This window comes from Serinus canaria, chromosome 3 (assembly GCF_022539315.1).
Source record: "Serinus canaria isolate serCan28SL12 chromosome 3, serCan2020, whole genome shotgun sequence".
Taxonomy (NCBI): Eukaryota; Metazoa; Chordata; class Aves; order Passeriformes; family Fringillidae; genus Serinus; species Serinus canaria.
In genome coordinates this window covers 69,014,365-70,167,797 of record NC_066316.1, presented here as the reverse complement: position 1 = coordinate 70,167,797, position 1,153,433 = coordinate 69,014,365, and the positions used below count along the sequence as shown (strand labels likewise).

General features: G+C 41.2%; 13 protein-coding genes and 1 long non-coding RNA gene across 36 annotated transcripts in view; 5 read left to right on the top strand and 9 right to left on the bottom strand.

Annotated features, from left to right (window-relative positions):
- Positions 1 to 201,250: 201,250 nt before the first annotated feature.
- On the top strand, positions 201,251 to 313,392 carry PRDM1 (PR/SET domain 1). Of its 10 annotated transcripts, XM_018917899.3 has the most exons (10): positions 201,252 to 201,490; positions 211,876 to 211,969; positions 212,702 to 212,739; positions 250,595 to 250,667; positions 290,251 to 290,499; positions 297,070 to 297,189; positions 300,272 to 300,524; positions 308,273 to 309,381; positions 309,683 to 309,811; positions 310,225 to 313,392. In XM_018917899.3, the coding sequence occupies exons 5-10, from the start codon at positions 290,317 to 290,319 to the stop codon at positions 310,798 to 310,800; spliced, it is 2,370 nt and encodes a 789-aa protein (XP_018773444.1). In that variant the 5' UTR covers positions 201,252 to 201,490; positions 211,876 to 211,969; positions 212,702 to 212,739; positions 250,595 to 250,667; positions 290,251 to 290,316; the 3' UTR covers positions 310,801 to 313,392. The 10 variants fall into 10 exon arrangements, with proteins under 10 accessions (XP_018773449.1, XP_018773444.1, XP_050828273.1 ...); XM_018917904.3 differs by lacking the exon at positions 250,595 to 250,667 and having other exon boundaries at positions 201,251 to 201,490; XM_050972316.1 differs by lacking the exon at positions 201,252 to 201,490 and having other exon boundaries at positions 211,800 to 211,969.
- Positions 313,393 to 334,146: 20,754 nt separating this feature from the next.
- Positions 334,147 to 412,079, bottom strand: ATG5 (autophagy related 5). 3 transcript variants are annotated; one of them, XM_030235723.2, is made up of 8 exons: positions 411,996 to 412,079; positions 411,153 to 411,307; positions 405,725 to 405,852; positions 399,249 to 399,327; positions 393,352 to 393,514; positions 380,521 to 380,615; positions 365,525 to 365,642; positions 334,147 to 340,482 (listed from the first exon to the last, which is right to left on the bottom strand). In XM_030235723.2, the coding sequence occupies exons 2-8, from the start codon at positions 411,258 to 411,260 to the stop codon at positions 340,346 to 340,348; spliced, it is 828 nt and encodes a 275-aa protein (XP_030091583.1). In that variant the 5' UTR covers positions 411,261 to 411,307; positions 411,996 to 412,079; the 3' UTR covers positions 334,147 to 340,345. The 3 variants fall into 3 exon arrangements, with proteins under 3 accessions (XP_030091583.1, XP_030091585.1, XP_050827997.1); XM_030235725.2 differs by lacking the exon at positions 411,996 to 412,079 and adding an exon at positions 409,514 to 409,634 and having other exon boundaries at positions 411,153 to 411,299; XM_050972040.1 differs by lacking the exons at positions 405,725 to 405,852; positions 411,996 to 412,079 and having other exon boundaries at positions 411,153 to 411,300.
- Positions 412,080 to 429,128: 17,049 nt separating this feature from the next.
- Positions 429,129 to 525,070, top strand: CRYBG1 (crystallin beta-gamma domain containing 1). Of its 4 annotated transcripts, XM_030235573.2 has the most exons (23): positions 429,129 to 429,227; positions 460,327 to 460,456; positions 482,731 to 484,214; positions 490,138 to 491,587; positions 491,666 to 491,842; positions 494,251 to 494,298; positions 494,412 to 494,530; positions 495,878 to 496,040; positions 496,980 to 497,119; positions 500,100 to 500,226; positions 500,542 to 500,577; positions 500,983 to 501,125; positions 501,375 to 501,501; positions 501,593 to 501,738; positions 507,725 to 507,851; positions 508,033 to 508,065; positions 509,868 to 509,977; positions 510,203 to 510,332; positions 514,054 to 514,193; positions 516,424 to 516,547; positions 517,721 to 517,879; positions 520,713 to 520,875; positions 523,413 to 525,070. In XM_030235573.2, the coding sequence occupies exons 2-23, from the start codon at positions 460,421 to 460,423 to the stop codon at positions 523,499 to 523,501; spliced, it is 5,271 nt and encodes a 1,756-aa protein (XP_030091433.1). In that variant the 5' UTR covers positions 429,129 to 429,227; positions 460,327 to 460,420; the 3' UTR covers positions 523,502 to 525,070. The 4 variants fall into 4 exon arrangements, 3 of the variants coding, with proteins under 3 accessions (XP_030091433.1, XP_030091434.2, XP_018773367.1); XR_007777040.1 differs by lacking the exons at positions 429,129 to 429,227; positions 523,413 to 525,070 and adding an exon at positions 519,353 to 519,481 and having other exon boundaries at positions 520,713 to 520,850; XM_018917822.3 differs by lacking the exons at positions 429,129 to 429,227; positions 460,327 to 460,456 and adding an exon at positions 475,970 to 476,242.
- LOC127059339 (uncharacterized) lies at positions 444,229 to 479,521 on the bottom strand. 2 transcript variants are annotated; one of them, XR_007777041.1, is made up of 8 exons: positions 477,663 to 479,521; positions 468,518 to 471,757; positions 468,318 to 468,390; positions 460,806 to 463,134; positions 457,642 to 457,745; positions 455,202 to 455,437; positions 447,245 to 447,307; positions 444,229 to 445,721 (listed from the first exon to the last, which is right to left on the bottom strand). It is a non-coding gene; the product is annotated as an uncharacterized LOC127059339 (long non-coding RNA). The 2 variants fall into 2 exon arrangements; XR_007777042.1 differs by lacking the exons at positions 444,229 to 445,721; positions 447,245 to 447,307 and adding an exon at positions 448,768 to 449,738.
- A 1,093-nt stretch (positions 525,071 to 526,163) lies between the features above and the next one.
- RTN4IP1 (reticulon 4 interacting protein 1) lies at positions 526,164 to 550,447 on the bottom strand. 2 transcript variants are annotated; one of them, XM_050971873.1, is made up of 9 exons: positions 550,346 to 550,447; positions 548,379 to 548,530; positions 547,460 to 547,528; positions 547,103 to 547,227; positions 541,710 to 541,758; positions 540,057 to 540,193; positions 537,494 to 537,677; positions 536,076 to 536,168; positions 526,164 to 526,297 (listed from the first exon to the last, which is right to left on the bottom strand). In XM_050971873.1, the coding sequence occupies exons 2-9, from the start codon at positions 548,502 to 548,504 to the stop codon at positions 526,181 to 526,183; spliced, it is 900 nt and encodes a 299-aa protein (XP_050827830.1). In that variant the 5' UTR covers positions 548,505 to 548,530; positions 550,346 to 550,447; the 3' UTR covers positions 526,164 to 526,180. The 2 variants fall into 2 exon arrangements, with proteins under 2 accessions (XP_050827830.1, XP_009091455.2); XM_009093207.4 differs by lacking the exon at positions 550,346 to 550,447 and adding an exon at positions 549,678 to 550,036.
- QRSL1 (glutaminyl-tRNA amidotransferase subunit QRSL1) lies at positions 550,053 to 563,925 on the top strand. Its single transcript, XM_030235575.2, has 11 exons — positions 550,053 to 550,220; positions 550,433 to 550,592; positions 551,832 to 551,930; positions 552,940 to 553,036; positions 554,711 to 554,887; positions 557,124 to 557,299; positions 557,400 to 557,512; positions 559,039 to 559,231; positions 559,602 to 559,719; positions 562,799 to 563,004; positions 563,473 to 563,925. The coding sequence occupies exons 1-11, from the start codon at positions 550,197 to 550,199 to the stop codon at positions 563,682 to 563,684; spliced, it is 1,575 nt and encodes a 524-aa protein (XP_030091435.2). The 5' UTR covers positions 550,053 to 550,196; the 3' UTR covers positions 563,685 to 563,925.
- Positions 558,972 to 1,123,325, bottom strand: SEC63 (SEC63 homolog, protein translocation regulator). 4 transcript variants are annotated; one of them, XM_030235678.2, is made up of 21 exons: positions 1,123,067 to 1,123,320; positions 1,108,893 to 1,108,992; positions 1,107,998 to 1,108,112; positions 1,104,367 to 1,104,479; positions 1,102,012 to 1,102,073; positions 1,098,623 to 1,098,681; positions 1,097,820 to 1,097,870; positions 1,095,248 to 1,095,356; positions 1,092,726 to 1,092,820; positions 1,090,020 to 1,090,152; positions 1,088,754 to 1,088,846; positions 1,083,899 to 1,084,053; positions 1,081,922 to 1,082,069; positions 1,080,091 to 1,080,173; positions 1,078,397 to 1,078,456; positions 1,078,029 to 1,078,187; positions 1,076,987 to 1,077,145; positions 1,076,073 to 1,076,174; positions 1,072,117 to 1,072,215; positions 1,071,140 to 1,071,244; positions 1,069,455 to 1,070,581 (listed from the first exon to the last, which is right to left on the bottom strand). In XM_030235678.2, exons 1-21 carry the CDS (start codon positions 1,123,188 to 1,123,190, stop codon positions 1,070,438 to 1,070,440), a joined length of 2,268 nt encoding a protein of 755 aa, XP_030091538.1. In that variant the 5' UTR covers positions 1,123,191 to 1,123,320; the 3' UTR covers positions 1,069,455 to 1,070,437. The 4 variants fall into 4 exon arrangements, with proteins under 4 accessions (XP_050827827.1, XP_050827828.1, XP_030091538.1 ...); XM_050971870.1 differs by lacking the exons at positions 1,069,455 to 1,070,581; positions 1,071,140 to 1,071,244; positions 1,072,117 to 1,072,215 and adding an exon at positions 558,972 to 559,031 and having other exon boundaries at positions 1,123,067 to 1,123,325; XM_050971871.1 differs by lacking the exons at positions 1,069,455 to 1,070,581; positions 1,071,140 to 1,071,244; positions 1,072,117 to 1,072,215 and adding an exon at positions 562,196 to 562,234 and having other exon boundaries at positions 1,123,067 to 1,123,325.
- CD24 (CD24 molecule) lies at positions 649,520 to 654,303 on the bottom strand. Its single transcript, XM_009093196.4, has 2 exons — positions 654,138 to 654,303; positions 649,520 to 651,551 (listed from the first exon to the last, which is right to left on the bottom strand). The coding sequence occupies exons 1-2, from the start codon at positions 654,210 to 654,212 to the stop codon at positions 651,366 to 651,368; spliced, it is 261 nt and encodes an 86-aa protein (XP_009091444.3). The 5' UTR covers positions 654,213 to 654,303; the 3' UTR covers positions 649,520 to 651,365.
- On the top strand, positions 666,416 to 670,769 carry MTRES1 (mitochondrial transcription rescue factor 1). Its single transcript, XM_030236465.2, has 4 exons — positions 666,416 to 666,498; positions 668,016 to 668,448; positions 669,271 to 669,343; positions 670,317 to 670,769. The coding sequence occupies exons 2-4, from the start codon at positions 668,024 to 668,026 to the stop codon at positions 670,491 to 670,493; spliced, it is 675 nt and encodes a 224-aa protein (XP_030092325.1). The 5' UTR covers positions 666,416 to 666,498; positions 668,016 to 668,023; the 3' UTR covers positions 670,494 to 670,769.
- BEND3 (BEN domain containing 3) lies at positions 680,022 to 690,747 on the bottom strand. Its single transcript, XM_030236079.2, is given in 4 exon segments — positions 680,022 to 684,166; positions 689,120 to 689,322; positions 689,325 to 689,339; positions 689,781 to 690,747. Coding segments are annotated over 4 exon segments (2,520 nt in total). The 5' UTR covers positions 689,815 to 690,747; the 3' UTR covers positions 680,022 to 681,898.
- Positions 710,690 to 823,335, bottom strand: PDSS2 (decaprenyl diphosphate synthase subunit 2). The gene is made up of 8 exons (XM_030236242.2): positions 822,915 to 823,335; positions 776,926 to 777,057; positions 753,375 to 753,573; positions 736,946 to 737,020; positions 728,348 to 728,521; positions 726,118 to 726,249; positions 722,532 to 722,567; positions 710,690 to 713,478 (listed from the first exon to the last, which is right to left on the bottom strand). The coding sequence occupies exons 1-8, from the start codon at positions 823,136 to 823,138 to the stop codon at positions 713,320 to 713,322; spliced, it is 1,131 nt and encodes a 376-aa protein (XP_030092102.2). The 5' UTR covers positions 823,139 to 823,335; the 3' UTR covers positions 710,690 to 713,319.
- SOBP (sine oculis binding protein homolog) lies at positions 840,532 to 952,084 on the top strand. Of its 3 annotated transcripts, XM_030235688.2 has the most exons (8): positions 840,532 to 840,698; positions 849,951 to 850,089; positions 851,923 to 852,108; positions 864,183 to 864,334; positions 903,539 to 903,634; positions 935,205 to 935,270; positions 937,600 to 939,554; positions 951,937 to 952,084. In XM_030235688.2, exons 1-7 carry the CDS (start codon positions 840,603 to 840,605, stop codon positions 939,550 to 939,552), a joined length of 2,688 nt encoding a protein of 895 aa, XP_030091548.1. In that variant the 5' UTR covers positions 840,532 to 840,602; the 3' UTR covers positions 939,553 to 939,554; positions 951,937 to 952,084. The 3 variants fall into 3 exon arrangements, with proteins under 3 accessions (XP_030091548.1, XP_009091412.1, XP_018773319.1); XM_009093164.4 differs by lacking the exon at positions 935,205 to 935,270; XM_018917774.3 differs by lacking the exons at positions 903,539 to 903,634; positions 935,205 to 935,270.
- Positions 989,869 to 1,033,154, bottom strand: SCML4 (Scm polycomb group protein like 4). The gene is made up of 7 exons (XM_009093153.4): positions 1,032,984 to 1,033,154; positions 1,024,657 to 1,024,786; positions 1,021,952 to 1,022,152; positions 1,018,467 to 1,018,661; positions 1,002,710 to 1,002,982; positions 994,468 to 994,613; positions 989,869 to 990,156 (listed from the first exon to the last, which is right to left on the bottom strand). The coding sequence occupies exons 1-7, from the start codon at positions 1,033,137 to 1,033,139 to the stop codon at positions 990,031 to 990,033; spliced, it is 1,227 nt and encodes a 408-aa protein (XP_009091401.3). The 5' UTR covers positions 1,033,140 to 1,033,154; the 3' UTR covers positions 989,869 to 990,030.
- A 25,510-nt stretch (positions 1,123,326 to 1,148,835) lies between the features above and the next one.
- Positions 1,148,836 to 1,153,433, bottom strand: part of OSTM1 (osteoclastogenesis associated transmembrane protein 1) — a 9,318-nt gene continuing 4,720 nt past the window's right edge. Inside the window, exons 4-6 of one of the 2 annotated variants that reach the window (XM_009097227.4) lie at positions 1,152,781 to 1,152,945; positions 1,151,847 to 1,152,012; positions 1,148,836 to 1,151,541 (exon numbers count right to left, since the gene is read on the bottom strand). In XM_009097227.4, the coding sequence (XP_009095475.2) occupies positions 1,151,486 to 1,151,541; positions 1,151,847 to 1,152,012; positions 1,152,781 to 1,152,945 (387 nt within the window). In that variant the 3' untranslated portion in view covers positions 1,148,836 to 1,151,485. The remainder of the gene's footprint in view (positions 1,151,542 to 1,151,846; positions 1,152,013 to 1,152,780; positions 1,152,946 to 1,153,433) is intronic. The other variant, XM_050972559.1, reaches the window with a different exon arrangement.

Sequence of the window (1,153,433 nt, the reverse complement as noted above, 5' to 3'; positions counted from 1 at the left end):
ATCCATATATAAAAATGTGCACCATAAATACTTTTATAAGGGAGAACCAGCCAACTGGAAATCCTTCCTTTATTTTAAAGATAATAGCTCCATTTGTTTATTGCTTCTGCTGTTGATTTTTTCCAAGCAGAAAAGCAAATCTGCTCTCAGTTAGGGGAGCACAACCCTTCTGTGGCCAGAGTTCAATACATATCCCAGGGTACCTTTCCATAGTAAAACACCCTGCCTACTTCAATGAAGCTGATCACAATTAACTCTTCTGGATGTGGAGATCCAAGCAACATTGCCTTTCATTGGTTGCCTCGGGGCTACATTCATATGGCCTGAATTCCACCCAACTCCCCTCGTGCTGCTCCACAGGGAGAGTTGCTGCAACTGGAGGGGAGCCTGGGGCAGGCAGCCGGTGGGAAACTCTGTCCACGGGGGCTCTGCTGGAGCATGTGAGCATCCCCTGGACAGAAACAGAGGCCAGCTACTGCTGTGTGGTTGAGCCTGGGTTTGGTTCAGCTTGGACAAGCAAAGCTGATTTTTTCCCCCAGCAAGTTATATTTATAAAATTTACTATTTTAATATTTTTTTGAGAAATGTCTTACTTTTTCCATATGTTTGTGAAGCAGGGTCGAGCAGAAGTTCAGAGAGATCAGCATCAGCAATTGTTTTCCTTTAATAATTATGTTTGACAACTGTTAAAACACAGACGGTAGTGAAATCATTGCAACCCTTTTATTATGGTAAACTACTCAATTTTTTCCAGTGGTTTGAGGTAAACACTCCAAACATCCATAACAATTGGTTGCACCAGGACACACAGTAAAATCAACATAACAAGCACACTGGGGGCAGTATGTTGCTGCGGGGTAAACTAATGCCAAAGAGCCACAGCACTAATGACTTAATTATTGCCTTGGTGGATGTCAGGATGACACCAAAACATCAAACAAACTGAATCTTTCTTCCCAGCTGGGTTAAGGTCTCTTTTGGTTTCCTTGTCAGGTCATCATTTCTCTCACAGGAGCTTTAAATCTATATTTTTGCAAATTTATACCAGAGAACTGCCTCATGGCCTGAGCTTTTGTTCCCAAAGTGTTCTGTATTGGACTGTAGCGTTCTGAATCCTTTTTCCAAATGTGGGAGTTTCTTGAGTAGGATAGTCAGAGACACTATCTTCCATATCTCAGCAAGGAAACTCTGGGATGTAGTCAGGCTTGTGAGTTGGGAAAAAGGAAGGATACTACTGAGTTCTTGGCTGCCACCAAGGAAGGGAACAGGGCCTTACAGATCTTACCTAGAGTATTTCATGAAAATATGTGACTAAGTCAGCAAAAAGAGCATTTTAGTATGACAGGCCTTAACATTAGTTAATGTTCTAGTTCTTGCTAGTCTTCCTTCTGAGCCCTGGTGCTGTCATGCCCTCCCTCTATTGCCATGCACTTCAGGCATCACCAGGACCTAAGTCTCAAGTAGCAAAAGTTCAGACTTTTCCAGAAAAATATTGCTTAGCTGGAGCCAATCATTACAGCTTTCCTCTTCATTATGGATCTCACAGGAATGAGATCAAGTAAAACCAGTCAAAAGCATGACTGCTCAAATTCAAGATCCGGGAGCATATTTAACTAATGTGCAGCCACAAAGCAATTGTCAAGAGTTTAATATGATTCAGAATGTTCTTGGTTTTCCTTGTGAAACAGCCTCCTTGAACAATGGAGAGGTTTAAACAGGATTTTTGTTACTCACTCTGTGGACACAAGGAGACAGTGCCAGGTGATTGCAGCAAAATATTCATTTGGTTGGTTTGAGGAAGGACATTCATTCTTTCTTTCATAGCTTATTTGATATAAGCTTATCAGACATTTTAAAGCTGGTCTTCTAAATACCAGAGCAAGTTGCTTCATGCACCTTCCAAATTGTTTTCTTCTGAGAAGGTGTTGATCAGACATCCGTGAATATCAGAAGTAGAATGGGTTAGTCAGGATAAGGCCCCTTTTCCAAACATCAGAGGCTTATCCAGACCTGACCCACATAAGCCAGGCTGGTTGGACTTAGGAGCACTATAGCCCTAGGGCCAAAAAACAAATGAAAGTTAACACAGAGCTGGTCAAAAGGTGACAGTAAATCAATTATTAATACATCTCTAATACAAAGGTTCATGCTTACCTAAAGTCTGGGTTTCCCCCTCATTTCCTCTGGGGATTTTTTAACAGCTGGATGAGTGGGATAACTTGGCTTAAAGATGCTTTTCCTGTACTGGCTCCTATGCTTGCAATCAAAAAGGACTCAAGATCACAAAAAAGCATTCCGGTCTGAAGAACAATGGTTCTCCCCCAGGTATCCAGAAATATGATAGAATCAACAGGGCCACAGTCCCCAGCACGCTTGAAGTGTTTTTATCCTCTTGGTGATGCAAACCAGTCACAAACCTGGGCTGTCTGTGGAGCCACACAAAGCAGCCAAGAGAAGCTTGGATCCTCAGTCATCAGCATCATAGATCACATGCACTGAGAAGCCCCTAAAGAATTGTCCTTTCATAGAGGTCTCTGGGCCTTAAGGAAACACTGCCTGATACCACAACTTTTATCACCCCAATCACAGAAACCAGTACAAAACAGAGCATCTTGGAGCCAAGTTATTCAGCTGTACTGGGTGTTCTGAAATTCCCAGAGGAAATGAGGGAAGACTCAATATTTAACAAAAAAAAAAAAAAAATTAACAAAATTATAAACCTCCTTGCTTTGCAAGTAAGGCTGCAACAGAGTGAGCAAAGCTGGACTGCCTGGGTGGAATGAGGCTGCAGAAGCTGGCACTGAGTCAAAGTCAGAGAATGCTGCTTCCTGATGGCTGGTTCATGCAGAAGTCACAGAGGGGGTGAGCAGAGCAGCCAGAGGCAGCACCACAGCCCCTCTATCAGCCTTCAAGATCTTTGCCACTAACTGGGCTAGCTTAGAAGAGAGCCTTGAAAATGTGCTACCTATTCCCTGGAGACACTTGTGGTTCAGGGTCTAATCCACTGTACTGCTGTCTGCCAAGAAATCCCCAGATTATGTTAGGTATTGGAGGAGATTACACGTGCACAGATCCTGGGTTTTAGGCCCCTAAACCACATCATGCAGCTCAGTGCAGGAACACTTCAGTTTTATCTGTGTGAGCAAATAAAATTGGAAATGTTTCCAAGCACTGAAAATCGAACCTCCTAAATTGTTTGAATGGCCTGTGCTCTGTGGTGATGTCTCAGGCCAAACCATTCCCAGGCACATCCTGAAAGTTAGTGCAGTCAGAGGCCACAGTCGATGGAGCTGTCCCACTTTGGGGACAAACTGGTTCTTGATGTGCTTGTGGCCTTTCATGTAGACAGCAGACCAGGTCATGCTTAATTTTCCAGTAAGAACTGTCCTGCTGGGACTGCTTCAGCTGTGCAGGGCATGCAAGAGACTGCCCATAGTTCTGGTTTTAAAGATTACTGTGTTCATAGGAAGGAGATGTGTTTCTTGTTAGCTTATTCAAAATCATCTTTAGCAGAAGATTTATGTATGGAATAATGTGTTTATTTGAAGCATATACTTTAATAACAGTGAAATAAAGTCTCAAAATTGAAACCAAAATCCCATTATTAAAGACTAAACTAGCAGCAGGAAGTCTCCATGCTTTTCCAGTCCCCTAGGTAGCTTGCTAGGAACATCAGGCAGCTGTTATGGCTGACCTCAGGTAGGCTGCAAGCATCCTTCCTTGCTTTAACTATTCAGAACATCTCCTCAAGCCACTCTGGGCAGTTGCTTGCAGTGCTCCTTTCCCACTGCCCTGGGGAACGACCTACTTCGTTTTCTCCTTTCCTGTTTATTTGCCTCATTCCCTGTGATTGGATGCTGAGACATTGCATGACAACGTGGGGAATGAAGTAATTTCCTCTTTTCATACCTTCAGTCTCTGAAGTCATTTCCTTCCCTCACCCACTCAGCATTTCTTAATATTTCTATAGTGTATGCTATTTACCACTTTCTTGGCTTTATTCTGCTTTCTTCTCTCACAGTCAGAGACAGACATATCAGTAAAATATTACACATCAGATCATGAGGAGTATGACTCTAGCAAAGAATGCTGTATATTTCAAAATTTTTCCTTGAGATTAGCATACAGAGAGGAAACATAGCATGGCAGCAGGTTACTTGTATTACTGAAGTGTGCCCCATCAACACTCCTGGCTGGAAAGGGGACAAAGATGAGTGGAGCTGGATGCTAAGGTAGCCTTAGGTGCTTTACAGCTACAATGGAAAGCTAGACACCTAGAAATTTAAAGCCAAATCTTGTATGAAATCCCCCGTAGAGACTAGCATCACCATACTCCTTTCCTCCATGTCAGGAGTCTCTCAACAGCAAAGATCAGCTGGAAAATCAAATCAAATAAACATGCTCAACCTACTGATAGGCACCCTATCCTGCAGAAGCCAGGTTTCCAGTGGGAGCAAATTTCAGAGCCAGGGAACCCATCCCTCAGGGCACAAATCACTCATCCCTTAGGGCACAAAGAAAGAGATTTCTTCTTGGTCCATGCTTTCCCAAGAGCCCACAGGTAAGCTGTGGTGATCTGTCCTGCTGTGAGACCCCACAGCATGGCACACCCGGCAGCTGTGACTCTTTGCAACCAGAGACAATTTAAAGTGAAGCCCATGTCTTTGTGTCAAAGCAGAGTGTTCCGTGCACTGTGCTTCCCCACAGCCATGTCAGCCTTTTCCATTTCAGTTTCAGGGCATACTGGAACAATTATAGGGCCAAGAATTCACACAGGGTCTGTGCCCAGGACAAGTAGTGCGAGATATGCCCGAGAGTACATCTTGCTGCCTGATTGACTTCACTTGGGAATTTAGGAATTCCATTTCAAACAAAAATACATAGCTGGAACTAATTCAAACCACAAGGGAATAAAGCAAAGAAATAAAATCAAACTAATAAATCAAGATTACAACTCCCTCAAAGAAAGATATGTTCTAATTCAGCCACAGGTTATGAGAGTTGATGCAGGAATAACTAGAGGTAACTCTATAGCCTGTGATTGTGGCTGGTCATATGAAATAATCCTGTTAGTCTCTTTTGTCTTTAGTGTAAGCAGTGCAAATAAAGTTGTGTGAATGATGGTAAGGTCTCTCTTTGCCCGCAGTGACTGCCAGCTACCAATGACACTTGGGGTGCCGCAGTGAAACAGCTGAGGAATCTCCACAGATAAAGAGAGGAGCATCTGACTTGGCAGAAGCACCTTCTTGAGCCACAGCTGGAGTCCATAGCCCAGGAATCACACTCCACAAGTGTCTTTGCCTTTCCAGTTACAAACTGCCCTTTATGGAGAAAGAATTTAGTGAAAAATGAGTGCTGCAGGATCCACTCTTGAAATTGACAGGGAAAAAATACTTATAAAAATTTAGGTTATGATGATAAGAAAGGATATTGGTCAGGAGGGGTAAAATGTGTTTTCCTCAGTTCTCTTTGTAAACCCTTACTCGGTGATACTGTATTTATCCTGAGCACAGAATCACTGTGTATTCCAGGGAAAGGGGTTGGAAATTCCAGTAAAACATTGCATTGGATATTCTGTCATTGCTGCATTTTAGAAGCAACAAAAGCCCTCTGAGAAGATTCATGCCCTTTTTTAGTCAATGACAAACAAATATGTAGTCCAGAGAAAAATCCATTCTCTTTCATTTTTGCAGTCAGTGTGACTTTTCCTGGGAACATGTATTTTGAGTATGTTCACAGCTTTGCTACCACCAAAGATAAAAGAAGTTTCAACTGCTCCAACCAAAACATTGTGGAGACAACTTTACATGAATTTTGAACTATCACAACAAAATTCAAACAGAAGTTGAAAGCATAATATATTTTTTGTTCATATATGAATACTTTGCTGCGAAAACAAGTCGTACCCATGTCTCAGCCCACAGTAACTGCCTGCAAGTCAAAACAATGATTCAGTACAGGGTATGTGAAGTTGTGAACAGTTTAATGATTTTTTTTTCCCTCAAAACTTTTGGCACTTCAGCCTCAGATGCTATTTGTACAGAGCAAAAGTTCAGGCTCTGTTTCAAACTAAAAATCCAGAGTTCTCAGTTCATGCTTAAATGCTTGAAGAGCAGTTTAAAGGCTATCAATGAAAAGGCTTTACATTTCAAGCCCATTTGGGTTTCTCTGATGATGTTTTCCAGAAGATCTGTGTGTTCAAATGCCATGTGAGAGGGAAGCTCCAATGGCTGCTTTCTGTTTCTCTCTCAGATGAGTGACCCCTGTTCCTGTACCTACCCTCTCACCTTCTCAGCCAGCTCTCATCTCTGCAAGTCTCTCTCTCAGACCTTTATTGCAAAGGATCTTCCCATCCATCCCCCCCGGGGTGACAGGATAGAGCTGCCACAGACTGGGTCTGGTTTACAGCATGCTTGTAGCCAGCCAGCCAGATGGTCTGTAAGGCTCTGACCCCAGCTGTAGGATGCCGTGACTCACACCTGCCCTTGGGAATGCTGCCGGGAGTTTCCTCTCATCACCTTCCTGGAAAACCAGCAGGAGCGAGTGTGGTGCCAGACGCTCCCAAGCTTCCAGGTAAGAATTACCTGGCATGCAGACAAGTGGTGAGACAGCCTCAAAATGGAAACTCCATCTCCCTTCCTGGAGGATTTCACCATGCCCGTGGGTCTGTGTCACCCGTGGAAGAGAGTTCCAGATCTCCTAGAAAAGCCCAGCAGGACATGTCTGCATCCTCTGAGGATGAGACTTCCCATCCAGCCAGCACCCCAGGGGCTGGAATGTGATCTCCAGGTGGGCAGCTGCCCATCACCTCTGTCCAGAGATTTTCAAGTTTCAGCAGTGTAGTCACCACCAAACCTCCCCATGGAAGCCCAGATTCATGGGTGGCAAATTAAACTGATATTTCAATTGTCCAAGGACCTGCAAAAGAGACCCATGAATCAATGATTTAAAAATCTGGGAGATGGAGAGCACCCAAATTAAACCCCTGTGAGGTATCAAAGTCACATTTTGAAATAAAAGTGTTAAATGTTGTATTTTTCTGCATCTTACTTTTAGGGTGATAACTCAAATCCAAATGTTGTCTGAGAAGTGTGAGAGATAGAAAAGTTCTTATACTTGTACATTTGTTTTAGTTTTTATTTCTGTTGTCCTTTTCCAAAAGTAAACATTCATATGCAGCCAGATCAGCAGAGCCTAATAGGAGAGGGAACCAAGAGTTTTTGCACCAGATTTTGGTGAACACAAAATAGGAAATTTCTTTTCCAGGAAGAATTTTAGCTGTCAGGGTACATGGTAAAATCTGAATATATGCAAGGTGAAAGATGAACAGGGAAGGTCCAAAGTTGTCAAGCAGGGGGTGGTGACACTCCAAGAAATAACACTAAATACAAAATAAACTGATTTTTAACTAATAAACAAAGATAAATTGAAATGTAGTAACTACCGACATCTTTGTTCCTCATTATTAAAGGGCCGAGGAGGCTTATGAAGTACAGGGCTTGCAAGACAAAAGGAGATATTTTTAAACAAACTTAGAAAATCCAGAAAAGAATGTTGAATTAAAAATGTCTGGACTGGTTCACTGCACCAACTCTAGATGTGAGTCACCGCAACATCACGGTTTTTTAAAGTAGAATAATTTAAATATAAATTTCATAAATTGAAATTGAGATAATGATATAACCATATAGTATAAGGTTTTTTAAAAGCATTGAAAAATGTATCATGAAATCTAGTACTCTGCAGCCTTTTTGGGCACAAAAGGAAAACATTAAGGTTGAAGGTTATTTTTTCTTCTGATAAACTAGTTTTATTCCTGGAAAAATCCTTCTCTTTGTCTCAGTGAAAATTTCCGAGTAAAAATGAAATACTGGGATTCAGTGCTTGAGAAAACAATGCTCTTAAGAACAATTGTAATGTCCCAGTTCGATGTTTTGGAAAAAAAATAATTTTTTATGTTTCCTTTTTATTAGATACCTTAGATTTATTTTAATCCTGATATCTTGAAGCAAAAACTAGTTTTAGTCAGTAATGCATTTCCTTCCCTGAAGTACCAATGAGGGAAAACAGAAAAAAGGTTATTATATGTGATCATAAATAAAATTTAATAAATTTCCACTATGAAAGATCCTACCTTTCTTGTTCAGATTCTTGTCATTTGCCTATTTATGCTTCTAAGATGACAGGTTACAGAAAAATATTTTGTTTAGAATGCTGTAAACAAATTTGTAATCTGGGAGTTGTGAAAGGAAAGTTGATCTCAGACAGCTTTGGATTAATTTTCTTTTATATTGTTAGCCAGATTTCCTCTTCACTCTTCCTTCTAAACTCTATTTTGTGAAGTTCATTTTTTTTTTTTGCTTTGTGTTTTTTTGGTGGGTTTTTTTTTGTTTTTGTTTTGTTTTGTTTTGTTGGTTTTTTTTTGGGGGGGGGGTTGTTGTTGTTGTTGTTTATTTTAATCAGAGGGTGAAAGACAATTTCCATCCAACTCATATCCCATATGAGGAATCTGCATTTTTTTTCCTGTGAGCAAATATGGATTTTCCACTTATATCTACTCAGACCCTGATCATAACAGCACCATGTCGGCAGCTTTTCAAGAGATCACATGTGTTTTCCAAGGTCTGGTGATGGAAAATCTGGAAAGCAATATTTCATGTCTCTCAGAAGGCTGTTTATTCTCAAAAATGCTCAGTTATTTAGCCTTTTAGCAATTACCCATTCCTAATTTGAATGGGGTCCATTCGTCCAGGAGTTAAAGCACTGAGCTGCAATGAATCATTTGTTTCTTTTATGAGGATTAAGTGCATTGCTAAACAAAGACTAAGTTGCATAATTAATTTTTTTTTCCTTTTCAGTGAATAGAAGAATGACAAGGGAATGAGGAATATATATCTATACCTATATCTATATCTATATCATCTATATCTATATCATCTATATCTATATCTATATATCAGGTTTTTGGGGTTTGGAATTCCTTTTTTAGAAGCTCCATTTTTGGCACTGCCAGTACTACCAGCAGAGCCCGCTATGGGACCACTCAAATTTGGAGGAGAAAGGTGGACATTCACAGCCAGGTTTCTGAAATTTCACTGTTTTCATAAATCACAGGAATTAAGCCTCACAAAGAGCCACCACCCATCAGGCTCAAGCACCTCCTTATCCATGGCAGAGGAGACACCGAATGTCACCCAGCAGATGTTGCCCTCAGCAGATCAGCAGTAATCTCAGAGGTAGCACCACGTTCACCTAAGCTCATCCTTCCTGAATTTTTTGCAATGATTTGCCTAAGTATAGAGTTAATTGAACTTCCCAGCTGGTCGGGGAGACAAGGCGTCAGATGGGCGTAATGCATTCAGCAGTGAAGGGACAAGGAGTATTTAGGTTGATTGTTAAGCAACAACACTGCGTGCTGTGGGCAAGAAGGACACAATGCCAGCTCTGGAAATTTCACAACTGTTGAGTTTTTTTCCTCAGGACTTTGTAATTGAGGCTTGCGGGGTTAATAAACAACAACCACCACCAAAAGTAACACTTGTGACAGGAGAGAAGAAAAGGACAAGAAGAACATTTTGGACTGCTTACAGTTGTTATTCTGCTAATACTCCAGTAAGAAAGTGAGAGGTCTTTTGTGCCTTTTTTAGTCCAATAGCACGTCTCCAAATAAATCCCAGAAGGGACACTCTTTTGAACACCAAGATGAAAGTGGAGGCTAAGTCAGGCAGAGGGAAAGGTGGTTTTGGCTGGACCTGAGCAGCTGTGCTTTGCATGTCCAAAACCAAAACCACACTTTGACTTGGTGCATTAGGTGTCACTGGACTGGGAGCAGTGTGTGCAGAACGGGGCCATGCACGGTTTAGCGCAGCCCTGAGCAAGCAACCCAAGGAAGGGCACAATTTTCTCATGTAGGAGACAGAAGGGTGAGTAAGGGAAAGCACAAAAACAGAGCTAGGAGCTAGCTGGAGCCACGGGGAAGAGAGGCCATGGCAGGAGGGTGGTTCTTGCTGATCTTGGTGTGCAGTCCAGAGTGCACCTAGGGTGATGTGGGTCAAAGCTGAGATAAGAATGAGCTCAAACTCTGGTCTAGAGTAGATGTGCAGATAAGAGATTTATCTCTGATGTTGATGGGCATTTTAATTTTCTTCACATGTGGAGCCCTGGGTTGAACGACTTGCTTCATCTCAATGACTGAAGGAAAAACAAGAGAAAGTGTTCTATGCTTGCTGCTAGCCATGGCAACTGCAGTAATAAATGTTGGCTGAGACAAACCTTCCCCAGCCAGGCTCACATGCACAAATAGTAGCGCAGGCTATGGTTGCTTAATATCCCAAATGAGTAGCTAATTACTTCATGAGCTAATTAAGACTGCCTAGGCACCGTCTATGCAACCTGGTAAAAATAGGTCTCATACATTCAAAACCAAATCAAACACAAAGCAATGCAAAAGAAATGGTCTGTAGAAAGGTGAGAGACACATGTCTCTGCCCTTTGCCCATGTGCTCCCACTCTAATGAGGGCACAGCGTGGCCAAAACTCCACAGGCAAACCCTCAAGGGTTGGTGAAGCTGGGTGTTAAAGAAGCTGAGTTTATAAATCAGAACAGTACTGAACTTAGATACTGCTCCATGCTCCTGACAAATCCCCTTATAAATAATGCTGAAAGTCCAGCCAGACCAGGCTTTTGTGTAGGCAAAATGTTTCTCAGTGCTATACAGAAAGCATAAACCACAGACAGACAGCAAAATTATACTTTCTTGTGTCCAAAAGCTGGAGTGCTGGAGTCATGGCCACAGGAGGGATTCGTATGCTGAAGTTTAGTGTCAATTGCTAAATTTAAAACAAGTTATTTGAGCCACTGGAAATTCAAGTATTCTTTCCCCATAGAAGGAACCTCCTCTTCTTGTGGGGCTGCTCTGAGCTGCCTCTGGAAGACATGGGCAGCACAGCACAACCACAGAGAGGCCACTGGAAACAAGAGGCAGAAGAGAAACAGAGGAAGAGGGATTATTTGAGGGGAGGCAACTCAGAGTATACTTTCCTTAGTGTGCCCAGTTCACTGCTGTTGAATGACAGGAAGAAAATGATGGTGGCATTAATTTGCTTTTTTTTTTAAGGCAAAGTGTTCTGTTAGCCTAGATGCATGAAAATATAAAGTAAATTTTACTATTATAATACAGTTTTAATATACTGCATTTGCTACGTGTGTCTAGTATTTTCTGGACTGTATAAATCTCTGCAAATTAGCTGCAAGACACTAAAATAAAAGCTTCTGTGGTTGCAAATTAAAATTTTTTGAACTTTTTCTTTGCAGGAAATGTGACTTGTTATTCTACCCAAGACCTCCCAAAAAAATGCAATTTTGAAATATATCTCTCCCACAAATCCTTAGGGATTTCAGTTCAACAGAGGAGTTATGGGGAAGATTCACCATTGTAAGATTTTGCAACTATTTGGAGTTTGAAGCTGTCTGAAAATAGCAGATAATCTGAGAGCTGGACTATTTATGTCCTAGATTTAGACCCACTTCCAGTGACTTGGTTGTCTCTTATCACTCTCTTAGTTGCCCTTGGATTAATGCTTCTTGCTTTTCTGGCAGTAGATTGTCTTGGTTTCATTTCAAATACCTGGCCAACACCATAAGTGGGTCTCGGGATCTACAGTTCTAAAAGTAGTAAAATGCTACGGAGTAACCCAGGAGGTAGGGAGGCAATCTGTTAGTAGGTAAACACTTGTTTAATGTGACAGCACTTACAAATGCATGCTATAATTTTAGACAATAATTCTAAATGAGCATGAGAATGAATGCTTTTGTTGTTTAAGACCACAACCTTTTATCTGAACATCTGCATCTTTCCAAAGTAAACTCTACTGGTTAAAGCTCGCTTCCCTTCTCAGCATTTCTGATGAGAGGCTAGATAAAGACCACTTGCCTATGGTCTGGAGGTGAATCCACAGCTTGGATAACTGGGGTAAAGTGCTTCTTGCAGCAAGACCTGCTTGTTCCCCACAAGCATACACATATATATTTGGGGGGTGAAAAAGAGGATGCAGGATGGGAGGAAGAGAGTAGGAAGAGAAAGCAAGCAACATGGCACAAGGACAGTATAGGGGAAGGCCAAAGCTCACAGCTTGTCCAATTCTTTCCTTTCACTATTTTTTGACAATAGGTCACCACCACCTTTTACTTTGCAGGAGATAATACTACCACCAACCTCTGTATTTTCCCCCTTTTCTGTGCATGTTTTATTCTAATGGCTGGTGGGTTGCTTGTCAGCTCTGAGAGCTCCTCCAGCACCAGTGGGTTCCCTTGATGATTCCTCAGGTGCCAACATGTGCACCTGGGGTCAGGAAGAAAATAAAGGAAAAGTGTCCAGAGCAGCTGCACAAGATGGCCATAAACAGGAGGTATTTTTCTTTCCTCTTGCTTGCCAAATGCAGCTCTGGGAGAGCCGTGCTCCTTGCTGGAGTGTGGCCCTGCCTTGCCAGAACAGATACCCGTTTGGCATTGCAAAGCCCAGAAGAGGTTACCCGGTCAAGGTGGCTGTCTGGAGCAGTCTAAACAAAATCTGTGTTTCTGGGAATTACCACTCCGTTGGTCAGAGCACTGGTCGTGTGGCTGCTGGCATACCAGCTCTACAAACAGAGAAAAAAAGTGTCAGGACTATTTTAATAAAGGATTCCAATGGGAGTCAAAAGCATGTTGATGATTTCTTTCATGTGTTAATGCCATTAGCTACCTCAGGCATTAAGCGTGGGGAGTACCAGTAACTGACAGTGCACTGAGTGGGGAATGAATCATTTTATTTTTATTTAAGTAACTTTGTTGTTCTCATGAAATTTGGCCTCGGCAACATTGTCAGGTTTCAATTAGTGTTGGTAACTCTAGTTCAGAAAAAAAAAAGTAAACTTGATCCATGATGTGTTACTAGAAATTTGACAAAGAGTGCCTTCCAGCCCCCTTTAAAGTGGTCTGTGTCATGAAGGGCATTGAGAAAAAACAGGCCTATGGCAGAGGAACTGCTCTTGTGTCCTGATTTTTCATGGAGGATGTAAATAGAGAAAGTTTCCCTATGTTTCTCTGAGGCCAGCCCATTCAACTTGCAGGCATTGCTTAGGTCAAAATGCATACGTGTTGTACAAATTAAGTTTTTGTGACACTTCCTTAGCAAAGACTGCTGAGAATTGTTAGATTCATAGCAGAAAACACATCACAGCTGGAGATGGGGATTTCTGAAAGCAAAAGGAACAAATCCATGGGCAGCTTTGCCACCAGAGAAACATTTTCTTTTGTGCTGATCCTGACTGGCTGCATGCTACTTTTCTATTTGAAACGTAGAGCAGAAACAAGAGTAGGGCTCTGGAGAATGAAGTGCAGAACCCTAGAGGTTACACTCTTTGCTCTAATATTAAGATCTTCAAAACCCTGTGTAATGGTATCCTCCCCTCCCTGAACCTTCATGTGCCTGAAAGCCCAGATCCAGGGGGGAGCTGGTTCTGCTGAGGAGCTACAAGTCTCCTACCTCAGGTGTGCGCTCCTACTCCCTTCCCACTGTGAGCCTGGCTAGGGAGCGAAGCTGGCTGGCTGGAAAGTCACTGTTTTTCTTTGCAGGGTTAGTCTTTACCTAGGTCAGCCCTGAGAGCTGGCTCCCTGCCCAGACGAGCTGGATGGAGAAGGGTAGGACGGCAGCAGAGCTGACTAAGCTTGGCTTGGACTTGCAGGGAACTGATCTTTCCCCTCCGCCAGAAGCGCAGCAGCCCTCGTGGCCTTGAGCTCGGCACTGCCCAACTCATTTTGCTAAGCAGACCTCGAAGTACCAAATCAGTTCCATGGAGAGTGAAAAGCATTTCAAGAGTAATTAATATGAAATCTCCTTGAATAAATTTTCATGGGCGGACGCCTGTCTCTTGATACAGACCTAATTACTGAGTCATTTAGTAAACAAAGGAGTAATGCTATTAGTTAGCCATGCAGAATTGACCCTCTTTAATCTCAGTGAAGAGTCTGGGGACTGGTATCAGAGCTTTGGAGCCAGCATACATCTAAAAATGAGCGAAAACCAGAACTTTTAAAGGTTAACCCTAAGGTCTCTGCTATATATGAGAAACAACAATACTACAGATGTGCTCAGGCAGACTAGTCCATGTACTTAATTCAGTCAAGCCTGAAGGAGCCATCCTGGGAAGTTAGAGGATATTTTATTATTGCTCCTGGACTTCTTTGCTGAGGTAGCAGTGGGTGTGCCAATTAATTCCAATGCTGACTGAGTTTTAGCAAGTGGCCACCTAACAGTCAAGCAATGATTACCAAATAACTGCATGTATTTCTTCCCCTGCAGACGTCAATGTATAAGCTGTCAATTAAATTAAACCTTTTTTTAAGACTGATGTGTATACACACATGTGTGCATACATATATATATATATACACAAATTTTTCTTTTCTGCTTGTTTGTTTCTGTTCTGAATTATAAATACAATAAAATCTCTTGAAAAATTGCCTATGATGAAATTGCCATTACAGGTGGATATGAAACTTTGAGGCCTGTGTGTACAAATACTGTGCATGTTTGAAGGAGATAAGAGCACTTTGTGCGACTAACAGCCACAAATTCACCTGTCCTCTGTACTAAGTCATCATTTCACCAGCCAGTTGACAGCTGATGTAGGAAGAACAAGACAGCTGATCAGAAGTATTAAAAAAGTCTCAATATGCACAATGAGAAGACCAAAATGGACTGCCAAACCTGTTTGACCTGGTATGACAGAGTGTTGTGTCTTAAAATTGCTAAATCTTGTTCCCACTCCTCCTCACTTCTCACTCATGTCTAGACCAAACACTGAATTTAAGGTACTTTTACCACAGCATATGTTTGCTTGGGTATTTCACTGGCCATCTTGATCACTCTGACTTTTTATGTCTGAAATGTGGTCTCTGGGTCAGCTGCTGCAACAGCTCTCAGTTGTCTGCATTGTGCTTTCTCTTGACTCATAAAAGTCCTGGCTCATTAGGAAAGCTTCTGATGGTTTGACAATTGTGTCTACCCATTGCATACATATGTTTAAATCTGTTTTCATCTGCATTCACATCCAGCTAGTGCACAGCATTCGCTTTGTAGTTCTGGCATAATAGCCACAAACCTTCTGATGCATTATGAAATCATATGTTTGTAGCCCTTTCTTTTCCGTAATGAATTACAGTGCAATCAGGCCTCTCAGCATCAAAAAAACCCACTCAAAAAGTGAAGATGAGAAATACTTAGGAGACAGGACAAAAATAATCTGAAATAAAATCCCATGAGTAGCAGTGCCTCAGTGGTTTGTGATTATCTGTTTTACACACACTCACACAAATTGATATGGTTCACTTTGAAATGCTTGACCTTTTTTTTTTCTTTTATTTTTCTTGCACAAAACAATTCAGTTTGAATTCAGACTGATGTATGAAGGAGCTGAGCTATCGAAAGAGCAAGGAATGAATGAGTGTAATCAGATTAGAAACACCAGCACTTTAATATTATAGTTTAACAAATGATCAGTAACTACTGGAACAGACAAACATCCAGAAAACCAGATGAAGTTATCTTTTCCCCTTGTATAATCAATACGTATCAATTTTGAAAACGAACTCAGAAGGTATCCTTATATAATCAATTTTAAAAGTTAATTGTATAAGGATACCTTTCGAATATTGGCACTTTTTTTCCTGTCTTTATTTGTAAATGTGATAGTACAAAGAAGAGGTTGGGACTTTCAGGACAAGAGGAACTTTTCTGCTTGCTGCCAGACCACTTAAGGTATAAGGGGGAAGACCTGTCACTCTGCCAGAAAGGTCTCTTCTCAAGAAAAAAAAAAAAAATACAGGCAGGATGAGCCACTGAAGTTTTCTTTTTATCTATAGAGAAGATCATTAGAGACCAAGTTAGTCAGGGAGAGCCTGACAGCACATGTGCTTCAGAGGAATTCTAAGGAAGGAACTGATTCTGAAATTTCAGGCTTCATTGTCTTCTACAGACTTCCACAAAATAAGAGGCTAACAGAATTTCATGTAAAGCCACGAGTCTGAGTAAAACATTTCACTTTTATTTAGGTGGGGTTTTTCTCCCCTTTCTGGTAGATAAGAGAATGAATCACTGGAATTTTTTTACTCTCCATTTCTAACCAGGGAGAAGGGAGGGCTGGTTATTTCTGGTAGGATCAGTGTTTGTAGTGGTTTCACTCTGCATACTCCCCTTCTACAAAATCAGCTGCTCTTTGCCAGAGTTCAGAAAACAAAACCATCTCACCTAAAGTAGGAAGGACTTCTGAGAACTACTGGACCTTCTCCAATAGTCCAGTACTGTTTAGCCTGCTGGGGTCAAAGAGACAAAATGCAGCCTACTTTCTATGCTGCTTCCCAGCAAATAATAGTCTCAAATCAGCCATCTGCAGTGAAAAATAAGAGGTCCTCACACTTGTTTTTGAGTTCCCTGAAAAAAATCACTCAGCTTGGGCTTGGATTTTACTGCCAAGACCACTGACTTGAGCGAAAAGCCAGCCTTTGGCTGGTGGGCTGTCATTGTAGTTGGTATAGCTTTGCCTAATAAAGTGTTCCAGTGCTTAAACAATATGAATTGCCTGGGGTTTTCAACATTTTTGACAAGGTGTCAGAAGGATTTTTTATGTCTGAGATTAAATGAAAACTTTTCAAAGTACTGGTTACTAGCACATAACCTTGCACGAGATATGATCCAAGACTGAAGCAAAGGAAACTTGGCTGTTGGATTGCAATGGCTTCATATCAGACTCTTGCTCTTTCTTCCCCTTCTGTTCCCCCATAACATGTAGAGACAGAGTAAAATCTGAAGGAAGGAAAATAAAATAGAAACATAAATCAAAATAAACACAATACAATAAAATAAAATAAATCTATGGATATTCCATTAATACTGAGCTGTTTTAACAGTGAAGGTAAAAATCATTAATTCAACCCATATTTGAATATGCACTTCCTTAACAAACTACTCTGCCATATTGAGGACAGCAGTTTATTCTTAAAATAATGGTGAAATTACATGCATGAGAGTACTGTCTACTTGCCTATTCTAACCATCCATACTGCACCTAAGTTCATTCTGCCCTGCTTAAAATGAATCCTTTTCCTACTGAAATCAAAGTTCTTGTTGTCATTAGCCTCTAGGAAGAGTGGTTTCAGACTGCTTTTCAGATGTTCAGAACAAATATTTCAGGATTTTTCATCTGTAAATTGACATGGCTCCCTATGAGTAGACAGGAGAAGATCTCAGGAACCTCTGAAATGGGACAGCAGAATTACACTCTCATTGCAAAGAGCATTGTTCTCAAGCATGCAGCAAGGCTCTAAACCAGAAATCATGAGGAAAATATGCCTCCATCATAAAGGTGGGATGATGGTTTGGCCCTTAGGGAGATCCTTAAGTCTAAATAATTATTGAAAATCTAGCCTTTTTGGATGGAGCTGTGTGTATCTATTGAAGACCAACCATGAAAACCACAGAAAAGCTTACTGTTAACATGGTTGTCCCACAGGGGCTGTATAAGGGCTTTTTCACATAATCATCCTGTGAGTGCTTAGGATTCTGCCAGTAACAGAGATTTTCCCCTCTTTCTTTGGACTACACATTTTGTCAAGTGTAGTAGGAATTTACCTTGGAAGGAAGGGATTGAAGTTCACTTACACAGAAGCTGACACATGAGCCCTGCAAAAACCACTTTACCACTCCCTGAGAAATCATCAGTGTTATTTCCTTATTTTGAGCTATAGGAGTTCACATCCTCATTTCTCCTATAGGCACTTTCACATTACACACACACAAAGAACATTATCTCCCTTTCATTCTCCTTTTGAGTTTATAGTCCACAGGTTTTGCTGGGCCTGTTAGATCTTTGGAATCAACACATGTATATTCAAAGCCAAGGACAGAGATCCCAAGGAGAGGAAAAAGGCACAAATCAGGTCTTGCCTCTGGCAGAAGCTCTTGGATGACCTTCAGAAAGTGAATTCTGGCTCTTTTACCTATAAAATAAAGAGAATATTACTTCTTTTTCTCTTACCTCGTTAAAGTAAACTGAAAAAATCTAGAGTTTAGGCACTTTCTCTTAGCTCAGTGCTATGAAGCTGTTAGCACTCTTTGGAGCCAGTTGCCTGGTACCGTCTCCCTTGGCCACCCATGCCAGGATTACTCAGAATTTTATTCACAGGGCAGTTGTCATAGTTTGTAGTTGCCCTGACTGTCCTGACTACTGCTTATAGGTAATTCCCTAACTTCATCTTCAAATTGAAAACAGAAGGCTTGGTTGAGCCAAGTAATGACTCAGGTCAGTCTGTTATGTCAGAACAGCATTTGCCTCAAAAGTTGTCTTGTTCTCTGGATGCAGCTGGGCTCAAGTCAGGCATTTCTTGCTTAAAAAAATGTCTCTGTCTCTTATGACTCAGAGGTGAATAGCCTGGGCTATTTCTATGGATTTTACCCTTGATTTCAGATTACTTTCATCATCAGTGCTAAATCCCTTCAGAAAAGCTAGGGGAGCTTTCCACTGGTCAAATTAAAGATATGCCACACTGCCAGTAGAAGCTAACAGGACTAAAGCAGGAAGAAGCAGAGGCTTTGTAGCCCAGTGGCTGTAGCAGTCAGATGAAATAAAGCTGTCTTGGTTTCTGGTCTCTGCTTCCATGCTTTTGTAGATTACCCAGTACTTATTGTTCACACAGATGATGTAGATTTAAAAAAAGTCACATCAGTCCCAGCTCCACTTGGAAGAAGAACTGAGTCTTGCCTGTAGTTGTTGTGGAGTGGAAACCTCTTCTCCCACTTCTTCCTGCAAGTCTGGTGTTGTAGTGTGAACACCAGACTTGTCTGTATGAAGACAGAGCTCCTTCAATACCTGGATGATTGTGTAAGATAAGGGCAATAATTACATACTACACACTTATAACTCTTTTTATGGACAGCTTACAAAACTCCTCAAAAACATGCATCCATTCTCACAACATGCCTGGGAGGTAGATAAGGTTTATTATGCATACAAGCCATCATTTATTGTCTACCAAGATATTGCTGGTGCACCAAAGATAAACAACTTGCCCAAGCAAAGCCTGGAAGGGAATTTTGGGTTGCTCCAAACCATGTGTTTCAATCTTTGGGCCAAAGCAGTGTTTTCAAAGTTATTTAACCTGGCAAAAGTTAAGGCAATGGGTTATGCCACTGCCATAAATCCTGCACTCCTGGTTTACCACAGCAAAGGAGAGATGAGCATGGCAAAGGAGACACGGAAAGGGCTGATAAGGCTGGCAGTGCTCTCCCATGTGTGTGTGCACCTCAGCTCTGCCCTCCCGGGGGTGAGCACTGCTTCTAGACTGCATGATGAGTCAAGGTATTGTGGTTGAGACTGCAAGCATTGGCTCTGTCACCAGGCAGACAGACAGACATTCAAAGAAACCACAGCCCTCTGGTTTCTTTGCCCTTGTTTGCTTAATCAAGTTTGGGTTGTGTGTGCGTGTACACATTTTTTCACCCACAGCACAAACAAATACTGCCTAACACCTGAGGGTGGCTGACTCTCAGAAGTGCCTCTGGAAAGATGACTCAGAGGAGGAGTAGTGGGAGGCTCCTATGGCATTCGTCCTAAGGCGGGAAAAAGCATTCCCTCTTACTGTAAGTGATCTAATTATATTACTGTAAATCTCACTCTCACATTTTCAGCTACCTCCACATCAACTCTCAGGCTGAACTTATGTAATTGTGGAAAACTCTCTGTCAAACAGAAGATTCCTGCTGCATGTGACATTGTTTGCAGAAGACTTGTATGTGAGAGTGAGCAGGGAAAGGAGACTTCAGTGCAGAAGACTGAAAGTGATACCTTCTCTAAAGGTCATGAATTTGTGCACTAAATTACACCCCGGCCCTATAACAATTGCAAAGAAAATGAGCAGTCTAAGAAAGGTATGTTGTTTTCCTCAGTGGGATAAATCCCCTTTAGACAGGCCCATTTTTTTACTCCTAATGTTCCAATTAAAGACAATATTCCTTCTACTTGTCCTCAGCCTCACCTAGTGCCACTGATCCCATCATTAGGTTGCTGGATATAGTCCTGCCTTCATTTCAGTGGTCCTCCACCTGTATGCTCCTATAGGTGCTCCCCAAAAGCCAGCTCATCTCACATGGACCCCTGTTAACGTGGGAAATTCTGGGAACAGGACCCAGGATTAAGGTCAGGAGCATCTGGTAGAAGAGGATCGAGGTGATGATCTGGGAGCAACAAGAACTTGGTGAATAAAAGGTGCTTTAGGGTTGTGCCAGTTACTATTGCTATGGGCAGCTGACCTGCCCTCATTAAATGAGTGTATGGACATGACTCCACCATTGTGGCCCTTTGAGAGAGAGGGTACCCACAGAACCATGGAATGGCTCTGGTTGGAAGGGATCTTACAGGTCATCTAGTTCCAAATCCCCCACCACAGGCAGGGATGCCTTCCACTAGACCAGCTTTTTCAAATCCCTGTCCAACCCGGCTGGGTATGCTTCCAAGGATGGGGCATCCCAAAATGCTCTGTGCAACCCGTGTCAGTGCCTCACTATGAAGAATTTCTACCCTCACAATGAAGAATTTCCTTCTATCATCTAATTCTATTATTATCTTTCTCTTATCTAATTTTATTAATTATTCTATTTCTTTCTATTATCTAATCTACACCTCTCATTTTTTTTAGTTTAACACCATCCCCTCTTGTCCTGTCACTGTCCACCTATGTAAAAAGTCTGTCTCTGACCTTCTTATAAGCCCCCTTCAGATATCAGAAGGTACTCTAAGGTCTCCCAGAGCCTTCTGCTCTCCAGGTTGAGCAACCCAAACTCTCTCAGCCTGTGTTCATAAGATACTCCAGCCTTCTCATCACCTTCCTCTAGGCTTGCTCCCAGCAGTTCCATGCTCCATGTTTCTTACGCTGGGGACTGAAGGGCTGGGTACAGCCCTCCAGGTGGGGTCTCACAAGAGCAGAGTGGAGGGGGACAACACTTCCCTCAACCTGCTGGGACTGCTTCTTTTGATGCAGCCCAGCATGCAGCTGACTTTCTGGGTCGATAGTGCACACTGACAGGTCATGTCCAGCCTCTCATCCACAAAGACATGCAAGTCCTTCTCCCCAGGGCTGCTGTCCCATGGGTTCTTCTCCCAGTCTGTACTCACATCTGGGATTACCTTAACCCAGCTGCAGCACCTTGTATGTGGACTTGTTGAACCTCATGGGCCAAATTCTCTCAGTTGTCCATCCAAGTCTCCCTGGATGTCATCCCTTTCTTCTCTTGTACCTGTTGTATATACAGCTCAGCTTTGTGTCATGTGCTGAAGGTGCACTTGATGCCACTGTCCATGTCATTGATAAAGATATTAAAGAGCACTGGTCCCAAAACATAGCCCCTTAGTACAACACACATCATCAGCCTCCACATGGATATAGAGCTGTTGACCACAATTCTCTGTCTGCATTTGAAGAGAAAAGGAAGAGCACTGCCCACAAGTCTTCTCTCACAGCAGCTCAGAGACATCACTAGGAAATGAAGCAGAGGCATGAATGGATGCAGCCATGTGTGCCAGTGCTTGTCAGAGCACCTGAAGAGAGTTTCAGAGAGATATAAGTACCAAGGACAAGGTCAGAGCAGCACCCTGAGCATGTCCTGAGAAAATGTCAGAGAAGATACCTGGGGAAAATGAAGATTGGAAAAGAAACCTGAGTGGCAGAAGATTCTGAGCATGTTTCTGCAGCCTGGTGCCCCTGGCTGGTGCCATTCCACACGTGTGCTGAGCCAGCCTGGGAGGAGAGCCTGAGCTTGTCTGTGCCGCCCCTCAGCTGATGCTGCTGTGCTCAGCTGGCTGAGCTCCAGCTGCCTCCGAGCCCTGCAGAGCAGCCTGTCCGCATCTGATCAAAGGCACGTCTGCACAGCCTCCGAGATGATTCTGATGCTTTTTTTAAATTGGTTTTATTTTAACCCCTGCTCTGTTCAGAGAAGAAAAAAACCCACAAAGCAAAACACACATACCTTGTAAATAAGTTAGCAATTGACACCACCATCTTCTCTTTTTAACCACGGCAGCTCCCTTGGACTGTGCATTTGACAGTCATTCATTTGATGGTTGAGACAGAAGAGGCAATATTCTTTTAAAAAGATAATTTCTAAAAGAGCCCAGAATTTGATCTGCTTTCTAGGGAATCCAAATGGCAGTAGGCCATATAAAAAAGAGAAGGATATGGTCACTTTAGCCCATACTTCTAAATCAAAAGCAAGTAAAGAAAAAAAAGCATGAGGTCAACCAAGAACTAAGTCACTAGTCCAGGAAATTGTCAGACAAAGCAACTGCAGTTCATATGGACATCTTTCTGTTTGCTAAGACTACTAGGCACAAAATGGAAATATGAACAGGGAATTTGTGCCAATTCCCTGCCATAGAAAGAGGGAATATAAGGGTGTAACAACACCATAAGCAACAAGATACTGAAAACAACCTGATAGACCCAGGGACTATGTGTCTAAGCTCCAAATAAAACTTTTTTCTGTAGCTGCTATTGTCTCTATAGATGTGTGATGAAGACAAAACCTCACGTTATGCTCCTTAAAAAACGTAACACAGCTTATTCTGTCAAGAAATGAGTTTTCTGTAACTACAGTAGTTGATTGTTTTATCCTGTGGATACTTCCAAAAAGCACACACATAAACACATAAACTCTCTATGAATTGCTCTGAATTTTTATGTACACATGAACATTCCAGTTGACTCATCAATACACATATGTTGAATTTCATCTGTTTTCTTATTATTTATTGCACACTCATGAAAATGAGAGGCCAAACAATGTAGATGCATTTAGGACCCTGTCCTGCTTCATTTGAGTTGAAGTGGGTATCTTTGATATTTTCCAATGTTCTTTCTTCCCACATGAAAATCCCATTTGTTGGCACCAGATGAGTGACAGGAAACCTCAGCCTGTCTTCAAGAATCAGGATTCTGGGCTTTAAGGCTGCAAGCACATTCTCAGGACATAAAACGAAAATACTCAGAGATCCAAAGGCAATAAAAAGAGGACATGACCATCATAATGATTTTGGGGGACTAAATTGGCAGGACTGGAATGCATTGACTTGCACTGGGCAAGCCATTGCCCATGACGTCAGCACCTCCTCTCCCAAAGGGTCGGATGTGTCTCTTCTGCCCACGAGGTGCTGGTGATGCATCTCTACCAAGTCAATTTTCCAGAATTCTCTGAGTCACCCCACTCTTATTAAAGGGAAAAATATTTTTAGAAATTTAACGGGATCAAACAAATGATGCTACTCTGTTTCAGATTCTCAATACGCTCTAATATCTTTGACAACCCTTTTATATATACAAATATATTCTGGATCATTTAACTTGCCAAGGCATGGAATACAGCAAGAAAAGAATAAATGTAAGGAGATGTCTGTAAGGTGTCATTTCAAACCTAAGCAGAAGTAACAAAATGAGTGTTTAATACTTTTATTCAGTTGTGAGAGACCTATGTGCTGTGTGTGTGATTTCCCAGAATTAGTACATTAAATGATTAAAAAAAAAAAAAATAAACACACTAAAGAAATACAAACAAGACAAAACATCCAAGTATCACCTAAGAAAAATTAGGTGATAATTACACCTGGTTTAATTAAGCACTTTCAAATTGAACTGAGATGAACATAAAGATAAGTTGAATTTTCTTGCTGAAGCAGGGTCGCATTTTGAAATAATTCTCAAAATGTTAAGATCTACTCCTTATCTTCATTTCAGAGTTAACAAGCATGAAATCTATCTAACTGGCTAAAATGTGTAAAAGAATGCTATGAAAAATTGCAATCAGCTGTCACATTTGCCTGTTTTATGTCTTCATTGTTCACTATCTGTGAACATTTATTCAAGCCAAGTGTTGTTGGTATGAATGTTGATTTTCATTTAACCAAGAAAATCACTAGGATCATATAACTATCTATGCACTTGTTGCAAAGATTGGTAGATGAAATGGATCTCCAATATATTTGTGAATATAATGTAGCCATAACTAAGGCTGTGAAAGCACAAGAAATTTCCATTTCCAAGGGACTCCTAGGAAATTGGCATTTATTTTTCTCTGAATCAGAAGAAAAAAGAATTGCCATGACTGAAAAAAAATTCATTGTATTACAATACTTTTATTTCTGTGATAGACAGCAAATTACAGTTTGAAAATAAAAGTAGCTTGGAGAAAACACCTCCTCCCCCCTTAGCTTCCCTTCCAAAAATGTTGAAATGGAATATTTTGACCTTCTCATAATACTTCTTCCCAATTTCTTGCCCCAAAACAAAAGGTTGTGAAAATCAACATGCCTCAGAGAGCAGTATTGGTTAGACAAAATGGCATTTTCTAATGGAAAAAAAAGCATTCCATTGAAAAAAAAAAATTAACCAGCTCTAGTAATAACTCTGTATTTCACACTCTGGGCTAAATTTGCAACCCTTTGCCCTCTGCAATGAACTGGAACACTTGAGAAGTAAGGAACTAATCAGGGGAAAGAAGCACCCTCCCAGTATAATTTGGAGACTGTGGAGGGGGGCTACTGGAATGGATCTGCACAGGCATGCTGCTCTATGGGTTCCCATGGTGCTTGCTCCCACTAGTCCAATTACAGTATCAGAGACAGATTTGTAAGAGTCAAGGGTTTTTTTCTTTTCTGAGGAAATAGCTTCATTTTGTTTTGTTTCTTGCTGTTCTTGGCATGAAATTCATGTTTTATTGGTATGAAATACAAGTCTGTTTTGACACTTGCAGAGACAACGCAGACAGAGTGAAACATCTTTCTAGCCATAAATTGAAGTTTGTATGCCTTGTAAATAGCTTTTTATTGCTCATATAGTAGGAAAGAAAAAAAAAGAAAATTTGATACAAATACAGATAAGTTATCTGTGTCTTGCTGTGTGCTTTCCTCTTTCTTTCAAAATAGGAACCTGGTTCATCAAGAGTATCTGATCCTTCCACGTACTTCAGCACATGAAGCAAGAAGCAAATCCCTGAAATCTGAGTTCATCTTCAATGCATAGCTGTGAAACCTTGCCTCCCATTGGGCTTGGTAGAAAGTTGTTTCTCCACAAGCAAGCTGGAGTGACAAGATGGTCTTGGTGCCTCTTTGGTCTGCAGTGGCTAAGAAATGCTGGACTAATAAGAAGAGTCTGGAGGTTTGGTCTGTGCTGTTGGAAAGCCATTGGCCCTACTTTAAGTTGCTTTTGATCTACCATAAGAGCTAAAGTCTACGGGACTGAAGCCAGCACATTTTTGTCTCAGAAGAGGCACAGATCTCTTATCTGTGTGTTGCTCCCATACCTAATACAGCATAAATGCAACTTTCATTCTATAAGGACTTGAGGCTAAAGCAGGCAGGAAACAATGTTTTCTCTCTACCAAAATTTTTAGAGGCTTTTTTTTCTCAAAAAGTCTGTATCTCATTAAGATGAATCAAAAGCCTTTAAGCTCCTTTCTTCTTCTTTGAGAGTGAAAAATTTGCACCCAAGACACAGGAGAGGTAGAGGCCTCAAGGACCAGACTTCTACATCTGTACCCAAGAGTGGAGCGGTAGAGAGTGCTGGGGCATTCTCAAGATCTGTGGCACCTTCTTGGCCAGGAACACTCTTTTGCATGCTCCCATGCCAGGGTCTGAGGCACTTGGGCTCTGACCCATGCTGACTCCTGAACCATGCTAGTAAGTGGGACTAAAATTATGCCAGGAAACTTTCTAGAAGTTTAATGGCACAAACATGTTCCAGCATCCAAGTCCATGGCACTGACACTATGATTTTATCAGTATCATCATCCTGGATCAGACTAAGGAGTTGCTCTAAAATCTTGCATGTGAGTACTCCATCCCTTGACTGTTTGAGCTTTTGCTCTAGGTCATATTTTAGGACTGTAACATCATGTGTCCCAGAGTTATAACAGGATGACACTTTGGGCTGTGCCATCCTGAGGGTTCCACATACAACCAGCTGTCATTGTTTAGGATAATGGGAGGCAGAATTTTATCTAGACAATGGAAGACCTTGTATGAGTAACGTTGGATGGAGTGGAAAACCAGGTGGCTATGTGTAATCAGCTCAGGTTTGCTCCAGCCCCACTGAACCCAGATAGCTAACTGCAATTTAATTAAAGTATTGGGGCAGCACACTTGTCCTTTAGGATATGGGAGAGCTTTTGATGTTGGTATGTAGCTGCCCTATGCATTTGTGACAAGTAGTCATTAAACACAATTCAAAGTCAGGACTCTGGAAATGCTCATTTTAATTGTGAAACTCAAACAGAAGACTGCAGAAATTCACACTTCACCCACATATCATGGATTTACTTTCTTTCTCATCAAAAGAGTATGAGAAAGTTGTCTCCTCCTTTCAGAAGATTGTAGGATGGCTTTTCCTCCTTGCCCCTGTGCAAGACAATGAAGCTTATCTTTGCCTGTGACAGAGAATATTTCTGGAAATGCCATCTGGTGCTCTTGGCCTTTTTAGTTCTTATTCAAGTTTATCCTGATGACATTTTCTGCATCTTCCTGAGGCTTTTCTGCTTCTCTGCCAAATGTTAATTGGTACCTGTTTTTGTGCATTTCAATACTCTCTCCACAGATGTAGTGATTAGCCTCAAGCATCTTTCTCTGAGACTTTAACATACCTTTAGAAACCTGAGTGGAACCTTTCTTCTGTGTGACCAGGCTGACTTCCTTACTGCTAAATATTTAATTTATAAGGGCATCCATTGTTCCATGGTCCTGCAGGTCTGCAAGTGGGCTCACTGAGAGCTCAATGTCCACCTAACTTTATGTTTTTCATAAATGCTATCCCTCTCTGGTCTATGGGTGATTTAGAAGAACCTGTCTCATGCAAAATGATCTGTGTCTGATTCTGGTTTTGTGTCTCCTAGTCTTCAGGAGACATTGGTCATTTCTCCCTCTCCAGAGCATGTAGAGAAGACCAGTAATTTAAAGGTTTTTTCAGTCTGAAAGCTGATGTTGAGTGGATTGCCAAACTGTTTATTGCCCTTAAAGCACAGCTTCTCCCTGTACATTTTGGATTGCAGCCTGAAACAAAAACAGCCAGTCGGCAATAATAAGAATGTGTATACACATTATCTACCCATATGTTAATATCTTTTGTTTGCACAACTCATCAGATTATTGTCTGATGGGTTTAGAGTCTAAAATTATCTCTTAGAAGACTGTTTGTGCCTGCTCAAGCATGTAAACCTGAATCAACATTCTGAGGTGCAGGCAATGCTAGTAAAAATTGTACTTTGCTGGATGTCAGTGATTCACTCCCAAAATATGAAGCATGATAAACTCAGAGGAAAAATAAGTAAAATACCTCTCAAGGGGAAGCTGCATTTAAGAAGAGACAGCTTGGCACCAACTCTAAATATCTGGTATACTTAAGTGAGGCAGAGCTGTACCTCAGACACCCATGCTGGATTTAGCTCTTTCAGTGCCTTTATTGTATGGCCATTTCCCAGCGTTTCAGTGGAATATCACAACTCTCCAGAGCCTTTAGTGAAACATCTTGGCCTTCAACTGCAACTTTACCTTCATGGATTATTCTTCCAGCACCAAGGATTGACTCCATTGACTCAGGAGTGAGCAGCACTTTACTGCAGTAGTATTTCTCAGTAGCAGAAGTGGGAAGGAGATTCACTTCCATCATCACCAAGGACAAGTTTATGCCTAATAACTGGTAGAGGTGTAATTAGATTGACTTAAAACCAGTCTGCTCAAATCACTGAAAAATTCTTTAAGCAGAACAGAATGGCTGAAACCTCAGTTATTTCAATTTATCTTAATTGTCACTACAATATAAAGGAGATTGAAAACCTGTTTAACTGTTACTGGTATTTCTGTTTTTTGGTACACTACAATAGAAGTACTCTAGTCTGACTGCTTCCTTCCTCAGAAAGTTCTTCTAACTTTTTTGGAAAAGGACATCTATGTAACACACAGCCCCGAGCCCTAAAAACCTGGAATGCAAAGCTTCTGATGCAAAATAAGAGATGGGAATGTGGGATCAGAGATTTCCTTAGCTGTTCTCGATGTCTCCTTGATATTAAGCAATCTTGGTCTTACTCCATCCCACTCACTCTTTCATACACACACTCCTGCCATATGGTTTTGCTCCCTTTTACCAGTCTTCAAGAGAGAAAGGCCCAGGCTCCAAGAGCAAAATCATAAGAGCAACATTATTTGAGTTTTAAAAATATCTGGCCTTTACATCTGGATTTGATTTTATTATCAGAGGAATAGGTCTAATTTGTTTGAAACCTCCTGGGAAAGGTCACATACAGGACTTTCTGTTATGTTGCAACAAGACCATTGTATTTTGAGTCACAGAGAAGACAGGGCAAATGCACTCCTCCATGACCCCAGACTACATCTGAACGTTAATTACATTTGTTTACCATCCATGCGTGATTGTGTTCCTTTTCAATGGACAGACTTTTGCTTCCTGGAAAGCACTTTTGATTTCCAGGGATCTACAAGAAATTGTTCTTTCCCCAGGCCATGCTGACATCCCAACACTTCTTCATCTGTCTTCTCTGAGCATGAGTTTGTGTGTTTTTCTCAAGTGCACCAGAGGGCTCAACCCTGTATTCCCAGACACCCAAACTAGTACTGAATCACTGATGTTCTAGATATTCAGAGTATGCAAGAGGGGACTCAAAGCAAAAGATCAATCTCTACTGAACTTTCTCCCTCATTATTAGCATTTTAGCAAAATCTAAGGCCATACTGAAAATATTTTAACACAGTATTTCTGCCTTCCCTTCTTTTCTAGTCTTCACTGTTTTGTAGGTCTTTGTCCTACTCATCTTGATCCTTCCTCTTCACTCTGTTTTTTCTGATTTCAGAGGTTCCCTCTGTTGATGTTTTTCTATTTCTGTCTGTTGTTTTTGTCTCTTGTTTCTTTAATTTGTCTAACTCATCCTTCCCTTTTAGTTCCCTTACCTCTCTTTCATGCTTTCTCTCTCTCATTTTGCTTTTTTTAAAAACCAGAACAGTTTTGCATTCTTCCTTGCTTACAGTCATCCTGTTTTGTTCACCCTCTTCTTACTAGTTTCTTCATTTTGCTGTGTCCACTGTGGTTGCTAGAGCTTGTGATGAATATGCAGTTAGAAACAGTCCCAGTTTACAGAAATTTCCAGTATAAATAGAAAAGAAAGACAGAAAACCAGTTGGAAATAAAGGAAAACTTGTTATCTCCATTTTACTGAGGGAGAACTGTGGCAATAAAAAGATAAATAATATTTTTTAGGTCACACAGAAAGCCTGTGGCTGAACTAGGAGGAAATGCCAAGCCTCCCAGATTTCATTCAGCGTCTTACTCATAATTTCTTGCTGATTTTTGCAAGTGTCTGCAGTGTAATGATTTGCAGTGTGATAATAATGGCACTGTCCACAAAAGAGCAGACTTCCTGCACTACTATGGTTTTTCAAGCTTACCATAAAACTTGTTGATTACTTGGCATACAAAGCTTTACAGAATTATTTTCAGAAAAACAGGATGTTTTCTTCCAGGATGAATCCACATCTTATTGCAAAAGTCCACCGGACAACCAACCCTATAAGTTCTGACATCTGTATTTCTCCAGCAGATTCTTTGAGGAAATTTGGAGTCATCCAGTTTTCCTAAGTTTAAGTCAGCTCCATTAAGAGGAGCGCTGGTCCACACTCTAATATAACCACAGAATTCACCTCAGTCCGTGTCCAAAATCTTTACTTTATTTGAAATAGGTGTAATTACTAACAACTCCTGATTGTTCTGTGATCAGTGCTAACTGCAGGATCAGCTGACACTTGCAGTATTGGACGTGCCTCACTTCAGCTGGGCTTAAATTTCCCTCCTACCCCTAATGACTCTATTGCTCCTGTGAGCAGACTGGGAGAATTAAACAGACTGTAAAAATACAGCCACATAGCACAGCACAAATGTGCCTTAAACATATTTATGCCTCTGAGGGGATTTCAGGTTTAGTGTAACTGCTGTGCAGTTGCCTCAGTAGATGTGATGCGATAAACTGATATAATTGGCTCCTTGGTGCTGCAGGGAGGCAAAGGGATGGGAAGTGAAAGCAAAGTGCAGCCTGCTGAGGCTGCCTCACTGATGGAGGAGCTTCTCAGATAGCTCAGAGAAGCCAATGCTCACATCCATTCAAACTGAAAACCAGCAAATGAGTGCGCTGACAGTAAAATAAAACCCAAACCCACCAGCACCTCCTGATGAAGACAGAGAGGTGCCAGAGTGAAGATGAGAACTATGTCAAATTCAGATCTCATAAACAGTGATATAAATACAGAGTAACTCCAGTAAAATCTATGAAATGGGTCTGAAATGGGCTAGAGGAATATATTTACAGCATGTAAATTTAGACACTGACTCAAACCCCAAATTTATGAGGCAACGGGCTTCATCTAGAGTTTGGAGGTACCACAGAGACAACCAGATAAACCCCGGGCAAACTCATACTATAAATAGCTCTAGAACCTGTCTGTCTCACTGTTAGTGGTAAAGAGGGAGTTTGGGGAAACAGAATGGTCATGTTGGTGTATAAATTAGATGTGAAAACTCTGGTAGAGAGAAAATGCCCTGGAGAATCCATTTGTGGATACGAAACCCTTGGGTGTCATTGTTACATGCCAGATACCCTCAAGGCTGTAGTCTTTGCTATTATTAGACAATCTTCTCTTTCAGTATAAAATTTCACCCCTTCCATGTCCTTGATACCCTCACAGAAACATTACAGCATGCTTGATTTGGAAAAATCCTTGCTGTAGGTCCCATGATTAAAAGATTTGAGGCATCGTACATGGCTCCAGATGGATATCTGTGCTAAAAGCTCTGCTGCTTGGCACTCTCTGGTTGTACAGAGATTACAGTGGTGCACCTGGCAAGGGCAGACTTTCTGAAATTCTCCAGCTCATATCAGCTTTCTGACTCATACTCTTGCATGCAAAGCCAAAGTTGGGCGCCTTCACAGGAGCGTGGGCTCTGGAGTGGGGCAGGACACTAGTCCTGTGACTGAGCACAGTCCTCCCTGCCACCCAGACAGGACATCCATCCAGCTTGATGCACCAGCTCGAAGCACCTCTAGCTTCTTCAAGGCAAAGTTAAGCAGTAAAAGTGCAGGTGACCCACCTGCAAACACCTGGCCTCCCCTGAAATGGGATGCACTGGAGCCATGGCAGCTTCTTCTATCAACTCCCTGCTTCAGTGACTGGCTGGGAGAGGACCATTTAGGAAAACTGCTCCATGTGAACCCTTAAAGGCTAGTTACCAGTGCCTCCTGGGAGAGAAACCTGACTGAAGCCATGTAGATGGGCTTAATATGTGCTCTCATGCTCAATTTGGCATACTGGCAGATGTGCCAGTGTTCCTTGGGGGCAGCAGCACTGCATCACCCGGACACACAGGCAGGATGTTGAGATTGGGTCTGGGACAGGCTCACAGGCAGCACTGGGCTCCTACCAGATGCCTGCACCATTCCCTGCTCAAGACAGTGCCCTCATGCTGCTGCTCCTGCAAGTGTTTGCACTGACAGGAGACCTCCCTCGGGATGCTTTTATCCTGATGGCTCCACAGGCAACCTACCCAAGCTGACCTGGTTGGCAGGAGGCAGGATGGTGACAGCTTCACGATTTTGAAGAGATAAGAGAGTTTTTCTATTACTGTTCTGCCCCTTCTGCTTTGCCTTTGCAGCAGGGTGCTGTGCTTCCTACAGATTTCCTGGAGGGTGTCCTGTGTCATCCTGGCCTTCTGCAGTGATGGTTCGTCATCTTGCATCTGGAATTCAATTGTCTTGTCACTGACAGAGTTTTCTTTCCTCATCCTAGAGTGCATCCTTGTCAATCTCAGCAAGCTGGGTTTTTAAAACTCAGGAAAAGTCCCTATTTGAGGAAGCTTCTCAAACTAGCTGTCTTCCTCAACCTTGTTTACTCCTCAGTTTATGCAGCTGTTCTCTGCAGCTGAGGGCAAGCTGGGGTGACAGCAGCTGCTGGAAATGCACAGCCACAACTGCCTGGGTAATACTGGTACAAAACTTTACTGTTTGAAGAGAATCCCTCCATCAGTTCCCCAGCACCCCCTCTGGAACCCTGGTGATGAACCTCATGGCACAGAAACCTGTCAAACCTCAGGTATTGGAGTCAGCTATTCCAAAGGAACTTGATCTTGATACAGGAGAAGAAGAGAGTTGAGATTTTGGCCTCAGCCTGTGGAAGGTAGTGATTTGGAGCAAAATTCTCCTCACCATCCCCTTGTACAAAGCAGAAGGTCTCTCAGAGCCCTCTCGTGAATTCTCTCATGCACAGGGCCTGGCATGCATACACAGGGGCATAGAGACTCCACAGCTATAAATACAAAGTTTCAAGGAAAATTCCCCAACATGGAAATAAATATTCAAGTAGAAGTAGTCTTTCTGCTTAAAGCAGGCTGGGACAGTGAGGCCAAACAATCTCTCAGCTCATTCACATTCAGCCACCGACTCTTCATCTGTATCCCTCTGGCCTGTGACTTTTGTAGCTGGGACCTCCATCTACCCTCCCATCCAAGGACCAGGTTTTCTCTTCTGAATCATCCATCTTCCTCAGAATGACACAGGGCTTCTGCAAGGCCTGCTCCTCCTTAGGCTGAAGTCTCAATCACACCAGTTTTGGAGAACAACACTTCCTTTAACTCTTCTTTGGACCAGGCACTGGTTGCTGAATCTTTTAATATTCTGCAAGTCCTGTGCATCACCTCTATACCAGATGAAGTATGGGACAATATCAGGTCAAAAGCTGATTTAATTCTCTCAGTCTAAAAGCCTCCAGCTTACACCCCGTAATGCTGGAATGCATACAGCATGATGGTGTGATACTTCTCATCAGTGCAATGCCTAAAACCACGGCAAAACAAACTCTGGTCCCAAGCAGAAACTCCTGATAGCTGATGGCAGACTTGCAGTGGCGTAATGAGGCATAAAATTTGCTCCAATGTGGTTTTAATACAACTAGAAAGACGCAAGCTATTTATTATGGGAATCATATAAACAAGTCATTCAAACAAAATCCTCCTGATTTTACAGCAGTCTAGACATGTAGCATATTGCGAAGCCATGTCTAAAGGACAGTGTCACTGAAGTTCTTATCCTTATTTTCAGTTCAGAGGAGAACTAAGGATAAATGTGGCAGTCTGGCACCTAACTTATTATCCCACAGTACCTAAAAGGAGTGTCAGAGTCATCTGAAGAGCCCTTTGATTATTACATGATACATTTACTTTGTGTTTGCTGTGCTGGGATAACTGGATCTACTGTGTTTTGCCAAGTTTGCACACTTTCTGTGGGAACCCTCCTCATTCCAATGAAATGGGATGATAGGAAGCATTTTATTAGAGCTTACTGGAAAAATGTGCCATAAGTGCCAAAGAGCCAGGACTGTTGTCCAGCTGGCTGGAGACAGACAATGCGTAAGTTACAAAAAGTTACAAGATTGCAGGCTGCGTGGAAATTCCTGTCTCAGCTGGTGCCTGGTCTCCCAAATTCATACACACACCTTCCACAAAACACATGCAATCCTTCTGTGCCAATCCTAAAAAAAGTTGAGTAAATATACCATAAATAAGCGGCCTTAAGGTCAGCAGGATTTTGAAGAAGTGCATGTGTGCAGAGTTGATCATGCTCCTGGAAGACCCCCATTCTCTTGGGGACATAATGGCAGCATGACACTCCTGTACACCTCCAGGGCACACAGCACGTTCCCTCCTGTGGGGCTCTGTGAGTTGGCATAGATGGGAAAATGTGGTCCCCTCTTCAGACTTTCCATATGCCTCCCCCCCTTATTTTTTGTGTGACTGAGGCTCATCTTGAAACATAAAGCTTAGCCCAGAGCTCTCTCAGCACAGTCAATGACATCTGGAAGTAGAAAATGCCTCCCAAATATTTATGAGATATGTCAGCATTTTCCAGATTACTTTTTTCCCTAGCGTCTAACCTGAAACTTCCTCACTGCATTTTTCACTAATTTTTTTCTGTTTATTCATGGAGACGTTTCAGTAATTAAATTTTATGAGCAATATTCTAAATGAGGGCGTAAAATTAATTTCAGGAGATGGCAGACCAAAGAAGAGGAGCCATGTGGAGAGATTTGAAAGAGGAGACTGGGTCTGATGTGTCCATTTCTGGCACAGGAAATGCCATAGGGGGAAGGAAGGCAGAAATTGTTTGTGGGAGGAGGCAGTGGAAACTGCAGTCACTAGTGGGTGACTGACAGGAGTCAGAAACACAACATTAACAGAAGGCACAGCTATGTCTGGGTAAGATGCTTTACTGGGCAAAACAGCCATGGAGAGACAAACTGAGATAGAGGGGCACATGGTTTCCCAAGCTACTGGGAAGAGGTTTTTGGTTGATTGCCAGGACATAAATATTTTAAATGAAATTCAGGGTCCACCAAAATCTGTGAGAGTTTAAGCATCAACTTCAGCAGGGTTAAAATCTCATTTTTTGTGGTTTTTGGGTTTTTTAAGTGGGTGTGGTAACTTCAGAAAATGTCAAAACACAGGTAGGCTGGTATTAAATCTGTGAATCTGGATTCAGAGCTACTCTCTGACTTCACCTGACTCAAAGAACTGAAGCAAAACAGAGTAGCAATGGATTGAAAAAAGACACAGTCAGATCTAACTTAAAAAGCCTTCAGTTAGACATAATCACTCCTTAGTTCTGGAGTTGTGGTCTTTCATGAAACTGAAACAGATCACCCTTCTAAGTGTGGATCAGGTTTTATTAAAGAACAGAGGAGGTAAAAAATAAACTTCTCTACCAAAGTAGAAAGAAAATTTAGCAGCTGTTTTCCCCTTGTCTTTCTTTTCGTACCTGGTCACTCTCAATTTCATATTGATACACTGTAATGATGCAGAATAGGCTATCACATATATTTCAGTTTGAAGTTTCAAATATTGCTTCTCCTCTGTATTGTCTGGATATATAGACATATACATATAAATATAAATATCATTGACAAGTTTAAGTCAAGATCTGACAAAGTCCTCTCCTGTGAGTCTAGAAGATACTGTTGTGTAAATGATAAATGTTCAGGCCATGACTGAGCTGGGAAAAATGAATGATAGGATTTTTGGAGAGGGGAAGAAAAATGGAAAACATCGAATATTTTATTTATCTTTGAGCGGAAATGTCTTATTTGGAATAAAGTATTTAGTGTTGGTCTTACTTTGTTCTTCCCAAATCAATATGAGGCTAATACTAAAATGTAAGAACTCTTAAGAATGAAATGTTGACCTTTCTCTACAATTGTCCTCTCTATTTTGTTTCCGAACAGGGTTGCAGTTTTACAACAAACTGTAAAGTAGCCAGGCTGTCATGTAAATGACCTTAAGTTGCTCATATGATCAAAAGTTAGGCAATATTGATGCGTTTTGCAACATTAAGGTGAAAGAAAAGCAAGAGAAAGTCTGCATTGAGAGAGGAAGACGCACATTGCAAATACAGATCAGTGTGTGCAAAGAATTCATTCTAGAGTGTAAACTATCTGCAAGAGTTTAGCTAGTGTACAAACAGTCTTACAATGTGTTTGCGTTTCACAGGCCAACAAACACTCATCGTTAAATCACCGAGGCCAGTCAAGATGTCTGTAACACAGCAAGAGGCACAGCAACAGCAGCAGCAACAGCAGCAACCCACTCCCCTCTCACTGTCTGCAAACATCCCTAGCTTTTATAGGGTTCATTCCTAGCGGGCTGTTGGGAAGCGCGCTATCTTCTGACCTTAATACCTTTAGCCTAGCACAGAGAAATCGTCTTCTCAAAAGCTGGTGCCATGATTGCCCTCAGAAATAAAGATCAGGGGATGACTAAGGGTCTTAGGAATTAAGTTCTTGTTCTTTTTCTCCCTCATGCAGGCACCCAAAATGCAGATTTTCATATATTGGTTATGGACGCAGACACACTTCAATGAGAGATCCTTACACGTTACACAAGTGTTTGCTGTGTACAGAACAATCAAGGAAACAGACTCATGTTTATTACTACTGAACCAGCAGCAGTCTAATGGATTAAAAACGCCCTCCTTTTTTTTTTTCCCTCTCTCCTGTTGTGAAAGTGCCAGTGTTGTAAACACTCCCTGCCAGAAAAGTGGGTGGACACGAAACGATTCATGACCTCCGTGGTTCGTGAGCTCTCAGTCTCTCAGGTTAGGTCTTCTGGCTGCAACCCAAAATCCCAGCACATCAGCTACAGATATTTGGAGCCAGTTGGGTTGGGAAAGAAGACAGTAAATGTCTGTTTCCGGTTCACAGGCCCCTGAGCGTCACCACATATTTTGGAAGTCTGTCTGGCTTCCTGACTTTAAGAGTCTCTTGATTTAGAGTTCAGGGAGCAGCAGTGAAAGGGGGGGGAAACAAAGGTTATCTAAAACCTCGTGAATTGCTGGAACTTTTTTTTTCCTCTGACTTTTAACACTTTTAAAGCCTTAATTTATTAAATTTTTTGAGATATTTATAGTAATTCCTGGTACTACAATGACTTGTGCTTCTTTACACGCATACTCTTCAGACTGGAAGAGATGCCCTAAAATGGGTCTGAACTCTTCTTTATGCATCTGATTTTTCACTGATTCCATTGGTATCAGGACTGAACATCGAGGCCACTCTAAACCTAAAAAAGAAGGTTCCATTTACATGGAAACAGTAGTTTCTTAAATCTGAAAATACTGCCTGTCTTACTTAAACTCAGATGTAAGTCAGAACTTGTGAATCTTTTGTACATCTAAATTAATAAATTTGCTGAATCCGATTCAGTATGTCTGAACATCTGCTTTTAATGTGGGAAAAAGAGGATTAAGCAACACTTTACATATTGTGATAAAAGTATTTTAATCTTGCTGTGATAAGGAGCAACACCGAACAGTGGCTTGGCTACTACTCAGAGTGGGGAAGTGGTGTGCAATTATGGGGGACTGAACCTGCTCTTGTTTATTAAAATAGCTCCGTTTGGTGAGGCACTCATAAAAGGAGCTCTAGAATGTGACAGCAAAAACTGTGCTACTCTAATATCTCAAGAGGGAAAGAGATGTGGAGTATGCAGAGAACTGGCATTATCCATTCTGGAAGGAGTAGATAGAAAAGGAGAAAAAGATGAAAGCAAGGGAACAAAGTAAAACCACGTATGGACCTTTTCTCATTCCAACTGGCATGGGCATTTCTGTCACTCTATGCCATGTTCTGTGTTGTAGGAGGGGCTGGGTTTTGGGATTTGGATCTGGATGGGGCTGCAACTTCTGAAACCTCAGCTACATGCTGAGTGCTGGTCTTTCTGTTATTGCTCTAATCAGAGTACAGACTGTTCCTTCCTGGGCAAGGACAGCATTCCTCATGGGCTCCTCATCAACCTGACACTATTACCACATCTCAGCAACAAAGTCCTACCCACATTTCCATACGTTCTCTCATTCTTGCAAAAGCGGCCCTGGTAGGATCACATTTCCAGGACCGGGCCTACTGATCCATTTAACTTTCCCTTAGTCAGAGCTGACCTGCATACCCTTGGCAGCGTGCCTGGGCAAGCACACAAAGCACAGCCTTCCCTTTTCTTCCTGGGCGTTTATCAAAGGACACAGATGTTGTTCTTGTCTCTCCTCAGGCCAGCGTTCCTCCCATGCTAACCACCTCTGCCAAGCCCAAGGTGACCCTGCCTCTTGGTGTGGCAGGCAGCGTTGGAAGGGCAAGAAAACCTGCCAGTGGGGAAGTCAGTGAAACACAACCTCAACCAATAGGTTGCTGACTGCCTTGCTGTAGAGAAGGCCTTGTAATTTTTAACTGGTGTTTATTGATCCTCTTGCAATGGTATTTCAATGATGGCCTCTGACCGGGTGCTGGGTCTTGCACTTCATCACCCCGTGAAGGATGAGTGTTGTGCACATGGCAAAACTGACCATTGCAAACGAGATTTCCTCAGATGTACAGGGTGGAAATGCCTTGTCATCGTCTTTCCTGGGTAATTTTGGGTCTGCCTGCCACAGAGGTATGTCTGCTCTTTGTACATCAGAGAGCGGTGTCGCCAGATAGAAGGGGCAGAGGGTGTTACATCCCGGGAGGTGTGGGGCACCAGAACACTCCTCCCAATGAACTCTGTCACCACAGGTGTGCTCAGGCCAAGCCATCACTTGGCACTGGCCATTCCCCAGAGGCAGAACCTGTTGTGCATGTTTGAGGGGTTTAGATTCACTCACTGCAGGGTACATCTGACAGTCATAGGAGGAAAGAAACACTTGGATGCATCACCTTCAGCACTTCCACTGCAAATCCTTATGGAAAGGTAAGGCAAGTGATGGAAAATATTCCTACTGCCACAAGCAGTTCATGTCCCTAGGGTGCTTGTGAAACATTTTGCTACTCCAAAATCTGGGATGCTAATCTCAGAAAATGGAGCTGTTGTAACTTTTGCAATTCCACATCAAAAAAGGTAAGTTCTGGCAAGTGGGAAGTTTTCTTTGCCAAGTGAAAGTTTCAAGCTCTTTTGTGTGAAGAATATTTGCTTGCCATAGAAAATCATTCCTTGTCCCTGAAAATCTAAATCCTTGGCCCTGTGGCTAGATCATGCTCAGTCTTTCTGGTTGCTCGTCCCTCTATTCTACACTGAAAATACAACAAAGAAATAACTTGTAACTCACTTAGTCAAGAGTTTGAATTTTTTACTATTCCTATATATTTCAGTGGGTGTCTGTTTTAGTGGAGGAAAGATCCAAGAGGTTTAGGGGACTCGCTCCAGTTCAGGTGCCTTGTTAGATGACATTGAGGGCATCTAACAATGAGCCCCAAGAAGGAACAACTCATGGATCTGGGCCCCCCTCCAGATTTACAGGGACATAACAGAAATTGCCTTTTGTAGCTCTGTCATTTATTTTAGAGGCCTGTGTTGCATGTTTGCTCCTTGGCAGGATGAGAGCTACGAAGTGAATAAATATACTTCAACCACAAATGAGCAAGCAAATGGAAGGAAGTGCTGTTTAAAAAAATCCTTTCAGTGACTTATTCAAGTTACAAGAATGGCAAGAGGCATTTTCTAGGAAGGAAGAGAATTTCTAAATTGTTTTATGCAAGATGGTCTATTTTATTACTTCATTGTGAAAAAAAGTTAAGAGGTAACTACTATGAGCAGAATAGCTCTGGCAGAACATGAGCACTCCAGGGCTTGCTTTCTTTCAGAAAGAACATGTCATATCACCATGATCATCCTCTGTTGCAACATCACAAAATTTAATACTGAGATTGTATTGCTGTTGTCTGTAAGTCCACTTAATCTCTCTTTTTTTTCCCAGTCTGACCTCATTCTGCTGAGGGACAGCCAAATACTTCTCCCCACTTCTGTGGGCAACAACCATCTGCATGTATGGCTTGTTTCCTCATTAGTCTTACATGTTGGACATTCTCTGGTTGGTGAAATACTATGTCTGATGCCAGAAGAGGAGCTGAATAAAAACCTCTTGCTGTGAGCTAGCAAGTCACTTACAGTCATTAGTCACTGAGCACCTTCTTCTGGATTAAATAACACAAAATATGACCTAATCAAATTCTCCTTATTCTCTCAGTGCAACAGCAAAAATAGGCCTGAATTTGAACTTGGGATTCCAACTCCATTTTTTGATTTACATAATAATCAGGCTTACCACTTGTCTCTCTTAGTGAGCTCAACTCAATGTACTCTGTATTTTGAAACTCACATTAAAGAATACTAAAAATCCAAAGCCTTGGTTCTTTCTATTTTATAATGACCATATTTGGGTTCAGGTTCAGACTTCTGTCTCACCTCTCTGAATCATGTAAAGTACACATTTTCTTTATAAACATTAACTTTTACTGAACGAAAAACCACTACTAGAGAGCTGGATTTGACTATTATCACACATAATAATTAAACCTCTCTATTGCACTTACTGCTTTAGTTAAACCAACTAAGAAACTTCTCTTGTTTTAAAGTTTCATCTAGAGATGAGCCAGCTTATTACCAGTAATAACTGTATATAAAGGAATGAGCCATGCCGTGGGGGATTGCCTGGCAATTCAGGCCTCAGTGGTAAAGTAAGTAGGTAGGTAGGTTTGACTAAGAGTGGATTTTGTATCAAATGCACATTAGCACCAGTGGTACTTCCTTCAGCAGCAGTGAAAGGACAGCTAGAATGAAATGCTGGTGTTTGCTATCTACAGGCTAAAATTCAGGTAAGTAATCTTTTAAATATATCTGACTGCTGACATCTTCGATTACATCCATAGGATGGGCTACATGCTAGTACTGAGCAGTCTGTAGGAATGCACCACTGTGCTCTGTGTCCCATTCTTGCAGGGAGTTTTGTAATGCTGCCTTGTCACTGTCTCCTTGTCTACAAAGCAAATATTCAGGATGGGGGGGGGAAGAAGAGTTTTCATTTTTGAGTGCAAAAAGGTGGGGAAAAGAAACCTGCTTCCAGTGAAAGATTAAACATGCTATGCAAATATATAGCAAATATACTCATTACTTTTCCACAAGCAATACAACATGTGCTGCTTACAGACGAGCTTATATTCTTCATTGCTGTGCTCCTCCTAAAAGCTGCACCTACGTGCCACAAAGTGTCCTCCTAAAAGTACTTGCTCACTATCATGGAAGTTCAGCTCTCTGTGAGAAGATAATTAATCCATCCACTCTTTGGATTAACAAAAGGAACAAAAGAAATGAAGACAGAAGCAAAGCAGAAGTGAATTATTTAAAGATGAACAAATACATAAAGATCAATATTAAGTTAATGTCAGAATGTTATTAAGGGAGCTCAGTGCAGTAACAAAGTGCCTTGTGTCAGCAATGAGCTCTTGGAGGATAGATCCCTGCTCCCCCAGTGGAACAATTAACTACTCTTGTGTTAGAGAGGAGTGCTGGAGCTTCTTCCCACTTCTTCACATGAACACAGAACTTTCTCTGCCTCTGCAAAATGCTTTAAATGCCTTTTTTCCCCATTTCTGTTTCTAATCTTTTCCTGGATTACTGAATGTACAGTGAAACTTCTTATCTCATGCAGGAATTATGTTCATAGCAGAAAATGAACTCAGGGACTGAATGCCTTCAGGGACTTGGATGATGGGTTGTAGAGACTTTTATCTGAGGTTGCTTTCTTGAATCAGGCCCAAGTTGGTAGTGACCTAAAATTGCCTCAGTCTGATGACTGTTTGGTCTCCACTGTGAAATGTGTTTGGTGGTCTCAGTTTAATTCCTGGTAAATACTTGTTTGTGCACTAAATTACTTCCATAACTGGTATCCACGTTGGCAGTCTCACAGAGAGGTCAGGGGTTTGATGGGAACTGGGACTGAGCTATTCTTTCATGCTGTGAGCTGGTCCCTTGTAGACATGTGAACTGAAGAAGCAGTGCAATCTGCAGTGGGTCAAGGTCTGCTTGCTTGCTAATCTGCTTCCTTTGGAGACCAGAAATTGCAAGATGCTAACTCTAAAAAATTACTTAGATTCAAAATAAAGTTTCATTCATCCAGGGTCCTTTTAGCATGCTGAAAGCCAAGGTGTCTCCAGAAATTTTAGATGATAAAGGGTTAACCCATGTCAGGACATAGTCTGACTAGCATAGTTGATGATATATATCTGGATGTAGATACAGTGCACAAACAGTCTAATTCACATAGAATATATTTGTCAACCCTCCCTTCTCCCTTCACCCTACTGCTCATTTCTGGTCTCTCAGTTTTACTGGCAATGATAGTCATGTGAAAATACAAGGTACCAGACCAGGGAGCTCTATAGGTTACAGCAAATGAACCAGCAAAAATAAGTATATATTAGGGTAAGTTAAGTAAGATTGTTTGCTGTACTCAGCCAGTGCAAAGAAGAAGTTTTTTCTTAATTTAAAAGCCTTCTGTTTTTCCACACATTTGCAAATTTAAGATCCTGCAGATTGCTGTGAATAGCAGCTAAACTGAAAAGAAAAATAGTATTTCATCAATTATTTTCACACATTTTCAAAAGTATGTTGAAGACATGTTTCTAGAAGTGTGCATTCGAAACTGATATGAGCCAGAGGTCAGTAAAAATTCAGCTGTCAGATGGCAATTTTTCAGTCACAGATTCACACAAGAATTCACCAGGACTCTCCTGCCAGATTGCACTGGCAGAACTTACAATAAACCTTATGTTGTCTGTCAGAATGGCACAACAAAATGCAACCACGGGCATTTTCAGTCTGCATGCCATGTAAGTCAAAAAATGGGTTTAAGCACTGGAAATAACATCTGCTATATGCATGGCCTTAGAGTGTGATAAAATGTAAAGTGCAGAGAGAAACAGAGATTGTTTGCTGTCACGCAGCAGATACAGACAGTCAAGCTCCAGACCTGAAAGTGAGGTTTGACCACAGCTCCAGCCTATGCATGCTAGCTCTTCAACAATTATTAGCGTAAATTGTATTAAATCCACTCCCACCAGCTGTTTAGGATTTTCAAGACAAGTCTCTTACTGTGTAGTTATAGCATTTACCATTGTAATTTTTAATTACAGGCTCTCATATTAACTGGAGCCACATGATATTATCATGGTTGAAGTGAATAACAACAGTGCTGTTGGAAATTTGTAAGATTGTATGCTACCATCTGAAACTACTGAGCTGCAATTAATTTTACAACAATGTAGGTAGAATTGGTGTTTTCCTATAGCATATACTTTCATGTTTGCACGTGTATTTAAATATTTAACAAAATACATGTAAGTTATCTGGAATTATTTTCCAAACACACAATGTTTCTGTATTTTAAAGATGTTACTTGCAGCAGATTTTGCAAATAACTTAGAAGCCACAGTATGCATTTTAAGTGTACATGTTCATGTGGTAAAAGGAAAGCACTTGCAATACCATGCCCTTTTTTTTCTTAGGGGATTAACTAGAAATCAATAGTTGTTTTTCTGCCTTGAAATTTTATTTATCTGAGGTGAGTTCTGAAGTAATTTCCTTTAAAATGTAGGACTGAGAATGGCGCAGAATGTGTCAGTTCATGCGTGTGAAAAGATCGTAAAATTGACATCATTGCAGGCACTCAGATGCACAGAAAGTGCTAGTGGAAAAAATGAAACAAAGGAGACCTAAACACAGCCAGCCATATGATAAACCAGATTTTATGAACGTGCTTGTTTGTATCTAAGGAAGAACTGGCCTGCCTTGAAGTTTGTCTGGTTTTCCCTAGTTTATGTCATAAAAGATATTACCCACATTATTTCTAAAAACAGATTCCATTATTCAAATGGCCAGTATGGCCTAAAAATGCCCAAACCTTCTTTCAGATCTATATGATTTTTCTTGGTGTGTGATGTCTTCTTAACTGGACTTTTGCAGAACCGATTCCTCACCAGCCTCTGCTTTTCGGAAAAAGCCCATAGGTGCAAAGCCAAGCTTCTAGCACAGCTGCACCTGGAAACACAGCACAGCTGACAGCTGGGGAAGAATGGAGACTTTCAGTTTGCAAAGGTAAAAGCATGATTTCGTCTCCCTTCTCTGCTTCTGAGAAAGTGTGAGGGTGATCCTGCACTGCCCTTGCTCCTTTCAGGACCTACATGCATTTGGTGAGAGCTGTATACACAAGATACAAGGAACGTGTGGCCCAACACAGCAATTATCTTTTTTAACTTGTAAGAGTGCCTGCCAAGAAACGAGTAGTGATTACACATTTCCCCACTCCTTGCATGCAGCTGCACTGGAAAGAAAGAGCATAACAGCTCTGTCTTCAGTTTGCACATGGGCACTCTGTTCCTGAACCTCCTGAGCCCCAAGAGCTTTGTTGCACCAATTAACTGTACACTGACTTAAAAAACACTTGCAATGGGAAAAGGAGCACATCCTAGGTCACCAGAATTTTAGGAGGCAATTTTCAATCTGCTGCCAGGGCAAGACAACATGTCTTAATAAAAGTTTCATTTATGCAGAGTAGCTGAGAACAAAATCAATCTGTTTCCCAGCATTGTTTTGCTTTTCTTCAGTGCTCACACAATGCAAACCCGTCAGTACCGCTCTGGTGGCAGTTTCCATGAAGCTGATTTTCTATAAATCTGAGTATACGCTGTGCTAAATTGTTCCTTCTCCTGCATCGCCCCGCAGAGCGGTATTACTCAACCCAGTATAAAATTCTTAGTCACTGCTATCACTGGACTTTCTGTGGCACAGACCCAGTTATCTGTGCTGCATTCCTCATTTTATAGAACAAACTGGAGCTTGTTTTTGTTTGAGGAGCATTTACCAACATCCTGAACAGTGCCCATTAGGGTCAAGCGTGGAGCATTTCACCACCTCCCATTTCTCTGGGGTGCACCGTGTACCATCATTAAGTTTGTACTTGCAGGAAGCTGAGTCATACACTCTTTTCTACTTTGATACAACAGAGTTGGCAGTTGATGGACAGACATTCAAAGACAGAAGCAGGGCTTTGCAGTTCTGTCCTGTGATATGTTACCTCTCCAGAGGAAACAAGGTAATTTTCCAGCTCAGATTTATTATGGCATTCAATTTCTACCCCGTACTTTAATGACAAATGGTTCTCCCATCTGATCTGACTGGTCCTTGCTGCCCAATCATTAAAACACTTTCTATCACTATAAATTAAATTAAGCACTGGAAATCAGGGGAAGAAGACAAGAGATTGGGAAAGCCAGCCAAGATTTCAGTGATGTATGCAAAGCAAGACCATCTCAGCACTCTCATCCAAATGCCCAAAGGCCACCATGTGGAACAGCCTGGACATCTTTGTAGAGGCAGGGTGATGACAGGAAGGGTAGGAAAGAGAGGTGTCTTTTTTAAATTTGCAGAAGACCTATGACAGTCTCTGTTTGGGCCCACGGATGACCATTTCCTGGAGATAAAGAGTCCAGAGGGTTTTAAAATCCTGTGAGTGCATAAATAGAACACGCAGGGCATTTTATGCACTAACTCTTCCATGAGGCTCTGAGAGGAGCATGCCCCCTATGCCAGGTGTAGCTTACCTCCTACTTTTCCCTAAAAGGTCAGGCTTCCATGTGGGGGACCTGATAACTTATCAATTTTGATGGACTTGGGAAACCGCATTATAGATAAACTCTATTATTCTTCCTACTGGATTAACCTGTGGCTTAATCAAGCATGACAGAGTTACTACAGCAGAGTACATGAAATAGTTCATACTCTCATCATGATGTGCTGGGCTTGGCACATCTACACCACCCACGCCAAAAACATGCTATTGATGACAAAACCTGAAAGTCACCACAAGCCTTTCATAATCTAAATTACAGAGACTGTCTGAGTAGCAATCACATGGCAAAGATTCTCTCTGCGTGCTCAAAACCAGTTAGCCTGTGCAGTCAGGCAGAAAGGTCAGGAGATGGACAGGGTTATATCACCTGTAAATTCACTGGGTTTTAATCCTCTCATTAACGTGAGCTGAGAAGTTGGTATCCTACAACATGAAATGGTTGCAGTCATACAATCACAGGCATGTAAAGGTTTTCTCTCCAAACTACAAGCTCGTTTTCCTTTGTATGGAATCACAGGCTGTGATTGGAGTTGTATTTATCACATTGATATCCACCAAGAGCGGTGGGTGGTTGGACTTGAACTTAAATTTCTAACCTCAATGATTTCATGATTCTATGGCAATCTTACTGATCATTCTGCACCAGATTCACCTATTAATGTCAAGACTTCCCCATGACTCCCCTAATTCTTGGACTGTCTTGTGAGCCTGAGATCATCTCACACCAAATTTCTTACTCCTCAAGTATCTTTCTCTTGCATCTTGCCTGGTTGGTTGAAAACTACAAGCTGTTTTTCCTCTTGATTTCCTGGCAATTTGAAAAAAAAAATGAGAGCTCCTAAGGAGCATACTCAATGCGTTCCCTTATACTTGTGTGTGAGTGCACAAGCATGCACATGTGTGTGTGCCCACTAGGATCCTCTCACTCTGTTTCCAGGGTGAGGTCTGTATGCCTCTTGTGATCAGCAGTGTGCTCATTCTACCTGACAGCAGACCTGAGATGTGATTGCCCTGTAAAGGACCTAATTGAGAGCAATCTGGAAAGAACAAATACAGCAAGAGTTGCTTACAGGACCCCAAAGTTATGTGATCAGCTAAAGAAGCAGAGATGTTTGCTTAGTCACTAACAACTGAGTGAAATGCAAGCAGGTAATGTCATTTATTTAGATAAGGTGCAGGGGATCAAAAGAATTTGGACTTGTTTCCATTGAGCACACGACAGTAAATGTGGTAACTTGTGAAAAGTGTTTGAGAAGGCAGAATTTTGAGAAGGCAATATTTGTTGTATCTTGCAGGTGAGGGTTAATGGGTCAGGTTTCTTTAGGTGGTTTAAATTATTCAGCAGGATGAATAATTCTGTCTTGATTTGAAAGGCAAGTCCTAAATATTCACATCCACAAAAATGGGGAATACTCAGTCAAAGAGCTAAACTCCTCATCTTGTCTCTACTGAACCAAAATTCAGAGTAACTGCACATCTATTTATTAGAAATTTGGTATCTCTTTCTTCCACCTGTGGGCTGTGGTCCTCTCAAACAGAAATAGTTACTCTAACCATCTAGTTATAAATTGACTTGCTTTGCAGTTTTAGAATATCCTAATTTAAGAGTAGGGCAAGAGTTGTTTTTCTTCTTTACTACTGAAATTTTATTTTCATTCTCTGTCTTTTTGGCAAGACAGAAAAAAAAGCAGTGATGACAATTGTTGAGGGACTTGAGTAAGGCAAATCTGAAGCAGCAGTAGAGGCATTTTAATAATTATCTGTATCATCTGTAAACTTGGAATCTCTTCTTAGAGTAATAAATTATTACTGTGTGAAAACATCCAAATTGTGTGGATGTATATAACAAATATTTTATTTTTTTAATCCATTTACTTTAATTTCTTAGCAATTCTCATTTATTTCTTACAAAACAGAATAGTTGCTCTGTTGTTTTGCTAGAACGTTTGGGACATTTTAAACCAAATGTAGTAAGTCGAATTTCATTTAAATGAGTTTTTCTCTCATTCACTTGATATTCACTGGATTTTTATGAAGAGAACTACCTCCCTCAATGCCTGTGTCTGTCTTATACACATATTTCTATCTCTAGTAGAAACTCCCAATTCAATACTAGTTTAAGTGTGAAGGCATCTCATTGGTTTTTAAAATTGATGAAGTTGTAGGTTAGCTTAAGTTTAAAGCATTCAGGCTCTTTGATATGAACCTAAACTGAGTCTTCCAAAAAATGAAAAGTGGCTGAATTGTAAAAATACTTCCGACCACAAAACTGGTAAATTCACCTTTTATTCCTGACTGAGGAATCCTTGGTATTTGTAGTGACTCAGATAAAAGACCCTAGCAAACTTGTTTTTAGCCCAATCTATCCATTGTCTTTCCTCACACATTTAAAACAAGTCATGCCCATACAGGCAGGGATGCTGCAGAGCACACGGGCTGTGTCTGTGAGTACACGGTGTGGTGGAACACTGTGACTTAGAGCACTGCCCTGGCCAAAGCCTCCTCTTGACAGAGAATGGGAATGGATCCTGCAGAGCCATTCTGGGGGTAGCTGGGATTGGAGATGCTCTGGTTGGTGCTGGCAGCAGCAGAGTCGTCGCTCACAACACGGCGATGACGTGCACATGGCTACGGCCAGTTTCACTTTGAGTTTTCAGGTTCACACTATACTGAAACCCAAAGCACAAATAGTGGAGGGAATGTCCCAAAGTGAGCACGCCAGGTCCATTTTCCAAAGCCTATGCAAATTGCAGTTGGTGGGTTCTGCACAGCCTTACCTGATAAATCACACTACAAAGCAGCTAGCCCATTTTACACTTGTGAGCTCAGGCTCCCAACAGGGTTGCAACAAGTGCCTCAAAAACACCACCTTGCACTCCTCTGACGCAGGAGGCAGCTCTAATAATATCTAATAAACACTTCAGAGAGCCCTCAGCAGAGGCTTAGGCTGCCTGTATGTCCTGCCTAACTCATTGAAAATGCAGTGGGATTTAGGTGACGTGAAGTTTTTGTACTGCTTTAAGACGTGGGATGAATTTCACCACAAAGCAATCTAAAATGACCACACAAAAGGCTTCAGCTAAAGCAGTGTGCAAATTGTGACCCTGCTACCAGCATGGCTTTAGATGTCAGCATCTTTTGTGAGGCTGGTTTAACTGTGTCATGGCCACTATTTGAAAATGCAGCAGTTAAAATATTCAATGGAAAAGACTTTCTGAAAATATCTCAGATTCTACAACATGCTGCTGAAATGTCACTTTGGTTTTTTTCTGTGCTTTTAAAAGACAAATGTAAGAACTACATGCTAGTGCAGGTTGACATTGAGAAATGCAGAAGATGTCCAACTTGGGATTCTGCCACTTAAAAAATGGAGTACTGTTTCAACTGTACATACTGTCATTTTTCACACTGGAAAGAAACTGTTCCTTGGAAATTTTGACAGAGGGGAACTTGTTGGACTTAATATTGACTTGATTTATCACTTGAAAAGGAAACGTATGAAGAAAACATTTCACAGAGAATAATTTCTCCATTTATGAGCATGAAATAGAACAGGATTTAATGAATCACTGACTTGTGATTCTATTCCACCAAAAATTGTGTCTTTTCCTTCCTCTTCATCTCTTTCAGAGAAGAGCAAGGTATCATGTGAGTCTTTTCATCTGCATGGAAAATCTGGTTTTGACCACTTCAGGTCTGCAGATCAATGGTATATTACTGGCTAGCATTAGCTGTCAAGTTATATTACAGCAGCAACATTAAGTAGTGCCAAAGCACTAATCTGAAGTAAATTAACAATTGCTACTAAGGGATGTTTCATTTTAATCCTTAAATAATTCACCTGCCTTTGATGTAAATAAAGTGGCTTAGAGAAGTAGTATTTGATGGAAACAGCCCTCAGATGCCAGCAACAACATGAAAGCTCCTGCTTAAAGCAGTTAACAGCTGCAAAGCTAAGTGCAACAATAAAATGTATTAGTTAAAGAGATGTATGTATATTTAAGTGTACTTAGATTTTATTACTAAAATGTATAATGTGATACACTGCAAAAATTAAGTGGTAGGGATTTTTATTACCTTCTCAAGTGTTCAGAAAGAACACAGTGGAGAATGAGGGATAATATACTGCATTTTTGTGGGCAGCACCCACATGTTCACATTTCCCAATGTTTTTTTCTTTATGAGAAAAAAAGAATGCACTGGGCAACTACTTGTTTTTTTCCCATGTAAAAATCATGTGCCAGTGATTCACTAATTCCTATTTTTTCTTGTGCTCATAAACGGGCAGAGGAATGACTGTCAATGAAATTATTAAAGGTTGGAGAATACCTCAGAGAGTCAACATTCCATGATATTTTTAAGATAAGACAGATTCAAACAGGTCACTGGCTTGCAGTTGCACAACTGTCTGGATTTTTTGGATGCAGTTCATTTCATTACAGTCTCCTGAAATTCTAACTTAGGCACTGTTAGGAGGAAAACAGTTTGATGAGCTGACATTACAGTCACTCCCAAATGTTAAAAAAGCATGAGTCAGGGAAATCTAGGGAATGGCGTCAAGAAAACGTTATGCTCTTTTGTTTGTTTGCTGATTCCTGAGCCATTAGGGAGCACTCCCTCCACACTTTCTGGCTTCCCACTGCACCAATTAAAGATAGAAATGTAAATTGATTAAAAACACAGACCAAGAGCCCCTACAGCAATATGGCTCCAGGATTTGGATTCACAATAAAACTAGCAGTGTGGCCTGTATAACTACATGGAAAAATCCAGTCCCTCCACCTGTATTTCCACATGCTCTGTTCAGTTCAAACATTTGAGTGGTCAGATTTTATTTCTATGTGTCTTCGGAGCAAGTCAGTGGTGAGTTTATACCCTTGTGTATCAATCAGTGGAAACTTCAGATTCATCATCTCAGAGAGGAGGAAGGCTGCTAGGGATTTCAAGAGATAATCAAGGTCATTCCCTGCACTAAAATAGCCACAAAATCAGAGTTATGAATTATGTATTTACTCAGTCAATATGTCTTTCAAAACCAATTATTTTTCTAATATCTAATCTGCGTGGTGAAAAAATGTCAAGATGAAAAAGAAGTGAAAAACTAAGTTCATTTTTCCCCCTAAAAAGAAAACCTTTTCTCATTTATTTAAGTAACAGAGATTTTCCTAGGCCTGATTATAAAGATTTTTGATTTTTTTCTTTTTTTTTTTTCTTTTTTTTGTTGTTTTATTTATAACAGTAGTACTAAAACAGTGTGGGAAGAGAAAGGAACCCCTGTGATTTATATAGCTAGTTCCAGTTAAAACTTCAAATGCCAATATTGAATAGTTCACTTTTATATCCGTCCACCTGAGCAAATCTACTTGAAAAGCTTTAACAACAACAAAAACAACAACAACAAACAAGTTATGAATTCCACAAAATCATCACTTCTGCTCAAATTAGATGCAAAATGCTCAAACAGAAAGCAGTCAAGATCGTGCGCTTTCTTAGGGCAGCTAACAGCTTGATAGGTGTTTTCTATGGCTCATGCCCTGTATGGAAACAGCTCACATCAGAAACAGCTGAACCTCAAAGTCAGTTCTTCTGCATCAGCCCAGTTCTGCATCTGATGAAACTTTTCTCATGGAGGCTTGCGGCATCTTCCCAGAATATGATAAAGAATACTTGTATTTACTGGGAATCTCCTTCACCTTTAATATTTTCTCTTTCCTGTGCAGCTCTTTAGGAAAAAAGCTAATCAAAATTACATTAACTTCTGGCTTCTGTGTAATGCAGATCAAATCTATACCATTTTTCAAATTTTTATTTTGATTCAGTAATCAGTTCAAGAAAATGCTGATATTGAGTGGCAGTGTTCTACTAGTTTCTACTAGCAATTTGCTGAGTGGCAACAGTAGAAAATGAAGGGGTAAAACATTATAAAGTGACCCACTAACAGTAATTTAGAAAATTTGGAAAATCTTAACTACAGGGGTTTATTAGAACAGAGTCTTGCAGGGATTGTGATAGGTGTGAACATCCTTTGGTGGTCTACTCCTCCTTTCATGTAAAGAAGAACAGCTTAGTAAGGAAAAAACTAATGTGAAATAGGCTTTAGTGAAGAACAGCTGTTATGATATTTGGGAGGGTGCTTGGAAGCAGAAAAGAAATGGTACAGTCAGTTAAATGAGAACATGCTGAATTATGGAAAGAGGAATACAGGGATTTAACAAGAGAGCAAGAATGGATGTTGTGAAGACTATGGTTAAGCTGTTATGTTTCCCACCAGGCAAGAAGTCAAGCACTGAGCTTTCTCCCAAGCCTGTCACAAATGTACTTTGTGAATTTGTGAGGGCCAGATAACCCCTCCATCTTTCTGGTTCTCCATCTGTCAGTCAGGAATAAAGTACTCTTGTTAACAGTTTGCTACAGGATTCTCTCCACTCTTCTATTCCTGGGAGGTGTCCAAGTACCATGGTGTTGATAATCCTGCCTCTATTAGTACATCAAAAATAATGTGATACAAAATTCAGGTCAAGAAAAGTCTAAATCTGTTTTGAAAGTTTTCAGACTTTGTATTCTATTTTCATGTCATACCCATCACTGTGATATCAGACCACCTTCTAATAGTTATGTAAGCAAGGTGACTAATATCTTTCATGTTAAGTTCTTTCTCCCAGGAGAAAATTGTGGGGATTTAAAATATGTGTTTATATATTTTTATGTGATTTTTGTATGGACAGCTGTGTCAAGGAAGATTGCTTCCACTAAGAGCAGAGGTATGAACACTTTGGGGAGCCAAAATTCTGCAAGAAGCAATTCCACAAGCTTGGAAAGACCTGTCTCAGCACATCCTATTGGCATAATCAGGATTTATCCTTGCTAAAACAGCCAGCATTTCTTTTTAGATCTACTGTAGGCCTCTACTCACAGCACTCTCTAGCATGAATGATGATCACACTTCCTGTGTTACACAATATTTGCTGCTATGGAGAGGTATTTCCAGGCAGCATTACAGGTACTAACCTTCATCCACGGACACTACTTTATTTATCTAGGAGTTAGATAAAACTGATGGATACTGTATAAGCATTTAATAACCACCTCTTAGGAAAGAGAAAAAAAGGAAAATAACAAGATCTGCAGAGATTTTTTTTATGTTATTCCTCAATTTCTATTTGGTTTGACTGGATCGAGAGCTTTGTTATAAATCACTGTACACTTTTCATTGGAAAAGCTTTGCCCAAAATGTGGCCCAAAGAGCATTTGAAAAGTGGAACAATTATCTCTGGGCATAAGGATGCTGCCTCCCACCAAGACACTATTAATAATATCAGCTGAAAAGATAACATGGCAGAGTGGCTTTCAGGTTGTACAATAATTTGTAGGTAGCTGAAGTATCCATGATGAAGGGAAGGCAAGCAGGCAGGAAAGGAGATGCTCAGAGGGCAAAGTTGACTGCTACCCTCCCATCTCTGCATTCTGTTTCTAATGTGAACCAGTCCCCAGCTGAAATGTTGTGCTTGTTCCAAGTAAGCTTTTATTAAGAAAATAAAACCAGCAGAGAGGAGGTTGTGCAAACAGTCTGGAGCTCCAGAGAAGCGATGACTTACACACAAACGTGGTGGACAAGCGCAGAGGTTTTACTCACCCATCTTCTGGCACGTCCCAGTGCACGCCAACTTTCCCTTGGGGAATTGTCATTTCCCATTGGCAAAGTTGGGCTTGAGAGAACAAAACAGCATTTACAGAAACAGACATGCCAGCATGTCACACAATTTTTTTTGGGCTTTCTTGCAAGGTTTTTAAGAGAACAGAATATAGAGAATGTGTTTTAATAGGTAATTGTCACTGATGAAGGCTTTTTATTCTTTTTGCAGCCTGGGTTAGTGAATGTTCAAACTCATTTATTGTTCCCCTTCTTGCTATTGTTTCTACTGAAGTTAATATGCTGATCTTAGAAAAAAACAGATATTACAAAGATTTAAGTCCAAAAATAAAAGGCAGTAATAAAGGTCCTTATTTTTATGCACTATCCAGAGCAACTTTCTTTCATTGTGTATCATGCCTTTAATTGGCTGAGATCCTGGCCTGCTACAAAAGAAAAGGAGAAATGAGATTTCCTTCTGAATCCTCATTCATTGTACCATGTTTTCCAGAGGACATTGCTGGCTTGCTTCTGCCGCACGTGATCTGGGGCCATACTCCTGTCTGAAGTCATCTCTATCCAGAGCTTCTGCCAGCAAGAGGGTTTGGGGTTCTTGATTGTTTTGTTTGTTTTTTTGTTTTTTTTTTTTTTTGGTTTTTTTTTTTTTGTTTTTGTTTGTTTTTTTTTTTTTTTTTTGGTTTTTTTTTTTTTTTTTTTGTTTGGTAGGCGGGTTTTTTTTTTGGTGTGTTTTCTTTTTTATTTTCTTTTTTACAAGGGCAGGCTCATCTCAATTTAGATTTCTTTACCACAGGGAAGGAATATTATGTCTCCTTTTCAGGATTCTGCTCCTGCATGCCTTTCTCTCAGGGTAACCTTACATCAGTGTTTTAAGACCGATATGAACATAACCATCATATGTCTACTTTTTAAAATCAGTGTGTTCTTTAAAAAGGTAGGTAGCCATTTCAACACCTTCAGTAAAATACTGTTGGCATTGGATGAATACTAACAGCAAAATAGGAGTGAGATCTGCTAACATGCTTATTGTCTCTCTTACGTGCTAGATTCAGACCTCACCTATGCTCTGATGCTTCTAAATGAAGGTGGATTTATTTTTTTATTCTTCAGAGCAAAATCTGTTCTAGGTTGGTGCCGATAAAAGAACTCTTAGAAGCCAAATATTTGGTATTCTATCCAAAACTGAGCTACCTACTCACTTTGGTAAGCAAGACTTATGGGTTTTTCAAACTGAAAAGTGGGAAATGTCATTACCTCTTACAGCCTCCCACACCAAACATTTCTACTTGAATTGTTATGTATGACTTGTATGTAGACTTTATCCATTGCAGAGCTGGTCACAGTAAGGGATTGCAGAATTAAGCTTCTAAGGTGACTTCCCCCAAGCCCAGCTATCTTTTAACTTTATGTGGGAGACAGCAGTATTTCCTTGTGTAAGCAGTATCTACAGATGCAGTTTCCTGTGCTGCATAGACCGCTAAGATCTATTTCCACATGATGAAGGCGAAAAGAGAAGTTTGGCAGTAGTTTATTACCCAAACCAAGATATCAGTTCAGAAAGCACTTAAACAACAAACACTGCAGCATGGTTTTATGAGGTACTCCAAACACCCCTTTGCTGTTGACCATTCAGGTATCTTAGGCAACCATTTAGTTTTTTCATACTGAATCATTAATGTTGTGATACTGTATTTTCTCTGCTTGTCTACTTACAGCTGAGTGTTAATCAGCCTGGTTCACAAAGCAGAGCATGTCATCTATATGAGTTCTTATTATAAAAGTCAGGCACATTTACTCCAAAGATATTTTGTTAATCACATGTACACTTGCAAGTTTATAGTGTGAACAAAGAGTCTTTAGTGGCTTGTTTGAGCTATCCAAGCTGATTTCTTACTAAAAAGACTGTGAAACTATATAATGTTAGTTTTATGGCTGAATAGCTTCTCAAACCCAAGACTGTTACGATATCCAGTTACTGCTTTCCATGGAAAACCTTTTTCTCCACTGGCTCTATGTGTGAGATGATTAGTATGCCTTGCATCACAGTTTCAACAGGACTATGTACTAGAAGTCTATTTAGTGAGTGTGGAAATGAGGGTTGGATTAAATGGATCGTTGTAGTTCCTTTCCAGCCCAAACCCTTCTGCAGTGTGTTCTGTGAGGGGTGATCACCTGACTGACTCCAACTCCCTGGTTACACCTGGCATAGCAATTCCTGGCACAGAATGGCACATTTGGAAATGAGGGTGAGAGTGCTTGTTGCAGGTAGCAAGGCTTTACAGTGTGTTATGGACTGTCAGTGCTGCATGAATCCCAAAGCTCACCTGTGGGAGCTTTCCTTGGGAAAGAGACCTGGCTGCCAGTTATTCAGACAGATTGTAACTCTGACTAATCTCTGCAGTTCACTGAGTCCGAGTGGAGTTGAATTCACACAGATTCTACTGACCCATTTGGAGTAAATCTTCAGGTAGTTCAGAGAGGGAACTAAGTCAGTATGGTATATGCAAGTATGCAAGCTGCCTTGTGCAAATATTCCACTTACACTGGCAGGTTAGAATGCGGCCAGTGACCTTTTCTTTGGGTTTTTTTTTCTGAGAAGACATTATTTTAATGGGTCATGAATAGATATTCCAGCCTGATTTTATGAGATTCTATCACAGTTCAGGAAAAAAAATTATAAAAAGACCACTTCTTCCACCCACCCCCTCCCCTAAAGGTCAGAAGTCTTATTTGAAACTAACTTTCCTGCCTTATAAATTTCCAAGTAACAAAATTGTGTTAGTGGTGGAGATGACAAAATCTGCTGCAAGCACCACTTTTATTCTGGTTCACCCTGCCTTGCTCCTCTATAATATACTTCTAAAGAACTGAGCTAAAACTACAAAATCTAGGGTAAGGCATCCATAACCTCTCTCCAAATCCAATACAGCTTTGCACAGGCACCTAGGTTCAGCAAGCTGTAGAGCTTGCTGCAAAGTAAAAGCTGGAAAAAGTTTAAATATCCAGAAAATGCAGAAAGTTCAAACAGGTTAGAAGAAATAGTAATAATTATGGTGGTCTGAATTGTCATCCATCAGTGACCTACATGATTGTAACTTCTCTGAAGACCACGGGATCCAGACTTTAAAATACAGGATGGAATCCAGCTGCAAATTAAGCAAGATTAGGTTTTCCTCCTTTTCTTACTTGCTTTCTTGCCTTGAGAAAAACACATGCTATTCATTTTGCCTTCCATTTGTACAAGAAGGTAGCAAGTATGCAGGCCATATCCCTGGACAGAAGTAAAAGAATACTGGGATCAGATGATTTCCAGTGGAAAAACATGAAGCAAGTGTCTGCTGTTTGTGAAATGGCCACCCAGGTGTGAAGTTTCTTGCCTGATTTAAAGGGTCAGCAACAAAAATACAGTCAAGAAGTTCTTAGAGGGGTGAGTCCTCATGGGAGCTAAGAGAAGGAAAGGCAGTTTCTGTGCTGTGTTTCCTGCTGTTGTATCAAAGGGGAAGAGCCCCTCTGTCAGCTTGCCACCATGGACTTACACCCAAATTTGGAAAAGTACTGTGCTTGCCCAATGATGAGTGCCATCACTAGTAGCTAAAGAGCACTCAGCAGCATGCAAAATGAACTTAGTCATCTGTGCAGTTGCATACTATTTGGAATGTCTTTAGAGAAGCTGATGCACCAAATAACAGAAGCAAATAAATGTGTAGAACTGTTTTCCCTGCCAGCATGACTCATGCTGATCATCCTAATTTCCAGTTAACTTTGTAACACTATAGTGTGATTGTCACCTTCATCAGGTGTGGTTCAGTCTTACAGAAGGTCGCAGACATCTGGCCACAGTCACAACCCATTTCAAACTACAATAACATGAGGGAAGTGTAATCTTGTGACTTTATTTCTCATGACATTTACCATTAACGTACAGAAACTTTGATAAAACCCTCAGATGTTAATTCACCTAAGCCCCTAGAGAGCAGCACACCACACTACAGCCATCTCAGTGACAGCAAATAAATGGCAAAGAAATAACCACCAGTGCTGATAAATTAAGTGTACTTCAATGGAGGTGCAATTGGACAATAGGTATGAACACACATATGTTTTCATAGGCATGAGGAAATTCCATCCAAGTCAGAGAAAAGAGATGGCCAGAATCACCCATGCTGCCTGGATGCTCTGAGTTCTCCAGTTCTGCAGGAAAAATCACATGTTTGGAGATCTTGAATAGTTTGAAGTGATTGAAGTGATTTCATAGGCTGTTGAAAATTCCCCCTACCATTTTGACACTTGCCTGACACAGGGGCTTATTTAGACACTTAGGCTCAAAGATGAGATAGGAAATCCCACCAAGGAGTTCTGTGTTATCTGGTGGGCAGAAATGTCATTTTGTGAGATACCAGAGAAAAGGGAGTTCCCTGATCAGCCTGGCAGTTCTTATGAGTTCAGTGGGATGGTGGTTTACAGTTCTGCTTACATGGCTGTGCTGCTGCTGGGATAAGATCCATCACTACTCCTGGCTGCTCCTGGCTTGCCCTATTATCTCCTCTTCCCCAGGGATGATAAGTTGCCTTTGCCATCCTTAGTATTTTCCTGAATTGCAATAATTGTGAGAACACCCTTGTAGGCTGTAGAGGAACAAAATCTTACACAAAAGCTTTCTCATAAGAAAAAAGAAGAAAAAAAAAAGAATAAAAAAAAGAGCTTTCTCAAAACATTTGCACTGAGCTATCCAATTTTATAGTAAGAGAGAGACAATGCAAAGGAAATACTCCAGATCTGGTTAACTCTCATGCTGAGTGAGTAACATGTTCAAATCCCTGATGTAGAATGGAAGATCAGGGTAGAATCAGGTAGAGCAGGAAGCTGTGCCTGGGTCTGCCACATGCCTGTCTTGTCCCTACACCACCCAACTATTAAAGTGACACATTCATCCTACTGGTACAAACAACTGATAGAACATTCCAGATTTAAGTTCAACAAAGGACAAAAACAAATCCTTAAACCTTAAAGTAGTCATGCAGCAGAATTGCTGTCCCCAAACCAGGTAATGTTTCCTGGCATTTTTCCTGGCCTCAGTTACTTTAGTTACTGCTTGCCATAATTGCCCTTGCCCATTGCACATTAGAAAAGGAAAAAGTAAAAGCAAAAACTGTCCTAAGGGTGTTCCTACTTCCAGCAGCAAGTGCATGCTTGTAAGCAAGCCCTTGGTCTCAGGTAGCATGGGTTAATTTTCTGGTCAGTTTTTGATGAGCTTCTGGCAACCAGAACTGAAGAAGGGCCTCCATCAAAACACTGCTGGAATCTATGTAATGATGTTTCAAAGGCACACTCCTGTGTCTTCCTCACATCCTCTCTTGGCTACCAACATCTTGCTGTATCCTCACATTTGATTTGCCCAAAGCCATGTCTATCTGTTGTGATTGGACCCTGAGAGGCAGCTAAACACTGCACAGCTGCTTGCTCACCACCACCCCTCCACCCCCAGCAGGACAGAGCTGAGAATCAGAGAGGTAAAGGAGGAAACTCAGGGTTCAGATAAAGACTGTTAAACAGGTAAAGCAAAAGCCACATGCATAAGCAAAGGAAAATATAAATCCATTCACTGCTTCCCATGGGCAGACAAGTGTTCACCCTGAAATAGGTTTCAATCTTTACCCAGGACTCACACATATTATTTAAACATTGCACTCTCCTTAACAGCAGTAGTTTTTAAAATTATAAAATTGATGTGACGACTTGGAAGAAAAAAAATCACTCTGCAGGAAGCAGGGTAAGGATATGGAATTAGGGTTTGCAAATTTTAATCAGTTTTAACTGAGGATCATAACCCTTGTTTCCAATTACATGTGACTCACTTTGTTTATTTGTTCCTGTTTATCAAGGATGTGTCTCTGATCCTCAGGAAAGAAATTCTGTGGATGCTTAAATGGGAACCATGACTAGAGAGAACCTCTGAAACTTTTCACTTGTCAACACACAGGAAAAGAACTATGTAACTTTTCTCTTGTTCTTTCTAACATGTGGTATAATAAATAATAGCCAAATAATAAGGAGGGAAAATAGTTATTTATTGTAAACAAGCAAGAATTAATTCCCTCCACATCAGGAATTATTATGTCAGATTCTACAGTTTATTTGGAATTAAGTGATAGTTTGTGGTGTAACTGAATCTGCCAGTAAATTTTATTGCAACATGGGTTTAGTCATAAGTATACTTATTAGAATAGGAAGAAGACAGGTATCACATATATAACTGTCTCCACATCCTCACAGTGACGAGTCAAATTAGTTGCACACATTTAGTATCAGAAATAGAAATGTTCCAATAATATTTGCAAGTTTCATGTAACAATCAGTAAATAATAATTGTCATGCAGTTGCCTCAGTAATGAACTAAGCTGTAACAAGACTGTCATAATAATGCCAAAAAGAGAGCACAAGAGTGATAAAACAGCAGAATGCCTTCAGTTTCTTTTCTTAATCCCTGGGTTACATAGCAGAGAACACAAAAGCCCAGCTGTACTTTTTCCTGTACTCCAGACAAGGTGATCCAATTGTTTGTGACTTCAGACTCAAAAATCTTACCATAATGCTTGTGAATCACTAATTCACAGGGAGCTTTGTCTGACCATCTGCAGGTGTCTGCAGTGTGGACTTCTACATGTGAACTCCTTGTCCAGGAGTCCTGATCAGACAGGGGACAGGCAGGCTTACGGTGCAGCTCCTCTCATCCTGTAGTAAGCAGCTAAAATAGATCAGATGAAGAGTGCTCATCTGAGAGTGAAGATACTTTTTTTGAGGTTCCCATATTTGCCCTTTGTAGGCAAACCTTAAGGTCTTCTTTTCTCTCTGAATAATCCAGCTAAGGCATGTGTATAATCAGCAGGATGATGTGCTGTGGCAGAAGTCCTAACTCATCTGTCTGCTTCCTAACAGACAAACGTTAAGATGTGTTTTTCATATCTGGGCTCTTGTGAAGACCTACTGCAGCCCTTTGAGAAAGGATTGCAATGAACTCCAGAATTATGACAGTAAAAGAAATTGCTTCTTATTATTTTGGAAAAAAACTCTTCCTCTGGCCTAACTGTTTTGGTATTTTTTTTCCCTTGGTAGTATACTGTGAGTTTTAATGTTAATGAATTATGGATGAAACCAACCAAAGATGAAAAGATATATAAGTTATCACTTTGCCATCAAATTAGTGATGCAGCATAACATAATATTGTGAAAGGCATTGTCATAAAATATTTTTTATTTTGTATTTCTTTTTACAGAAAAAACCACATAGTGTAGTGGCTTGAAAACTGTGTGTCATTTGCAACAATGATTGTCATATAGTTAGGCAGGTGGTTTGGTCACTTGCAGAGTACATCTATATATGCATTCACACATGGCTCTGGAACCTGGCTAAGTGACTAATTGCTTAAGATGCTCATCTCTATATATACCTGAATTGAATAGTCACTTAGATGGAACCAAAACCCTATCTAGGTCAGAAAAGGATTATTAATAATAAGGTGGGCTCACAGGGAACTGGTGCCCTTTGTAAAATGACGTGGCATCTAGCTGATTCATGACTACTGGCAATCCACATCTTAAGACAAAAATCTTCCTATTACGCAAATCTCACATAACGGGTGGTGGGTCACTTTCTCTTGAACACACTTCACTTCTTTATTTTCATTTCTAATCAATACTGCCACAACTGCGTCAAATTTCTGAAGGAAAAAAAAGCAGTAAACCACATGACATTCTCTGTAAAAATAATGGATGCAAAGAGAATAAACACACAGTTCTTAAAATATGCAAGAAAGCAAATGAAGCCTCCATGACAAAATGGTTTAAAACACATATCACTTCTATTAAAGTTGAACTACCAGAAGAGTGTTTAGCATGCCACAGCAAAGAGGAGAAAAAGTGTACATCAACCTGTCTATAATTCATAAAACCCTGAGCTACTGCCTTCAAAAGGCAGCCTTCCGTGACAGCACAGCAGGCAGATCATCACTTTCTTGCCCTTCTGCCAGGCAGATTTGCTTAGCTTTGTAATTTTGCATATGTGTAGGATTCTGCTTGGTGCACTACAGTAAAATCTCAGCTGCTATGGCTATTTTGCATCTCTACCTTTCTGAGGGAGGTTTTGTTGCTAACCTTAAAGAGATTATGAGTATATTTCTGGAAATATGCATTAACAGAACAGATATTGAAATACATCAGCTTGAAAGCAAACATGTCTGTATGAGCAAGCCCAAGAGAGATCGTTTCTAGACATTCTCACCTCCACAACTGCTGCTGTAATGGAAAGTCCAAACTGCAGTTTTTTGCTTAAGTCACTGATGCTGTTTCTGTTACAGTCCTCCCACAGATAAAAATGTATTTGGAGGCACTGGAGTTGTTGTTGAACTCATTTGCTTTTTAGTATTTTTTTATTGCATTTGGATATTGGTAAGGCAGTTGTAGAAGCTGAAAATGTCCTTGAAACTATTGAGTCATAGGTGAACATGCTTGCAGAAATATTTTGAGGGCTTAATTTATATGTGACTATTTTGTGTTACAGCAAAATCATGCTTATAGATGATTTGTCTTCTTTCTTGGGAGTCATGGGCTCTGCTCTGGAAGATGATGTTGACAAAGAAAATAATGGTAATTGAATTTTTTCAAAAGAGGGGTTGGATCGAGTTTTGGCTTGAGGTTAGGATATGTTCTTAGTTTAGCAGAGCTACTTCAAACATTGCTAATTAGAGAAGCATTAACATAAGAACAACATTTCAAATTCATTGATGTCATCTTGCTAACAGATTTGGATACACAGGCCATAATCCCACTGAAAACCAAGAGCTGTTTTTTCCAGAATGGGGAAGGCCCACATGTCCAGACCTGTTTTCATGGTTGGAGAAAATGGGGGAGATGGGAGGGGTGGGATCAATTCTTAATGGTCATTTTTCTTCCAAGGAGTCATCAGCAATAATGAACTACACAGAACATGTTTGGATCGAGCATCAGACTGGTTTTGGTTTGTGACTCATTTATTGGTCAGAAGTAGAGCTTCATATAAAATCTCAGCAGTTTTCATGAGCCACATGGCACCGATATCACTGATAGGTACTGTCCCAGAACGAGTGGCTACAGTGACCCAGAGAGAAAACAGGCCCCTCTCTTCCACTTAGAAATTTTTAGGCATACTTCTCCAGTTTCTGACCAGGAGTCAACTTTAGTGTGTGCTACATTTTTGTCATATGAATACACATCAAAATGGTTTTTTTCTTCTCAAGTCAGTGCCCTCAGTATTAATTTGCTCGGGCTGGTAAGAGTGTTTCAGGATCAATAGGGTATTTTCACTTGCTTTACTTCAGATGTATAACATTCCTAATGCCTGCATAGCAAATGTCACATTGGCAGGACTGAAAGAACATGATGTATCAAGATGGTTTATTACCAACTCATATGATCCAGCCCTCCAGCAATCCAGTACCTAGTAAAATTATTAATGCATAATAAAAAGACTTATTGAAGCTCTGAAGCTCGTGATTGTTTTTTAATTACATATTTCTTTTGATTTAATAAGGTAGTAAATATTTTCCTCATCTCTCTTTAAAGAGAAATATGCATTTTATGTACTGGTACCCTTTACATAGGTTATTTATATTCCATACATAATCATCACCATATTTACCCTGGGTCACATCAACATTTTAGCCACCTTTTTGCATTATTTTTGCCATCTTTACAGAACATCAGTTAGTTTACAAATTGTAGAAAGAATTCCTTAAAGGATAAAAGATACATAAGTTCTTCCTTGGTGTGAATATCCTGCAGAGTAAGGAGGACCCTTAGACAAGCCATGGCACATTTGTGTTTTCTCCAGCTCACCCCAGTGAAAAGGAAGAGACGGGGTCAGAGGCTGCACGTGCACTCAAATTTAAGGTGGTACTGTAGTTTACAGAGGTTGACAGCATGCCTGAAGATGAGCAGCACTGAAATGCTCAGAGCCTGGGACTAAAGACAAAACTGCCTCTCCTTCCAGCAGCTGAACCACTTGGCTTCTCTCTTCTCACTGTCACACCTGCCCAGTGTAGCTGCCTTGCCTTTAGCTAAGTCACCCCTTGAACCAGGCATAGGTAGCCTCACACACTCAGGGCAGTCACAGCCCCACATGAGAAGGTGTCCAAGCCCATGCTGGTCCAGGACATTGCTTTATCCTTCTCATCTATCCATACCAAGCTTTCTTCTGCCCTCTAGGTTCTCTACCTATCCAGTGTTACATTCACACAGCAAAACTAATACTCTTCTGAGATGTACAGTGGAGAGAGTGACTGTCTTAGAAACTGTCTTAGAAACTCATGCACTTCCTAGTAACTGGCTGAATGCCAGGATGAGGTCAAGTGAAAAGTGTTAATTTTGTGGTTATGTAGAAACAAGTTCAGCATCCCAAAATGTGCTGTTGGTCATGCTTGTCTCTCGTCCATCTTGATGCTATCAGTAAGAACATGGACCTCCACTGGAATTTTGCCTTATTCAGGCTCTTTATATCCAGAGGTATTTCCAGTATGGACTGCACAAACTCATAAGAACACATTGCTAGGATTCTCTTTTACAGCATCATCCCCCAGTAAGTTGCATCAGCATTTTCATTGCCAGATGAAGATGCCAGAAGAACATCACGGGGACAGGGACAAACAGGTAAGGTAAGAGAAAAGTGTGGGAAATTCTTTTTCTGAACAGAATGCTAGAGAAATTATTCATGCAACTTCACCCTGAAAACAGTCAAGAATTCTAGGTAGTTTGGTGACTTGGCACCAGTTAATACTTGTTTTTTGCTCACATAACCTGAGAATCTATTATAACTTACTCTGGTTTGGTTGAACCTGCAGCTTTGAATTCAACCTTCCCAGTTACAAACCTTAAAAGAAAGAAACCTGTTAAACAACAAACTGGGCAGTGTGTTACTACAAAGAAAGAGCTGTAGTTGCAGCAAATCCCTAGGGATTATTTGAAAAACCTAGCATGCACTTAGATATTCTGCCATGCTATATACTGTAAACATAGTCCTGATGTTATCCTCCCCACATTTTCTTGGGAGAGCAAAAGTTGCATGGCAAAATGTTTATTTAACTGTGGCTCACACCATGGTGTGGTGGGTTGGCCACGGCAGGATGCCAGGTGCCCACCCAAGCTGCTCTATCACTGCCCTCCTCAGCTGCACTGGGAGAGAGAACGTAACCAAGGGCTCGTGAGGAGAGGTAAGGGCAGGCAAAGATCAGACACCGGGAACTGTCATGGTCAAAACAGGCTCAGCTTGAGGAAAATTAATTTAATTTATTGCAAATCAAATCAGAGTAGGCTAATGAGAAATAAAACCAAAATGGGGTCACAAGTCCTGCTGGCAAATCTGCTCCAGTGTGGCCTCCTTTCTCCATGTGTTCATAGGTCCTGCCTGGAGCCTTTTCCAGCACAGGCTTCCCACAGGGTCACAGTGTTCCTCAGGCATGGGGTCCTCCAGCGACTGCAGGTGGCAAATCTGCTCCAGAGTGGACTCCCATGGGCTGCAGGAAGGCATCCTGCCTTACCATCATCTACACCAGAGGCTACAGGGGAAGCTCTGCTCTGGCACCTGGAGCACATCTTCCCCTCCTTCCTCATGGACCTTTTATCTACAGAGCTGTTTCTCTCACATATTCTCACTCCTCTGTCTGGCTGCAGTTGTGCAGGTGTTTTTGCCCTTTCTGAAACCTGTTATCCAGTGTTGCTGATGGGATCAGCCTTGGCCAGCAGTGGGTCAGTTTTTGGAAACAGTTGGTATTGGACTTACCAGACAACAGGGGAAGCTTCCAGCAGGTTCCACAGAAGCCTGGCCTCCACTACCTAAACCTTGCCATACAAACCCAGCAGGGCATAAAATATATTAACAACATAACAAAACATGTGATTGGAATATCTTAGTTTCTAATAGTATACAGTCTCTCTGAGGTTTTTTGCTTTGTAACTCTACTTAATGGTCACATTAGTGGCTGTATATGCTGAGACACAATCACTTCAGATGGGATTAATTTTGTGTGTTTCACCTTGAAACTGAGGGCTGCAAACTCAAAAGCACATCCTATCTGTAAATGTCACTCCCAGCCCAAAGCTCCAAGTCTCTACTGCTGCCTTCCCTTTACTCCATGAGACATCTTTACACATATCTTATTTTTCCTCCGGGCCCACACAGCTGAAATGTTTACTATGACAGAAAGCAAAGAATCCCCACTTTTCCTGTACCAAGCTGTGTGGCTGGAGAGTGGGCAGAGTAATAGGTCATGGTGAAGTGAGGAGATGTAGTGCCCAGCTACTGCTTGACGCAGAAACCAAAATAACAGCCCTCAATCTTTATTTGAAAAAAACCCAAGGGAAAAAAAAGAAAAAATAAAAAGCTTTCTGTTGAAGCTAATGGGTATTTCCTTAGTAAACTTAGAGGGTTTAATCCTAAGTTAATAGGGGAAAAAAGAATATATATACAGTGGAAGAAAATCAGCAATGAAGCCAAATACTGTATTTTTCTGGATTATTTATTTAAATGCAAAACTCTTCTCTGGTGACCCATGTCCAAAGGAAGAACCTATCTCTGTTCTGTAGGGCAGTCCTTGGATGGCCCACAGAGCTGTGTAATTCTCTAAGCTCCAGTGATATAAGACAAGCCAGAGACTTTGCTCCATCTCTTAGGAAGTCTGTCTTCCCTCTGCTCCTTGTTGCAGACACAGCACAGGAAGAGAGAGCAGCCTCATGGCTCAGGCACAGCTGTGGCCATCAACAGTGCTGGGTTTTCATGGTCAGCTGCAGATCTGCTGCCTAAAATTGAGCCGTACAGCTGCAATCTCTACCTTTTGCTGCTAACTACCTGGACGGTTCAAGCCCCTCTCAATGCAGTTTTGAAGCTGTGCTACTAGGGGGATGCAAAGAATTTTAAAAATCCCTCTTAAAATTCCTAACTAGTGCCAGTGCATTATAAGAGGCTTTCTTCAGGCCGCTCTTTTACTGCTGTTTGGTCAATTAGGGTAAATGAAAAGACAATGCCCGTGATTTTCCGCTCCATCCTTTTAGTTTCACATTAACGTAATAGAGCAATTAACACTTGAGGCTTCAGCCCCTGCACCTGCTAAGCTGGAGCGAGCAGCTGTGGCTGGGCCACTGGGAAGGCAGGGCTGGGGCAGCCTCGGTGAGCAGGGGAGGCAGAGCTCTGAGCCAGGCTCCCGAACGCGCAGCCTGGGCGGGGAGGCTCTTTGATGTGCACTGAGATGCAAACAAGAGGTTGAACCTCAGTAATAAATAGCAACACTGCACACTAATAGCTGGGAATTACTAAGTGCTGCGCTCTTGTATAATGCCAGTCACTTTGCAAATGCTAACCTCTGCTATTTAGTGTGCATACTGTGAGCTTATTAATTAGTTTATTTTTTTTCTGTTTTTCTTTTTTTACCTGGAGCTGTTCCTCAGTCTAGCTCACAACATAGCCCCACACTAGTTACATGAACGTTAGTACCTAGATTTTGATGGTGCTGACAAGGGAGGTAGGGGAAGGAAGCTCTTTGCACCAGCGGAGTCCTCGAAGCCTTCATATTGTTAAACCACAGGTTTAGGCAGAATTATATTTAATTCCTCACTCCTATATTTAATTCCTAACTCGAGCAATGCAGTTGTGATTAAGATTTTACTGCCTTTCATTACAGTCTCGCTCCCCAGAGTTGCAAGAACAATTAAAAGGCCTTTTTCCATGCCCTTGACATGACCTTTTCAAAAGTAGGTTAGGGCTCACCTTTCGCCTTCTCCTGCCTCACTACTATTAAAGACAGGATTGAATTTTACAGCCACTAGATCTACTAAGAGCTACATTATGATTCATAAATTCCCCGAGGCAGAGAGTGGAGCAGATCTGTTGCTGCTATAAACTGGCACAGCTCCACTGATTTTGACAGTAATTTGCACCACCTCACCTGCACATGTTTTCCAAGGCACCATGTTACCATTGGGGCAGTAATAAAATGAATGGGTCGTGAGCTCTGTACTTGTGTTGGCTGCAGCAAAGATACACGAGCCATGGCTTTGACTCAGTGTTTCTTTGGCTGCTGGGTAAATCATGGTCCTACGGATAAACAATACGCTTTCTGTTTGTTCTTTTATCAATATCTGGGTAGAACATATGGAGGAGGTTTTGAAAGCTCTCTTCCAAGCAAGGTTGTTTTCCACTTCTGAACTGCCAATTAACCATGAGAAATCCGTTCACTGGAATGACAGAACAAGCAAGATGTACAGCAGGAATAGTATGGTCTGTTGCAATAAATTACAGGTTTCTTTTTCATGTGCAGCAGTAGAGGCGGCACTGATGCAATTAGCTACAGCTGGTTATAGAAAGAAAACATGCATCTGTAGATGGCTCAGGCTGGAGGGAACTGAGATGTGTTCTCTGGAATTTATCACTGTAAAGAGAGCAGGGGGGGAAACAGCAATATTCATTCCTGGCTGCAGCAAACTTTAATAACCTTTATTTCCCCCCTGTTAAACTAACTTAACCTAATAAACACGTTTAGTCCATTACACAGCAATTAGCAAATGCATTTAGGTCATCACAGATGCTCTAAAGGAAGGATATGAAGAGTCAATTTTCTAGAATAAAGGATTTGAAATAATTATTTTCTGAAGTAAAGAGCTGCCATATGCTGTATGCCCTTTTACCTCTAGCCTTCAAATATCCCATTTAATTTTGTTGTAAGAAAGGCTTGGGACTAATTTGCCAGCAAAGCTGTTGCTGAAGGCTGTTCAGAGTTTGCATGTTTCCAGGTACCACACTTTCCAGAAACACAGGTACAGAGGATTGGAATACACTCATGATTTTTAGCGCCAGACTCATGGCATAGCAGAGCTTCTCTTCACAAGTGTCCTGGTGACAGATTCATTTTGTCTCTGCCTGTTTTACCTGCCCCTTTAAAAAAAAAAAAATCTCTGTTAATTCACTGTTTTCTACCACTATCCTCCAACAAAGCATGTGTTTATCTTTTTTCTTTGAGAATTATGGGGGTTTTTTACTTCTAGAGGCAACATGTTTCCTCAAATAAAGCTGCACCTGAATGCAGCTCCACCAGTAAATTTGATCTAAAAAAATTATAAAAATAACATGTGTTTCTGTGTCTAAGGCGTGCTTTCACTTTTCAATTTTCATTTCTCCCCTTTTTTATTTTCATACTTCCATGAAAAAAAAAATGAAACGAAACTTTTCCTCTGAAACTGTCTGTGGCAAGGTTTCTCCTTAGTCCCCTGCTTTGTTTGCCTCTCTCATTGCTCTGGCCCTCATCCTTTATGTAACATTATCTGCCAAGGTCAGGTCTGACAGAAAGGAGTGAGAGATCTGCCAGATCAATTCTTTCTGCTGCTGCTTGCAAGTGACTTTGAGCAAGACTCGGTTGCAAACAGCATATTTTCTCAAAATCTAAGTACTTCTGCCACTACACCACAGATTCTCATTATCTGGCAATCCCACAGCCCATCTTCTCCCATGGAAACATCTTCAATCGCTGCTTCATCTTCTGTGCTTTGCAACCTACCTACATCAGTGAGTTGAATCTTTTCCATTTCTGTTATGCATGAAACACTAAAGTCTGGGGAGTATAAGAGAATGATAGCCATGAACATTAATATTTCCTAACAAGGCATAATGTTTTCATCCTTCTACTTTCTTTTAGTTCTACTAGAATCCTTCAATGCATTTGAGTGGTAGAATGTGTTTCACGGTTTCAGCATCATAAAAGCAGCTTACTCAGCTATTTTTGCTATTGCTCTGGGTCAAAATACCATGGCAATGGCTAATTTGTCCTTTCTTAGAGTAAACTCAGAACCTTGGTTGAAAACATCGCAGGGTGGGAAAGGAGAGGTGACCTTGAACACTGGTATTTAAGCCTAAAATTCAAAAGGGACTCCTGGACATTTATCCCATGCTTAATCTATGTCTAAGCTGACAGTCCAGCAAAAAACTACAAAGGAGATTACACCAATGCAGCATGATCACTGATTTGCCCCTTATTTTCAAAGCTGTGTTTAAAAGTAAAATGCCACTTCTTAGACTTCCTCCCCTGTTACATAGCTGCTTTAATGTTCCATCAAAACAAAAAAAAAACAACTGTTCCCACATTAGGCATACATTAGCTATGGAGAAAAAAAAGGAAAAACATTTTATTATTACATGACTTGGAAAAGGAAAGGAGCCAGGGTGTGTGCCTAGACGACAAATTTCTATAATCTCCACACCTATAATTTACTTCAGAAATGTGTGGTTACCTTGAAGAAAAGAGGGATCTTCCCAGCTTGCCAGTATAATGAATGATTCAGGTGTGAATGGAAACACATGAAGGGAAAAATAAAGATCTAAGAAAGACAGAGTTTAAAAACTGTAAGGCTTAACAATGTCTCCTCAGACCTCACCCACTCAAATTCCTGCCCCACAACTCAGCAAAAGGAGACAAGCTGTCTTGATACTGGCACCCTACTGCATTCAAATAATAAAAAGAAAAAGCAAATATTGAAACCCACAGGACAGATGGCAAAGGAGGCATTTGAAGCTCTCAGATCATCCTGTAAGTTGAAAACAGATTTTGACAAGCTTCAAGCTATAGAAAATGGATCCAAGGAAGACTTGAGGCTGCTGCCAATTACTCTCTCCTTAATTACAATCAATTTTTGTTGTGTGCTCACCAGAAGGAAAAAAAAAACCTCTCCAACTTTTGTATTGGAGATGGGAAGTACAACCTGTACTCGTACATTTCACTTGTGATACTGCATGCAGAAGATGTTCAGAACACAGAGGAACTGTGGCTACTTAATTTGCTCATGAACAGAATACTTTATACCAACTGCTCCCAACAAGGATAATGAGAAAGTCTGTTCTCCTCGTTAGTCACTTTGGAACCAATCTTTGTGAATCCCACTAGTAATGGAAGGCTAAAATGAATCCAAAGAGATCACTTAAAGGGACCAAAAAACCCCTCATTTTCCATATCACAAATTAGCAGTGCACGCTGGTGTACTCAGTTTGGGTATTGTCTTCAGTGCTTGTCCAAGAATCTGGTAACAAGGAAGAATAAATCCACCAAGCCAGGTATAAAGGACCCCAGCAGTGTGACACATTTGTTCAGCATCCATGGGGAGCTGGCTTCAGCTGTCTGCGAGCTGGGTGTCTCGGGCTGAGCTAATCACCTGAGGCTCCTTCAGCAATAGCAGCCCTTTCAGGTTTGGGACACCATTCTCAGATATCCTTCAGGATGAAAACAGCTTTCCAGAAGTGCATGTGTCTCTCTGCTGAATATGGAGGTAGTTTGGGCTGACAAGGTTAGGCTGAGGCTGCAGTTCAGCTGTACAGCAAATACTGCCTGAGGGCTCCAGCCTAACTGTGGTCACATGTTTTCACAGCCCAATTTTTTATCAGTGGGTCTTGCACCAGACCTGGCATTATCCACACTCTTGCAGATGGAGAAAGCCAACATAAAAAAGCATAAATATAGAGCATGGGCTCTGGCCAACTTGATGGAAAAGAAAAGGTGCACCTGTATGGAATGAGGCTCAGGTTTGGGCACTCCATAAGGAATAGGGATGATGAAACACATCCTGGGGCACTGGCATTTCAGCTGTCAGAGAGCCAAAGGCCCTTGAGGGAGCAACATGGAGAGTCTCAGGGGAAATGGGTGGTCTTTGGTGTTCCTGTCCCTCTGGGCTTGGGTGGCACAGAGTCACTCTGTGCATCTTTTGGGAGAGGGAATGAAGTGCTCAGGCTGGACTGTCACCAGTGGGAGATGGCTGCTCTCTCACTGAGCAGTAACACCAGACCTCCCCTCCCCGCCTCCTGCAGCTGGGTTCATGCCTGAGTTTCTGCCTTCTCCACGTGAGAGAGGAAAGGAGCAATCAGCTCTGTAAGATTTTGAGCCCACGAGCAATTGACTCATGTCATCCACTCCTTTGATGTACCAGGGCTGTTTGTGGAGGCAGATGATCACAGCTCAGCCCTGGACAAGCTGATTGTTTCAATCAAAGATTTAAATGAGTGCCACATGCAAATACAAGGAAATAAAGCTGAGCTCCAGAGCAGGCTCCACCCTCCTGGGACCCCTTGAGCACCTGGTGCTGTGGAGGTGCTGCAAGGCTCTCCAGCCATTGGGGATAATTCCTTGTCCAGCTCAGCCCATACATCTGCCCTGAAGACAGTCACACTTTTAAGTAACTCAGTAGCCCAGGATTTATGTTTTAAAGCAAATTTTACAAGTGGCTTTGTTAGCTTGGGGCCTCTCTTCTGCATGATGTTGTCAGGATAGAGTTACAGACCCATCCTGTGCCCAAGTGTTTCCTGAGGGGTAGCTCTCAGGTGGTCCCTGCTTGGTGTGCAGGTGGGTTTCAAACTCACTGTAAGGCATCCCTGCCTGCCTCGTGTTGGGTGCCTGAGGGACTGGATCACACCTCAAGCAACACCTCGACTCCAGTCTTGTGGGCCCCAGCCCCTCATGGGTTGTTTCTTGGAGTCTACAGCAGTGGGAGTCATGAAAACAAGGGGCAGTAATGCAGTCCTTAGGGTAAGACATCTCTGCAAGAGCCATGAGATAGCTTGGTACTGAGGAGAGGAAATGCAACTTGCACATCCAGAACTCTTGTTAACTTCCTAACAACAGAGTAATAAAAATGTGTTCCCTCATTTTGCATGATTGCACAGCCCCTGCAGATTTTGTTCTACATTGCTGTTCAGTTCCCAGAGAAGGCTGATGGTACTTGCCTGTAATTGCTTTTCGTGCCCTTCCCACTGAACCCAAGTATGTGATATCAGTTTGAGTGTCATGACAGAGTCCAAGTAGCAAAATACAAGGAGAATTGAAAACAGGTTGCTTTTTTGTCCACAAGTAGGCAGCTCTGCCTGGTAGGAGTTTGTCTTTTGTGCTTCCAGTGACTTAAATAGGCTTGAGAGCTATCTGTGCTGCTACCAAGCTGCTACTCCTCACCTGAGCTGCCCAGAGATGATTCATCTTTTACAACATGTTTTTGTGTTTGTGATATCCAAAGAAGAGCTGCCAGCTAATTTGGGTGGAAAGTTTTGCACTGCTTTTAGGAATGTGAAGCTAAGTCTTTTAATCCCGGTCTGGCCTTTGTAAACTTGGAGAAAGAAAAAACACACATGGCAAGAATAGCATCATACAAATCCCATTTTAGTTTATTCCTGTATTTATCAAACATCAGGCATTCACTCTGTAATAAATATCAAGGACCAGAAGCATAAGAATAGGTGGGAATAGAGGAAAATATTCAGGAGGCTTTAGATATGCATACATGAAAACATGTCAATTTTAATGTAATAATGTAATATAAAGGACATGATTTTTTCATGGGAAGGGGAATCTGGTTCTGAGTTTAAGCAAGCTGCTCTTGTTCAGGTCTCAGACTTTGGAACCATCCAATTACATCAGGTTCAGGGTTGTGTTTGAGTGCTTTTCTACCTTTTACTGCTCAATAAAACACTTTGGAGATGTGAACAGGCTATGGTGTAGGTGTAGATATGCCTTTCTGAGTCAGCAGATAGCCTAAAACAATCATTCCAGAGCTGCAGCTCTTTCCCTCTATCTCTAGGAGGTATTTACGAAAATTTTTACTGTCTTGAGAGAATCTACCCTGGGAACGCTGTGCAGGACAGAGGAAGAAAGACAATACAGTGTCCATCCTTCCTAAGCAAGTAGAGCCTTACCTGCTGCTGGCAAGGCAAGGGATGCTGCCAGACTAGCATTTTTAAGAGGAAAGACAATTATGCTGAAACTTCTGGCAAAAGAGTTCTACACCACAGCTTCTGTTTCTCAAATAAAACCCCCAGCCATTATCACACCATCTTGTTGAAGCCCTGGTGTGCTGTTCCATGGATTGCTAAACACAGCTCTCTGGGACAGAGAACAACAAACAAACATTTGTGAAATCACAGTCAGAACTGTAAGTTCATCCTTGCTGTGCCACTTGTGTAAGACTTCCAGCCAGCATCGTGTTTCGCCCCAGTACAGGGGTCTGCCCATCCTGAGGAGCCCACAGAGCTGGGGCCGACTTGTGACAAAAACATTTGGCAAATTAATGTTCCACAGTTTCTCCAGCACCTCTGCTCACAGAGTAGCAATTTCACAACAGTGTGCATGTAAATAAACATCAGAGCTGATCTGAGCTGTCTGAGCAAACCTCCAGCCAGAAACACCACATTTTATTGGAGGGAGCCACTTAGGCTGTCATGCTAATGATTTGAAAACAAACATAGCATTGGGAGGCTTAATATTGGCGAACACTTGCTTTTACTCTGCTGGGCATGTGTGCATCTCATATGAAAAAATAACAACTAATGGATTGTTTCTAATCATATTTCTTTCTTATGTTTTCCTCTCACACTCCAGTTTTACCCTCCTCACACTTGAAAGTTAATATTGAAACATTGGCATGTTTCAATTTTTTTATTTCACCTTCTCTGACTTCTCAGCACACAAACCATCTCATGCAGGGATTGTGTGTGTACAAACTTCATACTCTTCAGAAATATCTTATGGCAACAATATCTGCTCTGGCTCCTGAGGGAATGCATGGTCCTCATGGAGAGAGGAAAGGGGTACAAAATGCAAATACTCTTCACAGAAGGGTGGCATAACAGCCTGCTAATGCTAAGGTGACATGATGCTGTGAGTTTAAGTGAGAGACAGCCTTATGTGTATGGCCTCATGGCCTGTGGAGGGATAACACATAGATCCAAATGTTGTATGCACACACATGGCTGAACTTTATGCCAGCAGCGGAGGAGCTGCTCCATCTTCCTGATTTGCAGAAGCTCTCTGACATGGAGATCCACAACCACAGCTCAAGTCTTCAGGAAAGATGAGTGCCAAGCCTCATGCATGAATAGAAATTCAGGATGTTAATGCACAACTTTTGAGATTCACAGCGGCTATAAGCTTGCAGTGTTGGCTGGAAGCAAAGGCAGATAGCAGCATGGGATTTCTCAGGATAATTGGTCTTTGCATGAAGAGGAGGATTCACTGCATTCAACTTCAGATACTTGCAGTGTGGAAAGTTCTCCACAGACAATGAAGAGTAAATAGATTCTTCTGGGGCAAGGTTAATCTCGTCCTCACGTAGATATCTAAAATAGGTCAGATGAATCATCTCCTGTGAGTATTTCTTTCCGCTGACTATAAAGAGAGCCTGGCCTCAGATGTAGACCTCTGCATTACAAATGTCTAGAGTGAGGTGTAAAGAGTTCATCAGAAAAATATTCGCTCCGGATGAACGTGCAGAAGCAGGCTCTAAATTTAAATGTCCATATTTAATGCACAGCAAAGAAATGTAAATATATCTTCAGGTTTGAACTACGGATATTAATACATTTTGATTGCAATCTCTAAGAGAACAAACACAGAAAATCAGCAGTGTGTTTCCTATCCCTAGGTCAATGTCCTTCCAGAAGGTTGCTACACTTTCCTGCTGAGCAGCAAAGGAAGCAGAGGACAGGGTTATAGTCGTGTGCCTCTCCAGAACCACGGGTGTCAGTGAGAGCACACCCCTCTCTTGCCAAGTGACAACCTCTGCTCCTCTGCCCAGGGCTCCCCCAGCTCACGCCAAGGGCTGCATGTGTCACCAGCCACCAACATTCCACCTGCTGTGAGATGCCCCAGCATCAGCAGGGCTAATGCCATGAGCGGGTGGCTGCTTGTTGTGATATGACCATGACATTTACAGGGCTGATTCATCCCTGGGACATTACAATACCACCTTCCCAGCAAGAAGAAACAAAGCAGGCAAAACCCCAACAATTGATAATGCTGAGAGGGAAAGTAATGCAAATGCTGCAGCTATTCAGGATTAAAGAATCAAAGCAGTGGGTCCTACCTGCTGCTCAATTTTAAATATGTGTGTGATACTTGCTGCCTATATTTGTAGGTTTGGAGGCTGAATTCTAGAAGAAAAGTGCTTGTCCAACTGACAGAAGGTAGCATTTCACACTGTTGTAATTAAAGGCATGTCCAGTGCTAAACCCTGCACCCAGGAGGGGCTGACAGTGACGAGGAGTAGCAGCAAACAGCAAGACTCCTCTCTTCCTTTACCTGAAAGTGTCCAAGCTGCAAAGTGGATCTTGCTCACTTTGAGAGAGGCAACTGGAGGCCATGCTGCCTGAGGAAAGACAACCAGAATTCCCTTCCTTTTATTAAATGAAGAGAACTGAAAACTGTGAATCTCCAGGAGAGATAGAGTGTTAATCCTCCTAACTTTATCACATTCTCCACTAGTTCCTCCTTGTTTGGGCTTATGTCTACCACCTCCTAGTCCCTTCCAGACACTGCCAATGCCTCTGAGTGGTATGACCGCATTTTTCTGCTATGAAAATCCCAGAGCCTGGCTCCCAAGGGATCTTGCTATTGAAAATGCAGTGTTGGTCTTCTTGGGTTTGGGTTTCTTGTTGTTTGCCTCTGTGAGCTGTTTATTAAGTAATCAAATAACAGCATAGTAAATAAATAATGTCTTGCCTCATAAGGGCTGAAATATGCAAGAAGTAAGTAAGCCTTCTTAGATTTTACAAATATTTAATAAGTCAAAAGTAATACAAAATGTGTGGCGACTAACCCTTGGGTGAAAAGACTTTGGGATAAAGCACACTGGAAATTGGAATGGTTTGCTTCCTGTTATGTACAAAATGGCTGCAAAGGAGCTATTAAAGTCTCTCAAATAAATACAGATCTTTGTGTGTTTGTTTGTTTCCAGTTAGAGGTATCCAGTCACTCCAAAGACCATGTGCTGTATAGCCTCTGCAGGGTTTGCTTTGTAGTACAGATAGTGCCTAACCACTACTTTCCTCTCTCTTGATCACTAACGAAAACAGACCATATAGAGATGAAAGTGTTCTAAATCAGTGTTCTGTGTCATTTCCCACTTACTTTGCACTTTTCTGACAGCTGAAAGGCTGCAATAAATTGAGTGCATGCACACCCACAGAGAATGACAGTACAACCATAACCTAGCATCTCAGGACATGCATTTTCTTCCCCAAGGAATATATTGAAAAATTATCAAAGTGTATCTTAGTGTTTTCTACTGTGATTTTAACATTTTTGATCAATATAATTTCTTAGAGAATTGAATTTTCCTTTCACTTTAAAAAAACCCAAGAACAACATTTTTAACTAAAGTAATTGAAAACAAATATGATACTATAACTAAATAAGAGTTTTATACTAGCACACATGAAAATAAAGTCTGGCATGTAATGCAAGAAGATTTTCTTCCTCTTTTTCTCCTTTCTTTCTTTCTTTCTTTTCTTTCTTCTTTCTTTCTTTCTTTCTTGTCTTTCTTTCTTCCTTTTCTTTCCTTTCTTTTCTTTCTTATCTTCTTTTCTTCTTTCTTTCTTTCTTTCTTTCTTTTTCTTTCTTTCTTTCTTCTTTCTTTCTTTCTCTTTCTTTCTTCGTTTCTTTCTCCTTTCCTTCCGTTCTCTTTTCTCCCTTTCCTTCCGTTCCTTCCTTTCCCTTGCCCCCTTCCCTTCTTTCCTTCCTTCCTTCCTGTCCTTCCTCCTTCCTTCCTGTCCTCTCCTTCCTTCCTTCCTTCCTTCCTTCCTTCCTTCCTTCCTTCCTTCCTTCCCCCTTCCCCTTGTCCTTCCTTCCTTCCTTCCCCGCTTTGCCTTCCCTCCTTCCTTCCTTCCTTCCTTTCCTTCCTTCTCTCCTTCCTTCCTTCCTCCCTCCCTCCCTCCCTCCCTCCTCCCTTCCCTCTGTCCCCCCTCCTTCCCTTCCTGCTCCTCTTTCATTCTCCTGTTCTTTCTGCCTTTTTTTTTTCCTCCTCCCCTTCTAATTTTGTTTTGTAGGTAGTTGGAGATCTGTTTTATTTTAAAACAATGAAGAAGGCAGAATCCCCTGAGGTAAATTCATTGAGTACTGGGAGGTCTTGGTAACACAATTGAACTGGCACCAAATCAATAAAAACAGAACAGAAGAAAAAACAATAATTAAAACATTCTGTCAAAAAAATGGAGCAGTAATTAAAAGATGCAAACTATTGTTTTGCTACACTAATTACATTTTAATTTTCAATAGCTTGCTGAATAGTATAAAAGCCCATGCCTATAAAATGTCCCAGTGACAGTGCTCTTTCTGCAGCTAGCGTGATAACAGTGTTTATGTGCTGTAACAGAGTGGTATGTGCTTTCAACTCTGTGTGGGTGAAGCTAGCTTCCTTGTAAGATAGCATGACAACAAAGTTTCATTTTTTTTTTTTCTCTGCTGTGGAAAATTATTACTCAATGCACACACACACACACTCTCTCTCTCACACACACACAGAGAGACAGACAGACAGACAGACGTGCGCTCACATCTACACGCACACAAACCCAGGCTCGGCCCAAGGGAGACGCTGCTCAGGGCACTTCCATTGACCTCAGTGGGAATTCTGTGTGTGGCACAATAGCAGGCTGCTGGCCTGTGTGAACACTGTACTTAGGTTTAGAGCATGTTGTTTCCTTCACATGGTATTGAAGGATGAAGAGAAAAACAAATTGAATTTTCCTATTAATATACAACATTTGCAAACCTAACACATGAAACTTTTTAGGCAGGGTCCTGAGGACTTTTCTCACAGAACAGCCCTTATAGATTTCGCTGGTAGATACCCATACATAAAAGAAACATAATAAAGCCCATATTCTGTACAGTTATGAATCATAGTAGTCCTGAAAAAGATTACGTAACTCATTTAGCTGCTTTTGAGAAGAGTTTGCTTTTGAGAAATTTCCATAGGCAAATTTACGAAACGCTCCAAATCAAGCATACATGTAAAGGAGTTTGTTGTTATTGTTGTTTGCAGCAGCTCAGCACAAAGTCAAGTTATCCAGATGACTCCTGGCAAAATCTGGATCCATTAGCTACAATCTGTTTCTCCACAGCTGTAGTTTACACACTCTGCCTTTCATATCATCTCTTTTGAATGATAGAGTTCTTCCAGAAACAACATCCCATGTGTTTAGGCATGCCCCAAAAACAATAGATCCCTTCCATCAAAGTGGGAGCGGTGGGGAAATAATTTCTCAGTAACTAATCCCTGGATTTCAGATGTATGAAATCAATGAAATGCCTCAGTCTATGAAAATGGTCAGCACTGCCAAACAACATTTCACAGCTGCATAACTTTTCTACATTACCATTTTAATTTGAAATTATTTCAAAATAATGTAAATATATTATTTTATAATATGAAAAATAGAGACAAAACTGCACCAAATGATGAAATAAAAACAAAATCCTTCATACCAACACAGCCAGAAGCACAGAGGGAATATATTTTAAAGAGAAAACACTGAGCAAACATTATCTATGTTTTCACCAGTTTGCAGTTCCTTTCATATCCTCTTAAATTAACCTCTCAGTTATATGTATTCATTTCCATTCAGCTGATAAGGATTAACAAGGTATAAAGCATCAGCCTACTGTCTGGAAATATGCAAAAATTAAATGGGAAGCAAGGGTAACAATATTACCAAAGCCAGAGTCACTGACAGTGCATACAAAATCTGTATGTTTTTCCAGGGAGTGGTAAGGTGATATTGGTCACACCAACAGCATTGGTACCTTTTGAAGATGGAAGCTAACCAGGAGATTGGGACAGCTAGCTACTCTCAACAGTTGAGTGGAAAACTGCAATTACATATTTTCACACACCAAAGTTGCAAAACCAAAACAGATACAAAGCCCAGAGCAAAATCTAGGAAAAAATTAAAAATTAAAATTACAATCATCTACTCTGAAAAAAATAGTCCCTTATCTTCTGGGAACAGCCCAAATGGAAGGGGTTTTTAAGATGATGCAAGAATAAATTGCTTCAATAATTATTTTGTGGACACAGAGTATTCCGCAAATCCCTATTATTATAATGCTAGTGAAATGTCCCGATTTACTGAAATTAAACAAAGACAGATATTTATTTAGAAGTCCTGTAACTGCTACAGCCAGTAAATGCATTTCGTCACTGTGATTGCAAAAACAAATACCTAGCAGAGAAATGCAGCTCACAACAACACAAAACTGAATGGAAATAGAACTGTTGTTAATGTTACACTAATGCTCATGGCAGAAGTATTTGACTGAAGGAAAAATAAACCAAAATAACTGACTGAGGCTGAGCCATGGATGATTCTCAGTGACTAGTGAGCTGGGCAGACCCCGTGCAGTAGAACAGCTGCCAGGGCACAAGGAGGTGCTGAACAGCTCAGGAGCGGAAGGTGGGATTGGTGTGGGACACTGACAGTGGTACAGTGGGCCTGGGGTCACAGCAAGGGGGAAGGAAAGGATGGCCTGATGGCCCTTGGAAGGACACAAAAGACTGAGGATGCCAGAGTCATGGCTCCTCCTCTGCACCATCTGGATGGAGCCAGCAGCCTATCCTGCAAGTATTTTGCCTCTCTCTACCAGTCTCTGGAAACATCTGACTATTGCAGATACAGCCTTTTTTTCTTCATGTACAATACACATCTGTCCTAGGGGAGAATGTTGCAGCAGCACCAAAGCTGTAATTCTCTTACCACTCCTGTGTGCTGGGTTTGCTGCAGGACAGAAGGGAGAATAAGATATTTCCTCACAGCAGATCGAGTATATGTGGTCAACTTTATATGGATAAGAGTGGAAATCATGCAATGGTTGGTATTTGTGATAAAATGTTCACACTCCCAAGTCCCACTGTCTGTTCTGGGTAGGTCACTGGATCCACCCTTTCATTAATCTTTGGATACTCATATCACTTCCTGAGAAGATAGGATCAAAAGCAACATCAAGGCACAAATTTGTATATACAAACTCCTCCTGCACTTGATTTTTTTTGAGTATACAAAGGCTGTGGTTTCACAGCTTGGCAGAATAGGGGTTATAACCATTATCATTACAACTTGGCAAGCTCTGTAGCTGAAACCTGGTCCCAACCAGATTAACGTCTCTATACCACCAATAAATCTCTGTGTCAGGTATTGTCCTCTCAGCTGGGATGGGAATGCCATGGGCAGCAGGAGAGGACAGATATGCTGATGAGCCAAGGTAGGGTTGTTCTCCTATTATGTACGAGTGAGCTGCCACAGTTGTGTGGTCAATGGTCCATGTGTTTTAAAATTAGGTTTCTTTCTGATCCTCTGAGTGACTTTTTGAGTTGGAGATGATGATGTGACATAACCACAAACAGCTACTCTCAGTGTGGTTTGGATTGTGTTTCCTCCTGCTGCAGATCTTTCTGCTAAAGGAGATGATCAAGGCAATTGTAAATACATTTATAAGCTCCGACATTATTACACCTTGGAAGCATAGAAAGGATATCTCCCTGCCCTCATTTGGGTAGTTGTCTAATGCTAAAGCCATGAGTTGGGTTTTGTACAGTAAGCACACAATTCTCTCAGTTCTGTGCTAGCTGTAACAAATACTGGCTGATGGAATCAGCCTCTCCCTATTGGAAATCCAATATTTTGAATGGACAGCACAAAACTCATTAAGCTAAGTGCAAAGGCTAACAAGTACAGCTCTTTTTCTCTATTAAAAGATGCTCAAGAAAGGACTAGAATTCCCACATATTTTTAGTACCTTCCCTAAATATACCTGCCTTTTAATAATTTTTCACTTTTACCACATAGTCCTATGGCAACCAAGGAGGCCTTCTTTAAAGAAAAAAGACAGTGTAGCATGTGTAAGGTTACACTACACTGCACATTTACTTTCCCATAGAGCCCAGACGACTAATGAAATCCTCTCTTCAGTCTCTTTAGTAGAATTATTATATATCTCTTTAACAGATGTAAGACTCTACTCAGCAAAATGATTTCTTGAAACACTTTCTGAAAAGCTGCATGCCTCAGGCAGAAGTCTGCAGAGAAAGAGCAATCTCCCAAGATCCTTGTGATCCTAGCAAACAGCCAGGAAAATAAAAAACCTCGCACCCCTTGCCCCTCTGGTAAAGAAGAAATCCCTCTCTATCTCTAAACAGTGAGAAGCATCAAACAACCTGCTCTCCCAGTTACTACCAGCAGCAAGTCACTGATGCTGCAGTAAAGAATAAGCTTCTCTTTCCTCTTCTCTAAGTTCCAAAATACATCCAGACCATCTTTACAATGAGAAAAATGTTTTTATCCTCACCCTGTTGCCTGTAAACTCTGAAGTTTGTGATTTGAGCTTCATTATCAATGCAGAATCAGATGTTGAGTCTAACCCAGACAATTTCCGTCCCACTCTGGCTCATGATGGCAGAGTGGTGAACTCAGGGACTGATCAATTTAGGGATTAATGGACTCCTGTTTAGGACAGCAATGCTAATGGCCTTGACTTGGCATGGAAATTAAATTAAATTGAGACATTTGGATTTTTCTTGCTTAGACAATTACAAAGCAAGTGGGAAGGGAAGAGTGCTCTAATTTCTACCCATATTTTTATCTTATCACATTTTTGAGTCTGTCCTGTAATTTCTTGCAAGAGCAAAACTAACCATGAAATCCAACATTTAGTAGTATTTAGATCATACAGTGGGCAGCTTCATAGGAATTCAGTGCAGGCTAATTGGACAGGATTAAGAAAAGTGTAGCAAATTAGTAGCAAAAATTGACCAGCAGTACAAGGTCTATGTTCAGCACAGAAAAAAGGAGGCAGAAAATCTGCCTGCTGACACATGAAGCAGTGCTCAAATGCAGAGCCCAAACAACAGGTTTCAGTATTTGTAATGAAACTACCAGCTCAAATAAGTATTAGGATCATTACAGGGGACAAATTCTACAATACAGTGGATAAATTCCTATTTAGTCAATACTTAGTTTCTTTCAAAATGAGCATTTCAGATCCTGCTGTACACCCTCCTTCCTCTGAATGCACTGACAGTGGAAGTGACTAGTAAATACAGGCACTTAGGAAGAGGAATTGTGGCTTTGCTGAAGGGTGTCTCTTTTCTCCACTGTATAGTCAAGGGCATTAGAAGATGCCCCTTGAAATGACTGGTCTTTGGCTTTATGAAGTGAACACAGTGTTCCCTGTTGAAGAATTTCTGGCCTGACCAGGAATAATGGAAATACTTAGAAAAGATGATGTTTTCTTTGAAAGCATAAGGCACATTTCTTCTGAAGAAAAATTAAAATATTAATTTGGGCTGTGATTAACATTTATCACCTCTGTGACCACAATAGCAACATCCTTGTATTCACTTCTACAGCCTTACAATCAAAAGCTCATTAATAGTGACCTAACATCTTTTGAGGCTTTCAAATGGCAGAACACAGCACAAATAGGTGAGGTCACAGGCTTGTAAAAAGGGGCAACACTGCCATGCAGAAAGTGCAGGCTGTCTGTCCTGCCAGCAGCCCGTGTCCATCCCCACAGTTTAACAATAACTAGCACTGAGACTCGTTTAACAACAAAAGAAAATGAACTCTGCACGGGGGATCCTCCTGTGGCATTTGCTGCCACTAATAACATTAGAGACACTCTTTTATTTTATCTTCACCAGTGGGGAAGCTGTAGCTTGACATTCTCAGGGGCACCACTCTGCCAAGGCATAACTACCCCTGGGCTCCACCAGAGCACATATAAGAGTAAGAAGACAAAGGAATGAATTTCTGCATTCCACGTTCTCTACAATGCTAGACCAAAACATACATAGCAGGTCACATTTAAAGATATTTAAATGTCAGTCTGGGTGCGTTTATGAGTGTTTGAAGGTGCTGACTCCTGCTTTATGTACCAAGAAGGCACAGCAGAAGGATAGGGTCCTTTTCCCTGTCTGGGATGTTTTTGATCTGGCCAAAAGAAAAGAATCTCACCTTTTTTCAGCCCATTTTCCAGCCTTTCTCTAGACACAAATTATTTATTATTAAGATTTAGTTTAATATTGACTTTTCCAGTAATTTTTCCCATTAGAAAATGGAATGAAAACAGCAGGCAATCTACAGGTAGCAATAACCTTTACTGACTACAATGTAAATCATACACAGAGAAGAAATAATGTGCTTTGTTTTTTGGTTTCTGTTACAAGTCCTGTCTTGCCTTCTTTTTTTTTCCTTTCCTTTTTTTGGATGACAATCTTGCTTTTCTTATCTAGTATCGCTAACTGACACTGACACAAATCTGGAAAACATACATTAGGATTTCTAGATTGTAAGGTAACACAAAGTAAGATAACATCAAATGCTTATGAATTTATTGTTATAATCCAAAGGGAGAGGTGCCAGCTTTATTTTTTATTCTCATTTAAAAAGCCTCACAACAACCCTGCTTTAGCAGTAAGATTCTGAGATCTGCTTTTTAAAATATAGAAGTACATATAAAATATATAAGTAATAAAAACCTCTATAAGAGTGGATCAGACATAAGAAGCAGGTATTATTTTTCTCAATGCAAACATGACTTATTCAAACATGTACTCTGTCGAAATTTGAGAGCAGAGCAAATAAAAGCAGAAGACCTATACACCAGTTACCAGAACCAATAGTCTATGGTATTTCTTATTCCATCTTTAAAAGGTTGTATTGTCTCCATCATCATTAAAAGTTAATCTTGATTCCACCCAAATTTTATTCTGGTGTTCATCCAGTATGAAGTGTGTCTCTCAGTTATGATATTTGTCTCTTCCTCTAAGAAAACATATTTCCTTCTGAAATATGTGTATGTGCTTTCTCACTTCATGTAGTCGGTGTGATTACATAAGCAGCCTGCCTGCACCTTCACTCTTGGACATTTCAACACATCCTTTGCAGTAAGGAAGCTGAAGGCAGTGATTTATTTGACTTGTTCCATCCCCAAATGTTTTAGTTCAGAAGTAAATGCTGTCACTACAGTCTACTGTCCTGAAGTTTATTTCCTTTAGCTTGTTCAGAGAGTTCTTGAATTTTCCAGTATTTTGTTGGCTGTCTTGTTCATCTGGCTTCCATTTCCTAGAACTTGATTAACACAGCAGCACAGAGATGAGGGCACTGAGCCCTTTTCTGCCTTTCTAGTGCAACTGCAGTGGTTACAGAGGTAAGAGGTAACTGGTCCCAGCCTAGCCCTGGCTGCTGGCCACCATCCTCCCTCCCTCACCCCTTTTCCTGTCAACCTCTTCAAAAGCTCTTACATGTACTCCTTTAAATGTTTCAATGAAAATAGTTTGGATCAACAAAAGATTGCTTTTTAAGATAATGCAGCTCAGTATTGTTGATATTCATAGGAACATCTTCCCATCTGTAGCTGGTTTTGGGAAGACAGAAATGTTTGCTGGCAGGGGGAAAGATGCTGCAGAGCTTCTAGGTGTGGATTCACAGAGAATAACAGCACGCCTGAGGTTGGAAGACATATCTAGAGTTCATTTGGTCCAACTCCTCGATAAAGCAGGGTCACAGAACAAAGTTGCCCAGGACCAAACATCTGGTTGCCAAAGAGGAGTATTCCACAGACCCTCCAGAGCACTTGGGCCAGTACTCAGTTACCCTAACAATAAAAAAGTGTTTCCTTATGTTCAGACAGGACCTTCTGTGTTTCAGTTTGTGCCTGTTGCAGGTGTCCTGTCAGTGGAGAGAGCCTAGCTCTGCAGGTTTTTATATACATTGATAAGATCCACCTGAGTGTCCTCATCTCCAGCCTGAAGTCATAATTCTCTTAGCCTTTCCTTACTACGGTGTTGCTCCAGTCCCCTCTTTTGCTTAGAGAAAGTTCTAGCAGCACCAAATTTGTGCTGTTTGTGCCTCTGCCATTTCTTACTCACCTGATCATCACAGTGGCTCTTTTCTGACCCCTCTCTAGTGCATCCATCTCTCTCTTGTGCTGTGAGAATGCCAGAACTGGAGACAGTACTCTGGCCATGGCCCCAGCAGTGCTGAATGGAGGGGGAGGATCACCTCCCTTGATCTGTTAGAAACATTTCTCCTAATGCAGCCCAGGACAGAGTTTACTGCCTTTTCTGTGATGTGAGGTTGCTGGCTCATGTCTGCTTGGTGTCCACCAGGACCTCCAGGTCCTGCTCTTCAAAGCTGTTTTCCAGCTGGTCAGCTCCATTGCATAGTGGCCCATTAGAATAATGTGGATTATTCCTTCCCGGATGTGGGACTTCACACTTCCTCTTGTTGAACTTCACGAGGTTCCTGTCAGCCCATTTCTCCAGCCTACTGGAGCCCCTCATGGCCCACTGGCACATCAGATGTTCAGGGCAGTCATTTCTTTAACTGGCATTGCTGAAGCTGGGAGACGTGCATCTGCAATGTGCAGTCTGCAATCCCTGTGCCTTCCTAGTGCTATCATTTATTCTGGATCAGTTAATTCTGCAGCCTTTGCCTGGTCTGTCTCTGTACTGTACACTCTGTAATAGAGTCTAACAGGTGTTTAAATGCACGGTGGTTTGTATGAGGCATTCCAGCAGTTAAGGTATTATATCAAATAATATACACCTGGGCCATTATTAAAGCACTCAGAGGTGAAAACAGAAGACTTTTATCTTCATTAATTCATTTTTTTGATGGTTGGAGTTGATGAGATGAGCTGGGAGAAAGACTTAGCAAGTGTTGAACCTGGTGAGCTGGACCAGACCTGCCATGCTACAGTTTTACCAAATATCAGTGGTGGCACAAACCACAGCTTCTCCTGCCCAAGTTTGATAGGTAGTAGGACCTGGCACTTGCAGTCAGAGAGGTGTAGCAGGTTTCATTAATCTCTATGCCCACTCCTTTGAGCAGAACTCAGGCAGAACAGAGAGCTGTACTCCTAGGATATAAAACAAAGCCATGTCACTTCTTGTGGCACTGCCCTGAACCAATCCTTCATGCAGTGACTTTTACATTTTCCTTCCAGGCCACCAGCTGTCAGATGGTAACAATTTCCATCCACTTGCTGACGTGAGCTGGTTTTGAACTTTAATCCAGTCCATGTCTTAACTGTGGTGGCAAACACTTTTTAACTAAAAAGAGCCTTCAAAACAATTAAAAAAAAAACACCAAAAAAAAAAAAAAAAAACCAACAGCCCTTGCTAGCAGTGCAGCTTTTATAAAAGGCTTGACAGATGTAAACAGGCTGAGCAATCACATGAAGGAAGGAAGCAGCCACTGCGTGACTGCAGGAGCTCGTGGCTGCTGGGATGGGGACACCTGGATATTGCTCCACACCACCACCACTCTGAGGGCCAGGGCTTGCCCCAGAGAGCCTCCAGTCTGCTCTCACCATGGGGCCCAAGATAGATGCTGACTGATGGGGAGCACAAGGAAACAATGAAACAGCGATGGTCAGCATGAGAAACAGTAGTCTCATCATTAAATCATCCCCATTTACTTTCCTAATATGCTAACATTTTCTGCCACACACAGATCTCTTCCTCCCAGGCAGAACTGAGTGCCTTCAACTCCCAGGGAAGTCTATAAGTATGGAGAGACGTCAGCATCATGCACGAGGTGTTTAGCATTGTGCATGGCAAAGCCTGGAGAGCCAAATCTTGGCTAATTTACATACTCTGGCTTGGAGCAACAATCACCTCTGTAATGGAAAATTATTATAATACAATAATACAGCTGGGAAGAATTGGCCATGTTTCTTGGACACAAACAATAGTAGTTCCTTAGTCAAATATATATGGGTAATAGCTAAAACATTGCTCTTGCTACAATTCTGAAGAGAATTTCTTTCTTAAAAGTTAGGCCTTCTCAGAAGAAAGAATAATACTGCCATTTTCTATACTAATCTTTTGCCTGGGAGGTGGACAAGTCACTGCAATCTCCGGGTATTTGGGTTTGCTCTTTGCATGTCTTCCATGCAACTAGTTCCTTAATTTTCTTTTCCTGAGTGGTGCTCACTGTGGGAACTCAACTGGTCAGCCACTTTTCTGTGTTCTCCCTCTGCCTGGTGGCACTCTCACATTGCAGATAAGCTGTCTTCACCTTCTACTCATAATCTGGATAGTCTCATTTCCTTGCTGGATAAATTTGGAGTGTTGAACTGTCTGACAAGTTTCCGAATTTGTAATAAATTTATTCTACTTAATACCTAGTCTTTCTCTATAGTTGTTGCCATTGTCTGTGCCTTTGGTGAATTTATTAATAATAGGGCTTAATCAGGCATATTAACTCTAGATTCAAAACTAAATGGTTGCAAATTAATTTGAATTACAAAGATTAGCCTTAGGAAGGAAAAATGTGGCAAACACCACAGTCTTCTGAGCTAACCGCACCTTTTGGAAATTCCCAGAGGAGCTGATTCACTGGAATGACAATTACCCCCCTGCTTTCCCCCCCCTTTCTCCCCCCAAAGCACATTGTTTTACAGGAAACTTAATAAAACTCAGTTTGTTAACAACAGTCATTAGAACTTTACTGAGATTGCTCATGCTGATGATAACTTTTGAAAAGAAATTTTTTTTTTTCATTCCAGCAGGATTTCTCTGCTTATTCACACCTACCAATTGGTATGGGAACCTGCCCTGAGGAAGGGCTATGAACCCATTTGTACATCACTGATGTCACTGGGAATTTTCCTGTTGGGTTCAGTAGGACCAAAGTTTATAATATCCTGAAAAGTAATCGTAACAGATTAGACACCCATTCTCTTGCTCCTTGAGCACTCAGTTTCTAGCAACAATAGTTTTAATTTCGAGTTGCTAGGATTTTTTTTTTTTTAATTACATATTATGAGTCAAAGGATGTTGAATCCAACACTCCGAGGAAACAATGGAGACAGATCCTTCACCCTGGCCAAGTGCCTTTTTGTCCTTCTGTGTGGCTACTTTAATTTGTAGCAGAGGCCAGCCATGCACACACGCATGCACATGTATACACATGAGACCGAGCAAGACTGAAAATCAAAGGGAAAAAAGAAAAATGTTTTACTGTCTCTTTTAGCTTCCACTGCCTAGCTTCAGTTTTAACATACTCACAGCATGGAAGAGAGAAAATTTTAACAGCTAAACAGAAAAGGAAAATAATCACCATTAAACTATTAGAGTAGTAGGTAGCTTGGGGATACTACAAAGAAAGAAGGAAAGAATTTACAGTGGCAGCAGAGAATGATCAACACTGTAGTGCTTTGCCTGACTGACTTAGTGAATCACAATTAATGCAGAGACATTTTTGACTGCAATGACCCTCTCCTTTTCTTAATCTCCATTCCTGAGCTGCTTTCTTTCCTGTGTTTATATTCTGTCTCTGCTAAACTGATTCGTTTTCCTGGCTGTAAAGCTACAATACAATACCTTGTAACCTAGTACTGTACCCTACATGGTTGCCACAAGTATGTAAAATATGGTAGGAAAGCAATATTTTCTACAAGGAATAAAAGTAACAGTGTTAGCTGTCTGATAAAATAATATTTACAAACAGTCACAGTTTACCATTACTATGAGTCAAATGTCCTTCCTATCTTTCAATTAGGAAAGCAAAGCCATTTGCCCATTTTAGGGAGAAGGAAAATTTTAAAGCTGGAAAAGGCTGGCAAAAACCATAGTTCAGTTCAAACCACTTTTGGGAAATTCCCAGAATGCTGAATCACTGGGGTGGGCAATTACCACCCTCTTCAGCTGAACGATCAGAGATTCTAAAGACAAGAAATGTATGCATGCTTAAAGAAAGGAAATGCAGCTTTACTGTGACTGTTTGTTTTGAGAGTAATTCCTGAGAAATCATTTTCTGTTCATAATGGGTTTTTTTTCCTCCTAATCTCACTCTCACTCACCAGGAACAGTACTAAGCACAGAGATTTCTAAAAGTTTATCAGTGACTTCATATTTTGCCCCTCCAAAACACTTTCTGCATGGCTTTTTCATCTCTGCGACCCAGCTGCCGGGCAGGTTTTTTTTCAAGTCATCTAACTCCCCTATCATGTAATCCCTTAAGCATATGCATTATTGCATTACCTGAGGATGCCTAATAAATCCAGACATCCCAATGAATGCCAGCAATTTTGGGGCCCCAGCTTCTGTTATTATTTAAATGTATATCATGCTGAAAATCTAATGTGTTTTTCATATGCATCTACCACACTCCATAAACAAGCAGAAACGGCAGTGGTTTCTTTGATAGGATGCTTCCCTGTGATAGCATTCCTCTAGTGATGTCCTCAACAGGGGGACCAACTGGCACCTTTAGTTGGAGTCAACAGCCCTGTCCCATGAGACAGCAAGTGCACATCACCAACACGGCAGAAAAGAGCTGCATTTCGACATTTTTCTCAGGTCTCAAAAGTCCTAAGAATACTTCTCTTTCATTAGTCTGTCAGATGGTACAATCCTTTATCTCCCTGTGGTCCTCCAAACCCAAGTGATAAGGCCTTTCTGTGGAGATAGTGCTTTAACAAGCAATGTTTTGCTGTTTCTCAATACACAGCCATTGCTTCAATGGAGGGACAATAAATCACTCCACTCCCCATTTTTACACATATTTAGGGCTTTATTAAAACAGAGAGGAACACAATGCAAGGTATCACACAGGACAGAATAAAAAGACACATTTGGGAGAATTTCATCTCTACACTTTCCAAACCAACAAAATCTAAGCATGAAAGATCAAGAAATTTAAGCAATATAATTAATTCTTGCTTGTGTCTTACGTGGCCAGTTTCTTTCACAGCCTTCATTGTGAATTCCTTACCCAATTCCCTGCAATCTCCACACCTCCTAGATTAGAGAGTGTGCAGTCAGCCCTCCTCCAAAGCCCTTCCCACGTGCCACTTGCTGGGTGTTGTGACAGTGTCAGCAGCATGCTGCTCACCAAGTGAGCTGCTCAGCTGTGGGGGGAGCAGAGAGGGTCCCAGAGAGGGTCTCCATGGCCTGTCGGACCGGGACACTTGCCCACTTGCCTTCCTGCTGAGCAAACAGAGAAAATCAAAGTGGCTTCTCACAGCACCAAGTTACTCCCTGCCGCTCAGGAGCTGACAGGAGGAGCGGCTCAGAGACATGCTGCCTGTCCTGAGGGGTTGGGAGTGTTGCATCAGCTGACTGGCACAGGAGTTGTGACCCACAGTCCCTGGCTGTGACCAAGCCATCAGTCAGAACGCAGCCAGGCTCAGCTGAGGTACAACTCCACAGACTTGAGCTGACTGAACAGATCCAGTACAGGGCCTCCTGTCCTTCAGTGAGGGAGAGATTCCAGCGCCTTCAGCAGGCAGTCCAACTCACCCTGCCTCAGAGAGGTGTCTCATGCAGGAAGGATCAATCTTTCTACAGAGCTACTCATCTCCCAAAGTTTACTGTAGAGGCAGCCTGGACAGCTTCTTCAGAAGGGTCACACCTTTTAGGACTCATGCTGCAGCTATATTAGCATTGGTGTGTGTGCAGCTTAGAATGAAAGCAAAGGTGATGGTTAAGGTGTTTTTTTCTAGGCGCTCTGGCTTTGGTTTGCTTTGAAAGAACAGGTATTGCAGTAAGACACCTGAGTGTGTGGCAATGCAGCGAGATAGCCCCACACCCAGCCAACTGAAAGTAGCTGGCATGTAGCCCAGTGACTGGCAACATCCCTTAGGTGTGGTGCTATCTGCCAGTATCACCCCACCCTGACATGTCCAGCATTTCATTGGCACAGGCGTTAAGGTCCAGTTCTACCACCCTTACAATGAGTAAGGGTGACGGGATCTAGGTCTGAGCAAATGAATATTGCCATAATTGCAGCAGCATTTGTAACCTTATTGTGCCAGTGAAAACTCCAAATCAGAGCTTTGAGAATAAGGAACTAATTGGCTCCAAACATTTTCAGTCTAATGACCTCTTACCAGAAGCTCAACAGCGCATTAAGGTTTATACCCAGGGCTGGTTAGATTAGTTTCAATTTCAGGTAGTGGGTATCTATCCAATTACTCTCCTCCTCCTAGCTAGGAGTAGAGCACATGGCATTCCTTCTGCTACTGGATGTGCTAAGCAGCATGTGAGTTGGCAACTCGGCTGAAAAAGCAAATTAGCATTATGCAAACTGCAGGATTCTGGCACTCACATTAGGATCACTGATCTGGCAAGAAATCCTGCCAAGCTACCAAGCTTTCCTGAGCCCACAGAGAGCTGCAAACCCTAATCCAAGAGACCAGCTGACAATAACAAAACAAAAAGAGATTGCGGGGGAGGGGGAACAAATCTTAATTGTCTGGGAGGGTACTGGTGGGAGCTTGGAGGTGGATTTCCTATAGAGACCTGACTCTTACATTGCAGTGAATACAGATAGAAAGGTGTGAGAGAGAAATGTAAGAGAGGAAGGGAGAGAAAGATTAAGGAAGGTAAGGAAGAAAGAGAAAAAGGAAGGGAAGGAGGGAAGGCAGGAGGGAGGGAGGGAGGGAGGGAGGGAGGAGGGAGGGACGAGGGAGGAGGGACAGGAAGGAAGGGAAGGAAGGAAGGAAGGAAGGAAGGAAGGAAGGAAGGAAGGAAGGAACAGGAAGGAAGGACGGAAGGAAGGAAGGAAGGAAGGAATGGAAGGAAGGACAGGACAGGAAGGAAGGAAGGAAGAAGGAAGGAAGGAAGGAAGGAAGGAAGGAAGGAAGGAAGGAAGGAAGGGAGGGAGGGAGGGAGGGAGGGAGGGAGGGAGGGAACAATTATGACTGACCCACAACAGGCTCTGTTGGCACCCAGCTGTTTGTGGGTGCCTGTCTGCTGGCATTGCTGCCTGGCAGTGGGCCAGCAGAGCAAAAAGAGGTAAACCCATTTTGCCTCAAAGATACTCTCAATTAATGGGCTCATCTGTGTGATGGACCAGCCGGGACCTTGGTCCTGGTGCTCCTTTGCTGACTCTCTGAGCACAGGGGCAGCTGCTGCAGGACTGGCAGACGACAGCAGGGCAGTAATACCTTAAAGCACTTCAGCCGGATTCATCAGAATTCATCTGTCTTCAGGGCTGTTTTAAGGCATTCACTGGTAAAGATTTTTTTTTTTTTTCAGGTGCTGAAATAAGCTATTCTTCTTGGTTTTGTCTGGCCTATGAAAGCAGGACAGGGTCAATAACCTTTACATCTTAGTTTGGACGGAAAGGAGAGGGAAACTAGAAGAAAGTGTAGAGCAGTACCTAAGCCTCAGTGAAAACCAAAGGGAGTTGTACATCTGCCCGTGGCTGTGTGCCTGAGAAATTATTTCTGTATTTCAGCTTTAATAGGTATGCTTCTTTACAGCCTTACAACCTTTACAGCCTTACAACCTTTACAGCCTTTATAGCCCCAGCCAGCAGTCACCCCTGTCTGTATTAACACTGTGCACACACAGCAAAAACACTGTGTGGATGCTCAAAGCCTTTTGCAGTTCTCAGGTGGTAAAATATAACACATGAGGGTCAGATAGCATTTAGTTATAGTTTTATGCCATCAGTTGCATCAGATTTTTCTCTAATTACTAAACACCCGTTGCATTACAAAAGAAAGTCTATATTTTTTTGATGAAGCTTTTTTTTTTTTATGGCAAGATCTGGCAGTATAAGTAGTTCTAGAACACTTAGTAATGATTTTTCACATTAATGGGGGAAAGTAAATTTGTAGCTTTGTTGAGAGTAAGGGTAAGAAAGATGTTAAGTGACAAGGTGCTCAGATACAGCAGAGGAGCAGAAATTGGAGCCTCTTTATAGGAGTTTTCTATCAAGCTCATGCACTATAGGATTGTATATACTTAACATTTAAAAATTACTCTTTTTCACCTTCCTCATGGTTTTATCCGTGCAAAGGCTGTAGAGGGAATGCAGGGGTTTGAGTCCTCTGATCCCCTACTTCTCAATGGCCATCAAAGTTCAGTGTAGTTATCTCTACACTAAGCTCTACAAACTGTGCTTTTACCTCTTGACCAGTCCAAAGTCCTTTATTTTCAGTATTTATTTTGCAACTGTTTCAGTTCAGTGCATTAACATCAGAACATGAGACACAGCTTTTCAGCCTGTTGCTATTATTTCAAGGACCTGGCCCAGTGCTGTGAACCCAGGAGGCAGAATGTACCAACCCTTTGAGGGTTTTGTGTGGAAGTCATTAAACCAAGGCAGTGGAATTGTTTCATTTACTTCATTGAATTTGTAATAGGTTTCATTAATTTCCTCTGGACTTTCATTACAATAGGAAGAAACTGAGTCAAGTTCTGGATTTCCATTTCTTATGAAACAACTGTGTTTGCTTTTATTTCAGCTGGATACACAGTTCCGCATCTGTCGTGCCAGACTCTTTCAAGTAAACTGACAGAGAAGATCTACTTTTAGACAGACTTTTCTGCTCTGTTTCCTTTTCTCTGATGGAAGGGCTCCCAAAACAGCATCCAGAAAACAGGAACCAGCCTTTGATTTCTGTGCCTTCAGTTTTCTAATCAAAACCCTGAACTAGGATCACAGGAAATAGAGTTCACCATTCCACAGCTACATGGCTGCAGCAATACTGCTGGGAGAAAGTTGAAGATTTTATTGCACATATCTAGGTCACAAGGTCAAAACTAACATGCTTATGCTGAGAGGGGAGGTAACCCAAGTGCCTCTGGATAATATGATTTCATGATGGCAGGCAATCTTCCAGATTTCATTGAGTTTCTTGAGAAATCCTGGTTGGCAATCAAGCACATGTTTCCACACCTCCTCCTTACAGCACAGCAACTTGTATTTTAGGTTTTTGAAAAAATATAATCCCTCTCATCCAGGTAAAATGATGTAGCATATTTGACTTTCTCCTTTACTAAAAAGGAATTTACAAGCCAAGCAACACAAAGCAGGGTTTTAACCACCTCTGTTTCTGACCTTTCAGGAGAGTACAGGCAAGCTGATCCTCTACTGTGTTTCCTCTACCACACACTGGTTTCTCTATTTACATCACAACCTCTTTGTGCAGTGCAATTGTCTAGCACAATGGGGCCCTCAGTGGGAACCTCAAGGTATTTCCATCATAAGAATAACAAACAACAGCAAGGAAGAAGAATAAAAGGAGAAATACTGTGATTACAAGATTAGGTCCAAACTTCATCAGACTGAGGAATTTCAGAATTTGGGACATTTCAAAACTGGAAATAGAAGCAAATGAGAGGGTCCAACACTGGCTTTTATCTTGAGCTGTGATGTGTATCTCCAAAGAATCCTGGCATGCACTGTATTGCATTGCTTCTATCAAGTGAGAGTACAGTGAAGTTCTAGAAATTGTAGCGTGTCTAGCATCATCACAACCACACGCTACGTCTTGCCTTGCACAGTCTTCTTCCCAATATTTATGTTTAGAAAATCCAGTTAGGAGTTTTTACTCCTTTCCTACAAATGATTTATTTTGTTTTCTTGGAACAATAGGTCACATTGTTTTTCTCCTTCGGAGCTTTCACTTTGATGTGTTGGCTTTGACTGCTAGAGGAAATGTTGTGGACCAGAAAAGAAGCATTGCTGTGGTCCAACTTCACTGTAAACAGCAGGTGCAACAGCTGCTGCAGGAAAGCCACTCGTTTTCCTGCTCTTTTTGGGGATGAAAGAGGGGGATGTAGCAACTTATTTTTCTGGAAAATCTGAGACATAGGAAACAAAAATAAAGACACAGTTTGAAGTGTTTCCTTTATTTGTCAAAAGTCTCGACATGCAAAATAAAGAACATGTAAATACTGTACTTTAATATGTAAATACTGCATGCGAGTATGCAAATGTTTCACCTGGATATGATAGGCTTGGTGGTATCTATAAATCTGGGAACACCAGGCCAAACACTCAGCTGAGCTATAATTTGAACTGCCTTCTCAGCAGAGCCAAACTAAATTTCACCAGCAGACTCTTACAGTGATGTGCAGAACAGTAACAGTAATTTGTCTTCTCTACAATCTTAAAGGGAAGGGTGCAGAAGAAACTGCTTATACATATCAGTGCTTCCCATGTTCAGAACATATGGTTAATTAATAAGCCCTTAATTGTATGTGTTTCTCACAAAGAGGTCTGGGGCAAGCTGTAAAACGTGTGTGCAATTCTGCCTGTGTTTGTACTGACCCTTGCTCTGGAGCTGCAGGGAACAATTCCCTTAGCCCTCTGGGTTATGGCCTGCTATGCCTCTCACAAGCCCACAGCACTCCAGTTTCAAAGAGAACCTACTTAAAACATAAGGTTTTCCAGAATTTGTAAGGCAGCACCAAATTTCTGTGTTGTCTTGTACTTTCTAACAGCTGAGTTTATCAGTAGAGATCTTTAAGAAATCAGTCAGCCACTGTCAACACAGGTACTTGGAGTCAAAGAAATTCAACTTCTTTACCCCTAGCTATGGAAAACAGGATAAAAATTTTGTGCAGGACTCATCCATGAGTTCTGCTACAATTCTGGTCCCAATAAATCATGCTATTTACTTCATGAAGATGGTTTGACAAGCAACAAAACTGGGATTTACACACACCTGTGCTGAATATATTCTTTCTTACCTAAGCTACCGAAAGCAGAGCAATATTTCTGTAAATAACCCCACCCCTTGCTACAGTGAGTGCTCTCACTTGTAGAGGATGCAGTAAAGAGGAGACAGGCAGCCACCTCTACAGTATCTAATGAGCATTTGGCAGGGCTGCTGAAATTAAGCTTTGGTGCTTCGTTTCATCAGGTGAAGCACTGAAGCCACAGACAACAAAGTGGGGATGGAAACATTTTGTGACAGTCAGACAGGCTCTCCTTGCACTCTTTCCCTCTGCTCTGGACTGCCAAAATCCTGGCTCCACCAGACATACCAAGAGTACATTTTAAACAGGGATGTTAATCCTACTCAGAGCAGGATTAGCTGCCCCTGAAGCCTCTGAATGCCAACCAGATGTTGCTGTGCAGCTGGCAAAATGCCCAAAGCAGCTTTTAAATTCCTTTTTCTCTTTTAAGATGGAGGTCTCTTACCCGAAAGCAATATGCTCTGAGAATCTCAAAGGATTACAGATCCATCACAAGAGATGGCTCATTTTCACCCACTTGTAGTCTACTGATGCCAATCAAAAGACTCTCAGTCTATACCTATATTAATAAACCAGGGAAGTTTACTGGCACAAGACTTTCCCACATATTTTTAGCATGCTTCAAAGTCTGGTCCCAGCTCTCCCTGACACTGCCCAGGCAGCATTCAGGCATACGACCCACGGGCTGTCATTCCCAATGACAAGTTGGTTCTGGTCACTCTGCTCTTCTGGAAGAGGAAGAGAGCTGAGAAATATGGGCATACACTGTACTGTCAGAATTTGACATCGGAAACAGGGAGTAGTCCTTGGTTTATCCTATTTACTGCAGTAGACATGGCCCCGTTGCCTTCAGTGATCATTGGATTACACACAGAAAAAGATGTACAATAGATTTTAAATGTTAAGGACACTCAGCCCAGAAACTTGGTTAAACTGGAGCTGATTAGATACCAACAAGAGCATGCTGTGCTCCATGCCCATACCAATTCATACATCCTCTCTTGAAACCTTGTATCTCTAAAAGGATGCCTGCAGCATAACTAAATGAAGGTTCATAAGTTGCAGATTGATTTTCCCTCCCTTACAGGCCTCTTCTTGCGGTAAAGGAATTGCATCTCAAAATGAGATTTGGAAATGGATCTTGGTGGCCGGCAATTTCTTACCAGGTAGCTTTTCTTGTCAAATGATTTAGACAGGACCTTGTAGTCACCTCAGCACTGCAGCTTCTTCTATACAAACTGTTGTACAGCACACTCCTGGCTGAACTTCTGCCATCTAAGCACAGGTCATATGTGCAGGCTTCCCCTACTTAATCACATAAACAAAGAGCCAAATTTCTGAACCACTTACCACAGACCTCACCTATTTTCCCAAGCTCACTCAATCACTCAACATACCCTCTTCTATCTTGTTTTTTTCCCTCCACCAATCACTCATTCATCCATGACTCGCAGTCTTTTCCATCCTTTCCAAATTGCTGCTTTTTGCTGACACAGCAGACTACTTAGATAATGAAAATCAAATTGCTGTAATAAGATAATGCCATGCTTTTCACTAAGAACAAATAGAAGCAGAACTTAGAAGAAATCTGGAGGATTAGGAGCAGGGATGTTATTATTGGTTAACTCCAAATGCCTGAGACAATCTGCCAAATCTTCTGAGTGTGCCTCACGTGGTTAAATTATCCTGAGATACTTTATGCTCCAAGAAGTTGGCAGAGTAGCCTCAGGTAAAGAAGTGTCTTTCAGCACATATAGAAAAAGCCCTGAAGAGCTCTTGATGTAAGGAGAGTGTGTTGAAACATGTAGCTGGAGCCAAAGAATGTATCTGTAAAACAGAAACAAATCTAATAATAATTCTACTACTAAGGTACTTGGAGTTTTTACGGCATTAGTTTTAGGTGTTTTTAAATGCTGATTTGTAGTGAAAGATCATAAATATTTGGAGGGGGTATCTGAAGTCCTGCAGTAATCAAGTGCAGCCTTTAGAAGTTAGCAGTTGTTCAAATTCCTTTGTAGGGCTGGATAGCAGCTCTTGATATGAAGTGGTGTTATCTTTGACTGCTTATGTACCTCTTGCCTATACTTAGTGTGCTCAAGGCTGAAGGTGATCCTCTCTCTCAGACACGTAAAGAACCCTAGTGGTATTTGGGCTCTTGCAGAACTTTCAAAGCTTTCAAATCTCCTACCATTTCATTTGCAAAAGTAAATCTGCACTGCTAGTTACAGAGGTGATTTCCCATTCTGACTGGTCAGTGCTCTCACTGATTTTGGATGCATTATTCAAACTTGCACTGTTCTCTGCATTGTTGATGCTTTTGTGTCAGGGAATGAAGGTCTGGCTGCTGACTAAAGTGCAGTACTGTACCTACTATTCCATTACACAGAGGATTTTATCTTTTCTAGACATGTAGCCCTGTTCTTAGACCACTTACTTGTTTTCATGTTGAGTAAAATTGAGCAATTCAGCACTCAAATGCAAGAAAGTAATGAGGCATTCCTAAAGGAAAATCTACTTTGTTCTGGAGATGTGTAACACAGTTCACAGAAATAAGATGTCTGTACCCAAGTAGTTTACTGAAGGGGTGTTATTTATCTTAACTCCATTTAAATATCTCAGAGTGAGTTTCTATCTCATGTAATAGTCAATAGGAAAAGAGAGGAGACTCCAGAGGCCAAAATACACCCCAGTTATTTTAGATATTGATCTTAGGGTGGGATTATAAAGTCACTCTGGATAATCACCTCTGATTTAGACAGACAGAGATGTCTGAAGTTGGACAGGCAATTCCCAGGATATCTAAGCAGACATCTAATAGAGAGCACTTAAGCAGATATCTGGGAGATAGCAAGAATTATTCATCCTCCTGTTGGAAGAACTGACTTTGTGACAACTCTCTTCTGTTGACTGGACTGAAGAAGCATGCATATTATTGTCACTTAATCTTGGACTCCATGAAGGCATGGCTGATACAGGGATTTCAGGGTAAATGATATTCTCCCCTTCTGCCATGGAGGACTCCATCCACAGTAAGGAAGTGTAACCTGGAAAGGGAGCATTAGGAACCCTGTGCAAGCCTCCCTCAGCAGCCCAGCAAACAGGCTCTCAAGGCTGTTCACACAAAGGTTTGCACAGGTCAGAGTTGGAGCAAGGGCATTTTGCTGGTGAAGAAATATATAACCTATTGTCCCAGAAAACAGACAAAGGAGTTTTGTGAGCAATTATTATCTTCCAGGTTTCATGAATGGATCTGGGGAAACCCTTCTCCAGCAATTTCAGTGGGAAGCTCTGCCCAGCTACTCTGATATGTCCATTATTCCAAGAATATTTTCCTTGCCATAAAGGCAAGGAAAGGCATTTTCCTTGTCAACAAGTCCTAAAGCATAATCCTTTATCTGCTCCAAATGTGAGTGTAAATGTGAATAGGAGGCAGGCAATGTGAATTTTGTACTGCATACTTTTTCTATTTTAAATAGTTTCACCCATGTGGGGCCTGGCTTTCACTTTCTAACACGAGCTTCTAGTAAGTTACAAACCTCACTGAAGTCCCTCCATTCCCTCTACCAGCTAAAAGGGTTGACTTTTTTACATCACCTAATATAACTAACTCTGTTAACCTATGCTTATGGGATGAAAACCAAATTGGAATCACAGAGAAACATATCTGGGGACTCCACAATATCTGATTTCCTTTAAGACTAGGAGAGTTTTGTAGCTTTGTCACAGGACTTCCCAGATGCTGGGAATGGAATACAGGCCATGGGACCAGCTAAGTTTGCAGGGGAGCACTGTAAAACTGGTAAAAGTACAAGTGAAATGAGGGAAAATGCTCACAGAATCATGAAGGAACTTCTGGAACAAAATGAGACCTCTCCTATGACTCTGAGGTTGGCTTTCTTGCATCTCCTTCCTCTGGATGACTCCGTTTCTTTTCAACAACAGAGAATTCTCACTATTCACTTTCCATGTGCTGCTCTAAGTGCATTACAAGGCAACAGAAATCAGAATAGGTCCCCATGGTACGTTATGGATTTCAGAATTCTCACAGCTGTCACCAGCCAAAGACTGCTTTACAGACTAAAAAAGAAAAGTAAGCTATTAAAAACAAGGAATGTTTTGGTTAGGGTCAAAAGTATGAAATCAGTTTCACCCACCTCTGTGGCCCTGACCTTGTGCAGAGGTAAACCCATGCTTCATTTCTCATACTGTGGGTGCTCTCGATCACGGCCACGCACATGAACCAGTGCTTGCAGGGTCACAGTCAATTATTTGCAAAATGAAAGTTCCGGGGAAGTCTAGCTAAAAAACCTGTGACTCATTTAACATATTCACTAAATAAATATTGTATTAAGTGTAGTCAGTATTGGAGGGTGATATCATGAACTCTTATACAGATCCAAGCCCTTGCATACATTTTTTCAGCTTGTGGCTGCCTCTTGAAGCCTCTACGCCCCATCTTTCCAAGCCAGAGCGTCAGCAATGGCTCCCTGCTAAAAGTATAGTTCTTTGGAAACTAGATATTCACAGTACAGTTAAAAATCCACACTGTTTTTACTGTATTTTCCCAAGTAGAAATAGATGCTAAGCTTTAAAACCAGGCATTCCCTGTGAACCAGTGCACCGGGGTTTAGACATGTGTCATCCACCTAATTAGAATCTTCTAAAACTAGACATTGGTAGCTCAAAAGTAACACAACAGAATGACAGAGGGACAGGGAACTGACATGCCTCAGGTGAGCTCCCTTGTGGACTAAAATTGTGTTTGAGAATGTATGTATGTGGGTATAAGCAGCTCTGTAAGCTGTGGTTAGAGCCATTGTGGGTATTTTATATTATCACACTGATGCCAACACAGACCTCAGACAAATCCCAACAATGAGCAAAAATTCAAATCAAAATCTGCGAACATACTTGAATGTTCCAACTTCCACTTCTCTTTGCTCAAAATCTACTTCTCTTTTGCTCAAAATGTAACAATCTACTATATTATTACTCTCTAAATCGAAAAGGAATCATTAAGTTATAAAGGCTTGCATCTTGAAAAACTGATTGGTAACACTGTTATATATGTAAACAAATTTTATGGTAGGCATCATTATAAATTGTTTTAAAATGTGTCTTTTATTTTAAAATAAGGAGACCTAAACATTCTGGGTAAAATCCTGGCCTTTTGAAGACACAAGCAAAATTCGTATTTATCAGAGCAGGTACAGGATTTAATTCATTGTACTTTGTGTATGCCTAGATTTTAATAACATTTTTTCATTTTGCCAGTAAGCAAAGACATGGAGGTTTCATATCAAGCTCTGCTAAAGTGGTACCAAGCCATTGGAGCTGAAGAGCAGCCAAGAAGCTTCCACACTACAGTGTCTGCTGCAAAGTTCTGGTAATTGTTTGATGGCTTCACCTATCTGTGTCCTGGCAAAGTTTGGTGTGATCCAGCACTCCTCGATCTGCTTCTCATCATCAGCTGGTATTTCTCTTCACAATAAGTTTAGAACAGTGTGTGGCATTAAAATTTGAACAAATACCCCACAGTAAGTATTGAATTTATGAAACCATATGTCTTACTGTAATGAAGGCAACTGTCCACATCATGAAATCATTACCTGTCCTTGAAAAAGTGAATGGCTTTATGTACACACATATACATACATATTTGTCATAAATACACAGTGACTTCTTAGCCTTACTTAATTTTTGCACATCCAGCATTGTCTCGTGGCTTTTTGCACTTATGAAGCATATTTCTTTTCATCGTGCTTCTTTTACAATAAAGTTTGGTCTCTGCCCAGATTTTTTTGCTGGTGACAATGCCAGTTGTCTAAGAAAAAGCCTTAAAACACAAAGAATAGGAGTTTTGCTGCTCTCAGTCCAAGAAAGCCCACACTAAGGTTTGCCTAAGATTGAAAGTACAAGTTATGCACTATAATAACATTGATGACAAGGGATAGACTTTTTCTAAATGAATCAAACATTATCAAATCATTCATGACTTTGTAATTTAGTGACAGAAACTACACAATAATTTCATAGAGGAAAATCATGCAAATATTAGCCATTAAGTAGATCATAAAATCACCGATGTAATAAAGAACAATTGGAAACTGTAAGTGATATTGAAAGCTATTTTTGCACTGAAGGTGCAGTTGCAGTGCCTGTAAGACAGCAGAGTGGGGAAATGGAGAGGGGGAGGAGGCAAAGACATTGTAGTGATTTCATACATGAGGAACAGAGGAATCAGCTCACAGCCAGGGACAGGGGGACTGAGACCTCTGGATTCTCCCACGTGTAATCACAAAGCTCTTCCCCTCCAGGGCTCCTCTCTAACATTTTCCTGAGAAAGCAGCTTACCGGCACGAAGGACAGCTGCCAAGATACAGGGAGGAGAGGCAGCCTGGGCTTCTCAATCTGCAGCAGTGCATTTCCCAATACATTCACTGGAACTGAGTGCTGCAGCTCACTCTGTGGAATGTGGCCAGGGGGGGCCTGGCTTGATGTCTTGTCTGCAGTTGCTTCAGAACAACTAATTTAATGGTAATGATGATAACAGTATATCTGAACAGGACAGAGGTTAATTTAATTCTGTGAAGAGGTGCATACCTTAGCATAATGAAACCATTATGAGAAGCATTTTTTGCCCAAATCAAGATAAGGGCAGATTGGAATGAGAATCTTGCAGCCACATGGGTACCGACAACAGTCCACTAAAAATGTGGGATCAGAAGGTAACAAGGTCCTTTCATCTCCCACTCACTAATTATGCATGAATATAGGCCCAGGATAGTTTTCACTGCAGGCAATGAAAAGTATCCTATTAACTTCCGTGGCCTTGAAGTAGAACTCTCAGAACAAAGTATTCCATGTGACAGCTTGAATCTATTGGTGACTCTACCATTTACTAGGGTGAGTTTTAATGTTTTGAACCCAAATTTCAGACAAAGATTTCCAGTCAGAGAGAGGAAAGAAGCTAGAGTGAACTTTTTGCAGTTGGAAGTTACTCCTCACATACAGGAACAGTAAAAAGTGAAATAAAAGCCCTCAAAGGAAGAAGACAAAAGATTCAGATACTATATACCTGAGTTGTGATTGCTTTGTGCTGGAACATTTTTTAACATGTTGCACAATGCTTTTAGAAGGATGCAAAGATGTGATAAAACAGATGCAGCGGATGCAGGAAATATAGCGCTTCTCACAGGACAGACTTTTGGGGGTAATTCAGTTTATTAATGGCATGTATTATGGAATAATAAGTTGCAGATGATCATTAAAACTTATCCTTAACAGACATTCCTTGTGTATTCATCTTTTGTTGTTTCCATAGAAGGGATGAGAGAAAATTGTGCAGCCTGAGACTTTTGAGCTCCTAGGGCTAACATTTGCAAGTTGACTTATGATTTAAAAGTAAGGATTATTTTTAAGAATGGTTTAATTAAAAAATAATAATGAAATAATTCTGTCATGAGAAAAGCTTGTGATGTGATATATTCCAAGGACAGATTTTGTTCCAGGAATCTCATCTTCTTGTTACCCTCATTTTCATAACAACTCTAGCAAAATGGCAAATTTCCACTCCTATTAGAGATTAATTTCTTTCCTTAGACCAAACAATGCAGCTTTCAATCTTTGCCTTCAAGTCCATCCAGCCGTAGCATTGGCAATATAAGAGTTGATCCAGTGGCTCTCCTGGTGATTCCATCAGGAAGCTCCATACCACTTGCAATCAAAGACAGCCAAAGTGAAGATAAAAGCCTACCAGGAGAGCAGCAGTAGCTGCAATGTGGTATAAAGATGCAGTACTTTATTCCCAATCTGCATGCAGGGCAGAATCAGGAAAGGGCCACGACCAATGGAAGGACAAACAGGAATGCACGAGATGTACAAAGGGAGGGATAAAGGCTGTGAGTTTGCAAGCAGAAGAAAAATCCTGGCCATGCTCTGAAGCAAAGACAACACCACAATATCTATATCAGTTAAACATTGTGACTCCACACTCCAGACTGGAGCTGAAATGACAAGGATATTAGCAAATAAGTGAGGAATCATTTTAGGAAAGAGGGCAAGAAGTGGATCATTATATTTCTGTCAGAGTTAGCAGCAGCAGAATCTGAAATCACGTGCTACGTCTCAAAGGACAAGTTGCATTTCCACCCAAAGTTTACATAAAAAATTAACATGGGCAGAATGAAAATTATTGCTGAGGGGGATTTTGGATTTGCGGCAACTGGGAGCTTTTAAGAGTAGCTTAGACTTTTTAAAGACTAGATTAGACAAATGTCTGTCCAGACTAGCTTATGTTGCGGGTGTGCTTTGAGCAGGGGGCAAAATAAGCCACTAATGTGGTCTTCAGCCCACTTGGGGTCTCTTGCTGGCCTGTCTTTCAATTATCCTGTGCCGTGCAAGCGCTGTGCCGGACAAGACGATGTAGGTCCGGGAAGAATAGAAGAGGTGGCATTTGTGAAGAGAATACAAATGATGTGGGGTGGATACACGAGCTGAATGCCATGTTGTTAATGCCATGTGTGTGTCACCAAGCACACTGCTGGTAACATTCAGTGCCGGGCACCCCTGAAGCTAGCAAATGAAACGTGTGCGGCCAAGGAGGTGGCTTTGCAGACAGGGTAAACAACAACAACAAATGTGATCAAGGCAAAATGTAAATAGAACGGTAACCACTGTCAGTGCCATAGTGCATATGTGACAGATGTGAAACACTGTAAGTGCTAAATGTACCCAAAATAAAAAGACACAGATGTCCTGACAGCAGGCAATCTGTGTGTTTCTTCTCTGTGCCAATTCCATATAGCACTTTGTAGTCCCCAGCTGTGAGCCCACACATATAGCTCCAGACTCAAAAGTTAAAACTTAATCAGTCCCAAGCTTCTGTGCCCCAACAGGCAGCAGTGACGTCACTGCAAATGCCAGTGCCCACCGGCGTGCCATTCATGGGCTGCTGTGACTTGGGGCTGCTCAGCCCCAGCGAGAGGAAAGGACAAACGTGTGGAGCCATCTCAGAGAGCAATAAAAGGACATGTTGCTGGTCATGCTTCAGTGTGTGATGTTCAACTCATCCATCAGGCAGGATGAGAGGAGGCCAGGCACTGCAACAATGTGCAGAATTCCTTATCAGCTCAGTCATCACCTGGCAAAGCACCAGAGCAGAGATAGAGCACTATCTATTCATTAGTGCTGTCAGGACCCTTCTCACTGTGTCGGGTACCTTTGCCAAAGAGATTCTTACTAATAGGACCGTGCACTACAGTGTCTGGCCTGGTTAAATGGAAGCAGGATTCTAAACTTCATTTTCAATACCCACTAGAGGTAAATATTTGCCTTTCCAGATGAGAAGAAAGAAAGCAGAGTATACAGCATAAACAGTGTGTGCCATGACAAACAGTTATCTGCTTGCAAAGTAACAATCCAGGATGTCCGAGCAATCAACACTTCTCCATAACCAGGAGGGGAGGAAACCAAATCAAATTTGTGATGGCCACAGGCTTCCTCAGGTTTAGCTATTGGCATCTTGGTGCAAAAGTGTAGCAGACAGGTTTCTGAGCTAAAGAAGGTCATTAACTGCAGGCAAGTCCTCAGCAGCCATGAGACCATTTGATCTCCAAGGATGCAGTGGCGTGCTGCATACCCCATATTTACAACATGGTGTTTCCAAATGTAGTTGATTAGTATTACAGGCCGCAGCACCATGTGTAATAAAAAAGGAGTTTGAAGCCTTCTGTGCCTTCAAAGGCAGAGAGGGCACAATCCAATTAATACCAGGTGACAAAGGCCTACACATAAACAGCATAAACATCCTGACAGACATTGGAAATGAACCATTGTCCCACAGAGCCTGAACTGTTGGCACCCAGAGCCAGAAAAGTGCTGGCAAGGAAAAGTTGGTTTCCAAGTGTGAGAGTGCTCTCAGCGAAGTCCACTGCCCAGCACACACATGGAAACAACCAGGGCCCCAGGGAATACTCAAAAAAAAGGGCAGCTGATAAAGAGATATGTGAAAAAGCTGTGTGAATATGGTGTTACTGTCACCCAATACAGCATGTAACCACTCTGGTATGTGGTTTATATAGCACTCACGCATAGTACTCATGTAATATTCCAAGTCCTATGCGTGCTGCTCCAGCAGTACCACACATGCACACAATACCACAATCAAAAACACATCTTCCTGGCAAATTTTGACAACCTATATACCATGTATTGCAACCACCCGCACACATATGACGTGATGATAACAGCTGCCATTGCATCACTAGCAAATACTTCAATGGACCAGCACACATTTTCTCAGAGAGAGAGAATCTTCACACAGTCTCTGAACAACCTACACGCAGATGGCAAACTGTGCGCATGAGGAAAAGCTTGATGAAGCACCCAACACAAAGGCAGGGCGAGCAAATATGCCGATGATGAATCTGGCTAATTGAATGTTTCATGAAGTAAACACATCAGTAAAAGCTATCCCACCCATTAAAAACAGGCTGCATGTCAAAGAAGTTCGGAGCACTTAATAGTTGGTGGGCCACCAGTTGTGAACATCGCTGGTGGGCAGTCCAGTCCGGGACATGCTGTAAATACTGCTGCTAGGAGAAAACCATGGCTCAGCATAACACACAGCATATAGCATTCTTCCTGCCTTCCTTACAGGCTTCTTCGGTGTGACAGGGACAAGAAAAACTTGCCATATCACTAACAGATGAAGCTCAGAGGAAATCATGATATTCTGAAAGTGGATTCCATTATTGTGGCAAATATACTAATCCTAGTTGTGATAATTTTGGTCATAAGCCATACTGGACTGAAGTTTCAGGTTTGTTGGGTTTTTTTTTACCCATAAATCATCAAGTGACTGAAATAAACCTGGACTACTTAGTGAGATATTTAAGAGAGTTAAAATAATTGCCTTGTGATGGAAGGGCTGAGCTAGAAGCCAGAGGTAACTGCAAGGCAACTGATGTAGATACATGAATTTCCAGCTAGTTCCACACCTACCCTTGGTGTTTGTGCTGGGGATGTTTGGTCTATGTTTTGCTGTATGGCACTGTGTCCGTGCAGTCACAACCATGCCTCCATGAACCAACCTGTGCTCACAGCAAGGCTTTCATCTCATCCCACAAGTGTTTCTGTTCTTACACACCAGGAAACAGAGCCACACACCTGTCTTTACTTAGCTGGCTGCATTCTTTCTCATTTCTCCAGAACTTGTCCTAATCTACAGAAGATTTAGTTTGTGAGTGTTGCCTGGACAGCAATGCTCTGAGCATTTTCACGTTGTGCTTAGCATATAATTCCAGGAATCTGGCATTTCTGTGGCAGGTTGTGCTATGTTGCATGCTGCTAGAAGCAGTCACTTACAAGGGCCCATGTCCCACCGGTGGGACACCAGGAGCCAGAAAGCTCCATGAGCAACCTTCCACCTCCATTGGAATGGTCTTTCTCAAAAGCCTGAGTGAGCCTGGCCACTGGCACACCATCCCCCTGCAGCAGGCAGGGACAGGGCAGCAGTGAGGGAGCTGAAGTGGGGTGCAAAGCTGTGCCCACCAACTCTGCCCTGCATGGTCAGGCAGGGCTGGGTTCCCACTGGCGCAGTGGGAATGGCCGGTGGTGTTAATGAGGCTGGCTGTGCCATGTGTGCAGCTCTTCTGGAATTCTGCTCAGAAACACCATGAGAAACTCAGAGCATGTACTATTTACGCTGGTTATTAGAAGCAGATGCTAATGTTTCTCTGCTGCGATCCCCCAAGTATCCTGTCCTTTTATGATGTGTGGCATGTGTTTGCAGTATGTATGTCTCTATATCACATGCAAATAAAAGGTTACTTTCACCATTTGTGTTGTGTTCATTGATAATGAGGACCTTACAACCTCTTTCTGTGGGCTTGCCCCTGCAGATGTTGACTGTGGAGCTGAGGTAAGCATCTGTAGTAATGTGTAGGGCTGCTGTATGGTGCACATATGTGGATGCCTGGCATGACCAATAGATGAGGTATAAGCCAGGGCAACAGCAGTGCTCTGAGCTGCCTGCTGGCACTGGGTAGGACAAGGGCAACCAGGATGTCTTGCCTTTGGGTTCAGACCTAAAACAGTGCAAAATTCATATTTTCTGTCTCTTATGTGTTTGTACATATATGTACATATATATGTACATGCTGGGCTCTTTCCCATCAAACACCTCCTACAAATGAGAGTGAGTCTGCAAACAGTACTCTACACACAAAATTTTATCTGGAAAATTAGTTGTAAATATATTTTTATATGTGTATATATACATATAATATGAAAATTATATACTTATATATGTATAACACACACTTACATATATATAAAGAAAATATTGTTTGCCTGGGTATTTCTCAGTATAATTTAAGTAGCAGCATAGCTGTACTCACTCAGTTAATTATTCAATTACTAGAAGATTTGTTCACATAACTCAAGTGTCCTTTAGTAGCAGAATAGAAATAATTCAATGCCTATATCAGACAGAAGGGGCCAAAAGTGATCCTGCCATAAATTCAAGTCTTATCAAGATATCTTAATCTTGTTTTCCTGGGGTGACTAGACCCTGTTGTAATGGAGCCACATGCTCGAAGTTTCTATTTTTAATTTCACGTTTTCAAACCTTGCTTTTTACATAAAAAAATAGGAAATGTGTACAAGATTTTTCAGGCTTCTTAGGCACAGAATAATCATTGTCATCTCTTGCTATTGTAGTTTTCTTCTTGTTGCTATCTTGCTTTCTTCTTCTTCTCCATCCAGGAGCCACTGTTTTCTTCAATTCTCAAGTCCTTGTCATGGCAAGACCTCATCACTGAGCTTTCACCTGACAGACCGTGTCCCAGTGTTTGGAGGTGCTCCTACCACAGCTACCATCCCAGCCTAGGCAGACAAGATGGACCCATGATAGCTCCTGAAGAGTGAAACACAGAGTCAAACAAAAAGACACACAAATTAGTCCCACATGCACCCTATTTCCACCACCAGAAGTGCTAGTAGTTTCTGTCACTGCCTGCTTTGATACATACTAAACTGAGAACCCCTAATCTAGATGGATTCCCCTCTTTTCACATCTGACCAGCTACCCTCCAATAGCTTGGTGTTGCTACAGATGTAGCATTATTGCATTTACAATCTCTTCAAAGAGATCTGATTATTTGTTTGAGGAGAGCCAGACTGACCTTGTTCCAGATCACATCTACTTCTTCCTGTTCCAAACTCTTGACTCGGTGACACTTTCAATGGCAAAATCTCCTTTAAGATGTTAGAGTTCCATAGAAGAATTGGAAGAATTTAGACCACAGGTGTGTAATGGTGCAATTTTTAAATGTTGAGCTGTAAGTGTCCCAAAGTTCAGCTGTATACAACATTCAGTATAGCAAACCATGTTTAATCATGGTTTATAAATGATGCCATGGTATATAAATGATTATTCAGTGTCTTCATAATTATTCTTATTAGATGCAAATAACAAGAGCTAAAGCTATATTTTCAGTTACTGGACATGTTGGTTTGTATAAAATTATAGAAAATTATTCAAGTATCCTCAAATTTTAAAATGCCAAAGCTATGAAAAATAATTTTAACCAAGTCCTGAGAGCATTAAAATATGCATCTGATATGCCCAAAACTTTTTAAAGGATTACATAAGGGCTACCTTTATATATTGCATGTACTTACTTTTATTTGGTACTGATTACAGCTTGAAAATTAAATATTTATGTAGCTTTATTGCCCCTTTATACAGATATTCCATCTGTAGAACAGGACTTGTCTCCTGATATACCTGCTGGAAATGACTGAAGACTTAGCTTTAACAGAAACTAGAAAAGCCAACCACATGATTTTGGGTGAATCTCCATAGCAGCAATGTGTTCCTTCAAAGCTCTGCCTGCCCTTTAGTTGCCAAACAAAGGCCATTCATTGCACCCTAAGCCAGGGTGGAGTAATTAGGGGGAAGGAATGGCAATTATGGTCTAAGCTGATAGGGAAAAATAAAGAGGACGAGCAAGGTGCAACTTGTAATGATCATTGTTTATAGTATGAAGCAGGACACGAAATGAAGGATGGGGCAAGCACTTTCCTGTGATTTGGCTACTAGTGCTGAGAGGCATTTTTCATACTTTTTAACATTCTGAGTGCTGGGACAAAAGCCAAAAAAACTTCTTTAACACCCCTTAACACCAGTACCACAAGGGAAACCATGGGACTTTGGATCCGGTGAAGCCTGCCTTGCACAACCTCACTGAGCTGTGACAACAAAATTAGAAACCAAACACATTCTTTCCAACCCCTGCTAAGTCCTGCCCCATTTTGGAGGCTGAAGGAGTATGTCAGCATGGATGCAGCATGCTCTGTGCCAGCTTGCCACCATGCCTGGGAACATGCTTCTGCAGATATGGCATCCGTGCTGTTCTTGCAGCCTCTGGCAGTATGACTCTGACACTTGACTTTCTGAATCTGCTGGAAAAAAACACCCAAGGACTCACAGAGAAGCCAAAGGGAGTCACACTGGGAGGAAGGCAAAAGGTCTTCTGGGTCCAGTGGTTGACAAGCACATGAGGTGTCATCATTACCTGAATGGATAGTGAGCTCCTGACCTGAAGGAAAGCTCTTGCTCATGGGGCCAGGTTCCAGCGCAGGAGCCAGTCTAGTCTGACACAGCCACCTGCCTTCCTGGCGAGGTGCACTCTTCCTGGCCAGGCTGAAGAGGACAAAACAACAACAAAACTACTTTCATTCAGGTGCTGGTGACTCAGGCTGCGTTCAGCAGCCAGGGGCTGTTGACAGGCAGGCTGGACACTCCTAATGACACCCTGCTCCTGCACCGGGTGGAGCTGCCCTTCCCAAGTTCACGCTGCACCATTGGGATCTCCCGCCAAGGCCATGGTGCCACAAGAGCCCTGACCACAGGCAGGGTGGTGGGAAGGTCAGCAGGGCTGGGGCTGGGTTTGTCCACTGGCTAACCACCTCCTCGTGGTGGGAGGCACTGCAACATCCCCAGTCCATTTGTGCAGAGCTGGGGAGGAGACATCATGATGGAACTCGGGAAGAAACAGGTTGGGCATCATCCAACAGCACACTCACTCTGTTCCTGGGTTGTGTAATGCACCTTTTAATCACCAGACGAGGATCTGGATGCAAATGTGACCCTTGTGCAATGCATGAGTAAGATTCTGTGCTGCCTGCAGCCTCTTTTCCAGGCTGTGTGGTTGCCTTTGCTGCATGATGAACCTGAATGTCAAATATTAATAACAAAACAAATTATCTCCACCCTATCATCAAGGTGTGTCGCAGCTGATTCCTGTTTAACATCAAGGTTTCTACGGCTCAAAAATCTCCCTGCAATCCTGGGATCTGGCTCTATCGGTTCTGTGAGTGATTAAGGAATGACAAAAATCCTGAAAAACTTCCTTGTGTCTGAGTTGATCTTGATCCTCTTCCATGGTTTGCCGGAATGAGAGGAAAATAAATGGAGCTCCCAAGATAGAATGGCTGGAGTAATTCTTGCAAAACTAGCCTAACCCAACCATCAAAGCACTTCCTTTAGGTAAGAATTCAACCCCACCAAGCTCACAGCGCATAAATGAAACTGTTTTTCTGTCTCATACAATAGGATTTGGTACACATCATAAATGACACTCCCATTGTTCTAGCCACAAGCTCTTTAGTGCATTCAAGTATTTGGTCTGATGAAAAACTTTTTTGCTATGCAAGATTCAAAAACTGGAACAGACTATCCAGAGTTGTTGTATCTCCCTTTGACATACTCAGGAGGGCAGGACCCTCAATAACCTGACCTAATGTCAAAGTTGGCACTATTCCAAATGGGGGTGGAAGAGATGAGGTGCCCTCCAGAGAAGCCTTCCACACTGCATTATTCAGTTAATCTGTGATTCTATGGGAAGGGCTGGTAGCTATGGATGGTGGCAGTCTGTTACTTCATTGCTATCTGCTCAAATACTCAATAGAAAGGAGAAATGTACTGACAGTGAGAAAATGGGATTCTGTGAAAGACAGAAAGGAGAAGGGAATAAGTAAGACCAAAAAAATCAACATGAAGGCATGCAGAAATAAGGAAAATAAATTGGAGCAGATTCTAATTCCTACCAGAATACTTTGAAAGCACTGGCTGTGCAAAGGAGAGGCAGATAAGAACACCCACTTCAAAGCACATTACCAGCATATTAGTCTGGAAATAGGGGAAATCTGTCTCACTGTAAATGCAAATTCAGTCTACTTTTTCTAAGTATTGAAGTTCCTCTCAAAAAAGTATCCTCACTTTCATTTAACTAATAGATTTACATGTAAAAAGTAGACTTTTAAAAATATTGCATGGAAATAGTAATTAGCAATATAATTCTTGAACCCTTCAGAAATTTTATGATGGGTTGTGTAGTGGCTCATCTTACCACCAGTTCACAATTCCGCCACGAGTTAATTAAAAAATACATTAAGTGGTCTTTCTTTTTCTGCAAATTATACACACTCAGAACATATTCTCTTTCCAACTTCCTAAGGTTTCTGAGCTTTTCCTGAAGTGCCTACAGGCAAGCGTTTATCTGAGCAAACAGGTTTGAGGACTTTCCTGTCAGATTTCTGTTCTTGGTTACCTGGCCACTCTGTGTCAATTTTCCTTTCTGATAGTGAGGTGAACAAGGTAGCTGCAGGAAATGTCAACAGAAATGCCAAAAGCCAAATGAACAACAACCATCTGGAAAGGTAAATCAATGACTGAATGAAATGGGAAGCCACTAATCATTTTCCCTGCCTTCTCCTATCCTTAATGATAAGTATGACTAGAAGCTTCGTCATTCAATGCTTGCACGATGCCCTCTTTGAGTTGGGTTGGATGGTATCCATATTACAAAAAATACCACAAGAACTGGAAATAATTGGTACTTCTTACAACATATGCAGATCCTGTGTGGAACACAATGTCTCAGAGCAGTCTTTGATGGTTTTCAGTTATATAACCCCCGGGGAAGGAGAATGTTATTGTTTGCAGAGCACGTTCTCTCTATTTTCTATATCTAAAAATTTGTTTTTAAAAATAAAATATAATCAAATTTTAAAACCTTGAGATCTTCACCAAAAAAAAGCACCTAGAAATCAAACACTTCTGTGATGGCTCCTTCTGTGTTATCTCATTCACTCCCTGATCAGAAAATAGAGCAGAGTAAATCTGAATGCAGCTGTTGCCTTGCTCCTAGAAGATTAATCAGTTACAGCCGCAGAAGTCATGCCTGATGGAGAGGTGGGAATTCTTGCTATTTCACATGCATAGAGATTAGAGACCCCACAAAGTGAAATGGGATGTCCTGGTGGTGAATGAGAAGGATTTTTTCTTGGAAAAACTCCACAATAGAGATGCTTTTACTTATGAGGTACTTTACCTCCAGACCACAGCTCAATGGTCAGGAGAGAAATGGTGCTAATTATTAGAAGAGTTTTCTCTTTAATAAGTGCAGAGTGCAGAGGGCTATGGATACATTCACAGTTTGTCAGACAGAGCCCAAAGCAGAGATGACTCTCTTGTAATTTTTTCTCTGCTCTCTCATAAGGAGGGAGCACGTTGATACCTTGTGACTCTGGTTAACCAGCATAAAAGTACTACAGTAGATTAAATGTATTTGCAAAAGTGAAACCAGCAGCTAATCATCTTGTTCATACACGCTGATTTTTCCCCCTGACTAATTTCTCTTGTAGTGGGAGTAATTAACTTTATTAGTAACACTGACTACTCTGGTACCTTCAGGCAAGCACTGGTGGAGCTGCTTATTAGCAATCACATAGTTTCACTTACACTGAGCCTGAGCATTTCCTACAGGGTGAAGTGTGTGTTGAACATTAACGGGGACTGATTATCCTACTACTTAAAAATAAATGTGATATATGATGTTGGAAACAGGGGGAAGGAAGAGGCAGGAATCCTACACTTTTTTCTTGCTCCGATTCATTATCACTTTCAGTTCACCTACTCTCTTTACCAGGGAAGGATGACTGGAGTTGCAGTCATCTCCCAGTTGTGTCTCCTCAGGTGGGTTCTCAGTGACAAGTGTGCCCAGACTGGCCTCAGCTCAGGACACTCCCCATGTGTCTGGGGAATCTCCTACACAGCATTCTACAAGAGACCGCAGACAAGATTTCCATCCAGAGGTGCAGAGGTGGCAGTGGATTGCTCAAGCAGCAGGCAAATCTGTGACACTTGCAGCATGGATGAGCTGGCACTTTGCTGGAGGACAGGAGCCAGTGTGCTACAATTCTCTGGAAACACTTGCTAGTGCCAGCTTTCCTGCTTGGAACAGACCGCAAGGCGAGGCGAAGAACACTGTACCTGTTCTGCTTTGCTGTTCCCAGGAATACTTTCTCCAAAACTGACAGGCCACCTGGCAGGGAGCTGCATTGCTCAGGGATTGTGAAACAGCTCTAGTGCTGAAAAGAAAGAAGGCCACGTACCCACTCATTAACTGGGTATGGAGCGTGCAAAGAGGCACTGGCAGCCACTCTGAGTGTTGTTTTAGAGGTGTGGCAAACTGTGCTCAAATAAATCTGAATGGTCTGAAGGTCACAGGAAGAAAAACATCCAAGGAGAGGGAGAAGAAAGAATCCTCCTGCTCTGTCAGATCAGTCATTGATGCTTTTTCTACTATGGCCTCAGCTGTCCATCCCCATAATGCACAGTAGTCCGTGCATCACTTACAATGATTTACTGGGATTAGGACATAGCCCTTTTTCCCCATAAGGGACCAGGCATAGTCCCTTAAGATTCTCTTTGTGTCTTAGAGGAAAGTCAAAAAAACCCAACTGGTTTACCTGTTTAAATCTATTTTGCCCATTCTGTCCCTGGTGCATGGATATTTCAGGAGACATTGCTTAGCAGAGTTTCACCCACAGACATGTATACTGGTGCTAGAAATCACAACCTGCAGTTTGCTAAAGAGAGTGGTGTACCACTGAAATTGGAAACCACCAAAATCTACATTGTATAGACCAGAAAGGCTGGTCTTTCTTTTTATTATTGCTATTTATTGAAGGAAAGGGAAGAAACACTGCGGAAGACAAGTTGCTGCACTTGCTGGCCCAGCTTGTGGCTCCTGCTGTGCTTGAATTTTGCTACAAACATCTGCTCCCAGGCTCTGGTGTAGTAGTGGGGCATGTGTGAGGAGAGAGCATGGCTGAAACATCCCTACAGTCTGCAACTGCCAGCCCTGGGCTGGCAGACTGGCCTGGATGTTGTGGATGGTTGGCAGCAGCTGGAGCAGAGCTGGGATGTCACTCACAGGCTCTGGCAATTCTGGCGAAGGCATTTTGCAGTGTGGTCTGTGCCAAGCACAAGTGAAGCAATTATGCAGGGGAAAAAAAGGAGAAAGGAAGAGGTGGAATTGCTGTGTGGGTGGAGTTTATATCACATAAATAATTGGGAAATTATGAATTTACATTACTGAATTCTTTTTTTTTCTGACCTGTTATTTCAGGTGAAACTCATATACAAGCAGGCAAACAATACCACTTGTCAGATAATTATCATTTGCATGCTGAGCAGCTGGCTTTGGCTGTTTCTGTAGCACACTTCATTCACTGACACACTGAATACCCAAGAGGCTTAGGAAATACCCCTGGCTCTATCAAGCTTAAGAAAACAGGACTTAATTTTAGAAAAAAGTTATTGACATTTCTCAAGCAAATCCATTTCTAATTTGCCCTTCTGTGTCACGTCCATAAAACTCAGCATAATTTCTGTCCTCGTTTCAGCCAGAACAGGGATCATTTTTGCAGCAACCAGGAGAGGCACAGCCAGGACCCTGGGGATATTGTACCCATGCTGCATGTCTTGGGAATGGAAATGGTGGTGTTCTTTCAAGTTGGGGGCATGTGGGTCTGGGTGGCACAGGGTTCAGCGTGGTGAGTGAGCACTCACATGTGTGCTCTTCATCTTGTACATTCTGACATTAGTGTTGTTGTTGTTGTTACTGCTCAATTTTCTCACTTCATCACAGTTTCTAGTAAATTGTTCTTATCTCAGCCTGTGATCTTTACCTTTTTGTGCCTCCAGTTCTCCTCTCCATCCCAACACAGAGGGAGAGGGGAGGAATAAGTGAACAACCCCTGGGCTGGGGTGCTTCAGCAGGAACACTAAATTGGGGAATAGCATTCCTAAACCATGACAATTTCTCAGAGAAAGAGATTGAAGAGCTGCTTGTACTAAGCAAATAGATCCAGAGAGATGCTAGTGCCTTTGCACACAAGAGATGAAACACAGCACCCAAAGAACAGAGCCATGTCACCTGAGCTGCCTGGGACTCTGTGTACAGTACCCATCAGAAGCCAACATGGTATCATATCTGTCAGAGCATTAAAGTCCAGGTTTAACATGAGATGCAGTTTTGCACCTACACCTTCATTTGGAAACTTGGTTCAAAATCTCACTTCCCTGATTTCTGTACTTCATCCAGAATCTGTCCTGATTTTTATATTGAATTGTTTGACACCTCCCTCTGCATTTTAATCTTAAAAACGACTCCTTCACCTGTATTTACCTCCAGCTATAATAACAGAGAGCTATCACACCCTCTGTCAGTCCTCACTGTAAAGGAGCTAAGGTTTGGCTCAGGTACAAGTGTGAACACAACCCATCATTCAGTGGTTAATAAAGATCCAGTCCACCTGCATTCACTTATTGCATTTACAGTAGATAGGGTGAATAGGTATTTTCAGCCTATAAAATTTTAATTATGAAACTAAAAGTACAAGCTATATAATCAGCTTTCAACATCATCTGACATTCCGGTTCTGCATTAGTGTTCAGCTTCCAGTCATTAAAGGACAGAATTGCTCTTTAGTAAACAGAGCAAACAGCCTTGCAAATTAAAATAATATCTGACCTGCCCTCAAGTATATTTAAAGTAGGACAGATGTAATGGGATGTTCTCACCACTGCCTCGCTGAAACACATTTGATCTTGGCATTTAGGACAAACCTTTCTTACAGTGATTAAATATACACTGCAGTCAGAGAAAGAACATTTGTTTTGAATTCAGGAGCTAATCTCAGGCCCAGCCAAAGTCCATAGCACAGCCATACCACCCAGGAGACAATTGTGGGGAGCTAAATCTCATTCACCACACCAGGGAGTAAATCCCACTAGCACCAGTGGTAACAGCATTTCAACACAGAGAGCAAACCTCAGGGCAGCTCTGGCAGCAGGTGGTTCTCTCTGACTCTGGCAGTTGCCCTTTTTGTCATGCAGTGGAAATCTGGCAAGAAGACCCCATGGCTGTTGGACCCAGCAGCCAAAGCAGCTGCCAAAACAGGCTTTGCTGTTTGTGCTGCTAACAGCTTCTTTCCCTCCACCCTGCTCCCCTCAAGGCCTCCCCAGACAAAAGTCTCCTGAGATCTCTCTTACTGTGAGGGTGGCAGGTGTCAGTTTAGACCAAAAATCCCTCTCCATCATATGTTCAGAAGCCAAAATGCTGAAATGAAAGTGTTTTATTTCCAGAAATGTGGGAAAAAAACCACAGCCTATAGTAATTTTCCTAAAACACTTGCAACGTGAGTCAATAAGTTTGAGAATCAAAATTCTAGGAATGGGCAGCTTTCAACTTTTGACCTCAGACATTATGCCAACTCATTGCCTCTCATCCTGCCCTATTTGACAGAAGGGCAGGATGAAAGTGTTGTGGCATAATACAGCATTCAGTTGACTTTCCTGGTCCCACCCATTGATGTTTTCCAGTTTCAGTCTCTAAGTCTCCCCAGTTTCCTGGAGAAGATGCATTAAAAAAAAATCTCACTTCCTCTTGCTAGCTATACACACCAAAAATTCTAGTGTAAGTGAGAAGGAGTCATGAAAAGAATAGGGAATTTATTGCAAGCAATGTTGCAAAAATGACCCCTTGTTATGTGATAGCATTGTCCGCTTGAAAGCTGATTAAAACCTGAATTTTTCAAAATATTGCAAAAATACATCGAAGCTTTTAGTTCCCCAGCTTTTACAAACATTTTATTAAATTTTTAATGTCTGACAGAACTAAACATTGCATAAATCCTCCCTTAAATAAAAATTTCTGCTTTACTGTGGGGCTGGTTAGGAGATGCAATTTTTAAATGGAAGCATTTCTCCAATTTGTGAGGGGGGGAAAAAAAGCTAATTTTGACCAAAACAGTATCAAGTTACTCCCCTAAGTCACCCCTTCCACTTCAGATAAGACATTTATCTATCATCATCAAATACTTACTAAAACAAGGTATGTCAGAACAATTTCTTTAACATTCATTACCAAAAAAAAAGTATTCAGTCATTAATACCAAAGAGCTCCCTCGGTGCAGTGCACACTCTAATGCCTCTGGTATGTGAGCCCCAGACCTGCCCCGCCCTACCTCTGACACCTCACGGAGGTACCCAGCAGACACAGAGCTCTGCTGAAGCCTTGCCCAACTTTACACCTCCCCCACATGCTCCCTCTAGCAATGTGGGTTGCTGCAATGGAGAGGTGATGCCAGCTGGTCATCCAGCTCACAGGAGCAGGCTTCGACACTTGCCCAGGTCTCCCCAGGACCCCCCAAACATGACACACACTCTGTTCACGCAGGAGAAATCCACATCTCTCAGAGAGCTGGAGACATGGGGCTAGAAAACAGATTCCTGCTGAGCAGGGCTTTGTTGTATGCTATTAAACAACTGTAAAATTAGCCAGACAAGCTCAGAAAAAGTTTATGGAGTAGTTGTGCTATAGAGTCAGAGCGGGTGTATGCCCCACTGCCTCTGATACCTCAGTTCAGAGTCTAAACTTCAGGTTGGAAGTAATGCTGGTGCATGCTACGTAAAATAAATTCATCTGCATTGATGTGTATCTCCTGCTCCTCTTTTTTTCTGACATGGCAGTATGCTTTGGTAAGTATTTACAACACGAACTTCCCATTAGATCCTTACTCTGCCTATGCAAATCTAAAAACTCCTTAGGCTTCAAGTAAAAGAGACCAGTTTAGGTGCATCTTATTGTCAAAATATAGTAGTAAGACTTGTCTACAAAGAAAAACAGCCTGAAATAATTATTCTGCAATAACTATTCCACACACAGCATTCCACCATTGCTCTTTTATAATAGTACCCCTAGGGACACATGGCTGAGCTAAACCACAAAAAGGCACTCTTCAGGCAGAGTAAAATTGTCCCCCCCACAGCGAGTGTGGACTTGCTAACTCTGGCGAGCTCTTGGTTTACTCCCTGGTACACTTCCCGCTGGAATCTACAGCTGACTGATTTTTTAATTGTCTTCTGGATTTTTAGTCTAAAAAAATTGATAGCTAATAGAACCCTAGAAATTAGGGTAAGCCTTTCAGTAGCTGGCCATTCCAGTCAGGTTCCTGACAGTTATTGTCTGCCATACAGAAATTTAAATGTTTTGCCCAGTTGAATTTTCGTGCTTGCAAAACAGAAAGTTCTGACCCTGCCCTTCAGAGTATAATCTCCAGCACAATAGAAATCATTATTAAGAAATTTGCTTGATAATCGTTCATAATTTGCCTCTGCTTGATTTTGTCCCGCTCCTTGCAGTCTGTTTCCCTTAGGGGAGGATGCCTTTGCTATTTTTGCAGCACGTTGTTGACAATGAGGCTTTGTGGCTACACCTTTTGAAAAAAAAAAAAGAAGCAAATGGTTATAGTGGTGCCAAGGAACTCTTATCACCAACAAAACTTCATGAGAGATGGTTTGGATGTCTGAAAGAAGCAGCCACTGGAGTCACTTGAAGATCAACAAACCCTTACAACCCCTCAGCTGGAACCCTAAATCAGATGTGTTCATTAATGTAAGACAAGTGAAGTCAGGTTACCCAAACTGCCCTGTTGCTAAACAAAGGACAACTAAATAGCCTGTTGTTCCCTTGCCAGTACCATATACTACCTCCTCCTCCACCTCTCCTTACGTAACCTTGTTAAATAAAGACTCAAGAACCCTGAACAGCACAAGTAAAAACAGGCCATGGATTTAAAAGAGGGGTGTGTGAATTGCTTCTGACAGACAGGTCTTCCTTTGCTGGAAGGGGACTCAGGGATTTCATTAAGAAAAAAACTCCAACACTTTTCTTTCTGAGTGTTTCAGAACTAGTTTGCTGTAACAAGCGTTTTCATCAGTAAGTGCAAAAATCCCAATAAAGATAGTAAATTAAAAAGGCTAGCATCAATCAAAACATCCTGCAATGTTTTTCAATACTAGATTTATTCTCTTTGGTTCTGAGAACATTGCATAACCCCTGTAATACTACAGCTTATTGCATTGCCTCGTCATACTGCGTGAACTTGTGCTGTGACACGTCCACCTGCAGATGCATCAGACACGCTGGCAACACTGATGACACAATAAACCCGAACTATGTTAATTTAAGCTTGATGGGACATGTGGCATCCCCACCTACAGGACTGGAACCCTCCTGCTGTACCTACCCAGTGGCCAGGCAGCCTTGGACTGCACTGTATTACAGGCTGTGGGCCTGGGTGCCAGTGAAAAAATGAATTCAGGGAGGAGCCTCTATTGTTTGATATCCATGTTGAAGGAAGAATGAAAGGTCTTTGTTCCAGTTCCTAAATTACATTATTTTTAGCCTTTGTTTTGCACAGCAGAACCCAAACTACACAAAACCCCAACTGCGCCCTCAAAAACTCATTCATTTTCCCACTATTAGTCACCTGTTTCTAAAGGAGGCTTTTACATCTGCAGGACATTAGAATATCTTGAAGCATTTGTGAGCAATGCATTGACATGAAGAAAAGTTGAGAACAGTTACCTGGGGGCTAAGAAGGGATTTCATAGTCATAATCAGCTCTAAAATGCCAGTCTGAGTGAAGCTGCAAAATGTCAAAAAAGAGGGCCAAAAGAAGCCTCCCTGCTTTTTCAGTCATCCCAGTTTTCATGTTCTTGCCAGCTCTGTCACTTTCTCAACGACAGCTCTTCTTGTTTTGTCAATTTTTTTCTGCCCTTCAGTCCAATTTGGTTGATAGGATGGAATACATTTTAATAAGGTTCAAAGCGCAGCCACATTAATTCTGTAAATGACCCTAATAGCTTTCAAATGTTCCTATCAATGCTTTTACATCTTCAGTAATAACAATGTGGAAGTATTTGTAGTCTGTAAAATAACAGGGAAAATTGGCTTGAGACATAAGTTTTGCTGCCAATAAAAGTGTATATAACCGTTTGCCTATTTTTTAACGCAGATGAATTAGCAATCTGAATTCTAAAAATAGTCTGAAAAAAGCTTAGTTTTGTCGTCTTGCCACCTTTGTCTCAAAAGAAGGTGAGGCTGAGAAATATGATATCTTCTAGTCTACCCAATCTCACTTTTCTGCTGTGCCTCCCTGACAGGGAAGAAGCACATTCTTCCATTCTTTTCAGCACTGCTTCTCAGCAAATCAGTTCCAAGCCATCTAACATGATTATAAAAGCAGGAGGGCAGTGGCCTTGAGTTTACTTTTTTTTCTAATTCTGGGAGCTAAAAGGATTATTTAGTAAGCAGATTCAAATTTTTCATCATGACATTGCAACCTGATGGATTTTATTTCTCTTCTGCTCTCAGAATTACTAAAACCCAACACTGATAGTAATGATTCAGAAGTGCTCATTCAATGCTCCCTCACTGCATAGGTCTTAAAATATAGGATTTTTTTTTTTAAAAAGCCTAGCCTGAATACTTGATATGTTTGAGTCAGGGTTGGTGTTATTGTGAAAGGTCACATAAATCACTTGGAATTGTTTCTCTTGTCTGATAGGAGAAGAAGACAATACTTCCAGCACGATCTTTGTTGTGTGCAAACATAGCAATTTGATTTTAAGATTATCCTTACTAGTCATTTTTGGCAGATATCAGTTCTTGCAGTCAATTGTCTCAGTGTAGATGTCATACTGACTAAAAAAATCTTCTGAAACTGATGTCTATTTCTACAGAAGTTACATGGGCATTTTTATCAGAGGCTAGGAGGTCATATCAACCTGCAATAAGTTGGTAGAAACAAAAAGGCAAATAATGAAAAGTTTCACCTCTACAAAGTGAAATGGTGTGGCTTCCAAAGAGACAAAAGTTTCTTACACTGATTTAATAAATTCTACTAAATGGGTACTCTACATGTCTGTGTAAATTCCAGCCCCAGAATGTAAGTGCTTCCCACTGATTCAATACAATAGAAGATCAACATTGCTGAATTGAATCCATGCAGACATCCAAATAAATATATAGGAAATGATTTTATGATTCTTTTCATTCAGCTCTTAGAAATGTGGAAATTTCATGCTTCTCTTTGAAAATAGGATAGCATTAGGGATAGGTCCAAATGCCTACTTTTGAGTTGCAATCCAAATCTGATTTTTCCAAGCAAGTTTATTTTGGCTCCAATACATTGATTAAGGTTCTTCCAGATGAAGAAAAAAAGAGTTGTTTCACAATGCACTAACTAAAACAGGCAATCCAAGGCAATATTTTCTCATTTATCTGGTCATGGAAAATATCGACACTGGCTACCTCTAGCCAAGAAACATGCAAGCCTTTAAAAAGCTTGTTATTATTGGTGACACTCTCTTTGGAGAAGCTGAGATCCCCTGGTTGGAGGAGTCCAGGACTCTTTTGAAAACAGGACATATCCACTGACTAGATTCTAATGAAACCTCCTTGGCATATGAATTTCCTCATATGGTTTTCTCATTTGCCAGAACAGCAAATCCACAGAAATTACTTTTCACTGAGATTAAACAAAATCCAAATGACAGTTCTATCCCATTTTATGTAAATAATATGTAAACATGGAAGTAAAACCACTCATGGGACATGTGCCACTTTGCTGCTTCTTCCCAAATGAGGCTTTGGACAATATAGTTATTAGAAGTATGAAGACAAGCAACATCTGCTTCCAAAGGATGAAGCCAGATAGTCTGCATGATCCTCTATTATACAAATCAAGGCATGACATTGGAGAACTGAAACCAATTCTGTCTGTTAAAGGATTGGAGAGCTTTGATATATTTAGGCTAGTTGTTGTCTATATATTTCCTATCGTTCATTTCTTAAAAAAAAAAAAAAAAGAGAGCTGCAGTGTCCTTGCTTTCTCATCTTTCTTAGAAAATTCCTTTTTTCTCATTTGAACAAGAGGGTTCACCATTGTTCCTCTAGCAGTACACCTGGAAATGGTCCTCTCTCTGTGGGAGTGGGAGGGCTGCAGAAGCAAAGAAAGCACCAGGAAGAAGCTAAAGGCAGGATTCACAACAAGAGTTTCCATTTTGTTTCCTCTAACCAAGGCAAGTAAAACTGTTAATGTCTTTCATTGCTGGAGCCAAAAATCTCCTCCAGACCTACCATATCTGACCTGGCAGTAGGTCTGCTTTGCTGTTTCCCCTTCATTCTTATTTATTCAAGAAAAACATCCCAAATTAGGGCAGACCATCTTCAACTCCAGTCAAATCAGGGTGAAAGTGCAAAGTGTCTGTTATCAATCACAGCAAACAGTGAATACCTGCTCTGGAAAAGGGCTGGTGGAAGATATAGTCTGCCTTGTCATACATAAAGAAATTTTAAAGAGAGGTTTGATCGGGGAATTGCATTATCAGATCCTCTGGTCTTTCACGTAAAGTCTCAGGGTTGCATCTCTTTTCCCCTAGGAATAACTGCACATTTTAAATGTAAACTTTATCTTAAACTTCCTTGTACAGGCATACAGACCTGGGAATCTTAACTGTTCTCCAAAGTCTGATTTGTTTAAAACTAATTGTGAGACAATAGTATTTCTCTCTTGACATTTGTTTTCCTGTTAAAGATAATGTTGGAACCCGTGACATGACCACATCCAGCTGCACCAGACACATCAAAATCAGTGACAGGATGAAACCAAATTACTAGGCCTTTTTGTGGCTGGGGCACCATGTGATGCATCACAATGCAAGATGACAATTGAAACATTTTAAACTGTAGTTCAAACCACAGCAAAGAAAACCTCAGGACTCAAGATCAGAGAGAGAGAGAAAGAGAGAGGTGTTTGCAAACTGTGAAAGAGGAAGGGATTTAGCTCTTTGCTTCTTCACAGGTTCACCATCTCTGACTTGCTGCCAATTGCCCAAAGGGCCTTGACATCTGAAGGACATTATACAAATCTACAGAACTCAGGAACAGCAGAGGGAGAAGGGAAGCATTTGGGTCATATGTGCAAAAGATCTAAGCATTCCTATCTCCCTCTCTGCTGCATCCATGGGCAGAAATAATCAAGCCCTGAATGGGCCATAAGGCTGGCAGGACCAGGAGAGGATGAGGCAATTATCACAGATGTGTGAGGGAGAGAAGCTGGCCAAGGTTTTATCACAACAGTCACCCATAAAGAAACTAAAATAGCAAATTTTCAGAGTAGGCTGTCTCTTTAAAGTTGACATATGTAGAATATCAGAGATGGAAACTGTTCTGTGTTTTGGAGTAGTAAACTCAGTACAACTGTAGACAAAATGGTCAAATAGCAAATGGTTTGCTAGGATATGCTTCTCTGATTATCCAGTGTGATGAGGCAATCCCTTTCTCAGATTGTAACTTGTTTGGGGTTTTTTAAAATTATTAAATAGCTTTATTTTCAATGTACATGTCTAAAGTTTTAATTCTTTATCAAAAACTGACGCAGTCAGAAAAATGCTGTTGTGCTTTCTGCATCTCTTTGATCCACGACAGCAGCGACAGTCAATTTATATTTACGAAGCTGGGGGGCTTTTAGGCCTCAATGCTGCAAAGTCTTACTGCTCTGAAAGTCAAATCCATGTTATTTCAAGTTGGAGAGTTATTGCCACCCGCAAAGACTCTATGGGAAGATTCCGTGCAGATTTTATGGCAAGTTCAAAATTTTTGTCCTTGTTTTCAAAATACACCATTGCTTAGCTGAAAATTACCCTTGACTTATTAATCTTCTATGAAATGCTTTTTCTTCCATGTCAGTTCAGTGGTATCAACTTGACAAATAAGTACATAACCAAATATCCCTCAGATTTCCCCCTTCAGATCACATATATTCTCTCATAATTTTTTACCTGTCTGTGCAAAGAAAATGTACCCCGCATTTCTATGTACTAGAAATGTGTCCCATCTTTGAGTTCTACAAAGTATTCAATATTTATTTTCCCATTCTGCCTTCAGTTACAATTACTTAGATATTTTATATTTTAGGCATAGCCTAAATTTCATTTCATTCAATTTTACTGTATAACTGTGATGAGTTTGGTACCTGGATTTTAAAGTTAGGCCTAGATTGGGTGGAGTTACTCCAATGCTGTAAAAGTCAGGATATCTTTCATACCAATCATTTTCAGTTATGTGGCTCAAATGAAGGTGATGGGAGGAAAAGATAAAATCTGGCAGAAATCACTCAATAATGAAGAACATCTGCAAGTATAGAGGTGGAGAAATAGAGTTTTCTGGTAGTTGCATTCCAGCCAGCATTTTAAAATTAGTTTTAATTTCACAACCACCTGTTTTAACTATTCAGATCTCTGTGAATTATTATACAATTGCTCTGGAAAGAAAGATCCATTCAACACATCCATTTCAGAGTGTTGCTTGCACAGGACTTTGTTTCGTTCCACCTCTGAAATAATGAATGATTGGTCCCATAGGTACAGGAGCCTGGGATTTCTCTGCATGCAACACTTGCTGTGTAAAGTCATAATTTTCCCCCTTTTGCTCATCCTTAGAATGCATATCAAAAGTATTACCTCTTTGTGCAAGGTGATTGCAAGCAGTTTAAGCTGAGGAGGAGAAAGTGAGTCTCCCCACTCATTATGTGTAATTTTCTTTTGATTTGTTTTGATTCGTCTTAATGGGGATGGAACACCATGTAGGTGTGGGCGTAGATGATGGGGTGGGTAAATTTTATGGGGAATGAGCTGAGCAAGCAAGTTTGAAACTACCTCTCAAAATGACTCTTCACACAAACTCAGGGAGGCAATCAGACACTTGTTTTAGAACCCTTTGACAAATCCCCATGCTCTGCTTAACAAAATTGTGACAGCAAGGGATTGTGCAGCCAAAATTAAATGGCCATGTCAGCTTCTTCAGAACAGGAATTTGACAACAAAGTCTGTTGTCAATAAAATCATGTGCCTTCTAGCCCAGAAGATCAGATACATCATGTGTTTCTGCTCACATCTAATGCTATTTACCCACCTCAGTGAGGCAGCCATGGTTACCCTAGGCTGGCCCAGAGCTAACAAGATTGAGGGATCAGTAAAGAAAAGGATAAATATTGTAGACCAAGCCTATGGGTGGAAGAGGGCCTTTGTCCATCCCATCTGTTCATGGTACCATCAGGAACTCAGTTAAAAGTCAACAAGCAGCTCTAACTCTTCCACCATCCACAGTGTGATAACCCAGGAGGAGTTCAGGAAGAGGATTTACAGGTAAATGCCTCAGCAAAATGTCTCTGTTGAAATCACACGGTGACAAAGCTGAAGGGACTGGAGATATGAAAGGAGAGGGGAAAATTTCCTATAAGTAAGCAGGTGTCTGGATATTCCTGAGTGTATCGACAGGTTGCCACAAGTCCTGCAATCCCACCCAAAGAGCAGAAGAAACCTGTGAAAATTCTGCAGGGGGAACTCAAGAGCTTCTTTCAGTGGGAGGAAACAATCTGGCCTATAATTAAGTTTTCATCTCCTATTATTTATCCAACATCATAGCATCTCATCCAACATCTACCTTGCCGACGCTGTTTATTTAGTTAGTTCATTATATTTCTCTATAATTTGTTGCAGTTGAGCTGAACACAATAGCTTAGAAAAACATCATTCCAAACACTTTCATCATCACAACTTTCTAAATGTCCCAGCCCTGCTTGTTGCCAAGCAGAGAAAGAAGCATTGCCGTTTCTGTCACACTTGACTGCCACCCTTTGCCCCTAAAAATCCACCCACACTTGCTCTGCTATTCATTCATCCTTTGTTAAGTCTTCGGACAAGATGAATGTGGAGAGCAAAGGAAGACCTAAGGAAATGCATAAATGGGAAATGTAAAACAGAAAGAGATGAGTGACAGAAAGATAGTGACCTGCATCTGACACACCCTTCCTTTCTAGACTGTAGTTTCGCATTATTCTTTGTAAGCTGTATGTTGTTTTCTTGACTGGGACTGTGACCGTGTTTTGTGAGATGTGGTAATAAAGCTTCACTTACGACAGGTGTGGGGCCATTAGGCAAGACTGCAAAGGGTCTCTGATCAGCTACAAACATCAAAACTTTAATGAGTCTTGATTTACTGTGGATGAAACTGTGCCAGGACCTGCATCATGTATGTGCATCAGTTAGACATGCACAGACCTGTGACAGGCTTCTGCACAGCAGTAAATATCATCCACAACAAATAAAACCAGGGAGACCTGGTGGTTGAAGTCCTCGTGTGCCGTGTAAATGATTGGAGACTGCCATCTTGGTATGAAAAACAACAAAATAACGAGGATCAGCAGGCCTGATTCTGATTTCAATTATATTTATGTAACCCAGGAGTGACTCCACCAAGATGTGGAGCAGTAATGGTGGATATGCAGTGGCAGGCCAAGATTCTGTCTTAGGTAAGCAGTCCACAGCACTACCAAGGCATTGCAGACAGTTCGGTAATCGGAGATGTGACGGCAGCGTGGCCATGTTCTAGCCAGCTTCCAGAATGTGGCAGGGAATCTGCAGCTGTGCAGGCTATGGAAGGAGATCCATATGTGTTTTGGAAGGAAGGAACGAGAGCTTAAACCACCGTATCTTCCTGGCTCGTGTAAGTGCTAGATGAAAGCTGGTTTCAGCACATCTCACGTGCTGCAGTCCCAGCTCTGGCACAGTGTGGGCATAGTGCTGGAGACTGGCAGGCATAAGCTGCACTTACTGAAAATCTTAGCAATGAAATGCACTTCTTCAAGGTACACTCCAGGTAATTCCCAAGAAATTTGAGGTACTGCAGATGAGAAATCTTTCCACAGACACAGGACATTTTTTTTTCTCCTTTTTTCCCCTTTTCTCTGGCAATCAGATGAACCGAGGGATGGTTTTGATTCAGAATCTGGAGCAGATATGGGGAGGATTGATTCATGGTCCTTTTTTTTTTTTTTTTGACTTTTAATGGGCTGACAGACTCTGCTTCAGGCCTGTGTTCCAAAGGCCTGATCCAAAACCCACTAAAGACAATTCTCGTAGTAGAGTGCAGTGTGCTGTGAATTTGGCTGTAAACTAGTAGTCAACTACCATTCGGTAAAAAAACATGGAATATCAATTTTTCTTTTAATTACCACAATTATTAAACAAGCTATAAAAAAAACTACCACGCCTTCTTCCTGCCAAAGCTTGCTGTCCCCTTGTTCTGTACCTTACTTTTCGGGAGTTTGGCACTCCCCACTCACAGATAACCTGGCTTCTGTCCTTGCCCTGTGGCAGGAATACTTGCCTGGTCCCATGCTGGGCTCTTTGTCTCCTTTTTTCCCTCAGCACTGTTCCCAGACCAGCTCACGTGAGCCACTGAAATGAAAAGGTTGCTCTGTGTAACAGAAAAGAAAAATGTGAGCAACCAAGATGTTCCTGTGGCAGGAACATTTTCCCTCCTCTTCTCCTATTGCAAAAATCTTTGGCATTTATATGCACACACACACACACCCTGCCCATGCTTTACTGTCCTCTTTGCTATAATGACTGCATAATATTGAAAACTCCTGAGGGCAGGGTCCTACTGCATGGCTTGCTCTCAAAAGCGTCGTGCACGCCTGGACTGTTGTTTTAACGATCACGGTAAGGCTACCAGTCTACATACCACACTGAATAGGCACCTAGTCTGTAGTCAGAGCTTCAAAAAGTCCTTTTGAAAACCCCACCTCATTAGAGCAGTAGAGGTGTTTGCTCCATTTAAGCTTGCAGCCCTAGAAATGTGCAAATAATGAGCTCTATCAGTTGAGCTTAGGAACAGAAAAATTTTGGGGCAGAAACATCACAGTTTAAATAAATAATGTAATCAGAGTAATCTAATCGGTCTTGGGGGAATGAAAGCCTGTAAAACGTCATTTCATTCAACAGGAAATGCTGCATTTGACTGAAAATGATACATTTCACTTTGGGAAATTTTGAAAGATTCAATGGACCGAAGAGGCAGATCACAGAAATCTAGAATGTTTGAGGATGCAAAGAACCTCTGGAGATCATCTGGTTCACCCCACCCCTGCTCAAGCAGGGCCGTCGAGAGTCAGTTGCCCGAGTTGCCATGTCCAGGCAGCTTTTGAGTACCTACAAGGATGGAAACTCAGGAAACTCTTTGGGAAACCTGTGTAGTGCTCAGTCACCCCCACATTAAAAAAAATATCCTTTTGTTCAGATTCATAAACATTTTACAGATGGATTTTTGCTATCCTTATCCCTCAAAACACCGGGACAAAAACTTGGAGGTAGATTTTAATGTCTCTCTCTCTCTCAGCAGTGATTAATCAAGCAGTCTATGAGGGTATCCTGAGACAGGAGACAGTCACTTTCTTTACCTTGCAGTGTAACTTGGCCTTCACTAGAGCAACACTGAAGGCCATTCCCCATTTCCCAGCAGGCTGGCTTCGTTGTCATGGCTCTTAAGCCATTTCACTCCCTTGCTACATGACTGTGTAAGCACTCTAACCTAAGAGGAGCAGCTCCTACAGGAGAGACACACCTCTATGTATTTATAACCTCCTGGCTAACAGTGACCTGAGAGGTGGGATGTGTTAGTGCAGGTCTAAAGTCTCCACTGGTTCAAGGCAAAGATTTGCTTGTGAGAACTTTAACCCAGGAGGTGTTCTGTAGGTATTTTGTGGAAGAGGCCACTCTGTCTCCTCCTTTTGGAGCTATCCCAATTCTTATAAAACATCCAGATAGTCATGGAGGAAGAGTGTGAAGAATGACTCCTGGCATGCTAGTTAAAACATTCTCCTGGAAGGTGTGACATGCAGGACACTCAACCCTGCTCCAATTAATGCCTAATTATTTACACAAAGAGGACCAGGTAAACAAGCATAAAAGCCTGGCCCTCAGCTCCTGTCTGCTGGATTAACTGAGAGGCCACAGGTGAAGAGAAGGAGAGGTTGGAAGATCAGCGCCCCCAGTCCACACCACCATCTCCCACAGATTATACTTCTTCCTGTAAGCTGGCTAACCAGGGAACTCTTCCCTCCACCAGCTCTGTGACCTCAGTCCTCTACTCCTGACACTATTTATGGGAGTCAGCCTCAACCCACAAATATTTTCACGCTGACAAAAGGTTGCCCAACATATTGAGTCTCCACCAGAAAAAATTCACCAGCTCTGCAGGACCATTCCCGGCTGAACAGCCGCCCCCGCACCTCCATCTCTCGGAGCTCCCTTCACACTGCTGGAGCAGGCCAGGTAGCTTTATCTCCACTCTCCTTTAAGGTGCTGCTGTCAGATCGCCAGGCATTTTAAGGTGCTTTGACTGCAGTGTGTAATTTACCTGCTAAATGTTTGCACAATGCCAAGCACAATGGGGTCCTGACTCTGGCAGGGGTGCCCAGACACTGCTATCATTAACTGTAATTACGGCTGATTACCCAAATCGCAGCTCGCGTCATGGGGCAGGCTCTTCCCGGTGCTCAGAGGCCCCAGGGTTCCACCTGAGTGCCCAGGCAGGCACCACACCCTGGGCCACCAGCCCTGCTCCCCATGGCAGGGGCAGCCCGAGGATGGTGGGCAGCTGACAAGTGGCCCTGGCTTCTGAGGGAGGAAGAAGAGGCTCGTGCCTTATCCTTTGCCGGGTGCCCTTGCATGTTTAATGGTGGTTCTGCCAAAATATTCTGGCAGTCTCTCCCTCAGGGCTCACTGGTAGCCAGCAGAAGTCAAGTGGTTTGCCAGAGCCTGTACAATTAGTTACCCTGTGGCAACCAAGAGGCTGCTGCCAGCGTCTGCCAGTGTTGTCATGTCTTCCCCAGTCAGAGGGCATAAGGGATTCGGGGGCTGTGTATGCATCACCTCTCAGGACAGTCTTATTAAAACAAAGAGAGAACTATGAAATGTTGGCTCCTTCCATCTACTAATTTTGGGATATGCAAATTAGTAAGCGCTGCATATTGGAGAAAGTACAGAGACGAAAATGATAGCTGCTAATTTTCACACACTTAATTAAATTGAGTCTGATAATTACCACTCTGAATGTTTTAACTCTGTAAGAGCAACACATAGCCTGTGCACATGTGGTGGCAAATATTTCAGAGACTGAGTCAGAAGGTGTATACCAAGCTGTCCTACATACATTTATCTGGACTTTGAAATATGGTATTTTTCAAGGCACTCCATGCACATCACTGCTATCTACTCAACCAATGTCATACTCCTGCCATTTCTGGTCTTGTTTTTTCCACTGCATTAACAAGAAACAAAATTAAATAGAAAATATTGTCTGACGTGAAGTCTAGGCTAACAGATGTAACTCTCAAAGTCACAGCTGTTTGAGGTTGGGATAGTTCTCTAAGCATCACTCAAATTACTGTACAAAGAAAGTCAAGCTTTACCTTCCAGGTGGAGCAACAGTGGCAGATGGCAGATCTAGGAGCAGTACAAGGGCTACACAAGGTTTGGCGTGGCAGACAAGCTTGAGAGAATCACATAAGACTTCATCTCTTTTCAGTCCATGAAGGTTCATCCCTCAAATTCTGCTGTTTCATTGGTGTTACTCTCATCTGCCCAGTGTAGGTATTTCAAAAGCCCACAGTAATATTTTCCATTATGTTGTCTAAAACTTTGTTGACATTTTGTCTTTTTTCAAAGTTCATTTTTTGAAATTTATATAAGATGGTGCTGTGTAATACTTTGGGCAGCAAACTGTGAAAACTGCAGCAAACCAAAGCTGCAAGTCTGTGATTTCAGTTCTAGTAGTGGGACGATGTATTTTGCCCTTGGACAAGGCCTGATTAATTATGGTTGCTGCGGCACTGGGATGTACCCAGCCCTTCTTCCAACTGAGATTGGAGTGTTTTTAAAATAAAGACTGCAGAAAAGCACAATAGCACTGAAGATTTGAAATTTTAGAGTTCAGCAAAAACATTTTGACCTCCTTCCATGAGATTTTTCCATCTCCTTTTTCCAGTCTAAAATATTTTGCTGATATCATGGATTTACAATAACTCACTTCCAAATATTTGTCATGAGGCTCTTTTACATTTGCCTCTCAGACTTCCAGCTCACCACAAAACCAGGTCATTGAGCTCTTTTTGTTTCATGAATCCATCTAAGCGATTCTTTAAGTCCTACTAAGGTTGTTCACAATTACTTGCAAGATTTCATGCACTTACTTTGTATACTGGTAGCACTGAACAGGCAATTTTCCTTTAAGTGGTTTGGGAAAATTTTTTAATCAGAAAAATATTTATTTTAAACTCTCTTAAGTACAAGAATTTGCCTGATGGAGAAGTAGACCTTTCAAAGATGACAAGAGCCTTCCGTTTTAATATGTATTAAAATGTATATTGTTTTTCACCTAGAAATTGCTCTCAATGTAGAATTTTGCACTAAGGAGTAATTTTTAAAGTAGAAAAATTTGAAATAATCTTTTGCTTAATTTAATGAAATGTCTGTCTTGCTTGATTAAATGTTTTGCCTCAATGCATATTTTCCTGATTAGTCTCCTGAGTTTCTGTCCAAGAGGACATCTTTTTTGTCATGTGTTAGGCAAGAAAAAAAAATGTTGAAATTTCAAAAACTCTCCATGGCCAAGAAAGCTATTTCTCATTTTCCTCAGCTGCTAAGTACTTTGTTAGGCTAGGAGGGGGCAGTGATGTACATAGGTGGCATTCCTGTGGCGGACTCGAGAGGGAAGCTGACTTGTGCAAGCTGTGCCATGTGAGCCCAGACCTGAAGCATCCACTGGGCTCAGCCCCTCCATGCATTGGGTTGGGGTTAGCCACAGGGAGCAGAGGCTGTGCAGAAGTGGGGACTGTGGTCTCGGGGTGGTACCCAGGGATGTGGCTGACGGCATATGAATCACTCAAACCTTTCTTCCAGTCCCTTAAGCAAAAAAGGCAGAGTTCTCCTGAACTCGACAAATTGTTGATGGATGAAATGTAGATTTTGTTATAAAATTTACTGATCTCCCAACTATCACCACCCAAAGGAAAGACCAGAACATGAAATTGAAGAGCCCCAAAATCACCCTGAAGGTCTGTCCTACTTGCTGTGATACAGAGAAAGATTCATCCATGTCCTTCTGAGTTTCATGGACAGAGTGCACATCTTCTACTTTAAAAGAGAAGCAGCAGATGGGATGTGTTGCCAGCCTTGGCATTTAACCTTAAGGTCAGCTATTGTTAGGTAACTCTTCTCCACAGCAGAAGACATCATATCCCAACTATTCTCTAAACAAGAGGAAAAGGATTGTCTTCCCTAAAGTACTAACGCTGTTGGTAAGTGCATTGGGTAATACTTTCAATATGCTTATATCCTTTCTAATTGCAAAAAATATAATAAATTAAAATGAAAATTTTAAAATTGCTCCATGCTGTCAAAAGCCATAAAATGACCTAACTTGATGGTGTAGCTCTGCTCTCTGTTTTCATTTTCAAAGCCATGTTTTCTCAGTAAAGCCTTCAAAGACCAAAACCATCCAGCATTACAGATGTTTACAATTATGGGCAACTAAATGAGAAAAACAAGCTTTATTTATCAATCAGGATTTTTGCACACACCACATCCCATCAGGTACCACAGGTGTTGCTGGACACACAGCACCAGCATCACTCCCATTCAAGGAGGGCAAGACACATCTGGGAGGCCACAAGACATGTGCCAGCACCACACAGTCTCACACATACACTGTGCCAGGGCAGGTAGCAGATAATGGGATAAGGCAGCCCAGGCTTTCCCCTTGCAGGCTGAGCAAAGCTGGAGTGTCCTGTGCAGAGGTGAAGCCCACCTGGAAGTTTTGACTGAGAGGAAGACATTTTCCCTTTTCTGCAGTAATTACCCAAGCAACCCCTACTGCCCTCTTGCTACCTGGAGGGCTCAGGCAAATGTTTCCTGCTCATGGATACAGGGATTCACAGGGAGCCCCACGCTCCTCGGAGGGATCCCCCTCAGAGATCTAGAGCACACACCCTCCTGATGATCAGGTGGATCACCTGATACGCAGGTGGGGTGATGAACTTGCTAAGCATGTGTCAGCCGTCTGTGTGGTACAAGTGCAGCTGACACAGTGATCCCCGCTGGGTCAGACTCATGTGCCTGTTACATAGTACTCAAACCCTTTTTTCTCCATGACATTTTCCAGGAAGAGCTTTGGGCACCCTACAGTTAAAAACTCACTCTGAGTACAAAATGGTCTAAACTTGAAGAAGGAGAAGTATGTTGGGAAAATTATGTTTTGATGTATTGTCTTCCTGCTGGCTTTGTGCCCCAAGAACATAAGCACAAAGATGGACAGTCTTCCTCCATGAGAAACTGAAGTTGTTTCAGCCTTTCAAAGTAGGATTGCATATCAGCACTGCAGCCACACTTATCTTCCCTGTTAGGAAGACTATTTGTCCTTTTGTGGATTACAAACTAAAAGGCTCTGATTCTACTGTCTCTTATGATAAATCAGCTGTAGCTGAAGAGCAGACAAGTAAGGCAGTATATCATGCTCAAAAAAACCTACCTGAAAAACCAACCTCCCAGGGTGTCCCCCTCTCTGAGAGTGAAGGACCTCACAAGGAAGACCTGAAGTAGATGAGGGTTAGCTGGGAAAATACACAAGGAAAGTATCACTGTACACCCATCCCCTTCTCACTTCGTTGGAAGGCAACTGTCCAAAATTGACAGGTTAATTATGTCCTAAACAAAATAAGGATCTAGTCTTGATGGAGTAAGTTCAAGTGAGAGTCACAAAGATGACCAGAGGGCTGGAGCACCTCTCCTATGAAGACAGGCTGAGAGACTTTGGGCTGTTCAGACTGGAGAAGAGAAGGCTGCAAGGTGACCTTATCCTTCCAGTACCTGAAGGGAACCTACAAGGAAGGTAGAGAGGGACTTTTTACAAGGTCATGAAGTGATAGGACAAAAAGGAAAGGCTTCAAACTGAAAGAAATATATATATATTTCTTTCAGTTTGAAAGAAATATATATATATATATATATTTCCTAATATCTGTATTTCTTTACAAAGAAATACAGATATTAGGAAAAATTCTTTATTGTGAGGGTGGTGAGGCAAAGGAACAGGTTGCCCAGAGAAGTTGTGGATGATGCATCCCTAGAAGTGTTCAAGGCCAGCTTGGAGCAACCTGGCCTAGTGGAAGGTATCCAGGCCCATGGCAGGGAAGTTGGAGCTAGGTGATCTTTAAGGTCTCTTCCAACGCACACCATCCAATGATTTCTCCCCATCTGTCTCACAAAGGGTCTCAAGCTGAAATGTAATTCCTTACACTATACACAACCCTATTTAGTCAATTCAGTGTAAACTGGCTTTGAACCTTCATTGAAAGTTCTGCTTTTCTTACCAGTGCAACCAGTACCCATCTCCTTGGAGCCATTGAAGTTTTTGTGAGGTGTGTCTACTCCCTTCCCTCCAGCCCAAGCACCCCTGTTGTCAATCTCAGTGGCTTATGAAGATAATGCAGAGCCAAGTGCCATGGAGAAGAGAGAGGAGAAATCAACCTGTGGTAAAACATCTTCTTTAATAATGCCCAAAAGTGATGTGTGAAGGCCTGGCTGATTTAATGAAATCTGTCTTACTGTGGCCTGAAAGAGGATGGATGAGAAAGTATTACCCTTATATTTTATCCACTCTGTGAAAGATCTGTTATGAAAAAAATACATTTGGAAAAGAGTAGCTTCAGCTGACTTCAGCTGTCCAAAACCTAAGCATTTAGTTTCAACATTTCTAGCAAAGGCAATTGCATCCAACCTAAGGAGCTTTCAATAGTTCCAGGTACAAAGAGGTTCTATGCAATCCTCTGGATTGTTCTTGTATCTGGAACATTGCTTTTTTTTATCAAATACTGAAATTACATCATTGTTCTGTGCCTGAAGAAGATCAGTCTCCTCTTCCTCTGCCCCTTCTCTATGAACATTCAGGACTTTTAAACACAAATCTCTGGGCAATGACCAGTTAATTAGCTCAAGGAGGAAGATACAATTTGGGTCTAACCTCCTAGTCACATAGCCAGCACTACGGCACACTTGTGCCATTTGAACACCTTTTTTAATCCCACCAGACAAGGCAGTGTTGGCAGCACAGTTACTTGTATTACTTTGAGGCAGGGGAAGGACAGCATTAAATTGCATTGTCTTTTCCTGAAAAGCTGCCAAAGGGAGCTGTAAAAAGGGCATTGGTTCATTTTGAGACTGTTTGACATCATGTGTTGATGCACAAACTCACAGAGAACTGACTGATGCAAATCTTCCTCTGCACTGAACCTGTAATAACTAATCTTATTTCAGAGTTGAGGCACACTTTAACTTGTATAAAGGAGGAAATTTAAAGCCTTGGGTCTTCAGAACATCTCATCGTATCCTACCTTTTTATGTCACTCTTTAAAAAACAAACACAATGAACAAGAATGATGTGATTCAGGTAGATTTTCAAAAGAAAGTCTGCCGCATGAAATGTAACTTTTCAATTCTTTATTTTCTTTAATATTAAATTAACGTTGGTTTTCTTAAATTTATTCTGCTCAGTTTAAATAATTGTTTTTAAATATAACAAAAAACACAAAAACAAACACACCAAAAACACACACACAAAAAATCAGTGGCTTGCACATCTCTTCCAAGCAAAGTTCCAGCACTAGGACTGTGAGAGAAGCAAGTGCCATTGTTAGACTGCATGGTCCATCACAGCCAGGCTCTCAAGATGCCTACAAAAATCTGGGAGTCACTGTCATTGTGTTCAAGTGTGTGCATACGTGCAAAGCACATTTGCATCACAGGGAACAGTGAATGGTAGGCACATAATAACGTCTGAAGAAGATATAGATATACCCCACTGTAGCAAGAAAGAGTTATGATTACTTAACAAAGAAGCTGACATGTGATCCTTTCTGCCTTGGCAAAAGTAACTTTAAAGCTGTCTTTTTTAATAGTCAAGGGATTTGGAGTTAGTGTATGTGCAGGCCTCCAATAATTACATAATGGACACATCGGTAATGGAATAAAGAGAAAGGCAATTAGTTTTGATTAAAAGATCCTAGTCTCTTTTAATGTCATTGGTAGGACATATGTCAACATCTAGAAACAATTTTTTTGTTTCCTTTTATTCTTTTTTTTCTTTCCCAGCAAAGTCGATTTACCATGCTAGATGACATAATTTTCACATACATTCCACATGTGGCTTTTCAAAAAATTATAAACACAGATTCAGAACCATAGCTTGTTTGGCTCCTGCCCCTGAGAGTGACAGCCATTCAACCACTAGCTGCAAAAGAGCTGTTCTATAAAACTGTGGGTGCCAAGAGGAATTGCTTCCACTGGGAAGCAGAAATGAAGTGATTCCAGAGTTCTTGATTCTTCATGTCCTTTGTCTACTAAGGAGAGCAGGTCAGCACAGATAGTAACCTTCTGGACAAGTACCACTGGCCCAAGTAGCCACTGGATTCAAAGGTCCTTGTGGCAGTCAGAGACTTCCGTGTGTCGCATTAATGTTGTACATTACAACATTCCTGTAAGCATGTGAAACAGACTCTGTTTTCCCACTTTCTTACCCAACAGGTGTTTGAGATGTTCCATATGCTTCAAAATCAAATAGTGGCTACAGTTTTTTTCACAGAATCTGAGAATGGTTGAAGTTGGAAGAGGTCTCTGAAGGTCGTTTGGTCCAGCTCCTTGCTCAAGCACGGTTACCAAGAGCAGGTTGTCCACAACCATGTCCAGATAGCTTTTGAATACCTCCAAGGTCTGTGACTCCTCATCTCTGAGCAACCTGTCCCTCTCACAGTGACTAAGTGTTTTCTAATGTTCAGGCAGATCTTCCTGTGTTTCAGTTTGTGCTTGTTGCCTCTGGTGCTGTGTCTGAGCACCATGGAACAAAAGCCTTGCCCTTTTTTCTATGCACATCCCCTTCAGGCATTTATATACATTGATAAGATCCAACTGAACCTTTTTATTCCCAGGCTGAACAGCCACAGCACTATCAGGTTTTTGTCATCGGAGAGATGCTGCAGTCCCTGCTTTTGCAGAGAGATGTCTTTAGCAGCAGCAAAAGTGTGCTGTTTGAGCTTTTACAATTTCTTATCTACAACATGTAAAATTCAGAAACAAACTTTCTGCTTTTACTAGATGCTCAGTTGTGTTTAGCTCTTGTGTAGCACAAGACATGAATGCACACCTTTCTCATGGAGACTTTTTCCTAACTACTTGCATTTTCTTATCAAATATAAGATCTCTGAAGCAAAGTGCTTCATTACTCTGCTTACAGAATTTTTAGAAATCCTGCAGTGATGAAGAAGGTAACAAACTCCTGTAGTCAGTTCATTTACTGTCACTGCAACAGACTGCTGCATTTTAAGAGATGGAGATTTTTTGGGTGCCATTTTTCGACTTCAGATTCTGAGTAACATATTTTTGCAAGCTAACAGGCACAAATAGGAAGACTTTTAAAATTATTTCAGAAGCTATCTGATGTCAAGAGCAGTTAGGTGTCTAAGTGTAGTTTAATATCTGGGCCAGAAGATGAGCAAAGCCAGCTAAACCAGCTAGTAGGGCTATCACAGGGAATAGGTGGTGTCTCTGAGCAGTCTAGAATTAGCATAGACTAAACCAGATTGAAAGCAGGGCCTGGCTTTTTAATAAGTGTTTGTCTAGTGACTCACATCATCAAGGCCCCCACCTCCAACTGGAGTTTTCACACTGAAGCTGCTGGGATGCTATTACTAATAATAGTATCAGGAGCCACACCGCGGAGGGGCAGATAGGTACCTGGCAGTCGCTGTAGCGTAATAGGGTGTAGCCAGCTCCAAAGGGGCTCTGGACAAGTTCCACCATGATGATAGAGCTTGGGCTGCTCTCCACAGCTCTTTCAGATTGCATCTAAACACTCCTCCCTGGAACAAAGTCCTCAGGCACTTCTCTGCTTCAAAGCCTGCCTGGGATAATAAGAATGAACAAACGCTTTGTCGTACGTGTTGGAAGGAAGAAGGAAGACGCATTTCTTGAGTATGAGGCTCTGTGTAAACATAGGTTCTTCTCTGAGTCTCTCAGCTCTGTCCAATCTTCCCACAGTTACTGCTTGGCTTTGCTTTGCAGCAGCTGTCTGTGTTTATATTGGAGATAGCTCACTGTAGACCCACAGCGCAATTCCACCTGCAAAGCTTCTAGATCTGCTTGTGCCAAGCCTTGCTCTGCAACTGCATGGGGTGCCCTGCAACCTGAGGATGGGTACAGCTCTGACAGCTCACAAAATGCTCTATAATGTGCTCCCAGGGTCTTGGGAGTCTCTTCAGACACATCTTCCTCCCTGTTTCCCCTCTGACCAAGTGCAGACTGCAATCGAAGGTGTGATGGTAGCTGGTAAGTGAGACGAAGTGTAGGGAGTTTCCACTGACAGCTTTTATGCACTCTTGGTCAGATCCCCATTCGAGGGGGAGAAGCCAAATGCATCGCCATTGTACCTTTCTGCAGCTATTCAGGCAGTCCTGACAGTAAAGGAAAATAAGTCCTCCTTGTTTTCTCACTAACATTCATTTCTCTCATGTCAGATGGCAGGTTAAGAAAATCAATTGCCACCAGAAGTGTCAGCTTTTAAGAGGGAAGTGAGAAGACTTGGAATACTACCACTGCAACCCAAAGCATTGCTCTTTCTGGTTGTAACCGGGCTGCAGTGGGCAACACAAAACAGGGAGAGAAAGGAAACAGAAAGGAAGCTTTATGGAGTAGAAAACAAACAGGCAATGAAAGGGTGTGTTCCTGAAATCCTTCAAAGGGTGTTAACTCTTTCATAAGGAGACTAATGACTCCCCCTTAAGCTGGTAGTTTCCTCTGTGCCTCATTAGGATTAATTCAGTGGGCCAGATTCATCCCAGGAATCCTTCCATTGAAGTCACTGGAGTGATACCACCAATAACCACAGCAAAACAAAGAGCCAAACACTGTGTATATGAGGAAAATAGCTGTCCTGAAACTTTCTGTAAAACTTGGTTCTGGCCCTGCCAAACTCTCCTGCAACTTTTCATTTCTTGTGTGAATGGAAATTAAATGTATCAAAAGGAATTTAAGGAACTGCACCCTAGCATAATGTTGGGTTTCCAATATAGACAGCAAAATCTGCTTAGTCAAAGAGCTTGTATCTAGGAATGGTTCAAATGCAGCTTGTGAAAGGACTGGAACATGAGACACCTCAGCTGGAGCCACACGAACTTGCAGGCTGCTCCCCAAGCATTTTATTTCCAACAAATGAACTGCACAAGCTGCCTTATGTGGCTGTGTACCCTCACCAGGACTGAGGACACATCCCTGCCTCTGCTCCAGCAATGGCCTGACAACCAGATGGACACACTCACCTGCAGCCTCCATTCTTCCTCAAGACTGAAGACGGCACAGGAGACTCCACCTCTCCCTCTTGCCTCTGCCTAGTCCTCTTGCCTTACACACTTATATACATAAAGGCTGGGTCCCAGAGCAGCAATAATTTTCTCCTCAAGGCTGTGTTTTGAAGGCTGTGCCTTCCCTGGCTCTTTCACAGGATCTCAGGCAGGCTGCAGATGAACAAGGTGCTTCCCTAGAAAACCTGCTGCTCTGCAGTGCAGGCTCTCCCAGAATCTCATCATCGCTACTGCTGCCTGTTGGTCAGCTCTTGGTGGCTTTCTGCTCAGCACACAGAATCTTTGCATCATCCTGCTGAGGTGCCCAGGGATGCTGAAGTGCCCTGGGGTGTGGTCGTCCAGGTGTATTTTTTGGCTGCAAAACACGCTTGTGAATGTCCTGCTCTCCCTCACGCTCTATTTCCACCCTCCCAGCAGCAGTTTGCCACCAGCTCAGTCACGCTGACACAGCTGCTCACAAAGCCACCACCCTACAGCCAGGTTGCTGCAATGCCCTGCAGTGAGGGGTACAAGAAGGGAAAGGAGCTGGAAGAAACAGGCTGGGTGGAGCATGTGGGAACGGAATGACTGGATTTCTACCCAGGGGTCAACATGGACAAAGCAGGGGCTTGGCACTCTGCGTTTCCATGCCACAGATCACAGGTCTGGAGCAGAAGGGTTGCAGCACCAGCCTTTCAGTGCCTTCACCTTCTATACTAAGCTTTACTTCTCTTTCCTGACTTCAAACATGATTTACTGTGCTTGAAGCAAGCCGAAGGTCAAGCAAGACAGGATGGCAGGAATGAAACATTGTCTGGCCGGGTGTTACAGCTGAGGCAAAGACAGAACGCTGGATATACGCTACTGTCCCCGAGTCTTAACAGGGCATTTACACCCAGATCCAAGTCACTACTATCTGCCTTTCCTGAGAAAGAAAGAGAGACAAACAAGCAGACAGAAGGCAAGGGAGGAAAAAGGAAGGTATTGTGTTTTGGGAGCTAGCTACCTCCTGATTTCAGCACTGGTTTTCAAATAAGAGCACATCTCTCTGCTTGTTCTCTCCACAGGTCATCCAAATGCTGCCAAGCACCAGATGTTTGAAGTGGCAAACCATTTGGAGATTTAAAATTTTTTCATGCTGATCTGCTTCTGATAGGGTTTTTCTTGATTTTTCTTTTTGTTTAAGACTTTTCTAGCCCTAAGCAAAAGCTCAAGTTCAGCTGAAAAACTGTCCTGTAAAAGTGGGAGTGAATGTCTGTACGGGTGTGGTGGGGGCAGATAGTGAGAGAAAACCTTCTCAGCAGTTGTGTCCTTGAACTCCGGAGGTTCTTGCACTCTGAGGACTGAGAGTTGCTCAAGTTTTTCTATCTGTCTGCTGACTCATGTTCTCTCCAACAAGGAAGAGACAGTGAGGGAAAGACTTCTCTGAACATGGGCTTCTCTCCTATGGCTTCCACAATCTTGAGCTCATCAAGTTTTCCTATTTCTTCACAAACTTCCCGGTAGGTTAATGTTCCCTGGGTTGGTTATGTGGCACACTCCCTTGAGCAGCATTATTTTTTTATTTGAAAACTCTAAGAGAATTCCAGCAGCGATTTCTCCTCATTTTGAAAGACTTGCTAAAAGCGCTTGATAAAACATGTATGAAATATTCTGAAACACCATGAAATGTGATGTGTGATGGTGGAATGAGTAGGATTTTATTTCCCCTATCTTTTAGCTACCTTTCAGTTTCTCCAAAGCTCGTCTGTGCCCAGAGGTATTGTTGATGCAGCTTGTTGAAAAGGAAATATTCACTGATCACAAACTTTGATAAACATATTCCACCCTCAAGAACTTTCTTAGTGTAAAATGAGCATTTATTCTTCAAGCCTGGAGGAAACATGAAGATTTTGACAATATCCTAACTGAATTTATTTTTTATTGGAAAATATCTCTTAGGTTTGGGTGGAAAGAAAAATGGGTTTATTATTGAAAAATTAATCTATATTTTAAGAAAGGTAATCGTGCCAGAATAAATATTTTTAATTCAGAACTGAATGACCACGGAGAGATCTGACCTGGAAACATCACAAAACAGCTTAACCTACAATTGCTGTGCCAGCCAGCTTCTTTTTGGAGGGATGTCTTTCCAGTCTTGTTTGGCTTAGGAAAATTAAATAAATGCATTACATAACACATAGTGATTATTTGTGTCACATGAGCAAAGAAGATTTCACTGTTTTTAAGCTAATGGATTTAGAAACACCTTGACATCTCCAAAAAGGTTTTGATTCATTACTGTGAACTCTAAAGTCTTCTGAGGTTTGGTCACTACGAGCTCACATATTTTTCCCAGGCCATTTCTAGTCAACAGTTGTTTAACATCTTGTTAGCCATTATATTGCCAACCTCCCCTTCCTCTTAGCGAAAAGCACTCTTGGAAGTAAAAGATCACATATTTCTGTCTTTGCTGGACAGCAGTCTGTTACGGGCAGCTTTAGGCAGCAATGTGAGCCTTCATGAGACCAGACTGTGAGCTACGGGGGTTTGTCTGATTTTTCAGTCCAGAAAACAATGACATGGGCATTTTATGGTTTTACCATCAATAATTCCAACCTTTTACATCTTCCTTCATAGTCATTTTAGACTGTGCAAAGTGAGTTAAAAGTGGAGGTACCAATCAGACCGATAGTATTTTACTCCTACTCTGCAGGGTTGGTAGTGACTGTGCAAGGTCGCAGGTAATGGAGAATCATGGTCTCTCTTTTTCCATGAAGGGGACTAGATTCTACCACTCCCACTCAGGCTGAAGTCCTGATTTTGCAATAGGGAAACTTGAACAGAAACACCAGTGGAAGGGGTTCACGTTTGCCACCCCCGCCTTCCACCGCATCTTTCCAAGTATCAGCAAACTACCCCCACATCAGCAAGCTTAGCTGAGTTTGAAAATACCCCCCCATTTTCCACTGCTGTTTTTCTCCTCAGTGGTTCACAGAGGAGGCAGCATTACTCTGGGGGTGAGAGGAGGGCATGCTGAGGCAGGGGGGAACGCCTTCCACAGCACTGGCACTGCTGCCTGCCTGGGTAGCCACGGCAGCTAAATGCATTTCATCCCTACCTGAGCCAAAGGCAGCTCAGAGTCCTTGGGGTACAGAGCTCAGAGTCCTTGGGGTCTCCCCATATACAGTCCTGCCTTCTCACACCATGGCAATGGAGGGCTGTTAAAGAATGGGCTCTGTTTCCCTTTTGCATTTCTCTCTCACTGGGGGACCTTCTGGCACTCCTGCTCCCTTCTCTTCTCCTAGCCCTGCCAGTGTGTCAGCACAGTGCCTTCTCAAAGATTGTCCTTTCTCAGTGATTGTCACAGGCCTAGGTTACACCAACATGCAGTAGAGGGGTAACAGCAGCAAGAAAGGAAGAATTATTATGCAGAAAACTAAACTGGATGATGCACCAATTTCTCAAGTTCTTATTCAGACTCTGTGGGTCTGGTGTGAGAATTTGCAAGTGAAGAATTAATCCTCCAAATGTTTCCTTAAGTGCTGATGCCAACAGTAGAACCTGTGTACAACAACTTCATGCATGAGAAGACCTAGACACAGCAATGTTTTTTGTGCCAAAAGAGTTCTTATGATAGTGCTGCTATTTTCTATAATTTTTTATTTCATTCTTCCTGAAAAGTCCAAAACAATGATCCAAATTTCACTCAGACACAGTCAAAATACCTCCCCATAAGCCAGGACTTCCAATACACAAAGCACTTCTCAGACATCCATTAATCCTCAAAACAGCCTGTGAGGTAGGAAATTGTCGGTGTTATTATCCCCACTTCACAGGTGGGGACTCCGATGCAGGGAGATTATGTGATTTGCCACAGGCTACACAGCAAATCCATGCCAGACCCAGGATTAAAATTCAGCAGCACCTGACATCTGGGCAAATACTCAAGCCCTGGTCTCTGCTGCCTCTAGAATACGTGTCTTAAGCAGGTCTCCTGGTGAGCATTCATAATCAAGCACTGTATGTCCCTGTATAGCACAAGGGTGTACACACATACCAAGAATGTACAAATCTAAGCAAAGCACAGGCTAAAACATGCCAATTTGAAGACATCTCCCCAGAAGTCTAAAGGAAGACCTGCACAGCCAACTTTTGAAAGTTTTATATTGCTAGATAACTTCAAACATAGAAGTAAAGTCTGGTACATAAAGCGTTTTTTGTTTTGCCAACAGACATAAAGGATATTATTTAGATCAGTGTTTTCCTGTACATTTGCTTTCTAAAGAGAATGCACAGACTGGCCCATGTTCAAGAGCAGACAAAATTGATTTCCTTGTGCTGGGAAGCGCAGCTTGGTTCCCTGAATTTGAAAGAAACACCATAAATTTTCATGTAAGAAGTGAATATTTCTGACAGCATTCTTCTGCTTTGAAAGAGGTAGATAAAATACACCATTTGTTGCTCCAGTAGCATGCAGGATGTTTTTGTCTCTTTTTGTACTGCTGAGTTCTCCTTGTCAGTTCGTTTTGCAAACCCCTGATCACAAAAGTTGAATGGTTTGGTTTTCCACAGTGGAAAGTACTTGTTTGCTGTATCTGCCCTGTCAGCCTTTGCCAAAATGTGTTGTTGTTCATTTTGAGTCTCAAAGATCGTCATGAAAAGATTAACTTCTATACTTGGCAGAAAGAAAACTTTTTTCTGTTTTTTTTTTTTTTTCACAGTTTGTGTGCAAGTTATTCCTAATGAACACTGGAAAGGACAAAATAATTTTAAAAGTGGCAATGAATGAGAAGGCTTTGGATCAGATTTCTTCTGTGGCACTGGCAGACATCCCTTTATGTCATCTCATCATACCTGGTCCAAGAGCCTGTGCATTTGAATAACAACACCACATCAGACCCTTTCTCCTCTAACCTGAATCAATACAGAGCAGCTACTCATTCATCTACATATTCAGTAGCACAGTCCACTTTCCCTGATTCTTCAAAGCTTTTTTTTCTCACCTTCTTCTTCACTCTGTCTTCTTCAGTCTTACCCACTCGCTTCTCATGTTTCTGCTTCCTTTTGTGGAAGCCTTTGAGATATCTAGAAGATATTAGAATCACAGAGATGAAGATAGAGGAGAAGGCTAAGAAAATAAAATGTAAGAGGTTCTTTCACAGGAAAAAAAAATTAGAAAAATAAAAATTTTTTACATTTTAAAAGTTTTAAAATTATATTGGTACATATATTCCTACAAAATAATTTATTTGCTTAATTATTTTTGCACTGCTACTTATATTCTGCCTAACATTTTAAAAAATGCAGTATGATAGTCATGTCTTAATGGCATTCAGATATTTCCTGCAAAGCACATTGCAGGACTAACAGGAAAAATTTTGGAACCTGCACTGCTAAAGAAAACATTCCAAAACAGCCAGCCACAGCTCATCTGCCCCCATTAAAGCAGATTATCTATGCTATTAGCCAGTGGATCCATCCCAGTCCACTTAGCACATATACCACTTGCTCTCTTCTAAATACTCTTTAGTGGGTTTTTTGATTTTTCTGCCCTGTTCCATGAAATATAGAGCAACATGACCATTTCAGTCTCTAGGATTTATTCTTACATTTTCTTTTTTTCTTTTCTCCATTCAGTTTATTTCTTTTTTTGTTTTGCTTTTATTTTCCCTTCCTTCCTTCAAGCATGTATCAGTATATAATCCTGTATGTATTTTTCTCCATGATTTTATCACTGTATTTTATGTCACATCTTTTGCACCCAGAGGAAAATTGCTGACACCGGAGATCTTTGTGAAGACAAGTCACACCACTCATAACTGTAAGGAAATTATTCTTCATCTGCAAAGACATTCATTGAGTGGCTGCCTATCTCGTAGGTGGGTTTGGCTTTAAATGCAATGTTTGAAATTGCTTCTTGAGCTTATGTCATTGAGCAGCACAGCTTAAGTCCAGTTCAGACATTAATTCCTTGTAAACAGACACATCATCCTTTTTTAAGCATGAGGAAGAGCAGAAGACCAGCAGAAATACAGTTCAGGCTGCTCCCTTGAGCGTGGGGATACGAGTTGCTGACCATATCCTTGAGAGCCAGGTAGGAACTTACTGGCTCCCCAAAGTCCAGTTCCCTCAAGAGCTGTATCAGCCCCTGACAACTGGCTTGATAACACATAGTCACAGTCATTTCAGAGATAAGCAGTGCTCATACTTACTGAGACTGCAAAGACCAGACATTAAAGTGCAACACTACCTCACGCCAGGACTCCTCTGTCTGGTCTTAGTCATACAAAAATAGCTATGGTAATATTAGAAATATTGCTTAAAGTTTATTTTCTTTGCTCTCTTCATTTAAAGATAAGAATGCCCATGATTTTCAAATCATTCAACTGCACTGGTTAAATGTTGCAGTTGTGGGTGTGCCAATTAAAGTTAATTATTACTTGACTGATCTGACTTAGCATTGAAATGTCTGGTAGAACTGGCTCTGATCTTGCAAAGGGGACTTTTTCTTCTGTATTCCTGAGTGATGAGGGAGCTTGTTGTCTTGGGACCTGCAGTTCCCGATCATCCGTGCAAGAAGAATAGCAAAACCATTACATTTCATATAATTCAGCTGCATTGGGCCTGACCTCTGTTTCCTTGGAAAGACACAACTGGTGCAATTCACCCCGTTCGATTTCGCGTGAGTTGCACAAATTTAGGCAGTGCCACTGCTCCCTTTTTACTGCCAAAGGAAACAAGCAGGAGCTTCTGATCCATGCCATCCTAAAAAGGTGCTGGACAGAGTTGAGTGATGCATGTTCCAAAAAACTGTTTATTTCATGCCATTGGCTATAATAGAAACTTGCAGGGAGTAGTTCAGGTCTATACAGCAGAACCTTAACTGGAGAATTAATTTAGATAAATCCCACTCATTTTCACCCAATGGCTGACCATGACTATTGGATTGGTGGGTATATTATCTTTCCCTTTGCAACTTACTTGTGTGGTTTCAATTACAGCTTTCAAAAGTTCAGTTTTCAGTTATTTCAAGAAAAAAAATTTTTTTCATTTGTTTTGGTTTAGTCTGAAACTGCATTTTTTTACAAGACAACAATAACAAGAAAACAGAAATGTTTACTACTGACTGAAACTTTCATTCAGCTGAATGGGTTGTTTTGTTTTCAATTTGGTGATTTTTAGCTCTTCATTGAATTTTCTTATCCCTTTACAAAATTAGCATTAAATTCAGACAAACTTTGAAATTAATTATTGCCTCAAAACAAAAAAACAGAAATCTCATTTCAGAAAATATTAAGACAAAATGATGCAAAACTAAAACAAAAATATGCATAAAGTCATGTCAAATCCTGTTTCATTTCTTCTGGCATTATATATTTCAGAAAAGAAATCACTTACCAAAAAAAATGTCTTTCAGTTCTAGTTTTCTTATAAGTTATTTGAAATCAGCAGCCCTAAACAAAGCAGTTCTTTCTTTAATGTGCCTCCAAGTGCATAAAAGTAGACATTCAAAGACTACATATATATGGAAAATAAATGAATTTGATCATCTAAGTGAGAAAAAATACAAAGTCAAAGAATAGAGATGGAAGTAGAAAAAAATTTCATTTCATTTTTATAGCAATTTAAGCATGTTCTCTGGTGCACTCTAGTCTGCTAAACATTTTGCTGAGTTGCAGCTCTGATCTTGGCAACTAAGAGATGTGGAAACATATATTAGAGCTTATGTTTCTAGTGAGGTAAAAAAATAAACAGTGCACAAGCCAAATGCATGCACACTGCCCGTTTTTAAGAGGAGTGTTGTCACCGTCTGGCAGGTATATGATGAAATAGAAAGGTGGGACCAGGCTTCAGGGTGCTGCTTGTACTGCAGGTGAGCTGTTATTGCACTGGGGAACATTTAAAATACAAACACTCATCGTTCTTCCACATGCTGTGTTGTGCCATGCCCACCTTAGCGTTCAGAGACCCTGTTTTCCCTCTGCTCCTCACCTCCACTGTTATTTCTTTATTTGCTTTTTTGTGTTGGGAGGCTGAGGGGAGGACCCCCAAGAAGCTTTTCTTATTTGTTTCATTCCCAAGTGGAAAAAAAGAAAACTCTGAGTTCCTTTTAAATACTGCTTACAGCTCTCTGAAGGTGGTGAGATCTAGATTCCTCTTCAGATTATTCCATTAATTATACAAAGCTCCTAGAGAAGACATTATGCTCCATTAATTACACAAAGCTCCTAGAGAGGATGTTGAATTTTGTCTCTTATCATTGTGTGTGGAATCAAATGAATAAAGCAGATGAACAGAAATTCAGGTCAGTAAGCAGAGTTACAGCCTGTTTTTGAAAAATCTGGATATTTTACGAAATGTGTTTCTTTTTAAAAATTACTCCTGTTCTGTCTCATTACTACTGCAGTTTCTACATATAAAAAAGGTACTTTAATATACTTCTTATAATTGGTCATGCTTCCAGAGAGAAGATAGAGAAGTGTAGGCCTGGGGAAGCTGTACGTGGGAAACACAGCGCTTGGTTCCCTTGTATTGTTAAATATTGCCCTGTAGCTCTTACATAGCAGGTGGAATAAATGTATGAAAAAGTGTTGCTTGGAGTGAAGCTCAGAGTGGGTAAATTACTTCCACTGAGGCTCAGACACATGGTGTGCAGGATCAGACACTACAGAAGGATCCAGGTGTTCCCTTGTTTTTCACTTACTCACTCAACAAATTTTACAACCATTTGAGATCATGTTATACTGCACATACATATGTCATCGTAGCCAGGGCATATTAAAGAGGTAAAGCAGCAGTCATGGAGCACACTCTGCAATTCTGTGCCAAGAGATACTGTCACAGTCTCTCCATATCGTAACCAGAGCTGTGCCTCTTTGCCTTGTGCTTGGCACGTTTTACTGACCATGAGATCATGGCAGATGGGAGTCTGGACATGATAACACACTTGTGAGGAACTGAAGCTGCTGCTGATAGTGTCATTACAATTTTTTTTAAAGAATCCTGAAAGCCAACCTCAGAAACTCCCTCATCTCATCTTACTCTGATTACTAGCAGCGCTATAAACATGGCATTCCTGAGAGAGCATGGAGACTATGCCAGAAGTGAACCCAGTGCAGAGCCATCTAATTGCAGCCGCACAAAGCAATAGAGTATAATGGAGGAAAAACAATGAATATTTGTCCGGAAATGCATTTGGTTTAGCAGAAAAAGCTCAGCAAAAGCAAGAAAGGGGTATGAGCTGATTACACAGCTGCCCTATGGACTCCTGGAATGGCAGGAAGATGGTTGAAACCCAGGACTGATGCAGCCTTACTGAGCTCTGCCGGCCAGCTGAAAGTTGATAGCCAGCATCAGTTAGGTCATCAGAGAAATTTGTTTCAGTGATGCATTTTGAGGATAGTCAGGACAATGTAAGAGGTGCCTACTTTTTTTTTTTTTTCTCAGAAGAAAGAGTAACCCACTCAGAAAACAATTACTGAATTACTGTCAAAACACTGTAGGAGGGAATATTACATCAGCAGGGAGCATTAATGCAACTGTTTATAATAGCTTATTGTCAAGTACAAGGGGATGGTCAGGAACTGTGTAGAATGACAACCAGCTAAAGGGTACGGCAACAAAAGAAGGAAATGGTGCAGATGAAGTCAGCCATCCACTCTTCCTGCCCCAGTATCTCTTCACTACTACCCAGATGTGAGGACAGAGCTTTCTTGGTTGAAGCCACCTTGCCCCATGGCAAGGCTGGAGTGCATAGAAAAGGGTGGCAGCTCCATGTTGTTCTTAAAAGGAGATGATTTATCATGTGCTCTGTCTGTATTTCACCATGCTGTTCCCATCCAGCCTCCTGCCTTTTTATTTTCCTCCTGAAAACAGTCTTCCCCTTTCCTTCCTGGGCTCACATATCAATAGACATGCTGAGGGCTTACCAAATTTACGTCAGCATTGTTTCACCATCCAGGATGGCAGGGTGAAACAGGGGTCTGACTGTCAACCTAAACCCAGGCCAGCTCACCTGGATAGAGGATGTGGGGCATGACAGAGCACTGGGAGATGAAATAGGTGGGGTGACAATCTAGCCCAAAGCCTGGGGAGCTGGTAAAGACATGATGTTCCCATTGATAGCTGTAGTAATAATATCCAAATTATAGTCCTTTAATCCAATCCACTGTCAGTAGAGTGGAATCTCTGAAAACACAGGAGAGTTGTTACACTTGCTCTTAATAGGAAAAAACTCTTGGGGGGTTTTTATCTAAAAGATGAGCAGCTAAAGAAGTTGTTGGAAAAACCAGAACTGTTAATAATGCTCCAGTAAAGAAATACACATAGGATATTAAACATGCCCTGTCAAATAGTTTCCTTGGGATCAAAGGTTCAAACTGTTTCCTCAAATGACCTTTTTATGTAATGATCAGGAGTGAGTGCTTCCGTGCTGGTCAGGATGCGTGATAAGGTATGGCTTCAAGGAAACTCTTTGTAATTTCATGGAGAGATAAAGGATCTTGCTTTCTTAAAATGACAGGAAAATATCCCTTATGATACACTGCCAGATCTATCCCTCTACGGAGAGAATGAGTTGGAATTCAGTCACACTACCAAAGTATTTGTAAAAGCCAGATCTGAGTGAGTTCATCCTTACAAGTCCTTAAAGCACATTGTTTGAAACGACAATTAAGGCTGTACACAAATATATGTACGTGCACCAATGCAATTCCTCCAAAATGCTTCTTCTGTAACTTAGAGCTGTAGTGTATGCCCAGGGACATGGTGACTTGGTGGTGACTCAGCTAGCTCCTGTTGGTAGTTAAGACATTCTTAAAGGTACATAGGAAAGTTTGCAAATCTGTTGTCTGACCCTCAAAGAGAACTAAGACATAAAAAATGATTTTGTAAACAAAGTGATTTATAGCAATGATGTGGCTGCATTGCACAATTAAGAGACGTGTTTAGGAGTAGCAGACTTGAACACCAAAGGACTCTAGGCTAAAGCTCTTTGTCTACAAATTTTAGTGAATCCTTGTTCTCTGAGAGACAGCCACAAGGGACTGCAGAGCAGATCAATTAAGGCCACCATGTGCTAGTCACTGAACTTGGGGTATTCCTTCATGGTGTTTGCTCTACAGGGGACATTGGTTCCTTGCAGATTGTAGTCCTCTGGACAGGACTGTAATGGTTTGTGCCTTCAGCTGTGGAGGTCTGGTTTGGTTTCAAGTGCTGTCTGAGATGCTGTACCAACACAGTAGGTAGGGGAAGGTAGTTGTGATGATGGAGCTGTAAGGCTCCATCTTCTTGAATAAGAACATAAAAATTCTAGCAACCACAAACACATCTGGAGGCTCATGCCACTCTTACCAATAACTACCAATAACTCTGTTACCAGCCTGGTTTGGGAAGCAGAGCAAGTATACAAGCTTCACAGCAAAGCAACTGCGCACTCTTTTCTCTGAAGACTCTCTTTTCTGATAGAAATAATATTATTTCTGATAGAAATAATAACAAAGTACCTGAATGCTGAGACAACATGGAGACCAAGAGCCCATGAGCCTTTTCAATCCCTTCCAACAGGGTGATGTGCTAATCTTTCAGAGTGTGCTGCGATGCTCTGCTCTCCTGCAGCCCAAGCATGCCACCAAGTTCACCTCTGACACAGAGAAAGAAGGTGCTTTTGCTAGTCAGAGTGGGCTGAAATCTAGAGGCTGAACATCTGCTGCTTTTCCTGAAGGTTTCAAATCTTTTCCCGATTAGTATTGCCCCATGTAATGGTAGCTTGCCAAACAAATTACAGAAAATTCAGGCTTAATAAATACCACAAGAGCCACAAGTTCGAGTTTGATTCTGTTTTAGTTTTGCGTGCTGCAACATGAAATTAATCTGCTAATGCATCTTCAAGTGCTTTCCAAATAACTCTACTGTTTATTGCACACTTCACTCTGTTTACAAAAATTTTTAAATGCCATTATTTCTCTAGGTGCTTCTCTTTCTGTAGCCCTAAGTTATTGTCTTATAGTGGGTTTTGAAACTGTGAGAAACAATTTGCATTAATTTCACAGCCATAATTTATAAGGAACATAATGAGTCATTGTCACAGGCTGTCCGTCTTTGTTGTCTTCTACTTCCTTCTTTCTAAATGGAATTTTCTTAGAAAAAAAGTACTGATTTTGATAGATAGCTTTGGGACTCAAAAAAAAAAAAAGGAACATTTCTGGAAAGCAGTGTGAGTCAAAGACAAAGTTTGACCAAAGAACAAAGAGATTGCGAGAATATGTTTTATTTAGTGCTGAAACTTAAAAGAAGATTTGTATGAAGAGTGTTATCCATTCTTTACAAACACAGCCACCCATATACTCATATACTTACACCTATTGCCTAACAATGGCTTGCTGATTGCAGCAGTGAAAGTAGCAGAAAAATCTAGCTCACAGAAATGTTTGCACTTTGCAACACTTAGGGTTTGGTCAGGCAGCTGGATTTAAGGGCAGGCTTAATAAGCAATTTTATCTCCCTGAAATAAAACTCTCTTTCATTTGAAGACTTCTAATCTTATTTCCAAATATAAACATTACAGAGTGTGAAGGAATAGTATGTTCTGTCTGGTTTTGAACCTCTTTGAAAAACAAAAAGGTAAGATAAAACGTGGGCAACTGGGGACATCATGTTTGCAACCCAGTAATTATTTAGATTGCTTAGAGCCCATAAACTGACATGTGAAACACACCCAGCACAAATATATTTTGCTCCTTTCTAATTTCACACTGGGATAAATTATTTTATTTCCCTCTCTCCTCTGGGCTTTCATAAATCCTTGTTTTTTCCCTCACTAAAGATGTGCATGTTGGATGGAAAAGCCCCCCAGGTCCCCAGCAATTCTCGTTTTCACCAGTCTGACTGGAGGAGCAGAAGGGGCTGGTTTGTTTTTGTCACATGGAAAGTGGGATTTCTCACAAACAGCCTTAATAGACAAATGTTTCACAACCCCTTCTGAATAAGGGGTACCACTGGCTGTAGCTTGCAATCACTTTCTGCTGACATGTCCCCTAGATGTAGACACCAAACTTTATGTTTCCATATTGAATACAGCATTTCTGCTTCAATTTTTTAAAGAAAACCTTGAGCTTCACTACATGTAGAGAGAGGTGCAGCTTTTGAATAAGGCCGAGTCAGTACCATTGGGCTGGTCTTTCAACAGATTTCAATATGGGTAGGAATAAATTCTTGCAATTCAGTTCAGAAAACATGTGACTGCTGTTAGACTTAGGCAGCACCTTAGAATTACTAATGCATAGCTAAGGTCTCCCCTGAACAGCGTCTTACAGACTAATTTGTGCTATGTGTGAGAGATGCTGAGTTCATCTCTAGCTCCAATATGAGTGGCTATAAAGAAATATGTATATTTATATAAATACACTCACACATGTATAGAGCAATCATGGGTTTATGATTAGCTGAGGCTGACTATCTGACTAAGATGATACCGGGATGAATCATTGCCACACTAAATTTGCTCAAGGTCAGACTTGTTTTCTGTTTTCTTTTTCCTTCATAATATGGCTTTTGTTCAAGGTGATCCATTTAAAGTATGAAAAAAAACCCCAAGAAGTGTCTTTGAAAATGTGGTTTATTTGCATAAGTAAATCTTTTACAGGAAAAGAATACATGTATCATATTTATCTGGTGGTATCTTTTTATCCCTTTTCTTTACTTTTTTTCCACCCACATTTAGGATTCAACTTTCTCATGTGAAACCACTGAGGTCTTTTTTCTGCTGTAGACATAACACAAATGTCCTGTTAGACATTTCGTTGTGTGACTCATGGGCCATAATGTGGAGCGATCTAGAATGCACAGTCTGAAAAAAGTGGCAGAGAAAATGTTCACAGTTGGGAGTTCCACATGTAAGTCAGGAGCAGATATGAAAATAAGCAGAGTTATGAACATGTAAAACAGCTTCAGGTCTTTTGTTTGGCAGATACAAGGCTATAACACACAGACCATGAAGATTAAGGGAGGGGGGTTTTGAATTAGGAACAAAAAGAGCAAATGTAAATATTCTTCTCCAACCAGACAATTTGAGAAACATCCTGAGGAGGAAAAAAAAAAAAAAGATGTCTAGTGTGTCTGTGCTGAAGTAAAACCAGCACATCCCTGTCACATTAGCATGAGATCAGAATCAAGTCCAGAAAACTCAGAAGAAATTGTCTCTCAAATGGCACAGCTAAGAGATTTCCAGATACTTAGTGTCATTTAGTGATACATTTCTGAAGGTCTGTTTAAAAACATATCTACCAGCAGCTGCACAAGCAAGCCCTGCACCCACAGCTGAAATGAGGATATTTTCCAAGATACCAGATGAGTTCCCTACAGTTTCAAAACTTCCACCTCCACCTCATTTGAAAAACTGGGTTTTTTTCCATGGCTGTCATTTGTCTTTTTTGTTTTTGCATACACAAGGATGATGACTGTGACAGCAAATGGATCTGAATCATGGGTGAAGGTGGTCTGGGAGATGCAGTGGAGGTGCAAGAAGTGACAGGGGGCAGAGGCTGCCTTTCCCTGTGGGACTGGAGCTGGGCTAGCCAGCCTGCAGGCTCTTTCCAGCTGTACCACTGTTGCCTAATCCACAGCAAGGTCCAGCCCAGGATCCATCAGCCCAGGATTCCCAGTCAGGAGGTGCTCTGTCCTGTACCCAGGCTGATGTATTCCCAGACAAGTCAAATGGCTGGAGCAGAGCCCAGCCTCTGCCCACGGGGAGGGAAGTGATTATTAGCTGGGTTCACTGTGCTCATCAATCCTCTGCTCAGTGATTTCCAGGCAGATGAAAGAGGTGGACCTGGGGCAGAGGCATGCTGCAGGCTGGCAGTTCTGGGGACTGGCTTGTACCCATCCAGACTCATGGCTATTCCATGCATTTGGCCTCCTCAGGTTTCAAAATGTCAATGCTGTAATCCCAAGAGCAGGAAATTCTAGGAAAATGCATGAACAACAAACATTTTCAACTAACAAAGTCTTATCCAGACTCATTAATATTCTTTAATTTTCAGAACAGGTACAGGTTTGTGTGGCTGCAAGCTTGATTCTTAGCTTGACAGTAAAACCAAATGAACCTGATGCAAGTGTAATTCTGCCAGCACAAACATTTTGAGTTTACTTTGATATCAGTGCAGAAGTTTTCAAGTCAAAAAAGAGTCAGACAGACAAATTAAAGAAAATTAACCCCTTTTTTTTTCTCAGCCATCTCTAATTGTTTTTTCTGGCCCCTGCTCACAATATTTTCCTTACACTTATACATGGCTTCATTTAAGCAGGCTGGTCCCAAGCTGACAAGTTACATTCCTGTGATCCTGCAAGGTGCTGATCATTCTCCCTTTGAACCAGGAGAGATCAGAAGCGTTAACTTACCTTCAGGTCTTTGGGTCTACCTCTGCATGGGAGCACTTGCTTCAGTTCCTTGTGGTTTCAGGGCCAGCAGGTCAGTGTTTTGTGAGGTTCAGAGCAGTTTTGTACCTTGATTCTCAGCAACTTGGACAACATGTGCTCCAAAGCAAAAAAACTGTTGCAATTTCTTCTGTGCACCCAAAGTAGTTGTACAACAATGTGAATACAAGGTTTGCATCAATTTCTGCTTGATAGGAAACATTTCTGCTTGGCTGAACTTCCATAAGGTAGATAACCCAGTGAAAAGCATTTTTATGCCTGAAGATTTAACTTGCAAAAGTACATGGGCGTCAATGAGCCTTCTTAAGACCAGAGTTTTTTAAACGCAGAACTCTTCTTCAGCTGAATTTGTGCCTACTACAAAAAAAAAATAATCATTGCTGACAGATTTTTTTTAAGACTGAGTTTGTTTCCAAATTTTTATTTGATTTGTTGAAGCTGTTAAAAATGTATTTCTGTTTAAGACTCCCGAGACAAAAAAAAAAAAAAACATGCACGGGGGCAAGGAGAGTGCTAATCTCAGACTGATACTGCTTATGAATTACATATCTTACATGCTGCATATGTTACATTAAGACTCTGAAACCTTATGCAAATGAGTAACTTTGCACAACTGAATCACTCTTGCTGAGCTAATTTTTATCAATTACACACATTCCAGCAGACCAATGAATTGTCTAAGGCTTACTCATGTCCGTAAATCTTTGCAAGTCTAGGCCTTTGTTTTCTTCCAGACACACTCAAAATTGTAAAAGATGATGAAAAATACCAATATAAGAAGAAATAAAGAGAAGATAAGTCAAGGGAGGAAAAAAAAATCACATACTTTTTGGACTTACTCCAGGAAAGACCAAAAAAGAAATATAGCTATGGAGTTGACCTAAATAGAAGATCAGGCTCAATTGCAGTAACTTTGTCAGTCATGGAGCATGTCAGCCAAATCCTGAACTCAGATCTTACTCAGGAGACTGTTCCCTTGTAAAACTCTAATAGCATTAGACCTAGAAATCTCAAGTACTGTAAAAGTAACAGAATTTCAGGGCAATAAACAGGGAGGGAATTCCAGACAGTAGGACTAGTAGCTTAGGGGTAAAAAATGGATTTTGGCAGATTCTGGCCTTAACTATGTGAGCTTTTTACATACACATTTCCAGTACTTTGCTTACTTCACAGTAACCTGGCAAAAATGAGGTCAGACTAACATATACCTCTGTTTTCCCTTGTAAAATTACCATAGACTAAGGATAATCCTCCATTCTACATCTCAATGTAATTTCCACTCATGATGGAATCACAAAAGTATAAAAAGTATCAGGCCTTTCACCTTTTTTAACATGGCGAAAGAATGGCTCAGTAAATGCAGTTTGTCCCACTGGGAAAAGCAGTAAAAGGAGCATTTGCCAAAGTTTGTTAGGACATGAGGTCAGCCTAACTAATTAGAGTCCCGGAAAAGTATTACGTGATTCTTAGACATAACCAATCCTGTTTGAAAGTCAAAATGCACGGTAAAAAAGTGGCTTCAAAATGATTTAAGGCATTTGGAAAGTAGAATGTTACATGTTCTACTTCACTGACCATTTAACAGCTGAAGGAAATAAAGCTCAAACTCACTGCCTCTTTGCAGATGCAGTTCCAGCTTCAGCAAGGACTGCTTTATGTTCCATCAACCTTCAACAAGGTCATGAACAGCTCTCTGCAAGTCAGTAACAGGAGTTAGCACCTCCACATGCTTAGGGAAATGCTACACTTCCACAAGAGGTTATACAAAAATATTTAGTGGCCAACCAAACCATAACCCCTTTGAAGAACTTGTTGAAAACTTTGCCCTGTACAAGATTAGGTGTTAGGAGCTTGATGAGTGATGGTACAAGATGTCTTGTTCTTATTATTAGAGGAATACGTTTCCTTCCAACCACCTCAAAGAATCTGACAATTTCTCCCACACTGGTTCACTCTCTGCTGTTTCACTTGAACTCAATAAAAGCTGATGGATTGCAATTTCATTAGAGGTCTATAAGCTCAATTAAAGTGATTGTTTAACATGAAGAATAAAAAAACCATCTGAAACAAGAACTGGTGATGGCCAAGATCTTTCTTTTTGGAAAACGGCACTGCAGTGAGTTACCTATTTAAGTGACTTTTGACACAGTCAATATTTAAACCTGGAAGGTGTTAAGAGATCTTTAAAAGCAGTGTTAAGAGTAAGCATGTTTAATACAATACCACCAAAGATTAACTGGAAATGGGCTGTCCTTTGTTCTAGGTATGATACAAAGAGAAAGAGAAAGATAGTCACTGTACTGAACAGCTAAAATGGACACAGAATGAGTGCAACTGGTTAAAGTAAAAAAAAAAATGGGTTTTGAAAAAGATGGCAAAATATAGACCATACTGCTCCCATTCCCGAGTGCATCTTCTGTCTTGTTCCTGTGCCATTTTCAGGAATCCTCATGGCCAAACAGGGTCATGGAAAAGTTGCAAGGCACATTATTTCTTATCACACAAGTCTTACCAAAGCATTGTGGTAAACTATGGGGTGTAAATGCACTTGCTTTATTAGCTGAACAGCAGCTTGGACTTAACAGTCCAGTCAGATCTCTGGCAACAAAGGAATAAAACCCATTTTACTCCCTTTGTATTGTAGAAGAGTGAAGGATGTGTCTAGTGAACAAAAGGTAAGAAACCATTCAGTGAATGGACCTAGGATGCAGGTCCATTTCTCCAGCTGAAGCCTCCAAGAATTCCTCTCCCATCTCAGGAGAGGGTAGGTACTGAGTTTGTGCAGGTACTGAGTTTGGAGGAAATCACTGTGCTCTTCTTCATGCTTCCATCACTGCATCACTCCATGTCCCCCACCATGTCTGCAGCTCAGCCATGATGCTGGGGCAGAGAGAATGGGACCAAATCTAAAAGATGTATTTATTCCTTTCCTTGAAGTACCTGCTGTCCTTGCTGCAGAGGTTCAGCATCTCAGTGGCTCTGATGTGGTCACACAGGCCACTTGGGAGAAACAGTTTAGACTATTTTGACTGACTTCAAGGAAAAATGTAAAAAAAAAGTGGCTTTACCATGTATAACAACAGCATAAACTTCAGGTCTGTTTCCCCTGTCGCTGCCATCATCAGGAAATCTCCAGGACTCACAGCTCCCAGGATTTCCAGGATCAAGCATTTTGTAAGCTTCCACTAACACTTTTGCTAGCCAGTCTGACCAATCAGCTCCTACACCATCCCAGCCCTCAACTATGCCACAGAGACTGGAACAGTGAAACCTTGTCAAATAAAACTGTTAGAACAGGTACTACAGGAAAACTAACCTGAGTGCTGGCTGACTGGGGATACACAACCTTCCTGTGAGGGCTGATACACGGCACTGTGTGCATGCTCTCCATGCACACCTCTTACTTCCAGCCTCCTTCCTGGCAGAGTCCCAGTGTGACTACTGCCCTCACTTGGGCTGTCTGCAAGGGTGAGTTGCTGGGGGAGCTTCATGGTCTCCTGATCCCCCCTAGACTGGTCTCAAGAAGCTCTAGATTTCAAGGAGGGCTGCAGCTGCAAAGTACTGATCTGGATCCAAATTTCCCAAAGCAGTGCTCAGATGATTTAGTTCCTTGTTGAAAGGAGCCAGCACTGAATTTTAAAACTGAAATCAGAGCCAAACTTCCTCAAAGTCTGGGAATGTTCTGATCTAGTGGGTTTGGTTTGAGCCCATCTCTAATATGAACCATATAGAAACAGGGCCCAAATCTGCTTTCATTTCCATTCATTTCACATAAGAACAGGTTGGAAAACTTACTTGCAATGTAAGTTTGTCAGAAAAGGCCAGTAGGGTCAACCGGTTATTCTCATATTCTATAAATTGCAAGGAAAATTTCTCCAAGAACATATTTTAAAAGCTACATGGTTTTCATCCCAAAAAGATGTTTCCAATAATTATTGTTTCTGTATGGATTTATCCTGTTACCTGTTTCATGATGCACCATTTTTTCCTTGACTTAGTGGCAGCTTTCTGACAAATTGTGCAATTCTGAATATTATTACTGAGGAATATCATCAAAGCATGATCCTAACTGATAGAGCTCATCCCTTTTGTTTTATGTGTGGCACCAAAGCCTAATATGAACTGATATGTCTCATCTTTTGTTCCAGCTCAGTGTGCAGCTTGTGGGAGAATTTGACAATGTACAGATATAGCCTAAAATTTTATATTATTCTAATAAAAATACAGGTATGAAATGCTATTCAAAATGTTAAATGTAAGTATGATACATGCATATTCTGTCATTTTAAAATGTCTTTAAAAGGAATTCTTCACAAAATTTTGCTTCAAGGTAACTTCTGGAATTGCTTGGTTTGACTTGATTTGAAAGAAAAATGAGCAATGACCAGTAAGACAGAAGTTCAACTTTGCCTGTATCTTCACAGGGTGTCAAGGATTAGATCCCAATTTACCTTGGAAATGTCTGTGGAAAGAGCCTTTGCACAAAAAACTGCAAACACAGGAACAGAAATAAAACCCCTTTCTAAGAGACCCCTAACTGACAGACCAGATGTAGGTGTGATGCAGATGAGGTGCCTGTCCTGACATGGAGGGCCACCAGCGTGGCATGACAGAGCAGAGGGGAAGCCAAGAGCACAGCAGTCCCAGGGACTTGAAGCCTGAGTTACTCTTGGCAAAACAATTTTTTTTTTCCAGTTTCATTGCTTAAGCTGCCAGGTCAGAGCAGCCTCAGCCCTACCTGTGAAGGACGGCCCTAAGGCCAGTCCAATACCTCCTGAATTTTTAATGACCATTTGGTATTAGGACACAATACCTGGAAAACTGCAGCCATAAATAAGTCCAAAAATGCATGGGCCCAGCTCAAATGTATGAGACCTGCTGCCTTGGCAACTAACTCACTGCATAATGCAGGCCACAAATTTTCCCAAAAATGTGCACTTCTGGCACATTAGTACAGACAGAGATCACAAACCAGACCGGGGGGAAATGACATGAACAGTAGTAATTTTAAATGTTTCTGTTCGGGGGCATTTGTATCAAACAGCTTTTGACTATGTGCTTTGGGTTTTTGTTCATTGTGTTTATGTCATCCTAGGTGGAAATTTCCTGCTTTGGAATCTTAGATAATACTTTCATCTATTTACTTTTGGGTTTGACATATTTTCTATGCCCAGGTCTTTGCTACCACCATCAAATAGCAGCCACACTTGCAGGAAATCACATTTCAGTCACCAACTGTTCATTTATTGTGGTTCATGCTTTAATTTGTATTCACGTTAGATTAAAATCATTACTGTGATTTTTCTTAAATATTCACCAGATAAAAGATTCCTTACTGTGAGAAACCATCCGTCTTTCACTGGGCAATCCAGGAGTACAATGTGAACACCAATGTGCCTTATGTTCATAATGCAGACATAAGTAGCATTAAAAGTCTGCGCTTAAAATTTTCATCAAAAATGATGGTGTAAGAAATAAGCCTCTTCCCTTGGTCTGCTAAGCAAGTCAGGTGCTTCCAAACCTCCCCATTTTGCTCAAGACTCCCTATGTAGAGCAGCATGCCTCTTTATTTTCCAGCACCTATTGAGCTAGTATCATGACCGTGTTCCTCACACTATGGACAATTACTTTCTGCTGTAAATCAAGGACTTCTGGAGTGCACCAGACTTACAACACATGCTCAGACCATCTGGGCAGGACATGTATATGAATTCCTCAAAATCTGCATTGACAGGGTTTCCAGAGTGAGAAAAGGAGGATATGTCCAAGAAAACCCAGATGTAGAATATCTTTAACTGAGTCTAATCTTGGGAGGAATTGTGGCAGAGCAGATTAGGTCACAGATGACCATAATTCTTAGAAAAATATCTCACAAAACTCTGATAATAAGCTATAGTATGTATGCAAAATTCAATCTCCTTTTCACTGGAAACTGAGAGAACATGCTCCAGATATAAAAATAATTCTCCCCTGACAAGTTTCAAATCCTAGTGGCAATGCATGGAAGCACTAGGCTTCTTAAAAGCAAAGGGACACAAGAAAAATAAAATCAACTTTTTGACAATGTATTTTTCCTTAATGTCATCCTTTAAAACAGCTGGATCCAGGTTGTTAGCTTCTGCAAAAGCATCTAAATGAAATATTCATTTAGGAAGATCACAGCTAGAAATGTCAGAAAATTAATCCAGAATTGCAAACACCTGGCACAATCAGAAGTAACTGCTTAAACAAACCCTTAAACAGGGCAGTACTAGACCAACTTTGCAATGCTGATGCTCTGTCCATAACAAAATGGGTTTAATTCAATTTAAGAGTCTTCACAGACGATTGTATCTTTTTAATTAAATTAATTTAAAAGCCTATTATATTTTTACTGGTGAAAATTTCATGCATAAGCCCAAGAATAAACAAACAAATAGAAAGATGCTAAGGAAGTAGGACAATAATATGCCTTTATGTGCAAGACAACTTGATTCATTGGAGTAGCATGGCAGAAGCAAACTTTTAAAAGGGACTTAAATGTGGTCAGTCTAATCCAGATCCAAATCTAGCCTGGTTACTTCATTGTAATTGAGATCAGACTCTGATGCCACCAGCAAAAACTGCAAATAATCTTCTGAATACCATTATTTCACCCTTACATTTGTTGGCAAAGCTTCAGCAATACATTTTGGAACCTGGGTTGCTCCTGGCTGCTCCTGCTGGCAGGGGTGCACCATTGGCCAGATGATGTCCAAAGTAAAAGCAAACCCTGTCTTGCAGGGGCTCTGCCTATGGGGACGCTGGGCAGAGTCCAGTCAGGGAACAAGTATTCAAAAAGGGAACAAAGTGATCAAAGGTGTCTGCAATACACAGGAGAAGAGGAAAAGTGAAAATACTGGGAATAAATTCACAGTTTGAAGGAGGAGAGGTGTGACTATGCTTTTCTAATTCTGTCCAGGACTCAGAAGGAGAGAGCCAGGAAAAAAATAGCACTGGGGGAGTTATTTTCTCATGGTATCTCCAGCCAAAAGCAAGTTGTTACCAGAAGTCTTCTGAGGCACATTGAGTCAGGAACAGAAAAAAAAAAAAGTGCTTTGGGACTTAAGGCAAGATGTAGATGGCTTGAGGCACCCACTACCAGAACTGTCTTCCAGAAAAACTCCACCCAGCAGCCACACAGCCCTGGAAGTGCCAGCATCCGCGGGCTCCATGGAGCGCAGACACGGGACTCTCCTGCCCCACGCCGAGGCACATGGTGTGAGCAAGCTTGGGCACAGGGACCAATCCCTGCCTACACACTGCTAAACCTCCCAGGGACCAGGAAATATGAACTGGGAGGCTTTTGTCCACAGGCATCTGTGCTCTGAACAAAGCGTCATCTCTGCAGGCTGCTTCTCTCCTTTGCCAGTACATTTACCCCACTGGGGCTTTTCTCACATTTTACAAGCAAAACAGAATGCCTGACACGGAGCCAGTCCAGGAAAGGGATGGCTCAGCTTCCCTCCAGTCTTGAGTGTCCCAGGGTGAGGGTCTTCTGCTGACTGGACAGGTTGCTCCCATTAGAGACAGAGCAAATTGTGGAACAAAGGTCCTTGTGTTAGTACATCTGTGTCCTTAAAATAGCATGTATGCAGTAAATAGCACCTGTGCAAAAGCAGCTGTGCCAAAGCAGGCACCCTGAAAGTTCAGTACTTTCTCTGTGCCACATCCTTGCTTTAGCTGCCCTCAGGATAAAGGTGGTGAAACAGTGATATGGAGGAGAAGGCTTGGTTACACACACATGTAAGCTAGTTCAGGCAGGGCTTTTCCTGACATCTGCACTGACCACAATTTTCTGGACATATTGTATCTATATAAATGTATTTGTACATGTGAGCATTTGTATGTATGCATTTTAAGATATGAATATATGTACAGATATACCGTGTGTTTTTATTTAGATTGTGAAAACACTTATTCATCCTGCATTAGCAGCACTTCAAAACCCCAAGCAGTGCTAGCTTGAGGATGGAGGCCTGCTGTTTATGCAGACTATTGCTAAATATAATTATTCCTTTAACTCATACCTCTCTTTTCATCTAATACTCCAATGTCCAATCAAGGCACACCACTGGTGGCTCAACACTGTGTGGGCAATGCATGCATGGACACCTGTCCCATCCATCTCTGGTATTGATACTAACATCAGCCCGTGCAAGACTTGCAAACAGCAATAAATAAGTTTGACACAGCTTTAGCAACACTTTGAGTTGTTTTGTTTTGTTTTAAAAAGGGAATTGAAAGCAGTGTGAAATAAAATGAGAGGGGTCACAAGTCTGTGGCCAAAATGGAACAATAACCATAGTAAACTGTTGAGCAATAAGAAACAAGAAGAGTTTTTCTTGATTTTTTCGTTTATTTGTTTGTTTATTTGTTTTCTACCCTCCTTGAATGTTTTCCACTTCATGTCACCCACTGGATTGTGGAAATTGATTCCATCTGGATCTTTCCCAGTTATGTGTGCTGAGACACTGGCAGTCTTCAAGTTGGGCAGAGCAGTTGCCTCTGATTCAGATTTCTCATTACTTCTGTGGGAATGCTGCTCTTTCCTCTGTGATGGGCTGAGTTTGTCCCATGGGAATGGGAGCTGCTAAAGAGTAAAGAGCTCCAGCACCCACCCAGTGGTGTCCAGTGTCTTCTGACCAGCAGAAGTAAATTGCATGGCAGTCTATACATTGCAGCTGCCACAAACCATCCCTCATGGCAGAAAGGATGATAGCTTCACTTTTTCTCCTAAATGTTAGTGCCTGGTTTCCAGACTGGCTGAGAAGCCATTTTTGCCACCCTGTCAGGCAGCAAAGTCCAGACCTACCTGATGGCCACGTCCTGTACTGAGGAACAACACAGCAAACTAATAAGCACAACAACGCTTTGAAATAATGCATTGAAGTGCCAAAAACAGGGTTAGGATCTCGTTATTTCAAACAGATTTTCATCTCCCACACCCACAAAATCTCATAGACTCTTATTCAGGTGACTTTCCTTTAACACAGGCAGGAATAAAGGCTTTGAAACACTGTAAGGTCAGTGAGCGGTTCCACCTGCAAACTGAGCCCAGGAAAACCTGGAGCCCAGCACCTGGGCAGGTGGAAGTCACAAGGCAAAACCTTGTCCTACATCCTTGTCCCAGAGAGAGACTTCCCCTGATCAGCTGCAGTACACGCAAGGAGCTGCAGGTTGTCATAAAGTCATATATGTGTCAAGAGAAAACTGCTTTTAGCTGGATGAGGCTGACAATCACTCCTCCTTAATGGAAGAAATCTCAGTGCATGCGTGACCTTTAGCAGAGCTACTCAAATGACTGTGAACTGTTTAAATAAAAGCAGAATTTAGCTCCAAATAGTCAGCAGCTTATGAATATCAATAGCCTCTTAGTGGGCTGAGGGAAAAATACACTACAGGTGGCTTTCTAATTGACCAGAGAAAATTTTGGAAATTTAATCAACACATTTTGTCTGCACATGAACAATTCATTTCACAGATGTTTTGTTAAGAGGCCCCCAGGCCTTATGTTGAGGAAAAACTCCATTCAGCAATCTCTATTTTTACTCACATTGTTGAGTGGAGAGTAAAGAGATGATGTAGTTGAGTGAGGTCCCATTTTGCCACACATGACCTACATGTGGAGCAGCTGCCAGTCCAACCTGGTACACTTACAAAGTGAGCACATAATGCAAGAGCAGGTGCCTCAAAAAAACAAACCAGGAAGAACACAAAATAGCAGGAAAATTATTTTTATAATTAAGAATTATTTTTATAATTATTAATTATAAAAATTATCAAATTATTATTATGATAAACATAGCCACTCATAGCCATTTTCAGATCTTTCACAGATCTTCTCAGATCATCAAGACCGAAGTTTTCTGTGAAGGTATTAGACATAGAGTGTTTACTCCTTGATGTTTGTGAACAGCATTTTCTGGGAAAAAAAAATCTGTTATTTATTTTTTTTGGTGTAGTATTTCATTAGATGTTACGAAAGAAAAGAAACTCTCTGCAAAAGTGGAAAGAAAAAGCAGCATTTCTGAATACCAAGTATCCATGTGAGATGTTTTTGTTTGTTCCTCCAGTGCAAGCCAAATCTTAATCTGCTCCTTTTTATTAGTGTTATTGATGCATCAGGGAAAAAAAGTAAGCAACCAGAGAGTGTTCTTTAAACAGATAATAAAAATCCCTCATTCTCAAAATCGAAAACAGATTGCTTCATGCCTGCAAAAAAATGGTCTCATCATAGGCATTGTTTTACAAGGCAAATAGACTCTACTCATTTGTAAAATGAGGAACTTTCACAAAGAGTGAAAACCAAAAGTGCTGACACAAGAGAGGAAGAATGTTACCACAATGTAATGTGAAGAAAAGAGACCCAAAAAAATCCAAACCTATACACTTTCCTATGCATATATGCTAACACTTTTTGATGTGATTCAAATGTTTAAAGGGAAAAAAAAAAAGACATTTTCTCTGGTCAAGGTGTCTTAGACCAGATTCACAGGGGAAATATGTGTGTGTACCCAGAAGTGCTTCTGTCACTCCCTCCTTCACATGTTTAAATCTGATTAGTTCTTCCATTAAGTAAAATTAACCGCATTTTGTAATTGCAAAATGCATACAGGTAGAAGAGGCAGAAGTATTCTTGTTATCAATGGTTTTCTTCTGTCCCCTTCCTGTTGTTTCACTTATTGGAAAGATTTACCCAAAGACTATACAGTGACTAAAAGAATGGTTCCCTTTTTTTCAGTGGAAAATATTAGAATTACTGAAATATCTATACATTTTAACAGTATAAAGATGAACAGTTTTCTCTTTAAAAATTTCCTATGCCTTCCCCACTGAAAAGTAATGACCAAAAAGATATTACGACTTTATTACGGGTGACACCATTTTTAGCCAAGAAAAAGAAAGAATGATGGGTTTAAAAATCCTGAAAAATAAACCAACATAGATAACAAAACTGAGGAATTTTGCCCAAGCCGTAATATTCCCATAACTACTTTAGAACTTAGTGGGGAAAAAAAAAGCATCAAATTTTTCTAATTTGACTTCTAATTAGGAAAGCAATAATTTTCTACCTAGAAAAAAAAAGTAACTTTCTGCTTCCTGACCACTGTCCTGTATTTTGAAGGACATCTTTTAAACACCCTGTGTCTTCATTGTGTCTTTGTCACAAACCAAGGCTATGATCTAAGGCTTAGTCAAGAAGGGATCTTCCTGGTCCGGGACCTTCTGGTGTGTATCACACAAAGGCTTGATGAGCAAAGTTTCATATGTTTGTTTCAGACTGTGATGACCACCTTAAATTGACACCAGAAGAGATGCTTCCTTCTCCAGACAACAAACTGTTGAAACACCAAATATTTTAATGAAACCAGAAGGCTCAAAAACCATACTGCCAGAAAAACATATTTCATCAACCACGTATTATAGTCAGAAAAGGCAGAAAACTCAGCAGTGAGTCAGGAAGGGTGGTTATTTTAGATTTTAATAGTGGTAGTAATCTCTATACTCATCTTTAAGGAAAAGGACAAACAGACTAAAGGACCTCTCTCTAGAAGGTAAATATAGAAAGATAATCTCTTCTACAGGATTTTCCAGACAGTGATAATAGTAAAATAATAATAAAATAATAATAAAATGTTTTTAAATGACAAAAAAGGAATAATAATAATAATAATAATAATAATAATAATAATAATAATAATAATAATAATAATAATAATAATATAATAATAATAATAATAATAATAATAATAATAATAATAATGGTTAGTTATCCCATCCAAACAAATAGGATTAGTTTGGTGCAGTTTCTTAAATAGCCATACCATAATTTTCAGTTAATAGAAGAAAAATCCAGCAGCAGTAGGGATGCAGAAGGGTACTCATAGCTCTTCACCTGACAGATCACCATTGTTGCAGTGGATTCTGAAGGCATTATGACAAGAGAGCAGAAGAAGGATATAACAGAAATTGTTGGGATTTTGGTGCTTCGAGAAGGATTTTGAGAGAAGGCAACAGGAGTGTTTTAGAGGTTCAGAACTGTCTTTGAATTAAAGGGAAAGCCACAAAATGGCCATAAACCTCAGTCATAACGACACGGTGACATTAAGTTGTAAATAGTCCTCAAAATAGAGATAAAACATTTATTTAGCTCAGAAATCAGCTGGAGTGGGGTTTGTTTAAAAATATTTCTATTTTTTGACCTTTTCTTCTTTATAGTTTGTTTCACATTGTGATTCCTACTTTCTTCCTGTCACTGTTTGTTTGGCTGCCTTTCTCTTACACTATTTTATTGTAGATAATGACTTAAAATTAGAGCTGCTGAATACATGTACTAACTGGGGAGTACCAAGGGGACAGAAATTCAGGTTTGTGTAAACTGAAATAAACTTCATTTACCAATGAAGTTCCAGCAGAAACTGCATTCCCCGGATCTATGAAAAATAAGTGCAGCTACTCAGGCACTGAGACATTAAAAGATACCTGCTCACTGAGGTTCAAAAAATGTTTGCTATGTGTGCTAATGAATTTATTGATTCATTATGATCTGAAAGATATTTAGTTAATTGTACCTCTGAAATATTCTGCATTGAGTTTGATAATGAAGATAATAATATTCAGTGTTTTCTTTCTTCTCATTAAATTGAGACTGGCTTTTCCATCTGAAATTTTAAAATATTGGATGCAGTGGAAGAGAAAGGTCTACAGGCAGTCTAGCTATACCTTGACAAAGCTGTGCTCATTTTCATAGAATCACAGAACCGCGGAATGGTTTGAGTTGGAAGTGAACCTGAAGATCACCTAGTTACAAACCCCTGCCATGGGCTGGGACACCCATGGTTTCTCCGTCTAATCAATCCAGCCTCGAACACTTCCCAGAATGAGGCATCCGCAGCTTCTCTGGGCAACCTACTGCAGTGCCTCACCATCCTCACAGTAAAAATTTTCTTCCTTATGCTTAATCTAAACCCGCCCTGTTTCAGTTTCAAGGTGTTCTTTCTTGTCCCATCACTACATGCCCTTGCAAAAAGTCTCTCCCCATGTTTCTTGTAGGCTCCCTTCAGGTATTTGAAGGCTGCAATTAGGTCACGCAGAAGCCTTCCCTTCTCCGGGCTGAACAATCTCAATAATTCTCTCAGCCTTTCCTTATGGGATAGGTGCTCCATCCCTCTAATCATTCTCTAAGACTCTGTCAGCTGATGTCATCTACCAGCTATCCAACAACAGTGGAAATGCAAAGTTGAATTTTCAGTTGCACATGGGCCATGATACACTTTGAATGGAATATTAAACTCCAAGGGGAGCCAAGATAGCCTTATGTATCCTTATGAGCTGATGACACTGGTCAGGACCTCCCTTTGATGTTTAATGATGATTCCTATTAAAATTTCTTGAGTACAGGTACAGCCACAATCCTTGATGAGTCTACGAAATGGACTTGCAATCTGCTAAAAGAAATATGCTGTGCCTTGTGGAAGGAGAGAAGACAGTATCAACAGCAACTTTCAAGAGGAGTGGGATGCAGTGAGACATTAAATAATGACGGTGACAGCAATTTGAGATGTTTGTAGAAGTCTGTAAGTAATTACAACAGAGATTTTCCTCTTGCAAGGTGTTTTATTATCAGAAAACCCCAGTTTTAATTCCCCTTCTCTGACACATGTAACACAAGGATGATGAATTACAGTTAAATCTGCTACATGAATGTGCAATTCCCTTGATCTGTAGACATTGTGTTAGTGTACAGAGGTGCCTAGTGATGCATTGCATCTCACTGAAAAATGCCTCTAGTGGCTCTGGTGTAAGAGCTGCTGTGAGACAGCTCAAACACAGAGCTCCCACATACAAGGAATAGGTTTGCCTTGAGTGCATGCTTCACTTGATACATTTAGGTTGAGTGATTACAACATCCTGGAACTAAAATGATAGGCTAATTAGGAGCTGGAATGAACTTCCCGAGTCACTGGGTTCATCATCTCCTGCCTTTACTGGAAGCCTTATATAATGTCTCCATAAAGCAGCAGAGCTTCAGCTGAAAGTTACTCAGTTTTTGCTGTTCCTCCCACACAAAGGCTGTTCCACACCCACCCTGCCTTGATGGTCAAGACTTTTCTTCTCTTTTCCTGCACAATTTCAGATCCTTTTTATTTGTTCCTGTGCCAGCACTGGACTTTGATATATATAGCTCTTTTCCCTTTCCATTTTTTACTCCTTTGATTTATTTCTGGAAAGCAATTACATCCCTTTATAGCCCTCATTTTGTTAGGCTAAGAGAGATAGACTTTTCTAATCTCCTCCTCCTGGAAGACAGAGTTCTTTTCTTCCAAACCTCCCTGCACCTTCTTTGCATCTGTTTCTCTTTGAATTTTCCCCTTCCTGAACATGGTAGACCAGAACAGTACATAGCAAACCAGATATTTTGCCATGTTTGTAGGCATTAGGGTGGCAATACTTCCCTCTCCTTCCTAGGGGTCTTCTTTAGGCCATGTCAATGCTGGTACCTCACAGTAACCTACATATTCTTCCTCTTAATACATTTCCAAAAGGTGAGTTCCAGTATGTAGAGAAATTATTGGCCTTAATCCATAACAATGTGATGACTTTGCACTTAATATTATTAAATTTCTGTTCCTATTATGCCAGTCCTCAACTCTAGGTCATCCCAATTATTATAGTATTGTTGTATCATCTCAGCTCTCTTTGGAACTAAAAATGCCCAAACAAATCACTAGAGAGAGTCTGACACGAGATCAGACCTCAGCACCAAGCCCCTCAGGAGCTGCCCTTGTCTGCATCCTTCCAGCATACCATTTCCTTTGCAATTCCAGCCTCCTCCTTTCCCTAGCCCCCTACAGTCCTTGCATGTATCCCCAGCTCTGTGCTATGATCCATGCTGCAGGATTATTGCTTTGATGAAGCCCAGAGAGATTACACCTGTTGCAGCTCTTTTCTCTGGGAAGTCAATTTTATACCACAAATGTGTATGGGAGGATAGAGCAATGCCAAATTTGCATTTCATCCCCTTTTCAGCATCCTTGATTGTTCCTAGTGCTTGACTGTTTGTCCTTCAGACTAAGGCATGTAAATACTGCCTGTAAAAAATTTCAGTGGCTACACCTGTTTTCCAAAACTAATCAGTGGTGGGCAAGAATTACACGGGCTCAAAAATTTGGATAGCTTTAATGCACTGAAAAAAATGAAGACTTCCCGAAAACTATTTTTTTTTTTTTTTTTTTTAATTCACAACAGACTTTACATTTACAGGAAACCACTTCTAAAATGCACCAGATTGCAATATTTTCCGTGTCAGCTATTTAAAGGGTTCCCAAGAGCTTTCCTTTTGCCTACCCTCCAAGCTTCCTTCTCCCAGTTCAGCCTGGAATTCCATAATAGATGAGCTGATCCAATTTTTGCTCAAACCACTTTCACCGCTGGCAGTCACTAGCCTCATATGAAATAACTTTGTGAAGTTGACAAAAACTGGAATTTGATCTCCTATGCAGGTCCGTGCTTTCCAAACTCATTCTGGTAAAACTAGGAAGAGATTGCATCATTAAAGCCTGCAGTCAATTCAAGAGACTTTTCTCAGCTCTGCACCACACTTTGTGACTTTGCAAAGAAGCGTTCAGAAATTTCACACACAGCTCAGACCACAGTTGCCCATTTCCTTCATCATCACAGGGTGGAATTAAAATCTTTTGGCCAAGCTGCCTAATAGGCAGCTGTTTGCAATTAGATGGAGCATTACATCCATTTCTTAACAAACTTCACAACCGGATAACTACAGTATGAGCAATATACCATGAAAATTTGCCAGCATGTTTAACTTCTCTGCATTTCTGGTGGTTTCTGTACCTTGCCCTCATTTTTCCAGCCTGCTCACATGCTGTCTGACTCTTAGCTTTCCCACTCTGTTGCAATATGGCTGCTCAGAGATTTATGCAAGTCTTTTGTCAGTCCTTACGTAGATGAGCAGCTCTGTGGCAGGACATAGGTTGCAAAATTAATGCATTTGATCTTTCTAAAAATAGCATTAGTGCCTGAACAGAAAGCCAGTGATAGCATGTTTTTTTATATACTGCACTTTCATTTCCCCTGCTAAGTTGAGGTTAACTACCACTCATCTTGTTCACACGAATAGTCTCACTGACGTGGTTTTGCACAGAAAATTAAGAAATCATTTTCACTGTTTCTTCCAGGAGCAGAAGTAAAGTGAATGGTGTTTCTGAAGGAGCAATTGCATTTGCTACTCCTTAAAAAAATATGTCTCAAGATAAGAGACAGAATATGTCTTTTGTGAAAGCCTATGGACTAGAAAACACACCTAAGTTCAAAATCTATAAATTCTGCAATCATGTGGATTCTAAAAAATAATTTAATAGCACTCCTGCTCCCTGTTAGTTATTCTGCTCTCTGGAAGGCTCCAATATCCATAAATGTATCAAGAATCATAATATTAATGCAACTGGCCTTAAGGCAAGTTCAAAGAGCAGTAAGGTGGGCATTATTGTGCTCAGCCTGTACTAACACATTTGCTGAATTTCCTCTTTCCCTGGCTACAAAAATGAACAATGTGGGCCCTGATGATTTTACTTTCCAGAGAAGAACAAAACTGTACAAATGTGGCACACAGAGGAAGGGCAGGGTGAAGGGTAGCAAAGATGTCATTCCTTCTGTGGACTGAAGGGAGGCACTGAAGGGTGTCATTTAAGAAAGACAGATCAGTTTGATTTGGCAGTCAAGCAAATGAGAAGACAGTAGGACAACACAAGACTGGCATAAACTGGGGTAGAACAAGAAGATAAAAGGAAAAGCAGGTTACTCTGAGATGCCAGGCATGAAATTATTAATGTGTGTGGGTTCCCCCCGTGGATCCTTGCAGTTGTTTTACAGGGAAAATTGCTGGGAAACAGCCCTGCTGAGGTGGTGACCATAAGTGCTTCTTTTCAATGCATCAGATCTGTCCAAGTGAAGGACAAGCTTCCAATAACAGTGACCTGTTGTCTAATAACAGGCAGCAGCTCCCACAGTGATACAGATTGGTGTAAGCAGGGGAGAAAGAGCTGGGACACAGTGGACTCTGCACCTCTCCCAGTGCCAGGGTTAAAAATCTGAAGTTTTTAATGGGGATTAATAAAAGAAGCATAGTCAATGTGGTTCAGGGACAAGAAAGCATGCACTCAGAAACAAGCTGATACTCCTTATATTAACAACGTCTCATCTTTTATTAACATTTCCCAAACTACTCAAAATCTGAAATTTAAGCCTACTTTGCAGTTCACCTTCTGGCCAAACTCACAAGGCACTTAGCACAGCTGGTACATTCAGAGTGCAAAATGTATTTCTGGGCCTATATGTGAAAAAGAGGAAGGGGGAGATAACCAAAGCTATGACCATTTACTGGTTTCTCATTCTTAATTTTCTGTCTTACAGAGCTGTATTTTCCAAGATGGACTTCCAATAACCCACATGTTTAAATTACATTTTTATCCAGGGATCTGAATTATGGGTTCAAAATTCTGTAAACTGGATAGTTTCCGGATTTCAAAGAATTTATTCTCTGGTATCCTAACTGTCATCTTTTTTAAGTCACTGATAAGCTTGTGCTGACAACAATGGGAACAGGAATTACTTTTTCTAAGAGAAGCAGGACAAAGAAGCTATCTTAAAAGAGCCAACTTCAAAGGAAGGAGGTCAAATAACCTGCTGTCTCATAACACATCATTACATTGGCATTCTCCTTGGCTCTTGCACTTAAACTTTGTAGAGAGGATAAGGATACTAAAAAATAACACTCGGAGTTTCCACTTCCTATTAGCTACTGTGCTTTACTGGAAGAAATTGATATCTATAAATGTGTCATGGGATGCAATATTACTGACAATTTTATCTGGAAAGAACCACCACACGTTTTTCCCCTCTCCCATCCCTATATGCATGTTTTGTGACACAGTTTTCTTTCTTTTCCTGTCTTCAAGAACATGTCCAGTCTAACTTCCAAAGCCTATTTGTTCACATAGATAAGCCTAGTCCTCAGACAGTCAGTGCATAGAAACTTTTGAAAATCATATTATATCAAAAAGCTTTAAAATGAACATTCAAAATCACTAGCCAATACAGAAAACAGAGCAAGCTTCCTTCAGACAGTCCATCATACCCCTCCCTCTGAAGGTCTTGATTGCTTTAATCAAACTAAATTGGCATCTAGGAGATGATTTCATGAGGCAGAATTGAAAATACATCAGTTTGAAAATACTTCTGTGCCACAGAAAGTCTGTATTTTTAGCATCTTATTCTCCCTGGTCAGACTGTATCTCCTGTAGTCTCACATACATGGCCTTACTGCAGCTCAGAAGAAGTGCTGTGATTTTCCAGCACCATTTTTTCCCTGTAAAGTAGCATATGAGACCTGTAAGTGCCTCTTAGAGCACACAGGAGAGACCAAGGCTTGTCAGACTTCCAAGTTTGGCACAACTTATCGCACAAGACGTGTACAGTGCATTGCCTGCAATGCGCTCCCTTGCTTTCCTAAAGGTGATGTCTGACTCTTCTGCTGCCACTACCAAGTACCTGGCGGCTCAGAGAAGTCCTTTGCAGCCCACACATACAAAGTATCACAATCAGTGCCCAGGCACACTCCCATCACCTACACAAAATGCTGGAGGAGGAAAGGAAGCTGTTTTTAATGTTCATTCCCATCTTTTTAATATCATAGGCTCCTGGCTAAGGCACAGGTGTAGAAGGATTGGGAAATGATTGCAACACTTCTTCCTAGTGGGACTTAAACCTGTCCAGAAAGTGCTTAAACAGTGTTTGCAGATCTCATTCTCACATCATGGTCTGATGAGCATGCATTCAGATGAAACTGGAGTAGATGCCACTGGAAAAATAAAAATATTTCTAATGCATAATTTTGTAGTCCTTTGTTATTGGTAATTACTAATCTTCTCACCTAACATACCTAGTGTTATGGATCCTACCTGCAGGACCTGTAGCCTTTGCATCCACTTCCTTATTGCAGTCTCATCCAGGGACTTTCTTGGGTTTTTTTTTTTCCTTTTCTCTCCTTAAATACACTTCTGATGGAAAATGTATACTGGACTATGAGGACTGCTTAATTTTGGTGTGGAAATCATTACTCTAAAACACACAAGCAATGATCTATTAGTGAGCATCTACAGTTAACATGCCAGCAAACCACCTTGGTTTCAGAAAATTTTGTTTCCGTAGTGTGAAAAAGAATATATGCGAGTCAGCCATGAGAGAATGAATGCCAAGGTCAGGGCAATTCCCAGGAGCTCTCCCTGGTTAAATAAAGGAAGCTTGCAAAATGCTGGAATGAAATTAATCTAAACAGATGTTAATGTAACTGAGATTGGAAATTGGCCCTGAACACATCTCTGTGGAGATATTATACTTCTAGGTTAAATGTGAAAAAATGTTCTTTATAAATATCATCTCATTGTTAAGCAGAAGATCTTGCCACAAAACATTTGATGTTTGTCCCTGACAAGAAGGCTTATCCTTCTCACATGATGTGACACAATCTCTGGCCCCAGACTCAGAATATATCAGCTGATGTCAACACTTTCTCCTTCCATGTTCTAAATATTGCTGATCAGGCCAAGTTTCATTTCACTGAAAAGACCACTTTCTTTCCTGACTGCGTGGAAGAGAGAAACTTGTTAAAGTTCAGACGTGATACCTGCGTCTCTGTCGGTTTAGACTGCAACCTCTGCAGTTTTCAGCTGAAAACTTCCCTACAAGGAAGCAAGGCAAAGAAATGGGAATTTGCTGCTGGGGCACAAACTCCCAGGGAGTTCTTAACCTCATAACCAGCTCTTCTCTGAGCACCTCTTGCTTGGGAGCACTCTGGCAAAAGAGGTATTCCTGGAAAGAACTGCAAGAGTGAAAGCAGAAATCTTTACAAACATTGTGCTGAACTAAAATGCTGAATTTCAACATCCCCTTTAAGCCAGCCCTGCAAAAGTGCTGAGTTAATGCTCATGATAAACATTTAATTAGGATAAACATTTTTTTGAGTTGCAGCCAAAACAGAGCTCGGCCACAGCAACTGTATTAAGAGCAAGTGACACAACAGGGCGTCTGACTACCACTAGATTCTGTCTTCTCTGACCCTATCTAAGGTACATGGTATCCAACTCAGGGTGTTCAGGCCACGCTCATTTGGTTCTGTTCTATGTCTTTCTACATACACATTCGAACTAGTCTAAATCAAAACACCTCCAAGCAAAAATCCTGAGTATGAAGCCACCTGTCACAAGGTTTTCCACTCACTTATTCATGTTCTCGGAGTTCCTCCTTTGTATGTACTCCTTCATTTATCTTCTTTACCTTGTGCTTCACGTTCCTCTGCAGGAGTTATTGGCACTATACTAACAGAGTATTTTTTTTTCACTTAGGATGTGGAAAATATTGTGCTCCTTCACATGAAAAGGCATTTTGGAAGTACAGAAAATTTGGCTGAGGGATTAAAACATGACGGCCCTGAGAACTCACTGGCTACACTGAGGAGTTAATGTGGGTTTGGTGGCAGAAATTAACCTGCTCTGAGAATGTCTCTGTCCAAATCTGAGTATTTTTTAGGCAGGAATCACAAGATCAGGAAACTTCAAAACAAAAGCAAAGCATTTGAAATGGCAAGATGTTTTAACAGGAAGTCCCTTTGGTGGTTAGGTGACATACAATTCTAATTTCTTATTCAATTAATCTCTTTAATATGGGCCAAACAGAAAGTTGGTTATTTGGTGGCCACATTCTGGTCCTGGAGAAAGCAAAAAAGAGGGAAGGAAAACCCAGCAGTGCAAGATGTTGTAGGCTTTCTCTAGAGTTGAAGCTGTTGCTCAGACAGGTCAGATACTCTGAGGTAGCAGGCTGCATTTGCTTTAGACCCCAAGTTCTCCTGGGATCTTTTCTGGTTGTAACCAAATCCCTGCCCTTCAGTGTGAAGGAGTGTCCCCCTTCACTGTGCTGTAACTCAGCAGGTCTGTAAGAATATGGCAAAACAGGAAGAGAGACCCCAGGGCTCAGCAGGGAAAGAGCAGGGAGAGAAGGAGGGAGAAAGTGCGAGAAGGTGCAAGAAGGCAGACATGGGGTGTGAGCGCAGGAAGGGGCCCAAGAAAGAGGCAGAATCTGCCCCAGGCATCTAAGCTAGGTCTGGTCCCACAGGATGGGTGAAGGGGCCTCCTGGCTGGACTAGTGCGGATCATCAGTGACTGAGGCTTACTAATAAAGGCAAAATTCTCCATGGCAAAGCAAGCCTTCCACTGGGGAATTCCCCAAACATCTGCTCTGCCCAAAGCTTCCCTTTTCTCAAGATGCCAAAAAAAGCAGGGAGGGGGGAAGGGAAACATAGACTTTCATTATTTCAGTCACCATTTTAGACTGAAATGCAATATACAAATTTTGTTCTAATTTTCGGTTCCCACACCCTTTTTCTTCGCCAGATAGGAACTTTGGGCTTTGATGTTGCCAATAATCTTCCTCATCTGTACTATTTTCAGTTTTCCAACCACCCCCATCTCTTTTTCATCCACTCTGGTATAATTTATTTCTATAAGTAGTATAACACTTAAAACTCTCCCCTGCTTTCCACCTCTGAGTTCACTGTTTGCCCAGACACGGAAAGGTTTTGGACTGGTAAGTCTGGAGTGGCTCCATTTCCCTCACTGCCTGCTCAGCAGCCTGCAGCTGGTAAAACACATGTACCTAGGCCTGAGTGCATCCTTTTTTCTCTGTGCAGGCATGCAAAAGAAGTAGACAGATCTGCATGGAAAAGACAACAAAAATCAAATTTACCTGGGTAAATCTTACTTCTAGTTCCAAAGCACTAGTAAAACTACCTCATGTAATTGCAGTTTACCCTTGTGAAATAAAGAGAAGAGAAAATATAAATATCTTCTTTGATGAATCTATCCACAGGTATTATCTGCAGCCATGCTGTAATTCTCCCCATATGACTTTCTCACTAACTCCCCTTCTTCACAGCAGCACAGGCCAGCTCCACTCACACACAAGTGCGTTGAAAGACCTAAGTACTTTCCTTTTCACTTGATGTTTAAACCAGAAACTTCAGTCTGTGCACATTTGCTGTATTGAAATAAGGGCTATGGCTCTGATAGATGTCCAGGATATTACAGACTAAACCAATATGAACATTTATTTCCAGTAAACAGATCTTCATTTAACAAAATTGCATGAGTATTATGAACTTAAGAAAAGAAAGATCTGAATTATATGTTTAATTAATCCTCTGGAGACAATAGTCCAACAATACATGTGTTCAATGTTATTATTCCTGCGTCCAGAAATTACAGTACAAACTGATCACTTGAGGCAAAACTAAATCCCTGTTGGCAAATGGACAGCGTATGTTGACTAGCTAAATAAGTTGTACATTTCATTTTCCAGAAATGTCTGATGGGCCAAAAAAGGCCTTTTTGAAGTCATTCTGTTTGGGAAAAGAGGAGTACTAAATGATCATAATGTTTTTGTGGAAAACATTAACCCCAAAATTTGAAACAGCTGAAGGATTTGCAGAAGCGACACCGTTTTTTACCTTATTTTACTGGAATTTCAGGGTGATGGATTTCAAGGCACATCAGTCATGCTGCTGTGACCTGGCTTTAGGTCAGCAGCTGATCCTCGCTCCATGTTCAGGACAGGTCTCCACCTTTTTTGCTGTGAGGCTCCAGGGGAAATCCTGGCCGCCCATTAGGCCTTGCAGTAGCATCCCTGCTCCCTTAAGGGGAGTTTCCCATGCCCAAGTCCTGGAAGGTAAATGCTAACTCTGAGCTGGAAAGAACAGTGGGGGTGGGATTTGTTGCAGGGTTTTTCTTGACTTCATTCGCATAAAGGCCTGGGAAACACAGGGACAGGACCCTCTACAGAAAATACAGTCTGAAGCAAGGAGAGTAAAACGTATGCCTGAAGGTGCTGCCAAGGCTGAGCATGTAACACAGCTTAGCTGGGCAGCAAATCTGGTTTCCCATTACTATTTGATTGGTAAGGGGTAACTAAACAGTATCTTACAGATTTTCATTTATTTCTTTTTAGTTATTCAGATAAATCTGGAGAAGTTTGTTTAGATCATGACTTACCACTGAAAATATCCTGAGGTTACTGTTTTTAATGGTTACTTTATACCCCTGCAGCTCCCAAGTGTGTCTTCTTGCTTTTCAGGGGATGGCAATACTTAGAGGAACAAGAAGAGAGCACAAAGAAATCTGAACAGTATTTTGCTGCTTGCGTGGGTATTTTATTTACTAAAAAAGTAAATGATTTCATGTTGGTCAAAATGAACAGTGTTCTTTAGATAGATTTTAAATTAATTGTTCCAGTGTCTTCTTACAGAAAAAATATTTTGATGTTCTCAATTTGAAAAGTTTGAAATTAAAGGGAATTTTTATCTCAAGCTACATCAAAGGTGGCCAGACACAAAACTGGGGATGTCAAAGAGCACTCCTGTTTTACCAAGGAAGAAATGAAAGTATGTCTTTATGGTACAGAAACTCAAACTTCTTTTGAATTATGAGCTTCTACTGAATAAAAAAAAAAAGAAAAGTATTAATTTTGAGAGCACCATTTTATTTTATGCAGAACAATCAAGGTAGAATGCCAAGGAACATTAGGTTTGTCTATTTCTTTCAGTGCAAATAATAGATATATTAAATGTTTATTAATAACTTCAACAGCATACAAACAAAACGGCAAAAAATATAATCTTCTATACTTCCCCAATCTTTCCCCAGACAATAAAATAACTGCTACACCACAAACTTCAAGTCATAAACATATTTATTTATGGTCATTTTCCTATGCCATTTCCTATGACTGTAGATGTTGGGTTACTCTACAACATAATATTTTCCTTTCAAGAAACGGGAACTAGGTGGCCTTTGCTAAACAGAACCCTCTTCCTAAAATATTCTCCAATGACATGGGAGAAAGAGCTTTATTCAAGTAGCCACTTTGTAAAACTTACAATTTTGAAAGAACAGAAAATAAAACCCAGTTTTAACTAGGTTCTAATGGCCCCTCACTGGCCATAGGAGAATTGGTTCAATTACACTGTGACCAGTGCCATTGCATATCAATAGCTGGAGCCTCTAATAATGCCAATAAACCATTTCTTTTGTTTCCATTGTTAAACTGTTTGGCTTGAAGCTGTAAATTGGAGACAACAGCATCAAGTGTCATCCTATGCTTGTGAAATCGTTAAGGAGCACAGAACGTTTTGGAGTTTTGAATGTCCACACTAGAAGGAGCGTCTCCCTAGAGTGAACCACATCTCCTCACTTGCCTGTTGTTCTTGCTGGTCATACTCCAAGAAAGGTCAGAATTAAAAGATTACCAACTTTAGATCCAAGTGGAATATTCTCGTCTTCTCCTATCAGCCTGACCAAATATAGCCTCTGGGTTTCCAGCTGACCTTATACTGCGGCTTGTCCTTAAATAATCAGTTAATTAAAAGGTGATGTATCACAAACACCAAAACTTAAAATAACTTTAGTCGTCTAAAAAAAGAACAGATAGCTTTTCCTCAGAGGAAAAGTACTAGTAGCTTACTGAGAAAGCTTAACCTCCAAGGCCAGTCTAGCTAACTATGGCCTTAGGGACTAATCCTTGTAAAGTCCATCTGGAGAATGTCCTAATTCCACTGCCTGCTCTTCACAATCAGCCTTCTGCTTTTTTCCCCACCCTTGCATCCGTTTAGTGTCCTCATTTGCTTTCTAATGACTTTCTAAAGTGAACTCAGATCTGGTTTCTTTCCCAGATGACCTTTAGCTGGCTTTCCCTTCCATTCTTCCCTACATCATGGCAATATGAGCTGCAATGCTCATATCAATGTGAGTATCATATCAATACCATATGTTCCAGACACAGAGCAGGTAACCAACAACAAAGCTAAACCAGGCCAAAACACACCTGCAACTTCCCAAAAGAGTAGGTGGAGCTGAGTAAACATCTGAACCACTTCTGCACTTTGAAACAAGTAAAGCTGCTGGAAGATTTTAGCCCTGGCAGCCAGGGCCAGTGCTTCCAGTGTAGTTTCCTGTAGAGCTTGGTGCTTTTCTGAACTTCCAGTAACTCAACAGGGTGGTGTTAAAGACAAGCCACTGACTCTGTTCTGGACAAGGTCACGTGCTAAAGCAATAATTTTAAATATTTTTACCAGCCCGACCCTTAAATACTGCAAGTACTAAGAAACCCTTCTTCTTCTAGGAATCAGTCATCAGATCTGTCGTGCAATTACCACAGAGCTACTTTCATTTGGAGAGAAATGTAGCAACAATAGCCTCATTTCTGGTATTGTGTTTATTGTTTCACCTTCAGAGTATGAACATAGTTTCTTAATTGCAGCCTCCAGTTCAGGAGATTTGATCACTTTGTATATCCCCAAATTGTATTCCTAAGAATGGAGATGGGGCAGAGTGCACCCCTGAAGAGCACATGCAGAGCAATGTCTTAGGTTCTGTGCCCCCTCAAATCTCCCAGGAACGCTCGGAGAAGAAGTCTGAGGATCTCTAGTGGTACGTGGACCAACAGCCAAAAAAAATACAGGAAGCCTGATGTCCTCACAGAAGGAAGTGAAAATACTGCAGTGCTGTAATCACTGTAACATTATAGGTACCAGAACATAAGGGCAAACAAGACAGTTCATCCCTGTTGTAATTTCTTATTACATTCCAGTTTTCAGGTGCAAACTCTTTAAACAATTATATCTTGCAGTTTAAAGAGCTTGTTGAAGTTGCCTTGTGGTAGCGTTAATTCTCTCACGTCCTGACACACTGACCTGAAATGCCCAATTCCTCTTACAGCATCAGGCTTCTTACTAACAGGGAAATCTTTGATAGCGAGGACTTGACAACCTGGCAATACTGCAGAAGCAAAAAAAACTCCTTGGGTAAAAATAAGTTGGGTTAAACAGATACACCTATGGTAACAGCTAAGTACCTGTTTACACTTATTAGTCACCTCATTAAAAGTATTACTCTAAATAATGTGCCATTTATATTTGTTAAACCCATTTCTCAGGAAGCTTTACTAAAAAGGAAAGAGGTTAAAGGCCAGATTTCAACCTCTGCATAAGTAGGTGGCTAATCATGGCTTGAGACACGCGTGGTGGAGGGGAGGCCCTGAACCAGGGCAGACCTAAGAGGTACACACACGCATAATCACCTCTCCAATGCTTGAGCTTGAGGCATGTTGTGGGAGAAACAAGAGCTAGAACAATTGGGAATACCTTTTACTGCTCTGGGAATAATGCTTTTCTCTTTATGGGCAGGCTTTTAAATTATCTCTCCATATAGCATATTAACAACCTGGGTTTTTTTCTGAGTGCTGCTCCACATATGTGGTGTGCCTGCAGATGCAGTGCGAGTTGTTCCAGCTCCCCACAGCCCTGCCAGGTCTCTCCAGTCCTGACTTGCACACTGTCCTGCTCCTCTTCTTTCCGCAGCAGAGGTTACCAGCTGTGGGATGCACCCTCATATTCTAGGAACTATGATGTTATTAACAAATTGATTTTTCCATGTAACTTGAGAGAGGAATAAAAGGCAAAATCTCAGCTAGCACCGATCATTACAATTCATTTGTGATGGGGAAGTTTCATGATACTGTGCAGAACAAGGCTGATCACTATCAAACAGGAATTTGACTCACCAGACACTGGTGGAGACTCAACCAGCCCTCCCCTAGCAGAAGGTCTCCAGAAGGGCTAGATGGGAGAATAATTCCAGATAAAATGCCTTGGGGGCTATGTAGGTTTGACCACTATTCAATTTACAGTGGGTTTGGGGTTTTTTGAACCAGACTTGAACCAGACTCAAAAGGCCCTTAACGGGCATTAGGAGATGGGGATAGGACTGAAGTCACCATTCCTTCCATCTCCCCAAATTTGAGCCAAGCTGTGGGCCAACGTCCTCAGAGAATGACAGATGGCACAAAACAAGCTGAAGGACCATACAGGTGGGGATGGGAAGCAGTGGGCATGGGGAGGGGCAGAGTGAGACTTTCCCTAGCAGTGGCTCCTTGGCCATATTCACACCCACCACACTGGAAGACCTTGTTCAGCTGCCATCAAAACCCCAGAAGGTCTTTACTGGCCAAAAGGTTTTGAGGTTTTTAGCTCCAGGCCTGTGTGCAATCCCAAGGTTGTGCTGACACAGAAAGCTGAGGAACTTCATGCCTACCCCACAAAGTGAGCCAGGCTGGCTTCCCAAACAGAAGGTAACATGGCAGAGTCAGGAAGCAAAAGCTCTAGGTTCTTGATCCTGGTCTCAGGACTACTTCATGCTCACTGGTAGAGAAGTACATTAGGAAGACTCTGGGGTGAGGGCCCTTACAGGTACCCACAGCACTGAAGTGAGACAGCTCAATGCTCCTGCTGAGTTGCAAAACAAAAGGGCCATTCTCAGGTGCATGGGTCATCACAGAATGGTATACATCGTTTTGCACAGTGACAAATCCAGAGCAAGGGAAGCCAGATAACTCCAGCTGGATGATGGAGGACCAGAAACCACAATGTACGAGCTGTTCCCTTGGCTAACACCAGGCAGTTGTGGGCAGGATATCTGCTGGAGGTGAAACCTACTCTGAAATACCAAATTCACCTCAAGGACTCAACAGGCATCACAAGGCCCTCACCCAGGGATTGGGAAGTCAGACATTAGCAGGTGTTGTGCCATTTAACCTATAGGCAACTGTGTTCTCTATAGGATTTGACCTGTCAAACCAAATCCTGAAAGTTACTTGTGTTTGTGCTTCACTCGGCAGTGTGTGCAAGAGAACAGAAATGTGAGCTGTGTAGATATCCCCTGCCTAAACACAGCCAAAATAAGTACCAGATGGTGGTGAAAGTGATCCAGAAAAAAATCCCAGAATTCCATACTGAACAAGCTAAGATGAAGTTATTGTCACACAGGTAAAGGGATAACAGCAAAAGGCCTCATAAAAGGAAAAGGGGACTTCTAATCTCCTGCACAAGGACTAGCTTCTCTTGCTGGAGATAATACCTGGAAGGACTAGAAGAATCCTAATGTTCCAGTGTTCCCTTCTGAAATACCTTGAAGTGTGTTGCTGGAAACTTACTTTGAACACATTTCAAGACCACTCAGAAGGGGTATGAATCACTCCAATTTACCACAACAAAGACAAGAGGTACACTTTTCTTTCTTTCCAGCACAGTTGCTTCTAGAGAATTGAGCCTGTTTACCTCAGAGCTGGATTATAGACACACTGAAAAATTACTTAAAGCTTCATCTAAGCTGAAACACTATTATTCAATAAAGAGTACAAGTCAGTAATGTTAGAGATAAATTGTTTCAGGCGGTTTTTGAGAGGGAGAAAGGTATTTAAGTAACTGTAAATTTACAGGTTTAATATAGTACTTCCAATCACTCATTTAAACTTCTGGGACCTCTTAAGTATATGTGAGATGAGATGGAGAGTTCCTGGTTTTCTGACTGAGGCCTTGTTGTGCAACATTGCCTGACTGGAGTTCAGTTGATGCCAGGGGACAAGTACAGCCTGAGCAGCACTGAGGGAAGAGGAGACAATGCGAGCCCCAGCCAGAGGATCCCACAGTGCAGAGTGTGTCCAGAGGACATCAGCTGACTGAATCCAGAGACTGTCTCTTCAGAAACACAGCAACATCTCTCTTTTTAGAAATGCCTTCTCACCAGAAAAAAATAACTTGAACCAAATACCCTCCCATGTTCCAGTAATCTGCCACTACTCTCCAAACTTTGAGAGAAAAAAAGAGGGGTATTTACTGGTGAAGTCACAGAAATATGAAAACCATAACGAGTATGGAGAAAGAGAATTCAGTAGAGACTGTGCTGTTGTTGCTGATTTTAGGTAGAGCATACTCAGGTACTAACAAGATTATAAAACCCAGATAGGTGCCTAGATAATCAGGCAGACAGACTGAGCTTATTTGTTTTTTTGTTTTTTCTTTTGTTGATTTGAAGCCAAAGATCCAAGCAAAGATCTTCACAAAGATCTTATATTTACAGCAGTCTGTAAATGGTATTCTCTCACACAAAGTTGTCTGAGAGGCTGGGGAAGATAAAGAGAACTTAAATATTTTTAGTGCTTTTTTAATAAAGAAGTATTTGGAGTACATTCTTCATTCAATGTACATGCAGATCAGCCTTAATAATACTATGTTCTATTTTAAAATTTCAAAGAAGAAAATACTTCAGAGAAAGGATAAGTCTGAAGAGCCTTAAACAAATATTTTTACACCATTTTACTCTCTTCCAAAAGTTTCTTGAAGAAGACACTGGATTTTGTCATTTAAATCACATTTATAGAAGTTGACATATTTAAATTCTGACATGGCTCCATTTCTTAGTTCAAGGGCTCATACACCCCTTGGTCACACAAGCATCTGTTTAGTTACTGAGCCTCAACTGTGCAGATTGGGCAAACTTTCAGGCTTTTGTTTAAATTTTCCTGTAAGAATTAGGTCAGTTCTAATCTTCACATTTTAATAACTTCCTTCCCAACTGAAATTCAAATTGCTGAGAAGCTTTGTAGGGGAGAGGAATATTCCCATAATGGTCTCATTTGAATAACCTGAGAAAAATAACATGTGTATTGCTCAGTGCAGGTGAGCAGGATGCAGACGAGCAGCCTCAGCCAAGTGAGTGGTCTCATGTCTTCCCACCAGGCTGAGTCTGGCTTGCCTTGGATTTAAGGGTAGGATGAGCAGGATTGTTGACACTGGGTAATTCAGATCATCCCTGTGCTAGGCATGGGAATGGACAGTGCACCTGTGTGAGGCATCCCATGGAACAGAGAGAGATGGGTGGAGAGATGGCCACCCCTGTAGCTCTGGGTACAAGTACATTGCCTCCTGTGCAAGGGATGGAGGACAGATAAATTCCCTAAAGAGACAGGGTAGGTGCATTCTGCTAATTCCCAGGCTGAGACCCAGGTAACACAGGCTGTGAGGTATTCAGTCATGTTTCCTTAAGGAAAATGCTGCATGGAAAGATAATAGCTAGCAATATACATATATATGGTTCAGCAAGGGGATTCTCCTCTCACAGCAAGTCAGACTCCTCAGCCAGCCCAGTGTGGGGAGTGGTGAGAGCAGCAAAGTCCCTTCTTTACAGGGGGCTGCAGTTCAGTTCCTCCCAAACTAGTCCTCTCAGACCTGTCTGAAGCAACAAACCTGCCAAAGAAGCTAAGCCCATCTAACTCTTATCACACTGCAAGGAACCAGGTACCCAGTGCCTGAGGAAGCAGAGATGGATGCAGCAGAGGACAGAAGGAGCAGTGGAGAAGGGAGGAAGGTGGATTCATCCCCAGCTTTCAATCAAGCAATGGCTTCCCATTAGGTTGACAGCTCATTGTCTATAACAACTGTAAAGAACTTCAAAAAAACACTAAAAAGAGGATGCCTGCATTAACTGTCCATCTTTTCAGTGACCATTCCTCCACCAGTGCAGACCTTGCACTGCCTCACCTGTAATGAATGACACCCTGAGGGGCATGGAGTCCTCTCCCACAATATAGAGTTACAAGATAAATCCAAGAAGGTGTAGCAGTTTGCATCTAAGGAAGGTTGTCTTCATTCTTGTCCCACTCTTGTTTAGAGAGAAGCCCCACTAAAACTGATGATTAAACCTTGTCAGGCAGACAGAAGGTGCAGGTGAACCAGCATTTCTTTTCATAAAGGACATGGCTTTGTTTTCAAAAATGCTACATCAATTACTCAGTCAAAACTATGCTGTAAAGACCTCTAATACCACCAATAATGCCTCTAATAATGCCACTTTTAGCCTCAAATGTTATACATGAGCTTTCTTACTGCACAGTGTGTGTAATATTTTCCCAGGAAGCTGGTGCTGAGAATAAGTTTCTTGAACAAGGTACAGTGTCTCAGAGTTCAAATGGTATGGATCAGAAAAGGCAGCCCAGGGTCTAACCCACTCTTTCAGCCATGATAGCCATGGGTCAGTTCTGTTTGATTTTGCTTTTCCTTAGATCTTCCATCGTTCAGAAACAGAGGATTTTGGGCACTTGAAAACAGACTGATCTAGTCTGCTCTCCTGGGATATGAGTGAAGCCATGAAAAGCATTAGAAACAGAGGTGTAAACTATTCCCTGCCTCAGAGTAAAGCAAAACTGCTTTAGAGGCAGGACTGCAGCAGATTAGAGCTGTGAGTCTTGTACTTTAGCAGTCTATGCTGCTGGCAGCCTCAGCCCTTCCAAAGTATTCCCATCTACTGCTGGCTTGCCAGTTTATGAACCTTGCCAGGTGCCCTCTCACATGCTGCTCCACAAGGAAAGATGATGTCCAGAGAGACTGCTTTGCACACCTTGATGGCATTGTTATGAGTTCTTGCCCTCACTCCACTGCCTCACCAACCCATTCCACCCAGACACAGTGTGCTAAGAGCTATCCTCACCAGAAGAAGGCAGGAGCATCAGCAGGACATCACACACTGAGCTAATTCAAAAAATTTGGCAGTCAGGGAAGGTAGGACCTGTTTGCAATGCTTGGCCCTGCCACATCTCCTTGCAGGAGACCCCTGGTCACCATCTGGTAGCTTCTTGAGTGCCTCAAGGGAGGAATGAGGGCAGCTGGGCTGACCTGCCAAGTGCCCCCTGTTATGTTTCTCTGTTCTCAATGCACAGCCTCTCCTCTATATCTCTGTTTATAATTTTTGCCACTTGTGATCACCTAGGTATTTTTCCTCACCAGCGTCTTCTCTTCACCTTTCCTCCCTCTGTGCATGTTTTTTAAAATTTTTTTAATATGCTTTGTTTTGTTTTAGCTTCTGTTGGGGATGGGCTTCTTCCCATACTTACAATAGAAACAAAAAAAAAAAACCACCAAAAAAACCCAAACAAACCCACAACCATGGGGACAGGGCCAAGAGCAGATAACTTTGGAGGGGTACAAAACAAAGAAAAATATGGCAATGTTTTCCTGGTATGTTTTCCCAACCATAATACTCTCCTAGCCTCCAGCAACTTGCAGGTCAGAGATGTAAGCAAACACTTTCTTCAGAGACATTGTTCATCAGAATTCTCCTTCTTTAGTAAGCCACTGCAGAGCTTGTTGTATTATCTCCTCAAAATAAATTAATATTAAAGGTTATGTCTGGCTATGGCAAGCACTACTGGGTGAATAAGGCATGCTGCACCATGCCCATAAATGAGACAGAGCCATGATGTCCTTGGAGAGACAACAGAATTTTTATAAAGCCATGGAGGTTCTTGTAAAAAGCTTCATTACAAATGCAGACCGTCTGCCCATAAACCAAAAGCCAGTTCCTGCCAATTTCCTTGTACACTTCTAGCTCCTGGTACCTTGTGAACTGGGGCTGGGTTTCCTTTCAGCAACGAAATGGAAAATGAAAGAGCATGAAGGGGCAGCAGTGGCATGCTCTAGCAGACAGATACATATGAAGAATAAAAATCTTACCTCCTTGAAGTAAGCAGGATGTTAACACTGACTTCATGGGGCCAGAGTTTCACTCTGATCTGTACAAGCTGCCAGGCAATCTCATCAGTCTTTGGAAAGTGCTGCTACGCTTGTTATTTGCACTATTTTCAGCAATTTTAATGACATTAAGCCCTAGGGGGTGAAACCCCAGGAAACAGAAGGATGCAGACAGCCTGAGTGATAGTATCAAGAGCACTGTTAACTCTCCTTGCTTAAATCAATACCCTCAACTGCTCCATGCAGAGCGGCAATGAAAGGAGCAACACAAAGCTACCTCCAGGACCCTGTAAGTTTTTGAGGGAAAACAAGCAGAGATCAGCCACAAACTGATGGTCTGGTCTGACCACACCACCACCTTATTTTTTTCATTCTCTGTCTTGGGAAGTGCTGAAAATTCACCACTGAGCCTGCACTCACTTTCTGGATCAGTCTTATGACAATTTATCTTATTTACATTTTTTGCTATTTCCATAACACCTAATCTAACCAGAGCTTGTCAAAGAATTGTGGGCACGTAGTATGCAGGTGCATAACCCCAGCATAAATATTTACAGCAGTGTTCCACTTGAGAGTTTTCACATGTGGCCTTTTTAGGCAGTAATTTATGTGTGTTTTAACTCTTCTGATGCATTAGAGCATGCAGGTGAAATTTCTCCTTAAAAGTGCAAACAGTGACATCAGGTATTGCCTAATAGCTAGAATATGCTGCATGTAACACCCATGCTGTTTTGGGATCTAATCCTTCAAGTATTCTATGTCTGGCCCCAATAATGTTTCTTTAGATTTCCACAGCCTGACACACACGCTGCTTTCTTTTACAGTCTATTTTTTTGAAAGTCCTCCCATTTGTCCCACTTCATTCAAAAGACCCAACTCAACCAAATTGCAAAGGAAGCAAGCACAAGACTGCAAGGAGAACTTATAAAAGCACCCATATCTTTAAAAAACTAGTTTTGAGAAATGCATGCAGCATTTATTATGTGAATTGAGGTTTGTGAAGGACCCAAGACCTTTTACTAATAAGTGCAAGTAAGAATTTAACAAAAACACTCCTGAAGTTTAAAGAAGTTAAGAAGTTAAGCTGATGATGACAGAGATTAATGTTCAGATTCGGGGAATCCACTTATTAATTTTGTCAAGCTGAAAACAATGGTTAACAGTTTCCAAAATAGCTGAACAATGTCAGCAAACATTTGCTTTGACTGAACTGAGACCCTCCCTTGCCCTAAGATCAGCACGGGGACACTTTCAGAAAGGCTTCCTTTATCTCTTGACAGCGTGAAAAAAAAACCTGCAAATTGACTTGTGTGTAGAAGGAAGCTATCATTCATGCTAATGGAGCCCATCGACTTGCTTTCACTGTACCATGATACCCTGGAGCAAAAAAATGTGAAGCCTGTTAAGCCCTGGGCTTTGCAATAGGATTTAACAACTCTAAAATGCCTACCTTCCTCTGTACACGTGTTGTCGACCACTATCCCACACATTTCTCTGTTTCTGTGACAGCTGGTCAATGTAAACTAGCTCTTAAAAGATTTTATGTTGATTTTAATGCTCTGGGAGCAGTTTTCTTAAAATAAACCTTACAAATTTTAAAAAGCAAAGAGACAATGGGAAACTACAGTAGAAAACAGAGCAGAAAATTGTACAGAAAATTGTTTACAAAGCTCCCAGTAATTTGGTAATGTGAAGCATCTTCACTGTTCACTGTGCTCCTCAAATAAAAACTTGGTGGGCACATTTTGAATGCATTAGAGATTATGACTCCTGCAAAGACATCGCTTTTTTAAAATGTGAAGGCATGACAAGAGTTAACCCCAGACCACAAAATCAGACAACAAAATCATGAAGACGCTGGCCCCAACTGTGGAACACAGGGACTGTGTCCAAAGACTGGGACACTCAGGTGGGTTAAGATCCAACAGATGTGCCTAAGTGATGGGCAGCAACTTTGTTAGAGATAATTTACCAGTTAATAGTTCGTAATGCTAACGTGCAAGGAAGTGTTCAGTGCAGGGAAGAAATGGCTCTAAGCCATAATCAGCAAATGAGGAACACCAGACTATTCCCAGCCTGGCCTCCTGAGATCTGGAGTCACGCCAGCCCGGGATCTGACACACCCCATGGCAGGCAAAAGAAGGGCTGAGACAAAAGGCTCATTGGCAGGCCCTCCCATCTCAGGTCCCTTCTCTTACCCATAAAAGCTGATCACAACTCTCCAGAGCTGGTCCCACTGGCCCTACCCTTCACTGGACCCTGTCTGATACTGTGAAAGCACCACCCTCCTCGTAGTCCAACCAACACTTCATACTGCTGGGCAAAAGTTTTTTAAAAATTGAGTCATTGGTGATGGGAAAGGAAAACAAAAGCTAAAGGATATGACAGAAATTAAAAGAAACAGCGAGAAATAAAAGATCAAGGACAGGACAGAAGAGTTGTCCTCAAAGCTGTCCCTGAGCAGGTACCCTTCAGTTTCAGGTGAAACAACAATTTGCACATCCTTGCACTGTGGATAGCTGGCAAAATGAGGCTGGTCAGGAGCAGGGACAAAATAAGCAGACCTTCCAGAGAGAACATTTTATCAAAGCCTGCAATGAAGTGTAATGTTCACTCTTCAGAGCACATGAAACAAACCAAGACTGCTGCCGGCTTGACAGAGGCATCCACGTGCCCTACCAAGACACACGGGAGCCTGAAAGAACCACAGAGTGGGCTGGGAGTTCCCCTTCCCTGCCTGTTTTCAGAGGATAGAAAGGGCTGAGGCTAAGCAGGTCTCTTTCTCGGGAGTCCCTTAAAAGTCCCAAAGATTCAGTAAGTTAATGTGCAATGCCTCGAGGCAGGTTAAAGAGCATGGACCAAGATTTTCAGTAAACAAACAATGTTTTATGTCTGCACAGGGCATGTATTCAATGCATACTCAGTATTTCAGCCCAGGCCCATCTTTGCCAGTTCCACTGCACTACTCTGTGCAGGGATTCACCCACTAATCAATTCAGTTTGGTCTCACAGAGTCTTCCACTAATATTCAGTTCTTCCCCTGGGTATAGTCATCATTTTTCTTCTCCCTCAGGCAGCCTTGGACTCTTGGTCACTGTGCAACCCTCAGTGGGTATGGCACCAAAGGACTCTGGGGATACACAGGAGTTTCAAAGTCCATAGCGCTTGATGAAGGCTACAGAAGTCCTACCAGAAGGATAATAAGTCTTTTGAAAAATGATTCCTTTGCATCCTGTCGTACTATAAAAGTACATTACAGACCATAGATTGTCTGGACATACAAATGAATTCCCAATGTTTAATCTATCTGAATGTCTTTCTTGTGGTTTTTTACTTCAGTGTAATCCTTCACTAAACATTTTTCAGCCATTAGCTCAGGACAATACATTTTTCATTATTAAACTGCCTCATGTTTTCATTATAGCTGCACGTCAGATTTTACTTAGTGATATATCAGTGGGATCACCTCTCTTATTACTGCGCTTGAATTTCTCTTCTGAGAAAAATACAGTTATTTCAGATGAAAAGGGGCTCCTCATAGTTTAATGGCCATGAAGCATATCATCAAAATATCTACTCAGGGAAAGAGAAAAGACATCTTTGGGGTGCCTGATCGCAGCCTTGCAGTACCGAAGCAAAGAAAGAAAGAAGCCTAGAGGGTGGAGAGAGATTATTTACAAGGGCATGTAGTGGCAGGACAAAGGGGAAGCACTTTAAACTGGAAGAGAATGGGTGCAGATTGGGTATCAGGAAGAAATTTTTTACTGTAAGGGTGGTGAAGTCCTGGAAAAGGTAGTCCAGAGAAGCTGTGGATGCTGCATCTCTGGAAGTGTTCAAGGCCAGGTTCCATAGGGTCTGAGAAACCTGGTCTAGTGGAAGATGTCCCTGCCCATAGCAGAGGGTTGGAACTAGGTGGTCTTTAAGGTCCCTTCCAACCCAAACCATTCTATGATTCTGTGACTCTGCGATTCTATGATTAGTCTTGCCAGATCCATGACAATCTTTATGAACTGAACTAACAGCAAAGTACTTTCATTTATGAGGAGGGAACAGAACCAAAAGTGACCTCTTTGGGGAAAGGTGCTACATGTAGCTGGAGGAAATTCCTTACCCATGGGAAGAGCTGCCCAAACGGACAAGACAGATAAAAGGTGTGAGAAAAGAAGTGTTGTTGCCCCATATTATGAACTGGGACTTGAGTCATAGGATGAGTAAGAAGTGATCCGGAGAAGGTCACACAGGAAATCTGTGTCACAGTTGGTTATTAAACCCAGATTTCCTGATTTGCCACTGAATCCCATAATTACAAGACCATCCTTCCTGTCCTTTTTAACTCTATTTGTAAAGTACCTCACTAATTGGGCAATGCTTTATGGGAACAAAAAGCCTTCCATGCATCCGGCAGCATGATCTCCGGTGATTCCCACCACTGGATTCTTGTCCATGTCCCAGGAGCCTGGCTGAGAAATTACATTTCCTCATCCATGCCAGGCTGCCCACAGTCACACAGGGTCCTCCCACCCAGCTTATGCCTTGCCCCATTCCCTCACACCACCTTTCCCTGGTCTTTGGCCACTGCTCATCCCACAGCCCTCCACAGTGGCATCCAAACCAGCTCTGCTGCTCCCATCATGTTTGGTGGGGCTTCCTCACTTTGTGGGTTGGGGTATGGCTCGTGGGGTCTGATCAGAGAGGAGGCCTTGGTGATCTTCAGGGCTGATGCTGTGGTGCATTTAGTGAGTCTACTTGAAATAAAAAATGGGGTCACAGCATGTACCAGCTGGCTAAATCTTATCCCTCATACTTCAAGCAAAAGGAGGAAAAAAGATGAAAGGTGGCCACATTCAGCAGGGAAATGATCTACCCAGAAGATTTCTACCAGCAGGGGGAGGAGACCCAGGCTCCAGGAATATCAGATATCCTGGAAATTTAGGAAGCTTCTGGAAATCAGAAGACAAAGTTGGCTTGGGACTCCTGTGAATAGGAGATGAGAGGAAATGAAATGGACACAAGTCAGGCTACCTAGGAAATAAAGCAACTGACAGCAAACAGAAATGTCTGAAATACCAAGTTAAACAAGAAAATAATCATACAGTCTCACAGATTTCCGTAATTTTTTGAGGAAGACTCATCAGATCTACAGATAAAAAAAAGAATTTGAGTTCCTTCTTAATGGTCTTCTGAGAGGTTTACAATCTGATTTTGGAAGTGATAAAGGAGCAGGTAGTGGAAATAATGCGAAGGTACAGACAGGCGGCTCTCCCTACAGAAGAAGCAGCAAACTCATTTTCAAGTTTAAAAAAACAGAGCCATATGGCTGGATGGTAATGCAGGGCTGAACCCTATTTAATATCAGCATTAACACTATAGAAGCTGTTGCTATAGTAGTGACATCTGGAAGAATCCTTCAAATAGATTATTCTCTAACCTGGATGAAGGTTTCTGCCAGTCTGTCTGTCAAAGAAAGCCTTCAGAGCAAATCAATAACAAAGATCTTGTTACCTGAATGCAATGTAATTTAGTGGCTAATCAGTTTGACAACATTAGAAACACAAGGAGAGAAGAAAAGAATAGAAACCAGGAGATGTAATTAACAGCCAAGAAGGCAGAGAGGACTCCAGCAACACAAGGAGAAACATAAACTTTTATATGCCACTACCCAATGAACTTGATCAGTAAAATCACACCTTCACTCTGAACTGATCCCAGTCTAGCTGACATTTGCTGTTCATAGGCTTCACTTCAAAAGCATTAACACTACCAATAGGTAGTATCATTAGTGAGGATGAGACATGTATGCACAAAATACTGCTAACTGCCAGAGCAGTGATAGACACAATGTCCCATTTTTTAATATTGGTTTGAGTACTGTTTTGCTTTGGCCAAGTGAAAAGGCTCCTTTTGACTAATTAAAATGTCTCTGCTGAGCAAAGACATTTGGCAGCCTCTAGAAATTCAGTTCCTCCTTGTAGCTGGTTTCTCTGGCTGAAACAATATGTGAAAATATTGCTAGAGAGAGGGGTTTGTTGGTTATTTTTTTGTTTTGTATTATATTTACACAAAAACATTTTGAAACTGATTTACTTCTCCTGACACTGAGGAGATCAGCTGAAGCTGGCAGGAGCAATTCTCAGACCTTGCACCTGATCTGGTCATTGAAATTGTAAAGTGTGATGAAGTTAGCAATGTCATTTCCATTCGCTTGCACAATGTATAAAACAACTGCATGTCAAACACTCTGATGAGAAATCATGATCATGGCCATATGTTTTTGGAAGGGAACAGGCTGTGTGTGGGGATACAGCGTTAAGCTCTGGGGATATTATTGAAAAAAATCTTGGAAATAGCAATTGACATTTTTCACACTTGTTTTCAAAATGTACTGTCCTTTGCATCCCTTAATGTAGTGCACCTATCTCTTTCCTGGGGGGGAACAAACTATTTATTCCTTGAAGAGACATTGATATTCCTTAGGGGTCTTACCCCCATCCCTTCAAAGTCAGAATGGGTGAATAGTGGGTCCTTCTATGTCTTCTCCACTCAGTGGAGCAGATCTTACAGAGAACAGAGGCATGACACAATTCCTGACTTGCAGCCTATGGGCTTCCCAGGTGAGCAAGGGAATCCTGCTTCTCAAGAACAGGCATGGGCCCACATTAATAGGCTGTATGTATTTATGAAGGCATGTTGCCATGAAGGCAACAGAAATTTTGTCACGGAGTCCAGTGGAAGCAGACTCTTGCAGAGGTCCCTAACACCATCTAAGGGGCCACCTGCAGATGTCTCAGAAAATTTGTGGTTTTAGAATTCAAGCTGTCCTGGTTGTTCACAGACACATGTGAGCAAGAGCTAGATACACAGTTCATATCAGTAACACTTAATACCAGCGCTGCCTGGGTGTTAACACAATATGTGCTATTTCAGTATACCACATTTCTCACACAAAGTCATTCTGGACTTTCTTGTTCATGAAGCAGAGACAGAATTTCAAAGTCTCAGCACTACTCAAATGTGAAAATAGATACAACCTTTAGACCAAAAAGCCCATGCTCTTTGAAAATTTGGTTTTATTTAGATATAAAAGGGTGATATAAGTTATTTAATAGCAGAACTCATCAAGTCTAAGCAGGAGTAGCTGTAAGAAAGAAGAAAGGTAGATGGAGCACTGAGAGAAAAAAAAAAAAGATATTTCATTCCAGTTCTGAGAAAGTAGTTAAGAAGTCCCTGGATGGCTGTTCATGCAATTTTTACTCTGGCAAAACTGCCACTGACTTTAATTGTAGTTCACTCTGTTGGATCAGCCTGCTAATCAACTAAGCACTTTTCATTTCATGGCAATGAGAAGGTGTGCTGAAAATGCCATCATATCTCTAACCATCTTCAAAGCCTAGAATGTCTTCACACCCTTTCATGGGTTTCCCCTTTCCAGTACTAAAAAAAGGATGCTATAAAAGTCATGATTTAAATGATATATTGCAATTTTATGGACTTGGAAGCTAATTTTGCTTAGAAGCATTTTTATGGACTTTGGAAGCTGAGAGTGGGGGGAAGCAGAGCTCCTGAGATCAAAAACTTTCCTTCTGTAGAAAAAGGTTTCAGGGGAGAGCAATTTCTGACTCCTCTGGATAGGACTCAATTGCTTCTTGAGTCTCCAATATTAAAAGGGTTTTGCTGGAGAATGTGCCTATAAGAAGGAATTCATTTTATCTGCCCTGCAAACAAAAGAGATTATTTTCAGTTTCTGTTATGAGAGTGAGAAGGGGGGAAGTCCTTTCCAGGGAAAAGCTGTAAGATGTTTTCCTTAATTAGTTTAATTACAAAATGCACTAAGACTATTAGATAAACATTAGGCTGTTTTGGGGTTCAAAACAGGCAGATGTCAGCAGGATTAAATCAAAATACTTTATATGCCTTTGAAGATTTTTTTTAACTTAAAGACCTCAGCTTTTTTTTTTTTCTCTCTCTTTTTAGGCTCTGTAACAGCTGATATTATTAGAGGTTTTTTTTCCTTTTGATTAATATTATATTTATGTAACTTATGCAAGTCAGCTTTCATTAGCAAAGCAAGTGGTATCTGGCCTATGGTATCACATTTCTGGAATCTGATGATTTTTTTTTTTTGTATTCTCCCATTCTCTCTGCTCTGATCAGATTCTAATTATAGCCAAATTAGAGCTATTGTCTCAAAGGCTGAGTAACATATTTGTGGTGGTGGGGGGAGGAGGAACAGAAGATGGCTGATTTAAAAATAGGAATGATACAAAGTAGTAAGAGTTGTTTATAACAATTTTTAAGGGAAGATGGCAGTGATGGAGAACGGGAAGGCATCTTTACAGCCAAGTAGGAGGGAGTTACACTTTGTTGAATCCAAGCTGTGTTTCTACAGCTTCCCTCAACTGCTATGAGGCACTGAAGAGCTTGGTAACTCCAGAGTTACAAGTATCATATATGCTGCTTTGGGACCTAACAAATATATGAATAGTTAAAGTACCACTGGAGAAATAAATGTAGAACATGTAGAGGAAGATTTGCCATCATAAGCAAATCTGCTATAAACTTAAAATTATGTCACATTTATATACATACCAAGAAAAGAAATAACACTATATTAAGCAAAAGTATAAGGAGCTGAAATCCATGCTTGTGCATCCTTTAGAGCAGTAACAATGCTTCTCTGAAACCATAAAAATTATTTGCAAACTGAATATGGGCCAAAGGCATTTCCGGCACAAGTATCCTTAACAATTATCGTTGACTGAGAACCTGACAGAACTGCTTGTAAAGGTATGAATGTCATCAACCCTAAATGAGAACTCAAACTAGAAAAAGCAATAAACTCTTTTGGTCAGAAAGGCGTTTTCCACTGGTAATATATTTACAGAGCATTTTTACTTTGCCACTTTTAAAATCTATTGCTAAAGACCACCTCTAAGATTGCTCAATACTGCAAATGACCCCAAGATACATGCAAAGTCAAATGAAAGACTTCTCACACATTCTTGCATATCAATAGAAGTTGGTTTACAACAACAAGGCTAAATGCAGTATATTTTATTGCATTACCCTGCTGGTCACCTCAATAAGATGAAAATGTAAAAAGCTTTTTTTAGAATTTGGTTTTTAAAAGGCACTTTGGATACTTGGCAGATTTTTGTCTCTGCAACTGGTCTAAAAGTTTATTATTTTCTCAGAGACTCTTTACACCAGCATCTACCAGGTAGACAATAGCAGCAAAAACCACCAGGGCAGGCTGATGATGAACAGGCAGCTTCACAAAAAGAGTCTATAAAACACAGAAAACCTTCATATGGACAATGCTGCAAAGACAATGCAACAAAGAATATACTTATATATTCAGTAAAAAAGTGTGCCTTGTGAATATTTGCTCTTCATGTGCATGCACAGCCCAGTGGTCTACCTTTCACATACAATAAGCCCTTTCAAAGCCTTTGGTGAAAAAATGGAGGCTAAAGTCCCTGAAATGTTCTTCCTGCACACAGAGTTGTGCATGTCCTCCTCAAGAAAGGAATGCATAAATGTCATCAGGTGTTAGTGTAATGAAAGGACCACCAGATTTTATTAAATGACTAAATCTATTAAATGATTAAATTCTTGGTCACAGCAATTCGTATCAAGTATAAACATATGGTGAAACACTTTTAAATCAATTACCTGATGATAAAGGAATAATCTTCTTACTTAAATGAAAGCAATTAATGTATGTCAGGGCTATGTATTTAAGAGGTTTCCAGGATCAGAACCATCCGTTTGATAGTACCTAAACTCACACTTTCAGAAGTTAAATTAAATATCACTAAGCAGATGTTGAGTAGCACACTCAGTTGTCGTGCACTAAAGCACACGGAAAACTAAATAGTGATTCCTTCCCTGCCCCTGCCGGCGCATTCCATTCCACGGGATGGCACAACGTTGTAATTCACAGAACACTGAAATGCAGCCACCGATTTTCCTCCTGCCGTTTGTTTCAGTTTCTGTAAGCAGGACACCGGGAGGGGAGAAGAAGGGCTGCTCCACTCACACTGCTTAAAGGTGACACCATGGTGCTCTTACAAGTGAGGAAGACACAAATAGCATGTGAAAGAGAAAAGGAGATTCAACGGGGCCAGATGATGTGCCCCAAGGCAGTGTCTCAGCTGCTCAAGGTGGCTATGGCTGGGGGGCCAGGCACAGCATCCCCATGCTGGACCAGGAACACATGCTTGTTCCCGGACTCCTGGACCACAAAAACTGAGACTATTGAGAGGCCCCAACATGCACCAGGCCAGCTAACAAAGAACAAATATGGTCCCTTCTTTAGTTAAGAGTCTTTACAGAAATTAGAGAACGGAACCTACCACATTTTCATAGAATTGTAGAAACATTTAGTTTGTAAAAGACCTGTAAGATCATCAAGCCCAACAGTTAACATTGCCAATTTTTATCTGACTCTTGCTAACTAAGATGGTGATCTCCTGTTCTTGGCAGAACTGCAGCCATTGGTCTTGCTCTTGGGAAGAGGATAAATGAAGAATTGCAACTGCCTCTATGCTCACACTTTTCCTGCAGTCTTCTTTATTCCTTTCAGGCAACTGTTTTTAGACATTATATTTGCAGTATGGTGACACTGATGCAGAGGTGGATTTGACTACCCTCTGATCCTTTCTTCCTCAACCTGTGTTCCATTCGCCTCAACACAGGTCTCACCACCACCACACACCACCACGGAGGTAGGAGTGACCCTAGGAGGCATGTCACTGCTAAGAGGTCATTTTCTGAACAGAATATTGACAGTGAATGCCAAGCATGAGCTCAGGGCATCTGGCCCTGGGCCCTAACTGAAGAGCAGTCTTCAGTGTGCATTCTAGTGGATACTTTGACCATGCTGGAGAGGTCTCACAGCATCATATTGTGGGTGTGCTGAATGATGTGCACTGTTAAGTGATACTCATGAGCAGCGTGACCGTGCCCGTGTAATGCACAGTGAAACAGCATTACACATTGCTTGTGCCAGAAGTCCAGTCTCTATGAACATGCAATATGCAGTCATTCTGGGGCAGGGCCTTAAGGCAGCCCCTCTAAGTGGCAGCAACAACTGTGGGTGTTGGTAGAACGTGCTGATACCCACTCTGCTGAGAAAATGTAGTGCGTTTCTGGAGCTGACGTAGCAGTTCATCCAGCACAAGTTCAGTGCTCTCCAGCAATGCAGGATGCATTAGATGCACAGCAGATCACAGAAGGATGGTGATCTCTGCCTTCTCAGTGCACCTTTCCAGCCTTCACCCTAATTCTGTGAGGGAGAGACAGAAGTTGCTCTTCCCAGCACATGAGGAAGGGAGAAATTCCAGCCTGCTGCCATTCTACAGCTCAGAAACTTAAGATGTTAATGCAGACAGTGTCCCATAGGTAGGTAGATAGTTGTGCATAGAGTACAGATAGAGATGGAGACATCAGTCTAGGGACTCTTTCTTTGACTGACTGGTCTTTGGGAGCAGACCTTTCCTAAAGTTTCACTAGTTGCATCTTTAATTCAACTAGTGTTGTTTAGTGTCCTGGCTATTCTCTCCTTCCTACCCTTCTTTTGTCCCCATCTCCTACCCCTGTATTTTTGCTTTTTTATATCTAGGGTTTCACTGTATCCTGCCACTAATAGCTATTCTCTATGGCAAAAATAAAATCAGAGGTGGGAAATATTTCCAGGGTGACTATGTCCAGCTGTAAAATCTTTGGACCTGTGTGTCTTTGCTCTGATCCCATTCTGAGAGCCATTTCCAGAAGAGATGTACAAGACTCTTAAATGTAGGGAGGTCCTTGGACTGCAGAGTACCAGCTTTAGCTAATCACATCATGAATAGTAATAAAAATAATTTCCCCCATAACTTATTGTATTGCTAGGCTGTTTGTTACCACATCAGAGCTCCTGTCTACACAGGATCATACGGAACTGGATCCTTGGGAGCATCATGTGCAGCATAAATGTATCACACTGAAGAATTTATCTCATCATAACTTTTCACTCACACTGCCCTCGTATTCCCAAACTGACTTCTGGAACTTCAGCTATATTTTACCTACAATGCACAGCCCGTATACCACATATAACTGTCAGGAAAGACTTTGAGCTCTCTCCCATTTCTGCTGAACTTCATCATAAATTCCCCTTAACCTTTAATGCATAGATTCAAGTTCTTTCTCAAATGATTGAAGATCACTCTTAAAAACCAGACCTCTTCTAAGTATTAAAACCTGGAAAATAAATTCATAATACTCTCTTCTACTATTTCCAAACCTGAACAATTGACCAAATTGCCTAATTTCAAAATCTTACAGAGTGGAAAAAAATGTCCTGCCTGAGACTCTCCACACCAAACTGAGGCCACAAATATGTTTTTACCACGGCCATTTACAACTGGGAAATGTGTGGTTTATAATGGAATGATTATACAGCTTTGGCTTGGGATGTCACAGGCCTGCTGGTAAGATAAGTAAGAATGGAGCCAGTTCTGAACCTTCACGCATGTTAGGCTAAACTCTTGCAATAAAGCAGCTCTCTGGCCCTTTGTACACAGTTTTACCAGGTCTGGGTTTTGTGGAATTCTCTTTTTAATAAAATATATGGTCTAAGGCCCAGCTTGAAACAAAAATGCTCATTGCTTGCTGAGTTGCATGAACTTTGGAAATATGGCAATAAAATGGACACATATGTTCTATTATTATTATTATTATGCTTAAAGGCTACAAAAATAAATCATTCACGAAGCTCACATGGACAAAATGAGCACTGCCTTCTGCGAGAGTCTGTACTTACATGTATCTGTTTACTTAGATGCATCTGTTCTTGATATCTTGTGGAAAAATCAAATATTGTATCTTATGAAAAACCGTTGCTGAAGCATTGTTCAAAAAAATCAATCCTAAACCAGAAGTCCATTAAAAAAACCTGAATACCTGGGTCTCTCTGCTTCGAACTCTTTTATTGTTATTAATAGATCATTTATCTTCAATATGGTTGGAGATAAAAATTCCTTTTTAAAGTGATGAAATGAAGAGATTTGCAAGTGCTGAAACCCCCTGATCTCCCCCTCTCTCTCATCACCTGATACAGGCTTAAGGTTTCACAGTTTGTAAAAATCAATGGGAAGTTCTCTCCTTGCCAGCAGACTGGGCCAATTTAATAAGTACCTGAACAGAGAGGTGGCCTGTGGAAGGGGCAGTCACCTTTTGCCTGGCATTAGGAGGAGCTGTGAGGGCCGGGACACTGGAGTGCATTGTGTCCCCGTGCGAAGGCCTGAATCAGCAGTGATGAGATTTCTTCTCTCCAGCTTTCCCCCACCGGCCTGACTGTAACTTGGTGGTGAATCTGCGAGGGGATGGACAGCTTCTGCCGCGGGATGGGGGGTGGGGGGAGACTTCAAGTTTCCAGTAAAGGGCTCTCTCCTCTCCCACTAGGGCAAGCTCATAGTAGGGAAACTCCAAGCAGCTGCCAGGCAATTTCATTTCAACTCTGTCCCAACACCACTGTTTACAGTTTTATGAAGGCAGCTCTGACTGTCCCTTCTCCTCTCCCTCCCACTTGTTCAAGTTTGTCGATACCCGATCCATGAACATTTGTTTCCTCCTTCCCTGGAGGAGTTTTGCGCTCCACTGACCTCAAGTTCAGCCCCAACGAGGCTGGCAGGAGGGCTCAGCTGGCTCTTTCCCCACTTGCTGCAGTCCCTTCTGTGGGACTAGCAAAGCCAGTGTAATTCAAGCGGGGCGACTCTTCCCTTGCCAGCTCCTCACACCGCCCAGGGCTCTGCTGACAAGGCAAACTTCATCCAGCCTGTCCTGAACCACGGAGAACCCCCTACCCTCCATCTATGGAGGCCACCAGTGCTGGGAGTGGGCAGGCAGGTCAAGACCCTCACCCCCACTCCGGCTGCCTTTAGCTCTCCTCCCTGGTCTACAGCACTCCACGCTGCTCTGCACTGCACACCTGTAGACGCGCTGCACCTCCCCCAGGTGGGTCCCAACTTGGCAACACTGCTGTGGGTGCACAGGGGTGAAGCACTGGGGGGTGGCAGTGGAATGGTTGGATGGATGGACGGATGCGTATTTAACTTCCCTCACAGCTTGATCTCCAGGTGATTTCCCCCCTTACCCTGTATCTTATACTCCTCGGCATCAGACCTCTCTTTCCTCCCCCGCTTCTCTCCCCACATCTCCCTCTTTTCAGCAGTGACAAAGCCTTTTACTTTAACCCGTTGGGACTGTCCCCTGCCATCCCGCGAAGATGGATTGAGGAGGGGTTGGGAGATAGAGGCTTTCTGTCTGTCAACAGCTGCGCGGCCCCTGCCCAGTGTTCGCCGCCCCGCTCGCCGGAGCGGAGAGCCGCGGGGGTGCGCGGAGCTGTCGCCGGCCACCCGCGGCGAGGACGGGAACCTTGCGGGGCAGAGAAAGGGTGCGCGGCCGGGCGGGCAGCGGCACAGACCCCAGAGGAACCCGGAGCAGGGGAGGGCTGGATCCCCTCGTGGATAAATCAGCGTAGATGTCCCGCCGTCTCTCCCTTCGCCGTGCGGAGCGTGTGCACAGGCAAGGAGCCGGAGGCGAGAGGTGGGCAAGGTTCCCTGCCCGCATCGCGACTCCGCTCTCGGTTCGCAGCCCGGCGGGGAGAACCGCGCTAATTCCCGTCCCGCGGAGCTGTTTCGGCGCTGGTCCCACGGCACTAGGAAACCGCCGCCCCTCTGCTGGCTCATTCTGCGCCATCGGCCACTCAAATGTTTATTAAATGCCGGCATTCGTTGCTTTCTAATTAGCGGAGCCCGCATCCGTCTGCTTTGTCTTCTTCTAGACGTTACTGTTACGCGAGCAAGATACATCAAACAAGGGCGGGGGGGAAAACCCTTTATTTTAATCAATTTTCCCCCGCAAGCACAGCGAGGTGAAATTAAAAAAAAAAAAAAAAAGGAACAAAACGCAATCCACATTCTAGGACATTATCTCTACTTTCTGCTCTCCTTTGCCCAATCTGCCCTGGGTTATTCATTCCGATTGCAGCGCTATTATTTATTTCCGTGTATGTATGTTTCCCGATAGTTACTTAGTAAAGCTGTTTACGCAAACTGCAGCGAGGGAACGGTGGCAAAACTTTTGGGAAGGATGTGAAAATGATTGTGGTTTGATAGTGCCAGAACTACGGCGGAGCTCCAATTTAAATTGCACTAGTCGTCAGAGCGCTTTGGGTATGCGTAAGGAAAGAAAAAAAACAAAAAGAGAAAAAAGGGGGAAAAAAAGGGGGGGATAGGAAGGAAAAAAAAATAATAATAAGAGCACATGCTAGGAATAACGTACTTTTCTCGGTGCTGCCGAGGGGCGGGTGGGGGAGACCCGCCCGTGTTTGCTCCGCGCTGGCTCGCAGAACGCTGCGGCGCCGCAGCCCCCGCGGCGGGCAGGCGGGCGGGGGGGCAGAGCCGGCTGCTCTCGGCCAGCCGGGCCCGCTCAGGTGCGCCCAGCAGCAGGTGGGCCGGGCCGGGCGGGCCGGTGGCGTCCCCGGCGGATTGGGGCCCCGGAGGGGACTGCTGGAAGGAGGGGTGTGCGAAAGCTGGGGGCTCATTAGCGCGGCGCTAATTGATCCTTCCCTCCGCGCCGCTGCAGCACCGGGGCGCGTCTCGCAGGTGGGGCGCCGGGGATCGCGGAGCACCGCTGCCCCGGCGATCCCTATCCCTAGCGCCGGGGCCGGGCCGCTGCGGCGTCCGGCGAGGGCCCCACGGCGGGTGGGTGTTTTTCTTTGCCCTTGCACCAGCCGCCGGCGGGATTACCGGCACGGCCTTGGGCTTTGACCGCTCTGCAGCGCGCATCGCAAACAGGGAACTGCTTGGTGGTTCCTGCGCTGAGGAGTGAATCAGCCACCGGTGGGACGAGCCCTGATGCTCGGGAAACACGCTCGGGCGGGTGTCGGGAAGGAAAGCGGGCATCTTCTTTTTCTTCCCGGGGATTTATGCTAAATAAAAAAAAAGTCCCTTTTAAGTGCATTGTAAAGCGGGAGAATTTATGATAAAACCACGAAGTCTCTCGGCACGGGGTTTATATTCGCTCCGAGGAGTTAACTCGTTCCTCGGCGTCGCAGTGCCGGAGGCGGGAGATGACCGAGCCGAGTCCTGACGCTCCTCACCGGCTCTGCAGCTCTGGGAACTGCTTCAAATGTGTCCCTCCATACACGGTTTATAAAAACCGATTCCCATCTGCAAGCAGCTTCTCAGAAGCTAAACAAATGACTCGTTATTATCGGCTGAGTTTACCACTTGCCATTAGGGTAAAACAAAACTAACTTTCTGTAAATAAACTTTCCCCCGGGGGTGAAAAGGAGATTCCGGGAGACTACTGATGTCTTTTTTGGATTGTCCTAAATGTAACGTTTTGCGTAATCTTTAGTGGCTACCTGGTCATTAAAACGGCACAGAATTATTTGTGGGGGTTCAAAGAAAAGGGCCCCCAGGCGTCCAGGGGAAAGAGATATACATACTGCATTTTGGGAGTGGGGAACAGAGACCTGCGTTCAAGCAAGCACTTACTTTCCTCCTAAATCACTTTTCAAACCCAATTCACCTAATCCTGGTATCACATGAGCCTCCTCCTCACTAGTACAAAAAAGATTGTGTCGTTGGGGCTCTGGGATGGTTGGCAAGCTATTGATTTCCCAGCTGTTGAGAAGACAGACTGAATACAATTCAGCAGATGCAAACCGACAGAACCTGGCTGAGAGATTGTTTTCCTCCAGAAAGTAACCTTGTGAGATGCTGAGGTTATTGACTTTGGAGTGGGGAAGGAGGTGTCTGATAATCAGCTCACTCTCTATCTCCCTCAGATTTATAGCTCAGGGCCTCCTGTCACTCCTGAAAATATAATCACGCTGGCAATAAACCCTGAGGGAAGAATGAGACAGCAAGTGTTTTTTCTTAGCGGTAATGCAGTGACCTCTGAGTTACATACTTAAATGAGCCGTGATCTTATAGCAAGCCCAGTGCTGGTCTACTTGATTGCCCTGTCTTGGCTGAAATGCCAAAACTGTCCCAGCACATGCTGGGCTGGTAGCATGTCCCACAGCCTCACAGCAGAGGGGCCCAGGGCACAATGCCTTTGAGATATGTAGTTTGAGAGGGGGGAGAGATCTGTCTCAATTTGCTGCACCAGAGGGATTGGTGGGGTTTTTGGTTTGTTTTTTGGGGGTTGTTTTTGCTTGTTGGGGGGGTTTCTAGACAGAAACATTTCCTGTCCTCTTTGCAAAAATGTATTTTATGACCATTTTGCTGTGCAGACTTCTCCCTCTCTGGACATTGCACAGAGTAATGTAACACCTTCAATCTGTGGAGCAGATACCTCCCAGTTTCTTTATCTCAGAACATGCCTTTGTCCCTCTTCAACCTGTTCTTGCTCTTCAGCAAAAACTCACCTTTTTACAAGCTGTCAAACGTAACACTAACAGCTGAGCATTCCTTTGGAAGAAAAAAAAAAAACCAACCCACATATATTTACTTAAAAATCACTTAGTATTTATTACTCCTTGATTTTTTTATTAGCCTTTTAACCATGTCTCTCACTTTAATCCAGAAGGAATGGGCTCTCTCTTATGCCTGTAGTAGATATATCCAAAGAGAGAAGGGGAAAAGAGTTGCTTAATCACTTGTAGTATTTCTGATATTTAAGGCCATATTTGAACAAGTAAAAGATCCTGCTTTGGTGTGTGCCCTCTGCTTAAAAAAAATATTGTTTCCAAAAGCCATGGTCTATCTGCTGATAAGCAAATTCAAACAAACAGCACAAAAGGCTGTAAAAGAACTGCTTCTACAATCCCATTCCTGAGAGGAGGCACCAGGGATCCTCCTTTAAGGAGGAAGAACATAATCTCCTGATTATGTTCTTCAGGCCCTTTGACACAAAGATGGCCCAAGCACCCAGCTCTCCTTCACTTTCTTTCCTAAACTCAGTTGAGTAACCTCAGCCTGCCCACAGTCTGGCAGGCAAAAGGAGCATAAGTGCAATTCAGCTAAGCAGTGTCCATCTTAACTGGTGCCAGTGGTTACCTTGGCCAAAAGCGTGACAGACTGAGAGGAATTTCAAAGAGGCCCAGGAGAATGGGTAACAGCTTGGGAAATGTTAAACAAAAGACATAAGGCTTGAACAACACATTCACTGATTTGCTCCTCAAGTTGCTCTAGTGACTCAGGATGGAAATCTGGACATCACTGTGGATAATACAGTGAAAACCTCTGGTCAAAGGGCAGCGACAGTAAAGGAAGCTAATTAAATATTGGCTAGCAATGGAAAGGGGAGGCAGGCGTGGGAGCAAGGTTTACATAAGCTTTGTCATCGTGTAGATCAGTGGGAAGCCCCTGCCAGAAATAGGATCTCAAAAAGAAAAGAACAAAATATAATGGCTCAGGGAAAAGCACCACGAATTGCCAGTGATCTACACAAAACTGATGTTTGGAAAGACCACTGGATGCTTGGGGGAGTATGGGATAATCAGAGGGTAAGATGAATAACACAGATGTGTAAAATACAATGGGTGTAGTAGAAGAAAGATTAGGAACTTCTTGGCCCTCATGACTTGTATGAGTAATACATAAATAAGACAAGAGGAAATGGAAAAGAGATCTTAGGAATTTTCTGCACAAGGGAGAGTTAACTTGTGGAACACTGTCATCAGATGCCATTAAAAGCAAGGTCTTGATGGAATTAAAGGAATAAAATATAGACAGATAGACAGAGTTATACTCTTAAATGAAAATAATAATATCTTTATATTATCACATCTGGAAGTAAAGTCTTCATCTCTAAGCCTAAGTAACCAAATGCTTAGGAAGAAACATGATTACTTTAGAAATGTTATTTTTTGGCATTTTTTGCATCTTCCCCAGAAACAGCCCTAGTAGTCATAATTTGAAACTGAATACACCTTGGATTGAGCGAGTATGACCATTACCATGTTTCTAAATCTCTTCTGGAGGCAGCTTTCTTTCCTGGACAGCTTTTAGTTCAGCTTGCTAGCAGAAAGCTTTGAAGAGAACTCACAGAAAAAAAGTATGGACTATGACACTAAAATATTAAGTAGAACGAATCAAATAAAGGTCTATCCTTTTCTTCATGTTAGTATGGCACCTATATGAATTAGGATATTTCATTTTAGTGTCATAAAAATATTAAGCCTTTAGATTTATGAAGATGGGATTGGGAAACTTTTGAAAATATTAAACCCATTGCCTAAATAATAATGTGGACTGTGTAAACCATCACCTCTTCACCCTATTCAAAATAATAATCACAAACAATAATCTGGGTCCGCATATGTGGCAGAGTCAGTTTGACTTTCTCTTCCAATTCAAGTAATCACTACAGGAAATCTTATATTTGCATACTAATTTTGGACTTGAACTTGGTTTTAGTGGAACTAGAAAGAGTGCCAGCATGAAATGTAAAATTTTTTTTAACTGCAAAGAGAAAAGTTCCACCCTTATTTTTGTTCTTTAACATTCAGTAAGAATAATTTTAATTTACCATATCTGGGTACTGTCAAATAGTGCTTGCATATCCATCCTTCTAAGTAGTCTGGACAAATACAGTGACTCAACACATATTTTTTTAAAATCTCAAATTAAATAAACCCAAGAGCAACCATGATAGTCATCAACCGCCCTTACAGATTTCTAACAATATTTTTTTGCCCCTCCAAAAACCCATCTCTTCTAGGCAAGAGAAAAAAGAGAAGGGGGTTTGTACCCTGAAAGAAAATACCATCAGTAAATTCAAGCCATTTGAAGCTTAAAAGAAAAATAAGCAGCAAATTTCCAGGATTCTAATACAGTAATTTCTCCCTCAGTAGAGACTGTGCTTCAATGCCAATTCCTTTGCTGATTCCAATTTCTTAGCCACACTCTGCCTTGAATCACATACTTTCAATGTGGGATTGCTGAAGTAGGTTGCAAACCTGAAAATAACCACGTTTGCAATCACTCTGACACAGTGATTGCTTTACAGAGAAATATTATTTACCTTGTAGAGAAAAAGTAAGGTACAACGTCCTGCCCAAGCTTCAAGGAAGTCTGTTTAGTTCAGGAAGAGAAAGCTCTTCCTAATTCCCATTGTGGAAGACCACCATTCCACACAGTATTTAATCCAGCCAGCCACCTCACACAGCACCACACTGTTGTCACATTTTCTCCATTTCAGTTGTCATTATGGCTGGAGGACAAAAAAAGCTGTAGACTGCCCCAAAGCACTTTTCCCTCAGCTCTTTTTTCAGAACAGGATGCCATTTAGACTCATGCATACCATTAACATAAATAACCTCAGAACTACTTAAATCACAAAAAGAGTTTTCAAGTGTTTGTAAACAAAAATGTGTGCTAGGTATACATTTTAATTTATCCTTTCCCCCTTAAATTTTGTGTTGGGTTTTTTTTTTCTTTTTTTTTTTTGCCTTACAAACGTTGGTAAATTAGAATATTGTGAAAACTACATAAAGGGGTAGCTTTCAGTTTGCTCATTCCTCCCTTCACCCCTCAGACGTTCTCCGTGTACCTTGACATGCAAATGCAGGTTGGTTGCCTCAGATTATTCTGCTATTGATTATTGAAATATTTTTACTTCTGGGCAGCACCCCTCCCTGTAATTTTGAGGATGGAAACTCTTTGGGTCAGTTGATTTTAAAAAGGTGTTTCACTTGTTTGAGAACACTTTTTTGGTGTTGAAAAAAGCCAAGAAATAAAGTCACCCAATTTGCTTAAAATGTCATGGACACCTGATGGAAGCTTAACTGGATATTCCTTGAATTCTAGCCTTTTGTCAGTACAACTGATGTTAAAGTGCACATATTTAAATTAAAATGTCCTGTGATGAAAGTGTGACAACATCTAAATAAATTCGTGCCTCTTTTTAAATTAAAAAAAAAAAAAAAGTAATGTTCCTTCCTCTCACTTTCTGTATTTTCTGCCTTTTTCCTTTGTTTTCCAAGCATCCAAAGGTAAAAGAGCTTGATAAAAATGTAGTAATGGGATGGGGGGAAGGAGAGGAGAGGTCAGATAACATTATTTCAGGTCTTTGCTCTGCTTTGTTAGGACAGATTTAATCTTTGGGCAGCATCAGAAGATAGGCCTGAATGACTGCCTGATCATCTCATCACTCTCTCCTCTTTTATCTGGATTACTACTGACTCTTTTCAGGGATGATATCTCACTATTCCTGTTTGGTAAATCAGGCTATTTTCCCCTGTATTTCACTTATTGTACAATGTTTATTTTCTTAACTTCAGGCCATTGTTCCTGAGTAGGGAACTGCAGACGGGGTGAGAGGATGGAACTGTGTACATGGGGACAGATTTGGTCATATTTTGCCAGTTAGCAGTAGCTTGCTGTCAAGTGCTCTCGACTTCATGGCAGCTTGTAGCAGAAAAAATATGGATAAAAGGGGTCAAAGTTGGCCTTGTAATTGAAAAATGAGGAAAGATAATGAATATTATGGAATATGGAATAAACTCAAATGGCAATTTAATTTTCAAGTTAGCAAATACTCAGAATGACAGAATAATACTCAGAATAATACTCATGAACTGGGTGAGTTTTGAGAAAACATTTGTTCACAGTCTGATTTATTAGTGCTTCTTGTTGCCTTATGATAAACACTAAAAAAAAAAAGAAGAAACAAACACAAACACCGTCACAGTCGTCTTTGTTCATTTAACGGTGAAACTCAAAGCTAACAGTTGCAGTTCAGAACCAGAAACCTCACGACAGAATACTAAAATGTGTGGTGCTGGGACTTTGTTGTCACTGGAATGTATATTCTGTGTGGTAATCTTTTATCTAGTTGTGCACTGAAAATAAAAACCCTAAACCAAACCCCACTTTAATTATATTTTGCTTGTTCATGCTGAGTAAAACATGTCAGACACTTGGTGAGAGCAGGCTGAGGTGCAGAGGAACCAAGCATGAGCATGTGCTCGTGTTCCAATGCAGCCTGATTGCTGGCACCAGGCAAGAAAACCAAGGGATTGCTGCTGTGCTTGTGGCAAGGTGAAGGTGGTTACAGGCCAGCTCATGAGAAATTATGGACATGTGTTGTGCCATGTTTGATGACTGTTGAGAGAGGCCAGAGAGAAAGAGCTTACATAAAAGCCAGGACATAATACCAGTTGTCTCACTCAGCACAAGGTGGCCTCTGCACGTGTAGCCAGAATGAGTGCAGGAAGTGCTGCTGTGTCTTTTGGGAAGCTTTGGGAGCTACAAGTTCCATTAGGTGGTCAATGACCACCTGCCCACAAGTCAGGCAGGTGATGGGCATTTCACAGGAGGCACATGAATAGCTTCTCTGAGGAGGCTACTGCTCTTTTCTGGCTCTCTCTCCTCAAAGGCATTAACATTAAGACCAGGGATATTCATGGGAAATCACATCAAGAGGGCTATGTCCATATCAGCAGGGTGCCTAGAGTAGAAGAGTGCAGCAAGATGGAAGTTGTAACTCCCTTTTCCTTTCTAATTGCTCTTTCAAAATGAGGCAGGGATCCAACAGCATCTGACATACTTATATGGAGCATGCCTCTCATCTTGGAAATATTTATTCTGAGCTCAAAAAGAATACTGCTGGACGAGATCCATCCCTGGTGTTCATTGTGGGAGACTGGACCTGCTGTTGGTAGGGTTCTGAGCAGTCTGTACCCATAGGTGTGGGGGCAGAGTGTTTTGGGGGGAGGCACGGAAAGGCCCCTCAGAGGCACTTCCACATTACCATACCAGATGCTGGAGATTGCTCAAGAAGACCCTCCCTGCACAAGGCATGGCTCTGGCTCTCCAGTGGGATTTTCACCAACCCCTTTAGATAGAGTGGCATAAGGGATCAAGCAGGCTGGGGGGCAGGATGCATTATGGGATCAGTCCCCCCAGAAAACAGAGCAAGCATGCTTGTCTGCAGCTCTCCGATGCCCCACTCCTACCAATCCCCCTGCCACACCCCTCTGCTGCAGCGCTGCACGCGATTCCCCAGCCCGGAGCTCCCACGTACCGGGCTATATTTTTATTATTCTCCTTTTTTTTCCTACATAAAACACGAAAGGAAGGCTGACACGAGCAGAGCCGCTCCTCACAACGCCCACCTCCGAGAGGCCCAAGGGCGGCCCCGCTCCCTGGCAAGGGCTGCGGAGGGCTGAGCTCTGCCCCTCAGCCCCCTCGGGAGCCGGGAGCAGCGGCGAGCCCCTCGCTGCCGGGGCTCCTGCCAGGCGCCGCGGCCCCCGGGAGCCCCTTGGCGGGGCCAAAGCGAAAGTGAAGCGACTCCCGAAACCCTTCTGGGGGTGGCGGCGGGAGCCATGTGACAGCCGGGAAGCAGCCCGGCCGCACGGGGGGCGAAGAGCCGGGGTCGGGGGTGTGTGTGGATGATTCCTGAGGGCTGCGGTGCCCCCTCCCCGCACCCGCACAGCCCGCATCTCCCTCCGCAGCCGCACTCGCGCCCGTCCCTGGAGCCCGGGCAGGGCCGGGCCGGGCAGAGCGGGCGGCTCCCTCTCCCCTCCTCCCCTCCCTCCGCCGCGTCCCCCTCAGGCAGGGCAGGGCAGGAGCGCGCCCCGCAGCGCTGCCCCCGGGAGGAGGGACTCGCCTCCCCAGCATGATCACGGCGGCTTATTAGGGTGGTCGTCTCTCCACCTCTTTTTTTTTTTTTTTTTTTTTTTTTCCCCCCCAATTTCCCTGCTCGCCGCGGCTGTCAGCGCTCTCACCGCTGCTCTTACCACCGCGCCTCCCGGGGCTGCCGGCGCGGCCCTGCCCCGCCGCCCCTTTGTGCCCGGCGCGATGCTGCGGGGGCCCGGGGCTGCGGCAGGTAAGCGGGGCGGCGGCGAGGGGCTGGCGGGGCACGGCCGGGGCAGGAGGTGCCGCTGAGGAGGGCGCGGAGCCTCCCGCCCCCGGAGCAGCCCGCTTCTCGCCCGCGCCTCCGCGCCCGGCCGCGTTTGTGCCTTCCTTTGTTTTATTTAGGTTGTCTGTAAAAAGTTGTTATCACCGCCACCCGAAAGGACACTCCCTCCCTTCCCCCCATCCCCAGTCGAGACCTCGGGGGTCTCAGACCCTGCCCGCGTTGGCCCTTGATTTGAGTCTCCCTGTAACTGCCGCGTATTAAACCTGTCTCCAGCTGCGAATCATCCCTCTCTCCAACCTCCTTACCCCGCTGCCCCCCGGATTCCTCGACTCCAACCTTTCTGCCTATTTTGATTTTATTTCCTCCCCCCGCCTTTCCTTGGTTTCTAAGGGACTCCCCTCCAACCTGTCTGTAGGTATGTTTGTGTAACCAGACACTGAGAGTAGCTGTCTGCCGAGGAATTAACTCGGCAACCCCCAAAGCTTAGTTTGCATTCAATAGAGGTGTTTGTTTTTCAGGTTTAAATCTCCAGACGGGTTGAAGAAGTCGCCCAAAAGGAACCACTTCGCAAATTTTGTTTCCTCCCTTGAAATCCCACTGGACGTGGAGCAGGTGGGGGATCGGGAGGGGAAACTTTTGGGGTGGAAAGGGTTGATGGGATGGAGAGTGATCAGGGGCTGAGTGGTGGGGGAAAGCGCTTTAAAGTTGGGAGAGTGGGGCTGCACTTTCCCCCTTCTCCTCCTCAGCGGAGGATAGCTCAAGGCTCTTGCTTTCGTTCGTTAAAAATAAATACTACAGAAGTTGGCAAATTTTGTAGTTTTAGAGAAGTGGATTCTCTCCAGGATTAACGTAAAAAATGTTGATGTTTGAGGAACTACTCTTTCTCAACCCGTAAATAAAGTGGAGATGTTGACAGTTTGTCTAGCCTCTGGTAAATGAGAACAAAAAAATATTTCATTTCTTGAAGGGCATCCATAATTATGAGGGTGGGAGGGAGAGGAAGGAGTTTAACTATTAACCTTTATCTGGGCTCATAAATTAGTTGAAACTGGTGTTTCTGAAGCTTCTTTTATGCGTTTGCTTTCCTGTTTTTCTCCTTCTTCTTTCCTTCAATTGAGATGGTGAAAGGTAAATGAAAATAATGATGCTTGGATTAATTGGACAAGCAGGCGATTTTATGGCTCACCAGTAAAAAATAAATGCCACGGGAAAGTTGCTGTTTGCAGTGCAAGCGGTGGGAAAGTGGTCTGGAGGGCTTCGGGGGGGGCAGGGGGGGACGGCAGAGAAGCGTGGCTGCCTGCTGGTTGCACTCTTACTTTAGGAGGTTTGGATTTGTGTTTCCAGATCTTCACTTGAAGACGGCGAAGGACAGTTAGTGGAAGGTAAGAGAGCCTCTTCCCCAGCACTTACATCCTGCCCACGTGTGCTCTGAGTACCTGGGTGTTTGCTCCGGCCCCCAGAGCCAGCACAGCCGTGCTGGGAAGTGATAAACAGGAGACTGTCGAGCTGTTGCTGAACACAGTGTGCATGTTGGGAAGGACAGGATTTTTTAACAGAGAGATTAGATGCTTTTACACACTGAGATGCTTCTTAAGTTAATGAATTCTTCCCCTCCAAAAATGGGATAGCCTTTATTTTCTTAATCAGAAAACAGCAGATGGAGACAACAGTGAAAAAGTTTCTGTTCTGACTCTTTTCTACAGTGGAAGTAGCATGCCTAACTTAACATGTAGCTTGTTTCCATCAAACATGTTAGTATTTATTTTGGTACGAATTGGGGGTAAAATTATCCCTGTATTCTTCTTCATTGCATCTTTTCCAAATGTGGTGTTGTTATTTTGTGGCATGGTTCTTGCCAGAAGTGAAATAAAGTTACTCTTACTAGTTTTGAAGATAAACTACATCCAGCCGCCAGAGGTTTTCTCCTTCCTACAGACTTAATGAAGTGAAAGCAAGAGATCCTGTGGAGGAGGCAAGAGTGGGAGAGATATGGGATCATAAAATTTGGTAGAGCAAGTGATTGAGTGCAGTGTCTTTGTTAGTTTGTCAGCATTGCAATTTCAAGTAAAATATGCTTGTAAAGTGCAAATTCGAGTCATTTTAAATGAAAATTGAAAAAATGTTTTCTCCCTTTTTTCTTTTCCTAGTAAGAACAGTCTTTCACTTATTTGTCATTGTTTTGTCGTTCTCTTGTGTAGGAATCAAAAGTACATAGACCAAGTAATGCTGTTTATTCTCTTGATTTTTTGTAGAAATCTGTACAGTATAGTCAGTTTGGAGGGAGTTCCTCATCTCCCCCCTAAAATGAGTCCTTGTCAGCAACAAGTGTGTTGATACATGCATATGAAGGACTTGGGCACGATGCCAGCTCAAGCAATTTAAATGACATGGTTAATAGTGTCTCTACTGTCCTTATCACACAGTAGTTGTCTTTAATAAATTCAGAGGCTTCCAAGTGATAATCACAGATAACAAATTAAGTGGAATCCTAGCTCCTGTGTTCAGATGGATTCTCTTTTGCACCAGTTGGTAAATATGAAATGCTAGTTCCAGATGGAGTATAAAAATTTGTAAAATATACCTTTCTCTAAATATGTAATTTAAGACAAATAGAAGCCAAATAGATTATCTGAAAGTATTTCTGAACCTGAAGTGTTCTCATGGATTCTATTGCTATTAGTGTAATTTTTAAAGTTTTTCTGTATTAATAAATGTATGTGGGACACTGCATCCTTCAAATGAATCTTTATCAAACACTTCAAAAGGGGGAACAATTTTACATGAATTAGGTAAGCCAGTACAGCAAATATAACAAATTAAAACACTCTGTAACTCTTGTAAAGCATTTAGGATGGAAGCGAAAAAGATCAAACCATCACTTTCAGTTTGAAATAAGTAACCTTTAAAGAGCAGTAAAAACAATTTCAGAAATACTCACACTGATACACAGATGTTTCACAATGGGAATTTAAAAGTTCTTTGAGCACCTCTGGTAATCATAACAACTTTTCTCCTTGTCAAATTAAAAGACTACAGCATAATATGTAACTATATAAGAAGAGGCAGAGTAGTGCAATTGATATTTTAACTGCAAGTTGCATGTATGATTGCTTAGTTTATGACTTTTTTTTTTTTTAAAGATTTGATCCTAAAAATATCATGACCGATCTCATTTTCCTCATTTTCAAGCCTGCTAGATCTTGCCAATAGTTGTAGAAATGCTCCTGTTCTCAGCAGCTGTTAAGAGTTTGCTAAAGCACCTAATAATAATGTGTTTTAGATCTTGTGACTGCGCTGGAAATACAGTGCTGTGTGTTTAACTGATAAGTTTGGAAATGTTCTTCTTAAAGGTCAAGATTGTGTTTTTGAAAATTGCCACATGAATGCAAATTGTCATCACAGATTTTGTTTCTTGTGGCTTTGTTTGCAAGATTCGTTCCTTTGAGACTAGTGAAAACTGACAAGATACTACCTATGTCTTAAAGGTAACAATCGATAAATAATAGTACTTTCCTAAAAGCCTTGTACAAATGAAGAAGTCTAACAGATTTTTTTTTAACTTTGTGTCTCAAATCATATTACAGTCACACTAAAATTTATTTAAGTGTTAGCTTTTGTCAAAGTGAATGACCCAACCTGAGGTAGTAATGAAATATTACCATGAAAAGTCTGTGGCCCAGAGAAAGGGGCAAAGAAGGGAATGTGCCTTTATGTGTAAATTCACTGTATAACAATTACATTAACATTTGCCGCTCCTCAGCAATATGGATCTGCCGTATTCATTAAAACTAAATACTTGTTAGTTCCAAGTAATATTTGGAAAGATACTGAGCCTTCACACCATCAAGTATTCCTAGAGAAACTTTTTAATTGAGTTGATAGGTCACCCCTCTTTTTGGATGCTCTGAAATTGTGACAGTGGCTTTCTGATACTCAGGATGTGAAGTTAAAAGTGATCTTCATTGTTAAGCATTATAGCTTACTACCTTTTTTTCCCCTGGAGCCCTCCTCAAACCTGATAGCATTTCAGCTCCACAGTTGGCCCCCTTTCCTTTTAATTTGAAGGCTGGGCAGAAGTCTTGTCAGGGTCTGCAGTTGTACTCTCTGTGTGGGGCTGGGTGTCCATGCTTGAAACCAAATGGGTGTTACTCTTCCAGAAGTGTTGCCATCATTCCCAATTCCACTCTTTTATTAAACCCAATCCTAAGGATTTCTTCATTAATAATGTATCACGGTAGAAACCACACACTAAGCATCATGTACTTGAAAAATTACAAGTCTCAAAGGGTTGGGTTTTCCTGGGTGGGGTTTTTGTTGGTTTTTTTTTTTGTTTGTTTTTTGGGTTTTGGGTTTTTTTGTTTGTTTGTTTGGTGGTTTTGGTTGGTTTTTTTGGGTTTTTTTTGGTTCTTTTTTTTTTTTGGTTAGTGGGGTTTTTCTTTATTGGCTGGTTTGGATTAGTTTGGGTATTTTTGTGAAAACTAGGCACATCCATGAAATGCACAGAAAAAGTTTTCAGGGTCAGAAAACTTTGCAAATGTAGCGCATCTGAAGTATTTCTCTATAAAATATCTTTGTCTTTTACCCTCTCTTGCTTGCCATGTTCATCACAAGACTCGAAATTACCAGCATGCATAATAAGCATAGTCTTACTGCTGTGAGGAATGCCACTGAAGTAACTGCAATAATTTTTGGTAAAGCAGTGCCCTATGTTTACAGAATGGACCTTGTCTTTTATGCTCTGCAGGGAAGGGAATTGTCTTCAAAGTATTTTCTATGAAGTGCCTGGCATGTCTGCATGTGCCAAAAAATGGTAAATAATAACAAACAGTAGTTGACAATTTATGCAGACTTCTTTTTTTTTTAATTATTATTATGATGATTTTGGAATTTGCCTATGGGGTGCTTTCTAGCAAAAAGGAAAATGCCAGAGTGGCTTCCAGCTGGGGCAAGATGTGCTGTGATAGCAAGAGAAGCTTTTAATCGGAATAGAGCACACGATTAATCGATAGTATCTTCTGTGAAGCCGTCGGGTCAAAACATCAACTGGCGTAAATCAGCGAATCTCCACTGAAGTCTGCAGAGGCACGGCTGACTTACGCCAGATGATGTGAGTGTCCTTTTTGGCTTTAACAGTTTTCCTTTAATCTTCCTGCTGCTTAAACTTTTACTATGATCTGCCCACATTCCAGAAGCATGGATGGACGATGGGATAATGTTTCCTTACTTTCCTTCTCCTTTCAAGCTTTTGGAGGCTTTTCTTTTGCGTGATGGTGTATGCTTCATTAGTTATATATGCTCTATGTCCTCTTCAAGCCAGTGAAGAAAGCTGCCCTACTCAAAATCACACCTGCAATTATATTCTGAAAACCTCCAGTCCTGTCTAGCTTGCCAGATGCAAGTGTATTGCAAATACCATCCAGATCATGGTGTATTCGTAATTAAAGGTTTCTAATACTGCTGTTATTAACCCTCTTATTAACAGTTTGCATTTGTGAAGAAGTTTTAAAACCTCGCCCCCCGCATCTATTTCCCAGAATAATTTTGTTTGCTAAGGGTCATAATAGCTTTAGTTACTAAACTGCATCATCTGTACAAAATAATTGAAAATGCTGAGTTTGTTTTGTGTGGTGGGATGACTCCCATGATACTTGTGCAGTAAAGAGGTGAAATAAACTTTTTTTCTCTTTCTTACAAGCCATTAATAAATATTCTTGAAAGCAATGTTACTAAACTAATTCTTGTTAGACATGGGAAATCTGATTAGAGATAGGAAATCTAATTGATTTTCAAATGTTCAAGCTAAATCTTGTTTCCCATTGAAGTATAATGCCTTTTTTAGAATTTCATCATAAATATTTTTAACAAAACTTGCTTTGTTAAGTAATGTAGAAAAGTAATCAAGTTTCTTAGATGCCTGCCCAAAATTGATGGTTTTGTAGAAGGATTTGAGATACTTGTGTGTGAGATTTGAAACAACAGAGAAATCATAAATCTTTAAACAAAGGGATACAGGCATGTTCTGAGGGGAATTATGTGAACTGCTTAACCATACATTATTTCTCAAACTTCTCACCCATTGTCCAGTTTTTCCTGATTTTTACAAACTAATAATACCTTCACTGAAAAAGAAAGCAATAAGAGGAAAGTTGTGCCCAGATGCTTTACTGCACAAGGTGGCACAGAAATGTCTGTAGAGCCTGATAGAGAGTGGATTCTGCAAGTGGAAATGACCATACTCTCTTGCCTTTGAATTGACTGGAAAGTTACTGTCCTCTTTTCTCTTGTCAGTTCTTCCAGAGCCATAAAGGACCATAGTAACCAAACCTTTCACCAACATTTTATGAAAGCAGGAAATATATGTAATTACAACATTTTAAGTGACTCAGTAGAAATACCTAGTAAACCAATAATGTATGCAATAATTTTAGGTTTTTACAGGCACTTGTGTGTCTGTTTTCTTTTTGTTCTTAGCTAGGAAAAACTTTGGATAGAAATGGGGCTAGAAAAGGTCAAGAGTTGATGCAAAAAAAGTAAAGCACATTTCAGAACTTGGCTTGATTTTATTTTCTATTTGTGTGATGCTATCTTTGCAGAAAGTGAAAATATTCCAGTGAAACTCTAAACTGGACTGAAAAGCTGTAAGAATGAGCCACTTTAAAAAATGTGCCTCTTCAGTATATTTCCATCTTGTATAAGAAGACATGTTTTCACTCTTGGTTTTGTACCTATTTTATTGACAGAAACACTTTGCTGGTCTGAAGTCCTAGTGGGACATCAGCTCCAGCTGAGATATGACAGTTCATAGCAGCTGAGTATCTGATAGAATTCTGACTTAGGAACCTCTGACTAAGTCAGAATTCTGACTTAGGATCATGCTAATGTAACACTGTTAGATTTCATAGGTAGCGTATTCCATAGGAAAATGAACTCCTAAACACTTATACTAGAATTCCTTAAAAATATTAATTTATACGGTGATTTCATATGAGAGGGAAGTCCTGTTATTTTGCAGGTCTTAATGGTTTTCTTAAACTTCTGTATGGTATTTACAAACTGCAGCTGGTGACAAAGAATCAACTGCTGTAAACTTGCATCATATAATGTTACATCTAAAGAGGTTTTTAGGGTTGCCTATACTTTACTGGCATTTCATCTATAGCAATAAAATAATTTCTCAGTTCAGATTTCTGTTACATATTTTCAAGGGTTTTTTTTTCCCACCAACTTTTTAAAAAATTACAGAAGCATATAAAATACAAGAGGTGGGTGTTGTAATTTAGAGTAAAAAAAGCAAATAATTTTTAAGTGAAAATCAGTAATGCTAGAAATTATTTGTTTTGTATAAGCCTTTTTCCTAAAGAATAAATCACCCCCAAAAAGTGGGGGTTTTTTTCTTCAAAAGTTTTAGAAATATTTTAAAACAGTGGAAGAACTTTATATATTGTGTATTGCTTTTATCTCATAGTAAGAGGTATTTTTAAGGCTAGATATCTGAGGATTTTATATACCAACCGAAATGATTCTTTAATTCTGTATGAGCTACAAACCCCTCCCGGCCACTCACAAAAAATCTGCATGGTGCTGACTCATGTAAGGTTTTTGTTTATAAGTAATTTGAGTCCATTATATTTAATGGACACGCTACATTGGATAGCAGAGCACCGAAAAGTTTGTGGATCAGGAATTTATCCTTCCAGCCTTGCTCTGCAGTTGGCTTTGGGCAAGTTAAGTGTCCAGTTATGTGAATCTGCTGCGGGAGGGGAACACATGGGAGGGCTCAGACAGAAAGTTGTTTGTGAGGGAGTGTTTGCAGGATCGCAGCCTTGTATACTGTGAGTTGGCTCTCATGATTTCAAAATGAAAGCATTTTAACTTATGAGCTTAAAAGTAGTTACTCCTAATTTAAATACACATTGACAGACTTCTGAGGTCTCCTAAGTTCTTTTCTGATGTGACTTTGTATGCTGAGTTATCTATTTGAGAATGAAATAATCTATCACAGCGAAATTAAAAACCAAAATCTGTTCAAAGCAATTGTTATAAATTACACTATTTGATAAGATCATCTGCTGAAAATAAAGGGGGAAATGAGATCTGACAGAGGTAAAACCAGGTAAATAGCTTTCAGCTCTGCTTTTGTTATTCAAGAAGAAAGAGAAACAATAGGTGCTGTTTAGAGTCAGGAGCTGCCCTTCTAACCTCTGCTGCTCTTAAAATGCCTGAAGGTTATTGCATGGTTCATGGTGGCTTTTATGTTTGCAGTTCAACTTTTAATTTTCTAACAAAAGGAGATGTGGTACCAGCCTGCTGATAAACACTGTACCGAACAATCAGAGAAAAGAATGGAGAAATTCCCTCACATTTTTTTCCTCCATTCCAGTTACTGAAGTATGCTGTCATATTTTTAACAGAAGAAGAGCACTTCTTCTTATGTTAAGCTGCCAAAGTGGGAGACTGATTTTTTTCTAAAAGTAGGGACATTATGAGGATGGGATGTGCTCTTGCATTCAATAACCCCAGCCCAAACAGATGATTAGTTGCATGCTGTTATGGGAAGTGATCTGAACATCCTCAGGGGCTGAATGTATTTCAATAAGATTTTTGATTCTTGCTGCACTGGTAAAACAGAGCCGAGTTTGCCTTAAATTCAGCCTTCTCTGCATCAAAACTCCAGCTGGCCCAGGAGTGTTCCCACTGAGTGAGAGAAGCAGCAAGCTGTAAAGTGGTGCACAGTGTAAGTAACTCAGAGAAACTTCAGTCAGTGCTCTGGCCCTGTCCTTACACAAATTTGTTGGCGTGATCATTGCTGCTGTTTGGAATACCGTGCTTGCTGTGATGCTTTGTACTCGGATACCAGTGCCATCAGAGGAGAGAAGGGGTCAACTTCTGAAGGTATTGTTTTCAAGCACAGCTGAAAGTAATGGAATGTAACAGTTTTAGGAATGTACACCTGTGAGTATATAATAAGAGAGTATCTGTTTGTGTATTTTCACCGCTGACATTCAGATCAAAGGTCCCCTAGGTGGTGGTGGTGTAAGAAAAAGGGAAAGGGGCCACATGTCTCAGCAACTCTGACCTGTCCTCCTGTTTGTTGTTTGCAAGTTTTCACTAGAAAATCAGTCATGAGCCTGTTTCAATGAGGTGACTTACTTTCAGTTACTACATACAAATATGCTGTTCAAAAAGCTGGCAGTGAACAGAAGAAAAAATACTGTTAGCAAATGCTACCTCTTAAATACCAAAACTAATGTCTAGTCTTGCATTGGACTGCACTGGGATATTGTCACAAGCCCTTAAAAAAACCCATTGTGTTTTGGGGCAGAGACCTCTGGATGACTGATGCCAAAAAGGCTGACAACTAAACTGAGAAACATCTTCAAGCCTTCACAAACACATGCCAGCTAAAATAAAAAGCCAAGGAAGCATCTGTCTCTTGCCCTTCAGCTTGCTTAAAGCTAAAAGAAATCTATCCCAAATGGAGGAGAATCCTCCAGGCCCTTGAAGTTTTTTAATTAATCAGCAATTTCATCCTTCTCATTAAATAGCTTTTCTTTTCTCACATGGGCAAATTAAAAAGGTGATTACACCTGGGAGAAACAATGACACCTGTTAAATTTTCCTCTATTGCTGAGCATGGTTAGAAAAAATTAGATTTCATTTTAGATATGCAGAATAAGTAGAGTTATGCTTGGTTTCTTTTTCTGTGGGTTATGTGGATGTGTGCTGGTACGCATTTGTGTCATAATAATGTATGCTATTGCTCCTGGCAGTAATTCTCATCTTCTTTAACTGAACTTGCTGAAAAACTAGCTTTTTGAAAAATTTATTAAGGTAGAGAAACTTTTACCATCAATTTTTCTCTTACTTCTGTGACACATCTGACTTAGAGATATAACAAAGGTGTTTTACATGAGAGTCCTAAGGTTATTTTTCATGTTGCTTCAGTGCTGGCACCTTGTTAGCTATGGGGAACCTCAGGCAGAATTTTCTATTGGTTCAAGGAAGCCAGCAGTCTCACTGTTAGACTTTTTCAAGGATATCTGTTTGTAGATAGGGCATGAAGGAAACTGCTTATGATTTTGGGTGCATGTTTGGTGAGAAGTAAGTCAGGAATGTTGGGTAACTGTGGTCATCAAGAGCTTAGTTTGGTGTCTGTTCTCAATGTGCATAAGACCTCTTGGAATAATTTTCTAACATGCTGTGGAAAGTTACCAGTGCTTTGATGATACACATTTTTTTCTTTCTTGGTGGGCTCTGCAGCTCCAGTTTGCTCTGGATGAATTCCTGGGGCACATGGTTTGCTTTCTGGACTCTGGCCTGAGAAATCTGTACCTTACTAGGCGATAAAGAGGGTTGTTTGGACAGTTTGATTTAAGATATTATTTCTGAGATAGAGATTGAGATCGAGTCCTTATTTTGCTTTAGCCAGATTTATTCCAGAGAAAATCATAAGCTGGGTATAATTTGCAAATGTTTTCTTTAGTTGCAAAGTTTTCACAGTGTGTTCTCCCAGTCGAAGGGTGGGGAAAATATGCAAGAAGGCCTGTGACAGCATTTTACACAACCCTTGGCCACATGGTTTTGTTTTATTTTTGTTTTCTGTTGGCAGGCACTAAAGGGGGTGTTAATTCGTGGCCTGCTAATTTTCCTTGGAGGTCTGTTCAGCCAGCAGCACAAAAAAAGGGTTGCCAGCCTTGCTGTTGCCTACGGCAGCCGTGGTGCAAGAGCGGCAAGTGCTGCTGGGATCAATCTCAAGGCTGGACTGCTGAAGTTCACCTGCAGTAAATCCTTCAGCCCAGCTCCTCTTTGCTTGCCCACTGCATCTCTGGAGAGCAGCAGTGTGCCTTCATCTGGTGGTACTCTGCGCTCACTCGTGTCACCCCTCTGGTTTTTTGGGTTGCCAAGCTATGTGAATTGGTGACTGAGCTTTAAGGTGGTGGTTCTGCTGTATGCATTTCAAAGCTACATGGTAGGACCTAGTTATCTTAAAGATTGCTTCCTGAAGCTCCAGCCTGAAGAAGGTTTGCCTTCAGATGTAAGCCCTTTAATTTCCCCACCATTATATTGACTAGAGTAGAGTAGAGGTGGTGAGATGTTTACCTCCTGGACCCTGCCTCAGGCCTTCAGTTGTATCTTTGGTCCCTCTTCAGTCATTTGGCCAAAGCGGCATTGTTCCAGAAGGTGTAGGTCCACAACACCTTGAATTGTCTCTTTCCTTTCAGTTCCTGCCTTCTCCCTTACTCTAGAGCTGGCCCACACCTGATCCCATACCAACCACCATACAGACCCCAACCTACAGACTAAACCACAGAAAATCTAGAATATTTCTGCAGGGTTATCTCCCCAAACTGGCTTTTCACAGTGATGGACCTGTTCTGCCACCAGCAGCAAAGATGTGGTGGTGGGACCAGAGAGCCTGGACGAGGGGGAATGATAGCACAGCCTGAGCACCAACACAAGTTAGTTGTTACCTTTTAAGTACTGTGAAAATGCAGCTCTTTCCTAGCACTGCAGTGATTGCCCATATTTCTAAGCAGGAAAGCCTTTTAATTGCTTTATCACATGCCTGGATACATGAGAGAGAGCAAGACAAAAGCCTGAGACATGGTTAGGCATCACTGTTAGGCTGGGGGGGGGCAGGGGGTGTCTCTTAAATGTTTGATATCAAAATCCTGGTTTTTGCCAGTGCTGAGAGCTGGTCTGTAATGTCATGTTATTTTTCTTTATAGTTCAAGATAATATATCAGCATAGCAGACTGGGAAACTATACCACTGAAACCCAAGGAACAAGGGTGCAGTCTGTCTAGCTCTTTGCATCTCTAGTTCCTGCTTCCTTATAAAAAACCCTAATACCATAGCAGGCATTTTTGGCTGAGGAAAGGGGTCTATTTACAGTATTTACGTAAATATTTTTTTTCTGGAGGAAATGCCAGTCACTGCACTTCATACTTTAGGTGATTAGCCAGTGGGAGAAAATGAGCTTGTTGCTGTTTAGCTTGCTAAAGACAATGAAACACATTCTTCTTATGTTTTTGCCTTTCAAATATCAGGTTTTTAAATATTTTTCCCTAAAACAAGGCTAAAAAACTAAAATAGGAGCTGTCTGAGTCTGAAATTGGTAATGATAAATATTTTATAAAATTTATTTTCATATTTCGGTCATCAGCTGGAATGTTGAATAAATCAAAACACCAAAACCTGAATGTGCTACATGTATAACTTAAAAAAAGAACAAGAGAAATTTGATTAAAATACCTTGCCCTGACAGTTGCTGAAGTTTTCATCTCTTGGTGTATGTGATGTTAAAAGCCAGCAAAAAGATCTAGTCAGACAGAGAGGAAGAAAGAAAAAAAGCTAAACAAGAGAGACAAGGTTTTGATGCAAAAATAAAGGCAGCAACAAGTGTAATACCTTCTGTCTTCAGAATAATGTTGAAATTAGTATAAATTCCATCCCTTGGAGGGGCTTTGTCACGTTTGAGTAATTCATAGGATAAAGTGATTTTTATATCTTTTTTGCTTATATTTAAGTGGGATTTCTCTCAGATAAACAAAGTAACGCACACTCAAAGGCTCTTTCTGCCTCATTTAAACACCCCACCTTATCAAAACTCCATTTCCCTGAGTGATGGATCTCTGGCTCTGGATGGGAGAATGAAGTATTCAATTACCTTATTTTCATGTGCTAATGAAGCAGAATGTGGCTTTAGGGGCTTTCTTTTCAGCAAGGTAGCCTGTTTGGTTATGCACATGCCGCCTTCTTATGTTTCCTTCCGTGCCCCTGCCTTCAGTGGAGCGGTGCCCTTAATGGGCAGCGGGGGCTAATCCGTCTGCCTGACAGCGAGCCTTGGCCTTCTGCAGCCCAGCGGGAGCAGCCCTGGCCTGGAATTAGCCGAGCCATCAAGCCAAACTCTTCGGCTCGAAATTATTTCTTTTGGCACCTCTTGCAACAGCTTTATACACTGGAAATCCCTGATGGGTGGTTGTTTTGGGGTTTTTCCCCTCAAATTTTCTCTGCGTCGCTGAGTGCTGATGTGAGCTTGCAATTCCTCAGCCAGCTCCCATAACTCTGCCAGTCCCCAAATGGGAAATGTGCAGTTTTAAGTTTTGTTCAACCGAGTTTAAAAGTGCAGGTACGCTTGTGACTGAGAGTCAGATGGTAAAGGGTATTTTTTACAGAAGTGTTGTGCTTCTGCTGATGTAGGAAAGGCATATTTCAGCTCACATGCTTCTCAGTACTGGCACATGCTCCTCCGACATCCTCAGCTTTACTTCCACGAGGGATATTGGTTTAATGGGTAGGATGACTCGTACCCTTGATAAGCTTTTACTTAGTGCTTGGATGAAATAGAAAATAAGCATTCAGTGCTGTACACAATAGCTCCTTAGCTGTAGTTGAATGTCCTTTTAGCATCATATAATGAAAATAAACACATTTGGTTGGTTTCTTTTCCTAGCAACTGTATGCTAGGAATTACTGTGTCAGTTTCACCCCAATGGATAATGGAGAAAAAATAGCCATACAGGAATTAAGAGTTACTCACTGCCAGTTATGAAGATGAGGAACTGGAAAAACACAACAAATTTTCCCTTATTTCTTTCCCCAAAGAATGAAATAAAAAAAACTTTACAAAGTACATTGAAACACATGCAAGGCAGGAATGTGTGTGTGTGTGTGGACACTTCTGAGGAAAACAAAGAATTACTTAAATGGTTGTTGTAGGTGTAAGAATAGTCACCTTCCATTCCCCTAGCAGGTAAAAGGAGGAAGTGTAGTAGACACTGAGGATTTTGTAAGGTGCACCATGCTGCTTGGCATTGTGGTTACTCCTGAAGAGGGAAAGAAAGTGTGAAAACAAGAATTTGATATGTTTTTGATATGCTCCTTCACAAAGGTACCAAAGTTAATGGTTTAGTGGTTTAGTCTGGTCAGGAATTACAGCTGAAAAAGTTGGGTGGTGAAGGATAATGGTCCTCAGCTCTTGTATCCTTCTTAAATGGACCTTTAAAAAAATAGTATTCCAAGCAGTGTGTGTTAAAGGCAGAGAGAGATGAAGAAGCAGCCCTGATCATTGAGAGTACCTGGCCACTAGTTTGAAGTTATATATTTTAAGGCTGCTGGGGGAAGATGACTGGAAAAATGCACAAGAAAATGAGGTAACACACAGTGTGTCTGAAGTGCATCACAAGCCAGATGTGATCAATGCAGTGACATTACCAATTCCCTTTCATGGAGGTGAGGCCAATACCATGTTCTTCTGTAGATGGTCAATATGGTTTTTGTGCAAAGATCCCAGCCAGTGTTGCTCCCAGGAAATTCACCTCTTGTGAAGGAAATTCCCTGCATGCTTCCCCCCCTCCAGCCTTCCTCTGCTTGGAGGGGAATTTCCATGCCTCTCCCTTATCTCTTGCCTATCCCATCTCCAGAGTGTGCTGAGGAAAAACAAGGGGTATTTGGAGCTCTGCAGAGTACTAGCTGCCTTTGGCAACCAGAGATGCAAACTGTGGTCTGGCCAAAGTCTCAGCAGCTCTTTCATCCCTCAGATTCGGGGAAACAGCCCTGTGCTCTTCAGCTAGTGCTGTATACAGGAGGTTTTCATGACAAATAACTTTGCCAGTACGTGCTGCTGTGGAAAGCAAAGCAATTAACTTGGTTGGTTATGAATTCAGTTTGTTGTTCTGGTTAAGAGTTGGAGAGTTTTCAGCTGAAACTTTTTTAAGCTTTTAATGTCATTAATCATTCTCAAAGTGTAGCATCTCAGAGCGTTCCTTTTGAAATAAAACACATATTTTTAAAAATACTTAGACTTTCTTTGGGAACACTTGAGAGGTTTTGTTTTTCACACTGCTTAACATTATTAATTCATCCCCAAAAAAAACTTTTACAACGTGCAGAAAAACCCCCACCTCCTGCCTTCTTAACTAGTTTTAAGACAATTCTCCTTTTTCCTTCCACTTCCTTTTCTATGTCTCTCTTGGATTTGAGCAAGTAGAGTGTCTGGTATTTCAGTGTGTCTTGAATTTACTGAAGCTAACTTTCCAGAGTTTTGGAAAAAAAAAAAAAAAAAAGGGAAGCAATGTAGCAGAACATCACTTGAAAAAGTAAACTTATTATTAGCTCTGCACTTGGCAAGAGCAGATACTTACTGTGCATTCAGAGCTGGTAGCAAATTAAAATTAGTAATAAACAACATGCCTGTTTTGCAAAACTGTATTTCTTAGAATCAAAATAAGTTTCTTATTTCTTTAGTTACCCCAAGTTTTGGCTTATTTCCCATGCATTTCTCAGCTGAAAACATCCCACTAAAGTTACTCTTTTTTAGCTCACTTTCTGATTCTCATACCTCAGTACCCTGCTGAACCATTAAAGCTGGAAACAGTGCATAGGTCTTTCTTTCCATGGTCATGCTTACTAAGTTCTTTAGAAATTGGTAAGCTGGTGTGTTTTGGAAAACTCCTCTCAGAAAAACTAGATTTTTTCACCACAGTGCATTTTAGATTGATGATGACAGGAAATAGAAAAAAATAAAAACATTTTATGGTGATAGAGGTAATACCTTCTACATTATATTGGGAAATATTTTGAGTTTGTTTTAGAGTGATGTGTCTTGCACTGTGATATAGCTTTGTGTATTTATATATACATAATTCCTGGGGATTAATTTTTTATGGGAAGCAGTTATCTTATTGAATGTCATCTCACTCAGGAGGGAAATGTGAAAGTTGTGTGATCATGCAGTGTAACTTTTTTTATATAATGGGTATGTACAGCATAACCACCAAATTTGGAGTATTGAATTGCAGTATTCAGTGCCTAACAGTTTATAAGACAGTTCTATTATTACTTCAGAGACTGACAGACGAGCAGTCCTCTTCCTGCCTGGTTATATTTAGTATCAAATTTATCCAAAGAAATATAAAGCCAATAGTGTCAACATCCAAGCAAAACCAGGAAGAACTGATAGTGCAAAAATCATCAATTGAAAGCAAAAGTCATCTCAGGAAGAGAAGCCTTCCCAGTGAACTGATTACAAGTCTAAGATTAGCATTTAGACAATGTTGCTTCTTGCATATCAATGAATTTATGCAGACCGAGGGGGCCATGGAGCTACACTGTGGCAGGGCAGGCAGCCCTGTCTGGGGAAACTGAAAGCACTTACAGCTAAGCCCTTATCACTGCATTAAGTTCAACCTGCTAACTGTCGTGCATAAGTAATCCTAGAGCCACACTTAGGCTGCCCTGTGTGTTTGATTTCACTTCGGCTGCTGTGTAATCTTAAGGACCCGAGCAAGTAAAGCCATGACAGTAGCCTGCTCTTGAGGTGACCAAAATATGGTAAATGTCAGAAATCCACATCTGAAATAAGAGGTCACACGCTCTTTACCAAGCGCAGATGAAGAAAAAAGGCTCTTTGATGTGGCTCTAGTGTAGTATCAGCTTTGTCTGTAACGAGACCTTTGCGCTCCGAGCTCGATTTGTGTATAAAAGGCTGTACTGTTGGGTGGAAGGGCTGGTGCGGGCTTATCCTTCCTGTCCTCTCCACCCCCACCCGCCTTCTGCACCTCTTGGGTGATCTCTGTTTTGGCTGGCTTGTGTCTCAGGTAGCTAGTCCTCATCCCAGCCCAATCACCTAATCCCCCCAGATAATCCCGTTCCAGTGCATAAACCAGAGCACCATAACAGCAGTAGACAATTGCATAGCAGCTGCTTATTGCAGACATAGCCCCACTGGAGAGGCCAGTGGGCATGAAATGCTGCTGCCCAGAGAGCAGCACCTCCGGTGGCAAGGTGTCCTTGGTGTGTCCCTCTGGTTCCTAGCACACATAGCAGTTTCCATACCTACAGAGTCCATACTTTGCTGAATGTATACCCCTTCTCAATATTAGCATTGCCCTTCACCCCACTGCTGCTCATACCTGTTTCGGTGCCTGGGGCAAGACCTACTTAGAACACAAGGACCCCTCTTTCATGACTTTCTCCTTCACAGTCCTCGTTTGCCCTGGCACTTTCTCACTGTAGAGGAGTTAGTTTTGATACAGCTGATCTGACAGCAGAAGACAAGACAGTGCCCCTCTTTGAGTCATAATTATTGACAGATTAGATTTCTATCCCTGGATATGTGAGCATGGTAAATCTTCCAATGTATTTATTGTAGCCAATGGATGTGGTAGGAAAATGCCAAAGGATGACATAAGTGGAGCATGTTAGCCTTATGTTATAGCCTTTCTGCTATAACAGAAGTTTTCTCACACTACCACTGTCTTTGAAATGCCTTTAAGGTTTGTAAAAAATGGGTTAGGTGCTCTGCTAGGTAAGAAACATCCTTCCCATCACATTGCTGTAATTAATCTGTTGCATGGATCGTTGGTCCTCATTCTTCAGCCATGAAATGGTGTTGGCTGGTTTGATGAGAAATCCTCAGCTCCTGCATAGGAACTGCACGTGTTAGGGTGTCAGGGATGTGCATGGTCAGGGTGTTCACTGCCTCCAGAGTTCAGGCTGTCCATAAAGACAGCAGAAGGGGGAATTTTGCAGTTGGTTAAGGACATGCTCCTCTTGATTTTTGGAAGTTAAAGGGGTCTTACACATTATCACAGCAGAATAGCCACTCCTGTGGTGACTGGCATGTTTTCTCAGTGCAGACTTGAGGTGCAGGGACAGAAGGGTTGCCCTGAAAGCTTTGTCTTCCCTGGTCCTCACTGCACCAGAAGCCAGAGCAGAGCAAAATAAGGCATAAAATTTGCACTGGAAAAGCACTTTCAAAGTCTGGGCTTCCAGTTAGGTTGTAATGGCATTTCAGCTGCCAAGTTACTAATGCATGGCACAAGTGAACTGGTGGTGATAGCTACTTCTGCTGTCCCACTTCAACTCTGCCTTCACTGGTGTATAAAAATTGTTAGTGACTGGCTAAGTAGTGTAACTACTTGCATGGCTGTGTTTGGTGGAAATGAATATATTTGGACTTGAGGAAGGAGCCAGAGCACCAAGGTGCCTGTTACGCTTTTGGTGTGGGGAGTACAAGAGTGAGGAGCCATGGGTGAGGTGTGCCTAGAGTCCCCTCCTCCCATCCCATGGACTTGTGGAACAGAGCTAGAGTGCCAGGTAGGGCACTCTGCTCCTGGACTGGAATATTCTCACCTTTATTAACCTTATCTTATTTTTCAAAACATATGGAGAGTATTTACCAGGCCATAAAAAATACACTATGTGGAGTTGCCAGGATGAAAAAGCTGTCTTTATGAAGCTGGTGATAGTGTATTTAGAAGGGAGTGGGTTGCTTTGGGTTTTGATGTGATGTTTACACACTACTTGCAAATCTCAGTGAAATGCTCGAGCTTCCAGCGTTAAGGAGCAAAAATTCCACTCTCTCAGGAGAGTGTTCAAACAGGGCTGTGTGAGTCAGAGCTGCTGACTTGCACTGTTGCCCAGACTCCATCCCTCTGCGTGGCTGTGAGCAGAGGAACACAGCCCTCCCCCCCGTCATTTGCTCAGCAAATGGAGGGAGAAGATGCCAGTGGGAAAGGCGACCAGTGTGGTTCTTGCTCTGGCATCTGGGCAGCAGGTGTGCTCCCAGTGACTGCCTGCCTGCAGCTGTGAGCTGTTACAGATACTGATACAGCATGGGCAGAGGGGTTTCAGAAAGCAGCCCCTTCATTTGTGTCCCCCAGACTCCACCTATCCCTGATAAGGCGTGTGTTCTGGAAAACAGGGCTGTTTATCAGGTCTCAGGTGTTACTTGCCAGCCAAGCATCAGGGTTTTCACAAATATTCCTCAGCAACAGGTAGTGTATAGTGAGGGAGTGTTTATTGTTTGTTTGAATGTAAATTAGGCCATTATTAATTGTAAAGGAGGTATTAAAGCAGAGTCATATCTCCTGGCAAATTAATCTACCATGTAATCCATTATTTTTAGTTTTATGGTTTAATATCTTTGTGTGGTAAAGCATTAGCTGAATCACATGTTCATGCTGAAAATCAGTTTGGTCCGTTCGAGACCTGTATAGGCACTCCAGATCACAGTTCACATGAAGGACTGCCTCTCTAGGTATACACCTGGGAATTGCTCCTCTGTGCATCAGAAATCTGGCTTTTCTCTTACCTAGGTCAGGAACAGAAAAGGAGCTGATAGAAGTCGCTCATCACTGTTAGCCGTGAAACAGCCATGACCTTGTTTGTTTTGAGCTAATTTTCGGATGAAAAAACCATTGACATTTCTTTCCCTTCCGTTTAGATTGATGGGTGGAAGCAGTCCTTGGGATTTGGCTATTTTCAAAACAAAATATTTGACCTGTAATATTTATAGCAGGCAGCTAATAGAAAACACACTTGCCCTCTCTCTGTGTCTCTTGTGTATGTGTGTACGCTCACTTTGGGTTCCCTCCTGGGCCTGACCTCTGCCGCGCTCGGTGCAGCTTCATTGACTTCACCTCCTATTCCCTTCTCCTGATAAATGAACCACTGGAAGCAGCGGGGCTCGGTATGCAGGGGAAGCAGGGTGCAGGAAGTTCATGGCAGTCCCGTGCCATTCTGATCCTCTGCAAATGTCCCTTCCTGCTGGAGTGATGGATGGTGTGGGGCTTTTGCGTCCGTCACTTGTGAACTCTGAAGGTCACCCGGGACAGCGTATTCTCCCTTTGGAAAGAGACCCTGCAGGGATGTTGATTTAGTGACATCTAGCAAGGACTGGCCCTGTCAGTCAGTGCAGTAATGCTGGGAGTGGGGAATGGTGTTAGCATTGGGTCACTGGATCTAAAGCAGGAGGAAATGATAGCTGGCCTCTATAAAAGCCCTCCTCTGGGCTGCTGATTGGACCTGGCAGGTGGGAAGGGGCTATTTTGGAAGAGGTGTCTGGCTGAATGAGCAACTGCACTCACAGCTCTCTTGCAGCAGCAAGTGCTTTGCATTTACGTGAGGGCTGGGCAGTCCTCATCTGCTTGCAAACAGGCATTTTTTGGTTTTTTCTTCAAGGTAAAAATACCAGGGGGGCAGTGGGTCTCTACGGAGCTTAAAAATGTCCATGTCATTAGAAGTCATGCCTGCAGCTTTTTGGGCTCATGGTTCCTGTGAAGTATGGATTTGAACAAATCTAATTTTCTCATGTTTGGACCCCTGTGCATGTCAATAAATCTGTCATTGTTCAGGGAGGATTTGCTGTGATGAGGTGTGGCTCAGTGGGATTCAAGGTGAGCACAGGACAGGCAGTGAGGTGCCTATGCCATTAAAATAAATAATAAGCAGAAGCAAACCAATTGCAAAAGCAGCATTTGGAGTGAGGTGGGAGCAACCTGGGCTGAGCCAAATAGAGTTCTGGTCTCCCTTTTCAGCCTCTACCTGAGATGCAGTGCTGGTGGCCTATTTACATCAAGGCATTTCTCATACTCTAGTCTGGCCATAGCTGCAGACTTCACCACATATTTGAAAACACATTCTATTTTTTCCAGTCAAAATTGCTGATACACCAAACATCAGTGACTTCACAACAGCTGGAGACCTAACACAAAAATTCTGCATTCCACAAACATTGCAAAGTTTCAGATTTTGGTTCAGGCATTATGAGTTCAGAAATGGAGATCATACTTTATGCAAGTTGGAATTTGAGTGAATTTGAGCTGAGTATTTATTAAAGCTCTATTTAGACTGAGCTGTGATGAGACTGAATTGCAGAGCTACAGCCTGTGATCAACACTCAGCAGGAGGTTATTTAGATTAAATACCAACTGTCTTGGAATGGTGGGAAAAGTTTCAGACAAAAGTTTTATTTACTGGGTTTTTGGACAAAGCTGTGGGATTGCAGTAATATTTTAGGAATTCTGCTGGACAGACAGTTTTTCTTCTGGAAGAAATGTTCATTTTGCATTGCAGTGTTCTTGAATTCAGCTACTCCCTTACGTATCCTCTGGTGAATACAGCTCATATCCAATTTGCTCCTGTCCTTTATCTCCTTACTCTGAGAATGTAATCATCCTTTTGCTTTCTTTCAGTCTACATTTTTTTTTTCTGCCAAGAGAAAAACAGGACAAGGGAGAATGTTTTTTTTTTTTTTTTGGGGGGGGGGGTGGAGGGATAAGCATCATAGTTTTCTCATTTTTCTTGAGATTTTTCTCTCTTTTCCCACTTTACTTTTCCATTTTTCATGCTGACCTTCCTTCTCACCTTTCCTTTTCCTGTGTTCTCTCTAAAGGGTGGTCTCGCTCCTCCCTTCTCATCTACTCTTTTATTTTTGAAAATAAGAATCATGACTGACTGATTGTTTTTTCCTCTCATCACTTATCTACTTGTCCACACCTGTTTCTTTCACTTTGGTTTCCTTCAAGTTTCAGCACGCATTTTCTCTTGTTCTGCTATTTGCTTTTCGTTTCTCCTCTGTGATTATGCCAGATCCCCTGGTCCCCCCTCTCCTCCTTTCCAAGCTGCTTGCTTCCTCCTGCCCAGCCCCAGCAGAGGACTTAGCAGCTTGGCTGAGCAGCCCCTGCTGCTGCTGCAGTGCCAGGGACAGACTCGTGCCTTCCTGCTTCTCCCGGCACAGTGGCATTCGGCTGAGCGCTAATGTGATTTGCATCGTTTTATTTTGGGGTCAGCCCTTTCAAAAACTAATGCATGTAGGAAGCACCATAATGACTATGTTGCAATGTTAGGCTTGAACTGCATAAAAGAGGGTCCACTGACTTACTTTCAGAATGAGTGCACAGTGTATAAAAATCACAGAGAGGAAAAATTATACTCATGCAGTTAATGTCCCTGTAAACAGAATGAGTGATTCTGTAAACAAATGTGGCAAGCAACTCCCTGAAATTAGGAAAAATGCATGTTTCCTGTAATACTGCTTCATGTTTATACAGGGTGTCTTGTCTTTTTTTGGCTCCACAGAGCAAGCAATACAAAATACTGGAAATTATAGTTAGATTATTACAGGTCTCCAGCCTTTCTCACTTATGCAAGTGTGAGATTTCCTGTTTCTCACTGTCACCTGACTGCCATGATGGAGGTATTTGGTGCAATTGTTAATTTTCTCTAGAAGTTATTTCTTCTTTCTTCTTTTTTTTTTCCTCCAAGGCTTTCTCAACAGCCACAACATTTTCCTGAAATTTGTTTTCTTACTAATTAGTGTGTTCCTCTTGCCTCAGTTACTTTACTTTGTATTGGAGTTTGGAGGTTCCAGGTGAGATGATACCTGCCAAAAGTCTCGGTGAAGATAGGCAGTCCTTGTCACACAGCCATGTGAAATAGGTCACAAAGGGCCTTCCTTGGCTGTGATGGGCTAGAAACAAGTGTCCTCCAAAGACTACAGTCACAGGTGTGCACTGTACATTAGCAGGGGAGTCATCAGAAGGTGGAGGCCTTGCAGGTACCAGCTCATCAAAAAGAGTCAAATGCTAGGGCAAAACAAACTGGCCCCGTGGCCAGTGCTTAGCAGATGGGTTGGAGGGAGATACAAAGACTGAAATATTTTTGTCTGTAGAGGTGCAGTCTGAAAAGCTGATGTGTAAATCATGTCACTGTGTTAGGCAAAGAAAATTAAGAAGACTTTATACAATGGAAGCACTTTACATTACTAATTTAAGCAAAATTCAGCAATACAAAAATTATAAACCTCCTTAAAATAAAACTGAAAATAGAAAGCCTTTGATCATAATTTACTCAAGCTCTAACTGAAACTCTTACTTGATTTTCCAATGTCGCAGTGAAACCAAACACTCATTAAATCACTGTAACAGCATTTAATATCCTTAAGTAGTCTGCAGAAGTTTTTGTTTTCAGAAAATAATTTCACCAAAGTTACATTTGTCATCTGATTTTTGCTAAGTAGGTTAATCAAATTGTAATTTAGTATCTGAACCACAAACACCTTGCAAAGCTCTCTGGTTTCGGGTCTTACATACTAGTTATTCTATTTACATCCTGCCTAGCATAGAAATAATACTTTAAAGGTTATAGGTTTTAACTAGAAACCATAGGTGAATATCTCAAGATACATAGCACACTTTATAATGGTGTCTCCAGCAGACCCTTTTAGTGCTTAGACACAGACTATTTCTTCCTGCACCTGTCTCATACGAGCTTTTGGGGAGGCTCTCAATGTAGACATTTTCATCTTCGCATCCTGATGATGAAGAAACTGAAAATACCCCTTCTGTTTGGTTTAAAAATATGCCAACAGACATTGGAAAATTATTATTGTTATTAAAATGGGCAAAATATGACTGGGCAAAAAAAAAAAAAGCTTCACAGGTCCTCAGCTCGTGCAGCACTCCAGAATCACAAGTGGTGGAAGTGCAAAATAGATATCAGTGGGCTTCTCATGAGTAGTTTTCTGCAGGGTAGAGAGACTGACTGAGCCTTAGCTGGTGTGCATGGACTTACACAGCTTCCTCTTTCCAAGATGCTTCCTTGCAGAAGCTGTGATCAATCTGCAAACCTTCTCGGACAGTGCTAGATTAGTGACTGAGGAATGATGCCTGGTGTTGGCCAAGCAGTAGCCACCACAGGAATGTGTGCCATGGCAGCTCTGCCTTCTAAGCAGTTGAATCCACATTTTCAGAACATCCCTTCAGAAGCACAGTTAGTGCATCTCTGTTTGAAAATGTTTAAAAAAAACTTTAAAGTAATTTGGGATTTTTTGGTCACAGGCTCTGTGAGCACTTCTCCATGTGTCCCATCAAAATTCCTAACGAGGAAGGCTCATTAGCATGTGTGCTCTTCTACTGTTGTAAGATCTCTGTGTTCCAGAGAATTCAGATTAAAACTATATTTAATATGATTAATAAAGCAGACAAGCAGCATCTCAAAATTCAAGTTCACAGCTCAGTTGCTAAAATGATTGCACATAAGCAATTAAAAAAATTATTATACAGTAAATTTATTTGTGTTTGCTAATCAATAGAAACACACTTGTTCTTCATATAAACAAGCAACTACAGTTACCTTCCTATGTTGGATTTTGTATTTCATCAGTACATCATACATTTTATTTTCCAAAATCTAATAAAACAGATGGGAAAAATTCTCTGAAACTCATTAAATGAACCCTAATATATATAATTTAAAATGTGGTTTCCCTCTTTCTACAAGCTGTTTGCATGCCATGCTTTACTACTCGTCAGGCATCTCCTAGATGAAGAAAAAGTGATGAATAACAAAGCTGCAGTTTTCCCCAGTGTAGGGGTAGAAATCTGCCCAAGCCCAGATTTCTAACAGACCAAAGAGAATTCCTGAGAAGGGATAAGACAACTATTTATTGTGGTAGCCTTCAAGTCTAAATAACAACTCTTCTAATTGAATGCAGGGGTCCCAAATCACAGCTTAATAGCAATTCCCAGGAGGATATTTTACATCTCAGCTGAAAATAAAAAAAAAAATCAAGATTTTCTTTTATGTGAGTGATGTATTCAGGTTGTATCTACCTCCTCTTTTACAAATTTGGTCCTATGTTCTGACTCTGAAAAAAATGGCAAAATTGAAATTGGTAAAAGAACAACTTAGCCATGTATTGAGATAATGGATTTTATTTTCACTCATGAAATTTTGAGGCAAGATCATGAATTAATGTAAATTTTTAAGCCATCACCAATTTCACAGCACATATAAATGAAATTTGTGTGATTTTTCTAACGTATCAATTGCAACATTATCAGGAAGATATTATATGGAGCTGAATTTGTTTGGTGCATTCACAGTAGCTCTGAACAACAGCCTCCAACAATAAGGTTATAAAAATAAGAAGATACACATTTCTCTGTCACTGTTAATTTGATACTGAACTGTGATAGATTTATGAAAGAAGCTATGTGTGAAAATCATTATTTCTAAAAAAGGTACTGCAGGAAATATCTGAGAAATGCTGTGGGGTTAGCACACTTAGGACAAAAGGAAAACCTATTCGATTGCACATATAAAGCATTATTTTCTTCTTCTTTTTTTTTTTTCCATCTAGAATATATTGTGTTTAGAGATGGGAGATATAAGTAAAGCTCTAGTACTGCAAACCTTCAGTAGGATTCCCCATGGCAGCAAAGCAAAGGGTACTCATTTGTCAGGCAATTTAGCGAGATAGTAGGATTCATAACTGAGTGTTTTGTTTGTTGACTTGCTCATAAACGGGTTTATTTTGGGCTGATTTTAGGTTGGCTGTGTGCAGAGGGCATCAAGCCATGTTCTAAGGCAATTCAGCTTTGTTACATTTGGAAAAAAATGGGTTGGATTATGTTTTTTTCTCAAATTATTAGCAGGAACAAATGGTGTTTGATTTATCTTGCTTTTCTTTTGCATAATGATTAATGATAGGGCAGTTCCTGAATTAGCTTGGAAATCACACAACTGTTTTGAATTGACCTGCTTTCTATATTTGGATAATTTTCCTTTTCCTGAATGTAAATATCCATAAAAATATGTTGAAAATTTCAGGTCTCACCTAGTTTTTCACTTTGTTGTGGCTACTGCTATCTTTATGAGTTTGATTCTCAAACTCTTACATGCCAGTGATCCACTTGTTAACACACATTGTTCAAATAAAACCCCTTTCCTTTCATCTGATTTAATGCAATATTCTTCTTGGAGAATCATGGAAATAAGAGATAGAAAAGTGAAGTTGTGCAAATTTCTCACTTGTGTAAGATTTTCCTCTGATTCCTGACTCTCATCCAATGTTTATTGATTGCCAGTGGTCTGTTATTTAATAGATGGCCTGCCACCACACCTTATGTAGGTAGAAGGCCTTCTATGGCTCTGAAGCTCAGGCAGAGTCATGTTATCATCATCCACAGAACACTGTTTTTCCTATGGAAAGACTGGTGCCTGCACTGTTTATAAGCTGGCTACTAAGAAGGCGTAAAACCCCATACAGTTCTGACTGTTCCTCTACGTGGAAAGTACAAAATAATTTAAGAACTGTGTTTCTCTTTTTTACTCAGGCAATGTTCCGAGTAAGATTTCAGCAGAATTGCTTTTGTGATGCAGCAAAAAAACCCCCCAAACCTGTCCAAGGACTTCACTGTCTGTTTTCTTTCTCTGTCTTTCTCTTTTTTTACATCTTGCAAGCAGACATTGCCGTTACCCAAATTAACCTCTTCTGAGTTTTTCTTTTTTCCCCTGGTTTTTGGATCAGGCTTCTCTCTGGGTGGGGCGAAAAGTGAACTCTCCTAACATACAGTACAAATTAGGTCCTTCTAAAAACAAAGACTTCTCTTAAGAATAGCTGTATTTTATTTCTGACAAAAGAAGGGAAAACACAAGTGTGCTCAGTAAATCAAGAAGTCAAATGTGTGTAATCTGATGCCAAGTGTAAACATGTATGGACTTTACAAGGCTTGCCGACACTAGATGCTCTGATTTTCTTTCATTTGAAAAAGTGCTTTTGAGTATTCACAGTAGTGCTTGCAAGAGGCAGTCAAAATCACAGAGTGAATAAGAGCAGATCTAGGCAGCAGCTTTTGCTGAATCGAGACACTTTTAGTTTTTTTATGAACACACTATTTTCTGCTTGGAGTAGCTAATGTAAATATGGTAAATCTAGCTAGCTGCATATGCAGCGGGACCTTTTGGCCTGGCTTTTTGGCAGAAAGTTTGTTAATTGAATACTATAAAAAGCTGCTAAAGAGTCAAAATATAGTCCCTCACATATTAGCAAAACAGTTTGATTTCAGTGGATGTTAAATACATAACTGCCTGATGATATTGGGCATGAATACCTCCTGAATACTGTTCCAGCACTGAAGGGCCTGAATACCTTTCTGTGTCCACTGAAGGAAAAACGGAGTGCAGAAGTTAGTGCTTTAATTAAGAAAGATCTTGCCGTGTCTTCACTGCTATTCTATCAGGCTGCTGCTGTAACAAATCATGGTACTACTCCATCTGTGCAGGAGTACTGCTGTAAAACTAAAATTTTCAGGCTGCTCACCATTTGTACTGAATGTCTCAAGCTGTGTTAATTACATATTTGTAAGCACTCTGACTCTAGTGTTAGTTGGGTAGATCTCAGAGGTCTACCAAGAATTTTTTTTCACATAATTTTAATATTAACAGTATTTTTGTAGCTGGGTATTTATTTTAAACATATCACAAGGGTTTCTGAGCACTGAAAAAATTGTGTTTGCAGCTAGTGAGTTGGACTTCTGTTCTTCAGCCATATCTCTAATTACACCCCATGACTGGGACAACGTGGGTTTAATTTTTGCTTCTTCATGCTTTAAAGCATGAAGATTGCTTTAAAAGCAATGACGAAGGGAAGGGAAGGGAAGGGAAGGGAAGGGAAGGGAAGGGAAGGGAAGGGAAGGGAAGGGAAGGGAAGGGAAGGGAAGGGAAGGGAAGGGAAGGGAAGGGAAGGGAAGGGAAGGGAAGGGAAGGGAAGGGAAGGGAAGGGAAGGGAAGGGAAGGGAAGGGAAGGGAAGGGAAGGGAAGGGAAGGGAGGGAAGGGAAGGGAAGGGAAGGGAAGGGAAGGGAAGGGAAGGGAAGGGAAGGGAAGGGAAGGGAAGGGAAGGGAAGGGAAGGGAAGGGAAGGGAAGGGAAGGGAAGGGAAGGGAAGGGAAGGGAAGGGAAGGGGTGTGCTGCTGTCTGCCTTGCCTGTGACATGAAATCTGAGGGACACCTTCCAAAGAAGAGTCTAGAAATGCCTAGATGGATTCATACAGTGCTTTTCATTCCCTCCCATCCTCTGCCAAGTTTTTTCCATGTAAAATAAGAGAACTGGCTCCTCAAAGTCACTTGGATGAATATGAACTCTCGAAAGTGTCACGTAGCCCTTGGAATAATTCCAAAAGAATCCCAGCTTATTTGGAAAAAGTGTTCCTTGAAAGAAATGCACAAACATTGGTCTGGTTCCAAAGCCATGAAATCAACAGAGAGACTCTCATTACAGAGGGCTTTGGATCTGACTGACCCACTGGTGGCTATGACCAGAACAATGGTCTGTTACAATAAATAATTTTTTGGATTCATGTTTTCCCAATGCCTGCAAAGTTTTGGTAAGAGTAGAAAATAAAGAACAATCTTCCAGTGAAATCTCCTTCTCTTTTCCAAGCTCTTTGAAACTAGAGTTTATGACCCTTATTGTTCTGTTTCGAATGCAGTACCTTTTCTTCTCTCTTTTTACAAAAAATTAGAGATATATGTAACCATTTAGAATGAAGACTGAATTAGCCCTGCCAAGGACTTGCTTTTAATTTCCTTTTCTGTTTGTTTTTCTTAACTGCTCAGTTCTTTTGATTATCTGAATCCATAGGTCATCCTAGGTAGTTTAAATACCTACCAAACAGAAGAGTGAACAGCAGGGACTCAACAAAAAAAAAAATCAAATATAGTCCTAATGTTCTCTGTCTTGAGTGTGCTTTTGCCTAGCAGAAGCTTGCAACTGCATATTTGCTAATGTCATTTGCTTTGCATTCATATTTTTTTTTAGGTTTTTTTACCGTTAACAGCAGACACTGCACTTGCTTTGTCAGAAAACCACAGCCTTCACTGCTAAATGCAGTTGAGAGCAAAGCATTGGTCTAGAAGTTGTAGAAAGGAGTTTATTATGTCTTGGGGTATTATGACAAAATATTTTTCCTACAAAAAAAGCCAAGAAAAAATTTAAATCAATTCAGAGAATATCGGGGGTTTAGATTATCACCTGTAATATTATCAAACCCTAGCTTTCAAGAACTTTAAGTCATGTCATGAAGTTGCCTTAAAAATCACAGGTTATGAAAATAGTATTTTGAGTTCTGGCCCTGGTGCTAATCTATTTCAGTTTCAGGCTTTTCTTTGTCACCAAGACTAGACAGCTGACTTCTTTCTTTCACAACAACTGAGATTCCCACAAATCACTTTTTATTTTAAATACAAGGCTTTAAGAAAAGCCTATCTTGTAAGATTCACATTTGAATTCCAAGAGCTCACAGCACTGGTCTTGCATGAACTACAAGCTGATGGTAGATAAGCAGGTTTTCCAAACTTACTCTAATAAATACATTCTGTCCCTCAGCTGGTATGGATACATACCATCCTAACATCCTTAAATATTGTGCTCAGAAACACCCAAGGAGCACCTGCTACCCTTAACTCTGCAGAGTGGTCTCTACTGTGCCTGCAGTGGCAGGTCGTCTCCATTTCCTCGGTCAGATTGGCAGCTCTGGGTGTGTCCCCTCCTCTCCTTGGTACTGGGAAAGGAGGAGGCAGGGGGCAAGAGGGTGCAAAGTGGCCCTGTCTCTCTAATTAGCGATGTTAATTAGTTGCCTTTTCCCGGAAGCCGTGCAGATCCTGGAGAGGTGACAGTGGTAATAGGTTTTCCTATTGCCAAGTCTGGAATTTTAATAACTGGTACTCAACTTTTTCATGGGCAATAGTACATCTGAGAAATTGATGCACTGGCAGAGAAGAAGCACTGGATGTTCCATTAGTCTCCACTGACTGACCTGCTGAAATTAGAAGTATGGCTGTATGATTTTGAAGTGTTTCAGAGTGATGAATCAAAGTGCACTCTTCTTTTAGACTTACAGTGAAGACAGCAATGTTCTGGAAACAGGACCACATTCACAAATAAGCTCTAAAGTCTTCTATCTTAGTCCAAACTTTGGGACTTGTGATAGCAGGATCTCACAAATGGGCTCTGCTTGCTCATTCTGGAGGAACTAATAAGACAGAAGGGAAAATGTGACCCATGTTTCTGCCCTTAATTTTGAAAAGGGATGACTGTTTCAAGGAGAAAAGAGTTATAGCTGGGGTTGGGATACCTGAGATTGGATGAGGTTGTCTTACTGAGTCCCAAGTGAAGGAAGTTTGGCAGTCCTGTGGAAGACACACAGAGGTGACCTGAATGGGGGGGCCATGCACTCCTTCATCCATCTGTTTTTGTAGCTGGAGCAGGACAGTAGCACAGCCCTGTGCAAAGGGCACAAACTAATTCCTGATTTTGCTCATTAATGCATTTTAACAGCTCCTTTTTCTGAGCACATGAGACAGAATGATCAAAAAGTCCCCAAGATGGAGACTGATGTATGAGAAGTAAAAAACTTCTCTTTGACTGAGAAAATCCATACTTGGCCCCACTTGTGTAAGTTACTGCCTCTGGTTTGGGGAAAAAACAACACATTTGAAGCACTGTGCTTTGGTTTGGTTTGGTTGGTTTTGGCTTGTTTTTTTTTTTTTGTTTTCTTAAATTTGTTGTTGTTGTTGTTGTTGGGTGGGTATTTACATTTTTGGCAAGGCCCTTTTAATGCTTCATACTCCAGAGTCTGCATGCTGTCATATACAAAAGTTTGTGGATTCTTTAATACTGTGAATTCCTGAAAATACATGATTATTCACTTTCTGACTTTGTAATGGAACAGTAGTGTGTGTGTGTGTGTGTGTGTGTGTGTGTGTGTGTGTGTGTGTGTGTGTAGAGTTTTCACTTACAGTAAATGTGGAAATAGGGAAGACCTGAGAAGGATAAACAGAGAGTCAAAGTGAATCTCAGAGGAGATAAGTGGTGAAAATGGGTAAACAGAAAACTGCACTTCTGTGGGAAAACATGGAGGAGCTAAACCACAAACAGGAGAGGAAACATCCAAATCTAAACAAGGAATTCAGCAGCAAGCTGCGGCAAATGTGATTTTAAGGAACAGTGTTCACAACAGACATGTGTGGCTGCTGAAGATGAAGTATGTGAGCCCTGCTTTCCTCCTTCCCCATCCCCAGTACCTCCACAGAAAGCTCAGCCTCTCCTGTCCACCTTATTTGTTCAGTAGTGGACTTCATACGATTGATTCAGTTCTCATTAAACTGATTTACTGGGCTCGCTGGCTCTGCTCAGCTTCAGTTTATTCCTACTTTGTTTAAAATTCGGGAAGTGCTGGGGGAGGGGACAGGACACTAATGGCCGTTCTCGTGTAAGTGGAGTGGTAGCTGATTTATTGCAAAGGTTATAAAGGAAAAGTATTAAGTGTGTTCCATTCTGCTTGGCAAAACCATCCTGCACAATGTCCAACAAAACCCTGAGAGCACTGGTTTGTACCAAAAAAAAAAAAAAAAAAAGGGGGGGGTGGGGGGAAGGAAGAAGGGCTCTGTGTGTGTGTGTGTATGTGTGTGGAAGGGGGATGCTCCACCAAGATGTTCTCTTCTTCTTTGAGAGCATTAATTAAGACTGTAAATCACGAGCAACATGAAACAACTGTATTTGATGGAACATGGACAGTTCTGGAGTTGTGCTGTGCTTGCGCCATCAGTTTGAGTACCTACACTGAAGCACTAATGGGAGAGCAAACTTCAAAGAGAAATTCTGGCATGAAGAAGCAGGCTGCAAGGATCATTACATGGATAAAGTTGTAAAATAGACTCCTCCGTGCAAACCGGGAAGGAGGTGGAATGAAAGTTTGAAAGGTTTATAGGAACTCAGGCTTGTTTTCCTTTCATGCACAAAGCCAGTCCCACATTAATCTGGTAAAATAAGCTTGTGTATTAGTGTTTTGATTAAAAGGGGGGATTGAAGGGTGACAGCAGAAAAGAAAACTGTACTTAAATATTGAAAAACTCTTTAAAGCTAATTTTCCTTTTCTAATTAATAGTTGAGGGAAGTTTTTTTGTCACATCATAAGTAGTGGTGGGTTGCATTTCCCATACTTAGAGAATTTAAAACCTAAGTTTGTTACAATCACATAGTTTTATCTTCAGCAGTTCATCAGTAATAGAAATTCACCCAGTAATTCCTGCACAGTTGTCATATCCTAAATGAATGTGCTTATATTTAGGAAGCCATTTAATCTTGTTTTAAAGGCATTAAGTAACACAGACAATCCCCTGTGTCAGACTGTTCACTTTATTATTTGTTTAAAATAAAATTTGGTTTTTAAAATATATTTCTCTTTGATTTCATCTAGTTACAGTTTCTTGCTGTTGTGTCTGTACTGGGCTGCAGTGGAGTGGCTCTGCTGTAGTTGAGATGATTTTTATCCATTGTGACAAATAGTCCATTTGTTCCTCATTTTCCTTTGGTGTAAAGGACTGGATACAAGTAACATTTTGATAAAAAATGGTCTATCCTTAATAGTTAATTCACAAGCAACTTATTTCCCAGCACAACATTTTTATGTAGTTATAAGTAGACCTCTGTCCAACTACTTGTCCAGGATTACTCAAGGTTTTTGGTTTGCCAAATGTGGTTTGAGATGCAATTAATAATGTGATGGATTCCAGAATTGCTAATGAGGGTAATTTTCCTTCTTGTAGAATATGATACTGTAATAGAGATGTTCTCTACAGATGCATGAGATGGAAAAAATTGTAAATAATAACTTAGGGGAAAAAATTATCTGGAATTATTTATATTTAGGAATCAGGAGCCCTGTTTGCAGCAATAGCTTCCATGCTTACCACAAAGCCACTTCTTCCACTGATCCTGTCAATTTTATGAAGGACAACCCTCTGATGTTATGATACTATTTTGGAGACTATCCATTAATATAGACACATTATTTCTATATTTACATGTAGTATAAATGTCTATGCAATAAGTAGGGAAAAGGAATTTGTTATATTATAGGAATGTGCATGCTAGAGGGTTTATGGAATGAGAATTGAAGTGACTTAAACCAAAAGTAGCGTTCAGAGTCATTGGACTTCTCATAACTTGCAGAAAGAGACAAATCACCTGTATGCTACTTGGGTTGTAAAGGAAAGTCCTTCATGTTCAGCACAGTGTATCCACTATTTGCCACTGTATGGTACTACAGAACAGTACCTCTCCTTTCCCTAAGGAAAGAAAAAAACACATTAACTGACTTTCTATTGCATTAAAGACAGCATCTTTTTTCTTTATTGGGAAGCTGGATCATACTGGCTTAGCCTGCAGTGCCTTTCAGAGGCACTCAGATGGTCTTGGACATGAATAAATGTGTGCTCTTTGCCAAGAAGGGTTGCACCAAAGCATGGCCGTGTTTGGAAAGGGTAACACTTTCATGTCCAAGTGTAAATAAAAGGTGCACAGTCTTGAACTCTACCTATGCTGGAAAAAAAGTCTTGTCAGAAACTCTAGGATAACAGTAGACTCTTCTTTTACTTCCCCACTGTTCTCCTGTTCTCTATCAACCAAAAAAAAAAACCAAAAAAAAAAAAAAAAAAAACCAACAAAAAAAAAACCAAACAAAAAAATCCCAACACAACAGCATAAATGAACCCTAATAATTCTTTTTAAAGAAAGATAGTTCAGTGTTATTATAGAATTTCATACAAAAGGCACAATTTGCCACTGATTTCTATGGACCTAAACTAGTGTTTCTTACACCCAGCCAGAGTAGCTGCAGTTGCTAAGGATATTGTGTGCAGCCACTGCACAAAGTTGTATTTTCCTTACTCTGTTGTCTTTCGTGCACGGCTGTCGCTGGTTCAGACTGGCTGTGACTGAATAGGTGGTCACAGGAAAACCATGCATCAAAAACTTCTGGCCTGAAATGATTGGCAGATTTGAAGGATCTGTCTAAGGCTCTTTAGAACAGGCACACCACTTGTCCTGGTGTATGTAATCAATTCTTGGATCATCTGGGACTACCCAGCTCAGGGTAGTTTAATTTTCATGCATAGATAATTTCTATGTATAGGAAACAGTCAAACAGTTTTGAATGAGAGCTGATAAAGGGAAGCAGAACCAAGTGAGATGCTTTCCCATTTCTTATTGACATCAGATCAAGATCCAGTGTGTGTTCCTGGGAAATACAGTCCATGCAAATGAGGTCCATGGAGTTACCATCCAAGTGAAACACAGGCTGGTGCTGTGTAAATGAATGGGCTTTCTGCCCATGCTGGCTGAATCTGTGGTAGCAGCATAGCTGAGCAAATACACTTCAACACCATTTGGTAGCAAAGTGGTTGCTGTTGCACAGTCTGTACACTCAGGTAAGCGTGCTTTGGGTCTCATCTTGTGCAAGCACATTTACCTGGAAGACAGAACATCCAAACTAAATTTCATGGCTGGCATTTGCCTCCAGCATGGGCAGGAAGCGGGGGTGGCATATTTTCACTCATCTTCACATGCCAGAGTTTGAGTCAGTTTTCTCAGAGCTTCCTCTACTGTCCATGGAGAAAACCAGCCAGCATTTACAACACATTTATCAATCTCTTTCAGACATTCAGCAACAGAGAAGTTTACATTTGGTCAGATGGAACTGACAGTTAGCACCGGACTTTTAAAGTGTGTTGAGATAGATGATGATTCTTCTGATGATGCAGAAGAATACACAGTGGGTATGTCAGAAGATGGTGGAGATCACTCCAGGCTGTTCTTTTTTACCTGAGGAGACAAAACACCTTTAACAATCAGTCTCTGAGCTGCTGGGCCAGTGATGCTGGCCTACTGGGCACAGGAGCCTTAGGTGCTGGACATCTACTCTGCACTGGTGGGGAGGGCTGCTAGCAGCTGTGGCCTGACTCATCCAGCATTCTTTTGGATGATACCTGGACACAGTTGGGGTGTTAAAGCTAGACCAGGTGTCGTTGCCATTGCTGTAGGTGACTTTCATGACATTGCTGTGAAGGAGTTTGATGCTGGTACATGTGACATGGGCCCTCCTGGGTGAGAAGTCTGAAGTGCCATGGAAGTGCAGCCACGTCTGTAGCTTGTGTGTCCCTGCTCCTTGTTTATTAAATCACAGCCACAGTGTTCCCTGGCTCAGAACAGTTTATAAGCCAAAATTAAAACTTGGGCAAGAGTTCCCAGACAAGGTAGTTTACAGTCAGAGTAGTTCCTTAGTCCATTTTGCTCACAGCTGAACAAAACCTTGTGTCTTTATCACTGGAGAAGACTGGGGTGGGGGAAGGTAAATATGTCAGCAGGTAGAAAGAGAGAGGTGGCAGCAACTGCTTTAAACCAGCATTGCTGCCAGAAACTTGTTCTTCAAATGACCCCCTGTCGACTTACCTGACAATCCATGGTCGTTTGAGTAGTTCAGTATATTGGCTTCAGGGAGCCCCAGAACAAAGACTTTCCTTAAAAAACTCAGCCCTTACTCAGATAAAACTCCCACTCATGCCCCAGGGAGTTTTGCATGACGCAGGATTACAGGATGGTGTCTCAGCTTTGTTGTCTGTACTGCCTGTAGCTGCTTTTTAGTTCTGTGGATGAATAAAGGCTGTGCCCATTTACAAGGAAACTTGATTTCCGTTTGCTCACTATCAGTTTACTAAAAACTTCATCATCCCCTTTAGAAGCTAGAGATGGGCTCTTGAGGAACTTACAAGTGAGGAGGAAGGCACCCACCCGAAGGTGGTGCCTTGGGAGAATGTGGAGAAGGACAAGGCTTCGAGGATCGTAGCAGGCAGGCAGTGGCATCTGAGATTTTAAATTTGCCCACACTCTTCCCACCGTGGGCCCCAAGGTTTCCGAGGTGAGGAGTTCCTCAGGACTGCTGGTAAGCCCAAGCTCAGCTCATGAGTCTGTTCAGTGTTTGGGGATCCTGAGGTGCTTTTTTCCCCTCCTCTTCTGTGACAGGTATGCTGCATCATGCCTTTAGTTTCTCTGATTCTGTGATTACTCATTGTTATTTTGTGTGAGCAAAGCCAGCAGGTGTTACAATACCTTCCCCGTCAGCATGTCCTGCAGTTTCTGTTTCCTCGGATGAGACAGGAAAGCAATCACTTCAGGGCCAGAGAACTGGGCCTCATTTCGTCAGCTGGAAGGTGACTAGTTAAAATCTAACTAGCAGTCTCACAGCCAGTGCCTGACAGGAACAGTCCCTGAAGACTATTAAGAAAATAAAAATTCCCTGCTCTGTCATATAATGGAAATGAGAATACTTCAACAGCCATCCCCTCTAATCTGTTATCCAGCCCTTAGCAGCTTACCAAGCCTGTATTTAACCTATTTCCCTAATGGCAATTAAGAAATGTTTTCATTTCCCAGGGAGAGGATTGCCAATGAAATCCCCCTCTCCCTCCCAGCCCCCATCCTGTGGCTCCGTTCTCTCCCTCCTTTTCCCCACACCCAACCCCTTTCTTCCTTAGCCCAAGGCATCCAAAGCATTCCCCGTGTGTTTGGGTAGCATGCAGTGAGGAAGAAATGATTAAGCAGCTGAATGTTTGAAATCCAGCTAAATGCACCGATTATTATCTGCTTAGGGCTTTCTTATCTCGAACTGTGTGGTGCTTAATGGTAGGCCCATTGTTTTCAGCTCAAAGGTATTAATGAAGGAATCAGGGCAGCAGGCTGATGTCATAGGTGGCTGAAAGGTGACTTGTGCACTGATTTCCCTTACTCCACCCCTTCACAAGTCCCTTCCAACTAGTTCAGAAGAAGGGTTAGTATTTTTAGAATGGAGGGGGGGAGGGAAACCAGCAAGCAGCCGAGGTTGAGTTTGTGTGTCTGGTAAAAGGATTGCAGTGGCTCCTAAATATCCTGCTTAAAAGATGTACTCTCTGAGCTTCTGCTCTACTTTCTCACTTCATAAAGACTCTGAAGTGTTGGCGCAGGTCTCAGCGTGAAAGCGACCAGCTGGCCCTTGTTCACACCTGCCCTAGGCACTGACCAGCAGAGCACACTTGATGTCCTGACCTATATCCAAGGTGAGGTTTCCACTTAGTGGTTTCCACGGGAAGAAAGAGCTGTGTAAGTGGCTGCCACCAAGGATGGCTTCTTGAGGTGGATGAAGCCCTCAAGATGATGCACAATTTAAGGAAGTGCTTTTGTAGTCAAGTTATCAGCTGTGCTTTTTGTCACTCTTGGGAGTTAAATCCTTTTCTCTTTTTTTTCAAATGTACATAGTTACTAGATGCAAAGTGGTGTATGTTGTGTGAGGAGAGACTCTTCTCTCTGGCGTGAGGTATCTTGAGTGTATTCAGTTTTCTATTACACAAAACAAGCATGGAAAGAGTAAAGATTTAGAATAGGCCTGATTTTAGTGTCATTGTTTGTATTTTAATCATACACTCATTTCTGTAATTCTTTTTGTGACAGATTTAATTTGGTATTCCTTCCCTTTTTGTCATCGACATGAAAAACGCTATTCTTTCTTTGCCTTGGAGTACTGCTCTACATGGTAGGACTTTGGCATCACACTCCTGCAAAAATGCTAAAATTTCTTCAAGGGTTTTTTTTTAATGGACCCAGCTAAGAATTCAAGGAAAGGTGTGCTACCAGAAACTGACTTGTGGATCTTTTGTGATTTTGGGGACAATAAAAGAAAATCAGCTTTTAAATAGCAATGTCATAAGGTAGCAAGTAAAGAGTTCTTGTGTCCATATATATCCAAGCAGGTCTCAGACTAGAATAAAAAATAATGTACTTTCTTTTTTTCATTTTAATGAGACAATATTTTTTGTGGAATACATAAGTTAATCAGAGTCTGTGATTACAATTATAATGTCTTTGCTGGCACAGGGTTCATAAGATGGGATTTCTGTCTTACCTAGACAAATGAGTGAAGAGCTTAATCCTTTCAAATCTTTGATTGGTTTTGTTTGTTTTTCTCAATTTCAGTTTAGTTTTTGGTTTGATGAAGGTGCAGTAGCTTTCACTGTTCGCTGGAGTGCTTTGTGCCTGTTGAAGGAGCTATCTAAATAGCCCACTAGCAAAGACTAGAAAGTCGAAAGAGAAAGCAGAGAAGAAAGAGTGCCACTGAATACCCATAAATGCATCAAAGCCAGCTGCTGTCTTGAATAAGATTTACTTAACAGGAAGCCATCAAACACCAAAACTCTCCCTTCAATTTTTTTTTCCAGGGAGAAAAAAAACTGCATAGCAGTAGATTGACTTTGAGTTGGTTTGTTTTTGGTTTTTTTTTTCTTATTAGTTTATTTCTTTCGTTTTTTTTTTTTTTTTTTATAACTTATTAGTTCATGACTGAGATTGGTTTGTGTAGGGTGTTTTTGGTTTGTTTGGAGTTTTTGGGAAGGGTTGAGTGAACTGACTGGCACTTCCAGTCCTGTCCTCTCACATCCCCTCCTGTCCCCCTCCCTGTTTCTGTAGGTTCAGCAGTAAAAATCTATTGAAATGTGAGATTACCAAACTGAAGCAATCAGTCTGAAATGATTAAGGAAGATGACTATTCTTTTCTTCAGATGACCAAAAGTCATCTTGTCCAGAGTTCCTTATCTTCAAGGTGCTATTTCACAACAGTTTCTTTCTAAGTATGTATTTCCTGTTAAAATCTGAAGACTTTACATTGTAGGTAAGCTTGTATGTACAAACTATCACCAACTGTTACAAAAATTGGTGTTTGTCTTTCTTTTGAAATGATGTTGAATTTTTTTAAAAAGAAAAAGTGTTTATTTATTTCTTTAGTAATTTAGGAGATTATGTGTCAAGCCTAGGGTGAAATTTTGTTTGCTGAACTTATCTTAAACCTCAGGAGGGGAGGAAGGTTCCGTTTAAAGGTCAAAGCATTTCAAGATTTCAATTCCGTATATTTTTTACCTTTAAAGTTTTCCCTCACCCCACCCAAACCTCGGACCTTAGAAGATTTTCAGATGCCTTACACATGTTCATCTTGTATCAAAATTTTTGAATAACTCCACATTAAATGCCACACTAATTAAATATTCATGCACATATTACTCTCATCTACTGTGCAGCAACACTCCTCTGGTGAGAAATTCAGTGTTTGAGCTTGGAGGAGCATGCTGGAGCTGACAAAATTCAGATGCTAATGATAATTAATTTATGTAGTGGCAAAGATAGGTGCACTGCCAGGTGCTTTACAGGCAGATAAGATCTGGTTTCTGCTTCAGTGAGTTTACAGTCTGAGGCCCCGGTTTTGCAAATACTTATGCACATGAGTTATGCCACCGGGTGCAGTGACACTACTCATGCATGTGAAGTTACTCACCTGTAGTGAGCCATCTGTGTACAGTTTCAACTGCATTAGCTTTTCAATTGATTGTGCTGTGAGTCAGCAGTTATTCAGGCTGATAATTGTAGTTATTTAACAAGCTCTGCCAGTCAGAAATTAAAGAAAAAATACAGGAGTCATCTTTCCACAAGGGAATTGAAAACTCAGGTTTTCCTGGGAAATTTTTCAGGAAGCAAACAGTCCATGTTAGAGCTGGCATTTTCATGTCACACTGGCTTAAATTATGTCTATTTGCGTACAAATCACGGGGGAGAAAAAAAAAATCACCCGATAATTGGAAGGGAAAAGTGTTATTCCCGTTCCTCATTTGTCGTGATGCTGATCTTGGGGCCACGGTAAGAGCGTTTCCAGTGAAATTACTTTCAAGTCTGGGAAAAAGCAATCAGCAGAGGCCTTGGTAGCTGTAAATTTGTGGCAGCAGTCCCTAATTCATCTTGTAATTCTATGACAGGCTCTGAATTGCCCGTATTTGGCCAGGGATCACTTCAGTGGACAGTTAATGAAAGAGCAGAGGGAACTTGAAGGTCAGTCACACTGAATTCTTTTTTCTTCCTGGCTATGTCTTTTTTATTGCATCCTATCTTTCTTTATATAATTTATTAAAGAAAACCCTTTTTTTGTTTGTTTCTGGCAAAAGCAAATCTTTGCCTCTTTGTTTATCTGTCTTTTTTGCTTGAAGCATTTATAAAACAGCCTAAAATGCCTCAAAATAGATGTTTCTGTTGAAATCAAGTGACAGAATTACACTTTAGCCAATTTCTATTTCTTGTCTGAGTGTGGTCATGAGAATAAAATAGCAACAGATGCTGCAGCCAGGTATGGTTTTGAGAATGGAATTTTTACATCGACATGTGAATCTAATCTAAGTACAATGAGAAGACTTTAGTTATTGGCTCACACTCAGAATAAACGATTTTGAACTTCAGAAAGCCATGAGACTAATTAAAATAACACCAGAAAATGCACTTGTGTCTGCTGGAGTCAGACTAACCAGCAGATAAGCTGTAATAGCATTTGTTTGTTGAAACACTGTAGTAAACAGGGGTTGACTCATCAGAACACAAGATTCTATTTGTGACATGTATATCAGACCAGACATGTTGAAAAAAAATTAAAAATAAAAACAAAGAGGAGTCATTGATTAAAAATTAAGATAGCCTTTTCTTTTTTTTCTTCCCTCTTTCTTATTTTATATTATAATTTCCTGTCATCGCTATTTTCTCTTTTTCAGAATCTTTTCTTCCTTTGGAGGACATAAATCTTCTCTCCTGTTTTGTCTCATTCAGTCTGTCTCTCAGAATACCTTGTGTCTTAATCTTCTCTCTCTAGCTTATGCCTTCAATCTTTTTGCCTCCTTTTTCTGTCCTTTTCCTGTCCTTTTCATATCTCTCCTTTATTTCCCCTTTATTTCGACTTTCATTCCAAATACATTATCTTCCTACCTCAGAGTTGCCTTCCCCTGTTCAGCCTTTGTCAGAAAAAAATTCATAGGGCTCACGGTCATTTGACCCTTCCAGATAAAGTATTTTGAATGACCACTCTGGCTTCAGGTAAAAAGGAAGTGTTGGTGGATGAAGCAGTGGGTTTTTTTCACTCTCTGAAATCCTTTCAGTCACAACAAGATCACTGTTACTTCCTCTCAGGTTGAATTCAAAATCCTTTGCAATTCATTGGAAGCTTCATTTGCTATTAAACTAAACCTACAAAGTAGGGACAAAAGTGATATTAAAAAAACAAAAAAAAAAAGTGGGTAGAGAAGTCCACTTTCTGCCAGCTATACAAGGGAAAATTAAAAAAATATTTAGAGGTGAGTTTATTTTTCAAAGTACATTCAATTTAAACTAGTGGAAAGAATTAACTGCATTTTAATGGTTATCATGTAGTCAAGGAATGCCTTTATTATAAGCAGAGTACAATGAGCTTTTCTATTTGTGAACTTGAGATTCCATGTCACTTTTTAATAGGCTTCTGCAGCACACATCATTTTGACTGCCTGTGACAGAGCAGAGGTCACTCCTAGCTGCAGGACCTGCTGCTTGTCTGTGCCTGGCTGGTGGGATGTCTCTTGTGGACTGTGGCCACTTGTGCCTGTGACTGTGGCCATTTGTCACTTACCAGCACCAGGGGATTTCCAGTCCCAAAGCTTTTGCAGATCCCAGACGAGCAGATCACAGAAGTGGTGTGGAAAGCAAGGTGATGCCTTCATCTGTACAGATAAAGGGGGGTTTGTGCATACATAACCCTTTGAAAATTATGGCAATACAATCTCAGTCAAGTCTAGTGGAACAGAAATGGTCTTGCACAAGCCAACACAGGGAACAAGGTGGCTTCTCGTAGTTTTAGCAACGTCTCATTTCTACACATGCTGAGTTTCCAATATTTGTACAAGAAGCTGCTCTGCGAAGGTTGATTGGAAGTGATTGGGATTGTTTTGTGTCTCAATTTTTCATATTTCTGTTTAAATCAGATTAAGTCAACATATTTGAAATGCTGGATTTGGCAGAAACAAAATTGGTTGAGGGAGGACATGAAAATCTTGTCTTTGTGTGTAGAAGACTGTTGTTAACTTAATATAACAGGGTGTCAAAACCCATCATATGCAAAGTGTTATAAAGTGCTTTTATTAATGGTGTAAAAAATCCAATAACAACCCAAGAAACTTCTCATTATGAGAAGAGAAAACATTAGTGCTTTTCCTGACAGTGTTCCTTTTCATGGGAGGATTCCTCTGTGGAACACTAATCAAGTCCATTCATGATAACAAGAAGACTACATCAAGACTACATGATAACCATTAAGAAAGATCTTAATTAATTTAATTAAAATCTGTCAGATCAAACTGATTAGCCTGACATCCAGCCTGGTGGGAGGAAGGAGACTGGTACAAGCATTGTAAGTGTGTTGAGGTGGGCTTGCTGCTTGCAATCAGAGATGTGTGGCTGCTGTGGGGATCAAAGCTGTCTTTCATTGTTGTCAGAACAAATGTTATGGGTCCCCCAGGCAAGTGATCCAGTTTCTTTTTGTCAGAAAATATTTTATACCTCTACAGCCCCAGCAGCTCAGCAGGGGACAGCAGGTACCTGGTTCTGTGCTAGGTGACCTTTCCTACCCCCCTGACAAGGGGAATACAGATTAGACATTTCTCATCTCTTTGCCATCCTCTGTCTCAAGTGTGGGCCATGGGCAGGAGAGAGAGGCCATGGTGACAGGGGTGACACTGCATTTTAATGCTGAGCATGGGTGTCGCTGCAACAGAGCCTTCCAAGGAGTGATGAGTCCACATGGGGCATCTTCCTTCTGCTGCCACCTCCCACTGAACTGAGGTGGGAGCTGAGAAACCGCACTCTCTGCTACCTGGCTGTGCTTGTCCAAAATCTGAGGAGCTACCTCATCCATGTAAGCCTCTTAATTCTGCAGCTGCTAGTGATGATGTGTGGTTTCTATAGCAAACATCAGGGCAGCCAGTGCCAATATGTATCTCTAGGTCCTTCCACTTCCCCTACCCCACACATGTACTTACAGAGTACCTCTCCTCTTCAAAGATTTTAATAAGCACTTTTATCCATCGTTATAGTGGGAGGGATCCATCAAAAGGGTAATAGCTAGTAAATACTCAATTTTTTCAGGCCCCAATCCTGCAAGTGCTTAGGCATATGTTTTAGCTTTATGTGCCATAATTCAGGCTTCAGTGGAACCATTCACAGTACGTGAGGCTAAGCATATGTGTAAGTTAGGAATTGCAAAGATTAAATAGCATTCCTGCTAGCTGGAAATCAAAAGGTAGATGAAAACAGGGACTCCAACTACAGAGGAAATGCAGTTCCTGAAGGAAGAGCAGCAGCAGCAGCTGGCATAAAAGACTTGCCAATAGAAGACCTGTCAGTGACACGTGTTTAGTCTTTATTTGTGAGAGGGACTTTTCTCACGTTGGCAAAATGCCAATGGGTCAGTTTCTCCAAGGGTGGAACTCATCTGGAGCACTGAGTTCCATTTGCATGGGCACACACCCAGTGAAAGCATCTTTCTACATTTGAGAAGCATGTATCTGATTTCAGTACTTGGGCTTCACCAGACTTTTTGCCAGGAAATGATAGATTGTTGGAAGGAATAGGACGTAAGTTTCATCTGCAGATGCTTTTCCTGACTTACACCTTCCCAGTACTTTCTGGCCATGCCAGCTGAATTGATACCAATATCCTTGAAACAGGCAAGGTAGCTTTAATTTGAACAGTGAGCCTGCAATAAAAAGGGTATGTTCGGTCAGTTTAGAATCTTACAGCTGGAGGAAGATGCTATATGGAATGATTCATGGTGATAAGGATAGGGCAGACAAATAGGTAGAAATAAGCCACTAGCCACACTAGCCAATATATTTGTCCTTTTTTAAAAAAAATAAAATTGTAATCATATTTTTCCTTCTCCACTATCTAAGTCTCAGCTTAGATATTTAGATATATTTTTCCCTACCTGCCAAGGGCTTCTTTGATCCCAGTCTTGTACTATCTCCACACTGGCCCAAGGATCCATCCATGATAAGACCTTTTAACAAGAAAATGTATTACACAGTGTACATGTAATAAATGTGGTCTCTGTTGATGACTAACTCAGGCCATTCTTCTAGTGGAGTACTGGAGTCCATAATTTTTTCTACTTGTGGTTTTTACTATGGAGTCCTTCCCTGGCATCTTCCCAACTTCTCCATTAATTTTCTCTTAAGATAGTGTAAAACTGAATTCTATTCAACCATACTTATTAAATTAGATTCTGCTCTAAATTTTATTTTTTTACTAAATGTCAGGTAATTAAGTTGAAAAACTTAGTTTTTCAAGGTTCCAGTCATGGAACTGAGACTGAGTGATAGGTTCAACACATTGCCATAAGGCATATTTATAGATATAAATGGGAAACAAGAAGGAATTTTTGAAGAGATCTTTTCAGTAAGATTTTATAGAATTGGTCTCTTCCAATGCAACAGCTGTATGAGCTGTAGGTGCCACTTGAATCAAAGTGATTTTTATTTTTTCTTTGTCTTTTGCAGTCAACTAACCTAATATTTTGAGGAAATAACACTGGACATTATTGATCTATTTTTTTCTTTTCTTCCTGGCTCCTAGGTCACAGTTTAGGCCCTAGTTCAGCAAAGTACTTAAGAAGAGGCTTATCTTTAAGCACATGTTCAAGTCTCAGCAGAGTAAATGAGAATTAAGCAAATACTTAAGTACTTTACTGAATAGGGATAGAATTAAGCATGTAGTTGAATGTTTTGCTGAATCAGGGCCTTAAAATTAAAAATTAATCTTATTTGTGCTACGAAGATTGGAAAGCTACGTGCTAGATTTGGATCTTGAATTAATATAAACCAGGAACAGGGTAGCACCAACTGTCACAAGGAGAGGGGTGTATAGGTGTAAAAAGGGGGTAAAGCTGCGGTTGCTAAAATTGTGGGCAGGACCTGGGAGAGGTGTGCATTCTGTTCCTATGTCTGTTTCAGGCTAAATTACTTTTGACTGACATTCCTTTGTGTTTCGGTCCTGCTGCTGGTGAACCCTGGCATGCACAAAAAGTTCCATTATAGCTGCCATGCTTAGTCTGGAGTTGCAGGAGAAGGGGCTTTATCTTTCTAAGCCTCAACACACGCTCTATTTGTCCTGTGAAGGGAAGGTGATGCCACTTCCCTTCTTCCAAACTCTTTGAGCTGGTGAGGTTTCTTTCTACACGTTATCATGATGCCTGGCACGGTGCTCTTGCTTGTGCTTTCTAGAAGGCTTTCTAATAAAAGTCCATAATAATAAATCCTGTGCTTTGGGCATGACAAAATAATTCGTGTGACATGATAGAGTATTGTTGCAGCTGAAGTTTTTGTCAAGATTTAGGTTGATACAAACTAATGGCAGCATTAAGTAGTTTTCTGACTAGCATAATTAACCTGTGAGAATGTAGGAAAAAATATTTGAAGAAGTGTGGTAACTTTCCACTATTTTTTAGGAAGACAGCTGCTGCTTTCAGCCTGTAGGGTTGAGCAGGTTATGGATGAATGTACAGGAATGTTTGCATGTTTTAGGGATGTCTGTTAAATGTGCAAACATTTAGAGTTTTAGTGCCTGTGAATTCCTTCTGAGCAGTTTTTGGTATTGGCAATAAACATTTGAGTGGTTTAAGTGAGGCATTTCAAAACCATCCTTTCTGCAAACATGGAATTGGTGCCTGGAGCTGGCTTAGTGTTCATCGTGATGTTCTATGTTGCTGTTACCCTGTAGTGATGCTCAGAGAAGATTGATTGACACAAGTGCTTCTCTTCAACTAAGCTTCATATAAGGATAGCTCAGCAAGCAGGGCTGTGAGTGTAATATGAGCTGCATGGGTGCCAGCTAATGGTTAACTGGCTCTGCTGAACCTGTGTCCCTTGATCAAACGCTATCAGTGTGGGATGAGTTGTCTTATTTCTGCAGACAACCTACTTCAGGTTGGAGACGAAAGCCTCACTACTAGGAGTAGAAGAGAGCAGGAGGGCTTTCACTGCCTGCTCAAACAGTGAAGGGAAGGAAGGCATCGCGTTACTTGAGCTGCTGTTCTCCACTGGAAGCAGGAGGGATGAGGCTAGTAGGGTGTCTGAGTGTGTTCTGAAGTGTGTAGGGTGGCTGACCTCCACTCAGCTGTTATTTTGATTTTTTACCGACTGTGGACCGAACAGGTGCTTGACGCAGTGTGAAGCTTCTCAGGATAGCTGGCGTAACTTTGTGCCAAGGCTTTGAGAAAGGGGAGAGAAGCAGGCAAGATCATGCTTTATGCAGGAGGTTACAGTGTGGAGATACTCTGTATGGAGAATGAAGGGGCAAGATAGTGCTGAAACTTTGAGCTTTCTGTACAAGGCAGAAAATTAATAGATAAGGTGAGTCAAAACTGTGGATCTTGTATGCTGGGGGCTTTGAAAACTTTGTGGAAACTACTTTTTATAGGCATATGGGATAACCATCTTGTTTTCTGAAATTCCATAAGGGCATAAATCTACATTTAGTGTTCATGAGATACCTCTCACCCAAGCACAGTTCTTGCAATGATAGCATTGTATGACCATCTCGATTAATCATCTTGGCTTATAAAGTGGGTTATTATCTTAAATCTGAACTGTTTAAAAAACACTAGCTCTAGATGAGTTGTAATAATGTGGGTTTGTTTGGGGTTTCGTTTTTGTTTTTTTAATGACAAATACAAATTCCCCTCTATGCATTTGAAATACAAAAACTAGGGGGTTTTTTGAGAATAAACAAATTACTTGTTCCTACAGGTAGAAATCCAGAACTCAGCACTGAGGGCTTTAAAAGCAAATCTAGAGAAAATCAGTGGGTTTCACTTTTCAGTTATGGGTAGAGCAAGTTGGTAATTCACTTTTTTGATCCTGACTAGTAGGAGATACATTAATTACATCAGAAATTATCTCTTTGTGGTTATTTTTTGAGACTAACTTTTCCTCCCTTGATGAATGAAGTGACCCACATCTAAACACAAGCTAGCTTTGTATAAAGTGATGGATTTTTAACTGTATAGCATCTATTGCTTACAGTAGAAGCCTCTTGTTCAGAACTGAAGTTTATGATTTGATGCATTTAAAGTTTGGGGGTTTTTTTTACTAGATAAAAATTCTTTGTTAAAGTGTTGTTGGGTACTCAGTTCCCCCTTCATTTAGGTTACCCTTGCCTCGGGTAAGTACATTTAATTCAATTGAGATCGCTGTGACTCAGAGCATTAAACATGCGACAAGAAACAAAATTATGAGAGACTTAAAAGGCAACTATTTTTATTCTAGTTTTGTGTTATTTATTAACAGTATACTTCATTTAACTTCGGTTGCACAAAAGCTCTGTCAACTAAGTTAATAGCAAATGCCACTTCCTAGTCAGCATGGTATGAAAGTCTCTGGCATACAGAATGATTCTTCTAAGCATCTTGCATTCACAGAATAAAATATGTACCTTTATTTTTATTTAATTAGTCTTTTAAAATTACTATCAAAGTACTAAACCTGAATTTGTTATCTTGTTTAAATAATTTTCTCTTGACAAAGTATGGTTTGATATGATAACTGAATTGATTTATAATACAGAACGAAAGAGAGAATTACATATTTTAGACAGATCAATGAAATATTGACAGGCCTGGAACATAAGTGATTTTGATATGTGAATTCTCCTGTCACTTTTTTCTTCGGCAGAAAAGTCACACTTGCACCATTTCTAGGAGTTATTCTGTTAATGGCAAAAAGATTAAACTTATAATTCAAAATTTTTGAAGCAAATAATGAATTAGGAACCTGGAATAAGAGGCAGCTTTTGAACTCCGGGTTTGTTACACAAAAAATGCATTCGATTTTTTGCTGGGAAACTCCTCTTTTAAGCACAGCAAAGTTGTAAATTTTTATCTCCTTAATACCTTCTTGGCTTAAAGAGACAAAGTCTGAAAAGACTTTATGAATACAAGTTTCGGGGGGTTTTTCTGTTTTGTTTCACTAACGTCCATTTTATGGAGACTTTATGAGTTCCTGTGCATCCTCCAAATATTGACACTGCTGGGGCTGGATGGAAAGTTCAGACCAAATCTTGAACCTCCTCTTGTTGGTTCTACAGTCTGTCTGGAGTCCAAAGGTTACGAACTGCTTGTAAACTATCTCCAGAATAAAAGCCTGTGTGCCAGGACATCAGTGCTAGTATTGTGTCCTCTATTCTTTTCCTAATTTGCAGTTTCTCCCCACCCTGCCCCCGTGGATTGTCAATGGCCTGAATTGTTTCAGTCTGTTTAATTCAGCGAGGCTGTGCTAATCGGTGTCGCCTGAAAGCCTGTCCTGAGACCCCGAGACTTCAGAGATGTTAATTCGCTTAGTATTACACAACTAAAAGGGGAAAAAAAAAAAAAAGAAAAACAAAAAGAGAAAAAGAAGAAAACAAAACCCCACCATAGTAGTTCTTCATTGTCTGCTCTAGCGTCACAGACATTAAACCCTTGGATTCTGCAACAGTCAGTACACAACTTTTAATAGAACAGTTTTTAATCCATGCCGACCTAACAGAACTATTCTCTTTAATATTAAGCATTCAAATTGCTCTGTACAGGATTTACCCAGTGACTAAAAGTCAACAGAAATCTTCCTGTGAACACAAATTTAAAGAGTTCTCTTTGCTTAGCTGTGCCAGATGTGCATGTTCAACCAAATAAGACCATTTATGTCCTTAAACCTGAGACAGTAACAACGCTGAACCTACAGAGTGGAGAATCTGAAAGCTTGAGTTACTGCTGAGGCTCTCTGGGTGGCTCAGTGGGAGAACACAATACTCAGGAGAGGAATCCCAGGAGCCACCAAGTTCAGCCAGCAGCATCCTGAGTTTAGTTCCAATGACTTGTGCATTTTTGCGAAGTGGAGGATAGGGCATGGTCCAACCACATCCTTCCTCAGTAAACGGAATTGCCCTGTCTGTTCTTTGGATATCCTTTGAGGATCCAGGCTCAACCTCTCAGGCAAAAGTATAAAATAGTAGATTTCTTCAATGTTATTAAAAAACTTGTTCTAAATGAACATTTCTGCCTCAAGCAATTTTCCAAAGAAATGCTTTTGCTAGAGAGACGGGGAACAATCCATTACAGCTTTCCACAGGCAAACACTACATGTATTTTTACTCCCAACTGTGATAAATTTACCTTGGGTTTAGTTCATTAAGAAAACTTCATCAGGGAAATGCAATTTCTCCTCACTGTCTAAACATAACAAATAGTACTTATCTCCTTTGGCTAGTTGTTTTTCAGACATGAAATTCCCGTTAAATGGATCTTATTAATACAAACATTCCTAAAAGCCACACATTCTTTTCCATTGCATTGATGTGTGGTTTTTAGTCGGTAACACAATATGTATTATCAGTGGTTTATCACATTGATTAAAAGTCCAGGGAAGGCAACTTACATGAGTCTTTAACTATGAATTGATCCTCAGTGATCAAATTTAATTTGTTGTTTTTTTCAGGAATAAAATTGTTGGGGGGGGTGGGTTTGTTTGTTTTATATAAAATAGCTTTTACCAAAAATTTGTGTTTGTATAATGATTGTTAAATGTTTTTGTGGCATATGCCTCATGAATATTCTCTAAATACTCCTCACAGCCAGCAGTAATCTTAATGATAAATCATTTTGCAACGTTTCAAATGTTCTTAACTCTTGGCGAGATAATTCCAAAATTCAGTGTGTTAAATATTTTCAAGAAGTAGGCTTGCTGGCTTTTAATCTGCAGGTCTGTTTTGCACCACATGCAGTTTCCAGGTACCCTGTATCTCTTGTGCTGCGTAACCGCGTCTCGCGTGCACGGCTATCTAATCTTGCGCCAGGCGAGAAGCTGTAATTTGTGGGGCTTCTTATCGAAACGCAGAAAACTGATGTGGAAAGAATGGCAACCAAGCTGTATTTTGCCCTCACGGTATTAATTTTGCTTTTTTTTTCAAAAAAAAAAAAAAAGGTGTAGCTGAATGAATAATCTCCAGAGCTGTTAAAGCATAGCAGGTTGCGTGGTGTAAAGTCAAACCCTGCAGAGGAGAGCTGCCTGGGGCACCAGCGCCCTTCATTCCCCAAGAGCCCAGCGCCCCCCATGCTCACCGGGATCATTGTTCAGTGATGCAAGAGTTTGCTAATTAAACAGTTCACAGAAGTGTTTGGGGCAGAACCTGTGGACATTTAACCAATTGAACAATTTATTGCTGTAATTGAAGGGGTTAGCTGGTGTTTATTAACTAGCCTTCCTGTCACGTTCCAATGGCTGGACTAACCCTTGGTCCCTGATTTGTTTTCGAGTGTCCCACCGGTGGTGTTGGCGCTGCAGTGTCACTCTTCAGGCTGCCACTTCAAGGCCACAGCTTCACTTATCGGCCTTTTGCAAATTCAGCCACAATACTGGATTTTTTTTTTTTCCTTGCTGGAGCAGCAAGTGTTTTATTACAAAGTACTGTCGCTTCAGAGCAAAACCAAGACGGAAAATAAGTTTGGATTATTAAGAAATTTCAGCAAACCGCTTCTGGCTTGAAAACATTTTCTGGATTTGTAATTTCAGCATAGTACTAGTTTATTTTCCTTTTATGTTTATGGTCACCTCTGCCGTCTCCATCATCATTAAAGCGGGTTTGGGGCTGGGATAAAGGCGTCCTTGCAGCGGCGTGCAGCAGGGCTTCCAGTCCAACCGCTGAGGCACGCGCAGTTTGGGACACAAATCTATTCAGGGGAACAATGAGTCCTGATGGTGATAACAGGCTGCTTCTCCCCCTTTAGCCACGAAAGCTTCTATAACTAGAACTAATTGGCCGTTCTTAAAGTGCAATTAGCGGGGATATTAATCTAGGCCTGACAGGTGTGAAAATGTGTTTCTTTGAGTCCATTCAATAGGCACCCTCTCTGATCAGCCGTAGGAGGGGTCTGAAGCAATTGTACCTATAAACTTGCAAGCCTTTAGTTTGTTGGAACCGAACTGCCCACTTTTAATAATCGCATTTGAGTCAGATGACATTAACTCGACAGAAATGGATGGGAGGAAGTTCACTTAATACTGACATAATAGTTGGTATCACTTCCATCATCGGGAAAGGAAATGACTGCTTTCGCCTTCATTTGGGTATGTGAAGAAAAAGGAAGACTTTTTAAAAATACATATTTTGATGAGAAAGTTCAGACTGAATTATTTTGCATTAAGGATAATTAGGTGTCCTCCCTCAGTTTGCCTCTTGTGCAGTTCGATAAATCTCCAGTTGCAATGTTTGCTGCTCTCCTCACTTTTGTTCTTCCTCCCAATAGGCACAGAATAGACCAGAGCCTTTAAAAGGCAAGAGTGGCATTATCATCAGCTCTGCAGCTTTTAAATAGTGATAATGTAACTGTTTAACTCCAATTGGAGATAGAGTTTCAGGACTGAGATGAATACAGCACTCCTAGTCCAGCTTTGCTGCAGCTGGTGTACAAGGGCACAGCTCAGTGGAGCTGCATTGGTCTATACATGTCCAAAGATCCTTAATTTAAGCAGCAGACTTATTGTGGGATGCTGAAAGGGTTCCAGCTGAATTTGCAGATGGTTGCTTATGCTAGTGGGCTTCAGGCTTGGAACTAAATGAGGAAATTTGTATTTCCCGTTTTAATTAAAAGGGGTATTCAAAATTTAAGACTAAAAGACAAAAGCCTACCCCAAAGACATGCATCTGTTTTACATAAGATAAATGTGTTATAAGAGTGAGAAATTGCTTGAAGATGGTCTTGATACTGAAAATAGTGTGAGTTCATGGGCATGCACATGCATGTATACTGCTCAGTCAGCTAGAATTTTTTCCAAAGATGGAAAACTTATTATGTATGGTCTGCATACGTTAAAAAAAAAATAAAATCTGCATAATGCTTTACTAATTCACTCTTCTGGAAGTATCTGAATGTCTAGACCACTGTGATATTTCTTAGAAATACTTTAGAAGACTTGATAGAAAAGATGAGTCTAGGTCTTTCTCAGCCACTCAGCACAGTCTTCTGATAAAAAAGGCAATTTCATTTAAAAAATTGTTCTACTAAGGTAGGAGACCCATCTTACTGGCATTTTTTTTCCTCACTGCTGTGATGGAAAAACCCCTCTTTTAGACTAAAGAACTTCTTGTCTGAATTTGCTTGAGAGAGTTTTGTCCTTCAGAAAAATCCTTAGCTGAAAAATCTCAAAAAATAGATCCTTGCTGTTTACTTCATGACACTCTGAGCACATCCTTTCCCAACCTTGGCAAACCAGAAAGCAAGAAAGATCATGCTTGCATAATGAAACAAGGTTCAGCAGCCTCCAGGAGTATGAGCAGTGATTGCGATAGCCTTGGAAAATGTGGATGTCCCTGAACCCGAATTTGTGTGTCCTTCTGAGATGTAAAGCTTATTAACTTGGCTGTTACTGTATCTGTGTTGCTCTCTCGATGCCCTGATAGCCCTCAGGACACTGCAGTTTTCCACAGCCAGTAGGGCTTGGAGCTGGCTCTTCAGGCTTTGCAACAGAGCACGCTGCATGGTTAGTCGTGCTCTCTTGCATCTTTTCTAAGAAAGGCTCTGCATTTTCTAACCTAATGCAATAGAAATTGATCTTGATTCCACACAGATGACCAGCATAGGAAACAACACTCTGCCTCTGGAGCAATAGCAAGGTTTGTCATTCCTTTGGATCCCATTGCCCTTCTTCCTGGTTTAGAAGGGCAGGGCAATCTTTTTCTTGATTACCCTAAATAGTGCAAAACATCCAAGGGGAAGGAGGGTCTTGTGATTGAGACAAAGGGCTGTGATTCAGGACTTGTGGGTACAGCTCCCATCCCTGCTGTCTGCTTTCAGTTAAACCTTGGGGAAGTCATTAGATCTCTTCCTCTTACACAAAATCCCAGACTCCTTCTGTCTTTTCCATTGAGCTGAGAGGTTCTTGTCACCAGCTGCACATTTGTGTGCATTCCTCACCATTGTTATCCACTAATGCAAGAGAGCCTGCCTTCTCATATTTGGGAGGAAAGTTGAGGTATTAGTGTTTTGGGGGCTGTTCTTAGAATGGTGAACATGATCCTATGCCCAAATCTGCTACCAGGACTCCTGCTCGCCTTTTCTCCCATGCTAATCCTCTCCCCTCAATACAGCTCCATTTCTCCCCTTTCTTCCTGAACCACTAAGAAGTGGAGAGGAAGAGAAGAGGTAGCTTTCCCCCTCCTTACTGTGAGACCAAAATATATTATTATCTGTCTTCTCTTAACTAGACATGGCAACAAGATTACTCAAATTCATGTCAGCTGAATACAAGCTAGGCTGTTTTGCAAGTTGATGACTAAAATTATTGGAATTACCCAGAGCTAAATGGTTTGTTATAGCTGGAAATTGGAAAATCTCTTGGTGTTTGCACCATTGTTTGTCGTGGAAGCGTCAGTCCTGCTGCTTCGTGTCTTCACCCTTTTTATAGACAAAAAGGGTACACAATGGAGAGGTTTGCTCATACTTGCTTAAATTCAAATGGTTTAGACAGTTACTTTCTTTATACCTCAGTTATATTTTCATCCCTACGCAGAGTTTTCATTAGCAAGTTATTTTGTGGTTACCCAGAATAGCACTTAGTAATTGCATTGAGATATTTCTCTCTTAGATTTCTTAACTGTAATAATGCAGTAAACCCTGCTTTTGCTCAAGAACTACCTGAGAAAAAAATGCAGTGATTAAAAGAATTCCTAATTAACAACTGATGTGGTAATTATTGATGGAAAGTTGCAGCTCTTAGCTGCATGGCTGGTAAGAAACAAGAGAATGAATAATAGCTACCAGTGTCCCAAGTTTGAAAAGCCAGAGGAAATGGCCACAAGAAAAAGCGAATGAAGATGGATGAAATCTCAGGAGGGTGAAGGGAGATTGCAGGGAGTCCTCCATGCTGGACAGGGCTGAGTGGCTGACTCCTGGCTCACCTCAGCTGTTGCCTTTCGCAGTGGTATTTTGAAAGGCGCTGTTTGGGAGAAGTGCTTCCTGGCTGCCACTGCCGCACACCACTTGCAGATGCTGCCTGTGGGTCAGTGAGAGGTCACCTCCAGTTAACTCAACACCCTCAGTGAGGAGAAAGCTCTTGGGGATAAACTTTCTTACTATGACTGCCTAACCAGCACTGAGAGAGCTTGCAGATGCTTAACTTGCTCTTTTGCCTTGTCCTGAGGTAGTTTTCATGGCATCATGAGCACTGCCAACTATTACCTCTCCACTTGTCCAGTACAGCAGGTTCAGCAGCACCACTCTCTACAGCCTGGTGGTTGGGTTTTCTCCTGGCAGGTCCCCCTCCCTGTGCTGTGCTGTGCTGTGCCCAGGGCCCAGCTGCCCTCCAGTGCCTCACCAGCACCTTGGCAGAGCTGCCAAGGACCAAGAGAGACCTTGGGGTCTGCAGAGGGAACAGCATCCCATGTTCACTTGGATGCCCCAGAGCACGTGTGGGTGCCTCCCAGGCTTGCTGTGTGTGACAGGATGTGGCTCCTGGTCCCATGGAACCTAAACTGGGGCACCCACAGCTCCATGGTTCAGTGCCAAAGGGAAAACGGAGCTCTTACACCTCTGCCTGTAGCTGGAATGTTGTCAATGAGGACATCAAGGGCGGCATCAGGAGGGGATGGACTGAACATGAATGTGGGTGGTGTTTGCTTAGGAAATGTAAAGTCCAAGTATGTTCAGCAAACTGCCCAAGTCCTGTAGCTCTAGAAGCAGAGCAGTCGAATTTAAATAATTGTGTTCTGAATAAGATCAAAGATGCAAATAAATGGCACGAGTCATGTGGGAGCCCATTTTACATATGTGCATAGAGATACATGAGAAATCAATGTATTTTACATTGCTCCCTCACCTTTACTTGTGACAGCAGTTACAGAGCCCTGCTCCAGGTGAGTCTGGGTGCAGGCGCTCCGTGGTTGTTACTTCCCTGGTGGAGCTTTCTCACGCATCCGTGCAGATTCGGGGCAAAAGTCTGGAAAAGGTAAAACGCTGAGGCAAGAGGACTGAAGTCTGAAAAACCTTTTTAGGTTTCAGACTGTTCTGTTCTTGTCCATAAAAGAATTTAGTAGGCATATATTTTATGTGTGTGGGTACATCAGTAGATGCATAAAAATACATACGTCTGTTTTCAATAAAAGTGTTCCATGATCTAAACATCTTCCAGATAACATCTTAAAAATCTTGGGCTTCACATTTTCTCAAACAGGCTTGTTCAGGGAAACGAAAGAGAGTGCTTGACAAGATTATGGTGTTGCTTCTATACATTTCTTTTATTCTTGTGGCTAAAAGGAAATTACAATGTGTTGTTAAGTCAAAGCGTGGTCTGTGGAGCTGAACCAAAAAACCTTTAAATGGACTAAAATTCCCCTTCTGATAAAAGGGAAAACTACACAGCAGAGAGACAGGATATCTTTAATTTAAATAGTGGGTTTAGGTATATTAATTTGAGTTCAAAGCATCTTTCAAAGGGTATGATGCCCACATTTTTAATTTTACCTAATACTGAGCATCTGGTGTCGACTGGTTTGTGGTACTGAGAGCAAAAGGAAATACATTACTCATAGATGAAAGGAGTGAGGGAGAATCACTGTCCTGACTAAAAATAGCCTTTTTTCCACCAGTTAATATCAGCTGGAGGTTTTATTAAATAGTAATTGTCTAGAAAAAGACAATAATTGAGTGTGACTGTTTCCTTTCAGGGGCCAGGCCCAGGTGGTGAAAGTTAAGTATTGTCCTTCAGATAAGGTCCTGAAAGCAGTTTTCCTGAATGTCCTCTGAGCCCTTCTGCAAAATGTCCTTTCTGGGTGCTGAGCTGCAGACAGACAAAATCCAGGCCTTTTTGCCGGGCAGCAGCAGTTTTCAGGGATGTAGCACCAGAGGATTTTATGGCTGCTTTGCAAATACAAAGCTGGCTCACCTCTTTGGCTGGAACTCTAACCCAGAGGCGCAGAGATCACAAGAGACAAATGTCTTGAATTAAGAAATGGAGTTGACATCTATAAAAGTCAGAGCACATCTAGTAGGCAACATGTGTAATAAGACTATAACATTATATCTAATAGGGAGATTGGAAAGTTGTCTGAAAAAAAATGCAGCTTCCGTTCAGATCTGCACATTCAAAACCAAAATACACCAGATAAATGGGTTTTTTTGTTCCTGCACCCCCCCTTCCCTTATACTTACTGATCTGAATCCCTATGCTCTTTTCCTAAAAATCAGTCCAGGTTTTTTCAGTACAAGGTTAGTGACAATCCTGGTAACAACTTTGCCCATCTTTATTGGAGTCCATAGTGAAAAAATGTGTATTTCTGTGAGGTTAACAATATTCTCTTTATTTCTATAAGGTTGTTCTCTTTTAATGACAGTTTTATGCATCATAATCTTAACACCATTTGTCTGGGGCTCTATGTATCATGAATATCTAAATATTATTTAATTAACCTTTGCAAGTGTCCCATGAGTCAGAGAACCATGAGACAGAGCCAGACAGGAAGTGCTTTTTCTGCCCTCCAAAAGTTTTCAAACTGCTACTTATTCTGAGTTGAATGGGCTCAAAACTTTGGGGGAGATTTCATGGAGGAGAAGTGGAGGACGAGAGAGCGTGAGAGACACAGTGGTTTGCTGCAAAATGGCCAGAAAGTTCCAGAGTGTTCCCTGGGGAAGGGGAAAGCTGTCATTTCAGCCTTTTGTCCTGCATGGTGAAGTTTTGGAACTTTGGCCTCACGCCCCCACATGCTGAATGAGGAGTGTAATGGCTGAGCCAGAGTCAGGCCAGCTCTGCTGGGTGGTCTGCAGACAAGCACTCAGAGAGAAGGTCACCATGGCCTTCTAGTGAGAGCAGCTCCCAGAAGCTTTGCTGGCTGTAGCTTGGACCATCTTTTCTGTCACATTCCACTTAAGTGGTCTCACTGTGAGGTAAAGGCTGAGCTCTTACCAGACAGAAACACCACTTCCCCAGAAAGCAGCACATATGTCCTACTGGGAAACCTGCTTTTTGGCCATTCAGCATTTCCCAGGGGAAGTTGACCCCTTGGGTCAGTAAGGGTAGTTACTTCAAAGACCACAGAAATTGATACCATATTCAGTTTGAAAATTCAGACATCTTGATTCGATGGTTTAAACCACTAGACCACACTTTTTCTGAAATAGGTAGGAATATTTACATTTTTATATAGGGAAACTGAGGCACAGAAAGGGTCTGAGGTTTGCCAGAAGCCACATACTAGGCCTGTGGAAAAGCTAAGAACAGAACCCAGGTTTCCTGATACCAGCACGAATGATTCAGCTGCAGCACACTGTGAGGGCAGGACAGGAAGGAGCAAAGAGATAAAAAATTAATTTCTTCTGAAAGTGAAAATTCTTGCTTCAAGTACTGCTTTCTATTATATCCAAATAATTTCTACATCCCTGTAATCTAATTTTTGTTTACCATTTGGGTTTAACAGTGAATATTGCATTGACACCTAGCCCTGGAAACTCCTGGCCTTCTGCTAACCACATATTGGTGGGCTAAAATGAGAGACTGCCCATTGAGAATATAATCCTGGTCTGCAGGGGGCACAGAGATTTCTTCACCTCTGGGAAGCAGCCAGTGGTTTACAGTTACCCGTGCCTGAAACTCCACTTTTTTACTGGGGCCTGAAGCTCCATGTTTAGTTTAACTCCACATTGGAAGTTAACATGAACCTTAAAGTGGGGGACAGGGGCCTTTAGCTGACGAGAAGAGTTACAACGTTGCTTGTGGCAGTTTTAAATATGTAGAAAATATGTATGAAATTTTAAAGGATATGTTACCCACAAGTTCAGGAAGCCAGATATTTTCATGTCTTCTTTCATTTAAAATAGACTGGAAACCCAATACAATTCTGTTCACATTTATCAATGTGTTTTAACAGAAAAAAAAATGGGGTCAATAAGTCCTCTGAAAAGAGGCTAAAATGAAGGAAGATAGAGTTCATCACTTCCATATTTTGAGCCTGTGACTTCCAAAATCAAGGGCTTGGTAATCCTAATGGATTGACTTCCAAATTTCCTTGGATTTGTATTGCTGGACTTGTCTCTCTCCAGGGCTTAGCTGGATCCCTGCAGATAGATTTTTAGGTTTATATGGTGTAATTCCACTTAGCCCAGCTGTAAACTTGTGGTGGCTGAATTAATACATTACAAGGGGAAAAAAAGAAAAAGAAAAGAGTATACCTACAAACCCCCTGGCTTGTATATCAAATCCTGAGGGGGAAAAACTGGGCATTTCAATTAGTTGGTTGTGTGGCCTGATTGAAGAACAGCCCCATGGCTAACAAAGCTTTGTCTGTAGTATCAGCTTGCTCCTCATCCACCAGGACAAATAGAGTGGTTGGTCATTAACGGGCTAGCCATCGGGTAGGGGTTTTGTTCTTAAATGGGGGCTTTGTCTTATCCCTGCTGTTTAAGCCCTCTCCAAGCACTCCTCACCTGTCATATCTGTCATACATTTAATTCATCACGCTCTCTGGTCAAAAGCTACACTGATAGTATCAAAAGAAGAGGAGGGGGCTTCTTATAACTTTAGCGATCAAAGGAGATTACAAAGCAAATAAGATTTTAATGAAGACGGCAGGTTTGGAAAGGAGAATTTACTGCACTGCGAATCGCTAACACATAAATGTTCGTTTTATCTGTATAATATTTGAGAGTGGAATCCCAAGCTATTACAGAAGGAAGGACGGATACATGTGTTGGTTCATGGTTTTAATTAAAAGCACAGAGGGAGGAGATGTGGGGAGGAAAAAGGAGCTCTTTTATTTCACTTTAAAGGTCATATTTTTATTCTGTAAATATGATAAGCAGACTGTGTTTAAACACAAGTTTGTTTTAATGGTGACAAATACATCAAGCAATTCTCCATGGAACTGATATTGTCAGGCCAGTGTTCTCTGTTATTTGATATAAATCGCAAAATATCAGTCATAATACTAAAATACATTTGGCCTCACTGTATCCACTAAAGGGGTAAAGCAGGCAGGCATTTTCCAGTCATAGTCATGGAAATCCGCATGTCCCTGGGATCATACATGATCATACATGGTGCAGAAATGCACCTTTTGTGTCAGTGGGTGTTTTACAGGAAGGCAGCTCTGTGCCAGCGGTGTGGGGAAAACTGCCTGCCTTACCTTACAGGGAAGCCTTCCCTTACTGAGAAGCACATGCTGCCCTGTGGCACTTCGTCATGGAATGCGAGCCTGAAGCATACACATCTGAATTCACAGAATATTCTGAATTGGAAGGGACCCAAAAGGATCATCTCTTCAGTGAATGGCCTGTAGAGGAATCAAATCCATATCCTTGGCATTGTTAGAGCCATGCTCTAACCAACTGAGCTACTCTCAGTGGCTCATTCACTCATTCACCTTTCATTAAACATCTTTCCACAGAGGAATTTTCCCATTTGGGACTGTCAGGCCAGAGTACATGCTCTGTTTTCTGATAAGATGGAAACAACTGATGGGGAATTATCTGTTGCTGTTCCTAATGGTACTAGTGTGCAGTACTCAAATTCTGCATGGCCAGTCATCTGGAGATTCAGTTAGCAGCAAACACACTCCACTGGAAACATAAAGATTTTGGAGCAGATCGTCTTGACACATAAAAAAACAACCAGGGGATCGATCAGGCTCAGCCAGTGTGGATTTATGAATGGCAGGTGCTGTTTGACTAACCTGGTCTCCTTAATACCAGATGACCTGCTTAAGGGATGAGGGAAAGGCTGTGGATGTTGTTTACCTGGACTTCAGTAAAGCCATTGATACTGTCTCCCACAGCAATCTCCTGGCTGTTTATGGACAGGGGCACTCCTCACTAGGTAAAAACCTGTCTGGATGGCCAGGCTCAGAGAATGGTGGTGAATGGGGTGACATCCAGCTGATTACCAGTGGTGCTCCCTAGGGTTCAGTACTGGGGCCAGATTTGTTTAATGTCTTCATCAAGTACCTGGACAAGGGGTTTAAGTTCACCCTCAGTCAGTTCACAGATAGCCAAGTTGGACAGGAGCACTGATCTGCTGGAGAGTAGGAAGGCTCTGCAGGGAGATCTGGACAGGATAGGCTGGATCAATGGGCCAAGGCCAATTGTTTGAGGTCCAACAAGGTGAAATGCCGGCTCCTGCAGCTGCTCCACAAGAACCTCATGCAGCACTACAGGCTGGAGGAAAAGTGTCTGGGAAGCTGCCCAGCAGAAAAGGACTTGAGGTTGCCAGTCAACAGTGGTTCAACATGAGCCAGCCTGTGACCAGGTGGCCAAGAAATCCAGCAGCATCCCAGCCTGGATCAGCAACAGTGTGGTCAGCAGGACCTGGCCAGTGACCAGGTCCCTGTACTAAGCACTGGTGAGGCTGAATCTCAAACACTATGTCCAGCTCTGGGCCCCTCACTACAAGAAATACATGGAGGTGCCAGAGTGGGTCCGAGAAAGGCAGCAAACCTGATGAAGGATCTGGAGCAAAAGTCTTATGAGGAGCAGCTGAGGGAGCTGGAGGGGTTTAGCCAGTAGAAAAGGAGGCTCAGTGAAGAATTCTTGTTCTCTATTACAAGAGGAAACAGCCTCTGGCATAAAGAGCAGTTCTGATTTGATATATTAGGAAAAATTCTTCACTGAAAGGCTTGTCAAGCAGTGAAACAGGCTGCCCAGAGAAGTGGTGGAGTGACCATCCTCAGAGGAGGTATTTAAAAGCCATGTGGCTGGGGCACTTAGAAACATAGCTTAGCAGTGGACTTGCTGGACGCATGGTTGGAATGACCTTTAAGGTCTGTATGATCTTAAGGGTCTTTTGTAACTGAAACAATTCTATGAATTTACAAAGCAGTGCTTTGGGCACTGGCTGGCATCTGTGCAGTACAGAGCCAAACCTGCCCTGTTAGTAGCAGAACCAGTCAGCTTTACTTTGCAGTTTTTCTTTGTGATGAAAAGAAAGCCTTTGCAATTGCTGAAGCCTTTGATAAAAGAAGGGGTAGTTTGTATTATTAGCACGGATGTTAACATCTTTACTTCAAAGACAGGGGGGAAGTGGCTGCCTAGCTTTCTTTAAATTGAATTAAAAACGTGGGGTCCAGGAAGGAGCTCACAAAACCATGTCTGAACTTGTCAGCCTTTACGGGTTTAGGTGGAAAACTCCAGTTCTCACTTTCCGCTGAGTAAAACTGAGAGCTCATTATTTGTGTGGTTTTCAACCTGGCTATGAATTATGAATGATTTACTTAAGAAGTGATAAACTATAGGTCAGCCTTTAAGCTAAGAGGAGGTCCCTACAGCTGAGGTGTTTTAGGTTCAGCAAGGAGATGGTCCTCAGCACCCTTACTGATGTTGGAATTAATATCCTGTATTTTCATTTGAGGGCTAGTATCCATCCCTTAAGTTGCTTTTCTGCAGCCCACAGGATCTCCTGATGTGTGAGGCCCAATGAACTAGTTTTACCGAAAGAGAGATGAAAATTCACATGTGATCTGTCATCTGGTGGCATGAATTAGCTGAAGTCAGCCCCAGATTTTTTTGCAAGTGAAAATGGGATAAAGATACAGCCAGTACTGTAGTTCAGAAACTCTGCTTGAGTCTTGCTTTGAGTAAGCATGTCAGCAAGCAGCTTCTAAACCGATTTGCTTTAATTGATAGCAATAAAAACTGTAAGTGAATAGGGTCTGTATTTATCTGATACTGTGATGAGCTGCAGAGGCAGCTGTAGCAGGGCTCTTCCAGTGCTCACACCAGTTCGGTGAATGGCACTGGGAGTCCATCTGCAAGACTCTGCCCTGTAAACAGGGTTGGCACATGTGTCAGACACAAACATATGCATTTACTGTTGGTTTAAGGACCCCCATGCTTTTATTAATCTGGAAACTGTGAGGTTTTTTTCTTTTCTTTTTTCTTTTCCTTGCCCTAAGTTAAGGTGGCAGAGGCTAATTTAAGACATAGCATTTCCTTTCACAAATCAGAAATTCTGAGAAGGTGCTCAAGTTACTTGAGGTATAGACCAACCACCTCTACTAACATGTTCTGGTTATAGATTTTAATAGGTTTTTGATAGACCAAAGTACTTAGGTAAAGTGTTTTTTAAAATAACCTAAGTCCACAAGACAGCATATAAAAGTCAAATGACAGAGCAATTAATGGGTTATTATTACAAAACTAACCTTTCAAACAAGTTCCTAAAATGCTCTGTGGTTGGAGTTTCACTTATGGAATTTACTTTTAAGCCACTTTCTCCCAGCTTAAATCTGTCTGCAGAAAACTTCAGAAACTTTTTGTCGTTGTTGTTGTTGTTGTTGTTAGGAAAAGAGAGAAAGAAAAATAGCATGCTCTTTTTTTCTTTCTTTTTTTAAAGTAAAGTAAATGCTTTTAAAATGTATCACCCCCTACCTGGATGGAATTTAAAAAAAAATGCAAACCTTCAGAAACTGGGCACCGTTTTTCTTTGACAGCACAAAAGCCACCGTGCCAACATTTGGAACTGCAACACATCAGCCACTCTTATAGCTCATACTTTATTCTCTGCATCAAAGCTCTGGTCGGGGGGAGTAAAAACAGAGAGTGAGAGAGCGAAAGAGTCAAGCTCTTCAGAGCCTCTAATGACGCGTGCCAAACACGTGGAAGGTAAATCCCCTAATTCAGTCTATTCTTTCAGCATTCCCTGGCGGGCGGCCAAGCTAAATATTTCTGCTGGATAAAAAATGCACCCTCCTATGCGGCACTTTCTTAACAGGATGGCTCTCCAGCTTTAGCGGAGGGGGCTTCTCTGGGGGAAAGCCAACATGTGTGTTCTCTTATCTATTTATTTATTTTATTAAAAAGGGGCTTTATGGGCTGTGATTGGATTAACTTAGTGAACCCTGGAGGAAGAGGAAAAACAAATTGGGAAGCTGGTTTAGCACCCCCACCTTTTTGTCATCTTCTTTTGGGATTTCCTGGCTGGCTGCCACCTTGAGCCTGTTGAATGTTCTTTAGATCAATCAATTAAAAAGGCTTTAATATTTGGGTGATTGGAACGCAACATATGGGCTGCTGGTGCGGATGTCATGTGGTGCGTGGAGTTAATTGAAATGATTAATAGAGGTGTTAGTTTCTTCAAGACTAATTGAAGAAAGAATATAATTGGAAGCATAGACTAACCATTATTGTTGACTTTTTTTTAACATATTGCGTCCCTTAAACACTTGTACATGTTTATAAACATGCAGATGGACTTTGTTTAGATGTCTTCGATGTGGTGATTTGCAAAATCCCATCAACTCTACAAAAGTCAAATTTATTTTTATGTAAATTATTCAGAAAAAATATTTCCCTGTGCCTTGCCTGTTTTCAGTAACCAGTATGTACACTGAATTTCTGGTACCTATTTGTCTTTACTTCCTTGCCAGACTTAAACCATTTGATTCTTCCTCATCATTTTCCGTGGGGTCAGAGCATCCATCCACAGAAACTTATCAGGAGCCTGTGAAGGTGTGGTAGTGCTCTCTCCTCTTTGCACTGTGAGTTGCGATAGCACAGTGCAAATGTGCCAGGTATTGCAGGGCATAGCATCACTATTGTACTGCCCCACACCTTGTCAGCTTGACCATATTTCAAAGGGATAAATATATAAAGGACTGTCAGCAGCCTGGATTTGACAGTCAGAAAGAAAAGTCAAATTAGATAAACTCCGAAGATTTAACTGAAATAAGCTTTTTTGGCCTCTCCACCTTCTGTAAGAATAATAACCTTTTTTTCAGGAGTAGTAGCCCGGGAATTTTTATTAAAATTTCTAAGCTATTGTGAAATACAAAATGAAAGCAACGAACTGGTTGCAGAGGACATCTGGCAGCAAGGAGAGGGTATGAAGGATGCATCTCTGAAAGTCATCCTGCTGCACAGCCCGGCTCTCAGGGTAGAAATGGGGAAACAGAAAACAAGACAATCTCTGGTCTGTAGTTGGTAAGTACGGGCTGGCTGCCCGAGCACTGCGCGAGGAGGAGCAGCATCGCGTCCTGTTGCTGCCGGGCTGTGGTTACAAGTGCCGTAGCAAACTTTCAGATGGGGATTTCTTAAAACTGAAGACAATGGCTTGAGTGACTTATGAATCTGCTAGAGGGCAAGTGCTCACTTGTGGAAGAAGAAAATCAGGCGAGATGGCAATGAAGTGTTGATCTAAAAGGTAAGTCAGTTTGGATTTAGGACAGATAAATTACATTTGCAAATGCACTTTTTTCACACCAGCCTTCTTTTTGCCTGCTTCTTGTAATAGGGGAAACGCTTGTGCATAATTTTAATGTTCTGGAAAAGAACTGTCTTCCTGGAAGGGACATACATATTTTCTCTATTTGTTTTCCTTTGCACATGTGGTGCAGCTTATGCATTTGTGTATCTTTTTCAGTAGTCAGAAAGTTTATTGTGCAGCCCAGAATAAACTGAGCAGAGAAGTGATAGATAAGTTTAGAGGCGGTTTGTTGCTGGCTTAGAAGAAAAAGAGTATAGGATGGTTTTAATATTTTGGAGTCTTCCCACACAGATTTCCAGTGATGCTTTGAAGGCAACTGTGTGTCTGCAAAGACTTTGAGCCTCCCCGGAAGATGTGGCCTGTCTTGCGTACAGATCTGAGCAAAGCGTTTGTAGAAAGGAAGTGGCTGTCCTGTACTGGGGGCTGAGAGGAAGGGAAGACATTAGGTCTGATTGCAAGCTTCCCTTGCTCCCCGTTGCCTGATTTGTGTGCATGTAGTGCTAAGAGTTTTAAATGAAAGGGATATGCTGAGACAAACTGGTGCAAATTTGTTCTTTCAAAAAGATTTTCTACTATTATTATTATTATTATTATTATTATTATTATTATTATTATTATTATTATTATTATTGTTGTTGTTGTTGTTGTTGTTGTTGTTGTTGTTGTTGTTGTTGTTATTATTATTCGGTGATGAGATTAGTCATTTAAGGATCTGGGTTTTTTACTGCAAGCTACTGCAATTACATAGTCACTTGTTTATTTTTCTAATCTTAACAGTGATGAAAATTAGGAGTTTCAGCATTTAATTGTCTGCATTTCCCATTAAGATTTAGTATAAGAAAAGGAGAAAATTATATATACTTACTGGAATGGGAGAATCCTCTCTGTCTCTATCAAACCTTGTCCTGTTGTATAAGTAATAAAATTCTAGTGCATTGGCCTGGGACACTGAAAGAGGAACAGCAGACCAAGGAAAAAGGACTTAAATCTATGCATGTGCTTTGTATGTGGCTTGTGTCTGACGGAAACATTCTTTTTCTCATACAAAGGAGAGTTTTCAATAACATGTCCCTAAAATAAATCTCAGGGAACCATATCTAGCACCATGCTAGCATCACCTATTGCTAAGACAGACAGACAGACAATTTGCATTTGGAGATCTCGCTTTAAGGTTCTCGTAAATGCACCAAACTCTTCATGTGTCTCAGGTGTTTCTTGCATTTTATTTTTCCATGGATGCATTTCCCCCCCAAAATTTGTTCTGTCATTTCCAAGAATTTGGCTATGAAAAAAATTGTATTGCTAACATTATGAGTATGACGACTTTTCTGTTGAAAAGTAATATTCACCATGAGAGCTCCCATTTTTTGGAGCAAAGTTTGAATGACAGGTTCAGTGGTTTGGGGAAGGGCAGCATATGTGGCAAGGGAGGGTGGTGACTGTCATTGTCTGGGATGCTCAAATGCCATCCCCTCTGTCAGGAGCACTTCCTAGTTCTTGGATCTCCACGCGCTTCATTTGCATTGGGTCTCTGTCAGAGCAAGACCAGAACACACTCTGGTAATGTCCCCACCTCTCTCTGACTCCCACACCCAGGAGAATTGCTTTTGAGCTAGAAGCCAGCCTAAAGGATTGGCAGAGCAGCCCTCCCAGGAGCTGCAGAAGGGCATCACAGCTCCCTTCAATGGGCAAACACTCTTGGGTCTAGAATGGAACACTGGAACTGAGAGCAGTGGAGTGCATGTTCAGCATGTGCTCATTGCAAACCGTCCCGAGGCCAGAGAGTCATCAGAAGGAACTGTTTTTAAAAGCCTGTGGACAAGAGCTGAACCTGGAGGGGATTATGAAGGAGGAGAGACTATGCCTGGAGATCAGCAGTGTCTAGGAAGAGGGAAACTGAGAGTAAGGTTAGTACAAGACCAGGGGATTTATCTTTATGGGTTATTGTAGACGAGGACGAGCAAGCTCGGTGTTAAAAGCGGGCGGGATGTAAGCCAGCTCTGATCCAAAAGCTGCCTGGCTGCATTAGCACAGTGCTAAGCCCAAGCTAATATATCCGGCTTCTCACCAGGGCTTATTAGCTCGGGCTCAGTGCCATACTAACATAGTCACAGGAGTTCCAGTTGGCCTGACACCATGTCTGCTCAACATGGTGTGAACTGAGCTCAGGGCTATGTGCCTGCACAGGAGCACCAGGAGATGCTTGCAGACTTGACTGCACCACTCTGATGAGGAGGCTGTGGAGGCCAGGTCTGCTGGTCAGCAGGGCAGCAGGGGCACATGAAGATGGACATCATGTCATGTTTGCCTAAAGTGGGACAGGAAAGAAGAGCAGTGCAGATGAGGAACCAGGAGGGACTGAAACTGGCTTGATGAGAAGACTTGGCGCACAGGAGCCTGGGTGTGGGAGTGGTAGATGTGAGTGACTGGAAAGGGAAACTACAAGAGGGGTCAGGAGGAACAAGCTGAGGACTTGCTGGGCAAGGAAACCAATCAGAAGTCTGAGTCGAGCACTGGAAAAGGAAGAACAGCCACACCTGGCATGAAATCAAGATGCCTGAAAGCAGTCATTCCTCCACTGCCAGCCTATCACCTGATGCAACCCATCAACAGAGGTGTCCTATCCCTTACAAGGCTTGTGCCACCCTTGCCAAAAACAACCATATGGTTGCTCTGAGCCAGGCCTGCCAGTGTACCTACAGCGGTCTGCCTGTGGCTGATCAGCTTTTTTCTCGATCTGTGTAGGCATCAGAGTGGTGCTGGGTCATGAGATCTCTGCTTTTTCTATTTGCAGTTTCAAAAATCAGCATAAAAACTGTAGAAAAACATTACTAAAATTGCAAATTCAAGTTCTCCAGAGTTTAAGGTTGTTTGCCTAACTCCAATTTGATCCTCTTATGCATTACGATACAGTCTTTAATTACTCATTTAATTACTGTTAGCTGGCTACGTGCCTCATTCAGGCATAAGACAAGCTTGCTAGGGGAGATGAATTGGGGTGGTGTAATAAAATGTTATCTTTAAGACACCTCTTCCCGCCATACCATTTGCTGCTGCATAAGGAAGTAAGATGGCCATGGTAGGAAGAAGCACTGCTCTCCTCAGAGCAGGTGAGCTCTGCTCTGAAGAACTAAGTATCATTCCTACCTGTGATTCAGAATAAGATTCGGGCCAGTTCATCTCAGAAAAGCCTTTTGCAGGTGGGCAATAATTTTAACATCTTCCTGGGTGCCTGATGGGAAGACCTGAAAAACACAGAGCCATCACAGATGCCAGGAAGATAAATGCTTTGAACATATAAAATAATGCACCGTGTTGAGTAAATCGGCTGCTCTGCATCCCAAAAGTAATGTATGCTTTTGATGTTAATGTCATTGTGTCTCCATACCCCTTCTGCAGAGCGAGAATAGCAATAATACCTTCATCAACATATGGGGGAGGTATTGTGAAAATCAGATTAGTCATTATTTGATGTTTGTGAAGTGTTCAAGTGCTGCTGTTCTGATGAGCAAAGTGGAAAAATACAAGACAAAATTGGTTGTCTTCATTTGAACGGTCTGTGGTTAAAGTAAAGCACTGGGCCTTTATAGGAGAAAGGAGACAGAAAAAAATCTGGAAAAATGGCTCTTCTAGTCAGCACTCTTCTTTGTAAACACCGAATGAGGTGGAGAAAATATGGCGTGTCCTATGCCAAGACTGCAGAACTGAGTTTCTGTACACAATCTTAGATCTCCTGGCATCTCCTACCAATTGAAAGAATGCCTGAGTTTGCACCATAATAGGTCTCCTATTTGCTGACATTTTGGAGTGTTTGTCTCACTGTAAAGCTTGGGGTTTTTTATGTGAGTCTGTTGTCTTGCAAATCTGATGGTTTGCTGCAGGTTTTTACAGAACTTTGACTCAGCTTCAGGGAAGGAGGAATGAAGAAGCAGAAGAGTGAACTTCTGAAACCCTCCTTTCCCTGTGTTTGAGCAATCTGTGCTGTTATGAAACCTTTTGAAATCTCATTTGCTGATGTCTTTCTGACCCCCCAAATTATTCTTGTGTAAATGTTGACACCCAGCAGAGATGAAATCATTGACTTGGGGAAACACAACTGGCTTATCAGAAACTGCACGATTCCAACAATATACCAGAAACACCAGCCTTCTTTTTTCTTTCTTTGTCTTTTAAAAAAAAAATTGTTTGTGGTTAGTTGGCAGATGGTATTGTGAATCAGACTGTATGTAACTGAGGGAACAGAATGATTTTTTCAGTTCACATGAACCCAAATCCCTGTCACATATCAAACCGGTTTTATTTTCAGGTCTTCTGTGTGTTTATTATTTTAATATGTTTACTTGTTTAATGTTGATAGTTTTAATTACAAACTCACAGAGTGTATAAGCAGAACAAGAACTAGATATGTTTTCCAACTGAATTCAGGCTGTCTGTAAATTTTCTCTGCGTGTTGTACCCATAGCTCACTGAAATTCAAAGAACATCAAAAGTTTCTCCACTGACCACGTGAAATCAGTTAGTCCTCAACTAGGTCTTTTTATAATTCTGACACTAAAGTTATGTGATTTGCTTGCTGAAGGAAAGTGATTTAAACGTGGACAGAGAAGCCATCAGAAAAATGTTGAGGCTTTGGTCTCCTGTATCATGCCATTAGACACCAGGCAGGGCAAAAGGAACAATTGTCCGTTTATTCATGGACAATTGTAAAGCCAGAAGATGCCAGAAAACTTGATTTTACATCTTGAATATTTAGGATCACAAAGCAGCTCCTTAAAGAAAAGTCTTTCTAAGGAGTTTGCTGTGCAAAGGAGAAGGGAGCGGCCCTCTAGCAAACTAGGAAAAAAATCATAATAGTCTTGTTGGTTCAAAAGCATTAATTTTGAGTTCTGCTGTTCAGATGTGAGTTTTGGTGTTTTATGTTTTAAATTAAAGGCGTGGCTGAATGTTCATTATCCCTATGATAAAAGCAGTAGAAATAGGTGCAAAATGACCCTTGTGCAATGCTGTAATTTACCTTTATTTTAAACTGGCTTACACATCTTAATACATTATGACAATCAGAATTATCAGGCCACCAGGCGGAGAGGAGTTTGTTTTGTTAATTGTTCTTGTTAAGCCTAATTACAGAACGGGGTGGAGTGGATGTGAGGGGAGGGAGGAATCTGCTAGCAAGAGGAAATTCTAAAATCCTCGGAGCAGTTCCAGGCAGTGCGTGTTGGGGAGCAAGAGTGCGGGTGTGGTGTGGAGTGCGTGAGCATGCGTGTGTGTGTGTAAGAGTGTGAGAGCGAATGACAGACTTTCCATATGGACTAAAATCCTGAGATGCGTAAGCTGGAGGTGGGGAACCTGTGCCGTGTGGACACATAAAGGTACAGCTGAACAAAGAACAGTGCTGTGGTTTTCTTTATGAACTAACCCTTTTTTTTTTTGGAGGGGGATGGCGGTGGGGGGTGTGATGCAGATGGCTTACTTTGCTGTTAATCTTTGAGGTTTGCAATAGATTGAGTGTTAAAACAGTTTGCTGATACGCTGCACTATTCTTTGATATTACAGGTTGCCACGTAGCTGTGGGTTGTGGTATCCTAAAGCCCTTTGAAATGCTTTCCTTCTTCCCAGTGATTGTAGCAAGATGTGCCGTGCACAGACTGTGTTATTTGTTTATACTTTCCAATGGAAAGCATACATCCAAAGAGCCCTTCTGCCCTGCATTATTCCAGTTTGTTTATGTGCCCCACATTACGCTGTTGGCGAATTACTGTGCCTGACCTGCATTGTCAGCCCCCTCCATTGCCTCGGGAGCCTCCGGCACAGAAGTTTCTGATAAGGCAGTTTTGAACAAGCCAGACACCAAGTGAATGATTCTATAACAAATCTGTGCTCTTCTCCGGGGTATGTTACCTGACTTGTTTGCTGCCAAGGTGGTTTTATTGGTTTGGCTACTGGGTGGAGGGAGGAGACTAGAACAGCACACGAGTCACGCTTTTGTTTTGCTTAATTATAATGTACACTTTTAATAAAACCTTTTAGTGCCGTGAATTAAATGTCATTGCAATCCTGCACAAGAAGAAAAATGCTACTGCTGCTGTAGCTGACAGCTGAGTGGTTAGATGGCCAGCATGAGTCTGAGGCTCAGAAGCCTTTTCTTTGCTGGCTAGAGATACTGCTGGGTAAATGTGTTTACTTTTTCCTTAGTATTTATACTAGTTAATGTGTCGCACTAGATAAATCTACTTCCTGAATCCATCTTTCAGCTTGCTCTCTTCCCTCCCAATTGACAAATGGTTTGAGTTTGACACCGTTTTATCAGTTGAGCCCCTGCTGGGTGCTGCATGCCTGCTTGTTCCTGCTTTATCGTGAAAAGTGAATTATCTGCAATATTTTGCTACCATCTAACTAGCAGTTGGCAGGCTTTTCTATATGAACTGATTTAGATTTCAGCAAGGGGAGGCTGTTGTCTTTCTCTGCAAAGCCGTGTTGTTGCTCTCCAGGAAAACAAAAGATCCCGGAGCTTTCTGCACCGCAATCTGCTGCTGTCCCACTTTCAAGGAGGTGTTTTGTTTGTTGCGGCAGCTTCCTATCTTAAAATGATAAATTGAGCGGACATGTGTGCTGGTTTAAACTGCTGTCTCCAGGGCTTTGTGTTCACTTAGGATAAAATACATTATTTTGTGGTAGGCTCTGGTGTGATTTAAACTTGGTTTAGAGATTACAGAGCAAAAGGGAAAGCATCAACATCTTCAGCAGTAGTAGTTTGATGAGGAATAGCTGTCAGAAGAAGAACTCTACTGACTTAACCTCAAGTGGGTTGCAAATGCATTAGGGATTCATTAATATTAATAGCAGAATAGACATTTCCTGCTTTCGTTTGACATCTTCCAAGCTCTTTTTTTTTTTTTTTTTAAGAGCAACTTGAAGTGCAGTTTTAACACTTATTCAAGTTACTACAAGGATGATAAGCTAAAGTTAAACAGAAGGAGACCTTTGAGTCTGTGGGGTTGGTCTCTAGGAGTCCTGGAATTTGGTGCTGTGCTTTAGAGAAAGATTGTGGTAAACTCTAGGGTGAGACTTTCAGGGCAGTTTTTAAAATGGGTCTGTTAGGTGTGACTGCAACCAGAATAAACTGTTGTCACAAGAAATTGTTCTATGAGGGTGACAGGAAGGTCACTTTCAAAATGACATGTAAAGGATAATAACTGTGTAGATTTCTAAGGTGGGCATGGTAGCAGCTAGTTCATAATTTAAGGGGTGAAAAAAAAAATCTAAACCCTTCTTGAGTCTCCAAATACTCTGTGAGGTTGGCTGAACAGTTCTATTTGAAAAATAAATAGATCCAAAGTAATTTTTACTTGCTTTCAATCTTCTAAATCCTGTGATGCATTTTCATGCCTCTGATCTGTCGCCAGCAAGCTTACAAGATTTATTCAATAAAAAAAAAAAAAAAAGAAATTTGACAAAATTACCAAATATCTTTGAGACATAAAATAAACCCAAGAATTCAGTTAGGACCAGGAGGGAAAATGTAATTGCAATGATCATTTTTCAGCATCCTTCATATCACAATTTCACCCACTGAGCCTTTCAAGTAAGAGAACTTATGGCAGTGGAATGAGGCAAGGGCTTTGCTTTTTATAGAAAACACAGCTAAGAGTCCCAGTTTATAAAATACCAAAAGAAAACAGGTAAGCACCCAGAAAGCACCTAGTCTGGCGTGTCTAGTGATGCAGCAGCTACAAACGCAGAAGAGCACATGAGTTTGGCAGCTCTTACTGATAGGGCAATTTGAATTGTCAGTGTGCGTCTGCTCTACTTGTTGAGCCTAATGAAAAGTACAGTTTAATCACTGGTGTGCCAAATTGACCATGATTAGCTGTTATTGCAGATTAGTGCATTGTCTGGGGCTCCAGAATTATTGATCCGGGTGCTGTGCTCTGGTGTTTTCTGTGCCCTCTACCGTAACCTCTTCTTAATGCCTAGGGCAGAGAAGCAGGAAAGGAGAGTAGGAGGGAAGAAGTCCAGATGGGAAGAAAACAGGTCCTGAAAAGACCACATAGGAACTAGGTCAGGTACTCTGGAGATTAAAGAAGCATGCTTCATCCCTGGACGCAGGAGGCAGGGACAAGTAGCATACAATTACGAGGAATTAGAACGGCAACAAGTAGTGCAGATTTATCAGCTTTAATTGTCTATTGTCAGGACAGAGCCCTTCTTGTAGATCAGGCACTGCCAATGCTTTAATACCTCTAATGGACTCTCTATTGTGGGATTATCTCTCCTAAGGACAATGTATTTCTTAAAACTAGATGTTTTGGGAGAGGGAGGAAGAAAAAAAGAGAAGAAGTGGCTGCAGCCCTCAGTTGTTTTGGGTTTTTTCCCCCCTCTCTGGTTTGTCACATTTGCAGGAAGTAGCTGAGAGCCCAGTGTTGCTCTTCTGTCAGCAGCACTATTCCTTCAGGGGAACTGATAGATACCTATTGAACATTAACCCCCTTTGCTCCACCTTCCCCAACGAGCTCCTCCAGAAACAATAGCTGGTTGATAAAGAGCAGATAAGCAAGGACACCCGGCTTAAGAATCTCTCTGCTATCTTTATTTTAAAAGCTTTCCTGGGTTTTGCAAAGTAAACATTACAACATTTAAAGAAGGATAAGGTGTCAACTATTTAATGAGAAGTTGTGTTTAATAGCAGAGGAATTCTTCCCTCCCCCAGCCAACACACAGGTATGAAAAGACTGTTATTTCACCACCCTGGGGTAGGAGAGGTGGAGAAATGACAACTGTACTCTTAGAAGCTTAAAAAGTGGTACTACAGACCAACCCTTCCAGATTCCCTAATCAACTCTAAACATACAGTCACTATTTTGAATCTCTTGGTCCTCAATGCACGGTAGTCACACTGCTGGATGTGTGATAATCTGTGGGTAAATATTTTCATTTCCACCACATGCACTTTGTCATGGTGTGTAGCTGTTGTTTTTGTTAATCTGTTTTGAAATGTGCTCTGTGGCCAGCTCTTTGTCAGAAAAGTGGCGTGGTTCCACCCATGGATCTTGCCCTCCTTGTGCTGTGTTCATCAGCTCCAGGAGATTGGGCAGCCCAGAGAGTGTCTGACATAAAAACTGAACTGTGCAGGACACAGTCTGAAGTTTCATCTTTGTTCACATCACTGTGTCTTACCAGGCAGGTTGAGGAGAGAACACCCCAAGAAGTGTCATGACTGCCAAGTGGGGAAGAGACATGAAAGTTGAAATAATACAATTAATTCTGAGGTGACTTCATTATTTCCACTTGTTGTGAGCTTCTTATGAGGCTGATGTCTGAAGTATTCACAAGAGTGAGCCTTCTAATATATGCATACTATCTCATCCCTCCTCCATGACAGTCTGGAAGTCAGCCTATTTTAAATGAAAATTTTCCAAAGCACACTTTTTTCAGTCCTCTTGTCACCAGTAAGGTTGGAAAGTAGTTTAAGTAGTTGGAATGGGTTGGCCAGTTGTCATTAATTTTTCCTCAGATTCAGTTACAATAGACAGAATATTCAAAACAAGGTTGGGATGTGAAAGACAGAATTTGTACTCAGCTTTTCTTGTCTAGTATAAATTTGTGTTGGTAGAAACACACAAAGACAATAAAAGTGTTCTTATATGGGCTCTTGACTATCATCCCTACCTTTCCCAAGACCACTATTGCTCCAAAGTGTGATGGGAAGGCTGATGGTAACCAAGAAGAGAACAGCTGTGGTCCACCCTCTCACAAAGCCTTCTTGCCCTCCTGACAGCAGGCCCAGACAGCTTTGGCTCCTTCTTGTCAAACTGAAGCCTCAACAAGAGGAAAAGGCTGAAGTTTAATTCTCGCCTCTGTGTGCTGTGAGAATGTTTTTATTTCATTGGAGGAGAATTGTTTTGGCTTATTCATACATCATCTGAGCAGTATTTTAATAGGGCCTAGTGGGAAACAAAAAGGGATATGGTATTTTAGTTTGACTCCTTTTTTCTCTTTTTAAGGAAAATTTCTTGAGAGGATAAAACAACAGAAACCAAAAGTGATGTTAAGGCTTGCACTAGGCAGTAGCTAAGAGTGCAGCCAAAAGATCTGCTCTTGGTATTGCACAGCCCAGACAAAAATAAACGTTTGGCATTTGGATGTGCTACGAGGCAATGACCAGGGTGCTCTGTAATTAAAGGCAGTCCCTGAAAGCTGCATGTGTTAATTCAAAAGCCTCCTGGCTATAGCACACACCACCCCAAATGCCCTTGCAAAAAGCTTCTTGTAGATTCAAGTGCAATTTTAATTTCTCTCCTTGTAGGCAATACCAGCTGAAGTTGTCTAGGGCATACAAAGCCTCTGAGATCATATCTGAAGCCCATAGGCAGGTTTTGCAAAGGTCAGGCCAGTCTGAAGAGAAGACAGCTTCTCTTTTACAATAAAGTGTAACTTTTCCTGTTGCACGGCCACTAAAGTGTGCCTTGAATCTGACGGCAACCATGTTTTCAAAAATGTGGCCCCAAAACATGAGTGCATATCAGAACTTGAAAGCAAGTTCTTCTTAGAGTTTGATTTCTCAGTTGGCTTTTAAAAGATGTGCAGTCATGCAGCTACATCATGTACCTTCTCCAATAATGACCACAACTGGTCCCCAAATGTTTACCAGCACAAGGATGCCTACATGCAGGAAGTGGGAAATGGGGGTGGGTCTGGTAGTTACTCTTGATGTGGTCAATCTGCCACTGACCTTGTTTGGTGAAGGGGAGGATGTGAAAATGAGACTCTCCTTTAATCTCTTGTGTGCATTTTATCTCCCCTCCAACTTTTTAAAGAAATTTCATCTATTAGAGTCAGTTCCCTTCCCTCCTTCTTCCCTTTACAATTGCAGCAGGCACAGGGAAAACAGCAGCAGTGGCAGCTGAGGCTGAGTTGCACAGGCTTGTTGTTGAGCTGAAGTGGTGATAGCATCAAAGGAAATGGATGGGGATTTCTGAGATCAGAGCTGTTAGGGCCATTCATGATTTGTAGCCAGGCTGAAAGCTGCCGCAGAGAGAGCTGCCTGAGAAATGCTGATTAATACAGTAATTGAGGTTTTCTATGAGCGAGAAGGAAAAAATTAAAATATTACTAAAAATGTTCTTTTTGAAATGAGCAAGATTTTGAGATTGCACATTCCAGACAATAGCAGCTACTGGTGCAAACGATTTCTGTAAAAGCAGAAAACTTCTGGTTGAACACGGCGTCTTTTTATGTTTCTCTCTTAAGGAGGAAGGTCAGAAGGTCAGTCTATATATTTCTTTAATGGCAGAGTTTCCTCTGTGATTCTTACTTTAGTACCCATTCTTAACAATTTGTTTCTGTCTCTTTTTCTTGATAAACTTAGTTTTATTCCAGATCAGGCACTGCTAGGTTGGATCTGCACATCAGCAATACCTCTTCTCCTGCACTAAGATAGTTCTGGGCTCAGCTTCACTGAGACACCTGGAGCTAATTTCGGGATAGCCTCAGAGCGTGCCACAGAGTTATTTGAAGTCCATAGGCTTCATAGTCTGTACTCACCTCCGCAGGCTCCAGGGATAGAGCCGCACTGACCTGGGATATTGGCATCCTCCTGATGAATATTTCACTTCATCTGATGTGATCTAATCTAATCTAATCTAATCTAATCTAATCTAATCTCTGCTTCCTCTTGTTTTCCAGCCCAAAAGCATTCTCAGTTCCTTGAAAAGCAGATTTGCTTTTTTCCCCTGCTCTCCTTCACATTAAGAAGATCAATCCCTGAAGGAAACACATCAACCCTTTCTTCTTGTCTCCCCCCGCCCCCCCCGCCTTTTTTTTGTTTTTCTTGCAAGCTAACAGGGAAGTGAAAAGCTCTGAAACAGCTGCCTCTCAGAGTGAGACTATTTTTCGGTAAAATAATCACCTTCAGTATGACTACATTGTTTTTCTGTTCTATGCAGTGTGACTCAGCATCAGTTAATTAACCCAATCAAGTAGGCCGGATTTCTCTCCTTTAATGAATGGTTCTTCCTACTTCAGAGCCTTCCTAGACCTCATTTTGGATGTGCCTCGGTTTTACAGGGTATATCCAATTACATTTCTATCCTCCAGCCCCAGTGCTCGGGCCACCTCTCCTGTGGAATTACGCTGTGGTGGCAGTTAAGCCAGGACACTCACTTGTGAACAGTTGCCCTACTTAGGTCTGCTGCCACGAGCCCTGCCGTGTTAGTGAGCACACAGGGAAGGTCTTTACACAGATGTGCTATTCTCAGCATCGCAGGCCCAAAATGGCAAGTAATCCTTTCCACACGTCTTTTTATCTGTGGGAGGAGGAGCAGGTTAAGGGAAAGGGGTTTGTGTACGCCTGTCAGAGAGACAGACAGGCACCCGACTGCATAAACCTGCTTCCCAACCCCCCTTCTCCCTTTCTCCTGTGAAGAAATACACCGAGATCATCCTAGAATATACGTGCATGTATGCTTAGAAGAAGAATGTGAAACTAGCTGTCACGTAAAGTGCCAGGCAAGTGACCAGAAATATGCTTGCAGACGTGTGAGAAGAAGGAAAAGTAGTAGAGTTGCCTCACAGGGAAGCAGCTAGCATTTGTACTGGGCTGTGCATGGCTATAAATGGAATTGTGCATCACCGTTCCTCTGAGCCCGAGGACGCCTTGCTGAAGAGACAGGACCACTGAAGGAAGTAAGGCATCTGGTTGTTTTGTAATGAGAAGCAGGAATGCTCTTAATAATAAACAAACAGGACATTGTATGCCATCATCACAGGATGTCCTTCCTTCAGCCAGCATGCTGACTTGGATCGGAGAAAAAAAAATTGGGTGCCGGGCTCTGTTGATTGCTCTACCAGCCCTCCTTCCCTCAGCAGTGTGCTCCCGGATGGCCGCTCGCACATCGCCCCGTAAAGACCCGTGCTCGTTTCCTTACCGCGCTGCGAAAGGGGCATCGGGCTGGGAAGCGCTGCGTGCCGTGTCCTGCTGCTGTGAGCTTCCCTGCTTTTAGCAAGGGAAAGGGGGAAGGTTTTGTTTAAGGGAAGAAACAGAAATGTTTTCCCCAGTTCCTCTTACAGGCACTGATTAGCGACTCTGGAAATGGATAAAATCAAAACTCTGAAACTCCCAAATTTGTCATCTCAAGTAAAGTACTTTAATTGTTGAGGTTTGGGAGCAAGCACTTTGATTCGAGTTTTAATCAGTAAACCAGTAAATTAATTTTAGTTGGTATTTTTTATAAAGTTCTATCAAGTCAAACTGCGCAAGAACGAAAGCGGGCACGTGTTAAACTCCGGAGCTTAAAAATAGCACGGAAAACAGATTTCTAGTAAAAGCTGTCTCAGGTGCGCTCTCCGCGAAACGCCGCGGTGCCCGCCCACCCGGCAGATCCCGGCGGCGGGGCAGCGCCGCGGCTCTCCCAGCTGACGCACGGGGCCGAAAGGAAGGGGAAAAAAATAAAATAATAACAGTGATGTAAAAAACCCAACGCGGGTGGGCTGGGCGGGGCAGGGTCCGCAGGTAGGGCCCCACCTCCCGCGCTGCGAGAGGGGCCGGCGGAGGGAGGGAGGGAGGGGCCGGTGCGTGAGCGCGGGCGGGCCGGGGCGAGCGGAGCTGAGCCGAGCGGAGCGGAGAGCGCGGCTGTGGCAGGCGGCCCCCCAGCGTTCCCCAGCGGCAAGAGCAGCAGCACCTGTGACAGCCGGGGGAGGGAGGAGCGGGAGGGGAGCGGCGGCTGGAGGTGTGAGTCAGTCTCCCGGGGACCCGGCCGCTGGAAGGAAGGAGAAATGTTTACTCTGTAGAAATGAGCCAGGTTTGCCGCCGCCGGTGGGCTTCGGTGTGGAAACGCGCGCGGACTCTGCCCCGGTAAGGAGCGCGATGCCGTCCCGTCCCCTCTTTCACCCCTGTCTCCACCTCCCCGGCTCTTGCTTCTCGCCCGTCCCTGCGCCCGCGGGACGGAGCAAAAGTTTCCTCGTCGCCTCTCCCGGATCGGGAGCGCTCCTCTGACCGGCATTAACCCTTTCGCTTCGCTGCGCAGCTGTCATACCCCTGGCCCGAGTTTCGCTGTTCATTCCCTCTTCCCCTTCAACGCCGAGGGTCCGGCACTGTCGCACTGCTCGCATCGACCGCGGTCAGGACGGGGCACGGGGCCGGTCCGGAGGCGGCGGCGGCCGCGGGGAGCTGTGTATTGCTGCGACCCCCGCCTCAGCCTCTTCGGGCGGCCCGGCTGTGCCTCCCGGGAGGGCTGGTCCTGGGCGTCGCCGGGGGTCTCCCCCGAACCCACAGTCAGTCAGCACTTAACCTCTTTCTCGGAAGATTGTGCGCTTTCAGTCTTCGTGTTTCGTTTTTCCCGGAGGAGGGGTGTGAATTTCATAGTAGCTGCGCATCCAAAAAGGAAAAGTTCAGGGATTTTACGCCGGATTGAGCGTTATTCTCAGCTACCGGCATAGGCACAGATTTTGGTTCCTCACAGATTTTGGAACCTTATGGAAAGAGCCCGACCCTAATACATGTTAGATAACAGTGCTTCTGTCCTGAACAGACAGAGGGGCTGAAGAACTTGCTGAAACTATTCTGCTAGGCTCCTATCCACTGCTTTGGGGTACTAATTCTAGGAGGTACCATCAAATTAAAAAAGGATAGAATAAATTTTTAAAAAATATTTATTTTATTTATTTCCCCTACTCCTTTTCTGGTTTGACCCCCAGAAATATGTTGCAGTGCTTTGTGCAGGGCTGCTGCTGCTACAGTGATGCTGGCAGGATGTCGGCTTTCTCAGCCTTCCATGCCAAAGGATAAGGGGACGTCAGGAGGAGGCGGGGGGGCCAGGTTGTTTTGAAAGTTGTTTGTGTGTTGAAAGCCGGTGGGAAAGTTCAGGCTTCCCCATTTGGAAGAGGCAAGGCTGGGTTCCGCTCTTCCAACATGCGCTTTCCATTTTTAGCTTCATTCAGACGCAGACAGCAGTTCCTTTCCTCTTCCTCTCCTTGTTTGTGTGACACTTTTCTGAGGCAGCTTTTCCACAGGCGACTAAGTGGTCTCACGGCCATGACCCTACATTTTCTTCAGCACGGAATATTATTTTCTCTCTGAAGCATTAAGGAAAGGGTCTGAAAAAGGTAAAGTGGTTGTCACAGTCTAGGGATTTTCTCCTCTTTGTTTTTGTTCCCTCATTACTACCGAGACTGGCATTTTAAAGTGCTGCTTCAGTCAGAGCAGCTTCGTTTACACTGCTTTTTGGCTATTACTCAACTGTACCAACTATCCTGCATACGCTTTTAAAGTGTCACAGACTACTGTATTAGTCACACTGTATCAACGGAAACCACAACACTGAAGGACAATGAGGATTAAAGGCTGTTTTCTTTTTTTCCAGGCTGCTACACAGTGTAGCTCGGACGCTGTGAGTTTCAAGAATCTGGTGAAAGGGAGAGAGTGGACAATGAAAATGGACATGGAGGATGCTGACATGACTCTGTGGACAGAGGCTGATTTTGAAGAGAAGTGCACATATATTGTAAATGATCATCCGCTGGATCCCAGTGCCGATGGAGGCACCCTAACTCAGGCAGAGGCTTCCTTGCCAAGGAACTTGACTTTCAAATATGCATCTAACTGCAAAGAGGTAAGCGGCAGTGCTCTGGGGAAGGTTGGAGTCAGACAAGCCAAATCACAGCGCTTTGGAAAGCGTGTGCTCACCCTGTCTTTGATTCTTTAGCATACACACACACACACCCTACCAACAACAACAAATGCTGCCCGCTGGCCTTTCATATGCGACCCTAATAACTCTTTTAAGAAACTGTGTGCTGGTCATCTGTTGTGTAATATTTTCACTGAACATTGTAGCCATCCTGTCCCTGAAACTGGTTCTGTACCAATTCGCAAACAGTTAAATTTTCACGCAATTTGAACAGCATCTGAATAAGCATATTTAAACTGTGGGGTAGTTCTTTGTGCCAATTTCTAGGCTGCTGTTTGCCAGGACCATTCATTGCCTCTGGCTCAGAGATTAAAGTGCCTCGCTTGTCCAATAAATAGCTTTAAAAAAGTAAAGGAAAAAAAAAAACAACAAATTCCTGGAAATGTGTTTAATTATTTCTTTTTGTTTTCCCTTTGGTTATGAAATTGCTTCATTCTTTTTGTGAGCTTGTTGTATTCCCAATTTCCTAAATTCTTAAAAACTCTGGCATGTCGGTTAAGGAAGTAATGGTAGAACTGTAGCAAGCTTGACAGAAGTGTGGTTGTAGCTTAAATTAACTTTTGTTTATCTGGGACAGTATCTTCACCGGTAGCTAGCCGTGCGAGTCTGTTCCATCCTTGTCCCTGGAGTGGGTACATTCTTTGTTGTTGTTTCAGAAGGGCTGGAAAGAAACAAGCCTGGATGAGCAATTTGGTTTTGTGTTTACTCCTTCGTATAGAGTAGCTATTATAGCTAGGTGTGATGTTCAGTAGCGTAACAACCCAGGGGACAACCCTTCATTTCTCCCTGTGCTGAGACTTGTGGTATAGCAACTATTACCTGTGCTTCTGCTTGGGCTAAACATACTGACCACAGAGCTGAAAAGAAGAGGTACACTCATCCATGCCTATCAAATATTTCCTTCCAGAGCAGGTACTTGTTTAATCCTGTGTAGAGAAATAGGGCCAGACCCCCAGCTGAAGGGTGTTGACACTGTGGAATTTAGCTTGGCAGTGCCTGAGAGAGTGCCAAATACATTTGGTAAGAGGTTAAAGCTAAACTCTCCTTAAAATCACTCTTCTCTTCCCATCTGCCTTGCCCTGCCCTGCCCTGCAGAACTTTGGCAGAGAAAGGTCATGCTCCAGAAAAAAGTGTGAAACCTGGTTTTGTGTTATTGCATCGCTAGATAGGTCTTAGTTTGGTGTGAAGAGGGAAATAAAGCTGAGACTCTGCCATGGGTTACAGGAGGATTTCTTGATTGAAGGATGAGCTTGCAGTGTGACAGCTTGGGTCGGTCCTTGGCTGCCGGCTGATGACTGATTGGCCGCTGAGGCTGCTTGCTCTCTCTGCCCATGTAGAGTCCTGCTGCTGTGGCTGGAGACATCCAGGGAGCTTTCAAAATTCCCAACACTGTGTTTGGAAACACCAAGGTGTAATTTCCTTATTCCCTGGCTCAGGTCAGTGAATCAGGAAGATTGCTGCCCTCTCTGTATAAGAGGTGGGGGGAGAGAGAAGTTGTTGAAAGATTGCTGGTTCTTTCTTGTAAAATGTGACCCGTGCAGCTCCCTGCTAGTGGGAGTCTGAATATAGGACATCCTCCTTTTGTTCTCCAAAGCTCCCCCTGGTCTTTCATTTGTGCTGAATTGCACCTACCCTAAGGAGCAATAGGAGCTTTTGAGCCCTGACTCTTTAAGGTAGCTCTGAAAGGAAGGGCCAATATGATGTGGTCTTTTGCCCACCTTCTGTGAAGGCTACATTCCGGAGAATGTACAGACAGGTCTCATTTGCTACTCGTCCGTGGGGTGAAGTAGTTGTAAATGGCATAATCTGCTTGTGTGCTAGGAATTTCTGACATGAAACACTGTATTTTTCTTCTGTCTGCCTTCCAAGTTCGATTTTGTTTAGTGAGGTCAGGACTGGGTACATGTGTTGCTTTTGCATGTTGGTGTTTGTGGGTCAGTGAGGGAGCCTGATTCTGGTTTTGACCTCATGGAAAACCACTGGAGTCCTGACAGCTCGGGAGAGTGGGTTTTTTCACTTGCAAAAGGATGAGGTAAGACTTTGAGGGATGCATACGTGCGTGTTTGCCAGTGGGTTTCAGATGTGAGCTTTCTTCATTGTTAACTTTGGGGAAAGCTATGGCTTCATCTGGTTGAGAGTTTAATATGCTGAGTTAGTTTATTGTCAAAAAAACATTTATAATATATTGCTTATGAAATGCTGATACTGTCATGATTAGATCATTAAATCCTAGTTCTGTCACGATTAGTATTGTATCTCTGGCTGGAGCAGGAAAAGTACTGCGTGCCTGCTTAGGAGGGAGGAAGTATGGCCACTGCTGTTTGGGGAGGGCTGCTTTTTCTATATCTTCTCCTTGCATGCTTTGTGGAGCTCCTCTTTAAAGGTTTATGCAATTTGCAAGGGAGCCCATGACACGTCATCATACTCTTGTTTATTCTTGGATCTTGATCAGGGACTTTTCTGAAGAACACATTTTTTGCTGTGAGTTCACAGAATGTGTCAGCATTTAAAAAAATGAATTACTACTGCTCATAACATTTTAGGCAGTTAGATTTACATGAAGTCATTTATTTATTTCTATGCATGAATTATTTGTCCTTTCCCCCAGTTTTGGCAATTGTCAAAAAATAATGAAATGTGGTGTCGGGCTTTTGCTCTGGAAGGCCATATGTGAATAATCTTTTCATGCAGACATTTAAAAATATTTTTTTCAATAATCTTCCCTTTGGTCTTGGTGCTTAAAGCCCAAACAGCCCTTCTTGATATAAAATGACAGTTATTCTGCTATCTTGAATATTACTAGTATCTCATCCTGGTGTGTGAGCTTTGACAGAGGAAAACATATCTCGAAAAACCACCCATTACTGTTGCATATCTCTGATAAGCCATTTCTTAGAGGCAGACCCTGAATCTGTGATTTTGGTGAAAGCAGTGATTTTGAGCTGTTATGAACTGTGCCTCACTGACCTCAGACACTTGCTCTCCCCTATTGCTTTTATTTATTTTTTTATGTGGTTGCCGAGGAAGCCATCTGAAAGCATTCTATTTTGTGGCATAACTTTTAGAAAACTGGTCACCAAACAAAGGGGTAAAAAATACATAACTATAGAACTAGTAGCTGAAAAAAAAATTAAAATTAGTGTTAATTCAGGACACATAACGGCCTGCCATACTTGTGTGTGGAGAATGCTGCTGTTTTAATGAAGCCAAAAAGAGTTTTGTTCGGTGTTTTGGTTTTTTAAAGCAGTTTAGTGGTCCCACTGCAAAATACCATCCCCTTGCAGAATTAGCAGGAGTCGTCGTTTTACTTCAGTGCCCTCTCCCCAAACAAAGATGCAGGAGCGCTGATCTTCCAAAGCGCCATCTCAGATCAGATTTGGGACCGGAGCCCAGCCGTCTCATGCCAGGGGGCCGCGGGCAGGCCGGGATGTGCTGAGCGGGCCAGGCGGGCCCCCGGCGTGCCCGGCCCCCGGAGCCGCATTAGGACCCTGGTCAGTTCCAGGGCCGCGGTCCCGGGCTGCCGCTGGCCCCGGGCTCCCCCCGCCGCGCCGCCCCGCCGGCGGCCGCGCTGTCCCCGCCGGCGCGCCCGGGCGCCGCTCGCAGCCGGCCCGCTCGGGCAGCGGGCTCCGGCTGACGCCGGGCTGCACCTTCCTGCTGGAAACGCTCTTGTACTAGGGAGAGGAGGGACGCGGCGGAGCGCTGAGAGCTTTGAAGGGAGAAGGGGTAAGCGCCTGTGGAGAGGAGCGAGGGGGGAAGCAGGCCGTGGGTGCCGTGCGGTGAGGTGCGGGCCCGCCGGCAGCGCCCGGGCGGCGGCGGCAGCGGCAGAAGGGCTCCGCTGCTCCTGGGGAGCGCCTGCGCCCCGCTCCCCGCCGCTCCCGGGAAGGGCTCCCCGGCGGGCTGAGCGGCGCGCTGGAGGACACCTGGCGGACACAGCTCCGAAGTGCCGCTCCGGCACAGCCCTCCGGCAGCTCGGGGGCGGCTCACCCCCAGCTCCGGACCCGGAGCTGCGCCGCTGTCCTGCCTGCCAGCCCTCGGCAGCTCCCTGCTTCCTGGCCTCTTAAGCCGCAGCCGCTGAGCTGCGGCGGGGCAGGAGCCTCTTCTGGCTGCGACAGGGGGGCTGCTGGCAGCCTGGAACCAGGCTGCCTTGGCATTGCTGGCAGCCTTCTCCTGGAGGGTGGCCCTCATCGATCCTAGCAGCTGAGCTTGTAAGGGAACAGTGGAGGCCGAGAATTGCTGACCTGAGAGCCACCGTCAGCTAAAAGTCATCTGGACAGCTTCATAGCCTGGTTTAAAAAAACTTCAGAGTTTTGGCACAGGCAGATGTGCAGAACCTCTTCTGCCAAGTTCTTATGGGTACATACTGAGAAATCATCTTTACTTCTCCCGTGGCACAGCTGAACACAAGCGCTGCCTATAAAGTGGATATCAAAAAGTATCTGCTGTGTCAGAGTGTGTTTCAAGTTGACTAGTTCAAGGAGTGATTTCTAGAGATTCTGAGAATTTCATTTAAGTCGTTTTAATTAAGGCAAAGATATTTTTAAAAACATGAAAAATCTCAAGCTATCATGCAGTAAAACTGGTAGGGTGTGCTTGTAGCTTGGTTGTGAACTTTTCTTGAGAGGGCAGATGGATGTAAATTAAGATACATAGGGAAAATGAGAAGAACATCTGCCTTTTTCACCTCTCTATGAGATATGTACAAGCAAGACAAAAATAAAACTTAGCCACTGAGCTTGTTTCAGCATATGGTAGGTGTAAGAAAATTTCTGGAAGTCACTCTTCTCTCTCTTCAGTTCAGATGCACAGATCAATGGAGCATTTAACTACCTCTGCTGTTGATGTTTTAATTTTTTTTTCCTTTGTAGTGTGCTGAAAACACATGTTAAAATGCAAACGAGTACAAACAGCCACCACGAACACCCAGCAATCTGTTTCCAGGTGATTCCTTGAATCCATGGCTGTTATTTGGCCCCTTCATTTTGACATTTAACAGGAAATTATGCTAGGTGTTCATTTTTTACTGGGATTTTTAATTTTGACCAGTACACAGGCAAGGATTTCTCTGTCTGCCTCTCACTTACACATTAAGGATCACACAATGTAAGAAAATGTAGCATGAGAAAATCAGAAGGCATAGCTAATTTGTGAAGCACTCTCTACACACTGTCCAGGGTTTTTACCACCCTTTGCTGAGAAGGACTGTTAAAAGAAATAGAAAAGTTCACTGAAGTGAGCTATCTCTAGGGTCTGATGAGTGCTAATCTGCTTTGGTAAGGACACAGATTCCTTGTGGGGTACAAACAGCAGTAATCCCAGTTCTCAGTCTTCCTCAACTACTTCTGCTCTTCCTGCCTTGTTCTAAAATCCTGGTGAGCAAACAGACAAGTGGCAAGATGTGTGCCAAGACAAGTGGAAGGATGTTTAATACATTTTGCTACGGGAGTTTATAATACATTTGGTTCTAATACCAAATTAATGGGCTTTTTACCTTCTTTTTTTTTCTGCTATCTGAGCAGCAAGATCAATCTTGCAGAAGCTTGGGGTTTTTGGTTTACAAAATTGTTGGTTTTCTAATATTGTTTAGATAGATTAAATTTAAGAAGGTTGGTGAGAAACAGAGAGACAAAACCAATAACTCAGCAGTGTTTTGCAAAGGGTTACTCCAAGGCACGTTTTTCTGAATAATGATGAATTGCTTCCTGATTTGTGGTCAGTGACTTTTTTTGGTATAATTACTGTCAAGAAGGAAGCTGAACAACCAGAGTACATTTCTTAGACCTAGCACAGTGGAGCATTTTCTTCAAAACCCTTACACCTTTTTTGACCAAACCCACTTAATATGTTACCGGAACTGATGATTCCTTTTAGTACAAGAAAGTGACCTGTGAGTATATGTCCCAGAGCCATTTCATATTCTGTTTTGTATGCCACTGTATGCTCGTAAGAGAACTGAAGGTTGTCTTTTTTTTTGTGTTCTCCTTTTAGCTATCAGGGCGGGTATAGACCAAGGAATGGAGGGGGGTGGAGGGTGGTTTCATTTTGATCTGGAAGAGCAGTCATTCCAGTTCCTAACTTATTAGAAAAGCAAGCTCTGTAGCAGTGAAGTGATTGATAGATATTGCATATTTTTATTTGCTGGAACTAGACTTTTAGGGATTGCCTTTGATAGGAAAAATAACTTCTGAAGATATTTGACAGTCTGTACATTTTGCTTACTGTTTCTTCTTGTAAATGTATTTCCAAAAAGCACATTTTTAAGGTGGTATTCATCATTAGCTTCCATATGTCTTAGGAAAATGCTAGTACCTAACAAAACTGTTTGTATTGTAACCAACATGATTGTTCATTTATTAATTTCTGTTTTGCTGACCTGTCACAAAAAATTTCTTGCATTGTTTGCTTTACCTCGTTACATTTGGGGGACAGGGCAGAAGAGGGAGACTTCTCATTTTCTACTGGCAGTGGACTGATCCTGTGCTGCTCTTCTTGTAGGTCACTGGAGTGATAAGCAAAGAGTACATCCCAAAAGGAACACGCTTTGGACCCCTGGTAGGAGAGATCTATACCAGTGATACGGTTCCCAAGAATGCAAACAGAAAATACTTTTGGCGGGTAAGTAAGAAAAAACAGCACCTCGTTGTTGCAGTGAGCAGATCATGAAATGAGTATGGCTGAGAAGCTGGGTCACTTCCTGCTGTGTGATGCAGGGGACAGCCTCTGTATGTGGCCAGGCACAAACAGGGCCAGTGGGTGAATTAAGCCGAGTGAAAGCCTGGCTGTCCTGGATGTAGGGACTGTGTGGGTGGAGAGAACGAAGATGCACAGCCCTTCCTGGCTCGTTCTTCCAAAATCTGCTGATTCTGTAAAGAAATAGTTCTGCTGCTTCCTGTAAGGGCAGGTTATTTTGTATTTCTTCGCAGCAGAAAGTCATTCTGATTTATGCAAGTATCACGCCCTTGATTTTAGCACAATGAAGAAGCTATTATAGTACTGTATAAACTTTCACTCTGGAATTATGATACATTTTCTGACATTTTTTTCCTGCTTCTTGTATAGAGCTGCTACAACACAGTGGTGGTAGTCTTCAGCAAGTATCATTCAATTCATAAATCTTTCTAGGCCTCCTCAGAATTGTTACAAAAGCAGCTCATGGATCTCAGCAAAGGGAAAAGAGACAAACACCAGAGGTAGTGCCTAATTTGTACTCCATAGTATAAGCTGGAAGAAAGCAGCAGCGAGTATGTTTTGGCATGGGCAGTCTGTGCTGTGGAAAAGGTTTCCAGTTTATCAGTTGACATAATCCTCATTTTCCTTACAGACACATTATTAATTGTTAGAGAACATTCCTTCAGCCCCATCTCATTCCATGGATTTGTTTTGCTGCCTTCTAGCCATGTAGGTTGTGTCTAAATCCGTGGATTTGGGACTGTGTCCAAGCCTCTGCGCTCAGGTGCCTGCCTGCCTTAGTAATATCCCAACCTCACATCCAGGTGAAACCCAGGGCATGCACCAGCATTCCCCACACCCCTTTCTTCCTACCTAATTGAATCATTTTGGTTTTCTCAGATCATCTTTGTACGATGTAATACAGCATTGCACAGGCAGTTATTTGCATGAGTGTTTTTACAGAGCAGGCAACTGTTTTCACATTAATAAGGCCACAAAATGTTTCTTTTTGCTGAACTTTTTGGGAGCTTGTGTCCAGTCTAGGAAGAGACCAGGAGGCTGACACAGGGAAGAGGGGCTGATAGCCAACTTGCAGGACTTCATTCCTACATTGCAGTGAGAAAGATTACATCATTCTTATGATGTGATTTTAAGCCTTAATGTGGAGGGATCCTCAGAAATAATATCCTAGGAGCCATCTAGGCATCATTAAATTCCGTGTTATAATCTCTTGATTCGTTCAAGGCAGACTGCTGCACTGAAAATTAGTTCCTTCCTAGGGGTCTGACACAGGCTTGCATATGCCAAGGAAATTGTGGGAGATAACTTCCCACATGTTATTAAAGGCATCCTGGGCTCGCTGGCAGGAGCGGGAACATCTGCTGGGCGCCCGGGGCCGCTGCCCGCGCCAGGGGAGCGGGGCCGCCCGGGCCCGCGTCATTTCTGGGAACCGCGCCGTGACTCAGCACATCTGGGCGCGCCTTCCCCAGAATAGGTGGGAGCCGGGGGCTGCCTCTGCCGGGGACTCGGAGCTGTGGCCCTGACGTGGGAGCAGTGGAGGGCCGGTTTGGGAAGTGGTGGCAGGCGTCAAGCGCCAGAGCCCCGCGTTCCTGGAAGTTTGCGAGCCGGGGTGAGCAGAGAAACCCGGAGGCTCCTCTTGATGCGGCACAACTCGCCCGGCTCCCTTCCATTTTCTCATAACAAACACACCGCAAAATCTCTCGCAAGCTGCTTTGATGAGGCCACATGTATTTCCCCCTTCTCAGTTTACAGGAAGTTACTCTTAAAGAAAGTGATTCTGGTGTTTACGGCCCGCGTTAAAGGGCCAGGCCGCCGCCCCTCTCTGCCCGCCGGGCTCCGGGGAGCGCGGGAGGGTCCCGGCCGGCCGGAGGGCGCCGCCCGGCCACGGAGGTGCGGGAGACAGTGCTGGGGGGGCACACGGGCAGGAACGCCCGCCGAGTGTTTTCTCCCCGAGATAAGCTCGGTCTCCCCTTTGGAAAGGCATTTCCTGCTCAGCGAGGCGCGTTGCTGGTGCGAGCTGCTCCCACTTCAAGGTCTGGCTTTTGCCTGGTCATCTGTTTTCAGAAAACCAGGAACCCCATTTCATCCAGCATGGAGATAGTTCCCCTTGAGAGTAAGCAGTGTGTTTTTACAAGCGTGTTTCCTGGATTTCTCTTGAAGCTTTTTCTTTTTTTAAATAATTCTCTTATTATTTCAAGAAACAGTAGCTTCTGTCAGTGATGGGAACTTCTTTCCCCTGAAACCGCTGAGCAGTTTTCAGATTCATGTTTTCTTGCCCCTCTGTGGACAAGTCAGAACATGCCCTTGGTAGGAAAAGTGACATCTCATGGGCTAACCCCTTGTCAGGTCTTCCTTCAGTTATGGCAGGCGAATTTCATCTTCGCCTCGCCCAGCCTTCCTACAAAAGGGTTACAGTTCAACTATGAGCAAGTGTTGCTTTAGGACTCTTGGGGGTGGAGAATGTTTGCATAGTTTAAACCTTTGGGTGGAGGTGGTAGGAAACTGCAAGTACAGAGGCCATAGAAAGAGGTGAGAGGAACTCTGACATAGCACAGCCAGTCAGTCTTATACACAGGTGACTCAAAGCATTAATGCAAGCATGCACTCAGACCCGCTGTCATCAGCATCACCCACTTGTTGATCAGAGCACCAGGAAAAGGACTCTAAGGTAGACTGTTCACACAGAGAGAGTACTCTGCATTTCAGATTTTGGGTCTTGTTTTCCAAAGCTAGCAGAGACGCAGGCTAAGATTAGATGGAAAAGGTGACAGTGGACTTGCGTTTAAATACCTTCTTAACTCAGAGGATGTCATTGTTGAAAAGGCAGAAACACAGCTTGAGGTCTTACTTCAGTAATATATGCTCATCTTAAAAAAAAAAAAAAAAAAAAAAAAAAAAAAAAAAAGGGGAGCTTATCACTTTTCCCCTCTGGACTCTGTGCTTACATGATGCATTTTGTGCCTATATATATGTATATATATTCATAAGCACTTCCTCTCTATTCCAGATCTATTCAAGTGGTGAACTTCACCACTTCATTGATGGATTTAACGAGGACAAGAGCAACTGGATGCGTTATGTAAACCCTGGCTACTCTGTTCAGGAGCAGAACTTGGCTGCTTGTCAGAATGGAATGAACATCTACTTCTATACCATCAAGCCCATCCCTGCCAACCAAGAGCTGCTTGTGTGGTATTGCCGAGACTTTGCAGAGAGGCTGCACTATCCCCCCTCCAGAGAGCTGACAATGATGAACCTCAGTAAGTGGATTACAGTATAAACAAGGAATGCTAGTAATGTCTCTTCTGCCTATACGATCTAATAATAAGTTGTATAATTACACAGCTGCATCATCTGTTGTGTCACAGGAGGTAGCTTGGAGTGGAAAAGGGGAATTAAAAAACCCAACACAAGAGAATGAGTTCCCTGTGCCTGTTCAAATGGAAAGAGATTATAAAATCTGAGTAGTTGTTTGTTTACAATCTGAGTCTTATCTGGTGAAATTCTGGACAGACAACCTGACCTCTGTCTTCCTAACCATAGCTGTTGGCTCACTCTCAGACTGTGCAATTTCAGATCTCATGGTGCGTTGAGCAAAAGTCTGCTTTGGTAGCATATACTAAAGGCTGTCCACTCATGCTCCTAAAGGGCTGCCCTCACTGTACCAGGAAGTGGCAACGTGCCATGACTCTGTCTAGGTGTCTGACAAAATACGTGTTTACTGCATCATGCACTTTGAGCCTTGCATCTACCCTTACTTATCTTATGAGAGCAAACCTCCTGTGGTCTTCTCATCTGGTTACTTGTGTTTTAAGCTCAGTGTACTTTGTCCCCATTTCTTGACTTTTTATTGCAGCTTTCATTTTCTGTTCAAAAATAATAGCACTGGTAGCAGAGGGAAGAGGTGTTTCCAGGAGTTTGTGTTCCTCTGTGGTTTCTGATTATTTCCAGCCTTGGTGCTTTACTTCTCGCTTAATGACTGCCTGACACCTCACCCAGAGCCCCTTCTAGAGAAGAAAATATTCTTGCTGACTTCTTAGTGGACTCTTAGGCTACTTCCCCTGCTGCGGCTCTTAAAGCAGAGTGTTCTTTTGTCCTTCTGCCAGTGACTACACTGAAACTTGAAGGAAAAACTGCAAGCAGTTTTGGGTTTTTTCTTTTTAATAAAAAGAATTATTTACAGGTATTTGGCAATAAGGAATGGGTTATAAAATAGCAGTGTTACTTGGGGACCATTAGGACTGTCATCCCATATTATAAAATTTGTATCACACATTCAGATTAATCAAAAGTACATCTGTACTCTGTGGGTGTCACCCTTTCACTAGCTTTTTGTCTTTCCCTACAAATTAATGGAAGAAAACTTGTTGTCTCCTAATGACAGAGGAAAGAGAGGGAGGGAATGTCTTATGCAGCTATATTCTCTATTCAGAAACTGTCTCACTGATTCTGTCATTTGCACATATGTCATTTCACCACTCTCTGAGCAGTTTTATTTCCTGATATAATGAGCTGTTGGCTTTTCAGTGGGACCTGCACGTGAGATTGGAGAACAGCAGGTAGGGCTCTGGTGGATGAGGAGTTTGCTAAAATCTAGTCAGGCACATTTGGTCACTAGCTAGGAGGATACACAAACACAGGTTCAGTTTCCTGCATCTGCTGGCACCTTAGGCTTCCTTGCAGAAGTAGCAGTTAATGTATTTGTAGTGTTTCTTACTGTGTCTGGTTATTCTTAATCAGATCAAAACTAGGAGTGTCTGGACATGGCAGAATATCTGATTTTAGTAAAAGTAGTAGGCTCAGTATAAGGATTTAAAGAAGTGGGAACCTGAGCCACAATTTTGTGGCTTAATTTTCAGCCTTTTGTGGCTTAATTTTCAGCCTTAATATTTGCAATATTTCCAGCTGCTGAGTTTGAAATAGACATTCTTCTCTTTTTAACCTTAATTACATTTAAACCATTTAGAAATTTTGTATTAGCTCCTTCCACCTAAAGAAAATAGCAGTTCAGAAAATCAAAAACTTTTCACTTTATTTTTTTTTCTTCTCCCCTCATTCTTGTGAGCAACACATTCAGGCCTAAAGCCTACAGATGGGCCAAAAACCCTACAGGTACCATAAGGATTGAGGTTTTCTAAAGTTAGTCTTTTGAAAAGTGTGGAAGAAAAAAATCCAAAAGTCTCCCAAAGATCTTTAATTGCCAAAGTCCCTGTAGCAATGGTGCAAGCAGGGGTGGTTTTTCCAGCATTAGTACTGGAACCAGATGAGTTTACTGTGAATGCCAGCACTGTTTAGCTTTCTTCTGCTCCTTTCTCCCAGGCCACTAGTTAAATCTAAAATTAGAGAGCATCGTGCTGCCTCTCCAGCCTCTCTCTGTCACAAAGGCTGGCCAAGGTACCCTGGCACTGCATTCATCCATGAGTAAAGTGCAAGACTTTGTCTCCAGTTCTCTGGTACAGATGTGGGGCTTTTTGCCTAGCAAGACATCTGAACAGAGCCTTGCTTGAGGAGACCCCCTCCTCCCCCCCCAACCTGCTAGGAAGTCAGGAAAGTCCTCTCCAGCCAAATGGATTGGTAATAATTTGGTGTTTAAAGTGGTATGGCTTCCCTCAGAAGAGCAAGGGTGCATCACCACCTCTCCCAGCCTCTGGCTGCGGGTTTTGGCACCTGCTGAGGAGGAGAGAGGGAAAGTTGGGGTCCAGGTCCCAAGAGGCAAGCTGAAATCAGGGTCTCCTCCCATGGGATACACGCTGGTGCGGGCGGGAGGCAGCCAGTGGCCATGGTGTGTTGCACCCAGATCTTTCCTTTCACTGTGTCTTGGGTGTGCAGTGCACACTGGTGCCCGTGGGAGGCTTTGGAAGAGTCTTACCTTGGCTGGCTGCCCAGCACAGGAGAGGCCACCTGGGACACACACCTACAGAGACCTTCCAGTCTTGCCAACTTAAAATATAGGCAGCTGCTTTAAGTGCCTCAAGGGTTTGGGGATCACAGCCTTAGAGTTCAGCACCTTAGCTCCTCTTTAAGCACCAGAGCAGGATGGGCCTCTGGGGAAAAATGTATCAGGGAATTTCTCTGGCTTTATTTCCTGTAATTAGTGGCCTCAAAAATGAGAGAACTACCACTTTAGAGCATAAATGTATTTACACACACACACGTAACATCTACTTGCCTGTGTAACAGCAAACTTTCAAATTAAAGGTAACTTCCCCAGCATTAGCTCATTTGTGCTGCAGAAGGAAAGCATCCAGATGCAAGACAGCAATTAGGCATGTACTTAGTTGTGGGTTTAACCCTGTCCTCTGTGTTTTCCTGAACTGGGGCCTTTGACCCAGTCCTTCAGACGCTGGAGCACACACCTACCTTCACAGCCATGATTAGCTCCGAGTAGAGCTACGTAACTTCAAATGGATGTTGAAGTGCCTGCAAGGAGTTGCACAATAGTGGTCGAGGCAAGACTCCACATTATCCTAGTGCTGGAAACTCAAATGTCATTCCCTTCCTGCCTCTTTTGAGGTCTCTAATGTTTTTTGTCAGGATTTGAGATGTCACCTTCAGATGGTGCCATTGTCCAGTAAATAGCTTTAAATATGGTGGCACAAGATTTCTGTATTCTGCTAAAAAAAATTTTCAGTAATTTGTTAAATGTGCCTAACCTCATTCAACTGCTCCTTCAGATTGTCTTTTAGTCTGTGATATTTTATTTAGCAAACACTACGGAAATTTGCTTTGGCGGTTCCAAATGGTTTAGAATTTCATTCTTACCTCATCATGGGAGGATTATTTTAGGATGGAGGGGTGGAGAGGGTAACAGCTAAAAAAAAACCAAACCAAAACCAAACAACAAAAACCCAACAAAATCCAAACAATTGCATTGACTCAGGACATGACTATTTGATAATAATGTTCATATAATGCAATCATATGATGCAACTTCCTGCAGCTCGTGTCATGTTTGTCTCCTCAGTCAAGTACAGGCAGGTGACATCTTTTGGTCAAGCTTTAGAAAAAAAGTTCAAGCTGGGGGAAGATAATTTGCATATTTCCAAAATATTTGGCAATCTTTTTGTTTCGTTAACAGGTTTAACAAGACATTATTTAAAGTGTTTCCGGTTCTATGAAGATTAACTTTTTAATGCTTTTTTTAAAAGGCGATTTATTCTTCTCTTCTTCCTGCTGGCCCTGACATGCTGGCCGTTAGCTCAGCCCTGTCGCTCGCTTTCCCTTTTGTTTATGGGCAGTTTCACTTTCTGGTTTTGAAGCTTTTCTGTTTGGGTTGAGAGGAAACATCTGCACTTGCTTAAAAAAATGCCTCCTGGAATGTTCAAAAGGGCTCAGGAAAATGATTTTTAAATGATATGAGAAGTTGTCTTCACAAAATCAGAATTTGAGGACTGAAGTTGTCTTAATATTGAGAATTATTTGAAGGCTCCCAGAAAGACCTTCTCTGAGCAAAAGGTTTTCAAAGGCATGTCACACTGCCATGAACACATTTAGAAAAGAGATGATCAAATTTTGTACTTCTGAATGTTAGTCTCTGTTCTCATTTTGAGTGGAAACAGTCTTTGTTTTGCCCGCTTCAGAACTTCGAGGTTCTCTTTCTACTAGCAAAAGAAGTGCTTAATTTAGATCGAAAATGTGAATCGGCATAATTAAGCTCTACCACTCGAAGTGTTCAGGACCATCTCACTCCTGAAATTACTGTTGCAATTACTGTCTGCCTACAACCGTTTTTCAAGTTTTTAGAAAAGAACAGATCATTGTTTTATGAAATGTTTCTCAGGCTACAGCTCAGAGCACAAGATCTGTGAGCAAAGTCTATAGCTCTGCAGCAGTCTGTAGCTGGAACACCCACACTGGAGTGACTTCAGGCAGCTCCTTCACCCACGTTTTATCAATACTTAAAAGTAACAGGAGTTTTGTCCCTTTTCCTCTTGCACGCACTAACTAATCTCAGATCTGAGCAAATAATCTGTTGACCTCAGTTACAACTGTCAGGATCCTCAAGAGGCACATCTGGGTTTTTTTTCCTTTCTTACATCACCCCACCCCCCCCCACCCTCAGATCAGTAACTTAAAAATGCAGCAGCACCATTCTTGTTTTGTTGTGAATCTCTTTTCGGTGTGTCCCTCTGACCACAGAAACCAGATAGATCTTGGAAGAGTGTGTGCCTGTATTTACTGTATATGTATATATATATGTGTGTGTGTGTATAGGGGCGTGGGGGGAGAAATGTATTTCAAGAGTGAATGGGAGACATTCTGATTGGTAAAAACTTAAATCTAAGATCTCAAGTTCAAAAAGAAAAATCCCTTTATAAGAAATATATCTCTTTAACTTTGAAATATGGCTCCTTTAAGAGCAGCAAGAAGGGTTGTAAACCTCTCAATCAATTTCAGCCCTGGTTTAAATCCACCTTCAGTACAAAACTTAAGAACCTCTCCTTGGCCCTGGACATAACCTTCTCTTTTTTTACACAGTGCTGACACACTTGTTTATGTTTTGATCTCTCTGGTGTTCCCAAGTGTCCCTTGTGCTCAGGTAATAAGGGAAAAAGCCAAGAGGGGATTTATGGACCAAAGATAGCTTGCAAACTAAAGAGAGCTGTCACAGTTAGACTTGAAAAAATATCTTGAACTACCATAACTTCTGTCTACACATGGAAATTAGTAGGAGGGACAGCTTTACCAGGAAAATTCAGAAGGGAAGAAAAGAGCAATTATCTTTAGTCAGTCAAGAGAGAGCATGGGATTGTTGCACAAAGAAAATTACGATCTCTGCATGAGCTTCCTCTCTGTCACTCCTGGGCTTGCTCCTGCACATAAGGCACGTACATCCCCACCCTCATGTTTAACCTTGTGACAGTGGGAGTTTTCTCCAGCTGAAGAGGTCCCAGTTTCTCTATCACTTTTTCAGCACCACCAGCATTTCTCCTTCCTCTTCCCCTCCCCCTGTTTTTTTTTCTTTAAAAGAGAAAAGTGTCAATTTGAACTTCCTGCTTGACAGACCCCACTGAGAAACTGATACAGGCCTGATAAGGTGGTATTTATTTATTTTTCCTGCTGCAAGGCTTCACAAGTCCTGCCTCCCACCCCCCATCCAGTTTTCAATACTGCCTGGTCATGATACTTCCCGATGCTGATAGTGTCACCAGAAATGTTGGCTCTGAAACACTGCTGTGGTGAAAGGCAGCTGATAAGAATATACAGATAATATTATTCACAGTGCCATTGTGGAGCTTCTTGAACCTAGGAGGACCTCTGTGCTATGCCCTAAAATCTGGCTGACATTTAGAAAATGTGTTACCAGTCCAGGAGTACAGACAAAATTACCAAAGAAAGTAGATGTTTTTTAAAGCCAGAAAACACTACATGTTATTACTTCAATTTTGATACAGCTCTGCATTAAAGTTTTGACACTAAGAGAAGTAATTGGGAAGCATCTGTGCGCTTATGTGTGCATATGCTTGCTGTACAACACTTTTAAGTTTCATCATAAATATTTTCATTGAACTTAACTGTGTTCAATTGCATTTCATTGGAGCTTGAAAATATACAAACTACTCAAAACTCTCAAACTAAATTTGCTTGTTACTAGTCTAATGCCATTTCAAAAAGGATGCTACTGTAAAGTGGGTTGCTGTAAGTAGGAGCATGCTTTGCAAGCATTTGTTTTCTTGGATATATTTAATAAATGGCTTTCTTTGCCTTATAGGGTAATGTTGCCAAATGATAGATTCCATCAGGGTAGTGAATAGTGAAACAAAGAATCTGTGTTGAAAGCGGTGTGGTCATTGCTGGTTCCTACGTTCCTCACTTGGTTCAGATGATCGTCCAAAAATCAGAAATAACTGTTTCTCACCTCAGATAGTGAAGTAAGAACAGTCAGTCGTGGGAGCAGAAACATTTCTAAAAGACTGTAGTGTTCTTGAGTTGCGCACCTACTGGTGTTGGCTTGTACCTCCTGATAGAAAGCCTTGCACTAACCAACTATGATTATGAAACCTTCCTGTAGTTTTTCCCCCCTATAATAAAACATCTTACAAGTAATTAAGATTATGTAACAAAGATAAAGGCAGATTTGCTTTTCTACTGAAGTCATCTTTCAGTGTGCTGTTCAGATTGTATTATGTCCAGACAGCAGGATCTGTGAATACAAATAAATAGAGTATGTGCAGAACTGAGATGAATGTATGCTAGCTTCTATTTCCTTCTAAATACATATTTCTTTTCCCCCTTTTTTTTAAAAGCACATTTCAACTTAAGCTGGAGCCAACGAGTCTTGCTTTCTTTTGCTTTGCTTCAGCATTTTTTTTATAAAATACAGCTGTAAGCAGAGGAGTTTTGCATAGACTGAATGCCACAGAAATCTGCAGTAAATAGTCTGCTTTGTTGTAGATGTTCCTAAGCAGTATATTTAATGAGTAATGATCTGTTTACTGATGGAGAATACCTTCTCTTTGAAGAAGGCTTTCATCCTAGCCAGCCATGGTTTTTTTGGTACTGTAAGTAATTGAACTGGCTGGTGAAGTGACTGCTGCGGTTTGGCAAAACCCGATTTGTCATGCCTTGTTATTTTACTGAGGAACATTTCTGGGAGCTTGTGTTCTGCAAAGTCCTTCAGTTAAACCTGTATTGTGGAAAATGCTCATTACCACATTTATTAGAAATACTGCTTAAAGAGACATTCAACAGCGAAGCCAGGCAAATTTAAGGGGGAAGAAAGGTGAAATCAGTTTGTGGAGTGGAGGCTGACACTCTGCAAATGCATCATCATCCAGATCTCTGTGTACTGGTCAGTATCCCTTAAATTAACAATGCTTTTTATTAACACTTAATACCAGCAGGCATTTCTTCACAGAGCCATTAGTTTTGTGGCACGTTGAATGATTGCTCGTCTCTGAGAGTAGCCCTTCCTTCCCACTTAACTTGTAGGAGTTATATTCTGTTTTGAAAAGAGATAATGCCAGTGACACATCTAAATAATTGTTATCTTGTTTTTGTATTTCAGCACAAACCCACGTTAATCCAAAGCAGCACAGCGCTGATAAAGATGAGCTTTATCAGAAAAGCGTCCCAAAGAAGGAGCACAGTGTGAAAGAGATCCTGAAAATGGAATCCAATCCTCCTAAAGGAAAAGACTTCTTTCAGACCAACATTTCACCAGTTACTCCAGAAAAAGACTTGGATGATTTACGTAAGAACTATAGCCCAGAGAGGTGTTTCTTCCCTCGAGTTGTCTACCCAATCCGACCTCACATTCCTGAAGACTATCTGAAAGCTTCCTTAGCATATGGCATGGACAGACCCAGCTACATCACTCACTCACCCATCCAGGCCTCTACTACACCAAGTCCTTCCGGGAGGAGCAGCCCAGACCAAAGTTTAAAAAGTTCAAGCCCTCACAGTAGTCCGGGGGTTACAGTTTCGCCTCTGGCACCTACTTCCCAAGAGCACAGAGAGCCATACTCTTACTTGAACGGATCATATGGCTCAGAAGGATTGGGGTCTTATCCTGGATATGCACCTCCTGGCCACCTCTCACCTGCCTTTCTACCGTCCTATAACCCCCATTACCCCAAATTCCTGTTACCTCCATTCAATATGAGCTGTAATAACCTGAGCGCTTTGAACAATATCAATGGCATCAACAATTTCAATCTCTTCCCGAGGATGTACCCTCTTTATGGCAACCTGCTCAGTGGGGGTAGCCTTTCCCACCACATGCTCAACCCCACCACACTCCCCAGCTCATTGCCCAGTGAAGGAGGCCGTCGACTGCTGCAGCCTGATCATCCAAGAGACTTCCTCATACCAGCACCCAACAGTGCCTTCTCTATCACGGGCGCTGCTGCCAGCATGAAGGACAAGCCATGCAGCCCTACCAGTGGGTCCCCTACCGCTGGTACAGCAGCCAGTTCGGAACACATAATGCAACCTAAACCTACCTCAGTGGTGTTGGCTGCCACCGGTGGTGAAGAAGCCATGAATCTCATTAAAAGTAAGAGGAATGTGACCGGTTACAAAACCCTCCCATACCCACTGAAAAAGCAGAATGGGAAGATCAAGTACGAATGCAATGTTTGCTCCAAGACCTTTGGCCAGCTCTCCAATCTGAAGGTAGGCAGTGGAGAATAAGACAGGAGCCTTCTTTGAAGGCTCAGGTTTCTCCCTGTAGGTTTTTGAGGAAAAGCAGGGTCAGGCCTCCTTTTCTTGTTAGGCTGTTTTTGTGTCTGGGCTTAATGCAGCATCCCCCAGCAAGAAAGCGTGGTTGTGTGCTTTAATACTGACGCCACCTAATTAACTAGATAACATTGTGTTTTGGCAATGGGACTCTTCCGCTGACTTTAGGAAACATCTGAAAGCACTTTTGTTGTAGTACTGGAAACTGCAAATTGTTAATTGCTTTGTCTCTCCCTAGGTGCACCTCCGAGTACACAGTGGAGAGAGACCATTTAAATGCCAGACTTGCAATAAGGGCTTCACGCAGCTGGCTCACCTCCAGAAGCACTATCTGGTACACACGGGAGAAAAACCCCACGAGTGTCAGGTATGTAACACAGAGCGAGAGGTGACTCCCTCAGAGGCCGAAGGGACGGCAGGGCTTTGCACACCCCCTACAGTGTGCAGGGAGGGCTGAGGGACAAACCCTTGACTGCTCAGGGCCAGAATCTGCATCATAGCCGGGCCCAGCCCTGGTGCAGCAGCATCTGTGAGACAGCACAATTGCCTGCAGCCTGCTAGAACAATACCTGCCTGATACAGTTTTGCCATCAGTCACACTCAAAATGACATTCAGCAATATTTAAATAAAAAAGGTGGGGATTTTTTTCCTTTTGTGAGAAAGTGTGAAGATATAGAAAGCTGCTGCTTCATCCTGCCGTCTCCTCCTAGGTGTCTGTGATTTAAACCATAAAATCGCCTCCCACTCATTTGCTGTTTCTCTGCCACCCCCCACATTAGGTTTGTCACAAGCGGTTCAGCAGCACCAGCAATCTCAAAACCCACCTGCGACTCCACTCTGGAGAGAAGCCTTACCAGTGCAAGCTCTGCCCAGCCAAATTCACCCAGTTTGTGCACCTGAAGCTGCACAAGCGTCTCCACACCCGGGAACGCCCCCATAAATGCATCCACTGCCACAAGAGCTACATTCACCTCTGCAGCCTCCAGGTCCACATGAAGGGCAACTGCCCCGTCGCGCCGGCCTCCGGCCTCTCCATGGAGGACCTGAACCGAATCAACGAGGAGATCGAGAAGTTCGACATCAGTGACAATGCTGACAAGCTGGAAGAAGTGGAGGACAATATCGACTTAACATCGATCGTGGAGAAGGATATACTGACCATGCTCAGGAGGGAAATGGAAGGAGCTAACCTGAAAGTCTCTCTGCAGAGGAACCTGGGAAATGGGCTTATCTCCTCAGGATGCAACCTTTACGAGTCGTCAGATATGTCAGTTATGAAGTTGCCTCACGGTCACCCACTACCTCTGTTACCTGTAAAGGTCAAGCAAGAAACAATTGAACCAATGGACCCTTAAGACTTTTTGGCAAAGTGATTTTTTTTTTATTTATGACTTGGCAAGTCAGGGTGCCTGTAGCAGTTGCTTGTACATAGTTTCAATGCTGCAAAGCAATCTTGGCTTACAGTAGTTTCCCTACGCTCTCCAGCTGAAAGAAGGAACTCCAAAGTTACTGTTTTCTCAGGGCATAAAAAGGGGCAAAGGACTCTGCATTGCCTCGCCAGTTACTAAGAGACAATCATTTATCCATAATTATTTTTTCAATGATAGTACTTCATAATTTATTATGCAATTAATCATTCTAAAAGCAATAATTAGGAAAATGTTTACAATGACTGGAAAAATTCATTGTAATTTTTACTTTAAATGTTTTTATTTTTTGTTTTATGGGCCATTCTTTGTAGATATTTTTTTTTCTGCACATCTGTTTTAAGAACCTAAGATTAGGGTTTCAGTAAATGTGTTTTATGTACCAATGTCTTTTAAACAAATGTGGTTTTTCATATTGCCAAAGTTGGACATCTGACATACAGAATCCTAGATCTGTTGGTTTGGAAAAAAATGCTGTGTACTTTCATGAGCAAATTACCCCACTGGGAATTGAAAAGGAGGAAAAAAATAGCAAACCAACAACCCAACAACCCAGAGTAGCAGCAAGCAGGGAAGAAACTTTTTCTCCTGCCTCTCTGAGGGGAGGAGAAAGATTCTTCTACCTGCAGCTCTCCCTGGAACAGATGTGACACAGTAAACACCGACTTGCCATGGACAATACCACAGGTTTTTAGAACACAGCTCCAGCCCCACACGTTATCATGTAACTTTAAGACCAAAGGAACACATGAGCTTAAAGTGGCTTTTCCAAAATAAAATCTCACTTACATTCTTTTGTTTCCAAAAGCAGTTTAAAAGCAAAGATACAAATATTATTCTGCCTAAAAGGGGGGTTTGGGCAGATTTCTTTCTTCTGATTTTTGTTTTATTTTGGGGTTTTTTTGGCCAGAGCCTTCCAGGGATAAAAAAAAAGGATGGTCATATTCCCTGAGTAAGAAGGTGTTCAGTTTTTCTTGTATTTTTCTCGCCCACTTTGCCTGGGTAGAAGTGGGGAACAAAGTCCTTTCCTGGCACATAAATTTTTTTCTTCCTTCCTGTACGACTCAGATTTTTCTCAGTATTTGTGTTTGTACATTTTGTGGTTAATTTAATTAAAGAAGAAAAGGGCATTGCAAAGTTGTTGAACAACAATTACCTCAGTGCTTGTGTCCAGTGGTGCAGACAATGCTGTTTTACCTAAATGCTTTGCTACTTTAGAGAAGAAACCAAAATGTGCACAGGGAAAGATAGAATGCACGTCCTTTTATCTTTTTGTTTTGCTAAGCCCAAAGATGATATGGTGACGTTTGAGGTGTAGCAAAGAATACATGTATATTTATAGATATATTTATACCACTATACGATATATGTATATGTATATATATTTATACCACTTAAGTTGTGAGCCAAACCATGTAATAAAACCTATTTTTCATCTAAGTGTGAAAATTAAATGTTATCCCAGTTTTGCAAATAACCAAGGACCTCAAAACCAGAAGGTTGAACCAAGGCATTTATCACTTGCAAATACACACGCACAGCTGAAGGCAAAGCCAGAACTTGCAAACACGTGGACGGCATCATCGTGCATCCACGTGTGGCATCTGAGTGAATTTGGTGGGAATCACCCTGTTTGCAGGCCAGGGCTCCTTCAGTCCCCTGCTCTCCTGGCAGTCTGCACTGGGGGGGAAGGAGGCTGGTGGTCAGTCAACAGCCAGCCAGAAAATGTAACTGAAAGAACTTGAAAAGAAGCCAAATATGATCCATGCGTGATGTAGGCACAAATCACTGTAAGGGCAGGATGGAATTCCGGGGGGACAAGGCCCTTGCCTCATTGTGCCCTGCCACTAATGAGTTGCACAGTCAACTCACACAAACATAAATAGCATTATTACACACCTCCCCTCCACCTATCCCTTTTTGTCTAGTTATGTTCTTAAAAAAAGTTTTAGAAGTCCACCTCAACAATTCAGGATTCGGTGGTCTTTTGTTTTTTTCAGCAAACTTCATTTTAATGCCTTCTGTTAAAAAAAACAAACCTGAAATACAAGTCTCTAAACACAGCTTTTGAAGGACTCCAGTTCATTACATTTCCACTCCTGCAAATTGTGAGGCTGACATCTTTTAAATGTAGCAATAGTTCAAAAATATAGTACTTAATTGTAGGATAAACCAAAGTATCACTACTCTGTCACTGGACACACACTTTTCCTATTATTGCCTGTAGTGCTTTCTTGTATTTGATACAAAATTTACAAGAATTTATATGCATCAGCTTTAAGAATTGTTACTTCTCTTTACTGTTTCCCCCTCCCCTTAGACGTTTTACATGTGAATGTAGCAACAATCAACAGTGTTTTTGGGGGTTTTTTTGTCTCTCTTAAGAAAGACTCTGACCAAAGTTAACAGGCTTTTTACTTTGCTAGAACAACAAACTATTATATGTTTACGTATTGGTTTACATCACTATTTATGTGCAAATTGTCAAATGTAAATTAAATATAAGTGTTCATTGCTTTACTGATGCTTCCCTTGTCTTCAATCTCTCTGCACCAGCTGGGTGGTTGTGGCCTCAAGGCTGGTACACTGAGGGCAATGGTGTCTTCAGCAACACTGTCCCTGCCTTGTGGTTTCTGATTTTCCCTCACTGAAAGGTGCAAACAGCAATGCCAGAGCTGAATACCCTGGCTTCCTTTTGTACAGAGGTTTCCTCAATTTCAGCCAGTATCTTTTTTTAGAAAAAAAAAAAAAAAAAAACCAAGAATTTCCAGTGTTTCAATGGAAATGCTTGAATGCTATCTGCCTCAGAGATACATGACCAAGGTTCTCATTTACATTTTTCCAAATGATTGTCATTTCTGGCCTGAAACCCTAACCACTGGGACCACAATGACACACTCAAAATGTCAGTGTGAGACCACTTAGTCCTGTCTCAGCATGGTGGGAACTGCATTCAAAACAAACGTTGATCTGTTGTAAGTGCTCACAGGAGATGTGAACACTGCACTAAATCCAGGGCAAGGTCAAGTGTCCGCCCCTCCCTCCACACCTCAGCCCAAGAGGAACAGCAGACCAGGATGCCCCAGAAAGCTAATTCAACATTTGCTACTTCCATCATTTACCGTGAGATCTAAACCAGAGAGGCCATGTGCTGCCTTGCCCTACCTGAATGTTAAAGAAATAACGTTCCTGCACATATTGAGACACTCAGCGCTGTATGATGTTTTAAAAGTATTTCACTGTCCTCTTAAAAAAATTCATTTAAACATCTGTCTCAAGAATTTGAAATACTGCCAACACCGAACTGTGGAGTTAAGAAAACCAGAGCACTGTTGTCATAAATGTGCCAAATGCAGCATGTTATATTCCTATATTCGACAGAGCTATTGCCATAATAATTTTTTTAAAAAAACATAGGATAACCATTACCGCCATAAATCATACTTCATTACTTGGCAAAGCGTTGCGTTGTGCTGGAGAGTTATGTCCTGGGGACACTTGTAAGCTTTAGAAGATGTTTAATAAAACACATTACATAAAAAGACAATGCACGTTATAGATCACGGCCTCGCGAGGCCGAGCGCGGCAGCTGCTGCCTTGGTTTCTGGCAGCCCCCAAGCCGGTGGGAGCCGCCGACGGCTTGGGGGCTCCCAGCAGCAGTACAGCGGCATTCAGCCATGGCAACACCACCACCACCAGGTCAGACAACCACAACGGCGTTAGCAAGGGGCTGGCAGGGGAAAGCTCAAAAGTTTGGGAGCTGCCGCAGACGCGGCCCTGCGAGACCGCGTGCCCCGGCGCAGGGCCGCTGGCTGCCTGTGGGCAGCAGGCCTGATGCCCGTCCCTCTGCTGTCAGTGTGAGAAAGCTGAGGGGCTGAACGTGTTGGGCAGTGTGGCCTTGCCAGCTGAGCTGCTTTGCCACAGGACAGGGCTAATTACAGCTGAGACAGCCTTAAGCATGGATTTAGGGAGGATGCTGCCCTTCTGGCTGGTTTGTAAAGCCCAGCGCTTCTCGGCTAGGTGCTGGGGAGACACCGCTAATTCCCAGTGTGGGCAATTATGGCCTTGAGGTCGAAAATGAAAAATGTGACTCACTGAGGGGGTATGATCCCTTTGGGTTCAAATCAGTGCCTGCCAGTGCCCGGCCGCGTCTCAACACGTGCTGGGACCGTGTGGGATGCGGCCCAAAACCTTTGCTGTCATTCAGAGGCGTTACATTAGAGTGAGGGAAATAGTTGTGGCTGTAATTAAAGGCAGCCAGGAAACACTTGTCTAATTACTGCATGAGCCGGAGCTGAGTGGATGCGGTGAGGCTGAGGAATGTGCCCATCATGGGGCAGGTATCTGCAAAACACAGGCTGTCACAGTGGCTAAAGAAAAACTCACTGACAGCATCAAAGCAGCCGCCCTGGCATTGAAAGGGAGGTTTCCCTCCTCTGTGCAGGGTTGGGGTAGGCTGGCAGGGAAGAGGCAGCTGCCTGGCCTGGGATGTGGGGAGCACAGGTTGACATTTTGGTAACTTCAGCTCAGTCTCACCTGAACAGCAGAACAAGAGCTTTTGTCAAAGATGTGGCACTTCCCAAAATCACAAGTGTTTAGTTTTTCATGAGATGCTGAAACAGACCCATCCTGCAACCAGCATGTCTGCTGCCCTTCCCATTCTCCCAAGAAGCACATGGAAGTGCTGGAAAAGAGCATACTTGCACACCAGTGAAGGTCACCTTTGTACCAGCTGCCCTCAGTGAAAAAGTTTCTGACACACTGCATGACTCTGCTTTCACTCATTTTTAAGAGATTGGGGAACATTTCCCAGCAATTCACTGTGGCCGCCAAATGGGAGAGGGGCCACTAAGCCTCGCTGAGACCGTGCTGCCCAAGTGCTGACTTCTGATGCAAAGTTGTATTCTCGTCCCATGACAGAAGGGTCAGGTGTCTGCTTGGAGGTGTGTACAAGCAGACATTGCCTTCTGCTTCAAAACCAAATTATCCTTAGTTCCACCATGAGAGCTTGCAGCTTGGCACTCCTTCAGTGGTGCTCTACACAGGAAAACCCAGCCCAGGTTTGCCTGGGATGATGCTTTCCACCTCCAGGCAGCACAGGCTCTGCTGGCTCAGGCTGTACAGCTCTACAAACTTCAGCCAGCACAAGCTCACCTAGAAAAGGCCCCTGAGACATCACCTCAGCACCCTTTTCTAGGGCAGGGCAAAACAGCTCCCTGTGCCAGCCCAAGCCTGGAGCCTGAGCATCTGTCTCCTGGCACTTGAGAGGCACCTGCCAGGCATCACATCTAGCCACAAACTCCTTTCTGGAGCTGGGAGTTATGCAGACTGGCTGACACAACAGGTAAACAAGCGAGCAGAAGCCCAGTAGTGGGGCAAAGATCTGCAGTGATTGGGTGTGTGCCACCCACCCAGGGCCTGACCCTCTGTGGCAGGGACCCCTGCAGCTGGCACAGGCCATGCATGAATTTCTGCTCCGTTTTCGACACCAGGGCTTGGGGCAGAAACCTGTGCCCAAAGCATGCGGGCAGGCAGCAGTGGTGTGTGCTCTGGGCAGAGATCTCTAAAAAGAGATGCCTGGCCCTTCAGGAAAGGGAGATGGACACTCAGAGTTCTCTCTTCCCTGTGAGCTGTCAGCCAGGCACCTTGGTGGTGCTGAAGCCAGGCCCTTCCTTCCTCCTCCTCCTCCTCCTCCTCCTCAGCTGCACGCAGAGAGATGGTTGGGATGCCAAACCACTTAGGTAGGTGTGACCAAATAGCCCTATTGAAGGGAGCAAAACCAGTATGACTTCCTTATTGTGCAATGATTAATAAAGGCTTTCAGCTCTTTTTCTCTATTAATTGTGAATAAGCAAGTCCTTGATCATTTCCTTATCCAAGGACCGAGTGAGATTCCTTACAGCATTCCTGCCCCAAAGTGGCCACACTGCACTGGGAAGAGAAACAATTCCTGCAATATTGAAACCACATACAGCAAAGTCAGAGGCTGAAAACCTCTTTCCCAGCTCACCTGTGCTGAGGACAGCTGTCACAATGTGATACTAGTCTTGGGGTTAGGGAGACCCAATGCTCCTGCCTTTACCAGTTAAATTTTACACACTAAATCCTAACTTAAAAGCAGTGGTCAGCTTTTGTCGGGAAGAGGAGTGTGGCAGGCAGCATTTTGAATATGATTTCTTGGTTATTATAGTTCCCAGTCTCCCGTGAGCTTTCCTACGGCAAAATTTTCTGTATGAGAACTGATCCTCTGTGAACCCCAGGAAACATTTTTTTCCCCACCTTCACCTTGTGTATTCTCATGATCTTTTGTTTTTAAAGGCCAGGTTCTGTACATCTTTACAGACCTGATCTGCTCTTCTTGTCAGCCTCAAAGCCCCTTGCAGAAAGGCTTTACTAAGAGGGGGAAGTTTGGTTCCTTCCGGCCACGCTGGAGCTATGTCCCTAGGTGGGCACCCAGTTAACCAGGCTGGGTGGTGTCCCAGAGGTCTCACTTTACTCTCAACCAGTCATGAAAAAAACAGAAGTTAAAAATGTTGTAGAAACTGCAACCAGGTGCTAAGGGGAGCAGGAATACATGAAAAGTGAAAATTTGCCTTTTTAATAAGCCGTTACAAGTAAGTTGGGTGTTTAGGAGGGATCATGTGCTTGTGCTTGTAGTCATTCAGTGAAGATTTGGTGTTGTGTGCATGTTTTTAATGAGACTAGAGGGTGCAGAACGGGGCTCCTTTTCTAACCTATATTACAACAGTTTGTGCATGTCTGTAGCTGTGGGTGTTATGTGCTTTCTACTCTGAGTGGTAAGTTTCAGTTTGATTCTGCTCTTGAGAGCTGTGGGGACAGTTTGCACTTGCCTTATCAATGCAGAATCCAAATTGCTTCACAGTGCACCCAGCCCCCTGACACTGCAAACTGAGAAAATACGCTTTAAGCACAGAGAAACGAGAGAGGTGACAACCAAAGGGCTTTTTCTCAGCAGAGCATCCCAATCTGTCAAAACCCTCACAACACAATCGGTGGGGCAACAAGCCACCTCAAGAGCCGCCACCTCGGTGCCACCCTGACAGGCCCTAGACAGGACCCAAGCTTGCAGAGCCAGTATCCCGGGGCTGGGGCTCTTTTCCTACATCCCCTTTGCCCTAAAATCCTGCTGCAGCCCCATTCCCTTGCACTGTCCCAGTACTGGGGGCACAGCTTGGCAGCTACAAATTGGGAGCTGCAGCAGGTGCTTGCCCATCCCCATTCTTCCCTGGGCTGGTCCTGAGCAAGACTGGCCACAAGCCCCTGACCAAAATTGTGCTCATGATTAGAGATGGCAGCAATGGAAGGGCAGGGCAGTTACATCCATGGCCCTTGGGAAGCAGCTCCAGTTTTGCTCCAAAAGCTTGTGGTCTCAACAGTAATACCTGCGCCCAGCTGTGCAGTCGATTTCCAAATGAGCATTGGTGTCTTTACATGTGTTTGCTATAAACACCCAGCTTTTAGAATACACACCAATGTCTGTACTGGCTGTCCTGCTGTCCCTACCTGGGCTGTGACTGAGAGGAGCCATTCAGGAGGAGTTCAGCACAGCTCCCGGGGGATACTCCAGTTCCTATTGCCCTCCTTGGGAGCCACATGCCACAAATCACTGTGAGACTTGTTCATAAAACATCTAAGTATTTCTAAGATGAAGTTATGACCTACATAGCAACTATAGGTAGATTTCCTTCCTCCCTCACATCTGCTGGAGTTTGTAATCCCCTCCAGATACAATATTCAGGAATGACTGTGTTGTTTGCTGCACTGTCCTTGGTCTTGCTTGACCTCAAAAAGCAGCCTAGAAGATGAGGTGGAGCAGTGGCTGCAGGTGTGGGTGGTTCAAGAGCTGCTGGGCATGGGCAGCATGGCTCAGGGTCTTCTGCTGTGTAGGGCAGAATTATCCTTACCCGGCTAGAGAGCACCCAACAGAGAGGCAGGCTGAGGAGCGGAGGGGACAAACCTTAGTGGAGGCAGAGTGCTCTCCAGTTTCCTTCAAAATCTTAGCTACTCATCCAAAATGAGAAGGCTGGAAAACAAGGGCCCTCCCTGACCATTAAACCCATTTCCTGAAGCAGCACACACCCCTGCAAAACACTCTAAGTGCCTTGTTAGACTTGAACATGGTAAATCTCAGTTCTTTGCCACTAGTCTCTTGCCCAGTATTTCCCTCTGCATCCATTAGCCGCAAGGAAATGCCTCACCCAATGTGAGTCTGACTTCAAAAATATAACAAGAGATGGACCAGACACAGACTTCAGTTACAGGTTCTCATTTACCCCAGATTCGGGGTGTTTAAGTGTGGGAATACCAGTTGATGCCATTCTTACTACATTTTTAAAAATTTGATATTCAGTGTAATTATTGATATCAACCTAAACACTAAGGCAACGATGAGATGAGTATCTACACAGGGGAATACATCCAAGATCAAGCTTATCTAACAATGGAGGTTTAAAGACAAACATTTTCTTTTTAATCTAAAAACTTCAGTACTTCAAGGCCAGAGCTAAGCAATGAAAACAAGGACCCTGGAGCTAAGATGGCTGTGCTCTGGTTTTGGTACCTCCACTAACTAGTAGTGAGGTCTGGAACAAGTCAGTTGACCTTCCCATACAGCACCCAACTCATTTGTAGAATAGGTACAAGACTTGTTCAGGCTGTGGTGTAGGACTAATATTTGTACCTTGTTTTGAGATCCTCTGATCTGTAACTGCAAGTAGTTTGTTGTTCATAGAGAGAACAAGTTGCTTACAGTACTATCTGCAATATCATAATATTTAGAAATCCTCACTTATGGGCTATGACTACCCTGAACTCAAGACAAACTCTCTCTGCCCGAAGGACCTCACAAACAAAAGACTATTAAAAACCCAAAAAACCACAGTGGCTAGGTGCACAGCTTAAATTTCCATTTTCTCTCAGCATTTTCCCACGAGGGCATTGCATATGAGAGCACACAACAGAGAGTCAGATCACACCCGGATCGGTTGCGCTGGCATGCCATTTGGCAATACAAGAATGACATAAATTAAAGTGAAACCTCTTCACCTCAGCCTAAGTGAAAATGTGAAGAGCAAGGGGGTTGAGGAGGAAGGGGAGATATTGATCCATATCTATTCAACAGTCAGACCAGTGGTGTGGTGGCAACAAAAGACATGCCTTTGCTTTTTCAGAAACTAATAATCTATAGAGAACCATTTCCTTTTCTGCTGTTGCGATAACACATTCTCCATCTCAGCTTCAAGCAAATAATTCATGCCTCTGCTTACCTAATTTACCTCTCTGGTGCAGACACAAGGGCAGAAACCTCCCACCAGCACTGACTGACATGCTGCACTGAAAAAAGAGCCATCTCACCCAGAACTTTTTGAAATGCTTAAATCATTAGAGGATAACTGCACCAAATGCTCTGCAGGAGACACATGGCTCCATAAGATTATATGGGTTAATTTTGCTGCTCTTCAGTCCTGCCTCTTACCCACATGTGCTTTGCAGGCTGGAACTGACATTATCCAAAGAAAAGCATTTGGTATCTCTGCACACAGACCACAGCTGGTCAACAACTCATCCCAGATTTAAACATAATGTATTAACTCTCATCTGTTGCCAGAAATTAATATTACATGCTATTAAAAGCCTGGGCCCCCAGAAGTGTGCTGAACTGAGTGGGCCTTCGCATCACTTGGAAACAAACAGGTACCAGGTTGGACATGTGTCTGCATTGAATGGAAACCTTGTTCTAATCAAAATGCTGACACCACTTTCACTCGCTCACACACACTCACCTCTCTCCCTACATTACTGCACTGTAAGCAAGGTTCAGATGTCAAGCACCAAAAAAAAGAGACAGAATTAATTAAGCTTGTCCACACATAGCTTCAGGAGCAGCCCTTACTTGTAGGATCACACCCTGGTTTTCCTACCAGGGAAAGGACTTGGACCTTGCTCAGTGCACAAGGCAGGAAATGTTCATCCTGGATGGGAAAGGGAAGAGATGCCAGCCCTCTCAGTCCATTTTCCTTTCTGGCTACATGGCTCTGGCCTTTGTGCTCCTGCACTCTCCAGCTGGGGCTATTTGCTCCTGAGTGCTTTCAGTGGACCCATTGGAAAGATGGCTGAAGGCTTCACCTGGGAGAAAGAGATGGTATCCCTAGGCAGGACTGAAAAAGAAATAAAACACAGGAGTTTTTTGACCTCAGGGGTCAACTGGGAATCCTGAACACCTTCCAACGAAGCACAAACCAGAGATAACTATACTACATGAACCTGTGAAAATTCAGGTTGAGTGACTAGCTCCATGCAATGCACAACTCCTTGGGTAACAGCCAGTGGAAAACATTCTCCCTAGGCAGCACTCCAGTCTCTGGATAGCCCCTCCATCTATCCCTCCTCTTTCAAGAGACCACCTCCAAGACGTGGGGTTTACACATTAGAGCCTCCTTTGGTTCCCAATTCCAAAGGCCAAGGGCAAAGGTAACACACATCCTGTAAAGACCACACCATTATGCACGTCCATGAAGGACTGACTGAACCTTAATTCCAGTTTTTCTCATCCTCTGAGTGCCTGAGATTGCTGCCTCGGTGCTGTTCTCACCAGTTGAGTGGGCAAACTCTGAGGCTTTGGAAAGCACATGCACTGGTAAAATTTGTCCATTCTGTGGCTGTCCCATGCTATGGCTGCACAACACAGCAGGATTGGCACTTTCCATGTATTGATCCACCAGCTCTGCTAGCCATGCCACTGCTGCCAGGAAAAGGCTGTTGCCCATGACGCAGACTGGCACAGGAGGGTGGTGAACCTTCCACTCGTCCTCTCCATCTCTGTTACCTTTCTCATTCTCCCCTTCCCTGTTCCCATCACTGTTCTCTTGCCTTCTAGGTGAGCATCCCTGGGGCTCCTGAACCCCTGCCAGTGCTCCAAGCTGGTGCCACCAGCTTCTTCAGTCTTCCTAGAAGGAGAATTTCTGTTGAAGTGAAGCAGTGAAACACTACCTTTCTTTGGAAAACATGCTGCCTAGTAAGTGAGGGGACCCACACAGCTAAGGGCAAGGGTGAGATGAAATACTAAGAGAGAGAAAAAGAAAAAAAAAGGAAGAACACATTTTCACAGTCTGCAGATGCAAAGTGAAACTATTTTGATAGATTCAACTCTCCCACATTGAAAGGTCCAGAGCTTCTCATCTCCAACTTTACCCCGAGGCATGAAATTTCAATGGCCTGACAAACTGTAACATCCACGATGCTTTCTGGCTCCTTGGAAGCCTGTTACCACCCTGCCAAAGCTCCCCTTCAGTATTTTGCTGGGTTGATATTACCAAATAACTTTTTTTAGGGTATTCCTTGTTTTGACACATCTTCCTTTGCTAATACTTTTCCCTGAAACTGAAAGTTCAGTGATATGGTGCTGGTGGTCTTGTCAGGACACTGACATCTCCGTGACTGGATACAGGCAGCCAGGGAAGAAAATAACGGGGTCCATGCTAGCAAAATGTCCCTTTTACTGGCGAGTGATCACCCCCAGCTTTTTCATGGATGCTGAGAAAATTGCTAAGCCACTAATGTGTGCAAGAGCCGTTTGCCTTCAGCCTCTTCACAGAGATTCCCCCCGGCTCAGCAGAGGGCAGATCTGCCCATTCACAGCCTCATTTCACATGGCCTTCAACTACAACCCACGTAGTGGACATTTAAATCAAAACTGTCTTCTTCAGAAGCACTTTAAATGAAAAGAATTGTGTTTCAACATGATTTTGCAAAAGCTCAGCCATGTGCTTGCCTTCCCACAGTTAGCTCAAATGGATAACAATTTCATATACTGCCTCTGAAAAGATTCTTGTTTTGCTCTATTCTGTTGTAGCAAAATAACAATCTAGCCACAGGAATAAAGGAATTGGTAAATGTTTCAGTTTGGACTGAATATCTTTCAAAAGGAAATGGAAGAAAGGAAGTGGAACTTCTCAAGGAAGTTACAGAAAGGTTCAAAGGAGTGGGTGACACTCATTAGCTTGTATCATACAAGGAAACAACCAAGGATTAAAAATCTGTTATCCTGGGATTATCCTATGAATTTTCCTCCAAGCATTATGAAAGGTTTCTGTCTCCCTGTTGACAAATCATCTTCTACAATGTTGTCTAAATACATAGTGCCTCATCCACTCACTGTCACCATTGTTGTACCCTGTGATTCAGGGGAGATAAGAAGATAAACCAAAAGAGAAGTAGCTGGTGGTTGGTTGTACCACCTGTGAAATATTCATACCTGATGTGTTGTTTGCTAGAATTGATGCTCAGATACTTAGAATATGTTTCCTTCTTCTCCTTCATGAAAATGTCCCAGTATCATGTTGGTCACTTTTGGCACTGACACATATGTGTGCTCTGCTCTGTTTCAGGGATAACTAATGTACCTCAAGAAGGGTTTTTAAAAGCTAGGAATGGGGTAGAACAAAACACAAAATCTATGCTCTGAGGAATTTTCGTCCTAGTATACACAGAAATTAAATTGTGTTTGTCTCCTCCCTCTGCTCCAAGGACAGAGGTAGCATTAGTAATACAGAGCTTGTCACTCTTCAAGCTCTCATGCAGCTTTTAAAACATAGAGAGCAAATGGCAAATTTACCTTTCATCTCCTTTTGAAACTTAAGTTAGTCCTTATTGGTAACAAGTGAAATTAAACTGGTTGTTGCTGTTTAACTTCTCCGTGCTGTTTCCTCACATGAATTAGTCATGACCAACTCTACTTGGCAACTGTCCTTACAAAAAACAGAACAGAGAGAAGGGTTAAGCACTCCCATACAATTTACCCAATAAATTTGTCATACCCCTCATATAGAGTTGTCCCTCCAGTTTTGCCTGTTCCCTAACATATCTGGCAGTTTGAACAATGTTGGCAATATTTGAGCAATTAGGCATTCCAAGTGGAAAGGTTAATACACCTTACCCTCAAATGCAGGGTGTGTTTTGTCTTGTGCCTTTAACCATCCTTGATGAGCACCGATTGCACAACAGCCATGAAGTAGGAAGGTCTTCCAATTTCAGCACAGCCCAGCTTGTTTTGGTTTAGCAAAAGGCCAATAGTCCAATGCAAGGATGGGATAAACACACCTTGACTTGAGTGTCACCGAGGCAGATGAGAAAGAGGGAACTTCACAGCAGTTATCGCTTTCTGGGTGTTAAATGCTTTGGTCATCCTGGCACGGCTGCAAAACCACTAAAAGATAACCCATAAAAGAAAACACTCTGATGGAGCTTGGAATAGGACTGTCAAGGAGGTGTGTTCACAGGACTTAGTTCACAGGTGGTTTATTTCCTACTCTTTTGGTTGAGCAGCATTAGGACCTCAGTTTCTTTTTTGGCAAGTTCTCAGAAACAGCAGGCTGTTTGTGGTCCAAGCAGCAAGTTCTGGGCAAGAGTGGGCAGAGCTGGAGAGATCCTGCAGCCTTGCACCAGCTGGGACCTGCAAAGATCCCAGTCAACCAGGATAAAAGCACCTCCCAAGCCAGCCGGCCAGCCCAGCAGCCGCCATCCTCAGCCCAAGCCGCTGCTGAAGCTGGAGAGCAGCTGAGGGTTGCAAACAAGAGCGCTGCAGAGGAGCACCCAGGTCAGCAGGAGGCCAGCAGCTGCCGGACCGGCTGCCGCAGCCCTCCTCTGCCGGCAGCAGGGCACACCCAGCGGCCAGCCCGCCCGCCTGCCTGCCCTGCCCGGCAGGGATGCTTGGCTGTGCCGTCCCAACCTAACTTAAGAAAGAAAAAACAAACCTAAGCAGCATGGAGAGATGTTTTGCAGGTCACAGCAATGCTGCCCATCCACCCTGAGCCTTCACAGGAGGTCTGGAGCACTGGAGAGCGAAGGAGGTCAGGTCTGGGATGCCAACTTACCCCCTCCCACAAAACCTGAATGGGTCTGAATGACCCACCCTGTGCTAGGGTGGTCCTGCAAGGCCCCACATGCCTCACCAGGGTCTCTTGTGCAGCAGCCCCGGTCTGGTAAAAACTGCTGCGAATTCGGCACCCGGCCTCTCTACTTGTGGCTGGTGGTATTTCCCTTGCTGGGGTGATGTTGATGTTCGTAATGAAGCTTTGGCAGAGAAAGAGAGACATGTTGTAACCATTAGCAGACTTTGTATTTAGCATTTATCTGAGGAAAGGACAAAGGATAACTCAGCTTGATTAGGTTTTTGTACAAGTTTGGGTCTACACTCTCCATTGTAGTATCAGTCCCAGTCTTCACCATTTTCTTCCTCTGACCCAGAAAAACTTGATCATGAAAATAATGTGAGTTAGAAAATAATGGAACTGATAAGTCATTGCAGGCACATGTGTGTCTCATTATACATCAGTTCGGTTTCACTATATATTTTACACAATGTAACATAAATTTCACTACGCACCACAAGTATTTCAATATGTGATAGTCAGAAAGTGGCAGTTTACACTAAAAGTTTCAGTATGTGGTAGGATATTTCAAATACTATAAATTCTCCTTTTAAATTAAATGCATTGTGTAGATTAGTAAGAAATGCAGTTGTTTTAGTTTACTCAATGTGGTTTTCTTTCAGAACAGTATTTTAGTACTGTAGTGTTCAATTGCTATGTTTATTTTATTAATACATATTAATGGATAATTAAGTGAAAATTCATTAAATATACACCACACAGGACTCAGGCAGGAGTTCTGTTTCTTAGATCTTTTATCTCAGCTCAATTTATACCATATTAACAAACACACTGTATTTAGAGAGACTGTATTAATGAAAAGAATAAACTTCCTGTTATGAGCCAGGTTTTTAAATGAATTTTCTTTGAGCAAGTAAAATTTGAGGGATCTGAAAGCCCCTGTGAGAGCGAATTGTTAAAGCAATGGGCAGGCATATACAGGGTTTGCACTGATTCACCATTTATTGAAAATAATCACCATTTCAATCAAAACCAGCAGCAGAGGAGTTGGCACTGCCAGTGCTGTGCTGCTCCTCACAGCTTCCATCAGCTGACCATAGAAGTTTCATGTCAGTCAGGCCTTTTCTTAGCAAACCTATCCCAGTTACTGAAAAGGGATGCTCACCATGGCCCTGCTACACCAAAAACCTCTGTCACAGAGCTACCACAGCATCACTTTGTTACACATGACATATGCCAGTGCAGGAGAGTAGAGATTACCTCTGAGAGATACTTGCCACAAACCAAAAGCATATCAAAAATAATCACACGGGTTAGTAAAGTCAGGGCACATCTGGCAGCAAGAACCATCTCCTGCAACCTTGGTCAGCTACAGTAACACTTCCACACTGGCGCAGCAAAGCAATTTCTCCAAATCCTGCACCTACCATCAGAAGTACAGAAAGAAGAAAAAAAAATAGGCTAATTTTGGTTATGAATTCTCCCTCAGAATTCAGAGCACAGAAGCCACACCAAGAACAACCTCATGCAGAGTTCTAATTTATTCAAAAAACAGCCTCAGCAGAGATTATGGGGCAATGCTGAACTCAAGCTCGAGAGAGAAAACATCAGCCAGTTAGCTCTGCTCTACCTTCTGCCCCTCAAGATACAATCACACGGATCATTTCCAGAACTTTTCTCCTGATAAGCTCAAAATGTTAATGATCTCACTAAGTTCAGTGCTCAGCAGAACCAGAGGCCTCATCTGCCCCGTGTCACACTCGAAGACAAGGGTGACCCTGCACCGACGTGACTTTGGCCAAGCTACTTAGAGAGTTACAAAGGCCTGGATTAATTGGAAACTGGGTCTTTTAACGTAACTCCTTGCCCCATGGCAGAGCCAGCAGACCTCACTGGCTCCCTGCCAAATAGTTCAAGCACCTCTTAACCAAGGAAAAGGTAAAGAGCTTGGGTTGGAATGTGCTGGATTTCAGCCTGGCAGCTTCAAATCTCCTAACCCACAAGAGCAGCTTATCTCTGTTCGGAGGTCAGAGACCTCAGCAAAGCCCTGTTAACAGGCGCATGCTGGCACAAACTCAAAAGTTTCTCTCTCCAGATTGCAGCAGTTCCTGGGTTTCTTGCAAGTGTGGCAAAAAGGGCCACCAAAGTGGCCAGTGACATGGTCAGGGCTGGCTGAGTCTGCTTCTGCTAATTCATTTGGCAAAACATGTCACCACAAGTGCTTCCTTAGCTCACAGAATGCATCCAATGCAAGTATAAAGCTTGGCTATCCTACTCTTCCAAAATTTAAAACCAAGACCACAGTTCTTCTTGTCTGTAGTCTCTGATTACCATAAGAAATAAATTGTGCCGCAGACACACAAATCAAAGCTCATGAGGTGTGTCAGATTCTTCCCAGGGACCAGGCTGAAGGAAACACAAATGTTTTTGTCACATGTGAGGCATGTGGACTGTTCAGGTTTGCTGTGATCACTGCTTTCATCCCAGACAGGGGCTGGGTGCAATGGCAGCTGCCTTCCAGTGCCAAGCCTGAAGACCTGAACTGTGAGTTTCCTCATCTGCCTCCTTTGTGGCTGCTTGAGAGCAACTCTGCTGTCTGAGGGTCTCTGTTTTGGACTGGACAAAACCTGGGCTCATATCTCCCTTCAAGAAGATGTTTGGGATGAAATAATTGTAATGTTTTTAAGTGCATGTCTATTTTTCAGCACAGCCAAGCCCGAGTTGTCCCCGTTCCTGTTTAAAAAAAGGAGAAGTAGCAACAGTGCAAGCTTTGTCATATTCACTTGCTCCCATGTTAGATCTGGGCTAAGATATACATAAAGCAATGTATTTATGCCCTAGATTCCACTGCTGATACTGCCAGCAAAAGCTAAATTACAGTGATTTTCCTGTAGTCAGGCTGCTAGTCCAACAAGTTTTGGAAGGAAGCAAATGTATTACACACATCCTCCAAGTCCCCTCCTAAGCACTGTCAGGCTATAATTTTAACTTACTCTTATTACTTATCATGTGTAATTGGTATTGAGCTGTCCTTTAGCCATCATGAAAGTTACATTATCAGAGCTATTGCATTACTTTCACTAATTCATCTTGCCCAAAGTTTTTGGCATTTCTCAACTGACAAGGCAGAACAGCAACAGAAGCTGACAAACCATATACCAACTCATGATCAAACACCTTTTCATTTGACCCAATTAAGTCTCACTTGTAGGCTAAACCACACAATTTCAGGAAAGGACATGGCCATGCAGCTTGCAGCATCCTCTGTTGTGATTTCAGAAACAGCTGGCATAGGCTTGAAGGCTGCAGTTTCATGGGTACCAATAAAATTTAATAAAGGACTTTTCCATCTTCACTGATGAAGAGTAGGACCATGTATAGTGTATAATTATGCTGGTGAGTCTTCATTGTTTTGAATATGACCTACCTTTTTTTTTCCTCTTTACTCAGCTCTGAGTGAAGCTAATATCTGCTTATCAAAATCCTTCTGTTTTGAGTCAATGCATCTCCATCTATGCAAATCTGAGAGGGGAGGTGCTCACAACAGTTCATATTCCTGGTAGCTGAAATATGCCTGGGGAACATCTCTGCTGCATTCATGTTTCATGGACATCTCTCTCTTCTACAGGTGTTCACATAGAAAATTTTCATCAGTCTCATTTCCTCCACACAGCTGTAGCAGCAAAACATCAGCATGCAGCCTTGCAAAGTGACACCTCAAAGAAAAAAAACTTGATAAAAAATGTTGTCTTGGCATGATGGGAAAAATTTTCACATCAGCAGCTTCCTGCACTCTTTTCTATTGATTTTCATCAAATCAACATTAATTTGTTTTAAAAATAGAACAAATATTGGTACTTTAACAACAGACTGCAACAAATAGCATTCTGCTAATCTTATGTGAGAAAAAAGACCAGTTAGACCAAACCTTCTCATTCATTTCTGCATGTCCCTGCCTCTCCCTGGTGTTCTCTTCAGGACAGAGGAAGCAGCTTTGCTTTGCTTGTATGATTGCCTGAGAGTTTTGGTGGGAAAATGTTCATACTACAGCTTCTATGCTGTGAGACATCAAAAAACTGCAAAATTCAGCATCTGTTGAATTTAATCTGTCTGGACAGGGAGGCATTTCCCTGTTCTGGAATTGGGGTTTGCAATATTGTTTACAAGGATGGCAAACCTCCCAACTTTCATTTGCAAAATGCTCCACAGATACAGATGAAAGCCATGAAAGATGCTTGGGGGGTACTTTTGTGTCTTAAACAAGATGGCCAAGGAAAAAGAAACAGCCTGTCCATATACAGAGTGCTCTGAGGACTGCTCTGTGGCAGCACTATGCATTTTACCTTCTGGTCAACTACAAAAGATTACCAAATAGCTTGCTTAATGCTGGATTTCTATGCATGGAACCTTCTGGTTCCCACATCCTGTAAGCACAGGATAACACTGAGGATAACACAAATTTCACTCTACCACAGTAGCAGGAAACAGCAGCCAAAACCAGGACAGCACAGAGAGCTGTACTGGAATTAGCAGTTGTCCTCTGAAGCTGGCATATCAAATCATGTTTTGTTTTTTAATTTTAAAATTTTGACATCCCATTATTTTCACAGAGCTGCAGATCCAAAGAGCTGGAGAGGAACAGACCAAATCCAGACAACGTGCAGAAGCACCAGAGGATGCAGCAGTCCCAGACTGTGTTTAGGAAGAGCTGGGGGAACTTTCTGCTGCATGGGAGTTGTACCTGAGATTTAGCACTGAGAGCTTTGGAAAGGATTTTGCTTAAAAGGCACAAACCAATACTGGCATAAAGGAACCTCACAGGCCTCAACAAATCCTGAATCACCACAGCCCATGCAAAAATCAAGCATTAAAAGCAAGAGTGCTCTAAATTCATTCTTAGTAAGAGCCATCACAGACCAGATTCACACCTTCCCTCGAAGCTAACACTTGGAATTTACATTTATCCCTCAGCTGCTTCTGTGGAAATAATGAAAACCACCAAAATAAAACTCAGGAATCAATCCAGATCTTTGTAGCACTCAAGCTAGGTGTATCCTAAACCCTGGGTGGTGGGGAGGGAAGCCACGCTGTCTTTCTTGCTCAGTTAGCAATACCCCAGAGCACACTGAAAGTAATTATTTCCATCTGCCAAACACAACCTACAGACCTGAAAATGGTACTGCTACTAGAAATCTAATACACCAGTGAGTAAGCAGAAGCAACCTACTGCTTTCATTTGTGATTGGTCACAATGCTGTGGAGATGCCACAAGTGCAGTGCACTGTTAGCCTGTGCTTGATAGGGTGAATGCTCAGTGCAAGTCTCCAAACAGAGCAGTGTATCAAAAAACAGCTAGGAGAGAACAGAAGTCTAGAAAATACCCAAGCCACTGCCAAAAAATCACTTTTTTTCCTTTGAGAAGTATTAGACCAGTCAATTTCCCCCCTTCTTTTGAGAAAAAGCTGGTAATGACCTGATTATCTATTTGAAGAAAGATAACTGCTTTGAGATTATGAAGCTCTTTGAGCAAACAGCCACTGTTTGTAATAAAAAGTAACTTCAGGATTGAAGCAGCGCTGTTGCCATAGTTCAGCCCATAAAATCCTCAGGTATTTATATGATCACTATTTTTGAGATTATTGACCACTATCACCCAGAGCAGAGAGGTCACTCTGTTGATGCAGCAGCACTTTCATTCCTACACATCTGACTCAGGGTGCTGCATCTGTATGTGTGCACCATTGCAACCCCTCCTTCCTAACAAGAGCTCTCTGATGGGTGGGGAGGAGAAGGGAAAGGGAAATGAGCTGTAGGCATCATTTCAGTAGCCAATAAAGTCTGAACGTGCAAACTTGTGCAAAACATTCCAGGAAAAGCAAAGCTTTATCTGAAGGCACAACTTAACCTTTGAACTGTGTAACAATTTTCTTCTTAACCATAAATATAGGACTACATAGGTCCATCTACCTTCCACAGGATGGTGAGTGGCCATATGTGTTGTGCCTTGATCAAAACAAGGATAACTAAGATTTTTCTCAGTCATTATACACAACTGAGACCAGACAACCCTTGGCATTAAGACTCAGTGCTATGCACAGAAGATGAGCTCAGATTGAGTTTCCTGGCAAAGAGTGAGTTGCTGGTTTAGCAGGACCTTCAGAACTTTAAATAAAGGATGAAAATATACATTTTTTAAGAGTCTTAGGAATGAATGCAAAAAGCAAAGTTCTCACAGTTGCTCAAAGTGATATTGGAATTGCTGAAGAATCTGCAGTTCCTAAAGTCATCCTGTGATCCCCCATGAATTGCTCAATAACTGGGAAGTGGACTGGTGAGAAGCAAAGACGCTAAGGAGCCACTCTCCCATTGTTAAAATAATTGGGATGTCTAAAGATCCTCAGTTAAGATAACAAACTAACTCTTGTGGTCTGATCTAGCTGAAATATTTTGGATATTGTGTTTCTGCCAGTCCAAGGAAGTTTTTCTTTTTTTGGAAAAACGGGCAAAAGCAATAGATCTGCATGATGAATCCCCAAAGAGTCACACCCCAGTCAGATCGAACAGGAGTCTCAGACTGCAATATTCATCCCCCCCTTCTTTTTTCCTGGGAGCTGTATTTGTTAGACACAGCATTTTCCAGAGGGAAAAGTAGGATCCAGAATCTAAAATACTAAGAATGCCACCCCCCACCAACTACACATACTAACCTCAGCCATATCAAAGCAGACAAGAAAAACTAAGGGAGCTGCACTGTGTTGGTTCAAATTAAACAAGCCAAGCAAAAGATTTTTTAAATTTTATTTATGAGATGTGAAGAAGTTGCTTTCTACTTGCCAAACCATAGTGCTAAATACCTAAGACACTGTGAAAGGGGGGCACCTCTATTATTCAAAAATATTTGTATGCTTTTGGTGGATTAATTGCATTTAACATTTTGGTTAAACACACAAACAAGCACAGCTTTTTGTTGTTGCTTCAAATGAAGCCACAAAGAGAACAAAAGGCATCCAACTGAACCAATTTAGGTTTATAAACATATTAATTTTAAGAGCACTATGTGTACACTTAAAATGAATTTAAAGCAGTCGACCTTTGCAGTACGATGCCCGTTTTCACTGTATCCAAATTATCCATAAATCCAGATGCAAGTTGTCACAGACACTTCTTTGGAGAGCTTGCAAAGTTAAAAGTTAATGTTTCCTATTAATTAATAATTGTTTTCAGCTGTTTTGGCAAGTGATTAAAACAAAGTGTCTGCCTTTAATGTTAGGATATAAAAGTTTTCTTCCTCAGCGACTTGAGCACTTGAGCGCCAAGTGGGATTTGCCTCATTTGCAGGAAGGTGTCACACGTGATTGCCAGGGGCTTTTGTAAGCAAATGAGGTGAGCGGCTCTTGTACCTGCCAGTGCAGTGATTTCCATTCCTCATCGGCCTGGTTCTAGCCAGGACAGGGTTAATTTTTGCCCAGGAAGGGGATGGCCAGGGTCTGGAGGTTATTCTGTACCCCGCACAGTCGTCTGGAGCAGCATAGTGTGGTGGAGGGAGCAGCTGGGTGCTGTCAGGGGTCTCTGTGTGAATCATTCACCTCTTTCTTGCACTCTCTGCCATTAATACTGCTGCTCACATTGTTCATTTTCGCATCTCGTTGCTGTTTCCAGCGAACTGTTCTCACCTCAACCCGTGATCTTTACCTTTTGTGCCTCCCAGTCTCCTCTCCATCCCATGGCAGGGGAAAAGGGAAGGGAGCAAGCAGAGCACGGTTTGGAATGGGAACACTAAATTGTGGAATACCATTCCTACACACATTCATTAAAGTTACCCACCAAGCAGTTTCAGAGGAACATCAGCTGAGACAAATAAAGCAATGCTCCTTACGTTAATGGTGTACCATGCCATGAAAGAGTTGTTCCACAACAAAACCATACAGGCTGTGCATTGTTTACCAAACCCTGCCATCTTGCAAACTCAGGATCACACACTCTTGAAAGTTTGCACTGCAAAGCATGATAGCATCTGTCCCTTCTGAGGCCCAAGCCATCACACAGGTATTAGTGACAGACTTGTTCCACACATCAGCAGATGGTTCAACACAGCCCCAGTTCTGACCAGCGCCTGATCCACAGCAGGATTAAACATGGCTCTGAGAAGGATCCTTTGCCATAAGTAACCTTCTAGACATCATCTTTTATTCCCAAGCTTCTACCAATGCATCCCCCGAGTAAAACTGAAATGGCAGTTCTCCTGGAAGCTGAATTTCCATATCCATGCAGAGGAAGAAGAGCAGATTCATGGCAGAGGCTGATAAGCTCCGCTTGCAAGGTCAAAAGTACTGACATCAATATAAGCAGCAGTCAGACCCCCATTTCTCTTCCCTACATGAACCCCAGACAACTTATCGTGAAACCTTTCACTTATGTGGCATCAAGAAGCTTGTGAAGTGATGAAAAGTACAGAATTTGAGTTTTCCCTATTTCTGGTACATAATGGGAGGTTGCTGCTAGCTCCTCCTAGCTCTAGCTTCTCCCTCTAGTTTGAAAAAATTTAAGGTGTTCTTCAGTTGTTAAGGCAGGAGTTTTTCAGAATAAACAGCAGGTTTTATGTCTGCAAGGTAATAAATCCAGAAAAAAAACTACAGACTTGCTGAGCAGCAACAACATGGCTTGTGCTTAGTGAAATTATTCTTGTCAGAATTCAGAAGAACCAGACTCAGGTTTAGTTCAGCCCTTATCTTGGGCAAGGAGATTTTTCCATGGGAGCAATACCTTTACTACATGATCTAAATGGCAGAGGGATACTTCACCACTTCAGGCAAACAGCGACACCCACCAAAACTCTCAGCAGAGACAGCACAGGCAGAAGTGTTCTCTTTTTCCTGTGATCCTATGCGACACTGCAAAATTAACCTAAATATTTCTCAAGAAGCTTCCAGCCACACCGTTTACACTTAATCTTATCTCATCCACAGTGAAACTTGATAAAAATGTTAGAGTCTGATTTGCTTCAAATAATTTGCATCAAGGGTAGTCAACAAGATGATCCCATGCCTAAGGTTACTTCAAATTCCTGAAGCCCTCTTTGACATAAATAACAAAATCACTGAACATAAATCCTGCAGGTAAAGATAAGCACTCAGTTTCATTCCTATTGGGTCGAGATGCACATCTAGAGCCCATTTGAGAAATCCACAGCAATTAATTCATCCCTCCCTGGCCAGTGCCAGAGAAAGCACTCCACTGCTCTCAGAGACACTAGGTACCTGTTTACCCTGGGACAAGAGGAGGTAAAAAGTTCCCTATCTTGGGGCAGCTCTGCAAAGCTTACGCCCTTGTTTATGATGTGGCAACTGTGGCACATGCCCGTACATTAAGGTGTTAAGGATCTTCTCCTTTATTGATGGTATCCACATTCATTTCAGCATAGCACCCCACAACACATTAGGATCAAAGCAGAACACCTAAATATATTACAGTTCATTTCAAGCATATATTATACTGAAGAAGCATTTTTATTCCATCCAGATTATAACTTGCAGCAAAGATCTTCTTGTTGATGCTACACACTCAATGCCTTTTATTACTTCAGCATTTTCTAATGCTGAAGAATAAACTCCCTTTAAAATATAAACAATTTTTTTCCTGAATGCTCAAGTGTCCCGATACCATCAAATGGCATTTTGGAAGAGGAGCTGCTGTGGTTTTGAGCACTGTTAATTGCCTGCAGTGACACAAGCAAGGGCTGAGCTGGGTGCGGGCAAGGGAGTTGTGCAACAGCAAATGACATTGTCCATTCCCTCCACACCACCTCGTTTGAGGTTTGCTGTTTGGATGTATCCAGAAAGCTGATTACACAGAAACAGCAAAACCAGCCTGAATGAAGGCTGAGGATACTTCCATTTACATGAGTGCCAGTTTTAAAAGATAATTTAATTTACACTGTGTATTAACTTGTTAGAAGCTTGCGTGGCTACCCCAGAACAAGTCACTATTAGAGGTGTGGCTCAGAAACTTGAAAGACCTAAACTTCAGAGACCCTCAAAATGACAGCTGAAGATCATTACCATCATGCTCAGTAGCTACAGTTCACCTGGTTTGTTGTCCAGTGCATGCAACGACAACAACAACAACAAAAAAAAGGGTTGCATAATGGAAAATTGTGGCATCTGGTTTGGGGAAGGAGGGAGGGAAGAGTGCAAGTAGGTAAGCTGCAGAGAACTATTTTCCCCTGTACCTCCATAAGACACTGATCCTGGTGTGATCTATGGAGGCCAAAAGGGACACAATTCCTGCTGCACTTCCCTGAGGAAGCCAATTGCAGTAGAACTCTTGAATGCATTCAAGTTTCTGTAAGAGAAAGAATAAAATACAAGTAATTCCTGTTATTGGCATATTAATTAAAAACACACTATATATATTTCAGGGCAATTGGAAGTTGACCCGTTAGGATTGCTCCCTCTTACCACTGAAATAACTGAACACACAACCAGAAGTAGGACATCACTAATTTCACTGAAAACTCACATCAGGATTTCTTACTGAAAGACATTCCATTTGAACAATAAATTAAGCTTAGCATTTTTGTTGTTGTTGTTGTTGTTTTTCCATTGCCATTATGGCTATTCTTCCACTCATTTTCTCAACAGCCATCAAGTATAAATTTATATACAATAAACCAAAACTGGAGAGTTTCCATAAGGGAGCAGACCTCCCAAACTGGCAGAGAAACTGCCTGGGTGGTTCAGCAAAACCATGCCTTAGCAGAAGTCCTCATGCATCTTCATATTAAAAGGTGTTGAGATGTACAGTGCAGAAACGCTGATGATTACAATGGACACATCCTCTTTCTACTGCCTATACAGACTCAATACAAATATTGAGGTCTTGTTGTACAACTAAACCCCATAAAATTGAATTTTATTCTGACTGGAAAATGAAACAGAAAATGCTTGTGACCAAAGCTGGGTTTGGTATTTATTAGCCACACTGAAAATGTATTCTGCTGTTCTTTATGAAACATTCAGAATAGCATAAAATAAAACTTCAGAGACATGGAACAGTATTTTTCATGAAAGAAAGGCCCTCTAGTGACCCATCCATCCATCCATGACTCAGTTTTCCAACACAGAGCGTACTGGAACAGTGACCTATGGTGCCCGTGCAGGATGTTGTCTGCAGCAGAACCTCCCCATTCTGACTCCTCACATGCAGGAAGCCCAGGCCGAGGATCTGCTGCAGAGAAGGAAGCTCTGAAACAATTCCTGTAAATAAAGGCCTCCTTCAGCAATGTGCCAGACCATCAAAGTTAAATACACACTCAGTGACTGCTCATTCCTGGCAACACCAGAGGTGCCAGACACTGTCCCGCAGGTGAAAGCCATTACAATGTATTCATGGAAAGGATGGAAAGGAAAGCACGTGGTGGGAGCTGCAAGGTGATGAGTGAATGAGAAACCTGGGTGAGATCAAGAATCCGGCTCTGTCATTTCAGTCCCCACAAAGTATTTTCTCTCAAGCCCCACCTTCACTGTTTTCTAATTCCTCTCGTTTCCCTCTCTCCTCCTCTGCACCCTTCTCTCACTGCTTTCCTCCAGGGCCACCCAGTTCGTGGTAAAAGCCAGCAGAAACAAACTCATGTTCTGCTGGTGAAGGAGGAGCTGTGTGAGAAGTGTCAGGGAGGGCCCCTGAGATGGGCATTTTAGTCACACCCAAGGCACCGATGGTAATCCTGCAAGGGACAGACGGAGCTGCAGAGCCAGGGGCAGGCACAGCCTCATCACTACTCAGCTGAGTTCAAGCATCAGCTAAACAAAGAGAAGCTCCAAATTAAGGGAGGATCTGCAAGGGCCAGGATTCATTTGATAAAATGGTCGCTGTGGAAATGGTGAAGAAACCGTATGACTTCCTGCGTCATGCCACGATTTCAGGGCTTTAGGCTCACCCCCATGGCCTGATCCCCTCCTCCTGTTTGCCTTGTGCAGACTCGGATAAACTTTAAAATGAAGGAAAACCAGACTATTTCACCAATTGTGAACTGCAGAAAAAATCCAGTGAGGGTGTGTGTACATATGACTGATGGAAATCAAACCTCTGAAGTGCAGATTATTTTAATTATAGTCAGAAAAGCATGTAAGGTGCAAGTTTCAGCCAGATAGTTTCCATTCTGAGCTTTAATTTTGTAGTAATAAAAATACTTGAGTGCCTCTGTCTAGCTGAAAGAATAACAAGTTGTCTGGCTTGTTATGTCAGCTGGGACACTAAGTAACAATATACACAAGGAGAAATTATAACATATCTGTACAAAATAAGGCATCACCAGCTCTCACTCGTGCACTCTCTCCACGTGTCTTTCACTGTAAGGCAGCCACTGAAGGGACAGGTTTAATGAACAGTGCTTTTGATTGGTTTTTGCCCCACTATAGCCTGATTTTCTTTGAAAAAGAACCAAACTTCTAGAGGTTTCTAAGAAGTGCTTGTGAACTTGCAAAACACACTTGACAAAAGTCTAGTGTGCAAATTCCAACAGATGCAAACAAACTACATTGCAAACTGGCTTTACCCTTTCCAACATGTTATACTCAATTATGGTGAGAGCTCAGGGTACAATGAGTAGCTAGATCACGGATTTGTTTCCACAACACGTTCATTCTATTATTGACCTAGATTAGTGAAATGATGCAAGAATTAAGGCTTTGAACATCTTCAGTGGAAAATGCTATTTTAAAATTGGACACATTTTGGCAGTTTTAATTGCAGACAAGATCCTCCAACCCTAACATGGTGTTTGACCGCCTCTCTTTCTACCCTAAGTGGTTTTTATACATATACCTTTAAACTCCATATAATGCTAGTTACACTTTGTACATATAAAAACCTGACATACACCAAACTCTTCATGCAGCTGTTTGCATAGCTGGTTTGTACTGCTTTCTGTTCTTCAATCTGTAGTTCAGAGAAACTGGTGTTTCATTTCACAGTTAAAAACCTTTCTTGAATTGTAGAGACCTGAAAGGCAAAGGAAGGAGAGAAAACATCTCTCCCATTTTAAACTCATCTTCCACGAGCTAATTTGACAGTGTAATGCAAAAGTACAAAAATCTGAAATCTAGTTCTGAATGTCTTTTTACCTCTCTCTCAAGAGATATTACTCAGGTTTAGTGTGACATTTCAAAATGTCACCATGCCTATCTCAAAACCAGATATTTTAACGCAGAATAGATACCTATCTACTGCAATTCAGAACCCAATCTATATGTGATATTCTAAGAACCTCTTATAAGAAGTTCCTACTTATTAAGTAAATACTCATCATTCCATGACAAAGGTACTTATTTAGCTGGAAATAAAGACAGACTCAAACTTTGTTTTATTTTTTAATAAAGTTTAAATAGTTGAAGTAAGAGGAAAGAGTACGTTTTAAAGCCAAGCTATTTTTTTGTTCCATGCTAGGCCTTAAAGTCGGATTTACTGGCAAATACGGGCCATAAGAAGAGCTGTATACTTAAAATGCTGGTGTAGAATATATTAAAATAGCCAGTGACTCAGTCCAGATTATCTTAAAACAAAGGAAACACAATCTCTACCGTTTTTGAAATATATTGCCTCTTATCCTGATTAATGGAAAAATTATCCCTACAAAAGATTTTTTTTTTTTTTAATATGAAGACTCTACAAAATATTTGCTTTATCCATTGGCAGGACTTTGAAAATCTCCAAAATATTTAGATATGTGTGCCTAAGGAAGTTTATAAATGCCAATCCAACACTGTAACAAAAATTCCAAACAGAACTGGAAATTAGAATAACTTAACCAAATCATCCCACCATAAGAATATTATATTTCAATTCTGCATAAACACAGACCAGCATGGTTTGTTTTGTTTTAAAAATTCTTCATGTCCTGCAGAATACAGCAGAGGTTTGTTTCATTAGTACCTTTACCCTTCCATTTCCTTAATGCTATTTTCCTCATTAACATTTAAAACAGTATCTAATCTGTCTACAGATTTTTTCTGCCCTCAGGGCTCTTCTTAGCCTCAACCCTATCCTCACCCATGGAGATCCTTCCCCTCTTGCTTCAGAAAGAGGTTTTTGTTCATTTGGCTGATTTTCATTTTCTTCTTTTTCAGTTACAGGTAAGTATCCTGCCATAAAGGGAGCATGGGAACAAATGGGAACAGCCCTGGGAATTACAGGGACATTTACAAGCCAAGACTGTGAGTAGGAGCTTCCACAGCCACTATTTTTGAAAGAAAAATGTCATGCTTTCTTTATATTGGATAATATTTGACAGATTGGATAATATGTCTACTATAAACATAGTTTTGTGCCACAAACAGCCACAAACTGCAGACAAAGCAATAGAGCACAGAGTTTGATGAATTTAGTGCAACAGAAAAAAAAAAATTGGTAGAGTTTGAGTAGCATCTGCAATGGTAATGAACATTTAGAAACCAATGATGATCCAATAACCTAAAAATACATCTGTTACACTAAGAAAAGAATCTGTGCAATGAGATTAGAAGCTTCTAAATTGTGGACTGATTGCACAGGGACCACAGATGTAAGAAAGAAAGTATTAGCTTGGAAAAGCCTCAGCTTTCCAAAATTCAAAATCATTAAAAAGCAATCTGTTCATCATTCTGCGATTTCCTAGTCTATGGGAATAAACAGCAGGATACAATCCTGTTTGCAACATCCATGTAGCTTTAAAAAAAAAACAAAAAACCTTTTTAAAGTAAATTAAGAAAATATATTCTTAAAGAAAAAAAACCTAGATGAGCACAAAGAAATGCCATGATGAATCCTGAGACAAATTATCCTACATCATTGCTAATCTATGAAAACTGGTTTGAATAATAAACACACTGGAGTATTCAGTGACAGCATACAAATCAAGAGTATTTGTAATTATTAAGTTGTGCATGTTCTTAACTGACAAAACATGCTCACGGGCTTACTTTAAAATCTCTCACTGCTTGTTATCAAAGTTAAAAGATCATTTGCATACCAATACATATACTGTAAACATGAACTTCTCATTAAGGAAAGATGGATTTACAGTAATTTGATCTTTTACAAAAAGCTATTGGTAACCAAATCTCTCAGTGTCTAACTTTCTAGAAAATTAAACCAATGTTTCCACCCTCAAAGCTGAAACACTACCTCTTTAGGAAACAGCCCTGTTTATTTGTTAATCAGAAATACAATCAAGTGGCATATTTCCATTTGCTCTTCGGCTGACAGTTTCAGCTTCATTATATTTTACAAGAAAACAGCAGACTTGCAGAAGTCCTGTAAATTCTTTCATATCGCAACTGATTTAATTACAGCAGTGAACAAACGCAGCAGTGATGCAAAATAAGATCAGCCCAATTGCCCTTATCTGATGATAGGATCTCTCTTCCTGTTTGGCTTACAGCAGTGAGGACTTCTTGTTTTGTTTCGGCTTTTTGTTGGTTTCTTTTTTTCTGGTCAGGCTGCCTCTGTCAAGACTGACAGAAGCAAGAAGTTGACATGCCCTTAGAATTCCAGCTTGAGAATGATCCTCATAGGAATACAGCTGAGTTTCAATCAGTAGGTCGGGGAATGATACTAATGTGGAGAAAATTATCTGGATAGCTCATATGTTCACTTAGCCACTGAATGGGTGTTTCCAGCATTGGCTCAATTCCATGAATCATCACTTGAGTCTTCTGCTCTCCATCTAATTCAAAGAAAAAGAGAAACCACTAGTATACCATTCAAAGTTCACAGGAAGATTAAACATTTACTCATACTTAATTTACGGTAGATTTAATTGGTGTTACAGAGCTTAACATTTAACAGAACGAAAAGTAGGAAATATCAGTGTGGAGAAAGCTGAGATTTGTATCATCTAAAACAGAAACTCTGAGTTAAAATTGATTCCAAGACAAAACCGGAAAACTTAAATGAAAGCGCCACTTCTCTTTACTAGTTGCAAGAGGGGCTTTTTTAATCCCACAGTGATCCCGGTTTGTTGTCAACCCAGTTAAGGCACATCCATCTCACCCAGCTGTAAGGCATATGAATTTTACATAGATCACGCTTAAAATGTTGAGCTTCTTAAAACACACTGATAAGTTGTATTCTTAATACTGTGATCTCCTGAAAGACCTGGACTATGTGTAATATAATACATGCACTATTCCTGAAGTGGTTTTGCTAAGAATAATTCTGGTTTTGCTAAGAATAATTTACATAAATCACTAGCAGTATTTTAGAGTTACTCCGAAGGCAGAGTTGGCACCGGCTTTTTCTCACTTAGTTTCATCTCTTGAAAAAGCAAAGTTGGCAAATTATTCCCAGTATAACAAGAGTATTTTCTAAGAATATTTCAATTCTTTTTATTTATACTTGTCCCAGAGGATGCAAGTACTTTGATCCTTTGATTCAAATGATGGGAACCAGCTAAAGCAACTGACATAACAGTCATGACATGAACTAAAACAACAAAAAAATGAAAATTTATTTCAGAGACAAGGGATGAGAAGAGCATATGAAATATGCTTCAAATAATGGTTAGCAGGGGGAAAAGTAGGCAGTGACCTTTCACTCATTTTATTCTATACTATGGCATTCTCACACAGACCTACCACAGTGAAATCCCCATTCAGTACTCAAAAGTATTACTGCATTCACTAATTGGCATTTTATGTCCCACTCCAGTGTCTTTATAACAGAACAAACCACCATCCTGACCAAGAGCTGCATGGAAGAGAGCAGAATCTAGAAGTGTAGGTACCATTACTGGTTCTTGCATTCAGTGGCCCCAGTTGTAGTGTAATTTCTATTTTATAACACAGGTGAAATCACATTTGTTTGGTAGCCAAAATGATTTGACAAGATTCTGATTTGACATGATTCTGCCTGAATAAGTTTGTAGTATAACCAGCTATCAATACCCACACAGCTGGTAAAAAAAAAGCCATCCTAAACATATAGCTGACTTTATGCTTGTAATAATTCTTCCTGCAAGAGCAGACAGTTATGTTTGCTTAAAATAAAGGATTATACTTTTGTTACTTGTTACCTACATATGGTATATTTTGTACAAAGTCTTGATTCTCTAAATGGCATAATACACACATTATCACACTAAATTAAGCATAAACACTTGCTGGTTTCTAGTTTTATTGCAGACAAGTCCGAAGAACAAAGCACATAATTTAAAAACCAACTTCTGGTATTTCTAGCCAAAACAGGTATTTATGGGCTGAAACACCACCAGTCAGATTGAGAAAAGAATTAACTCCCAAAGAAAAGATCTCAGAAACCCAGTTGTGGTGGTGCATTCATTCATTTACAACACCAGTTTTCTTTCTTCTTGAAAGTTAGGGAACTTCTAAATATTTTTAAGTAACCTCCAAATATATGTATTTAACACTTTAAAATTAAAACCTACCTATGTTATTCCTTAAGTTGGTGGGAGCTAATGACTTCTTTTAATGTTTCAAAGTATTATTTAATTTCCAGAAACAACTCATTTACATTAAACCAGATGACAAAACACACCTGACTCTTTTTAGCCCAAACTTGCAAAAAATAAGAATTAAAAGCTTTAGAACCCCAGTATAATTTTCTTGCCACTGGAGGAAAGGCTTATAAATTATAAACATTTTCTTTGGCTCTTCCAGTACTGTGCAACATATGTATGTGTGTGCATGTGCCTAGTCTTGCTTGAAAATGAAGTGCAGGTAATCTTGACGTCTCCCATTAGTTCCTAGTTCCTTACCCAGCTTTGTCCCTTTCTCATACAAGTCTTTTATTCTGTTCCTTGGCAAACTGAGAAAGGCTCAGAGGTCAATGAAGAATTTACCAGTTTAATTAAAATCTAAATCTCTGCATTAGCATTGTTTGGGCTTTAGTATTATCTCTGACAAAGCATCACTTCTCCTTAAATCCTTTTCCCCTTGAGGCTTGACTGAAGAGATCTTATCTCCCAATTCTGTATTTACTGCAGCCTTCTTTCACAAAATCCATTGTTTTTACTTCAACATTCTTCTCTCCTTTTGTTACTAGGAACCACCAACTCTCACTTAAGGCACATTTACCCCAACTTTCATGTTTTCCATCACACATCCGATTATAAATCAGAGTCTCTCTCATATACTCTTCTCTACGTTTTGTAGCAAAAAGTTGCCAACAGCAAATACACTAAAACAATTACTGACAAATATTATCTCGTCAACAGCTAATTATTTTCCATTTCCAGTGTGGTCTGAGTCCTGAGTGATTTGCTAGCTATCATGAAAACTTCATCCACCTGTTTTAGAGATACAATAGATTAATAGATTTGCAAAATATTTTCTTTCCATGATTTTAGATGAATCTTGATCCACCAACCGCTGTCCTCTTCTTCCCCAACCCACATTCTATGATCAGAAGAAGCCTTTTTAAACTGACAAAGTGCAGCTACAAAGTGTACAAGTTGCTAAACACAACATACATTTAAATTAGTGATATAAAATATAAACGACCTAATTACAAAGTAATGCCACTCGATATCATTGGATAATGCCTGTAAAAATTAGAGTAAATAACTCTGTTCATCTGCAGTGCACAGGGTCCAGACCTGATGATAGTATTACATGTTCAGTAATGTAGTGAAAAAATAAACAGGATTTCCTCAAAAACACTAATTCAAATTTTCCAGTAACCGCCCCAACTTTTTTTGTCCTCTTAAAATCCTGTCAGAACTGAGTTACATCTTACTTATCACATGACCTAAGATTATTTTTTTGCTTTGCTGCAAATGACTCTTGGGAGTAAGATGAAGCGGAAATACAAGAAAAATAAAAGCATCGCAATCTATGCTTTTATAAGTTTTCATAGTGCTACTTAAAATCAGAGTGCTTCTATTTTACTGAAGTGATGCTTAAGTAACAAACACTGTTTTGGCATTTGCAAAGAAAAAAAAACCAACCAAAAACCCCTGAAAACTAATTAAGTCATCTATCAGAGTGTTTGTCCCAAGATTAAATTATTTTTTACCACTTTCTTTGTGGAGCTGTATCAATGAAGAAGGTATTGCAGCCCCCTCAAGTTACTAGAGGCAAGCTCTAAGCACAGATGGTAATGCTTTTTGGTAAACCTGAACAATGCTCCATCTCCAGAAGGCAGATAACTATGCTTACATATTATGTACTAAGACATTTCAGACATTCACCTGACTTAATTTAGACCCTAACTCAAGGCTGCAACACCTGAAGTGTTGACCAGACTCAGGCTAATTAATCATACCATGTAAAGTCAAAAGGGTTTTCCAGCTTTATACAGAAAATGGAGAGAAACAAGAACCTCTAAAGTGAAGGGCTTAAGAAGAGATCTGCTTCTCTGTCACCTACAAGGTGGCTCCGTGCTCCTGATGAGGAAACCACTACAAGAAAATATTGGCCAAGGACTCTTTTGTAGATAGGCATCTGCTGGGAGGAAGCAAGAGAGAGTGGCCTGTTGCATCTCAAGTGAGTCCTTGAGAGAGTGGCTCAAAGCCCTCCTCAACCTGAGGCAGCTTGAGCCCACTCTCTCTTCTTTGAGGGAATGCCTTAACTACAATATTCACTGTTGCTAATCCCCAGCTTCCTTTGAAACCCCTCAATATCCAGGAATCAGCGAGACACAGCAGAAGAACAAACAAGAAAATCTGTAGCCTTCAGAGAAGATGAGAAGATGTGCCATGTCATGGTATCACACAATAAGTTTTTCTCTTTCCTTCAGCTATGTAAGTTGTTGCCTGAAAACTAATCTACTCAGTAATAGGAAAATTAGCTTGCATCAGTTCAGACGGTTGAACATGAGCATTGATGAATCTAAATAAATTTTTCTACAAAGCTCCCTTTTTATTTGAAAGAAAGAACTGAAGATGGACATAAAAGATTGGTTTAGTTTTGAGACAGATTCAAGTGCCTGAGAACAGAATAGTGAGAAGGCACTGCCTCTGTCACAGGTACTTACTTCAGCCAGTTTTTATCCAGATTAGCACCTCAATGCTCACCATTGCTGCAATGACATACTCCCTTTCACCTACACAAGACAGGTCCTCTAGCCAGACTATATCTGTGATGTACCACTTAAAATTCTTTAGTGGGACGAAATACCTCCCTTCTGATTTGTGGCCTCAAGCAATCACCTGTCAGGGCAATTTAGTAGGCTTAAATCCCTTAACAGAGAGACAATACAAGACATTCAGGCTTTAGCAAAAGTGCCCCTGGAGTACTCAATTAGAATCCTCAGTATGCAAGTTCTCTGCAGAGCAAGTCGTAGAATTTGCCTGTAGTCAGGGGCAGTACCACTTATAAAATTGGCCTTACAAACCTAAAAAGGCAAATAGAACCTGGTACTTCAAATTTGGGCAAACAATGCATTTCTTGTATGGTACAAGGCCACAGGTCTATAGACAAGGACACAGAAATGTATAAGGAGTAAACAACCAACTTTCATGCAGTAGCAGCATTTTAATAGTGCTACATACCTGGATGCCAGCTTTTCCAGCTGTGAAGTGAGCCATAGACATTTGGTTGCTTATCTTCAGAATATATCATATGCTCTGAAGATGATACTAAAGGTATTCCTGACAACAGGATATGCCATATTGTAGGAAAACTGATCTTGGGACAGCATTATAAGGAGCAGACTTTTCTTTTTGTGACTGTGGTGTGGCTGCTTTCCTCCCCGTTTCTTCTGCTCCTCAGATTGTATGTCAGGAGAACAGTGTGTGCTCAGCACCTGGTGCCTCAGACATCTCTGAATCTGAAGAGACACACCAACAACTTCACTGGAAAGATTTCATCTACCTCTGAAGGATCTCATAGGAAATTCCTTACAGAAATATAGCTTTCAGTAATGTGCCTCATGTCAGTCATGTAGTGTGCAACCACTAAGTTTGCTACTGAATGATATTGCTGACCCAGTTTTGAAAGCTGAAGCCAAAGCTGGGCAAGGCCAAATCTCCGGTAAGCAAAAGTGAAAATTTCCTTCTTGGAAGCTAGGCCTCTGGTCTAGCACCAAGGACCACACAGGCACCTGTGCACTTCTTTACAAAAGATTATTCTATATTACTGAGCAAATTCAAAGACTGTGTTCTAATTTGTAACCACACGTGGTAGGAAAGCACTGGACAGTGGCTGAAGTTATTCTTCCCCTCTCTAGAGACCTCAGGTTGGAAATTCTAGAACCTACAGAGACAAGACAGCCCCTGACAAGCCTCATAGTCTAAAGAAATTCTCCACCAGTGACTTCAGCATGGGTAGCAGAAAGAAACACAAATATTTGATGAATGTACTTCTCTTTTTGCACTTATAAATAGGTAGCATCTCTAAAAACCCTCCAACCTCAATAAAGTCAGCAATGGTTTAACTTGTTAGCCCGGAAACTTGACAAAGAGCATCTACCTAGTTTAATAGTAACCTGTCCCAACAGTTCCAATGCCCAATATTAAAATTGACAAGGACAGGATACCATTTACAACAAAACAAGCTTCACAATTGTATGTCCTACAAAAAAACATGTGTTCATAAAATGCAAAAAAATTAGGCTAAGGAGCATTTAGAAACATTTTCACATCACTTCCATAGTACTTACTATAGGCAGATACCACATATTTTTTGATTCATGGTAAAATATTTCTTTGCTCAATGAGCAACCATAGCTACAGAATTAATTAAATCCATGTTTAAACTAAATATTCATGCTTGACTTTTCTCCAGTACCTTTAAAAAAAGTATTAGAAACTAACACATATTATTACAGGCTTTTCCATTCATAAACTCCAATCTAAATGGAACATCTGCAACCAGTTTCTGGCATGTGTATGTGTAACAGTGAGCAAGGTACAGAAATACTGTGAGGTGTTCTGATTCCACAGTGATGACAACCTCAATATAAAGGGATCCAATAGAAAAACAAATTTGTATACTGAAAAAATTGTACTTAATCAGCTGAGTACTAACAAGAGTTCAATATCTATGTAATTTCATGGGAAGTGCATAAAAAGTTGATTTTGGTGAAATCTCATGGCCAAATGATATTCTGCTCTTTGAATGAAGCCAGCACAAGTACTTCAGACAGAAAACATGTTCTCCTTACTAAAATCAAGTATTTCATACTTAAGAAACTTTATAGATTCAAGGTCTAAGTTTCCTACATGTTCAAGTGAGCAGGGTTTTATAGTTGGAATTTAGAATTTTTAAACTAAGAATAAAATCTTATGAGCTTTCAGAAGTTTCACACTTGTAGCAGACATCTCTAAGCTTTTATCTAAGCCCCATAAAGAAATGCCAAGTCATAGGAACTAAACCAGAAGTCTTCACTCCGGTCCTCCAGGCCTGCTTATCTTTCTGTGACCCCATAGGCTATTTTCCCTAACCCTTACAATTGGCCAGTGCCCAAGCCCCCCTAACCCTATAAAAGGGGCTACCTTGGCCCATTCTGATAGAAGAGCTGTCGTTGGAACCCTTCATGGACCCTTCAATAAAACCACTGTGGAACCAGCCAAGGCTGCTTTCTCATCTCTCTCTCTGTCTGCTCTTCTGAAAGCCACATCCAGCCAGAGCCCCTTAGGAAGCTAAAGAGCTGATACTATAAAAGAGCTGAAAATCACTAAGAGCTGACAATCACTGAGCTTGCTAAGGTAGCCACGGCTGTGCAGCAGTTCAGGCTCGGGCACCCAGCCTCCGGAGGGCTGAGATATCCGGCCTTAATACTGCTTGCCTGGGGCACCCTGATCCTGCAAGGATCTGGCTGTCCAGCAAGGGCAGCCGCTGTGGATTTTTTACACTAGCCTATTTCAGCCAGCGTATTCCAGGGTGTCCTTACTTTTCTGTGAATTCCATCTTGTGCAAACACAACCCTGTTTGCTGCAGCAGTAGGCTCTATTGCTAGAAGTGACTCATTTTCCATAGCATTCTTAATATGCTTTTTACCTCACTTCAACCACACAAAGTACCAAAATCCTCATTCTCTTCCTCTCCCTGAAGTTGGAATGATGATGAGTTTCAGGAGACACACAGATGATGCACTGGATCATGTCAACAGATATGCCGTTCAGTATCCTCTCTGACCAAGAGCAAGAACACACAAAGAGTTCTGCAAAGCCAACTTTACAATAGCCTAGCCACAACAAAAGGTTCCTCTGACCTCAAAAATTTTAGATGCTGATATGTGACATGAATGCACAGGACTGACTTTTCCTTCCTGCCTACATATCTCACCAGCACTGGGGAAAGCCACTGAAGCTGACTTCAGGTGAAGAACTTACCCACAGAAATACAAGGTCAGTGCATTATTCAGCACAAATTTCTTTCTCAAAATGATTCTGTCTGAAATAAGAATTGTTCCTAACACAAGATGTGGTTTGGAGAATAAGAATGACAGTTCCTGGATAGACTCAAACTGCCTGACATGAATATAAATAAACCATGACATAGATTTAGTTAACTGTCAGCAACAAGACAATATCACTCATTTTAACTATTTACTAGTAACATGAGTTCAATTGCTCAAACTAAAGGTCATTGTTTTCCTAAATGTCTGATTCCAGTTTGGGGTATGGTAAATAAAAGCTACAACTCTGTATTTTGTTTTAAAATCCCTTTTAAAATGAATATTAATTTTTAATACTTTACAGAACAACCTACAGATAACAGAACAAGAGTGTTCAACCTATCCTTTCTAATTAAGTTGATTTTTTAAACTCTTCTCCATAATAAAGAGTTAGAAACATCAGTCTCTCAATCCTGAAGTGTTTTGTCACTCATATTGTCTCAATTTAACCCTTAGAGTGTCTTATATCATCTTACCAAGCCCCTCATAAGAACTACTTGTCCAAAATGCTATGGTAGAACTAGACCTGTATCAACTTCAGTGAACTCTATTCTTGCAGAGTACCTGACTACAAAAGCCCAGCTCCAGGCAAGATACAAATATGGACTGATATTAAATCCATATCCACAAAGGTAGCTTTAATTACTGCTCTACCTCTTTACATGGTTTTGACACAGGCCACTTGGCTGCTATCTTCGTGATCTTCTCATGGTGTAAAAATCTCAACTTGAATTTAGATATCTGTGAGTTAATGGAGAGGACAAAACTGTCTTTGTCACAGTTCTTAAATGATTACCTTCCTTGGATTATCCCAGGCACCATCCAACCTTCTCTATCCCCCAAACATAAGTGCAATATTATCATATGCAATATTACCATCATCTACATTAAATATCACTAAATACTGAGATGAAATCAAATATTTGGCATCACTCCATTCATAATTTTCTTTTCCATGCAACTCTTCTCTCTTGTTATTTCCTGTCATCTTTTATCTCAAATCTATCCTCAGGTTAGATAGCCACATTTCTGAAACATAGCAAAAAAAGCAGATTAAAGCAATCACCACAAGTAAAAGTTTATGATGCTTTGAAGCTGCGGACGAGAACTTGGCTTATACTTCTAATCTCACAGGAGCCAGGAAACATGTAAATGAACTAAAAAACCTATTTTCTAGTGCATTCAAAAAGTTTTTAGAGAAAGTGAATTCGGCCTGAAACACCATTAAGCAGACTAAGCCTGAGCAGACTATTTTTAACATTTCCCAAAACAGTTAACACTGGCTGTAACACCATGCAAGACAAGGGAACTTTTTCTTTTGTAAAAGAGTTCATGCAACTCATTGGAAAAGCAGAGGGTGGAAATGGGTTAAGATTTACTTAACTAAACTTCGTTGTTGTTGCTTTTAAATTATTTTATTATTGTATATTTCACAGAAGTTTTTTAAATGGGGTTCTTGGAATAAGTCCCAAACTAATTTATGACAGAACTCTAAACTACTTTTCTTAAAAACCTGATATCTTATAGAAGACCTTACAAGGCCAAAGATGCTTCCCATCAAACATCTAGCTTCAGGCAGAATAAAAAAAAAGGTAAGACTAAATTGCCAGGGAATATTCTTATAACCCTTCTTCCTTAGCATCAGCATCTTAGCCTCATCTTTGAACTAGCAATAAACCTGTGGTAATTTATAAAAGGCTGGGGTTAGCAGCCGAGGCTTATAGAACAATTTTTTTCAATGCATTAAGTTTGGCCATTCAGATGTGAACAAAGTGAGAAAGTTCAGTAAATCATGCTGCTGTTCCATGTAACAAGGAAGCACACAATACATTTAGATACATGAGGAACAGGCAGGGTGTGCATTAAAAGATAAACACTTGAATGTGTGACAAATTGAGGCCAAATTGTCCATTATATGTTTTCTATTGTTGAAGGAGAGCTAAATCACTTTTAAGAGTTGTGTAGCTTTTTTGAACAGCAGGCATCTTGACTTACCAGAAGTTAACCCTTTTATGCACTATGCCCTTAATCAGATTTGAGGTTGCCCTTCCCTCCAAACAGTGTAAAATGAACCTTCAGAAACTAGGGTTCTCTGTCTATACAGCTAGGGAGCTAAACATGACCAATATGGTTCTTGGAAAAAAAAAAGCAAACCAACACCAAAAAAATCACATTTGATAAAGATTTATCTCTACGAAGTTTGGTCTAAAGCAAATCAAACTGCTGTAAAAGACCTTGTTAATAATAGTTTGAGAACTTTTATAATGTCATTGTTTTCAAAATACAATTATGCCAAACAACTAAATAGCAAATTCTCTCAGCAATCATATTACATATCCCCTAAGCATATGCACATTCATACACTTTTAAAGGTTTTTAATGGCATTCCTGAACTTTCAACCTCAAGTTTACTTCATTTTCAAGTTACTATAATTCACATCATGCCTGCAAATATTTTGTGATCATAATGGCCGTCCATCTTTTATAAAGAACTTTTCAGCTAATCAAATGATGACCTATTCCTAGCAAAGCACAGAAGGATTACTGTTTCCGAAAAATCACTCTCCATACAGAAGAGACCAGCACGTTCACTTGTTTTCAAGCCATAATGCTAATTCCTCGTTTATCTGCCCAGTTTAATAGATCAAATTCAAAAGTGGACATTGGGACATAATCACTGGTTAAAACCATTTGGCTGAAGAGTGATAAGCGACTCATACAGATTATTCAAGGCTTAATGGCTGTTATTTCATGTTTTGTGCCTTCCCCCACTTAACTAGAGAAAAATAAACTGGTTTTTCCTTTTAAAAATGCTACTTCCAAGATTATTATTACGTTATTTAACAAAGTAAACAACTTCACAAGCAAACTACATGTGAAAATTGAGATGAGCTATTCAATGATATTCAAAGTATGGACAGTTTTGTTCCGTGTCTGATAAATTCTTCAACCTCTGCTAAGCTGATCAGTAAAAACTCAGCTAATTGAATCCATTGATGTGAAAAACCACAGGCTCAAGTCTGTACTGCATACATCAGGCTGAAGGATTTCTGCTCCAGCCATGGCAGTAATAGTCAGTGGGGTCAGGTCAAAGAGGGTTAAAGTGAGTCAGGATATAGCCAAAGGAATACATCAAACACTGATTTTAAAAGGGCAATTAATCTTAGACAGAAATGCTTCCTGGGGAATGAGATCTCAATCTTAAGAGCGCACTACATGATGTAGCAGTAAAAATGTACATATACAAGCTTAGAGAGCTTTCATCCTGTGATCACAAACAGAAGGGGAGTGCTGTTTATCAGAGAAATACAAACCCTTGCTAAAATACTTACATTACCGTCTTCCGGGCCCTTACTCATCGAAAAATAAATTCTGTAATGAGCAGGCTGTAGAGTTTGCACACATGAAATACCTTTTTTTAGTACACCTACTGTAGGTTCTTTTGAACAGCTAGCAGACTAAAGTATTTAGAGATCTCTACCACTGTAAAATTAAAGAATCTAGCATTGAAAAATTCAGGAAAGGGTGGTGAAAGGAGTAATGGAATACCTGCAGGACTCTTTACACTGAACACTAAAAAAAATAACAACCCTTTCTCAAAACAGCTAGTTGGTCAGAGTTAAAACTGGAACAAGATTTTCATCAGAAGTTCTTTTTAGCTTTTCCATTCCAAAATATTAAGACAGTTAGCTGCAAAGCTGTTAGATTACAATATAATCTTTATTTTTAATGAGAGTTTGGCTCATAATTTAAATATTTTTAATTTAGAGTTCAGAAAGTATTTTTCTGCTTTATAGTAGAAAAATAGATCCATAAAACTTACAACACAAACATACAGCATTTGCAAAGAAAATTTGCTACATTAGTATCATTAATTAGTTAGCAGATTACTAGGAATCATTAGCTGTGTGGACAAACACAGGTCTGAAATTAATTATCACAAATTTGGCTGCATTAGCTCGCAGCACGAAAGAGAACTGGCTTTGCAGCCATCTCTCCATCTGAGGATACTGATGCTCAACATCACCAAGTGTCAGGAGGGCATCTATTTGTCTATCTGGTTCATACATGTGGCTTCTTGGCTTAAATGGCTGGTGACAGCTTGCACAAAGATACTGGACCTCGTGAAGTTTGCCAAAGTGTAGAGAGCTGCTGCATTTTGCCATTGTCAATGTGGTGATGATGCCATCTGGAAAAAGGATAAGGAGCACAAGTGCATTCAAATCTCCACTGACTCTAGCACTTCCTGTGTGCAAGCCAAACCACTGCATAAGACTTTGGCTTCCACATAAGGAAAGGTTTTACCTCTATTTTTTAACAGATATTCTCCAAATGGCTATAGGTGCAAAGTAAAATAAAGTTATCCACTGATTGTGAAGCTACTAAAATCTCTGATTAAAATGGGGTATTCAAGCAGGGGACAACTAGTGTTAGCAAGTGCTGCTGAATCCTTAAAGAAGAGAGTAGGACACAGTGGATTATTCTCCTTTTCAGTACTGGTAAAACTGCTATTTTCCTCCTAACTGTTTTTTGTAGGTCCTTTAGTTTTGCAGTTCTATTTTTTCCAGCCCTATAAGTCCTGAAAAAATCAGGTTATACCTAGATGCATCAAGACAAAATAGAACCAGACAGCAAGAGAGATGTGAGGAAGATGGGAATGATTTCACTCAGCCAACCTCCAAAGACACAGTACATACACCTAATTTAAAGGTATCTATAAAATAGATATAGGTATATATAAAATATATATATATAGGTATATAAAATACATAAAGACATCCATAAATTATATATATATAATTTTAAAAATGGGCCAGAACCCACTCTTTGAACTCCAGGGCAAATGCCAGAGAACAGCTCAAGCCTATACAGCTAAATTATCTGCCCCTCTCTACTGCCTATTGAGAACAGACCCCAATCCATGAACCGAGCTCAAATTTTCTGGGATAATATTAATATGCCTTGACCAAAATTATGCCCAAGAACTGCTAATAGTCATACAGCACAAACAACACATTTTCTAGCCCACTTCTGTTAACTAGTATAAATAAAAACACTGAGAGCGCATAATTTAAATCTGTTTGTGGGCTGCAGTGTCCTGGTTGAGAACTTCACATTGTGGATCTTCACAGAGGGTTATTACTGTCTCCTGAAAGTTTTGGTAGACCGAAATCTCCAGTTACTCTTGAACTAATTACAGAACTAAAGGCATTGTCACATTTTCTGTGAAACTAACCATAAGAAATAGCCTGTAAATCTATGAACTTCGTGTACTTCAGCTGATGCTAACATGCTTATTTCTGCAAGCAAGGATATATGAAAAACAAGAAGGAAAGTATGGTTTAGGGTTTCTTTCTGTGAAGTTTTTGATGGCTCACTCATACTGAGTGATCTCTGTGGCCTCTGGAGTATGACTGACTGATTTAGATGATGACTCAAAAAAATCCAATTTTTAACTCTGCTACTGACCTCAGTGTGACCAGGTACAAGCCACATCACCCCTCTGTGCCTCTGAATTTCTCCTTCTTTTTTGTCTCTCTTCACTCATCTTTTATCTAAGTGATAAATTCTGTGGGAACTCACTGCAATTTGTACAGTGCATAAGGAACCTGTGGTCTCCTCCTAAAACACAAAAAATACTCATTTTAAAACTGAAAATTCAACACAACCAAAACACACCGTCAAGATGCTTTGATCCCAACAGTACTCCTAAAAATCACATACATAGCAGATGCCTAGAAATCAGGCAGATTTTCTGTCAGAAATTTTCCACAATCTCTTCTTAACTGCCTAGATTTCCAAATCTATATAGCACTCAGTCAGGAAATTGGTGGTAGGACACTGATGTTCCTGGGAGGAGAGAGGTGAGGTTTTTCATTCTAGGATGAAAAAACTCACCTCTCTTCTGGAGAGCATTTTAGAAAGGCTGGCTTGTGATTTTCAAACCGAGTAAGCTGAATTTTGAAGAAGTTCTTTTGCTCTTTGGAGGATTTTACTTTCTCCATTTCATACTATTACTGTTAATGATAGACTTAAAAACTTGTTGTGTCTGAATAAAGTCATTGGCCTTTTGACTAATTTAAAGAGAACAGTCTGGAGTCTGATACTAATAAAACTTATTGGGTGGCCAGCAGAACAAATTTAGCTGAAGCTGAACAAATTTCCAAAGGCTTGTCCGAGAAACAGGATTATTTCCCCATTTGCTGTACCTCTTCCTACAGTCTACCATTCTGAATGTGCGTGCCTGTGCAGATCCAGAAACCACTTCTAAGTCACAAAGAAACAGCACATTACTCTTGTCATGTTAGCAAAGTTGCTGGACACAGGAGCAAAGAGTAGACTAGCACAGACTGTGGCAGTTGGAAGGGATCTACAATGATCATCTCACCTGACTGCCTGAGAAATCTGGGGCTGGCCAAAAGTTGGAGCTCTTTATTAAGGGCATTGTGCAAAAGCTTCTTAAACACTGACAGGACTGGAGGATCACCCAACCTCTCTAAAAAACTGTTCTGCTACTTGACCACACTCATGGTAAGGAAATGCTTCACAAGGTCCAGTCTAAACCTCCCCAGTGCAGCTTTGAGCTATTCCCACATGTCCTATCGCCGGATACTTGGGGAAGAACTTAGCGCCTCCCTCTCCAGTTCCCTTCCTCAGGAAGCTGCTCCTCACAGGACAAGCTTCCAGCCCCATCACCAGCTTTGTTGCTCCCCTCTGGAGGCACTTGAGTACCTTAACAGCCTTACATTGTGGGACCCAGAACTGCACACAGCACTCTAGGTGAGGCTGCACCAATGCTGAATACAGTGGGGTAATCACCTCTCCTTACTGACCGTGCTGTGCTTAATGCATCCCAGCATGTGGTTTGCTCTCTTGGCTGCCAGGACACACAGCTGCCTCATACTGAGACTGCCACTGTCCAGCACCCTCAGACCCTTTTCTGCAGGCCTGCTCTCCAGCCACTCCTCTCCCAGGTTATATCTGTGCTCTGTGCCACCCTGTCCTAGGCGCAGAATCTTGGCTTTTGGACTTACTGAATTTCATCCCATTTGCCAACAGGAAAGGAGGAAAGCACTCATAAGCTACCAGATGGATAATCCTTGTAGAGTCGATTGAGGTTAAGTTAGAGAAACCCTTAAAATCAAGCTATGTTCAGTGTTTCCCAGGAAATTGTATGCAGAAAGATCACAAGCAGCCCCACATACCCACTATGTTTCCTTTTAGGAGCAAGTGAGCCAGAACATTCTACACACAACAGAAGCCCTCTCTGATTATGTTAAGAGTTTGTTTAGAAATGAAGATGGCTAACAAGAAGGACAACTGCCACATTATTCTCAGATTATCTGCATCTTTCCATGTGGTCATGACAAATTAAATCTATATTAATTAATTATGTAGTTATGACTTAATTCTATAATCTCAAGCAAACCTCTGGACTTCCATCCCTTTTGATCAAAAAGGACTACTAAATCAAAAGGTATGCAACTTGAACACAGAAAAAAAAAATTCCACTTCAACTTAAAAAAAGGCAACTGGGGCAGGTAGGTGTTTGTGGGTGTAGAAAAAAACCAAACAAAAATCACAAAGTCGGCAGTAAGATGAAAGTCAGATGCAGAAGGATAATCCAAGCAGATGGCCTAGTTAGGAAAAGATAACAGGCACAAATAATGACTCACACCAGAAAGGAGAAGTACAGGATGACCTCCTCCAAGACAGAAAGCACCACTGAGTCAAGGACACAAGGAGGGCGGAATAGCTCAAGCAGTTGTCTGAAGGTCAGCTATGGCCAGAGGATGACTCTCACAGCACAGGAACAGTGCACTAGAATTCGTATCACTAGTGAGCTTTTAACCATCTTTTAGTACACTCTACTCTAACCCTTCACAACACTCTCACAGCCACATGGGATGAAAGTGTGGCTAATAAAGTGTCTAAAACTGCCCAGGGCTTGTTATATTTTTAAATTTAGGTGGCCTGGGAAAGTATTTCAACATTGTACCTCCACAACACTGAAAAGCAGACCAGTCTGCAGAGAGCACATGCAATCAGACTTAGTAGTCAGACATAAAGAGCAAAGACTTCCTCAGTTTGCTCACCACAGGAGCAGCAAGGAATGGAATAGTGCTGTGCTGCTCCAATTCCCACAGTAAGCCCCACGTCAAGCTAATTCTGACCTCAGGCAGAGCAAGCCCAGTCATATTTCATGTCTATCCAAAGACATTCACACTGCATAAATTTACCTCCTTCTGTTGCATAATTTCTCATTTGTATCAAAATTAGGAGTCTACATGGCAAATCTAATCTAAATTCAATTTTCTGTTTAACTAATTTACTGGAAGTCAATGCTTAAAAAACTGAGAGAGAACAAAAACAATTAATATGTAGTCTCTCATACATTATACATTAAAAAAAGCTGAGCGTTAATTGAAAACAGTTGATCCCTAATTTTACAAAATCATTCAGTACAGCAAGTCTTAAGAGAAAAATCCTGAAAGTCTTTTTGATCCTTGTTTTATTTCTGAAAGAACTAATGACACTGCTTTAGAAAGAGGTCAGTTCACGCAGCTTTTCTGAATGAACAACAATGCTGTGAAAACTGGGAATGATTGATGGCCTACTGTTTGCGTCATTATGTCCAAATGTTTACCATTTGAGCCTTCAAGGAAGCATGAGACAAAAATCAAAACAAGTTTTATGAAGACTTCAACAACACTTGCAAATTAAAATTGTATCCAGAATTGTTTAGACATGATAGCAGTGCAAGAAAACTGCTTTCTTTTGCATTACACCATTTTTATCTTTGCATTATGCCCAATGTCTTAAATTTCTGGTGGGGAAGAGGAAAAGTCTCCCTCCCCAGAACTCTGTTTTCTATCATTTTAACCCTTTGCCTCTTCAAAGCATTCTGTTGAACTCAACACTGTTTCCTCTTGCTGCTTTGTAGTTATGTAAGATCACAGTGTTCCTCCCTTTCTCCTAATAAGATGAGTCACTATTTCTAAATGAACTGTTTACAGTATTAGGATGTTCATTTACAGGAACTTCATAAATGTGCACTAACCAAAATATTTTTTCCAATAGTTGTGAATTATTCACTTTTTTTTTCCAGTTTGATAAACGCTGACATTCAGAAATGGTACTACTTCTAGAAACAAAGACCCTTTAATTGGCAACAGGAATGCTATCACCAAATATAGAAAATCATGGGGAAACACAGCGTGACTTCCTTGAAGCAACAGATAGATAACATTTAATTTTATTATCTGTCATAAACAACAGTGTTGCTGTAGGCAGGTGGTGTAATCCACCTAATCTGAGTAAAACTGAGAATTTTCGACAGTAGGGCAGAGTAGCCATGGTGTTATCTCTTTCAGGGATGGATAATTTTGTTATTCATCAGTTTGAGAAAGAATACCCGTAAGTAACGTGTTCTATCATATCAGGTGTGAGACCTTATGCTATAGTTGCAGGCAACAACATGATCTTAACATCCTCTCTTCCTTACCTGCATAGAAACTACAACAACACAGTGTAAGAGACCACAAGCAATATAAAGCTCTATCTTACCCTGTTCCTGCATAATCCACTAAACCTTCCCACAAATAGCAATAACTCTGAAATTATTTAAATGACTGCCTAATTTTCTGGAACTGTAACTACTGTAGACAATTCCACTTCACCACACAAGAACTGTCCAATTAAAGAACCAACTTTTGTCTGTGCAAGTGGCATCCACAAGCTTAGGAAAAAAGATCAGACGATGAGTTTACAGGCTGCAGCATGAATAATCAGAAAAATCTGATCCTAACCCTGATTCTAAACACTCATGAATGGGTGTTCCATATTAAAATAAAAAAGCCATCTGTCATGAGCCTAGATTCAAAACTACATGATGCACAGTCTATGAGAAGCAAAGCTGAAGGATTTTGGACTGTTGGCTGGAAAGGATATTTGTAAAATTTCAAGAGAAAACAGTGTATGAGAAGGGCAACACTGGACAACCTTATTCTGACATACCTGAATAACTAACAAGGACATTGGTCATCTTGTAGGACAAATGAAAAGCAAGAGAAACTGGGAAATGGAAGAATGCTGATATAGAGGCACAGTCCCTGAGTGTCCAAATATTTTAGATTTTTGTATCCAGTGATACAGAAATTTGCTAGTAAACACTAGAAAATTGAAGTCTAGGTAATAGAACACCACAGGACAAAAAGATGGAAAGCAAAAAGGAAAAACTAACAGAGCAGAAGTGACTGTTGACTAATTACTACCCCAGAGAACTAGATCTATTCCTGTTAGGAAATCAGCTAAGGTCTGAAACTCTGCAAAATTAGTTATATAAATTATGGTGAGCTTAGTCAAAAGAGAGTTAGCTTTAGAGGATGCAAAAGCAGATACTAAAAGAGTAACAAAGGACAGCAAGAGCTATTACTGGAATAGATGATGAAGGAACATGAAAAAGAAGAGACATTGACATGACAGAAAATAAGACAGGTCAATGCAAGTTGAAAAGAGAACTGAAAAATAAGTACCCCTCTTTCTTGATGCTGCCATCAGTATCAAATATAATGAGACACTTTCCAAAAACCTAAGTGACCAGCTTGCCTCAGACTGGAGTATGAACAACTAGAGAGAAGCAAACATAAAACAAATACACACATACTCCTCCAAAAAAGGATAATCACAACTGAAAACTAAACACAATTTACTATAGTCAGACAGAATATATATTTAATAGTTTATATTCATATAGTTTAATATATTCAAATAGAATTTGCCATGTTTTACTTTAAAAGACTGAAAACTGAAATGAAATTGCCCATCTTCCAGGAAGGATTTCCAAAAACAAGACAGTCAGGAATAGTAGTCCATGAACAGCAAGCTAAATATATCTATATTACTACACAATTCCCAAATTTGATTTCAATTGTATGCAGTCTTTAGACAAACTGAATTAAACAATAAATATGGAAATACAGTAAATAAAAATATACTAGTACACAATATAGGTTTATCCATAGTAAAATTTCAGACTGAGGTGACTTTAATTTATGAACTGCTGTGTAACTGAAAAAAACAGTTCAGTAACTAAACACAAAAATATAACATGCCTTAAAGAAAGACTACAGCAGGCTACAATACAGAAGAAGTGATAATTGCATTCGTTTGAAAATACTAATTTTAATATTAATTAAACATGACAAGTAGGACTTCACTGCTTCTCAAACTTTATGTCAACACACGAAGACCAGAACAGAGAAAATAAATGAAACAAATGAAATGTATCAATGTTCAATGGAAGGTGGTGACCTAGTCTTACTGTTTCTGTTGCCACATAACCACAACCACTGCCTATGAAGCAGCTAAATAGGAACTGTGCAAAAAGAAAAAATATTCCACTAATAAGAAAACAGATGATTTAACACACTTGCTGTCTAAATACTTACTCAGACACAAAATTAAAGAGGGTTAGATTAGATCAGTTCTAACCTATCCTTCGAAGAAAGTACTGCACCGTACTGCAGGAGGAATAATACAAAGTGAAAATAATAGCATTCAGAAAATATGTTCTCTGAACATTTCATTATTCTTGGAATTCTTAAATGTTTCTAGTACCTAAAGGAGGCCTACAAGAGAGCTGAAGAGAAAGTGACAGGTAAAAGGGAACTGGCTTTAAACTGAAAGAGAGTTTAAATTTGTTATTAGGAATGAATTCCTTACTCAGCAGTTGATCAGACAGTGGCACAGGTTGTGCAGAGAAGCTCTGGATGCCCCATCACAGGAAGTGTTCAAAGCCAGGCTGGATGGGGCCTTGAGCATCCTGGGATAGTGGAAGGTGCCCCTGCCCATGGCAGTGGAGTTGGAACTAGATGAGGTTTAACATCCCTTCCAACCCAAATCATTCTATGTTTGCTACTAACAAAGACAGGCATTCTCATTGTTGCTTTAGAAAAACAGGGTATCCTTTATAGTCAAGATAATTAATGTAATTGCCAATAGTTTTAAGAACTACACTGGTTTCTTAGTGCTTGTTCTAATTCCGCTGCTTTTCTGACCATTTCTGACATTTTTCTACAATTTCTGACCATTACTACTAATGTTTGAAATGCCTGACACATATTTTGACAAAAGGGTTCCCAACTACTGTGCACACTACTACAACTCCACTGCAGTGACTGAGGACAAGAGAAGATAAAGCCAATGCTCCTTGCAATCTGAAGAGTTAGAGGACAGACTCTGAACAGAAGCCAATCTTTGCTTTTGGTATAACAGCGCCCATAACAGTCTTTTTTCAACCAGTTTTGCTCTGATTAACAGCTTAAGCAGATGAAACTATTTAGCAAAAAGGTAAGCACTGTACAGAACTTATAAAGCAGAAAAAAAATTACAGACACTTTTTAAAAAAAATATGATTATGTGTATATATAAATTTGAATAAAGGACCAATTTGAGGAGAGACAGAAAAGTATTGGTTGGGATAATAACAGTTCAAAGTTTTCATTTTTTACAGCACTTCAACGAACAATAAAAGCCTTGAATAAATAGTTTCATAAGCTAATTTAAATAAAATACAGTATTCTAAACAGTTACCCGCAGTCTGTAACAGTCCAAAATAATATTGACACAGCATTTTACAAAGACCATTTTCACTATCAATCTTTTAATGTCATTATTCAACCTGTAATTTTGACAGTGCTCTTTACACCGTGTTCTCAACAGTTGGTAATCAATGCATATATTCAATCCACATATATATTTATATAAATACATTTTTTCATTGAAACATTTTTCTCAGCACAGTTAAAAGGAAGACTTAATTATATCCATGCTTCCTAAAGCAAAGGCATATAGACACTGTGGGTGGTTCTTGAAACCCTTCCCTCCCTCTTCTTGTGGTGGTCCCTAAGAATCTGGCAGCAGGAACAGCTCAATATACAGCTACAAATGCTGAGTCTGAAAACCATATATTCCCTGTGTTCCCACGGCACAAAGCTCAGTTACGGATGTCACCACAGACAAGCAACCACCACAATTACCGTGAAGCTTCCAGTTGAATGAAAAGTCATTGGAAAAGAGAAAACCATAGAGGAAAAGGGGGGAAAAAAAAGTCAACAGATGGAGAAAAACAGAAAGACAAAACTCATATTGATTGTGTTGCATTGAAGAAAAGATGCAGTTAATGCCACCAGTGAATCAATTCACTAAAGAGGGAAGTTAAATACAGCTTGGAAAATTGTCTAAATGGCTTTGAAAAGAAGAATAAAAAGATTTTAAAAACTTGCTTCTCCAGTATCTATTAAAACCTTTAAGCATACTTTTGATGAGATACTATTTTATTTCCTTTGTTCAGAAAAATTCAGTAAATCTAAACTTTGTTAACTGAATAGTCTGAAAACCAAGACATGAAAAAGTTCTTAATTATTTTCTAATAAACCTTTGATAATGTATTTTGGCTTGTTACAATATTATTTTAATGCCTCCACCAGAATAAAGTGTAGATTGAGACAAAATATACAAGTTTACAAGAAAAATATTAGAAGACACTGAGTAAGGTCCAAAGAGAACAATTTTTAATGTCGGACTACAATCTATTTTCTTTTAGAAACGATTTTAACAAGAGTTTCCTGAATTATCATCATTTTAGAGATCACAAATTGAATTCAAAATGATATTATAGGCAAAAATATTAGGTTTTTTTGGAGGGTGGAACAAAAGAGTAGTTATGAGAGGCCTAAACTTTACTTCAGAAAGTGCCTGGGGTTTGCACACTCAAAGGCCCAGAGTTCTCACTGGTTTCAAGCACAAGCAAGCAAACTGTTCAGCAGAACACTCATGCTGATCACTGGATTTTTCTGATGCTCCTCTCTATAAAATGTGTGGATTTTTTGAAGACTCAGCTTGCCTGCAATTACATATGAATGAATTCTCCAGGGAAAGAAGAATTAAATTCTGTTCCCAAAGGCAGTATCCAGCTGCCTAAATTATAATATTTCCTGAAGCACATTCATTCTTGATTTAACCCTTCAAGAATCAGGACTGTGATTCTTCACTCCACACGCCTGACACTAAAACACACCCAGCCTGGGCACAAACACAATAGTCTCACAGAAGACAAAGAGAGATGAGAGGCAGAGAGTGATTATAAACTGAATGGTAAGTATGTAAGGAAATTATGATTGCACAGCCAGTCTACAGCTCTGACACCTTCTGAACTTCAAATATTCAACTTCAAATGGAGACAACTGCTTCAGAAGTAAAACCTTTCAGTGTGGTATCCCAGGTTTCCAAAACATGCTTGCAAATTAAACTCTCCTATACCCATATCTCTTCTGTATTTTGAACTAATGGAACATCTGTTGACATAGGAAATTTGCTGAATTCTCAGTGATCCAGCATCAGAGAGAAAATTATTTTACTGAATGAGTTTCATGGAGACTTCAATAGCACAGATGTGATGTGGTTCTGCACTCTCAGGAGTTTTGTCTACTTGGTGGAAAAGGGTGATGCTCTTCCTCATTATGGCTGCTAACATTTCTACAGGCAAAACTCAAAAATGGCACTGAACAGTCTGGTGAGTCAGTTTTTTAATAGCTCAAAGCTGTATTAGAGCATGAACATTTAATATAGTGCACATTACATCTGAATAATGAACGAGTGGATTTAGTCAAGCAATAATCAAATTCACTTATTGGCTAAATTGAATAATCAGTGAACAGAGTATGATGACCTCTAGCAGTCAAGCCTAAACCAGCACTGTCCTTCCCTGTCCATGATCCTTAGCAGTAAGAATCACTGCTGTCATGAGCATCCATCTTTTCAGTTTCCTTTATGCCTGAACCTTTCTTGATCATCTCTTCATTTTGTTTTAATTCTGCTTCTTCCTTTTTTTCTTTCCATCTTTCCATGCGTAAATTTCTGCTTTGCATTCCTGTCTGCAGTACAGCAAACCCTGAATAGGCTTTCCTCAAGTCCTTTATCTGACAATCCCCAGCTCCACCTGACCACCTTTTCACCTGCAGCTTGTCATTCTGCCAGCACAACCTACCCTTCTTTTCAACTTCTGATTCAATTTGCTTCTCCAAATCCCTTCTCTGAATCACCTGGCCAGCAGGATATTCTTCCACAGATGCCTTGCACAAGCTCTGTGCATGCTCCACAAGCAACATGCTTCTTTTTCTTCTTCATCCTTTTATCATCTCCCTACCCCACTTACTCTGTCCAGGTGTTCGCATTTATTATGTCAGGTTTTGGCTTTTGCCCCAATCTCTTTCATTCTGCCACATTGTTTATAGTCACCCTCCCAATCACATTTAATGATTCCCAGATCTGTCATTTTCTTCCAAATTACTTGCTCAGTCAGACTCTCACCCCCCCCTCCACTGGCTCTGTGTATCAGTCTACCCCCACATCTCAGAAGCCCACACTGTTTTCTGCATTTAGCTCAGACAGCTTCCCTAGCTCTCCAGCACTCCAGAAGGGGAGAATGCCCACAATACAAGAGGCACTGAATGACACTACAATACAAAGCTGAGTTACAGGAGAAAATGTGCCGAGTTCTGGATAGCTCACACCCATCTGAGGGACCAGATCTATTAAACACTGAAGTTGCAAGTTGTTCAGTAAAACTGGGCCAAATTTAAGCAGATGTATACGGCAACAGACAAGCACACTGCAACACTCCAAAACCCACTGAATTTCACATCCTTCCTCATACGTGTAAGAACAGTACCTACTTTAGCTTCTCTTCTCCCAATTTTTTTTTTCATCCAGGTTGAATAAATGTAAGCTTTCTTAGCTTTTACAAAAACAAAGCAAGCAATTAGCACAGCATATTTCTGTTGTGATGCCCAAGATCGGTGCTTTTGTCAACATCTGAAAAGAAGGCCTGACGGGAAGCATCATCACTGGTATTCTGACAGAATTGTATTACATTCACACTTTCGATAAGGGCAGTTAACTAGCACATTCACCATCTGCAGTTTTGACAAATCTACATAAAAATTGTCATCCCTTAAATCCTGGAATAACTTGTGCATAAATGCCTATGAGTTTCTTTCATTTCATTTGTGCTCGACTGCCTTTCAAGTTAAAATGCATCCATCCTTCTCAATGATTTTTTAAAATTCCCTCTGTACCTTTTCAGTTGGGTCTGTACGATACTGACAGTTGAGTACTTAAAGGTGGTTAAACTTGCTGGTGCTAACATACATGTATCTATTGGTAAGTCCCTTTATCTTTTGGACAGATAGTGGAAAGCATTACTTAAAATAATGCTCCAAAATGTAAAAGAGCTTTATGAAAAATGGACACAGGGTTAGCAATATTCCATATTTTTCTTACCTTCTCTTTTTGGAAATTGTTTTCATGTGTTAACAAGTATTAAACAAGGGTAAAAAAAAGTATTTTGATATTTCAGTGTATTTCCAAGATCCTGATACTGGGAGAAATCTGTGACAACTGTTTAATTTTGAATCAAGCAACTTCTCTGTACAACAAAATCTGGGAGAATTTTATATTGATTTCCAGTTCAGTACTTTGCTGTCAAAAGATGCCTATACCACACCAGTAAATTCTGTACCAAGATCTTCTCTAGAATATCACACATTTCTCTTAAGTTCCTCATTTACAGGTACAGGTAAGACAACAGCACATACAAATTAAAAACCTTTTGCATTAAGTAACTTTGAGCTTAACTTGCAGAGTTCACAACTGTTACATTTATCCCTCCTAAAACATGAATCACAGTTCTAATACTTGTAAGCTTTGAGACTAAAATGACATCCAAAAAAGCCTATTTCCTGAATAAGTGCAGATCAACAAATGCTGTTGTATGAAATAATATGCTACACAGATTGCTCACACAATACTAATTCGTAATCATACATGAACTATTATATACTTGTAAAAATCTCTTACAGGTACATTTTAAAAGGTTGGACTTCAAGAACAGAAAAAAGCATTCTGAAAACATCTTCAATTTTTATCAGTTTTGGAGTCTTACATATATAAAGTTTTTGGAATACAGAATAAAAGATAAAAAAAATATGAAAGTTTCAGCAGATTTTAATTTAAGTGCAGAAATAACATATTAATATTTTTACTATGACCATCATAACAGCAAAAGAGTACAGGAATTTCAGAATAAAATTTCTAGAGATTAATTTTTCAGGAGTGACTAAGGACTCATTCTTACCTTCTTGAAACCATGCAGGGCACAGTAAAGAGCCAGGAATGAATGAAATCTGAAACTCTGGTACTGACATTTTAGTTCTCCCTCCAAAATACTCATATTAAAAAAAAAAACAAAACCAAAAACACAAACCCAAAAAACCTATACCAAAAAAACCCAACAAATCAACAGAAAAAGAATTATCTTATTGGACAGAAAGTTATTTCTGCAGTACCTTCAGTGGTGATAGCACTAGGACACACATCTTTTAGCAGGTCTCCCAAAGTATGCAACTGTCCTCCTGAAGCAATTGGTCGAAATAGCTTCTGTATAAAAGGTCTCTCTGTTGTTGCCTGTTTCAATAAAAAATAATCAAACCAAACAATTAAAGGACCATGCAAATATGTAGTATTAGCACTTCAGACAGGTGCAAGATAGGACAGAACTGAAGGTTGCACCAGAAGAAACATCTGGTATTTCCACATTCCCCCTGCCCCACACCTTGCATTTCATTCATATCATGAAATGCAGGGAAGGTTTTGTTTATTAACAATTACAAGCAAGCTGTTACTCCAGAAAAACTGTGAAGATTATCCACAGATAATGTCATGGATACAAGAGTATTAATTATTTTTTTTAAAGCCCCAAATCTTCTGTTATGGGAATACAAGCTGCTTTAATAAAAAACATTTTAATATATCCTTAGTTAAAAAAAAAAAAAAAACAACAAGCAGTGAGAACAAACTTAGGAGTTCAAGATATCCTTATATATTTTGCCAAGCCAAAGCAATACTTTACCTTTATAGCTTAACAAGTGATTTTTTTCTCAGTAGATTTTATAAAAAAAATTTCAAACTATTTCAGCTTCAACCAACTTACAAAAAAAATGTAGTGCTTTGACAGACAACCTAGAGTCTTCTACCCACTTAAGGAATCAGTCATATGTAAAGAACATATATGGCCCATTTCTGCTGCAGATATGCAAAGGAATCCAGAATTATTTCAACTATGCATCTTTCAATTTAAAGCTATTCCCTTTCTCCTATCATCACCTGCCCCAGTAAAAAGTCCCTCTCAGCTCTCTTGTAGGCCACCTTTAGGTACTGGAAGGTCTCTTTGGAGCTTTCTCTTCTCCAGGCAGATCAAGCAAAACTCCTTATTCCCCATATGCATTAGCATGGTTTCCAGGACAATCTGCTCCATGATCTTTGTTGGGCACTAAAGTTAGACTGACAGGCCTGTAGTTCCCTAGGTCTTCCTTATTTTCCCTTTTTAAAAAATGGGGTTACGTTTCAGCAGGAACTTCATTGGACTGCCATAACTTCTCAAATGTGATGGATAGCGGCTTAGCCACTTCATGTGTCATTTTCCTCAAGGTATGTGGGGGTGTCTCTTACCCAGTCCCATAGACTTGTGCACCTTCAGATTCCTTAGGTGTTCTTGGATCTGATCTTCTAGAGTGGGTAGTTCTTTATTCTTCCAGTCCTGCCTTTTCCCTTTTGGGATTTGGGCAGTCTGGCAGGAATATTTGCTGGTGAAGACTGAGGCAAAAAAAGACACTGAATACCCCCCACATTCTGGGTAAACAGGTCTCCCATTTCTTCTGGAGAGGACTCACAATTTTTCTAGTCTTCCTTTATCCCTGACATTCCTATAGAAGCTCCTCTTGTTGCCCTTAATGTCCCTGACCAAACTGAATTCTATCAGATCTTCAGAACTTAGTTAAGTACTGTGGTTCTGTTAAGGTAGCTCTCTTCTTTGGGTACCTGTAAAAGCAGCTCTGGGGCAGCAAGAACCTGACATTGCAAAGACAGGCAAAGTTGTTTTTCCTGGTAACCTGACATCTCCACCCAAACCCATCACCTGAGGCAGAGAAGTTAAAAATCTCCTATTAAACCAACCCAAACATTTTAATCCAGCTCCAAATTGTTGCTGACAATTTTCTGCTAGCAGCTAACTCCCAAAAGTAGCTGATGTGCCCTGCATTGAGGATGAGTGGGCTCCAGCAAATGAGACTTTCATCACAGATTATCTTAATTGGAGCAAGCAATACAAGCCAATGCCCTTTTCAATCTCAGCTTCCTACCTCTCAGAAAGTGTCTCCCATCCTACTATGGTAATTAAAAGAATAGAAACAACTCAATATCAAGAGGTATGTTATCTCCCAATGGGGGTTTATAGGCAAAAAAATAATCACTCAAACAAACAAATTAAGAACAACAACGCAACTGTCATTTGCAGGCAGGGAGTCTTTGCCTAAGAGTGATACTCTAGCTCAGAAAAGTTGTTTCCTAGCTGCTCTAGTCACTTCCCTATGTCCTCAGGGTACCAATATAGGGATATTATCAGTGCTAAGGAAATATCTGAACATTTGAAAAATGATGGGAGGTACACAGTCAGCAGGATGCATCCACCTCAGACAGATCCACACTTGAAAAGTGAAGTCTGGCACATTATGCTGATCAAATATACATGCAAAACATTAAAAAGAAAAAGGGGGGAAAGGGGGAAAAATACCCAATCCCTCTAAAACATTATTTTAGTAAAAAAAATTTTGTACCAGGTTTAGTTTTTAAAAATAACTGTATATTCACAGAAGTCCAGTCATAACTCCCAAGTGCTTAACGCCTGAAGTAGCAGAAGTGGAAATAAACAGAAGTACGTAGTCAAAGGTTGTTATCATCAACAGACTTTTAAGATAAGAATTTCCCAAGTGTGTACTGCAGTTTCTCATTATTTATTAATAAAATAAGAATGATTTTTCCCTAGCTATAATAATTTAATGCCAAGAGGGAAAAGCCAAAGTTGTATTTTCTCAAGTCTCCCACATAGTTGCTGACTGCTGCAAACAATATCCTTAGCTGCTATCATGAAACATTATAGAAAATGAATTCAGTTTTGCATTTTAAGTGTTAAGCAACACAGATGTGGTAAAGTAAATAAAAATCACTGGTCTGCATCAATGTTAAAATGATAAAAGTAACTTCATGTTGTTTATACAAAGACTGTGGTTCACAAATCTAATCCTACAGGCAGAGTATTACCCCAAGATGCTTATACACTTCTTCCCTCACAAGCAGCAGATGCTTTATGCATTAAAAGAATCAAAAGAAAAGTCCCATCCTACATTCCACAATATTTACAGGATAACTTTTCCAAACGCCTTAGTCATACAAGAGCATAGTTTTAGAAAAAGCTTGCCATCACCCTTTTTCATGTGTAGTAACACAAGATCAGCTTGACTACAACTTTCTATTCCTGTACTGCCATCCCTGCAAGTCCTGGCCAGGCTGGATGGAGCTTTGAGCAACATGGTTTAGTGCAAGTTGGCTCTGCTCGTGGCAGGTGGGTCAGACTCAATGACCTTTGAAAGGCCCCTTCCAACTCTATTCCAAACTATTCTATGATTCCATTTACTACAACAAGAGATGAAGGAACAGCCACCATGAATAGCTGCTTACATAATGTTGTGTTTTGGACAATATTTGCTTAATCAATCATGAGAAAATCGAATCTAACCCATAAAGATATGACTGCATAACTGACAAGGATTTTAAATAATCTACACCAGATCTAAAGCAAATATTCATAAATATCTATCATTTTGCCAGCTAAAATGATCATACCTTCAAATTTGGAATTTTAAAAATTATTTTATTTTACAGTGCAGCCTCCATGTATCTGAGAGCTGTTCAAAATTCTGGATGCATTTGCAGGATACAACAGGTGAAAGTCAATCAGCAATTGCCAACCTCTGCAGAGAAAATGCCTTCAAGTATGTGAGCATATGAAGACAATCACTCAGCCTACATCTCATCACTGCAGAACAAATGAAGATTTTACTCTTTTTAAAAGAAAGTTTAAACCCTGACAATGATAGGAGAGTGAGGATGAAAACAAATTACACCAAAGTGAGAAAGATTCAAGTTACCTCATCAGGAGTACTGGCACTGAGAAGAGTTATAGGTGAGGGCAAGTTTTAAGAGGCCCTTTAAAGCAGTGCAAAGCCTCACAGGATCACAGATAATCTATACAGTCACAAACTACTATGCTAACAAATGTAACTCTTTCTTCCCTATCATCCTGGCAAAAAAAAAAAAAAAAAAAAAAAAAAAAAAAAAAAAAAAAAAAAAAAAGTTGTCAGCTTGCCTGGTCCTTTTCAGAATCAACACAACATCAAACACTGCATTAAATCCACAATTTAATTAGTCAGATACTTTATACAGGATGCATCTTCAAATGAAAAACATAACTCACAAACCACTGGGTTTTAATCTGGAAAAATCACAGTTACCACTATTTTCATCAGAGGAAGGGATAAGGGATTTGGATTTTCTGCCTAAACACTCAGCTGTTCCTCAATATTCAAACAAATAAAAGTTACCATACGTACTGAACTCACAAAGTAAAAAAAGAAGTTCTTACAATCCCCACATGTGAATAAGCTGGCAACCTAAAACAATAAAAGCTGAGACCTCCCTACATATTCCATTATATTTTCAGTAACTTGTCAAAATCATAGTCTGTGCTGCTTTGTAATGAACAACTTTACATTAAAAAAAAAGCTCTCTTAATTTCATAGAACCATTTTGTTTAAACTCACTGAAACTCAACCAAGAAGCTTTAGAAGTAACAAGAGTTTGCACAATGATGCAAGTTATTTTATATAAAAAAGAAAGAAAAGGAAAATAAAATTATGCAAATATTTGCTAAAATGAATTTTTTCCATACATTTTAGATGTCTTCTACTTTGTAGAAATGTTTTCAATTAGAGAATCTCAATGCACAATTTAAAAGAGACTAACTGAAAAGCTGAAGAGTTGTTGTAGTCACAGAACCATCACAACACCATGCCTGTCCAAAAGCTAGATACTGCAAATTCCCATCTGAAATACTGTTCTTCCACTGGTGCTGAAATGCTGGGATTTTGCTGGAATTTCAGAATGGGTACCTTTGACTTCTTTTTGCTTAATATTAGATCAGAGCCACTGAGTATTTAATTGTGGAGACGGTACAACAATGTTTCTGGGTGGGAGTTGATTGGTTTTTATTGTTTTGTTTCTTTCCTTTAAAAAAAACTTTAAAAAAAACTTCCATCTCTTTCATAAAGATGATTTTCAGCTCCACAAGCTAAAGTATATGCCAAAATTATCGTTTTATCTATGTGAAATCTGTTATCTTTCAAACTCTATTAATATTTTTGAGCTTCTATTACAAGAGGCATAAAACATGACAATGTTTATCCTGTAATCATTGCTCCTCTCCTCTTCAAATCTTCCAAATAACAGAGGGCTTCTCCCAGAACACCCACTGCTTTATTCTATACCTTTGATAATTTTTCTGTTTCACTTACTCTAAGATGTTGGAATTGGAACAACATTAAAAAAAAAAAAAAAAAGAAAAACAAAAACCAAAAAAACTATTCCTAGTATATCTATTTCTTTAGTCTCTGCAAAGTCCACCAAGTAGATGTTCTAGTTATGATTTTGTGTGCTTTGAATAAGGCTGGCACTGCTTTTGTTAGCATTCAAAATTTTGAACTGCTTATCTGCAATATCACATCATTGTTCAGAGAAAAAAGTACAACTCCATATAAAACAGAATTAATTAATTTTTTTAATAAAAGAAGCAAGTAATGCTTTTATATGGCCAACACATAACTAAAACACAAAAGACAAAAAGAAGAATAGACATTCTCAACACACCTACCCAGAATTACCACAAAAATTGAGTCACTGACAGGATGTGCTCTGGGTTGCAGGACTAGCTATAAAGTCAACAAATGTGTTAAATCAAATTCCTGTTTTTCCCATACTACATTTTAATATCTCTCTAATAAATTAAACGTTTTCACTGCTTGTAAAATTACAACATGTATACCTGAGTTCAAGCTATGGAAAAAAATTGATCCTTTCACTTATTTTGGAATTTGCATCAGAATTTCTACAGTTATATGTTGTAAAAAGGACTCTGGTTTCCTCATTGAATGGAAGGTCTTAATCATGATGGACAGGAATTTTACACTTCCTACTATTTTTAAGAGTCCTGAAACAACAATGACAAAAAAATTATTCGATGAACAGGCTACACTTTGTACATTTAATTACATTAACTCCAGTCACCTAAATTAGCAGTGCAGAAGTTTATCACTAGATTGAAGCTGAAGATGATTCTATGAATGCATGCACATATGCTTTAACACAGTCATGCTAAATGTGTACCTCTATAATGACACTTCTGTAAAACTCCTTAGATGGGGAGGTAATCATGGTATCAATCATACTTGTCAAGGAATCACAACATCAAGTGAAGTGAAAATTCTGTTATTCTTGAAAGCACTCCTAACAGTATTACACAAACTGAGAAACATTTAGGTGGTGTTGAACATAAATGATCACAAAAAAGCAAGATGAATTACATGATGTGTTTTTTTGGTGGAAGCTTTAACAGACCTTAACAACAGCCCCCATAACATGTGGCAAGTATTATGTCAAGAATTGATGCAAGTAATAATGCTAAAATTATCTAGTATCTTAGCCAAAACTGTAGTCAAATTAAAGCCACAACCAGAATTATAAACACATCTGGAATAAGGTAAAAATTTTATGTAGTAGAGCTTATTACAGTTATGTCTAGACAATAATATTGAACAATTTTTGATCATGAATGGATAAGGACTATTCTCCTAATCATTCATGGACAACAACTTGTGTCTTCCTTGATGCCTTTCATTAAACAGAGCATATTATGAAGCAACTGAAGTTCTGTCCTAACTTTGTACACAACTAACAAGAGTTTAGCATTATAAACCTACAAAGAAATATGGCAACTATTTCAGTTAATTCTCCTTACATTGTTGAGGGCAATTACTTGCCCATCCTTAAAAAGATTAAAGAACCATTTAAAATATCACCCTTCTCCATATTATTTAAACTGGCAGAGAATGCTTCCTTACAATCTTTTAGAAAAAACCTTACGTAATAGCAACAAAATGAGTAATTAGAACCATATAAAACATTTGAAAGTTAATGTCCTACCACATGTTCTAGTTATATGCAAAAGATACCTGTAGTTAGAAAGCATCCGTTAACAAACTGATTAAAAATTCAATGGCCTGAGTGCATCGTGACACTTCAGAATTGAAGACATTGCTTAAGTTTCTGTAACTGTGAAGATGCATCATGTTATTTACACTGATTTTGCACTCAAAATACTTTCTGATGTTTAGACAGATACTTATACACATTGATGAGATTTCCCCACCCCCAAATCTTTTCTTCTCTAGACTAAACAGTCATAGCTCCCACAGCCTTTTTTCACCTCTGATGTTAGATTTACTAGATCCTCAATCATCTCAGTGGTCCTTTATGGTATTCTCATCCCATAGCTCCATGCATCTCTTGAACTGGAGAGTCCTAAACTAGATTTCAGGTGCAGTCTCACCAGTGTCGAGTGAACTGGAGGGATCATTTCCCTCAAGCTACTGACAACTCTCATCCTGCAGCAGCCCAGGATATAATTTACTTTCCTTGTCATAGGTCGCACTGCTATGTGGGACCTGTGACATGGAGTCATTTGTGGGTCATTTTTAACAAGAGTACGTATTGCCAGAAGTTCCAATTCCATACAAAAAGTTGCAGAAGTACCACTCAAAATGCCTAACAAGCATGGCTGAATCACATTCTGGCTGTTGCCTGGTCTTTCAAATTATCTATCGAATATTCTTGTGCAGGGAAAGTAGCAATGTATTCTCTGAACAACTGGATTTGCATTATTTTTAATGTCAGGTGAACTGGACAGATCCTAGAAGCAGAAGAAAGTCAACACTTGAGACACAGAGAGCAGACAGCAGGCAACCGTCACACAGCCAGAAACAGCAGAGACTAAATACAAAAAACAGCTTCAAGAGGCAGTTTTGTTGAGCCCTGATAAGACAAAACACACCTACAATAACAGCATGGCCTAAAAGTAATACATTTCCTTCCCAGGAAAGAATTGGTATTTGTAACTGGTAAAATATCAAGATATCTGAAGAGTCAGTGACAACAGATCAATAGCGCTCTTCACAGCTGCAGCGCTTTATGTGCACATGCAGACCTAAGCCTCACCTAGAAATTGAGCAATTGAATGCTGACTACCTACCAAGCAAACAACTTCAGAAATGGATTTACATCCACAAAACCAAACACTACATTGCTTGTTTAAGAGCAGTGAAAAATACAATACTTCAAAAATCTCTTTCAAGCTACTTCAAACCATTAAATCCAACAATTTGCTGTAGTTTTCGACACTAATGATTAACTAAAAGGAGCTCCTATAATCAAGGACAACAAAATTTTAAAAAATTGTTTGCTAATTCATATTGTATTTCTAGAGTGTGGTATCATATCCCACTTCCTCAGAGGTCTGTTCCATTCCACATTTACCTGTAGAGAATTTGCTTTTAGCCTTCTGGAAAAATGCAAATAGAAGTCTTGGTACTTTCCAAAACAGAACAATTTCTCTATTTTCTAATCCTCAATTCTGTGCAAAAGTTAACCTGCTTTATTCACCTATTTTATTTTTAAATAAGTAAAGGTGAAATGCTGATATAAGTCAAAACAGGTACTGTCTGTGGCTTTCATCTCTGCAGAGTTTTGCATCAGCATCATAGGCTAGCTAGGCTTAGTTCTATAGGCACTGCTTATGCTGCACAGCCACAGAAATAACCCTAGAAGATGACATTCCTCATTTCTCTGAAGAAAAAATGACATATCAGCTTTTTCCATTTTTCTGAGGAAAGCAGCTCACCAATTAAATTTTGGGTTTTTTTTGTTTGTTTGTTTGTTTTTGGGTTTTTGGTTTTTTTGTTTATTTTTTGGGTTTTTTTTTTTTTTTTTTCTACTACATCAGAGTACAAGAGCCAATCCCAAGGGAATACAGCTCCAGGTAAGCTTTAGGTAGGCAAAGTCCCTTTTGCTGCAACATAAGAACCCGCCCACATTACACATGTGATGAAAGTAGCAAATCAGTTTGTGTTGACTACAGCAAGTGAAATGGAAAAGTAAAGTGATCAGCTTTAATGAACAGAGGAAAGGCAGCAATATACTAAAGAACACTGCAATTGAATTATAAGATCTGCAAGTAACTGTACACAGACCCAAATGAACTGAATTAATGCTTCATTCATTGTCTTCATCACAGCTTCTCAATGTACTGATATTTTTAAGAATAAAGAATGATGAGGTACAAAGTACAATTTTTAAAAAATTGCATACATACACTAACTTACCTAACAAATTTAGGATGATATATCAATCTACAAGGTTACCACCTTAATGAAACAGTTTAGGGAGCCACAATGATTCAAACTTCATGGTTTAAATTCAAAATTGTAGCTTGAACACTTACCCAAACTTATTTACACTCAACTCCATTATCATAAGACAATTCAAAGAAAAGACAACAATTGAAGAGTTTTATACAATACCAACTGGTTAAAAAGTTACTACCAATTTGTAATTGGGGGGCACATAAGAGGTGCCCCCCAATTACAAATTAAGGTATTTTCAAATTGCCAAAGGACTTTTTTTTCCCCCCACATAAAATATTCGTTACTCCATTGTAATTCAAGATGTACTTTGACTTCATTTAGTAACTAGTAGGATTCTACTGGTTTTTCATATACTTAGATTCTTCTAGGATTTACAAGCAACTTAAGTATTGCAAGATAAAAAAAAGGATTAAAAAAAATACTACCCATTTTACCCCCAATATACAGAATCCAGTATATCCCTAATTTTTTTTTTTTTAGGTATAACGTAACTCAGAACCTCAACAAACTGTTTCTCAAACAAGCAAAACTACTTTACCATTGTATGCAAGCTACATCTACACTTAACCCAGAAGAATTACTGCAGCTCCTAGTGACAGGCCTGAACTAGCTTAAAAGCATCCAGCTTGGTAACAGGTCAACCACAGCTGAGAATCAGCCCAAATCGAGGTTTTATAGCTGCATCTCCTTCCCTGAACACTGTGCAACTTTTATAACAGCTTTGAACTAGGCAGATTGACAGTTTTACAGACAACCTGGGCATATTTAAGGAAACTTTAGTCACGTTTTGACAACAAATATGGTTTATCATCTCAGAATTTTTCTTTGAAAGTGATTGACAGCTCCCATGCTGTACCAAGATTCTTAAAGGCACAAGACTGAACTTGCACATGGGTTCCTGAAGTCTTTCAAGAGAGTTGCATGAGCTCTCCTTAATATAGAATATGTTTTAAAAGTCATCTTTAGCAGCACTGGTTTGAGCCAGCTCATTTCAGTGTGCACTGTGATGCATAAGAAAAGCTTATGCAATTATGGAACCTCTGGTGGAACTGTGGTGACAGTGACCTTCAACTCAAGGTGAGAACTAGTCAAATTGCTATTACTTTCAGCACAGAACAAAACATCCCAGTTCAGAAAATGAGTATTTAAGGATCACACTGCCCCTGTGCAATACTCAATAGAAGTGTTTTTTTCTCTTCCCCTCGCCTCCCCCAGTCATGAGGCACTAGGAAAAATATTTACCTAACAAAGTTTTAAACTTTCTTATTCAAAAAGCTTTGATTTTGAAGTAATTTAAAACTGGTGAAAGTGTGTTACTGTTTCTTTAGTGCTGAACCCTCAGTTATTAGAATAACTCAGAGTGCATTTGTTTCTCTTCAGCACAGAAATTCAGCTGAGCCTGGCTGTTACACAAATCACCCTTTCACATGATCTTCCTACTCACTCAAACTTCTTCCTTGTAAAAGGAAGCTTTTAGGAAACAAATTGCCTATTTCCAGCAGGTCCTTTACAAAAGCGTCATTTTCAATAAATAAGAAAAAACAAAGATATTACACACAGGTCTGTTCAAGAGCATTCTACACTAGCCAACAAAATGCTGAAACTTGCTGTGTTGTATTGCCCTCTTCAGGTCGACAGCGTATTTTCTAGATCCTTTCCTTGACAAAGTATTGCACTGCAACTTCTTTCATAACATTTTTTAGATCTGAAGTTTCAAGTAGCAGCTAACTTCACCAGTATTGCACCAATGCTTGAAGCATTTTCGGTTTAATATCCTATAAAAATTAACTTTACTTTTGCCCTTTATATCTCCCTAACTTCAATACTAATCTTGAGGATTATCAAACTATCAACCAGCATTTGAAAAGATGACTAAAAACCAACTTCAGTACTGATAAGAAAGTCTCATGACAAGAGGCTTAAAAAGCTGAACTGATTCAGCTTAGCAAAGAAAGCTGATACCAATCCATAAGTGAATACGGGAGATCAGAAAGTCACATGACTTTAAAGTGGGGTAAGGCAAAACAGAATCCAGAAACTGAAGTCAGAGAAATTCAGAGTTGAAACGCAATGGAGACTTTTCAACAACAACAACAAAAAATTTAATAATCTACTAGCATAAAAAGTAGATATATTATTACTTGAAAACTCTACAGGTAGACCCAGTATCTTTCCAAACAACTTCTCTTGATCTTTTTTTTTTAATAGTTGTCATAATATGGACCAAATCGTGCTGTTGATTTGCTTACTTGCAATGGGTTTTGCAATTGCTTATCTGAGCTCTGCCAATTAATGTGGAAATATGGATGAAACAGTCTTCACTTGCTTGGAAATGGCCATGTTGAGCTTCTGATTCACTTAGTGAGACAGATATTAATAATGTCTTTCACTCATGTTACAAAGGAAGAGAAACATCCTCACAATTTGTGACTGTACAGCTTAATCTCAACATCTTAAGGGACTTATGAAAATCTGTTCAAAGTTAAGGCCTACTATGTAACTATAAGCAATAAAATTAATAAGCTAAACAAAACCCTTAGAAAATGGAAGCAAAGGAAATGCTCATTCAGTACCAAATAAAGGAAAATACAACTGCAGGTCATCCTTTCTTGGGACAGCAACACAGAACAGCCAGCCTGCCTCAAGCAATTGAGACTCTAAAAAAACTCAGAAGAACTTGGCATGAAGAGTTTTCATCCACTTTCCTTCCAATACTTTTGTAATTTTAATCTCAAGAATGAAATACACTATACAGCTGTAAATCCCATACTTTCAGAGGGCGGACTCCGGAGAAAAAAGCATGATGAAGTGGGTGAGCATGACATGGGAAGAGAGCAAGAAACAAAAATGGGGAATGAGTAGAAATTAAATGCACAACAGCTGAGACTCTGAATGCTCCCACAGCAGGCAGCAGTTCATCAGAGGAGTCTTTATCAGCATGTAGAGACTCCTCTTCTGACTAATATGCCCTGTCACAGTGCCTGGAGCCAAAGACTGATGAAAACTTCCTGCCATCTATCAGCCAGTTTCTTCAATTAGACTGTGAAACATCAGCTGGTCTTATAAACACAGGGGGAAATTCCACAAGCCAAACTAGCTCTGGTACTGGACATGAAAAGCTTGACACTTCGAATTCAAAATATACTCAAAACTCTTGAATTCAAAAATATACTCAAATATTTTCTTTCTTGCCATTAAAGAACAAGGGCAAAAAGCACTCAATTCTTCAGTACTATCAGATAAAAAGGCAAAAAAGCTTTTGTGCACTTGTCAGTTGAAGACAAAGCAGCTTACACCTCTAAAGAGACGAAGTGGGGAACTTCTTTTTTTGATACATCCAATTAAAAGTATCACAAAAATATAATACTATTTTTAAACTGTCTCTGGTAGAAGAAGTTTCCACCTATGGCAAAGGTTTATCTGGTTCAAGTTCCATATGACACAGCTAACAGAATATGACAGACAGCTGGCAATAAAATCGCCAAGATACCTTCGCTAACTTTTAAAATTGCAAATGAGTTGATCCTTAGTGATTCTCAACCTTTTTTTACATTATCTACTGTAGATTTCAGGATTCAGATCCAATCTTAGCTGCTATACTTAAAAGAAGAGGTGCTGGACAAGGGTTTTTAAAATTACCTGTGGTTAGTTTAGTTCTGACTTACCCAAGTATGATGTTCATATTTTGCCATTTCTTTCTCCCACACACTCCATCAGATTTGGTCACCACACGAGGTATGATTCATATTATTCTTTAGAAATGTATTTTAGTAGATAAACTTTACAACTGAAAGAGTTTTTGAGTTTTTAAAATAATGAATTCTTCAGTGAAAAAGACCTATCAAATTACTTTATTGAATGCATTTTTTTCTGCAGCAACTTTGCCAATTCACATTTAATTGCAGCTAAGACTGTTTTTTCTTACTTGGCATCATAATCTAGTACAATTTTTTGAAGGGAAACAAATTCATCCACCTCCTACTGCCAAAAAGAATAAAGTTCCCTTCACAGAATTTCCTTCTAATAATTTGGCATAATAGAAAGCATGGAGAATACAAGAAGGAACTCTTCCCATTGAAGGCAATGCCTCATCATTTCCTGCCATCCACTTGTGTATCCTTAAGTACCTACAAGAACATTGTGTTAAGACACACAGGGAATAAATATCCACTGGAACATAAACTCAGGTTAAATCAGGTGTTTATGTAGAGATATACAAGCAACCAATTAGAATGTCAAGAGGTCTCCTGCTAGCACTAATGGAAATTAAATGCATTTGGGGTAGGGGCTAAATATATCTGAAGAACACTTTAGAATCAGTTATTTTTCCATATGCAAGTTTGTCACTAACTCCTTGTTTGGAATTAAATTATAATCTCACCCTTTCTAAGGCTTTCTGAAAATTCTTTTAAACACATAGAGCAGTAATCAGTACACACACTAACAAACCAAATTAAAAAGCTAGAGACATCTGCACCCACATTTTTAAAAAGACTGGAAATATTTAGAAATGCTAAGAACAGCATTACTGAAAATAATACCAACCTTCTCAAAGGTTGTCTCATCTTTATTTATGTTTGACCTTCAATTCTTAGTTAGATATTTTGGGTTTAAACTATAGCAAGTAAGGGTTCCCAATTGAAAAGGTAATGGGGATCAAGATAAGTACTACTGGTTCAAGTGATAAATGTTATTGATTTAATTATTTTTAAAAAGCTTTATTAGTTTGAAATCATGTGGTTTCATAGAACTCTCCCCTCATGCCCTAAAGATCTGCAACCTATTCAGACAGCAAAACCTCTTTTTTGCAAACCCATTTATGTGATTTCTATGAAAAGACTTTTAGAAAACCTCACACCTTTCAGAGAACAAGCAAATAACTTAGTCACCAACCAAACAAATGCTGTAAGTACTACTTTTCCTGACACATACTTTTTGATTCTTATACAAACCTTGCCATCTGCTGTGATCTCTGTCAAAATAACTGACTTCCGTTCTCCATCTAAGGTTTCATTATGACAGTAAATGTCTTACATCTAACATTAAAAGCTACTCCAGTCCCACTGCAAGACTGTATAGGCTTCTAAGGTCATTACAACCTCTTAGAGAATAGTATCAGAATATTCAGTACTATGAATAAAGGATTTTCTTTTCATAGCTATTGGTGCAAAACTTAAATATAAATAGATTAAAACATTCCAACAGAGCACAACTGTTTAATTTACAGAGAGGCTACATGAATTTTTGCATAAGCTTTTAACCATACATAATTCCAAACTTCATTGTGACCTTAATGCTATAAAAACAAAGGAGATGTCCTTAGGATAAGAAAAAATTGTAAAGATTCCAAGGAATATGTCTCCAAACAAAATGCTGAGAAAAATAAAGTGCTTCTGTTTCAAAACAGGAAGAAAACCCCACATTCAAAGCTAGTTTTGGGATGTAAGAATACAACTAGAAGACAAAAGTAAGAACTAGATGCAAGACCTATGCCCTTACCTCCACCTTAAAATGTCTACAAGAAAAAAAGCCCATACAGTAGTTGGGGGAAAAGTGTTGCTCCTAGAGTGTTTGGCTAGAACTTTCACAGAGCATCTTGCATCTAAAGCATTCTTCATAACTAGTAGCCATTTTAAAAAAAAGAACTAGGTTGTTGGACTGTTTTTTTTAAAAAAGAACAGACAAACATCATCTACACCAGCTGTAGCACATTCTCAAGTATTACACACTTGCAACATAATAAATGTTAATTACCTATTAGAATAAGTACAGTCTATTTTGTCTGCTAATTCATATAACTCAAGGGTCCAGCAAAAATGAGCATGCAAAGTGCTAGAAAAGGAAACATAACTCTGAAAACAGATTACAATATATGACACCTCAGTAGAAGAGTTTGATTTTATTTTATTGTCTCCTACCTGATAAATTCTAAATGGGATGTATCGAAATCCATTATCTTCTGGAGGATACTCCATGAGTTTTCGATTTATTGCCCAAAACTGCTCAAATTTATCTGTGAAGGTAAAATTAGACTTTGTCAATATCAATAACATTTTTTTTCAGCCTAAAGAGGTAAATGAGACACAACTGGAACATCATGCAAGCTTCTCTTACAGAAGTTTAACATGAATGAATCAATTTTCCCCACATTTCTCTTCCCTATTTAGCCTGAAGCCAAAGGCCATCTGCATTCTCCTATGAAAATAGCGATGTGGTGATTTACTGAACTGAAAGAGAAAGCAACTTTAATTCATATCTTATCTCCCACTGTTGAGGAAATACTGGGCTATAAATTATGGATTTGATTACCTCAATTAACAGTGCCTGTTCCTCCACTCCCTGATGTTACTGGTCCATACTGTCTCACAGTCTGCTAAAAACATCTAATTGCTCTTAGCTATAACTGAACAATGGGTGTAAAACATAAAGAAACTAAAGCAAGAGAAATACTTCTTGATCTGTTTACATTTGGATATGTAGATCTTAAAATAATCTGCATGATATGATCAAAAAATATACTGCCAGATTCATGACACAACCTGAAAATAAAAGTTTATGCTTGTTATAGAAATTTTTGTTATTATCCAAGTAAGTAGGGTAAATAGCCTGCACACCATTTCATGCTGTTCATACACTACAGGAACTGAATAGTTTATTACATTTAAAATGTACTAAAAACAGCATAGGTTTAAGAGTAATAAAGGCTTTTATACTTGCAAATCAATTATTCAAATGAAGCAAATAACTAGCACCAGAAGTGATAGAAAGAAATACAAAGAGCTAAGATGAATAAAGCTGGTGCTAGCCTTACTGAAGAAGGCAGCTTTAGAAGGGGAAGAGCAAGGGATCAAATTCCTCATAGGTCCTAACTCTCCCAAGACACCAAATACAGAGGATATCTCCACAGAAAGAACACACAGTCTCCAATTTTCTCTCCTCGGTACAATGTTCAGCCAAGTCTCAAGAAGCTGGGCTCTTACAGAATATACCCATTACAAAATTCAGCCCCAATGAAAAAAGGTAAAATTCAGAAACGTATTCATAGGAAAAAGGTTCTTCCTGCTTCCAAAAGTGCTGATTACACTTAAAGCAATTGCAGAAAATGAGTTTGAGATTTGCTTCACTCCAGCATACAGCACAGATGCCTGTCAGTCCACTGAAAGGCACAGATTAGTATATACTGCAGGGTTTATAATACATTGCTTTTCCTGACTGAACGCAACACAAGGCAGGAATTTCCAAGAAACTGGGAACAAACTCCTGCCAGGTATGCTGTAGCAGGATTTCCTGATACTTATCTGAGAAAGTACTTCCACACCCTTGCTTCCTGATTAGCAGCAAGTGCCTCTTGACAGGCACTTACCTGAGCCACAGTCAGCCCCACCAGGAAGGCACCTGCCCAGCATGAGGAGCTACCTGGATGTCAGGTGTCACCCCATCATTCACTGGGCTGGGAGTGACAGTGACAGCCCTGGAGCCCTGGAGACTGTAATCAAACAATCCCACATTTGGGAAGCCCAGGCTACCAAGCCAGAGGTTTAGTCTGAAAATGTCCAGCACAAAGACGACTGCCTCCTCCTCAGGAACTCTTTCAGAGGGAAGGTGAAGATTTAGAAAGGTGAAGATTTAGCATGCTTCCTTTTTGCTTGCAGGCAGCACTCAGAATGACTTGTAGCTTTCACTACAGATGTGTGAACAGGCATTCCACAGCAGGCACTGATAGATTTATACTTCAATTACCACTTCACTTCAAAAACTCACTTGAGAAAACTGTTATGGTGATACACAAAACAAAACAATTCAGACCTACTTAAGCTAGTGAGCTTGGGCAGACTTAAGTAAGGTATCTTATATTTGGAGACATCCAGGGTTTATAATACATTGCTTTTCCTGACTGAACGCAACACAAGGCAGGAATTTCCAAGAAACAATTCAGACCTACTTAAGCTAGTGAGCTTTGGCAGACTTAAAGAAGCAATCTTATATTTGAAGACATCCTACTTGAACAGAAATAAAACAAACATTAACTTGATTTACTTGTTTAATGCTCATATTACTGTAATTAGGAACGTTGGATGAACTGTTCTTAAAATTCACCAGAAATGAGCATCACATCTTACGGATCAGGAGAAAAAGAAATTATGAACAACTAAAAGACTTATGTCAGAAAATTAGGCATATTAACCCTTGTGGCATGCAAATACGGCAAACAAGGAAGGCTCTGGATGACAAAAAGAAGTTAAAACAGTAGTAATGTGCAGTTAACTCAGTTCTGTTCTTCATTCCAGCTTCTTCACCTCCCATAAAACATGCCAGAAACCAGGTAATATTATTTAAGGCAGTTAAAATAAAAAATCTATACCCCTCAGGTTATTCTCTGAACACCCAGGCAGTGCTTAAGACAATCTATTGTTCAAAGTTCTAATAGTTTCTGTGGCTTCCAAATATAACAGCCATAAATCTGCAACAGCTGAATTATGAATTTGTTGCATTTTGTAATCAAGCGTGTTCTGTCAATCCACCTGATATCCCAGGAATTTTAGCTAGACATAATGGAGTCAGATATCTTAAGATCTCCACTGTGTACAGCACTGTCTGAAGACCTCTAAACAAATTCCTCCTCACAACCTTATACTGCTGTTCTTCAAACATCTTTCCAGGCATACAGTATTTTCACCACAGGAAACAGAGTTGGGTATAAGAAAACTAAGATAAATTTTTAAAGCAATCAGGAGGGAAAAAAAGCTATCCAGTTTGCATATTGATATATATGACCTGGCAAGAGCCTTTATTAGTAGAGCATTGGCTGAGTGCCAGAATCCTAAAGCTCCAGAAGTACAACATCCAAAAGTGACTGCTTTTCACAGAATCCTTGAGACTAAAAATTTAAATAAACAAACAAAACCACTGAAGAATATCCACCCCAATCTCCTTAAAAACCTAAGTGAAATGATTCTTCCTTCTCTCATTTTTATGTATCAGTACCCCCTATTTTTGTAAAGTCTCAAGGAAGCTATTAGTGCTACACTGAGCTGGAAGAGCTAATTAGTTTATTGGCTAGACAGGACAAAGTCAGAAGGTACTGGCTGGAAATTTAACAATCAAAACAAAACTGAGTTTTCATCAAGCCAGTAAACAAGGAAGAGTTCTCTACCTATTAGCAAAAGCACTTTACACACTTGTCTCCCTCCCTCGTAAAAAGCTTATGCAGTCTGCATGACATCTAAACCACCGTAACAGTCAAATCTGATTCCTTTTGTTTTTCACAGCTTGCTTGAAGTTTCTGTAGAGTTTCTGTATTAGCAAAAAAAGTACTTGCAAAAGGCAGATGTTCCCATCTGAATAACAATATTTAAAGTAATGACAATAAGATTGAATAGAAGTGAGATTAGTGACAGTATAAAAGTTAGATATGACTCCACTAATCATATTTCTCAAACAAGAGAAGATGATTCTACATAAATGTGCATAAAATTAAATATAAAAGCTTCTCTATGTATTAAAATACAAAGATCAGAAAGTTAATGACCAAATAATTGAGAAATATATCAGCCAAGTTGCTAATATTTATAACTATTTATTGCTTAGAAAAGCAGTCACTGAATGCCCAAAAGACAGACATCAGCCTTCAGTACTACAGAGATGCACAGAATCTATGAGTTGGCAAAACTACAAAGAATTAATGCGACCCATGACAATAATCTCAGTACACAAATTAATTCAGCAATAAAGCAAACTCAAACATAAATTTACAAATACAGTATGCCACATTGTGCATGTAGGGTTCAGAAACCAATCAGTAAAATTATTCATGTCTTTAAAGTACCCATTAAAATTGCTGAAAAAACTACTGACACAGAGAAACACTAGGAATTGTTGTTTCCTTCATTAAACCAGACTGGAGATCTGGACACTGGAATATTTCACTGTCTGCTCTGGGGTGCCCTGACCCCCAGGAGAGCACTGACTTTGACCCTCATTCATGGAGAAAGATTCCTAGACTTCAAGATGGACTAGAATCCACAAAAGTATGCAATAGATTAGAGAGAGTAGTGTAGGTGTATCATTTGGTGAGAAATTTCGGTTTTGGGATTTTTAGTATGTTGTGGATGAAAGGAAGATGGAGGGCATCTTCTTCCTTCTTCAAGGGTTAGGGTGGAACTCTGTAATTGGGCAGAAAAGTCTGCACTGTGGGCTCTTTGGGATCAGTTATTGGGTTAAAAGGGAAAATAATCTAGGTGTCAGCTGTTAATTGGATAGTTTGGTTTTAAAAGACCTTGCAACAAGAGATTGTTGGCCATTTTGTGCTTTGCTAATGAAAAGCTGCTGAACTTAACAGTGACGAGACTGTTTTACTGATAAGAAATAATAAACATCTGAGTCTGAACATGAACTTCTGTCTCAAGTGCCTTCAATCCAGACAGAGAAACCCATAGAGATCCTTTAGCAGTCATTGAAATTAATCCAAATTTATACCTTGTTATGTTAAAAAGTTCTTGGTAATGCCATCATACTTTGTTGTTAATAGACAGCAATTGCTGTCTAAACTCTTACTGCTGAGCAGTGTTAACTAAGTATTAGTCCCAGCTAAGGGCTAAAAGGTTGGGCTCCCTTTTGCCCCTGAGTCTCTAAGCCTGAAATGGTCCTCAGGCAACCAGAAAAATTAGTTTCACTCATATTAGCCTCTTACAGTCATTTTCTGAAACTCAAGTGCTGTCACGCTTCAAACAACTTGAAATTTCACGTGGATCTTGAAGTTAGACATGTCCCCTTCACCGACATGAGGCTACAACAGGATGGATCACTGAGAGAGTAAAGGGCACTGCTCAAGTGCTCACCATCAATACGTGCATTTCACTACAGCATAGCTTTAAATCTGCGTACACAAACCATCTGGGCAATTACCACAGAATGGAAAAATACACCTAAAAATACCTTGCAATAAAAAGCCCTGGTAAAAGCATACAGACAGTTAAAATGAAGTTCCCACTGCAGTGGAGTAGGCAAAAGAACTAAAAAACTCCACCCTAATCTTTAACTTTATCAACAAAAATATCATAATAGTAAGGAACTATTTTGTTTCTGTAATTGATAATGATGCAACTATCAGAGATTATCAGATTCTAGAACTGGACATATTTCAAGAAGGCTGTTGAGAGGGTTTAGAAAACAGAAAGAACTAATACAAAAATGAGTTGAAAGACTTGAAGTTCAGAAAGGAAATACTAATTCATGGCTCTTGTATTTCAGCATCTTTTTAGAAAGTCAAAGAAGTGAACAAACTGGTGTAGCCCTCAGAGTAGCACATATACACAATTTTGTCTGGACTATTCGCAGTTTCTTCTTAAAGACATTTATTGCAATAAATTAAACTGAAAGCTTGAAATTTAATCATATCTGTAGTTCTATGCAGGCAATACCAACTTGCAGCCTGCATGCAACTATGTTCAATACTAAAGTTTATAAAACACAAAACTTGTCCATTCTTAGTGGTTCACCACTGTCTAACAGCCATATGAACCATGGAATACTTGTGGAGAGCACTAAGAGACTACAGACTGATGTACAGGAATGACAGAAAAACTTTAGTTCAGACGTGCCTTTGGATGTCAAGCTTTGGAATAACAGCTCCTCACCCGGTCCCAAAAGAGCTGCCTACACAAAGTTAAATGAGTTTGCTCAAGACCTTGCCCAGTGAAGTTTGAGTCTCTGTGGGTTTCCACTCAACCACTTTCACTCCCCAGCACACCCCACCCTCCCTTCCCCATGTACCATCAGACTTCCTGCTGCTGTAACTAGGAACTGTTTCTTGTTTGGTAATTGCCCAGCTCCACTGACAAGTGGAGACAAGAGTGAGAGGAGTCTGACTCCATCTGCTCAACGGGCCTTCCTTTCAGGTAAAGCTGGTATTAAATCAACCTTCAGCTTCCTCCTCATCTTCAGGCTAAACAAGGCAGTTGCCCCACTCTATAATACAGCATATGCTCCACCCCTTAAGAATTTTACCAGTAGTCTGCTGGATTCTTTTCTGTTTGCCCACATTCATTTTGTCTTGGGGTCCAAGAGGACATGACATTCCCAGTACAGCTTTACAACTGCTGAGCCAAGCGGGGGGCACAACAGCTTGAGTAGCTCCCAGGTTAATCTTTATTTTGGCAACACCACACAACTGGCTTTCAACTCAGTTTCTTGATCACTGTTACCCACTTCCAGAAAGCTACTTCCTAGTCAGCTCTTAGACTGCCACGGGCTTTTTGCAGTCTCTTGTGTGCCAGCTCCGGGAGGCTCCAGCGCATCATGACCCCTCCGAATGGCAGATCTGCCCTCCAACCCCTTCTGCCCTCCAAGCCCCAACTTTCCCCTTCACTCACTAACAAACTCACTAAGGGTTAATCTGTCACATATATATAATCAAACTAGGGTAGGGTACAGAGAGTTGCAGATGAAAGTCGAGGATACAAAGTGTATTCCTTTAATGTAAAAGCAAGCATATTTTCTACTGACTCATGTTTTAACAAGCATTGCTTTTAACTGCTGCAGCCAAAAAGAAGTCTTCTCAAAATTTAGTATAAATACTACTTCCACATTGTTTCCAGGAAGACTAAGACTCTGCACGCATACATAATTCTGCTCACTAGTATTTCTAACCAATTTTATAAAAACTTAAGTTCTTGAGTGGTATGCTTCAAGCACGAAGGAGTTTTTGTTGATGAAATAAATATTTTGAACACTTTAAAACTAATTTCTGTGCTATTCAGAATAGCTGATTACTATAATTTCCCAGCTATATAAAGACTTGTCTCTAAATCACTTAGTTCACCTAAATTCATCATTCATGTTCTTGTTTTATAAAAACACCAATAATTACAACTATCAAGGACTTCAGGAAAACTTTGGTACATATCTGACTCTCAATGACTACTACAGTTAGTGACAGCTTTTTTGAGAGCATAGCTTGAAATACTGTTATGACATTATTTATTATTTATATTATTTATTCTTCTCTTACATTTTACACATTGTCACAGTTAAAATATTCTTGCTATTAAATACCTAGTTTACCTGGGCATTTGAAAGACCATGGTATATAATACAAATCCACCACGAAAAGGGAATAGAAGTTTACTTAACTTTTCAGGCTACCTTCATATATGAGTCATTATCAGATATAGACAGACAGGACCTTAGAACACTTTTGACTTAATGTAGCAGAAGCCACAGAAATATGTGAAAATATTCTTCATGTCACAGATAGCACAGTAACAACATTCAACGTAAGAGGACATTTTGAAGACTGTACAAGAAAGCAGCACGTCATTCTTCAGGTTACCTATCAGATCAAAAAGGCATTTTCCCCATTTTCTTATAGTATACACAAGGGAGCCATACCTTACCAACATTCTTTTCACTTACTAAACATACTCACAAACCAGAAGTTTCACTTTAAGTACTTGACAGTTTCCTTACCACCACCTCCCTTCATTTCTAGGTCACCAGTTTACCTGGAAAAGGTTTAGGCAAAGAGAGTCATTAAGATGGACTACTTCCTTTCCTTCATTCAAATAACAAAATGCATAGATCCTACAAAATTTAAGCTTTCTCTTTAGCAAAAACCAGGTGATCTCAGAAGCCCTGACACTTAAACTAAAAGGAAAGCTCTGATGACAGACAAGTTGTAGTGGTTTTGGTTCGCCAATTTAAGATTTCCCCAACATTGAGGTTTTTCCAAACAATGCGCTGATGAGTGTGGTGGGTTCAGTGCTGGCCAATCACCCAGGAACTCACTTCTGCTGTGAGATAGGATCAGGAGAAAGGCAAAGCCATTTTTGAAACACATACCCCACAGTCTGTATAGGAATTAGAAGCAGGGCTTGTTACAGACTTTCCTGAGAAAGTCAAAGGGAAAAGGACTCCTGACAATTTTATCCATCCACTAGCTCTCTGCCCCATGTCTAGGATAGCCTTGGAATTTTGATTTCTTCATTTCTAATTATGCTCTCTCTATAAATATGAAAACAGACCAGCATAACACCATGTAACTTTCGAACCCACTTTGCTTTCCCTGTACTATGTTTTTCCTAAAAAAAAGTTTTTAAGAAAAGTTAAGGAACCTTTATATTAATGCATATTAATAAATTCAGACATTTACCAGGATAAAGTAACTTAGAAGCATTTCAAATTGCAAAACAAGAAACCCTCAGCAACTAAAAGAAGTTAAATTTAAAAGTGAAGTCTATTTTTTAGAGACAGTTTACTCTAAATTTTAGTTAGATCGTACAGATTTTTCAGGAAATGGCTTATTTTGTGAGGGAGGGGAGGAAGAAAAGCAGAAGGCAGCAAAAAGAGACCTCGAAGTTTGCTCCTTCAGAGTGTAATGGTTTTCATTACACACATGGCTAACACAAGAGGATGAAAATGCTAGAAACACTATCTCATCTCTAGGCAACCTCTCCTTGCAGAGACTTCAGTAGGATTGTGAATGCTGTGTTACCTTTTGTTTTCCCTCCTTCTCTGCCTTCGTATAGCTCTTGCCCTCCTTTGAGACCCACTGGCTCTCACTGGCCTCAGACAGAGAGACCTGCTCTGCCCTCCTGCTTAAGAGCAGAGAAGAGAAAGCCAAGGGGGAAATGCAGGCTGCCAACAATTCCCCACCTTTGTGCCACAGCAAAGGGCAGCTATTCAAGTAGACACCAGGCCAGCACAGAGGACAAACAAAGCCAGAAGCAGCTTCAGGGGGATGGCAGTTTAGACTCACAATACTTCACCCATATGAGTGGAGCATTGGCATTCTGCTCATTTGTGCAGAAAGGGTAACAATCCCATAAACACTGCAGAACTAACAGTGAGGTCTAGGTCACAATCCATTACCAGAGAAACCACAACTAACTAAACCCCAAACAAAACCTGTTGCTATGGAAAAAAACCCAAAAACACCCCCAGGAAGGCCTGTTCTGATGAAGCTGATTCATTCTGCAGGTCCAGCCTGCCTGAAACCAAACCCTGCTCAACACCAAACCAGCACTGGGCTGACTTTGTGCAGGGCTATGTGAACCAGTCTAAATCACATTCCCTCAGTTCCATGGTATCAGCAACACTGATGTTTGGTGTGTGCCAAGCTAGCTTAACTCCAGAATAAGCAGGTACTGATGCTAGTTATAAAGCAGCTTGATGCACTTTGGGACATTTTTAACTAAGGAAGCCCAGAAAGGTAATGATTGAGTTTTTAAAGTCACTTTTAACCAGCATACTAATTTTCTAAGTTTAATTTAATTATTTAATCTTTTTTCACAGTTAGTCAAACCTCCATAGATTCAACATAGAAAGAACTCCCCATTTGGGAGCAATACAGGGAAGCAGTAAACAAGGTAGCTTTGTGATTTAAAATCTGGTAGCTTTTTTATTCATTCTCCTGATAAACTCCAGAAGATTTTCTAAACAAGTTTCAAATGATGAGTTGAGATCACAAAAATTTGTTCAGCTACTAAAGCATGCTCACCATGGGGTAAAGGACAGCATTGCTTCCACCAGTTCTCTATGAGGAGGAGAAACATGCCCATCAAACCTGAGTGGGTCAAGTTTATGCAGCACAAGAAAGGCTGTAGGACACTCCCTTTTTTGCAGTTTGAACATTTCTAAACAGAAATTGTAACTGAGAACAAACACAACTTCTGGCTCTCAAAAACCCAAGAACAGTTTAGATAAGTTTTGGAACGAAATACAAGACAACACAGGCCTGATTCTGTCAGTAAGGCAAGAAAGAGATCAGATGCATTAAAAGATAAAATATTGTATATTCTGAATGCTTGCAGGATTTTTCTTCTCTACTAAGAACAATTCAATATGACCAGTTAACTTCTGCTAAGCCCTACAGCATGAATGAGCATTACATTCTTTTTCCATAATATTTTCAGTTAAAAAAATGACTTCATTATATTTTATAATATAAAAGAAACTTTAAAATAGTTACAAGTTCTTACTGTTTATTTCTCCCACTAATGTATCAGAAATACCAAGCCTATTCTTCATTGGTTATAAATGATGCCTGTGAAAATTTCAGGGTACGGTCGCTTCTGTTAGTCCACAACTGATAAAAAGCAGATGTGCTGAATCTAAATTCCCTCATTTATCAGAGCCATTATATACTGGAGTTACAGACATTAATTCTTTGAACCATGCAAAAAATACAACTCTCCCCCTGGTAACAGTTGGGATTTCATTGGTTTGATCCTGATTCATCAGTAGGCCCATACAGTCTTAAGAGTTTCAAAGCTGAAATCCTTTATTTTCCCACACAAAAGGCAAGAAGAAAAAAACCCACCCACTTGAAAATCCCTTTCATGCATGATAAAAATGGCCATAACTCTATTAAAGCAAAAACAGTAGTAACATTTTCCATGAATTCTGACCAAAGAATTTGAACAATTCATACAAAAGAACAAAGGTCAGTATAGCTGCATAGTCTGCTTTTATCACTTCCCTACCACAGACAGACATCCATGGCTGGTCAAAACTGTACCTGTCCCAAAGAAGAGTTCCACCTCAGAAATATCTGGTTTATGAACCAAAAATTGGCTGTGAAGAGCAAGAAAAACCACAGCACAAAATAGAAGAATATGTTTTCTTTCCTGATTTGGTATCAGATTAACATAAAACCAGAAATGGTGGGAGGAGGGATGTAAAGGTTGATATGAATAACCACCAGCTGTTACCAGCATAAGATTTTCCCACAAATTCACTATTACAGCTCTTCTGTGCTGCATCTCACAGCAACTGCTAAGCTGCATGTGTTACCTGTTCAAGTACTGCTTCTCAGCACAAACTTTTATACCAAATTACTTGATAGTTATATTTCTCCAAGCAAAACTGGAGAGGTTTTTTTTTCCAAAATGTAAATTCAGGACATGTCTTCTAAGTAATGCTATCACTCATTAAACAAATAACACTTCCTGTAATTAAGAACTGAAGAAAATTGTTTGAAGTTGCACAGTAAAAACAATCTGCAGATGTACCTTTACTTACAAAGCAGTTATCACAAATGCTACTTTCTTTTCTTTTTTGTGGTCATTTATTCTGTTTCACAAAGTGGTTTAAAATTCTTACATCTCAAACGAAAGCCTATAAAAACATATTGAAAGATACAACATGTTTAAAAAGAGTTTTCTTGGTTTCACAAGCTTTTCTTGTTTCTCTCTTATGAAGAGTTGAGAAATTAAAATTAGCATTTGAAAGATTGCCTAAACTTCTCATTCAGGTGTCAGATTCCACAGGTGCAATTTCTCATTAAGTACAGCAAAACCTTGAAATCAACTTTGCTAGGCAACCTCTATTCTTAACATTATAGAGCAAAACAGAAAAATTCTCCTTTGCCTACAACTGAAGATATTCTTAGACAAATAATCAACTAAAAGATAAAGCCTAAGATGAGCATGAAAAAAACCATGCTGTTTATTTGTCCTCTTACCTTAAATATCGAGAGTGTCAAGATTCTGTAACTTCTGGTTAAAGGAACTTTAACTTGCACTGTTGCATTTTGGAGGTATGCATGGGCTTCCTCAAGATCTTACTACTCAAATGGCAAATTAAGATAATGCCTAAATTTCTAACTCTATTCCAATTAAATAAAAAAATAGAAAGCAGAGTTTCTAATAAACATTCATCTTCAAAATTAGCACTAGAGTACCTTTACTATGAAAGGCAGTACCACTAAACTACAATGAAAAAAAAAAAAAAAAGCCACGCACCCACTAAACATACACATTAAACCAAAACTAACTTGCAACCTTCTGCTCTAAACCAAAAGCGTGGTTCAAGTCTTGTTGCATTCTAAGGTTCTTCTTTTTCATTTAATTTTTCTTACACATATACAGGAAGACATTAATTCTAACTGTTCAGAATTTTGTCTCTCAACACAGAATAAACATCTTCATGCTTGTAGTAAAATGCTTTCATAAAATAAATTTGCTAGGGATAATATAAATGACAGCTTGAGAAAAATGCAGTGAAAGCAGCATGATCACCCATTCTAGAGAGCAGTTTCTGAAATACTTACAAAAGCCTTTTAAATTACAAGCTCTACAAACCTTAATACAGAAGACACTACCAACAAAAGTTTTATTTTGCACTGTAATATTGATTCATACCATTTGTGCAAATAAGAACACTAATTAAAGATCTTGCTCTGCATTATTTTGCTGACTTTTCCAAGTCAATACTTATTTTTGCAGAAGTCCTTGTGAAAGCCATAAAGCAATTAAAAAAAAAGTGGCAGAAAGAAAAGTAAAATTATGAAATCTACCTGGACAACTTTTTTAAAAGTTTCCTTGTATTGCTACCAGTGACAACCCATAAGTGCTAACTAGAGCAGACAATCTCTTATGCATGGTCCAAGATAGCTAATACTGAATACTTACACCCCAGGTGTCTCCCAAATAAAGACCATCATTTGCACAAAAGTACATTAGACAACATTTATCTATTTTGATTTGCTGCTAGTTTTGATTTGTTAAAACAGTCACGACCCAATCTAATTCCTTGAATAACTCCAGGCGCACTTGAATTATCACAAAAAATATTATTTGAATTTAAAAAAAACTACAAACCACCAAAACCATCAATGCTTTTCATGACACTAGACAAAAATTCTGCAGAACAATGACATTTTATATCTCATGCAATAAGTGAAATTTGAAGAAATTATTTCTTAGGTTGTTCAACCTGAATATAATTAATACTTGATATGTTGTATTTACCATTCTGTAATCCCATCCACAATTGCTTATGATCCTTTTTTTGCATTTCATTGATGACTTGACTTTTGTGCTTTAAAGCATCTGCTTCTTTTATACAAGCCATAAAATGAGCTTCAATCACATCCTTAGAATGGCAGTGTAGAAGATCCTTTTCTGGAAAATTCTACAAAGATAAATGATAGATCAAGAAAGATAAATGCATCATATACTTTGTATGATGAAGACTAAATGATAATTTTAAATAGGCATACATTTATGCAAAAGAAGCACACTGGAATCTTCTACTTACAGAAGAATGTAACAATCATCCTCTCACTCTGCTGACAAGAAACAGGTTGCAGTGAAAATGTTTCAGGAAAAATAAAAGCTCAACAACTTTCTGTAAAACCAGAATTTTAACATGTTTTCAAGCAATATTCAATCTCAGACATTAAATAAAAGAAAATTGTGAGAAGTGACAAGTACCTAATACAAAATGGCTCTCTATGATATTTTATCAACCATTTTTATGCAGTTCTTTGAAAACCAAGCAGTATCACCCATATATAAGAACTGCAGCATATCAGCCACTTACAAACATTTTTCCTTAGAGACACTGGAAATCTTCGTCATTTCCAGCTCCAACTAATCCACATGACTACTGCTAGCTTGTGTGACTTGATTTTATACCCCTTTTGCTTGGTTACACTGGCACACAGCATTCAGCATTGCAGATGCACAACTACCACTCCTCAGGTAATTCTTAACCCTTCAATAAACGACAACTACCTCTCCTAATGAATTTATTAAGGAGTTATGGCAGTATATCTCATTCAGGTACAAAAAAGACTTCTTTGGACATTAACTGGTCAGAAGTCCAGCATTGTAGAGGTTTTGGGTTTTCTTCCTTCAGGTTTTCTTTTATCCACACTTACTATCACTTACGATTTTATAATAACACAAGCATTCACTTCCACAAATCCACTACCTTTAGTTTTCAGAAGTTTTAAACCCCACCTTTATTCCGTTCTAATTAACTTTATTTTCACAGTTGCTTATGACCATACTGAATGGAGCAAACCTCAGAGCCAAACCAGAGTGGCTGCATCATCAGTACTCCCCTTCCTAACAAGGGCTTGCCACATGTTTATGCCTGAATTCTCATGCTATTCCACCAGAGGCCCTTTCCTCTTAACCCATTACAAACTGGCACTTTAAAAAGCTTTTGTGAGGGACTGTCAAAACCATTTTGGAAATACAAGTACATATAATGGGATATCTTTCAAAGGCTTTTACAACACAGTCAACATGTCAAAGTAGGAGCAACCTAATGCCAGAAAAACCCCTACCTTCACTCCCCCACATAACCTCAAGAAAAACACTGAAGACTGCCTCAAAATACAGAAACCCAAAATATCAAAAAGGGAGGTGGGGATTGCCTTACCTGAAATAAATTCTGACGTAAAACAGTGATAGCTCCCTCCTCATTAGGTTATTGAGAAGAGCTGGAAACTAAATAATGGAATTTCATATAGCATTTCCTCCTTATGACAGTGAGACCACAAACTCTAGAAACTGTGGATCAAAAGGATGAGTATTTTCCAAATACAGGGGCATAAAGAAAAGATTGTCGGTATCTTTTCCACTAAAGTTTATATGGTTTGAGTTGAACTGGCAAAAGGAAGTGCTGTTGTTAGGCCTGGTGTATGTTAAGCTGACTAGAAAGCTAAGGGCAGAGGTAAACCTAGTTTCTTACATGAGAATGGCCAAGTATAAAGCCATTAAAGAAGATAGAACAATAAGGAAAGCTCTTCTGGGGCAGACCTTGCTCCTGTTCTATCCTACAAAGCAGAGTGTCTCAGCATAATTGGGCCCAAGATTACTAGGAAAACATTACTGGGACTGTTACTTGCCAATTGACATCTGCACAGGCCTGTAAAATACTTTCAGAAGTTCAATTTACTTGCTCAAATAAAAATGTAAAGTCTCGTAACCAATCCAGAAGAAACAAATAGACAGAAATAGCATACTTAAAGATCAAAAAAGTTTTTTTACACACAAGAATTCAAAGAGAGACACTGGCATCCCTCAAAACAAAGGAAAAAACAGTGGTACATACCTAATGCGAAATAATATAAGAACCTAGAAACTGACTTTCCTAGTTAAAAAGTGATGTTTTAGCTAAGTTTATGAAAACAACAGTTTTGTTACAACAACTGTTTCACTACACATGTGTAAATATTGAACTGCAGGGTCATTTTTTGGACATTCTTCTCTTTCTACAGGTAGACATCTTCCTGCTCACATTTTTCCAATGAATTTCAAATTGCAGCTAATGTCACTCCCTGAGGATGAGTTCCAGACATCGTACACAGTGCAGTCTGCAGAACAGCAAGAATCTATTTAAAATTGGTCAAAGCTAGTTAGGCTAGTGTAAGGAATCTAGACACAGTAGTAGAACTAGGTGTGGCAAGATTAATTTTCCCAGCTTCTAAGGAGTAACACTGCGAAAGACTGGGAAACACTCCTGGACCTCAGTGCTGTATATGCTTTTCTTTAGTAGGAAAACACTGACACATTTCTATGAAGTACGGTGAGTAGAAGCTGAAAAACCTAAACATGAAAGTGACAACTTAGAAAAAACACTGCACACCTGCAAGAAGTATATGAAACAGTTTCACCTACTTGAGACTGTCAACAGAAAACATGGCATCCCAGCTGATTTATCCATCAGGGTACAAAACAGTAAGTTTTATATTTAAATGTAGGTCATGTGTGCTTGTATTTTTCTTTTAAATTCTACTTGCCTTCTTTCTACCTCAAGAAATACTGATCCATGATAAATAACTTTATTCAGTTCCCTGAAGAAAGGGACAATTGTGAACTAGTTGCCACTCACGGCTATACAACTAGGAGATTTGCAAAAAGTATTAACAGATTACATAGGTAGCTTTAATTCAGGTAGTCTCATTGGTGGTGCCTTATTCCCTCCATGTCCTCCATCTTTGGAAGAACAGTTACTAAAGGTTGGTTCTGATTTTCTTAGAAAGCTCAAGGAGATCTGGTTTTTGTTTTCATAAACCAGTAGACCCTTGCAGTATGAACCAGTCACAAAGAAAGAGGTATTGTCTGTACAGACAAGAGCACTAAATGACCTCTCACAAAAAAACTGTACCAAAAACATCACTGGCAATTTCAACAGTCTGGTTTCATAACTCCATTCCACCCATATTTATCTCTCAGTTCTAGTTCACAAAACATCTGTTTATCCTGTGACAGTCTACTTGCATTAAACTACATTTACAGAAAATAGGGCATTAAAAACCATAAGGAATGTATCCAGTTGCAGGGGGTGCATCTATGTATTTGTGTTTAGTTACCACCAGTGGTCTTTTCTTTAAGTAGACTGATTTCAAAAAAACCCCATTTATACTTCTGGCTTATACAATATCTCCTAGCAGTTCCACAATTTATCCATGTGCTACATGGAAAAGTACTTTCCATTCCACCCGACCCAATCTTCACCTAAAAAACCACAAAGATGATGACTGTCACACAAGGACAGATGCTGCCTCTCCTCCTGTACATCAGGTCATGGGTGGAAAGGCAGGCACCAGCAGACAATGGCTTCAGCAGAACCTCAGCATTTCCCCTGGCACACACAATTTCCTCTCCTCCAGCAGGGCTGCCATCTTATCTACTGCCCAAAATCTGGAGAGGTGATTACCACACTGAGAACTGAATAATGTTAAACAGGCCACAGGGTAAGGTGAGATGATTTTAACAGGAAGGAGAAGAATTTCCCTCCTTCCTGTAAAGCCACACCTGGATAACAAAAGCAACATCCCAGGCTACAGCCTCTCATAATTCTCAGACCCCAGTACGCTGTTCAGCCCCATCCTTCTGCAACTATTTAATGCAACTGTTTTTCAACTTTACAAGATACAATGCATGCAATTTTATTGCATACCAGAAGTACAAATTAACAAACTGATTCTTCAATGCAAAAACTAACCATGTTTATGATTTGGTCTGCATACCTAACACAGGAGGACACTTACAAACATCTATCAACTTGAAAACTTCTTCTGAACAGAAATAAGCATTTTCCATGTTTTTAACTTCAAACAAGGAAACCTGATAGGGGGAGTCTGACTTTTAAAAATAAGTTGAAAAACACTTTTTACAGATGTTTGAGATATCTGTTGTTTACTGCATGCATTGGTAGAAGAAAGGAGACAGCCACAACAACAAAAGCTAAACCCCATAAAATCTAACACTGTTTAATTAAGCCAAATAAAAATTACGACTCTTTGAAGAATAACTACACAGAAATGAAAAGAATACTCTAGTCAAAAATCCCACACCTAAACTATTCAGCTGTAAGGAACTGTAACACATGAAAATCCCTTCAGTATTTTGACATACTTTGATATCTTTCAGTTATGTTTTGACTTAAGGATTCAGAGGGGTTTTATTTAAATAAACTTTCAGATTACATCAAAATAGGAAGAGAGATTATGCAGGTGCTAACTCCACAGTATTATATTACTAAATTACATCAACCTTTAAAATAATACTACCTTGACAGTTAATTATTTCTGCTGATCTTTAATGTACTCCTTTCAGAAAAACTACAAGTAGCTGATCTTTTGGCAAGCAGCAACATGGACATTAAAGCCAAATTTATGCTGCTGATTAAAAAGCACTGTGGTGCTGCAACTTCTCAAGATGCTTCTACTTTGTGATGGCAACATCCCCACATTGCCACTGTTAATATCCCAGAGCTCTCAGAACATAACAATTAAACCATGGTTTATGAAACTAGACACCCTACATTTTCATCAGGACATTCTGGAAGTTTCCTCATCCTAGGTCTCTGACATTTATCAGACAAGTGCAGCAATTACAGTGGTTTCAAAAACATCCCCAACTTCAGATCTATTAAGTCAGTCATTTTAGAAGTTTCAACATGTAGAAATATAACATAAGAATGTATGCTTTCAGTGTACACTTCCAAAAAGAATCAGATTACTGTTGGAAAAAGCTTTTCTAACACACCTTTGAGAATTGTTCAGTGAAAACATTCAACACAAGTGCTTCCTCAATACATTTTTCATTTCACTCAAATCCTTCATGCACTAAAAAGTCAAGCCTATTAATGTAGTGTTCTCCTTCAAATCAGTTTTCCTATTGCACTATTTATTTTACAATGGAGAAATTAACATTTCAAAGTTAAATATCATGATTTGTAGTTGTGCTTTTGACTTCAAAACATACTTGGAATTATTGTCTCCATGCATTTCACAGTATGCAAGAATTTTGCACCAAAGCTAACCTTGTTCAAGTTCCATTCTGAGCAAAGATCAGTAGTGCTATTAAGCCTTACCTAATGGGTTTATAATGTATGATCAAAACAATGTTTCTCCTGTGACTAAGCTGTCGCAAGACCAAACTCAGTTCACTCAGTTCTCTAAAAGGGACCAACATTAAGTACAACAGTATTACCTCACTTCAAAGATTTTTACAGTATCTCATAACCATGCTCATATATGTCTAAAAGGACGAGCACTTCACAATCTTCCCAATCTTCAGTGAACTCAAACCAATTAAATTAAAAACATTATACAAAGTTCTTCTATCATAAGCCTCATAACTTGAAAAACAATTTTGGATTTTGAGATTATAACAGAAAAATTTTCTACAAGAAGTCCAGTAAAAGCACACAGAGTCTCATGGAAAATAGCTCCAGATTTACAGAAACCTTTAAATGCTTCCTGAACAATGGATATTCTCCTTTTCAAATCACACCATTCTCACATGTTTTATAAAATAGTTATGAAACCTCTTCCCAGCTTCCAAATGTCATGAAATCTCATGCTCAGTCATTCTTAAGAAAAGGATCTATATCAATTTACCTTGAAATGCACTGTGATGCTCCAAGGAAGGGCTGTATTTGATGCATGGAGATCAAAGAGTAAACCAATTGGGTAATGCCTAAAAATGACAAGACATTAATTTAATATAAAAGCCGTGCATTTAATTCTGTGTATCACAGTTAACATACCTGCATTTACACACATACAAAATAGCTGACTCCCACTTTATAACTTAGAAAAGTTATACAGGCAAGTTTAGATGCCTGACAGGCAGAATTAAGTCTGGAATGCACATGTTCAATATCTAAACCAGTGGTTTCCAAGCTGTGCCCACAAAACACTGCTACTTTAGCAACAGCCTTAAGTGGCCTACAGCTGCTTTGTGGAACCTTCCAAAACAGCACTTCTAGTCAAAAAGCATCAGACCAGGAAAAGCACACATGCTTTCAGAGGCTTGAGTGTCCTGGGTTCATACCACACTGACCATTAACATCCTTTCCTTCTTCCATATGTCTGATATAGCAATGCAGAGAATAAGTAGAAGAGTGAAAAAAATCATATATCTGTAAAAGGGCTGAAAGATGATAGATTATCAACTCTGTATCTTTATTATCAAATGAAGAAGAAGGAAAGGGGGAAGGAAATTAATTGGAGTTTTGCATTTCAATGGCATTCTAGATTAAAGGAGTTACAAAAAAAAAACTTGCTTCTGACAAATATTCACTTCTGTCTCATAGCCTTCTCTCCTTTAAATTCATTAGAATATACAGCCCCTAGCAGTATATGGAACATATATCACACACACAAAACCTCCACAGGCACTGTAAAAAATCTTTTTTCAGTTTTCTCACACACAGATATTGGCAAGATTTTTGATACAATTTTTTTTTTTTACATTCAACATACCCATTCTTTTATCTTTCAAAGATCATAACCCAAAAAGCCTTACTAGCTTTTCATCCTACAAAGAGAGAAACACATGCTGAACTACAAAGTCAGTAGTTTCACTGACACAGTAGATCACAGGTTGCAGACCCAAGCACGTACATAAGTTTTGAAAGTCCTGAGAGTACTAACCAAGAGCGTTCCTTTAACAGCACCTGTGTCAAGCCACTTTCCAGATTTGGTGAAACTCTCACACAACAGTGCTTTAGCACCCTCTACGGGTGAGCCACCCCAAAGCTAAGACAAATCCATCACAACAGCAAAATAAAACACAAAATACTACTACAATTCCTGAGCTTGCCTGAGAATAAAAATGATGCATATCCAGATTTATCCTGATTCACTGTTAATGCTCAAGTTTTTACGATGAAGATTTTTATCTACTAACTGCCAATCATATCCTAAACACTTAAAAAGGATTCAGCCAGAGTTCCATGAAAGAGTAGTTTTCCAGGTGAGTTAAGTAACTAAGATCAGATTGTTAATTAGATGAACATAAATTTTCAACATGAACAATGACTTCCAGTTACTTTCAATTTATACAAGAGAACAGACAACTGAGAAAAAGAAAATGACAACAAAAAACCCATACAAAAATTCCGGCATCAGGTCTTGGTCTACTTCTGTATTTTCTAATCAGTTAAGATTAAACAGTGAAGTTCATGTAATCAAATTTCTACAGTAAAATCTCTGTGCTTTGCAGAGTAAATAGATGCCTGATTAAATGATGCTTTGACCTTTTGTCTTCCACTAATTTATGAACAGGAAGGGTCTAGCACCCATCCAGGTGGTACTAGAGAGCCACCTTTACAATTACCAGGGCTAGAACACAACCTGCACAAAAGGGACAAAAATGCTACTGAAAGCCATGTGCAAGTGCTCAGACAGGATGGAAACAAACTGCAGGTGTCATCCCCTAGCACCTGCTGAAGAAACTACACCAGCACAGAGTGGCATCACTCAGGGAGGGCTCCTGAGAAAGGCTGCAGCTCTCCAGGTTTCAAGCTGCTAGGAGAGCCTGGGGCCTCTCCTGAGGGTTGGAGCAGAGGAAATGTCCTCGCCTAGAGGAGATGCACATCAGAGAGGAGCTATGCCACCAAGCTAAGAAGCTGCAGGAAATCAGGGGGCTGCACAGCATCAGGGAAGATATAGAGATAAATGGCATCTTCACCAAGATCTCACAGAGATGACAATCTGGAGAGAAAGTGTCAGCAGTCATTGAAGTGGTCAGTGGGGACTCACAGGGAGTCTGCGAGTACCAGACTTGTGTAAACTCTGGCGTTGAGGACTCCATTCAGTACCAGTAGCTCAGAGTGCAGCTGCAGAGAGAGCTGCAGGTTGAGCTCCACATGATGGGAGCCCCAAGCAAGAGGCCAAATCTGGTGCTGACCCTTTGCACTGGAAAGAGCACAGGGACCTGTGGCCCTGCCAGGTGACTGGACACTCAGAGGAAAAACCCCACACTATCACATACAGACTGTGAGGGTATAAAAGCCCAGGAGTTCCTTGGTTTGGAGTCCCTGCTCAGGGACACCAGCCCAAGCTGTTACTCTGTTGTTACACCATGACTGAGCTCTTTGAAGGATCCAGATGCCTGAGGCTCTGCTATGGGAAGCCGAGGGTCAAGCAGGTAAGGAAACTTGGTGTGGCTGTGTGGGTGTGGGGTGTGCAGGGAGTCAAGCGAGGCACCCATCGCTCCTGGAGCAGCCTGCTGCAAAGGGGCCTGTCCCAGCTCAGGTGGTCCAAGTGTGTGACTGCCAGAGCAGCTCCCAGATGGACAGACAGAAAAGTTTCCCTAACCTCTGGCCAAGAGAGGGCAGGCCTTCTCCAACCCACTGGCCTCTGGCCAAGAGAAGGGCAGGCCTTCTCCAACCCACTGGCAGTGCTTCAGTGTCAGACAAGAGGCTGGAAGTTCTGAGGAAGCATCAGAGCTGTCTGAACAGCATATCCATCCACAGTCAGAGGAAACAGTCATAGCACTATGAGGCTCCATCCTAGAGGAGAGAGAGCCCCATCTGCCAACTTCACTTGTTAACCTGCAGAGGTTTACTGCTTGGTTAAAAGTCACAGATTGGCAAAGTTGTCCTCTGCTTGGATTATTAGTCCTTGCTGTTTACCCACAAGGGCACAAATTTGAAGTGCTGCAACAGAACCCCTGAGAGTATCAAAAGTGATGCTACAAGTTCTAGAGGCAAGGAGGTATCTCCACAATTTTGCCATTAAAGGAGACAGGTTCAGAGAGATGTCTGCAGGTCAGGAGCTGGTTACGCAGCTGGTGCAACAACAAGGACTTACATAGCTTTTACAGACATAGGATACTCTTTGGGGATAATGGACTGGTAGGGAGAGATGGAATCCACCTAAGTCAGACAAAAGTATCATTGCCTTAATGTTGCCCAGCCTGGTGAGAGCTTTAGACCATAAACAACAGAAGTGTAAATAACAACCCACAGATAAATAGAAATTAATGGACATGGGTGGATAGCGAGTGGTGAAAGGTGGTAGCTGCAAGAGATATGTCAAAGTGATAAAGGAAGGGAGGACAGAGCTCACCACAAGTATCTACAGAAGTGCACGCAGCTTGGGAAACAAGCAGGAAAAACTAGAGTTGCACATGCTATGACATTACAGGGAGAGTGTTGGGCTACCTGAGGTACAGTGAGACAGCTTGCACAACTGGAATACTGCTGTGGAAGGACAGACATAAGCTGCTTAGTAAAGGCAGGCAGGGCAGATGAGGACAGAGGGTTGTCTTCCATGTCAGGGAGCAGCTTAGATGTATGAAACTTAATAGGACGGACAACAGGTTGGTTGGGTTCTTGTGGTTCAGGAACAGAGGAAGGGCTAGTAAGATCATGAGAAAATTGATAAAGTCTTCTTTAAACAACTTAGTAAGTGTCTACATCACAGATCCTGGTTCCTGTTAATCTCTCACATCTTCTGGAAAAGCAACACAGTGGGACATAAGTAGTCAAGATTTCTTGATACAGACACTGGAAGAACCAGAGATTACCTAAAGCTGAATGTGTTACTTATCTGTTAAGACAAAAGAGTTGTGATAATCAGTGGCAGCTTTAGCTGCAGTGACCATGAAATGGCAGAGTTAAAAGTCCTGGAGAAAGGACAGTGAGCTGAATACAGACTTATTACTTAATTTTTCATTTCCTCCTGATGCCCCTATACAGTTCAGGTTCATCCATATCAGATGCATTACTGGACAACACTTTCAGTCCTTCACCTGCAGCCAGAGCACTGAACCTATGCTGCACGTAGAGAAATGCAGGTGCAGAAGGAACATTCCCTCCTGTTGCAAGTCATAAACTTCCAGCTCTTCTAGGAGACTGTTTTCAAATCCAGTAATCACAGTCTTTGACTGCATCTCCTTCACTGTGGTTGCAGGTTTAATCTCCTGTAGCTGCAGGAAGGTCTAAGGTTTCATCCATTTCTTTCTGTAGTCTCTAATGCTGCACACTCTGATAATCTCTTCCTGAAACTCCTTACCTTGGTGACAGAGACCCTCCCCCTGTGCAAAACTCCTGCAGGCAAAGAATCCATCTTCTCCTGTCCCAACATGCTCAGCAGGACAAAGAACCCAGGCCCATGAACCACCAGGCCTGGAGGGCTTCATTCTCCTCTAAGAACCTGACTCAAGCACTGCAGAGTCTGAAGTAGAAACTATGTTTCAGACTTCCTCCAAAATCTCACTGGAAAATGGAAGAGCTGCATCTGAACAGATATAGACTTCATCCCAACTAGGTATGAAACTGCAGACTGTAAGCAATAAGACCTCACAGAGCAAAGTAAATAATTAGAATAAACAATATTATTAACAAGTTCTATTTGATTCTGAATGCACAAGTCATAGCTTAAAAGACTAAACATTAATGCCTGTTATTCTTTCTCTACCAACTACTAGTTCAATCTAATTCTCAGTTCTGGTGTTTGGTAATCCCATAAAGAGCTGAAGCTTCTTCTGGAGATGACCCATTCTCCTAAAATACTGGTTTACAAATAGCACTTTCCTTAGTAAAGCAGTTCCACTGAAACTGCTTTTCAGTGGAGCTGCTCCTGGCAGAACAGGCTTAGTTTTTCTGAAAGATGAGAGCCTTAATTAGCAGATCATCATCACACTATTTTCATTTCTACATTCAATGAATTTAATAACTCTTCACTAAATTTTAGAATTACCAGCTACATATTCAGTCTATACCTATATTGTACAGTTGGGGTTTTTTATTCTACTTTAAACATCATAGTATTTGAAAACTTACAGAAAATATGGATCTATTTGTGGTTGAAGTACAAAGCCTCTCTTTCCTTTCTTGTTACAACTTCAGTGAAAACTAGTTTTCTTCCAATATTTACCTGGGATTATGAACATTGGGATAAATGGGGTACCTTGCTGTTTATTTAGGTAGTATCCATGACTCAACATTACTGTGGCACTTAAGACACCATTTCCTGCTAAAGCCCACATAATTTATTTAGATGTCTAAAGATGGTTTTGCCAGTCAGTTAAAAGAAAAGCTTAAAGAGATCGTTTTTATGGGTTTCTCTTTCCATATTTTCAAGGTTTACTCTAGGTTGGTCTCAAAAAAACAAAAGACTATAAGAGATTGACTGCTTCACCAAATCTACAGACACCCCCATGATATGATGCTTGCTAATCACAAGACAATCCAGGTTCAGTAAGATTAAAAAAATCACTAGTTTGATTTCCTATGATGAAACAAGAAATAAAATGAGATAATCTCTTCATCATTCAAATACAAAATACCTTCTAGATGGTTGATGCTGTCTATACAAAACTAGGAAACACTGCAGCTCTCAAAATATTTTCTTTAAAACTCTTTAACAGCAAAAGAAGTAGAAAACCTGATGAAAAGTATTTATGAAAATTAATTAAATGAAACAATATCAGTCCAAGCCCCTAACCTCTCACCAATAAAACCCAACAAACTAAAATCCCGAAAGAAGATAGTTTTAATAGACTATAGGACAAAATAAAAACAGAATCAACAGCAATTAGTTCAGTAAACTTGAACTAATTGAATTCAACAAACGCTTGCAGATCAATATTAGTTTTTCACAGTGCAAGCACGTATCACACCAGTGAACAGTGAAGGCTATTCATGTTTTATTACCATGATGCATATAAGCTTTTTGCATTCAGACTCCAGAATTACGATTTCCTATCTGTGTTACTAGACATCTTTAGGAAGGTGGAATACGTTAAAGGAAGATTTATTTGGCAATTCTACTGCAAGCAACGGTAAAGCCAAACCCACAAGCATTCTGAATTATGGTAACAACAAGAACAAAACCAGTAAGTGCAGTACAACACCTCTGTCTTATGCACATAATTAAAATTCAAGCAGAATAATAAAAAAAAAAGTTCAACATTAAACCTTTTGTTTTCCCCCAAAAACATGCATTTCTTACCCTCCTCCTCTATTGCTATCTTTGAAGCCCAAGGGAGTGATTACTTTAGGAAAACTACTGACACTGTGCTAAACCTGGGAACTCTCTACATGATAAACTGCATAAAGTACAAAGTTCAATAAACTCACCATTTCAGTGGTGTACCTTCGTATTCAAACCATATTTCACTAACTTCCTCCTGTCTCATAACTTTTTGAAAGTGCTTCTTCACTTTGTCTGTTACCAGTGTCAAGTAGCTTATCCTTGGCAAAAGCAACTGAAAAAAAATTATAGAAGCTTTAAGTGTAAATAAAATACACTAAACTAGTAAAATCTGTAACAAGTATGCATTTTCATAACCAAAATTCAGTCAGCATTTTTTTCTTCCCCTTTTTAAGGCGAGACAGTTTATTTTTTAATGGCCAATGGAAGGCTACAAAATGATGTACACAGAAGATGCAGAATAGTAGTATCCAATATATTAACACCAAAAAAAGTTAAAAATTAAGTTATTGATTCTTTCAGTGGGGTGGGGGGAAAACAGTGGACTTCAATTTCTGATTTTCTGTATTTAAATAATGAAGTTTTAAGCCTTTTTAATATGAACACTTAAGAAGAGGTTTTAACTTCTAATTTAAAAGAATGAGAATGTCTATCAGCTATTATTTCAAAATGAAAATTCCTACACAAGGAAAAAAAAACCAAACCCAATGAAAACTAGATGCTTAAGGGTTTGGTTTCCAAGTGTTTTGTACTTCCAATAGCTGCCAATTTCCATTTTCTTTGCACTGGGTTTGCCATTTCAATCTATTAGTCAAGACTACAGTTCTTCCACTATTTAACCTTTACCCGGGAACTAAAATCAGAAAGAAAACTGTAAATATTTTATTAGCTGAAACAAGCGTTGTTATATACTATCTTCTTTTCTCAAGTGTATACTATCCAAATCAGAATGTTGCGCTATTTTTATTTGCAACATCTTCCCTATCATTCCTTTTTTTTGAAGCCTTATGCCCAGGAGTGGTTAAGCACTCAGTACCAATCAGTGAATTGACTGATGACTGTGTGGCACATTCAGTAGAGATAAATCAATCCATAAGCATTAGAAACAATGCTTTTCAGTATCTCAATGAGTAAAGATTAACCTCCCTGTAAAATATCAATTCACTTTAGAGCAGACATTTTAAATTAATAGCATGCATCCTGTAAAGTTCTGCTTCATAATTATTAATAAAATAGATGGGCCCATAGATTATATTTTGCATGTTTAGAGAAACATTTCTTTTCCAGTGTTCCTCATAATCAGCGCTGCTTCTTAAAGTATTTTCTTTATAGGATATGAATAATGCCAGGCCTAAGTGAACACCTGTGGTACAGACACCCTAAATCATGTAAGGATATATTTTGCCTGACAGAAAACTTGATCTCGGCTGCAACATTCTTCCAGAATTTCTCCAATAACTAGACCACACTTTGATATATAAATCAGATAATATTTTGGCCATGATAATACAATTTGTAAATACCCAATTCATCAAGAAGCATAGAGAGTATATCAAGTATCTGGAAAAACAGATTCATCTTTCTGATAATGCTGCATTAGCTTACATCTGTCACACAGGTAAATTCACAATTTTATGGAATTACATAAGGCCAAGTCTCACCCCTGTCACAGTCATCATGTCAGTTAACACTCCATTTTTCATGTACCATATGGTTTTCTTTTTCCAACTACTGCTTTTATTACCATCATCACATTGTTTCTACCATGTTTCATAGGAGCAATGTAATCAAAACACAGCCTTCATTTTTAAAAGGCAAACAAACTCAATAAATTCAATGAAGTTATGTACACATTCAAGTAAGAATTGTTTGGTACATTAATGACATAAGCTTATCCTTTATTTACCTAATTCCACATATCTTCACTGATTGTTCTTGAGACAATACAGCCCAGGCTATACCAATCAAACCCACATATTTTTGGTAATAATTTCATGTTATTTCTGCATTATATGTACAGTTAAATTAATGCTGGTGTACTCTGATGAGACTAGGACTCTTACAAAAGCCAATTTTCAGCATGTTGCATGTAGCACAGCCATGCTGGAATTGATAAATGTATTAAAGCATTATTTATTGCAACAGTGTTTCCCATAACCCTTTAGACTGCATAATTTCCTCTGTAAAATACTCTACTTCAGTTTATATTGTGAAAGAACAACCCAGTTTCTACTTCAACAAAATTAGAGAAGGCAGACAATAACCAAAGAGCATTCAACTGAATTTAACAGAATGTGGCCAGCACTCCCAAAAGTTGGCCAATTTCAACAAAAATTGTACAAAACCCAACAGTTAATCAGGTTAACAGGAATTACCTGGTTTTCAGAGATGCTGAGCATTTGTAGAGCCTACTGAACTGTTTGTTCAGCCTCCCCAGTTCTTTTATCTTGATACAGTTATCCCCTTCCATAGGAAAAATGAAAGGATCCAATTCTATCACTTTTCTAGCTTTAATCTTAAGAGATTTACCAGTATACTAAATCTGTTAAGTGAGATCTTTAAGAGCAGTTTAAGCACATTTTCACCGTGTTACCCCTTTTAATATCCCTTCCACAACCACTGAAAGATAACAGGATCATACGTTCTCTTAATTAAATTAAGAAAAGTAAATTTCCAAATATATCACTAAGCAGAATAAATCCTCACAGCCATCCCTATATGTTATCCCCAAAAACTACTCAAATCTCAACATCTTCCTTTTGAATATTATGTATTGCTACAGTATTTAATTACAATAACCAGGAATATTTTCTTATTAACCAGGAGGTTAAATGAATAACAAAGAACTCCTAATGCCTAAGTAAATGCTTGCAATATAACTTAGTGTAAGGAGTATCTCTCCAGGTATATTCACCAGTTTTGTTGCACAGCATGCAGTATTTTTACATGCAAAGCACTAAAATAGAAAAATTACAGATTTAACAGGAACTGGACTGGTCTGATCACTAAAATGTCAAAGGAGATGAAACAGAACATCCTATCTTGGAATGGCTTCACGTTGCTCTCTCCCACAGATATCTTGGCAAAATAATACTTTTGACACCAAGCATGTTAAAGACCAGTCCATTGGGCAGAGCATTCTAAGACTGTAGCCTGCTGTAATTTTGTTCTTTATACATCTGACAAGTCTCAGCCAATGAGTCTCTGCTTCCTGTATAGTTCTTTTATCCTTTTCTTTTTAACTGTTGCTCGCAGCAAGAGGCAAACAGTACATAATTTTAAAATAAAATGCATAACAATTATAGGATGAGAGAAAAATCAGATAGATCAGCAACAAAAGTAGTTCAAACAAACTGTTCCTAACTGTGCTGCCACTCAAAACATAACCATCTGCCTGAAACACCCCAAAGAAAATTGATGTATCCATTTCTAGCATAACTGCAGAAATCTACCCTACATGACTATATTAAGACACAGGACAATGTTTTACTGGAGCTGCCCAGTTATTATGTCACCAGTCTTTCCAAAAGACAGACAAGTTAATTTTAAATTACTTGTCCTACCCCTGTGCAGTGCCAGAAGGTGATAGACACATGCTTCAACTCCTGTGCTGCACTAACCCATCTGACAGACAGGACTCTCCTGTCAAACCACTCACAAAAACCGAACAGACTCTGAGTTGTTTTTCTAACTCCTCACCCCCCCCAAGTCTGTCATCCTTCATCTTCATAAAGCAAGCTCCTCAGAGCAGAATCCTTTATCCTCTCTCAACTTAATGATGCCAGTATTTCCTTCCCATGCAGTCTCCCCATTTATGAAAGGCAGTCTGGAACAAAGAGGTTGTAGCCATACTAACAAGTAAGAGGAGCCATGTAAAGCTGAAGAGCTGCTGTCAAGGGCTGGAAATGTTAACTACATGTACTTTTCTACTTTACCCATAACTTTATTTGTTTGCTCCCATACACCAAATGTCCATTAGCAACTGAAGCCCGTCTGCTCCTTCAACTTCACATGAAAATGATTCAAACCATGGGCTGACTGCTCTGCGATGCCAACCTGGGCACAGGAAGCGGGAAGGATGAAGACTTATTTCAAACATACTCCAGATACGAGCAAAAACATTAATGCAAACACATTCTGAAACTATCAGAACTATACTATGACTTAAAACCTTGATTGCTGTTCTGCCTTATACTATTATAAATCCTTGGTCCCTCATAAGACACAAAGCTGTATTATCAGCTCCAACATGAACAGAAAAATTAAGAAGCTAAAATTTTAGAACTGTCATCTGTAACCACATTTTGCAGAAAGAAAAAATTCAGCATTGAGAATTTTTGTGCACACTTTACATGGAGTAAATAAAAGTAATCCTATGACTTTAAAACTATTTCCTTGACATAGAAAGCTGGCCACACCACAAGGATAATATGGTTTCATGCTTTCCAAGCCAATGTTAAACAAATCAAGGCTCTAAGCCTCTAAACTTAAATCCATAATTTTCAAGTAGCTCTTACACAAAATGTGCAAACATATTTTAACTCATATGTATAATTTAAAGTCTCAGACTTTTAAGTTAGATGTATTTGGCAATAGGTCAATAAGTATGAAGCACAGTGCTTATCTTTTAGCAGTGATGAAACTAAAATATACAAAGATGAGCACTATTATTGCTGAACAAAAAGCACCAATAGGTTATTAGGTTTCAAAACAACACATACAAAAAAGAAACTGATGACCCAGAGATGCTATTGAACACAGAAAAAAAGAGAGCTATCCAGTGTGGCATGGGATATGATAAGGCTTAAGAATTTCAGAATCCCATAAAAATTAAAAGCTCAAGATTTCCCTCCCATTCCCGTTACATTTCAAATTTGCATTTCACTAAATCAGCTAACATTCTTTCTCAATTACATGTCTATTAAGTGCTGAAAGAATCAAAACTGATGAGAACACTATAAATAAATACATCATTATAGAAGGCACTTCCATGTTATAACTCAAATACATCCATCATCCCTTTTTTATCATCAGCTAGCAATCCTGTTCAGTGCTCTCTTTAGCCATTGTAGTTGCTTTTCTTATTTCTGAGCTAGATCTCTCACGGCTGCTGGACTTTAAAGAATAAAAATGAGCAGAAATCATCCACAGAGCCAGTGTTCATTAGCAGTTTGTGTTACGCAGGTGACCAACCTTAAATATTAAGATTTCATAAGTCTGACTAAATTATTTCTGCATTAATAGAAGTTCTCTCCCTTCAACTGTTCATTATCCAAGAACATACAAACTCATATCCAGCCTCCTCCTTTACCTAGTCGCTCACTGACTTCCTAAGAATTTTTTCAAAGATCTTAATGACCTGTGATAAGTTTCTCTCACTACAGACAGAACTTGCTGTGAAGAAAGATGAAGTCACACAGCATGGTTATATGTTTACTTTCAGAAGCTACCAGGAATAAGAAGAAAAGAAGTGGGGTTTTTTTTCCCAATATGCAGTAGTACATATGAACAGAATGAAGGAAACAAACACAACCATGGCCTTGGACTGTTTTTGACTACTTTTGTCATACTCACATAGTAGGGGTCAGCTTCCCTTTCAGTTATCTCATCCTGATACAGAGTGAAACAGGTCGGTATTCTCCCAAACCACACATCTCGAAGTACATCTTTGTCATCTGTCATTCTTCCAATGGACAGTGAAGCACATGTAGATCAATTTGTTTCTTCAGCTATAAATGTAACCCATCCCCCCCCCCCAGAGAAAACAAGTCAAGACGACTGCAAATAAAATACATCTTCTTAAAGGCTCTCCCATAACTACGTTCCTGCAGGCTGACCAACGCTGTCACCGGGGCATTAAATGCATCACTTGGTACAAAGAACGGGATGAATTAAGTTCCCAGCAACAAACACATGGCGGATAAGGAGTGAAACATAAATGAGCATTTCCTAAGGCTGCATCACGCCCCAGCCGCAGAGCCAAAAGGTCCCTTCCCGCTACCGCCCGGCATCTCCCGGTACCCCGAGAGGCCCCGGTGTGGGGCAGAGCCCGTGTCCGCACACGGAACACCGAAACGAGCCAGGCTCTCCGCCGGGGGGCGGGGACCGGCCCGGGGGTCACCGAGGCCGCAGGACGGGCCCCAGCATCGCCAAGCGCCGCGCGGAGACCCGACGCCCTCCGGAGCCCGGACAGGCCCCGCGGGGTCTGTCTGTCTGTCTATCTGTCTATCGACCTCCCTCCCTCCCTGCCGGCAGCCGGCCGAGGTGAATCAGCGGCGCTCCCGCCCCACGGGGCCGGACCGGAAAGCGCCGCGGCGGCAGCGCCAGGCGCGCTGTCCCGGCCAGCGGCCGGGCCTGGGGCGGCCCCGGGCGGGCAGCCCCGCCGAGGGAGCCGTGTGGGCCGAGCCGGGCCGTTACCTCTGTCGCGACCGGCGACACCGCCCGCCCGTGCGCGGGGCAGGAACTGAGCCGCGGCCGCGCCCCCGCCGCTGCCACGCCCCCGCGCACGCGCCGCCCGCCGCGGGGCTTCCGCCCGGCCCGCGCACCCGCCCCCGCCGGCGCCGGAAGCAGGAAGCGGCGGGGCGGGGCCGGCCGGGCTGTGGGGAAAGGCTGGAGCCGGGAGCCGCTCCGGGAGCTGGTCCCGAGCACCTCCGGGAGCGCTGTTGGTGCAGCGGCAGCGCTGGAGGCGGAGAGCCGCAGGGCCGCAGATGTACTGGACCTGGCCATGGGCCCCCTCCTGAGGCATCGGCGGGACCGCTCAGGCGATGGACCGCGCGTTGGAGAATTTTGAGCGCTTAATCTCTCTGTTTTGTCTTACCCCATCGTTCTTTTTGTACTTCCCCAAGGAAGTAATCATAGCACCAAGGCTCACAGAGTTCAAGGAGCGCTTGGACAATGCTTTCAGGTGTGACTGTGCAGGGCAGGAGTTGGGTCTTGATGGGTCCCTTCAAAAGCAGAATATTTTGTGACTTTTTCTGTGGTAGATCTTACCCACCAGTAAGTAAAAGTTTCTTACAGCTTTTATACAGCTTCCCAGGATTTTCTTGTGAGAACTATGCTTCTCTCTGTTTAGAGGATATGTGATTCCACAATGGGAAATTTATTTAAGGTATTGGGAAGAAATCCCTTACTGTGAGAGTAGTGAGGCACCAGAGTGGGTTGCTCAGGGAGGTTGTTGGTGTCCCAGCCTGGCAGTGTTCAATGCCAGGTTGTATAAGGCTTTGATCAACCTCGTCCAGTAGGAGGTGTCCTTGCCCTGCCCGTGGCAGGGCAGATTTGGAGTGGATAATATTTAAAATCCCTTCCAACCCCTTCATATTCTGCACTTCTGTGAATTTATACCATGGTGGTATAAATTCACAGAAGTGTATGATGAGGAGTGCCTGTTGCCACCAGTGGCGCCTCTTGCATACCAAAGCATCATTCTGGATTGGTTTTTATCAGCTCGGTAGGTGCAAGTCCACAGTGAATTCCACCTCTGCACTTCAGAGAACATCTCCCACAGTTCTGTCACTCTGCAAATCCCCATCCCAACCTCCTACAACTGCAGGAATACAGGGGAAGATCAGCACTGGTGGCAGGGAGCACGGTAACTCCCAAGGAAGATGTGTATCCTACTGTGCTACACTCTAGCGGTTGTCAGAGGTGGTTTGTTCCGTGGCAAAGTCTACAACTGCAGCGAACATCCCAGAGCGGGTGTTTGGGCTCACTGGGATGTGAGCTGATACGGGCTGGTTTTAGCGGATGCGCGGGCGGCAGCTGCAGTAGTGCCACGTGCTGGCCGTGCTGCCTTGCGGCCACCAGATGTCATGCAGTGGCCACTCAAGGAGTCTTAGGGAATTCGGGAACTAGCTGCAATTATGGACTTTCGGTGGGGTTTACCCAAAGACTGGCATTTTAACAAGTTTGTGTGTTGCTGAGCCAACAGTATGATTTGCAGAACTCTAGTATTTTTTCAGTCATCTGAAGGATTAGAAAAGTCTGAAAGGCTCGTTTTCATTTTTTCCCAGTTTAAATAAGATCATCATTATGACCTGTTTTTGGTAAAACACAATATTCCAAATGTAAGGCCTAATTAAAAAAATGGTCTATTTTGCTCCTGCTCTATAAGCAAAAAGTTAAGCTATGGCACTTTTGTGTTTGGGACATACACAACGAAGCTTTCCTTGCCTTCTCTCTCAATTCTTCTGTGACACATGGATTTAAAAAGGAGGTAAACTGCTGTAAACCTGGAGAAAACTTAGTATTTGGTATGGCCTACCCCAAGGACAGGGAAAGAAGGCACAGAGCACATGTGATATTTCAAGGGCTTTATGCTCTGAAGGGACCAGTTCCCTTACACTCCTGAATTTGAGCAACTACACTCACCTTGCATGTGTTGGGCATGATGATGGAAGGGGAGAGGTTGCTTCAGAAGTATTCTCTGTGCACTCACAACAGTTTTAACTAGTGTGGATGGGTGGAAATCACTGTCTTGCAAACCTGGAATGGCAGGAGACGTGCACAGAACTGATCCCACAATTACAGAGACATCCAACCCACAAGCACTGCACAGTAAAGGCATCTCTGTGTGTTTCTGCAAGGAACCCCCTTAATGCTGTTAGAGGTCTCCTGAAACCAGTCTCAGGAGGATGCTGTGAGATGCCAGCACCACTGGAAAAACAAGCAAACAAACAGAAAACCCTGACCGAACAGACAAAAAATGAGCAAGATTTTTACAAAGATTTTCCCTCATTACATGATTTGCAAACTTTCAGAAAGTTTTGCATATATGGATATCCCTACAGGAAATCAAGGAGACCCACAGGGTTAGTCTTTGCCCGTTCCTCCTATGAACTCGTCAGAGCTCTCCTATAGAAAAGAGTGGTTTTGGTAGGATCTGTAGGCTGAAGGGTTTGATCACTGTAGCAGCACCACGAAAGGTAATGCCAGGTCATTTTTTTTCTCACAGTCAGGGAGGAGTCTGCAAGCTATTATCAGTGATACTGTTAGGATGTGACTCCTTGATGCTGCCTTTGCTCACCTCCTAAGGTCTGTCTTAACCCCCACTACTGCAGTTCTTGAAGCTCAACGTTGGCCTGCTAGACTGTGCAGTCAGCATTCAGTTGATTACTTATGATTGACTACCAAGCAGATTAAACATTTACTTTTGCATGTTTCTCTTGGGTATAGCATAAGGAACATAGGCACCTGACTGAGGCATATGGATTCCACTTCATAGGCTGAAAACTGAACTCCATTGAGCACCCAAGTCTTTTGCTGGATCTAGATACAAGAAGCCACATGAAGAATAGAACTCAGTCAAATTATAAAGTGAGATAACTTGCTACTTAAATTATCTTCCTATTTAAACATTGTACTGGTGTAGTTACCAGCCACAGATACACCAAGGTACATTGTCCATGTTAGATTTTAAAGACAATAATTCTGTAGGTGAATGAGGCTCTGCTACTGAAACAAAGTTAGTTGTGGATAAACACATGAGATATAATGTGACTACTGAACAAATAAACAAAACCTGAAGTGAATGCTAGCTTTGCTGTTATTATGACTATAAATAAAGAATCCAAATTTAACATTAAAAATATCTGCTAGGATGTAATGTCAAAATAAGTACAATAAAAAGAGAATTACCTCTTTGACATACTGTTTTCCACATTGCTATCTAATGCTTTAAGTTGCACAGTCACTTGGCACAGTGGACTGGTCTAAATTGGAAGGGGAAGAGCTCAACAAACATATTTCTAATTCCAAAGATCCTCAAGCAGTATTCCCTCATTTTAAACATCATCATCAGACAGCACATAGTGAGTCATTGTCTAATGGCAGCCGAATCAAAATACCTGTTATTGAGTACACATGGAATGTGAAGATGCTTGTAACAAACAAGATTATAATTAAAGATGCATTCATTCTAATAAAAATAAGATAAATGGAACAGATGATTTACATATTTGTGGGCAGTTGTGTTTTTGTGTAATGGTAGTGCAGATGAAGATTTGTAAGCAGAATCAGTGTATAATTTACAGTGGAAGAGACCAATACATTCCCTGACATCCAGGCCAACACTCCTTCTCAAAGCGGGAGTAACTACAAAGTTAGAACATATTGGAAAAGGCATATCATGCCAGCATTTGAGTGCTGTAAAGTGACCTGAAATAAAACATTAAATACTATTTTCCTCTGCATTTTGCTGGAATTTCCTGATATTCATTGCTTTGATGACATGGAATTAATTTAATAGTGCTTTTATAGAATTGATGTTTTATGTCACCTAACATACCACAAAGTAAGGATAGTTTGTAAGTATATAATGTATATACTTATGCAAGTTATACATAAATGGATGTATAACAAATACCCTTGGCAGGTGGAGAAAATATTCCATTTATTCAGTCCTGCTTCCACTCCTGTAAAACCCAGACTCCATTAAATCATTGACAAAACTCAAAGATATGTGAAAGTTTACCTGTTCCAGTGTTGTTTTATTAGCAAATGATCAGCAATCCCTATTGCTGTTTTCCCTTCAGTTCCCTAGCCATTTTCAGTAGAAAGCAAAACATACTTTAATTTTCTAGCTATTGTCTTTTGAGTGTGTAAACAAAACCAGTTGGTGAGAATCATTAATGTACACCTTTTAATATGCAGCAGTGACTTAGAGTCCAATGAAACTCATAAAGCTGCTATTTATATCAAGTTAAATAGTTCATCGTTGCCTACTCCCATTGAAGAGTTAATTTGATTAATAACACAAGAAGCTGATTCATTCATCTGACAACTTCCTGGAAATATTACAAGATGGCACTTGATGTTTTCCAGATACAATTTTAATTTATAAGTTTGTGAAAAAAAAAATCACTCTTATCTAGATGTAATTCTCCTTTCATGCTCTCCTCACTTACTAATATTTGTCTTCTATAACAGCAAATGTAGTTGTAAATATTTTAGACTGGTTTTAAACCCTTTCTTGTCTAAATAACTCTCCTCACTTACTAATATTTGTCTTCTATAACAGCAAATGTAGTTGTAAATATTTTAGACTGGTTTTAAACTCTTTCTTGTCTAAATAACTGAGGTATGCTGTCAACTGTTCCAGCTTTCCCTCACAGTTGTTAACTCTTTTTCACTTTGCCGATTTCATAGAATTACAGAATTATTTGCACTGGAAAGAGACCTTGAAGATAATCTAGTTCCAACCCCCATTTCCTATTTTAGTTCAAAATTTAAATTCCTAAATAATATTTCAGACTATCAAAGAAATCTTTTAGTGCTAAACCAAGTGACTGGACATTAGGAAATCCTAGTTCTAGATCTGCCACTTATTACTTACCTTGAACAAAATTTCTTGGTTTTGCTACTTCATTGTAGATTCTTGAAGACATCTTGGTCTTAGTGAGGAAGAAGGGAAATACCACCTTTTAAAATTTCACAGTATGTTCATGTGGAGATTTCTTATGAACATAGATCAGATCATAAGCTTTCTTTTTCAATATATTGAAAATGCCAACAGCCCATTGTTTACTTAGCTCATTGTTCACATTTTTACCGCTCTGCATGTTAGCTAAGTAATACCTATTCTGTCAAGTATTCTCTCTTATCATAAAGGGAATTCAAAAGGTGGTAGGATGATGATTCCTGGCACATCTGCTTTTTCTGTTGGGAATACTGACAAAAAGGTTAATGGCTTTGTCAGTACTATCTTAGTAGGGGGCAGGTTTGGCTCCATCTATGTTTGATACATAAATTTAGTCATTTATGACCAAGGATCAGTACTAACTTAGTGCTGAACCACAGCACAGCCAGAAAGTAACACAAAAGTAGAAGGAAGATAATACAATAATCCTGTGCTATTTGGAAAATGGAGCAGCCTCGAGGTTGTTTACTTTTAGGCAAGAAGAGGTTTCACCAATAGCCTACCTTGTTAATACCATTGAAATGTCAGCTGCTGAGACATGGGCAGTCCAGCCCTCAGTACAAGAAGACACTAAGCACCCATGTGTCACCCAGCACTTGGGAACTCCCAGAAATGAAACCAGAATTAACTGCTGCTTGTTGACCAGTAATCTTTTGTACCTTGGTAAGAACACTTCTTCCTGTACAGCTCTATATTAAAATCATTTCAATAAGGACTTCATTCATTTTCTACATGTTACACTGCGTAGTTCCAAGCATCTGAGTTAGACTCATTACAGCCTGGGCTATATTATGAAACCTGATTTACTCTTGCAATGAAGTACCAAATATCATACAGGTTCATGGATAAACACAGCGCCAAGTGTGACACAGAGACAACAGCCAAATATTCCCTACCCATCCAAGTCGTCAAGACTTCAGAAAAGTAATTTTCTATTCGCAGTAAACATGTGTCTTATTACATCTGACATAGGCTAGTTTTTTGCTTAGATTTCTGAAAATAAATAGTACTGATTTGTAATAAAACACTGGATTTCTCCATTGCAGACAAAGAGGTTTTTTTAAATATGACTGGTTGATCTTCAGTAGTTTTACCCAGGGAAAGATTCCAAATTCACTTCAATAATTTTGTAGTACTAAAGTGTCTATAACTCCAGTTCTGAAGCTCTGATATATCTTTGTTTATCTGCTGATAAAGTTTCTTATGGAGATTTAAATTTACAAAGACCTTTCTGTAGATTCAAAATCAATATTGGATGAAAGTTTTTCTGGTTTTCCTCTTGGTTGTATTTGAACAACATTTGTTATATGAGTTAGCAATTAAATTACTGATTTCTCAGGGAAAAAGTAAGAATAAGATGCATGTAAAATAAGAGAATGGGTGTTCAAGTTGATGGTGAAAAAAAGTAAAAATCCTAAAATCTATCTTATTCCACAAGAAGGATAATTACCATTGGCCTCACCTGTGCTGAGGGAGCTGAGTTGGAAATCACTTCCCTTGAGCTGCTGGCTACGTGTCTAAAATAGTCCAGTGTATGCTTGATTTCCTTGCTTACGAAAGAGTTTGAATTTGCCTCTCTTGAGCTCCATGATTCTTGCATCCTCTTGTTTGCTGAGATCGCTGTAACAGCTCAGCCCTTCAGCATATCAATCACTCCACCCTGCCTAGTTTGTATCACCCATAACCCAAACAAGTGTGTATTCCAGCTCCTTGTCCAGTTCAATGATAAATGTGTTTCCTGGCTTTGTGATGGGTTGACTATGGCTGGATGCCAGGTTCCTACCAAAGCCACTCTGTCACTCCCCTCTTCAGCTGGACAGGGAGAGAATGTAAAGAAAAGGTCATGAGTCAGCATAAGGACAGGGAGAGATCGCTCAGTAGTTACCATGAACTGCTCCTGCGTGGGTTCCTTCCATGGGGTGCAGCCCTTCAGGAATAGGTTGCTCCAGCATCAGTCTGCTACAGGGTGACAAGTCCTGCCAGCATTCCTGCTCCATCATGGACTCCTCTCCACAGCACCACAGGTCCTGTCAGAAACCTACTCCAGTGTGGATTCCTCTCCATGGGACCACAGGTCCTGTCAGAAACCTGCTCCAGCATGGACTCTTCTCCATGGGACCACGGGCGTTGTCAGGAGCCTGCTCCAATGTAGGCTTAACCTACAAGGACACAATCTCCTTTGGGTGTCCTCCTGGCATAGGCTCCTGCATAGGCTACAGGCGGGGATATCTATTCCACCATGGACCTCCATGGGCTGCAGGGGGACATCCTAACTCACCATGGTCTGCACCAGGGGCTGTGGGGAATCTCTGCTCTGGCACCTGGAGCACCTCCTCCCCCTCCTTCTCAACTGACCTTGGTGTCTGCAGAGCTGTTGCTCTCACATATTCTCTCTGTTGCTGTTTCTGCAGTGTTTTTTCTCCCTTCTTATATCTGTTATCACCATTGCTGATAGGCTTGGTCTTGGCCAAGTGGTGTGTCCATCTTGGAGCTGGCTGGTGTTGGCTCTGTAGGACATGGAGGAAGTTTACATCATCTACCCACAGAAGAACACTGTAGCCTCTCTGTACCAAAACCTTGCCACAAAAACCCAATACACATTGAATTATTAACCACTACTCTCTGATCCTGGCAGTCCAGCCAGTTTTTCACTACCCTTGCAGTCTACTCATCCAGTCCACATCCCCTCAGTTTAGCTACCAGTATACTACAAAAGACAATGTTGAAAGTCTTGCTTCAGATAAGCCAGATCTGTTACTCTCTTTTCATCCACAGAGCCAGCCATTTCATCATAGAAGGCAATCAGGTTGGTCAAGGATGATTTAACTTTGATAAATCTCTGCTGGCTGATTCCAGTCATCATTCTGTCCTTTATGTGTCTAAAATGTGGAGTACTTGTTCCTTCATTGTCCCAGGAGCTGACCATGCTGTAGACCTTCCTTTTGATTAAAAAAAAAAAAATATTGGTGTAATACTTGTCTTTTACCAGCAACTAGGGAGTTCCCCCAGTTGCTACAGCCTTTCAAAGATGACAAAGAGGAGCCTCACAAACACATCAGCTGTCTCAACTTCTATGGATGTACCTGGCTTATGGCCAGAAATACTTAAATTATTCTTAATTTAATCTTCTTGTTGGATGGCTAGTGCCTCAATCCCCACAATTTGCTACTAGGCTCAGAGTAGCAGTAAAAAAAAAGGCAAACAAGTACTCCAGTACTTTTCTATTAAGTACTCCAGTCTTTTCTATGCAATTTGTCATTACATTCTTTGCATCTTGCCTGCACTATATAGCAGTGAGTTTACATTTTCCTTCACCTTCCTTTCAGGGCTGCTTATCTGTAGAATCTCTTGTTGTCCTCTGTCTTCCTTGATGGTTTTGACCCCAGCTGTGTGGTTTTCCTAATTTGACTCTTGAATGCCTGAGTGCTGCTGCTAGATTTCCTGGTAACCCCCTTTCTATGTCTAAACTCAACTAGAACTTTCCTCTTCAGTCAATCTGGCTTCCCATTATATCTGCCCATCTTCTTGTGCAATCACAATGGGCCATTCTAGTGCTTCAGGGAGATTTGATTTGAAGACCAACTTTTTTTTTCTTTCTTGTTTCCCCGGTGATTCCTGCTGACCCATTGCCTGACCAAGCTGAAGTCCACTCCCTTGAACTTCAGGTTTTTGCCATGTACTTTCCTTGCTTCCCTTAACATCTTAAATCGAACCTGTTTCCCCACTTCTCTTTAGGCTTTGATCTGCATACTTTGAGGAACCTGCTTAGAAATCTTTCTCAACAGCAAGACTATTGGGAAAGGTGCTCTTGCTTTTCTTATTCTGTTGCCATCACTTCCCACCAGTCTTCACTCCCAGAAAGTAATCCATGGATATAGAAGCCAAAGGTTCTCCCTGTGACACTAGCTACACTGGATTTGATCTGCATAATACATCCACTCCTATTAAGCCCATGTCCTTAATGGTAGGGGGAAAGAGGAACACCACCTTGTCTCTTCACCACAGCTCAGAACACAGCAGTTAGCTTTGATCTGCTCAAGTTCTCTTCTGGTGGGTAGGAAGCACACAGTAATGGTGAAAAGGCAGTAATAGCAATAATCCAAAGGCACTCTTGGTCCTTCTGTGGTGTCCCGCACCTGGGCCCAGGACAAGCAATCAGCTTCCTGACAGCAGGTCTGACCTGCAGATGGGCACTCTGGCTCCTAGAGAAGGAAGTAGCTAAAATAAGAATAATCTTATTAGAGAAGTTTAAGGAAGTCCATTCCTTGTTTCATCTCATATTGATTATTCTTACTCTTTTGTTTGTCTTTTTTTTTCCTGAACCCATAACAGTGTAGTTTCCTTGATAACTTATTGGGAAGGGCATGTTTATAAAGACTTAGCTTACGCATTCTCCCTCATCTATCTTTTTGTGGAACAGCTGAAAGATAACTCCCTAATTATTGTTTATTAATGGTAGAAATTCACTGACCCACATTCTCACAGTCACTCTCTGTGTTTGTTTTAAATATTACATCCTTATTCTCTGTAATCGCACCTGATTATCCTGGGAAAAGCAAATGCTGACGAACAGCTCTAGTACTCTGTGCTTCTCCTCCCCAGGACTCACAATGACTGGTTTGTTTCATCAGGCCATATCAACACCTCTTCTTTGGATAACTTTTCACAGGACAGTGCAAGGTTTAAATTCATCTGGAAAGAGGGCAGAGCTGATGGCTGCACAGAGGCTGATGGTGTTCACAGGATCTGTATTATAGACCCTGTGTAATATACAGGAGGAAGAAGTGACTGGTAAACACAACTATGAACAGACAGTTTCAATTTCCCAGTAGTGCTCCTGTATTATCTGCAGATACATAAGAACAGTTATGCTTTTAATTACATCTGGTCAGCTTAGTATTTAATTGCAGATTCTTTAGCACCCAACTAGGTTACAGAAGACTGGATAGCTGTTGGATTTGTCACAGGATGCTCATATCCCATAGCAATTTAATCAGCTGTGCTTGCATTTAATTCTTTAGCACATTGGCTCTAGACTGTAAATTGCTGAAGATAAAGACCTACCTTCCTTCATCCTTATCCATTTCCCAGCTCATCTGTTAGTCAGTATGAGCAATAATACATAAATGGTAATTATGTATCTAATTTTCAGTCTATTGATTTAGTAATATACCTAGAACCTTTATGAAATAATTAATTTTAAACTTCCTGGTAGTTTCTGCCTTCCTTCTTAAAAATTAAAAGCAAAATATCCTATCCTAACTTAAGCCATGCTGGCTGATAGATCTCCATGAGAATATGATGAAAATATAATAGAATGGCATTGCTGATTTAGTCAAACAAATTAAAAATTATTCTTTAAGGTGTCAAATTAATTTCAACCTAGATAATAATCAAAAATTTAGATCAGAGAAGAACATGACCTACAGCTTTGCTTTTGGCCAAGCATGAAAGTGTAGCAGTACCATGCACACTAACCAGTGCAAACCTGGAAAGCAAGAGACACAGAACCATAAAATATTAGCCTGGAAATAAATACATTTCAGCCAAGCTATATCTTCTCAGGAAAACATAAGTACATCTTGATATTAAGCAGTAAATTAACAATTTGTCAGTATTATATTCCTAATGCCTCATTGTTATGTTAATTTGTGGTGTTTTTCTAATTGAATTAATTTATGGTCTTACTAGTATACCTTTAAATTGTGACTACAGGAGAACTGAATGGTAGAATTCACATACTTTTTTTTTAAACAAACTCCAGAGGAGGCTGGAGCCCCTGATGCACAGAGTGGCATCAGCGATGCTCCCAATCAGTGGCATTCTGGTCCCATGAAGAGCAGCATGTCCCACCTCCTTCCTCCTTTCCCACTAAGATGGGAAAGAAAAAACAGTCGCCACAATGTGGAATGTTCTCTCCTAGGAGTAGCATCCACATAATTTGTTTCAGACCAGTTGTATAGCCTGTTTTCTCACAGCTATTTTATCTTCCCGTCTTAGAGCTTTGAGGCGCAAAAAAAAAATCTTACTGAACAACTTCAGATGCCAAATAAACATCATATTGAACCAACCCTGACATAGCACACCTAAAACGTTTTACAAATATTAGTGCTCAGCTTGAGACCAGTCTCAAAATCATTATTTTAACTCTTTATGCAAATTGGTATGTCCAAAGACTGAAAGCTTTCAAGAAACTGTAAGATAAAAAATGCACAGAGGAAACATTCATCTTTTAGAAGTGGGCAAAAGAACAAAATACTTGGATACTCAGAGCAAGAATCAAGTGTTTTGTAGGTGAGTTGTAGGTGTTATCCTGGCTTTGTACTGACACTGCACTTCATTGAAAGATAGTTATCATTAAAGAAAAGTAACACTGGATTGTTATTAACAGAATGAGAAAAACACCTGGCAGGTAACAGAGAAGAAAACCCCTGAAAGAAATGTTTTTTTTTACTGGGAGACTTTTTTTCCCTGTCAACTGATTGGAGAAGGAATGAAAACTACTGACATGGATGTATTAGCAAGAAAAAGAGGAATATTCCACACTGGGAACTCCTGAACATTTCATAACTGAAATCTATTTGGCTATCTGCCTGGACTTATGGGCTGAACCTAGCTGGCATTGAAACCAAAGAGGGCACTCTCACTGTTAGCATCACAGTGGGAGTATTATGTGGAGGTAGTAACTGATGCAGAAGTAGTTTACTTGTATGGTAAAAAACCTACAATGGCTCTGGTTAGCACTATAAAATTTCATGTTAAAGTCAAAGACCACATGCTACACCTTGGCATTGCTGTGGGACACTTCTGATGGGTGAGCACTGAAGTTACACAACCCCATGGATTGTATACAGGACTTATTTTGTTTGCTTCCCTTGAGCTGTAGGATTCTAATGCAAAAGATTCTTTAAAAGCCCAAAGATGGGTTGTAGGACTCTTTTTGAGGAGCTGACAGGAGGTGTGTGAGTAGCAGGGAGGTCTATATGACACTTTTAATCTATGCAAATATACAAGCAACTCAGATAAAGGCTGAGTTAAATTTTTGGCATTCTACAGCAAAAATAATAATAAGAAGAAACCATGCTAATATTGAATTGATTAACTGAACATGCTAATTTCCCATTAAAAATTCTACCCACAACTATCTGCTGTGGAATGCTCCACAGCAGATAGGTGTGAGTAGAATTTTTTACAGAATAAAAATCTTAGAGTATCAAAGGGCTCGGCAGAACTAGTCATGAATAAGTGGGTTATAAATTAAGAGTCATATCCATTTTTGACTTCTCTGATCAATAACTAGTATCTAGGAGATGAACACTGCATGCTTTCAAGAGAGGTATTAGTTCACAGATGAACCTAAATACCAAAGATCCCAAATTGAACCATGATAGGAACCAGACAACTTAAAATAAGACCAAAAGCATCCAACACAGAAATAGAAATTGCTGCCTGAAGTAATCACAAGTGTGTACAAGATCAAATTCAGAGCATGAGGTTATGTAAATTCACCCCTACTCCAAAATACCCTCAGAGCCTGAGGTGCTTCCATCTACTTGAGCTCCAGTGCCCGTGTGCTCCCCTGTGTGTCTCCCCAGGCAATCCAGCCATGTGGCTGCCAGACAGACTAGGGTAAGTCATGGCAACTGGCATGCCAATAATTATTGCCCTTGGAGCCTGGGTGAGGTTTTCCCCCACCTACCAGGTACATAAGGCAATCCTAGAAAAGCTTGACTTCCAAATTTACTGCTTGGTTGAAGCCCATATCACTGCCCCTTGCTTCCACATTCCTTAGTTCTACTCTCAGTCAAGCTATTGCCATTTTTCCAAAGTCCTGCAACATGGAATTGCTCACCTTTAAGGGGTTTGCCCTGCTATTTTATTTAAGGGTCTCTTTGTTTCCCCAGCTTCCTACATATTACTCTTGCTACAATTCTGGCTGCCATGTTCTTGCACTAATTTGGTTCCTAGCCTTGGCTCTTCCTGGTCCTAATGTTCAGTTGCATTTTCCAGGCTGTCCTTAACCCCCAGGGGTGATCACCCACTTCCCACCATGTGTGTATCCCACCTGATAATTTACTGAGGACATAAATTTATGCCTTTTATTTTTTTCAAGACATGGAATGGGACTCACTCCTCTTTTCAGGTGTGGCCAGGGAACCTCCAGTCTCTTGTTGGGCCAGAAAACAAACATTAGTGGGGATATGACTGTGAGATATAATGTATTCTTGTAGGTAGGATTTTCCCAAATTAAGGCTACCATTTCCATCACTATTTCTACATCATACCTTGAACTCCTGGAAAAAATGGAAGCTAATATGGCATTTTGTATGGAGCCTGCTGTTAGTGCATGAGTTAATTAAGATCCAAATATGCAACCACAGGGAGTCCCAGCAGAGATTCAGGCCAAGCCATACCTAGTTTTTAGCTCCTTGACAGACTTAGGCAAGAAGCAGGCACCCAACACTCAGTCCTGTGAAGACTGAGGCAACTCTGAGCATGTGGGGAAGTGAATCCCTAAGAACCTGGGGCACTTTCAAGACAAACAGGGAGGCAACCCTGGAATTTAAGTGCCCACAGGGTTAGGTGTCAAATGAATGTGGGATTTCAGGACCATAGTTTGAGACTTTCATGTTTTATATGGGACACGGGGAGGATTTTGTCCCCTGTGTACTTTATTGCTCTTTTACCACCAACTCCAAAGTGTGGAAATCCAAAACAGTCTTTATATATTCTGACAGTGAATTATCTGAATCTCAAATGTTTGCATGCATGCACCATTTCTGGAGGAGATTTCACACCTCTGTTTTATTGGAAAAGAAGAAAAGGTATTTGATGACAAAGTTGATGATAATTCATTCATATTTTTCTGCAGTTTGTGTACAGCCTTTAGACTGGAGGTTTGTTTGTTTCAGAGCTATTGTGCCATATATTGGAATAGTTTTATATTAGAACAGAGCTTGCTTCTGTTTTGAAACAATAAAAAGGGAGAATCAATTACTTGATTTAATAGTATTATCTCAACCTGTGTGTTAGCTGATCTCTATAACAATTTCAAAAATTTTGGGTCTGTGTTTACCAGATTATCTTTGTAGCTCAAATATTAGCATGTTTCAGGTTTAGGGAGTTTTTTGGTTGCTTTTTAAATCTCACGTACAGTTTGCAGTCAAGCAAGACTATTGAGTATGGTGAAGTCTAATCTAGATACTCAATCATCTTCTTTTTCACCATGCTGGAATGATACCAAACAGGAGAAGGATAATTTGTTGCATAATACCTTTCTAAGGTATGAAGTACTATGAACTCTTGCAAAATTGTGTTGGTTCTGATAAAGCTAGACTGACTTGTTCTGTTGCATGTGTCTGGATTAAACTGACATAAACTGGCTGCTGACATAAACATGACCATCATTTAAAGTTTCCTGAATGACTGGCTAATTCTTATGAATGTCTATCTTAACTAATGGCCTTAAAAATGCCTTTCCTGACTTGAGGTCCAAACCTTCTACATAAGACAGGTACAACAAAAAGTATAGAGCCTCGACAGATCTGTTTGGATTGAAATTATTCATTGTTCTGACACTGCCATATTTAACAACCAGACTTTAATTTCACCTGAAGTTTGCAAAACAACCAAAGCAACCAAACCCCTTCACTCAAGTTTGTGTATCAGGAGTTTTTAGGATATGTTAGCACTGAAGAACAAATGCTGGATACCTCAAGGCTTATGTGGAATGCACATTTCTTATATGTGTCTCTCCAGAGACGTATGGAACTCTGCACATTTTCTAGGTACTCTATGGTGCTAATGCTAATCCAGACCCTGCCAAAATAATCTAAGAGGATTTGAAAAAACATGTGCCTTGCATTTCTCCCTTTTCTCTCTTATGTCATTTAAACTGTATGTTTTCAGGCCAAACACTTTTTTTTTTGTTTGAGTGGAATGAAGTAGCACAGCTCTGCTGAACATACCCTCATCTGCCTGGTCTGCTACCAACTCAAGGTATCTAATGGGTAGAGTGGCAGGGAGAAGACACACCACGACTGCAGTGGCCAAGACTCCTTTCTCTCCAGTGCTGTTTAGGGGAAGTGGTTCACCAACACCAATTAATTTACCTTTGCTCTGGCGCAGCAGAATCCCAATTATAACTGACACCTAAATGGAAATGCAGCACACAGACACAGTAATGTATTGATCTGGCTTCTTCAGTGGTGAATGTCAGAAAATGCCATGGTTATGTCAGTTGAGGTTCTCTAGTCAAGAAAATAGAAAAGAATAATTTTAGGCTAAAGTAAGAGAAGAAGTATAGCTATTTGAATCTTTACAGTGTCTACCCAGTGTCCAAAAATCTTATCCAGCTATACTGCAGGACTTTCTGCTTTGTTCCTGGCCATCTGTAAAGGACAGCATCTACCTGCCATCAGGTCTCCTATCTCTGTCCTCAGAAATATTTAAAATCCAAATGGATATGGTCCTGAATAGCCTGCTCTTGCTGACTCTACTTGCACTAGACAACCTTCAGCAGTCCCTTCCCATTTAAAGGGATTTAAAGGGATTAAAATTCTATGATTTTCATGCTTATATAGCTTGCTTTACTGAAACTGACTTTTATTCTCAATCCCTTATGCAGTTCCTGAGAGTACAACTATCTTTCTTTCCAGTTCTGCCCAATTTTGGCATGACACATACTTAAGTTTGGGAAAAATAAATTTATTTTTACGTTATTCTGTTTAGTTAATCACTAACCAAATAAATTACAAATCAAAATAATTGAATCTTCTCCCCAAACAGGTGTACATATTGCTTGGAGTAAAACAGTAGCGTTGGTAAAACTTAGCTGTTCAGACAACTTCTGTATATTTTGTGTTCCCCTGCCTTGCTCACCTCCTTTTCCTTCTGCCACAGAAAACCCAGCATTATTTTATATCCATCAATTTATGTAGTGTTTGTCAGCTATTGGCAGATTATGACCATTGCATAATGAAAAAATAAAGTTTTTCCAGGATACAAACTTCCAACATTTTTATTATGTCATCTTAGTATTTTTAGCAGAGAATTATAACATCTATGTCGCATCAGTAACAAGCAAAAATCAGAACCAAAGTCACAAGAGCCCTAAAAGCTCCTTATATCAGACAAATGCATGCTTGTTAGACACAATTTAGGACAGACGGTATCTGTCAGCGCACAACAGCGGTTCCGAAGGAAAGCTGGATCTCAGGGTCATTTAAGAGATTTCTAAAAGCACCCAGGAACACATGGGATCGCCAGGTCCTGGCAGGGGCTGGTCACGATAGTACCCGACGCGATCCTCCCCGCTGCAAGGTGTCTCTGCCTGAGCCTTCCCGCGGCAGCGGCTCTGCCTCCCTAGGGAATCTCTTCCTCGTCCTCCTCAGCGGGATAACGAGCCAGCAGGGCGGTCAGGGCCAATTTATTCCCAGGGAGAGGGATAAGCAGCTAATTAATTAATGTGGCGGGCATCGAGACAAAAAGCAGAGATGCAAGGTTTGGGGTGTGTTGGCTCCTGAGCCCCTCGGCTGTAGAGCTGACTTTCTTTATCATGTTTTTCTCCTTAAATGAGGAGGAGGCTGGGGGGCGGCCGCGGGAGGATGCGGAGCCCCCGGCGCGGCGCGGGCTGGCGCGCAGCCTTTCTCCGCGCCTTGCACAAGTGTCCGGGGCGCGGGGCACACCTCAGGGTTAGCAGAAAACAACAACAAGATAATGGCCCCTAATGCGCACCTGGGCACGGATCACACGTGGGCCGCTCCCTTCCTGTGCGAGTGGCGGGGAGCCCGCCTGCCGCGGCGCGGCGCGGCTCGCTCCGCGGGGAGGGACCGACGCGTCCGGCGGTGGGCAGGGAGGGAGGCAGGCAGGGAATCACCTTATTAAACGCATACACCGGGGCGGGCGGCTGCCACCGCCGCCCCGTCCATGCCCGGGGAGAGCCCGAGAGCGCCGCGCTCCCCCCACGGCCGCTGCCGGCGGGAGATCCCCGCGCAGAGCCCCGCAGAGCCCGGCATGGCGCGGCGCGGCCGCTTCCAGCGCCTCTTCGGCCGCAGCGAGTCGGAGGACTCGGAGCCCGAGGGGGCGGCCGCCGCCCCCCGCCGCCGTCCCTCCGCCGCCGCCGCGCCCAAGCGGCGCCCCGCGTTCCCGCACTGGCGCCCGAAGAAGAAGGAGCAGCATCCCCGGGAGGGCGGCGGTGCCGCGCCCGCCTCGCACCTCGAGTCCCCGGCCCCCCGGTAAGCGCGACACCCGAGCGGGTGGTGGGGGGACCGCGGGCCGGGCACGGCTGGACGCCAGGGCTTTTTCTGTCGAGGAGGGAAGAGTGCGTCCCGCAGCCGCCTTCCCGTCCCGCGTTCGCCCCAGCCTGCTGGCGGAGCGGCGCCCGAGCCGTGTTGACAAACAGCAGCGCCCGTGTGAATAAGTAACAGTCAGCCTGTGCCCGGAGCAGGGGGAGGCTTCCTGGCCCAAATCAGCCTCCTAAGGGCGGCTGGGGTGTGTGAGTTGCTTGTACTCTTCCGCAGCAGTGGGCTTGTTCTGTGCTGGCGTTTTCTGGACGCAATAGAGGAGGAAGATGAAAGAGAAGGGCTTGACAGCAATCTGCTACAGTGCTCCCCATGGCTGTTGCTCCCCAGTGTGGTGCAAGTCTCCCATGAGTAAGGACTATCTAGTGCATGCTGGCTTCTTGGGGACACAGGTATTCCCCGGGGGATGTTTAGAGCCTGTGGCCACAGTACAAGGAACCTCAGTGAGACTGTGGGGTTGCCGAGCAGTAAAACCTCTGACGTGAAGGTAATTCACAGTAGCATATGGTGAACTTGAGGCTACGTCAGGAAAGGGTTGGTTAGTACTGCTCAGATCTGAACATCGCAAGCCAGGCAGTGAGAAGCTGCCAGTGCTGCCTGCACTGAAAAAAAAGAAAGAAAAAAAAAGTTGTGAGCTATTGATCTCTCAGGTGTTTGCTTCAAATTGAGAAATCTGTAAGTTTCAGAAGGTAGCTCTGTATGAAAGTGTTGGTACTTGCTGAAAAGTAGACATCAGGCAGAACTTAGAACTTGACTAAAGTGGTCTAATTATGTTTGCATTTTGTGTTGAAATGTATTATTAAAGACTTTAAACACCAAACTCTTCTATAAAAGGAGAAAAATATATTTATGTTTACATATTTTTAGGAAAGAGAAAATGAAGTCTGCTTTTCAGAACTTTTTAACTGGGAAATGATGTATTTCAGAACGCTGTTGAATGGCCAAGCTCAAGGTAATGCTGCAGGTGACATCAATGAGGAGCAGATCCCTCTTTTGCCTTCCAGAGGCCATATAAAACAGAAGGGGATGGGATCACAGTATCAGCATGGAACAACCCCACTGGGGCTGACTCTGAGTTCAGATCCCATTTGCTCAGGACTGTGTCCACTTGAGTTTTGAAATGTTCCAAGAAGAGAGAGTGCACAACAACTTTGGCCAAGCCGCGTTAACTACTGTCTTGTGTGAAATGGTTTCTTCTGGTAGATGGCTGGAGCACATTTCCATTCATAGCTTGTGCTGCACCTGCCATGCACTACTGAAGAGCCCCGGGGCTCTTGGTGACCCTCCCATGCATACTGACAGGCAGGTGATGGGTTCTCTCTGTGCTCATCTCTTCCCTAGGCTGAATCTGCTTCCCCAGCCACTCCTCAGGGCAGGATCTTCAGCCTCTCAGTGTCTTGGGGCCCTGTGCTCTTTTTATCAGTGTATTTTGTATTGAGGGGCCCAAAACTGAATAGATTATCTAGATGTGAGCAAATGAATGGTGGTGTAGAAGTGGCATAAGTCTTTAATCTAGGTGTGGGTTCCTTTTTCTTCCAGATACCAGGATGTTTCTACTGAATAAATTTGTTTTCAAGTTCTGGCCTAAATTACAAGAGAAGTCTAATAATTGCAAGTCTGCTGAAAGGACAGGGTTGTCACTGCTGTTACACTTACAAAACTCTGGGGGGTTTGGGTTTTGGTCCGGGAACCAATCCTTCTGCTATTGATGACAGGCTGGGTTTGTGCTTCAGCACATGAAAATACACCTGTATGTCACCATCTTCAACTGCAGTTGGTCATCTTCCAAGGACACAAACTTCGTTTGTTTGTGTACCTTTCTACCATCCTTGCCTTAAAAAAATGGAACAAGCTAAGCTTTTAGTATAGAGCCAGAACCACTAAATAGATTTTAAAAAATATGTTGAAGATTATGATAGCACTTCTCAAAAGACATGGTTTGAAGTATTTAATTTTCATTGCATGCATGGTAGGCTGTAGTGCTTGGTCTCAAGAGTACTGTATAGGACAGATAGAGCATCCTGTTAACAGGGATGACTTTGAAGATACGAGATGCTTAATTAGTGGCTGTGGTTTTAGCTATGGTTTGGTACATGGCAAGCACGACAGCTGTCAGTTTGAAGACACCTATTTATATGGCACTCCAATTTAAACATTGTCTCATCATCAGCTGTTTTGCTTGTCTTATGTTATTTTTTCAGGTAGCCAGTACTTTTCCTTGCTGTTAGTTATTTATCTGGAAGAGCAGAACCCAGCATGGCATAAAAAAAATCTTGTGATAAAAGCCTAACAAGCATCCCAGCTCCTTAAACTTGAAGTTACAAGGATGGATTCTCGTGTCTCTATGAAATTTGTGTTGTACTGCCTACATTCATGGGTGTCAGGGCAGCCAGATGAACTCCTCTGATTACTTTTTCCACCAAAAGCTTGTAGAATCTCCCTCAGATAACAGCTACAAGTTTGAGCCTCTTAACAGAAGTAGGTGCAGTGAAAAGAAAAAGAATTACAGTTGTCACCATGCTGTAGGTAACTGCATCACATTATGAGACAAATTTTTACTTGGTCTCTTGGAGGTCACATCCTTATACAGCTGTCATGGTTTGGACACTGAATGATCTCCACCCAATGGCAACTTTAAAAATGAAGAGGATGGCTTGGAATTTAGCTTTGTAGCAGGAAGCTGACTACAGGAGGACAAAAAAACTGTTTATCTTTGGGTGTGTTTGTTTAGCAGTGTTTCTCACAATGTATGCTACCCTGTGAATCTTGAGCGTTTTGTATTTGATGGTCAAGACCAGACAAGTTACTTGGTCCAGTTATGAGTTGGCTACCATAAAAATGACAGTAGTTAGATTCTTGCCTGAGATGTGTCAGTGTAATCACTGTGAAAAAGGAGGATATTTTTGCTGCTTATTACTTCCTCAGTTTGAAGAAACACAGATATTTGATATTGAGCATGTTAGAAACACTACCACCAGCAACACTCCTTGTTTTTATTACTTTCCTCTCCCCTGATTAAATGAACTCAGTTCACCTTCATCAACATGCTAAGTATGTGAAGGAGAAGAAACCTGTGTGACTGTTATTCTACAGTGATTTGGCAAGGAAATAAAAGATATTATGGGTTCAGTAATAGCATAAAAACAATGAGAGGGAAACAGTATTAGGCTGCATCCAAGGAATTATCTTGGAGAGGAATGTGTACCTCCATGAGATTTGTGGAATGTGAAGAAACATTATGTTTTTAGTGGAGAAAGTGTCAGTGAGACCAAGATCTTGTATCTCTTCCTTACTTCCATGTTCCAAGAGCAAATGCTTCATCCTGTGAAAAACAAAGTGTGTAATATCACAGAGTGCTAGTAGCTCAATTGATTGACAGGAATAAAATGTAGAAAACTGTTATACTGTTTGCTGTTTTGTTAAGTACAAACCCTCAATTTAATGTACTATTTATGTACTATTTTTCAACCAGACAATTCACAGTTGTGCGTTGTCTGGTTGAAAAAAAGAAAAAGGAAACGTTCACCCGTGTTCTTTTGTAAGACTGAATATGTATTTCTGCAAGTGTTCCTAGTTACACTAAGTGGGAGGTGGAAATGGACAAGGGTAATTCAGTTTGATGTATAATTCTTAGTAATCTGTAATGTAAGCATAACACCTTAGGAGTAGACTTAGTATTTTAATTTTTTTATAGGGGAGTGAAGATCTTTTAAGATATCACAATCAAAGAATTAAAAGCAGAACTTTCTTCTGAGTTGTTTTCTATACTGTGACCTAGTGAGGAAATTGATCCTTAGAAAAAAAAAAGTTTCTAGAAAGATACTAAGATAAGAAGGATGACATACTAAAACACTTTTTTTTTTTTTTTTGCATTTTTAAGGAGTAAAAAATACTGTCCTGTGAAAGTGTAATGACATCTGTGCCATGAAAGTAGTAGTTTTTCTTCCATGCAAGAGTTTAACATCAACTGCTGCTTCTGTGTTGCTGATTTTGTGGGCTTGGTGGCTGTGTAAACACCAGGGTGAAGAACTGTCTCTTTTTCATTTTGTCCTTTTCAAAATCAAATAACAGTCTGAAAAATATGAACCAGTAAGACTGCTGATGCCTTCCTGGTCAGCTTGCTTGGATGTCAGGGTGTGAAAGGCAGATCCTGGTAGAGAAGAATGGCACCTCATCCGTGACTGATGTTGTGCACAAAAATTGCTGACTTTCTTTGCTCATGCTTTTTCAGTTAATCTAGGAAAAAAAAATCAAAAAAAAAAAAAAGAAGAAGCGAGTTAGTGGACTCATGCCATTCACAGTTAAAGATTTTTTTTTTTTTTGGGAGGGTGTTACTGGCTTTGTTGGATGTTTATTTGAAGAGTTGGTATACCTTCTGTGTCCAGGTGAATCTGATCCACAATAGTGCTGAGTTCCATTCAGGTAATAGGAGTTCTGTACTGAAAATTTAAATGCCTGTTAAAACAAGGAGTGTTGTGAAAAAGCAGGTTCAATCCTACTCAAACTAGGTGCCAGTCTTGGCACCTCTGGTTTTTGTGTGTCAGATCCACACTTGGAAATAGTGACAAATCAAAACAGAAAGGTCTTTTGGGAAATTACTCTTATAAAATACCACTATAGAAACCACCCAGGAAGGTGCAAAAACAAAAAGTTCTTTTTGAATGCAGGTACATACAGTTGGCACTTGAGTAATGCATGGAGTGCTAAAAACAATGTTAAATACTGAATGCATACCACTTCAGTGAGTACCACTTGTCTCAATGAGAAAACTGCAGTTTTCAGTCTACTCTTTCTCAGCACACCTATCTCTTGTCTTTTCCTTTTCTCCTTGTCTTGGTCCTTGCTCCTACAACCCTGTCCCATCTTTCCCTCCCTCTCCATCCTCCCAAGATATACATCATGCACTTTATGCTGCACACTCTAGTGGATTTCTGCTTGCATGGAACAAAGAGAAGAGTGGTACTTTATTGTACCTGTGGTGATCTCAGGAAAGAGGCAGGAAAACATTTGTGGACAGAAGTAAGTGTGTTATAGAAAGGGTCAATATAATTAGTTTCATTTACTTCATATACAAGATGACATCCATATCCTCTAATTTCAGATATCTGCATCTGAAATAGTTCTTCACTTTATAATCAAGGAGGACAAATAGTTATGTCTGGTGTGCAGTGCATCTCACCTTAAGGTGAGTGTCTAAACCAGGCTAAATGAATTGCATCTTAGAAGTATAAGTTTTTTCTCATTGACTTTAAAAGCTGCCTGGAGGTGACACCTTCAACATCTAAATTTGGGCATCTAAATTCCATCAATGTTACCCAATGCTGGGGAGTCCATAGGCTGGCATTTCCATGTAGGAGATCCTACAGTGCAAAGCCAAACAGTAGTGAGCTTTAAAAACTGTGTTCCCGTTTTTCATATGCAGCTTTAAGGCACCTTCTTTGTTTGCTAGCAGTCTGGTTTGAGAGACTTATTTTTGCATAATTTCTGTTATTCAGGATATTATGTTATTCATTTCATTGTGGTTAAGACTTTCCAAGTTTCTTTAGGGAACAGGGATTGATCCCTACTTCTGCATTTTCTTGGGATGGCTGGGAAAGGCATGGGAAACAAATCTCTCCCAGACAGCTTGAGAAAGAGAACAGGGGAAGCAGGAGAAAAGGGCGAACACACTACTAGACCTATGGTCTGATTTGCTGAAGTTTAGCCAAAATAGTAATGGTTAGGAAAGTTAAATTCTGCTGGAAATATAACCCTGTGATGGGAAAGATAAAGAACTGTTAATACTAGGTAATTCTTCCTTTAACAGTTTGCATTTAAAAATAGAATAAAAACATGAGGACCTGTTCTGTCACCAGAGGTTCCTGTGCAAGGAGGAAAAATCCCCTCTTCTTCAGCTTTCAAAAGAGACAGAAGTCATCAAAGTGGTTTGCATGTGTGTAATGTATCTGATAGTGGTGTATCTTTGTATATATGATTCTTGTATTTGTCACACCAGCAAACTTTCTGCTGTACATCTTATCTTCACATATGTTTGTTCATGCTGCCCCATACTGTGAGCTCCCACAATCAGTCATCAAATACTACATCATTCGGTGCTCCCTTGAGACAAGAAGGGAAAGACTGATCAATATAAGAGATTGGCCTCCTTTTTTTTTAGTGCTGGAAAAAATACCCCCATAATATTTATTTAAAGAAAATAAGATACCATCTTCTGTATTATTCTGGAACTGTACGTGGAAATTCTGAAATAAAAACTTGAAAAAAAAGTTAGTTGGATAAAATTTCTTCATGGTACCTGAATCCTTTATTCATTTAAGAATTCACAGTTATAAAGTCAACCAAACTAAAATTTAAAAATGTCCTGAGCTATAAAAATTTGTAAAACAGGCATATTTGATGAATTCCCCAAATCCTGAGTTTCAGGTAGAGCCCAATGCCAGAAGCAAAACTTCATTTGTTGTCCCAAAATAGGTTCTTTTATTCTGTGTGTGAGGGGCCAATTCACACACGTAGTCCAGCTGTTTGATTTATTTACAGTTCTGTGCAGAGAGGGGTGCTGGGTGTCAAACCCACAAGGCCACCACTACCAAAATATTTCACTATGCATTTTAGCAAACAGAAGCCTTAATTCATTGGCTACAAGTTTGGCAGTTCTCATATTAATTAGTGTTCTATCTTCTATTGGTTAATGATTCTCTCTCTTCTCATGCTAATCAGTCCCATGGTGTTTCTCTTCTCTTGGGCCGATGGGTTTTGGGTCAATGATCTGTGAGCGGTGGTTGGGATCTCCCCCTGCAGAATTCCCTTTTACCCACTCACAGCTGGTTCAGCACAGTTGCTGGGTAAGGTTTATTTGTTTCTTCCTTATCTGGGGGGTTCTGCCCAATGTCCTTGTGGCCCAGAAATTCTGCATTCTTTGTGTCTGCTGTCAGTGGTACATCCTTCTCCCCAACTTTGTTAACCTCCCTCTGGGTGTGAGATCACTGAAGCCTGCCAGGCCCTAAAGCTTAGCAAGACAATTCTACCAATCAGTAATTTGTCTTTCTAACACCTGCACATCACTTAGATCTTGTGGGCTGCTGTCTGTTTCAGGTTAAATCTCCTTTTTTATTGATTAGACTTGAAAATATGTAAAGATCAAAAACATTTCTTAAAAAGGTCTTTATGTATTTAACATTTTCCAGCATTTTGACAAAGGAAAATATACAAATTTTAGTAAGGATGCCTTATTACAATGCTCCTTGTACAGTTTAATGACTCCACAAGTACTCTAAGAAATATAGGCAAATAGAGGGGCCCCTGTGCATCCTTTGACCACCTTTTTTATAGTTGGTCTTTCTCCTTGGTAAGCTACTTCTTTATTGTCTCCAGAGTATTTTGAAATTTGCTGGTGCCATCTGTGGTACTGCTGTTGAGGCAAGGCTGTAGGTCAGAAATACTGTCAGATGCTATTCAAATCCAGCAGGATCTGTGCCCAACTTCACAGACTATGAACAGCCAAGCAGAAAATGTTTAAGTTGCATGGCCTGGTGGGAACTGTCATTTTCCATTTGTCCCTTCTCTATGGCCAGGAGCAGGTGCCACAATGTAGTCTCTCAGGGCTCATGGAGGGTCGTGTAGGTGGCTTGTAATTAATGCTAGGAAAGTGGGAGAGAACCTCTTAAAATCAGTGGACTGGTGAGAAGAGGCTGCTTTTTAGGAAATGAGGAGCTTTTCTGTTTTTTTTCCTGGCAGAAAGCTAGCAGAATTTCTCATGCTGCAACTTGTACCTCTTGTCTCTCAGTCCTTCCCTGTGCACCTCCAAGGACAGATTGGCTTCTGTTAAGCAGCCAGTTTCTACTCTTCCAGGTGTTTCTTGTACTTCATATCCCAACATCTAAGCATTTGGTGGCCCTTCTCTGTACTCACATAATTTTGTACACTTCTCATGTACAGGAGGTGTGCAGGTAGCCCCCACTGCCAAGGGCGTGCTGCTGACAATGCTTGATGGTAGAATGATATAAGGACTAAGTCTTGCAGAGACTTGGCACTAAGAAGTGCAGGGTAATTCCAAGTGTCACTGTGAACCTGTGGATTTCTGGGGAAGGGCCTATAGTTTCTTATTCTTTGACTTTCAGAAGGTTTTACTGATCTGTTTGATTTGACTTCCATAATTTTAATTCCTTGAGAACCACCAGTGAGATTTCACAGTGGGCATTTCACAACAGACAGGGAGCTGCTGTGTGATTAGCAGTTCTGACATATTTCCCTACCCTTGGCTGGGAAACCTGTGCCACTCATGAATTATTTAGTGAGGAACTGGTAATTATTGTAACAAGATATATATTTAGGATTTTGGTACAGTATAAACACATTTGGCATAACATAAAACCATATGATTTTTAATAAGATTCTATAACATTATACTGCCATCTCCATCTTCAAGGACAGCGTTTTGATGATTCGCCCATGGTTACACTGTTTTACAGATAAAGTACAAATAATTCATTCTCCATAGTATAGGGAGGAGACCTGTAGATACATGCTGGAGCTTCCCTGTTGTGCCCTGTTGAAGCATCTTTGTGACCTCTCTTAACTATGGGCAGGAGCTGAAGGAGTAGGGGAGAAAATAGGGATGGATATGATATTGATTTGTGCACTTGGCAAAGAGGAAAAAATTGTTGAGTCTGGCAGGCTGCAATTAGGTCACCCTGAAGCCTTCTTTTTTCCAGGCTAAACTATTGCAATTCCTTCAGCCTTTCCTCAGAGGAGAGGTTCTCCATCCCCCCCATCCACTTGGTGTCCCTTCTCTGGATTTGCTCCAATAAGTCCTGTGCTGGGGACCCCAGAGGTGGATGCAGCACTGCAGGTGGGGTCTCACCTCCCTGGGCTAGAAGTTGTCTAGGAACAAGGTTCTGTTTGGAAGCATCAAAGCTGGGTTTGTCTACCATTAACAAAAACAGCTTCATGCAGTCACGTTCTGTAGAGAGGCAGATTGATTGGTTGGGCTGATGAGAATAAGCTCACATAGTCAGCCTGGAAGGATGAATGTGCAGGCACAGCACCCAGCTAACACAGTGACATGGTTTGTAAACTACAGCTGCTTTTTACCTGGCTGATTTGGACTTGGACACAGACATCTGCCTCACCCCACCTTGTAGATGTATTCTGAGTTAACTTTGTGAGATTCTTCTGATTTGTGGCTGGATTCCTTAACTTATTCAGTGGGAGGTACCCTTGTCTGTTTTCAGTTTAGGCAGTAAGAAATCATCTTCTCACACCTTTTGTCTGTGTTGTTAGTTTACTGACTAATCTCTCCCAGGCTGTGGTGGCTTGGTTGTGTGTTTATCAAATGTCTAGAATAATGGAGTTAGATTTTGACTATGCAAATAGTAAATAACAGCACAAAAGACCAGAAAAAAAAAGTTGGCATCTTTCAAAAGCTCTGAATGAGTACACATCATTTGCAATTTCAGAGCGGAACTTATCGGGCTTTTTAGTCCTTGTGTAATTTAATGGGTGTGTATGAGATGAAGAATTAAAAAAGAGGTGAGAGGCCTATGAACATTCCACAGGGGAGTATTTTAAATACAATATAACTGACAGTCCTGCAGGTAAATGAGTGTACTCACGTGAAATGGACTCCCTGGTTCCTGATGAATAGCTCAATGACCATTCCTGTCATTTGTTTCCTGTCAGAAACTGAGTGTAGCCAGGGCTCTTCTGTATTTGGGTTAAAACCTCCCGATGTTTTCAGGAAAATGCTTGTATTTAAAGATCTAATAAACCTGAATTATGGAGGTATCTGTTCTCTCTGATGGAAGAGAAGTCCAAAGGCAGCCAGAGCTGTACTATTACTCATGAGTCTGTCTCATTGTTAGCACTATCTTGGGCCACGTATCTGTGGCTTGGAGCAACTGGTAATTGAACTAACCAGTTCTTCAAAAAGATGTAGATGATATCTTCTTCTATTGGGATGAGTAGAAAACTTTACTATATAGCCTTTGAGTTAAGGTGAAGCTAGTCATTTTAACACAGGACTTTCAGTGTTCCATATGAAATAAAGCTATGGGTAAGCTAGATTCTGTGGGGCAGACCTCATGCTTTCACTATAATTCAATACAAAAGGACAAAACTTAGTAGAGTTACAACAGTAGTGTCTCCTGGTTCATTATAGTTAACAAATCAAACAAAAAAACATTAAAAATTGAGGCCTAAATGCAGCTTTTTCTGTTAAGATAACGAGCTTCTCATCTTGACTTTCAAGAACTATTTGTTAGTGTAAATATACTATCTTTGCATCAAAGGACAGTTTAGAAGATGCTTACATTTTTATAAACTGGAGTTCAAAACAAAAAGGAATCTTATCCCATGTAGGAACATGTGTGCCAGGGTGCTAGGAATATCTTACAAAGAAATAAAAAATTAGAAAATCAGCATATACTTCATAATGGAAGTTTTTGTCAGAAGTAAATCTAGTCAGATGATAAACTAGTCTCCATTTTTCCCCCTGTAAGTACTAACTACAGTGTGGTAGTGAGACTTTTGTACAAAAACACGGTCAAAAAGTGACCTCAAGTATAAACATTGTATACAGTGTAATACTTTAGTCCTGAGCATTTTTATGAATCCTCTGCATCCGAAATGAACCTAGATTTAATGGGCTTATATCTCTTTTTTTCCCCACTGTGGAGTACAGTGTTTAGAAGCTGTGTGTGAGCCTGGCAGGAGCTGCTGGCACTGGAAGAATGTCCCACTAGCTGCCAAACCAGTGGGGCAGCATTGGAGGCAGTAATAATAGTTCAGGGCTCACCCGGAGGTATTCGAGGGAGGATTGCATCTTACACGGTGCTTGCTTTGGCTGCCGGGGAGGAACTGAGAAGGAAGTGTCCAACAAAAACTTGGCAGCTTTAAATTCTCAATTTCTGTGTCTACATGTACTCTAGCAAGTTCAAATATTGAGCAGAGTATTTCTGATGACATTGTAGCGTTGCCTGATGTAATCAAGATTTTTGTGATGAGTATTTATGTTTAAATATTCTGTCAAGTTTCTTCTAAAAGTACAAAATATGGTTAGGCCATGGGAGATGTTTAATTACTGTCAGGTATTTGAATCCAAACATGTTGGATGCATGTTTACTTTATCTGATTTGTCTTCAAAGATTTATTTGTCAGTTGTTTTCCTTGGAATTGTTTTAATTATTTTTTGAAATTATTTTGCTAAATATAATCTGGGTGATTTATTAATATCACTGCTGTTATGATTAACTTGCCACATGCTACAGTGAGTTGTGCTTGGCTTTGCTTGTTTTTTTTTAAAAAAAAAGGTCTGTATACCTGTTTGGACATGTCTAATCTCTTCTGAGTTAGATCTGAGTTACTTGACAACCTTTGACTTATTTCCTTGTGTAGTTCTTCTAAACAGTGCTTTCCCCCTCCCTGCTTGTTTTCTGCACTAGTTCTTCTCCTGCATCCAGCTTAAAGCAAGTCCTTAATGCTCTAAAGAGCCCACATGTTGGTAATTGGTTAAGGTTTGTCAAACCAGAAGTCTTCTGTTCCCACTATTCTTCATTATGTTCCATGGAGTTTTTTCTCAGCCAGTGATGGCCTGGATAGGCTGTTCCAGCTGAAGTGGAGCTCTCCCATCCTTACTGTGGGACAGCTGCCAAAGCAATGTGTCATAATGTATTCCTTTCTTCCCACAGTGAGTTGTATCAGTTCTGACTTTGTTTAACACCAGGTAGGAGTTAACAAGAGTTTACCATCAGTTTCCTGCTCGAGACTTTGCAACCAAGACAAAAGGATTTCTCCCCCATTAGTAATACTACTTATTTTTTTAAAACATACAATTCCCTCCATTCTTTTTCTAGACCTAATATTCCCCAGACTATCCACCATCTGATTTGTTTCTCTCATAATTCTGATCTATATTTTTATTCACTTCCAGAGGACTCACTGATGCACGCCTATGCTGCAATGCAGGCTGTATAAAGTAGATTTGATATCAATTAGTTTTATATACAAGACATAATAATTGTTTTCGTTCTAACACGTGCATTTTTATTTATTTGTTTTCTTACTAGCAGGATGTCCTTTACATGTGCAGATGATTATAAATAAATTTTGCTGCTGCTGACAAATTAAGTGTTCATGTCATCTAATGAAGAAGTGTGAGCAGCCAGGTGTTGGTGGCAGCAGGCTATGATGTGTGTGAGATACACATGCTTCCTTTTTTTTTACTTTCAAAAGAAATCAGAGTGCTTCTCCAAGGGTAGATTTTGTTAGTTGGTGCTTTTCTTTTCTTTTTTTTTTTTTTTCTCAGTGTGTGTAATATTCCATCTAGTGTTTGAGTCATTTTTACTTGTGAAAGACTTCTGAACCCCTTTTTCAAGTGACCTCTTACTCAGTTTGTGGGAAGAAGACATGCAGTTGCCTTTACCTCTCCAATCACATTAGTAGTGTCAGGGGAAACAGCTGTGAAATAAAGGCTATTGAGAGTTAAGGTCATGAAAATAAATTCTGTCTAGCTGGATACTGAAATGTGGACAGACTTACTTGATTTAGCATTTTTTATGTCTTCCCTGGGTTGCCCTCCCTTGCCTCTCTTTTCCTTGCAATTTTAGCCTGTGAATACAAAAACTTGGAGAGTCTTTTGAGTATGCCATTTTCTGAACTTTAGTGTCAGGTTTTACAGGAGATGTTAGAACTTGGTCAAAAATAGAGAAATTAGTCCTGCAACAGCTCATCAGAACAAGGGTTTGGCAGAACCTTTCTCTGCATATGTATTTTAAATAGTCTGGTTTGCTTTTGAGCAGTGATCCTCATTTCAGGTTCAGAGATGCATGTGTGTGTGGTTTATGTGCTCAAACATAAGGACTTTCTAATCCAGCAATATCCACAAGGATCCACAGATTTGCCACTGCCGCTTGTGCTTCCTGTCAGAGGAACAAAGGACCAGGCTTCTTCCCATGTTTCAAATGCTCCTCAGCCTGAGTGCAAGTTTCTTGTTCTTGTGGAGTTTTTAAATTCAATTTCTAATACTTTTAATAAGCTGGGGTTCATTGGTTTGTCACCAAGTTCACAAAGCTGAAGAAGGACACATGAACAAACAAGGCAGTGATTGGAGGTATCTGGAGTAGTGAGCACCTCCCAAAGCTACAAACATGAATACTTTCCACTGGTGCTCATGCAGCTTTGGATGTTGGTGACCTGCTTCTGAAGTGCCTGGGTGAGGAGCAGGTGCTGTGGCACTGCCAGTGCCTTCTGCATCTCTCCCAGGTTCCAGTCACGATCAAGGGACAATAAGGAAACAATTTGGGGGCTACCCTCCCTGTGGTATCTTATTATGTCATCCTTTTTATCACTGTGGTGTCCAGTACCATTGCTGGCACAAGCCAGAATGCCAGGTTATATTTGGCAGAGAGGTCAGGGCATGTGAGCAGCAGGCAGCACTGACTAATGCTCCAGCACTTACAATGGTGTTGCTGATGCCATTCAGTTCCTGTCATGACCCTGCTGCCTTTGGCCCCAAAGTTACCTCCGTGCAGAGGAAGGGTGTTGCCTTTCTTTATGACTCCTCACCAAAAGCAGGAATTTAGGAGGACGTGATGGTGTAAATATTCTCAGTCTTTGGCAATGTGAGTAAGACCTGGAAAGAAAAGATGGTTTCTGAGATGGTCTAGAGATGCAAGAGGCATTTATGAGGGGACAGCGTGGCCCAATTAGAGACTCTTCAACCCCACATCTACCCAGGAGGAGTCCCCATGGCAAGAAAATGTTTGGAAGACAGTAATTGAGTTCGCAGGTGTTGGAGATCCTGTTTCCAGCTCATCCTCCTAGATGAAATGATTGCAGATGAGCACTCCACAGAAGATTTCAGAGAGTTAGATGTGATGAACTGGCACCATGCCACCACATCAAACCACCTGTCAGTATTGCTGGTAGTCCAGCAGACAGCCTTGGGAACAGGCTCTGTGCCTATGGACAAGTGTCCTCTAGGTGATGGATTTGCTGACCGACCTAGGCTGCTGGGGAAGTAGCACCTCCAGCATGGTCATAAATTGTGTTTATCTTATTTAGGAGGTCCAAAGGACAGTTTTACAGTTCCACATTCATTAAATACTGCCTGTTTTCTGAGGGCATCCAAATTTGATGGTATATTCAGCAAAACACTCCTTGATGTCTTCCTTTCCCTCCCCACTTCCGAGTTAACTGATCATTCCTTTGTTATTATTCATGTGTGTGCCTGTGAACAACCACAAATAGAAGAATGGAATTTTTTTTTAATGTGTCACTTAGCTTTCCTGAAGATGCGTAGTGCATAGGCACCTTCTGCAACCACTTGCTCGACACATATGGCAGACTGGGATCACATGCTCATAAGAAAACTGAAGTTTTGGTTGTGTTTTCTCCTTTATGACATCAATGCAAAGAGCATTGAGCTACATCTAAAGAATATCAAATGCACAGATACTGCTACAAAAAGCTCGTCAAGTACCTATGCTTCTACTGGAGTGTGTTTATGGCCAGTTGGCCAGTACTGATTTAACTGTGGTATCTTATTTTTATTTTTTTTTCTGTTTGTAACAGTTACACAGGATTGAATTAAAACATTTTTGCTTAATTGAAAGAAATAGTCCAACACGATGGCATAGTAAAGTAAAACCAGAGCAGTGTACATTTTTGCATGATAACTGAAAAATGTTATGAATTTCATAAATATGGAATATGTGTAATCTCCTGAGGGCATCTTATTGTGGAGGAATCCCAATTCCAGCCCTGTGAGAAGGATTTTACTTGGTGATGGGTTGACATTGGCCAGCAATGAACTTTGCTCATTCCTCCCTGTCAGTGGGATGGGGAAGAGAATTGGAAGAGCAAAAGCAAGATGAAACTCATGGGTCAAAATAAGGATAATTTAATAAGCAAAGGAGAAGGCAACCAATCCCCATTGATGTACAGTCCCTCAATAATTCCACCAGCAGACCAGTGCCCAGCCAGTGTCTAAGCAGCAGCTACTTTGGAAAAACATCACAAAAACAATTTGTATTGCTGAGCATGATGTTCCATGTTGTGGAATATCCATCCCTTTGATCAGTTTGGGTTAGCTGTTTTCTCCCAGCCCACTTGCTGGGGAAAATGTCTGAGAAATTGATAAACCCTTGGTACTGTACAAGCTCCGTCCAGCAGTAGCTGAAACTTTGATGTGGTGGGATTTTTTTGTTTGTTTGTTTTGATCTAAAATAGTGCACCATATGAGGTGCTATGTAGAAGATTAGCTCCATTCCAGCCAGACCCAGTGCACACCCTTAGGTGCTTATTCATAGTTAATGATTTGTTATTCACTGAAATATTTGTTGTATCACTTTGTGTTTGGAAAAATTGGTGGAAGAACCTTGATAGTTAAACATGTGGTGAATTTTATGCATGTAGATAATCTGGAAGACAGAGGAAAAAAGAACCAGCTGTGACTTGGAAAATCAGAAAAGTCACTATGAAGTAATCCAGGTTGCCAAAAAAATGAATATTTTCTTATATAAAGCTGATGAACAGTACTGTTTTATGTATCTTTAAAACCTACACAAGATCTTTAATGAAGGAATTACAAAATTATTAAAGGAAGTTTAAAGCTGATTTTTCTTAAAGGAATTAAAAAATGACATTGTATTTTGAAAGCTCTTGAAATGAACTGCCTGGGGTGCACATGAGGTCAGAGCTGCAGCTTAGTTTTAGAAAAGTCCTTGATAATTTTTACAAATTAAAAAATTTGCACTTAGTAAGCTTAGAGCAAGGAAAAATAAATCCTAAACTTCAGAGCTTAATAATATTGCCTAGGAAAGACAGGAAAGGCTGTTGTTGCCCAGTATGCTTTATCACATAACTAGAGAAAAATTTGCCCTACTTTGTTTATAAAATGAACTAAATAGTGTCTTTTTAATGCTTTAATGAAATACAGATTTGCACATCCAACATTATTTCACTGTCTAACTTTTTATTGTGTAAGTTTTCTTTCTTCCTTGTAGGCTTTATATTTGAGTACTTGTTGTTGAACTTCCGTGTTTATATTTCTTAATCCATGTAAGCACAAATCTGGACACAAATTCATGTCCAAGCAAATAGCTGATCATATCTTGCTGCAGTGTGACATTCCCTGCTGCCCTGCCTTGTTTAGGTAGTAGAGAATGTTATCACTGATACATCTGCTGCCCTGGAGGTTACTAGAAATGTCACTGTTGTCCCCTGATCTTGATTTGAAAGGCCATAGAGGTACAGATGTCATGTCCATCTTGGATGACTCCCAGGAGCTTGCTGATGTCCTCTCTCAGTGGCTTTGGTGTTCCCACCAGCTGCTTTGTGGTGTTGGTGCCTCCTGCTTGTAGTACAAGTTTTCCCTGGCAGGTGCTGGGTCTTGGTGGTGATAAATCTGATGAAGCAGCTGCTGGGCTGAAACTGTTAGGATAATTGCAGATATTTCAGTGTAATTGTGTCTCCTCCCTTCCTTCTTACTGGACATACCAAGTTTTTGGTACTTACCACAGTGAGAGTCTCAGAATAATTGCAGTGCAAATAGTACCTCGTTTTTTTACCTCTTACTCTTTTTTTACCTCTTACTCTTTTTTTGGCTTTAATGCAGTTTGCCTGTTGATTACATTGTATTACTTAATATTTGAGTTTGAATTTTTACATGGCACCTACATAGAACAAGTGCGACAGAAAACAACAAATTGCAAAAGCCTGAATCACTGCAGACAGTTTTTTAATGTTTATACAAATTAAGTTTCCTGAAACTTCTTTCAATTTCCTCCAAGAAGAAGAAATAAATTATTTAAAAAATGGCTTGAGGAATCCTTCTTCTGTTAATTGTTGAAGAAGTCCTCACATTCCTTCATCTCTCATACTTTCAGAAGTGTTTTACTTCTTCTACCCTGATTTCTTTATGTCTCATATGCTGGAACAGTCTCATTATTTACATCTGCTCAATAATCTGTCCTAAGTGTGTTTATTTTGGTTAGTTTTGCACCCTTTTATGCTGCTCTACTGTCCTTTAATCTAGCCCAAATTACAATTTAATAATGAAGGTGAGGATTGAGGAGGACAGACAGTTCTAGTTCAAAACCTTAGCTGTAAAACAAAACCCTTCAGTCCTCTTGCATCTTCTGGTGTTGCAGTCCAAAAAATTCTAGATTTTTCTGGGTTCAGTCTGCCCAGACTTTCAAGGGCAGCTCTGCTTTCATGTTCCTGTGTACAGAGTGCAGTGCAGAACTGCGACTGCATGTGGCTTACAAAGCCAAGGGGGAACTGAGGCTTTTCTTTAATGAAAACTGTGTGCCTTTTTACTAGGGGTGAGACGAGCCTTTTAACAGAAGTAGTTTACTAACTGCCTGATGAAGTTTCTGTAGCAAAACTGACTTTTGAGCCAACTCTTTGAGTATTTGCCTAGTAGAGCACTGAAAAAGAATTACTAAGGACACAGAACCAAGCAAAATAAAAGCAGAGTATAACATAAGCAGTTTGGTTTGCCCCTTCTTGTATTTATCTTCTAGAGGGTTTCCATCTTTCTTCTCCACCACAACTGCTTTTATTAATTTGCTTTGTTCCAATTAACAGAGGGACACAGTTGGCTATACTAGCTATACCTTAGCTGGAAATTTTAAGTTAGGAGACTGACATTTCATTTTAACCTATTTTGTGAGTTCTGATCAATAGTGGGAGGATAAAAATGGATTTGGGGTAATACTTACGTTATACTGATTACGTGGTAAGAAAATAAACTTGCAATGAACGAGCTGGTTTCACACCCATAGTGAGATGGGTGTGTAAAATAAAGGTTGTTAATTCTAGGTTTTTGTGCTGAAATTTGTAAAGCTTGAGTCGTGTTTATTGCTTCCATTTTCACTACTCTTCTGACACATCCTTAAGGAAGAGGGGTATTGGGAATAGTTTTGTAAATTATTTTGAGCAACTGAACTTACCTCATTGCCTGAGAAGGATATGGGGTCTTGCTTCCAGGTACAGCCATTGTTGTTCTGAAGTTCCTAAAAATGGTATTGCATGTTTTAATTTGTGAGAGCTGAGTTATTAAAATTATGTTGAACTAGCTCTCATTAGGGAAACCAAGACTTCAGTGTCCTTTCTGTAGCTCCTGTTAATTAATGGAAACATTAATAGAAAATGGTGAGTTTCATTTACTTTTTTTATGTTAAAGACTTGTAATTTACAGACTTACAGACCAGGCTACAGTGCTGCCTTGTGATGGAAGCAGATCAGCTGATGTCTTTCAGTAAGTCCATTTCTTTACAATGCTTCTGCAAAAGCGTGCCATTTTATTTTTACATCTATCATTTACTATTTTATAACATTTAAACTAATGAAATTATCTATCTCAAAAATTTAGGAATTATTTGTCAATCTTAGTTACCTCTTCCTGATCCTTGACTTCCTTGAAGTTGGTGTTGTCACATTTGAAGGCAGAACAATGTATAGTTCTGCCTTATGGTTAATGGATATCCTTGACAGAGATTTCAGGGTCCGTATCTTTGTTGGAATAAACTTTGCAGCCCGAAAGGTCTGCTGCCAGGTTGACTGCATCTTCAAGTGTGCATTTTCTGCACACAGCAGTCTAGAGAAGGCTTTTAGAATGCTTGGAGGTCTGGGTTTGGAGACTGGTACAAAGATTTTGAACTTGTCCCTTGTTTCACTGTGCATGTAATACAATGAGAACACGACGGCTTGCTTTCTTTTCCCTTGCATAACTGATTCTAGTAAGAGAGTCTTGATTACCTCAGTTGTTTACTCATGCTCCCTTTTGGAGATTACTTGGGGTTTTGGAAAGCAATCTGTGGCTCCTTTAGCTGTGGGAATATTGTTAAGAAAGGAGGGGTTTACATTATGCTTTGAAAAATACTTTGCTTTCTCAAACTATGTATCAAAAATGTTTTTCCCCCAGATCCTGAGGCTTTATCTGTGTGAGATTCTGATTTCTTGTCCCTTGTGAATGAGTTGCCCCATCTGGGTCACAATGATGAGATAAATGCCTTGTTAAACTGGTTCTAACCCTCAGAGGCTTGAAAGTAGGCAAATGCAGAAATTAAAATAGAAGGTTTTAGCAGGTAACTACAGAGTTGCAGGCAGATGACTCTGTAGTCAGCTATTGTAAATAGGACATCCTAAATGACTTAAGTCAGTCTTTGAACTGGCTCCAGAAGGACTTACATTTCATGTGCAAAGTCCAAGGCTCATAATACATTTGTACCACATGATGCTCTAGGATAAAGTTTACTGTGTGAACTGTTTTAAAATTAAAATTCGATTGAAATGGTGGTAGAATTATTTTTTGTGATTTGAGATGTTTACTTAATTACTCTTTGTATTCAACTGTCAATTAGATGTCTTGCATAAGACCCAGAGCCAAAGTGAGCTACTCAACCTACTGAGACACTGGGATGGTACAAACACCTTTGGCTCCAAAAGAACACCAGTAAACTTTGTGTGTGGAGCTTTTGGCTTTTTGTTTATTTTTAAATGGTCACGTGGACACTTTAAAACTTGAGGCTTTCAGCAGCTTGCACACGGAGAGCCCGTAAAGCATCAGAATCCCTTAGATGGTATTCACACACACTTGAACAATGTGGTTTGTCACTGAGTGCTGCACTGAAACAATTCATTTCTTGATGACAAAGAGCTGAAGCATGACATGTACTGCAATGAAAATTCCTTCCTTCAGCGAGCACCACGGAGGCTGCTCCTGCTCGGTACAGACCAGGTCAGGTACACACAAGGATATGTGATGCTGTAGCTGCAGGCTATTAAGAGCCAGTTCACTCTCTTAAGTTTTTATTCTTATATCAGCTTCAAACACTACCATAGTAATCTTATAGTTTTATAGATGGCATCTTTAATCAAAGATAAGGGAGGTGATATAAAAATTTGCTTCTCATATGGAGAGGGAGCTTTCATTAATTATAGACTTGACCCAAACAGAAGAGTAGGTGTGGCTGAAAGTTAATGCTTGTGGTGGACAAATCAAACTTGTTTTCACGCAGAAGTGCATGTGCATTGAGATTATCCACCTCTGCTCTGGCTGTTTGTTAAATCTAAGAGACAAGATAAACTTATTTCTTTTACAAAGGTGTGGCCACAGATCAGTGCCGGAGATAGAAATAGTTTGTTGTAACCAGCTTCCTCAAAGTTAAAACTGTGTTTCGCTTTTCTGAGGATTTTTCTTTGCATGTAATGATTGTATTATAGGAGCACATTGTTTTTACTCATCACAAAGTCTGTGCCTGTTTTACTGTGTTCAGAAGTGCTTGGCAGGCTCCAGCTCAGACATTTAATATAATTAACATGAAGGTGTTTCCTGCTCAGGAGGTATTTAAGCATTCTAGGATGATCAAGCATTGAGGCTGGAAGATGAGCTGTTCAAAACCAATAGTTGAAGGCCTTGTAGATTAGTAATCCAGAAGAGAGCTGTTAATGAACAGAGTGGAAGCAACATTAAGTAAGTGAACTGAATTGTAACAAAATGTTCATCATTTTAAATAACAAAGCCTTACACAAAATTAACTGGGCTGTCAGTGTCCCAGTTAAAAAAATATTCTCCCTAGCTTGTCTGCACCTCCTTTCCCAGGAGCCTCCCATTTTCATTTCCCCCTCTCTTCTCTTCCTTGCATCCTTTCTTTTTTCCTCTCTCACTTTTGGTAGCTGTGGAAAAGAGAAGGGGGTGAAACAGGAGTGGTAAATGGATTTGACAAGAGGCAAAAATACTATCAGGAGACAACTCAGTCCTCAAAAGGTGAAGCAAAACAAACTCTGAAGGTGAAGCCCGTGGTCTTCTGGCTCTGTAAAGATGCAGAGATGCAGGTAGGCTGCCTTCAGTGAGCTTGTATCCAGAAGGAATCCTGAATTCTGCTGCTATTTACTCGGTAAGCTAGTCCTTCTCAAGAAGCCAATATGACTTCAAAGAAGCACTTCGTAGTGTAAATCCATGTTATGATGTCTGTTTGAGCTGGCAGAAAGCCTGAACTCTGTGGAGGTATGTAGAAAACCCATCCACATCCACGTGTTTATTTTGATGTGTAACTTTTGACAATTTAAATAACTGTATTAATGGCATTTAAAGGAATGTGAGAATGAAGAGCTCCGATGATAAATCGGTAGGGCTGTGGAATGTACTGTGAAATGGTATCTTACATTGGTGCTGTGCTGGAGTTTGTGACAAAAATCACTTTCTATGATGCATCTGTGACTGCAATTTATATAAGTTTTGAGTCTCCTTTTCATCTTCTCTGTCGTTATCTTGTTGAAAGGTCTAATGCTTTTCAAGATTCCTTGAAGAACTACTTCTTTTGGACACATGACTAGAAAAGCCATGTGAAAAATGAGAATAGATTTTTACAAGTTGTATCTAAAAAGATGTCTGTGTTAAAGCATTTTTAAATTGTTTTCATAAATGTAACTGTACAGACGCATAAAAGATGAAGGTTGTTTGCTCCAAGACATGGGAGTCATGGACCTGGCCCATTAAACACTCTCATAAATTGTGATTCAGTATTGTCATCTCTTAAGAAATGATGCTTCACTCAGATACTCCATATTGAAATATACCTGGAATTTAAATGAAAGCAATTAATCTAGGATTTATATTGAAATCTCTGCAGATGTGTGCTTTCAGACAAATGAGAAAATCCATAGTGAAAACTTTTGCAATAAAGTTATAATTACTTAAAACCAGAAATAATAAAATCTACTATTAAGTCTCAAAGCAGCAAAATGTCTCATATTACACAAGCTGACTTATCTAAGTATAATTCTATGTTTTTCTGCTAGTTCTTACTGAATTTGTCATTTCAATTCAATTTTCCATTCCTGACATCAAAAAGAAGTTGTTTAATCATTTTAGTAAATTGTTCTTCCTTTCTTCTTAAAGCTCAGTAAAATTTTAATGGCCAGTTTTCAAAGCTGAATTTACAAAGCTAAGTCAACATTCTTAATTGGTGCCTTTCTAGTGCCACTTTAAAAAAGAAAAATTATTGCTTTTTTCTGCAGCATGTTTGTAACTGTAGGTTGCCTAGGTATTTAGACTGTTGGTATTCAGAAGTGACATAATAAATCTACATTAATGCAATTTGTAATCACAAATATCCAGTGAATGTAAGCTGCTGTGTTTTTTTGTGAGCAAACGGTGGCTCAGTGCCTTGTTGCCAAAAGTCTGAGTTTCAGTTGGGCTCAGCGTGATTGATGCAAATGTGGAATGGCTGGTACCACACTAGATGCTTGTCTTTGTTCTAGACAGTGGGCTAATTTAGTTCATGAAATCAACTCATTTTAGGTGAGTTCCTTTGCTGAAATTGCAGGGTGTGGTTTATGAAGATTTTGATGCATAGATAAATGGGAGAGTTTATGCAGCACCAGCCAAACCTCACAAGTCCTGGTTGCATCTCGTTCATTTGGCCCTTTCTTCACTCTCCGGCTGTGCTGCCAGGAGCTCGCACTCATGCTGGGCTCAGGGACCTGCACAGGGCCTCCTCACTGGCCCAATGGGTGCAGGAGAGGCTGGGGCAGGGGAGGGCATTAGGCTGCTGAAAGGCCATGGAATCTTCTGGGATCTCGTGCTGAACGAGCTGCAGTCTGCAGCCTGGAGCTGTGGTCATTCATGTCCCTGTGACAGGCGTGTCCCCAGCACAAGACCGAGCACTCAGGTGTGTGTAACAGTGCATCCCTCCCTCCCTGCTGCCTCTGCACCCATCTTACACAGCCTTTCCTGCCTTTGGACAGTGGGAACTTGAGAGGCTTGTTTTGTTTTGGTGTATGCAAACCTGTTTTATCCCTTCTTGTGGGCAGAAACGTTCTTCCCAAGAATTAAAGACTTGTTGCTGGAATTGAACTATATTTAGAGTTGTCCAGATGAATTGTTCTTATTCTAAGTTCCACTTTGTTTCCACTAAAGTGGAACTTTAGTCCAAGGCAGATGACTACATGCTCACAACAAACTTTAAAGAGCACAAACCTTCCTGATTTTTTTTCAACTATCACTTTGAACCACAATGCTTAAACTCACATAAAAGAGCAGGTGGGGAAATGCTGCAAGTGTGAGTCTGGATGTTCAAAAGCGTTTTCATGTCCCTGGATTTGTAAACACCATTCTGTATCTCCCAATGTAGTTACAGAAAGTAGGAAAATGATGTAGTAACGTGATGTCTCTGTTCCTCAAGTCATGGTGAGTCAATATGAACAAAGGAAGACAAGCATCATGTGTTTAAAGAAATGAGTGATGCTGCCTTTTTGTCTCCTCAGTCAAACTGCTTCATCTGGTTCTTTGAGCTTCTTACTATATAAAATGAGATATTACCTGTGTTAGGTAACTCAATGTGATGATTATTGTTTATACAATGCTTTAAACCTAGGCTAGAGTATAAATATCAAGATGAGCTTTTCACTCATTGAGATAGTCCAGTGCAGCATGGTTACAATTGACCTAGGGGCAAGGATATTATTAGTTCATTGCCCACCAAAACTGGAATTTAACTTTTCTTGGGCTTGCTGGATGCTACTGTAATATCTGACATGATTTGTTTTGTATTACTACAAAGCAACAAAGTTCATTATATATTTTCTCTGGCACAACTGTCAAAACCATTTCACAGGCTATCAAAAGTTGCCCATACTTACACATATTCAAGGAATCAGGTTTCCCCTGACAGGTTTCTCTGTACAGATTCATCTTTTCCCAAAAGTTAGGAGTTGAAAAATTACAGCAGAAAATTCCAGGAATATTTTACAAAGCCAGTTTTTAGTAACCAGCTTTACCTGTCTCCCAAACATGGTTGTGTACATGAAGCTGATGTAATGTCAACACTTGGCTGTGGGAGGAAAGGAGTAGTTATAGAAGGCATCATGGGTTTGTTGGGGCACACCTGGCATCTATGTGGAGGTGCCACCCAGTGGCTGGATGATAATAATGAGCTTTTCTGATGAATTAACAAAAAGGCCAAAAAAAGGGGAAAAAAACTACTTAAAGGAGTACATCTTATATTAATATTTTACTTAGTTTGGGGATTTCTTTTAAACATTGCTATCAGCACACGGAGTTCAGTTTCAGAAAAAGTAGTAACTGACAGAATTTGTTAATGGTCTTCAAATTACAGAATAAAAAAAGAGCTTCAGTAATTTGAATAGTCTCCAAGTGATGAAATGACAAAATGTATTCCTCCTTTGAAATGAGGTTTTAGAAAGTGGATCAGTACATGTTCCAGTTATTTTGTACCAAACAAAATTTTTGTTTGTTGTTAAATTGTGATTTTTTTCTATGCAAATGAGGGCTAGAAATACAGCTAGAGGGGAGTGATTGTTTGTGGTAGGTATTAACTGAAGTTTATGATGTATCTCCTCATAGGAACGTCAATACAGAATGATAACAACCTGGATTGTAGAAATAAAAAGTGAGTTGCTGTGAAGATACTTAAGATACAAAGATACTTAAGACAGCAAGATAGAAAATTAAATCTATTGCAGTTAATTCCACAGCTGAGAACATCAGGAGGCAAAATAGTGAAAGGGTAAATGGCATCTGGCACAAGCCTGGTATAGGTAAAACTCTATGCTACTATTCATGAATATTTTAAGTAGTTATAATATTGGCAGGGTTTCTGGGCAGCTAACTCCATCATTCATTAAATTTCCAGATTATCTACCAGATAACCTTATAATTAAACTTTGTAGATTGATTTTATAATCCATTTTTCTGAAGTTTCTTTACTGGGTTTTTTTCCTAGTTAATAGAGGTGCTAAAAAAGTTTAAACATAGTTAATAATTGCAGTAATTTCTATGACAGAGGGGCTTTTTGATTTTGTAAAACGGAAGAAGATCACTTGGAATAAGAAACTAGAAGCTGCTTGGATTCACTGTATTAAAGATTTGGCACAGCAGCATTGTGTCTGTGGTAGCATTCAGAAAAACATGTTTTGAAGGCCTAATGACTGTAGCATTTCCAGCTGCATGCTGTTTGAAGTGCAGGAAAGCCAGAAGCTTGGAGCCATTTCACCTCATGATGAAGTTGCTCAGAGCTTCAACAAACTGCCAAATGCAAACAAATACATTTAATAACCTGAAATTAATATATTGTACTGGTAAGGCGGTAGAAAGAAAAAACAAATACATGTAGGAATGGAAGTGGACAACAAGTACGACAAGTTTGTGGTATGAGAGTGGCTCAGAAAAGCTCTGTGCAGTCTTTGTGTGAGCAAATGTATCGTGGAACAAAGCAACGAGGCAGCAGACCTGCTCTTCGTGGTTTTCTGTGTGAGTCGAGCAGGGACATTGCATGCAGCTCTGGACACATCTTTGCTGGAGGGGTCTTGTCAGAAGGAAACAGAGAGGAGAACATGGGAATTCCTTTAGAGAACGGGAAGATGATGCTAAATAATGCTTGTGAGTGAGAGCTACAGCTGAAGCTTGCAAGTATTTAAATGGTGTGAATTTGCCAAACAAAGAAAGGAATGATTTAGGCTGAATTAGTGAGGCAAAGTGGAGTAACTATAACAAAGGGTACTTTTAGGTGAGGTATTAACCCTGTTATTAAGACATATGAGAAAACACCTTGAAGTAAGCCAGTAGGAATACTTCTGTGCTGACAAGATGTGACCTAAGGTAGTTTAAACAGACTTTTCTATCTCTAGGATCTAGAACAGTGGAGGCAGAAAGCTAAAACTCAATTCACCTGTGAATCTGAAGCCTGGCCATTAGATGGCAGGGTGATGGCACCAGAGGGTGTGTGCCTCCCCACCACTTCTCAGTGCCATGCCCAAGGAGGAGCTCTGAGCCATTCATCACTCCCAAGGCCTGGGAGAAGTTTGAAATGCTCAGTTTCCATGTAAAAATCACACACACACATATCCTGTCACTCCCACAACAGAAGGACATACAGTACATACGTCCGTTCAAAGACGTGTGTCTGCTCCAGATTTCCACCCCTTGAAACTCTGTGAGTAGGTAGATGTGTGCAAGAGGTGTCCCACTGTAGCAACCACTTTGTATAACAGAGCTGAAGTTGGCTCTTCTGTTCTATAACCAGGGACACAGAAATGGGATTGCTGAGGCAGTGGGAAGAGGTGACATAGATGTGGTAAGTAGCTTACTGCAGACTGTTCAGGGAGTCCACATACTGGTTCTGTGGAAAAGATGACAGAAAGAATAATAAGCAGTAGCTTTGTATGGAAAACTTCAGCCCAGAGCAGGCTGTTTGAAATGCTCAAAATATATTAAGGCTGTAACGACAGCAACTCAAATAATGCACAATTAAAAACCCCTTGTTTAAAACAGTCTACATGGCTAAAGGATCTGCCCCAAGGAGTGATCCTTATAGATGCATCCGCACTTCTTTTGCCTCTGGAGCGAACTGTTTGTGTTTGTGCCGCCTAACATTTGACCTGGGTCTGATGCCCCCATGGCTCTAAGATTGTAATTATATTTTTGTGGCTTCAGTTCAAAGTGTTTGAAGTAATGTGAAGGTTGCTTTGCTGCCTGCAAGACTGGTGTTTTCATAGCATTATGCCAAAAGTATGCTGCATGGTGTGGGGCACACAGAGGCTGTCTGAGGACAAGAGGCTGGTTGGGATGGTGGAGGGCAGGAGAAGCCACTATTGGTCTAGTCCTATCCTTGCTGTGACATCCTCAGGGCAGTCTGCCCACAGAGCTGGAAAAGCCTTGGCTTTTCCTCTGAGAGAAGCAGTCAGTCTCCTTCAGAAGAGAGTCCAAGCACATGGTGCTGCATGTGTGGTACGGCTGACAAGGGCATCAGAACCAGGGAATGAACCAGGGAGGTAAATTATTTGTCAGCATAGGTGCATCTGTCATAGTTACGAGCACTGAGGTGGTGGATGAACCAGAGAAATGCCCCTTACTCCTCTTCATATTGTTCTGTGTTTTGCAGTAAATCTTTAGTCAGTCATTTTGCTGATTAAATTGATATTTGCTGCTCCCAGGGAAAAATTCTAGTCCTGATATGGTGTGGGAGGGGGAAGACTGGCTAGAGGATCTGAATAAACAAACAAAATATCTTTCCATTGTAATCAAGTTGCTCTTGCTCATGCATGCTCTCTCTTAAAAAATGATCTCATACTGTGTTGATTGAAAAGTGGGAATTAATAGGCAAGAACAATCTACTGGATACAGACTGCAGAAAAACAGCAGATGGGAGATGGATTGCAGGGCTGAATATGATGGATTAGGAGGGAAGCCGTGTCTGTAAAATTTATAAGGATGCTAGTTTAGTAAGCACTGTTGTGTTAAAATGTATGGCAACCCACTCTCTTTGTTTTGTTAATGAGTTGTTTGCTCATTGCTCCCTACATTGTCTTTACATATTTTTGCCTACAAGCTAGTTCCCTTCAAAAATATTTTTAATTGTTATATTTTAAGTCAATATGTTAAGATAGTTAATAAGATAACATTGTGTTGCTACTAAGGATTAAGGCTTGGACAAGGTAAGAGGAATTAAGGTAAGAGTGATGGGGCCCAACTGTGTGGTCTGCAGCATAAAGAGAGCGCTGCCAGGTCAGTTCCCATCTGGTGGTTTCCTTTCCCAGTCAGTAGTTCTGCTGCAAATCAGGTAAAGAGAAGATGTACGTATTTACAGAACTTTTCCTTTTCATGCCTCATGCTCCCTCCAAAAGCTTGATAATTTCCAAGACCTCCTTCTTGCTCTTCCTTTGCTTCACTGTAAAATTAGTTATTACTGTAACTAATAGCTGTATGAAAATATGTATGCTGGTTTTGGCTGGCATAGAGTTCATTTGCTTTGCGATAGCAGGTATGGGGGTATGGTTTGGATTTGTGCTGGAAACAGCAGAGGTAACGCGGGGCTGTTGTAGTTACTGCTGAGCAAAATGTCTGGGAGGGTTTCATAACATGCTCAGTGTGTTGCAAGCACCTTCTCCCCCCAGAGCCTCGGGGCTCTGAACAAGTGGGAATGGTTACACAAACATGCCTGGGTGAGAAAAGCAAGGGTGTGGGTTGACAGTGCCTCAGTTTCTCTGTGGTGACTGTCCCCCCACCTGCCCTTGCCCCACAGTGAGTTTCTCTGCCGTGCATTGGGGTGAGCTGCTCTGCATCTGGGCTGGAAGGATGGAATTTGGCTGGGCAGCTGGGGCAGAAGAGGTGCAGCCCTGTGCCCTCACACCCTGTCTTGCCCTCAGGAGCTTGTGTGTGTGCCCATGCCTTCAGGAGGGAAGCGTTCTGCAGCATTTCCCTGGAAAACTGCCCAGTGCCATAAAGTCAAACTTAGAGGCTCTGGTGAGCTCAGCTCATCAGCAGATTGTTGTTGGGAGGATAGACTTCAAACTGTGAAGAAATTCAAAGAGCACTTTTTCTCACCTGTTTGGAAATCTGGAGCTGGCTGTTTTCCAATGCAACATCTTTGGGTTGAAACCTCCCAGGCTGCTTCTGTCAGCTCTGGTTTTTTGGTGTGAAATTGTGTCCTTTAAAAAAAAAAAAAAAGGCGCCTGAAAGAATCAGTGCTGCTTCACTGTATTCTGAAAGCAGCAGCTTTCTGGCTACCACCCTGCAGACCTGCCAGCATCCTGAGGTCTAGTGGTGTCTCAGGGATTGATGGCCATCAGGAGTGGGCATGTGAGGCAAGGTGTGAGGATGTCCCCAAGGAGGCCCAGCCTTCGTTGGTGGAAGGGAGCCAGCAGGAACGTTCCCGGTGGATGTTGCTGGCTTGCTTGGGGACCAGCACAGCCCCCTGTCTGCAGCAGGATCAAGGATATCCTAGTGAAATATCCTGTCTTCCTACCTAAGAAGTGTGTGCTTCCAGAGCTTCCTCTGGCTTCCTTTGTTATTTGGGATTAGTGATGTGTTATTTTCTGACACAGGTTCATTGTATATCACTTGGGGTGCAGATGCTTGTCACCAGCCCAGCAGCACCATGGCAAATGGTGGCCTCTTGCAGAGTGTCAGTGTCACCTCAACAGCTGACAGCTCTTCCATCCACTTCCCTTGGTGTGCCATTATTTTCTTCCTCCTCACCCTGCCTTCTTATGCAGACTTCAGCCAAACACCTTCCTGGTCTCCTGCCCATATCATGTCACTTGTTCATTGCTCTGGGTGATGGGGTTGACAGTCCCCAGCCCACTGTTAGTCCCTTCAGCAGTATTGACCATAGGCAGGGTAGGTAGGGTGCCACTGGATCTTTCAGCACTAGCTGAGCAGCTTTTTAATGTGACTTTTGACTTTTCTCACATGCAATGTGTGTGGAACCACCCCAAAAGCAAGGTCTATCGGGGGAGGCAGAACATGAAAATCAAGACGGACAGCTCAAAGTCAGCTATGTCCTGGGGAAGGTAACCAGCTATTAAGAGTGATGCAGTTTCTTCCTTAGAAATAGGTAAATAAACAAAATAATTGCACATGTTTATTGGGATATGTGTTAAAATGTCAAAACATTTTCACCACAATTATGCAATAAACCGAACAGTTTTATAAATATGCCTGAGGCTTTTCTGCTCACTTATTCACTCTTTGAAAACTCTATATGAAAGTCAGTTATAAAACTGAATTTGCTAATAAAGCTGTGCAAACAGAGCTGGATTTGGGACAATATGATGAGTCTGGAAAAGAAGCCTGTGGGAAAAAGGTAGTTTTGTTCCAACCAAAATGGAAAATATGCATATTTTAAGAACAAAACAAAACAAGAACATTTTAAGACTTTTTTTTTTTCTGTGAAAGCAAAATATTTGATGAGGGTATTTTTTCTGCCTAGAGATCTCTCAGTGTTTCAAACTGGGGTAAGTTCATTGGATGGCTGACAGTGAGGTGGTTGCTTGTGAGGCTCCACTTGCCCTGTGAAGAGAGGGCGGAGAATTGGGGCTTGTTCAGTTTTGGAGAGGAGGCAGCTTTGGGTGGTGATGGAGACTTTTCACAGTGGTGCACAGTGGGAAGACAAGACAACAGCGAAAAGTTGATAAAAGAGAGATGCAGATTAGATGCAAGAGAAAACATTTTCACTGTTGTCCAGAGAGGTTGTGATGTCTCTGCCCTTGCATATTTTCAAGAGTTGGTTGGGTAAAGTCCTGAGCAACCTGGTATGTTCCCATAGCTAACCCCACTTCAGGCAGGACACAGGACCAGAGACATCCTGGGGTCCCTTCCAACCTAAATTGTCCTATGATAGCCTATGAAAAATTCAGTCCAATTTTGAAATAAAAATATCAAAATACATACAGTTTTAAAACAGCTGCACTTTAATCAATTTTCAGTTCATCCAAAGGACAAAAATATATAAACTGTTATATTTATCAACCTTATAATAAAACTATCTTCAGAGAATTCTGGATTCTTGGTACTTCAACTTTTCAGACAGTAAAATGGAAGAGATTTTATAATTTGGTCAGTTTTTACTATTTTGTTTCTCTCTTGAAAGGAGACTGAGTGAACTTTTTTTTTGATTCAGAATTTGAAATTTTACACTGTGGAATAAACATAAGCAAAATTAGGTTTCTTAAGTTTTAAGACCTGTTGTAAAGACGGCTTGCTTAAAATAAATGTACTGCTTTAAAAATTAAATACACTTCTTTTGGGACAACCTCTTCCCAATAAGCGACTTGTTCTGAGAATTCAACTGATCCTTTTCTGAGACAGCTTCCAGAAGGAAAGTGAACGGGACATGTGATGTAATGTGGAACTATAAACTCCAAATGTTGTAATCTGCTGTCTCTGAAGAGGTGGAGTGACAGGAGATAAGACGACTAATTTTTCTGCCTTGTGGCTCTGATGTGGTTATCCTGCTGAGTGCTGTATTTGGATTTTGGTTATTTCATTATCAGGAAAAAGCTGACAAGTTAGTTTCAGAGAGCTAAAGCAGGTGGGATGAATTAATGTCTAAGAAGAGGAGCAAGAAGTTTAGCTAAAATAAAGCAGTGAACTTTGCAAGTACCAGAAGCCTGGAACCACACAACGGGAGAAAACATCTTAGTGTTTTATCAGAAATAAAGCAAACATTGACTCAGGGATTTTTTTTGCTAGGATGCATTAACTGAGCCATGTTTCCTCTCCTTGCAGGTACTATGATGTGTCGGGCAGACGCTGCACTGTTCAGGAGAACCAAACACCCTCAGTAATCTGCCCCCACTCCTACGCTCTCCCAGCGATATCAATGTCTACTGCCTCACTACCAGCAGCACTTAGAAAGGTAGGAGAAAACTAAGTATGTGTGTTTATAGAAACATAGATAAATACACTTACATATATCATGAAGATGTCTACTCTGAAAACAGAATTTAACACAAGGTGTAATTGTAATCTTCCTTTAAAACACCTGTGTTTGAAGTACTGGAAAATTTTCAAATTAATAACATGTACGGAAATAAGGAAGGTACATAATGACTTTAGCTGGCGTGAAGAGACAAAAAAGAAAATGGCTCGAGGAGATCTTCCACATGCTCCCACAAACCATATGGCTTTTTCCTTTTGTTCATAAAAAATATATAAGCCAAAATAATAAAGGACCAACGCCTACATTTCTACAGTTCCCCACTTACCTCGTACTGTTTTTCTCCCAAATTTGCCCTGAACCAGGACACTCGGTAAGTTTTTTCACAGAGAAGGAGGAATGGCTACACGTTTGTTTCTAGTGTTCATTTAGCTCATGTAGTGTTACTCATTTGCTTGGCAGCAGTATTACTGCATGGAAGCAAGCTAGGGAAAATGCTAATTACTCCTGTTCTAATGTGAGAACTTAATTTCAGATTGCAGACAAAGTTGTGCAATGCCATTCTTGTCTTTATTGTAATATTTCCATGGAGAGAGAAATACTATTTTTCCACATTAAGAAAAGCACTCAGCAGGCCAGTAATTGCAAAAGTTTCTTTCTTCTTGGTTGTGGAACTAATATTCATCTGAATACATTTGATGAAGGCTTAAAATATTCTGTCTTTAAAACAAACACATTTATTTTTCAGTCTTCTCAAGCCAGCAAGTCTCATCTACTAACTTAGGCATTTCGAAAAGACTCATTGGTCTTTAGCTGAATACACAAATAACACAAACCCCAAATATCCCTTCTGGTCTCATTCAGGATCTTAGTTCTATTGGTACTGTTGGAACATCCTACAAAAAGATCTCAGTTGTTCACGAAACAGCAAAATGGCACATTTACTGTGCTGGGATGACATTCCATTGTAGAAGAGCTAGCTGTGAAATTGGCTTTCCAACCAAAAAAATTGCTGTTCACCCTATTGCTGTCGTGTATATTAGCTTCTTCCAGGGACTTCTAGAAAAGCAAGTAGATGTTTTATATTTTTCAGTGGAAATAAGAGGAATAGGAGGCTTCAGCTGTTGCTTAGAAAGCTCTGAGTTGGCATTTAGTTCTTCTTCTGGAAAAATTTGTTCATACTTACAGCTAAATTAAACTGTTAGGGTGTCATTTCTCTAACCTGGAACCAATCCATTTTTACTAAGAACATTTAAAACCTTTTAAATGAAGCTTCTGAAAGTGAGTGAGACTAGGCCACATAATTTTATACTTTGATGTATAATGCAAAAGTCTGATTGTTAGATAAATTATAAAAATCAAGGAAATTGCCTGGGGGATGTGTGTGTGTGTGTGTGAATTCAGCAGTTTCTTTTGTATTGGGATAATCTCCTAATGTGTGTAATAACACAGTCACCTGCTGATGACAGATGGTTTATGGGGATTGGGATTTAAGGAAGCCCTGCCTTCCCTCAGCATTTCTTGTAGGACAGTGGTAGAAAACAGTGGATTAGAAAACATAAGCAGTTTGCATCAGGCTCTCTGTTGCTGTGCTTTCTATGGAAATCTGTTCATAAGCCTTTCAAAGGTAAATGCACTGAGTAGAGTCTTGCAGAATAATGTACCCAGACTAATTTGTTTTATCCTCTGTTTTTACTTAATTCATATTATTCCCTTTACCTTGAGTAATTAAGAACTGACTCCAGCAATGACTAAGACAAGCTCTCCTACATTCTTTTGTTAATTAAACAGTCTTCCTACAAAATCTTGCTTATCAGTCTTTGGAGCTCATAAAATTTCGTGTTTGTTTTCTGGGGAAAAAAAAAGTAATTTGATTTTGCTTCTTTCCTTTTTTATGGTAGTGACTATTAAATCATGGTGTTCACTTTCACCTGGATTGCCTTTCACTCTCAGCCAGTTCGTGCCCTACTAGTCAGCAGAAGATCTAAAATAGCCACTCCCTTAATGGTTTTCTTTACCTTCTAAAGAAAAAGCTGTCCCCAGCGTATTCCAAGAACTTGTTGGACTGTCTCCTTCTTGTATTTATTTTTCAACAGAAAAAAAATTAATTTCAAGAAGTAATTAAAGCCATCAAGTTCTGTCCTTTTGGATGCTTTCCTTGTGTGATCAAAAAACACGACTTCTCTCCACCCAAAAAGCTAGTCTATAATAAACTTCTATCTTAGTATACCCTGGTTTTCCCTTTTCATCTTCTTCATCTTGTTAAACAATCTTCCAGGATGGTTTAACGAATCTTCTTCTCGCCTCTTCCTGTACTTCACAGTAACTGTTCTTGATGTAGCAACTTTGTTTCTCTTTCTTTTTGTTTGACTTCCACAGTGATAGTAAAACAGAAGGACATTAAAAATGCTTAAGATTACTTGCTTGATAGTATTACTCAATGAGTAAATGTTGTGTTGCCCAAATCATAAGGCAAAAATACTTCTTTTCACTACATCATTTTCTTAGGAAAAGAGAGGCATCCTTCTGTAACATTATTTCTTTCTCATCAAATACTTCTGGTGTTGATTCAGATGTGCTTCTGGTTCTGTACAGATTTCCATTTTCTTTCCCTTTCAAGGCCTTCTGGAATCTATAATTTTGCTTATTGTAAGCTTCTGATAGAACAGAACAACCAAAAATAATTATATAACAATGAAAGAGATTTCAGAGTGCTCCTATAAAAATACAAACTGCATATGTTTATTAAGTCACTGGAGGTAACTGGATCTATGAGAAATTAAAAATAATACAAATTTGAGTATATGTTTCATTTTTGGGCTTGATCCCCTTATGGTCCATTCACTTAAAAGTTGGACTCAATCATCCTTGAGTCCCTTCTAACTCAGAATATTCTGTGATTCTGTGTGATTCTTGACTTTCTAGTCCTGTGCTATTTAATGTGCAAAACATTTGTTTCATGAAATCAAAGATTAGCTTTTCTCTTCTGGTATTTTGGCAAACAGACATTTGATAACACATGATTAAATATTAAAAATCCCTCAGAAATAATTTCTAGATGTCAGATCCACAAAATATAGTATTTCTAGATTCCAAAACTCAGTTTATTCCTTTTCCCAAATAATGCATTACATCACTGGTTACATTTTCCAGCTTTACTAATTGAAGCTAAATGGGAGCATTTGGTATCCTTGAGTTTGTTTGCAAGTGAAGGGAGAATGGCTTTCTTAGGTTCCTGTTTATATCTACAATGTCTGTGTGGATTCACATTGAGGATTGTTTAAACTGTCATATAGCCTATACTGCATGAAGTAGATAGCTGTGGCCATGCTTTTGTTGTCTGTTTTTTATATCTTTTAGATATAAAAAGAATGTGGCCAGTGTTCTCACTATGAATGAAGAAACAACTTCCTGAATGTTTGACTCATTTCATTTTCTTTGGATAAATAATAATTCAGTTTGAGAACCAAATCATGGATGAAATGTGTGTTTTGCAGTCATGCAGCTTCAGCAGTGACAAAATACTGATACCAAGGGTGAAGGTCCTACCTGTGCTATGGCAAACTCAAATGACCTTAAATTATGTATTTAAAGACAAACACGTGTTAAGCTGATAGGTTTCTTTACAGTTACACTGAAAGGCATTTATTTCCCTGGAGAACATTTTCAAATTTAGATTGGCTTCTGCTGATAGTAAAATGAGTGAATAGAAATAGAGTTTGTATTGCTTCATTATTTATATATTTCCTCTGCATTAGGAATAATGAACACAAAAATCTAGACTTTAAAATTCCATGTGACATACTTAGGTTTCAACATCTTTTTTTCTAAGTCACATCTGTGTGCTATAATGCTGTCTCTGCTCTTATATTCAGGTGTTGATTAGTCATATTTTCAGATTTATAACCAGGTACCTGTCCAAAGGTTTCTCAGGCTTCTTCATCTAGATAAGAGTTCTCACACCTACCTGCTACCTGAACACAGCCACTGCCTTTCACACAAAGATTCAGTTCTATGACATGAATATTCATTGAAGGAAACTGGGTGGAGTACTTCTAACACCCAGGTGTGGCTATGGAAGCCCATTTTGATTCTGTGTCAAATTACTGGATTAAATGAGTTTATTCTATCTCTGCCTTTGCCATATTCCTGAGACAGCAGATATGCAGATCCCTAATTCCTCCTGCTCTTTTAACTCATCTTTCAAGATGATAGTTCATCAAGGTCTAAGATATTTTCATGTTAGGACTCCTCATCTGCTTCTTTAATTTCTGTCTGCCTTGCTTAGAGAAATGTTAGCAAGATGTTCAGCCTAGCTCATCATACTTCTTTTTTTTTTACACTTTCTCAAGAAATAATACAATCTAAAGTCTGTTTGGGATCCATGGGGTTACTAAATTACCTCCCAGAGTTATGTTTAAATGGTAGGAACAAAGCATTTCATACTGTCAGTTGATAAACTTCCATACCAAGTAAGTGAAAAAGCAGGTGAGTCACTTACTAAAGTAACAGACAACAAAATTATCAGTTCATGGATAGGTGAGAGGAACCTGTCCACAGGAGAACAAGTCGTTGCCTTAAGGTTCACCCAAATTTTTAATAGATAAGGCCTTTCAGTGGTTAACCAATCTCCTCCCAGAATTTGAGACTGAAAGAAGAGAAGGCCTCCTTCTCCAGCTTGGAATCAGAAAGCTAAACAAAACCTGGGAGCCAGGGTCCTACGAGTCATGCAGGGGCTGACAATATTTGCTGGTGCTGGTTTTCTCAAAGGAGAAAAAAACCCCACAATTTCAAGGGAACACAAACCTGCCTTGTGCAAAGACTGAAGGGAGAAAAGGAGGGGAAATTATATGACACTGTAGTATCTTCTTCTTTTGAGGTGAAGGGGAGTTAGAGGAAGGCAGTCGCCTAAGAGAGGCCTAGGTGTATCAGGAGGCTGGGTTTCTCCTTGGTTTTGTTTTGTTTTCTTTTACAATCTAGGTTGTTCCTCCCTCAGCTGTTTGGAATAGGTTGTATCTTTTCAGATAATTAAATGTTGCAGCAGGACAAATTTTTATTGTATAACCTGGAAGAAGACAGGGAAAAAAGCCTGCTCAGTGCTCTGCTGCATGTCTGGATTCTTGCCAAAGTTTTTATGTGTTTAACTACACTTATGCTCAATTTTTTTTTTTTCCCTCTTCTTTGGTGTAACTGTTGTGTTATAAAAATTACTGGTAAAATTACTATTATTACTTGTGTGGGAGATATGGCAAGGGCTACTCAGGGTGGTTGTGCACCTCTCTGAGAGTGCGTGTTCAGTGCAGACAGATCATTTGCTACCAAGTGGTGGTTCCGGCCACCATCCTTCCCCGAGTGTAACTTGTTTCTCTGAAATAATGGTCACACTATCCTTCTCTCTCCCAGGTTTAACCAGTTGAATAATTTTCCTTTCCTTTTTTATTTCTTCCTTTTTATTTTTTTTTCTACTAGGAATTCTCCCTTGCTAATAGACACATAGATTCAAAATCCCTTGATAATCCCTACACAAAGCTGACATTTACTTACTCCCTTTTCAGTTACTTATATTTGTGCTCACTCTGCTAGGGCTACTTTTTAATCCTGTTGCTCCCCATTATCCTCCCTGCAGAGAAGAGAGTAGCTTCCCATGTTTTAAATTTAAAGTATAACTTTTAAGTTCTTGATGTAGACAGGTCTGCTTGTGAGAGTTACCTACATGTGATGTGCCTCTGGTTCGCTAATTTATGGGAAATCTGAATAAATACATTTCTTTCATTTAAATAAACCAAAAATACAGTTATAAATATTTTATAGGTTAAAATATGTGTAGTAATTTTATTTATATTTTTATTTATAAACATATACAAATATGTATGTATGGGTATATATTTAAATGTAGATATGAACGGAAGGATTTTTGGGAGATATTATGCATAAGCTATGGCTTTGGGATTGCTGTCCTGATGTATTTGTATCAGTTGAAGAAAACAGTATATAGAGAGGATGGAAAAAGAACAGATGTGGTGAAGCATGGGTTACATGAGAGTTCTTTGACAACACCCAGAACAGCTGCATTATTCATTGTCTGTATGGCTTTTAATAGGATGCTGAAGTGCTGACCAGCACAGTAAAACCTTATTGTCACACAACTTGTTCCTATTCTTGGGCTGCAACCATGATGTGATTTGGACAAGAAAGTGGAAAGTGATGTTAATAGGAAAAGAACACTGAAGTCTTTACTTATTAAATTCATTTAATACTTTTAAATGGGGGGGGGGGGGGAAGTAATCAAATTCTCAAACCAAACCAATTGAGTAGGGTGGAGAAATTGAGTAGGGTGGAGGGGAAGGGAAAAAGGATGCTTCATTTTCCCCTGGCCATGCCAGTATTTCTTATAGGGTTGACAAAGTATTTATACACTTATCAAATATTTAATTTTCTGCATCCTTTAAGCTTTTAGAGTTTTTTAAGATGTTTAGCTCGGAGTCATGCTCTGAGATAATTAATACAGAAATATGTTTTCAGATTTTAGTAGATAAGTATGCAATTCATAATTAAAAACACAACATCAGCATAAACATTAAGGAAAAAACCATAATTCAGAGAGTACTGAAATCATTATGGAAGCCAGGAAATGCAGAAATTGGACAGAATTTAAATGCTGACAATTTAAATCACAGTGATTTCTCCCACAAACACTTGTGTTCCAAGAAGCCACTGTATATTAATTTACTTGTCCACAGTGTTTGTGAATAGTGTCATAAACCAGTAAACTGAAATGGCATGGCAGATGCCACCCACAAAGCACAGGGTGAATAATTTGAATATAACTTCTACCAAAGTTTTTTTCTATAGAGAGAATATTTAGGAGCATGGTCTACAGAGACATAATGGCAGTGTTGACTACCATAAGTATATTTAACTGAAAGGGGTGCTCAGGATCATGGAAACAAAGCAAAATTAACCCTAGCATGTCCAGCTAATCTTTTTAATACCACCTGCCAGCAAGAAGCCCCATGCAGGTGAGCTCTTCCTAAAGAACAGCACTAAGTAAGAGTGGAGGACTGAACTTCACTTTTGTTATTTCTTTCAGTTTTAATAACACATGGTACTGTCCTTTACACAGACCTTTCTCAACATTAATACTTAAAAACATAGAAGTAGCTGTAGAAGTACTTTTAATACTGCACAGGTGCTGTTGTACTTGTAGGAATGCTGAATCAGGACACTTGGGCAGCCAGCTGCAGTTGTAAGTCAGCATTGGTGAGGCTTATTGCACTGATAGAACCTAGATACCATGTCTGGTTTTAGAGAAAAATAATAAAGAGAAATGTGATAGGAATTTGTGTACATTAAGCCCATTTGCTTTTGGGCTGTGATAATTGCACATCCATTGCTTTACCTGTGTCTGCTCTTTGTTAAGGACTCGATAGGAGGAGGGAAGAGGGGACAAGAGGAAGGCAAGAGAGGAGAGATCAAAAAGACGGCACAAAAGCAAGCTAAAACCATAAATCAAGAACAATTAATTATTAATAGATTAAATTCCCATCATATAGTAAAGAAAGCTAAGCCAAAAATTGAAGTAGGAGTGCTCAGAAGATTGAATCAGTAGTTTCTGTCTTTTAAATGCTTTCAGTAACATGATAAAAGGTTTGTGCTTTTCTAGGATTCTGCTGTAAGTCAAGTTTATTTTATGTCTCTGCTTAAAGAACTACAATTCTGATATTTGCATCCCTAAAAGATTAAGTGATTCATAGTAGAATTGCCTTTCTAACATGATTGATCTGAGACACACAACAGAAGTAAGGATTCCTTAGTTTAGAGTATCCATAATGATACAAACCTTTGGTTAAGCATCTTTCTGCCCAGGTTTCCCAGGACACAGCAAGCATTCATAACACTGCAGCAGAGCTGCTCTGGATAAAAAGAGATGATTCTTTAACAGAAGAAGATGACAGGTGTCTTCAACTCAGCCTTGTTTGTTTCCTAATAGTGAAGACAGAAGAATCAAGCAACTAGTTATACATGCAGTGTCATACTCACTGTGTAGGCAGAGAACCAAAATTCTGAGAAGTCAAGATGTTAAAAAGCTTGGGCATCAGGTCCACTGATTTTTGGGATTTGGCTTTAGCCTGCTGAAGACATGCTCATCCATTTGTCTTTCAAAAAGTCTGGAAATCTATGGCTGATTACAGCACAAGAAAGGTTCTCAGCTATCCATGACAAAAGCACTCTGAGTATTGCTCAACAAAATTACTTCTCTGCTTAATAAAATCCTGTGCTGCTGACTAGACTGATGGCATCATGGCAATTTCCTTGTCGGTTAACTTTTTTTCCATATTCCCAGCTCATTATTCCTCTTATCCCCATTTGAACCACAAATTCACTTCAGTATTAACTTACAAAGGTTTTCATTTTGCTGTTTCCAACATGGTTAAGACACCAACTCTCTTATTTCCTAAAAATAACATCTAGGTTAGGTTATGTCCCATTATTATGGCTGTCTCAGAGAGACCTTGAAAACATCTTTTATATTCCTGATGCTTTTTGGTGAGATTAATAGGAGAGCATCTAAGCTGTGGTTGATTGTAGGTGTACAGAACTACAGCTGACAATGAACATGGGCCTTAGAGAAGGGGACAACACAGGAGGGAAGATGGCATGGAGTTATGTATCATTTTCATAGACGGAATATAGGTCCTGGAATATTGGTGCAGGAGGAATCTATGTTGTACTCTAATACTTTGGCATTCGAGATGGCAGTGGATATACTGAGTCAAGAAGGCTCCCTTCACCCCTTTAAAATATATTTAAAGGTGGGGATTCCAGTAGATTCTTATTCTGGTAGACATCTTTCAAGTACTCACAAAGTTTATTAAGGAGATTGTTGGGGTTTTATATATACAGTTAAAAACACTCAAACTTGAACTTGTATCAGACAATTTGTTTTTATTTATTCTTGGCTGGCAACTTAAGACAGCTGTCACTTGGACAATTCTTCTGAGCAATTCGATACATTCATCTTGATGCAGATGAAGTATAAAAGGGTTATGTTCAACTCTACATTGGATCTGAATCCTGAATAGTATTCATATTCAGCTCTGTTTGGAATTGAATTTCATCTAAGTTATTGCATGCTTCATGTAATACTGTGAACAAATTTAGTGGAAGCAGTGGATAAAAATGTGTTTCATTTAGAGAGGAATAATGATGGCCTAAAGTCATGTGAGAAGTCGTCCTGGAATGTGATAGTGCTGAGGTCTTCAGGGCTGGGCTAATGAATAAACTACAGTCTCCCAAGCAGGGACAAAATAAAAGGTCTCTCAAACCAGCACACGTCTGCGCTTTGCACGAGTGAGATAATGTGGACAGCCACATACTCAGTGTGGCATTGCCCAGGGAAGGCAATGAACCCTTCATGCATTGCAAATTATTTAGGAGGTCTGTCATCAATGATCAAGCATTGACAGTACAAAATGACTGTGGTAATGGTGACATGGGAGTGTGCACCAAGCCGTCTGGTATTATCGGTGACCATCCTTTATCTGCCCCACCTCTGTGTATCATCGTGCCAGACACGCAGCTACGTAGCATTTCAACATTTCACAGGTGTTACTTATGCTAGTATGTAACTTTTCCTTAGGATGACAGCTGACACTTTACTGCTTTCTTCCCAAGGGTATACTCCTCCCTTCTGTTTCCCTTGGTGAGTACAGTCCTGTGAAGCTGCACTTTGAATCACCAGGGATTTGTTTCTGGCTTCCATGCTGGGGGCAGCTGTGCAGTGATCTGCAGTCTGGAGAGCTGAGGACTTGTCCTGCATTGTGCTTTTCTTGTACCATTTCCACACTTGTGCAATGTGTTGGAATGGTTTTCAGGACCTTGGCAGCTAGCTCTGCTCTCTCCTTGGGTGTGGCCCTCTTTCCATTTTGCCATGCTACGTGACCAGGTGGCTCTCAGAACATCTGAGCACCCTCAGATCTGAGGAGGTTGCGACACACAGCTTTTGCTAATAGTCCATTCCTCCTGACCAGGCTTTTGCCACTTTTTAAGCTAAATAAGGTGTGTGACAATTAGGAATGCGTGTATGCATATATATATGTGTGTAATTTATTGCTCTGTAGTGCCAGCTGCAGTATAATAAGGGGTTTGAAGAGGGTAGTCATGAAAAACTTCATCTTTCTGGTTTTATTGGCTCAAGAACTGAATTAGAGTGAATAAGCTGGAATGCTTCTTCACTTACCTCTTTAAAACAAGCACTTGACCTGCCATGGCTCAAGATCTGCAAAAGCAAAGCGTGACCCACTTAAAAAACCAAACTGCCTAAACTACTGTTTCAATAAGATTTAAAGATTTTAAAAGAAATCTACCATTCCTACAAACTAGTATTGTTCATATAATTTTCAAAATCACAGGGGGGGGTAACATTTCACCAGATAAGTTTTCAGTTTGTTGTGGTTACAAATAATGTCTAAAGATTTAAATAAAATGTAACGTTTTCTACTACAGACTTTGTTTTTTATGATGGAAATTGGACATCTTAATTTCCTCTGAATCATATCTTATGAAATGTAAATGAAAATTTATCTTCTCTTCCTCTCCTGTCTTCACAATTCTCCTCCCCCTTTTTTTGTTCTTTTCCTTTTACCATTTTTCTTTCTAGGGCATATTTGCTGGAAAAAAAAAAAAAAGAAAGAGAGATTTGTCTCTTTGTCTCTCTAAAAAAAAGAATAATTGTCTCAGAGGAAAACTGAGATTAAAAAGTTTAGCTTTTGAAAAGTCTGAAAAATCTGACAAAGTATGTGAAAAATCTGACAAAGTATGCCATAAATGTTTAGCAACCAGAGTTCAGATAAAAAGAACATGAAGATCTGTTTAGTTTTCTTATGTTTCCTCTGGAGAAATTTATGATTTTAAAAGGCTCATCAGAGGCAATTCTGGATATTTCCCCTCCCTCTTATCTGGGGGGAGTTTTGATGGTTTTTCTTCTGGATTCACGAAGGGTATCTTTTTTTGTCTGGTGTGTCAGACAGTTTTGATTAGATAAATTTCTGACTCTTGAACCTGAAAAAGACTCCCACTTCCCAAACATGGGAGATGCGTAGACAGTTTGTGAGGGTTATTTCCCAAGTGTCTGCCAAGCAAAAGAGAAGCTCCCCGTGCTTGTTGCTGGCTGCTGTTCAGAGCCTTGTGCAGAGCTGGGAAACTGAAAAGCTTTGTCAGGTTCACCGTGTGGCCAGCTGGGAAAGCCTGGGCTGCAGAAGAGAAAAACGATGGTGTCACCTGCAGAGGAAAAGGGTAGGTAGCTTGAGAAAAACCCTACAGAATAGGAGAGATTTTTATTCCCAGCCTTTCCCAACAGGTGCCAAGAAGGCGTGGGAGGGAAGTGGTAGATTAGGAACAGGGGACAAGACTCATGCCTGCCTTCTGCATACAGGAAACACTTGTTGTCTACCAGGTTTTAATGGTTGACAGCCACCTCCCTCCTGCATTCCAAAGCACCAGCAAATAATGGAATGAGTTTATGCAAAGGGGACTCCAGGAGCTGCTAATGGAGTGGTTTTGCTGTAATTTATTTAGAAAATATCTAAAATAGTTTGAGCCCAACACTAGAACTGTTGTAGCTAAAACTATGGTTAGTCATGATGCTTTTAAGGGTTAGCTTAAAAAGTACCTTTGTCAAATCTGTTGTTCTAAGCCACAGATACCAAAGCCAATCGTGGACTATGTTGGATTGGCCTATATCCAAACTAACAACTTCAGAAATTCCATTGCAGAATCAATAACTCTGTATTTCTTGACATTTCCTGGAAATCTGGGTGTTTCTGGACTGTACAGTTTCAACTAGATTCATCTAATTCCCTCTTGCATTATTGTTCATCCACAAAATATATTTTTAGAGGTAAGATATGATGTGGGTTTTTTAATACTAAGCAGGAATTAGAAATTTCATTCAATTATCCACCAATAATAGTGCAATTTAAATGCTGTTGTAGTTGTATCTCTTTAGTAGCTAATATTTACCAGTTGAAGTGCACAGTAGCATAATGCAGCATGACTGTAGTAATTAATCTGTAATAGCAGGAAAACATGTATGTCCCTTTTTTCTTCATAAGTAATAATGTATCTGTTTTCTAGACAGATGCAATGTTTATTTTAATGTTTTCTGCATTAATTAGTTCTGTTTGGAGCCTAAAATAAACACACCTAAGAATAAAAATGCATTTCATGAGAACATTTCCTCTTAGAAGTTTCTCTTGCTTAATGGAGAATATTGTGATATGGAAGTAATTGTGAGATTCTAAGCAAAGAGTTGGAAGGACTATTCCACTTAATTTACATTTTTGCCCACAACTCTATAAGGAACCAGTGGGTTTGGAGTCATTCCCATTTTCTTCATACTGGTTTCATAAAGTTTATTCTAACCAATATTGAGGCACTTCTCTGTAATAATTATTATAAGAAATAATTTTAATGAATTCCGGAAGCCTTAGGTGTACACTGTTATTTGGAATAAATGCTAAGTTATAGTACTGTAATTCAGATGTCAAATGAGGTATCCAGCTGACTTTTATGAAGTCAGGATAGGCTATTTTAGTAATAGTAGTTCCTTGTGCCTAAAACTCTTCATTTGTAAATGATGGAAAATCTGTACATCAGAGAAGTTATCAAGGAGTGTAAACACTTTATACATCTCATAAAAGGGCTTTTTGAAGCTCACAGGCTATTAAATCCAAATTTTCCAAAATAGCTGCTATGTTGGGCACCTCGATATTGGGGGCCTGACTTGAGACACATTTCAGTTGAAATGCACCAAATGATACCCTGGTATGAGGTGTAATAAGATTTACCTCACATGATTTTAATCTATTTAATGAGAGCTTCTGTGGAGAAGAGAGACTACATTAATTTAATATTTAAATTTTTTGATTAAGTATTGTCATTTTTCATTCTGCTAAGAAGTTTTCAGAGTCAGAACCATACATTAATTTTTTCTGTCACAGGACCATCACATCAAGCTAGCATGTTAAACATGTAGTTCACTTTGTTGTTTATGAATTTTGGCTTTGATCAAATTAGCAGTCCAATTTGCAGTTTGTTTATGGTCTTTATTCTTTCACATATTAACGGCCTCACCTTAGTAACACAGTGCTCACAAGGATGGCTTTCTGCCTCTTCTCCTGTGACAGCCTATATTCTACTGTGCCTGACCTAGGGAAAGTCCCCATGTTGCTAGCAAAAGGTTCTTACTTTTCCATTTATCGTTTCAGACTATCTGCTACCCAAGATAAAAATCTCTGGTTTATAAATTTCATTACATCATGAGTTACTTTTAGGTATCTAGAGCTAGAGCTGCTGAGGGACACTTTGGTGCTTTAGTTAGTTAACTAACTCCTGGGCATCTGTTCCCTAGACTGAATTAAAACTGCAGGTGAGACCTAGATTTCCTACCTTGTACTGTGAGACAAACTATAACCTTCCTCTGCTGAGCCCTTACAGCCAGCTAAAAGGAAACACTGGGCACAGGAGTATATTAGAAATTCTGCCTTACTCTTGAGCTACATAGAATTATAAAATATCCTGAGTTGGAAGGGCAAACTTCAACTCCTGGCCATGCACAGGACACCCCAGGAGTCACACCATGTGCCCGAGAGCATTGTCCAAACATTTGTTGAACCCTGTCAAGCTGGTGCTGTGACCACTTCCCTGGGGAGCCTGTTCCTGTGCCCAGCCATCCTCTGGGTGAAGCACCTTTTCCTGATATCAAACCTAAACCACCCCTGACACAACTTCAGGCCGTTCCCTCGGGTCCTGTCACTGGGCCCCACAGAGAAGAGATCAGTGCCTGCCCTCCTCTTGCCCTCACCAGGAAGCTGTAACTGCAATGAGGTCTCCCCTCAGTCTCCTCCAGGCTGAATAAGCCAAGTGACCTCAGCCACTCCTCATACAGCTTCTCCTCAAGATCCTTCACCATTTTTGTGACCTTTATTCAGAAGTTTTCTAACAGCTTAATATCCTTGTTACATTGTGGCGCCCAGAAATGTACACAGGACTCAAGGCGAGGCCATGTGCAGTACCATGCAGAGATGCCCAGGAAAAGCCAGCTCAGTTAACTAGCACAGAGCAGCCACATCAGTGCCCTCTTTGGCAGAGACTGATAATATATGTGGCTCCATAAGATTATTTCTTTTTTGCCCTATAATCATTTAATGTAATGCTGCTAGACTTTTTTCAAGTGCCACAGACCTTCCAGACCGCTGAGCTCCTCTTGACAGCAGCAATTTTGTGTGAAAGCATGGGGAAGAGATGAAGATTGATGGTGCTTAAGAAAGAGCTGATTTCCAGAGACTGATTGCTCTGTCTGTAGTACAGATACTCCTAAGTTTGCAGAAAAAGAATTGTATTTCTTGTCTCTGGTATCTATATATAAATACTTCATCTAAAAGGAGTAAGTGTGGAGCTAAATTAGACAGTTTATGTTAAATCTATACTAACCATTATATACAATTTAGAGTTAGTGACAGGACACTGTACACTCTCACAAAACAGAAAAGACCTACAAGCATAGAAGAAAGAGACCTGCTAAATCAAAACCTCTGACGTAATAGATTCTATATCATTGTGAATTGCATTCTGAAATGAAAAAAGGAAAGGGGTTACATTTGTTAGTTGTGGCTTCTGATAGGGGAAACTTAAAATTAACTCCAAGCCGCTCTCTTCCGCTCCAAAATGCTTTTGCCATTTATCCTTTATTGCTTAATAGTAGAAGTATTTTCAAGTTCCTATCTCTTAGAAAATAAACATACACGTTTATTTTCACTCTTTACTTTGAAAGAGATAGTTTTGATGAATGTTTACACTAAGAAGATTATCTAGTGATACAGCTTTGACCCAGCAGCAGGATTCAAAATCGTGAGAGCAAAGATGTGAGGCTAACTCATATCAAACTTCCTCACTTTCTCTTGTACTGAAACACAAAGAGTTGCAAGTGCAATCATTTATGTTAATACTATTTTTTTGCATATACATTTTTTGTGAATGTCTTTCAGGTTCAGGAGAGTTTAAATATTCTCTCAGTTATTCACTGTTGAATAATCCGTGCTCCTGCTTTTGGTGCTAGTTCTTTTCTGCTTTTTCAAGTCCCCTTATAGTACCATTTTACCATGAATAGCTCAAAAAATACAGATTTAATATACCAACCTAGGAAGGTGAAGAACCAAGGATGCCAACATAAATCAGTCTCTTTCTGCATAAAGGCACAGAGGCACCGGCAATTTTTTTTTTTCTTTAGCCATACTAAACTTGGATCAGAAAACAGTAACCAGGTCTGTGAGAACCAATGTGTGTGGTATATTTTTTCCTGCTGTTGCATTTCTGTGCTCTGGTATTGCATGTTAATTAATACACGTAAGGCGTTTGCCCAACACTAACTTTGTAGTTCTTTGCAACATGTTCTCTGCTTCTGTAGAGCTGCTTACTGAAGGACTTGCTGCCACCCTCCTGCAGTTCCTTCTCTAATTGAGCCCCTTTCATAGTTTTAATTTGTCTGCCAAATGACTTATCAGTTGGAAAGGCTCAAGTCAGATACTACTTCCTTTTTTTTTTTTTTGCTTGTTTTTACCTGAGTGCTGCCAGAAGAAAGAAGGGGTTAAAGCGTGGGAGGATTGCTAAGAAAAAGGGTTTGGTTACTGACACACAGGACTGCATCTCACACACGATAGTTTGTTTATTCTTCTGTAAAGAGCAGAAAGAATTATCATCATCATGGTAAGGCAAACAACACTCTCTTTTATTCCCTTTTTAAACCTCATCAAAAATCTTCATGTTAATACACAGTTACTATTTTTTAAATCATAAAATCTACTGATCTCCATTAGTTTTATAGAGCATTTCTTTAACAAACAGATGCTCCTCTTGACAGAAGGGGAGGGGGGAACAATTTTAGTTTATGGAAATAACTAGCTCTGGGGAAGTGGAGATGGGAGCAGACATGCCTTTTCTGACATGCCCGTTCTTATTTATCTCCCTTCTCTCCTAAATACTCATGTAAGGATCTGTTTCACTTTATCAATGCTTCTTTGTCTTTCCTGGGCTTTTTTGAAAGATTTCCATTCATTTGATTTTACATGATTTGCTCCTTTCAGTTTTCCTGTTCTTTTCTAATACATCCAATATCTAAAACTTGGTGTTTGACACCTAAGAAATATTACAGTGTAAAATAATTTATATATACATCTATGCTTCTTGAGCTGATTATTTCCTTTCCAAAAAATCCATTAAACATGCAGGCTCGTTAGTTTCATTAATCTATATGCTGTTGCAAAATAGTCAATTTTCAATGTACGTTTGAACTAAAAATCTACTTTTACAGTGAAAAAATAAATTGGAAGCAGACAGGTCCTGCTCTCTTGAAGATATGAAATGTTTCACTAAAATACCCTGACTTACTAGAAAATACAGTATGTGTAAAAATATGACTATTAAGAAAACTTACATTTGTTTCACTCTGCTCAAGTCTCGCATTTATAGCCCCTTGCTTGCTCAGGTAAGTGCCTGAATCTAAATAAATGTATTTCCTGCACAAATTGCTCAGGTAAAGCTGAAATTGTTTAAAATCCAATTATTGCTATTTATATCCTCTCTCTGCATAGCAGGCAAAGAGCTGGAAAAGGCAGGGAGTGAATTCCATGCTAGACAGGACCTGTTAAATTTAAAGTGTGGGTTTTTTTTCTAACTCTGAAGAGGACATTGTCAACCTGGAACATGGTATACTTAAAATAATTGCTAAAAAAAGTTTAGACAGCATATGCCAAACTCTTCATATTCAGAAGGCAGTTAGGGAGTTAAAATAACATAAGCCATATTTTCTTAGTAGCAACCCCACTTTGTGTCTTTGTGAAGGGTCAGCATAAACAATGAATAATGAGTGTAGTGAACTGAAGTAATTCAAATCCATTTGATTGACAGCAAGGTCAGTTAAACTGGTTAAGTTTAGAGATTATTTAGGTTAACTTAAAATATAACTGCTTTTTTCCCTTCAGTGAATCACAACAAGAACTGACTCAAGTCAAATGTTTTGTTAAGTACAATTCCCCCCCATGCTTTTAAAAGAAGAAAATAAGCACCAAGTCTTTATTTCCATCTGCAACTCACCCCTTCTCTCTCTGCCAGTAGCTATGGCACTCACCTGTAGGAGAGCAATATGAAAACTCTTCTCTGTAGGACTCGAGTGGGTCTTGTACTTCTCAGACTTTTCTGTCTCTTAGCTTTGATTTGTACATTGCTCCTTCCAGTTTTTCTACTAATATTTTCACAGCACGTTGAGCCAGCAATACTCCAGAGCAATTTTCAGCCTCACAAAGCCTGGCACTGTTATTGTGATATATTTCAGTCTCAGTCTCTGCAGAATGCTAAAGCCTGAAGAGTAATAGTTTATTTATTTAAATGTTTTTGGCTAAAGCACTTTTTGGGATGTCATGTGACTGCTAGAACTTCAAGGCTTTCTGTTTCTCATGGCTGGGTGAATTACAATAGTGTGATTTAAAGATATTTCACATTACTGGCTTTCCAGCATGAATTTCCAAGGGTCCTACACTAAAAGAATTGTTGAAGATAGAAGGGTCTCAGAAGTTTTCATGTTACTTGAAATCCAGTCATTTATGATCTTCTAATGAATGATAAAGCTTAAACTTATTCTTCTCTAAATGGTTTGTTGCTTTTTTCCCCTCTGAAGATGAACATATGCTGGAAAATAAATGTTTAAATTAAAGATCTGTCCACAATAGATATTACCATCTATTAGTTACCACAAAGTTGCTAATGACTAGTAAAAATACTGCTTTTTTCTCTAATGTGTGCTCTAAGAAGTGTTTTCATTTATGTTCAGCTGACTCAGATGAACTCATCTAAGAAAATAACATCCAACTGATCCCTCAAGACACATCCTGAAGTTTTGATTCAACAGATCATAGTAGCTTATGCTCTCTTTTCACTGGAGACCAGCAAAGCACATGTTTAATTGCTCTGTTAAATTAGGGGTTTGGCTGTGGCAACTTACATTAGCTAATGAGAAAAAAAAACCCAGCCAAAAACAGAGGAAATATTTTAATGCTAGCATAAACAGGTATGAATATAAATACAAACAAAATTTACATTTCTTGGTTAAGAAGGCAGCAGCATTTTGCTTTCAGATTAGAAAATGGCTTTCAAGGTTCATGCAGAGTGCTTGAAATGGCTTCCTCCACACTGTCCAAGGAATGGATAGGCAGGTCCTCTAGATTTTTTCAGTTGCCAATGCCTTTGATCCGGTATTTCGCAAGCAGTTAATGTTTTAAGAGAAAAAATGCTTGAGCATAAGCACATTGAAGAAGCCTGATATGCAGAGCAAGGGTATTTCTTGCCTTCTGAAATCAAACACTTCCATGCAGTGCTCTGAAGTCAAGCATTCTCGTGCTGTGCTCTGGCAGGCTGGGTCCCACTTGGGAGTCCCTTGGGATGCTCGGTCTCTGTGCCCTCTTGCACTGGCAATACTGGCTCACCTACATTTATCTGACTTAAAATACAAGCTCTTCAGGGCAAGTACCTGGTCTTTTATGTGTTTTGAAAGAGCTGTATATAATTAAGGTACTTTGTATGAAGAAATTACTTCAAAACAGTTTACATAGGGCAGCTATTTCAAGATCAAGGAAAAATCTTTAGCCTTGTTCCCCGAGGAAACAAGGCTTATGTGACTGGACTGGCTGGCTGTCCCTCCTCACTTCCATTCAACACCTTTTGAACTTGTTGGTTGTAGTTTAAACTACATTTGAAAGGGGGAGACGTCTCAGTGATAATTAAGTTCCCATGGACTTTATGAAAATCAGTGGCTGGGAAGGGAGAAATCCAGATCCCCAGTTCAAATAACTAATTTTTCGAGGTGTAATCTTGCAAACTAAAAACTTGACAGCAAGTGTAATAATGAGGGTCAGGTTGATAATGTACTCCCAACTACTTTAGAAGACTGACAGCTATTTCCATCCAATTATTGATATGATGGTTGACAACATAATAAAGTTACATTTCTCCTGTTTTGGTGTTCCAACAGTTTTTAGCATTAACAATATAGTCATCCTCTTCACACTTTTAGTTATTATGAATTATGGGAGAAATCAGTATCTTTCCTTATTACCTTGCATTAAGTGTGAAAATTTTGTATTTTTGCTTATTTTAGCTGGCAGTGTTCATTATTGTTATCTTATCCTTTCCCTGTAATTAATTAGTACTGGCAATACATACATAGAATAAGAAATTAGTAATTGGGCTGCATTACTCATGATCTGATAGGGAAATTTATAGTTGGTTTTGTTATCACTAAATGCACTTTACTCGTCTGAGCTGTATGAACTTAATGAAGCCCTTAATATTGCTCTTTGCTTAATTGTTTTGGTTCTACTGGTTGAAAAAAGTCCTCAAAGGGAGGGGGAAAAGACAGGCATCAATTTTCTCATTTGTAGATTATTTCACTGTCTAATAAAACCTAATCCCCAACAATACAAAAACCTGAGCTTAAGGTAATGACCACAGACTTGCCTGTTTGAAGGCCAGTGGTGGAAGATCACTGTGTGAGGACACAGGTCTTGGTTGGCGCTACAGCTGCTTAACTGTTCAAGGAGTGACATTGGTCAACAGAGGTAGGCAAAGACAAGGGTTCCATGGATTTCTGTTAGGTTGCAGTATAAGTCAACTCTACCTTTTCCCCAATTTAGACTCTGTGTTTTTCATGTTTTTTGGTATTTTTCATTTGCTTGGGCAAGCCTTGCTGCCGCACATTCACTGGCGTTAAATAGGTTCAGTGTGGCTCTCTTGAGCCAAGACTGTGTAGGCTGTTGATTAAGAAAAAATAACTAACTTAACACTTTTCCAGCTGGAGGAGGAAGTGACTCCATAAAAAAGGTCCTTATTTTCTTCAATAGCCGAGGGGCCAGACACACCGCAGGCCGGGCACCCCGGCCAGCTGCAGGCAGGCTGACCTGGTGTCTCCCCCGCCTCCGCGCTGGGCCCTTAGACGCTCCGAAGTGAGACTTGCGTGGTCCTTCCTGTTGAAGCTGTTCCACTTCATATAAGTCATTAAGCGTTAATTAGAAGAGGACTTGTTGAGCATTCATTAAACATTAAATACTAATTGAGCGCCCGGGGAGAGCGCCGGCACCATTCGGCCGTGGAGTCATTCTCACGCCGGACCGAACGGGGCCGCGGGCAGCCGAGTCCCCGGCCCGGGGGCGGCGTGCCCGGGGCGGCCGGGCAAGGCAGGCATAGTCGGGCGGCACAGACGGCAACCAGCCACGCCCGCCGGTGCGAGGCGGAAGGTGCGGGTTTATCTCCCCGCAGGGCTTTGAACCCAGATGTCCCACAGGGGCTCCGGCGGCCGGGCGGTGCCGGCCCCGCACGCTTCCCGGGGTTGGGGGAAAGCCACGCCTGCTCCCGGCATCGGCGGACGGCCGGGTCACGGCCGCTCCACACGCTCCGCTGCCCCGCAGTCATCGTGCCGGGAGGGGACGAGCCGGTGCCCCTGCCCTGCGCCGCCCCTCTACCGGCCCGGGCGCCGGCTCACGCCGGGCAGCCCGCACTGCAGCTCGCCGGGGCGGCGGCGGCGCGAACAGCCCGCCTCCAACCCTCGGTGCTTTTCCCTCAACATCAAAGGGCGTCGGTTTTGCCCGGGGCGGCGATTTGCCCTCAATAACAAGGCGGCGGCAGCCGCAGCGCGAGCTGCTGGGGCACCTACGGGGCGCAGCGCCCACTCGCGCCCCGCCGTCCCCTCGACGGCCTCACCCGTGGCCGGGAGGGCCCGCGCTTCCCGCTGCCCCGCGGCCCTCGCTGGGGGCCGGTCCGGCGCTGCCACCGCCCCTCCCTCCGCGGCCGGGAGGGGCGGCAGGGCCAGGTAGGGCTGCTGCCCGCGGCGGGGCGGTGGCTCGGGGCGGGCTGCGGGGGCGGGCTGGGGCGGAGCGCACAGACGGCCGGCGCCGGGGCAGCCGCGCGGGTAGCGGTGGCGTGCGTGGGGCGGCTTCGCGCAGGGGCCGCCGAGCCGAGCGGTGAGTGTCGGGCGCTCGGCGGGGTGGAGAGGTGAGGCGAGGCGAGGATGCGGTGCGGCCGGCGGCGGGTAAAGCCCTCCACGGCACCTTCCTCCTGCTTATCCCGTTTTGGGATGGGGGAGAACAGCGGCAGCCTCGGGCGGCTTCACCTCCCTGGAAACGCGCGGAACGGGGGCCGTGCCTCCTCCGGTGAGGTGGTGCCGGGCTGGTTCTCTGCAGCCGTACCTGCGGCCGCGGGACTGCGCTGAGGGCGCGGGGGCTTCAGCTCCGTCCCGCCCTGGGTGCTGGGGGGACGCCGGGTACTGGCAGTGACAGGCGAGCTGGGTGTCTGCAGCAGGAAACAAGTTGGAAACTGCCGAAGCAGGGTCCGTGCTGCCGAGGGAACCCGCTCTCCTCGAGAGGTCTGGTGCGCCGGGGTAGAAAGTACTCGCGGTGTTTTGAAATAGACGACCCAAAACAAGTATTCATCGTACCGGCATGTAAAAAGGGCTAATGTATTAAAATGCAAATATGCATGTGTACTCGGCGATGCTGTTGCGTGTTTCCTGTTTACCATGTTAATTAGAAGTTGTAAGGCAGAACTTCGCCAAGAGTAATCCAGGGCAGTGTTTGACCCAGTAATGCTCACTGAGTGATGCAGTGGCTTTTACAGTTCTGGGATTTTTAGACCAAAACACAACCCAAATATTTACTGAACTTCATTAATGAGAAATGTATGAATTGTAAGATGACTTACACCTTTGAAACTATTCTCTACCGGTACAAGTGTGAAAACTGACTCAGCCAGTATGGAGAGAAAGTTGAACTCTCCACTCTTGTTTCTCTAAGGAAAATTTTGACCATGAAGTTTGACCCCAATCTTGAAGGCACCAGGATGCTTTTCTGTAATGTTTTGGGTGACGTTAACTAATTGCGCAAAATTTTGATATTTGGGATATATAAAGCTGCCATTATAAAGCAAGATGAGCACACTTGCAAACAAATGCAGGCAAAAACATACAGAAGCATCATGGAGTCCTAATTGTTTTTCAAGGATTTTGTTGTTCTTTTTTTGAGAGCTAGTATTTTTCAGTAAACTGTTTTGTTTCACTGTGTCCTTTTAATTTAGAGGTAGTCATAGAACAAAAAAGTGTATTATAGAAACAATTTTGACATTAAACAAATGTTTGTTTGTTTGTTTTTTTGTAGTCCACCTCGCACCTTCCAGATTCTTCCAGAGAAGAAAATAAAAAGAAACCCGTTTTGGAAAGACTTGGAAATTTGTTTGGTACAGGGAAGAGGAAAAATGTCAAAAGTTCACTAGAACATACTTCATGTCGTAAGGGTGAGAGGTCAGGTTCTCCTCACGGGGCCCAGGCAGTGTACTGTAGGCACTTCAAAGAAGGACACGAAGCTCCTCAAGTTGAGAAACAAGTGAGAAACGTGAGTGGCCTTCCTGAAGCACAGGAATATAATTTCTGTGGGGAAGTAAGACCGCTGTATCACGATACGATTTCGGAATGGAGCAGTAGGGGAGTCTCTTCTGACAGCGAGTGGTCAGCGGATTGGAGCGGCAGCAGTGAAACCATTAAAAACTCTTTCTGTGAGAGCAGCCTGAATGTGGAAACACTGGGGCTGGAGAAAGAATCCGTCACAGATATAAATAATTCCACAACTCCAGATTTCATACAGAGCTTGAGAAATCTGTCTAGTGAAGACTTAGAAAAGAGTATCTTAAGTCACAAACAGCTTGTGAACACGTGGGTGTCTGAGGAGCCCGGGCATGCAAAACCAAAGGATTTGCCATACGAGTTGGAATCTGCAGCGAGTGAGCACGCATATTCTGCTAGAGTGTTAACTGTTGATATCTATCTAAGAAAAACAGAGGAACTCCTTAATGAACCTGTGACTCTTAAATCGGAAGAAAATTGCAGTGATTTGGACACAATGGATAAAAAATCTGCTAGTAAAAGATCTGGAAAACGGAGAAAGTCTCAATCATCTAGTGACATTCCAAATGGAGAGAGAAACCAGACTGAGAATACTGCAAGGGAGGAATCTGGTTTTGAGGATGATGCCCATTCTGAGGTGTTTTCAGACAAGATAATAAACCCTGAACGAAAAGTGAGGTCTCTTCAACAGACTCCTGAAAAAAATTCCTCTTCTTCAGGTAGTAATCAGGACCTAAAAGTTGGATCTGCTCACAAAGGGGCATCTAAAGCTGAAGCTGACAAGGGCAAGCAGCAGATCTCAAACACAGGCTCTGCAAGGAGAAGATCATATAAAAAGAATCAGTCGGATACGGTACCTATTTCCCCTACTGGTTTGAAGGGTCAGGTGAAAGATTACTCTTCAAAAAGGCAACCTTTAGCATCGCCAGACACTAACCCAGTGACAAAAAGAACTTCAGTGGAAAAGGGAACTATACCTGTGGCTTTTGGGGAAGACAGTTTGGAGTCTCCCAAAGCTTCTTTGGCTGCTAAGACAGAAGACTTGGTGTTTGCTGAAGGCAGAAATGATAGCAAGGCAATAAAGAATGGTAATGGTCCAGATGGAAGAGCTTTCTTGCATACTGATGGGATTAAAAATGGAGACCTGTGTCTGTCAGCTGAGAGACAGACAAATTCTGATATAGACACCTCAAAGCTGAAGAGTTTGGATTCTTCCAGAACAGTCATGACAAAGATTAGCCTGTAAGTAACAAACTAGTTTACCTTGTCCCAGTAGCTGTAATTTTGCTTGTATCTGTGCTTAGAATTCTATGGAAACACTAGCTGTGTATCTGTTATCTGTCTAAATTGTTTTCAGTTACAAACTGCCTTTAAAAAAAATAAGTTACCATAACTAAAGCTACCACTTAATGAGCACTGTAGTCTACATGTATTAGAAAAATAATTAATTTTTTCATGTTTAAATTTATAGGGAATGTCTTTTTGTCACATCCATTATATGGAATAATTTAAAATATAAGAACTGCTCAGTAATCATCGTTGTGGATCAGATTAATTCGTCTAGCATTGACCTTAATTAATTTTTCTCTCTGTAACCAAATCAGAATGTGGTTGAAGATTTGGTATGTGAAAATCTTTTGAATAAGAAACGTATTCAGGTTTTCTATGAAGCAGCCAAAGTTCTGCTATTATTTTTATGAAGAAATTGTGGTATGCAATATAGAACTTGATTGTTCAAATGATATGATAGGTCACACTCCAAAGTTTTGAATACATATGGTTGCTTTCTCAAGTATGTGCAGGGTGAATCACTTAAATTTTGATGCATGTGAATAACATCAGGTATTTGCAGAATGAAGCATATATTAGTTTGCAGTTTTTGACTTTACACTTGAAGAAACTGTCTCTGTCAAACAGGTGGTCAGAGCTTTCCTTAGGATTATAAAAAAGCAACTGTATTTATAAAGTTCACTGTTATCACTAATATGAGACCAGTGATTGATTACTTGGATACTGTTAGATTCTCATCTACAGGCAATGATTTGTTTGCATTATTCATGTCTGTTGTTTGGTTGCCAAGGCTGTGTGCTATGTGCAGTTGCAGTCCTTGTTCTGACATGTTCATTTGTAGGTGTGGGGGCACACTGAATCCTGTAGGCCCACCCGAGGTACATTGAGCATTGTTAATTGTCCTTGTGCTAGAGGGAGGTGGAGGTTCAACATGATGGTTTAAGAGACACGTCTGTTTGCAGTTATGGTTCCCACTTCTGAGCAGCACAGGAGCAATTTCCTTTGCACAATTTGTAATATTCTACATCTGAGTCCTTAATTTGTAACTTAAGTTTAAAAAGCCTAGTACTGAAAGTTAAACTGTGGCATTTTTGTACTGGGTGATGCCTTGCCATCTGGCAGTATAGATCACAAATCCTAAACTCATCAGTTTGTATCTTCACAGCTTCAAAGGAAAGGTAGCTTTCATATTGTTTTTTTCTCTGTGTCACTGTCATTAGTGATGATGAAGTTATAAACCCCTGCATAGCTGGATTTCATTTCCTCTGTGTATCTCCTGGGCTTGCCGTACAGTGAATTATCTTTTACTGTACTCCTAAAGTAACAGACGAGGGTCCTGTCTGAAAGACCAGATTTTAATGAATAAATAACCTGTTCTATTTCACCCCATTTTGTGGGGTGTGTGACGCTGTGTCTTGGCCTTATCTGCTGCTATGGGAACTTTATCCCTGGGTGGGGACTGCCTTGTTGCCTGCAAGGTTTCTGATGCATCTGATAGCTGTCATAGCACAGCACCACACCATTTCTTTAGCCAGAGTTACATGCTCGGGTGATCTGGTATAATTTATTCATTAATTAGAATGTATGAACTATAAACTTGGATGGGGATTAAGGTGCTGTAAAATGGGAAAGGGGAAGGTGGTGCCATTACTAGAAGACAGTGTGATTTTATTCTGTAGGTATCGCTATGAACAGGTAAATTTTTCATTTTAAAAGGTCAAAAAGTTATTTTTAGATAGTTCACAATAATTCCTTTCTGGTTGAAAAATACCCATTTACTTAGAGATTCCTTGGCTCCTTTTAAAATGGAATTTATATAATACAAGTAGTTCTCCCTTTAAAATACATGATATCTCTTACTAATGACATTGTGCCAATTCTGGGAACCACGTTTCTTTGGAAACAATTTCAAACAGGTCAGTTTCTCCAGTCAACTCCAGAAATGCAGGTTTCTGGTAAATAAAGATAGCATTTTCTCTCTTTTCTCCATTTCTGTCTGTGAACCAGATAACTTGAAAGTCACAGGATACTTTGCTTCTACCTTTTGAAAGAGAAACCTGTCAGATTTGAGACTAAAATGAGGTTGATGGTAAATCTTAATTGGCAAATAAAACCTCAGGCAGCAGTCACTTTGATGTACTAAGCGGAAAACTTGGCTTCAGTTGTCATACTTTATGTTCAGACATGGTTTTGTAGTTGCCTTTACATTTAAGCCCACTTGTTGAATTATTCTCTTTTCACATGCCATTTTTCTTTGCTCACCTCAATCTGATATTTTGACATCAGTGTTTTTTTGGCACCACTTGCAAGCTTGATGTGTGACTCACCTTCCCTTTTTGACTCTTGGGAGAGGTTTAACTGCTTGCTTCCACAGTTTAGCTGCAAGGTGTAACCACAGAGAAGGACATTGGTATTTCTCTTGTGCCTGCTTGTTCCTGGCGTTGCAGATCAGTAAGAATGAGCCACACTGGACTGATTGTAAGAACGCATTTGTGCTGTTAAGTTTTTTTCCCATACAAGATGGGAGGCTTAAAGGATACTCAAACAAGCTTGGAAACTCAGTTCTTGCAGTAAAGTGTGTCTCATGGCTGTATTTAAAACCAGTATTTTGGAAAGTGGAAAAAGGTGTAATGAAAAGATTAGAGGAGGCCAGCTGTAGTGAGTGGAGCTGCAGGGCTGAGCTTTCTCATGCTCTTTGGTCTCAGCTGTTTGGCTGCTGCTGCTGTGCAGAAGTACTGCAGAATACAAAATACAAAGTGTTGAAGTGGTTGTTTCTGCATAAATTTGCAAAGCTTGAAACTATACCTTTGAGGGTGAGCTCCTCATTTAAAAGAGGTTTTAGGTGTGGCTGATAGGTATCACTGTTAGCCATTAAACTTGCTTGTGTCAGGGCATACAGAGAGACACAGATTTTATGGGGAAGATACGTGTTTTGTTGAAATGTAGTAGTGCAAGTGACAGGCTGACAAAAGGGTAGTATGGGAATGAATTTGTTAAAATAATTGGGCCATTAGTGTTACCTCTTGAAAATACAGGTAATAGAAAAGGATAAGTACATTTTTCTTCTGATCAGAAAAGGATATGAAAGATCCTGGTGAGGAGGAAATTCAGCCCGTGTCAGTAGTGCATCATTGTACCAGGTGAAGGCTAAGCCTGTGCTGTGCTCCATAGGCAGGAGCATAGCCAGCAGGTCAAAGGACAAGATACTTGGTGCTCATGTAGACCCATGAGACATCTGGTAGACCCATGACCCAGATGTCTGGTGACAGCTGGGTCACTCTGTTGAGTTGTAGCTCTTCCTCACCTTCCAACTCTGTTCTGGTATAAGAGAGATGTTCCAAGATTGCAATGAGTCCAGCAGTGAACCATTAAAAAAGTGACAGCTCTGGAGCAAATTATGGATGAGAAGCTGAAGCAACTTGGTTTCTTCAACTGAGAGAAGAGAAGGATACAGATAGACCTCAGTCATCTCTCACTACCTATAGAGAAGTCAGAGCCAGATTTGTCCCTGAGCTGTGAAGGGACAACAGCCACAGCTGCAAGTTGTAACAGTGAAGTTTTAATGAGATATAAGGCAAAAATAACTCACAGCAACAGTGGCCTCCCTGCTGCAGTGCTTCGCTAGGAAGGTTGTGAGATCTTGATCCTTGAAGTTATTCAAAACTTCGTCAAGCAAAGCTTTCAGGAACATGATCTAACTTTGAAGCTCCCTGGTTTTAGTAGGAAGTTAGGTTAGCTGATCTTTAGAGGTTCCTTGCAACTCATAGTCATTTTCCAAAGAGAAGAGTCATAGAATAATTTAACTTTTAAAAGTTTAGGAAAAACCAGTTGTAGTTCAAATGAAAAGTAGTGCCTCAATATATTTAATTTTATGTTGTACAGTAGTTCCCTTCATACCTCCCCTCTTTCAGAAACATTTTTTTTTTCTGTTTTTCTTTAAGTTTTCCAAGTGTGTTTCGTTAGCACCTATCTGAAGGATGGCCAGTGGATTTTGAGTTTGCTATTTCTTCTTTTATTGATCATGCATTTTTCGTAATTCTTCATAAAATTGTGAACTAGCTTGAGTAGGCTGGTAGTTAGAGGGAGCACTGTTGGGAAGTCTTCTCTGAAATGACATGATGAGGGTTCTACAGGGAAACTAAATAGGGCCTCTTTGCCAGGAGCTGTAGTGATAGGATAATGAGTACTGGGTACAAACTGAGAGACAGGAAATTTATGCTGGATATTAGGAAGAAAGTTTTTACTGTGAGGGTGTTGAGATACTACAGAAGGTTGCCTGGGGAGGTTGAGAATGCCCCAATCCTGGCAGCACTCAAAGCCTGGTTGGAAAAGGCTTTATGCAACCTGGTCTAGTAGGAGGTGTCCCTGCCCATGGCAGGGGAGTAGAGCCTAGATAATCTTTTAAGATCCATTGCAGCCTCTTAATAGTCTATGATTCTATGATTTCTAACAGTTGCTTTCTGTATAGACTCATAGGTAACTATTTTTGAATCCTCCTGTTATTTCAGTAAGTTTGTTCCTCACGATATTCCCAAGAAATAAAGCTTATACGATGGAGAGTCTTGCATTGGAAGGGTTTAATTTCTTACTTGGGATGGATTACTTGAGGAAGAGGGGAATTGATCTCATGTTTTGGGTTGTTCCTGTATCTCGCAACACCTTCTTGGGCTAAAGAGCTGCCTGAGAGCTTAGTGAACAGTTTATGTAGGTAAAAAAAAGAAGAAAACACTTAAATATGAGAATCATCCATTGACTGGTAGAGCATTTGGGACCCTGGAGATTGCTGCAAGCTATTTTCTTTTCATCTCCCGCCTTTGTCAGTTTTCACGTGGGGCAGTTTCTACCTGTCCTCCTACTGCTGTGTCCCCAGATTCCTCTTTGGAGAGCAGGACTGTCTTGGAGGGGATGGTGGGCTCCCTGACACTCCTTAGATCTGACTGATTAATTTTGAAGCCATCTGCTTTGCAACTTCACAGCTGTTCATACTGTCAAGTATGCAGTAGCGAGTTACATGGACAGATAATTTTTCCTGGTTGTAAGTATTCGAAGAAAATAGCTAGAAACAAGAAAAGAGCTTGAAACACTCAGCTGTGCCTTCTGCCATAGCACAGGAGTATTGTGTGCATGTACTTGTACATTCCTTTCTGTCCACTCTGCTTGAAAAGAATTGTGTTTCCAAATGCAATTCTTGTAAAATTATTAGGCTTAGTTTACACCATTTAAATTGTTAGCTAAGTTTACCTGAAGGAAGTGGAAGAGTCCTCACATGTGGTGTTCACTTAGCTGAGGTGGTGATGCAATGCTTGGGGACAGCTAAAATTTTCTGCAAGCACTCATGAGAGTGGAAGATTTTTCACTCAAATTGAGGTTGCTTCTGCAGTGTAGGTGCAAAAGCTGCAAAGAATTTGGGCACATGTCTTCAAAACTCATTGGAGAGAACATGCAAATGTTAACCAACTCATTATCACCTTAATGAATTGGGATTTGTTTTCTAAACTCTGTAGGGAATTGCATGTTTATAATTTATTCTTCCTATTCACTACTAAATGTTAATGTCTGTCAGTCATAAGAGTTGAGTAGCCTCAATTGCAGATGCTGTAAGTTGCTGTGTTTGTTTTACTAACCTTTAAGAACTAAGTATATGTTTGAAATATATACTCCTTATTTAGTGTCTAATTTTTTTAATCCATATAGTTACTCCCCTTTTAGTTAATTTCTATTGAGATATCAAAGTTTGAATTAAGTCTGTGGTTTATAATTCTACTTTTTATTTTGAAAATTGAAAATTTTTGAAAATTAAAAAGTTTTGAAAATTGTTACAAGCCTGTTTGAGATTAATTAAAGATGTCACTCTGTGTCACTTTGCTTCCTGTAGTCCTGCCAAACCGAAGAACATAGAGCTGAATTTTAAAACGCCTATGAATCAAGACAATTTAGAAAGTGAGCAGGACACTCTTGAAAAACCAGTTAATAAAACTAACAGCAACATTGCCAACAAAATTTCCTTGTTTGAAAACAAATGTGCTAACCAGAGCCAGAGACCTACTGACATTTCTGCTTCAAAAAATAATGCTGTACCAAGCACATTCGTTGGCAGAGCAAAGCTGAAATTTGGAAAACAATCTAAAGAAAACGAACAGCCTGACAAAACATTAAATAAGCAAAGCAGTCGCCAGAAGTTATTTGAGAATGGCACACTGGAGAAAGAAAGCACTGCAGAGTTAAAAGGCAAAAATGGAGAAATCTTTACCTCATACGAGGATATTGGGAAGACAACAGAACTTAAAGTAAAAGCTGCCATATCCCTTTTTAACCAAAGCAGCAAAAGTGATGCTGGTAGTGTCTCTCTGAAGCAACCAGAACCAGAATTAACCACAGCAAAGAAAGAAAGTTCATCTTTTAAACTGCCTTTGCACTCACCTGTAAAAACTGAAAATGCTCAAGATCCTTTCTACCAAAGAAATTACACAAGGTCAGAATCCCATAGCAACGAAGAAAAAGTGCTGCCAAACACAGAGGCTTTATCACCATGCAATGATGATAAATATCCTCTACCATCTCAGGTTTCCAGATCAGAATTTAAGAAGATGGAAAATGGAGATAAAAAGGTAAAGCCAGGAGATTTGGACTTTGCACCACTGCAGTATGATGACAGCAATCAAGACAGTGTATTGGAATCAGAGCACAACACCAATACGCAAGAGAGCCCAGGGAAAACCTGTAATGGATCTGCTGAAGATGACAGCATTTTTGATTCCCCATCTGACATGAAGAAGTTTGCTGAAACAATAAAAAACTTAGACAGCTCAGTTTGTTTACCGCAGAAGAAGAAGAGGTCAAAGCTTCCCAAGTCTCCAGCACCCCACTTTGCAATGCCTCCCATTCATGAAGACAACTTAGAGAAAGTATTTGATCCTAGTGTATTTACTTTTGGTTTGGGACTGAGGAGGGAAAAAACACAGGATCTGTTACCAGCACAACAAATTAAAATGCAAAGCCTGGAAACAATAGCCAGAGTCAGGCCCAAGCGTGCATCAACAGAGCAAAGTATCATATTCAAAGCTCTGCAGTCATGTAGAGAGGAACCTGCCTTTACTCAGGAAATAAATGGAAAAGAGAACATTGACTGTACAGATGGTGAAATTAAGAGATCACGGCTTGAAAAAAGCTCCCTCTTCTCAAGCTTGCTGTCTTCTAAAGAAAAGTTTTTTAGCTCTTCTGTCACTTCAGGAAATAACACAACAGCTTTTGCAACTGACTCCTCAGGGATGCCTCCTTTACAGCAGGATGTTTCTGGGCCATTCATTATGCCTCAAAAATCTGAGGTAATAAAGATCGTTCAGGAAATGAAACAATGTTTGTCGACCTGCTGAATTACTGTTAATTTTGATTTTGCAATTCAGTCTCTTTCAGATGTGAAGTTTCCAAGTTTTGTGGAGAAGTACCTGCAAGCAGATAGTGCCAAAAAAGAACTAAGTTTACAAATGCCCAGCTATGGCAATCCTGAGAAAAGTTTTTCGAGCTGGTTAGGAACAAGCAGATATGAATCAAATGTGCCCCCTGGTTTATTAGATGTGGATGTAAGTATTGTGTTTTTAAAAAGCTGCCTGCAAAGTTATCCAGCTTTTATGTTTTCGATAGACAATGTGCATATATTGTTTTGTTTCCCCTCTTTGGGATATATATAGATTACAAATACATTGAGGTGAACTTAGGGATGGTGCCAGTTTTATCTGAAAAGGAAAATGAGACTTTTTGCAAATGTGAATGGAAAGCATTTTTTTAATGTCTTTGTACTTGATTTTTTTATTATATTGAAACAAATCTTATGCTAACTTTAATTTTTTATTGCAAATTAGTAGAATGCTTTCTGTGAACTTCAGAAAGCATCTGTTGAAGTAGTCTTTCTTCTCTTCCAACAAGACATTTAGCCATTGTACAGTTAAATAAATAACAGAGCAAATTTTTTGTTTTAGCCCTCTGTTGTATTCCCATGTATTGGCAAAATATATATATATATATATATATATATATATTCTTTAAGAATACTGTAATAACTGGATAGTAGTGATTATTGAAAGTGCTGCTACAGTGCAGGGCTGTCCCTTGGTCTGATTACAAGCCTCTGTTTTTCATGACTGAAGACGGACCTATGTTTTCCCCTCAAAGCAACTTTAATATGGAATATATTTGTAATTTCTGTTTTTAAAATAATGACTCCATGTCCTGTAGTATTTGCTGTTTCTGTTAATGTAAGCCCTTATTGTGACCTGAGAGGAAAACTATAATCAGGAGATCTAAAAACCATGGGAAGAGATATGTTTTCTAAAGTTGAATAGCCAAATGAATGGGACTTGTGGAACTGAAGCATCATGTAAGAAGTTTGAGAAATGCTTTCCAAAGCTAATGGTTATCTGCTATAGCATTTCCACTAAAAGGAGCTCCTTTCTTTGTCACCTTGCAGGAGACAACCATCCGTGGTAGCTTGCAGTTCTAAAATGTTGATTCTTCTCTTATGGGGAAGTTTTCTTAATTAGAGTGGAGATGAAAATTAGAGGGGTTATTTATAGTAGTGTAGATTTATATTACCAGTTGAAGAGGCTTTCTTATTCTGTTGGTCCTGCTTGGATTTAAAAACTTGAATTTAAAACTAAATGTCTAGTACTGTCTTTGTTTTTTGCTACTTAAACTATTTTTCTTGAGTGGGTTTCAATTTTGCAGTAGAGTGTGGAGGCCTGATACAGCAGTGGAGTGTGTACATACCTAAGACTTTAGGCTTCATACCTAACCCATTAGGCTTCAAAGGGTTTCTGGATTTTTGTGGCACTGTTGCTGACTGAAATGTTTTGCTCAAGTTGGGAATCAAAAATGTTTCTGTGAGGTGTACCTACTGTGCATCTTCCACTGACTAAGAAAATGATGATGCAATGGCTAGTGGGTAATGTGAAGGAAAGAGTAAGGGCAGCCCAAAACAATGACTTTGTCATTCCTCAAAACACAGAACAAGTTTTAACTGGAATTGAAGCGCAGGCTAAAAACCAGTCGTGCTTCAACATGTCTTGATGATGCCTGCAAAAACCTGGTGGTGGTTAAGAACTGTCTTGCGACCACTGCCTGCTCTTCATATTAACTACTATGTTCTATTTAATTCTTTGCACGTGTTGCTGCTTACCTATTTAGGGGCAGGATCTGTTTTTGTCTTTTTGTTTGTGTGAATCATTCCTTGAACCGCAGGACCCTGTCCCAGAATGAACACTCCTGTCCTTCTTGGGAAACCAAACAAATAATTTCAATGCTTGCTTTATTTGTTTGAAGGTGACGTGATGCAACCACAACTTTCCCATATATTCTATATCATACAATTTACTGCTGACTTCAACATTGTTTTAGATTTTGTATACCTCCGTGTGTTTTAGTTGTTCTAAATATTTTTATTTTATCCCTTAGTGCTCAGTCTCAGCTCTTTGAGGAAACCTGTTGGAAATTTATTATGCTGGTTAGCTCATACATGTATGTGCCATTATGCATCCTCCATATTTTCATCTATTTCTTAAAAATACACCATGCTTTATGGCTTGACATTTTTAGACATTTAAACTCATCGTTATCATTGTACAGTATGTACTTCATCAGTGGCAGTTTTTAAGGTAGTCTCTTGGTATTGAAAGCTTGGACTATATAGGAAGATGATCAGGATGATTTTAAAGCATTTCAGATCTGAGGATAGTCAGCTTCAGTGAGATGATAATTCAGAGTTTTAAAAAAGTGTATAAATTTATATATTTGTGACAAGGTGCTGATCTGCAAGGTGAAGTAGAGATTGAAGTGGTAAGTAGGTATAGTTAAAAGGTTACCAACTTTTGCTATTCAGAGTATTTTTTTATTTTGTTTTACTAGCCCTTTTTTTATAGCTGAGTGTCTTTATTGAAAATGTTTTTGATTTTGTGGGGGTTTTTTGTGACTTTTTTCTCTTCTCACTGTCTATTAGACACTTCCAAGAAATGGACAAAGTAAAATCAATCCCAGACCTGGCAAGGTAAGATAAATTTTAATAGTTTTAGTGTTCCTTTCTATATTTAAAGCTTAGGAAGATAGAACTATTTGTTACTGGTGTGTTTTTCTGTTTTGTTGGTTTTTTTTTTAACACAGCTGGTGATATACTGTGACTCAGACTGTCAAAAAGCTGGCATTGAAGTATTCCATGATGTTCCAGATTGCAGTTCTTGGGTTCTGTCACCAACAATTTTAGTTAAAGTCATCAGAGGATGGTAAGAGATCGATTTTTACTCTTTATGCAAAGATTTTTACTCTATCCAAGAATGTTTTGAAGCAGAACTGGCATGTGATTCACAGTAAGTCTGGCTTGTAACAATGTAGAGCTGTGAGCAAGAAATAGGGCATTTTACCTCTGCAGCAGGAAGTTCTGAGCTGGAAAACCTATTTTGCTGACTAATTGAGTGAGTGTTACCATCTGTCAGAGTGCAAGATGTCACCAGGCATAGGTGTGGGATGAAATGACAGATTCTGTTCAGCTAGTTTGCTCTTCAACTCCTCTGGACATTAGGGATTCTTGCATAGAAATTGGATTGGGCTAAAAGGCTAGCAAATAAGTTTAAAGCTAGGTCTTACATAATTATTTCATGACCAAAGGATTAGGATGGTGGTGTAGAGATAATTGACTGTTTCTCTGACAAAAGGAGGGATTTTGCTCTAAAAGCTATATTGCCTAAGAGTAATTCAAAGCAAGTTCATCTCCTTCTTTCTTCATAGCATCAAGAGAGGGGCCATTAGTAGTGTGGCTAGCACAGCAAGTTATGCTGTGGCCAGGCTATAATGCAGTCAAATAGCAGGTTCTCAAAAGTAATTATCTGATAGTAAGGTGCAGACACAAGGGCTAGCCGCAGTAGGAGGTACTGGGAAGCAAACTGATTGCTGTTTAGCTTCAGAAAACTGGAACAAAAACCTTTTGATCTCTGTAAACCAGGTTGTGTTTTCTAGCGTGGTCTAGAGGGATTGGGTTTGGGGTTTTTTTCTCCTTCCATTGAGAGCCTGAGCGAAGGGTTTGTATTTGCAGATGCATAAAGTTCTTAATTAGTTATATATTCTCTTCTGCCATTAAAAAAATGAAGTTGTCCTTGTCTTCTGAGCAGTCTTATCATCCTCTGGCACATCTACCCCAGCTCCTGTGGAACTCCAGGCTGTTGTTCACAGGATCCAAGCAACTCGTCCGTTTATACATGATGCAGCAGTCTGCAGTGTCATTGTTTTCTCTGATGTACAAATTGGTTCTGATTAGTATCTCTTATGAAGTCTGGTATTCAGAGACAGTAGTTTTTGCTGCCCCAAATTATCAATTTTAAAAGGTGGAGGAGTTTTTTGTGCAAGTACACTTCAGCAGTAGACATTTTTGGTTTTATCGTTGTTTTTAAAGGTATTACAGAGACTGAAAATGGCTTGCATTAGCAGTGTTGGGTGAACGAGCTGTATTGGGGAAATGGCAAGGGTTTGGATACGGTACTGTGTATGAAACGATTTGTTAAGTGGGATCGTGATTTTTGCATATCACACTTGATTAAGCACCATGAAAAATTAGATTCTTAAAATTTTATTTTAAGCTGGATACTCTATGAAAAACCAAATTTTGAAGGCCCCTCTATTCCATTGGAAGAAGGAGAGTTGGAACTCACAGATATTTGGGGTGCAGGTGCTTCTGAAGAGCAAAGTGACTGCAAGTCTCAAAAGCCTGCAGTGATCGGTTCAATAAGACTTGTTGTTAAGGCAAGTAATACAAGTCAAACATTTTTTTTTAGATCTTAATGTATAGTGATGTTTCATACTGATAGAGAGTGTGATTTGGTCTATTAGAACACAAGTGTAACATGAGCTACAAGTGCATGAAACAATACTCTATGTTGAATTTCTTGTTTAATCACAAAAAGCATGTGGGGCTTTTTTTGCGCTGTAACATCAAGAGGATGGACAGGGTAGGAACAGAACTTGGTGGGCTTTATTGGAATAGCCACCAAAATGCTACATACAGCATATGCTTTGTAGTCTGGTCATTGTCAGGAAAATCATCCCAGAAAACCATCAATAATTTGGTATTTTCAAAATATGGCTTTTTCTTTTTTTCCAATATAAACCAAATTTGCACTCAATACAGACTTCAATGCGAAACACCAAACTTTGCTTTGCCTGTTATGGGCAAACTTACTAGTGAGTTTCACACATGATGGAACATCCTTTCTGTGCACTTTTAACCTACCATTAAGAAGTTACAATTGCAGGTTGCCAAAACAAGCACAAGCTATAAAGTTATTTGAGTAGGAGAGTAAAAAGGAGGAATATATATTGCTTGTAACTACAATTCTTGTTTAAGTTGCAGATCTCTTCAAGGATGGCTTGTTTGGTATTATCTTAGGATTTAATTTGCTAGAGGAGACGTTAACTGATGAAAGAAGATGCATTCCTGCCTAGATGGCAGAAAGTAAACAATGTAAATGCTGATTAGAGATTGACTGACTGTCTTGGTTCAAACAGAGACAGGCAAACTAGCTTAGCTATACTTTTATTATAGGCATCTAATAGCAGTAGTAATTGACAATGGGGGGGAAACAATTTAAAATAAACAGGTGTTTCAAAACTGATTTAGTTATGCACAGTAATTATAGAACTCCCAGCACAGATCAAGTGATTATGGCGATCTTCATTTTTCAGGATTACAGGGTTTGCCGAATTGATTTGTATACAGAGCCTGAAGGGTTAGGAATCGTGACTTCCTTTTTTGATGACACTGAAGAAACAGGGGTGTTTGGAACCACTCAGAAGACTTGTTCTATTAAAGTGCATTGGGGCATGTAAGTATGCGGCTCTGTATGAATGTGTAGTGCAATGACAGGAATTTGGTTTAAACCATTGGTTACACCTGTCAGACTTGCGAGCAGGCTATATTTATTCTAGTCCTATATTTTGGCAGTATATTTGTTGACAGTAGTGTTAGTACATCACTCTAATGCTTCACTCTTGGCGAGTCTGACCTAGAATGTTTTGTTAGAGCTAGATTTTCTTCTGCTTGCTTGCAGTAAATACTGAATAACCCTTGTGTATTTGTAGCCAAGCAATGAGTTTGCCTCTCCTGCTTTTTCTCATTCAGGCAAACTTACCGTAAATGAGGGTGGGGAATGGATTGTTATAATAAGACCACATTTCCCACTTGCTTTCTTCTAAACTTGAAATCATCCAAAGAAGAAAATTTTTGAAGTCCTTCTGTTATAAACTAAGACTTAGTGCTTTAGAGAGTCCGTATGTGACATTTGTTGTATTTCACAGTGCATTTTGATCTGGGTTTTTATGGTGATGTGTAATACAAAGATGTTATGTCGCCTGAAAATACCTGGCTGTCTGAGTTAGGAGGGTAATATTGTGAACCAGGCAAGCTTTTATGAGAAAGGAGCAATCCAGGTGCTGTACCAGTATTAGTTTTCATGGCTTAATAAACAAACTAGTAAATTGTTATGGAAGACATGCTTCAAAGTAGTACTGGAGAAGTATGCAGAAGAGAGAGAGAAGCTTCTTTCAGAAAAAGTGAGACTGGGGCCACTTCCCAGTCATCCTGCAGAACTTCTTACAGGGTGTGCAGATGTTGGTTGTTAGCTCTTATGTTTGGACACTGATAGCACTTGCCTTGCTGCAAATAGTCTAACTATCAAAAACTGCCTATCTGAAGGCAGGTGTTACATATCACTTTTTATAGAAATATGTAAAGCAAAGATGTTTCAAATCTACCACACAATATACAGACATTTTTGTTGTTAGGAAAAGGGTATTTTATCTGAGTAAATATTTATACCTTGATTTGTGGGAAAAAATGAAACATTTTGGTATGTAGGCAAATTTGAAGATGTCCAAATCAGTTGGTTCTTTGACAGGAAGTTATTTCTGGTGAACTGCAACCTCAATCCAAATTACATGTCTCGCAAGAGTAAGGAAATCAGATATGTTATTTGCAGGTTGATTGTTAATTCACTTCATCTATGTCTTCACTTTATTTCTGTCTCACTTAAAAGCTATCTGTGATCAGTAAAATTACAGGTTTTTTTGGAAGAAGGCAGAGCCTGTGCACATAAGTTGTCTTTATTTTACATTAATGTAACAGCATTGTCTTACTAAATCCACATGAACTCTTGCTGTCTTAATATCTCCCTCTTGCATTTGTATCCTTGAAGGAAAGCAGCATAATATTTTCCTTAGGAAGCAAAATACACTATTTTTCAACTGTCTTTTTCGGATATCTGTTTATTAGTCCAGTGTAGAAAGAAGTCACTTCCATGGGAAATTCTGCAGATGGCTGCTGCTTTTTTGCATGTTGCAGAGTTAGGGGGTTTTTTGCCTTTAGTTTACTGGCATGACATAGTTCACTGTGTTGGCAGGTGAGGGAGGCTCTGATTCTGAGTCACCTTGCCATGTGGGTGTGGTTGTATCATCTTAAAGTTTCCCAGTGTTCATGCTTAATTGCTGTTTGTTAAAAGCTGCCAATAAAAATGAGTCAACACACCTTTATCTTCTGACTGTACTCTCTCCTTGTTCTTCCATATGTGTCAGTTCTTGCAGTGAAGTTAGTCATAGAATCCTTTAGGATGGAAAAGGCCTTATAAGACCATCCTAACCCAAACTGCCATGTCCACCACTAAGCCATGTCCCTAAGCACCACTACTGCGCATCTTCTAAATACCTACAGGGATTGTGACTCCACCACTCCCCTGAGCAGCCTGTTACAGTGATTGACAACTCTTTCAATGAATTATTTTTTCCTAGTCTCCAGTCTAAACCTCCACAGGTGCAGCTTGAGACCACTTCCTCTTGTCCAGTCACTACCTGCCTACTACCTCCTTTCAAGGCAGTTGTAAGGAGCAATGAGGTTTCCCCAGAGTCTCATTCTTTCCAGGCTGAGCACCTCCAGCTCCCTCAGCCATTCTTATTAGACTTATGCTCCAGGCCTTTCACGAGCTCCAATGTTCCCTTCTAGACATGATCCAGTCCCTCAATGTCCTTCATGTAGTGAAGGGCCAAAAACTGATCCTGAAACACAGGATTTGAGGTGAGGCATCATCAGTGCTGAGTACATGGGGACAGTCACTGCCTTGGTCCTGCTGGCCACACTGTTGCTGACACAGGCCAGGATGCCATTGGCCTTCTTGGCCACCTGGGCACACACTGGCTTCACAATAACTGCTGTTGACCAGCACCCCTAGGTATTTTTCTACCAAGCAGCTTTTCAGCCACTCTTCCCCAGTCCTGAAGCACTGCTTGGGAATGTTGTGACCTGGCACTTTCCCATGTTAAACCTCATCCCACTGGCCTTGGCCCATTGATCCAGATCCCCTTGTAAAGATTTCTTACCCTTCAGCAGATCATCCAGCTTCTCCCACCTAACTTATTGTCATCTGGAAAACCGCTGAGAGCGTACTTAAACCCCCTCATCCAAATCATTAATATTAAGGTATAAAGAGTAATATTAAGAATTTACCCCAGTACTGAGCCCTTGGAAGTACCATGTGTGACCAGCCACAAGCCAAGGGCTTACTGAGTGCTGTGAATACAAGGCACACAATGTATCAAACATTTAGCTACTGACAGTAATAAAACTAAAGCACCTTGCTTGTTTCTTGGAGCCATGTGTCTGCAATGAAACTATACCAATTTGGGCCAGTTTATATTAGCTTTAAAGGGAACAATGATCTTGTTCCCAAAGTAAGCATATTGTCTTGTTCTTTACTGTTCAGAAATGTTCTGGGGATTTTATGTCTTACTTTTGTCCCTCCACCCCTCTACTTTTAGATGGCTTCTTTATGAAGAACCTGGTTTCCAGGGAGTCCCTTTAATGTTGGAGCCTGGTGAATATCCTAATTTATTATTCTGGGAGAAGAAGGAAGCCTACATTAGGTCCATGAGACCCTTGAAAATGGTAAAATACTGCTATTACTTAGAAGTTAAATAACCAATGTTAATGTGTTAGGAATAATGTGTTAAGGTGGTTATATTTTCCAAGACTTAAAAAAACCTAATTCTTTTTAAAAAACTAAGATTTTTAGTCTATAAAATTCTTGAACATACAACATCTGATTGCATCCATCTCTGCCATTTATTTTCACTTGCACTCTTTAAGGAATATTTCACCTTAGTCCTTTTTGCAAGGAATTGATGACTTTTAGAGATATCTACAAGTTTTTTAAGTCATAAACAGCTTAATTTTTTCTTCTTTTTTTCTTCCTTTTAACAGGGTGGTCGCAAAGTTGAATTCAGTGGGGAGCCAAAGGTAAAAGTCAGTATGTGTTGATTGTCCAGAGCTGTTTTACAGCACATGAACTACACGTGGGTAGATAAGTATGCTTTGATTGGATACCAGCTACTGATGCTTTACTGTAGTCCTTTTGTGTGTGACCACACTGTGAAAATACAACTTCTGTTACATTTCTGCATCCATCATATGCATAAATGACAGTATTAACAGCAATCCAGATGATGCAGATGGGTAATCAAAGCTCAAGCCCTCATGTTGCATCTCTAGTGGAAAGGCCTCTTGTAGAGGAGAAAGAGATATCCTGCTAGTTGGTTTCATCATTTTGCATTCTCTCTCTATGTGCCCATGCTAAAGAAACTGTCTGTTGTCAGAATTCATCATCCTCCCTGCAAATTTTCTTGCATTTCATTTCTACTCCAGGTAATTGTTTATGAGAAGCCTTTCTTTGAAGGAAGACATGTGGAAATAGAATCAGAGGTCTTTATGCTTGATGACAAGGAATCAGAAGACAAGACAAGACTTCCACTTACATCAGTGGGATCCATGAAAGTACTGGGAGGAGTGTAAGTGTGGAAAAGTGGCATTTACCCTTCAGCTGAAGTAGTAACTCCATAGGCAAGAAGTTGCCGTGGACAAATCCAGTCCCTGTTTATTTTGTTTTTGTAATTTTTGGGTTGAGGTATACCCCAGGGTTAAATTTGAAAATATTCACAGCAAAAGAATAAATATTAGATATCTATATCTGCTCCATGAAAACATAGAGTGGCACTTGTCCATTTTCACATGCAGACTGTGTTGTTGTTGTTGTTCAGTTGGGTTGCTTACGAGAAGCCTGGGTTTGAAGGCCACCAGTACTTGCTGGAAGAAGGAGCGTATCAGGATTGGACAGACTGGGGGGGCTACGATGAGGAGGTGCAGTCCCTGCGACCAATTGTTGGTGTAAGTTCCAAGAACACCTAGTAGGCATCTCCTGAGTGCTCTGAGATGTCATGTGGCACTTTCCTTATGGTGCTCCTCTTTGTTTTAACAGGACTTCACAAGCTCCCATATGATAATGTACAGTGAAAAAGACTTTGGATCAAAGGGTTCCAATATCAACGTGTTAGGTATCATTTCCAATTTGAAAGACACTGGATATGGGCTGAGGACACAGTCTATAAATGTGCTAAGTGGCGTGTAAGTGATATTTTTATTCACTTTCATTTTAGGTATGCTGGTTTATATAGAAATTGATGGTGTTTGCAGATGTTTTTCAGGACTCTGACTTACTTCTATGTGGAGTCTTCAGATAAAATGTGAAAAGTAAAGTTTTGGTGAATACATACAGTAAACTGTCTTTCTTCTTATAATAAGATAACATGGTCCTAGGAAGCATTGACTTTCTGATACACAGAGTATGAAAGCATGAGATGAGACTTCATCAAGAGAGGAAGAAATAGCTTGTTCTTGTGGTTGCATTTGTTTGAAGCATTTCAACAGCAAAATTGTTACGGAAATAATTTCCACTTTAAAAACCAGTTTTCAGGCTTCTTGCATTTGACCAGAGGTAAATTCCTTGCTCTTGTGTTTTAGAGATAACTTTTACTATGCTCACTAATACCTTCTGATACTAGGGAGAGTAACTGTTCTGAAAATTAACATTGCTTTTGCAGTGAATCCTGTAGGTTTAACAGTGGTTTAGTGCTGCAGTGTTGGTTTTTATTGTTTGTTTGGGGTTTTGTTAAACATATGGTTCCCAAGAATCTGTATTAGCCCTGGCCATTAACAAACCACCTCTTAGTGCCACGAGTGCTATCACATGCAGTTGATCAGCTGATAGACTTTGATTAGTCGAGTCTATCAACTGCAGATTGAGTTTCACAGCCTTGCAGACTGTATCAAAGTATTTTGGAGATGCAGACAAGTATTAGCAATCATGGCTGCAAACACACAAGATTAACTAAAGTACCAGAACCAAAAAAGCATGAGATGTACAGTCTGTCTCCCTGCCTGGTATGCATGCAGGTGACTTGCTGGAAGCTCTGCCTTACCCAGCCACACCCAAAATCTTTCCCTGTGTTATCTGTGCTACATCTCTCCAAGTTTTGTCTGGATAAAGGTTGCAGAATCAAGCTTGGTGAATTCCAGAGGAATGTTTTCAATTTCTATATGAATATGGTGTGACAGCAGGTTTTTTTCTGCCGGGTGACCTTTGAAGCCACTGTGCTCTTTTGTCTTCTGTAATATGCAAGAGCGATTCCTGGGAAAGAGTCATCTCTGAAGGCTAGGAAACAAATTGTGGGTTACCTATCATGCCATTCATGTAATTGTTCTAGTAAATGTGTCTCTTGCATCTGAGATAGGAATCATACATGAGTTTGAGCATTCTAGTAATTAAGAGTGGCTTTAAAACTGATGGCAGAGGTGGCTAGAAGTCTTTATGAACAAAACTTGTACTACAGACTCTGCTGCCACTTCTGTAATCTCACCTTGTAGACTCCAAAAGATGTAATTTGTAGCAATAAGCTTTTAAAAAATTCAGATGCATTGCTCATAACAGGTGGCTAGCACTCAGCTCCTAAGAGCTCCTAAGTCTTGTACAACCACTCTGTTTCCAGAGAGGTTGGGAGTGTTTGGGGGTTTTGTGGTGATCTTACTAAATGCTAAAATGTCAGAAAGCTTGAATGATCTGTGTGAAGTCATGTTTGGCAGTGCTTTATTTTAAGTGTTAACTGTCTGTTCAGGTAGAAGGTTTTTTCATATCTTTCCTTCCAAGAAATCTGTCACAGGGCAATGAATAATCCATTGAGCAATTTCCTGAGCTGTTTAGGTTGTAATGGAGATGATGACATAGTGAACTGTGACAGATTCAATAAAAGCTTGTCATAATATTTTGAAGTAACCTTCCTGGTATTATATTGAAAACACTTAATTAAAATAAGTCAAAAATTTAAGAAGCCCTCAACCTTTCATTGCGATTTTTAAACTACAGGTATCTGGGGTAAGCAGTTAGAGCAGTAAGATAACAGATGATCTGTATTTCCCACATGATTAATTTGATTGCTCTGTAGTTTAAAGGGTATATCAAAGAAAAAAAGCTTGACACTGCAGTGCACAGATACTATGGAACAAGTTCTGAGTTCAACTCTGAACTGTATTGTTTGAGACAGCCCAGCTCTGCATTTGTGGGGGTAACTGTTCAATTTTGGGGTAATTCGGCACTAGCTGCCTTAAAATTTCCAAATTTCAAAGTGTTTCTAAACATGTTAGAAATCCAAGCAATATTTTCGTGTCTTTGCTAAATCCATTGTAAAGACATCCTGAAAAACATATCCTAAGGAGATGACAATTGACTTCTTGAAAAATTAGAATGTACTTCTTTAAAAATGAAAATGTTTTGCTCTTGAGCATTTTTTGGAGACTGGCCAAACATAAAATTCAAAAATTATTTTTCTGCCATTAGGGTGGGAGAAAGCAATCCAGGCTGCCTGAAAATAGGAGGGGCCTTTCTTCTTTTAAGTAGGGTTTGAACTTTACTTCCAAACTGGCAGAATTTGAAGTGGCGGAAAATGGAACTATTTACTAGCAACAGGTAACACCCTTTACAAGTTCAAGCAAGTACTAAAATCAAGTGTTGTATATTTTGGTTTCCCCTCTGCTTAAAAACTTCTTCAAGCTTTTATTTAATAATGATCAAAATCACAGGAACTGCATGTTTGAAATGTGCCTTTTCTTTATCCATAAACACACTAGACTTTTGCCAGACCTCCTGAAGAAGCTCTTGTCTTTTTGTTGATTCCCTTTGAACTTGCTGGAAGAATTTTCCCAGATTTGTTTATTTTATATAGTCATCTGTTTACTGTGGTTGTGTTATCAGCCTGGTTTTCCCCTAGTTTTCAAGTAATTAATCCACAATGCAGATTGGGTTGCTGCTAGAGTATGTATGGATAGTGAGTGATATTAAGGAAATAATTAGGTAATGAGTGGTTCACATACAGAAACCAGGAGGTAATAAATTTAACCTAGATGCACTCAGGAAGGTAACATGAGTGAAACTAGAGAGACAAAGTACCAGAACAAATCTTCACTGGGAGCTGAAAAGGGCAAGTACCCTTGGTTACCCCACTGCAGAGCACTTCAAACAAAGCTTTAACTTCTCTGTATCTCTGAACTGATGTTCAGAAAAAAATCTTTAAAGGAGTCATAAAATTAAAGCTTGCAAGTCCCTGGGATACTAAGAATCACAGTCACAAAGGAGCATGATGGACCCGTTTTCTCTCTCCTATAAATAGAATTTTATCACCTCATTCTATTTGTTAATTATTGTACAAATCTGCAAGTGCCAGTTTGGCACTTTCTGACCTCCCTCCTAAAGTCAGACAAGGTGAGTTCTGGGCTAACTGAGGGCAAATCTGATTTTTGGTGAGTTACCCATGTCTGGATTATTTTCTTGGCTGTACTTTCAGACCCTGTTTGGAGCTGCACTTCCTAGATGTCTTACATAGAGGATTTTGAAGAAAGATTCTCTGTGTGTAATAGTACTAACAATGTATAATCAAAGCTTTATGCTACTTCTGGCTTCAGGGGCATGGATGGTGCCCAGGAGGAAAGGTCTCCAGCACCCTCCTGCCAGCAGCCTGGGATGGAGCTGTTGCTCAGCCTCACAAAAGCAGTTTGTGCATCTGAGGGTTACAAAATCTGTTGTGCTAGGAGAGCTCGCTCCCTCTGGGGCAGGATGGTTGCTGCCGTGCTGCAGAGCAGCACTTCAGTTTTTGTTGTGCCTGGCAGCTGGAATGTGACTCTTGCTCAGCTGTGGAGGCAATATCTTGCTCTCCAGGCCTTTCTGTGAAGTCAGAAGTTGGATTAAGGCAGTGCTCCTTCCTAGGGATAATCTTGAGGTCTGGCAGGTTTAGCTGGTACTGAATTCAGCTGCCTGTCCTTGATGATGTTATTACTACTTTCAGCAGCTTATATGGGCTTCTGAATGAAGTGGAGAAGCACAAGTATTTCACCACTAAGCCCTGACTCTAGGAACTGTCTGACTGCTTGGGCTGACTTGCATAGAAGAGTGGCACTTAATTATTTAAAACCCATTTATTTAAATGTAAACATGTCCAAGTGAGATTCGTTGATTACTTCTGCGTTCAGGCTTTTAGATGGGGGGAACTTAATAACTGCTATCAAGGGGCTCTCAGGAGGCTGCTGACATGTCTTACAGTTCATTTTATATCAGTAACACTTGTTTGCATAGATGTCAATTGAGTAAAACTACTGTGCACCATAGCTATATCCTGGAACTTGAGCACTGAAAAATCTAATGAATGTCTGCTGAAGAAATTGTTTAAGGAAACCTCATTTTCACTGCTTTTGGTATATGTGATATACATGTATAGACACACCTGAGACATTTGAACTCTCTGCTCAATTCATTGTACATACCAATGTCTTTTTGATGAATTACTCTGAGGTGATTTTGAAATGGACCTTGAAATATGCCGTAAGTAATTAGTGTGTAACAAGTTGGAATAATTGATTATATCTGAGGCAAACCAAGAGACGCGAATAGTGATGTATGTGATTCACTGTTTGAATGTTTGCCATGGACAAATAAAACAAAGTTCAAACTCTTGGCACATACATGTTGATGCACCTTTATTTCAGTTTGAGGTTATCCCACTTCTTGTATCTGCAGAGACTCTGGCATTTGTACCTGGAATAAAACGGCAGCTTAGTAGAATCCAATTGATCGACACACATAAATTAATGGAGATTTTTGATGTTGAGAGTTATCTTCCCCTGCAGATTTTAAGATCTGTATCATTTTACTGCTTTGTGATATGAAATTTTTGTTAGTGTAGAAACTCAGTAAGCTTTGAGTCAATTGAAAGTGGATTTTGGCATAACCTAGCATATACTCATTATGCACTACAGTGGCTGACTAAAATTAAAAGCAGGTTGACTCTGAGCAGAAGTTTTTCTTGTAGAATCAGGAACTAGCAAGATGTTCTGATTCCTGCATAAATATAATGAATGAAACACAGCAGGTACTGTGGACTGATCTTATATGGGCACTCAAAAAACAACCAAACAGATAAAAAAGTTGTAAGTATGGGAAAGTTTGGAAAGTATGGCAGTGAAAAGCAAGTCAAGTTATGCAGGTTATCACAAAATCAAAGGTAGTATAGATGCAGGAAGTGTTCTGTTTGGGCTTTCAGTATGGAACCAGGGTCAGAAGAACACTGTAATAGAAGATTTATTGAATGTAGTATACTATTCTTAGCAAGACTAACTGATAGCAGATATTTAACATAGGACCTAAAGACTGCAGGAGTAATTGGACATCAGAGAGATGTATGTAGTGATTTGATTGCTTTTCCAATATTTCAAGTGTGTATCATGTCAAAAGTTGAAAGTCTTTCAAAAAGGCATATTCTGACTGAGACAGAAGACTTGATGCAGATCTGAGTTTGTGGCCTATGTCAAGCACAAGATCCAGCTAAGTAGTTACAGTAACAGCTTTGCATTTAAATGCATTGATCTGGTCAAATTTGTGGTGGTTTTAGTACTTAGCTTTCAAGGATATTCTTCTTGCTCTCTCTGATTCCTAGCAGGGAACAGTCTCCTCTGCTTAGCATATATGCCTGTTGTTGCAGCTCAACAGCTGTTGGGGTGTGTATGTGCTTAAACACAACTGAGCTGTAGCTACAGGCAACATTAAAAGTCAGTATTGCTACATTTACTGCTCAGATTACTCTGAAAGTTAGTTTTGTTGGAAAAGCTGTGCTCTGATCTCTGTCTGGTGTTTTGGTTGGTTGTTTTTTTTTTTTTTTTTTTTAAGAGAATAACTTGACCTGGGTGTAATAATAAAATTGTAAAGCATCTTGAAATATTCTTACTGGAGATAACTTTTAGGATATGTGGCAGATGATGTGTCTGAACTTGTGCTTTGCTTTAGCTAATTAACTCTGATTTGTAGCAACATAGTGCAAGAGGGTAGTAAAATTTGCATAGGGTTTGCACTATCAGATACACTGGTTTGTTTAAGGTTTTAACAGCATCACAGTTTGGCACTTCAGAAACTTTTTATTTGTTCTTACATTAAGAGAGTAATGAATGTACACATCTGTATATTGGAATAGTAGTGTGACTTCTACCAACCACTCTCTTCTTCTTTCTCTTTCAGATGGGTGGCTTATGAGAACCCTGAGTTTACAGGGGAGCAGTATATACTGGCTAAAGGGCTGTATCCCAGCATTGAGGCATGGGGGGGAAAGAATTGCAAAATATCTTCAGTTCAACCCATTGTTATGGTAAGGAGCTAATTTTCTACTTGTTTTGCAAGTTATGCTGATGAAATATTTGGAACTCTACTTTTTCTATCAAATTCAGTTTATTTACATTATTTAAATGATAATTAATAGTAAATTTTATATGATATTTTATCACCATTGAAAATATTTTTTCCCTTCTTTCCCCTCAAAACTTTTGCAGGATATTGTTGGAAGTGAAAGGGGTAAAGTCAAGGTAAGATACTTCTCTAAGCACTTGAAATATACTGTGTAGTGTCTGTAACATGTTCTTTATTTACTTCTGTAAATAAAGAAGTGTCTGTTTGTCCAGGGGAACACTCAAGTATTTGCATAGATGGCTGACTAATCAAACAGTGAAGACTGCAGGTGGAGGAAGGCTACTTTCCAAATCTCTTGAGTAGGCATATTAAGACCCAAGGAAGGTGGGATTTGATACACAATTGCCATCAGAACTTTCTTAGGGCACTGGCAATGTCTTGGTTCAGCAAGTGAGGTGTTTTGGGGTATCAGTGATTGTTTTATAGAGCTGGAGCCTGCAGCCCTCTATGCAGAGGTGCAGGACCTGGAGTCTGTTGCTGAGGTGAGGGCTCTACAACAGAGATGATGTTTTGGTGAGGGCACTGCAGGATAGATGTTGTTCTTGGTACAGCTGACTTAATTCCTTGTGAACCTATTTCTTTGGTTAAAAGTTTTGCTAGTGGAGGTTGCACTTGAAGGGAGTTGTTCACTCACAAATACTGCTGAGTTTACTTCCCTTTGTCAATAACATAAGGGAAGGAAATGGCAGGGAGAGCTTGTCTTTTCAGTGAATTAATTGGATTGGCTCCTTTGTGCAAGTGCTAATATGTAGTTTTGGCAGTGAAGCTAACAGGCAGCTTTTTTCATCCTTCTTAATTTCTGTACCTTTTCAAGTTTTCAGGTTTTTCCCTGTGCAAAGTTATTATTTTTATTTTCATTTCAGTCAAAGTAGTGAGTATATCATGGCCCTAAAAACTAAGGAGACAATTCTTAGCTGTCCTGGTTTGCTACTCCTCATTAGTAGCATGCTTCACTGGAATCTCCTGCATAGGGATAATGCATAAACTATGGGGAATAAAAATCTCAAGGCTGCTTATTTTCAGCTGTGTGCATGAAAAATGATTTGCATCTTTACATTATGTGCCTATTAAGACCCTATCCTAAGGAAGACCTTATCCCAAGGAAACCAAGAAGTAGTGGCTTGCAGCCAACAGACTGCATCCATTGTCAGCGTGCTCCTCTTTGGAGAATGCTGTACCTGCCCACACTCCTATCTCTATTAAGAGTGAATAAAGCTGGTAGGCATGTTGTAATATGAATGACTTCTGTGTGATCATGGCTAATTATCCTCTAGCCAAATTAGCAAGTTTGCTGCTTAGAATTTTTTTATTTTTTTATTTTTTAATAAGGGCAAAAAACTCTGGGGGATGTATCCTCTCTTATCCTTGGAGCAGAGAAAGAACAAACATGAGACTGTGTCTGTAGCTGTAACAGGCTCATAAAGCCCATCTACCCTGGGAATATATACCATGCTTCTTGGCATACTGTCTGAGTCCTTTGACAGGATTATACACTATTAGTGTTCTGAGAGGCAGGGAGTTTTCATTCACTGCAAAGAGTATGCATTTTGGAGATTAGGCAGATTGATAATATAAAAGAAAACTTTTTTTATGGCCTTTTAATAAAGGTGTGCCTATTCTTGCCACTCTTTGGGAATTTGAACATCTTTCCCAGCAGATAAACCAAGAAGCTATACTTGTTATTGTTGTTTTAATTATTTTGTATGTCACTAAGTGATTTACAGCCAGAAGTAATTTTTGGAGTTGTTATCTTGCTCTCTTGAGCAAGGATTCTAATAATGAAGAGGTGACAAACATAGGTAACTGAGGAAGTCTGGGTGTTATAAGTATGTTTTTATGTAATTATAGAATTAATGGTAGAGATGTAATTGAAGGTAGAAAAATTAATTTCCTTAAATATGTTTATAACTTTTTAAAGGTCCAGTTATTTTCAGAGCCTGAATTCAAGGGTAACTGCCAAATATTTGAAAAAAACACAAGATGTATTGATTCATTTGCTGTGAAGTCTTCAAAAATTTTAGATGGCAGGTAAGTTATATTGAATGAATAATGCAAAATCACTAAAATGGCAGAAGTTTCAGAAAAGCAACCAGCTTTCTAACACATGAGGTGGTTTCATATATGGGGACTTAGAGAGAACGGTGCTTTGCCATTTGCACATCAGTCTTTCAGGACAAAACCTTGTAAATAATGCATCTGCATTTTACTGGCATAGATGTCTTAAGAGGGAACTTCTTCTCCTTCTTTCTGCAGCTGCATAGTGTATGACCAGGAGGAGTTTGCTGGTAACCAGTATGTGTTGGAAGAAGGGATCTATCCTGATCTGACAGCAATGGGTTGTTCACCCCAAGCAGTTCTAAAATCTTTACGGATCATAAATATTGTAAGTAAAACCCATTTGAAATACTGCAAAGATAAGGACAGTGATGATAACTTTTTTTTTTTTTGCAATAGTAAAAATGCCAGAGCACACATACAACAGAGGAGGGTTTGGTTGGGGTGGGGGGGGGGTTGGTTTGTTTGTTTTGGTTTGGGTTTTTGTCTGTGCAGTAGCAGTTAAATGTCCTAGTTGCAGTTAGTCAGGTTTTCTGGACCTCTGTGCTGTTTTTGTAAAGGAGAAAATGTTAGAGAAGGAACTGCCTGGGATGCCTGTCCTTAATAACAGCTTATAAAACAACTTCTGTAAAGAGTCAAGTCTGTTTCCTGGTAGGAGAGACCACTTAAAATGGGTTGAGAAGGTGGTAGGACAGTGTGAAGAAATATCAGTACCATGGACCTTGTTTTTGATGCATATTTTAAAGGCAGGTCTAATTAAGCAACTTTGCATGAAATACATGTAATTATAAGACACTGTTGTTATCATCAGGACAATGGAATTTGAGTTAATCACAAAATAATGCACCCTTCTAGATAAGGTAAAGCAACACCTAATACTATTTTGCAAAATCAGGCCGTGTTGTTATGTGTGGTGGATACAAACTAAACTGCATTTACATATTTTGTAACTCATCAGTGGCCAGGAATGAGTTTGCTCAAGCTTATAACCAATGATTATGATGGATCACTTAGGGAATCTGCAAGTATCTTTTAAGATCAAAGTAATTACTAGCAAAATGTGGTCAAGATTTCAGGAACTTACAGCAACATAAGGAGATAGTACTTGTTTTACAAAAGGAGGAGTTCACTCTTGAATTTCTTCTTTGAATTTGGCAACTTTATTGCACTCCACTGTAATTTTGGTAACCTGTCAGTGGCGTAGCAGTTGATGAAGGAGAGCTAAAATGTGTCATCCTCTTTCACAGCTCTGGAGAATTTTGATGTACTCTGTAAATAAACAACTGCAGCAAGTAGGTCTGCCTTCTGAACTCTTGGGCTGTCTAGTAGACAGATCTTATTAAAAACAAATTGTTTTTAATAAGAATTGTTTCTAGCCAAGCTTGGTGGGTGATTGCCATGAATTAAAATACATTTCAGTATTTCCTGGCTTTAAAATGCTTGTTTCAAGCTGGAAGGATCAGCTCACTTTTAAATGATTTACTATTTGTGACAGAGACTAATGTGTTAAAACAGAAATGCCAGTTCCGTGCTTCTTTAAGTTCTTTACACTTGTGAAACTTGTTTTAGCTCTACATTTTATCACACTTCAGACAGCAGCACAGAGCTGCATCTGTCTGCAAATCATGTGCTTCTGCTTCCTTCTTCAGAGGCTCCCTAGCTGCAGAGAAGAGGAGAATGGGTTACTTTGTTCATTGGTTTATTAGCAAACTAGAATAAAAAGAATGATTGATTATTTCTGTCTTACTACTTACGTTGTTTATTTTTCATGATTTTCCTAAAGCTTGAGCCTTATTATTTTAGCTCCTGGTTTCAACTGTCAGGCATGTTTTGGGACTGTATTTTGGCAGTGCCAATCTTTATTCCTCCCTACCGTCTGCCATTTCTATTACTTCCTTGGGATTTTTCACTACATTTCTATACAAGAAGCACCTTTGCTATTTTAATGTCATGTTACTGTATTTATTTAGTTAAACACCCTGTTTGATGGGATAATTTTTTAAGGGACCAAAAAAGAGGAAATTAAAGGGATAGTTGATACACTTAGAAGTGAAAGCTAAAAGGGCTTTTTAAAATAAGGGAACTTACAAAACTATATTAAGGGCTGTTTATAAGCTCAAGGGTTTTGGGGAGTTGGATTACACTATATCTTGGTTGTGCTTGCTTTGCATGCTCTACGTGGTTGTGCTGCAGATAGATAGAAAATAGCATTTTTCCTTCTTGAAGGAACGTTCTTCTTCCTGAGCATACTATAAAAAACAGCTGTGAATGTGGTTTATACTTGAACAGTCATCTGTAATGAAACCCTGTGGAAATAACTAAATGGAGATCTGCAGGAACACCATCTTGGTACAGTGCAGTACAAGGGAAGAACTGACAGAAAATTCAGGAGCTGACCTTGCACTTGTAACCAGTTTATATAACAGTGTTGCTGCTGAATCAAAAAAAAAAAAAAAAAAAAGCCCAGTGTAAGGTGTGGCAGAAAATTGGAGGATTTTCTTTTCTGTTTCTGTTTTCTTTGCAGGATTATTTCTAAAGCATTGCATGAGGCTGCAAGGCTGTTGTCTGAGAAGTTGCATGTCTCAGAGGGCAGGTGCCAGTCTGTAAAAGGGTTTAGAGTTCAGAGGCACTGGGATGTCATCACAGTGTGACTGCTCCCATTGGGCTCTTTACCTGTGGTGGTGCATGACAGTCTAACTGGTGTTGCCTTTCATGGCGGGGCTGAGCATACTCTGATTTTGGAGTAAAGGGAAAAGGCCTCTCCCGGAATTTTCCACAGCCTAGCAGAATGCGTGCCATCAGGAAGCAGAGCTCAGCTGCTCTATGATAAGCTGGACTGCTGTGAAGGTAATGGTGACGCTCATGCAACGCTGTCATCTGAACCCTTAAACATCTAAAGGAAGATTAAAGAGGAATTTAAGCACTGTTAGAAATGGGTAGATGGGAGGTCTTGCCTAATAAATTCCCATGGAAGCATGCATATATGAGCTGCCACGCATGCATGGAGCCAGCTCTGCCTTGGAGGGCCTGTTTCCATGCCTGAGGCCGGATGGGAGTCTGTCGAGACTTTGCGTCATGTCAGGCGTTCCCGATCCAGTTGATGTGTGAGTGCGCTGAACACATGCCAGAAGGAAGGAGCTCTTCTGGCTGTGGCGTTGGATTTATGCAGTTGTTGGCTGGAAGATTGGTGAGAAAGGGAGTGGCAGTGTCATTTCTGTCTGTGAGTGTACACTGTAGCACCAGGACACTCAGGCTTAATTGACTTTACCCTGGGGAATTTCAAACCCTACCTCCCAGCTTCCACAGGAAGGCCTTTGTTATGACGGGTTATTTCAGTCCACTACAGATACCTTGCCCCACAGAAAAGAGTCCAAAGTTCCTTTTCCAGAAGACCTTCAAACTGGATTCAGTGTTGCAGAGAGCTTCATGTGGGGAGAATCCCTCTGACACCAGAAGCATTTTAACAGAGAAGGAGAAGAATCATCGCCCCACAGCAATTTGGATGTTACAGTTTTGACTTGTCGTGAATTTTTATCTCAGTAGTATGAACCTTGAATCGTTTGTCTAGTCAGAGATTGAAGTTGCTGTTACCTACTGTAAAAGTTAAAAATTAATGCAATAAGTGATAAGCAGTGCTGACAAGTCTGTCATCATTTGAAGCTGTAGAAATCAATATTATCTTACTGTCTGTTGAGCTCTTTGTATGAAAATTCCCACGAGTGGGGGTTAGTGCAATGGAAGAGAGATATGGCATTGATTAAAATGTATTTTAAAACATACTTAGATATTGTGCAAGAACCAGCCACAGAGGTCTTTGTCCCTGAAGATAAGGAATCTTTATGTTCCATGCAAGCACATCCCTCGTGTATTTTGTATAAGAGTTTTTTATGACTTTTCAAGTTTAATTAGAGAGTTGAAGAGCAGAAACATTCAGGGTTTTTGATCTTAAACCATCCAGAAGAAACCTCTGAAATAAAAGGAGTACTGATCTTCACAGTCACCATCTGGAATTCCAACATCCTGTAAATGCACTTATCTTCCTTTTGCAGGAGCTGTCTGAGCCCTGCATAGCTCTTTTTGAAAAGACGGGTTTCCAAGGAAAGAAAATCGAGTTCAGTACAGAAATGTTAAATCTTCAGTTCCTGGGATACAGTCCTCGAATAGCTTCAATTCAAGTCCTTGGTGGCATGTAAGTTTAAAATCACCTTTTGATTCTTTAGAATGAAGTACTTACTCAACTTTACAGGTGTAATGGAACCACAGAATGTAAAATTAGAATATCATAATGTGTGTAGTGCATTAATGCCATTTCATCTTACAGAACATTTTCATATCCTGTCTCAACAATATATTATCACTGACTCATGTCCTTTGCTAGGAGTTGAAATGAATTTGAATAAAGCTCTCAGGGAAACTCATGTATTCTCTCATGCCATATTATAAAAATCACCTTAAAACCAACTTCTCTGCTCTTGGTTTAGGTCTCAGTTGTAAAAAAATAATTTGGTTTGTGATCTGTGTTATAACTTCAAAATGTTTTTTAATAAGTCTTCATGGTCATCCTTTAACCTCTGCTATGGACACAGAGGCACAATCAGACCATGAGCTTGCCTCTTTTGGTGTTAGTAGCAATAGTCCCTTTACTTCAGGAAATGGATGAGAATCTAGCAGTTAGATTTGGTAGATGTTTTTAAGCAGTTGTGTTGTCTAAACATACCTTTGAAGACTATGTAAAAAATAATCTGTCATGAAGTTTAAAAGCTTTTTGGAAGCATTTTTAAAATGCTTTTAAAATTTACTGTCCTATATTCTAGGATACCAGCAGATCTGTTAAATTCTCTTTTTGGTTTTTTCCCCTGTTGCCTCTAAGATACTTGACCTCAGTTTTGGTTGTTTTTGTCATTTGTGGGGTGGTTTTTTTTGGTTTTTTTTTTTTTTTTGGTTTTGTTTAAATGATAGGTCCATGTTACTGTTGCTTTGCATTTAAATGTGTTCTTTTGAAGAAGTAAATTTCCAAGGTGTGTGCTAGAGAGATGCTGTTGGTTAGCTTAAGACTGCCCTCAAGTGGATAGCTTTTAAGCCAATCTGTAGAGTAAATAATTTTCCCCATCAGGATAAGATGGTCAAAGAGTTTCCTTAGCACACTGAACTGAACTTTGAAACAAAGGTTGTAAGAAAAGGTACATGTTTGTATTGTGAAGCCTCCAAAGGTTTCAGCATCTTTCACCATAACCACAATATAGTTGATCTCACTGTCCCTAACATGAAGTCAAAGATCAAGTTATTGATTCCAGGCAATGGAATTATGAATTGTGTATGTTTCCTGTCCAATGAATATATGTGAGGGGTTTTTTTTGGTGGGTCACTGGAAGCATAGAATATGATATGAAAATTTGGGTTTCATTATAGCAGTGTCAGCTGCTGAAATGTGTCAAAATACAGGGTTTACAGCTTCCTTCCCCTGCTGCCTCCCCTATTGAAGAGGGTTTCATCTTCTCTTTCTTTTCTAAGAGACCTCCATTTATAATTCCTGGGGATAGATGTGTATTAGGCAGTGAAAAAGCACCAAAATTAAAGTGAGTTTGCTTCTGGATGGAGAAGTCTGGTGACAAATCAGTCAGAGGAGGGAGGTAACCTGAAAATGAGCATATTGAGTGTTCATGTACTCAAACCCCCATGGCTACTGGACAGTCCCAGCACATCACTGTGAGAAAACTCTAGGAATTGCACTGTATGGCAGCCTGTTTTGAAGCCCAGACATAATTAGCTGGCTGTGCCAATAATGGAGAATGTGTGATTTTAAGCATAGTTGGATGCATGTTAGGGAACGCTAAACAAGTTTTTTCTATGTGCAGTCTTGCTGTCTCTTCCCCACCCATCTTACATGTATTTGGAAAGAAGAGAGATGTTATGAAATAAAACCTCTATCAGAATACCCAAGAGAACTTCACCCTGTTGCAGTTTCCAGCATTTTCTTGTTCCAGTCTGCATCCATAGTAGTTCTTTCTCATGTGAACCAGGCCTGTCCAAATTCAGATACACAAACCAGCTTGTTCTGCACCTGCAGCAATGTAACATTTACAGCATATAGATCTATGCTCTTTGAGGAGTCACAGTGCCTCCTGAAAACAAATGGTATTTAAAAGTTGGGTTCTCCCAAGAAAATGCTTTGCTTCATTCAGCTTGTAATTTTTAAATAATAGGGCTCTAAAATTAGAACTCCTGTCTACCCATCTCAGTGTGGCTGACCTAAATTAGAATGTCATTTTATTATTTTTTAAGGCCTGTTACAAAGAAGGTAATTGGCTTTCCAAAGCTAAACACTAATATGTTGTGGGACAGATTTCTGTTAAACTCATTTATTGATTCCAGAGCAGAATTTGGCATTTAAAACCTTGTCTTATTTTTTCTCCTCATAGATGGATAATTTATGAACACAGTCATTACAGGGGACGTCAGATGTTGTTAACACCAAATGAAATTCCAGATTGGTATAAAACCAGTGGCTTTTGTCAGATAGGTTCTCTGAGACCTTTACTGCAGGTGAGTGTGCTTTGACATGACATGTCAAGCATTAATTTATACCTTGTCCTGGGCTTGGGGAGATATTATGCAGTTGTAAGCAGCGTTACAGCCTTGTCACAGGCATGTGACAAACTTCAGCATTGGCAATTGTGTAAAGAAGTCCAGAGTTTTGCATGTAATAAAAGCTGTTTGAATATGCTACATGGCTTTGCAGTTACACGGCTTAAACTGTTAATTAAACATCCTTTAAACCAAAGTACAGAAGACAGCATATAAGGATTAATTAAGGATTAATAAATAATGGCTATAACTGCTATATGGTTATGTTGTTTTTTGGTTTTAAGTTGTTTCATAACTAGCACCCAGACTGGTTGCTGGCACACTGTCTGTACTATCTGCATTATTTATGGAACAACAAGAAAATTGGTTAAAAAAAAAAAGATTCTTCAGTTAGTAGTGATTTTGTATTGATTTAAGAAGAAAAGTCCCTCCCTGTTTATTATTTGGCAGAATAATTTGCAAATCAAAATTTATTCTTGTCATGCACTCTTTATTTTGTTCTACAAATATGTTTTGTTCAATAAATATGTATAATATTTTGTTCCATGTGATCTTGTCCAATGGTGCAGCAGTCCTGGGAGCTTTAACATTTGAGGTTCTTGCTGAGCCATATTTTATTGGAAAAACATCTTTTTCTAATTCATAGGTTACTTGTACCTGCAACCAGCTTCATTTGCTTGCTGTCATAGCTTTGTCTTTGCATAGCCTTAAGCAGAATTAGGAAAAATGCATTTTGACTGCCCTGCTGAGAGCTTGTCTGAACAGAAGTGTTCATGTGTAAGAGGCCACACAAGTGCACCCTTAATGAAAGCTAAGAGCATATATGGAGTGGAATTAGCAGAGAGAAGTCAGTTCTGCTCTGAATTAAAAATTTTTAGCTTTCCACTGTGTGCTGATTTCAGTGCATATGAAAGCCTAAAATTCTCCATGCAGAGGGGTGAGTTCTCACAGCTTGTCTTGTCCAGATGTTGATGGGCTTCTGAATTATGTTCTCAAATTAAAAAGTTAAGCTTTCAGAAAGAAAGGGGGAAGTTTGGGGTTCAGCGCTGACAGTAACTACTCTAAGTTAACTCAGAGCAGGATGTGTTCTCTGCTGAGATTGTGGTTAAAGAGTTCTTTTGTTTTGTGCAGAAACGTGTGTACTTCAGGCTTCGAAACAAGGAAACAGGAAAATTCATGTCAGCTGATGGCAACCTAGATAATCTGAATCTTCTCAGAATACAGGTTGCAGAAGATACAGACTCAGATGATCAAATCTGGGTTTATCAGGATGGATTCATAAGGTGTCGGGTACGGTTTGAGTTCAGTGTGCATTTTCTCTTTTCCACTCCAGTAGTAGAGCTTTATGAATTTAATTCCTACTGCAGCATCTTCATTTATTTTATAGGCTTAATCTGTTTCAACTATAATGTAATCTTTCTGTAGGGAGTTGGTTTTTGTGGTTATTGTTTTGTTTTGTTTTAATCAACTCTGGCTACTTCAGGTGATACAAACTAGATGTATGATACATTTTTATATAATTGAAATTTTGAGAGAAAGTATTGCAAAAGTATCAAAGCAGGGGAGACCCTTCCTGATAATATTTTTAACTATGCATATCTTGCAGTAGGACAGTTAGTGTAATGTAGGCTGGTATTTGTACCGGTTTAGAGTAAATTTGGGAGGAAAGAGATGGTTAAAAATATAAACATCATATAGTCACGCTAGGACAATATCTTCTTCTGCATTTAAGCAAGCTTAAAGATAAAATCCCATTATTTTGAGCCATTAGGGGTGGTGGGGTTTTTTTGTTTTTGTTTTGGGGTTTTTTGTTTGTTTTCTGGTTATTCCCTGTATTTATCAAATCCATCCTTTTTCCTTTCTTCTGTACAAGTTTCCAAATGAAGCCCTACTTTTCTCACAGTCTATAAAACTAATCATGTGCAAATTGTCATTGAGGTGAGCAGAGGTATGCACAGTTCATATAATGTTTAAGCATGAACAGTCTTCAGTAGGGACGCCAGCCAAAAGAAAATTAAGTTACTTTAATACTGTTAAACAGCTTGACTGCAAAGAATCATGTGAACTTTTTCTATAGGATTGTATAACTTCAAAGGAGCCATTTATAACTATGTCATCTATGCTGGAGGGAAGAATCTTACTGTTAATAAGCTAAGGCATTGTTCGGACATGTTTGCAGGACACTTGCAGTTGAAAAAGGGATTTATGCAGACAGCAAAGTAAGCTAAAAGCTTTAATATGACATACAGAAGACTTCTGGTTTGACGGTGCTTCTGAAACATGTCAACAAGTTTTCATATTGAGACAGTGTGGTATTATATGGCTTTGGATAAATGCTCCTCGTTTTTGCCCTTTTTCTGTATCTCATAGAGCAGTTTTTCTTTGCACAGAAAATACATGGCTTGTGCTGTATAGCAATCAGTGCAGAGTGCAAGCTGGCAATAATGATCTTAAGTGACTGAACTCTTAGAGAGCTCTGCCATCTTTCTGGTGAATGGTAGTAAATCCATTTTGCACAAACCAGAAATTGGGTTTTACCACATATTACAAAGAAAACTGAGCTCCTGGGTGGGTGACTACCTGCATGGAGGCAGACACAGGTCACTGGAAGAACCTGCACCTTCCTGTAAGCTTGGGTCATCTCAGTGACTGTGTCATGAGATGTGACCTTGAGCTGTGCCTGGGGTTTTAAAGGAAGTGCTGTTTTAAGTATGTGGGATAACCAGTAAGCAAGATATGAAAGTCATTCTGCTCTTTTTTCAGAAACAGATATGAATGCAGATCTCCTTACTCTTCAGGAGTTTCATGGAGACGGGTGAAGTTCTGGCCTAGCAAACCTAATGTCTAAGCTCAGAGTTTTCCTTGTCCCACTAGAGAACACTTCAGATACAAGTGAGAACTTCACAACCAAATCAACTTTCTTTAATTCTAGGTTATGACAGTCAAAAGTATAACTTTTTCAAGAAAAAGTGCTTTCAAAAGTACTTGTAAAATAATTTTGGGCCGTTTCAACAATGACAGATGAGTGTTCTATCTGCCACAGAAGTGCATTCAGTAGTTAAAAGGCGCAGTTTATGATGATCTACTGAAAATCACTGTTTATCTAAAAAAATTAACTGTTACTTAATAATACCGCCTTAACACTCTTTTGAAATAAGCTTCATTTTTGCCAGCTCTTTTTTTAACCAAGAAGACATTTCCAGATGTTTGGAATCAAGTAATACAAGTAACTAGAAAAAGAGTGTAGAACAAAGAAGCAACATTACTGTGATACCCTGTGAAATTCACACACTTCATACTGTGCAGTTATGTCCTCTTTATGAAAAGGTTACTGCAAAACTAGAAATGTTTGGGGAAAAATATGTTCAGAGAAAATGGAGAGCCTTTATGCAAGGAAGAGACAAAATAGTGAGGACATTTTAGCCTACAAAGGGTACACTTTGAGGGATGATGTGCTTGAAGTCTCTGCAAACATAGCATAGACAACACATCCTTTAAAATAATCCAGGGATGAGGAGCACATCAAATAAAACTAGTTGCATATCAAATTATTTAAAATTTATATATATATTTTTAGATAATGATAGTTAGGATTTAGAACTGCTTGCCACAGTATGGAAGGGTTAAAATACACAAGGGTGTTCACATTAAAGGGTTACTCTGATTTTGGTGGGTAGTGACTAATAAATTCGCACATGGGACAGAAAATGAGCATTCAAGATTCTGGGATGCATGAAAAAGTCTCTGGGCTGGGAATTGCTGTAGCCTGGAAGAGATAACCAGGAACATACTTCATTCAGTACCGTCAATGTAATCTTCCATGGTATCAATGTAATCTTCAGTTATTGGCCACTGCTATAGACAGGTGCTAATTGTTCCTTTTGATCTGATACAGCATAGTTACTTTATTGTTCCCCTGTAGTAGAGAGTGTCAGCATAAACATAAACAGGAACAAAAGAAAGATGAGTCTTGAGTTTGGGGCAAAAATGGATTCCTGGAGGGAAAGTCATTCCTAAATTCTATTCTCAACTGATGCTATCTCTCTGATTTGATAAAAAAAAACAGTGGACAGTAGAAGTAAAGCCATTCTGAGTAATTGCTGTTGCCTTTCTGATGACACAGATGGCAGAGGATTGCTGCTTGACAATTGTTGGAAATCTTATAACTCCTGGCTCTAAACTCGGTCTGTCATTTGAGCGGAATGAAGACAAACAATATTGGCATATTAGTCCCGATGGCAGAATTTATAGCAAGATGAAACCCAAGCTGGTTTTAGATATCAAAGGTAAGCAAATGTTATCTCATTACATTGGCTCTTAATTACATGGTATTTGCAGTGGGATACACACTAAATGTGCCTATAAATTAAGGATGGTGCTTTAGTTGCTTTAATCTAGAAGCAAAAAAGACCCGATCAGCTAGTTTGACCTCCTGAATTATACAGGCCCTAAGACTTCATTTCATTTCTCCTACATATATTTAGTAACCCACAGTACTTGCTTATCTTGTATTCTCAGTGTCCACTCGCTGTAGATAGCCTCAGTTAATTTTTGGGCAATGTGAATATGATTATTTAAAATGGTGAAGCAAGAACAACCTAACTTTTCATTAACTTTAATTTCTGTAAGTGCAAATTTTCTTACCTAGTAGTTGTAGATGCAATAGCCAAAGGATATTAGGAAAGCAAAGACAGCCTTGTATTCTGATGTGATTAGATGCAAAAAGGTGGAGTTCTTTTGTTTATCAATGGCTATGCCTATATGGCAAGCGTGAGATTCTGCCATAGCAGCCTGGGGTCTGTGAGCACTTGATGTGATTTTGGAGCCACTTTTGTAATAGTAATTTTATTTGTGTAGATACTGTTTCTGAACTGTGTTTTCAGAGCTTCAAAGAAGGTCTAAAAAAGTAGCAAATTGAATGATTAGCAGAATTAGCATAATCAGATGTTCTTACATAACTGCTGTTTTGGGTGAAGGCAGTAAACATTTTCTGTATCTGTTCTATTCTATTAATTTTTTTTAGCTGTTTTTAAATTGATGCTGTGACATTAATTATGTCAATTACAACCACCACTACCCTCCAGAAAAACCCAAACCAACCAGAAAAAATAGCTTAGTCCACAGTCAGCTCTTCAGAAGTAAACAGGACTGAATGCATGGAATCATAGAATATCCTGAGCTGGATGGGACCTATAAGGATCATCAAGTCCAACTCCTGGCCCTGCAAGGGACGCCCCAGTAGTCCCATCATGTGCCTGAGAGCATTGTCCAGAAGCTTCTCAGACTCTATCAGGCTTGGTGCTGTGACCACTTTCCTGTTCCAAACAAGTAGAAATACTACTGCAATGTCTTTTCTTCAGTTAATCATGTTAAAAACAATTATGTATTCTGCATTTTTAATTGAAGAACTTTACAATGGATAGGCCTGATCGTGGGAGTATTGATGCACTCTTAGCTTTAAAGCAAAGTTAATCTGTACAGTAAATACAAAGCAGTAGATACATTTAGCTTTTATTTGAGAAAGCCTAGTAAGAACATTGTGTGTTTCTGCCAACTCTGCCAATCCATTCCAGACCACAAATTGTGCCTTAAAGAATTCCTCAGTAAATGAATGCAGTTGTGTAACTGTGTAGTTGCCAATGCCACCTTGTGGATAAACTGGCATAGCACAAAGCCTTGTCCAGAGCACCATGCTATCAAAGTAAATAGTCTCTCTATTTACTGGAAAAAAATCCCATCTTGTTCCATTTTAACATGTTTAGATTCTATCAGACACCAGTTAAAAACAATTTTTGCACTCACAGTGATAACTGAGCTACAAAAAATAACATTAGCTACATAGCTCAGTATGTTAGACTCATCATAAGCTTTCAGCTGCCAGGCTTGTCTTTTGCTCAGTCAGGGAGGGTGAGGCAGTGGGGGTACAGAACAAAAAGACAGTGTCCATGGGAGTGTCCTGATGCTTTGTATAAATGGTTGGCACAGATGGCTACTTCCAGTGGGAATACCACCTGCTTTGCAGGTGTGTTGTACTGCAGGAAATGCGTATGTCCTACATTTCTGCAGTACATACTAGATCTGAGGGAAAAAAGCATGAATTCTGACTTTCAGCTCCAGTCAAATGTGTCTTTGCTTCCCAGTTTCTTAAGTTAGAATATTAATGGTGTTCTTCTATGAGAACATATTTGACATTGTACTGCATAAGTAGATTAAGCTCTTCTAAGAAATGTTTCTATTTTGCATTCAGATACATTCAGCTGCCAGTGGAAACAACTGAACATTGGGTGATACATTGTGCATGATGACTTGTAATTCATCTGGTCAAAATAAAGGATTATAATGGCAAGGAGTAAATGAGTGCCAGACCTTGTCTCTGACTTGGTCACGTGTGTATTGTCTGTTAGCAGAAGGACTTACTTCATCATCTAAACATCTTCACTCTGTTTTTAGAGCCAAGTGACAATTGACAATTGTTGCAGGAAAACTGAATAGTCAAATGTGACTTTTGGGAAGCGATAGTCTTCAAGGAGCTGCACCTGACTCTACTGCAGTGTTTCTTTCCTTTTCCATTCAGGCTGAAAAAGATGAGAAACTGAATTGCTAAAGGGGGGGGGGGGAGAATAAGGCAAACTGATCCTGGTTAATTCAAAAACTGTTTCAAAATAAATCCAAAAGGAGGCAGTGATGAAAATATGTTTGATTTCTCAGAGTTATGGTTGAAGATAAATTGTCTACACCAGCTCTTACAGAGATTTTCTGAAACCTGGAGTATTTGTCTCTTATTTCAAAGATAACCTCCCCTCTTTGACATTTCTCTCTCCAGGAGGCACACAGTATGACTGCGACCATGTTGTTGTCAACACAGTCAGTGAAGAAAAGTCAACGCAGTGTTGGGAACCGCTGGTTGTATAAACCCAGTGAAGCAAAGATGATGTTTGAATTGGCCACTGTTCTGGACACTGGAATTGGCACTGCCATCTCTGAAGGATACAGGATCAGCGATGAGAGTTTTGTCTTCACAGTTTTAGAAAGAACAAGCAACAGAATTATTTCACCTCCCTATCCAAGATTATTTTCCCTATAAAAGCTTGAGTATCTCAAAACCTTCCTTTTTTTTTTTTTTTTTTTTGTTTGTTTTTGTTTTTGTTTTAAAATCCTTACAATTCAGTGTTGGATAGAGATTTGGCAGTTTGCCTCAGGCTAGAAGGGAGCAACTGAGAGAGAGAACCAGTGGGGAGAGACCCCATGGAGTTACAATCATGTCAGCAAGTAGTTAACCCAGAACAGTCAGTAAGTGCAACTTAAGACAGGAGTGCAGTGTGTATATGGGTATAGCAGCTTGGACCTATGGGCTGTAGTATAGAGAAATACTCACTATGGGAAATTAATATATTTGGTTCACTGGAACACACTTATGTTTACTGAAAGTTTAAAGACTGCTAGTACAGCACATCCAAAGATATTTTAACATGTGGCTTCAAGTATAGTTAGTATGCTAACATAGTAAGTCCTAAATTAAGAAAAAAATATAGATTTTCTCATGTATAGAAGAGGTAAAGTAGCAGATATTTTGTTAGAGAGGGCTGGCAGAAGGATGCATTGCAATGTGAAGAATTTGCCCATTTTCTAGGTTGCCTAACTTCCTGAGTTGTGGGTGTTTTCTTCTTTGCCAAGACATATTAGTACCTTCTAAAACAGTTTCAGTAATTAGAGTCTTACTGAACTCAAAAATCGTATAGGAAACAAGAATTCTTAGGGAAAGAATTACTACAGATGACTGCAACAGCCTGTAAGCACTGTGGTTACTGAGTTTTTCAGCCCCTGCCTGTTGGGCTTACCATGGAGAATGCCCAACTCCCCAGTATTTCTGGAGAGGTTGAAAAGCAATGTTAGTGGTGGACAGAAGTGTCAGACTCCTCTAGGAAGGGGCACAGCCAAGCCTGCATATGTGCCCAGCCACAAGGGCTGTGCCTATTCCAAGTAAGTGTTACTGGTTTAGTAAAGAGCTTGTGACATGTAGGATGTTCTGAAGACTGCAGGAGGTCCTTCTGTTGCTCTGCTTTAAACCTGGTCATGTTAGTTTTCTTTAATAATGTTGGCAAAAAGGTAAAATACAAACTCTGGTCCTATGCTGCTGTGTTTTGTTCTGGCTTAGACCAGTGTTATTACAAGCTGCTCCGAGGAGCATCCAGGCCTTTGTCTTGCATAGTAAATCTGTTTAAAATTAACATTTTCATTACTATTGTATTGCCTCAAAGGATACTGGTGCTTTTGCTATTAGCACCCTAGAAGAAGTGCCTTACTAATTTTCTTCCTTTTGAAAAGAAGCACTGAAGTTTTGTTGCTCTGAAATGTGCTGCTTTTAGTCCTTAATAGAAAATATGATGTTACTGGTTCCAAACAATGGTACTTTGTCATATTGATGTGCTCTTGCTATATATAATATAGCATTTTACAAATAAATTTAAGTTAGGTAAAATTTTTATTGAAATTCTTTTTAAAGGTAAAAAATGACATTTTCAATTAGTTTTGCTTTCATCTTGTTCCCATCTCTATCCATAATTCCTCTGCAACAGCCAGCCCCTGAGGAGTGAATACATAGTGTGGAATAGCTGCAGGCTCTGAGGAATGGGCAGTTCTTCTATACAAGAAGAATCTGCTGCACATGTTTGTGAGCATTTGTGCACAGGGCCACCATTCACACAGCTGCCACTTCTGTCCCCTGGTGGAAGCATTGCATAACATGGTCTGTGCATCACCACAGATGCACTGCAGTAAATGGACAGCTCTCACTTAAGAAGTTGCCACTTTCCTTCAATCCACCTGCATAATTGCAGGGGGAGTTCCTCCATAGCCCATCTCTGGCAAAATGGCAAGTTGAGAAACAACCCACCAGACACAAACATCCCCATCCAGCACTTCACCAGCAGTGATGAGACACAGCAGGAACAGGGACACAAAATCATGTCTACCCTAACTGCACAGACTCTGCAGTCAGCTGAATTTGGGCCAGGAGTTAGGCAATTAGAATAATAAGCAGTTACAGATTGATTTTGTTCCATGCTTCTATTTAGATTAGCTATGGCATGGGAGAGTTGCCATAACAAGATCAAAGTTATCAGTCTTGAGACAGTGATGTGACCATTTAGTTCTAAGAGTGAAATAGCTTGAGTAATAATCTACATTAGTAAAGGTAAACAGAAGTAAGAAAACCAAGGAAAAACAGGACAGGTTTCATATAGACAAGTAGATAACAGTGTGCCTCACCATTTCAGGACTTAGACCTGAAAAATAAAAGCTACAAGATATAAAAAAGAAAAATGCTGCAGACTCTTCCTCTTATCCTAAGACTGAGGGGTGTTCTGCAAAATTCTCAACTACATTTTTAACATGGTTTTCAGGTAGAAATGCTTAAGAGACATTAGTATGTCTTGTCTGCCTAGTAACAGGCAGCATATGAAGGAATCAGAGGCTTTTCTAAAACAAGATTTATAAGTTATGCATCCTGTATGAGCTTTTAAAAAAGAAACACACTACATACCAATTCATGTTCAAGGACTGACTGCAGGCAGAATAATGATTAGAGATACTTTATTGTCTACTAATTACATTGATCACTGTTTTTCCACGTGCATGTCCTCCTTCCAACTTCAGAAAGGCCTCTGGAACTTCAGAAAATGAGAAGACTTCATCAATAACTGGTTGAATCTACGGAACAAAGAAAAAATGTCACTATATTAGGAATAAAGTATAATGTAATGTATCACCCTCACACTTCAAAACTGTATGAAGAAGGGAAGGAGGTTTCTTTATGGCATTTAGGACAGAACTTGCCATGTAGCCACTAGCTTTTAAGATTTTTCAGGGATACCTCTGCATCCAGAAGAAAGTTTTCTGCTGCTCTTTGCCCATGTTTTGAAGCACCTCTACTAGCAGTTTGGAGCCTTTACCACGGCCTCTCCCACTAATGTCACCGCATAAGGCTCTAACTTCTACATCCTTTCAAAAACTGACACTGTGGTTTAACTTTTTATTGTCCATAATGATATACTTACAGAAATAACTTTTATTTCCCTCATATTTCTCTACTTGTTTTCTTGTTAAACTCAAGAATTGTCACAAATACTTTAAAGATACCTATAAACCTAAAGCCTGTCTTCATCAGTACATGGCTCAGTACCCTCAAAAGACCACAAATGAAGTACAAAAAAAAAAGTCCACCAATGTTTGTTGCTGAATCATTTAACTACACTTGAAAATTCAGCCACTCTGTATTCCAGGAGGCATAAATCACTATTAAGCCCAGCTTGCATTAACTGCTATTTTGACATTAATTTTGTAGAGTGGCCTTCTGGATTGTTTTAGACTCATTTCTAACAAAAGTGAAACTACTTATTCACTCTCCCCATTATTAGGAGTCTGAAACCCCTACAAGCATTTTCTTTAGATGCCACCGTGTACCAGAAGTATAAGAAATTTCAGCTCTTCTGAAAAATATTTGTCACTGCTGGTCCAAGGGAAGAGGTTATTTTCTACTGTCAAGTTCTGAATCAGCATTCCAAATGCAAAAAAAATTTGTCAACAGAATATTAATAATAAAAAATATTTGTCTACCTCTCACACTTCCTACCAAAGATCTGCCTACCTTGAGGTTGGTCCTTTACCTTGGATCCTGTAACACCAACCCAGTGCATCTCCTTGCACTGATGCACTGATCCTAATCCTCTTATCAGAGGAAAAAATGACCAGTAGATGAGTCTGTAGCTAGCGCTTGCAGTGATGAAGATCTGAAGTACCAAAGCTCCAAACACACTATTTACAGTGCTAGAAGAAGATCCTTTTCACTTGTGTCAGGGAAAAAATACCTTCTGCTATTTTTTTTTTTTTTTCCAGCTGTAAGTATGCACCCTCTCTTGTTGAATAAGCCAGAACTGGTAATTTCTCTCTGCTGGCAGGACATGCTAGACAGAAAAGGAATACAGCAGCAATAAAAATACAAACAACATGCAGCTTTGGAGTGGTGCTGTCTTCCAAAAAGTTGCCTTGCTTTTACCTTGTGACAAAGGGTTTTGCTTTCAGATGTGCTGCTTAGAAGGTGAGCATGCAGTACTACCAAGGAAAGGTTATCATACACACACATACTTTCCTTGCAACAGAGCACCCTCTCCAGCAGCACAACAAATGCTCTCCGATAGTTCTCCGTGCTCAGGGAGGTCCTTTTCTCAGATCTCCTAATTTCCTCTTCATTTACACACTGTGCCTTACCTTGATGTCCACTCCTTGCACTTAAATAACTAGTGGCTTTGCTTGTATGATAACAGGAATCCAAGACATCGGTACTCTAACTTGCACCACAGTATCCCCTAATATCACTAGATTTTTCTTTTTATTTTGTCAAGGCAAGCTTAGCCATAGTGTGAAACTTTATGCGGCAGAAAATCAGGAATGAATGAACTCCCTCCAAATAATGCATTAGAATTTGCAGACAAATCACTTTGAGAGCAACTGTGCAAAAAGATAAAGTCACCAAATCACCAAGTGCCTCAAAGTTGCCATGTAGCAAGGTACGAGGCTTAGTAATTTATTTCCCTTGTTCTGCCTGAGCAATGTCTGTAAACCAAGCCCTAGCAAAGTGAGTAGCAACACACAGCAGAGGAGCCACAAAGATAGCCCAAATGTAGAAGAAATGTTGGGTATAAATGATCATGTTCAAGACAAACTCATGTCTGGTCAGCATTCGGCACAGAATGGAAATGTTGTCTTGGACATCAGCAAAGTCAGAGACGTGGACTCAAGGCAGCAAAACCACTGAATTAGACAATGGTTTGGCGTAAACTGAGCATCTGAGCGCAGCTGCAGCTGCTGTGACCACCAGGAGGAACATGCTGCTGATCAGTACTGACTGTTTTGAGGAAGATCAACCTTTGCTTTCATAGCAGATGCTTGGGAAAATACAGTTCAGGAACTTTGTTGAGCCAAACACTTATACAGTACTTATTGTTAGTGGCAGTTGTATACAAAGCTGTGCTTCAATTAAGAGGGAAAAAAGAGAAACCCAGCCTGCTGGTGCATGGACACAGATGACCCTGACAAGGCAACAGGCCAGGAGGAGAGAAAAAGTATTCAGGGACAAAAGCAGAGCAGCAGCACAAGGGATGTGAAGTACAAGGGATTCCAGGGAAAGGCAGAAGTTAATTTCTTGACACATGCAGCAACTGAGAAAACATGAACAAGACACTTCACTGTTCTGCTAATCCGCAGTCCCTTACTCTAGGTTGCAACTTACAACTCTGACAGAGTGAGGTATGTTACATCCTTAGCGTGTTGGCTAGACTTTAAAACATTGCATTTGAAAAGTGGTGACACAGTGATTCAGAAGAGCCCTGAATTCAGCCTCACAGTTCAAAACACCGTGTGTATTGCAGCCACCACATGCTCAAAGCCCATCTGCTACATTGATGTAACCTCTAGCTTCATTTAAATGCTGGCTTTAGGCAGTGCTATAGAGAGACATGAATACCAAATTGATGATCCAGGCAATCTAGAGTATTAAACATTTTATCTGGCTGGCTGGCTGGACAGTCCCATTGTTTGAATAACCCTGAAAGGGCTGACCATGTTGCAGCACAGTGATTCACTCAGCCTTTACCATAATCCACTGACTAAGATAAAATTTCTTCCTGTGAACAGACAAACAAGTAGGGGAGCGTCTGCTGTTTGTGATAATAAATGGAGATTAACTGGATAATAAAAACATTGCCTATTTACAGCCACGCATCAGTTCCTTGCCAGAGGACACCTATTTGTTCAGGGAAAAGGGATTATACTAAAGTCTGGGAGAGAAAGGATTACACATACCCACATTGAAATGTTTATCTGAAAACAGATTGGGCCTGAAAGGTATTTTCTTCCTCTTCATTCTCTCCAATGCAGGACGTACTATAGAAATGAATCTCAGGTCTCTTGCAATGAACTCATGTGTTTGGAAAAATAAAAAGAGTAATTGCTGATGCTGATTAAGGCTGTCCTACATACATCACAGAGGGGTGCCCCAGCTACTCCAGCTCTGAATGCAGTAGGCAGTGAACAGCACTGGCAGGAGTTGACTGGTCAGCAGGAACACACTCCTGCTCATGGCAAATCCAGGCCCATGCTTGGAGGTTCTACCTGATGTGATAGCAATGACGCAGTTTTAGTTTATCAGGAGGGGACAAGTGAGAAAACATGAGAGGAATGGAGACGGGCTTTGACCCTCATAGCAGTGACTCCAGTAAGTATGGAGCTTTTTCCTGCCACTGGAGGGAGAGCGAGAGCCTTGAACTTCTCAGGAGAGCGACGAACGGAGAGCAAGCCCAGTTCGGAGCGCAGAAGGACAAAAGCGATGTCTCTCAAAGGACAGTGACAGTGCACTGGCTCTCTTCCAGGTCTGCAAAGGATGGCAGATTGTCATCCTATGGGGAAAAAAGATGCTGTTTTGGGACACGCCTACTTTAGCTGAGCATCTTCTCAGCTGTACTCCTGTTCCATGCTCCTTGGGTCCTAGTCACACTCCTTTCTTCACTCTTTCTTCCCCTTAAAATGGCATTCAGCAGTGTATGCCGAGCCTCATATTGCTTGCCAACAAGGTCAACAAGGGCTAGGGTCAGCCCTCACTGAAGACAAGGAATGAAGTTCTTACCTCCTGCAACAGCTGGCTCTGGTCACATCTTGCACAGGTAGCTTTGCAACTGCACAGTACCAGCATAGAATTGCAGCATGGTTTGGGGTGGAAAGGCCCTTTTAAAGGCCATTCAGTCCAACTCCCCCTACCGCAGGCAGGGACACCTTCCACTAGACCAGACTGCTCAGAGCCCCATCTTAGAATGTTTTGTAAAAAGCTTTCCTTGCTGTGTTTTTTATTAACGCGTATTTCAGAGAATATGCACTTTCATCCATAAGCACATTAAAGGACAGCACATACATGATATTTCTGTCCCAAATACCTAAAAGAAGTAAAACTGAGCAAACAATACACCCATAACAAAAATGGCGGTGCAGTGGTTAAGACATGGGAATGGAAGGCAAGTGTTCCAGGGTCTAATCCCACCACCTCTTACCAACAACTGTATTATCAGGTCTTATATGTTTGGCTAATAAGCCAAAGTACATTCTTTTATATCAAATCTTTAACAGCAGCCCACAGAAACTCATATATATCATGTACAATTATTAAAATACTAGCAGAAAAATCCCAGTTAAGAAGGCTATCAGGGTACAGTTCAGAGTGTAGAAAAGGCTTCAAAATCTCATTTGTTAATTAGCCCTGGCAGAACAGCTTCTACAGAACACAAAGAGCAGTAAGAAACTGGGATAAGCCCAGAACTGCATTGTGTGCCAGCCTAGCCCAAACAAATCAGTAGAAATAAGGAAGATGCTGGGTTTAGTACCATGCTAAAAAACTGTTAACTAAAGGAAAGCACAATTAGTCTCTTCTGGAATCCCTGGTAAGGCACATTTTTGTAGCTGTCCTGATATTTATGCTGGTAATTAAAGTAATCTAGGCCAATGTCACCATATACTTAAGGCAAAACCAACTTTGGTACAGTTAAATCTAAATATATATTTACATATGAAAGCATATCATATGCAGAGATTAGAAGATTAGTCCTGCATGATCCACATCTTCCCAGTCTCAGCAAACTTAACTCCCAGCAGACAAGGGCTGCCTTGTCTGCACTTCACCCCTGTACTAGGCACACGTCCCTCCTACATCAGGAGGCTAGAGCTCAGAACACTAGGCCTGACTTACCACACAATTTACAATTACATCAGGTTAAGGGAACACATCGGATTAAGTGCCTGGTAGATGATGATGCTTTTTTTCCAGACCTCCCTGCAGTGTAAGTGAATTTACATATTGAAATGAAACCCTATTTCCCCATAGTATACAAAGTTTCTGTTGGTGTCCTTCACAGATTGTGATGTATCCCACACACAGCTCAGCACAGAGGCAAGCCACCATGTCCTGGAGGAAAAGGAACAGGTATGTTTTAATAAAAATCACAGTGGCTTGTTTTTGGTGGCTGTGACAAAATGCAGATAGAGGTTCTTTTTGAGAGGGAAAGGGCTGAACAGAGCTTTTGGCTACCCCTCCTTGGTCAACATCTCTGTGCTCTAGCCAACCAACCTGGCAAACAAATGCACTGCAACAGGAAAACACAAAATTAAAATTTAAAAAAATGGTGCAAGCTTTGCAATTTAGCATGAAGAAAGACGGTCATCAGAACAAGCATGAGTGACTACAGAGAGTGAGAAGGAAGACTGATCTCTAGTTAATGGAGATATTTAAGTGTAGAAACCCCTATACTTAGGTACCCTAGTGCCTTTTTTCAGAGAGACTAAAGCAGGTACCACACAAGGGCAAGTTCTCAGGTATCTGAGGATACCTTAGCACAGTCATAAAGTCTGGAATTACTGTAGAAAAGGCCACATCTATAGGTGCCATGTTCGGAGAACATTCAAGGACTTGGTGTTGCATTCGCTGTTTGATATTCATACAGCTGAGAGAAATGCAACAATAGTGCAGTAAGGGTCAGGGAAAAAGTTATTTGCAGAACTGTAACAAGCTGAATTGGAAGCAAATCAACACACAGGTTAGGATACAGAGTCCAGAAGCTGTGATGACCTAATGACCATTCAAACAACTCTCAGAACTCATGGCATGTCAAAGTGGATGACCATATCCATCCATTTGTGTTATTTATTTCCTGAATAGGAAAGACCAGGAACAGAAGACAATTAAATTCCCCATTTTATTAAGGTATCTCAGAGCAAATCACCAAAGGTGAATAAAGGGCATTAGCCCTCATTAGTAGATCAAGAAATTATGGTAGCAAAAGGTTTTGTGATTTGTTCAGCATTGCACAAGAAGGCAGCAGCAGGGCCAAAGGACAGTCAGCATCCTGCCCTCTAAACCACAGCAGCAGGTGTGCTAAGTCCAAAGCATCTAGTGCCTTCAGTAAAATGTATAATCAACACTACTCACAAATTACATTAATATAGGCAGGCAGTTGTTCTTCCTATGGGTGCCTGTGCTGGAACATCTATCTAAAAAGCAAATATCAGTATTCATTTTTTGATTAGAGACTCTGATGTTTAGCCTTCCTTCTGCAAAACCAACTTTCACCCATCAGTCCATCTGAGGCAACAATGCTCTGAAGGAAAGAGTGTCAAGTCACCAGAAACACTGCACACACACTTAAACTGCACTTAAATAGCACTGAATTAAAATAAAAATGTCTCATTTCTGTTGGACTGCATGTTAACCCACATCCTATTATGGTCCTGCAGGAACACAGAACACACTCAGTGCTTCTGCCTGTGACACTAAGGAGTCTTTTGAGCCTGCTTTCCTCCACCAGGCTTAAAAAAAGGTAAAGTAACTGCTCAGTTATGAGTTAGAGGCTTCTACCAACCTAAATACTTACATGAATTTGGCCTATTTTCAGCAAGGCCTATATGACATGTCCTTGGGAGGAAAATGCTGGGCAAGCAGCAAAAAACCAAAACTGTCAATGTTAAATCCACAACACTGACCGCAAATACACCAAATTAATTCCTAATGAGCCTTTCAGTGATGATGCTTCACTGAGCAGTGTGCCAGCAGATCTGTGTCCTGAATTAAAGGTTCTGTTGATTTCAGCTGTCTTAAGATGAGAATTGTAATTCAGCAGGAACATTCTCCCATGGAAAGAGATATAGAGCTTCTGACATGGGCTTTGTCAACTCATTTGGCAGAGCCCACATTTAGCCAGTCCTTACTGGGTCATAATTAACTGCTGCAAACCACAACAGGATTATCCAGCAGTTTAGAAAATAGCCAGTCTCTCTGAAATTTGTCAAGGAAATACTGTGTTTTCTCCATGCCCATAATTGTTGCAGCAGCCTCCCAGCCCCTCAGTCTTGCAATAGTTTCTTTGCAAGATGCCCATCTGCAAGGCAGGGAAAACAGCTTGTAAGCTGAAAATAGTTCTACAATTCCCAGAACTGACTGATGTGCAGGTAAATTGCACAAGGAAAATTATTCTCTTTGCTTGTACTACCAATTCATCAAATCCTCTCCTTTGCTTCGCCATTAAAAAAAGGCTGTTAAAAAAACTCCTCAGAGCTGACATTTTGCAAATCTCTGTTCTTTGCTGCAAAGATCATCCAGGTGAAAACCAAGTAACTTTAAACAAAATTGCTTATTCTTCATCCACTGAAGGTTTGAGAATACTTTTGCTTTTACAAAGGAAGATGATGAACTCATCATAACTAAAAATCTCTGTTGGTGCAGAAGGACTGCAAGGAGAAACACTGTCAAATCAAAATTATCTGTAAATGTTTCAGAGATATGCTCTTCAACACTTCACGTACTGTAACATCTTTTTAAACCATCATCTCTTTTTAATTTCTTACATTTAATCCCCCCATATAATTTATTCCTGAAAAAAAGCCTTTCATTTTCAGGAGCTTTCTAATTGCTGTCTTACTTACTTCATATAATCCCCAAATTAAGATGCTTTTAACAGAAAATACTTAAATGAAAAAAAACCCTGCAGTACTCAAAAATATTCACTCAAATACTAAGTTCAACTACATGAGCTCAGTTTGCTGCTACTCCAAGCTTCTTGAAACATTTCATTGCCTTCTGCTTTTTTTATTTCTCCTTTGTTCTTTCCTATCCAAACACAAACATTTCACTTACTTATAGGAAATTGTGGTACAATTTCTCCAGTGATTCTCTCCTGCCTTTTTTCCCAAACACCTACTCTTCTGAATGGATGGTCTGTCCTTTTATGAGAACTCTTGTGTCTAAACAAGAAAGGTCATAGTCTTATTAATATCTGTCTAAATGGAACACAACTGAGTCTTATAAAATCCCGATGACAGCTCAGATGTTTACAACATTGCACAAAATAGAGTAAAATGCTGCTAGAATAATGACTCTGCAGACAAACAGTCTGACATTAGGACCTGTTTTTGCACAGAGAATAAAAGACCAAGCAAACATCTTTGTCCTCATGATCATCTTACAACCAGAAGTACATGAGGACACTCATGTATGCATGACGTTCATTTGAAGTGGCATTGCAATTCACCTGGCCAGGTTATTAAGCAAAGAACACCAATTAAGCCCTATCTCTATTGCATAAACAGCTGTTTCCCAAGAGGCTTTCATGAGCAGAGTCTGCATTTGTTTTGCATACAAGGTAGAAGCAGAACACAAAACAAATTGCAACTGGCTGAGCACAGGACAAATGGTAGGAACAAAGACAAGGGCATTTCTTTTTCTTAGACACTTATAATTTAGCAGTGTGACTGAATGCAATCACAGGATGAGGACTTTCTACAGCTTCTTTCTTGACCACAGGGTTATGCCTACAGCACTGGACATAATGCAAAGCAAAGAATGTTTTATTCTTAGCAACAGCACTGAGGTGGCAAAAGAGAAGCAATCAGGTCATCAGTACAACAGCAGTTCGTTGACTCTTTTCCAAACTCTGGAACATATTGCATACCAAAAAAGGGGGGTCAACACTCAGACTTTGAGAGATCTAAATTTTACTAATATGCACAAATTTTGAGCACAACACGGCAGTTCACATACTGGAATCACCATGACAGACTGCTTACTCTTCTGCTTATCTACCACTTAGAAAGATTAACAGCAGTTGTCCATATTCTCTACTCTTGGGTAATTTCATGTTACCAAAATTCCCAGAGGACACTGCTGGGGCCTATATCACCACACAATCCAAAAACACAGGAAATCAACTGTTCACTCTCACAATATATTTTGTAACAAGCTCATAAACCTGAAAAGATCACAAAAGCAGACTTAATCTGTCTTAGCTTTCCCTCTCAAGTCCACTAAGATTCCCCAGAGGTTTATGAATGCTCACAATATTCCAAGTCCCTGTGATGAATTAGCACAAACATCAGAATCTGCAGCACTGAAATAATGAAAAACAAGATTCTTGTCACCATTCTGCCAATGGAGATCATCTATTACCTGCAATAACCAGAATATTCTAATTCTGTGCAACCTATGGGCAGAACACCCAACCATCCAGGCTAGGCAATTTTGCATATGCAGGTACACAGACATGTTTATTGTGCCCAAATGAACCAAGTGAGACCTCTTAAAACATAATTTTCATGTGGAGTTTATATTATTCCCACTAGCAAAAATAAAAAAAAAAAATCACTGGACATTACTCCTTGTAGCTTTGTAAGCTTTGTGTTGTTAAAAAGTACACACAAGAAGAAGGCAGAACAGTCCTAAGCCTTATAAACTAAATTCCTCACAAAAGGCAGAAGTTAGAAACTGGAACAAGTTGATTTTTAACCAGTTTTCTTTACCATGACTCTCATAACACTATTTTTCAACAGTGAACTACACCATTTTTGAGTCCAAGCAGCATCTCTTTCAGCACAAATACCCAAGTAACCAGTACTGACATACCTTTCCAGAATCAACCAGTTCTGCTATTTCATCCAAACTTGGGCCACTCGGCATGAAAAATGCCCACCGATAATGGACTCCTTTAAGGAGATGCTGCAAGAAAGATCACAAATCTCTTAAAATATCATGAGAGCAAACTGCAATGGGAACTAAAATCAATGACAGAATCTCTGAAGAAGTAACTTAAGGAAAAGACATTGAAATTATATGCTAGTGTCTGAAAAAAATGGCACCTAAATATGTGGATTAAATGTACAGACCAGGATGTTGTGTTACCACAATAGGATAAGGGTGAATTGTGCATCCAGTTGCACAAGTGAGCTAGTAGAGAAAAACAATTACCTTGTCTCTGCAGCTAGAAACAGAATTATTTGTTACATAAGAGAGAAATGGTGTTATATGTTCACGTACACTCAAAACAGGGGTGTGACATTTAGACCTTCCACTTCAGTATCAGTGACTTCATTTTCCACCATAATATCTGCCAAAGTTGTCACTGTCCAACGACAGATGGCAGCTCACATGAAAAGCATTTTGGGAAGATCTCATACACAGAAGTCAAGAGCATCTCCTCTGAGTAAGTCATTACAGGAATAAAAGACACCATCTGCCAAAGAGAGATGATTTTTATATATGGCATAGCTCTTCATCATGGAAACATGCACACTGAGAAATAATATTACATTATTTCTTCCCTGCCTTTTCATCTTGTCTTTAGGGTTTCCTTGAGAAGGTACTGCTGCAGGACTTAAAATCCCATTCAGCCAAGCTTTTGCAGGAATACCATAGCAACTGCTTAAAAAGCATTCATTTGGAAAGCAAGTACACAAGCATAGGGAAGAAAGAGAAAAGTTCTAAAAAGCCCCACTGCTCTAGCCACTGGCAGAATGTTTTAAGATCCACTTATGAAAACTAGAAAAATCAGTATCACCATCTAGACACATGAACGTGAAAGAGATGAAAGACTTCCTAGCCACCCTCCACCACGCTTATTATACTCTGGTGCTGGAACAGGATGAAGAGAATCAGTCATAGAAAAATGTTCTGAGTGAAAGCCTGACCAGCCTAAAGCAAGTAACAAAATTGCCCTCACTTCAGTGAGGCAGGGATTTGCTGTGTTTACTATGAAACCCTGGCTGTCAGCAGGACTCACTAGGGAGGCCATATGGAAAAGGCCACAATGGAAAGCACAATAAGGAATCAAACTTCAAAGCTCCCCAAACTACTACATACACCCAGAAGCACCACCCCAACACATTTCTTTTCAGTGCAAGAAAGAAAGCAAGAAAGAATAGTATACTTAATGACATATGAGAACAATGCAACAGCTGCCTCTCCATGAGCTCTGACATCCAACCCACAGAAGTAGTCACTAAAGTACTACAAAATATGAAAGTACATTGGATTTTGTCAAATACCTTTAGAGTTTTGGAACCAACAGTGACTCCTGTTTGCAACATGCCATCAGCCACTCCAAGTTTGTCCATATTGATCAGGAAAGGTGTCACTAAAGTAACATATGTTGCTCCCGACCATTTCTTCAAGAGATCTAGTGCCCACTTCTCAGTGGATCCACCAACATTATCTAGAATAAAATCAAACCTGCAGACATACAAAGAACAGGTTTAAAATCTTGACATGGGAAAAATAACTTCACCGTAATTCAGCGAATTAATAGCAGAAATCAGCTATAATCCACTGTTTACATGTCACTGCAATGGAAAAAAAAATCAGCCTGCAAGAGAGCAGCAACAAAGTCCCAAGACTTCAGAAAAGTCCCAGCTTAATGTACAATGGGATTTAAATTCACAGGTTATTGCCATTTCACTGTGCAGCAGACACAGGCTATTTAGAAAGTACACTTAAACTCCAAAAAGCAAACTTAGATGCATAACTACATTCTGTACTTGCTTAAAACCTTCTAGAGCTCTATCTCTTCAGCCCTCCCACAGGGACTATTGGAACAGTCCTGAGGTCTAGCACTGAACAATATGGTATGTACATGTAAAAACCAGTCTGGACTCATGCCGTCAACTAGGAACAGCTCTTGTACATGATGTACTCTACAAAAGTCAGTTCCAGTGGCTAAAATTACATAAACAAATTATTCTACTAACCCTTATTTCCTCACATCTTTTCCGTGACCCAGTTCTCAGCTTCACTTCTCCAAGTTTTTTTTACCTCCTTATTTATTTAGGGGCCATTTTACCTCTCCTGACAGCTCTTTTCTTCACATCTACCTATTTAACATTGAACCTAACAATGCAAAGGATCTAAAACCTTCCCCCCATGGAATGGGTATATGCAGCCTCTGGCAAAAAGCGACAGTTTCAGTGTTCCTTCTCGTTATACCAGCATGTGAGCCTGTAAAGGCTGAATAGGGCAATAGGGAGCCATGCACCTGTTCTGTTAAATGTACAACTCAATCTCATCTGTAAACTTCCAGCAATCTCCAGATTGCAATAGATATGCATATACACATATCTCTAATCTAAATAATCTACAAATATGAGAGAAAATACTTTATGCAAATTAAATAGAAAAGTCCTTATTTCTCTGGAATGACGATTTTCCTGCCTGTCTTCCAAGGGTGTGATTTCCTGTTTAAAGTTCAGTTCATGTAACAGTTAGCTGCCAGAAAGAGAAGACTATGAAAACTAATGCTCCTGGAAAGAGTAGCTGACTGTGGGTTCTGAAGAGTCAGTACAACTGCAAAGGGGAGGGAAGTAGGAACATCCCACTCAGTGGAGCTGACTGATCAGCCTAGTTGCATCATTAAACTGCACCCCAGGACACTGTTGTTGATGTCTCTTAGAAAGGGTCACTCACTAGAATGGGTGTTTAGCATTTAAAGTGTTCACAAAGGCAAATTTTGCACCAACTGCAAAGTCCATCCTGCTGTACAGACAGTGCCACTGCCCTCAGGCCAGCTGACAATCACACTACAATTAAAGGGCACAGGGCTTTTTAGCACAGTTACCAGCAAAATTTTTCCACAGATCAAGCAGCTTCTATTTCCCCTCCCAGAAAGTTAGCTCAATCCAGCTAAAAAGAGCAGTGTAAATACCATATTCAAATACAAGTCACAGTAGACTACGTTTAAACAGATGGAAAGATGACAAAAGCAAAAAATACTTCTGTTCTAGAGAAAAATCCCAGGCTAGTTTAAACATAGCTGCTACGATAAGATAAATGTGATTGTTTTTCAGAGGCAGCTGTATCCAATGTTACAGAATAGAAATTTACTCCCAGTTGCATTGCACAGTGGCAAGTCACTTCTCCTTCATGAAATAGTTCTTTCCTCTACAAGATCAAGTTTATATTAACCAGCTTTGCTCAGGATTTCAAAGATTTATTTCAATTTATTCATGCATTGTATATTCTCCAAGATACTTGGCTGGAAGCTACAAAACTGTTCACATTACAGTCACTGAAGAGAAGCACACAGAAGCGAGCTTGTCTCCCAATTAACTTGCTTGGTGTCACAGTGAAATCTGTGCTGGACATACTTGCAAACTGCATTCAAAAATGTGAATCTGCTTTACAAAATAATGCTTTAGAAACAGGTGGAAAAATTTAGGGAGTTCTGATAGAGTCAAGAATCAAAAGGCAGAAGGTCTGACCACCAATTCCTTCATTGTTGTCATCTTATTGCAGGGGTTCTATACTGTTGTCTCGCTATCACAAAAGTTTCATACCTTCTCGGTGTTTCTCGTGGGCAGCTCCTCAGAGGACTGAGTCTTTCCTAAAGTAGCCAACTGACTCCAATTCCCTTCTCAACTAGCCAACCCACTCTTTTATAGCACTCTTCTTCTCATTGGTTACAGCAGTGGTCTGCTAAAGTCAGGCCTGTTCCTAATTTTTGCTAATTGGCCCAGCTGCAACTCCTTAGGGGTAAGATTACTCTCTACACTATCTTTATTTTCTTATATTCTATCCACCTACACTCTATCTCAGTATTAAAGCAACACAAACACTCACAAGGGTAATGTTTTAAGCTGCTCTTCCAGATTTCCAGATTTATAATCAATCACATTATCTGCTCCAAGCTTTTTCACCAGCGTGCTGGCATCATGAGAGCAAACTGCTGTCACATGAGCATCCCAGGCCTTCATTAGCTAAAAAAAAGTATAAAAAAAACAGTCCAAAGATTAAAATTAAGTGAAATATTGAGAACAACTTAAAAAGACAAAGTCTCATTATATTTATATAACAAATGAGCACCTTTAATAGGGACTGGGGAGACTATTCCAATACAGAATAATTTGTCACAAATCCCACAGACAAAATAATGGCTAGAATTTATCAATATTTAGGGTGGTTGTGGGGAGGGAGGAGTTGGTGTGAAGGAAAGAGTGTGAGGCTTTTTTAATGCCACTGAAAGATATCAGGTCTCATGAAAAATTAGACTCTCAGTTTGCCATCTGTATGTTTAGTCTACCAGCTAAACATACACCAAGAGATACTGTCCAAGTTGCCAATCAACCAAACTGGCACCAGATGTACCATTAAATATTATTAAACATGCCCTTTAAGTATTTCATATTACTGCAAATAGGTTAAGTACTAGTAAAAAGAAAAGGAAGGAAGTCATCTCTGATTTATCACAGGGACAGTATCAGGTTATCTTCTACTCCAAAAGCTATAGCAAAGTAAAGGACTTTTGCTAGTTATTTATCTCATTTTGCAACTCATTTTTTCATTTGCAGTAACGCTTTTCACCTTTATTCCAGGTTAATTAACTTAGTTTATCCAGGATTGGTCAGTTACAAATTGTAACTAGTCAGTGGCTGGTCAGCCTTTCATACTGAAAGTCACTGGCTTTATCATAGATCAGGCAAATAGCATACCACAAAAAAAATCTGCTGTAAACCTCTTTAAAACCACTGTGCTTATGGCCTAGTAACACAGAAAGCAGTGATGCAATCATCCAACTTCTGCATTTTTTTATAATCTTGAGAGAAAGATTTTTCAGCGTGAGATGACAGTAATTAGAATCAAAACTCCCAAATTAACTGAGAGCATGAAAGAGGATGTTCCACAACTAATGAAGTAACAAAAGAGCACGTTGACTTTCCAAAGTTTAGAGCTACTGAACAGACAGACAAAAGGGGAGCAGGGCAAAGACAGTGAGGGAAAGTAAATCTAAGCCTCTGTGCTTTACAGCCACTGCCCACAAAAGCCTGATGGCCTCCCACATCATTTGACCAGCTACAGCAGTGGTGGTAGGTGACATTCTCCATCAGTTTTCCTACTCATACACCAAGTTCTGTTCATATTTAGAGCACAGAGGTGAATGAAAGATAATGAGAATAGCCTACATATTTCAAGTTACACTAATCAGAGATTTCCTGCACCCAAATTGTGAAATGTGATCTTACACACAACTCCTTTCTTTGAAAATCCCTGCTTCCTACTTTAAAATAATGCAACATAATAAACGGAAAGCAATAAATCAGAAAATACTTTACTTTTGGAAATATCAATCATCTCAATCAGGCAGACTGATCTTGCTATTAATCTTGTTATATAGAGAGCTTGCTATTTCTCTATTCCTTCTCTCAATTCCCTTCTGTAATTTTTTTTATACTGAAATGCTTGAAGATTCATCCTGGGCATGCCGGATAATATTACCTGTACAGCAAATGTACCAACTCCTCCTGAAGCTCCTAATATTAATATTCTGTAAGAGAAAATTAAAATATATTTAATAGTTCTTTAAATAAACTCTGGAGTAATTATGTATTCTAATGTTTCTTATACATCTCTGATGCTGAATTATTTTTATTTTGTCATTCAATGTTATTCAAGAGTGGTTAACTGTTCCAATAGCCAAAAATGTGACTTAACACTGCTGATCATGTGTCCTGTGCCAAAAGCATTATTTCAGCACAGCCAAAGAGACTTCCTCATATGTGCTTGCCTCTAAATGCAGGCAGTGGAGCTGTCAGGTAGTAGCACTTATATCATTCAAAACCCCAGTACCTAACATAATTGTTTGCAATAAAATGTTTGCAAATGTTTGCAAAAATTGTTTCCTAAACATAATTGTTTCATTTGGGACAAAATCAAATAAGAGTCCTTCCTGTCTCCCAGACTCCACTGTCACAGAAAGAAAAAATGCAATTCACCAGCATTTTACACAAATCGGTCTTATCTAAGAGAAAAAGAAGTTTAGTATCACATTATTTAAGGAGACTGTGAACTGCAGAACATATGGAACATAATTTTCCCATATTGCATAATGTTTATCTAAAAGACAAAAAATACAATAAAGTACCCTCACCACTAACAAGTTTAATTTTTATTAAATTAAGATTAGTGTATTTTTCTTTAGGAAAAAAAGCAGTAGAATTTTTCTAGTTCCTTCCAGTACATCTCAACAAGACCCTGTAAATACCAGCTTGTGGGAACTGGCACACAAGCAATAAAATGAAAGAGTATATTGCCAAATTATTAGCAATTGAGAGTTCATTTTAACTGATAACCCTAAATTTAAAAATAAAATTAATACAAGTTAACTTGTGTGAGGGTTTTATTGCTAGAAGCCTAATCACTGTTCAAAAATTTCATCCAAATATTTTATTAGATAACTACACATAAGAAAGTGAATTAGTAAGAAAACCTTGCAGCTTGAGTTGCACATAGTGCTTTGACTTTGGATTCATTTGCTAATTCTAGGACAAAAAAGATCCAAGATGAAGTCCTGGCACAGGATTGGGGAACATCATGTTTCTCAGAGCTTCTGTTTGCCAGAAAAATCTCAGAATCTTCAGAAGCTGGTGAAATTCCTGTTTTAAATCTCGCAGTAAAAGATGTTGAAGGAAATTGCTTTTTACAGTACAAAACTGTACTATACAATCTGGAGTCTCAGCTTACAAAAGTTCTTTGAAGTAGCCTAAGAGACTTGGCTTTGGTCACACTATACATTTTAAAATGCTCCTTTTGTAAGTGATCAGATTGTTCCCTCCCATTTCACTGATCCAAGCTGCAAAATTCAGATTAAGAATATGAAACCACAATACCACAAAGCCTGCAGCTTTTAAATCTGCCAAAATGTACTTATCCTCAGAACCAGGCTTCTAACAACAGATGCCCAGAGCAACATGCATATTTCGACTTCAGTATACTTGAAAAGGCTCCAGGATCCTACACTCAAGATATTGGGTTAAACCCATCTTTATCCTTAAAAAGGACAGTCACAATTAAATCCTTTCAAAAAAACCTTTGCAAACTGCCTTTACAATTTCACTCCTTAGTTAAACAGCATTTCTTCTATTACATATTTTGGGGAAAGCTGCCATCCTAAAACATACAATTTGCTCAAAGGATTTAGGTAACATTTTCAGTTTGTGGAGCAGCTTGGCTAGGACTTTTTTTTTTTTTTTCTTCAATAAAAGCCCTCAGGATTCCTTCAGGTGGAAATACTTTTGAGATTCAGTTTGCTCCTATGTTACATGGGCTATCTTCTATCACATCTTTCAATTATTACAACTCTCTCCACACACTGTGACTTCAAGAAAGCTCTTCAATTCTGAGACAAACTACATCTGCACAGGAGATCCATGAGCAGTGGCCCAACAGCACTGGAAACAGGAAGACACTAGAGTAAGAGGGGTGGTGTTTAAATGTGCAGGACCTGTTCGGACAGTACTGAATGACAGATGGTGTCAAGTGCCAAAGCAGGAACAGTTTTGTTTGCACTGCTTCAGGAAAACATAGCCAGGAGAAAACATCATAGAAACTACGTGTTTTCACTGCAAGGGTGAGGTCAGGAGTAAATTAATATAAAAGTATTTGCACCAGGAACCAAATTAACAAACCTTCTGTCTTGGACAAGAGGTCAGAGATCCAAGAGAACCAATTCTTTCAAAAGAACAAAAAGAACATTTGTAGCCCAGGCTTTCTTCCTTTCTGACAGAGGCACAACATTCACCAAGCCCTCCACAGGGCTCCAGCAGTTCCAACTGGAGCACAGGGAGCAGATCTCTCCAAACAAGCACACCATGAGATTTGAAAGTGTAGCCCATCTCCCTAGGCCCTGCTTAGAGCTATGGTGTGGTCAGAAATGAGCATCAGAGAGGCAGGACCTGTTTCAGCTCTGTGTGCCCCCCACCAGAACATGTAGAGGGTGGGGAGTGGGCCTACAGATCAAGGACTAATATTTTCTCCAGATTATAAATAATTAAAAATTTTCAGTGGCTGAGTTATATGTAAGATAACTGAATAAATGCAGCAATTTTATATAGTAGTAAAATTAATGTATTTATTGACTAAATATATCAACTTTATTTAGATATAAAATTATATTTCATTTGATTATGCCAACACAATGTCCTCAAGAAATTTATTCCTGGATCAAGCAGTGTTTACCCTATCAAGAAGTTTTACAACCTACACTCAATTTGTACTTCTCAACAGATAAAATGATGAAATAACACACAGACATTGAAAGAATATTTCCTTGGGGTATTAAACCATTCAAATTTTCACTGTAACCATATAAACCAGGAGTCTACGTTTGGTAGCTTACATTAATAGAATCCAGTATCTCTGCCCAGCATACATGAAAGTCTAAGATATTGCCTCCGTATTTACAAAAAGACTTTTATTCAAAAGCAATGTAAGCACTTTGAATAACTTATCAAACTGTTAGGTTTGTTTCTGTCGTGCATTTTGTGAGTACAGAAAGCAAGATATTTAACAGCTAGTGTTGAACAAGCATATCCCCTTTCTACTGAAACAGGTCAGTGGCACATATTGGAAGCTCCAGGTAGCCACAGAGAACTTCAACACAACACAGTCATTTTGAACATTTAGGATAGTAAGAACTTTTAAGCTTCTACAAGAATATTGACATTAATTAGAGTGGTATAGAAAAAAGGCTATGGAAAAATTACTGGAATTGCAGGAGGGTTCACAAACAATGAGAGCACACTTCAGGAAACTTGTAAAAACATAACCTGTGAAAGTATGTGCAGATAGAGCAGATAATCTGCCAGATCAATGCACAGCCAGACACTGGACTAACAGCAAATGTTTCTGGTTAGCCCATGCTAATGCCTCAAAAGAGGCAAAGAGAACAATACACACCAAGAGAAAAATCTCGCTACTTTTAAGATGTCTTACCATTGCACTAAAGCACCAGTGAAGGAGCTTTCATCAAGGAATAGAGCTGCTCTGCCAAAATAAGACATTTTTGTGTGCATATACACCCTTCTACACAGCTATTTACCTACAACCACAGAAAACAAATCACCCATGTAGGTAACTTCTTACCAAATACATGATCTAAAGAAATTAGGAAACACTGTATAAACTGTTGTATTTTTAAATTATTGGCCTGAGAATTCATGGAATTTAATTTTGCACAGCCTCTTCAATGCATTTTAAACACTTTCCTACAAGTACTACTTCAGGAGGAAAATAGGTAGCATCACATAAGTCATTCACTGCTGGTTTTACAGTTTAAAATTTATAGATAGGAAATATAATATTTTTAAGTACATTAAAATGGGGGTTTTGCTGACAGAGTAATTTAAAATTTATTTGGACCATGAAAGTAAATATTAAATGTAAAGACACATTACAAACACAGCTTCAATTTCACTGTTAACAATCTAAACACTTACCTGAAGATTGGAAAGAGAATTTAAATAGGGCTAGCCTATCAGTGTATCTTTAGGTTAATTCTATTTACATATGTAAGTTAAGATAATAAAAACTCTAAATACTGAAAGTTAAAACATAAGGTTATCTTACCTAGAATTTTATTACTAGCTGGAAGTTAATTTCAATGATGTCTATTTGAAACTCCTTTAAATTTTGTAATTTCATCTTCTCAAACATTGCTTATCTTTAGAAAAAAAACAATTACTTCATATTTTCATCATGAAGTTCATTACAACATATGAATGACCACTCACTCAATTATCTTCTAGAGATGTAGGGGAAGAATTTCAAGATCTAGCATCCTTTGCAATGTGTTGCATTACAAAGTATCAGCCAAGATAAGAAGAGGCCAGGCATCCAGACCCCTGCTGCCCAGTAATTACTTCATGACCTAAACCTGTGATGCAGCACAGTAATTTTAACTACTGTTTTTCAACTCCCATAGTTTTACTTTTGCCCTTATTTCCATTCTGAAGATCTTGCTTTCTATTTACTCAAACATCCAGAGGTCAAAATAACTGAAAATTTCAATTATCAGAAGAAAAATGGTATTTGCCCCAACCTTTCACGGCAGTTTTCCTCATCTGCCATTGTCAGATCAACAGCCTGATAAACAGAGCCAATTTTTCTATCTGATTGGCTGCTCATCTTGTACGTTCTCCTTTTCTTGTCTGCATTCCTGACCTCATCAAAGTTCTGGCCTGCAGGTCAAAAAAGAGTCAATCACCTGCTCATTTTTCTCTAAAAAGCTGGAAAACCAGTCTGTTCCAAATGGCCCATGCATGCAGGAAGTGAGTGAATCACAACTCTGTCCTTGAGAGGGCTTTTTGTGAGCTGCCAGTTTAAATGAGAGGATACTACATTTGGCTAGCTGTCTTAACAGGCAGAAAGGCAAAGTCCCTACAAATTCCCGGAGATAACATCCTCAAATTCTCTATATAGCCCATACATTAGATATACATTGGATTACGATGGAATCATAGAACGGCCTGGGATGGATGGGACCTCAAAGATCATCTAGGTCTAAATGCCCTGCTGTGCACAAGGACACCCTTCACTAGGGCAGGCTGCCCAAAGCTCCAGCCAACCTGGCCTTAAGTATTTCCACTTGTGAATGTGTGGGCATCCACAACTTCTCTGGGCATTTTTTACCTCTATACAGGGACCTCATCTGAGCCTTCCTGTAAAGAAGCCTCTCTCAATAGCTGTGTAGAAAGAATCCATCATCCTCAGACAGATGATCTTTATCAATGCCATGGTGTAACAGTCTTTATTGCTGCTGGACGTGTCTTACAAGCAGCTCATCAATGTAAAAATGAAGAACTTTAGTTTTAGCACCAGAACTGTTTACTTACCTTTTCCCACTACAATTACTCTGGTTCAGTCCTCCCACTTGGTTAAGTGCAGACCACGCAGTGAGACCAACATATGGTAAGGCAGCAGCTTCTGTGTGACTGAGACACTTTGGCTTAAAAGATACCTGAAATAAAATCATTACTAAGTCTCACAGCAGCTCCTACGTGACACTGAAATATTTAAAAAAGCTTTACTGAATTGCAGATTGTGTATTGCACATTTTCAGCCATCTCCAAAACTAGCTGGAGTACTAATCACTGCAAGCATCAAGAAATAAAGTTACTTAGATACTGAAGAAGAAAAATGCCAATCTTTATAATTTTGAGGTTTTGTTAGCCAGAGTTTTGGAAGTTTACCTCGTTTCCACTAGCTACCACAAACTCTGACAGAGTGCCTTGTTTCCATGGGGGAATTGCTGCCCACACCTAAAATCAAACAGAAAACATCTATCAACTTTTGTAGCTTTGCACACAATTGTATGTACACAGAAACATACAAATGTATGTTTGTTTCAACTGTATGTACACAATTGTATGTTAAAGAAATCTTTTTTCTAACTCACAGAATATCTTCACTGTTTATCAGAAAGCAGTTTTAGCTTATTTTACACACAAAAAAAAATCACAAAACCAACTAAATGAAGGACTGGAGCACTATGTAAATAAATTGTACCATTGCATTGTGTATGAGACATAAATTTTCAACTTCCCCCAAACTACTCCCATGCCAGGAAAGCCCAGATTAGAGGGGTAAGGATGGTGCAGAATCAGGATTTGCTATGCTAAAACTGGTGAAATGTGAAAGCAACTGGCAAAGGTGAAAGCAAACAGCATCAGTACTTCTCTGGGCACCCATGAAGTGCTTCTTGGGTTAAGCCAAAGTTCCTAATTCAAGTTACTCAAGAAAAACATAAACAAATCCCTTCTTGTTAGAATTCTACCTTCAATTAAAAACAAAATGGCACTTTCAGTGTGCACTTATAAGCAAATTCCACTCTTGCTACTGCTGCAATGGTCCAAACACTAAAACCCAGAAGGGAAATTAACTTGTAGAAGCAAGTCTCTGAAAGACCATGAGACCATGTTTTTCACAGAAAAAAATTAAGGGAAGAGAGTATTCTAGGAATTTACTGCCAGATAGGCCTTATTAAGAGTGCGACATTAAAAAAATAATTAAGCATTAAAAAATAATTAAGATGAGAATGAATGCAGAACATCTCATAGTATATTTTAAGTATACATTTTGGAAACAGAAATAAGAGATTGGTGGTATCACCTCATCTCCAGGTTTGAAATAAGACACACCCAGTCCACATTCCATAACAACACCAGAGACATCTCGACCAAGCGTTAGAGGAAATTCAGTCTCGCCGGTTTTGAGCTTCAGGGGATCCCGCTTCATATTTAATGCAGTTGCACCATAACCACCTACAAAACATGGAATCAGCCACAACATACTACACTGAGCGTTCATTTATTAATTGTGCAATTCCAATTAGAAAGCACTGGCTATCCATAACGTGCCTTATTTCTGTTATATCTGAAGCACGCAAAAAATCTGCAATATTTCATACTTTTACAGATTTTAGAGAGAAAGAGCAAGTGTAAAAAATAATAAGGCATATCTCGTAAGATGAGTAACCTGGACTTCTATTTAGTAAGTAACAGACAAACGCTGTGAAGTCTCAGAATTACCCATCTAATAACAGTGCTCAACCTAAAAAGAGCCTGCATTTGGGCATGTATACCCACTCAAGTGTTTGGACAAGTCCACCTAGGGCCCCGATCATGACAGAAAGTGTCTTAACAGGAATCCTCAGATAGGAAATGTCCTATCACTAAACCCCCAATTATATTAAAAGATTTTTCTCAATTTATTTATTAGAGATTCAAAGCACAGAATACGTGTGCCAGCGGAATTCCTACAGATCTATTTCCTTGTTGTAGTGAACCTGATTCAATATGCAAGCATTTCTACACAGGAAATACAAAGTATTCTATTACCACAACTTCCTTGTCGTGTTTCAAACCCAGAAACTGGGGAAGAAAACCTAATTAAATGTGTCAAATACGAAGAGTCAGGCAGTGAAAGAGACAGATTTCCCGGGTGGGATGACAGCACGTCTCCAGATAACAATTTAGGATGAGCACGGCAATGACCACCACGGTTTGCCTTAGGTTGCGTACTTGCAATTTGGACCTCCAGCCCCATTCACCTCAAGGAGATGGGAAAATGCAGCATCACTCAGGGGGAATGCTGCTACTTGGCCGGGCGTATCTCAGTCAAGAGCTGAACGACAATCACTCAATCGAAAGTTCACCTTGGCAACGCACACACGCACACTCCTGTCAGTGGCGTTTTGTATCGTTCTTCCCTGAGAACCGGGAAAAAGTGGCGTTTCCAAGAGGCGGCGGTTTTCCACAGGGCTCGGGGAAACACGTGTGTTGCGGCAGCCCTGGACACTGCCGGGCCAGGCCGGTGCCCGGGCACCACTCGGGCCGCCGGGGCCGCAGCTCCAGCACAGCCCCTGCCATCCCGGCAGCCCGGCCGCGGCTGCTCGGGCTCGGCACTTACTTCTCATGCTGAGGTCGATGGGGTTCAGGCTCGCAGCGTGAACCTTAATGATGACCTCGTTCGGGAAGTGTATGATGGGGAACATCATCTCCCTGGTGAAGCGCAGCACCTCGTTGCTGCCGTACCGGTCTATGACCCAGCTGGGCATAGCGATCCGCGCCCGCGGAGAAGCGCGGAACCCGCGAGACGGTGCCCGCCCGTTCGTCCAGCGCAGCGCCCGCCCGCCCGCCGCTCCCCACGACAGCATGGCCGGGGCAGCCGGGCAGGGCCGGGACCCAGGTTCACGATCGGGATCAGGATCGGGATCGGGATAAGGATCAGGATCGGGCCGGGTCGCTCCTTCGCCCCACAGCGCTCAGCCCGGCGGTCCCCGCAGCCAATCGGCGGCCGCCTTCTTGGCCGCCCTGCCAATGGTGCCGCGGGGTGTTGCGGCAAGATGGCGGCGCGCGGCCACCGCGCCGGGGAAAGGACAGGGGTCGCTCGGCGGGCGTGAGGAGGCGGCGGCGGGCAGGGAGAGCCATGCTGCGTGCCTCTCTCCGGCAGGTGAGTGGGGTCTGTGCGCCTGCCGGGGATGCCGAGGATGGGGGCGGGTTCGCAAGGTGACCGGGGTCCCCTCGCGTCCCCCTTTCCCGGGGCGGCCCGGCAGAGCGCTTCCCGTGCGCTCCTACCCTCAGCGGGGATGGCGCTTTCTTCCCGTTCCGCCCCGGCGCGGCCGCTGTCACCGGGCTGCCCTGAACGGCGGGCTGCGCTCTCAGGTGTCGGCGGCGTTGAAGGAAGGACGAGTCGCTCCCACGGAGCTCTGCCAGCGATGCCTGGCCCTCATCAAAAGCACCGAGTTTCTGAATGCATATATCACCGTAGCGGAAGAGACCGCTTTGAAGCAGGCTGAAGAATCAGAGGAAAGATATAGAAGAGGTACGTTGGTTTGTAATGTTAGTCCTTAAAAAGCTGCTGAGGAGGAGCTGTCCGTGTTAGACGAAGCACCTTTGCTTTTTAAAGGGGGTGTCTTGGCTTGTTTGACTCTTGGGGAATGAGGCTCACGCTTGAGGTTTCCGTGGGTGCTCATGGATGTACACTTGACACTCAGGAGAGTATTTAGGTCAAAAAACAGAGGGAAAACCTGGACCAAACAAGGCACTGCAGGTTAAATAGGCCCTGTGCCTCTTGGACACCACTGCTACTTGGTGTTTGCTGCTTCTTTCCCTCAGCAGTTCATTTGGAATATGTAACCAACAGGTGCCATAAATAGGCAAATGCCATGGTCATTCACAGGCCTCCAGACTGGGATAGGCAGACAGCTGGCACAACCTATGCAGTTTTTAATTAAGAAAGCAAATTAAAATAATGCAGCTTTATTAATTACAGTTAGGAACTGGAGAACAGAGCAGCTTTCAGTACTGATATCTGCAGCATTTAGAAGATGGCCATCCTCCTTTTCCTTTATGTTTCAGTAAAGGCAGGAAAGGTAAATTTTCACCTAATAGAGTACATGTTTTCCTTCCTGGGTGACACTTGCTGTCCTCTGACAGCCCAATAAAATTGTCAGCCAGGTTGTTTTGCTTCCTGATGTAGGCTGTTTTGGTTTGGGGTTGAGTTTTGTTCTTTTTTTTTGGTGGGTTTTTTGGGTTTTTGTTTTGTTTTGGGGGGTTTTTTGTTTTGTTTTTTGTTTGGTTTGGTTTGGTTTGGTTTTTGGTTGTTTTTTTTTTTTTTTGTGGTATTTGTTGGTTCAGGGTTTTTTTGTTTTTTTGGTTTTTTTTGATGGTGATAATCAATTACTTGGGAAGGGTTTTCTCTGTTTCAGTAATTAATCCACTGTGTATGTCAGGTAGGCAGTTTATGGCTCCCAGCCTAGTGATGGGGTGGATTTAGTAGAACCTGTGGCTGAAATAAGCACTGTGGTGGTGACATTGGAATGCACTCCTTTGGGATAGCCAGCCTGGATGAAAGCACGTGGAGGGCTTAGACAAGGTCTGGTTTGGGCAGAGTGCTCAATGCTTGAGTTGGAATGGAAGGTGGTTCTTGAAAATGGAACAGACAACCATCAAATGCCAAGTGGAAAGCAATCTTGCTTTCAAAAGCCACCCAAAGGGACATTATATGTATAGAGCATACTTTGCTTTAATTTCTGTTGTTTTACAATCATTCCTAATGTAGGTCAGCCACTGGGCATTCTAGATGGAATTCCTATTGCTGTAAAAGACAACTTTAATACAGCTGGCATTGAGACAACATGTGCATCAAATATGCTAAAAGGTACAGTAAAGCTTTTAAAGTAAAATCAGATATTTTGTTCTTTGGAGGGTTTATGGACTGGAGTCTTCCAGAAATCTAAGTATTTTCAAAAAATGAGTTGGTGTCATTTGAGGTAATGCATTTATCTAATTTCACTTGCCAAGTTCATCTGGTATTACAGATGGATCTTTTTCTTCCTCTAAGCTCGTTATCTCTTTATATTTGTATGCATTTAACAACATTTATAATAAAAACCTATATACTACACTAAAATGGTTCCAAAACTCACATTTTCCGTCACATTGCTTTTAGCTCTAGAGCAGAGCAGTCAGTACTGTTCTGCCTAGTGAAATCCAAAGACAGTCCTATTTTGTTGTTGTTGTTGTTCTGTTTTTAATTGATGACTTAAATAGTTTTTTGATATGGCTGTAGGAAAAGTAGTCATTAACAATCCCAACATACAATCACGTTCTGTAATGTTTTTAAGGAATTTTTTTTTAATTTCCTAAACTCATTGTTTTTATTAACAGTTAATGAACATTTTCAAGGCATTACAGTGTTTTTATAGTAAGATCAAATGTAGGAAACATTTCTTATATCCATTTTATTCTGCACAAAGTAAAACTTTATATTAATCCTTGTGGAAAATTGCAGAAGTAAATTAGCAGACCTCTTGATTTGATTGTGGTTTTATTTAATAGCAGAAGAAACAAAATATGACTTCACTGTTGTAAAAGTTGTTATATTACCTGAGATGCTTTTCCTCAAAGCACATTCTCAGACCTGTTGTGATTGATTGCAAAGAGTATTAGGAGGATGTCCTTGTTCCTGAAGAAGGTGGGAGTGAAGAATCCCCTGTTATCATTCATGGAATGAATTGGTTACTACTTGAGGTCTCGTGTCACTGTCGTAGTTCTCATCTTTATGTAAGGTCTGAGTGGTAATGACAGCGTCAAAATGTTCAGAGTAGCTACTTGTAAAAATAACTTGCATCTCCCCAGTTGCTCCTAATTGTTCTGATTGTTTTCAGGTTATATTTCTCCTTACAATGCTACAGTAGTTCAGAAGTTACTGGATCAAGGAGCTGTGCTTTTAGGCAAAACAAACCTAGATGAATTTGCAATGGGGTGAGTGATGTTTATTATTTTTGATGTGCTGATTTTACATAAAATAGCATACATACCATCTGTTCCAATCTACCAGTAATCCTTAACTCCTGTTTCTGTGAGCTAAGACAACAATGAATACTTACTGGTAGGGTACACAGAGCTGCATGAACTTCTCCCTGAGCATTTGTAGTGTTGTGTAAATGATACAGACGCTGAGTTTTGTGAACACAGTGTTCAAATGTGCTTGAGAGGCAGGAAGCAGTCTAGCTTTTGCAGAAGGCCGAGGACAAGTGGCCTTCTAGAGTTGGTTACAACACAGTTAATTGCTGCCTTTTCCTCTCTCCTTACTGATGGCTTTTTGCCCTTAGGTAATTGTTATCGTGCCCCCAGTGGCAGCTTCTGCCATCTGGCCACTGGGGTGATTTATATGGGTACTCCCTGACTTGCTGCACACAGGCTAATCAAGAGCAAGGCTTTTAAGTTGCCTAAGCTAATGGTGGTGACTTTTTGTCAGGAGCATATTGAAAAATCCTCCTACTAATTGATTCTTCTGCAAATCAGTGAAGGCAGCCAAGCTGTAGCAGAGAATGGCATTGGGCTGTTAGGGATGGGAATTACTGCTAGGTTTGGAAAGGAATCTCTGGGACTTTAGTTACCTGTGACAAACAGTATAAATGCTGTATTTTGGTTTTATTATACTTAAACCAAAGTCCAAGCTTTGATTGGAAATTCATGTGGATGGAGTGGAAATACTTGGACAATATTGTTTTGAAAAAGTAATTTTTATGTAGAAAAAGCTCTTCCTCAGAGGAAGAGCAGGCAAAAAGGTTGGGAAAAACCTGATAATGCAGTATTACTACTGGTCTAAGTTCGTTAAAGCACAGGATTCTCCTAAAGAGCTTATCCCAGTACTAGTTTCTCATTCTGGTCTGTGTGTTTGCATGATCTCTTGATCAGGGGGCAGGTCCAGCTCTAAAGTTGTGATGTCTGAATCAGGTTTGCTTTCAACTGCTGTCAGCTGCTTGTTCTGTCTGATGATATAGCTGGTGACACTGGCACCTTGCAGTCAGGGGGAGCCTAGGTTAAAGGGCCTGAGGAAGGAGGAAAGTATGCCCTGCCCCTGCCTCTGGTGTCAGCTCAGACCTAGGTGACACAAGCTGACTGAAACCAGTTTCTGAGAATCCAGTCTGGCATTCTGAACCAGTGAACTGTGGCCTCTGCAGAGGGCTTCGGGGTGAATAATAGTGTGGCATTTCAGAGAAATGCATGCTCCTGGTATTGTGGAACTTTTTCTCCACCTCTAGCAGCATGTTTTTCCCTGCAACAGTGATCTTGTGTCAAATGCAGGGCTGGAAAAATAGAATACCTTGGTTTTGAAAGAGATGTGCTCCTGTACTTTTACACAGCTTAAATCAGTTTTGTGTCTTTGTGACTCTGTTCATTTCAATGGCATTAGCAAAAGTTAGAAAGAGGTACTAGTTCAGGTTCTGTCTCAAAAACTGATGAACAGCTATGAATTTTGTATGTAATGTTGTAAAAGTTGACTGCTTAAGGATTTACGTACACCAGTCTTCTTGTGTTGAAATTGAATTTGCAAGGATGATGAGGAATTGGATTAAAAAAATTAAATTGAGGAATACAAGTGTGTCATTTGTCACTTCTGTCTGTATTTATCCTGTCTGACTGTCTTAGTTCTGGGAGTACGGATGGAGTATTTGGACCAGTCAGGAATCCCTGGAGTTATTCAAAACAGTACAAGGAAAAGTCTGTCCCAAAATCCCATTCTGAAGACAAAGAGTCAAACTGGGTAATAACAGGAGGAAGCTCAGGAGGCAGCGCGGCTGCTGTGTCGTCTTTCACATGTTTTGCGTAAGAGGCTTTTAAAATTGTCTTTCCCTAAATGTCTCAAAATATGTTGGAATATTTTAATTATATAATTTTCTCAAAAGCAGGTAAGAAATAGCACAGTTATTGACACTGGCATGCAAAAATTTATTTCAGCATCCCTAGGTTACTCGTGGCATATCATGAAGCCAGAATTTATCCATGCAGGCAAATTTAGATATACTCATTTCAGGCATTATTCAGTGGTATGACCACTTTGCACTGTGTGAAATAAAATTTTGGTGGCAGTAAAGGAGTGACAGTTTTATTCTTATTCCCACATAATCTTTTTAAAAGCCTTACAGGGTTTGTGATGCATCCTCTTCCTCACTAATTGCATTACACAAATACACACTGAAAATGTAATTCAGCAAATTGAGAGATCCCTAAATTTGTAACAGTATAATAATCTTTCCTGTGCTCCTTTGTTTTTATAGCATAGTTATGTAATAGTGCATGAGATTTGGGACCTAAAAACTTGGAAATCTCTTATTTAACAAAAGAGTAGAGTACTCACTACATAGATACTTACAGACTTCCCTGTTTTTAACTTAGAAAATAGTTTTAGTGTTGGGTGTTTTTTTAGGCAAGTGTGTGTTTATGGTTGTTTGGAGTTTTTTTCCTAAAGAAATTTAAACAAATTGATCTTTTTTTAAAATAGTAATTACTAACTGCATGGAATATCAACACACTGTTTAGCAAGTCAGTTGTTTATACTGTCTTCTCCATCTGACTGTTAAAACTGATCACAAACCTTTACACCTTGCATTTTATGCAATTTTTAGAGCTACATGTTGGAATATGTTTTATAGAAGATTATTTCAATTCTGCTCCTAATTGGAAGGTGTTTAAAAATGCTCTTTAGTTACTTTATCCTTGTTTGCCCATAGAATACATTACAAGCATCTATTTTGTTGTTAAAATATTCTTGTTAATGTTGATTACAACTCTTTAAATTACTTTTTAAATTATATATCTCTTCATATCCTTGCCCTTTACTGGGATGTAACCTACTCATATTATTAATATGTTGAAATTGAACTCAGTGCAGCCATTCCCAAGGACTTCTGGTTCTCATCCTGATCCAGAATGGGCTGATTCTGAGAGGATCTGGCACCTTTTCTTATGTTGCTGGGCTCCCATTTTGCACTGCTCAGCACATTGTCAGATCAGGGAGATTTTTTTGTCCAGCAATTTTATTGCATATAACCTATTGTATATCCATCCTATTAGTGTCTCTCAAGCACCAGGAATGCTGCCAGTCTTTACATTTTCAGTCTGAGATTTGGATGTCCAAAAATGCCATAAAATTGAGGACATTTTACATCAACACAAAGGCTTTGGAAAAAATTCGACTTCAGGAAAGTCAGTTGAATTGATTCAGCCATCTCATAAGCAAATGGCTATGGGAAAAGTCATATACTCACTTCAATAAAAATTATACCTATTTCTGGAGTTTTGATTGGTTTTGGAAAAGATTTGAATGAAAACTGCTTTATCTTTTTAATGCCGCTTGAGTTAAATTTATTAAAAATGAGAGAACATCATGTTTCATTTCAATACAATTTTTGAAATAAAAATTTCAATTTAGAAAGAACAAGGTTTCACTTGTGGATAAAAAAGAGTAATTCAATGTAATAATAGCAATAATAATAATAAACAACTGTGTTTTAATTGTACCTAAGCTACTGTAAACTGGGAGTTCTGAACAATCGTTGTAAATTTGGAAACAGGAAAAACATCTTTCCAAAGTATGCCCTCTTGTTAGGGGCAAGAAGTATCATTCTTAATTTTTATCCTGGAAAATGCTGATTCATGGTGCATTGGCTACCCAATAAATAAGATATCAGTGTTGAAAATTGTTCACTAAATCACATGAGATGTATCAGTTGGAGTCCACAGTATTGGAACAGACCACAGTATTGGGACAGGAAAGGCAGAAGAAGATATTTGGGGCCATTTTCAGATAGTCTGAATTCTGCCTCTGCTTTGTGAAGGGAACTGGACTCTCCTAATGGCAAATTCAGAGACCCTAAGAAAAATCAGAGAACAAATGAAGAATAGACAGAGAGAGCAGACTGGAATTTAGGCTTTGTGATTATGACTTCTGATCTGGAAGAATTTACAGAGTTTTAAATCCATGCATCTCAAAGCCTCACATTCTGTTGATTTGGAAATGTTCTGAATTATCTTACTAATGATGATCCTTTTGAAACCATAGAGCCTTAGGGTCAGACACAGGAGGATCTACCCGAAACCCTGCTGCTCACTGTGGTGTTGTAGGTTTAAAGCCAACATATGGACTGATCTCTCGCCATGGTCTCATTCCTCTAGTGAACTCCATGGATGTGCCAGGAATCCTAACCAGATGTGTGGATGACGCAGCAGTTTTGTTAGGTATTACTCTGTCATACATCTTTGTTTACAATATTTCCTCAAAACAGACTGAATCCTGACTAATATTTTCCTGGTCTTCACATTTTGTGTCTTATTTCAGGTTCACTTGCTGGACATGATCCTAAGGACTCTACCACAATTCAGGATGACTTTAAGCCATTTGAACTACCTAATTTGACTGATGTCAGCAAGCTTTCAATTGGAATTCCAAAGGTGACATTTAAATCCTGTTAACAGTTATGGACAGGAAGAACAAATAAAAGACAATAACAAAAAAATACTCATGTCTTGCCCACCACCTCCCAGTCTCCCATGATTTGAAACAGTGAAGACAGTAAAAGCAGCTCGTGGAAAAGAACATGGAAGAGAAAGTATGTGTTTGCTCTGTTGCCTGTCCAGGCAATTTGGAGTAAGCATACACTAATGCATCACCTAAAACATGTTGCCATTGTGGTGGGAAGCACTGTCAGGAACTTAGGGGAAATGGGGAACTTCATTTCTTGGTTCTCTCTGTTGCCCTTTCCTTAGTCTACTCTGTAACCTCCAACAAGTTGCTCTTGATGCCTTCTCACTCAGTGAGCTTGGTACTAGTTTGTGCAGAGCTTTGTTATCCGTGCCTAAATGCCTCTGTGTTAATATAGAGTAGAATTTTAAAGGCAATTGAATGGCACAAGGAGCTGTGATTTGCAGAGTCCTAATAAGAACTGAAAGACATCTGTAATTTGGCATCTGCTATATGCAATTCAATCATGTTTGTTTGAAATTTAGGAACAAAGTTTGGGACTTCAGCCTATTTTTAATTTAATAAAGGCTCTGTCTTCAAAGATACAATGTAAATAAGATTTATTAATTGTGTTCTCCGTATTGGAACCTAAGCTAGAACAGGCATACCAAAAGTTTTCATTTGGTAAGCAGAGATGTCCACTGACCAATTATTCACAGTCTGTGTAATGGAAAAATTACGTGCCTAGAAAATTGAGCAGCTGCATACTGTTTAAATCTTGAGAAATCTAAAATTGTGATGTTGGTTAATTTTTCCTATTCTTTGGACAGTTTTTTCTACTGCTACAGGTTATTTTTAACAGATACATGCATATGTTAAACATGGGTCATAACTTCTCAGAAATCACACAGTATTATGACCATGATATTATGGGTTAGAACTAAAGCAAGTACCTTCAAAAATAGGGAATTTTAATAGAATATGCATAATTTGTCTGTGAAATAGGAAAGTAGCTAATCTAAGTCTTCTCCCAACCCCTTGATGGTAGTTTTTCTTTGGTGGGTGGTTTTACTTGTTTCACCAAGGTGTGCCAGTTGCCACTGATAACATTGTTAGCATTAACAAGAGGGGCTAACAACTCTAGTTTTAGGATTTAGACCTGAAGAATTTGTACCTATGACTGCAGAGCAGTACAGTATAGTCTTGAAATATAAATAAGAGAATAACTGGGCAATTACTCTTTCAGAAGAAACTGCTGAAATTCCGTGATCTGCGATACATATGTTGATCCTGCTGAGATGAACATAATACTCTTAAAAAGATTCAGTCCTTTTAATTTAATACCCCTTGATTGTATAGAATTTAGTAATGCAAAAAAACTTTTATTGGTGCTTTAAATCATATAGTTGTGAGATAATGGTTTCAATGTATTTTTAGCAAGGAGTATTTGTGTTTTGGTTGCTATTAGAAGTAAACCAGTGTGTAAAATAACTCCTGTACTTGTTTTTCCTCTAAGGAATATCATGCACCAGGGCTGTCTAGTGAAATTCTGGCTCTCTGGTCAAAGGCTGCTGACCTGTTTAGGAAGGCAGGTGCTAAAGTGGTTGAAGTGAGTCTACCACACACTCGTTACTCAATTGTCTGCTATCATGTGCTGTGCACGGCAGAAGTGGCATCAAATATGGCCAGGTTTGATGGACTGGAATATGGTAAGGCCTTTGAAAAAACTTTTTTCTCTGACAGTAGAAACATTGCTGGATGCCATGTAAAAGTGTTAGTTTTCGTAGATTTTCTTTTCATGGTTGGATGCTTGATACTATTCCTCCAAGATGGAATATAGTAAAAAACCTTGTGCAGATAAAAATGTGTAAACAAATACATAATATATTTCACTAGTAGGCATATCAGTGTCTGGGCTTAAAATCTAGTTTAGTATTTTCATAAAAAACAGGAATGTGTTTTGTTGTTTTTCCAGAGTAATAGCATGTCAGGCTGCAGCAAACCTGTTGTACTACTGTGACATTATTAAATCTTAAGGATTCAAGAAGTACTAATACCCAAAATTCCTTTTCTTTTCAGGACATCGTTCTGACATGAAGGATTCCACTGAAAGTATGTATGCTGCAACACGGCGAGAAGGCTTCAATGATGTCGTAAGAGGAAGGATTCTGTCAGGAAACTACTTCTTGTTGAAACAGTAAGCAGAACTTCTTGAAATTCACATTTTCCAGGTTAATGAATTTTTGAGCAAATGGTGATTAATTGTTCATTATGACATGAGAAAGAAATTGCTCTTACAGTAGTAGCTGTTTGTATTTTTATTATTGCTTTAGCTCTATAATACTTAGTGAACTGTTAATGATGAATGAAAATGTTTTCCCTGAACTAACCAGTGAGCGTCCTAAATTAAATAAGTAGAACAACTTAGTGATATTTTTTTTTCCCCTACCAGAGCATTATTGGCATCCATTAGTTAAATTAGGCAGAAATCTACCCTATGGTATAACATTGAGATCATACTGAAGTCTTTACTGTCCTAGTGTTAAAAGTTCTGTAGCTGTTAATGTCATTAAAAATGCATAGAAAAACTGCTGGTACATTGTAGCAAGATCTTCTAGAGAAAGCCAGAGACACAGCAATTAAATTAACTGCAGCTCTCTGTATCATTGTACAGGGAAAGAGAAGCATTGCCAGAAGTATTGAACTGAAGTCCTTACAGAAGTCGGGGTTTTATCCAGCTCACGTAGAAAAGCTAGTGCATGGATCACTTTTACGTTTTTAGTTTTCAATCCTTATCCAGCAGTCCTAATTTGTGTTAGTAAATGTGCTGTTTCTCTTTGTCTGAATTTGTTCAGATGCTAACAAAAATATTAGGCATCTAATTAGTCTCTGTAGTGCACTTGCTTTGAAAGAGCTCTGTCAGCAAGAGTATTCATCAGATGTGACTTCTGATTGCTCTCAGAGACAGGAATGTTGTCAGTCTGTAACAACCAGCTTTTATGGAATGCCGGTATTCCTGCCAAGTGTGCTCCCTCTGCTTACAACTGTCCAGATCAGCTTTCCTAAGGCTGCTTTAAAATTCATGTAGTTAACTCTTCTGTGAAGGAATACACAATTAGCTTCCACCGAGATGGAACAGGAGAGTTGTGTTCCTGTTCCACAGTAAATTACTCTTGAAGAGCAGGGTGCAGGGTTCAGAAAGCACCCTTAGAATAAGTAGTAGAGAAAACCCATCTGTCTCTCCTGCAAATGTTGCCTTTTACAGCTTATTTTTATCTTTCTTTTCAAAGTTTTGAAACGACTAGGTGATTGTTCAGGAAGTTCTGTTTAACATCTCTAGAGATGGCATGGACAAGGTGGTCGAGTCCTCCCTCAGCAAGTTTGCAGATAGCTCCAGTTGGAGTGGCAGTATTGATCTGCAGAAGGGCAGGAAGGCTCTGCAGAGGGATCTGAACAGGCTGGGCTGGGGCTAATGGTGTGAGGTTCTACAGGGCCAGGTCCTGCACTTGGGTCACAACAACCCCAGGCAGCACTAAGGGCTGGGGCAGAGGGGCTGGAAAGTCACCCAGGGGAAAAGGACCTGGGGGTGCTGGTCAACAGCAGCTTGAACATGAGCCAGCTGTCCTCAGGTGGCCAAGAAGGCCAGTGGCTTCCTGGCCTGTGTCAGCAGCAGTGTGGCCAGCAGCACCAGGGTAGGGATTGTTCCCTTGTATTCAGCATTGGTGAGGCCACGACTCAAATCCTGTATTCACTTTAGAGCCACTCACAACAAGAAGGATATTGAGATGCCAGAGTGTGTCCAGAGAAGGACAGCAGAGCTGGTGAAGGGTCTGGAGCACAAGTCTTATGAGGAGTGGCTGGGGGAGATGGGGATGCTTAGCTTGGAGAAAAGGAGAGACCTTATCACTCTCACTACAGCTACCTAAAAAGAGGTTGTGGCGAGGTGGGAGTCAGTGTCTTCTCCCAGGTGTCTTCTAGTGATAGAAGAGGAAACAGTCTTACATTGCACCCTGTGAGGTTTGCATTAGATATTAGGAAAAATGTCTTCACTCTAAGGGTTGTAAAGTGTTGGAACAGGCTGTCAAGGGAAGTGGTGAACTCCCTGTCCCTGGAGATATTTAAATGACATATATATGTGGCACTTAGGGACTTTATCAAGTTAACAGCTAGGTGGATTTCTGAAGTAATTGTAGAAAAAGGTCTAATTCCCATTGTATAACTTATTAACTTGAACCTGCTGTTTATTGATTATAAACATTTTCATTACTGTTTCTTGGAATCTTAAATCTTTAGATTAACAAAGTGCAGTTGTTTTATCTGTAAACAGTCTAGCATGTAGCATTTTTCTTTCACTTTTTTTTTTTTGTTTTCCAAATGGCTGAGGGTTTCGATGACAGTTACTTTTGAAACTGAACTTCTCTGAATTTAAGATTCCATATTTACCAGTTCTGCATATGTGGTTAAAAGGAATGATAGACATAAAGTTGACTAATGTGTTTCTGCTTCAGACTCGTGTAAAGACAGAAATCCATAGACCACATGTTTACATGAGGGGGAAAAATGGGTGAAGATAAGGTCTTCTACAGAGAAGTATACTACAGCCGCATACATAGTTTTAAATCCATTTGGAGTTGTCCACAGATAATAGGACTTTTTCATTTGCTTCAACTATCTTGCTGGATTGAATCCTAAGTGGTTAATTCCTGTTTTTCAGACCTGTGTAGTTCTGTGTTTTCTAGACTTTGCTGAGCTGCCCTACAGTAAAATTAGGTTAGATACCAGCTTTTCACCCAGAGGGTGGTTGAGCATTGGAACAGACTCCCCAGGGAAGTGGTCACAGCACCAAGCCAGTCTGAGTTGTGCTCTCAGGCACATTGTATGGTTCTTGGGGTGTCCTGCACAGGGCCCAGAGTTGGATTGCATTATTTTGATGGGTCCCTTCCAACTCAGCATTTTCCATGGTTCTGTGAAACTCAATGCACAGTTTAGTTTCCAAATGGTCATTAAAATGTTATTTTGATTTTAAGTTAATTATTGTAAGGTAGGGTTTTGTTTTCCCTTCACCTTTCTTCAGCTGTATGCCCTCATCTCTTCCTTCTCTGGCAGCTCCTCTGCTATGAGAGCATAAACAGACTTGTGGTGACTAAGCTTCCAGTGTCAGTCAAAATTTTGTCCAAAAGGATTACTGGGCTTGTCTTTTCCACAGTAACTAAGAAATAAAGTTCTGTATTTCGGGAATTAAAGTGTCAGGCCTTTATGTCCCTTTTCCTTTCTAGGAACTTTGAGAAGTACTTTGTCAAGGCACAGAAAGTGAGACGTCTCATTGCCAACGACTTTGTGAAGGTTTTCAGGAGCGGTGTTGATATTTTACTCACTCCCACCACTCTGAGTGATGCAGCACCTTACACAGAATTCATCCAAGAGGACAACAGGACCCGCAGTGCTCAAGATGACATCCTGACACAGGCTGCAAACATGGCAGGTGAGTAGGGACAGGAACTTAACTATGTTCTCCCCTGCCTCATAATTTTAAAAGTCCAGTCCCTTTAGGAATTTAACCTTCTCTTTAGAATCAAGATATTTTACCCCCATGTCCTAAGTCTTACAGTGATAACTGGGTCTAAGGACAGTTTTATTAAATGCTTGAAAATGTAAGACCAGATTTTAAAGTAGGGTACCTTGGAGCTGAGTGTGGGCTGCAGGTAAGATGACTCTGTTCCAGAGACAGAAATCTTTTCCTTAGGAGAGATGATTATCTTTTTCAGAGGATACTGACCTCTTAATCTCTCTAATTAATTTCTTGTGATCATCTAGCATTCACTTCGTTGAATCAAATTTTTTTAGCTAGTCTTTTTCCTCTAACTTTTTTTTCTGGTTCTCTTAAAATGATACAAAAATTACTCTAAGGTTTATAGTAAGTCTTTGCAAGTGTATTTTTTTTTTCTTCCAGGACTGCCAGCCATAAATGTTCCTACAGCTCTTTCAGAGAGAGGCTTGCCAGTTGGGCTTCAGTTCATTGGACGTTCATTCCAAGAGAAGCAGCTTCTCACTGTGGCCAAATGGTTTGAAAAACAAGTACAATTCCCAATGATTCAACTAGAAGAAGTAAAGAAGCATGACAGTGATGTCTTTCATCATCAGAAATCTGCTTCGCTTTCATAGCCTGGGACTTGCTAGTCAGCTAGAGCAAACAAGCTGTGGGGATGGTCAAGAAACTAATTTCTGCAGTTAATTGTCTTTTGCAGAAGTAATAATCTGTTCTAAGATGTTATGCAGTAATGCACGATGGAATCAGGACAGCTTGTTACCGTGTAATTAAGGCAAAGTGAATCATTAAGTAAACATTACCACGTTATTAAGCAACATTTCTTACTGATATTAAAAATACCAAGTTGAAATTGTCTATGTTATGCCTGTGAAGCTTATTTTTTAATCCCTAGAGGGTGTGTAAGGTATCTGACCAATTAAAGAACTAGCCTGAACTGTTGTGTGAAAACTTCATAGTTGCCAAAGGGCTTGGTTTCCTTCTGGAGTGTAGACTTTTGTAATGGCAACAACCAGACAAGCTCTGTTCGAACAAAGGCATCCAGGATCTGTTTATCAAGAGTTAAATACAACGGGAAACAAGGGAATAATTTAGAACCATAGAATCCTTTAGATTAGAAAAGACTTTTAAGATCATCAAGTCCAACCCAGCACTACCAAGTTCAGCATTCAATCATATCCCTAATGCCACATCTACATATCTGTTATGTGATGCTTATTAAGGCCATTTTGAGAAAGCTAAAACACACCTGCATTTAGATCCCTGTTTTATCAAAATCCAACATGTGGAAGTGTTAGTTCATTTTAAAAATCAAAATGTTCCCTACTTCTAGTTAACTTGTGCAGAAGGTAAAAATAACCTCTGGGTTTACAAATCATTCAGATTACTCTGGTTATATCTGTGTAAGAATAATGAATTCCAGATATCTTCTGGGGAAAGATTAGTAGTAGTAGTAGTACTTCAGTAGTTATTTTTCTTCTTCCTTCATAACTGTTCTTTATAATCAACACTTAAATACTTGCTAAGAAAGAGATCTTACTCAGTGTGACTCCCTGTAGGAATAATACCATCTATTCCTTCATGTACAGTCATTCAACACCATAGTAATTCAAGCTGAATTTCCAAAGTGTCATCATGTAGACTGGAAGACTCACTAAACAACTCTCAACCTGTTTCAAATGTTGCAGTTTCCATTTCTTGATAGTTAAAAACATGAAGGATAAAGTTTGTAGATGGTTGGCATCAGATTTACTTTCAATCGTAGTCTACAGCATGCAGAGATGGAAAAGGTATAGGGGGAGAAAAATGACTGAGGTGGAATCCCCTATGGAAACATAAAGAATCTTCCAGAATTACATCTTGTCATATACCATATTGTCACTAATATTAAAAAATGCATCTGCAAATGCATCTGCCTCTGAAAATTGCAGATGAATTGGTGAATTTTCCATATGCCAAAGTGAGCTTTTTCAATACCTTTCCTACACTATTAAAATGGTACACAACTAAAAACCCTGCATTTAAAAAGCTAAATAGAACATGGAACTTTCCATGGCACAGTCTTTAGGGAACTTGCTTTTTCTTTTAGTGGGTAACGATGAACTGAGAATCCTAATAAAATATTTTCACTAATGTCTTGTTCAGTAATTTAGGTGTGCTGTAATCATGCAGGTGTGTCTTACAGCAGCTTGCTGACCAGAGCTCTGAGTGAGGTTATCCAAGTTGCTGTACCTGGATATATACTTTAAATATTTGCTCTTTGATGTGCACATCCAAAACCCAGACCTACCACTTGCTGTTTCTGAAAGTAAAGGTCAGTGTCTTGGGCCAGAGTTTGAGATAAAATCCTGGCTGTGCAGAGCATTTCTGGAGAGACTTGAAGCACCTTGGAGTGTTGCAGAAGAGAACAAGCTGAGGACTGTGCTTTGCCTTGGAAATTCATTCTAGACTGACTTCTGGCCTACTGGAAGATCACTGCTTATGCTTGGCAGTCTTTCTCTTAAAACTTCCTCTGATGTAAAGAGGTACTTGATGGGAAAACTGGATCAAGGCATTGATCCCTACTCCATGCAATTAGAGGAGCAGCTCCAAGCAGTTAGAGGAAAGGCGGAGGGTCCCTGTATTTGCACTTTTTTTGAAGTGGGCCTCCAACTCCAGTCTGCAGAACCCTCTAAAGAAGCATTCAGAAGATCACAGCAATGACCTGTTTTGACACAGGTCCTTCAGAATTTCTGCTGCTGGCAGATTTCTGAGCATAGAACAGCTGTGTGGGGAAATACACAGTGGGGGAGGCACCAACCAACCAACCAGACACCCATTCTGCGTGGCATTTTTAACTGTATGTTAGCAGTTGAATTAACAATTGCAGAGCCTTTAAAAAAAACTCCTGAGTAGTTACTTAAATTTCTGGGTTATCAGATTCACAGCAGCCCCAACAAGGTTTCTGTCCTCCTCCCACTCCTAGCTGGTTTGCATTTTTGGGGACTGTGTGCCTATATGCTCTTTCTGCCCTCCCCTTTCTAAAGCTGGAATTTCATCAAACCAGAGGTAAGAACTTCGGAACCAGTTTGGTCAAGCTGCTAGAGGATGTAAGCAAGAGTTCCTTACACTGCAGGAGAAGAGCTAAGAGACTTCTGTTGTCTTCATGTTAGAAAAACTGGTAGTTGACTCTGGAGTCCCCAGCAGTTCCCAAAGGAGCTTACCACCCCAGCCTGCCTGTAGATATTGTGGTTGTGAGCAGAGCTTTATGCAGCTGCTCCCAGTGCCAAGTCATGGCTCCAGAGTTACGAACAGAAAAATTGCTATGCCAGATAATTAGACTCCCAAAACCCCTTGTTACAGAAGAACAGGAATTCCAAGGAGCAGGAATGTCTGGAGGTAAAAAAACAATAAAAGAAAAAAGGAAAAACCCCAAACCCTGCCCATGCAAACTTTTTGTACAGCTGTCTTGAAAAACAATTCACTGAAATAATAGAGTTGGAAGTTTCATGGCATTGCAGCACAGTCACAGTGGGAGGTAGGTGTAACCTTAGCACACATTGAGCTCAGATAATTCCACTGTTTCCTGAAAGAAACAAAAGCTAGAGCTTTAGCAAACAAGTAATCTGGGTTTTGGTGCAAATTGTTTTTCCTTCAGGTAATGAGAACCTGTAAGGACATTGTATAGTGGAAAGGCTTTTTTTGAGATGAAAATTGTTAAGTGCTTTTGCTTAAGACATTTTTAAATACAATTGCCATCTGATACTGCACTTTATGCAGTTTCCACATATGAGTTTTTCCCTCACCCTCTTTAAGAGCACTCAAAAAAAGGAGAAATTCAAAGCAAAATTTAACCTCGTGCTGCTAAGTGGTAAGTGCTGCTCCTTCTCTGTTCCTGCATTTCTAGTTTTCAGGTATCATGCACTTAATAGTAACTACAAATTCAAATTAAATTTAAGTTAAACTTAAAGTTAAACTTAAGTTATAACTTCCAAAGTGCTAGTCATTTCTCTATGAGTTTTATGGTTCACCCAGGAACTAATCTATGGAAAGCTGCAATAGGGAATGGGCTTTGTACCCTACTTGGGGAATCCTACAGGCCTCCCCCCTCAGCTCTGTCCCCCAGAATACTGAGAGCAGTACCACTTATACTGCATACAGATGGGCAGCTGAAAAGGGAGAAAAGAGGTGTGCACAGCATGCCTAAAAATCTCAGCTGGAGTTACATGGCAGTTGTACTTCATGTTAAATTGATGCCCACAATGCCACCAGAGAGGGCACAGAAATAAGCAAAAAAGCCAGAGGAGTAAAAAAGCTTTATCTAAGTTTGTTATTTTTTCATCTGTCTCTCAAATAAAAAAGAAGGTATCCAGTTACAGGAATGTTAGAGAGAGGCAACAAATGAAAAACACAATCTTCCTAATTAGCTCACCACACCTCCAATTGACTAATGTCCAGATGCAATTAGGTGATTCCAAGCTAACCTTTCTTTGAAGCAGAAGAAAGGTTTTTTCCCACCCAGCACAAGCATCCTCATGTACTTGCCGTTGAACAGCAGTAAAATGTGTCTTCAGCTCAGGGGTGCAGGGCACTCAGGGAAAGCAGCAGGAACGCAGCCAGGGCACTTTGCCATGATACACTTTGTGCTGTTTTACAGCCTGGGCTATGGTCTGATACTGTAAGGGTGAAAGTGCTGTAGAGGGTCACAAGCCAAGTCTGCAGCACTACACGTGATGAAATGGACTTCAAAGAGCTGGAGATTTAATTTTTTTCAGCTGAAGAGACTGCTCTTGTATGTCACTGTGTGTGACAGCTGGTGGTGAAAGGATTTGTCCTGCCTTGCTGCACTGATAGTGACACATGGTGCACAGGATACTGCCATGTGTGCTAGATCAGACACCTGGGGACTCCTCAGCTACAGGCCCTTTTCAGGATCCCCAGGTGCATTATAGTGGAGAGGAAAGGGCAGAGGACAGACTGACTGAAAGGCTGCTGCAGGAGGGTATGAGATAAGGGCAGGAGGAGAGGCAGTAGGTGGTCAGCAGTGGCTGGCAGCACTGGGTCCCTGCCTGCACTGTACCGTGACCTGGGACAACTGCTGGGTTGTACCTGCTGTCTGCTAGCACCACTTCCAAAGGGGAGACAAGATCCTGCACTGCAGGGTATGGAGAGAAGCAGTGGGCACTTCATTGTGCCACCCAGGAGGGGATGTTTCAGCTTGGGAAGTGACACCGAAAAGCACAGAAACATTGTCTAGGCAAACTGAGAAACATCAGGAGGTAGAAAGCACACAAAAGAGGGAAAGGATTAAGTGTCATAAAAGCTGAAAACTCATTCAAGTATCCAGACTTGGGAGAGGAAGATTGAAGAGATAAAGGACATGGGGATGAGGAACCACACATAATCTGAGAATACTCTGAGTTGGAAAGGACCCACAAGGCTCATCAGAGCTATTCTGGGGAAGGAGGGGCCTTGACTTCATGTTCCTAAGCTGAAATCTTCGAAGGTGGGTACCTTTTATAAGTTGTACTTCTCTGAACAGAGAGGCAACTTGATTTAGAGTAGAGCAGAGTATTTAAGACTTTCATTCACCAGTTTTTAGTGCCAAGGTAAGTGCTTCTCAGGCACATCTGACACAGACACACCAAATACATGTTTAACAAAGATCAAACCATGTTATTAGCAATGTACTTCAGAAAGCCTTGGAACAAACTGCAAAAGGGACCATGTGGGCTCAATTTCTCTATATAGATAATAACCATTTCATACAGTCATCTCCATTACTAAAATCTAACAAGTATTTTTTTTTTGTTTCTTTCTCCTATTAATATTCAAGAACCTTTTGTTTGGAAACTTAAATCACAGCCAAGCCACACACACCTATTTACTCAAGGCAATATTGGTTGTTTTGTTTAAACATGCCTCCTCAATTTATGTGTTTAATTCATTCTTGTATTTATAGAGCACAGTTACATTCTTCCTTAGCCTTTATTCTGCTAGAACAGTTTATTCCTGTATATTAGAGTGGCCTGTGCTAATCCCTGTAGCCATTCACTGCACCTGCTCCAGCTGAATCCATGTCTTCCAACATAGGTGACAAGTATTATAAAGGCAATTCCAGGTGCATGTTTGTGGGTACAACAGCATTAATATTTCCCTGCCACTCCTGAAAAATTCTTCTCCAGAACACTCTGGAATCACACTTGTCCTTTACTCAGCCACATTACACCATACTGTAGCTCAGAGCCAACTTATGATTAACCAGTGCACTTGGGGCTTGCTCTGTCTCCATGGCTTTCAGTGGATAACCATTTCCTGCATGAGACCATTTCCTGGGAGCTCATTATTAAGCCTCTAGGTTCATGACCTTGCACTCCTTCTCATCACTGCTATTCAAATTATTGGAGTTTTCCAGTTTTTCCTGTAACAGTCCTACTCTCCACTGTTTTGACAGTAATCCAGGCTTCATGTCATCAGAAACAAAGAATGTGTCCTTCAAACAACTTTCCTTATCACCATAACTTTACCCTCATTGCAATCATTTTCCAAGCCACTGCTGCCAATGGACTTAGAGGACAATAAAATCCAGCTTCTCTTGTGTGGCCTCTGTAAGTCTCACCTGTGCCCTGATGAATCATGGAGATGCAATCACCTATTGACAAAGCTACATACAGGCTGAGGAGCTGCAGCCTTTCTTAACAAAAACTCGGGGTTACAGCCCTCACTCTATTCCATGCCTGGCTTCCTTTGATGGCTAAAACCACACAGAGTCCCATTGCAATAAACACTGTGCGTGGGTATCAAGAAAAGAACTTGCCCCTGAAAAGAGCTTGCATCTATTATGCATCTATCCAAAACCCCCATAAAACCCCCAACAAAAAAGCCACCCCAGGATAATGAGCTATTGTATCCACAGCACTGGAAACATAAGAGCCTGAATGATCTACTCTCAATTGTGGACAATGGAAACACGCTGAATCACTAAAACCCAACCTTCAATAGGCAAAATGCAGCCTTGTCACTAAGACAAACTGCTAATAGCAACAATGAGGCTTGGAACAGCTTGTATGAAGCCAAAGCGGCTCTCATACTTCAGCTGAAGTTCATCCAAAGTTGAATGGGGAAGTCTCCAGATGGTCACTGCTACTGGGGTTGGAAGAAGGGACCATCACGTTACTTTGTTGTTAATACACAAAGTGTGGAATTTTGTTAAGTATTAGTGGTGAAAATTAATACTTACCCCCAAAGGAGTGGACAGGATAAGCCACGAAAGAAAATGGCACCATTTACACAGGGAAGATGATACTACTTTAAAAGGATTTTGTAGTCATATAATTTTGGCAGAACAGCCAGGGGGAAAAGCACAATTGTGTCACAAAGATTGTGCTGTGCTTTTTTTCGTGCAGCATGGAAAACTGTAATTTCTTTTATAGAAGTAAAGATCTAATTTCACAGTATTTAAACAGACAAGCAACAAAATCTTCAGTTGCAGCCCTAGTCAGAAATGTGACAGGCAGAGGGATGTCCACACTGCTGAACTGAGCTGGAAGCTATGCTTCATCCCAAGTCTCCCATTTAGAGTTGTATTTGTGTCTGTCCCCTGCACTTCACAACCACGCTGATGTGGACTTTGCTGATCCAATCTGGCTCAGGGAGAGCACAAAATACCTCAAAAGGCCCTTCAGAAAGAAGCATCATCCATCTCTGAGGCAATCTGCCCACTCCCATGGACACCAGCTTGCCTGCTTGCAGACAAGAGGAGGTGGGGAGGTGCTGGACCCTCTTGCTTGGTTACACAAGTCAGAGAACATACTTAGGAGGAAAAGCTGTCCCTGAGAGGGCTGCCCAGTACACCAGGGCAAAGGCTCTCTTTGGGGATATTTGAGGGCAGACCTGATGCCTCTCCAGAAGTGTTGGCTTCCAAGGACTCAGGGAGAAATTTGTGTTTCTTCATTTCCTATCCCACTCTTGAATCTTAACTAAATCACAAGGTTCTCAGAGCACCATAGCAGCACGCACATGGAGAGCGTGAGGAACTTACAGAAGCCCCAAGGGCTGTGTGAAACACTGACTGTGCACTCAGAGAGATAACATATCCCAAGGCCTGCCATGGAGAACATGCCTAAACATTATCAGGGTGGAACAAAAACCAAGCTCTGTTCATGCCTCTTTGATTTGGGACTTAAAGCATCCATCTGACAGAACCACTTACAAAGTCAAAAAACATCCACTCTGTGTTGTAGCCAACAGTGCTGCACATTTTTGCCACAAGACCATCTCACCTGAGGGCAGCCCAGCAGGACCACAGCACATCCTGGCAAGAGACTCCCTCACAGAACAAGCAAAGTGGCTGTCCTGATCTTCAGCCAAAGGGAGAGGAGATTACACCTCCTAATATCTCTCTCGGGGGAGGAACTTGGTGAAACACACTACCCTTAAACTAAACTGCTCTTTTCTTTTTGGTCCCCAGAATATAAACTGAGATATTGCAGGTGCCAAGTGTATTTCTCCCACACAGCATGTTTTTCTCTAAAATCAAATTTGCCTTTTTGAGTACATGCCATGGGAGGGAAGAATGGTGGTGAGAAATTTGTAGCATGCCTTAAAAAATGGGGGGAGACAAATGAAATACCAAAGGAGGAAATAGTTTTTGCAAGCAAGTCAGCAAAATATTCTACTGCATTTACTCTCCAAGCTCCGTTACATTTACAAACAGGCTGATGAAGGGGAAGTGTGCTGCTCCAGCTCCATTGCCTCAGGAAGGGCAAATCAGAGCACTGAAGGATTAGGAGTAGATCTAACACACTTTGAACCTGGTGAAAAACAGACTTCAGATGAACCTGCACAGACCTAGCAACATAACTGAAAATAAAGAAGATAATTATTTCTCTATCTTCTTTAAAAGTGAGACCCTAAGACAAGCTATAGAGGAACTTCAGGTAACTATTGCTTTTCTCTGTGCAACCTTAGCAGTTTTCCTGTAGAGCATTTCTGACTCCTGCTCTTCAATGCCACTTCATTTGTTCCATTCAAACCCAAGATTTTCCAGTGAAATTGGCCAAAAAATACAGAATTCATTGACAGACCTGAGATGGTGTAGAAAACCTTTCAGAACTCATTCTGCTTGGTGTAAATGGACTGGTCATGCTATTATTGAGAAGAGACATCTGTGAGAGTAGTTATAGACTTTGGTCAAGTCTATGGGGAAGAGTAGTTACTCTTCCCCATAGACTTGACCAAAATTTCCTTCTCCTAGTATGCTTTACTCTGAAAGCACAGACATTTCCTAAACCACTGACTCTGGCTCTCACAAACAAACTCACCAAACAAACATTACATTTCCAAGCAGTCTAGTATTACCAGAGTGAGTGTGCTATTGACTATTCTAAAGCATTCTTCAATCTTATTAAATACATGAAAATTTAGCTCATCTCAAGCTCTATTTCTTACAGCCAGAAATTGCCTTAAGTATCAGCACAATGTATGGAGTGGGGGACAAGAAGACTAAATACCACTTAATTATTTTATTGATCTATTCAATTTTATAAGTCTTTTTTTTTCTAGGACCTGCTGCAAGCGCTAACCTTTTTTTATAATTACCACTAAAGAACATTGGCAAGAAACAGTTATGAAAAATTATGAGCTCTCCAAAGATGAAACCTGAAAATGAGTTTCATTATTCATGAATAGCCCTTGGAGATACCTGTTTCTATAAGGCTAATATTATCAAATCCCTACCCATATGGCACTTTTATACCATCTGATATATTTTTCTATTTTCAATACATTAGTCTTTACTGATAGCTGGGAAGGTCTGGTTTTCTCTGCTTAACTGAGGAAGACCAGCTGCACAGGGACTCTGAAGACATAATTTTCAAACTGATCCTTTTCACAAGTGACTTAGCTTTCTACTCATGTCACTGCTTCAGAAAGCTTGGTCAGGCCTCAGAGTGGAGGTTGCCTTTCAGGAGTTTGATGAAATATTACAAGGAAAAGGCCAGTACACAGAGACTGCACTTGAAGTAAATAATTTTTATTACTATCTAGCTGGAAGAGGCTTTACTTATGTTAGTGTGCTATACTGGTTTTGTATCACTCCCAGTTTCTACAAAAGCGTCAAATATTATCCAAGAAAAAAAAAAATCACTCTACAACTCTAAATATACAGTGGCAATATTATAATGTATATCAACCACCTCTTTTAACAACATTACAAACTTCACAAGTTTGATAGGAAAATGCTTTCCATCAATCTGTTGACACTCATTACATTCTTTTCAAATTGTTATCAGTCCGGTCCCCTCATCATGGTTTTTGCTATTGGTTGGGAATGCCCACTGAAATCCTAATGGCTCTGAGATGTAGCTTCCTCCCCTCCTTCCTCAGGGCTTCCCTGGTGGCCACAAGAACACTCACCCCAACAGCCTCTCAGCCTGCTGCATTTCCTGGAGGGAAGTTACACATTTTCAAATATTTAGCTGCAATTTAGCCCCCTCCCAATTTATTACTATAAATTGGGAAGATATACAGGGGGGGGAAGATATATAGTCATATGAAACAGCCATGATGTCTCTGTTTCATACCTATACAAATCTCTAAGTCCTCTCTCTGCTGTTAGTGACAAAGATTTTGTTTTGCCAGCAGCACCAGTAGGTGACCAGGAGCACAGCTGGGCTGAGAAGGGAAAGTGGATTTTTATTTTTAGGAAAGCCTAGGGCTGAAGTGTTTAATATCTTACCTTATTCCACATAATTAGTATCTTATCCTAGGGAAAAAGGTGTATCAGCTTTTCCAACTAGAAATTTATGTCTTGTATTTGTTACTCTCAGCTTCCCCATTTTTGTTTCAAATTCATGCAGAGGAGGGTTATTCTTTTAACAGTTTCCTTTAAGCCAGGATGTTGTTGTTTTTCTTCAAATGAATCTACTCTTATTTTTTTCCCAGTTATGGCTTATTAGGCAGCCTGGAAAATATTCTAAGACATTTTACAGTTACAATTTAAATTTTTTCCCCCAAATGACTTAGCTCAGAATTTTCCACTTTGTGAAATTGTATCAGCTAAAATTACCAATTTGCATTTTGTTTTTCTTGAACAAACATAATTGAATTATGAACATTCTTAATGAACATTCTTATTATTGTAACACTAATTTTTACTACAGTGCTTCCTTTCTGCTGCTGAGGCAAAATCTGGAGTTTTCTTGATATCTGGAACAGTCATTTTTAAGGAAAAAAATTAAAAATGTTATTTAGTGATTCTGAAGATGTTTCAGTGCTGGCAGCGTGAAATTGCCAGCATACAACATTTGGATTAATGTCTCCACAAAACCCACAATTTTCCTTTTCCTCCTATAAATTATAGATAGTAACTGAAAGAGCCAGTCACCTGTTCCTCATAAAAAGTAGGGTTTTTTCTCTGACAGAGAGACACTCCTACTCCTTTTGCACTTTTCACAATGGGAAATCAGTCCATGAGATAATTTCTTTGTTATTTGTCACTAGTAAAATATTCATGTCCTTTTGCTATTTTTGGTCATAGAGTGCCATTTCTTTTCCCCTTCTGTCCACTAAACCTTTCTGGAGAGATTTTTACCTCTGGTTTAAAGATTTCAATGAGCAGAAAATTCCCATCAAGTCCCAGCAATGCCATCTCTATTGAATTTACATTCATAAATTAGCAATTCCAATTTCTCTGTTTATTATCTAGGACCCTCACATTGGCATAAGCAGCTAAATTATTTCTCCCCATGTCCTTGGGCATGTAAGTTGGTTTTATTCACCATGGCATGGCTTGGAGTTAAATGGGTGCTCATTTATTTCCAGGCAGTCGCTTTCTCACAGAGGTAGAAGCTGCAGAGTTTTCCCAGCCCACTCAGAGGCTCCCTGCTCACCAGAAATTCTCCAGGAAGAGGAACCTCCCTTCTGCCCTGCAGCCAAAGGCAGGAGACATTAAACAAATTTATGCCTGCAGCCTTTCTTCAGCGTGGATAAGTGGTTTCTGACATTACTGTGGTTAATGCTTGACCGTGTGCTGCTTTGTCTACCCCTCCCCCCCTTTAAAAAAAGCCCAAATCTTGCTCCATGAGTAGTTTTTGCACTTAAGAGGAAGGCAGAGAGAAATGAACCTTTAAAGCAAAACCAATTTTTGCGTCTATCCGTATCCTTACTCTTAATTTTCATTCTTTTATAGTAAGCGGCACATTAAAAATATTAAAGGGCAGTTAAAGATTGAAGCAGTTTTATTCCACATAAACTCAGGCACTAATGATGCAATCCTGTCTTTGATTTCTAGTATGATCCTGAATTGCAGCAGGATGGTATTCTGAATAAATAATCAAAACCACAGAAACTCATTCTTGAAATCGGTGCTGTTTCTTACCAGAGATGTATTGCACACCAAACAGGAATGGATTTAGCACTCTCCTATCAATGCTTTGTAACATGGCCCTTTTATAGGATGTGCTTTGAAACAGGACCAATTATTCTTACAGATTGCAGTACAAATTGTCGTGTAATTAGTCCTTAACAGCAATAATAAAAGAAAGTGAGAAAAATAGTGAAATAAAGAGAGACAAAACCCAATTTATTTTAAGTAATTGCATTTCCACCTATTTAAAATCTGCCACTTTCAAATCTTGTCATCTTGCCAATGCAGCAACACAATGTTCTGCTGCTAGCCCTTTATATATCTTTGTAGAATAAAAATCTCAGCTGCAGTATTGCCTGACTTTCAGAACAGAAATGATTCCTTCCTAATCCACATCTCCTAATGCCTCAGGATTCTGTGCTGAGAGATTTTTCCATCTTCTTGTGAGATCAAATAAGCAACTTTTCAGTCAAGTGTCCTAAAAGAGCTATTGTCTATAGAACCACTTTAAAAGCCAAGACTTTTTTCCTCACACATCTGAAGTATTCTCTTGCTTAGGAGATGCTTTTTGCATTCTCTGTAACCACTTCTTAGTCAGTTTGCTTAGCCCAATACCAGCCTCACAGTTAATGATCTCCTTGTTATTTCAAATGCATAGAGAAAATAGATTCAATTCAAAGTCAATACTACTGGCTGGCTATTGTAGTTCTGAAATATTTCCTTGCCAGTCTGTTGGAATAAAGTAAAAGAAATTTTTTAAAAGTCTAGAAAGTAGCCCCCAAGAACAAAGGTCCAGTCTGCTTTAACAGGCATGGCTGAATGGCATCCAGCATTTTAGTCTTTCATCATTGCTCCGTGGAGTTCAGTATTCCCCCAGTCCTCCCAAATTCAAGGGCTTGTTTTTGATTTTGGATCTACATCTCCAGATCAACAACTATGAAAACATGAAACATGCACAAATGGCTACAGCATTCATTCCCAAATTTGGCAGCCAGACCTAATCGATGTTGTTTGTAAAGCACAAATCGCCTCGCACATTTCAATGGGCTCCTTGATCACCAAGCTGCAGACAATCAGATGGATAATGAGGGCTTTTTATCTGTTTCACAAATAATTGTTACTAAAACATATTCCACTCTGAATTCCAGTAACATTCTAGCCAGGGGCCAAAACCTTCCAGGTTCATCCTTTGTAATTCCTACAGCATATCGATGAACTGGCAATATGGACATTCAAGGAAGCATGAAATCCAGACACTGCATAAAACACTGAATATACAAGAAGCATCAGGAAAACAAATGTATGAACATGTTATTCACAACGGTACAAAACTCATCAATTTTCAGAGTGACTGCTTGGACTTTCCAGCCTGCCCTGACCTCACATCATTGCAGCCAGGAGCACCAACAGAGCCTTCAGATCCCAGTTATCACCAAGCAGCCAGGCGCACATGACTTGTGCAACCTGATCAGTCAGCAAAAGGAATTATCAGCTTTACAGTGCAATGGAAAAGCTTATGCCTTTTGCTGCTCTGCAGAAATGGTCATGGGAAACTTGGACTTGTTTGCAAAGTTGTGTTTCGGTAATGTGTTGCGGGATAAACTTTGCTCTAAATCCTGATTTAAATCTGAACCGAGCTGGGAAGAGTTCATATGGTTTAGTTAAAGTGGTTTGCTTTGGAGTTTTTTTGCTTGTGTGGTTTTTTCAGTTGGTTGGGGTTTTTTTGGGTTTTGGGGTATCTTTTAAATACAACCACGCACTGCAGGGCTTGTTACCTTTGTTACCTTTTCCACCTGGGAACAGCTGGGTTACTACAGCACATCTACAGTGTTGTAGTAACCATGTCTGTACCAGTGGTTGGGTAAGGAGCAGACAATCTGGGAAAAGGCCCAAGCACCTGAAATCTTCACTGTTTATTTTCCAGTACACTGGTTGCTGTAACAAGGGCTACTACTTTTCTTTACAAACCTTGCCCTCTTTATCCACTTTAATGAGCTTGTACCACTTTATCTACGTGACAGGTCGTAGCAGAATAAGCTGTGCTCTGCAGGCACGTCCTAAGGAGCATGAAAGGTGAAACTAGACCAGGTTCCTGCATTTTGGAGCTGCATTTTAAGCAACAGTTACTCCCTGCCTCCTCCACAGCCAGGTCAAAGACAGGACAGTTTCTTTCTTAAAGTTCTCAATGACTCCCAAAGAGCTGCCCCGACCAGCCTGCCTTTCCCACATCCTTTACTACAGTTACCAGTGACTGCTTATGTGAGGAAACCTGCTGGCACAAGTAGTGAGTGTGCAACCAGGTCCCAGCAGCCTCCATGGGTGCTGTTCCTGAACTGGGATCATGGTTGCTGCGAATTAATTTAAGAGCTCATGACTTAGCAAGCACCATGCATACTGTAAGGAAGTATTTCCCCTAAATCTGACTCCAAATCCCCTGGGCCCACTCAGCTCCATGTCTAGAGATCAGACCTGCCCAGAAGCTGCAGCCCTGCTCTCTTCTCCCAACAGCACTGGTACCCCTGGCAGCAGCCCTGTGCCTCAGCCTCTGTGCCCCATGCAGCATCCCTCATCCCTGAGCCCCACGTCCTTTGCCAGGGCTGCAGACACAACAGCCAGGGCCTCATCATCTCACCCTCCCACCAGTGACCAGTTGTGCAAGCATTTTGCCCTTCCAGATCAAATGACCTAACTCAAGGTGTCTCACATGATGGGACACAGGGAAATTGAGAAGTCTGAATTGCTGTGGTTTCACCTTTCTGAAGTGAAGCACCTGAACCAACAACATTTTTATGTTTTTGAAGCCTAGGGACTGCATTTCTTGATCATCCCTCTGTAAAAAAATGTTGTAGAACTCTTCTCAGAAACAAATGTATAGCCAAAGAAACTGATACCAAACCTGAAATACTAGTATTGGGAGTATACATGTATGATCTGGCTGAAAGAACAGAAGGAGAAAATCTAACAGAAGATACCATGCAGATACCTCCTGATTAGCTCCAGACTACAGTCCCAAAGCCACACTGATGTGTAAAAGATTCCATCTCACCAGCAAATGAAAAACGTCCCTAAATGCCCATGGCATGCTGCAAGCTAAGCAAAACTGAGCTGCTGACTTTGTGAATGTGTGCTCAACGTGATGTAATTATCATATCATTTTGCAGTGCACCATCAAGAATTTGAGCTGGAAGAGCTTTGTCTTCTCTGCTGTGTGACTTAAAAGCCAGCAAAGTACATTGTTCACCTTCTCCAAGCAGCATTGACACTGTGAGTGTTAAATTGACAGTGACTAACAGAATCAGTGCTTATTTATTTTTAAATCAATGCTTCACATTTACTTGGATTCACGGAAGAAATAAAACTTCTAATCTTCCAGCAATTTGCCCCATTGAAAAATATAAAAACACTTGAAACATTTTTGAGAGTATAAAACTGAAATATGCTTCCTTGCTACCTCTGATTCTTTTCTCTGCTATAAACTAGAGAATCAGCATATCATTACTGTGATCATGGTGTCTTTATCCAGGGTGGGAGGTAAAGTCCCTTGCTGTCATGGACCTGCTGTACTGCTGACATTCTTGATACCTGAGCAGTTGTGATGAGGTGACAATTTTAGAACTGGAGCTGGCTGTTTATATCTCTTGAACATACATTTTCTGAGAGAAAACAATGTATCTTCTGAAAGTGCAGAATGGTAAATTAAGTCAAGCTTTGTTCAGAATGGCTTTCAAAGAAGACATTCTACAGTTCTTAGTATTGCCTTCCCATCCCAGTCTCAAGGATAAAAGATGTAGGAAGGGGTGGCTGCTATTTGGGAGCACCAGTGGCCACTTTAACTTGCTGGAGACAGCCAGAGAGGGCACAAGCTCCCACAGAGAGCCCATCTCCCCTGGGAGCTGCAGTGCTGCCAATGTCACCTTACCCCTTGTTTTTTTTTCCAGATCATTAACTGTTAAACAGGGAGAGAAAGCAGAAGTGAGTCCTGCTGCCCTGAGAACAGAATAATGTCAAGAAGGGAAGGCTACATTTCATCAATCCTCTGCTACAGCAAGTGCAGCGTATACCTTTGCCAAAAATAAGCAAGAAGAAGGGTGGAAGTAAAAATAAACATCCCTAAAGCTCTTTGACTTTCTTCTGCCAGAATGTGCCTGTGTAAAGCAGGTTTTGGCAGCAAGTCCCTGGCTGGGCCCTGCTGTGACCAGCAGCTGAGTGCCGGTGGCTGCCCAGGGGCAGCAGGCACAGGGAGTGGGGCTGGGGTGACAAATGGGATAGGGCTGCTGCCAGAGAAAACCTGCAGGCAGGCATGGGCAGCACAGCAGGGTGGCTTGGTCTGCAGCTGGCTCCAGCTCCAGATCTCTGATGGACTGCACTGAAGCCTCCAGGTACCTTTGCCATTTCACCTTCATCACAAAATCTGATTTTCCACCCTCTTGAAACCCTCTCAAGAACATGGGGGTTTCCCTGATGCTGTGGATGACTGTCTCTCTCCACACCTCCACTATTTTCGGTGCAAAACAGTTCCTAATTTTATGTCCTGCCTGGGAATTTCCAGCTGTAACCTGGCTGCACTTCCAGTGCAGCAAGCAAGCAGGCTGACTCGCAGCCACATGATTTGCTCTTGACATTGAACTGTTTGTTCTTTTCACACCCTGGCCACTTCTACTGCGCCTAAGCATCAGTCATAAAACGTAAGAGCTAGAAAATGTTACCTACAAAAAGCTGCAGAGCTGCTTGGCTAGGACTCCTCAACAAGGAGAGCCTTTTCCACACTGCTGGTCTTTGTATCTCTGAGGGTCTGTGTATCCCAAGCACACTGTGCTGTTGTATTCTGGTCACACAGCTCATTGAGATGGTGGGAGTCCCTCCCTCCAGGTCCAACAGCCTCTGATGCACTTGTATTGAGTCAAAAAAAGATTAAACCAGGGGCATTCCCAGCTATCAGTGCTATGTGACCTGAAAGAAGTCCAATTAGGATTTTAGAAAGCTCTAGGCAGACTTTTCATCAGTTCTCTTGGATTTTAAGGATATCAGAGGATTCAGGTGGAGGTGCAGAGGAGCAGAGCAGGAGAAGCTGGACCTCACCATCTGCTTTAGTAATGCCTGACCAAGAAAACTCCAGATTTTGTCTCAGCAGCGGAAAGGAAGCACAGTAGTAAAAATTAGTGGTACAATAAATAAGAATGTTCATTAAGAATGTTCATAACTAAATTATGTTTGTTCAAGAGAAACAAAATGCTTAAAGAGGAGAAGGAAGAGGTTGTTCTTGCCTTCTGACTGGCAGCAGGGTCTAGTGCAGATAACTTGAGGACTTCCAGAAATGCTACCGCTATGGTCTTAATGGGAAGCTACACTGAAGGAAAATTCAAGTCAGTTTGGATTTATATTGTATTTTCTCTTGAAAGCCAGCCACACCGAGGTTAATGCTGAGGGTGACAGTGCCACCTCAGCTCCACCCCTTCCCAAACCCCCAGGGTGGTGTGCCCTCCTGGAGGCACCAGGAGGAAGCAGCCTCTGCACTCTCCTTTGCAAGGACTGCAATCACAAGGAGCTATCCGGACATTGCAAATAAATTTTTTGGAAGCTTTATTTCCTTTTGGACTGGGCAAGTGTCAGAAATTGCTTCCTCAAATGACTGAGATACAACTCTCCTGGCACTATTCCAGGCTTAAATAAAGATGAGTTATAACACCAAGCTTTGCAAAAAGCATCAGAAAAATGCTGACCAGGAAGTTTTGTGTAACTTCTTGGCAGAATTTGAGAAGGGAAGGATAGTTTGATCTCCATGGATTTATGGTTGCCTATAAGAAAGGGAAAGGCTTGATGTGGCTGTGGTTCAAATGACTAATTTTTAGTGATTTTTTTTTTCTGCAACCTATATGATTGATGTCTGTATGTCCATCTTGAGTCCTTCAGACAGTTTGTCCTCTCAGACAATGCCAGATTCCAGTATGCATGTCCAGAAGGAAGAGAAAATACAATATAAATCCAAACTGACTTGAATTTTCCTTCAGTGTAGCTTCCCATTAAGACCATAGCAGTAGCATTTGTGGAAGTCCTCGAGTTATCTGCACTAGACCCTGCTGCCAGTCAGAAGGCAAGAACAACTTCTTCCTCCTCCTCTTTAAGCACTCCCCAGCCAGCATTAAAAGTCCTACATATGTAATGCTATGCAACATGCTTATTTTGTTATTGCTTTTGAGCCACTGGTAAAAAGAACCAGACTGGTTGATCAAAAAATTCCTAAACATCTCTATCATATTTTTAAACTTTTCTATTAACATGCATACATTGTCATTAGAAAATTAGTGCCTATGTTCAGTTAGAGATTAAATAAGTAATTATACATCAAATTTTATTTCTCCTTTTGTAAATCATAGAGTAAACTTCTGTTCATTCTCACTTATCCTATTTTTTTCAAAGAGATTGTTCTTTTTCTGACTTTGCAAGAGCTATTATTTTAAGTAGTGTTATTTGGAATTAACTTACATTGTAAAGGAACAAAGACGATCTCGCAGGCACCACTGATTAAATGCAGCATAAATTGCACCAAGCACTGAAACCAAGTCTAAAGAATATCAAGATAACATTGTTTAAAATAATACAAAACAATCTCAAAACCTTTAGCAAACACACAGAAAGCAAGTGTGTTACCTGATTGCCAAAGAAGGCTACTAGGTATGATGTGAGAGGATTATAGGCTGCTCAGTCTAATTCCAAGATCTGAAGTGCCCAGCAAATGACAATATAGCTGTAATCTGACAGAACACTCTCAGTAAAGCCAGATACCACCTGGTGAAATGTGGGCAAAGCACCTCGCACTAATGAGTAACATAAAAATGCCTTGGAATTTATTTTAAAATGTATATGCTTGCCCTGACATGCTCTTTTTGTCATGCTCTTTCAAAGAGAGAAACAAATGGATCAGTACCTGACCCTGAGGCAGTAAGCCATGACTCTAAGAATGACATCTTTCCAAAGACAAGATGCTGTCTGTCAGCCATGGGCACTTTTCTCTTTGAAATGAAAACCCCACGAGGACAAGTTCCTTGAAGAAGAGTATGCCACACTCCAGGTAACTCAGCAGCCACAATTTCTGTGGCTAGTTAAGTACTAGTTGAATTCATCTTGGTTAGTCCATCCCATCTCAAATCCAGATGGCCTTTAAAGGTTGGCTTCTAAATCTGCTTTCCCTGGGAATAAGCCAGTAGTTACTGCCTGGTTTGCCTCGAGGGGGTTGCTCTTGTGTGGCTTTGACTCCACAAATGGGCTGGGGAGGAAAGCTCACATTCCAGGGGAGGAAAGTCCACATCTGGGGATTTCCATGCTCAGTCTGACAGTGAGAGGAAAACAAATCCACAAACAAAGCCCTAGACAAGAACCAACTCCATGAGGTGCTTCAGCACCTGATTTATTAATGACTCATTGCTTGTGACATAGAAACCTCAGGGCTATAACCAATGTGGCACAGATTATTCAGGGACGTCTAGAAAAGCTCACTCCTTTTTTGAAAAGGACTAATGACCAGATCCTTGGTGGGGGACAGGGAGAGCAGAGGAGGTGGTGAGGTTATGGGAAAGAATGAAAAAGAAAGCAAAGCTAAAAGGATCCCAGGAAATAATTTACCAGCCCTCTTCCAGAGTTAACTGAGTTCATGCATTTAATTATAGATACTAGTTGAATCTGCTGAAAGTCTAGAAACTTTGATGGAAAGCTTTTGTTGTTGCTTAAACTTCCTGTGGGGTGAGATGTCCTTTTTGTCATATCCACCCCAGACAATAAACTATTCATTCCACTACAAAAATCTATTTAATTGACAAAGTTTAATTTAAGAAGCTTTTTAGGAAAATGTTTCTCAACAAGTCAGGTACTTTTCTGGCCAATGCAAGTTTTATATGCTCAAATGCAAGAATCTATTACTCAAAGTAACATTTACCCATTTTAGATTTAAAAAAAAAAAAAATCCATTCCTTGGACATGCAAAATAAATTAGTTTAAAGTTATAAATTATGATTGTACTGATTCTAAGTTCTCCACAGCTTGTCCAAGTGAGTTTACTCAAGGGAAGTAGTCATTCAGCTATTACAGCAGTAGATATGAATGCAGTACTTGTAGACTTTGAATAATCAAGAAAATACGGTTTTACAGGTCAGAAAACTATATCAATTCTGCAACCAACACTCTCACAGCATGTAAACACATTCTCCTTGGTCTGTCAGTACAAACACAGTCCAACCTCCATAGAATCTGGAAGCTCTGGCAAACAGTAGAATTACCTGAAGTCTGCACTGTTTTCTTAGGGAAGGTGATTAAATTTACCCAACATGTTTATATTTTGAAATCAGAAGAAAGTCACATATTCCAGAGGTAGTACAGACACGGCCAATAGGATGTTTGTGCATAGGTATATTTACAACCAAATATTAATCATCAGATTTTTAACGTTCTACCATATTTATAGAAGTTCTCCCAACATCACACAGTCAGGATGTGACTATTTTAAGACTATCAGAAAACATATGCTATATGCTGTTGAAGAGAAGCATTATGCAATCACTGAAAGAGTCTCTTCTTCACCCTTTAATAAACAAAGTTTAATTACTGAACCCTTACCTAGTGGACAGAAATAACTTACAGGAGCTGTAAAATACTTCCTGATCCTGTTCAATGTAAGTTAAACATCCTTCTTACTAAGGTGTACTGGAACATTTCCATGTTTTGAGAGCTGACAGAATGATTTCCAAAACTTATTTTTCAGATCTGCAGAAAAACAAGCAAAAGATCTTGCCAAATCTACTTCAGGAATATGTTTGTCCCCTGATTTAAAATGCCTGTGATCTAGAAGAGCAGCTAAAAGCAAGTCTTGCTTCTTATTGTCTACAAAATCACAGGAAAATGGTGTTTTCTAAACAGCAGCATCAGCTGTAGCAACTGCAAGCAGAAGTAGGTCAGGTTAAACCCCAATCACCTGTTTGTAGTGCATTTGTCACATTTTTGTATATTCATAATGTGCTTAAATGAGGTCTTAAAAATATTCTTGTAGAGACCACATTACTCCTTTCTACCTACCCAACAACAAATGTGGGAAATACTTGGATATTTGCAAGGTTTGGCGGCATCAGCAGCCATTATCTTTAATTGTTTTCTAAGTTGAAACAGGTTCGTGTCATTCACAGTAAATGGAGCTCTCAATCTAAAACCTTAAGCTGCTTCAGAAATTAGTAGAAAATTACATTGAATTTGCCATCATAGTAAAGAGATTTAGGTGAATCTCTGCAGAGAGTATGATTCCTGTTTGGCACTTTTTCAACACTAATTTTCATTGTTTTCTGTAAAAATCTATTGAGTTTTTATTGTACAAATTATATTACAATTATTTTTTCTTATCTATTCTGCTTTGCCTGCTCTTCTACATCTGACATTACCCCATCAGTCAAAAAAAAGTTTTCTGCATTTCTGAGAAGGCTTATGTCCACACACATAAACATCTGTGCAAAGCCATTCCTCCTCTCAGGAAAGTGAGAAAGCATTTCTTCCAAAACAGGCAAGAGCAGATATACTGGGGAAATGCTTCCTTTGTACTCCTGATCCATGGACACCAATCAAACCAATAACACATCACTAGTGTTTCAAAGTGGTCTTGTTTCACAACCAGGCATGGATATACTCTATTTAGTTAAGCATTATGAAAAATAGAGTTAAAGTCACCCCAAAATCCCAGAAGCTCGAGCAGTTAAGCATAATCACAGGCTATAGGTAATTTAGAAGTGAAAGTAAATGTAAAGTGTATTTCAATGTGCAACTAATGATGTTAAGAACCCTTCCAATGTAAACTCTTGTTTGATCAAATTCAAAAAACTTGGTGTCTCAACAACTAAGGAGCACTTCTGGCATTGTATGTGATAGGAATTCAGAGAACTTTTCTGGAGAGGTAAAATCTTTCTTTGTTGTTCACTTAGCTGGGCTCTCCAGCCTTCAAGCAAAAGCCTTCAGACAACTCCCACGGAGCCTCCACCCCGGTCTTCTGAAGGCATTCTGCTCCTCTTGCCTTTTCTGAATTCTTACTCAGTTCTGAAAGCAGTGTTTTTGCTCTTTCCAGTTCCACAACCAAGTAATGAAATACTCATTTTATGACTTCCCTGCCTGTCCAGAAAGTGCCAGCAACCTAGTAACCCTTTACAGGGCTGGTGGTCTCACCTATTTATAGGCTGCAAAATGAACATTTCCAGAGGGCCTTGTTATGATTTCTACACAGAAATTTCCATGCCATGCCTGAGTGAAATGGCATTCTATCACTCTCTAGCACAACACACTTAGTGAAACTGTGAACTGACTTGCCCAATAAAGCATATTATATTTACATAGTCACTAACATTAAGTTTTCAGAAGTTCTCCTCCTCACAGAAGATTTCTTTACCTGGTGTAGAAGTGCAGCACTTAATGCATAGTGCAGTACAGTGATTTCATGGGAAAAGTCTGTCATCCTCAGCTGTGGCTTAACACCTTTCACTTTAGAAGACAGATTTTTCTTGTTCTTATCCAAAGTCTGGAGCTCCTCACACTAAAGGATACAGAGAAAGGAGATCCTACTGAAGCTAGATCCTTACACCATGACTACGACACACACACCACAATGCATGTGGAGCAAGGGAAAACAAGCAGCAGCTGATCACAGCGCTCAGTACACAGAGGCACGGACCCAAGCCTTTCCAGCCACATTCTCCTGATCTGATCTGCTCTCTCCACCCACAGCAAGCACTGCTGTCCACGTCCTGAGCTGGAGACACACAAACATCACTGCTCCCAACTTTGCTTAGCAGTGCTCAGGAAAGGTGGTACAGGAAGAATGAAAAAGACAGAAAAAGAAAAATTAATCAGTTTTCCAGAGGTTACAAGACAGTGAGACTCTAAAGCTTCTAAATTTCTAATTATTCCTGAAAAACACAGCTGAACTCTTTTATGAGTCACGCAGATTCTAAACAACATATTTGATTACCTTAATTCAATGAAGTGTTAATCTAAGAGTTAATTTATTGGGGCATTAGGGACACTTGAAAGTAGAAGAATCTGGATTTTAAGACCTGTTATTTGGAACAATAAACCAATGTACATCAGACTCTATGAGTCAATGTCAATAACATTTACCACAAGCAATTATTCACAATACTTTTTAAAAAATTTTAAGTCTAAGAGCAACCTTTATAAGAATTCCAGCCTTTCCTAAACAGCAGATATTTTACTAAATAAAAAGCTTTTTATAACCAAATAACCACACACGCTTGTGTAAGCATTTTCAATGACCTTATGCATTTTATTTCTGGTATAATTCTTTTAGTTTCAACACTAAACTTTCTTATGACCACCTTCTAAGATGAAGAACTGTAATATAACAACTCATGACTCTCCAAGGTAATGGAAGTTTTTGGACAGCACACTTGTATAAACCATGCAATGCCACCAATAGCTTAGCCAATAATAATGAATTACTGGGTTTTGACCAACTTTAATAACATTCTATTCTAGTTCCATTCAGCTTTTGGTTCTCCAAGAATAGGGGCTCTCCTCTTACACTGTGGAATCTGTGACTATTCCTGTCTTTTGAGAAAGAAGGTACTGAATATATGTGCATGTGTTTATATATACATATACATATATATATATATATATATATATATATATATATGTATACACACACACACACATATATATGTAAAGAAAGCTCCACAGGTGAGTAAAATGATCTAATAATTGCAGAAAAATCTTCAAAATGTTTGTGCACAAGGCAGATAATGGTTAAAAGTGTATCACACCAAGGTACCCTGGAGGTATGAAAAGATCAGCTTTGTAACAAAGCCCTCCCTCAGTAACTAAGGACATATATATGGTATTACTTATTCATCTCCTCTTCTAGCTTAAAATAAGATTCATACCACTGAACAAACATTTTCCTGACATCTTGGCACATAAGAGTGCCAAGAGAAAAATACGTTAAGAACAAAGTGAAAAATACAGATTTAATCAATCACACTCAGTTAAAATTTAATTCTCTAGCAATCAGTCTACTTCTTTCCCTCTCCCCCAATGTTGGGATGATTATAAAAATATCCAGCACATTTAAAATCAACAGGAGATACTTTGGGTTGTATCTGACCAATTTAGGGAACAAGCCCAATTCACAGAATATTGTTGTTAAAATTCTAACTACAAATTCTAGCTAGCCCTGCTTTCTCAGGCAATGTTGGATCTCTAATAGAAAATCCAGGAGATGGATTTCTTGCCCATCAAAATCCCTTTTTCCTGTGATTCCTTACTCTCTCCTGGCCAAATGATTTGAAATCAGCAAATGTTGTTTCAGAGAGTATACAAAACAGTAATTAATGGGGACACAAATCAAAAACCAAAAAAGGAATTAACAAAAGCAAAAAAGTAAGTAAGACCACATTTTACTGAAAATATAGAACTAGGAGACTAATGCATTTTCTTAGGTTACATCGTTTAATGGATTTAAACACAGATTTAAAGCACAATTCTTTCTGCAATTCTTTACAAGATTCCAGTATTTTTACCCCAAAACTCATAAATTTTCCAGATTTCAAAATCTGAATAGCTAATCTTTTGAATTACTGCCACCAATGAGAGACTTGAGGATAAAATCACCTTCTGCTGGCCTTATTTGGGATATACTACTTCCTTCATATAGAAGCCATATGCTATCATGTAACCACAGTGTAGGAGACCCACTGCCCTGCTGGCACAACTCAGGAAGGCTCTGTATTTCAAACACTCTTCAGTAATAAAGAAATGGAGAGGTGTCCTCAGTGTATTTCCAGCCATTCTACGGCAAACTGGTTTTCTATTGCTTACATTCAATTCTTTGCCCCAAAAAAGTGCATTCTCCCCAAAGGTTTTGAGAAGATTGCTGCATAATGAACCTCCCTCTTCCTACTTCAGAGAGATAACACAGGAAGAAGAGGGATGACAGAGGGTACCAGAAAAGTCTGGAAGCTTTTCCAAAGCTTGCTGACATTATTTTTCCCTGAAGAGTTTCCAAACTCATTTCACTGCCCTTCCAGTTTCCTACAACACTATGTCAGCTAAGTAGAATTACCTGTTTTGCATAGGAACCACCTTTAAATCTCAGTTTCCAGCACTTTTTGAGCCTGACTTTTCATGCACTTTCAGCGAAAATATCATTTTAATTTCAAAACAGTCAGAGACATCTTGGGAGATCAGGCTCCTCTGTGCAGAAGACTTCAGCCTTTTGAAACAGTTTTACCTCCAGCACAAGTATAAAAAATATTTAGCATGTCCACCAAATACCACCAAATTAAAAACCAAAGTGCTCCAGAGATGTGGGGCTTGGAAACTCCCAAGGTGTAACCCTGGGTACCTGACAGAGGAACCAGTGAAACAATGTCTGGAGTCAAAATAAAGACAGAAACAAACCTGGTTCATGGACACCCAAGCGTCACAGGCACTCGGTGTTCTCTCCAAGTTCAGCCATACAGGGAGGAGAGGATCCTGTTTCCCAAGATTTTCCCACCTAAGCACTCCCTCACTCATTTAAACAGTCAAGCTCATTATTCCCCATCCCCCCTTTTGATATGCCAGGATTGAATTTGCAGGAAGGGCCTTAGGGAGCACTTGACCAGGAACTCAGCTGGGGGGGGAGCCGCCTCTGGCAGAGGAGCTGCATCAGCCCCTTTTGTCAAGTACAGTGGTCCCAGGAGAAAATACCTATTTGTGGCTTCCACTGAGTCAGAACCATCCCTGCATAGCATTTTCCTTTTGACTAAAAATCAATAAATTCTGCTGAGTAGGTGTTGTATTGATTATTTTTTCCCTAACCAGCTGTACAATTGCTGAGAAACTGATGCACTATCAGACATTTTGGTGACTAAGTAATGAATAATTGGCATTTAATTCAAGCAACTGTCACACTAGACAGTCTCTAAAAGCCTGTTCACAGTAAATACTGGGTTTGAGTGGGAAGTTGCAGGTGCAAATATTCCCAGTGTGAATTTCTTGATTCTTTCTGCTTCAACTGCTGCCTCCAAAAAGCTCACCTCTCCTCTACCTGTATTGCATCATTTTAGTACTGTGACATTTAAATCCTGTGAGATTTTCAGCCTAAAATTTAAAATCCCACTCGCAGAGGTCTTTATAACAGTACTTAAATGTTTGATTCTGCCTAGAGAAATATCTAAAAGTAAGCTTATCACATGACAAATGACATGTCAAATCTCCTCAGATTGAGTTCCATATGCTATAGCCATTGATTTTTTTCCACAGCTAGTGCTCACAACCAAATTTGTGGCATCATTTGAAACTTCAAAAGAAGAGCAAAGAGACACAGATTTAGAGTTTTGGCTCTCTGAAGCCTTCAAATTCACTTTCCCAGCCATATATTTGTTTTAATATTCGTTTCCCTGGGTGCACCAGAAAACCTATTTCATGACAAAAAAGCATAGTGTTGTATTGGTATATATCTCTTGGTTGGAATGATCGATACTTCATATTCCTGTAAAATATTTGGAACAAGAGTGTTATGAATGAAGTTCTATATGTCTAAATCAATAAAACAACAAAGTTAAATTTAGCAGCAATTTTAATTGGGCAGCAATTTTATATAGAATAAAACAATCAAATATAATGAAGGAGATACAAAATAATTTGGCAGTGGTTGGGATAAAGCATAAGCAAAACCAATTTACTGGGGTACGGGGAGGGTTTTTCTCACCCTGCTTCATGTACAAAAAGCACAGGAATCCAAAGACAACTCACATACTGTATGCTAATACATATTTATCAATATTTCCCCATAAATCTCCTCCTATTTTTCATTCTTGAAATCTATGCCACTATACTGCACAGCCCGTGCTCCAGCTGATGCTAAGGGGTCTCCTGGCCTTTCAGTGGTCGCTTTCCACGAAGGCTTCTCATCATCGTCACCCTCCTTTGAACAACCCCACAGGCTGCACATGTACCCCAAGTTTTGTGTTATAGAAGCCAGCATTATATTCCAAAAATAAGCTTTATTATTCCATAGATACCTGGAATCATCTCAATTTTGTCCATTTTAAGGCTGATTCTTTAATTATCCCGGGGCCCATTCTGTTTTGGGATGTTACTTATGTCAAACTACATCCTGTATCCTATTTTCTCATTAACATCTGAAAACATCTGTTTTGTGGCACTAATTAAAAATCCTTTTACTTTTTAACAAATATTTTCTAAAATATCGATATAGATACAATTGTTAGCATGAATCATAATAATTTATCACAAAATAGTCCCTGTATGCAGCAGAGGAAACTTGGTAAGGACTCTCCAAGTTTCTTAACCCAAGACATCTGTCTGCCATATATATCCAATGTATCTCACAGCATGAAATTTGCCTCTCTCCAGTTTCTCTAAGAGTGAGAAAACCTCACTACTTAGGGCAAGACACTGGCCTCACTCCACACATGCCTCTCATTTCCATTATTTTTACTGCCAGTGTTTGCAGCAGTTCATTGCAGAAAAAGCTATTAAGGAACAACTGCTCATTTCCTTTTAGCTTGCAAGGTAATTAGACTGGCAAAGCAGTTACAGTGTTAATTTATCCCTGGCAGATAAATTAACTGGTTCTTTGCAGACACTGGAGGAATGACTCACATCATGAACACAAGTTTATTAACCAGAGTCTTTCCCTCTTTCCTACCTCCCACCTTCTTTGGGCATAAAATTGAGACTGGAAGGTCAGTTTCACTGTATTTCATAGTGTTTTCACAGGTTGTTTTCTATCCCCAGTCCCAGAGTTCAGCCTTACCAACATTTAGGAGGGATGTCTGCTCCCGGTGCAATTGGATCAGCTCCACTGAGAGCCTTAATCTGTTCATCGTTTTCCACCGTCAGAGCCATCAGCTAAGTATCAGCAATACCTTCTACACCACAGCAGCAAGGCTGCCAGGAATGTTATTAGGACCTGATTTTTAGGTGTTTTTACACAAAACACAGCTAGGAAAGTTCCCTACAGATTGAAATTAGAGGGCCGGGTCCTTCAAGCAGTCATTCACACAGGCAGCCCATACCTGCAAGCTTCATCAATGGTGCTATTCATGTGAGATTTTATGGTTTAGAGGATTAGACACTGTATGTAATGTCTCAGGCTGAGGCCCAGCCCCATACCCACATCAGGCTGAAAACAGGCCACACATCACAGTTCTTCTACCTGCTCTCTATCAACAGCTGAGAGACTCAGAAATACAAATAAAATTTTGAAAGTTGCCCTTTAAATCCTCAATTTCATCATCACTCAGAAAAATCCAACTGCTTGGGATATGTGTGCAGACTCCCTTTAAGCCCACCAAGATGAATTCAGCTTTCAAACAGACCTGTATTGTAAATTGTGGTAAATGATACAGCCCTATATAACCAGTGAATTAATTTTCTAGGCTTGCCAATATGACCTGTTTCAACAAGACTTACATTCAGTTTTTACAGGTATCATGTTAATATGTTTGTCTAATTTTCTTCTTATACAGTTCCCACCATATTTAAGGACCTCCATCATTGCAAATTGCCTCTTTATCTTTGTCACAAGATCCCCCTTTATCTGTAGGTCCTTGGGCTCAGCAAAATTAACCTCTTGCCACATCAAGAAAACTTCAGGTTCTGTTGTTTTTTAGGTTAAATAAGGTGCTATGGCAACTCCAAGTAGAACCTGTTATGCTGGCTCAGGTCTGCTGGCAAGGTATGCAAGTTTCAGGTGCTCACTTAAATTAACAGGGATGATGAAGGAGGCACTTGTACCTTAACTCTCTCTAATCCTTGTGGGAATAAAACTCTTAGAGTCTGCATTTTGCTGGTGGTACTGCCATGAAATAAAAATTAATTCCCAGTAAGTTAAAATCTTGCTTTCCGTGTCTGTTGAATGACGTCTGCACCTCATCTGCTCTCGGACAAGCTTCTGTGATGGAGACACTGCAGTGGGATTTTCTCAGTCCATACACTGCTCACTGCCACCAGCCCCATGCCAGGTGCAGCAGATGGCTGACCAAACTGCCCCACCCTAAATTAGGGAAGGAACACCAAATCCCCTCTATTATTCACAGAAGAGCATTGGGTGCTGGGGTGGGCAGTATCCTTGCTGGGAGAGCCCTTTCCAGACTACTTGTGGGGGCTCTCTGGGGTTCAGCACCAAACCAATCTCTTCAACATATAATACCATAACTGCAAATCCAAACTTCCTAATACCCTCAGCACTGCCCAGAAATACTGGTACAACCAGTGTTAAAGCTTTCTGCCCTACCCTGACACCTAATTCCACCCCCAAATTCTAATCCTGCTGACCTTGAAGCACCCCCAACCCTTAGTCCATGCTGTTAGCATAACCTGACTGCTAACTCAGCCTACATGTGCTTTTTATTTGCTCATTAGCATCAACAGGAGAATTGGCAACAAATGAGAAAAGAAATGACACTGACTATAATGACCTACAGTTCAATTAAGAAAAAACCCAAACCATTAAGCAACTGGCTCCAAGAAGTCACAGTCATTTGACATACCAGATCATGCTGGGGTAACAGGATTACTGCTTGCACTGGGATTAGGGATAGGTTTAGAGTTATTATTTAGGAAAGCAGAGAGTGAAGAGTTTGATTTGTGCTAAAGGTCATACAAATAGGGCATGGGCTGGAAGGTTTTACTTTAGCTTTTAGGTTGAGAAGGATTTAAGGTCACTGTCAGTAAGGTCCAAACTTTGCTGGAGTCTCTGAAAATTGGAGGCACTAGTGCAAGATCTGTGTGTGAGGACTAAAGATGTCTGTGAAAACACTTAACTCAGGTGTGAGCAGGTCTCATTTGCCTCTGAGCTGGCAGGAGGTAACAGGGGCAGCAGGGACATAGGATGAGAAGCACAGGAAAAATGTTGCTGTTCCCAGGAGGGATGAGAGAGCTCCCCACTGGCTAATGAAAGAGCAAAGGCTCAAAACCTAGTGTGGAAGATGGGTGAGGTGATGCATTGCCTGGTGCTCTAAAGTAGCAACATTATCAGGTCACCCCAGAACGTCAGGGCAGAGAATTGTTATATTGTGTTGGTCTGAGTGGGGCTTACTGGAGCAGCTCTAAGGATACTACTGTGGAATTCTACAATACCTTCTTAAATCAGAGCTACAACATGCCTTTAAAGTTAATTCACTAATCATTCCCACATACCACGCATTGTGCTGTTCCATAGGCAGCTGTGGGCACACAAACTCCTTTCAAAATGGACCTGGAAGGCCCTCTCCAAGTGTACTCCCACCCTTAAAGGGGCTTTTGGGTCTGTAAATCTGTTTTGCTAATGCCCCAAGGTCTGCAGGACAGTCTGTTCTTGGAGATTCCAAAGCACTGGTTGCCAGCTGCAACAGGAGGCATTGTTATTCACATGGTGTTGTGGGTCCCAAAACAACCTGGCTAGATAAAGTGCCACAGAAGGCCCTGAGAAAAAGCTGACCTTGTAGGAGAAAAGGTCTTACTTGTATTTAATCTATCTCAGTAAGAACATAAACTGGACAGAGTCAGTTCAGAGACTGTAGCAAGTTAAAAGAAAAAACAAATCAGAGTAAGATATCCATAGCAGATGGGATAAAACCTCTGACTGGGTGTGAAAAACAGTTTTGGATAGTTCAAAGGAACTTGGAAAGAGAAATTGATGAGAAAAGATGAATGGTGAAGAAAACTAAAGAGAGATTAACAGCATCCAACTTCATGGAGCATTGCCAGAGCCTGAGAAACAGCAGGAGAACCTGGGATACTCTGTGATGGTGCAAAAAAATCCTGATCAGCCCCATTTATCTACAATTTGTCTGGTTTCTAACAGATACAAAGGTAATCTTACATGTTCCTTGGTTGTTGGTAATAAAGCTACCCCCTAGGTGACAGGTGGCTGTGTGACACTGTATTTGCACTTGGAAGTGTGAGGGTACTGCACTAGCTCTTCCTCTCTCTAGGGATTCTCTTGCCCCTCTCCAAAGAGTTGACAGCTCCTGGCTCACCTGCCTGGCCCAGCTGGTGAGACACAGAGGCTGCAGCACACAAAGATGCTGATGTAGCTCTGCTTGCCCCCCAGCCAGGCACCAATTGGATTGGATCCCATCAGAAGCATCATTATTTTCCAAGAACTCAAGGAAAGCAAATACTTGGATAAGTGTAAATTAGTGCAATACAACAGATATGTACTTACTCATTTTCCACTCTCTTTACCCAGAACTAGAGAGTTTGAACAATAGCTTCAGAGAGCTTTAACACAAAGACTACCAAGAACTCATTGTCCTTGTCTCCTTCCCAAAACAGCAGGACACCCAGGAGGTCTTTAAGCAATTAATCCTGGGTGTTTCCTGCAACAGCTGCTGTGTTTAAAAGATTGAGCCCACCATTCTCTCACATGTCTTTGGCCAAAGAAAACCTCAGAGGTAGGGAAACAACCATGGTGTCACTTGTAGGGCAGGAATAAAATGAGCTGGAACAGAGATAAGGCATGAACATATGCAGCAACAGAGGCAAGGCTCATTTCTGCATGGTCCATTGATATGGGGAAAAAAATGTGGCAAAGCAAGGAATAGAAAAGCTTACACTTTTTTTTTTCTTGTCCAAGTAGATATTTCTGCATTATTGTTAGGTTTACAGCTAGAACTGGTGCTGCAGAGACGTGACAAAAGGTTAAAGTAAACCAGAAAGTACTCTGAGTTGGAATAAAGGTGAATACTGAAATTAGATTGTTGTTGCTGTGGCAGGAATCTCTCTGGCCCTAAACAAGTCTAAATTCAGCACAGGCTTAGATGTAGAGCTCTAAACTGGAAGGATCAAATTGCTAGGATATTTGCTGGGTCCTGCTTGGTTTTTCCTTCATTTGCCATTTTCTAGAACATTTGTGAAAAAGGTTAGGCTACTTCACTTCATGGTTGTAGTTACTAAGAACAGGAGCAACTTTGTCATGTCATGTGCAGAGGAGTGGGATAGAATTCACATTGGAAAGAAACTGGCTTAAGGTTAGTCAGAAGTTCATCTCTGTAGCTAAAATGATCTTTATATCTCTTGAAAAATTATTTACACCTAAGATTAAGACTGGTGAGGACATGAGAGTTATGGAAAAGACGCTGAAGGTCTCAAATTAGTGATGCAGGGGTCACTGCTGAGGATGAGATGTGGGGCCATGTCTGGTTTCTTTGTTATTCCAAGTTCAAGGGAGAACTACAGAGAAGAGACAGCTCTGGGCTGTATAATTAAGACAAGATTAAACTGAAGAGCTAGTTGGATCCACAGATACTGAAATGCCTGTGGACTGGACTGCTACCAGTAGGAAACTATGACCTTTCTTCTTGTTTGGATAAGTTGTTTATTATTGTTATTATTAAGCATGTGGCTGGGGTTTGTGGTTAAGTTCATTTACTGGAGGACTAGAATCTTGTCAGGCCTAGCAGATCAGGATGAGGACTGATACCAAAAAGAAATAAACTCCTTATACTCCTTATACTCCTTATACTCCTTTTGTTCCTTATCCCTCTGCTACTGGGATGTGTCTCTTGGTACAACTACTATCAGCAGTGGGGCTGCTGCACAGCAGTGGTGGGGAAATTATTCCCCTCTGCTGTTCACTGTAAAGGACTTGCTGACAAGACTTTGGCTTAGACTAGTCCTACCTACTAAATGTATGTAGGAGTCTTTGTGTGCCTGGATTAAGCCAAACTTGTAAGGGCCTGGTAGGCAAAAATCCAGAGTCTGGTTGGATTAGTTATAGACTGGATTATGAGGCTACAAAGCCAATATCTGCTTGATTCCTAGAGATGGCACCTCCAAGGATTCAAATAGTCAAACTAGTATTTCAGGATCTGTGGTTTCCAACTGTAAAATTGATTATATCTTTGAAACCCTTCTGTAGACTGTAGAGAAGCATGAAATATTCTTGCCTCCTGGCACAAGCTCGTATCTTAGTCCACAGTGCCTGCTGTATTGCACCTTTAAACACTGGTCTTCTGGCCCTGCTGTCTATTTCCCTAACATGACACCTGGCCACAGTTAGAGTTAGGTTCTTATCATAGCTTGAAAAGAGAATGAGCTCTTAACCTCTGGCTACCGGTCCCAACCCTAAACTGCCACAAAAATATCTACTTTCCATCAGGCCCTGCTAGCCATAACCTCTGCCTTAGCTGAAGGCCACAAAAAGACACAAAATAGGTTTCGCTTTTGCAACCAGCCCATAGCCAGGGCCAGAGCAACATTCCTTCTGCAGATTAAAGCCTGGTTGTCCAGCCCAGCTGTCTATCGCCTTAAGGGGAAGCTAAACTCAACTGTAACTCCTGAAACTGCTATTGCAGCCCCACCCCAGTCTCCATTCAAAAGTGTGTTTTGACACCCAGAAATACCTAGCATTTGTATCTCTGATGGATCTGAACAGTAAACAAAGCCAAGGAAAGCCTCAACTACACCCCAAGTGAACGGTACCCCCCAGATACTTTACATCATTAATCTGTTTGTTTCAGGCACCATTCCTTAGTTCCAAACTTGAGCACTTGGCCAGACTTAGTGATAAAATAACATCTTCAGCATTCATCTTCCAATCCCAGACCCTGGTCTCTGTTCCAACGCTGGCACCAAACAAAGCTCAGTGACTGCCAACATCTTCACAAGGGTATTTTGTATCTGCTGCCTCCTAGAACCAGCCTTATATACATCACTGTAAGCCTTGTGAAGTCTATCAGTGGAAACAAACTACTCTGCCTCATGCATCCAAAGCCATAGACTGGCAATACTTTTAGGTTATGAAGATGCTGTAAACTATATTATGAAAGCCAGCAGGTTCTAACTTGCACCAAAACCAGGCGTAAATCTGTGATTCTCTCAGCATCACCTTCAGCAACAGTTCCGTGAGTTTTGCAGGGTAAGCAATAAAGCTGAGCATTTGTACTTTATAGTTAAAAACCTCAAACCCAATACTTACCTTAATGTAGTCAGAGATCCCTCACAACAGATATGCTCCAAATGAGGCCTCCTGGAATGAAAGGTTTCTTGTGGGGAGTGATGAGGAAACAGATGTCCAAGCAAAGAAAACTCAACTCAGTTGCCTGCTAGAGGGATTCTTTGCACTTACACGTGGTTTACATTGGCTTGGTATATCAGGGAAAAGGGGTACTGCAGGGTCTCACAAACTAGCTTTGCTTCTCTCAAGTTTGCAGTACCACAGGGCATCTCAGCACTATCACAGTATAGGTTGTTTTGCTATTTGAACCCAGAGTGATTCCCAAACATTTTTGATATTGTGGTTGCAGGTAAAAATTTGAAGTCATACATGATGAGGCACAATTCCCTTTAAGTCAGATCTAGGTAATTATACTGCATATGTCTAAAGGCTCTGGAACTCCTTTGTATCTGATGGAGTGCAACAGGTAGTCAGAAGGAGAAATTCCTCTTGAGCTACATTTAAAAATCTATTCTGAGATGGCATGAATCATATTCCTCGTGAACCTATTACATTTCAACTGTATCTCTGTGAAGACATCTGAAGGTGAGTAATTCATATGTAGACATCTACATTTAGTCAGATAAATCTTTACACTTTCTCACTAACCTGGAAGATCAGGATCTTGAATAATCAGCAAATTTCCATACATGCTGCCTTTATGGCATTAAGATTTATTGCTTCATGAAAAAGACTTTAAAGGGTAGAGCATGACATGGGATTTCTTGTATCTGTTCTAAGGACCTTTTTTTATTGTTATTATCTTGAGAATTAAATCTACCTGTGAACTGAAGGAGAATTATGTCTATTTAAATGTTTGCAATAGTTAAAAAATTTCTTTAGGTCCGTTGGCAAAGACTGGACTAGCAAGGCTAACAGAACAGTGAAAATTTATAGTGTATGAGCATCTGGCCTGGCTCTGTTTCCTCTCACCTCTCAAGAGCCAGAGGTAGGAAACTAGGAAATCACCACTACCAGGAGTGGTTATGTTTCTTAAAGTCACCTTTGGGGAATGCTCCAGCATCTGAGAATTGTAAAATTGTTCCTCTACTCTTCACTAGGGTTTAGTCAACTGCTGTATGTAATACACACTTCTTACACATTACACTTAATTACTTAGCTGAAAAGAGCCATCTGCAATGCCAAGATCAGAGCTTCTCAGCTGATTACAGAAAGTAATTTCTTTATGCTCATCCCTTCCCAGACATTGCTGATTAAATGATGAGATTCAATATAATGTATGGGGGGAGCACTGACTGCTCCTCCTTGCAGAGTGTCTGATTGCAGGATACACAGCTGTAGGAGCAAGCAGTTTCTGAATATAAACTTGGTGCCTATTCATTTGCCAGGGACCATTCAAGAGGCTGGTGCACAGAAATAAGCATGGGTAACACAGCTATGTTTCAATTCCATTATTCTACCAATGGCATGTAATTTCACTGCCAGTGACAATCAAGCTAGCCAACTGTATTTTTATTTAGTCTTTAGTACCCCAGCACAGCTTTTTGCTTACTTTGCTTTTTGCTTACTTTGCCACCAATTTAAAATCCACATCCTCTCCAAAGACTATATTAATATGGTCATATACAATACTCTAAGCCATATTATCTTACTGAACATTTTGGGGGGAGGGTGTTTGTGTGAGTGATTGCCTGTCACCGAGGCCAAGGCTCACACTCCATTTAATATCCAGGAAGCAGAATTAGCTCCCAATGAATATTCAAAACATTACCCATAAAACAAATGCTAGGACTATGTGAGCTGCTCAAGTGCAGCTTGAGTAGATGTGCCTGAGCTGGCTGGATCAGGCAGGTGTCACATGTAAAACCCTTGAAGTAGTACTGAGGACAGCACAGGCTGCAAAACCTTCTTAAGCCAGGGATAAATGACTTTTCTTCAATTCCATGCTGCCTTGGTCATATTATCAGCTATGCCCAATTAGCTACCCTGAAACTGAATTGGTCTTATTTCTGCCTTCCCATCCCAACCTTCTCTTTTTTTTTTTTTTTTTTTCTTATAGTTTAAATGTATTAAATGAAGAAACTGTGAACTAAAATAATTTAGTTCACATTTTCTTCATTTAAGAAATGTGAAAATTAATAATTTAGTACTTGCTTTTATTCTTTTTAAATAATTTTTCTGCTGACCTATGTCATGGCTACTGCTTAGCTCTAATCACAGTTCTGTTGTCTCTGAGGCCTGCCTTTTGCAGCTTTCCCAAAACCCTCTGATTTTGTGGATTCCCACAGTGAACAGTTTGTAAGAGAAAGTACAAAGGAGGAAAAGAATGTAAATATTCACCTAGAGTTTGGATGATACTTAAGGATGCCAGGCCCTCCTAGAGCTGCATGATAGCAATCAGTGATGGGTGAGGAGAGAAGCCAGGGCACTTCTTCTATGGGCCAGAGAAGGAAGTGTAAACAAAGAGAGGAAAAAGACTAGAACACAAGCAGCTGGCAAAGGCCTGGGGGAAATCCTGCTTCCCTTTTATAAATGGATACCTAATTGTGTCAGAGTACTGAGTACTCCTCAGATGGAGCTGCTGTGAAGCAACCTCCGGATTGTCTACCATGTTACAGAGGCTGTGAGACCTTTAGAGTTAGGTCTAAGTACACTGAGATGTTACACTAGTTATTTAGACTGGGATTTTTCTTTTTGTTCAAGACCCATTAGTAAACCACTTCTCTGTTTTGTTCTGTGTACAATGGAAATTAAATTACCATAATCACATCATGGTAACAAACATTTTGGTTTACATCAAGTGCTGAGGTAGCAGCTTATTACCTTCTCCAAGACAGAGTTCCACAAACATTTATTTACAATATATTGATTATAATTTTTCGAGGAAGTGCTGATTACAGGTTCAGCAGGTTCTCTTTATTTAAGGTTGTGCTCTGAAGAGACACCTTCTATGAAAGCTCCATGCCAACAGTCTGCCAACATCTTTAGTGAAGGCATCCCGTTTCAGTTTCCCTGCTTTGGGGAAAGACACTGGATTGCCAGTGCCCTTGTGTGGTTCAGAGAATATCATGATAACCATGTAATAACTTGATGCTAACTAATATCTCAAAATGACTCTTAGAACAAGCCAGGATAAATACATTCATTTACTTTTATGGTTATTTGCAGAAGCCAAAAGCAATAAGGCAGTTCAAAGGTTTTTTAAAGTCAGAAATGAAACATATACTTAACTTGATTAATGTCTATATGTCTATCAGACAAGCTGTACCTGAGTATTTGTCATTTTCTTGCGTCCCTCAAGATATGAGTTCAAGAGGGACTCTCAGGTTCTTGAGCCTATTATTTCTTTTCCCTTCAATTTCCAGGGCCCTTCTTGAAGTTCTGGAATTCTGTTTGCTAATCTCTCCCTTCGCCTGGAATGATGCTGTTCTGCACTTCATCCAAGAGGTACCTTTGGTAATATGTCTCCCAAACCCTTGCCTTGATGACAGTCAGAGAAACAACTTTTTATAGCCTGATTCAAGACATATTTTCACAGTCATCTGAGGGGACAGCATTACTGGATGGCTGTGTAACCACTTATCCTGCAATGTCTCTATTGCCAGGTATTTGGATAAGCACAGCAGCCCATCTCCTCACATCAGCCAGGACCATTTCTTCTGGGCCATGCTCCTACTCATATTTTTCTTTGGCCCATGCTGCCACGGTAGGATCTTCTTTCACATAAAAATCTTTCCCCCACTTTGCTATGAGCTTTATCATAGCTTTTCATCTAGGTCTTTTCTACATATCATTTTAATAAAAAAAAACTTAGTAAGTAGTATCATTTTAAAATCCAAGAAGGGTGTTGATAGAGAAAAAGCAGTGCTTAAAGGCAAAGTGGCAAACTGCCATTAAAAGTTAGAATTTGCATTTACTTTCTAGAGGACATAATTTTTTAACTATAAAGTTTTAGATCATACTTTAAAATCCCTTCAAAATAGATTGGTTTTTAAATTCTCCCTATGTTTCATTGTCTTATTTCAAATACAAAAACTGGAAGTGTTTGAATTTATGGAAACATTAACAATATTAATTTTCTTTTTTTCCCCCTATGCACTACTGCATTCACATTTAAATATGAGCTTTGAACAAAAATGCATTGGAAGTGAAACACAGCTGAGCATTCACCCTTGAAAACTGAACAGAACTGCTTATAGATAATTTAAAAGTGCATACATATTATGTTTGGCTTCCTTGGGAGTTATCAGAGAGATGCCAGCTCGTTTGCCAACTATTTCAAAGTAATTTAACACATAATACATTCTAAATGTATGACACAGTGTGTTGGAAAATTGGCATTTTGGTAGTAAGTTACTATCTAAAGGAAGAGGAAAAAGAAATTATGACAACCACTTGTCAAGACATTTATTCCCATGGCATCTGCCAATGTGGAAGTGAAAAAAGAGCAGCATCAATGGGGTGTTCTAAAGATGTGATTTGGAGTGTGGGAAGTGATGACAAGTAGTAGAAGAAATTTGCTCTCATTAATATTCCTAATAATTTTTGTAGAGACCCATAATGCACTGACATTTACTTAAAGCTGGAATACATTTTATTGAATAAAGCCTTCTGCAGGCTTCAGATGAGATTTTCAGTCATGCACACTAACCAGCAAACCATCCTTCTGACCAGCTGCCTGAGTTACTCCTCAGAGATTGCTTGATAGGAATTTTCCAGCATGGGGCAAAGAATATCACAAATGTTTCTGCACCATTAAGGAAAACAGATGCAGTCCCACAGTACCTCCTGCCTTGTCCCTGCTTGGTGTGTGTGCTGGTCCTGATGATGGCAATAACAATGAAGAAAACTCTGCCTGAAGAGGTGTCCTGGAGGTGACTGGAATAACTTGCCAAGTCTTGGAATATTCAATTGTGAAAGTAAAGAGCAGATGGAACATATCAGCCTTTGCATGCCAAATACATGAACTGACCCCTAGGAAATGATAGATGGGTGAAAGTTTTGGATGAAGTGACTGGCAGGTATGGAGAGTGCAGCAGTCCATGATAAGTCTTGATGCACAGAGCCAAATCTGGCATTAGCTATGCTGTTTATTGTGTGAGAGTGAATGCAAGTCAGCAGATAACATGCCAAGGTAGAGGGAAATGAGAAAAACTGGACCTGTTCCTATTTCTTACTCTGTGCAAGTTCATCAACCTTTGTGCCACAATTTCTTTTTACATCAAAATGGGGGGAAAGGAAAAAAAAAAACAAACAAGAAAAACTTCTTCCCTTATGCTTCTTTATAAACCAATGAGATCTATATAGGATCTTAGCAGTCATCTCAGGGTAAGAATCATCTCATGTAAAACATTGAAAAACAAGAAAGAAACACAGGAAAGAAGGAAAAAATACATCCCAAATGGATCTGTTACAAGTTGTTTTTCCAGCACAGCCTGTGACTATCACTTACAGATGACAGCTCTGTATCAAGATTCAAAATCCCTATGCTCAGTTGTTTTCTGCAATCTTCCTAAGTTGCTAGAAATTATGAAAACATTTGAAGTGAAAACCCTTTTTGCTTTTGCAAGTAAAACTGCACTTAACTCCTAATTAAGACTCTTCTCTTTTGTTACTCCAACAGGAAAATGAGCCAGACCTCCAGTCCTGCTGTACTGTACTAAGCATCCTCCTTTTTACTCTGCAGCAATGGCCTGATCCATCTGCCACAGCCACTGAAAGTTGTGGCCCTGATCATAAACCAGGATTTTAATCCAGGTTGCTATTCCTGCAGCAAAGCTGGGTTGTACATGAGGACTCTAAAGGGGAAAGCCTGCAGTTTTCCCCAGGATATGGGGTGCTCTTTTCAGGTTTGTTTTTCAGGCATCCAAGGAACAGATGCCCAAGGAAATAATATGGATGCAGAGTTCCACTTGGTGTAGCTTGTGTGTACAGGGAGTCACTACAGTGAGCTTCATGCTGCTGCCCTCAGAGAGTCTCTGCTGAAGAGGAAATGCACATTTAGGAGCTTGGGAACAGATACCTCAGCTGTAGAGGCTGCTCCACAGGAAAAACTTTCACATGTAGTATGGTGGCATGTCAATTTTAAGCCCAGCTTGAGTATTGGTTGCTGTAGCTCAAAACTTCTTTAATGTAAAGCACAGATCTGAGGTTAAGTTTTTAAAAAACTGTTGAATTTTTCATTCTTCCACATCTGAAAGTATAAGAAGGCAGATCAGCACAGATTTGGTGGGTAAGGATAAGGTAAGGAGAGAGAAGGCGGAAAAACCCTTGTAACATTTCTTTATTACTCAGCTTCACATCTTACCTTCTTGTACACTTTGCCATAAGCCACTTATAAGTTGAATTTGTATGCTGTGACCTTTTAGCTTTAGCAGGGAGAAAAACAACAGCTCTGGGCTTTCTCTGGCTCGGCGTGTGAAAACCGGACGACATTTAACCTTAATATACCAAAATTTCAGTTCCAGAGACACACTGCACAGTACTACCAAATGGAATGCCAAGGTAGTCACAGGGAAATTATCTTTTTGACAGCACTCTGTATAATATCTGCTGGGGTGACTCCAGTTCCAGCAAGTCATAACAAGAGGTCACACGGTCTGGATGCACTCTTGTGTCCAACGTCTGTTTTCCACCAGCTCTAATCTCCAATGAGAAACAAAGGCAAAACACATCCATTGTTTTGGCATTTTTCATTATCTGAAGACTGGAAGAATGTTAATATAAGAAAAGAAAAGCACTCACACTTGGGGAGCTCACAGGTTTGTATGTCCAGTTGCTCTGTCTCACACTGATGTCCAAGAGCAGCTGTGTTTGCAGTGAGCTTCCTTAGTGCATATCCCAGACCACCACGCAAGGGTCTCTGGGGACAAAACTGGCACCTCTGAATCCTTTTTTTTTTCCAAGAACTTATCCACTTGCATTTTGAAGAGTTACAAACCTCAGACTTTCACAAATTCCTGTGTCAGAAGCTCCCAAGTTTATTTGCATGTTTCCTAGAAGTTATCTGTTTTGTTTGTTGGGAATGTGCTGGGTACAAGTTTTGATTAAGGACTCCTGGCTGTAAGTGCTGCAAGGTGCAGTAAGTGTTTTTCCCTAGACTTGTTCTTCATACCCACTAACAATGTTATAATATCTGCCAGACTTAGTCACCTTGTTCCCAGGCTGAAAACTGGCTATTTAGTCATTCCTTGTTTGCTTTCAGCCCTTCCCTCCCTCTTCTCTGCCTTTCTTGATTTTGTTATGCCTTCCTGGGAGCTGGAGACAGGTTGGTGGAGTACAGCAGGAGTATGCAGCAAGATGATGGCCAAAAGTAAGACCAGTGGAGCTGACAGCTCCACAGAGCAGCTGTAAGTGTGCACAGACTACATTGCCCAAACTAGATCCACACTTTTCATCCCAAGAATTTCTGTGATTTCCCTCTTCCAAGGTTAAAACCCACTGGCTACATTTTCTGCACACCTAATCAATAGGACTGGATTCTGAAAATACCATTAGAGAAAAACAAATGTCAACAACAGAATTAGGGCCCTTTCATTTCTCCCCAGAAAATAGAAAACAAACATTGTAAATTGCCCATCAATTACTCAAATGCAAATGCCTGAAGTTCTTTTCCCTGTTGCAATTATAGAAGTTGTTCCATGCAATAAAAGGTTATTAAGGCAATACTTAATGGCCTTATTCATAATTCCAAGTAAGCTTCATTTAAAATTTAAACCTACCAGGCTGTTTGAATGTAAATCGCAATGCTCTGGAGTAAAAAAAAAAAAAACAAAGAGAGGAGACCATGAATTTCAGTATTTTCAGTCATGTCTCTTCCCATCATTTCTGTTACATCAGCTTTACCGCTCACTCTTTCTCCCTCAATTAGACCATTCAATATTCTTCTCCCAACACTCTCGGTGTGTTTTTCCCATCCTTGGTTGAATAACTCTCCAAACACTACCATAGCAGTGGAGGAGGGGTTGCCTTCCTGGAATCTGCTTACTTATCAGAATGGACATCTAAATGGTCTCAGAGAAAAAATTAATGCCATCAGGCCATTACAAGAGAGCCTCCTGAGATCATGAGGCAAAACCTGACCGCAGCTCTGCACGCACAGAAGCACTTGGCTGTACAGCCACTCTCAGTGCAAGCACCCTTCATCCTTTCCTGCTGAAACTTTGGTCTGAATTGCAAAAGAGGCTGAGGTGGTTTTGTTGGTTTTTGTGTTGCTTTATTTTTTTAAATGGTTTCACTCAGAGCTCAGTTTATGATTAACTTAGCCCGACTGTAGACCTTATCTCAGCCCATAATTAGCATGGCTATTTTTTGGAATGCCACCTGGTAGCAAACACAAGTAAATAATTTCTCCCACCCTGAAGACTTTGCCAACTTCACTTGAGAAGCATCTAAATTATTTGAGCTGAGAGATACCAGCATGTGAAAAGGACATGAAAATAATAAACCCCTTGATTTTTTTCTTTTGGTCTCAGGAGCAGAAAGGTTTCCAGGAACAGAGCACGATAGAGTTCACCAGCTTCAGTCTCACATACAGCACATCTGTAGTTGGAAAAGGTCTTTTGATAGGTTCTATGACACATCAGTAAGAATTGCTCCACAGGGGGTTCAACAGGTACTGGCCTAAATCCAATTAGTTGCTAGGTAAATGCATTTATTTTCGTCTTCTAAATCAGTTTTTTCTTTCCTGAATGATCTTCCCGGACAAGGAACAGCATGAATGAACAAAGAATGCTATTGCAGCCAGGGCAATCTTCTGGGGAGCTCACAGGTTCATATTTTCCATTGCTCTGTCTCCATCAGTGTAATTAGTTTGCCTTTCAAAAAAATTAAATTTGAATATTCCTGAATTTTCCTGAGCCTAGGTAAGGTAAGTGTGGACCTCTTCTCACTTTTGCTGCTACATATTGATGAGGTGAACTGTGCTGTAAATATTAGTTCAAAAATACTTTTTGTCTCTTCTGTCCTGTTCAAATGAAACACAGAAACTGAAGACTGGCTGTAGAGTATCTCTAGTGTGCACATGAATAAAAAAATTCAGCTCTTTCATTGAGGGACTCCAAGTTCAAGGCTCAGCCTCTAAAACAAAGGCCTCAAGGATCCAGAAATGTAGTTCTTTCTTCCCTATTTATTAACCTGCAAAAACATATAGACAAACAGAAAGAAGACAAAAACCTGTACTCCACAAAGAAAGAAAAAGGGCTCCACTATTTTTTACTACTTAGAATAGTTATTATGCTGTAACACAGAAAAATGCTATTTTTACAAGACAGCTGAGAAGCACCATGTAGGACTCAAATTAATTTGGTTTATCTCCAGACTGAGAAAAGTTTAAGAAAGTGATTCTAATTCCCAAAGCAAGTGACAGGAGGTTGGGTTTGGGTACAGTGATAAATATCTGCTCCTTTCAAATCATTCTACACTGAACAACAAAAGGGGTATGGATTGCAGGGTTTTTTTTGCCTGCCATAGTACTGCTAATGCAATCACATTATTCCTTTTGAAAAACCAATAACTTAATTCAGTTTATATGAAGAAGGTGCTGCTGGAAGCAGACACTACATGAACAAGAGCATACTTTGCTTAGGATTTTATTTTTCCCCTTAATGATGCCTGAGATAGATCCACACAGGTGTCCAAATGATTTTGAAAACTAATTGCAATCAGTTGTCCAGCAGGAGGCCACAGAGATGATGAGGGGTCAGGATCATCTCTCTTATCACGAGATCCCATGCGAGCCAGGCCTGTTTAGTCTGGAGGAGAGGAGACTGACAGAGGATCCCATTTGCAGCCGTCATATTTTCTGGAAAAATCCCTTTGCCCAGGATTCTTCTCCTGGGAAGCTGAGAAGGCTCAAAGAAAAGGGGAAACAGCATTATCTCATTTGCTTCTCCTGTGTTTTGCTGCTTTGGAATGCCTTTGGAGATTGTTTATCCAACAGGTGATTGTTTCATTGGCTTCTGGTGTGTTTTCACTCATTGGGCAATCGGTGCCAAGTTGTGTTGAGACTCTGGAAGGAGTCATGAGTTTTTCTTTAGTATCTTTTAGCTTTCTGTAAGTATCCTTTCTGTATTCTTTAGTATAGTTTAGTATAGTATTCTTTAATAGAGTATAGCATAATAAAATAATAAATTAGCCTTCTAATAAAATGAAGTCAGATTCATCTTTCCTTCCTTCTTCTAGGAACCCCACAAATACAGGACCCATCAATGCATGTAAATATCTCCAAGGCAGCTGTCAAGTGGATGGTGCCAGATCCTTTTTGGTGGTGCCCAGTGACAGGATGAGGAGCACAAGGAGCTCCTCCTCAACATGAAGAAGAACTTCTTTACGCTGAGGGTGGCAGGCTGCTCAGGGAGGTTCTGGGTTCTCTCTCTCTGGTGACAGACAACCCACCTGGATGCATTCCTGTGCCACTTGCCCTGGGTGACCCTGCCATGGATGATCCCCAGATGTCCCTCACAACCCTAACTGTTCTGTGATTCTGTGTTTCCATAAAATGAGTGAACTTCAAAAATTTGCCCTATGGAAGAGTAAAAGAACTTGTAGGATGCTACAGCCACTGTGCTACAAACCTTAAGTATGTCTTACTTTAAGATTTTAAAAAGCCACTTTTCAGATGCAAACTTAATGGATATTCAATTCTATGGAGGGATTAGGAACATTATACATTATACAGAGAGATTTTCTAGTAAGTAATTTTACATTTCACAAAGGAAGACCTCTAAGCACTATGTTCAATTTTCTGATTGAAATGCAGCCCCAGAGACATGTGAGGCATCGTCCAGCACATCTCTGATGTAGCCTTACTCCTCTCAATTCTTTCTAAGATCCAGCCAGATTTCAGATCTCTGTGACTTACTGTCCTCAGAGAGGCATGTTTGTGTCACCTCACTCCCTGACTTCTTCCAAGGACATTGCCACGTGGGCATTGGTTTCAAAGCTCCCATTTTCAAACACCTCCACATCTACTTCAAACACCACCTCCATCTCACCTTGTGAGATGATGGCATTGTGAGAAACAGATCCAGAAGAAAGAAAATGGAGAGACCCTCTTCCTTCCTGTGATGCTCCCTTTCCTAACTGCTACGTACAGTGGGTGACCCCGAGAGACCTGAATGGTGGAAGTGTGGGGATGACATTTCTGGGAAGGTAATGTACTCTAAAGTACCAGAAATGATTTTTACTTTATTACACATGCACTGGAAGATGTTACAAACCAGACACTCTAGACACAAGTTTCAAATCATACTTTATATTGGACATGACAGCAAAGCTGAAGATTAGGGCAAGTTTCACACCTGCCATATTTGCTGACTTGTGACAGCAAGAGAGGAGGAAAAGGGCTCCAGAACACCACAGGAGACCTATCTCATGCCAGGTTGCTTCAGTACGGATTTTCTTCTTGGTTGTAATGAAAATCCTTCTGTTAACTTGTCAGACACATGATACCTATGGGGGGCTGGTCAGAGCAGAGTTTGCCTCCTCTGCTTGCAACAGAAGCATCTTCAAGACATAGCAATAATGGTATCCTTGCTATTGTTTATCCCAATTACAGGACTACCTGTCCAGAGGGTAGCATGTCTGGCAAGCTAGGTAACAGTCTCACTGCCATGAGCTACATTTTGGAAAGAGTGCTGTACTACATCATTCATGACAATCTGAAGGTCTGGTGGGCTCACTACACACAGCAGGACAGAGGAAAGAAATACAAACATCTCCTCCACCTCTGTGTCCCTGGACATGGGTAGGTAAGTCCTGGAAGTTTCCTTGTTTGCAGGAGAAATCTTACCAGAACTTGCCTCCAACTATTACTTACGCCACAGCTTTAATTACTCAGTTTTGCCATTAAGCCATGGGCCATCAAGTTTTAATGCAATCTTACATTGTTGATTAAAACATTGTGTTATTTCCTGAATGTCAAACAACATATGACAATAAAGTAGGCATAAAAGATCAGGAAAACAAATGTTCAGTTACTTCAGTACTGAATACAAAGCAGAAATGACTGATCTTTGAATGCTTTTGTATTTGCTCGAAGCTTTATAACATCAAATTTGACAATAGTAATTAGTTTGCCTTTCAGAAAAATGAAATTTGAATATTCCTGAATTCTCCTGGGCCCAACAGCCTGTAGATAAAGCACATTAACTTGCTTTCACTGGCTCTCCTATTACTGATGAACAGTTGTTACACCTAACATGGGCATCATCCTAATCTCCACATATACGCAACAGAGAGCTACAGATACCTCAAGAGAATGACTCACAAAGTGATGTAAATTAAGTGGGTCTGATGAATTACCTTCTCAAGGGGCCTATTTCTCTCCATTGAGGTAAATAAAGCTTAGGGTGACTAGCTTGGATTTAGCAAGGTGATGATGTTCAGATAGACACATTGAATTATATCTATTTTCCAATTTTCTTAAAATACATAGGGTATTTTCTTAAAATACATAGGGCATTAGAACACTTCAAATTAGAAAATATCTCCAAAAGCCTAGGAGAGCTATCTGACTTCAAATTTACTATCTCAGACTCTTCAAATATTTTAAATATATAGTTTTCTTCTCTCCTGATACTGTTGCAGTCATGTCTGCCCTCAGCTGAACCCCTAGGTGTAGGAGGAATCAGAGGCCCAGAGGAAACACAAATGCCATGGATTTCTTTTACTTTGGTGAATTTCTGGGTATCACCTATAATCAGAATTGAGAAAATAACCCCCTAAAGAACAGAGCAACTCAGGTCTTCCAAAATTAAAACAGTTCTGGAAAGGGAGGCTTATGCCATACTTCTCATTTTGTGCCTGCAAGCAGCAGTCAGCAAAAAGAAAAACTACCAGGAAGACTCATCTTCTCACAGCAGCAAGTTTTTCAAAGTTTTGCTATGCACCATGCTACTGTCAGCTTGTCAGAAACACTGCTGCCATTACCAAGCCTTATTCTCCCCTCCCCATTTCTCACCTCCCCAAGGTTATTTCTCATCTACAGCTGGGTTATTTACTCTGAGCAATCACTGACCTTCCCAGAAGCCAGGATGATCTGTTTATTGCTGAAACTCTACGAGACCCTGTCTGAGACATCACCCAGCCTTTCCCCAGGTGGTTGGTTTTACATGAGCATATGTCATTACAATATACCATGCCAACAAAGCCTCAAATCACCACCAATTATTTCCAATACTGTGTGGAAGAGAGTATTGCAGAAGGCAAATTTGATAAAAAAAAGGATGTGGGGATGCCAGAACAAACTGACCGGTATCCCAGGAAAAAAAAAAAGGAACAGTTGGTCTACATGTGCCCACAAGATGACAAAGGGATCAAGCAAACAGCCCAAGTAGTTCTGTTTGTCAAAAAATTTCACCAGATGAATCCAGTGTCCTTTTCTGACAAGGTAACCAGCCTGGTGGCTGAGGGGGAAGCTACATACACCACTTACAACCATCTCACATGACATCCTCATAAACAAGCTTCAGCAACATGGTCTAGCTGTAACCAGCCTTAGGTATGGGCAAAAGGAGTTGAGAACCTCCTTTCAGCACAGGGGCTGAGTCCCTGTCAGATGGGGACAGAGGCTGTCAGCTCCCTCTCACTCAATGTTTTTATCAACAACTAAATGATGGTACGCAGAGTGGATAACAACAAACTGCAAATGCCTTGAAGGGCAGGGTTAGAGCTTAAAGTGATCAGTAATAGCTTGGAGGGAGGGTATGAAATCACTGTGAAGAAATCCAGCAAGGACAAGTGCTAGTGCTACACTGCAGAAGGAGAGAAATCAAGTAAAAACAAGGATTGACAAAAGACCTGGGCTGTAAAATGGCTCCAGACTTCCTCATGCATGAGCAGCACGAAGCTATGTAAGCCTGGGGCATGCTGAGAGAGTTGCCACTTGTGAGAGACAGGAGGAGGCATAATTTCGTTCTTTCCAGCAGTAATCTATTAAGTCCCTTTTGGAGTGTTGCACTTACAGGCCAAAGGAGAGGCCGATCTGGAGAGATTTAAGAGGGTCATAACTGGTTCTGGGAGCATCTGCTCCATGAGGAAGGTGGATGGTGAGGCTCCTTCGTCCTGGGAGAGCACTGTCTCAGGCTGCTGCAGCTGCTTGTACCCTCAGGGACTGCCTCCTTACACAAGGCCTGGGCTCTTTCTTTGCAATTCCTGACTTTTTATATTGTTCCTGACTGTCCCTGACTCTCATTTGGCAAGGAAGGACACACTAAATCTTCCTCCTGACTAAGGGTTTCTAACCTCATTTGGTGTTCTCTCCTCTGGGCTTCCCACTGGCCTTTCCTTGCTCTTCTCACCCTATGTCGGAGCACCCCACTGCCCAGAGTGAGCTCAGGTCACCTTTCATCATGCTCTTGCATCTCTGCTTCTAGGTCACCCAGCACTTCTCATGTTTCCATGCCCCCCTCCTCCTGTCAGGCTTGCTGACAAAAAAAGGGTCAGCCAGCCTGTGGCAAAAGCTGAGTAAGGAAAAGCATCAGCCTAAGTAACCAATTACCTAAACTGGCTTAAAAAATGTTTCAATATTTGTGTGGACAGGGCTCCAACAGCATCCACAAGAGCTGTCAGGAAAAGGGATAAATTTCCCACTCAAGAGAGTGCACAGAGGACTTCTGCCTCTCTTGTGACTTACATGCTTTTGGATATTACATCTTTCTGGTCAACTTCACAAATATGTTCATGTCTGTAAGTTGTGCAGTATGGACTTTGCTCACATGTGGTGCTGTGGATCCATAGCTCATTGACACTGCTTCCTGCACCACCTCAGAGGCAAGGGGACCTCTGGGGGCACCACCCTGGGCTGCAGCTGGCTCACAGCCATGTTCCTCCCTCACCTGCCTCCAAAGGAGACTCACACAGAGCCCTGGCAAGCCCTATGCCAAGGATATACTGGGGGCATGGAAATTCATCTTGCCTGTGTAGGGCACTGCCTAGGGATCACAGCTTGCTGCCATGCCACCAGTGGTTTGGCATTCCTTGATAGGGAGAGCCTGGCATTAGAGGTCTGGAAGTGTGGCTGCATTAGTTTTGTAACCCACAGCCAAAACCACCTCAGTTCCTGCACTCCACACAGGCTGCATATGGGGCAGATTCCCACATCTTTCCCTCAGGGCTGACACCTCTGTGCCATCCTGAGTAGCCATGGCACTGCACTTGGTGGAGTCCTGCCTGTGATGGCTGTGCCAGGACAGAGATGTCGGGGCTGCAGGAGACATGGCACAAAGCAGAGGCAGCAGGAGGGTGACATGTAAGGGTCAGTTTTCCTTAATGGACACCGCTGTTTTCATCTTGTACTTTCAGAAATTCACAGAACTTCCTCGTTTCCAAGGCCACTTTTTGGGGACAGGACAGGAATGAAAACAGGCTCACGTGTTTGTCACTAAAAGCACCTTTACACAATATTCCTCATACTTGGTGCATGCGTCAGGTGCTGCTCCTTGGCTGGAGCATAAATGTCCTGCTCACGCAGCTGAGCAGGATAATGGCTCCTGAGTGGGGAAGGAAAGAATGAATCATTATTCACTACACAAGTCCTGACCCCACCATCTCCCTGGCAAATGAATGCAACGCTTTCCAGGGCTCTTACAGCGATACTTTTGTGAGCCATCCATTATTTACGTACCTGGTCAATAATTTAAATGTCCTGGAATGTGCATATTACAAAATAACTGCCTTTGTTCTTTAAATTTGCAAGGATACCCTGCTGGCACTAGCACAATTAATGACTTAATAAAGTCTTACCAGTAACATTGAAGTGCTGGGTTTTACTTTGATGGTAACTAAGCTGAATTCTACACTTTGGAAAAGTTATCCTTGAAAGAACACATTAGGCATGTGCAGAAATTTCAGTAAATTGGGGGTAAGGTACCTGAAGGTTTAAGTGAAGATTTTACATAAGATTATTACAAAATAATAAAAAAGTCACTTTCCCTTAAGTAAATTACACAGAGAGAAAGAAAGTGCTTTCAGCAGGGCTCTTGCTGCCATAGCCATTTGCATTTGAGCCGCAGTGACAGCGGAGATGCGAAAGTGCAGTGTGACCAAAGACAGTGCTCTTGCAAAGAGACAGCATCTGCAGCAGGTGCAGGATTGCAGTAGGCTTGGCTCAGCCCTGAGAGGGGCACAGCTCTTGTGAGGGCTTCCTGCAACCCCCTCTTTCCTCCTCTCACATCCCCGGCTGGACACAGGAGGTGTTCACATGATATTGGTAATTTGCACCAATTCTCTGCCTCTAAAAAGGTGTCCAGGTGACCCCGCTGTCATTTTAACAAGGCACCTGGACAAAGGGTGGCTAGTGTTTGCTCACAAGACTTCTACAACCTCTCCATTATGATGTATTACAAATCACAGTTTCAATGTAATTGAAGAAATAGATAAGCATTTGCCCTAGAAAACAAATCAGTTTGTCTTCTTGAAGGCGTTTGGGACTGTGATTTTTCCAGGATGCTAATGAACACTAAAAAAGGAACTGTAACACATTTGTAACAAAAACTTTTCTAAAATCTTGGCAATGGTAGATCAGCTTTTGATCAGGAAAAACAACCCTCCCACAGTTCCTCCCAAAAAAGCTTATCAGTGGAGCAGATGAATGACCAGCCCACCTCCCCAAGAGCATTTCAGGGTAGAGTGCTGTAGCATGAACATCAACAAGCACCAAAAATGCTTGCAGACTAACTTAACTGCACCCTTTCATAAGTATTTATCAATAAAATTTCTGCTTTAATGAAGAAGGGTCAGTGCAGTTTGTGTTCAGGTCCAGGTAATGATGTAAATTAAGGAACAAGCAGGAAATTGTTCCATCATTAATGTTTTAGATCAAGAATCATAGGATGTGGAATAAACAAACAGAGCAAGAGGCAGCAGTTCTGAGGTCCATGGGAACCCAATGTACTGTGCTTCACATCCTGAAGGTAAACAACAGTGTAGACTCTCTGCTGGCTAACAAGGACTGTGCCTCTGCTGCAGCTTCCATCAGACCTGGAATGGTTCCTCACAGCAACTCTTTTGACAGAGTCAGCAGGAGCCTAATTCCTAATTCCTCAAATCTTCCAGTCAGACAAGGTTGGAATTGGCCAATATGTTTAAATTAGCTGGGGCAAGAGGAGGAAAGGGCTGGTTTCCAGAAGTCGTCTAATTTCCTGTTTTCTGAATTTCTTTGTAAAACCATTTCTATTACAGAACAAAATTTACCTTGGGCTGCAGAGCTTTGTTCCACTACTATGCTGGTCCTGGGTAGATAACAAAAAACTACTCTGTTCTCTGTTTTGCTGCCTAGGTGAGGAAGATGAGGTGCCACATGAGGAAGACAACAAGCCATAAAGGATCCTCTCTGTCTTCCTCACCATCTGTTTATCCCTCTAAACTGTACACTTGACCTGCAAGAAGCACATCTAAGGGCTTGGGAAAGATACCTGCAGAGTGACATTATTCCCCTCCAGGTGCTGCAGGATTTCATTTTGGTGTGTTTATCACATGGATACATGGCAGTAGCACAGTTCCTACCCTGCTGATCCAAAGAACTGCCAGCTGCAATGCACCCTGAGGGCTTCTTGGTACTTGCAATACCATTACTCACCTTCCTTTGCAAACCTGGCTGTTCGTGTCACCTGCCCCTCAGTGGGAAGCCACCCACGAAGTTGGAGTATTTCCTAATCTCCTCTCCAATCTGCCCACCAGTGCTGGGTAGGTTCCCCAGGAGTCCTTTCCCTTCCAAGCAGGAAACACTGAAGCTTCCAAACTCAAGTGCAAACTCTTCCACCCTTGCCTCCTGCTGGCACTTGTCTCTCTCTCTCTCACACTGGGAGCAGTATCTCACAGCAAAGAATCTCCCTCCCTGATCCACATTTGATAGAAAGCAAGTGGAGTATTTTGTATTTCCACTAACCTGATGAGGATCTTTCTGATGTGTAAGGCTATGTTTTAAGTCTTTTTTTAAGGATATACAAGGAGATTTCTACCAGATTTCTTTGAAAGTACAGGACATTTGGACACTCATTATCTCTCTATGGGTTTATACAAATACTCTGTGTATGTCTTCTATTCAGGTAACTTTATCTGACTTACATCTCCATTTTTTATCTTGGTTGAAAATTGTTTTGCATCTTTTATTTAGGAAATTAGAGTAAAAAAGTTCCTTGCTGAGTTTCAATTTGAAAAAAAACAAACAAACCCAGCCAGATGGTACTGTTAAACCAGAGGCTGGTAAGAAGTTTTTTATTTCACCTGTAACTTAGAAGAATAATAAATAGCTAAATCTAAACAAAACTTAAATACTTTTTAATACATTACCAGAAGTAATGTATCCAAATATTAAAAATTGTTGGTCAAAGAATTATACAAATCAGACAATATGCCAGTTATCAGTAGCTCATTTGAATATTAAAGAAGTTCAAAAGATTGGAAAGAGTCCTAATATTATGCCAAGACTTACCAAAGAAAGTTAAAATAAATAAATACTGCATCAGCTGGGCAACAATCCAGGACAATATAACTGATAACCTGACAGGAGAGACAGTTATTAGGATGTAAAAGTAGATGAGACAAGTAATACCAGTAATACAGATTTATGGAAAATAAATTTTATGACCTTTTTGTAATATTACAAACTTGTTTGTTAAATTAATAGCACTGGTATATTAACTTTAGCTATATATAAGGTATTTTAATATAGTAAAAAATTTGGAGGGAAAAAAGAGTCAACACTGAACACCAGATTGCAAATTACAAGCACAGGTTTTATAAACAAGATTTCATAATGGAAGAGGTGGGGTTCTAACAGGTTCATGAAGACATTAAATCTGCACAATTTTCAGTGGTGAAATGGAGGTATAAAAACTGATACTGACTCAAGTATTCAAGTGACCTGAAGAACAGAGAAAGGGAGCAACTGGGGGGGACAGAGCAGAAGGGTAGAGAGGATGAGATGCAAATATTTAGATAATAAAACTTAAAGTGAAACATCTAGAAACAAAGTATGCAAGACTCATAGGCTGAAAGCCCCTCTTCCAGGAAAAAGCAGCTCTCTCTGATAAGGACTTGGGTATCACTGGGGATGATTGGCTGAGCTGGATCCCTGGTGAAACCAGCTGAAATAGAGAGCACAATCCCCCAGTGAGCAGCAGGAGCATAGGGCAGTACCAAAGATGACATTTTGCCTCTGTGTTTTTAATGGATTGTGAGTGCTATTAGAGATCTTTGACTAATTCTAATGCCTGTGATATTGGAAGAGGCTAATAGAGGCTAACACAACCAAAGAACTGAAAATACACCTCCAACACAGATAGCCATATCCAGTGCTCTGCATCTTCATCAAGTAAGTCCCAGCTCACTACATCTCTATAATGTATATTTTACTGTGAATACAGCCATGCAGAAAAAGAGGTAGAGAGCCATTCTGTGTAACAGGCAGGAACCCAAGGGTAGAAAAAACACAAGGAAAAAAAGTTTTAATTTTACATGCTGTCAGATACTGGAGTAGGCTCTCAGGTTTTCTGGTAGAATTTCTGCAACTCAAAGGTTTTTTTAAAAATACTGAGCTATAATATGTTGACTCAAAATGGGAGTCAAGAAAGGTCCAGGGTTGATGGTAGCTGGAAGACCAGAGTAGGTGAATGCAAAAGCTTTTGGCAGTTAAATAAATATTTCACCTTCTGTATAAGAATTCACTTCTTTTTAAGCCATTGGCTATAGAACTGCTGTCAGCTGTAACCCTGAAACCTCCCTTTCTTCTCTCTCCTCCCCTGTGAGCCCGTCTGCTTTGAGGTGGGTATCCAGCAGAGGCATCCATTACTGCTGCAGTCCAGACTGGCTGGATGCATCAGTCCAACCAAAGGAACAACAGAAGAGAGCAACATTTTCTGACATCTAATTGTACAGCTTTTCTATTTGATGGGGCTTTTTTCCCCCTGGAAGAGCTGACCACACAGACTGGAAAAAAATCTGTAACTTGCTGCAGGCTCTTACTGTGAATTGCCCATCCCTGGTCCTGGAGGGACACACTCACCATATGTACCCCATCCCAGTAAAAAGACCAGAGGGGCAGACTTTGGACTTGACATCCTGGATGTAGCCCATACACAATGCACACAGCAAGCTGCTCTTCACAGAGATTCAGACAGAAAATATTTTCTTTTTCTCTTTGTACACACACAAATAAAAACAGTGAACTCTGCAGAACGGTGCTTGCAGTCTCATCAAACTGCTTAATTGGGTTTTTTAAAACATAACTACTGCCAGTCTCCTGGCTCTGTGATTAGTAATGTATCTAAATCCTCTTAGGAACTTTGTGAATCTATTAATCTTCCTAAGAAGTATATCAAGCCCATTAAATGACAGTTGAAGTGTTCTGTGCAAAACATAGCAATGAGACAAAAAACCCTCTGAAAAGTTATGATATGTATATACTCACATGTTCAGCCTCCTAGAGAAGAGAGCTAATTCTGGTACACTGAATATCTTAAGAGATTTATTTCTCTCTAAAGTTCCTTTTTCATCACCACATTTTTGTTTAACTAGTTAAGATAAAACCTATCAGTCATGGTAGAGCAGAATGGAAACAGCTTCATTAAGGACAACCCTCTGATAGTTCCCTTATTTCTGAAAGTTAAATTCTCTTGAAAAATTAATCACAGCAAATCTGGCAGAACTAATTTTAAAATGTGAGAACATGAGAGAAGCTCTACTTCTAGCCTCGAGTGAGATGAGATCAATATGTTAAATTAAGTCTACATAAAACCATACAAGAGAATTTGTATAGGCAACATTTATTCCCATTCGGAAGAGTAATTGCAATTTAGAGAGCAGTGAGGAGAGATCTTGGCAAAAATATCACTGGCTAAAATTAATGACAGAAAAAAACTGCATTGAACTCGTTCATTGCCAGTCAGAAGACAGTATCAGTTGTACTCACTTTAAATGTTCTGAAAAAACCCAAACAAATACACAAAAAACCAGAGCTGGGAAATGTGAGCTGACATTTCCCAGCATTAAGAAAAGTTCTACGGACTGGGATGCTGATTCAAATCCCTAAAAATATTTCTCCCTACATCCAAAAGGAAAATAATCAAAGCCACAGATATTTGGAAAAAATTGTAAAATTAATAATCGTAAAATTAAAAATTGTAAAAATTCAATTTCATTAACATCCATCTTGTATACAAATTTTATAACTTTATACACACAAGAGGTACAAAAATCCACTATTTGGGCTTTCAAATCATCAAGGAGAATCTAATGGCTTGTATTATTATTTTGTTGGGAGTGGAAAGAACAAGCAGACTCATTATTATGTTTTTCCCTATTGTAGTTTTACTCACATTAATTAACTAATAATTGAGAACAAGTAGCATTAACAGCAAAAATAACTCACAATTTGCAAAAAGCAGAGGTGTTCAGGGTTCCAGGAATTTCTCTTATATCAGCAGTCCAGATATTCTGATGCTTTAACCTCTTCCCAGCTGCAGTGTCTGGACAAAATTTCCAAGCTTCCTGTTTAGCTCACTTTTCCTCCCTGAGTCCAAGTTCTCCAAACAAATTGGAGCCTGTGCCATGGTGTGGTAGTTAACAAATGAATTACCCAGAATAAACCTTGCTGGGCTGTGCATCCAATCCTGTGCCAAGGGCAGGTTTGTGCAGCTGAGGGAATTGCTGCATTATGGCTCTGACCAAATTGGATCCACACTGACAGGGCCAAAAATTCACTGAACCTGGGGCAGCAGAACCCCACAGCTTCACACAGGACTGTGTGTACACTGTCACCAGCAGGGTACCCCAAAAGGATGCTGCTGGGGATTTGTAGTTACACTTGAGAGGAGCTTTTCTGTGCTGCCAACAGCTCTTCTTTCCATCAAATAGTTCATCATTCTGTTAGTTAGCTATATTTGCACTATTCAGATCACTGTAACTAGAATTGGTCATTATCTGGATACAAAATATTGAAATGGAAGTCGATACAGGAAACCAGCATTTCACCGGAGTCTGCTGCTGCTGCTACTGCTGCTGCTGGTGACAAGGTATTAAACAATAGTGCCCGATCGGCTGTGTGTCTCTGTCGGACATGCGTAGGGTGGTTCGCGTGGGACGGTTCGCAGGCAGCCCGCGATGAACAGACGAGTCTGGACTCCTCTATAGTTCGGTCTTCAGGTTGTTTATTAAAGCTTATCTCTAAGGTTTTTGTTCTGCCCAGCCGAGATCTGACCAGCAAGGCAGCCACAAGCACTCTCTGCCCCTTTAGGGCGGTCGTACATTCTTATACTGATAATTGCGTAGGTGATATTTACAATTTTTCCCCAATGCCCATCACCTTTATTAAACAGTGTACTTTTAGTATGAACCAATCTAAAATGCACACATCACAGAGAAGATGGATGACAAGAAGAAGGAGAAAAGCCACGAGGTCGGGCCTGAATCCTCCATCTTGCCTCCATTAGACCCCCCTGTACCAAAATCTTAAAACCTATATTCTATTCTATAAAAACACCTGCCCTACACCATTCAAACCTCTGAAACTTCCATATCCTCATGCTTTGATAGCACGACCCTTGAAGGGTCAAAATCAAGCCACCAGGTGCTCTTGGCTACATTCCAGGACTTCTGAGCCCCCCAAGGGGTCTCCCTGGGACTCAGAGCATCCGAGGTGATGCGCTGAGTTCCCACACAATAGTAGCAGCAGAATAAGGTGGACACAGTTATTATCCCTTCATTAACTCCATGGAAGAAGATAATTATGTTTCATAGACTACTTTTTCTCTAAATGTCTGATATTTTTAGTAATAACATTCATTAAAAACCACTCCCTCTCTGGTTTCCAGCGAGCGAGCCAAAACTGTGTCTCCATTGTGTCTCCACTGAGGACCATGCCAAGAGGGGCTATTGCTGCCCATGCTACAGAGCAGCATTTCCACAGCCTGCAGCTGCACAAAGATCTAGCTACAAAATCCCTACCACTGGCTTCATGGCACTCACTCAGAAAAGTAAGTCCATCTATGCCATGTAGCAGTCCATGTGCAAGGTATTTCCAGCTGATTTTGCACCCCAGAAGGCTTTAGGGGACCTAAGCAAACCAAAGCACAGGTGGGAACAGCGAGCTACCAGGCATCAACTGCTTACTTTGCAAGAGATTTTTCTTAGGGAAATGTCCTTTAAAAGGAAAGCCAGCTTTGTTTTGAGAGAAAGTTGGAATGTAAACACTGGCTTTAGAAGTAGCATCTGCTCTTTTCATTTTTTTTAACATATGCTCTTTCATTTACAAAAGGATTTGTAAAACTTTTCCAGGCTTTTAAAATTTGTATATTCAAAACTTTCAAGACAACCATCAAAATCAGAACAGTTTCATTTTTGTTTCCTTTTTGATTGCTTTTTTTTTTCCACAGAAAAAGAGTTTTTTTCTTTTATTCTAGACAATTTAGTAACAAATAGCAGGTTTGGGAACCCTGGGATTTTCTCATAAGAGGAATAATCAAACTCCTGCCTAGATCCAGTCATTACCAAGGAGTACAGCCTTCAGCACAGGCACAGGGGAGAAGACAGGCTGAAAAACTGTTTGGAACTCTTGGTTTCAGGCTTCCTTTTGGGTTGACAGATGACACCTGTACTTTTATGAGCCAAACCTTCACTTGAAACCAAATGGATGTAAAGACAGCACAGAGGACACTGTAGTCAACTATTTATCTCCCTCTAAAAAAATAAATAAAATAGCAGCCCCCCTAAAATAACACGAATTTCTGTACTCAGTGAAGTCAGTGAGGCTTTTGTTTTGGAGATGAATAACAGCATAAAGCAGTGCTGCCATGCCTGGCCTTTCCTTTGAGGAAGAGGCTGGAAGGGGAAGGAGGCAGGCAGTGCCTGGCTGAGCTCCAGGCAGGCAGGACAGCGGGGGGCCGGGGCTGCCGCTCCCAGGTGAGCAAAGCTCTCCTACCCCACATGAAGAAAATCAATACAGGAGCAGGGGCAGGGCGAGGCTGGACATGCTGGGTGTGATTTAATCCTTCCTACAGCTACAGAGACCTAAACAGGGCACTGCATTTGCCCAGGCTCTGTCTCTCAGCCTACCAACCCTCCAAAGCAGTCAGGGCAGCAGCAGGCACTCTACCTGGGTTACATTCAGGGTAGGTTTTCCAGAAACCTCCATGCTATCTGGGAAAAACTTGGGCCTCTTTCTCACTAGTGATGGCCACAGATGTTTGTGGCTCCCTAGCACCGCATGTAGCTGTGTGTTAATGGATCAAAGTTACACATGGTGCCACAGGAATGGCTTTCTGGTGGAGTAGCTCAGTCCTCTGGTGTTTGCAGGCTGCTTGAAATGGCTGGAAGGGGGAAAAAAAAATCTCTTTGCTTTGTAAAATGTAGCTGTTCCAGGGAGGAGAGCAATAGTTACTGCTCACATGAGAGAAGATACCAGAGTAAGAACTGGTAGCTTACTTTCAAAAAGATATTGATAAAATACAGATAGTTCAGTGAAAAGCAACAAAAATTGTGTGATGTCCTAGAGAGGCTGATTTAACAGGAAAAAAAACTGAGAAAAAATCTTGAGAGCATATGAGCAAGGACTGGTAACAGTACAAATATTTGAGAAAGAGATGTAATATGATATAGTCAGGAAACCATGAGGGCAGGGAATCCATGGTTAATAAGTCCATACCATGACCTAGCACTAAAGCTTGGGTAGTCTGTGAAATAATTCCCTTTCTTCCTCATGATGCCTCCAACAAGCTTTCTTCAAACCCTAGGAGTTCCTTCTCCTTGCCTCAAGATTTTTCTAATGGATATGAAGGGCTCACAGACATCCTAAGGTGCAAGGCTGTCCCTTTACATACCTTTTTAATCTAAATCCCCACAAACATACCTGACCTAATATCTCAAAGCCTAAGGGCACTGCTTTAGCAAATATCCCCTCTTCACACCAACTCCAGCCTTGTGAAGAGTAAGAAAAGTCTGGCTCAATTCCACCCTGCCTAATACCGCTCTGATTGCCATGCTAATATCAAGGCATATTACTGTGTCTGGAGATTTTGGGGCTGCCTTTCTGCCCAAGTTATATTGTCTCTCTGCTGTATTTTAATCTTTTCAGTCAAATTATGACACAAATAGGGAAGAGAAAGGGAACAAAACAGCCTTTGCTGACACTTGGGCCCTAGCTGAGGAAAGATTATTTACATGCACACAAACACACAAGCAGGCAGCTCTGACTTACTGCTGTTGGCATTTTCCTAACATTTGATCATCTGGTTGCTAAGCACACTGCTACATTACCACTTGACATTTACATTTTATTTTCAGTTTATTACTAAAGGTAGGAAATGAAGCACTCTCCTACTCCCTTAAATTATAGTCATCTTGCTAATAATACTGCTAAAAGCCCCATTCCATTTCATTTAATGAATTTAGAATACCTGATAAACATTCAGATACTGCCAAGAAAACCTATTGTCTTCTGCCTGAAGAGGCAGGGCCTGCTGAGAGCATTTTCTCATCAGAGAGAAGGGTTCCTGAAGTAACCCTGCTCTTATAATCTGCATGGAAACTCACTGGAGCCTTCCAGAAGAGTTAAAACCTTAGAGTAAAACAAACCTACAGTAGCCTCAAGTTGCAACATCAAAGAACTCAGCTCCTGTAATCCTAAAGAACTCATAGGGTGTTGTGCAACTGAGCAGAAATCACCACGTGTTTTCTCTGCCATCAGTCAGAGGGGCAGTAAATAGCAGAAGCAGTTTAATGCAACACACTCCTGAACACCTGACTGTGAGACCAGCCCTCCCTGCAAAGGTAGTCTATCAGTCTGATGAAAGATCAAAAGAAAATTTTGCCAAACTCATCCTCTCTGGAAGCCCTTGACTCACAGGTGGCTGCAGTATAAATCACTTAAGAGCTGAACCACCTGGGTCTCCTGTGCCAGAGGAAAACATGTGAAATGAGAGCTTTATCTTATGTATAAATAAGTGACTAGGGTGACCAGCTCAGGTTCAGATGTCTGACTTCCAGACTCCCTAGTTAGGCATCCCACGCCTCAGGGCCCATCTGGAGCAGTGCTGAGTATCTCCAACTCCTGCTGATTGCAATGGCAACTCTAATTTTCCAGCCACTGCCAGCAGTGAGAAAAACACTATACTCTGATAAAAGCCTGAGAAATACAGTCTGGATCTTATTCCTGACTCCAAGCAGACAGGGGGGGTGGCAAGGATAAGCCTTACTCTGGGAAACTCCCACTGCAAAGGGCTGCCAAAGCCAAAATATAAGCACGTGTCCATCCCCAGGAGAACAGGAAGGCACCAGCTCTTCCCCATGTTTGAGTGGGAAACAGGCAGCAGGGGCAGCCCAGGGGCTCTGGAGACTTCTGTAGCTCTCCCTGTGGCTGGCAGAGGTGACCCCACAGCTGTAGGGATGCTGCAGGAGGCTGGGAGGCAGTCGTGGTGTGGTTCCAGCCTTCCTCCAAGCACAAAGGAGGAGATGTAGGAGCAGGGTCAGCTTGGGGCAGGGCTGGAAATTATTTTGTAGAATCATGAGTTTGCCTGTCCTCTGCTGGGCTTTAGTCTCTCCACAGTGATCAAGCCAAATCAACATGCAGCTTTTCTACATCCCTCTTTATCTGCCTCACAAATCCTCACAGCCCTGCATGTCCCGAGCACAGCACCACAGCCCTCATTCAGCCTTGCCCACTCCCCTTCTCTCCCCTGACAGCCTCCAGCTCTCACAGATCTGACTCTCACCCTGCTTCTGCAGGCAAGCCCCATCCTAGGAGCAGCTGGGGGAGCAGGGAAAGCTGGGGAGCAGCTCTCCTTCTTGCAGATAAACAAGTTACCACCTGCCAGCTGCTCTGCCGTGGCACACGCAGCAGCCCACACACAGGTTCTTCTCCTCTGCAGAGGAAAAACAGAGTGTTCCCCACACAGGAAAATAAACCTGCAGATGGGGCACACTCCTGTCACAGCTGGGGCTTGGCACTGCCACTGCGCTGTGGGAGCTGGAGCACGAGGAGCTGCTGGGTCACAAGGGCTCCCTTGGATGGCAAGGAGTGACCAGAGATGTCAGAAGAGGAGAAGTGGGAGCAGCAGCTGAAAACAACAGCACAGACACAAGGATTTCTCTGAGTGGGTGGACTGGTCTGGAGGAAAATATTCACTTATTTTCCAAAATAATTTGTTCCCTCCTGAAGAACAATATTTTCTGGTAGAAAATATCACTTCTGTTTAGTATTAGTGTGCCTTGCTGAGAGTCTGCCTGGTCTAGCTCTTCCAGCTTAACAAGGTACAAACAGCTCAAGCTGTGAGGAGGCCTTGGAAAGCAGAACAGCAGCTCTGTGCTCAGTACTGTGGCAGAGTGAGCCACTGCCATCAGCACACACAGCCAGGGAGGCTGCTCTGATACCACTCAGGTGTGCATAACCAGCATCCACAGGTTCCAGCAGGTACATCCCTCTAAGTTTAAGCCCTGCAGTGATCTGAAAATTGTCATGTCACTTCTCCTGCCTGTTGCTCAGTGTACAAGCACAGTGTGAAGCAGTCATGGGAGCTGAGCAGAGCTGTGAGCACAGTTCATTACCTCGTGGTCCCAAAGAAGTGCTGCAGCCATTCTATTTTTCCTGGTATTCACGTGGATTACAAGTGAATTGGCCTAACAACAAATTTTAAAAGAGTTTATTGAAGGAATAAACCTTACATCAGTTACTGAACTGCCAAACACTTCTTTATGTCTATAAATGAGGTGATGACAAGATCTCTAACTTTCTCTTTTAGAGTTTTAACAAAAAAAAAGAAGAAAATTTTTCATCTTTATGATGTAAAGTAGTTGTATTGTTTGGGAAGGGGCAGCTGTCACTCAGCTGCAGTTTCTGAGTGTATGGAAATGCCTGGTAATACTCAAATGTGCAACTCTATTTAGGAGCTGATTGTACAATATGTGTTGCAGTTAGTGCTCATAAACACTAGGTTTAAAGAAAAAAAGAAATAGCATAAGTTTCCAATATCAGTATGTATCAATAACGTTGCCTTTGCCTATGTGAAAAGCTGCTAGCTGAAAATTTCCTATCTAAAGCAAAAATATCAAATATTCAAAGTACAGATTTTTTTCTTAGTTTTTTATCGCACATGGCCTGAAATACAGATGGCAAATGTGACAGCGATTTCCATCCTTCATCCTTTCCTTCTGGGGCTTTCTAAATGTCTCTTAATATACAACGCTCTTTGGATTGTCAGATAAAAAAAAGGTTTTGCTCATGGTTTTTCTACACTTCTGCCTGATTAGATCTGCATGTCAGAGGAGTCCCTGCACTTGGCCGTTGCAGTAAAGGCAGCAGCAAAAACCAGATCAAATTGCTGAAGAACTGAGAAGAAGGTGTGCTCCTGTCTTAGATTCCCAAGGGCTTCAGCATGCTTGTGTGGCTCCTGGCTCCTGTCAAGGAGTGGCACTTGGCAGGCCTGTCCAGACTGCACTTGGCTGAGTGTAGTGAAGCAGGTGTATTGATTCCTGCAACAGCAGCCCAACTTTTCTCCAGTAAATGTTTAATCTAAGAAGAATGTACCGTGTTGTACAGTGGCAGGTACAGAAAGCCTCCCCTGCACTCCCACGAGTTTCAGTAGCTCAGTTACCACCATAAAATCAGCAGAGCACTGGGCAGTGCCTTTCACTCACCCATGCTGATGAGACACAATTTACACACAAGAGACAGGAGTGTATCTAGCACCTGTTTGAAGAAAGAAAATAGCAAATAATTAGGGGAGAAAGTGGAACTTCACTGAAGCCAGGAAGTAAGTTTAGCAAGTTCAGTACTGACTCCCGAGGCAAAAGGTTTCTAATTAAAAATTTTGTTGTGGGAATGCATCGCTAGGCACCAGCTGGAGGGAGGAGAGAGTCCCTGTGTGTTCAGTGAGCTCTCATCAGTCTTCAGCCTTCCCTCACCACATCCCAAAATAATCAAGGATGGTGGGTGTGGGGCCTCCTGGGAGCAGAGCTCCAGCACGTACACAGATCCCAGTGAAATGGAAAGTGGCACCATTTTTACAGATACTTTTGCCCAGTGGTTGCCCACAGGCAACTTAGAAACCTGTATTTTTCTAAATTAAGGTCTCATTTCAACTGCAAGGTGGCGTTTTCCAAATGGAAGTGTTTTACATCAGAGGAACATGATGGTGCACCATGGGAAGGGGCAGCTTCCTTCATTTCCACCCTGTCTCCATCCCAAGGACAGGAACACGCTGTGTGGTATCATGCCCCAGCAGCTGCGTCTATCGTGTACCATCTACAGCTTTAACCAGACCATGACCAAATTGGTGTGGTACACATATAAATGAGATCCAGCATTCCTGGGATGCCCTAAACAGTGACTCCAGAACAGAGGCTGTTTTTAACCTCGTTTAACATAATGCAGAGAGGCAGAACTAAGGTCTGATGAGCAGGAACACAGTTGGCAGAAGCCAAGTAAATATACAAAGGTTTCGCATTATCCTTGGTTTTGCCTTACCCAAGTTACCACACTTCTTCCTCGTTCTCTTGTTCCTTGGGATAGCAGAGCAACAGGTGGAGATAAATTAAGAAGAGTCAGCAGAGACTCACATGTAATCCAACAGACACAAAATTGACATCAGTGTTGTTAGGAACAGACTGAATATTTAACGCTTGTGTTTAAGTGGCATAAGGAAGAAATTACCCCAACAAACCTGTTATTTATGAGTGAGGAAATCTTCTGGATGTACTCAAGCACATTTCTGGGCAGCAGCAGCATTTCTGGACAGCACCAACAGAACCCCCTAAGTAGGCAGCAGGAGTGTGTTGATGGAGGGGACATTCTCTTACAAAAGGATGTGAACCTACAGTTTTAAGAGAGGTGTTCACATCCGTGGAATGGTGTTCAGGGAAGACTCAAACTGAAAGTGATCCCTCAACTGCAATAACAGATGGACTTTTCATCAACAGAACTAAAAGCCAGAGTGCTTCCTGACTTCCCATGATAGGGTATTCCAGGGAGGAGCACAACAGAGAGCACTCCTGTGTATAGCACAGGAATGATGCTTAGCATGTCAAAATACAGAGCTCTTGAATTCTACCAGCTCTTCATTGTTACAACATCTCCTGGTCAGCATGGATCCTCTCACCTGCCCAACACCCACACCTGAAACCTGCACATCACATCACATCACATCACATCACATCACATCACATCATCACATCATCACATCATGAGCTTTATCAAACCATGCTGCCTATTCCAGTGTCTCCAGGATATGATCCCATTATTGAGGCACCAAAATTCTCACCCAAGGAGAGTTTCTATGTCTGAAAATTCTTACACTCACAGACAAGAAGACACACTCACTCTTTCCTGTTTCAATAGGGTCTCTTTTTCTCTTTCAGGTCAGCCATGGACATCTGAGCCATTGAAGCAGCCCAGGTGAAGAAGGAGGCTGTGAAAATTCTCGTGTTCCATTGACTGAGATTTTTGCTTACATTTCCACCTCTAAAATTTCAGACATTTCGTTTTCATGGAATGGTTTGAGTTGGAATGTACCATAAAGATCATCTAGTTCCAACCCTGCTGCCGTGCAGAGGCACCTACCATTAGACCATGTTGCTCAAAGCCCTGTCCAACCTCAACTTGAACAGTTCTGTCTCCAGATTTCCTCTAGGCCCCCTTTAAGTGCTGGAAGCTGCTGCAGGGTCTCACAGGAGCCTTTTCTTCTCCAGGGGGAATAGCCCCATGTCTCTCAGGTTGTCTTTGGACCAGAGCTCCCTGATCATCTTCATGGTCCGCCTCTGAACCCTCTAGTTCAAAGACTCTCTCAGATTTTACTCCTCTTCTGGCTTTTGTATTGTGGGCTGCAGCTCCCTGTAACCTCACAGAAGTCTCTTTCTCAGTCAAGCTGTCCTTGTCACTGAGACTGCCAAGCACTCACATCAACTGTCAGGGGTGTTTTCTCTTCACAAACTCAGCTAACTTTGGATCTTGGGTGGGAATTACAAGTCTTCTTCACCAGCATTATGTTTTCCCTCCTCCATCACCCACTCATTTTTCTGTTTGTTTGTTCTACTGATTGTCTCTATTTCAAGACCAATCTACACCATTAAATAGTAAGTTCCTCTCTTTTGGATGGTCACTCTCCTCATTAAACCATTCGTGTTCTAGGTGGTTTTTCTGGGCAAATTTTGAGCAGCCCATGCAACTGCTCTTCCCTTTCCTTCAGAAAATCTACACATCTCTATCTGAACTCCATGCTTGCCTCCAGCATCATGTCCCTAATTCTCTAATCCTTGTTTTCAAGACAGGCAGAAGGCTGAATTTGATCAGTAAGTAGATCTTGGCAGAGACTCACTCTAAGGCAGTACATGGCAGAACATCTGCTTAGACAAGTACCTCTGACTGCTCCTGGTCACTGTCTCCTGTTAGAGTCTGCTATTCCTAGCCCCTGGCCCTAAGAAAGAAGGGCACAGAAATCCCACCAGACCCTCCTAGATCAGAGATGTAGGCACAAAAAAAAAAAAAAGAAAAAAAAAATAAAAAAGAAAAAAAAGAAAAAAAAAAAAAAAAAAAAAAGAGTGGCTTACTTATCTGAGTGTGCATCATATTACAGAAACCTAATAAGAAACACTGTCCCAGGCTTCCCTGATCGCTGACATACGAGCCCCACGCAAGAAAGGTGTCAGCATTACCTTTTCTCCCTGCTGCCTAAAAGACACTGCCACCTTTGGAGTCCTTTTTGTGACCAGCTTCTGGGCAGAGTTTTGCTCAGGATGGGCTTTTAGGTAACTAGAACATTTTCAAAGAAAACAGATATATTTTAAAAAGTAGAGTGAAAATAAATTGTTGATCATGCTTACTTGTTTAATACTAGTATAAAACCAACCAAACAAATCACCTACAACAACAAATCCCAGACAAATTAGTCATCAAAATTTTAACAATAGTTTTTTATTCCCACCTTTCAGAATGTGTTTTTTGGCCATTTTCACATGCAGCATCTTTGTTTAGTTTAGTTTTAAATTGACAGCCAAAGTTGGCTTGTAAAATTTGTGGTTGAGAAATCCCAAGTTGTGCCACCAAAACAGCAGACTGACTGGTGTGTCCATCTGTCCCAGGCACCTGCATCTCTTCTTCCTCTTTACAGCTGGCTTAGAATGATTTTCAGTCCCATGTGATTACAATGAGCTAATAGACATGTTTTGGTGTCTTCATTGCTTAATTATGAAAAAAAAAATTGATCTCTGAAATTTGGAGGCTGGGAAGGAAGGATATTGTCATTTTACTTCCAGGTTGTTCTCATTCTCCATCTGAGACTTCCCTACTGAGCAAATTAACTTGTATTAAATACAATACAATATAATATTCCATAGTCTGTGCAATACTGTTCAGAAAAGCCTCAAAAATATGGTTTATAGACACTTTCCTTGGCACTTTGCTAACAACTTTCTCCTTTAACTTTCCTCAACAGCTCAGATCTAATCACTCATTATTTCTGATGCAATTAACATACTATGTCATACTTTCATAATTTTTGCCTCCTCTCCCATGTTTTGGAAATGAAAATTTAATTCAAGTAGAAAATGGGCACTGAGTATTCACTTCCCTTTCACTTTTTTCATTTACTTTTCTGGGTAGTGCTTTGGAGAAAATTGTAGAAACCTATTTATCATTAGGAACGGAGGCCTGTTCATTCTAGGCACAATTACTTTCACCCCCTTTTGCAGCAATCAGTCCTTCATATTCCCTGTCTGCCTTATCAGTTCCCCAGCCTGGATGATGGACAGCACATATTCTGACAAATCTTACTCCAAGCAGCCACCACACCTCAGAGTACCCTCCTCATCCATACAAACCCTCCCCACAAATGAAAGCCAATACAGAAACCCCCAGACTTCAGCATATCAAAATAAATCTTCAGTTCCTCTCTCCTTCTCCAATTGAATTTTCTGTCATTAATTCAATCAGTGGAGGAAATGGACTGTCCTCCTCTGGACAGATGAGAGGGAGGGCAAATGGAAGGGCTGAGTATCTGCTCTTTTCTAGCACTAGTTAAGGGGATTCCAGTAAGAGTTGTTGCACAATAGCAAATGGCATTTTTTCCTTCAGACCCTGACAGTTTCCCAGATATTTTGATTAAATTAGGGAGGCATAGTAGGTCTGTACCAGAGCATGGGGCATGAAAGTCTACTTCAGTTTTGCAGCAAGCTGTTAACTAAAGTCATAAGTGAAGCAGCTATAATATTTCAATTGTATAGCTGGAATGATATTTATTACACAACCATTTCAAAATAGCAGTGGCAGGGACATGGTTTACAGGCACCATTTGGTGAAGGGATGTTCACCAAACATCAACATCTTGCTCCTTGCAGAGAGGCTAAGTAAAAGGGCTTAGCCATTTCAATGGGGCTGTAAAAAGATTTTCTTTGAAGAAATGAAGAAAGTCCCATTAGCTCTTTGCAATACCTGTGGAGTCCCAGTCTTTCTTTAAGCCTCCTGTAATCTTCTGCTGCTCTCCATGGGTACACTGACAACCAGGATTGCAGCAAGTTGTTTGGAAACTAATTCAGGGACAAAGAAAATACTGTGTAAAGGTGGCAAAGATAAAATCCTTGCCATGGTTACTGGTAGCTACAACAAGGTTTTCTACACACACCCATGTGCTGGGATTATCCTCAGACCCCCCACCAGGTGCCATTCCTTCTTTTGTCATACTGAAATGCTGGCAAGGAAAACAGGAGTCTGCTCAGTCAACCTCTTGCAGGCATCTCCATGGAGCCCAAACAGACACTATTGGAGAGTGAATTCTGGGACTGAATCAGGCTTTGCTGAGAGTCCTGCAGGGAGCAGAGCTGGAAATAACTCTATTTCACCCCCAAAATCTTCCAGTTCTTTCAGAGATTCCAGATGGGTTCCAGGGTCTTTGCTTCCCCCGGAGATGTTCAGCAATTCCTGAAGTATGTTCCACTGCCTTTTGAGGGGGACACTGGTGAGGACAAACGTGTCCCACTGCTCCACCAAAGCAATCCCAGCTCTGTGTCTGAAGTCCTGGCAAGAGCCTGGAGGAGACCCCTCAGGGCAGGCAGCCAAATATCCCATCACAACTGTGTCAGCAGTTGCACACTGGCAGCAAAGTTACATCTGCACAGCAGTTTGGATGCACAAAGCATTTTTTGCACCATCAATAGGCTTTGATAAATAATAATAATAGAAGAAATCAAACCAAAACAGACAATCAAACCAAAACATGACAGAGAACCCAGCAGGAACACTTAGGGAAAGATTTTTGCAGACAGCCACCAAGTGTGTTAAAATAAGGGCTAAGAAAACCCACACACGCTGATTCTCAGAAAAAGCTTTAATCAAAATCTTTGGAGCTGAATTCTGCCTCTCTCTGTTCTCAGCTTGGATGGTTTAGTCTCACCTCCCTTTCTCAAAATGCAGATTTCTTTTTCCTTAGACTACCTTAGGAAATGCTCTTTACAACCAGCAGCTATCCATGTGTTTTCACAGTCATAGAAAACCCTGTTCTAGTGACTCAAGAGAACTAAACTGCATGGGTTTATTTATTTTTTTTTTACATTCAGATTTCATCTGAATTCTCTTTGTTGTTTGTTTAGTTTACATCACCTTTTCCAGTTTTACTTTTCTCCCACTCCTCATCCTCAGCAAGACAGTGGTTCAAACCTTTTCTTCCTGAAGAAAGCAGAGTGCTCAGAAACAGGCACTCTGGACTTTCCTTCCTTACTTTAAATGAGTAATTATTTTCCAGGACACTCACTGAACTTTCAGACAGAAAGGGAGCAGTCAGCAATGTGCAGGAGAGCTTGTTTCCTTTCTTGCATCAGAGCACTCCCAGGCAAGTAGATGCAACATTTGCGTCTCCATCCTGCCCTGAAACACGTTAATCTGCCCGTTCCCAAGGCACCATTTGCATAAAGAGCAATCTACAGGAGAGCCACCCAAACAATCTTGCCTCTGCATCAGCAGTATAGCTTATTTTTTTCTCAAATGAGCAAAGGACCTTTATGTGTTAAACCATTTAAAGTAGGAGGTATCCCAATAAAACATTAAAGGTATTTTAATGGGAGGGCAGCTCACTGGAATTTTAACTACTATTCACAGAGCAAAGTGAAGGCAGAGAAGCAAAATATACAGAAGCACAGTGCAGAATATTCAGCCAGCCTTTTAAGCAGCACATATATCAGACCTGAAAACCTTACATGACCTGCTCTTATGATAATAGACTGCAAAATAAGAACAGGAGGAAGCACCCACGAAACACCATCAAGAGACTTAAGCAAAACACAATGCATAAAAAGTAGTATTGCTGTATGTTTTATTCCTACTCTTTGTTTTGTTGGGGTGTTTTTTAACTGTTACTCCCCCTTAACTTTTTCCTTGGCAGTCTCTGCCCATCTGCCTCCCACTCTTCCTTTTGCTTGTGCAGGAGCAAACCCTGGGTGGTGCCATAAATCCTTCTCACATTTCCTTCATCACACCAGAGATCAGAAACTGGCCCCAGAGTGCCAGCCTTAAAAACACTGGCTGTGGTTAAACGGGGAGGAATTTGTAACACCCTGATACAGCCATGGCACTAACGGCGCGTAGAAACACAAACAGAGGGCGGGATAAAACTGACAGGGGAAATACCCATTTGCATATTTTCTAACAACCAAACTGTCTCTGTGCCCTTGATACAACCTTGGGAACATTTATATGGGATGAACTGGGACTTTCTTCTCTCTGTCAATCTACCCTGAGCTTAGGATACAATTTTTGAACTGACTGCAGCAGTCAAGCAAAACTTTAGTGGGGCCAAAGTAAGTCCAGCACCAAATACGTCCTCAAATTGTCTACTATTTATTTATTCTGTTTGCAACCAAGAAAATTTTGAAATCCATTCTCATGTGTGGTTTTGGATGGCTACTCTGCATCACCAGTGGCACTTTCAAAATCCAGTGTTATTTCCTGCAGTTCAGACCTAGATCTGCAGGAACAATCCATACTTATGGTGTTGTTTTCCTGTATCAAATTTTGGAATTGTATGAACAAGAGGCTATTTCTTTGGTGGGTGCAAATGTCAGGACTGGTGTCTGCTCCACGTGAAGTGCTTTAACCCATTTCAGCTGCATTAATGTGCAACAAAAATTGCCTCGCTGTGCATTGCAAGACAATACTTTAGCCATCTGAATTTTATTGCAAAATTAAGGGCCTGTAGGAATTACCTGTCGTGGTGACAAGTGACATCTGCCTTTATTAAGGTCAGGACCATACACCTCTCCAAAGTGCCCTTCTGTGACACCGCATCATTTCTCTTGGCACAGTGACCCATATAAACCTGCACAGAGCCCGGTCTGCCTCCCCCAGCCAAACCACCCTCAGCGTAGAACAAAGAATAAACGCTTGCTGCTTTCTCCTACTACTGAGATCAAGTGAAACATCGCCTTGTTTTTCCAAACAGTGCCAGCGCCTCTTTTTTGCACATTTCCTTGGTGAATCCAGTGCTAAAGAGCTGATTTTTTTATTTTTTTTTTTTTTTTCTCTCTATGTTCTCCACTCAGCTCTGGCTGCAGCCCAGAGTCGGGCAGGGCGTCCCGGCGGCCCCACCTGGCAGCGCTCCCCACGGCATCCTCCGCACCCGGCTACTCCTTCCCACCGCGGTCAACAAAGGAGCCATTGTGTCGGCACCGAGCAGCAGGGTTTGTTTTGGAGCCCTCGGTCCCCCGGGCGATGCACCCGGTCCCTCCCGGCTCCGCGCACGCCGGCACCGGCCGCACGCAGGGCTCCCTTCCCTCCCCCTTGCCCAGGGCCTCCCCGCATGTCCCACCGCGCAATCCCTGGGATTTGGCTCTGGACTGGCGGCTGGGCAGGGCTCTGGTTTGCCCTGGATCCAGGTGATTTGCCGGCACACCTGAGAACAAGGTTCTGTGCTTGTGAGCGCTTCACGGGTCTTTGTCAAGCTGTAGCACCTGTACTAAAGCAGGGAAAACACGGGAGAAGCAGCCATGGCAAAGTGTTCTCTTGAATAATGGTATTCCTCCCTTCCAAACATTATCACCCCTAGATATGTCTCGATGTGAAGGGATTTGCTTTTTTACAAAATGTTTCCAGTCTAGATTTTGTTCCTGATTATAAAATTGCAAGGAGTTTGTCAGGCAGAGCATCAGTGTAGCTGCAGCCTCCCACCTGCCCCACAGAGAGGACACACAGCAGTGTGCTGGAGCAAGAACTTTTTTTGCTGATGAAATATTACTGCTGTAGCCCTTCAGCCAAGGGCAGGCTCTGTGACACAACCCCGTGTACTGCTGGGGCTGGCCAGAACCCGGTGTCTCTGGGTACAGCAGGTGATTTTTTGCTCCTTGCTCTTGGGTTCTATTGACACTGTTCAAATGCTTTCTCTCTTGCATATATTTCTCAGACCGTATTTCCAATTTTGCTGTTCTGTGTCTCTCTCTCACCTGCTGTTGGCCACTGAAGAATGCTGTGTGCACATGGTTAAACAATACCCTGGGAAATCCCACCAAAGCTCCATGCTTTCAACTCCTCTGTGAGCAGCTCAAAGCCAGAGCTCACACACTGAACAAGTCATTTCTTCATTCTTTTTTTTTTAATCTGCCTAGCTCTGTGTTTGTTGCATTTATTCATAACAGAAGGGCAGCCATTTCACTCACCAGTTCCAGTCAGTTTAACCCAGCCCATAATACCATCATTGTAGTCAGCTTGCTGAGAGCTGGAAAAATTAGACATACCTGTTTGTAATGAATGCTGGTAATTACACAACAAACAAACAACAAAGCAGTCTGCTAGACCCAATCACTTCCTCAATTTGGAGACATTAACATTGATAATTGCATACTGTGGAAGCCCAGAGGCACTAAACAAGATTGCATCCTCGGTACTCATCATGACAGACATCACCAGAGCAGAGAAACTTACACTCCGGGAGGGAAAAGACACGTGACACTGCTTCTACAGATGAGGAACAGGGTACAGAACCAACCACTCAGCCAAAGATGTGGCACGGGGTAGAGCTGGAACCAAGTTAACTGAGTACCAGAAATACTTGCCACTAGCTTTGGCACAAAGCCATCTTTCTAAGACAAACTCCTGGGCAAAACTGAAAGATCTTGTGAGAATGTACAGGACTCCCAAATTCCATTTCTGTGTGTAATTCTTTTGAAAAGCAGTTTTTAAAATTTCCTAATTTTCTATATATGAACCTTCAAGAGTAATAGAAATTTTATATCTGACTGTTCATGTGATGAAAATTAAATATTTTTAGTCTCTATGGGGAAGGATGCACCATAGACGGTGACATTTACATCCAGATGCTCCATTTGTGTGTGTGTGTGATGCAAAATCTTCAATAAGCTTATTTCTGCATTCCTGATTTTCTGTTATCATCAGTGCCTGAAAATGTGATTCACATAGAAATGCTTTTAGCATACGTGGAACAAAGCCATGAAGGTCAAACCTTACCAGCTTTGACCCTCTTTTTTTCCCTTTTCCATAATACTGAACAGTTATTATAATTGCACTAGGTCAGAATATGAAAATTCTCCTGTTCAGCATTTAATTCCTGTGAAGACAGACTGATAGAGCAGGGCTTGCTGAGCCTGGAGAAGAGACAGCAGACTTCAAGTACCTAAAGGGGGCTGGCAAGAAGGTTGGAGAGGGATTTTTTCATAAGGACATGTATGATAGGGGAAGGGGGAATGGCCTGAAACTGAAAGAGGGCAGGTTTAGAAGAGGTGTAAGGAAAAAGTTCCTGACTGTGAGGGTGGTGAGGCCCTGGAACAGGCTGCCCAGAGAGTTTGTGGACTCCCTGTCCCAGGAGGTATTGAAGACCAGGCTGGATAGAGCTGTGAGTAACTTGATCTAGTAGAAGATGATCCTTAAGGTCCTTTCCAACATAAACCACTCTATGATTCCATGAATAATTTTATTTATGCCTCCATCTCCACAAGACTGTACTCTCTCAAGTCCATTTGTTCCTATAGTACAAAAATAATGCAATCTGCACTAATGCAGATACCTTTTAAAGCAATCCCTGCTTTCCACACCCTGCGCTTGCAGCAGGATGAGGTCTCACTTGCACTGCACATCATGTCAGCTACAATTATGGACACACATCAGCATGTTTGCAAGGCAGGAGCAAACTAAAGGCCTGATCTTACCACCACTGATGCTGGAGGCTGGCTGGAGAAAATAGAAACAGATTTCTAATAAAAGGCCTGTAATAAATACTTGACTTCAGTGCTCATTTTACACACTACCATGAAAAAAATCCCATGTGCTCCAGATCCCTCAGCAGGACACTGGCAAGTTCTCCAAATGCCCAGGAAATTTTCAGGCACAGAACAGAGATACCTTGCAGTGCAAGGACCAGACAGTCTGAGCCTTGGGCTTTGGGCTCCCTAGTCTCAATTTAAGCAGGCTGGATCCTGCCCACAGCTAACACCTTATTATATATTCATGTTCCTTTTCCAGGTCTTTCATAATTCCTCATCTATCAGCTCTCCCCACTTAAGTTCCTCTCATCCTAGTACATTGGCACCAAAACCACAGTCCTACTCTGAACACTTTCAAAGTGGTATTTAGCCAAATATCCCACTGCATCAAAGATGAAGCACCTCAGAAGAACATGAACGTTTCAAGAGAGTTTTGCTTGTGACCAAAGTGAAACCTTCCAGCTGGATATCTGAGGGCTTTGATCTCAAACTAGGCATGTCAACGTGGCTCTCTTTCACAGAGGCAGTAGAAAGGCTCTGCTTTGTATTTTGTTCCCACAAAAGATACAGAAAGACTTCAGAAGCCTCAAGAACTTTCCATGGGATGGTATGACTGTTCTTCATCTGTTTCTGCTCTGACACTTCAAGGGGAGGGGCTCAGGTAAAGATGCTCATGTCGACCATCTTGGTCATTAGAAAAAGAGTGACTGCATGTTCTTCTACTGAAACATGCTGCAAGTTCTTCTCATTTTTCTTTTTTTTTTTTTTTAAAAGAAGAAGAATAAAAAAAAAAGCACTAAAATTATATAAGAAGTCACGGAACATTTTGCCTAATTCTCCTAAAAAAGCCAAAATGAAGAAAGAAATCACTGTATTAAAGTAAGGTTCAAGATTATAAAATAACTGGGAACCTCTTGTATCAGTTTTTTCTTTCTACACTGTGTCCAATTAGTCCTTAGTTTGCTTCAAGCTTTTATATAAGGAAAAGGGTAGCTCGGTTCATGTCTTTTTAAAAGACACTTAGTAGACATTTTGTGCAAGTAATTACTGAAGTTGCAATAGAAGAAAAAAAAAGCTATTTCCTACTCCATTACTGTACATTAATATATCTTCCCTGACATTTACTGTCAGGACTCAGTTTTTCTTACCATCAATCTACTTCACACAATTTAGTCTCTTATTGGATGCAAACTTTTCAGACTATGAATATCCCGCAGTCCTTCTGTTGCATGATGATTCCTACCACTTTAGGTGTCTGTTTTATCAATCACAAGAACTAGAGGCTTTTCTGAACAATAAAGTCAAAAGTGTGAATAAGATTCAGAAAATGTTGCCTTTTTCATGAGATGCCCTCTCAGGAACAAAGAATTTCCATTTTCTTTCCACCTTTTGGCCTTTCCCATTTCTTGAGTGTGATTTGCATTTGAAATCAGAACAGAGTACGGGGTTGATGCCACAGTTTTTTTTCATTTTAAACAGATCACATGTTACTCTTCTGCCAGGTGGACTCTTGTATTACTCTCCCAATTCCTCATTACACTGCAGACAGTTCATATAGTCACATGATGAAATTACTGTCAGGATAAAAAAAAAGTGCTTCATTCCAAGTGTCCTGAACTTACTCATTGATATCTTTCTGCTTTCCTTGTATCCAAACGACTCTCTAATGGGAATGAAGGACAAGCTGGATTATTTCAGCCCAGAAGGATGAAGCCAGAGAAAAGAGAAGATGATTGCCAACAGAAGGGAGCCAGTCATGCAGCTCAGGCACCCCTGCACTGGGCCACAGAGGCCTCTGAGCCTGCTGGGCAGACGCAGACCAAGCTGCAGGAATGGCTCTCACACCTGCAAGTGTTCCAGCCCCACTGGAGCTGTGCCAGTGCAGAAGAATCATTTCTACACCTCCCCCTTCAGCTCAGATAGCATATTTATGTATCTGCACACAACTAAAAGGGATTGTGGTGGATGATGCTCAGCAAACATCTGAGAAGAGCTGTCAGGCTTCATCACTTTTAGCATCCTCAAACAGTTTTCATTAAAAGAATGAAATGGATGGATGTCACTGGTTGAAGGGCTCGCTTCCAGCAGTGAAATACAAGAAGGCAGCAACTGAGAGGGTGCTGAAAATTTCTGATATTTTTCATGCCACCCAAAGATAAGAAGGATACTTGGACATGTCACAGTTTTCAAAGCAAAAAATAATTCCTGTTCACAATATCGTGAAAAATCAAGAATACCCATTTGATAATTCTGACAGAATAATCTGTCGGATGTGAGGGATTAAAACTGAAGAGTGAAAATGAGCAATGAGGAGCAAAAAGGCAGGGATCTGCCCCAGAGCAGCAATTGTAGCTTCTTCAGGTGTAAGGTTTTTGCAGCAGGGGCATCCTGCTTGTTGCTTATGCGAGAGGTAGCAGGGTTAGAATCCATGTGTAGTGCTGCTAGTGCCACCTTGACTAGAGACAGAATAGGCTGCAGATTTGGTAAATCTGGAAGGTGAAAGAAATTGCTAACTTCAGCAAAAGATTGTGCAGTTCCCATGGAACTCCACTTCCAAGCCCCTGAGGAATGCTGCTGTTATCTCACCTGATCAAAGGACCTTGCATTCCATAGGAAACAGCAGGTGAATAATGAAATCCCACCTGAACAGGAGAGACTCCATCAGCATCCATGAAATTTCTCCTCTTCCAGCAGATGCAAAGTGGGATTCCTGTGAGGAAAGGATCTTAAAGGTTGTGGTATCTCCTTTGCTTAAGCTCCAGCATCAGAGGCAAGTTGCTCTAACATGATGAATTAAAAAAAAAACAAAACAAAACAAAAGACCACACCCTGTTTAGAAGCTGCAAAAACAACTGCACCAAATGAAGAATTTTATGTCCTTGATTCAGGTGTCAGCGCCTGATTTCCTGTTGTCATCCAGGATATCACTCACCACCACCCTTCTCCTGCACCACCCCCTCCTCCCAAAAAAAAGGCCAGAAAAAGTCTCTGCACTGCAAGGAAATACTATGAACAGAAGCTAAACCTGCCCATTAGTGAGGTGCAATATCTGATGGGTAACTTGGCTTTCCCTCATACTCCCATGGATCAATGCAAGCTTCAGGTTATTTGTAAGATAAAATATCATGCCGTTAGCAGAAGCCACTCATGACAAACAGCTCAGGCATTTGACTTCTGCAGAAGAGTAGATGTTGATTTTTGCTCTAGCTCCAGCAAAACAGTGATTAATTGGAAGCTATTCAGTGTTCCAGTGCCAAGGTGGGTAAAAAGCACCAAACAACATCTTGTGAACATCTTTGCTCTCTGTTATTAAAAGAAAAAATTGCACATTCAGGGTAGATGTCACAGTTTGTTCTGGTGACTTCCTTTCTGTCTCTCTTTTCTAGGCACAGGTTAGAGGTATCTGATAGAACACCACAGTGTGTGTTTCTCTATTCAAGGGTGTCAGAGTGCTGCTAAAGCAGGGGTAGATCATGGGCTTAAACTCAGAAGGAAACTCAGGGGCGTGTTCAAGAGGAGCTGTCTCAGCTTCTGGCAGCTGTTTCTAGGGGAGCAGAGCAAAAGGAGCCCCAGAGCTCTGCCCCATGTAAGCACAAGCCTCTGTGACCCCAGGAGCAGCTGCTCAGGGTCTGACCAGAGAAATCCTCACTTTTCTTGTTCTCCAGATGTCTCATTCTCCCCTGGGCAATGCTTGTGACACAGGGAGATGTAGATAAAGCTCTTTCAAAATTGCACTAAAAAAAAATTCACATGGTTGGAACGTACAGGGGGGAAAAGAAGTCACACCACTTTGGAATTACTCTGTCTCCTGACTTGGCCCACAGCTCCTGCCTTGTGAGCAGCCTTCACTTACAGCTCCTCTTGCACACATTTAGACAAGCCTGAGGACTCATTTGTCTTCCAGGGATGTCTTAAGCTGTAATGAATGTTTTACTACATAGCACCATAAGTCTTTAGGATGAAAGGAGCAACGTAAACTCAAATCATTTACTAATGAAAATCATTAATAATAAATGTAATTACAGAGCCTTTGTAATGATTCAAGATCTTCAGAATATTTAAACATCATCATTATCCATTTATGATTTTAAAACAGAGGAAGTGATTGAATTTTTACAGAAATCTTTAAAAGGGATGAATTCTACACAATTATTAAAACAGTAAGAGTTTCTCCCAGAGGAGAAAAAATCTAAGGAAGGAAGAAAAAAGGAAGGGGAACAAGACTTTAAAATATGATTTCAGTTTCTAGGCCATTGAAGTATGTGCACAATTTAAGGCTGGATGGGAGGAGGATTATGGCTAACTTGAAAAGAGTCAAGACCAGCCATTGATTACGGCACTGAACATCACCAGGGGAAAAAAAATCATCAATATTTAAAACAAAGAAGTAGCTAAAAAAAATGGATGAAAAAGCAAAAGGAGGTTGTTTCTAAAAGAAAATAAAAAGAAAACAAGAAAGGTCACATAAACCAAATATCATATAGTCAGAGAATTTTATATTCCATTTACATTCTCCATTTTGTCATCACCTTTTTCATTACATAAATATATTGAATGTTCAACAATATAAAGATGTGCAGTGCTGTCGCTCCTCCTTAGAAATCTTCTGGGACTTTTCCAGATTATTTCTTCTTTCAAGACAAAGAGGTTTTCATTTTTTTAACCATTGCACATGGCATGAGTCAAGACTTGCATCCAGCAGTTCCAGATATGAGAACTGAACAATTAACTGGTCCATTTCTTCTCTCCATCACCTTTTCTAGCACTAGAGTCTTTACACATTGCCTGAAAAATCAAAGCTTTTTAGAGAACAAAAGCCACCCCCCCAAACAGGGTTTTCTCACAATAAGCCTTTAAGATACCAGGTTTTTATGGTATCTTCCCTGCCTTTCTTGTCAGGACCCAGCACATACTCTAGGTAGAATTTCATCTCTGTTGATGCATTCTAAATGTGATAGTAAAATGTAAGCAAGAACAAGATGAATAGGAGGAGTCACAAAAGCTTTAATCAACCCCTACACATTGCAAACAATAAAACAATTACTTCAAACAGAACTCAGTGCTGCAATCTTGACTGCAACAAAAACCTGAGTCAAAATTACAAAGCCAGGCCTCAGTAATACAAAATCTCCAGCAATGTTATTTACCACTGGAAATCCAACAGGTGTTATTTTAGTTTGGAAAAAAAACCCCAAAAAACAAAACCCAAAAACTTAAAACATGATTTCGCCCCATTTATTATTTGGAAGGTTTTAAAATTACCACTAGGATTTAACAAGTGCCACAAGATTTTTCAAAAAGTCATGATCTGTTCACGATCTATTCAACACAAGTTTTTTCTAGAGAAACTCAAGCTGATATGGCTGTTTGATGTTCACAAACCATTTTGAAGATGAAAAGTAAGAAGTGCTAAACATTAAGCCAGTCTGACCATCTTCTCCTTACAATACAGATAGACAATCTCTCAGAACAAGAAAAACAAGACACGGAGCTGGTCTGGTGAGGATCCTGTTTTGCCTTTGAAAAATGTTAAAGTAATTGATAGTTTCAATAATACATAGTTTCAAAGTATTAAGCATTCCTTTGCTCGGGGCTTCAAAGGGGTCCCCATATGCCTGGAAATGCAACTATTTTCCTTTTCATGTTTGATAGGAAAAAGTATTAAAAAGACTCTTAAAAATACAAATAAAGAGATCTATCCACTTTTTGATCCACCTTTATCTGAAATTAAAAAAGAAATTCGAGTGCTTTACATGTCCCTCTGTAATGAAAAGCCTCACAAAAAGACTCTGATGTGGAACTAATTTGCATTCTGAATGTGCTGAATGGACTACAGAGACTATAGTAACCTTTAGAGAATCTTTGCTGCGTTAAAAAAAGCAATTCATGTTCTACCTCCTTCTACAGAAAATGAAAGGTTGAAAGATGTAAATTAGACAAAACAAACAAACCTTTCATAGTATATTATGAGCTTCAGGTTTCCTGTGCACTTACTAAAATTTCAGTAACTCCTCTTTCAATTTCAAGCAGAGTAAATTTGAGCTATTTGACAAATGCCTTATCACCATTTGATTTAAGTGTTGCCACATACAGGAGCATATTTCAAGGAATAAAGATCATGAAACAACTTCTTTGAACTTCCTTACTGTCTCACTCATGCCATCAAAGGGAGGATAACTTTTTTATTATTTAAAACTCACATAATTTCTAGCCTGTCTAACTGATTTTAAGCTTACGTGACCACGTGGTGCATGTGCATCTTCACATATCCTTAATTCAAGTGTTGGAACCCGCTGACCCGTGGCAACACATTTTAACAGGGTGGTCAAAGCCATAACAGAATTAAATTCTTGCTCATCCCGTGAAAATAAGGGGGTTAAGGAAAAGAAAAGCATCCTCTGAAAGCCTTAATTAGAGATTGGAAACAACATCCACTCATCCCATGTGAGAGGCACTGAGCCTTTTTAAAGACTCAGCTCACTCAGAAAGTGTCTGCCAGACACCAGGATTCCCTTGGCTTCAGTGTTTGTGGGGTTCTCCACTAAGGGGCAATCAAGTTAACTCCAAAAACAGTGAAATAGTGATTTGATAGAATTCCTTATCCCACCGTGCAGCATCAGTAAAATTATCTTTCATCCACACAAGCTGTCTGTCTTTCTTTATTTATCCTTGTCCTTATAACAACCCTGCCAGTCCTACATAATGAGGCCACCTTGCTTCCCCAGAGTCCCCAAATCCATGCATCAACACTATTATCTTGGAACCAGACAGGACAGAAGGGCTGTGAGAGGCCCTCCAGCCTTCCTCTTGCCCAAAGGTATGATCAGCTAGATCTGAATTATTTGGAAATGGTGTTTATCTAACCTGCTTTCAGAAACATCCTCAACCTTCCCCAGCAACCTCGGTCAATGCCTACGAACGTGACTTGTTATCTTCACAGCACACAGGAAGGACAGGCTCTGTCCCTCCATCCCAGAAACTGTTTTTTACCTGCAGGTTTCAATGTGCTTCCTACTTTTCTTTTCATAGCTAAATATGCTCTACTCTTTCTACTTTTTTCCCATCAACAGCTGTTGTGATTTTCGTTGCTCTACTCCAAATTTTACCAGTTGATATCTGCTAATTGCACTGTCCAAAACTGGACACAGCACTTCTTATTTGGAGCTTGTAAGATTTCTTTTGAAGTGTTTGCTTAAGCATTTTCCAGAAATTTCTTTATTTTTTTCAGAGTCCTTTTCCCCAGCAAATCCAACCCCTGCCTTCTCCCCAGTCTTCCTGACATCCCACCCTGTCATACGCAGGACAGCAATTAAACACATTTTTTTCCTCCTTTCCCCAGAGGAAACAAATCCAGAAAGACTGCAAGCTCTTCAGGGCTGAAACCATCTTAAAAGCCAGTTAGCTCTAACCTATTAACTATAATTCTCTATACTAGCTATATAAAATATATTAATATGGATATATCACATATATATTAACTATAATAGCCATATTCAGCTCATAAGGAAGAGTAAATAGGTTACTTCAGTGCCACCAGAAATCAAATTTGAAGGGTCCATCTGGAAAAGGATTCAATTTCCCATGTTGTCAGTTCATCAGCCTTTCACTCAGCTGCTCCTTATTCCTTGTCAGAGATCGATAGAAACCCATCATTGGGTTATAGACCCATTCCGGTCTTTAGTGCAATGGTTGACTCAAGCCCAAAACTGGGCCTTGACTGGGGCTCTGAGCTGTCCCTTAAAGCATCAAGGAGTGTGGCTGCTCTGGAAATTTTTACCACTGGAAATCCAACAGGTGTTATTTTAGTTTGGAAAAAAAAACCAAAAAAAACAAAACCCAAAAACTTAAAACATGATTTCACCCCATTTATTTTTGGAAGGTTTTAAAATTACCACTAGGATTTAACAAGTGCCACAAGATTTTTCAAAAAGTCATGATCTGTTCACGAACTATTCAACACAAGTGAATAGATCCCACTCCATGTGGGACAGGAGTGTGGGCAGACTGTGGAGCCCAGGCATCTCTGGCCTGGTGAAATTCCCCCCATCAGCTGCAGCAGAGGTGAAAGACACCTCCTTGGTGGAGATATTTACAGACACTCCTTCTGCCATAAAAATCAGAGGTTCTAGAGACAGGAAGCAAAAGGAGCAGGCACACAAAACAGAAGAGAAAAATAAGCAGGGATCCCATGAGGTCCATAAGAGCTTTCAGCATTATGCACGGATTTTACACAGAAGGCCATCAAACTACAACCCACAAGGACACTGATCTTAACAGGAATTCAAGTCAGGCACCAAATTACCTTTGAAGACCTGGGCTTTAATTACAGAAAATGGTGTAAAACCTGCTGAGAAATGGCTAATGCCTACCAGAAGTTTTGCAAGCTCTCAGCACGGTCTGCCTCTGCTCTGAGGAACAGTTCATATCAGACTGGAGGGAAAGAAAAAAGAATGAAGCAGAAGTTGAACAATGTCAGCCTGCACTGCTGAGTAAGAACAGACCCACTAAATGTAAACACATTGAAATACTAATTGAAGTCACAGACACCCATCAGCTGCCTAGCAAAATCTACCAAACCCCTAGTGGAATGGATCACACACTTTGGGATCAAAGCTGACATCTCAGTAAGGTCACAGGAGTATGTGTGGCTGCTTTACCTCTCTCATTCTGTTCCTACACCATGCTGGCAATGTGCTTTTGCTTACAGTAAAACTGTGTCAGAGGCCTCAGGTCAGTGCCAGATGAACAGGGCTAAATTACTGTGGAGTTTGTGTTCTGAAAATAGCTGTATGCTCTTTTGATATTTTAATTTCAGTAAAAGCACAAATTAGCAGGGAAGAAAATATCCCGTCTGCCATCCCGGAATGCTTCAGGTTGGCTCATTTAGTGAGCCAAGCTGAAGCATACTTTGCAAGAGGGCACACCTTACAGAAGCCTGAGAATTTTGGAATGGAGGCTACTTCCAGTGAGAAAATATTGCTGTGTTGCATGTAATTTTGTGTTCGTTTGCTGAAACAGGAAATACAACAAAATCAGAGTAGTGACAGCAGCCTTAAAAAATTAAGTTGAAGATACTGTTGGAAACATAAAAAGGCACAAAATGCCAGCAAGTTTTAGAAAATATATTTTTAAAAATGTAGACCACAGATACATGATAGCAAATGTCATTGTCATGTCTCAGAATAATGGTGCCTTCTTATTTGCATTACTCACACAGCCCTGCCAAAGGACTTTTCTTCCTCATTGTTCAAAAACTTCTTCATACTAAAACACTGAAACTGCCATGTTTGAGCAAAGATTCCATCAAATCTATATTCTATATCACGTTTTGTGATTCAATGAAGTCCATTTTCATTCCACTGACATGCTTCAGACTGTCTTTGTAACTGAACAGCTACCAGGTAATCTGCTTTCAGAGGAAATCCTTCCTGCTTCCTAAAATAAGGAAGGTTCTTACAACACGATTTCTACCCATTTTAATTTTTTTTTAATTCTTGCTATTATGGTTTTAATTGCTATCACGAGCTGTATGTGCTCAGTTTTGAATCCTACCAGTCCAAGCAATCACACAAAACACATTTGTTATTGTACTCAGGTGTATATATCCCTCTGAACTCAAGGTTCAGTCTTACTCCTCAAAAACCATCTGCATTTTATACAACCCAGTAAAGAAAATATCCAGTTTTTGTCACATGAGGTGTACATATTTCAGCATGATGCACACAGACTTTAGGTCCAGCTTATGCACACTGAGCGATCTGAAAAAGTCCACGCTGTGCTTCCAGTGAGAGTGGATGAAAAGAGGGAAAAAGAACAATTGCTTTACAGAGGCGTTGCTTCCTTTAATAATTTGTGCCACATAAAGAATACTTTTCATGCTAGGTCATTCAAGAGAGATTTTAGTGGAATGTGATCATTCAGTTTATGCAGCAAAACCAAGCTACCACGAGTTAATTCTGCTGTGTGCTCAAATTTTATATTGTACACCCATCAGTTGTTAAAGCATAGCTCCTGCTAAGCTGAAAGCATAAAAGAAAGAGTCTCGTTTCACTTCTGAAAAGCCTGAGAATGTTTTATTCATGTATTTGTAGCACATACATTGCAGGGAGTATTGCTGGATTGAAGAGAGAATTGAACAACCCTTCACAGATGAGATTCTGTTAGTTTAGGATTTTGATTGGGCAGTAAAGGATCTATCAGGTTTTTTCTTCAGCTCCAGGTCATTCATTCTGGACATTTTGATGAAGTCTAAACCAGAGCAATTATGCATTCATGAGCAGGATGCTGAGGGTTTCACTTGGAAAACTGAAGGCTGATAACCAAAGTAAGGATCAAGTGTCTTTCCTGAGGCTACTGCATAATGATGAAAAGACCACATTTCAAAGCACGTATTGCAGAAAGCCTAGTGCTGCTCCTCACGCTGCTGTAGATAAACTGATGGATTTGAAACAGCCCCTTCATCTGTTGGGGCTCAGCAGACCTCTACAGTGCATCAAACATAATGTGTGTTCTAGAATGAAGAGCTTTGTGCTGCTACGAGGCAGAGCTGACAGCTCCTGTTTCAAAGTTATCTTTAATGCAAAAACAAGAAACATTTCCAACTGTATCCATTACAATAAAGATGCTGGGTGATAAAGTCTGATACCTAAATCATTCCAGTCATGTATGGGAAATCAAATCTCTATAAGCCTGAATGCACACAAAATGCAAATCACTCTGAACTGCCTCTAATACCAGCAGATTCACATCCATCCTCAATTTCAGATACAAGGTGTTATTGTGAGCTCACTGCAGAGCCGGGTGTAACCCGAGTCCAGGGAAATGCTGACTTGGAAAGATGTGACAAAGAGCCCAGCCCGGCAAGTGTTTGTTCCCATGAGCCCTTCCAGAGGCAAACAGGCTGCATAAGAATGACTCTGGGGAGAAATTACTCCATATTAAACAATGTACTAATAACATTAGAGAGCAGGCTGCAGTCTCCAGCTAGCTTGAGAGTATTTGCATTGTACAGACAAACCCTTATTGATAGATTTGGCTAAGAGCTGGGAATGGCTTGTCAAAATAACCCTGAGTTCATGTATTGAGCCATTAACAGCACCCCATCCCCACGTGGACAAAGGGGGACTACCCTTGGTACAACACAGCATTGCCTGTACGCTGCTCTGGTGTGGAGAAAGGCTCAGGGGACAGGGCTGTGTCCTGCTGAAAACAAGGAGGCCACTGGCAGTGGTGTTGGATCTGGCCCAAAATACTTCACCTTGTAGAGATTTTTGCTGAATGGAAGTTGTTCATTCAAAGTCCCTGTGGATTTCTAAACTAGCTGAAAACTGCAATTTGGAAAAAATTAAGGGCTATTCAGAGTATGACGTTGAGAAGGAAGGAACAGTAAGCTGCACACAAACTGTAAGTGCTCATTTTAGGTATTTCCATTCAAATAATAACACTGTGCTTTACTCAGGACTTGTGTGGCTAGCACGTGTTTACAACGAAAGCAGCGCCATGCATCAGACAGAGCAGTATTGTTCCAGAGTCATTGCAACATACACTACCCAGACACACTTCAGCTGGACAGATCTCTGAAAGTGAGAGGCATAGGTAAGAGCTGGCTCTAGATATTGTAGATGTCATTTCAAAAAATTAAAGAGTTGTGAAGTGAGTGGGCTTCGTTGTGCTCTCTCCCTTCCCGCCCTCCCCGCTCTGTTAAATGCATCCATCACATCCTCCTTCCCTGGGTGGATTTCTTCATCACTGATTCCATTGTCCTGTGATGGAATGGAACAGAACAAAGGTTACCAGATCATTTTTCTAAATCACTCATCTGGTCTGGTGAAAACTCTAAGACTCGAGAGAATTTAAATAGCTTAAATGCTAATAAAGAGCAATCTGGCTCTATTTCTCAAATTAAAAAAAAAAAAAAAAACCAAATTAAAGTTTTGAAAAAAGCATGGCACCCATTCAGCCAAGCATCCCATTTATGTCTGATTATTTCACAAAAACTTCCAACACATTCCTTTGCTTCTTTTATTGTACTGGCATACCACAGAATTAAGACCCATTGTTGCAGCCTTTTTCCTTGTCTGCCTGTCTTTGGAGAGAGGTTATTTTTAGTTTAATGTTTTTAAAAAATGTACACAGACCGGTTGGTTGGTTTATCTTCCTGCTTTCTCCTGGAGCATTTGGAGAAAAGCTAAACAAAGGAACAACGTGCTTTGATACTCCCTGCACGTTCCAAGATTTAGTTAAACAGCCAGCTTTGATAAACTTATCCTGCTCCTTGGTTTGCTCAGCCTACTGGAAAAGCAAAGCTAAGGCTTGCCACGCTGCATTCCCTCCACAGCCTTGGGAGGCCTCTCCAGGGGCCTCTTTCCCACTGACAAACGCAGCCTAAGCATGCCTAAGTGCTCAGGCACTTGTGAATGTGTTTCTCCACAAGTAGGGAGTGAAGATAACCACAGAGAACGACCCTGGGCCTTTAAGGGGTATTAGAAAGGAACATACCTGGAAAACAACACAGACACGGATTTGGAACGTCAGGAACTGCAACTATTTGTTACTGAATGCTCATCTGGTTAATTTTTGCTTTAAAGCAATTTTTGCACAAATTCCTACCTCTTCCAGTCTCTGTCCTTCATCAAGCATGGTTCAGGTTGTATTACTGGGATTTACCTACTGTGTTAGTGTAGTCTGTGGGAGGCAGAAACCTTAAGCAGTTAATTCACATTGCTTGATACCCCGCAGCTGAGAAACAGCTTTAGCCATCGTAAGAAAAACTGCTCATTGCCACCAAAAGAAATAAAGACAACTCTGTCTAAGCACTGTTGTCTAACATGAAATAGTCGTGCTTTGAAAGGGAAGAGTCTGCAATAAGCATGGCAAACTTACTACAGTTACTAAAGATGCTAAGCAAATCTCACTCCCTGGTTTCAGAGTGAAATCCAGACTCCCAGCAGCACAGAACCTTTCAGAGAAATAAAACTAATTACACTTCAGCATTTCTAGACCTTGAGGTTTTTAATCACATATACCATCTTGCTTAACAGTTCATTCACTTAACACAGGCAAGGTACAAGTTTTTGTAGAAGTGTCTGGAAGTGCATCTAGAATGCATTGCCTGCCCACTGTTTTATTTACAAGTTTTTTCAATGAAAATCAGTAGCTAATAAATCAAAGCATTATTACACAAACACAAAATACAATCATTAACACTTTACTGGATACAAATGATAAGCATAAGGAAATGTCCATGTACGCTCACTGACATGAATTTGTGTTAGCTTGCTTCTAATATATGGTACTGTGAATTGGTGGTAATATAACTGAAAGACAGATGTGTATTAAAAAATTAGAGAGCCACTCATGTTTGACATGATCTTATACTGAGATAAATATCTACAGACAGTGGTATGATCATGTACATTCACATGTGATCATATCAACAGAGTTAATTTTTTTCTGACAAGGTATCATCATCAAGGTAGTTGAACCTCCTCAACAAAGCTTGCTAAGATCAAGTACCAGATAGTATTTTCTAAAGTGTTGGATGATACAGAAAAAATCTGTGCAAGTGTAGCAATTTTGATTCAGAAAAAAATTTTAAAAAGTAGTATTTACAAATGTAATTAGGTATTTTTTAAATTCAGTGATTAAATTAAGACTCCAGTCTTCATATTCCAAACACCTGTTCATTTAATTTTTTTTTTGGCGGTTTGCTCTCCTCTCCCCATTCCATTCTCCCCACCACAAATATTAGCCCAGGTTTAAAGTAGACTATCACAATTAAAACTCTTCAAAAAACAGTAAGTTATTCACCTTGTGCCAAAAAAAAAAAAAAAGAAAAAAAAAAGGCAATACTATAACATTACTCATAAGATTTCATAAATCCTTCATAATTAAGGAAAGTTCCAGGAGCAAAAACTTATACAACTTGGGAGGAGAAAGAAAGCAAATAGGAGACACATATCCATTGACTTGTTTGTTTGTTCTTTCTGAATTTCATTTCCAAAAAGCTCCTGGTACTTTTTCTAATGTTTCCAGACCTCCTTTCTCTGGCACATATGGTTTAATATACAAACAATTTAAATAAAATGTCAAATTCAAATTCCCACCATAAATAATTCCACTCTTATGAAAACTGATGGGGTTTTAGCTATTTCAAAACTAGCCCAGCCTGGCTAACCATTGGTTAGGAATCAGGGGTTAAATAAGAGGATTCTTGCAAAAAAATTTGTTATTCTATTTTAGCCTTGTAGCAATTTAATACAACTGAAATCTAGAAGAAACCCTTTTCACTTTTTTCATACATCCTAATACCCATAAGTTATAACCATACAGGCTGTGCAAGAAACAGAATTATTTGAGCTTTTCTGTGTTTTCTAGGGATTCTATGGGCCTGTTGATGTTTTTGAACTTAAAAAATAAAAACTCTTTAAGTCCTTATTCTAAATGGTAGATAAACTCTCTAGCCTTTTTTCTTCATGGAGTGTTATTATCCATCCTTATTATAAGATACTGTATTTCTTCTCAGCTTTAAATTTGGGTTCTCAGTACTGTCTCTGTTTGTTTCCATCTTGTTTTTCAGATTCCAACTCATTTGATGAAAGAGCTCATAATTTTACCTCCTTGCAGAAGCTGATTTTTTCTCACTGGTCAGCTTTGAAAGTCAGAATACTGAGTGTTTCTCTAGGTCAGACTGGTACTAATTTGAGTATGGAGTGGAACCAAGCTGGTTTGATGTGGAGTTTGGATTGATTTCTTCTCATGCTGGGTTGGAGATCAAGCCATCTCGGGCGGTTCAGGAAATGGGGTGGGGAGTGGTAGCCATTTCCATGCCAGAGTCTCTTAACAGCAAAAATACAGAAGAGAAATGGAGAGAATGAAAAAAAGACTTGTGGTTGAGTGAAGAGAATTTCCATGTCCGTGAGTGGTGGTATTGTTCACTGAATTTGTGACAGCTGACAGAGAAGTGGAACTTGCTGAAGAATTGTTTGAAGGTGTTGGACTTGTTCCATTGGAACCACAGTAGATCTAGAATGTGGAAAGGAGGGGAAGTAACAAAAAAGGTTATATTGTCTCTTTTTAAAAGTCAGAATACATGTTAGTAGCAGTGAACACTGTGTAGCCCCCCTCAGACACATCACTCAAATGATACATACAAATGCTCACGCCTTTCATTGTGCACTTAAGGACAAAGACATTCTGAATTGCACGTGTGGGATTTGTTAAAGAAATAAATCTAATATTTTTCTAAATGTATTTACATAACTATTACTTTATGGAAATCCTTTAGTCCTTCCCTAAATTAAAAGTCACATAGGTTTCAAAAACCCTCACAAAAAAAAAAAAAAAAAAAAAAAAAAAAAAAAAAAAAAGTACAAATGTAGAGCGATGTAAAGGCAGATCTTAGGATAAGAAAGACTTTCAAACAACTGTGTGTTTGCAGGCTAAGCCACAAACAAAAATATGAGGAAACAATGGTTAAGAATCTATTGATACTGTTTCTGGGGCTGGTCTGCTGCTTCCTTTGAAGCAACGGTGGGGCTTAATGTGAGGGGATTTAATATTTCAGGCTCTCTTATCTTGCTATGGTAGCACTGAACTGCAGAAGTTAGAACAATGAAACCATACTGATTAAATCACAACCTACTGGCATTCTAGAAGACACACAAAAAAGAAGAAGTGCAGTGAAAAGACCATATATTAGCAAATTTTAAAAATGCTAACAGAAAGCAAAATAAAAAATACCCTTTCCCCCTCATAACTCTGCATTACAGGGACAGAACAAAAACTTGCACTCCATGCAACCTCAATATCAAGTTATTTCCTATATATGCACAGGAAAATTTTAAAAGATAACCTAAAGTATATTTATTCCTGTGAAAAACAGCATGTGAAACACAAGGATGAAAAACAAGAGCAAGAATCACATTATCTCATCCCCAAAAATGAGCCTAACACAGAAAGCTTGGCTTCAACCCCATGGCAGCAAACTTGTACTCTACCAGAGCATTCTGGTAAGCTCTTAGACTTAATTCAAGTAAAAGCGTATTTTTTTACAAAGAGGTTAGTTAGAATAATAAGCAATTCTGTCCACAAAAAGTGTCCTTATTTTTTCATGTTTCTAGTGCTGCTGAGAAAATAGATTAGCGGGGGGAAAAAAATCAATCCCTCAATACTGAAGCAATGAAGTCTACATTAAATTAATTAGAAAATTGCATAAGCAGTTTCTTTTGATATTTCCTACTTTAAAAAGCATACAATAGAAAAATGTAAGAATGGTGTAAAGCTTCTGGTATTTAGCATTTCTGGCAATCACCACCGTGCTGGAAGCAATTTAGGACTGGAGGATAAAAATCGCTGTGCTGAAGTTTCTGTTAAAGCCGGTCTGAAAGTGATCAATAGTGAATTGCTGAGTTAATAACCTACAAGGCAAGTCCCAACCTGCCCTGGAATTTTTTTGAGTCTTCATACAAAGACTCCACCATCATTCCACTCTTGGTTATGTATATTTTAAGTTTTCTTGTTTAAACAAAAAAACTAGTTGCTCAAGTTTGGTTTTGGTTTTTTTTGGGTTTTTTTTTTTGGTGGAAGCAAATGGGCTTATGTCCAAGTTCCCCAGCATCACAGTAGATGGGACCCCAGAGGTTTTCTCAGCGTGAATGTGATAAATGTGATAAATACCGGTAACCCAAAGGGGCTGATCCATCTCTCAATCACTGCCAAGGGAAAGACTCCACTGAGCACAAAGGAGAAGGGATAATGCCCTTCCTTGCAAACAAAGAGGAGAGGAGGAGGGAACACGATCCAGCAATGCCGTAGCTGTTCATTTTTCTGATGCTCTGCTTTTCACCTTTTTGAAGAGGTGGTCTCTAGGAACACCACACCGATACGGAACCTGCGAGCCCCGCTCGGCTTGGCCGCTCACAAGAGAACCGGATCGCTCCTGCATCCATTACCTTTGCGCCAAGGGCAAGGCTCGGCCAGCGCAGCAGCCAGCGGCTGCCGCCTTCGCTTCCAGCCCCTAAACCTCCCCGTCCTGCGAGAGCCGAGTCCTGCCACGCAGCTTCGGGTGTGGGGAGGAGCAGACCCGGGTCCCGCTGCAAAACTCGGGCCTTCCCGGAGCTCTCCCGGCTTGGGAGGCATCGTTCTCCCTCTGATCAGCGGGGAAATGAACGCTCAGCTGCCGCTCACGCCGCGGTTCCGCGGCTTTCCCTCGAGGATCCCACGGGAAACAAAATAGGCGGCCAACTCCAACTCGATCTTTTTTGATTTGACCGAGGTAATCCACGGCACCGCCACCGCCGTCCCAGGGCTCCGGGCTCGCCCCGCCGCCCGTCCGCGCCCATCCCCGCCCCGTCCGCCGCCGGGGCTGCCCGGGCTCGCTCCTCTCGCCCGCCGCCGCCGCCCCGGGGCGGAGGAGCCGCCCGCCACCCACGGCCGCCCGCGGGACGCCGCGGCGGGCTCCGGCATGGCTTACAAGAGAGGGAGCTCCTCTCGGGAGAAACCCGCCCCTCCACCGCTGCCGAGGCGGCCGGGGAGAGTCTCGGCGCGGCCGCTCCCGCGTCTCGCCCTGGGGCCGGCGGAGGGAAAGCGCCGAGCTGCTCCGGGGCTCACCTGCGTGGGAAGGAGGAGGGCAAGGAGCAGGAGCCCCAGGGCGAGCCGCGCCGCCAGCGCCGTCCCCATGCCCATCTGATGCTGTCCCGCCGCGATGCTGGTGCTGCTCCTGCCGCTGTGGCTGCGGGCGAGAGGGATGCGCCTCTCCGCCGCGCCCGGCCCTTTTATAGCGGCGCGGGCTGCCGTGACGCCCCGCCGCCGCCTTCCCTCCTCCGCCCCACACCTCTGCTCCCGCCCTCCGCGCCCGCCGGGGCCCCGCAAGTCGCTACCGCCCCCTCTTCCCGCGGCGCTGCGGGCTCCGCTCCCCCTGCCCGGGCTGTCCCGCGGGACCGGGGCGGGCTCGGGTCCTGCCGGCCCCTCTCCGACAGACCCGGAGCTCTGCTCGCTTCCCTGGGTCCTTACCGGCGCTGGCCCCTCTCTAGTGCAGGCGTCGTGTTCTGGTATGGAGGGACTGGCACAGGGCTGTGGCGCTTGAGCTCCTGTTACTCCAGAGAAACGCTTATGTTTATAAAAACATAATTTTTTCAATTTAGAAAAAAAAAATTAAATCATGAGTGAAAGAAGGAAAAGTAAAAGCATCTGTAAATATTTTTAAATGGCTGGAGCAGTAGAAAAAAAAGCTGGGGAGTTAAGATCCCAACTTGTTTGGAGCCGCCTCACCATCATTGCTCAGGCTTCAAACCACAGGTTGCAATTTCAAGCACTCTTTGGATCTAAATATTTTATTATTACCATTATTCTTTAAAGAAACCTATGTAACAAGTGGAACACAAAGTTCTTTCAGCTGTAGCCTCTGTGTAGGTGAGATTCTACCTTCTGGCACAGTAAATGCTGTACTTATATTGTATCTCCCCCTTTCAGATGTCTCAGTATATGGATAACTGAACAAAAATAGTCTGTGTCCACTTTATAGGCTACAAAAAAGAGACACCCATGTGCTGATTCTATTGTCACAGAACAGTTGTTTCTATTTAAAAGAAGAGCAAGATTTTCTGTTGGCTCAGACAAATCAACAGGTTTCAAAATTGGATAGATTTGTGTTTATCTCGGAACAAAGTGTGAGGAGATACCCAAGTCCAGCATTACGTAACTTATTGGCCATCTTCAGGGGCTGGACTGCTTTTGAAGAGCTTCCAAGGGCATTGCTAGGACTCAGTCCAAAAGCACAGAAAATGTGAAGAGATGCATTGTAGAACCTCATTGTAGAACCAGGTGCTGGGACTTCTGTTGTACAAGAATATTTCGTTCCAAGCTAACTCTTTCATTAATTCCTTCAGAATGCCCAACAAAGCTATGGTAATTTTATTTTTCCAGAAACAGAGGCATTTTGTAAGCTGTACCACCCAAGATATCAATCCTTATTCTATACCAGGACAAAAGAGCTTCTGAGAGCTATGCTAAGTCTGAAGTACTTCTGAAGCAACATTTCCTTCATTCTGATCATAGTCATAGTCCAGCCCTTAACTATAAGAGACATAGTCTGTCAATAGACTAACTATGGGAACAATCAATAAATTGATCATCTTATGTCTCTGAATATTCACTGGGGTTGTGAATCCACTGAAAGCTGGATGCCAGAAGATTGGTTTTCATGATTATGGAGATATAAGGAGAGAAAAAAGAGAACTGTGGTGGACTTCAAATGACAGAGGAGTGACAAAGCTGAAAACATTTCTATCACTACTTCCTCTTGCCAACAGTTAGTTTTGGTTGTCATAGGTAAATGACTCACAAAGGGGGGGAAAGTCACCTTTTCATTCAGTGGATAAGCTTAACACTACAGAAAAGTGAAATTCCCTGTGAGAGAAGTCATGTGAAATCACAGCAATAAAGTCAGGGCTCACGTGATTCTGACACCAGATTCCATGGAGGAGATGAAAAATGAAGGGAATCCAGTTAGGGCTCTACAATAGCTAAAGCAAAGAATATTCTAGTGTAAATCTGACAGAGATGGTTGCCATTATTATCTCTCCCATCTTGTTTGGGAGAAAAGGAAGTGATACAGCTGTTTCATGATCCCACAGGGATCATAACTGGCTGTTCCAGATTGAAGCAAAAGCTGAGACACTTAAATGTCAACACCAGGACAGATGAGAATGAGAGAATAACAGTCAGATGGCCTTTCCCATTCTCTCTGCCTGGGCATCTTGCCTGAGGTCTGTAACTGCAAAAGAAGAGGATGATGCACAGTTCTTGTAAAGTGACATGAACCAATACAGCATGATACAACTGACTATTATTATTATTATTATTATTATTATCATACAGTGTATTGCACTTCTGGTGTTTTAACAAGTTTCAGTGAAAATGAGGGTATCTTTCTTTTTGCTAAAAATATTGTAAAGTCTGTTCCTCTATTTAAAAATAAAGAAAAATACCGAGGGTTAAAAACATTTGGTAGAAATTATAAATGACAGATATAGTAAAACTGTAAAGTTTATGTTTGGAGGCCAAAAAAATGCCTTTTTGAAGTATTCCTGAAATACTAATATAAATAAGGAAATGTCAGCAAGGGAGAAATGCTAAAAATATTTTAAGCCCAAGATTTTCATTGAAATTTTTGTCATTGGAAATTATAATGCCTAACACTCCATTAGATTGATACAACCAACTTTCCCCATTCAGGAAAGCTGCAATATTGATTCCTCCTGAACACATAAAACACCTGCATTCCTAATTCCAATTTTTTTTTTTTAACAGCTGAAATCTGTCCTGAAGTCTGCAAAAGATATATCTGAGCAAGAGCCCAGGATCCAATATATGGATTTTTCGACAAGGGAAGGAATGCTGTCAGCTGAGAACCGTACGAAGTGAAGTACTGCTATCTGGTGGCCAAAAGGAACTTCTGATATTTTTCTTTCAGAAAAGACAATGTGCTCCCTCAATCAAACACCCTTTGATAGCAGTGTGCTCTTAGAGTTCTCATCATGCTGAGACACAGTGTTAAATATTGTTGAATCCCCATTGTTCTGCTTCCTTTAGTTTTTATCCATAGGTCAGCACCTCTCCCAGTTAAATACATAGTATTTGATTAGAAGGGTTAGCAAAGAGAAGAGAGAAAATGACCTTGATCTTTTGAGTTAAATGTAAGTTCATGTGTATATTCCACCAGTGACTTTTTAGTTGATTGAACTTCGCAATAGGCATAGCTGTCAGTTCAGTGAGCAGAAGCAAAACTTGTGCTGCTTTGCATACTGCATTGGAAAACAAGATCAGCTAAAATGACTGGCAGAAAACCCCAACAGTTGCCTATAAAAGGAGGCAGAGAAGTCTACAAGACACATATGTAATTTATTCAAATACATTACATTTAAATAAAAAGCTTTAGCAAAATAAGTGGAGACAGAGCATTTAGTGGAATTAATGAGAAATAATTTTGAGTTAACCATTAATTTACTCACCTTTTAGATGCTAATCTTGATCCATCTAAAATATTTTAGATGGATCAAGATTAGCATCTAAAAGGTGAGTAAAATATTTTAGGAGCATCAATTGCCAGTGAGAATCACTGGCTCTTGTCCCAGCCAGCTCTTCACTCTCCTTGGTTATGCATAGACTAGAACTTACTTTTATATTAGAACTTACTAAACTTTGTGGGTCCTCTCAGTATCTTCTCCCATTTCAGGATGAAGCAGCTACTGCAGCTACTCAGGCTACTGCAGCTCTCAGTACTCACCTGAGTCATATTATGAGTTATTTTAGTTAATACCCACCTGTGAACTTGTGTATTTATGTATTAGAACCTGATTTTTTTAAAAGTCAGATTTGGAGAAATCTATTTTTGAAGTGTTCATCAACTAGCCCACATATGCTGATCTAAGCTGAGATCATCTGGTGATATGTTTCCTTGATATCCATTTTTAGCATATGGTTATGCCTTGAGAAACTCAGAGGTCAATATTTCCTATTAATTCCTATATTTCCTAATATTTCATTAGTTAGGCTGGTCCTTCTCTTGCTGCTTGTTTAGTGGAAAGGACCTGTGTTGCAGCAGCTCCAGCCACATAATCAAAATTTGCCAGATATTTTGAAGCACCCTTCCTTACATTGCATCTTCACTACCATTGCAGAACAAGACTGGAATACTGATGGGACTGGCTGAAACTGATTTTAGACAACTGGACAAAGCTGTTTGGCATGTGTCTTGGATAAGAACTTGGAATATATATTGAGGATTGCATTTTCTCTTCAAGTTCATATTAAATTTTTATTAGTAAAGCTTTTAATGGAAGGCATGATTGGTGGTGACATAAATCTCCATTTATTGGTAATAAATGTTGGTTAGATTCAGCTACACATGTCTTCAGACATGGGCCCTGCTGCCATGATACAGAGCCAGGATTCCAGCAGTGGCACTGTTTCCCTTCTGTGTTGATCTGAGACAAAGGTGTTGGGCTGGCTAGTTAGGGGTATAGTTATGGTTATAGTTATAGTAAGCAAAACCATGATTTCCAGACCTGGAATTGTAAGCCTGGAAGTTTGAGCAGAAGGGAAATTGTGATTTCTGAAACAGTGTCAAGAAGAAATGTGTAAGGGTTGCTGCTTTAATGTCCGTGGATCTTTTGACTTCAAGGGATGGTGTCAGCCTACACAATTAGGTGTGGCTTCAGATCTGCTTGAAAGCACACCTTTCTACTTAAGTCAAACAAACTCTTGGGTGACATCAATACAAACAAATTAAATGGTAGCAGAGCCTGTTCTTTGGCCTCCAGGCCACCTGACATGTCTAACCCTGTCCCCACTATTAAACTCTCCGGTCTCCAGAAGATGGAGGCTAAGTCTAAACTGCCTATTGTCCCTGGCCTTGGCCGGCTCCTGAACCATGGTCAGGAATTGTTTGGGATCATGCTGCTTGGACTAGGACAAAAGCAAGACAGAGCTTTCCTTCACTCATGAGGCATAAAGTCAGATAACAGGTCTATAGACATGAAGGAGTAAAAATGACCAAAGTCATTTATTCCATCTGCTGATTTGAGGAGAGTTTAAACATTTACACTTGGGGAAAAAAAAAAAATCAGTGCAGGGTATTCCCCAGCCCATAGGCCTTCTGTTTGTTTGACAAACTATCTTTGCATAAGATTCTCTTGTCTTCTTGCTGCAAGTTTGCATTGCACTGCAACAATTTATTGCATTGCATGGTGAAGTGCACAGATAATAATGATGACCAGATTTGTAACTAAGTGTTTCCTGGTTGAAAACATATCAGACACTTTGCACTGAGAGAAGGAAGGGTTGCATGAGAGCAGCCATCTACACCTAAGTGAGTCTCCCTGGAAACCCTTGATGGATGAGAAAAGGAAACAAGTGTTCTATGACGTAATTAATCTCATTTCAACACAGACATCTGAAATAGATTAATCACTTCCTGGAGATGCTGACATCTCTTCACTGACTCTGAAAAGAGCATAGATGATTCACCCTGACATTTGCCACTGTATTTTCCTGTAGTTTGAGGAACAGATTCAATTTCTTCAAGTTTTCTTCACAGGATTTTTATGCTTTTTTTGTCAATTTCCTCTGTACTCTCTCAAATTTGTCTTAATTAGATCATCTTTTCCAAAGTAGCACACTCTACTCAAGATAAGACTTCATCCTGCAACAACTCCATTGATGCAGCTTAGAAGGAACACTTTTTTTCCAACTGTTTTGTTTTGTTTGTGGTTTGATGCAGTTTTGAGATTATCTCATTCCAGTTCTTGACCAATAGTGCAAAGTTAGCACTTTTCCCATCTCCCTGAATTTTCCTTCTATGATAAGACTTATTAGTAATTTCAGTTATTGCAGCCAAGTTCTTCTTACCATTATCTTGAACCCTAGCTGTAATTTCTTTCACTGGATTTGATATTCTGCATTACCTCTCTTACCTGGGGATAAAAAGTTAGTTATCCTCATACCATACTGCTACTTTGCCATGCTTCTTTCCACATAAATGAAAATATACACACTGAAAATCTCTGCATCCTTATTAGTCATTTTAATCATCATTTTTAGTTTATGACTGCTGGATTTCTTCTATCCCTGACACTTTACAAGACCTGTGTTTTCAGCCCTACATATGAAGCATTTTTTTCTGACAGCAGGGGAAGTCTTTATCTTCTTTTGAGAAATGTTGAACACTTGTACCTTGCAATTTGGGTCTTGTATTCTGCTTCCATTTTTTTGTTTGCTATTGTTTCCTTGGGTTTGTGGTTTGTTTGTTTGTTTGTTTGTTTGTTTTTTGTTTTTTTTGGTTTGGTTTGGTTTTGTTTGTTTGTTTCTGTTGTTTATTTACTGCCTTCACTTTGACAGTTAACAGGGCAGATTTTTACCCACAGTTATCAAGAAGAGAGTCTGTATGAAAAGAGAGCTGTCTTATGGAGTACCTAGGTTCAGAATTAATTACTAGTCATGACTGCTGCATGGCATCCTGAAGGGGTTATTCTTTTGTAATCTTTTCTGGGTAATTTCTAGTCTGAGTAGAGGACAGGCAGAGATAACAAAGTAATGAGAATGAACCATGGATAAATCTGATAAACAGGAAGATACAAAGTTGGATGGGAAGAAACAATATTATAAACCAAAATAAGAACAAATAGGATTAAAATGTGTGTAAAGTAGATCAGGTCTTCTTCCCATTTCGTAATAGGAAAAGGGAACAGTCTAGGATTTGAAAAGAGGAACTGCTGAAAGGAAACATGTATCATGTATCAGTAGGAGTGTTAAGACTTCATGTATCTTTTAAATGGTGAATACTTTATCACATGGTATCGTTATGCAAGGCTCAGAGAAGGAGTGGTCACGCAGTGATGAGAACACCCAGAGCTGAAACAGCTAATGTTGCAAGGACATGCTTCCCCGGGAGATAAAGCATCCCAGATCTTCCTACCATGTGATTTTACACATCTTTTACACCTTTGGAGCTGGACATTGTGAAAGGGCAGGACAGCCTTGACACCAAGAAATATTATTCTGAAATTCCATCCCTCCTTATTGCACCTTTATTGATATTATTTCTTTATGTGTGTGTGTGTGTGTGTGTGTGTGTGTGTATCTCAAAGGTGCATTGAAACAGATACATTTTTCTGTTTAGAGATGCTAATCAAGAAAACTTTGTCCCTGAGTCACACTGGAAGCTAAAGTACTTTGCTCAGCCTTTTTTCTGCTTTTAAAAGCAAACCTGACACAAAATATTGTTGGTTTGGTTTTGTTTGGGGCTTTTAGTTTGCTTGTTTTAAGGAAACTTTAATTATCCACAAGTGCAGGAACAATTGATATTTTCTCACTGGAAATTAATAATGCTAAACTTGCATGTGTATATCTTGAATTAGTTGCTATCAATTAGAAAAGAGAACATTATTTTCTAGTAACTGAAGACATTAATCTGAGGAGAATACAGAGAAAACACAGAAGTAAACAAGTGATTCAAACTACTTAACATTTGCTCACAGGCTGTGTTGTTTTATGGCTAATAAATAAGGTTCAAATAATGAATGCTTAATTGACTGGTTTTGGGTTTTATTGCATTTGCCACCCACTGTTAGTGTAGCCAGATAAATCCTAGAGCAGCAACCAACACCAGCAGGACTTGAACATGTTCACTACAGAATGAATGAAAGTCTCAAATCTTGTCTTAGGAAACAACACAATAACTTTTTCCAAAAAATTACTGTGTTTTAGACAATTAGCAAACAAGAAAGTGAGGGGGAAACAACAAAACAAATCTCATTGCAAAGCTCTCACCAAACTGGGAAACTAAAGAATTATCAGTGAAACTGCAGAGCTCTTAATCTTGTTGTAGCTGGATTTAATAGCAGACTGGCTGAAGGAAGTTACTCACTGTTTTCCTCCCACTTGCTAACCACTGATGTAACATAACACCAGTTTTCACTGTCAAGGCAGCAATGTGTTTCTGGTTTAGGTGGTTCACCATGCTCTGACTGATGGAGTGGCCTCACATCTCTTCTTCAGTGCTACTCAGAGCAATCTGCAATCTCCACCTCCATCTTCTTTCCCATTATGGCTCAATGTGGCCTCCTACTTTAAAAGATAGTAAGAGTACAAAAGCCAAATTAGTCAGGTAGTGAAAAGGATGGGGGGAAAAAGAGAGAATGCTACACTAACAAGTGGTTATATCTCCATCACTTAAAGAAATACAAAACAATACCTGAAACTCATCTGCCTTCCCCTACTCCCCTAATTACCCATCTTTAATGTCTAAGATGGGTTTTCAAGGAATAAGTAAACTGCAAGTAAAGGTGCTTTGTGAAACCTTGCTCACTTCTGGAAAGGGGTTCTCTGTGCAGGATGCCAACATCACTGCAGGAAAAAATGGACAGACGTTCATAATGCAGTTGTTACTACAAGAGATGAAATGGCAACACAAAGAGTTGGTAAGTAGAGAGAAACAGATGTTTGAGGTCTCTTTAGGATACCTTTAATGTATTCAGCTCCTATCCCAGTTTGTGTACTGGGATAGGAGCTGAATACATTAAAGGCATCCTAAAGAGAATGAACACAATGTTTTATAGTAAAAGATAGCACAGTCGATTATATGGGCAAATGTGTGAGAAAGGGAAGTTTAGAGCAGCATGTCAGTTGAAAAGGCAGCACTGGAAGAGGTGGAAAGGGAGATTCTGCTGCATGAAAGGTTATTTTTCAGAGGGGGGCTTTAGAGAAAAAGATGACAGGATTATTTGGTCACAGATTGAATGCAAGTAACCAACTAGAGGAATTGTCTCTAGGCTATGGACTAAGAAAAAAGAACATCTAAGCAGTTACAATAGGTGTGACATTGGAAGAGGTGAATTAGCAGTCAGGAAGCTCATTATTCAAATGAATATGGACAAACTTAAAGGTGATGCTCATAGGGGAACACTCTGTTTGGCCAGGCAGCATAAATATGCATAGAACACTGTCCAGTCACCTTCTCACCTTGAAATGAGCCCTGTAAGTTAAAAAGCGTGTGGCCTCACAGTGCAATGCTGGAGCTAAATCTGCAGAGACAAGTGATCTGGTGAGATGTGCATTGCAGAATGTTAGTCAGAGCTACTCACAGCACTCAAATGGCAGCATGGGGCTCTTTAGGTGGAGATGCAATGAGTGTCAGCAGATTCAGCACTGTCACTTGACTGACCTTGCAGGAAAACAAAGGTAACAAAAAACCCTAGGCAGTGGGGAGGGAATTCCCAGTTATAGATTTAAACACACAGCTCAAAAGCTACTGAGAGTTTTCTCCCTGAGCTATCAAACCTAAAAGACTAATCTCCTTGTGAGTGAATGGCATAGGGAGTATAGTGAAATATACAAAATTAAAATCAAACAAGAGAGGAATTACCCTTCCTAGAGAGGAGATGACTCCACTGGGAAAAAAAAAAAACAACCAAAAAACAATTCTATGAGAATAGCCATGGCAAGAACACATCTTGGTCAGACTAATTTAAAGAAAACTAGACCACCATATATCTGCCAGAGATGAATGATCACTGTTTCTTACTGAAACCGAAACTTTTGACTGTATGTTGCTGAGGTTTTATATTTAAAGAAGAAGAAAAAAAAAGTCACCTGAAAGCAGCTTAAGGAACATCCTGCTCAGAGATAGTTATGACTGTGTATGCTTGAGCAAAGCCTCTTGTGCAGGGAGCCTGAGCCCGTGACAGCTTTGAGAGGAGCTTTTCACTGCCATCTAATGGTAGACTGAGAAAAATTACACTGAGGTCTTTACCCCCTCGGAACATTTTGGTTGTAATTACAGTTCCATCTATATAAAGCAGGATTAATCATTCTTAACTTAATTTTTGCATTTTTTTAATTAAAAAAGGCACATACTGACCCAGGCTGGAAGTTCCCTTTCATGATCCTTCAACTCTGTGGCACAGAGGGAGTCTGACAAGAAGACCTGAGAGACACTGAAGTTGATCTACAATCCAGGGCTGAATGAATCCTGGGAGGGTGTGGGGGAGGGGAAATCCCAAAAAACTTTGGTAAGCACCTGCTTTCACGACTGAGATGTAATAATAACATGGTGTACCTTCCAACTTGTACAACTGGTACAGTTGCCCTCATAGCTGGACTAGGAAATTATGCAAGTGTGACAGAGGTGATGTCTCTGTTTGGGGTTGCGAAATGATGAGATAAATCAGATTTGTGATGCCTGTTCATGACAACCAAGTCGCATTTCCTCTGCATCTGATTAATTTCTGCTTCTGTGAGATGCCACTGTATCATTGTATTTTAAAATATAAAAGACAAGGGTGACTTCAGACACACTTTTTACCTTGCCATTCAATATAAAGGGGTAACAAGGATGTGTAATACCTGAACAACATAGAAAGGCAATAATACTTATATTTTGGTTTACTAAGAGTAAGTTAACTTCATTCTCAGCAATGTAAGATCATTACTTTGATCCTACAAGAGACAAATCAAACTCCAAAAGATTTGCAGAGAATGGGGTGCATGGAAAGACAGGCTTGGGGTGGTTTTTGTTGGGTTTTGGCTGAGGGGTTTTTTCCTCCTTGGAGAAGGTAGCATTTCTGCTGAGGGAATCCATGTTGCTCTTGACATTCTTTTCTGTTTTGGCTCACTCTGTGCCACTATGAATGCAAGTAAATTACTCTTACTGTTCTTTTTTTACCCCCTCAGTAAGTATGTATGTATATTTTATGATATATAGGAGGAAAGTGCTAAAAAAGTTAGAGGCTATATTCTCAACTGAAATTGGTCAGAATCTTGCAGAACTTAGCACTGGAACATTCAAAATACATAAAGGCACAAAGGTGTTCAGAGATTTCTTCCCAGTGAAGTTTATAAGGAGGGGAAATAGCTTTGCCTATTAATTGCTCCATTACCAAATGTCCCCGATGTAAAAACCTCCCATTCAAACACTTTATGACAAAGTTTATACAGGTGAAAAATTAAACAAACACTTATAATGCCAGTGCTAATTGCATAGCTGCTGTTCAGCAGTAGTTCTGCAGTTATATCACTTTTCAGATTTGCCAGTATTTTTCCAAGGGATGACTGGTCTGTCAGGTGAGGTGGCCAGCATTTTAAAGCAGAACTGTAAAGTTGAGGAGCTTTTCTATCTGCCAAAATTACCCTTAACCTTGTGCAGCCATTTACATGAGGGCAAGATGCTACCAATCTGGTTGCATTCTGTGCCTGCTCTGTATGGATACAGAGAATTCCCCAAATGCTGAGAAATCGGAGCGTTCAGAAGCACCAAGAGATTGGTGCACAGCATGGAGAAATCTGGGAGATGGCAGAAGAGGGGATGGACATCTCCATCCCCTTTCTGAGCTCCACAGAATAGCAATTATTAATTATCTCCAGTAATGGACATGCAGAGTAAAAGAGGGAGATGTTATGTGAAGGAAAGTAAGAAGGATAAGGGAAGACACGAGCCACAGAGGGATTTGGATTAAATTGTCATGGTGGCCAAGCCCTTCAAATCAGTCTGTGGTTGGAAAACGTGCATCTGCCGCAGTGATTTCCCCAGTGAGAGGTTTTAATGTTTTTCTGGTTTGGGCATTTGGGCAGAGCATGAGGGGCTGAAAACACAGAAAAATACCTTCCCTAGAAAGCTGGGGAAATGATAATTGGAAACAGCTCCAGCACATCTCAGTGGAGCAGGAGACCATCAGTGGCTGACCAGTCGTTCAGCAGACGACAGGCAGAGGTGGCCCAAGCACAGAAGGCTCCCCCCGTGGAACCTCCCGGTTTGCCGAGGAGGGATCGGCAGGATACCCGCTACAGCCCGCTGCCCTCCCGCCTCTCTCCCAGCTCCCTCCAGCCTCTGCTCCCAAACCAGCGGGCACAGAGTGCAGAAAGGGAGAGGCAGCCCCAAATATCTAGAGGGAGGATGCCAAGAGGATGGAGCCAGCTTTATCTTGGTGGTGCCTACTATTAGGACGAGGGCACAGGCAGAAGTTGATGCACAGGAAGTTTCACCGGCACGTGAGGAAGAACTGCTGTACTGCTGGGATAACCAAGCACTGGAACAGGCTGCCCAGAGAGCTTGCGGAGTCTCCTTCATTGGAGATATTCAGCAACTGCCTGGACACAATCCTTTGCTTTAGGGTGACCCTGCTTGAGCAGGGAGATTGGCTTAGACGGCCACTGTGGCGCCTTCCAACCTTGCCCATCCCGCGAATCCGTGAGAGGCGCCTCGGCTCCGACGGGCACGGGGCGGAGAAGGAGCGGCCCCCGCGCCGCCCGCCCTGCCCGTCCCGCCTCGGGAGCCGAGCGGGTCCGCCGAGCCCCGGCCCCGGCAGAGGGCGCCCAGCCGGGTCTGCGGCGGCTCCGGCTCCGGCTCCGCCTCCGGCGGGCGAGCGGCGGTGCGGGGACGGCAGCGCGGCCCGGGCCGAGGCGCCCCGGCACCCAGGTAACGCCGCGCCCGCGGGCCGCCCTCCGCCGCGCGGGGCGGGCTCGCCAAGGCTCCGAGGTGGCGGGGCCGGGTCGCGGCGGCGGCCGGCGGCGGCCGGGCGGTGGCCGGACCCCTGCGGCCTCCCGGGGCAGCCGCCAGGGAAGGCGGGGCCGCCCGGTTCCGCCGCCACCGAGCGCCCCGCCGGCAGGTCAGGGGGTGCGGGCCGGGCTCTGCCCGCCCGGGGGTTGCAGCGGGGCGGAGAGGGCGCGCCTGCTGCGCCGGGCGGGCTCACCGCCCTCCTGGCCCGCTTTTACCCGCTGGCCTGCGCGGAACAAACTAAGGTCGAGCGCTAAAAGGAAGCAGTAATATTTGTTTGCACTTTCTGCAAATGATATTTGCAATAATATTTGTTTGCACGTTTTTGCAGTTCCAAATAACTGTTGGAATTTGCCCCCGAGCTGAGGAGAGGCCTGTGTCTTCTGCAGTCGCTGTACCGTCCTACAGTTTAAACCATTTGCCATATATTTTAAGTTCACATATTTAGATACAAGAAAAAAGCCAGGGGAGGTGTGGTTATTTTTATATGGCCAGTAATTGCTCTCATTGATCAGGGCTTTTTTCTCAGCCACAAATACCGCGTCCTTTAATATTTCGGCAGGGGTCACTTGGGTGCGGGGAAAACAGACTCTTAATCTCGTAAGGAAACACGTGTTTCCATGGGTATGAGATCACAGTAAAAGCCAGTGCAGCAGCCAGCCAGAAGGGGCTGGAAATCAGTTTCTGTGAGAGCGTTGAAAGACATCTGGGGGGTTTTGGGGGTGTTTCCACCTACTTGTCCCCGGTCAGAGAGAGGAGCAGCAGCACCGGGGAGCTTTCATGTGAGCCTGCTGTTGCCAGTGTCATTCCTGGTGTCACGCCTGTTGCGGTACATAGAGCCGTGTCATTTCTGCCGAGCGCTACCGCGGCGCCAGTTCCCATCTGGAGAAACAGGGGGGGACGTTGTGCAGCGATTCGCCACGCAGGAGTGTTGAATGGTCAACAATTGGTCCAAGCAGAAACGGAGGTTAAGCAGCTTTCGGCTTTTCTGGATTTGCTTGCATGCAGTGCTCAGCAACTTGCTTGGATTGGCAATGACTCATGATAAATAGAGATCTCCCTGTGCTTTTTATGACACAGATAGCAGCGTTACTGTGTATTTTGTGAATTGTATTTCAGATGTAGGGACGGAAGTGCCACAAATGTGTTTGCACAGTTAATACTGAACACCAGAAAAGGAATTACAAACGGAGTATTCTGCTGGGCTTTTCTCCATTTGTTTCTCATCTGGTGTCATAGCTCTTCGTAGTGTTGGCCAGTGTATGAGAAAGTCGGATCATAAAGCCACCTAAAGCCTTGTGCTTTCAGGTGATGCATCACTGCATGGGGAATTGGATACTCATCTTTTTGTAGTAGCTGTTATGCCATATGGGGGGAAATCCTTCCAATCCATCAAAGTAATTGCTCATTTTTACATATGAATGTTTGTTTTATTTTAGGTTATGCTATGACTGGCTTCAGACTCCCCATCAGCACTTTCAGAAAATTAAATGTCTGGTTCGGACTGTGGGAGAAATTTCCCTCAAATAAACTGTATCCCACTTGGAGGAGAAGCTTATTCTGTAGCTGTCAAGCAAGCACAGCAAACTACAGAAGATGTTTCAGTTTTTCCCCATTCAGACTCAGTGCACTAAGACTCTCTCCAGAGTATATCTCAGTACTTTCTCTGCGGAACAAAAGCAGCAAAAGCTCTAAAAGGAGCAAACAAAGCGTACAAGAAGAGGAGGAGGAAGAGGAGGAAGATGAAAGTAATTTTGAAGATGAATTTGAAAATGACCCCAATGTAGTAAAAGATTACAAGGATCTTGAAAAAGTAGTGCAGTCTCTTCGATATGATGTGATCTTGAAAGCCGGTCTAGACATGGCAAGAAAGTAAGTACAGAAGAAACAACTTGCTACCAAGAAAGATGTCATGCATCTAAAATTTGACTTATAATAAGTTTTTGTTGCTGGATTAACGCAGTATTTGTGGGGGTTTTTTTTGGTGTAGCTTTTTTGACTCTCTGTATGTTTTGGATGTATGGATGTTCCTGTTTATTTCACCCTACCTCCCTTGAAACAGCCTGATTTTGCTTTTCCCTGTCTGCAGTATTTCTAAGATTGCTGAGGAGGCATTTTGTAATCACTTCCTATTTATTTAAAATTAAGGAAATGCAAAATACTGTACTGTGTAATACGAAAAGGCCTAATTTGAGATTGAGGGAGTAAAATAATGCACTATTTAATGAATGAAGAAATAGGGGCTGGTAAGTATAAGCTTCACAGGTCCACCAGGTAAATGTGCAGTCTATAAATGTATCACAGTGTTTGATCTAATGCAACCCTGCAGAAGTCTGATATCACTATGTTGTTGGAAGAGAATATTAGTATAACTTGATCACTGACAAATTATTAAACTGGCTGGTGCAGAAAGGGGATATTATTTATTGGATATTCAGGAGACAGACCTCTAGAAACAGCTTTTCTAGCACAGAGCAACTATATGCTATTATTTCATTTAATATTTGTGAAAGCTCTTTTCTTTACTTCCAGTTCAAGTCTGTCCTGACCTTAAGTGAAGGTGTCACTTACACACAAATTAGAGGTGTAGAAATGTGCCTTGCCTATGAATGGCAGTGTTGTGTTTCTGCAAAGAAACAATTGCATTTTGTTTGCTGCACACTGTAATTGCAATAAAACATTGTTTTTCTTCAGTAAAATAGAAGATGCATTCTACAATAATGAACTCAGGCTGAATGGAGAAAAACTATGGAAGAAAAGTAGAACGGTAAGACTTTTTTAAATTTAATTTTTTTAATATAGTACAATAAAATATCTAAATCTCCATATAGATCACTCTGCAAAGCTGAATGCACAGCATTGCTAACACCACTTCCATCTGGGGGGGGATGGTGTGACCATGGTTCCCTGGGTAAAACTTTATTCCCTAAGGCAGACAGGAAACTAGTGGGGCTGGAGAGTCAAATCTAAGTCTGCAAGTCATGAGAAGGCAGCAAGGACAGAACATTTTAAGTTGCTGAAGGAAGTGATGATATCGCTATGCGAGGTTGATGGAGTAGGAATGATTAAATCTGAGATACTGGTGGAGCAGGCACATGATTAAAGAAAAAGAGGGTTTGATGATAGAAAGGGATTGAAACTGGGGCAGCTGAGAGGAGGTTGTTGTACCTGTAATAGAGCACACAGTTAGGAGAGAGCCAGAAGAGTCACCAGACATGTACTTCCACCAACCCTTTCTTTATGTGAGGCTGATCCTTGGTGGTGGCTACTGTCATCAAATATGATTAGAAGTTTGATTCCTGATCCCATAGAGTTAAGGCTGGTTTATGAGAGGTGTACTGCTTCTGTGACCTTTGAGAGGAGCACAGGCACTTGCTGAGCACTCTGTTCTTTGAAACACTTTAAACCGTTTTAAAGGCAGGAGGAAGAACTTTGCACTTTGCTGGTTTGTGTCTGTGTTGACAGGAAATAAAGACATACATGAAACCTTTTCCACAGAGTTAGGTGTTGGTTTTATAACACTGAGCATGAAGGTCTTGGCAGGGGAGGTCATGAGACATGTAATTGCATATTGCCATGGCTTTCCTAGAAGTTCATTGTTGGAGGATCTATAATAGGTCTGGTATTGGCTGCCTTCCTCCTCTCCTGTGAGATAAGAATATTAAGTGGAAAGAAAGGAAGATGGCAGCGATTTCCCCAGGGAATGTTTATAATCACTCATCTTCTCTTTTTGTTTCCAGGTAAAACTTGGTGACACACTGGATCTCCTAATAGGTGAAGATAAAGAAACAGGAACTGCTGTAGTTATGCGGGTAGTCGTAAAAAAATTATCTGACAAAACTGAAAGTGAAAAATACAAAGTTATTTTGAGGCGTTGGAAAAACTTAAAAGTGCCCAAACAGGATGTACTTAAGTAACAAGGGGTTGCATGTGGCAGCTTAAGATTTTTGCATAAAAACATATTTTTTTGTTAAATATGAATTTTGGTTGAACAAAATTACAGTACCCTTTTTTAAGGGCTTGTGTCAGAATGTTATCTCGCTCTGCTGCGTACATCAATAATCATGCAATAAAGCCTGTCACTTTTTGCTGGTAGCTTTGTCTTGTGGTACTGTAAGTTAAAAGATCCAACACTTACATTTCCAGGAAGTTTCTTATAAATAATGAATCAATAAAGACTGATTTGATCACTATTTAATTGCTGTCTAATTTTGTTAATCATAAAGGTTACTTTAAAGCTGACATCACATCAAGCAAAATGGCATTCTTTGTTTTATCTCTGTATTCATGAAGCAGGACGAAAGCCTTCAATTATGTAAAGTTCCTTTTTCATTATTTAATCTTAATTAAACGTTAACAGTACCAACTCCATGCTTACATATGCTGCTGCTATACCAAGAATACAGCAGGATACCGATTGAAGTGACATATTTCTAAGCAGGAAAACTTAATGGTGACAGAGAATCATAGAATCAGAATAGTTTATGTTGAAGAGACAAGATCATTGAGTTCATCTATTAACCCAGCACTGCCAAGCCCATCATTAAATCTTGTCTCTAAGTGCCACATCTACACACCATTTATATACCTCCAGGGATGGTGACTCCACCACTTCCCTGGGCAGCCTGTTCCAATGCTTGACAACCCTGGCAGTGAAGAAATCTTTCCTGATATCCAATCGAAAACTCACCTGGTGCAACTTTATGCTCTTTTCTTTTGTCAAATCACTTGTTGTCTGGGAGAAAAGACCATCCCCATTCCCTATCACTCACTGGGCCCAGCCATCCAGACAGGTTTTTACCCAGTGAATGATACACCTGTCCAAGCCATAAGCAGCCAGTTTCTCAAGAAGGATGCTGTGGAAAATATCAGAAGCTTTACTAAAGTCCAAGTAGACAAATCCACAGTCTTTCCTTCATTCATTAAGGAGGTTGGTTGATCACAGATGGAAATCAGGCTGTTCAAGCAGAACCTTCCTTTTATCTCCAGAGTGTTTGTAAGTCTTTCTTTTCAGGTTCACAAGATTTCGTTTCCCTTCCCGAAAGGAAATGAAATTCCCTTTCGGGAAGGGAAACGAAATCTTGCGATTTCAATGGGGATCAATTGGGCAAGCTTTGCTCCATGTCCCTGCTCTTGATGGCATGCCATGCCTTTTGATGGCTTTCACTTTTGCGAAGATTTTTCTTTTTTGCTTTTTTTTTTTTTAAAGTATCCAAGCCATGTCGCTCATATTTTTCCCTCAAAGATGTGTCTTCCTCCTTGATTTTTTCCCTGCTTTTGCAAGAGCTGTGAGGTTAGTTTTGGTCTCTTTTGGTCCTTTGCACTGCACTTCATTTCTGCCCAGACCACTTTCTTGCAGTCACTAAATCTCCCAATTTTCCGGGTTTTTTTGGGTTTTTTTTCAATTGCATTTCTTTTGATCATATCTCCTTTGCAGAGTGTTTGTCTTTTTTTGCTGCTCCACAAGATTTCAATGGGGATCAATTGGGCAAGCTTTGGTGCAAGTTCCTGAACTTGATGGCATGCCATGCCTTTTGATGGCTTTCATTTTTCCAAAGAGCGATTTTTGATTTTTTTTTTTTTTAAGTATGCATGCCATGTCCCTCATGTCTTCCCCTACAAGTTGTGTCTTCGTCCTTGATTTTTTCCCCTGCTTTTGCAACATCTGTGAGGTGAGTTTTGTCCTCTTTTGGTCCTTTGCACTGCACTTCATTTCCGCCCAGACCACTTTCTTGCAGTCACTAAAACTCCCAATTTTCTTTTTTATTTTCGTCCAATTGCATTTGATTTGATCTTATCTTCTTTCCAGAGTGTTTGTAAGTCCATCTTTTCTCTTTCTGGGAGTTGAATGGATAGATTTTTGCAAGCTTTGTTCCATGTTCTTGCAATTGATGGCTTCCCATGCCTTTTGATGGCTTTCACTTTGGCCAAGATTGATTTTTTTTTTTTTTTTTTTTTTTTAAGTATCCACACCCTGTCACAAAGCTGTTATGGCTGGTCCAAATCCCCTGGTTTTTCTGGCCATGCCATACAATGCACTCAAGATTGTCTGCTCCAGGACCTTCCCCAGCACGGAGGTCAGGGTGCCCAGTCTATAGTTTCCCAGATCCTCCTCCCAAGCCTTCTTGTAAAAGGGCATCACACTGGCTGACCTCCAGTGACCACGAGCCTCCGCGGTGAGGCAGGACTGTCTGTAAATGATAGAAGGTGGCTCCCTGAGCTCTTCCACCAGCTCCCTTAACACAGCTGGGTGGATGCCATTCAGCACCATAGACTTGTGTCTAAATGGTACAGCAGGTGACTGACCATTTCCCCTTGGATTATGGGGGCTACATTCTTCTCCCTGTTGTCCAGCTCAGGGGTCTGAGTACCTGCAGAAGAACTGCTCTTACTATTAGAGACTGAAACAAAGAAAGCATTAAGTTCCTCAACCTTCTTTGTCAGTACATTTCCACCCACACACATCCAATAAATGATCCAATAAAAGATTCTTCTTAGCCAGCCTTTTGTTTCTAGTATATTTATAGAAACATTTTTAAATGTATTTTATGGCAGTAGCCAGGTTAAGTTCCAGTTTCTTCCACTTTCCTCTCAGCATAACCTCAGAATGTCCCTGTAGTCCTCCTGAGTTGCCTACCGCTTCTTCCAGAGGTCATAAACATTCCTTTTTTTCCAGAGTTCCAGCCAAAGCTCTCTCTTCAGCCAGGCCAGTCTTCTCACCAGGTGTGTCAGGAAGTTATGAGTAAACCATGGCAGTGATACTCTGCTCTCATGGAGAATACAGATCAGTGAGGAGCTCTGTGTAGTACTGTGGAGTTTTACTGTTTAACTAACCATGCAGAGGAAGATGAAATCTCAGACTGTCATGTATCAATTTCACTGTGGCATTTAGGTGGATATTTAATACTTACACTTTGTAAGGAGCTGGGTAAAGGTCAGACCATAGTGGGGTTAGAAGCTCTCATCTGTATTAATTCAGGAAAATACTGTCACTTAGGACAGGCATCTCAGGAATAACCACTTGCACTGGTGACATTAAATGTGCTTCCTCCAACCCTACTTATTGGATGAACTGTGTAGTACACAGATTTTTTATTGTTTTTATGTGTTTAGACAGCCACACACAGGTGCGTGTCTGCAGGAAAGCTGTAGGATCAGGTAGCTACTGTTCATCCAGTACTGTCTGCTCCCAACCTAGTCTGGAGAGCCCAGGACAAAGACAGCCCTGAAGAGGCAGCAGGAACATATTCCAGGACACTTTTTCTTTCATGGCAACAGCTACCCAATAGCTGAGTTTAAGTAGGGTGTACCTTTCCATAGCCTCAAAGTGATGGCTGCTGAGTGAAGGATTTAAAATATTGTCTTGCTTTCTTCAGGCATAGCTAAAATGTGTGTTGTTTTGGTTTTGTTTTGTTAGTTTTGGTTTTCGTTTGGCTTGTTTGTTTGGGGTTTTTTTGTTTGCTTTCTGTTTTGTTTTGGTTTTAGTTTGGTTGGGTTTTGGTTCTTCATTTGTTTTGCTTGGTAAATTTTTTTTTTAACCTGATTGTGTAGATGTTTAATGATGCAGATACATGTCTAGCTATTGATTTATAGGCATTATGACCTTTCAAAAAAAAAAATTGTTCTTAGGAGGACATGATCCTGGAAAGCTTTCCTAGGGGATTTTGGTGATCCTTACTCTGCAGAAGTGAAGGGACTCTCCAGAGCACCCACAGGAAGACAGCAGGCTGTACTTTAATTGTGGGCATTGCTGTCACCCCTCTGTTGGAACTTGCACCAGCTGCAATGGAAAATGAGACGAATCCTCTGTTCCCCAATTCTACTTATTCTTGCTATTCTAAGTGACTGCCATAATCTCCAGGGGTGCTGAGAAAAACAAGTAGAGAGGTGTGTTGTAATATGTCAGTGAGCTCCAGCTGCTGGTCAGAAACCTGTCAAATGCTTGTCAGCATGTACACACTGCCTGTCACCTCCAGCAGTAGTAGCTTACACCAGAGCATGCAGGACCAGAGGAAGACCCCACTCAAAAAATGCCAGGCATGCTCTGGGGCTTGGGAATAGCTAAGGTATGGATGTCAAGAAATTAACTTTATGAAAGGGTCTGTTCTGTGCAGGATAAAAACAGCAACAACAAAAAGTCAACACCTTCCTGGCATCCAAGATGAGGAGGGCACTTGCATCCCTGAGAGCCATTAACATAACAAAGAGCACTTAGGAAGGTAATTTGAATTGAACACAATATAAATATAGTATTATACCAAAAAGTTACATTTTTGACTTCTGGAAAAGCCTTTTGGAAACTAAAGTAGACAAGAGCACAAGCAATCAAGACCTAGCCTATTTCTAATGATGACAGATTTTTCTCTAGAGCCCGTAGTGACAAGACAAGGGGCACTGGTTTTAAACTGAAAGAGGATAGATTTACATTTGATATAGGGATTTTTTTTTTTTTTTTTAATATTGAAGGTGGTGAGACATTGAAACAAGTTATCCAATTATCCCCCATCCCTGGTAGTTTTCAAGGCCAGTTGCATAGGGTTTTTAGCAACCTGGTCTGGTGGAAGGTGTTTCAACTCCCTGCCCACTGGCAGGGAGTTGAAACTAGATGATTTTTAGAGGACCTGTCCAGCTCAAATCATTCAGTGATTTTATGACTGCCACCAAAATGAGGCCCTCACTGACAGCAGAAGGTGAAACAGGCTTTCATAAGTTTTAAGTGTTAATCCACCAGTGGTATGAACTAAGGAAAAGAAAGGCAGACTTCCTAAGGAGTCCTGTGATGGTGAGACAGCCTCTGTGGTTTCAGGATTAAAATGATTGGAGAGGGAACTGTACCCATGTGCTTCAAAATAGCAAGCTTCAGTCACACGGCAGGGTGATCTCAGAGGAAAACTATGACAGCAGGAAGGTGAGTAGCTGTTCCACTTGGTTACATTGATCGGCCCTGAATAAGCTTCTCTATTGATCAGACCTTTTTATTGGGGTCAGACTAAGCAGGCTGCACTTGTATCTGCAGCCCTTAAATATCATGTGAGCTAAAACTGTGACCCAAAGAAGGGTCAGAATGTGTTCTGGGAGGTGTATGAACAGGCATGTCACTTCCACAGTTTTTGTTGGGGGATGTGTAAAGCACACAGAAACTGATCTGGGGATCAACCACTCTGTGTGGTGGAGGAACTATATGAAAGGGCTTCTTCTTGAATATATTGCTGAGAGGTGGAAAGGGAATGCTTGGACAGCTTGAGAAGTGACTGACAAGTTTACAGGAGGCTGCCCGGATGACTGTGCTGTCCAAGCCACCTCTGCATTAATCACAGGCAAACCCACCTTCATGTTGGATGTCAAGGCATGGACCTGGAATGTGCAGCCTGCCTGCCCTTGCACAGATCGATGATCTGGTCCAGATGACTTTGCCTGGTACTGCTGAGAGGCAGGCATTGTCAGACTGTGGTGTCAACAGGGTGGAGGACCCCATTGTCCCTGGCACAGCCTGCAGCATTACTTGCCAGCTTTGAGTGTCTCACTTGCTGCAGGAGCAGTGTTACACAGCTGCAGAATCTGCTGCATGTGTAGCACTGCTCCTGCAACAGTGAGACGTGTAGCATAATGCCAGCCTGCAGCAAGTGAGACTGTGTAGCATAATGCCAGCCTGCATTATGGAGCAGGGCATGGGACAGAGAGCTCTCTGAAGGAATAGTGGGGAATTGCTCTCACAGGAGCTGGACTTGTGTCTGGCAGAAAAGAGCCTGATCAACTAAAGCAGGCATGTACTGGCACTCCTGAATAGGTTCAGAGTTCTGCTGCCTACAGACTGACAGAGAGGCAGGGTGTATTCCCCAACCCCTCTGGCCACACATAATAAGCAATTCTTTTTTTCTTAGAACAGAAAAGGACCCAAGTGTTTCTGATGGGGAGTTGGGTTTGGGGTTTTGTTGGCTGGTTGGTTTGGTTTTTTTGTTGTTTTGTTTCTTGGGGTTGGTTGCTTTTTTCCTGTAATGGCATGTCAGAATAGGACAGTCTGCCTTCAGCACCTACCAAATTACAGTGCTTGGCATGAAAGGGAAAGGAATGTAAAGGGATGCATGTGATCCATGCACATCTGAGCATGGCTGAAAGCTAAAATGCATTGGTTTCCAGTGCTTCTGCATGCAGACAAGCACTACAGGGAGGGAGACCCTCTTTTGTTTGAACTCTTGGAACAAGGAGAGATAGGGAGCAAGAGACAAGGGACAACATTACATGACATAATACCAAACTCCTGGTTTTATGCAAGGGGTCAGATTTCAAATGTAGGATGCAATCCTACCAAGTGACTCATTCCCACTGCTGACAGTTACCTTAGGATTTTTTTCTCACAGGAAACATTTGTAGAACTCACTAACACACCACCATATGAGCTAACCAAAGTGGGACATTCCTGAAAGGAATTAAAGAGTATTTTGCCTTCCAGAGAAGTGACCTCTAACACACAAGACTACAAAATGCCTCTGGAAACAAGAACAGCTGCTTTGCTATAATGAAATTTGTGAAGGAAATTGGGAGTGACATTTGTGTGTGTGTGTTCTATGTATAGATACTAATTAGCTGATCTTCCTCCAATATCCAGTAATAATTTCTTTCCATCTATTAACATCAATTTTAGTGTGATTGGACATGTAACAATTTCACCCATTTTATGACTGGGAAGTCAGTTTCACTAAATTTTAAAACAGAAATTAAGGAAACCATAGCTAAGAATTGCTCTATTCAATTTCATCTTGGGGTGTGGGTAAGAAAGGGTAGAGGTGGGAAAAGAACAGCTTTATTTCTCTTCTATTAGAGTTCTTCCTTTCCCATGGGAATCAAAGTTCTTCCTTCTGAATTGGTAATCAAAGAAAAACGCTCACTGGGGACCACAGTTCCATGATGGAGCAAACCAGGAAATAGAGAAAGCAAGTGGTCTGCTTATGTAACAGGCTTTCATGGCCATTAGCTAGAAATAACAGCATCCAGAAAATTACAAAAATGAAAAGGAATATGGTGGGTAAAAATAATACAGTGTAAGGGGTAATCCCCTGCCAGTCAGATGAGGTACAAGGAAAATCTGAATGTGATGGAATTTTGGTTTTGTTAGGAGTCATTTGCTTCCAGCACTGGAACTGGCAAAGCCAGGGCAGCTCCTTCAGCTGGCACTCCGCTGCAGGAGAGATGACTTCTCTGAACAGGATTTATGTGAGCTCTGACAAACACAGGTATTATATATTCTGCGAGACACTTCTATAAAAAATTAAGACTAATACTACCAACGAGAAGTTTTGATGAATGAATTTAAGGGCCAAATAAGGATTTGAATGCACTATTACTACTAGAAATTTATCTGTCTTAACATTTACTACAACAAAAAAAGCAGGTAGGAAAGGATGAAGACAAATGCATGTTTCTTGCTTGTTCTGCCTTTCTTAGCAAAGTCAATTTAAAGAGAGAATTAAGAGGAAACTAAACCGTAACTTCATCTACTAATTTTTATCAACTTCTGGCACATTAAAAAATACACTTTCAAAATGTTTCTGAGGAAAAATCTGTAACTTCATTGGTGCTGACTTACAGTAATAATGGAAAAAAATCAGGAAGTCAAACCAAGGCAGTAAAGAAATGCTTGCAACGACAGTGATGGAGTTTGTTTCATTTACTCAGAAAAACCTGCCACATTTGTTCTTCCATAAATTTTAAGTGCAATCAACTAAAATGTAGTTTTGTAAGTAAGAGCACTTGTCAATTTATGCCCTGTCCTCAAGGCAAGCTTAAGACATTGAATTTTCCAGCTGTTCCACATTGCTTTAATCAGCAAAATGAAATCTGAATGAAAATAAATTATAAATAAAACCTGTACATTATTTTCTGGGCTTCCTGGGGATGTAGAATTCATCTTAGCCCCTTCCAGCATGAAACTAGACCTGGTTTGCCTTTGTAGAGCATTGAGCACACAATTCTGTTTCTCACTGCTGCAGCATAAACATCAAACAATAATTAAAAAGAAACTAATGACAAACTTTTTAAAATGTACCTAGAAATAAATTATATGCATTTTAAAGATAATTTTAAAAGTCACAGACATTTCTTAGAAAAGGTGACACTGTTGGCTGAACTGCATCAGCATAACTAAGTGATTTCAAGCAAAGATTTTTCTCATTTGCCAACACATTTGTTGTTGATTCTGTCACCTGAATGCACTTAACAGGCAATGAACTGGTGTATACGTCACCTCCCTCTTATGTGCTGTTTTGTATTTTTTACAGAACTTCTAAGGAAATGTTTAAGTTGCAGAAAATGCATAAGATGCAAAAATAAATAACAATACTACACTGTTTCTTTTAGAAAGCTTAGAAATGGGTTATTCAATACTTACTGAAAGCTGATATAGTTACACTGTAACAAGTAGAGACACTTGATACCCACCTTAACTGGGTAGGTAGAAAGTAATGCTCATCCATAGAAATTGAGTGTGCATGGCTACGTATGTGCCCAATACTTCAATATCTAGCAACCCTCCTATCACAGTTTCACTTCCAAAATTTTAAGCTTATTCTTTTAAACAGAAGAAGTCTGAAAGACAGAAAAATATTTTTAAATGGCTGCAGCAAACTGGGGTATTTTCCTTTATGTATTTGTCCTATTACCTAAGGTTATCTCAGACCTTAGTAGGAGACTTTGTAGGGAAATAATCCTGCTTGTACCTGAACAATCACCAGACAACATTTCTCTTGTATGAAAATAATATACCTTTAATATATTTACAAGACTGACCAACTGGATGAAGTGGCTGTACTTCAGATGCACGGCAAGAGCTTGTGTTAGTGAACTAAGCCACTATTTATACGTTTGTATTTTCTTGATATCAGTTATAAATCATACAATCAAGAGAATCATGAAAGGGTTGTGAAGACTTGGACAAAAGGAATGTACACAGCAACAGAAAGAGAAAAAAACCACAACAAAAATATTTTTATACCCAGTTTCAAAAATTATCATTTTTATGATCTAAGTTGTCAAATTGGTTTTCTCACTACTTTTTAGATAACATCAATTGACTGATTTTTTGACTTAATATCAGCATCTACAGTAAAAGCCAGTATGTCTCAAATTTGCATGCTAGCTAGTAACATCTATCACTTGTAACAAAGTTCAATATATATTGAATTCTTCTGGGAGCTTTGACATCACTAAGTGGTGAAACATATGACATTAAGAAAATAAAATTGTATTTCTTACCTTTTGGCCAGCCATTTGCAACCACAAATTAAACAGCTGTTAAGATCTTCTGTTACTTTATATATCCTATAAAAGTGTGTGTAAAAAAATTTCACAGAGTTTCTAGGTAGCATACAATGACAAGAGAGTCTTGGTTTCTGATACATTCAATTTGACAAATTTATGCACTAAAATGAACAGATGCAGACATTGTGGTATCGGTTCTTTATCTTTGGTAAAATTATTTCAATTTATTATAGCCGTATTTGCTCTGATATCCATTTTGAGTATGGTCTGCTATTACGTAAACCAACAGGAAACATTTAAATGAATATAAACAGTATCAATGTGTTGTTTAGTACATTCATGACTTTTTTTCATACATTCTCTGAGAATGTTTCTAGCATATGGGCAAAATGAGCAAATGCTACTAACTATGATTTACTCCCAGTTTAACACAATACATTTACTAGTTCTTGCCATCAGGAAAAACCATTTTGTTTTCCTTTTAAAGGGATCAATATGAGTCTACGAACAATATATTCTAAAAATCTGAAGTAAAAATATCAAATATTTTGTACTTCCTTACAAATGCTAAAATAGAAAATTACATTGGAACTGACTTAAAATTTGCTATGACCCATCTAAGTAAACAACAGAAAAGGACCACAGAGAACATCAAAAATTGCTCCAAGGTGTTCCAGTGATGCTCTGTAGGCAACCACTGTCTTTACTGTATTAAGAATCCATAATTGACTCTCTCTCACCATTTCTATCAGTATTATTTTTTTTTTTAAAGAAAGAGAAAACTAGTTTTAAAGCAGCACTCTCCAGTGACAAGTCATACAGCAAATTCATGTTGGGTTCTGGATGGTCTTTGTTACTTGAAGATATTAATAATGCAAACTTGACCATATGAACCTAAGTTATACATACACAGTTATGTCTCCAAAGAGCTACTAATTACACTAAAACAATTTGGCAAAGTGAGGGAGTTCCATATCCCTACACCCAGATATCCAGATGCTGCTGCATTCATGGAAAGAGTAAGTTACATTACCACAGCTCATATGCTGGGACCCTGAAACACTGGATTTCACCACAAAACCAATCTTTGCATATACTTTTTATACATGAAATTCAATGTCAACACTGGAAACCATTGGAATCATGATTTTGATAGAAAGTAAGGTCTAATTTTTTTTTAAGTTCTTGTTTCAGGTCTTTTTGATGTTGCTGTTGCTTCTGCTATTTTACAAACACGGTGGCAAGCAGATGATGGGAAGACATTCCATGGGTATAGGCTTGGATCTGTTCTGCTGGCTTTACCCAAGACAAGCAACCCTCAGTTGCTCCAGCAGTTACACTGGACAAAACAATAACAGAACTCAAGGGAGCAGGATCAAGCTTGTGGTGCCAATGCAAAAAAAATCCATAAACCCATTCCCATGGTTTCTATGCTCATGTCTCAATTCTTAACAGAAGTTCTTGATTTTAGAAATAAAACCAATGTAACAGTCAAAAATGCAAATGACACCATTCTGACCCACTCTTTGACACAGTATTAAACCTTCCAGTACCTCAATATCATGAAGAACAAAACAAGTGTGAGGCTGAAGTTACTGTAAAAGCAAAGTCTAATATTCCAATGATTTCAAATGAAAATGGCACATTCAAATTTAAATTAAACTTAGTCAAAAATCTGAATTAATTAAAAATACTGTTTATAATGGTATAATGAAAAACTGCTCTTGAAGAGCACAACCATAAAAAAAAAATTCTTTATTATTAGAAAGTGATAGAAAAGGAAGATGCAGAAATGGGGAGTGGAGCAATAGTTTCAATACATGTATTTGCACCAGTGAATATCATGCTCTTAGCGAGTCACTGATAGCTGTCACTGATGGTCTTTACCCATGTACAAATGTAGTCAGCCACTTCCCACTGCTGCGGCACCAACAGAAATGCAACACTCACACTGAAACGCAACAAATTTAGTGCCTGACTGTCCCAGGTGCTGAGAACCCTCAGCTCCCGACAGGCCCTTCAGTCTAAACCAAAGCATACTCTTGACAATAATTTAGTGGTCAAAGTCTTAGCAGTTTAAAGAGCCTGTCACTTTTTTTGCTTTCTTAGCTTTTTTCAGTATATCACACTTTTTTCTGTTAGGACGCCGGCACCTTTCATCGATGCTCGGTATACATTCATAATGCCACACTTCTTCCATTTTCTCCACAGGATAAACTGCCTCCACATAATGACGGATCAGTCTCAGTCTGATGGGATCAAGCTGTTTTTTATTACAAGCACCTGAATGGTTGTACTGCAGTCTCAGATTCTCCGGAGTAAAGAGTTCAGGAAAGAGTCTTACAAGAAGCCTGGCAGCAAAGTTGCCGACCGACAGGCTCTGCTGCACAATCTCTCTTATCTCCTTGTCAGACAGCAAATACAGAGAAGGCACAGGGAAGTCTGGATTAGGAACAACAAGTTCATCGAGTGGTATCTTGCAAAAATCCTTGCTGCTTCTTTCTGGTGGCAGTGGCGGCCCTTCAAATTCTTCCCGAAATCTCTCAGGGTTTATTGCATAGGTGAGAAATTCCCTCCTGTCAGGCCCTGGCACGTGGATTTTCCGTTGCTGTTGGTATGAGCGCCTTTGCTCCGTGTCTCTTCGTCGACACCTCTCGTCGAGCTTCCCAACAAACTCCAATGTCCACACTCTGTCATTCTTTGCTCTGGGGTACAGTATCTGCACATAATGTCGAATTAATTTAATTCTAGTGGGGTCAAGCTGTTTCTTGCCCAAAGATCCGCTACAGTTGTATTGCTTCCGTAAGTTTTCATGAGTAAATAGTTCAGGAAATAGGAGAACAAGTAATCGGGAAGCAAAGTTGCCTATGGAAAGACTGCTTTCATATATGCTTTTAATCTGCTCTTTGTTCAACAGGTAGTCCGGGACAGGGACATCAAAATCAGGAGGGGGAAAGTCAAGTTTGTCAAAATCTATGGGTACAAGCCAAATTTTTTTGGACCGTCTGCCAGGCTTTTCATATTCAAAACTGTCTTCCACTTTTATGATTGATACATCATCTGGTAAACTAGAAGAATCGTAACAGTCATCTCTCATCTGGTCACATTCACTTCCATCCATATACATACTTTCAAGCTCATCATTTATTCGCTGAACACACTGCTGCAACCAGGCTTCCTCTTCTTGCACGTCTGGAAAGTAAATTTCAGTGTACCTACGGATTATTTGAAGCCGATGAGGATCCAGCAGTTGTTTTCCAGAGTCTCCAAAGCAGCTGTACCTTTCAGCTAATTTTCTGTGGTCAAAGAGTTCTGGAAACAGTCTGTGTAACAAAAAAACAGAAAACTCTCCTGGTGAAGAAGCTTCATCTAAAAATTCATTGAGATCCTGAGCATCCAGCATGTAATCTGAGGCAATGACATTACTCCTGTCCAAGGACAAAGCTTCTTCCTGCTCTTTATCCTCCATAAAATGAGAGGATTCGACCTGCTCAGTCTCATAAAAACTGGATGATTGCACATTCTGCTGACTGTTTTCCATTTCCCTTTGAGCCCAAAATCTATTGAAAAAATCATTGACTTGAGGCAAACACTCCAACTGCCACACAGCTGTATTCTTCACAGAAGGATAACAAACTTCCACATAGTTACGAATAAGCTGCAGATGAAGAGATTCAAGTTTCCTTTTGTTGAGAAAGCCACATGCACTGCAACTCCTGCCGAACTCATCGTCACTGAAGAGCTCTGGGAAGAGCTGCACGAGCAACCGGCAAGCCAGGTCTCCACCCGATGTGCTTTGATCCATGATTTGTTTGAGTTCTGTAGAAGTCAGCTGGTACTCCGGAGGAGGCTTGAAGTCAGCAACAGACTCTGCTGGACTGACTTGCTTTTTAATTCTGCTAACCTCCAGAGACAACAGGTCAACTTTACTGTGAAGCTGAGTCATATTGGTGTTGAGCGTGTTCAGCGTGTAAAACATTTTCTGTATCAAAGAATATATATTTGATTCTGAATCTGCTGTGGCTGCTGCTACTGCAATGGCAGAGTCTCTTTTGCGTTGATCGCTCAAAGTCCGAATTTGTGAGGGACTGCTGGGGTTGATTTTTTCAAACAAGTCGTAAGAAGCAAACTGCTCTGCTCCTGGTGGGTTCTTCTTCTCTGTGATTTTGTGTGAGATGCCATAGAGAGGTTTTTTATAAGATGGAGTGATTATGTCACTGAAGGATTCTTCTTCACAGAGCCATGTTACGTTAGAATTCTTGTTCTTGCTTGGCTGCTCTGCATTTACCTGAGTGGGTGAGCCAGCATCTCTGTTCCTCATGTTTGAAAGGGAGCCCTTCAAATGAACAAATATTGTATTAGTAAGACTCCCTTAAAAATATTAGCTATAAATATATGCTCCTTAAGCAGGCATTGTTACATAAATATGCAAAGTCAAATTTTCTCCAGGGGACTTGTGTTAAACAATAAAAATAACTTCACTAGGGAAAATAAAAACACAGTAAAGAATTATTTAGGTTTCTTTTTTTCCCCATTTTTTGGCTTATAGCTTCCTCCACGGAATAGAAATGCAATCATAATTCTTACCACTCTCTACCCACAGAGCTCTAATTACTCCCCCAAATTAAGTATCATTAGGCTTCACCTTGCATATGAGGATCTTGGGCTGTCAAGAATTTGGGTGGCAACAAGTCAGCAACAGAGCCAAGAATAGCATCTAGATTTTCTGACTCCTAGTCCTGTGACCTTGCCATTGCCTCCAACAACTGCATTTAACATTCCAGCACTCTCTTTAGGTTAGCTTTTGAAAATGTCACAAAGGCTATAAACCACAAAAAATATGCTCATTCTCTTTTTTTTCTGATGTGAAAGTTTATATACAGGTTTTTAAAAATTTCTTTATAATGGTGCAGAAGTAACAAACTTAGAATCCTAGAACAAATCCTAGAAATTAATTAATTTTTAAAAGGTATTCTATTCTATAAAAGTGGAAAGTATACCTTGGTACAATATCTTTTTTTAAAGGAAGCCCAACAGAAGATTTATTTATTTCTGAAAATCAAGGAAAAGTATAGACCCATGGATTTTTAACTTTCTAAATTATTTAAACTACAGAAATTTATATAATTTATAAATGACATAAAACTAGTAATGAATTCTTGAGGACTTAATGTTCTCAATTATTTGTAATTATTCCTCATTGCTTGAAATTGGAACCAAGCATTTTCATCATCTCACAGTAGATATACAGGGCTTGAGTGATTTGGGGTTTTTTTGCAAACACATGGATATTGCAAATAATTCTTAAAAGTTAAGCAGATACAACAGAATCAAAGTCCAACATAAAGAATTCAAACATGAGAAAACACTCCCCGATTTGTAGATGTTTCTATACTGAAACAATTTTCTTGGCTTGTTCTATAGAACATGAATTATATAAAACACTACAGAATTTGCATTCAAGTATTAAAACAAATGAAACACAGACTTCAGGTCGGAGATGAGAACCACAAGAAATTTGAAATTCTAGTGAAGGCCCCATTATGTCCTACAGTGAGGAACTTGAATTAAAATTTCTTTCTTAAGAAACAGAACTGTAACTCATGGAATCAATGTTGTCCCTATGTGTACTCATACTTGGCATCTGCTTACTGCAGTGACAAAATGAATCTAATTATTTTTTCATTTCTAATGCAATGTATACTCAAAGGAGACTCAGAAAGAACAGGCTGGTTTCCACTCCAAGTTTAGAAACCAGCATTCAATTAAACTGAAGCTGTTCCCAAGCTCTGCTCTCACTCACACCTCATTACCCTACAGACAAAACCTTGTGTTTGCACATCCAAAGCTGTGTGAAGAGATGATCAAACAAAAATGTAATGCCAAGGCGATGCATTTCAGTGTGCAGAATCCCTGGCTGTCATGGTGCCCTGGACACCTGGTTTCCAGGTCCCAGTTAGAAGACTGTCCCACTCCAGTCCCACTCATAATAAAGCCAGAAGAGCGACTGAACTGCAAGCAAACTGAAATCCACATTGCCCCCACCAAACTGCAGGCTCCTAAGCTGGGACTGAAGTTGTCAAACACTACCTGTACTTGACAGTGAAGAAACAGAGGAAGTTCCAGGTGGTAACAACAGAGCTCTGCATAGACATCACCTAAAAGCGGGCCATGTAAAAATCTCCACTGACAATGTGCACAATACTGATCCCCAGTCAGGCACACAAACTGAATTACAAAGCTTTTTACTATTTTACATCTAAAGAACAAAACAAAACTTTTCTTATACTAGTAAGACAAAACTTAAACAAAACTTTTCTTAACCAGTAAGACCTACCACCTAATTTGCTCTTTCATTAACACTCCTGTTAAATGAGAATATACCAAATATTCCTTCAGAAACAGCGTATGCTTCTTTCAATTGCTTCTCTACTACTAAAATACCTTGCTGCTAAATAGCTTCCCACGGGCCACTAGGTATCTGTCAGTTCTCATTTGACCTCCTGCTGTTTATTTTCCCTAATTAATTAATAATAAAACTTGGCAATATGAGGGTAACTTCTATTGATGTGCACCTCACACACAAAGTCAGGCCAAATCAATATTAGAATGTATATTAAAGAACATTAATTCATTACTTTGACAGTAAGATCATTAAAGATTGCAGTCTTAGTCTCAGGACATGGTGCTCGGGAGCTCATGCTAAGAACTACAGGAGATCTTTACTACAATAGCAGCTGAACCTCCTCCTTCACTAATGCAGCTCCCAGTGGCAGGATCTGGCAGCGGGATGGATTTGCATTTCAGAATATTTGCATTTCAAAAACACATAGCTAGTGTTCTCCTAGCAGATGACAAAACATTTGGGCCTTAAAAATATTTAAGGATATTTTAGTTCAGATGCATTCTCATTTTCTTTTCTTTTGCTTTTAATTATTTTGTCTATGGTTTCCATCTGGGAAGAGCACTATCAACACCATAAATAGATGGCGTTTGTAAATTGTCCAATTTAACTAATTAGTTTTCTGTAACACTGATCTTTAAACATCCATGAATTTCATATAATACTGCACCCATTTAAGATTATAAGTTCTAAAGTACTATCAAAAAAGAAGCAAAGATATTGTTCTGTGAGACTCAATGTATGTAAGACAGTACTGCTTTTTATACTACAGTTGCATACCAAGTTTTTATGTTCTAAACATTTTATGAACATTTGGAAAGTGCAGTATTTTGCAAAACATCGACCAATACAAGAAATTGTGAAATACTCTCTCACATACTCTCTCGGTATCCTAAGCCAAGTTTTAAAAGTTGCTTAGTTATTGTTCTGCTCAAGTCCATTTATGACCTTTGATATGCTTAATAAACAAAGTCTAAATATCTGTAAGAATACAGTGCAAAACATTCAAGCACAGGAGTAAAGAATAAATAAATACATAAGAAAGAAACATGGATTCTTTCAGACACATAACAATATGGAAAAGTCCTGCACATAACTTTTTTAAACTTACAATCTTCTACACATTGTTTTTTTAAAGAAAATCAGGGAAAATTAATTCCGATTATGAAGTGGCATTCAAAATAAAAAAAAAGAAGGCGAAGTCTTCAGATAGAAAGTAATTTAGTAATATAATTACCAGCCCAAAAGAAGTGCAGCTCTGTTTATATCATAGATGCCTATATGACATGCAGTAAAAATATACAAGCACAACATTCTTTAGAATAATTAAGATTTTTCCACTGTTTAAACAGAAATAGTTAATAAAGTAATCAATTAAAACAAAATATTGGTACTAGAGAAGTAATTAACTTTAAAAATCCTATTAAGATCGAGGACTATTTCTGGTTGGTTATTTAACTAAACATGCTGATTCATTTGGGTCAGCCAAGAATGAATTTTCATCGTTGTTTCTAGGTAAACTTCTGATATTATAAATCCAAAGTTTTAATTAATTTCAAATTAAACTTTAAAATTTATTATTGGCAAACAAGAAAATGCAAAGCAAGCACAGTTCAGAGACCATTATAAAGCTCTTTTAAAAATCTGAATGTAAGGAAAACAATTGTAAAAAGAAAAAGAGAAAGGAAAAGAAAGAAACCATGTAATAAGATTAAAACCTACCTACCACAGGCATTCAGGGGAAAAAAACAGCCGTAAGAAGTCAGAGAGATGATAGTCAAGAAAAAGAATCACAGAGAACTATGGCTATAAAGAAGACATGAAATGTGCAAATACAACACGGAATAACTGGCTAGGTAGCAGAAGAGCAGAAAAGGATACGTGCATTAGGATAGGTCACAAACTAAATATAACTCAGGGCCTGAAGTTATTCAAAAGAGGATGAATTTGAATCTAGGTTATTTTAAAAAAGTGCTGAGTGTGAAAAACAGGAGGTCATTATACTGCTCTAGAGGGTGGCAGGAGAGATGTGACTATCCAACACCGGACACTAGTCTTTCTGGACTCTCAAACAGAACAACAAAAATATAAGGTGACTCCTGAAGAAGAGCTGAAAAAAAGAGAATTTTAATCTTGGAAAGGAAGGATGAGAGTGGACAACATCACATGAATATTCCCACAGGCAGGAGATTTTTCTAAGAACAGATGATCATTGCTCTCCCTACTGAAAAGAACAATGGCAAAAAGAAACTAGCTCAATTTCAGCAGAGATTGATTAAAATCCATCATTGCTAGAGAGGTGAAACACAAGGTCAGGATAATGGAAAAGACTGGGCATCTCCTTCACTGGCTAGAGAAACATCTGGATTGTCCCAAGATGGGATGCCACATCAGATGCTGTAATACATTCCACTCTTGATATTACTGAAATCTTCTGCATCCCTGCATTTTTATCCTTCAAATAATACAGTAATTTATACTGGTCTTATTGACATTAAATCTTTGTCACAGAAGAAAGAATTACAGCCCTGATTCTACCACTCAGGATCAAGCTGAGGGACTGTGTGACAGGAGAGGGACTGTAATCAGTCATGCCCAGTTACTCCAAGTCACTGCCCCTTCCTAGTTATCTGCTGAACAACAAAAATATAATTCACACAAATGAATTAATCTATAACTGTTAACTGTATTTCATAAATATGATCACTTCCATGTTATTTAGAGAATACCCAGCCATGTGCAAACAGGCTTAAGAGTAGCCACATTTGCAACAAACTCATTACCAATGCAAATTTAATTAAAAGACTTCCATTCTACTTATAGCAGCAGAGAATTTAGCCTAGGAAATATGAACCAAAAAATCACAGTCATGCGGAGAGAAGTCACCTCTTGTGTAAAGCGTCTCTTCTTCACGCTGGGTAAGGCATCCTGCTGGCCTCCTGACCCATCACAGCCAAGGGAGGTCTGTTTCCGTTTGCTGGAATCCTGTAGGCAAGTCACTGCACCATCCAGTGAGTGTTTCTCAGCAGATCTGGAAGTTACTGAGCAGTCTAGAGCTTCATCTTCATTTTCTGTTTCTACTTTCACATTTTTTTAGGAATTTTTACTGAAAAAAGAGAATGTTTAGAAAGATAAACCCTCTCCAGAAAACCATGACATCCTTACTATAATATCCTGTGGTTTGTTTCTTTTTATGAAAATGTGTTTTGAAGAACTTAATTATTTTATGACTTCTATGGTAAGTGTACCTTAGGGCCACATCAAACTCAAATCCTTCTGTTTTCCAGTAAATGACAGTTTCTTCTACAAAGAAGAATCTAAAGTATAAACAAATAATGTTACAGGAGGAAGACTTTTTGAAGGGGAGGAAGGATGTAGAGCAGAAATAATAATGACTAACAAAGAAAATGCCCTATTTTAGATAACTTTATAAAAAATATTAGTGTAATTTGCCTTGATCCAACTGCATTGTTTATTAGGTGACAAATGCTTTAAATCAACAAGTATTTTTTCCTGATCAAAAATTATACAAAGTATAATATTTTACCTTCATCATCATCAGTGATTTCAGCTGAATTCATCTTCTATCTCACTAAAGAATAAAACAAAAGTACAAAAATAAATATCAGCATCTTCTGGAATCAAGGAATATCTACATCTCTAGTTGCAATTACTTTTCATCTAGAAGTATTGAGTTAACAGCCCACAGATGACTCCCAGTCTTTCCAGTCTGTATGTTTGTAATAACTAGTTATTTTCAGTAACTTTCATGGCCATCTATAGACCCGTCAACAGGCAAACTATATTGTTGAGAACACACAGCAGGTAGGGCACTATTTAAAGCTCTTTTTCTGGTACACAGAAACGTAAAAGTCATTCAAACCTTCTCTGTAGTGTCTTGGCAGTATATAAATGTAAATTAATGGTATTAAAGTCTTCCCCCTGTACAAAAACACTATTATTACAGTCAAATATTTTCATATTGTCCTTGTGGTTGACACAAAGTCATCACAGAAAGAAATTCATCATTAATAGTAACATACATCCTGGAGTAAGTTTTTATTTGAAAACTTTTCATTTAAAAATCTTTGATCTTTTGGTATAAATTGCATCAATTCCAGCAGAATAATGCACACAGTCCTTTTTCTCTGTCAGCCTCTAAACAGTGTGGTTTTTGTAGGGAAAAGCAAATATATGTATTATGCTAGCATGATTTTAGTGTTACTTCTCATGTGAAAAACTCATCCGTATTTCTGTTTACTTGACAACTAATTTTGCAAGTTACTTGGGGGCAAACATCAATCTCTGGACGTGTTCCTAAAAGATATTCTAAATCTTTGGAGATCTACAAAGCAAACAACTTAGTCAGATACCACTGACCCTTACAGGGCATGCAGCTGCAAACTGACACTCTCAACTGGTGAGCGGGTGACTGGCAAACTGTCACGCTCTGCTCATGCTCCTCTACACGCAGCATTATGCTTATCTGGCCCTGGAATATTATTGCTTTACAAGTGAAAGCCAATAAAACCAGTCAATCAAAAGTGTACACATAGTCCAGGAGTGGGAATTATAATGAAATTGATAAGAAAGATGGGGAGAGAAAGACAGAATCTGTTGTGGAGGGAAAAATAGTCCGTATCTCTCTCCTGAATAATTTTTTTTTTTTTACATCTCAAAATACTGTTAAAAAACTCTGTAAACACGAGAGTGCTCTGCAGATATGAATTTCAATTTGTAGGCAATTTGATGGCTGTAATAGTAACTATGAAGTTCCATTCTGGATTAGATTTTGTATGATTTACAATGGGTGGCACCCAAACAAAAGATGCACAGATTTATAAAATCAGCTTATACTGGGCCACCCTTGAAGCCAAGATACTCTTTGATGTGCTGATCTTCCACATGGCCCCTATATACAGCCTTGTAAAGGGCATCCTCAAGGGGATAAAATGAGATTGTTTTCATCATCATGTATAAAAATAAGTCTCTCTCAGTTGGATGTAGAGCTACTACAAACCCCCCAGATATCTTATCCTTTTACCCACCATAATTCCCTATTTCAGGAATTGCATTTATGAACTGATCCATATATCAATTACACCAGCTTAACAGTACCATAATCACATCACTTAAACTTCTGCAAACTCTCTAAACATAACAGCATGAAACTAAGTGGTCTGCACCAACTTCTAAACCACCTAATAAGCCCTGACACGGGTTAATACTTGGTCTTATTAATTCAACAGTATTTAGAGATTTAGACAAAGCAACTACAGCACTTCATGAAAAATCCTACAGCACTCTACTTCTCACAGCACCATCAAAAAGCTCTCCTGGACCTTAAGAAAATCCCGTTGTTCTAACAGTTCATATTTTGCCCTGATATCCCACATACATGGATAGTTATTGCCTGGATCTTCCTTGCACTTTTCCATGTGGCACTAGGTGTGGCTCTGAGGGCTGTGGTACAAGACCAACACATGTCAGTGCTCAGGGAGTGTGACACAATCTTTTTGTGAGGGCCTGAGGTGACAGTAAGCAAATCTATCAATACTACTACAGAACATTCTAAAATGGAGATCAAAATGATTTTTCATATAATCCTAGACTGCTTCATCAGAGCAAAACAGTAAAAAATGTTAACCACAAAGCCAGAAGAGAAGATTAAAAGGTGGCAGTGGATGAAACAACACAAAATATTTAGGTGGGAATATACGGAATTATATTTTCTTTCTAATTCCTGCTATTACTATTATTCAAATAGGAAGAATGCTTTAGAAGAATTCCTATCAGAGAAAAAAATCAAACTAAAAGGAGAAGAAAAATGAGTATCTGAAGAGACACTCTTTAACACTGGAAAAAAAGTGAAAATTAAAGCAAAGAGACAGCTAACTTTCTGAAGGAAACAACATTAGGAAGGCCAAAGCTACCCTGAATTCAGGTCAAATAACACTGAGTTAAAACATTGTTTCACAAATTTGAAATACAGTGTTAACTTCTGAGGATTTTTAATCCGAAAACTGCCAGAATACAATTAAAACTGAATAGTGAAAATCAGTGTCAGAGCCAATGAAGCTTATGAAGACTGTGTTCCATACCTGAGGTCTTTGGTGTCAAAAAAAGCACCAACTCCAACCTTTTTTCATTTTTGGGAGCCCTAGTAATAATCTCTTTCCTTATCCAGTTTCCTGTCTTCTTTGTAAGAACTCTGATATTGAGAAAATGAAGCACACTGAACATATAACAGCTTCTGTTAAGAGACAGGATTCAATTGTCCCTGTGATTTCCTGCCTTGCAGCCCCACCTGCTCCCTTTGTCAAGCATGGGTGCCCACCTTAACCTTCCATCTTGATAAAGTGTCAGAAATCAACTCACTTCTTTTTTTTCCTGGATCACTTTCCTTGTAATTCAGAGGTAAAGGGCTCAGCTCAGGAATATGCACAAGGTTTGGGCTGGAAAGGAGGAACTGAAATCTCTCCTCATACCAGCAAGCCACTGGCTTGGTTCAACTATTTAATGATAACTTATTTATTCCACTATCTCACTTTAAATTTGGGTCACAGTGGACATATGAGTGACTAGCAAGCCAACAAAGAGGCACCAACAGAGCAATGGCATCATCACTTCCACAGGAAATTAGGATTTATGGAAAGGGGGAAAGCCTGCATCTGTTTCTGAGTGTGTCTGTGCATGCATGCCTGTATATGTAAGATTAAAAACAATTTTGTTGATCATTACCAGTCCACTAAAGATAAAACATTTCATATTTGCTAAAATATTGTTTGCTGTGCATCAGTACTTACGAATAATAATTACTTCCTCTCTAAAAGAGGTAGCAGTGTCAGTGTCAAAGTCTGTTTTGAGGTAGCATTCTAGCCCAGACTGTGAGAATAAGCAAAGCTAGAGTAAAAAAAAGAGTCTAAAAGATCTTGGGGCAAAATACTGAAAAAAGCAATTGAGTGAGAAATACATACAGTAAAGCAAACATCCAACAGTTGTTCCTTATCATGTTATGTATATAAAACATATTTCAATCTTATAGGTATCTTTTTCAAAATGTAAGATAAATATACTTATCACCCTCAGCCTATTAATTACTCAATGCCATCTAGAGGACAGCTGTTAGCAAGTTCTAGGAAAGAGTGAACACTCTGTGCTGAAGCTGGGAGCCCATGCCTGCAACTGTGGCTGGCAGAGCAACCAGCCTTGGCAGCTTTATCTTGCTGGGATACAGACAGATGCTGCACTGCATCCTGTTTTCTGCTGAATCCTCTGGAAGAAAGATTCCAAAACAAACCAAACACCTACAGCTATGTCAACAGCCAGATCCGAAGGAGTAGGGAAAGAAGGGGGTCCTGGAACACCTTGTCTGTCACTATTGGACGAATTCCCTTCCCACAGATCCTGCTCTCCTTTCTCATCAGACTAGGCAATGAACAAGACAGCTCAATGAAGGGACTTAACACTCCCTACTTCGATTACTCTTGCTTAGACATCTGCCTCTATTCCAAAAATGTACCAGGTCATAACACTTAACTGCACTGTTGTAATCATTTTGGTAATGATACTCCACGTTGAAATGGTATTACCCATGGTTAACAGAGAAGCTCAATGCACAGGGCAGTGCTGGGAGTTCCAAAGCATGGAAGAACACCTTAAAAACAAGGTTTTGGAATGTTTCTCTGTGCATTTAGTATTAACGACCACCCTGATGCTGCTTTTGCATGTAGAACAGAACATGGGAACCATCTACCAAAAATGCACCTACCCAAAATATGCACTGAAGCCTTAAGGATTTAAAGCATTGGGGTACAACAGACTTTATGAGTAAGGGAAGAAACTGCTACTCATACTCGGAATGTATTTCAGTCTCATATCATCTAGTATAATGCATATTGCTCCTTAAAAGTAGCATAAGGTGTATCTAGTTATTGATACACAAAACAAAACTGAATCCTAACTGATTCATAAGTTAATTCTTCCATAATGTACATTCTCCTCCTCCTGTTTACCACCTAACAATTACTCATGTGTTTGCCTTGAAGGATGCTTTCACGACCCCTCTTATGATTTTGACCATTATAAAAGCACAATATAGGGAGAAAAGATCCTGCTCATCATGTAAGATGAAGGCAGTTCTCTGCCTTTGCAATCATTCTTAAAGAAAGCCTGACTGATCATTTTCACATCCTGACTTAAAAATGGAACAAAAAAAATTCCACCAGAAAAAAATACTGTCATCCTGCTGTTTGTAACTAAAGTAACTCTGTACTCTTTGAACTCCTATATCTAATGTACTAAGTTCTGACAAATGAAAAAAAATAGTGTGAAAACCACACAGGAAACTATAAAACTGTACACATGCTGCATGTGGAAATCAACTTGGATTTCATCACACTTGTTAATGCTAATCATAAATTAAAATTAATCATTACCTTAAACAAGATACTAAATAATAACAATAAGGATTATCAGTTTTATAGAAGCTTGCTGTTTAGAATTCAACTCCTCGCATAACATTGTATTGTTCAATTCACTACTAATACATGGTAAAAACGTAGAAGTTGCTTCTTGGATGCACATCATCCCACTATTTTAGCTTCTTCATGTAGGTTGGCAGGAATGTCCCTAATTCTTCATTATTGGCTACAAGAACGTTATTAAAAACACGGGGATTGAGACATTGTGTATTAAGTTTATTCCTTTTAAAGCCTCACAGTGGTACACTGCTTCATATACAAAACTCAGGTCATAATGAAAAGTGTTCTTGAGCGTTGTTTCTGAAGAGGTCAACTGTTCTTTTACATTTTGGGGAAATGTTAAGACATAGATGTTTGCTCGTAACATTAAATATGTGTTTGATAACAAATACAGAATAAACTGCTCAGTTTCCTTAGCTGTCAGCATGCAGTGAAAGATACAACACCCCTCTTACAGCATAGGTATCCTAATAAAGTTAAATAAATGAGGAACATAAAAAAAAAGCTGATCTTTTAAGGAGATGACACTAGCTAAATTTTACAAGACGTGGACATTCAACTGCTGTTTAACAGCCAAAATTAGCACCTCCTCTTACACATACCATCCTGTAACAGGACTTTATCACAAAATTGCAACGGTATTACACTACGTAACTAGAGTATGATTTACCCAAAGCAATCAAAAGCACTATACATATATTCATTCTCAGCAATTGACAATGATTATTCAATTAATCTGAGCGAACACTCAAGTGTCTGTCCTGCTCCCTGTCTCAGACTCTCTGCCTATATTTCCTAACATACACTGGGTAAACCACAGAAAGTAGCCAAAGATTCCCATGGGAAGTCCAGAGCCTTGAAAGCTGGTGTGGGTAGGTGGAAGCAGTCCCCTTCCACACAGCAGGTGAGCAGAGGGCTGCACCAAGTGCCTGGCAATGGTGTGTCCCTCATGATGTTTTAGAAGACTGATTCCTATAGAACAGTTGGAAATAATGATAGGAAATAACAATTGTCAATGCCCAGCCCTACAGTCCCAGAGTCAAAAAGGACTGGAGGCGTGTGCCCTCTGCTCAGGCTGCCCAGGAGCTGCCTCCTGTTCAGGGTGCATGCTGCTCTCTACGCTCTCTTGGAAAGCTCTCCTGCTGGGCTGAGAAGCAAACCTAGAGAACTGCGAGTTCTGTGTTCTGCTTTGTGTGCCAAATAATCTGCATCTTTTATTTCCTAGCTGTAGCACTGGGTTCAATAATTTCAATATTGCAATTACCCTCAGGGTAAATTTTATTCCTCTGATTTGTAAAAAACAACGCAACTCAAACTCAATTCAACTAAATTAGACATAAATACCACTCCAAGACAGAGCTGGAAAATGTATTTCTTAAAGGCAATGTTTGTCTTTTGTTCAGGTTTATGGGCCAGTGATTTGACAACAAATTTTACAGAATTTGGACAAGGCCTTATAAATTTTGAAGAAGCAGAGGGTCAAAGAAGTCCAATACCTGAAATCACCTTAATAAAAAAACACTACCAAACAAAAGCCAGGTAAGCTATTTGAAACTGACCACCCATCTTACAGAAACTGACATCTGAATGTTACCACATTTAACTGAGCAAAGAGAAAAATGCAAGTTGACAGCATATGAAATACTAAAAGCAAACACTTTCTATTCTATTCATTTTGAGGTAACAGGGTGCTGCAGCATTGTTTCTCAATAGAATTTGTTCTTGACATCCAGTACTGACACTTGTAATATTAAATACTGTAGAAAACTGTATTCCAACATTACAAGCATTTTGACTACAAATACATGAATAGTAAGTTCTAAAACTACAAAGAAAAAAACTGTAAGGAACCAGCTGATGTTGTTGGAAGCACTACTCTTATGGACAATAAAAATCCTTATACTTTCATATTTTGAAAACCTCCTTTGCTGCCCTGTGGAGCAGGACATGAAGCCTCAAATCTCCACTGAAGCAGCCTGCAACAAGGGTGTTTTTCCAGTAGGACTAAGAGGGCATGTTCTTAATTTGGGTCTTTCATACTTCATTTTAATTAAGTTAAATATGCAAATTAAAAAATAAAAAACAAACAAAAACCCTAACCAACCAAACAAACAAAAAACAAAACAAAACAAAAACTCAACCCAACGAACCAAAATCACTCTTCTCAGTTTTCTCACAATTTGCCTAAAACTGCAGTTTTCTCAATCTGTCCTCTGTACTTTTACCAAACAGCAATTTAATCTTGCAGAGGTCAGCAAAGCACTAACCTGGTTTATTTCCAGCAGTAATGCATGAATCTGTCTTTCTTCAACCACGTGTTTTTCACCAGTCTATTAAAAATATTTTTCTTTCCTCTTTCCCCTCTCACTCTGCTTTTATTTTAAAATACTGTTCCATCTGAACATTGTGCAGTTTAAATACTCCTCCAAACTTCATTCACCTTCCGTTTATTTTTATCCACTGAACTTACCTAACCTATGAAAATACTTAGCAAATATAAAAACTCGGTTGGTCCAATACTGAGTTTGATTTAGCAGGAGATAAGAAGAAAATGTATGAGCATACATGGGTAACTGTTTTATGAGATGTAAATCATTAAAGCTGGAAAAGGGGAAAAGGTTTTCTTTCCCTGCTTAGACGTCTCTGCCCCATGGGTCAGGCAAACACTGTGTTTATATGTGGCAGCGACAAACCCTACTCACACTTCAACCCAAAAAAACTCTGGGACTGCGTCAACGCTATGTGGGAGCCGTCACATGGCTGTTGGCCTGCGGCCGGCTCGCATTCTGCTGGTTCAGAGTTTGTTCCCTTCTATTTACAAAGGGCTGTGTGGACACACCGCGGGGAAAAGTAGGGTAGAGGCAGCGGGCGACCAGGGCGAAGGAAGCGAGCGGTGGTCGGGGCAGGGGCAGTGAGCGTGATCCGGGCGGAGGCAGCGGGTGACCAGGGCAAGGGAAGCTGCGGGTGATCCGGCGGGAGACGGTCGGGCCAGGGGCGGCCCGTTCCCCCGCAGTGCCCTTCACCGGGCCCCTCAGAGCGCGACCCAGCAAGAACCGACGCGAATTGCAGCGCAACCACCCGCCCGCCGCTCCTCCCGCCGTGTATGATAGGACAGGCGGGACCCTGACCCCAGCCCTGGCTCCCGGGGCACGCGTGGCCCCGCGAAGCCCCGGGGCGGTGCTCGGGCGGGCCCGCGGCGGGGACGGGCGCGGCCGGGGCTCCCCCCGCGCCTACCGAGGGGCGGCGGAGCGGCCGCCACGTGGGAGCGGCGCGCGCGGCGGCGGCGGCGCGAGGCCCCGCCCGGGGGCGGGCGCTGCGGCGGGGGACGCCCCGCGCGCCCCGCACGCGGCGCGGCCGCGGCCGCTTCCGCGGTCAGACCCACGAGCCCGAGGCGGAGGCGGCGGTTGGTGCTTCCGGTCCGAACCCTGCCCGGGCGGATCTATGTGGCCGGCGCGTGGGGGAGGAGGGGGAAGGGGTTAAGGTGAGGCTGGAGGTGACGGCGGCGTGACCGTTCCACTGCCCCCCCACCCCGGCTCCCCGTTGTCGCCCTCCCCCAGCCCCGCGGATGGAGGCACTCGGGCCGGGCGCGCGCGACCTGCGCCGCCGCAGCGCCGTTCGGAGCGGCGAACAAAGAGACCCCCGCCTGCGCGGCCCCGGCAACGCGGCCCCGGCCCGCGGGCGGCCGGGGGAGGGGCCGGCCCCGCGCCTCCCCCGCTCGGCCCCCCCCCCTCCCCGTTCTTCCCCCACCCGCCGGGGCGGCGCTCCCCGCTCGCCGTGGGGTGCGTGGAACGGCGCCCGTCCCCACCAGCGGCAGCCGCGAGACTTACCTCTGCTCCGCGCGGGGCCACGGGAGCCCCGGGGCGGCGGGGGCGGCTGGAGCGGCCGCCGCTGGAGCCCGCGCTTCCCCCCCGCTCTTTGTGTGCGAGGGTCCGCGCGCTGCGCTCTCGCGTGACGTGACGGGACCGTGTGTCATTTCCGCACAAGGACACCGAGCCCCGACCCGCCGCGGCCAGCGCCACCCGCCGCCCCGGGGCAGGGGCAGGGGAGGGAGGGAGCGGGGGTGGGGGGGAGAGCGGCCCGCTCCTCCCCCGTCCCCTGGCTCCCCACCCCCCGCCCTCCGCGGCGCTGCCACTGGGAACGCGCGCGGTTCCCACTGGAGACCCCGCTCGCCCCCGCGCTGCGCGCGCCCCCCGCCCACTCGGTGCCGCGCGGGCAGAGGCCCCGCCGCCCGGGGTGCCACGCGCCAGCCTCGCGACACACCCTGCCAGGGACCCCGCGCCCGCACGTGGGGCCGCCGCCGCTCGGGGACACGGCCCCGCGTGACGGGGCCGGGACCGGCGGGGACGGGGCGCGCTCGCTGCCGGCGGCCACAGCCGCACGGAAAACGCGCTCCCCGCGCCGCCCTCCCCGGCCTTTGCGCGGCCGGGCGGCTCCGCGCGGTCTCGCGTGGAGAGTCAGGCGGCGGGCCGCGCACGTGCGCGCGCGGGGGAGGCGGCGGGGGGGGGGCCGCGCGCCCACGGCAGGTGGCGGCGAGCACGTGGCCGCGCGAGGGCACACGGTCCCGCATCCCCCCGCGCGCCTTCCCAACACCCACCCGCCACTCGCGTCCCGCCACCGCCAGGCTGCGACAAAACCGGGGGGATCCGGGTCATCCCCAGGGAGAGCCGGGCTCCGGCAGGGCCGGCGGAGAGATCGCCCGGCAGGTCCCAAGACCCTGGCCGCGGCCGCACCGATCCCGTAAATCCGTCCCCACGCCGGCGTGCCCGCGGGTCAGCCCGGGGCAGCCCTGCGGGCGGAGCCGGGGACGCGCCGAGAGCTCCTCGCACACACGGGCTGTGACACCCGCACGCAGCCTCTGCCCGGCCCGGCAGGCCCCGGCCCCCGGCGCTGCCCGGAGCTGGCAGCGCCCGTGGGAGCGCTGCCCGCCCGCCTTTATGTGACCTTAACGCGGGTTTCTGTGCATAGCGCCAAGTAGGAAACGCCGGTGTTTGGTGCCGCGTTAGGCTTAAGTCTGTACTTTTAAAAAAAAGTTATTTCAGTAAGTTGGTTTAATTCAGATCCAGGCTTTTTCACCACGCTGGTTAAACACAAGACCGTTTCTATTCTCCGCATTCGCGGGGCAGATGGCAGCAGTGATTTATAAAACAGACATCGCATTCTTTTTTAATTAAGTATCCTTGTAGATTTTATCTTCCCTGAAATTGACAGGAGCACATAAGACATTACATTAGTCTGCCAAATCATACATGCCCTTTCGACTAACAGCGTGTAGTAAACCAAATCGTTTCCCAAAGATTAAAAAATAATTAAAAAAAAAAAAAAGTGGGAGAGCAAAATCTGGTTTTGTAACCTATGGCCAGTTCTAGCAGTTATGTTTTTTGGCTATCTATAACACACCTTTGGAACTTGGCAGTTTTGCATTAAATGTTTTACTTACACGATGAACTCGGCCGGTGCTGCCATTCCTAATAAATAGATTAATTTTGCTGTTAATAAAAGTACACAGGCAAGTGCTCTAATTATATTGTAGTTGCTTTACGTTTTATTTTCTTTTTTTCTCCAGAGTAAAAGAAGTTTAGTCTAAAGATGCTTATAAAAGGTGTTTATTATAAAATAAGTAGGTGAGGGTTGATGCTGCCTTGAAGCATGATGGATTCTGTGCAGCATGGAGGATGTATCTGATAGAAGTTAACAAGGCAAATACACACCGTGCAAGCGGCCAGTAAATGTGAAGGTAGAACTCGTGAGCTCTGAGCAGTGCTGTGAATGTAACTGATAAATAAACCTTTCGTTTGTTTTTTCAAACTTTTTTTTTAATTCAAAAGCAACAGAAAGACACGTAAGTCAACTGAGAAATAACTGGACAAAAATCTAGATAAACCTGCCCCATAAATAGTTCAGCACTTTCCTCGTCACATGCTGTTTCCTCTGAACTGAACAATACAAAGAATGCGTCTTAAAATAAAAATCCTCACCATTTCAGATTTTTGGCGCTTTCTTTAGATGCAGTTGTCTAAAATTTTGTTCTTACACTTATGTCGCTCTTCTAAATTTAGCATTTGGGACTTTTGGTATGTTTACAGTGTCATATCTATGAATAATCCTAACAGATAATAGTTTGTTGATTTTAACTTTGACTGCTCCTTTTATTATTGCTGTTGATAGACAGCTGTTAAAAGGAGCCCTTAAAAGCGGGAACTACCAGCATTGTAACTCCTCCGATGAATCACTCCGACGAAGGATACGTTTATTAGCAAGACAAGTGTTCTGCAGTTAGTGCATCATTCTCTCTTTGGAGATAAAGAGCAATTCCCGCGAACTTTTCTGAGCCTGTTAGCGCTATGAACACCGACGTTTACGGTGTGGTTTGCCCCCTCCTTTATTGTAAGGATAACTGAGGCTTTTCTTAAAGAGTACCGTGTTTTAACACCCGGCCCAGCTGCTAAGTAGTGCTAGATCTCAGTTGGATTTTACTTGAATGCTTTAATTAGTGGGGCTAAGGAAAGGCAACCATAAGGCAAGAGCAAGCCAGTGGAATCCCAAACTCAATTTCAGAGCCCTTGAGAAAATACCTTGCCAGTTTGAACTCCACCTCATTTCTGCTCTATAGTGCTGGCCTGAGGCATTGTAGCTACTAGGGACTCAAGCCCAGGAGGAGACCTGAAGGGCCTCAGCTAAGCATAAAGTAGCACGAGCATATTGTTGCAATAACAGTATTCAATGGAAAGGGAGTGAGCCAAGTTGTCTCCAGGCAATGCAGGTAGCAAGCTTAGATTGGCTTCCCAGCCAGACAAGTCCCATTTCTTTTCACCATTTGAACTTGTGCTCTACACGTCATTTATTCAAATGTTCATCTTCCCCCCACTTTGTGCCTTTGGCTCAAAAGCCACTCTGTGACACTGCGGCAATCTGGGAAAATTCCAGGTCACCGGGGAGGGGAGTAGTGGTGCTCTAGTGAGAGAACTCTCCAGTAAAAATCACCACTGCTCTCGAATACAATGAGCCATTACTGACTTGAGCAAACTGCAGGAGATTTCAGTCATGCCATCAGCACCGATGTGCTCAGAACCCCAGGGAAGCTGAAAGCACGGTTTGCACTTGTACGGAGTTCTCTGAGGGTGGGCAATGGCAGGTCCCTAGACCTTTACTTTTAGAAACTCTTAAGGTGCCAGCCCTCCCCGGAGAATGCCTTCTCTAAGTTAGTTCAGAGGATCCAGTCGGCCAGAGATTCCCCTGGGCAGGGGTGAGGAACCACGGTGGCTGGCAGGAAGGTGGCAGAGCTGGCACTGCTTGTCCCTGAGCTGGGACTCAGAAATGCTCAGTGTGCTGGTGCTTGGTATGACAACAAGGAGCAGAAGAATGAACCTCAATTTAGAAGCCTTTTTGCTTCCTGTGCTGCAAACATTTGGGATAAGCAAGAATCCAACTCGAAACCTTCAGCAAGGCTTCTTTCTTGTAGATCTTGCAATAGCCTACAGCACTAAGTAGGCAGAGATGTGGCATGAGATGTCAAAAGCACTTTCAAGCAGGAACTAATTTTGGCAGTTTCATTCTGTAAAAAGTATTGCTATGGTACTAGTACATCGTCTATCACTTCACCACATCTTGAAACTAGGCCACTGTGCAGCCAGACACAAGAGTTATGGAGCCCGGAAGAAAAGGAGATGAGAAACAGTGGGGTGTGGAGCCAGCTCCTTGAAATTTACATTTTATGTTGAGACTCTAATCAGCAAACAAGCCCCTTGTGCAAAAAGACAAGCCCACACCGGTAGCCGGACTCCTTTCTGCTGCTCTCGGGCTGGCTTTCAGTGATTCCTATGTTGCTGGCCACACTGTGTGTGCAGCAGGCAGGGGAGGTGCCCGCTCCCGCAAGGCAGCCCAGAGCCAAGCGGCTGTTTTCTGCAATACAGAGCAATTTCTTAAGCCGAATGTGGTTCCAGCCTTTGCTGGAAGGGTGCTTGTCCCTGGGGACAGCCAAATGGATGGAGTCTCATATTTCCTGCGGGTTCCTCCGGGCTGGCTCGGGAGCAGCTGGGCTGGATGGGACGGGCAGGATTGCCCTCTAGAGGGACGGCACAGGGGACGAGGGTGTCCGGCTGGACTCAGAACTCCAGAGGTGTCAGGAGTCAGTCACTGACTCACCCAAATCGGGCAGACAGTGAAATTAGGCAGCTTGGAATTCACCTTAAATTATTTAGGCATGTATTTGATATAAATAAACTTCAAAGAGACTGAATATATTAGGGGAGGGGGAGGGAAAAAAAAAAAGAATGCAGCTTCCAAAATTTTCTGCCTTTAATTAAAAGGGTCTGAAAGGCACAATAAAAAAATCGGTCCAATTCACTCACCTGATTTGCAGTAAAATGTGTTCTGCAATTCAAAATTCATAAAATGAAAATATTTAATGGCAAATAAAGCAATTTGATAACAAACTTTGCATGCCTTCATGTTCTTCACAGCCAGTCCAACTGAAAGGACATGTATGGACACATTGCACAGGAATATTTGGAACCTCTGTTGGCCACAGGCAACAATACTGAACAAGTAACATGCTGCGGGCAATATCCATACATTGCTGTAACCCAGGCAGAGATGAACAGCAGCAGACATCTGAACTTTATTTATATTTTTAAACTTCCTGTGGCTGCAAGCAGTGTTGGAGGGTTCTGCCAGCAAAATACTACACTAGTTGGGAAACATTGGTTTAGAGTGCCAGTTAATAAAATTGGGGTTTTTTTCTGCTTTTTTTTTCTTTTCTGTTTTTTTTTTTTTTTTAAGAAACAGATTTTTTACATTACATTCTGGGTTTTTTTTAAATTTTTGTAGCAACGCTGCTTCTTGTTCTTAGACACAATGATAGATACCACTGGAAACTTCAAAATTTGCTGTTTAGCTAGACAGAGATGGGCAAGATGTGTAATTGTGTTGCTTGCTGAATCAAGGATATCAAAATAGAGAATATATAAAATGGCATCTTTGGATTTTAAAAACAAGTGCATGTGGGCTGTAAATCTTAAGAGTTTAGCTCACAGAGAAGATGTTTCAAAAAAATTAACACTCATTATAAGAAAACCCTTTTCTAGCCTGAAGTAGCACCAGTGTACTGGCAAGACAAGAGATATGTAACACTTGAGCACCAAAGGAAGAAGAATTTTTTATAAAAGCTTAAAATAAAAATCAGATTGAAGCTGAAGTGAAAGAGTAGAACAGAAATCTAAAGGAGCTTCAAGAATAGAGTAACTTAACCCAGTGAGCAACGTAAATTTTCCTTCTGTGCTGCAGCAGTTTACTTAGACATCAGTTGCATCCATACTGTTTAAAAACTGACAAATCTGAGCAACTTCACTCTTGGAAGCATAAGCCTCTTTTAATCTCTTGGCAATGAAATCACAGTTCTCTTTACTCTCTGTTAGTTCAGCCAAGAACTGCACCATTGTGCACTATTTCACAGCTTTGCATTTAAAAAGAAGCAATGCTCACTTAATGCACAGTCATCCTATTATTGACACCATAACTAACTCTGAACGATCAAACATTTATCCCATAAAGGTCTGTTTGCCAAGTTCTGTTTTACATCCAGAAGAGGTAAATACAGCCTGGAAAGTCCTTTCTCCCAAAGACATCCACATCTCCCAATCAAATGCAAACAGCACGTTCTCCTTTGTGTGCTTAACACTCAGTTCCATATCTTGCCCATTATATGGAGAAAGAATATTTTGGACCAGTTGCATAGTCTCATACCTCACTTAGATATGTAAGTTCAAGTGCTTGCAACAATATTAGAAAGAGAAGACTTGTGAAGCAATGTAGAAAACTAGGTTTCTTTGAGAACTCAGCTGGATGATTTAGCTACTATTATTATTATTATTATTATTATTATGCCTGTAAACAACTGTTTTTCTTGAATCAAAGAAGCACTGTTCAGATTGTAGGAATCCTCTTTGTTTCAGGTCCCAAAACTGAAACAACCTTTTTAGGTTTTTTGAGGTCCAGCTGCTTCTGTCATGGCCAGCATGCTAAACAGTCTTTTTCACAAAAAAAAGTCACTGTCTTAGAAGTAGCTGGGGATTCTCCCTTCTTGGTCTCTGCCCTCACTACTGTTGGGAAGCTACTCCTGAACCTTGCTCTTTGGGTGGATAGGAATCTTCCCTTCTGAACTTGCACTAATGTGGATCTCTGGCTCATGGCTACTCGATGCCCTAGTTACAATTCATCTAGTACAACCTAGTCATACCCTATAGCAGTGCCTTTGAGAACAACCATGAATTTAAAAGGTGAATGCATTTTATCCAACAGGAATTTCCCTTTGATATTGGTGAAAATTCAATCAGGACTGAATTTTTGATAGAAACTGTAGGCGGGGGGACCTGGGTTTACAATAAGAAAAAAACCACCTGCTTGGGGGTTATAACCACAATAGAATGTGATTGAAAGCAATTACTTTTCATAAAAGTTGATGTAAGAAATACTTCTACTCTTTAGTAAGGTGACTGCTTTTGGCAGCCGCAGTCATCTTCATCTTCTAGAAATACTAGATGTTTAAACCCTGTTTATTTTTTCTGCAAAGATGTCTTAGCATACTCCATTTAAAAGCCATGTATTTTGTTTGTGGTCTTACATAATGTGAGCAGAGATAGGGACATTCACAGTTTTTATACTTTGGATATAAATAAAATTGTTTGATTAAAAATAAATCTTACTAATACAGACATTTTTTTCTGTAATGTTCTCCCGCTAAACCCATTTTTATGAAAATAATGATGCAAGCAACTAAGTGTAATTGTAGAAAATTATTGCTAGTGATTTGCATATGAAATACACACCTTTTACAGCCTCTAGTAGCATTGTTCAACGAGCTTATAAATAGTACAGCTGAAATGCTGCAAACAGAAAACAGTTTTCGATGGGCGCATGCTATGAATGAAGAAATGTTCAGACACAATGTGCAACTTGGAGAGCTTTCATCAAAACTAGCCAAGAGGGAAAAATGCCTCATTTCCTAACCACACTGTGTTTTGGATAAGCTGGTCACACAGAAAAAGCATCACGCTCCTCTGCAGAGAGTAAAGCTTTTTAAAATACGGGTTAATATTTTTTTATGGGGGGGGGGGGAAACCCTAATCTATTAGTACTGTTTGAGATTTTTCTAGTGGCTTCTGCATAACATTTAATTTCTATAATTTGATACTTAATAACTGCTAAGATTTGAACCTTGCAATTGAGGCCAGTCATTTGCTGTTGTCATTGAAGGCACAGAAAAGTCTAGTTTTAAGATATTGTTTTTGTTTCAAGTAAAATACTTCTGTGTACATTTTTAAAACTAAAAATTATGAACATTGTTCTAATAATAAAGAAGAGTATCTTCTTTATTATCTTTTCAATCTTTGATATTTGGGGTGAAGGGTAAAGGGAGGAAGACAAAGTGGATAGGGTAAAGAAGGAAACGTCCAAGTAAGATTTTTTTATAATGTTGCTGCAAAATTTCAGTTCTCCTACACAATATATCAAAATATGCCTCAAATGGAATTTAAAGTAGAAATTTCTTAAAAACCAGATAAATCTGGAAACTAGTGCTTCAGTTATCAGTGGGACACCTGCCTGTCACTATTAGCCAAGAGGAATGTTCTTGTATGATGTGATCCCTCTTTTCTCCTGCAGAAGACTTGCAATTTCACCATGTGAAGTCGGTAAAACACTGCTTTCCAGTTTAGTAGGTAAACCGTCTTGTTGCTCTTTCTATTTTGGAGAAAAAGGTTGCCTTTCCTCAAGAGAGGCACACTGACTAAAGCATTTTGCAAACAGGCATGAATTTAAGTCAACTTCACGCACTGCAGAGAAGGAATCTCCTACACAGGGGGGAGCCCGAGCATTCTCCGGCTGCTGTCGGGGGCTGGGAATACGGCAACAACGGAATACGGCCGGGAGCTGCGGGCAGAGTCACGCACAAGTCAAGTGCAATGAAGGGCTGGACAAAGGTGACTGCAGGAGGCTTTGGTGTATCGATGCCAATTTGTTTGTCACCCTCTTCTCCCCTTAGCAACTCAGGGCAAGCTCTGTACTTTATCTTTTTGTTTATTTTGAAGGAATTTGCTATAAGTACTTTAGCTTAATGGCCACTTTCTCTTAGCTTTAGAAAACCAGGCTTAGCCTAAAAGAGAAACACGTGAATGCTAATTATGTAAATAATTAATGCATTTTAGGGATTGGTTTCTGAAAGGTGGAACAAAAAAAAAATTTAATTCAAAGACCGTCAGAACAGATGACTTTCAGAACTGGAAATATTCTTTCCTTTGAACTGCTTTGAGAGACTGAAAAGCTTTAGCTCTTTATTTTTGGTAAGACACTGTGCAGGTACAAGACTTTGAAGACTACAAAGAATAAAAAAAGTTTGATGCCTCACTCTTCTGTGAGATTGAAGTAGCTGACATGAGTAGTGACAGCCAGTGCTCTGACCCAGAAGCCACTTCCTTGACAAATCTGCAGGATGGCACAATTGCCTGAGTTAGCCTTTTGTGCTGATGAAAATTCAAATACTGCTTGGAAGAACAAGCCACAGGGAGATCTCACCAGCAGGTGTACCCCTGAGAACACTGTTCTGGCATCCTTAGCACCGCTTGGGGCAAGAAGCACTCCCCAGCAGCTCCAGAGAATGCCTCCTTAATGTTTCCATTAAGCCAAAAAGAGCTATCAATCTTTTAGCAACTTCTGTCAAGTTCAACGCTAAGTCAAATATGGGCCACCTGTGCATTCTTTCTTGCCAATAAGGCAAGGTACATGGAGAACTACTTTAGGAGAAGCACAGCCAGCTGATCAGGTGTGCCAGGCCATCAAATCCATGCACCCAAATAAACCTGGTAATCCCTTTCCTTCCCTGGCCAGAGGTAGGGCCCCTCAATTCCTGGATGGTGCATTCATTACCTGATCCTTTTTCTGCTAACCAGAAGTTCCACACTGGGGTCAAAGGCAGTATCAGTCCTCCTCCACTGTCTGGGGAACTGCTCAATAGCAACCTGAGTGCTAATTCTCCTGTATGGGCCCTTTTTGGCTACCAAATCTCTCACAATTCACATACCCCAGCTTCCATATTTGAGGCATTGCACTGCCCCATGCTGTCCTCATGGTAATGCAGGCAGAACCACAGGGTGGCACACCAATGTGCACATGGTACCCTCCTCCCGAGCAGAAAACAGCTCCCTTGTCAGCCTCGATGGTGGGTGGTGGGGAGGAGGAGAAAACACATGGTCTTTGAATAGCTGGAACTGTTGGGAGTCTCTCCCCAGCTGAGGCACAGGTCTGCAGGGGTGGGTGGGGCAGAGATTCTCTTTGAATTGCTGGAGCAGACTGGCCAATCTACCCACAGCTGGGGCCTTGATGTCTGGCCAAGTCGCAAGCACCAGGTGCTGGCATATGATGACTGTGCTCCATACAAACTTCGCTGCATGCACCACAGGCACTGGATTTCATTTGGGTCTTTAGATACCTTGTTGTTATCCAGGCTGCTGCAGATCACCTTCACCACTGCTACCTTCCTCAGAGACTGCATACTCTCAGTGGGTGTCCCCTCTTGCCTTAATGGTTTACAAGACCTTCTTCAAGGGGACACTTCTTCACACTCAACACAAGCTGCCTCCAGAGGCTGCTGAGTTTTGCTCCTTTTCCAATCCTTTTGTTGATCCCCCATTCCCTTGTGAGGCATCCCAGCTGCTGGGCTGCCTTGCTCTCTAATTCCTGACTGTTGGCTCCAGTACCACAGCACTGCAGCAGCCAGCTGATAATTAGCTCAGCAGGCTGATGGCTATAATATTTATGTGTATCTTGCAGCTTACTCAGGGATAAGAAGCTGATGATTTCTGCCTTGTTCGTGATTTCTGTCTCTTTCCGCTCCTGTTCTTGTGACTGACAACAGGCTGCCTCTCCAAATCCTCCTCCTGAACCCACTTGGGAGAAGCTTTCCCCCTGACTGAGGGAATTTACTTCTGCCTCCAAGGTTTCTTTGTGACAATAGGGGTAACTGATAGAGTTGAGAGGTGGGTGTTTGGCTTAGCCATGGTGCTTTCTGTGTGTCTTCAGACACAGAGACCATCTCTGCCCTCTAAGGGTGCTGAGATGTTCTTGGCAGGGTTGGGCCAGGCCCAGCACAGTGTGAGAAGCTGCATCCCTTTAGCACAGCCAGGGCATCCTTTTCTCAAGCGTACCGTCACTTCTTCAGGATCCTGCACTTGTTTGGCAGTCAGGTCCCTCGTGATCAGAGGTAAAAGCTGTTCTAGATACCTTGCCACCCATGACCACACAACCTCAGGGCACATCCCTGTGTGATATTCCTAAATACTCAGTTAATCCTAGGAAAAGCTGGGTACAGATTCTTGAGACACACTGATGCGAACATTCTGATTAACCAGGAGTGTTCCAAATATGGAGGAGTCTTTGTAACAAGCTGGAAAGCAACTCTGCAGGAGGCAAAGGGGAAGGTGCTGTTGTTTCCTCCACAAACTGTGTCTCAGAGGAAAGGAGAGAAAAGATGTAATTGTTAATTATCTCCACGAGATGGTTCCCAAAGTACTGGGACAGCAGCAACACAGAGCCCAAATACCAGATTAGGCTCAGGGCCAGTGCTTTCATCATAGTTCTCCAAGGGAAAACACAACCAAGAGCTACACAGCACAGCAAACTGCAAAAGACAAACCCAGCTTTCAACAAGCTCTCAAATTGTCATGTTTACTCTTGAGCAAGACAGGGAGTGGGTAAGGGAACAAATAAACCTGCATCAAGAGTGAGTAAGTCAACATCACGACCAGCAATAGCTAAACAGGCATAAAAGGTTCCCTGTAGCACACTCTGGTAAAACATCTTATTATCTTGAACCCTAAGTGTCCATCCTGGATACCAAAAAGAATTGTGTTGGAAGCAGCTAAGCACCTCAGAGCTGCTCAATCAGTGCTCCCACTATGGGATGTACTGTGGGTTTTTAGTTCTGTACAGACAAAGGATGGATACAGTCCCTCACAGAGGGATTTTTCTGGGCTGAGATGAAGCACATCTGAGGTTAGACATGCCCAACCATATTCAGTGTGGTACATCCCATCCTCTGTGCCCAGCACAGAGGAACAGGGAGCAGCATTCCTCTCTATCCAGCTGAGGCAGTGTGAGGCCAGAGGCAGGCAAACAAGGGGTTTTGTACTTGCATGACTTGCTGCTTTACTAAAAGTAAATGCAAAATCATTCAAAGAGTGTTTACAAGCAGGTGAGGGAGATCTGAAGAGTATAAAGGTAGTCTACTAAAAGTGCCTTATGATTAAAGCCTATTTCCCCCTGGTATTTGCTGGTGCTTCAGTTCAGTGAGCATGAGTGGGGGCAAGGAGACCCTCAGAGCAGAAGAGAAAGAGCTTTTTACTGAACTGCTTCTGTTCCTGGAACAATTTAAGTCTACAATCCTAAAGGTCAAAAATATTGTGGGAAACTGAAATTGATGCCACCAATAAAAGACACTATTTTAGCAGATTCTAAAAATCCTTAACCATTAACAGATAGAGAAGTGTCCCCACATTCTAACCCAGGGAAGAGCAACAGTGAGAAAATTTGTGGGTTGAGTAAAAGACAGTTTAATAGATAAAAGGGGAAAAAATGAAAACCAAACCATGAAAAACAAGGAAAAAGCAATCACTACCAGTTGATTGACAGTCCCCAAGCAACAGACCCCTGGAATATCCCCCCTCCCCATTCCCAGTTTTTATTACTGAGCATGATCTTGCACAGCACAGACTATCTCAGAGGTCAGCTGCCTCAGCTGTGCCCCCTCCTGCCCCTTGCCCACAACCAGCCCCTCACTGGGTGTCAGAGTGAGGAGCAGAGACAGCCTTGGTAGAGTGCAAGCACTGCTGAGCACAGCGGGTCAGCAACACTGTTTCAGTTACACATCCAAAACATGGGACTGCATAGGATACTACCAAGAAAATCAACACCATCACAAGTGGGATGCAGTAGATCAGGATAACTTTTTAATTTTAATTTAGTTTAAAAAGCAGCTGGGACCTTGTCCTGTATTTTGTGCATCTGTGGAATGGTGCAGCAATTCCATAGTGGTGATAGGTTCAGAGGAGCAGCACCAGGAATGTCTGGTTGAGTGGCTGGGTGGCTGAAGTAAATGGTGTGAATGCCTTCCTCAGACCACAGGCCTCCCTCTCCCTGACCTGCTTTAGAGGTAGGTGGGGACAAGGAACCAAGGAGACAAAAATAAGACCATGACCCGACCAGAACAGCCCTAAGGTTACACATTGCTCAGAAACTGTATGAGGTGTGAGGAGTACATTAGTACACAGCAATGACTAATTCACCTGGAGTTTGACAGACAGGTACAATACTTTGCTTGTAGTTTACCTGGAGGAAACAAGACAACAAAAATTTCTGAAGAATTACAGGCAAATACCTTAAATATAAGATTACTTGATAATATTGATAAGGGACAATTCACATTGTTTGTTTGGAATTTTTTAAAATTAAGGTTGAATTATTTAAGAGCAACCAGAACATTCTGATGATAAAGATACAAAAAAAATTAATTAATTTTGTCATTCCCCTTTATTGGTAAAAAGTACAAATAAAAACTTGTACTTTCATGAAAATATAAGTGAGGTGTACATAGTTTTGCAGTATGTTTGGTGTTTCTTTCACACAACTGAGGTGAAGTGACTCAGAATATCTCCAGCAACCCAAGCTTTTTGCAGCCCTAAATAATTATGAACCAATTAACACAGATGTAAAACAAAGAAAAGATGATGAATGGCCCTTACTTCATGTAATATGTAAAACAAGAGCCAAAGAAAGCTGAAATGTGACTCTGGTTGAACTTAGGAAGTTCTTTCAAGCACGATTTTTATTAGAACTTCAGGGAACTTAATGGGTTAGTGCCTGGAATAAACCCCACTTCTCAGTGCTTCTCTTCTGTCTTCAGCCCTCCTGCTGCAGTAACAACAGTAACTCAGGGAGAAGTTCCAGAGTTTTGGGAAGAGAGAAAATGCCAGGGCAGGAGAGCGAGAAAGTGCAAGAAGGGGTCTGGTGTTGAAGCCATCCTCCAGAACAAAGTGAGTCCTGAGTTCTGGATGCTGCTCCTAAACAAAGATTGGGACTCAAGGTTGCTTATTATAAATAAAATATCATGGTACAATGTGGGCAGAATGTACACAGAATTTTATGTACATTACACAGGATGTATTTTCAGTGTATTTTTAGAGGATAGAGTTTTTATTTATATTTTGCATTTGGTGGAATGCAACACTCTGATCTATGACAAACAAGCTGTGCAATGGGGAGGGAGCACAGGGGGAAAAGGAGGGAGGAGAGAATTTAACAGAAATAACTCCACTTAGTGTTTGAGTGAGGGATGTAATGAAATCTGTTTGCTGTGCTAGCTGTCTCCAGATTGGGCTGTAATTACACCACAGAAGGAAGAAAGGTAGCTGAGTCTCAATCTAGATCATTTATGTAAACTCAGCCTTCTTGTCAACGGCATTCTCAGATTGCACCAGTGCAAACCACAAAAATCATCTCCTATGAACAAAACAGAGACGGTCTCAAATTGCAGGCTTCTGATACACCTTATAAGCCGTCTGTAATTGGACTTGAAAATCCAACACACTGAGGTTCAAAACTTCTCCAGTATTTTCTGCATTTTATTCAGTGCAGTGACTAGTCACAGAGGAGCATTCCTGCTTCCTTTTTGCCAAAGGCTGATGTCTAGCCTTACATATTAACATTTATTTGGCTTAAATTACCACAAGTGTCACAAACATAGGAAATTATTTTGTGTAAGACTCTGTTGAAACAAACTGCTGGATCCGAGGGAGGGATATTCCCTCCCCCAGAAGAGTTGGAAAAACCTCATTTTTTGACCCAGAGCAACATTTTACATAGGCACAGTATAAACTCCAGGCACCCTTAGCAGAGCCAAATTAGTATTTGATTAAATATTTTAAAGCTCCTACTTACCATGCTTGACACATTTTCTCAGCAAGTTTCTCAAATACAGAACTCATTAGGCACAGGGTAATTTTACATTTGAATACGTAAAGAGTGTGAGGAGACATAACTGGGTGCAGACAGAGAGGGATTTTCCCCCATTAATCCCCCAAACTGCCCTTCCCCTTGGATAAGGGTTCGTTAATTCCCGGCTTCGGCAGCTCGCTCTCTCTGGGCAGGTTTGAGCGGGTTTCTCGTGACACCTGGATCTTCACGCCCTTCCATCCATCCCTCCCTCCCTCCATCCCTCCCTCTGGCAGGAAAACCACCGGCCTCCGCCCTGGCGCCGTCCCCGCTGGTGCCCAATCAATACCGCCTTATTTCCTGTCCATTTGCTGAGGTCACGGAAACGGGACTCATTAATTATTTCTACCGGTGCAGCCTCAAGTGCGCTTCTGGCACGACAAGCGAAAACCGTCTGTGACCTTTTTTCTTTCCTCTCCCGAATTTTGTTGGTGGCGGCGGCAGCGAGCGCGCGTTCCTGTGCCGGGATGGGACGAGGCGATCAGAGGTGTGAGGCGGCACCGGTGTCCCCGCCGGGTTGCTTCCACCTGTGGAGGGAGGGAGAGATGCTCCTCCCGGAGCAGCAGGTCAGGGAAACCTGGTCACGGCGTAGACGATGTTGGCCAAGGCGTCCCTGGCCTCCGAGGGAGGGAATCGCTCCAGGGCTGCCAGCGCTCTGTTTCCGTGGCAGCGGCAGAGGTCGATGGCAGAAGTCACACCTTTGCCAGCCTTGATCGCTTCCTGCAGCTGTTGGAAAACAGGCACATGGGTGTGGGGGGTGTTTCAGCCGTGCACAATTATCTCTGGGAGCACAGGGCTTCTACCGCCTCTTCCCGAGGTAAAGGCAAAGCCAAAGCCATCAGACAAAGCCCTTAAATCCTCTCAGCTCCTCTGTTTAGCTCCCCACTGCAGCGAAACTGCGTGTAATGTAAACTACACCACCCGTTACTTCATCACATGGAAAGTTGCTGGCTCTCCAAAGGGCACACTTAAACTAAAAAGATAAAATTAAAATTTTAAATATCTGAACATTTCATACCTCAGCCACTGCCTGAAAGCTTTTGTTCAGAACTGGCAAACCAGCCATTTGCTCACACTCCTGTTTTCTGCAGTGAAAACCTGCATTTTGTGAACACCCATTCCATCCCCTGCTTTCAGAAACCAGCATAGGACGACACAGGTGGAATGACTGTATTTTGTAATAGGGGTTTCTATTTATAGACATTGTGATTACATTGCTCATCGTGGACAAAAGCAAATTTTGTCAGTACAATGTAGTAAACTATCATACTGAACTCATGCAAACTCCATCTTATTAATAAGGCCAGGGAATTTGACAAAGGCTTGGTGATACACCATATGAGAAAAAATATACTTTCATGGAATAACTGACATTTCACAGCAAGTTGCTGGAAAGATCTGGCACCTAAAAAACTTGGGTAAATGATGGCTTAAATTTCCTCTAAAATAATACAGACAAGATCGACAAAATAAAGCATGTTATTTTACCCATACCTGAATGTAGCAGAACTCTAAACTGCTTTTATTAAGGGCTTTTTTATTTTTAATTAGTATTTTCTTTTTGAACAGCATCATGAGACTGTCATGAAACACTATTAAATTTTCTACTCTAAAATACAGGTGTTCCCAGACCATCTCCAGCCTGATGCCTCCTCCAAAAGCCTGGGAACAAAGGCCAGGTGGATCTTTGGGATTTGATTTTTCCAAAAGCATTACAGTGTTTCATGATCTTTAACATGCCCTACACAGCTTTCACAACTGTATAACATCACTGCTCCAGCTTTTTTTAAAAAAGGCTTTTCTTGGATACAGGTGCCTACAGTAACAAACGATACAGGGTTTCCTAAGTCATGTTTTTCATCAATGTTTTCACAGCTCAGTGCCCAAATTATTAAAAAAATACATCACTATGACCTTACCTATCCAGTTTAAACCATCCATCCATCTATCTATCTATCTATCTATCTATCTATCTATCTATCTATCTATCTATCTATCTATCTATCTATCTATCTATCGTCTGTCTATCTGTCTATCTGTCTATCTAAATATAAATATCTTAAAAAAAACCCTAAATATGACCAAATCATAAGTTACCCACTTCCTATACATATTTGCATTCATACAGAATGAATGATGCTTCTTATCTGAAAGTGGATTCATTATCTGTATTTAAAGATGAAATTAGCTGAAAGCATATTACAGCACTTGAGTGTTCAAGTCCCAGTTCATAAAAATTTTATTCTCCTCTTCAGTTGCAATCTTCCTGCACTATGTGCTGGAAAGGAACTTGCCCCGAGGCATAAATGCATCACATATCTAATTCAACATGTCTTCTAATGAGTGGAAATCAACCACATTTCCAGGGCTCTGCAGCAAGGGTGAGGATAGGTGAGATGAGGTGCTCTAGCAGCGTGCAAGAGTGTCCCTTCCTCTTCTTTGAGGCACAACCTTGTGGGACAGTAGAACCCCACACATCTTGAAGCAAACTCTGCTGATTTGCTAAAGCTCATTACAAAGGATTAGCATAACTTCTAATACTCAGGGAAGTATATACTGGGATGTAAACAGGAAAGAAAACAGCTCCTAGAAAGTCTTCAAATTGGTGAAAAGCCAGAGAAGCTTAGCTTAGGCAGATATATGCTCACATCTATGTACCATGACTGAGTTGAAAGAGCAGAGTCTGGAAAGGGGGAGAATCCTAACACAAGGACACAATCCCTTTACACGCCTGTCTTGTGTAAGTCCTCAGACACATGCACTGCTTTGAAGCCAATACAATCACAAAGCTCGTGTCCAACTATAGGCAGAGGAGTCACTACACAAAAATCAGACTAATCCGCTGTTGAGTGTTTCCCAGCAAAGTTCAAGGAACGTCAAAATGGAAAATGCCTGCTTACATGGACAGCTTTTCAGTTAGAGATCCTGCTATGTAACAAACAATTTATATTTATACAATTATAAAACATACCTGGTTTGTATTCCCTTTGCAGAAGCAGCTGGTCAGGTCAAATAACCATACACAGAGGCAGAGCAGCCTGAACTAACCAGACTACACAGCAGTTCTGTCTCAGCAGGGGTTGTAAAAGGGAAAACAGAAGTACAAATATGGCTTTTTGTAGTGGGAAATTTCTTAAAGAATTACAGGAACTAACTTTGTACAAACCAGGCTTCAGCAGCCCTGCTGTATGCAAAAGCCCCCTAATTTAAGACTTTAGTTGTACTCTTGGTTATATTACAGTTACATTTTCAGACTCTGTCTCTCAGATTTTGAGCTTCAAATTTTATGTGATAATTTTGATCACATAATTTATATGATAAACTTCACAAACTAAGGACACAGAAGGAAAAAAATCAATTTATCCAGTATAGATGCATTATTTTAAAATTTGGATAGGACCAGCTGATTTTTACAGCAAATGCACAGAAAAGCAGAATTTACTGCTTTTATTTTTTAACTTTATAAACTTTAAGCTGCCTCATTGATTTCTTCTAAATATAAGAATCTGCTCTTTTAGTCTCTACTTATATGGCATATTTAATTTTGTTCATATTTCCACTTGTAGGAACAATTTAATCCACACAATCTTCTTCATAATGATATTCAGTAATTAAAACTGAATACAAGTCAAAACACAGATTGCTTAGCTACACTTTTCTCCAGTTGAACTGCTAGATATGCCGGAATACTGCAGTTTTGCTTTTAAGCTTTTGTTCAGACCATTGGCATTAAAGCCTTACTTCATTCTAGAAGTGCCAAGACTCTGAAAAAATCACCAACTGGGTTTTGGTTATTTAAATTCAGCTTAAAGAATAGTCTTGCAATAGCACAGCCAAGCTGAGGCTCAGATGAGATGTGATCTCCTCCACCATGGATCTGCACTGTTTTGCAGTCTGTGCCCTTGCAGATACTCAGAACTTAACTGAGTAAACCCACACTGGCTCTGCTTTGAGCGAGAGGCTGGACCAGACATCCCCCAGAGGTCCCTTCCAGCTTCCATTACTGTATGATTCTGTGAAGAGACTTCAAAGTACCATGTTGCTCAGTCTGTTTGTTTTAAAAAGACAAAGAGAGGGCTTCTCATCCTTACCACAGAAGTGAAGGATTTGCCTTTCAGACCAACTGCTCTGGATTGCTGTTGGACAGAACAGCTGAGGGCAGCAAGTCAAAATGGAAAATACCTGCTTACATGGTAAAACTAGTACAAAAACTAGTACAAAGTCAACTAATTTCAAATCTTCTCTGCTGAGACATTTCTGCTTCACGAGCCAAAGGAAAGAATATTCTTTTCACACAGTCCTACCTGAAGGGAGCAACAAATCGGGGGCAGGGTAGGGTGGAGTGGGAAGACTCACTGAATATGTGGTGAATATTTTTAGCTTTATATGCAAAGGGATAAAGAGAGCACTGAAATTCCTGATATTTTTTTTCCTTAGTCCAACCTAGGATTAATTATTTCCGACTATTAATTATTTCCGATTAATTATTTCAGTGACAAAATATCAAAAGTAATTTCAGATTTTTTAGCTGTTGCTTTAAAAGGATGATCCTAAACCAGATAATTTGTTATCTACTGAAATCTTTGAGTATCACGCATTCTCTCTGATCCTGAAGCGAGCTAAAACATTCTACATTTCTGAAGTGCACAGTACTTGCTGAAACAAAAAGAAACCCCAAAAACCTAAACTGATCTGTGGCTGAGTGATGGAATAATGCTCAAAATGTCTGCAGTGTTCTGCACTGGCTTTCCTAAATTTGTATTCCCTTTTGTGGGAGCAGCATGCTTAATAAGCACTGGTGTTTTACACTGCTGAAATGTTAACCTTTAAAAAGTATCAACATATTTCATAGGTAGTAGATCAATTTTGTCAAATTTTTTCTTTGTTTTCTAAAGAAGTACTTTAGAATGTTTCAGCATCCATCCTTGTGGCTGGACATAGGGTTGAGCTCTTCCTTCTCAAAAAAACCATGGACAATAATGTATTTGCATCACTTCCTAACATCACAGGATATAAATTTATTTTTTTTAAAAAATCTTTTGTTTGCTATTTGCAGCATGATATGCCAGCTGAAACTGGGGCAGTACTTATCTAGTATTTCCTGAGAAACTTTTTCTGTACAAAAGGTAAAGTAATGTGTCTTCAAAGGGCCCAAATGCCCTGCAGAAGCCTCCATTATTAGAATTTATTTTCTTTATTCATCTGACAAACAGAAAAAATTTCTTTTTACTTCAAACTGAAACCCACACTGTATAAAGGATGAGACCAAACGTGGGGAGGGTCATCCCCAACAGGAGAGGAAAGATGGCCTGCTTACAGAGAACACTGCTGTTACACAGCTCTCATAATACTCTGCCAAAAAAATTACAAGCCATCCCGAGCTTGATTGATTGAACAGATTCTTTATTATTTTGGAAGGGACACCAAAGCCTTTCTAGGTCTTTCACAATGAACTTAACAAGACCCACTAGTTATAAATCTAAACAACGGCAGCTGTGAAGACTCTTTACCCAAAAGCATAATTTTCTTAAATCCCCCTAATACAAACAGTGTTTGTTAATCATCATCTTAGCACACACAAGTAATCAACTTCATATTTATGTTAAAACATATTATTTGTTTTAATGAAACAAAAGTTATGCTTGATTGCCACCCCAAAAAAGTGGGAAAATACCCACTGATTACAAACAAAGATGCAACCGATTGTTGGTACTGGATGTGCACCTTGATAATTCAGATAATAATTCCAAAAAATAAGAAAATTGCTTCATCTGAATGGTTTTGGATGCTTTTGTAATGCTACTAATACATCTAAAAAGCCCCATTGACTGACTATGCTGTTTTCTATTATATGTAACAAAAGGAGCTAATGGCAGTGGTTGCTCCAAAACAAACAAGACAAATCTTCATGCAAAACCCAGAGGGTCATAAGCATCTACAAACAACAATGCTCTGTTTTTAACGTTTTCTGCATTTCAGGAGCAAGAGGGTGAGCAGCCTGTGGCCTACAGTCCCATGATGACTCCCTGGCATGTTAACAAAGCCATGGGATGACTGTCCCTTACCCCATGGGGCTGCAGACCCACAGCCAGCACTGCACAGGATGGCTGCACTCGCCGTGGCAGCCGGCAGTGGGGTGGGCAAGGGCAGCCTGCACCTCTGGCTGGCACCTCTGGCTGGCACCATGCTGTTGTTATTTATTAGCAGCATGGCAGTAGGCTACCACTGAGAAACCTCCTTGTAACCAAATATGACCTTTCCCATTTTTCTTCTCTCCTTCCCACCATCTGGGAAGTCAAGACTTTAGTGCCATGCACTGTATGAACAGCTGGATCTACCCCATCCTGACTCATGCCTTCCAGCACTGTACAAAATCAGCTCCTGGTGTTGATGTAGTGCACAATATTTCATACAGAAACCAAGAAAGTATGTCACAGCATACCATGCCAGACTATGCCATAGTTTCCATGCCAGTTTGGATGAAAGGCCTTTATAACAGACAGCAGAGCAAATGGACAGGGATACAGTAAAAAAAAAAAAAAAATTTTGCTATGTTCTCTCTCACTTGACCCAATTTATCTTTTCTAAGATTGCATTTAGAAAAGTAACAAATCATTGCATAGCTCAATCTTGGCTGCAAAATACAAGATTTATTTCTTTATTTAGTATTATATTATAATTTTTCTAGAGCCTTGGCCAGAAAAGAAGAATTACTCCTAGTTTACTCATTTGGCCCCTAGTTGGGCCTTTGTTACACTCCTTTAACAAGCCTCTATAACGCCAAGCACCATTAAGGCCTCAGCTTCAGCAGAGTGTTTTTAATCAATATTATAAAGTGGTAACAATTACATTAAGAATCTCCATTTGTTTGAGAATTACATAGCTTATCTTGCATGCAAGGCATGCATAACACAGGTAAAAGCTTCTTGATTTTAAGAAGTCTGAGATTTTTGCCACAAACAAATGAGGGGGACAGGAAAGTTGTTGTTTCTTTCAATTGCATACATGAAATTTGTCCCTAACATGCATTGGTTCTTTCCCTTTTGTTATCTGGGAAACACCACAAAAACAGCTGAAACAATTTTTTCATCTCTTTCAGAGACTTTCAAATACCAACACGATAGATCAATAATTTGCCTGGATGCAGTGTGATAGCATAGGAAAAAAACAGGGTGAAACCCCTGGATACTAATGTGAGAAAATATATATATTCAGAACACAGACAATATAAAAAATCCTTCTGATAAAAAGATTCAACAAAGTTGGGATGAAAAATCCCTAAAAAACTTTGCAAAACATAGTGACCTTATTGACCTGGCAGTCTCAGACCTAGTCAAATTAATAGAGAGCTTTTCACTTTACATTTGTGTCAGAGGCCTCACCAAACTTGCTAGTATGATGTTGGTATTTTTTTGTCAGTGAAAAAAATCAGAGGTACCATTTTAATATAACATGCATGAAAAGAACAATTCAGAATTCTTAAGCAGTCTCAAAATTGAAATAAAACTTTTGATATTTTTTAAAAGGCATGTTAAGTGTGATGGATCTCAATTCCTCAAATTTACTTTCATTATTTTAATTGAAAGTACAGCAAGCAAGGTAAAACTTTCTTAAGTAGGCTAACAACTTTTGTATACGTATACTTATGAGTTTAACTAAAGGAATAATATTTTTATCTCAATTAAGTGGCACACTGAAGTTCATTATCAAAAACTAAGAGAAGAAAAATAACCAAAATTTTCAAAAGTTCTACAGCTAGTTTTGGTGATCTTTGCGTTTACAAAACTAAACAGGAGATATTTTGAAGGCTCAAAAAGATACAAGCTCCTATATTTGATAAAGAACATTAAAGTAACTGTATCAACTGAAGAGAAAGATGAGAAGGGACTGCGATGCTGAGAAGAAAAGACTGAGCAAAGTGCAAAGCACTGCCTGTGGTGATGGAAGAGGAAAGACGACACAGCAAAAAGCAAAAAAATAAATACTAATCTGTACAGCACAACATGCCCTCTAATTGGCTGTGTGCATGTGCTGCTCAAGTTACTCTGCTGGGGACAGCTGCAGGTTCCTGAGTTCATTTAGCATAGATATAACTAATGGCCACTTTTACTTTAAGCCAACAAACATAGAAAAGAGGGATGTGATAGCCTAGGCTTTTGAAAATGACCTCTAAAAAAAAAAAAGCTGGAAGTTGTTTGAACTCACAAAAATCATGCACAATTTTCCACTATCGTTCACCTCATAATATCTGCGCTTATGCAAGAGATAATTACCCAAATCCAGCAAAAATCATGTGCTTTCTGGCAGAAGTCAATTGCTCAAAATACAAAACTTGAAGAACTTTCTCTCCTTCTTTACCTTTTATTAAAGTGTCCAAGTGGCCTAAGCATAATGTAAGTTTTTTAATTTCATGTGACGGATACAAGATCTAAAATAATTTCAGTCAAAATATAGAATAGTCTGACAAATGTTTGATTTAGTAAAGCAAATTTAGATGTTTTTCTTTCCCTTTTGCCTTTTTTTTAATATGGAAATTACACTGTGTGGATTTGAGGAAATGACAATTGTGGATCACAGTTATAACAATTAAAAGGAGAAATCTCATTCTGGACTTGCAAAAGTAACCTAGCTTAAACATTCACTCCTTCAGAAGTGTCCCCAAGACACATCTGAAGATTAAATTTGGTGCTTTCAGTGGTGATTTAGATGAAAGAAAACTGATACGACTGTGACTGGAGTAGAGAACAACCTAAAAGCATGATGCTTTTAAATGGCTAAGTTAAGATCCCTTTGCCATTCTAAGACGAAGGAAGGGCAGAGAGGCTTTTAAATAATCCAAATAGCATTTTTTCTTAATACAGAATAATTACAATAATCTGACCCATACTTGTGTGTTAGCCTTCCATATGAGCAGCAATCAGTCAGAGCTGTAACACTCTTCAGGCCCTACTTCAAGAAGCAATTCTCAATCATGCATGTGGCTCAGTAATTTGTATATTATTTCCCACTGATGCTGGAGATAACTGACTGGACTTCATGATCTGCTTAAGACTCAGAACAAGTCAGGCTCATGCTCAGTGAGCTTGGGACACAGTGTCATCTCTCTCCACCACACATGTGCTGTGCTCCAATATTTAACCAGGGGAACCTTGTCAGCCATCTCCTGCAGCCCTCTGAGAATTTCAAGTGTCCCAGCTACTTCCAGTAAAGCTACTTAGTTCAGGTCTGCTTTTATTATAGAGAAGTAGCAAATACAGTGCTGTAAAGTTAGAAGTCATAATGGGGACTGGAAGAAATCAAATTATTATATGTGTATATTTCTTAATAGATGGCATGGAACTAAGGACAGATTAAAAAAAAAAAAAAAAAGCAGTGTACTCTACCAATAGAGAGAGACCACTGATAGGATCTGCAAATGACTCCAGGAAAAAAAGACAGCAAAAGACATCAGAAGCCTGGTTTGAAACTTGAGTTTGGAGAAGTAAATGGGAGAAATGATAATAAAAATAATTATTCAATAACTACATTATTAAATTACTATTATTAGGTTCATTATTAAATTACTATTATTAAATGGCTACATTGTATAGTTACAGTACAGCTGTCTATTAACGGCTTTTTAAAATCAAGAAACTGCAGGAGCCATTCTCCCTCCCTTCATATATACACATACAACTTACAACCTTGCTTTAATAAGGACGTTTCTCTCAGCTGTCAGGAATATTCTTGAAAATATTTTTAAAAATATTGAAAATTAGATATAAATGCAATTTACCAACCTTCTTATAGTCCACAATGTTTCCTTTTCCTTGTGCCTTAAAAAGAAAGAGATTTTTAATCAGACACTACATACTACAAACCAGAGCTGCAAGAATAAAGAATGCAATTAAATGAGCTACGACTTTGAACATTACTTACTTTCTTCAGGAATCTGATACAAAAAACCTTAAAATACAACCAAAAGTGTTACCAGCTAACACAACATGGTTCTGTTTCAGATGAGAGCTGCAGATACTCAGTGTAATTTTTAGGCTTTTTCATTATGACTTGTAGTTAAACATTTGATGAATCCAAAATGTTTTGGACTTAAGAAATCTTGCTGTTTGCATTAATTAATCTCTCCCATGAGAGTCTGTAATAAATTCTACTTCCCATCAGCAATAACAGGATTTACTTTCTTTAAAGAGAACTCTCTGTATACCTACACTGTCTTGCATGAGGCAATAGTCTAGAGCCCCCAAAAGGGGCTGATGGACCCTGTCAGAGCTCTGACCAGGCTGGAGGTGCTTTTGATTTACATATCAACATCACCTTTTGAGTAAGTGACAGGTAAATACAACCTGTAACTCCTAATACATTCAGAGAGAAATACAAATAAATTTAAAATTTCTTCTTGTCCAGATGCAGGCAAATATGCTGTCCAACTTTCTGAATTTTGTCACAAAATTATGTAGAAGATGTTATTTCTTATCTGTGCTCCACAGAATCAGAACAGCACTTAACAAACCTGAAAACCTTTCCCTGAGATGTGGATGTGCCATTATGACTTGATCCAACTCCAGCTCTTCTTTTTCCTCATTCATTGAGGAAAAAAAATTAACCTGCTTCTTTCTCTCTAGCTTCCTCAAGGGAAGACCCCAAACCTCAATTCTTCTCCAATCTTCTCCTGAAAAGATGCAAATTAGGACCACTACCTCTCCATGTCCTCTGTGGTTACTTCAGAGATCAGCCCGAAGGAGCAGACCAACTGGGATAATGAGAAGAGCTGAGACCTGCACTAAAGATGAACACTGTGTGGCAAGCACAGCTTCAAAGAGATGTTGCCAAGTTGGCCCAGACTTGAAAAAATGAATTAATCTTTGTAAAGGAGGAAAAATAAAATAGAGAAAATAACTGATGAGAGACTAAACAAACTGAACATGAAGGGGAACTGTAGATAACAGATCTGATTCTTCTGAAGGATAAAGGGGATTGATCCATAAAACCTTTGCTTCTCTCTTTAGTCTTCTCAGGAGCCAGCTCTTCCGGAATGCATCTTAAGAAGACAGCCTGATAGTATTTGGGAGTAGAAAAACCACTGCCAATTACTGCTTCCTTATTTGTATAGTCACATCTTCTTTGATTTGTCAATTTTTATTCACCTGATTGGACCTTACAACTTCTTCAAAATACATCTAGTAATTATATTGTGTATTAGAATACCAGAAACATGTTCCTCAACAAGTGATTGCCTATATGCAGATTCACACTGCAGCAGAGAATCTGACAATGTGTTTGAGGAAGATGCTTTTCAGCTGCAGCAATAGCAGGAAAGGTGTGCTCAGTGTGCCTCCTCCTGTGCTTATGCTCATTACCAACAGCAAGAATATTTTCTCATGATCTGCTCCTGTCAAGCATTCCAGTCAATGGCTGTTGTGCTCCTCTGGGCAGCAGCCTCACACAATCTGTCTCCTAAGCCTTCTTCACTACAACTGCACTTTTAAACTTTTTTTATCCTAACAGTAGTACTTTGGCTCTCTAACTTTTTCTGATCCTCATCTCACACACACAGATTTTTTTTAACCTTTTACATCAGACTTGCCCAACTGGTTAAGCTTCTGACAGGGCCTGAGTGTACTGCATGTGCTTTACCAATTAAAACCATACAAATGACATTGCATGAGAGGGTGGCTTATGAGTGCACCCTTATAAGCACTGCCAACATGAGGAAGTCTCTGGTTTGAGTGCTTGGCCTACACTGAATGTCACATAGTGAATGTGACTGTGGGTGATATCTCAAGGAGATACGTAGTTAATCATGCAGTTAATCTCATGTAGTTAATCAAAGATAACATTCCTCTCTAAACCAGCACAAGTCAAGAAAGGCTCCTGGACTAGGTGTTCCATATTGTAATTGGCAGTAGTGGTAGCATAGTAAATACCATGTATAAAGTATGTGTATAATAAATAAATGTATGAAGTGCAGCAGTAATAGTAGATAGCAAATACTTTTGCAAAGTGCATGTCACTTGGCACCCCCACCCTTTCCACACAGAACTGCTTCATTGTTTCCATAATGCCCATTTTTGGTATGAAAATTTAGTAAGCAGACAGACGGCACTCCTGGAGTCCTGCAACCTCCTCTAGATTCTGCAGATGGGAAATTGTTTCAAAGCTTTTACACTGTGCTGTGGAAATGCCATTATTCTCCAACTGCAATAATCCAAATCCATTTACATTCAACTCACATATGAGCCTTGTGTTGAGACTGTTGAGTTCCAAAAATCCTCATCATGCTTTCTGAACTACTAGTTCCTAATTTCAAAGTGACAATAGGATCGCTGCATTTTAAGATCCCCCCCACTCTATACCACTGTAGGACTGTAGATTCTGCATACACCTCCCAAAATCTCTCGGCTGAAGAGACCATGCCTCTTGCTTGCAGTATGTGAAAGCAGGTTAGAACACAGAATTAGGCAGAGGTTTATATTCCACATCCTGCACCCGATTCCTGCTTTCAAACCAGCAGAGAAAGGCGCCATCAGCAAGCAAATCTTGAATGAATATGCTTGCACAGAGCCAGCTTCTTATTGAAGGCAACAGCCTTTCTAACAAACTGTATAACAACAAGCATGAACTTCCAAATGGCAGTCATCACTGTTGTTTAGACAGACAAAACACGTCTAACTGATGCAGGAACTCAACAGAATGCTTAATTTTGGCCATTTTGGTGCTTCCTCCTCCTCCTTTCCCGTCTTGATGCCTTCTACAATTATCTATTTGTGCTTCAGCAACATCCAGGGAGCTATTCATGGACTTGAATCCTGCTGTGGCACATGACAGTTACCACCTAGTTATTTTATTCTCATTGCCTTCCTCAGTAAAAATTAGAGGAAAAAAATTGGTAAATAAGAGAATTAAGAACAGTATCAGACAGCTAGATTTCAAAACTATTTTGTGGTGGTCAGAAAGCCAAACCGCACAGATCTTTCCCTTTCCATTGAAAATTACTACTCCCATTATAATTTTGGCAGAAGGAAATGCATGCCTACCTTTCAACCACAGTGATGGTTGAAGTTCTCTGCTTTAAGCTGCTAGTGAAAGTAGCTTTACTAAGATGTGGGACTGCACAAGCATTGCAGAGGAACACATATATGCTCCACGCAAATGAATCTGCCTGTTACACTGATATACAAAAGTCTGACAGAGCTCGACTGTCAGGTCCTTACATTTCCCCTTGTTTAAAGTGTGGATGAGAGAGGTACTAAGCACTGCAGAGCATAGGGAAACCTCTTGTTAATTTCTAAGTTCCTGTAAAGATTGAAAGTACAGATAGGGGGAAATAAACAGCAAAACCAGAAAATTCTAAACAGTGCTTTATTTTACCTCTCTAATCTGTTTAAGCCATGCCTCCCTTCCACGAAATTCCTGATGAAGGATTGCAGGAGCAGAATTCAAACTGAAGGCCATGGTGTCACTAGAAGTTTCTTTCACAAATGGCTGCAGGTCCGAATGTATCTGGAAAAGAAGAACACACACACATTCAGTTCTCACAACAGTCTATGTGTATCCACCCACTCCTCAAATTGAGGTTCACTTTCCACTCCTCAAATTGAGGTTCTCCACCTACTCACCACTTCCTACTTTGACACTTTTACTCGGGTTGCACTTTTTCAAGTTTGGGGGAGGGACAGAAAGATGTTGAAAGCCTTGCAGTGGTGGAAAGATGTGGTAAAGAGAAGCAAGAGAGTCTGCAAAGACACAGATAAAGGACAGCTTGCAGAGCTGGGCAAGCCATGGGACCTAGCCAGGTAGAGTGGCAAGAAACAGAAAAAACATAAGGGAGAGAATGATCCAGTCTTTGGTGGGGAGAAGATCAGGTTTTAATCTGTGCAGAGTGCTCTCCTCTACTTTTGAGTACCTGAGGAAGCAGATACACTATGACCTTCCTTCTGACAAAGCAAATGTTACATAGCTAGGAGCTTTCTGTGAAAATTATGCAATCCTTAATACACAACTATGTGTCAATGGTGAATATATTAATATTAAAGCATATACAAAATATTAAGGATATAACTGCACTGGAAGTAATTTACTGGAAGAATTGTACCTAGTAATAGCATATAGTGGCATTCCTGTGGCAGTAAAATTGTGCTTTATAAAACCACTTCCTTCTCCTGCAGGAACTAGAAACTGCATAAATCAACTCAGTTGAAGCAGATGGGAGGCCTGTCTGCCTGTCTCAAGCTACATCTAACCTCACAAGTGATGCAATACAGCAGAAGCAGATCTGTGTTTTTCTCTGGACTAGCTCTAGCTGGAGACTCAATGTCTTCTAGTGGAGGTCAGAGACCTTGTCCAGGAAGTCCTACTACTAGATCCTACTAGTAGATCCTACTGCTGATGGTCCTGTCCAGATATGGCAACCTCCCTCCTTATCTTCTAGCTGCCCTCTATGGAATTTCCCTCCACAGCAGGTTATTCAGAGGGGATATGCCTCAGTCCATGCTGCTGCATGGGCAATTGAGCTCACAGCACAAATCTCTGCATGGCGGCAGCCAAGGCCCAACACATTATGTACAGACTGGGCAATGAGATGCTGGAAAGCAGTGCTGCAGAAAGGGTCCTGGAGACCCTGGCTGATGACAAGTTGAGCATGAGTCAGCAGTGCCCTGGCAGCCAGGAGGGCCAGTGGTGTCCTGGGGGGCATCAGGCTCAGCCAGTGCAAGGGAGATTGTCCTGCTCAGCTCTGCACTGAGATAGCCTCACCTCAGGTGCTGGGGGCAGTTTTGGGTGCCACAATATAAGAAAGGTATTAAACTATCAGAGTGTCCAAATGAGGCTACAAAGATGATGAAGGGCCTTGAGGGGAAGCTGTGTGAGGAGTGGCTGAGGTCACTTGGTCTGTTCAGCCTGGAGGAGACTGAGAGGAGACCTCCTTGAGGTCATCAACATTCTTGTGAAGGGAAGAGGAGCAGCAGACATTGATCTCTTCTCTGTGATGACCAGTGACAGGACACGAGGGAATGGTCTGAAATTGTGCCAGGGGAGGTTAGGCTGGATATTAGAAAAGGTTCTTCACCCAGGGAGTGGTTTGGCACTGGAACAGGCTCCCCAGGGAAGTTGTCACAGCACCAAGCCTGAGAGAGTTCAGAAGTGTTTAGACAATGCTCTTGGGCACAGGGTGTGGCTATTAGGGATGGTCCTGTGCACCTAGGAGTAGACTCAATGATCTCCCTTCCGATTCAACATATTCTATTACATGTTTCCTCCTGCAACTCCTGTTAATGGGACAGTGGGTTTAGGAATAATGAAGGAGCAGAAAAGGTAAAGTTTTAAGCTGCTGCAGAAAGATGTGCTAGAAGGAAGTTAACAGAGCCTTTAATGTAGTGAGTTCCATTGCCAGGAGAGTGATTTTGGTAGTTCACAAGCTCTGTTCAGACCAACAGTTTCTGCAAACACCTCACTCCATACAGCAGCCAAATTTCTCAACACTCACCCGCTGGCTAAAGTCTATAGCATAAGTCATGCAGTATACAAGAGAGCTCACGAGCAACACATCTTACAAGCCTTTCCTTCTATATTTAAGTTCCCAGAACAAAAGGAAAAGGTGTACCTTATGACTCATAGACATATGCTTCCCATACTGGAATGCCATGTCCTGGATCTCAGCGCTGTGCTTTGCTAGCTCCATTGCAGCCTGGCAGCTCTTGGCCAGCAAGGCACTGTGTGACAGGAAAACCTGCTCCTTCCAGCTAGATATGCCAATGTCATCTGTGAGGCAGTTCTCCTGAAAATGAAACAAGGGCTAACATGAAAACACCAACATTGCACGTGTCAGCTCACAGAAGTTAATAGTGTGACACGGGTGAGTAACATGTAGTACATAACAAAACAAACCAAACTCTGGGTGCCATGGCACCAAATAAATTCTTTTAGGGATGAATAGAGGAAAGTATTAGAGCAAATATATAGGCAGTTTCAAACAAAAACCTTTTCAATTTTCCTTTCAAAAAGTACAATGCAAAATATGTGGAGCTGTCAACAGATTCAATATAATATATATATATTTTTTTAATTACTCTATCATAGCACTGAACATTAACAGGGAACTATAGCCCTCATGAGGAACTGGGGAGAAAAAAAAAAAACCCACACCAAAACTCCAAAACAAATCCAAAACGCAAACCCTGCCCAAAGTACACCTGCACTTCAGCCCCTTCCCAGTTACCAAGAACCAACAATCCCAAACAAACTTGAGAAGTCCCTACAATTTCTCCTTCGTAGTCAAGAAAAAAACTAATTGTAACAGATGTTGAAAATTCTTATAGACTGCAGTGAAAAAATGAAGGGCCGTGAGAGAGGACTTGTACCTCTACTGCTCCAATATTAAGGGTGAGGAGCAACAGAAAGTATTAAAAAAGAAATAAAGTTGTAATTTAGAAGTGTCAGGGATTAATTAACTTTCTCAGGGGCATGATAGAGGCATGTCAGTTATACCTCTACTGAACTTTACCACCTTGACTGTAAGGTCAGAGATGTTCAAACTGTCCCAAAGTCTTTTGTATCCAACGTATTTATTTGGATAACTTTCCACAGTGCTTTAATTAACACAAATCAAATACTTTCTCCCCAAATCCAAATTCAGTTGCCATTCCTTTGACTCATAAGGTGTTAATATGCTACTAATTCACTCATGTCTTCAAAGGCAGACAGTACTCTAATCTGTATCACATACTGTCATGCCTTTAGGTACTCACTAAGGGGGGGGGGGGAACCCCTAAACCAGAAAAGATCACAGCTGTTTTGCTTAGAAAAAATAAAATCAGTAATGAGAAGCTACAGAAAAAGAAATTGAAGTGCAAAAATGTTTAAAATTTTGTGATTTCTCAGTTCAGCTAAATCTGTAACATACACAAAGCCAAAAGATATTCTTTAACAGAGTAATATAAAAACCCTTCTTATACAACAAACCTTTTCCCTTAAAGTGATGTCAATTAAATTACTTAGAAATGAGCAAGAAGTAATTCTGTGTGACCCTATAGTTTTCTAGCAAGGTATTATCTGTCATGAAATCAGTAACAAATGAAATAGAATCCATCCGTTCAGCTCTAATTTTCCTCCCTTATGGATATCACCCAGAAGTGCTGTGTTACAAGGGAGAGGATAATTTGAGACTAATGGAAAAAGTAGGAGAATTCTGCAATGCCAAGTAACACAGAGCTGTATCAAAATGCCTTTGCTTTCAGACATACTATTAAGTTATACAAGGAAAGTGAAGAACAGTGAAACCACATGTTTGCTATTATGCATATGACAACTTACAAAGTCAAGCCTAAACTTTCCTCTGTTTCTGTATTTTTGTTTTAATATTTTAACTCAGCCCAGAGCATGTGCAAATTCCCATGACTGGCAAAATGTCAAAATGAGCATTTAATTCAAGTAGTTTCCCATATATCAAGTCTCTTTTTTTCCATTTAGATATAGGTCAATTTATTTTAAATTTAAAATCAGGAGCTGTTGGAAGACGAAACACAATCTTTTCCTTAACAACCAATCTGCTCAGTGAAAAAACAGTACTTACTAAAATTCGCTGGATGATACTGAAAATTGGCAGTGATTTTTATAATCGTTTGTTTTACATCAAATAAGAAAAAAATACTCTAGAAAGGTATCCGGAAACAATTATGAAGTTAACAAAATATTTCAGAAGACTCATAAATTGAAAATGATTGCTTTCTGTAGCCTTTGAGCAGCAAGGGAAGTGCAACATTATCCAATATCAACTGAAGGAACTGAAGAAGCTTAAGCAGTCACTGCAACTCAGTGTATACAAGAAAATTAATTCTATAACTTGTTACAAAATTTTATTCCTAAACAAGTTTCAATTTCATTAACAGGATTGAGAATGATGGCAGAAACTGGCAGTACTGTCCACTACATTAAGATTATGTAAAAGCTTCAAGCAGCTAAAATGAGCATCTAACTTCAAAAAACCCACAAGAATTGAACACATATTTGAAGATTGAAATCTTAAAACCATAAATATCGTAAATCTCTGGGCTACAGAAACAAGCCAGTTGTAAAAAGGTATTATGTCCATATGGATGTGCTTTAGCATATGAACTTGCATGCCTGAATATAGCTGATTTTAATTAAAGAACTTCTTATGACCACATACCCCTGAAGCTTTTGCTGCCTAAGACAAAGGCAGACACATCCTTTCTTCAGCAAAATTTTCCAACAAGGACATTTTTTCCCAAGCTTAACGCTCATGTTATACATAAAGTGTCTGCCAACCACACCACATTCTTGCAAGGGTATGAAGGACAATATCTAAACACTATTTAAAAAACATCAAGGGAAAACCCAAACTACTTCTAGATTGCAAAGGCTGTAAAATCTGATATCATGACAGCTCTTACTACTTCTAGAAAAATTTTCACTGCTTTGTAAGCTTTGTTTTGTTTTGTCAGCAGTGGGTACAGAAGTGGACGTTAGCTGGCCCAGAAGACTCCTAAGACTTTCTTATAAAAACCTCTCTAAAGTTAAATGAATTCTGGTTGTAGATGACAGTGCTCAGGCATTAACAAGCGCCTGTGGACTGACCTCATTCATAAATTCTGTTACCAAGAAATGGGCGCAGATCACAAGCACCTCTGATGCTGTCAAGGGGGCAGGAAATGGTGGATGAAGAGAACTAAACCCCTCACCACCACTGGAAGAAAACAGCCATCTCCAGAGACAGTTTGCACAATGTCAGCATGAGTGCACAGGGAAAATATCCAAACACAGCTCTGTCGATCATCACTTCCAGTGGGAAATGAAGACCAGCTGAGGGTGCTCCCATTTTTCTATTGGCAAGGTCACTTTCTGCTTTGTTAGAAATTATCTAGTTGAGATTTTCTTTTATTAAACTACTTCCATGATTTAAACTGTGTTTAAAACAATCACCTCAGAAAACAAAAAAAATTTTAGAAAATTAAACTGTGGGACAAAATATGCAATCATAACCATCAGGAAGGGCAGCTCTCAGTGACAGCACCAAGGATCCCCAGGACAAAAGCAACACTTACAATAGCAGCACAATTTGATTTATCTCACCAAAGAAGATTCCTATATGAGACTCAGCTGAAAACATACTACAGAAATATGAATGAAAAACAAGTCTTAAAAGTGCACAAACCCATTTGCAAAATCGAGAAGGAGCAGAAGTTGGAGACTTTAAACTTCAGCTATAGTTTGTAACACAGCCCATCATTTATTTCCATACCATGGCAGCTCTTTCTTAACCATCTGCTGCTGCACAAAATGATCCAAACGTCTGAATCATTTATATCAAACATTAGTTCAGTTCTCAATGGGCAAATAATCCACAGAAACACATAGAAATAATTTTACATTGCATATTCAAAGTTTTAAATTAGGTAGTTCAAGAACTTCTATTTTATTACATAAATAAAATCCAGTGCAACTATGAATCACTCTACCAGCAGTAAGGCCCTGTAAAACATTTCACACATGGTTCACATGAGCTTTCAGCAGATGTATTCATGCTTGCTGAACATGACAGGGCATGTTTTATTGGTCTATTAATACCCGTCTTCACTGCTTTTGGAGTAACAAGGGTGTCTGCAAATGGGTCAATAAAGCAAGCTACTGACTCCTTTTATCATGACACAGTAAAAACAATAACACCTGGTTTTAAAAGAAAAGTTTGTAAACTTATCATAAAGATAAATATCTCTTCACATCTGTTACTTTTAAATCTCCCTGGAAAAACTTAGTATTTAAAAGAACAAAAGCAGTAAATAAATAACATTGGCCTTCTTTCTAGCTATGCTCTTTTTCCCCCAAACACATTTTCCTATTCTTTTCACAGATGCTCTTTACTCAAATTCCATATTTTATGCTTTCCTTTAGTCTTGCAACAAAAACATTTGTTTAAAAAAAGCTCTGGCTCTGCTGCCCTGCTAAGAGGTGGTTTACATAACTCAAAATATATTTGATTTACTTCCTATAGTAAAATAATAAACAAATCCATTACTTTTAGCACAGACTCATAGCAGTCAGTTGATGGACCAGGGACCAAACATCAAAGAGGTATTGCCACAGCACACTGCATTTAGCCCATCCTTTTCCAGAAAATAAACTAATTTTCATTAAAAAACCCTACTGTGGTCTAAAATAAATACCTGTTAATTCACTGTTTGATACAATGAGTACTTGTTACTAAGGCCTTTATTTTTTAAACTTGCTTTACATATTAGTTATGCACAACTTTCACAAAATTGCATCAAAAATTCCTAACAGCTCTTCTGGCCATCAGTAGAACATGTTGGGAATGGTCCTGTCTTACATAATAGCCCCATGTTGACATTATAATGAGCTTTGCTAATGCACATTTATTATCAGCTACATATTCTGAAGACAAGAAAAAAAATCACCAAAACCCAACCAAGTTATTTCCCCTCAAAGTCCCTTGTGTTTTAAGATTACAAGAGCATTCTGGAAGGTTAAGCACAAGAGCCAACACACTGAAGTCCTTCTCTTGATTCTGCTGTTTGACCTTGAGCTTCCTTGTATCTCTTACACGTGTCAAGTGAATTGGCAGGAATATTAAAGTAACCCCCCTCAGTATTTGTTAAATGATCTGGAATATTAAAACAGAGGGGGTTTATAGATATGACAATATTCTCTGAGTTAGCAAACATTTTAGAAACCTTCAGCCTCCTCAAAGCTGGAAACAGAGACTCAGAGCAATGGGGTTTTTTTGTTAAAAATAGATAACCACAATCACAACTGAAGGCCAGACTAGACAATTTTCAACTTTACACTCACTAAGGCAAAATTTTTACTCCCAAATTAGACCCAGATTTAGGGAAGGCAAATGGGAACTGGGAAGAATGTCCTTCACTTGCAGAATTTTGGGCTGAGAGGGGATTTAGCACAGAAAACTGCAATAGTTTATCATATCATCCTTTTCAGCTCCAGGTGATAGCCCGACATATGAGCTTAATATTGTTAATGCAATATCTTACACCACAGCAGCTGTTTGTTACTTTGAACATGAGTGACAGGCCTTAACCTTCAGGCTGTGTCAAAGCCTACACTTTCTAGTTTGTATTGTCACTTCAAATAACGATGAAAAGTTAAATATTTGCTTTTTCTTTCCTGGTTTCACACAGATCTAATGATTTACCTATGCAGAAAAGATGAAGCACGATCAAACAGAATGTACTAAAATGGGACAGCTGTAGGATTGCACGTGGCTGTGCAGAGGAAAAACAGTGGTAATGGAGCTGTCAAATAATTATATCCATTATGTGTATTCAGGAGTAAACCGGATCAGTCTTGTTAGGTCAAATGATTCTTTGAGCTTTCCTACTGGGTTACCCAAATGAAGAAGACTGAAACTTTTTTTTTTGCAAACATGAACTTATGGTCTCAGAAAAGAAAGGTTCACTTTGCAGTGCAGAGATATTTTTGTATTTTTGTCTACCATTCAGGTACACATTCAGCAAAGTTCAAAACAACTTGGTGCTAACTTAGTTTATTTTAAGGTACTAAAGAGCTTTAAAACAACTGCATTAAGGACATTTAACATATGAAGTACAGTTTTCTTGCCTCAGGGAAAAAAAAAAAACAACAAGGTGAGAAGACATCCTTCTGCTTTTCCAAATTTAGGAAATGCCCAGCAATGAAAATACTACTACTAGCATCCCTCTTCCCCATTCCTAAAAAGAAAAATAAGTTTGACATTTGAGATTTAGTTGTGGAGCAGATTAAAGCATTTTTCTTACTTCTGGGAAATGAGTTTCATAATTTTGTTTCAATGAGATTGCAATTAGGGCAGGAGGGAAGATGCACAAAGGACACAAATAAGACAGACCAACAACTGAACTAGTCTATTTGCCAGTCTTTGCTAAAGAAATGTTCAGGACATGAATGGGACACTGCCTCAGCAGAAGCGTGCAAGGAGAGTAGCAGGGATACATCTCAGCACAACATGGACCTAAATTTCTCAGAGAACTAGATAGAAAAAATTAAAGCAGATGGCACACCTTGCTGTAGGTCTCATCAGAAGCCACACACTACCCACTATAAAGGCTGAACTTCAGGCACTGTCATGTGTCTCTATTACCCCACCATGTTAATTGTGTTTTGAGTTAACTGGGTTCCTCTTAGGAAGGGTACAGTGTACTTGCAACTCTCCTTAGACAGAAATAGTCACTGAAACAAAATAAGTCTTTGCTATTTGTAACTGGGCCAGGGCAGGGTAAATGTCATGCAGCTGTGCTTAGTTTATCACACACTTCCCCTTGCAATCCACACATGTGGAGGGCTTCAGTAAGGTAACAGAAAATAGAAAAAGAATGATTAAGAAAAGACAAAGATATTCTGCAGTGGCAGGAACTCAAATGAGTCCACAAGATTTCTCATTTACAGAGGGGCCATGGTTTCAAGAAAATGCAGTTTCATTGCTGAGATGAACCTGTAGAGCTTTACCTCTACACATGAAAAAGCAGAAGTAGATGAGACTTTTTTATATATACCTACAATCTACTTGTATTAGAAACTGGTATTTAGAAACATTTCAACTATTCTTGGCAAAAATCTCAAAGATGTAATCAATTTTAACATATAACCCTGAGCGTGGTCCTTGGGAGCAACACTGAAGGCTGAGGTCAGTTCAAACACAGGTTAAACACAGCAGGTGCAGAAGTGCCACCAAGTTCCCAATGCTGCCCTCCGGCCACACTTCCCCCCAGGATCCACTCCTGTGAGGTGCCAGAGGACACTCCAGGCATGCCAACCTTTCCAGGCATCCCAGGGAACCGTGGGCCTCAGGCAGCTCCTGAGTGTGCCATCACTGCTGTCCTGCTGGAGGCCCTCACTCAGCTCGGCAATGTGATCATCCCCTTCCCTGGCTTCAGTCAAAATGACAGATACACCTCAGTGAGGTTAGTTTCAGTAACATGGCTTTGCTGCTGCAGAGTAGGAGAGACAGAGAGTGTCCAGGAGAGCAGCACCCTCCAGAACACAACGCTGCTGTCCAGTGGAACTCTCCACTTGCCCACCGTGGTTTGCTTGCTGCAGAGGCATCAGGGCAGGCATCTACTGTAGCAGCAGCCCATGAGAACAGCCCTACACCAGGGTATCAATTTTGTTACATATGACAACACAGCAATAGTAAACCAGAGCTGCAGTTTCAGTACACAACACCTGCTGAACCATAAGATTCAGGTCTCCAAGGCATGTGAGACACCACCACTAGAAGTGAGTCTACCTCAGTGGACTTCAAGATCGATACTCACATATACACAGTGCTCATCAGTGACTGAAAACTTGATATGACAAAACCTGTAGAGGTCATGGCAACTTTAAATTACTGTTTTTATTGCATGTGTTAAGACATGCAATAAAATGAAAAAATGGAAAAAACCTCTAGTTTGAAAGTAAATGAAAAAATGAAAATGAAAAAAACTCTTTTTTGTTTCAACACGCAAGCCTCCTTCAAGAACGGCCTCTCGAAACTCCCTTAAATATTCTAGTAAAAATAAAAATACCTACATGTAATTTGACCAGTTTTCATTACTGTTCTTGCCAAACAATAACACAGAATATCTGCAATTATCTTTGATGAAATACAAGATTATTTGTTGTGAAATGCTGGCAGCTATTATCTTGGCCCATGCTGACTTCTGAAGTATGTGCACAGTGACTTCTGATGGAGAAGAACACAGGGCTACACTCCTAGCACTCCAGGACAAAACTCAGAAGAAGGGATACGTCATAAATTCAGGAAGAAGCATTCTGTAGCTCTCTTTGGGCTTGGAAACAACTGGTTAGGCATGAAAATATTAATGATTTAGACAACATTGTAATGAATACCTCTAATAGAACCTTGGCTAGGAACCTCTGGAAGCATTTGGAAAGCCTGCAGTAAGATGTGCCTAGAGCTCCTGGTAATGACACAAGACAGTATTCTATTAAGCAGTCACAAAAACAAAATAGCTCCTCCATGAGTGTTTCTAGAAACTTCTCTCAGAGCTTACAGGTGTCATAATGATGTTACTGCTGAAACCCACCAGGACTAAACTCTTGTGCCCTCTTCCTCCTTTTAAACAGGTGAGAAAGTCATCATATTTACAGTAGTCACATATTAATATCACCAAATGCCTAGGGTACATCAATCTAGTGAAATTCTTACCTCAGATGATTTTGAGTTTTCATAATATATGCCTTGAACTAAGTCACCAATAGCACTTGAAATGAGTTCCACAACCTGTAAAAGAAAAGGAGCAAAAGCCTTATATCTTTAATTATCACCAAATTGACTAACAAAGCTACTGCCAGATTTCCAGAGAGATAAACCATGAAGAAAGCTAATTGTGAAAGACTTCAGGATTTACTGAGACATATTCTGTGATATGTCTCTGCTAAAACCTCTACTACAGTAACTCTTCTATCAAAGTTTTAAATAAATAAATGAAAAACAAGACTTGTTTTTCCTACAGTGTGAACTATAGAGTGTATTCTCACAAGGACGTTCACAGAACTAATAAATCCCAGTTCATGAATATGAGACAGTACCTCATCTGGGCTTTGTTTTGTTTTGTTTTTTTCCTGCCAAGTAAATACTTCGCAATACCTCTCCCTGGGAGCTGTTAAAATTCTAATCTTCGTGGCTAATACAGAAAAGTCAGAATCCATAGAAAGGTAACCTTTCAAATGTGATCATTTGGTATTCAGGTGCCCTGGGAATGCACTGTGGATGTATTTAGTGCATGGCCCGAGGCTCAGCTGTACCACATACACTGAAAGTCTGCAACACGGGAATGTTTAAATCAGATTTATCAATCTGTATTATCTTCAGGGTTCAGGCTTTTTATTTTATTCAAGCGAAGCCTAAAAATCTGAACTTGATCCAGAATGTAAAACAAGTAGTCCACAGTCTCCCTGGAACTACTGTAAAATTTGAAGTTGTGCACATGAACTGTCTTAATTGGAACAAAATACTCAGATTTATTGTAAAATTAAATGCAAGCATTTCAAATAAGCACACCTTAAGGCTACCTCTGGTTGCTCACAAAGTTTTAATTTCTTGAATGTTTAATTTCCTATGCATATGAGTCTGTATCTGATTCCTCTTTTTGTTCTCTAAAATTCAATGTAGTTCTTATTGAATTATAAGATTTAGTTTCAATTTTTATCATTCTTGTAACTGAAGACAAGAAGTCAAATGATAAAAGCCCTAACAGAAATATATTATAACATTTAGGCATGCTTTATTTGATAATAAAACCACATTTGTATGCTAGTTTAGAGTATGAGCAGAAAGGTTGTGTTTTCTTTGTTTTAAACACTGGTTCATATACATATTCATATACACACAGCAAGCGCTAACTTTAGAAATGGTGCTGATTAAAAGTCATGTTTTTTCTTGCAATGCATATGGGTTAATTTGCAAGACCTACAAAAAACAGCCTGAAAAAAAAATCACATTGCCCTTTAGGAAACTAGACACCAAAGAAATATTGTAGCAATATGAGCTTTGAAGGAACTGAAAGGACAATGATCCTACAGTGTTACCAGATGTGTTGAGTTATTTAGGGGGGGTACAGAGAAAATGACGGGCTCTTTTTTTTTTTTTTTTTAAAAACAACCCTCACCCCACCTTCCCCCCCAACCCCCCCCCCCCCTTTTTTTTAAGGTATCAGATAAGCCTTATTCCCAAATCCAGGAGGACTGAGTATCGCCAATAGGTCTATGAAAGTCTGTAACTAAATGCCCAGGATCAGATTGTATTACAGTTTATACAAGCAACATCCCAAGATTCTTCTGATGGCTAGGACACATAATACAGATCAATCACTCACTCAAAAATGTTATGGTTTGTGAAATGGTCTGAGCTCAGAGACCTACACTGGTAATACGAAGAGGAATTTACAAAGACACAGAGTCCTACTCTAAATGTCAAAGTGATAGTATGAACTTTTAACAATGCAGCTGGCTCTGGATAACTAGACCTTTTCCTCTCTTGCCTGAAACTCTAGACTAAGCAAGACCCTGTTTTGGGGTTTCTTTTTTCCGCCTCTCCTCCCTCATTTTAGTGCAACTCTACTCTCCAAGGCAATTTTAACTGACTTAATACAAGCTTGGTGAAACATTTGTGAACAACTCTACCTCTTCCTCTAAGAGTTTATAAAACGTCCTAGGAGAATGACACAACTACTTAGAAGAATCCTTATTATATTAAATACCATTTACTGACATATTGAGTATTATATGTTAGTGAGAATTTAGTATTACTATTACCCCCCTTATTTCCAAATATATATATATAAAAACTTTTAAGGTAAATGTAAGGCTTTACAGATCCCTAACAGGAATGAAATTCCAGTTTCAAGAGCACAGTGGGATGCTTGCATGAGGCTCTGTTACCTCACCAACCCTTAATCTGATCTATGAAAAGCATCCCCTGCTTAACATCAGTGGCCTGGGGTCCTGAGCCCTGGGGAAAGAAATGAGAAACAAGGAAACCAGGCAATTCTCCTCTGCATCCCAAAACGACAGAGGAAGAAAAATTATTACGGATTCAGTAGTATTCATGAAATGATACAGTGTCTAGCTCTTATGTAGCACTTTTCAGCAGAAAATTTGAAAGCAATCAACATCTCCTGTTAAATTTATTCCCTACTGTTTTATGTAAGGGGAAAATGGCAACAGTGAACTGATTTTGCAGAAAATCATGCAGTCTGCCAGTGTAAGAGCAGCAAACACTATCCGAGCTGTCTTCATTCTCAATGCTGCCTTACTGCCTGACCAGTGTTGATGTTTGAGATGTAAGTCTGAGGAGAGAGGAGGTTAGATGAAAAATGAAGTGCTCTCAACTGCTTCTCTTCTCATTTGACAGTTGAGCTCCATTTTAAAAAGGTTCAGAGATGAGGGAAGAGCAGAAAGCATTGCCAGAATTAGTGCTTGAAAACAGCATCCCAAAAGAGACCAAAGGCAGCCTATTCATATTCTCTCTTCCCACTGTGTTGCACTCCTCAACACGTTTTTGAGAAGCCTGGTTCCTCGGGATGAGCAGGAGCAACCACACATTGAGAGAAAACAAACTTCCACTCTATTTTTCATTTTCCACTCTGCACCAGCATCTTCCAAAGTGCTGTTTTCTGCTCCTCCAGTTCCCCATGACTGGGTACTACCCAGGGGATGACCCATTACTTGCAGGTGACAAATGCACACGCAAGTGATTCCACGCCCTTTAAACACATTTTGCAATAGTTCTGCAGTGTCTTTTTTTTTTTTTTCCCTAAGGAGTTATTACTTTAACACTTTTTGTAGGGATGTATCTCTTCTGCTTTTAAAACGTCGACACAAAGGCCATCAGTTTAGGATGAATACAGAGAAAAGAGATAGATTGTTAAAGCTAAAATCTTTCCTGCTATTTAGGCAGACTAAGTGGATAACATGATGTAAATTCTGGACACAACCATTTGATTGCTCATTCCACAGCAAGGTAGAACACATGCCCTGAGCTCTCCAATTAATTCAAATATAAAATAGTCCAAAAGACTATGTTGTGTTTCAGAAGTCCCAGAAGAGTTTTCTAGGGTTAAAGAGCAGAAATTTGGTGAAATTTAATTTACCCCTTTCTGGTGTAGTAACTTGTTTATCAAAAAGGCACAGCTTTAGCCCTTCAAGACTCTACTCCTTTACTTTGAGTCTAATTACTCAAGCTCAGAATTTCTATCTATTACTTGAAGAAGTAAATTAAAAATGTTGGTAATTCACTTAGTTCAGAAAATTACTCAGGAAATCCAATCAATCACTTAATGAATGTCCTCCTTCATTTTCCTGAAATCAGAATTTCGTGTAGTTTTCTGAGGATTTATCCATAAGACTTCAGAATTCCCAAAGCATCACACACGGTGTCACATGGGACACATGTTCACTGTTGCAGGTACAGCAGCTCAGTTCATGACTGCAGTTGACTGTCAAGGAAGATTCAACTCTGTCTAGAGAAAAAGAGGTGTATTTTAATGGAAGTGAAACTCTATGCTAGAAGGAACGCAGGGAAATCACAGAATAGAAGACATTTTGGTAGAATACTTTCTCTATAGAGTTAAAAGACATGACTCAGACTCTATCAAGCACAGTAAAAAGAATGGATTCTGATCCCCACTCATCCTTCACAAGGTTTTTAAACAACCTGGATGGAAAGACAACATTGGTGCCATCAATTCAGCAATGCAAGCACTTTGCTCTCTTCACTTATCTTCAAAACACTTTGTTTAAAGTTTACTGCAACATAACACCACTTAGGATTTTTTCCTTGGTTTTCCTTCTGGTTTACAAAAGGAATGAATCTGAGCTCCATTCAAAGAATGGTCATTTTATTTTAAATTCAACAGCTGAAACAGAATTGATTACACAGACCACTCTGTTTCAGAGTAGTAATGTGGTGTCTCTTCAGACTCTATTGGATATTTTCAATGGAAACATCACAGAAAGGATGAAGCTCTTGTGGGAAGACAGGAAGCAGCACTAGGAAGAACACAGCAATGTTCTTTATCCCTCACGATTTCTATTTGACAAACTTTCATAGCTTTGCCAAATTCCTTCCGAGAAGGACCACAAGTAATTCCTTCCATCCTTATGTTGAAACAATATCCTTTCCTCACACATCTGCTGTTGGCAGACCCTAGGCCTTGCTGCTGATGCATAGATTTGAAAATGTAACAGGACTTCTCCACAGAAATAAAGAAGAAAATTAGATAGTCAGGAACCATTAAATATACAGATAAAAATTCCTTCAGCTTGCACTTCCCTCCCCAAACAAGCACTAGTTTGAGAAATACTCCAACACTCAAAAATTCCACAGAAACTGACCCAAAAACATTGCAACACCAGGAAGCTAAAGACAAAAATTCAGCAAAGAGCTGATTTTGGATTTTGATAGTTCAATAATGCCTTTAAAATAAAAAAGGGGGAGGGGGGAGTGAAAACTATAAGGAGTTCCAAGAACAGTGAAATTCAATTTTCTTTCCTGGCAAACTCCTCAAACATCATTAGTCATACAGGTAACCAAACGTGCCAGCCTACAGAATGTTTTTTTTTAATCTAATGTTTATTGAATTCTATTGATTTATTGTTGGAAATCATATTGAGCTTTACTGTCTTTTGGACCTGGCTCTCTCTTCTTAGTGCTCTTAAAACACACAGGAAGGACAGTGATTTGCCTTTCTAGCATGCTTTAAGTGATCTTGGAAAACAGTTATGGCTTTCTTCATTCTGTCAATGATGAATTAGTAGCAAACTACAATACAACAATACAGTGTAAGCACATCATCCAACACTTCTACTTGTTAACAAGGTGCTTCTAGGACATAAAAAATAACTAGCAGCTGTCAATTTGAAAATTGATAATATTGTTAAATATCTACCTTAAGGTCAGTCTACCTCAGGGATTTTCACCAGTGTTAAGTTACCCTTTTTATGCTGATGCAGCACTATCTACAGAATTGGATTTCATCAGTGTAAAGACTTTCAGTGCATAATTCAGTCATTTTCCTTAAGGACAACATAACCAACAGAAGAAATATAATTTTCCTTGTCTACTTCTACGTGATACCTTACACAGTTTCTTAATACCTTTGCAGATCCACAGCAGCAGATCCTTGCTCACAAGTACTGAGCAACTGTTGCTGAGTGACCCAGGTTAGAGAAATACCTGATTGCTTCAGCTTGCCCCTTTTGGATGGGAAATTTAATTACAACTTTGTTCTATATAAAACAGTGAACAAAGAAGGCATAATGATATGTAGATATCATGGAGGTGTTCTGCAGATATAAACACCTCCCCATCCATGAATGATGCAGGAGAGCATGGTTATAAAATGCTGCTCCCAGTCACGCTGCTGCAGACCACCATTAAACTGGGATTTGTTCACAAATGAATTGAGGATTAAAGTGAATAACACAAATTGTACCTGCAAGTAGCATTTACTATTTTGAGCAGTCTGTACCTGAACAAATGTGAATCAGAAGTGAGACAATTTAGCATCTGACAGAGGGAATCAACTTAGCGAAGCTGCAGATGTTTGTTAAACTAACAAATCAACGACCTGCTTTACCAGGGGTAGCAGCAATCAGATTCCAGACTCCAAGTGAAATGCTGTTGAATTTCAAAACACTGATATTAACAAGCAGTTACAGTCCATTGAGAAATTCAATATTCCTGCTAGCCAACAAGAAGTCAAATACATCAGCATTTTGATTAAAAATACAATTAACTCATTTATATACTGCTAAAATTTTATGCATTTTACCATATTATTACACTGAAACCACTCCAGATGTTAAGGTACTTTTACAAAAAATGTTACCACAGAAAGGTTCCTTTTAAAGACAAGCTTTACAGCAGTGAAAAGAGAAGGGAGAGATATAAACTACTGCCCTATTTACATGGCACACCAATTTAAGTCTCTCCTGCACTACAATGGGTATAAACACCTGATGAGAAGGAATGCAGAAGAGGGAACTAAATTCTCCTCAACAGTACCCACTGAAAGGATGAGGCAACATGCACAAATGAAAACATGAAATGCAACCTGGATACAGGAAAACAGTCTGTTATGAGGGCGTCCAACAAGGGATCAGGTTGCCTAAAGGGGTTCAAAGTCTCCATTTTGGGAGATATTTAAAATCTGTCTGGACATAGTCCTGGGCAACTCTCTAGCTGACCCTGCTTGAACGAGGGCTTTGGACTGCATGATCTCCAGAGATCCCTGTCAACCTCAACCATTCTCTGACACCAGCAGCTTCTGGAGGAGGACCACAGCTTATTTTACACATTTACACCTGCAGCACCAATAATGACTTTCCTCACCTTTGAAATAATACAGTCAAGGTTACACAGCCGGTGACAAATACACTTTTAGGTAAGAGTTAGGTTTACTGATTTTACTAGGAATAGATTTCCCTATAATAAATGGCTACATTCTTGGGAGACTAAGAAAGGCCATGCAGACTAACTGTTATTGCTATTGCTAACAGCTTTGAATTGCAACCAAATTATCACAAAAATATATTTTCACTTTTTAAAAGTGTATTGTCTGTTGAAGCCATACTCCAGGTACACAGCTGACTATATACCAGCCACTATAACCTCCAGTCCAGTAAAACTATATATTAACTGCCTTGTCATGGAAATCCACCTCTAGAACCAAATACCCCTCACATCCAAAGATGAAAGTTAGTAAATATTAAATACTCACACACAAAAAAGGTCTGTTTCAGATAAAACTGGGACAGCATTTCACCCAATACAGATTTGATTGCTTTTTATCCTCCTATGCATTCTCAATAGGAATCTTACTATGTTTGAGAAACAGATTTCGAATAAAGCCATGAAAACAAAACTTGGGATCTTCCTTTTCTTCAGCCATTAGGAGAATGAAACTGACATTGCAAATATAATTTCTGGAGGTCATCACCTTAGAATCATAGAATCATTAGGTTAGAAAGGATCTTTAAGATAATCAAGTCCAAACTAAGCCCAGGACTGTCAAGTCCACTGCTAAACCTTGTTTTTAAGTGTCACATTTACACATCTTTAAAGACCTCCATGCATGGTGACTCAATCCTGTGCAGCCTCTTCCAGTGCTTTTGTGGAAGAAATTTCACTGGTACTCTCATTTCATATACCTGTTCTGTGAAAATTCTTTTTCATTTTATAATTTGTGTAAGGGCTAAAGCTATTTAGCAATGAATTCCTCTATGATGATTATTCACAGCTGTGAAAGAAAAAGCTGTAACAAACATCTCTGTTTGAGAAATGCAGGCAGTGCCAATACCTACTGTAATTTAGTGGTGAATGAAGTAGCAGAACTGCTGGCTCTTGAGAGCCCTTTCCCACAGTACGCATCTCACACAGAATACAACACCATTTACTCAAAAATTTTCATTGCTTCAATTTCTCAGAATAAATTTTGTTTTCTTTTGAATATCTATTTGCTACATATTCTGGCATCGATCTTGGATACATATTCTTGTCAACAGTCACAGAAAGATTAAATCTAGACACTTTTTAATGTTTGTCTTAAATCTTTCAAAGGGAATTTCTCTGCAAAGTGAGGGTGTTTGACTTTAGAAAAAAGAAAAAACTTTTATTCCAAAATTTGGCTTTAACATTCAATTAAATTTAGATGTATATATATATATATATATATATATTACACAAGTATATATATATACACACATATACATATATATACACACACATATGCGTATTTAATATGCACATATATATCTCAAGCCTGTAAATATTTCTGACTCTTGAAGCATTTGTGTTCACCACTTTACAACTGTCAACTCAGTGCTGTACATTAAGGGAGCAAATGTAAGAGGAACAGACCCCAACTCCCCAGAACTCATTAGTGATTGTCTTGAGATGTTGAATGACCTTTGACTTTCATCAGATTCAGCCTTTCTTCTGTTGCTTGAGCTTTTATCTTCACTGATGTTTAGTCATCTCTGAAAAGCCCTCTCTTTCATGCAGATGGCATATCTGTATTTTCCAGACCATTCTGTTAATTACGAGGCAAACAGCAGTTCTATAAGACAAAGAATTACTAAACCAGGTGTTAGAAGCAGCTGTGCAGTTTATCTCCGAGGAAGACAATATTTACCTGGAATAATGACAGGTATTTGATTAATGAACTCAAGCAGTAAACATTTGACTTCGGTCTGCTGGGCAGACCAGAGAAGCAGAAGGACATTGCTACTATGAGGAAGGTGAATTCAGATCTAAGTTGAGGAGATTGTTAGTGAGATGATTCAGAGGCAAGAATATTGCATGGACTTTGTGCAAATTGGTGTAAAGATCTTTGTAGGCCACTGAAAATTTATCAGAACTGAACAGAAAACTTCCTGAGACCGTCAGTCACTTGGTCAATGTAACACTGAGGCAGAATCTCAAACACTCACAATTCTGTTTGCAACAGCACCATGGCTTGATGCTTTAAAAATATTCTTGCAGTATGTTTTTGGGAAAGACTTTAATCTAGACTTGATGATACACCATTTCTGTGATGATATATTCTGCTATCAGTCTCAGCTTTAGTCTTTCCATGTTCTGCAGCAATCATTCTGCTACAAGGTACTGTTTGTAAGTCACAGACATCCACAAGGGAAGTGGCAGAAATCACTCTTTTTTTTTTTTAGAAGTATTTTTTCATGCAGAAGTGGGAGGACAGAAAACAGATTGAAATCTAAACATAAAATTTTCCAGTAGTGCCATGGCCAAGAATCAGAAAAATATACTCTTTCCATGCAGTCATATACTAACCCCCATTGAGACTAACTTTGGGAAAGCTTAACATAAGCATTAGCTTTAAAAACCAGTACAGGTGCAAAAGGCCACTAAGGTAAAGGATAAATCTATTTGAGGAATGCACTGATTAGGAATGCAGGCAAAGTTAAGCAGTTTTAATCTCAAACTGGCATTCATTACAATGCAACAGGATTCTTGCTGATCTAAAAGGAGACTGTTTCTAACATTATCACAATTACAGATTAAGTCTAAGTTTTAGAATTTTAATTGAATTAATAAGTTAATAAGCTGTGTCACCTAATCCTGTAATTTAACTTCTCTAAAAGATTACTTTTCAAAAATATAACTGCAGTTATTAAGGTAATGAAATTTTACAAATATTCAATTACTGGTTATTCATAGCAAATGTTAAACAGAAAAAATCCTGTGGAATATTAAGAAAACTGAATGATTCATTTGCTCAGGTGCTATTTGAGGGGCTACTTCTTGAGAACAATGGCAAAAGATGCACTTGCCAAGAAACTGTTCCACAGACACAAACATCAAAAGAGACAATGAGATGAGTACAATGCAGTAATTAGGAGACTTGCTAGCATCATTCCACAGTTCTATTGCCATCATCAATATATACGATAAAAGCTGTTGCCTCTAATGACAGCAGAAATGCTAGACAAAAGTTTTACAGCAGTAGTGTGGGAAAAATTGGATTACCAGGTACTGATTCCAATGGAGTTTAACCTTTTATCTCTAACACACAAGATTTCCTCCCCCTCATTGCTTCAGTACTTTCACCAACTATTACAAAAATTGCCTTTTTCCTACTAAAGGAATTTCACATCTTGTCAATAAAACTTCAGTAAAAAAAGCTTATTAAAAATCCAGTGTCTGAGAACATTTGGAAGAAATACCAATACATGTCCATTAAATGAACATAAAGTTTGCTTCAATTACCATCTCTTTTATGTTTTACTTTACCATAAATGAAATCTAATTTTACCTCTCAAAGGGTATGTAAATTAGCACTTTTTGGTGCCATCTAAATATAATAATATTACAAATAACACTTTTCTTCATTATGATTCACACATAATTATCAATTATTATGTATTTCTCAGTACTTAAGAAATGTTGTTTGCATTCTCCAATAAAAGCTATGCTAAGTTGTATGACAATATTCAGTATGTATCTCAATGGTTTAAGATACGGAACTGCTTATTCAGGGTTGCCTAAGGAAGAGCCTGATTATGTAATAATTCAATCATGTTATCTATGTTGCCCTGTGTCATCTCCCATTAGTTTAAAGGTTCAAAAACATTAGACCTCTTTCTTGGTTTTCTTCTCCCCTCCCAGTATCCAGCCAAAGCAGTGTTCCTTAAGTATACTTTTCCATAAATCAGTTCAGAGCTCTTTAAACTCACCTACATTTATCAGTAGTGTCTGGTTTCGAGACACGCCCCTGTGGCACTCCAAAATACTAAATTAAAACAAAAATACTCAACAATATAGATACTATCCTATTCCCTATCTTGTCCAGTACATCATCATCAAACAGTGCCACAGGGGAAAGTACACCAAGACAGACATGATAAAGTCCTTCAGAAAAGCTCTTTAATCAGCTCTCTACATAAAAATCTGAAGGTTTTTTTTCTTCTTTCTTTTTCCCTCGAGAAGACAACATAATTATCAAATTTTATAAACCGTCTCCTAATCTAATTTGATCTAATCTGATCTCTGTTTCTACCCAAATTCCTGTCACCCAGCTGCTCTGCATGCTGATCATTTTAAAAATACTCATCTCCAACAGCAGCTTTTACTAGGGAAGAAAAAGAAAGTCAATATTTGAGCAAAGACAAAGAGTGAAAAACAATTAAAAATATATAAAAGATTCAAAAATGGTTTTATCACCAGCTTCAGTTTTCTATATGAACACTGTAACTGGGAGCAAACACATTACTTCTGACACTCAATGTTTCTCCATGATTTTTTCATCCTGCCTTCTCTGATCAATAAAGCTACTGAATCCCAGTAGGAAAGTTCAGGTTATAAAGTTCTCTGTTTATGTTATGTAAAACATAATAAAAATATATGCTGTAAATATACGTAGCAGAAATTTATGGTTCAAATCTTCCACCAGAGATAACAGAGAAGAATCTCTCTTGCAAAATAACTTTCATTGCTCTGAAAATAACTAATCTCCACTACATTTAAAAAGGAGGACCTTCTACTTACCTCAAACAAAATGCACTGTTCTGAGGGCAATTTGAATCTATTACAAGCCAGTAGCTGCTAATAGTTACCTTTAGACAGGCAACTATTAACATTTAGTTTCCATTTTAAAAGTGTATTTCTTGGGCAGATTTGTGATGGGCTTTCTTTTTACAAGTTTATGCTCTTGACATCATTCAGGGAAAGAAAAAGTCTGATACAAGTAACACCTTTGTTAAAAGACACGTAAAAATTAAAATTGTAGATTCTAACCTGGCTTGTTTGTCAATGCTCAAAAATGTCAATTTATATCAAAAGAGCTACTGGAATAATTTCAGAAAGAGGATATTCTCCATATCCTTCACTGGACACCAAGGTTGCTTAAGTTCCAAACTGAGCGTTTCCTAAAGGACCACAATTGATGCTACAAAAGTAGAAACCATAGTTCATGACAAACAGTTCTCATCTGAAGTGCAGGGCACCTTCAGGTGGTTGCAACAGGAAGACATAAGAGTACTTAAATTAGTAACTTATTGATGTTTATGTAAACACAAGGCTTATTTGATAAACAGCACACTTATGCCTTTAGGAACACATAAACTTAGCATAAGGAAATGGATCCACTACATAAGTACTACATCTGTGCTACTGTTTATTTATGAACAAATAATACTTAATAAAACAATGCTCTACAATGTGGTCTTCTGGCAGAGCTCTGCATTGACAGACAAGATTCTTAAATCCGGTTCCAAGCTTTCAGCCTGTAGATTTTGAAGTGCTTCTGTGAAGAGTTCAATCATTTCAAGAAGAATTTACCAAATTACAGGGGGAAAAACTGAGTCAATTCTTAAGATTTCAGTAAGAACTACAGAGAACACTACCATAACACATACTTCATGGTTTTGGGCTAGGCTTTTGTACTTTTGGGGAGGTTTATTTTTTTGTTTTGTATATGTTGGGTTTTAGTGGTTTTGTTTTGGTTATTTAGCTGGTTTGTGAGTTTTCTTTCTTTAAATACAAAGGAATGTCCTCTTATCAGTTTATGAAGTTGCAAGAAATGCATTTGCAGATTATTTTATCATTTTCTAGGCCTTGCACTAAAATGCACAATTTCAGCCTTCTGAAGTTTTATGCATCACTCTCTTTAGAGTGTAAGAATATCAAAACTGGTTTTAATTATGTCTTTTAAGCACCTCCTCTATAGTTTTGTAAGGCAATTGATGATTCAGATGCTCAAGGAAGCACCAGCTTTAATGCTGTGACAGACTTCTTCCAACTTCTCTGTTACAAACACTGAAAAAGCACATTATTTGATAATATCGTGGTCAGTGTCCACATATCACTCATGGTAAAATGTCCATATCCCACATCCACATGACAGGTGACCAAAATGCCAATTAATGTTTGTTACTTTTGATATGTTTGCATCTGAATGCCAGCCTAAAAATATGATAGGAAGTGGAGGTTACTTCAGCAGAAATCAAAGACAAAACTCACTTTTTGCTACCAAAGACAGACTTCTATTCAAAAGACTTGCTTTTAGCAGTTTCATCCCCACATCCTTGACTAGGCAAAGCAAGACAAATGTTAAAGACATACTGTCTTCAGATGGCAATGAAGAACCAACCATTAGACAGATCATTTTACACTTCTTAATAATTTATTAGCACATTTATTTAAAACTGCTTATGGTCACAAATCCCACAGGATAGCTGGGAGGTACCCTATTTTGTTAGGCAAACATAATTTACTTTTCCATCACTCCCACACCTACAATGTTTATAATGACTTCCACATATATATTACATATATCTTATCACAATCCTAGTATGGGAGCATTGCAGCCTCAAAATGAGAAAACCTATCAAAATAACCCTGTCATCCCATATAAACACACCCCAATCCAATAAGTCAGCACATCACCACAAATTACTACATTGTTAGTTAAGCAGAAAAACACAAGCATGCCCTCCCTTGCCAAAGGTTCACCATTCCACCGCTGATACAACAACTCTAAAAGATCCCAAACCAATTCATCTTTGGGCTCAATTCTGTTCTAAAATCCATGAATTAGCAATAAACAATCTGCTATATGATGCAGTTCTGAAGTAAGGTTTCATCCATCTAATTTTCAATCAACAACATAACTTAACACTGCAATCAGCAGGCCAAGAAGAGCCACCATTCAAAAGGTTAGCTTATATAAGGTGATCAAAATGTACAAAAGAATTGTTAATAAATCTGATCTGATCAATTTAATGCTTTTTACTAAAGACTTTTGAAGAAATTAGTGTTCATTTTCAATAATTTTTATTAACTTAAAAGATGTAGGACTTTGCCATGATTACAAAAATGTAGCACTCACATGCATCTGCCCTTCAATATTTTAAGCCTCAGTTGATACCAACTTTGTATTCATAATTAATGTACCATGATTTCGCAAAGCAGAAAATGAGAATGCTTTCTTCTGAATTGTTATGTGTTGAAAAAACAAAATTTGCCATCATTTAGTAATAGCACAACAGCAGAGTTTACCTTACAGGAGGCTTTCCAACTGACAAACCAATCTGGAGTCCTTGCACCTCAGAGATCAAAAAAACCATAAAACTCAAAACACCACCCCAAAAAGTTCTTTGGCATAACTTTAGCAAACTAATGAGAGATATGAGATATAGTTTAAAAGAAAACCCCAAAAACACAAACCCTGAGCCTTGATTCTTGTTAACATCATTACAGTAATATTCTATAACAGTAGCAAGAAGAGGAAAATTACTATGAATTAACAACAATTCCTATATTTAATGTTATTTAAAAATCAAAGTGTTACCTAAGGCAATTACCTTGCAGCCTTTTAATATCTACAGGGAAAAGCCTAAGGGAAAATAATTGACTTTGCTAATTTTACCCTTGGCAATTATAAAATAGCTCTGCATTTCATTATGACTACAGAATTTCACGTCTAATTGTCAGCCCCTAGAGAAGCAGAGAGATAAATGCATCATACACAAGCTCAGACATAAATTTAACAGACAATAAAATTATCCTGGTAGCAATGAGTTCAGTTATGTTAAACCCCCCTTTAATTTAAATTCTGGTCTACACAATAGCTATGCATGTCTATGGAGGTTATGGCTACCATGGTCAGTACCATGCACAATAAAATGCTGCTCATTTCATTAGCCAATTTGCTAAATGCCGGCAAAAAAAGCAGTACTGTGATTTTTACTTTTTACATCAAAGAACACAAAACATTATGAAGGAAAAAAGTCACAGTTATTTCACACTGCTAAAAAACAGATGCCAGATTTGAAAATTCATCATTTACAAAAGAATAAATACAGTATGTTTAAATCATTGCACCTGTCAAGAGATTTCTATAGCTTGTATTTCAATTTTTCTAACTTTGCTAGTAGGGTTAGACGTATGAAAAAGAATAATTTACTAAGTCAATCAGTTTCCATAATGGCATCCCACTTATCGTATGTAGAAGCTAGGAAAGTATTTAGATGTCAGAAAAATGAAAAAAAAGTGCTAAAATGTTTTGGCAGAATTTTTCAACATGCAGTATAATGATTGCTTTAAAAAAAAAAAAAAAAGTATTTCTTTGCACTTGTGCTTCATTTCACTGTAGGCTTGTTTTCTGGCATGTCTTCAGGGATTATACATTCCTGCTGCAATACTTAATGATATACTAAATGCAAAGTAATAGTTGCTACATTTTGTAAAAGTTTCCTCCTATGTTGAAACAGAAAATTGATGTAGGGTTAAATCCTTTGGTCTGTCTTGAGAAACTTACATACTAATAAAAAAACTTACATACTAAACTTACGTACTAATAAAAAAAGAACTTATACAAATTAATAATAATTACTAAAATCAATTATACCCCATTTCAGTTATGGTGTGCACTATTTTTTTTTCCTAATACTTACTACAAGTTAGTACCATAATGGCCTAACCCACTATTCCAGTAGATTGACATCTAATTTTCTGTCTCGTCTCTTGAATCTCAGCTCTGCGTTAGAAAATGACACCACTTCTGAGAGAAACTGTCACACTTATGATCAAAGGAGCACAGAAATACTCTACTACCACAAGGAGATTTAGCATGAGAATCTAAAAAAATAGACTACTTAGGCTGACAATTACAACTATGCTGATTATTGACAATTGCACATGACAAACATTTATTTTACATTACAACATGGCAGCAATCTTCAAATGTATGAAAAGCACCTCAGCAAAGCATACTGTTTCCTGTTTCCATTGGAATGGCACACTTAGCTGTTCAGCCATACATGCAGTTAGGTGTTACACACGGCTGGCACAGGGATGCCCAGGAATCCCTCTCCACCACTGGAGGTTTTAAGAACAAGCTAAACAAATGTGGGTCAAGGATCATTTTGTGTAGTTGATCCTATCTGGCAAAAAGAACTGACTAGAGAGTGGATCTCTTAATGTCTCCATCAGTCTCATTTTCTAAGATAATACATATACACAAAACATCAAAAACATATCCCTCTAAAGTTTCTAACAGTTTGGCTAAGCAGTTGGATTGCAGCTGTCCTTCAGAAGCCAGTACATCCACATTAGTTAGGGCAATCCAATATTCAGAATTTAATATTCATAATATTAAAAGCAAAAAGTCATCTGAGACAAAGCAGTAAAGTCTTTTGCTCCCCAAATTATCTAAGATAGAAAACCTCTCACAAAGCACAAAGTAGGAAAAAAAAAACAACAAAAAACCAGACTAAACATGTCTTCAGCTGGGAGTATAATAAAGGTGCTGTAATCCGACATGTCATAAAGATGCCACTGCATATGCCTTAAATTCACCAAACTGACCACCCATCCATTACTTCAGTGCTTCAGAATGTATACAAAAGATATCACAGTAATTCCATAGGAGACTGTTAAACACGTTCACAGCAGCACCAGACTGCCAAATTTACAGCTATAATGGTAAGCCTGCTGATTTATAAATGATGCTCCATAAATAGATACATAACTGCTGATTTTTTAGGGGCTCTATCTTTCAAAATACTTGCTAATATTTACTTGCTTTGGCAGTAGAGGAATTTTTCTTTTTTACCTTGGTATTCTGCAACTGTGCAAGGCTTGTGCAAGCATTTGCTAGAAGAAAATCTCCACTCAAAACAGCCATTTTATTCCCAAACTGCATATCCTTCAGAGGGCCATCGCAGGACTTGAGCTCACCAATGTTTACTATGCCACGATGCACCAGAAAGGCAGTATGGATCAGCTCTGTGATCTCAGCCAGACTTCTTTGACTGAAAGAAAAAAAGAAAAAGCACAATTATGTTTGATGCTATGAATAGAATAGAGATTCTTAGTGAAAATAAACAAACAACCAGATGTGCTAAACAGGTATTTTATTAATTATCATGTAGCTCTTCTATGTACTTCTAGAAGCTACAACCAGGAGGTGTTAAACACAGAGAACTGTCACTAAGTATTTCTAGACAAACCACAGGTACCACAGGCTCCACTTGGGAGAATGCTGCCCTTTGTTTGAATTCTTTCACAAAATAAAGCAAAATAATCAATATAGTCCTCACGAGTCCTTTCTTTGTTCTGTTTTGTCTACCAGAAGCTTGAGGGACACTGACATGAAGAAAATGCCAAGCCGAAAGTAATGATGGAAAGAAACAAAGGACATATCAGCAGGGGAGTCCTGAGCAAGCCAATCCAAGCAACGTAAGAATGCTGCAGTCAATGACTGCTCAAATTAGAGTTAAATTAATAACAGAATACCTTGCAGTTCAATACTACCAAAGGGGACGGGTTCAGGCAGGAGAGGAAAAACAGCTGAATGTTTTAGAACTGTGTACTAATGGTATTTCACTGGTGGTTTTAGTCAGAAGCAAAGGTGACTGTCTAGCAAAGGGGCCAATTTTACTGGATAGGTTAACAAATCACTTCTTACTCCAACACATAGCGTGATACATTCTGGGTTTAGGGGTTACAAATCCCTGTGAGAGGCTTATCACAGAGGTTATTCCATTGAGGCTTGCTCTCTATTTTAATTTTTTGGAAAAGGCAAGAAAAGAGTCATTAGCACAGCCCTCTTCTCCCTCCTCCTCCCACAATTCAGTCCTGTAGCCCTCAACAGTGACTGTCACTCTAAGAAGCCCAGAGATGTCACCTTAGCTCAGAATGGCAATGGGGTGCTGAACAGACAAAATAACTGAGCAGGGCCAAGGGGAGGGGGAAACAGAGCAATGCACTGGAGCATGCTTTTAATGCTAGATACACACGGGACTCATTCTTACAAAATCTTCAACACATTCACATCTTCTCTGACTCAAGCAGTTCCCTTTCTGCCATGGAGATTTCATATATGAGCAAAATGCAATCCATGCCCTCAATTAAACAGATGACTAAAGGCCTTAAAGTTCTAATTAATTACAACATAGTACAAAGGCGTGTTATGTTCCCTGTGCTTACTCAGAAGTGGCCAAGCACTGATTCATTCAGTAACCAAACCGATCCATACCTTCAAAAAGATACCAGCTGGTACACGCTCAGGTTAGATTCTACCTCAGTTCTAGCACAGTGCTGAGCAAATTAATTCTGTTTCCTCTGGACAGTGCACATGTGTTCCAACTGCCCCAAACCATATTAATCTAAAGTAACCTCCTGCCCCAAATATATGTGACCTGTGAACAGTCCCAGCAGCAACTGTTTCAGGGCAGTGGTCAGTGCCAATTAGCAAGAGAGAAGAGATGGGACGGTCACACGGACTGGGCAGCACACAAAAGGCAGAGGAGCTGGAGGGAGAGGATAAATAGAGGTTCCTAACATATTTTGCCATGCACAAAAAAAACCCCCTGAGCTGTTTTAAAAGCTGCCTTTATAATTCACAAATTGTTGGCTCCATGCAGATAAAAACAATTCAAAAACCAAACAGTCCTTCTCCATGTAGACAATAAATCTGAAGGTTGAGGCTGCTTTTCAAAGACGTGAGGAAGAAACTCACACAACCCAGTCGCAGTATTGTAATCACACTTGGTTCGGCTCTAACAAAGGGTTAATAAATTTTCAAGCTCGGAGAAAAAGACTAACAAGACATCCCGATGCTCCTGCTGTCATTGTCAGGGCAGCCCTTGGAGGAAATGTCCGTATCAATTCGGTTTATCAGATGGACAGCTGATCAACATTAAACAGACTTGCTCTGGGCAGATTGAGCCGAGCTACCTGTTATGAATAGCAATGAGAGCCCTCTGCTCCCCGCTGCCGAGCTCTGCCATTTCCGCCTGCCGCAGATCCCAGGACATATGGGGATCCCTAGTGACGAGCACATAAAGCTGCAGCTAACTCAGGCGACGGCTCATTTCCCCCAGCTGAAAGCAGGCATTAATATCCTGAGGAGACCAGGCCCGCCTCTGTGACCCCCAACTATTGAAGCAAAACAACGACTGTCCTATTTCTTCGTTTAATAAGCTCTTAATGAAGGAAATCAAAATCCCCTCTTTGACTTCAGCATCGCTCTTCATGAAAAGGTTACACAAATACATCAGTGTCATGCTTTCCACATGCTCAGGATCTGGATGTTTTCATTTCTTTTTCTATAATCCGTTTGTTCTTCAAATAGTATTCACATTATTTGTGCTAACAAGAATGATATTAGGCAGATAATCTATGCCTAATTCTGATCTTGCCTACTGCTTTTCCACTCTCTCTCCAGAGCGGACTAAAAATACAAGAATCAATGCTATTGCAGAAATCCCAGGCAATGCATTTTTTAATGCTTTTTGTGATAATCCCTAGAATACCCAGGCACAATAACAAGTGCACAATGCCGCAGATACAGGAGGATCCTTGACATGACTTTGTAAAGACCAATATCCAACAAATAAACACTGCTGTTATGAAGTTGCTGCTAAATGGCTAAAGAAATACTATACACAGCTTTCTCCATCTGAATACAATTCAGTGATTAAATAATTTCATATTTGAAAGCAGTCAATCCCAACGTACAAAAAAATAAAGTTTTAGCAATACTGGACCTAAAAAGAAGGCAATGGGATGACAAACTCTAGCTGCCTCCATCCTGTTTTCACTCCAGAGCCCACAGTCACAAAAAAAAAGAAGTGGCTGCGGCAAGAATTACCTGCACTTACCTTGGTACAAGGCAGTACTGAGAAAACAGTCAACATTTTTAAACACACAAAGTTCCTAAATGGAAGCGTGCTAAGAATCAGGAAAGCTTTATCACCAAATGCTAACACACTTCCACGCCTTTCACCTCTGAAGTAAGAATTCCCTGCAAACCACCACCAAAGTTCCTAATTTCAAGTCCTACCCTAAAAAGAAATAATAGGATTCTGTAAAACATATGATAAAAGAGACACATTAAATAGTACATTTGTACTGAACTTGGGTTAGTACACCTTTCATTATCAGCTAACCATCAGAACTACACTGGGCTTCTCAAGGGAGGACAGGCTATGCAAAAAAATATTTAATAATTTAAAATGTCATTTTCCAGCATAATATTTCACAGAAATGGGCCAAAGACTTAAATTAGCCACTAAAAACCTTATTTGAAAATTTTTGAGGCAACTACAATGAACAAAGATAATGAAACTGATAGATCAAAAATTCTTTAAGAACTCTTATCATTGAAGCTTTGAATTAAAGTGACTAACAGTACACACCCAAGATTTGAACATTTTCTTTGTGATTGCCAACTCAATAGTTTCCCTTCAATACAAAGAGAATTGATTTGGATGAAAGGCCTTACATTCAGGACTTTAAAATTTTTTTTAAAAGTATCAGCATCCATTCAATTTCAGTGACAATGATAATAATCTTTAAATACACACACTTATGAATTTGAAATAAAAAGAAATAGTGTCTTTAATGGAAAATTACATATGAAAAAGCATTAACTAAAGAATTAAAGTAATAATTTCAGGTACTGACTATATATTTGGGCTGCACTTAGTATCTCATTTTACCTTTTTTGTGAGCTGTGAACAGAAAGCAAAGTTCTATGAAGACAGGGAGGTGTTTAAACTACATTCACGTTGATCCTGTATGCTCTGGGTACTAGCTGGTGCTGCACCAAGATAGTTCACTTAGTTACACAGTGAGAAAGGGCAGTGATTTTTACAGTTCTTTTTCCCATTCATCTGTCAAAGTCAATGCCATGGTTAATAAACCATGATTAGAAGAACAATGCATAGTGAGTAACAAATAGCATCATAGTGATGGAAAGTCTCATTCCCATCTTCTGTGAATGGTGTCTTTTAAAGAAATTAAATGGCACGGGGGCAGGGGGCCAGTCAACATGTATGGCAGATTTTGTGATTTCACTAACAGGGAAAATTTTCAGGGTAAAGCAGCAGATTTGAGCAGAACAACTGCATTACCAAGACTGATGTATCTGTTAACCAGCAGAAAACATCTACCAACTCCTATCCTTTAACAAGGCTAGAGACCAAGACTTCTGAGGTTGTTCCTTCTGTCTTGGTCTTAAGATGTAGGAACGTCTTCCACCTGAGGGATAAATCAAGTTGAGAGAAATCAGATCTCTGAAGTTTATTGAGTATGCTGTTTAATTGCATTCCTAACAATCACTTTTTTTTTAAACTGGCTACATATCCTATCTCTTTCATCTCCTTCCCCTCCTAGTATCACAAAGTTTTTGAAGTAAAATTTCTACCTATGCTCCTTCATGTATTTTTCTTTATTTTTAAAAAGATCTTATATTTTCAGTGTCTGTCACCCCCACCACTGATTACTGCTTAGGTTATTTTCCATAACTTGTCTTAGTAAGATCTTCCCTCAGCTCATTCATATAGGATTTGAAAATGTTTTCTGATTTTTAGTGGGCAGACATTCACTTGAACTTGGCAAGCCAGTTTCCCTAAGCATTGTAGGTGGTTGGCAGTGGAGAGTGAAAAGCCTGATTGGAAGTCAGGCTCCTGTTCCCTTTCTCAGTGCAGGAATTTTGAAGAAGGGTTTTCACAGGTCTTGGCTTCATTGTTAGGGGTACCAAAGAACAATCAATTCCCACTTTGTACTCCAGAGAGCAACATGCAAGTGAACCAACTTGTATCAGCTTTTGACTAGTGCCACTGATGTGCCAACACAGTCACCGCTATGTCACAACAGCACAGCCAGGAGCCCTCCACCATGCCCAGAAAAACGAAGCCCTAACTGCTGAAATTGTGTCTGCTTTACTCCTATAATCAGCATCAGTGGCCAAAGAACAGTGATCACAACCTGTAGCATATTGTCCTTGGGTTGGGTGGCCTCATCTCGACAACTCTCCTTTTAAGTCCCACAGCCTAAAAGAAAAACAATCCTAGCCTGAAAACAAAAGCATCAATTATGGAAAATAGGTGAGAGAATCTAGACAAAGACCTGGTAAATATCACTACCTCAAGCTCAGTTTAAAAGGAAAAAGTGTTGATCTGAAAAGCCAAAGGAAAATACCACCAGAAACACTAAGTCAAACTGATGTTTTCCAGTTCCCAGAGGCAGGCACGCAGGCTGGGACCAATAAAGAAGGGAATATCAAGAGGAAACCTGCTCAGTAAGAAGTACCTAGCTACTGTAAGAACCAGAAACCTGTGACAATGCAGCTGTGTGAACAAGGAGGAGCAGGCGGGCTGAGCTGACATGGTTAAGAATCAGATGCACTTGCTGTACAGACAAATTTTGTCATGTTGGGACATTACTCGCCAGAAAGATACAAAGGACATTCTGCAAGGGACAAGTATTAAAAGAACAGTGAGATGTGGTGGCAGGCCTAGGTATGTTTTTTAATCCCCACAAACCAGGACATGTGAAAGTTAAATAGCTTTGATCTTATTTCAGTTATTACAGATTTCATAATCACTAGAAACTGTTAGAAAGGGAGATATCAATTACTTTTCCTGTTAGAGATCCTTCCTACACTGCCAGAGAAGAAACAGACTCGAGACATGAGCCAGTACTTATGTAAGTATTGTTAAAAAAAATACCTTTATGGCTTAGGTTTTATAGCTTTTTTATTTTTTACAGGAAGGATGGCTAGCTTAACCTAACTGATCAAACCAAAGGAAAATCCATGAGTGTTCACCTAAAGATAGAAAGAAAAAATTACTAAGTTATCTGGAAAAAGACTTCTTGGATTACTTGAACATTGATGCCAAAAATTGATAATAAAATTTAGAGCTACTAATTTATAAGCATATTGTCAAACTTAAAAAATCACATATCATAATCTCATTTTAAAATCAGTGATTATCCCTATGGGAAGAGTCACGTTTTCAAAATGAAGTAAAGCTGTCAAATGCAATACTGTGTTTTTATAAAGCAATTACCAAGATTTAAACTTCTAATAAAAGGCAGGTTGAAATTCCAGTTGCTATCTGCTTTAGACTATATGAAGAGCTATGCAGACTATATTAAGTACTTCATCAAGTAATAGCACGAGGTAAGATGTTTACCTCTTCAAAGACCTACTTCTCTCATTTTGTAAATAATGACACAGATATTCAGTGTCATTAGTACATTCGTGCAATAATGCATATTGGCAATACGTAGATATATTGACAATGTACTGACACTAGATTGAATTTCTATAAGGAATTTTGCTAGCTCAAGAAATTTTGCATTTAACCTGAATTCTCTACAGTAAAGATTCAATTTGCTACAAAGACCTCATATCACAAAAAATTTAGGTACAAGTGAACGTGAGTTCAACACATGTGTTATGTGAAAACAATATAATCCAAACCAGTATACAAACATTCTTTATAAATATGACAGATCATATTCACAGGCATATATTATACATGAGAAATACTTTCAATGATAAAACAGCCTGAATCAGTTAGATGAATTAAAAAGAAAAATGTGAATAGTTTTGGGAAAATCCTTATGAATATTCTGCTATATGACCAAAGAGCCACAAATCCCCAACTAAAAAGACTAAGCTGATTCAAAACTAAAATAAAAAGCAAAAAAATTGTGGTTTAGACAAAGCTGAATCAGCTATAATTCCTTCCCCATCTAGCTTCGACAAACCGAAAAACTGATAGGAACAAACACAAACCAGACAAGGCAGGCAAGGAAGAAAATTGATAAAGGAGTGGATGAGAAAATGCAGAGATGGAGAAGGAGCTGAGCAATGGCAATTTAAAAACAGATATACTAAAAAAACCTCAAAACCAAGAACAACTTTAAGAACTGGATTGGTCCATTATGTAAGGTTAGGCAGAAACAAAACTGCATAAAGGCGAGGCACTGTAGAAAGCCTGCTATATTTTAAGCAACATATTTACACAAGCAGGTGTTTATATCTCTTAGCCCAGAAGTGAATATTGGTCATGAACAGCAGCAGTGGATAAGATTTTACAGTTAGCAGGTCCAGAGAACTTATGCTCAGGAGACAAAACAATAAAAAAGGAATAACACTGCTAGTAAACAGCAAAGACAGTGAATAATCCTCAATACAGATTCAACTTATCTCGTTCAATGTGCTTTACTCAAGTTAAAATATGCAATGCAAAAAAAAAAAAAACCATTAATCAAAAGATCTCAATGCAGACCAGAGATATGCAGGACTACAGACTCTTTCAAGAAGAAAGCACCAAAGTTTGGAAAAGGGTGGAAGGAACAGGCCATTCAAGATAATCAGCTAAAATACAGAATGTGGCTATGGTCAAATAGGATCCACCAGTAGGATCCACAGATGATTTAAGGGAAGAATATTAGTAAAAGTAGTGTCTCTGTTAACCTTGAGTTTCTGATACCAGTAATAATTATCACTTGAAAACTTCAGTCAGGAAGAATTCAAGAAAGTATGACTTCTCAATGTTTTTGTCCTAACAATCAAAGCAAAGAAAATAGATGAAGTGAGGAACAAAAGCTATTTTATGCATGGAGAAGGCTGACATTAAATCAGTAGATTTGGTCACAGATATTTAAAGAAAGTTTAAGCATCTATGCTACAGAATACAAAGTCAACAGAATATGCTGATTATGAAGCAACATAAAATAAGATCCACTAGCCTGAGCCTAAAGAAATCCAAAAAGAATAAAATACTTTCCAAAATCTCTTACAAAGAGCAACAATGGATTCTCCATCAACAGTGCCATTGAAGGTAACACCAGATGAACACCCATTGCACAAATATTAAAATTTATTAGAGCTGGGGAAATCCTATGTTTTGTAAGGCAGCCAATATGACTACCAGAATGATATCTCTCAGTTATTCATATATGAATGAACAGTGAAGGCAAGGAAAGGAAACTTTTCAGATAATAAACAGAATATGACTAGATTAGTGGCAAATGTTGGTCCCTCTATCTGAAAACTCATCATTGGCCAGAAGCCCATTTTCCTTTAAGGAGGTATAAATACTTTCAGCACTGAGATTTACAAATGTATTTATTTCAGCCAGCTTCTTTAGGAGAAACACCAAAACTGGAGCCATTTGGCCCATTAGAGTTACTTCCCATTCCCAGTGCAGGAGCACACAAAGCCACCATCAGGCAGGGAACCTGTTCTGTTACAGCAGGTATATTAATTCTGTCTTACAGTGCACAGAAAATAAATATTTCAAAATGTATTTGAAGCAAGCTTGCAAGAGGAAACAACCTACATTCAAGATTCATGTCTGTCTTCACATATTTAGATATCCACACTGGTAATGCAGTACTAACCTGGGAATACATACAAATATTCCCACTAAGAACAAGAGATAAAGAAAAACAGAGACCTTCTACAAAATTATTTTATGGATATAAGGGTGTGTATTTTACATAAGTATACATATTTTATTTAATTACAGTTTTCCATATAAGCATTAGGAGGTTCTAGCCATGCAAGTCACATTTATTAAAGGCAGCATGTCAAATAAGAGTTGACAATTACAGGCTATATCAATACACATTATGCCAGATGGTAATGAGCCGTACACAGAGGGCCAGCCATCCAAAATAATCACACCATTTTCCACAGAAATGTTGAAGAGGTTATGGTTTATTACACAGTGCTCATTAGATATACAGTGGCAGCATTAGCAATTTTTCCTTCATTTTTGTCTCATTTAAGACTCTGCCCCCACAAGCCTATTCAAATTAGTACACAAGGTTAAAATCATTACGGTCAGTGGGAGAAAAAAAATTAAGTTTTATTTTTATTTTACAGTAATGGTAGATCAAAGGTCCCTGGAATCTATTTTTCTCTCAATTATTATCTAACACAGGATACTAAAAGGAATGAAATTCACTTTCATGTTCTGTGAAGAAAGATAACAGATTTTCAATGGGTAAACTTGGTATTTCTTAATTACTAACTCTAAGTGAAAACAACACTTAGGTTGTGACACAAAATGACAAAAGTCAGAAAACTAAAAGTTGAAACTGAACTTTCAGCCTTGGCTTTGAACTTTCTCATCTGCTTTTCAATCTGCTGCTTTAACAGCATGGAAATATTTGGGTGTCCAAAAGGCAACTCATCCTTCAGCAGGTGGAAAAAACAGTTGTCTCAAATAACTAGAGTGTCATCTCTGAGAAAACACCTATAAGGTGATTTAAAGTACACCTTTCTAGTCAGCTGCATATGTTGACTTCCAGTTAGAAAATTACTATTGGAGACATTTATTTTCCTGCCTTTTTGTGTTTATATATGGTATGGGGATGAAAAGATGCAACGAGGCAAAAGCAGAGGTATGTTTATCACTTAAAAATATGCCAATGTCCCCCAAACTCCAAGTGACAGCCAGCCTTTGGAAGTCATAAAACTGTGAGAGAGGAAGAACTTAAGTAGTGGACATGGCATGTGACAACCCGACTGCAGAGAATTGTCTTTCCAGTCCAAGCCCCTCTTTTGAAGCACGCGGCGCACCACTCGGAATTCTGCATCTCCCATCAGGCAGCCACCCAGCTCTCAAGGCCAGGGCATCCTCACTCCTCCTCCCTTGGCCACTCCTGCCGAGTTCCTCTGCTGTTACACAAAACCTTGAATTATTCATTCAGCCAGATGGCAAAAGAGTGAAAAAAGTCAGTATGCAGGAGACTGCAGGAGAGAAAGGTGGGACACCTGGACTCCAGATCCTGCTGCTCCGCTAAGTTAGTTACCAGGAGGGAAACAACATAACAAACTCAGGCATTCCTGACTTAGATGTCCTATATCCCAGTGTTTAGAGAAATGTTCTGAAAATTCAGACAGAGGAGTGCATTTGCATCCTTTCAAATTCTCGAGAAAGCCAAACCTGGACTTCTTGTATCCTCAGTGAATGCTTAGCCATTGGCTGAAGAACATAAACCAGTGTTAACGGCACATCTCCTATTGTAAATCAATGACGACTCCGATGAAGGGGAGAGAGAATGATGCATCTGACTCCATCATCAGAAGGCCAATGAATTACTTTATTATAGTACACTATGTACATTGTATCTAAACTGAATCTGCTAGGCACTCACTCTTGCTCACAACTGCACAGAACTGCACTCATCTGATTCTCTCCTGACTGTCCCGTGGCAGTCCCACACACACACACTTCTTGGCCCTGATAGGCCAAGGGAACAAAACATCCTCACTTTGGGTAAACAATCTCCATATTGCATTCTACTTTAGCACAACACAGGCACAGCAAGCGAGATAAGAATTGTGTTTTCCTTCTTCTCTGCTTGTCCACAGCTTCTCACTGTTCAGAGGGTATGTGAATACCACAATATCAGTCTGACAATCCACTTACAAAATTTCCTAGCTAAACTGATCAAGAAGTTTTATCTGTGTTTTGAAATTGTTTGAAAGACAAAAAGCAAATTTTTATTAAATAGAGTCTTAGAAAAAATGTTTACAAAATTAAAAAGAATTCCATCATTCCAGGCAATGCCAGTCTTATGACAACTGAACAGGTACTCTGGTAAAAAAAACATTTACTGCGTTTAGTTAACAAAAATATTTTGCAAAAAGGTCATCCTACCACCTGCCATTTGTACAACTCATTTTGTTACTGACAAAACCACTTACCCTAACAAGGTGGCACTTCTGCAAGCAGACACCAAGCAAATATGAATGAAGCAAATATGAAACCTGTGCAACATGAAACAAATGCAATCTCCAATTCGTTATACAACCTGAAGGGCATCATGCTAATTTAAAGGTTTAAACAGAACATAAAAAACATCAAACAGAAGTTTTCTAGAGTTATTCCATGCTAAGTTTCTAGACAATTCAGACAAAGTTTAAATTCTGCAATGTTAATTCAAAAATGAACACCAGCAGCCAATTCCAATAAACAATGCTCACAAGAAAGCCCACCTCTGCACAACTGCAACTGGATAAGAAACAAAAAAGAACTGCTGTTTCCTTGAAACAAACATATTATATTTCTGATAGTCAAAGATAAAAATAAGACATTTAAAATGGATGGGGTGAAAGAAGAGCAAGCCAAGAAAAAAGTTTACAATGGAGTTAGCATGAAGGCCTTCCTTTTGCCTTACTGAAGTGAACAAGTTTTAGGTATTGGAAACAAGAGTCAAAAAATGGCAAGATAGAAGGTTATCAAAAGCTTTGGCAACAGCTGCAGTAGCATGGCTTTAGGAAAATGTGATGGTAGGATACACCATGCAAAGATAGACAGCAAGACTCAGAACTAAATAACTTATGTTGACCAAAACCCTCAAAAGATGAGGAACGAACCAAAGGATTCATCTGCAGACTGGATGACCTTGCTATCACCACAGCAGAAATCAAAAGGAACATGATGATGGAGAAAATCACATATTTTGTTATGGAAATGACCAACATTCCTTCCCATATGATGGCAGCATGTATCAGTCAGACTGCTTGTGGGCAACACCCAGGTGCCCATCCATCCAGGATTACCCATATTTGCTCTACAGCCCATCAATAACATGCACCCTCCAACTACATCTCATGCATCTATTCCATAAGATATTTCACATCATGGTTTAAAAATAGTTTTGACTACTCTGTGGTTTATTTAGTCAAAATATTTAAATACCTGCACTAAAACCAGCTAAAAAGATATGAAGGGAAATAAAAGGTTTCACAGGTAAGTGCAAGAAATAAGCTACTAACAATTAATTTTATGAACATAATTTTTCCTACATTTTATTAGTTGTTTCTCAGCCCTGCAAGACTGAAGCATGTCTATAATTTTATTTGCAATGACTATGGGAGACAGTTGGAATCATTGTTAAGAGAAACTCCCATTCCTGTGCACTGTCAGCTATTCTGAGACTGCCAGCTTGACTTATTACTTCCAGTTTTTCTCTGAATTCTCTCTGAAGAGTTTGTCTGTAATTGTATTCAATGTAGCTGAAAGATAAGGTGCACTAACCTTGACATTAAATCTCTAGTACTAATGACACCTGAAATACATGGAACCTTTTTACGTGAGAGCAAAAAGAAGGTAACCTTTTTTATGCCATGAAGAATGAACACTTGATAAATGAGCAGTCCTGTTAAGAGAATAGATTGTTCATATGTCGAACTGCACAAGAAAAATGCATTAAAAATAAAATGTGAATCACTAGAATACAGTGTACCAGATAGGGTTGGGGTTTATTTTATAACTATATATATATTTATATATTTATATATTTATATATTTATATATTATATATATATATATATATATATATAGTGCTTATCGTGCTTATATAACAATTACTGTGAATTCTGAAATACCCATAAATATCCAAGATACTGAGGGGATAAAAAAAATCCAAACATACTGGTGCACAACCACAGATAGCTCCTACTGTGAAATAAACCTGTTGTATTCTAAACAGCTGTAACTACACTGCTGTTAATCAGCAATTAAACGTATGGTTATTACAGGTACTCTCCTCTCCCCTCCTGAACCGTCAATGTTCAGAATTGGACAGAGACATCAATACCATACACTGAAATTTTTTTTAATGGGAATACTTTTGCTTTTCACAAAGCAGAAGTATGCAGCAGATGGGTATTGCCTGCCATGCACAAGGAAAGAGACTAATAGCAAAAGGGAGACAGCAGACTTCTCAGAGACCTTGCTCCTTACACCAGGTGTGTTGACAGAATTGCCAGCAGGGAAAGGATAATAAACCTTTTGGAGCAAGGCAACGACTGCTGCTTCTGGGACCATATCAGCATAGAAACAAGCATTTGGTGCTGTTGAGGTCTGCAAAGTTTTGTCATTATTATTCGTATATACTTTATGCAAATGGCATGGTGTGATATTGAGAAAAATGTGTCCTTTGATTAAAAAAAATGACTTACTATTATACCATTGGCACAATTTCCATCTATTTTTACCTTATTAAAATATAAGGTATCTGAAAATTTCAGGCTTTCATTTTTTGGTTCTTTCATCCCAGAATGATTCAATCCACCCACTTTAAGAAGGGATAAAATGACATCAACCAATTCAAGCAACATTAACCCCAAGCAAGTGATGATGGAGAGACAGCTATATGCTAACAAGCCACCCTCAAGAACAAAGTTTATTTCTGCAGAATTCCTACCAGAGTGCACAAAATAGGATCCTTTCCTGACTGCAGCTAATACTGGAACTTTGCTAAAATTTAATTTGCCTACTGGAATAGGTATGAATGTAGCTGCACTTTTGATACTGGTTTTGTTGCATGGATGTCAAAAGCCAGAATGAAATTTCAGCTCTAAGAGACTGAAGCAAGCACTCCATGCAGCAGGGTCTAGGTGAAACACAGCAATTATAAGAAAGGAATCAGAAATACTACATAGTATAAAACAGAATTTGTGTATGTTTCTTCCCTTTCTGGCAATAGTAGATGCATAATTTATGTGGCTGTATCGTCTCTTTCCACAAAAATGCACATAAATTTGGCCAAGTCTTTGGAAAAATTAAAAACTGCAACTCCAAATACTTAAATGGACTTCAGGAACTGGGCAGTCAAGCTCACAAAATTTCACATATACCAATCATGCTGGCACTGCTGATCATAAGTTTCGAATTGCTGCAAACCCTATAAAAAACCCATCGTCTTTCTGATTTCCCTTTTGACTGCATAAGCAGCTTCTCAAATGCAACACAGTGAAAATACCATATTGTATTCATATTCTTGAAATCTTTATCCCTAGTTCTCCAGCTCCTTATTCCTCTTCTCAAATCATTGATCACTCTTATCTATATACTCATACACCCACCTTTATACTGGAAAATATTAAAAATAACCAAGTTTTGCTGTACAGCACCCTGTCTACACCACCAGCATACTACTGCTGCCTTTCCTTTTTATTATTGTTTGCTCTAGAAGCATCTCAGAGCGGTCAAATTGCACATGAAAATCTACTAAAGGTTAAAGGCCAGATACCAATGCAGCCACAAGAAATATTCATTCACTTAATGGGATTAGGGTCCAGAACATGCCATTATTTCAAGTGGAAGAGAAAGAACATTGCATAATCTTTACACAGTCTCATATTTTCATATTTTCATGGAGTTCTCTACTCCACCTCAGCAGATGTTGTAATATCTTCAGTTACCCTATATCAGAGTACTGACCAAATAATACTAAGAAAATAAGTTAATTGGTGCAGTACGCCTTGTAATGCTTAACTTCATATTGCTACAATTTTCCAAGAATTGCAGATATTTGTATTGAAACTGGATAACTGCATTGTAAAATTTGTCAAGGGAGATCTTAATAGGACAGAAAAATGATTGGTGGTACTTCACCAGGTAGAAAAGCAAGGGAAATATTTTGGGACTGTAGGACAAATAAATTATATAGATACAGTTATTTAAGAATTTGGAGTGAAGCAATTGGTCACATTGATGTCATAGTTCTGATGGATAAGCACTCCCCAAAGCTGTTGTGTGCTTCCATCACAGCACTGGAATGTACTTAGGTGATGGTTGGAAATTTCTCTTCACAAATACCATTATATTATTTGTAAAGGAAATGTCAAAGTTCTCAAGTAGAAAATTGTTTCAAGGAAAAGGTTTTACAGCAAACACAGTTCTGGTGAAGTGCTCTGTTGTGTGGCCATGCCATGTCCCAGGAAGGCTGTGCCAGGCCTTGTTACCCACAGGTCACCTGGCCTTTCTTTGAAAAGCTCCCAGTGGGGTGAAAGCAGGGCTTTGCTCCTGACCCACTGCAGAATTCTACCAGTGCTGCTCTGGTTTTGCATGCTATGCTGCACATCGTGGCAGTCCAGTTCTCACTTCACAAGCAGTGGGAGGAAGAAGCTCCAAGGAAGGGCTGGACAGACAGTCAGGGGCACCATTACAATTTTCCCAAGGTAAGCCATCCCTACCATGCTTTCTATGATACTGAAAGTTACTTCCTTTTTAAAATGGAAACCAAACACATTTAGTGATGCACATGCTGAGTTTACCTTGCTCAGCTATCTAGTACTATAAAGACTTATTTTGAACAAGATTTGAGCTATATCTCTGAACAGGCTTTGATCAGCTCTAATGCAGAGCCTTTTTATTTATCCTACAATGTAAGGAGAAGACCTTTTCTTGTTCAACATATAATTGCTGTATTTGCACATGCTAAGTATGCTGAAAACAATAAAAGTTAATGAAGAAAAGTACTGGTTGTAATGAATTAGTAATATTGTTAGATTTGTATTTGGAGTTGATTTTTATTGTTGTGGATGGAAGATGATCAATAGGAATATGTAATCAAGTTGTATGTGCTTTTCATCTCCTGAGACTCATCTTGTAAATGAGATGATGAATCTCACAGGATTTATCCTGGAGAGAAAAAAACTAAATAGAATAATTTAGAATAACTGCTTGGATTTCCTCTCACTAAAAGCTATGGGAAAGCTACCAAGGACTGGGAGACAAAATTACATATTATAAAAGACATTACTGCTCATATTTTGACATACTTTTCCCATTATCTTTCAAACAATTTTGTCAAGAGCACTGTACTTCTAAATGTACTTAGATATTGAATATTTTAGCACCATGCATTTTCTCTACCAGTTAATTAGCTAAGCTTCCAAAGTACTTGCTAGTTGGGATACTGTACCTTTGCTGAAAGCCAGCCTTCCAAAAGATAGAAATAAGAACAGTAAGTCCCAAAGGAAATCATTTTTATGATAAAGAGTCCTAATGTGCCCCAGTAAAGGTGAGGATTGATTGTTATGGCCTATTGTTACTATAATTAGAAGTCAAACACCAATTAGCAGTTCCATTAATAAGATTAATTTCTGCAATATCTGCAGCTGAGACCCAGGGCTTGTGTGCAATAAGCCAGTGTGAATTTAAAGTGCAACAGCTACACTGCACTAAAACTCTCAGGCTGAATACTCACATCACACAGAAGATAACACCTCTGCTTTCTTCGAGTTTTGAGCTCCTACATACGCTACTGGTCTTGCTACATTTTTTAAATTAACACTTTTTATTTTGTTTAAACATTTTCCACCATGATTTAGCAGTCATTGATGGGGATAGGTGCAATGGAGCATGAGGTCTCTCAAACTTTGGTTCACAGCCACGCCCTCTGCATTGTACCAGGTCAGGGTAAATTTAATTTAGTTTCCATTACTAGTAAACACAGAAAAGTAGTACTGGAAAAAAAAAACAACCAACTTCTTACAAATATGAAAGTACTCTTCACATTATAAAAGTCCATTGTAGAGTTAGGAATCACTTTTTTACTTGAAAATATGAAGGCAAGAAACAGTCAAATCCAATCTCTGAAGTTAACACCCTATGCAGTTCAGAGTACAGAAACTGAAAGAAGGGCAAGATCTGAAATGAGGTAAAGAGTCACACACTTGTGCTCTTTGTATTTTTGTAGGCACTGAAATCATAATTTGTATGGTCTTTCTTTGGTTTTATTTCATTTGTGTTTTACATTTTACAATAACTCTCAAAGAGATTTTGTCCACAGATATACCGACACCAAGCAAGATAAAAAGAAGTCTTTTGTAAAATTTAATAGCAAACAGGTCAAAGCAACCTTTAAGTGTCATTTACACTCTAGGAATACAATAAACCTCACCTCCTTCACCAAAATTTACTCATGTTTCCCATTGCTAATTAGCCAGGAGGCTTTGTAATGGATTTATTTTTTCCTTTATTTCCTTTAAATAGGGACTATCTAATTTCTTTCCATAGATACCATAATTAAACAGATCTAGGTTAATGTGGAGACACATTTCCAGTTGGAAAGCATTTAAACAACTATTTTAAATTACAAACATCTTTAAACTTGTCTACAGTAGGAAGAATCTGCTGAAAAACTTCATCGGTGAGCTGAGCAAGTGAAGATACAACTTAAAGAGTAAAAGACTTGCTTTCCCAGGGAGCATTGACCTGTTCCTAAAGCAGAAGGCAGCCCTTTGCTACTGGAGCCATGGAGTCACCTCCACATGGGTGACTGGAGATGTGAGTCACCCGAGCATTAGCATCTCTCAGCTGCTTGGCTGCATTCACAAGAACAGGACAGAAGCTACTTGTCAATAACTGGAGCTCTCAGGGAATGCAGAGCCAAAGGAGCATACCCTCATGCAGTATTTATTCTGGTTTTCACTCAATGCGGAACACCTTCTACATCTTCTCAATTTCCAGAGAAGGTGCGCTCACACCTCATATGCTGGTATGCTAATTACATAAAGCAAAGTATTGCTATTTCAAGTTCTTCTCACCCATAAAATCCCAGTCCTACAGCAGTCCAGGCCACAGGCATAAGTCAACCAGCTAGTGTTCATTTGTGCATATTTTTGCAGACTGCAAGTCTCAAAAGCATACCATAATCAGCATATTACCTCTGAACTTTTGACTACATTAGTCCATATTTATCTTTGCAGACTGGAGTTGTCCAAGGACCATCATTCACATAAGCTTGGATTCCCTGGAGGCAGCCTGAGTGATTAAAGACTGCTCTATCAAGCGCAGCACCACCTCTGTTATGGCTGCCATGGCATGGGTTTTGGAGAAGAACAGACAGAGCTGCAGATGGTGAGCTGTCACCTGTGAGAAATAGAAGAGATTCCCAACGTCCCCATTAATACACAGCAATTTGTCCCTAATACACAGTGGCATATCCCTAAGACAGACAAGACCTTTACACTTGTGTTCTTAAAGTAGGCCATTTCTCACAGTCACCATTTCTAATTCTGAAAATCTTGGGATGGAAAGTTCTTTGGCTACTTCAACTGACAAATGACCATAAAGACTCCTAACAGGCTAAATTATGCCCACATCAGTGTAGCCTCTTGTGAGCTCCATAGTCATGAATGCACGCCAGTGACACTATTAGATATAGAGCTAAGGCTGCAGGCTGGGGGTAGAATGCTCACTCATCTGTTTAAAACACATCTTGATTATCACCTTGTGAAGAAGACTGTTCTTGAAAGACCTGACCTTCCTGAAGAAAGCTAGATGAGTCTGACCTCATTGCTGAGTCTGCTTTCAGAAGGAGGTGGGTCTACAGACCTCCTGATATCCCTTCCCACTTGAATCATCCTGTGAACCTAGATGTACTATTGGCATCATCTGGTTAACCCTAAAGGAGGTTAATGGAAGGTCAAACTTTCTTTGAAGATGGCATAAAGCTCTTTGAAATATAGGAAAGGAAATTAAGGCAAAAGCTTTGCTTTCATACCTAGCAAGAATCTGGGAGAAACTTGGATAGAACTGCAGAGTGACAGAGCAGGACATCCTCTGTCCTCACAGTCCTTAGAAAAACAACTACCCCCCTCTGACTTCCTTGTAATCAAAGAAACATTCATAGAAAAAGAAACCTAAGGGTGAATGAATCCTCTGGTTAAGATCTGGATTTAAGTTTTACGTGTTCCTTGGAGTAGGTTAGAGTAAGAGTACTGTGATATGGCCACAATGACAAAGAGCATGTGAAATCACTCTGTCATCCCCGTGTGTGTGTGCACCTCCAAAAAAGGGTACTCAGGACAACTTAGTATTGGAACATGACAAGAAAAAGACCCAATACCATAACAAGGATTTTGCATCTGCTGCCAGCTTACTCTTAAATTGGGCTTTCATAGGAATCAGCATCAATGCTGTCCCAAAATAATTACTAAAACATGATGGAAAAGGTATCTATGTTCATGATTCCTGTCAGTACAGTATTGCCACCACTCTTCCAAGTAACAGCAAGCATGAATCTTCTGATTCAGAGACAAGTTTATCCAGAGAGTACCTTCTTGTAGTAAAGCATGTTCAGCTTGCAAAGTGATGACCTTCTGGAGCTGTGAAGGTCAGCTGCATCATCCTGAGGTAGAAGGTGCAAGGACAGAGTCCAGTATCGATAGTCGAAACCCAGCAATCTGCTGGATTTGTCAGATTTTAGTACAGAACTGAAACAGTACTTCCTATACTCCAATTTCAATATTCCATATTGATTAAAAGGTCTTTGCTTGTCAATGGCCATAGGATCCACCAGTGTGAATGCCTGGGCAGACTTGACTGAAAAAAGGATTGCTTTAAACCTCTGACAAGCATCCAAGGAAATCTGCAGAGCTGACTCAATGAATGCCAATACTAGAAGGTATTTTTAAAATTGGCACTAATAAGGAAAAAAAAACAAAAGAAAAAAGGCAAAACAGAGAGAAGAAAATAACTTGCTGTGCTAGAGCCAAGGATGCTGAAGGCTGAAGAGATGGCCCAAGTTTGTTCTTTGGTGTCACTTGCATTCTAAGCTCCAATACAGAGGTTATGTCAGGCATTCATTACTCAATATAAAGGCAAGGAGATCTCTCAGTCCCCAGGCAGTAGTGTCTGGCAGTGCCAGACGTGAACAGAAGAAGATACCCCTTTGGGTACTTTGAGAGAGGACCCAAGCCAGTCTTGGTATCTTCAGCTGTGAGAATGTAGCTCCACCATGAAGCATAAAGCTGTCAGTGTTCAGAAACCACATGACCCTGGAGTTTCAATTACAAACCTCACTACCAGCAGCAAAGTAAAATAACAGCAAGCTCCATACTTCACTATCCAAGTGAGCTTTGCTCTGAGAGAGGGCAATGCAGTGTCAGACTCAAGTATAATCACTAGTTAGGAAATGGATCTCAAAGCCCTTATGAAGCTCTAGCCTCTTGTGTCACATCTGAGGCACTCTCTGATACCATTAGCATGGTAAATTATTGTTAATTTGATTCTGCCTAAACCCAAATGTAAGTTCTGCTTTCTCTTTAGCACAGGAGTAAGGATATTCCCATATTTTCAAGGGAATATGGGATGCATGCTTTGCTTGAGCACAGGCAATGACATCAACTCTTACATTATACTGTTTGCATACTCTGTACTGAGCACTACAATTGATCCTTGTATTTGCAATGCTTCTGTAGCCAAGGAAATATTTTCTTTAATGCTAAGAGACCAGCAGAAAGTTTTAATTTAGGAAATCTGTCCAGCAGCTGAAATTGAGCTGTTTATCATGCTGCTACTTCTCTTCATCCTCTTTTGGGATCACTGGTGCTGAGCTGGAAGCAAAGCCAGGTTCTTTTCCTCGCCAATAGGAATAAAGTCAGGCTGCTGCCAACATGATAGGGAGGTGGCTGTACAGCATAAAGCATGCCAGGCAGGCTTTTATAACACTTCCTCCCTTATCTTCAGCATGGCTCATAAGGCAACCAGCAGTTACTATGATACCCTTGCACACAATGACCCCCATGGCCCCAGATTAATGCAGGCAGATCACGACTCTTGCAAATTATGAAGTGCTAAAGCTGAAGGCAATGCTGGCCAGAGGCAGCACCATTTAACTACACTAGTCTTGCTCCTGTCACTACCTAAATTGTAATCCTCATTATTCTGGAAAAGATTGTTCTCCGGTAGCAGGCATTGGTTTTGTTCCATTGTGTACCGTGAAAAACAGATGCCAATTAGGAAGCTAGATTATCTATTTTTATACATTTAGGTCAATTGTCCTTTGAATTGACATATCTAAAGAACAAGAAAATAGGATTTTTTTTTCTATTCCAAATTCAGCTCTCAGTATCTTTCTGTTTTAACTTTAATTTTTGTATTGCTTTATTGTGATTTAAGAATATGAAATAGTGAGAAGAGACTATGCAGAATGTGCCAAATTCCAGGATGAAAAGGTCTACCATGGGTTTTTTGTGTTTTTTCAAGTTAAATGGTTATCATAGTGCTACATCTTCCTGGTCACAGATTGTACATTTAGTGTAGCACCAGTTACAGAGGACTGCTGTAACCTGGCTATCTACTGCAGGACTGAATATTTAAATACAGCACAAAAACTGGTTCCAACACAAACACTGGGAAAAGAAAGACTGGGCTGGTGCAGTTGCTGACAAGTACTGGAACAACTTAGCTCATGCTCAGATTTCAGAAATGCAATTAATTAATCACTACTAAGTATACTAAAATCAAGCCAGCCATATCCCAGCTAATAGTCCACAATATAATGTTCACAGCACGTAAGTATCAGGCAGTGAAGATGCTCATTACAGTGCCAGAAATAATATTTCCAGCAAAACATTATATATAAAGATGAAGTAATTATATGGCATGGCAACAAAAAGAGCTGTATAGATTACAGCTGAGCTGAAATCTGTTTCCAAAAAATCTATTTCCAAAAAATACTATCCAAAGCTGGAGACATAGAAGCAATAAAGGATTAAGCATATTTCTTCATATCACTGAGGGATATATTTTGCCTTTGATATATATGTCAAATATAAACAAACCATATATAATTACACTGCAACCAAGACAGCAGACAAAAATGCACTAATGGAAAACAACATCCTTTTGTTCGTCTTCAGGAGAGGGCAGTTTGTAAAACACTGCTTGTAATACATGTTAAAGATATCACAAAAAACCTTTAAGATCACAACTTTACAAGCTGCCTATTCCCTTAGCTATATACAATAGAGAAATGGAAATCTAAAAGAAATTAGACTCACATTTCAGTAAGTGTAGTTGGAAAAGTACCTTAAATAAAGACAGAATTCCAAAGCCAAAGCCCACAGCGATTTCAGTAGAGGGTAAGAACTGACCATTATGACAGAAAATGAAAAAATGCAGTGGCATATTTGCTTGTATTTACACCATGCTGCAGGACTTAAAGTGTCATTGAAAATCCATTCAAATTAACAACTCCACAGTCATCACTTTTGCAGACAGTAATGAACCTTAAGTGAACCTGTGTGGGTGTATTCAAAACTGCTTTGTTTTTGGCGTACCTTTGTAACTCTGAACTAGATATTATAATGGCTATTGACTTGCTCAAACTTAGATTATTAGGCTAGATTTTCAGCTGGTTGAACTGGCATCATTCCAATGATGTCCATTTACACCAAATGGCTCATTATTAATTCAAGGTCTTATTTGCTCCTTAATGAATACTTCCACTAGTCACCTTCCCAACGGCAGCTTTAAATGCTCAAACTTTACCTCCATGGTCAAAATCACCATACTCAAGAACTTAGTTATCAAAAAAAGAATGCTTTTTCTCTCCTTTTATGAGGCATACTTAAGGTAAACTTTTTAAATCATTTACAAAACAAACTAAAATACCTCCTCTGCCATAATTAACTAACTAGAATTATGCTTTCATACAGCATCATTTGCATATAAATATAAAAATTTTACAACCCTAAGGGGACATTATGGATGAAACAAAGTAAGAATGGAATTAAACAGCCAAAAGGACAACACAGCTTTCCATAACAAGCCTGCTTTACAGCCTTGTCCTTTTTCTTACTTATTTCTGCCTGTACTAATTCATATATATTTTCCTTCTCTGCTATTTTAAGATACTACATAGATTTTAAAATTTTTATCTGTTTGGTATTTCCAGTTCTGTGATACCACCTCTGCATTTTGAAACAAAACAGGATGCAAACATGTCACTAAGCTTGTGCATCTTCCTTTAGTGTATTACAGAGGTCAGAAACACAATTAATAAAAAATACAAGAGTCTTGTTTCCTCAATCAAGCAATACACAATTTTTCAAAAGGTTTTTAAAGAATTCAAAGTTCACAATTTTTCAACAGATCTCATGACTTGCTTCAATGGAATAGTTCACTATCAAATATACAAAGGAGAGCAACCACTGATTTTCATTACTGATGTTATTAGATTAAGAAATTTAGTTTAAAAGCTTACAAAATATTTAGGAACTCAATGAAGCTGAAATATCTCAGTGAGAGCCTAAGGAACCATAATGGCAGGCTCAGTAAACCTGCTGTGACACGTGGGAGGTAAAAACTTTATTCTACACTGCTGCTGCATGGGAAAACACCCTCCAAACAGACTATACAAAAACTTCCGTGCTCAGTGAGACCAACAGGTGTCCCACAAGGCTGGCATCTCACTCAGAAATTTCTAGTAAACAGGCGTACCTAAGTAACATTGGAGGAAATCAAAATGAAAATACTCTATTTAAAAATCTTTTTCTATCATTGGGGTTTTTTTATTCTGAGTACCTCTTAACATAAGCTTTCAACTAACTATCTTGACCCAAATGTTTTCAATTTGGTTGTGCCAAAACCCCACAATTAGATACAATAAGAGTTACACAAAGAGTAAGAAATGGTTTTCACTGTGGAAAGCTTACAATAAACCTGAGGAACAAAGCTTTGTGATTAGGTAAGTATTGATTTTCCTTGACAGGTGAACAGGCCACTTAGGATACATCAAATATACCTTAGCATACATACCTGGAATAAATTCCACTGACCATGTCGTGCTGGAAAGAGAGCTCTGCTGTGCTGGGTCCAGCAGCTTTGGAAATAAGCAGTACGACCAAACCTCGCATCTGTAAATTGTTTCGGCTATCGTACACAAAACCCCTAGAACAGAAGAAGAAGATAAAAAGACATATTTTCACAATCCATGTTTACTGGTTGTACCAAAGTGGAAAAAAAGACTAAGACCTCAGGCTGCCATCCATTCATCATGTCTTTAATATTCATGTTAGCAGGGAAATAAGTTGCAATTATGAATTGTGATCTTCTGTCATCCTTTACGACACTTACAATGAAATCCTACTGCTGCAGAGAAAAGCAACTATTTAGGATTGAATGAAATCTTGATTATTTTCTAGGAGGCAGCATGTCTCTTGCATTTCACATCATGCACAAGTCAGGTGTACCCAGTGATCCTGGCAGCTCAGGATACCTCATGCTCACAGCAATCCTGACCAGAACAACATAAAAAGCAGTAGAAGGGAGATTCTATATAACTTTCCAAAGCAGAAATTTTTTTTTTAGCTCAGCCATCAGTACTTCCCAGCCACTCAAACCCATGAAAGATTGCACTGCTTAGATCTCTGCTCAAGGGCACACACTGTGATCATGTGGCATGCACCTTTATTTTGTTTACTGGCTACAGGTAGTGAAGGATTTTGAGGAGGAGGGGGACAGCTGCTTGCCTTCAGCATTCTGTGAATCTGTAACCTGCATATTTCTACTCTCATCAAACACACAAATATATAATTTGTTTCTTACCATGCTCCAATATATATATAATTAACAGAATGCAGCCAAGGCTGTTATGCACTTAAAACTCTATAGATTTCCAAAGTCAGAGCCACAATGAACATTAAGCTACCCAGGAAAAAGACAGAAAATACACATAATGAATTATACATAGTGTGTATGCATCCTGGACACAGAATTCACAATTGTTTGTGGTGGTGTAAGTATTCTCTGGCTTGAACTTCAGTTGACCACATTACTCACAACCACAGAAGTTATACAGATGATGCAACTGAATTAAAATATATTTCCTCAACACTATTTAAAACTCCATCATTTTTAAAGAAAAGTGTTTTAGGAAAAAAATTGGTTTCTTCCACATGTGTATGTGGTAAAATCAAAGTGCATTACTAAAGGCAGAGATATCGTGAGAAATGAATACTGCTTTAATAAAATAGCAAATTACAGTGATACTCTAAACAATCAGAACACTTTGCTTTTTCATGCCCAGTGCTCTACAGCTTGTCAAGAGACAGGATGTTACAAAAGTAGGCATAAAAAGTGTTAATCACAGGAACATGGAGCACTGGCCTTTACATAAACCACTGCCTAGCCAGACACTAGAATTGAAGCACTTTTACCTGATTCGGACCAGGTAAGAAACAGAAGAAAATTACCCGTGTTGAAAATACTCAGTCTGTAGCAATAGCAAAAGCAAGTCTTATGGGCTGTTCAGGGGGTTTCCAACACCACTAGCAACGACTACCTCACATTCTTAGCAGAAAACTGTTAATGAAAAGTGGAGCTGTGGGTGGGGGGAAGAACAGAACACAAAAATCAAGTAATAAGGAGCAGTATGTCTATCATTGCTACACCTAATCATACAGCCTCTATGTTACATATGGTTAGGATGTAATTTTAGACAAGATTTTCTATGAATTACTAACCAGTAGTCAAAGTTTAAGTCCATTTTCAAAACATGCCGTGTTACTGACATGTATCATATCCACACTAAAGCAAACCGCATTAGACTTGAAACAAATAAAGCCTCCGGTGATCATCCTTTAGCCACTAGAAACTACTGCAGCTACTTGACATGGCTTCAGGGGTCACATTCACATTCTGAATTAAGCTCCCTAGAGATACCCTGCACAAGTAACAGCAACACAAAAGTCTTCCAGATGGTGCAATTAGTCTTGATGGGTATGTGGCAGGAGACAGGTGCCTCCAGGGAAAAAAGTGAACTAAAAGCAACCCAAGTGAAATTGCGCACACAGAAAAAGATACATCAAGCTGACAGTCTTTTGGAAAACCTCTGCTGAACAACACAAGCGCATGCATAGGGTACCCAAAAAAACCCCACAATCATTAGCACAATTTTGCTTCCTCTTAAGTTTACAGGCTGGGTATCTGCAAATGACATACTTCATCCTCGGGGGACTGCGTACCAGAAAAAGGAAAGTCAAACACCGCTAGGATTCCGTTTTGGAATTCGGAATTCGGGGGAGGGAATGGCATTTACTCTAGATATTATCCGTGTGACAGAGTAACCCAGTTGAAAACCGGCAGATTCACAGTTTAAATACGGCACAGTGTTCACAACAAAAATCTCCATCCTACAGCGCAGGGGAGAAGCGCCGGACTGCGACACATGCGCGGTGTGACACTGCACACGCACAAGGGACTCACACCGCCCACTCACCCAGTGACACCGGCTAATGGCTAATGCGCTGCAAATTACACCTCCTACTGCCAGGGCCCGTCTCCTCCACAGAATAAATCAAGGAAACGTTTCACTTAGTGCTTTGTGTATTGCTCCACATGTGCAGCTATTTTACACTTTTATTAAAACAAAAATCTGCCATTCATTGCAAGAGTCACTTGTATTTAAATATTTAAATACCACAAAGATTTTAAAATTATCTGCATGAGACAAAACCATGTTCCTAGCATTTTTTTTCATTATAATAAACTGTGAATTTAAACAATAGAGAGGAAACATAGAAACTGTAACAGTTACCATAAGGAAGAGCTGGACATAATGATACCATGGTACCAAAAGGCAGCAAAAAACCACCCTGCACAGGCAACTGTAAAGTCAACTGACTCTGCAAGTGGGTGTAGCAGAAGAGACCACACTCATGGGTAGTAGTACTAATTCAAATTTAATTACGAAGAATGCAGAACAAATTTCCCACCAAAACTGATGTGATAAGGTATTTTGGGAGACAAAAAGGGGGTTTTAACTGTTTAGCTTGTTATAAATGGATAATAAAGATGATTGATTCTCGGAATAAAAAGATAACTATTGTATGAATATTAAGAAAAGCTTTAGTGATGTATAGTTATGTTATTGTAGTTTAGATGCCCTCTGTTCTCCCCACGGTTCTCTTTCCCTGCCCTGTATTGTGACCATCAGACAGCCTGGGTTGTCTAGGTCAGATAAAAAAAGGCGTGCACATGTGTCCCTTGCATGGGGCAGTTGGGAATGGAAAAGCTTGTTGCTTAGGGGGTGCAGCATGGCAACACCTGACCTCCAATGAAGTTACAAGAAAGCAGTTTCCACTGTCAAATGGCAAAGAAGAGCTGACGGACAGACTTTGGGAGGGGCCAGGGTTAGCTGATACAACCCCCCAGGGGAATAAAGGACTGAGCGTCCATCTCGAAGACGAACAGGCTGCCTGCGTGGTCTGCACGAGGGGCAGCTCCCAGCACTGCAGCTTTTTCCTTATGTAGTCCTTTGTTGTATTTTTGCTAAGGTTTAATAAACCATTTTAAATTTTCAAAGTGAGCAGTTCTCACAAGCTAAACGTTGTTAGTATTTCCCAAAAGTTCTGCTCATGACCCAAGCAAGCAGGAGCTGTGGGGCTTGAAGCCCTTTCATCAGTTACCCCACAGGAGCCCCTCCACCCCCATCCAGGAGTGTTTGATGGCCACAGGACTGCTGGTAAGGACTGAAGTGGACAGATCACTGTTCTCCTCACCTCCTCTGGTGATTTTTACCCTTCCTTTCCATGCATTCTATTGAAGGTGTCCCATTGACAAGATCAATCGTTTAGTTTCAGGCCATACACAAGCCCCGTGTAGTTAACAAGGGGAAGGAAAACAGAGAGGAATTCCATTCCCCTACCTTCCCTGTTCAGCTGTCAAACAAAAGGAGGGGGAAAAAATGATCTGTCCACACAGCTCTAATGAAAAGCAGCTGGTAAAGTCTATAACACAACCAAAATCAATTACACTGATGAAGAAGATTTATAAGCACAGGATAGTGTCATTGAAAGCCCAGGCTAGCTTTAAGCTGAATTACAAACTATTCTGAAAAAGAACCCCCTCAATTCAAACTGACAATCCCAGATGTGACAATATAAACAGAGTTTTCAGTCTGTAACATCTCAGGAAAGCATCTTCTATTTTGCTCAATATAGAAGGGTTATCAGGATGCAGTCATAGTTACAGGTGCAGGTACCTTTTAAAAATAACACAACCCATTTTGTCGGAATTAATTATAACAGACAATTCTATAGCTATCACTAGAGGTAAGGCATGGAGCTACTTGGCAAGACTCTTGGCTTCCTTATCTTATTAGAAATGCAAGAAATACCAGCCTCAGGGCTTTTATCCAATTTGCTATATTAATGACTTGTCAGAAGTAAGTAAGAGAAAACTCTCTGACATCCTCATTTTTTAAATGGATGTTAAACCACCGTATTATTGATGTGCATATCTGAATCATAGGATTCACCATCTGACCACATGATCGGACTCAAATATGAATATATTTAAACACTGAGAGCATTCAAAGTTATACTTTTGGTATATGCTAACAGCAATCTATAGCAACTTGTTTTCACCTGCTACTCAAGTTTCAAGTACTTATTAAATATCCTTCTGCATATCTCTCCAGAATACATTAAAAACCCTGACCCATTCCAACTTCCACAGCCAGATCTGTAGAGGAGAATCAGCCTTGTCATGACATGTGCTTTGAGCATGATTCAGAAGGGGAGAGGAGACACACTTACTTCACACGGAGAGAATAGCATTAAAAAATGGGATTCAAATTAAATACACAGTTGAAGGAAATTATAGAAGGGGGGATGCTCTGCCACCCACATGCCATCTCAACTCAAAAGCCCACTAGAGGCTGCAGGTGAGAATATGTGTTTTAGAAAATTATTCTTGGGTTCGGACAACTAAATATCTCTTTGCATATGGAAAATGAGAACTGAGTTTTCGGAAATTTCCTTACCTGAAAAACAGTTTGTGAAAAATGGGATGGGTCTCATCACCATTTTGTAATTAAAGAGTTTATCCAGTAAGCGCAGACCTGTGCAATAAATCATGCCAGGCTTGGAGGAATTGATGTTCCTGTCCCACGCTGCAGGAATATGCTCTTAGATCAGATCACAAGGGAGTCTTTAACAGCTCCCCTGCTCCACCAGCATCTGAGAAATGAGGGGCCTCACCCCATCAGCTTTGTGAAGCCAGTCACAAAGAAACACAAGATTTCACAGACAAAACACCAAACAAAGCTCTGGTGCGAAGTCAGGGACCTGTCTCTACACTAGCTTTTCATCCAAAAGCAAAAAAATTAAAAAGGTAATTTAGAAGTGTGGCTTTCACTTATGACACAAGGAAACTCTTACTAACTTCAACCCTTATGTGGTGTGATGATTGGACAGGTAAAAGCAAGGCAAAACAGTAACTTAGTCATGTGAAAACAAGAATGGTTGTGAGGAAGTACTTGCCTGAAATTTATGGGCTCATAGCTACACATCTACAGGCAGAGTCACTGAAAAACTAATACAGAAAATGTTGTATCGGTGCTTTCACGTGGCTATTCTTAGGCTTAGAGAGTACTTGGGAATGAACTGAAACCAAAGTCTTCAGTAAAAAAACAGGCCTTAAAATGCTCATTTCCACAACAGCTGCAGCATTTTTTTGGGATGCAAAGAACTCTATAGATTTGGGTACCTTTTCTTCCATTTATGAAGTCTCAGACACCTACTCAGTTGGAGAGAGTGACTAAAGATCATTTAAAATACAGCCTGTACAAAATTCAGGTGTTCAAGAGTCCCAGAAATAAGAGTGTGTCTTTAAAGTATTGTATATATTTTTCACAAACTGAACAGAAACATAACAAAGGTAGTCTTTGTTGCTTTATCCTGGAAGAAGGTTGCAACAGCGTAGCTTCTAGAACAGAAAGCTTCTAGAGGAAAACTCCTGCTCAATTTTCAAGGGATATTGCTTATAAGGAGAAATATTTCTTAAATAATGGAGAAAATTCCATCCAAAGTTTCATCACAGTATTGTTTATTAAATGTGAGCTTCACAGGGACCAGAAAACTGCAGTCCCAGGTAGGAGGCAGGAAGCACACAGAATTTGGTGTCAATTGCATCATTCCCAGAAGTAATTTATCAAAACATAAAGTCCTGCACATAGCTTTTTCAAGATCTCAAGGAAAAGCCACAGCACCCTTCAAGATTGGAAGAGAGACTGATCTCTTCTGGAACTGCTACATGCACTCATTTCTTCAGGCTTTAGTAACTATCCCAAATATTGCACTACTTTTGAGAAGAAAATTGCAACAGCTTCTAAAACACCACAATGATCACAAAAGATGGAGCCTTCCAGGAAACTATAAAAGTCAGAAAGTTACATAAAATTGTGGAGATTCAAATGGGCAAGATCCCACAAAACCCAAATCTTATTTTTAAGTTTAAGAAACTACAGGCTTTAGATCAGGCACAAAAAAAAAAAAAAAAAAAAATACACCTACTTGGCCGTGGTAACTTGGAGTTAATTGTAACTGAGCACTTGTAGCTCCTAGAAATCAATACAGGCTTCAAATTCTTGAAATAAAAAACCACAAAGTTTTCCCTGGAGTCTGTAGAACCCTATTTAGACACTTGTATTAGTCTACCATTGAGTGCTGCAAGGTTTATTTGATTTCCCAAAAAGGCAGAGGTTATTTGAATCATTCCCCCATGAAAATCGGCTGCATAGATGCATATTATTTACAGGGGGTTTGATGCACTTATTTCCTTTAGGGTAGGATATTCCTTAGGATCAATGGGATGAGTTACTTTTAAAAACAAAACCAATAAACAAACAAAACCAATCAACTAAAAAACCCAAACCAAACAAAAAAAGCCCAAAAAACCAACAAACAAAAAACCCCAACAACAACAAAAAAGCCCACACTTAAACAACTCCCATTTTTTCTGCCAAATTCATGACCAGATGAAGACAAAGAGGAAAAATATTTGCTTGATGAGAAGAAGGGAACCAAATGCACAGGAACAGTTTGACACTTAGCATGAAAAAGGCTGTTTTGAGGTAGCATGGTCATCTAAGAACCAAATGCACAGGAACAGTTTGACACTTAGCATGAAAAAGGCTGTTTTGAGGTAGCATGGTCATCTAAGATCAGAAAAATACCTATTATGGACACTGTAAAACCACACAGTAAAAATAAAAGGCAGCTATAATCACACATTTGTCTCAAAGACATTGATTATTCAGTAAAAAAAATTATTTACTACTATTATTAGTTTAAGGAACTCTACCCTCCACATGTGAGATCCTATGGGTGGTAGAGGCAGGGCAAAAAGGACCACTTTAAGAATAACAATAAAGGCACCACACAGGAAACAAACCACCAAAATGTATTTTTAAACCAACTGCCACTCTCTGATGTTTTTCCTGGTCAGGGACTTGATTTGAAATGTGATGTGGACAGCAGGCAAGCTAACACCAAAAAATGCAGTTAATATCTGAGTGCAATTACTTTGACCAGGAGTAGCTTGCAGGTCTGGCACCCTTATTTTTCTAACCACAAATACTTAGACAGAAGCCTAAATTTCGGATGTCTGATTTCTCCATCAATATTTGCTTTATTTAAACTTTGTGGGAGGTCTAACACCCCACTGCCAACCAGTATCAACAGGTGGACTCAAGCGCAAGACTTCTTTTCTGGGAACAGACTCTCTCAGATGCAGGAATAATCGGCTAAGTGAAAGGAATAAAAATATTTTGGAAGAGTTCAGTGAATGACAGAAAGATGATTGGCTTCAGAAGGCTAATGAATTCAGACACCTCTGGAGGTTCAGTGTCACTTCAGCAATATTCAGCAATTGTAGTGCCTGTCATAAAAATGTATTTTGCATTAAATAAACTTTACTAGGAAAATGTAACAATGGAGTAGGTGAATTCTGGGCCATTATCTCAGACTGAAAATGCTCTCAGCTTGTTTTACAAATGGATGAAATAGAAAAAGGCAAAAATGTTAGGGTATATATTGCCATGACAGAATGATATAAAAAGTTCCTTTAACCTTCCTTACTGAGTAAGATTTCTAGATACAACTTCACTGATTTTCAGGATTATTCAGATTAATTACTAATATTTCTTCCCTAAAAACATTGAAGGCTCTTTACTAGTAGTGAGAAAGAGGTTCCAAATTTTGTGCTTCAATAGATTGTTCTCCCTTCAAGTAGCTCAAGCCAAACACATGCCAAGAGTGCCATAAACAAAAAGCTTTCTTCTAGGTAAAATTAAAAATTAGGTGATTGAAACACAACCAACAGCATTATTCCAAATGCAACGCCTCTACAGCATCACTACTTAGTAGAGTTAGGTGGTTATATACAGCAGAAGCCTTTTGTAAACCACTGGGGGGAAAAAACCACCTTAAAACATAGTGGATGATTAGCACAAAGTGCAAGGCAGCAATATGAACATACAGTCTCAAATGAGAAAAAAAAATAAATACTTCCGGACTCCATGACAAGAGTATATACTTCTAAATACTATACCCTTTCAATAGTTCAAAGTAATCAAAGCAGACTTTAAAAAAAAAAAACAAAACAATTTCAAGCCAAGAGTGGAGACCACAGACACACTTAGACTGTAACTCTTAACATCATTATCTTCATTTGCTGTTTTTCTCTAGACTTCTGATTCTAGACCGTCTTTTGTTTTTTTCAGTGAGACCCAAGTGACCAACTGATCATTGAGATGAATCTGGAATTTTACTTAAGGTTAAGGAGTATTTTCAATGTGACCTCCACCCAAATTCTGCATTTGTCACTCCACTGTGTCAATATCACAATTGGGCTTGTTGATCTGAACTAAAACCCCTCCTTTTACAAAGATCAACCTAAAGCCAAACAAGTATCTGTCACCTTTTTGTGGATGATTGCTAAAAGTAAGCTCATGAAGTTTCCAGCAGCATGCTTTAAATTTCTCAAGTCTTGAAAGAAGATACAGAGCAAAAATAGTGGAATTATTTTACAGCAAAACAATTGTTAGGAAATAAAAATCACTAGAAAACTTTAGATATTTTCAATTCTTTTTTTCCTCAGAAAATGCAAGACTTCAGAAGGCCTGAGATTTTAAGCAAACACTTGTGGTTTTGGAAATGCTGGTTTCCATGGCAACCAGTAAGGTCTTCTTTATATAGCATTATAAACAGATGGTAAAGACCAGTCATGTTTGCTTCTTTGCCAACATATCAATAGAACTGTTGTACTACTCTATCTCTTGTATTAGAGTTATTAAGTAACTTGGGTATTTGAGCAACAAAATCTACAAATCAGACTTGCTCAACTACTATGGGTTTTTTCCATAAACACACAAAAACTCTCAACAGTAAAGTCACTGTAGTCTATACAGGCAGAATTCCTTGGCAAAGCTTTTCATAAATGTTTTCTCAGCACTCACCATGTAGGGTACATTACTACCACAAATATGAATCTGACAGGAATTAAAATAATGAATTCAAACAAGAAATAGAAACCTGACTGGTTACATCCATGATATTAAAGCATACTTCAGAATTGTTGTATTGCATTTGGAATTATTCAGAGAAGATATAGTGAACTGTAAACTCATCTTGATTATGCCATAATAAGTAGAGGTTATTCTTGCAGGTGATTTGTTAAAGAAAGAAAATCTCTTTGCATCTCTTTAAATCTTTCAATTATAGCCATGGCACACGATATACAAGTGGTTTCTTTTTCACAGATGGCTGGTACTATCAAGAGAATTTGATTTGGTGCAGCATTCAATTTGGTACCTCTCTGGAAAAGTCTGAAGTACCAGCTGCTGGCAGTGCAGGCTAACATAGACGTTTGCTACTGAATTCAGCTGATTCCTCCAGTGGTTTAGTTGTTTAATATGTTTCTTGCCAAAAATGAGGGGAAAAATAAAAAAGTAGAGGAAAGGTTGAAGCAGAACTTGCATCAGGTTTTTTGACTGCATGTCAGGAGTCCAAATCACACATTTCAAAGTATCCCCTGTATTCTAACCAGATTAAAAATTATTTTATTATCAAAATACTACAAAATTATCAGCATTTTTAATCCAACTTCCTCTGAAATTCATGCCCTTTCCATGAGGGCTGGCACATAAATTCTCTATTGCTTATTTTTGTTAACTACTTTGTGTGAATTCTGTGGTTTGGTGGGTTTTTTTTTACTGAACAGCAGCATCTCAAGGACAAATGCAGTATCTGAAATCTTATCTTTATAGCAAGCACAAATTTCCAGGTCCACTCCTCTCCAATCTGCTTCCCAATATCACACCAGTTATCACTAATAAGCGAGATTCAAAAAAATCACCACACAGCCCAAAGTTCTCAAAACCCACTCAACTTCGTAAAACAACCAATAATACATTTTGGAAATGTGTGAACTACTAAAGATGTGACTATATTTGGCAAAGATCAAGAGGATAACAAGCATTCAGTATGCACAGAGAAGCCAGAAATGTGCTAGGGTATGGATGAGAAGTCTTCCTGCACATCAAATGAGACTGCATTAAGCAACAAGTTCTACAGATAGATAATCACACACAATTTTTGTGTTGGTAAGTTGTACAGCTTTTTGTTGTTGGTAGTTGGTTTTCTGTTTGATACCAAGCAAACCATACACAAACACAACCTAACAGTGGGGTCTATTCCACCAAAATTCCAAGAGTTACCAGCAATGCTTAAGCTGTAGATACCTAACATTACTTAGCATAAAATTCCTAGGGTGGTTTGGTTGCACAGCCTGTTCAGAAGCACATATTCAGATGACAAGAAGCTCCTATTTTTGTCTACAACTTCAAGGATCAATCCACTGGCCACTGCCATGGACAACATTCCAGCAATCCCAATACACCTTTGTCATTTCAGGATACTGTTGTTCACCTGCTGGTTACACCAAAACTCACCATTTCCATGCTCCACATTTTATGTTTTATCATAAAACAAAAATCTAGTCTGATCTTTGATATATGAACTTGGTCAATAGCAGGTGAATGAGGGTAACGTTTAAAAAAGTCAGATGTGGACCCACAAGTGCTGAAGAAACTACCTAACATTATTGCCAGGTCACTCCATGGTCTTTAAAAAGTCATGGTAATCAGGGGAGGTTCCCAAGGACTGGAAGAAAGCATCACTCCTATGTCCAAGAAGGGCAAGGAAGAAGCTGGAAAGCTACAAAGACAGTTGAAAGTACACAGGTAGGGTAAAACCTTCAACTAGTACTCCAAATAAATCAGGTTACAATTTAACACATTCCCTTTCAAAAGGGATGGCAGTGCAGAACAAGCATTGTGTAAAGGACCTGAACTTCAGTTTAGCAAGTTTATGGAACAGCACTAAATTCAGAATAGGGTGGGGAGTGAAAGGCAAAACCATGGTTTTATCACTGAAAAGGACTGCACACTTCACCTGTAACACAGACAACTCAGCCCTCACACCAATTGCTTCATTTGCACTGGATGTAACACAAAAAGATTCTAAGACAGAACACCAACACAGAGAAAGAGTAGGAGCTGCTTTACTGAAGTTACAGTTATTTGGGAAAGGTGGTGGTGGTACCCCAGTTTTTCCTAGACTGCCTGGTGCCAGAGTCTGGAAATCAAGTTAAGAAACTTAAGTCTGTTGGAATATCTGGAATACACGAGAAAAAACTGGCAAGAGGAAATAGTGCTGGATTGTGAAGCAGGAACCTAATTTCTCCCCACAACTCCCAACGATTTTGACAGCATGGCAAACAAGTAGAAGGCAGCGCTGCTAACAGAGGCGTAAAAAGAGCCACTCTAGAACTGCAAAAAGAGAACACCTTACTGAAATGTCATTCTTGGAGTAGAAGCATAAGTAAAAAGAAAAAAGAAAAATGAAAAATGGATGCCATGCCATCCTTTGTAAATTTGCTTCAAAGAAGCAAAACTACCACTTCAGCTACCCATACAGTACAAGGAAACCTGTTACTCACTATACATATCAGGCAGCCTTGGAAAAACCTCCAAGTAACCATTGCAATAGGAGAGGTGAAAACAGAAGAATCTTCTTTAGGTAATCTGAAAATACAGATTTTCCAAGGTCTACCTAGGGAAAACTAGAGAGCCCAAGGTGAAACTGCCAGAAGCAAAACTGTCCCAGAATTAAGAGTCACAAGGAAGGAAATTGAAGTCCCAGATCTGATCCTGCTTCCAAGAGATACAGAAACAAATAAAAACAAACTGGCAGGTTCTGACAAAGGAATACAGCACTGATTTTATACACTTGCTGAGACAAAGTACAATGGAAGAGAGGAGAGAGAAATCCTAGACAAGCACAAAGATAACTAATTTTTTTTTTTTTTTTACATTTAGTTTACATGTGGGGTTTTTTATTATTACATAGATTATCCAGGTATTTTACTCTAACCTGGCACACATCTTGCCATGCAGTTCACAACACTAATGGGTTCTGCAGACAGTAACTCAGACTAGGACCTGCATTTTCAGCAGTAGCTGATGATAGAATTTGTTACATGAAAAATGTCAACTCAAATTGCTACAGGAAGTCCACCTTATTTTGAAGAGTATCTATTTCTTCTTTAAAGACCTAAAAGCATCTTTATACTTAGTATTATTAATCTTAACTCTTGGAATCTTAAATCTTAAAAGATTTCTAATTTTTCTGTAATGAAGATCAACAAAATGCTGCTTTCAGACATGCAATATAGTATTATCCAAACCAAAAAACACCCTACCAACAAAAGAAAATAAATCTCCTGAAAGTAATTCTGTATGTATTTTACATATTCTTTAGTTATATCAAAAGCACACTGTTATTATTGTCAATGACAAAAGGCACCCATCTAAAGCTATAACTCATTTGAAACAATGAAAATTCCCAGGATTTTTATTCTCCTGGGTGTACTGACATTTCAAGAAAAAAAAGAGCAAATGCAATTTTGAAAAAAAAGGGGCAATGATTTCCAGTGTTCCATTTTTTTATCTTTGGGTTTTCCAGTTATATAAGCCACCTCTGTAATCAAATACAAATACTCTTTCATGCCTGCCTCTTGCAATACTCTTAAAAAATTAAAGCAGAAACTTAAAATAAAAATAAAAAGGGGGTTCAGATAGATCACCACCACCCTCTGAAAAACCAGAAGTGTTCAAAAAAAGCTGTAACTATGGCACAGATCTGGCAGTGCTACATCTCATCTGAGGAAAAAAATTACTCAAATGTCAGATTTCAGTATCTTTTTTAAACTTCCACCCCAAATTTATCAGGTACTATGAAGCAGTTTTCCCCAAATGATACTTTGTCAATATTAATAAAGTGCTGACTTGCAGAAACAAGTTAACAAGTTACCTGTTAAAACTGGTTTTTCCTCCACCAGTTTTCCAGCTGTTCCTTTAGCTAAACACCAACTATGCCTGACCTCACTTAGTTCATAAGAGACCATGGAAAAGAAGACAAAATCCAATATACACATTGCCTGATGTGCCGTGACTTGATCAATCACAATGATGCTAACGACATTCTGCTTATGACATGGAACTACAAATGTTCCCATAAGTAAGTACGAATGAATTTGAGAGAACTACCATCTCAGCACAACCTGACAGCCTTGAAACTCCTGCTTCAATTTCTACATCCTTTTGTAAGATCTCATTAACAGCCATTTTGTGCTGCTTACGCATAAAATCATTTGATTGAGTTTACGTTTGATACGATGAATGAAAACCTCTATGCATAATTTCAGTCTGGGAAAAAAACATTGATTGCATGCTCAAAATTTTAAATTTATGATGGGTGTCAGCCTGTTCTATTCTACTTGGCTATCCTTGGTCAAAACAATGTCATACATTCAAATAAAATTTTCTTAGCACTACACTTCTTGCAGTAGTGCTGCTTATTAGCCCTAATGTGTAGATATCTATTTACTAAGTTTCTTTTAGGACACAAACATCAGGGCAAAAACTTCAGCAGAAAATACTTCCCAAACACTTGACTTTTAAAAATAATATACTTTTTAAAAATAAGGAGAAAGAGAATGACAAAAGTGGTAAAGAACTTTTTTTGTTCTATGTTACCTTACATCTGAAGGACAACACTTCATTTTGGACCATAGCCAAAGAACTTCTAGCAGAGTCGCTAAGCTTTCACCACAAATCCAGCAGTCCAGTTATATCTTTACTGCAGTTGGCTGGCAAGTTCTTGAGTATGCTAACTGTGTTCCCTCCCATGCCAGCAGTGGGATACATTTTAATACTTTGAGGAACCATATGCACTTTCCTTGGGATATGTTAGCACAAGAAAAAACGAAAAAGGTCGTTCTCATAAGTGAGCCTAATTTGCACATACAAGCTTGCAGCCAAGGAATATGTTTGTGTGCTACAACATTTTTTCCCCCATCCCACTAAACATTTTTTTTCCTGTACTCAAGCGCACTTCATCTGTGATTTCAATTTGCCATTGAAAAAAGCGTATGTAAGATGAGCTGCAAAATTACAGGATCGTAAATTTAAATGTCAAAATGTAAATGAAAAATGTACAGATATCCAAGAAGCATGCCACTGGAGTTATACAGAGCTTTTAAGAAAAAACCCTAACCCAGTACCACTACCATTATAACATACAGTGCTCTCAACAATTTTCTTTGCCTATCAACTTTGCTTTTGCTAGTTGGCAAATATTGCTTTTTAGCATTGTTAGATGCCAGTCCAAAAAAAATCTCAGTGATTTCATTTTCTCTCCTCACCAGACTAGGAGGTAGCCAGCTAGAATGCTAGAACCTTTCAGTGCCTCTAGGTCTGTGTTCAGACATCTCCCTCCTGCTGATGAGGCCAGCCACAGCGGATCCTGAGGTTTCTAAAATGAAATGTGATTTGTATTTTGTGGTGAAGTACGAGTGATCAGAAACAAAGAGTAGGCAGAAAATGAAGATATTAAATTCTACACTAAAGCCCAGTATCTGTTTCTATGCTTTATTGTATTTTGGCTACTCGTTCCTCTAGAAAAAAAGTAAGAATTATAAATGTCCTTCTTTTCATTACAAACTTCTGCAGAGACATGCAAGCCTGCTGTGAGGAAACTGAAAACACTTTTACTTCATTGAAGAAAGTAGAAACTCTAAAAAAAAAAATATCCAGACACAATGAACAGTCAGACCCAACACAAGATATAATTCACAAAAATGTCTCTATATGCACTTCTCTCGCTCTACATTCTTCCTTAACACCTGAGCCTCTGGAGAGGTGCTTATGTGGAAAGACAAGTATGGATCAACACCTCCTGCCACAAACATTATTCTGTCTCTCCGAAGATAAAAAACATCCAAGAACACACACAGATAACTGTTTTCTATGACCCAGATAATTCTTTAGATACACCTGTAAAAACCAGTGATTAAAAATAGGCCATTCACTATATATTGAGGCTTAGCCTGACTTTTCTGTATAACCAGTAAGGCAAGATTTCAGTTCAACCACAACACTCTAAAATACCTTGCTACAACTTTAATGAGATGCTGATAACACCACTGCAAACTTTCTAGATTTCACGATTACCATCCTGCTTAACTTTACCAAAAATTTACAGATTCAAAGAACAAACCTGGTTCTTTGCACACACACTCACTCCAAATGGTCTCCCCTCCCAAAGCAAACTTACAAGAGCTTTGTTATGTCAGCAGACCAGAAGCTAGGCAGTGCCTCCTAAATTTTGACAAGTTCCCCAGCTTACTTCCTCTTTTACCACATAATAAAATACTGAAGATCAGGCTTTTAGTAGCAAGCCACAAAGAAAAAAAAAGCCAACCAAACCTCAACCCCTGAAACCTTGAAATCAGTTACCAGTCAAGTCTGCTACTCTTTCAGGACTGGAGCAAGACAACGAAGATAAAAATCAAATGATCCTACAGGCCCATGGTGTGGTTTGCACGCTTTTGCAAGACCAACATCCTCACTACAGAATTAGACTTCTGCTGAGTAATGCTACAGAACAGAATGATAGCACCACGGTGACACTTTTCAATAAGCAGGATAACGCCCAACAATAACATCTTTGGAGAGAGCCACAGTTTTGCCTGTCTTGGACAGTAAACAATCTTCAATTTACTGACAGTCTATTACATCAAGAGAAGACTATATGGTTACATTAACTTACACGGAGCAAATATACAGAGAATGATGTCCTTAAAGAAAAATATTTCACATTCTCAACCACCACAAATACATACAGAATCACCCATTGCTTTGAAAACAAAGTAACTTCTGAGGGCACTGTAACATTATAGTACGATCTAGAACAATACTAAATGCTAACTAAATTTAAGGACAACAGTGGTTACCAGTTATATTCACTGAGCAGAACTTGGGATCAAATTAAAGTGTGTAGTCTTTAAGTAATCAGATTCTAGCTCTAGACTTAATGACTGCAAATGAAAACTCAACTGTCAAGGGTGCATCTGACAGCTATAGGTAAGTCAGCCATCTAAAAATAAGAATTTGCAAATATTAATAGACTGTGTATAGAAAATGTCAATCCTGGTGCAAACTCTCAACAAGTAGAGTTTAATTAGCTGCCCTTATTGACCTTCTTAGAACTGAATCCACAGAGCATATCTTCTGATAAAAGAATAAAAGCAGTATATTCATCCTTCATATTAGACAGAAATTGGGTGCCTTTGTTAACAGGAAATTTCTAATGCCATCTAGAGAATCGAATGACAGTGTTCTGATTTAATGTAAATGCTTCTTCCAGACAACAAAAGAGAGGACATGCTAATTCCTGGTGTGTTATATCTGCTAATTTTAACATAAAATTGACTAAAATATACTGCCCTCAACCAGAGTTACAGTGCATTTCCATGCATTAGGACAAGCTCTCTTTCCAAGACTTCATATTAAGATAAGCAAAATATCCTACCATCTTTAACCTATACTTGCAAATGATTTTGTACAACTGGTGTTCCAATCTTATCAGGTCTATAATACTTGCAGCAGCACCAGAACCACAAAATTTTAAAATATTCTTTATTTAAAATAATGCAAGAAGCATATGATAGCATTTATATGATAACATCTAAATATGGAACATCACAATTCTTTTCTGACAGTCAATAATGCTGCATGAAATTTACCACACACATCTTCAAAAACCATAAAAACAAAGACATTGGAGTTTGTAACACTTTGAGTTCCCTCTGAAGCAGAGGAGCACATCAAGCAGAAAATTCAAATGAGCTGGTATAAATGACAACTAACATATATAATATGTAATTCCAGATATATCCAGAGTCATCAAAATGTCAGATTCTGATTACTTAAATTACTTCAATTGAACAATTTATAAAACAGCACAAACTCCTTCTTTTTACATAATTTCCCTTTTTCATCATATAGAAATTATGTAGTATTTTTATATCTACATAGAATATGCTTGTTATATTCAAGCAGTAGCCATGAACATAAACACTTAGAATAGAATTTTACTCTTGCCCTATATTCTGTTATTAAAACCACTGTAGTAAATATACAGCATGCTAATGCAAAAATAACTGATCTTGGGACTTTAAGTCTTCCTTTGAGTCAATGACCTTCTATCAATTTCACAAGAAAAATAGTTTATAGTGATACTAGCTTTCCAGTTTTAGGCTGAATTGCTTGTGACAGTCTCTTAGAATCCTCTCTTTTTAGGGAAGTTTTCACTGTAACTTATGAGATGAGCAGAGACAGGAACAAATACTCCCTTGCTAATCCTGTTTTTCCTCCCAATTTTGCAGAGGTAGTAGCTGCATCCAGTAACTCTAACAGAGTGATGAAGCCTGCATGGTTGTACTTCTTTATAGGACTGATACGGATGAAGGATAAAGTACCACTAATGCAAGAAAATGAGCTCTTTCCTCAAACAGCAAGGGCTTGGTGCTTCTGGTACACTGTCTTGTTCTTGGGGATCTGCTACAATTATGTTGCTAGTCTGCAGCTAAAAAGAATACAAAAAACATTTGTTGCATTCTATTATTTCATCTAAGAGGGTAGCATTACTATTCTAAAAACATGTACAAGACTACAAGCACAACATCAGCACCTCCTGAATGTTGAAGGTCCAGGCATGTATCTTACAACTGACTCTTATTTTTAAACAAAAAAAATTTCACCCATAATTTTCCTGAATGGTAAAGATAGAGAGAAAGAGAGAGGAAAGACTTATTTAACTACACATCAACAGGACACTGTTCTTGTAAATAACATGTAGTAAAGCACACAGCAACTCAAATTAGAGCTTACTTAACATAACCTAAATCTCTTTCCTGCCTTTAGGGAAGTGCCTTTTTTAGCCAAGGGTCATGAATATCCAAGGATGTTGGCTAATGTTACAAGCCACTGCAGGTCAGTGATCAGCAATGCCATTTCTGTGCAAAGTAATTAAAATGTTAGTGGCAGGCTGTTAGTATGTTCTGAAGCCCTACTGTTGACTTGGGATGTCACCATCCACACTAAGGAATCAGGCAAAGAGTGGTTTTTTTTTTTTCAAGAGGACCAAAACATCCATTACACATTGGCACATCTAATATTCCACTTGCTTCCCTTGCTTTCCTCCTGAATGCTATTCACAAAATTCTCTGTTGATCAGGGGTTCTTATATTGGAACATATATAGAAAGGATTAATTCAGTCAGGCATAGGGAACTACATAGCACATCCTGAGTATCATCAGGCACCAACTGAAAAAATGACAACTGTTTTCTCTTACAAGAAAATGAAGTAAATTGAAATATGAAGTTTATCACCAAGAGCTAAAGAGCAGTGATACAAAACATTTGCTGACCCAGGAAAAATGTTCAGCAAGCTGGCCTGCAAAGTGTTATCACAGTAACTTGCTCTCCATGTCAGTATAGCAGTGGCAGCATCAGTTTTGACTTTTCCTTTCCCAGGGCTACAAAGAACCACAAAGGCAAGATGTTCACAAGATGCTGCTTTGGGGACCACAGCTACAGGTCTTTAAACTACTCACGTCTGCAGCTATAGGCAAACACCACTTAAGAGAGCAATTTTAAATAATTGGTCTGTTCAGAAAGGACCAGAATATGTCTAGAATAAAACCACTTTTATTCTGTAAGAGAGTCTACACCCTACTCCTAAATAGCTGTTTGCTATAGTTATGCAAATCAATTGCTGTGCGTAGATAAAGCACCACCACCACTATGGAGGCTCCTATTAAAAAACCATCAAAATTCTACTGCCAGCAAAGCATGCTCACAGTCTTGTGTGTTAGTTTTTACTGGGGAGTGAGGGTTTTGAATAGGTTAGTTTTTCATTTAAGCAATGGATAGGCTGATCCTTCTATCTCCTAGGCCAAGGGCAAAATGCTTTTATTACCAGATGTACTGTACACTGCTATGTCAGTTGCTAACTGCAACAGAAATTTTTCCCAATGTAAAAAACAATGAGCAGAATTTGGATAAAAAAGTATTATTGGAAGTATCGATGAATGCAATAGAGAGGCAAAAGCCCAATTAGAACTTAAACTGGCCACTTTCATAAAGGGTAATAAAAATGTTTTTATAAATACATTTATAGCAAAAGGAGGGGCAAGGAAAACTTCCATTCTTTGTTGGATATGATGGAGAGTGTAGTTATGAAGGATGAGGAAAAGGCTGAGGTATATAACACCTTATTTGCATCCATTTTCAACAATAAGCCAACCCTCAGGACAATTGGCCTCCTGAGCTGGTAGATGGGGATGGAGAGCAGAATAGCCCCTCTGTAATCCAGGAAGAAGCAGTTAGTAATCTACTGAGCCACTTGGATGCTCACAAGTCTGTGGGACCAGATGGGATCTATCCTAGAATGACGAGGGAGCTGGCAGAACAACTCGCCAAGTCGCTCTCCAACACTTATCACCAGTCCTGGCTCACTGGGGAGGCCCCAGATGACTGGAAGATCTCCAGTGTGATGTTCATCCACAACAAGGACCAGAAGGAGGATCTGGGAAAACTACGGTCCTGTCAGCCTGACCTTGGTGCCCAGCAAGATTATGGAACATATCATCTTGAGTGTGACTGAACAGACAGGACCTACAGGACAGCTGTGGGATCAGGACCAGGTCCTGCCTGAACAACATGATCTCCTTTTATGACCAGGTGACCCTCTGAATGAGAGGAAGTCTGTGGATGTCGTTTACCTGGACTTTAGCAAGGCCTTTGACACTGTCTCCCACGCATACTCCTGGAAAAGCTGGCAGCCCATGGCTTGGACACGAGCACTTTTTGCTGGGTAAAGAACGGGCAGAATGGCTGGGCCCAGAGAGTGATGGTGAATGGTGCTGCCTCCAGCTGGTGGCCAGTTACCACTGGTGTCCCCCAGAGATCTGTGTTGGGCCCTCTCTTGTTTAACATCTCTACTGATGATCTGGATGAGAGGATCAAGTGTACCATCAGTAAAGTGCAGATGACACCAAGTTGGATTTGACTGTCAGTTTGCTGGATAGGAGGGCTCTGCAGAGGGACCTGGACAGGCAGGATAGATGGGCTGAATTCAACAACATGAGGTTTAACAGGACCAAGCACCAGATCCAGCACTTTGGCCACAAGAACCACCTGCAGCACTATAGGCTGGGGACAGAGTGGCTGAACAGTGGCCAGGCAGAAAGGGACCTCGGGGTGCTGACTGATAGCAGACTGAACATGAGCCAGCAGTGTGCTCTGGTGGCCAAGAAGGCCAGCAGCATCCTGGCCTGTATCAGGAACAGTGTGGCCAGCAGGAGCAGGGAGGTCATTCTTCCCCTGTACTTGGCACAGGTGAGGCTGCACCTTGAGTGCTGTGTCCAGTTCTGGTCCCTACAGCTTGGGAAGCATGTTGAGGGGCTGGAGCTGTCCAAAGAAGGGTGACGAGGCTGGTGGAAAAATCTGGAGCACAAGTCCTGTGAGGAGCAGCTGAAGGAGCTTGGGGTTGTAGAAACGGGAGAAAAGGAGGTTTCAGGGGTGACCTTATCACTCTCTACAAGCACCTGAAAGGAGGGTGTAGCCAGCTGGGGCTGGTCTCTTTTCCCAGGCAGCAAGTGACAAGACAAGATGACACAGCCTTAAGCTGTGCCACGGGAGGTTTAGGTTGGACATGAGGAAGAAGTTCTTCACAGAAGAGTGATTTGGCATTGGAATGGGCTGCCCAAGGAGGTGATGGAGTGACTGTCCCAGGCAGTGTTGAAAAGATTGGCTGTGGCATTCAGTGCCATGGTCTAGTTCACATGGGAGTGTTCAGTCACAGGCTGGACTCAATCTCAAAGGTATTTTCCAACCTAGTTGATTCTGTTATTATGTGAATGGGCTTACACTGCTTTTTCTTCAGCTGTAGACTCTACATGAGTCTCAAGAGGTGTTGAAAATACTTTCAAGTAAAGCTGTTTCAGATGAAAACAGAAGGCTGGGGGTTTTTTTGAGTTAAAAGATAAAAAAACTGCAACAAAACTGCAAGTGTTCTGTAGTTCAGACTTCACCTACATTTTTACAGAAACGTGTTTCTTCAGAATAAAACAGGTTCTTTTCCAAGCCAAAACTATGTTTCAAAGCAAAGTCAAGGAACAGAAGAACATGGATGGGATTCTGGCCATAATCTTAACAGGGGAAAAAACCCCAAAAACTACTGTTACTTCACAGTAAAGCTAGAATGTTTTTCTGAATCTTTTAAATAATTCCCCAGGGATGCTGCACACATAGCAAGTGTATCATTAAATCATACATATCACATTATGAAATATCTTATATGTCCAGAGATACAAAGAATTTTCAAATAATTCATGGCTAACTTGCTAACATAGTTTTGAAGTCCAGTTACTAGTGAAGACTATTCTTACCTCACTTTTCACTTTGTCGTGGCTGCATGAAAAGCTATGGCATAGATCTGTTCCCATTTGAAAGCAGTTTACTTGGTATATTTATTTCTAGCTACAAAAACTAGACTGAAGTGTTGGAGATTTTGAACCACACTCAAAATAAAGGCATAAACACACTGAGACTACCTGGCACCACTAGCTAAGCTAAGTTATTTGCAAGTGTGGGATTTAAAGCTTCACACAAGGAATTTTTTAATAACTTGTGAAACCAAATTTCAAGCTAGCTACGTGTCATTTTGCAAATTTAGAATGTAACTGTATAATTCTTAGCTTCATTACATTACACATTAATTGAAACAAGGTAGTGAAATTCCTGCTTTTCAGCTATAGTGGTAAAAATATGAACTTCAAAAATTTGCTTAAACTTCTGGATGTGACTTGACAGTATAAGCTACAAATTTTCCAATTGGTATCTCAAGCTGCAATGACCTTTCACTGCAGAATACACAGTAAGGAAAGCCCATGCCATGCAAAATAGAAAAAAAAAAGAAACAAAAGCTGCTACTCACATTTTGAAAGGGAAAGTTCCAAAAGTGCATTGCCACAACTACTTCAGCATACAAACTGACAGTTTATTTCTCAAGCCTATCTAGAGTACTTTCTAGAGCAAATGAACAAATCCATGAATTTACAGAGTGCAGAAAAAACAAGTGTCTCAATACTGGATATTTCTTTGTTTTAAACTTTAAGCCCTGAATACTGAATCCCCAATTCAGCGACCTTATTTGGAGTCAGTGAAGGAAACAGACTTCTGAATTGAAATCACTTTGAAAATGGGTAATAAAAATTACACAAGTTTAAAGAAATAGATGAGATATTTAAGATGTAGCTCACCCAATACCACAAAGGCAAACAAAACTAAAACTTAAGAACTTCACTTTAGACACTAGTTTTGACCCTGCACATTTGCAATTCAGCTTCATTTTCTCACAATGTCAAGAGGGGATAAGAGAAAAAAAAGCCCTTGTGGTGTTGATAGTAATTTTATTTTATTGTTCCTAAAACTGTTTGTACTGGAAGTTAGGGAAGCCACTGCACAACACCGAGCAGATGTTTAGTGCTGAACTTCAGTTTAAATTTCTAGCAGGTGACTACCACTGCTGCCACAAGCACTTTTGGTTTGTCCTACTTTGTTCTTCCTCCAGCTCCTTGCTTCCCCCCTAACAGCACAGGATGTAAACACAAAAGCAAGTTACAAAGAGTTAAAAAGTTATTACTCAGCCAAGCTGTGATTCCCGTCCACTTTTAGCCTGAGGCAAACCTGGCTAATTAGACTCAGGTTAACCTGCAATGAGAAAAGGTCAAGCTACATTGCATTATTTTGCATTTGCTTTGGGCTAGATGAATGCATATTATTCAGTGTTCACAGCTCATCATATGAGCAGTAACCTCACTGCACACCCTTTACAAACAATTCTGGTTTTAAGACTCAGTCCCATGTGTTGAGATAAAATACAGTTACAGTACACTACCACTGGCAATACAATGACAAGAACCTCAAAATTAAGCACACAGTTTTGCTTTCCTGGTCCTTAAAAAAAGCCCCAAAAAACAAACAAAAAACCCAAAACCAAAAAGAAAAAAAAAAAACCACAAAAAACCCCCAAAACCCCATTATTGTACAGCTAAATACATGCTAAAACCATGGAAGGAATTAACAGAATTTCCACTGTAAGCACCACTGGGAGACTGCTTAACATCTGCCCACCTCTTCTCATGTAGGATTTAAATTTACTTTGTTGTTGAATTGGTAGAAAAATGACACTGTTTTTGTAAGTGTAGATTATCATTTCAAGTGAGATACTCCTACAACCTGCACCCAAATGAAAACTGAAATTAATTTCATGACAACTTGGAAAGTTCCACTTACTTAAAGAGAACAGACTTTTTTTCTATTAAAGCATCCTTCAACTCTACCAGATTCAAATGTCCATTTTGTAAGTATTTTATTTTATATGAATCCACACATGTCTTTGGAGGCCCCAAGGTGAGCTCAGTAGTCCACAATGAAGAAAAATCTCCTCTGCTCCCGGTCAGAGGTCTTCATTTTTTCATTTTGGAAAGCTGTTGCAGAAACCTTTTGAACAATATGCTACATGTTGAACAGCAGAAGGTGCTGCAGAAAAAGAAGAAGAAAGAATGGGAGGAGAGAAAAAAGAGTGAGGAGTAAAAAGTGTTTTAAGGGAGTTGGTTCTTTGTCTTCAAAAGAAGTATCTCTTTTTACAAAAATGCATCAATACACCATCCCATCAGGCCACAATTCTGAATACAGGGTCTTTCTGAGGGTTCAAGAGAAAGTAAGAGGAAATGAGAGTGGCTCAATTTACATTTTAACTAGGAATCCACATGCCTCTCTGGCTCCAAGGCCACAGAGCAATCTTCCACTTTTATCAGCTGGTACACTCTCTTTGGCTGAGTGAAAGCTGTGTGTCAGGAGAGTGGCCCTACACTAGAAAAACAAATTCAATTTTAGGACATTCACTACTAGCAGGATTCCCACAGACATGAATAGAGTTAAAACAACAATTAAAAAATACAGAAAAAGATAATAAAAAAGGCACTTCACTTAGTTCTTTCTTTTACAAGAAAAAACAAAGAGTGGAGTAAAGACTCAAAGAACCTAGGAGATGAAACCAAAACCCTGAACTCAGTCCAGGTAGTCTCTTTCACAGCTATGAAAGGAAGAATAATTCTTTTTTGTCAAATTATCTTACCAGAGTTGAAGAGAAAAATCTTTTATCTCCCTCTATGCTCTTATGTTGGAAGAAAAGTATCAGAATGTTGACTATTTAAGTTGCTACAAAAGGACCCTACTGCATGGATTTTTTATAATGTCACTTCATTCATTACAATCCAAGCACAGCACAGAACAAGTAATGACTATACATGTATAGCTCACTTACAAAACTAATTATTTGCCCTAATAATGTCTAGAGCAACCCTCTGAAATTCTCGCAGTTTGCCCAGTAGGTTCATCTCTTAATAAGTGACATGATGTGACAGGCATTCAGCACAACGTGTGAGGATTTGACTACACCATTCCCATTGTGGACACTAACTCACTGCTGCACTCTTGCAGGCTACACTGAAAACCTTCCCCACCTTATCACTGTGAAGGACTAATTACATCACTCAAAATTGAGAGGAGAACTCTTCTAATCAAGGATCAACTTTGGCATCTGCTTTTACATTCACCCCAACCTCACTTTTCAGTATGCACACACGCACATTCATAGGCAAATTCTCTCAAAGAAAGTCATTGAAATTAGAGGAGAACTTGGGCCAAAAGTACATCTGCTTTCATTACAGGAACTTGCCTAATGGAATTATTCTCTTGTCCATAAGCTCTTGGAAACAAATTGAGACTGAGCTTATATACATACATAAAGCTACAAAAAAGTAAAGAACAGCACGCATATCCTTAAACAGTGAAACATCTTCTGCTATGCCCAAACTGCTCTACTGATCTCAAACCATTTATGATTTCTACTTAGCTCTAATAAGCAACAACAAATAAATACTGATTTCTTTTGGACTTTTAAAATATTCAAAAGGACTTTTCTTTCTATAATGAAGCAGAACAGATGTCACATACTACAACCTGCTGTTTGAGACTGCTCTTTATCCCTGCCTGCTCTCTAAACACCAGTAATAGTCTAAACAAAGATGGAATCAAAACAAACAGTACACAAGTGACAATGAGAGTCAGCATTATCTTGCAGATTAAAATATACAAACACAAGAAATGGAGTTTGTGCTTCCGTGGAGAACCATCTCATCACATATGCTCTCATATAAGCAGATTTCTGCCTCTCAAATGTGAAGAATGACAAAGTGCCCAATGGCAACAGTCCTGTAATTTGTCCATTTAGCATCATCACCATTTCTACACATCTTTGCTTTGTGATAATGCTCAATCTGCATGAGAAGTTCACTTCCACATTTTATCATGTTTTATTCTATATTTTAAAAAGGGCAAAATAAAACCACATAGCATTCCTTGGAGAACTTAAAGCCAGAAGTCTACTTCTTCAATACACATTACGTACAAAGACTGCACGCACAATACAGCTAGGATTTCTATTTGTTTACTTTCCTCTGGTGGCTTGTAGGAGCAGTAATTCACTTCAGGACTTCATTTTTAGTCTGGTCCAAGCAAAAGAACTTACGCAGAACTGCAAAATTCTTTGAATTATGAAACATAATACAAAGGTCAATCAAGCCAGAGAAGCATAATTTTTCACTAACGTGCACATGCAGTTCTGCTACAGCTTTTTTCTTTCCTCTGAACAAGCAAAAGCTTACTTAAGAAGAAAGTTCTTACAAAGTAAGGCCTTTCCTCCTTCCTGGTCCTTGTACAGTGCTTCTGTCTGACTTTCATCATCAGAATAGCCTCATGAGTAAATATACTCTTTCAGTGCTGAAACCACTTTACTGACCCTGCTTTGGTTATGCAAGTCTTGGTGTCCCTTCTGTGGTGGTGCATGTATCTGGGGAAAAAAAATCCACTCTCTTTTTTTAAGAGAAAGATTAAGAGAATCCCTCAGTTTAAGTTCTCACAAGATCAACCCTGTATGCCTCACTAATGTCTCAATTTGTGTAGCAGCAAAGTCTTCAGTGGACCTCTGGTATTTCTGTCCCACATCTACTTCCCTACACTGATCCAAAATGATCCACTCATACAAGTGAAGTGACCTCTGAACTTACATAGTGATGCCTGCAGACCTCAAACACTGTCAGCATGCATCATTCATCTCCCTCCTGCATAGCTCCTCCAAAAGGCAACCATTGAACTTAGATAGGACAGGATGCCACAGGTGGTGCTTTCTGAAGCATTCGTTCCCTATGCTCATTAGAAAGGCTGTCCACACCACAAGCTTTGATACAGACATCGACATAGTAAAAACTAATTCCTGACTGACATGTAAACTCACAGGCTGAAGCTTTTGTTCCCAAGTCCATGATACTCCAAAAATCCACATGATTCATCTTCTGTGTACAACAGGTATCTACCAGAAAAGTGCCAAAGAAGGCTTAAGAAGCCCTTAGGCCCAAAGGGACCTACCTCTCTTGTGAGACCACTCCTGGGGAACGTTCTGCTATGTATGACTCACTCCAAAGGGCTCCAGTATGGAAGAAAGCACTGCAAGCAGCCACAGCTTTCCCTCTACAGTCTCCTGCAGCCTTTTACACATGCTGAACTCCAAAAGGCAAGCACTCTGAAGATTAAGAACAGACACCTTAGCTTGGGGTGTTGCAGAAAGCCAACAAAGAAAGAAAGATCAGATTCAACCTGTGGCAGCCAGTGCTGTCCGCGACACACAACAAGACCCTAAACCAGCTGGTGCTCTAGAAGAACTGCAGGCTTTGTGCCCAGGAGGATCACATTACAATAGTCAGGAGAAAAGTGATGAATAGATAAGTAATTGAGGTCAGGTCAGCCTCTGACAAGGGAGAGTTTTCTGTCAGCGAGAGGCAAGAGAAAACACTCTTTGTGAATGCTAGGCTCTTGTAGAGCATATGGGGATGCTCCAAGCAAAGCCACATGCCAAACACACAGCAACTTTGTAGGGCTTAACAATTTTCCAGATACCATCACCATTATCACCTCCATCTCACTCACATTTGGCAACAGTTTACATTCCCTCTTTTCCAGAACCTCAGCTTTGATTCTTCTTGGTTGTTATTTATATCCTACCCTTTCAGGTATACATCATTTGCCTGCTGCCAACACACACATCTACAGTCAGCTTGCCTACTGGTCTGTAGAGAAAAGAATTCCCCAATACCAGAGACCTTTATTTCTGTTATGCACCTTTACACAAATGCTGATGGAAGGAATATGAGGAAAATATTTAGGGTCCACCACTCCTCTCTGAAGGGACAGCTTTCAAAAAGGAAGCAAGGCCAAAGAGCCAGTCGTCCCAAAAATGGTTCCTAAAGGATGTGTGTTTTTACATGACTGATGTTTCTCTCAAGAAGTGCAAAGAAAGAAAGCCTGGTTAAGCCACCTGCTACTGCAGAAGCAGAAAAAAATGTGTGGAGAAGCCTCATGACACGGTGTTTTCCCACCAAACCTAATGCTGCTCACAAGCTGAAAATGAATTGACACATACATTGTTATATAACTCAGCATGACAAAGAAATTTTGTTTCTTCAGGTTTTGTTGGAGGTGACACCTTCTTTTCTTACAAAACACTGCTAACTGTCACTCAGATTTCTATTCCTCTGCTCCCCCTGCCTGTTCCAGTAGTAATCCTGCAGATGGCACTAGGGACTAAGAAATTTCTTTCATATTTTTCTTGTCGGAGGTCTTTTACTCTGTATTAATTTCATGTTCATTGAATTGTACCATAGAACTCATTTTTTAAGCATCTTGATTACTTCAAATAGATAAAAATTCCCCTGTCCTCCTGCTGCACCTTCAAGATCTCTTGAGAAATTTCTGAAAAAAACCCCTTTATTCACCAAATATTAGGTATCTGTAATAGATGTATAAAACAATGGATGGATAACACCAGTAATTTAAGTAAAATGGCATATTTAACAGAAGAAACAAAGTCTATTATCAACACATAAGGCTGAATAACAAATAAACTCACATAGCAGATAGAAATATAACTTTAAACTTAAGATGGTGCACTGAGATACCCAGAAGAGGAATTGATTCAAATTTCATCTTTCATGCTTTCTATGAAGCTATTCCTATAAAATTTAAAATTCACCGTTCCCATAATCATCTGTGGCTTGATTATCTCACAGGATGCAGCAGACTCATCTGAATTGGAAAGATACTTTTCTTCTTGCTCGGTGCACCTTTTTTAGCTAGACAGATGGTACAGTAGTTTCAGAGCAGAAAGTTAAGTATCTAACAAACAGCTGGAAGATTTTAAGCATCCCTGTCTGGGAGGGCAGCCATTCTCATCTCCGTTGATCTGAGATTCTTCAGACAAGTTATTTAAAAAAGAGCATTGAAATGCATTCAGTTCCTAAGGCAAATTAAATTTCAGAAAACATATAGAGGTGACTGAGCATGACCTCAGCTACCCTTAAAAAGAAAATAGATCTGTAATCTTCTCTTTTTATGGCCAAGATAAAATCAGTTGCTAAAATATTCAAGGCATACTTGACACCTATTCACCTCAGAAGGCTAGACAGCCTGTGAAAGACAGACACATCCTTTCCTACACTGATCTCCACATTAACATGAAATGGTCATGAAATAGAGAAGGATTGCCCCTGCCAGATGCCAACAGTCGAGCTCCCCTACTGTCTCAATCATTGAGTGAGGGAGTAAACAGAGAACATCTAGACAGAAACCTGAGCTCATTATGTAGAAGTTCTCTTCAATGGCTGCTTGCAGAACTACAACATAAATAAAACCAATGTGTAGTAACAGCAAAGGAGGACAACTACAATATGCAAGGCCATTCACCCATATTTTGGAATCAAGGAGAGAAACAGAGAACTGTTTAGGCTTTTTTCATTTTGGCTAAAAGAGAAACCAGTTGGAGGAACCAGGTGGTGCTACTGAGTTTAGAAGTTCAGCTGCTGTTTCAGATGCAGAGACAAGAGCATCTTTACAAACTGCCAGCACAAAGGGAAGCAGCCACTTCTCCAGAACAAGGCAGCCTCACTAAGGAACTTAAATATCATGCACTGAGAGTGCACAATAAACCACCTCCATCAGTGAATTAGATCAAACAGAAAACACACCCCAAATGAAGAAAACACCTGGTTTTTTTTCTTTTTCTGGACTAGGGAGGTACAGTAGTTCACAGAAAGGTCAGACCAACATCATGCATAGCCAAAGCACAGGAGGGACAGGCAAGAGCAGGGAAGAAAAGAGCATCACCCCTCCCTTCCAGGATCAATGGCCAGCAGACCAACTCAGCTGCTTGTGAAACCACAATTCAAGACCTCTTTGGCCAACTTTGCTTCTTGCACTCAACACAATGAGCCTTAAGTCTCTTGCTAAAACTATCCTACTGCATCACTTAAGAGCCAACCAAAACAAAAAGATCTCTTGCATGCTTTCTATGCAGTATATCCAAAAAGATTTTCAGTTAATAAAACTGTTTATCTACAAGTTTCTCCTGAATCATTAAAAAACAAATTCACAAAAGTATTAATCATGTTCTTGTAGATGCAAAGATTTTGTTTTCTGCCTTAATTTTTTTTCTTCCCAAAAGGGGCAATTAAAACTCAAACAACAATAATACAGCAATAATAAATGTATCTTATATATTAATCCTATACAGAAGAAATGAGATTGATACTAAAATGAGAAAAGAAAAAAAAATGTGTTTATTTCTGAACTCTAATGTCTCTATGGGTCATTGGCACAGCGATACACACAGTGGCCTGACACAAACAACATTTTCCATAACAATCCTCCATTTCAGTACAGCTTTTATTTGTTGTTCACAAAAATCACATTTTGGTGTGATTTTCTTGCTCTCTCCCATTTCTCCTCTTCCACAGAGTTCTTTTGAACCAGAAGATTGATAAGCAAGAATGTAATAACTAAGGCAAAAATAAAAAGGAATAAAACTAATCACTAAAGAAGAACTTCTCTTGCCAAAGGAAAAGCTTTGCAATAGTTTTAAGTGAAAGAATTGTTACAAGAGCCAATAAAAGATTTCAGATGAAGTATTAAATCCCTCAGCAAATCATGAGTCTAAAATTGAAATCAACTCACTACAAAATCGAAAGCTAATACATTAAATATATTTAAGTCCCAACCAACTAGGGAAGCACTTCCAATTCCTGCATAAAAGTGTATATGCAGCATGCTAATGCTTGGTCATTTGCACATTCAGACACTACCAGGACCTCTGTATTTCTAATCAAAAGTTTATTCTTCCCTGTAGTTCTTCTAGCATATTACTCATATTCCTTTTGAATTTAAAAAGTTACATGGCATTCCTTTATGTATCATATGTTCTCTGAGGATTAGTATGAAAAACACTAAATATTTCCAGCTTTACTTGACAGGTACATGCTGATGCTGAAGAAAGGCTGTCAGACTGTGCATGCACAGTTCAGACATGCACTGAAGACAAATTAAGTTCATGAACCGAACCGCTGTCCATAAGGAGAGCTGCTTGTCCACTGAACTACATCTTTCTGTTGTTTTCAATTTAAAGTTATGAAAGGAGCATGTATGGTTCTTAAGAAAAGCACGACATTATTTCAAAAGCACTACACAGCCAAAAACCTCTTGGAACCACGGGAATGCTCTGGACGCAAACTGGAATTGTTTCATGTGTCTTTAACAACCTCACTGTGATGAGCCCTCAGTGTGCACACACTCCACCCTGACTCCTCTTCAATCTGCCTTCTGTAACATACACCTCTTCCATTTCCTTCTGAAATCTGTGGGTTTCTTAGCCTCCTTGACTCCTTCCTCCCTCATTAACTGTTTCTCTAATAATTTAGAGGTAACACTCCAATTCCCCACTCGCTAGAAAATCTGTCAGGAGGCTTTTCCTTTGCTTGAAAATCTACTTTGCCCCTGGCTTGGCACATTTCATCCAAGCTGCCTGGTGCTCTTTTTGCCATTATCAAGCAATCAACTGAATCAACTTTTGCCAAAACTGAACATCAAACTTCTTTCCCAGGGGACCTTATGCTTTTTTTCTTACTCTGTATAACATATTTGAGCTGTTAATTGAAAGCAATATAATTAATAGCACAATAGATAACTGTCACTTTAAAAAAAAACCAACACAAAAACCCCCAAACAAACAAAAATAAAACCAAGCACCTTTTCAACGCTTTCATCAACAAACAGAAGTCTGCATCTAGGGCATTCAGACTATTTGCCTCAGGCAAGCAAGACCTCTGCATGGTATGTCATCATTATTTTGTGCTTTAAAAACCATCAGTGGGCATGCTTCCTTAAAATAGCATAGAATATTGTTACCTGGAGATTACCTTCTGCCTCAGTCTGAAAATGTGTTAGGACCACTTGTGCATGAAGAAAAAAAAAAATCAGGTTGGATGCAACTTTCTTTACATGCAAAATAAACAAATACTTTTTTTTTTCTTTTTTCATAGGATGCCAATAAAAAGTTACCATTCACTTAGAACTGACTTTGAACAGCTCCACAAATAATGTTTCCAGTATTTTACATCCCAAATTCCATTTCTGTTAATGACCTAGTAACACTGAGTTTGTAACAGCCAAAAAAATCTTATATAATTTGTGGTGAAAAAAATTAAGCATTTTCCAAGTTAAGTTCTAATAGTGTTTGAACAGAGGAATTCACAATAGCAGATAGTAAAAATGTAAAAAAAATCACCAAAACATCACAACAAAACTGAAGTTTATCAGTTGTACATCATGGTTATGTTCCAATCACATGCAGTTACCCACATTTAGTTTTTCATGGGCTTTTCAGTTAATATTTCAGCTCTTGCATCCTGGTAAGCAGAGGCTCCAGGCTAGGACACTGACATTTTCTGGTTCCCCAGGGGGTTTTCCACAACACAAGGACTGGGAAGCAGAACATGAACACACGTTCTGATCTCAAGGCATCTGGGGGATTATGCTCCTACCATGTTCTGAGTCCATACCCCTACGTGGTGCTGTGCACACCAAGTTGCCACAATTTGCCCAGGAAAAAGACTTGCCTACAGCCACACAGACAGAATGAAAACCCAGCCTGGGCCTGTCATGAGAGCAGTCAGCACTTGAACCACTGAATGCTGGGAGAGCACACAAAGTTCAACAACTGAACTCATCTAACTTAGCATCCCACTTTCAAAAGATACAAAAAATTAAAATATATGATAAAAATTTAATTACAGGATAATTTTGCTCTCTCCCATTGGCTGCAGGCATTGAAATGTGGTACTCTGGAAGATTATTAGAAAACTAAAAATACTTGCATATTAAAAAAACTATGAAGATGGGGATTTTAAAAGAGACTCGTTTAGTGATATCTCTCCCATAAGATACTGCAAGAATGTTCTCACAAAAAAGTCTTTGCTAGAGGCAATTTCTCCTCCTTCTTGTTCTTCAGCCAGCCTCCCAAAAATTCTTTTAAGTAATTAACACAATTAAAGGAACAACGATGAAAGCTAACTTAAAAAAAAAAAAAAAGGAAAAAAAAAAGTTTAATGGCTGAACTCTTTACCCTACTTTATTTTGTGAATGTATCTTTTATTGTAACTTAAGACACTACAAAATAAATTGCACTTTGGCTACAATAGTCACACATGGGAAAACACAATTTAGGTTTGTTACTCTGTCTTCTTCATAAATCAGACCCGGGCTCAGTTTAAACACATGCCAAATATGACCTAAATGTATCACATCTTCAACAAGTAATCATACACGAGAAAAGGAAAATAAGCATTGGTTCAATCCTCGCAGCCCACAAGCCAACTATTAGGTTACCTTCTTGTAATTGTATCTAGTTATATACATATATGTGAAACAGTTTAAACAAAGGGAATTCATACTGAGATCAGGATATGAACTTAACACCAATAAACCTGGCTCTGTATTTTGCATATTTCCTACAAAATTTCATACATCCAGTTTGGTTTTACATTAAATTTCTGTGGTCCTCAACAGCTTCAGAAAGCAACGTATTTCAATGGGTCCTAATCTTTCTTCTCCACAGCAGACAGGAAAATATGTTTCTGGTGATATCTTCTAACTGTCCAAGCTGATCCCTGAAATGCTGGACACAAACCAGAAATCAAAAGCAAAACAGCAGACTTGTTCAATGGAGCAGGATAAAACAGCCTATTAGAGAATTATGAAGCAAATATTATCCCTCTCCACTGCTAAGATAGTAAAAGCTCCTCGGGGAACAGCTTAACTCACCTGTAACTTAATTTAAAATTTAAAGATTTAAAGCCTAAAGTAATTAATTAAAATAATTTAGATCTCTTGTGAAAGAATAATTCATCATTCACAGGGGAAGAATTTAAAATTCTTCCCATCAAAAAATGATGATGTTTTTGAGATAATCTAATGCAAAATTCAATTTTTAAATAAAATTACATCAGGTATGGAAACACAATAGACTACCCACACCATAACAAGCCTGCAGGCTTCTATCTTTTGTGTCTCAGTAGCAAAAATAAATATTTAATATTCTGTGAATTCATAAAAATCATAAAAGGGGAATTTAACGCTAAAAGAGATTTAGCTCACTCTTACACTGTCTAGAGCCAGACTAGCTCTGAAATGTTTCTTTAGCACACAAAAGAGGAAAGGGGTTTCCAGTCTTGATATGGAAGTGTAAAAAACATCTCCAAATTACTCATAATAAAGCTAAGACTAAACATGTGTAAGGTCTGACTATCTCCTGTCTTTAACAGTACACATTTGAAATTATAAAACAGATAAAACTTGCACAGCATCCCCCCCTGAAGTGGAAGTTTTTTCAGCTGGTTGGGGTTTTTTAAACCATACAACTACTCTCCCAGATATTAGCAACACCTTCACACATTTCACATTTACATTACACTCTATAGCACGGCAACATTAATTCTATGTAGACTTAACATACTAATTTGTCTTTAATGTTCTTCAACGTATTTTCTTGTTTCTCTAATGCTTACATTTATAAGAAGGGCTTATATTTGTTTGTCTCCAAATTGAACACATGGAGAACAAATCTTCAAAGCAAAGACACTATACAACATCAGGGACTTTTGCTTTTGAATGCCTTTGCTTCATGAGGATTAGTGACAGTAGTTGGTAAGCGTTTCAGTTATTCATGAACTTAAACAGATTTCCTTCACAAAGTCAGGACAATGGCTTTTCCTCTCAGTAACACTCACTGTCATGGTTCCTTGTCTACCAACTCCTTTTACTATAGCCATCAAAAATCAGGACAAAGGCTTAAATGGCAGATTTCCTAAGGCAAACCAGTGTGTACATGATTCCCAAACTGCTCAATAAGACTTGTTTACCCACAGCTCCGTCACGTGAGAACATGAAAACAGCTTTCAATATTTAATACCTACATGCACACCAAGGTAATCTGAAGCTCTGCTACCACCCAAGGACAATATATTAATCCAGACTTGGTATTTCTAGGAAGTAAATCACCTAGCAATTGTAAGAGAAGAAGGAAAGAGAAGGGAACAATTATTGCCATGAAGACACCTCAACTCCTAGTTGCAATGCATGTTTACATCTTAGCAGCTACCCGAAAAAGTTTTTTTCTAAATTAACTATTAGGAAGATGGAAAGAACACTGGGGACTGAGGATGAGACCTGCAAAAATTAGAAATCAAAGCCCTCAAATGAGAACATATTCAAAGGAGCTAACTGCAGAACATCTGTGCAGGCACAGCAAAACAGCCTATCCCATTTCTGTGTCCACACTTTGAATCTGACACAGAGCTCTGCTGCTGACCACCTGCATTCACAATCATGAATGTACACTGTCATTGTGAGCTGCTTCCTTAAAAGAATAAGCCTGGCTCAGCCCCAAGGAGCAGCTCCTCCAGGCTTGGATCATCATGTACATGGCATGGAAGTGGAGGGATGAGGGATGCACATATTCCCATGTGAATCTCACTGTTGCTCTGGGAAGCATCGGAACATTGTGCTGCAGGATGGTGTCCACCAACAGTGCTATGTTTGCAATAATCAGAAAAAAACCCACAATCTCTTGAAGTTTCATTCATCATTTTCAGCTACTAAAATTTTATCATTCCCTGACAAGGCCTGGTAAAAGACTCAGAGAGATTCAAGGGAACCCTAAAAGTCTTAGAAGTAGAAAAGCAATCAAGAAGGTGAATTTTCAGTTGATGCTTTATTTGAAAATAAATTCAAACCAGGAAAAATTCATTTCAGCCCTCTCAAACTGTCACAGGAATGAGGATGACAAAAAAAAAAAAAAAAAGTATAACCTCACACATGCCCTCAAACAAAAATTGTGTGTTAGGACATGTACTCCAGCCCTGTTCCCCCACAAAAATCCACAGACAGAAATATGATCCCAAGTGATTCACAAACAAACAAATAAGGCCATGTTTCTGTTGCTATAACATAACACACAGTACTTTTTTCCCTCTGATGTAACTCTTATAACATTATTTTGGAATCTGACTATTTTAAACTTGGTTGCTACGACACATTATAGTCATTACATGGATTCATTTCCTACTTTCCAACTGGCAAGACTACTTGTTTCAGTTTTATGAAGTTATATCATGGACAAAAGACACATAAAACATACTGTAAATTCTAAGAGTAGAAACTCCTTTATTGCCTTCCATTCCTTGAATAAAGGAAGGAGGACTGGAAGGAGGACTTCTTCCTACAATTACTCTAAAGGTCTCCATGCTTCCAGCTTTCTCAAGTTTTCTGAGCCTTATTTCTGAAAATGGTCTTTTCACATTATTACTCCTACTGAGAGATGACATCTGATTTCTTGCAGAGCCTGTCAGTGACTCCCACACTATCTAAACTTACAAATAATCAGAAAGCGACATCTTCCAGTGGACAATAAAACATGAAATACAAATCTTCTCTGGTATTTCTGGTTTTAACAACTAGGGATGAAGAAGAGATGATGAATTGGCCCATTGATATTTCAGCATCACTTTCATGAGGCAACCATGAGGTTTGGGGAAAACTTGTTTTTCCTGTAGATTAATTTTTAATTACTGAAGTATAGTCATACCAGGCAGATCACATTCAGAAGCCAACTTCTAAAAGAAACCAAATAGGAACTTCATAATGTAGCATTAAAATCACAAAAATCATTTTCAAACATGCACACAGTATACCTTAATCTTTACATAGCACATAAAATAGAAAGCATTTGGGAATCAGAGACTGGAAGGTCACTGGGCCAAAAAATTTTACCCTTTTATAACAAGCATGAACATAAGATGCACTTGTCTATCAAAGGAACCTTTAGATTCTAGCTTATGAAAATATATGAATTTCGATAATAGAAAAACATAGTAGCTCTGTCATATTCAATCTCAAAGTTTAACACTAATTTAACAGGAAAACAATGGATCTTTAGGAAAAAAACCCCACCCACTAACAAACGTATGCCAGCACAGTCATTTTTTAAATGTGCAAAAGAGGCAATTTTTCCACTTGTGGCTTTGCTTGTGCCTTTGGCCTAACAATTTTCATTTAGCTCCCAACAAGTTGAACTTTCTGTTAACTCTGATTAAAAGCAGTCTTACCAAATCAGATAATTATGGTGCTTTTACTACTGGCTAATCATTCATATGACAACCAGCGACAAAGAGTGTTGGCACAGACCATTTACCCTCAAATCGCCTTAATCTGGACTATGCATTTGCAGGATGGGTCTACACAAGCACAGCTTGCTACAAACCCAGTCCTACTTTATGACTGAAACACAGAATCTTTCTTTCTATACTTTTTTTTTTAAGGTGCAACAGGTAATCTATTTCCAGGAGCAATGACAACACATAGATGTATTGACCCTTTGATTATGATTATTTCATGGAGAGTGCTGAACAGGCAGTTAATGAAAAAGATAGCTGTCATACAATTAACTTTGCACCAGGAGTGTGAAGACCTAGAAATGAAATAATGGAAGCTGTTAGGGAGAATTACATTTTTCTTTTAAGAGTACATATTCTATAAAACTAATTAATTGTACATGTTGAGTGGCAGCTATCAAGTCAATCAGTTCACACTTATAGGATCATTTAACCAACGAAATAATTAAAAATAATTTACACTTGATCTCAAAGAAATCTACTTCTAAAGGCAGTACTTTTTGAAACAAATTGGAGATGAATGCTAAAGGGTTTGCCTGTTCATATTTTTAACTAGAAAAATAAACCTGAATCAGTGGTGCCATGGTGTAGGACTTCCTTCCCTAGCTGGGAAAAAGGAGGGGAACAAAAAAAAACTAGATGTAACAAAGTATAAACTTTCATTTTATTAGGAAACAGAGGATTATCTTTAGGACTTTCTGTGTTTTTCCCCAAAAATGGAAGAACTGCCATAGAACAGAACCAACTAGTGCTATTTTGAATAAAGGAATTGGGGGAACGAGAAAGGAAATGGGAACAACCATCACTTGTAATTTATGCGGAAAAGAAATGAGAAAGATGAATGCAAAAGCTGAAGCTCCTGATGTTTTTTAGGAGTAGCTGAGGATTGAAGAAAAGATGACTATGGCTCACCTGAAGAACCACCAACAACTGAAAAGGTCCTAGAGTTTCTCAGTTAAATTAAGTATCGAGGCAAATTTCTAAGCCTTACCTATCATTATAAGCAAAATCCAGGTAGTTCACAGCATGTCTTTAATAATAGCTCACATACATAATGAGTCTCAACAGTTTTCCTATATGATCAGTTTTTCTTTCCTTAAATGCAATTCTCTCATTCAGCAACAGAGAAAAAAAAAGTCAAGCTAAAGTGATTGTCAATGCCTGACAGTTGGCAGGGACAATTCAAGGACAGCAAAGCAGCTGCTACAAATTTTAAACTTATTTTTTGTTATAGATCCGATTTTTAAATTCACAGTGTTCCTTTATAGTCTGTTAGGTTTGTCTCTAGCAGGAGCTCCTTTAGGGCAAGCACTGCAGACAGTCTGCCTACCCTGAGGGAAACTAAGACACTCAGATGTGGGGTAAAGGAAAGATATTAGTAATTTAAGACAGTGGTCTGCAACCCCTAGGACAAAGCAATAGGTAAGTATGGAAACACCTAATTCCCGAGCTCACATTTGTCCTCCCTGACTTGTATTTTCATCAACAGATTTACAAAGTGCTGCAGAGGATACAGTGTTACCCGTGTTTTCTGGAGGAGCTCTGAAAATGCTCATGGTTAATGATACCTCCTGCCACTGCCGGGACCTCCAAAGCAAGGAGAGAAGTCAACCAGGAGGCTGCAGCAACAAAAGAGGCAGCACAGCAGGGAAGAACACTATTTGTAAGCTACAAAACACCCACCTCAGAGAGAAGAAAGCCCTGGGTAAAGTACTTTTTCCGTTATTCCTGTAAGGTAAAGAGGTTAACTTAACATTGCCAAATAGAAGATTCACTGAGTGAAAACCACTTCCAGTAACCCAAATATTTATTTTGATTATTCTTTGACATTGGTTCTCATTTTCATTTTATAGAAAGGCATATTTGGCAACTCTCTTCAGTGTTACAGAAGGAATTATTTTGAAACTATTTCCACTTATTCAGTACTCTTTTCCTACGCTGAGCAAACATTGACCTAACAGTCATTCACTAGTACATTAAACTTGGTATTCAATATTCACATGCATTATAAATCAATTGTATTTGAAAGCAGGAAAGAACAGATGTGAACTTTAAAAACTACCTTCATTGTAGCCTACTGTGTGCCCTAAAGTGAAGCAAAATGTTCTCTAGGTGTGCCATACTACATCCTTTCAAGGCTGATTGACATTTGGATCTGGGCATTACACATTCAGTTTCTCTGTCACATGCTTGAGAACACAAGCTTAAGAACCCCCACAGACTTTCATTTAAGCAGACCAAGTTGTACTGGAAGTTCTACTGAAACCTTCATATGCCCAATGCAAAATACCAGAAATTTTCAATATCACAAAAGCATATTAGTTTTCACTGAAAATAATTCCAGCAGAATATCCCAAACAGAATCACCGCCTACTTTGAGTACACTTTGTTTACAAAGACCACCCTACATGCTGAAATAATACATTCTTCATAAGCACAAAAACCTGGATTCAACATAGATATTTAAATGAGAATCACTGCAAAAAACCACAATTATTCAAGTGCACAAGAATTTAATTAGCAACCTCGCTTTTGCACCTTCATACTGCAGATTTCCTACTCAATCCTACTTTGCTTATGGTGGCAAAATATTCATCAAAACTAAGTGCTGTAACGTACAATTAAACATCCTTTACATAATTTTTTCTACACAAATACTGTGAATGAATGAGAAGACAAGAACTCAGCACCACTGCAGCTGAAAACCCATGATCCTGACAAAGGCTACCTTGACTTCTTGAGCTAGGATTTACTAATGCAATGTGTGTGTGGATAGACAGATAAACAGATAGATAGACAGACAGACAGACAGACAGGCACACATGACTGGCCAATATGTTTTACCTTCCAGACTGAGATTATCACTGTCAAACCCAACAAAGTGTAATATTTAAAAGAAAAAAAAAAAAAAAAAGAAAGCTAAGATCCCTTAAACATGAACTGTGATCCTGAAGTCTGAATGTACAAATATTGATGCAAATCCCATCTACTGACAGCTCTTCAAAAGAACAGCAATATCTGATGGATATGAGAATTTAAGTATAAGAGTGTAATATTTATTGTTTGTGAAGAAAACTATTAAAAAACATACACTAGTGAAAGTAACTCAGGACGAGCAATGAAACACAACATTTGGAAGAGAGAACAAACAGCAAATATCCATTCTACCCGATTACAGCATAAAGGAAGAGTGGTACCTACAAAAATGGATTCTCTTTTCCTCTTAACTGTACAAGACAATATTAAGTGGTGGCTGACTAAGAACCATAGTGCAGGCCACAGGCACAAAGAATAATGTGGAAGCAATCGGAAGGAAAATTTCAGTCCATATATGAACATGCAATGGTTTAATTTCTTTCATGTCTTTTTACCTTCCAAAGTTAACTTTACCGCATTATTAGCTCTTTGTGAGTTCGTTCAGCCAAAACACACAAACTGATTTTGGTGTCTAAGAAAGGTTTACTTGATGGTGAGTATGGTAACAGAAAACCCTAGGGAGTACCAACATTTCAAAGTTATGTAACATGATGGAGGTTTTTTCAAGTCTATCACAACTGACTGGGAGATACTCACAAAACCTAACTTACCTAAGAGGGGCCAGCATTCCTTGAAAGACAAACATTTTTTAATGGGGTGAGCCAAACCAAGAAGTTAACTCTGGTGCTTCAATCAACTGGAGCCCTCCTGAGAAAAACCTCTGTTACCATCAGCTGTACACAATGCTTTGGGAAATAGTCTTACTGGACAAAGGCAGACTTCCTATAACCAGTATATTTTGCAAATAGTATCAAACATATCAAGCAGGAAAAGTATTTCTACATTTCTAACATCATCACTAATACTTTCTGCAGAAGTGTCCTGAATGCCAGCTGCGGTGGTCAGTGCTTCCAGGAAGTCAAACACATTTCTGTAGTGAACACAGGAAACTACACTGCTGCCACATCATAGCTAACTTCACAGGCATTCTGACCAAAAATCACATCTCTCTACTACAAAAATATCTTTTACAAAGTGTTATGGCAGGCTGAAAATAGAATAAAATTTGGTGAAAGCCAATGTGTTTTAACTTCTAATCTAGCAATTACAGGAGAAGGGCTTTATGATCCCATGCCTGTAATAGATTAAGAAACTCGGTAAAATGTAAAAGATTGTAGTAGAAGCTCAACTTTGGCCAGACCTTCTGCTTATCACTTTGAGTGTCCAGCTGCCTGCTGTTTTCAGAGAAAGGTACCTCATTAGCCACTGTCAAGTAAATAGATGCTATCATTTTTCTGGCTCAGAAAATAAAAATTAATTAACGTTAGAAACAAGTTGCTAAAAAGCTACTCGTAGTCACTCACAGCAATTGTAAAAGAGGACAATTTTAAGGTCACCATTCTGTTAAGGCAAAATATGAATTGGCAATAACAATGTCATCAACAACAGGCTGGAACAAATGCCTACGTCTACGCTGAAATTGGTCACCTGCATAGGAAGGCAGATGCATGCCACACCTGGAGTTACAAGATGCGTTATTGAACTAAGCTATCTCAAGCTGATAAAGAAACATAAATATCAAGAAGCCAATGTTATCAGACATCATAAACAAAAAGCATGTCATCTTGAAAGTGCTCTGGATCACATTCTTGGGCCTTAAAATGTCTAGAGATCTACACCGAGCAGGCTGCAACAGAACAAAACCTGGTCTAGCCAGTCTTTTTATTTCTGTAATAATACAGGGAAACTGTAACCATGTCTACTTAAGCATTTATCACCAACAAACAATTCTGACAGAACTAAAATACAATCATTCCTCCCGCAGGCTAATGAGAGAATGGCTGGAGCTAAATGGTATCCCATAATAATTTTACGTGTATGAAGCGTTCCATTTCATTTAGTGATATTATAAAAGTGATGCATTGGCCATAACGTTTACTGTTTACAATCTGCAGCAAGCTATACCCTTCTCAAGGGAGATTAAGTAATCAAGAAAATGTTATTCACACTATGTATTTGAGAAAAATAGATCACTGTGCCAATTACAGACTCCTTCCTATACTAAGAAGGATCTATGCTAGCCTAGAAAGGAGACAGGAAAGAGAAAAGACAGGAGATTTGTTTGCTTCTCAAGTGAAAAGGAGGTCATACAACCATGCATTGAAAAAGTTTTGCTTTAGTCCAGAAAAGCCTGAAGAGGGGAAAAAACCAAGAAATGCTAGTTTTGAGTAGCTGCTGAAGACACTTCATTATAGCAAATCTTAAAGCTCTGAAAAACCATACATTGACTCACAGGACTACAAACAGAAAGATCCAGTAGTAGTCAGATTGCAATTTTGTTTCCAGAGTATCCATTAGGGGCAAATATTTTTTTTAAATGACAGCATTTCTTCAAAGTATTCTTTGTTAATATTGCTTATACACCATTTTCCACTGAAAGATCACAGTGATCAATGCAGGCTGCAATGAATGAAGTGCAATATCTCCAGTAAACAGATGCTACATTACTCATTTCACAGATAAGTAAATGCAAGTATGAAAAATTAAGTGACTTGCTCTAGTCAGAGAGCCAAAAGCACAGCTGTGAATCTCATCCAGCTACTCCAGCTTCCAATGATCCATTAACCACTAGACATTAGCCTTTCTAAAACCAAATGTAACCTTTTCCTCACATTTTGCCCTCCTTCTAACAAATCTGTCAAAGCTAGTGCAGGGGCTGTTCAAGTGGCTGACTTTAAGAAACCAAAATCTTAGAAATAAACCAAAAATAATTAAAAAATAAGCTCAACTTTACTGCATGGATTACAGAACTCCCAAATCTGTCACTGTAGGGCTCAGTTACCTGTCTCTGCCCTTCCAAGAGGAGGGTCAGCAATAGATCTCAGATTTAAAGCTGCTGGCCAGGCACAAACTTGGTGGGAGGTATCAGGGTCACACATCATCCCAGAAGAACACCTGCTGCAGTCCTGACTCACAGCAGGCACTTACACCCAGGAGCTGCCAGTGCTGCATCCAAACAAGAGGAAGAAATGGATGGGATCATCAGGGAAATGTATACTGGCCCAACAGCTGCTTCTCCACATGTCCTGTCTCACATGCACAGATACCTTTCAGCTGCCTTCTTCAAGGCTCTCGGCACAGGCATTGCACTGCACCAGCCTAGTGAGACAAAGCTTGACAAAATGTTAAAAACACCATCAACACCCTGGTAACCCTAAAGGCTTTCTGTGTGGTGGCAATTATGTCCTATGCTGTCTCAGAACTTATTCCATGCAGACAAGCACTGATAGGGAACCCTCTGCTTTAAGAAATCCTTAATGGTCTCAGGAAGACTTCAAAAGCTGGCAAAGCCTTTAGGCAGGAAGGGAGGGTAGACACAAAACCACTGATGACAAAATTCCACCAGTCGATGATGATTAAAGAAAATTGTTTAGACTGACAGCAAGCAATCAATTTGATTGTCATCACTTATAACCTCAAAAATAAATGAGTAGAAACTTGAGAAATAGCACATGCAACTAATCAATTTTACAGCACATATTTTTCAGTAGTTTCCACAAATACAAAAGTCTCCTTAAATGCTGGAGTACTTCTCAGCTATATATAGCATTTACTCACTCAGAGTCTCAAAGATTAGAGTTCCAGAACATATCAATCACTTAAGTATTTTTTTAAAAATCACCAAATAAAATATTTTAGATACCCTTGCTTTAAAACATTTGTCTGAACACCCAACAGGAAACCTTTGTTACTGTTTAGGAATGAGTAATGAGACAGATTTTAAAGTATTTTAAAAAATCCTAGTATCGAAAAATCATTACCTGTTTCCTAAATTGCTGTGATAAGTCAGAGCATAGATCTCCAATTCAAAACTAAAATCACTCACATTTACATTGAAACATGCAACACTGAAATTTCAGAAATAAATTATCATGACTATTGAGAAAGAATATGGTCAAATTTCACCTTATTGCAACATCACAGCATAAAACAGGGTGAGCAAGGTACAATTTGTGCATTACTGTGGGTGTACTAAAACTTGCCAGCAGGATATTAACTCTTCTTGCAGCACAAAGGTCAAGGCCATCAGAAATCCATCTGCAACAAAGCCCTTGGAAATACCAGTGAAGCCAAATAAGAAGGTCCAAAGTAAGAGCACAGGTTTCCAGTTTTATGTGAGTAAATACTTTTTCTTTCCAGCACAACACATCAGTTTAGCAGTGTGCTCTAAAACACATACGAATTTTTAAAATGAATGTATTTAATCCTGCTGAGCCTGGGCATGACTATATTCCTACTGGTGTTCCACAAGCCACAGGCTTACAGAATTAACCCTGAAGCAGCCCACTTCAAATAATAAAAAAACCCCAACAAACCCTTACATCACAGCTCCACCACAAAATTTCCAACCACGCCCCAAAATACTGCATTTAAAATTCCCAAACAAACCAGCAACTCCACCACACATTGAACAGGCACTCAAAAGTTCCACTTTAGCACTGCAGGTCTCTGTGATACTTCTGTGACTGCAGTGCAACCTTAGGAGACCAAACACATTGTGCTTGGCTCCTTCTAATTCCCTCCATTCCATCAACTGACCTTACAATGACAGAAGAGCATTTTCTTCTCATCCCTCCCCTTTATCACAACCTTCACTTATAAAAAGTTCAACAAAATCCCTTCCACCACCATTTCGAAAGTCAGGTATTTTCCATTTTTATTAACAAATTCATTTGTTTCTTGCAGAAAAGTCTACTCAAGGCCAATGTCTAAACCCCCCTTCCTGAAAGTTATGTTTCTCTAAAAAAGCTGTTTATCCCCTGCACTCGTTTTGTTCACTCAAGACAACCAGATTTAGAGACAGAGAGCTTGAAAAACAAATCTTGTTTTTATATCATTACAACACTGTGGATTTGCCAAGGACCACGAAAGAGCCACAATTTCCATTCCTTAAAAGAAAATCTGAACATCCACTTTAAACAAATGCTCATTTTTGTCTTACACCTGTTAAAAAATACTGTGCATGCTAAACTTGGATTCTATTAATGTTGCTATAGCTGCAGTTATAGCAAACACATATCAACCAAACAAAAAACACCAAAAACCCCAAAACCAAACAAAAAACACAACCAAAATACTAAAATCCACAACCAAAAGTGAAAAATTGCACTTTTATTTTTTCCTTCATTTTGGTAAGCGTCTGGAGTTTTATTGTATAAACTCACTGCCAATCAGTTCTTGTTTTAGAGTCAAAGAAAATCTGCTCAACAATCCAAATTTCTGCTTGGTGGCAGGAATGCAAGACTTCCATTAGTTTGCCTTAAGAATTAAAGAGTGGATACACAGCTTAGCAACCCTAAAATTCTCAACAACACACAAAAACTCGCAACTCCCAGGTGGATATTCCAAAAGACTTGGTAACAAAAGACACAGTTCTGAGAAGCGTCTCGAGCTTTTAAACTAAGTAGTCTCTCTGCTTTCTTCCTTGCTTTCTTTGCAATATATTTCTTAATTATAACAGAATACAAAACTGTTAGCGAGGCAGCCGCACTTTTCAAGAGTTTTCTTTTTTTTTTCCCCCCTCACCGCACGGGGGAAGCGCCGCACGTGGCCTCACAAGGAAGCAACTTCCGAATGACAGCGGATAACCGCAGGGAAAACCTGTCACGGCAGGGAAACGAGGATCCCGGAGCGGAGGCGAAACCTCCCGCCCCCGGGACAGCCTTGCCCTGGGGACACCCCACTCACGGCACGAAGCCCAGAACTTCTCAGGAGCTCTGCCAAGGGCTGCCGGCGGCCCCAGCCCCGCCGTGCCCCCACAGCTCCCACCAGCGCTTACCGGGCGGTGTCGAGAAGGGGGTGCTTGGTGCCCACCAGCTTGCGGACCTGCATGGCGATGTTGCTGAGCTCGTCGCTCAGCAGGCACCGCAGGCTCATGAAGGACGTCGGGTACCCCACGATCTTCTCGGCCTCGGACACCACCTGGCTCCAGGGCGGGCCGCCAGAGGACAGGCACCGCAGCCCGCCGCCGCGGACCCCGCGCCGCAGCAGGGCACCCCACATGCCGCCTCCCCGGGGACGCTCCGCTCTCCCACTACCGGCTTAGGCGGGGCCCCACACGCCGAGCGGTAGCGGACGAGTCCCGCTGCCGGAGGAGCGCCCCTGCTGTGTCCCGGCCGGCCCTGCCCGTGCCCCGCGTTCCCCCCGGCGGCGGCTGCAGGAGCGGGCTCATTGTGCCCTGGGGGCGGCCATCTTGGGCGTCGCAAACCACGGCGCGCCGTAAAGCGAGGGCGGCGAGGCGGGCGCTGCAGACGGGCGCTCTGGTGCCCGCAGGCAGCGAGAATTGTCCGCTGTCCTCCGTCCTCAGACATGGTGGGAGTAAAGCGCCGTCGCTTTTCTTCCCGCTCTGCCCTTATCCTCTCCCAGAGCCGTGGTGGAGGGTCCTGCTAGAGGGGGAGCACTCTCCGCGCCTGGTGTGGGCTCCCGGCCGGGGGTGCCCCACAGAGCTGGATGTGCTCTACCTCACCCCGGCGTTGCTGCATGGACCAGCAGGGCATAGAGGTCAGGTCCCACCTAAAGTGTTTGGCCCGTAGCCTTTAGCTACGCAGGCATGATTTCTGTGCTGGTTTGTTTTTTTTTTTTTTTCGCTGTTAGAATGGTCAGGCAGTGGAATAAGTTGCCCAGGAAGGCGATGGAAACACCAACCGTGAGTGTGTTCAGGAGGCACCTGGTTCTGGCACTGATGTGGTTTACGGGCGACAGTGCTGCCCTGACGCTCGGACTGACGGCTGGTGTTCTGATCTAGACGGTCTTTTCCAACCTCGATGATCCTATACTTCCATAATTGCATGGTATAGGTATTCTTTTTTGCCTCTTCTTGGAGCTGTCTGGGGCATGGCATCAACAGTCCTTTTTTACTGCCTGCTCTTGCGCTGTAGCTGTGTTGTATGGTGCTCTGCTGTGAGCCAGCTGAGGGGGTTATGGACAGCCTCCTTGTGAGCTGAGGAGGCACTTTCAACCAAACAGTGAACATCAAAAGGGACAGCTAATTTTGAGTGCCCGAATGAAGACTTCGGGGTCCCACAATTCCACAGTCGGGGCTGCTGTATATCGTGTTGTGTTTCCTTGATTCTGAGCACAGCCGTCCCCGATGCCTCTTTGCCGGTACCTGCCCCCAAAACTTTTGTGCATTCAGAGAAAAGACTTAACAGAGGAGAAAAATTAATTGGTCATCTTCAGAAATTTGGTTCAAGTGACTTCCTCCTTCTCCCAAGGAAGATTATGATGTGTTCCATCTTTACAATCACTGACATCCATTCCTTCTATATCTTCAAGGCTTTGTTGCAACAAATCAGGCAAAGTTTTGAGGAGAAAACTATTCTATTGACTACATTCCTGTTGAAAATGAGAGTTTTACTTTTCTTATCTTTGGAAATACAAGATCACTTTATTTTGTTTGCATTATTTAAAGAGAGTTACATTGAAGGACAGTACTGTAAAAGAAGGTGCAAATAGAAAACAATCCCATCACAAAGAAAGATGTCTAGGAAAGCACAATATATCTCTTGAAGTTGCAAGAGAGAAGATGCCTGTGTAGCTAAAAAACATTGTTTTCAATAACAATAACAAGGCGTTTATTGTTCTGACACTTGAGAGAACTGCAAAATTCTAAAAGGTACTGTCCTTAGGAAGGGCTTTGACAGTGGACTCAACAACACCTGGACATGCCTGTGGCATTTCATAAGGGGCCTCTCCCAATGGAGAGGGAAAAACTAGAATAGAGAAATCCTGTGAGAACTGGAAAGGTAACTTAAGAGTTAATTTTCTGGTATCAAATCTTTACTTTCTGTGCTGCCTGTCTCTGAGAGAATAAAGCTTTGCTTTGCAGGAGCTGCCACTGAGGCACTTTCGTTAGCTGGTGTCACAGAACAAACTGTTGCTAAATAGGGAGTTTCAGCTCATAAACACAGTTTAGAAATGACAGAATGCAGTGGCATGTTTCTGTGCAGAAAGCCTAAGTTAATGAAAATTGCCGGAGGGATGCACTTAAGAGGAGCTACTAAGGCACCTCATCCTGTAACAGTGACAAGTTCCTTGATTCATTTCCTGAGCCATATCCATTCTTGCACTTAATGTGGTTAGTGTTCTGTGAAAAACTTAACATGATTATACAATTAAAGTCTGCTTAAAATAATACATATAAACTGGGGAGAATTGGGGTTCTATGGGCAATAAACCTACCATCTCACCATGTGTGAGACTTTAACTTTTTTAATTTGCTGTTCTTTATGTTATTCTAGAAATCTGAATGCCTCTGCACTCTTTATGTAGAATTCTTTTAAGACCAAGTGGTTTAGAACTAGGGCAAGACCCTTGATGTCCACAACACTGCACACTATCACTAGGCCTTTCTCAGGATTCACCATCAGTATGTTGATGCTCTTTAATAGCAGCAATCGCTAGAGGAATAAAGCAAATATTTTGTCAGTAATTTTCCAGCTTTTTTATTATTGTTTCTTGACCACAGAGACTCTTTGAGAAGATTGTACTGTAATACCTAAGGACTTTCTGACTCTCACTCTCAGCCCAATGCCTTCATCCCTTTCCCTTCTCTTAGCAACCTAAGAGTCTTACTTCAGTGGTTAATTTTTGACTTCTGGTCCAACTTCATAGTTTCTTTATCCCTCACTCCTCACTTCTTTGCTTCAGTCCCACACACTATCCCTACAGGCTACTGTTCTTTCAATCTTGTCACAGCCTTCTTGTCTCACCATCAATAATCCTCTTATCTGCATAGCCTGTGTCCTAATCATAGGCTCTTCTTATCATATGTGTTTCTGGGTGAGACCTTCCAAATCCTTGACAAACCTTTTGCCAAATTTCAGATTTAGAGCATGGAGAGTTTCTCAGTCATGCAACCTAATGATATTTTTTAACACAAGGAGAATGGTTTTTTTTGCTAACCTCCTTTTTCAAACTGAGTGGACTATTTTAAAGATCAGCTTCAGGCTGGCACACCAATCACAGGAATAAATCATTACAAATTAGTTAATATTTGACAGTTACAAGCATCAAAAGCCAGGGCCCTATAATAGGCAATGATGGACCAACTTACCCATAGGCATTGCTGTTTGCACTGCCTGTTTCTGAAAGAGAGCTTCTCAGTTTTCCTCTCAAAATAAAAACCCCATCAGAAGCAAAAGTATGATGTACTTACCGTATCATAAGTTGTGTACAAAACCACATGCTTTTTTTCTTTGTTCATTTCCCCTCAGGATTGGAGAGAAAAATGTTTCACTATTTCAAGAACTTCAGTGACTGTACAATAAATATGTCTATTTCTTTAGAGTCTTAAGCAAAGAAAACTGAAACGCTTTTTTTTTTTTTTTTTTGTATCAATTGACTTTTTAAAGCCTCCCCAGGAGGAGAAAGGAGCCACTGGAGGGGGTCAGTATCAAAGTTGAAGAACAAAGATGACAGGTCAAGAGACACTTCTGTTTACATCAGCATGCTCTGGACCAATGTACCAGAGAATACATCAAAGCCACTACTAATGCCAGCTCTGGATCTCTTTTCTAGCAAATGAAACATGGAAATATTTTCCTGACTGTCATCTAAGATAAAACAATTGCAAAGCACTCTTGTTTGATTGGGAACATTTAAACTTTCAATTTTTCATAGTTACCCTGGCCTTATCCAAAATAAATTATGTCTATAGGAGAATGAGACTAGCAATGTTATATATTGTAGTAACTGTAACCTGTCTACATGACCAAATCTTCTAGATGCTGCTTAATTTTTTAATATGTTAAATCCCAGGTGCACTCTTAAGACTGTTTACAAAAATAAAAGTGAACAGAAATATGTCTGTTCCTTCCAAAGCACCCATTTAGTTGTTGTTCCCACAAACACCTATTCCCCCCCTCATCTTTCCCTCCTCCCAAGAACTGATTTATCCATGGCATCCTGGGAAAGCAGAGAGTTATGATCATTTCCATTTTGGAAGTCAGGAGGTTTAACGGAGAGGTTGTGTGATTTGTCTAAGGCATTGCAAAAGCCCTAAGGCAAGCTGAGAAAAGAATCCACTTCTCTTGACCTCCTTGTCTGTGCCTTGTCTGCAAGACTGCCTGTCTTCCTAGCAGCTGACAGAACTACTGACAAGGGCGAAGGCCGTATTGATCCTGTAGTTAGACACTGAAAAAACACCATCATTTAGCATCAGTTGTTTTCAGTAGGAGTCATGTCCCTTGGACAGAATTTGACACTTAGAAGTATTAATTTTTAAGTCTAATTATACCTATTGTAATACCAATATCAGAACTTGATACGTTGCTGGTTAATAAATGAAAACAAATGCAAAAGATTTTTTCAAAACAAGTAAATATAGCTGTGATACATAGGGGTGCTTTGACAGAGAAGGTGTACGTAACTCTTTTCACTCTGCGCACCAGGCTCAGGGATACAGTAGCTCATCAGGGATATGGTAGCTCATCGGTACATGGCACAGATGGAAAGCCAAAGATCCCGCTGGGTCTCAGCAGTGCCACGCCGGCAGTGGGACAAACCCCTCCTGTGCCACATGCCCTCAGAACGCAGCTGCCTCCTCACTGGCTCATCAGTCAGCACTGCAAAAGAAAGCAAAATCAATTGAAATCCCCCCATTTCAGCAAGCTGAGTATGAGCATGAGTAGGCGAGTGTGCAGCTTGGTAACATGACCCCTTTGTAGAGTCACTGTTTGTTCACCTCCCCACCCAATTTCCATTGTGAGAGCCTCTCAGGCCATCTCTTCTGATGGGCAGTGTGCTCCACTCAGGGGAATTTGGACTGACACTCAGAACAGAAACGTTTTGGAGATGAGTAATCTACAATAGAAGGAAGAGGAAGATAAGCGCATTGTTAGTTTCTGCTCATACGCAATCAAAGCAGACAAAACATCCATCATCCTGTACAATATTAGTCTTTAAATATTCAGCTTTATCAGTTCCCCATTCCTAATCCATCATTAACCACCCCATGAAGTCTCAGCTGATTAGCCCCACCTCTGCAGCTCAGCAAACCATTAACTATTTATTATTTGTATTTAACTGAACATCAGTAGCAGTAGAAAACTCCAACCAGACACATTTCAGAACCAGAACAAAGGAGATAGTCCCCTGCCTAAGGAATTAATGTTTTGGACAAGAGCGAAATGCAGAAAAGAGGAAGTGACAGCCATGCTGAACAAAAGCTTACCCACGGACCCTCTATTAAATTCCCACCCCACAAATTTCTAGATTTTTTATGGACTTATTTTCAATGAGTTCCATCTCCTTATGCCTTAAAATCAGAGAAGATGATGTGATTTGGGAGGGTACTGCAAGAAAAAAATGGTATTTTTTGTGCTAGGTGAAAAATGGTTTGAAAAACTATCCCTAAATCATGGAACAGTTATCAGGTAGTGATAGAAACTAGGGATTATAGACATAGGAAACTGGCAAACATACACAACATGCACATTTTATGTGGACTTAAATAAATGGAAATTGATTTCTCAGTTAAAATGCTTAGTTCTTGGGGATTAAATATCTGTAATTTATGAAGTGTTTGATTTTGCTTGTTTCTATTCACATGCGTAATCAAAACATAGATACAATTCTAAATGAGGGGTTTTTTTTCTGCTGGTAGTCCTGGGTTTGGACACCTTTTTCTTTCTTTCTCTTTTTATTACTTAGACTGGAAGCTAAGGCTGGCTGCACATTTCCTCTGAAGTAAATTTTGTAGAAGAAATCAGTGTCTTTGTTACCTCCACCTGGGTTTCTGTACCTTTCTATTTGTGAGTCCCCTTTGAAACATGCCTGAAAGATCCAGTTCCTGAGAAAGCCACTACCCACTCCCTGAGCAGAGCTGCACAGCACGAGCACTCCACACCAGAGACTCAGCACTGGCTTACTGTTTACTGATCAACTTTAAAGCCCAGAGCACTGGAGGAAACCGTTTTCTAAGGGACTTCTCTGCCCCTGTGTCCACTCACTGCCTTGCTACCAGGTGGAGAGAAATGCCTGTCTGGGAACCAAGCTCAATATATAAAACTGAACATGGATGATACAGAAAATGTTTTTTCAATTTGAATTGGAAAACTCAAAACCATTTGAATCCATCCTTGTAATTCGGAACAAAATAATGTATTTTAAGTAGCATTGACTAAATGGATTTGAGGAAATTAAAAAGCTATACATCTGTAATATACTGTGCTATCTATATACTTTACCTCAGTCTAGGTAAATGCTTCTGTTAAAAATAGGTATTTTCCAGTACTATTCCCTCTGCTTTTGAATTTATCCTGATGTCAGTCTGTTGGAAACAGGGTACAAGGGGTGATGCATTTATATTTACCTAGCACTCGACTCACTTGCATCTGTTCTCCTTTTAATCCCTGTAATTAAAATGCCTGCCTGCCTCTGCAGTACACACTCTAAAATAGTTCATATTTGGACATCACAACAATCATGGTTACTGCTGCAGAAGGACAAGAGGAAGAACAATTGACTTAGGCCACACAGTTAAGTACCTTTGCAAGGGAAAACATAAGCTACTAATGCAAAATAGAATATGAGAGCATTGAGTCAGATGAAAGGAACATTTAAAGTAGTACAGCCTGTCTCCCATAAGAGCCACAATGAAATTATTCAGGCAATAGATGAGAAATGATGCAAATATGGAGAAATGAGTTCTGTGGTATGTCCACCCAACTTCCACCTGACTGCACTTTGGAGACTTCTTGAGCCAGATGCTCTGTCAAGTCTATCATGTTTTATAAATGAACATGAAATGATTTCTCAGGTCTTCCAAGTCTGGCTTTTCCAAGCTCTTCTTTGAATCTGTTTGGGCCTATTTCCCTCCAAACATCCTGTGGACACAGTGTTCCCCAGCTTTTTTTTTAATGTGTTATGTGGAAGAACCCTACTTCATTTAATTTATTTTAAGCTTCTTATCTGCAGTCAGAACCAATGAGGAATGCCCAAACTAGTCTAAAATAATCTTGAACATCTCCATCCATTTCTGTTTTATTAATTCTCCTCGTCTTCCTTTTTTCCTCTGTAATGCCCTCTTTCTTTTTTCCTAATTTCTGGAGGCTGTCATGAGCTCTAAAGACATCTAACTTACAAATGCATGTCTATCACATAGCAAAATTCAAATGATTGAGAGCACAGCAGTCCTTCAGGGACAGAGTCTTCTGCAATGATGTCACTTACTTGCAAGTTTAGTCTTAAACTTTGGCACCTCAGTTGCTTTCCGAGCTCTTGAATGACAGTGACCTGATTTTCAGAGGTGCTTAGCACCCACCAGGTCTCCGAGGGAGCTGCAGGCACTCCACAAGCACAAGAGAACACTTTTATGCAAAGCATCTGCCTGACTCTGGGCACTCAGGTATTAAATAGTTTCTCTGGATTCACAGTGTAGTGACACAGGAAATCGTCAGCCCTGGAGTGAAATTAAGAGCCTTAGGACTGGCAGCACAACCCTTACTTATGGTGATTTAAGGTAAGTAGTACTCTTAATTAATATTCCTAAATGTGAATCTTCTCATTCTTTTTTTCAGGATCAGTGGAAAATGCTACAGAGGAGAATCATCTTACAAGTTTCACGTACTATAAATGTACAGATTTGCTATATCAGGAATGCTGCTGGAACATCTGATTTTCAGCTTTGTATCTGTTTTCACAGTAAACCACCAAAACTTCAACTTACATCTTCACCTGCACAATCATCTAATAGATACACTTTCCATCTACCCTACAATTTTTTCTCTTTCTCTGTTCCTCTCTTGGAACTTGTTCAGACCTATTCTCTAGCCAAAAATGGGTGGGTTTCTTTCCCTTCAGTGTACTCCTCTTTGCATTTCTTTTTGCTTTCTCGCCACCTTTCTATGTGTCAGCCTTGTTCCATTTCTTCTCCCCGGTGGCATTCAGAACTCCTGCTACTTTCGTACACTCTCACCATTTTAAGCTGCTTTCCCACATGCTGCCTTTCACGGAACACCTTCCATCCACTGATTTCCAAAGCACAGATGCTTGTTCGCTTTCCATGATGGCAACAACAGCTCTAAAGGAAACATATCGTTTCCCCTCCTGCAATTCATGCACAAATGCCTGGCATGTGCTGCCTGGAGAAAGCCTTTCAGCTTTGAATTTCCTTGCTTTTGTGGAATCTGTGAAAAAGTCTGATAAATTACAGCTTTGGCAGTTATTTCAAATAACTTTATTTGCAGCCAGCTGAGGTAAAATCTGTCAATGGTGCCATCCTTGTGTTCTTTCAAAGGTTGTTGGTGTTTCATAAGGGAGCTCAAAGTCAAGCTGGTTCAAAGGGAGGCTCACATTTCATTTTTTTCCAAGAAGGGTAGCTTACACGTTCTAATGGTGACAAGACTGTCTTACAGGACATAAGAGCTGGGTTCTAGTTGAGGCCATGAGTCTCTTCCAGTACATGTGTTTTGTTACTTTATCTCTCGCCTGATGATTTCTCATCTGTGAAACAGCTGTAATATTAACTGGTAGCTGTAATATTATTTAACAACAGACAAGAAGACCTCAACTCATCATATGGGTAGCAAGGTTTTGGAGATGGCCTTGGACCTGGTTTTAGTGCTGACAGTTTGGGCAAGGCCAGTGAACCTCAGTCTGCAGCTCCTCTCACTGTGGCTCAAGAGACACGAGCTGTGACACACAGCGTGCAGCAGGCAACTTCTCACCTTGTTCTGAGGGCCGAGAGGAAGACGTAATACACAGCCTTGGCTTTGCAAGCCATTGAGGCCTGAGCTTGCAGGAACTGTGATGCATCTGGGGACCTGTAGTGATACTCAGAATAAACACCAGCATGGCAGGGTTTGCCATGTGCATGAGCAGGATTTCAGAGCATGCTAATGAAAATAAGCATGGTGTTCCTGACCCTCTACTCCCAGAAGCTGTCCAAAGCTGGTCTCATGGGAAGCCTTTTCTGAGCCATCTGGGTGGATGGAAGCTGTATGTGTCTGTCTCCCATCTATACCCTCTGGTGACTTGAAAACAAGTGGTGAGAACATGTCAATTCTGCTTTAACCAGTAGCGCTGTGAAAAGAAATTGATAACCACACTGGACTTCAAGAATCTTGGATGGAGAAGGATGATCCTCTTTTAAGGCAAAAGATCTTGCCTGTGTAGAGAAGGATTCTCAGGACTGTCTTTGAGCAAAATCTACTTATGGTAAGAGACATAGATTATTATCATTAATGTTACATGCATGATTTAATTAGGAAAAGCCACACAGTTCATGAAAACAAAATATTTCCAGCTAATAGTATTACTAATTACCTAAAAGATCATGAATCAAAACAAATTTAATAAGATGCAGGAGAAAAGGCTGACAAGAATCTCATGAATTTCAGCAAAGAAATGTGAAATCCTGCACGCAAATCAGAACAATATTTGTGGTAACAAAGCTGGGGAAGCAGCTAAAAAGTAGCCTTGCAGGGAAGGCCCTGGGGACCCTGGTATTCAACAATCTGAACAGGAGCCAGCTGTGCAACCTTGCAGCAAAGATTGCTGGGGTGCATTAGGAAGAGCAGTGCTGGCAGGTTAATGGATGTGATCTTTCTTCTCTACTTAACTCTGGTGAGACACACCTGGACTGCTAGGTCAAGATCTGAGCTCCACCATGTCAGAGAGACATGGACACACTAGAACAAGGACAGTGGAAGACCATGGAGATGATAAAAGGACTGAAGCATCTGACGTTTGAGAGGCTGAGAGATTTGGGATTGTTTAGCAAGGAGAAGAGATGGTCCAGGGAATGTATGATCAGTGTGTATAAGCACCCAAATGGGTGGAGGCAAGTTGAAAAGGCAGAACCAGGCTTTTCTCAGTGATAGGACAAGAGGCACATGGGCACAAATCAAAGTATACCAAATTCCATGTAAACAGAAGAAAAGGGGTTTTTTTACTATGAATGTGGTCAAACACTGGAAGAGACAACCCAGAGATGCTATGGAACCTTCATACTTACTCAAGACATGACTGGACACAGAACCAACCTGCCCTGCTTTGAGCAGGGAGGTTGGACTGTATGATCTCCAAAGGTCTTTTCCAATCCCAGCAATTCTTTGATTTGCTAAATATCTGTCCCATTCTAGTCCTGACTATATCTCTGTTATGCATGCCCAAGATACGTTTGGATTTTTTGACAGACTTTTCACCACGTCAATGTGAAGGCATTGGCATTGTATATTAGGATGTGTAAATTAATGTAAATATAACTGAGAAGATCAGGAGATTGAATCACATGTCATGTACGATTCTGGGGGATGCTGGCAGGAAAACAAGCATTGCAGTAGAAGAGTAATTGTCAAATAATGATATGTCAAAGCTCAACTTTTACCAACTCTAAATCATTTAGTATAGATCAGTGTAGTTCCCTTGACATGTTTCTTTGGGTCCTGGAAAGAAATGAATAACCAACCCACTGTATCTTGTATATGCAATGCAGGGGGTAATTTGGACAAAATGATGTAATGTTTTTGAAAACATGACAAGAAAATTAAGGATGAAGAAACTCCAGAATGACTTTATGAATGAAAAGAACCTGCAATTGCTTTCCATCCCTTGACAGATGTTACTTAAACTGACATACTATATCATGCAACAAAGCTTACAGGGGAAATACAAGATTATGAGAAAATATATAAACCACTATCATTATTGTAAAAAATTCTTTTATTCTACACAGAGAGACAAAAAGAGTAGGGATACTTTTTAGGAAGAACTTGATGTAGAGTATTGTACCAGTATTTCCAGGAATTGGCAAAATTAATCTATTTTTTAAAAAAAGGAGTGAGGTTAAAAAGAAGGGAGAACTTTCTGCTATATCCCAATCCCACACAATCTTTCCCCCTCTTTCTCCTGCCATTGTAGCACTGTAGCATCTGGAAGACTTGCCTATTTTTTAAAGTAAAACCCAGAAGACTCTCTCCTGCCTTCTGTACAGAGAAGTAAAATAATCGGAAGAGGAGGAAACAGTCACTGTCAAGAAATGGTAGGTGAAGAAATGAATATGCCTTGCCTATAAACATTCTCAGCTCACCTTAGAGGGGGGTTTACAGCTTCGGACTGTTGCAGGGAGCACAAGTCTCCACCCCTCACCAGTTTTGCTTCCAACTTTGACAGTTGCCTGCTTTTGATGTGTGTAAAAAAACAGGGGCCCAGCACACATGGAGTGAGGAGGGTGCCTCAGTACCTCAGACCTTCTCCAAAGCAGCCTTTGCAGATCAGCATTTTAGATGTCAGCCCCAATGAAAGAAGAAACCCTCAAGAAAGTAGAGCTTAGTATATGCTCTTACCAACCTGTGTGACAGACCAAGTAGAGCACCATTTTGGACTACTTCATGAAACTTCAAAATGAAACTTCAAAAATTCATAAAATCTCTTTTTAAAAGATTCATTTCATTCTGAGGTACAGACCTTAGCTGTGATGAAGCTGCGAACCCATAGTTTGTCATAGCCAAGTTCAAGTCTGGTATAATGTGTCTAAGCTTTTTGTTCATCCATAGGTCCTTTATTTTTCTCTACCTGATTTTTGGCTTTGCATTCAATATGAAAGCATCACAGAAGAGTCACTGGATAACCAGAGTGGATAGGCAGAGTGTAGCAGTAGACAGATTATAAAGATTTTTCCCCACAGTCAATACTGGCATCCGGGACATATTTTTACTAATTTGTTTTTTAATGCAGTGCTACCTTATAAAAGGGTTTAATATTGATTGATTTTTAATACCATGGGTGTTCTCCTGTGTTAAAGACTTGTCCTTGCTTACTTTTGTTATAAGGAACATGAGAAAATAAACAAGAAACAAAAAGACATTTTAACAGGATGCTTAGAAGCATTTAACAAAGAATCATAGAAAGAAGTTAACTTTTCTTTATGTTTATCAAATTATGCGAGGATTCAGGCCAAAAGAGCAATTGTTATTAATAATTTAATAAGTTATATAAAGTTTCTCCCTTTTTTCCAAAGTTTCAAAAAGCATTAACGGTGTTAAGGCACTGTCTTGCCATTAATTCATACAGATTTGACACTGATACCCTAAAGCAGCACAAAAAAAAAAAAAAGAAAAGAAAAAGAAAAATTCATCAATATTAAAATATTTTCAAACATTTCCAGAACTTTGTATTTGGAAAGCCACCACTATTCCCATCTCAACTGCCATACTGAATCTGCGTTGCAAAAGCTACCTCTTGACGTTTTGCAGAACTGCCTCTAATCGTCTGAGGAAGCTCTGGATTGAGATTAGTATCCACAGCAGAAAGGAATCTACAGACACTACTGTGTGCGAGTAATGCTGTGGGCGTTCGTCCAAGCTCAGGAACGAGTGGAATGTACCCCTTCTCCAAGGTATGGGTGAAAAAACATCACTGAAGTGGAAGTGGGGTTTGGGTGGAACTGAAGCAAAAGAGAAGCTCATATATATGTTTTCCACGTTTATGAAAATGACTGTCTACTTATTAAAAAATATATTGAGAGCCAATATTTTAATTATTCACTGCATTTATTTACTTCTGATGGCATAAATAATCTATCATCTTAGCGTGCCAAACAAAAAGTCAGAGGAACATTTCCACTTCAAGTCAAACAACAAAAAAAAAAAAAAATAAACCAACGTAATGGAACTTTTCTATGAACTCACATAATGAATTTCTTTGTTTAATTAAACACTTCAGCAAACCAAATACCTGAATTTAAATTGCTGTTTATTATGGCTTCCCCTCTGATACAGGTGAAAGACTGCATAGACATATGTTTTCCACGGTGACTGGCATTACCAAGCAACCTGATGGAGAGCTGACAACACCTTGGCAAGCAGGGAATAATAAGGTAAATTATCAGCAGTATTAAGAGAGCCCAGTTTCAAGCCTCACCTTTACTTTGGCCTGCAACGTCTGGGTCTGTTACTTGGGGGAAAAAAAAAAGAGACAACAGCCTCCCTTTTTACCTTCAGCTTTCCCCCTGCGTGTGTGGGTTTATACGTGCATAATCGCACGCAGACTGGTGCTTAAACACGTTTCGGTGTCCGAGGCTCCATGATGCGTTTCCCACCGCTGGGAAGGAGCGGGACAGGAGGGGGAGCTCTCGCCGCAGCCGCCGGGCGGGGATACTGCTCCTCGGGCCGGGGCCGCCGGGGCAGCGGCTCCTCCGCCCGCCCGCCGCCACCGCCTCCCGCCGGGCAGCACCGCCGCTCCGGGGATGGTCCCACTTGTCCCGATTTTGCCTCTGAAAACCGACACGTTGTTTTCAGATGCCCCCAGAGCACCGCTCGATTGTTGCTGTTGCCTTCTAAAAACCTTATGCTTTAAAGCCGTCGTGCTGCTTACGTATTTAGCAGCTGGAAAAATTAGGCCTGCTTGTTTATCTCGTTCTACCCAGCAGGAAAAAACTAAGAAGAAATAGCTCATTAATAATATTAAAGAGACTTATGCATTAATAAAGGCCAAAATAAAGAACTTGGAGCAAAGTGTTTCTTTTGTGTTACCTGAAAACAGCTCTGGTATGTGAATAGGTACCCTTGTAAAACATTTAAACATTAATAAATAAGACTATGAGCAATAGAATATAAATTAAACCGGGGGTGATTTATTTTAGGCAACTAATTTCCGCATGTAATTTTATGAATGATACTTATTTTTCTGAAGTCCGAATTACTGTGCTTGCAAAAAACCCAAGTGCAAATTCAGAGCTGGAAACAAATCTGTGATAGAACAAAAATAAGGACCTTAGTAAAACATTGGGTGTTTTAAAAACATGTGCTTGAGCAATGAAAGGAAAAGCTCAGGTTCTTGCCATGACTTAGAGACCACCAGAAGGCAGAATCCCATAGTTTTTTCCCAGTTTTAAAAGTGACCGAAAAGCCAACCAGCTTCAAACCCTTGAAAGACAGCGAGAGACTTTCTCTTCTGCACTGTAGTTAGAGCACACTCTCTAATAGACTGATTTTAAAACACCTTTGAAATTTCACTAGGAATTTGGTCTCATTAAACTCAGGAGTAAAATCTTCACTGATTCCCACATGATCAGGGTTTCGTTATTGGCTGCAGACTGCTTACTGATACCACATACCCCAGTATCTCTGTCTCCTAAAATAAATCTGAGCAGTTCTATTGATCCAATATGTCACCTTTATTCACCTGTTTAAGATGTTTGCAGAATCCATATTGAGAGCTACAGAAACAGGATTCTTTACCAAAAATACAGCTTTTTATACAAAAAATATATGGTGCCACAGTTCAGTAAATGTGTTTAATGTTAGGGTGCCTGTAATGTAAATAGCAGATTTATTTTCTCATAACTTTTTGGAGATGTTCAGATCAATGCCATTGTATGGCTGACAAATGTGTGGCTCCCATAGATTCTGATATTCTGCCTTCCCTTATGAATTCGCGAGTTACCACTAAAACCTGAAAGTGTTCCTTTTTGTTAGTCATTCCCTCACACTTAGTAACAAGTGGAATAACTAGATGGTTTCCAAAACTTATTTCGGTACCTCCAATGTGTGTCAGATAACGTCTGAGCACTCTAAATGCATGAACTTCTGTGTTGACAGTGGATGGTCCTCCATATGCTGCCACTAGAAGAACAACTTCCCAAGAATATGCAGTGTAATAATATGCAATACATAAAGGTAATAACAGCTCTAGAAAAGTAGGAATCGTGACAGTTGAGGAAATAACCTGCTGTGAGATGGAGATATTATTATCAGGACACAGAGAGGTAGAACTTTTGTATGCGTCCCAGTCCTACATTAAATACTGGAATAAACGTATGTTTATTTAAGGGTATGTTTTAAGACTGTGGCTTTCATCTGGTGGTTGACAAGGTACTGGGGGACTGGAGGTTCTTTTTAAAGATCTTACCAGAAGTAGCTGTGAAATAGAGCCTACTGTCAGGAGAAATAAGTTCACATCTCCATTCAAAAGTATGCAGAAAAATACTGTGAAAAAACCCCAGCTGAATGTCGTTACTTTTGGTGATCAAGAAGTGAGAATCAGCATTCAGAACTGGTAGCAAAAGGGGTGGGAAGTGCTTCAGTTTGCAGCCAAACCTTCAGATGCTAGTCAGGAAAACTGGAATGACAGACTTGATCCTGAAGCAAATTCATTCTGGTCTACTCGCTATAACCTGCTGTAGTCACATCACCTAGGCTTGCAAATACCTTCTGTAAAGTACCTTCCAACAATAAAGAAAGTTCTGTTTATGCTGGGAGTTTGAGATTAATCTTTTTGTCAGATTGTCAACTCGAACCTGTTAAATTTATGCAGTGCTTAATGAAACAGTGTCAGGGCTTTATTACGATACACATAGTAGGTGTTGAGAAGCAGTCCTCTGATGTTTCACTGAACTAGAACCATTTGAGGCAATACTATGTTTAGCAAGAAATTTTAAGGTTTTCCTTAAAACTCTCCCATCCACTCTACAGAGAAACTAGCCATATGTCTAATACAAGAACTAGTTTTGTCCTTTTCCTTAGAATGACACTGTATCAGCAAGGTGGTGGCTGTTTGAAGCACAATAGTCATCTGAGGTTGACTGGCTTTTTCCAGCCAAAGGTTTCAAAGAGTCAGTCATGTGAGTTTGTGTTTAAAAGCCACTTTCCCTTGTGCTCTTATTCTTATTGTGCGAAAGAATACACTGAGATTCTAGGAATATCTCCTGTACTTAATGAGAGCTTAACTGTACCCATTTGTTTGTAATAGAATACGGTAAGCAAAACATAGAGGTGAGGTTGGTGGTGGTGGTGGGGCGCAGGAGGAGGGAAACCTCCCTACTAAGCACTGTCCTTTGAAGGTTACCTGTAGTCAAAAGTTAGTTTCCACAAGTTTGAGAAATCACTGTATTTTAAAATATTACAAGCAAGAAAAAAAATAAACCTTGTTTCCTTCTCGTGCTTGCTGCTTGGTGGGTTTGAGCCCAGACCTTGTGTTCCTGGGGTGTGCAGAACAGACCGAGCCCACAGCCCACGAGTCCTGCTGCGGCTGAACTCCTGCAACTCTTTGCTGTCAGCAGAGCCTCCTCGAGGGTCTCTGCGAGGTCCTGCTGCTTTGGGAAAAACAAACGATCAGGGCTGGGTTTTTTCCAGCATCTGCCTGATTCTTTCAGGCAGCGAGGGGAGTGGCAGCACCTTCGCCTCGCAGCGGCCGTGACCTTACCACTGCGGATGTGCTCTAGGATTTTACAGGTTCAGTCTGGTTGCTATCTCATCTTTTGATGCTCGATGCTCTAACAGCTGAGACTGTGCAAAATCCTCGCTTCCTATTCTCAAAGTCACGGGGGGAAATGCGCCCCGTGTCTCTAGAAATCGCTCTGACAGGCAAGCAGGCAAGGCTCATTTTAGTAACGAAACGAACAAAGTTGTGCTCAACTTTTCATGCTAAAAAGTGCCTGTGATTTAAAGCTTCGGAAACAGAGAATGTAAATTAAACATTGTTGTACACAAACCGAACTTGTCTTTGACAGGCTAAACAGAGATTTTTATGGGGAGCCTACTCATGCCCACACCGAACACAGTTCATTTCTCGACTGTGGATTTGGGTGTTTTTATAAAAAACCGTATCATTTTAAGGTGCGCCGCAGCCGTAATGAGAAACCCCGTACGGTTACAATTGTGACTATCGGAACAATGGACACCCCCGTGCCGTAATGTGTTGTATCGGGTAATCAGGGACTGCCAGGGAAAGCGGGAAAGCAGAGCCTAGGAATAATCAATGTATCGCCCACAGTGTGTGCTGTAATCCGGCACCTCCTCGCTGAAGCGCGTCCCACCAAACCATTCATCCGCACCTCCCCGCCGCAGATAAAGGGAAAACCAGGAGTGATCGGGGAAGAGCCTCGGCTGAAAGCGGCAGGGACGGGACGGGACGTGAGCGGACAGGACGGGAGCCGTCGGGACGGGACCGGTCGGCTGCGTAGGGGGCACAGACCGGGCGGACCCCTTAGTGTCCGAAGGGGGCACCGGGCCCCCCTCTCCATCCCGGGCTGTGGGCGGGGGCGGGTGCGCACCGCCCCCTCCTCTCCGCCGCGCTCCGCTCCGCCCGGTGCTCGGCGCCTCCCCCCTCCCCGGCTCCCATGGCGGGCAGCGGCGGCCGATTCGGTGCCGGCAAGCCCCGCCCGCCGGCGGTCCGGGGCCGGCCTCCCCCTTCCCTCCGCCGCCCCCTCCGCGGCAGCCCGCCAGCAGCGCCACAGCAGGCGCGGGGCCGGCTCGCTCCGCGCTGCCTCCCGCCCGCCCGCCCCGCCGCTCCCATGCGGGCCGGCGGCGAGGCAGAAGATGGCTGACTCGCCGGGGCACCCGCGCCCCTGCCCGCCCGCGCCCCCCGCCCGCCCGCCGCCGCCGCGCTCCCCCCGGGCCCTCCGCGGCGCCGCCTGCCACCACTGAGAGCCGCCGCCGCCGCCCCCCCGCGCCCCTCCCGGCCCCCCCAGAGCACCAGCAGCCATTTCATCTCCACCACCACCACCACCAAGTAGGCGCAAAAAATGGCAGAAATGGAGAAAGAAGGGAGACCTCCCGAAAATAAAAGGAGCAGGAAGCCGGCTCACCCGGTGAAGCGGGAGATCAACGAGGAGATGAAGGTAGGTGCCTGTGATGGGGACGGGAGCGGGGTCCCCCCCCCCACCCCCCGCCTCCGAGCATGGAGATGAAATAAGAAAGGATCTCTTGTCATTTTTTTTTTTTGTAGGATGCACTGAATGTGTCTCAACTCCGCCTCCTGGGCTGCAAACAGAGACGAATTCACAGGCTGCAAATCCTGTTCATTGACCAGCTTTATTTATTTTTTAAAAATAACTCTCTCTTTGGGCTTTTAAGCTCCTCGGGTGCCAATGATGAGCCTTTTTTTTTTTTTTCCCTCTTTCTTTCTAAAGCCACCCTCTCAGGTAGCTGCGAAGCCCTTAAAGTTAGGAAAGAAAGGGATCTCTTTTAAACACTGTATTTCTGTCCTTTTTTCAGTCCCCAGCTGCAACTGTGTAATTAAATTGTCAAAGTGAAACGTTGCGGTCTGAGCCGTGCATCAGTCTGGCACTTGAGCGCGGAGACCCCTTTTCTCCCCTTGCCCCTTTCGCCTCCTCCTCCTCTGCTGCACCGCTTGGCTCCGCGGCTCGCGGCAGCGCAGAGGTGTCGCTGGAAGGTGGCTTGTCCAAGGGCTGCTTTTGATGGAAGTGTATTTACCGCGCGGAGGACTGTCCTGCTTGATAGAAACCGGTGCCACTCCAGCTGTGCTCTGGCGGCCGCTCCAGATGTTGGGATGGCTGCGATGGCACAAACCCGCTATTTTGGAACTTCTTTTATCATTAGGTCGCTGTTCCAGGCTAGACCGGTCCTAATTTTTGCGCCTGTTTTCCAAGTCTGTTCCCTGCCTGTTTGATATCTCTAATTCCCCAAAGTTGGTAACAATGTATTGCTAGACTTTAGCTGAACTTGTTGTTAAATGCGCCGATAAAGTGACTAAAACAGCATAGTCTGGCTACGAGATAAAGCTGCTGAGATTTAATTTGAGTATGTCATTTATTAAAAGCCTGATTATAAGTGGAAGACTGCCTGGAAAATGTCACTCGTTCACATAGTATGTATACTATATAGGCGAATGTATAAATATGCATGATGCCTAGTGAAAATATCTTTGCTTTCCGGAACATTGATCTCCCCATATAAAATTAAACGGGAATGCGCCGTCCCCTCCCCTCTCCCCTCTTTTGCACACCACTAATTTCGGTTAGGTGCCCTTTCCTGCCCAAGGCAGGCGTTCTTGTTCTTGCTGCCTGTGTAATGAGCGTGTACATGGTTCTGTGTGCACTTCAAGTGTAAATGTGGACAAGAGTAGTACTAGGGGCATGAACAAAATAATGTGTTGGTGCATCAGTTTGGAAACAAACTGTAGTAGCTTCAAGTCTAGAGGAGCAGGATCTTTCTTTGTGAGATATGTGACACATCCTATTTTCGGAGAGGGCTCTGTGCAGCCACCGGAGAGTCACTGCTCATTGTAATCCCACATAGTTTTGAGGACTGCAGAGGTCTGTAGTACAGGGCATTGGCCCCTCAGAGCATCGCCTAATGTGATCTATATGGATTGCAGCTTTTAAGTTTCATAGGTTCTAGAATTACAAATTAGCTAATTTTAATCAAAACATGTGAAATGTTATCCTGGCTGGATATAAAGGCTGACTGTGCTGGATCCTCTGGGTTTGTTTTGTTTACTTTGGCTGCAGGCACACTCAGCGGTTTGGGAGATAGTTGTTCTTCTACAGTATAACAGATGTTTGTCTGAAAGGGTGAGGAAGAAACAAAAACAACATTGTGTGAAGGAGAAAAATTACACAATTTTAAACTAATGCTTTGGTATTAAGCACTGGCATTAACCTTCATGTAGAGAGTTTCTCTTTTTTAATCATGGCTAACTGCTTAAGGTCAAGGAACCTCAATATTTCAGCTGACTTAAAAACTAAAGGTGTGTAGAAAGGACATTTTGAACCCATGTAATTTCTTGTTGAGAGTGAGACAGCTGATGGCAGAACATTCCATAGCCCACCTTTCAGCATTAACTATGCTATATGTGCTATGCATTTTTAGTAGGGCTGTTGGCTGCTATCATGTAAGAAGTGAAAAAGAGGGGTGAGGAAAAAGAAGTTTGAATTTTTGACTGGTTGAGAAAGTTAAAATCCTGTGGTGATCATTTACCCTTTTTCTTTACTGATGAACTGACGTCTAGTTGTTCTTAATAAACCCGGAGAACACAATAATGTAACAAATTAGTTACAGTGTGCAAAATGTTTGCAGTGAAATGACAGAGGGAGCACAATGTGCCCTTGTGTAGGTTTGTATCTGTAATGTTCAAACAGGCTGGCTGTTTCCCTTCATCTGAACTGCTTTCATCTGGACCAGTGTAAAATAAGCTCTGGTAAGTAATCACAGCAGAGCAGAAAGAAAGGAATGTATACAGCAATAGACAGCCTAAGCTGTAAAAACTGTAACCTGAGTATCAGCAGCAGATCAGATATCAAGGCTTTAAGGTAGGGGAAATGAAAGAGATGAAGGGGAGGAAAAGACGAGAGAGGGAATGGAAAAGTCAGCTTGGAAAGTAAAGGAGAAGTAGGAGGGCCCCCTCAGGGAAATTTGGCTCAGGGGTTAGGGAATTTTATCATGGTGTACAGTGACCTACTCAGGTTTCAGCCCACGTTGGATCAGATTGCCTCCCTTTGCTAGCAAAAAGAAAAAGGACTGGTGTATATGTGATTTCTTTTTTCCCCCCTTTGGATAATAAAAAGGCCATTGGTACAAGTGTCTATTTTAAGTACAGTAAATTCAGGGCACTATGAATGAGCAATAATATTACCTCATCACAGAGACTTCCTTTGAGATTTGCTGTTTGATACAGTCCGATATTTACTCGAGAAGGATCACAACACCTAACTGCTTGCTTTAGTGTTTTCCAACAGTAGTGTCACAGCTTGGTTTTAGCATGACTGGATGGATATTCAGGTTGCTCGCTCTTTCCTTATGCCAGATATTGAGTTACGTTTTTGTTATCGCTAACCTAATGTACACGATGGTTATAACAAATTTGAATTTGATACAATGTTGTGTGCAAAAAGTACATGACTCCGCATAGTTTTCTGATATTACGTTTCAATGAAAACTATATTCACAAGAAACTGTTTTGTTACACTGTGACCTTTACAGCCACTCTTTTATATTTTCTAGTTGTTTTTTCTTTTGTCCTCCTTCCTCCTTCAGATGAGACTTTCCAGTTTTTCTTCCAGAGGTAGCATTCACCTCATGCTCTGGAGGAAAAGCAGATGCTTATTCTGAAATTCAATTTGGTGCCATTTTCACTTGCTGGTGAATAACAGAACACCTCATAGATCCAAACCTATTGTCATCAGGGAACCCACTACTGTTTTGAGACCAAAGTATCTGTAAAAGTTAAATTGATGAAGGCACTTGTCTAGGCACGGTGGTGGATCCCCCATCCATCTCCCCTCACCCTATTTCCATTTGCCATCCTGCTGTCAGGAAGCAGTGCTGCTCGGGAGGAGTAGCTAGGTGCTCTGCAATGCTGTGAGGTGAGGTTACATCCAGTGCTGAATTGCACTGGAAGTTCTCCTGCACAGATGAGGCAATGTATCCATGTGTCTCTAGCAGCTGAAAGGTAAGCAATTAATTTGCGTTGTAATTTCACAGGGCTGCTCCGTGTGCCCAAGGAGTTTGCTGTCCATAAATATGCTCAAAAACTAATTTGTATCTAAAATTGGGCTTTGTTCCTGGTGCCTAGAGCTTAGGGCAGCCCCATCTGTTATCATTTAATGGTAAACTCATCAGAATATCTTTCAGTTTTGTGTTTAAACATTCCCTATTTGGCATTTGAAAATACTACTGTCAGGAGGAGGAAAGCGGTGAAGCAGGCGTAGCAGCCCTGCGCCTGGAGCGAGCCAGTTTGCTCAGAGTGCTCGGAAGGTTCCAAGAAAACTCCTCCCTTCTCTCCTGAAAAGCAAAATATATCTTTGGGAAAGTGGAAAAGCAGGCAGACTTTATCAATTGCGTTATTTCAGGAGATCAAGGTTTTTCTGTGGAGTATGCATGGAAGTTTTGTGGGATGGCTGCAAAAGGGTTGCCTGTCTGCACAGGGAGCCTCACCTGACAGGGCACTGCAGAAATAGAGCTTCCCCAAACAAAGTGGGTTATACAGAACCAAACGTACATGGGAGGACAAAGGAAGGTAAAACATAATGGAACTGTGCTTTCTGATAGTGTAAAGGTCTAATCACAGAATTCAGTGTGGCAACAACGTAAACAAGCAAAGAATGTGAGGGCTGGGAAAAAAGATCTAAGTTTGTATAGTGCCCCTAGAAACATTTTTATTTCCTTGATGCAATGAAAGTGAAAAGTGAATTTGTGGGGCTCTGCACTGAGTGGGTTATGCAGGCAAGGAAATGGAGTGGAGCCACTATGCTTCCTCCCAGATCTGAAATAAACATTCAACAGCAGTAAAACCTAGAAGAAAATGAGTCTGACAGACTCATGCTCCCCTGTGTTTCCTGCCTCCATGTTTGCCAGGCCTCATTCGGTGAAGCCAGGCCTCGCCCCCTGTGAATAGGGTTCATAGAGAAGGAAAGTCGAGAGATCTAAGATGGAAAGACATGCATGGCATAGATTGAGAATGTATTAATTAGCAAAGACTTGGGGAAATGATGCGTTGTAATGTAAAAAATCAAACTGTAGGTGTATTGTTACGATGAAATGAATCCTAAAGTGGGAATAAATGTGATTATATTTTTACTGCCTAGCCTATAAGTCAGATTCAGAAAGGAGGGAAACTGCAGTCTAGCGAGTCAACACACTTTTCTTCATCTTTCAGGGGAATAGGGAGCAAATTCAAATAGAAATACCAATGAGCATAACAGTCAGTTATCCTGGCTCTTCAGGAGGGAAGGTGTTTCTGTGTAGTACAAGAGTAGAGAAATCATACAGTTAAAACACGCAAATTGCACGTTGTCCCACAGTGGTGCTAAGTGCTTTGGGACTTAGCAGTGGGCAAAAGCTGGATTGCCATCCTTTTGGAAGGAAGGGCTTTGGCTGTGGTGTGTGACTGGGGCCACCAGAGAGTTTTTGGGCTGGTTTCTTTGGCAGCCATGAGCTGGTTGTGCCACAGCTGTAGCGACTGCTCGGGCAGTCAGCAGCTGCAATGGTGCTCTGTCAGCTGGGGAAGAGCAGGAGGTTTGGCTCCTGTGGGATGTTAACCAACTGCCTGGGTGCACTGGCAGCTGCAGAGGGGACTGGTGTTTCCACTGTGGTCTCAAAAGCTTGTGTGCTTGGTGCATGGCGTGGCAGAATGAGCACAGAAGGACGTGGGACAGGATTTCTGTGGTTTTCTTCTCAGCTCTGACGCTGACTCGCACTGTGGGTGGCACCAGGGCTTGGTCTCTGTTTTTGCACAGGGGACTGAGCATTGCCTCCACACCTGGCTGAAGTTAGGCTCCGTGCTGTACATTTGCAATGAAATCTGTGGGTCCCTGCAGGGGGACTCCTTTTGGGCTGAGTGGATGTAAGGGTCTCAGTTTAGCAGTGTGATTGCTGACCTGAGATTTTACTGAATATGAGTAAGGTTTTCTTTCTACACTAGTCTGTCACATCATCCCAGCCCTTTGGCACAGCTGTGGGAATGGGGTGGCAGCCTCATCCTGCAGAAACTCCACATCCTTTTGGGGAATGAGTCTGAAAGTAAGCATGGACTGCCTTAATGCCTCTGCTGTCTTGTTCCTGCCAAAGCTTTGAATTGCAGCTCCTTGCACATCTTCCATTGGTCATCCACACCCACCTTCGCATCTCCTCCCTGGTCTTTGGCAGGTCTATGATCTTGCAATTCCTCTGGGTCCTGGCTAGCCTGCTTGATCACTGCTGTTTCTGCTTTTCTGCTTCAATACTGAGTCCACATTCCTGCTTTTCTCAAGCCTCAGTGTTACAATTATCACCCTTCCTTTCACTAAGCCTTTGACACTTGTGTATCTTTCAGAGATGTTCTGCTCTGCATGTACAGGTTGTGTATTAATATGCTTTCTTCCTTTCCTTAGCTTCACCAAGAACTGGTCTTTGTCTCTTACTTTTTTCTTTTTCTTCTTTCTCCCCTTCCCTGCATTCACACAGAGAAAAATTACCTAATCATTTGTGTATTGACTATTGCCACCACACTGGTCTTTACAAATCCCAGCTTGTTAGCATGTCTTGAATCCATGTGTTTTGTCTATCATTGAAATGGAAGAAGGGTAAATACATGAAAACAATGAATTAATAGTGGTCAGCTTCAGGGCAGTGGCTTCACCGTGATCTTAGTATAACTATCAGGGTGTTAGACATCTCTGCAAATGGGTGTTGTAGTCAGGAGACTGAGGGAAGGTGATGTTGTTCTTTGGATACCCATCTATGCAACAGTCAGTGTGGAAAAAAACACTTCTCAGGTTTGACACTCAGCTTGCTGAGGATGGGGTCATGCTTTCCATTTGCTGTGAATAGAGTGTGGTGTAATGGAGCTCTGGCTGTTAGTCACTGAGAGAATGGTATTAAGGGTGACTTGCATCGTTGTAGTAGGTAAGATAAATTATGAAGGAGAATGGCTTAATTGTTTTCTTCCTTTTTTTTGAGTCCAAGCCACTCTTTTTGGGAAACCAGTGTAAAAAGGTGATTACTTTTGTTATTGCTGGCATGCAACCTCATTGTACTCTCATTGAAGTTAGTAGAAAAGACCCCCTTGATTTACTATTTATAGAAGAGTCACATCTCTATGATGAATGATTTTGAAATCCAATGTATTTTTTGTCACTATGAGTGTTCATTTTGGTGCATCACTTATCATGGATAGTTTAAATGAGATGTGAAAGGTACTTAAATTTCATGCCATTACAAACCCAACCGTCATTTTGACTACATTTCAAAGGGACAGATGCATGTATGAATTTTCAGGAAAAAACAAACATATGTACAACCTTGCTTATGTATTCCTTGACAAGTAATTAGAAATTATTCATTGTCTGAGTTGATCAGCAGTGCAAATAAAACACAAAGCATCCACAGGAGGCAAATTTAGAGCTACTCAATTAATTTGGTTGCATGGGGTTTAAATTGGTAAGACTTTGTCTATTGGTCTCTACCTTGCTAGATTAGTCTCTAGGGCTGTGTTTCCATAGTTGAAATTTAGCAAAGCAAGGGAAGCTGGCAGATCTTGCCTTTGGGCCTCCATGGGCCCTTTCAGGTCATTTTGGGTGAGCTGCAGTGGTGAGATTTGACTCCCCAGGTCTAGGTCATTTTGTTATTTGTTTCCCCTGGGTTACAAACAGGCTTAGTGCATTGGGCCTCTTTAACGCTAAGAGAAAAGTTTTCTAAAAAGCTAAAACAAACAAACAAAAAAACCCAATAACAACAACAACAACAAAAAAAAACAAACCAAAAAAACCCCCCAAAAAACCCAAACAAAAAAAAACCAATGAAAAACAACTTCTAGAAAAATTTTAAATTTTGCTAGTATTTAAAACACAATACTGCATCATTCAAATGATTTAGGTAGTTGTTAGCTACATTTGCACTGCATTGTACCCATTGAAAACTGTAGCAGTGGCATAATTCACATATCATACTTATAATGCTGAGTCTAGAAGCAGAGGTGGGATGATGGAATATTTTCCAGCAATCTTGGGCTGCACAGGACAGCCACAGAATTGTGACTTCCATCAGATGGTAAGGTGAAAATGCATAGGGGAAAAAACAAAAGGAAATGTGTGCTTTAGGAGTCTGCTCTGGGGTTTTGTTTTGGGTTTTCTTTTCCTGAAATGTGTTTGCAGCATAATTGCACAGATGATACTCTTGGAAGAGTACAAATTGCTTGTGTTTATTGCTTATAGCTGCTTTACAGTGCTCCTTGAGTGACAGGAACACCTATGTAATCTGGTGTGATGAATGAGCCAGGAGCAGCGCAGAGCTCCGAGGTTCTGGGACACAGCGCCTGCTGTAGCTTTGAATTCAAAGGCAATTATCATCTGATTAATTTTTTTGTTTGTTTAAATGACTGGAGAATTGCTGTATTCTATCATTAGACTTTCTCCCACTCAAAAATTAAGCTAGAGCAGTTACTAGACAAAATCTGGCAACCTGCAAATTTGACATTCACCATTTGTTTTGAATTGGTGTTGTATTCTCCTTATTCCTTTGCCAGAGTCCTGGGAGGCAGTGCTTATCAGAGCATTAATTTAGATGTCAAGATCTTGGAGGAATATGAAGTTTGGAATTTGTTCTAGAAGAGTGTTAATGAAAAAAATTGCAAAAAATTGTGAAAACCAAATAGAAAGGCTCTGTGTGTGGCTTTTTTGTTTCAACTTATAGTTGTCATACTACTTTAAACTGATGTTTGCATTGCAATAATTTGTTAGCTGGTTTCCTTTGGTAGTTTCCTAAATCCATAAGCTGTGGAGCTCTGTGGCACTATTTGGTTTCAGAAAGCTTTGTTGCCTGGCTGCAGATTTTTTAACCTACTCCACTAAATCTCCTGGCCTAGTAATGAGCATTTTCTACAGAAATATTTTTGCCTCATGACCTAGAGGACGTATTTTTAATAGAAATTGAGGGTTATGACAGTCATGTTCCATACTTTACATTTCCATACAAACATAAAATGTAACCACTCAGCCTCTTGGAAATTGGTTTGAAAATAAATATGGCAAAATTGAGAAAGGTTTTCTTAAACAAATATAAGAAACATTTGTATGAAAAATGATGGTAGAATGCTTTCACAGTGAAGAATCTTTAGCTGCTTTGACTATGCAAGGGCTTATAACTGGGAAAAAAACGTCTGCTGTGATTTTATTTGATTTGGTTCATGGGCACCTCAAGGAACTGTAATTGTGTCAGTGACCTGCTCCAGCTGAAAAGACTGTAAAGCAGTAAGATTGATTAACTGCTGGCTGGAAAAAAAAATCTTGGTTTTCTGTTATTCTCTTGCTGCAGTCTTAAATATTTTATGGCGACACAGACAAGTTTGTGTGAGGAATGTATGTTAAAATATTTCTGACATTGAATGTCAGAGCAAAAGTCATAAATATCTCTCCTTTTCATTTTCTTTAAATTACAGATGTATGAGTCTCTGTCATAATTACATGTGCCAGTCGGAGATTTAAATGCATTTCACTTTATGCACTTGAGTTATGAAATGAACATTAGTCTTTGAGGAGGTGGGCCAAACCTGACACTTCCTCATGTAGCACAGATATGGTTCGATTTATGCAGTCCTCCCTTCCTTCCAAATGGTTATTGATTACATAAATAAGTAGGTAATTTTTCTCTTTCAGAACTTTGCTGAAAACACTATGAATGAGCTTCTTGGCTGGTATGGTTATGATAAGGTAGAACTGAAAGATGGAGAAGATATTGAATTCAGGAACTACTCAGCAGATGGGGAAAGCCGCCAGCACATTTCTGTTCTCAAAGGTAACGAGACTTCATGTTTCTGTGCTCATGTAAAGAAGGATTAATAGCTCAACCTGTCTGCTTGGTGTTGATTGAGAAGCATGTTCTGCTGCTTCTGTATTGGTTGCTTTACATAAAAATACCTGAGAGTACCTTGTTGCACAGGGAAGCTGATAGGCTATGAGGAAAGTCACTTAACAAATTTGCTGTTGAAGTATTGATATGTTGTTATATATTGATATATATCTTCACCAATAATGTCTTTCCTGTGTCAACTGAAAGCCGTGTGTCTGTGGTATCAATAAGCTACTCACAACTGGAGAAAGGAAGGAGTACTTTCTTAGCAGGCTGGCCTTAAGGAATCCTTTGGCTTCCCATACTAAGGCTGGTTGGCCTACAACTTTTTAAAATATTGAAAGATTTTAAACTGGAAGATTCACACATGTAGGAACAAGTGTGAATGTTCACAAAAAGCTTCTCATCCATATTTGTACTATACTGTCTTCTGCACTGTGTTAGAAATTTTCCGTGGATGAAATTTGTTTGAGATGTGGCTGAATCTTTGTGATTCAAAATGTAAAGGATGAGAGCCCGTTGTTCGGTCATTCAGTTCTTGCCTTCTGACTCCTCAGTCTCAGGGAATGGATAGGGGCTTGTCATCAGGGTAGGGAGAAGAGTAGAAAATTGCTGCATCTTGACTTATCCAACAGGAGTTCCTCAAAGGTGAGGTAAAGAGAGGAGATTCCAGCAGCTTTTATCCACTTGGAGTGCTACTTTTCACTGTGTTTGTGGACAGCAGTGTTTGGGTTTTCTCTCTGATAGCCAGCAGTAGCACTGTGTTCAGTGAGTGTTGCAATGAGTACTGACACCAGAGAGACCAGTGCTGAGGGACAGATGGCTAGAAAAAAGGGGAAGAAATTAGAGGTAAGGTGAAACAACCTAATTGTGTTAAAATTGAATGTTTGCAGCTTGTTGGTACTACAACAACACTGGTGATCAATATTTATTTTTCATTGAAAATGTAATGTCATTAAGCTACCTTTGAAGAAACTTGTGCCTGTGTGGTAATGCAATTAATTTATTTCTGTTTTAATAAATATATATTTTACTAAATGATTACTGGCTCCAGTCTATGCTTGATCAAATTTGTGAAATACTTTTTTAACAGGCACATGATACAAATCATGTTTTATGTACCATAGATGTCGAATGCCTGTGACGGGTAGAAATTTTTGGTGTATGCAGGTTTTGGGAGGGGAAAAAGCATATTTCTTGTTCAGAGAGTTGGGAGAAGAGGGAGTCCCATGGCTGGGAGATATTAGAGAAATTCTTAGAAATAAGAATCCAGAGGTGATTTGGGATTAAAGAATTAGAATAATAGCTGTCATCATTTTATGCATGCTTTGCTATGATTTCAATATTTTGTTCCTTTCTTTAAATTCCTTTTATTATTATTCCTCATAATATTTATTATATTTTATTCTTCAGTTCATGCTCCTTGTACTGGTGAAATCACAGCACACTGAGTGTGATCACCATGCAAACAGTAGAAATGAAGTACAAGAATAGGTTGCCATTGACTAAATCAGGCATACTAAGGCTATACATGACAAAATAATCCCATCTTTTACCTTCTGCAAAAAGAAAGTGTGAGTTTGATTTTGAAAAAAGAATGGAGCAGTTCTGAAGATTACTGGAAAGTATCAATTTCTTTAAAAGGGAAAATACCTTAGATTTTTGTGCACTATTCTTGTATTAGGGTAAGTAATTTAATGACGAGATTGGTGAAAGTATGTAGGGCTATTTAAGAAATTTATGTGTCATACTGTACAATGTGTTCTTTGTGTTTTACAGAAAATTCTTTGCCAAAACCAAAATTACCTGAGGACAGTGTTATTTCACCGTACAATATAAACCCAAGCTACCCAGGGCTTGCCACAGGAAATGGACTATCAGACTCACCAGCAGGGTCGAAGGATCATGGGAATGTACCTATTATTGTCCCATTAATTCCACCACCTTTCATAAAGCCACCAGCAGGTAAATCCTAATGAACATGTGAAAATGGTTACTGTTATTGACAACGTTCTGAGATCACTGGATCCCCGTGTCTTAGCAAGAGGGCTGATTTCAAAATGATTAAAATCCAGTCACAGGGTACTTTAAAAATGAATGGGAGAGTGGCTTTAATCTTGAATTATTTTCAATTTATTCTTGAAAAACTCTTGCAAAAGTAATGACATCAAACTTGCATTGCTTGTGACACTCCTCATGCTGGATTATGCTCTCAGCACTTCAACAGCATTTGCTTTTAGAAAAAAAAATTGTTCTCGTGAATAAAGCCTTTAACTAAATTAATGGAAGATTATTAAATTAAAAATAGGCTGCATGAAGGAAAGAGTGAAAGAGACAAAGCCATCAAATCAGTATCATGTCTTTATATCAGGTTAACAAGCTCATACTGGGAAAACTGTCTCTTGATTCCTATTGAAATCCCTGACCGCTGTCTCTCAAGGGTTTAATATGATTTTGACTCTACCCAGGAGACTGCACTGAGACATTTTACATTTTCATTAGATTTTTATCAGGAGTGGTTTTCTAACATGCCATTCCTCAGAGTTTGCGTGAAAAATTATTTATTCCCCTCTGCATGCTGCTTACTGTAATCTGTGGAAGGAGCTCTTACAGCTACCCCAGGGTGATTAATTGTTGTGTTATTGTTTACTGCTCCACACGGTGTGAAAATTGGTGAATCCAGATAGGAGCAGGCTGAGTCCTGCTTCCGTGGATGTCCCTGGGTGGTGTTGTGGTTGTTCTTGAGTGATCAAGGCATTGAGGAATACAGGGTGACATGCAACTCCTACCCAAGAACATCATCTCTCCACACACAGGGCCAAAGAGATGCCAGTAGGTGCCAGAGTGCTTCTGAAGAGGCAGAACTTCTTGTAGGATCAGGTCCTATGTCACCTCTGCCCTTTGTAACATTGCCTAAAGGTAGCTGTAAAATACTGATTGATCCCAGAAAGTGTTTGCCTGTTGTTGGTCATGTAATAGGCTACAGTTGCCCCTCCTAAATTATTGTTATGCCATTGAGTTTTATCTCTAAAGAAGTATATAATGTGCTATGAATAATTTTCAAATGTTACTCAATATGTGCTCCTTGCCAAAGACTTTCAATCTATTTTATATGATTTTGCTAATTAAATAGCAAATTTGCTATTTGGGCCCATTCCTGCAGCCTTTACAGAGCTAAAGATCTCAGGCCATATGGGCTGGATCCTCAGCTGTTGTTGATTTGGCCCTAAAGCTTTAATCAAGGGCTTGTGCCATCCCAAGCTATTTTCCCCTCCAATCTGAGTCACGAATGAATCCAGAATGCTGAACTTGTGGTATGTGAACACAAGGCTATAGCATGCATTGTGCAGATTGCCAGAGTTGCTGGATTTTTATGACACCAAATAAGCAGGAGGAGATTGAACTATGAAGTAGAAAAACAAATTACTGCAACAGTAGTTAAGTGGACACAAGGGAATCTTGGCCAAGTCAACTGCCTTCTGTTCTTTGCCTGTCCACCTACAACATATGATCCTGTGTTCAAATGTACCTCTAATGTTTAGAGAGAGCTTTTCATAAGTCTTTCCCCCCTTTAGGTTTTTAATTAATTCTTTAACAATGAATAATGTTGTTGTATCTGCACAGGAGATATGAATGCATAATCTCTGCCTCCTCTGACTTTATCCCATGATCAGTAATGAGCACTAGATTACCGTGACTTCTGAGCAGATGAATGTGTTTATCTCATCTTTGTTTTAGAGACCAAAGCTTGGGAGGATTGGAGGGGGAGGAGAATCACCACCTTTGTGGGATTTGCAGCAAGGATGGGTAGTAATGGTTTTGTTTTATCTTAGGGTGTAGGTGCCCTAGCCGTGATCACCCTGAAGAGCCTGGCAAGAAGCAACTGGTAGGAAAGGGAGTACAAAGGCTCCAGGAGAGCCAGTGTGCAAGGCAGTGGTCTTGGCACTGCACTTTGACACCGTTTTGTGGGCACTACATCAAAGCAGAAAACTTCAGAGTGATACAAGGCCAGACAAGAGTAACTCTGGCGATGTTTTCTTGGAGTCCCTCGCAAGCATAGGGGGGATGACTTCGGCAACAGCACAAAGGTGCTTCTTTGACTTGAGCAGGCAAATGATTAGACTCACATTGTTAATTAATAAGGTGAAGGTTGACATTTTCAGCATGGGGGACAGCCAGGCTATGACTGACCTGCCACAAAAGCGTTTATCCACGTTTGAGTGGATAAATGAAGTAAGGGGACAGGAGGGAGAGACAGAAAGAGGCCAAGAGCAAGTTTCAAGGTTAAAATGCTGGGCAGAAAAAGGGATCTTTGCAGCATGTTTGGTGTGGACACACAGAGGGCAAAGCTATGTTACAGGGCAGAGAGAACACCAAGTAGTGATGCACTGTAGTGACTGGGAGGCTAAGAATTAGGATGTGTCCAGAGTTTGTGAATGGTGAGAAAAGCTTTTAGATATTGTACAGTAGAAAAATCTACAAGACTTCACTACAGCTCAAAAGGGAGTGCCCACGGGTGAAAATGATACCTAAATCATGAACCTGAAGGACGGGAAAAATGGTGCAGTCCATCCTTATTGAGCGAATAATGTGGAGTGAGCACTCAGGGAGAAATTATTAAGACTTTAATTCTTGCTGTATTGATCTTGAACAGAAGGGTCAGCATGAGTAAAGAGGTGTCAGAGAGACAGGCTGAGGTATTCATTTGGGCAGGAGTGTAATGGTCTGAAGAGGATAAGCACATCCATTGAATTATTAGTTGAATAGTTTTGCTGATAAGATTCAATACAGGTAAGAGGAAGGGAGAGCAGAGCATGGGGGAATGCTCACAAACCTCAAGAGAAACAAGAAGGATACTCTGCAAGGTGCACTGACATAGCAATTGCAGAGGTAGAAAAGATACAGTCAGGAAACCAAGGGAAGCAGGATTTCTAGGAAGGTAAATACGATTCTTTGTCAGAAACAGCTATCAGTTTGAAAAAGAGGAGGAAGGAGTGCTGATCCTAAGCAGTCTAGGAAGCTGTCATTGAAGATTTCAGCAGACTAGGTTTTCCTTGAGCATGCTGGAAAGCTTTGAACAAGTGTCGTGCTAGCATTCATATTTCGTATGACCAGGCTAAAAGCTTGAAGAGTTAACAAAATTACCTTTTTTTCCCCTCATGCCTATTTTGCAGTAAAGTGGTTTTTGTTTTGGTGGTCTATTTTTTTTTCTGTTTGGGTTTTTTTTTTAATTTGAAAACCAAATAATTTTGAGCAGTCTGACTAAAATTTTATCTTCAAGCTGTTCAGATTTCTGTTTTAATCAAATGAAATGTTAGGTCCCAATTTGCTTGTATGATTCTGGAAAGCATTAGGGTGCTACTAACCAAATAGAAACAGCTCCAATAAAGGCACTCTCTCCTTGCTGTCCCTCATAATTAAACCCAAAGAAGGTTACATGTGCCCTATGTGGTGTACTGAGTATCTACATACTCAGGTTATGGTGTGTCAGTGGAGGATGCTAAATTCCTCCTCCATGGGAAGCCTCCACCAGGAGAATTCAAGTTACTCAGATATGCAGGCTATCTGCGAGAGCACTCCCCTGATCTGCAGCACCAGGCAGATAGACCACACTGGAACAGTGCCCAAATCAAACATCACTTTATAAGTCAGCATCAGCCATCCAACCAGAATCTAGAAGCATATGAGTAGTCAATGCAGTCTCCAGAGAGCTGCTGTAAGGGTCTCCTTGTGGCTAATAAGAGTCCATCTTGCCCAGCTGGTTGGCAACTACGTTTAGACCTGGCTGCAGATTCTGAGTGATCTTCAGGGTTAGTCTTGAGTACAACCTATTGCAACAAAGTGGTCCTAAGATTAGTTCTGCTTGCTGTTAGACGATTCTTATTTCCTGCACAGCAATGTCAAGAAGGCTGGTGGGTTTTTTTTTAATTTGCTCTTTTGTTTGGTTGGGTTTTTTCCCATTTTAAAAGTCTCGTAGAAATAGCGAGGAACAGAAATGCAATAGCCTGGAATGACCCAGAACTAAAAATCTCACCACAGTTGTATGGGGTATATGGCCTTAGTATGTAGTGTGCAAAGCTTCTGTTATTCTGCAGCCTTTAATGACAGAGTAGATTGGAGAGGGCACTTAGGGTGACTCTGCCCTTTTGCTCAGGCAAGCCCGGACAACTCTTGTTAGCTGGGATGAAGGAAGGCTGAAATCAAGAGTAGTCAAAGAAGAATGCAAAAAATTCTTTCAGTGCGGGTGAGAACAAGCTGCCTCCTTCCCCTGGCACCTGCTGGAGGCTACGGTGTCTCAGTTTTCCCATTTCTTGGAGTGCTCTTTGATTTGTTTTATCTTGTGATCCCCATGGCAATGCCTTGGTAGGGGGGTACAGCTGCTGGTTGGTCTGTCCTTTGAGCATGATGGTCGACAAAATCCTTCCCTTTCCTGCCTCCTTCTGTGTACAAGTGATGCACGGAGTGTGCCGGCTGCTCTGAGCATCCCAAACAAGCTTCCTGCGATGCTGTGCTGCGAGGGGAGGTCACTGCCAAGGGACACAGGAGAAGGGGAGGCAGAAAGCATGATGTCATGCAGTGGACTGAGCTTTCCACAGGGGAAAAAGGTACAGGGGGAAATAATGCTCTCTCCCAAGGTTTTCAAAGATACTGAGTACATTTGGAGAAAGAAAGGGGATGTAGATCCTACAACCCACAGATGAGTGTCTCAACATAATATTAGGTTCTTAATTATGGCTGGAGTTGTACCAGAAGTTATCAGAAACTTGTGAAGGTGAAGGAGGACTAGGCTGGAGGTATGGTATCTGATGAGGCAAAATATCTTAAAGGAAAGGCATTTCCTGTGCTGACTTGTAAAATCAGCCTGTGACCTAGGCTGGCAAAGAAATATCAGATTCAAATACTAAAGTAAGTATTTAGTTATTTTATAGAAAGAAATCAGTAATTTTCTGTGTTATGGTTTAGTATTGCTTTAGAATTAAAATTTATAGGAGATTTTGTAAATAAAAGTGCAGATGAGTAACTTTGTGCAACATATGGGAATAAGGAGAGTTCCTGCCCTACAAACATTCTGGAACAGCCTGCTGAAACATCGCTCAATATTTAAATTGCATTGGAAGAATCTGAAAGCATAAACAATGTTTTAAATGATATTTAGCAGGCTACTAAAAATGAATTCCAAGATCATCTGTCAAAATTCACGGACTAATTGGATCTATGATTACAGTAGCAAGAAGTTTGATTTCAGGCAAAACTGGGTAGCAGTTTTCCTTAAGTAAAGACCACATTATCAGATCTAGTTAGGTCTGTATATGGAGGAGACTTCCATTTTACTGTCCTCTGGATCCCTCTTCAGAAGATATCTGAAGGTTGCTGAACATTGTTACAATTTCTCTGACTGTAGGTTTTTCCCTCTGGTAAAGATCACTGCAACAAATCCTCTAGTCACTACTCTTCAAATTATTTCTCTTGTTTTCAGTTTGAAACATCATCAAATTTCCAATGATTGTAGGGTTATTACTGCCTGGGTTTTTAAAATGCCAGTGGTTGCCAGGATGCCTGCCCTATCTAGCCCGCTGTTGATGTCTTTTTCTCTCTGTGGAGGGCCAAGTGTTTCCTTTGTGCTAAAAAGAAAATTATAAAGTCCACGTATGCACCTTAATAGCATGTATTCAAGTATACAGGGAGTTCCCTCTCTGTTAGCTGAAATAGGTGCTTTTTTTGTTTGCATGTTTAAAACCTGCCTAAATGCCAGCTTTTGTGTTGTGCATTCAGTCCCTTCTGAACTATGCATAAGAACGTGCCTCAGCTCATGCATAGAAAACGTAGGCAGGCCGTGGTTCCCCAAAATGACTTTTTCAAAGGGGCTGGGACATTTTGCTTTATTGGCAGAGTAGTGAACTTGAAGAGACTGGTCCTTAAAAGGAAATGCATTGTAGAGGCACTGATATTTCCATAGCGATGGCTGCAGCAAGCTTTCTATTGTCAGGCCTATGTTTTCATCTTCCTCTGGTAGTGACTTTTTTAAGGTGCTTTTTGTACCCTAAGTTTGTCACTGTCCCATCTGTTTAGGTTATCAGTGCTTAAGGTGATATCACAAGGGGATCTGCAGCAATGTCTCAGGAGTTTTGTTGCTTCATCATTTTTAGTTTGAGATTAATTTGGTAAAGCATTTCAGGTATAAGAAAATTGACTGTAATGGTGCTTCTTTCTGCCTTGCTTTGGATCAACAACCTCAGGAACTACTTGGGGATGAAAAATCTGAACACATCCTACTTGGTTTTCTTCAATGGCGATCTGGGATTTCAGGAGCAGCAGGGGAGTAACTTGGAATTATCCAATTCTGAAATCCTGGCAGGTCCCAGTGGAAACAGTGAGCCCTTACTGTTATTGCTGCAGATGCTCAAGTCAAGTTAAGATCTTAAGTCTTTTAAAAGGAAGTTTTGCAGCTTTTCATTAGAAAGTAATAGTGAAAGCAGTTAAAATATTTAAAGTTATATATACGCCAGTGGATTCCGTGCAGTTCCCAGCTCAAAGTAAAAGGGCTATTATAGCTCCCTATCCAAAAAAACTAGGATCCAAGCTGCCTGGGTGAGGGGGTTGGATGCAGCAAAGAGAAAAAGAGAGGAAAGCAGTAGAGCAGAAACATGGCTTCTGATGGTGTGATGGAAAGAAACTCATGCCAGAGATGAGTTGGTTGGCTGGAAGACATGGAGGAGGGATGGGATTCCAAAATATTTTTTTTTTATCAGATCATGGATACAGCCACAGTCAAGGTAAAGGGTTTCACAAAGGCTCACTCAGTCCGGGTGCCGTGCTTGAGATCTCAATCCCAAACACTCCATCCTCCTGGTCTTCCTTCTGCACAGCAGTACTGTGGTTGGGCACCTTTGGGAGAGATGGTATTTTCTTGCCAGAAGAGTTGACTATCTCCTGCTGAATTTCTTGCAAGGAAATATGGAAAATAAGGTTTTGAAGTACCTGCTGTTGAATCATCATAATATGCAGGATTAGAGCTGTAGCTGCATTTAGTTTCACCCAACTTTTGGAAGCTGGAGTTAAAATTGAAATTACATCTCAGTTCAAAACAGTATTAGTAGAGTGTTACAACCTAGAACTTAGTAAACTGATCAGGTTTTAACTCCAGAATTGTAGGGATTTTAGGAACATTGCACTAAACACCACAGATCATGCTGGTTTGCTTAGATAAAGAGACAGAGCTGTTCATGATGGATTTACTGCATTGCACTCCTTGCATTCCTTCACTTCCCCCCACCTGTTTAAATTATGGCTCCATATAAGATCGATTAGTGTAAACTGCTGCTCATTGGGTTTAAGAGGACCAATTTTCTGCAGCTCCTTCACATGGGTTTGAAAGGAAAAAAATTCCAAACATTCTGCTTAATTAAGATCTAAAGAGGCGGTGCAAACTTTTGATGATTAATTGAAGCATGCTTTAGACTGATGCATATTTAGTTATTATAATGTGATAATTTTATCTTGTTATACAAACTACTCCCTTTGGGAACATGATTTAACACTGCAAACACTCTGTGTTTATTGCATTGTTCATTATGAAAAATACACAGGATAAAAACCACAAGGAGATGTAACTGAACAGTATCTTTGTGGTGGGTGCAGGGAGTACTCCTTCCACCTGTAATGACACAACCCAGAGGCAGAAAATCACAATATTGTAACTCCCACAGTATCTCTCCCTGTGAAGAGCTGAGAACTCAGGAAAGTAGAGGCTGGAAATTTAGATCTTGTGCAGTGTGTAGAAAGAATTTATCTTTCTATTACCTGGCCTAATTAGAGAGGACAGCAATATGTATGTTTTGCTGAAAGCCCTCCTGTTACAATTCAGTTTGTCAGTCCCATCTCCTCTTTGTCTCACCTGTAAGAGTGCCCATGCTACCTGTCATAAGTGTGACAGATCTGAGAGCATGCTGAACACTTTGCAAAAGCAGGTCCTAAAGTTGCAGGCTCAGATGGAGGTGAAAAAAAAAAAAGCAGTTATTAAGTAGTTTCTTTCACTTCAATATTATCTGTGCCAGGACTTGCAAATGATATTTTTGTAATTTACAAATGTGTCAGCACAGCTACATGTGTCCTAAAAGTGATGGTAAATGATCTTCATCAGAAGAGCAGCTCCAGTGGGAGCTCACATGATGGATGTAGGCATGGTGTCAGGATAAGCTCATGTTACTTTAAGCAGATATGCTAAGCTGGACTACCAGCAAAAGATTGACTATGAACAAAGGAGACTATTACCAGTGTAGTAAACTGGGATAATTATTGTGGAGAAGCTTTCTTAGTGCAGTTCTAATCAGGAAAAGATTAGAATAAAGATTGAAGACAGATAACCAGTCTTAAACTACTGGATTTGAAAATTTCCGACTTCCCTGTGATCTCCTAGCAGCAAGTTCTTCTAGCTGAGTGCTCTAGGAAAAGGGATTTGATACATTTTCCTGAAAGCAGGGCAGGAATCTGGTAAAGTGATTTTCAAAGAATTTGGCCTTGAAAAACAAAGGTCTGTGAAAAAGTGAGAGGAATTTTATCTTGAATGGAATGCAAGATACGAATTTCTGGTTTCAGATTATTCCAGCTTGTGTTTAGCAGATGACAGCACTTAAATCCCAAGACTCTGTCTTTTCTTATTTCACACAGTCTTAATGTCTTGAGGCTACGTTATTGCTTCTCACTGCTGGTAGAAATACATGAAGTAATACTTTCTGCCAGTGTTGCAGTCCTGAATTTTGGCCACTAAGCTTAATACACTGTAACAAAACATGCCTATTAGTTCTTTTCACAAGGTCTGCTCAGATCTTTACCATGACTGGTGTGAAGAAGGAAAGCACACAGTCATCTTTGGACCTTTATTATTGTCCCCAGCTGTCACCCACACCCATAGGGCGCAGCTCTGTACTCTCCCAGGTACCAAGTACCATGGCTTCCTTTCTCTGCTTTTCTTAGCATCACTTGTAGCTGAAAGAGAGGATTTGAGTTTAGACCAAGTTTTCCTCCTGCTGGGCTGGACTGGTCTGATGGTCCATAGCCATGTGATCAGGGATGTTTTCTATTTCACTTGATGAACTGCATTACAAAAAGTTCCAGTTGCATCAAAAATCGTCTTGGGCAAATGTACACTTGAGGGAGCAAAGATGACTTTAAAAGTGATGTATTAGTGTCCTGTCCCAGGAAGTGTGTACTCTGAACCCCCTTCTGAAATACTGCTTTTCCCTGGCTGCTTCACATGGCCATACTTGGCTAATCCTTCTGTAGCAGTGTTCCCGAGTCTGTTAAATTGAAGAGGCATCTAGTTCTATTATTGCTGTTACCATGAAATGAAAGGGATTATATTGTTTGATGACTGTTGTGGGAAAGGAGTAGAGAAACAATTTGTGTTCTTTTTGTATATCTAGATTATTTCCTTCCCTTTCCCCCTTCCTTCTTTCAAAATGATGATCATTTTGACTAATATTGGTGATGCCTCCTGATATCACATATCACTTCCTGGAAGTGCATACAATGGCTGGAAGAAGTAGTTTGTAGACCATTCTTTGCTGTTTTTTTTGACCATCAGAACCATGGACCACAAGTGAAGCCGTGCTGCTTCAAAGGATTCTTTGTGAGGTGGTTGTGAAGTTCTGATGGACGGGACATGGCAAGACAGCAACCTGACACAGAAGGTCCCTCTCCCTCTCCTCTCCTCCCCTTCCCTTGCCAGGATGTATCTTAGAGGGTCTTTGGTAGAAGGAAGTGCAGAGAAGTGAATAACATGCTTTTCCATGTAAACAGCTGCTGCTGGTAGCCTGTGTAATTAGAAATAAACAATTGTGTGGCTCTTTCTCATCATCTATGGGAGACTTCATGTTCATGTGAATTAGTGAACAGGAATTGAATGACAGCTGAGGTGTTCCCCCTATCAAATCACTCATGAAAGCCCCTGAGAATCCCAGTAGTGCATCTGTGTTTCCCCTCAAAAACTGTGCCCCAGACAAGCTAATCTGCTTCAAAAAGAGCAATTTCAGCACCTACTTTGCCAGTGAACTCTTTTTCAGCTCTGTAACGTTCTTTTTTCATTTATGAGAGTTCTTCTCATCAGAAATAAAGGCTATTAGAAAGGTATCACTAGTAGATCTTCTCTTTTCCAGAGATAAAATGCTTCTTATCAGTAGGCGAATATATGTTACTGTTATCTGAAACAAGAGTCTGCTGTCTGGTTCCTTTGATTCAGAGGATCTTCTGTTGTCCTGGTACATGCAAAGGGGCAGGTTCAGTCTGTAAGGAATTGGTTCATTACGGTGCAAAAGTAGCTGAATCAGGGTGCCTTTGTAAAAGATAAGTGGTTCAAATGGCTCAGGACAAGAATGGGGGGAAGAGCTCTAGGTCTCTGCTGGAGTAGTTGGCACCCTGGACAAGACCAGTCTGCAGAGAAGGTGGCATACAAAAATCACCATGCAGCACCCTGTGTGCCTGGCTGATGTTACAGCCAGCTCAGGGCAGGCTTTTTCACCCTAGAGATGGCTAGTGATAATTTTGGCCAAATTGTTTTGATTTCCCTTCGTGTTCAGTATATGAAGGTGCTTATAATACTGGCAAATCCCACTCTAAAGGGTAAGTGATGCAATACATTAAACAAATCTGTGCTATAACTTGGCCTTAAATGTAGGTTTAAAGGTAGACAGTCAGATTAAAACTAAAAGGTCATTATTTTACATTGTAGAATTTTATTTGTAGCTGTAAATCATAACACAATTCGTGGAAGGAAAAAAGTTATTAAACTGGCAGTATTTATTCCAATAAGGTGAGTAAAATGCAGCACGTAGTTCTGAGTTATGATAGTCAGGGAAAGGAGCCAAATCACTCTGCTAAAAATTAGTTTGCCAATAATTTTACAGAACGATGACAGCGTAGCTTCAAAAACAAATCCTTTATAGGGAAATAGGATGGCTGCATGACAGAATCTCTAAGCTATGAATTCTCCACAGCTCATGGACCAGGAACTGCTTTAACAATTAGTCTCCAGGGATATTTTTTCCCAGAAGTTAGACAATGGCTGCTGTCTGTAACTGAAAGGTCATTCAGTATCACAAACTGGACATAAGAACTGAAGAATTCTGAGTTTTAAGTCAGAAAGATTCCTGCTAACTTCTTGACTTGATCTGTTTAGTAGGCTTAACTATTCACTGCTGTTTTCTGTGAACCTGAGGTGGGAATGATGACCACAAAAGGATATTGCAAAAGGATATTTGCGTTAGTAAATAAGCTCTGTGGTATTTTTACATGGCAGAAGGCACACATGCCACATTTGTAACACACGTTAGAGAAGAGCTTGAAAGAGGCTTGCGAACTCTGCCCGAATTAAAATTGGACCAATGAGCATAATTACTGAAAAGTAACCCGTGTGGGTTACAGTAACACAGTGTGGCAACTTCTGCCTTGTTTAAGTCTATGTTTCTGTGACTGCTGAACTCACACAAAAGCTCCCTGTTTTGTATGCTAGTCATTTCAAAATAATACAGAAAAGGGGTGTTTTATGTTCCTTCTTATTTAGAAGAGGGCTCATGTTAGAGACCTGCCTTAGTGCAGCACCTTCTGGCTGTGTTTTATCACCAGCTTGCTGAGCAGAGCATCTCAGGGACTCACTACAGCAGACTGTAAGTAACAAGAACAAAGGAGCAATACCCACTAAACCTTCAGTCTTGGTTACTCATTTAATAAAGAGTTGTGCGCTCTTAAGCGTGCTAAGAAGTTCTCGAGATCCAGTCATTTTCAGCAGTGCACAATTTTTGCAGCTAATCATCTTTTCCAGCCATTTTAGAAGCTTTGCCAGGCTGCTGAGTCTGGCTGGCACAGGTCACTGGCTGCCTGAGGACGAAGCTGGTGATCCCAGGCAGGCACAGTTCTGCTCTCTGACAGTGAGGGAGTTAGCAATAAGATGAGCTGGTGCTGCTTGTATCTAAGAGTAAGTGTGCAGATGTCTGAGGAAGGTGTTTGCATCTCATGTAAACATTGTTCTTATATTTTTGTTGTAGAAGATGATGTGTCAAATGTACAAATAATGTGTGCCTGGTGCCAGAAAGTTGGAATCAAGCGCTATTCCCTGAGTATGGGAAGTGAAGTGAAATGCTTCTGCAGCGAGAAGTGCTTTGCAGCTTGCCGAAGAGCATATTTCAAGAGAAACAAGGTAAGAGAAATAAGGAAAGATGTAACCCACATAGACATGGCTTTAATCAGGCCCAGCCTGAGTCTCATTTAGCATCTAATAGAAACTCTTTTCTTTTGTTTTCTCTGTTTCACCTAGACCCACCACTTTCCATCTGTATTGTCTGTTGGACTGTCAGCCCTTTACTAACCTTCTTTCTTTCAGTTTCTCTCAGCTTGATACTTGGGTTTTTTGAGGGTCAGGAAATTTAAATCCTAATGACATAAGACTCCAAATTTGGCCTTAGAGTCTCAGGATACTTCCTACACATACACAACTAAGAGGAAGTATCAGAGAAATAGAGAGGGTTGTGTAGGACAGTGCCACCAAGCCCCATGGCATTGGGATCATGGCCAGTGGGTAAATGCTTTTAGGGCCTAAGGCTCAGTCCCATCATAATACTGGACATCTTTTCACTGCTGCTAGTGAGCTGTAGTTTCATTCTTTAAAAGTATATAATTTTGAATAACTTATCATTGCTACAAAATTCAGACACTATTCAGTTTTTGGGTTGGGGTAAGCTATGTTAGAACATCTAGAGTAACATGAATGCCCCTCCTACTCAATTTAAATTTAACTCCATCTAAAATTAGAAGCAATCCTAATATTGAATGTCTACAAAAATTGCTGTAATCACTGAAGCACAGTGCCTGAAAATGCCCTCTAGGTTACTTCAGCAGCTGTTTTTCTGCAGCAGAATTTGTAACATGTCGTTTAAAGAAAAATAGAGAAGAAACCCTTCAAATTTGTAGTTGTTAAAAAAAATAATGTGTCCTTTTGGTGCTTAATAATGTGAGCCTCTGTGTAAATTTCTTGTCTTAGAAATGTTTATCATTCATAAAACTCTTTACACTTTGGCTTCCTAAATGATGCCATTTACCCTCATGCTTCAGGACATTCCAAGCCTGTCAAATTCAAACTGACTTCAGGTCTTTAAATCTGGTCTTTTACATTTGTCATAAAAACAAATAAGCACATATGGGTTCTAGACTCAAGATGCAATGCTATAGCAAATTAACCTCCTTTATAAATTTGGGTCACATCATCCTGCAAAAAAAAAAAAAAAGCCTGAAAAATTAGGTTGCAAAAATCAGTAGAGTGGAATTTTAGTGGCAGTCTTGGAGAATCAAGCTCATAGTGTCTACTGGAGCAGACAGGCAAGTAAAAGTCACATGAGTATTTTTGCATTCTTTTTATCTAGAAGAAGTGTAGAGGAAGGAAATACGTGCTCCTTAGATGCTCCTCATTTGAAAATAAATCCACATGGATGCATGTGCACATGTGCATTTCTATCATATGCACTTCTGTGTGCCTTGCAATGTGCAGGGCACAGTCCAGACACTCTGGGCTGACAGGATGCAGATTTCTGTCAGCTGATGCTCCTGTGACTTCCAGTCACAAATTTATGTGGATAAGATACTTCCTAGTAATGGAGGCATTGTCAGTGATCCTGGTTAGGTGGTCCTGTGTGACCAGAACTGATGAGTACCAGATAATTTTGGAAACCTTGGAGAGGCAGATGAAAGGACTTGGTGTATTCTTTCTCGCCTACAGCTGAGATCCTGAACTAAGAGGTCTCCACTAAATGAAAATAAATTCATGTTAACATAATGCATAGGTACTTCAGCCTTCTAGTAACCCATGAGTAGTAGAATTCAGTAATAGTTTATGACCATGAATTCAATCAGTGAGGCAGCATATATGGAAAAAGTTCCCTTTTACCTGACTTACTATTTATCATCCTTGTGCTTTATCGGAAGCTTCCTTGTCCTTGTATTATGACAAAGGATGAATTAGAGCTTCACATTCTCCTTGGTTCCCTTTCCTATACCTCTGTTAACTTCTTCTGGAAGATGCCAAATATTTCCATCCAGAAAACTCTCTGTATTCATTATTTTGTATGTGTGTGTATACAGGCAGACACACACATATAAAAAAATACGTACACATATACGTATACACATATCCATATATAAACACAATAGATGTTCCTAATGTTTTCATATACCAGCATATCCCAGTGAAATGTCCTATTATTCACTAAAGAGGTTTCAAACTAACAAAATGCCGTGTGGGAGGACTTGGCAAAACATGGTGAGAAAACATTATCATGTTGATTGGCTCTGCTTCAAAGCTAAGCCAGTGAGTTAAATTTTCTTTTTCTTTGGACCTGTGAAATCTGGAATTTCACAGGATTTGACTGAGCAGAGGAAATCTGTAGCTGCCCCTTGGAAGTATTTATGGCATTAGATATTCTGGGGACAGAATATTTAGGAAGTGCTGTTGTTAAATGAAGACAAGCACAGTAGAATTCAGCAGACCCTCACGCTTCTGGTTTTGCACTTCACCTGTTAGTAACAGAGTGGAGTCTTGAGGAATAAGATCAAAAGAACCAGGATGCAATAGTTTCAGATTTAACTGCTGACCTTTGCTCTGTTACTGCTATTCCAACAGCGTACCTGTCTTCTCCATGACTCTAATGCTTATTTATGTTTTTGAAGGAGTTATGCCACTCTACACTTTCTCATTTTTCAAACAGAGGAGCAAAACAGTCACGTTTCACCTGCCTTATGCATGTTTTAAACAGGGATCTCTGCCACAATATAGTGTTGTGTTACATTAAATATGTACAGCTGCTGCATTTCTGGGAGCTGATAGGACTTTGTGGTCACTTTATTTAAAGCTTGAGTTTCCTAATGGATCGTGTTAAGCAGTCTTCCCTCCCTCCCCTAGATAAGAAATGCTGTAACAAGTGCTTGCCTCAGATGATGGGACTGTTTAAGCAGTAAAGAATTAGTCATCACTAATGCCTCAAAACAGAACTAAGTAATGCTGTGAATTATCCATCCCTGAATGACAATTGCTGTGTTCAGAATGAGGACTTTTGTAATTCTAATAAAAAAACAAAATCTTTTCCCATACACAGGGCAAATGCACATTACAGTGCTTCATGCCACAGATTCCCACCTGGGAGAAGGCTTGGCATGAGCCCACCCTGAAGTGCCCTGATAAGGCTCCACAAAGCCCCAGGTCAGCTGTGCACTGGCTGTTCCCAACTTCTAACTCCTTCTCAGCCCTTTCCTGCACTGGGTTTGGCAAGAGTAGCAACACATTGGAATAAGCTGGACCTTCCTGGCCTTGGGAGCTTTGAACCCAAGGAGTTAAGTCCAAGGTGCCCATCAGGCTTTTCTGCTTTTTGTCCTGCTGGAGTCTTGCCTATTTGTGCTCTGGAAGCTGGGCCCCTATATCCTCTGCATCCGTGCATAGCTGAGGTTGTCAGAGAGCTTCATACCTGGAATGGGAAGTTTGTAAGGAAGAAGTCTGGTGCAACCTTAAGTTGCCTTTCTTAGATGAAATTTTGCTCCAGGTATTTTAAAGTCACGACCATTTAAAATTATATCAGCCAGCAGCCATGCCTTGCAAGAATAGAAATATATATGTTTTGAAATTATAAAGGCTCCCCCAACAGAATAAGCTTATCTAAATTATTAGTGGTAAATGAACAAAAAATTGAGGCTTTTACCCCATTAAGCAAAACCCAAAGTATTTAGACAAGAGCCAATTTAGAAAGGAACCTAAAAATAACACCACTGCCACCCCAAAACAAAAATAACCCAAAACTGCATTCCTGCTCCTGTTTGTCCAGTTTGCCCAGTCAAATGCACACGATGAATATTGTACAATGACAACCTGATGTGTATAATAATACCGATTAAAAAGAACCATTGCTGGAAAAGCGAGCATTTGGGACTAATGTTAGTACCCAAAGATATAAGATTTGGGTGCTTCCTTCTCAGATTTAATTTTAGAGGCCAACTAATACAAAGTTAAGTACCAAAGAGTCAGGTAAGGGCAAAAAGCACTAGACCACCAAGTTTCAGAATATGAAATTTAAAGGGAATGGTTGGACTCATAATTTGATCCAGTGAGTCTGAAGCTTGAAAAGATTAATTTTTAAATTAGGTTGTTTGACTCAATGGGTCAGAAAACAAATTTGTTATGACCAAATAGCCAAACACAGAGCTAGAACTGACTTCAAACAGGCTATAAACTCAGTTCACAGATATATTAAAGAGTAATTTACTTGATTTGACTAAGACTTTGGAGACATAATGACTGCAAGGTTCTCAGGCAGTATTTTATGTTTGACCTTGTCCCTGCTTTGCACTGCCTCACAATTAGGAAGAAAGATAGATGTTTTTGTTTACAGAGCAGTCCAATTTCATTCATGCTAATAAACAAAAAGGCAAAAAATCAAAAAGTAAAAGTAAGCTACTCTGTAGCACCATGAAGATGTCAACATGGATGACCCTTTTCTCCCTGTAAAGTATAGTGGTGGGCAACACTGTGTGTTAGTAGGCAGACAGGGAGTGTGGTTTAGGGTCCTTTATCTCATCTGTGTGGCAAAAATGAATGTGAACTATCAAATGGAGCTGTAAGAAGTCATACACATTTATTTAGTTCTGAGTTCTGTTGCATTAGGCAACTCCTCACATTTTCAAGCTATATTTAAAGATGATAAAGAGCATGCAACATCATATAGCTTTAGTGCTCTTGCCTGCATAATTTTTTGGTTAATTAATATCTATCACTAAGTGATAATATGGACATTTAGATACAAACACTTACTATAAACTGGAGTAAACAGCAGCTATCATTCCCCAGAATTATTACTGAGGATTGTCAGAGAAAGCTCTCTTGATTTCAAGCTTAATTGTGCGGCCTAACAGCGCATGAGAGATATTTAACAATCACACTGTTAAGTCAATGAGTAATGGCAAAAAAAAAGCTACTTTTATCTCTTTCTTATGCATCTACAAAATTTAATTTGTAAAGTGAACATTATTCATTGAAATTTGGAAAATTGCTTGGAGCAACTTCATGCAAATAATGCAAAAAAAAAAAAAAGAAAGAAAGCTTAGCTGTTCCTTTAGACTCTCTTTCTATAGTTGAAAAACATGGGGCTCTGAATAGAAAATCTATTTCTCCTAGAGATTTAACTTGCGTTAATCAGGTGTTCAGAAAGGTCAGTTCAGAGCAGGTGTCCCACCATCTTTGCATGCATATTTGGTTCTGTGGAGCTGTAGAGAAAAGCAGGATTCAATAAATGGCTTCACAAAGTGGCTTCTGCCGCGGCGGGTTTGCGTAGAACATGCGTGCGTGTATTTGTGTGTGCACATCTGCGTGTGTGTGTGCGCCTATCTGCCACAGCAGCCAACTGAAAAGGTTTCCTGCAAGTGCTTGAAGGTAGAGGGGAAAAAGACAACAAACATCTCCATAGCTGTGATTGCTTTGTTGAGACATAAATGAGCGCTGATGAGTGAATGCAGATGAGACGCTGAGTCTGCAGGGGAAGCAGCTCGAGTGTGGGGCACAATTGCAAACTTCTTTGAGGAACTGGCTGGAGAAGGAGGGATAAGGAAAATAACCTCATTCAGAGGATGTTTTTAAAGTTTATTAAGGGTTGAAGGCTGCAGATAGTGACCAAGAATCTGGAACACAGACTGAAATATTAAGAAAATCCTGAGCTGTGAAAAAAAAGGGTGGCGTTGGTCAAAAAGAAGATTGGCATCATTGTCTTGCTGTCATCAGCTGGCCTTGTTATTTACAGGATGCTAAACCCAAAGATCGCATAGAACTGCTTCCCTAACCAGAGCTAGGATTTTTCATGTTTAGAAGAGGCAAATGAAATTCCAAATGAACCTACTGAGGCCATCAGTCTGAATATCTTGCCGCTCACCCACAACAAAGCAAAATGTATTGCCATTGCTAACAATGAAATGGGCAGCAGCACCTGACTGATGCCACCAGTGACTTAATGAAGGGATCTGGCAAACCCAGCATGCTTGTCAGTTTGCAAACTCAATGGACATTTTAATGTCCATCTGCTGCCATTTAATACTATAAATTTGAATCAAATTCCCATTGTCTGAATTACTAGCAGGTATCCAATCCAATTAAAAGGCGTGTTCACTTTTAATTTTAACCACCGTGTCACATTACATCAGTCGTGTTGCATTCTGGCTGCTTTGGTTCTATCAAGATGAATATGCTAATTACAGCTGCCTCTTGGGGGGCAGGCATTTGATTCAAACAAAGCTACCAGTTTATGCAAGGTGTCCTCACATCAGTTTTGGACAGCTTCAACGATTGAGCTTTTCCTTTTTCCCAGAAGCAAGTTTTGTTTACATACAGATGGTACAACAAAAACCACTAATTGTGTTAGGACTTGACTGGAAATGCTTTTTAAGTTTCTTTCACACCGGGTGAATGCAGTTTGGAGCAATGATTTGGATTTAAATAGATGTCCTGACACCTTTGTATTAGAGAAGTGGAGGAAGTTGCTACCTGCAGAGTGACTGAGGGAGAAATATGGCCAGTAGCCATTTTTCTGGAGGTTATTAAAGAGCTTTACTGAGGTCTTGAATCACTTCGGGTGAATTTTTGAAGAGGAGAGGAAGACACTAGAGGATAAGAGACATTTTGCTCCTTTAAAAAGTTTGGCAAGATAGACTTCATGGTCTGCATCCATGACATTTTTACATCACCAAGGGATTTTTGATTAAACAGGTTAAATCAATAACAATGATGCATTCAGAAATTGAGCAGATATTATACACACTGGTGCTTACTTTACCTCTGAACCCCTTTGGTTCCAACCTATGTGAGCTAGCCAATTGCTCAAAAAAATGTTGCTCTCCTCTGTTTCATGTCTCAGCTCAGGTTGCCTTAGATGAACCTTGGCTTTGTATGAAATTAGGCACCTTTCAGCTTCGTTTTCACATGCTCAACACAGAATGAGCATCAAGAACAGTCCTTGTTCTGACAAAAGCTTAGGGTAGATCTCCAAAGTGAATCTAATTTGCACAGACTATATTTGGTGCCACTCTTCCTTTTCCTAATGAACACATCAATCATTAATACTAATATGAGCTGGGCAAATAAAGAAATGCATATTAAATGTTTGTTCAAAAATATCATGACATTTGAATAAATTATTGCCTTAATGGCATCTGTTCATTTATCAGTCAGCTCATTAACTTAGGGAAATATTGAGAAGGAGGTTGAGTATTTTTTTCACTCTATATATTTTTATTTGAAAACCAAAATTAAGCAAATATGGTTTTCAAAAATGTGTTTGGATTAGGAACAATGTTGTGAGCAACACCATTCGTACACACTTCTGAAAGGGTGTGTGGAATACAGAAACTGGAATTAATGGCATAGTTTAGCGAGGCAAAATTCCACCCAGTCAGGGTAGCACGGTGGGCAGAAGTAAAAAAGCTGAGGGGCCCAGCTGAAGGTGGAAGGTAATTTCTAGTCCTAAAGTGTCTCAGGAGATGACATTGCTGTCACATTTCGCAAGTGGCAAAGTAATTTGTGCAGGTGAGGCAGCAATTCAGTGGTGCTGCGACATTTCTTGTCAGCTGACAGTCTGTATTTAATCACTCTATTACGTTCCCAGTGTGGCGACTTTCCTCTCCATCAGCCATAGAAATCTTGCAATAAATTCAAGGATGAAACTGAGTCAGACCAAGGAAGTAAATCACATTGTCCATCTTTTTGGCCCCTTCTAGCTGGGAAAGTTTCATCCTTTTAGGTTTGTTTGGAAACATCTGCTGGTTTATGGGAAGACTGAAGAAACCCTTACACCCATTAACCTTGAGTCTGGCCTTGTGAGTTTAAATGAGGCTAGGAGAGGCCAAATGGATATAACTTATAATCTGCTGGATGAACAGGAAAATGTTCTACTGGGGATTGTTAGTTGACGTCAGTTTCTTGTTATAAATCAAGCCGTGCTCACTGTGCAGGCGTTAAACTTGATGGAAGAACGAGGTGGGTTTTATAGAGCAAAAGTCTGAAAATGTAAAATGTCTTTCCAGTAGAAAATTGTTTCTCCAATAACATTTGATCACTTGGTGACCAGATAAATTCAGTGTCTGGCTCTGCTCTGTCAAAACCCCAAGCATTTACAGCTCACCTATTCGAATTTAAGTTGAAAGTAAACATATGTTGTGAGTTGTCAGACTTGATGCAATTTTTGTATCTAAAATAAATGTACTCATCTGCTTAGTAATACTTAGAAACAGCCATTTGATGGGTTTGGGAGCATGTGTCTTCAGATGTTTTGGGTTTATTTACTCTCCAGCCTAAGAAGCAGGAGGCCATCTCTGCCTCTGTCACACAGAGGGGCTGGCTGAGATGCTCAGGCAGGAGCCAGTCCCCTGGTGGGCACACACGGGATGAGGGGGAGACGTGGCTCTGTTGCTGCTCATTTACTTCAGAAGCAGAGCAGAGCACCTCTCCAGCCCTTCTCTGGGCTTTGCAAGGGAAAGGGCCTTTAGTGGGGCATGGCAGCCTGGTGCAGCTTTGCTGGGGAGCGTGGGGAACCACCGAGGACTCAGCGTCTCCATTTGACTGGCAGAGTGCAGTGATTCTCCTCTTAGCACATGGATGGATGCAGCACTGCAGTGCCCTGCATGCCTGTGGGCCTTCTCTCCCTTGAAATTCGGAGTCTCAAATGAAAAGGGAAACCTGTTGAGTTAGAAATCAAACAACTCAGCCTCAATAACTCTTATTATTTTTAATTTAGCCCCCCGGCTTTCACAGTTGTGGTGCACTGCGCTACTAAAAATTAGGTGGAAGAGAGCTGCTAGAACTAGAAACAAAAGTCTTTAAACATTAATCTAGAGATTAAAGTAGTGCACTGAGATTTAAATATTTATGGGGAGAAAGGTTTGAATTATTTCATTGTGTAGTATTAAAATAATGGTTGACTTTGGCTATTGTTGAATGGTCCAGTCTCATGCCTCCTTTTGCAGAAGCAATTTATCAATATCACTGCCTTGATAAGGCAACTCCCTGTGAGTTTCGACTAATGCACAAGCACTACTGACTTCAGTGTGTGAAGGTGATAACTTCATCCTGAGGAAGAAGGACCAGGAGCTCTGAAAGAGGTGGTTCTAAAATACCAAGGAAAAGGGTTAAACAAGAAGAGGTTTAAAAAGGGGGGAAAAAGAAGCATTGAATCTCTCTGGAGGCTATTTAAGAACACCATATTAGATGCACAGATGGTATGTATACCTCTGAGCAAGGAAAAGTAGAAAGGGGAGAGTAAATCTGGCATAGTCAAGTGAAGAAGTGCATAAGCTTAAAGGGACACTGTCAACTTAAAAATCACACTTTTACTGGAAAATTTGTTACCTACTACTGTTACAAACAACACCTATGATTGCTGTAACTGAAAGATGAGACAAAAAACTCCCTCTGCTTTTTTGTGTACTTTCTTTGGGCCTGATCCAGATTCCATTGGCATCAGCGGGTGACATCCCACTGCTTGCAATTAGCTTTAGATCAGGCCCTGTGCATATTTACCCTGTACATTGTGTACATGCAAATCAATTATTTTGCATCTGGTCTGTTTTCCTATTGTTTCTGTGGTTTTTCACACAGCAAGAGAGGAAAAAACCGTTTTTTTTTCCTAATTGGAAGTATGGTTGTTAAGTGATGGAAATGCTACTAGGGTCCTAGCCATACATGTAGCAGAAATACCAAATGCTTTGCCTTTTTAAGACAAAACACTTCCTTCAAAACATTTGAAAACATGATCAATCAGTTATAGCTAAAGGTTCCTGAGGTGGAGTGCAGAAGTTATCTGAAAGGTGCAGGTACCAGGCAGTTTAGGAAGTATACAAAAAGTGGCTCTGTAGAAAACAAAAAGCCACCTCTAAGTTCCCTGTGCCTGAAAGCCATCCAGCCGTGGCTCTGACCTCTTTTGAAAAAGTGGAACAGCAGAGAAACTAAATTAAATTTCCTGTGTCCATCTTCACCACAGAGGATGATGAGGAAATTCCTGTCCCAGGGACACTATCCACAGGAAATCAGAGTGTGGCCTTATAACAGAAATTGAAGTCTCTTAGGATGAAGTTATGGAGCAACTTCAGCAACTCGAGAGCAGTAAATCACCAGGAGCAGATGGTGCTCAGCCGAGTGTTCCTAAGGAAATAAAAGTGTGAAGCAGCAGAGTTATTGACAAGGATCTGCAATATATCATTAAAACCAGCAACTGTTCCTGAAAATTTGGAAGTCTTTTGTATGGTGCTTAAAAAAAACAAAAACAAAAAAAGGAAAGGAGACATAAGGTTACTTTCTTCTTAAGAGTTCCTAAATAATTTTTATTTAATTTGCTTAACAGCAGAATAAAGTAACTTCAATAGGCTTGACCTGGCTGGTAGTACCACTGTAAAGAACAGCTGGGATATAATTTTTATACATAGCAGCTTTTAGACAGAGATATCAAGGTAGTTATTTGGATTCAGGATTATGTTTGCTGGATAAGATTAGTTGGTTTTGATGTCTATGGATAGTTTGATGCCCTCCATGGAAGCACTGAATGCAGTATACCTCAGTCCACGTTTTCATAGGAAGCTGGACATTTAAATAAGAAACTGCTTGCATTGAAAAGGACTCAAATTTCCTGCCAAAAGAAAAATTACTTTATAATGCTGAGGAGTGGTTTTGTATGTGCTATGCAAAATTTTAATTCAATTTTCTTGAGAAAAATGAATTGTTTTTTAGAAAAAAAATGGGATTTTCCAACAAAAGGCAGATATTCAATGCACAAACCCACTCAACCACAATCCTGTTTTTTGCAGTTTTACCTCATGGGCAAGGAGTAAGAGATGAGTACAGAGGTTTTGCCCAGCAACCACAGCTAGTGTGTACGCACGCACGGAAACAGCTGAGGGACGCAAATTAGAAGTTCTAATGGATTTGAAATTTAGTAAAGCACTTGAAATGGCATCTCATGAAATCTTACCCTCAGATTAATTCAAATTGCTTTGGATATGAACACTGTCAAGTGGTCTGAAAACAGGCTCAAGGAATAAAGTAAAGGGTGGTGATAAAGAGCAACATATCAGGTTGTGGATAGAGAAGTGCCAGGGGGACTTTCGTGAGGTTGGTCTTGTTTCATATTTCATTAATGATCTCCAGGAGAGAACAGAGAACAAGTTCACAAACTCTGCCGCTGATACTGAACTAGGAGGAGTTGCAGATACCAGACAGGACAGAAAATAATTCTCTGGAGGAATTAGAAATAATGAAAAAATCCAACTTGTACTTTTCCAAAAGCCAGATACTATGTCTAGGGAGTACAAAAAAGCAACCTGAAAAAAATATCCCAGGGAATGAGTGAAGCTAGACAACAACCTGAAGCTGAGGATAGGAGAAGGGCAATAAGTTGCATGATGCATTTATAATAGTAGTTTAATGGGCAAGGGTCTGGGGTGGTGGAGTGTTGGGGAGGACAGTTGGGTGGTTGCTGCAATGTGGATAGAACAAGGGGCAGCAAGATTTGGAGAGAGTTTGGATATGCAGAGTTCAGTGATGAGATAAATCAAAGATGCTTTACGTAATATGAAAATGTTAAGCCTGTGGAGAAGGAGGAGAGGGCTGGACCAGAGGTTCATCTTTTGCAGTTTTGATGTATGATACTCTGAGGTGTTAACACTTGTAGCTGGGGCCTGAAATGAGCTGGTTTGCTTGGGACTGACTAAGCTGGGAAAAGCAAACACTAGTAAACACAGTGGCTGGCACTGGCAGGGGGATACATACACTGTCCTGTGTATTTTCTGTCTCCTGCAGAAATGTAAGGATAGCATGCTCAGATTCAGCAGGAGTTATTAATTCCCATAACTATACCACCCATTTTTAGACTCAACTGTTACAAATAGTTAAAGGCCTGAATGACAAGCCACTGAAATAAACAGGAGCGCTCTGTTTGGAGTAGCAGTTGAACTGGTACTAAAATTAAATGGTGTGGTTGCAGAGGTTTGATAAAGCTTATTACTATTACCAAAGTGTATAGCTAAACCAAGTGAAAGAGCAATAGAAACCAAATATAATTCATGAGAGATGTTGCCCTCTGTGTCAGCCCCAGATGCATCCTATAACTTTGTAGACTGTGGGATAGATATTTTTCATTCCTTCCTTCAGGTATTGGCTGTTGTCAGCTGCAATTTGCCAGATGAGATGAACAAATGGGCTGATCACTGTGGTGAGACCCATCTTCCTAATCAGAGTGGTTGCACTGCTGGCATAGGAAGCACGAAGGGCTCTGTGACATAATCCAGATCCGAATTGATGTGTCCCATTTGGTTGGGCAAATACATAGCTGGTGTAAACAGGCGTAGCTTTATTAAAATACACGGTGCTTCTTGGATCAGCAGTAATTTTGGCCCAGTGTAGGAGCTGTAATGCCTCCATTTAGATCTTATTGGGTCTGCAGGAGCAGTAGGTTTGGTATCATTTTACTGGGGATTTTTTTTGTTAATATCGCTCAAATGAAAATGTTTTGTCTTGCTTTCAGTTATTCTCAAGTCTCTCTTAAAAATTTTCAGCCTTCATAATGCAGTTGTCAGGGTTGCCACACTGCTCTTTTGGAGCATTTTGAAAATGTCAATATTTTCTAGTATTTGCTGTTGGTGAAAATATGGAAAGTGTAAAAGACTTCTTATAAAAAGATGAAAGCAGTATGTGAGGTTGTGTTCAATCTCACACAATAAGGGCTGTTTTTAAAGAAGGGTCATGTAGAGCTCTAATTCATTATATCTGGACATTTCAGCATAAAATGTAATGTGTAGCAGCTTCACTATGCCTAACTTTTCCACAGAACACAGTAGAGATATTACAGCATTTCACCTAGTTTGTAAGTTGTTTCCTAAAATTGATTTCCTAAAGACAGCTAACAGCAAATGTGGTTATTTTGAGCATTTTATTTCTTCAGCCTTGAATTTAGGCATGAGTAACTCAATACAAATGGCAGAACAGAATATGCAGTAGCATGCTGACCACCAGTTTTAAAACAAAGGAAGTATTTTGGTCTTCTGAGTGTCAGGGGCAATATTTCCACTGATGTCAGTAGGATAACTGAATCACAAACTTCATGCCAGTGGTGGCATTACAACAGGAAAAACGAGGAATTTGATATTTGTGCTCTACAGCTATAACTTTTTGCTGATAAAGCTGTAAAAGGTATTTTAAATTTAACCTAATTTATATTAAATAAAATAAAGCTCATGTCTGCTGCAGTTAGGCTGGATAGCTCTTTATCCTCCAGCAGCCCAGGGCAGGGAGGTAATGCACGTTTTTGTTCCTTTACCATTCTGTCTTATCCTTTCCCTTGCTTTATAATATGGGGCTTTTCTAGCCTTCACAACACAGCTACCAAACTTTTAACCTCTCTTTGGCAATGTCTTCCTACATTTCCTCTCCTCTTTCTGCATTTTCATTGGCGAGGTTAGGATAAGGTATGGCATTTTCTGTTCCCTATTGTGTTCTGTATTTGCAGCATGTCTTACATTGTCTTAAGAATATTTTCTTAGGTTGCTTTTTTTCATCGAAAGGTACCAAGGAGAGGAGATTCTCAGTTGTTTTTTCTCTGTGTCCTTAATGGGGTTTAACTTACCACCCCATTAAACAGTCATTTATGTGCAATTGTGATTGCTGGAATGTAGGTTGCTATTATTAATCATCTTTCCATTCTTGCTGTTACATTAATCATGTGAGGAGACACGGGCGTAAGTTTGGATCCAACAGGATGACAACTTCTTGTTCGTGGTGATCTGAAATTCAACCCGTGAAGCAAAGAATGACTTTTACAAGTCATTTTCATGTTTGCCAGTTTTGAAGGCAGCTCTGTGCCATTTTGCAGTACTCCATGCTAATTATGACCCGTGTGGATTTAGGGATTTCATGAATAATACAAGAGAAGCAGGAGCAGTTGGGAAAAAAAAAAACCACCCGGTTTCACACGTTGTTTGTGTCAGGGCTTGGTAATGGATTTACCCTCGAACAGAGTCAGCACTAAGAAGACATTCTGGCTTTCAGGGCCTCACACTGTGCACGCAGGAGTCGTTTCAGTTTTGCACGCACGGCGCTCTAGCTGCTCTCCCTTTGTTTCCAAATCGCGCGTGCTCTGCCGCATACATGTGCCCTCCCATATTCCTACAGGAAATCTACTTTCACGCCCAGGAGGGGAAAAGTCTAGCATGTTTGCTGCATGTTCCTTCGGGAAGCAGGCGAGCAAAGAGGACAGTACAGCTGTAGACATTCTGCACGGAGATAATCAGTGCCCCAGCAGGAGCACCTTCTCCACACAGCTGTACAATTCCCTTTGCTCCCTAGAAGGCACTGCACCCTACGTGCAGTTTCCAAGCTACATTTAACACAATTGCCCATCAGCACTTAGGAAGCAGTTACCACAGAAACCCAGCAGAGACCAATTAGTCACATGATTAAATTAATTAAAATAACCCAGGGTATCTGCCATCTTGCTTCTTTCTGCTATGCATAGCACATGACCCAGGCAGAGATGTAATTGTGTAGCATTATTGTGCCTTTTAATCCTAGAATCATCTTCGTACTGTACTGTAGGTGGTCTTTGATTTTTCCTTTTCCACGGGTCTGCATAAATCCCCTCCCAGAGATCCGTCTTATTCCCCTGCTGTAGAGACGCTTTATTCGTTTTCTGGAGATCTGTGCTATTACACAAAAAAAATTCTCCAGCCCCCTCAATAAGCCAAGTAGTATCGAATTTACAAAACATCAGATTTAACAACAGCAAGATTTGTTATGTTTGGGATAAGAGGATTTGGAAACATTTTGAATTGCACAGCTAAGACTTTTGGAGGTCTTTAATGACAGCTCTAACAATACTTGCCAGGGAGAGCTCTGTAATATGTATTAGCACTTGACCTGAGAATTGTAAAGCACTAAGAAAAGACTGTATGTTGTGTCTTCATTTCACAAGTAATACTGTTACTGCAGTGGGGCGCATTTAAGTGGAACAAGCTGTCTGCCTTGTAATACTTCTTCCTGGGAAAGGCAGGCAGTTTGGTTTCCTCCCTCGCTTTTGAAACCTAGAAGCGCACAGTCATATTCTAACTTAGTAAATCAGTGCTTTGTCCTTGGTCGTTTGGCTGCCCTGATAATGGCATCCCCAAATATCCATGTCAGCTAGGGTTTTCCTCTATTGTGTCAGTGTCATACTTCTGCATGCACACAAATCATCTGTACCTGGAGCGGCATAAAACACAGAACATTGCAATTTCCATCTCATCAGAGATTTGCTGGTGACTGCTCTAAAGCTACCTTGATCCACAACACCAAAAGAAAAGAAAAATTAATACTATTTCTGGCCCCTGAGTAGAGAGCAGCTTGCCTCTCCAAAGCAGATTCCATACAAACAGACTTGACAAAATAGCATGCATAAATTACATGGCCCTGATGCATTAATTCGTGCCTAACAGAGCAAGTGGCAACAACACTACATCTACAATGGGTGGGTATAAGATGGAAGAAATGAAGTCTGTGGGTTAATGTATAAATAATCAACTGTTACGGAATTTGCAAATATTATGGAAGAAAACTAGCAGGTTTTGCGTGTGCTGTATTGCTAAAGTGCCGTGCACAAACACATTTGCCAGGCTTAACTGGCTCTGAGTAGCCTGTCAGGAAGGATGTGCACGTTTGGCAGGGCTCAGGCACAGATGCTCAATATGTGATAGGGCCTGGTTGTGAGATGAGGTCTCTGTCTACCAGAGTAATGTCAGTGACAAAAGTGAGCCTCCACTAAGTCATAGCACACTTCCAAAGGTGAAACAAGTCTTGTGCCAGGTATAATGTGGGTCTGTGGCTTTAAAGACATTATCCCTAGCTGGCCAATGTCCCCTGCATCCCGGACACATGCATGCACACACACAAATTACCAGGCTTAAGTGACATCAGTGGTCTGAGTGCTTCCATTTTCCTTGTGTTTTCTTGTCATCATTTACAGCATGCATCATGGGCTGCTGCAGTGTGCACAGTACCGGTGGAAAAGTTGACTGTCTCTCTGTGTTTAATCTTGCTATTTTTGCAGTAAGTGACAATAGGAAAGCTGGGAAAGAAATTCTCCATGGGATCGCCCTGTTTTACTCTGTTGTAGTCCCACAGAAATCAGTTTATTTGTGTTCCCTTAAAACTGAGGTTAGCTAGAGGCAAATCTGGTTGAAAGATTGTAGGTGCAGCAGCCATGTGCTCTTGTTTCCAGAATTAAAAAAATGTCCCATGAATAAACTCATGAAAAGAATCATAATAAGAAAGCTTTCTGCTCTGTATTTAAAGTACTGTTTCAACAAATCTGCCTGCGAAGTTCTCAGAGCTTTTCTTCTTTTATAATACAGAAGAAAAGGGTTTTTTTCTGACTTGAGTGAAGTTTTGACTGTGTTTTCTTGTCATGCTACATAAAATACACGAGTCTGAAAGCAGAGAACAGGCTCTTCTGTAACAGCTAAAGTGACAGCAGAAGCTGAGGTGGCTGTTTTGAAGTCTCCAATATAAATAGGAAGGGAAGGGGTTTTCTTTGGTGTGCAGGAGCTCTGTGTTCCTGATACAGTTTTCTTGCTATGGTTTCTGGCTTCTCTCAGGGAACAGACAGGCCTCCTTATCTGAGTATGACGGAGGAGTGAGTAGTGATGGAAATATGGGTCTCTCTCCCAGCTGTCCTTGGAGTGGGGGTCATAAATGAGAGAGCAGGGACTGAAGTGGGTCAGCACACATCTCTGTGCCATAGCTGCATTTGGGAGGGATGTCCTGACCTCTTCCCAAACCAGGAGCAGAGCAGTTCATAGGGACCCTTCTGAGGCACTGGAATGCCCAGGAACAGACAGATTAGAAGTAGGGATTGCAGAAAAACAGGAGCACTGGAGGCTAAAGGACATAATGTTTTGATTGTGGAGTATCAGACAGGATCAGCAGGATTTCAGGCTTCCTTTGTAAAATGGTGAAAAAATTATATTTGGCCTCCTTGAAATAAGAAAAAAAGAGGATAGAAAAGGAAACTTGATAAAGTGCAAGCAATTTTGAAATAACTCTTGTGAATGAGTGGTCCAAACACACGGTGAATTTCATGTGAAAATAAATAAGAGCAAATCAAGATAGCAAAATAATTTTGGTGGAATATTTTCTGCTTACCACAATAAGCAAAACAAAGAATAAAGAGCTGTATCATAACAATTTGATTTTCCTAGATGTTGTAAACACCTCATCTTCCAGAAAGTGTGATGGGACTTACAGCTAGACATCCACACCTGGGAAAGTCAGGTCATCTTTAGCCTTTAGTTTGAAGGCAGGCTGAAGTGAGTAGGAAGCTTGAGCTGAGTGGCAGTAAGTGATAAGCATTTGGCTTGCATGTTTTTAAACAGGAGGAATGGATTAAGCATGTACTCCTGAATCATTTATGTATGGATTTTTTTTGGTGTGGTAGAGGACACTTAAGGTAATCTTCAGGGCCTAAGTAAATAGTCTAATGCATTGCATAGAAAAAAGACAAATTCAGTGTTCTCTCAGTCAGGAAGAAGGTAATCTAGGTGATAGGGTAATTTTGGGGGTTTCCTTTCCAAAAGAAATCACTGCTGCTAGTTCAGAAAGAGCTGGTGAACCCACAGCAGTCCAATATCCAAGATTCATCTATTCCTAATCTCTCCACTCATTTGTATTCCTAAATTGGCTCTGACATTGAACAAGTTAGGGCAGAAATAACCTCCTGGAGGGCATCCAGGCATTTCCCTACAATGCAAGAGGGTTTGTTTAAGTTAATTGTAGTCTATGATCATAGTGTTACTAGATAAAAGCATATAAAAAATAGTCTGAGAGACTGTAAGGAGGTACTTCTTTTTTGGTATATTTCAATAGCTTTCCTCAACTCCTTGAAGTTCAGAAAGTTTAAAAGAATAATGAAAAGTTCACAAACTTTCCCAGATTGTGTATAGAATTGTGGGGTTGAATTCTGGTCATTCTAATCAGTTTGTCTCCAGTGATTTCAATAGAGTAAGTTTGATTTTTTTTTTTTTTTTGAGCAGCTGTATTCACAAGTGGACCATTGCTTTAAGCGTGTTAGTATGAAGGATGTTGCTTGTGTTCTTGATTAGAAACAGCATGCAATTTTGGATAAATGTCAGGTGAGAACTATCTAACTAATAGCTGGGAACAGATTCCTAGTCAGCTGGGATAAAGGAAGGTCCAGGTGATTCCAGTTTAGACATATTCAGCTTGTTCTGAGGCCATTTGGATAGGATCCAGTTTCCATATCCTCTATGGCTTGTATTATCATTCAGGCTTTATTTGAATTGGAGGAGGAGTCATTCTGCTGATCCTCAAGATTTGCTTTGTCTGAAGGCCCAACACTTTGAACTTCTCTCAGAAGCATTTCCCTTAGTCTTGATTTCCTGTGCCCATCCTTGTCTCCCTCCTGCCAACAGCTTCTGAGGACTCCCTTGACTTTCCATGCCTGTCATACCTGCTCTCTGTACCTGCCCTTATGGACCCCAGCACTTCCTACATGCCATGACACCTACTGTGAATTCCACAGGAAATCACAGGAGAACTATTTCTAAATTCCATATAACTAAGGCTTCCCCCCACCCCCCCTCAGAAGCACTACCTTGTCTTTTAACCTATATTTATACAAATTCCTTGTGCTAGGAAGCTGGAGTAACTGTGTGCCTGTTGTTGCCCTGCTATTGCCAGTAGATTCATAATACAATGGCAGCACAACGTGGCTGTGCCTCAGGAGATGACTGCCACTGCAGGTGGCAAGGGGCAAATGCCAAATAGGTAATGCTTTTATGTATGTGCTTTCAACAGATTCTTAGTGGTGTTATTGCTTTCTGTAGGAAGACGACTGGTCCCCATGAGCAACAAATTCATGGGAAAAATTTATTTTATGAATGTGGCCTGTGGATTGTCCCCTTTTGCTTTCCAGCTGTCCCTTTTGCCTCCCTCTGATCCCAAGCACTATGGCTATGCTTTTCACAACTCCTCCATTCTAAATCCTGGCCCCTTTGAAAGTCAAAGGTGAAACTGAGTTGGTTGCAGAAGGGCAGGATTTTAGCCCAGCCACTGAGCAGATGCCAGTCCCACCTTGTAGAGGGTGTGTGTGGCTCTCTCCTGGGGTGAGGCAGCAGAATAGCAGGCTGAGTTAAGGGAGAGCTTGTCTCCCTTTAACTCTTGTCTCCCAAGAGCCAGAGGAGAGGCTGAGGACACTAAACCGAGACATGTCAATGTTGTTATTGCTGCTTTTCTGAGCTTCTTACAACACTGCATACTCCTCTGTCAATTCCACTCAGATTAAAAAACATGATGGAATGTTCCTTTTTGTGCTTCTGAATGGGAAATCAGAGATTATTTAGACACCTAATAGGTATCTGAAAAGATAAGTGGGTTTTTTTCCCCCTCCTTTGAAGAGGATTGCAAAAAGAAGCAGTTGTCATGAGTTCTCTATAAAATTGTTTCCTTCTCAAGAGAGTTTATTACCCTTCATCTTTCATCATCCTAAGATATTTACAGGTAGCATCTTCATTACCTTGAAGATTCCTGCATGCTTGTATGGGCACGCAGTGCACAGATGCTTAGGAGAGAGTCTCCTTAGTGCCCAAAGACAGGGTATTCTCATTTACTGTTTTCATTTCACTGCACCAAGCTGTGGAGCTGCAGCATAAGCAGCTCCGGACTTACCCAGCCTGCGATATTCAGCGACACACAGAGTTTTGACTGGTCACATTACGTGTCATGTTAAGAGCCTTTTGTCTCCATTCAAGCTTTCTGAAACAAGACAAATTATGATATTTTCCTGTTAATTTCTGTTAATTTCTTTCCTTAATGAGTTTCATTAAAATCAAAGCTTCCGGAAGACTGAGCCATGACAGCTGTCTAAAGACTGTTTCTCTTGCTATGGGCTGTTTGGGCTGAATAATTATTTCAGCTTTGTGAGGATTATTTCTTTAAATAAGAACAATGATGCTCTGTTTGGGAAGAGGAACAAATGCTTGGAGTGGTGCAGTCCAATTTCATAGCTCTGTCTTGTAGTACTCGATGGCTTTAGGAATACCTGGGAAAAACACATCTCTCTCTGTCTGACATGTTTCTTAATGATTTCACTTAAGGATACAAAGGCAGCTATTTCAGCTGGCAGGAGAGAGAGGGTTTTGGCTTTTAATGAAGCAAATCAATTCTGCAAAAGAGAGAAGGGCTTATTCTTTGCTCGTGCATTGCTGTGAATGTGACCCAAGAAAGAAAGAAAAATCAAGTCTTTCTGGCTTACCATTCATAAAATATTCCTATAAGTTGCAGGACTGATATTTTGATAAGACAATGGCAAATATTTCAGTTCTTTTATATTACCAGCACTGTAAAATCTTAGAGATGCATTGTGTTTTCCACAGCTATTGCAATTAAAAAGACAAGGCTTTTACAAGATAGTTTAGTCTCTTTGCTGAACTGACCAATTTTTTTGACATGGAAATTATTAAATCAAGGGGTGGGAAGATGGGAATTTTACAGTAGTACCCTACTTCCCAGTCTGAACTGGACACTCACCACCTGTTTTCACGAGCTGTTGCACCAAATTCCTTGTCAGAGTTGCAGAAAACCCGGCTGGTTTGACGGAGCTCGTGTTCCTATTGTGAGTCTCAGATTTCAACACCCAAATAGTAGATTTTTGTTTGGGGAAAGTGAGCATATTCTGAGATTTAGGGACACCTTCTCAACTTCCTAAATCCTTGTTCCCTGACCCCGGTTTCTAATCCTCTGTCCTTCCTGGTGCTGATTTTATCACACTACTCTTATTCCTTGAAGAATAGAGGCCAGTGACCTCTGCTTAAAATGAGATTGTAGTTAAGAAAGTGGTTATTTAGAAAAACAGCACCTTCTTGTTTAACAAAGAAATTCTGCATGCTCTATGTGCTTCCTGGTTGACCCAGATGGATCTTGTCCCTGTCAGTGTGCCTGGAGAATGACCAGATGCCCTCCCACCTTAAGAATCATCAGGGTAATGGTCAAGAAAGGCTGACATGCAGGTTTTTTATTACCAGGAGTGAAAATCTTTGAAAGGACACAGCTTAATTTTTGAGTTACAGGTTGATTTTGTAAAATAGACAGCAAAGCACAACCCTGTCTGGCCTCAGAAAGCCACTGCTATAATGGAAAACAAAGCCGAGCGTATCTGGTGTAGTACCTGTCAAAAGGGGGAGTCTTTTGGAGCTGGTCTGAGACAGCAGACACTGCCTGATGGATACTCAGGACACAGTAGGGGTCAAAGTGTTAAAGGTAGTTGTGAACTGGCCAGCTGACAGCTGAAGATCTGCAATGAATTTGTAGCTTGGACAGTTTCACAGAGAGGAGCCTCTCTCACCAACAATTCACTGCATATCAAGCAGAGGTGGGCTTCTGCCACTTTGTTTTCCTTTCTGATGGACAGCTGTAGCAGTCAGAGAGGTGGATGCTCTATCAGGAGAGGACAGACATCCACAAAGACACATGAAAACCAGATGGGTGGTCCTGCACCACATGAGCCCCCTCCTCCCCAGAGCACCCATGAAAGGAGCCACCCTTAAGGAATACCACATCTGGGCAGCTCTGATGCAGCTGGGCATTTGTAACCTGTCATCATCACAGCTCTGGAATGAGGGAAAGTGTTTCCTTTGCTCCTCTTGCCAAGCCTAAAATTTCTGAAAGCACAGGACAAAATTAAGCAACTGATTTCCCTGGGAAAAAAAGAAATGGACCTTGTTTGCTTAACTTATACCAGGTCTTCTGAAAATCCAAGCCAAAGTGACTTTGTTAGAGGGAATTGCATGGGCTCTTGACTCCAACACTCGTATAAATCCAGAATCACACCAAAATTTCCTTCTGTCATGTCTTAATTACTGTTGTGACATACAGTATGGGAAATTTCAGCAAGAAATTTCAGTTCCTCTTAAAACTTTCCTCTAATGAAAAATGAGAAATAAATGAAAGGAATGAATGAAAAATATTAGCATTGTAAAATCAGTCACAATTAGATACTTTTCCTAAGAGACATGATGTCTTTTTGGTTGTTGGTTTGTTTTGCTTCAGTTCAGTTCTTTGCCTCTCTGTCTTTAGTGTTGGATGACGTTTTACTGCAGAGACTTGATCTCCAACCATGAAAGCTATTTCAGATTTGCTGAGAACCCCACAGCTTCAGTGCCCTGGGAGCCTGTGGAATGAAAGCCTTTGAGTGTGTGATGGGCTTGGCTCTGCCACTTTCTGCTCTGCAGCTAGAAGTAGCTGGCATAAACATTTGCTGCCTTTCTTATTGAGTGGCAGCTTTTAGAAATCAGCCCATCTCCTGCATGTTACATGTAGCAAACATAAAGGAGCTGGGTGCTTTGTTATTAGGGAATTGTATGGTTTGTTTTGAAAGAAATTTCAAGAACATCCAGTTCCAGCTCCCCTGCCATAGGCAGGGACACCTCCCACTAGACCAGGTTGCTCAGGGTCCAACTCCAACCTGGCCTTGAACACTCAGACAGTGAGGGGGGCATGTGTAGCTTCTCTGGCAGTGTTAGAGAAGCTGCACATGTGCCAGTGTCTCATCACTCTCATAATAAAGAATTTCTTCCTAATATCCAATATAAACCTACCCTCTGTCAGTTTAAAGACAACCCCTCTTTGCATATGGAGAGGGGATACCCTTGGAGGGATGTTTAAAGTTTACAAAGGTGTTGGCCACCTTTTCACATTAATTGCCACTGTTCAATACCCAGCCTGGCAGACAAACTCCAGATTTCAGTGCTTTCAGCCTCAGTGGGCGAATCTGGAACCTAGTTAGTTTTAGCATATATTGTGCATGGATGTCTAGCTGCCTCTCAGTGTTGTGGGAGCACTTAATTGAATGTAATCCATGAAAGATTTATTCTCCTGATCAGCTTACTTGTGATTTTAGACTCATCAGATTCCAGCTGTTGCTTAAATCCATTCAGCCATCAAGCCTGTCAATTTTATTGTGAGTATTCCAGGTCTGTTCCCTGCCACAGCCTAGATATTGGTCTTCTATTAGTCTGTTTTGCATTTAAGTCTATCTAGAATAACACAGGTTTTCCTGGTGTGTGTGGGGATATGGGAAAAAAAAAAAAAAAGCAAGTTCATCTGATCTAGTTGATCAAAAAAGGTGGTTTAGAAACTCCTTTTCTGTACAACTTCTGCTTCCTGCAGTGATCTGTCTACAGCAACAAGCACCTGCCAGCCGCAGCTACATGTGGCAGCTCCACCCTTTTGTGAAGCGACTGTTGTAGCTGCTTCACAACAGTTGTAGTTTTAGGATGTTTAGGATGTTAATTAACTTTAAAGTTTCTAATTACTTCTTGTCAGTGATGGAACTAAACCTAGAGATTCATGCTCATACATGCATTTATGCACGTAGTGAGGCTGTTGTATCTTTTCCTCAGAACCAGCTAAAAAGAAATGGCATATCTTGGCACAGCCAAGGGTTTTTCTTATTTTCCATTACTACATTCTACTTTCCATGTCCCAGAACTACATAAATGTTGCCACATTCCACCTGTTACCAGGCAAGTGACTGACAGTAGCAAGAGACTGTGGTTTTGGGTATATGATATTATTACTTTATTGAAGGTAATTTTGAAAGTCCTTTACAACTAGTAAAGGACTGTGGTATTAAAGTTTATAAAAGATGTGTCCAATTTTTATCCCATTTTTGATGAAGGGTGTTTTAAAGGTCCTCCTCAGGGTCTAGACAAATTCATTCCCTAGTATCTCCAGCTGCCCTTTCCCTTCCTGTTCATATGCTTTAGGGAAAGTCTCTTAGTAGTTGGTAATATTCTAGCAAGCTCTCATTCCAGAAGTGGTGTTTTCTAGGATGCTCATTTGTAATTGTCTGAATTTCTCTGAGCAGCACCACGTTCCTTAGATTGAGAGAGAAAGATTTAAACCCCTGCTGAAAGCCATCACAAGAGTGATGACATTTCTGGTTTCTTCACATATCTCTAGGAGTGCAATCTCCTAGAGATAAGTTGATTTCCTGATTTCCTGGATGACCATGTAATTGAACTCAGAGATGCAGGTAAAACTGAAGAAAAGAAAACTAGGAGTCAGAGTGAAATATATTTCTGTTGTACTCATTATATGTGCATGTTTTCCTGTGGATATTTGTGTGTTTCAAATCTAGTTGTCTCTTTTTGGCTCAAGTCAGGATATTCAAAGTTGTTGAATTTCAAGAGTGCTGAACTTTCTCACAACAGGCATAGATTCCTAGAATATTTTTGGTGGTATGAACAGACAGCTGGAAGGCCAGAAAAGCTGTGACCTCCTGGCTTTCAAAAGCCCTTCAATGACAAACCTTTCCTAGAGCATGTATAAGAAGAAAAGCTGATCTGTGTCCAGTACTATCAGGATATACACACCTGTGTTTTACCCTTCCCCCTCTCAGCCAAAGTGTGGCTGTGTTTGCTTAAAAGTCAAGAGCAGCTCCCATCTCTGAAGTCTCTTACCAGTCTCAAAAGCAATTAATTTACCCTTTTGTGGAAGCAGAAACGATAGCCCAAACTAATTTCCGTGGGTTACTTTCAAGGTTTGAAAACAGATCCAGAGTTCCCTTTTCCAAAATCAGTTCCTAGAGTTTGACTGCAGGAACTCCAGCTGGGGTCACCCTGCAGGCCAGACTCACGGCTGCTTGCATCGAGGCCATGTCTGCTGATTCCTTGGAACTACTCTCGTGTGGGAGTGCTTGTGCTGCTGTTGTTAGTAGCTGATGAATGTGTCCTTCCAAAAGGCATTACACTCCTCCTGGAATAGTGCATGGTTTTGACCTGCACATCACCCAGCCTGGTGACTTGTTCTGAAAGGAGTTTTTTTTTTTTTTTAATTTTTGCACATTTATTGAACCTCTGGCTTTTTACATTGTGAGAGACAGTGGGTAGTTGATGGATAGCTACTTTTGCTACTTTTGCTTGGGCAACAGAAATATGGGAGGCTTTTTTTTTGGTATCATAAAAATATAGCATACTACATAAGCACTATCACATTAATTGTCTCTCTTTATTTTGAGTGGATAGGTCCTTGTTATTGAATATGTTATGTAAGAGCTGTTCCAAAACTCTGATTGCCTTTCACTGACACTATTTCCTCTGGTGCAGACCATAGCCAGGTTTTAAGGAGCAGCATGTCATGTATTTAAAATAACTTCTGAAAAAGAAAGTTTACCCAGTGTGGACATGCAATTAAAGTCAATTGTTGAAAATGAATTAACATCAGCAGCAATTAGAGCTCGAGGCAAGAGCTTGTTATTTTTCCCTTCCCTTGCTTCTCTTTTATTTTCATATATTTGATAGGAGGAGGGGTGTTTGCTGTAATATTAAGGGCCTTAAGTTGCTCCTTCTTGTCTGTCTTTCCCCCCAGAGTGTGACAGTCGTGTCCCCCTTCACTGTGGAGTAGCCAGGGGGTCAGGGCTGGGGAAGAAGGCAGTGGGCACAGTGCAGTGTAAAAGCCATGGAGCTGAGCTCCCACGAGACCAGGCAGACTGGCTAAACCTGGCTGGGGTTGTATTTCATCCCCTGCAGGGTCAGCACCTGGCTGCAGGACTCCTGCAGTGACATTTGGGCAGCCCCCAGGGGCAGCTGAGCCAGGAGATGCCTGTGCTAGAGGAAGGAAGTCTCCTCTCAGCTGAGGGATGTGGTAGCAGCTGGATAAAAGCTTCCTTGTGGGATGACTCTCCCTCAGCTCCCTCAGGAGGGTTTAGCTCTCCTTTTCCCTTGGGATCAGCTGGGACACTGCCTGAGAAAAAGAAGTTTCTGTGAGGAGCAGAAAAGGGTGTGATTCCCCTGGTGAGTGCCCGTGGAATGCCAATGCCTGTGGAATGCTTTCCCACCATGAGGTGCTCTCCACATCCTGTGTCTGTCAAGGAGGCTGCTGGAGCCAGAGGCCTGCCTTGAGAGTGTGTATCAACCCAGGCAGTGGAGGGGCTGGACAGGAGGGATTTTCTTCTCTAGCTGGGGAGCCCTCACAGCATCTGTGGGAAGCAGCACAGGTCAGCCCTGAGAAGTCCAACACTCAGCAGCGAGGAGTTCATTCCTATGGGATCAGGAAGCAAGTGTGATGTCTTCAGTCATGGCTTTTTTACCAGGGCAGTTCCTCTGTGTCCTAAAAGTGCCATCTCACCTGCATTTCCCTTCTCTGTTTTGCTTACTCACCACACTTCCTCTGCCTACATGCACACATGGAGTCTCTCAGTAGGTAGGGAAGGAGACAAGCCTGAGCTCAGGTAGCTTAGATTTGACCCAGAGTGGCCATTCTTTCTCAGATTTAGAGAGTCCCCGTTTCAAGGTTGTGCTGAAAAAAAGCCTAGCAGACATCTGCTTCAACCAGCACCTGCGTTTGCTGCCAGGTGTTTCCACTACCTTCAGCCCAATTTGCAGGGGGGGTAGGGAATACAGGACTGATCCCAGCTTAAAAGCTGCTGTGCTGGGTGAGGAAGAGAGGCACAATTGCTTTTTGGTTCCTGCCCACCCCCTCTTTGAATCCCTTCCTAGTGCAGGCTGCCTGCAAGCACAGTGGGGCACCAGGGGGATGATTTGCCTGTTTGCTTCAGTCACTGTCTGAAACTGTGCACTGGGATTGGGAATCATTGTCCTAGAACAAACCAGCGATGCTATTTGTGACCCGTGGCAGTGAAAGTCCAAAACATGAAGTTAGGGCTGACACTCCCTCTCTAACTTGAGCCACTGTGCTTTTCATCACGATGCCAGGAGTTGTCAGCTGTAACTCTGTCTTTTTTTGGCTCGTGTCACAACCTAATAAGTTATAGGCCAGCTTCTCCTGTCGATGTTTTTGCTGCACAGAAGGCTTCACATTTTGTAAGCTTTTACAGCACAGCTGTGCTCAGAGATAAAACAGAATGTGTATACAGTACAGTATGCATTCAACTGATGCACTAGATTCTTCCCACCATATGTATGGAGTGGTGTGCATTTCACTCCGATACCTCACTGCCAAAACTGCCAGAAGCAAATAAACAAATGGCGGAAGAGAGACACCATATGAGGCAGTGCCAGGCACATGACCTAGACTTCCAGAGAGAGACCCAGGCTGCTTTCAAAGGATTATGGTGCACCAGTTTTTCCAAGCCTCACCTCCCGCCGTGTGAAATGTTCTGCCAGTGTATGCAGGTTGTTAAAGAGCGCTCACAGATTTCGCCCTCCTGCTAAGCAGCCGATGTTGCGGCTTCTTGTGCTCAATGCTCATTGCACCTTTCTTCGATGCCAGTGATTGCCCATCAAGTTTCTAAACTGAGAGAGGGGAACAATGGAGATGTGCAAAACACTCTAATTCTGGAAGGAATGCTACTCTAAAAAGACAGAACACGTATAATTAGGATAATGAGATTAATAATATTAGTAACAATTTAACGATTAATATATAAACAATGGGAGACAAATGGTTCTTCCAGCTCCTCCCCCACAAAAAAAGTCACTAAGTTGCATTTCACAGCATCGATGGTGAAGATGTGTGTAATAAACTGACACAAACATCAATTACATAGTTAGATGTAAGTAATTTAGATGATAATTCTGTTCCTGGAATTCACACTCTGAATATGAAAAGACGATTCCTCGGCTTCTTTTCTCTCTGACCAGGCTGTTGCTAATGAAAAAATGATGGCTACCACCACGGTCCTCCTCCTGATAGTTAGTACTGGGAAACACAGACGGATTTTCCTGTCTACTGGCCTCAATCTTATGTTAGGCTGAACATCTGTCACTACCCCAGTGGTTATCTTGCTAGCGATGGCCTTGGCCTAAGCTTAACTTCACTCATGTGAAGGGCAAGTAGGTGCTTTCTTTACTTTAGAGTATCTGTAGGCACAGATGGAAAAATTGTACTAAGAGCAACAGAGGTGAAGCCCATTCCTGTGCTTTACAAAACCAATGCAAAGTGGTCTGGATGCAGGCAAGAGAACTGGGCCTTGAAATTTGATGGAATAAATTAGGGAAAAGAAAATTATGTGAAGTTTTTCAGATAGCAGCAATATTTAGTAGAGTAAGAGCGTGCTTAAAGTGTTCATTTAGAGCTGGTTCTTTGCTTGATGCATGTGATGGAAATCCATGTAGAGGTTATAATTAGAGTACCAGTTTCCTCCAAGCCTTGCTGTCTCCTACTGCAATATACACTGTGACCAAGACAGAGACTCCACATCTCAGTCAAACAGTGGGGAACTTGTGGAGCTGTGCCAGTGGATGATAGACCAAAGGCCACAGTTCTGCAGGTTTCTCCAAACTCTTCTTAGACAGGAATGTACTTTCGGCTGAGCCCTAAACTGTCTCCTGTGCTGGAGACAGAAGAGGCAAGCATTCAATTCACAGCCTGCGAGTGCAGAAACAGCAGGAGTGCTTTGCTCTCCAAATATTGCAAAGCCTACCAGGCTGCCTAAATTCCAGCCCTTGAATGAAAGACCCATGGCACTAATGCTGTGAGGGTGTGATTTTGGCTCTTCAGCTGTGGTACCAGTTTTGCAGAGGAGTGCCTGTCTGCATCTTTTTTTTCCCCTGTTGAAGCAGTACCTTGGTTTTTGAGGAGAATGAGACACACCTGTGGCAGCAGACCTGTTGCATAGGCCAGCAGCTGAATTTCAGCAGGCCCAGCAATATAATGGGTGACACATTAGAGGTGACACTGAATAGTCCACAGAATAAAGAAGGTCAGGGCTGTGAGCAAGGCTATGGCTAAGTATTAATATATGTATATATATAATATATATATATATATAGTCAATTAGGAGCTATCTAAGGGGCAATCACATAACAGCCTGGAATAAACACGTGGAAGTTTTGAAAAGCTGGCAGTGCCACCATGAAATGGTAGGGGTGGCACGTAAATACTCGTACATATGCCTGACAAGACATCAGTGCTAACTGGGAGTTTGCAGAGTCTGGTGAAGCCCTAAGGGATGCTTTTCAAGACAGGAACTGAGAATGAGAAGTTGAAAAGAGAATCATCGAATCATTAAGGTTGGAAAAGACCTTTAATGCCATCAAGTCCAACTGTCAAAATTGATCATCAAGTCCAACCATCAAAATCAGGATTTCAGGATTACATGGCAGAACAGGCAGACTTTTGCTGTCTGGTAAGGGGCCAGGTGAGTCAGGGGCAGAGCCATTTGAGTGAATGCAGAGGACAGAAAAATGTGTTTCTTTCTGTTCCTTTTTTGAGTGGAAGCATACCTATTTTTTAAGTCCATCTTTAAGAGTCAAACTAGTATAATTTTTTTTTTCTGTAATAGCAATGCACAGAGTTTAAAAAATAGGTGTAATCTGATAAAACTTGGGGCCTGAAGTAAGCTGCTGGGAACAGTTAGAAGTGGATTACTTTAGATTCAGAAACCTGGCCAAAGATCTACTTGCAACCGCTCCCCGTGGAAGATGGTAGTGAAGGGAGCTGAGAGGATGGAGGTGTTTTTCAGCACATTTCATCTTATTGTGACAGAAAGGAGAGCTCAGAATGGGTCTTCTCGAATCCCAAGGCAAGTTGGGAAAATAAATTATAGTCGGTTGCCTCCCAGTGCCTAAAAAGACCTGTGTGCTCTGAGGTTTCTTGTGAGTTTGAACAGACAGTTTCCTGGTTTTAGACATGATATATGTTGTTGGAATGCCTCCAAATGACAGAGGGTTGCAGTGGGCAGTAGAGAACACAGGCATGCCACTGTGATTTAGGAATAACTTTCTGCCAGTGTTGGGAGCAAGCTCAGAGGTGTTTGGGTTAGGTCCCATTTGTCAGTGGGAGCGTGGCATCCCACATGGTCATGACTTCTTATTTAAAATAGAGTGGGAATCCTGGAAAAGGAGGGGTACCTCATTTGGACTATATCAGCCTAGTACTCTGTGAAATGTCTTTGAAAGTTAAACTTTTAATAAAAACCTTGAAAAAAGGTGTCAGGAGATGAGGAAGAATTGAGGTACCTGGTGTTAGACCCAAAGGCAGTGGAGCTATTGTGACCTCAGTCCCTGACCTCTGCCTGGGCTGCTGGGAATTAAAATGAATGGTCCTCACCACTAGGCAGGTTTTGCTTTTTTCCTGCTTGTATGTGCCACTATCCCACCTTTTATTGCAGCCATTAATCATTGGCAGAAAGACTGGGAGATGATATTAAGGTTGTAGAATATGTCATTTGTATCAAAGCTTCCCCTCGTTTCTTTTCACCCTCTACTTGCCTGTTCTCTTGCCTCCATTCCCTTCCTGATGGGTTTTGCCCCCCTCTCCAGACCAGTCATCCCTTGGCCCAGCTCATAAATGATTGCTTTAATAATATTAAATTTTCATGTGTGAATGACCCAAGTGACATGTGGCTTATAACCAGACCAGGAAGAGATTTCTATTTTCACCCTTTAAAAGGCCACAGAAAATACAGAGAATAGGATCCTGCCTGTTTTGCAGTGGCCCCAGACAAGCATTTATGGCTGTGCAGTAGCTTGCAGTCACTGCCCATTTGAGGGAAAGCTTTACCAGCCAGACCTGGCCATTGTTTTTCCTTCTCTGCATTTATTCAAAGCTCTAAACCATGTATGCACCACAAAGATGGGAACTGAAGAAAAAGAGCACATGTAGAATTTACCAGCTGTTTAAGTCCTATTGTTGCCTTCTGTATTGATCAAATCCCTTGCCTCTTAATTGGATATTGACTGTTGTGAGGCAAATAAGGCAAGCTGCCAGAGGGGGGAGGGATGGGGCACGAGGTTTATCTTAATGGTATGTTGATCATGACTAGTCTATAAAAGCCAGTGGGAGAGGAGTTCATTAAACCAGCCTGCAATTGCTTAAAAAAATATGCTCTGAGTCAAGATGATTAATCATATATGTGACACTGCAATCAGAGAAAATCCGCATTGTTGCTCTGGTATTTACAATGCAAAAGCTTGAAATACACAAATGCATTAAAACAAATTCACTAGGCACAGCTATCTGTTTGGTCTGTGAGCCTTAGGTAACCCTCACTAACATCTAACAGGGCTTTTTTTTCCCTGGTGTTTGTTTTGGGGGTTTTTTCCTTTTGTTTTTTTTCCCTCCTTAGTCTTGTGTTCCATCTCCCTGCTTCTGTGGCAGGCTCATGGGAAATGTGTGCTTGCCCTGTGCCCAAATCTGTCACCTGGACAGGGGAACCCATGTAGAAATGGCAGCAGTGACAAGGGACACTTGAGCTACCTGACAGTGAAACACACAGAACACTTTGGAAATTGATTTTATCTCATAAATGATAATAATCAGGAAATGTGAAGAGAGAGCTACTCGTTACACAAATGGAAGCTACCGGCAAGTCTGCCGTATATTTTCATTTCTTTCCTGGCCGTATTTTAGGCTGGGTATTGGATATGTTGCAATAACTGTCAGGCATGGTCTATTAGTGTCTCTGGATCAGGCCTGTTGTGAATCAGGAGGGAGATTAGCAGGACAGGCTCACGTTTGTGAAGATCCCACACAGCAGGGACTTGTTGAAAAAATGTTCAAAGGGGCAATAAACAAAGTTTGTTTCAAATTATTTCAATGTTATGTGTTTGTTATTATATTTATTCTTTGACAATTTGGAAGTGGTTATAAATGACTTATGATGTGGTTAAAGGTTTGTACAGTTTGAAAAATTAGCTTTTGAACACTTCTCAGGTATCACCGTGCCATGAACTGTCAGAGAAAGGGTAGTGCAGTCCTGGGGAAGGCAGGAATGCTGCCTGGGTATTGGCCGATAGAGAAAGGAAAAGGCCACAAGTCTGGAATGCAGTGGGAATATGAGGCTTAATGCAGAGTTTTCACTTGAGAGCTTTAGGTAGTTCCCTGCTTGAGCAACTGGATTGAGGCTGTACCCCCTTATCTTGCATGTGGGCTTGAGTCACTTAACATCTCAAACCTTCTACTCTTCCTACAAAAATTAGAAAAGCAATAGAAACTGCTATTTTTAATTCTTTTGCTCTTTCTGGATGTACTGGGAGACTGAAAGTGATCACCAGTTTTTTCTAGGTATGTTATGACCCTTGTAGAAAGGGCCATAAATGTACAGCATTGCAAACTGTATAAAAAGAAATACCCTGGTTTTGCCTGGAAGGATGAAAAGTCCAGCAGGAGATCAGGGTTCTTCTACAAAGTATATGAAACAAAACTAGGGGGAGGAGAGGAAAAGTTTTATAGAATTTATAGAATCCAGAAAGCTGAATGCATTTTTTGGTGTAAGGTTTAAGTGCAGTAGGATGGAAGTTATTACTTTAGCAGGCACTATAGTAGTACTGTTATTAGTATTTCCTTTTGATCCACTTATAATATTCCTTACATTATAATAGAGTTTACAGCTTTCATTTTAAACATAAACTGTGGAGAATTTTATACCGTGAAATCCTGAGTGAAAAAATGAATACATAAAGCTGGACCATTCAGAGCCATAGCCTATGAAAGACAAGCATTAAAAAAAAAAAGAAGAAAAGATCCTTAAATAACTGTTTTTCAGATTTGCAGGCACATTTGTTTGGATTTTTTAGTGTGCTTCAGTTATGCAAGAAAATGAACGTGACAGTCCTCAGTTGCTTTGACAAGGATAATTTCAGAAACACTGCCCCATCATTCCACAGTTTGGCACCTTCTCCCTCTTTGTTGTAATGCATTTTTTTCTGAGTTGGCTTTTCTCAGCAAAACTGCCTGTTTGTCAGGAGATTTTACATGTGTTCAGAAAGGGATGATGAAGTGGTGTGGGCTGGGTTTGGTTAGAATAGCAGGTTTGACCTGGTGACTATTTATTTTCGAATCAGGGAGTATTTCGTCTGTCAGCACAGTGGAGAAGTTTGCAGGATATTTAGAATTAGATATTTTCTCAGGGCTTAATCACACTGGCCAGATTGCTGCCTCCTGAAGCTGCTTCCACACCAAACCTTCCCCTAAACATGAGGACTCGAGATGTTTTTCTAATCCAGTCGGCCATTAGTGGTTTTGCATTCAGGTTTTCATTTGCTTTTGAAATAGCAGCTAAAATTTGAACAAAGGTTGGAGTTTGGGTCTAGATTCATCACTGTCTGCACTGAACATGTCACAGTAAGGCAAGAGCAGCTATGAGCAAGAGCTGTGACAGCGACAGGGACCCTCTGGCTGAGGATACCTGCAGGGGATTGAACCTCAGGCTCTGCTTAGGGACTTTGCAGGGACATCTTTGCTTCTTCTTGGGACCATATAACTTCCCTCTGGGAAAGGGACTCCACAGTTCTGGAGTCTCCACTGTAATGCATGGGAGCCAGGAGCAGCTGAGTGCCAGGGAGAGATTGCAAGGAAGTCTATGGAGAGACCCCAGGCAACAAAATGGCAACAAAAGCTGTGTCCTGCAGTATGCCCTCTTCTTCCCCAGGGGCTGGGGAGAGCTGCATGTGCAGTGCCAAGGTCTGGCTTGTCACAGTGATGTTGTTCTGCTGCTTTCTCTCCACTGGTGCCTTCTTCCAGCATAAACAAGGTCTCGGTTCCTAACTTGAGGAATGGGTGGGGATGTGCACGTGTGTGTTGGTACATGTGTTTGTATGGCATGTTTGGGGAGAGAGGAGGCAACAAGTCAGCAAAAGCCCTTCCGGTTTTCTTTTGCATGCTTAATAAAGAAGTTACAAGAGGGCATATTCCCAATTTCTTTTCAACTTTGTAGATCACCTCCAGTAGACAGATTGTCTCACAGACCACTTCCCTTCCCCTTGGCGATCAAATAACATTCCTGTGGTGACTACAGCAGTTGCTTACATGGAAAAATAACATTAGGAAAGTATTTAATGTATTTTTAGCTGTCTTTAAATGCATTTTAGCAGCTGGAAACAAGGGGAGTTAGTAGCACGTGACCTGCAAGCTCTTCATAGACCACCACCAAGTGTGCAGAATGTCACTGCTGGTAAAGAGACCCCAGGCTGGAAAATGGTGGGTAGGGTGCTCATCTCTAACCTATATGGTCACCAGAGGTCAGGCTAAAGGGATTACCTCAATTTTTGTGGGATGTAAATGATAACATCTTGATAAACAACCACCCTGACTTTAGCTCCTTTCTTTTCACTGATCTGAGTCTTGGAAGATTTTACAAAATCTTGTTTTGATATGTTTTCAAAATACCTGTGACTTTTTCAAAAACCTTGAGAAGATTTTAGAGGTTTGGAGGGGCTAAATATTCCAACTGTAGAGATTAGTGAACAGAGTGCAGCTGAGGGAGGCAACAAGCAAATAAATACTGCTTATTCCATCACTCTGTGATTCAGGAAAATCTTGAAATCCTTGTGAAGAGCAAACCTCTCATCAAACATTAGTGGGAGCTTTTCCTGAGTGAAGACTTTCTCTGAGCTGAGGGCTTGCTCTTTCCTTTAACGGCATGGTTGCTGAACCAAGGAACATCCTCTCTGGACTGTCTTCCCTGGGCCTGTTCCATTCCCAGCACAGCACCCCCACCCAGGACCCTGATGCTGGGCTCCCCAGCCACCCAGCCCACAGCAAGCACGTTCATATTTCTGGGAAAAATATACCCAGCAGGTGGAAGTTTAGTACTATTTTTACTATTGCTGGTACAGTGAATGTAAAGAGCATGATAATTGATTATCTGGGACAACAGAAATGCACAGGAACTGGAATTTCAAGGATTAGGGTCTCCCCGAGGATTTCCTTCCAGTTTCAGTGAAAGGAGAGATAACCTTAGTGGTGGAAACGGAAACAGAGCTTTCAGTTCCCATCTGCAGCCAGCCTCTGGAGACAATAGCATTAAGGGTGATGTGAATTTCCTCTGTTCATCGCCACGGGACAGGAGCCCCGGCGCAATTATCTGCACTTCTATAGCAACACTATTCAGCTCCTTGCAGCTTATTCTCTGTCCTAGCAAAGACATTCAGCTAATGCCTGCTGCCTTGAACCTATCTGGGGGTGACATTCCCGTGTTTCATCTGTTTCAAAGGACATTTATGGAAATTAGGTGGCAATTTTATCCCAAGTAAGCAGACTAATATTCTGTCACTCTGCCTTACTCAAGTGACTGTTGCTCTTAATGTTAGGTGGTTTTGGTTAAGTGGCATTAGAGTTTTGTGGACTAAGCAGTAGGATTTTGTTGCAAATGCATTGTCCCATTTTAGTGGAAGCTTTGCATTAACAAGTTCCATCTTAATAAATTATTTGGCTCAACCTGCCTTGTGACTTATACTATCCTAAGATCCTGCCCTTAATATTAAAATGTAAGCACAGATTTCCTCTCCCAAGGCTAAAGCTGCATAAAAAGACTTGCACTGAAGCTAAGGAATCCTCTGTGTGGATCAAGATAATTTTTCTCTGAGAATAAGGAGAAGCAAATATCCACGCTCTTTGGAGAGGAGGAAATTCTGCTGTAGATTGTTCTTCCTCTGTTGTGTTAAAAAAAGGAATCTTGACTGAATATATAGTCTGTTTCCAAACTATTGGCATCTTTCACAAATATAGGCTGGCTGGCTTACGAACAAATAGCACAGTTTCTGTAGCCAAAGATAGTTGTCATCGTGCACTTATTAATGAGTACACATATCTCTGAACATCAAATGCTGTGCTATTTTCAGAGAGATCCTTTCAGATCCTGTTTTCTGATTTGGTTTTTTAGATTTTTTTTTTTCCCTTAGCCTCCTGCCATTTTCTTTCGAAGCTCAGTGGTAGAAAGCAGAGAAAAAAGAGACCTAGGAAAGGAGATGGTCTCATCTGACCAGCTTCCCCACATCAGGAGCTACTCCATGCATGTCATTCCTGGCAGATGTTTGCCTAATCTGCTCTTAAAAAACTCAGTGATGGGACTTTGACAGTCTCCTTAGGCAATCTGCTCCAGTCCTTTGCTGTACCTGTCATTAAGAAGGGCTTCCTGATATCTAACCTACAATTAAAGGCCATGATTTCCCACACAACCCATCGTCAGGCTGACCTTACAGCCCAACCACCTCCACCAAGTCAACTGCAGTTTCCTCACTAGATTGTCTTTGCCAGCGTCGCTCCTTGGGCAGTGTGCTCTGCTCTGGCAGTAGCAGTGAGGTGTCTGTGTGTGTGTGTGTGTGTGTGTGTGTGCCACTGGTCTTGTCAAGTGTCCAGCCTGGTGTCCCAGGGGCTGGTGATGGGCCGGTTTCCCTCTCGGATCCCATGCAGCTGACGGGAAGGCGGCTGTCTGCCAGTAGAGGGTATTGAATTAGGAGAATCAGTAAATCCCAGGAGAGGCACTGCCACAGTGAAGTTGCAGCAGTTTTGCACTGATAAAACTAGCAGTGCTAACCATGGTTCCAGGCCTCAGAACACGAGCTGATGTCTTTTCTTGTCCTGGAACAAAATGTGCTGTGGGAGCAGTTGCCCTATATTTTACATGTATGCAATCGATCACATCTAGCAGTTAGTATATACATTTTTTGATGCGTGCATTCCTATAATGATTTTAGCAGTATTAAAGCATTAAAAAAAAATAAAAATCAGAGTGATCACAGATTTGGCTTGGGTTTTTTTTTGCAATTGTTTTCTTTTCAACAATAGCATCCCACGGCAGCCAGGCCTGATGGCAAAGCTGTAGATGCCAGCTTGCTGTGAGTGAGATGCTGGGGAACCGAGGCAGTCACGAGGTGTGCAGCAGTGATTGAGAGTAGGTCAGTGTAGGCACAGATGCATCACAATATTACCATTGCAAGATAAATTCTGAGCCACTTTTTTAATATGCTTAGAACAGTGATGAACATTGTAAGAGTGTTTCCTTCTGCAAAGTATTTACAACTGGAAGATGGTAGTAATGAATTAATGGAAAGATACTGGAGAATTAGGCCTGACTGCTCAGAATAGATGTTTTTTATAATGGAAACCAGCTAGCTAAATTAGGTGTATTTCTTCTGCCTGAGCAAATTTTGGCAGTATTTAGCTAAACAGGTTTTGAGACTAGGAAATTTTAGCAACATTCAAAATTAAATAAAGCAAGGTTTAGATCAGTAGGAGCAGGAGCATGTTTCTGTCAGCAGGGGTGAATAACCTTTGCGTAGCTGGCAATTTTGGTGAGCAGGTCAAGTTCAGTGGGGTTTGTCTCTGTATTTTGACAGATGCACTCCAAACACCCTGATATCCATTTCATTTTACAAGGTGTGTGCGTGCACCACGACAAAGCTCCAGAGGGTCACTGGCAGGTTACAATGTGCCAGCCATCACATGCACAATGTATTGCATGGCGCCAAGATAAAATTTCAGGGGTCTGGGGGCACCAACAGCGTTCAGAGCCCCAGACAACACCTGTGCCCCACCAGTATCTCTCTGGCTGTCCCTCACTGAGCATCCCATTGGCGTTGTTTTCCCAGGCTGGCAGGTCTGTTTCTATTTGTGCAAGGCATTTTTAAGGCATTCATCCCCTAGCTGTCTTCTAGATGACCTGGAAGAGCTTCAGTGAGTTGTCCATATTCCTTCAAGGAGGAAAAGACAAAAATTATTTTCAAAAATTTGAGAATTTTGAGGTGTGGATTTTTTTAGAAAATCCAGTTGGATTTGAACTTTATATTCCATGCAGCATGGAGGTAGATTTACTGTGTAAGAGAGCTTTTAGTTTCAAACTAATAATTGGAAGAATACGTTTAAACCTTTGCCAATATAAAAGTGACTTCAGATGCTCAGGAATCCTCTTTCTTGTGGTTTTAAAGGAAAATTTTTAAACATTTTTCACCCCACAACTATTGAGGACATTGAAAGAAAATATCTATGAACAGTTAGGAATCATACAGAATAAACTTTTTTTCTACTTCCCTTGTTCTTGTAATCATCATCAATTTTAGGTACTTCCCAAAATACACCTTTGTACAAATTTTGCACTGTTAAAAATTTCTATTGGGCAAACTGTGTTCGTGCCCCATGGCTCACAAGCAGAGGTCCAAGTCAAAGCCTGCTGGAGTCCAGGGGCTTTCGTTGATGTGCAGACCCTGCATGTTTTCCTAAAAATCGCCGGTGCTGTTAGCCCAGGTCTCCCCTTCCCCAGCCCGTCTCCTCGGGGAGAGGCAGAAGCCTGTTTGAAGACAAACAAGTTGCAGAGCCTGCAAGGTGTAAATATCTTTCATAAATGCCAACGCTGAAAAGCCGGAGTGCCGGGCGCGTGACGCGCGGTGACAGGCAGCTCTCGCCGTGCGGGGGGCCAGTGATGTGCCAGCTCCCGCTGCCACAGGCACTGAGGTGTGCCCGGATCGCACCTGGGCATCCCTGGGCACCCCTGCCCCAGGAGCACACACGGGGCAGCAGCAGGGATGGGCATGGAGCCACTGCTCCTGGCCCCGCTGCCCCTGCCCGCACCCCTTGCCCCCGATCCGGTCACCCTGCCTCTGCCCTCCTCCTCTCCCCAGCTTCTTTGGGCAGGGGCTGATTTAAATAGGTTGGCAGGGAGCCAAGAGCTCATCATTTTAATGCAGTGTAAAATGGAATGTGCATAATTATATGCAAGCCATATGTGAGGGAGACAGCTCAGCTGTGAATTTTGGGAGGCTGTGAGAGGGAGAGAGTGAACAGTCAGGAATCAGATGAGATGGAGCGGAACGGAGTGCAAGTGTCACTCAAATGAACAGTGTAATGAGCGTATTGCTGACACTCCTCCTTTCACCTGCTTCTCCCTTTTGCTTTAACTCAAAAAAGCAGAAAATGCTCCAGATAAGAAGGGAAAAATACTATATGCAAGCAGGATTGCTAATGGGCTCTGGTAATGTCTCCATTTAAACTTCAGCTTTCTTAATTAACAGTGTAGTTACAAATAACCAGTAACTTTTAATGCATCTTTGTCATTAAATATTTTGACCACATTTGACTGAAGGATCATTGTTCTCACTCAATGATTGCTCCTTTCAAAGCTTCACTTAAACATGGAGGGGGAATCCATTTATTTGTAATAGTATTACATGTAAATTATGAGTATGAAAGCTTTTATTTTTTTTTTTATTTTGGCCTTACTGTTAAACTGAAAATACAAGTACATCATCTGGGGATTGCTTAAGCATGTCAAAAAGTTTAAACGAGTACATATGTAATGTAATCCTGAAAAATGCCATGGAGTAAATTGAAACCCTGAGTTACTCAGTTTTCAGCTCAAATATTTCATTTTGGTTTTGTCTTTTGTTGTTCTAATTATTACTCCACAATGAATTTGCATGTTCAATCTAAGCTATGTAAGAAAACAGCATCCCAAGTTCTCATATCTAAAAGGTGTACTGACTATTTAAAGAAACTTTTTAATAATGTTGTATTTTGGGATTCCCGTCTGTTTTAATGATCTGAGCTGTTATGCTTTTAGCTATTTTTTTCCTTCCATTATTTGTAAGTCCCTAAATAGGCCATTATATTTCCCTTCAGGCTAGAGATGAAGATGGACATGCTGAAAATTTTCCCCAGCAGCACTATGCTAAGGAAACTCCAAGACTTGCCTTCAAGAATAACTGCGAACTACTTGTAAGAATAACATACTTACAACAAGTCTAGATTGTTACTTTAGCACAGTGAAAACCGTTTTTTTAAAGGCTTTTGTTCATTATGACATACATTATGAAATATGACAGGTTTTTTTTTTTTTTACTGTTTTAGCGTTCTAATGCTAGTTCTGCTATCCGTGAACAGTTTAAGATCTCAAATTGCTTGAAAAATATCATATATTTGATGTCAGCACGTGAATGGCCTTGTCTTACTACCCTGTCTTGCGCTGGTAAATCAGGGAGAGCCATGCAGAGAGTGGCTGGTGATGCACGGAAAGCCCCCCACCCCTTCCCCCAAAGCTCCCCAAAACTCACTCTCCCAACCACCTTTTAGCTCTGCCTTGTTTTCGGGTGGCGGCGCTGCATTCTGCTCTGCCGACAGGCAGTCCTCCCTTCAGAGCTCGCCTGTTCCTCCCCTTCATTGCTGCATGCAACCCAGAGCATCCTTTCCTTTCCTCTCCACTTCTCTCCTCTTCCTCTCCTCTGCTGTGGGGAAAGAGCAAAAGCCAGGAAAGCACTTACAGGGAGCCTGGAGTGTTTACAAGCCATAAGAGAGATGATATCAGCTGTGAAAGAATCTCTGTTCCAAGGCAGGGTTAATTCGCTGTTCATTTTAGCGTTTGCAGCTAGACGAGATTAAAAGCAAGCAGGAATGCCTATTATATTTCTATTAAATGAATCTGTTGGGACCTAATGTTCTTGATTAGCTTGCGAAAATTAGTGCTCCACCATGAGTTTTTCTGTTTGCCTAAAGTAAACAGAGGATGAATTGTCATACATTTAAAAGAGATTCATGCATGGCTTTCAAAAAGGGAGGTTTAGATACAACTTTAGATCTCTCCCTTGCATTCCCCTTTCTTCTCATCTGTACTTAAGTAAAATGTATCATTTGCCTAAATGGAAGTGTTTATGGAGAGTCAGTACACTGGGTTTTACTTTGAAACAACAATTCTTTTTTTCTCGTTGTAACCAGAGAAGTGGCAGTGCAGGAGCAAGCTGTGTTTTATCTGCATTGGAGCCCGTGCCTGCTCCCCCAGGATGCAAGGCCAAGTGCTACTCTGGGTGCCCCAGGTGCAACAGGCAGTGAAAGTCGAGCTGATGAGGTGATAACCCAGTGATGAAGTTGGCCTCCAGGTTCAGTCAGCTGGCCAGAGAAGCCCACAGCAGGAAGCAGCAGCTCAGGGCTGGTGGCCAGTCCCTGCTCCCACACTGGCAAGAGCGCAGAGCATCTTGGCCACACCTGCGCTACTGGGCCTGTGCTCTCCTACCCCACAAGTGTCCCCTGTGCTGAGCCAGCCCTTGGTTAGGTAAAGACAATGCTTTTTACAGCCACGGGTGTCCCTTGGAAGGTTCAGTTTGTTACCAGTATAATTCTCCCCAGCCAAAAGCAAGGTGACCCAGGAGCTCTGGTCTTGGTTCCTCTTAAACCCTTTGCGAAGTTCCTGGTGGTTTCAGGGTTAGCAGTATTACATCCTAAGGAGAGGAACTAGGCAAACACAAAGAGTGGTTCCCTGGTGTACTCATAATTCCTGTGCCAAATAAATGAAGCTCTTTCTTCAAGGCCATGCTTAATTACTCTGTAGCTAATCAGGCCTGACAAACCATCACAGCACACCAAGATGCTTCCAAAGTCAGTAGGGCTTCTTGGTGCTGGAGAAACTTAGTAATAGAGACAAGATGGATACAAGTCATGTAATATTTCCATTGAAAATCTGCTTTATATTTACTGCAGGCCATCAATGAAACAATTAACCCACTTTGTGCTATTAAAATCAAGCATTCTTTTAATGCCCAGTTGCTTATTTCTCTATTAATACGCATTCAAGTTTTTGCTTTATTATATCACCACTGTGTCTGGCAAAAGCTCAAGTCATCAAAGTTAGTCTTTCATGTGCTTTTTTGGACAAGTTTCAATTCTTGTTTAAGGAAGTAATAAAAGCAATTTGTTATAGTTTTATTTTTCCTATGCTATTGGAAACAAAATTGGCAGGGATGTAATCTGCACTCAATTTGTATGTGGAAAAAAATAGTAGGCAAATAATGAATATGTAGCTCTGCTATCTTTAAAGATGTATTTTAGGAACTTTCAGTGAAAATATGATGTTGAGCCTAGGTGTGGGTGGTGGGGGAGCTAGTGTTATTTGTTGAAGGTTCTATGTGTTTCACAGAGAGGTAGTGTTATTTCTTCTACATTTTACTTTATGGTAACAATGCTATATTAAAATGTGCTCAAATTTCTAAAGCTAATCTCACCAGAACTGGCCATCAAGCAACCTTCTTTCTCTTAAAGGCTACTCAGTATTCCTTGAGGGGGGAGAAAAAACCCAAAACAAACATAAAAGAAAGGAGTGGGAACAGCTGATCCTCTAAAAAAATATTTTCCCAATGGTGAAAACTTACCCAGAATCTAACAGCACAAGTCAGATGCCGGCTGAGTGAAAAGACGAGATTTTTTAAATCAAAGAGAAACTGAAACTTGTTTACGCTTTTGAGAATGAGGGAATCCTTGGAGTTTTCTCAGGGCAGTTCAGAGTAAATAGAGTAATAGCCTGTCAGGTAAAATTGGAGGCTTCAGCTCAAAAATGCTTTCTTTGCTTTAGGGTTTAGCTGCCGTTTTCCAGTGAGGTTTGTTTCGGCAAAGGCAGGCTCCTCAGTCTGGGAAATGCTCATGCTGGGAGAGTGCTGCCAGCCAGGATCCAGGGCTGGGTTGCTGCTGCTGGGTCTGCATGCCAGGGCTCTACCTCAGGAGCCAGGCTACACTGGCTGAATCTTAACATCCCAGGTCACAGGCACACGCAGCAAGCTTTAACTCTTCAATACTTGGAGAGATTTTAAAGCATGGTAACATAGGGTATTACAAAAGTAACATGGAGTATTACAAACTGTATGCTTTCTTCATTGCTTACACACCACAAGAGCAAATAATTTGGTGAGGTAGAACCCATCTTTTCTTTTCGGTTTTTGTCTTTTTTGAATGTGAATAAGTTTGATGAGAAATAGAAGGAAGAAAGGTATAATTTAGGCAGAGGAAACCCCTAAGTGTGTTCAGTAGTTCTGCTCATTAAGAAAAGCAGTGACAATTAAATATTTCGGTTAGTATAGGAAGCCATTTTGCAGTTATGGGATTAGAACAGGGAACTCATTTCCCAAACTAAATCCATATATGTTGGGTCCTGGGATTTGTTGCAGGGCACAAAACCCAAAGTGGTTAAGATGCTCTAATCAATGAGCAGATCAGATTTTCCTTGTGGATTTCCAGTATTTTTGAGAATCATGATGTCTAAAGTTTAACTATCCATGCTAAATATCGGGACCGACATAAAATAAATCTATTTTTAAAGAGCCAGGTCAGCAAGCTGTTTTGGCCAGCCATCCATTCTTCTCCCATAGGCACTGCCTCGGGATTTCAATTTCTTATTCCATGAGTGGCTGGAAGCTTTTCTTTCAGACACATCTCTTTGTTTCCAGAAGGAAAAGGCAGAATTTAGTCCCTGCTGTAAGCTGATTGTCAAGAAACAGTACAGTCCAGCTAATAGTGGATGTGGGGAGAAAGATGGGATTAACTGCCGAGAAAGGGGAGGCTGGAGTGAAAAGGCCAGCAAGGAGCCCACAGCCCCAGCTCTAGCCGGATGAAATTCCTGAGCCATTGCCTAGAGAAAGGAAAAATCCATCTGGCACCTACCCAGGTTAGTCAGGGTAAGAAGAGTCATGCTTGGTTGGCTTTTAACAAAAGTGGGAAAGAAAAACCAGAAGTTCGTTCTTCCTCCCCCCATTTACTCAAATATTGAGTCAAGGTTTCAGATTGGCATGCTGCTGTATGAGGCAAGGAAGGTTTGATGGGTTAAAGAAATTAAACATCAGGTTGCTTTCCAGATAATTTGTTTATGGAGATGATGTGAGTACCACCCACTGCTGTGGGATTATATGTAAAGCAAACAAATAACCAAACAAAACATAAATATCCTGGGAAAAAAATTCATTTCCAGTCCTATATCCAGTTGAATCTATGCTTTTCATGCAAAAAAATCCTCATCTTTTCATCTTTGAAATAAAAAAAGTCTGTTCCTAGTAGTTCTGCTCTGGGAGGATAAATTTGTGAATGCAGTATGAGATGAATTATAAGTCCTGGTGCTTGGAAGCTGTTATATAAAAGACTCAAAATAAAACATGCTTGCTATTGGATTTAATGCAAACTCACCTATGGCTAGTTATCTTTAATCATTGACAAAAAGAGGCAGAGAAAACTCTGAAAACACATCTACAATGGAAACATGAAATGCAAAATGTTCTCTTATGAGCAAAAGGCCTTTGGGGAGGCTATGGCAAAGCTGTGCTGAGCCAGAGCTACAGCTGATGCTTTGCTTGAAGTCGTGTCACTGTGCTCTGCTGTTCCAGCACTAGAGGCAGAGTCAGGATAAGGGGCACCCAGACAGGGCAGTGGGAATGCAGGCAGGTTAACTTCAGAATTATGGCACTGGCATGGGGGAAAGATTTCATACCTGATAGACTGATACTGGAAAGTACTGAGAGTATTTGTGATCAGATGAGGCTGATAGGTTTTGCTATTGTAGATGAGTTAAATGTAAATATGTATATTGGTATCCTTTGAAGGCCGTGAGAGTTTTGGTTTCAGAAAGTGAGGCTTAAATTAATTTTTTTTAAGGTGCCTGACCTGCTTACGGTGCCTCAGTGTCAAGCAAAATTGCTCTCTGTTAGTGCCTGAGCAGCAGCAAAAAATACCTCTCAGTCCATTTAAAATCACAGTGCCTCCAAAAAAGGACTGAATTAGGGAGAAATAGCTTTGCTCATTCCATCTCTTGCCTTTACACCCATTTTGTCTCTCTTGCTGTCTCCTTATTCCTGGCAGAGTGGAGAGAGAGGAAGAAGTGCACTTCCCCCTGTGCTTTTCCAGACTCTTCCCTCTTGGGTGCAAAGCAGTAGAGGGAGAGGGAGAGCACTTCCTTCATTCTGGCCAGGGACTGGGGATGTGCAGGGCTTTTGGCCTGAAAGCTGGAGCAGGAGTGCTGCCCAGCAGCTCTGAGGGGTGCAGGGCCACATCTAGTCTGTCAGGTATGGTCCTGTGGTCAGGAGGCAATTCTGCCACCTTGGAGGGGCAGGAGAGGAGAGGGGGGAGAGACCTGTGACGCCTTGTGGAGTTCCAGATCATAGAGCTACTGAGCCTGATGAGAATTTAAAACCTCCACAGCCATGTTTAAATGCTGTTTCAGCATCAATTGATGTTTGTCTCACTGCTGGTGCATTTTTTTGGTGGTTTTCTGATGGATTTAATCAGTTTCTTGCCTCAGTTTGTCTGAGGACGACTGGTAGTCCTGCATCAGTTGCCCTGTGGCACAGGCAGTGATTCGAGCAGATGACTGTGCAAAACCCCCAGCAGCCGTCACTGGAGAGCCCACCGTTGGTTTCAGGGTCTTTGGATCAGGCACAGAGAGCTGTCAGAGTGGTGGTTATGGCCCTGGAACAAAAATATGGAGGAAAGCAATTGTAGCAGTGAATTGATACCGATGCTCTTAAAACCTCAGTAATCTTGGCCACATGAAATTCAACCTTTCTTGTGACTGAAATAACAGTGACGCTTAGGTCATACGGCAGATTAATCGCCTGTAGTGTTTCATTTTCAAAAAGTAAATTGTCCATGAGCAATGGCAGAATATTTTGAAACTAAACTCCCCAAAACCCCACTGAAAACCTTGCACTCTGTTTCTCTTCAAGTAAGGGCACCAAACCAGGAAAAATTATTCTAAATGGTTTTTTGTCCTTGATTGCCGCCAGGCTGAATGAAGGGCTCAGCGGCGCTTGCTTTATGTGCACGTTCCTGTTGGGTGCTGTGTAAGTGCACTGAAAAAAAGCAGCACTCAGACCATGTTTGCAGCCCTGGGGAGAGAGAGCTCTGACACCCAGCTCCAGCTGACCCTCCCTGCCTGCTGGCACAGGTAGGCACCACGGGGCACTGGGTGCCCTGGCGTGTGTGCCGCGATCAGCATCCCGCTGGGATAGCACGGGACCAAACACAGAGCTGCAGCCTGCCAGCCACCCTGCCACATGCTGTCCCCAGGAAATTATAGTCCCTGGGCCTGTCTGCACACATCTATTTACTGATTTAGAACAAATGCAGCCACTGTCTTCCCCGGCACACAGACTGTGTCCTTCTTGGCCCTGCTTTTTAATGATATGTTTTTCTATCCCACAATGGAAGCAAAGCCATTCCTCACATTATGGCAGCATGGACTGGACCTGGGAGGTTTTCTGGGCTGCAAGAGACTTTCTGGGGGGTCCTGAGAGATTTCCTTGGTCTTTCAGGCCTTTTGTTACCCTTCCCCTGTTCTGCACTACCAGGCTACTTAAAGTATTAAGCTTTTATTTCTTAACCCACACCATGCTTAGGACTCCACACCTCTGATCCAAAGCCTAGTGAAATCAATAGGATCCCTCTTGTTCACTTTAGGTGGGTTCTGAATGACACCTTATGTTCTGTAAAAAAAAAAAAAAAAAAAAAAGACTGCTTTGAGACATCTTCCTCCTGTCTGACCAAAAACCTCAGCAGGCCAGCTAACAGCTAATTTGAAGTGTAGAAAACATGATCTTTATTAGTAATATCTAAGCCAAAGGCTGACATCAGCGGCCTGTCTGTTGTAGGAACTAATAGAAAACAAAGCCCAAAGTCTGAGGTAGCAGATTTTCTGCTGTAAATAAGACCCAAACCTCCCTCCTTTTGCACCCAGGGTTAGTGAGTGAGTGACCAGGACTTACAGCACTAAGGAGGGAGAGGGATTCCCCACAGCTCCCACAGAGGTGGGCAGGGGCGCTCCAGTCATCTTGGGAGTGTCAAGGAGAGCCAGTGCCCAGCAACACACAAAATGAAAGGTATAAAAGTCACAGGAGCATCAGGAAAGGGAACAAGGAAGGGAAGAAAAGGATAAAATCTCCCCCATTGACCAGGGGGAGATTCTCCCCAAGCAGGCTGGTACCTCCAGGAGCTCTACATAATCCCCACTTTTTCAATCCAGTGAACCAAATTAAGGAGGATGATTCAAATTAAGGAGGGTGATTCAGGGCCCTAAAGAGATGGACTAAAAGGTGTGACAGTGAGAGGGGTGGGCAGCATGGGAAGAGGGGCAATGGCAATGGGACAGATTTGGGAAACACTATTGCTACAGGCAGTGAGTATTTAGCCTTTTGGAGCCAAGAGTGAGCCATACCCCTTTCCCACTCCACCCACTTACATATAGGAAGCAACTTTGCCCCAGTGCCTCTAATTTAGCATTTGCCTTCATTCTAATACAGGAGCATTATTTTAGGATGTGGCATTTGACACTTTGTGAGCACAAGCCTGCCTTTCCTCAAAAGGAGGCATGTTTTTAATTTTTGACACCACTCTTATTATTATTTCGAAAGAGAAGCAAAATGCATTTGTTAAAAAGGAAAACAATTAAAATCCCATTACAGCTCCAAATCTGTCATCTTCTTTCCCAGGACAAGCATTAAAATTTTCATTAATAATCTGCACTTGCTGATGACCTCTGAATAATTTCTCTAACCTTAATTTATCCTTACTGCAATACTGTGTGGTATTGCAGTCTTACTCTTTACTTTCCTTATTTGATATGTTTACTGAAGTTATAATTTTCATATTAAACGTGTTGTCATTAAAAATTGTTTTTTCTTTAATATTAAAAAAAATATTTTTTTACCACAAATTTAAACATGTAAAAAGTTAAGAAATTACTAGATGAAAATACATTTGTTTATTAGCAGACTGCTTCTTAATAATGATTTCAATAAATTTTGAAGTCAAAAATCTTGGAAAAAATTGTCAGCCATTTCTCCACCCAAACCTCTATAAGAAAGAAAACCATTTGGGAATTGTGGCTTAGCTTTAGGAAACTGGCATTCATAACCTGTGTCAGGCTCAGCATCACCAGTCAGGCAGAGGAGGGGATTGTCCTGCTCTGCTCTGCACTGGGGCAGCCTCACCTTGAGTGCTGGGGGCAGTTTTGGGTGCCACAATATAAGAAAGGCATTAAACTATCAGAGTGTCCAAAGGAGGCCAACAGAGATGGTGAAGGGCCTTGAGGGGAAGCTGTATGAGGAACAGCTGAGGTCACTTGGTCTGTTCAGCCTGGAGGAGACTGAGAGGAGGCCTCATTGCAGTCTTCAACATCCTCATGAGGGGAAGAGGAACAGCAGACACTGATCTCTTCTCTATGGTGCCCAGTGACAGGGCCTGAGGGAATAGCCTGAAGTTGTGCCAGGGGAGGGTTAGGTTGGATATTAGGAAAAGTTTCTTCCCCCAGAGTGTGGTTGGGCACTGGAACAGGCTCCCCAGGGAAGTGATCACAGCACCAAGCCTGAGAGACTTCAAGAACCATTTGGACAGCACTCTCAGGCACAGGGTGTGTTTTTTAGAGTGGTCCTGTGCAGCACCTGAGTTGGACTTGATTCCTGGTGGGGCTCTGCCAACTAATCTTATTCTGTGATTCTGTGAAATAAAATTCAGTCAGTTTTTATAGAATGTTAAAGAATAAAGATATATCTTGTTTTAAAATAAGTGAAGTGTGAGAAATTAAAATTCACTGGACTTCCTTCCATATAAATTGGAAATAAAATTTCCCAAGTCATCACCCAAAGCTATAAATATTTCTTCTTGGGGTGTGTGCAGGAGATGCAGATGGCTCAGTAGGGACTGTGGGATACCTTGGCAGCTACCTGGGAACCATCCCTTGCAACACATCCCTTGCACCACATCTCTTTGGTATCCAGGGGCTCAGGTCCTTTTCCCCTCTGACCCCGGCTCTCAGTCATGCAAGGTGTTAATTAGAATGGGTTTTATTGGGTCTGAACAGGTGCCTACATTAACAAGTGTCACTCTTTGTAGTGGTGCATTTGGCTTACATCTCATCTTGCTCATGTGTTGTCCTCCCCACTGAAAAGTGTTTGAAGGCTTTGATCCCTTGTAGAGGCAACATGCAGCATAAGAGAGTAGGGTTTTGAAAATCAGAAGACTGTACTCTTTATTTTTCAAAGTTAAGATCCAGCTAGTGGGAAGGAGGGTTGAGAAGAGCTTGGCCACCATTCAGGTAGACTGCAGGGAGGTTTGGGGCTGCTCTGGGTCATTGTCTGACTCCATCTCATTGGGAATCCCTGGGGCTGTGCAGAGCTTCCAGGAATGACATCCCAAGAAGGAAGATTAGTGCTACACAGTTGTTTGGGGAAGATCTGAATGCTGGGAGCACATATCTCACAGCTCACTGTCTATGGCAGACACTTTTTTTACATCTCAGCAGTGACGTGTATTATATTGCTTTTGGGATGGGAAGAAAAACCCAAAATATAAATCCTGCATTTTATTATAGAAGTTAATACCAACAATTACATAAAATCTAATGAATTTCAGTTCTCACTTAATTGCTTCTGAGTAGTTCACTTAACTTATTATAAAGAAGCAAGGACATATTCATTTAACAAGCAGCAGCAGCCTTGGCCTAGCATCTGCCTACATTCTCTTTTCAATTAATCAATTATAGTCCAATGGTGTGTAATTACACATTAAAAAAGTTATTGGATATCACAGCATGGCTGTCCCAGGGGGCTCATGAATACACTAATATAACACACCTGTAATGACCTGTTCTCATATCTGCAAATTGCTCCCATTTCTCTCTCTCTCTCTTGTTGCTAAATGAAGATGAAAGCAATTACCATTAACTTTTTGAGTCACATCTAGTCAATGAGAGAGAAAAAAAGATCCCTACCAGCATTCATAATAAATCTGTCTGTTGGTACTCAGAATTTTAACTGTGCTAGGCATCAGGCTGCAAGGCAGTAAATGTGCATCAGGATTGTAAAGGGTTGTGGGGATCCCAGGTTCGTTCTGAGCACATGCAGCACCTCTAGACAAGAAAAACAGGCAAGCAGGAAGGTCTCATCAGATCACTTCCAGGCATAATTTTCCTGTCTTGGTTGGAATCAAACTGAACTCTAGAACTGATCCCTATGCAGTGGCTCCTAAGTCTTTGCATAGCAACTAAGCCGTGTTGCTGTTGTGTTGGGTTTTTTTCCGAATATGAGAAAGAACAAAATTTACTATGTAATGGCAGAAAGGCTTTGGTTGTGTGAGAGGATACAGACACCAGTGTTCTCTTATTAATGCATAACAAATGAAACCAAGGAGAGACTCTTAATCTGCATAATGGAGTCTGACAGATTCTAAATTGGTGATTCAGTCAACTAAAGGGTCCAAAAATGCTCTGTGGAAGTGAGTTTTTGATGGCTCCATAAGTCAAAAGGGGGATGGTATCTATCAGCATTTTTATAAATGTTGTCTTGCACAGTGTGATTTTGACGTGCTGTTGTTTCTCACCCTGGGAAGAAGTGTCTGTTTCCCTACAAGAAGTTTTCTTGTTCTTGCTTTCATTTGCAGGCTGGGGTCTTTCAGGTCGATGTACATGCAGATAAAAGCACATCAGTATTTTGAGCACAGCTTTTTGCTTGCATTAATCTGAAATATTCCTATGCTGTACACCTTTCTCCAGTCTAGCCCTAACAAGTTCAGTGAAATCTTCATTACGCCTGAGGTTGCTTCCCTGTTTGAAAACCATGCACATCCCCATGTGCCTGATGTCTTTCAGGATAACAGGATAATCCTGTGGGATTCAGGTGATCAGATGTTATTCTCAGCTGCATTCACAGTATGGTGATGGGTGTTTCAGTCTGAGCTTCAGCTAGGTCAACATTTTGCTCTGGTTTTCACCAGTGCCACATTTCTTCCCAGATCCACAACACCCTTTGGTATAGGACATGGTTCCATTCACATGCCTGGCTGGGGCATCTCAGTATTTGGCATCCAGGCTGGAGTCTCTTTCTAGGTCCTGTGGTTAATAGAGGAAGGCAAGCATTTGTAGAGTGGAAATTAGGTGTTGATTTAGGATTGGTTAAGCCAATGTTTAGATGTACCTGTATCTGCTCATTTGCTAGATAAATACCTTCCATAGGACATTTTAGGTACTGCAGTCATTGGCTGATCTGCATATTCCTGCGTGTGTCCAACATCAGTCTTGCACATAGAGCCATTCAGAGGCATTGCTTGTATGCTTGGAAGTTAGGTATCTGCTAACTTTATGTTTAGATGTCTAGTCTCCAGCTTTGAAATGGGGATGCTGTTATTTAATTGGCTTTGCATGCCATTTGAATTAGAGATTAAAATGTTAGAAGTGCAAAATGATATCTCTTATTTAATGTTGTGTTATACTCCAAATAGTGAACAACTGCATTCTTGGTGTCTGAAAAGTTCTTTTGTTATGAATTATTATCTGACACAGGAGTAAACAGGTTCCAAGATTTACTTACAGGTATTTAAAAACAACTTGACTGCCCAGATATCTGAAGTAAGCAGAGCTGTGTATGGATCCCAAAAAGTGATCAAAGTGTGCATGTGCACAATGTTCTCAAATTCTGCTCAATGCACAGCTTTGTTTATGCTTGGACCAAAATTAAATTTTGTGGGTGGTTTTTTTCTTTTTGTTTGTTTGTTTGTTTTGATTTTGTTTTTTTTTTAACCAGTGCCTGAATAATCAGCTAAAAATGTTTCAAACAGAGAAAGGAACACAGTTATAGTCTAGAGCTTTAATATACAATACAATATTCAATTGTACAAGCCGGTTAAATATTCAACCTAAAGTACCTGTCAGTTGCCTCTCCAGCTATATATTTTCTGTGTGTCTGATGGGGAGGAGGGTAGTATTTCACTCAGTTTTAAAAATTTGGTTTTAGCTCTATTCTCCACAAGAAGCTTTGACTCTTTGCATGTCACTTTCCTAATTGAGCGATAAGCTCTATATTGTACTAATACACTTTATTATGAGGAATAAACATACTTCTTCTAGACAGGCAGAGGAATAATTGACCACCTGTGGCCTGTCCCAAATGAACATTACTGCACATGACACTGAAATTAATGCCTCCTTAGTCAACATGCGAAAGCAATCATTTTCTGTGAGTTTTTTAGTGGTTGAGGAAGGTAACACATCCCAATACATTTCTGCTTCATAACAACATAAATTCCTGGCTGCCAAGGGTAGAAGCACTTGGTGTTCACCTGGCTACTGCCCCCCTCTCTCTCTGTGTCTTAGGCATTCAAACAGCAGCTTCATTTGTTCAGAACTTTAAGCAAAGGACCAGGTTTTGGCCCAAGCTAGGGATGCCTTTTCATCATTCTGGCAATAGACAGAAGCCTCAAAAGTTGGTGCATATGAAATGCACTTAGGTGGCTCCTTTCAGCTGCCAGAGTGGTATAAAGGAGTCGCAAGGTAGATGAGACTCTGTCCCAAACATAGGATTATGTAGTGCTGGAAGATAGGGACATTGTGCTGGTGTATCATTTTACCAAGCCATCAGGGCCAAAGGATGCTGGAAACTGAAATATTAAAGAGCCAAGAGATCGACTCTTTAGATAGAAATGGTAAATGCTTCTCTTATCCATTATTTTTCACTTTGTATTAATAGATCTCTGGAATGGTATTTCATGTAAAATCACTGGATCCTTCAGGATCCAGTCTCTTGCTTAAACTGGAAGCATCTAGTACCATGAGCAAAGCAAGCAGGTGAGATTCTCAGGTGTGCTTGCTCCTGCAGCCTACAGGGCTTTTCCCAGAGCATGTGCCCAGAGAGGAATGGGAACCTCAGCAGGGACAGGCACACCCTTACAGGCACAGGGCTTGCACAGGGCCAGGAAAACATGTTCAGTTTTATCTTATGCATATCCTATTTCTTCCTTTCCGAGAGATTGCAGGGGACTGTGTTGAGCAAGCGCTGCTCTCCCCAGTGGCTATGCTTGCTGTATTGCCACAGGGCTCTGGCAATTGCCACTGCACTCTGTTCCTTCTTTGTCACCACATCATGCACATTTAATGAGGGGTTATAGCTCCTGTGCTTGCGCAGTCCAGCAGTCCAGCTTTAGTTCCCTTTTTCCTCCAGCACAAACAAGGGCTGAAACTCTCCCCAGCAGAAAGGCATGGCCAAGGACCAGATGAGTGCAAGCTGTCCAAAGTTCAAATGATATTAGCTCAAGACCACTGTGGTCAGTGAAAGGAAAGGCTGCTGTTGTGCTCCTTGCATAAATGGAGATAATCATCTGTATTCGTTATCAAAATCCTTCTGCTGGGATCTTGCTGAAATCTCAGTTGCCCTAAGTCACCACACAGCTGCAGTGACCCCTGTCTGATGGCTTTTCTCTCCAATTCCACCCTGGTGAGATGTATTCCTTTGGTATCTCTGAACTGCTGATGGGAGCTGAGGCAGGGGCTAGGAGGACCACAGCAGCCTGCTTGGGAGAGCTGCAGTACTTTGCTCATGTATTTGGAAAGCTTGTCTCCATGGAATTTGCTATGATCCTACTACTCTTTACCTCCATTTCAGCTGTGTCAGTTTGAGTTTTGGGAGAAGCTCCTGTGTAGAGGAGTTTGGCCCAATTTTTCCCCTGTGTTGTTAGAAAAACCTGCTGGAAACAAATCTGATTAACCCAGCAGAGAAAATAATTCAGCTGTAAAAAGTTGAGGATTGCCACTAGGGCAGGTTGTGTGCAGAAGGCAAAATGGCTTTTTGAAGGTTTTTGGACTAATAGGAGCTGCAGTTCATGGTCTTTGCTGGCTGGTTTTGGTTCCTAGGTGCCCAGCTAGCAAAATGGTGCATGGTATGGGGAACACTTTTTTTATTTTCAGACTGGCAGAGTGACAGCACATCGATATCATGGTGCACTGACACAGCAGGAGGTGCCACATTCCTGATGTGCAATGCCCTGGTCCTGGACCAAAATCCATGAAGGCAGATACTCACAGCAGAGGTGAGGTGCTGTGGGCATGGGGTTCCTGTGGGCATGAACCCCCCTGCTTTTAGGGTTCAACAACTGCAAAGAAGGCAAATCAAATATAGCCTGGACCTTGTTGAACCTTCAGGAACTCCATGTAGCTCTATCTTAAAAGAAGGGTTTAGAGAGTGCCTGGATTGTGGCTCTTGGAGGAAACTAGTAGTGCTCAGACTTCACATTTTATGTTTTCTCACTACTGTTTATTTCCTGGGTGGGATTTGCTCCTTTTCATAGCTGTTAAGATAGTGCCCAAATAAGTTCTGGGAGGAGCCTGAGTTAAGGCAGATCACCCTGAATTTGAGACAGGTGCTTCATCTAAGTAAAAATACAGTGTAAACCTAGAAATGAAAAGGTTCTGTTAGTTCCTCCAGACAGTGCTTTGATTCTAAAGCGCATCTGTATCGTGCTGTAGGCTGGCACAGGGGGAAGAGAAAATCGCTCACTTTTCTGTAAATGGAGAAGCAGTGATTATCATGATCTAGTCTGAGAGAAACCACTCTGCAGTCTCTGTAGTTTGTGCTGCCTTTTAGACCACCTCACTCCTCAGTGAAGGCATTTCAGTGGGGGAATTTTGAAGCTGTGCCTTGGTGTCCCTCGCCTGTAAGCATGGCAGAGAAGGAGAAAAACTGTGAGGAGATGAGAGAGAAAAAGGCACAACCTTTTGGTGAGGTCAGGGAAGTGATTTCAGGTGTTTGTGACATCACATGAACCTTGTGTGGTTAGCTTCTTCCTAAGTGTGATGTACCCTGGAGGATGGAGGAAATGGTAACAGGTAGAGATGTGGAGGAAGGAGTGAGAACTACCTGCAGATGTGGCATCTAAATAAATCCAAAGACAACACAACTATTTTTAGCAGAAGTGCAAACAGTGATAGATGCCACGGGGCTGCTGTCACTAAAATTTGTCTATAAGCAACATATTCATATTTAAACAAGTCAGCTTTGCACATTGAAATGAGCAAACACTGTCTCTGTGCTTGTTTGTTTGTTGTGCAGAAGCCATCAGCTTTCACTCCTTATCCCTCACCATGGTGGTGATGCAGAGCCATGATGATGGATCATCTGTCTAGCTTATCTGCAAGGCCACAAAACACTTATATCTTTTATGGCATGATAGGCTGTTCTCATGCAGCAGTGGAAAATAGAAATTTGGGGCTGCCCTTGCAGAAGTACCATCTCCTGCACAGCACTGCCATTTTGGTAAGCTCACTTGGCACAGTTTGTACAGCTAAATACATCCACTGTGAGACCTGACACTGGGATGCACATGAATAAAATCCCACAAAAACAGGAGAGGAGCAAGCATCAGAGAAGCTTTTGAACGCAGGGGGCAAACCAGCAAGGATGGAGCTCCTGCAGTTTCTCTCCTGCATAGAGGGGGCCTCTGTCACCTCTGGTATAAGGCCTCCAGCTCACACCAACATTATACTTGGCCAATTATCCTATTTAGGTATCTCATATATATTTAGGTCTTGAAAAAGGTCAACCACAGAGCATGTCTGGGCAGGGGCTTTTGAAGCTGTAGAGCTGGAAGCTTTTCTTCTAGCATTGTTAGAAAATAATTGCTTGTGAATGTCCAGGGATTTGAATTTACATGTTGGAGCTCTGAAAAGGAGGGCAGGAAGGTTTAAAACATTATTGAAACAGCTCCTGCTGCTGTTACACTCGCTGCAGATGCTGAGCAGGGAGCAGGTGGAGCTCGTCGGTGGGCACGGCTGCAGCCCCTCCCCTGCCTGGGTACCCTTGCCCTGGGTTTCTGTCTCCTGGGCAGCTCCTCTTGTGACTGTCTCCAGCACAAACAGCTCCTCTGCCTAAGGTTCATGCAAGCTGGTACATTTTTATTGAAAGGGAAGTGAGGCAGGGATTGTCCCTGTCAGCTGAGCTGTTTTCACCGAAGTATACCTGCTATTTTTCTATTTAAAATTATTTTGACCTTTGATTTTGGTTTCCTGCTACTTGCAATTCTTTTCTTAGGCTTCTCTTCCTCCACTGAATATCTCTCTTCCTCCATTACTTTATTTTGTTTCTTTCAATTTAACTATCTTCCTCAGTTCCATGATAAATCATGTAACTTTTTTTTAAGCCCCTGCTCATTCCCATAGTCTTTGGTTTGTAAGTGCTGTTAGCTGTAGAAAGTCCCCATCCCTAAATGTTGTAAGACCCAGATGTTGCTAAATGTGATCTTTGCTATCTAAAAGCCTGTCAGTTACCTGCCACTGCTCACAGCTTGATTTCTCAGAATTACCAAGCCCTGAGTTCTTTGTAAGGAAGATTGCCCCAGTGCATGGTATTAGATCAGTCCTTAATGAGATGCCTGTTCTTTCCTCAGCTCTGTTCCAGATATTCCCCGTGACCCCAGCCAAGTCACTTTATCTCTCTTTGTCTCTGCTTCCATTCATAAAATGAACATAATTGCACTTCTGAAGCTCACGTGGAATTGTGGCCATGAATTCCTCCTGCTTGCTTTGCCTTTACCTCATCCCTTTTGTCTGCACAATTGTCAGAGGGGATAAAACGCCCCCGAATCAGGGTTAGCCATGGTTAGCACAAAGCTCCGAGCAGCTGGCCCGGCCACTCGCCATATCCCAATAGCACTGACAGCAGAGAGCCAGATTTGTTACTGCACTCTTGTGTGCTTTGAGGAGCTTCCTCTGCTCTCTCTGAATAGTGAAAAGAGATGTTTCCAAGGCAGGGTGCTCAGGAGGGCACAGTGGTTGTTGCAGGACAAAGGGATAAAATGGCTCCCTTTGAGGGATTGCTCCACAGGATCCTTAGCAGAAAACGTGGGGCCTTAGAAGAACCAGAAGGAGAGGGAGGGAGGCAAGGTGTACTCTCCATTTGTAAAACCCATCTCTGGTTTTCCTCCCCCCTGTCCAGCCTCTTTCTCTTACCCTCCCCACTGTAGTTCTGTGATAACAATAAAATAAAGGAATGCAAGGTAAAGGCATCCTAACAGCACTTTCTCTCATACACCTGCCTCTGAATTCTAATATAATTTAATTATTGTGATGTTGCAAATGGAGGTGCCCACACACAAATTCAATATGGAATGCCAATTGAACACACACCACACTGGCAATTCCCGTCACTGGCAAGGTGTGTATTTTGGATTTGTCATCTGATTTATTGCCATTTACTTCACATGCCTCAGTGAGCATCATCCGAGTCAGGAGTAGAGAACCAGCCCTCTGTCTGCAAAGCTTTCTCTTAAATCTACACTTCACAAGATAGCAGCAAGTGACATAAAACATCTGTTTTTAAAATACAACTGGGAGTGTAGTTTTGAAGCAGTCTCTCTATCTCAGGCAAGGAACACAAGGTAGGTATGAGTTTTGGTAGACAAATGCATATCTCCAAAAGAAAGCAGTGAAAACAATACAATTCAAATACGTAACATATGTCAAAAGACCTTCAATGAGAACCCAAACTAGGCAGGGAAGAAAACCCAGTCTGCAAAAGTTTGAATATGTTGTCCAAGGCAACTAATAAGATCTGCAAGCTTGGGCTTCAGTAGCTGGGGGCATACCTGCCTACCATGTAATAAGTGGGGGGGAGTGGGGGTGGGGTGTTTCAATTTTTTGTTGCTTCCTAGTATTGCATTTTTCAGCTCTAGTCAGTCAGCCTTACATTTTGAGGTGAGCAGCACAGTGCCAGGGAGGCATCCTGCCTTGCTGTGCAGTCTGGACACATTTATAATGTTTTCCTACTCTCCCAACCTGTAAAGTCCTTCTTTGAATACTGTGCACTGCTCACCATGCAAGCAGCTCATTATCCCAGGCATTTCAAGACTAATTTATAGGACATTTGGCTAATTTGCATAAGCCATCCAGTACACAGAACATGTCTCCACAATAAAGTAATATGCCAAATTCAGGATTTATGTGAAAACATGAATATGGGGGGATGGGACAGGAAGGGACACACACAACAACATTTTAAGAAGCTGTTGTTAGCACCAGTCTTTAAATGAATACCCCTGACAAAAAGTCACAGAATCCTGCCTCTCCACCTACTGTATGTGAAGCTCCCATATAATTTTCTGCTTTGAATCTTGCTCATCTTTTTATTAAGATGGGTTTTGATCCTTAAAACAGCATTGAAATATGAATACTTGGCGCTGTTGGCTTTGTCTGAAAACGAAACAAAATCCTCCAAACCGAATCCAAATCGAGGGCTGCACATTCAGCTATCGCTGCGAGGATCCTCGCACATCCACTGCTCTGATTATTACCTTGACACTGGAAACAGGAGGACTTGTAATCCTTAAAACAGCTGACATCTGAAGCCCTGATTCTTCCTGTGCTTTGAGTTAGTCACTCCTTGATCTCTGTGCCTGGCATGCAAGCCTGGCTTTCACTGAAACCTGACCTCGTGGTCCCTTCTTCTGCAGCCCTGTTTGTCTTCTGCCATTCAGAAATGTGCAGCTTCTGTCCTCAGGACTCTGAATTAGAGCTGCACAGGTCAAAGGAGCAAACAGGAGACTTGTCATTATTTGATCCAACACCTGCCCTTGATTTAGGTGTCCTTGCACTGGTTTTTTATTTTTTAATAACAATAACTAAGTAAGAAGGTTGCAAGGTACTTTTTAAGCAAACCTTTCCTCTCCAAGGTGACACGGGCTTTCCGTGATCTCTAATGCATGACTGCTTCACCTACAGTACAGATGTTTTTGCTGCCTTCCTTGCAAAGCCAGCCTGGGATTTGAAAGTCAAGTTGGATTCTTTCTTCTCTCCCTAATATGTCTTCTGCCATTATGAGGCCTCTAAAGAGCACATTAAGTCCATATTTAGCCCTGTGCAATCTAATTAACTTACAGAATAACTGTGCAGGTGTAACAGAGATCTCAGTTTGATGGCAGCTTTGCTCCACTTATTATAATTGAAGGAAGTGTTTGGCCAGCAGCATTTCTATTAGTAGTAATGCTATTTGAAAAGGAAATGACTTTGTTTTGGGCTGAATTTGTAGGAATACCAGTTAGAATTGCATAAGTGAATGCATATATATCTGTTTACTTGCAAACAGAGGCTAATGGAGCTGGAAATCACACATGTAATAAACATGTAATCCTGATGCCATTGCTACAAATTCATTTCCCACAGCAGAGCTATGGTTTCAAGCACCTATTTCAGTGCTATTGTTTTGGAGGTTTCAACAGTGTTGGTTATTCATTTTGGTGCATCACATGTAGTTCAGTTAGATGAAACCTGCTGGGTGTTTAATGTCTGGTTCAGCTTGAACTACAAGCAAATAGAAGGAAATAATATTGAGGAAGACAAGGATTTTGGATAAAGATTTTTTTCCCTATAAGAGCCTGTTACTCTGTTATACATATTATTCTAAGCTTTGAGATCAGTATTTTTTAATCAGACTTTTTTTTACTACAGGTTACATGGAACTGGCAGCATTGTCTTGAACATAATGATTATGTTCAATAGGAAAAAAAAAAGCAGTTTTTCATTTCACTGTCTTCAATTGGTTTTTACTATTCTAAGATGTAAGAAGCACATTTTTATCCTCTGGGGATTTACAGTTGCTCTTAGTGTTTTGATTACTTGTGAATAATTTGATAAAAAACCCCAGTGGTGTACAGCATCTAGGTTGGATTTGGCTTTTGACTGATCCCTAATAGCTGAAGCTACTGTGTACAACAGAAACATTTGTAATGCTGTCAGACAGGAACAATCTCTCTTCTGCAACTTGACTCAAATTTGTTATGTGTATAGCTCCGTGAAGTTCACTAGATGTAAATACAGATTAATTATTTAAAAAGTAATAGGAATGAATGAGCTTCCAAACATGTAGTGTTTAATTATTTAAAACCTGTAATGGAATTTCAGCCCTCGTGCATACCTCAGATCTCTCGCTGTGCTTGGACAAGTGCCTGAGGTTAACTGGCATGTCCCCACCTCTTAGTCACATCCCCTCCTATAGCACAGGGTGACAAATGTGCCTGGTACGTGTGAAGAACAGCCAATATTCTCAGTCATGTCTAATGGTAAATACGCTGTACTTAACTCCATCTTCCTTTCCCCCCTACCGTGGAGCATCCTGCCATAAGCCGCTCCATATACCATCCCATATAACAGCATGTGTGCGAGTGCGCAGTTGTAATGAGCCACAGAGAGCCAAATCCTAAAGTCAGAGTGTGAGCAAAGCCCTGCTTGATTTCTGATCCCAAAGGGTGGAAAGAGCCCCACAGGGATGCTGCACTTTGGTTGTTTGATGGTGGTGGATCAAGGCACTGGCCCTGTGTGAATGACTGTACTGGATGTCGTACACACCTGTGAGAGGACCTGATTCCCATTTCAAAACCCTCCTGCTCCAAGCAGGTTAGGCAGATCTGGGGAAGCCTTCTCCCAGTGGTAAAAGGAGAATCAAAGATACATACTGGAAATAAAGAACACAGAAGTCTTCCAGCTGTAGAGACTTGCTTGGTCTCCATTCACTGTGACAATGGATGGACACAGTTCTGCTGGGACCAGTTCAGAGCCTTAGTTAGGTTCCTGCTGTGATCCTCCCGAGATGCCTATGTCTATTCACAGTCCTGAGATGGGCAATCAAAGTTAATGTCTAAAATTGTGCTATTTGCATTATTTCATTGGCGGCCTTTCTCCGTGTCCAAAGTTACTCGGCAGTTTTGTCTTTGCAGAGAATGACTAATGCCAACTATTGCCGTAGCTATGTAACCCTCCTTCTCCTACTGCTCCAAGTCATTGGATGAGGAGCACTTGACCCAGGATGGGTGTTAAAATAAATGTAGAGGAAGTCTCTTTAAAGAAAACACTTGAGTTGCATTGAACAAATGCACAGTTAGGAGTCTTTGTGTGTGGTGGCTGCAGATCTTCATTTGCCAGCCAGGTCTCAGCAGGTCTGATGAATATTTCGAGTGGTGCTCTACCCTGTGAAATTGTTGTCAGAAGGAGTTTTGTGGGAAGACCTAGGAGAGGAAAAAGGCTGGAGAAAGACAGACTGGGTCTTCTTTGAGGAAGAATCTAAAGAGCAAAGCATTCTTTAGAGCTTTGCAGGGTGATGGTTTAAATATGTTGATTTCTTTTGTCCGGGTGTGCTGCTTCCACATAGCTGCTTTGTCATGCATGTCATGCAAGGAGAAAATCATCTGCATGGTCTTGTAAGTATGAAAGGCTTTGGCATGATGCATTTACATAATAGAATCTGTGCAGTGGCAGTGTGCATCGTGCACCCAGGCAAGGAAGGAGTGCCATCTACAGTAACACAATGCATTGCTAAAGGGTCCTCTGTGATTGTGTTCTCTACTGAGCAGTGCATCTGATGCCTTCTGCTGTAATGTACCCTCCTTGGTGAGAAATTAATCCTTTGTGCCAAATTCAACTCTCAGTTACATGGTTCAGATTGAAAATCAACACTAGCTTCAGTGGAGTTATCCCAGATGGATCCCAGGATTGCTAAGAATAGATTTGATGTATGTAAATAGCTTAGTGTTAGGTACGTTCTAGTGCTAAACACTTTCCAAAGAGAGGGATAAGTAAGACCTTTTCACTGGAATAGGAAAGATAATTTTTTCACTTCCATGCCTTCCTTAGAAAGAAAGAGGTGTCAATCAGCAAGGAAGAAGACACATTTTGTATTTCTTGAGAACCAGCAAATGTTTCGGGCCTGAGAAGAGCATCACAGTGGGCAAGCAGGGTGTCTGAAGGGCCGGCCCTCCCTTCCTCAGGTGTTGCACATAAGTTAAGCTGATTGCTGCCCATCACCCTCACAGCTGTTGGCTCCTGTCAAAGGAAGCCTGGCTTCTCTGCAGGAATGTTCTTAGTAAAACAAGAGAGGCATTAGCAGAAGAAGACGACGACAAGGAAGTTTTCACACACATTAGTTCACCATATGTTTGGCTCTAGGCTGCAGTTCAAACCTTTGTAACTCCTCATTTATTATTTTCAAGGTTAAAATCTTGAAAAACTGTGGTTTCAGATAGTTAGGGACCATAATATTCATGGCAAATCCTACCTACCAGAAACAGATAATCTTTTTCTCCTCTCCTCTCCCTCTCCCTCTCCCTCTCCCTCTCCCTCTCCCTCTCCCTCTCCTTTTCCCTGTTTGAGGGATGCACAGACTGTTACAATCCCCCTCTCTTCTATTCCCTGGCCATTATTTCATCCTTCCTTGCTCCGTATGGGAGTGACCAAGAGTAATACCAACAGTTGCTCAGACTCAGCCTCTCTCCGCTGGTGATTTAGTGCTAATTAGGAGGGGGAAGGGGAGCTGGGTCTGTACCAATGGGCTCTGGGTTTCAGCCAGGATCAGTGCCTTGCAGCAAGAGAAAGTAGAGGACTCAGAATGTTTCCTCTGTGTGCGGCAGAGCAATTTCCCTTACTTGGCTTCGTCTTCTCCAGCCCCCAACTCCAGAGGAAATGGGAAAATGAATTCCACTCTCTGTGCCCAATCTGCAAGAGATGTGACATGTCTCAGTCCTGGGCTGAAACTGATGTGACACATGTTTCCCTGATCCAGGCAGGTTTTGGATCTGGCCCAGGGCTGTTCTAATCAAATGTGGTTTCCAGAGAGAGAGGGCTGCTTTTCAAACTGAACGTACTCCGGGACCCAGGGTGGTGTGTACCATTACCAGCAGTTCTCAAAGTGTGAATCACACACATTCAAATCTCAAACAGCTTTGACTCCCTTCAGAGTTCTGTAGCCTAAACCCAGCAACACCTCTCCTGGGAAGTTTTGTGGGTTTTTTTTCATCCATTTTTACTAAAATGGATGAAAAAAATGGTCAAGTCAATCTTTCCCTAATCAAGTCAATCTTTTCCTGACATTATTTTTTCAAGTTAGTGGCTGATGCAGTCCCTCTAGGATTTTCATTTTGGAAAAGGTGGGGAAACATGCTGGGAATCTGTGTCAGGTAGACTGTGAGACCCAGCCAGTTCAGCTGCAGACTGTGCCACAATTACGTATATGTTACAGCACCTCCTACAGCATAGTGGGTCCTGGTTTGTGAAAATTATGGCATGAGAAAGATTACCATGTAATAATAAAAATTGAAGATCTCTGAGTTATGTAGATGGGGGGAAACCAAATGCATACACACACACACACACACACATATATGTATATATATTTCAAATCACCCAGAGACTTGAATTCTGTAAGTTTCTTGCCTGTACAGGCGTGAATCAGAAGAAACAGCCCACCAGTCTGAGAGAGTTATGCCACTGTAAAATGGCAATAGGTGAGAGGGAGAAATTTGACTTAGAACCCTTCATTACAAATAAGGGGTAATAAATAAAGATTTCCCAAGGTTTCAGATTGCACTTCTGCTTCCTATTCTATGGACTAATGAAATTTAAAATCTGGGTTACAGTACTATTCTCTAGACCCAGTAATATTACACTGAACTCTGAGTGATTTAATGACTGTTCAGTGGTGATTTTGGTTTCAGGTGAAGTGGTATTGGCCCCCAGCAATGCCTTAGGCTAAAAGCATTATATGTTAGCAAAAAACATTAACCTGTTCCTCAAACCTCCTCATTATTACATTTATAGTTCTGTCAACCAATCTATGAGCAACTGGAGTAATAACAGGGGGGTTTATTGTTATTTTTATATTCTCTTGAATATAAAAAAGAAAATATACTGGGAAAAATACATATAAGATATTACTAGATATAAATTCTAGCCAGATGGGTAATTTTCCACCTCACAATGTCTGCCGTATTATCAGAATAAAGTTTTGATTAGAAAACAAGATGAGTGAACATGTTTATTCAGATGCTGAATAAAAATGTGAATTAATTCGAGGAGTAAATCTTCATCTGGCTTCTGAAGTCATCTGCAGACTTGGTTGCATGAGATTCCTAAGGGTGCAGATTTTTCATTTGGAAAGATTTTGGTCAATACTGATGGAGCCTAGGAAAGTACCCTTTTCATTTTTACCCTTAAGCTTTTTTTTACTTTACCGCATCTTTATTTCTCAAAATAATTTGATAGAAGACTTTGCAGTCTCAGTTGATCCCTTTCTTTTCCCAGTTGCTGGGGCTGGATGCAGGGAATGCTGCAGTGCCTAGTGCATACAGGCTCTCTTTCTCACTGCACTTGTTGGCAGCTGCTCTGCAGAAGAAACCTTCTGTGGTTGTCCAGTTCTCCAAAGGAGCAGCCCCTGTGTAGGAGCGAGGAGCTCCTGGCATGACAGAAGTGCTGGCCCTGTTGTCAGCCTGGGCACTGGTGGGACTCTGCAGCTTGGCAATCCCAAGGATGGAGAGGCTGCTCTGCTGCCTCCTGTAGCTGAACGTGTGGGAATGTAGATTATACATAAAGTTCTCCAAAGTCATGGAGGTGAATGTCCTCCTGAGGAAAGAAATGCATTTCCACTCTCTGAGGAAGAGGAAGGAGGGTATTTCCTAGTTCAACCTTTCCCTGCTGCCCCAAAGAGACAACAGGGCCTGGACACTCTGAGGAAGTATTTCTAAGCCCCAGAAATGCTTTTCCAGATGTTAGCTCTAATTTCTTTCTTATGACTTCCTGAATATTCAAAGCCAACATTTCTTGTCCTGCTCTCAAGGTGTTTGCAATGCTTCTCCATGCTGATACCTTGCACAGCTTTAGTGACAGCAGTTTGATGAAGTTCATTTTTATCATCTTTAGGAAGAAGTGAAGCTCCTGCTGGGGCACTAACAGCTTAAGGATGATAGAGGAAAACCTCCTGTTGTGGGAAGGCACAGGCTGTAGTTCACCAAGACCCCACCTTCACCTACTTGATGCAGTTCTTGTTTCTGGCTGCTGAGTTGTTTTCTACCATCATCTCAGGAGCAGAGGAATTTGGGAATGCACATCATGAGAAGTGCTGGCCTGGAAATCAAGTGTTGGACATCAAGGAGATCAATGCCTACCTAATCCCAATTAAACTTCTTGACTGACCAGCAGATGTTTGCACCACTGCTCTGCCAAGCTGGCTTCTCATGCTGCCACCCAAGAACTTAGGGCCATGGGCAGCATGGTGGAGACACTCAGTTGATTCCACAGATCCCTCAAGTAATGCTCACAAGGAAGAGGGCTACAGACACAGTTGCATGGTCTCCTGTCAGACTAGATTAAGTCTGGAAGAGGAACTGTTTCTGGGCCATTCTGTGTGATGAGGCTTGATGAGAGCTCAGGATCTGAGTGTAGGACTTGATGGCCTGAACTGTGATTTGCTCTGTCCCACAGACTCTTGCATGCTCAAAGGCCAATGAACTTGGTGTGGGATGAGGTTTCTGAGGCATGGGAAACGCATGGTATGCCCTTTTGGAAAGGGCATTCAGACTGAGGAGTTCTTTAGATGTTTCTGAAATGTGTGAGACAGACTGTCTGGCCTAGTGAGGGCATTTAGCCCCCAGCTCTCTCTCCTGTTCTTACCCTCCATTTATCTTATGTATCACATTCATTTTATTTAGGACTTTTGTCACTGTTGCAGTGGTGGACTTAGCCAATACTGAAACAGCCACACAAACATGCCCTTTAATCTGCTCTTGTATAGTACCCCTGTAAAAACCTTGCATTAAATATTTCAGATTTAAATGCTGCTATTGTCCCATTCTGTGTTATTTTAGCCAGGAACGTTTCTGGGGAGAACTTCCCTCTTGGCAAGCCCCACCTCACAGTACAGTCATTTTCCCTGAAGTTTCGCCCATCATATTTTGGGCTTCACCAGTGCTTTTAGATCCAAAGCTCCTTCTGTGGTTTCAAAGCCTCAGACTGAAGGTGAAAACACAGAGCTCAGCTGCTTATATACAAAATCAAATATGTAGCCACTCTGATGAAATAAGACCCAACCTGGATTTCCATCGGCCATTAGCATAACTCACATTCATTCTTCTTGACTGGGAACATTAAAAAGCCCCCCAACACAAAGGAACCCAAGGGCTTTGAAAAGCCCTATGTTTTAAATACCACAGATGACAACTGCAATGATTCAAAAAATGGGATCAATTTATCATTAGCCATTAATTACCAAATAACTCTATTTTCTCCTTATGCTTCATGTAGCTTAGACTTTTGCATAATTAGGATGAAAAATGGAGACAGAGTGAGTCTTGCATTTAAATGACATAAAATCAGTATTCACTCAGAAAACTGGTAAAGATTTTTGAAAGGACAAGATGTTCAGGAGAGTAACATCAGGGAAAGAAAAAACAATCAGGCAGGCAAGCTTTGCTATCTTTTTAACAGAGAGAAACTTGTCACAGGACAGTTTTAAGTTGTAGGCAACTGCAGTGTTCTGTTTTGTCAACTGTTTTTGCACAAAGCTCCAAACATTGTAAAAATCTGTTTTCCTTCACACCTAGCATCGCTATGAGCTATATTGTAACCACATTCACAGTGTGTTAGAGCCTGCCTCGGGGTTCCTTCGCAGCAGGTTTCAGCTGGAATGATTCTTTTTGTTTTTTATAATAATCACTCCATTCAAATGGAACAATCAGTATAAAAAAATTATCACAAGCCATCTTGGATAGAAAAATCTTGCCACAATAAACATGCTGAATGTTTTACAATAAGACATCAGAAATGGTGATCGAGGCTGGATAACTGCTTAGATCCACACTTAGGAATATGCCTGTTACAGTATTGTTTGACATTTGGTAGTGAAAGAGCATCAATTCCCAGTCATGACAGCTGGGACTTAGTCATAGTTGTCTTCAAAGCAGACACTGTGAACTGCCCTCCCCCTTCGGGGACAGTCTGCATGCCTGCCAGGGACCCCCAGACAGAGCCCCCAGCCCCATGGGCCAGCACACAGCGGCTGCAGTGCTGGGCAGGCAGACCCTGCACGCCCTGCCCAGGCCCTGGCTGTGCCCCAGGCTACCTGGTCCGTGTCAGGAGGAAGCCTGAGCGTGGGTGTTTTGGAGGAGGATCAAGCAGAGAAATGTGGGACACGCTGGTAAGCGACAGCAGCTTCTGGCAAGGCTGCACCCACTCTATCTTTTGGCGCTGGGTGCTGGCAGCTGAATACCTTTTATGATAACTCAATTAGCTGTGAAAAAAGCACAACAGCATTAGGATATTGTGCTGATTATTGCTTACCTCTCCAAGGAATTTGCCATTTTCCATCATCTCTGGGTGGAACACATTATCCCCCTCTTCCTCACTCTGACCCCATTCTTCTGAGCGTGGTCGTGTCCTTCTGCAGATCTTCACCTGCCCACCCTCTCAACTGGCATGGCAGTGTGCCTGCCTTGTTCTTCTTCATATTTGTCTTTTTCTGAGCCAGGAAATGCTAAAGGGGAACTTTAATACCTTGGAACAATCTTTGTGTCAAACAAATCGGTGTGTGTGCTAACAACTGAGCAGTGCCCTTAGAGCCTGGTGGGGGCTTTGGCTCCTGAGGGGCTGTTCTGCAGCAGGTTATCCTCAGAAGGTGAGCAGAAGAGGAGGTGAAGATTGATACAGACCCAAACTGATGTTTACAGGAAGTCTTAGTCTGACCCAGAGCTCCTCTGGGAAGCTCCAGAGCTTCTCTTTGTTCACAAGTGTTGGATACATTGACACTTGAGGTACAGCTCTTGCCCTGAAGTTTTTCTGTTCTTAATCAGGCAACAGACTGCAGAAACAGGGCCATTTGCAGAATTAGCATTGCAGGTGGGATCTATGAGGGGATCACCTTTTAGGCGACCTACTCTGAAGAGAAGCTTTGTTGATGGATAAATGGAGAAAAGAAGGGAGGCTGCAGATAGCCACATTGCCCAATAAGCTTGGGGAGCTGTCAAGGACAGCAGAGAAAGGTTTCACGCTCCTTTAGGGACAGTTAGGTACATAGTCCTGCAGGACACACAGACCTAGGTTTCTTTCCTTCTGATTGACTGAATTTCCTCCTGGTGTTCTGCTGGGAGTGCTCACAGCCTTGCGAGGGGTCCTGGGTCTCAGGGTGCCTCGGTGTCTGTGCTGCGGCGGCTGCTGGGTGTTCTGCAAAGGGTGTGACTGAGCTGTGTGCCTGAACACTAGCTGTGACTCATTTGGCTTGTATGCTAGAAACCTCTGTATGTGTGCTTCTAGCCACTTCCTAATTTCTAAATGTTTGCTGTGTCCAATGTTTGGCAGACTTCAAAAATCTTGAGCCCTTGCGGAAAAAGATATGGCTGGTGTGTCAGGCTCTCACTGGGCTGCAAGGCAGGAGGGGAGAGGCATTGTGTCCTCACCTTGTGGCTTTTGGGGTGGGGTGGGAGCCTCTGCCTCCATGCCTGACACATCCTGGCTGGGTGGCAGTACTGGAAACTTCAGGTATCTTCCCAGACCCTTCCAGGACCAGTCTGGGCTAAAAGGAAAGGCAACCAGGGCCAGAAGAGGATATAGGAAATGTGCAGTGGTGTTCCTGAAGTCAGAACATATGCTTGAATGTATATAAAGAGACAGCACTTGGATACCACAGTGAGAAAAGGAAATAGGAACTACTCAGCAAAGTAGAATACATGGATTTTATGCCAAGAAGCGAATCTTTGATAATCTTCAGCATCTGTTCAGCGTCTTTGATAAAAGCCTGGTCCTCAGATGTGATTCAGCCCTCACTTGTGCAAGGCATACCCCAGTGGCATTGTCCTGAACAAGGGGAGGAGCTTTGTCAGTCACCCTCTGGTTCTGGAGAAGCGGAAAATGGCACGTCTTTGCCCTAGTGACCATTTCTGTCCTCTTGCTAAGCTTTGCCATAGAGCTGAGAGTTGTCCAAAGCATTGTGTGAGAGGCACAGGGTCTCTTTCATCACTGCAGGGTTTTTTCCATTGCTACTTGTTCCTGGTTTCTCCAGGGCTGATGTACCCTGCTGATGTACCCTGAAATACCTCTGCACACAGGTTTTGCCAAATGTATTTCTTGATGAAGTAGTGTCTGATACTAGATTATTCTTCAAAAGTTGGTGGTGGACTGCACCAATGTGTGAACTTTGTGCCTGCATTTGACAGGCAATTGATTTAAGTGTTAATTACCTGGTGCCTCAAGTCCAGGCCCTTTCAGGCACAGCAGGATGCTGTGTTGTGCCTACGAGGCAGCCTCATAGCCATGTCTGGACTCCACTTTGGGTGTTTCTATCAAAATAAAGATATGGATGCCAACAGGAATGGCTTTATTCCCGCTCTTTGTGCTAGAGACGTCTGAGCGTTACGGGATCCCTCAGTCCTGGCTTCCTCAGTGTTCCCATATCGGGCACGAGTTGTGTTTCTGCTGATGCAGTGTCTTCTGAGTTGTCTCCTGGTGTAGCTTGCTGTGTGCTTCACAGGAAAGCAGATAAATGATACCCAGTCATTGAGCTTATAAGTAGCATGCTGGCAACCCGCCACCAAAATATAAATACATTAAATGTACTGAAGGAATGTTCATTCTGTTGTTTAGCCTTGGATATGCCCCAGTTAGGTAAATTTAATCTTCTTGAGGGTTGTTGCGTTGCAGCTGAATGAGATAGGCCATTATCTTAATACTGATCTTTCTGTCATTCAGGATTCATGTTCTGGCATTCATGGTGTGAAGTGTGCTTCTCCCAGAGCAGTCCTAGAAGTGTTTTCCAAGGGAGATGAAGGTGCATAGGAGATCTGTTAGCACCTTGCAAGTTTTCACCCTCTGTCTTGGAAATGTTCATGCTCCTCCTCAGTGACACCACTGCTGCTCCAACCTCCTGTTGGTAGAAATGTACAAAATGGTGGCTGTGCCTATGTTTGTTAGGAAATGTCTGTAACTCAGTCTCACAGCATTTATTTTTTTTCCTGGGTATTTCTCCTGCAGCTCCTTCCAAAACCCCTGTCTGTGCCTCTGCTGCTGTTGAGGTTGGGAGCAAAGCTCTTGATGACTCCAGGGTGAGCAGGGCCAGGGCTAAGCAACAGACCCAAAGCCAATGGATTGTATTAAAGAGGAGCTTCATTGTTTTCCTCTGGTGCTGGGTCAGGCCCTCCAAATGTGATCCTACAGCATTAATGCTTGTGACTAATCCCACTGAAACCTAGGGAGCTCCTCTCATGTGTAAGCACTACCAAATCCAATGGGCAGTGTCAATAATAAGCACTCTGCAGCAGTTTATTAGCTCTTCTCTTGGTTGGACAATGAGAGGAAGGGATGAGGCTGGAAAAGGGAAGGAAAGGGAATACATGAGCAGAGAAATTCTGAGCTGGTTGTGAAGACCAGTGATGTTCTGTACAGAATGCTAGTGCTTAAAAAGATAAGACATCAGCTGTGTGTTCTACAGATAAGAAAATGTTATTTTATTGAATGGAGAGATATAAATGTTTTACCTATCGCATCTGAACTAATCAGAGCAGGCTTTTAGAAGAAATCTGTAATTACTCTGAGCACATCATTAGTTAGATGTAAAATGAATGATATTGCTGCATTTTATCACCTTTAGTGATATAGCCATTTGTATCATAAATTCATTGACCTCATCTTAAATGATCAATTCTGTAAGACAGACTTGATTCATTAATTCTTAAGTGATATTTTTTTTCTCCTCTACTAATTTCCTCATGGTTGTAGAGACTGTTTTTCTGCCTTTTAGTATGGTATCGTGAGGTGTCATATTACCTGCATATTACCTGCATATGAGTCCCACATTTTTATACTTTTTATATTAACTAAGGAGCACAGACTGATTGCTTATGTAAATAAAAAGAATGAAAGAAAAAAAAAAAAAAGAAAATTATGAAATACATGAGTGTAGAAGATGGACATTTTTCACTGATGTTGTAGCTTCAACACTTTGAGATATTGCATGAAATCAATGAGATAATTATTGAATATTTTGTCTATGCAGGGTATTCAGAAGATTTGCTGCCTTTAATTTCTCTGGCTTTAATTAATTTTATTTAGTGGTAAAATATACGGAAGGGTCTGTGATCAATATGTGACTAAGGCAGAGTTTCTTGTTCCTCACCAAATTATTGAAAACTGGAGAAATCTGTAGAGAATTTGTAAGCAGGATTTCTAAATATTTTACCAAGGAAGAGAAAATATTTGTTTAGCCAGGAGAGACACAGGAGCCCACTGGAGATAAACAAATCAATACAGCAATAATACAGTGGAGTGTTTCAGTGAATTTTTCAAATGCTAACTAATAAAACTAAATTATTAGAAAAGATGCCACAATTTTTTGCGGGGCTGTATTTCTCTTTCAGTCCCTTTAATTAAGGTCACAGGTGGGGCTCTTCCTAGAAAGATAAGGAGGCTGGGTTTACTCTCTCATATTTCTCAGGCTCTTCTTTGGCAGCAGGCTTGCAAGGTGGTTTATTTCCTTGTCCCAAGGGAAGGGCAACTCTTCACTGCAGGTGCACCTGAAGTCCTGCTCCATCCCTTTCTGCAGACACCTCTGAGGCCACTCTCCTCCTTGTCTTTCCACTGCAAATAGATGGTGATGGGTCAGGGTGGGCTTCATCCTGCCCCAGCCTGCCTCAGGAGCTGTCTGGGAGCTCCTAGTATCTCTTTGTACAGCTCCTGGGGTACATGTAGAGACCCTCCGCATCTTTGCCAGCCCTTGGGGCAAGAGCATACTCTGCAAGCAGCAGGAGGAGTGTGGTGGAGTACATCCTGACTCCATACATGCAAAATAGATAGCATTTTGTGGCTACAGCAGTGAGCTCTTACTCAGAAATGACTTTAGGGTAAATGCAGCAGCTCTACTGAGTTAAATAGTATCCTATTACCTCATAGTGTAGACTCACAAATTCCCCTTTTTTTCTGCTTTGAAAACAGTGGCAAGCCAGAAGATTTCAGGAGGTTGATTATAGGATGGTTCCATCACGTGTGCTGCCTTGCCAGGTGGGTGGGAAAACCCACAGCCATGCCAAACATGCAGGATGGTTTGGTACCACTGCTGTGTGTTTGCACTATTTGCAGCATAAGCTCCAGGGCTGTCTGTGATGGCCACTGAGCCTTCCTGTGGAGGGCTGATACCTGATAAAATCCAGGAGCTATTGGAAGTGGGATTGTCCCCTCTGCCCTGCTTGCTGCACTCCCACTTTCCCATCTGCCCCATGCCTGGGGGGATACATACACCATGGCAGTGCATGCATTTATCTCAGCACTTCTGTGTGTTTCACAGCCTTTTTGCCCACACATTTTAGGGTGTGACAGCGTCACTGTGTGTTCAGTGCAGGGCTGGACTTGTTTGCACCAGGAAATTTCCGTTTTTGCCATGGGGCACCATGCTGGAAATACAGCCTTGCTGATGCCACATGCACCAAGCAGCACCAGCAGCCCCTCTGCTTTATCTTACAGGGCACAGTGTCTGCATGCCCAAGCTAAAAATCTGTGTCCTGCATTTGCAAACTTCAGGGCTGACTTAGGGGTTGCTGCTTCTCAACTTATTGTTTAGCTTGGTTTAAATGTGGGGATGAAAGAGAAGGAGTGTGTGCCCATGTGTGTGAAGGGGGAGGGGAGCAAGAGGGAAACAAACAGTGACCTGGCAGGACAGCCAAAGGTGGAGGAGTTAAATGGGCTAATAGCCATAGCATATATAGAGAGAGAGTGTGTGTGTGTGTGTGTGTCTATATACATTAAAGATATATTACTGAAAACTCAAGAATGTCGCCACTGTTTATATTAAAGGAAAGCTGAGAGTTAAATGAGATGGGTAATCAGATGCCCAGCATATGTTGTTTTGAATTGTTTATATGGCCAATAGTTATTAAAATTAATTATCCTTTTAATGCAGTCTTTTCACAATCATAGTCTTCTTTGGGTCTTTAGTGTATTTTTTTTCCTTTGTGCAAAAGATAGAGTAATTTCAAAACAAGCTAATATGGGCTATTTGGAAAAGGCAGAGCAAACAATATCAGGATATATTATGACATGGTCATAGGCTCAACATGCTGATAGAAAGCACCAAAAATCTCTGTCAGTGGAGTATTTTGAGAACTAATGTAAATGACAAAAATGGGGGGGTTTTGTGTGTGTAAAATTCTGTCAAAAAAGTGAGGCACTGAAAAATCTGACATCTGTTTATCTGTTTATAGCTATGGCAAGATTACTCATATTAATTCTTGTTTAAAATGCCATATGAAGGAAAGGCATTTGTGCAAACAAGAGTCATATTTGAATTGTAGATCATGTCTTCACCATCTGTGAGAGCTGTTGGTGTTGCAAAATTAATGTGTTAATGAAATCACAATAATTTCTCTGAAGTAATGGATTCTGAAGCCTAGAATGACTATTTTTTGAACTTTGGTGTCTAGTGGTTTACAACTGGGAAAACCTTTCACAGCTTAATTAGTTCTGCAGCCTTATTTTTTAAAAAAATTGGCTGTGCCTTTACCACACCAATAGCAACACAAAAAAGGATTAAATGGAAAGCAGAGAAACAAAACAAAATTGAGCCTGCAATGCAAACTTTTTGCCGTAGTATTTGAGAAGTTGCTAAACAGGTCCTTGCTTGCCAAGAAGTTTTACTCAAAGTGACTTGTACACAAGAGTAGGCAAGCAGCTCAGAAAATAATTCCAGCTTGCTGAAACATCACAAATTGGGACTATTCGAACCTTACACAAATATCCCGACTTTTTCCAATTTTCTCCTTGGAACAAAGGGCAAAGAATCAATGATACTTTTTGCTTTGTGATGCCATTTTGAAATATCACACTCTTTCCAACCTATTATTTGATACCCTTGGTAGAATACGAAATGTTACTGTGTGCTGCAGTTCAGCAGAGAATGGTTTGCGTTCATTCCCAGCAATTCTCTGAGTCCTTTTCTAGTTCTCATACTCCTTGTGTAGTATGGCATCTCAGATGGCACAGGCGTGCTTAGATTACCACCAAGGAGTGATCACAGCCGTACTCATATGGACTTTGCATGCTTACATATGCGTGTTATAACAGTTTATGCCAGCTGAGGATTCTTCTCTGTGCTTTGGGTTTAAGACATAGAAAGCATCGTAAGGTAGAGCTGAGATCATGGGAGCCAGGAAAGGGAGTGGCATTCAATTCATTAATATGTGGGGGGAAAAAAAAAGGTGCAGTTTTCTCAAATGTGACTTCTTTTTTTCCTGTTTGAAAAATAATGTGTTTGGCAACTGAAAAATTACTTTTAAAATAACACTATGAGGGGAAGATTGCTTCTCTTACCTGATTTGATTTTATTACTGTGTTGTAGGTATGTGACTGGTGTAAGCACATAAGACACACAAAAGAGTATCTGGATTTTGGGGACGGGGAAAGAAGGCTTCAGTTCTGCAGTGCAAAATGTCTCAATCAGTACAAAATGGACATTTTCTACAAAGAGACACAGGCCAATCTTCCAGCTGGACTGTGCAGCACATTACATCCTCCAGTCGAAAATAAAGCAGAAGGCACTGGGGTGCAGCTGCTGACTCCAGATTCTTGGAATCTACCACTAGCAGATGCTCGGAGAAAAGCCCCATCCCCAGCGTCTGCAGCTGGCCAAATTCAAGGCCCTGGACCATCAGCGTCTACCACTGCCTCTCCGTCTGACACTGCCAACTGCTCTGTCACTAAAATCCCCACTCCAGTTCCCAAACCTATTCCCATCAGTGAGAATCCAAATATTCCACCAGTTTCTGTCCAGCCACCTGCTAGCATTGTGCCTCCAATTGGTGTCCCTCCTCGCAGTCCTCCCATGGTGATGACAAACCGTGGGCCAGTTCCTCTGCCCATATTCATGGAACAGCAAATTATGCAGCAAATCCGTCCACCGTTTATTCGTGGGCCACCTCACCATGCCTCAAATCCTAACAGCCCTCTGTCAAATCCAATGATTCCTGGAATTGGTCCCCCACCAGGTGGTCCCAGAAATATGGGTCCCACCTCTAGCCCCATGCACAGGCCAATGCTTTCCCCCCATATCCATCCCCCCACAACACCTACCATGCCTGGGAATCCTCCTGGCTTGTTGCCGCCTCCCCCTCCCGGAGCTCCTTTGCCCAGTCTTCCCTTCCCCCCTGTCAGCATGATGCCAAATGGTCCTATGCCTATGCCACAGATGATGAACTTTGGATTGCCATCCCTTGCCCCACTGGTGCCACCCCCAACTCTACTAGTGCCATATCCTGTCATTGTCCCTTTGCCTGTTCCCATCCCCATTCCCATTCCCATCCCTCACATCAACGACTCCAAACCCCCCAACGGCTTCTCCAGCAATGGCGAAAGCTTCATTCCGAGTACCTCCAGTGAGACGCCTGGGGCAAAGCCAACCAATAGCTCTTCATCCCCTCGAGAGTCAAAGCAAGGATCATCCAAATCCTCTGACTCATCACCGAGCTGCTCAGGCCAGTCCCTTAATCAAGCTAAAGTGCTTCAGGAGCACAGTAAAAATGAAGTTGTTGATTTGACTGTCAGACCTAGTAGTCCAGCGAACAGTAAATTTGGTTTCCCCAGCGTGCTACAGGGTCCACAGGACGGTGTGATAGACCTAACGGTAGGCCACCGGTCTAGGCTGCACAATGTCATCCACAGGGCTCTACATGCCCAAGTGAAAGTTGAACGTGAACCCAACAGTGTTGTAAATTTGGCCTTTGGTAGCTCAGACAAAAGGAACTGCAGTGACTGCAGGGACAACTGCAGTCCGGTTGACTCAAAAACGTTACCGTGCAGTGATGGAGCTCACTGCTGTCCCGTCTCCTTGGCCTCTGGCACGCCAGGACTGGAAGCTGGCGCAGCGGTGTGCAACGTCATTGTGAATGGCACAAAGAGCACAGAGGGTTCCAAGAACCCGGAGCCGCCCCAGGAGCCGAAAAAGCCCCAGTCCCCGGAGGAGCTGGCGGTGAGCGAGCTGGAGTCCGTGAAGGAGAACAACTGCGCCTCAAACTGTCACCTTGAGGGAGAGGCTGGCAAGAAGGCTGGGGAGGAGCCCCTGGCTGGGGGAGACAAACAGGACCCGAACCTTAACAATCCAGCAGACGAGGACCATGCGTATGCTTTGAGGATGCTGCCCAAGACAGGTTGCGTGATCCAGCCTGTGCCAAAACCAGCAGAAAAGACTGCTATTGCGCCATGCATTATCTCAACGCCAATGCTCAGCACAGGGCCAGAGGATCTGGAGCCACCATTGAAAAGGAGGTGTCTCCGAATTCGAAATCAGAATAAGTAAAGGTTTGTGTAATCACTACTGCCTTCTGTGTGAATAGAATTCGGTATTTTCAGGTATGAGGGCAAACTCGTGTGGATGTGGCCTTTATGAAACGGAAAGATACAAATTCCAGTTTATGAGCACTTTCAGAAAACTACTGGTATTTGTGTTGTAGTATTGTTTTTTGTGTTGTATTGCATCTGTACTTGTCAGTACTCCATTCATCAGCAGCCTCATTACACTTTTCCTCACAGAACATATCGTGATGGTTCTGGCTGTGAAGTTATTGTGCTGTGTATGTCAAAATCAGTGGTTTTCTGCCTAGAATATGGTACAGGTCTGGGCCATTAATCTGCTTACTTATTCCAGCGGAGTTACAAAGCAGCTCAAGCCTTCACAATGACTGAAATTGCCCTGCAGTGTAGCATAGAGCCGGATGACCCAGCAGCTTCCTGCTAGCTCAGATCCAATGGACTTAGCAAATGGTCACCTCCAACCATCTCACTTTGGTCTGCCTCCAGACTGCATCCTGGATTTCCATCCTGGATTTCTGAGCTGTTCTCGAGAGACTGAACTGCTCTCCATGGGCTTTCCTTTCTCATGTGTTGGTGCTTAAGGACTGCCTGCTGTTCGGGACCTGCCCACTATAGCTTATTGCAGCAAAACCTCTGCCATGGGGCTTTACAGCCCTTCCTGAGGTATCTGCCTTTGGTGCAGACCTCCCACCTTAGAAAAGCAGCTGAGATTTACCCCAACCCTGTGCTTGGTGTATATTTGTGGCTCCTGGTAGGGCTGCAAAGCAAGGCAGAGATATGGGTAACTCCACCAACCCCCATGGCTTGTCCAAGGACAGTGCTCCAGATGCAGAAACCTCTCATCCTTTGTTTCCAATTTCCAGCCTACTGAATCCCTCTCATAGCATAGCACCTTTGTAAAACTCTTTGTTTAGTATGTGTCTGATGCTTCCAACCTGCGAGTGAGAAACTTTATAACGAATCTTCCCTGTCTGACCATCCAAGAACGGCTCTGGCAGTCACTCTTGTACTACCTGAGCTGGATCAAAGCCCCTGCACAGCTACGCACCCCACACTCACACAATCAGACCAGGTTTCCTCACTGGCTCGACCCCAGCTTTGCCATAGCAGAGTTCTCAGATATCCCAATCATTAAAACAATTTCATCATGGTGCAATAAATAAATAACAAAACAACAGCTCAAGCTGATGCCTTTGAGTAGGGATCCAGAACAAAGGAACCCCTGGGGTTTTTTGCCTTGTATACCCTCACAGTCTAAGCACTAAGGGGAGTTGTTGGGGGTGTCTGGTCACCCTGTGTCCTTTGTTGTAGAAAGGATCAGTGCCCATTCCCACCCTCTTGCCTGGTGCTCAGGCTAGGGCTCTGACCCCCCCAGAGCTCAACCTGCAGCTGGCTCTGCAGCTGCACACTGTGCTACCTGCACTGAATATATTCCTTAACAAAACTAATGTAATGGAATTTATTTAGATTCACAAGCACGGAGAATGTGCTTTTCCCCTTTTCTTTCAGGAAAAGGGGAAATGGTGGGTGTTGCAAGAAATCTGTTCAGCAGTAAAATACTGATGCTTTGCCGGATGTGGCTTGGTGACATGCCAGATTTCATTACAATCCATGGAATATTCTGTAGCCTACAGTAAATCCCTGTTCCTGGTAGCACAAATAATGACTGCAGTGGTGTTTGGCACCTACAGCCACAGATAGCAGCAGCAGGCTGTGTAATCTGGGCCATTGCAGTATCTCCCTGCTCCATCAGTGTGGGCTAATTGCACCATCAAAGATATTTAGTACAGCCAGGACTGCCTTCTCATTTGTTAATACAGCCTTCCCTGTGCTAGTTGCAGGGCTGGAAACATTTCTTCCCTTGATCACCAACAGTATTTATTTACTTTCTTCAGGGGAATACAACCATTATTCTTTGCTCTCAGCATGTGCTGACACATATAAAAGATACACTAATAAGAAGAGAGGACAACTATCACATTCTTGGACTAGTAATCAGCACATACAGGAACTTGAAAGTCAAATTAATATTTAAAATCTTTACACACTCCTAGGTCCTTTAGTGGGGATCCCCCTACCCACCCCTGAGATATGGAATATATGTCCCTCAGCACCCACGTCTTTATTGCAAACCCCTTTGTTACCTTTGGATCTTGAAAGATTCCCTTCATAAATGTATGCATGCCTCTACCTAGGGGTAGTGATTTGATCTCGTGAGAAGGTCACTATTTGGCTGTATCCTTTTTATCAAATTTTGGGAGAGCCACGGTTAACCCTTCCTTTCCCACCTCATTGAAGCTCCTCATAGCTGCTTATTTCAAGACAGTGCTAGAACACTTGCACATTTATGTGCTTACTCTGTAGTCAAAGACAGGCTGGTTCTTAGCATCTGTTTCTGCTTGCCTGGACCATCCAGGCTGCAGCAGTGCTGGCTCTTCAAGGTCCCAGTCCCAAGAAGAGTTTAGTATCATTCAAAGCCAGAGCCTAAACCCTCAGAGAGACTTCTGGCTTCAGTGAGTTGTGTATTTTTGCCTGTTGACAAGATTATTCATGACATCACAGATAGTATTTGAGAGAGAAAGCTGGCAAACTGAACAAGCTGCATTGTAAAGACAAGGATTCTTTATCATTCAGTTATTGTCCTCAGCCCTTTGCATTCTCTAAATGTCAATAACTGCCATTGTGGTTATCCTCAGCAACAGCGATTTTCCCTTTTGTCCTGAGTTTTTCGTGTTTCTTTGCCTCAGTGTAAGGGTTGTCTTACAGGAAAGTTTTCAGGTTGCCAAGCAAGATTAATCTCACCCAACACAGACATCTGTAACAAAGATGCAGCTGAGCTAATTTTCTAAACTCTCTTTAACCTAGAGAAGCAGGCACTTCAAAGAGACAGCTGAGCTCATCCCAGAGTCAACAACTAAGACAGCTCAGATGAATTGTGCCCGAGGAGTGCCTATTTCTGCCTGCAATGAGGTAAACTTGGGGTGACTGGCACAGACCTAGATGTCCACCTGGACACTGGAAGTTAAGAAGCCCAGCCTAGGTGTCTGCCGTACCCCCGGGGCTTGTGCAGCAGCGTAGCACGGCATGGTGATGGTTATTAGTCTGTGTCCATCCCCTCTTTCCTCCAGGAAAAGAAAAGAAGTAGCCTCTGTGCAGAAGATATGGGAGACCAGGGTCCTTACGTGCTCCAAGGGAAATAGGATGCTCCAAATACTCTGCAGAAGTAAACAGCATGGTTACCATCTCATTCCAGTGGGTACCTCAGTGAAATGCGGGTGGGTTTTGAGCATCTCAAGGCACGCACAAGTGATTTGTGCAGCTCTGGTGATTGATTTGAGGTGAGGACTCTGTGGTTTCATGCAGAGCCCTTTTGCTATTTCAGCATTGCTGGTCATAGCCAGTCAGGGGGAGGAGAAGGGCTCTGCCTTAGATTTCTGCCCTCCCCTGTGAGGGATTTCTGCCTGTGAGGACTGAGCAGGGCTCAGAGCCTGTCTGTGTCTGTGCAGAGGGGACAACAGGGAGAGGAGAACATCAATGTAGCCTCTTGCACCCGCAGCCCTGACCTCTGCCATGCCCATGGGTTAGTTCCTCCTGCCCAGGCCTTGGGAAGCAGGGAGATAAAACCCTTCTTCTGCAGTCCAGTTGTGGGGAGGATACCTTAAGAGAGACTCCAACCTCATAGAAATTCTAATAAATTAAAAAGAGGATAGAAGCTGCACTAACAAGTGGGTTGATTTGGGCCCTTGGAGGTTTGTATTGATAGCATAGGCCACACTAACCTGGGAGAAAAAAAGTCCAGTCGGTTGTCTTTTTCCCTTTTGCTTCTCACCTACTTGAATTGGAAAATCTGAACATATTGCTCTAATGTGCAACTTTTCCTGGATTTTATTTCCCATCAAATTGTGTGACAAGAAGGAAATTAGCCAAATATTTTTACGCTAGAGCTCTGGACAGACAGATTGAATTCTTGTAACAGCAACATGGACTCTCTAAAAAGGAATCAGTGCAAGCGTGACCTTTTTGGGCAAGTTGCCAATTTCTGGATTATTTAATGTACCAATTACTTGATTATTGAAAGTGCTAATCAGCAACATAATCCTTGATGTTAAAGTTTAGTTTCTCCATCAGGATGTGGACTGTCAAGCTGTTTTAACTTGATGTAATTTGAAAAACTATCAAAAGATGTCTCAGTGCCAAAGTCCTGCTATGATAAAGGAATGAAGCTAGGAAGAGTATTCTGTTGAGTGTTATATTTTCAAGTTTGAGCAATGTGAGTTTCTAAAATTAGCAGTGTTAGTGTTGCCTGCCTACATGCTTTATGCCCTGGCGGGATCAGTTTTAACCCACCAGCTTTGATGTCAATGTTTCCTAAAGCAAAGAAACGAAAACACTGAGGTCTGCTTGGATTTAACATGATAGTTATGTTAAATTAAATGAGAAAATGAAGTGGCACATGCTAAACTCACAACTAGCTTCTGTGTGTGTGTGTATGTGTGTGTGTTGGGTAATCCTGTGTTGTGGACAGAGGGGTCAGGAAAGGAAGGAGTTTTCCTGCTCGTGACAGCAGAATTTCTTTCAGAAGTAATGGAAATAGTAGGTTTATGGCCACCTACCGAGCCAACCTGTAGGTCCCTGGGTCAGCATCTGCTGTGTGAAAGGCCCAGACCTTTAGCTGTCTAGTCCATGCACTGTACTCATAAAAATATACAGCATGCAGATCACCCAGTTCAGAGCAGAAGTAGTATATATCCCACTTTGAGCTCCTCTGTACATAATCCAGCATGAGATTTCCTACTCTGGTCTGGATTCCTGAGGCAAGGGGCATAGCTATTTACCTCCTTTTTTTTAGCTTAGAGATTTTACATCTCCTCTGTCACTGTGGTATCTATCTACCAACATCTTTCTTACCTCTGCCCACCTTGCTCTGACAAAATTTGACCTTAAAGATGTAGTTGAAAACAGTTTTTCTGTATGTGAACATGTTTCTGTGCTAGTCATCTTTGTTGACATGGTACTACAGGCCAGAGCCTTAGCTAATTTTAACTGGATATAGTTCCACTGGTGCCAAACTAATTTAAATCAGCAGAGTAATTGGACTCATACATTTAACACCTACTCTTCTGCTTCAGAAGTTTTCCTTCACCTGGCTTCTTATGAGCCTAAGAAATTTTCCATTTATCCAAAGGGACAGAGGAGAGACTTTTAACACCACAAAGCCTTAAACACATTTGCTTGGAACTGTAGCTTTTCCCCTGAGAGCTGCCTGACTCTAGCAGTGTGATCTTATTTTTCAAAATTGCCTGTATACCTTCTCAGGTATATTAAATCAGAAAAAGGATTTCCCAGGAAAAAAAAAAAAAGAAAAAGAAAGAAAGAAAAAAAAAAAAGGTTCTCAAAATAGTGAAGTATAAAATGACATACTTCCAGGGTAGCTTTCAGCTCCCACATCTTGCTGCCGGGGTGTGGGAGTGCTAACTTCCGTCTCAGTGGCAGTAAATAGCAGGCTCGTGGTACGCTGCCATAGATCACTGCACACTCTTTGAATCAAAGGAGCAAGTGCTGATTTCTGATGGGCTCCTCCTGCTTTTCTATAAAACCTCCTAGAGCACATGTTTCAAATATGAAATCTGATTCTTGAACTCAGTTTAGAAAATAACTACACCTGCTCTGGTTTGTAGAGGTAATAATCATCTAGGGCTGTTGGCAAACAACACACACGGCCAGAACTTGACAGCCAAAAAAGGCATAGCTCAATTGATACACTCACATAAACCTGAAGAACCTGTGACACCTATGGACTGTAGCCTACCTGACAGCTCCCAGGATCTCAGACCACCAATTTCAGAGATAATTTTGGTGCTTACTTGCCATTATTAGTTTTAATAGTCTTATGAAATTAAAATAATTTGAACTGAAATAAGCACCGTGCATTCCTTAAGCTGGTGCAACCCACATTCATATTGAAACAATGGCTTGCTCATAATTCTTTGCCAGGCTTTAAAGACTGGTCAGGCACTTTCATGCTTATAAGGTCTAAAATGCTCCTCTTATTTAAGTTGGTTCAAAGCGGGTTTGGCTGTACTGAAAAGTGTTAAGTGTGAAACAGCCCTGTGGGGAGACTCGAGCTCTTTGTCAGCCTGTCCTTGTGCTGTCGAGCTACCAAAGTCAGTGGTACAGGGAAATTTTATGGGGGTGGGAAGGAAAGCACAACTCATAATTAAATACAGAGTCCCTAACAACAAAGACCATAGTAAAGCAGACTCTTGTAAAAACACTTGTAAAAACATCATCTGGACATCGATTGCCTTGACATGCAGGGGCCAAGATGCTGGATGGTATGTGCCTGATTGCCACTGAAATCTGATGAGGAGCTAAGCACCTCACAGCCTTTGTGAAGCTTGACCCTGAAACACCATGGCCAACCTCAGTGGGGAGCAGTGAGCTCTGAGCAACTGTGAGAAGATTATAAACTATTTAACAGAATTATAAGCAGTACCTGAAAGTGGCAGAGAAAGGAGCAAAACACTTCTGAGGACTTTGGTTGGACATACTCAAGCAGTGAGGTATAGATTTTAAGATAAAATTAAATTATTGCTTAAGAAAACACAGTGGAAGATTGAAGAAAAGTAGAAACAAAGCTCTTTGAGCAGGAAATCAGGCGGAAATCAGACAGTGGCGAGCAATACTTTCTGAAGCAATTTTTGTTTCCAGATTACCTGCTGAGTCTCTCCTGTTGGTCCCATAGAGGTAAGCACGTTTCTGGGTCCCTCCACCAGTCAAAGCCTCACAGCTGTGACCTCCTAAAAATGACCTTATTGACATTATTTTGATAATGAGCTGCAGTGCACACACAGGACTGAAAGTTGTCTTTGGAAACGTGTGTGATCATCTCGTGAGAGCCATGAATTGGAGTAACCTCTAACATTCTGCAGAACCCTCAGCTATTTAATGTTTGCTTCTACCATGAAAATTACAGCTGATTGAATATCTGGGCTTGATCCTGCTCAGTACTGTGTGCACTCAGTGCTTGGTGCCTCTAATGCAAGTTGAAGGCCCTCGGCACGTTACAGATCGAGGTCCTGCCTCCGACTCCTTTGCGTGGCTTTGCTTCCCCAGACACAGCTTTGGTATTTGAGAAGAATGGTATTCCTGTACAACATGTGTCTCAATTTGTAATGATATCCGCCCTGCAGCTGGCTTGCTTTTCCAAGTGTTTCTGAAACAGTGCTGCCTTCAATTCGAGCCAACCTTCAATAACAAATTATCTAAAGGCAAAGAGGCTGAAGTGCATTTGCTGAGAGGACACCCCTACTCCCTGCTGTGCTCCGTCTTCCAGTCCCAGTTTTGGACTTTCATGCAGCATAATGTAATCATCTTCTATTAAGGCAGATATTAAAAAAAAATAAACTAAGAAATAGGAGGTTTCAGGACTGGGTAGTGTTGAGTGACATAACTATGGAATTCTGACCTCTCTGGAAAGATCTGCATCCCATCATCAGGTGATTGATATTGAAACCTATGCTTAAGGCAATTTTCAGCTATTTATTTGGAGCCCACGTGGTTAAATGCAAAACTTTGCGTCGTCTGCTTATGCTCCAAATATTTATAAGGTTTCATGAACTACTTGTGCTGCAAGTTCCAAGTTCCTTATCCAAAAAGAGGAGAAAAAAAAGCCCTTTCCCACAGGAATTCTCCAATTGAGAGAACCTTGAACATGACTAGAAAGGGTACATGACAAAGTCACTGAAAATTTGAATTGTGACTCTAATTTGGAAAGATCAGCTAAAATGCCAGTTCAGTTTTATTTGAAGCAGTTTGCCAGTTATTGCTGAAATGGTTATCTTGGTGGTAAAAACATTGTTCCTGTCTTCTTGGGGTGAGAAATAGAGAAAATCTAAAGCAGTGTTTGGGCCCAATCCAGGTTTTTCAGTGCTGAGGATAAGGGAGATGTCCTAAGGTGCCTAACACTGTACTGAGGTCTATGCCAGGTCTCACCCACTTGCTCCTTATGTGCTCTGGATGAGCTTTTCTTCTTCTTTCTCCCCCAAGATAATCCACGTGACATTTTTGCCACCTGTGCGTGCCCCCTTGCTTTTGGATGAGTCTGCATCTGCTCTTGTTTAGCCTTGAAAAGGACCAGAACAAGGGCAGTAAAAACCAGGGAGAAACCCCATGAGGACAGTGCCAGGCACGAAGTCCTGGATGGTTGTGGACAGTGAAGTTGTTCATGGGAAAATGGGAAAATGTTGATTGCTTCCTGATACTGGATGCTGAGACTTTTCAGTAAGAAGGTTGATTGCTGCTTCAGAAAGTTTTGTAATTGTAATTATTGTAATTTTGTGGCCCACAATAATGTTTCAGGTTAAAAAGCCAGGCCCAGGTGTAGCCCAGGTGAGGAGGGGAACTCTCTCAGGGAGGTACAGGCTGTGGCTCAGCAAGACTCCCATCCTCACCTTCCTCCTTACCACCACCAACAGTTAAACTGACTTTCTCTGGCTATTTTACTGGTTTTACTGGAGAGATCAGGTTGAATAACAAAACTGGGAAGCACCTTGGAATAGTGGTTTAGGCTCACAGGAGACTGCTGAAATGCAAGTTGAAGTTACTGTTCTGATTCAGACAAAATCAGGGGTTTAAAGAAGGTTTTGTTTCCTGTTTTCAGGAAAGGAGAGTAGAAACTGTCTAGATTTGGTTGATCTTCTATTTCAGTTTTTCAGTTTCGAGTTTGTTTTTTTTTTTTTTTTGTTTGGTTCAGTTTGTTTTGGATTTTTTTTTGGGGGGGGGTGGGGGTTGGGGGGGTGGTTGCTTTTTTGTAATTTTTTTTAAAGTACCTTGCAAAATTTCAATTTTATCCCAGCTTAGAATGGGAGAATTTGTTTAAAATTTGTCTGGTTTTTTTTTCAGAGGAAAATCATATCTTCTGCCACATCTGCAGCACACCAGTGGGGCAAAGCACACTGCTCACAAGGCTGGCAAACACACTGGTGCTGCACTAACTGGGGGAGACTGGTCTGCCTTGCTGTTGTGGAGATATACCCAACTACAATCAGGACAGGCCCTGGCTGGCTCTGTGGTCTGCCAAAGGGGTCGCTTCCAGTGTAGAGATTAGAAGTCCAAAACCCTGATGGCATTTTCCTCTTTGCATGATCCATGTATATACCTCAGAATGCCCCAAAATTTAAACCAGGCTTCCCCCTGTCAGTAACAGCCTGGAGAAAATGGTGCAACAATTCATAGAGTTGGAGGTGTCTTTACCACTTCATCTCCCTAGGCATAGAAGGCAAATTCCAGGGCTCTTCCCAAATGCATTCCCTAAAGTCACAACGTTTGCTCAGCTTGCAGCTCATGTTTCAGTAGGAGGGAGATCGTGAGTTCCACAGGTGACCCAAAGCTGAGGAGGATCTTTAGCCTTCAAGGTCAGAGCAGAAGGAAATCACTACCTTTGAAATCCAGCATTGATGCTTAAGGACTCAGCTTGTTCTCCCATTTGAGCTAAAAGCCCTCCCTGTCTTTTGCAATGTGGCATCCCTTCCGTTAGCTCATGGAAAGATAAATCATAGAGTATTCAAAGGGGAAGGTTTTAATGAAGAAGCTTGAACTGCTTTAAGAATTGTAAAAAAAAAAAAGAAATTAAAAAATTACAGAACTATTACAAGTAACAGATGACTCCCGAGTGTTTCCAGGGCTGAGCTTGCTTCCATGCTGACTTTAGCTGCACTCTTGTGGTTTATCTTGAGAGCAGTTTCCCTGAGAAAATAATTGCAGTGCCTTTACTCTAGGGCCATGCATGTCCCAGATGAACCAGGCCTCTTTTAGCACATCAGCATTCATTGTCTGGGTGAATTAAGTGCTGTGCTAAATTATGGAAACTCTGCCATGCCAGTCCACATCAACGGTTGTTTCAGCCTTCCCCGCCCAGTCTCTGATTTTTCCTGAACAATAAGATGTGAATCTGGGGAGAGAAATGTTCAATGGGGCATAGAATGACAGGGAAGCAACCACGGAAAAAACTGTCTGTGCATCTGGATGTGTGTATGAGTCCAAAGCCATGTCAATGACACGGCCCCTCTGAGGGAGCAGGACATGACTGGGGAGGACACTGTGGAAAAGCAGCTCTTTCTGGAGGCCATCAGGAGCATCCAGGCCATCAGGAGCAGCCAAGCATCCATGCTTGGCTGCTGGGCAGTACTGGGAGCAGATACACAGGGATCAGGGCTTGGGTGTGGGGGAGCAGAAGAAGTACATCTCCCCACAGCTGAGCCACCCAGCTCCTCAGCATGGAGGGGCAGGAAAGTGAGGAGCACTTCCCAGGGAGGACCAAGATTCTCACCACAGAACAAAGGGCTGTAGCTCTTCAACAGCACCTGGAAGTAGCTAGGTAACTGCAGAGAGGGAGCAAAGAGTGGGGAGGCTTTACGTGAGCTGCCAAATTGACCTGCCATGCTCTAATTCTGTGCTGCTCTGAGCAAGGACTTAAATCCTCACATGTTAGCATCAGGCAAAGAAGAAGCTCTGTGTGGGTGAGTGCAGCCTGTGTCACAGCTGCCAGTTGCTCAGGTTTTGACTAACAGCCATGCAGGGCACCAATGCAGCTCTCACCTGTTGCATGGAAGCATTGCCTCACTATCTGAGCCCCCACAGAGGAGCCTCCAAGCCACCTGCTTGAGCTGGGTCATCATCCAGTTGAGTTATTCTCCTTTCCCCCACATTAACAAGAGGGCAGAAATGAGCCTTCTTACTTGTTCTCTTTCCCTCATCTTTTCCATGCTGCTTCCTGGGTTTGAACTACAGCCTGCCTCTAACTTCTAGGTGGTCTTCCAACCCAGGATCAGCCCAGCCCTACTTGACTTTGGAAAGCAAGCAAAACCCAGTGTGCTTACCTCAGCACAGCTCACATAAGTTCAGCTCCATGGCTTTACCCTAATGAAAATTCTTCTGTGGTTGATGCAATTTTTCTATCTGATCAGCAATATTTGATGTGTGTGGAAGGCAGGTTCAGCTAGGGTGAAGAGCATATGTCGCTCTCCTAAAAAGCAATTTGGGTTTTTTTTGGGGGGGAGATATAAATAGCTGACTTTATTGTGCTGGTCATGCACGCTAGTGCTGGCACGAGGTGCGTAGCATTGAGCTCTGAAGCAGTGATGACTGGTGTGTTCTCATTTCTTTACAGAACTTTGCCTGCGATGCCTGATACGGATTTTTATTTTGTAACTTGATTGCTACAAAGATGTATTCATCAAACTGATTACTGCCATATGAGCCAGTCAACAGGGAAGGTCCCTCTCGCCCTTCTGCACACCCTGTTACACTGAGTCCATCTGCACCAGGGGAAAATAGACAGAACTTACACAGCTCTGCTCCAGGCAGAAAGCATCAAGAGCCACTGAACGTCTTTATGCCTTCCCTCCCAAATCCCTTATTGGTCTGTGCTGTACCATGTACTGTGAGACTGGTTGGTGAGGGCTGGAAATTCATTTCCATTCATGTATGGAAAGAGAGAGCAGTGTAAGGCTTCAGACATTACAGGTTTAATTTTCTCGGCTTCCCTTTTTACACCAAGACTTCAAGCCAAAAAATGTGACAGAAAGCAGTTGTGTACTTCACTTTAGTAGGTGGATAGATCCCAATTCTCAGTCTAGTCCTTGTTCACAGATCTCTGTACACACAAAGAAGCTCATCTCACTGGGCACATTGCCTGAAAGCACAACGTTACTCCTTAACCTAGATATCATGGTCTCCATGCCATGGAAGTTTATGCTGGTCGACATATTCCATGTGCCTTCCAGTCTCTGCTGTAAGGAGGGTGGAGGTTTGGCAAGGGGATATAGGCACGTTGTTGAGAGGGACTGCAGAGGAGCCAATGTGAAAGGGAGATTTTGGAGCAGACTGAGTGCCCCAGCACCCAACTAAGGCTGATAAGTACTGCAGAGTTTCAGTCCAAATCTGTAAGGGACAGCAGATCCCATCCAAGGAGATAAAGTCCAAAGCTCACTGTGTAGGGAGATAGAGGGGACAATCCCTGCTAGGTAGCTTACATGGCCAGCTGACAAGGGAAATCAATGGTGTATCTCCCATATCCCCTAGAAACACTAAGACTCAGGAGCTGCCAGGGTGTTGTTCAGAATTAACTATATCAGCTTCCAGCTTTATATCACAGGAATTCCTCCATCTTCCTTTCCAGGAACCTTGGAAGCTGAGTGTCCCAATGGCCCTTGAGGCAGGAGGGGCCGGCGAGGCCAGAGCACTGGTCTTGTGCCCTGGCCTGGCTGCCTGCCCAGCTGTGTGGGATGTGAGCTCAGGCAGTGCCCAGCCTGCCTGCAGTGAGCCTCCTGCTGCTCTCCCTGACCCCCTCTGCTTGTCTGCTTTGCAGGAGCGCTCACTGACAGGGTACCTTGCATGGAGAAAGGGAGCAGAGCAAACCACGTCACTGCACCGAATGACACCAGCTGGTCCGCTCACCGCCCCTCTGGCTGAAAGTCCAGCAAAGAAAGAGCTTCCTGTCATGAAGCCCCCAAGGAAGTCTCGGTCCCACGGGTGCCTTTGACCCAGAAGACAGCACATCATGGATCCACACAGCGTGCTCAGCATTCCTGCGACCACCCCTCTTCTCCTCTCGGAACGCTTTTTCCTCTTCGTTTCTTGCTGGGGGGGATTTTTCACCCGGGTTTCAAAAACCACATGGACCAACATAGGTACTTTTCCCTCACTGACTTCGAAGTTCAGATATTTGAGACTGGACAATGATACGGATTTTTTTAAATTTTTTTTTTCCTTTGAAAAACTGCTGTGGTTTTGCTGCTACACTAAGAATCGTGATTTGCATTGTATGGTTTTGGACCTATTCAAGTTTTGATGGGGGAAAGGGGTAATACTGGAGTAGCAACACTTCAGAGTCATCTCTGTCCTACCCATGATGCACTTTTAAATGAAGAGTTAGAATATTTTATTGGCTAATATACTTTCCTTGTTATTTTTACAAAGGCCACCTTTATCCTTTCTAATGCCATATTTTCAGTGTTACACTTTTATGGCTTTTAATTTTTGATTTGACAGATGTAAGAAGCAGCATGAATAGTTTATACTGTGGTTTTTCAGAGACTGAATGCCAAGAGAACTCAGTAAATGTTTATTCTTCTCAGCTTTCTCTTTAAATTCCCCTAAATAGCGCCCCATTTGGGAACAGAGCAAGAGTGTTGAACTAAAGACCAAAATTCCCTCAAGGTGTAAAATAATCTGAGGGGAATATTTGCTGGGTGTCACGAAAGACTTGGATGAAATTTCAACCCTGATGGTTTTCAGTGATCCAGGAAGGCAGTGAGACAATCTCTCCATATGCATAGCCCTTTCATGATAATTAGAATGGTATGGACAAACCAATGAAAACAAGGGTAAAATGAGAAAGATCCCCCATGATTCTGTTTCACTGTTTGCTTTCTCCTGTCATGGTTAAGAGAAATGTGCAATTTGATCCTCAATCAGTGGGTGGAGGATAACAGGGTAGAATTTACTTGTGTGCACTTGTACAGTTGTAGCCAAGAGTCCAAAAGTACACTAGAGCATGTTATACTGGCACTGAATTGGTAAGAGAGTTGTGGAGTATCCCATTCTGACAAATAAAAAAGAAAAAAAAAAGAAAAGAAAAAAAATACAAAAACGCGTAAAAACCCCACAAAAAATCAAAAAGAAAGAAAAAAAACTTAAAAAAAAATTTCAGATCACCTTGTGATTCAGTGTAACTGTTTACTAACTCGAATAAAGCAATTGTTCACTCTTGAGTGTTCAGAGTACACCTTTTCTATAAGGCTGCTGCGGGGAAGAGAGGAGGGAGCAGAGTCTCTGTGTCAGTGGTGCTGGGAGCAGGGCAGCAGAGGCAGTTGAACCAGAGCCTTGTAGTGATGGTGCACTATGAGCACTATGTATATACTGTATTTCTATATTTTCCTTTGTACAGATTCACTTAAGTCAAGCTACTGTTTTACAGGTGCTCCTTATTTATTAGAGCTGTGAAAGCTTGGAAGTCACACCGGGCGAGTAAGCTCGCTTTTTAAAAAAACAAACAAACAAACGAAAAAATCAACAAAAAAAAAAAGGGGTGGGTGGGGAGGGGAAACCAACAACTCCTGAGCCTAGGGAGAGAGCTCAAAGGCATTTTGATGAAACATCTTCAAGAGAGCAAGAATCTGAAGCACCCTCAGCGTGCTCTGCTTTCCTTTCGGTCTTGCAGCGCTTTTCTCTCTCCCTGACTGGTGTCAGATTTATTAAAACAAAATAAATCTCCAAGAAAAAAAATGCACTTAAATGTGCTGTTGTTTTATTTTTCTTTTTTTTTCCCCCACCTCTTTGTGCATGCAGTTATTCATTCCTATACCTGCCTGGTCACAGACAAGAAGACCCCTGAGTCTGAAGCCACAGAAAAATATGTGTAAGTTGTTCTTGAAAGCTGTATCCATGTCCCTTCCATCTTCATGCCTCCCTTGACACTTCTCACTTTCTGCAGTGTTTAAGGCATGGGGAGAAAAAAACCCTGCACTTAGCACAGTGCAGAGTTGGGTCCTGATCTTAGAGAAGATCCCTGGATAGATCCAGTGGCTGCAGCTTCATTGATTTCAGGAGGATCTGTGCAAGCACATTTTTCACATGCTGCCTCTGGGGCAATGTACAGGGAGTATTCTGCCTGCCTTTCGTGAGGATGGGGCTTTTCTGTGCATGAGCTCCCCCTGAAATCAGAGGTTCTTCAAAGGACCAAACTCCACCCAAGTGCCCCCAGACCTCTGCCCCAGCTATCTCACACAACAGCGTTTGCTTCCCAGCTCTTGGCCGGCACAGCCAGCGCTGTTGATGGAGGGCTTGGAAATGTCCGGTGAGCTTTGGAACTATTTGACTGATTTCATTAACCAGCCATGTAAGGCAAACAACAACAGCCTAAGCATGCCTGCTTGGAAGGGCATGTAGAGTAAAGCCTGTCTCCCTAGTAAACAGCTTGCTGCATCTCTATTTATTCATCTGAACTTGGCTGTAAAACGAAGGCCGTGTGTATTGATTTTGCTTTTGTCAGTGGTCCAGAATTGTTAGCACACATTTTCACTCTTCTGAAAAACAACAGACTCTTTAGAGAAATCTTTCTCTCTGGTGAACTGGTTTTCTTTTCCAGAAATGGAATCAGCTTGTCAAAAATCATCAGGACAGCAGAGGTAGAGAAAGTGATCCAGGCTAGAGTTTGTTTCACATGTTTCCAGTGATCACAAACTTGCCTTAGCTTTCCTGAGAATTTGCTCACCTTATACTTTCTTAACATCTTGCCCCAAAATTCAGAATGTGAACAACTCCTTTGAACAGCTGAATCAGTTCATTGTTTGCTATTGAAAAAATATCTCCAGCTGCATATATGGAGAGGAATATCCAAGTATACATAAACCTTGAGGAAAATGCAGACCAAATGGTACAATACATTATTCAAGAGAAACCTGCTTTATTTCTGAGGCCAAATCCATCCCTTGTACGATGCCAACAAAATGAATGGAATTGCACAAAGGATGTAGAGGTCCTTTGCAATTAGCGGGAACCCAGTGAACACTTGCGGATCGGTGCTCTCCTGCTGCTGACATTATTTATTGAGCACTGAGTCCTAATAGCCAAGCCAAGCTCTTTCCTGGGGAACTTGCCATCAAGGAGCCAGACAAAGAAAATCCCGTGCACTGGGAGATACAGGGGAAGGTTCCTGCGTGCAGCAGCCACGGCTCCAGCTCTTGCACTCAGTTTTGGGATGCAGAGACAGTCTGCATCAGCAGAGCGAGGAGGCTTTGCCTCGGGTCTCAGAGCAGCTGGCCGTGCGTGCATCCCTTCACACTGCCCAGGCAGAGGGGGAGTTTGCTGTGATCAAGCTGCATGGGGCCTTCTGCTAGCACTGAATTCTTGCTGTCAGCGAGAATTTTGCCCTTGTGATAAAAGGGGGTCTGGGTACTGCAAGGACTCTGCATTAATTTCCTCCCCTGCTGTAGATGATTTTGAGGGCTTTATTTTTTTCAGATCTACTACACATGACAGTTTTTTGAGTGGCCCGATTCCGTGAATACGGATGTCCCTCAAAATGAAAACAATTTGTGCTTTTTCCATGCTAAATTATAGAAATAAATTTGCTTTGTTCAAATAAGTGCTGTGAGCCAAATCTGCAAGGATGCTTATCCAAGTGAGATATCCCATTCTGAGGTCCATATTTGGACACTCAAATCAACACTCAGCCAAACACATGCATGAGGCATTTCAATGCCATTTGGAGTGTCCATATATAGAACTGGATGCCCAAACTTCATTGCCTTTGTTTTAAAAATAGACATGGAATATAAAGACATCATTTAATAATAACAACTATGACAAACATTCTATGTGCAAACTAAGAGCAAATTTGCTGATGCTGGTTCAGGTTGTTTCCCCTGGAATTGCTCTGGATTTATCGAGGTGTAACTTGGGAAAGAAGCAGTCTCTTAAGTTGTTTTGCCTTCCACTCTCACTGGAAGTTGATTTGATATTTGGGATCTGTGAGTAAGGAAAGGTGGTACTCAGTATCTACACATGTGCAGCAGAGGGAGAGAGAATCCAGAATTGAGTTGAACCTGCTTCACACTGAACATAACAGCTGAAATGTTTTTAAATGGGGAAAACAGCTTTTCACAGGCTTACATACATTTTAGTTGTCATTTATATGGTATTGAGCAAAGAAATGCATTGCTACCTTGAGCAATACCGGGGCATTTTGCACAAAACATGGGAAGCACCAGCAAAACACGGAGAGGTGTGAAAAAGCACAGCAGAACAGCAGCTTCTGGCTGTTTGCTTCCAGGAATGGTGGGAGCATGGCTCCGCAGAGGTGCAGTGGATGCTGACTGCAGGGCACTGCAGCCCCCCCAAGGGGCACAGGGTATCTCACACAGGGGTGCCCCTCTGCCTGGCATGTTGGCCTGTCGAGACCTGCTGGGATCTGAAGTTCTGTGACAATGTAAAGAACAGACCTGGCCACAAGGAAGAAGAAGATATAGTAACTTTGGCCACTGACACTCTCTTTTCTCCAAGCTGTTCCCTGGTCTCTAAAGTATCACCTATCTGTTGGAGCAGATGTGTCCCAACCACTTCACCCACTGTCCTACTGAAATAAGTTTTCCAAGGATACTCAAGATGCAGAGAAGCAGCCAAATGCCCAGGATCTTTCCTTACAAATGATGCAAACATCTAAAAGTTGTGTGTCCCTACATCAATAGTCGAGGCACATGACTGTCACCAGAGAAGGGGCAGCCTCACCTGCTCCCTCTTGGAGCTCTGTGGCATCTGAGCAGCCCACCCTCACTGCAGGTGGACTCCTGCCCCTGGTGGGAAGGAAAGTTTTTTATTATTTGCTGGTAAGATAGTTGGGAACAGAGATATGGTGTGATTCCCAGCTCTCAGCAGGCCTGCTTTTGAAGGAGCTTGCTGGACCTTAAAGTTTAGTAAAAGAAAAAGGCTTGAGGAAGAAGGAATGCTGCCTTCTTTTCCAGAAAAGTGTTGTACTCTGGAGGTTTGCTGAGGGACCAGGAGACTCAGCTTCGCTCCCCTTCCTCAGCTGAAGGAATCTAGCCCACACAGGCACATGCAAAACAAATTGTTGAGAGAGGCTGTTATCCCTTCCCATGTCCCAAGCCAGAATAGATGTGATACAATCTGTCTTGGCTGGTCTACTGGGGCACAAGTTATGCCAAGAAAGGCAGGAGAGGGTCTCTTCATTTTGCAGGGAAGAGATGCAAAGATGACATCCACAGTGCCAGGGAGAGGAAGCACAGTCCTCCAGTTAGTGCTTGAGGCTCTCTCCTGGAACAAGGGCATCTGCTCCTCCTTCTAAAAGGGCTTTAGAGTTGTTGCATTTGCTGACCCATTACAGAGCCCACTTCTGAAGCCAAGGAAGCCTCCCCCAAGCCAGCTCCAGGAGTTCACTTCAGCATGCTGCAGCCCCAGTGTCCTCCAGGCTTCCTGAGCCCTCTGCACAGCAGGACAGAGAGGGCAGGCAGCCAAAGAGCTCCCTGGGGCAGCAGCTTTGGAGCAGGGGAGTGTGCCAGGCTGGCAGGGCTGCCCTGACACATCTGCCCCACATGTGCTGGGTGACGCTGGCCCTCATTACCTGCCCTCCCCTGAGCACCTCGGGACAGAGATGTGGTTTCTCCTTCTTGCCAAAGGAGATTGACTTACTGCATCCCAGTTGCTGTCATGGCCTTTGGCACAACAGGCCTTATGTGAAACCTAATGTTTGGGCACACACACACACACAGGACTCGGGAACAGCCCGCTGTAGAACTCCCAGGTATCTCCCAAAACACATGGCTGAGCAGGGGCCCGAGTGCTGAACACGGCTGGATGCTGGGGAAAGATCCCTGTTGCCTGCACACCCTCACTAGAGATCCAGCAGGATGATTTATGGGCAGGTCAGGTAGAGGAGCTGACACAGAAGGGTCAGAGAGGATGGGTGCCAGCCCACAGGCTTATTGTCGGTCTACATCCAGGGAATGAGGTGGGAAGAGGGGGGAGCGTGAGTCAAATTCCTTAATAACGTGAATTATAAAATCATTTCCTGTGTTAGGGGTTAGGAAAGAGAGCGCAGGACCCGGAGATCTTCCAAACAGAAAACAGCTTTTGTTAAGGCTTTTGGCCTAAGGAGTTTGAGGAGGACTGGGGGGAGCGGTGGGAAGGGAAAGTGCTGGCACATTTTTGGCTGGAAGCCTCAGACAACATATTTTTTATTCTAGTCTTTATTTTTCAAAATAAAATTATGGCAAAGAAGCAACAAAGACGGGGGAAGAGGGTGAAATTCAGAGGAACAGTACCCAAGTATATCCCACTTCTTTCTGTCCCTGCCATTAAACACACAGGGTGTCCTTTATTATATACAGTAGCGGGATTAAGTCAGCAGCCCAAAGGCCAGGAATGCAACAAGATACTTCTATACTTATTGATCCTTTTTGGTTTTTTAGGGAGATTGTTTTCATGAAAGTTTAATTCACCTTTTCTAGCTTTTGAGTCTAACTGCCACACATTTTATCCCTCTTCTTTGTGAAATGCTAAATCCATCGGTAGGTTTTAGTTTTCCTGGTGTAACTTTTCAGAAACTGTATATCTGCATAGCAACCCCACTGCAGGCAGCTTATGTCACGGTATCACATGTCAGAAAGATGAAAAGAACTCCAAATCTGAGCTGCTCTGCTAACTTATGTCCCCCATTCTCGGACATATATCTTCTGTACTTAATATAAGTGTCAGGAAGGCAACTTCAAGGCCAGAGAGGTGCAAAGTTTTATCTCGGAGATGACAAAAAAAAAAAAAAATTACCTCAATTGAGCCTTATGCGGACAGTCAAGTGAGAAACAAAGATTGTCTTTTTCCTCCTCTCCCTGTTCCCCCTGACCCCCACCTCCCTGTGTCCCTGTTGTCTGCTTCCAACTGCAACCTGAGCCTGAATCCTGAGCCCAGTGTCCAGATTAGAGATTGTTGACTCAGATTTAGTGGTGAAACTTGAGCCAGGCCCTGTTGATGGCACAGCCTTGAAGGAGCAGGTTTACTTCAAGCCAAAAGGGAGATTACATGTCAGACGAGAGCCTGCCTTTTCTTTATCACAAACTTCCTGATCTCCCTCTGTCCTAATAGTGTGTGTGTGTCCCCCCCGCCTTGTGCCCATTTTCAATTCCTTCTATAGGGTGTCATAAATCAGGAAATTAGCGAGTGTGTGCCTGCCCTTTGCCACGGGCAGAGACAATGAGCTTGCTGTGTTTGTAACCACTGGGTAGCACTTAACATAATCAATGGAGAGCTACGTGCAGAAAGGATGAAAAATTTGGTCTCGGTCTGACCACTTACAGGGTATTTCTCATCACCCAGGCAAGCTGCTTTTATGAGAATATGACATGCCCTGGAAGCTTGCTCTCCATTTTGCAGGAGAGTCATTAAAAGAAATCATTACATGTTTTTTTTTGTTCCTTGGCACACACGCTGCTTTTCCTTGGCTTCTGATTTCATCCATCTTTCAGGCGCTTCGTGCCTTTAGTAATTTATGTGCAAGATTTTTCCAAACCTCCAAATGTTTTTCCATTTGGCAAACTGTGGAAGCCTCCACAGAATGTAACTGTAGAGTTTTCTTGTACTTCAAAACATAAGCCCTGTTAGCACAAAGATGCATCTAATACTTGTAATCCTGTACATAAAAGCTATAAATTCATCTAAGACAATCAAAGACATCATTCCTTCTTGTGAGTCTTTACCAGCCTTGTTGCTGTAACAAGGCTGATACATGGAAGGAGAATTTCTCTACCAGCATTGTTGTTTTCTTTAACTATAGTTTTTGGAACCTTTATGGTGCCATATGGAGAACTATTTTATTCTGCTGCTGGTAGCTTTCTCAGTACAGGCTATAAATTAGATAATTTTCCTTGTGTCTGATAGCCACACACTATCAGTCAGACACATTTGCTCTCACAGGAAAATCCAGGAGAATTCAAAAGAAAGAGATAATCTTCCCACCATATAGAATCTAGTGGAAATTTTTATTCCCTACTCTAATACTTACAGGAGTTGATTTAAAAAAAGTACCATGTATTCCAGTGTCCATTAAGCTCACAGGTTTGTAGACTGCTTTTTACAGAAGTCTCCTCACACTGCTCCTGTCCAGCCCCTGTCTTTTGACAGGGATGCATGCTGATGAATACTCTGGCCGGGCTTTTTAAGGGCCCCTAAGGGGACCAAGAACTCCTATGCATTTTGGGGAGACTTAAGGAGGTCGCCCAGCAGGGTAAGCATGGCTTCAAGAAGCAGTTAGGCTGCCATGAATTTCAATCTGGGCTGCTGTGGCTTTCTTCAGGAATGCAAACCCAAGGGAAGATTCATTAAATGTTTTTGATAATGCAGTCCAGTGAGTGACATCCCTGAAATAGCAGGGTATGTAACCACGAGAAAAGAGATCTTTTTTCAGCCATCCATGCTCCTGGGAAATTATCAGACACTGAGGAACAGGAACAGTATCCTCGCTTTTATTTGTTTATTTTCAAAATCCCTAAGTAGTTTACAAGGTTGCACTATAAAATACTTTCATTTGCTGGAAGTCCCAATTGGACCAGGTTCCTGAAGAAAGTCTGTTTTGCCAGCAGAAATTGGTCCAGTGCAGGCCTAATGTATTATTTACACAGAGTTGTGCTTCATCCTTGTCTTTTCAGCATGTAGTGCCCTGCTTGACCTGGAAATAAATTCTCAGTGAGACTATAGAATAACTGGTGGGATAAGTAGCTTCAACAGTCCTTTACCCAAACTCCTGCATCTAAACTGAATTTACATAGGAAGAACTCTCTATGTTTCACTTAAGAAAGGACATCTCAGTTGGCTGCCAGTGCAAATCCCCCAGAATCAGTCTGGATCTACCATGGGAGAGGAGAGAGGTGAATCAGACCAGCAGCAGGGACTTCTTTTTTAAAGAAATGAGGCTGAACACTGAGAGCTTTGACAGTCTATTCCTATCTTAGTGTCCATCTTAGAGTCAATCCAAGGAAAGTGGAGGGAAGGGTCAGTGAAATTGTTCCAGGCAGCTCTGCTGGGATGGAGAGCAGAGTTGGTCTCTTATACGTCATTCCTCAGGCTGCCAAGCTATGATGACATTTCTCTGAGACACACATGACATCCGCATTAAAGGCTGAAGATGTCATTGCAACCTGAGCTACTACGGTGAATTGATCGCCGTTATATCACTTTCAAATAAACGATTCCCTTACTAAATGAAATTAAGAGTACTTTATCAGTGTGGGTGTGAGGCACATTTTCTTCTCGAAATTTCCTTCCTCTGAAGCGAGTCTAGACTTTTGCTTATCTTACTGGGTTGATAAACTAGCACGCTCTATTGTCAACATACATTAAAAAATACTATCTAGGTGGTAAGGGAGAGAATGTGTGGAAAAGACTAAGATCACCTGAGCATAAGTATATGCTTTGCCCAGGCTATTAAGCTGCAGCGCCTTTTACCATTTTCACAGCTCTTTTTTTTAAACCAAGTCTTTGTTTTTGACTGGCTGAGTGCTTTCCCTGCTCTCTCAAACTGCTCTGCAGTGCATCCAGTTTGCTCTTCCAGAACTGATTGACTAGTACAGCAGGTCACCACCCCTGCTGAAATCAGCCAACAAGCCGACCATAACCCCAGCACATGTTTGTGGTTTATAGGCCAAATGAGAGCCCCGCAGACCAGTGAAATACCAGCACCACAGATGTGGAACCTGGCCACTCCACACGAGCAGCACAAAGCCCCGTCCTGCCCAGCTGGGCTGGGACCTCCAGAGGAGCAGAAGGTCTGAGAGACTAATTAGCCTGCAGAGCCAACACGCTGGCCTATGCTCCATCATTCTGATCGGTCCTCCAGTGAAATGCCACATGAGTGAAGTCAGATGAGGCCCCTCTGTAACTTCACCTCGGAGTCTGGCAATCACCTGGGTTCATGATGTTCTCCAGAATGTGCCAGCCAGCTCTGCCAGGCTCTGCCACTCACCCCAGCTGGGCTGGGGTGGCCAGCCAGACTCATTACCACAGTCTGCACTGCTCCTGTACTCCGAATGAAAAGTGGGGACATAAAAACCATGACACCTCCGGGAAAAAATGCATGTCGTTTTTTTTTCTTTTTTGGTTACAGACGCTGCTGGTAATTACTGAGGAAAAGAAAGACCAGCAGCTCTCAGCAGGACCCCAAAGAGATGGAGGAAGGCACAGCCCATGTTAAACCAGCCTCTTTTGTTCAAAGCACGTGTTATTTCTCTGCTTAAAAAGCCAAGACGCCTTCTTGTGCTTTCTGTCAAGACAGACACAAATGGTCTTTGCGGTTAATATCGGTTTCTAAAATCTCAGAGGCCTCTTGCGGTGCAGATTGCCGCTGGAGCATCGAGAAGGTGCGATTCAAAGAGAAGGTGGGGAACAGCAGCAGCCCTGAGACCCACTGCCAGGCAGAGAGAGACGCCGAGCCCACGTCCTGCTGCCACAACGGGCCAGTTCTGACGCCGAGCGATTTGAGCCCGCACGGAGCGGGGCGGGGGCGGCAGGGATGCTCCCTGAGGATGTAGGAACGAAGGAACGCGCGGGGTCCCGGCGAGCGCGGCTCATCGCCGCCCGCCGCCCGCCGCCGCCCCCTGCCGGCCGCTCCCCGGCACTGCGGGCTCCCTGCGGGGGCTGCCCCGGGCGGCAGCGCGGACCGGGATCGCCCCGAGCCCATCCCGCCGCCGCCACGGCCCCGCTCCGGAGGGACCCGCGGCCGCCGCCTGGCGCCGCCGCCGCCCGGGGCCGACGTGCGGGCCGGCAGCCGCCAGGTGTCAGCCGCGCTCCGGGCAGGGGCCCCGCCGCTGGCTGCGCCCGACGGCCGCTCCGCTGGGTGCGCAGCCGGGACCCGGGGAAGGGTCGGAAACCGCCGCCCCCTCCGCCGCTTCTCCCCGTGGGGTGATGGATGGCGAGGGACGCTTTTTGCAGCCCCTGCTCTCAGGATGGCTTGTAAGCAGTCAGATGTCGGCCGTGGGTGATGCCCGGGGCTCTGCGGGGTCCTGCGGATATGAAAATTTCGGTGTTCAAGGAAGATCCATGAAGGATGCGGAAGAACCTACTTGCGTCAAAGGCATTGAGATCTCTGAGAGGTTTCAAGGAAGCGAAGCACTTCAGAAGGAATTAGAGACCCAAATGTTGTCAGAGTGTGTGTGGTTCAGCGGCAGAAGTGCCACCGTAGATCTCTGGGACCAGGACTGCCGTGTTTTGAGCTGGCAGCACAAGTCCATGGCTCTAGAACGTTATCACACGGAGGTTTGTGGGGCTGCTGGGTTTTACACCCGCTGCGGGCAGGTGCATCTCTTGCAGGACTGCTCTAATGCTACACTCGGTCTCCAAAGGAATGACATTGCCAAGGTCCTTGCCGTGGGATACCTCTCATTCCTGCTGGTGGTCCTGCAAGCTTCTCTTCTCCAGGCCTTGATTCCCTGCTGGGAAGCCATCACACAGGATCTGGCAGCTCCAATAAACCTGGAGTCAGTGAGCTGATGGATTTTGCCAACAAGATCCACCAGTTCTTTGCAAAAATGGAGTGGCTCTGTTGGAGACCAGTATGCACCATACTTAAAATGTCTCCTTTTATTGGTGGGAGACAGGAAACAACAGAGTGATTAACTTATTCCTAAAGTATGTACTTAACTCATGGAAACAGAGAAGCTTTTTTTTTTTTTTCTGCTTTGTGCAGAGTTATTTATGATGTCTACTGAGGAGCCAGGTCCCAAAACAGCGTTCCTTGTCCCTCGGGTAAAGAGCAGGAAACTGACTTCTCACCTGTTCTTCATTATGAACTCTAGAGTTCATTGCAGATTGACATTGGCTTCTACTGTGTATAAACTTACAGCCAACCTTTGCAGGGCTGTGAGCGGTCAAATGATGTCTCAGACAATGCTTTGTCTGCACCTGGAAATGCAAACCCTGGAAGGGAAAGCAGAGCACATTTAAAAGGAAATGATCCCATTCTGGGACTGTATCTGATCCAAAGAATCCTTTAGAAGTGACGATTTCTTGGATTAGCTCTGTTAATCCCACATGATGTCAGGATGATCTCTCCATGGCTCTCCTTTTGAGTTATGCTCGTGAGCAGAGGGTGAAGGCTGCTCCCCCACGTATGGTCTGCTACACCTAGAGAGCTGAGATGGTGTTTTTGGCAGAGGATAGCTCTGGATTCTGCTTCCATGTAGCTGATTTTATACTTTGTTCTCTAAAGTATTCAGGCACAGAAAATGCCTCATTGAGGAGGTTTCTTCTTCTCAAATAAAAAGGGCATATGCAGATTTCCTGCAGATTATATTCCATAGAAACAAAAACAAAACCAAAGAGCATATTTACAAATAAGCCTTGTTGTAGGATGCCCTGAGTCAGGTGGGGAGTGCAAGGCACCACTTGCACTCTCACTTAAACAGAGAAACCAATAGAAGAAATTTCACTTCAGGATTAGAATTAACCTAAATTGGATGTAGAGAGCAACGTGAAAGATAAAAAGAAACAAAGAATTAATATTTCTTCATGTCCAAAGGATTTTTTTTTTGTAAATGTGATCAGAGAAAAACAGTTATTTCCACAGTTTGAATGAAATTACAAAGGGGGAGTAGATCTTTAAACAATAGTTCCCACATACTCCTTTGGGATTTTATCTGCAAAAAGTTCTGTAAACTTTCTGTATCTTTAGCTGTACTGTTAATCTCCATCATTAAAATTAATCGATAAAACACCAATTACCACTATCTTAAAAAAAAAAAAAGATTACTTTTCTGCACCTTTTTTTTCAGGAATCCTTTTTTGGAAAAGTACAAGAAATATGTAGGGTGAAGAGCAGTGACACTGTTTCTTTGAAATTCTTTACTGCCCCTGTCCTGCCCATGTCCTTGACAGTCCCTTTATTTTTATGGCTTTCCCCAGTTTTTCTGACTCAGAGGGGAAACAGACCTGATCTTGTTCCACAGGCAACACTGGGGGAAATAATGCTGTGACCTCTAGACCACCTACTTACAGGTGTGTGCATCTTTATGGCTGTTTCTAGGGCAGGCTCCATCCCCTGTGGAAGAAACCCTTCCACAGCAGCTGTGGGTAGCCTCAGAGCGTTGGAACAGAGCACAGCTAATGAATTGCCTGTTAATGCCCCATCCATGCTTATGACAGTTAGTAAAGGCACTGGTGACAAGGTAATTTTTAATAGGATGAGCAGTGTGTCAGAATACTAATAAGGCACTAAAAGAAGTGATTTCCAGGGCAGTCACCTCATTGCTCAAGTGAAAGAGGGGATAATTCCCTCCGGCCTTTTCCTCAGAGCTCCCAAGGACTGTCACCTATAACGATCCAAATTCCACAGCCTCTTCTGAACTACTACTTAATTGGGAAAGTACTTCAGAGAAAAAAAGAAAAAAGAGACTATTCTGCAAGCCACCGAGTTTCCCAAACCTCACTGAGCTTTACTTAAGCCTTGCTTAAGGGTTCAACTAGACTTGGAGATTTCAGCTAGTTTAGGGTTAATTATTTGTGTTGTCAAAATAGTCCCTGCCGGTGACTGAGCCCCTCAGGGTCACAAACTGTCTAGAAAATAGGAAAAAACAATCCAAAGACCTTGTTGGCACGGAATAAGATGAATGCCAGCCCCTACACATAGACTGGCACAAGAATACCATGTAATAACCCATGCTTGGTTGAGTTGGACCTGCTGACCTGGACATAACTGTGGGGCAAATACATGGGTACTGAGGATGGGTAGCAAAACCAGTAGGAAGCGTGAAAAGGTTTCCATGCAAAGGACAGATGGATGGATACATCTATCCTTCCAAGGAGAGAATCACAGAATAATGGCAAAAGAGGGGTAGCTTAAATAGAGCTACTTACCTTTCACAGCGTGGAAAGAAATGAAGAAGTCAGTATGAGGATTTCTTAGCATTGCATATTAATGCCATTGCCACAGTACTTCAGAGGCAGAGGGACTTTTAAAAGGATAACATGTTTACAGAAAGATAAACAGAGTTAGCTTTTCCAGAGCACAAGCTGGCTGTTAGCTGTCAGGGACTGGCAAAACACCTGGGTATATCTGTGGTTTTTGCATTTTCTTCTGATGCTTCCATGGAGGGCCAGTCAGGGAGATGCTACACTCTGAAATGGACTCAGAGCTCCTAGGCAAGTCTGCCATGGCTAAGGCAACCACTTGCACACATAAAAACCAGACAAGCCGATCCTTTGATGATACAATGGTAAACCCTGAATCTACACACGCTCAGTTGTTGGCATTTTGTGAGCCTTGTGCCCTTATTTTTCACCCATTGGTGCAGTAAATGCAGGGTGCAAGACAGGATAATATTGGCAAGGTTAGTCCCTCGTATGGCAGGGAAACCATTACATCTTACCTGCTGTCAGGAAATGTATCAAGGACTACTCTGTAGAAAAATGCTGTCTGTTGTAGATCACTGGCTTAATAATGGAAAAGAAACACACTGACCCCTCAGTCTGGAAAAGTTACTACATTTTACTGCAAATGTGCCTGAAATACATTGCAAAAAATGTGTCCCGGTCAGATTTCTTTGGAAGAAACATTACAATCCTCACTTCTGGAAGGAACCCCACCAAAATCAATGAAACCATTCACTTTAAAAGCTTATTAATGTGAGAGCACGTTTACTTTACAGGAACCAGTGGCAAGAGCCCTCTCTTACCAACCAAAGATTTATCTACCTCACGAGGATTTATTGCTCTGAAGCTAAGGTTGAAACGTGTATATCTGTATATCCCTGTAATTACAGTATGTGTCCTTTCAATTGCTTCATATATCTTAGAGACTCTGAGTGGCCTGATAGCTGCATGTCAGCGAGATGTGAACTGATCCTCTAAGAGCCTTTGTGCTTAAATGTAATGGTTTCCAAGCACTTGGCATCACTGATACCCCTGGTTTTAATATTAGCATCATCCTGGTCACAGGTAGGGTTGTTAAACAGTAGCCAGTCTGCCTTTTACAAATGATAACTGCTTTTTATTAATATTTTACATTTTCCTCTAACCTCTGCCAGCAGCCCCAGCTGTTTGTTCCAAACCTCTCCTGGAAGCTTTTAGCCTGACTTGGATTAGCTCTGCAAAAATCACTGTTGCTGTTTGCTTCATCCTGGGGGAGGAAGGGATTTGGAGGAGGAGGAGGGGAGGCAGCAGCCTTGTGTCAAGCAGCTTCTGACACAAGAGAAACTTTCTCCACCCATAGTAGATTTGCTGTTAGAGGATCCTTTACCCTTTCTTTCCCATACCTTAGTTTTATTGGATGCAAAATAAACTGTTTTTCTGGCAATCCTCCAGCTTTGGGGCCAGAAACTTCCCTCTTTTAAGGGGACAAGAGGAACAGCACACAAACATGTGATCATTTTTTTTTATTATATTCTTCCAAATTAATGATCATTTGCATTTATGGACCAAAACTGGCAGCTGTCACCACAGGTCTGACATATTCCTGATTGATAGACACCAAAAAAATCTGTGTATATCAGTATTAACCAATACTCACCTGTCCCCACCCAGCCTGGCCTTGTATGTTTGCAGAGATGGGGCACTCACTGCCTCTCTGGGCAACCTGCTCCAATACTTCACCAGTCTCATTGTGAAACATTTTTTCCTTGTATCTCATGTAAATCTATCCCCTTTTAGTTAAGAACCATTACTCCCTATCTTATTGCTACAGGCCCTACTAAACTTGATAACAAAGTTTGTCCCTGTATCTTTCTTATAAGCCCTTTAGGTACTGGAATGTGCTCTGAGGTCTCCCTGGAGCCTTTTCTTCTCTGGATGAGCAACCCCAACTCTCTCAGCCCTTTCAGCCTTCACTGGGAATGTGCTCCAGCACTCTAATAATTTTTGGGGTCCTCCTCTGGACTTGCTCCAACAATTCTGTGTCCTTCCTTTGGAGACCTGGATGCAGCACTTAGGGCGGGGGTCTCACAAGAACAGAGTAAAGGGGCAGAATCTCCTCCCCCCAACCTCCTGGTCTCAATTATTTTGATGCAGCTCAGAGCACAGTTTGGTCTCTGGGCTGCGAGTGCATACTGTTGGCTCAGGTGCAGCTTCTCAGCCACCAGAACCCCCAAGTCTTTCACCACAGGGCTGCTCTCAGTCCTTTCCTCCCCCACCTGTATTGACACTGGGAATTTTCCCAGCCCAGGTGCAGGACTTTGCAAAGTAATGAGGAAAACTCTTTTATTTGAATTCTTGAAGTTGAGCAGCACTGTAAAAGTCTGGGCCAAAAATTAATTATTTTAAGTGACAAGTACTAAATCATTATTTTGGTTTTATCTGAAGGAGATTCTCAGGTAACAGAGTTACAAACGATGATGAGTTGGGTTTTGCTCTGGTTGGGTTTTGCTCTCCCTGGAAGCCACTGGGACAGAGCTGTGGCGTTTCAAGACTGTACAGTTCATGTGGGTTGCCAGTGGGGTATAATATGAGTTGGACTTTGATGATCCTGGTGGGTCATCAAACCTTCTCAGGATAGTCTATGATCCATAACCTGGAGCACCTTTTACTTCTGCACGTTGCAAACCAGCCAGCAGTGCCGAACACCCCACAAACCTTTCTCAGAAACAGCAGCTGGTCACCCAGAGCAAATGCAGAACTTTTGGGGGCCAGGGGTGCCTTCTCCCAGAACTGGATTGGATGGACATGGTGGAGCTCTGTTTCCTTGTCTGGGACTGCTGTGGACAGGCTGTGGTGGGAGAAGTCTTGGTGCACCCTTTCCTGCTTGGCTGGGGCACTGCACTGAGGCTCGCCTTCTTGACCTCGCGGGGTCAGGGGTGCCCTGTGAGGGAAGGCGAGCCAGGAGCCAAGAGCTGTTTGTCTGAGCCTGCTGGGAGTCCAACAGTTCAGCACACAACATCTCTGTCTCCTGTCAGGCGAGGCTGAGTGTCCTTTCCATGGAAACTTGGCGGGTGGTAGGATGGCAGGTCCAGGGAAGCCGGCCAGAACTGCGCTACTGGTGCTCAGGGATTACCAGACAGGATTTTTTGCAAAGCTCTTGTCCTGGGCAAGTCATCGTGGCCTCTCACCCCAAGGTGAAGGGAAATAAATCCTGGGCAGAAATAACATTCTGATTTACAGATGCAAGCCCCTTCCAACATGGAACATGGCAGCTTGAGCAGCTCTCTCTGTCTCAGGGGCTCAGCCTGCCTGCAAACCACAGCGAGGTCAGGAAAGGCCCTCTTTGGGTTAATTCCTCTACCCCAGCCTCACTTCAGGAAAGTTTTCATTAAGGCTGGAACGTTGGTGACAGCTATAACTGAGGCTGCCAAAATTTTTTCCATTATGTTATATCTCCCTGTTTTCACTTTCTTGCAACTATCCAAAAGTTTCACCTAGAAGGCTGAAACTTTCCAGGCCTCCTCTCTAGCTGGAGGTGAAGGTTTTTCTGGAAAGTTGGAAAAAAAATAAAAAGAGAGGGAAAAAATGGTTCTGCTCTTTTTGAAACAGCAACATCCAGGCAGAGGTCATAATTTAAGAGAACAAAATTTAATAAAAGCAAACAGTGCTATTGTACCCTCAGAAATTACACTTTGAATTTTGGATGAATCACCAAGGAATTTTTTTTAATATTAGAAAAGATAACTAATTTTTACTTTCTGTTTTTCTGCATCCTTTCCTTTTAGCTCAAGGCTGCCTGCCGTGTGCTGCTCAGCCTCCAGCTCCCTCTTCTCTCTGTGCACAGCTCCAGGTTTGATGCAGGCTCTGTGACTCGAAGCTCCTCTCAAACCCCTGAGTCGGATCCTGGATGGTTCCTGTGACCAGCAGGGCTCCTCCCTCAGTGCTCATTGCCTGAGGATAGGTCTGATGAATTTGGGGAACCTCTGTAGTGCTGAATTCTGTGTTGTGGTGGGTGTTTAACTTGCAGAATTCTCCATGTGGAGCTTTAATTTGAGCATCCGTTCTGAGCCAGGGGTGGGCTGCAGACTGTTAAACCACATGGCCATGTGGCATGAAACTGTAGGTAATAAATTTACAATATAAAAATCAATTAACACAAATAGTGGTTTTATTTGCAGCAAATGCAGGTGCTGGGATTTCTCTGGTAAGCAAGCAAAGCAGAGAAATCTGAAGCTAAGTAAACTGTAGCAATCAATCATGCTTTCTAATTCAGTTTACTTCTTAAACTGGGGAGTCTCTTACTCAGATTGCTCACTTGAAATTGGTTCTGAGCTAAACAAGGGTTGCAGTTCTAGGTCCTTGCAGCTGGTGTGTGGAACTATACACTTGGCTTAAAATGAACCAGTTCACATTTGAGAACCCCTTCTTCACAGTTCTCTGCAAAAGAAGCAACCAGTCACCTCATTAACCTCCGAAGGAAACCCAAAGTGCACCATTTGTTCTAATGGAGGGGTTTTTTTTCTTCTAATATCACAGATTGCCTTGTCTTGAAGGTTTGCATACCCTTTTGGGTAGTTTTTCTCTGGAGAAGGGGGAAGATCACTGCTGCCCATGGCTACTGTTGATGCTTCTTGCTCACAGGCAGGAACAGGACAGGGTTTGGCTGTGAAGGACCCTTCTCAGTCCCTGCTGATGAGGGAAGGTAGAGCCAACAAAAATACCCAAGTCAATAAAATCAAGACCAAGTTGAAATACTTCAAACTGGATAAATAAAACACAGGAGACAGCTTCATGTGTGGAAATGGAAAATTAAGACCTGGAAATTTAAAGAAAAACCACCCCCTTCCTGCCTTCCCCATCCCTGCAGTCAACTCTGACTTTGTTGCTTTCAGATGAAGGTTTTCTTGCAACCCAGCTGGGCTAGCTGACTCTGTTAAATACGCAGGAGGAGATTTGTAAATCATTCATTTCAGAACAGTTCTCAAAACTCTGTGATCTGGCTTTCATGCTCCTGTCCCTGCACAAGATGCCCCTTCATTTGTGAGTGTGTGAAGGCTGGGATCTTCCTGAAGCTTGCTGAGAAGCATCACAGACTAGGGCTCATCTTCAACTTTATGCCCTCATCCCAGAGTGGGTGAGCTCCATTTGCTGGAGGAGGTACTTTATTTCAATTAGGATTCATAGCCTTAAACCCCCTGGAACCAGAGGGGAAAATAGTTTTTTTCAGAAAAAAAGAAGGGCCCAGTCCTTCCAAAAGACAACCTGGTGAGATGGTGGCAGGTCTTTTATTTGGCAGCTTGGTGGCTAGATGGCTTATTGAGGTGTGGAATAGGCCACCATAAATTTACAGCCCCGGTGAAGGGTGTTATGATTTCTCTGTTTTGCATGCTAACCAGTGAGATGATTAGAATCTGCATCTCCCAGGAGAAAGCTTTGAAACCCCCTGCCAGGTGACATAAGGCAGAAGGATGTTTATTTTGTGTACTTTGAAAGTATGAGTAAGGTGGAGATTCTTATTTTGGTGCGGGCCTAGAAACCACTGCCCATGCTCAAAATCAAGTGGTTAGGGTCTCCAGAACACTTCCCTGGTGAAGGATGTGGTCCTTAGGGACTTTTTGGTGGAAGTGACATTAAATAACAGCCCCGAGGATCACAGTTTGGGATGTTTGTCCCTGAAGTAGAAGTAGCTGCTCGTGGCAATGGAGACACCAGTCATAGTAACAGAGGGGCTGGCTGCTTCGCAGAGAAAGGGTTTTGTGTCAGTGTAGGGACTTCATGGGCAAAACTGGAAGGATCTCAGCATCCCTGAGCCTCTACCCTCTGGCTGAGCTGTGCAAACTGGTTAAAGGGCTAGCAGGTAGAAGGTCAGAAGGAGATAGACAGGGAAATTGTCAGGAAGACAAGCTGGAAAGAATTTCACTGGCGTGGGTCCAGCTGAAGCTCTTTCAGTGCAACACATGGAGGCAGCAGTTTGGGAAGGCTGAACACTTTGTCAATCAGGGTGCTTGGGAGATACTTCAAATAGAGACCAGGTCCATCTCCTATCTCTGGGATGTGCAGTTTGCTGTACATGGTGACCACTGCATTCACGGGTATGTGTGCATGTGTGTGTATAAATAGATGTATATGTGTCTCTATACAAGACAACTTATCCTACTTCACTGTGCCTAGCTTTAAGCTTGTGGCAGTTAAAACTTCAGGTGGATTCCAGCACCTGAGATATACTGTCTAAAAATATTCATTCAGAGAAGAATTGTTATTAAGTGCTGTGTGCAGGTTGGTGCACTGAGGTAAAACCGAGGTGACTTGACGGAGTTAACTTAATATTGAGCATCCTTGGCAACAGGAAGAGAAAAACTGAGAATTACAGTGGAGGCCACTTACAGTCTTTATACTGTACAGCTGCAACAGAAAATTAGTTCCCAGCTTTCTAGGCCTGTTCCCTGGAACCTGAATTTCATGGCTGTCAACATTTTCCAGTTCAAGGTAGAAAACTCCTAGCTGACATTTTGTTTCCTAGACAGTGATCTTGAAGGAGGGGTCCACCTGGAAGCAGATTTACTGGTGGAAAATGCAAAGTTGTAAGAGAAGAACCAAGCTGTTTGGAGTGAGGAGAGCATGGGACAAGAAAGCGATGATTAATACAAGGTTAGCTGCTCAATGAAGGAAGGATAGAGAGGTGCAAGCAAAAGTGGGAAAATATGTGCAGAAAGTAGAGAAAAGCCAAAAAATACGGTATTCCACCCAAAAAGAAGCTGTACATATCTCTAAGAGAAAGCAGAAGATGTGTTAACAGAAATGAAAGTGAAGAGGAAAACACCAGACATCACCAGCCGGCATCATCTTGACTGAGAAATTCACAGGCAAGCTTTTCAGTGCCAAGAAAACACAGCACCAGGGATTCAAAAGGCACTTTGGTATCAGGCTCTGACCCTCTGGTCCTGAGCACTTCTTGACTTCTGACAGGCACTGCTTGCTCCAGTGAGGATATCACGGGGTGCACAACATATTTTGTCTTTTCCTGGGCCACATATGCTTCTCCTTCAAAACAACTGTTGTCTTTCAGCTTTTTCCCTGTGGGAGAAAAACTTCCCTTGAATCAAAGCACAGTATTTCCTGTCTGCTGCACATACACCATTCCACCACCCCTCCTTCCCCAGGGGATCATGGCTTTTTGCCATGCTCCAGAAAGCGGCTGCCCAGCAGCATTGGAAAAGAAGGGGGTTTGTTCCAAAATGGGGAAAGAGAGGGGAATGGGGGAACACCCCCATCAGCACCAACAGTGAGGGCCTCCTGCCTGCACCCACCCAAGCACAGAGCTGAACATTTTGCTCTGCAGGCCAGCCAACATCCACCAAACCTGAGTGGGACCATGCTCTCTGCTGTGGGGTTGGCATGTGTCTGCATGTATGTGTGCACTAGTCCTATGCAGAATTAGGAGTGCAGGGCAAAATCCCACTCTTACCAGCAGCCCAGTAAGTCTGAAGTTGCTGCTGAAAGTCATGGAGGGGTGTCAGTCATGTAGACACTTTCTTATGAAATAAGTGGACAGCAGAAGTGAGGCTGCCGTGTCCCTGCAAACCTCATTTGGCACTGGAGGGAGGAGTTTTGCCTGAAGCAGCTGACTTTTATATGACTGTCTCTGGAAATGTAGAGAAAGAACACTTCACACTGGAAAAAAGCCCTGCTGTCGAGTTAGCTATTGGCACTCTTCATCTTCCATTTCCAAGCAACTGGATGGGCTCTGAATTTGGCTGTGTCTGGGATAGGGAAAGCAGTACAAAAGGGACTGGTAATTAAGGAGTGCCTCCAGCTCTCTAACCATAATAAAACACATTTTTGTGCTCTTCTTTGGACACTGATGACAAAGATTCTACCCTCTTAGTAAGAGAGTTGAAATCTGGACTAATGATTGCATCAATGGAGGGAAGCCAGACTTGCAGTGCTGTAAGCGAGCAAAAGATCTGGATGACAATCAAGATGCAGCATTATAATGAAACTTTTCATGTTGTTTTCTTTTTAATTTTGTCTTGTGACAGGAGCCAGTTCTGATTTCACTTACATCAGGCTATGACTGACTTTAGGATGCCTCTCATGCCGCAGCAGCATGCCTGAAATCAAAACTAAGCATCCATGGTTTCCATTCCCCTCCTAAATATAAATTTCAAGGTGGCAATAAATACCAAAACAAAAAAGATATGTAATTTTAGTGACAGTGGAGCAAATTGATGCAGAATGTGTGTGACATTTTTTCAATTTTCCTCTTGTTTTTCCTGATGGTGTTTTGTGCTAAACATTACATTTGCAGACGCAGAATTTAAAGAACACTTTATCTTCAGCGCTGAGAAACATAACATGTAATTTGCAGCTTCAGCCAAGAGTGATGTCCTTATTAGTAATGGGAATTTACTGATTAACTGCTGTTAGCAAAACATCATCTTCAAACCCGTTAGTCTCAAACTGGCAGCCGCTCTGTCGGCAGGAGCTTTTTTTATTTCATCTCGGGGGAGTTCTGTAGAAATATTTCTCATTTAAACAGCTTTAGCCTTGGCCTTTCAGTAATTTTTATGGTCCCCACTAATAGGTTAACAATTGGTTAAGAGCAACTATCAGCTTAATGTCAAGTCATTCACAGGGAAAAGTTCAAGGAGAGAAGTAACACTATTTCAAAAGACGGCTTATTTTTGAACAAAGAGCTCCCATCAGTTTAAAAAGCCAGAGGGATAAAAATGAATGCAAGAGAGAAATGGAAAAATCAGCACTGGGGAGGAAAGCCCAGGGATCTGAGAGGGACAAGAAGAGGGGTGCCAGGGTTACTGGGTGGGGGTGGAGGTGCACCAGAGAGCCCTGTGCTCTTCAGGGGCTGGCATGGTGTCACAGGGAGTGTGTGTTTTTGGGCTGGGGGGAGCTTATGCAGATTCAGTCTCTGCTGCTTGCAGTTCTTCATGAGTGCTCCAGGTCCCTGCAGCGATTCCCAGGTTCAGAGAACCCCAGGAACCAGCATTGTCTTCTTACAAACCAGCACAATCGAGAGAAGAGAGTTCCTTCACCAGTTTGTCGTACTGGTTTTTTGTTTGCATGTTTGTTTCAGCATATTCCCATTTTGCTTACAATTCCTGTCTTTCCTATTCACTCCCAGTCTCAAGCAGTACCACCAGTTCCCAGTCTCTCATTTATGTCCAGGCTTTTGTCCATTCTCCTACCAGCCCTTCCCTCAGACCCAGCTCTGCAGCCCTGCTCAGGATACATCTTTCTCCTTCATGCTCTCTCGGTCCTGACAGGGCACTGAGCAAGTTTTCAAAGGACATGTATGCTCTTGCTCTTTGCTTCTGTGCCAGATGTGAAAGTGGCCTACACACAGCTGGGCAGGGAAGTCCTGCTCAGCTGTTGGTGGCACGAATGCAATCAGGAAGGCACTGGCAGATAGATGAGTGCATCAGATGGAGTCCCATTGCTGGGGCATGAACAGGGCTTGGTTTTGCCTCCCAGAGCTCTCATATAGACAGATCTTGGAATTATTTACAGCCTTGCAAAAGCACACAACATTACCTCCAGAGTAAATCTTTGCTGAACTGAAGCTCTCTGATCCTTCTCCTCGATGTGCAGAGTGAGGCAAGGGCATAGGAAGCAGCTCCCATCTCCCAACAGTTTTTTCCAGCTTAATAACTCATCTTGTCTGGACATAATTTTTGACCAGAAGTTTTCCTCACAATAGCAGCATATGAAAATCCTTCCCAGATGTGTTAGTATAGATTACCATGGCGAAGGCGGGCAGGCTTTCCTGAGATCTGAAAAACCTGGAAATACCCTGGCATATTGCACTCCCCTTTTGCCTGGTAATACCAGATAACCAGTCTGTGCAGAGGGCTGTCTAAAACATCATCACTTTCCATATCCCAGCTGTTGGACCACAGGCTCCTGACAGATGTGCAAGACGCACACAGCTGCATGAGAAAGTGACTCTTATGGACTTGTATAGGGAGAATCCTTATATGGGGAAGGACAGCCAAGCCCCTGTTGCCATCACGCCAGGTAAGCAGGGGAAGAAAAACAAAATAAAAATTTACACAATAGCTACAGAAAGCATCCAGCTATTTTGTTTACTTTGCATTACCAGTTTTGTCAAATGGTGTTTTGCTCTCTCCATATACTACATGTATATTTTCTTATAAACACATCTCTATATGTGGACATGCACACACACACGTGTGTGTGTGTATATATATATATATATATATATATATATATATATATATTCATCCATTGCCCAAAGTCTAAATCATGGTCTGTTTGCTGTGCAAGGCAGGAACGCTGATGTCTTATTTCCTTGTGTGATTCCTTGTGGAGCTGGGATGTGAGGCCCAGCTGGGATCTTTAGACAGAATAGTAAATGAAAGTGCCTCATGGCCCCTGTTATTCAGTGATCTTCAAGATCAATGCTGGCTTCCTGAAGTCCAGTCTACTCTATGCACTTCTTATAATCAAAGGAAGGAGTTTTCTCCCTCCCCCCACTATTTATTACAGACAGTGTCTGAGCTTCAAACTGAGGCCACAGAGCCCTTTGCAGACACATAAACCAGCGATGAAGTTGAATTGCTTCACCTCAGAAACCAGGCTCTAAATGACTTCAGACAGCTTCTAAATATATTCAGTCAGAAGGAAAACTTTCTTCTGGCTTTAAAGCCTGGAGATAAAAGAACTGCCTGGTGAAAAAAAAGGCAAATTTCTCCTTGTCAGAAGAGCCAAAATGCTGCACTTGATTGTTTGAGGGCACAAGGGAAATACATGGCTTAAGTCAGGCTTGTTTTATGAACTGGGACCTAATTCTGTGGCTCACTCAGAATATGAGCATCCATACCAGGCAGAGGAACCTCTGGCCATCAGCAGGAGTTGGGCCAGGGCCTCCTGTCAACTCTGCCAAGGCCTTTGGCCTCTCAGAACTGGGATATGTACCTTCCTACTCTTTCTACTGTCCCTGGAATAGAAGTACAGCCACAAGCCACAGCTGGGGATGAGCAGCAGCTGGGCTGCTGTATGTCTCACAAGCCTTCATTTTTGGTCTTAGCATGTAAAGGCACAGCATAAGAAGAAACAGCTTTAAAACTTTTTTTTTTAAAGTCTACCTTAAACTCAGAATTCACAAAGAGAGTCCAGAATCAATGAAATCAAGGAGTGCCCTGATTCATCTACTTTTCCTGTAAGATTAGTTTTTGCATCTGATTTCTGCCTGATTAGGAAGAGCAATAAGAAGATAGGACCCAAAGACTATTATCCAGGGTCTGTACTCACTTTCACTGACATGGATGGCAAATTGACTTCGAGGGAAACTTTATCAGGCTGTAGATTTGATAGCATCATGGAGGAAAATGTAATTAAAGGGCAGAAAAGAGGGGAATCATCCAGTGCAATGTATTTCTTGGATAGTTAGAGCTGACTGTCTATAACAGGGAAGGTGTTTCTTACTTTCTAGGAGAAGATTTTTAATGGTATTTGAGCTGAGATTTTTTTGGCTGTTTTTCAGCCTTTTTATTGAGACATTGCTAGAGTATTCCACTAGCTGCCAGACTATAAAGGGGGCAGATCAACCTTGAAATATTATGATCTTGGGACAACTCTTTCATTTGTCTTCTCCCCTGCATAAATCCAGAATAACTGTAATGACTTCAGCTGAGCCACCTCAGATTTACATCAACACAAATGAGAGCAAGGCATGCCCATGCAGAGGCAGCCTGAGGGATTAGGCATCTGCCCGTGTGTTGTGCCCTTGCCTCAAATTGACACCCCAGCCTTAATTCAGTGGGGAACCCAAGAAACTGCTGCCCCTGCAAATGAGCATTGATGGTAATGTATCACAGTGGGGATTTATTGGGAGGCTGGCACCTCGGTATCCATCTCTTGTTTGCATAGCAGAGAAAGGTGAATAAATACACGAGATTTGCTCTGTACTGGGTGGGATAAGAGGTAATTCTGGCATTAGGAGAGCTGCAGGCTCAGCATCAGGGAGTGTGGTAGGTAAAAGTGCTTTGTGTGTTGTACACAATGAACATTGCAGATGCATAAAGGCTGAGCCCAGATCCTTATTTTAAAAATAAGGTTTATTAGAGAAAACATACATAGAACCAAGTAAATCCAATTCTTTATTAAAAAATACAGAAATAATTTTGTAATAGTAAAAGAAAGTACTAGCTTTTTCTATGAAACATAAATCTGAAATTTTAGGACCTTTTTACTTTATCACAGCTGGTCCCCTTCCATACTACACTCTTAAACATACTCCATCAACTTGTGAAACCCAAGCAAAAGTCTGCTGTATAAAATTAACAACATTTAGACCAGAAATACTCAGCTTATTTAAGATGCAAACAGTATCATAAAGCACACAGAACAGGCAATATACAGCTATACATTGAAACATGCCTCTAAATAGTGACAGAGAATCCACTGGAGGGAATAAGTTGCAGTTAATAAAGACCAATGTCTGAAGAAATAGAAAAAGAATCACAGTTTGACACTATATTTGGTAAATGGCTGCACATGTACTGAAACACTGTACATACAAAGAATGGTTTTTTGGACCCACCCATACAGAACATGCTAAAATAAGTTTTTATTTGGCTCAGATGCATGAATATGTATGAGGTGTACTCATGGTGGGCAGGTGCATATCCGTGTACATACATCAGACCAGTGTGTACATACACGTAGAAAGGCACACACCTCCACAGCTGAAGACAAATCACTTCCAAAAAACCCTTTGAGGCAGTGTGAGAGCAATACTAATACACTGTTTGTCATAATCAAGCCACTCCTGGGACTCCAGGCATTTTATTTGCCTGTTATCCCCACTTGTAAGTTCCACATTAATTTTACCTCAGCTCCCCCAGGTTTGCATATTGGCAAAGTGAATACAAAACTATCCAATACAATGCAATGTTCACTGTTAGGGATTATTTACTGAGGGAGGAATTGATAGTTGAGAAACAGCAAAGTATGAAAGGGTTTGCATTGTTTTTCTAATAAGTGGAACTAAGGGGCAGGTGTTTTTTCCCTGATGATTGTTAGAATCTTATGGTTATCCTGGCATAATTAACAATTTATCCTGTATGTCACCTTTAGTAAGACTTTTTGGTCAAAAATAGAGAAGGCTCATATTAGGAAGAGCTGTAGGCATCTAAATCTATGTAGGCATCTAAGCAACCCAAACTGTTTATTATCTCTTGACAATAAGAGAAAAATGATGTTAAAATGTGGTGATGAGTAAAATGAGTGGACAGCAGAGTGAACAATAAGCTTTCCAGAATCAGAAATTACTTATATTCAGCATGTTGGATATTCAGCTTGAGACAAAGCTCAAGACTTATGGCAATGGTACAAATGTTCAGGCTTGGCATGGGCTGGCACAGAACTGCATTGCTGCGTGGGGGCCTTGAAACTGCTCACAGGCTAAGATGCTTCCTTATTCCTCATTGAAAGAAAGCAAAACAAAACAGCACTAAGGCAAAGATGTGTAAAAGATGAATGCAGGAACCCTGACTGTTCTCTCGTCAGTGAGTGTGCCATGGGTATCCTTGTATCGAGGCTGGTGGGGATGATCTGGATTTATATCAGCATCAGGAAAGAAACAGCAAGGCAGCAAGGAAGATTTACACAGCAGGACATGGTCAAACACCCTGTAAAGCAGTGTGATGCTGTGGATTGGGGACAGGGGTGGGAGAATTCTGAGAGGAGTTGACGTGGTCTTTTCTTTCCCAGGGGGCACTCAGGCAGCATCACTCCTGTCACGGCCCTCGGGGCTGCCGCTGACAATGCTGTACTGCCAGAATAAATAAATAAAGGAATAAATAAATAACCCTCGCTGCCTTTTGCCAGCAGGAATAGAGTAGGAGCCTGGTGACAGCAGTGTGGTAGTGCCAAGTAAAACCACACAGGACAGTGAAAGGAGGGGGACAATCTGAGCCAAGGACTTTCGAAAGTCCTCAGCCTTACACAGACCTCACATTGAGTCACAGAATCGTAGAACAGAATCATAGAATAGTTTGATTGAGTCATCAGCACCATTCAAACCCATAACCTTATCATGACAGCATATTTTTAATAAATATGAAATCTAGTCATTTACATTCTATTTTTAATATAAAGTCTGGCAGGTGAAGGTACCCTGGTGAGCTACTGTAGTATCTGAACTGATTTCTCTGTTATGAGAGCAGTCAGTGACGAGAAGCCTGTGCCATGTGCTGGACAAGCTCCTGTTATCTCCTATGGGATTTGGATGAGAGCAGTCACAAATGCATTTTTATAGTGATGTGAGATGGGGAGATGTTGTGTCTAGGAACAGTAAGTGGTATAGGCTGTAATAAATTTGGGAGTGTCAGAATGTGAGCTTGAACTCTTGATTGTAACCAAATTGCTTGTCTAGTCAGGTTTGACTCTCTCTAACAGATATTATATATGCTTGAAAAAAATTAAAATAATTATATCATCCCTTGATATGTGATGCCTGTTACAAAATCCTAAGGTGGAACAGTACCAGGAAAGAGCTGCCATTCACCTTTCAAGGTTAGTAGATATATAAACAATCCCAATGTTATAAAATATCTGCAAGGTGTGATGAAAGATGCCCTACCTATATAGCTGCTGCAGAAATGAAGGCTTATCTAGCAAATTACAGAACATTAAAAATCAAAGCTAACACACTTTGAGCCCAATTAGCAATACAAAAACTGATAGCTGTACATACATTAAAAAGCCCTGTACATGCTTCACTAGCCCTGGAAGCTACTGCTGAAGAATTAAAAGAGAGCTCAGAGCAGCATTTAAAGAAAAAAAAAAAATTAAAAAGGTTGAGCAGGAGTTGCTCTGTTTTGTGGCCTGATTTAAGGTTGCCACTTTCCAGCTGGATATAAACTGCTCTCATCCTTCGCACTGTTTGGAAGCAGAGACCCAGAGCCAAGATCTGATCTCATTCCTACTGGTAGAAGTATGCAGTAGCCCCACAGAGGCTCCAGCCATTACTCTAAACTCACACTTGTGTGCACCCATGCACTCTCTGCCCTGCATTACTGCACACATTTCAGTATGAAGGATGGTGCTGTAAATATTGAAATGCCAGTTGCCACACAGATTTCTTTCCCATTCTCAATATAGGTTTACAAGGATGGCCTTCCCTCACTGCTGGTTTTGTCTATCACACCACCACCTTCCAGCTGGCCAATGTCACTTCTCTTCCTCCAACTGGATGGCTCTTTCCTACCTTCTGTTGCCCTTATCATTGGCAATGGGCACCTCTTCTTTCCAACCAACTTTCTGATGCTGGCTGGAAGCAAGCTGGACCTTCTCCAAGCTTTGGGAAGCGATGCTGGTGTCTCTGTACACATCAGTGCTCACACCTGCCTAATGGTGTGCCATTCACAGGTCCAAGCCTGGTCCGTGTGGCCATCAGCAACAGGGTGGGAGCCAAGGATTCATCCCAGTGAGCAGTGTAACAGGGACTCTTCTAACAAGGAGAATTTTAGCAGATTGAATATCAATAGGCAGCACAGGAGAAGATGGAAGCTAGAGGGAGAAACTGCACTTATCCTTCATAAAAGTGCCGAGCCTTTAATGAGATATTTATTGCAAATAGTCATCAGCCAACTAGTTAAAGACCATTCTCAAGAAGTGCCTTTCATGCTGGGGAATGAAAGCAGCAGAAGAGTTTTTGTATGAGATAAAGAGTGTGTCAAAAAATGTACAGACAACCTAATTCAAAGATGTCAGTGCCTGGTAGTTTCTGTCACAGTAGAACTGGTACAAGATTATCCTGTAAAGGGCACTTGATTGAAAGGAAAGAAAGGGTTGCAGAAAATTAGACAGAGAGAGAGGGGAAATGGAAGAATGGGGAAGAGCCAAAAGGTAGAGAAGGAATTGTGGCAAGGGTGGAGGAGACACGTGCATGGATACTGAGAGAGGGAAAGGAAGAAAAAGAAGCAATGCTGCAGGAATGGAACTGGGGAGATAAAAATGAAACTAACTACAGCGAGAAGATAGGAACGGAAAGGGGTGGGAAGCTCCAGGGAAAAAAAACGTAGATAACAGAGAAAGACTGAGGTGGAGAAGAATGAGTGCAGGGCAAAGGACTAAGTGACCTTTAAAGGCCGGTTTGGGTGCTACTTTTCAGATTCATAAGGATGTAGTTAAGGGCTGTGTGAGGACACAGATGTGGACAGCACTGGGAGAAAAGCCGGAGTAAAGTGAGAGTAGAGGCTCTTGTGGTTAAGGCACTAGATTCAACCAGGAGGCTTGGGTTCAGATCCCTGCCTTCACCAAAGGCCAGGCTTAAGAGTGTTGGGAAGAAGGCAATGCTGTTCACCTTCATGGAAGTTTTGCTTCATTTTCCTCAGTGTTCTGCCATTTTCCACTCACATCATTGTGGGAAATTCATGCCATTTGCTTCTCTTTGTTTTCAGCATTTATCTACAATAGGAAACAAAAACTGTCTCCAGGAAACCCTTCTCCTTAGGTTGTCTCTTTTGCCCTGCAAAGCTGTCAAGCCTCCAAGGCAGGCTGAGCATCTCACAGTATCCCTGCACAGCACTGGACACAATCCTTACACATTGTTGTGACACCAATAGCAGGTTTTGATAACAGCAGCCAAATCAGCTTGCATTTAAATTTCAGTATTGTCAGAGGACAGGTCTATCAAATGAGATATGGATTTTGTTTACACTGATAAGAATGTGTCACAACTCTACTAAATTTAGAGTGTCAATAACTCTACTATATTTAACACTTCCATTTATAGGGTCAGTGGAAGACTGGAATCTAGGTTGGCTTCTTGTGTGTACATAGACTAGGTAAGCAAAAAATTTTTTTGCTACTAGGTTTCTGAGAGGCATGAAATGAAAAGATGGGTATGTTGACCTGCTACACAGCTGTGGCTATAGCTGCTTTCTGAAGTTTTGTGACACAAGATTAAAAAATTAAAAAAAAAAAAAAGGAAAAAAGAGATGTTTTTCTTTAAATACTGACTCTTGCCAAGCTGATTGGAAACTTTCTGGATGTTACGGCATATTAGAAGAGCCATGAAGAAGACAGATAGTTTTTAGAGGCAGTCATTTGGTTTGACTGGAACCTAGACATGCAGATCAATTCACTGCACTGCCACTACAGCAAATGCTCAGGGCCATAAAACACACTACAGATCAGGAAACCATCAAAATTCATCACTAGTCTTTCACTGGCTTGTATTCACTTCAGTTCAGAAGCTGTTTTTCTCTCCTTCTACGTTTCAGCCGGAAGACACTGAAACCTGTGAAACTGCTCCACCCTGAAATGTCCTCATTCCTGTGCTGCTTGGATTTCAGATTTTTGCTATTCCTCACTTTTTTAGAGATGTCTGACAAAATGGAGTTGGTTGCACATATTTCATGTTCACAAAGGGCAGCATGATCCCACTTTTATACAACACTAAGGGAAGACTCTGGGTAATAAAGACATGCTGTGCTATGCAGGGCAAGTTCAATACAGACAGGGCTGCCTGGAGACAGGGCACAAACTCCATGGGAAGCCCAGTGGAGCCAGGGGCTTTCCCATTTTAAAAGCCCCTCCTTCCTAGATGCTCTCTCCTTCCATTATTTCACTCAGTTCACAGCCTGTCTGTGCAGCCAGGCAAACCTCTCTGAGCAACACACAGACACATTCTCCCCAAATGCTGCTTTTTGGCAGCTGCCCATAGACCAAGAGGAGCAAGACTCTGTAGTCAGAGATGGAGTCTCTTCTGAAGCTCTTTGAGCTATTCCTGTCTGATTATGGCACTACCAAGAGACTTGACCATTTGAAGTATAATGAAGTGTGGTGGATGCTGAAGGAGCCAAAAGTTGTGGGTCACTGAGACTCATTTTGAAAAGTTTTATTTTTAAATTCCACCTCAGCCTTCGCCTCAGGAACGTGTGGAAATCTCCCAGTACAGTCATGTTCAAATCAGTGCAAGTTTCTGCCTAGTGGAACCACTGAAATCCTCAGGGCATGGGCTTTGGTTTGCTCCAAAGTTGAAAACTCAAACCACCTTCCACAAAACTCATAGCTAAAATGCAAAGCTAACAGGGGAAGGTGTTGGGGTCAGGTAGAGGTGCAGCTGGAAGAACTCTCTTCCAGTAAGCCAGCAGCTCTCCTGGGAGCAGGGGAGAGGGGGTTGGCCAGCAGCGGCCGGTCTCTGCTCTTCATAAGAGAGGGTGGAATAGCTTGTTAGGCTCTGGTTACTATGGGATGTGGCTGAAGCTTGACCTGGTTTATGAGCCAAGCCCCAGTCTTATGAATCCAATAGAAAAACTTATGCAGACCTCAGTGGGACCTGGGTTTGGCCTAACATGCTTTATTTAGAGTCTTGAGTGAGGGAAACATTTTTCTTTAGATTACAGTTGAAGGATTCTTGGGTTTCAGCTTAAGTCTTATGGTGGCAGGGTATTGCACACTCATATTTCTTTCTTTTTCTTTAATAAATCACTTTTCTCCTGTACTTAGCCTCTGACCAAAACCTGTCTGCTTGAACTGCAGTAAACCTGGCTGGTCAGTGATATCTTTGCTGAAAGCAATCTGCTCCAACCACACCATGCACACACTGGCTGAGCCCCAGGCTGCCACATCCCCCTCAGCCCCGACCCCTCTTGCTCCAGGTACCTGGTGGGGAGGAGAGGCTTTGGGAATGAAGGAAGACAGGGACTGTAAATAGATCTTTCTGTAGCTGTACTTCTGAGGCACCGGGATTTGCTGGAGCTGGGGCCAGAATGAGCGAGCTGTGCTAGAGTCTATCGGATTTGTGAAGCACAGATGTGATAATTCCGCTGCAACCACAAAAGAATTTACAACAGGAAGTGTTGCAGCTGTTGCTTATTAGCATTAGCACAAATTATGTGAAGCAAATTGTTAGCAGTCATGTTTCCATGATATTTAACTCATGGCAGTGAATAAAAGTGATTCTTTCTCAAGGAAAATTTTAGATTTCCAAGGGAATCGAATTCCAATTGTCCATGAAGGGAGCATGGATTGGAGAACAGCATGCAACTGCTTCAAGGCATCAGAGGCAATGTGTGCGGCTACATGCTTGCCTTCTCTGATAAAGGTGTGTGAATTTAGGACCATATTCCCTGGTGAGAGAAGGAAAATCCCTATGGCTCCATATGACCCAGTTGCCAGTGGCGAGGTGTGTGGGTGTCGTGGTTTAACTCTACCTCAACTAAAAATCAGCACATTCTGCCCCATTATGGAGCTGCTGAGTAAAGTTCTGCCCACAGAAGCACCTGGAAAGGGAAGGAGGATCTTGCTGACCTGCCATTTCCCTGAATTTTTACCCTCAATGTGCTTGTTATGACTTATTTCCCTAGCAATCCCAAGCCAGTTCATGTGGGAGCAACCGTGCCAGCAGAGCAGTTCCCTAACACAAGCTCAGGAAGGTGGATTTGGAGACAAAATCCACACTGCAAAAGATTGAATGTGCAACTGACTGAAGGTGCAGACTGAAATGTTGGGGTGTAACCTGCATGTGTCTGACAGGGAAATCCCCCAGACCAAATCCCTGGGCATGACACCTCTCCCCAGCCAAACCAGTTTCAAACCAGGGGAGCAGCTGGTTTTGGTCCTTCCATGCCTGCTGCCTTGCTGGATCAGCCAGCAGCAGGCAGTCCTTTCAGGCACCTCCTCTGTCTCCCTCCTTGCTGCTTTGGGAAGAAGAGAGAAACTGGCTCTGTGGAAGGACGCTGTAGGTTGGAGAGGGGAAGGCCCTGAAAAGCATTTAATTTTAATTAATAAAAAGGGGCCATTTAATTTCTGGTGCTGAGGGAGGATCAGTTGTATCCAGGCAGATGTCTGAGCCTGGAGATGCTCCTCTGTGGGGTGAGCTGAGGGGTCATTCACAGGCTGCTTGAAGGACCTGGGGGATCTCCCTTGTGGTGTCTTTCTTTTAGACAGATGCTATTCAAATGAAAAGAGAGAGTAGGCAGGCAAATAAAGAAGGCACTAACTAATTAACTGAGAGTTTTGGGTATGTTTTGGGGCAGTAAGAGCTGACAGATTCCTCCCTGAGATTGCTCAGCCCCCAGACAGTGCAGCCAGTGATGGGGCATGCTGCATCCCATGGGCAGGAATGAGCCATGGGGTGGCTGTGCCAGGGAGAGAGGAATGGACACCCAGGGCTGCCGCAGCCAGGACCAGGCTTCAGAGGATGGTGTGTGCTCCTGCTGCTGATCCAACTGGGGCATTCTTTCCACACAAAGACTTTATCAGCCATTTTCTTGTTGTTCTACTAATTATTGCTGGTTTTGCTAATAACGTTCCATTTAGTCTCTCACAGCCATCCATTCCTTACAAACGCATGAAGTGTAACTCATGAAGACTGCTGACAAGCTATAGAAATCCAGCCATCAGTTTAAGGCCAACAACAGCCCAGAGTGATGCTTTACATGCCGGTCCCAAGGGTGCCTGCCTGCATGAATCATGCTGAGCAAAGCTGCTGACGCTGCAAAGGCTGCTGCACTCCTCTGCCTGCCAAGCAAGACAGTGGGCTCAGAGAGGTGGAGGCATTCCCAGAGGCATTTCTTGAAATGCAAATAGGTCTGGCTGGGAAGGAGGCATTTGCTGGTGTGAGAGGAGAGGCAGGTGGATGGGAAGCAGTGAGGCTGGCCAGCTCTGGCAGCTGAGGCTGAGCTGGTCAGCCACAGCGGATCCAAGAAGATGGTCTGCCAGGGAGCACTGGCTCTGTGCTCCCAATACCCTGTAACCACCACTCAAGCATGGGAGGAATGGTCCCCAAGTCCTTGGGCTTCAACTGCTTGCTTTTTAAGGAAAAAAAAAAAAAAAGTGAAAACTCACAAAAAATTGAAACTCCCTGGAGCAACCAAAGTGCCTTTTGATCCAACTACAAGTGCTTAAAAGAAGAAAAGAGGCACATGTGTTGCTTTTAAAGGTACCACACATCCACCCACCTGTTGGGAACAGTTAAAAAATACAACTGGCTGGCTACAGTCTGAAGGGAGAGCTGTGAAAGGAATATCAAGAGAAGTAATTTCTACAGGCAAAGCTTAAAGCAGCAGCCAATGGAGAAGCAGCTGACATGCAGACTCTGGTTCTTTAGTGCCTATTCTGAGGAGACAGCCTGACCCCCTCAGCACAGCAGAGCTGTTTAATTACCTTCACTGACAAGACTTGAAAGATAAAAATTAGGTACAATTTCTATATTACAGCGATTGCAATAATGTTTGTCTCCTAATTGCCTCTCAAGTGAAATAAAACAAAACAACATCATGCAATGAGGAAATTTAGTCATAAGCATTACTTACATGTAAAAGGACTCCACTAACTGCCTCCCCTGTGAAAAACAGAACATTAAATATCATGGCCTGGACAGTCCTTGATGTACCTACAAGTGTGATATCACATGAGATGGCACCACCGACTGTGTGTGTCAGGTGCATACATGAAAACCATCTCAGCAGGTTAAATCATGTGTATGAACATAATTTCCACCATGGAGTCTCTTCACGTTGTCCTGGTATGATCAGCCCCCACAGCTGTAACATCTGGAGTAGGGGCAGGGAGTAGAGGGAAGAGGTGAGACACAGAACAGGGGTGAGACACAAAACAGGGGTGAGACACAGAACAGAATCAGAAGGCTTCTTGCTGAGGAAAATCTAGTTGTGGGTTGTGGTTTTTTCCCTCCCCACTCTCAGAACAAAATGTGAAGCTACAGATCCTCCAGGAAAACACAATCAAATGCAAAAATATTCTTGGAACAAAAATGTTCCGCTTCCAGAATGTCAAAATGATGTTTTGACACTACTGAAAGCTGTAGTTTCAGTTAAATAGAATTTAATGTTAGAAAGTGACATGCTTTTATGAAGAGTTTTGATTTTGACAAAGTGGGATTTTCCAGCATTGAAGCCATCTGATAAAGTCTAACCAGCTCTGATTACTGATATATTACAGCAAGGTGGGGTTTTAAGTGAAAGAATTAAAATCCCATTTTGAAATATGGAGAAAGGTTAACTAAGTTTGTAATTATGAGAGGGGAAAAAAGATTGTTTGAGGACTCTCTGAAGGAGATATTACTAATACAGCAAGATTTTTACATGTTTTGGGAATGTAAGAGTGAAAAATGATCTGTATAGGTTTGCTGTTGATGGAATGTCACCTCTGCCTCAACCAGACAGCTGACCAAAGAGATTTCCATTCCTTATACCACAGACACAAAGTGATGTAGGTGGGTGCTGTACTACAAGCATTGGCACGTTTAGGGTTCCCTATATTACGCCACTCAATGACATATATGACTTTTCATTTAACACAGTTCCTCAGCTATTCTTATTTAGGGTATTTCAGCATGCAGACAGGATTTGCTGAAAGCTGGTCAGTCCTGTAACGATCCAATCCTGCAAATTTATGACAAGTTTTTTAAATTAGGAGACTAGACTCCAGGAGTTTAGTGAAAGTCTTGTAGGATATTGTTTCTCCTATTTTTAAGGATTTCCAGGGGAAAGCCTTTCAAAAGGTTTCTTTTTGTAGGCGTTCTAGTCTAGCAACATGCATCAAGTTGAATTTTATTTCATGAGGTATTTTTGGTAACATTCTTTTCTACGTAAACAGGGTCAAACAATCTTGCATACTATCAGGACCCTGTTTCTCAGTAAAGTTGAGCTAACTAGCTCTAAAATCACCTGCATGACTTACAAACACTTGCTACCCCTCCCTGTCACGCACTAGGGGTTTGAACTGTACGGATGATGTGTCCCTTCACAGTCATCCTTTGTGGATGAAAACAAGGACATACTCCACAGATTCATACACATTCCTCAGCCTGAGACTTGTTTTGTCCCCCTCAGTTACAAGGAGTGTCAATAAGCACCTTTTAGTTTTGTGTAAGAGGCAGAAGTGAATTTTTATCTCACTTGAGACAGAAAGTCCAACACATCCGTCTGTGTACTGAAAGCCACAGCACAATCAGGAACCGACCCTACAGCATTTGTCCTGGGCCTGTGCAAAGTGCAGGTCCTCGTGAGGAACAATCCCACCCGGCCTCCTCGTTTTTTAAAGACGCAAACAAAAACAAGCGCAGGCAGTCAGGTTTCTCCTGGAGCGGCGCGGCGGCGGCTCAGGGAGCGGAGCTGGCAGCTGTGAGCGCCAGACACCGTGGGATCCATCCACCCTCCCACCCTCCCTCCGAGACGGGAAACATCCTGCCGCAAACACTCTCTGCCTTCGGGCTCCTCTTGAATGGATGAGCTGTAAACGGCGGCGGGAGCATCCTGCTGGGAGCCCGCGATTCCTCGGCGGCGTTTACGGACGTGTTCGGTAGGAAAGTCACGACGGTCGAAGCCCGTCAGACGCAAAGCCCCGCAGCATCCGAGCTCAGCCACAAATCTGCTAGGGCTGCTCCCTCTAGCGGGATAAAGTTCTTCAGCTGGGCGAAAAGCCTTCCCCTCCCTCTTTTTCAAAATTCTCTCTTCTTCTCTTTTTTCTCCTCCCCCTCCCCTTTCCTTTGTTCACGTTTGTTTGGTTTTTTTCAGTTGTTTAAGTGAATAATTCAAGTTTTCCGGATAGTGCAAGACACGGGTCAGTTTCCATCAGACAAAAGGTGACCAAAGGCTGCACTTTTCCAGCCCTTTTTAGGGCAGAGCACGGAGAGTGGAGCTGGTGCCCAAGCGATGCAGGTCAGCGATTGCTGCTCAGAGGCGGCAAGTGAGGGACTCTTGGTTTGTCTTCTAGCAGTCCTATGCATATGCTCTAGCTGTGTTTGGTTTTGATTTCCCACTTCTGGTTACAAAAATAGGACTTACTATAATCATAATAATATTAATGATACAAAATAATTATTGTAATTATATACTTTTTGGAAAATTATTAACACAAAGCAGCCCAAAAGATCCCACTGGATTAAAAAAAGGTGACAACGCACAAATGTTAAAAAAGACAAAGTCTTTGATAAAAAAGAAGGAAAAGCAATCTGCAAATGAATGCATTTCTGTAAGGCAACATGTTACCTTTAGTCTTCCATCTAGATTTAGCTCAGATTCTGTTGTTCAAGAAAGTATTAGAACTTGGCTTGCTTGAGCTTATCAATGTGGTAACACAGTTTCAGTGCTGGTCCCAATTTCAGCCCCAGGTATTTCATGATCATGTCGCTTTTCAGCAGCAACAAAGCATTGCCATCAATTTCCTGGTTTCAAAAGAGAGGAAGAGAATCAAAATGTGTAAGCCCCCCCTTTAAGTGCTGTGTCCTGACACATTAAACAAGGTGAATTAGAAACAGCATGTAATTTAGGGTAGAGCTACCTGAAATGTCATGCATTTTGAAATTTCATTTAAAAAATTGAAATCTGAGGTGTGATAGAAGGAAGCCATAAAGAAAGGTGTAATTAAATACTGCTTTTTATTCTTCAAGGAACTATAAGATTAGTTTAGGTTTTCAATGTATTTTGTAATTAAAAGTAGAATTTTTAAAAAATCAGTGTTGCTCTAAGTGCAATTCTGAGAAAAGCCAGTCAGCCTTGGGAGAAAGGTATGAATGATGGAGACAGCGAAGGATGTAGCCATATTAAACTGCTAAGAGAACACCTCTGGATCTCAGTTTCAGTTTTGTCTACAGCTATCTGTGGGTTCCACATATCCCCAGCACACTTATACCCAGTGATGCAAGGATATGGTATACATGCATGTGTGTATATATATATATATATATATATATATATATATATATATAGTTTTTTCTCAGATTCAAGACAGTAGTAACTTGCTTATTTAATTACATTTATTATTAAATTTGTTAAATTTTAATTTAACCCTCATGTAAGTAGAGGAAATTGCCATCAAGCTCAGCTGTTTATCCCAGAACTGTTGGCTTGAAAACCTTTTGAAATTACAGTACTACCACAAAAGAGCGCACGGAGAAACAGACTCTCCTTTACTATGGGCTGAAGAACACAGATGCTTTCAGCTGTACTGTTCTTCCTTGGACCCAAAGTCTGTTTGGTTTTTCCTGACTCCATCAGTGGATCTGCCAAAAAATACTACCCATTTCAACAGCTTCCAGCAGATTGACACACTTGGAGTGTCAGAGCTAAAACATCACAAGTGCTATGTGTGTGTGCATACACATACACAGATACACACACAGCAATGCTGCCTACACTCTGTTCCATGGTTTTGATGGTCAGATCTTTCCACTGTGATCCATTGCCTACTTATTAAGCAATGCTATGGATCCTAATTTGCCCTGATCATTATTATTCCATTCACTAGGTGATTTATCTGAGGAGCAGTTAAGGTCACTTTCTGATTAACTCAATCAATTAATGCTCCTCATTTTGCAACCCCCACTCTATTCATAATAGAAACTCTCCCTACCTCCCCGCTCTCCTTGCCATTATTTTAAGGAAGCTAATGTAAAGTAAGAATAAGTGTTACATACAATTACTATTTGCATAGGAAATAAAATAAGAAGTCCTTTAGCTGTGGTGCCATAGGGTAAAAACACTGTCAAGGGTCAGGTGTGCAGGCAGCTGCTTCTAAATGTTGAGTTCAGCATTTTATTATTTCCATTATTATTACTGTGTAGGGGTCAAGATTAAACTCCATGACAATAGTATGCCAGAGGGAGCATTCATATCCAATTAAATAGCCCATATTAGCCATTTCCCTGTGCATATTCTTGGCTTGATTTCTTTACAGCATTACTGTGTCAGCCCTTTTAAAAATTATTTTTAAAAAGACTTTGATAATGTGGTTCCCACATGTACATTAGCCCCAGTAGATTTTGAACCAGCTCTGGAACTGGTAACATTCAGTGCCATCAGGGCCACCTTTCCCCCCCTCCATTTCCTTTCCCCCTATCTTTCTGCCAAGTCTGTCCTGCTGATGGAGTCTCCACAGGATCTCACACAGTGCTGCTGCAAGGTCCCTGGCCAGGGCAGTGGCTCCTTTCTGTGACACCAAGAGCTCCATCAGCGATGAGCTCAGCTGTCCTTGGCACACAGACCTGCTGACAGAGCAGGGAACAGCTGATGGGAGGTGCAGGAAATTTCTCAGTCTTTGGTGGACACTCTCAGGAGCTACCTGTGACAGAGCTCCTTAGGTGTCTTGGCATGAAGCAAAGCTTCTGCTCCCAATGGGAAGAGCAAACAGAGCCAGGACATCCTGCAGCGCCTTTTGGGGCAGTGAAGAATGGGGCTGCAGGCTGGAAGAGCTGGCTCTGAGGACTGAGGTCAACACCCAAATGGCCTGGCAGAGCAGTAGGAAAGCACACTGCCCATGTTCAGGATACATCCTCCAGCTGTTTTCTTCCTACTGGTCCCAGCAGCCTCTCTCTCCCAGCTCAGATGAGCTGATTGCCAAACCAACTATTTCGGCCGATAGCTGGGCCTTGTCAATGACAGTAAGTGCTTCTAAGTAAATTATGCACCTGCTCCATGGAAAGATTGAACATACAGGAAGATATGGCTGAGGTTAATGGACTAATCACTTGTCTCTCACCCCTGGGGTCTTTGTGCTAATCCAGATGAGGTTTGAAGGCTGAAAAATGGCAGGGCTATATATAACTCAAAAGTGTAATTGAATTGAGTTGTGTGGCAATCATACCCAGGTTCTCACACCTATGGCATATTTTACAAGGAAACCAATGATAAGTAGAGCCCATGGGTGCTGGGTGTGCAACAAAGGATGACAGGGACAGTCTTTAGTGGCAATTTAGCTTGATCTCTTTGGTCGGCAGAGCAGCTGCAGTATCATGGCATTCTCCAGCGCAGCTGGCCCATGACTGCCTGGAGCATTCCCAGGCCCTGCTGCTGCATATTAGCTTACTTTGTTACAAATGGAAACTCGACAAAAAAGGTGCTTTTGCACTCTCCATATTTACAATAAAAACTTTAAAAGTTGGGTTTTTTCCCTTTGGGATATACCTGTATGCCTCAGACCATGTAAATTCTCACTCTCTTGCATGAAGATTTTCTCTTGATGCACAGTCCCTTCTGATACTGTAAGAAAATAATTTTATAGCAAGTTCCTTCAAGTATGAAGGTGGCTTGTTTATGTGCCTGGTTGCCCACATGACCAATATAGGCCATGCTTTCATTATCAGCTTATAAGGCAGAAGGCAGGAAAGGTTGGCCAGCACCTAACCTGTACCTGCAGATTTGGCCCTACACCGCTGTGCCTGCTGTTGTTCTCATCCCACAGACCTGTCTACAGAATGGCAGATGGCCTCAATACCTTCCTAGAGTGAGCAGACACCAAGGCCTGTGGTCATCTTCATTTTCAGCTGCTCCTCAGCCACCTCCTCTCCTGTATCTGGAAGTCCTGGAGGCAGAGTGTAGCTGGAAGTCCACTTACCACCCTCAGCTCTCATCCCTCAGCTCTCATCTGCAGCTCCACAGCTCCACTTGTCTCTGCTGGCACAGGGTCAAGGAATGATCAAGCCCTCTTGTTGTCTCTGCAGCACTGGGGGTGCTGAATGGTCAGCACTAAGGGCTGGGGAGCAATTCTCATTTAGACCTAGGTCCAGGCACTTACTTGAAAACTTATGACCCCCAGCCAAACACAAACAAGTCACTTTTAGGGTAAAATCCATTTTTCATAGCCAGACTGAATTGATTAAGGAGAGATGGAGGAGTCAAAAATTGCTCATAGATACATTGGTGTCAAATCCATATACAGCAGCAGAACAAGAAACTCCAGATTAGACAAGTTTCCCCTTTACTTATTAAGGATAATAAAATTTCCATCACTGGAGGTTATCCTCAGAAAAGCAACTATCATATCCTCTAGAGAGTCAGCAGGTCTGTTAAATTTGGTTATGTGTTACATAATAGTGAGGGAGAAAAGATTAAAATATTGGCTGCTTTGGGTTTCTCCTGCTAAATATCTAGAGACACATAAAAAATGCTCTTCAGAGAAGAATCATATATATCCTGAGAAAAAAATTGTCATTGAAACGAGGTTTTTTTGTGCCAATCTGACAATGAAAAATGAGCACCAGATCCTCAGTGCTTTCTCTAAGGCTTGGCATAGAAACAATTTATGCTGAAGTAGCTGGGAACAAACACTGAGCATTTTCTAAAGACACTGTTATGGTTTCCCCATTGACATAGAAATGAATAGTGTAGCATAACAGAGCACAAAATAGAGTGGAATGGAATGGAATAGAATAGAATAGAATAGAATAGAATAGAATAGAATAGAATAGAATAGAATAGAATAGAATAGAATAGAATAGAATAGAATAGAATAGAATAGAACTGTTTCAGTTGGAAGGGACCCACAATGATCTAGCCCACCCTGGGGTTTAACCACCATCTCAAGGGATAAGTGAGATTTCTTCAGCCCAAACCCTCCAGAGGTGCTGAACTCCTTGCCAGGCCCTGCATTCAACCAGGCTGAGGAAGCCCAAGGCAGCTGAGGGGCTATGTGTGACATGTGCTGGCTGTCTCTTGTGACTTAATTTACCTAGAGGTGGTAAGGGTAGCCTTCTACATACGTGTTTTCTGAAGAGCTCCACGTGAGGGCCTAAAGCTTGAGGGTCTGCATCCTTCACAAACCACACCACATCATCCACCGTCCAGGTCAAAGGATTCTTGCTTGATGGCCGAGCTGCATCTTGTTGTTCAGGTGAAGGACTTGAGGCTATGGTACAAAAAGCCCACAACAGTGCATTAAAATGGCACCCAGAGGTTTCCTCAGTTTGGGATTGTGAGTGTGCAGGGCTTTGGCAGCCTCACTGCAGCCCTGGACATTGGATCTCTGAGTGCAAGTATTGGCCTGAGATGGTGGCATAGGGGAAAGAGGGGACTTGCAGAAGTTTCCAATCTGACTGCTTATGGGAAGCTGTGATCCCAGCTGGTGAATTGTGTTAATAAACACGAAACCCTTAGGTCCCTGCTGGGGAAGGAAAAATGTGCCAGCTGCCAGGCTCTTAAACCAAGCTGCCCCTGCTGTCTGATCTGCAGCAGCAGGGATCTTGGCTCAAGAAGACACTACCCTCACACCTGGAGAGAAAAGTTCTTGAGCACTAAACAAAGGAGTTTGCCATTGAATGTGAAGGCTAGAGGATAAAATCAGGATTTAGCAAACAGGGGTTTTAAAATTTGCATTCAGATATTCATACTTCTTTCAGAGCTTAGCTGAAGGTTTTTGGTCCGTATCTTCCTAATCTTAATCTCTCACAAAGCTGATGGTCCCCAGTGAATGCCAATTTGGGAAGTTACTAAAACACGTGAAGATGAACATTGCACGTGTGACTTTTTAATGGTATAACCCCTCAATGATTTAAGACAACTTCAGCTTGCTGTGGCTTTAAATCAAATGAATAAAGGCACATGGGAATGAAAGTGCATTAATGTTTTTATTCTTAGTCTCTGCAGAATTATAAATCTCAATCTTCACCTGAATATAATTTGTACCCCCACTTATGCTGCTTTTTTACAACAAGAACTGGAAAGCTGTTTCCATTTGTTTATATCCACACCAAGCAAACTTTGCATTAGCAGGCAGCAGCACACAGAAGCATTAAATGTTACTTGCTCACATCTGCTCATCTCTTTCTGTCAAGGCCCAGTTTTTAATGAGAGAAGTGCAAATGGAAAGCAAGTACACACTGCAGAATACCAGAAATCAAACAGAAGAGTGTGTGTAGAGGGAGATCGCAGACACCTAAACTAGAGCCTGGAAATGCCCCAGGTAGCCAAGAGACAATCCCAACTGCTGAGGAGAGAAGGGATGAGCTCTCCAGAGAAACACTGAGCTTACAAAGACAGATGAGATGTGTGAGAATCTCCATGCATGACACAAACCGAATGCATGTGAGTAAATGTGGGTTTGGGGCTTGTGTAGATTGTCATTTCATTGACTTCAATAGAGCTCTGGTGATTTATATTTGCTGAGACTCTGCCCATATACACCCAATAATGGGTTTATGTGCATATTTGTCCTTTTTCCCTTGCCACCATGCTCATCTTACAGTATAATGTAACGAGGTGTATTTGCAGTTACTCAGAATGAACTCCAGAAAGCAGCAGTGCTATGAATGTGCAAATCTGGTCGATGGTTTTTCATAATGAGATGAGATGTAAATATCATGATAATTGCACTCTCATTTGCTAAGTCACTGCTCTGGATACAAAGGACAAGGAACAGCCGCAGGTCCTTTTAATTAGACAGCGAGGACTGGTGTTTGTATGGACTCAGGTGACCCTGGGCTCTGCTCACAGAAAAAATGCAATACACAACGGTGCAGACACCATCTGGAGCCTTTGGCATGAAACAATGAAGACAGAGAGTGCAAAACAATGAGCAGGGTAGTCTTGGCCAACCCCTGGATCATCAGTAACAATGAGGAGCTCTGTCAGGGACAAGTGGAAGAACTGAGACTTGTCTTGGAGACACAGGGATGTTTCTCCCCTTCATGTGTGGATGAGAGCTGATGTGTGGAGGCACTGGGCACTGCATCACCTCAAACTAAAGGTCAGGAAAAAGACCAGGCTCTTGCAAACTAGTCAGAAAATAGAGGGAGGAGAGAAAGGTTTGGCTGTGACCAAAAGACTGCAGAAGTTTCTCTGCTACTGCCACAACATGGTCAGGGGAAACGTGCCACTGCTGAGGAGAATACTTTTCCCATTAAATTTGTATAAATGTAAGGAAAGCCCAGAGGACTTAGTCTGGGATTTACAACAGGAACAGAAAGGGCAGCCTGCAGCCCTCTGACTCCTGCTTGCAACCTGCCCAGGAAAGGGCAAAGGGGAGCAGAGACCCCCAAGTGCAGCTGGGAGCCTTCAGGGGTATTGGAGGTATCTGTAATAAAAGGGAGGGAGACGAGAAGAAAAGGTTGAAATGACAGGGGGAATCTATTCACTCCTTTGCAATGTAGCAATCAATAGCAGAAATGTGATTTCTGAAAGACAAATATATAAATGACCTTTCTAAAGATACTGCAATGGCTAGAACTCTTCCAAACCCTAGCAGGTGAAGATAACCCTTTCAGATCCATGCCTGAGTGATAGTATATTATACAAACAAGAATTATGTGCCAATACTAATTCTTCAAATACTTTTTTTGTCTTTATGTACCTACCTAGTACCAAGTTTTGGATTCTCTGCTGCTTTTTCATTAATTAAGGTGTGTTGCTTTACTTGTGTGAAAGGAGCTACCTTTAAATATTATTAATAAAACTAAGATACCCCCAGTTTGCAGCATAATATCAGGTTTTACCTGATGAGTCTGGAAACAATCCTTTTTTTCCATATATTTTAGAATTTATTTTGTTGATTAATTTATTTGGTTTTTTTAACATCGTAGTTTACCCATCTGAGTGCAATTTCTCAATTTACAAAAGCAAATAGATCATTTCATGTCTACACAAAGGCATGGGGTTTCTTTCAATAGCACCACTTCGGTGAAAGGTTATATGAAGCACAAAAGTGTTTGATGGCGGCAGGGCAAGTGCTATACATTCTTTTCATATCTGAAGGTATTCACACTTAACCTAAGAATTAGATAAATGAGGAAGTCTCATGTCTCCTGGGTATCCTATGCCATCCTGTCATCAGAATTAATCAAGATGATAATGAATACTCAGATTACAAAGAGATGGGAGTGCTTGCGACCAATAATTATTTTTAGAGATCATAATCTAGGTCAAATCCAATTTCCTGTTTTTGACAGGTGGCAAAAATTTGTCAAATTAATGGAATGAGATATGGAAATTTAGGTAATCAGAGGGAAGCACTTTTCCCTCCTGCCTCAAACGATATTGGGGAAGGACAGTGAAGAGGTTCCTCTACAGGGGAACACCTCCAGGCATCCCAGTCAAGACCACTGCCCACACAGAAACAGCTGGAATTACCAGGTCAGTGGCAAAAGATGAGTGAAGCTGAGGGAAAGAGGTGGCCTGGCTCAGTCTGAGTTTTCACCCCATGCTTTTCTCTGCCACTCATCTCTAACCTCTGGACCCTCCTGAGAAGGAGAATGGAGACAGAGCTAACAGCCAAATGGCTGCAGAGGCATGACAAGGAAATAAAATGCTAAAATGGAGTTAAACCAGCAAAAGAATAAAAGACAAATAACAGACTCCCTAAATATGCTCTTGGCAAACAAACAGAGCCCAGAGGGACTACAGTCATTGATAGATAAGAGCGGAAAGGGAGTGACAGATGAACTTTAATATTGCTGCAGGCCTAAATGATTTCTTTGCCTCAGGGGAAGGGGGTGGGAATGAAATTTTAAAAGGTTCTCTCTGATTGCACTGGAGCAGATAATAAGGAGTAGCAGGTCTACTGAAACTAAGCAGAAGTAGCAGACCCGCAAAGGTGCAAAGGATTGGGAATTATTTAAAAAAAAAAAAAACACCCCCACTATAAAGAAGGAAAGGAGGTACTATAAAGAAGGAAAAGAGGAAGGCTTTAAGATACTTTTCTAAAAATCTAGGGCACACCAAGCAGGAGAAGAGAGATGAATCAGACAAGCAGGCGTCTGGGAGAACACAACTACAGGACGTGGGGCGGGGCAGGGTGTTGACAAGCCATAATCAGCAGAGAGCCCTGCAAAGATCAGGCTCAGCACATCTGTTTGCACTGGCCGGCGCTGGCAGGACATGTCGGGCACCTCCTGCCTGGTGTCCTCCGCCTCGCAACGCATCACAGCAGAGTCCCTGTCCCAGCAGCGTGGCAGCCGCTCCCGCTGGCAGCACCCTGCCAGGATGCAGCTTCGCAGGTGCTCCTCCGCCCGCTGCAGGAGCAGCCAGCATCCACCTGCACGACACGTGGATATCCAATATTTATCCGGGCTTTTCTTGCTTTGCCTCTCCTTTGTGGGTGAAACAAAAAGGCGGCTCGCTGGAAGCATTGAAACTTTCAGACCTAAATGTCCTCAAAAATTAGCAGGCAGGCTGTATTTGCTGAATACAGTGCTGAGGCTCACAATGCCATCAGCAGCTCCTTTGCCTTGGGGCGGTGCTGGATCTGCCCCTCCATGAGCTGCTTGCAGCATTATTCTGGAAAAAGAGAAATTTCAACTCCCCTGCCCCCAGATGTTTTCAGAAAATACACATAAGCAGGACTGCCCCTTTAACAAAGACCCTCAGGTGATAATAATTAACTGCTAATACTGGATAATAAAATCTCCATAAAAATAACAAGCTACAGGGCAAGGTTATGGTTATTATATTGTGGTTGAACACACAATTCTTCATACTTGGGATATAGGCTTTGTCTGTTATGTAAGCAGGCTTGGAAAGGTTTATTACGTCCTTGACCATTCCTTCCCTAATTTAAAAGTTCAATTTGGCAAATGATGACAGGAAAGTGCATGTTTATCTGTTTGCAGCCCCAACTGGCTTTCTGAAATGATATTTTTTGTTTACATCTTTTTTTTCAGAATTTTTTAGCATAATCAAGGAGAATTAGGCACCAAGCTTCCGATCGCATTAATGAGAGCTTTGAGGTTTAATCTCATCCATTCCGCTTGAAAGACATGTTCTGCTATGCACTGAGATGTGTTTTATGATTATGGCTTTCTCCATGATATTTGCCCACCATGATAAATAAGGCAAGCTATTTTTCAAAACTATCCATAAATAAACAGGATTGGTTTGAGGTTTCAGAGATAAATTCTTCCTCTTTTTAATGAGCCCGTCTCTGCCTCATAAGTATACAAACTGAAGAGGATAAGAACAGAGACTGACATGCTCCACTTACTCTTCTTTGCTTGCTTATGATTCAGCAACATTTAAATTATGCCTAGAAGGAAGAAAAACACATGCACAGATTGTTAGGGACCTTGGCATGTAGGCAAACCCTACACCCTACCTCTAACCTATCACCCACGGTAGACCCTAATCTACAATGGGTAATACCAGGACTAATAAATGCCTAAAAATTAGGAAAACCCCAACAACATAAATGAATCCAAAACCATTTTAATGGTGGTCTCTGCATACATTTCTGTTTTAGGAAGCCTTTACTGTTGAGCTGGCCAACTGACCCAGAGACCTCAGAGGAACTAGGCTATGCAAGTGTCAAATGATTGTCACGTAAAAACTACTAAGCTGTGTTGGGATGAATTCTGTTAACCCCAGGTAGTAAATGTAGCAGTTTCAAGTCACTTGTGACTGCTTCAGGGGCACTCATGTCATGGATGCCTGGTTCAAAAGCAATCTCTCCCTCTTTGTTCCTCAAAATGCTTTTAATGGTTTTAAGCCAGAGAAATACAGGAACCTGGAAAGCCTATTGCATGACTACTCAGTGACTTTTTTGTTGATTCAGTTCTGGAAAAAAACATGAGCCATATTTCAGCCTTCCACTTAGTAAAGACTGCAGATTTTGTGTGAAGTCGTGAAAAGAGAGATGGAGGTGTCTCCTGAATTTTAGCTTCCTGCTCGGCACTACGTGGAGGTTTCACAAAACATTGGCCAAGACTGGGAAACAGTGACATTCACAGTCTGAAACAAAAAGGGAAAGCAATGTAGCTGAACAAGCTTAAGAAGCTTTGATTTTAAGCTTCAGTCCCTTGAACATAGTTTCTGTCCCCTGATACCAGGGGTTTTCTCCACACAACACACATTCTTATGCACAGAAGTTCTGTGTATTCTGAAAATTCACAAAATATTCAGTAAGCCACCAAGTGATCCAGAGAAAAAATATCTGTGAAGGGTTATTATGTATGAATCTACCACCTCTGGTTGAGGAAGTCTTTGAGCCACAAATTTCTGAGGGCAGAGAGGGATGCACCACCATCTCTGCATTTGTCCCTTTCCTTGGGGCACGCTGCTGTTTCCTGCTGGAGACAAGATGTGTGGCTAGACAGACCTTTGCTCTGAACTGCCCTGGCTCTTCATATGTGCTACAAAGAGACAATGACTGATCCTAAAGAGACAGTGACTGATCCCAAAGAGAATGATCAAGATTTTTAAGGCAAGTAAGTATCAACATTGTTGAATCTTGGCTCCACAGAGCTGCCAACTATAAAGCTTGGTGAAAGGGTCCCAGTTCTGCTAGGAGGCTCTAAGGAAGTGGTGGGAGAGGGGTAAATGAATCCTCTGCACAGTGAGCCTCTTGTCCTTCCAGCCCCTGATTATGCCAGTCTGAGAGGCACTGAACAAGATCTGAAAGAAAATGGCTTTTCATTTCTTTTTCTTTGTAACTAAAACCACCAGTTCCTAGTGAAAAACTTTTACAGGCTGGTTGCAGTGTATTTCTATACTATCCACTTTGCTTTGAGTAAAGTTAACTCTGTAAGTAAAGAATGAGATAATTATGAGAACCAAACACTTATCAGTGGTCTCTATAATGGATTAACACAGGGCTAAACCAGGGAAGCAAGTGTGTAAAAATAATAGCAAAGTCAGCGATAGCTTTGGGTGGGTATTGAATATCTAAGAAGGCAAACTTAGATAAACAAATAAATACAGGGGTAAATACTTGTAATACATCTTTTGGAAGAATAATGTTCTAAAATATTAAATAGTGAAAGTTCAGGAACAAGAAATAATACAGATGTTGGGGAGGTGAGGAATGTGAAAGAATTAAGTAAAGATTAAGCAAAGGATACTAGAAAGAGGCTCTGGAATGGCTTCCAAGCAAGAATATGCAGAATCAATGAAAGCTTCCAAGGGAAATGCAAGGGCAAAAAGACAGTGTAATGAGATAATGGTAGACAAAGGGGCTAGGGGTACCAGTAATCTTCTGCAAATATATCAAGATTTTAAAAAAATAGTACTAGAGTGGCAGTAGATTCCATTAATAAATGAGGAAGGGAAAAAAATTAATGACTTTAAAATGGCTGAGACATTTGACTCCTTTGTTAGATCTGTCACCAGAATGAAAAATGCATACATGAAGTTTGAATAATTGGTAAGGGGTGAAGACAGTGTTGGCATCACTACTGAGAAAGACCTGTTGACTGAGAATTTGGAAAATGCAAACAAAGTTAATTGAAGCTCAGTGAAAGATAACCCATCTGATGAACCTGGGTAATTTCAAGAGGAAAAAAAGGCATGGCCACTAGGAACTGTAGTGGATGAGTAGAGCAACTGCCCCAGCAAATGGTAACTGAACTAAAATACAAAGAAAGAGAAGAAGAATCATTGAATGCCATGGTTTCCCCGGCATTTCTTGAATTTGCAGATAAACTTTTCATGACTTTGCTTCCTGAAGAATAAAAGAGCCTTAAGCCATGAGCTGAGTGATTTTTAAAAACATATGTTTTGTTGAGGAGCCTTTTTCAAGCAAAATCCGGCTTAGTGTGAAATTAAAGGGGCAGAATGGGCACAGAGCTAAGAAGCAAAACCTCTGGCTAAATGCTTTAAGGTAGGCACTAATATTTGGGTTGGCTCTGCATCACATCTTGTACACAGCTGGTGTCACACAAATAACAGGAACCTGCCTGTAGGCAGTATAAATTTTTGGGAGGAGTGCTTTATATATTAATGTCTATATGTCTGAGCTGATAATAACAGGTGTGATTGCCACACAATTATGTGTAATGCATATGTTTACATAACAACAGCATTAGAAAACCTCCACCTCTTTACTTAATGGTGAACAGACTGATTCTGTGTTTACACAGGTTATTATTTCCCCATCTAAATGGAAGCAGGAGTTGTCTGGATGGATTCCATCACAGAACCACCTTACTAATTTTCTTGGGAATTTGGGAATGAGTTAAGACTGCAGCACAGAGCCAGCACAGCAGCACACATTGCTAAATGGGAGGTGAGGTGTTACATTACCACTTCTTTGGTGGTTTCCTTCAGGATAGGCCCCATTCCTGGTTGGGCTGGAGGTCTGATGCCGCAGGCCAGTGGCTGAGGACCCCCCTGAAGACATGTGGGCAGCACGATGGCTGCAGGAGGAGGAGGAGCCTCCAGCAGGGTGTCCATCTGCAGGGCTCTGGCGCACGGTGTACACGGAGCCCGTGGAGCCCAAGGCAGCATCGGCAGGATCCATGCTGTACTGCTTCCTGCTTGGAGCATCGGCCAGGTACTCCTCAGGTATAACTGTCTCTGCTCAGGAAGCCCAGACACAAACATCAGTAAAACAGAAACTTTTTTTATCAACCCCTTGAAACAAAAATTATTTTTTATCCAAAATTCCCCTTTTTTTTTTTTTTTGTGACAAAGTATAGCTCCATTATCAACTTTCTGTACGGACAGCTGGCCCCAGAAGAGGTCTTTGCTGAGGATTAATAAACAGTGAAGGGAAACACAACCATTCAAAGTCAGTGAAGTCACAAGAGGGAAGCCATGGCCTGATATGAATCATCAGCTTGCCACATTATTTTCTGTAAAATCCTGGCCCGCTTAGCCCAGGTCCAGTTGGACTCATGGTGCTCCTCAAATACACCAAGACTAGAGGATTGAAAGGAAGGACACAGGGGAAGACAACAGGACAGGCAGTTTGTTAGTTTCAAAATGCCTGGCAGCCAGTAGGAAGGAGTGAAGGAAATAAAGCAAAGCATTCTGGCTGCAATTACCAAAATTAATCAGAAGCATCCTCAGCTGCAGACATCCATCAGGCCCAGTATCCCACAAGGATACAGGCTTGATGACTGATGATTACACCCAAGGTTTTTCATGGACAGCTATGTGTTATGTGTGAGTCACTTGGACCTGACTCAGGCTCAAATGTGCCAACATCACAGATAACTGCAAACCATTGCTAGGATGGTTCCTGTCCTCTCCATTGCAATTTTCACTCTATGTAGGAGCTAAATACCTTGCTTTTCAGATTCCTGGAAATAAACCAAATTTTGCACTCCAAGACCTGCTTTGGAGACTTACACTTCCCTGTGCTTAGGGGTCTAACACACAGGCATGAGGCAGATTTTTCTCCACGTTTTGCAGCATGCAGGTATTTTTTGCCATTTCCCCCTCACATTTAGGCTCAGGTTTGTCACTGACACTTCCACGCCTGTGTCACTGTCTTCCTCCTTCAGTTTCATCATATCTATGTCTTTCCCATTTGCCTGGTTTTGTCTCCACAGAAGATGGCCACAGATCTTCCTCCTCCTTTTTCCCACTACCATTCTCCCTACAAACCAGCCCTCCTGTCATCTAGCCCTAGTATCACTACTGGGATACAAGCAGAGCCTTTGGAAACCTCTGCTGGCAACCTGCACTTTAGAGATTCCCACTGCCACTGGGTGTTAACACCTGGCAGGCAGGGAGCCCTTAGATTAGAGAAGTGCCTTCCATTGCCCCATGATATTTTTCTGAGCTGTTGAAAAGGCCATTTTCCTCATCATGAGTATTCTTCCTCCAGAGACACCTGAGCAGGGTGAAATTTCCCCCATGGTGTCACAATCAGCTTCCTGGCCTGAGCAACACTCTCTTCCTGATGTGTTATGCAGCCTTATTGAGTAACAAGAAGAATTTGTGCTGTAATTTCTGCCATAAGACACAAACTCCATTGCTAATAGATGTTGAGGCTCTATATAACAGAGTATTCCTTTTAATTTACATTTTCACTCTTTTCATTAAAAAACCCCAAAACATTACTTGGCAGCTGTCTACCATAGTTAATGTTAAACCAACATGATTTATCTCAACAACTCAAATACTCAGGAGTTGTGCCATGCCATCGTCTTGGCTTGTGTGTCAGGCCACAGCACAGATTTCTGTTACATTGTTCTTTATTGACTCTTTTAAAATTTTTTCCCATTCAGGGCCAAGGCTGGACTCACCATAAGGCAAACACCAAATCTGAAGAAAAGCTGCAAATGTGAAATTTCCTTGATTTTGGGCATTTGCCTTTGCAACTGCGAGTAACTTTCTTTTAGGGAGGCTTTTTTCCCTTAGATGATTTGGATTCTTACAGCATGCATTCAGGTGTCCTGCTGCTTTCTGCCAGGAATTTCTGAGCTTGATTCTCATACAAATACAGATAGGGTGTAATCCAACTGAATTCAAGGGAGTTCAGATAACGTAACACATAAGAGAAATGGGAATCAGACACTCTGAACCTTTCCCCCTAACCTCCAACAGATGCCAAAATTATATAGTGACTGAGCTAAATACCTTGCTTTTCTAACTCCTCCCAATAAACCAAAGAAAATCCAATCAAGCCTCCTCATTCAAAGGAATTTAATTACTGTGTAGAACACTTGCTATAAAAGCCTCTTATGCATAAAGAAGATGGCTCTTTCTGCAGCATCCTGCCTGCACTGCATGGAATAATTATGCCTCTTGTGAATCATTACCTCTTTATTCCAGGAAAAGAATGCTCTTTTAATATGATTACAATATGAAGAAGACATAGACTATCAAAACAACAAACAGCACATTAAAAGAGTCCTGCTAAATAAACAGCATATAGATTTTATTGCCATGGATGTAAATTACTCCAAAATTTTTGAGCAGACACCAGGGATTTCTTGACGGATGTCAGACTGTCTCAACAATCTGTGTGAAATAAGACATGTACAGATATAATCTCCCTGTAGAAGGACACCCATGAATTGTGTGCAAAACTACAACAAGGAGCCAATCTCTGTCAGATCTGTTCCTAACTTTTCTTGATCTAGATCAATTTATTCCACATCTCTGCTCTGGGCTCCAGAATGGGAGTGATGATGCCTATTGCCACGGAACAAGCCAGAGCCTCCATTCATTACTGTGTGAAACATCCCCCAGTGGAAGGTGCTCTGGGAATTTGAAAAGTCATACGAATGTCTTCATGGGACCAAGGGGAGCAGGGATCATCTCAAGTGGCCCACTGCCCAAAAACCAAAAAGCCCTGTGGAAGCTTTTGTGTTCCTATTTTTCCAGCTCTCTGTTAGTTTGCACCACAGAGAAGCTGCATGGCTTGAGGTTCCATTCATCAATGGAACCTCAAGCCATGCAGCTTGAGGTTCCATTGATGTGCATAAAAAAATCTGCATTTTGTAACTGCCAGAAAGCTTTGTAAAGTCATCACAGCCATCACAGCTTCTAATCCCACTTTGGCCAATTAGGAAAAAAAATCACTTTTTTTGAGACAATAGAAGAAAATATAAGTCTCTATTGGGGTCAAAAATGCAGCAGTTCATAAATCTGTAGCTTAGCCCTTCTGTATTCTGACTCACTTTCATATTTAATTTTGTAGGTAGTCAGTCTCACATATTAGTGAGAAACTAGTACACTAGGCTTTGAAGCAGGATTTATGAAAAAGCTGCTTCAAGGTTTTGCTCTGAGCACAGCAATCTCTGTTATAACTGCTCACCATCCTGAGATGCTTAAGACATTCTGGCAGTTTTCCTTTCCATGAATGGTCCACAGGCAGCTGGATGGAAAAGCCCAAGGCTGTTATGCCCAGCACACCTTAAAATGCAATGAAGGAGATAAAAAAGCAACAGTTGCCTTCCCAATTAAAAAATGTGCATTTCTTTAGCTGAGCTTCTTAGCAGTCTGTAAGATTCCTAGCCAAAATCCTGAAGATCTGTCAGCTGAGAGTTAAAAGAGCCTAAGAATCTGCAGTTAACATCCCACCTCTGCTGCAAACCTCTGGAGCAACCTTGGTCAGGTTATCTGTCATCTCTAGACCTCAGTTCTCCATTAGGATGAAGGAAAACACTTGTTTTGTCTCTCATTTCCGTAAAATGTTGTGTTCTTTGCCCCAGCAGTACTCATTTACCACTGGGGAGTGCCACGTGGATGCACGCTGCATGTGTGACTGCAGAACACAAACACAGGGCCTTTGGTAGCATCTGGGAATAGAGACACTCCAGAAAGACAAAAAAATTGACTCTCATTGCACATCAGGAAAGCAAATGAAAATCAATTTCAAGTCAAGCAGGAAATGAAGAATAGTATATACACAGGAAAGATGATCTCTAGCTGACCTTTTCCTGAGCAGATCTAATCTCTTACTTTTTCTTCCACATCTTAAAAAAAGCCCAAACTTAGTTTGTTAGACTCTCTCCTACAGGCAAAATCTCTTTGTACACTCCAGAGACACTCTATTCTGCCTTCTCTGCTCCCAGGCCAAACATGTCTTGCACCACTTTCCTCACCTGCTGCTGCTCCCACATCACTGCTCATGTTACATCTTTCTCTCCCTTTACCTCTCTCAGCCTCCATTCCCTCTTATACCCCCTCCATGCTTCTCCCTCTGTTCTTCCCTGTCACCGTTTCCTACTTCTCTTCTGCCATATTACCACTATCTTGACTTTGTTCTAACACTGCTTGCCTGCACCTGCATCACTCTTTTCCCATTTTGCCAGTTATTTCCCTATCTCTCTTTTCTATTTTCCCTCCTCCCACACATATGATTTTCATAGCCATTTTCTCCCCAGGCTGTTCCCCTTCCAGCCATCTCACACTTTCATTGATCCAGATTCCCCTTTCCTGGTACTCCCATGCCTTTTCCTGGGTTCATCCCCAGATTGCTGCTTGGACAGCAGAGCCCAAGGTCAGGGCAGTGAAGTGGGACCCGAGTCCCCTTTTCCAGCTAACATATCCTGCACATAGGATATGCACATCCCAGGCCATATCCTGCACAGCCATGAAGTGGCTGCATCTGGGTGAAGGCTGCCTGGGGCACTGCTGGAAACCCACACTCCCTGCTCTGAGCATGCTGGACACTGATCCCCAAGCCAGGGAGGTCCCTTTTTACACACCAGTACTTTCCCAGGACAACTGCCCTTCCTTCTAGAACAATACTTTAATGTCATTTCATAACCTTTTACTTTACCACCTGCAATGCTCAATCATTTGTATTTACTTTAATTAAATTCCCCATTAACTTCTTTTCCTCACAGTCAATATAGATTTATTTCTGTCTTTCTTTTCTCTGCCCCCACTATTCCTTTTTTGTGTCATCTCCTATTCCTCATATCATTTAGTGATGGGCTTTGCCCTCTGACCCTTCCCTGTACCTTTTAAAGTGCTACCATATATTGTCTATAATGGGTTGACCAGATGTGAACTCCATATTTTAAGCAGCATGATATCATAGCTTCCTCAGACCTCTCCTTTCTCATAGCCAGGGACAGCCTTTTTTCATCTCCCAGTCATTTTGAGAGGAGCCAGCCACAGTGTCAAAATCCCGTCGAGAGGCTCCTTCTTTGTATGGCTTTATCTTTGCCAGTATTTTATAGTTCCTGAGCCTGGCTCCTGCTCCCTGCACAAGGATGGCATTTGCCCTATCAGGGAGGTGGAGGAGTGGGAGGAGGGGGGAGGGGACGGGTTTAAGCAGCCGCTTAGAAACTTGCATCTCAACCTTCGTGGAAGGAAAACTAGAGGTGGGGAAACACAGCAAGCAAATGCTGAAATGCAGGAGGAAAACCTTCAGATGAGTTTAACCATCAGTTCAGTCTAGTGTAAGCCAGAGAGGGAGAGAGCAGAAAGGTATAAACAGTATTTAAGACTGGGAAAGATATGCCTTGGCTCTGAACTGCTATCTTCTGTTTTAAACATCAACTCTTAAGAGATTTTAAAAGAATTTTTTCTGTTCCTTCCAAACAGCCTCACACATTTCAATCCAGTCAGGAATGTACCACGGCCCTTATCGTCCCTGCAGCTTGAGCCTGCATGCATCTATCTACAGATAAGAGTCTCCTGTGATAGATTAAGACTTTCCAGCTCTGGCTGCTGTGATTTACTCTGGGATTACAGCACCAAGCCATTCCTTTTAGCTCCGTTGCTCATCCAGACACGCAGCACAATGAAAATATGATGTCACTCCTTAGCAGATGTTTCTGTACTGTGTCAGCACCACTCTCTGGTGCCTGCATCTGCCCCCTACACAGCTGGGCAAGGACCAGGCCTTTTCCACACCAACCCGTGGCTGGACAAGGAAAACATTATGGGGAGTGACATCTGGTTTGTGGCAGCCGAGCTGAGCTGCTTGCTGCCGGCCAGGGCGGGGTGGCATGGAGACACATCCCCAGGGAGCCACAGCATCCCTGAGGCTGCTGCAGAGAGACAGGGAGAGAGCAGGCAGCCAGGGCTGTCACGCCTGTGGTTTTTAGTCTAGGGGAGAACATTTGCATGGGTTACAGGAACACACAGTTGCATCCACAGGGGAAAAAAGGGGGGGTTAGTAGTCAGTCAGAACAGGAAAATGTAAATATGCCTCATTCACTTGTGAATGCAGATATTATGAACATGGAAACTATGGTCACACTGTGGAGATAAAACCTGAAATGAATTCTCCAGGGTTTAGTCTGAGACTTTTCTGCACCATGTATCATCTAGCTGTGTCCTAGCTGCTAAAAAATATTTTGCAGTAACTGAAATGCTGAGTCCCCCAAGGAGAAGCTGCCCGTCAGTTAATATCAAGAATCTAAATTTTTTTAGAGAATTTTCCAAAATCCAATGTTGTCCTGATGAGGTCTTCAGCATAAGCAATTTTTTTTTCATTATTTAAACGATTTCCCTTGAGTGTTTGCAGCCCAGACAACAGCCACATTGTGCTTAATGCAGTAGAACTAGGGAATGAAACCAGCTGGGAACAGATAAACATGGTTTTATTGTCCAAACTGAATAAAAAGGTAGAGTAAATTCTAATGCTAGCTGCTGACAAATATATTAGATTTAATAATAAAAGGTGCTCGTGTGAATAAATAACCCATTGAGGAATTTTTTCCATTTTCAAAGTGCTTGGGGAGGATTGAGTAAATGTATTTTGTTACAATAGAGAGGTTTTAGTCCTATGTTACAGCACAGGCAAATTGTTTAGGCACACGCACGAGTGCAGGCAAAGGGATTTCAATGACACAGGGATCTAGGCTGTATTAAAAGTCTTCCTTTGGTCTCTTCCACCTGATTTCAGACCTGCTCCTCCTCTCTCTTCCCTCTTCCCTTGCCTTTATGCTATACCAAAGTGTAGATCATGAAAAGAAGATTTATCAGCGTTGTATGGTTTTGTGTCTCAGCGCAGCAATGGTTCTGTGATGGCAGAGGGAGATGGGAGAGGCTGCGATCGATCTTTTCTGTTTCCAGCTTCTAGCAGTAGCTGGAGGGGTTTTTCTGTCAAGGTAGTTTATAATGCACTCTGTATCCCTATAAATCAGCATTGATAGAAGTCACAAAAAAGCTGTATACAGAATAGACTAGATGAAAATGACTGTGTTATTTGAAAATTTCAAGGTATTATATACTGGAATTCTCTGCAGATGAAGTACTTAGTGCATCTCTGTTTTGCTACCACCATGATGAATGTCCCTTAATCATATTGCTTAGTACTGGCTTAAAATATTTAACATAATTTTTTTTACTGTTTGAAAAACAAATAATTTGGGATACAAGAAGTGAGATGTGTACAGCAAAATGCAGTGACTGCAAAATAAGCTGTGTTTGCTCATTAATAAATATAATATTCTCATCTAGAAGTTGGGTAGAATAGTACATGTAAAACATGAGCCTGTGCACGTGTTTGTGTGCAGGTGTAAGATCTTTTATAATGTCTTTGTTCCATTTCTCCCTGCCCAGTGCTGTGACTCTGCTGAACTTTCTGACATTTCTTCTGCCATATAAGTACACCATATATGAGCCCTGAAGTCTTAGTTCCCCTTCACAAAACCTTTCTTTTCCAGTCTTCTTTGCTTCTGCTTCTGATGTCTCTGGCTGACCTAAATCCCAGCAGCTAGGAGCTCGCCAATTCCCCTTTGCTGAACATTTTTATCCCCTCCTCTTTCCATGCTCCAACAGAGCCAGTTTCCTCCCACATCCCTGTTCTGCACTGTGCCATGCTGCTGGGGAGCTGGCCTTGCCCTGAGTCTCCATCCTAGGGGGGATTGGGTCCCCCTCCTGGGAGCTCATCCCCAGCCTCACTGCACTTTCCTTAAATCCAGCTTCTATTATGAAGATCATCAAGCCACTGCCACCTTTTTGTTTAAGTCGTTTCTGTAACCTTTTCATGTTTCCATGAAGAAATCCAGCATAAGGAACCTGATTCCCTTCCCCAAGCCACTATTTGCAGCCTATTTTCAGTCAGAGGGTGTAATTCTCTTGCCCATCACCAGCTGCTGGTGATGCAACTCCTTGCCTTGCACCCTTACCTTGCTCACTGCTGTCCATGGCCAGCACAAACACCAAACTGCATGTCACCACCAACAATTTGCTTCTGGCACTCTCTTAATTGCTTTAATCCCCTGCTTTGCACTCATTTTGCCAACAGATTAATGTTCTTCAGGCAGATGCTGCGTGTTACTACTTTCCTAGAGGCATTTTGATGTACTCTCTATAATTACTGCAATCAAATAAATCCTAAGGAACTAGGGAGCCTTGTTGATTAAAAAGTGGCCAAGATTTTTCAAGAAAAAACAGTGGATGATTTCCATGGAAATGCCACTGTGTGTGGGTTTCCATTTGTTTTGTAGTGAACTGGGAAAGGATGGAAAGAAACAGAAGGTAGATAAAGACAGATAAGGGAGGGATGGCGATAAAAGGCTAAAAAAGAGAGCAGCATGAGGAATGTGAAAAACTGAAGAACATCCAAGCAAAAATCAGCAATGTCCTGTGGAAAAAAGTCTGAATCTTGTTTGAAACCTGTCATATTGAAGCAGCCTAAATACCAGATTCCCTTTCCCCACTCTCAGCTGTCTTTGCTTCCTGCCATGGAGGTGCAACCCCAGGCCTTGCCATAGGCACCACATACCAGGCAGTCCCAGAAGCAAGGGTCCTCTCATCCAGATTCACAAGCAGAAGTTCCCTTTTTTTTCCAAAACCTCTCTTGTTTCACTTAATAAGTGCTGGATTTTGAGGTTCACCTTTTTTCACACTCGTATTTTTGAAAACCAGGTGAGTCATATTGATTTATGCTTGCAGCACTTGCAGAGATTTCCCATCCCCAGTTCTGGCTTGTGGCCTGCTCATCTGACTGCTTGAAATACTGGTATATTGGATCACAGGTATTTAGATCAATATTTTAAAAGTTTAGGAATGAAAATTCCTGTTTCAATTTTAATTTAAGCTATTTAAAATAAAAGCCTGGACTACTAACTCCTAAAGGAATCATATAGCTCTAGGGAAAAGGTCTTAACCAGTTAAAACAAAGTTAAAGCTAAACCTGGAGCTAAAACAGAGTAACAATCACATCATTTACCTGACTATGGCTCTGAAAGTGTCTGTGCTTCCTCCACATGACTGCTTGTAAAGCTTGAATTAAATGCATATATCCAGGGGTATTCTGTACTGTAGTGGATATGATCTCATCCATCATGCTTCATGCATTTATGCCCATCATTTCATCTACTTTCCTTATGCATACCCTTTGATATGGAGAAATAAAGCATCCTTAAATTCTATTTCATAGCCTGGCTCTCTTTTCTAACCTCCATGGCTGCAGCCCAGGCAATATCCAGCGCTGCTGGTGTCTGTGCCACGGCACTGAGCACATCTTGGGCTGAAGGACAAAAAGGCCTTTGGGCTTTTCCTCTCTCACTACTGAGAGCAGAGTGCCTACCCCCCAGGGGTAGCTTTTCAAAAGGGATGAACTTCCCTGCAGCCCCAAGTCAGTGAAGGTAAAACAGCCCAGCAGAATGTGGGAAGGAGGATAGGATTTCCCTGGGGCTGGCTGCTAAGAGATGTCTGCTTACAGCTTCATTGCTTAGCATCCACAAAGAGATACAGTTCCATAAACTTAAAGGAAAAGAAAGAGAGTCTTCACTTGTGAGTTAGCAAATAAGAATCTCAAAACTTAAAGGTCAGAAAGTTCAATTTATCCAATTCTGCCAATTCAATAGAGTCCAGGCAAAATACATCACAGCTGAATTTTCTCTCTTCCATCCATCTCTTATTTTTCTTCCTGCCAGGATTTGCTCCTTAGTGCACATTTTATTAATTTCTTCTAATCTAGCCTGAAAGGATCTGAATGCTAAAGCCTCTGCTACCACCCTCATGAAACCCCTCCACAGGAGCACTGACTGACTCTTCTTTCAGCCTCCTCCCTTTACTTCCTATCCTTTGCACCATCCTAAACTGTTCCTGTCCCTCCTCTGGGCTGCAGCATGCAGCTCCAGCTGCCTCTTCTTCAGCTCTGCCACAGAGTTACCAGCCTGGACACCTTGTTTTAGGAAGCCAGTCCTTGGGATGGTGCTCCAGCTGCAAGCAGAACCTCAGCATAGGGGTCCTTGGTTGGATGCTTCGCCCTTTGGCCAGCTGTGTCAGGTAGGGAGGGGAAGGGAGGGAGGGAAGGAAGGGAAGGGAAGAAGGGAAGGGAAGGGAAGGGAAGGGAAGGGAAGGGAAGGGAAGGGAAGGGAAGGGAAGGGAAGGGAAGGGAAGGGAAGGGAAGGGAAGGGAGGGAAGGGAAGGGAAGGGAAGGGAAGGGAAGGGAAGGGAAGGGAAGGGAAGGGAAGGGAAGGGAAGGGAAGGGAAGGGAAGGGAAGGGAAGGGAAGGGAAGGGAAGGGAAGGGAAGGGAAGGGAAGGGAAGGGAAGGGAAGGGAAGGGAAGGGAAGGGAAGGGAAGGGAAGGGAAGGAAGGGAAGGGAAGGGAAGGGAAGGGAAGGGAAGGGAAGGGAAGGGAAGGGAAGGGAAGGGAAGGGAAGGGAAGGGAAGGGAAGGGAAGGAGGAAGGGAAGGGAAGGGAAGGGAAGGGAAGGGAAGGGAAGGGAAGGGAAGGGAAGGGAGGGAAGGGAAGGGAAGGGAAGGGAAGGGAAGGGAAGGGAAGGGAAGGGAAGGGAAGGGAAGGGAAGGGAAGGGAAGGGAAGGGAAGGGAAGGGAAGGGAAGGGAAGGGAAGGGAAGGGAAGGGAAGGAAGGGAAGGGAAGGGAAGGGAAGGGAAGGGAAGGGAAGGGAAGGGAAGGGAAGGGAAGGGAAGGGAAGGGAAGGGAAGGGAAGGGAAGGGAAGGGAAGGGAAGGGAAGGGAAGGGAAGGGAAGGGAAGGGAAGGGAAGGGAAGGGAAGGGAAGGGAAGGGAAGGGAAGGGAAGGGAAGGGAAGGGAAGGGAAGGGAAGGGAAGGGAAGGAAGGAAGGAAGGAAGGAAGGAAGGAAGGAAGGAAGGAAGGAAGGAAGGAAGGAAGGAAGGAAGGAAGGAAGGAAGGAAGGAAGGAAGGAAGGAGGAAGGAGGAAGGAAGGAAGGAAGGAAGGCTATCCCAGCCTTTCTCAACTGTACTGCAGGTTCTGCCATCAATCCAAAAGCCCTAAAGACCATATAAACTTTTTATATTATACTTTGTTGTGGCTGGATGTCTCTGCTCCCTCTTTAAGAGTCACCTTAATGTTTTATTTATTGTTTAAAGGATAATGATCGTGGTAGAGGAATATATGAGGCAATAAATGGCCTTTGCAGGTAATTAAATGCTGAGGAGCACTGAAGCTATTGATAGTCATAAAAGCCATTTATTCTGAGTGTGCTGAGAAGCCAGGAGTGCTGTTCCTCATAGCATGCAACAAGACAAGATTAAACAAGCCATGGTACTAGAAAGGGGAAAGACAGCATTTTTCTTACTCTCTCAGGGCTTGAAACTTCTGAGCTGCTGTTTATTTGGTGCTTGCAACAGAAAATATTGATTGTAATAATATGTAGTTTTCTATCATATTATTCTTTTTTTCCCTAGCTGTTTTAGAAGGGCTTTGCACATGTTGGCAAGAATTATTGCCCTCCTTTGACACATACTCAAATAAAGGCACAGCAAGGAAGAGTGCCCACATAGTCAATAGGAAAGTCTCTTACAAAAATCCAGTTCCCAGGCCAGTGTCTTGCCTACTTAGTCACACTCCTATTGTGCATTGCTATTGTGCTTGTCATACCAGCTTTTCGAGGGCTTGTGGATAGGAAGAGCCCACCTTCTACAGACAGAGGCACTAGCATCCTGCTGTGCTTCTGCTCCATGTTGATCCCTACTTCCAGCCAGTGCCACGAGAGAAGCTGTTCTCCTGCAGATAGTGGCAGGCAACTCCTTATGGTTCCAAGTTTGACTTGGCCATGGGGAGAACAGCAAGGCTGGGGACCTTATTCACAGACTTTTCCATCTTCCCCTGTGATAAAAACAATACAGGGTGGCCACCAAAGTTCTTGCATGAAGTTTTGCTGCAGCCACATGCAGCCGTGCTCTATGTGGAGACATCAACTGCCTAACAAAATACCCAAAACCCAAGGTTTGGGACAGAAAGAGCAAGGAAAGGATTGACTGAAAGGGAAAGCTTATCAAACAATGCTTCCCACATAAAAGAAAAACTTCTCCCATTTCTGTGCCCACCATCAGGTTAGCCAGAAGTTTTTTAGTTTCCTCTAAAGAATAATCTAATATCTCATAGGTGCATGTCAACAGTGTGTAGGTGTCCTAGAAATGAACCTTTCACATGCTCCCATCCAAACCTCCATCAGCTGAGCATGAGACAAATGGTGAAATCTGAACACAGAGTGGGGGCACTTTACAGGATCTCTGTTGGCTTCCCATCATTTAGTCCTTGTCCCACCTCACAGGGTTTTCTGCACAGGTCATCATTTAAGCTCAAACTGTTCTGCTGCTCCCACAGACAATTTTGGCGTGCAGGTCCAGAGGCGCTTTGAACCCAGGTGCTGTGGTGACAGGTAACATCTCAGGATTTGCTGTAATGCAGACCAGAAGCTGGGCATTTCCCAGGAGACCTGGGAGTCATCCCACAGCTGCTCCCCACAAATCACTCTCATGAGCCAGAAGGTCCCTTCACAGCTGAGAAGGAGCCCTGGGGAATGTCCCATGTGAGGCATGAGACAGATGAGGGACCTTGGCAAGGCAGGCAGAGCGTGGGGCTCAGGTGCAGGGAGAGTAAAGCACAGCCAGCAGAGGCCAGCTCTAGGCACAGCCTGATGAGTGTGCACTTCCTAGGCATGTAAAACACAGTTGTAAGTGATACATGCATATGTCAACAAATCCCACCTGGCCTGTACACAGCCATTAGCATCTGGCAGCTTGCTGTGAGCACAGGTGAATTATGGCTTAGGGGCATGTGCTTTGGGGCAAGGTTAAGAGGTGACTCCTGTGTGGGGTAAGTGGATTAATATGACTGGACACGATGCTGGCTTCTCCTCTCCCTTCTGACGGTGTAAATCAAGGGTAACTGCACCAAAGTCAATACCTGGATTAGATTCATGGGTGCAAAGGGGCTGAAAAGCACATGATTTTAAAAGAAAGGACATCTCGATTACAAGATGGGGAACAGAAACAATGAAAAATGTGGCTGCTTTCCGTGGCTTCCTGTGGTGTTTTTTATGGCCCTGCTCCTTCCATGAGAGTTTTATTCCAACAGGAGCCCTCACAGACCCATCTGCAGCAGAGCTCCTACTTGTCACTGGCCCTCCTTGTCACTGCCCTGTGGGGAAGCCCTGTCCCTGCTCTGTGCAGCAGAGGAACCCCCAGGCTGATCTTGCTGCAGAGAAACACTGGCTCCTGCGGGGGGGGTGGAAGGAGATTTAGACAATGCAGCATTAAACATAGCCTCAGTGCCTTAATCCAACCTGCCTTGAACACTTCCAGCAATGCAGCACCCACAGCTTCTCCAGGCAACCTGTGTCAGTCCCTCACCACTCTCACAGTGAAGAATTTCTTCCTCATGGTTAATTTAAACCTACCTGACTAGCCCAGGCTGCCCAGCCCATGCTGCTTCTGGGGGGCTATTGGTTGCACACACACACACACCCCTCCCCACATGGGAAACCCAGGAAAGAAGCTTTGCCTACACCCACATCCCTTGTCTAGTCTGAGGGAAAAATAATGTTTTGCCCATCCTCAGTGTCTGCGGAGATCCAGTGAGGATGATGTCAGGGACATCTCCACTGGAATTTTGTGGGGATGGAGATGCTCAGAGTTACACTCTGAGCATCTCCATTCCCACAAAACTCAGCATCCCCACAAAATTCAGTTTTTACAGCAACTGTAAAAACTCTGGTTGTGGAATTGCCTTCTCTCACACACAGCCCTGCCGTGAGAAAGTAAATGCAAATGTACATGCAAATTAAAATGCAAATGCAAACGCAAATGCCAGGCCTCCTGGGCTGCTCTCCTCGGTGCTACAGAAATCCCTTGACCTCTCAGAAGCATTCAGCTTGCTGCAAATGTCCTAGTGGAGAGGAAAGAAAATACTGCTTTTCAGTCCAGTCTCCTGCCTTTCTTCCCCTATGTGTAAGAGTGGCAGTTGGATTTCTTTGTACAAAAAGATAATTTCTGCACCCTGTGCACCTCTCCCATTTTGGTAAGCAAAGCACACACTGAGGGTATCCTTGGTGAACAAGTGATTCAAAAATTATGATTGTGGACACTAAAACATCCTTCTGTCATATGCCAGCATGTATCTGCCATTAAATTGAATGCATGAGAGACAGTGTCCTCCCCAAACACCCACAGTGTTGTTAATAAAAGAAAAGGAAAAATTATTTAAGTCAGGAGGAAGACTGCAGGTGAAATGAAGGCTCACGCCCAAAATTTAGAAGAAAATAGAAGACAAGTTGACATTCACATCTTCCTTTTTTTTTCTAAACTATTTTTTGCAATGCCACAGTAAGGCCCCAGGGCAGCTTTCCAGCCTCTGATTGCAGATGGGGCTGCAGGCATGTCCCAGCTCCGTGGAGGCTGTGTGGGGCCAGCACCCTGTCCCAGAATACAAACGAGAAGGAAGTTCAGAACCACCATCCATCTGGGAGCTCAGTGCTGCTCAGGGCAGCTGCCCCTAGGACCACCACCATCCTTGGATGCATCTGCCTCATGCCACTGCTCCTCCAGGCTTTGTCCCACATGGTCAAGCACTGAGACAGGGACCTTGCTGGTCCCAGAGGGTTTTAAGCCAGGAGAAACATCCCTGCAAGTAGCAAAGCCAACCACTTAGCAGTCCCAGCTCATTTAGGTTTGTACTCATGGGTGGAGGTGGCAGATTGGGATCCAGGCTGTCTATGCTACAGCTAATAATGTGTACCTTGGATTTGGGCTACGGTAATGTGCTGGCCCGAAATTTCTCTGCTGGGGCACCTCAACACAGTGGTTCTCGCCCAAACTGAACCTCCTCTGTAGCCACTGGGAAAATACCACAAGAAAGCTCGCCGCCTCCCTCTGGAAGTGGGTCCCAGAGAGGCCTGCAGTTCCCTATCATACACAGCACAGCACTATCACAGTCATATTTTCTGGAAAATCCCTTTGCCCAGGATTTTGCTCCTGTGAAGCTGAGAAGCCTCAGAGAAAAAGGAAAACAATAATTATCTGATTTGCTTCTCATGTGTTTTGCTCCTTTGGAATGTGTTTGGAGATTGTTTACCAACAGGTAGTTGTTTTATTGGTTTCATGAGAATTGTTTTGACTTATTGGCCAATCAGGGTCAAGCTGTGTCAGGACTCTGGAGAAAGAGCCATGAGTTTTCATTATTATCTCTTAGCCTTCTCTAAGTATCCTTTCTGTATTGTTTAGTATAGTTTAGTTAGTATTCTTTTATATAATATAGTATCATAAAATAATAATAAATTAGCCTTCTAAGAACATGAAGTCAGATTCACCATTCCTCCCTGCCATGGAGCACCCCACAAATACAATACAGCACCAAAAAAAGGACAGCCATTTCTTGCTGGATTACATCTTGAGCCCAAGGAGACCAAGCAGCCTACCTGCCTCCATCCGTCTGCCTTCACAGCCCTCGGGGCTCTCGGTGCCGGCGCTGTGCTGCTGGAAGGGCTGGTTGCTGAAGAGATTGTCACACAGCAGGCTGCGACACAGCTTCTTCAGGAAACGCAGCACGTACCCAATGCTGTTCACTACCAGCAGGCTCTGGAGATGCTGCTTCCCCTCAAAAGAAGCTGAAACTGGAAAGCAAAACAGGAGCAATTCAATACCTGTGGATGCATGGCAGAAGGGGGAATGAGAGGAGGGGAAATAACTTTAATCAAGTATTTGCATGTCTTAAAATATTTTGCAAAATTACCCTACCTGAAGCAGACAACAAACTGGAAGAGCTTAAGGAGCTGAGTTTGTGTGACCCAGATCACCTTCCCCCTGGAGGGCTGAAAGATCCTGACTGGCATGGCCAGCAGTGCAAGGTTTTCTAATATATGCATGCACCTGAAAATTGTGTCCTGTGATTAGAAGGAGGCTATCATGATACCCTGGTCTAAGGAAGGGCAGAGAAAGTGATGTGCAGTGATCACAAGTAGTGATGGGTAGGCTCACTTCAGCAGTACCCAAGGTTATAAATGATAATGGGGAGATAAGAATTAAAGGCATGGTTGTGAAGGAATGAAAGGTACCAGGATTGTACTGAAGAGAGAGGTAACAGCTCCATCACTGATCTTTATTTACTCAGTTATCTGCATTTATAGGCAAGGGATTGTTGGCAGTTGTGGTCCATCCAGAATTCAGTAAAGTATGAGAAATCTTTCATTAAATTGGAAATGATTGCACAGGAGGGGTGGGTCAAGAAATGGCAACAGGGTCAGCTGGTGGGAGACCCCAAGTCCCAGAGAGAAACCAGCAGCAGTCTCTGCTGGCACAAAGAGATTTTGTGGATGCTGGAATCTGGCAGACATCATCAATGGAGAAGAGGCCTGGGAGATTGCACATAAAGTGTAGACTGATTTTGACTTTTGACTTAGTAAAATTGAGTGAAAAACAATCTGGAAAATAAACATATAAAATGTTTGTAAATCCATAACCCTTTGAAAAGGCTCTAAACAACCTGATGGGACAAGAAATCATAATGCAAGCTTACTGGTGCCCATAAAACATCAAGGTTACACAGTCATGAAAAACTCAGATATATTTCCAGAAGGTGTGGAACAAACCATTTCCAGGAGAGAAAATGGAGTGTTAAAGCCACTATACAAGGTTCTGGAGAAGCCTGAGATGGACTGATGGGCATTATTCTGGTTATACAGATTGAAGAGGGGGGAATCCACACTTGCAGAAGTGCACAGGAAGACTGTGTTGATGTTTGGGGAACAGAAATTTTCCCTCTGGCACTGCAGCCACCGCTGTCCTACTATGTGGGACTGTGGCAAGACACCTGCACTCATTTCACTGATGCAGTGATCTTCCTCACCTGAAAGGAGCCATGTATTTCAGCCTGGCAGGATGAGGGTGGCTCTCTTAGAAATACATCTAAGGCTAAAAACAGGGCAATTAAAATTCTTGTGTAAACCTGTCAAGGGGCATACTTAGCCAGAAATCAAAAAAAGGGCATAAAAGCCATGGGAGGGGTGGAGGGGTCAAAACCAGACCCACCAGGATCAGTTGTAGCAAGACACATTCAATTTCAACTGGTTTGTAGGGAGGACAGCGTGATAGGGCTGCCTGAAGTCTTACACCTGGAAGGTTCTTTCCCAGTCCTATAGTTTAGCTCCCATCACTACTAAGAAAAAATTGCAACATTAGACTTATAATTTTGGGGATAACTTCAGAGATTTCCTGTTGGCCTGAGCTGCTGAGAGGGATCATGCTCCACAGCTGGTGGAGCATCTGTGAGCCAAGCCATGGGAAGTTTGGAAAGCCCCTGACAAAACTCATCTGCACTGCTGGGAGCGAGGTGCAATTACAGAGCCATGCCATGACTAGGAGGCCATTCACCCCTCTTTCATGACTAGAAGAACCATGAAATTGGGAGAAATGTTGGCCAGGTGCTTTTAGTTCAGGTGAAACTGAAGCTGAGCCAGCTCAGAGGAGCTGAGACCAAGGATTTTGGCAGGCTTGGTGCATAATATGACTCTCCTGATTGTAATGAAAAATCATATATGCAGCACAGAACTAGGCAAGAAAGAAACTTTGCACTGAATTGATTCAGTCTTGTGTTTCTGTGAACAAGTCTGGATCATTCTCAGAGTATTTTTGGTGTCCCTTAGGGAAGGCACACCTGTGATCACAGAGAACTCGAGGAGAGGGAAGAAGCAAGATTTATATGCTGCACAGAGGGCCAGAGCTTGGGCTCCCACACAAGAAGGTCCCAGTGGCACAGCTGAGCATCTGCAGTCCCTGTGAAACTGATTGGACTTGCAATCCTTGGCTTTGTGTTCGTGCCTGACTCATCTGCAGCAGCTCATTGGAGAGTGCTGTTCCCATATTCCCATCATTGTTTCATTCCCACTGCATCCCCATATGCCAAAAGAATGTTGTGACACAAAACTCTTGCTGTGATAGAAGAAAAGTTCGCATTCACACTGAGAACCAGGCCAGGGGATTCATTGTAGGACATGGGAGGTTCATCAGGACACAGCAAGAAGTACCACTGCAGGAAGACAAGGAGCTGCTGGGAAGCTCCCCGTGGTCTTTGATTCTCTCAGACAGATTTGTGTAGACTGTGTGCAGTCCTGCTGCATGGGGAATTGCCGTGGGACTTTTGCAATTCCTGCAGCAGAGAGCAGGTTTGGCCCATGAACTGCAGGCAGGGAACACACCAAAAGCTAAACTCCATTAAAGTTGTCATTTTGTGAAATACAGAATCATTGAGTTATATAAAGGTTTTGGCTGGAAGGGACCTTTACAGGTCACTTAGTCCAACCCTCCTGCAATGACCAGGGACATTTTCAGCTAGCTCAGATTGCTCTAATACACATCCAACCTGACCTTGAATATATCTGAGTTTGGGGAATTTGAGTTTGGGACAACCTGTTCCAGAGTTCTGCCACCCTCATCACACGAGGCATGCATTCATATATCTGAATACACAACCAACCTTGAATATATCTGAGTTTGGGGAATCTGAGTTTGGGGCAACCTGTTCCAGAGTTCTGCCACCCTAATCACACGAGGCATGCATGTGTACTTGTGGTGGCAATGTGTGTCATGAAGTGGGCTGGCATTGCTGCCCATGCTTAAACAGCTGCTTGAAAGCATCTCTCAGCCCTGGCCTCAGATCTGTTCCAAAGAGTGGTAAGAGGCAGACTGGAGTGCACATTCCTCACCTGAATCACCAGTGCCATACCCCTTACCAAGATGCTTTCATCTGACACCGAGGTGATTCCTGCAGCAGCTCATTTTACAAAGGCATAACTGATATTCAAAGCTGGTTGCCATCCCACTGATGGGAATGGGACATCCAGAGCAGTCAGGATTAGGGAGCATGTTAAGACTTCAAGCACTTCCCTACTGTCCACAAACCCCTTACCTGACACCATCTCTCCTCCGTAGCCCTGCCTGAGGAGGGAGAAGACCACCTTTTGCTGGAGTGCACAGTCGATGCAGGCTTGCACTGCCTGCTGCAGGGCTGCTGACGGCCGCTCCGGGCCAAAGTGCTCCGGCAGCTGCTGCACCTTTTTTCTGTCAAGGTACGGCCCCAGGTTCGCTTGCTTGTTGACATAAATGCAGACTGTAGACATAAAATCCCAACAAGGTTATTACAAAACAGTCCTGGGAGCATCCTAGGAAGTACTAGCATTCTACATTTCTATTCATTCCCCAAGTTCTTCCTTCAGTGGTGAATTGTTGCCACTTGTGGTGGCAGAGCCAGACTTCCTTGTGCTAATGACCCGTTGCCAAAGCCAAGCTTAGGTCTAGCTCAGCGTCACAGGCTAAGATAAGCTGCACACATCTAAAAAATGCTCCTGTATATGCCTGGGGTCTGCTGTCTTGAGTCTAGCTTGTCCATGCAACTTGTGACCAGAAAAAAGTTCTGGGAGGGCAGAACAATGACTACCAGTGGTGACTCCACAGCAAGGAGGGAATGCCAGCCTGAGGTGTGTTTTCAGATTGTTTGGTTTTTTTTCCCTCTGTTTTTAGACTGGTTCATTGAGAGCTGCTATGAGAAGCACTGCTCTGAGATGACTTTTGGAAAGTATTTGGAGCCTTTCTCCTTCTAACCCAGCTGTAATTTCTGGAGGGTTCTGCTGCACAGCGCCATGGCAGAAATCTGGTCTTTGGGAGCTTGCTAACCCTCCATGTCCAACTCTACAAACTGCATCAAGATGAGGGAAACTGTACATAGCGTGCAGTGCTACATTTTGGGATAGCAACAACGTGCCTGTGCTGCTCAGGGGTCCCTGAGGGAGTCTGCCCCAGCCAAGCCCTGCATGCTTCCTCTCATAAGCTGCAAAGGCAATTTTTCTACATGCCATCACGCCTGCCAGCAATAGCCAAAAAAATGAGTGGTCTCACTACCATGAACTTATTTTAAGCTTGGCTGAGGCTAACTGCATCTCAGGGGAAGCAGGGATAGAGCTGGGTAACTAAGGGCGACTAAGACACAGCCTAAAGTCAGGCTAAAGTGAGACATATTATAATAGCTGGCTGAGTGTGCTCGAGCTGTCATCTCTCAAACAATATAACATTATCTTCTGACAGAAATCAGATATGTGACAAAAAAACCCCATCAAGCAGAGTGGAGGACATGATGACAGCTGTGTAAAGTTGGAAATAATTTACAGTTTGCATCACCATAATGAAAATCTAGTGCAACTGTCACAGTGCACTCTGCTCCCCCATCATGCAGGGACCAGCAGAAGGGGCTCAAGCAGTACATCCAGGGTAAGCAGGAAGATAATAGCAATCATACTTATCATTATACTGCTTCACACCTTCCAAGTGCCAAACAAACAAAGGGATAGTGCACTGAAAATACAGCAGTGGCTTGCAGGAATTGCAGGGGGATGTCAGAGCGCAGCTTTCCCAGAGTGCCACACCTTGACAAATCTGCAGAATGTGGCTTCTGTGTGACAATCCACTGGTTCTGTTGGGCTCAGCTGTGGGAGGGACTCTGCAGCTTGCAGGCAATGTGCTGAGTCCCCACTGCAGAGCCAGGGTCCCTATAGTCCTTCTGAAGCAGAGAGAGAGGTAAAAGCTGGCTTGAGCTTCCCTTCACCTCCTGCCAGCCCCGCTCTGGTGGGAACCTGCACACTCTGTAGGGAGGCTGCTGGGAGGAAAGGTGCCAGTGGCATGAGGATGGGCAGACAGAGGTGTGGGCACTGCCTGAAATGACCCACGGAGCCCCTGCCTTTGCAGCCACCCTGGGATCTGGCAGGGCTGCAGGACTGTGCCTCCCTGTCCCACTCCAAAAGCAGCCCTGGGCACAACCTCTCAGGGCACTTCCATCCACTCAGCTGCTGTTTGCCAAGTGCTTTGCAGACTTTGTGTGTGAAGGGATAAATGAGAATAAAATATATTATTGTCATTGTTGCTGGGTTTAGTATCATTCTGCCACCAGAGCAGATGGAAAACTTCTCCTCTGTGCATCCCAGCTAAGAAATAATGGGATTTATGTGTTGTGTTTAGATTCTAATGTTATCTAATTCATTTCTCTGCTGAAATCTCAGGGTAAATCATCTGTCTTGTTGATTTTCTTCTCATTTACATCAGTTTAAAAGCCTTGACCTATGTTACTTCTGGTAATATAAACAAAAAGAAGGAGAAAGGCTGTGTTTTCTGACTACATTTGGAAATGGCCATGCCTGCTGCTGGGATAAGGCGTTGAGGTTTTTGTGCTGGTAGCCCTGCCTGCAGTCAGACCATGGCTCCTCCGTTCTTCTCCCCACAGCTGTAACAGATGTTTCATGTTCACACAGGGATTTGGGTTGGTCGCTGCAACATATTAGATGGGGTGAAAATGTTAGGTATAAAATGGAGCATTCATGGCTTTTTGATGTTCCCATTTCAAGAGCAATGGGACTGACATCTCCACTAAACTCGACGCACGGCACTCAAAATACAGCCTTGCAGGGTAACTCTGCTCCTTGTCACTGGTCGCTAGACTAATCTGCAAACACCCCATTTTCATGAGCTCCCCCTGTTCTGGAAAGCCCAGCATCTGGCTGTGACATCTGGCTGCCAGCCCGTGGCTCCTGCTCAGCCCTTGGCCAAGGAGCACTTGAGGCTGAGTACCTGTGAGAGCCTGCGGGGTGTCCGAGTTGGGTACCGTGGCTGCATCCTGGGGGATTGAGCTGATATCTGGCTCCGGCGTGCTTCTCGGAGGAGAGATTGCTAAAGGAGTCATCAGGACACGAGATTTCAGCTGCAAAAAATAATGAAAGTATGCACAAGATATTCCAATTTTATTCTATGTATGTCACGCCCCATGAACTCCCACTCATTAGCAATCTGCTATTGCATCACTTTCTCCAGGCCAGAAGATCCATCCTGCTCCCAGGAGGATACTGGAGCCTGAAGCCTGACTGATTTGCTGCAGACAGCTACTCCTTAAGCTACAGGATGCAAATATTATGCCACCCACTGGGTAGTTATTTACACCTGAGCAAATTGAGCCTAACACTCCAACAAATCAGTGCAATGGCATTTTACGAGCCATTTCATGTGGGTGTAAACAATGCTCCACAACTCAGAAACACGGGGTCTTTAACTGCATCATAATTTAGGGCCAAATTCTGCTCTTGGTTGCAGGGCTGTAAATCTTGTATAAATCCAGTGGCACCAAGAGGCTACTCTGGGCTGACACCCATGTAAATAAGCTCACACTGTGGTCCAGATTGTGTTATTACCAGCTAGTAAATACAAAATGCTGCACTGCTACGCCCAGAGAGCTTTGTGACCTAGCTTGGGGAAGAGAAGCATGATGTGAATTTATGGTGCAATATCACTATGTCTTTATGCTGCCAGTACCTGGCAACATCTCACCAGTCAAATGATGATCAGGGCCTTATATTTAAAAAGGACTGATGTGATGGATGTGACCTGAAGATACCACTCTTGTTTTTCCTTTTGCTAAGGGAAGAAGGGGGAAAGCAGAGAGCCAAGCACACAGCTTGCTGGTTTATATATTTACATGTCCTACACCAAAATGTTCTTCTGACAGGTATTTATTTCCTTTTGTTGTTTTTCAATGGACAATGTACAAAGTATATTTTTGGTAGAAATGAAGTCAGACAACTGCCTCCAAACCAAACCCTGAGCAATCCCTGATGGAGAGTAGAAGTTGTTTCGGATTAAGATTTTTGTTGTCCATGACTATGAATTACAAATGTCTAAAATAATTGTCACTGTTTCAGTATAATGGTAAAAACTAGAAAGCTGGGGAAAGGATAGAGAAGTATATAGGACTTAGGGATACTAAAACTTAGTGAGTTTTTATCTCCCCTAGGGCAGTGAGTTTTTACCTCCCCCTTTTGCTTTCAGTCTGAAAGAGGAAAAAATATTAGATAAGTGGATCTGAGACAAGCTGTGGATTTGATCTCCTGCTGTACGGTAGTTGTATCGTATGGGGGACCCTGAGCTGCCCCCTGGTTAGTGCCATTTCTCACTTGCCTGTGTTGTCCTGCTTTTGTAGAGTTGTCTTGCCTTTGGATTGGGATCAAGAATGACCAACAACAAAGTGCTGTCAGTTTGTTTTCACAGAATCACTGACTATGCTGAGTTGGAAGGGACCCACAAAGATCATCAAGGCCCTCCACAGGACCATCCCCAAGAGTCACACCGTGTGCCTGAGAGCATTGTCCAAATCCTTTTGAACTCTGTCAGGCTTGATGCTTACTTCCTTGGGCAGCCTGTTCTTGTGCCCAGCTGCCCTCTGGGTGAAGAACCTTTTCCTTATATCCAACCTAAATCTTCCCTAACACAACTTCTGGCCATTCCCTCTGGTGCTGTTGCTGCTCACCAGACAAAAGAGATCAGTGTCTGCCCCTCCCTTTCCCCTCATGAGGAAGTTGTAGACTTCAATGAGGTTTCCCCTCGTCTCCTCCAGGCTGAACAGACCAAGTGACCTCAGTCCCTCCTCATAGGGCTTCACCTCAAGGCCCTTCTCCATCTTTGGTGTTCTCCTTTAGATGCTCTCCAATACTTTAATATCTTTTTTATATTGTGGCACCCAAAACTGCCCCCAGCACTCGAGGTAAGGCCGCCCCAGTGCAGAGCAGAGCAGAGCAGGACAGTGCAGAGCAGAGCAGTGACCTCACTTAGTATCCCTTCCAGTCCTGCATCCAAGTCATTTATGAAGATGTTGAAGAGCATAGGGCTGAGGATGGAGCCCTGTGGGAAACCCATGAGTGACAGGTCACCAATCCGATGTCACTCCATTCCCTATAACCCTTTGTGGCTGACTGGTGAGCCAGTTGCTCACCCCATGGTATGATGTGGTTATCCAGCTGTGTGCCAGACATTTTGTCCAGAAGGATACCGGGAGAGAAAGTATCAAAAGTTTTACTGAATGGGAAGAGAACAGAGTTTCAAAGAATCAAGGTCTCCATCCAGTTTGGAATTTATTCCATGGAAGAAGGTGAGAAGCAGCATGATTTATTACATTCTATAGCAATATGTCAATTATTCCCTTTTCTATGGCAAAGTGGGCTGGCAAAGTGAAACATTGGGTAGCCCCTATGTTAGGCTTCTGGGCTTGTTTTTGATCACATATACATATACACGCATATATACAAAGAATATATGCGTGTATATGCGTGTATATATGTGTGTACCAATGTACATATGCGCATTGGTACACACTCCATAGTTATTATATAAAATAGATATGCTTATAGAGAGATGGGCAGATATAGAATCACAAAAGCATTTAGGTTGGAAAAGACTGCTAAGATCATCAAGTCCAATCATTTCCTAACATTGCCAGGACCACTACTATACCATGTCCCTAAACCTACATATCTTTTGAACACTACCGGGCACAGTGATTCCATCATTTCCTTTGTTCCTGTGCTTGAACTCCCTTTTAGTGAAGAATTTTTTCCAAACATACAATCTAAACCTCCCATAGCACAGCTTGAGGCCATTTCCCTTTTCCCTATTGATGGTCTTCCGGGAGAAGAGACCAACCCCACCTGGCTACATCCTCCTGTCAGGTGGCTGTAGAGATTGAAAAGGTCTCCCCCAAACCTCCTTTTCTCCAGGTTAAACAACCCCAGCTCCCTCAGCTGCTCCTCATAAGACTGATGCTCCAGACCCTTCACTGGTTTTGTTGTCCTTCTCTGGACAGGTTCTAGCAATACTTGTATGCTCTCACTCTTACATTTCTCTATATAGACACTAGTTTTGAGACAGTACACCTGACAAATTCTGCTTCACTTGCATGTTGGCTCCCTAATATCCTTACTGGCTCACATTCCTGTAGTCCCAAACAGAGGCACAAAAGCTCCCTCTTCAGCCCCTGAGCCTCAGGAGTGTGTGCTGCTCCATCAACACTGTGCACTGCCTCACCTGCATCATCAGACCTTTTTCTCCTCCTGGATCTTGGAGGCCCAGCCAGGCTTACGTTCAACAGCAAATAAACAGAGGGCAAGACTTGTGTAAACTCTGTAGTGTGGAAGCCCCTTTGTTTGTTTGTGGAAACCTCCCTGTTTTAGTGAACAATTTACAAAAATTAATTGCAAAATTAATTGCAACAAAATGTGCTCTACAGTCTCTGGGTACAGATAAATGTCATTTTATTAGGGGTAGTAGAGAACTGGCCTTTGTTAAATCAAAATAAAACAATGCCTGATTAGTGCAAGAGACAGTGCACTAAGCAAACAACAGCTGAGCTGCCTCCTGGCCACTGAAACCCTGAGTAGTCCCTGAATATAATGAAGGGTAAATCTCAAAGTATTCCATTTAAAGATGTCTTTTCTTGGACTGAGTCTTCTCTATCGAAAAGCCAACCCAACCACCAGCTGACTGACTGAGAACTTGCCAGTAGAAAACACATATGTGTAAGAGTCAAAAAAAGCAGTGAAGAAGAGAGAAAGAGAAAGAGAGACAGAGGAAATCTGTCAGAGCACATTGGGAAATCCTTGTGGTAAGGCATTGGAATCAACTTTTGACTATCAAATGTCGTGAGCTTTAATATGCACAGCATGAGCTGTAGAAGTGCTTGCTTTAAAACAAGATCTACAACCAACTCCCCACTCTTATGGGCTTTCTACCATGGAAATGGGATCAGAGAAAACTGATCAGGGATTTTGGGTAGGAAATAAGTGTGTCTACTTTATCAAAGTCACCATATATTAGATGCAGAGAGAGTGGGCTTTTGTGCCATTGATGCTGGCTACAAGTTTGTATGAGTATGCGGTGGCTGGAGATGGGGAGGATGCAGGAGAGTCCTGGAGTTTTTCTTACAATCTGCACACCTCTTCAGAGAAGCCAGGATTCATCTAACTGGTATTTATGTCACTCCCCACCAAAAAAAAATAAAAATGAAAGAGGGTGAAGAACATTTGCCAGGCAACTTTTTTTATTCCTTAAGATCTCTGCAAGCTTGTATAATAAAATACATGGGAAAGTAACATGATGAACCACAATACAATCTTTCCCTGCATTTTCTTAAACCACTTAGATGCAGGTTCTCATTTTTATGGCTCCCTGTTCCCCTGTACCAGTTGTCCCTTGTCCTGAAAAAACAGTTGCAAAAAAGGCTGGGATTCACCCCCATGAATCTTTGTCCTTCCAGAGGGCAGAAGCACCTCCTGGCAATGAGAACTTTTGCTGCCAGAGAGAGAACCATCTGCAGCCCCTCCAAATGTGCAGTAAGTTGAGTGGCTGAGCCAGCCTGGTCCTCCCACATGGGCTTCTAATGGCTGGACAGAAGGTAGCCATTAAACATACACCAGGGAACCACAGAGCTTCTGAGCACATGTTTTGGGGTCTGTGGCTCTGTGCATTTGGCTGTGAGTGAGGACACTCACAGCACAAGCCCAGTCACTGAGGGTGAGAGGGGAGGTCAGCTGGCAATGGCAAACACAGTCCAAGGTCTTTCTCACCTTTTCTTCTTGTGTTGTGCAATAACTTCCTTCTGCACAGCAAATGATGCGAGCAGGTCTGCACACTCCCTCCTACACCCCATCAGCGTTTCACAGAGAATGAGGCAGGTAACCTTGACAGGAGGGTATACAACCTCCAAATCCAAGGCTGTATCACAGGACAGGTGAATAAACAGGACACTTTAAGGTTGTCTGTGCAATCTCATTCCCAATGCATCCAAATCCTGACTGCTGATTTGTCATCATTAGCATTGACTTCTAGGGCAGCAGGGTAACCTGTGCCCCGTAATGGAACTGTCACTCCACACGTGTGACGCTCACTGCCCGCCCCACCTGGCTGATCTGGGCTGGGGCCACCTCCCCACCTGGGAGCTGCACTGGTTGCACAGAGGCACAAACTGCCCTCAAACTGCTCAAAGGGTGCCATGGCTTTGTTGCCCTCTGGGAGGGACGTGATGATGATCTGTGCTGCAGTGCTGCTCCACGCATGTGTCCCTCCGATGTCCCTCGGATGTCCTCTTTGTAGCACCCTGCAGGGTGACATCCTGCAGGGTGCTACAAACCCTTCCCTCCTACAGCCTTTCCAGGCAGCTCTTCAGGGCTGCTCTCACTCACAGCCAGAGAAACAAAACCCATCCATCCACTAACCTCCCTCTCTGGCTGCCAGAATAGGCTTTTTCCCAGAGATTTAGACAATCAGAAAGAATATTGTATTTTGGGGAAATGTAACATTTTATGGCAAATAGCTCCATGTAAGGTACAAAACAGTTTTTGGAAAAACAGCTGATGAAATTTTATAGCCAAAGCTGTGAAAAAATAAACAGGATAGCAAGGAAAGGACTTTTCTTGGTGATGAAGTGTGATGAAATGTCATTTCAGGAAGAAACAGATATTTCCTTTAATATCAACGAAAACAGGCAATGGGTCACCTGTCTATAAAGAGCATGGGATTGAAAATGTCTGTTATTCACATCTTGGTCAAAATAAATTTCAATCTAGGCTGTAAATTCCTAGTTTCTTAAAAATTCAGAAGTATTTTTCCATCTGTTCTGTAACAATTCAGCTCTCTGGCTGCTATAAAGAATTTGGTCGTCTGCCATTTGGGCAGGGAGTAATTTTTTAAAATGCATTTAAGTCTTGCGGTATCTGAAACTCACACAATTACCAAGCTAATTAAATCAAGCTAGAGTTCCCCATCAAAAAATGTAATTTTTGACTCACTCTGGGGAAGTGCTTTGGATGGAGAGGGGCTCATTTCAGCAGAGCACACAGCGTACAAAGACGCCTCATGGAAAACGTTGCTTTGGTGTACAAATCCTACAGCACAAATCAACAGCACCAGGCCAGGTGCCATGGGTGCTGCAGATCTTGAGTGTCAGCCCCATCCACCTGAGCCATTGGATATAAAAGGATGCCTTTTAATGTGCCATGCTGGCCTAGAAGGAACCTCATCTCAGATCCAGTGCCGAAGGAGGGATGCTCTGGCCTCCTCACTAAGTGCCTGGGGACAAAGAGGAGGAGGGTGTGGTACCCAGCCAGGGATAAAGTGTCCCTTTGGAAGAAGTGGGGGACACAGCAATCAAATGCTCAGCCATGCAGGTCCAAAGCACAGTGTTACTGCAGCACTTCCAGGAATTTAGGTCTACCACTTCTGCCATTTCTAAGTGCATGGTGGTTTGTAAAAGATTTTTTTCCAGGTGGGTGCGTACATTTGGGATAGAATGGAACATATTCCACAGCTTTTTTTTTTTTTTTTTTTTTTTTTTTTGGTCAAATTACAAATCAAATGCAAATGCATGACCAAGAAGTGGGGGTCACCAAGACAAGCAGGGACAAAAGGGACAGGGTCTGAAATACCCTCCATACAAGGTCATTTTGGTATTTGGCAAATCACTCAATCTCGAACATCAAAGACCCAATTTCAGCACATCTCCAAAGTATTATTGTCCAGACTGGATGGTTTTGATCTGAAGAGTCTGCAAGTCACCCAGCTTTACTGATAATAACTAAATTACATGAAATAAATAAATATAATATATAATAAACTTGATATAAGAAATACCTCAAGTAAAGCAATTCAGATATTTCCATCTTGGAGTTTTATCCTGATATGAAGTGAAAAAATAAAAAGTATTTCCATATCCCACATTTTACAAAGCACTTGAATATTTGCCCCAGTCTTAGCTTGGAGCTCTATTTTGGACTACTGTTGGACAGAGGTTAGGGGATGGGAGGAAGAAGGTCTGGCAGGAGGTGAAAAGGAGGGAAAGGTAAAGATGAGAGTAGCCTGCTCTTGATTAGGCTCAAGTCCAAGGCTCACGGCAATCAAACAATCCCTGTGTCCAGAGCTCAGCCAGCAGAACCATGCATGGGACCTTGTTGCTCCCTATGAACCAGGAGAGATCCATGGAAGAGTCAGGCAACGCCCCGGACAAGACCTTCTCCAGGAAGGCTGGGTCAGCCTTGTGCATACCCTGATTGTTTTATTCACTTTTCTGTCTTGAAACCACGAACCCAAGCAGCTCTGATTTTCCAAGAGTCAGCAATTTGCCCTCCTTGTGCAGCACTCTGCATGTCTGTACCAGTGCCATTCAAAACAAGGAACAGGCATGGCAAACATGCACAGTGCCCCGAGCTGGCTGGGGACAGAGACTGAGAGATCAACAGAGCAATCTGCTGAACACAAGACCCCTTACTAAGCTGTGGCCCAATTTCACTCCCCAGAACAAATTCTCCTTCCCTGAGCATCACAGTCCCATTTTTGCCTGGTGTGAGGCATCACAGCGGCACTGCTCCCACTGCAGTGCTCAGCCCACTGCAAGTGGTGTGGTGGGAGAGACCCAGCCCAGCAGCAGCATCGGAAGGGCTTAAGGCACTAAGGGCTCCTGGCTTTCTTTAGTTCTGCCTTTGCCCCAGGGTTGCACAGAGAGCTGGGCAGTGAGCAGATAAATAAAGTGAAATACCTTATTTTTCTCAAATGCTCTTCTTTTCTTTTTTCCTTTCCTTTCCTTCCCCCCCCCCCCGCTGTATTTCCACTCTCCTGTATTCCTTTCTTTCTCTCTTCAGTTTGTTCTATTTCTAATCACTGTTAGTGAGAGAGAGGAAAGTGCCAGATGAGAAACCATTCCCCAAAGGTGCGCAGCCATCCCACAGTGTTGTGGAAAATGTTTTCCACAACACTATGGAAAACATTTTCAAACACACCAAATTAAAATAATTTTAACCTTTGGAAAAATATACACGGTGTGGTTCTTGGGGTGTCCTGTGCAGGACCAGGAGTTGGACTCAATGATTCTGATAGGTCTCCTTCAACTTAGAATACTCTACAATTCTGTGATTTTTTTCACCAGCTCAGGTAGAAGAGAACCCAGCTTCTCTTTTGTTTATTTTTTTCTTTGCATTGCCCAGACTTGCACAACTTTTCTTCTGTTTCTGCATTTCAGCTGAAATTCTAGAAGAACTTCATGAAGACCACCAGGAGGTGGACAAGGAATGTGAAAGCCATGCATCTACCTTGTGCCCAGGTTTTCTCCCTCTCTTCTTTGGGATCTTCATGCCTGGCAGAGCACCAGCTGGTGCAGAGAAGAGGTTGTGAACAGCCATTTTGATGGGTGCTGGCTGGAGCGGGGGTCGCCCTCGCTTCTTCCCTGCCATCCTGGGGGACTGCATCTCCCCAGCAGCCAGGCTGGGGTCCAGGCACGGTGGGTGGCTCATCTGCCCTAAGGAGACAGAAAAAAAAAAGCAAACAAACTCTTTATTTAATTTTCATTTTATTTTGTTGGGTTTTTTTTATCCCAAGGCAGTTCTCTCAATGCTGTAATTTTCCTTCTTACCAATGCTCACAAAACAGCAATTAACACATCACAGATGTATGACCCTGGGTGGGATTCACCTGACCACAGCCTTATCTTCACCTGACCACAAAGCCCTTATCTTTCCCACTTCCCTCTCCTGATCCTGAGTACAGTAGGGGGAGTTGCTTAGCTGGTGAGGCTTCTATTGCAGATGTCCAAGAGGTGAATCCCACAATCTTGGGGATACCACCTCGACTCTGCATCCTGCAGATAAGTGTGATGAAGGCTTGATCATGCAGCCATCAGTCAGAGGGGGTTTGGAGTAGATGTTCTCCTAAAGTCCCTGCCAACCTGATTTTTCTCACAAATTCTGTGGTTCTGCAAATCCTACCTCACCTCAGAAGTACTGCCAATACCAGAATGGACTTCCCTCCTCTACACCCACAGCCCTCCTGCGTGGGGAGGCTGGGCTGAGCCATGGGGCTGCCAGCATGAGGTACCCATGTTAGAGGGTAATTGCCAAACATTTCCTCTCTGCAATTGTATAACATCTGTTACCATGCATGTTTGTAGTGGGCTTTTGGATCTACTCCATCAGCACAGTTACTTCACCACAACTCCATGCAGCTGCTGAACCTGAGCAGGGGTAATGGAGTGGAATCTGGTCCATTTTCCTCTGCCCAGATTTTAATAAAGAAAACAAATATACAGCTATATGAACAATACCAAGGGAATATACAGCATCCTTCACAGCTTATAGTAAGTGTCACCTAAGAACAAAGGTTAATTTAAAAAAACCAGCTGTAGCAATATGTTTCCAAATATTGTTTTGTCCAGGCATTTGATTTCCTGCATATGGGCGGAATAGTAGTCCCAGTTCTGTGTGCATGCACTGCTAGACACAAAGGTCCAAGCAATTCTCAAACTTTTATGATGAACCTTGCAATGGCTAATGTTGTCAAAATTGTGCTCCCTCAGGCCAGTGATAATGGAAGACTCCCTGTTTTCTGGGTTTTTTCCACAGAGCAGGCTCATAGCTCTCTCAGCTTCAGAGAAAACCTAAAGATCTGGTTCAAGAGCATTCTCTAAAAAAGCAAATAAACATCTGTTTATTACTACAGACAACCACAATTTTTTACAAAATCTATAGACTACAAATTTCACAATTTCAGGACCCAGTGTGACCAGAGCTGATGTTGCTGGGAATGAAATTGGGATTGCTCACTCACATGGTGGGAAGGGTACCACTTGATAGGGGCCTCTGGTGACAAGTATCTGCAGCTGGGGGCTTCCTTGTTTCAATGGCAGGTATGTTATGCCTAGTTAAAACTCTGTAAGTGTGACTAACCAAAAAGAAACCCACTTTTATGGTATTATCCATATTATCCAGTTTACACAACGATAAAAAAATAGAGAGCTCCCAGCCCTACCCTCCAGTAAATGCATTTATTTGCAATATCTTAAAACCTGCGTGTTTTCAATAATGCTAGGGGTATCTGCTCTGTTCAGATAGATCCACTGTATATGATGGGACTTCTAGATTGATTATAACATTTCCAATCTTCAACCCCACCTACCTAAAACTCTCAAGCAAATACTAAATGTCAAACATCAGAGCAGAGCAAACATGCAGTGCCTGATTTTCCATATTGTCCACAGGCACTGTGGTTGCACTCGCTCTCCAGGCATGCTCAGCCAGCTTGGGAGCCCCACGAGAGCCTGCCATGGGGCTCTGACTTCTACCAAAGAAAAGTCTCATGTGACTGCAGAGAGTGTCCTTTCAGGGTTAAAATCATCAGGCTTGCCACACCAGAGTTAAATGGAAAGGCCCAGTTTTATCCTGAACATCACTGCTTTCCTTCTGCCTTCAGCAGTGCTCATTTTCCTCCCTGTAGTGCTTTCTGAGGGACACCCTCTGTGTCTCTTCCACCTCCCAAAACAAAACATTCCCAGGATCTTACATTACAGGCTGTCCGTAGGCAGGCAGTTCAGCAGGGAAAGGAAATGCAACAATTTCCCTGGATTTGGCACCAAGACACACTGAAAGCCCAGTGCTGCAGGCTCTGCACTTGGGTCTGCTTTAAACAAAACCTTGCAGAGGAGCTTGGTGGAACCTGAGGAAGACAAGTGCAGCCCAGGTTTGCTCCCTGCTTGAGGAAGGGAGTGGTTCCTGCAGAAGGGACCACTGGTGGCCATGGGGCTGTGAGAGAGAGGCTGTGCACCTGCAGGGGACACCACACTGCATTGTCTGCTTCATGCTCTCCTCTGATGGGAAAAGTAGCTGATGGCACCTCAGAAACTCTGAGTTATCAACCCCAAAAACAAGAGGTACTGATTCAGAGCACTTCTTTGTCGAAAATGTTGCTTTCTTTTGCAACTGCTGAAGTAGTAAATGTGTGGTGGTCAGGAGACACAATAAATTTTTACAATCACAGATTTTTGTGCTTTTTCTGCCCCCCCCAATACTCGTGACACTGTGCTTTGGCAAAACCTCTTAGAGCTCCTCACCACATGTGAGGAGCTGACACACAAGACCCAGATGAACTGTGCACAACAGGATCTCAGTGTAACCAACTTGATTTGATACAGCAAAGTCATTGTCAACTTCAGCATCCAAGCTGTTGTAATTACATTTTATTACAAGCCCAACCGTGACTTGATTCTCCTTTCTTGTGTGCTGAGGGAAATGTGAGTGCTTTTGGTGGCATTTATTGTCACACTGCTGCAGATCCTGTGAGGCAAAGGTGCTCCCCAGCAGCAGGGAAGGGCAGCAGACACACGAAAACTGCTCCTGCCTGACAGTGAGGGGTCACAGCAAGAGCTTCCCTGACAGCCAGGAGGAAGCTCTTGGGTAGGCTGGAAAAACACACAGTCAAATTGCAGGTTGGCCAAAGAGGTCAGAGGGACACCGGGGCTTGCCTGCCTGCCCCCCAGCAAAGTCAGGGTGTTACCTTGGAATGACTTTCCTGGGCCAGCTCTGACTGCTGCCACAGCCTGGGCTTGACCCACAGCTCAGTGCTGGAAAGATTGGTGAGTTCAAGGCAAGTCATGAGAGTTTGATGAAATGCAAGGGCAAATTCAAGGAAGCAAATTACAGGCTACTAACAAAGGCATCTCCTCAGTTCAGGAAAGCACTCTAGTACAAATAGCTTGGGAGAACGCCCTGGGAGGGAAATCAGTGTATGTTTGCCCTGTCCTTGTACTTTTCCAAAGCTTTTGGATGCCCAAGGATGGTGCAGCTTCAGTCTGACCTGGGTCTATCACTTTTGTATTCTTAGTTTAAAAATAACAGCAGGAAACTGCATTTATGGCTTCTCATCACTTAATGCAGGGCTAGGCACAGGGTAACCTCTCCTGACCTGTCTCTCAAACAGTGCCATTTGGAAATACAATTTCTAACCCTGCCTTCCACATCAGGTCCCAGAGAGGAGGCAGCAGGGAAACACCTCTCCCCACCTTGACACCTTGGCAAGCACTGCAGGAAGGATGAAATCTCATCCCTTGGGGCAGCAGAGGTTCAGCTGTAACTTCAGAGGATCCTGAGGGGCACAGCAGTCTGCCCCATGGGATGCCAGGGCTGGGGAGAAAACATTCCCAAGGCCAGCACTGCTGAGCTGTAGGGTGTTTCTCACAGCCCATGCTTTGCACCATGCACACCTTGCACCACGTGTTGGTGCGTGTGCTGTGCAATTAGCAATGCAGATCACTGTGCTGGAAGCTCCCTCAGCGGAGAGCAGAGGGAGCTACAGTGCACTTCCTCCCAAGATGAGTGTTTTTGATGGACTGCAAAGATCCATTCTTAATAAAAATAAATGTCTGCAATAAATGCAGCTTTTAAGCTGCGCTCCAGTAACTGCAAGGACTGAAGGTAAAAATACCCCATTAAATTTTATACTGCTAATTCCACAGGACGATCATTTAAACTTGGTTTATACCAGGTCTCATGCAAACCTGTGCCTGGACAGGCACAGGGATGACACATAGGGAAGGAACAAACAATTCCTGCTGTTAGCCAAAGAAACATTCAGGAGTGCAGTCAAGTAGAAAATGTGCCTGTTCCTCAGCAGCTGAATGATATTCCCCTTCCCTCCCCTACACCCATTGCTCCCAGCTGCAGAAAGACTCTGACCTGTCAGCATTTGCAGCCCTGCCTCTACTCTTGACTCCTGCAGAGCTTTGTGTCTCACTGATCTGCATACCCAACAGTGGTGTGTGGAATGGGGAAAAGAGATAAACTTCTTGTGATCTTGTCTGTCTTTTCTTCAGATGTTGTGCAGGAAAGCAGGTTTGTGGGGGAATATCACATTGTTAAACAAGAGGGAGGGGATACCTTTCAGTCAGTAACATGACTATTTTCCCCTCTTTCTCTGTGCACAGCAGGGCAGCCCTTTGACTGTGACCACTCAGAGATGATGGTCTGAGGAGTAGGTGAGCAAAAAGAAAAGCATTGTCAGATCCAGAAGCCAAGCTTTAAACCTGCCTGCTCCTCCTGGGGAGTATTCAGGGACATGAGACATCACACATCTCTTCGTCGTGAATACCAAAGCAGCGGTGCAGAGTACATGAAAGGTAAGAGTTTAGTGAAGCAGACAGTAGGAATTTTTGCTAATAAAAGCATTGAGCCAATATTCTCTGCATGTCTGTATGTGATTGCCTAATGACCTCTCACGGTGAACACCCATTTCACCATTGCTCAAAGAAAGGTCAGGATAATTTTTATCTGTGGCACAAAGTTCTTTTACAGTGATTTGCAAAAGGCTTCTCTTTTCTTGCCTATTGCTTTGGGGATTGAAATGAGAAGCTACTTCTCTGAGGGACTCTTTTGCTCATTTTGACCCCAGGAAGAGTATTTCTACATAGAATTCTTGAGACTGTCTAGCCAACAGGATATAAGTAGACAGGCCTATTTTCCCACATCAATAATTCAAGAAAAAACCCTAACACAAATATCTATGCTAGCTGTGGGAACCAAAAATGGGATTCATCCCACCTAATTTCAAACCCCAGTTTATCTTCACCTCTTTATAGTTGCCTCTGGTCATTTTAATGTGATACCCTTTGTCACATCTGCCAAAATATCTCACACCCTTCAGGTCATCTATGTGTGTGAGATATTTCCATCTAAGGTGCCACTAGATGGTTATTTTAGACAACCAGACTTAGTAACAGATGAAGACACATAAATGCCTACATTAAAACACTTGGACACAGGTGTCTCAATGGTGCTGGATGCCTAACATCCCATGGTGTCAGGACAGATGTGGCCAGAGTGGTTGAAGGTGCGGGGATGTCTCCAGACATAAATGGTTGAAGTTGTCCAGATATAAATGTGGCTTTAGTGGCTCTAGGGTCCACTGATCAGGTTCAGTTCGTCCCTTCCTTGTAGACATCTGTATTTAAATGTCTTAAACCAAAATTTTTCTCATTTCTGAAAGTTAGGTTTGACTTATCTATTTTATACCCAACACTAGGGTGAAGTTTATCGTGTCCTATGTGTACTTGCTTCTTCTGATTATAAAATGAGTCCAGAAAAACCCAAACTCATGTCTAGATATCTGCAAGGCCTTTGTGAATCCTGCACTTGGTTGCTCATGCCTATGTGCAGTGGGCAGTTCTGTGTTGCCCTGTGCTCCTGGTTAGTAGTGCCTTACATTGCAGAGGAAAGCGTTGCCTTTTTGAAAGTGAAAACTCAAGCTTCCTAGGTAAGAAAGATGAGATTCCTGAGCTTGTTTCAGCCTCATTGTCAGGTTCCAAGTTAGGAATTTACTATCCTTTCAGTGTCTCACTTCTCCCACATGTCCCACAGAATCCCCTGAAGGGGCCAGCAGAGAACCAAACAATGGAAAGCAACTTTCCTGGGTCAAGGCCAGCTGATTGCAGGATCCAGGCTCCTCACACTCCCATCACCCATACCCAACCACTGCCACATGTTGTTTCTCAAGGCAAAGTGAGCAAAATATTTCAGTACCTCTCATTTGAATAAATTAATATGTTAACCCCCATAGCTCCTTGAGAAGTTTATTTTTGCCAGCTATTTTATGGTTTAGACATTTTCAGAAGCAATTTAGTAAAGCTGAAGAAAATGCAAACAGTGAGTCTTCTTGAGAGTGCCTTCTTCTTGAAGGCACTCTCAAGAAGACTGATCCTGAGGTATTCAAATGGATATTTGTGAGTTTTCCCTACGTGGAGCAGCGCTACAGTGAAGAGTGTACACAGGTACAAGAGGGGTGAAGGACTGCAAAAACATGGATTTCTAATGAGCTTTACTCTCTTGTTGGAAGTGGTAGCCCTGTATCATCATCTCCTTGCAGCACAGAAGAAATTTAACTCTCCTTGATAGAGCTGAAAGTAGTTGCAGCATCCAAAACAACATTCAGTGGCATCTGTCACTACATAGACTTTGTGTACCTTGCCCTGGAACCACCATGTCAGCCAAGGACACCGTGGGAGATGACAGTTTTCCTTCAGTGACATCACTTTGTACCCGAGATATTCATGGCAAAAAGTTGGTTCATTTATTTAGTTTACTTTCCTGCAGAGTAAGACTTCATGTATTCACAGACTCATGCTCTCCTTCACTCCTCATATGACTTTTGTTGCTTTGTTTCAAACAGACCTGATGGAGCACAAGAGCAAGATAGGTGCAGGTGTAGTGGAAATGTGCAAAAGATGGAGATGTGAGACCCCAGTTGTGCTCTTACAAGACAATGAGAGCAGAATACACAACATAAGAGTTTGATGCTGGGGAAAAAATCTTGTGAGACCTGACACCCTCTCAGATACCAGAATCAGGCAGTTACAGGTCACCAATGTCACCAGTCTACAGAAAACCAACATCCTTTTCTCCTCTGCTCAGGAAACTACCTGAGGCTGTTCCTGTAAATGCTGTGATTGACTTTGTGCCTGTCCCATGGGAGCTGAGGAGGTGCAGCAGCCAGTCTGGGCATGGGTGGCACTCTGCTGGTTGGCTTTCACAACTTGGAAATTGGCACATTTCTCTTTGCAGGTGCTTTCAGGCCTTTGCACCTGCATGTCTCCAGCCTGTGCTGAAGGTTACCCTGTAATAGCAATTCTATATTGCTTCATTAAATAATTTGCCAGAGGATCCAAATCAAACAGAGTTAAAGCAAGGAAGCACCCTTTTACGCTTGCAAACGTGTCTCAGTGCAGCAGAAACTCATCAATGTGTCTGCCACAGGTGCTCTGCTGCCTGCTCCAGGTTCAGGAGTGGTAGAAGGGGTCCTGCAGCAGTCTTGCTCTTCAGCTGCTGAGAGCAGGTCCTGGTATTTTCAGTCACTGCATTGGGGTGGGAAAGGACTGTGCAGCATGCAAGCAGTGTCTGTGCTGTATCCTGCCCTCTTCTCTCTCTCACCATCTGGGTGCCTTAATGAAGAGACAGGGAGCTGGTAGAAAAAACCACAGGATTCTTCAGAATCCAGACAAAAATTGTTGATGGTGTTTGCACCTTTTGCTGTTACTAAGAGCAGAAGAAAGGGAAAATGGTTCCCAGTGCCTTCTTAGAGCCTGATTATTTTTTTAGTTAAATTCATCAGCAGTGGCAGTGCTGTCCTTGAGGAGGTGTTCTTTTGAAGGATAGCACCCTGGTGACAGCAGGTAGAGCAGTAGCTGAATGCCCCTTCTCACTCAGGTTTGCTTAATGAGCCAGAAGAACCTGAAAACTCTGGCGAGAATGGGACCCCCAGGAGCAGCTGAGGCCAGCCTCGCCTCCTGATCTTACCTTTCTTCATTTGGTCTGACATTTTTGTTGCAGATGTGCAGCCTGTAGCAGAGAGTTGGGGGAATGAAACTTTATGGAGAGTGAGTGAGTACAGGCAGAGCACCAAAGGAAAGACGTGAAAAATGGATGAGCGAGGCCGTGAGAGTGGCAAGGGTCACTCTGCAGACATGGCAAAGGAAAATGTGCACAAAGAAGGGACAAAGCAAAGGCAATTCCTTCCTTCCTTCCCTCTCTAGCTTAGGTGGGGCTAGTGGCCCCACTTCTGATACTGCAGAGAAGCAGAAGGAATGCAGCAGACTTGGTGAGCAGCAGGCATGGGAGGGGTTCCACTTGCAGATCTTTGCCTCAGACTGTGGTTTACCATTTGCAAGACAAGGTCCCAGAAAAACAACTTGGATCCTTCCCCTCGCTGTCCTGAGACTTCCTGCCTCAGTTTCTGTGTATGCACAGGTGCCATTTTGTTTTGCTAAAAAGACCCTCTGAAAATCCCCTGTCCTGAAATCCTGGGGGTGGCAAAATGGGCTGCTGGGGGATCTGTGCAAAACTCCCTCTAGGATCTTGGAGAGGTGGGATGGAGAGCTAAGGCCAAGGGCTGAGTATTATAAGGTTGGTATCTATTATACAAGTAGATGCTCCTGCAGACTTCCAAGCTCTGCTTGCCAGGCCTTCCTATCAGGCTTCCTCCACTTCATTTCCTCACCTGCCCTGCCTGATCTGAGCATCCTCCCCTTGGTGCTGACAGGCTGCAAAGTCTCCAAAGGAGATAGGTTGTCTCCCCCACTGCCTCCACAGCCATTGTGCTCCTGTTTAGGTGGCTCATGAGACCCTGCATCCATCCCCAGCATCCCTCTGGATGCAGGGATGTGTAATGGAGGGTTGATCCCTTTCCAGGTTGCAATCAGCCTCCACCTGCTTCTCTGCCACCCTGCTTTTGACCACCTGCAATTTGGGACTGAATGAATTTTCCAGTGACTGGGAAGACTGTAACACAGAGCACATCATTCCTCTCTCCCTGACCTACCAGGTGTGATTTCCAACACCAAGATCCTCGAGTTTCAGTTTCCCCAACTCTAACCCCAAGTGCTGCAGATGCAAAGATGCCCAGTATGTCTGATAGTGTGACATTAATTAATTCATCAATTAATTATATGGCACTGAGGCTGTGATTCTGAACCAGCAATTTAATGTAAACATGTCTGATCCCTGAAATCATTGGTAATTAACAGAAAGAATCTCTAGAACAGAAACTGGAGTCAAGTTGAAAAACTCCCTGTCTTCCCCAGATTCAGGTTAATAAGAAATATAAGCAAAGTTTATATGGTAAAAGAGAAAATCGTCATGATGAACAGCTGGAGGTTGTCTGGATGTTTTGTGCTGGCATTTATTGCCTCCTGTGCTGCTCTCAGTGTTTCATTATGGCTTACACACTGCCATCCTGAGTTACCTTGCCAAGTAAGTACATTTCTAATACAGAGACAGCCCCTGTCCTGAGTACAGATGCCATCATTCCCCACCTTTCTTGAGCTCATAATATGGGATAAAATCTCCATTTTTCCTTCCTTTCCAGGTTATATCTACTACCTGAAATCGCCGGGGCTAATGTGCCCGTTTTGGGAAAAAGATGTGGAACTCTCCCCTCTTTCCCACTGAAATATGCCTTGCAGGCAGTCTGAGCATCAAAGAAGCAGTCCACTGCTTCTCCAGTTGCCCACAAATGCTATCCCAGCAGCATGCTGGGGAGCCCTGGGATGCTTGGCTGCCATGCCCAGCCCCCTGCTCCTGCACCAGCCCATGTGCTGCCTCCCATTCCACCACCAGGAACAGCCAGCCCCTGACTCCAGGAGGGTTTTCCGTGCATACCAGAGCTGATGTACCTACCACAGATATCTGTCCCAAGAAATAAATTAGCCCCCTAAATCTGAAGAACTGATATTACAAAAGTCAGTAGGGAAATATCTTTTTTTGGACAGAGGGCAGAAATTTCACACATTTCTCACATAAAGTTAACTTTATTCCTTAGGGATCTGATGTACTTTTATATTACATTTTGAGAAACAATACTTATAAAAGATTCATTATTTTCTGGCATAAACTGGAGTAGTTCTTGTGTTTCTGTCTTTAGAGATTTCAGGGACCACAGATTCTGAAGATGCTGAAAGCTTCCACTTCCACACATGAGAGATACATTTATATTCAAATCACATTTTAACATTTTTATTGGACAGCATGAATAAAAGGATTAATATTAATTTAATAATTAAGTTCAGGAATAAGAAAAGCATGTGCATTACTAACTAGAGCCTGCAGTGTTAACCTGGACTGTTTGAGAACCGGATGGTCAGCCCAGTGCAACTGCTTCCCACTCCAGCAGAAAAGCTCTGGTGCCCCAGCAATCGCTTGGCAGGCTGGCAGAGGGTAGTGGGGAAGTTTCAGACCATCAGCTGTGATTGTTTTGCTGGCACACCCCTTTTAGGAAGGTGAGTTCTGGCCGCTCACAGGCTTGCTGTCTGCCTGGACATTGGATCTGTCCTTGGGGGAGGCTGCAGGTGGTTCTCAAAGTGCAGATTAGATACATCTGGAATAAAAATGTCCTGGGAAACTGCAAAATATTCCAGACCTAAGACTGAACCATGGGAATATCATGCAGCAAGTTTGCAAGGAGCAGCTCACTGGGGCTGGGAAGCAAAGCTTTGTTAACTGGGGCTGATTGTTAAAGGACAAGCACTCTAAAGTTCACCTCTGTTTGACTATATCTGTAATTAATTTTCTAAATAAATATATAACCTTGACTTTTCAGAACTGTTTTGATCCATTTCCTTCTCCAACTAACCACCATTTTCTGTTTTCTCAATGATTTTTACATTGTGTTTGGCAGCAGCCCTGTTTTCATCACCTAGAAACTCAATATTCAGAGCAAAACCTCTCCAGCTGGCTCCTGTGTCAGAGCCTGCATACCTTCGGCAATAGAATCTGCAAAATTGTACTGATTAAATGTCTGCTTTCACTGCTATTTAAAAAAACACACCCCAGATGAAGGGTTTCTCTGAATGAATTTTCAGTTGGTTTGTGCTTGCAAGGGCCTGTCAGTAGAAGGCACCCTTCCAAACCTGATCCGAGGGCAGCTAACAGAAAGCTTTCAGACATTTTATGGAACCAGAGCTTGGCCCCTGTGTAATTCTGACAGTGGCTTGTGAGAGCAAACACAGAGCACTAGCAGAAGGCATAAGTGCTCTTGCAGGACAGCTCAAACCTCTGTAACAGGGCTCTGTGGGACCAGAGAGGAACTTTCATTGCATACTCAGTCCCTGCACACAGGGATTTTTTTCCCCCACAATGCATTGAATTGTTTACTGGTGCTCAAGGTGTCACTGTTTTCATATTTTCTGTGTCTGTATCACAGAACTGGCAAGAGCTTTCTAGAATGGCAATGTCTTCTATTCCTGGCTACATTTCTTCTTACTAATTGGGACAACAACTCAGGTAGCAAAGACAACTCACAGTTCCATGGAGATACCAGGGGCTGCCAAGGCAGAAATGCCTTCAAGCACAGGCTGAACCACACGGCAGCCTGAGGCTGACAGCAGCCACCCAGGACAGTGTATTCTGATGGCCCACAGAGGTTTCTGTGCTCAGTGGCAGCAGGGGCTCTGAGAGCTGCTCAGTGTCTGGGGGCTGTCCCCCTATATGGATCACCAGAGGAGCAACACACAGAATGACTGGTGGCACCTGCCTTGCTCAGGGAGACCTCCCTCCATCACCTGCCAAGCACAGTGGGCACTTGGTGAGAAGGGCTCAGGGTGCCTGCACGAGCTCTGGCCAGAAGGCTGGACTGTTCAACTCCCCCATCACCTGAATCCCCTTAATCAAAACCCTTCATAAAGCCCCTCCATGCCCCAGGCACGCTGCTTCGCTGCAAAGTCATTTTAAAATTGTTCGATAAAACATTTCAGCTTTTAACCTCTTTCTTCTGCCAGTGAGAAAGCACAAATGAATATGAGACAAAGAAAATATCTGCAGGTCATAGTCCATTCTGCCTGCCCCTCTGTAGGGGATGGAGGTAAGTCATCCTTTTTTATTGTTTGTGTGTGTGACCACATAATTTATGAACAGATCATAAGCTCTTTATGGCAGTGTTTGAGACAACTAGTATGTATCTCTTCATGAAATCTCTGTGATATTGCAAAGGAAATGAAAAAGCAGATTGAAAAGCTTCTTATGTCTCTCTTGAAAATCCAAACCAGTCTCTAAATGTGGATCCTGTGTGTTTCAGATGCCCACAGTAGAACAGGCAAAGTGGCACGCTGCAAACTCCTCCTTCTGCACCTTAAAGTCCAAAATCAGATTTACTCTCTTGTGATGTAATTCACACAGGATCCAATACAATCAATGTCATCATCCCCCAAATTCTTTGTCAGAAGCCATTTTCTTTACTCACAGTCTATCCTATTTTCCTTGCAAGTTTCTCTTCTCCCTTATCAGGAGGCTGTGGCACAGTGCCATCCATAGCACATGATGACAAAGCCTCCTGAGTACCCAGAAGAATTTTAGACTTTATTTGTTTAATTTTTCTCCCACTTCCCTCTAATTTTACATTCCCCTATGGAGTCTCCTGGCCTTCCCAGCCCATCCTTTCTCTCCTGATGCTTAAAGGCACCTGTGTTAACCAACCTGAGCAGCCCCCTCAGCAATCACAGGCAGCATGACCAGAGTGTCAGGCTTTTCACTGTCCCAAAATTAGCATAAGAAACTGGCATATGGACTGTGACTGTAGGCAAATGTGACCTTTTCAGAGGCTGACTTTATTTATTTATTCTGCTTCCATTTATTTCTGAGTTAAAAAACAAATAAACAAACAGAAAAGTCAGGGATATAGTTCACTGTCTCCTGGACCTACTAACAATGGATAATTACAACGCCTCTGACTAGCAACACTACTTCATGGAACAGTAATTAACATTGCAGTCACAGCCTGGGACACAGGCTGAGTACACAGCAAGACCATCGTTAGCATTTCCAGCTCCTCTGCACTTTCATTTAGCTGGGAAAGGGCCAGACACAAGTGCCCCCATGGTTGTACAAGTTTCTGCATGCTGGCCCTGATGGGAGAAATAACTGAGTGGCACACACAGCCCTGTTTGCCATTGGATCTGTACTTCCCATGTTTCTATAATCTCACATCATTTTGGGGAAAACCAGCTCGTGTGAGGTCTTAAAGCACACAGATGGGCACGTGTGGCAATTTTTGCCTGCTCTGGAAACCTCTCTCCCTCTCTGACCTCAGGGACCTTTTCCCTTGGCACAGCCTCCCACAGGGTTTGCTGTCAGCTGCACTCTTTGAGTCGTGCTCTCGGTCCCCCCTGAGCACACCTGAGAGGGGCTGGAGCCTCACTTCTTTCTTCTCCCAGCTCCCTGCCTGCTCTGAAGCTTTCACCCAGGCAGGAGGATGGGCTTCTGTGTGCTCATCATCCCCTCCTGTATGTCCCTCTGCATGAGACCTCTGTATCTGCAGAGCTAGATATTAATGAGTTTGAGAGAACACACCAGCTTCCAAATTAATTAGAATAAATCACCCACCAGAAGTCTCAATCAGTCCTGCTCTCCCCATTTCAGAGAGGAGGCTGCCCCTGCATGCCTACCTCTACATCACTTATCCCAACCTCCCTTCATTTTCTCCTCATCATATGGCAGCCTACTGCCTAGCCAGGTAAATAAATACTACAGCATGGAATCACAGAGACCTTTAGGTTGGAAAAGATCCCAGAGGTCATCGTGTCCAACTGCTAACCCAGCACTGCCAAGTCCACCATTAAACATCAGCCCTTCCCTGCACAGACCCTCTTGCTCCACATGTTCTGAGCTCATGGAGAGACAAAAGCCCTGGCACGAGGTTATGGTAGCTCTCTTGAGCAGATCTTTCTTTTTGACTAAGACAGATCCCTGAGTCTCTTTGCCATCTCAGCATCGGTCCCTGCTGTCAGCAGAGGCTGCCACCACTAAGCATGTAAAAATAATGTGTAAAGAAGAGAAACAAATCATGATTTGTGCAATATTGTCTCCCAGTTCAATAATCTCATTTAATTAGAAATCAGAGGTAACAGCCATGGCACGTAAATTTAATATATTGAAGACTGAAGGAATTTCACTCTCTCTAATAATCTTGTTAAGAAAAATGTCCCTGAAGTCGCAGGTTTCTCCCAGGTGTCTCTCCCCATACCACACAGCTCCATCCCAAACTAACCATCCCAGAGGAGTGGCCAGACCACCAGCACATTTTGTGTCTGCTGCAGGGTGCCCTGACACACCCAAGCTCACCAGTGCAGGTGAAGAAGGAACACAAACCTGTGGTCAGGCAGGGTCAGGAGCAGGCTGAAACAGCAACACTGTGGTCAGTCCCACCAGCCTAATCACTTGATTCATTTTTGTTCCAGAGCAAATGTACCCTCATCTAGTCAGCTACGAATAAGAGAAGAGCTGCATCTTTCTGGTGTTTTAGCATCACCCAAGAAACCCATGTTCTGAGAGGCAAGGATATTTGCACAGGCTTAACCTCAGTGACCTGATGCCACTACAGCAATCCCAAGAAGAACACAACATGTCAACCTGTGTCCAAAGGTTTTTGAGCTGAGCTGGGGGTGCAGCAGGACTTGTACCCCTCAGGAACACTTCTGACTTTCACACATATGGAAAAGGTGGAAAAAAGCCATGCAGAGGGGCAACAACAACAGGTTTTTTCTCAGAGCACACCCTACCCATGCCTGCAACCTCCCCTGTAAGGCAGGAGTAGTTCAGCATCCCTGGGGTCTCCAGGCAGGCAGCAGCAATGCTCCCAATTTGCATGGCACATCCATTTTTATGGGAAGGGAGACAAACTACACAACACACGTGGTGTAGAGCCCAGACACGTAGAGCCAAGCCATGCTGCTCACTGTCCTGCATGAATGGGACTTCCCAGGGGAGTGAGTGAAGGCAGAAGAGCCAAGTTTGACAAAACCAGAAGGGTCACTGCAGCCCCTCCTGAAAGGTGGCAGCATTGGGGCACACAGCAGAGCCTTTGGTTGGGAAATGGGGACCACTCCCAGCCACACTGGGAGCTCAAGAGAGACAGAGGAACCTGTCTTCTCCTAGCTCTTGCCTTCCACTGAGCAGAGCTGCCCTCACTCCCATGCGAAATACCAGTTCAGCCAGGACTTAACCCTGAAAAACTTTCTTTCTCTGTGTCCTACTGAAGCCTGAGGGACTGCAACCACCTCCAAATGTGTGCCAGCTCAGAGGTGACCCAACAACCTACACAACAAGCAGCATCCTCTCTTCCCACGTTTTAAGGAAAACTGCTCATGCATCAGCACCAGTGGTTTAGATTGCTAAGCGTCCTCTTGAATAACTAAGCAGCAGTGAGTAATATGTATTTACATACATTATGGTCTATTCCCCCAGTGGAAGGCGATTTGTGCAGATAACTTCCATTAATGTTAAAGGGAGTCATTCCCATAAATCCTTGGCACATTAATGGCCCATGAGCCTCCTCTGTGTAGTAGTTCGTGTTGCTGCATTTAGCGAGCGCGATAGGAGCGTGGCCAACTTAATATGCAAATAAATTCAAGTATTTACTGAGCCATAAGAGATAGTTACCAGGCACATCTCATTCATCGTTTACGGGGAAATAGATGGAGGTTGCCAGATTAAATTGGGAGATAAATGCTACAAACATTTTTTTTAAGGCAACAGGGTACTGAGTCTCCACATATACATAAATAATGATCATAAACAGCTTCTTGAATAGATCCCCTCTTCTGTTTGTTTTTACTCTCTGAGTGTCTTTACTACACATCTGCATTGAAGCACCATTTGTTGCATTGTTGCTGCCTGACTGGCACAGGAGCCACTTCTGTCCTTCAGGGATAGAGGAGGGCCATGCACCATCCCTGCTCACTCGCTCACCACCTCCTTGGCAGCTGCACAAGCTGCAGGAAGAGAATATTCTCACCTTGAAAAGATGGGCCACCCGCTACAACACCTTTTTTCCTAGCACCCTTCCTTTATTGGCACCTGGTGCAGGAAAGAAAGGTGAGACTTTTTGTGCCATTTCTTCTCACAGATGTTCTCTTGAGAATCTGCATTGAGCACTTGCAAAACAAGAGCCCTCACCAGGTCTGTACTTTTCTGAAGCAGAAAACAGACATCTTCTGTGGGAAACAGATCTTAAAAATGCATCAGATGCACTATTACTGAAGTCTTCCTTCAGATGCCATGCCAAATGGATATGTCCTCCACAAGATATTTCTTCCTGGGGGTAATGAATGTAAAAATACTGATTCACTTCATTCTTTCTGATGGAGAACAAGGAAAATTCTCTATCTCTATTGCCCAGTTCAACAGGAAAGTTCCCGTGCACATGCAAGCTCATGGAAATATGCAGACACGTATATTAAAAGGCCTTATTTACCATCAGACTCCACAGCATCTGCTGGGCTGCAATCCTACTGATGCTGTGGGGTTTTTCATAGGAGTCACCAACAAACCCTGAAGTGATCCTGGAATTCCTGTGCTGGCTCTGGGCTGGTGTATCTGCCCAGGCTTTAAAGCACAGCACTGAGTGTGTGCAGGCATGTCCCTGCAGAGCCAGAGCCAGGCACAGTGGCAGCTCAGCTCAAAACCAAAAATTATAGCAGAGACAAAAGAAAACCCCACAATCTCTCAGGTTCTTTAATATGGAACCCCTATTTGTAATGCTGCCTTTTGGATTTGTCCTTAGCTAAAATCTCAGAGCTCTCTTTTGCCCTGTTCAGTGCCTGTGTCTCCTTTCAGGATCTCATCTGAGTACCATCTCTGGCCAGGTGTGGATTCCTCTCCCAAACCTTTACTTCTGCCTCCAGTCATGTTTCTCTCCCCAGAGTGTCCACAGGTCTCAATGGCTGCAAACCACCAATCTGTACTTTGGAAATCACATCATTTTACTGATCCTGTAAAACAGAGGTTCCACCAGAAAGCAGCTTGTGCCCCCTTGCTGCCTCCCCAGAAGAGCCTCCACAGCTGCTTGCAAGGTGCAGTGCAGATCTCATGGCTCAGGTCCATCCATTCTGCCCCAAATTCAGGCTCCTCTGGGAGGCCAGGGTGGCAGTAGGACACCCAGCAAACAAGACCAGTGGTGATCCCTCATTTCCACCTTTCCTTTCTCTTGCCTTGATAGACTGAGTGTTTGAGTGACATATTCCCTCTGACTGTGAGTTCTAGAGTGCCTTAAAACTCACTGGAGCCTCTCAGGATGACAACCACCATAATTCTCAATAAATCTCCCTGTGGTGCACAACAAGGTCTTGGATTAAAAACCTACCTGTCTGTGGTGTCTTTCCTGGCAGGCAGGCAGGAAGGAATCCTTGGGGGCCAAGGCTGCTTACAGGCTTTCAGGCCACCAAAGACTTATCCTGCATTTTGGGGATGTGGTGGTTTACATGTGACTCAGAGTTAACTCTTTCACCGAAAGCTCAGGGGTGTGACACCTGCAGGAATATGGGCTGAAACAAGGAAGCATCTCATACCTTCCCTGCACCTCCCACCAAGCAGAACACGATGCATCTTGTGGTACCTCCCTCACACCATTGACACACAAGTGGAAGCATGGAGAGATGGAGACAAGCCTCATGAGAAGGTATTTTCACAACAGAGAGGCAGGGCAGCTCTTGGGGACTCACCCCTCAGCAAGAGGCAGCATGGGCTCACATGCTGCTCCTGTCGAAGGAGCATCACAGAGAAACACAGACAGTGTTTCAAACTACTGGAGATCACAAGGAATCGCCTATCAGTGCACGTGCTGTGGCAGTAACTTCCTGTAGCTGTCCCTGAGAAAGCAAGGCTTGCACAGGTGCCAGCAGAAGTCCAGCAATTGAGCAGCTGCTGCTCCCTGGCACTCCGTGCTGAGGTGGGAAGAGTGTACAGAGCCAGGCACTGCTTCAGGTGCAGCACCAGTTCCAGCCACCAAGGACAGTGTATCTCTACCAGCATGTGTCTGGGGTGGAGCTGCAGGTGCCTTAGCCAGCTGCCCATCTCCTGAGCCACGACCTCGGAGCTGCAGCATGGTGGCAGGAAGGCAGGCAGGGCAGGGTTAACAGAGGGGTGAGACCTTGGGCATCCCCCTCCCTGTGCCAAGTGCAGCCCTTTCCCTGCTGCTGCAGCTGCAGCAGAGCTGTGAGGGCACCCAGCACCTGCATGGGGGGCAGACCCTGTGAGAAGCAGGGTAGTCACAGCACTCGGAGCAACTCGGGGCACAGCTCTGATGCTCCCGCTCAGTCACACCTGTCACAAACACAGAAAATGCCAGCCAATACTCCTGGGAGCCCCATGGATAAAAATACTTGAAGCAACGAGAGCAACAGCTGGGCCTGCAAAAGCTTCTGTCACTCTGGCATTTCGAATGCCGAGCACACCGGCAGCAGCGCACATGCCAGGGAAGAGGAGCAGGAAACCAGACACATATTCCTGGCTGCCCTGCCAGGGATGTTGGAAAGGAAACCCCATCCTTTGTGTCTCACACCCAAAGTGAGCAGAGTAACAAACTCCTGCAGGGGGAAAGGGGAAGGCTAGCATTTATGACACCATTTCTTCTGTAGGATGAGAATCACCCCTAAAGATGAGGGCAGTATAAACTGCAGGGCTGCAGCAAACTGTTCAGTTCAAGAGGAATTATTCATCCTTCCGTGGAATATAATTACACACCCAGACTCTCTCTGGGCAATCCTTTATTCAAGCCAAATTTACACTATTTCCTAAAGGGAACAGTCAATCTTAATGAATGACAGGTTCATAATCTTTAATAAGGCTTTATTAAAAAAATAACATCAGAAGTTTAGAAGTTTAATAAATTTTGACTCCACCTCCACTGCACATCACCTTTTCTTTAGCAATTTTTTCATTCTCATCAATAGAAGAACTTGGTGCAAAGGTGTTAACTTAGATTATAATTTTTTTCAATTTTATTTGTCAATAGCAAATTAGCCAGTACCTTTAGCACACCAATATATCATGATTGTGTTCAGCAGAGCAATGTGTAATCTCCTGACACACAATTCTGAATCAAGTTTCTTTAATATACAACAAAATAAAGAGAAAATTTTGCTTCCTTTGTACAGGAAACCAATTCCTCATGAGGCAACTTGTTATGGCAGAATTAATACATGTAATTAATTCTTCCCTCCAAGGTGAGCCTGGAATATTTTTCTTTGCAAAAGTAAAGCAATTATTGTTCATTTTTACTGTGCAGAGCCATCACCTGTTAAACACTGTAGCTGCTCTTAATGGTCAGCTGGAGAACTCAGCTGGGAGTGTTTTATATAAATAAAGCTGACTCCTCCTTTGCACCATTTTAATGCTGTAGAGAAAGAAGTAGGGTAGAATTTTAGGGTATTGAGGTATATTTTCTCATTGTTACTTTTTTTTTAAAGACACCATGTGGCCATCAAGTATAGTTTATGAAAGTGAACTAAAACCCCCTGAAGAAAACAGGGTTTGCTGACTTCAGTGTTACCAAATATAAACATTTAATTTATTTCAATTTTCAACAGAAATCATTGCTGACTTGCTCTCATCAACTATCTCCTGAAGGTCTTCCTTACCCCAAAATGTGCTTTTATCCCTTTTATTTACTTGCCAGGTGTGTGTGGGTTCCCAGCCAGTTGCAAGAGGAGAGCATGCCTCTGCCTCCAGCTGGAAGTACCCTGGGGGTTTCCAAAATAGTGCTAGGAACATGGGCTAGCCTTAGTGAAGTGAGTTCAGTTCACTGCAGAGAGGGAGCACACTGAGAAAGAGTGATGCTGGGGAATTTGAATCACAGACTCGTGGAATATCCTGAGTTGGAAGGGACCCACAGGATCACTGAAATCCAACTTCTATGGTTCAACCTAAATGAGCTAAATTATCTCATATTTTACTATTGGGTTTGAGCTGGCTCCCACCAGAGCTGGGTGCTGGGGGAGTCCAAGGATGCTGACAGGCACCAGCATGGCCAGGGATGAGGAGGATGGATGCATCCCCACTGAGGCCAGCCCATGTCCCAGCAGAGAGGCCCTTGCCCAAGTGCCTCCCCACAGCAGGGCTGGCTGGGGAGCAGGCAGGAGCCCAGCTGGCAGGGCTTGCCTCTCTCCTGTCACCAGGATGTGGATGGACAACTGTCCCACACACCACTTCCTCATTCACCCCACAACCTGACCTCTCTTGCTTTTTCTCTTTTCTTTAATATTACCCAAATTTGAGGGAGGGAAAGATGTTGGGGACACATTTGTGTAAGGTCACATCCCAGGCTACCGAACCTCTGGTACCATGATCAGGTGCTATGTTGTGTTTCTCTTAAAAATATGTTTAACAAAACCCCAAATCTTTGTGTCATGCATGGAACTAAGGGAATGGCTGAGGGAAAGCATCCTATTGCAATTTTTTCTTTTTAGGTCCCATAGCCACCATCAAGCACCTGTGCAGCCATGTCTCAACCCTGCAGGTGAGAAACCTCATGGCAAGTCACTGAATGCCCAAGAAAGAAAATTGCCACTTTCTACCCACCCTTTCCCACAAACCATAAGGAAGTATTTGACTTAAACATTTCCAATAGACAGAATAACAGAAACTTCAGAATGATTCCACTCACCAACAAAGCGTTTCTCAAGGTATACCTTCTGCAGTGTTCTGATTTAATTCAGCACATGTACTTTTCCTGTTGGTAGATTTTTTTCCCAGTCCCTCTTTCACACTCAATCGCTGAACAACTCGTGCCCCTAGCAGTCTTTCTAATCTAAAGAGCAGGTGCATCAGCTAACTAACTTTTATGATGGGGCAGAGGGGCTCTGCCTGACCGGGAAAATCAGTGTGACATTTGAATTAAAACACAAAGTCACCTGCAGACAGAGAGAACCGGGAGGCACCTCATCTAAACAAAATTACAAAACCTGAACTTGCATATCTCCCAGACACGTCCTCAGCTGGTGTCAGATGAGGCAGGAGCCAGGGAAGTTAAGCTGATTTACACCAGTGGTGGTGGAACCTGGTGTGCTGAGCTGCACCAGGGACCGGCAGCACGGTGGGGTGGAGGGTGCTGCAAGTACTCCTGTAGCACAAAGACACTCTTTAGACTCAAGCCCTGCTCCCACAAAAAACAGCATCCCTTTCTCTGCTTTACTTCTCCCATTGTGCCTTTATTCAATTTGAAAAGCCCTTGGTCTGTCCTTGAGAAAAACGTCTTCAAAAGCCTCAATGAAATAAACCCAGGATTAAACAGCAATCCCTCTCCAAGCAGAGCATTCAAGCAACTTTCCTTCCGCAGCTCACCCGGTTAACTTTATTCCTGCCACAAGCCCCGCATGCACCAAGCCCAAAAGCAACTTCCCTCTGCCAGACCGCTGCTGTCAGCCGAGCCCCAGGCAAAGCAGGCAGCCCGCACAGCCCTTCAGCAGCGATGGAAAGGTGGAATTACTCACTGAACCACCCCACAGCCCTTCAGCAGCGATGGAAAGGTGGAATTACTCACTGAAGCACGCCGGGCTTCGCCCTCGGTCAGCGAGCGGTGGGTGCGGGCTGGGGAGGGAGCAGCAGGGCTGGCCAGGTGCCCGCAGGCATTGCATGCCCCCGCTCCGTCCTCCCCCAAAGTTAGCTTTAAAACACCTGGACAGGCAGACACGAACAACTCCGCTCAAGTGTGCTCCTCAGTGTCTCTCAGAAGCTAGTAGCCTGTTGGTCTCGAAGGAAAAAACCCAGCCTGCAAACAGTCTTGCTGCCTCCAGGTTTCAGTTAGACGTAAAAATTCAAGTTAACAGCTGGTTTGAAGATATGAGGAGATTATAATTAATCTCATTGCTCTATGAACTATACCAAAACCCCAGAACACGTGACATATTTACTGTCTGCTACATATATTGCAATATAAGTTGCTTTTAAAATGGAAGAGACATTTACCTTGGCAGCAAAAAAAACCCACTTAGATTCAGGTTTGGCAAAGCCCAAAGCCACGCTGCATGCAGAGGGCCCCGTAGCCAGAAGTCTTCACCAACTCACACACACCCCCACACAGACACGGCACACGCTGGCAGCACGGGCTGATCTCTGCCTCTCTCCCCGCAGGAACTGCTCCCAGGGCTCTGGAAGGATGTGCTTTGGGGAAGGGAGTCTGCAACTGAGGAGCTGTAAAGTTCACACATACACACAAACAAAACAAGAACTGCTCTGACAAGGCTCAGCGACAAACACCAGGCAAACAACAAGAAGAAGAAGAGGAAGAGGAAGAAGAAGAAGCGTGCTTTCCCCTTACCTATTCCTTAGGCTAAGACACTGAGCAGAGCCTTTAGAAAGCCTGGGCATTGGGACCCAAAGGACAGAGGACTTTCAGCACAGTCACAAGGACCCAGCAAAAGCCATCTTCTCCCTGTCTTTTAGCACAGTGTAAGTCTCCAGCAGCTCAGCTCTCCAGCTGCAAACATCTCATTAGACTAATGCATTCAGCACAGGCAGAAAACTCAATTTACCATAGCTACAGCAATGAATTTCCATTACGATGACAGCTTCAACCACATCATGTCCGGATAAGCAGCCAACCACTGCCTTTTAAAGAACACACGCATTTTGCACGCAGAAGACGAGGCCTGCGTGGCGGGTTTCCTTTCCCTCTGCCACCAGATTGAGAAGGAAAATTGTCATTTCTTTTTATTTCAGAAACTCTGCAACCTGCAAGGTAGAGACATTTGGACTCTTCCTGCCCCCTCTCCCCCCCCGCCCTCAGAACAGCACTGTCTTTTGCAATACGGTGTGTTGGGCTGCGGTGAGAAGAAGGGGTGTTTGCAACATTTCTGGTCTCACTACCCCTCCTCTGTTGCCATGGAAACCGGAGTGTAGCATCAGCCCTTTGTCCCACTCCTGCAGCAGCCTGGCCCGATGCTGAGCTTACGTGATGTGCCACGGATGGGAAGGAGCAGCCACTTGGTTTTGATAATTTACATGGAAATTGGGGGAGTAGTGCCTGGCATCTTTCTGCCAGAGGCACTGAGGGTGTGTGTACAGTGCTGCTCACATACACACCCAAATGTACCTGTACACAAACCCACAAAGTCGGCTCTGTGGAGAATCTTACAGGTATGGCCAGGCAAAGATATCCATAATATACAGAAATCATACAACTAGTTATGGCTGCCATGCCGTGCTGCTTGGGCAGAATGCAGGGCTGGCTTTTCATTCAATTTCCAGTCACTCATCACAGAAATACCAATTCTTCCCTTGTTTAGCACAGCACTAGCAGCCCTTACCACCAAAAAAAGAAACAAACAAACAAAAAAAAGAAAAATAAAATTCTGTAGCACACATGAAAAATAACAGTTGTAACAATCCTGCCATGCTCCATTGATTGTGCCAGATCAAATTATCCCAGGAAAGGGGTTTGTCACAGTTGTTAGTGAGTGCTGCACAGCTCCCCACTGCCCACTTCACACGCTTACATATACTCTTACTCAGTATTCATGGCAAGCCAAACGTGCTTCTCACCTCTCTTTCTTTCCAGTCCCATGGATGCCTCACCAGACAGGCTTGCAGTCATGGCCATTGTTTCTGCTGGTTTTGTGATAGCTGGGCTGTCTGGCATTTAGGGGAGTTACTTCTGACTTGCCACCACAAGAGATGGAGTAAGCATTAAGCCTGTTTAATTTACCAAGGAAGAAGGGGAAAAGCAGAAAGCAGAGATTCTGGGCTCTCTGCTTTCTCTTCTTTGTACCAGTAAGAGCCAGGGCTTTGCTGGTCCCCTTCCCTGTCAGTGGGGAGAAGGGCCAGCACCAGCCCACTAGTGACTGTGAGCCAGGTGAGATGCTCAAGCTCATTCCAACAGTCCCTTGCAAGCACAAGGTCAGGAGGATGACCATGGTATTATTTGTCCCTTAGAGTCATGGTTAGAGAAAAACTCTGCATTTAAAGAAAAAAAAAACAACTGAGGTTTGATAGATCCAGGAGAATCAAGGTGGCATTAAGTTGTTGTTTGGGGTTTTTCTGCTTGCATTGCTACAAGCTTGACAGATACTGTAGGTGTGAAAAATGTTTTATCAGCACAGAATTGGAACAACTGTTTTCTGTCTTCTGTAACTGGTGTATGAAACCCGTGGTGCTTACAAACATGCTGATAACAAAGCACACAAATGCTCTTCATCCCAGCCTTCATCCTGGCAAAGACCTGTAATCCCTCATTTTCCCTCTTCTCTCTTCTTTTTTCATTTTTTTCTTTTTTTTTGGACAAAATGAGGGTCAGTGAGCCAACGCTCATTAATTCCCTTACCAGAGTAAAAATGGAGGGAACTGGACCACAGTACAAATTCCTGTTTTAACTTCCCTAATGGGATAAATAGGGAAAATTACTAGTAATTACGAAAAATTGTGACAAAATCCTTTAGAAAGCCTCTCTTCTCTTGTAAGCCATTTAAAATTTTGAGCATGAGTCTTAGCCATCCCTGTCATTTCCCATTGCCTCTGCAGATCCATTGCTGCCATGGCTTGTCACACCCGGTGCTGTTGTTTTGTCACACCACGTTACCAATGTCATCTAGCACGGGCAGGCTGGCACAACCTCACAGCATGGAGGCATCAGCTGTGGCCTCTCACAAAAAAATACCACACCAATACAATGCAATGCAAGAGCAAAATGTTGGGGAGGTGATTGGGAATTTTGCTTTCTCGTCACTGCTGCTATTAATGCTGTGTATAATTTTGCAGCCAAAAACCAAACCAGACCTCAAAGCAGCCAATTCCCCACTGCCTTGGGAGCAAATGTTGCACAGTGAAGGATTGCAGAGTTCATTGGAATATGCCCTTTGCAGGGCTTGTTTGACAGCCTTGAATTTGAAGTTTAATTTAAAGAGTTGAATTTTAGTTTAAAACACACAGCTGGTCTGGAGAGCAACTTAAATCACACCTAAAAGCAAGGGTGGATGAGATAGTGTTGGGGGGATGGTTTGAAGTGTTTACATGTTGTGGAGTCAAATGCAAGGCTCATTCCCTGATCTCAGGCTCCCCAAGAGGGGTAGAGAGAGATGAGCCAGAGATGGAGCTGAGGGGAAAGCTGTGCCCTGGGTGGTGCAGGGGAACTGCCTACCTGTGCTCCTGTAGTATGTTCACACAAATGTCACAGCCATGGCCACCCACTGGTGCCTTCAACCCAAAGCTGGCCCTTCCACAGAAAGCTGGTTCACACCACCCTCCCACCTGCAGAAGGACATGCCTGACTGTGTGGTGAGGGAAAGAGTGGCTGGAGGAGTTTAGGGGAGCTTTAAATGGCTGCCTACCCAACACCAGAAATGTGGCTGGGCAGCGTAATCACTTGCCCCATTTCCAAATGAAAGTGAAAAAGGTGATGAAGTGGTGGTGGGAAAAGAAAAGGTTGTGTTTACACGAGGCACTGGTTGTCACCCAGCCCCAAAACCACTGAAACACTTTCTTCTGTAGGCATAAGGTTTTCAGATGAAGATGGCACTGCAGAGAAATATTAGGGGTCTCTGCACAGAGGCAGGCAGTAGCAGAGCAAGGAGCACAGCTGAAGCCTCCTGCCTCCTGTTGCTGCTTCCCCAACTATTTGAGCCACAGGTCACCATCAATCTCCAAAATTATTATTATTTTTAGAGCAAATCCTATTCACACTCTTTTCACCAGTGTCCTGATATTTGTATTTCAGCTATTTTGTACTGATTATATTTCTGACTGCTTGTCTTCACAGCCTTCTCTGAGGAGGAACAGATTCCTGACATGGAAGTGAAGCTTTTGGAGCAGGTGATGGCATGGTGAGGGACAAAGGACCAGGGTTTTAATGACCAGGCAGATAGCAGGCCAACATTCAGGGTCTGGACATGGGGCACTCAAGGTGGCAATGGGGAAAAGCCCCTTATTCCTAGAGCAATCCCTGCCACTCCCCACAGATACCTTGAAACAGCCTCAAAGAGGTACTGAGGCACCAGCTCTTGCCCAAGTCATTTCAGATGGAAAACAAACCTGGCCAGGGAGGGATGAGTACCACAGAGGGTTGCCACCCACTCAGGACCATGCTGGATCTTGCCCTGACCCATTGCCCCTTCCCAGCCTGTGGCTCCCTGGCACAGCCAGCCCAAAGCCCTGTGCTGGGCACGATGGCACACATAGCTCTCCATCCACCACCAGCATTAATAAACTCACACAGATTGTAATTTTATTTCAAGCATTACCCCATAATGTAAATAATTTGATCCTTGAAACAATTACATTCAATTACCTTCAGACTTCCGTGAAATCAGAAATCATTCAGAGTAAGTGAGAGAGGAAATTAAATATCCCAAAACAACGTCAACGTGTGCAGGCCAGCCTGCTGTTGGGGCAGATGATTGGGGTGGGGCTTGGAGCATGTCTGCACCTGGCTGCAGGGCTGACATTCACCCTGTCAGTCGCTGCAGCACGCAAGATATCAGCAGGTCTTTTGGGGTAGCTGCCTGCCCAGGTGATGCCCTGTATGTGATTTTTTCCCCGGCATCTTTATTAGGCATTTCAGTTTAACGAGATTTGAACCTATAAATCTTTCCGGATGATGAATCAATCCCGTGACACCCGCCCCGACCCTCTTCAACCCTGCCACGCTTGCACAGACACCGTTGGTTAAGTTATGATGGAGTCCGGTTTAAGGGAATGAATTTAAACAATTACCTTAATTACAAGAGCAGTATCATCTTTCAAGAAAGAGGGTCTCCAGGGAGGACAGCTGCTGAGAAGTCATTTAGATGCATGAACCTTTGAAAACAGCGGTGAGAGGAGCTGCGACTCCTGCCCCGGCTGCGATCGCTCCCTGCCTCCAGCCCAGCTCCTTCCAGCTTGCCCAGCAAAGGAGGCGAGGCGGGATGGCAGCGCTGGGACAATGAAAAAAGCCCCGGGCTGCCAGGACCGCACAGCAGCCGACAGTCACGCCCTGCCCAGCCCGGTCCTGGAGGTCACCTTTTGTTTAGGCTCGTCCCTAGGTGGGAGCAAAGCCTCGGAGACTCAGATGCGCTCCGGCAGCCGGCTCGGGAGGACGAGCTGAACATTCAGCACATGCCTGAGGCAAAGAGAAACCCCAGATTTAAGCCTGACAGCAGCCGAGATGGGCAAGGGGCGGCAGGAAACAGGAGTGCCATCCTGCTCAGACCCCCACCCAGCCCAGCCCGTGCCCACTGCCCTCCCCACAGCCCCCTTTGTCCCCGGGATGGGCTCCGGGCTCCTCCAGCCCTGGAGCAGCAGCCCCTGCAAGGTCACCCAGCTACTTCCCCACCTCATCCCACTGCTTGCTTGAGGACATGATTATTTCCCAAATCACTAAACATCAGGAGCAGCTTCGTAATTTGCTTGGTTCTTTATTACATTTATTGATTTTAAAATATTTTAACTGCTCGTTTATTGCTGTGGTAAAGAGCTCAGAAAGGCAATAAAGTCACACAGCGTCCTTAGTGATAAAAGAAACAATCCCTTGAGCTGCCAAGATCATGCCTTCTCCTTCCCTTCTGAGCTTCTTTCATGCACAAAAAAAAAACAACCAACAAACCTGAGAGGAACTGCAGGGCAAAATCCCATACCCCCAGAGTGGTAGATAGAACAGAGTGAAATAACCTGTAGCCAAATCAGCAACCTGCTGCCGATAAAAAGCAAAGAAACCTTATTCATCCCCAAGTTTAAGGTGCTTGACACACGTGGTCATTTATTAAATGTTTGTTTATACAACTCAGGTGACTCCCCATGGACCATCTCACTCTGGCCAGTGTCAGCAGTGATGCAAAAACAGAGGTGAGCCTCGAGGTCTAGAGCCAGCAGCTCCCATTGATGCTTGCCAGGGTGCAAAACACTAACTTGCTTATCTGCAAATATTTAGGAGCCCTGCTCTCTCCTCCAACCTTGATCCCGCTTCCCCTCTTGTACATGTCACCCTGGGGGATACAGTGTCATCAGCACCTGGACACAGCTTCCCCCATGCTGTGGCAACCTAGTAAACCCCCCTGGGGAGGGGCAGAAGTGGCAGAGGGATGGCCCCTCATGGACCCATCTTTGAGCATCTCCCTCAAATAATTTTTCTCACTTTCTGCAGTAGAGATAACTGGGTCTGAGCAGTAATTAAAAAAAAAAATCCTCCAGGTGAGGGGTTTTGTTCCTTGGATTACTCTTCTGTTTCTGCAGTCATTTCCATCCCAGAGGCTCCCCAGGCACTTAACCAATTAAACACCTACAGCCTGGCAGCTGCTGGCAGCTCCCTGCTCTGCAGCAAGAGGCCCTGGCAGCAAGGACATTCCTGTGTGAAGCGCCGCTGGATTTCTTGGATCAGCCCCCATTTCTGCAGGAGGGCAGCACAGATGCCTGTGCTCTGCTTCCCTGGGTGCCTGGCCCTGCCTCACAGAGGCAAAGCCCGAGATGTTGGGATGCCCCTGCTGCATGGATGTGAATAAAAGAGAAGAAATGGCAAGCTGCTCTTCAGAGGAGGAGGTGGGGGGAGAGGGATGTTCTCCCTCCCCAGCAGCTGCCACAGTGCATGCCATACCCTTGTGTGAGCTCTCTCACCTCAAGTTAGGGCAGGATCACATCCTCTCCAGCCTCCACTCTTCCTTTAGTCATGGAAAACTGGTGTGGCAGTAGGAAAGCAGATGTTATTCCCCCCGCCCCCCCAAAAAAGAGAAAAAAGACACTTCTGAGAGCAAGTTAGCACAGGTGTTCTGAAAGAAATCGTGTCAAAGATGTCAATGGGCAATGCATGTCACACCTGGTTGAAGGATTGAAGGCCAAGAAACCCATTCCCAGCCAGGGATTCAGTCATTTAGCAATCATTAAGACTCCTGCAAGGAGGAAACTGTGCTTCCACCAGAATTCCAGCAAGCACTGCCCAGCCATGTCACAGGGAAAGCTGCTCTTCCCCAGACTTCCCCAGAGCACTTCTCTTGCTCATGCACCAGAGAGACAGGAAAGACAAGGTGTGATGGTGCCATCTCCTGCCTCCTGCCAGAGGAGCATCTCATTAGCAGGATGGGCTCAGCTGCCACCTTCAAGCAAAGCTCATCAGAGAAAAAGACATTAGTAGCAATTTCATATAACAAAATTTTATCAAATGTCCAAGTCCAGTTGGTTTTATTTTCCTCCACAGCAAAAAGAGCAGTAAAGATATATGTCTCTATGTAAGCTGTGTTTGCATACTCCTTTTCCTAATTCAATAAAAAAAATAAAATCAGTTGCAATCCAAATTCACTGTAATTATCTCTGTTTTTCTCTTGGCAAGTGCTATTTTTAGTCAATACACATGCATAGCCATACTATAGCATAGCTATTTCTTAAATTACATATGCCAGCATGGTTTATAGATTTTAATTTGCCAGGGAGTTGGATAGCCATCAGCAGTCAGGAGCTGTATGTTGTTTGCATACAAACTCAGTCGGGAAACTTCCCCACACAGCATCTGCTTGCGAAACTGAGGAGGGGCAAACCCTCCCTGGGAGCCAAACCTCGGGACAGTTTCGAGCCTCTTGAATCAAGGGCTCAAATTTCACTGCTCATGGGGGAGGGAAAGGGAGCCTGGGTGGAAGAGGGTACGAGGGATGAGCATGCATCTAGGAACAGAAATGCAGTGCTACACTTGCCAAAAACCTGACAGATGGGCACATGGGACAGGGCAGAGCACCGCCTCTGACACCAGTCACAAGGGCCATTTTCTGCTCAGGGGACATCTGCTTGTCCCCAGGAGGGAATACAGAGATCCCTCTGCATAAACACACGGGAGGTCAGTGGCGGTGGGGAGAGGCACAGGGTGCCCCAGCACAAGGGCTGTGACACATGTGGGTAGAGCCAGGCAGCAGGGCTGTCCTGAAATGCAGCTGTGCAGCTGCCCAGGCAGCTGTGGTGCCTACAGATATTTGCTTCCCTAAGGAAAATGGCACCATCTCTAAGCCATACACTAGCCTCTTTTAACAAAAAATAATACTAGCAGAGATCAGAAATAAACCAAAATTTCAGCACTCAGCTTTGGAGGATAATCTGTATCTGGACTTTATTTTACTGAGTGGTTGGGAAGTACTATAGTACTATATATAAATCACCCCAAAGTCACATGAAATTCAGAATCCCAAGCCAGACTCTGTTGTCCTCCAACCACACGTACCTCTGCAGAGACTTGTTGAATCCTGTCACAAGCAGGCAGGTGGCTGAACTGGCAAAGGTGATTTGAGCTCCTCAAGTGACCTCTGCTGTACGCCAGAGAGGGCTTCTTCTTTTTTTTTTTTTCAGATGTGGAATAGCTGCCAACAGAAAAAAAGGGGAAAGAACCCCACCCAGAACCAAAACGTACTTCCCAGTGGTATTCTGAGCTGGCTGATTAATTGCTTGCATGCTAAACTTCAGAAATTATATTGTGGTTATAAAACTAATCCAATTTTAGTAGTGATATCATTCAAATAAAAGGCTTGATTTGGGGGTTTCCTCCTATTTTCCCTCTGCTATTTTGACACGTACTGAATTTTTGAGGCTGGCATGATGTGCATACCAAAAAGCCTTGCCTGTGTCTAACAAGCTGAACTATTTTATTATTGCCTAGCCTCCAACCCCGCATCTACAGAGACCTGGCTCACAAAGGCTGGTGTCAGCTTCCACATCAGTGCCGCGGTAATGTTTAACACTGAGCACTAACATAAAGATTCAAAGCAGCATGGTGATTAATTGCTGTCACTCCTGCAAGTCTCCCAGGCTCACATTTGACCAAGAGGTCCATGCTTCCCTTTTAAGACACAGTGGGGTTTGAAGAACATTGCTCTATTTTTTTGTTTTAATGGGCTTTTAGCAGCGAGCGTGGGCAGGGCTGTCCGGGGCTGTGCTGCCAGCTGGAGCTCACCCACTGCTGCTGCTGGGCACTGACACCCCAGTGACATCCCACAGGCACCACTCAAGGCTTCAGGTTTGGAAGAAGAGGTTAGAGGCACACTGTGCAGGGATAATGTCAGCATTGATGCTGCAAGGAGGCAATGGACTGCACGAACTAAGCTGCTTCCATCCCAATTATTTCTCTTTTAAGCCTCCTGCTTCTCCGAGCTCATAACAAACGTGATCCCCCTGACCTTGCCACCTATCCCTCTCTCTCGTGGTCTCATTGCTCGCACAGTGCTCAATGCAGCACGCTGCCTGTTGCTGTGTGCCTGGCAGAGACAGCTCCAGTGTCACTTCAAGGGGCACAACATCATTGCACCAGCACCCAACACTCCCTTTCCAAGAGACAATCCTTCACGTGGTGGGGGCCACCATCCTGACTTGCATGGCTACCAGGCAAGAACAACAATGGGGAGAAGAGGTTCTCCACTCATCTATTAGAGTCTGACCCCTCCTGTAACTCTTCTTAGGATGGGGATGGGCTGGGGGACAAGCAGGTGACACAGGCTGCTTGCACCCCACTGCGAGGTCCAGCCCCAGCTGCCCTGCCTGATCACCTCCAAGTCTTACAAGCTTGCTGAGAGGTGGGACAGAAGGAGAATGAAGAGCCCCTGTATAGTCATCTCAGTATTTCCTATAGCATAAGTACCAGTAACCTTTAGTGTACATAATATAATTAAATATGAATTTGAATGCAAAATATAAAAGGGCAGCTTTGCATCTTTTGAATGAACTGCTCAGTCCCGATTGAATGAAGGAGGTAAAAAAAAATAAAAAAGAGATCAAATACACCTAACAAATCTGTATCAGGAGGGAATCATAAAAAGATACAACCAAGATAAAACCTTATGTGGGTAAGTTAACTGTGAAGAGTAAATCCTCAGAACTTCAGGAAGAAGTACCTACCTGTATGAGCAGCCCCTTCTGCCCCAGGATGTTAGAGAGGGTGAATGAAGAAAATAAGGTTGATGAAATTGCCTTGTTAAGGGAGGCTGACACCCACTGCCCTGTACATGAGGCCAGGAGAGCAACAGGTTCTCTGAAATCTGAATTGATCCAGGGGGACCTGCACAGCTGGGCCATATGGGTGGACCAACAGCTGGCTGTAAATGAAGCAAAAGCTGTCTCATTTCAAGGGACCAAACTGATTGTCATCTGGGCCTCCAAATCTCACCACCCTGTCATGGTCTGTCTCTATTTTACAGCCATTATAACCTAATCTCAGCCAGTGTGATTTACACATAGTAATTAATGGAGCTTCAGTGGTGAGGAAATTGGTCATTCAATTTTAGTTTAATTTACTGCATGTGCATACATTAGGAAGCACCAATTCCATAGCTGTGATGTGGGCACAGAGAAAGGGCTGTGTGCTGGGAAGGAAAAAATAAAACACCCAGTAAACAATTCACCACTGGCCTGTCACAGCTTCTGCTCTGCAAGTCTCCCCTCGATGGGAGCCTAACACACAAATAAACCTGGACATCTCAGTTTGGATGCTTGGAGGTGGAAGGCAAAGTCTCACTGCCACTGCTATCCCATTTCCCAGCTGCAGGAAGCATCACCCTGGAATATTGGTGAGTATGGCCTCATTCTGATCCGTGCTCATGTGTGGGTGTGTTTCCATCAGAGAGGACAGAGCGAATTGATGGAGTTCAGGATGTAAGGGCTACAAAAGATGTTGTGCCTGTGGCATACACATGAAAAACTCCAGTGAAGGAGAACCATGCCTAAAAACCAGGACAGACTTTCACAGCAAAGGCAGTATTGCATTTTCAGCTACCTAAAGTTAAAGGTAGCCTCATACCAGCCTGTACTTTGGAGCACCTACTAACCACACCCCAGCCAAGCCAAAGCAATGCCTGGCTGATCCTCACTGGCCCGTGAGGGACCAGGAATGCCCCAGAGGGATTGGGGCTCTTCCAGCTCAGGGACTACACTGCAGGAGGTACCTAAAATATGTCCAGCTCTTCCAGGGTCTCTCCCCTGAATGCTTCCATGCCATGAAGCATCTCTCTATGTTGCTTGCATAAAAAGAAAAGCACTCACACCTTACTTTAACGTAAAGGTGGATGAATTAAAAACAGTTGTTCAAGGCGGCCCATGCAGCTTCCTTTGTGCTGTTAAATTCCACCCATACAATGTAAATGTAAAGTCTTCCATATTTAATGATTAGAGCATGTATATGGAAGGCTTACACACAGTGAAAGGTTGAAAATTATTCAGTGCTTCCTGATTCAGCACACATTAGAAATCAAATTCTAGGTAGAGCGTATGCAATTTGGCTTTAAAATATTGTTAGCTTTACAATCCATCGTACTAATTAGATTAATTAATAGGTTTCATTACCAGTGATAGTTCTGTTATTGAACTAAATGAAAAATATAAACAATTTTGGCACAAAATTATTTCTACCAACTCAATTGTGTCTGCTGGCTCAAACTGCATCTTAAAACAAAAGACCATCCCGTGAAAGAAATTAGGTGCAACCATGAATATCAATAGATGTATTGTGAACAAATTTGATGTCTGAGCTAGAGTTCAATAGTGAACATGAGCCACCCAGTTCCCTCTTCTCTGCATTCCAAACAAGCATCTGCTTTTATCCAACATTTGGGTGCTCTGCCAAGCCCTCAACAAACCCTAAGATAAAAGGTTTTAAAGATGCTGCTGCCAGGGGCATTTTTACATGTTTCCCTGCACATCATTTAAAACTCGGGCAATCACAGCGTGCTGTGGGTGTCCACAAGGCACCCCAGGTACCCCATAAATCAGCTCTTCAATGTAGGGGCACCCCCATGGGGGAACCACCTCATGCACCTCCCTCTGCAGAGCTTAAAACACAGCTGAAGCGCAGATACCGCCACGACGATCATCTTCTGTACACGCTTGAGCAAAAACTAACACAAAGCAATATTTAAAGCTCAAAATGGACTCATTAACACCGCGATTACCGCTAAGAAAGGAAGCTCTGCCTTCCTCGGGTTTTTATTTTAAAATAAATTCGATAATACACTAATCCCAATATTAAAATGGGTCACCTTTAGCAGGTTTTAAATGGTCAGCAAGGGGGTTGGGGGGAAACAAAACACAGAAAAACATGTAGAAATCAGTAGTTTCTTGAAAAGAAAGAAAATAGATCAAAGAAACTTCCCCTAAGCCCTCTTCCCCTCCAAAAAGGGGGAACACAAAAGTAAACCTACAGCTCAAATACGGCAGGTATCCATCGGAAAAAACCTGGGGTTTCCTAAGAAATCCATGCCCCTGCCTCCCCCTGCTGAGCGCGGCCGGGAACTGCGCTTGCTTCTTAAGAAAAGCACCTTCTCTTCCACCACAGCTCAACGGTTTTCCCACTCACAGGCACTTGCCAGTCATTAAATTATTTGATTTAATATTAATCGAGCATTGCCAACGCTTGGTGGGAGGAGGAGGCAGAAGTTTAAATCATATTACACAAAACACCCAAGAGAAAACATCACTTTAATAACTTCTTTTAGCTACACTTCCCTACTCCAACAAGCAGCATTTAGCAGCCTAAGTCCAACTCAAGGTGGTGCCTCCCTGCACTAACTGCAGTCACAGCAGCCTGGACACATCCTTGAGATGGAGCAGGAGGAGCAGGGCCAGTGGCACTGCATCACTCTCCTGCCTGTCCCAGCCAAGTCCCATTTTTACTCCTTCAAGTGCCACAAGCCCTGAAGGTATTTGCAGCATCTCTGGTTGGGAGGACAGTCGGGCTCTGCACAGTTGCCTCCTCTGGCCTAGAACAAGGGGCTACAAAAAACAGCATGACAGCAAAAGGGCAGAAACAAATCTGTTCAGGCTAAAAGAACAGTAGCTGCTTCCCAGTTATGCTTGAGTCACCATTGCCCAAGGAGTGCAGCAGAAAAGCAGATTTTATTTCCTGAACTTTTTTTTTTTTGCTCTTCATTTACTAGCCCAGAGTTTCAGAACACTTACATAGAAAATTGGCTAGATTGATTCCTAAACCCTATCAAAAAGTGAGGCATATACAACAGTGAATGCAAAATGCTGCTTGTTCCTGTAGTTTTACCCATCCTGGTAAGTGTTATGCAGGAAGGAGCTGATCAATGCTTGAATGACAATTCATATTGTTAATAAAAATAGTTATTAATGGACACACCACACAACAGAAGGCCAGCAACTTAATAATGTTGGGCAGCTGCAGTTGGGTGGTTTTGATTGTGTGAAGCTCTTCAATACCTCCTTGGCCTCCTTCTGCCTCTCTCTTGGGAGTTGTGGTAAAACCATGCACAACTACATAGCTGGTATTTCCACGAGAAAAAGCATGAGCATGGCTTTCTCACATTATCAAGATTTTCAATACCACAATTTTTCTCCTTACATTTTTTACTAAGTTACCTTGACTGTACAAGAGACACACTTTTGAAGTGTGTCTCTTGTATTAGATTTAGCCTTTATTGGCTCAGCAGAATTATCCCCAGTTGGTAGACTTAAAGGGTTATCCCAGCTGTCACCTTCAATCTTCAAGAAACCAGTTCAGTGTTCAGACTTTTTCTTTAATTTTAAAATCATTCCAATGCATTCACATCTATATGCCTTGATCGTTAACAGCAAAATTTAGGGATCAGAGGTCAGAGTGCAGCCCAACCCATCCAGAATGCTCTTATTATCAACTCTGCCTCCTGACTCACCACTCACCTACATTTAACAACTGCAGACTTCCACTAGTTGTTGTTCAGTCATCTTAGCAGTCACCTTGCCTACTTGCTTGAGGAAGAGTCATTAGACTCTTTCCTATCATTTCTCTCACCAGTGCAGTATTTGGCTCAAAAGCCTAGGGACTACAACTAGAGCTTTTGTGTTGCTATTTCTCGACTGTATTTTGCAAGTTAGAACTGGAGTTACAAGGCATCAAGTGTACAAACCATTTAATTTAAACCTAGCCTTCATTCTTGAGTTTGAACATCTGACACTGCTTATGGTTTACAAGTTTTTTCTGCACAATGTGCACTTCAGAAGTACTTTGAAAAGTACCATAATCCCATAAGAACACCTTCAAATTTTATTTGCATCTATTGTAATTACAAAGAATATAACAATATAAATTTTCATTTAAAGTGACAACCCTTTCTAACAAACAAGGTCGCAAATTAGTGTGCACCTATTCTGACTTTGGGCAATTTTTATAGGATGGAATGCTATTCTGTATGAGAATTTGTCACATTTTACAGCACTCTATTTTCATGGTTTAATACACAGGAACAGAAATACATCTATTCCTATGTGTAGAACACTCATAAGTATTTCTGAAGTATAGAAATGCAATATTTCATTTGTTTTATTGAGGGAAGAAAAGGAAGAATCCACCCATGGCTTTTGTTAAGTCTCACAGAATACACTAATAGCCCTGATGCTCTCCTCCCTGAATTTATTCTCTAATTAGACTTGATTTTTTTTTTTTCTTTAAAAGGGGTAGGAACAGAATCACTATCTTGTTTACAACCTTGCAGAAGACCAGGGTAGGGAAAAAAACCCAAAACAACAAACAAACAACCTCAGACAAAGATGCACACTATTACAAATGCAAACAGCCATCAAATTGCCAGTTTATTGATGGGAATTCAAAACTGATACAAAACATGCCCTCGCTGCATGTTGTATTTTACCCTTAAAATGTTTCTGACTGTGTCAGGTAGACTGAGAATTAAGAATATACTTCGGCTTTCAGCATGTACCTTTTATAAAGGTATTACACAAAAGCCACTAGCTTACATAACATGTGGTCCCAAAATTACTTACAGACATTCTGTTTATCAAAAGACTCAGATCTCCTGTTGATCTGATGAAACAAGGGCTTAAAAATGTTTTAAGCCATTAATAAGTATCCTATGGCAGAGTCAAGAAAGTTTATGATTTCCATTATAATTTTGGGCATAAAAAGGCAACAGTCCTAAAAAAAGCAGCCCTCTGGAAAATATGGAATGTGGCAATGGATATGATGCCAATTTGTAATGGTCAAGTTAAGTAAAACAGATTCTTAAAGCTATGAATGATGTGAGCAGTATCACAGCAAAATAGTTAATGAATACCACAGAACCAATCAAGTTTGAAAGTTGAGCAAATGTTGCTTCAATCAACAGATATTTTTAATGTCAAATATACCAAAACATTTTCTAAAATAAATTCCTAATGCAGAAAAATTGATTGAAAGTTTGCTCCTAGCTAACAGTACCTTTTATTTAAATTGGACCCTAAACTGATCAGACAATACATAGCCCACACTTTTGGACATTTATAATAAAAAAGCTTTTATTTTCAATTGAAACAAATGCACCATCCTGCACTTTGAAGGCTATGAGCCATAAGCATATTCCAAGGTGTATCAATGGCAACAGATTTGTTTCACCTCCACTGAGAAGTTACATAATGCACTCTTAATTGGTAAAGAAAATTTAAACTCAGCCTTCTCAAAGCTTCTGTACTGTGTTTCTTGGTTAATTGTACAAGTTCCACAGTCAGACCAAGAGCGTGCACTGTGTGCAGATATCGTAGTCAATCAATAGTATGGTTTAATCGTCATCTTCCTCTTCTTCCTCTTCCTCCTCAAAACTGTCTTCAAAGCCCTCACTGTCTTCCTGGTCCTCATCACCTTCTATTGCTGTATCCCACTGTGGGTGATTTTCTGGCACTGGTTTTGCTTCGTGAACTTCCAGCTGTAATTGGATAAGGAAAGAGATGAGAGGGGAAAAAAGGTTACAGACAATAAACAGCAATTTGGGAAAACAAACAAATTCACACACACAAAACAAACAAGCAACCCACAAAAGAGCAGTTAAAAACACCAACTAAATAACAAAACAAATCCCATCCCACTCCCCAAACCAAAACCAAGAACTGCTTCCAGAAATAAGGCATACCAGATTTTTCCCATTAACTGAATGAATCTAGGACTAAGGAAGTGCAGGGAAAAGGCATGGCAAACCTCAAGGTATAAAAAGCCACAACCAACTGTACTGCAGAAACTGAATAAGCATTAGAAAAACAAGAATTAAAATAGACATGCATGGGAAAGCATCTCAAATTTTAGTCCCATTTAATCCATCATAAAACTACCACTGTACATTAGGCAGAAACCATTTCTAAGTCCATCCTTCCCACTTGTTTTAAAAATAGGACAGGATGAATTCTTATTAACAGGACTTCTGGTGTTTTAATGACCATAAGAAGTAGCTTTCAATGTAATACAAGTATGTAACAGAGTCAAACATCACCTTCAATGGTTTAATCTGGTCCAATCCCATATATGAATCCGATCTTAAATAAACTGTGTACTGATAGTTTCCAGGCTTGCCTGGTGCTGGGAACTTCAGCTCTACCTACAAAAGAGATTTCATACCATAAAGTTTTTACTGTTTTCAAATGACACATTGAAACAGGTACCTGAGGCCTCCAATGAACAATGAATAGAATAATACTATTATTACTATAGAATAATAGAAAGGTTTCGTTTCATACTAGGGACACTTCTTTGAATAACTCTGTGTAATAACATACCTGCAGAAAAGAGCAACAATACCCAAACACAATACCTGCCATGAAAGCTGAAAAATCATTGAGTCACTCAATCAGTGATTTTTTTCTGAATTAGGCCAAGTAACTATATTAAGTACTCAATTTCACCCTGCTGTATGCTAAGCCTCAAAAACCCAAACAGGTTAAAATATTTAGTCTGCTGAAAGCTTTATCTTAACTCTGCTGTTATTTGAAATTGGATGTAACATCTAATTTGGAAGAACAAACACATTAGGTCTTCATTTTTCAGAAAAGTGGCACAAAGAACACTGCCAAAGGTTACAGGTTCAGCAAAGTTTACATGAGCCAAAGCTAATTCATTTGTCACAGTCTCTGCTGTACAGAAAGAGAACACTTAATATTTCTAACAATTTGAATAAATTTAGGAATTTCACTGCTTATAAATACTGCTTTTCATAATCTTTTGATATCAAGAAAAAAATAAAACCATCATATTCCAGAAAGAACTTCAAAGTTGTCTTAAATTACTTTTTCTTTCTCCACTATCAATTTTCATAGTTAAAAGGCACTTCTGTCTTCTTATCAAGAGAGTAAAATTGTTTTCTATCTTAAGAGATAAGTATTAAAAAAAACTAAAATCTACACATATTTGCATACCAGAGACACTTCAACAGAGTTTTGTAATATCCCAGAAAAAACTGTCCAAGTACTTTACCTCTTCCTTATCTTTTAGTGTACAAACGTGGTATGGCATACATATCAACATCTGCTCCTTCCGATCTGCAATATACAGCCACCACCATTCTTGTTTTTCCTTTCATAAAGGGAAAAAAACAAACAGTAAAAAACCACCAGCATTATAGAAGTCACAGAACAAGATGCCCCTACACTTTTGAACAGTCCATTAGGATTCACTGGTCTTTGTAATACAGACAGAAAGGAAAGTTTATGTCTGGTGGCTTTTTAAAACTCTTGGATGTGCATGAACAAAATACATGGTGTACACTGCACACTGAAAGCAAACAGGTTATGACAAGTAACTGCTGGTCTCCAAATGCTTCATTCCATGTATTCAACTTCAGCTACCACATGGGACATGGAACCATCCCGAAGAATTCTGTCCACTGAGGATTAACAAGCAACTTCATGCAATATAAAACAACGTTAGGTCCTTCAACAGAAATCCAACCTGGATAAAAAGCTGAGCATTTAAAGCAAGGAAAGTGTAAAAACAGATAAAGAACTATTCGCAGAAAGGTCTTTTTTCAGGCAAGTGTGCTCTGTCCCACTGCTTTCCCCTCCAAAAAGTGAAATGACATTTGAACACACTGAGATTTCACTTCAAGGAAATGACTCAGTACCACTAAACTGATTGGTACTGATGTTTTACAAATATACACCAGTATATGTACAATATGCCCAATAACTGCTCCCTATCACATACAGGCAACTTCTGAACTCCACACTTGGGAAGCAAATGCTGTTAATATTAGAATTTGAAGAATTTTTGTCTCCACCAGAGTAGTTAAAAGTTCAGTAGTTTTAGATCTTTTTAACACCTCAGAAGCCAGTGTTTGGTGAGCTGAGATTTAAATCATGCATGTTGAAAAAACACAAAAGCCATATTAACTCTTTTTTGCTTTTGAAGTGACTAATTGTTACACTATCACAATCTCACTGAAAAATTCAACCATTTACAACAGCAAGACACACCAACAACTAAAAACTCCGATTAGCACTCCTGAGTCCCAGAACAGAGATATGTAAAATTAACTCAACATGTTAAATACCCATTTTGAAGTGTATAAAAGCAAAATCATCACACTGAAGCATCAGCATTCCCTCATGTTCTTGGAACAGGCACAGAGAATAGGACAAAAACCTATTCATATGCTATTTAGTGCCAGAATGTGTAGAATTCTAAATCTTTCTTACAACTATTCCAAGTGATTTTCTTTAGGAAAAGCCATCCCATGTGATTACAAGGCATAAGTTATTTTATCTGTAAGTTTCAACAGTAAATATATTGTCAATCTTCTTGACAGCTGTAGCAAAGAAGACTCTTAGGCAGTCGAAATGTTTATTTCCTAGCCAAAAGGCCTCTAGGAATAGAAAGATGAACAGTATAAATAGCACAGATGAACAAGAGCTACAGAAGCAAGATCCATTACAGAAATGGCTAATCCATTTTGGGCCTATAAGGACTGTGACCATAACAAAAAGGACCTTCAGTAGTATCAATGTTATTTTTGATTTTACCAAAACATTGTGCTGACTTACTATACATTGTTCTTCAAAAAAAAAAAAAATCCTTGCTGTTAAGAGTGATGGAAAGAGACAAAGATCAAAATCATCAAATGGCTTTTCACAAAAACTAGTAAAAATAACAGCCAAGTTGGGGAAAAATACCAGTGCAAATGCCAACCGTTGATGTAAAGTTCAAAGGACTCTATATTTTTTGGAAATTACAGGAGTGATCCTGACCCTGAAGTGCCATCACTTTTTTACAGAAAGGACAACTGTGCAGGACTGTGAGTTTCCTCTTGCTTATTGGGTGGAATTTGAAGTTTATGCCTGTGAGAATCTGGCAAACTAACAGGCAAGTGGGCAAAACGCCCTTTAACAGATGGGTGCAAGGTTTAGCATGCCAGGGAACCAGTATGTTCATGAAATTGGAACACCAAGGCCAGTTTCTACCTAAAAAATGTCAAAACTACAATCTGTGCAGTTTCTGGACCCATGGATGCAGGAGCAGAAGATAATTCTTTAGGAACCTGCATAGATTAAAGTCACATCTCTGGCAGAGTAATCAACTGCCCCAAAACTTGGATGAAACAGCATTAAGGCTGCCTCCTGAGAACAAGTATTATTATGCTCAGCTACTACTCAAACATCTTTAAGATCTGGAACACAGCATTTTATCTCTAATTTTTTATCTCTGAACTGGCCATGACCACAGTACAAACAATACTCTAAATAACAGATGAGAAAAAAACCAAACCAGACTATGATGGTTTTTTTTCTTCAGATGTTGCAGATCAACTCTATCTGAACCTGCTCCCACTGCAGCTACAGCACAAAGTACAGCTGCATTCAACTTTCATGAAATCAGTGAAGTTGGAAAATTTACAACTGCAGTACCATGAGAGAATATGTGTCTATCTTTTAAGTTCAAGCATTCAGATCAGCCCTAGATTTCTTTTCAGCAGCAAGCTGTATTTAGGTTTTTTATCACAAAACCCATATGTAACTCAGTTACACACAGCTGAAGCTTATGCAGCTCTATACAGAGTAAGTATAAGCAAAGTCTCTGAAAGGACCCTCACTTCAGTAAAAGAGAAAAAATACAAATACTCAGCACCCCTGAGGCACTGGGCATGGCACTTACTGTCTGTGAGCTTCAACTGATGACCAAAGCCGGCTGCCTTCACAGCAAGGAGGTATTAAGACTCTGCAGCACATTTGACATGATCCAAGGCAGCCAGAAGAGCAGAATGCCAGCACACCTTTTTACACTATGCTGGTATACTGGTAGAAGCTGTACTGAGAGATGGGAGTGCACCCACCTGTCAGGAAAACACAGCTTCAAGTTCAGCCATTACAAAACTAGATGTCAGCTAAGGCCTTCAGGAAGACAATTTATTTGCCTTATTGGAGATAGCACAACAACAGAGATCCTAGAGTAGTTCCTTAGTCAGACTGCAAGGAAGGAAAGGAGCTATTAGCCATTTCTTGAACCACTGGCCAAAAAAGAAAATGTGGCCAAATACTACTCCCTCCTGGCTCCAATCAGGTCACCCCAAGGACCTAACTTATCTGCTCAGAACATGAACCCTCCATTTGGAAAAATCTCCTCTTTTTCAAGGTTCCACTGCTGTTAAGGGCTTCTCAGACAAGTGAGTGGCTAGCTGCTAGTCCAAGTAACAACTGATATATCAGGTAATACTTCCAACACCAAAGGCTGCTGACATCTCATCCTATACTGAGTCACCACTCTCAAATATATAATTTCCTCTGACACTCATCCACAGTAGAACTTGTACTTTTTAACTCTATAGAAAAGACTGTTCCACAGTTGGCTTCTGCCACTTCCACACTACACTGTGGTGAAAAGAGAGAGCTTTGCCAACTAACCCCATCTTCCATAGCTGCACACTGTGCTGCCATCACATTGCTGCATTGAGACTTGAAGTCAACCAGTAAGTCAAAACTACCTGCTGATCCAAATGACCCCCAAACTCTCCTGAGATTACTCATAACATAGGAGGGGTCAGGACCTCTCCCAGTAACAAGCACTTGCACTTAGATAGTCACATCTCACAGCAGCCATTTAAGAAAAATATATTTCATGGGTGCACTGACACTGCACCAGGGCTAACCCATGACAAATGTAGAGTTAAAAACACCCAAAATGTTTCACCTTAAGTTTTATACAGGTTTGCAAGCCTCTGGGAACTGAGCAGAAAGAATAATGAAGAAAAAGATTTTAGAAAAATATCTGAAAGTGTTTAATTTTTAAGTAAAGACTTTATAAAATTAGTACTAATTTTTTTCCCAGGTATTAAGCTTTTTAAAAAGCCCAATATTTATAGTAAAAATATAAATGGATCAATTAGTTTATATTATTATTAATTTTCATGTTTCACAACTGTAATGTTTTTTATTACTGACCTCAGGAAAAAAAAGACTGTAAACAGGATGTGTTATCTTTGACTTCGTTTCAAGAAGGGCTCGCTCCTTTCTCTGTATACTTTGCTGTAATTCTTGCCACTCCTGTCAAAGATAAGGTTAAAGAATTACTGGGCACTAACCATTTTTTGAATTAAAAAGACAGAAAATGGTCCATGAAAATGGTACATGTGACTAGCTCTCGTGCAATACTAAACATTATAAAGAAAAAAGGCAGATCTCTGGGGTTTGCACACATTCGTCAAAACTCAATTCTACAATACTACGTCTAAACACTCTCTACCTCAGCCGTAGGAGTCTTGGTTACAAGCTTGATGATTCCTTTCCCATCAGAAGCCTAATCTCACCCTGTACAGGTCATTCAGCTGTCACTCAAGCCTTTTATTGTAAGACTTACGGTGCAGAAATCATCTACCACCACAATGTTTCACTCTGTTACACTATTACAGTTTCAGACACATAATCAGACAATTACTAGCATTTAATAAGCAACTGTACAAGTTTGTTCAACTACTGCATGCTTAGTATGCACTTTGCAGCATGCAACAGCCACTGCCCATAAAGAACACATTTCAAAGAAGAGACTAAGTCACAAATCTGCAGCAGATAGTAATCAAATTAAGCTGAAAGAAGTATTTTTTCTCCTGAAGTTTAGCCATTTTCTCATGTCATTTCTACGTTTTCTGACCATGCTAAAAAGACTCTCCGCTACTCATTCTGGAACAAACTTGCAATGACAAAGCTCTTATACCAGAATGAGGTCTGAAAACCTCTGGAGAACCAGTATTACTCCTTCATCCTAGTGTTGACTAGCCTGAGGGATTGCTAGAGGATTAAAATGCATTTTCTCTCAACCCCAGAGGCAGCACTACCCTTCAAGGAAAAGTAAGGCTTACAGCTTCATCATCTTTGTTTTGCTTCTCGTCTTGTTCTCTGTCAGAGTCTCTGTCACTTCCATCATCTTTTTCACTTTGAGAGTCCCTGTTTGTTTCTTCTTCTTCAGATTCACTTCCTTTATCAGAGACCTCCTCCTCCTCTTCCTTCACAACGACTTCCTAATGGGAAAGAAAAACATACACCCAACACCTCTAACTTAGTTTGTCTGCATTACTGCAGTATACAGAATTCACAGCGCCTGCCTTTAGGCTGGGCCGCACAATCTACACGCTTCTTGTGTCACAGAGTTCTGTCTCAGTGAACATTAATCCTTTCCACCTTGTTCACTAAGAGGAGGACAGAAGCCATTTTCCCTCTCCATATGCCTCTCCCAACAGGAATAGGAAAAAACAGTATTTGATTCCCAGACTGGCTGTCCCATCTCTGCAAGTGTTCAAGGCCAGACTGGGCGGGGCCCTGGGCAAACTCATATAGCAAGTGGCACCCCTGCCCACGGCAGAGGGGTTGGAACTAAATGCTCTTTAAGCCAAATGATCTTTCAACCCACACCATTCTATGACTCTGGTACTGCATTTCATAAAGTCTTAAGAAAATTACAGAGAACTTTAAAAAGTACCTACAAGACAGACCAAGAGGTGGACAAAACACCATGCAGTGGGAGCATAAAGTTACTAAAGCTACTTAATTTACCAGAACAAAGTCTCATTTCAGTTTTCACCTTTAAAGAAAAAGTAGAGGTTACAGAACAATTCACCTCCAAGAAGGCAGCATAACAAGAACAAATAGTAAGAAGAGACTATGAAGCCACATTTTTAAAACATTTGAGCAGAACTTTCAGTGGCCAATGCAAACATTACCATGGTGGTTCCCTGATTATTTCACTAGTAAATGTTAAATGTAGAGAAAACAATTGATATTTTAGAAAACACACTGCACAAAAGCATAAACTGAAACAAAAGAGACAGATACAAAACCCTCCATCAGACTACAAGTGATAAACTTGTGAATAAAATTAGAAATATCATTGAATCTGTGAGCTACCCCATTAGCTTGTTTTTGCTTCTGCTGTTTCTGTGGTGGCAATGAAGGTGGCACAGGTTTCTTTTTCAATGGCTTCTTTTTCTTTGATTTTGAAGCTTTCTTGGTTCCTTTATTCTTTTGTTGCCATCCTTTGCTCTTAGCTTTGCTGGCATCTCCTTGCTGCAGGAAAGCAGTATTAAAATATTTATTCTGTTCATAAAATTTCAGTCATCCAACTGTACTTTAAGCGTTTTAAGCTGAAAACCAAAATTACAAAGCACAGTTCAAAGGACACTTCAGTAGGCATTTCTGGAAAAAATGCTTGAGAAGTGCACAATTAGCAATTCAAGATCAGAAAGAATTAAAAGGAACATTCACTCTTCACTTACCCCATCTTCTGCTGGTTGCTCTTCTGCTGCACATATAGACTGTTCCTTTTCAAACACTTCCTGGTTGGAGAAAAATATGAAAACTACTAATGCCTCTCTGTACCAAGAGCAAATTATTACTTCATAGTTGAACTTGAACTAAATCACCTTAATCAGGTCTGAATATTTTACTCATGGCAAATTCTTTTATCAGTGACAGACACAACAGGGGATTAACAGATCAAAATTAAACACTAGTTCAAACATTTGGTCTCAGATTTTTCCATCACTTGTATTATAAATAAATTTAATAGCAACATGTCACCTTGTTCCAAAGAATCTACTTGTTTTATAAAGCACAGAAATCCTAGATCACAAAAGCAAGCAGTAGTAAAATGCTAATTCTCCTCCAGTTGTCAGAGCATTAAAAACTTCAACAGCTGCTCTGCTACTCAGGGACACAGAACAACAAATCAAACCAGAAATGTGAAATGTTAAGACACAACACAATGTTAATATACTGTAGACTGAGATACCTCTCTGTAAATGGATTTTTTAATGGCATTTCTTTCTTCAAAATATACTATATGCCATTAAAAAAAACCCACCCAAACAAAATAGTCACAAGGAGCTGTTGTATATAAAGATGGCAAATAGGAAATACTACCACAAAAAACATGCATCATACAAAAGGCTAGCTCTTTTTTTGTTTTACAGTCATGTGTTTCTATGCCAGACTGCCTAGTGGAGGTCACACAAGAAACATCTTAAATGAATCTTCTATATGCTGTTAGACGTTTTAGTTTCTAAGCACAGTTCAATATCCTCATAATTTTCAGTTTCCTTTGCCATTTCCTTTTTGCAATTCCAGCATAGGGATACAGTGCTTTTACTTTCTACCTACTGCACCCTCGGCTACCACAGCATGAGCACATGAATCTCTCATATATACAGATCTTCTGCTGAACTGGCTTCAACAGTCTGATCTCACCTGCAATACTCAGGCTTGTGTAACTTAGAGGTGTAATTCAGACCTTCTGTTTACTTAGACAATTATGTCATTAGCACAGATACAAAAATTGACATTGTAGTCTTTGACATGTCAAAGCTTGTTTAGGTTCCGTGTATTAAAGTTTTTTGTTCAAAGAAAGCCATTAATGCATTTTAAGCTTGAAAATAAGCACAGGTCAGAAGTTTAACTGCTAGGGTATAGTACTGTTTTGGTTATGCCACACTGTTTCCTACACAGCAGTCCATGCTCTTCATGTGACACTGGTGTACCTCCTTTATATTAAGTTACGCATATTCGGCATTCCGCTGGACTGTGTTTCTTTCTAAAACACCCAAGAGATTTGTAACATTATGAGCCCACATAAAGCAAAATCAAACACTGTCCTGAGGACCTGAGTGAATATTTTATTTTAGTTCAAGAACCAAGTTTCTGAATGTCTCTTTTCCTGTTGTTTACAAACCTCAGACCAGTATCACTTGCTGTATTCTTCTACCGTTCCCTAGACAACCGCAATGGGTCAGACTGAACTTTGATTTTATTCCAGGAAAACTTTCTTATTCGAAACAAGACCATAAGGACAGATAAGGAGCACAAATTCTCAATTTCAAATCTTAACCTCACAGTTATGTTTACAAAACAACCAGCCTTTTCACTAGCGTACACCCACAGCTATCATGAAAGAACAAGTATTCTTAATACTTACTGCCATGGTCTGCCTTGTTAGTGTGACCAGAACAGTGACAAGAGAACCCACTGTGATGTTGTTGCTGTCTTCATCATCCAAAACTAGTGCAAAAAAGAAAACAACACATCTTTAAAGACTTCTTTAAAGCCTTTTTATCCATTAAACATTGCTTCTGCTACTTCTAAATGTAAGCATTCAAATTCCAGAATTTTTAACAAAAAATACCTTTAAAGTATTATTTAATAAGTCTCTTACAACTTCAAATAGACTATCAGAACGAGAGCTGGTAATTCAGCAACGTATAAAATTGCAACAGTGAGTTTGAAATTTTAATTGCATGAAAGTTGGAAAATTCAAAGTTATTGCTGCTGTGGGAACCATAACCCTGTAATATTGTGCATTATATATTAAAGTATAAAACTTCAGAAACATGAAATATCACACATGACCAGAGGGACCCTGTTATATTTGTTCTGGGAATCATAATTTTCATTTTCCTGACTTTCATATTATTAACAACTCAATTTCAATGTCACATTAACAATCATGCATTTAATTATTTTTTAAGGAGAAGGCAAAGGAAAATAAAAGAACAGAAATGATTAGTTTAACTGAAACATCAAACAAACCCCACAGGGGAGCCACTGAGGAGTTTATACCTCCAACCTATAAAATGGAGAACGTCTCAGGCAGGAGAGGAATAGAGTTTTATTCCAGTGTAGACATTTTATTTATTCCCCTCTAGTCCCTCCCTGTGAAAGCAGTTTTACTATTCACTTGTCTTATATATTTTATATAATGGCAATGCTGAGCTAAACAGAAAAGCATCTAGATGGTTTAATCCTTCACACCACACTGGAGTGCAGCTGTGTGACAAATGAAGACCACAGGCAGGAAAATGTTTGTCAAAATATGGGGAGGTAATTCAAGATTGAATTTTAAGCAGATTAACAAGATTGTATACAATCCTAAACTACAATAACATAAAATTTTCTGTGTAATTGTTTAAAAAACTAAACAAAACAACACAACATTCAGAAACACCAAAATTAGCAGACATTTGCTTCCTTAACAGATATTTCTTCTAACATTTGCTTCTCACAGGGGACTACACATAAGCCAAATTACAATCAGGCTCCCCAAACAAAGCATATCACATTTTGAATGCGATCATTGCTATCACAATAAAAATGTAAACCAGAAACAAGAATTAGAACAGACTTTCAAGTATCACACATTTACTAGCACTGTTCTTCTACAAAGAAAAGGAGACCACAGAACCAATTCAGTTCCCACTGCAAAGCTGTCTAACAGGAACTGCTTATAATATACCAAATCTTCAGAGAGGGAGAGCATTATACATTCACTGAAATAAAACGTAGCTAAGCATAGTTTGTACAAATTCTGCCAGATATAAAAACTACACCAGGATTATCACAAAGGAACCCCAGAGGAACCTCACAAATGCTGAAGAAAGGAACCTGAATACTGAAGAAAGCTGAGCATAAATTCTGGAATAAGTGTAACTGTTTAAGATAGCTAATAAAAGTGGTATTCGAACCAAAATTCCACATTGCTCATGAAATATTAAAACCAAAAGATGAAACTTCAGGTAAGCTCATGTATGAGAAACTACTGCTGGCTTGGGAATACATGGAATGTTTCAATGTACTTTATCTCCTCAGACTGTAACTCTCATGCACAAGAGCCCACCACTTCAAAGATGTAATTTCCAGGTCACATAGATAGCAGTGAGTTGTGTTTCAGCATCCTCCAAAAGCTTACTGCCAGCAGACTATCAAAATGTCAGAAGAGTGACATACACAGAACAAAAGGACCTCCCACTCACCCTGTGGTTTTATATCCATAGTGACATATGGAAAGCTGCCAAGGACAGCCATAACTTCTTCATATTTCTTGTCTTCTAGAAAGTGCAGTAAATTACGACGATCTGAGCCTTTCAAACTCACCAAATCCTGAATACTTTTGATTTTATACTGAAAAGAAGAAGAAAGGAAGTCCCATGGTAGCACAGAACACAGTCCACAAATCAGCTCTTCATAATACATCACTGTCCCCACATCACTGTACTAATATACACACACCATTAATTTGTTCTTATAAAAAACCTCACACTTTAGGAAACTAGCAAGAGTATGTTTTGAGAAACAATAAACCAAAGAGTTTGCACTCAAACCTACTAAACAGAACTGCTCTAAACACTGGTGTGTTCTTCAGTATGTCACCCCTTAGAAATGGTTCTTTATAGTTTCTTATAAAATTGTTACTTCAGCCAGGTTTTCCAGAAAGTTGAGCTAAGAAATCTTACTAACAGTTTTTATTTAGATAGAATACCTCAGTGCTTTCAGATTTACATTAGCAGAAACTACCAAATACAAGTTTAGGGGGTTTTTTGTACTGAACTGCCAACAAATCTAAATCCACTCCTAATATCTGCAGAGCAGAGCTAAAAGGATAAAAAACCCACAAATTATTACCTCACTGTTATAAATGCATGTACTTTATTAAAAACAATTTCATGCATCCAGGTAGACTGATCATACTGCCAATCTAGAGCACTGTATTTTTAAAGAACTCGATGCATGTGATCCTGTGAAACTAGCCTTAAAAATTAAGGCTAGTTTCACAGGATCACATGCATTGAGTTCTTTAAAAATACAGTGCTCTAGATTGGCAGTATGATCAGTCCCCCTCTTTCACAACAAACAGAGGTGGGATTATAACATAGCCAAATTATTTGCTTTTCACTTAGCTACAATGCTCATGTCAAAAAGTACATCTGAAATTTCTTATTTTCTCATTTGTTCCCTGTAGTTTAAGACTGGATTTAAAAACTAAGTCTTTAATGACACCTGTAAAAGAATCTTTTACTTTATTCAAAGGATATGACTACTTGAATATTTCATGAACAAGCATCTTCAGAGAGGATTAAAAAAATGCAATACCTAAGAATTCTTAGTCTTGACACTAACACAGAAGCATTTAAACACCCCCTAAGGCTGTAGTTAAAGTGAAACAAAAATTCCATCAGATAAAAAGAATATTTTCAAGATTCATGCAAATTAACCACTGTAATAAAACTATCAGAAAAGTCAACAGTTTTTAGTAGAAGCAAAGGGCTGTTTTCAACTGTGCCTGGCATTCCCAGAAGATACACTAGACTCAAATGAAGAAGCAGGTTGAAATGCAGAGCCAATTGGTAAAGAAACACATGCAGGTATTCAGACAAGACTATTCTTTTTCATCCTTAGTTCTATAAATTCCAACACTTACCCAACTACAGTTACATTGCAAAAGCTTTATGAGACACATTCTTTCACACAAAGGATCACAAAACCTGAAATGCCTCCCACAGTAACTGATTTTTTTTTCTTTTATGAACTCCTCTGTGTAAGCTTCCAAATATATTTTCTATCAAAGTACATTAAGAACAATGTAAAGTCAAATAAGCCCCCCCCACCATCCCCAGAAAAAAAAGCCCCAGTAGGATATTCCAGACACATTCTGAAAGAATATTAAATAGGAGATAGAAACTGTTTCTGTGGTTTCTTAGGTCAACACAGACTGATCTTTTACACTTACTTATACTTAACAGACCTCTGACCATAATTCCCACCTCCTAACTGAGAGGGATTTTTGAAAAACCAAAAGCAGACAGAAAATCTATCTGTACTGAGTTCCTTAAAAATAAATCTATATTTATTCACTTAGTTAATTAATGACCTTATTCCCTAGCCACAAATAGGTAAAAGAAGTAGCATATAGCATTTTAAGAGATTACCAAGTAACATTTGTATTTTTATACCTTTTTATGATTGGAAACTCTTCTCAGATTGTCCTCTTCAATGTGAGGCAGCTGTAAAAGGGGAGACTTGAACTGCTGAAGTCCCTGGACTGTCATCTGGGAAAGCTTCATACAATTTTCCAAAGATCCCAAAGATGGAGCACGGAACTCCCTTTCTTGGGGAGAATGAAACAAACAACACATTTTTTAATTTTTTTTCTTCTTATACTTTTCCAATGTACACTTGTATTACAGAAAACCTTATTTCCAGTCCACCAAGCAAAAGAAATACTGAACATTTTAAGATGTCTCTAATTAACTAGACAGACTTTTTACCCTCACTCCAGCCACGCAGACCTGCAGACATTTTCCTCCCTCTATTCAGGATGTCCTGAACACTAACATGGTCTGAGGGAACAACTACACAATACATCTGTGTAAATATTATAGAAAAAAAATTCACCAATTCAGTTTAAAAAAATGCAGCATCAAAACAAACTTATTTTATACTTGTGGGTTTTATGTATGTGTATATAACATGTTTAGTGTATAATTTATTATAATTTATCCTTAAACATTAATCTTTCACAATACATTATTTATATTATTTCCATCTTGAGAAATTAACATTTAGGTAGCAGCCTATGACATGCAAGAAGGAAACTATATTTATAATTGAAGCTAAGCAGAGTGCCTTATATTATGTTAGAAGGCAGTAAGAAGAGCTATAAAAATATCAAATGCATAACTTAATTATAAATAAACTTATTGGTTAAAAGGAGTGTGTATTTGGCTTTTCTTATAGAAATTACTTAAAATTTTTTCATATTTTAATGTACAAAAAGACCTACACTCATAATTAAAATGTTTACAAAGTAGGCAAGGAGAAATAAGTCTTAGCCAGAACAGAGCAAAACAAAAAAAAAAAAACAAAAAAAAAAAAAAAAAAACCCCAAACACGCTTAGCAATTATTAATCCTCATCACAACTGCAAAGAAATGGAAAAGCAAAGCAGACACAAACTGCAATAACTTTGTTTGACAGCCATTCATTCATAAATAAAACTTCTCATAAACCCTGTTTAGAGAACTCATTTCAGACCAGTTCTTATCTTGCTGCAGATTTCTAAGCAGCTAGGAGGGCATAGTAACTGCACATGGTAGATTCACTGTTCCCTCTGCTTCAGCTGCCCCTCTGCTCTTTAAATTGTCTCTTCACTAATTACATCTAGCTACAAATTACACCAGGCTATAAATATCATCAGCTATCAAATCAAATTCCATGGAAGGACATGTGACAATTATATGCAACGCAAAGAGAAGTAGAACACACAAATGGAACTACCTGGCTAGACACACAGGTAACTAAGAAAGATGTAACTTCGACTTTAAAAAAAAATTTAGTAATGGAAAGATTAATGTCCCAACCAAGTAACAGTACATTTACTTTCTATCTTACTCAGCTTCCACCTCCCTGATAATTTTTTGGCTGCTGCTGCTAAGGAAAGTCACAGGATTTTTTTTTTTTTTTAAGTTAAAAAAACACTGCAGACCAAGTCAATAAAAGAATCCTAAATAATCTCTGACAAACTGTCTTTTGCAGGAAATTCACCTAGAGCTTTGAGACCACAGAGCACTAGTCAGAGTAGAAAATATTCTCTTTTTTAAAGGACTGACTCATCATCCATATGACAGTAGAAAAATATTTTAAAGTTGAGAAGTATGATCTTGGTTTCCTGAAAAGAACACAGGTCTTTATGTTCCCTGAGAGTGGACTTGAGGACAGCACAGCTTTTAACATCCCCCAAATGCTCCTACCACAAAACTGATGTCACTGCTGTACCTATTTTGACAGCTTCTGATTGTAAAATTGCGCAATACAAGATGACCTTTAATGTAAGGTTATTAAATTGACCAAAAATAAAGAATCATAGAATAGTTTGCATTGACCTCAAACATCATCTAGTTCCAACCCCCTGCCTTGGGTAGGGACACCATCCACTAGACCAAGTTGCACTAGACCAAGTTGCTCAATCCAAACTAGCCTTGAACACTTCCAAGGATGGGGCATCCACAGCTTCTCAGACAACTTGTACCAGTGTCTCCCCACCCTCACCAGCAAAGCATTTCTATCTAAAACCACCCTCTTTCAGTTTAAAACCTACACAGGACATTAAAGTAGTCAATCCCAAATTTAAATACGAATTTTAGCTGCTTGGCAAGGACTGGCATACAACTGGGTCAAGCCACAAACTCTTTATTACACTGCAGCTTCCAACCTGAATTAAGGAATGTGCTTTGACTGGACAGCTGAACACATGCCTAACTTCGGCAGACACTTACTGGAGCACATCCCATGTTTTTGGCAGCAAACACCTCACTTGGCAAGGCAGCTATCTACTTATCATACTTAAGGATGATCTCAAGGAAGCCATGAAAATAATTTACATCTGCTGGCTCTCAGGTATCAGCTAAATAGCCCCAGAACAATGGATGCAAGCAAGGGATGCCACAAAGCAAAGTGCCAAGCTTGAGAAGATTCCTATCAAGTGTCTTTCTCCAAAAGACCTGATTACAAGGTAAGCATAAATTGCTGGAGACATTTTTAAGCTCCTGATAGCAACAAAAACATTTCAGAATATTTAAAAGACAGGAATTCAGCACAAAATGAGGCTTCACGTCCCACTATCAACTTAGGTTTCACAAAGTATGATTTGTCCCCAAAATATTTCTTTAGATAGTATTAAGACATGCCATTGCCTTTGTACGTTCATAGAGCTAGGACTGCTGAAAATTTATGACTAATTGGAGCATGTGATCCTTTTATGTACTGTGTCAAGGTTGATTTAAGTGAAAATTAAAACTAGCCCCAAAACCAACTGCAGTTTAGTTTTAAGTCACTTAAAAATATGGTGACAAATATAAACTTAAGCAAAGCAGTCTCTTAAAATTTTCAATACCTAAGTTTAATTTTATTTATCTTAAAAAACCCCAAACAACACAAAACCAAACCAATGCCACCTTTACAAATTCCAGTTATTTCCCAGGGCAACACAGCTCCCTCTACATGCACAGTCACCAAAACAGGGTAAATGCATTACATTTGTTAAATAAAGAGTAAGTTGTAAAAGTAGTGACTTCACTATTGACCAAAGACTGTTGGGTACCACCTTCTCTCTAACACCATGGGCTGAGAGCATTGGCATGGAAGCAAGAGGAAATGTTTGATTGCTTGGTACAAATTTCTGGCTACTGCCACTTTCAAACTTTGGAAATAATTTTAAGAAAAGCTGTTAGAGAAATACCAGACAAGTCCTCAACTCTACCTATGATACATACCTACTTTTTTCCCAAATCTAGGGAAGTAATTTCTACCCTACATAATGACAGCTATAAATTCTCTTCTGCTTTCACAAACTGATTGAGGCTGGAAGAAATAATGATAAACCCTGGAAATTGTTAGTGGTAGAGGTTGTTCAGATTTGGTTTATAAATAACCATTTCACATGCTAATAGAAAATTAGTTTACAGCACTGTATTTCAAAATACTGTCTCCTTTTCTTTTAATTTAAGTTAAAATCTAAAGTTCTGGGAACTTGAAAGCAATTTATTAAGAACAATGCATCTATAAATACTTATTTTACAGTCAGATTAAGAAAGTATCTCTGTGTATATTCAGAACTAGAGGAAAAGAATACAGCTACCTGAAGGACATTTAGGTGGCAAAGTATATAATGCCCTCTGTTCAGTATCTTATTTCAGCTTTTACAAGAACTATTGGTGTTTCTCACTTTTCAAAGACTTACAGGTCTGTTGCATAAAAAAAGTTTCTGCCTGTGTTATTTTGGTTTCATTCTGCACAAGAGAAAACAACTATTTGCTAGTTGACTAATATATAGGCCATCTAAAAATGTATTTTTCAGAGCTTTGAAGTATTTTACAGTATCACAGAGGTTCAGGTATTTTATAAAACACTATCCAAATTTAAAGAAAAAATAATCTAAGCTAGCACACAACATCCTTATCTGCTCACATCCCCTCTCACACTTTAATTTGTTATGGAGCACAATTTCCAGCACCACTTGCAATAGTTCTGGGAAGTATCTTCCCCAAAACCATTACTAGGAGGCTATCAATGCTTATTAAAGGAGTTTTGGTCTAGTGAAGATCAACCAGTAAGTATTGTTTGATAGCAAAAAAATGGTGACCAGTTTGACATAAAAAAATGCCTTGACTATGTTTGGTGAAAAAAAGGAATGATATCCAAGTGTTTGCTTCCTTACACTGCAAAGAACCATCTTCTGAGTAACTGCCTGTTTACAGTGGGAAAAAATGCTTAAATATTGTATTTCAATTAAATTATCATTTCTGTGGCAAGACATACAGCTAAGCACCTGCCCCTACAACTTCAGAATAAAATAGCAGGTAAAGAGCATAGAATTCTGATATGGAGAAATATGAACAAATATCAACAAATAATGGCAAAGAAATGATCTAAAAAACAAGAGGCACTCATAACAGGAGAGAAAAATTGTTGAAGTGCAAATGGAAAGAACACAAGTCTTATACTAAATGCTTTGCTACTGAAAATGAACCACATCTTCAAGAAAAGGTTTTCAACTGCAGTTAAGGAGAAACTTTAATTGCAAAAATTACAAGCAGGACACACACACTCAGGATTTCAGAGCAGAGCTTGGCGGCAGCAGCAGCATTTCAATCCTCAAAACAGAGAACTCTCTCATTACAAAAAGAGCAGCAGTGCATTTAGGCATTTCTAAATATCACAGGTTAAGTCTCCCACAAGAACCAAAGACTTTATGAAGTATCACAGTGAAAAACATATTTACTGGTTTTAATTACACAGTTTCTTTTCTTACCTTCCCTGCTACGAGCCATTATTATTAGCTGGCAGATCACATTAATCATTTCTTGAAGTAGTGCAGGGCTCTTCTTAAGGATAAACTGCTGATCTGCAAGATACAACTGGCTGCAATTGTGCTATATACTTTTAGGAAAAACAATCAGTTTACATGAACTGCACCATTTAATGCCATGGTCCTCACTGCTATTCATTCTTGTATTACCAAAAATGCCACTTTATTCTTACTGACATATCCATCTGTAATATTCCTTAAAAAACTAGAAAAATGAAAAGTGCTAAGAGGAAACAAATTTTGTATACCAGCTTCTACACCAAATGAAAAAATTTTTATTAGATCCATCTAAAAAGAAGCAACAGGATGATACAATTTATTAGTTATATTAAAAGTCACATTCATTCTTTAGGTAATCACAAGTTAAAACTAGGATTTTTAACTTTAGGTGAAACACCAGTTTTGCAAAAAACATTATTTGCAACATAAAAAATTTTCTGAATGCAATACTGTGAAGTTCTAAGTACAAACAGTAACTAAGAAATATGAGATATTTTCATGACTTTTTAAAACTGATTATTTTTCTTTTGAAAGAAACTGAAAAATCTGAAGCAAAGAATTTTCCCTGATTTGTTGGTTTGTGTTTTGATTTTTTTATTTCCATTAAAATGTAGAACATCTCAACTTTGTTGGTCAGCCTAGAACTATGGCTTTCATGGATGAAACCTAAGAAATGCATTTAGAAACATTTCAGTTTCAATATTTAAAAGTATTAAAAATTCCAAAACATACACCAAAGCTCACAGGTATCTGATATTTAAAGTTCTTATCTTGTCATCTTTACTTCACATAGTGGGCTAAAAACCTCCAAAAATAAATACACATGGAAATGGTATTGAGAGCAGCATTATGCTGATCTTGGACTTCTTTGCTCTGAAAAGCAAATATACTTCATGTTTAACTTTTTATTCTATTATAAAAATCAAAAACAATTTATAAGCCATATTTGCAGCCAAAAGCCTTAAAGAGTAAAATATCAGTATTGCAGGGCTGTCAGGAGAGTGAAGAAATGCTAAGTAAATGCTCTGAAGGGTCATTAAAGTTGAAAAATTAAACAGCTTGCATAGAGACTATTGAGTAGAGATCCATTCAACTCTTTCTAGGACAAGAATCAAAAGTACTGTAGCATTTAGCAATGCTTGCATCATAATAATAATGCAGCATCTTGCTCTGTTTCCAGTAATATCCAACATGGGGAGAAGCCATTACCTTCTTCAAGGACCTCAGGAACTTGCATCCGGGCAAGATGGGTCAACAGCAGAACTCGGGCTTTCAGACTGTAAGGATAGGTGAGAGGAGGCTCATTCTTCTTTAAATTGATGCCACCAATTTCTCTGATTAGCTAAAATAAAACAGTTAAACAGCTATTTTATTGCAAAATACAAGCAAATACAGGAGAAGAGTTCACAAGGGGAAGAAAGCATGTTCACAGAAGCAAGAGTTTAAGTAACTTTTTCTTGGAAATTTCTGCAGAGATTAACATTAGCCATCTTTATTCAAAACCCAGCTCAAAAAAGTTTAGATGTGTCTCTACAAACCTTTTTTCAATGTGCAGATAGGTGGGTTGTAAAGATTTGCATGCAATAAACTTGTCTTATGTAGTATTAAGTGAATTTGTATTGACAGATAAATATTTTTAATATCTGATTTTATTGCTAAGGTTTATTAGATTCCACCATATTTCTAAGGCATTGAACTTAATATGCACAAGCAACAGCATCACCTTGAGACCTTTGCCCCATCTAAGACATAGCAAACTTCCCTAGGAATAATTTCAGGTAAAACAGGAAGGAGCCTTACAAGCCTGAAATTCCTGCTAGGCTGAAGACCAAGTATTTGAACTTCATACACCACACCATCTTGAAAAAAGCATGGTGTTCTTTACTCAGGTTGACCTTTCCTGTTCCCCACAGGACCAAGACCCACAGTTCAAACAGGTCTGAGTAACAGTAGCTCAGGTAAAGTACCATTAGTACATGGCCCAGAAGCTTCACTTTTTAAGCTCAAAAATTCCAAACTCTTAAGACACAAAGAGAACTTTGGGTATCAACAGCTAAGCTACACCAACCAGTCTTTTCCCACACTTGAAAAAAAGATCCTCTGTCTCTGTGCTTATAAGAAACATGTAAGAAGCTTCTTATAAGCACATTCTAGTCTAACCCCGGGATCAAGAGCAGTAAAACTTTGAAAAGAGAATTTTGTGAAAAATGGGAACATTGATCATGGCCCCAAAAGCAGTAGGAGAAATTATTAGCAATACCCTTCTGTGTTGATGCTTCAGTGAATTGTTCTGCCATATAGTCAGAAAAAAAAACACAGATGACACTGAGTACTGGACCTTCAGAAAGGGAACAAAATCTGTCATAAAATGCAAAGTCATGCACTTGCATACTAAAAGAACAGCAGCTTGGAGATGGGAACCTGTTAGCTGGAAAACAGAGACACCTAAGATGGGGAAATTCTGAAAACTTACTGATCTCACTCTAGTTGTACTAAACCACCATAAAAAGCAGCTGTGGAAAAGAGTATGGTGAAAGTTATTCCCTGCAGAAATACAGGAACAGTGGTGCCACCAACTAAGGCACTGTCAAGATGTAAGAGTATACTGTGGACAATTCTAAGCAGATAAAAAATAATGTAAAATTTAGAAATCTATCAAATGGGAACAGTACCCTGTTCAGTACACAGCAGGAGGATCAAAATGAGCCTTTTGGAAAAGAGAGGCATGAAAGACAGCAGTTTTTCTAGTTTTGCAAAACAAAGACAAAAAGATGACTAATGGGCTATTGCTTGTGTCTACAGATGCATAAGGATATACACAGCATGAATAGTTTAGACTCCAGAATAGTGATGATAAAAACCAAGGATACAAATTGGTCACAAACAAGACTCCTAATCACTAGAACAGCAAGTTCTGGAACAGCTTCTCAGCAGGATATGGTTACAGAAGGCTTGACTGCTTTTTAAATAATGAATGATTAAATGTAAAAGGCCTTGCAGAATGCCAATGCTGGCAACAGCATGGGTGAAGAACCACTGATCAAGGTCTTTCCCAGCCTTTTGCTCTCATTGCTGAAAAACCCCACTTTACTGCAATTCCATCTTCTACTCGAAGTCCACAACATGATAAAGAATTTGTAAAAGAGACAAAGACAATTAAGCAAAAGAAAACAGACTGACTTTTACATTTAGGTCATGTTTAAAACATGTAAACTCAACTGCATGCAAAGGTTAAATCTGTGAGACTATTTCCCCCTCTTTTTGCCAACTCGAAACATTTTTATTGAAGCATTTTGAATACTATGTTTTAAACTTCTTAAAGCATTAGTTTCTGATAAATAAGACTTTCTACTACTCTGCTAGTAAAAATTATTTGCCACAGTATGCATTTATGGCATGTCTGATGTCATTGGAAACACTGAATGGAAATGAATATAAAAGGCAATCAGAGGGGAACAGATATGCATGGAGGAATCTTCACAATATTTAAAGACATTACTAATTCAGACATCAGATAATAATTTTATTTTACTGGTAATGCAGTCAACCAGATTTGTGTTAACAATTTAAAAGAATATCAAATGGTGATCACCTCCTTATGTCAATCCTCAAAATTTTTAAGCATCAACACTCACAACTTCCTATTTACTTTACCCCTCCCCAAAAGACCAATACAGCAGCCTATATATTAAACCAATTCGATTTAAAATAAGCATTAGCACCATTAATGCTATTTTTTCTTTTAAAAAAGTTTAAATCGAGTCTAGATTTTGACTCCTATTTCTGAAGGGATACAGTTGCCTCACTACAAAGTTAATGCCTGAAGAACTTGAATTATGCCAGCTGGTCACCCAGAAGCATCACCTCCCTCTTCCCTTCAAGGGGTCAGCTAAAACACCTCTGGACATGACTGACCTGAGGTATCTGGATGTTGTCCGCTGGTCTGCTCGTTGCATCTTTGTTGTACTGAGGATCAAATTCAGATGCTCCTGCTAAAACCATGATAAGCCCTGCAAAGATAATTGGAGTCAGACAAAAAAAAAGTCAACATCCTAAGCCACCAACCGATTTCTTCAGAACCTTCAGCCATAAAACTTATTCCCGTTCCTCCCCCAACAACCATGAATATCCATGTCCTCTACTTAATGGATCAGTTACTACTGCCACAGGGCAAAGGAGGCAGGAATCAATGTCTGGCACAAACCAAGGGATGATTCAAGGCTCAATTTTGCATGGTATGAAGTCCAGCATTTGACAGTTAATGTTTTGAAAAAAAGATAATTAGACTTCATTAGGACTAGCAGACATCACTGCACAGCAGTTTGACTACTTCTGCATGCTGACAGAACCACTCCTCTCATCAGCCCATGTGCCTGCAGCAGTATAACAATGTGTATGGAAGAGGGAGGCAGGAAGGATAAAATTTCAGCTCCATTTTCTGCTCAGTCAGCATTGAAAATTCACCAAAAAATTATTGTAATTATGAGAAAAGCAGTCCAATAAATAATCCTACAAACAAATTGCACAAAGATGATGGACCACTCTTTTCTTAATGTGATTAGGAAAATCCATCTTACCACAAAACATTCTGTAGTGTAATTAAAATGAAAGCCCTAGACAACTGGATATTTTAGTCCCACTGTGAGCTTCCTGCTCATGAACATACCAGACGCCTCAGCCAGAGACAATCAGAGAGCTCACACAATCATTTGCTCCAGTTAAAATAACTTTTTCAGCAGTAGTTACTCAAGCTTCCTTCTTATATTATGAGCAAGTGCACTTACAAGCAAGTTAGTTATTTTTGCCTACCTGCAGTGCCCAGTGAATTCAAACTGGTAACAATGAGTCAAGTTCCCTGAGCATCAATTTTCATTTCCTTGCTAAATTACCTATTCTCTTCCTCAGCACAGCATATTGAAGACTTTCAGATGACTATAAATATCTTCCCATTATTTAAGATCAACAAATGAAAATCCCCACAAAAGGAGATTCTGAAAGTTGGCTTGTCCTGAAGCTTGAAAAAATACTTTAAAACAAGGCAAGTCATGCAGATTTATCTCATCATTTTCCTCACCTGGTTTGATTGTATTTGCTGACACTCATATACCACACTACAGTGGAATTCACAACCAAGCAAAAGCCTCACCTGATCACTGTGTGGTTTGTCTAAGCCATCTCAGCTGCACCTCTGTTTTCATTCAGACTGCACAACAGACCTCAGTAGAAAAAACTGACCTGCCTCTGATCCTGGAACTACCTATAAGTTTTACATCCTTAAATAAGGCCACTTAAACCTAGAGTTCACTTTTTAACCAATCTTTAGGAGAAACAAGGAAAGCCTCAAAGCTGGGTTCTGAACGAGGTTCAATATCAAGCAAATTACTGTTAAGAACAAGTCTGAAAAAAGAAAGTGATCTCCCTAAACTTTTAAAGTCACACCTACTCTCTCTTTTCTCACCTAGCTGGAGACAGGAAAAAGCATAAGAGTATGACAAAAGAGTACAAAACAGTCTGAACTAATCCCACACACAAACCCATGTGTCCTGTGAATAAAAGGTAACATCTTTGCATACTCTTATTCCCTACACCATCTGGATGACCTACAAAGAATTTCTGCTCTGTAGGACAAGGATGGATCAAGAGCAGATTTCAGCAATCTTCCAGCAAATTTAAAGCTGAAAAACAGTGCAATTCAAAGGAGTAAGAAAATATACTTATGAACCCTTTTTTAGAAAGTTTTGGGGGTTTCTCTATTCTGTTTTTCAATTGCTCTGAGCATGCAATCTAGTTAAATCCTATCTAGAACTAAGTAGTACTGTGCCAATTCTTCCTGCTCATTCCAGCCCCCAAACTGTGAGATACAATTTTGCAGCAACAAAGTACACCTACAGTTTTCCCCAAAAAAATGGGTGGGGGGTCCTTTAAAATCAGGGAGTAGACAAGAAAAGGAAGTATATTGAAAGCTACAAGCAAGTAACAACATAAAATTGATAGCAATTTTTAAACAGAAATTTAGCTCTCTATTCTAACATCTAAAACCAAGAAATGCTGTTGCATTCTTTATGCATACAAAAATTTTATGAAGCTCCTAAAAATTCCAAAGCTTTTTTTTACACTAACAGAAGAAAACACACAGAGGTTGGCTCCTACTGGCAACTGAGGCTACAGGCAGGTCAGCACGTTTTTCCCTTTTTCTTTCTGTTTTTTTTTCATGTATAGATAGACATAAATATAGATCTATACAATTCCCTCTCCCAGACATTTACTTTTTACAGAGTATTCTTCACCTGCAACAGAATTAAGTTTTAAAAACACTCTAAAGGAACCAGAAGCATTACTTTAACCTAATTAAGGCATACAAAATAGAAGTATTTTTAAGTCAGCAGACTGACACTTCCAGAGGAACACATCTACAATTCAAGATGCCTTTTACTTACGTTTCATGTCCATGTTCCGGGTTTTATAGACAAAATATGTATATATTTGAGTTGTCCGAATGAGAATCTGATCTCCGCTGTATCGTATTGATCGGTACCACCAGGAACCCTGAAATATTCAACAGGAGCAGACTGATGTCAGCTACAAGGAAGCATCAAAACAGCCATACTGCATGACCTCGTGTCTTGCAATGACCAGGTAACTCAGCCCAACTGATATCATGTATGTTGAGGTGAACTGAATTTCAAAAAGGAGAGGGGAACAAAAATGTATTTGCTGACACAAACTTTAAAAGCACACTGATAAATTCATCTGAGAGAATCTAATGTTAAACATTTTTAAATGACCTCTAGCCTAGAGACATTTTCCCCAGCACATACACCTGCACACATATACACTGCTTGGTTTAATTCTGGTGTTGTTTTAATAAATCCACTAAACAGAAAATTCTCTCAATTTACCACTTGCTATACATGATGTGGTAACTCCCTAAAGTGCAACTCAGCATTCAAATCTAGTTTAGGCAGGCCAAGACCAAACCAAGAACAAAGAGATTTCTTTCACTATGAGAAAATTTGCAAAACTGTGATTTAAGTTACCTGACTACAGAATGGTTTTCAGAAGAGGAATCTGGAGGTGGCATGGGGCCCTCACTGTAAATTTCCAGAATTAAGCCATACACCTTCGAGTTGACAGAAGAAGAGCAACACTCTGATAATTGCCTAATTAGCATTACACTAGCGACTCAAATTACAGAACTCACTCTACAGTGGTTGTACTCTCTAATATATTTTCAGAAAAATGTGTGCTGGATTATAAACTGCAATATGTTCATTAAACTCCTCCTTGTAAGCAAAGCTATTTAACATAAGAAAACACATTAAAGATACTCCTCTATCTACTGTGAAATTTACTATCAGTGATGAGCAACAAGCAGCAGTAAAGGAGTTAAGTGATGCTTACTACTATTAGTTTCATAATAGTGAATTCCCCCATTATGGAAAGAATTCTGCAATCTACTTAATTATTTGGGAAATACTCCAGGAGTGGCTCCAACAAATTTTTAATAAATTAGGTTTTGATTCATCTGTGAATAGATGAATGCTGACACAGTATATTACACAGTTTTCTACAATGTTTTTCTGCATAAAAAATTAATTATAATCCCACAGCTATCAAATATTTGTACAAGTATTGGAAGAAAAACATACCTAGCCAGTCCAAACCTACATGAAAAAGGCTGCCCTAACTGCTTCTGCAGATACAGCTCCTGTCTCTTGCCTCATGTACTGGACATTATTTAGGTCAGTGGAAGCCCGGAAAGAACTACTTATCAGTATTGGCCTTTTTCATTAATCTGGATTCAAAGGGTGGAAGTAGCCTTACTCTATTTTAGATGCCCATCAAACACAGAATGACTACACTGCAGTTAAGTTTGCCTTCTTTATTGATTCGTGAAAGAGAAACAGACCCATTAAAGGCATGAATTATCTTGTATGTCTACTTTCAAATGAAATGATAAAATCACTTGCTCCATAAAAATGACTATTTCTCTTCACTGATTTATAAAAGAAATTTACAGTGACAAGTCTGAACACACAAGTCTACATCTGGTAAGGGGCAAGAAGAGGCAGAACATTTTTTCTGTGCTCAGAACATTTGAAAACAACAGCAAGGTTGTTTTCCTTTCACTTGAGCTATGATAAACTTGGTGTAAATCACTAAAAGTACCTGTATACAAAAAAGCATCAACTGAATCCTAAAAGGAAAGGCATGAAAAAATTTTGCATCCTGGATTTTAGACCTTTTTATTCAACCATTTCTTGAAGTCAGCATATTTAATCTTTAAACTAAATTTTCAATTACACAGAAAGACTCGAAGGGAAGGAATAATGTCTCTCTGAGTCTCTGTACACACTGATGCAAGCAGCTGCCAAGATCTCAGGACACTTTTTCAAATGAAAATCTTCTTTTCAAGAACATGAGGGCCTTTTGGTGTCAGTTTTCTGAATCTTGCTTCATGCCACACCCCAAATGCACAATCACTGGGTAAGAAAAATTGTTCAAAAGCAATACTTTAGGGCAAACCCAAGCCCTGAAATAACATTCACCTACCAATTGTTTTCTCACACAATGCAATGTCAAGGGCAGACATATCATGTTGTACAGAAGATCAATAAAAACTGAAGTTATTTAAACAAAGGCAGGTAGGAAAAACCAAATCAACCACCTGCTTCACCTGCAGTAATCATTCTAGCACCACCAGCTTTACTATAACACCACTGAATATCCTCTTGAGCTCATCACCTCAATAATTTTCTTAAGAAACTACAAGACAAATTACATAACTTAATAATTCTTGTGATAGCCAGTATTTTCCCTGGAGTCTCCTCTCTATCATGGCACTGCATTTTTCTGTAAACTCTACAGCAGCTACAATTTTTTCACAATAAAACACCACCTTTTAAAAAAAAGCTCACTTGCACTCTCCATGAAAGGTAAGAATGAGAACTCTTAGACAGCTTTGTTTACAACTTGCCTACAGAGAGCAGAATATCAGATACTACTTACCACAACAACTGGAAGAATAACCATAAATGCTAATCCATATACAAACAACACCTACAGAAAAAATACAAAACATACTTTATTAGATACTGCGGCTACTTAATACCACTCTTGTTTAATCTTTATTCTAAAATAGCCAAGTAGTACTTGACTATTTATTCTAAAATAGTCAAGCTTACTAAAAATTATCACAAGCTTATTGCATAACAGTGTAATTATTTCTGAAGAGCAACTTAAAAGTAATATAACTAGGTATGGCTTAAATAAGGAGTGTCAGTTTAGTGTGATTCACATATGAATCAGTTTAAATGATTCACACACTGTCACAGGTCAGTTTCTTTAATAAAAATAAAAAGTTAGCAGCAAGACTGCGATGCAGGGGACAGACGATCAAAAGAAATCAAGTGGTTAAGAAAAACACCTTGCAGCCACAGGAAGAACATTTAGATACTGTGTGATTGGAGCATCACTAGCAAACCAAATGGAACTAGAGAAGCCCAGCACACAGCTCTGTGTTTCCCTGCAAGAGCAAACACACACTCTGTAGCAGTGGTGGCCACACTAGAACCTCACTGTCATTGGAATGAGATCCATCCAAACATATTCATACTTTACTCTCAAAGGTTAGATTTAAGCTACTCTAACACTCATGATTCCTGAAATTTGCTTCAAAGATGTGCACTTGGACCAATGTAATAATGTATTTTGACTAAAAATGTGCAGTATCAACCATTAAATGCCTTTTTTTTTTCCCCAAAACACTTGAAAGTTCACCTTAAAATCTTGAGCTAAGTAAGCTAACTTACCAAAATTGAATTTTTCTGATCCACAATCCAAGCTGGCAAAGCTATACCAAAGCTTGTAGCTGTAGGATGAAAGAAAATAAGTTCACTATAAAATACTGAGAAACACTTTTAAAGCCACCTTATGTCTGACAAAAAAACAAAACCACCAAACCACAAAAAAACCCGCTCATGTTTATTACTTCAATCAGCAAAATTTTAACAAATACAGCCAAATCAAGCAACAAATTAGAAATATGCCAAGTATGCAATAACAGGACTTAAATCCAACACCTGAAATACCAAATATTTTAGCCTAAAATACTGCAGTGAAATAGATAGGCAAGATTTATTTATATATATTTTTTTTTAATTGAAAGATTTGTGAGTTTTGCATTGCAGAGTTTTCAGCAGTTTAAAAAAATATAGTTAAGTTAAGCAAATGAACTGTAGGAAAATGGTCTGAGCAAATTACTTCTATGGGTAGTTCTATTGGTTTGTCCCTCTAGAAAAAGTTTCTAAGCTGCAAACTGTGAACACAAAACCCCCTGTCAGCTTCAATTTCTGTGACTGGTAAGAAAGAAGGAAGAACGCTCTTCAATTCAAAACAAGCTGGACTAGAGAAAACAGAAGACGTGATTCTCTAACATCTTCAGTATACAGATCTGAATACAGAGTAGCATAAAATAGCTTTTCACACACAGGTGGTAATAAATTGAATTTTGCAAACACTATCTATCCCAGTACTAAGAGTTCCATGAAACCAGTGGGGGAAAGAAAACAAAGTAAGACTTTATATATTTCTAGGACCTTAAAAGAAAAACAACATGTTTTCCTTAGTACTAGCAGCTATCCATGAGGAGCAATGCCTTAAATAAGGATGGGCTAGGATCCCTGTGTAGTTAGGCCCTACACTGATGCCATCTCCAACACACTGTGACACCCATCAATTCAGATAAACAGTTGTTATCCACAAGCCTAAGGTGACTTCTCTTAAGTTGAAAATTACTATTCCTTGAATCCCAAGTCAAACATCTGAATAGCCTGACCACACCTCAGCCTTAGGAGTCCAACCAGATGATACCCAGTGAATTAACCACATTAAGTTACAGGAAATGCCTTGCTTTGGAGATGGAAGATCACCCAGCTCTAACCTGTTAATGATTATGGATTTTTTTGAAGAATCTACTAAAAATCTATCTTTTACTGATGAAGTAAATTTCAGTTTACTACAATATTTTTGACCTTTAGGATTGTAGACTTAAATTGTTCCAGGAACAGAAGCAGTTCAGTAATAAGCTCTTTCTCTTCTGCTCTGAGGGTCTCCTTGCCCCCACTCATGCTCACTGAACTGAAGCACCAGCAAATACCAGGGGGAAATGGGTTTTAATCATAAGGCACTTTTAGTAGACTACCTTTATACTCTTCAGATCTCCCTCACCTGCTTGTAAACACTCTTTGAATGATTTTGCATTTACTTTTAGTAAAGCAGCAAGTCATGCAAATACAAAAAACCTTGTTTGCTTGCCTTTGGCCTCACACTGCCTCAGCTGGATAGAGAGGAATGCTGCTCCTGTTCCTCTGTGCTGGGCACAGAGGGTGGAATGTACCACACTGAACTTGGTTGGGCATGTCTAACCCCAGATGTGCTTCATCTCAGCCCAGAAAATACTCACATGAGGAGCTGTATCCATCCTTTGTCTGTACAGAACCAGAAGACTAGAGTACATAGCTTGGGTACATGTTTTTTACACCACAGATGTATAAATACAGAGAAGAATTTCAGTAAATTAGAAAGCTCCTTACATCTTAATGTGGAACAAGGTTAGAGACTAGAGGAGAGAGAGAGAAAAGTTCAGGGACTTCTCCCACTCTTCAGATGTCTCAAACAATAACGAGAGGTCTAGAAATAAAGCAGAGAATTCTACTTCCACTGAAGTCTGAGGTAGAGTTTTCAGAAGAGCAGGAGGCTTAACACTCACAGTACAAACTGCTACCCTGCCAAAAAATCACTTCATTTTGCCCTCTGGGAATACAAAGTCTCTTAGCTTTGTGAATACAACCACTAAGCCAACCAAGGATCTTTGTGCCTTCTCAAGTTTTGGCCGAGTTTTCTTTTGACGTCACAGCTTCAGGTACATTCAAGGACACTGACACAACTGCCTAACTTCAAATCCTATGCCTTGTCAACACTGAGTGAGTGGCTTATGGATGTGGAAAACAATTTAGCATCCAGAAAGCTCCTAGCAAAGCTATTAAAATTTACAGTACCATTTTGCTGATATTATGACAGCATTTCTGAAGGAAGATTTTATCTGTATTTTGTAGCAAGAGGAATAGAGACCTCTTACATGCCAAGCAAAGGAAGTACTAGAAGCTAGCAGCTGACAGAAATCTGTTAAGCTATAAAACACAGTGATTAAAGAAGCTGATCCACCTCCTTAGTCCATTAGAAATGCCTTTGTCAGACTGTGATATAGTAGGCAAAGATGTTTTTTTGAAGGAAGAGAGAAGATTTTTATTTGTTTGAAACACCAGTTCAAGGGCTATGGTTGGCTTTTTTAACTTATAAATTATTGTCCTATGTTGGGTGGATATAATTCAGAAGAAGAATTTACAGCACAGATGAGAGAGTTCCCTCATGCCATCCTGTAACTTCAGAATAAAGTTACAAATTCCATTTATTATTTCCAATCTGGCTGTAACTCATTCTACACAGACATGTTGTATAACTTGCCTTAACAAATGGCAGATTTCCATTTTGCCTGTAATGACTATCAGCTAGAAATAGGCAACATTTTTCCTTAGTAGGCCATGTAAACAATCACAAAGGTGTTTTACAAGCAATTCACACAACTGCAAGTATGGAAAATATTATTAAATTTCAGTCTTAAATTCATTTTGTTTGGATCATCTACTGTAAAACTTCAACACATCACCACCAAGACTATTTTCATGTAGCAACCTGCCTAGAAACAATAACCCTATGTACATCCTCTCAAAGTGTGTTTATTGCACTATGGCAAGTTGTTAATTTCTCAATATACATCTCTAGTATTTAATCATAAATACCAAGAAATGTTTAAAATCAACAAGTTTATGATAAGCAGTATTCTATTTTTTGCTTATACCTCCATTAATATTGGCAAATATCCCTACTTACTGAAGCTGACTAAAACAATTCTTCTCTTTTCACCATAATAAAAAGTTCAAGAAGTGTAAAGCAAACTCTTTCTCGCCTTTCCCTGCTACCACCCCCAGAGCCAGTTTCACAAGCAAAGAACTGATCAGATGTGTTGCTTTAATCACAGGACAAAGTTATTATATAAAGCTCTAACTGCTTCTGGATTGATCAGATATTACACATCTCAATGGGCAGGGATTACAGAGCCTCTGTCATTCATAATTGTTACCTTGTGGTCCATCTGGATTACCAAATTCTTCCCAGTTTTTTCGTGACTCTTCATCAGTTAAGCTAGTTACAAGAAGAGATATTAAGTTAATACAGAAGACATTTCTCTAAACCATTAACCATTTCTCTAAACCATTAAAATGTGGCAGACACACTATCCTTTAGAGGTGGTTTGGAAAGCTACACAGCTTCTGGTACTTTTTTTTTGGTTTGAAATCTAATAGGTTTATTAGAGTCTGCTGTATTCCTCCTTGATAGACAAGTGAATTCTTTAAGGACGCTGACAGGAAATCAGACACAGAAGATGCCTATGCAGGAGATGGCACAATCACATCTCCCTTTCACAACAGTGACTGCACACCCATCAGCACACAGTATTTCTTGATGCTAGGTTACAGCACAGAAAATTTTGAAAGAAAGAGGTAGAAGTTTATTTTATTTGTTGGGAGGAAGGTAAATATGGAAGATTGATCAGAAGTAGTCCATATCTTTATCTTATTCTAGAACCTTAACCTTTGACAGCCTGTGCTTCATTGTTGTTTGTTTTTTCCCCCTGGAACTCCCAAGTTTTATATTTTAATACTCTCTTATTAAATAAGACACCACCTCCTAAATCTTACAGTTTCTGTGCCTGTTCAGTAATGACAGTTTTTTGGCAATTATGTGCCACCTTGACAGAACTCCTGTTACTAGAAGGAAGAATACTGCTTTAGAAAACAGAATACCTGGCTTTCACTGTATGATAGATTTTATCCAACATATGAAACCCAGTGAAGAAGTCAGGCCTCCCCAACTCACTTCTAAGTCTCCCATTTGTTGACAAGCAGACTCACCAAATGGGCAGCTTTTATAGTCTTTAAAGACATTACGGCTAAGGAACTTCACCATCATTTACCTCACAATATACCTCTGCACAGCACATGCACAAGTGTTTGAATTATCAAACTGTAGCACCAAGTGTTTGAGTACTGGCTTCTAAGGCAAAAAATTTACATGCTTCAGGAGTTCAAAAAGGCATACCAGAATTTATAACTGAAGAGATTTTCAAAGTGATACAGATGTGTTTAAGCAAAAATATGATTTCCAAACCGCTCAAGTGAGCATGGTGTTGGTTCTCCTTCCCACCTCTTCCCAAACAGGGCTCTCCATCAGTAAGGTTAACCATACACACAACTGACTTCAAGGCAGAAATCACCACTTCCTAGGTTCCCTGATGATGTGACTGACCCAATAAACCCTCAATAACTGAAGAAGTCTCAGAGGCAATAGGCAAGAGTGACATGCTGTGACCACAGTGACTCAGTACAGCTGCTGCAGAGAAGCTGACTGCACCTCAGTACAAAGGGGACACGAAGGGGGCCTTTGTTTTACATAAAACACCTATCAACAGATGAGGGGATCAACTGATGGTATAAACATTTCTCTTTGAGTGCATAAAAAAACTATGAATGTCTCAAGTTTGAGACATCAGCATGAGGGGAGTAAATACCTGGCTCAGTCCACCAGAGTATAAAAACAGACAACAAGAATTCTGTAGAGAGCAATGGCCTCCAGCTGGCTTCAAGCCACACACACCTTCCCATCAGCATCCTGATAGTGAGTGCATTAGAGACTCCAGTAACAGGAATCCCACTGGTATTGTGATTGAACTGTATATTGAAATGCCTGTATTTTGATTTCCTTTATACCAAATTCTTATGTTAGACATCTCTCAGGTACTAAAAAAATTAAAATGCTGTAAGAGATAAGACCAAAAAATACTCTAGAGGAAAAGCAGATTCAAGGACTCAGCTTTTAAGAACTATACAGGAATTATGAAACAGTCACCAAGTAAAAAGTCAGGACTGCATGGCAAGCATAACTGAAAAGGGATAGGATTGAGCTGAGAGAAAACAGATCTGGAATGAAAACATCCTTTTCACTGGACAAAACAGTTAAAGTACTGTCTTTTACTCCTTGGCTTTAACACGAGGTAAAATTAACAGTAAATATATTTTCTAAGCATTGCTTCAAAACTGCTGTAACAGAGTTGGTTGGTTAAAAACCACAACACCCATTTTGCTCTTTGTCATCTTTAAGATTTAATATGTGTTATGCTGGAAACAGTTTTCCTAGCTGACATGAAAGCTAACACAAAGAACTAATACCTTACAGTATTCTGACAGGTGCAAAACAAATTATCCTTCCTAACTCATACAAAGCAAATACTCACTGCAGGAAGACACGTTTTGACTTTTCTTACATATCTGAACACATTTCTTCCTGCCTGCTTACACCATCTTTGCTGTTACTGTAAAGGCTGTTCTCCCCATAATATTATGATTCTCTTTTTTTCATAGGCATAAAAGAAACTTACGCTGCATAGGCCTTAGCAATTCTCATGAACATAACTTCATCTCCTCCTTTATCTGGATGGTATTTTAGGGATAGTGCACGGTACTGTTTCTTTATTTCCGATATACTTGCTCCCTTCAAAAGGAAAGGTTTGCATTTATTAATAAATACCTTAAATATAATTCATTCTTATATATATAATCGTAATACACATTGCACAGTATTTTTCTGAACCATTCACTGAAGAATTCTATTCTAACATAGGACCATGAACCTATATTTCATTAAAACATTTTCGTTTTTCTGAAAACACTCTTACAACCATTCTGTTTTTAAATGAAGACAGAAGTTCAGAGTCTAACTGAAATGCACTCAGATGACTGAACACTGGGTTTTATCTGGATTATTTTGCTTGTCCATCCATAGGAAAAAAAAAAAAAGGCAGGATTTCATATCTGTTTGGTGAATCTTAAACATATTCATGAATACAAGGAATTCTCATTTGCAATATTATTCTATTTAAGCATAGTTCATAGATCAAGTATGATGTTCCACTTACAGTTTGTATGCAGAAATAGATCTGTCAGTCACCAGGAACAGCAGATTTCCCTGCCACTTTAAAACACCTTTGACTAGAATCATCCTACCCATAAATTATTTCAAACTTCTTGAATAAAGGGAATACATTACCTATACCTGAGAAAGATTGATTTTTATTCTACTCCAGCATGTTGTTAAATGCCACCAACACAATCACCTATGCATTAACGTACAGCTTGGACTGTGAACTTCACTATTCCAAGACAATAAACAAAATTTTATAGTAAGTTCAGCTAAGTCTTTTCTATATGTTATCTGCTAAGTTTTGCACAACAATTACCACAAGACTTTTCAATATTTTGTGCCAGAGAAGCCTAGCATGCTGACCTTAACTGCATAATAAGCACACAAGAATTTATCCACAGATTATGGTATTGTTTCAATAAATTTAAACCAGAAATTAAACTACCTTGAGGCTTCACTTGCTGCTACTTTATCTCACTTTATACAGTCTGCCATATTCCAACACTATTTTTCAACAGCATGCCTGTTTTTATTTACTCCATTATAAATTAGACTTCAACTATAACCACGTGTTAAGACTAGAGAAAGAATGCCAGATAGGGAGAAGAAGCTAGAAAGTAGGGGAAAAAGAACAAAAGGAAAGAAAAAAACCCCAAGCTGTTTGATATGTGTTTTCATGGCTCACATGAATACTGCCTGTAAAAAAACAAAACTTATTTTTTCTCTCTGACACAGAAGGTGCACACAATCCCAGAAAGTTTACATGTTTTCCATCTACGTTAATTTCTTACTCCTCATTTTTAAAAGCTAGGCTACAGAGGTCAGGCCTGACTTACAGAAATGCTTAGTAACCTTGGACAGCTGGTGTCAGTCTGCTTGGAACACAGTGTGCCTGTATTTAGCCCCTTTTGAGATTCATCTTTATGCCTTGGATCCCATCTTTAAAACAGCAGTACAGATACTTATTAAATAAATAATTAATATTTGAGCACCTTATGTGTTAGTGAATTCCAGTGATAAGCTTCAAAAAAAAGCTATTTTATGTTCAAAACACAGTGCTGATATTGCATATAAAATTTGGTATAAGTACATTATGTGGACTTTGTTAGTGCTGTGGTTCTTCTCTGGAAAAAAAAAGCTTCTTGTTATAAATTGATATGCTAACAAAACATAATCTTGACTAGAGTATGAAGGCAAAGACGAAGTGAATTATTGCGCATCAAAACCTTGAAGTGCTTGCATCTGCAAACATTTTAATTTTTTTTAAGTCTGGCGGGGAGAGGGTTGCTGGTGTTTTTGGGGTTTATTTAACAACAGAAACATTTCCATTATCTAACTACACTTCAGGATCTGTATCACTTCATCAGCAGGACCAGCTACAACTCTCAAGGCGCCATTTGAATGGTAACAGAAGAAATCTGTTCATTTTTCACACAGTCCAAACTGAAAATCTTTCAAGAGATTTAACAGAAATTGCCTGATAGCAAGAAACAGACTCAGATTTTGAACACTTTTCTTGAGCCCTACTTCAACTATCTATCTTCACAACCATATTTTCATCCCCCTTTTAAAATCTCTGGCTTTCATTCAGCTTGTCCTTATGAGAACATGCTTCATCCCTCAGTTCTTGAGGCATTCCAGAATTGTTTTCTTTGCCTGGGAAAGTTGGAAATGTCTTGAGCATGTGTACAAGTTTTCATCAATACACACAAAGCTATAATTCACTATATGCATTCCTTTCTTTGCCCTCTGGATTGTTACTTGTAGAAATTTTAGAAGGGTAACAAAGGAAAATACTCTGATGACCAAATCCCTAGCCTGATTTGTTTAATCAAAGTTAACCTAGTTATATGAACATTTAAACTGCATGGGTCTAACAGATACCATTTAACAGTAAAAACTTGTATTGCTTCTTCCATGCATCCAGTGCATCAGTGAGAGAATTCTAGTCAGCAATCAGTGAGTTGAGCAGTGGTTGAATTGCAGTAACTTGGCTCCAGACATGACAGGCAGGTGTTCTACCTGTCTAGCTAGAAATAGGCTACAGACTTCTCACCTGCTATAAATGGCTTTCTTAGCACAAGGTGCTGCTTTTCTTTGCTGACAAGTCAACATCATTTAAATGCAAGAGATGTATTTGCTAAAGTTCACACACATATTAAGCTCTCTCACACTAACAATATACATCACATTTAATCAAAACAGGTACATTCAAAGCTCATTCATGTTCTTGTGCTGAGCTGGATCTACAGTGTATTTCTTCAGACTTGAGAGTGAAACATTCCTCAGACTCCAGAACTGGAAAGATGACTACTGTTATTCAAAAGAGGAGCCTTGGATCAGGAAATAATTAACATAAGCAGACAATCTGATCGAGGTATTGTGGTTAAGATGAAGAGTTTAAAAGAAGTTCAGAAAGTCTATCCTTGGGATATATAATTTTTAGCATCCATTTTGAATCAGTCCTTCAGTATGAAACAAACCACTACATCTATGTTTTAGATAGGCGCTTTATCTTTTTTTTTATCCCAGTTCAACAAACCTAGTGGCTGGGATCACTGTTTAGAATTTGTTGTTTGCATTCACAGATACAACCAAGATTCAAGCTAGCCTGCACTACATCACAATGTGAATCACCAGCACCCTTCAGTGAAACCTCTGATTTACAAATATTGCTCTGCACAGAAACTGTAAATCAAATGAATTCATATTCTTGTTTATACAGTTACTTCAGTATCCCTAAAAGTTCCTATTCAGAAGATTTACACAGGGCATACAAAACAGATGGTTTTGGTTGTTTTCCTGTACACAGAGTGGAAAACAACACCAGAATAGGATTTTAAAACACCCACCTCACTACATTTTGAAGGAGCTGGATATAAAAGTTATAAATTGGTACAGATATAAGCAAAAAACACATAACTGACTTTTATAACATTCAGCAGTAACTTTCACATGCCAAAAAGAACAAAAGACTAGACAGATTCACTAAACTTACTTTGTTTGAAAAAACAAGTCCAAGATTAGACATCTACACACAGCATATACAATTACAGTAGTACAGACTAGTGAAAGATGTTATTACTTACAGGATCCAAATGTAATACTTCATAAGGGTTGTATTCTTGATACTCTCTGTCTGTTTTGGAAACTTTGTATGCAAGGAACAAAAATAATGCCCAGCCAGCAAGGAGAACTATTTTCCTGTTTGGAAGAAAAAGAATTTTTTAAATGCACAAATCCACTAGCTCTAGCAACATTCTAATAACAGTGAAAGCCATCTTATATCGCTCTTCAAGAAACAGTATTAAAACAGCAAGAAACACTAAAGCAGGTATTAGTATTTCAGTTTTAATACCGCTTTTTCTTCTAGCTTTTAAAAAGAACAATCCACTACCACAAAGTCTCCATTTTTTAACTGTCACTCCTCAGCAGGTATACACTATTATCTCATTTTTAAAAGATGATTTTAACTAGATCCTAGACAATGTGTTAAAAAGAAAAAAAAAAAAAAAAAAAACACAAAAAGCTGACACAGGTGCATAACAGACAGCAAAACAATTTGAGGATGGGCGTAACAAGGAACTGATAAAGGGTTCACCTTCAAACATACAAAGTTATTATTCTTTTATATTTGAGTATATATGTTCGCATACTAAATATTTAAATCAAAAGATTGCACTAGCACTACTAACTTCAGTGAGGGAGAACTATTTTTTTGAACAAATAAAAGCAATGTTTACTTTTTCTACAGCTGAGGCTCACTCAGGTATTTTATACAGGACAAACAGTATGCAACTAGATTTCAAGCCCTACTAGACAATAATGATTACCTATTAATTATTCAAATATTGCAGATTGCAAATATCTCTTTATTGATGCAAAAGTAACTAATCCCTGCTTTGATTACAAACCAGTGTATTGCTATATAAAAGAAAGTAAGAATTGCTTTAATGGAAAGCCATGCAAATGAAATGTACATACTTCACTGTAGGAATTATGTTCTGCTGTGGCTTAAGCAGTCGCAAGCGGTACCACAAACACCTTCCATATACGTTCCTTATATTCTTTAATCGAATTTGTTCTATAAAAATAGAGAGATTGTGATTAACCAAGCTGACAAAACTCAGAACAGCAAACATGCCCACCTCACCCCAAACAGGAAGTACAAGGAGAGTTGGAGGACTAACATAAGGTCCAACATTAGCAAAGGAAAGAATGCTTTCTATCCATTTAAGTGATGCTGTACATGCATAAACATAAGAAGTTGGTCAGATTACTCTCTCTACCTCAAAGAAATCCGTTCTATTTCCTATATGCCACATAGTAACCATCACATGTGAACCCAACCTTTGCCTAACATGCACCTGTAAACTTTACTTCTACCAAGTCCAGAAGTTTCCCTTTTCAGTATGTTAGCTACAGCATGCAGGAAAAACAAACAGAATGCAACCCACAGGCAAACTGGTGTTTGTAAACAAATAAAGAGTACAGCAGGAACAACAGCAAGTTGTGGATAAATCAGATCTTTTTTGCTTTGCCTTTGTCTGACAAAAGGAGCTTCCTTTCTACACAAGTGAATTTACCATGCCACAGAACTGGCACACTGCCCTGCAATATCCTGCAGACCCTGATTTCACTGCAGTGAACACCTTACACATTCCTCAAGGTAAAGCTCTGCAGTGAAATATGAATTGTATTTTCTCTGGATCTTAGCTCTGGAATCCATATTCTGTCAGGGAAAAAGGTTCAGAGTTTTAAAAGCAGACAAGTAGAGTTCTCTGATTTCTTCTCAGTCCAGATCATGGCTTCCCATTACAGTGTAAGAGCACTTCAGACAACATCCTTTGATATGGGATTACAGGGAGACAAGTGTGTGTGGGGTGGGAGGAAATGCTTTTCCTCCAGTCAAAACCACTTCTCATTCGATGGACAAAATCCTTCACAATAATGAATCTCTCCTATGGTTTTAGGAATAGGTATTAAAGAGCCTTGAAAAGCAAAGACATAATGCACCCATGAGGCTTTTGAGTTAATCTCACTAACACCACCCCATGCATCAAGGTACTGTTAAAGCACCCCTCTCACAAGAGGATGTAGACTTCTCAGGGATCTCTAGCTGGTCAGAGTGACCCTGAGATAAGTTAGAAAGTCTCTTTTCCCAACGCTCAAAGAAGGAGTCAGGGCTCTTCATTTCTCGGTCTCAAGGTTGTTTATTGTATCTTATCTATAAAATTCTTTCTTCTGTCCAGCCGAGGTTCACTCAGCAAGACAGTCAGAAGCATTCTGCCTGCCCCCGGGGTGGTGTTATCTTTTTATACCAAAAACTACCTGTACAATATTTACAATTACTTTCCAATACCTATCACCTATGTTATACAGTGAGCTTCTACTCTAAACCAATCTAATAGTGCCAACATCAGAGCAGAAGATGGAGGCCAAGAAGAAGGAGAAAGGCTGGACATGCTCAGATTCCTCCATCTTGCCCCCTGAACCCCCATTCTAAAAACCCAAAAAAAAAAATCTATCTTTCACCCCATGATAAATTCACTATCATTCTACTTAAACTGTTGCGGCTTGTAATTCTTCATATAAAGGTTGGTTATTGTTTTTTCCAAGGGCTAAATCAAAGGCACAGGGGTCTTGGGCTCTGTGCCAAAGTCTCTGAGCCCCCTGGGCAGAGGCTCAAGTCCTCCAGGGCAGCCAGAGGAATTTCCTGGGTTCCGACATAGACTGCCACTTCATTCCTGTAAATAATCTGGGAAAGCATCCCATGTTTCTCTCCACCCAAAGTTCCTGAGATGCACAAAGAGATTTTCCCCAACACAATTCTTACTCACAAGGGTTCTCACAAGTACATATTGTAGTAACTTAAAAAAATGAATGCGAATGTCCAGTCAAAACTACATCTTAATACATTTTTCAAGTTCAAGAAATATAACTAGTACTGATACAAAAGAAAAGCTGAGTGCCATCTCTTTCATGACTTTGTCAGAGGCCTTACAGATGTTTAGGGAGATGACATAGGTTGGGCTTCCCTTGTTGACTGCTTCAGTCACTTCTTTTGTATTCTGGGCATCAAAACAGGGACAAGTAGAGAGTGTTTAAGTAAACAGTTGACTTCTCTTGATCAGAACTTATGCAAACCTCTTGAAAATCCAGTTCTTTGAGCCTGAAGGCATATGCTTCTTCTGCATGGGTAACGCAGACCACACAGTTCTTGGGTAAAACAGAACAACCTAACAGATTGGAAAGGGTGGAAAAGACCTCAGGAGATCACCTAATCAAACCCTGCTGCTCAGAGGAGAGTCAAAAAAGCAGTTGCTCAAGGTCTGGCTGTAGGCCTTTGGAGTGGCTTCAAAGACAGAGCTCACTGTGCCTCAGAACAAGCTATTCTGCAGCATGACCATCCTCATGCAGCAAAAATTCTCATATCTGTCTCAACCTCTGTTCTGATTTACTAATCACAGAATGGGAGGGGACACAGGACATACAGACATAGAAGAAAGCTAATTACAGGTTGGATTTCCAATTTTCAGAGATTACATTCAACCTGTGTTTACAATTCAGCCATGCCTGGCTAAAGATTGGTTTTGAAGTTCACCTATCTTACATACTTGTTTCCAAAGAAACAGGAGGATACACCCAATCCTCAGAAATGCTTGACAATTGACCCCTACCTAAACCTAGTATTTTTGTTTCAGGTTCTGGAAGCTCCAAAAAGTGCTTAAAAAAACCCCACAAAACAAAACCTAAGGGTAGATTCTTCTTCATCCTTTTGAGAAAAAATAGAAGATTACACATTTGTTGTTATTGGACACAGGCAATTCTAGACAAGAGAGAACAGAAAGAGGTACAGCTGCAATTATACTGAGAAGTTTTAATCCCCAGAATCTTGTTTCAGCTGCAACAAACAAAGGTCAGTTTTAGGAAAAAAAATACCACAAATAAGACTACTGGCATCAGTATTTATATCTAAAGCATATAAAAGCTTCAAAGTATCAGTCAATTTTTATGACAGCCAAAAGCAAGCAAAAAGCTAATATGCAGAATCAATGGAAGCCACCAGTTTTCCATTATTCTACCTCAAACTGCAGGAAAGGACAGAAATATATCCTAGCCTCCTGTGTTCTTTCTACCTTCAGGCTACTACAAAAAGCCAAGTCACAAAGTCCAGAATACAGTTCCAGTGTACTCTGTCAGAAAAAGAAATGGGAGGTGGTGCACATGAAATATTCTGCCCACCAGTTGCAGACAATTCATCCAAAGGAGAATGGTTTTGAAAGAAAATTACTTCTTTCAGCAAGGAACACAGAGCAACACAGTTCTGCAGCCAACTTTAAAACCAGACTTTCACAAAACTCATTTGTAGTGTGTCATCCTCTCTCTACACCTGAATGGAAAACTTGTACCTGTGGAAAGCATCAAGAGGTGCAAGTAATACACACAGCATTCAAGTCTTCAGTAAAGGTTACAGCACAGGGACACCACAGCTCTAAGCATTACATCTGTTCTGTTAAAACTGAGGGCAACAGACTCAGTCGAAACACTCCTGGATTTTTCTCAGGGTTTCACAGTTTTAATCCTCTAAACTGTACACTTAAGTAGGCTCCTATTTACTTTCCACAGTTACATGTGCGTGTATGTATAAATATATATATATATATATGCAAAATCTGAACTTCTGGGCTTTTTTCTACTTCAGCAATAACAGAAATCAAATAATTGTATGAACAAGTTATTTACTGAGGTCTTGAACTGAGGCTCTCTGTAAAAATTTACTTTCTTAAGCACTAAACCATTTCTCAGATAACAGATGAAGCAGGAAAAGGCTACCCTACTTTTTCACTAGGCATCTATGCTTAACTCTATTGACATTTTCCTTGATAATTATTATAGAAAAAGACTCCACATGGATATAGTATGCTATCTGAGATAATTTTAAAAGTCACAGGATGAGGAAAAAAATCCTCACAATTACTTTCGAAAAGGACACTGACAAACACTTATAACTATGTTGTAAAAGAAGTAACCCATCTTTACCAGCAACTAAGAGGCAGGATTGAAACTCACAGCAAACTCACAAAGTCAGCGGCTCCTCTGAAGTACTGAGCAATTTCAACCTTATTATAATAGGATTGACTTTTACTGTAAAAGCCCAAAGAGACATGAAGCAAATTAAATTGATTTTAAAGTGTTCTAAAACACTGTTGCTTAAATGAAAAAGCCTTCAAATAAGCACTACTGTTCCCACTGGAATTACTTAAAAAAAATAATTTAAAAATGGAAAGCATGTTTCAGGACTTTGAACGGACAATAGCAGTGAAGAATTAAACCATCTGATAGATGCTTTCTAACCTTAATGTCTGTCATTATAATAATTGTCCTCATTACCCTCATTATTTATCTGTAAAGAGGTCATGTCCAGGTTAGCCTCTTAACTAAAACATTAACAGCTGAATAATCTCACCCTAGTTGTTTTCAAAGAGATTTTTCTCTCTAGTTAATATTCACAGAAATAAGCCAAAAAAATTATGTGTTTTGAGTAACATTTTAAGTATTAAAACCTCAAGCAGTTCATTAACTACAAAGAGACCTACAAAATACTTAATAGCAAAGCTGCTTTTTTCCAGAGCACGTTTTGCAGCAACTAGATAAAGCTTAAAAGGAACAATAAGTAACCTAACTTTCCATTCCCACAATTCCACACATATTTGCTGACCAAAAGATAGCATTTGTTACTAACAGCTTTAAAAAACAGCAACTTAAGACAATTCAATATCCTGAAAGTTAAACTCTTTTCAGAGTTTACTTACCCAAGCTTTGTGTTTACAGTCAGCTGGGTACAGTTCCACGTTACACTACTGCTAATCAAGCCACTTCCAAACCCTGTCCTTCCTATCAGTGTACTGCCTCATTTGCACTGACAAAATAGTCAGTGGAACTAACTACAATAACATTTAAGCTCTATCACCTAAATTATCAAATTTATAGTAGGGCTGGAGCTATAGCTGCATTGCAAAACTTTAACAGAACCTGAGAGGAATCAGAAAGTTGGACATTTTACTATGGAACAACACCCACATGAGTCAAGGTTATCAATTTCAGACAAAGCCAACAACAATGCTGTGCTCCAAGATTATACACTCTTAACTATTAACTGAATTTTATCAGTTTGGTGTGCGGAGGAAACCAGAACACATTCAATCCAAATTAAATGTAAACAAAAATCACTTAACATACCATCAGTCATTAAAAATGCTTGTAGTCAGTACTGTTCTGATGCACACCCTGAAGAAACTACTAAAGGACAGAATTAGTGGACACAAGGGACACAAGGATAAGTACCATACATCCATTCAGCATCAGCAGAGTTTTTGGTAAAGTCCTCTCAAGGAAGTAAACATACAGAACAGATCCTGCTGATACAGTCTGTGGTTTCCAAAAGGCTTTTGAAAGGTTCCTTTTACAAGTCTTTGAGAACAACCATCTAACCATTGCAAAAATAAATATGTGACTAGAAGACAGAGTGAATTGTCAACTCTCCCAGCAGAAGGAAATCGCCAGGAGCTCTGCAGGAATCTGTGTTGAAACTACAATACATTTCATTAATAAGTAATCAGACTATAAAGCTCTTGGATGATATGAACTTATTCTGGGTAACAAGGACAAGGGCATCCTGAAGAATTGTAAAGATCAAGCAAGTGCACTTCTGAATGGCACATGAAATTGAGAGTATGAAAACAAAGTCCAGCAGTGAGGGCTATGCTAATTCTATGTATACAAGGATGAGCTCAAGGCTGACCATTACCTCTCAGAATGCAATCTTGGTGTTGTGAGAAACTGTTCTATGTAAAACTCAGCTGAATGTTTACTACTAATAAAAATCAGAGCCTGTGTTTAGAGCATTCCTACGAGGAAAAGGAAGGGATTATTGCTCCACCACATGAGCTGGAGGTATGTCCAACCTCGAGGCTGTAAATACCTCAAACATGATGCACAGTCCTAGCCCCACTTCTTTAAAGAGAGGCAACCAGAAAACATTCAATTAAGGTGAACAAGGGCCATCAAACGTGCAAGGAGATTTATGTCCAAAATATAATCTACAAGTCTTCCAGCTGAGAGAGTAAAGTGCAAGGCTGTAAAAAACATAAGTGACAGCCAGGACTGAACATTTACTTCCTCTTCCAACAGAGCAAATAAGGATTATTAAGCAACATCGAAAGCAGCTGCAAAACAAAGACAATTATTTGTGGTGTGAGCAGCAGATACAGCGACCTCCCTGTACACAGGATGGTACAGATGCTATAACAAAAGTTACTGAACTCAAAACCACTGGAAACACAGAGACTATGCAAAGGAAACACCATTTATGCTTGTCCTGTTATTCCGTCCTTAAGGCACTCACTTCTGTAATACTACATTAAAAACCCCACCTGATCTGACCCAGTATGTCCAGCTTTTGCTGCCAAAGAAAAAAGGGTATTTGAAACTTTATTTGCCAGGTAAGCCTTTGTAGAAGCCACAATGCTTAAAAATATCCTAGTTTCAAACAGTTCATCCAGCCAACCATGATAAAGGAATCTTCTGAATTTAAAATGCCTGTAAGCAATTTCCTGTAAAAGATAAATAATAGGTGAAAAATCTGAAAACAGCTCTTAAATCTTCTTAATTGTATACTTATTTAAAAACTGGTGCAAACACTAATCTTTTTGCTCAGGAAAGAAATTAGGTACCTGTTTTGTGCTCTTGCAACTGTACTCTGCTCTTGGTATTTCCAGCCAGCACAACCCTCCTCACCATGAAACTCAGATACATGTCAGGTCCTGGCTAGTAACTAAGGGAAAGGCCTATAAACCCCACAATGGGAAAAAGCAGCACCACAGGAGGCAAGGATGCAGAATCAGCCCCAGTCAACACTTGCTTAAATTGCTGCAGATCCAAACACTTCTTCACAGGCATGAATTTGAAACACAAATAAAATTTTTAAAAAATCACAACAAACTAAAAAAAAACCCACCCCAAACTGTGGAATCACTATTGATTCTATTTCCTGTCATTTACCTTGCTTCTCTCTCAAATTTCCTGCTCCTTCTCCAAGAACAGTTTAGCTGCCCATGAAACCATAACTGAATCTAAATCTAATAGTCTGTATAACCTGGTAGTTTAGTGTGATCTCTGTGAGTAGTCAAGACAACCTTGCAGCAACTATTAAATGAACAAGGTGGGCAATAAAACCTTCAGTACACTGTTTTCATAAGCCTCCATAACATAGGATGAATTTTTTAAAAATAGAAACTACTTTATTTTTATGTACATGTAATGAAAGAAAAAGTTCTTGTTATGGCTAGATCCTTAACTTGCCACAAAAAAGCTTTTCAGCATTCTGGGCAGTGTTGAAGCTACTCAACTAATCTCCAGTACAGGGCTATTAATTTTATTTTACTGCTAGGAAGCTATAGTGCTTATAATAAGATTACAATACTTTTTTAGAATTCCATGAAAAGACAGGCTTTTTTTTTCCAAATAGAGTAATTTGGAAAACTCTGTGCAAATGCTTTGTTTTGAAAAATATTTTTAGAGATAATTGCTAGACATTACTAGTGGCATCGCATGATGTTTGCCCCTTCTTCAAATGTTTCTTAAAAAACCGTACTGCTTCAAAAGAGCAAAATAGTGAAAAAAAAATTAACAAAACAAAGTTAAGTTTTATCATTACATTATACTTTTCCTTCAAACAGTCACCTAATAAACTGTATTTTTTGGAACTTGAAACGGTTTATGTCAACCATGGCATACTCAACCTCTCAAAAAGCTCAATTTGTAGGTAAGAACAGTCCTTAGATGCATAACTGAGTTTCACTGACTCTCCTCCCACTTCCTGACACAATGATAAAAGGTTATATTAACAGGAAAGGATAAGCACACACATATATATGGGCACAAAATGCTTATATTCACAGATACCAAGTTTTCACACCCATGCTTATGCACCACATTAGCAATGAGCATGGCATCCTGTGCTTTTATCCTGTCCTTTACCAGCATCCTGTACTTTATCCTGCATTACCAAATGCCAAAATGCTGTGAAATACTTTGGAGTAAGGTTAATGAGATTTCAGTGAGCTGTGGGCAAGGACAGGCATCACAGTTAACCCACTCCAACCAATCTAATCTCACACTAGAGGATTAGGAGCATCATAGAAGGAAGAATTCTACCCAGAGTGGGAGCAGCAGCAATGCTGCTTCCTCTCCCTCAGTTGCTGTGAGGTACAAGTGCTCATTACTCCATTACAGATAAAACTGAAGAAGTGCTGCCTGCATTCTCTGCACTGGCTTGAGTCACATCCAAGATGCTCACTCGCTGTTTGTCCTCAGCCAAATAAACTTCACAGCCTCAGTTTCCCTACCTGCATCTTAAAGCAGGGGATTAATATGAGAATCTCTGAGGTCAGCCTCAAGTGACACAGATGAAAAACACACCAAAAAATTACAGAGAAACCTTCATTATTGACACTACTACACAGAGATATCCAGATATACTGAGAAGTATGGTTCCTAAGACAGCAAACCTTTACAGAACAACTTTCTCAGGACTTCTGATCAAGGTTTTTAATGCGAGTGACAACTACTATCTACAGAAGTATACAAAATGCCCTACTGCTTCAAAATAGCAGTACAGTAAGAAAATTAACAAAATAATATTAAGTATCAGCATGGTATTATATTTTCCTTTTTAAGTCACCAAGTAAGCTATGGTTGTTAAATATTTCTGTATATTTGCCCACCCTCAATACAAAAAAGGCTGGAATAGTTTTAGGGTTCTCTAACTGCCTATGCTACTTCCTACAGGCATGGCAACTTCAAAGATTAGCAGGAAATTGCCTTCTTTAACCAGATTTTTTTTAAGTTTTTCTTTGTATTAGCCCAGTGGTCTTCAAGAAAACTTTGGCTGTATCTCACACAGATACATTTGAGAGGGAAGTGTGCAAAGGAAAAGTGTTAGTGGTGAGAAACCAGACAACATACAGCCAGGCTGGGGAACAGCAACAAAAGCAAAAAACACAAACAAACAAAATCCAAATAAATATATTTTTTTAATTATGAAACACCATAGACTTTGTATGGATTTCTATTATAATGAAAGTTAACTAAATAGCTTTTATCTATTTCATATCAATACTTTTTTTCTAGATACAAAAATGCAGCCATTATCTGGTTTGCTTCCCTTCCTTACAGTAGGTTTTTATGTTCCTAAACTTCAAGAAGGAAGATCTACATTCCAAACAGAATAGCTCCTACAGCCTCTTTTGTCTCAGAAGTGACTGCAATCTTGTTTTAGCGTTATCCTTGCATTCACAGCTGTTATTCTTAGGGGTCTGTGAAATGTTTTCAACATCTTGTTTTGTTCAAGTTACTATAAAAAACTCAGGATAGACACTTCTATTCTTTCCATCAGCTTTGTAACAAATTATGAATATCCAGCATCCTAAAACAGGACAATTTATTTAATGTAGACCAAAAGAAACTAAAAAAGATGAACTAGCAAGCTTCTGGGTACATGTACTTAACTACAAAGCACATCACAATCTCTGACCACCTGTGTGAGCAGAGCTTTATAATTATGTCTCAATCCAGCAGCACAGGTATAAGTCAAAAAGTACACAAAGGTCAGCAAACATATCAGCATTGTGCAACAACTGCCATATTATCCAACTAAATTAATTCACCCCTTGCTCTCCATTTCCTTTCTAGCTGCTGACATTTAATCTACACAAGCTTATGCTGAAACTTCAAAGCAAGTCCAACAGCAGGAAAGTACTCAGATGGACACTCCTCCACCCCTAACTGTTGGGGAAAAAAAAAAAAAAGAATCTTTTTCTTCAACTCTCACAATTAACAATTAGAAAAACAACTTGAAAATTCCCATTGCAGAAAATACCTTTTTAGCTAAGAATGAATCTGCACCAGAAGAACTTTTTAGCAACCACATTTTTTGTTCCAAGAGCAATCCTTGCAATAGTTTTACTCACAGTAATTAGGCTAAATTAATACCAATATTTTCCCAAAACAAAGGTAACCCAGAAAAAGTATGACTTCTTTTAGTAATAAAATATATATACACACATATATGTTTTAAAGAAACAAGTCAAGGATAAACAATATAGCCTGAAGCCATATTCACCATTACCTGAAGCCATCACCAACACTGAAAAAATCAGTCTTCTTTCCCTCAGTCACATCCTGTACCATCCCAGCTACACACAGTCTTACACAGAACTGAATACACATTAAAAGTAAAACAGAAGAAAGAGAAGAAAAAAGGGACAACACCCAGTTTTAGCTAAAATTACTTTCTTCCAATCCTATACACTGTTGCTCTATTTGGCATAAGAAATGGGGAGAAATACAAGACAACTCTGTTAGAGCACTGCTACCTCAATGCAATTATGAAACTTCAGTCCAAGACACAAAGCTGAATAATTAACTTCTATAAAGGCCTTATTAGCTCTGGAGTGAACACCAAGGAGGTAAAGTCATTTGGACAAATCCGGTTTACAAAGTCAATTACCTGCTTGTTTGGTTTATCAAAGCTGAGGTAATGAAATTATGGGACAGTTCACAGGGTGTCTAGCACACCAGAGCAAAACGTTCCCAAATGCTAACATCAACCCCTACCAAAGGCTGCAGCAACACTTCATATGGACTCTATCAGAATGCCTTGGAAAAGCAGGTTTAGACACTCAGGAAAAAAAAACAGCTCAAATTTTTCTCAGTACTTTAGAGACATAAGTTACATCATGCTGTTCTTCCAGACAATAGTATTGACAAGGCTTTCCAAAAGTTTATTACAAGAACTAAAAGCAAAATGTTAATGGCTTGCCAAAAAAACTATTCTACTACAAATCTAACATTAGGTAACACATTTTGTTTTTCCTTGAAGTAGTAAAATATAGATCCAGTCTTACTTTCCAAGCTTCACTATAGCAAAAACAAATACTGAGTTTTGGGGAGGGTTATTTATTCCATGAGCATTTACTACAAAACTACAGCACAGAACAAATCCTAAAATATTACAGGCCATCAGCAATTTCCAGATTTTTGCTGTACTTCTCCCTCCACTGGCACTCTGTACTGTATCACATACCAGCAATCCATGGCAGCACATTTGTAGATGGAAGCAGCAGGCACCAGTGACATGACCTTCCTGCAGTGAGCATTTCACCCTTGCGAAACGCTAGCTCTAGTCTGCTCTTACAACACAACGTGGCTGAAGCTCCTCTTCCAACACAGTTTTTACCAAAAAAGGAATCTGCTCTGTGTCTTTAGGATGCTTTGGTTTGCATTGCAAAGGGGTCCTGAAGTGAGGAGTACAAGCATTGATTTGCTTCAAAAGCTCCCCCTGACCTGGTCTTCTTCACTCCTGCAGCTGGAGCTGAAAGAGATCACCAGTACAACTGCACCTCACCAAGCAAGAGACAGTCTGAAGTTTTCCTCACTTGCCTCAAAATCATCACAAAGACAGAGACTAAGACCCTGAAGACCCTCACCAAGTCCACAAGGTGTGACAAAGGCAAAACAAAGCTCCAGAACAAAAATGTTACTTGGTCCTAACACACGGAGGGCAGAGGTCTTGGCAGAGCTTGTTCACTTTGGCACAATACTGTGCCTCAGTACTGGAAACTCCTCTCTAAATTAGCGCCAAAATAACAACTCATATGAACCTCCAGATACTTCTGCTCATCAAAGGGAGCAGGAGTTACCAGTGTTGGAAGATTTCTCTTCTAAGACATAGGCCTTCTCTTTGCTTCTGAAATAACTGGCTTTGCTGTTTTTTTTAAACTAGTGAATTACACTGAAAACAAGAAGTGGTGGCTAAACAATTAGTGTTTTCCATCATCACAATGTTTTAATTTATTCCTGAAATCTTGTTCAAATGCTGGAACAGGCATGCTTGAATATATGCAAAAAGCTGTGAGAAAAATACTGAGAGGATTTGGCTAGAAATTACTTTCCTAAGAGCCATATACTTAAACAACTTAAACATCACAATGTTCTACTGCTTAGCAGATTTACTTCTTAAGAACTTACTTAGTAGACCAACATTAGTCCCAAATGATGATCTGCATGACACCTCAACTCTTTGTTTCAACAGAGCTTGCAGAACAGAACTCAATCAAGAGACTGTAGGCATGCCGCTAATGCATATGATAAAAACCGGACTACATTCACATTTTAAAATCCATTAAGACAATTATGAGGCAGAAATCATTCTTCCATCTCCACTGATGATTTTCACGTAGTTGACTCATTTTTCTGCACCAACAGCATAACAAAATCTACCTTTTGCTTTGGAAAGTATGGTTTGACACGGCTTTGTAAGAATCCAGCACTGAATGCAGAATAATATGCAGCAGGCCCCCTATATACTGTGCAACGCTGGCTAGACAGAAAGAAATTAGTATAAATTTAATGGCAGGCCTATTTGGAAACTGGGTGAAATCCATACAGCCATATTCCAAAATCAGGTTTTCATTTTCTGCCATTCTACAAGGATAGTTGACAATCTATGTAAGGCTGGTAAAGTGCTTCAAGTTTGACAGCATTTCTACACTTTTCCTGCTTCTGTCAGCCCCCTGAAACTGATGCTAACATCAAAGAGTGTCCCTGCTGGCCACACCATTCTGCACAGCATCTCAGGCAAGAAGCAGCCCATTTTCCCAAGAAGCAGCTTTTAAGAGATATGGAGGAAGTAAAGCATTATTCAAGAGAAAAAGTGATTCTCCCCCACTGCCTCCCACCCTTCACCAGAACAAAAATAAAAATCTTGATGTTTGAAAAAAGGCTACAGAAGTAATATTTTCTCTCTGATTCCCCGCTCCTCAAGAACAACCCAAAGATTACAAAACACCTTCAACAACACTAACGCCTCCCTCTTGCAACAGTCAGGATGCAGAAAGAAGAGGCAGAGAAACCTTTCCTTTCAGCAGGGAGAACTAACTCCTCAGCTGTACAACAGGTAGTAAGTACCTGGAGAGCAGAGATCCACCCTCCAGAGAGGTTCTCCAGCCCGAGCTCTGTCAGAGGCCACCAGCACGTCTGGCAGCAGCCAAGACTGTGAACAGCTGTCATTTAGCACCAAAACATTTGTTCCATCCTATTCCTCACTAGAAGGTACAGGACTAAGATTCCATTGCTAGGTATTTCTTCTACATATAAAAAACTAAGTTGAGCAGAACCTGGCAAGCCATTTAAAACGGCATCAAAGCTACAAAGTAACCACCAGATACTGAATGTAAAAAGATGCAAGGAACAAAAGGGATTCTTCTCAGATTGCAAAGCACAAGTGTTCTTAAGAGGTCAGTAGGTTTCTGCAAAGGGAACCAGTATCAAGCATCCCTGTTTTACTAAGCATTTACCACCCAGCCTCTAAATACAATTTCTACAGCCTTTTAATCTCAGAACTGCTGTTAAATATGTGTTCCTGTGCAGCCTGTATACCAAAACGCCTTCTGCTTCCAAGAATAGAGGGATGCAGGAAAGACAAAGTGGAAAATTACTTTAGAAATGAGATTTAGAACTAGTCAAAGAAACTTTATAACACTGTTCAGGGATACAAAGCATCATCCCAATGGGTGAAACAGAAATTTAGCCCTTCGGACATTTAACTGCGATCTGCAATGGGAAAAAGAAAAAAAAAAAAAACAAATCCCCATTTTCGCACCCGCTGCGACCTTATGGCACATAAAAGCTGAACCCAGTAACTTTTCCTCTTTGTCCCCAACTCAATAGCTTGTTCTTTCCCCACGATCAAAATTTAGGTCATCCACCCTGAAGCACTCCGGGAAGACAAGGGAAAACGCGAACCCCAAACAAAGCCCCGGACCCCGGCGCAGCGATGACTCTGCAGGAGCCGCGGCGCGGAGCCGGGCGCGCTCGCTCGGGGGGCGGCGGCCCCGGGACCCTTCCGCCGGCCCAGGTACCGCTAAATGGCCGCCGGCGAGCGCAGCGCGGGGTCGCCGCCCCTCCAGGCGGCCCTCGGGGGCGCGGGCAGGGCCGGAGGGGCGCCCCGAGCGCGGCGGCTCCGCGGCGGGCCCGGCCCGGCCCCGCTGTGTCGCGGCGCAGAAGCCGGCCGTGCCCGCGGATGGGCCGCTCACCGGCGTGCTGGTCCCGCGGCCACAGGTAGTAGGTGGCGGGGATGACGATGAGCCCCACGAAGCTGGTGAGGAAGTAGAAGAACGTGTTGCCGCTGTCGTCGTACTGGAACTGCTGCCCCGCCATGGCCGCGCCGGCCGCCCGTCCCCGCCGCCGCTACCGCCGGCGGCCCCCGGTACCGCCGCCCCGGGATCCCGCGAGATCGCAGGCTCGCTCGCCCGCCCGCCCCTCAGCAGGCCGCGCAAGGAGACGTGTCACTACTCAGCCACCATAGCGGGTGTGGCGTCACCGCCGGGCCCGCCCACGGCCCCTCCCCGGCCGCCGATTGGCTCTGGCCAAGGCCCCGCCCCCTGGAGTCACTAGCTTCCGGCGTCTGCGATACGTCGGATCCCGGCGCGGGCCGGGCTGGTGTGGGGCGTTGTAGCTGTTGGGACTGGTTTCCCTGTTAAAGCGGCGTTGTCTCCGAGAACGCGCTGCAGAATCGCAGGTTCGTTAGGGCTGAAAGAAATTTCTGGATCTCGTCCAAACCCCCCTTCCAAGGAGCAGGTGACAGCACCTAGAGCAGGTGACGCAGGAACTCGCCCAAGCGGGTTTGGAATGTGTCCAGAGAGTTCCCGACCTGCCCGGGCAGCGTGTTCCAGTGCCCTGCGACCCTCCCATGTAAAGTTATTCCTCATGCTTAGGTGGAATTTCATGTGTTTTAATTTGTGGCTGTCCTCACCCTGTCACTGTGCACCACCGAAAAGTGTTTGGCACCATCCTCTTGACAAATGCCCTTGAGTAATTTATATGCATTGATGAGATCCACTCTCAGTTTTCTCCCGACTAAGCAGCCCCGGCTACCTCAGTCTCTCCTTGTAAGAGATGCTGCAGATCCCTCATATCTATGCTCTTTGTCTCACTGGTTCTGAGAAACACCCAAAACTGGACGGAACACTCCAGATGTGGCCTCACTAGGGATGGGTAGAGAGGCAGGATCGTGACCTGCTGGCCGCACTCTTCCCACTGCCCCTCCTGGCTATGTGGGTGCTGCCAGCCCATGGTCAGCTTGTCATCCACCAAGAGTTCCCAGGTCCTTCTCCGCAGAGTTGTTCTCTAGCACATCAGTCCCAGCCTCTACTGGCACCTGAGGTTATTCCTCCCCAGGTGCAGTATCCTACACATCCTTGTTGAACCTCATTAGGTTTCTCTCCACCCAATTCTCCAGCCTGTCAAGGTCCTGAATCCATTCAGCAGGATAGGATTGCATCCATATGGTTCTTGATGCATCTCCAGTGAGGGAGACTCCACGACCTCTCTGGGCAACCTGTTCCAGTGCTCAGTCACCTGCACATAAAGACGGTCTGACTCATGTTTCTGTGGAACTTCCTGTTCTTCAGTTTCTGCCTGTTGCCTCTTGTTCTGTTCTTACCAGGAAGAGCCTGGGAACAGGAAAGCATTTCAGACATAATAGAAATTCTCGGAATTTGGAGGGTGGACCCTTAGCAAACATGTGAGAGCAAAAATTTAAAATATGTCTAATTCCAAATTTGGCTGCAGGCATGATCGTGCTCTATGGGGGATGTGACCCTAAAGGTGTGAAATCAAAAGGCAGGTACTGTGATGATTCACACCATTAATGGCAATTTACCTCTTTGAGGGAGAAAAGGTTGCTAATCATGTCCATTTGTGGTAATATGCTCATCTCTACAGATTCACAGTCCGGTGAATCTGTAGAGATGAGCATATTCCCACAAATGGTACAGCCACTCATAACTGCAGAGATTCCCAGAGATGGTACAGCCACTCATAACTCTCATCTCTGTACCATCTGGCTGTACCATCTCTCATTCCCAGAGATGGTACAGCCACTCATAACTGCAATCCTATAAAAATCTCACATCTTGAGTTCTTACAAGTTCAGGTGTCACCGACATGTTTTATGAAAAATCCTTTCCTTAGGATTTTTCCTCCTGAGAAGCTGAGAGGCCTCAGGAACAAAATGTAAACAATGATTATCTGCTGCTGTGGAATGCAACAGGTGGATCTGAGATTGGTCTCATGTAGTTGTTTCTAATTAATGGCCAATCACAGTCCACCAGTCTCCGACTGTTTCAGTCAGTCTGAGCCTTTGTTATTGATTTCTTTTCTATTCTTAGCCAGCCTTCTGATGAAATCCATTCTTCTATTCTTTTAGTATAGTTTTTATTATAATATATGTCATAAAATAATAAATCAAGCCTTTTGAACATGGAGTCAACTTTCTCGTCTCTTTCCTCATCCTGAGACCCCTGCAATCACCGTCACATTTCAGGCTATGGGAAAGTGTGACACAGAAATGGTGATGGCATCCCATGCAAGAGGAGCATTAGGCATACCTTAGAAAGAAGTTCTGTCCCAACATTAATGAAGACTGACGTGGGAAGTGGAGAGAAAGGTAACACAATGCCACAACCAATGAGTTGAGCACCAAATGTCCTGGTGCCATGATGTGGTAGTCTGTGAATAGACACAATTTCTAGTTTTTCTTGGATATTATTTTGTGTTAAGTATTTTAATAAAAGATTCTCATTTTTTCATTGATACACTCTGTAATTGCTTCTGGTTAGATCCCTGTAGGGTTCATAGACAAAGTTTAAGATATTTCCTTCTTTGTCTTTTGCTATATACCCTGAGTATTGTACACTCCCTGCAGTGATGGAAACTCTTGCAGTAGACATTTTGGAAAATCCCTGAATGCATTAAAACTCATCCTCTTCTGGGTTTCTAGTCCTTAATGTTTTACAGCGAGGCAGTGAAAAGCTGCTGTGCACAGTAAAGAAAACATGACAGGTAAAAACCTACACATGTAATCAGACCAGTTTTGTAAGCAGAGGAAATGCTCTTCCTCCAGCTGTGTTCATTTGCTGAGTTTGCTACTTCAGGCAGATAAAGGGACAGAGCTTTCACAGGCAATTATGTTCCTGCAGGTTTTGTGAAGCAGCCTGTTAGATGAGGAAGCTTTGTGAGGGCACCAGCTTGAAGGATGAGTGGTGGGTGAACCAAGATTTTACAAGCACTGTAAAATCCACACAGGGAGCAGCATAAGTAAGTGCCCTGTAGAAAATCTCTGGTCAATGTATTCAGCAGATGACAGGAGTCAGACCAGGAAGAAAGCAGGCACTGCTGCTGTTGCAGACCATCAGATAGTTTCTTAATGCCATTGTTTTGGAACCCAGTTACAGATTTTCTGTCTGTTGTTGGCAGCATCGCTACTTTGCCCTGTTGGTGTGTGAGGGGATTGGTTGCCTATGGCATTAACTGACCTACTGAGTGAATCATAAGGGGCTGCTTTCAGCCTTATCCTGTCTCTGCTTTCTCCCTGTCAGCCTGTTCCAGCTATTAGCCAGGAGCCACTGGAAAGGAGGGATGGAGAAAAATAATTCCTGCCGTCATCTCTGATATGCAGGTTCCCCAGCCAGAAGGGAGGATGCTCCATAACTGAGAATAAGTGAGCAGAGACCATTCTAAACTAAAACCCTATGGTTTATTTCAGTGAAGGGAGGATACTCCATAACTGAGCATTAGTGAGCAGAGACCATTCTAACCTAAACCCCTGTGGTTTATTTCAGTGCCATTCCTTACATACTCAACTTCCCTATGGGTGACATGATCCCTTGCTTCCCAGGAAAAGGGAAGAAGCAATGTTTCTTTTTCCACTCATGGCCTGCCTGAAAGGTCACCTAGGTAAAAACAACCCCAGCTGCTCAGCTTTGAAAAGCAATGTGGTCCACTGCAGATGAAAATAACATTATAGGATATCTTGATAACTATTTGTAACTTAGAGGAATCTGATCTTCCCAAAATGCTCTCAAAACACTTTAAGGACCTGTTATTTCAATTCACCAAAGTGCTCCTTTTTTGCAACACAGCCCTGTCATGCTTCTAGCAGTTGTCATGAGTCCTTCCACGTAAGCAGGGTCTGCACAGGTGGATTCTGCAGCCGTGGGTGCTGCCCCCAGCATCTCACAGTGCACTTCTGCCATCCACCTGGCTTTCCTTCAGCTCCCTACACTAGGTTCAAATTACTCAGTGTCGCACACGTGGTCATTTGCGCAGTGGTTTCACAGTCCCTGGCACCTATCCTGCATATCCCCTGCTGGTGTTTCTGATCTCATGGGAGATTGTCAGCTACTGATTGCCTCTTACCACACCTTCAGGCTTTTATCAGGCTTAGTTACAAAACTGCAGCTGACTGAGTTCAATCCTACCTTAATCCCTAATCGTATGAGCCAGGGACACAAATTACCGGCAGAAGAAAGTCTGCTTTGACAAGGTCCCCAAATCTCTGTGGAAGAAAAGCAGTGACAAAGCTGGTATGGTGCCAAAGATGACAATCAGACTGCTTTAGTGAGTAGGAATAGTGAAACTTGGAACAATGCAGCTGTAACAGATATGTGCTTACTAAACAGAACAGAAGATTTTAGGACGGTAAAATGGATATTAAAACCTAGCAGATATGTTGCACGCTGAGGGAATTTGTGTCCCACATGTCATGACAGTCCTAATCTGTGAGGCGATGGACTGTCTTTCCGCAGCTGGCAGTCTGGAGAGCAGGGGTCTCAGGAGGTATTGACTGGCCGGCAGATGGTGCTGTGGAAATTATGCCTAGCAGGCACCTAGCAGGGTTCGGCTCGAGGCTTAGGAGAATCAGTAAGTCAAAAACAGATTCTTCTATGAAAATCTTTTTATTAACAGTGCTCCAGATCAAACTAGGCACCTCCGAAGATGGACCCAAACAAAGAAATCCCTTGGCATTTACACCTTTACAATATAAGTTCACCCCTCATGTGACAGCTAGGACCAATGGTAGTAGTAGAGTCTGGGGTCTCCTTACTTTTTATTGATTTTCTTGCTGTTTTGTGAATAGGCAGTTCTAAGTGGGCATCTCCTTGGACTATATATACAGTGGTACTGTATCCTGTTTGACATCCTCTTAGGTAGTTTTCTCTGGTTCTGTAGTTAGCTACTTGGCATGCTGTAACATGGATGTCACAGCGCATATACCACAAACTACAAGCTTTGCATAGTCTAGCTATTAATGTTCAAGCTGCTAGTGCTAAGTTGAAACTAACATCTTCTACAACATTCCTTCCTTAGTTTTTATTAACATTGCTCTTCTATGGGAGCAGAATACCCTAAGGTGTTGAGTACAGCTAGTGTTACCACATTTAATAAAAACAAACATTATTTCAAAGATCATCATAAAAATGAATAACCTATAAAGAATTCATTTTGCCCAAGCTTCTAATCTGATACCCAGGAGGTGAGCCAATATTTCTTGCTAAAATATTGGTGAAGAAGTGACCATCCTTCTTGGAATCTTGCTGAAATATTGTCCTATTATATTTTTTGCACTAAATTTACTTGTTCCCACAACTTTGGACATTGTCTAAAGTCCTTCCACTCTATGTACATGCAATAACTGGTATTACTGATCGTGCATGCCTCCCTCTTGTGAAGCTAAAATTAAGCTGCTGCCACTAGTGAGTGTTTATATCCACATGCTGCAGCCATATCTATGTAATCTATTTGCAATCTTTGGAATGGGAAAAATGCTTGTGGTTGATTTCACAGATCGATTATATAGGTAATAATTTATGACAGGTGGGACCAGTATTAGTAACTCTTTTTGTATCTGTGTAGACACCCAGATCTGCCCATACTTCTTGTACTTGATTAGTCACCACTTCCATTCTTCCCTGAGCTTCATCATGGAAACACTGAGTTATCAGTTGTTTCTTCAGTAAGTCAGGTTTTCCCCCTATTCCTCATATTCCATCCTCAGTCCTGCACTGCTTCCAACTTTTTCTGCAGTTCCTTCTCTTCACCTGTCACACTTGACTGGTCATAATCCTTCTGGAGGTCAACATCAGGCTGTGAGCCCTCATCTGTAACTGCCATGATGTCCACTGCAGGCTGCTGAACTGTGCCCTTTGCTGCTGCCTCAGTTAGGACATTCTCTTTGTGATTACAGTAGTGTCCCCTGTACAGAATGGACAGAAAACCACAGCAATTTCTTTGGGAAGTTGAACTGTGTCCAACAAGTCCCAAATTTCTGTTCCATTAGCCACACCTTTTGCTGAGGAGGTGGGACACCCGCATTCTTTCCAGAATATTGTGTGGCATACTCCAAAAGCACACTTAGATTCTGTATAAATACTTACTCACTTTCTGCTCCCCAGGCATTGCTGCTCCAGCTAAGGCAATTAACTCTTCCCCTTAAGCACTAACTCTTGCTGGAAGGGCTCTGGCATTTGCAACCTGCCACTGTTCCACAACTGTGTAGCCAGGCTTTTGCTGCCCATGAAAACAGTAGGATGATCCACCTGTGGATAAAACAAGACCTGGGTTTTGTCTGTCTGTGATTTGCTAGTGCCTCACTAATAGTCTAGATAACCACGTCACATCAGTGGAGCTCTTCCCCATCTCCTGGTACTGGTAATAGTGTTGCCAGGTGGAATCACACATTCAAATTTATGTGGCACCTAGATTGTGTATTGGGTACCCTAATACTAAAGATGGAGTTTTTTCCCCTATTGTAGCTGCCACTGACACGGATCTAATGTATATTGGAGCTCCAGCTGCCACCAGATCCAATTGGACAGAATAAAATGCCACAGGTCTTCGATGAGGTCCTAATTTCTGCATCAATACTCCCCTACCCACTCTTTTTTGTGTAGGTATATACAGATCAAAAGGCTTTGTGTAGTCTGGAAGTCGTAAAGCTGGGGCCAAAATCAAGGGCCCTTTTATAGCTCTGAAGATTTTTCCTATTCTGACCCCCGTGTAATGGGTTCTATTTCTTCATTTTTAGTTGTTTCTGCCAGAGATTACATTAGTTCCACTAATCCTGGTATCCACAGTTGGCAAAACCCATCTGCACCTAAGAAACCTCATAGCTGGTTGTGGGTTTCTTTAACTGGCCAAAGAATTTAAATTATAGCCTTTACTCTTTCTGTGTCTATTACTTGCTGTCCTTCCTTTAAAACAAATTGCAGATATTTTTCTCCCATTTGACACAGCTGGAGCCTGGATAGAGATGTGCCCTTGGTTGCTAAGGCAGTACATAAATGCTTAATATCTTTCAAACAGTCATTGCAATTTCTACTAGGTGTTAGAAATAAATTATCTACATATTGCACTAAAATTAATTCACCAGGTAACTCAAAAATCTTCTTTTAATATCTGAGAAAATATGGCAAAAGACCCATTGAACCCCTCTAAAAGACAAGATCACATCTGCTGAAGTCCCTTCCAAGTGAATGCAAACACTTGGATGGCTTTCTTCATCTGTGGGAATGCTGAAGAGCACTGCAGTCAGGTCAGTCACAATGAAACGTAGCCCACTGCATGATTGCAAGAGTGCAGGAGATGGATCTGGCACTGAGGGCTGTGAGACATGCTTGTTCGTTGCTCTTAAATCTGTAATAAAACGCAGGATCCCCATCTTTATGTAATTTTTTTTTTTTTTTCCAGCTGGTAGCAATGGGGTTTTACATGGAAATGCTGCCACTTCCAAGATTCCTTGGACAAGGCGTACTTGGTTTATATGACGTTTCCCTGTGTTCCCGGGGATGGGATGCTGCTCTCAGCAGAGGGCGCGCCTCCCTTTGTTTTCAGGCGCATTTCGGCAGTCTCGCGTCAGTTCCCGACTGATCCGCATTTCCCTGGGCACCGCTTCCAGGACTTTAGGCATCTCCAGGTCCGGCTCCTGAGCTTCAGATGTTACACATGCCCCCGTGATTGTCAAATCAGGACTTCGAATGATAGATGAAATTGTACACCAGGGTCTGGAGGAGATCTCTTCCTAATAAAAAAAGACAGGGATGGTTTTCCTAATACAAATCTTCTCCACATTCCTTTATTTCCTATTTCTTACAGTAATTTCCACATCTCATAAACTCAGATTCTTACATCTCCCATGACCAGTTCCCCATGACGCCCCCTTGTATGCAGTGGGTATTTTCTTTGCCAGTGACCAACTTTCACAAAGTAATGACACTATTCCTCCCATTTAATTACAAATCTTCTTTTATTTTTTTTTTTTCAAATCTGCTATCTGACCTGACTCTGCCCTCCCTTCAAGGGGAAATCCCTTCCTTCACCCTCTTAGTTGTAAACTCTTTGCCAGTACTGCCACTAAGAGTAGCCTCTTGTTGCTTTTCCTGTTTCTTTTCCTTTGCAAGTTCAGCTCTATGTGTGTTTCTTCCCATCCATCAAACATAAACATGTAACACATAAACATAACCATAAACTTGGGGTCTTTTGTAATGTCCCCCCTTGCCACCCAACCATATGTTCTTTAAAGTATTTCTGTATGTCTGGCGTGATTAACAAATACTCTTACCACTAGCTCATTGTTAAAGTTCTGTGTGATCATTCTTTTGTGTTTTAATAAATCCCAGCATGATCATTCCCAATATCACTAAGGTGTTCCTGTATCCTCTGCCTACATTCCTGTGCTTTGGTCCAGTTCACTCCAGATTCTCCACAAGCTCTAATATCTTCCACTAAATTACACCTCAGTTCAGGGCATCCCTTTCCCTATGCTGGGTACATTCCCCATACCTTACCTTTGTGTGCCTTACTCTGATCAAGCCATGCACACCTCTCCTACCATGCTTCTGAGCTGGAACTTGAACCCACTTGAAGACAGACTATCCAGAATTTAGTGCTGGAATTTTAGCACTCATCAGTCAGTGTGTCCTGTTCCCAAAGTTCTCAGGTGATGCCAGCAGCTGGACATTTGGAGACTAGAGCATCCAACATCTAGTGCTAGATGCCTTGAGTCCCACTGCATCCCCAAACTGCTATGGCAATTACATACAGCAGCCACCACAGCAGGGTTCAACTCCAGGCTTTCACTGAGTCAATAAACTGGAAAGAGATTCTTCTACACAGTCCTTTTTATTAATAGCACTACAGCTCGAGCTGGGTGCCTCTGAAGAGGGACCCTGAACAGAGAGATCCCTGGGCAATTATTTCCTTACAATCTAAATTCCCCATCCCTCATGCAACAATTCCATAATATTGGGGTCTGGGATCTGCTGGTATTGCTCTGGTTTGATTTTCTTACTGTTTTAGTACTAAATGGTCATCTTATCCAATAAAGAGTGCTTCTACATCCTATTTAACATCCTCTTATGGATGTTTTTGGCCAAATCTGTAGTTGGCTATTTGGCATATTGTAATATGGTTGTTATAATTCATGTGCCACAATCTATAGGCTTTGTGCACTCTAGCTATTAATGTTTATGCTGCTAGTGCTAAATTTCTATAAACTTCTTCTACAGTAATGGCAATCCAACACAATGCTGGCACATTCTTCAGCTCATGCTGCTGCCAAACAAGTCTGATGGGAAGGTGATGAATTTCCAATGATTTGCCAGTTTTGTAGGTATACTAGTTCCCAATAGGATGCAATGTGGCATTGCATAAGACTAGCATATCTGGGCCATCAAAGCAACAAAAGAAAGGCAAGAAAGAGAGAACATGAACAGGTTTACATGTCCTATTTCATTGAAATGGGCATTGCTAACAAAACAGCTCTTTGTGAGGGCTTCAGAAGAACCTGTCACCCTGGAAAAGCTGAAAGGCACCAGGATCTGCACTATGTGTGGCTGGGATCCACCTCAGGCTGCCCAGCCATGCTGGGTGGGCTCACAGTCCATGTTTTGGTTCTGCTCCGGATCCACACTGCAAGCAGTGTTGCACAGGAGTCTTTGTGTTTGGCCCAGCTATTTTAGAAATGTTCTTTCTCTGTGTCTATCCTGTGACACAAAATGGTCCATTCTTCCATTTACTTCCAGGCAAAAGTTTAGTATGACCACCCTGAAGAGCCATGAACTCTGTTTTTTCCCTGTGGGAATAAAACTAGTGTTGTCCAGAGCCACAGAGGAGCTCTAACATGACCATACAAGGAAGAAAGGTCCTGTGTTTTTCTTGGACTACCTACAGGAGTGTAGCTCCCTCTTGGAATTGCCCCATTCTTGCATACCCCAATGTCCAATTTGCTTCCTAACAGGGGTAAGAAAATATTTTTTTATTTCCTTGGCACTCTTCCTAACATTTTTGTGCAATTTCCACAAATACTCACATAGTCCCCTTCTGGCTAGGTGCAAAGATTGTGCCAGACCAGTAAGAATGGGATGGGGGAAGTGAAGGAGAAGAGCTGAAGGGCAGGGGCATGGAAGCCTGTAGGATGGACCCAGCTAGCTGCTGAAGGACAAGGTGAATCCAGTTGGTTTGCAGAAGGGAAAGATATGCAGCTGGCTTTATTTATGGCACAGTGCAATTCCTTATATAAACTGGGGGGCACTGCCTCTGGTCTGGCTGGGCATTGTTAAGAAGGTGTTGAGCAATTTCTGTATAATACATCTATCATCCCTACTATGGTTGCTCAGAGTGAGCATGTTAACCCCATTACAGAAAAAATTACCCAGGACAAGCACATTTGTGATGGAACAAGGGCTGGTTCCAGCTGGCAACTCTGTCCTGTGCAGCCAGCCACTCACTCACTCACTCACTCACTCACTCACTCACTCACTCACTCACTCACTCACTCTCTCCTGGTAGTATGGGGAGGAGAATCAAGAGAGTAGAAGGGAGAAAACCCACGGGATAAAGACAGTTTGAACAGATAAAGCAAAAGCCATACATGCAAGCAAAACAAAACAAGGAATTCATTTATAACTGTAAATGGGCAGGCAGGTGTTTAGCCACTCCCAGGAGAGCAGGGCTCCATCACACTTAACAGTGACTTGGGAAGACAAACACCATCACTTCAAATACCCTCTCCTTTCTCCTTCTTCCCCAGCTTTACATGCTGAGAATGATGCCATATGACATGGGCCATCCCTTGGGTCAGTTGAGGTCAATTGTCTGAGCTGTGTCTTCTCCTGTCTCCTTGTGCAGGCCCCTCTCTGGAGGGGTGGGATGAGAGGCATCAAAGGCCTTTACTCTGTGAGCAAGTGCTGCTCAACAGAACTAAAATATCCCTGAATTATCAGCTCTATTTCCAGCACAAATCAAATTATACCCTCCTCATATTAGGTCCTGTGAAGAAAGTTAACTGTATTCCAGGGAAAACCATGACAATGGTTAAAGGGAGCTTTCCTGGGCAGTGTGCTGAATACTGCACAACTTCATCCAGTGGGTAGTTTCAGATGAGAGTAAATTGTGGGGTATTCCTGCTGAGAGGTAATAAATTCAGGAAAAAGGTCCTAGAGCAGAATGCTGGCAGCTTGTGTATCAGTGGTGCAGGGGTTAGCAGCACCTTAAAACCCCACAGCGCTCCTGAATAAAGTGCAGTGCCAGAAGAGCCAGTTAAGTGGGAAGAAAAGAGCTTAAGCACCTTACATGCTCATCTGTAACATTTGGGCTGAGACTTCCTGGAGTTTTACCCTTAGCAGAAATCTAGTGGTTGAATTCCATCAGGAATCAAATTAGTTGGCATTTTGGCCTACTTTGTTCTTTGCTTTTGCTTGCTAGGGAGTAACTGTGAGGATGCAATTGTGAAGCTGAGCAGTGCTTTAGAAACTGAGGGTTTCCCACTGACCTAGGACCTATGCCTGTCTTTCTTTCTTTCTTTCTTTCTTTCTTTCTTTCTTTCTTTCTTTCTTCTTTCTTTCTTTCTTTCTTTCTTTCTTTCTTTCTTTCTTTCTTTCTTTCTTTCTTTCTTCCTTCCTTCCTTCCTTCCTTCCTTCCTTCCTTCCTTCCTCCCTCCCTCCCTCCCTTTCTCCTCCCCCTTTTCTCTGCCTTTCACCCAGCTGCACCCAGGGAGCAGCCAGGAGCAGCCCACACCTTGAGGAGGTGCAGTCTTTGCCACAGGGCTTTACAGGGCACTAATGCCAGGGATATTAGCAATGAAAGCTGGAGCACAGCTGCTGCTTCTCTGGAAGTTGGTAAGTGTTACAGCTAAATCCAGCAACTGGGACTCAGGGGTATTATGAGGATAGGCACAACAAAGATGCAGTAAGTGGATTATCTGAAAAGTCCACACCCCCCTTTTTCCTCCTCTGAGTTTCCCATTTTTGTTTAAATTAACTATTTTATGTCATATTGTTAAACATGACCTAAAAATGATGCAATAGCACTGCCTTTAGAAACAGAAAATCATTTCTAAATTATGCTTACTGCTTGTCACTCAAAGGTCTCCAAACTATGTCTGTTTTGATAGCTGACCTTGCAAACTCAGGAAGACAGAAGTAAGTCACAAAGATTCCTGTGGGTTAAACTATTTTCCAAGCTGATTATGAAGCTTAGAGCTCAAATGGTCTTTGCACAGAAACTCACAAAATACCTTTTCTTTTTCAAGGGTTATCACCACCTAATTCATTTTACCTCTGATTTCGCATTAGAGGTATTGCTTTCTCCTCTGCTGCTTAGAAATTGCTTGGGAAGTGTGATATTATGGTCCTCTCCACAAGTTTGCTCCAATATACAGCAGCCATCTGTTCACCATGGCTAGGCTTTTTTAACAGATGTTGTTTGAATGTTTAAAAGAGGCTTTCCTTGACATTTTGTTTATTATGATCACAATCATGCTGCCAGTGATCAGGAAAAATTCACATTTACTGGCTGCTACCTGTACAAGATTTGTGCAAGAAATAGTTGTAAAACCTTGAATGTGATAAATCATAAATTAGAACAAGACAATGTCCTGAGTTGGAGGAGACCTACAAGGATCATGGACTCCAGCTTGTGGCCCTGCACTGGACAGCCCCAAGAATCCCACCATGTGCCTCAGAGTGTTGTCCAAACACTTCTTGAACTCAGTCAGGCTGGTACTGTGACCATTTCCCTGGGATGTCTGTTACAGTCCCCACCATCCTCTGGGTAAAGAACCTTTTCCTGATATCTAAACTAACCCTCCCCTGACACAATTTCAGGCCATTCCCTTGGGTCCTGTCACTGGTCACCAAAATTATGCACAGAGGCTTGTATTGACTTCCAGAGAGTTTTGTCAGATTTCATCTATGATTTTTAATTAACTACCATTATCTGATTTACTTTGTCCATTGCTTCGTTTTAAGGGGCAACATTGTCTGGGGTTAGATGAACATTTCAGAAGGCAAAGGATGAAAACTCTTTTTCATTAAGATTGAATCCTAGTAGATGTCATGACAAGAACAAAAAGGACTTTGAAAATTGTTCCTGCTGGCTGAACTGATCTACACTTACCACTGGTGGCTGGAGCAGACACCTATTGACCTATACCCCTGTATATAGAGCTAGAGGAGTGATGGGAAAGGGCAACTGAAATGATCAAGGAGATGATCTGAAGATCATCCCATGGGGAGCATGGAGGAAGGCTGAGGTTCTGCAGAGGAGATGGCTGAGGAGACATACTAGAGGTTTACAAAGCTTTGGTAGAAACAGCCAAGTGGAACAGCAACTCACAAATATTGCATCAGCAAACATCAGTATGGGGGACACTGGAGGAAACAAGTAGGAGCTTGGTTTAAAAGACATTTGTTAGGCTGGTGGCAGTGCACTTCTGTTGCTGAGGGAGTCAAATGGCATCAGCAAATTGACTAAGGCATTAGACAATAGGACAATAAGTCCATGGGTGGCTGCTAAAAGGGCTAGGCTAGGACATACCCCTGAGCATCCCTAGCACAGTAGCACTGGGTAGATACAGCAGAGAAAGGGGCAATGGTCTGCAGGAGGTGGCAAGGCTCATGTGCTCTCTTCTGATAGCCTATGTCCAGTAAAACCACCAACGTGTGCTTGTACTCATGTGTACCTACTGACTTTGGTCCTCTTCTCATTGAGAGGTTTCTTTGCTTCAAAAGATTACTTTTTTTCCCACAAACATTCTTCTTGGCTGCAACAACAGCTTGAAGACGCTTTGACTTTTCTGCTTCTGTATCGGAAATGTCCAGCCCAAATCCATCTTCCCTGGCCAAGCTAATTTCCACTTGGTCCCATCCATTCCAGATGAGATCTTTCATACAACAGTAACTGGCTGTGGGATCAGTCTGGCTACACAGTTCTGTGACACTCACTTCAATGCTGCCCATGGTAAAAGATGGGAAGTCTGCAAGAAATTAAGAAGGGAGTGAAGCCTCTTTTGTAAGGCCTTTGTTGCTGGACTCTGGACCTCTTCTTGCTGAGCTGAAATAATGGTCATGGACATTCCAGGCACAGAGGGCAGAGAGTACAGGGAGAAGTTTGAATCGGAGGCATTTAGCCCATCCTGGCAGGGATGGGGACATGCATGGCTTTGCTATGAATAAAGCCAAGCCACCACTCCAGGCAGTCCTGACCACAGAGTAAATCACATCAGGCCAGTAAATGCACAGTAGCTCCAGCCCAGCCAAGCACAGCTCTCAGCACCTGCAGAGAAGGCATACCAAAAGTGGGCAGCCTTGCCGCTCAGTGGGAGGCATTTTAAAGATTTTTGAGTATTCCACCATGACTCTGTCAATCTGCATGAAGTAACAACTGGTAAAAATACCATTATGGGTTTTCATATTTATTTTTTCTTCACTGATTTCCATCTTTTTTTTCCTCCCTCTGTAGCCATCAGTCTGACAAACCCAGAGCTGTTCTGTATTCTCCATCTTATATGTCGGACACCAGGTAATAAAGATCTGTAAACGAGATGCAGAGGCTGTGCAAGCATAATGAAAGGAATAATGTGATTCTGTAGAGCTTTTATTCTCGTTCCTCATGAAAGCACAGCGCTTTGTGACAAAAGTCTGCCACCTCAACCTTTTCAAACATGGGCTGCTATAGAGAGTTATTACTTTGGTGAGGTGAGGATGTAAGATTGATTTGTACAATGTCATCACACCATGATGACATTGATTCCATTACCAGTATTTATTTTCTAAGCTTTTCCATTTACAGGTCATTTACCTTTTTAAACTACCACAGCAAATGGAAGGGCCGTGTTCAGTGCCACATCCTCAGCTGTACTGGGCTCCCCCCTGTCCCCAGTGTGACACACACCCCCTGCCTGAACTGCACACAGAGTTTTGCATTATTCTTTCAGATGTGCAGTGCTCTGCATTTTGCCACAGTTTTCTGATGCAGTAAGGAAAATAAGATAATGTACTAACAAATGGTTTTTAGGCTCCTAAAACCTACTTTAAATTGATTGAGCAGATTTTTAAAGACAAATACAAGGACCTTTGGTGCTCTTCTCCTGTTCTGACAAAGGATTAACAGAGACCAACACCAGGCTGAGACTTTGTGTGTTGTTGATTTTTTTTTTCACAGCTGAGCTTTATATCTCGAAACACCAGTGTTTCTAATGCAAATGCTACAGCCCTTCACTGTAGCAACTTAGAGGAGCAATGCTATGATTTTAATAAAGCTGTCAGATTAAGTGACTGCATGGTTACACCATGATATTAATACATGTTCTTAACTGTCAATTAGTTAACTGGCTAATAAAAAGAGCCAAGCTTATAGGATTTCACTAATGAATATAATGCTTTGTTTCTGGGCAAAACATATGCTTTGGATATATAATTAGAAAAAAGCCCCCCTCTCTCTCCCCCATCGAGAGAGCATGTGCAGCTGAATAAAGGAGCTCATTATACCTGTGAGGGGTCAAAGTCTGTGGATCTGTAGCTTATGGTATTATGACAGATTACAAAATCACTCTATTATGTTAGTCAATCTGTTTCCAAGCACAAACTAGCAGGGAGCAGGGCACTAGAACCTCCCGAGCAGGGCACCCTTTGGCTGTTCCCGGCAGTCTTATGATGGGTCAGCTGGCAGTGACACCACCTCTGACAGCTCACATGTCAGACCTTCCCTGCCTGACTTCTGCCTTTGTTACCGCAGAGCCTCTTCACAGGCAATCAATCCCTGCTTCAGGCTGCAAAGAGCTCCCAGTAAGAGCTGAAACAAATTTGAAATCCATGTGTAGCCATCACTTGTGCTAATGAAAAGGAAAAGCAGAGCACTTATGCTCCAGCTGACCTCTCTCAGGCTCTCACCTTAAATAAAAAAAGTAAATAAAAAGTTTTAGAGAGGGGAGCAGCTAAACAACAGCAGCTGGGAATGGAAGCATTTGGCTCAGCTTTGGTGCATGCATCAGTTTAAAAGGAAAAAGGTAATTCATATGTAGGATAAAGAAATTTCAGACATGATGGAGATCCTAAGAAATGTTTGACTTTCCTAATCTTTCAGGGAAATTATTCTGCTGGAAAGTCTTATTCAGTCAACTCAGCATAAAACTCTTTGGTACCAAGGGGAAAGAAAATCCTCTTGCATTTGAGAAACACAGCAGTAGTCAGCACTGTAGGCACATACATTTCTGACAGATCACAACTTTCTTAGGTTCTCCTGAAGAGAGGTGGTTCCACCACTGCCTTGAGCTGGTTATTTTGCCCTCTCACCAGTCTGGCAGCTGTGCCAAGACCAGGAGGGCCCCATGGCTCCCAGTGTGGCACAGAAAGACTGAAGAGTAAAGCAGAACCAGCAGCCTGGCTTAGGTAGTCCTTAAGGACTGGAACTAACAAAGACACATTTGTGCCCCATGATCAATTGACTGAAGTGCCCAGGAAGATGCAAAGTCTGGCTGTAGCTTTCCCTGCAGCTGCAGCTTCTACAGGCTCTGTCCTGTAGAATTTTGCCATGGCTAACCAATGGTGAGTTCAGGCTACCACCTCTTTGAAGGATAATTTCTGGGTGATTTATTTCCTCTCCTCTTCAGCCCTTATCATGAAACTTGTAGGAGCTCCTGTCTCTTTGTATGTTTTCCCTCTAGTCCAGTTTGATTAAGATTTGCCAAGAGATTGCAAATATAAGAGATCACGATCTGGATTCAAACCCTTTAAGACACAAGTTTGCTTTCCCCAGGAAGCCAAGCACAGAATGTGCTTGTCCTGTTATTCATTGAGAGCTTTTTTTCTTGAAATATCATGTAGAGAACACAATTTTAACCATCCCTTGTTTACAACAGCCTCTTGAATGTCACTCAGCAGCAAAAGCAGCAACAGCTTCATGCATGGTCAATAAGGGACAGAGCTTAGGGCTGGTCCCAGAATGAAGGGATGTGCAATGCTCACCCTGGATTGGGGTTAACAAGCATTTAAGGAGCTATTTGGCTCTCCCTGAAACAGACACAGGGCTCCCAGCTCCTGCACAGTGGACTGCTCAAACTTCCAGGGATCACAGCAGAAGCTTTGCCACCAAACCCACCGGTGTGTCCTTCCTGGACACCACCTGTGCATGGAGCCAGGTGCCACAGGAAATACAGTGCAGAGAGCCTCAGCATCAGGAGGAGCCACAGCCCCTGGAGGACAAAGACTGGCCAAGGAGAGGTTTTTGTAGGATTATACTGGACACCATCCTGCCCCAGCAAGGAGCTGGGCATGGGATCTGACACCCAGCAGTCCTTTCTCAGCCCCTTCCTAGAGCTGCTGGCTTCACTTTCAGAGGTATCCCTGCAAAAACAGGAAACTGAGAAGCTCAGCATAGTCTCCCCTAGGGACAACTGTGTCTGGGTGGTCCTGCATGAGCAGAGGGGTCACACCAGAGGTCCCTTCCACCCTCAAGTATTCTGTGACATTTTGAGGAGGACCAGTATGTATTTGACAAGTATAACACTACTGAGATGTGGATTCATTCCATAGCCTGCATGAAGTAAGGGCCATGGTTCTGGAACCAAACAACCACTGGAGTGATAACAGCTGAATCTTCAAAGCCACCCTGGGTGTTCACAAGTGAACATGGACATGGCTGAAATGCTGCAAGGAAGCACTAGAGGGGAAACCTGAGGATTTATGTGAAAAGCAAGCAGAGGGAGTTGCTTACAGGACCCAGTGAGGACTTCTTCCCACCCTGCAGATTCCAGGAGCTGTGTCAGCTGTCCTGCCCTGAGTAGAAGCTCCTGAGACACCCAATGCTGAGTGACCACACACCTCTAGGAGCCCCTGCCTCCCCTCCACGTGCCTGCCCATTTCAGCAGTGATTTCCGTGGCATAGCAGCCCCCTGGGCTCCCCAGTGGTTCCTGGTCAGTGAGCCCCTGACCTGGCAGGGCCATGGGACCCAGTAAGTCACTGTGGGTGTTCTGGCACCTGTAAACTTGTCAATGTTAACCTCTCCCATCAGCTTCTTCTTGCTGCTTGCTGCACCCTTCCTTGGCCTGTTTGGTGTTTAGGAAGAGATCATGCCATTACCTGTTTGTGGTAATAAACTTCACCACAGTTACAAGGTACTCTCAAAATTTAACTTTTTCATTTTCAGTACCCCTCCAAATTAGCAGTAAAAGCTCTGAAAGGTGAAATAATAAAGTAGGAAACCTGGTTCTTGCTCTTTGAACCATCAGATGAGATAAAGTGATGGAAAATTTCCCATAACTGAGTTTTAGGGGAGTTTTAACTGAGTTTTAACTGTTATTATAACAAAACCAGAAGAGAACTTCTCCTTTACTGGGGAGTAGCCTTTCCTGGCAAACACCAGGAAATCAAAATTGATGTATTTGGACCAATATGTCATTTTCAATAAAATTTCCCAAGTTTTTAGAAAAAATACCTGGTTTTTTTTCTTATTCATCACCTCAAAGATAGACAATCTGTCAGTCTCTTTCTCTTGGAAATAATATCTGCTGTACTTCAGGAGCTACTTCTCAAATTCACTGACAGGTTTTCATACACATTTACCCATTTCAGTACTGAACATACAGTGTTGCCAGTCATACAAACACCCTAATAATCCCTGGAGGCTGCATCCAGGCATGGCAGGAGTCAGTTCATGTCCTTGGAGACTGACAGAGCAACATTAGTTTACAATGTGCAATGCTCTGATGTACTGGCTAGCAGCCAAGGAGTTCATGACTTTTATATGTTTCAACAAAAGGCGTTGAAAAGAGCTTTTGATATGGTTATTTGGTGAAAGAGATCAAACGTTTCCCCTTTGCATTAATCCGTTTCATGTTTTCAGTATGTAAACTAATTTTTAGAAATCTCATCTTGCAGGTGTTTGAGCACACGGTTTGACAAACAGTTCTTTGGGGCATATGTGCTACTGGGGGAACTGCAGAAGGGAAACAGCAAAGGTTTAGGAAAACCCTAGCAGGTTTAAAAAGTGTGAACAAAAAATGATGGGTCCTACCCACGGTGCCAGAGCAGGCAGGCACAGTGGAGACGGGCTCCTGGACTAGAGATGACCCACTACAGCAGCTCTTATGTTCCTCAGTGGGCACTGCTCACAGGCAGTTGTCACCCAAAGCCTGTGCCAGGAAACTACAGATGCCTGGGGTCTGTGTTCCAGCAACACAAGAAATGGGAGAAGCCCCACGGTGCTCCTGCACTCTCCAGGCTGCTCCCCCAGCCAGGACCTGCCTGGCCTCTCCCAGACTCCTGCCAGGCTCAGGCAGCTGTGCCTTCACCACTGGCCAAGGCTCCTGCTTCCACGTGGGCAGGAGGGCTTGCCCAAGGGCCATGAGAGGCTGAGCTCACTTACACACCACTCAGCACTTGTTTTCTGACCTCTGCAGCCACATTGTGAGTCCTGGCCCACACTTGTTTGTATGAGCCTGGCTATTGTATGCGAGCCAGGCTTTACTGTTCTTCTTAAAAGCTGTCCCCAAAATGAGATTTACTTCTAAGAAATAACAAAGCCCAGGCAGGCAGTCATACCTTCTTCATCATTCCTGGGGATTTGATTTCTTTTTAAATGACCTCTAAAGTATTTTCTCATTAAAGCAAGGTCTGTTTTTAAGAGACCAATGTAATTTAATTAGTCATTTTGCACAAGAGGCACATCTGAGTGGAATTTATGCTCCTCTTATCCCCTTTTAGCAGATATGCATTTTTTCCTAGCAGTGAGTAAGATGGGGTCTCTTAGTCTCTCAATCTCTACTTTTTTCCTCTTTTACCTCATCTCCCCTCTCAGATGCTGGAAGCGAGAACAGTGGAGTCTGTGCACCTCCACTGTCTGACTCATGGCACAGGAGCTGAGAGGTAATGCACTCTGAAATCAGAAAGGTGCACTTAAAAAGAAAAAGAAATACGTATATGTATATTTAAAATCTATTTTAGACACTTTCATCTGTTACTTCTATTTCTGTCCACATTGACTGATGCTTATTGTCCCCTCAGAATGAGTTTCCAGTGTAAAAATATGAGTTTCAAAACGTCAGACCATGAAGATAACTCACACCTTGATTCCTGCCCCAATCACATAAAGGATGGGGCTGCTTCTTTTACTGAGCTATTGCAGCTGTGTGAGCATAAATCAAAAAAAAATGCAGATCTTGAATCAAAATGATCAGAAATAGAAACCAGAACAGAGAAGAAAACATGGGTTTGCCAAGTTTAAGTGCCTTCAAGATCTTATGGTTGATTCAGAAGAGCTGGTTGAAGGGCAGAGCACAAGGGTCACATCTGGCATCCCTGTGCTGAGAGGCCATGTATCCAAACCCCAGTGATGTATCCTCTTTGCTTACAGACTTCTAGACACAGAACATTGAGAGGGTGAGAGATCAGGCCAAGCACATCTGTGCCTGCTTTGCTTTTTCCTTGAGGCTGCCTACCTGTATGTAAGACTGCTGGCTGCTGCAGTCAGCAGCAAGGTGTGCACTGCAGGGCAGCCATCCCATCTGGGGATAAACCCCAAAATCCCAGGGGGAAGCCTGCTCCCTGTCACAGAGCTATAGTCCCTCTGCATGCTCGCCAGAAAGCACAGGACATGGGGTTTTACTTCTGACCTCTTACTACAGAGAGTTGCTTTCACTGGAACAGAAGTGGGCATCTGTATGTGTTAAGAGGCAAAAATCTGCCCCTGTTACCAGTCATTGGGGATCAGCTTGTGCACACAATCTCCTCAGGGAAGTGAGAGAGAAGCCCTATAAAGAAACTAGGCCCTTTCACCTGCTTGATTTTTGGAGTGGTTCCTCACTACCCAACCATTTGGGAGACAGCCACATGCTCCCCAACAAAGCTGGCACACACACAGCTGCTGGGCCAAAGCAGCCTCTGCTATGACTCGTGGAGGATGCAGGTAAATATCACAGATAAAGAACAGGCAAGCTTGCTTTGACCATGCCAGCCAAGAGACAAGCTAAAAGCCAATGAAATTGTTCCAGGAAAAAGAAAGAAAAGAAAAGCTTAATCTTAGTAAAAATATAGTCCCTGAGCACTGGCGGGGTCAGGGTCAGGTTGGGTTACACGTTGTATAAGTCCCCATTATACAAGCCAAGGCAGGGCAGAGGCTTTCCCAGGACTATTCAATCCTCCTTTCTCCTGCTTGGTTTCACTATTCCCTCATTCCTTCCTTCTCACTATCCCTTCCTCTGATGCTTGCTTGGACATCAAACAGGTCCAAGTGCTTCTATCGCTGTGAATTAGAAGATCACACAAATCACTTCGTCTGTGAATAAAATATGACTGTGGGAGCTTATGAGTGGGCCTAAAGTTGCTCATGTGAGTGGCTGCAATAAAGGCAGCTGCTTATCTCTGTAGCAGAAAAAATAAGTATATTATGCAGTAGGAACTGAGCCTGCTGTAACACAGAGAGACCAGAGCCCAGGGACTAAATGCAAGCATCACTTACATCTGTGCAGTTTGGAGAGCAACAGCAAACACTGCTGAGGGAGCTCCTGATAGTTGAGGAAAAACACACAAGTATTCCTCAGAAATATGGCTGTTACTATTCCTCCGTTATAAACCAGCTACTGAGGACAGTGTTTTCCCCTTGAAGCATGCATGTTCTTCTCAGGGCACTCCATCATATTCACCTTCAGATTCTGTTCTTCCATGGAAAAGTGCCACATCAGTGGCAAATTAATATCTTTGCCAGCACTCACAAGCTCTCTTTTTGCATCTCAGCACTCACCCTTCAGGCAGATGTTCTGAAAGCATCTTCAGGTTTGTTTGGGTTTTTTTGTTTAAATGGAGCAATGCAAAGTAAGGCTGCTTCCCCAATAGTCTTCCAGAGTGCATTTGCTCCTCCAGAAACAGCTTCCTTCAAGTCCTCAACTCACTTATTACCAGATCACTTTTGTCTCCGTGTTCTGATCACCTGAGCAAAAGCAACATTCACCAGAAGTTACATGCACTTTCTAGACTGAGAGCCAACACCTGCATTTGGAAACCTGCTCCAGCACAGTGCAAATGCACCATATTTTTTTATAATTTCTACGTGTTTAATTGCTCTCAACTCAGCACACACCTGCAATACTTTGAACCACATTTCTCTGGGTTTGATATTCTAAATTTGACTCCAAGACCCCAAAAAGCTGCTGAAACATGTTGGCAACTCATCATAGTCTTCCAAAGAAAAAGAAATATAACGTTGTACTGCAAGCAGTGCATTTCATTGCAGTTTTGAGAACTACAGATGCCCCAGCAAATACAACTTGCTTCCTAATGAACAAGAAGGGAAGGTAATTATCTAAAACAGCATTTTAATGACAGAGGGAAAGAACAAAACAGTAATCAAAACCCACTGAAAGCCCAGTTGAAGTTTGCCACTATAGCAGGAAGAGAACACACAGTTTTATCTGGAAACTGGAGAGCTTAAACTTCTGACCTGCCCAGTATTATGCAAAAGAACAGACTTTCTATTATACATTACACAATACTGGACAGGTGTGAATACCTGTGCTCTTTCTTCCCTGTCTCCTTCTATAGACTCCTTTGAAAAACTTCTGTCTTTGCCACATCTTTCTTGGGACTCTTCTTTGCAAAGCCAAGATGCCTGCTCCTTGCAGTCTGTTTTTTGATGCAGCACAGTAAATTGCTACTCTTTGAAATGCTTGAAAAAAGGTTTTTGAATGGAGTCCAAAGGAAGATTCTGATTGCCAGTGGTTGTTCTCTCTGTCTTAACCTAGATCAGTTTGACATAAGCCATTTATTTCATGGTTAACCCCAGAAAAATCCTGAAGGGAGTATAAATTTGTGCATTAATCCTGCTCACCGGTTTGGTTCCACTTAGTTTTGGATGAAGGAGGTGCCACGTTGCAACTCTCCAACCCATATTTACCTTTTCAAATGCTTTTTTAACCAAACCCCATTTGGGAAGCCTTCTGTGACTCTCCCACAAACTCATTGTTGTAGAGGAGAGAAAGTCACACCACTGTAAGTGCTGAGCGTTACAATGAAATATAAAGCAGCATTAAAGTTGCTCCGTGCTTAATGCGGCGGTTTAAGCAGCTAATCTTGTTTCGCTTGAATGGCATGTTCATTACAGCAAATAAATCAGTAACATGCAGGATTATTGAAGAGGAAAGACACATTAAACCAGTTTAGGGCATCATATTGATTTTCCAATTTTTTTTTTTTTTAGGGTCCAATTCAGCTTGGCGTTTTTCAACAGTCAGTTCTAATAAATGCTTGTATAGCACAGATTAAGCAGGTGGGAACACTGCCCAGAAAGAGTATTATGAATAACTTAATGCACTGGTTTAATTGCAGCAATCCATGATACTTACTGTGCTGGCACCAGAGGAGAATTTTCAGTATTAAAAGTTAAAAATTCAACTGAGCTACTAGCAAGTATCTTTCTTTTAATAATTATTTGGAAAAAAGAAAATCCATTTTTTTTCACCTCAGATGGAAGCAGAGGAAGATTAGAGCTCATGTAACTATTTAACTTATTTCTGCCACAGCTAATTAAGATATTGTTAAAAAATAATTAGCATTTACTTGACACAACTTTGCCTCCCTGACACGGCAAAACATTGCAGCAGTGTCTTTGTGCTCAATCAGCCCTATTCTGCTCAATCCTCTTTGCAAACAGGATGCACAGAAGTGAAAAAGCCCAAACCTAGCTCATGTTTCAAGCAACAGGCTCCTTTCACAGCTGTACTCTAGAGTATCTCCATATTTCTTCCCCACAGCACCAGTTCCCTGGCAATGTCCTTGCCACAGTTCGGAGCAGATGCAGGGGGAAACCAGTTTGGAGCAGCACCAACTTTCCAGCAGAGCAAAGCACTGAAGCTGCTGCCATCACAGAAGAAGATGCTGATCTGACAGCTCCCTAAGCCCACACCCAGTCCTGGGTACAGACCATGCCAGGAACACTTGAAAGATCAGCAAAGATGCCAAAGATGTAACTTCTTCCAAGTGCAGGTGTTTGATACAACTATCACACAACTGATGGTGGTCACCGATCACATCACCTGTTTTCTTCTTTTCCATCTTATTTTTGTCTTGGATTAGGTTAGTATCTCCAAGGTAGAAACTGCACTTCAACTCTCAGCACAACACAAAGCACACAAATCATCCTGGCTGCCTCCAGCAAGTAGCAACACCCATCACAATGCTGGGAGAAGCAACACTCCAAAGATGTCTTGCAAAATTTACTGGCTTCGCTCTTCCAATGTAACTTTATCCTGCACAAGCTTAATGAATTCAGGCTAAAAGTGCTTACATCAGTCCCAGAGGAAAAATTCACAATGAAATATGAACAAAAATTGATAAGTTACCCATACATTCTGATTAGGAGTACAGTGATTTTGCTAATCACACAGCTTATCGTTCCAGAGGAACTCTATATTCAGGGCATGAAAACTAAGGTAGAAATTAGCAGAAACACAAGATTTGACAGTACTTGATTAACTGGGCAGAAAGCACCAGAAACAAAAGCCATTTTGTTTGAGCCATTTTGTGATTATAGCAGATATTTAATGAAGATGCAGAAAGCAGCCATTACAAAAAAAAAAAAAAAAAAAAACCAAAAAAAAAAAACCCACTATGTTTGGTTTTTTTTTTAAATGCCCCTTGTTTAGTGCTAAACAGGAGTCCTCACTCAGCTCAAAACAGACCAGGAGCTTTAAAGAACCTTTGAACTAGGATTATTTTGACACCATCACACAATCCAGGTACCCTCCCAGAAGAAAGCCGTTGCTTTTCACTCAGAAGCAAGTCTCTGCTGTCATCCTGCTCCTCACTCCCAGCTGTGACCTGTTCAGGCCCCCAGCACAGACCAGTGCGGGGTTCAAGCTCAGCTGCTCTGCATGCAGCAGCCCCCAGCCTCACTTTGACCAAGAAGCCAGAGCATCCCCCTCCCAGCTCAGCTGCCATCACGGTCCCATTCATATTCTCTTTTCACAGATGCTGAGAAAAGAGAATATGAATGGGACCGTGATGGCAGCTGAGCTCTTCAGCAGCCTCCCCGTCTGCTTACAGACCCCCATTTCTGAACCTGTGCTCCATTCATCAATTAAATCCTCTACTCCTCGCCCCTGCCCTTCTCCTGCGCAGATTCCCTTTCAAGTTCCTCTCCCGAGCACAGAGGCAGCTAGAACCACACCGACAGTGCAGCTCGCCCCGCCTTCCTGGACGTCCCTTGCAAGGGACAAGACTTGGATCTGCCTTTGCAAATCGCAGCATTAGAGCACAAGGCTCCTGCCACCAGGCGAGACACCCGACTCTCTCCATGGTGAGGCACTGCGCTGCTGCTTTTTAAACCCTGCAGCCCAACAGCGATACAACACGGTGCCTGTTGAAGCTCTAAGGGGCTGGTAACCAAAAGCCTCCCCCCACAAAAACAGTAAGTTAGCCCCAGCTGCCTTACTGCTGCACACCCATCCATGAAAGTCAGTCACAACTGACACGAGCCTTGCCATTGACCGCCGGAGGCTTCAACAGAGCGGAAACTCCACCCTCCCAGCAGTGGCTGTTCTGTGATTCAGCACAGCACTGCTTTGAAAAAACCTTTCTGGTGCTGTTGTCCTGCAAACAGCATAATGAAGAATAATAAGCAGGTGCTTCTGAACACAAACCCAGAACAGGAGGAGTATAAAACTACTACAGATGAAGCAATTAAGTAACCACGCTGTTCACTGTTTAGTGACAATCTTTATTTGAGCTGACTTTGCACGTTTAGGGGTTTCCCAGTAAGTATAAATAAGAATCAAAGTGCTACCCCCCCACAGTAAGAAATCTTTATTTCCACCAAAAAAAAAAAAAATACAAACAACCAGTATTCCAAAGTTTATGCTTTTTAATACATATAATACCAAAAAGGAAAAAAATAAACAAAATATGAAAGACTAGCAGCAAAAAGAAGTCTATTTCTCTTTCAAAAGTCTGTTTTCTTCCACATTTCTCTAACAGAGTATAAAGAGAATTCAATCAATTTATATATGAAATAGCCTACCAAAATTATAACACTGTGTAAAGAAAGTTTACAGTAGAAAGTCGGGGGGGTGTAGGAAAAAAAAGGAGAAGATAGTAGATTTAACATTTAAAATCTCAAGTGTAAACTTTGCTGCTGCTTTAAAATCAAAAATGACAAAAGTCACATGAGTATTTCCGTTTGGCTTAGGAGCCAGGAAAATAAGAAAAGCTGATTTTTTTTTTTTTAAAGTGCTTAACCACCATATCCAAAAGTAATGACTTTCAGACCTACTTAACATGAATGTGCTCAAAAAGCCACCGCTTACAGTATAAATGCTGTCATTCTGAAATGCTGCACATACAAACTGGCTTTATCTGCACGAATGAAAGATTCCTTTGAACAGCCCTCAATCATATGATGTCCCAAATCAATGTAATGCTATTAGAGCAGGCAGCTGAGTAAGTACCAGAAAGTTGAAGTTTAAGAATAATAGATATAAAAAATACTTTTTCTTCTTAAAAGGCAGCATGCCTCTCCCAGCCAAATGAAGGTACTGTTATGCGAGAGAAACACAGTTTTATATCGGTGTTGTAAACTGCCTAAAACAAAGTGACTGCTGATCTAGTAATTCACATGTTACACAGAGGAAGATAGATACTGCTTTCTGACAAAACACAAAAAGGCAATCATACGGGTGGGACCAGTTACTAACACAGTATTTTTCTTATTATTAAACATACTGTTTAATAAACTTGTTAAACTTGACTTCAAAACCAACAGAATATCCTAACAGAAGAAAATTAACAAATAAAAATAAAATAATTAATAAAACAAATTATTTGAAGAGTTTTTATTACACCTTTATATATTTATTTGAGCCTTAGTGCAAAGGAAAAAAAATCAACATTATAGGCTCCAAAGCAAATCAAATACAACTACTTCACAGGGCATTTTGACAGACATCAGGCACAGATTTCAAGAGAAATTTAAATTTTTTTTTTTTTGCTGTAATGACCATTCTTTTTTATTTCCAGGTTAGAAAATACATTGAAAAATTGGAGCAAAGGCTCTGGCATTCATTAACCTCAGGTACAGCTATAAATAATTTAAACACTACCACTCTCCCAAATCAGAAATACAATAAACAAACTGACCTGCCACTATTGCTGCAGCCATCAAATGGTGCTCACAGCAGCACCACCCATCCCCCGCAGTTATTGCACGAATTTCTCCATCAACTTTAGAGTTCACCAAGCTGGAATTTGTTTACATCCATCTATTTCACAGGAATAATATTTTAAAACTATTTCTTGAAAGTCACCAATTCCCAACACAGTATATTCATATTCTTCAGAACAGTTTTTAAGTAAGGGAACCCACTGGTTCATTTACTGCTAAAACAGATTACCTAGAAAACACAACTTTTACCCGACAAAGTTCCTGTAAACACCTCTGTATTAAGCCACAGCAAGCTCTAGACCAGTAAATCCAGCATTTCCAGTGACTTGACTTTACCTCACTTCTCCTCTACAAAACAAAAAAACCACTAAAACATTAGAATTAAAAAGGAAAGCAAATGGCATAATAAACAGAGAGTGAAACCTTGTTACCCAAGCAGGTATGCAAAATTAGCTTGTGAAAATGTAAAATTTGAAAAGCAACAATTTTAGTGGTTAAAGTGTGCAAAAGACTAAATATGCCACCAGTTTCAGAGAAAACAGAATACTGTAGCCATCAATAATTACTATTCAAGTCCAGCACTGGCAGTTGTGCTGCTTTTGTTGCCATTTTAGATACTATATACTTCCACTTTCTCTGCATATTTCATGCCTCTTTTTTAACAGATGCCAGCAGCATGACTTTTCAGTGGTATAGGAAAGATGGGAACTTTTTTGAAGGGTTCTTTCCAAGTCTGAATATTATGTGGAATTCAAAGTAATGTTTTAAGCAGAAACACAAAACATTATTTGAAATTTTGTCTATCAAAATCACTTTGAAAAGATTCAAAATCTCAGGTTTTTGTGAAGCAAATATAGAAAAATACTACAAGGAAATACTACAAGGAAAGTGCAGCTACTCTACCGATGTGAAGCACAAAGGCTTAGGAACAGAAAAACACAGCTTCAGCCCTGACTGAAAAAAAAACCCCACAGATTTTTCAAAACCAGAGTCCATACAGTGTCACACAGCCCTGCCTTGTCATGTTTGTTAATATCCTCGCTTAGAAGTCAGACAGCATTTTGTTTAACTTGTGTTGCTCTGTATCATTACACTAAACCATAATTAACTCCTCTTTTGTGCCGGCCTCATTCCAACACAATTGTACCCACTGTATACCAGCAGCAGCTCTCAGGTTTTGTTTTGCAGCTCAGCTGTATTTTTCTTGGATGTTCACAAGATTGGCATTTGACTGGATGCGTTTGGCTAGAAAGGGAAAAATTATATGAAAATTAAACACAAAGAATTCCACAAAACTAGTCTCTCCACTCCCTCTATTTATCCGACACAGACTTGCAAACAGCTTTGTTCACATCCAGAAACTTTAATGAAAAGATATGGCTGAAGCTCTTTCCTACCCTTCTTCAGGGGACAGCAGCAGACTAATAGTTGCTATTAGCGCCGTCAGCACAGCTGCAGGCAGATCTGGCTGGGCCTCCTCTCCCACAAGAGCCAAGCAAATCCCTGGCACCTCCCAAGTCCAACAGAGAAATGCCAACACCACCACTTACGCAAAATGAGTATCCGTTTCTTCTGCTTCGAGTGAAGGAAGCTACTAAGATAAAAAACAATAGGTAGGAAGAGGATAAAGGATGAAACTGCAATCACTGGGACTGTATCACTGCAGGGAAGAGAACAGTTGAACGTCCTGCTCCAAAGCTTTCGAGTGATGTTCATCTAAAAAGAAAACACAAGCAAACCATGAAAGCAAGCACATGCTTTTTTTCTGTGCAGCATGGCATGGCAAACAGTCAGGCCTCAAGATATGCAGTGTTCAAGTATCACCTCAGAAAATTGCACTTGAACACGCCTCCCCCAAAAACAAGCAAATACCTGGAAATGTTGAAACAAACTATTTAGATGGAGCCAAGATTTCACATCAAAACTTTCATAAGCTTCAAAAACATAACTGTACTCAGATACATGTAGACACTGCTGCACGCCTGGTTTCCAGAGTGCTCACTGATAATCTGTGGGGACAGGGCTAATCCCATACTTTTGAGGAGCACTCCTTCAGCCCAGCCACTTTAACTCCACAATGTATCAAAGCTTTTTCCAAACATATGTTGTCAATGCTGAGGATCCCTAGGAACAGCTGCTCTAATAAGGAATCAATTAACACACCAGCTAGAACAATAGCAGTAAAGCCTCACATTAAAAGCCACAAGATTAAGAGATTTTTTTTTTTTAATCCATCTCCTTCACAGTAAAAAGAAATGAAAGTGCAGCTATTCAAACTGGTATGGGTTCAGGAGATCAGGAGCTTCAGTCACACTCCTGTGACACTGCCTAAGGGCAGGACCTCACAGGACAGCCCCACCAAGCACCTCCCACCATGGGACACCAGCCTGCCAAAGGCACTGCCCCCTGCCCAAAGGAAAAAGCAATCCTAGTATGAAAAGCACAAATGGCTCAGATGAATAAAATGTATTAACAAATACTTACTGCATCTTCCACGTCAATACACAAGTGTGCAGAGTGAGCAGATTCACCCCCTTGCCTGTTCAGCCTCTGCAGGTGGTTATACAGGTCATTCAATTTCATGTAGGTTTCATTGCAGTTTTTGCACACTTCTGTGTAGTTATTTGGTGACAAATCAATGCCTTGCCCCTAGGGTTATGAAACTCTGAATAAATGACAGTTTAAGGCATTAAACAAAAAATTGGTTTGATTTGTTCCTACTGACATTGAGCAGGACAGACTGTGCCATACCAAGCAATCCTTTCCATCTGTGGCCTTCAGCACCCATGAATGCAATACAGGACACTTGAAAAGAAAACTACAATCTCTGAAGATATTTCAACCCAGCAATGGTTGTACCAGCTACCCACTGACCACTGCGTTAAATTATAGTTTAATCACTCCAAGTTTCCAATAAGACACTCCACACTGCTCCTGACCAAGGCCTATAAAGGCACATTTCTTAGAAAGCGTTAATAAAGAAGCAGATAGTTTCCCCAAAGATTGTTCCATGCCCATTGAAGGAAACCTATTTTACTTCTGGATGATCCTGAAATCTGTCCAGCTTCTGACTGAAATGGAATATGCAGTTTCTTAGGCTATATAGGGAATTTTCTCTGAAGACAGTTACCACATTT

Coding starts and splice junctions, on each gene's coding strand:
- PRDM1 (XM_018917881.3), top strand. CDS start 290,218: ATGAGGATTAAAGGCTGTTTTCTTTTTTTCCAGGCTGCTACACAGTGT. Junction 290,500..297,069: donor ATGCATCTAACTGCAAAGAG/GTAAGCGGCAGT, acceptor CTCTTCTTGTAG/GTCACTGGAGTGATAAGCAA. Junction 309,812..310,224: donor AAAAACCCCACGAGTGTCAG/GTATGTAACACA, acceptor CCCCCACATTAG/GTTTGTCACAAGCGGTTCAG.
- ATG5 (XM_030235723.2), bottom strand. CDS start 411,260: ATGACAGATGACAAAGATGTACTTCGAGATGTGTGGTTTGGGAGAATA. Junction 393,515..399,248: donor GCATCACAGTGCATTTCAAG/GTAAATTGATAT, acceptor TTATCTTTGTAG/AATTTTCCAGAAAAGGATCT. Junction 380,616..393,351: donor GTGGATGGGATTACAGAATG/GTAAATACAACA, acceptor TTACCTTCACAG/ATAAATTTGAGCAGTTTTGG.
- CRYBG1 (XM_030235573.2), top strand. CDS start 460,421: ATGTCTACTGCCTCACTACCAGCAGCACTTAGAAAG. Junction 500,227..500,541: donor CCATGAGACCCTTGAAAATG/GTAAAATACTGC, acceptor TCCTTTTAACAG/GGTGGTCGCAAAGTTGAATT. Junction 520,876..523,412: donor GCTGGTTTTAGATATCAAAG/GTAAGCAAATGT, acceptor TTCTCTCTCCAG/GAGGCACACAGTATGACTGC.
- RTN4IP1 (XM_009093207.4), bottom strand. CDS start 549,924: ATGCTGTCGTGGGGAGCGGCGGGCGGGCGGGCGCTGCGCTGGACGAAC. Junction 541,759..547,102: donor AGTAATTGTAGTGGGAAAAG/GTAAGTAAACAG, acceptor TTTCTCTTACAG/AATATTAATATTAGGAGCTT. Junction 536,169..537,493: donor TTGGTTCCAAAACTCTAAAG/GTATTTGACAAA, acceptor TCTTTCTTGCAG/CATCTCCTTAAAGGAGTCCA.
- QRSL1 (XM_030235575.2), top strand. CDS start 550,197: ATGCTGCGTGCCTCTCTCCGGCAG. Junction 550,221..550,432: donor TGCGTGCCTCTCTCCGGCAG/GTGAGTGGGGTC, acceptor CTGCGCTCTCAG/GTGTCGGCGGCGTTGAAGGA. Junction 551,931..552,939: donor TGCATCAAATATGCTAAAAG/GTACAGTAAAGC, acceptor GATTGTTTTCAG/GTTATATTTCTCCTTACAAT.
- CD24 (XM_009093196.4), bottom strand. CDS start 654,212: ATGGGCATGGGGACGGCGCTGGCGGCGCGGCTCGCCCTGGGGCTCCTG. Junction 651,552..654,137: donor CCCTCCTCCTTCCCACGCAG/GTGAGCCCCGGA, acceptor TCCACATTCTAG/ATCTACTGTGGTTCCAATGG.
- MTRES1 (XM_030236465.2), top strand. CDS start 668,024: ATGACTGGCTTCAGACTCCCCATCAGCACTTTCAGAAAATTAAATGTC. Junction 668,449..669,270: donor GGTCTAGACATGGCAAGAAA/GTAAGTACAGAA, acceptor GTTTTTCTTCAG/TAAAATAGAAGATGCATTCT. Junction 669,344..670,316: donor TATGGAAGAAAAGTAGAACG/GTAAGACTTTTT, acceptor TTTTGTTTCCAG/GTAAAACTTGGTGACACACT.
- PDSS2 (XM_030236242.2), bottom strand. CDS start 823,138: ATGTGGGGTGCCCTGCTGCGGCGCGGGGTCCGCGGCGGCGGGCTGCGG. Junction 728,522..736,945: donor AAAACTCAAAATCATCTGAG/GTAAGAATTTCA, acceptor TTTCATTTTCAG/GAGAACTGCCTCACAGATGA. Junction 713,479..722,531: donor ACATTGTGGACTATAAGAAG/GTTGGTAAATTG, acceptor GTTTTCCAACAG/CTGCAGGAAGCGATCAAGGC.
- SOBP (XM_030235688.2), top strand. CDS start 840,603: ATGGCAGAAATGGAGAAAGAAGGGAGACCTCCCGAAAATAAAAGGAGC. Junction 840,699..849,950: donor AGATCAACGAGGAGATGAAG/GTAGGTGCCTGT, acceptor TTTCTCTTTCAG/AACTTTGCTGAAAACACTAT. Junction 864,335..903,538: donor CATATTTCAAGAGAAACAAG/GTAAGAGAAATA, acceptor ATTTCCCTTCAG/GCTAGAGATGAAGATGGACA.
- SCML4 (XM_009093153.4), bottom strand. CDS start 1,033,139: ATGCAGTCCCCCAGGATGGCAGGGAAGAAGCGAGGGCGACCCCCGCTC. Junction 1,022,153..1,024,656: donor CACCCCGCAGGCTCTCACAG/GTACTCAGCCTC, acceptor TTATGTCTACAG/TCTGCATTTATGTCAACAAG. Junction 994,614..1,002,709: donor AGGAAACCACCAAAGAAGTG/GTAATGTAACAC, acceptor TTTGTACCATAG/CCTCAAGTCCTTCACCTGAA.
- SEC63 (XM_030235678.2), bottom strand. CDS start 1,123,190: ATGGCGGGGCAGCAGTTCCAGTACGACGACAGCGGCAACACGTTCTTC. Junction 1,090,153..1,092,725: donor ACAACATCCAGATACCTCAG/GTCAGTCATGTC, acceptor GTTTTATTTTAG/CTAATCAGAGAAATTGGTGG. Junction 1,070,582..1,071,139: donor ACCAGATTAAACCATTGAAG/GTGATGTTTGAC, acceptor ATCCAATTACAG/CTGGAAGTTCACGAAGCAAA.